The sequence below is a fragment of the Tursiops truncatus genome, chromosome 2 (genome assembly GCF_011762595.2).
Source record: "Tursiops truncatus isolate mTurTru1 chromosome 2, mTurTru1.mat.Y, whole genome shotgun sequence".
Taxonomy (NCBI): domain Eukaryota; kingdom Metazoa; phylum Chordata; class Mammalia; order Artiodactyla; family Delphinidae; genus Tursiops; species Tursiops truncatus.
The window spans coordinates 85920791-87021006 of record NC_047035.1 but is presented as its reverse complement, the minus strand read 5'-3'; the positions used below and the strand labels follow the sequence as shown (position 1 = coordinate 87021006).

The 1100216-nt window shown below is 41.6% G+C and overlaps 24 protein-coding genes, 1 long non-coding RNA gene and 2 other non-coding genes across 107 annotated transcripts; 14 read left to right on the top strand and 13 right to left on the bottom strand.

Moving 5' to 3' along the window:
• Positions 1-8241: 8241 nt before the first annotated feature.
• GOLM2 (golgi membrane protein 2) lies at positions 8242-118168 on the bottom strand. Of its 2 annotated transcripts, XM_019935432.3 has the most exons (10): positions 117563-118168; positions 73115-73169; positions 67135-67237; positions 65330-65420; positions 61286-61430; positions 60851-60931; positions 40013-40111; positions 38332-38502; positions 17052-17219; positions 8242-10353 (listed from the first exon to the last, which is right to left on the bottom strand). In XM_019935432.3, exons 1-10 carry the CDS (start codon positions 117887-117889, stop codon positions 10283-10285), a joined length of 1311 nt encoding a protein of 436 aa, XP_019790991.1. In that variant the 5' UTR covers positions 117890-118168; the 3' UTR covers positions 8242-10282. The 2 variants fall into 2 exon arrangements, with proteins under 2 accessions (XP_019790991.1, XP_019790992.1); XM_019935433.3 differs by lacking the exon at positions 17052-17219 and having other exon boundaries at positions 117563-118163.
• An 11849-nt stretch (positions 118169-130017) lies between these two features.
• On the bottom strand, positions 130018-130523 carry LOC101331454 (MORF4 family-associated protein 1-like). Its single transcript, XM_033852605.1, has one exon. The coding sequence runs from the start codon at positions 130521-130523 to the stop codon at positions 130140-130142; it is 384 nt and encodes a 127-aa protein (XP_033708496.1). The 3' UTR covers positions 130018-130139.
• Positions 130524-184934: 54411 nt separating this feature from the next.
• FRMD5 (FERM domain containing 5) lies at positions 184935-523895 on the top strand. Of its 2 annotated transcripts, XM_073800881.1 has the most exons (15): positions 184935-185039; positions 478497-478601; positions 483640-483682; positions 483912-483990; positions 492584-492681; positions 494853-494976; positions 497937-498024; positions 509067-509155; positions 512186-512249; positions 512864-512955; positions 515548-515622; positions 516183-516251; positions 517142-517248; positions 522602-522945; positions 523821-523895. In XM_073800881.1, exons 1-15 carry the CDS (start codon positions 184938-184940, stop codon positions 523893-523895), a joined length of 1554 nt encoding a protein of 517 aa, XP_073656982.1. In that variant the 5' UTR covers positions 184935-184937. The 2 variants fall into 2 exon arrangements, with proteins under 2 accessions (XP_073656982.1, XP_073656981.1); XM_073800880.1 differs by lacking the exon at positions 523821-523895 and having other exon boundaries at positions 522602-523179.
• Positions 221209-221281, bottom strand: TRNAG-UCC (transfer RNA glycine (anticodon UCC)). Its single transcript has one exon. It is a non-coding gene; the product is annotated as a tRNA-Gly (tRNA).
• Positions 516998-593814, bottom strand: WDR76 (WD repeat domain 76). Of its 7 annotated transcripts, none has more exons than XR_012330084.1 (17): positions 592275-592392; positions 591965-592046; positions 590707-591117; positions 578066-578158; positions 576716-576771; positions 561314-561364; positions 556649-556775; positions 554639-554755; positions 554510-554553; positions 553497-553650; positions 545128-545286; positions 539775-539992; positions 539029-539181; positions 537355-537408; positions 530937-531065; positions 521487-522824; positions 516998-518827 (listed from the first exon to the last, which is right to left on the bottom strand). XR_012330084.1 is itself a non-coding variant. In XM_073800877.1 (17 exons), the coding sequence occupies exons 1-17, from the start codon at positions 592454-592456 to the stop codon at positions 526451-526453; spliced, it is 2151 nt and encodes a 716-aa protein (XP_073656978.1). In that variant the 5' UTR covers positions 592457-593814. The 7 variants fall into 7 exon arrangements, 6 of the variants coding, with proteins under 6 accessions (XP_073656978.1, XP_073656977.1, XP_073656979.1 ...); XM_073800877.1 differs by lacking the exons at positions 516998-518827; positions 521487-522824; positions 591965-592046 and adding exons at positions 526451-526680; positions 528968-529050; positions 592452-593814 and having other exon boundaries at positions 592275-592341; XM_033851607.2 differs by lacking the exons at positions 516998-518827; positions 521487-522824 and adding exons at positions 526629-526680; positions 528968-529009.
• Positions 593815-593976: 162 nt separating this feature from the next.
• On the top strand, positions 593977-606647 carry MFAP1 (microfibril associated protein 1). The gene is made up of 9 exons (XM_004323371.4): positions 593977-594196; positions 597933-598152; positions 599301-599430; positions 599943-600130; positions 600653-600761; positions 600864-601024; positions 602905-603064; positions 605852-605941; positions 606038-606647. Exons 1-9 carry the CDS (start codon positions 594118-594120, stop codon positions 606218-606220), a joined length of 1320 nt encoding a protein of 439 aa, XP_004323419.1. The 5' UTR covers positions 593977-594117; the 3' UTR covers positions 606221-606647.
• A 1969-nt stretch (positions 606648-608616) lies between these two features.
• Positions 608617-610046, bottom strand: HYPK (huntingtin interacting protein K). 2 transcript variants are annotated; one of them, XM_004323372.4, is made up of 4 exons: positions 609734-610046; positions 609340-609395; positions 608937-608988; positions 608617-608785 (listed from the first exon to the last, which is right to left on the bottom strand). In XM_004323372.4, the coding sequence occupies exons 1-4, from the start codon at positions 609893-609895 to the stop codon at positions 608690-608692; spliced, it is 366 nt and encodes a 121-aa protein (XP_004323420.1). In that variant the 5' UTR covers positions 609896-610046; the 3' UTR covers positions 608617-608689. The 2 variants fall into 2 exon arrangements, with proteins under 2 accessions (XP_004323420.1, XP_033707497.1); XM_033851606.1 differs by lacking the exons at positions 608617-608785; positions 609340-609395 and having other exon boundaries at positions 608929-608988; positions 609734-609934.
• Positions 610047-610490: 444 nt separating this feature from the next.
• On the top strand, positions 610491-616288 carry SERINC4 (serine incorporator 4). The gene is given in 14 exon segments (XM_019935428.3): positions 610491-610613; positions 611087-611266; positions 611438-611616; positions 612089-612391; positions 612647-612858; positions 613043-613138; positions 613239-613260; positions 613262-613363; positions 613760-613832; positions 614084-614086; positions 614268-614313; positions 614452-614605; positions 614800-614983; positions 614985-616288. Coding segments are annotated over 14 exon segments (1686 nt in total). The 5' UTR covers positions 610491-610511; the 3' UTR covers positions 615015-616288.
• On the bottom strand, positions 615968-617776 carry SERF2 (small EDRK-rich factor 2). Of its 2 annotated transcripts, none has more exons than XM_033851604.2 (3): positions 617634-617776; positions 616928-617036; positions 615968-616332 (listed from the first exon to the last, which is right to left on the bottom strand). In XM_033851604.2, exons 1-3 carry the CDS (start codon positions 617638-617640, stop codon positions 616047-616049), a joined length of 402 nt encoding a protein of 133 aa, XP_033707495.1. In that variant the 5' UTR covers positions 617641-617776; the 3' UTR covers positions 615968-616046. The 2 variants fall into 2 exon arrangements, with proteins under 2 accessions (XP_033707495.1, XP_033707496.1); XM_033851605.2 differs by having other exon boundaries at positions 616008-616309.
• ELL3 (elongation factor for RNA polymerase II 3) lies at positions 617703-630634 on the top strand. 3 transcript variants are annotated; one of them, XM_073800883.1, is made up of 13 exons: positions 617703-617841; positions 618696-618818; positions 627068-627201; positions 627445-627480; positions 627828-627940; positions 628070-628271; positions 628361-628440; positions 628576-628651; positions 629071-629254; positions 629338-629380; positions 629507-629678; positions 629908-629952; positions 630032-630634. In XM_073800883.1, exons 3-13 carry the CDS (start codon positions 627070-627072, stop codon positions 630140-630142), a joined length of 1194 nt encoding a protein of 397 aa, XP_073656984.1. In that variant the 5' UTR covers positions 617703-617841; positions 618696-618818; positions 627068-627069; the 3' UTR covers positions 630143-630634. The 3 variants fall into 3 exon arrangements, with proteins under 3 accessions (XP_073656984.1, XP_073656985.1, XP_004323424.1); XM_073800884.1 differs by lacking the exons at positions 617703-617841; positions 618696-618818 and having other exon boundaries at positions 626967-627201; positions 628576-628612; XM_004323376.3 differs by lacking the exons at positions 617703-617841; positions 618696-618818 and having other exon boundaries at positions 626968-627201.
• Positions 630635-632071: 1437 nt separating this feature from the next.
• On the bottom strand, positions 632072-654377 carry PDIA3 (protein disulfide isomerase family A member 3). The gene is made up of 13 exons (XM_004323377.4): positions 654211-654377; positions 648205-648283; positions 646337-646454; positions 641656-641763; positions 640128-640257; positions 636417-636533; positions 635980-636105; positions 635220-635402; positions 634281-634389; positions 633605-633733; positions 632972-633051; positions 632556-632613; positions 632072-632343 (listed from the first exon to the last, which is right to left on the bottom strand). The coding sequence occupies exons 1-13, from the start codon at positions 654375-654377 to the stop codon at positions 632230-632232; spliced, it is 1518 nt and encodes a 505-aa protein (XP_004323425.1). The 3' UTR covers positions 632072-632229.
• Positions 654378-654657: 280 nt separating this feature from the next.
• On the top strand, positions 654658-692290 carry STRC (stereocilin). Of its 19 annotated transcripts, XM_073800864.1 has the most exons (33): positions 656129-656190; positions 656384-656452; positions 666501-666691; positions 674895-674983; positions 675139-675203; positions 675599-676384; positions 676474-676498; positions 677247-678501; positions 679470-679532; positions 679643-679753; positions 679925-680091; positions 680260-680446; positions 680563-680678; positions 680947-681079; positions 681453-681635; positions 681919-681957; positions 682125-682292; positions 682451-682516; positions 682997-683122; positions 683431-683489; positions 684316-684439; positions 684553-684665; positions 686866-687001; positions 687412-687608; positions 687800-687890; positions 688110-688266; positions 688876-689045; positions 689682-689837; positions 690600-690742; positions 690934-691082; positions 691312-691409; positions 691506-691653; positions 691849-692290. In XM_073800864.1, the coding sequence occupies exons 3-33, from the start codon at positions 666680-666682 to the stop codon at positions 691935-691937; spliced, it is 5421 nt and encodes a 1806-aa protein (XP_073656965.1). In that variant the 5' UTR covers positions 656129-656190; positions 656384-656452; positions 666501-666679; the 3' UTR covers positions 691938-692290. The 19 variants fall into 19 exon arrangements, 17 of the variants coding, with proteins under 17 accessions (XP_073656961.1, XP_073656965.1, XP_073656964.1 ...); XM_073800860.1 differs by lacking the exons at positions 656129-656190; positions 656384-656452 and adding an exon at positions 654658-654868 and having other exon boundaries at positions 663464-666691; XM_073800863.1 differs by lacking the exon at positions 656129-656190 and having other exon boundaries at positions 656198-656452.
• CKMT1B (creatine kinase, mitochondrial 1B) lies at positions 692207-698414 on the bottom strand. 6 transcript variants are annotated; one of them, XM_033851600.2, is made up of 10 exons: positions 698300-698414; positions 697150-697459; positions 696325-696523; positions 696028-696123; positions 695431-695652; positions 695200-695285; positions 694967-695090; positions 692977-693111; positions 692648-692773; positions 692207-692449 (listed from the first exon to the last, which is right to left on the bottom strand). In XM_033851600.2, the coding sequence occupies exons 2-10, from the start codon at positions 697296-697298 to the stop codon at positions 692336-692338; spliced, it is 1251 nt and encodes a 416-aa protein (XP_033707491.1). In that variant the 5' UTR covers positions 697299-697459; positions 698300-698414; the 3' UTR covers positions 692207-692335. The 6 variants fall into 6 exon arrangements, with proteins under 6 accessions (XP_033707491.1, XP_033707490.1, XP_033707492.1 ...); XM_033851599.2 differs by having other exon boundaries at positions 698207-698400; XM_033851601.2 differs by lacking the exon at positions 697150-697459 and having other exon boundaries at positions 698207-698399.
• Positions 698415-701653: 3239 nt separating this feature from the next.
• Positions 701654-750921, top strand: PPIP5K1 (diphosphoinositol pentakisphosphate kinase 1). Of its 17 annotated transcripts, XM_073800842.1 has the most exons (33): positions 701841-702520; positions 705335-705430; positions 705714-705888; positions 706320-706515; positions 706959-707049; positions 707275-707360; positions 707660-707814; positions 707948-708049; positions 708506-708667; positions 708819-708940; positions 710608-710709; positions 710932-711018; positions 711136-711211; positions 711355-711464; positions 711550-711632; positions 711801-711932; positions 712088-712209; positions 712580-712762; positions 714968-715109; positions 715295-715518; positions 715839-715966; positions 716179-716293; positions 716463-716570; positions 717183-717299; positions 717456-717620; positions 719456-719605; positions 720361-720451; positions 723337-723462; positions 724180-724242; positions 727739-727921; positions 729406-729543; positions 746477-746590; positions 749222-750921. In XM_073800842.1, the coding sequence occupies exons 3-33, from the start codon at positions 705742-705744 to the stop codon at positions 750154-750156; spliced, it is 4755 nt and encodes a 1584-aa protein (XP_073656943.1). In that variant the 5' UTR covers positions 701841-702520; positions 705335-705430; positions 705714-705741; the 3' UTR covers positions 750157-750921. The 17 variants fall into 17 exon arrangements, with proteins under 17 accessions (XP_073656944.1, XP_073656948.1, XP_073656945.1 ...); XM_073800843.1 differs by lacking the exons at positions 701841-702520; positions 705335-705430 and adding an exon at positions 701654-701750; XM_073800844.1 differs by lacking the exon at positions 705335-705430 and having other exon boundaries at positions 701840-702520; positions 715839-715942.
• On the bottom strand, positions 742068-772902 carry MAP1A (microtubule associated protein 1A). The gene is made up of 7 exons (XM_033851589.2): positions 772636-772902; positions 771576-771677; positions 763464-763546; positions 763045-763185; positions 754725-762819; positions 754348-754568; positions 742068-754011 (listed from the first exon to the last, which is right to left on the bottom strand). The coding sequence occupies exons 1-7, from the start codon at positions 772871-772873 to the stop codon at positions 753856-753858; spliced, it is 9036 nt and encodes a 3011-aa protein (XP_033707480.2). The 5' UTR covers positions 772874-772902; the 3' UTR covers positions 742068-753855.
• Positions 765373-790805, top strand: LOC117311088 (uncharacterized). Its single transcript, XR_004525153.2, has 5 exons — positions 765373-765530; positions 770576-773480; positions 777037-777241; positions 784835-784959; positions 789491-790805. It is a non-coding gene; the product is annotated as an uncharacterized lncRNA (long non-coding RNA).
• LOC117311486 (small nucleolar RNA SNORD88) lies at positions 778656-778744 on the top strand. The gene has a single exon (XR_004525682.1). It is a non-coding gene; the product is annotated as a small nucleolar RNA SNORD88 (small nucleolar RNA).
• A 3532-nt stretch (positions 790806-794337) lies between the features above and the next one.
• Positions 794338-860683, top strand: TP53BP1 (tumor protein p53 binding protein 1). Of its 9 annotated transcripts, none has more exons than XM_033851578.2 (28): positions 794338-794485; positions 795059-795243; positions 795525-795618; positions 795846-795930; positions 803492-803622; positions 804206-804358; positions 804711-804840; positions 806186-806352; positions 807701-807827; positions 808623-808717; positions 811306-811511; positions 819194-820520; positions 824795-824914; positions 825686-825889; positions 829290-829347; positions 831206-831298; positions 836056-836539; positions 840101-840253; positions 846946-847217; positions 847876-848025; positions 848321-848751; positions 851764-851955; positions 852375-852590; positions 854194-854409; positions 858470-858564; positions 859098-859297; positions 859798-859943; positions 860339-860683. In XM_033851578.2, exons 1-28 carry the CDS (start codon positions 794479-794481, stop codon positions 860524-860526), a joined length of 5925 nt encoding a protein of 1974 aa, XP_033707469.1. In that variant the 5' UTR covers positions 794338-794478; the 3' UTR covers positions 860527-860683. The 9 variants fall into 9 exon arrangements, with proteins under 9 accessions (XP_033707469.1, XP_033707468.1, XP_033707470.1 ...); XM_033851577.2 differs by having other exon boundaries at positions 807698-807827; XM_033851579.2 differs by lacking the exon at positions 831206-831298 and having other exon boundaries at positions 807698-807827.
• TUBGCP4 (tubulin gamma complex component 4) lies at positions 858558-907478 on the bottom strand. 4 transcript variants are annotated; one of them, XM_033851586.2, is made up of 19 exons: positions 907339-907478; positions 897409-897537; positions 894396-894518; positions 893955-894008; positions 893457-893513; positions 890579-890658; positions 888960-889161; positions 886107-886272; positions 885744-885868; positions 872289-872339; positions 871777-871882; positions 869911-870018; positions 869345-869483; positions 866086-866263; positions 865396-865530; positions 863831-863947; positions 863074-863213; positions 862429-862463; positions 858558-858691 (listed from the first exon to the last, which is right to left on the bottom strand). In XM_033851586.2, the coding sequence occupies exons 1-18, from the start codon at positions 907414-907416 to the stop codon at positions 862451-862453; spliced, it is 2001 nt and encodes a 666-aa protein (XP_033707477.1). In that variant the 5' UTR covers positions 907417-907478; the 3' UTR covers positions 858558-858691; positions 862429-862450. The 4 variants fall into 4 exon arrangements, with proteins under 4 accessions (XP_033707477.1, XP_073656960.1, XP_019790961.1 ...); XM_073800859.1 differs by lacking the exon at positions 858558-858691 and adding an exon at positions 860469-860800; XM_019935402.3 differs by lacking the exon at positions 858558-858691 and having other exon boundaries at positions 861151-862463.
• A 199-nt stretch (positions 907479-907677) lies between these two features.
• On the top strand, positions 907678-919498 carry ZSCAN29 (zinc finger and SCAN domain containing 29). Of its 4 annotated transcripts, none has more exons than XM_019935397.3 (6): positions 907678-907789; positions 908701-909138; positions 909622-909826; positions 911798-912493; positions 914791-915258; positions 916263-919498. In XM_019935397.3, exons 2-6 carry the CDS (start codon positions 908824-908826, stop codon positions 917129-917131), a joined length of 2553 nt encoding a protein of 850 aa, XP_019790956.1. In that variant the 5' UTR covers positions 907678-907789; positions 908701-908823; the 3' UTR covers positions 917132-919498. The 4 variants fall into 4 exon arrangements, with proteins under 4 accessions (XP_019790956.1, XP_073656959.1, XP_004328887.2 ...); XM_073800858.1 differs by having other exon boundaries at positions 907715-908226; XM_004328839.4 differs by having other exon boundaries at positions 907716-908150.
• Positions 919499-920978: 1480 nt separating this feature from the next.
• MAPDA (N6-Methyl-AMP deaminase) lies at positions 920979-938168 on the bottom strand. Of its 3 annotated transcripts, none has more exons than XM_033851575.2 (10): positions 938030-938168; positions 937658-937788; positions 937108-937168; positions 933527-933611; positions 930428-930509; positions 928165-928291; positions 927041-927121; positions 924699-924837; positions 922495-922615; positions 920979-921973 (listed from the first exon to the last, which is right to left on the bottom strand). In XM_033851575.2, exons 1-10 carry the CDS (start codon positions 938090-938092, stop codon positions 921901-921903), a joined length of 963 nt encoding a protein of 320 aa, XP_033707466.1. In that variant the 5' UTR covers positions 938093-938168; the 3' UTR covers positions 920979-921900. The 3 variants fall into 3 exon arrangements, with proteins under 3 accessions (XP_033707466.1, XP_019790963.2, XP_033707467.1); XM_019935404.3 differs by having other exon boundaries at positions 922515-922615; XM_033851576.2 differs by lacking the exon at positions 937658-937788 and having other exon boundaries at positions 922515-922615; positions 938030-938167.
• Positions 938169-944744: 6576 nt separating this feature from the next.
• On the top strand, positions 944745-947734 carry LCMT2 (leucine carboxyl methyltransferase 2). The gene has a single exon (XM_004332461.4). The coding sequence runs from the start codon at positions 944745-944747 to the stop codon at positions 946803-946805; it is 2061 nt and encodes a 686-aa protein (XP_004332509.3). The 3' UTR covers positions 946806-947734.
• A 6045-nt stretch (positions 947735-953779) lies between these two features.
• Positions 953780-974517, top strand: LOC117311087 (protein-glutamine gamma-glutamyltransferase Z). Its single transcript, XM_073799902.1, is given in 15 exon segments — positions 953780-953792; positions 960967-961145; positions 961810-962059; positions 962650-962768; positions 965393-965521; positions 965611-965788; positions 967900-968038; positions 969755-969858; positions 970301-970543; positions 971007-971333; positions 971766-971905; positions 973766-973899; positions 974149-974200; positions 974202-974247; positions 974250-974517. Coding segments are annotated over 15 exon segments (2112 nt in total). The 3' UTR covers positions 974309-974517.
• Positions 974518-977757: 3240 nt separating this feature from the next.
• Positions 977758-1003095, top strand: TGM5 (transglutaminase 5). Its single transcript, XM_073799901.1, is given in 12 exon segments — positions 977758-977829; positions 978148-978193; positions 981459-981522; positions 981524-981575; positions 988581-988708; positions 989274-989452; positions 994914-995049; positions 995698-995801; positions 995907-996146; positions 1001059-1001219; positions 1002593-1002726; positions 1002879-1003095. Coding segments are annotated over 12 exon segments (1470 nt in total). The 3' UTR covers positions 1003033-1003095.
• Positions 1003096-1023911: 20816 nt separating this feature from the next.
• EPB42 (erythrocyte membrane protein band 4.2) lies at positions 1023912-1042182 on the top strand. Of its 3 annotated transcripts, XR_002176428.3 has the most exons (14): positions 1023912-1024354; positions 1025661-1025846; positions 1026809-1027039; positions 1029865-1029983; positions 1030909-1031013; positions 1031870-1032047; positions 1032642-1032780; positions 1033068-1033171; positions 1033948-1034190; positions 1035235-1035534; positions 1038488-1038642; positions 1039779-1039912; positions 1040012-1040181; positions 1041747-1041858. XR_002176428.3 is itself a non-coding variant. In XM_004318465.4 (13 exons), the coding sequence occupies exons 1-13, from the start codon at positions 1024345-1024347 to the stop codon at positions 1041907-1041909; spliced, it is 2067 nt and encodes a 688-aa protein (XP_004318513.1). In that variant the 5' UTR covers positions 1023912-1024344; the 3' UTR covers positions 1041910-1042182. The 3 variants fall into 3 exon arrangements, 1 of the variants encoding a protein (XP_004318513.1); XM_004318465.4 differs by lacking the exon at positions 1040012-1040181 and having other exon boundaries at positions 1041747-1042182; XR_012330081.1 differs by lacking the exons at positions 1023912-1024354; positions 1026809-1027039; positions 1029865-1029983; ... (8 more) ...; positions 1040012-1040181; positions 1041747-1041858 and adding an exon at positions 1026234-1026555 and having other exon boundaries at positions 1025736-1025846.
• A 1913-nt stretch (positions 1042183-1044095) lies between these two features.
• Positions 1044096-1061280, bottom strand: CCNDBP1 (cyclin D1 binding protein 1). 2 transcript variants are annotated; one of them, XM_073800840.1, is made up of 12 exons: positions 1061098-1061280; positions 1060870-1060929; positions 1060497-1060576; positions 1057727-1057808; positions 1056689-1056785; positions 1056458-1056525; positions 1055797-1055873; positions 1055172-1055452; positions 1053979-1054039; positions 1052921-1053005; positions 1044834-1044880; positions 1044096-1044578 (listed from the first exon to the last, which is right to left on the bottom strand). In XM_073800840.1, the coding sequence occupies exons 1-11, from the start codon at positions 1061204-1061206 to the stop codon at positions 1044843-1044845; spliced, it is 1038 nt and encodes a 345-aa protein (XP_073656941.1). In that variant the 5' UTR covers positions 1061207-1061280; the 3' UTR covers positions 1044096-1044578; positions 1044834-1044842. The 2 variants fall into 2 exon arrangements, with proteins under 2 accessions (XP_073656941.1, XP_033707464.1); XM_033851573.2 differs by lacking the exon at positions 1052921-1053005 and having other exon boundaries at positions 1061098-1061276.
• A 148-nt stretch (positions 1061281-1061428) lies between these two features.
• TMEM62 (transmembrane protein 62) lies at positions 1061429-1095150 on the bottom strand. 11 transcript variants are annotated; one of them, XM_019935376.3, is made up of 15 exons: positions 1094747-1095147; positions 1094362-1094473; positions 1093070-1093207; positions 1090791-1090836; positions 1086441-1086582; positions 1083834-1083958; positions 1083564-1083686; positions 1080254-1080409; positions 1078185-1078223; positions 1077231-1077390; positions 1072805-1072918; positions 1070077-1070161; positions 1066768-1066872; positions 1064611-1064729; positions 1061429-1062272 (listed from the first exon to the last, which is right to left on the bottom strand). In XM_019935376.3, exons 1-15 carry the CDS (start codon positions 1094924-1094926, stop codon positions 1061946-1061948), a joined length of 1971 nt encoding a protein of 656 aa, XP_019790935.1. In that variant the 5' UTR covers positions 1094927-1095147; the 3' UTR covers positions 1061429-1061945. The 11 variants fall into 11 exon arrangements, with proteins under 11 accessions (XP_019790935.1, XP_033707455.1, XP_033707454.1 ...); XM_033851564.2 differs by lacking the exon at positions 1072805-1072918 and having other exon boundaries at positions 1094747-1095150; XM_033851563.2 differs by lacking the exon at positions 1066768-1066872.
• Between the last annotated feature and the right edge of the window lie 5066 nt (positions 1095151-1100216).

The window sequence follows — 1100216 nt, the reverse complement described above, 5'->3', positions numbered from 1 at the left end:
GGGCCTCCGTAGCTGTGTGTAGTGGTCGCAAGGGGAGTAGGGAGTAAAGCGTTGGGAGCGGAGAGGCGGGGACCCGAAGGACGGTTTTTTTCCTCCCGCTGCTAACGGAACTGTTTAGGCAGAACTGGGAGGGGGAGGGCGCCCTCGCCCCGGAGGCGGGGCTTAGGAACGCCTCGCGCAACCTGGCGACTAGGGTTTATTAACCCGGGCTCGCCAGGTGGGTGGAGCCGAGTGGGACCGGGTGGTACTAACGGCTTGGCGCGCAGGAGGAGGTAGTGTGTAGACAGTGCTGCCAGAGGCCAGGTTAAGACGAATCTTTCGTCTTTCCTGAGTTACTGGTGGCCCCTGAAGATCCTCTTTCCACCTCGTTACCTAGAGGGCATAGCAGTTGCTCGTGGGTCATAGAGACCCACGCCACGCGTGTCGGCAGTGGTTCTGCTAAGTCAGATCATTCAGATAAATGGGTTGCTACCTGCAGGCCTGGTCGAAGGGCTGCCAACCTCACGAGGTGAAAATATATCAATCCGGAGCGTCCAGTCCTAGCTGAATGGCAGAAAACCAAGCGTAGTGATTGGTATCTGTCTACTAAAACTCCGGACCACTCTCGTTATTCAATCAAGAAATATTTATTGTAAAACCATAATGTGTTAGAACCATACTACATGCAAGGGATATAACAGTGAACAAGGCAGACACAGACACTGCCTTCCCAGAGTTCACAGTTTATTGAAGAAGACAGACAAGTAAACAGAATTTAAATACCGTGTGATAAAATGACTACAAGAAGGAGTTCATGACAGGCCTTTGTAAGAGCACAGGAGGTCTGGAAAGGCTTTTCATGAGATGATATCTAAGTGAGACAGAAAGACTTGATGTTACAAAGGAAGAGTGTCTAGGTAAAGGAAACAAGAGATGGAAAAGTCCAAATATGAGATTGCGTTGAGCATTTGGGGAAGTTGTTCTGTGCACCGGGGATGGAGAAGTTGAGGGGAAGACAGTGGAGAGAGATGAGGCTGAGAGGTAGGCAGAGAACCTTGTGATTCTGGTTGTTGCTGTTTGAAAGTGTGGAGCAGGTGGGTTGTCTTCTGAAAGCCTTATATTCTACAGATCCTGTCTGTCAGATCTCAGAATTCATTTGGATCCTAAATCTTCCTGCTACAAGAATGCTCTGTATGTGACATTTATTGAGAGCCCGTGGTATACAGCGTGTAGAACTGGCAACAGTCCACAAAATAATAGGTTACTGTAAAACTAATTGAAAATCAACAGATAATTACTAATTATCCAGTGTGTATTGTGGAAGGCAATAGACTATAAACAGTTACCCCAATTGATTACTAAAATAATTATTAAATCAGGTTAAAATTGGAAATATTTCTGAAGAAAAAATTCAAGTAGTAATTGTTTCAAACCTTCATTCCTAAAACTTAAGTAAAATATGCTATTTACAAAGCGCTTTTATATGCATTTTGATTCTTCCAACAACTCTGAGGGATAGGTAGGTGATATTAGTCCCTCCATTCTTTAGTTGAAGACACTGAAAATTTTTTTAAAGGGGGGAAGAAAAAGGGAAAAACAGATACCTTATCCAAAGACAAGTGCAGTCAGCTAGTAAGAAATACAATCAGGATTCAAGTCCTCCTCCTGCTCATTACATCACATCCTACTGTGTCCTATGACAGTGTTACTATTGTTAGATGTTAAGATTAGAAAGGGTACTGGTAGTAAGCCTAACTGCTTTTGCAATTTAGTTAACATTTTAACACCGTTTACATCCAGCAGTCACTTTCTGCTAGCCTTTTTTTCTGCAGCATCAAAAGATCAAATGAGATTATTTATGTTTTCCTTTCTCCTTAAATGGTAGTTGTTAATGTCATTAAGCTTCAATAGCCCTGCCCAAGATTTTAGAATAAAATAAAGGTTTAAAAATATGGACTTTAAAAAAAGTGTGAAGTGTATTTAGATGCAAAGCATTAACCATAGGACAAAAATAATGCAAAAAACTAGTGGCATGTATCTGTTTTTTGGTTTTTTTAATAAATTTATTTATTTTTGGCTGCGTTGGGTCTTCGTTGCTGCGCGTGGGCTTTTCTCTAGTTGTGGCAAACGGGGGCTACTCTTCGTTGCGGTGTGCAGGCTTCTCATTGCAGTGGCTTCTCTTGTTGCAGAGCACGGGCTCTAGGCGCATGGGCTTCAGTAGTTGTGGCACACAGACTTCAGTAGTTGTGGCTCATGGGCTCTAGAGCACAGGCTCAGTAGTTATGGCTCACGGGCTTCGTTGCTCCGCGGCATGTGGCTTCTTCCAGGACCAGGGCTCGAACCCGTGTCCCCTGCATTGGCAGGCGGATTCTCAACCACTGTGCCAGCAGGAAAGCCCCTGTTTTCTTTTTAAATTTAATTTAATTTATTTTTTTATACAGCAGGTTCTTGTTAGTCATCCATTTTATACACATCAGTGTATACATGTCAATCCCAATCTCCCAATTCATCCCACCCCACCCCCCACCTTCCCCCCTTGGTGTCCATACGTTTGTTCTCTACATCTGTGTCTCTATTTCTGCCTTGCAAACCAGTTCATCTGTACCATTTTTCTAGATTCCACATATATGCATTAATATACGATATTTGTTTTTCTCTTTCTGACTTACTTCACTCTGTATGACAGTCTCCAGGTCCATCCATGTCTCTACAAATGACCCAGTTTTGTTCCTTTTTATGGCCGAGTAATATTCCATTGTATATATGTACCACATCTTCTTTATCCATTCGTCTGTCAATGGGCATTTAGGTTGCTTCCATGACCTGGCTATTGTAAACAGTGCTGCAATGAACATTGGGGTGCGTGTGTCTTTTTGAATTATGGTGTTCTCCGGGTATTTGCCCAGTAGTGGGATTGCTGTGTCATATGGTAATTCTATTTTTAGTTTTTTAAGGAACCTCCATACTGTTCTCCATAGTGGCTGTATCAATTTACACTCCCACCAACAGTGCAAGAGGGTCCCCTTTTCTCCACACCCTCTCCAGCATTTGTTGTTTGTAGATTTTCTGATGATGCCCATTCTGCCTGGTGTGAGGTGATACCTCATGGTAATTTTGATTTGCATTTCTCTAATAATTAGTGATGTTGAGCAGCTGTTCACATGCCTCTTGGCCACCTGTATGTCTTGTTTGGGCGTGTATCTGTTTAAACTGTTCAAAACTATGCTATATGAAAACATTAAAAAAATCCTATTTATCATTTAATCACTAAGTAATGTAATACAAGTATCTTGAATCTTCAACAGTCTTTCAGTAGATCCCTTATTCCAGAATATATGGAATATATATTTACCTTTTACCTGATATATAAGGCATGTGCACTTCAGAATCCATTCTAATTAATCCTATCTCTATGAGTTATATGTTTTTTTATCACTCTTATAGCAACTAAGAAAGTAATATTTATAATAAATATCAAAATATCAGAGCTGTCATCTAGCTCCAATTTTGCAATCACTTGATGGCAATGACCATCTAAAACATAACATGGTCAAAACTAAATTTAATTTTCTCTCAAACCTGTTTCTCAGTGTTCTCCAATTTACAGAATACAGTTTTTCTTTCTTATGTCTAACATCCAATCCATTGTAAATGCAATAATCTAAACCTTTGAAATATATCCTGAATCTAAACACTTTTCGTCACCTCAGCTACCTCCCTAGTTCAAGAACCATCATTGCTCACCTGGAATACTGTAACATCGCTCACCTGTAACAGTCTTTAAAGTCTTCCTGCTTTATTCTTTAACCTCCTTCAATCTTTCCAACACAGTAGTCAGACTGATCATTTTAAAAGTCTTTATAAATTTTCCATCACACTTAAAATAAAATCTAACGTCTTTACTATGACATGAAAAACCATTAGCTGACTCTTGGCTACCTCACTGACCACATTCCCTACCTCTTGTACTCCAGTCATATTGGCCAACTAACTGTTCTTTGAAAAAGTGTATTCTTGCATAAAGGGCTTTGTATTTGTTGTTTCCCCTGCCTCTAATTCTCTTCCCCCAGACCTGTGCTATTCAATAGCCACTAACCACATGTGGCTACTGAGCACTTGAAATGTGGCTAGTGTGGTGGAGGAAGTTAATTTTTAATTTTACTTAATTTTAATTAACTTAAATTTCAAAATTAATACTTGAGTGACTGCTTAACAGTGTTTACATTTAGGGTAATGAAAAAGTTCTGGAACTAGATAGTGGTGATGGCTGCACAACACTGTGAATTTACTTAATGCCACTGAATTGTACATTTTAAATGTAAATGTGCAACGGTAAATTTTATGTGTTTTTTACTACAAGGAGCTGAAAACTTAGGTCCACACAAAACCTGCACACAAATGTTTACAGTAGCTTTATTCCTAATTGCCAAAACTTGGAGTAAACAATATGTCTTTCAGTAGGTGACTGTGTAAAAAACGGTGGTACATCCATACTATGGAATATTATTCAGCTAAAAAGAAATGAGCTATCAAGCCATGAAAGGACATGGATGAATCTTAAAATGCATATTACTAAGTGAAAGAAGCCAATCTGAAAAGGTTATATACGGTATGACTCAAATTATATATACTATATGACTCCAATTATATGGCTTTATGGAAAACTCAAAACTTTGGAGACAGTAAAAAGATAAGTGGTTTCCAGGGGTTTGGTAAGGGAGGAGGAATAAGTGGAATATAAGGGATTTTTAGGGCAGTGAAACGATTATGATACTATAATGATGGATACATGTCATTATACATTTGTCCAAATCCATAGAATGTACAAGTATTAATCCTAACATAAACTAAGGACTTTAGCTGATAATGATGTGTCAGTGTTGGTTTATGAATTGTAACAATTTTACACTGGTGCAGGATGTTGGTGGGGAAAGCTGTGTGTGTGTGTGCATGTGTGTGCGCACGCAGTAATAGGGTATGTGGTGACTCTGCTTTCTATTCCATTTTGCTGTCAAGCTAAAACTGCCCTAAAAAGTAAAGTCTATTTTAAGTATGCTTGGAACCTGAGTATGTAAATATACTTATTCAACTATAAGTTTAATGAACTCTAAATACCAATAAAATATTTTCAGTGGCAATTTAGTGTCCAAAATGAGATGTACTGTAAGTACAAAATATACACTAGATTTCAGATTTAGTACAAAAGAATGTAAAATATCTCAGTAGTATTCTCTATTGATTTCATGTTGAAATGGTAATATTTTTGGTTAAATATCAGAATTTCACCTGTTTTTAAAGGTGGAGAAAAATTTAAATTATAGGTGACTTGCATTATTTCTATTAAGTAGTTTTGCACAGGTTATTCAAATGGCTTGTTCTCACACCACCTCTTCAGAAAGGCCCTCCCTGATTATCCTATCTAAAATAGCACTCTTCCATCACTAGTTATTCAGATCTATTTTTCTCATAGCATTTATCACTGTGAGTATAGAAAATAATTATCTATCTCTCCCTCTGGCATATAAGCTCCATGAAGGCAGTGACTTTGTCAGTGTTGTATCCCCAGTACTCAGAACAGTTCTCTACTTAATAAGTAATTGAAAACATGATCCATGTTCTTTCATGACGGACTCTTTAGGCTTATGTGTTAGGGAATGGAGTGGACAGCATCTTGAATACTTAATAAATATTTGAAAAATGAATCCCAAATCCACATTTCAGGGTCTCTCAGCATTTCAGCCCTCCATTTCCAAACACTTACAGAACAACTACACTTGTATTGCTTTAAGTTCATTCTATTGCCATCTCCAATCTGCTATTAAACCCATCCAATGAATTTTTCATTTCAGTTATAGTACTTTGCAGTTCTAGAATTCCCATTAAGGTTGGGGAACTCCTATAAGCCGAGCAGCCAAAAAAAAAACACAAAGATACACACACACACACACACACACACACACACACACACACACACACACACAATAGAATTCCCATTACATTTTTTGTAACTTTTGTTTCTGTGCTGAGATTCTCTATCTGTTCACTCATATTTTCATTTAATCTTTGAACATATTTTTAATACCAAGGCCATCTCAATTTTTCTAAATATGGATCACAATTTCTTGTGTCTTTGTACTTCTAGTAGTTTTCCATTGAATACCAGATATTGTGTATATCTTGTAGAAATTCTGAATTGTGTTATCTTCTTCTGAAAAGTGATGATTCTTGTTTTAGCAGGTACTTCAGTTACTGAGTGGTCACCTTAAACTAGTGTAGGCTTGGTTTTTTTTTTTTTTTTTGTAGGCTTGGTTTTATGCTTTGTTAGTTCTTATCTGTGGAAAGGAGTTTCATAAGTTCTAACTTGGCAGGACTCAAATCTCCATACTCTGTCTCCCATGTCAATGGTGTCAGAGCATGTTATGGCAGTCTACAGTAGGTCTTACTCTAGGGCATGGTCTTTACTCCTAAGGTGCAACCTTTCTAGTGTTTCAGCTGGATGCCACAGTTGTTAAGGAGATTTGCATCTTGTCAGGCCCAGACACCCAATGTCCCTTAGCACTCTTTTTATGCCATCACTGCTTGACCTCTGGTATCTGTTCCATTCTCAAGTTTGTCACAACTGCTATTCAGTACACATGAGGTGGTTTTGCTATGGTTATATACAGCCTGTCCTCAGCCATGGACTTGTGGGGACCCCTATATGGATTTCTGGGGCCACCTCTCTGAATTGCTTCCTTCTCTGATGCCCCATCCCATAATTTCCAATATTTCAGCTGCTCCCCACTGTGATCTCTATCTTCCTGGCTTAGCACTCCAGCCTCTCTACACTGCTGGAAGCCCAGTGATTGTGGGGCTCAACTGCTTAAGTTTCCCTTATCTCAGAAATTTCAGTTTTGTGCTACCTGAAAACAGTTGCTTAATATATCTTGTCCAGTTTTATAGTTGCTCCTAATCCAGGAGGTCTAGGTAAGTTACTAAATCATAGCCAGAAGCAGAAGTCTCCCTTTCCTCAGATTTTTTGAAGTGGAACTAAGAGGAGGAGCCCCTTTAAAGTGGCAAAACTAGGAAAACATGACCTGCTAGAAATCTTGGTTAGAGCTTTGAGCAGGGGAGCTGGTCTGAGAGAATGAAGAACAAGTAGAGGGAAGCAGAAATGGGAGCTGGTGAAACAAGTTGGCAGCATTCAAGTCCTTGTTTCAACTGTCTTCAAGTCCAGGAGACACCTGCCCTATATGCAGTTTGCTTACATGGACCATTAAATTCCCTCTTTTTTCTGGGATAGTTGGTTTAATTTTCATTTGGAACCCTTAGTGAGGAGAATCTTTTAAAAGGAACTAGATGTATTCCAATTAGAACTGAATGTTGATGGCCCGCATGTGATGTTAAGACTCAGTAACCTAAACTTTGGAAATGTATTTGTGTCACACTGTTTGTCTTATTAAAACCATACAGTAAGACATGTGAAAGAACGGAAGTTTCCAAGGTCAGCCATTATGGGAAGTGACTACCTCCCTCATGTTTTTGTTTTTATTTTTTTTTAAACATTCTCTGCCCTAATATTCTAGCAAATTTTGTTGTTACAGGATGATACAAATGAGAAGTCAAAAAGTCATACAATCTTATTTTTTTAAATAGAGGTATATGCTTGAGAAATGACTTTGAAGTCATATTTACATTTTCCCTGGAACCATCTTCCAATGTATATTTTATATTCTGCATATTCTCTTTATGGGTCAGTAACAAATAACCTAAACTTACGAGGTTCTCCCTAATCTTACCCCTTCCATACCTCTTTAGCCTCATTTGTCTTCTCCTTGCTCATGATACTCTAGCCTTACAACTGCAATGTTTCAGTTATGTGAAAACCTGATTATTTGGAACTTTATAGACCTTGGAACCTTGGAACTGTTTTATTTATAATAGCTCTTACCACTATTTAAAATTATCTGATTCAAGTATTTACCTGTATATTGTCTGACTGCTCCCACTTGAATGTAAGCTCCATGAGAACAGAAACCTGGTCTACCTTATTTACTACAGTATTCTTACTAAGTAGAACAACGCTGGGCACATAGGAAGCACTCAGAATTTGCTGAATAAACTAGCATTACAGTAAACAGTGCTAGTGTAAAAATTTCTGCCATTCTAGTTTAGCTTAGCTTAAAATGAGTTCTAAATTTACTCAAATTTTAGTGTTAAAATCTAACTGCATCACATGAGTGTGATGTGTGTATATGTATCAGAATCAGCAAAATAGTAAAACAAGTTTAATTTTTAATTTATTAGAACCCAGTAAGTGATGGTTTTAAAAGCAGAGTTTCCATCAAATTAACACTTAATTCAGGGCAAAAATACATTTAAAAAACGTAAATCTTAAGGCAGAAGTAAAACGTTATAAAACCAGCATGTCTAATACAGACTGTAGAATGTCAGAATTTTAAGAGATTCACATAGTATTTTATAGCACTAAAATGTTAATACAGTCAAAAATATTATCAATTGATCCAAGATTTCTCAGTTTATAAAATGTCTAGACTGATAATTGAAGAAATTTTGCTGTGTAAGTAATAGCTACCATATAACCAAGTGATTGTTTTTATGACAAAGGAACTAAGGCAGGAAATTTCATGGTTTTCATTTGTAAAGATTTTACAGTATTAAATATAAAGTATTACTAGGAATTTGTTTTAGATTCATCTTCCCACCCTAACTTCCAAAAGGTGTAAATCAATTCCCTTTAACTCCACTTAAAAAAATCCTGTGAACTATCATACCTATTCATTATAGGCCTAACTCTACAGCAAAGCCATGAATTACTAACTTTGATATGGTAGAAAAAACAATTTTAGTAAGTCACTACATCTTTTCTGGGTTGCTAAATAATTTAAAACTGAAGTCTAAGAATTTCTGCACCTCCAATAATTGAACAACCTTTTTTTTGTTTTGTTTTTTTTAATCTCTGTAAGTTTGAATTTTGACTAGAACCTGAGTACGGGGTGGGGGGGAAGCATCTTATGTTCATGTGCAATTAACAGTAGCCCTTCTGAAACACAGAGTTAACAAGCTTAAATTTCTCATGATCAAAACCTTTTATTTGGGGGGAGGGGGATAAGATTTAGAAGTTCTTTCAATCAGAAAACAAGGATTAGCTAGCTTACACGTTCTACTGAAGTGTCAAAAAAGACAAATGCATTTAAAATAATTTTGTAAGTCTAGCAAATATGAGGTTTATGGGTTCTTAACTAACATATTAAGTAAATACAAAGGTTCTTCATCTTTATTACAAACTTTTAAGCTATTTTAATAAAATGGCTGTAGATCTCACTGTACTTCTACTTATCTGTGCATTAATAAAAATCTGTTAAAATTGCTTATTTAATACTTCTGGAAAAGTCTAGTCAAATAAGATCACTAAAACTACCAGAGACGCTTTGAAATACTGATTGCAAATTCATTTCAAGGTTGATTTAGCCTCTTTCAGAATCTGGCATTTAAATCATTAATATCTTCACCAACTTTAACTCTGAAAATATAAAAATTTTAGCCAGTAACGTTTAAACCGTACTGGTATTACCTGAAAAAATAAAAATTGAAAGTACATCATCGATCATGCATTTCACAATTTCATGAACTAAGTAAGGTAAAACTCATAAATATTGTTATGTCTTTGCAGGTTATCTCAGCTTCCATCAGGCCTCAGCTGAAAGCTTATCTGCCGAAACACATCATTACTCATGTAAAATAAAGAGTAGGGAAGTGATTTTGTACATTGCTGCCCAGTGTTTGGCTTTCAGGTTCCCCTCTTTCATGCAACTATTCTAGGTATGATTCCTTGAACAGCATGAGATGAGGGGTGGATAGAACAGAACACCTGTTGGGCTAACAAGCATGTATTAGTGTATTAAAAGTTTTCCAGTTGAATAATTGTTCTCTTTGTGGTTATGCTATGTGCAACATATAAACTGTACAATCATTTTTCCTGTTTGTCTATTTGTGGAAAGAATTAGGCTCAATAAAATGTAAAATATACATTAGTTTGCTTTAAATGCAAAGATTACAGTTTTGCTTACTTTGTTTTTGGCTCAACTGTAACATAACCCCAAAGTCTCTGCTTTAATAATACAATATGAAAAGTTCACATATGTACATGGGTACATTCCTTCATTTAAAATTTTCCTTAAATCTATCTCAATGTATCTTTACAACTGATACAACTGATCTTTACAACAAAAGTCAAAATCGACAAAGTAGAAATGATTCCATTTTACAGCACTTTAGGTTTTCTGAAGTTTTCCTTTACGGCTTAAAGGGCATCATTGAAATGTTGCTTTCCATAGTCTGCAGGATCCATTTGCAGTTCTTGTTCTTCATCATCTGTAAGGAAAATAATCAGGTATCAAGAATATTATTTTTAAAATCACTTACAGAAATCCAATCAAATAATCTCTCTCTTTTATTTTCTTCCTTCAGCCTTAATGTAGTTTTCTACTCGTTATCTTACACCTCTGTAAATGCTGTTCTGTTTCTTAGTTGCTTGGCAAATGAGTGAAAAGTCTGTAACTGTTTTGGAAAATCACTTAATTTTAACAAATCTTTTGATGATAGAGAAAAAAGAAAGAAGGGAAGGAAGAAAAGAAGAAAAGGTGGGGGGAGAGACAGAAAGGAAAGAAGAAAGGAAGAAGGGAAAAGAAAGAGGATGAAAGAAATAAGTAGAGCTAGATAGCAAAGCTTTAGGATTTCACAAGCACTGAAGAATTGATCCTTTTATGTAAATATATTATTTCTATATAGATGAAAGTTAGTCCTTTAAATTAAAGCTTTGGTAGAAATCGTTCTTTATACATTTTCATGCCTTTAAAAACCAAACATTTTTTCTAATAGTAAAATTAATCCATAGTCATCAAGTAAAAATTAGAAAATAAAATAAAAGTTACTCATGATCCCCAAATTTAGCGTTTAAATGAATTTCTTTGCTATTCTGCAAATAGCTTACCAGCAACTTCCTAAATGGAGTATGTTAAAAAACAACCTTTTCTTTACTGAAAAGAAAAAAACTATCACACAATATTATTAGACACTAACATCCTCAAAGTCACTTTGAGTAGCTATACTAAACGACTCCATATAGTGCTTCAGAGTTCGACTTATTTGGCTATTGACAGGTTTTTCTGGGTCCTTCTCGGCTATCACCTGTCACTTCACTACTCTCAGCTTAACTACCAACAACAATTCTTCTCTTCCTTTCTAATTTTATAGTTATTTCTATCTTCAAGTTTTGAAATAAGACTGCTCAGAGTATTAAAATTAGTATTTTAATTAGAGCTTAAGAGGCTCCCTTTTTAGTACATTGTTGTTGTTTTTTTTGCGGCACGCGGGCCTCTCACTGTTGTGGCCTCTCCCGTTGGGAAGCACAGGCTCCGGACGCGCAGGCTCAGCGGCCATTGGCTCACGGGCCCAGCCGCTCCGCGGCATGTGGGATCTTCCCGGACCGGGGCACGAACCCGTGTCCCCTGCATTGGCAGGAGGACTCTCAACCACTGAGCCACCTGGGAAGCCCGTACATGGTTTTTAATGACATCTTTTGTCTCCTCCACAGCCTTAAAAATAACTTTTGTTACTTTCTGGTTCACAGTTACAATTACCCAATAGTTTAGTTTTTGATATATTGAAGTATTACTATCATAACTGTCTGGGTATATATTTTAAAGAGGGGTTGGATTCCAAATTCATATGTATACTATAGCTATCTCCAATCTATTCTTTTAGGTTTGATAGGTTTTCCACTCTCAGTTTCTCTAGTATATTGTATGGTAACATTTTGTTCAAGAAAGATGCCATGTGGTGTATGTACTCTGTACGTGTATTTGTATGTACCATGTAGTGTAAGTACTATGTGTAAACTTTCCATAATGATGTGTTCTTATTTCTTCTTTACATTTAGTTATTAGAAATGCCAAACAAACCAACTTTCTCTCACCTTTCAATAACTTTCCTGTTAAATTTACAGAAATTCTCTTTTAGAATTGCAGGCAATCATTCTTCATATTCTAGCAAATTGATCTCATATTTTTAATACTGTAATTCAACAGCAATGATAACCCCAAATCTGTTAGGTGCAAAGGCTGAAATTACATCCATAATCACATTTGTATTTTGAAAATATACTAATCATTCTCTTATCAAAGAACTCTTCATACTTTAAAAAATTATCTTGGTTTTAAAAAGGAAAATAATCACTGGCACCTCTCCAGAAAGCTCTCCTTAGGACCCATGTTATGGGACCTCACTGTATGGCTATAAACACATCTTTTAGGACTTTAGTAATTAAATGAAGACAATCACCATGGAGCAGTGGGAAAAGCTACTATATAAAGAAGAATTTCTAGAAATTTACAGGAAAGTTATTCAAAGGAAAAAATGATGTTACTTTTTGAGATTTTTAAATAAATAATTGTAAAGAGAAAACAAGATAACAGCAAAGGTCTAGGAACAGAAAAACAACCCTAGTCCTGGCTCAGGCACTTAACAAACATGATCTAGTTCCTAAATCTCTTTAGACTTCTAATTACCTTCTCGGTAGACTAGGGTAACAACTATTTTTCCAACTTCAAAGTAAATTAATGCATAGGAAGGCAGTCTTTACTTCCGAAGTCCTCTATAAATATAAGGAGGAGTTTGTTGGTTTTATTAACTTATGCTCTTTAGCAAAGTTTTAATATGGTGCCTTCACATTGCTTTTTCATAATTTCATAGGACTTCTGATTGCCTTTCTCTTACATTGAGCTACCATTTACATTAACTAGAGTCTACTTTCAGTGTAGCTATTCCAACCAGAATTCATGTTTCTACCAACAACCTCTTTGCATTTATCTATGACAAAATTACCTAACCAAATCTGATATACAATAACAGCCACTAAATACAATTATATGGACTGATATTTTATTTCATTTTACAAAGAAGCAAAATCTGTAAATAACTCATCAACATAAAGTGACTATTAAATACAAAGATATTTATAATTTATCAAATAATTTCTAAATTCCCTCTTAAGTCAAGAAAGGACCACCTCCATAAAGCAAGCTCTACCAAGCAAGAATGCCTTGGGGAAATAAGGCAGTGAGCCTCCATTAAAATGTACAAATTAGGGCTTCCCTGGTGGCGCAGTGGTTGAGAGTCTGCCTGCCGATGCAGGGGACACGGGTTCGTGCCCTGGTCCGGGAAGATCCTACATGCCATGGAGCGGCTGGGCCCGTGAGCCATGGCCGCTGAGCCTGCGCGTCCGGAGCCTGTGCTCCACAACGGGAGAGGCCACAACAGTGAGAGGCTCGCGTACCGCAAAAAAAAAAAAAAAAAAAAAGTACAAATTAATCCACAGGCCAAAGTGCAATTGTCCTCTAAAGCAGGCAACCCAGGGAAAAAACTCTACACTTGCTTTTACTTTTTAAAAAATTGTTTTATTCAACACTTACACAGTGCTTACAGTGTGAAAGATCCTGTTCTAAGTGCTGAATAAATATTTAAATCATACAATCCACATAACAATTGTTGAGTTAGGTAACTATATTTATCCCTAGTTTACAGATAAGGATTTCAAGGCATAGAGGTATAGGTAATTCACAAGGTCACAGAGCTAGTAAGTGGTGGAGCTAGGATTAAAATCTAGGCAGTCTGGCTCCAGAATCCGGGCACTTAGGCACTATGCTAAACTTCCTTCCATAGGTATACTTAGTAATGTGCATTTCATATTCTATTAAACAAACTTGGAACTTCTATGGCATTAAAGATAAGAGTAAAGGGAATTTGTAAACATCCATATCCTTTTTATAATAAAGAATGAATTAAAAGATATATCTATCAGATGTGTAGTGTTTCCAGAGTTAACCTTTTAGTTAACCTTTTCATTGGATCATTAGCAGAAGTCAGGGAAAAAATGTTTACACCAATGTAAATAATATAATATCTCTTTTAGGATGCTTCAGGAAACCAGGAATTAAAAATCAAAATAAACCAGGATTGTAAACACAGGAAAAACAGGCTTCACTTAATTCTACAGAATTAAGTGAATCTGCAGGCAGTACTGACCCAAATGATCAATATGCACAAACAGGCATCAGAGATAAAGCTGGAATTCTTTAGCTCCCTATTGGCAGAGATGCTGTCAAAGCCTCCATTTCATAATCCAGAATTTCGGAGACCAAAGTCAGTGTCTTTAGCTGAAGCTAGAACCTCAGTCCTGCAGCTGGAATGTCTAATACTAGGGACCCAACAGCTTGAGAAAAAACAAAACAAAACAAAACAAAAAAACACAACTGCTTCTAATACCAGGGAGAGCAGAGCAGAGCCCCTACTGGTAGAAACATTAAAGTGCTTCTGAAGTGCATGCTTCAATTTTTGAAATCTCTGGCTGCAGAGTTTCAATGGGAGCATAAAGTTTCCACTTTTCTTTCTAGGGTTTGGGGGAAGATGTTATTTTAGATGCTGAAATATGAAACACATTTGTCCCTAATACTTGTGTTACAGTGAATCCACTATGAATGTGACCACAAAATTTTAGAACTAAGAAGGATCATCTATGTATTCTAGTTCAACACCCTTACATTACAGATGAAGAAATGGTGGCCCAGAGAGTATAAGTGACTAGAAAAGCAATACACAGCTGGTCTCCTAGTTCTAAGGCTAATGGTTTTTTCCACTCTACTGCCTGCTTTCGCTGAAAGTGCAAACTGACCTAGGAACCCAACCATTATTTTTACACTGAAGCTATGAAGAAATGCTTTTAAATACTCTAACTTAATAATAAACATTTGGAATACATATTGTTGATAAACTAGGGAAGAACCATAATTCTCACTCTCCACTTTTTAGACAGTTAATACTATACCTAAAGAATCTCTGAAAACATGTTTAAAATTATTTGGTATTAAATATCCAAGTCTCCAGTATTCCTTTTTAGTCAGTTCACCCAAACTTCTCTCTCTGTATTTGCTGGAGCAGACGTTCTTACATCTTTCTGTTCCCTATGATAAAGGAGTCCCTTAGTAGCTGCACTATCCTTCTGCTGCTATCATCTAGTGAACCTCAAAATGGGATAAAAAAAATGTTAAATGGCAATCTCCAGCTCAAGTAAGATTCACTTGCAAATGAGGAAACCCCCAAATTTAACCATCCCCTCCCTACTTCATTGAGAATATCATCTTAGGTCATTTCCTTATATTCCTGAGAATCAATGGATTTATTCTCTTGTGAAAGGAAAAGGAGGGGTTGAATGAGGGTACCGGGGACCTAAAGTAGAAAGTGGCAATGAGAACTAGGGGTGGGAGAGGGAGAAGAGCATAGGAAAGAGAGAGAGAAGGCACTGAAGATAAATGTATCTATTATGGATAAAAATCATAAAAATATCAAATGAGAACTTTGTGATAAAAGTCATCAACATTAAGATAGCCAAAATATAAGAAATAATTTTCAATACCACTGAAATTAATTGTTCTAATAAAAACCTCAAAATTATACAATGAGATGATAGAAGCTTCTATGAAAGAAAAACAGAGAATGTTTAAAGTGTAAACCAAGCAAGATTATAAGACCAGAAGTTAATGGGTTATTAACCTAGTCACAGTTGTACGAATAAAAACTCAATGAGAAAGGCATAAAATGATCAGTTAACAGTATTTATTGAGGGCCCTAGGTACGCTAAGGACTACTGTGGGGGTGGGGGCTGAATATGAAGGCAGAAAAGGATACAAACAAAATAGAAGGCAAAATAAATGAAAATTCCTGCCCTCCAAGAGCTTACAATCTAATTGGTGATACGATATGCATGCATGAAAAAGCCTTAAAACTAAGTTATAAATAATTGCAAATAAATATAATCCAAACAAATTACAAAAGCAATGAGAAAGAAATGGTAAGATTTATGAAAAATGGATGAGATTGAAGAAAAATGGATGAGTACAATTTTTTCACTGATACCAAAAAGTGTTTGAGAATTTCTCATTAACATCCGTATATAACTCCTAGCATTTATTAATCTCTTTCTAATCCAATAACCATTCTTCCCAAACTAGAATGTACTAACAAAATAATGCCTAGGTGGAAGTCAGAGTCTCTAGTTTTCCTTTTTCTATTAACTATGTAGTATTCTAGGACAACTATATTTTCTTCTGAGTTTTACAGAAACAATTCTTGTCAGGAACCTAAATAACATTTAATTACTTTAAAAAGAGTTAAGGAAGAAATCAAGATAGGTTACATTGAAAAATATTTCATGCAATGTATTATAAAATTGAATACTTCACACATTAAGTTCATAATCAATTTTTATAGAAAAGAGAAAAAGCTCCATAAATGCTACTAAATGATATAAGCAGGCAGAAAACAGGCCTAAGAACTTGCAATAAAGCAACATACTCTGATATGCATGCGTGGGTAGGGGTGCATGCAAACAAGTAGATTCTGAACTTTCACTAAGTTAAAAGTTCAGAAGGAACACAGTTAACAAGGAAAATATGTTGAATCTGTGTATTAAACACAAAACAGACAAATCTTCAAAAACTGATTGTTTAGTATAAATTTTAAGCCTCTCAGAACAAATTTCAAAAAGAGCCTTCCTATGCTGAATCATTAGTGAAATAATCCTGTCTTCATTGTGGACGAGACCATTCCCTTTGTGGCTGTCTGGTTAATATCTGTACTTAAAATGATGAAATGCTTTCAGATGAGAAATTGGAAAAGATTTTTTTCTGGGAGTATTTGCCTTAGGTAAAGTCTAGAGCCATTTTAAACAATTTAATTCTAAAATTTCTGAAGAGTCTGAGTTTCAGATTGTAACTATAAACACTAATATATATCACATAATAACTAAAAATGAAAAAAATTAAAATGATTTATTTAAAGGTCTACAAATACCACTATCATAAAATTGTTTTCCAAAATAAAATTGAAAAACTGCACAGAACCTCTCTGTATTAAGACTGTACTGCTATTAAGTGGGGAAAATTCTACACAAATTCAACCAAAAAACTTAGAGGTGGGTTTCACGGTCACAGCATGGAGGCCAGGCCCACGCTCACCTTGGACGTCTTCCTCTCCACCATCACCATCTTCTTCCTCATTGTAAGCCAGCTCAGCCTGCTTGTCTGCCTCATACTCACCTACGTTACCATCATCCCCATTATAATCCGCCAGTTTAGAGCCATGCTGCGGATCAACAGGGGATTCATTCTCATCAAAGAATCGGCCTGTGAAGTAGGTAGAGGATTAATTCAAGAGTGAAGAGAGAAGAAAAGAAGGGACCTATACTGGAGGTAGACCAGAAAGTAGACAAGTGAAACCTGGCAATTTTCAGGATACTGGTTATAAAAAAAAAGATACACTTTCTGAAGGTTATCCAAGATAAAAGGAAATAAGAATGAAGACCGAAAATAATTTTATTTAAGAATTTCTCTTTTGTGTTAATTCCAGTACTTGCTGCTTAAGGTTTGAATGTTTTCTTAAAGAAAAGGGCACAATTTTCAGAATTGTTTTCCTAATAACCAGCAACTTCTCTGACAGAAGTATTTGTCTAATTTAACACTTTAGGAGAAGAATAAATAATTTTATTACTAGATACAATACATACTTGAAATCTGTAGTCATTTACTGCTTTGTGAAACATCACTTTCCACGAATAATTTTGATAACTTTTCTTATCAGAATAAATGAGTACCGTGTAAGCTAGTTTCTTTTTGGAAAATAAGACAAACTAACATACTGGAGGGCTATTTTAAGTTTCTTCACTAACAGTGATTCACTATAGTCATGGATTTCCAAGGAGGGATGGCAAAGAGAGTAAACTATCAGAATCCCTAGTGGTATGTGTTTTGAAAAACATCCCAAGTAATTCTGATTTATTCTTTCTCATTTCCTGAACAATATTTCTAAAAGTCAATGACAGAGGAAGCTTAAGAAAGTTGACTGACATGAGGCTGTTATATTATATTCATAGCAATTAGAAATCAAGAAGAGCAACAGACATAACACCTACTGTAGAAAGCTATTCAACAATATTCAACAAATGGACATTGAAAATAAAAATGCTAGGCAAACTAAGGTGTGACTCACAACACAAGTTAAACTCTACTTTGACACTGAAGTGGCAAAAAAGTAAATTTAATAAATCCCTAAAATATGAATAACATTAACTTACTGATGATGTAAGAATTTAAGACTTTTTTAGAAATTATAAACACTTTCTATGATAGGTTTAAAAATTTTCAAATTATATTTTTAAAATCCACATTGCAATGAGACAAACTTCCTCTGCTTGGAAAGAAAAGTTAAGTATAAAGAGAAAGAATTATGGAGGTATTGGTCAATTCTACAGATGGCTCACCACATCATCAGGCCAATATATTTCTAATTGCTGTGTAAAGAGTCATTCAGGAAATATCAAAATACATAAACAGCTTATACAACTCAATATCAAAAACACAAACAACCTGATTAAAAAATGGGCTGAATAAACATTTTTCCAAAGAAGACATACAGATGGCCAACAGGCACATGAAAAGATGCTCAACAACGCTAATTACTAGAGAAATGCAAATCAAAACCACAATGAGGTATTACCTCACACCAATCAGAAAGGCTGTCATCAAAAAGTCTATAAATAATAAATGCTGGAGAGGGTGTGGAGAAAAGGGAATTGTTGTGCCCTGTTGGTGGGAAAAAGTAAATTGGTGCAGCCACTGTGGGAAACAGCATGGAAGTTCCTTAAAAAACTAAAAATAGGGCTTCCCTGGTGGCACAGTGGTTAAGAATCCACGTGCCAATGCAGGGGACACGGGTTTGAGCCCTGGTCCGGGAAGATCCCACATGCTGTGGAGCAACTAAGCCCGTGTGCCACAACTACTGAGCCTGCACTCTAGAGCCCGCGAGCCACAACTACTGAGCCAGCATGCTGCAACTACTGAAGCCCGCATGCCTAGAGCCCGTGCTCCACAACAAGAGAAGCCACAATGAGAAGCCTGTGCACCACAATGAAGAGGAGCCCCCACTCACCACAACTAGAGAAAGCCTGTGCACAGCCAAGACCCAACACAGCCAAAAGTAAATAAAATTAATTAATTAAAAACCTAAAAACTAAAAATAGGGCGTCCCTGGTGGCACAGTGGTTAAGAATCTGCCTGCCAATGCAGGGGACATGGGTTCAAGCCCTGGTCCTGGAAGATCTCACATGCCGTGGAGCAACTAAGCCTGTGCGCCACAACTACTGAGCCTGCGCTCTAGAGACCACGAGCCACAACTACTGAGCCTGCATGCCACAACTACTGATGCCTGTGCACCTAGAGCCTGTGCTCTGCAACAAGAGAAGCCACCGCAATGAGAAGCCTGCGCACCACAATGAAGAGTAGCCCCCGCTCACCGCAACTAGAGAGAGCCCACGTGCAGCAACGAAGACCCAAGGCAGCCTAAAATAAATTAAAAAAATAAAACAAAACAAAAAAACCCCCTAAAAATAGGGACTTCCCTGGCAGTCCAGTGGTTAAGATTCTGCACTCCCAATGCAGGGGGCACAGGTTTGATCCCTGGTCGGGGAACTAAGATCCCACATTTGGCACTGTGTGTCCTAAAAAAAAAAAAACAAAAAAAAACCTACCATATAATCCAGCAATTTCAGTCTTGGGTATATATCTGAAGAAAATGCAAACACTAATTCAAAAAGATACATGTACCCCCCAATGTTCATAGCAATATTATTTACAATAGCTAAGATACGGAAGCAATCTAAGTGTCCATCAATAGATGAATGGATAAAGAAGATGTGGTATATATATATACAATGGAATACTACTTAACCATAAAAAAGAATGAAAATTTTGCCATTTGCAACAACATGGATGGACAGGGAGGGTATTATGCTTAGTGAAATAAGTCAGACAGAGAAAGATACATACTGTATGTTATCACTTATACGTGGAATCTAAAAAATAAAACTAATGAATATAACAAAACAGAAACAGACTTGCAGATACAAAGAACAAACTAGCAACAACGAAGACCCAATGCAGCCAAAAATAAATTAAAAAAAAAAAAAAAAAAAAGAACAAACTAGTGGTTACCAGTGGGGAGAGAAAAGGGGGGAGGTGCAAGATAGGAGTAGGGGATTAAGAAGTACAAAGTACTATATACAGAATAATTAAGCTATAAGGATATATTGTCCAACACTGGGAATAGAGCCAACATTTTATAATAACGTTAAATGGAGCATAATCCATAAAAATTTTGAATCACCATGTTGTACACCTGAAAATAATGTAATATTGTAAATCAGCTATACCACAATAAAAAAAATAGTCTATCAGGAAAATAGTTAAAAAATAAATCATACTCACATAGGCTTTTTTTTGGTGGGGGGGGCAGTAAAAAAAAAAGGGGGACTGAAGTAAATGGGGATAATGAAAAAGAGCATAAAGTCATCTTAAATCTATTCTAGAATAGAGTTGGGTATGTACAATAAATAAATGGAAAAGTTGATAAAAGAGTTAGAGAAAAGAAATGGATATACAAGAGTTAAGAAGGATAAAAGGATATACAAGAGTTATATAAAAGGATATACAAGAGTTAACAAGAGAAGAATAGGTAAGCTATTTGTGAGAAAGACCCTGTCTCCTAATGATAGTTATACAAAACAAAACATTTTGGTGTCTTTTATTATTATCTGTTTCTCTAATGATAACATAAATGATGCCAATGTAAGAAAGAAAAAAGGGAGATTTATAGAAATCTATATTTTCTTTTTTTAATATGCAATATTATGGACAAAATACCTGGAGCAGTTAAATCATCTTTATGCAATGTGAAATTGCTGTTTTAAATATATAAACGTTTTGATATGGTACTTACTAGTGAGTTTCTCAAGGTACATTATTTCCTCCAAGAAAATATTTTCATTTTTTATGAGAATTATGAAATATAGAAGACCAAAAAATTAGTCTAAAAAAGTTATTGCAAAATATAGTTAATTTAACTAATATTATAAGGACATGGTATATTAATCAAAGAAATGGTCGACCTGTACCTATTATAATATTCCAACAGAACAATTTACAAAGTTTCTTCTCTTTTTTTAAAAGGTGTTTGGTGTTCTGACTAGCCTGAATTCAGTCATAAAATTTTCATACTACAGTTACAGTGACCTACAGAGATAATAAGAAAATCACTAACAAGAATGGATGACCACAATAGTAATTCATACAGTACAATAGACAACAAGAGACAAAAAAACAGAGCCAACTACATAAAATTGCCAGTCAAGTTGGGGATATCAAACTTCACAGTAGACAGTGAATGAATATGGCTATATAAATAAAATGCATGATGCTGATCAATATAACAGACTGCTAGATTATATATTAGGCATCATATTTGCAAAAAATTATACAAGGGAGAAATCAGTGTGGGTTAGAGCTAGAAAGGAAGGTTTCAAAAAAGAGGCAATCAGGTTTCTATAGTGTAGTGGTTATCATGTTTGCCTCACAAAAAAGAGGCAAATATATTGGACCATGACAGAGAGAAGGAAAGGAGCGTTCAAATAAGAACGAAGATGGAGTATTCAGGAGACAGTAAAGAGATTAATTTGACTGGATTTATATTAGGAAGCAGAAAGATGAAGTCTGAAAGATGAAGTTTGAATTGGGAATAATTATGGAAGACCTTTAAAGTCAGAGATTTTAAAAGGCTTCCTATATCTACTTCACAAGGTCATTGTACACTGCAAAGAAAGGCTTGTCTTCAGGACTGGTCCTTGGCTTGATTGTGGGATATAACTTCTGAGCCCTTGAGCCATGCTTACCAGTTTGATTGGACAAATTTATCCTAATGAAGTGATTCATGGTGAATATTTGTTTTTGCTAGGTGGAGGCAGGCAGGTCTAGAGTCTGAATAGCTGACCTCAGTCACGTGGGCACTACATGACTACATGAGGATACTACATGAATGACCCCCAATAAAAACCCTGGACACCAAGGATCACATGAGCTTCCCTGGTTGGCAACACTTCACATGTGTTTTGTCACACTTCTTTGCTGGAGACTGGAAGGAGACACCTGGAAGCTTACATCTGCTTTTTCCTAGACCTTGCTCCATGAGCTTTTCCATTTACCAATTTTAATCTCTGTCCTTCTGCTGTACTAAACTATAACTGTGAGTATTATAACTCCTCTGGGTCCTGTGAACTCTTCTATTGAATCATCAAGCCTCAGGGTGGTCTTGGGGGACTCCCAACACAGCACCTTAATATATCTGTTCTGCAACTTGCTTTATTCCCTCCACATTATGCTTTTGAGATTTACCAACGTTGATAAATGTAGCTTTATTCATTTATTTTAACTCCTATGTGATTCCACTGTATGTCTGGTACATACACCTTGATATTATCATACTGATGATTATTTGTTTTCAATTTTCAATGTAATAAACAATAAATATTCTTGTACATGCCTCCTTATATATAAGAACGTTTGTAGGTAACATATTAGGTGCTAAATTGCATGGTATGTACATCTTCTCACACTTATGATCGATTTTTTTGTTTGTTTTTTTGTGTTTTTTTTTGCGGTACGCAGGCCTCTCACTGTTGTGGCCTCTCCCGTTGCGGAGCACAGGCTCCGGACGCGCAGGCTCAGCGGCCATGGCTCACGGGCCCAGCCGCTCCATGGCATGTGGGATCTTCCCGGACCGGGGCACGAACCCGTGTACCCTGCATCGGCAGGTGGACTCTCAACCACTGCGCCACCAGGGAAGCCCCGATCTTTGGATTAACAAAAGTTCTTAATTTTAATAAAGCCCAATTTATCATCTTTTTCATTTATGGTTAGCTTTTTGGGGGGCTTATCTGGTTTTAGAAATCTTTGCCTACTCCACATCATGAATATATTCTCCTGTTTTCCTCCAGAAGTTTTATTAGCTTAAAATTTTAAATCTGTAATCTATCTTGAATTTAATTCTGTGTATTGTGTGAGATAGGGGAGCCAAGGTTATTATTTTTCCATTTGGCTATCCAACTGACTCAGTACTATTTATTGAGAAGACTATCCTTCCCCCCATTGCATTGCAGTATCAACTCTGTCATAAATCAAGTGACCATATATATGTAGTCAGTTCCCGTATTCTTTGATCTGTTCCATTGGTCCATTTGTCCATTCTTGTGCAAATACCACACTGTCTGAATTACTTTATCAATAACAGTTTTTATAGTAAGTCTTGATATCTGGTAGTGGACATCAATAAGTTTTTTTCTCCTTATAGATTGTCTTGGCTATTCTTAGCAAGACACATATATGTATAGCTGAATCACTTTGCTGTATACGTGAAAGTAACACAACATTGTAAATCAACTATACGTCAAATAAAAATAGTTACCTGCAAAAAGCTAAAAAAGTTTCTTTTTAAAAATTTCATTTTATATGTTTACTGCTGACATGTAGAAATGCAATTAATTTTTATATTAATCCTATATCTAATAACTTTGCTAAATATATTTATTTAATAGTTTGTAAATTGGTTTTGAATTTTCTACATAAAAATCATCTTAATATCAGTTTTGTCAGTTTTATTTCTTCCTTTCTAATCTCTATACTGTTTATTTTCTTTTCTTGTACTGTATTTCATTGACTAGGACCTACAGTGAAAAGCTGAATAAAAGTGATGATAATGGTTATCCTAGTCGTCTTCTGGATTTCAGGGGAAATTTTTTTTTTTTTTTTTTAAAGTATCAGTTGTCTTCCAGTGCTCTGACTCTTTATTTATTTATTTATGGCTGTGTTGGGTCTTCGTTTCTGTGCGAGGGCTTTCTCTAGTTGCGGCAAGCGGGGGCCACTCTTCATCGCGGTGCGCGGGCCTCTCACTGTCGCGGCCTCTCTTGTTGCGGAGCATAGGCTCCAGACGTGCAGGCTCAGTAATTGTGGCTCACGGGCTTAGTTGCTCCGTGGCATGTGGGATCTTCCCAGACCAGGGCTCGAACCCATGTCCCCTGCATTGGCAGGCAGATTCTCAACCACTGCGCCACCAGGGAAGCCCCCTTAACCATTTTTAAGTGTATAGTTCAGTGGCATTAAATACATTGACAGTGTTGTGCAACCATAACCACCATCTATGTTCAGAACTTTTTTCATCTTCCCAAACTGACACTCTGTATGCATTAAATAATACCCCCTTCCCCACCCAGCCCCCGGCAACCACCATTCTGTTTCTATGAAATTTTACTACTCTAGGTACCTCATATAAGTGGAATCACAACAGTATTTGCCTTTTGTGACTGGCTTATTTCACTTATCATAACGTGTTTTTTTTTTTTTTTTTTTGGTACGCCCCCCCCACCCCCCGCCGCGGCCTCTCCCGTTGCGGAGCACAGACTCCGGATGCGCAGGCTCAGCGGCCATGGCCCACGGGCCCAGCCGCTCCGTGGCACGCGGGACCCTCCCGGACCGGGGCACGAACCCGCGTCCCCTGCACCAGCAGGCGGACTCCCAACCACTGCGCCACCAGGGAAGCCCTATCATAACGTTTTGAAGGTTCATCTACGTTGTAGCATGTGTCAGAATTTCATTCCTTTTTAAAGCTGAATAATATTCCATTGTACATATATGCCACATTTTGTTTATACATTCATTTGTTGAATACTTGGGTTGCTTCCACCTTTTGGCTATTGTGAATAATGCTGTTATGAATATGAATGTACAAATACCTGTTCAAGTCCCTGTTTTCAATTCTTTGGGGTATATACCCAGAAGTGAGAAGCCTCTTTTATAGTCCTTTTATTTTCATGTTTTCTACATGTTTGTGTTTAAGATTTAGTTGTAAACACTATATATAGCTGGATTTGATTTGCATATCTTTTTATCATCTCTTATAACAGGTAACTTTAATCTGTTTATATTTATCGTGGTTTTTGTAGTATTTGATCTTAGTTCTTTGACTTTACTGTTTGGATGCCTTTCTTTGAATTTTCTTCTTCCTTTCATTCAATATTATCTCCTATTCCTCCTCTACCCACTGAGTACATCTTCATTTTGTCCTTGCTGTCCTCATTAGCTGGTATAATAGTCTATGTTGATAGTTATTTTCTACTCATCAGGATGAAGATATTATTCTATTACTGTCTGGCATTTAATTTGCTGATGAAAAATCTGCTGTCAATATAATCGTCACTCCCTGGAAATAATCTATATTTTTTGGTATCATTTAAGATTTTTCCCTTTATTTTTGGATACTCTGAGGTTTTCCTACAATGCCTAAAAGCAAAGACTTTCTTCATTTATCCCAGGCATATCTGATCTAACAATTCATGTCTTTCTTCAACCTCAGAAAACTCTGAGCACTTTAAAGTTTTCAAATATTGATTATCTACCATTTACTCTATTCTCTACCCAAAACTCCTATTAGACACACATATATATTCTGTCTCTCTTAACATCTCTGTCACATATACATATGATATATACTTTTGTTTTATCTTTATTCACAAAAGTATACTTTTGTGAATAAAGATAAAACAACTACTTTTTCTCCCTACCTAATCCCTCCAGAATTCAGGAGCTCTTAGTCAGAAATCTTGTTTTCATGGCAATATAGTTATTTTAAGTTCAGTAAGAATCTGCTCTCCTTGTAATAGAACACAGTTGGAAACTTTGGCTATATTACCAAGGCCCTGACTAGAATGTCATATTTGAGAATGATGCATAAAATCTGATATGACCAGACAGCTTCATGGAACTAGGGCTGGGTTTAAAGTGTCAATACTTATAAAGTGCCCCCATCCCCCCTCGGAAAAACCAGCTTATACCTGGTATACAAAGTTCCCAGCCTTACAGATGAATAAGGAAGGTCACTTCCTGGCAGGCCCAGGAACTTCAGGATATCTTGTGAACCTCAAGAAGATAGGAACTGTCTCTAGGTACTGCAGGCGAAGTCTGAAGGCGAGTCTTTGGCTTGGCTTCCTCACCTCCAGAGGCTTTTAAAAATCCAATCTGAGAATCCTTATGAAAAGTTCCAGCAAAGAAAACTCAAAAGACCTATGTGGTCAATCACTATTCTTGTACTCACATAAATAATCAGGCCAAGTTTAATGAGACTAGACTTATTTTGAAAAATAGTCTTTGATTATCTTTGATAGAAATGGGGTGACTATAGAGAGAAAAATGATGCTTCAATAGAAAATGACAGTAAACCCTTGTGGCTATTAAATACTAGTCCTATTTATTGTCTTTAAGATCTCGTTACCTACCTGCAAACTAGACTAGATGCGGAATCCTTTTAGTTTCCTTCAATATCTGGCTGCAACTCTCCAAATTAAAGTTTCCAATTTTTCTCACCCCTTCTAACTTTGAATCATTAAAACTTAAAACTGTCCTTTTCCCAAAGTCTTGCAAGCTGAAGATGGACAATTTGATATAAACTTCAGAGAAATCACCACAACAGTTCATGTATGGACAACCTTTGTGCCTGTTGCCATTTAGGCCACTTAGAAAGTTCAACAGATCACCTGATGACATTACCAGATATTCAAAGAAAAGCTGTTATATTGCCAATGCAATATGAAGCATCTGAAGATGGTTCAGGTCCAACATCTAGAAAATCTTCTTGATTGACTGTCTTCTGGACTAAAAAACCGAGTTTACAGTTTGTACCAACCATTAACCTTTGTTTTTCTTATGTTTCCCTTGAAATACCCAGGACTGAGACTAGTTCAATGGGTTATGGAGCAAGCTAACAACTCAGTTTCTGGATTGTGAAACTTCATATGGAACTTTCAGACAGAGGAATGACAGGTTTCAGGACATGCAACCTGAAAACATAGCACCTTGAAATATCAAATATTTCAAGCTGAAGGAATTTGAGAAATGGCATGTGCAGAAAGGACTTTCTGACCTTCCCCTGAAGCAGGTCATAAAACCCTCATGTGAGTGGTATCCTCCCTATACCTGGAGTAAAGGAATATCCTTATATCCAAGACAGAAGAACATCAAGAAGAATCTGAACAAATGAGCCTTGCTAAATTTCTCCCAGTTTACTACACTTACTTCATATCCTTTGTCCTATCATATCTTTCCACTCTTCATCAAGCCTATTACAAAAACATTCAACGCTAAGTATTTAGCATTGATTGGAAAAGGAATAGTTGGTCCTAAAATCTGCCTGTACCATAGTGAGATGCCAGATTGCACTATATAATTATGTAACAGCTAATAAAAAAACCCCAAAAGATTTGGAAGGAATATTCAGCTAAGACTCCCATTAATTTGGGCAAGATAAATACATTTCTTTTGAAGACTGAATAACAAATTTGTTGAAGGGTTCTCAATTGGAGGGGGAAATGGAATATTACTCAGCCATAAGAAGGAACGAAAATGGGTCATTTGTAGAGATGTGGATGGACCTAGAGACTGTCATACAGAGTGAAGTCAAAAAGAGAAAAACAAATATCGTACATTAACACATATATGTGGAATCTAGAAAAATGGTATAGACGACCTTATTTGCAAAGCAGAAATAGACACAGACGTAGAGAACAAATGTATGGATACCAAGAGGGAAGGGAGAGGTAGGAGGAATTGGGAGATTGGGATTGACTTATATACACTATTGATACTATGTGTAAAATAGATAACTAATGAGAACCTACAGTATAGCACAGGGAACTCTACTCAGTGCTCTGTGGTGAACTAAACGGGAAGGAAATCCAAAAAAGAGGACATATATGTATACGTATAGCTGATTCATTTTGCTGTATGGTAGAAACTAACACAACATTGTAAAGCAACTACACTCCAATAAAAATTAATTAAAAAAATAATAAATTGGAAGGAGAAATTAGCCTAATAATATAGATTTGCACTTTGAACACTAATCTAGAGGAAACAAAAAGTAGGCAAATATGTTCCCAATTCTGCGTTAATTATTTTTATTTTATTTTTTAAAATTTATTTATTTATTTTTGGCTGCACTGGGTCTTCATTGCTGCATGTGGGCTTTCTCTAGTTGCGGTGAGCGGGGTCTACTCTTCATTGCAGTGCGCGGGCTTCTCACTGCAGTGGCTTCTCTCGTTGTGGAGCACAGGCTCTAGGCACGCGGGCTTCAGTAGTTGTGGCTCGTGGGCTCTAGAGCGCAGGCTCAGTAGCTGTGACACCCGGGCTTAGTTGCTCTCTGGCATGTGGGATCTTCCTGGACCAGGAATCGAACCCGTGTCCCCTGCATTGGCAGGCGGATTCTTAACCACTGCGCCACCAGGGAAGCCCTGCGTTAATTATTAACTCGGAGGGCTGAGCCCATGAAGTTCCAGACATGAATAATGATCACTCATTTGTATCAAATCTATAACTTGTTTATTGGCAAAGGAAACCTCTTCTTTATGAACGGGTCACTCACTAAATACGTTTTAGACTTCAGAGATAATTCATGAAAAAAGGAAACTTTTGCAGCATATTGACATTCTCATTTACCATTTCAGTTACTTGGAGGTAAAACTTACCCTAATGTTAATCTAAAATATTAATCTTGAAAATGTGTTTTTAAGAAAGAAGATATCACTCAAAATAGAAAAAAGACAAAAAATACTACATATACATTTCATTGATTCTAAGATGGACTTTTTCACATTTAATACTGCTAACATCAGGATACATCTTCAAATCAGTGATGTGTCATAGTGTAATTAGCAGCAACTTTTTTCCTTTCTTGGTGGTAAAAAAAAAAAAAAAAATGTGTTGGGACTTCCCTGGCAGTCCAGTGGTTAAGACTTCACACTTCCTTTGCAGGGGAAACGGGTTTGATCCCTGGTCAGGGAACTAAGATCCTGCAGGCTGTATGGCGTGGCCAAAAAAAAAAAAAAAGTGTTGAACTTAAAATTAATGACTTTCAGATTCAATGAAATATGTGATCTGTCTTCTGCCTTTCTCTGTTTAAACTGAAAGGATATCTCTCCCTCTGCCTCTTTTTTCCTGCCTTTAAAAATGTATCTTAGGGATTTCCTGGTGCAGTGGTTGAGAGTCCGCCTGCTGATGCAGGGGACACGGGTTCGTGCCCCGGTCGAGGAAGATCCCACATGCCACGGAGCGGCTGGGCCCGCGAGCCACGGCCGCTGAGCCTGCGCATCCGGAGCCTGTGTTCCGCAACGGGAGAGGCCACAGCAGTGAGAGGCCCGTGTACCGCCAAAAAAAAAAAAAAAAAAAAAAAAAAAAAAATATCTTAAAGAATCTCTTACTTTTCTCTAATATTTGCATGAGTATTAAGTGTTGTGTGTATGTATATATATTTTACATATACATATTATGTAAACATATAATTTTATAGTTAGGCATATTATTATGGAATATGTTGAAATTATTTCACTAAGGGGAGGAGACAAAAGAGAGGAGATTCTCAGTAAAAGGGTGGGTAAACTCATACAGTATTTCCATAATCATGTTTTGGTTTGTACCAATAGTTTATTGCACAATGACCTGGAGAGAGCCACCTTGATACTGACTGAAAACAAAACGAAGATTAAAAACTTTCTTGGGGGCCTTCCTGGTGGCGCAGTGGTTGAGAGTCCGCCTGCCAATGCAGGGGACACGGGTTCGTGCCCCAGTCTGGAAAGATCCCACATGCCGCAGAGCGGCTAGGCCCGTGAGCCATGGCCGCTGAGCCTGCGTGTCCGGAGCCTGTGCTCTGCAACGGGAGAGGCCACAACAGTGAGAGGCCCGCGTACCGCAAAAAACAAAAACAAAAACAAAAAACAAAAAAAAACTTTCTTGGATATCATGTTCCAAAAACTTTTTATTCATCTTATATTTTTTCTCAGTTATATCCAAATGATGTCAGTAATAATAATGCCAGTTTCTCTAAACTAAACCACTTCTGCATAAATCATTTTTATAATGTAAAATGATTAAATTTTTTGTACTACCACAGTAATTATTTCACATATATATACTTACTGTTTAAATTTTTTTAAAAATAAAAATTCAGGTTTAACCATTTATTTGGGTCTCCTTTTCCTTATGAAGGGCCCTGTGTCACATTAAATAAATTTGTAGGGTTTTTTTTCCTGTTAATCTTTCTCATTTTAATTTTCAGACCCAGCCAGGGATCCTAAAAAGGTCATGGAAAAATTTTTCCTCCCCTTCAACAGTTAATTACATAATGATGTGGTATATACACTAATGATAATATGTTCAATGGATTGAAGTACAGTTGACCCTTGAACAACATGGGGGTTAGGGGTACTGACCCTCTGCACAGTCAAAGATCTACATATAATTTAAAGTTGCACCTCCATACATGCAGCAACCACATCCTCAGATTCAATCAACTGCAAACTGTGTAGTACTGTAGTATTTACTAGTGAAAAAAATCCACATATAAGTGGACCCATGCAGTTCAAATCCATGTTGTTCAAGGGTCAACTATACAGTGAGAAGGGAATGATTGATTTGGTCAAGACAGTAGGGATATGAGAAGGGCTTTATCAAATAGATGCCAGCAGAGCACAGCTTTAAAGTACAATTAGGAGTTTGCCAGAAATAGAACAAGAAAAGGAACTATTAAAGAACTTTTCCAAAACTTTAAAAGTATAGAGGAGGTAGTGGATACAGTGAAAAAGCAGTGAACCTGAAGATAAGGGACCTAGATAATAGTCCTGGTTGTTCCACTATTTGCCTTAAGTAAATTAAACACTCTGGATCTAAATTTTCTTGTCTGTAAAATGAAGAAATCACATAATAGTGGAGTCTCAAACTTTAATGTTAATATAAATAAGGTCTAGGGTAGGGTCTGAAATCTTAACAATCACAGGTGATGTGGATGCTGCTAGTCCAGAGTAGTGAGTAATAGGGCATTAGATTATCTCTAATGGTTCTATTAGGAAACCATTGACCAAAACCACCCACCTTGGCCAGACATGGTAATAACCACCTGCATGAGTAGTCTCACAACAGGAGGTCCTGATAATGAACACAGTGCTGCCACCACAAACCAACCAGGAGAATTTGGTTCCCAAAGAAGGGAGGAGACACCAGTCCATAAAATGTCCTGCCAACCTCCCAGAAACCCTCCTGCTGGAAACCATCTTGACTGAGAGATGCACACGCCATCAGGAAGGGCCTTGAATAGGACCAAATATGGGCACAGGCAAGATGACTGGCCAGAGACAACCCAGAAAGCTAACCCTATTACCATAAAACCTGAGACTGCAAGCCAAGTGGCAGAGCAGTTATCCTGGGTTCCCTTACCTTGCTGCTCTCTGCTCGAGCACTCCTTTCCAATAAAGTCTTTTGCTTTGTCAGTAAATGCGTCTCCATGGACAATTCATTTCCAAGTGTTAGACAAGAGACCACTCTAGGGCCCTGGAAGGAGTCCCCCTTCTGGTAACAGTTCCTTGTATATACCTTAAATACTTGTTTTCTATTCTATTCTATTTTTCCTTTTTGGTCACTCTGCGCAGCATGCAGAATCTTAGTTCCCCGACCAGGGATGGAACCTGCACCCCCTGCAGTGGAAGCATGGAGTCTTAACTGCTGGACTGCCAGGAAGTCCCAAATGTTTATTTAAAATAATTCTTCTACTGTATAGAAACTTTTAGGCAAGTAAGATTTTGAGAAGGATAAAACCAAAGAAGAAAACAGTAAGGATTAAAAAAAAGGATAAAATTGTAATTAAAACTACATTTGAGGCTAGTCATAGAACTTGATAAACTGACAGTGAAATTCTTCTGGAAGAACAGAGAAAAATTTAGTTTTTAAAAAATTTTAAGGTAGGTTCAGATTATTATAAAGCAATGTAATGAATGTGTATTGCCTATGTAATGAAGCCTCCATAAAAACCCATGGAGATTTAGGGAGATTGGCATGCTTGGAACAGGCATGGAAGCTCTGTGCTGTCCTATGCAACTCTTCCGTATAGCTCCTCCTGAGTTCTAGTTTTTATAAGCTGGTAATCTAGTAAGTAAAATGTTTCTCTGAGTTCTGCAAGCTGCTCCAGCAAATTAATTGCACCCAAGAAGGTGGCTGTTGGTACCTTAGATCCTCATCCAGTCAGTTAGAAATATAGGCAACAATCTGGACTTGTAATTGGCATCTGAAGTGGGGGAGGACTGAGCCCTTAACCTGTGAGATCTGAGGTTATCTCCAGGTAGATAGTGTCAGAATTGAGTTAATCTGTAGATACCCAGCTGGTGTTAGAGAATTGCTTAGTGGTGTGGGAAAAACCCACACACATGGGAACTGGTATCAGAATCGTACCATATGCTAGGGATAAAGACAAGAAATGGAAAAAAATGGAAATTCTAGAGAGAGATAAAAATAGTGAAATAATATAATGTGAGTTTATGTGTGTACAAGATAAACCAGAAGTAAATATCACAAAGGGAAAATAAATAATAATCCTCGGACAAATGGTTATCAAGATAGAGACAACTAAATTTGGATCACTGTATATTCCAAAGAGGTCAAATAATCCATTCGTGGTAAAAAAAAAAAATGAAAATTGAGTAGTATATTTACAGCCAGAAAAAGGACAGATGATTTGCAATAAAAGAAATGAAAGTTGTCGTAAGAGTCAAGATGGATATGTTGGAATATACACAAATAAAAACCTATTGTGTTAAGTTCAGCTAAGTTGTAGGATACAAGATCAACAAACAAAAATCAGTCATTACTGGAGAAATGTGGAGGAAAGGGAACCCTTATGCTCTTGGTAGGAATGTAAATTGGTGTAACCCCTACGGAAAACAGTATGAAGGTTCCTCAAAAAATTAAAAATAGAATTACCATATGATCCAGAAATTCCATTTTGGGTATTTATCTGAAGAAAATGAAAACACTAACTTGAAACAGGCACCCCCATGTTCATTGCAGCATTATTTACAATAGCCAAGATATGGAAACAACCTAAGTGTCCATTGGTGGATGAATGGACAAAGAAAGTGTGGTATATATATGCAACGAAATATTATTTAGCAACAAAAAAGAATGAAATCTTGCTATTTGCAACAACATGGTTGAACCTTGATGGTATTATGCTATGTGAAATAAGTAAGTACCATATGATCTCTTTTATATGTAGAATCTAAGAAAAAGTAAAACAAACAAATAAAAATCAAGCTCATAGGGACTTCCCTGGTGGCACAGTGGTTAAGAATCTGCCTGTCAATGCAGGGGACACAGGTTTGATCCCTGGTCTGGGAAGATCCCATATGCCATGGAGCAACTAAGCCCGTGAGCCACAACTACTGAGCTTGCGCTCTAGAGCCCACAAGCCACAACTACTGAAGCCTGCATGTCCTAGAGCCCAGCCCGTGAGCCCGCATGCCGCAACTACTGAGTCCACGCACCGCAAATACTGAATCCTGTGTGCTCTAGGGCCCACGTGCCGCACCTACTGAACCCATGTGCTGCAACTACTGAAGCTCCTGTGTCTAGAGCCCGTGGTCTGCAACAAGAGAAGCCACTGCAATGAGAAGCCCACACGCTGCAACGAAGAGTAGCCCCCGCTTGCCACAATTAGAGAAAGCCCACAGCAATAAAGACCCAATGCAGCCAAAAAGAAAAAAAAAAAAATCAAGCTCATAGATACAGAGAACAGATTGGTGGTTGGCAGAGGTTGGGGGTGGGGACATGGGAGAAATGGGTGAAGGGACGTCGAAAGGTAAAAAGAAAAAAAAATGTAGTTGATGTAAAATACTCATAAAATTTTTGAATCATATTCAAAATATTGATTTTTTATATATATATACACATATGTTTATGCTAATGTATATAACACAGGTATATCTTTACAGTATATTTAAAAACACGATTATTTCTAAAAGAGTGAAAATAAAATACCATTCTAAGATGAACCCAAATATTAGCAATTCTTAGAAATTTGCATTAAAATTTTAAAACCAAAAGCCAAGTAAACAAATAAATCAGTCATATTTCTATGCACTAGCAATGAACAATCTGAAAAGGAAATCAAGAGAACAATTTGATTTACAATAACATAAAAAAGAATTAAATGTTTAGGAATAAATTTAACCAAGGAGGCATAAGACTTGTACACTGAAAACTACAAAAACTGCTGAAGAAAATTAAAGATACCCTAAATAAATGGAAAGACATCCCATCTTCATGGATTGGAAGACCTAATATTGTTCAAATGATAATACTCCCCAAAGTAATCTACAGATTTAATGTAATTCCTATTAAAATCCCAACTGTCTCTTTAGTAGAAATAGACAAGCAGATCCTAAAATTCACATGGAATTGTAAGAGATGCCAAAGAGTCAAAATAATCTTATAAAGAAGGGCAAAGTTGGAAGACTCACAGTTCCCAATTTCAAAACTTACTACAAAGTGACAGTAATCAAAACAGTGTGCTCCTGGCATCTGGTCTCAATGGAACAGAATTAAGAATCCAGAATAAACCCATACATGTGTGGTCAACTGATTTTCAACAAGGATACCAAGGCTGTTCAATGGAGAAAGAAGGTGTCCTCAACAAATAGTGCTAGGACAACTGAATACCGATGCACAGAAGAACATAGTTGGATCCTTACCTCATACCGTATATAAATATTAACTTAAAATAGATAAAAAACTTACATATAAGAGCTAAAACTATTATTGTTGTGACCATTTTGCAATGTATACAAACACTGAATCATCATGTTGTACACCTGAAACTAATATAATATTGTAAATCAATTATACCTCAAGTTAAAAAAAGAGCAAAAACTATGAGGTTCTTAGAAGAAAACATGACCTTTTTGATTTGGCAAAGGTTTCTTAGATATGACGCCAAAAGCATGAACAACAAAAGAAAAATAGACAAATTGGACTTCATCAAAATTTAAAACTTTGTGCATCATAGAACACTATCAGAGAGTGAAAAAACAAATGATAGAATGGGTAAAAATATTTGCATATCATACATCTGATGAGGGTTTAGTATTCAGAATATATAAATTATGCTTAAAACTCAACAGCAAAGACAAACAACCCAATTTTAAAATGGGCAAAGGACTTGAATATACATTTCTCTAAAGAAGATATACAAATGGCCAACAAGTACTTGAAAAGATGCTCAATGTCATTAGTCATTAGGGAAATGCAAATGAAAATCACAATGAGATACCACTTCGCAGGCACTAGGATGGCAACAGTAAAAACAACAGCAACAGTGGAAAGTACTGATAGTGTTGACAGGGATGTCGAGAAACTGGAGCTCTCGTGCATTGCTGATGGAACCGTAAAATGGTGCAGCTGCTGTGGAAAATAGTTTGGCAGCTTCCTATAAAGCTAAACATAGAATTACCACATAATCCAGCAATTCTACATCTAGGTACACAAAGAATTGAAAACAAGTGTTCAACAAAAGCTTGTAAATGAATGTTCATTGCAGCACTATTCACAATAGCCCAAAAGTGGAAACAATCCAAATACCCATCTACAGATGAATGGATAAACAAAATGTATTCATACAATTGAATATTATCCAGCCATAAGAGAAATAAAGTCCTGATACCTGTGACAACATGGCTGAACTTTGAAAACAGTACGCTAAGAAAAAGAAGCCAGACACAAAAGGCTACATATTGTATGATTCCATTTACATGAAATATCCAGGATTCCAGGTGAATCCATAGAGTCAGAAAATAGGTTAGTCATTGCCAAGGACTGTGGGTAGGAGAAAATGGGGAGTGACTGCTTAATGGGTACAGGGTTTTCTTTTGTAGTGATGAATACTTTCTGGAACTAGACAGTTGTAATGATTGCACATTATAAATGTACTAAATACCGCTGAATTGTGCACTTTGGTGAATTCTATATGTATTTTACCACAATTTTAAACTTACTTTTAATTTCTAAAAAAATCATTTGCATGATACAATAAAGTCTCATATCACAAAAGGCAGAAGAGGAAACTGCAGTAAAGTTAATTTATCAAAGGTTAGCATCTGAATTATTGATAAAGATTCGACAGAAAGGTATAGGATCAATCTCCAAAGTTATCAGGCTCAGTGGTCAAAACTAATGCACAGATTATATACCAAGCTATAATTATAGTATAATTCCTCACATAAAAATGGACAGGCGGGCTTCCCTGGTGGCGCAGTGGTTGAGAGTCCGCCTGCCGATGCAGGGGACGCGGGTTCGTGCCCCGGTTCGGGAAGATCCCACATGCCGCGGAGCGGCTGGGCCCGTGAGCCATGGCCGCTGAGCCTGCGCGTCCGGAGCCTGTGCTCCACAACGGGAGAGGCCACAACAGTGAGAGGCCCGCGTACCGCAAAAAAAAAAAAAAAAAAAAAAAAAATGGACAGGCCAACAGAAAGTAAATGCCTATTAAAACACCCTTAAGGAATCATTATATTCTAAATGCCTTACAAAAGAGTTAAAAAGCAAATGTGGCCAGGCCTTAGGGAAAGAAATAAATGTAAACATCTCCAGTGACATTGTAAAACTGTTCTAGAGAACAATCTGACATTATGTAACAGGAGCTATAAAGTTAGTCAAGTACTTTGACCTAATAAATTCAGTTAGGGGACTACACTTTTAAAGGAATACCCAAAGTAGGAGAAGCAGGAAATAATTTGAAAAAAAGATATTCATAATCACGACATCTAACATAAGAAAATACAAAATAATTTAAATAATCAAAGAGTAGAGCTAAATGAACTATTATTATTGCCTAAACACAATGGAATATATGCATATGTCTACATGTGTGTATATGTATATATGTATATTTTTAAATCACAACTACATAACTATTTGATAGGTTAAAACACAGGTAAGAAATAATGCCAAAGTAAATCACAAAATAGTGCTCACATTGATTTCAACTCTATATATACATTGAAAAGAATTCAGAGTAAGATTTTAAAACTCAATAGGCTCTTTTAAAAATAAATTGTAGGGAATTCCCTGGTGGTCCAGTGGTTAGGACTCCATGCTTCCACTGCAGGGAGCACGGGTTTGATCCCTGGTTGGGGAACTAGGAACCCACATGCCACACGGCACCGACAAAAAAAAAAAAAAAAAAATTGTGGAATGTAGTAATTTCCTGGTGATCATTTTCCAATCACATTCTTTATCCAAAGACTGGTTAAAAAAAAGAGAGGTAAGACAACAATAAAAATTTTTATAGAATAAACTATAAGTAGAAGAAAATCTTAAGTGATAAAATTAAGATATTTTACCTTAGTAAGATTCTGACCTTACTATACACCTCTTTTTTTGAGATAAAAGTTTTGAAGCCAATTCCCCAACAAGATTTGGAGGTAATATTTTTTCACTGTATTTAAAATGTTAACCATATTCTTGTAAATAAAAATATTTTTTATATAATACTTTAGTCAAGATACATGGATACGCTTTAAAATGTCAAGGAAGGAAAGTCAATTAAATGTACACAAACTATATATTCATATAGATGCAGAAATATGAATAACTGTCATAAGACCAATTTAAAAATGTAACACTGTGCAGTTATCACAGTACAAACAACCTGTGTACAAGTAAATGCCTAAACACTGCTCTGAAGAGTTGTTGCCAAAGAAGCCATCATTAAAAGTAAACAAAAGCAAACTGGAGCTTTCAGACATTCTGTCTATTCAGAAGTTGAAGGGAAGAAGCCTTAAAAAGCAGAAGCAGTGAAAAGTACAGTTTAAGAGAGCTGGTCTAAGAGCCACTGTCCTGTCCCCAATTCTGTCTACTACTGGAATTTTTTCTTATACATCTTGAAAATCTACCAATTAGAAAATTATGCAGATTAACAGGTATTGTCCATTTATCATAATCAATACCTCTGAAACAATTAAGCAGTCAAACATTATTACACAGTATTATGAGTTTGTTCAATTTCTTTCACTTCTAGCACCTAAATGAAGCAAACTGCAATTGGAGGGAATGGAAAAGGAAACAGCATTGAACTTTCTACCATGGCAGTCTTTATTTCTTCCAGAACTCATTTTTCAAAACTCTTTATCTTCCCTCCTTTCTAATCAAAGTTTTCATATATTAGCCTAACAAAATATATCTTCTCTCACTTCTCAGAAAAATTTTACATTCATAAGAACTAATAGCATTTTTTAAAATCAACTCACCTGATATTTATTTTTTAACACTGGAGAACAAGAGAAGTTTTTGAAAGTGTTCTTTAAAATATCTCTATCCATTTAAAACCTGCTTTTCTTTTAAATTTTATAACCGCCATACTTTCTCTTTGTATGTATATAACTTCACTATACATCCATTAGTTAGAGATTATAATAATGAAAACCTTAATTCAGACTTGTAAATAAATATATTTAAAGAAATCTTTTCAGCATAATATTCATCAACTGATTCTTACTTTGCTTCAATTTATGGAGATCACCGGCTCGATCCTTAGTAGCCTGCTTTAGAATATCTGCTTGAATTCTGGGTTCACTCTCCAAGTTAGGGCCTGGAATTAAATGTTGAAGAGGATTGGAAGGCTTCTGTTTTGAAGTTCTGGGGTTTCCATTGTGGTTTACATGAGAATCTATGGCATAAAAACATCAAATTAAGGTCATATTTTGCAGAAGAATTTCATAAGATGTACCTGAGAAAAGGTAAGACACTGTTATCTGATACTGGGTAGTCAGGTAGCTTTTTTTTAAAGCCTTATTTCATTTCTTTAATCAAATCTTATAACCAATGTGATTTTAGTTGTGTGAAGTTTACTAATCATTCCCAGGTGGGTATCTTTAGTATTGATTATAAACCTATTCATCAATGGAATATATATCAATAGTAGAAACCCAAAGATTAAAATGTCAGTGATACCTGTAACTTTTCTTCCCTCCAAATTCTATATTGCTGTCAGAAATCTCCAAAATCCAATAAGGCTCTTAGAATTTCTAATCTTGAAGTCATTTTCATCTACACAGCGACATAACTGTTAACTCTTGATTCTTTCTTATTAGTATCTCCTGGATATAACTTTTCTTTCCCCCACCTTCCTTTTTAACTCATCAAAGCCTCGATTTAGATCTTTATTACAATTAATTTTAATTATATCAATTCTCATTTTAGGGGAATATTTCTGTAAAATTGAGTAGGTACTCAGTAGAAAACACACAGATAAGTACAGAGTAGGGAGTTTAATACAGGCGGATCTCATTTTATAGAAGGTCTCTGTGAGATAAACTTGAACACATTTTGGAGAAGGTAAATACATATATACTGGTAGTGATGAAAGGGAACGTAGTCCAGAGTGGCAGAACAAATAATTCTTCCACTCTTAATAGTCCAGTAGACAAAGTTCATTTTGTAATGATCTCTCCCTGAGCTTTTTTCTTTTTTTTAATGAATCAGTTATATATACACATATGCTCCCATATCTCTTCCCTCTTGCGTCTCCCTCCCTCCCACCCTCCCTATCCCACCCCTCCAGGAGGTCACAAAGCACCAAGCTGATCTCCCTGTGCTATGCGGCTGCTTCCCACTAGCTATCTACCTTACGTTTGGTAATGTATAAATGTCCATGCCTCTCTCTCGCTTTCTCACGGCTTACCCTTCCCCCTCCCCATATCGTCAAGTCCATTCTCTAGTAGGTCTGTGTCTTTTTTCCCATCTTACCCCTAGGTTCTTCATGACCTTTTTTCCCCTTAAATTCCATATATATATCGGTTAGCATACGGTATTTGTCTTTCTCTTTCTGACTTACTTCACTCTGTATGACAGACTCTAGGTCTATCCACTCATTACAAATAGCTCAATTTCGTTTCTTTTTATGGCTGAGTAATATTCCATTGTATATATGTGCCACATCTTCTTTATCCATTCATCCGATGATGGGCACTTAGGTTGTTTCCATCTCCGGGCTATTGTAAATAGAGCTGCAATGAATCTCCCTGAGCTTTTATCAGTCGTTTGATGATATACAAAGTTAAGTAGAATAATGAATGATACTTCACTGTGCTGCTAAATGACATCTTTTATTCACTATGTAACAATACATGACCAGAAAATTGATTTTCAAATGGAATTTTAAGAATAAGACTTCATACCTGGAACCATATTTGGGGAGAGAGGTTGTCCAGTTGGAAGATGGGAGATTACTTGATGACTTTCATATTGAGAAAAGGAAACAGGCGGTTTCTTTAAAGCTAAAATTAAAAACAGATCCATATTATTCCCCGTGATATTATGGTTTCTAAATACCAACCACCATGAATCTGTTTACATTACACTAATCCTATGATGCTTACTCTAATTTTGTAATCCTTATAATTGGTATATTAACTAATTAATTTATGGTTACTAATTGATATATTGCACCATCCATCACAGATTTTGATGATCAATAAATCTGACCAGAATACAAGATAGGAATTCTGTCTTGTTCATCACTATATCCCCAATACCTAGAATAGTGCCTGGCATATAACAGGAGCTCAATTAAAATTTGATGAATGAATAAATAAATGAATCTCTTCAGATACAGTGAGACCTTTTTATATGGATAGCATAAATAAAAATTGACATTTATAGATTAGGCAAAGCTATGAGAATATGCTACTCTAAGCTGCTCAGATTTTAAATAAAAACTAAATATGACTGATTCAACAAGTTCAGGTCTTAGTTTTGAAAAGGGAATTTTTTTTAACATCTTTATTGGAGTATAATTGCTTTACAATGGTATGTTAGTTTCTGCTTTATAACAAAGTGAATCAGTTATACATATACATATGTTCCCATATCTCTTCCCTCTTGCGTCTCCCTCCCTCCCACCCTCCCTATCCCACCCCTCTAGGTGGTCACAAAGCAGCGAGCTGATCTCCCTGTGCTATGCGGCTGCTTCCCACTAGCTATCTATTTTATGTTTGGTAGTGTATATATGTCCATGCCTCTCTCTCACTTTGTCCCAGCTTACCCTTCTCCCCCCCCATATCCTCAAGTCCATTCTCGAGTAGCTCTGTGTCTTTATTCCCATCTTACCCCTAGGTTCTTCAAGACCTTTTTTTTTCCCCTTAGATTCCATATATATGTGTTAGCACATGGTATTTGTTTTTCTCTTTCTGACTTACTTCACTCTGTATGACAGTCTCTAGGTCCATCCACCTCACTACAAATAACTCAATTTCGTTTCTTTTTATGGCTGAGTAATATTCCATTGTATATATGTGCCACATCTTCTTTATCCATTCATCCGATGATGGACACTTAGGTTGCTTCCATCTCCTGGCTATTGTAAATAGAGCTGCAATGAACATTGTGGTACATGACTCTTTTTGCATTATGGTTTTCTCAGGGTATATGGCCAGTAGTGGGATTGCTGGGTCGTATGGTAGTTCTATTTGTAGTTTTTTAAGGAACCTCCATACTGTTTTCCATAGTGGCTGTATCAATTTACATTCCCACCAGCAGTGCAAGAATGTTCCTGAAAAGGAATTTTTAAGTTTTCTACAAAAAGCTTTACTAGCCAAGATGTACTTACTTAGAGTTGGGACTTTCTTCTCCCTTAAGAAATAAAGGCAATAGGGAAAAAGATCATTTTTCACTCACTCCACTGCAACCTTGGGCAGCTTAATGTGACAGAAAGGCAGAGAGCAAGAAGGAAACTAGAGAGAAGGCAAACAGATAAAGAGAAAAAAAAATAGAGAGCCCATCTATAAGATATGGTTAGTGGCACATTTTATTCTTCTAAAACTTTGGTGTGGCAGACACGATGCTTTGTGACCCCATTTCATTATATTTTTCCTAGGCACAGAGGAAGATAAGCCTTCCTTACTTTTATGTGCCACGAAACTGGGTTCTAACCATAAGAATGTAAGTGAAACAGAATGTAAGTGAAACAGAATGAGCCACTTCCAACTATGCCAATAAAATCTTCTGTGCAAATCACCTACAATCTCTCTTCCCTTCTGTCACAAATTAGGAGGCTACATATGAAGATAGTGGCATCAAATAATGGAAGAGGACACTGCTTAGAGAGAGCTGCAAAGAGAATCATAAAACCTGCATCAGTCTGTAATGTGAACAATAAATGAAACTTTATTGCTTTAAGCAATTGCAATTTGGGGATTATTTGTTAATACATAACAGCCTCGTCAGTCCTAACTAGTATACTTGGGTTATTTTTATAATCCTCAAAGTTTATTTCGGTGACTGTATTTCATTTATTATTATATAGATTTCTAAACTTAAGGACCCAAGAAGTTTAAAATTCACTCTAAGAAAGCAACCCATTCAAATTTACAGAAAGTTGAGGTTCTCTATATCTTACTGTGTTCCCCCATTTCCTTGTTCGTATTGCCAGCTGCAATGCCCAACACCCACCACTGCACGTAAGACAGCTAAATAACAACAATCAGCTAACATCTTTAAAGAGCAGTACTTTCCCAGGTTTAACACCATTTTGATTTGCTAACAGACTCTGAGGACAACTAAGCATCTGGTAGATATACTGGAAAGAGAAGTCAGTCACAATGTACAAACATGTGGATCACTGTTGGACCCTAGCTGGCTCCAGTACTATATAAACCAAAAGACAAGAGAGGGTACTTTCAATACTAAACAGGAAATGATCATACATGTTCTTAGCTTTATTTAATAATGCCTCCTGCCCAAGAACAAGGTGACTATTCAGAGGCAAAACTATGAAGATTTAGATGGGTAGAAAAAGCTGGATTAAAAAGAGTCTTTATATATGGGTTCGATCCCCGGTTGGGCAACTAAGATCCCACATGCCATGTGGTGCAGCCAAAAAGAGCGAGCCTTTATAAAACATCCAGAGGAGTTTAGAACTGATATACAGGCATACCTTTGATATTGCAGGTTCAGTTCTAGACCACTGCAATAAAGTGAATATCACGATAAAGCGAGTTGCATGCATTTTTTTGGTTTCCCAGTGCATATAAAAGTTATGTTTACACTATACAGTAGTCTATTAAGTGTACAGTAGAATTATGTCTAAAAATCAATGCGTACACACCTTAATTTAAAAATACTTCATTGTTAAAAAATACTAAACATTACCTGAGCCTTTAGCAAGTCATAATCTTTTTGTTGGTGGAAGGCTTGAAATATTGCAAGAATTACCGAAATGTGACACAGAGACAATGAAAAGAGCAAATGTTGTTGGGAAAATGGCACTGATAGATTTGCTTGACACAGGATTGCCACAAACCTTCAATTTGTAAAAAAAACACGATCTGTGAAGTACTGTAAAGCTAAGCACAATAAAACACGGCGTGTCTGTAGCAGAAACTATACAGTCAAGCCTTGACATCCATGGGGGACTGGTTCCACGACACCCGACCCCACCCCCATGCTCAAGTCCCTTAGTCAGTCTTCCTTATCCATGGTTCTGCATCTGAGGATTCAAACAATCACGGAGTGCAAATATAGTATACAATCTGAGGCTGGTTGAATCCACCAAGGAGGAACCTGAGGACGTGACTGTGGTAATATGGAGCCTTATAAGTTTGACGTGAATTACTACATTTCTGTAAAAATTTAGAAAAATAGAAAACCAGAAAGAAATTTAAAATGAGCTGTAATTCTACCACTTAAAGATAACCACTGCTACCATTTCAAGATTATCTGTTTTGTTTTTTTCTGTACATTACACCATATACCATAAACAAAATTAGGATACCATCATATATACTATCTTATAATCTGATTTTTTATTTAATATTTTACATACATTTTTCTATGTCATCCCATTTTCTTTTACAGCATTCCTAAATGGTAGTACTGAATCAAAACTTCCAACTTACTAGGTTTGGCTAGAAAGATCTGGGTAAAGAATTGCCACAAGGACTTTAGAGTGCCATAAACTGCATCAGCTAAGCTAGTTGGTGGATAGACTTTTACTACTTAGGAAAAAGTAATGTGTGTTCTGTAAACACTTTGGTTTCTATGCTTTCACTGTGACTTTTTTGTTTATTTTCCTAGAAAAGTTCCTTTAAAAAAAACTCCAGCCTTTTTCCTTTGTTGAACTAAGGAGAGAGGTGATTTATTTATATCTAGGACAAGACAGAGGCTTTCCTAGGAGCCAGAATTAACAGTTACAGTTAGTGGTACCAAAACAAATGAACATCCGGAAAATTACCAGTGGACTTGGACACAAAATAAGACTGCTAATCTTGCTCTCCGATTTTGGATAGGATTCTTCAGACTTTTTTCTATACACATACAAGTATCTAATTTTTCCTCCACAAAAATGAGATTATATTGTACGTGCTTCCTTGTAACCTTTTTTTCATTAAAAAAATCATAGGTATATTGGGAATTCCCTGGCAGCCCAGTGGTTAGGACTCTGCACTTTCATTGCCGGGGGCCCAGGTTCAATCTCTGGTTGAGGAACTAAGATCCCACAAGCCACATGGCGTGGCCAAAAAAAAAAATCATAGATATATGTATATGTTAATAAAAACAGCTCAACACTATCTTTTTTAATGACTACATATCACATTTATGGATAAAACACATTTAATGAACTAATAAGCTTACCTATATGGTCTTCAATTTATCATTATAAATAATTTTATGGTGAGAATTTTTGTAACTACATGATAGAGTGAGTTCTCAGGGAAGTACTAAACACTAGGTCAATGACTATGTGTACTTATTAAACAAATTAAGAGAAACGATAAATGTGAGCTCAAAGACAACTGAAGTCTGGGAAAGAATTAAGACACTGAAAAGAATGCAAACAATTATGTATGATATTAAAGTTATAATCTGTGATATACTTTACTCAGGTCCTCTCCATTGACGACCACTGAGAGCCAGGGGAAAACATACAAGTCAACAGAGAATAGCATGCTGCTATCAGATAATATCATGAATAACTAGGCTGTTAAAATATATATCATTGATAAAGCCATTATTAAGTAAAATTACCAAACATAAAATGGTAAAACCTATTTAACATAAAGATAAAATACCGGTTCATTGCAGCTCTATTTACAATAGCCCAGAGATGGAAACAACCTAAGTGCCCATCATCGGATGAATGGATAAAGAAGATGTGGCACATATATACAATGGAATATTACTCAGCCATAAAAAGAAACGAAATTGAGCTATTTGTAATGAGGTGGATAGACCTAGAGTCTGTCATACAGAGTGAAGTAAGTCAGAAAGAGAAAGACAAATACCGTACGCTAACACATATATATGGAATTTAAGAAAAAAAAATGTCATGAAGAACCTAGGGGTAAGACAGGAATAAAGATGCAGACCTACTGGAGAACGGACTTGAGGATATGGGGAGGGGGAAGGGTGAGCTGTGACAGGGCGAGAGAGAGTCATGGACATATACACACTAACAAACGTAGTAAGGTAGACAGCTAGTGGGAAGCAGCCGCATGGCACAGGGATATTGGCTCGGTGCTTTGTGACAGCCTGGAGGGGTGGGATAGGGAGGGTGGGAGGGAGGGAGACGCAAGAGGGAAGATATATGGGAACATATGTGTATGTATAACTGATTCACTTTGTTATAAAGCAGAAACTAACACACTATTGTAAAGCAATTATACCCCAATAAAGATGTTAAAAAAAAAAAAGATAAAATACCAGATACGCTAGAGCACATAGCTTTTATCCTACCACTATGATACTGGGTTTTGTCTTTTTTATAAAGGAGAGCTATCAAATATAGAAATTCAATCTTTCAGCAATACTTTTTTTTTTACATCTTTATTAGAGTATAATTGCTTTACAATGGTGTGTTAGTTTCTGCTTTATAACAAATTGAATCAGTTATACATATACATATGTTCCCATATCTCTTCCCTCTTGCATCTCCCTCCCTCCCACCCTCCCTATCCCACCCCTCCAGAAGGTCACAAAGCACCAAGCAGATCTCCCTGTGCTATGCGGCTGCTTCCAACTAGCTATCTACCTTACATTTGGTAGTGTATATATGTCCATGCCTCTCTCTCGCTTTCTCACAGCTTACCCTTCCCCCTCCCCATAGCCTCAAGTCCATTCTCTAGTAGGTCTGTGTCTTTATTCCTGTCTTACCCCTAGGTTCTTCATGACCTTTTTTTCTTAAATTCCATATATATGTGTTAGCATACGGTATTTGTCTTTCCCTTTCTGACTTACTTCACTCTGTATGACAGACTCTAGGTCTATCCACTCATTACAAATAGCTCAATTTCGTTTCTTTTTATGGCTGAGTAATATTCCATTGTATATATGTGCCACATCTTCTTTATCCATTCATCCGACGATGGGCACTTAGGTTGTTTCCATCTCTGGGCTATTGTAAATAGAGCTGCAATGAACATTCTGGTACATGACTCTTTTCGAATTATCGTTTTCTCAGGGTATATGCCCAGTTAGTGGGATTGCTGGGTCATATGGTAGTTCTATTTGTAGTTTTTTAAGGAACCTCCATACTGTTCTCCATAGTGGCTGTATCAACTTACATTCCCACCAACAGTGCAAGAGGCTTCCCTTTTCTCCACACCCTCTCCAGCATTTATTGTTTCTAGATTTTTTGATGATGGCCATTCTGACTGGTGTGAGACGATATCTCATTGTAGTTTTGATTTGCATTTCTCTAATGATTAATGATGTTGAGCATTCTTTCATGAGTTGTTGGCAGTCTGTATATCTTCTTTGGAGAAATGTCTATTTAGGCCTGCTGCCCATTTTTGGATTGGATTGTTTGTTTTCTTGTTATTGAGCTGCATGAGCTGCTTATAAATTTTGGAGATTAATCCTTTGTCAGTTGCTTCATTTGCAAATATTTTCTCCCATTCTGAGGGTTGTCTTTTGGTCTTGTTTATGGTTTCCTTTGCAGTACAAAAGCTTTGAAGTTTCATTAGGTCCCATTTGTTTATTTTTGTTTTTATTTCCATGTCTCTAGGAGGTGGGTCAAAAAGGATCTTGCTGTAATTTATGTCATAGTGTGTTCTGCCTATGTTTTCCTCTAAGAGTTTGATAGTTTCTGGTCTTACATTTAGGTCTTTAATCCATTTTGAGCTTATTTTTGAGTATGGTGTTAGGGAGTGATCTAATCTCATACTTTTACATGTACCTGTCCAGTTTTCCCAGCACCACTTATTGAAGAGGCTGTCCTTTCTCCACTGTACATTCCTGCCTCCTTTATCAAAGATAAGGTGACCATATGTGCGTGGGTTTATCTCTCGGCTTTCTATCCTGTTCCATTGATCTATCTTTCTGTTTTTGTGCCAGTACCATACTGTCTTGATTACTGTAGCTTTGTAGTATAGTCTGAAGTCAGGGAGCCTGAATCCTCCAGCTCCATTTTTCGTTCTCAAGATTGCTTTGGTTATTCGGGGTCTTTTGTGTTTCCATACAAATTGTGAAATTTTTTGTTCTAGTTCTGTGAAAAATGCCAGTGGTAGTTTGATAGGGATTGCATTGAATCTGTACATTGCTTTGCGTAGTAGAGTCATTTTCACAATGTTGATTCTTCCAATCCAAGAACATGGTATATCTCTCCATCTATTTGTATCATCTTTAATTTCTTTCATCAGTGTCTTATAATTTCCTGCATACAGGTCTTTTGTCTCCTTAGGTAGGTTTATTCCTAGATATTTTATTCTTTTTGTTGCAGTGGTAAATGGGAGTGTTTTCTTGATTTCACTTTCAGATTTTTCATCATTAGTGTATAGGAATGCCAGAGGTTTCTGTGCATTAATTTTGTATCCTGCTACTTTACCAAATTCATTGATTAGCTCTAGTAGCTTTCTGGTAGCATCTTTAGGATTCTCTATGTATAGTATCATGTCATCTGCAAACAGTGACAGCTTTACTTCTTCTTTTCCGATTTGGATTCCTTTTATTTCCTTTTCTTCTCTGATTGCTGTGGCTAGAACTTCCAAAACTATGTTGAATAAGAGTGGTGAGAGTGGGCAACCCTCAGCAATACTTATTAAGTGCGTACTATATGCTAAGCACTGTTCTAAAAAGCTGGAGATTCAACGGTGGACAAAACAGACCAAGTTATATAACAAGTAAATTAAAAAGTATGTACATGGGGTGACCCAACACTGGAGCCTGCCTGGGCTCTTTGGTAGGGCTGGTGGCGGACTCTGGGAGGGCTCATGCTGGGGGTTGCTTCCCAAAACTTCTGCTGCCAGTTTCCTTGTCCTCACGGTGAGCCATGGCGACCCCCCACCTCTGCAGGAGACCCTCCAACACTAGCAGATTCCACATATAAGCGATATATGATATTTGTCTCTCCGTGCCTGAGTTGCTTCACTTAGTATGATAGTCTCTGGGTCCATCCATGTTACTGCAAATGGTATTATTTCTTTCTTAATGGCTGAATAATATTCCACTGGTATGTACATCTTCTTTGTCCATTCATCTGTCAGTGGATATTTGGGTTGCTTCCATGTCTTGGCTATTGTGAACGGTGCTACAGTGAACAATGCAGTGCATGTACCCTTTCGAACCATGTTTTTCTCTGGGTGTGTGCCCAGGAGTGGGATTGCTGGATTGTATGGTAGCTCTAGTTTTGGTTTTTGGGTAAACCTCCATACTGTTCTCCATAGTGGCTGTACCAATTTATATTCCCACCAACAGCATAGGAGGGTTCCCTTTCCTCCACACCTTCTCCAGCGTTTGTTGTTTGTAGACTTTTTGATGATGGCAGTTCTGACTGGTGTGGGGTGATAACTCATAGTGGTTTTGATTTGCATTTCTCTAATGATTGGTGATGTTGAGCATCTTTTCATGTTAAAGACAATATATTTTTAACTATATTCACCAGATCCAATCAGCCCTTGATTTATTTCTATTGTATTAAAATGCTACTTTACACTTGAAACTAATATAAAATTGTAAATCAACCACACTTCAATAAATTAATTAATTAAATGCTACTTTAAAAAAAAGTATGTACAGAATATAATATAAATGTCAGAGTGAAAATGTTATGCATAAAGTAAAACAGGGACGTGTGAGAGAGAGTAGTGGGACATTCTATTTTAGTTGGTTGGTCAGGGGAGGTATTTCTGAAGAAGACATATTTGAGCAGAGGTATGAATGAAACATGGAGGAAGACTATTCAGGCAGAGATCAGTAAGTACAAAGGCCTTGAGACAGGAACATGCACAGCACATCTGAGGAAATGCAAAGAAAGCAGTGAAGGGAAAGCATAGAAATGAAGTCAGAGAGGAGAGGAGGGGCCATATTAGAGACAACGAACAATAAAAAATGTTAGGATAGGTAGTTTGGGGGCTGAGGGCTGGTACTAAACTGGTAATTCCAAAGGAAGCAGTAATAGTACTAATTATAATAATAGTAGCTCCCACTTTCTGAATACTTAGTATGAACCAGGCAATAATCTCATGTCACTCTCAAATCTATCTGAGATAGATATCCCCTTTCACAGATGAGGAACTGAAACTCATGACAGTAGAGATGAGACATACCTCTCACTTGACTTAAAAATTCAAAGTAGTCATTTCTGGAGAACCTGGCTGATATGCTTACAAAAGGTAATAGGAAGTTTAGGGCTAATCCTCCTCAACTTCTCTATTAGCCCTCCTGAGAACCAAAAAAGAAGTATATTTGCCTTTCACTCTCATTTTCTTATTTCAGTGACAGCTACAATCTTTAAAATGTTCACATTCCTAGTTTTCTGCCTTACAGGGCTTCACAACCCAGTGCCTGTGACGATGGAGAAGGAATATGGCACTAGTAACCAGTGGTGCTTAAATCTGGCAACACTTCAGTTTTACAGATACCACCCCGGACATACTGAATATCGGGATGGTACCTAGGTATCTGTATTTATTAAAAGCTCCAAACGTGGTTCTGTTGCACAGCTAAGAGAATAAAAGATAGAATAAAAAGCATGGGCTTTAGAGTTAGACCAGGGCTCAAATCATGGCTCTGTAATTTATTAACTGTAAGACTTTAGTGCCTAATTTCTTAAAGCCTCAGTCTTCATCTGAAAAACAGGGATAATGTCATCTGCCCTGCATGATCAATGTGGAGAATAAGTGAGAATATTTGCTAATATATTATGATAGATGCCTAGAAAATAGTAGGTGTTCAACATATACTAAGTATTTAGAGTTGTCAAAGTTAAGCATTTATCACTAAAATGAAAAAAGAATCCAAGATTCAGGTTGAGGAAACAAAAACATTTAAATGTAAAACTACCAGCCCTAACCAATTTATTGAGCCTCCTGATTACACAGTTTGCTCACACTTAGGAATCCTGAGGAATGTTTACTTATAGTAATGTTTTTGGAAGTTCACGAAACTCTGATCAGTAATTACCCATTAAAATAGTAATCATTCAGAAGCATGAATGCTCAATACAAAACAATGATGTAACATTCTTATGTTATTTTGTTCTGCGTACATAAACAGATGTAACATGCTTGTAACTGCTCAAATATTGACCAGTGGAGCCATCTCAGCCCTCTAAGAAATACAGGTACATGTCTATAGAGACTATTAAAATGATGTTCTCATATGGCTTCTAAGACCTGGTCTGTGAACTCAAAATTCCTTCATACTTAAAAATCCATTTATATAATTTAAAAAGAATAACATGGACGTCCAATGTTAGCCATGATGTAATAACCAGTACTGGACTTACCCTCTCTCACATCCTAAACAATTTTTAATATGGACAAAATAGATAAAGCATTGGACAACCAGAGTACAAGACCAATTCTTGAAAGAAGCGATATACATGAGATGAACAGTCTCAGTGAGCAGAGGAAGCAGATTGGGCTGCTGAGGTGGCTGGAACCTGTAGGACAGAATACTATAGAAAAAGAAGCTGTGTGAAATGGGGGACAGAAATCTGCATGGATAGTCCCCTTGGGTCTCTGGCCAAGACCTGGGCTGTGTATACATACGGTGAGACTCTATGGGGCCTAACACACAGTACCTGCTGCAGGGCTGAGAGCTGAACAAAAAAAACAGAGGTCATGTAGCACTTGGAGACGACTGGATCTCTGGCCCACAGTACAGAATCTTCACTGAGCATCTTGGGCATTCAAATGAAATGCTAAAAGTCTACTTTAAAAGAAGGGATCACACCTTGGAGTTAAGGGCCATGTCCTCAGACTAAGAACAAAATCAACACTGACCTGCCCAAACAAAGCATAAAACCAAGCCTAACAGATTTAACTGTCTGCAAGAAAAAAACTCAGCACCCTTTAAAAGAAGACAACAAAATCCATTCATACAGTACACGATAAAGTTACTAAGCATATAAAGAAATAGGCAATACCACCCGTAATCAAGAAAAAAAGCAATCAACAGAAACAGACTCAAAAATGATCCATTTGTATAAACTAGCAAACAAGGACTGGTAAACAACTGTTTTACACACACACACACACACACACACACACACACAAAGATTTAAAGGGAAAGATAGGGATATCCAACAGAGAAGTGGAAACTAAAACAAGAACCACATGGAAATTCTAGAGCTGAAAATACATCTGAAATGAAAAACTACACTAGATGGGTTCTGAACAGCAGTCTAAACACTGCAGAAAAAGGGGTCAATGAACTTGAAGACAAATCAAAGACATTAAAAAGTTGAAAGAGAAAAATTATTGTAAAAAAATGAACAAAAACTTCAGTGACATGTGGGACAATATCAAGCAGTCTGCAATGCATGTACTTTGAGTCTTAGGAAAAAAATAGGACAGAAAAATTTCTAAATAATATTCGAATGTGAATAAAGGCTGAAAATTCACCAAATTTGGTGAAAAATATCACCCCCCAGATTAAATAACCTCAGGGAATTCCAAGCAGAATAAGTACAAAGAAAAACGAGACCAAGGCACACCTTAGTCAAACTGATAAAAATGAAAGCTAAAGAGAAAAATTTTAAAGCAGTTAGAGAAAACGAATACACACTAATACAAAAGCACAACAGAAAGAATAACGGTTGACTTAGAATCATTGTTGGCTAGAAGGCAATGGAACTGTGTCTTTAAAGGGCTGAAAGAAAAAAAAAACAACAACCATATTTCTATATCCAGTAAAAATATCCCTCAAAATGAGTATGAAATAAAAATGTTTTCAGATAAACAAGAGTTGGAAAAATTTGTTGCTAGAAGACCTGCATTTCAAGAAATGCTTAAGGAAGTTCTTCAAGCTGAAGGGAAAATGATAATCAAGATAGAAATTAGAATCCATGGGAAGGAATAATGAGCACTGTTTAAGTGGTAAGTATGTGGTAAATATAAGAGACCATAATATTTTCTTCTCCCATTTTCTTAAAAGGTTTTTTTTAAAAATTTATTTATTCATAATTTTGGCAGCCTTAGGTCTTTGTTGCTGCGCGTGGGCTTTTCTCTAGTTGCGGCGAGTGGGGGCTACTCTCCATTGCAGTGCACGGGTTTCTCATTGCGGTGCCTTCTCCTGTGGCAGAGCATGGGCTCTAGGCACGCGGGCTTCAGTAGTTGTGGCTTGCGGGCTCAGTAGTTGTGGCTCGCAGGCTCTAGAGCACAGGCTCAGTAGTTGTGGTGCACGGGCTTAGCTGCTCCGCGGCATGTGGGATCTTCCTGGACCAGGGCTCGAACCCATGTTCCCTGCATTGGCAGGCAGATTCTTAATCACTGCACCACTAGGGAAGCCCTTAAAAGGTTTTGTAAACCAAAGTAATAATGAAAACACTGGGATTTTTAACATATAGAAATACCATATATGATAACAACCGCACAAAGAATGAGGCAAAGTAAATGGAATTATATCTCTGTAAGGGTCTAACATTTTACATGAAGTAGTACGATACTATTTCTAAGTATACCATGATACGTATAGGATGCATATAGTAATCACTAGAATAACCACTAAAACACAATACTTTAGAAGTATAGTTTTTAAAAAGTGAGAGAAACAGGTACCAATTAAACCCTCAAACTCACTGAGTCCTATTCTATCCTATTCTCCCTGGATGATACTTGCTGGTTCAAGGCTATTTTGATTCCTTTTCTCTTAATTGTGGCCAATATAAATTGTGGCCCCATAAAATATGACAGTGAAAGAAATCTTTCAATTATAAACCAAATGTATCATTAGAAGTTTATGTAATTATGTACCTTTACTAGCAGTTTCCAGGACTATGTACAATTTGATAATGTGCTAGTATTTCTCCCCTATAACAACAATAAAAAATGCCCAATTTTACCTGATTTGTTTCTTCTATAACAGGGATCTTTGAAAACTTTTTCTTAAAGGGCTAGATAGTGAATATTTTAAGCTTGTAGTCCATACTCAATTCTGCTGTTCTAGCACAAAAGCAGTCACTGACAATACACAACAAATGAGCATGGTAATATTTCAGTAAAACTATTTATTAAAACAGGCAACCAAGCTGTAGTTTGCCAATTTCTGTTTTACAAGATGCCTAAAAGTCTATTTACAATGATTTAATTTGTTAAAATATTTTAATTTGTTTTTATAAATTTAGATAATTTTTCCTCTAAAAGCTCTGAACTTTAGAGAAAGAACCTTTGCCCCCCCAAAAAAGATTAACTACACTGCTTCTTTAAAACATAATCTTCTTTTTTCGCCTCTCAAATATCACTATAATTATCTCTCTTTAATTTTTAAAAAAATATTTATTTTTGAATAGGTATTTAATAAAATTACCTCATAAAATTTTGAAACCAACATTCAAAAGGTTATATAATGAAAAGTCCCCTTTTCATCTCTATCCTCAGTCTTCTTCCCCAGAAACAAACCCTATTACCAGTTTCAATTAGAGCAGCACTATCCAATAGGACTTTTTGCAATTATGGAGATGTTCTATATCTGTGCTGTCCAATACAATAGCCAGTAGCCACGGTGACTATTAAGCCCTTGAAGTGTGGCTAAGTTTGACCAAGGAACTGAAATTTTAGTTTTGTTTAAGTTTAATGAATTTAAATAGCTACATGTGACCAGCGGCTAATGTACTGATATTAGGCAGTACAGATCTAGAGAATCCTCTGAGAGCAGTGGTGTTCTAGGTTGGCTACATAATACAATCACTTAAGAAGCATTTAAACATTCAGAGCCCTAGCCGCAACTCAGATCAAATATATAAAAATCTCTGGAATGGGGCTCAGGCATTGGTTTTTTTTTTCTTTTTTAACTCCCCAGTGATTCCAATATATGGCCAAGGTAGAAATCTTCTGTTCTAGAAAATTAATTATCTTATAAATAGAGTAGCTCTACCTAGAAAGAAAAGCAAACTTTTAGAAAACCAAAAAGGTTTTCTTTATAAATTATTAATTATAAAAGAACTTCTGACTGCTTAGGTACATAAAAATCTTTATAACTTTATGGGGTTTTCCCCAAAGTAAACCATTAGAGGCAATTTTTACTGAGATTAACTAGATCTTAAAACTAGAAAGAAATTTCCAAGTAAGAAATAAGATTTTCCTCTCTGTTGATATGCATGATATGGAAAAGGTATTTGCATTACATACTATTAAGGAACTCTTAAAAATCAATAAGGAAAATACTAACAATCCAATAGAAAAATGGGCAAAAATGATTACCAGGCAAATCACAGAAGAAGGCAACAAAAATGGCCAATAAACATATGAAGAGATGTTTAATGTCACTCATACCAAGGCAAATTTAAGGTACCATTTCAGATTGGCAAAAAGTTTAAAGTATAGCAAACCCAAATATTAGTTGAGGATGTGGATAAACAAAAACTGTCATATATTACTAGCATAAGTGTAAACTGATATAAGTATAGTAAAGCTGAAGATACTCTATAATGCAAGACTTCTACTTTTAAGTTCATATCCTTGTGCACAGCTTTGCAACCACTGCGCTGGGAATTGTTTACAGACTACCAGTGTGTTGAGCTATTGATCTCCTCAACCTTCAGTGACTGGGTAGGACTTGGGACAGCTAGATCTCTAGGCCTGTCCTCTAGTCAGCAACAAGCTCACCTTTTAATCTCAATGTACTAATCAAATACTAGAAGTATCCAGAGACTCTCAGGTGCACAAGAAGATATATATGAGAATGTCCACTGTAGTATTTGTTTGAAATAACAACAACAAAATAAACACCTGGAAGTGGCCTAATTGTTTATTATATATGAATAGATAAATTATGGTATACTTATACAGTGAAATAATTATAACTGTTAAAAAGCCACAGGTATAACGCAGGTAAGTCTCAAAAGCATAATACCGAGGGGAAAACAAAGTTGCAGAATCATATAAACAATGACATCATTTATTTAAAGTTTAAGAAAGCAAACAAAACAATACTTCATAGTTTTACAGATGTTTACAAGTGCAGTAAAAGTCGAAAAACATGTATGGAAATTGATACACACCAATCTCAGCACAGTAGTTACCTCTGGGGAAGAAGAGACAGGATTGAGATCTGGAGGGTACACAGGGAGGCTTCAGTTTATCAGTAATGTTTTATTTCTTTAACGATAACATCAATAACAGAAATATCTGAAACTAATGTGGCAAAATGTTACATTATCTTTGTGTGTTTTTTTTAAAGGGCACTGGATACTTGAGTATTCACTATGTTATTTTCTATCTTTTTCTGTATGTTTGGAATGTTTCTGAAACTAAAAAAGTTTAAAAATTAGTGATATAAATATGTAACTGCCTAACATCACAGGTGCCTAAAATATCCAGGTCAAGAAGGTAATGGGTTAAACTACAAGACTCCTGTAAAATCTTATGACTAGCTCCAAATCAACATTAAAAACAAACAAAACAGGGTCTTCCCTGGTGGCGCAGTGGTTGAGAGTCTGCCTGCCGATGCAGGGGACACGGGTTCGTGCCCAGGTCCGGGAGGATCCCACATGCCGCGTTGCGGCTGGGCCCGTGAACCATGGCCGCTAAGCCTGCGCGTCTGGGGCCTGTGCTCCACAGCGGGAGAGGCCGCAGCAGTGAGAGGCCCGCATACCGCAAAAAACAAAACAAAACCAAAACCCATTAAGGTTTAGCTCTATGGCTTTGGCAGCTGAGAAGCTGAAGCATCGTGCTAACCATAGGCGCATGCTATATACCCCTTGACTGTTTCAGAGCTGTATTTTAAGATAGTTCAGCACTGCTCTGCTATAGCTTCTAGTACAGTCTTGGCTATCGTAAACAAAACTGCTATTAACACATAAGGGTCTGTTTTTAAATTACAAGGATGGAAAAAAAAATACAAGGATGAACTGTTCTTCCCTCTACTTCCTCTGTGGGATTATTGCCTCTATAGTCATTAGGGACTCCACATACACACCAGAACTTGTACTGGCATTAAGAATTATGACATAGATTATTTCAGGGAGAAAAGACAATACTCAGTAAAAGGAGTGACAAGGAGATAAAAATGTGTTTCTAATAATATAAAATAATCATGGTAATAACAACAGCAGCTAAGATTTATATAGCACAGGCTATATGCCAGGCACACTGTTCTTGGTGCTTTACATTTAAACCTCACATCCACCCTATGAGGTTGAAACTGTTATCCTCTTTCACTGATAAGGATAAGGGCAAATAAATGATCACATGCCTGTTAAAAGATAGAGCCAAGGGTCTGAATCCAGCAGTTTGACTCTAGAGACCATTGCCCCACTGCTAAAGATATTCTGGTAATTCAACCATACACATTTACTGGGACCTTGCCATGTGCAAGGCATTACCATACTGAGAGCTCAAGGTACGAAGGTACAACATGGCTCTCCTTTGTGTTTGCATCTAACTAGACTCTATAGCTCAAAGTTTCTTTTCACCAGTGACTATATCAAAATAATTTTTATACTCAAAACACTTCTCTAAATAATTAAGGATAACTGTTATGAACAATGATTCTCAAAGCAAACACCAACAATTCAAAGAGGTTCAAAAATTAATCCAGAAGACTTCTGGTTTCTGGTTCTGCATACAAGGAGCTCAGAAGTTGCCACTCTATCCTAACAACAAGAAAAAAGCTAAACAGTCTGAAAAATCAACAACTCTCCTTGGGTCCATAAGAAAGAGTAGAACACAGGGCAAACTACTACCACCATGATTAGAGGGACAGGCAAATATGGGAGTCTTGGTTTACAAGAGACACTAATGAACAGAAACTGCCATAGAAGGCAGTGACAGGGTACCAAAACCTGAACTGTAACTAATTAATTGCCAGAGGCTCAGTATGGGCAACTCACAGTTAAAACTCTAGGGGGACCCAGTCACAGAGCGGGCTCCCTCAAAGCTGTGAAATTTATCTCCAGGAGCTCAACTAGGTTCCCACAGTAAATAGGGAGAAACATCCCCTCGGGCAGGGGGAGGGCAAAAGGAACCATTTTTGAAATACACCAAAGCACTCAGTTCTCTGTCTGCCCTCTGCAGAAACTAGCTGAACAGCGCCTAAACTGCTAGGGCGTTATCAGAGTCTAAGTGACCTGGGGAAGGGAAATACCCAACTCCAGCCCACTCTAGCCACCCTGTCTCACCTAAGGGGGGAGGAAAAAAACGGAAACACTTGTGAAGTTCAGAGTCCAGAGACACAGGCTTGCTAAAAGCCTGGGACCTAACATAGGACTACAGAATGCTTTCCCTCCCCAACACCTCACCACCACATTACTAAAGACCTATTTACAACAGTTTCTTTTCCCTGGTATATCATGTTAAGGTATCAAGGAAAAATTACAAGGCACACTGAAAGGCGAAAAATGCAATTTGAAAAGAGAGAGTAAGCTTCAGAACCACACACAGCAGAAATGTTGCAATTAAGAGACCAGGAATTTAAAACTGTAATTAATATGCTAAGAACTCTAATGGATAAAGCAGACAGCATGCAAGAATAGATAGGCAATATAAGGATAGAGACAGAAATCCTAGAAAGAATCAAAAAGCAATACTAGAGATCAAAAACACTGTAACAGAAATGAACAGTGCCTTTGATGGGTTTATTAGTAGACTGGAGAAGGCTGAGGAAAGAAGCTCTGAGCTAAAGGATATATCAATAGTATCCTCAAAAACTGAAAAGCAAAGAGGACAAAGACTGGAAAAAAACAGAACCAAATACCTAAGACAAGTACAAAAGGTGTAACATATGCATAATGAGAATACCAGAAGGAGAAGAGAGAAAAGAACAGAAGAAATATTTGAAATCATAATGACTGAGAATTTCCCCAAATTAATGTCAAACCCCAAACTACAGATCAAGGAAGCTCAGGGAACACCAAGCAGGATAAATGCCAAAACAAACAAACAAAAACTAAACAAAAAAACTGCTCCACAGTATATCATTTTCAAATTACAGAAATCAAAGATAAAAAAAATTAATTCACTTGTACACTGTTGGCGGGAATGTAAATTGGTGCAGCCACTGTGGAAAACACTATGGAGGTTTCTCAAAAAACTAAAAACAGAGCTACCATATGATCCAACAATTCCACTCCAGGGTAAGTATCCAAAAGAAAAATACCACTAATTTGAAAAGATACACATACCCCAATGTTCCTAGCAGCATTATTTACAATTACCAGGATATGGAAGCAACCTAAGTGTCCATCAACAGATGAATGGATAAAGAAGATGTGGTATAGGCAATATAAGTACAGAGATAGAATAGAATACTACTCAGTCATAAAAAAGAGTGAACTTTTGCCATTTGTATCAACATGTATGGACTTGGAGGGAATTATGCTAAATGAAGTAAGTCAGAGAAAGACAAATACTATATGATATCACTTACATGTGGAATCTAAAATATACAACAAACTAGTGAATAAAACAAAAAAGAAGCAGACTCACAGATATAGAGAACAAACAAGTGGTTACCCGTGGGGAGAGGGGAGAGGGGAGGAGCGATATAAGGGTGGGGGAAAAAAAGGGGTTATTATGGGATTATATGAAATCATGTGTGTGAAACTTTTGAAAATTGTGAAGCACTACAGAATTTAAAGAATCTTTCATTCAGTTAGAAAAAGTAAGCACAACGTAAAGAGAAAAATCAATCTAAAACTCGGTAAGCCTAGGACTAGAGTAAGTACTGCAAAAATTCAGAATACATAGTCCTTGCTTTCAACATTTCTTTAAATTTACATCTAAGCCAGTGGTTCTTAAACTTTAGCAAAGATCAAAATCACCTGGAGAGCCTGTTAAAACACAAACTGCTGGGCTATATCTCAAGAATTTCTGGGCTTCCCTGGTGGCGCAGTGGTTGAGAATCCGCCTGCTAATGCAGGGGACACGGGTTTGAGCCCTGGTCTGGGAAGATCCCACATGCCACGGAGCAACTAGGCCCGTGAGCCACAACTACTGAGCCTGCGTGTCTGGAGCCTGTGGTCTGCAACTAGAGAGGCCACGACAGTAAGAGGCCTGCGCATGGCGATGAAGAATGGCCCCCGCTCTCCGCAACTGGAGAAAGCCCTCACACAGAAACGAAGACCCAACACAGCCAAAAATAAATAAATAAATAAATTTATTAAAAAAAAAAAAAAAAGAATTTCTTATGCAGCAGGTCTGGAATGGGACCTAAGAATTAGTGTTTCTAACAAGCTCCTGGGTAATGCTGATACTGCTAGTCCAAGGACCACACTTTAAGAATCACTGGATAATTTCATTGCCTTATAAACAAATCATGCTCATCCTTACTCTTTATTTTTAAACTCACGTTCTTCCTCCTGTCCCGACCTTTATTTCAAGGGAATATACTGTGAATTGGAAACTCAAAAGAATAGATACGAAAGAATTTGAGAAGATAAAAAAACTATACAAATGAAAGGACTAATACTTTATGCATTTGGACCTCAGACACTCAGCAGTTTCAGCCACATACAATGAGCTATATAACCACAGAAGTGATCACAGAGATGGAAAAGGAACAAAAACAGCTAAGAAGGACCAAAGATGTGCTGTTTCTTCCTATTTTCCACCATAATATACTGCAGTCAGCAGGGAGGGGTACCTATGATAGCCAAGAAAAATAGAAAAAACTGAATGTGATTAGGATAGCAGCAGTGATACAGACCAAGTGGAAATGGACAAGAAGTAGACACATTAATGGAGAGAAAGATATACACTGAACAGAAGTAGCCATAAAACAAGGGAAAAAAGTGAATAAGCTATTTAAAGTGTCGGGTGATTAACTGAAAAGAAACGCCAAGTCCTAAAAACCTATATAACGGTATTACTATGCCATATTAAAGCACATCAACAACACAGCAATCTAGGAACATTTAGCCTGAAAGAAATAAGCCACACATACTTTTAGTAAACATAAGTAACTAACATAGCATAACTGTCATGAGAAATAACTCTGAGTCATCAAGAAAAAGTTCAAATATGTTTGACGCTTTTTTTCTTTATGCTTGACTCTTAAGGCAAAAACAAGTACTTTACACATTTTAGCAAAATTTTTCATAAAAATATATCCAAAACATTTATATCTTGGCAACTAATGGGGAGTTAGTTAACTGGAAATATCAATCATCCAGATATCTGTGACTCTTCTCAGGTGTTACTCAGAAAAACAATAGTCACATGATGGGCTTCCCTGGTGGTGCAGTGGTTAAGAATCCGCCTGCCAGTGCAGGGGACACGGGTTCGAGCCCTGGTCCGGGAAGATCCCACATGCCGTGGAGCAACTAAGCCCGTGCACCACAACTACTAAGCCTGCGCTCTAGACCCTGCGAGCCACAACTACTGAGCCCACATGCCACAACTACTAAAGCCTGCGTGCCTAGAGCCCATGCTCTGCAACAAGAGAAGCCACCGCAATAAGAAGTCCATGCACTGCAATGAAGAGTAGCCCCAACTTGCCACAACTAGAGAAAGCCCATGCGTGGCAACGAAGACCCAACGCAGCCAAAAATAAATAAATAAATTTTAAAAAAAACAAACAATAGAGTCACATGAAAAATAACATGATCACTTCAGTTAAATATTCTATTAACTTTTACTTACCAATGGGAAGATCTTCAGCTTTTGCAAGGTCATTCTCTTCTATTCCAGGCATTCCTGCATCACCACCTCGTTTGATTTGTTCTGACCAAGTAACAGTAACAAAAAATATAATTTTATATTTTTCATTACATAAATTGAAAATATTTGGAAGGAATGTAATAATCAGTTTGTAGAGCAATAGGCTATATCAAATGAATATCTTTATATCTTGCTTTGGACATAGTTGTAACTCTATAAACTTACTGTTTTTTCTTCTCTATTAAAGAATCCAAATTTGAAAAAGACACCTAATCATAATGGAAGTAAAATCAAACAATATTCTTTATGATTCAATAATCCACTTCAAAATGAGAAAAATAATAGTTTTTCTATTAACACAAACTATTAGAAACTATTTCTATTAGTTTTTCTATTAACACAAAATAATAGTAATACCTTTCCCATGTGGAATATGATTGCTTGAGGGTTCTTCATGCTTGTCTGCAGCATTCTCAGCAACTTTTGGAATGTTTTTAGGTACCGCATGATGGTTTATATCCAATTCATTTCCATCTTTTGATTCAAACTTGTGGGCCTCTTGCTGTTAGATTAAGATTTGGTAACAGTAAGTATTTTTCAGTTCAAAATGTGAAACTACTGAAACAACTATTAACTTAATATTCTGAAACAATTCATTTTTTTGAAATACATACCATGGGTCTAAATTCTAAACACTTAGAGATGTGGGATATATTATTTTCTGTTCAGTTTTTATACCTGATATGAATTCAGAGAATAAGTAATATTTTTTAAAAGTCTCTATCATAAATGGCCTAAAATTTTAGGCAGAGATAATTCCCTTTGGCTATGCTGATAATTCTCTTTGGTGATTCTGTGAGAAGACAGTCTTGCTGAGCACTGTAGGTTGCTGTGGAGGCCTACAGTTTGGCACAGTCTTGGGTGCTGTGGGCAGAGTGGATTCTGCATAGGCATATGTTGTAATCGAGTAGGATAGCAGAGAGCAGGAGGATGGCACACAGGTGTCCCCTCAAGTGTGATAGATGGCTACTGACATTGTCAGGCTTTTCCCCACGTAGAAACAGCAAGGGTAGAAAACAGGCAAACTTCTTCCCAGGTGCACTGGCCACTCAAGCATACGAAGGAATGGCAGAACAATGCACAAGTAGTGCTCCCTGTGACCTGCTTCAACTAACCATATCTCCTCCTTGGAAACTTGAATCTTCAGGTTTATGATTAGGTCTGACTCAATTCTGTGGGGGGCCAGTTTCCTCTTTTATATTGGTTGAGTTGCCTCAGTGGAAAACTGGGAGAGGCAAGGAGTCAAGTACACATGCTTGGGTTGCCATATTAATAGTTAATGCATAATAATATTAACATTAAATGTTCTGTCAACTCTAAAGCATTATGCAGTGCAATCATTGGTAACATGATAAAAAACAATAGTACTAAAAAATCTGTAGAAAATCTAGAAAAATAGGAGGCAAATTGTAAGAATTTGTCACAATAAAGAAGAAAGGGTGCTTTGACAATCAGGTGTAGGTATACCAGTCTACCTGGCAGATAAAATCAACAACAAACATTTGCACTGTGTTTCATAGTTTACAAATTGTTTTCAAGTCTATCCTTTAGTGGAGATAAATGAACAGTTTTGGGAAAAACAAAATAAAACTGAGGCTTAAAGAAGTTTAAGCAGCTTGTTCAAGATTACAAAGCTAGAGAAGTGTGGAAAAGGGATTCAAACCACAGTCTTTCTCACTCCCACAGTTTTTGGGAACTTGGTAAGCGATAGCCAATTCTGAGAGCTTAATTGCTGATGAGTGAAACGATAAACTGAAATTTCTGAACATGCCAGTATGAAGGCCAAAGGTGAGAAAATCATTGAGGTACAACCTGAGCAGCCATCCTCCATCTCTGTGCATTTTTGCTATAATGCTACATCATAAGGCTACTTCCATAATATTCCACTGCTTTTTGATGTGGATAAAACAAACAATAATAAACAAAACTTAAAAGTCAACAAACTACTGGTCAAAAATACTTTTCCATTTAAAACAGTTAATAAAGATGTTGTCCCTTTGATGCATTATTAACAGCAATACCTTTACATGAATGGACGATATTAAATACTATTAACAAAATAAGATGGCTTCCTAAATGCAGTACTGTTGATTTGGTAAGGGGGCCACCTAATTGTTTTTTTGTTTTTTAATAAATTTATTTGTTTTTTTATTTTTGGCTGTGTTGGGTCTTTGTTGCTGCGCGAGGGCTTTTCTCTAGTTGCGGAGAGTGGGGGCTACTCTTCGTTGCGGTGCGTGGGCTTCTCATTACGGTGGCTTCTCTTGTTGCGGAGCGTGGGCTCTAGATGCGTGGGCTTCTTGTGGCACGTGGGCTCAGTAGTTATGGCTCACTGGCTCTAGAGTGCAGACTCAGTAGCTGTGGCACACAGGCTTAGTTGGTCCGTGGCATATGGGATCTTCCCAGACCAGGGCTCAAACCCATGTCCCCTGCACTGACAGGCGGATTCTTAACCACTGCGCCACCAGGGAAGTCCCCCTAATTGTTTTTTAAATAAACTTCTTACTCTGAAATAATTTAGATTTACAGAAAAGTAATTACCCATCTCCCAATTTCCCTAAGTGTTAACATCACATTAGCACAGCACATTTACAAAACTAAGAAACCAACATTAGTGCATTATTAACTAAACTCCAGACTTTACTTAGATTTCACCACTTTTTCCATTAAGACCTTTTTCTGTTCCAGGATCCAATCCAGGATACTACACTGCATTTATTTTATTTTATTTATTTATTTATTTAATTTTTTACTACATTGCATTTAAGTACTCAGGTCTTCTTAGTCTCCTCTGGTTTATAACCATTTATCTTTGTAGCATGAAAGCAAAAAACAAATGAGTGTGGCTGTGTTCTAATGTATTTGTAGACACTAAGATTTGAATTTCTTACAACTTTCCCATGTCATAAAATATTCTTTTGACTTTTTAACCATTTTTCAATGTAATGAGCATTTTTTGCTGATGGGCAGTTAAAAACAGGCAGGAGGCTGGATTTAGTTTGCTGACCCCCTCCCCAGAGTAATTTCCAAGACAGGAATGTACTTAGTTAAAAAAAAAAAAAAAAAAACCTCAATACAACTTATGCTTGTTTCATATAGCTTACAATGGATTTGTTCCTATGAAAAACAACTCAAATTTCACAGAATCAACTAGTTATAGTAGTCGAAGAACAGAGAATGAGGAGTAGATTAGGCAGCTGGTATGTCACCCTACAAAGGAGAAATGCTCTTAAGCATCTCCATTCCTCCCCACCTTGCTCCATTTAGGGCAGGATAAGTGCAAAGAAGAACTGGAGTAGATATTAGCTAATTAATAATGTAAAAATAGCCTAATATAGAAGAGCAGAAAGGGAGAACTACACTTGGCAGGAAAAAGGAAAAAGCTTATATACGTGCTTCTTGGGAGAAGAGAAGAGAGCAAATTCATCCCATTATTTGTATACCGGGCTTGTAATAACACAATTGCAACAGCAAGCCTCTTGTCCCCTTCCTTCCATGTTCTGCTATGCTCCTCTAACCATCCAGTGTCTCAATAATACCTTCTGGCTGCCCTCAATGCCACCTAGGTAGCTCACTCAGGCCTGCCATCTTCCAGCAATCTATCCCCATGTCTCTTCATGGAAGACTGCAGATAGGCAGCAGCCATTCCACTTTATAGATTAAAAAGAATGATGCCCTCAATATCATGCTGCAAAATAGTGAAAGAGCAAAGAATGAAAACCTGGTTTCCTTAGCTTCTAGTCCTTTAGATGAGATGCTGCCAAAGACCAAGAAAAATACTTTTCACTATTCAATCTCTCTTAACTCTAAATCACAAGACTTTATACAAACCACAGCTAGTCAGATTAGATTATAGTGTATAAAAAAATGAATGTCCTAATGACTAGTAAACTTCAGACAAATTCCCTCCATTTATAGCAGGACTTTCATAATATATATCAACTGGAATTGTATGAACTAAAAGAATTTGCCACCCCCAAAATATGAATCAAAATAGTGGCTTGTGTTTCATTTCTGTGTTTTAAGAAAGGAATTCAGAATAACAAAGACTGATAATTAAGGAAAAATTTTCTCAATTTTTTTCTATTTCTCAAAAGCATAAAATAGCAAATAGTTGATTTTCAAGTAAAATGATCATCCACTTTACAATCTAAGACATAAATAGCAAAAATTATTTTTAAAAGTCAGATAAAAGATATTTAGCTCAAAATTAGTTTTAAGAGTTGAGGTTATACTTTTGTAAATGTCTAATTTACTCAGCAGTAAAGCCACTGCAAGTCACTTTTAGAGTTAGGCAGGCTAAAATACTTAAAAATATAATGTTTTATAACAAAAATACAAATTTTAACTTCTAAATTTTAAGATTTATAACAAGAACATATTTTAAGTATTTTTAAAATTTACCTTTTGTTCCTGCAAAAACTGGTCTGCTAACTTTTTAATGTTTTCTTCATGCTGTGCTCTTAATTCCTTGATCTGTTGTCCACACTGAAAACTAAATTACAAGTCATTCTTTTAGACTATTATTTTGGATTGATTCTCAAAGATGTCTAGAAGTTGAAAACATACATTTATAAGGATAAAGCATTCAGTTAGCAGGGGAGTGGGTAGGGAAGGACAACGAGCAGACATAAAAATAGCTCACAGTCAAAATTCTTATAATATTTGAACCTTTAACAGAGGATAAAAATAATGATAAAACTAATTAAAAAACAGAAATTAGAAAGATGAAAATTTATTTTTATAAATTGCATTTATAAAGAAACAACTGTCAAAGTCAACTTCAATCATAGAAGAGAAAAACACTTTAGAAGAGAAAACTGTAAGACCAATATATAGTAATAGATAAGAAAAGCTAGCATTATAAGAGTTGATAAGGAGTGGCAGCAGATGATTCATCAAATAGTTAGTACTTTCAACGCAATAATAAAAGCCTAAACCATAAGAAGAGCAACAATGGAAGAAACTAATAAAGAAGAGAGAATGCAACCAGCAAGAGAAAATGTAAAGGAACAAAACACATAAAGATTGTGAATTTCCACTGGATGAGTAGTCAAAGAATACAAATAGATCATTCATGCAAAAAGAAACAAAGAATACATACACAGAAAAATGTTATCTTCCACCATTTAAAATGCAAATTAAACTTCTTATATGTATATATAGTACTATCTTATTACTATGCTAGCAAAATTAAGTTAGAAATATAAAAGCCAATGTTGGTGGGGCTACAGGGAAACATTTACATTATAAATTATTATAGTCATTTTACAAAGCAATCTTTCATATATGTGATAAGAGCAACAAGATCAATAAAACATTCCACCTCAGAAGTTCTATATTTGAGAATATAACCAGTGAAATAACGTAAGAGGGAGAAAATGCTTTTTGCACAAAGATTTTTATAGTTGATAGTCATAACAGTGAGAAAAGGAAAACTCCTACAATGGTCCAGCAGTTGGGAGAGATTAAACAAGCTTTGGTACACTAACATGCTGGAATAATATTTCTTTAATCCTAAAGATATATGTAAAATTACTGAATACTATTAGATTAAAATACATATATGTAAGTAGATGCATATTGATAACCTACAAGAGTAAGAAGTCAGAAATGGATAAACAGTTTAAAATACAGTGAATCTTTCTAATTTTTGGTGTGTAGACCCAAAAATACCTTTAACTGTAGAACTGATTTAATACACAATAAACCTTTTTAAAGAGTAATTCTAGAAAGGCCCCTAAGAGGTTTCCCAACCTCATCACCAACAGTGCAGAGGCATAAGCAAAGGGACTGAAGTGCAGAACAGGAGAAGCAGCTGGTGCTTAGTCCCTCAGCTATTCTGGGGATATCTTCCACTGCCAGCTTTATCTTCTGGACTGACCCTCAAAAAGAACTACAGAATCTTCTTTCAGTCTTTGCCACATCTCATTCAATAAAACTCAGACCTTGAAAGATTTTCTGTCTCACAACGAACTCTACTACATGGGTAGATTCAACATGCCTTATAAGAGATACTTTCATGTTGTTCAACATATCAAAATAAAAGAGTGATTTCAAAGAGGCATAGAAAGATAACAGAAAAGGAACTTAAAAGACCTAGTAAAATGAAAGAAGAGAAGAAAAACAAAAGCCAGAAAGGAAGAAATGAATTGAAAGTTGGACAAATATTAAAGATTCATAAATATTTGTTGCACGTAGCATCTTACCTCTCATATTCTAACCTCTTCACGAGGTAAGTACTGTTCTTCCTATAGTCCTGGAGCTGGTCTTCTTGTCGAAGAAACTCCTGACGAAGCTCAGCGAGTTGCTCTATCCACAGAAGGTAAAAATCAAAGGAATGAAGTTTACTTTACTGCTTCCCATTGAGAAGGTATGGGATTTTCAAAAATTATATACAGGAAGTTAAATTTATATAATTAGTACCACATTTAATTGCCTTTCACACACATGCATGGGCAATAAAACAAGATAGCCTCAGTGGTTTCACATAAATCAGAAATATTAAAAATATATACATCTTTCACATTAGGTAGACAATACGCTAAGTTGTAGAAATAGTACAAAAAGAACTATCTCTCTAAACTTTACTGCTTTATAAAAGTAGAGAAAAAATCATATTTTTTAGGTGTATTGGATATGGATACAGAATTCAATTCATTCTAAATCATACTTGATTCCCAAATTAGGTACCAATCATTTTAGATCTCATTTCTAGTTCTGCTACTGAGGCTTAAGGTCCACATATACCAAAATTCCATTTTCAAAGCTTATAACCTCCAGACTACAGATAAAAGTTTTAGCTGTAATGAATAACATGAAATTTCAAACTGGATAGTAAATTAAAAGCTGGACCAGATCCCCTTTGGGAAACTTTAATCCATCATCACTGGCCCCACATTTTCTAGTCACTCCCTCTTTATCTAACCCTACAAATAAAAGAAATTCAGCCAGAAAAGAGAAATGTCAGTTTCTTGGATAGAGGATTAAAAAATTAGCCAACAGCCTTAGAAGTTAAGCAAAAGTAGTAAAGAAAGTTTTAATTTTTATAAATGGGAACAGAGGTCTATTCTGTATAAGCAATAATGACTTATTAAGATTAAAGTGTAATATCTAACCATAATGTACAATATTATAACTATAACATAACATCTACTTTTCATAGAGGGCTTACAGAAATAATCTTGTCACTTTAAAGGCACTCAAAAAATGCTTGTGATGTAAGTTTTTAAAAAGCAGATATAAACATATATTTATAATATAAAATATATCCATGTAAAACAGATGAGAATAAAAATACATCAAAATGCTACCAGTGATTAATTACACTTAGTGGTGGGATTCTGAGCATATTTTTTTCTCTACTTTCTAAATTTTATTGTGGAATCATAACTATGGTGATGACAAAAAGTAAAAATGTTAAAGTCACATGAACATTCGTTGAAGTATATAAAGTTTAATAATATGCATAATAACAGCTATTGTATAGTATTAATAATCAAATATGAAAAGTAAATGATTTACATAAAGTGCTTATAGGTAGTAAATATGCTTGCCTATTCAAGCCACATTTTTATTATTATTTTTAAAATTTATTTTTTTAAATTTATTTATGGCTGTGTTGGGTCTTCGTTGCTGCGCATGGTCTTTCTCTAGTTGTGGCGAGTGGGAGCTACTCTTTGTTGCGGTGCACGGGCTTCTCACTGCGGTGGCGTCTCTTGTTGCGGAGCACGGGCTCTAGGCACATGAGCTTCAGTAGCTGTGGCATGTGGGCTCAGTAGTTGTGGCACACGGGCCCTAGAGCACAGGCTCAGTAGTTGTGGTGCATGGGCTTAATTGCTCTGCGGCATGTGGGATCTTCCCAGACCAGGGCTCAAACCCATGTCCCCTGCATTGGCAGGCGGATTCTTAACCACTGCGCCACCAGGGAAGCCCTATTATTTTTACTTTAATTGAGATATAACATTGTGTAAGTTCAAGGTGTACAACATGTTGATTTGATTCACTCACGTATTGTGAAATGATTACCATCATAGCATTAGCCAACATGTCCACCATCTCACATAATTACCACTTTTTTTGTGGTGAGAACATTTAAGATCTACTGTCTTAGCAACTTTCAAGTATATAATACAGTGTTGTTAACTATAATCACCATTCTGTATATAGATCACCAAAACTTATTCATCTTATAACAGTTTGTACCCTTTGACCAACATCTCATTTTCCCCACACACCTCCCAGCCACCTCCCAGTAGAATGGTAGCCACCATTCTACTCTCTGTGTCTATGAGTTTAGTCAAGTCACATTTTAAATTTCTCTTCTTACTCTATTAATTCTCCAATATATAAACACGGTTGATTTCTGTAGTTTTTCACATTACTCCCACCCTAGATAAAAGTAACAAATCTGAGGTCAGGTATCCCTGAATAACATATTCAGCTTGTTACCTGATCCCTGGTCCCATTTACTAAGAAACAGAGGGCTAGAGGTAGCAGAACTCTGGCCTCAGCTATGGATGTTGAGTCTACAGAAACAATGAGATCCCAGCAGGAGGCAGTGACAAAAAGCCTTGTAGTTTACACACAGTGTTAGCCAGTTCCCTGAAACTGTACTCAAGAAGGAAATATTTTAGAATTGAAAGTTACTACAATTAAAAAAAGAAAAATCAAATCAGCACTACCTAGTAGCTACTAGGGAATGGACCTCAACTGGTGGTCAGGACTAATTCAGGCTTCTTTTTCCTACACAGTAAACTAACTGAAGCAGCTAAGTTTACCTTCAGAATGAACCTGAGGCTTAGTATGATGTTAAGATTTGGGATGGCTTCTCTGCCTCCCCACAAAGTTTCTCACTAACAATATTTGAAATACCTTTATCAGGAAATAAAGTTTTCATTTTTAAATGCAGATAAAAGGCTTAAAATTCAATTGACAGAAAAATAGAACATCAGTATGAGTTAGTTCCAGTCCATGTAAAATATCAGATTCTAACCTATCTGAATACACGGAAAGGATTATAAAGCATGCAGCAGATTGATGCTTTGAGTGGGCCAAAATAAAGACTTGAAAGGGGACAAGTAGAGTTCTCTAGTGGTATAGTGGTTAGGATTCGGTGCTTTCACTGCAGTGGCCAGGGTTCAATCCCTGGTCGGGAAATTGAGATCCTGCAAGCCGCGTGGCGTGGCCAAAAAAATGGGGGCAAGGGGAGTAAACAGATCAGAAAGCAAAACTAAAGACAAAATTTTCCTATATCACAATTTTACTTTCAACTGATTGCCATGTGTTTTCTTCATTTTAAACCCAAAGATACTCTGTGTCTAGTGTGGTTGCTCTAGGTCACCACAGCAGGATGCTCAGAGTAACTTTTTTTTTTTTTTAATTTTTGGCTGCGTTGGGTCTTCGTTGCTGCACGTGGGCTTTCTCTAGTTGTCGCAAGTGGGGGGGGCTATTCTTCTTTGCAGTGCACAGGCTTCTCATTGTGGTAGCTTCTCTTGTTGCGGAGCACAGGCACTAGGCTTGCAGGCTTCAGTAGTTGTGGCACGTGGGCTCAGGAGTTGTGGCTCGTGGGCTCTAGAGCACAGGCTCAGTAGTTGTGGTGCATGGGCTTAGTTACTCCGCAGCATGTGGGATCTTCCTGGACCAGGGATCAAACCTGTGTCCCCTGAATTGGCAGGGGGACTCTTAACCACTGCAACACCAGGAAAGTCCCCAGAGTAACTTAATATGAGATCAGGTCCAAGGTTGATTGTGCAGGGTAGTCTAACTCTGACAGTAATATCAGGGTATGCTATAGAAAGATATGGCCATAATCTCTCAATTTAACTTCTAGGATGATCTTTTAAAGCCAAAAAAAAAAATTTACTTCTGGAAATTTTTTATTGCAAATTTTCTTTCAGTAATAGGAATAAAAATAAGGTAAGCTATTCAAAATAAATCAGTGTATAGTAGAATGTTAATTTACTTTCTCAGGCATTAAAAACCAACCCTAATCCTCTTATTTCCAAGAAAATATTAAAAGATTTTTTTTAGGATCTTGATGTGTATTAATTCCATTATATCCGACATTAATGTCAATGAAAATAGTCAAATACGGATTTTACTGTCAACTTGTCAAGAAGTTTGTTTCAGCAGAAAGAGTTCCCAGGGTGCAAAAGTCACATTAATGAAATTCAATCTCAAGCATCCAAGCTTCAGTAACTGCACTAAAACCAAAAGTTGCATGGTATGAGTTCAAATCAAAGCTTTTTTCTCTGCTAAAGATTATCATCAAAATTTCAAAACATCTCAAGATCTACTTCAACACATACAGCAAAATAAAGATTTTTTACTCAGTAACATAGGCTGTCATTTTCTCTGACATGTACTAGCAAAACCCATAGGACTTCCTTTTCAACTGATCTATTACTATTTAATAAGAAATATACTTTGATGACAAGCAAAATCATTTGTAAAAATTGCAAGCTGGAAGCAGCACTGACAGTGTGTCATCTTCTGTGTCATCCTGTGCACTCCTGTGAGTCAAAAAGAGTAGAATATGGACACAAATGCAACAACAATTATTGTGGCCAACCAGAAAGTAAATTTTTTTTTTTTTTTTTTTTTTTTTTTTGCGGTACGCGGGCCTATGGCTCACGGGCCTAGCCGCTCTGCGGCATGTGGGATCTTCCCGGACCGGGGCACGAACCCGTGTCCCCTGTATCGGCAGGCGGACTCTCAACCACTGCGCCACCAGGGAAGCCCCAGAAAGTAAATTTTTAACAGAAAATCAAAGCTGTTCTAAATCATAGATAGTAAAAAATTAATAATTCCTATGTCTGGATTATAACATACAAATGATATTTCCTAATGGATTTGCTAGGTGAGAAGCAAAACTTACATAAATTACAAAGTCAACTTAGGTTGACTTCTTCAAGAGGATGTTTGAAAATATATTACCTGGGATTTCCCTGGTGGTGCAGTGGTTAAGAAGCTGCCTGCCAATGCAGGGGGCACAGGTTCGATCCTTGGTCTGGGAAGATCCCACATGCCGCGAAGCAACTAAGCCCGTGCGCCACAACTACTGAGCCTGTGCTCTAGAGCCCGCAAGCCAAAACTACTGATCTCGTGCGCCCCAACTACTGAAGCCCGTGAACTCTAGGGCCCGCATGCTGTAACTACTGAGCCTGTGTGCTGCAACTACTGAAGTCCACGTGCCTAGAGCCCGTGCTCCACAACAAGAGAAGCCACTGCAATGAGAAGCCCACACACTGCAATGAAGAGTAGCCCCAGCTCATGGCAACTAGAGAAAGCCCACATGCAGCAACAAAGACCTAACACAGCCAATAAATAAATATAAATAAATTTGAAAAATATATGTATATATTACCTAATTCTATCTAAACAGGTTTAAAATGGTTATAAAGATATAGTTATGAAATTAGAGAGCAAGTATTACCCACATATATAAACTCAGAGTCACTGCAGGCAAAGTTTTAAAATATATAGGGTTGTAATCAAAAGATATGAGGGAGAAGCGGGATAGTCCTCAGACCCCAAGCTCCAAAGGCCAGTGACAGTGTGAAGTAATGTAAGCAGATGACAGAGCTTGTTCTCTTCACCTATTATTTTTCATAAGAGCTTTAGTCATCTCCTATCACTTCATCTAAGTGAAAAAAAATCTGTCTTCTTACTTTCTTTCTACCTATCTATCTACCTACCTACCTATCTATCAAATCCGTCTCCAGGTTTCTTCCCAGTTTTTGTTGAAGGTTTCTTTGATCCTGGGGTATCTAAAACATTAAGTTTGGAGGATCTTTCCAACGCATCACTAGATCTGAGTGGATTATTTTAGCAGACTGGACACAGTACAGAGGAATCATCCCTAATCTTTTCCCTAGAAATCTGACAGTCTCCGAAGTTACACCTCAATTTTCCTTGAGGATTCTTCTAACATTTCATTGCATGAACTCTGTCTACAGCACAAGATTAAAATGCAGACCTCAAATATTAACTTGCACTTATTATATATAAAGCAACATTAAAAATTTTTCATTATATCTTAAGACAAAAGGATAAATGTTTTGCCATCAGAGGAGCTTTGTTCAAAAATTCTATTTCATTTAGCTGTTTAACTTGAGGATTTCTTAATTCTTCAGGATTTTAGACATTTAGTGACCTTTATCTTTAATCTGTAATTAAGTTTCTTACCCTTTAAATGATGTATGTCTGCCATCTGATACGATATGTTGTTCTGCAGTTTAACCTGAAAAAAAATCATTTTCATTTTACTAAAGAATATGTAGTTTTGCTCATATTTACTTTTGTTCTCTCATATTCACTTTGAGCTTGATCATAAGTACAAAAGAAAAATCCTTAAGTTATGCATACCACACCACTTTCCAAAAAGAATTAGAAATAAGTTCTGATTTTGTAATACTCATTTTAAATTTGCACAAGAATATTCATTTTACTTAATATATAGTATAACAATTTTCAAAAGTTTTTAAGTTTGATTCCAAAGGTGATTTGGAGGATGAGACCATAGGAAAAAGAACAAACATGTTCCTTTCTTCATCTCCCAAACATTCAGAGGGTACCTTCCTTTGGAGAAGAACCACCAATGCTTCTCCAGCTCTTTTTAGGGTAAAGGCAGTCTGAAATCTCTACCTAGAACTTGAACAACAGTGAAGAAGAGCGCCTTTATCATCAAAGCTGTGTGAATGAAAGGCTCTTGGTGCTGCAGCCAGGAGTCAGTGCTGTGCCTCTGAGGTGGGAGAGCCAACTTCAGGACACTGGTCCATAAGAGACCTCCAGCTCCACATAATATCAAACGGTGAAAATCTCCCAGCGATCTCCATCTCAACACCAACACCCAGCTTCACTCAACGACCAGCAAGCTACAGTGCTGGACATCTTATGCCAAACAACTAGCAAGACAGGAACACAACACCATCCATTAGCAAAGAGGCTGCCTAAGATCATAATAAGTCCACAGAAACCCCAAAACACACTACCAGACGTGGACCTGCCCACCAGAAAGACAAGATCCAGCCTCATTCACCAGAACACAGGCACTAGTCCCCTCCACCAGGAAGCCTACACAACCCACTGAACCAACTTTAGCCACTGGGGACAGACACCAAAAACAACGGGAACTACAAACCTGCAGCCTGCAAAAAGGAGACCCCAAACACAGTAAGATAAGCAAAATGAGAAGACAGAAAAACACACAGCAGATGAAGGAGCAAGATAAAAACCCATCAGACCTAACAAATGAAGAGGAAATAGGCAGTCTACCTGAAAAAGAATTCAGAATAATGATAGTAAAGATGATACAAATCTTGGAAATAGAATAGAGAAAATGCAAGAAACATTTAATAAGGACTTACAAGAACTAAAGATGAAACAAGCAATGATGAACAACACAATAAATGAAATTAAAAATACTCTAGAAGGGATCAACAGCAGAATAACTGAGGCAGAAGAACGGATAAGTGACCTGGAAGATAAAATAGTGGAAATAACTACTGCAGAGCAGAATAAAGAAAAAAGAATGAAAAGAACTGAGGACAGTCTCAGTTCTTTTCTCAGAGACCTCTGGGACAACATTACACGCACCAACATTTGAATTATAGGGGTTCCAGAAGAAGAAGAGAAAAAGAAAGGGTCTGAGAAAATATTTGAAGGGATTATAGTTGAAAACTTCCCTAATATGGGAAAGGAAATAGTTAATCAAGTCCAGGAAGCACACAGAGTCCCATACAGGATAAATCCAAGGAGAAACACGCCAAGACACATATTAATCAAACTGTCAAGAATTAAATACAAAGAAAACATATTAAAAGCAGCAAGGGAAAAACAACAAATAACACACAAGGGAATTCCCATACGATTAACAGCTGATCCTTCAGCAGAAACTCTGCAAGCCAGAAGGGACTGGCAGGACATATTTAAAGTGATGAAGGAGAAAAACCTACATCCAAGATTACTCTACCCAGCAAGGATCTCATTCAGATTTGATGGAGAAATTAAAACCTTTACAGACAAGCAAAAGCTGAGAGAGTTCAGCACCACCAAACCAGCTTTACAACAAATGCTAAAGGATCTTCTCTAGGCAAGAAACACAAGAGAAGGAAAAGACCTATAATAACAAACCCAAAACAATTAAGAAAATGGGAATAGGAACATACATATCGATAATCACCTTAAATATAAATGGATTAAATGCTCCTACCAAAAGACACAGACTGGCTGAACGGATACAAAAACAAGACCCATATATATATTGTCTACAAGAGACCCGCTTCAGACCTAGAGACACATACAGACTGAAAGTGAGGGGATAGAAAAGAATATTCCATGCAAATGGAAACCAAAAGAAAGCTGGAGTAGCAATTCTCATATCAGACAAAACAGACTTTAAAATAAAGACTATTAGAAGAGACAAAGAAGGACACTACATAATGATCAAGGGATCGATCCAAGAAGAAGATATAACAATTGTAAATATTTATGCACCCAACATAGGAGCACCTCAATAAATAAGGCAAATACTAACAGCCATAAAGGGGAAATCGACAGCAACACATTCATAGTAGGGGACTTAAACACCACACTTTCACCAATGGACAGATCATCCAAAATGGAAATAAATAAGGAAACACAAGCTTTAAATGATACATTAAACAAGATGGACTTAATTGATATTTATAGGACATTCCATCCAAAAACAACAGAATACACATTTTTCTCAAGTGCTCATGGAACATTCTCCAGGATAGATCATATCTTGGGTCACAAATCAAGCCTTGGTAAATTTAAGAAAACTGAAATTGTATCAAGTATCTTTTCCAACCACAACGCTATGAGACTAGATATCAATTACAGGAAAATATCTGTAAAAAATACAAACACATGGAGGCTAAACAATACACTACTTAATAACGAAGTGATCACTGAAGAAATCAAAGGGGAAATCAAAAAATACCTAGAAACAAATGACAATGGAGACATGACGACCCAAAACCTATGGGATGCAGCAAAAGCAGTTCTAAGAGGGAAGCTTATAGCAATACAATCCTACCTTAAGAAACAGGAAACATCTCGAATAAACAACCTAACCTTGCACCTAAAGCAATTAGAGAAAGAAGAACAAAAAACCCCCAAAGTTAGCAGAAGGAAAGAAATCATAAAGATCAGATCAGAAATATATGAAAAAGAAATGAAGGAAGCAATAGCAAAGATCAATAAAACTAAAAGCTGGTTCTTTGAGAAGTAAAACAAAATTGATAAACCATTAGCCAGACTCATCAAGAAAAAAAGGGAGAAGACTCAAATCAATAGAATCAGAAATGAAAAAGGAGAAGTAACAACTGACACTGCAGAAATACAAAAGATCATGAGAGATTACTACAAGCAATTCTATGCCAATAAAATGGACAACCTGGAAGAAATGGACAAATTCTTAGAAATGCACAACCTGCCAAGACTGAATCAGGAAGAAATAGAAAGTATGAACAGACCAACCACAGGCAATGAAATTGAAACTGTGATTAAAAATCTTCCAACAAACAAAAGCCCAGGACCAGGTGGCTTCACAGGCAAATTCTATCAAACATTTAGAGAAGAGCTAACACCTATCCTTCTCAAACTCTTCCAAAATATAGCAGAGGGAGGAACACTCCCAAACTCATTCTACGAGGCCACCATCACCCTGATACCAAAACCAGACAAGGATGTCACAAAGAAAGAAAACTACAGGCCAATATCACTGATGAACATAGATGCAAAAATCCTCAACAAAATACTAGCAAACAGAATCCAACAGCACATTAAAAGGATCATACACCGTGATCTAGTGGGGTTTATTCCAGGAATGCAAGGATTCTTCAATATACGCAAATCAATCAATGTGATACACCATATCAACAAACCGAAGGAGAAAAAGCATATGATCATCTCAATAGATGCAGAGAAAGCTTTCAACAAAATTCAACAGCCATTTATGATAAAAATCCTTCAGAAAGTAGGCATAGAGGGAACTTTCCTCAACAGAATAAAGGCCATATATGACAAACCCACAGCCAACATTGTCCTCAATGGTGAAAAACTGAAACCATTTCCACTAAGATCAGGAACAAGAAAAGGTTGCCCACTCTCACCACTCTTATTCAACATAGTTTTGGAAGTTTTAGCCACAGTAATCAGAGAAAAAAAGGAAATAAAAGGAATCCAAATCGGAAAAGAAGAAGTAAAGCTGTCACTGTCTGCAGATGACATGATACTATACATAGAGAATCCTAAAGATGCCACCAGAAAACTACTAGAGCTAATCAATGAATTTGGTAAAGTAGCAGGATACAAAATTAATGCACAGAAATCTCTGGCATTCCTATACACTAATGATGAAAAATCTGAAAGTGAAATCAAGAAAACACTCCCATTTACCACTGCAACAAAAAGAATAAAAAAATATCTAGGAATAAACCTACCTAAGGAGACAAAAGACCTGTATGCAGAAAATTATAAGACACTGATGAAAGAAATTAAAGATGATACAAGCAGATGGAGAGCTATACCATGTTCTTGGATTGGAAGAATCAACATTGTGAAAATGACTCTACTACCCAAAGCAATGTACAGATTCAATGCAATCCCTATGAAACTACCACTGGCCTTTTTCACAGAACTAGAACAAAAAATTTCACAATTTGTATGGAAACACAAAAGACCCCGAATAGCCAAAGCAATCTTGAGAACGAAAAATGGAGCTGGAGGAATCAGGCTTCCTGACTTCAGATTATACTACAAAGCTACAGTAATCAAGACAGTATGGTACTGGCACAAAAACAGAAATATAGATCAATGGAACAGGATAGAAAGCCGAGAGATAAACCCACGCACATATGGTCACCTTATCTTTGACAAAGGAGGCAGAAATGTACAGTGGAGAAAGGACAGCCTATTCAATAAGTGGTGCTGGGAAAACTGGACAGCTACATGTAAAAGTATGAGATTAGATCACTCCCTAACACCATACACAAAAATAAGCTCAAAATGGATTAAAGACCTAAATGTAAGACCAGAAACTATCAAACTCTTAGAGGAAAACATAGGCAGAACACTCTATGACATAAATCACAGCAAGGTCCTTTTTGACCCACTGCCTAGAGAAATGGAAATAAAAACAAAAGTAAACAAATGGGACCTAATGAAACTTAAAAGCTTTTGTGCAGCAAAGGAAACCATAAAGAAGACCAAAAGACAACCCTCAGAATGGGAGAAAATATTTGCAAATGAAGCAACTGACAAAGGATTAATCTCCAAAATTTATAAGCAGCTCATGCAGCTTAATAACAAAAAAACAAACAACCCAATCCAAAAATGGGCAGAAGACCTAAATAGGCATTTCTCCAAAGAAGATATACAGAGTGCCAACAAACACATGAAAGAATGCTCAACATCACTAATCATTAGAGAAATGCAAATCAAAACTACAATGAGATATCATCTCACACCAGTCAGAATGGCCATCATCAAAAAATCTAGAAACAGTAAATGCTGGAGAGGGTGTGGAGAAAAGGGAACCCTCTTACACTGTTGGTGGGAATGTAAATTGATAGATCCACTGTGGAGAACAGTACGGAGATTCCTTAAAAAGCTACAAATAGAACTACCATATGACCCAGCAATCCCACTACTGGGCATATACCCTGAGAAAACCATAATTCAAAAAGAGTCATGTACCAAAATGTTCATTGCAGCTCTATTTACAATAGCCCAGAGATGGAAACAACCTAAGTGTCCATCATCAGATGAATGGATAAAGAAGATGTGGCACATATATACAATGGAATATTACTCAGCCATAAAAAGAGACGAAATTGAGCTATTTGTAATGAGGTGGATAGACCTAGAGTCTGTCATACAGAGTGAAGTAAGTCCTAAAGGGAAAGAAAAATACCGTATGCTAACACATATATATGGAATTTAAGAAAAACAATGTCATGAAGAACCTAGGGGTAAGACAGGAATAAAGACACAGACCTACTGGAGAATGGACTTGAGGATATGGGGAGGGGGAAGGGTAAGCTGTGACAAAGTGAGAGAGTGGCATGGACATATATACACTACCAAACGTAAAATAGATAGCTAGTGGGAAGCAGCTGCATAGCACAGGGAGATCAGCTCCGTGCTTTGTGACCACCAAGATGGGTGGGATAGGGAGGGTCAGAGGGAGGGAGATGCAAGAGGGAAGAGATATGGGAACATATGTATATGTATAACTGATTCACTTTGTTATAAAGCAAAAACTAACACAGCATTGTAAAGCAATTATACTCCAGTAAAGATGTAAAAAAAAAGAAGAAAAAGTTTTTGAGTTGAATATTGGTTAATAGTATGGTTTTTCGAAATCTTACCAGAAGATTTTCAACTCTATATTAAGAAAAGAATTGTTTGAATCAATTAATGTCAAGTCAAAAATAATTATTGTTTATCAACATTCCACAGGATGACAGATACTACACAGGACTCATTGCTGCAGTCATTGTCCTCTAGGTGCCAGTATACAAGAGCACCAGGAACTTAAAGCGTACCAAAATATGACTCAGTTTAAGGCTCACCACTTAATTTAAAAATTAAGACAAGGCCTTGGATAGCCAGGATATCAAAGAACTACTTTGTCTCAGTTCTTGCTTAAACAGGTTTCATCTAATTGTAAAATGCAACTAAAATACTGTAAACAGGTTATCTTGTCAACCTCAAGAGCAACATTATTTTGAAAGGTGCAGACTGATTCATACTGATGAAAAGCAGCACCATGAGTGGCAAAATGATTATGCTAAATACCACTTCAATCTCTAAAGAAAAAAACTTTAACTTTTCATCTTGAAATAATTATAGGTTCATAGGAAATTGCAAAGATAGCACAGATAAATCCGATATACCCTTCACACAATTTTCCCCAATGGGTACATCTTATACAACAATATGACATCAAAATCAGGAAACTGACATTGGTACAATGTGTATGTATACAGTTCTATGCCATTTTATCATACGTATAGATTCATGTAAACACCATCAAAAATCAAGATACAGACCTATTCCATCGTCACAAATATCTCCCTCATGCTATCATTTATAGTCAAATCTATCCTCCTTCCCCACTATACCTGATCCCTGGTAACCACTAATTTGTTCTCCACTCCGTAATTTTGTCATTTCAAGAATATTATATAAATGGAATCATATAGTATGTGACCTTTTGAGATTTTTTTCAATCAACATAATGCATAGTTGTATACATCAATAGTTCATTCCTTTTTATTGCTGAGTGGTATTCCGATACGAATGTACAATAGTTTGTTTAAGCATTCAACTACTTTAGAACATATTGGTGGTTTCTAGTTTTTGGCTATAACAAACACAGCAGCTATGAAAAACTGTGTACAGATTTTTACATGAATATTAGTTTTTATTTCTCTGGAATAAATGCCCAGGAGTGAGACTGCTGGGTTGTATGGTAAGTCTATGTTTAGTTTTTAAAGAAACTGTCATGTTATTTTCCAGTGTCCATGACATTTTCAACTACGTTTTAAGAACTTATTGTGCCAAGGTACTGGATGGGAGAGTATAAAACAATTAGAAAACATGAGAGCAGTCTCAAAGAATCAGTAGGCAAGGTAGCACCTAAAATAGTATAATTACTGTAGGATTTCAGAGATGATTCCTACCTAATATGATCAGGAAAGTTTCTTGGAAGGGGTCTTATCCGAATTAGGCATTGAAGGCTAGGTAAAACTCTAAATAAGTAGAAAAAAGCATTTCAGATAGAGGAGGTGGCATTAAGAAAAGGTACAGAGGTAAGAAAGCATGAGACATGTATGAAGACCCCACCAAAGTACCGTTTGGCTAAAGCACATGATACAGGGAAAACTATAATAATGAAGAAGGTTGGGAAAAAAAAGACTGGAGGGCCCTTCCACTGATATGAAATGTCCAGACTAGGCAAATCCATAGAGACAAAAAGTAATTAGTGGTTGCCAGGGGCTGAAGGGAGGGGGAATGAAGGGTGACCCCCTAATGGGCGTGGGGTTTCTTTTTGGGGTGATAAAAATGTTCTGGAATAAAATAGGGAGATGGCTGCACAACTTTGTGAGTATACTAAAAACCTCTGAATTGCACACTTTTTTTAAAAAGGGCAAATTTCATGGTCTTTGAATTATATCAACATTTTAATGCAAAAAATAAAAATAAAAATGCTGAGGGTACTATGGGGCACCATATAGGAAACTGGGGATGAAATAATGGATAAACACTAGGCACTCAAGTTTACTATTTAGAAGACACAGTCAAGTAGACAGGCAATTATAGTAAAATAAGTGCTATTATTGGATTCTACAGACAGGATGGCAGAACTTAGTAAAAGCATTTAAATCCAGCCTTGGGGAAATGAGAGGAGGTTTCTGGAGATGATGATAACTGAAATAAGTCCAGCAGGAAGAATAGTGGCTAGCCAGTGGAAGTAGGGAGAGGGTAAGGAAACGTGTCAAAATTTCGAAGTTAAAAACACTGCACATCAGAGAAACTGCAAGCAGTTCTAAGCAGTTTTAAGCTGGAACAGAGAGTTGGGGGAAATGACGAGAAATATGTCTAGAAAGATAAGCAAGGTCCACATTACAAAGCGTCTTGCCAAGGAATGTGGATACATTCCACTGGCTATGGTCAACTTTTAAAGGACTTCAAACAACGTAATGAAACCCAATTTGCATTTTAAAAAGTCAATCTGGCTTCAGTATGATGAGTGGACTAGAGAGACAAGACTAGAGAGACCAGGTAAGAGAGTAGGAGAATGGGGGACTACTGTTGTTTTTCAAGTGAGAGAAAATGTTCCTTTAAGCCAGAGGTGGGCAAATTATGCCTGTGAGCCAAATCTAGCCTGCTGCCTGCTTTTGTATGGATGGCAAACAAAGGATGGTTTTTACATTTTTAAATGGTTGGAGAGAAAAGCCAAAAGAATATTTCATGAATTATATGAAATTTAAATGTCAGTGTCTATAAATAAAGTTTTATGGGAAATAGCCCCATCCATTCATTTCCATATTGTCTATGGCTGCTTTGGAGCTGCAGTGATTGCAAAAAAGATCATATGGACTGCAAAGCCTAAAGTATTTACTATCTGGCCCTTTATAGAAAAAGTTTGCCAATTCCTGGTCCAAACTAACAGAATGAGAACAGAGAGATAAATATATGTGAGAGATATTAAAGGGGAACAATGAATAGTCTAACTGATTGATTAGATAGAGGAGTAAAAGAAGAAACATTAAGGATGATGTTTAAATTTCTAGAGTAAGGGGACTAAGGTAAGACTGCAATACTCCATAATAGGGAAACACAGGAGAAACAGACTTGGGATGGGAGGGAGAAGTGGGGACATGATTCTTTTTCAGATTTGGACCTACTGAATTTGAGGCACTTGTGACACACCCGAGAGATCTTTAGTAGGAAGTTGGACATATGGGTTTAGAGCTTGGGCATAGATGATTTGAGAGTTATTCGCATACGGATGGCGATTAAAGCCATGGGAGTGATATCACTGATGAAAAGCTGCAAGAGGCAGCAGGAAAATCTGATACCAACAGCTATGTGATCTGCTGACTACTAAGAACTGCTTTCTAATAACTTCTAATTAGCCTATGTCTATTTTCTTTCCCGTTTCTTTTACAGTAGTCCCCCACCCACCCCAACCCGTGGTTTTGCTTTCTGTGGTTTCAGTTACCAGCAGTCTGAAAATTCCAGAAATAAACAATTCATAAGTTTTAAATTGCGGGCTGTTATGAGTAACGTGATGAAATCTGGGTGACACGCTCCGTCCTTCCTGGGATCCCTAACCATCAACATCACCCGCTCCTAACACCCAACGACTCACAGTGCCATGGCTTGATGATCCAAGATCACCCAAAGCAAGTGATCCTCCTTCTAACCTATCAGCAAAAAAGTCAATAGTAGTTTAATGCTACGTCATTCATCTCATTTCATCGCACCACGCAGGCATTTTATCATCTCACATCCTCAAAAGAAGGGTGAGTAAAGTACAAGATATTATATTTTGAGAGAGACCACATTCATGTCACTTTGATTACAGTATATTGTTATAATTGTTCTATTTTATTATTATTAATCTCTTACTGTGCCTTATTTAGAAATTAAACTTTATCGTAGGTATGTATGTATGTATGTATGTAAAAAACATAGTATACATAGGGTGTAGTACTATCCATGGTTTCAGGTATAAAATGCGGGTCTTCGTATGCATCCCCCGAGGATAAGGGGGGATTATTGTATTCTCATGATCCAATTTCTTTTTACATTTTTTGCCCCTCCAAAGAACATAGCCATCCTTTATTTTTGTTTTCAACAAGTTTGCATTACTTTGTTTTTTATCCATTTTTATGATGCTCTTCCAGCTTCCTGTACTCTATTTTAAATTTACTTTTGAAACAGCTACAGAGATGCTATTCTTTTTCTTTTTTTAATTACTAATTAATTAATTTTGGCTGTGCCAGGTCTTAGTTGCGGCCTGCGAGATCTTTAGTCATGGCATGCGAACTGTTAGTTGCGGCATGCATGTGGGATCTAGTTCCCTAACCAGGGATTGAACCCGGGCCCCCTGCATTGGGAGCATGGAGTCTTAGCCACTGGACCACCAAGGAAGTCCCCTATATCCTTATACTCTTAAAATTTTTTTTTAACGGAGATGGGGGAATTCAATCTACAGACTTCAAAAATAGTAAAGGATATTATGAGCAGTACTACTTTATTCTTATCACTTTAATTTTCTCTTCAATCTTTTTAATTGAGAATGGAGATGCTGATCCCAATGGCTCATATATAAAGTCCTCACATTTCAAAAGCTGCTCTGGAACAATATATTTTACATGGTATTAAAGAGAAAATCACAGCTTGTCTAAATAAAAGCCTTTCTTAATCCAAACAGAATGAATTTATTTCCCACCTCATTCTTTTGCCATGCAAGGATTTTCCAGTTAGCTTCTAAGACCCACTTTATGGCATATTGTTTCCTTGGCATCTCATGTTCTCTATTATTCCTGTCAGTCTTTCTTTGCACAAAAATCTTATATTCAGGGTTCAGTATTATCAGGCACCAGTTCCCAATTTCTCTCACCTCCTATTAATACTAGTTTCAGTGCTATGGTTATCTCACCTTCCATATGCCTTTGAACAGAGGCACCACAGATTTGCTCATAGATCTCTGGCAGATCATTAATCCCAGTTCTCTTCCTTCTAGAATAATTTTATTATGTTGCTCAGTTTTAGAATCTAGATGTCTGCTACTAAATTATCTGTTCATCTTTTTGACACTGCAATATTACAGGCATCTGATATCTCTTCTCTCCACATATACAACCCAATCCCCAAAATTCTTATCTAGCTTCTAAAACAGTTTGACAAAGAATTCCTCTAACTTTCAATCTTATCCTTTTAAGGCAATCTGAATGTGTTTTTACCTACCATGGCACTCCCTTGTATTTTTGCAAAATCTAAGAATGTAAAGCAATGACTTAATTTTGGCTTTAATCTTATGTTTTCTACCATCTTGGATCTGTTTAAAGACTTCTTCCACTAGGCTTCTGATTTTTAATGTTTTCTTCAATGTCTTCAATCTGGTTTTCTTTACTTTTATGCTTCTCATTAATCATTTCTGCATATAGATAGGTCTCTTTAGTTCTTTAACTTCTTTGGGTTTAACCCTCTGAGATCCTTCATTTCTTTTAATACTTCCACCACCTCATCACCTTCAAAAGGAAGCTGATCATTCCTCCTCATAGTTTTAATTTCCTTGTGTTCTACCAGGAATTTGCTTATGTTCTAAATTACTCTATCAAAACTTCCGAGCTGCTGAGAAATTAATTTGAGTTCTCACTACTGCATAATTAGAAAAAAGGTATTTCACTTTACCACATATATGCTCTCTTGAACTGGCAATGCTATAAAATACAGATGGTCCTCTGCACCCACCATTTTATATAAGGAACTTGAGCATACATCTCTGCACAGGGGCTCCTGGAACCAATCCCTTCAGTACCGAGGGACGACTATACTTTCTTTTCTTTCTAAGTATATTCCAGACAAGTAACAGTATATAAACCCTAAGAAGTATTATTTAATCCTTATTTTATAAATGGATTCTCATTGGCTTCTTAGGTCCTTTCTTGGTTACTTTCAGACTTTTCCCATAATATCCTTATTTACAATACGCAAGAAAGATACCAAATAATCGTTTCCTTTTTAAATTTCTTTGGGGATGAGAGATAGATGTGTTTAGACAGACACACACACACACACACACATACATTCACAAACACAGACCCATCTCTTTGCCTAATTTACATCTATGGTCAGATAGACTCCAACCCAGATTCGAATATATCCTCCAAACCCCCTCAATGCTCAAAATGCCTTGCCTGGCTTCAGAGTCTACTGGGGAAAGCTCATATTCAGTCCTTTCAAAAACAAAACGTTCTTTTATCACATGCAGCCCTATTTCCAACCAGAATGTCACTTTGTCTCTTTTCTACCCCCAAGGTTCATCAGAAATGAGAATTCCATGAGAACAGAAACTGTCTCTCGTTCATCCCTATGTCCAGTGTCTGGCATACTGCCTGACCCCAATAAACACTCAATAAGTGTTTGCTGAATGGCTCCTTAGACTTTTGTGTTCCATATTCTTTGTACTACATGCTATCCTACCTGAAGCTGTACTTTAGCCCTATTTATATAATTCTAATTATCCTTCAATACTGCTGAACTACCTCATTTATTTCCCTTTGTTATCAACTTCACTGCTGTAGTTAGGCTTCACTTTCCCTCTCTCCTTCTGTAATACTTGTTTCTCCGGGATTTGGAGTCCATCTATAACAGGCCGATTATCCATGCTTCCTTTGGCCTTTTCCATGTTAATCTCTCAAAATGTGTTTATGACCCTTCCTGCAACCTCTTTTTTCCTTCTTCTTCTGAGGCATGTGTTCTTTATCTCTTTTTTTCAGTAAGAATTATCCTCTCCTGATATTTTCCTATAGCACTTCTTAGAGCTCACCCTCAGCTACTTCATTTATTTTCCTCTAATCTTTGTTTCTCTAATACCTAAAACTTAATCTTTATATTTCTACCCCCTCTTTTCTGAAGCTCTCTTAATGCTTTCCCCATCCCACACGGCTACTGTGAATTAAGTTTGGCAGCTGTTACCAGCTCACTTGCTCTGCTTTTCTTTTCATTCTGGGACCTTGAAAATGGCTCAGCTGTGCATGCTTCACTTTCATTATGACCTGTTCTCAGGCAATCAGCACAACTATGACCACTGATCCCAAAGATTACATACAATTGGCTTTTTAGAGATGTCATTTCTGGCTCCTTTTTCTCCACACTAGAAACATTTTTCCTGATTATATCTCATACTCAGATGATTTCTGGAAACAAAACTATTTTCTGTAATATAATTGCCAAACCTGGCTGATGCTCAGAATCACCTGAGGAGCTTTAAGAAATATATATCCTTGCCTCCCCAACCCCACTTCAGTCCGATTCAGCAGTCTGGGGATGAGTCCAGGAATCTTTTTTTCTAAAAAGCTAAAGTGATTCTGATAAGCAGCCATGTTTAGCAATTACTCATCTATAGTATGTCTCTGGCTGGCAACTATACCAGCTGGATCAAAATGGAATAACATTAATAATAACTATTAAATGCTTATTCTGTGCCAGGCCTTGTGCTAAGTGCTAATCAAATATTATTGCATTTAGTCCCCACAACCACCCTCTGAGGTGGACTCTCCATTTCACAGATGAGGAAACTGTGCTCTGTATCATATGCCTACAGTAGATTCTGGATATTCTCCCAAGCAGTCCCAGACCAAAGTCTGTGCTTATGACCCCCATGCATATACTAGATCAGTAGTTAGTAGGTGTCTATAACCTTTTTTTCTTATTCCTCATACATTGCACACATGTAATTCAGTCAACATTCCAAACACACTTGCAACTTTTACTTGATCTGTCAAAGAATTAGTCTCTCTTGAAGCAAGTTTTAGTTTAAACTATACCCAGTTACATTTTTAAAGAGAATAAGATAAGCAAGGTCTTTGGTCTTAGTTGGCTACAATGAATCACTACAAAGGTTTTTTATTCACTCATTCTTTTTTTTTTTTGATAAGTCATTTATAATGCATTTACTGAATATGCACTATGTGCTAGGCCTGAGGATACAAAGTATTTGGTTTTGGTCTGTTAAGAAGAGTCACAAAAAATCACTAGTTTGTTTATTCATTCATTCTGTCAGCCAGTCATAAGGAAAGCATTAATCGAACACCTACTAAGTGAAAGACAGTGTAGAAGGCCTAGAAATACAGCAATATACAAGAAACAGGAGAGAGGTCTGGATAAAGGATACACATTTTGGAGACATCAGCGTAAGTGAAGTTTTCTGAGTGATTATGATTATTTAGGAAGAGAGTAGAATGAGAAGAGGATCTCAAATAGAAAACTATGAACTATAACACTTAATGATGAATAGGAGAGAAGCCAGTAAGGGAGACTAAGAACTGAGAGAAGAAAAACGGGAGAGTCTAGCATGATGGAAGCCAGGAGCACAGTGCTAGGTAAAAAGATGCTGAGAAATTAGGTATAGGGAGAGAAAAATGCAAATGTGGACAAAGACAATTCTCTGTTCAAGAAATGTGATTGGGAAGGGGAAGAAAGACTCAGGTATATTTTAAGTGCTGAGGAGCAAGTATAGATAAAGGGATTGAATATAAGAGGGAGGCTGGATTAATAACAGGACGAGGTCTTTGAAAAGGTAGAGGAGATTGGACCCCGAGAACAGGTGGAGAGGCTGGTCCTGGAGAAAGGATGAACCCTTCTTTATTCTAACAAGGAGGAAAGACATATGGGTGGAGATGTAGGTATGCCTGCAGATTTGGTAGGGTAGTAGTTCCTGTTCAATTCTTGGTCAAGCAGGAAACAGGATCACCTGTTGAGTTCAAGGAGAAGAGGAGTTTAAGGCAGGCAGGGTCTGAGGAGGGTAGAAGTTTGAAAGTTGTTGGAATGAGTGTGTTGACTAGATATATGTAATCTGTAAGGTGCTGATGAAAATCCAGTTGGGGTAGCTGATCATAAATTTCTGTAAGTACCAGTATGGTTGTATGAATTTCTCCACCTGCACTTGAAATAGACATGTAAAAGAATAATGGCAAGAAACTAAAACAACAGACCATTGAATCTTAGCTGTATAGAGAGGAAAGTAAAGAATGAATAGGGATACTGGAAAGGAAGAAGAAAAGGATCAGCAGTCTAGGTGAAGTTGAAAAACAAGTATAGTTTGTTCGGCAGTTCTAATCCTTTTTTTTTTCTTAACATATTCTCCCAAGAATATGCATGTTTGAGGTTCACAAACTTTCAGTTTCAAGGATTTGAAATCTTATGTCAGGTTCATGTTACAATGAATTAATAATTAAGGCCTTTGGTAGTCATTAATGTTGGCAAATATTTCTAGCTCTCATCCCAGGCACTTTGTAGGATTGCTCCTCCCCATTCTTCTGAAATTGGGTTAAGGGAGGGGCAATGAAATGTGAGCAAAATGACAGGAATCGCTTCCAGGCATAAGCAATTATAGGGAGCACAGTTCATTATTCTCTCATTCTACCAAAGCCACCAATGTTTCAGATGGTGACTGCTCAGTCCTCTAGGGTCATAAAAAGACAAAGACACAGAGCAATGCCTCTAGTAGACCCACAGAGGGCATGATGAATGAGTGAGCAATTTTAAGCCACATAAGAGGATGCAGATGGAGGACTATGAAAGGGAAGGAGAGAATGAGAGATAGGTAGGGAAATCAAGGCAGATTTGGAAGGGAAAGCAAGGCAGACCTGGAAAGTATGAGAGCAAGAGTCTCCTCCCCACCTGCCATATCCAGCCCATAAGACATTTCCATTTGCACATCCACTAATACTTGAAACTTGAAATGTAAAAAAATCAAAAGAGTTTCTCCACAAATTAGCACCCTTGTCAACTTTCCCATTACTTTCAGTGGCATCATCATCCTTTTGGTTCTCCTGCCTCTTACCTCTTCTCATCCTATTCACCAGTCCATTAGTGCATACAACTACATGCCTTCATATGCTGCACAGGCTATCACCAAGTCCGGGGAATTCCCTGGTGGTCCAGTGGTTAAGACTCGGCACTTTCACTGCCATGGGCCCGGGTCGGGGAACTAAGACCCCACAAGCCTGTGCGGCATGGCCAAAATAAAGAAATAAATAAAATAAATAAAAGCTATCACCAAGCCCTGGCAATTCTTCTGCAGTTTCTCTCAGATCTGACCCTTAACTTATTCTGTGTTCATGGCATCCACCTACATGGACTATTCTCATCTAGCTGCACTAGAATATAAGCTCCATAAGAGCAGAGAACTTACTTCTTTGGTCACCCCTGTATCCCCTGGAATACTGCAGGTACTCAACATTATTACTGAATAAATAAACGAAGATATCTAATCTATCAATTGTCTTTTCCCACTTTTATTTATTTTCTAGCCATAGTGAGAAACATCTTTGGAAAAACTTTGTTTTCCATCATCTTTCTTCTAGTCAAGATCTAACAATAGAATACTACTGACCCTAGCATAGACTATAAAATTCTTTGGGGCTTCCCTAGTGGCGCAGTGGTTGAGAGTCCGCCTGCCGATGTAGGGGACACGGGTTCGCGCCCCAGTCCGGGAAGATCCCACATGCCGCGGAGCGGCTGGGCCCGTGAGCCGTGGCCGCTGAGTCTGCGCGTCCGGAGCCTGTGCCCTGCAACGGGAGAGGCCACAACAGTGAGAGGCCCGCGTACCGCAAATAAATAAATAAATAAATTCCTGTTTCCTGCATAAGCTAGCTCTAGTTGGAAAAAAATAAATAAATAAATAAAATAAAATAAAATAAAATTCTTCTACTGAGGATTTAATGCCTTCCATAAGGTGGGCACCACTTTCTCTAGCCAGTTATCAGAAATGATCACTTTGACATAGTCAAGTTAGTTTTAACCATCTCTAATAATTAAATTTCTCTTTCCTATGTCCATTTATCATTAGCAAATGGAGTATCCTTCCCTTTCCTTTTTACTACTACAAATTACATTGCCTCCTTTAAAATCAGAACCAAAACTTAAATTGATTCTACAGTAGCATGATGTTAATTTTTACAGATAAAAATGTCATTACATTCACTGTCCCCCATCCTTCCAACAAGCTCCCAAGTTTTTACGCTATTAGGCCCTATTCATACCATCCACTTCCAGGTTCCCTCTAATTTAGTCATGTCCAGCTACCTCCTGCCAAGACTACCCACTACCGTTGCCAAATCCTGTTTTAGGTCTTGAGGGCACATTTAATTTCTTCCTATGTTGATTATTCAGTATATATTTATTGAGTACCTATTTTGCATAAGTCACTGTTCTAAGCACTGGGGATACAGCAAATCAAAAATAGAAAAACATTCCTACTCTTGTTGATGGGGGTGGCTACAATAAACAAAGAAGTTACACAACACATTAGAAACTGATAACTGCTGTGGAAGAAATACATTAGAGATGGAGAAGGGGGGGAAGGCCTCACCAAAATGGTGTTATTTGAACAAAGACTTGCAAGAGTGAGAATTACCATGTAGCTCTCTGGAGAAAGAGTGTCCTAGGCAGAGGGCATGAAGCCCTACCACAGGAGAATGATTTCTATTTCACAGAACAACAAAAAGGCCAGTGTGGTGTGAATGTTGTGAGCAACAAGAAGGGTAGTAAGAGACAAGGTCAGAGAACTGTGAGCAAAGCAGACGGTATGGGGCCTGTGGACCACTGTAAAGACTTGGACTTTTTCTGCAGTTGAGATGGAAGCCACCCGAAGCATCTTGGGCAGATAAGGAGCATGATCTAATTGACATTTTAACATGATACTGTGTTGAAAATGCATTGAAGTGGAAGCAAGGAGAGAAGGAGGCCAGATAAGCCATCACCAATACTCTAAGCAAGAGATAGTGGTAATTCAGACTGGGGTCATAGTAATGGGGGTAGGGAGAAGTGTCTGGATTCTGGATATATGTGTTGTAACCTGGGCCAACAGAATTTGCTGGTAAGTTGGAAGTGGCGGTGAAAAATAAGGAGTCAAGAAAAACTCCAAAGTTTCTGGCCTGATAAAGGAAGGAGTTGCCATCAACTTCGTTGGGGATGGCTGTGAGTAGAAGATCTGGGGTATGGGAAAGATCAGTGGTTTGGCTTTGGACAGGTTAAGTCCAAAACTGTACTTGCCATCCAAGAGGAAATAATGGGTAAGGAGTTCAAGATGAGTAGGAATATCAAGCCGAGAATTCAAGAGAACAGTTTGGATAAGAGATATAAATTTGGAAATTAACAGTATATAGGTGATACTTAAGTAGGTGTTAGTAGGAGCTCTCCAAGAGACTGAGTAAAGATAAGGAAGAGGTCCAAGAACTAAGCCGTAGGGCATTTCCTTTGAGGAGGAACCAGAAAAAAGTATGAGAAGGACTGGCTAGAAGGCAGAAGGAAAGCTGGATTTCCGGAAAGCCTGTTTCAAAGAGGAGGAGAAGGAAGGAGTAACCAACTAATCAAATGCTGCTCATAGGTGAAGTAAGATGATGACTATGAATAAACAAGTGGATTTAGCAACACTGAAATCACTGGTACCTTGAAAAGGACACTGGTGCTATGGCAGGGGCAAAAGCCTGATTAGAGTGGATTTAAGGGGAATGTATTTAAGCTGTTTCCAGCATAGGCTGCGAGAGGAATTTACTTCCACCAATAATCCTTCTACTTAGCAGAAGGCCAATAAGATTTCAGCTCACTTTCTGTGAAAGTTACCTCAGTTGATCATACTCATTACTTTCAAGTAAAAAATTCTATGGTGGAGTTAGTCCTTGGTCCTCTGAAACGAATTTTTCCAGAAATAACTGTATTAGAAAGCTCACTTCAGTTCTTAGCACCTAGAGTGAGCATACATCCTTGATTTTCTAAAGGTTCCATTTTAATATAATTTTGTCCTGTTAATGAAGGGGATTCTTTGTATGTGCAATTAAACATGATTTAATTTTATGCCACTATAAGAGTTTTCATATTAAAATTTTTTCTCAAATAAAAAAGAAATTCAGGGGACTTCCCTCATGGAAGAGTGGTTAAGAGTCCCCCTGCCAATGCAGGAGACATGGGTTGGAGCCCTGGTCCAGGAAGATCCCACATGCCGCGGAGCAACTGAGCCCATGTGCCACAACTACTGAACCTGCGCTCTAGAGCCCATGCTCCATAACAAGAAGCCACGTGCCGCACAAAGACCCAACACAGCCAAAATTACATAAATAAAATAAATAAATTTATTTTTTTAAAAAAAGAAATTCATTTTCAGCCAGGGGGCTGGGACAAGGGGAAAAGGGGAGTTTTGTTCATTGGGTATAGCATTTCAGTTCTGCAAGATGAAAAAATTCTAGGGATCTATTGCACAACAATATGCATATAGCTAACATTACTGTGCACTTAAAAATGATTAAGATGGTAAATTTTATATTATGTGGGGTTTTTAAATCACAATTAAAAAATTCTTTTACAGACATCATATCCTGCTGTCAAATAAATCTCTAATTGGAGGCATTGCAGGTATCAGAACAATATTTGGGGAGTAAAATGTGTTTTGTTTGGGGGAGGGGCACCATTTAAGGAAGTAAAACCTGTTAAGAAACTTCTCACTAAGCTGTAATATAGTTTCCTCCTTTCCTCTAGTTAAAGTAAGAGATACTGTACGGCATTAGGGCAGCAGCATAAGCTATACGAATGGGTTATTTATAAGTAGAATATGTATAAGTACTAAACTACCTTGCAGAATTTTATATGAAAGTTTATATCTATATTCTTTAGTCATATAGTCTTTCAAGTTTTTTACCAGGGCTTTTTAGTTGGAACTCTCTTTCATCCCTTGATCTTAGCTGCTCTTCTCTGGATCTTTCTTAAAACTTAAATCATGTAATCAATACTGAACAAAGTTTTGCAGGTATGGAAAGACTGTGATTATACAGAGGCCTAATAGCATATTGCTTAAAAGAACAAGCTGTAAGGTTAAATTGCCTGAGTCTGAATTCTGAATCCATGACTTATTGGCTCTATTACCTTAGACATACTGCTTAACTTCTCTGCACTTCAGTTTCCTTATCTGTAAAATGAGAATATGATCTGCCTCATCGGAGACAAACGAATGTTTACAATATCTCCTCCTCCCCCTCACAAGTAGTAAGTTCTTCATAAATGTTAGCTATTATTATTATGTAAAAGAGTAGAATGTCTACTTTATTGTTCCCAGGACCTAGCACAGCAGTCCCCAAAATTTAGCCTTTTTGTCTAAAGTAGTATATTGGAAATTTCACAGAATTTCCCAATTTATTACTTTATCCCCACTTCCTTTTTTTGATAGCTCAGAGCTAATTATCCTATAAGTACTGTGGATTATTTTCTCCTAAATGCTTCCACTGAATCTTCAATTTTTTCCCCCAATGCATAGTTAATGATCTTTCTGTGGTTTATCCCCTTCAACAGTACCATCTGTACACTGTGAACTTTTTCTAAATCATTCATTAAAAATGTTAAATATGACCAGTTGCAAAAATGATCTCGTCCTCCACCGTTTATTATTCTCTGAGAAAGTAACCATGGTACAATGGAAAAAATACTGGATTAGAAATCAGAAGACCTAGGTTTTAATTCCAACAATAGGTATGAGACCAGAGGAAAATCACTTTTAAAAGCTTTAGTTTTATCTATACAATGGGAACTACAAGCCCTATCTACCTTATGATTTCATTGTAAATATCAAATTAACCAGCCTTTCAGATCTATTATTCTCTATTCTTGCTGCCATTGTTTTAAAATTAGGCCCATAGTTCTTGCCTAAAATTCTGCATAATATATTTCGTAACTGATCTTGACTTCAATTTCTTTTCTCTACAATTATTCTCCATACTATGCCCATAATTATATTTTCAAAATACAAATTTGATTATATTGTTCCCCATCACCAAGAGGGTGATTAGTATGGCATATAAAGATTCTAAGAGTCTGACTGTAGACAGCCCAGAAATAAACCCCCACATATATTGGTCAACTGATTTTTTTTTTTATGGTGCAAGATACTTGTTTTTTTATTGGAGTACAATTGCTTTACTATGTTGTGTTAGTTTCTGCTGTACAATGAAGTGAATCAGCTATATGTATACATATATCCCCTCCCTCTTGGACATCCCTCCCCCCCATCCCACCCATCTGGGTCGTCACAGAGCACTGAGTTGAGCTCCCTGTGCTATATAGCAGGTTCCCACTAGCTAGCTTTTTCACACGTGGTAGTGTATTTATATCATTTGGTAAACTGATTTTTCAATGCTAAGACCATTTAATGGGAAAGAAGAGTCTCTTCAACAAATGCTGCTAAGACAACTAGATAACCACATGCAAAAGTATGAAGTTGGACCCTTACCTTGCACGATACAGGAAGATTAACTCAAATGGATCAAAAACCTAAATTCAAGAGCTAAAACTATAAAACTCTTAGAAGAAAACAGGGGAAAATCTTCATGACCTTCAATTTGGTAATGGTTGTTTAAATATGACACAAAAAGCACAGGCAACAAAAGAAAAAAATAAAACTATACTTTATCAAAATTTAAAACTTTTGTATATCAAAGGACACTATCAACAGAATGAAAAGACAACCCACAGAAAGGAGAAAATATCTGCAAATCATATATCTGACAAGGATTTAATATCAAGACTACATAAAGAACTCCTACAACTCAACAGAAAACACATCAAAAATGAGCAAAGGACTTGAATAGAGATTTCTCCAAAGAAGATAAAAATGGCCAAGAAACACATGAAAAAATATTAAACATCATTAGTCATTAGGGAAATGCAAATCAAAACTACCAATACCACCAGGATGGGCTATTACTTAAAAAAAAAAAGAAAGGGAAAATAACATGTGTTGACAGGGCTACGGAGAAACTGGAAACCCTGTGCATTGCTGGTGAGAGTGTAAAATGGTTTAGTCACTGTGGAAAACAGTTTGGTGCTTTCTCAAAAAGTTAAACATAGAATTACCATATGACCCAGCATTTCACTCCTAGGTGTATACCCAAAAGAACAGAAAATAGAGATTCAGACAGACTTATACACCAGTGTTCAAAGAAGTATTATTCACAATAGCTAAAAGGTGGAAACAACTCAAGTGTCTATCAACAAAAGAATGGAAAACAGAATGTGGTATAAACATACAATGGAATGTTATTCAATTGTAAAGAGGAATGAAGCTCTGATACATGCTACAACATAGATAAACTTTGAAAACATTATGCTAAGTGCAATAAGCCATACACAAAGGACAAGTGTGGTATGATTCCATTTATGTGAAGTATCCAGAATACACAAATTCATAGAGACAAAAAGTAAAATAGAGGTTACCAGAGGCTGAGAGAGGGGGGCAGTTATTGCTTAATGGGTACAGAGTTTCTCCTTGGAATGGTGAAAAAGTTCTGGAAATAGATAGTGGTGATGATTATACAATGTTGTGAATGCCACTAAACTGTAAACTTAAAAATGGTTAAAACAGTAAATTTTATGTTATGTAAATTTTACCACAATAAAAAATTAATAATAAAGAGTCTGGCCCTAAAGAGCTTTATCTGCAGCCACAAATTCCCTTCCTTCTCACCAACATGTACCTTGCATTCCACTCTCCTATTGAACTGCTTGACCTGTGAAGGTACAACATACTTTCAAGCTTTCCTGGCTTCATTTATGTTCCTTCTGTCCTTACCCCTTTCTAAGTTTGGTGAACTACTCTTCATCCATTAGGATTCATCTTTAGTGAATCTTTTCTTTCCTGACTTCCTGAAGCAGTTAATCAATTGTTCCTTAATACTTTCAAATCCCTTTGGAAACAGTTCTACTGTGGCATTTAATCATGCATTACGAATTATTTCTCTATGTGTATCTCCCCCATTAGACCAAGTTCCTTGAGGACTAGTAATTTTTTTTAATATTCTTTTTTTAAAATTGAAGTATAGCTGATTTACATATCCACTGTCGAGGACTAGTATTGAATCTTATTTTTCTATCCCTAGCACCTAGCACATGGTAAATACTCAACTTTCCCATATAAATGACTTACGCATATAATGTGCTTTGAAAAATCACAAAGCACTATATCAGGAAAAGGACTTATTTCATTTTACCCTTTGTGAATTTATTTTAAGTTAGTTTCCAGTTTATGCAACAAGTCCCTGATGATACGCAGTATACAAGACAACTCAATTTTTTTCATTATGCTCCCATTAACTAATCCTAAGGTTTTCTTCTCATATAAATGCTAAATTGAACCAGGAGAATATTTTTGAGTTTCTAAATGAACAAAATACTAATCTAGATGTACTATCATATGCTTCAAAAAAAGGATACATTCTATGTATGCCAGAAAGATAATGAGTTGATAATGAGTGCCTTTACATCAGAATATTTTGATTATGTCTTCCAGAAAAGTAGTGTAATCAGATATGTGGATAATATCTGTGGTAGCCCCAGCACATATTTACACATGCTTTAAGAGCCAGTGCAGGGGCTTCCCTGGTTGCGCAGTGCTTAAGAATCCACCTGCCAATGCAGGGGACACGGGTTCAAGCCCTGGTCCGGGAGATCCCACATGCTGCGGAGCAATTAAGCCCCATATACCACAACTACTGAGCCTGCACTCTAGAGCCTGCAAGCCACAACTACTGAAGCCCATGTGCTTTACAGCCTGTGTGCTGCAACTACTGAGACTGCGTGCTGCAACTACTGAAGCCCGCAGCCTAGAGCCCGTGCTCTGCAACGAGAAGCCACCTCAATGAGAACCTGCGCACCACAACAAAGAGTAGCCCCTGCTCACCACAACTAGAGAAAGCTCGCGTACAGCAACGAAGACCCAACACAGCCAAAAATTTTTTTTTAAAAAAGTTTAAGAGCCAGTGCAAACTGCTGAATCTATCATCAAATATTTACTGAGTCCATACATAGGGCATAGTACCAAATATGTTAAGTGTTTACAAAGTTTAGACTATATATATATATATATATATATATATTTTTTTTTTTATTATTATTATTATTTTTTTTGCGGTACGGGGGCCTCTCACTGTTATGGCCTCTCCCATTGCGGACGCGCAGGCTCAGCGGCCATGGCTCATGGGCCTAGCCGCTCCGCGGCATGTGGGATCTTCCCGGACCGGGGCACGAACCCGTGTCCCCTGCATCGGCAGGCGGACTCTCAACCACTGCGCCACCAGGGAAGCCCTAGACTAGATTTTTATAGTCAAGAAATTCACAATATAAAATTGGAAGACATGAAAAAACAGATCCAGTATAAATGTTCAGATATGGTTATTCACTCAACAGTTATTTATTAACTAGGTATAAACCAGGTACTTAAAACAATATGCAGATTAAGAAATATAGACTCTTCCTCAAGAATCTTAAACATTTATTAAGCAATATTATGACAGGGACTGTGGGAATACAAAGATGAACAAAACATACAGCCCTATTTGGCCCACAATCTAGTTATGGAGAAACAATCATAAGTAAATAATTACAGCAATTAACACTGGTGACTCTTCCTCAAAACTCCTTCCCTTGACCTACATGCCACCACAGTATCCAGCTTTTTCTTCCTCTCTCTGGCTACTCTTTCTCAGTCATTTAAACCTGCTCCTCCTCTACTATACCCTTATATGCTGCAAAGCTCTGTCTTACATATTCATCATCTTACTCTATAACCTGGACCATTCCTATGACTTCAACAACAAAAATCTTTTCCTAGCTTGTCCTTCTACTGAGTTCCAGAAGTGTATTTTCAACTGCCTACTAGATATTTCATAGATTCCTCAAACTCGACTAACCTAAAATTGCACTGTTCTCAAACTAACTTCTAATCTAAGGTTCCTACCTCAGGTCATGGCACCACAACCAGTATCACCAGTATCACAGGATTCATCTTTGCCTCCCCATCACACATCAAATGTATTACAAAATTTTGTTAATTCTATTTCTCTCCATTTCTGTGCCTTAATGACCCAGTATTTCTCCATCACTGTACCGCTGGCATTTGGTGTGAAACATTCCTTCATTGTTAGGACTCTCTTCTGCAATACAGAACATCTAGCATTCCTGGCTCCACACCTAAATGCCATTAACACTCCCCAGTCATCAGTACTAACAAAAATGCCTCCTGAGGCTGGTATTGCCCAGGTTAAGAATTATACTGTGCTTACCTGAAGACTCCATTATCTCTCATCTGTACTACTAAAAAAATTCTTTAATAAAAATCTTATATTTATTTTCCCTACATCTACTTTTTCTCCCTTCTAATCAATTCTCTATTCTGCAGCCAGAGTAGTGTTTTAAGCTCAATTTGCTCAAGTAATTCCTCTACTTAAAATCCTTCAATGTTTCTGATCTTAGGAGAAAGCATTTAGTCTTTTGCCATTAAATATAATGTTAGCTGTGGGGGTTTGACAGACATCCCGGATGAATACAAGGAAGTTTCCTTCTATTCCTATTTTGCTGAGAGCTTTAATCATGAATGAGTGTTAAATTTTGTTAAATGCTCTCTCGGCAAGGATATCCAATCCCACTTCTATTTAACATTGTACTGGAGGTCCTAGCCAGTACAATAAGGCAAGGAAAAATAAAATAAAAAGCATCCAACTGGAAAGGGGGAAAAAACTGTCTTTATTTGCAGATGACATGATCCTGTCCAGAAATAATTTTAAAGTATCTACCAAAAAAGCTACTACTAATGAGTTCTAATGGCTTTTTGTAGAATCCTTAGAATTCCTTAGATTCCATTAGTGCTAGAACTAATAAGTTCTAGTGCAGGGAAATGACCAATATATAGAAATTAATAGCACTTCTATACACCTGCAAAGAAGTGGAAAATGGAATAAAAGACACAATTCCATTTTTGATAGCATCAAATACATGAAATACTTGGGGATAAACATAATAAAATATGTGAGTCTGGAACACTGAAAATTATAAAATGTTGCTGCAAGAATTTACAGAAGACATAAACATAGATATACCACGTTTATGGATTGGAAGATTCAATATGGTTAAGATTCAGTTCACTCCAAATTGATTTATAGACTTATTATGGGTTGAGTTGTATCCCCCAAAAGATATGTTTGAGTCCTAACCCCCCCGCCAATACCTGTGAATGTGACCTTACTTAGAAATAGTGTCACTGCATATGTAATCAAGTTAAAATGAAGTCACACTGGATTGGGTAGGCCTTAATCCAATATGACCAGTATCCTTATTAGAAAAGAAAACAGAATTAGGGAAGAGAACACCATGTGTAGAGACAAAGACACACAGACATTTTGGGAAGACAGCCATGGAAGATGGAAACAGAGACTGAAGTTTTGCTGCCATAAGCCAAAGAACGCTTGCAGTTATCAGAACCTAGAAGCATCTTCTCCTAGAGGCTCCAGCGACAGCATAGCCCTGTCAACACCTTAATTTTGGACTTCTACTCTCCAAAAGTGTGAGATAATAAATTTCTATTATTTTAAGCTATCCAGTTTGTGGTAGTTTGTTACAGCAGCCCTAGGCAATTAATACACATAGTGAATACTCAAAAGTTATTTGATTTGTCAGCAAGATAACTACTCTTATATAATAATATATAATTTTATATATTTTAAAACAATATATAGATATAGGTATATAATGTGTGGCAATATAGTTTATTGGAAATGACTTTTGAAATCAAACAGACCTTTGAGTTTAGAATTCTGCCATTCTCTCACCTGCTTGTTTCTTCCACCATAAAATGAGAAGGATTAATGGAAATACATAAAAGCCTGTCCAGTACAGATTTTTTTTTTATAAATTTATTTATTTTTGGTTGCGTTGGGTCTTTGTTGCTGTGCGCGGGCTTTCTCTAGTTGCAGAGAGCAGGGGCTACTCTTCGTTGTGGTGTGCGGGCTTCTCATTGTGGTGGCTTTTCTTGTTGCAGAGCACGGGCTCTAGGCACACGGGCTTCAATAGTTGTGGCGCACGGACTTAGTTGCTCCACAGCATGTGGTATCTCCCCAGACCAGGGCTCGAACCCATGTACCCTGCATTGGCAGGCGGATTCTTAACCACTGCGCCACCAGGGAAGCCCTCCAGTACAGATTTTGACATTTAATAATGTTAGTTTCTTTATTTCCTGGGCGCATTGGTATAGTTAATCTTGAAGAAATTTGGTCTTTTTTTTTTGGCCACGCCACGCAGCTTGCAGGATCTTAGTTCCCCAACCAGGGATGGAACCCGTGCCCCCTTCAGTGGAAGCATGTTGTCCTAACCACTGGACTGCCAGGGAATTCCCTGGTCTTGTATTAAAACACTAATATATTAACTGACAAAAATATATTGATCACATAATGTACTCTGTACTACAAAGTTCTTAGAAACATGTCCCCACTTTTCTTTTTTTGGCTTCCTTTCTTATTTCCATATTTCTCTGCCTTTTCTTTTTCCCATGATAAGGATCAGAGTAATCCCAGGAGGTTTCATGGAGATCATAAAACTATCTGATTCTTGAAAAATGTTGGCTAGGATTCAGTTATGCAGAGAAAACCTAAAAGAACATTCAAGGAGATTCCTTCCACCCACTGCATAGAGGAAAAGAAACAATTCATGTTCTATAATGTGGCAATGTAGTATATGTCCTCTGAAGCAACAGGGAGTACTTGTTTAACTGTGACTTCATAAAGCAAAAACTGTTTTTTGTGAATGAAGACCTAAGGTTTCCGCATTTTGGCTTCTTACTTGGAAGAGAATTAACGCTCCCTTTGACTAAAGTTTTTGTCCATCTTGGCACAGGCAAGGCATGGAGTAATTTTAGTTTCTCACAGTGCTTCAATTTTCTCTTTCTGATTCTTAAAACTTTATCTAACTTTCTTGCTTTATTTTTTCCTGGCCAGGTAGTTCCTTTTGAACAGTGTTTCCTCAGAGATTTTGATCAGTTGCCTTCCATGTCCCATTCTTCCTCTCTGCCAAACTATGTCCTTCCCCTAAGGATGACTTCAAAACTTATCTCTAGGAAGACTTTTCTATTTAATATGAAATAATTTATTTTCTCTTTACAACTTCAAACTTACATATCTAATTTAAATCAACTTGGGAAAAAAATTCTTCTCATTTGATGATTAACAAAGGCCTAATCCACTAACATTTTCCACTCTTAACTATCTTAAGTTAAGAGCTTGACTATCTTTAGCATTTTGTACTGTAGATCTCTCTGGTCCCTCCTTCCTGTAACTTTTCTCCTTAGCTTCAATAACACCCATTTCCTCTCATCTGATCCCTCTCCCACTCAATGTTTATATACCCTGTGCTTCCATTTTTAACCCCAATTTCATTTCTTTATTTATATTTGAGCCTCTATTTGGGGTCAGTTCCTGCGCTACATGCTGTGGATACAGCAGTGACCAAATGAACAAGAGACAGATACAGTATACCTATGGAGTTTACAATCTAGCAGGGAATATGAGGGGAGGTCCTAACATCGCTTAAGGGGTTGGGGAAGACATTTCTGAGAGAGTTTTAGTTGAGTCCTAAGAAAGATTAGGCTTTAGTGAGGTAAAGAATTAGTGAGAGGTTTGAAGGAATAAGGAGCTTGGGAGAGATGAGAAGAGGGTTCTGAGTGTAGGGCACTATGTTTCAAAGCACAGAATAGGGAAAAACATGGAAAGTTTGAGGATCTGAAAATTCAGTATGTGGTGTGGAGGGAGCTAAAAGAATAATAATATTTGATACTGGACTGCAAGGCTGAAGCCATACTGTGAAAATATCTGTGAGCTATGTTAAGGGCAATAGGAAGCCATTGATTGGCTTTCCCACAGTTCTACTGCATGTTTTAATTTTTATTTTTTAACAACTTAGTTCTTGTATAATTTACATACAGTAGACTGCATCTATTTCAAGTATGCAATTTGATGACTTCTGATAACTTTATACATCTGTGTAACCACCACTACAATCAAGATATAGCACATTTTTACCACCCCCTCAAAGTTTCCTCTTGCCCCTTCGTCTTCCCTCCCTCCACCTCTGGCTTCAAGCAACAACTGTTCTATTTTCTACTATTATGGATTAGTTTGCTTTTTCTAGACAATTATATAAATGGAATCACAAGTATGTACTCTTTTACATTGGTCTTCTTTCACTCAGCATAATGTTTTGAGATTCATCTATGTTGTTGAGTGTATCAATAATTCATTCCTTTTTATTGTTGAGTAATATTCTGCTATATGAATTTATCACAATTTGTTTATCCATTCATCCGCTGATGAACATTTGGGTTTTTCCAGTTTTTGGTTTTTGTGAATATAGCGACTAGAGGTATATGTGTATAAGTCTTCGTGTGGTCATATGTTTTCATTTCTCTTCGGCAAATACCTAAGAGTGAAATGGCTGGGTCATATTTATAACATAAATACTTAACTTTAAAGTTATATTTAACTTTATAAGGAACTGTTAAGTAGTTTGCTAAAGTGGTTGCACCATGTTATACTCCCACCAGCAGTATATGAGAGTTGTAGCTACTCTACGTCCACACTAACACTTGGTATTGTCAGTCTTTTTGTATTAGTCATTTTAATGGATATGTAGTGGTGTCTCATTGCAGCTTTAATTTGCATTTTCTTGATGACTAATTTTATTGAGAATCTTTTCATGTGCTTATTTGCTATTCATAAATCTTTGATGAAACGTCTGTTCAAATTTCTTCTCATTTTAAAAAATTGGGTTGTCTTATTATTGAGTTGTAAAGGCTTTTTTCGGACGTGCAGGCTCAGCAGCCATGGTTCACGGGCCCAGCCGCTCCGCGGCATGCGGGATCTTCCTGGACCGGGGCACAAACCTGTGACCCCTGCATTGGCAGGTGGACTCTCAACCACTGCACCACCAGGGAAGCCCATGTAAAGGCTTTTTATATACTCTGGTAAAATTTTTTTCTTCCAGTTTTAGTCAGATATATGACATACAGCACTGTATAAGTTTAAGGTGTACAGCATGATTTGACTTACATACATCATGAAATGATTATCACAATAAGTTAGTGAGTGTCCATCATCTCATATAGATATAAAATGAAAGAAATAGAAAAAAAATTTTTTTTGTGATGAGAACTTAGTATTTACTCTCTTAACAATGTTCATATATATAACATAGAGCAGTGTTACTGATATTTATCATGTTATACATTACATCCCTAGTACATACTGGATGTATTATAACTGGAAGTTTATTTTGATCTTTTGACCACCTTCATCCAATTTCCCCTCCCCCCACCCCCTCCCTCTGGTAACCACAAATCTGATCTCTTTTACTATGAGTTTGTTTGTTTGCTTGTTTTTGAAGTATAAATGACCTACAACACTGTGTTAGCTCCTGTTGCACAACATAGTGATGTGGCATTTCTATACATTTCAAAATGATCACCACAATAAGTCTACTTACACTATGTCACCATACAAAGATAACACATAGTTATTTACTATATTTTCCACACTGTACATAACAATCTATATCTATGTATAGATATGCTTATTTTAAGTTGCTGATCTCTTAAGTTCAAATGCATTTTAACAACCCTGCATTTTTACTCCCTGTCCCCACATTCACTGGTTCTGACACCATATTTTACATCTTTTTCTTTTGTGTATCCCTTAAACTGCTTATTACAAATATATACGATTTTACTACTTTTGTCTTTTAACCTTCCTACTAGCTTCATACATGACTCATTTACTACCATTATGGTATATTTGCCTTTATAAAGAGACTTTTCCTTTTGTAATTTTCAGGTTTCTAGTGGTGGTCTTTTATTTTTCGCTTAGAGAAGTCCCTTTAACACTTTTCTGTAAAGCTAGTTTGGTGGTACTGAACTCAAGGCTTCTTCTTGTCTGTAAAACTTCTGATCTCTTCATCAAATCTGAATGAAAGCCTTGCCAGAGAGAGTATTCTTGGTTGTATGTCTTTCCCTTTCATCACTTTAAATATATCGTGCCACTGCCTCCTGGCCTGCAGAGTTTCTGCTGAAAAGTCAGCTCTATATGCAGTTCCCTTGCATATAACTTGTTGCATTTCCCTTGCTGCTTTTATTTTATTTTTTAACATCTTTCCTGGAATATAATTGCTTTACAATGGTGTGATGGTTTCTGCTTTATAACAAAGTGAATCAGCTATACATATACATATATCCCCATATCTCTTCCCTCTTGCATCTCCATCCCTCCCATCCTCCCTATCCCACCCCTCTAGGTGGTCACAAAGCACCGAGCTGATCTCCCTGTGCTATGTGGCTGCCTCCCACTAGCTATCTATTTTACGTTTGGTAGTGTATATATGTCCATGCCTCTCTCTCACTTTGTCCCAGCTTACCCTTCCCCCTCCCCGTGTCCTCAAGTCCATCCTCTAGTAGGTCTGCGTCTTTATTCCTGTCCTGCCCCTAGGTTCTTCATGACCTTTTTTGGGTTTTTTTAGCATCTTTATTGGAGTATAATTGCTTTACAATGGTGTGTTAGTTTCTGCTTTACAACAAAGTGAATCAGCTATACATATACATATATCCCCATATCCCCTCCCTCTTTTTTTTTCTATTCTTTTTTTTAACATTTTTATTGGAGTATAATTGCTTTACAATGGTGTGTTAGTTTCTGCTTTACAACAAAGTCAATCAGCTATACATATACATATATCCCCATATCTCCTCCCTCTTGCATCTCCCTCCCACCCTCCCTATCCTACCCCTTTAGGTGGTCACAAAGCACCGAACTGATTTCCCTGTGCTATGCAGCTGCTTCCCACTAGCTAGCTATTTTACATTTGGTAGTGTATATATGTCACTGCTACTCTCTCACTTCGTCCCATCTTATCCTTCCCCCCACCCCATGTCCTCAAGTCCATTCTCTACGTCTGTGTCTTCATTCCTGCCCTGCCCCTAGGTTCATCAGAACCATTTTTTCTTAGATTCCATATATGTGCGTTAGCATACGGTATTTGTTTTTCTCTTTCTGACTTATTTCACTCTGTATGACAGACTCTAGGTCCATCCACCTCACTACAAATAACTCAATTTTGTTTTTTTATGGCTGAGCAATATTCCATTGTATATATGTTGCCACATCTTCTTTATCCATTCATCTGTCGATGGACACTTAGGTTGCTTCCATGCCCTGGATATTGTAAATACTGCTGCAATGAATACTGAACCACTGATCTTTTTATTCTCTCTGTAGTCTTGCCTTTTTTAGAATATCATATGGTTGGAATTATACAGTATGCATCCTTTACAGACTGGCTTCTTTCACTTAGTAATGTGCATTTAAGTTTCATTTCTTTTTAATTAATATTCTTCCATTGTCTAAATGTACCATGGTTTATTTATCCATTTACCTACTTAAGGACATCTTGTTTGCTTCCAAGTTGTGGCAATTATGAGTGAAATGATATAAATGTATGTGTGCAGGTTTTTGTCTGGGCATAAGTTTTCAACTCCTCTTGGTAAATACCAAGGAACACGATTGCTGGGATGGTACGATGGTACAAATGTAAGAAACCCCAAAACTGTCTTCCAAAGTATCTGTACCATTTTGGATTTCCAGCAGTAATGAATGAGAGTTCCTGTTGCTCCATGTCCTCACCAGCATTTGGTGTTATCAGTGTTCCAGATTTTGGCCATTCTAATAGGTATGTAGTGGTATCTCGTTGTTTTAATTTGCGTTTCCCGATGACATGTGATATGGAGCATCTTTTCATATGCTTATTTGTCATCTGTGTATCTTTTTAAGTAAGATGTCTGTTAAGCTCCTTGTAAGTAAGGAGCTGTGTATCTTTTTAAGTAAGATGTCTGTTAAGCTCCTTGGCCCATTTTTAAATTGATAGCTGTGCTTTTTAGAGATGTATCTCTATAGCCCCATACATTGCACTCTTCTACCCATACCCTATGACTTTACTTATATTGGCTAGGCCATGAGCTCCTTAAGGGCAGGAACTGTGGCTGATTAATCTTTTTATTTTCAGCATGCTTCCCAGCTCCTGGTATGTCTGGGTGTTCAGGAAAGCTTTGTTGGACAGAACTGAACTCAGGCCAGTTGTGAGGTGTACTGTATCCTTGGTGACATGGGTGGGTGGGGAAGGCTGGAATATGTGATTACATTTCAACACCAATTCTCTGACACTGACTGGGTTGATTCAGTTCTGACACTAACTACCCAACTACCCAGAGTTAACACAGTCCCCACAAGTTAAGGACACAGTCCCACAGGATTACCCCTTCCCATATCAGACCCCAGCCACAATTTTCAGGTATCTCCAAGAAACCCACACTTCTGTCTGGCTGTCTACAAATTGGGGGATTTGCATCATCTCCTCAGGTTCGGAAATATTTTAGAATACCTCACAGAACTCAAGAAAAGCAGTAAACTTGTGATTGCCCTTTTACTATAGAGGATCCAAATGAATAGCCAGATGAAGAGGTACATAGGGCAACAGAATGGGGGAGAAGAGGGTGCAAGAGCATCCATCCCTGTGGAGTCAGGGTGCACTCCAGTACGTCAATATATTCATCAATGAGGAACCTCCCCAAACTTCACTGTTCAGAGTTTTTAATTGAGGTTTCACTGCATAAGCATTATTTTTTTTAATTTAATTTATTTTTTTTATATAGCAGGTTCTTATTAGTCACCCATTTTATACACATCAGTGTATACATGTCAATCCCAATCTCCCAATTCATCACTCCCACACCCCCGCCACTTTCCCCCCTTGGTGTCCATACGTTTTTTCTCTACATCTGTGTCTCAATTTCTGCCCTGCAAACCGGTTAAGCTGTACCATTTTCTAGGTTCCACATATATGTGTTAATATACGATATTTGTTTTTCTCTTTCTGACTTACTTCACTCTGTATGACAGTCTCTAGATGCATCCACATCTCTACAAATGACCCAATTTCATTCCTTTTTATGGCTGAGTAATATTCCACTGTATATATGTACCACATCTTCTTTATCCATTCGTCTGTCAATGGGCATCTAGGTTGCTTCCAGGACCTGGCTATTGTAAATAGTGCTGCAATGAACATTGGGGTGCATGTGTCTTTTTGAATTATGGTTTTCTCTGGGTATATGCCCAGTAGTGGGATTGCTGGGTAATATGGTAATTTTACTTTTAGTTTTTTGTTTTTTGGGTTTTTTTTTTTGTGGTACGCGGGCCTCTCACTGTTGTGGCCTCTCCCGTTGCGGAGCACAGGCTCCAGATGCGCAGGCTCAGCAGCCATGGCTCACGGGCCCAGCCGCTCCGCGGCATGTTGGATCTTCCCGGACCAGGGCATGAACCGGCGTCCCCTGCATCAGCAGGCGGACTCTCAACCACTGCACCACCAGGGAAGCCCTATTTTTAGTTTTTTAAGGAACCTCCATACTGATCTCCATAGTGGCTGTATCAGTTTACATTCCCACCAACAGTGCAAGAGGGTTCCCTTTTCTCCACACCCTCTCCAGCATTTATTGTTTGTAGATTTTTTGATGATGGCCATTCTGACTGGTGTGTCCCTTGTTGCTTTTAACATTCTTTATCTTTAATTTTTGCCACTTTAATTACAATGTGTCTTGGTGTAGTCCTCATTGGGTTGATCCTGTTTGGGACTCTCTGTGCTTACTGGACCCGGATGTCTGTTTCCTTTCCCAGGTTAGGGAAGTTTTCAGCTATAATGTCTTCAATTATGTTTTCTGTCCCTTTCTCTCTCTGTTCTCCTTCTGGGACCCACACAACATGAATGTCAGTATGCTTGATGTTGTCTCAGAGGTCTCTTAAACTGTCCTCATTTCTTTTTTTTTCTTTTTTCTGTTCAGCTTCAGTAATTTCCACTACTCTGTCTTCCAGCTCACTGATCCATACCTCTGTATCATCTAATCTCCTGTTGATTCCTTCCAGTGTATTTTTCATTTCAGTTATTGTATTCTTCATCTTTGTTTGGTTCTTTATATTTTCTAAGTCTTGTTAAAAACTTCAAACATCTGCTCATCCAATCTTCTCCCAAGTTCCTTGAACATCTTAACAATCATTACCTTGAATTCTCTGTTGGGTAGATTGCCTATCTCCACTTCACTTATCTCTTTTGGGGTTTTATCTTGTTCCTTCATTTGGAAGATATTCCTCTGTTGCCTCATTTTGCCTAATTTACTGTTTTTATTTCTAAGTATCTGTTAGGTTGGTTTCATTTCCCAACCTCGGAAAAGTGGACTTTTGTAGATGTCCTATGCGTCCCAGCAGCACACTCCCCTCTGGTCACCAGAGCTATATGCTCTAGGGGTGCCCCCTATGTGGGCTACACGGGCCCTTCTGTTGTGGTGGTCTGTCTACTGCAGGCAGTCTGGTAGGTGTAGCTGGCCCCCAGCCCTGTTGGCTACCAGGCTGTGCCTTGTGTGGAGGCTGCTGGCCACTGGTTGGTGAGGCTGGGTCACGGGCTACTAGCTGAGGGCCCTGGGGTCCTAGGACTAGTGTTGGCCCACTGGTGGGTGGGGCCAGTTCCTGACACAGCTGGCTGCAGGGTCCAGGGTGTCCCAAAGCTGGTGTTGGCCCACTGGTGAGTGGGGCTGGATCCTGGGGTAGCTGGCTAAGGGGTCCAAGGTGGTATCAGCCTGCTGGTGGCTGGGTTTGTGGCCCAGGGGGTGCCAGGGGCTAGTGCTGACTTGCTAGTGGGCTGAGTGGAGTTCCCAGGGTCTGGTTATAGGGCCTTGGTGGTCTAGGAGCGGTGTTGGCCGCTGGTGGGCAGGGCTGGGGCCAAGGGGGTATTAGGGCTGGTGCTGCCCTGTTGATGGGTGGGCTGGGTCCTGGTACAGAAGACTGCCTTGATATAATTCTTCTATCAGATAAATGTATCGTGAATATTTCTTCCAACCCATGACTTGCTTTTTCTTTCTTTCTTTTTTTAAATAGTGCCTTTTGAGGAGGAAAGTTCTTAATTTTGATAGTCACATTTATCTGTTTTTTTCTGTATGGTTCATGCTTTTTGCGCCCTCAAAATCCATGCCTATACAAAGTCACAAATATTCTCCTGTGTTGTCTTCTAGAAGATTTATAGTTTCAACTTTTACATTTAAGGTCCATGATTCATTTCAAGTTAATTTTGTATATGTTGTGAAGCAGCACAACAGTATACAACACCACCACCCACCCCACCACCGTAAAGATATCCAGTTGCTTTCACATCTTTTGTTGAAATGTTTCCCCATTAAATTGTCTTGGCACTTTTGCCAAAAATCAATTGACCATATATCTGTGTGTCTATTTCTGCACTCTATTCCGTTCCAGTGATTTATATGCCTATTTTTTTTCAATAATTCCACACTGTCTTGATTACTATATCTTTATAATAAGTTGTGAAATCAGGGAGTATAAGTCCTCCTACTTTGTTCTTTTTAAAATTGTTTTGGCTATTCTAGGTTATTTGCACTTCCATATACATTTTAGAAACAGCTTGTCAGTTGCTACAAAAAAATAAAATAACTTTTAAAAGTCCGCCAGAGTTTTTATTGAATCTTATATTAGTTTTCTACAGCAGGGGTCCCCAACCCCCGGGGCACGGACCATTACTTGTCCACGGCCTGTTAGGAACCAGGCCACACAGCAGGTGAGCGGTGGGCGAGCAAGCGAAGCTTCATCTCCTGCTCTGCATCGCTCACATTACCGCCTGAACCATACCCCGCCCCCCTCCCGTCTGTGGAAAAACTGTCTTCCACGAATGCGGCCCCTAGTGCCAAAAAGGTTGGGGACCGCTGTTCTAGAGCCATTATAACAACGTACCACAAACCCAGTGACTAAAACAACCAAAAATTTTCTCTCACAATTCTGGAGGCTAAAAGTCCAAAATTAAGTTGTCTGTAGGGCCATGCTTTCTATTTGAAGGCCGTAAAGGAGGATCCTTCCTTGCCGCTTTCTTAGCTTCTAGCAGTTGCTGACAATCCTTGGCATTCCTTACCTTATAAATGCATCACTCCAATCAAGGCCTCCATCTCCACATGGCCTTCTTCCCTGTATTTCTTTTTTTTTTTTCCCTGTATTTCTTTATGTATCCAAATTTCCTCTTCTTATAAGGACACAAGAAATTGGATTAGGGTCCACTCTAATCCAGTAACCCATAACACTTTGTATCAGCACTAAGGACTATCAAGAGATTATTGGAAAATTTTTAAAATATGGTCCTTCCTCAAGCAACTTAAGATTTTGTTGAGAAGACAAAGTCAACACCTAAGAAACTATTAGCGAAAAATGAAAAACAAAATAAATTAGTGTGGCTCAAACAATAAATGTTACTTGTGTACAAAGAAAAAAAAAAAAAGCATACTCCAGGTCAGAAGTCCCAGAGGGCTTCATGGTCGAAGTACCAAAAGATTAGTATAACAGAGAAACAGAAAAGAGGTAAGAGTCATTAACAGGAACAAAGGTACAGAAACAGAAATTAATATGACACAGAAAGGCAGGTGGGGAGACAAAGGTAAGCAAAGCAACATGTCTGGAACACAGTTTGGGTCAGGAGACTGGGAGACGAAGGTAGATGGAGGCACTCCATGGAAGACCTTAAAGGTTAGACAGCAGAATTCTGATTTGACACAGTGAGTGTTACAACTACTCTGAAAGTAAGGTTTGAGGAAGATCAGGTTTGATTAAGGGGGAGAACTAACTGAAAGAAATAGAGTCCAGGGCAAGGAGGCTAGTTAGGAAGCTCCTGCTTCCTTTCCAATCAATTCTCTATTCTGCAACCAGAGTGATGTTTTTATAAACTCAATCTGATCAAGTAACTCCTCTGCACCTTCACTGAATATGAGATGCTGAAGGAATCAAAGATGACACCAAAATTTCTAACCTCCACCTTAATAATAGTTGCATGAGCTTTATAAAGACCAAGAAGGTAGGAAAGGGATATATAGTTTGGAGAGGAGGTATGAGTTTTGTATGGCTTATGAATAATTTGAGGTAGCAATTAAACAACAGCTAGAATTTGGCCAGATTATGATGGGGGAGGCAGAGGCAAAGGTAGGAATTTTCATGTGCAGCATATTAAAGAACTGTACAAGGCTGATCTTCAAATTACAGAGGGAAAGGCAGGCTTCAGGGAGTCAGCTGAGACAAGTATGAGAGGAGTTAACTAAGCCTAATTAGAAGTGGACCAGGAAAGGTGGCAGGGGTGGAGTCAGACAACCAGGAGCAAAGGGTGAGGCAGGCTGGCTAGAGCTGGGACGGATCTTAAGCAGGAACCCAGACAGAATCCCATCCTGGAAAGAAGTCAGGACAGAAATAAGGAAGAGGTTGTAGAATAGTAATAGCTAACATAACACTTATTAAACATTTCTTTTTTTTTTTTTTACTATGTGGTAGGCATTGTTCTAAACATTTAAAAGAATTTATTCACTTAAACTTCACAAGAGTGAGAGAGCTAACTATTACTGTCCTTATTTTACAGATGCGGAACCAAGGCACAGAGAAGTTAAGTGATTTGCCCGGGGTTCTACACATAGCAAATGGCAGGCCAGGATTTGAGACCATGGTAATGAACATCTACTCTGTGCTAGGGTTTTTACATATACTTATTTGGTATGTGTATGAGTGTTGTGTACACACACAAACGCAACGAGGATTTTTTTGGGAAAAAAAAAGTAATATGCTACCCACCCTCCTTTCTGGCACATGACCTTTCCCCTATTCAAGCAAAGGTACAATATATTACTGCCATCAAGGAGGATTATGGTTGTTAAAGGGAAAAAGAGGTCATTTACTGTTCAGCTTCAAACCTAAAAACTGACTTTTTTTTTCATCTGTAATAAAACAACAGTTTGGGGAAGGTCTTTTTCTACATTCTAACAGCTTCTTTTATTTATCAAGAGCTTGACTTGGCCCACCTGGATCACATAACTTTGGTACAAGATACAGGCAGGAAGAATTCAAGTTAGGAAAAGAGAAATAACCAACACCTAGGAAATAGAAGAAAGGGTCTTTCTCGCAGAAAGAAGAAAGAAAAAGCAGTGTGTATGTCACTGATTCCCCCTTGTTATGGGCTGAACTGTATTCCTCCAAAACCCATATACTGAAGTCTCAACGCCCAGTACCTCAGAATGAAACCTATTTGGAAATAAGGTCTTTAAAGAGGTAATTAAGTTAAAATGAGGCCATTAGGGTGGGACTGTAATCCAATACGACTGGTGTCCTTATAAGAAGAGGAAGAGACCTCAGGGATGCAGGAGCACAGGACAACCATGAGATGAAAAAGCAGCAAGAAGGTGGCCATCTGCAAGCCAAGGAGAGGGGCTCTAGAAGAAACCAACCTGCTGGTACTTCAACCTTGGACTTCTAGACTCCATCAGAGTTTATGTTACATCAGAACATAAATTTCTGTTGTTTTTAGCCAACCAGTCTGTAGTATTTTGTACGGCAGCCGTAACCAACTAATACACCCCTCTAGGCTGAAACTCCTTAGGGAGGAAGGCAAAAAAATAAGGTAAATGTGGGGGGAATCCCAAAGAAGTGGAGCTTATTTCTCACTTCCATGGACAATTTCAAGCTCCCTTAAAGAATTTCTGTGTTCTAACAGCCCAGATAACAGACTGAAAATGGCAGGATAGAATAATAAATTAGAAGATGTCCAATGTCACCTTTCCGATTCCTGTGGAGCAGGGATTCCTAGATTCCCAAAGATAGCCTGACAGTTGCAATGAGTACACCTAGCACCTAGAATTTGGTCTCTAATACCATTTTCCAATAAAAGGAACTAGGGCTCCGTGGAGAAGGAGTCTAGGACTGGGGCAGGAAGTATATAAGATGAGCCAGAAGCATCTTGTAGTGCCAGAAAGTAGGGGTTTGTCACAATGATGGGGTATTATGTCAGAGGGATACAGGAGGCAAATGAAAGAGCTCCCAATGGCCAAAGTTGGAACGATTTGAGCAACAAAATAAAGTAGCACTGGATTATAACCTAAAGTATAAAATAAATATCCATGAATCCATACTGATATAAATAAATGACTGAATAAATAAATAAGGGAGAAGAGATAAAGGTCCAAGTAATTTATATGCAGAAGAATTCCAAGTAATTTATATAGATACTCTGCCCTTAAGGAGATAGAACATAACTCCCAATTCATTAAGTGCACATAGTAACTTCCTTCCAAAGAGTACAGCATGGAAAAGGAGAAAAAGAGAGTAACTTTACAGTGGAGAAACCTGACAAACACTACCTCAAGCCAGGTGATCAAGGTTAACATCTAGTGATAAGTCATTTTGAGAGATGTTCCCTTGATACGATGAGTATGGCACTTTATCTCTGTGGTCTTCCTCCCCAAAACCATTACCTGAGTCTAATCCTGAGAAAAGCATCAAACAAATCCCAACTGAGGGACATTCTACAAAACACCTGACCAGTGATCCTCAAAACTTTCAATATCATAAAAAACAAAGTCTGAAAAACTGTCACAACTAAAAGAAGACTAAAGAGACATGACAACTAAATGTACTGTGGAACCCTGGATGGGATCCTGGAACAGAAAAAGGGCATTAGAGAAAAACTGAGAAAATCAAAATAAAGTATGGACTTGTTATTAATAATGTATCAATAGCAATTCATTAATTATGACAAATGCACCATATTAATGTAGGATATTAATAACAGGGGAAATTAGGTGTGGGGTATGAGGAAACTGTACTATCTTTGCAATAATTCCATAGATCTAAAATGTTCTAAAATAAGAGTTAAAAAAAAAAATGGTAGCCGGAGCAAGGACTGCCTTGCCAACACCCCCTCAAAACACATCATACCTAAGGCAGCTAGCTCATCAGGGCAAAGGGATTTTTGGTGTGGAACATCTATGGAGTGGAGGGGGAAAGGGTATATAGGGAGGTGATGCCGCCATAAGATCCTGGTCTCCAAAAAACTGTGAAGCAAGTACCTAGTCAGGCAACCAAACACCACTGTTGATACTTAAGATAAAGACCCTTGAGGAACCCCAAACCACGTGCAGATTTGAGGTCACTGCCCACATTGCCCTGGGGACACATAAGATTTAACCTACATCTCAGACACTACGGTGACAATGAGAATATTAACAGTCAGGATACCTTACTTAGGCTGCAGCTAAGGAACTCTCAACTTGACTGGCTTAAACAATATGGAAATTTTTTTATCTCACATAACGAGTGCCAATATTCTATTGTAACACCCCACTCTGCCATCTTCAGTGCCTCAGCCATTCCTTAGCTAACTCTCGTGGCACTCCGGTTGCCTCAATTTCAGGTATCACGTGCAGAAGCAACACTATCTGGCAGAAGAGACCATCTCTTCATTTTGAAGAGCACTGCTCAGGTACTTTGTAGAATGTCCCTGAATATGAGTTTGTCTGATGCTTTCTTATGATTAGACTGGAGATTTTTGATTTGGGGTAAGATAACCACAGAGGTGCAAGTATGACTCTTTTAAGGAGCAAGGAAACTTCCCTTCATGACTCACTAGCCAGCCCCTTCCTAAACTAATCACTGGGAATAATGAAATTACCATAATCAGTTTAAACCAATCAGGACTTACCCCTGAGTCACAGAGAAGGATATATACCAAACAAAGGGGGTATAAATGATTATTGAGGGGGCCAGCACCAGTGTGTACTATAGGTAAAAACCCTGAAAGGCAGAGAGAGCCTTTACTTTAAAGAGACTACATTAATGATTAAACATTAAAACAAGTCTATTTCAAAAAGGAAGACACTTTTAATTGTCAAATTTACTTCAACACTATCACCACCCAAAGGGATTTTAGATCATTTATAGAAAATAAATCCCTCCTCTCAGCTATTGAGGGAGTAGCAGGAATAAAGGAAACACCTCTGAAGGACAAATTTCATCTATAGTTCATCTAGACCAAGACAACCCTTTCTATTAGTAACTCAAAGCCTCCTCATTAACCCCAGGAACATACACTCACAAGCTCTCCAACGAAGATGCTATAGCTAGTTCAAAATATAAAATTGACATGCAAAGAAGAGGTACAGATTTGTGAGCCAGCTGCATAGAATATTAGCCAAACAATAGTTAAGATACCTGGGGCAACATTTCCCAAACTAGTGTGCTTTGCTACATTTTTCTGTACCATGGTAACAAGTAGGCCATGAAAACAGTAGTCGGTGATCAAATTAACTGATAGAGACTAAGTTAAACAAAATTAAATAGGCTTCTTTACTAATACATTTCTCAGAGCCTTTATATGCTAGCAGGCATTATGAATTCCAAGAAGGCTTTTCTCCTGACCATCTACAAACAATTTCTAGGACAGCATTCTGTTTAACACCACCTTGAGAAATACTGCTGTAAGGGGAAAGCAAAGGCCCAAGAATAAAGTCCATTACTATTACACTGTTGGAGGGGGGGAAAAAAAATCCATCAAAGAATATAGTGAAGAAGGCAGGAAGCAAAGCCAGAGAGTTCAATGATACAGAAGCAAGAAAGGAGATAGTTTCCAAAAAGCTAGAGACAATCAATTACTGAGAAATTAAATAGAATGAGAATAAAAATGTTTTTTTGGATTTGACCAGGAAGACTGACACCTGTGACCTTCAAGAGAATAGCTTCAGAAAAGAGAAGGAAAGAAGGATGGCATACAGAATAAAAAAATTAGGATGGGGATGAAAAAAGAAATAGATGAAACATTTATAGACCACCCATAACCGGAGTTTAGCAGTGAAAATTTAAAAAGACATTGGTTGGGGCTTCCCTGGTGGCGCAGTGGTTGACAGTCCGCCTGCCAATGCAGGGGACACGGGTTCGTGCCCCGGTCCAGGAGGATCCCACATGCCGCGGAGCGGCTGGGCCCGTGAGCCATGGCCGCTGAGCCTGCGCATCCGGAGCCTGTGCTCCGCAACGGGAAAGGCCACAACAGTGAGAGGCCCGCGTACCGCAAAAAAAAAAAAAAAAAAAAAGACATTGGTTGATTGGGAGAAGGGAGTATATGGAAGAATAAAAAAATTTTAGAACAGCAAACACCTACATATGGTTGAAGGTAAAAGTGAAAACCTACTGAAAGAAACTGATAATTACAGTCCAGTAGATGGAAGAAATGGAATCCTGAGTATAATTACTAAAAAAGACTTATCTTTCTTTCCAGATTGGAGAGAATTTGAATAGTATGCCTAACCATTCCAAGACTGAAGACCTTGTTTTAATACTACAAAATTTCATGGATTTCTGCCTATTCCACCCAAGAGAATTTTTCAGTCTGTAGAGTTCAGTATGTAGTATGTTTGTAAGTTTGCTGAGCTCTTGCCCCTCTCAGAAGCTGTCTGTTATGGTGAAGGTGTAGGTCATAGAAAAGCACTTACCTGAGGGCTTCAACCTTCATGAAATAAGAAACAAGGTAGAGGTCGGTGACAATATGGAAGTTGGGAGCTCAGGAGATTTTAATTTATAATGACTTACTACAAATGATTTTAATATACAAAATAAAAACTTATAATAGGAACACACACAAAAAAGTGTGAAGACTACCAAAAGAGGGTCCAGAAAGAAAGGCATCTACTTATCCCACCCAGAAATTTACTGTGGTAAATCAACAGAAGTTGCATAGGTCATAAGTTAATAACATAGTTCCCAATATGCTGGTGAGAACAAAGACTATTCAGCGGTGGGTCTAATTACAGTCTAGCTTTAAACTTTTAAAATTTAAACTTAGTATGGCCTTCCAACACCAACCCTAATAGTCAGGCATACAAAATTTCATTTTTATTTCCTTTCAAGATCAATCAGGACAATGACATGAGATTCTGTTGCTTAGAACTTATTTCTAGGTTCTACCTTTTCGGCTAATTTCACTAACCATTCAAACTGAGTACATAATTTTGGATTATCTATGTCCAAGTCACAAGTGGCTCACATATGGCTCCAGAGCCCATCATAACATTTTCATCACAAAAAAGGCAGTAATATCCGACTCTTTGCTTAATACATAGCCCTATAGAGATGTAAGAAAACTCAGACTGCTTTTAAAAATATATGGTGACCATCGTAAATAGAGGAGTTAGAGGAGGCCCCATCCTTTAAATAAATTAATTAATAATAATCAGTGTGCACGGAATAAAGGATAAGGTAACACACCAAATCCGGCAGCCTCCAGATTTGTGTATCTGTAAACATAAGGCGGCCGACCACATAGGCCAGATGATTACTACTGCCAGCTCAGCAGCTGAGCTTGGAGAAGAGGCGGCATCCACACACAGGCCACTCTTGAGAACCAAAACTTACAGCCAGTTTCATCTGGCAGGGACTGGAAAATGTAGCAGTGATTAAACCGGTTAAAGTCCGACAGAAATAGGGTTGTTAGCGGTAAGGGGAGCCTCCGAGGCTTCAATTCTGGAAGGCATAAGGCAGCCACGGCTGGGCGAACACCCCCACCGCGGAGCTGAAAAAAACTGGGGGTTGAGGGGAGAGGGCTCGTCCTTACCTTGTCATCCTCGCATCTTTTCCCGAGGCCCTCCCTGGCCTGCAGCCGGCTGCTGAGCCGGCCGTAATCGGCCTCTTTCTGGTCAATCTGTTTCTTGTGCGAGTCCACCAAGAGCAGCAGGTCCGAATTGCGCTTCTCCAGGCGCCCGCGAGCCACCTCGGTGCGCTGGACCTGGCCCTGCAGCTCGGCCACCTCCTCCTGAAGCAGGACGTGGCGGGAGGAGATTCTCCAGTAGTTGAAGGCGAGGACCGCGATCACCACCAGCAGGACCACCAACACGAAGGAGGGCAGGCGGCCGGCCCGCCTGTTCGCCCCGAAACCCACCATGGGGCCGAACCAGGCTGTACTCCGATGCCTCGGCGCCGACGCCTGCAGGCAGACGCTCAGGCCGAGGTGGCTGAGTTGCCTGGGGTACACGGCCCCAGGGCCGGCTGAAGCCGGAGGCGGGCCGATTCGCCCGCCCGCGAGCCGGAGAAGGGGGCGGGGCCGCAAGCCGCAGGCCCCTCCCCGCCCCCCCCTTCAAATCCTGCCACAGCGCGTTCCGCAGGCGCTGAACTAGACCCCGCACCAGCTGGGCGGAACCAGGAGAACCCAGCTGCCCGAAACCCAGGTCCAACACTTCAGGGTTAGGGGGCGGGGAAAAGAGCCGGAAGGGGGTGGATTTAACTCTGGCCCCGCCCATTGGCTGGGTCTGGGTCGCCAAGGGGGCCATTTCCTAGTTTCCGCCAACGCCCCCTCTTCTCGCGAGAAAGTGGGCTTTTCTCGCTCTTCGCAGTCTTATCTCGCGAGGGTTATCTCTGTCTGGAAGAGTGTTGTGATGATTTTGGCGGTCTGGGTTAGTACTTGTATACCTGAACTGGAGCCCCTTCGGCTTTTACCTGCTCAATCCCCTTGACCCATGGTCAAGGGAGTGCCTAACCATGCCATGGCCCTCGTGAGAGTTTTTGCTTTTGAGGACATCTGAGGTTGCGACCGCTATGTAAGGAAAACTTAGGTGAGCTGCGGGCAGAAGGGGCGACTAGATTTTGTATTTGCTTCAGTAGGTTTTCTTGCTTGTGCTAACGATGTGGAGAGAAAACAATAACAAGAAAGAAAAAGACCATGAAATTGTGGTGCCCCAAACATTACGGGGGAAAGCAAGAGAAACTAAGTTTTATGACTGAAAGAGGTGGTACCAGCCTGGTCTCCAAGGTTACTGCTTTTACTAATGGAAAGAACTTCAGAATGTATGAGCCCCTGTTCCTAAACTCACTGCTGCTTTTGCCTTGAACTGGGCTTCCAAGTAGAAAGTCCAGAAGCTGCCCACAATGAATGATAACTTATGCTGTTACTGACAGCAAGCACGGTCTGGGTTAGATATAGTAGCTCTCTTACAAATTGTTTTTGCATACTTAGTCTCATATTATCGTCTCAGCAACACAGTTTTACAGATGAGGAATCCAAGACACAAAGATGTACCAGAAACTTTCTCAAAATCCCATATCTTGTTTGAGACAGAATTAGGCTTGAATTCGGGTCTTTGGTCTCTAACATCATTGCTCTTTGCATTATACCAGGCTAACTGTTGCTATATGTTCGGCATTAATTACAGTGATGCAGAAAAAGCCCTCACCTCTTTTGTGTTTTCTGCGTATTTGTCCTCGCATAAAAGTTTTTTTTTTAAACACCTTTCGCATAGAAGTTTTAAAAGTTATTTGGCTCTATCCTGTTTAAGGAGAAGATGGAGTTGTTTTATTTTTCAGACCTCAGGTTCAAGAACGAACATAAACCAACCAAACGCAAGAACTTTGGTATTTTCATTCAAATCAGAGTGGTATGATTTTGAAGTAAGAAGACTTGTTATCTTTGAATAATTATTCTATGTCTCCTGTCCATTTCAAAAATAAAGTTTCTTGCCTAATAGTCCTAGAGTAGCCTGGAAGAATTATTGCACCCTGAAAGAGGGATGATTTCTCTCTCACAAATATGGGAAAAAAACACCAAAATTATTAATATTTAATCCACATCAAACTTGACCCCTTTGCTCTGGCTTCATAAGATCTAAGAAATCCCCTCCAGTCTCAAAGGACAAGCAGACCTTGGCAGAAGGGAGCAAGGCAAAACTGGGAAATCCTCGTCTATCAATTTCATATTGACTTTGCTTTGCTTAGCCAGCAGTTGAAACTGTAAAGTGACGTTAAACTGCTTAAGATGTTTCAGATGATCTTTCCAAAAGTGTTTTCATTTTTATGTGGGATTCTAGCATGTAGAAGTATAATATTGTACAAAACACATTCACATACTTTTTTTTATCAGATGCTTAAAAGAACTATTTGGTACCATGATTCCATTTTACAGATGTGGAAGTAACTTGCCCAAAGTCGTACATCTAGTAAGTGGCAGGGCTGAAGCTTGAAAAACAATCCTCTTTCCACTCCTCCCCCAGGGAGAAAAAATTTTTTATCTGTTTTGATGGCTACCTCTTTGAGTTCTTCCCTCTACTAACAAACCCAATCCAGATATCATGAAGACAGTGTATAAGTGCTCTCCTGTAGATGGTTCTGGATTAGGCTTTAAACTAATTGAGGTAAAAGTCAATTCCTTAAATCAGATGATCGAGGTTAACAACAGTGGTAAGTCATGTTGTTAGCATGTACCTTTGATAGGATGTGATGGAAGTAGCACTCTGTGGTTTTCCTCCCCAGAACTCATAACCCTATCTAATGGAACTCTGGAACTCTGTAGTATTTTTACAGGTTTTCTGTACTTCTAAAACTGTTCTAAAATTTTTAAAATTAGTTATAAAATTTCCTATTTATAAAAAATCTCCATAAAAAGATTTATGATATCAAGTATGGATATAAATATATTCATATAATTGGAAAGGCAGTATAAGCACAGATAAATAATGTTTTAAGATTTAATAGAGGACGTCCCTGGTGGCACAGTGGTTAAGAATCCACCTAACAATGTAGGGGACATGGGTTTGAGCCCCTGTCCATGGAAGATCCCACATGCCGTGGAGCAACTAAGCCCGTGCACCACAACTACTGAGCCTGCGCTGTAGAGCCTGTGAGCCACAACTACTCAGCCCATGTGCCACAACTATTGAAGCCCCCACACCTAGAGCCTGTGCTGTGCAGCAAGAGAAGCCACTGCAATGAGAAGCTTGCGCACCACAACAAAGAGTAGCTCCCGCTCAACGCAACTAGAGAAAGTCGGTGTGCGGCAACGAAGACCCAACACAGCCAAAAAAAAAAAAAAAACAAAACCCTTTCTAAAAAAAAAAAAAAAAGATTTAATTGAAGCGTAAGACTCTATTACCCAGTGGCAAGTGAGGTTAAATCATAGGAATTTTGCTTTTATATGGAGCTCATTTTCTTGAGCTCAAAACACTGTTTGGCATATATCGTCTTCAATATATGTTGACTCATAAAAAATTTGACTTCCTGGATTTGAGCAAAGGAGTAGTTATTTTATAGCATATTCTTCAATATTTAGGACATTGAGTAGGACTAGGTTAGAGAAGGTAGCTTGTAGAAATAGAAAATACACAGGTGTGTAGGCAAGTTCTTTCCATTGTAAATAAAAAACAACCTAACTGGTTTAAGCAATAAATAAGTAAAATTATATATATGTGTTTGTGTGTGTGTGTGTGTGTGTGTGTGTGTGTGTGTGTGTGTGTGCATAGATAGATATATACTAGGGTAATTTACAGTACTATTGGAAGAGCACCAGGAACTGGGGTCTTTCTGTTTCCGCCCTCTTCTTGGCTTTATTCTCTCCTACTTCAGATGGCCCTTTTCCTTGTAGACAGGAAATGTGGCCCCAGCATCCATAGGGACACATCCTGCCAGTTCCATAATCTGAGAAGCAAAGGAGTTCAGTTTTCTAGCTGTCAGTACAAAAATGACCAAGTAAAGGATCTGGTTGTCCAAGCCTGATCGTGTGCACGCCACTTGTACTTATCACTGTGCCCAGGGAGTTGGGGGATTATGATTGGCCCAACATAGGACACTACTCTATTGCCAGTGAGCAGTCTGATACCAAGAAACAGAAAGAGAGTTGGGTAGAACTAAACAAATAATGTCGTGGCTTCTGGGATCTTAGTTCCCCAACCAGGGATTGAACCCGGGGCCCCGGCAGTGAAAGTACTGAGTCCTAACCAATGGATCACCAGGGAATTCCCAGTTTTCTTTTTCTTGACATATATTACCTCCCTTCCAATTAAGAACAGTCAATGACTGAATAAAGACATGGTGTCACCGGTTGGGTTCCCCAGGAAACAAACTCTGAGATGGAAGTTAGGAAGGTTTTTTTTTTTTTTTTTTTTTCAGGTACGCGGGTCTCTCACTGTTGTGGCCTCTCCCGTTGCGGAGCACAGGCTCCGGACGCGCAGGCTCAGCGGCCATGGCTCACGGGCCAAGCCGCTGCACGGCATGTGGGATCTTCCTGGACCGGGGCACGAACCCGTGTCCCCTGCATCGACAGGCAGACTCTCAACCACTGCGCCACCAGAAAAGCCCAGGAAGGTATTTTAAGGGAGTGTTCCTGGGATCACCACCCAGAGAAGAGAAGGGAAGGGAAGGGAGGAAAACAGGATGGGCAGAGGGAGAAGTTGGGCTGCTATAAAGTCTCAGTGAAAGCCTCAGCCAACTCCCTGAAGAGCTCTGAAGCGGGGATGTCCCTTCAGACCTGTCCTGCGTTGGAGGGGTCCAGTCCTTTATACCCCCAGATCAACCACGTTTTGGATGGCTAGGGGAATTGACTTTTCCCTAGCCATCCAAAACCAGTCACAAGAAGGGGTATGATGTCATGCATGGAGGTGGTGCTATGATGTGCCACTCAGATCCCATTCCAGGAATGAAGGACTTTTTCCCCCAGCTGCTGGGAGTGCTGTCAACAGACGTCAACAGATAGCTCTGAGCTATTTGCCCCCTTCAGAATTACCTCAGCTGAAAAGGGTTACCTCGTGAAGAGAGTGCCCCCTTCCCATGGCAGCCAGTACTAGTCAAGAGAAAACACAGTCGTTAAGTTACTTCCCTTAACGACTGTGTTACTTCCCTATGTCAAACCCATTTCCTACAGTTGTATAGCAAGAGGCAGTATACTGTAATGGGTAATGTGGGCTCTGGAGTAAGAATGTGTGAATTAAAAGTCTCTCTTTGCTTCTTAATAAGTTTGTAACATCAAGCCAGCTACTTAAACTCAGAACCTCAGTGTTCTCATTTCCAAAATGGCCTATCAGTTAGGATAAAGTTTGGCTCCATTGAAGGGGAAAAAAATAATAACTTAAACAAGATAGGGTTTTCTCCTTTCTCACGTAAAATAAATTGAGAAGCAGGCCATCCGGGACTGGTATGGCAGGCTCTTTCCAGCTCAGTGCTCTGTCATCCCTACAGTATGGACCTCATCTTCACTTCCAGACATGACATTCTTGGTCCAGGAAGCAGGAAGGAGAAAGGGTATGCCCTTCTCCAACTATTAAGAAGACTTCTCCAAATGTACATTTCCACTTCTCATTGCTCTGAAGCTAGTCACACAGTCACCACCCTGAGGCCAAGGAGGCAAGGAAATATATCTTACAGCAGCAATGTCCTCATTTGAAAATTAGGGTCTTTTAGTGAAGGAAAAGGGAAGAAAAAGTATAAGGAAGCAAAAACAAACTCTGTCACAAAGCGCGGTAATCATAATGCTTATTTCATATGGTGGTTGTGTGAACTAAATGAGTTAATACATGTGCAGTACTTAGAACAGGCACTTAGCAAGTATTCAGTAAATGTTGCTACTACTGCTGCTGTTACTAGAGCAGTGGTCTTCAGTTTGTGGTGGGGGCATGAATGAATCTATATGTTCACTAACCTTTGTCTATATATTGAATAAATAATTTCTACGAAATCTCACTACTTTTTAAAAAAAATCTGAGATGCTATTGTGATGAATAAAATAAAAACTTATTTAAAATTACTAGTGACTTCATAACCTTTTCCATTATATATTTTCTTAATCAGTGGACACTGAAGGTATAATTACTGTCACATGAGTATCTGTACAGTTTCTGACATTAAAAAAGAAGTTCTTAGGTCAAAATATAGGTAATTTCGGGACTAAAGGGCCGTGGTTTTGGTAGGACTGCAACCCAGCATCTAGTAGCCTTTCCAGCCTTATTTTTTTCCCTATATCTCATGCCCTAGCTCTAAGGATATCCTGTTTTTCATGCTATCTTATGTCTCTGATGCTTTGTTTGACTATTTCATATTGGAAAGCTTCCGTAACTTTCTTTTTTCACTACCATTTATTCATTAATTTCTTCATTATTAATAACAATGTTACAAATATCTCAGATACCCATGTGATCACAATTATATTATTACTATAATAGTTGATTGAGAAAATACTTAATTGAAAAGTTTATTATGAAGTGAGTAATGCTTGTTTTTTTTAATTGAAGTATAGTTGATTTACAGTATTGTGTTGGTTTAAGGTACACAGCAAAGTGATTCAATTATATCAATATATGTATTTCAGATTATATTACATTTTAGGCTATTACAAGATATTGAATGTAATTCCCTGTGTTATACAGTAAATCCTTATTGCTTATTTATTTGATGTATAGTAGTTTGTATCTATTAATCCCATGCTCCTAATTTGTCCCTCCTTTCCTCTCCACTTTAGTAACCATAAATTTGCTTTCTATAAGTCTTTGTTTTATATATAGATTCATTTGTATTATTTTTTAGATTCCACATATAAATGATATCATATAGTGTTTGTCTGTCTGACTTCACTAAGTATAATATTCCCTAGGTCCATCCATGTTGCTGAAAATGGCAATATTTCATTTTTTATGGCTGAGTAATATTCCATTGTATACATACACATATATATACCACATCTCCTTAAGCCAATCATCTGTTGATGCGCACTTGGTTTGATTCCATGTCTTGGCTATTGTAAATAGTGCTGCTGTGAACATTGGGGTGCGCATTTCTTTTCAAATTAGAGTTTTTAATTTTTCCAGATATATATCCAGGGGTGGGATTGCTGGATCATATAGTAGCTCTATTTTTAGTTTTTTAAGGAACTTCATACTATTTTCCATAGTGGCTGCACTAATTTACATTCCCACCAACAGTTTACAAGGGTTCTCTTTCTCCACACCCTGTCCAGCATTTATTATTCGTAGACTTTTTGATGGTAGCCATTTTGACTGGTGTGAGGTCATTCCTCATTGTGGTTTTGATTTGTATTTCTCTAATAATTAGCAAAGTTGAGCATCTTTTCATGTGCCTGTTGGCCATCTGTATGTTTTCTTTGGAAAAGTGTCTATTTAGATCTTCTGCCTATTTTTTGATTGGGTTGTTTGTTTTTTTGATATTGAGTTGTATGCGCTGTTTGTATATTTTGGATATTAACCTCTTGTCAGTTGCATCATTTGCAAATATTTTTTCCAATACTGTAGGTTGTCTTTTCATTTTGTTGATGGTTTCCTTTGCTGTACAAAATCTTTTAACTTTGAATAGGCCCCATTTGTTATTTTTGCTTTTATTTATTTATTTATTTGCTCTGGGAGACTGATCTAAGAAAATATTTCTATGATTTGCATCAGAGAATGTTTTGCCTATGTTCTCTTCTAGGAGTTTTATGGTGTCATGTCTTATATTTTGGTCTTTAAACCATTTTTTTTTTTTTTTTTTTTTTTGGCGGTACGCGGGCCTCTCACCGCTGTGGCCTCTCCCATCGTGGAGCACAGGCTCCAGACACGCAGGCTCAGCGGTCATGGCTCACGGGCCTAGCTGCTCCGCGGCATGTGGGATCTTCCTGGACCGGGGCACGAACCCCTGTCCCCTGCATCGGCAAGCGGGCTCTCAACCACTGCGCCACCAGGGAAGCCCCCTTTTAAACCATTTTGAGTTTATTTTTGTATATGGTCTGAAGAAGTATTCTAATTTAATTGATTTACATGCAGCTATCCAGCTTTTTCAACACCACTTGTTGAAGAGATGATCTTTTCTCCATTGTATATTCTTGCCTCCTTTGTCATAGATTAATTGACCATAGGTGCATAGGTTTATTTCTGGGCCTTCTATTCTGTTCCATTGATCCATATGTCTGTTTTTTGTGCCAATACCACATTGTTTTGATTACTGCAGCTTTGTAGTATAGTCTAAAGTCTAGAAGGGTTATCCCTCCAGCTTTGTTCTTTTTCCTTAGGATTGCTTTGGCAATTCTGGGCCTTTTGTGGTTCCATATAAATTTTAGGATTGTTTGTTCCAGTTCTGTGAAAAATGTCATGGGTATTTTGATAGGGATTGCATTAAATCTGTAGGTTGCCTTGGGTAGTATGGCTTTTTTTTTTTTTTTTTTTGGCTACATTGGGTCTTCACTGCTGCATGCGGGCTTTCTCTAGTTGTGGAGAGTGGGGGCTTCTTCACTGCGGTGTGCATGCTTCTCATTACAGTGGCTTCTCTTGCTGCAGAGCATGGGCTCTAGGTGCACGGGCTTCAGTAGTTGCAGCATGTGGGCTCAGTAGTTGTGGCTTGCGGGCTGTAGAGTGAGGCTCACTAGTTGTGCATGGGCTTAGTTGCTCCACGGCATGTGGGGTCTTCCCGGACCAGAGCTCGAACCCGTGTCCCCTGCATTGGCAGGCGGATTCTTAATCACTGCACCACCAGGGAAGTCCCAATATGGCTATTTTAACAATATTAATTCTTCCTAATCCAAGAGCCTGGAATTAAATGAAAAATTTAAAACTTCACTATTGTGGCACTTTGTTATTGGAATCCTACTTTGTTCAAGGCTTTATATCATAAAATGTGCATTAATTAAAATTGACTAATTAATTAATTAAATATTATTTGAGTGCCTGCTGTGTACCAGATAGTGTTGCAGGTAGGAGCAGTTGCAGAGCATACAGCAGAGACAGAAATGTCCTCCTGAATCTTTCAGTCTCTTCTTCCTTTACCAATACCCAACAAGGAAACTACTCAGTCTACCTCCTTTAAAACACCTCCTTTTAACACCTCCTTTTGACACCTTCCATGCCTTGCTGCTCCCAAGTAGAAATGACCACTATCTTATTGTGCCTCCATGATGTTCTTTAGATTTCTACCATAGCAGTTTATTTTTCTGTGACATATCTGCTTCCTACTAGACTTTTAGTAGGTGTTTTTCTGAAGGACCATATTAACTGATAGTATGGAGTAGGCTGTGATTTTGTTTTGACCTCACATCATTAGGCTTTCTTCCCCTTCTCCAATGACTGCTCACTTCTTTCTTCCCAGTTTCTTTGGATTTGTCTAAAACACTTTCTGAATACTCTCTTAACCATTTCACCTTCTAAAAAAATATTCTGGAATTATGGAATTTTAGAACAGGAAGAGATTTTAGAAACTGCCTGATTTAAAACTTCCAGTTTATAAGTGAAGATGAAAATCCAGAGAAGTAGTGTGACTTGCTCAAAATCATTCTAATGGTTAAAGACCAACCTCGGATTAGAATCCAAGCTTTCTTCAAGATCTAGTATAAATCTTCTCTCTCTCTCGCTCTGAGATATTCAAGTTCCAGCTCAGCTCATGTCTTTCTCTTCTGAATTATGCACTAATTGTCCACAAACTGCATCACTTTGGCAATAATCATTTAACCTTACATTGTTACTCTACTCTTTCACATTGGTGTATCTTGCCTGGCCAGTTAGCTATGAACTCCAAAAAGCACACATTTTGTCACTTTTATTTTCTCTCTTCTTAGCAGGTAGCACAGTAGATAGTAGACACATAGTAGGAATTCAGTAAATATTTTTACTAATTAATCACCACTTCTCACATACCTTTCCAAAATATAGTGGGTCTTGTTCCTTAACATTTCGCTTCTATTTCCTTTGTAATTTTTAAAAACCAGACTTAGATTCTCGGCAACCAATGAAAAGACGGTCATGCCTCTGCTCAGTCTGCTGCAATGTATTTTTTTCTGGACTTGGCAGAAAACCCAAGGTTTCCGCCCTATTTTTTTGTTTGTTTGTACTGCATTTCATCTAATCTTCTAGCTCTTGGTGGCTTTCTCTGCTAGACATTGTTCTGTAATGACCCAATTAAATATGGCCCCATTTAATGTAGTGGAACTTTATGTGGGGCTAATTTCAAGTGATCATCCTGTAATTTTCCAAACCTTTATTTGTTAATTTTGGTTCCCTGAAACAGTGTACTTGCTGCTGATGCTAGTATGGCAACACAATAAATCCTCTTGCACTGATGTTCAGGCAGAAGACACAGCTGTGAGGAGAGCTAGTCATGTGTCATATGGTGCCCTTTAAGGGATCCTTGTTTATCCATTGTCTGAACTTTAAGTAGAAGCTAAAAGCTTTTTTTTAAACCTACATAATTTTTCACTGAATCTGTTAGTTTCAGCATGTTGTTTGTGTTGTTTTCAGCAGTGCAGTCCCCTGATCTATATCAAGTAAACATGATGATGGATTGAACTCACTTCACTGTTCCTGTTCAGGTACTATTTTGATTTGTCAGTATCTTGGAGAGGTAGCACATGACATCCCAAGACAGAACAGAAGCCAGTGTTTGCAAAAGAACACATTTTTCACAGTAGTATAGTAACTTTGAAATACTAATATGTTTTGAAATATGTCTGTGAACACTTTCTTATTAACATTATATCAGTGTACACAATGTTCTTTCTTTTGACATCTGGGCATTATTAGGGTTATTTAAAATCTATATTAAAAATCATTGGTATTTTAAAGAAAATCTGTTCATTTCCATAGCAAAGTAACTTATGTCAAATGATATGTGATTAGATGATGCCCTGTGTACCCTGTGCTATTTCATGCCTTTGTGCCTTGAACGCACACCCTTCTCATTCTCTTCCCTTGAAAGCACTCCCTTCTCATTCTCTAAGCCTTTTGTGATCCTGTTTGAATGCCTCTTCCCCAACGATTTCTTCCTTGTGTCCTGCTACACCTAACATACATGATATTACACTTATTATACCTGTATTACAGCTATTAGTTTACATATTTATCATCTTGTTAGACTGTGAGATCCTTAAAGATGAGAATTTTGTCCTGTTTATCTTTCCATCATCTAGTGCTGTGTCTCACATATATTATGTTTAATGAATGAATGAAAAAGATTTATTCCCTCTGGATGTAGTTGGCTCATCCTTAGTCACTCTACCACATATAAGGAAAATCCTAAAAGTCTAAATTTTTCTTGTTTTTTTTAAAGAATGGAAATAATTTAATATTTTCTCTTCATAGAAATAAAAAAAATTTAATAGTTTACCTTCATGTTTCTGAAAGTAATGCATGCTCAAAACAACAGCAAATCAGATAATCAGAAAGGAAAAACAAAAAGTGAAAATTGCCCACAATTCCACCCATCCAAGCGTAACCACTACTAACATTTTAGTATAGATCTTTCCTAATTTTTTTCTGTCTACATACATACACACACAAAATATTAAACAAAATTTTTGTGACCTGCTTTTTCACTTAAAAATACCTTGGAAGCAACTTTCCATGAATCAAATTAGCACTACATATTCACTTTTTTTTTTTTTTAACGTCTTGTCTTTTTAAGCAAATGAATACTTTTATTAACATGGTAAATTTTTTTTTAAACACACGGTAGGGTTTTGACCTCAAATACTTGTCAGGTCTGCTACTGAAATGAACTTACAGCTAGACAACTTACAAATCTTGAAGAAACCTCGTCCCTGTTCAGTCTAGGGTCCAAAACAGACAGCCCTTGCTTTTCTTCCCCAGACCCTCAAGGGCCTTTGCAAATATCTCTTTCATTTTATGTCCAGAATCCCCTGAAATGCATCAGGGTATTACATCGATTATACGGAATACCAAGATCTATCTTGTCTCCTATTCTAGGTTCCATGTCACATAAAGCTAAGTTAGGTTGTCCAAACAATATGACCAGACAGGTTACATCAGTGTGCCGTATAAAACTTAAAATTTGAACAAAATACATCTCTCCTCCTTTGTTCTCACAGAGAAATTAAAGTCCCCAAGTACAATACCATCCTTCAGCCCTTCTTCTGATTCATCAGTCCTAGCCAGATCAGCCCCATTCACATTCCCAGTTGGCGTCTGATCCCTTCTTCAACTTCTTCAGCAATCGCTTCATGGAGTCGTCTTCTAGAAATAATGCAGCTCCTTCAGCACCTTCAGAGCTGGAGAACTCCAACTCTGAGTCTCATCTGTTACACACAGACTCGAAGTTCCAGGGAGCGATCAGGTCACACAAGAAAGAGCAAAGCACCTCAAAAATTTAGAAATAACGAAAACCCAGGAACAAATGTGACTGCTGCAAGAGCTTACAATCTAGGCCCTAATTCTTGAGAGCATTTTCCAAATAAAATTTACCTCCCCAAAGAAAAACATTTAACAGTCAAACCTCACATTGAGGTCATTAACCACAGACCATAGCAGAAACGTGGTGTAAGTGAGGACAGAGCGTAGACAGAGAAAAAAAGAGAAAACAAAAGGCTCTCTGGTTTCAGCTTCTCCAGGGTGTCAGCCAACCTCCATCAGTTGACCAGAATCCATTGGCTGTAAACGGCTGACCCTCCTTCAGGACGACTCGCTCTTCTCTATCCCCCAGAGCAGCTCCACCAGCATCTCTGCCATCTTCGCGATCTCCTTGGCCTTCTCCTCCGCCTTCTTGCACCATTTGGTCCCTCTGCCCTCGACTCCGTTGTCCGCGTTGTGCAGACGGTTGAGCATGCTATCCTCTGAGATCTCCACCTGCGTCTTGATCTGGATGAGCATACTGTCCATCTCCCACAACTTGCTCCCGTTCTGCAGGTAGGCTCTCCCGTGCTCGCGGGTGAGCGCCGTGATGTCCTCGCGCATCTCGTTGATGACCGGGAGCAGGAACTGCTCGAAGTCCTCCTCGGGCTCCATCACCTCCACCTCCTCCGGCTCTGCCAGCTCTGCGATGTCCAAGGACCGCATCTTCCCCGCTATTCCGGAACCACAGGATGCAAATCGGGCGCAAAGAAGCAGAGGACCTACATATTCACTTTCGGTAAATGCATAGAAAGATGTATTTTATTTTCTTTAACCAATCCCTATAGATGGACACCAAGTTTTTTAGGCAGATTCTTATGGTTGCATGGAACAAATACCACTCTTCCAGGACATTTAAAAAATATAAATAAGACCCTTTTCTCAAGGAAAAGGAGGGTGTATTATAAGGATGTATATAGATTGGAAGTAGAACCAGAGGTGCATCTATCAGGAATAGAGCTCTAGGAACACCTTCTCTTTCTGGTGCCTCTATCTTTCTTTTCCCCATATTTCCCTAATAGTCCTTTCTTCCTCAGAGTGTTTGCTTCCTCTAGACATCCACTGGCACGTAGTTATGGCTTGGCTCACTCCAGACTCTTAATGTATGCCATTTCTTCAGCTTCTGTTCCTGCTTCTCAATCTGTAGAAGTTCAAATATTTTCATCCCACACCCAAAGGATGGCCTTGTACATGCACTCCACTTTGGATCCCCTGGTGTAGAGACTAGAAAAAGAAGTGGCAAGAGATGAAGATGAAGAGATAAGTGAAGGCCAGATTATGGAGAAGTTCATATTAAGGGGTCTGGATTTTTACCTAAGAGTAATAAGAAGCCATGAAAAAGTTTTAAGAGAGAGTGATGCAATCAGATTTATGATTTAGAAAGACTTTTCCAGCCAACTGTGATTGTGCCTCAAGTATATAGACGGTATACAGAGGGCCAGTTAGGAGACTGTTGTGATAATTCAGGTGAGAAATGATAGAGTCAGGGAAACAGTTTTTAATTTCGGCCACTGGATCACTCCTGGGCCATTCACTGAAATAGGGAACCCTGGAGAAATGGTCAGAAGTTTCTTTGTAAATTAACTTACAGCCATTTTTATAGCTGCAGAAATCTTTCCAGCTGTAGAGAAAACTGCACATCGCTTCACTACCTCCTTGAAGATCTTCACCTGACAACCTCAGATCTTTCTGTTTTCTCAAATCTATGCAAGAGCTGTATGGGGATGTAGTTGTCTTCAGTTTTAAGCTGTGAATCTCACTTTCACTCCTCTGGCTTTATTCTCTATCATAATGAAATCAATTTTCTTGACTGAATACCATGTCATACCTTTCACCTCTTCCTGCCAGTGTGTAAGAGATACAGAAGAAAAAGTACAAAAATTTTCTTCTGATAATGAACTCATAAAGTGTGATCATCCCTGTGCCCCCTTATTTCTTCTTCTTCTTTTTTTTTCACTCTCTGGGAGGCTGCTTTGGAGGAAACATCTGTGCAGGCTGTTCTTCACTTCTAGGAAATATTAGGGATGGTTGACTGAGACTTTGAGAAATGAATTCCACAGGAAAAGGAAACAAGGTTTCTGGTTTAGTCAGCTAGCTTAGTTAACAAGACAAAAAATTCCCTTAGTCCAGGAGGGGAATAGTAGGTAGCACCTGGAAAGTTTCATTATGCCTGGTGCTCCGCGCATCTGCCTTTTATTCCCCAAGCAGGACCTATACAAGCAAGACTGATGGCCAGTTCTCCATCATGCTTGCAGCAGGAGACCTCTCTCCACTGCCTTTCTTCCTTTTCCTCTTCCAGTGAGGGGTAATTTTTGAATGGGAGCAAATTAAGTCTAAGAATTTACTACCTTAAAACACTGCTTGTTAGAATAAATGTTTTATTGCTTCTCTGCCCTTGGGGTAAGATCAAGCATAGAATATATGTCTTAGCTATAGTATTATTTACATATAACTTTGGGTAAAGTAGCAAGACCTGGCCCATCTCACCTAAATCCATTGAATTATTCCTTCAAATCGTTATCCAAGGATTAACAAGTATTTGCCTCTTGATTAGAACTTCTTTAAAGATTGTTTATATGTCCTAGATTAGAACTTTCTTAATGGATACATAGAAACACCAATTCCATGGGAATGCTCAAAAAGTAGATGGGGGTGGGGAGCATGGGTCCATGGGGCAAATCATTTGGGTAAGCACTTCATTCTCAACCTTCCTCTTGAAGATTCACAAATTACATCAAGTTATTAAAGTCCTGAGAAGTTTTATAATAAAGAAACCTATTAACTTTTTAAACAGTTTCATTAAGATACAATTTACTTACCATAAAGTTCACCCATTTAAAATGTATAATTCAATGATTTTGGTGTATTTTCAGAGCTTTGCAACCATCACCACTAATTTCAGATCATTTTCATTATCTCAAAAGAAACCCATAAGACGTCATTCCCCATCCTCCTGCCCCACAAGGTCTAGGCTTATTTTCTTTTTCTAGAGGTTTGCCTTTCCTGGGCATTTCATATAGAGGGACCCATACAGTATGTGGTCCTTTGTGACTGTCTTCTTTCACTTAGCCTAAGGTTCACTTAGCTGTCTTCTTTTTTTAAATTTTTTTGGCTGTGTTGGGTCTTCGTTGCTGCATGTGGGCTTTATCTAGTTGCAGCGAGTGGGGGCTACTCTCTGTTGCGGTGCGCGGGCTTCTCATTGTGGTGGATTCTCTTGTTGCAGAACACGGGCTGTAGGCACGCGGGCTTCGGTAGTTGTGATGCGTGGGCTCAGTAGTTGTGGCTTGTGGGCTCTAGAGCGCAGGCTCAGTAGTTGTGGTGCATGGGCTTAGTTGATCCGTGACATGTGGGATCTTCCCAGGCCAGGGCTCGAACCTGTGTCCCCTGCATTGGCAGGCGGATTCTTAACCACTGCGCCACCAGGGAAGTCCTAGCTGTCTTCTTTCTTAGCTGTCTTCTTGACATAAGGTTTGAGGTTCATACATGTTTGTAACCTGCATCAGTACTTCATTATTTTTAATTTATTATTTATAAATACTGGTGCTATAAACATTCATGTACAAGGAAACCTATTAACTTTGCATGTGTTGAATAGCAAGATGAGACTGTAGCCATATGCCTGTGAGCATTTAGACATCATAAACTGTCATTTGATGAGCTAAGCTGTCACTGGCAAAATATTGTATTAGCTTAGGCTTAGGTTGTTCTTCTTCCACAAAATAATGTATATAAATTATATCAAAGGGAAGGAAAGAATATATCAGATGTACTATAATGTTACAAAAATGTTTGCATGCTTACCACTTTATAATATTTCTAGTAGAGAAGAGAGGAAACCTATCTTTTAGTGCTCCAGATGAGAAGGAAGAAGTAGTGGTTGGATGTCTTCACTGTCAATCTTTTTTTTTCTTTTGGGCGGTTCGCGAGCCTCTCACTGTCGTGACCTCTCCTGTTGCGGAGCGCAGGCTCCAGACGCGCAGGCTCAGCCGCCATGGCTCACGGGCCTAGCCGCTCCGCGGCATGTGGGATCCTCCCGGACCCGGGCACGAACCCCTGTCCCCTGCATCGGCAGGCGGACTTTCAACCACTGCGCCACCAGGGAAGCCCCTAGATTACTTTAATTCATATCTTTTCTAAAAGAGAACAGGGATATAAATTATAAAAGCAGGTCATATAATACTATTGAAAGCTGTTTACAACGCATATTCTTTACTATAGCAAATTTACCTTTCTAATTATGTTTCGTTTACAACACTGCTAAATTTTTCTAATAAGCCAATTGTTCTCATCGTTTTCGTTGTAGTTGTTCTTTGGCACACACGAAGGATGATGATCACTGATGTGACAATGTTCTAGGGTTATCTGCAATTGCCAGACAAGCTGCAACTCTATCCCTTTATTTCCAATTCATGAAAACATATTAGAATGCAGTGATGTTATAAAAGGAACTACTACTTACTTTTTCTGGTAGGGAACTCAGCTGGGTTTAACCAAGCTAGTAGTCCTCTTTGAAAAAAGGTCTCAAACAAGTCAAAATCAGAGCCAGACATATTTCCAGTAAATTAAGGATGAGATGAGATGGGAGTAATCAAGGTGCAATAGAAGCCAGATTTCAAGGAGAGATTGCCTCTTAGAAAGAACTCATCCCAAAGGAAGAAGTAATTAAACACTGCCTTTCTCAGTTTAGACCTCTTGCCTTTTGGACTGGCCTTTTAAATATTATACTTGTACCACTGATAAACCTTGTACTACAGGAAGGGTTATTAAATGACCATTACCACAGAATCAGAGAGTAGAGCAGTGAGGGCATCACCACACGGAAATGTTCACAGCTCATCCTTATTTGGTTTCTACACTTTATCTGCCCAAGCCTTGCTGTTTTTCGTTAGGTTTCAAAACTTTCCCAATGTTGCTGCTACCATGCGTCTCCATTGCTGAGAGTGAGAGACATTGAGTCCCATATTGATTATGAAATTTAAAAAATTTAAATTTTTAAACATTTAAAAAGAGCAAGGATTCTTAAAAGTGACCCTAATGGCATTTTGGGACAGTTAAGTCTGTGTGGGGGGCTGTCCTGTGCACTGTGGGATGTTTAGCAGTATTCCTAGCCTGTACCTGCTAGATGTCAATAGCATCCCCTCAGTTGTGACAACCAAAAATGTCTCCAGACATTGCCAAGTATCCCCTGAGGGGGAAGATGGCCCCCAATTTGAGAACCACTGTGATAGAGGCGTGAAATGTCCTTTACCTTTTAATTCAGCTGAGAGAAAGAGAAAATGTAATTAAAATAATATTTTCTAAGGAAACTCTGGGGGAGAAAGCAAAATACAAAAACATAGCATTAATAAATAGCTGTGAAGGTTATTCAACATTGATATTGTACATCATGCCACTGAATTGTTCACTTAAAAATGGTTAAAAAGGTGAACTTCATGTTATGCATATTTTACTACAATTTCTAGAAAAAGCATAGCATTGGTCAAGTATAGAGATTTCTGAATCTAATTGAACTAAACTTTAATGACAGATGAGCATTATAGTATAGTTTGTCACGTACCTAGATTGAGGTTCTTTCCCTTGCCTTAGCGTTGTCTGAGGAACTCTATCTGAAAGCCCATTTCTTTTTTTTTATTTTTTTTTTTTTACGGAGCACAGGCTCCGGACGCGCAGGCTCCGGACGCACAGGCTCAGTGGCCATGGCTCACGGGCCCAGATGCTCCGCAGATTGTGGGATCTTCCTGGACCGGGGCACGAACTCGTGTGCCCTGCATCGGCAGGCGGGCTCTCAACCACTGCGCCACCAGGGAAGCCCTGAAAGCCCATTTCTTAGGAAGCAAATATTTTAATATCTGTTTTGTGCCAGGTATCTGAGGCAGATCTCCTAGCATCAGATTAGGACATTAGGCTGCTGATTAGTTTATGGTTCACCATCTGAAAGGACCATTATAATAGAAGGGATATTGGAGATCATCTTGTTTTACAGGTAAATAAAGTTGAGGTCAAAACAGGTTCAGTGACTTAAGCAGGATCTCGGAGCTCCTTGAAGGACACGCTCCTTGAAGGATCAGGACCGAGATATCCTGCTTAGAGTTCAGTATTCATGTTGCCAAATCACTCTAAAGCCTGTCCATAGAGATATATTTTTATCAGAGACTGCCAGTGCCTTTTGTGAATTATAGTCCTTTTTATAAAGGGGGAAAGTGTCTAATGGGAAGAAAATGAATGCAGATTAACTGGAGTGAAATCATCTAAATATGTCATTGAGAAGTGACTGAGGAGCAACAGCTTCTGTTCTGAGGAAATAAGATATACTAGTTCTACACAGTGAGATGGATATACATTTGCAGTGTTTTAAAAGATTTTTGAAGACTCACTTTCAAAAAACCCTATTTCAACCATGCAGTTTAATTTCTGTTCTCTGGGCTTTCGCAGCAGTGTTTCCTGGCTTTGTTCACACTGCATCCTGACCTGGAGGTGCCTCCCCCTCTTCAACACCTGCGGACACCTTCTCTTTACTTAAAACACAGATCAAATATGAAACCTTCCCTGAACTTCAGTTTCCCTCCAAGAAGGAATTAAATATTTCCCTCTCCATATTTCCATAGCAACTTACATACACAGGCATTTCACCTACAGTTGGTTTTCATATTGCAAACTGGATGTAATTAAATACATAGAGAACGTGAATTGCAGTGCCTAGACTGGTTGCAGGTTCTATAACATGATGGTGCTATGGAACTGCTGCTGCTTGTTGCTATAGAAACGTAAGGCTGAATGAATGGCTGGCGGCTCATTTTGTGAACTGGACTGGAATTTATTTTGCATCTTATTTCACTTGTGTCTCATATCTTTCATTACAATGGGTAATAAAAGTGATAACAGTGTGTATAAGAAGTCTTTGTTAATGATAATATTGTGTAGAGCTAGGAAAATAAAGGCCATGACTTATGCAAAAGTCAAGGGTAATAAATTCTTTGAAAAGATATGCAATGTCATTAGAGCTGCTGGATTTCATGTCATTAGAGTAAATGTTAATAAGATTTTAAAAATTATCTTTCTGGAACATAAGTGCTTGGAAAATTTCAGGGCCAAAGATGAAAACAGAAATGGAAAAGCTTCAGTGTGTGAAGTTAAAGGGCCATGAGAAAGGTTCAGGTTTGTTTTTGTCTGTTTTGATCAACCAGTCTGTTATTTTTAGGCCACAATAACAAAAACATCTTCATTGCTGAAAATACTGAAGAAAAATAACTATTATTTTTCTTTGTTATATCTCAATTCTTCCCATTGAGACAATCACTTAAAATTTTTTATTGAAATATAGTTGATGTACAATATTATATAAGTTACAGGTGTACAATATAGTGATTCATAATTTTTTAAGGTTTTACTCCATTTATAGTTATTATAAAATATTGGCTATATTCCCCGTATGGTACAATACATCCTTGTAGCTTATTTTATACATAATAGTTTGTACCTCTTAAACCCCTACCCCTATATAGCCCCTTCTCCCTTCCCTCTCCCCACTGGTAACCACTAGTTTGTCCTCTATATCTGTGAGTCTGCTTCTTTTTTGTTATATTCACTAGTTTGTTGTATTTTTTAGATACCACACAAAAGTGGTATCATACAGTATTTGCCTTTCTCTGTCTGACTTATTTCACTTAGCATAATGCGCTCCAAGTCCATCCATGTTGCTGCAAATGGCAAAATTTCATTCTTTTCTATGGCTGAATAGTATTCCATTGTGTGTGTGTGTATATACATACATAAATATACCACATCTTCTTTGTCCATTCATCTGTTGATGGACACTTAGATTGCTTCCCTATCTTGGCAATTGTATATAATGCTGCTATGAACACTGGGGTACATGTATCTTTTCAACTTAGTGTTTTTCAGTTATATACCCAGGAGTGGAGACAATCACTTTTATAATGCACTTTTTAGATAATATAACATTTAGTAGGAACCCAACTAATTCAAATAGCAGAATGGTATCTTTATTTGCTACTCACTTAATCCTACCTTGTAATACTTTGTGTATCTCTCATCCTTATAAGATTATAAGCTTCTTAAGGGCAGGAATCATGACATGCATCTTTGTATGCCATTCTTCCCTTGGCTTCAGAAAAGGAGCACCAAACCTAACATATAAGTGGTCAATACTTTTCTCCCCTCTATGGAATATAACGGGGATTAAAAAGATCCTGCTTTTTTTAAAAACCTTTTTTGTTGTGAAATAGAACTCTCATTTAGCAAAGTGCACAATACAAAAATGAATAGCTCATCAAATTATCCCAAAAATAAACACCCATGTAACCACTGCCGAGCTCAAGAAAAAGAACATCACCAGCAACTCTCTCTCAATTACTATCTCCTTTGTTCTCCCAAGGGTAACCATTTTCTTGACTTCTCTAAGCATGTGCTCTAAAACACTGTTGTTCAGTCTTGCCTGTTTTTTTCAAACTTTCTACAAATGGAATAACACATTATGTATTCTTTGGTATCTAGTTTCTTTTATTTATCCTTATGTTTGTGAGATTTATCCTTAATGTAGGTATAGTCTGTTCGTTTTCATTTGCTGTATATCATTCCATTGTACAAATATATCACATTACATTTTTATCCATTCCACTGCTGATGTCATATTTGGGTTGTTTCCAGTTTGGAGAGGTTACAAATAATACTTGCATGAACATTTATGTACATGTCTCTGGTATATATATGCACACATTTCTATTGGGTATCAGAGTGTTGAATTGCTGGGTCATGGGATATGTCCTTAACTTTAGTAAAGTCAAATTGTGGTTGTATCACTTCTGCCAACAGAGTATGAGAGTTCTTAGAGCTTCACCTCCTTGCCAACAGTTGTTATGGTCAGTCTATTTAAGTTTAGCTATTCTGGTGAATATGTAGTATTATCCATTTGCAGTTTTAATTTGCATTTCCCTGATTACTAATGAGGTTGGGCAAATTTAATATGTTTATTGGCTATTTGATATCCTCTTTTGTGAAATGCCTGCTCAAATCTCTTGCATACTTTTCAACTGGATTGTTTACCATTTTCTTATTGATTTCTAGTAGTCCTTTATGTACTCTGGATACAAGCCCTCTGTCAGTTATATACATTGTAAAGTTCTTTTTCTTTTTGCCGATTGTTTTTCCTTCTCTTAATAATGTCTTTTGATGAACAGAAGTTCTTAATTTTAATTTCAGTCAGATTTATCAACTTTTAAATTTATGTGTCTTGTTTTTGGTGTTTCCTTACCCCAAAATCATGAAAATGTTCTGTATTATTCTCTAGAAACATTTTTTGACTTTTAAGTTTAGATCTGCAATCCACCTTGAATTGATTTTTATGTATGGTATGAGTTAAAGGTTAAGTTTCCTTTTTTCTCCCCAAGATTCAAGCATCATTTATTGAAAAGACTGTTCTTTCTGCACTGCTCTGCAGTAGCACCTTTGTTAAAATCAAATGTTGATCAATGCATGAGCTCTGTATTCCATTCTATTTGTCTATCCTTGCACCAACACCACACTGTCTTAATTCGTAAAGTTTTATACCGTGTCTTTATATCCAGGAGATTAAATTCTCTTTTCTGGTTCTTCACAAGGGCCTTGGCTGTTTTTGCTACTTTGCCTTTCTATATAACTTTTAGAATCAGTGTGTCAAGTGGCGCTTTCATTTCTCTCATAAGGCTGACTTTCAGCTAAGTTTCTCTGGGATGATGTTTAGTTAGAGCTTTACTGGCACTAGCACTTTGAAAGGATATGATATAGTGGAAAAAACATGGGCTGTGGAGTCTGACTTGAGCTGGAGTTTATCCCTGCCACTCTCTCTTAGTTGGGCCATTAGAAGGGTTTGGGCTAGTTTTTGTCTGTCTTGATCAACCATCTGTTATTTGTAGTCCACAGTAACAAAAACATCTTTATTACTAAAATTACTATTAAAATTCAACATTGCACAGGTTTGTTGACATCACGATAAATATTTCTCAGCCCAGCTCAGGAATGTGTCAAAGCTATCACAACAATGCTGCAGACATCGTATCAGTCAACTCTGAGCGTCTTTACTCATGTATCATAACTGTAGCTTGTGCCTCGACTTTTTAAATTTAAACATTTGTAGTTGCTTATAAACCAATTAAATTTTTTTCCTATTATCTTTTTACCATACTCCCAGGACAACATTTTGACTCACAAGACACATATATCATATACTGAAATTATAAAGTTATGATGAATACCCATGAATCTAACATCTGATATCCAAACGACGTACTCCTCCTCTAGTATGTTAACTGGCTGCTTACTCAAGCATCTTTGAGAACTTGGCCTCTCTAATTTCTATTATTAGATTATTTATTTGTTTATTTTAAATGAAGACTTTCTTTTTATTTTATTTCGATTTTTCTGGCCGCCCTGCGTGGTACGCAGGATCTCAGTTCCCCCACCAGGAATGGAACCCCCGCCCCCTGCAGTGGAAGCGCAGAGTCTTGACCACTGGACTGCCAGGGAAGTCCCTATTATTAGTTTAATATTCACTTAAAATATTCTCAAACTTAGTGTAGACAGCTGCATCCAGCTTCAATATGTGGTTATTTTTCAGTTCATTAGTGCTATGAAATCTGTGAACATATTTATTTAGAAGAATTGGCAGGCAGGCAGTTTTGTCTCCAATTCTATCTACACCTCTAAGTGTCTGTGTGTAACTGTGGCTGCATATGGCCTCTTACACACATTCAGAAATGGATCCCAGTCTCCCCCCTTTCTCTGTATCTCTCTCTTTCTCTTTCTCACACACATATATATTCAGACACACACAAAGAAAAGGATCTAGAAAAAAAAAGATAAAAACAACTCTTATCTGATCCACTTACCATCTGCCCTTTCTATCTATCACTGAAAATTTGGGTAAAATGTTCAGTCTTGTACTCATTTCCCTCTTTTAGTCCCTATTCTCTTATTCGTGCTGGGTGGGAGACAAAGTGGGTGTGCAAAAAGGCAGTCTCTTATTTCCCACTGCATGATTTCCCTTTTCAGTCATTCCATGTGCTGCTGTCAGCTGACAGAAACCATCAAGAGACTCTGTTTTATGGTTATGCAGAGAACTCTGAACATTTTGTAGGAGGTGTCTCATAGGAGAAAAGTAGAGAGGCTGTCAGCCACTGCTATTATTGCCATCCTTTCACCAGGTGGCAAAGGTAAACCTGTTCTGTCAAATAGCCCAAAAGCTTATCAGAGAGGAAAAGACTGATGTGTTTATATCATCTGAGCTTATACAACATGCTCAATTAATTCATGGGATGTTTTATTTTTGAATTTGGCTCTTCAGTTTCAGGAACACATGTCTTTATGGTTGTAATCTTTTGCTTCCCCCTTACCTTGATATATGCATATGTATCTGTGTGTGTAATTATGTGTATATGTAATATACATCTATATATGCATCTGTATAGCATAGTTCAGTTCAATAGGCATTTATTAAGTACTTACTATGTACCAGGCATCAAGGATGCAGGATGAATAAAATATGGACCCTGCTCTCAAGGAGCTTATGATCTAATAGTATTTGTCTTTCTGAAGGGAAGATTTCATATGTAGTGATTGTGTTTGTTAAGTTATACCACACAGAGTATTAAAACTTAACAGGACTTTCCTTCAGCTATAGGAAGCAGAAGAGAACTAATCTGTATATTATTTACATACGGCTTTTACTTTTAAAATTAAATACAAAATAATTTTAGGCTTACAGAAAAGTTGCAAAGATAGCACAAATCTATATTCCTTACATCCTTCCTATACACCTAAGAATTCCTATATACCCTTTTCTTATGTTCCTCTAATGTTGGCATGTAGCCATGGTACATTTATCAAAACTGGGAAATTAACATTGGTACATACTATTAACTAAACATAGACTTAATCTGGATATCAGCAGTTTTCCACTAATATCCTTTTTCTGTTCCAGGATCTGATCTAGGCTCCTACATTGCATTTAGCTGTCATGTCTCTTTTAGTCTCCTCTAATCTCTGATAGTTCTTCAATCCTTCCTTGTGTTTCATGACCTTGACACTTTTAAGTATTGCAGATCAGGAAATTTGTAAACTGTCCCTCAGTTTAGGTTTGTCTGATGTTTTCTCATTATTAGATTGAGGTTATAAATTTTTGAGAAAAATCTCACAGAGACAATGTCCTTAACACATCCTTTATCAGGGGTACGTGATATTGACATGTCTTATTACTGGTGATATTAACCTTGATCATCTGGTTAAGGTGCTGTCTGCCAGGTTTCACACTGCAAGGTTACTACTTTTTTCTCATTGTAATTGAGAATTGGAATTTTGTCTTTGTAATATTCCACAAATATTTAAGTTAATAGTTTTAAATTTACAGGAAGATTGCAAAAATAGTACATAGGGTTCCCATATACCCATTTCCCCCTATTGTTAACATCTTACATATACATTTGTCACAGCTATTGAGCCAACATTGATACATTACTATTGACTGAACTCCATACTTTATTTGGATTTTACTGTTTCACTCAATGATTTGATTGATCTTGCCTGTAGCAATTGTTACGTGGTGTTCTAATGGTGATTTTCTATTTGCCTCATTTTTTTCTACATCATTAATTGGAATTCTTCTGTGAGGGAGGATTGTTCCTTCTCCCCCATTTATTTGTTTATTTACTTATTTAATCATTTATTTATATCAGTGTGGACTCATGGATATTTATTCTATTCTTCAGGTTATAATATAATGCTATTATTATTTATTTTGTTTGATCAAATTCTTCCAGCTCTGGCCACTGGAAGCTCTTTCAGGTCACCTCTGTGTCCTTTGGACATGCTCCTATCTTTTTTCCTTTTTTGTGGGGGAGCCCTTCCTTACTTTCTGGCACTGTGTTTGCAATTTTTATGTAAAGCTAATAGACACTGTCATTTAGGAGGCTATCTTTTCGTTAAATACTTATTAATTTCTTCCTTGGTTGACATTTTAACTATTTTTCTTTCCTTACTCTTATCATTCAAACATTATGAATATCCTAGATTACACTGGAAGGTCAAGGTGTGGAAAATACACTGAGAAGGGAAAGAGGGTGAGATCTATGTGGACAGGGCTTGCTTTCCTATTCCTTCCTTTATTTACAGTTGTGGGCAAGTTGCCCAATCTCTCTAAGTCTCAGTTTACTCATCTATAAAGTGGTGATGATAGTACTAATATTTACTTTGCAGAGTCATAAAGATTAGATGACTTAAATTTAAATTTACCTGGTGGTCCAGTGGGTGAGACTGCGCTTCCCAATGCAGGGGACCCAGGTTCGATCCCTGGTCGGGGAACTAGATCCCACATGCCACAACGAAGATTCTGGCGCAGCCTAAATAAATAAATATCTAGATGAGTTGTGTCTTAAGATAAAAAAATACCTTGTTATTTATAAAATTTTATATAAAGGTTATAGAGTTATCTCTGTATCATAGCACAAGGGCACTGTATCCTATCCTTTTAATTATTTGGTACTGGTTGTTAAGGAAATGTTTTTATGATTACACAGAGAGGTCCATTCAAGTGAGAATAATGAACAATTGAAATTGTACTAGCCAAAAAAAATGTGCCTGGAACCAGATTAATGTATTTACTCAGATGCAATCTCATTTCTATAACTCTATTCATTCGGAAAACCCGAGGATTATACTAGTAATAAGCATGACCCATCTGTCTTTCAGACATAAAATGAAGCCTTTGTCCTTATTAAAATAAAACTATGTCAGGATCAAATTCTTTTTTTCCAAAGCCATGCAATATGTTTCCTCAACCAATATAAAACATCATACGGAAGCAATTCAAGTTGTGGAGTCTGGTTGTTTGCTCAGAGCAGTCACCCACCTGTTCATCAGTCAGTGAGATTTTTTAAATTAATTAATTAATTGTTAAATAAATGAAGACTGCGTTGGGTCTTCATTGCTGTGCGCGGGCTTTCTCTAGTTGCTGCGAGCGGGGGCTCCTCTTCGTTGCGGTGCGTGGTTTCCTCATTGCAGTGGTTTCCCTTGTTGCAGAGCAGGGGCTCTAGGGCGGGGGCTCAGTAGTTGTGGTGCACGGGCTTAGTTGTTCCGTGGCATGTGGGATCTTCCCGGACCAGGGCTCGAACCTGCGTCCCCTGCACTGGCAGGTGGATTCTTAACCACTGAGCCACCAGGGAAGCCCCTGACTTGACCAAATTCTTGATGGACAGCGAATGACACTGAAGATCAAATAAGTGTTCTATGGTGCAATGTTTGAAAGAAATTCAACATAGAACATTATTAATCCTTTAAAAATGTTTATTAGAAGCACACAGTGCCCCCGATGGTTTAGTAAATCTAAAATAACCCAGTAATATACCATCTAATCTTTTGTATGTGGTAAACTAAAAATTGGGGCTAATACAGTGATGCTATTGAAAACCTCCAGCTTCTGAATCTAGCCTCACTTTGGGCCCTTTTCCCTCTCCCATGAAGTCTTAGGAATGGCATGAGGACAGTGATTTTGAAAGGATCTGCAGCATTGTCTATAAAGCAAAGAACACAGACCAAGAGCCCAAACTGGTTTACCACATAGTAGCCAGAGGGTCTCCTCTTGACTCCAACTCTGGCCTCATATTTCTTGCCTGCATTTTTTACTATTTTCAGCACAAACACCAAAGGATTTGAACTTCAAACTTCTCAGATTGAACCGTGATTGCTACATATCTGCAATAGTAAGTTCACCCCTTACTAGCGGTCGATAGTTCACCCCTTCCTTGATTTTTATGGCTGTGGAAAAACGGAACCAGGCTGCACTATGACATTTCAGCACTAAGTGGAGCCAGACACCCAACTGCCTTAAAACTTACAAATCAGCAAAGAGCACAGCCCCCTTAACCTGAAAACCTGACTTTGCTGGCGTTTTACAAATGGACAGAACTGGAGTTTTATGGTGAATCATCTGTTTAGTGTATTTGAATGCTCAGGCCTCAGGGGACAGACACCAGGTAAACAATTTGTTTAGCTCATCTCACATGGATTAAAGAAAATGGATCAAATAAATACCAACTAACCAACTTGTTTGTACCTCATGATTCCCACACCCTCTACCCTTTGTTACAAGCTTCTGCAAGACAGGGGGCTAGCCTTTGATGGTTCAGATTCTGTTCTGCAAGACTAGAATGGGCACATTTGGGGAAGAGCCCTGGCTAATAGGAAGATTTGTGATAGTGTTTGGGTAATGCTTTTGCAAGTAACTATGTATTTGGCATAGGGACAGATTTGTCCAGTGCAGACTACTGGGTTGTGGGAGTGGGAGCCTGTCATGGGGTGATGAGTATCTGTAGGTGACTGATGGAGAATAGAAAGAATCACAAGCCAGTCTCATCTAGAAACTTGGCACAGACTGAGCCACCATTTAATTCTTGAGAGACCCTGAGAACCTAAGTATAAAAGAGATGAGCTTCTTGCAATTATTCTTCTGCTTTCTGCCTTAGTTTCCTTGTCTGTGAAAAGGAATAAGAATGCTTATTCCCACTTCCACTTCTATTTAAGGATACGGTGAAATGGGGTTACAAGGTTTAAAAATCCCTATTTTGCAGCTTCTGGAGACTAAGCAGACTTTATCTTTTTTTTAAAATTTTATTATTATAAGCAGACTTTATCTTATGGGTGAGGAACTTGGTGTGATATGCCACATTAAAGTCAAATGCATGTGGAATCTGGGGGGTGGGATGAACTGGGAGATTGGGACTGACAAATATACACTACTAAGTATAAAACAGATGACTAATGAGAACCTACTGTGTAGCACAGGGAACTCTACTCAATTCTCTGTGGGACCTAAATGGGAAGGAAATCCGAAAAAGAGGGGATATATGTATATGTATGGCTGATTCGCTTTGCTGTACAGCAGAAACTAGCACAGCATTGTAAAGCAACTATACTCCAATAGAAATTAATTTTAAAAAGTCAAATGCATGTGGAATCTAAAAAATAAAACAAACGAATGAATATAACAAAACAGAAAGAGACTTAGAGATACAGAGAACAAATTAGTGGTTATGAGTGGGGGAAAGGGAGAGAGGGCAAGATAGAGGTAAGGGATTAAGAGGTACAAACTACTTTGTATAAAATAGTAGTAAATAAGATAAATAAGCTACCAGGATATATTGTACAGCACAGGGAACATAGCCAATATTTTATAAAAACTTTAAATGAACTATTAGCTATAAAAATATTGAATCATGTTGTATGCTTGGAACTAATATAATATTGTAAATCAACTATACTTCAGTAAAAAATTAAATTAAAAATTAATTAAAGTCAAGTGACTATTGGAAGCCCAGTCCTGAGCTTGTCCTTACAGGATGACTGATGGACTGAATGGACAAATGAAGTGCTTCCTGAGGCTTTCTAATCCTACTTTCCTTTATTTACACTTTTGTTCAATGAACACTTACAAGTGCCTACTTTATGTCAGGCTTGTGTTTGGCATTGTGAAGCCAGCCATGAAAACCTTACTCTCTTTTCACAAGAGATTGTCATCCATGCATGGAGACCACTAAAATTGCTAACAGTTGTAGGGGAATAAAGCAGGTGCTATGACAGTGTGGGAACGGGGTTCTGTGGGGATATAGTCTCACTCAGACTGGGGTCAGAGAAAGCTTCGAAAAGACTGTGGCATTTGAGTCGAACCTTGCAGAATATAAACAGACAACAAAGTGGAAAAGCTCAGAGGCATAAAACAGCCTACTAGTAGCAATATCTAAGCTACAACTCAAAAGAGTATATAAAGAAGGGCTAGAACGAATAGTACAGAACAGACTTGCCCTGAAAGGGATCACAGAACTCACAATGAGATCCTGTTTGTCCATTTACTAATGCATCGTTTCCATTTGACTTATTAAAGGAGGAACTTCTGTGGACATTCTCTTCCAACTTAACGGTTGGAAGGAGTGGAGTAACTGTCTATGGCTAAGTCCCTAAGGAGAGCAAAGAGAAGTGACCTTGCTAACACTATTAGCTCAGGCCCTTTCTCTCTCTTCTTTCACTGTCAATCTCCTAAAATGTGTGGTCCACAGTCACTGTCCCTACGTCCTCCTCTCCCATTCTCTTAGTAACTTCCTGGACTTTGACTTCCATCCCTAAGAGCGCTTTCTATAAGAAAACCAGTGTTATTTTTTCTGTCAGTTTTATTTAGTTCATATTCTCTCTCTCTCTCTCCTTTTTTTTTGGCCGCCCTGTGCAGCATACAGGATCTTAGTTCCCTGACCAGGGATTGAACCCATGCCCCCTGCATTGGAAGCTCAGAGTCTTAACCACTGGACCACCAGGGAAGTTTCCATATTCTCTTTTCAGCAACATTTATTCTGATGACCACGCTCTCTGATGGACAAGCCTCTCTTTAGTGTCTTTTGATGGTTCATCACTCTATTTCCTTTGTCAGCATGGCTTCCCCCTTTTGTCCCCACTGTGTGTGCTCCTAAAGCAGTGTCCTTGGCCTGGCTTTATATTCATTCTCTTGCTCATTTTTATGCCCTCCTAGTCTTCTATATCTTCCCCTCCCAACTTCTAAGACTTAACTTTAACCTGTGCTTAATTCAAAAGTCATGATAGTATGCAGGTTAAAAGCATGGATTCTGGTGTCAGAATGTCTGAGTTCAAATACTGGCTCTGCCACTTACTAGCAGTGTCACCTAATTTCCCTATCTGTAAAATGTGGATAATAATAGAACTTAACTTCATTGGATTGGAGGATTAAGTAGGCTCCTGTGATATGCATGGAATAGTGCCTGTTACATAGTAACTACTATATAAGTATTAACTATCATTATTATTATGTTCTAGATCAAGTTTTTAATCTGCTTTTAGTACATCTCCACTTGCATGCCCCTTGAATCTATTTCTTACTTTCAGTTCTACAGCTTCTTTCTTCTCCTTGTAGAGAAGTGGCTAAGAGTATGGTCATTTGAGTCAAACATGGGTTAATCTACTTCTTACCAACCATATGACCTCCTGTAACATACTTCAACTCTCCAAGCCATCTCCTCATCTGTATCTATATCATACGATTGCTGTGAGAATTAAATGAGGTAGTATATGTGAATAAGATGATATAAACAAAGTAAACAATTAACAAATAGTAGTTATTCCATTGTTGTTACCACCAGATCTTCTGCATTTAGCACAAATACTACATCTTCCACAAAGCAGCCTCAGTGCTCCACCCACAGTGCTTACCTCCTGCTTCTGAATGTTTGTAGCATTTGTGATCTGTCCCACTTATTTCACAGTTAGCTAATTTCACTGTATATTGTCATTTACCATTTTGTTAATTTGTCTTCTCTTCCTGGTTTAAGTGTAAGCTCTTTGAAGAGAGGGACCTTGTCTTACACCTCCTGTAGCTTTAGTATCTAGCCCAGTGTTTGGTAAATAAACTGTGATGGACAATCTGTATTCTCGTCAAATTTCAAATGCCAAATTGGAGCTAATTATCCACTCCCCATCGCAGTTCCCCTGACTCTCTGTTAAGAACCACTTCGATTGAAACTGGGCCGCCAGCAGTGGAAGGGCCAAGTCCTAACCACTGGACGGCCAGGGAGTTACCAAGAACCACCTTTATTTCTAATCTCCTAGGTCAGAAATCTTTGACACTGCTCATGAATTTCTTATGTACAGAATCTTCCTGAGTTCCATTAATTCTGCATGTGCCTGGCTCAGTGCCTAACACATAGTACTTGATCAATAAATGTTGAATAATGATTGAATAAAAATTACTAGATTTTGGGCTTCCCTGGTGGCGCAGTGGTTGAGAGTCCGCCTGCCGATGCAGGGGACGCCAGTTCATGCCCTGGTCTGGGAAGATCCCACATGCCGTGGAGCAGCTGGACCCGTGACCCATGGCCGCTGAGCCTGCACATCCGGAGCCTGTGCTCCACAACGGGAGAGGCCACAACAGTGAGAGGTCCGCATACCGAAAAAAAAACAATTACTAGATTTTAATTTTATATGCTTTAGATTTGCCTCTTTTCTTTATCTCTAATGATACCACCCTAGTCCAGACCCTCATTGACTGTGTCCAGAATATTGAAATAGCTTTCTATCTGGCTTCCTAATTTTCTTCTTTGATTTTAATATATAGTTTACCTGTTACTGCTATACAAATATTCCTAAAATACCATTTCTATGAACAAATATTACCTCATTTAATTCTCACAACGACCCTATGAAGATGGGTTCTCTACTGTTTGTGGAATCAGCTTATCCTCTGAGGCTAGTTTTCAAGGTCTTCCGCAGTTTGGTCTCACTCTACTTATGCCAGTATTTTCTCTCACCAATACCCCTCACAAACTCCATGCTCCATCCCAAGCTGATAGCACTAGTTCTACGTATTTTCCTTCACACCCCCTCCTGATATCATGCCAAATCCTGCTTTAATCAACATCTCAATCATTAAACACCTTTATCTTTTTTAAATTTTTACTTCAAAATTTATCCATCTTTTAAAAAGAAAATAAGATCCCATCAGAAAACTTTCTTGGACTGTCGTAACCTTCATTTATTTCTGTCTTCTTCATATAACTCCCTTGTAAACTTACATAACTTCCATATAAAATCTTTATTATCCTATTTACCATTTAAGTATTTATTCCAATTTATTACTATATAATTATTTTATGTGGGTTAGTTAGCAGAGTCTGCCTATTTGTATCAAAGAATACATGAGTTATAAGTCTTTGTGTGTTCTTCTGTGTCTACGTGAGCTGAGTATACAGTAGAAGCTCAAAAACACTTGGTTGATAATATTGTAGAAGTTAATCTGATGAAGTTGGTATTTCAGGAAACACAGCTTTCTCAAATCTTAATCCAGGATAAGATCTGTGATGTTTCCAAATAATTTAATCAAATGTCAAATTATATTGTCTCTAATATTGACTAGAAGGTAAAATATCATGGTATCATTTATTTTAATAAAAACAAAGTTTGCCATTGATGAAAGCTCTCTCACAGATTTATCCTCTTTTGTATGAATGTGATACCTAAAAAAAGTTTCGTAAAAGAGAATGAGAAATTACAGAAACCAAACACCATTTAAAGTTTCTGTTTCTAAATGCCAGATCAACAAGTAAACTCAAGGATGTTCATTTCAATCCTTCTAACACTAATACCATGGAGAGCTCATGGCTGCTCTCCCACATGATGCATCCAGGTTCTGGACATGCCAAGACCTTAGAATTTAAAGGAATCTGTTAAGTCCAACCGCAGTGCTAGTTGTGGTTTTTGTTGAATGCTAAGAAGGGCATTCTGCTATGAGAAAGAAAAACAGAGACTATGAAGTGTTTTCCTTTTAAATCCTGGTAGAAATCTGAGGTTCTGTGTCTTGACATAGTGTGCTACACTGTTTTATTCAGTTATGCTTTAGGGAAATAGTGCATGTATTTGTGTAGGCAAAGGGGGAGCTTTAGATGCTATCCTCTTTCAGGCTATCCTCTATCTCTCCTTGAGTATGTGGAAATTACCTGGACAAGGTTTCCTGTGCTTAAGTAATCCTTATCTCACCTTTATGGTTTTCGCCAACTATTTTTCCCTTAAATTGATTATTTACATACATTTACCTTAAAAGAAGAATGTCTCTATATCACTCCTGAAAATAAAAAAAGGTTCTATTTTCATAAGTAGAATGTAACCATGAAGATAAATGTAACAAAAACAAAACCTTTTCATCAAATTCCAGCTAGAGACTTTTGGTCTCTGAGCCCAAGACTTGACTCACTCTTTGTTACAAAGGAAGATTAGTAGATCTTAGAGAGGTGTTAACACAGATTGATGGGACTTCCCTGGTGGTCCAGTGGCTAAGACTCTGCACTCCCAATGCAGGGGGCCTGGGTTCGATCCCTGGTCAGGAAAGTAGATCCCACATGTATGCCACAAATAAGAGTTCGCATGCTGCACCTAAAGATCCCATGTACTGCAACTAAGACCGGGCACAGCCAAAATAATTAAACAGATATTTTAAAAAGACATATTGATGTTAAAATGAAATTTTTGTTCGTGCCAAAATCAATGTTACTAAAAGAAAAGTGAAAGGAAAATAATTTTCTCATTGCCCAAGTTAGTTATGATGTCATCACTGCATATCACTTAAAATTATCTCCAGCATGCCCCAGCTTGGGATACACTAGACTAGAAGAAAATTTAAATTGAATTACTTTTTTAAAAGACTGAGGGAGAATCCCAAAAAAGAGTTATCCTTATGCCGTCAAAGACTGTCATACACTTCTATTTTCAAATCTGTAAACACAATTTTGTTAGTTTTCATTTTTATTTTAGGATCCCTCATTACAAAGGCGAGGGCTAAGAAAAGAAGGCCTTTCAATGTACCTACATCACCTTTTCTGAAAACTCAGATAAAATTCATAGAGGTCATTTACCTACTTAGAAGTTAACAAATATAATCAATATTAAGCTATAAACCAAACCTTGGCTTGTAAGTCCACCACAAGCTGAAGGGAAACAAGTCAGTAGAGGTACAAGAGAGAAACATTTTAGAATTGTAATAGAGCAATTGGGAAAAGACAGGAAGGAGAAAAGAAGTGCATTAGGAAACCTGGGTAGGTCCAAGTAAGTTTTCTATTATTATTATTATTTTTAACCCCACAGGAAAGCCATTTTAATTTCAGTATTTAACGAAGACTTTCTGAGTTACAAATTAATGCTGACCAAGTAGGAATACAAGTCCATGTTTGTAAAAGTTGGCCCCATCAGTGACTTGTTTTTTTTTTTAACATCTTTATTGGAGTATAATTGCTTTACAGTGGTGTGTTAGTTTCTGCTTTATAACAAAGTGAATCAGTTATATGTAAACATATGTTCCCATATCTCTTCCCTCTTGCGTCTCCCTCCCTCCCATCCTCCCTATCCCACCCCTCTAGGTGGTCACAAAGCACCGAGCTGATCTCCCTGTGCTATGTGGCTACTTCCCACTAGCTATCTATTTTACGTTTGGTAGTGTATATATGTCCATGCCACTCTCTCACTTTGTCACAGCTTACCCTTCCCCCTCCCCATATCCTCAAGTCCATTCTCTGGTAGGTCTGTGTCTTTATTCCCGTCTTACCCCTAGGTTCTTCATGACCTTTTTTTTTTCCTATTATTTTTTAAAAGGAGTTTTCAAAGTAGGATGATCTACTGTCCTAGTTTTCCTGAGACTGGGAGATTTCCTAGGACATATGACTTGTATAATTGGGAAAGTCCTGGCAAACTGAAAGGAGTTGGTCACCCTCTTTCAAAAGCTTCCTTCAAGCATACATAATAAGCAGCAGAGAAGTAGACGTTTTCCTCCTGTGGATGTAGGAGGGTGTATGAGATTATGCGTATAGAGCATCTGATAGACTGCCATTCCCAGAGTCCAGAAATCACTTTGGGAATATTAAGTATCCAGCCTTTTTCCTAAAATTATAATTCAATTTTATTGAATAACGAAAGGGATGTGTCCTCTTCCAACACTTTCCCCCTCTATTTACTATCTGTCATCTAAGTGCTAAGTGCCACGCACATAGTAATCCTTCTAGGGTTTTGGGGCATTATCTGTATATGGTGGAAAAGTAACCAAAGGCATTTGAATAGGAAAACTCTCCAGTTCAGCATGGCAGTGTCTTTTCACAAATCATCTACTTGTCTTTTGAACTCTTGACAATTTATGACAATGTAATTAAATTAATCACTGAAATGCCTTCTCTGTGCAAGGCATTTTGTTAATTTAATTCTAAGATCTTTTTATAAACCACATGTAAAACTGAGTTACACATTTCTACTTTGTTGAAAATCAAGATTTGAGGTTTTTCCAGATCTGTGCCTTGAAGAAATCAATTTTCTATAGGGAAATAATTACCATGAAATTTTAAATTGTACATTTTCCAAGCACGTCTTGTTAAAACTCTAAAAGAATTTTCTAGGTGGAAAATACAATACAGTATTAATATTCCACAATTCACTATATAGTAACATAATTTCTTCTTCTCAATGACATTCTTCTCATTCATTTATTGCATTTTTTAAAAATTAGTGAACACCTTCTTTGGGCCAGACAGTAGTAGGAACTCTGGATACAGGAACAAGACAAAGTCCCTGCCTTTGTGGAGCTCACTTTCTGGTGCCCTTGAGACATTTACAGTGGGAAGAATAGGAGAAAAAAAGTCTCTAAGGCATGAAGCTCTGACTACTTAGGAGAAAAGGATTAGCTAGCCAAACAGATCTTGCCTATTTTTTAGTCTTCAGACCTTGGGGACCAAAGGAAAGGAAATCAGAATAGTTTAGAACAAGAAATGATTCATATTGGAAGAGAATCAGAATAAGAAGAAAATAAAAAGCTAGACTCGCTACCCTTTCTGTCTTCCTTGGAGTAGAGTTCCACAAAAAGCAATCATTTGATATGGACATAAGGTTACCATCTCTTGTCCCTGAACCTTTTCTGAAGTTCTTGATAAACAGCTTTGTTTAATATATCTTGTTTCTTAAAAAAAAAAAAAGTTTCACTATTCATCTATTACACACCTTCAACTTTGCTTTCATGGATAAGCTGCTATGTCCATGAAATTCTTCAGAATATCAAGAATTTTACTGGGCTGATTTTTTCAAGCAAAATTTCTTTCTATTGTTACAGGGCCTCACCTCTAAATAAAGAAAGAAAACTATAGGTCATTTTGAGATTCTTTTGGCAAAGAACACAACCACTATTATACACAATAATAATATATTTATTAAGCATCAACTATATGCAGGAAATTAAAGATAGTAGAAAAGATAAGTAAAGCACAGTCCTTGGTCTTAATGAAATTACCATTAGTGTGTCATGTGCTAGGGACTAGTGGAGTTGAAAAAGTATTCAGGAGGATTCTGGAGTAGGCAGAAATTATTATTCTGTTTTTCCTTACTAACAAAACTCTGATTTTGACCAAGAGTTCACCCTTCCATATGCCTCAGGAGAAACAAATCCAATTCTATATTGGATGCCTGATTAATCTAAACTGATCAGGATAATCCCTTCCCTTTTCATGTAACTGGCTTAAAAAGAGATATGTGAACCAATTCTAACAAGTCATAGATGTTTGTTGGAAGCTTCTGGAAAAAGACACTCTTATTGTTCTGGCTGGATGTTAAGAGGTAGGATGTAGCCTCGATAGCTATTGACAACTATCTTAAGACCACTGAGGAAGAGGAAAGGGTAGCCTCAGAATGAAGCTGATATTAAGGAAGACAAGCAGATAGACGGAAAAAACGAGTATTTTTTAAAAAATAAATTTATTTGTCTTTATTGATTTTTGGCTGCGTTGGGTCTTTGTTGCTGCATGTGGGCTTTCTCATGGTTTTGAGCAGGGGCTACTCTTTGTTGCGGTGGGCGGGCTTCTCAATGCGGTGGCTTCTCTTGTTGTGGAGCACGGGCTCTAGGCACACGGACTTCAGTAGCTGTGGCATGCGGGCTCAGTAGCTGTGGCACGCGGGCTCAGTAGTTGTGGCTTGCAGGCTCTAGAACGCAGGCTCAGTAGCTGTGGCGTACGGGCTTAGTTGCTCCACGGCACGTGGGATCTTCCCAGACCAGGGCTCGAACCTGTGTCCCCTGCGTTAGCAGGTGGATTCTTAACAACTGCGCCACCAGGGAAGCCCAAAACTTGAGTTCTTGATCACATAATTTTTCCACTGGGTTAACCAACCCTGAAAGCTTCTCCCACATCACTCTGGTTTTCCAGTTTTGTGAGCCAATATACTTTCTTATTAGGTCAGTTTGAATCAAGGTGAGGTTATTTACAGAGAACATCCTACTTGGATGCAGGTTCCAACTTTCAAAGACTTATAATCTAGTTGCAGAGGCAGGAGTTACCATATTTCATTGACTCTGTGATGTATTTCCTTTACCCACACATTAGCATCTCTGAAATCAGGATGTATCTCTGAAATCAGGGTAGTGTCGTAAAATTGTTCTCAGCCAAATGGCAGCCTTAACATAGTTGTCAATGCTTGTGCATGCGTGCGTGACCTTCGTCATACCATTCATATTACTAATGTTTTAATTATAGGTATTACTTGAAATACATATATTAAGTTTAATTGCCATTGAAAATTAATCATAATTACATCGTGATTCAGAACTGAAATAAAAGCTTATTAAGTCTGCAGAAATGCACAGAAACAGCAGTGAAACATACATTTTATATAAATGGAGCAATATTCATCCTTGGAGGAATTACGATTCCATAGTTTCTTGCAAATACTTTATATAGGACCTAGGAAAGAAAGATACCCACAAATATATGAAACTGCGTACACTCTGTTACTGAGATGCATGCAAAAGGAATGCCCATCATACGCCAAACTAAGCACCTGAAAGTAAGAAAAAAAAAGTCAAATTCTTTAGAAAAGATGTAAGAAATTTCAAAGTTGTGAGGGGCTTGTGTTACGAATTCATGCATAAGGCACTGTGCCATAGAAAATAGAAATATTATCAGCTGTCTTTTGCTTGTAGGAAGCTAATTGTCAAATTGGTTTTTTAGGTAGATTGTGGTTATACCAGCTGTGTATGAAACTTCATTTTCCTGAAATAGGGGAAGAGTTTTTAATTATTCAACTTTCTACTATTATTTTTGTACTCAAAAGCCAGGTCAGCGGGACTTCCCTGGTGGCGCAGTGGTTAAGAATCCACCTGCCAATGCAGGGGACACGGGTCTGAGCTCTGGTCCTGGAAGATCCCACATGCTATGGAGCAACTAAGCCCACGCACCACAACTACTGAGCTTGTGTGCCACAACTACTGAAACCTGCGCACCTAGAGCCTGTGTTACATAACAAGAGAAGCCACCACAGTGAGAAGCCCGTGCACCGTAAGGAAGAGTAGCCCCCACTCGCCTCAACTAGAGAAAGCCCACGCGCAGCAATGAAGACCCAATGCAGCCATAAATAAATAAATAAATAATTTTAAAAAGCCAGATCACCTTCTTTTCTTTACATAATTGAGGCATTTTGTTCTTTAAATGAAAGAGCAGCACTGTTACTGGAGATAATGTTATTCAGCCCTGATAAAAATCTGTTTCAAATACTGCATGGTATCACTTATATGAAGAATCCAAAAAGAAGTCAAACTCATAGAAAATGAGAATAGAAAAGTGGTTGCCAGGGTTTTTGGGGTGGGGGAAACAGGGAGAGGTTGGTAAAAGGGTACAAACTTTCAGTTATAAGATGAATAAGGCCTGAGGAGCTAATGTATAGCATAGTGACTATAGTTGATAACACTATTGTATAATTGAAATTTTCTAAGAGCGTAGAACTTAGATGTTCTCACACACACACACACACACAAACACACATACACAAAAGAGAAAAAGAAAAAGAAAAGACAAACGTGAGGTGATGGATGTGTCAGTTAACTCTTTGGGGGGAATTCTTTCACAATATATACACGTATATCAAATCATCACAATGTAAGCTTTAAATATCTTACAAGTTTGTCAATTATACCTCAATAAAGCTGAAAAAAAAAACCTGAGAAAACTACTCGAACTTTGGAACTTGCACCTCTCAGCATAAATTTAGCTGAATAGATCCTTTCTTCTCTTGGAATTATCATCTGTAGTATCCATAGGATAACCTGCATTCCCTTGGAAATGCTTATGTGCAGCAGGACAGAGGTTTCTTTATTGCTTTGTGTTTAAAATGATTACAGACATATTGAGAGTGTGGAGAGACTGCTATCTACTGGAACTAGATCTCTAAACAGTCCCTAAGTGATCTCTCTTCCACTTTTCTCCTTCTCTTTTATTTAATTCTATACGATGGAGAATATCCTCTAAAGCCAGATCTGATCCTCCTGCCTGTGGAATAACACACAAATACCTCAGTCTGATATTCAGTTTGATAAAGCCAGCCTACCTTTCCAGCTTTGTCTTGCACCATCCCCTTCCAAACATGCCATACCTCAGTCACAGTGGAGTACTTGCCTTTGCCCAAATCTACCTGTAGTCTCTTCTCGGCATACCTTGGCTCCTCCTTCCTTGTGGAATCCTTTCCCACCATTCTTCCTGTTGGAGTTCTTCCCATCCATCATGGCTCAGCTCAAGTAGTGCTATTTTACATCTTCTTACTAAGAGTTAATGTTTCCCTTCCTTATTTTCCTATCACTCTCATTGCATGTCATGTCCCTCCTACACTTAGTTTATCTTGTATTAAAATTAAAAGTGGGGTGTGTGTGTATGTTTGCTCAACTAGACTGTGGTTCTTCTGAGGGCGGTGAACAAATTTTTACTTAATTTTATTCATTCAATAGTGAATGGAGGTAGCCACTGTCTTAAATGCACTAATGAAACTTCTGGTCAATCAGAAAAGTCAGACATTGGGACTTCCCTGGTGGCACAGTGGTTGAGAATCTGCCTGCCAATGCAGGGGACATGGGTTCGATTCCTGGTCTGGGAAGATCCTACATGCTGTGGAGCAACTAAGCCCATGCACCACAACTACTGAGCCCATGCACCACGACTACTGAAGCCCGCATGCTCTAGGGCCTGTGTGCTTCAACTACTGAGCCCACATGCTGCAACTACTGAAGCCTGTGCACCTAGAGCCCATGCTTCACAAAAAGAGAAGCCACCGCAATGAGAAACCTGTGCACCACAACAAAGAGTAGCCTCTTCTTGCTGCAACAAAGACCCAACCAAAAATTAAAAAAAAAAAAAAATTTGGTTTTTAAAAAAACCAAAAATTTAAAAAAAAAAAAGAAAGAAAAAGAAAAGTCAGACGTTAACCAATAATTATAAGTGTGTTCAGTATAATGATTGAGAAATGCAGGTTTTAACAGGAGTATACAATAAGGGGACATAATTTAGTCTGGGGAATTAGGGAATGCTTCCTGGAAGAAGTAATGTTTAAAGTGAATTCTAATGGAGAGTAAGAAATAGCTAGGTGAAGGTGAGAAGGAAATTGAAAAAGTAGACGGGAACAGTATCTAAGATTTCAGGAAAAAACGATGTGTTCTAAGTACTGAAAAAAGTCAGGGTTATGGAGATTTAATGAAGGAGGGGGAGTGTGGCATGACATGAGACTGATTGAAGTAGGCAGGGGCTTCATCATGCAGTCCTAATAATTTATTATTTTATCCTGGGGGGAGTAGGAAATAATTGGAGTTTTTAATAAGGGGAATGAGGTCAGAATTATGTTGTTAAAAGTGCACTTGGCCTTTAATCCATTTTGAGTTTATTTCTGTGTATGGTGTTAGGTAGTGTTCTAATTTCATTCTTTTATATGTAGCTGTCCAATTTTCCCAGCACCACTTATTGAAGAGACTGTCTTGTCTCCATTGTATATTCTTTCCTCCTTTGTCACAGATTAGGTGACCATAGGTGCACGGGTTTATCTCTGGGCTTTCTATCTTGTACCATTGATCTATATTTCTGTTTTTGTGCTAGTACCATACTGTCTTGATTACTGTAGCTTTGTAGTATAGTCTGAAGTCAGGGAGCTTGATTCCTCCAGCTCTGTTTTTCTTTCTCAAGATTGCTTTGGCTATTCAGGGTCTTTTGTGTTTCCATAAAAATTGTATAATTTTTTTGTTCTAATTCTGTGAAAAATGCCATTGGTAATTTGATAGGGATTGCATTAAACCTATAGATTGCTTTGGGTAGTATAGTCATTTTCACAATATTGCTTCTTCCAATCCAGAAGCATAGTATATATCTCCATCTGTTTGTGTCATCTTTGATTTCCTTCATCAGTGTTTTATAGTTTTCTGAGTACAGGTCTTTTGCTTCCTTAAGTAAGTTTACTCCTAGGTATTTTATTCTTTTTGTTGTGATGGTAAATGGGATTGTTTCCTTAATTTCTCTTTCTGATCTTTCATTGTTAGTGTGTAGGAATGCAAGAGATTTCTGTTCATTAATTTTGTATCCTGCAACATTACCAAATTCATTGATTAGTTCTAGTAGTTTTCTGGTGGCATCTTTAGGATTTTCTATGTATAGTATCATGTCATCTGCAAAGACCTAAATGTAAGGCCAGATACTATAAAACTCTTAGAGGAAAACATAGGAAAAACACTCTTTGACATAAATCACAGCAAGATCTTTTATGACCCACCTCCTAGAGTAATGAAAATAAAAACAAAAATAAGCAAATGGGACCTAATTAAACTTAAAAGCTTTTGCACAGCAAAGGAAACCATAAACAAGATGAAAAGACAACCCACAGAATGGGAGAAAATATTTACAAATGAAGCAACAGACAAAGGATTAATCTCCAAAATATACAAACAGCTCACGCAGCTCAATATAAAAAAACCAAACAACCTAATCAAAAAATGGGCAGAAGATCTAAATAAACATTTCAGCAAAGAAGACATACAGATGGCCAAGAGGCACATGAAAAGATGCTCAACAGCACTAATTATCAGGGAAATGTAAATCAAAACTGCAATGAAATATCACCTCACACCGGTCAGAATGGCCATCATCAGAAAATCTACAAACAATAAACGCTGGAGAGGGTGTGGAGAAAAGGGAACCCTCTTGCACTGTTGGTGGGAATGTAAATTGATACAGCCACTGTGGAGAACAGTATGAAGTTTCCTTAAAAAACTAAAAATAGAACTACCATATGACCCAGGAATCCCACTACTGGGCATATAAGCTGAGAAAACCATAATTCAAAAAGACACATGCACCCCAATGTTCACTGCAGCACTATTTACAATAGCCAGGACATGGAAACAACCTAAATGTCCATTGACAGATGAATGGGTAAAGAAGATGTGGTACATATATATAATGGAATATTACTCAGCCATAAAAATAATTGGGTCATTTGTAGAGATGTGGATGGACCTAGAGTCTGTCATACTCTACAGTGAAGTAAGTCAGGAAGAGAAAAACAAATATCGTATATTAACGCATATATGTGGAATCTAGAAAAATGGGACAGGTGAACCTACTTGCAGGACAGGAATAGAAAGGCAGATGTAGAGAACGGACATGTGGACACAGGGAGGGAAGGAGAGGGTGGGATGAATTGGAAGGTTAGGTTTGACATAAATACACTACCATTTGTAAAATAGCTAGTGGGAACCTGCTATATAGCACAGCGAGCTCAGCTTGGTGCTCTGTGATTGCCTAGTTGGGTGGGATGGATTGGGGGAGGGAAGTCCAAGAGGGAGGGGACATGTGTATGCGTAAGGCTGATTCACTTCGCTATGCGGCAGAAACTAACACAACATTGTAAAGCAATTGTACTCCAATTAAAAAAAAAAAGCACACTTGGCAGTAATATGAATAGATTGGAGACACACGAGTAGATGGGGGAAGGCCATTTTTTAAAAAAAATTTAATTTATTTAGTTATTATTTATTTTTGGCTTCATTGGGTCTTTGCTGCTGTGCGCGGCTCTCTCTAGTTGCGGTGAGCAGGGGCTACTCTTCGTTGCAGTGCACGGGCTTCTTATTGTGGTGGCTTCTCTTGTTGTGGAGCATGGGCTCTAGGCTCGCGAGCTTCAGTAGTTGTGGCACATGGACTCAGTACTTGTGGCTCGTGGGCTCTAGAGCGCAGGTTCAGTAGCTGTGGCACACGGGCTTAGTTGCTCCACGACATGTGGGATCTTCCCAGACCAGGGCTCGAACCCGTGTCCGCTGCATTGGCAAGCGGATTCTTAACCACTGCACTACCAGGGAAGCCCCGGAAGGCCAGTTTTTTGTTTTGTTTTTTGGTGGGAGGGGAGAGGTTGGGACTAGTTTTATTTGTTTGTTTTTTGTAATAATCCAGGCAAGAGACAATGGTGACTTAGATTATTAGATCTTTTTATGTCCTACAATATTGAATACAAGTGCTTGTTTCCAGTATGGTTAAGAAATGTTTCTTGAACTGAAGTAAATTAATTGACACATCACATATAAACCACAAGACAGTGTCAGGAAGGCATTTCAAACTGTTAGGCATTCTTCTCCAGATGACCTCCTCAGGTCTGTGAGCCCCAGGTCCGATCAGCCCAGAGCAAACCATTCCTTCTTAGGTGACTCCTGGAGATTCTGTATCAGGAAGAAAATGCTGTAGCTTAAACTACTGCCAGCCACATTTTAAGGGAAACTTCCCTGCAAAGGTCACTTGTTAAGTATTGGTGGAAATGACATTCCTTTCAGCTTCGAGGAAGGACGCTCATACTTTCTCATTAGCTGGCTCTTGCTTTGGTTGCTAATGTTTCAAAATATGCAAATAAAATCTCTCCCTTAGCTTACTGCATAAAAACAACAGCTTATGCTTTTAATCTTTTGTGAAGTTAGAAGATCAGTCCAGGTGTGATATTTGATTATCTTGTGTCAGAGATTTTTTATGCGTAGTAATTTTTTTTAAAATTTCAAGATAACCATTTATCACCAAAAAGGGAAGTGTGTATGGGTATGCATAGGTGCGATTCAAGAAGAAAAGTAAAGGAAAATTCTTCTTTGTTACATTTTTACCTTAAAATGAACATAATTATAACATATTAGAAAATATTTTAAATATTTTTTAAAAAGAAAAGAACATATGAGCAGATATCAGAGGACAATAACCAGTTATCTAAGGCATAATTATTCAGGGCAGCTGGGAGATATACCTATATCTATATGCTTTCAGATACCAAATATTACAATATAATTTTTTTATTGGGGTATAGTTGTTTTACAATGTTGTGTTAGTTTCTACTGTACAGAAAAATGGAGTTCCCTGTGCTATGCAGCAGGTTCTCATTAGTTATCTATGTTACACATATTAGTGTATATATGTCAATCCAAATCTCCCAACTCCTCCCACCCCCCCCCGCCGTTTCCCCCTTGGTGTCCATGCATTTGTTCTCTACATCTGTGTCTCCATTTCTGCCTTGCAAACTGGTTCATCTGCACAATTTTTCTAGATTCCACATATATGCGTTAATATACTATATTTGTTTTTCTCTTTCTGACTTACTTCACTCTGTATGACAGTCTCTAGGTCCATCCACGTCTCTACAAATGACCCAGTTTCATTCTGTTTCACGGCTGAGTAATATTCCATCGTATATATGTACCACATCTTCTTTATCCATTCATCTGTCGTAGGACATTTAGGTTGCTTCCATGACCTGGCTATTGTAAATAGTGCTGCAGTGAACACTGGGGTGCATGTGTCTTTTTGAATTATGGATTTCTCAGGTTATATGCCCAGTAGTGGGATTACTGGGTCATATGATAATTCTATTTTTAGCTTTTTGAGGAACCTCCATACTGTTCTTCATAGTGGCTGTATTGATTTACATTCCCAACAATACAAGAGGGTTCCCTTTTCTCCACATCCTCTGTAGCATTTCAATGTAATTACCTTTTGATTAAGTTTCTTTTCATTGTGACAAAACAAAAAAAGTTAATCCCTCCTTCAAACCTAGTGTTTTTATCTGTAAAATGGGGATAATAATATGTACTTCATGAAATTGAAAGGATTAAATTTTTAAATGTTATATTTTAAAAGTACATAAAATATTTGATTAATGAAATAATATATAGAAATCATACTAAGATGCTCTGCATAGCTAGTCTCTTCTACTCAACCTGAAAGATTTGATATTATTAGGAATGATTACATTACAGATTGGATTAATGAAAATTTTTAGACAAAAATTTTCTGGCTTTATTGAAATATAATTGATATATAATATTGTGTGTAAGTTTAAGGTGTACATGTGTTGATTGATACATGTATATATTGCAAAATGATTATCACCTTAGCTTTAGCCAAAAGTATTCTCACATCTCATAATTACCATTTCTTTTTTCTGGTGAGAACATTTAAGATCTTCTCTCTTAGCAACTTTCAGGTATATAATATAGCATTATTAACTATAATCACCATGCTGTACATTAGATCCCCAGAACTTATTCACCTTACAACTGTAAGTTTGTACCCTTTGACCTAGACAAATTTTTAAATAGTTGCAATTAGTCTTTGGTTCACTTGTCTGCTCCTTTTCATTCCTCTGCTACTCCCTGGTTCATCCTCTTCCATATTCCTGGTGTCCTCATGATGATTTCCGGTTGCTCATTGCTTCCTTCTGCAGCCTTTTCATACCTAACCGCTCCCAAGGTATTTCATGATATATTCCAAAATGAGTTATCTTTTCCCCTAACCTTATTTAAACTCTCAACCTCTTCATGGGGCTGACTTTAGCTAAGTGTTAGGAAGAAAGTACTCTTACTAAGCTAATTTGAATCAAAGCATTGGTTAATTTAGTCTTTATGAATATATTTAATTTTGAAAAGAGAAAAGTCATTAATCTTACTTGTGTCTTGGTAGTGGAATTTTAAACTCTGTAAAGGAGATTTTTTTAGGTCAGGTAACAATTTAACTAGCAGTAGTTCTCAAACTTAGTTGCACATTGGAATCATTTGAGAAGCTTTTTAAAAGATGCCTATTGCCAAGACCCTACTCTCAGAGATTCTAATATAATTGGTCTGGAGTGTGGTCCAGGTATTGGAATTTTTAAAGCTTCCCAGAAGGATTCTAATATGCAGCTAGGTTTGAGAACCACCAGGTTAGAATGAGTGCCTTGATTTAGCTTTCAATACTAAAAAATTTCCATTTTTCTGTTATGTGAGTTCCATACATATTAATTGCTATATCTGGTAAAATGAAGACTGGGAAAAAATTTAACTGAAAGATAATAGAGAATAATTATAATTTAAGTGTCATCAAATCCAAATCCCACATTTTACTAATGATAAAACAGACTCAAATGATTAAGTTTACACAGTTAGTTATAGAGCCAGGAAATCTTTACATGGCAAACAACAGGATATTTTTAAATATCCTAAATGCTTCTTTTTACTTTTAGAAATTTAATTTATTTACTAATGGACTAAACTTACTTTAAAATAAGATACATTATGCAAATGACAAAAATTCAAGCAATGCACAAAGATATAAAATGAAAAGCAAATCTCCAAACCCACTTCAAATCTCACTTTCAAAGTTACTTTTTTAAAAATAATTTCTCCACGAAGAGTATAACCATTACTTTCCACAAGGCGGCAGTATTGCTTACTCTTCAACAATCTCCCTGAAGGCCTGATACTTCCCTAATTGTCCAAGGTGGGCTATGAAGACTCAAATCCTCCCAGAGACAGAATCAATTGGGCCCTGGTACTAAAATGCCACATCAAAGCCAGATTCCTGATTCACAGTGAAATGCAGATGTGAGCAAATAACTGCACCGGACAGAGCTGTAACTGTGTGGAGAAACATTAGGAATAGATCAGGGACTGAGGAAACAAATGGAAGCACAGGGCAAGGTGCTGTCTGGAAACCTTCCAGTTGCCTCTCTCTGTGGAGGTACTAGAAGGACTGGGGTCCTGTTTTGTGAAAATGTGCATCCAACTCTGTCCTGCACAAAATTTTCCCTTTACAACAAACTGGTCTGAGGCTGTAGGACCCAGTCAAGGGCTTCTATGCTATCCCTACAGCTCCAGGAGTCTGTGGGCTACTAGAAAAAAGCCTGGATCTTTTGATAGTGTCCTTGTAAAAAGTGCTGAGGGGATCATGTTTGGGTTTCCCAAACCTGGTAGATTCCCAGCCAGGAACAGGTGATAAAAATCACAGATGCTCTGGTTTTTGTCATTAACTTCTAGAGACATATGATGTAAGGAGACTGATTTTTAGACTTTCTATGTGGTATAATGTATCTACTAGAATAAAAAGTTTATTGCTGGTGACATCTTTGGGATCCTAAGACAATGACCCTTCTTTGTGACGTTCAGGAATAGGCTTCTCCATGACCTAGCAGGGGACAGAACTGAAGAAAGTCATAAAATGATTAGATCTTAGGAAGAAAAACTCTTTTTATTTTTTTAAGAAAGTGTTCCTTTATTTGGCTTTGCTGGGTCTTTGTTGCAGCATGTGGGATCTTTTTACTTGTGACATGCAGGACCTAGTTCCTTGACCAGGGATCGAACCCCAGCTCCCTGCATTAGGAGTGTGGAGTCTTAACCACTGGACCACCAGGGAAGTCCCAGAAAGATTCTTTTTAATGTCCTCAAAGCCTTGAGATTGTTGAGGCAGGGATGGGGCCTGGGGCAAGGAATGGACTATGAGAGAGAAAGGGTTATGGGAGGGAAGCTCTGTCCCCAAGGTGAATCCAGACAAATGAAAGGGAAAAAGATATATGAGAAGCACATAATGGAATTTGCAAGATAAAGCTCTAATAACTTCGGATCTATAGTGATCTATTAGGGATCACTTGGAGTAAAGGGTTTATTCTCCAACACAGAACATAGAGCAAGGACCGAGAACTCGGTTTTTATTTTTCCTAATCAAAGGACTCTCTAAAACCGTCCAAATGCTTAGACCAACTTGTAGTTCAAAAGGTCTTTTGGTAACCAATGGCAGTTGGCGTGCCTAATCGCAACAAGAAACAAGACAGACATCATGTTAAATATTCCTCGTCATAATGTCAATTCAAGTTAAAATCCTTACTTTCCACAGGCATTATTCCTTTCAGGGCCCCCTAGCTATATCTAAATGATATGCCTGATTTTAATTATGAAGTTATATTCTTTTTTGTTTTGTTTGTTTGTTTGTTTCACTGTATCCAAACTTAATCCTAGATTAGGGCACTTGGCAATGTGTCCAGTCATCATGGTTTGTAATTCTGACCATTTCCTTCATGAAGCTTGGAAATCTTATATAGTCCTGGCAGAAATTTGATTGATAAACAAAAGAAGTGAGATGTTGACCTGCATTTTCTGGGTTTGAAGCTACAATAAGTTTTGCACAGGGTATATAATGTAGTTAATGAGTATTTCCAAACCTCAAACTGGAAATATGAAACCTGATCAAAAGTCAGCGAGGAAAATCTGATGTGCTCCAAAAGACAATTAGGAGTATCCACTAAAAGGATTCTTGACAATAATGCAAGCAGAATGCCATGATCGTTGCTACGGAGTTAGTAGAACCGTGAAAAATTATTTTAAAAAATGACCACTGAGTTCTTTCAATTTCACCTTAATTCAAGTAAAAGATAGATGTAAAAACCAAGAAGGGAATAGCATTGCCAGTGCCATGCCATGCCCTTCCTTGCCCTGAAACCAGGTGCATGGTAACCAGGAAAGATGCTCTTAGTGATCAATAAGAGCGTGTGTAACCCTTTCTTATTGTCTGAGAGGATTTCCTGCTTTGTATATCGCCCATCAATATCTGGTTCCCCTTCTTGTGGGAGGATTAAAGTCTGATGAGCTCAGGTGTCACCATGTGACTTACTCTGGCCATTGAAATGTGAGTGGAGGCTTTGGGGGTTCCTCTGGCATAAGTTTTTTTTTTTTTTTTTTTTTCCAAATACAGGACTTCGTTTATTAATAAAGTAATCATTATTATGCTTTTTGGAAAAAAAGTCTAAAAATGTTCAGCCTTCATGTTAATGTAGGTTAGGCCACCCAAAAGACAAAGCAAAGATAACATTAAGTCATGGTCCAGGGTTACACTTATGAGAAACAAATACAAGACTTATGGGACTTGATATATAAAAACAACCAAAGTAAACTGTATTTCAAATTTGTTTATATAAAAACACATTAGGGGGACTTCCCTGGCGGTGCAGTGGTTAAGACTCCACGCTCACAATGCAGGGGGCCTGGGTTCGATCCCTGGTTGGGGAACTGGATCCCGCATGCATGTTGCAACTAGGAGATCGCATGCCACAACTAAAGGAGCCCACATGCCGCAACTAAGGAGCCGGTGCAACAAATTTAAAAAAAAACAAAACAGTAGGAACTTCCTCAGTGGCACAGTGGCTAAGAATCTGCCTGCCAATGTAGGGGACACGGGTTCGAGCTCTGGTCCGGGAAGATCCCACATGCCGTGGAGCAACTAAGCCCGTGTGCCACAACTACTGAGCCTGTGCTCTAGAGCCCACGAGCCACAAGTACTGAGCCCATGTGCCACAACTACTGAAGCCCACGCGCCTAGAGCCCATGCTCCGCAACAAGAGAAGCCACCACCATGAGAAGCCTGTGCACTGCAACGAAGAGTAGCCTCCGCTCGCCACAACTAGCGAAAGCCTGTGCACAGCAACAAAGACCCAACACAACCAAAAAAAATAAAAAATATATATATATATTAAAGATCACTTTAAAATAGTGTCCATCTTTTCTTTAAATGAGCATAGACTAATCTGCAATCCTGACATAAGTTTTAAGAGCCAGAGCATGCTTTTTTTTAAATGTTCCCTCTTTCCTCTGCCATGATTACTGGTAATATTCCACATAGAAGTTGCTCCAGCAGCCTGAGTGCTGGAGTAAAGATCATGATGTAGAGCTGGGCTCCTTTCCTGGTTTCTAATGCACATGTTGTTGCAAGCAAGGTGTATACTTTTTTTGTTTTAAGCCACTGAGATTTTGGGTTGTTTGTCACTGCAGCGCAACTGACCCATCCAACTTCATTGATTTGTTCAGTCTACTACATACATTCTCAGTGGGAATACTACTGCCCCCAAGGGGGCAAAAATTGGTTCTTAGAGGGCAAAAGAGCACAGATATACATGCAGTAACAAGTATACAATATATCTGTGGTATTAAATTTTCATGGGGCTGGGGGTGGGGGAGACCTAGGGAAAAAAATGTCTAAAAAGGCTCATTAGGAGGCAATAATGAAATAATGGTTGAGAAACATTGGTCTTTAAGGCAAAAAGTAATGGTCAGCCTGTCTTTATAAAGTCTAATCCAGAGGTTCTCAACTCTGGTGGCACATTTGAAGCTCCTGGAGAGCTTTTTATTTATTTTATTTTATTATTATTATTTTTTTGTTTATTTTTGGCTGCTCTGGGTCTTCACTGCTGGGCATGGGCTTTCTCTAGTTGCGGCGAGTAGGGACTACTCTTCATTGCGGTGTGCAGGCTTCTCATCGCAGTGGCTTCTCTTGCTGCAGAGCACGGGCTTTAGGCACATGGGCTTCAGTAGTTGCAGCACGCCGGCTCAGTAGTTGCGGCACGCGGGTCCTAGAGCACATGGGCTTCAGGAACTGTGGCTTGTGGGCTCTAGAGCACAGGCTCAGTAGTTGTGGTGCGCGGGCTTAGGTGCTCCGTGGCATGTGGGATCTTCCTGGACCAGGGATCGAACCCATGTCCCCTGCATTGGCAGGTGGATTCTTAACCACTGCACCACCAGGGAAGTCCCTGGAGAGCTTTTTAAAAACACTGATACCCACGTGTGGTTCTCAGAGATTCTAATTTAATTGGTAGAATCCACCCATTGGTATTTTTTTTAAAGCTCCCAGGTAATTCTAATTTGCAAACAGGGTTAAGAACCACTGGACCAGACATTATCAAAGACAAAGCAGCATTGCTTCCCCTGGGAGAGGTGCCACACAAATAGCAGAGAAATAGCACAGTGCACTGGAAATGGCTGGCATGGAGTACAACTCACTTCTACTTTAGAAGGGCTATTCTGGCCTCACACCAGGTAACAAAAAGCTGGATTCATCAAGAAGAGACAGCAATGTCCAATTTCTGTATTTTATCTTTCCCATTTCATGACGCACTATTTGAATGCAGAGGGTCCTTTATGACTCATTTGGAAAACATAAGAAGGGAAAAAATATGGCTGTAGTTATTCCTGGGCTAGTACCCATAGTCAGCATTTTCTGCACAGATGCAATTTGGAAATCATCTCTGTCTTCAGCTCCTAAAATTTAAAATTCTTACTGAGTTAAAAGCTATTCAGCATGGAACCTTCTTTATCCTCTATAACTAGGGAAACTCTAGATGCCAGGGGGACACTTTCACATAGATTGTGAAAATTAAAACTTAAATTAACTTTTTTAAAAATTAAGAAGATAAAACACTTTCTCCTTCTTAGAAAGGGGTCTCAGTGGCTAAATGACAGTGACGAAGGATTATCATGGCTGAATTTGGTCATTAGATGTATCATCACTTATTCTTTCCTGAAATGTCACTTGGAATTGACAATGATATGGCTGTATTTTTTTTCTTTTCTTTTCTTTTTTCTTTTTTTTTTTTGATATGGCTGTATTTTAATGAAGTGACTCCATTTCCAGCCAGGAAGTCAAAATTATAATGTGTTGATTAGCAAGTATATGACTTTATATTTTCCTTTTACACATCTTCACAGGAGATAGCATTTACGTTGTTCTCATTTATTTGGAGGTTCTAACTAAAAGGTGTAGATTGTCTTTCTTGATGTTATTTTTGGTCACTGAGTACCTAGTTTAAGAGCAAGGGTGGAGATATTTGCAGGCATTTCTTGTGAAATTTCTTGAAGCTGGAAAATAAAATTTCTAGGAAATTCTTCATGAGAAGGAGAGAGTCAGCATCAGTTGTACAAGTTGACAAATGCTCACAACTAGCTTGTCAACACTTTGTTGATGATTTTGGCACAGGCAGAAAAGAGAAAATCAAGTGTTTAAGGTTACCTTTAGAGACAAGGATGGATTTGAGATGCAGAGATGGATAAAATGTGGATCCAAGAAGGTTTAAATGCTAACTGATCTGTAGTTCTAATTCTAATCTAATTCTAATTCTAATCTAGCTCTAATCTAATTCTGAAGAATGGCAACAATGTGTTGTAATGAGTCCCTTTCAAAATGCCTACCGGCTCCACTTACTAAAGGGGGGAGAGCCGCTCAGTGTCATATGATGCTGCTCCCCTAGCCATAGCTGATTGGACAAGGAGTAGACATGTGACCTGAGGTTGGGCTAATTACATTCTCTCTCCTGGATATTTGGAATTGGGATGCAATCTCTAGCTAGTTTTTCTTGGGCAATGGAGCTAGTAGGTGATAAAGAGCTGGGGCTAGACTGCCATTTTCTACCAAGGGGATGCTGAAACAGAGAAAGCCAATCTTCAAAGAAAAAAGATATTACTGAGCTTAGAAGAGGTGAAAAGAATACCTTTAGTTCCTGACTTTCAAGTTCCATGTCAAGTCCCTTGGCATGTGAAGTTCCATGTCACGACCTGGCTGTCCCACCGGCTTTGGTTCCACTAGATACTCCTGTATCCTTTTAATAAGCATCACCCCCTGTGCTTGAGTTAGTTTGAGTGGGTTTCTGTTCCTTGCAAGCAATTATTCCTGATTACGACAGAGTTCTTCTCCACAAAGAACAGCTAAAATCTATGAAAGACATAGGCCACATTTACTGCAGACGTTCAGCTTCTTAAAATTTTGCTTGAATTATCCACATTAGTCTTCTGGTGGATGAACTGGCTGTTTAGTATAACGGATGTGGCAGGCTTTGTGAGCAAATGGGTCAGAAAGAAATGCTGAATGCCATGAAATCTTTGGAACAATGGGCACATGTTTTACCATACATGTTCTAAACAAAAGGGCAAAGATCCAAACATGCAAAACCTTATGGTTGCATTTTTCCTTCTTTAACCTAATTAAGCTCTTAATAATATAGCTAGATTTAAAGGAGATATGCATAGCAATTTAATGTCTCCATTATAAAGGGTTTGAAAAGATGCTAAGATGGATAGAATAATCAGCTCTATCAGTTCCATTAATTTCTAGCCCCCTTTTGCTTCTGCTTTAGACCCCTGACACCAATTATGCAAATTTGCTCACACAGTGCCTGGTTGCTTTTGCATAGTAATTTAAATGTAGGTGTCTTATGAAGACAAAAGGAAATGCACTGTCCTTTTCAGAATTTAGAATTTGAACTGATTCACTGATTTTCTTCCTGTGGAATTACCAGGCAGCTGGAGAAACAGCTGGACCAGTTTCTGAACACCAACAAAAAACCTCAAGTCTGAATTACAATAGGGGTTTTTATCAGAATTTTATAGTATTGTTTAATAAATACAAAACACACTTTAGTAGTAATTGGCTACTTTCCTGTTTACATTAGTAAATGAATTATGAAGATGAAGCCAAATGTGCTAAGAGTTGCTTGATTCACAGAGAGAAATCATTTTGGACTTTATTTTAAGGATTACAGAGTCCATTTTGAAGGAGGATCTAAATTAAAGCCCTTACCTAACCTGTCTTAGTTTCCTAGGGGCAGTATAGCTTAATGGTCCTTGAGGATTGCTTGGGTTCAACACCCAATTCTACTAGCTATGTGACCTTTGGTAAGTTATTCAACCTCTGTGTGCTTTAATTTTCTCATTTGTGAAGTGAGGATAAAACAGTGCCTACTTCATTGAGTAGTTGTGAGGATTAAGTGAGTTAGTTTATATGAAGCACTTAATACAGTGCCTAGCATACAGTAAGTGTTATTAGTCATTATTGTAACCCCAAATGCAAAATCTTATGTTTGCCTAAAATTTCAGCCAGTGGAACTAATTATTCCGATTAGTACAATATCCTTTCAAACCCAGTTAGTGACTCAAAAGTAGGGAAATAGACATATGTTTGCCTTTTTACAGGCAGACCAGTGTGGGTAAGGAGGGGTATAGAGTCATGCATGTATAAGCTGCCTTGATCTCAAAGATCAGGCTTCCTACTTCCTTATGAGAAACACATTCTTCCCAGGAGGTTGGCTGGATGACTGTCTTATCTTCAGACAGGGCCAGCATGTTCTGGTTAATGGTAAGTAGACAAGGTACACTGGGTCAAGATAGGTACAAGGTGGACCCAACTGCAGATTCTGGGAGGAAATCCTTGCCTCACTGATACACATCAGAAGGGCGTGGAAATAAGGAAGTGAGGGTATCTTGGGGAAGCGGTTGATAATAAGGAGAAATAACTCGAAGTTAGAGAGTTTTTCTGAGTTGGATATCACTGTGCTAGGTAATACAGGAGAGGGACTATTCAGAGATCTAGACAGACAGCCTGCTGTTTGTCTTTTTTTTTTTAACATCTTTATTGGAGTATAATTGCTTTACAATGGTGTGTTAGTTTCTGCTGTGTAACAAAATTAATCAGCTATACATATAGATATATCCCCATATCGCCTCCTGTTTGCATCTCCCTCCCACCCTCCCTATCCCACCCCTCTAGGTGGACACAAAGCACTGAGCTGATCTCCCTGTGCTATGCAGCTGCTTCCCACTAGCAGCCTGCTGTTTGAATCAGGGCTGTTTGCAAATAGCAGCATCTGGAATGGGAGGAACTATTAAGAATACATTAAACCCTTTCTCAGAGGGACTGTGATTTTTTGGTGTATCAAGATGAAGGAGCTAATTGAAGGAGCCATAAGGGAATTGAGATACCAGAAGTAGTGGCCGGATCTCACCAATTGGACAGAACTCTGTGTCAGAACTGGAGCGTGTGACTGGAACCATAGCAGCAATGGCAGATTACACTGGTTGTTGGGATAAAGATTGGTTAGGATGGTCCTAGGGGTGGTTTGGGTAGAACCTTCATGTCCAATGGGTCTACCCGTATGGATAAGGATAAAAAAGGCTGGAAGGGGGAGGGAGAAAAGAACACCAGGGTGTTTATGAAGGAGTGAGGGAGTCCTTTAGGTAGTTTCTTTTGTCTTCTAAACTTTGAGTCACAGAAAGCACCATTGATCTTCTGGACATTTTCTCATTTAAGGAATGGTGGTCTTAAAGAATGCCTTACATCAGTCTGGGCAACATCTCTGAGTGACGGGTAGGAGAAAAAAATAAAAAGAACTGTGTTCCCTACAGAATTACTAGGCTTCTCCTGGCAATAAACTCTAAGAGATTGGAAGTTTCCCCCCAACACTCTCTCTCCCTTTCTCTTATGTCCTTAAAATACCTGCTTCCTAGCATGCAAGGAAGAAAGAGGCATGACATAAAAATCTACTTTGAAAATTCATATTTTTTGATTACCAGATTAGGGAAGAACAATGGCTCTTGGAATCAGAATTGCACTAGTTGCAAAGGAAAATGATCTTCTATGAGAGTTGGGTGCTGTGCAAATATCCTTGTGGTTGCTCTTGAGTTAATAAGCCTCCCTAACTATCATTGATTATAACTACTTCCTGTTGCAGAAAAGAATTCCTTTTCATAACTACAAACATAACCTGTTGCCTAAATTATGTAAGTAGAAACCAAGCACATGGAAATCAGAGACTAAAAGACGAGCATTTGGTATTCAATTTACATTTCTGAATGAATGAGATGCTCAATGTGCATTACAAGATAATGATGATGACAATGGTTAGGAATGAAGGAGGAAAAGGAAAGGGAAAGGGACAGAGAAAGGCAAGAAACAGCTGTAACCCTATGGCAGCTGGCTTACCAATTACTGCTGCTGAAGCGACTACAATACACTGTTTTCAATTATTCAGAGGCTGGTTCTCCAGTTTGTATATCACCTCAGGTTTTTGCTTCAGATGTCCCCTTCTACCGATTGCCCTTTAGTCATCCATTTAATGGCTATTAATCCCCAGGGAAGATGAGGGAACAAAAGAGATTAATGTTAGCTAAAACTTTCCCAGTGTTTTCTTCATTTCATTCTCACAGCAACTCTATAAGAGAGGGTCTATTATCCCTGTTTTACAAATGAGGGAACCGAGGCCTAGCAATAGTCCCAAGGTCACAGAGCTAGTATGGAGCAGAGCTAGAATTTGAACCATGGGCTGTGTGAAACTAGAGACATGCTCTTACCCATTACATTCTCCTACTTCCACGCTACTCAGACTTCGAACTTGTTTCCAGTCATTGTAAATGTTCCCAGTGCTTTATAGTTTACAAATGTTTCCTTCCCTCCCTCCCTTCCTTCATCCTTTATTTTGTGTGTGTAAATGTGTACTACTTTGGTTTATTATATTCATTTTCTTCTTGTATCTTTTGAGTTCTTAAGCCTCAAGCTGCCCCTGTGTTGCAATGTTTTGCAGTCAAAACGTTCTATAAGGCCTATTAAAGAAAACAGCAATTTCCTCGGCCCCAATTTTCTCAGTCCCCTCCCCCAGAGGCAATAGCTGTCAGCTATTTCTGCTGTTTCTTTTGGTGTTTGTCTCAGTATTTCTAAATAATATGCTTATATTGCTTACTTGTTGATTTTTTTTAAATTAGGTGTTTTATGAAAGATATCTTTCAACTACCTCAACCCCAGCCTACCCCAATCACACACCTACACACTTTCCTATCCATTCTTTCAATATAGTTATATCATTATGTTGGTTAAGTTAAATCAATATTTATGTTATTATGACTATGTAAATGCCTACATACTATGATTACCTTTCTTTTTTGTTTTTCATGGAGTTATACATGCTTTGTTTTTATTTTTCACTTACTTTGTTTTATTATAATTATCACTACCTCATAACCAAATTCTCCCCCAAAGGTGTATTTCTTTTCAATATAGTCAGACACATTAGGTAGTCTATAAATTTCACCTTCTTTGAAACATCTAAGAGCCTTCTGATTTTCTCAATTCGAAAGGATACATGCACCCCAATGTTCAGTGCAGTGCTGTTGACAATAGCCAAGACACGGAAGCAACCAAATTTCCATTGACAGAGAAACAGATAAAGATGATGTGGTACATACATATACACAATGAAATATTACTCAGCCATCAAAAAGAATGAAATATTGCCATTTGCAGCAACATGAATGGACCTGGAGATTATCATACTAAGTGAAGTAAGTCAGACAGAAAAAGACAAATATCATATGATATTGCTTATATGTGGAATCTAAAAAAAAAAAAAGATACAAATGAACTTATTTACAAAACAGAAACAGACTGACTTAGAAAATGAACTTATGGTTACCAGGGGGGAAAGGGGGGTGGCGGGGGAGGAACAGATTGGGAGTTTGGGATTGACATGCTGTATTTAAAATAGATAGCCAACAAGGACCTACTGTATAGCACAGGGAACTCTGCTCAATATTCTGTAATAACCTAAATGGGAAAAGAATTTGAAAAAGAATAGATACATGTGTATGTATACTGAATCACTTTGCTGGACACCTGAAACTAACACAACATTGTTAATCAACTATACTCCAGTATAAAATAAAAGTTTAAAAAAGTAAAATAAATAAATAAATAAAAATTTTATTTATTTATTTTTGGCTGCATTGGGTCTTCATTGTTGTGCATGGGCTTTCTCTTTTTGCAGAGCACAGACTCTAGGCTCATGGGCTTCAGTAGCTGTGGCTCGTGGGCTCTAGAGCGCAGGCTCAGTAGTTGTGGCGCATGGGCTTAGTTGCTCCGTGGCATGTGGGATCTTCCCGGACTAGGGCTCGAAACCCGTGTTCCCTGCATTAACAGGCGGATTCTTAACCACTGCACCACCAGGGAAGTCCCATCCATTTTGACTCTGATTCTTCGAGTAGACTCGCTTCACAGCTGTCATTCTGGGATCAAACTTGACCACTATTCTGAGAATTTACATGTCTCTTTCTTGTGTTAGATATCATTTCCAGAATCCTACGTCTTAATCAGCTTTTGATAATTTTTTCTTTCTTTTATCTTCTTTCTTTTTTTTTCTCTTTTTCAGTAATGATTCCAAAATTTCAGTGGCTAACAACAAAAAAGATTTATTTCTCACTTTCATTAGATATACTCTGTAGGTTGGCTGCAGCTCTGCTCCATGTTGCCTTCTTCTCAGGACCCAGGAGCAGTCCTGATCTGGCCCACACCAATCTTTTGGGAGAGAAAAGAGCAATGATATCCACCATTTCCACTTACTTTTAATTGTTCAAAGCAAACCAGTAGCCAGGTTTGATGTCACTGGGATGGGAAGTAAAATTATAACCCTGATAGAGAAGGGCAGGGAATTTTTTGAACACATAACACAATCTACTATGTGTTCCTATTTCTTGGTTTGCGCCAACATTTTTGGAGAACCATCCTCCAGTAGCTTCCTGAGGAAGGGTGCATAAGAGTTAAATTTCTTGAGATCGTGTATTTCTAAAATGTCTTTTTACCCAATTGACAGCTAATTTATATTAGCTTTGTATAACTTTTTTCCCTTCTGGAAGTTTATTTTTGTTCCTAAAGTTCTGAAATTTCACAGTGGTGTGTCATGGTGTGGATTTGTTTCCATACATTGTGCTGGATAGTTGGTAGACCCTCTAAATTTGGAAATTCATGTCCTTCAGTTTAGAAAATTTTCTTGAATTATGCCTTTGATAATTTCCTGCCCTCCACCTTTTTTTCCTTATTTGTAAACATGTTTATTTTTCATGTCTCCTATTTTATTTTATATTTATAAAGGTTCTTTTTAATTATCTGAATGTGTTTTTTTCCTAAATGGCATTTGGTACTTATTTCAGGAATGCCTTATCTTCTCCTGTCTCTATTAGGATATTTACTAATAATTTGCTTTTTGAACATTTTCTTTTTCCTGCTTAGTCTTTTCATCCTTCAAGTTGCCTGTTTCCTTTTCGTTTTGGTCTCTACATTTTATGTTAGAGGAATTACTTAAACTCCTTAAATTTCTGGTGATGCCACCCCCAGTTCAGCAACTCTATTTTGCTCTCTCCAGAGAATTATTTTCCAATAAATAGACAAAAGAAGTCTCTTGGCTGCTTAGAGTCAGGGAAGGGAACTGTTTGTTAAATGGACTTTCAAACAATCTTCCTGTTTTCAGTCCTGTCTCCACTTCCTAAAGCACCTGTTGCATCAATTTCTAAATATTTTGTGGGTTCTACGTGCAAATCAGATTGCTTCTCAGCTCTCTCCTTTGCTGGATATGGATTCAACTTTCTTGGGTCTGCTCAATTATTACTCACCCATATGCTTTCTGGCTCCCAAAATGTTATTACTGTGGTTCCTCTTCATTCACATTGGTCACGTAGGTTTATGTTTTTTAAAAATCCCTTACTGTGGTTTTAACAAATTTGGAGCAAAAGTAGAGGTAAATACATGTGTTCAACCTGCTATTTTTAAGCAAAAGTCTTATGACTCTGAGAACAACCAGGGAAAACATTATCATCCCCATTTTATAAATGAGAAACAGAATTCAAATGACTTGTCAGGATTACACAGCATATAATGCTAGATCTAGGGCTTGTATTCATTCTGGACTTTTGACTCCAAGTTCAATGCTCTTTCCACTAAATTCCTAAAAAAGAAGGTTGTATAATGTAGTTGTTAAAAGCACAGTCTTTGGCACCAGAGACCTGGGTATGAGTCCAGGTCTTGCTTCTTCATAGCTGTATTCTTTTGACGAATTGTTTAGTCTCACTACAATGAAAATTCCTCATTTATAGAATGGGGATGATATCAATAGCACAACCTCACCATAGTGTTGTGAGGATTCATTTAGATAATACATGTAAGGTACCCAGCAGAGCTTCTGGCATATAGTAAGTGCTCCCTTATTACTATAATGGAAAAATTGAAATGATAAGATATAATAATGATTTGCAGTTTTAGTTAACTGAACTATGTTCAGGGAAACTTTTAAATTAATTCTGCAGACATTTACTGAATAATTAGCATGTGCACTGTGGAATGTTTATTCTTGCTTTCTCTTGTATTTGAACCTCTTTATGAAAACATCTTTGATTAGTAACTACTCCAAAACTAGTTGAGCTTGGATGACAAATTTCTGAGTAAGGAAAGAAGAATTAGGCAGGGTCACAGATTTTCTATCCATCAACCTAATTACCAATAACAACAAAAAATGCATTTACAAAGTCCAAAATTCACTAGCAGCTAAAACAAGGTAAAGGACGAAACCTTACACATAAATGAAAAAAATTTTAAAGGCGACCAATATGAGAAACAGTATTCTGGTTCAGTCAGGTGTGGCTACTCACCCTGCCCCTATTTCTCAGAAGCAGAATGAGAGGGGAAAAGGGTGGGGGATTTTTAAATTATTTTTTTATTGGATTATAGTTGATTTACAATGTTGTGTTAGTTTCTGCTGTACAGCGAAGTGAATCAGTTATACATATACATATACCCACTCTGTTTTAGATTCTTTTCCTATATAGGTCATTACAGAGTACTGAATAGAGTTCCCTGTGCTATACAGTTAGTTCTTATTAGTTGTCTATTTTATATATATAGTAGTGTGTATATGTCAATCCCAATCTCCCAATTTATCCTTCCTCCTGCGGGTGGGGGATTTGACAACATTCTGAGGTTCTCCCTCATGCCTTCACTAATGTGTGAAGAAGAATTCTTAGGGTGTAGATAAGCAACCTTGGGGAGGGTGGAGAAATGGGGGAATCTAAGAAAACTGTTTTAGAATGGAAGCCACCATAAACCACCATGGGACCTCAGCAGTGACAATAAGGGCCTCCAGAGCTTTCCACTTCCTCTTTCCACTTTCCAGCTCACTGGGCTGAGCAGAAGGACTGATACAAATTACACAAGAGTGTAATATACCCCGGCTGGTTAGATTGGGCTGGGTTTAGCCATTTACTGACTCCCACAAGAGAGCAGAAAACTAAGGGCAACACTCAGCACCAACTTCCCTCTTTTCTTCCCCTTATCCCGCATCTTCATTTTAGAGCAAATTGACTAGAAAACAACTCCAAACTGGGGGAAGAAATACTGGCACATATCAGAGCAAATTGAAAGTCTGAAGAGTCTGTCCATGCTGAGCATGAACTGGATAAAATATAAGGACATGACTACTATTCAAGCATGGTAGAAAGAAACATGATTTTTGAAAGAGAGGTGAAGAATCTAGTTTAGATGGAAACAGCTGTTAAAGGAAAAACCAGAGCTGGATGGTAAAGTGTTTAAAAACAGATTTTATTCAGAAAACCTATTGTAATAAAGGAAAATAGTCCTCAGTATAGAACTGGGCTCAATTCTGAATACAGCAAGGAAAAGTGGGAATTTATAGCTAAGGAGCAGGATGGGGATTGGGGGGGGGTGGAGTTGGGGGTCAGTGAATGAGAAATTACTAAGAGGAAGCATCAGGCATAAGGGGGGATTCTACCTAAACCAACCTAGCAATATTCTTGCTGAAGGCAGGCCAAGGTGATCAGACATTATCTGGGGGATGATAGGCTATGAGAAATTTGGTAAGACGTTGAGGATGATTGGATATTGAGTTTGGGGGATTCTGGCTAAACCGACTTAACAGGATTCTTGCTAAAATTAGGTATACAAAGACAGACAAAAGTCCAAAAGATGGAAAAAAATCCAAAAGATGGAAAAAAGTCCAAAAGTCGAGGCCTGGTTAGGAAGGGGATCCATAGGGGCCAGACTAAAGTTTGGTCAAGGACAGACTCTTTGTTATAACCCAGAGAAAAGAAGCATATTCCTTAAGACTATTTTGTTCCATAGACTCAGTAAGAAATAATATTCAATACAATAAGAGGCCCAAGATGAGATGTTAAACAATAGAATGATTGAGAACCAAAATAATATCATTACAGATCATATAAATAAATTTCAACAGCAAGGAACAAAATAAAATTGGCTGAATATTAGGTTAATAGCATGGAGGAAAGATTTGGGACAATCACAATGAATAAAGAGGGAAAAGGCATAGAGATTTAAGAATTTAAAAGAAATGAAAGATACAGTCAAATATAATCCAATATTGGGCTAATTGGTGTCCCAGAGGAAGAGAACTCAACAAATTAAAAAATAATAAGAGCTATTGTACCAAAAAACCCACCATCTTACACCAGGGAAAATTGATTTAGAACAATTAACATAGAGGTATGTTCTGATTAAGTTCTTGAACTTCAGGGTTAACTATATAGAGCCTTCAGCCATCTTAGAAGAAAAGAAAATCACCTATAGTGGAAAAATTTTGACTCAACTCAGACTTCTCCATAGCAAATGTCAGGAAAAAACAGACATAGGAGCCATGGCTACAAAATTCTGAGAGAAGGAACGTGAACAAAATGTGAGCCACAAGTAGTATTTCTGTTCAAGTATTTGTTCAAGGCAACAGGCAGACAAAAGAAGGACTCAGGGAATGTGGCCCTTAAGCATTCTTGAACAAACTACTTAGCAAAGAAATCCCACCTATCAGGATGTGAATAAAAATAAAAAACCCAGAATGATGTTGCTAAGATAAAAGGATTGGTGGTAAGCACTGAATCTATTTGAATACAGAAGTGAGACTAAACAACTAGAGTAAATATGGTTGCCAGAAGCTCTTAAACCCTGACAAAATAGAAATAATATAAGCCACAAAAATTGGATGTTGGTGTACAGAGGGTGGGAGGAAGTATAATAATGTTAATTATTTCATTTTCTGAGCAAGTAGTCAATTGACACTATTAATCAACAAATATGGGCTATTCTGATTTCTTCTTGTTTATATATTTTCTTTTCCCATATTTTTGGGCTATTTCTCATGTCTTTGCTGCCATGCCCCTTTATATCTTTTTTAAAGCCAACGTGCATTGAATATTAATCTACATAAACTGAATACTTAATAAATGTTGCTGAAGTAATTTTGTAGACTGCATGGGACTGTAAATTCTATGAGGATGGAGAATATGTTTTATTCATCTTTGAATTCTCTCAGTACCTGGCATAGGGACTTGCATATTGTAGATCACTAGTAAATTTTTTTGAATAAATGAATTAATTTGCTTTGTTTCATATACATTTTGTTGCTAGAACAATGGCTGGCTGGAAATATAAGGAAAATGAACCATAATTGGAGAATATGATAAAGGCTGTCACCCATATCTGAGAGACCTATTATAAACGCTTCTGATGCCTCATTAAAGACATTCTATTGTTTTCAGAATGCATTTTACCCCCAGTAAATAATCTCCGTTTGCTCTAATTTAATTATTCATACAGCTATAGGAATGATCATTTCCAAACACAGATCTGATCCTGTCACTTCTCTCCTTAAAAACCTCCCATGCTCCCCTACTGTCTGAAAAACAGAATCCAAATTCCTAAGCATGGCATTGAAGGTCCTATATGATCTGGCTTCAGTCCATCTCTTTCCAGCCAATTCATCTCACATGTTGTCCATCCAGGGGTACTTGCAATTTTGGGAACATGCTATACACATTTGTGCTTCTATATCTTTGCTCATGCTGTTTCCTCTACTTAAAATGTCACTTCTCATCGCATATCCTTCTCTTCTCCTCCTGTCTGCAGCCATCATGACACTACTCCATTCCTTAGGACCCAACTCCATTGCTTTCTCTGTTAGGCTTTGCTGTCTCCCACGCGTAAATAATTGTACCATTTGTTGTTCTTCTGCAGTAATTCGTTCATGCTCCATGTATCATATTATACCTAATTGTACATATATTGAACACACTCTCCTAGATTGTGAACTTCTTGGTTTGTACATTTCCTTTTCCCATGTTCTTTGGTCTGTGTATTATGTATTCTAGAAAACTGTCACGGAGTATGTGCCTGACACATAGTAAATGCTAGATAAATGTTTGTAGTTTGGAATTTAAAAACCACATGCATTTCTTATATTTCCATATAAAGATAATTCTTTTAAGTAATGAGGGCTAAACTGAAAATCCTAAGGGTTGGTAGAAGGTAGAAAATCTGTCTCTTAAACTGTGGTTTTCTGTCCTGATAAAAGAGAAGCCTTCAGAGGTAGACTGCTCTGGGAAAACTCTGTGAATTGTTTCGTTCCTCAAATTAAAGCAAGTATACATGTATTACTCTTGGAAAACTATAAAGTAACCATTAAACTGAATGTAGATGCTTTAGGCTGAGAAGCAGTGCTCCATTTGGATACATAAATCTTTGTGTGTAGAGCAGGAGCATGGCTTCCCCAGACATTGTTGCAGAAGAGAAGAGAACTGTTTCTTTCTGTTGACTTAGACCATGTATGTGTCAATATATTGTTGTTTCTGTAGAGATGTGGATATCCTTGTTTGAGCCCATGCCCTTAGGAGAACAGATGCTGAGATCTAAAAGATATAGGAAAGCAAAGACAGGCATGATCCTTACTGTTTCCTGGAGAAACGATTACGCAAAGGTACTGAACTGGCTTTGGTGAGGCTCTACCTGTAAAGACTGAGGACCTACATGTAAAGACTGAATAACTTAGTCTTTGTGAGAAATGTGCTGCTGCTGGACTGTTATGTTCTAAGGTGATAACCCAGTTGGGTCAGAGATCAAGGTCACACCCCTGGGGATGTAGGGTGGGGTTTCCTCTGAAGGAGTAGATATTCCCATGGTTAGTCATCCTAGGGAGAAGTTGCACCTGGGACAGAAAATGGGAGTTTGAAAGTGGACCTTTAACTGGGTGAGGAGAGTTGTTTTCTTCTCTGAGCTTTACAGTGGTTGGGCCCGTATGCTCAAGACATGGTTAGGAGAACTCTTGATTGAGAGGGGAGATGTATGGACACAGACATATGGACCCAGGCTGGAAACTCAACAGTAAGGCAGGCCTGATCTAGTCCATAAGGGCTCTGAGAGTAGCCATGTCATTCTTATGTTTGTGATGTCCTGGGGAAGAGAGGGCACTGCCCCTTCCTGCCAAATCCCAAGGCAATGCTGAAGATTGCATTGGCTGGAGAGAGCTCAGTGTTCCAGAACATCAGGGTATGGGACATCTGAAGCAGAGGCAGAAATAGTTCAGTTATTTCAGGAATATGTGGGTGACAGCACCTCTCCTGGGGACTCCTCCATAGTAGAGAAGGGAGAGGAACTCTAAAGGGGGCTGGCTGACATCCTGATAATTTGGAAGGTGGGAACTCAGAAGTATTGTAGTTGGGGTTTTTTTTGGGGGGAATTTTATTTCAAATATGACCTCCTTTATAGTCAAAAACTTGAATGCTATGACACTCTGATTCTCAAGGACATATGAGGCCTTTTATTAAACAAATCCTTTCCATCTTGGGCATCCTGTTCAATAGACTTGAGAAAACCAAAGGTAAACAAAGTATTCCTCCATTTGATTTTATATGAACCCTCTCTTTTTAGTTCCCCTTAGGCCTCTGTTCTCAAGTCTTATTGTAGAGGCATACAAGAAACCAGAAACCGATAGATTCTTGCTTTTCTTCCATTATTTGTCCGTCCTCTGTTTTCTTTACAAAGTGTTCTGTTTCAGAGAGTAAGGGAGAGTTTTAAGTTTTTTCTGGATATTATGCATAAGCATGGATGAGTATCTGACTGGTCTTTCAATGAGGAGAACATCTAAGCTGACATGATTTTCTTAGGCTGAGCAGGAATGTTATTTGATGCATAGGCATAGCAGCCACAATCTTATCCCTGTTGATTGTATTTGTGGTCATACTTTGAAAAAAGGCTGCATTCAGTTCTGTAGAGCTTTTCTGGATTCATGGTGCTTTGTCTTTTTATTCTGACAGCTGATTATTTGCATAACTTGTTAAAGAGGCCTCCCTATCATCACATTACTGGCTTTCCTCTAGCTTTTTGGATATTTTTTCTTGCTCTCTTAGATTTTACATCAAATAGCAACTTTTCCTTCAACAAAAGTTCTGCCTGTCTGAAATCTTTCATCATCTTCTCTCAACCACACAACAAAGCTGAACTCTGTAGAATATCACTTTGACACATTAATAATTGCATTTGTCTCTAAGACCTTCCTGAAATTCTCTTAGTTTCTTCTCTTGGGGTTTAGATGCTGTACAGTATCTATCAATTCCATTTACTTCATTTAAAAAACATTTATTGAGTATTATGTTGCAGGCACCAGGCTACCTGCTGGAGCTATGAAATAGAGGAGCTCACATCTGGTTTTATGGCTAGAATACTTGGCTCACTGCTTCTAGTTTCTAAACTAACTCATCCAGGATTGCATTGAGAAGAAGAACCTCCTCTTATGGCTCCTGAATGCCATAGGGGAGAATGTAACTAATGAGGAGAGCAATCCAGGTTACTGAGGTGATAAGCAATCCAAGATACAAAGAGGGGCAGGGTGGGTCACATGCAAAAAAAAAAAGGATAAATTCTGGAGTCCAAAGACACTAGGGAAGAAGCATACTTTAATGGTCGGGCTTTTTTCTCAGTTAACATTGGGTTTTATTTTTGTTATGTTATACCTACAACCAACAGTGTAAATGAAAATAACAGGAAATTATGTGTATTTCATTATTTTCAATTAATATATTTATTACAGCATTAACGTTGTTGATTTGATCCTTTTGTAACATTTCCTTCCATCAAAATTTTTTGAGGGAGAATACTGTCTCTTAGTGAAATTTTTATAAAGAACATGAGGTCTTTAGATATGAGGTCAGAGAAGGCAGGAGACAATTTTTTTTTCTTTGTGATGTATACCTCCTTACATACTCTGGCGTTTTGTTCAGGAAGTATGAAGACACGATAATTCTAGTTCTAAAGGTGTAAGGAAAGGGTTGATCTTTTCCTCTGTATTATACCGGCGGAAGGAGCACGTCTCAGTCTCTTCCTTTTGTCTTCTGAAAATAAAAGGAAGGAGGCAAAGGGTGTTTGAGTGGAGGGTTTTCTAGGGGTTAAACCCTGGTGCTTCAGACCCTCTGCGAACCCGGCAGGTTTTCCTTAAGTAGCTCCTGTAAAACAGATGTTCTCCAAAATAAGAGGGATGGAGCAGAGGAGACCGTCGGGCTGCCTTGCGATACAGCGCAGGTGGGGGTAGCCGCCTGGTCCAGAGCCGAAGGTGCTTGCATTCTGCAGGTGCAGGGATTGTGAGCTCTCACCGCTCCGGCTCCCGAGAGGCGAGAACCGAGGTGTTGCAGAGGGTGGGACTTGGCCCCTGAAGCAGAGGCCAAATGTATTCCAAACAGCTGACAATGATCGAGCCGGGTGCCCACACCTGGTCCGGGGGTGGGGAAGTAGCATCTACAGGAACCGCAGGGAGAAAAGGAGCCCCTGGTTTGGGACGCCAGAGGGCTGGTCCGGCTTATCTCGGTCCGACTGCTTTCCCGTGATTGCTTCCCCAGCTTGTCCATCATCGCAGTGCCCTATTTCTACTGGCTCTACTGTCTGCCACTCGGTTCCGCCGCGCTGACCCCCATTGGGCCCCTCCGGCCGAGGCCCCGCCCCACGAGCAGGACACGGGCAGTAGGGCGCGGAGGAAAGAGAGCCGGGCGCTTGTTCTGGGCTGTGGGGAGGCGGTGGCGGAGAAGGAGGAGGAGAAGGAGGAGGAGCTGGGTCAGCAGGAGGCAGCGGCGGCGTCCGCGCTGGGGTGATGGTGCAGGTGCTTGGGGCCGGTGCGGAGCTGCCTGGCTGAGGGGCGCCTGGTCCGGGGTCCGCAGCGCCGCCGCGTCTCTCCCGGGGGCGGGTGGGCGGGAAGATGCTGAGCAGGTTGATGAGCGGCAGCAGCAGGAGCCTGGAGCGCGAGTACAGCTGCACCGTGCGGCTGCTGGACGACAGCGAGTACACCTGCACCATCCAGGTCAGTGCCGCGCCGCCCCGCCCGCGGGACCCCCTCGTCCCCCGAGTCTGGCCAACTTGGCCCGCGCCCGCGCGTCGCTCCAGACCCCAGCGCTTTGTCCACCCCTGGCTGCGGCGGACGGCCCCGGTGCAGGGCGCCTCTGCCTGACCCCCAGTCCGGGGCTGGGCACTCGGAGCTCGGCGCTGCTGAGAGGCGAGTCCTCGCGTTCTGGACCCCCACCTCGCCCCCTGCCCTCTCCCGAGGTGAGGACGCTCTATCCTGGCTCCTCGAACCCGCCGGTGTGGGGAGCACCTTCCTCGGGCGTCGGGAGGGAGGCTCTTTCCCCGGCCGCCCCGTCGGGGGGCGCAGGTTTTGACTCTCCGGCCCGGCAAGGACGGCTGGCGGCTTTTCTTACATCTCTTTGGCTGGAACGATAATGGTGTATGTCATAATTTGCCCCCCGCCCCCGCCCAGCATTTGTGAGTCAGAGCTCTCAGAAGGTAGAATTGAACGCGTAGCCCATGCAGAGTGGCCTATTGAAGGGGATACCAGCCCTCCGGGCTTTAAAGACTTAGGCCCCCCCTCTGGCCTTTCTCTCCCCAAATCTTATTCAGTTGGGCAGTTCTGGGGGGCGTGAGGTAAAGATTTAGCAACAAGTCCCAGCGATTTGAGGGTTGGCGTTGGTGAGAATCGGTGACTTACAAAAAAACGCCAACAATACGATAAGGCTGCACAGCATTTCTTCAGAACCTGGTATTTTTGAAGGGATTTTTACAACCTCTCGCTGCGTGGCACGTCAGGAGTAGTAGTCTTTCCCAGGAATGCAGTCACAGCCCTCTTCCTCCTTTATAAAGTAAGAGATAGAAAACATTAACAATGCTCCGGTGTTTAGTTCACCAGCCAGGAGGATCCTGCGCTCACTGCCGAAAACTGCCCTTTCTGGAGAAGCAAATTGAGCTGGACCCAGAGGGTCTCACCTGATCCCTTGCCTTTGCAGCAAAAAACCCGAGAGGGCTTCTCACCTCAGATGTGGCAGACAAAAACTGACGGCCGGGGTCCTACTCTCTTTGTCTCTTTCCCCGCCCCCCTCCCCCATTAATTTTTTTCGCTGACAATGCTCAATAGCGGAAAATAGCGGTGGGTGAGAAAGACGTTGGATAGTATATGAGAGCAGCTGCTCTCTGCTGACTCCGTGCTCAGGTCAGCCTTCTCTCCACTTTCCTTATTCTCCCACCTCCAAAACCAACTCTGGGCATGAGTGCTGACTGCTGCCAAAGATCTATGAGGGTAGAGAAAGAGAACAAAATCTCTTTTTCAGGCCACTTAAATACAGATTAAGCAGTCATAAAGATGCTAGCCATCAAGTGAAAGGATTTTTGTAGTTGAATATGATGTAGAGATGTTGTGTATTATTTCCTTACTGAATGAGTGTCATGCTACTTTTTGTTTCTATTGTATCTTTATGTGTCATGTACAGTTTTTTTTTTTGTTTTTTGGTGGGGGACTCAGGAAACAGGGATTGAGTGGACATCCTTACCATTTGAATACATTGTGCAGAGCTTTTAAAGTCTTTATTCTTTGTTTTAAAATTTAAAGCATTTACACAATAGCATATCAAGGGCAGTGTGAGATTTAGACTTCATGAGTCCTAAAAATACTTTTGGGATATATGGTGAAATAAAATTTCTGGGACAGATCATTAACTTTTGCCAAGATATAAAGTACAAATGAAACACAATTCATGTCACCTGTCCATTTAGTGATAACCTTGTGGTTTTCAGGTATCACAAAAAGGCAACTAGTTATTTTTCCCAGATAGTGGAAAACCCAGTTGGCTTATTGGTATTATACTTGTGGGTGGTTTTTATTACTGTTGCGAAAAATATTTTTAAGTTGAGGAGGACTTATTGGATTTATGCTTGCTATATGCTACTATGGTTGTATTTATTTTCCTGCTGGTCTTATTTTACATGATTACAATTTAATATGTTATAAAAATGTAGGCCACTTAAAAAAATTAAGCTTGGTGTAATATGACCATACTGTAGTAAGTGTTCACTATCTAGATATGTTAATGATTGTGCATTGTGATTCTTGCATGAAATTTAAAAAACACAGGAATTCTAAACTATATGTAATATTGTCATTCTTTGGCACTACTATTGTGAATTGCTTTTGTTTTTACCCATGTGAGGAAATGTGGAAAATAAGACAATATTTTACGTGAAATTAATATTTTGCGCATACACCTTTTTTGAGCATTAGAGATTGAGCTTTTCTTAGCAACTTTTCCCGCTTGTATATTTCTATTGTGTGTGTGTGTGTGTGTGTGTGTGTGTGTGTGTGTGTGTGTGTGTTTGTTGGGGGGGGTGGAGAGAGAGAGAGAGAGCGCGAGCACATATGCGCTTATTTGTCAGACATTGGGCACAGGGTCTTTTAAATCAGTATGTGAGCTACTTACTGGGTTAAAGCAGTATTTACAACATTTAGGAATTGCAGTACTGTATATTAAAAAAAATTGGTGATAATTTGACCTCCTTTTCCTAAAAGTATTGTATGGCATATTTTTCTTTAAATAAGGTATTTATTTTAGAAAAATTTCAGTGCCTCTTGAGATCATCAGAGACCACTTAGGATATTACAGAATCAGAAATGTATCACTGGGTTAGAGTCATAATAGCTACATTTGGTAAATTTCAGTTGTAGGAAATTCTATCAAAGTGTTGGTCTAGCCTTTCATATTGCAGCAGTTATACTGATCTGGCATTTAGGATGTGATTATTAAGGTAATGAAAATGCCTTATATCTTCTCAATGAAGGTTGCCACAGTTACCAGACTATTCTTTTATTCTTTCTGATATGCGAATGTAGTTGTAGACCATGAGAAATGAAAGTATACATAGGAGGGTTGTAGTATAATTGCTCCCCTGTGAAGAACATTGTTAACAGCTCCCTGCCAGTTTTGAAGGTCATTGTCTCATAAATGCAGATCTGGTCCATATTTTTCACACATCTGTTTCATTTAAACACATATTTATTTACTTACCACATTTACTATCTTACTTTGTTATTTTATTTGGGAGAAAATAGGAAAAACGAAAAGGCTACCTACTATCTTTGAACTCTCCGAATGGAGTCATTTAGGTGCTTAGGCATGTAATATCTAAAGAATAGATTTTTAACTATCTTTCAGGTTATAACAGCTTATAAAATATTAAGAATATATTGCAGAAATGCCAGTAGAAATATGTATTGAAAAATATATATTGCCAAGTCAGAATATTAGTCACTTTTTATTGGTTATTGCTGAAAAGTAAAGCTACCCTAGAAATGAATTTGATTTTACTGGGAACACATTAAAATAACAACTGATTAAGCAGCTAGGTTAGATTAGTTTTTGCAGTTAAATAAGGTGCAACCATAAATGAAATGTGTGTGCAGAGGCAGTTCTAAGTGGAACCAAGATGTGGATTTGATTGTGGCTCAGCCATTTAGTAACTGTGGGACATGGAGTAAGGGAGAGAATATTGAGGGAGAGAACAAATGCACTGATCCTTGCACCTGCCAGGCACTTCGCGTGTATTATTATCTCATTTACCTCACATCAGTGTTATGGATTGATTTTATACCCATTGTACCAGCTAAAGAAAATGGGATCGTGGATTGGTGGGAGAGCCTATATTTGTTGAATGGATAACTATGTACTAGGCTTTGTGCTAGGTGCTTTGCTTATACCTTACATCAGCCGTTGAGAGGTAGGTGGTATTATCCTCCTTTTACAGATGAAAGATAGTCCCAGATGACGGAACTTGCTCAAAGCTAGTAGGTGGCTGTACTGTATTTAAACCCCAGCCCTTTTGTCTCTAAATCCCATCGTTATTCCCTCTATCCATTCTGACTCCTTAAGTTACTTCACCTGTCTGTACCTTAATTTCCTCATCTATAAAATGGAAATTTAATACTTATTTCGCAGTAAAGAGAAAGTTATTTGGAGATATCACTACAAATAATAAGGAACATTTAAATAGACTAATATACTGTACTTATATTGTGCCTTATTCTATTCAGTTCAGAAATAGAATTGAGAAATGTTTTACTTTTTTAGAAAAAATAATTGAACTTAAGCTGTAAGTCCCCGTAAAATGATTTCTGATTAATTTCAGTAAAATTGTGAGATCCAAGACTGGCATAACTGAAATCTTTATTAGAACTCTTCTTTAAAATCAAGAGTTCAAGTTTGCTTTCCTTCTATTCTACCAAGTCTTTGGCTTTAGAGAGGCATTTATTGCTTGGACTGTGATTTGTCTTTTCTAAGAACTTCTGCTTCTTGGTAAGTGGAATCCTTGGTTTCATTAATGCAAAAAGGATGTTCTTAGAGAATTAGGATAATTTTATTCACAGAGAAAAACACAAGGCTGTTGTATTTTCATGAATATTGGTTTTTAAAAACTTTATTTTAAAAAGTAATTATGCTGTCTCAGGATCTCTGTTACAATAACAAGTCAGTTAGAATCTAATTCTTAAAACTAAGTTCCAAAATTAGCCTTCTAGGATCCTAAAAGCACTTGTATTCTGTTTCTTAATTTGTATATTAAAACATTTATTGTATAAAACTAATGCAAATCAGTCTTTTCAGTACAGAAGGTAAATTCTAGATGTGTATTTATGCTTTCATTCTTTTTCTTTTTGAAGAAGTCCTGTTTAAGAAGTGTCATTGGCATCCAAGAGAAACCTAGACGCAATCACTACAACAGATTTTACTCAAGGGTATTTGTATGAACTTGCATTCTGTTAAGTGCTTGGAATGAGTATGCTAGATGAGGCAATTCAACATAGTGTACAGAGCATGTGATTTTGAGTCCTCTGTTTATACATTGTCCAGAGACTCGTGTATCATGTCTGTGATATTAATATCATATTTAAAAAAGGAAATGTTTGCCAAAATAAAATCAGACAACCTGAAGGCAATAAACAGTCATTTTTCATATGTTTGTAATGGTTTATGTGTAATTCTTAAAATGTGTAATCCAAAATAAATAGCAAGGCATTAGCTTTAGAGGCAATTTACCAATGATATAATAGTTACTATATTAAAATATTTTGGATTATTTTAAGAACTTTGTTTTCTGATAGATTATACTTTAGAATTTATAAAGGAGAGAGTAAGAGGAAACTATGAATCTTAAACCCCAAGAATCACAGCACCTAGTTCAGTGCCTTACATAGTTCAGTAAATACTTTTTCTGATTTGTTTGTGCTACATGATTGCTGTGTTAACTACAACACTTTAAAATTTCTTCTGCCTGAAAACAATAAACATTTTCTAACAATCGTATAACCCTTTTTGTAGTTTCATCCCATCCCATTTCGAACCGTTTTTCTCTGTAACCCCTCTCTCTCTGGTGAGAAGTACAGTATGTAAATGTGGTATTTTATGAAGCCTGCTAACTTTTTGCAGTTATCCTTTGTTGAATTAGTGGCGCTTCAGCCCACAGCTCCTATGATTTTTTTCGTTTGTCTGTTAGGATTTCAAGCCTTTCAGGTGCCCTCACTTCCCCCATCTCTGCAGGTTTAGAAGGCTTACAGCAAATGAATACTGTGTAGTACAGTGCTTCATGGAGCGTTAGAGGTCTGGCAGAATTAGGGTATTGAGCATACGGTTCACCACAGCCACAGAACCTTCCTGCACTACTTTCCTCCAAGTCAGTACTACATAAAGCAACCTCCTCACAGACTCGTTTTCTAACCTGTTATCTGGACAGGAAGTGAACCATGCTTCCCAATCTGTTTCTAAATATGTCTATTTTATTTTATTATTTTTTAAAATTTATTTATTTATTTGTTTTTATTTTTGGCTGTGTCGGGTCTTCATTGCTGTGCTTGGGCTTTCTCTAGCTGCGGAGAGCGGGGGCTACTCTTCGTTGTGGTGCACAGGCTTCTTATTGTGGTGGCTTCTCTTGTTGTGGCTCACCGGCTCTAGGCGCACGGGCCTCAGTAGTTGTGGCTCACGGGCTTAGTTGCTCCGCGGCATGTGGGATCTTCCCGGGCCAGGGATTGAACCCGTGTCCACTGCATTGGCAGGTGTATTCTTTTTCTTTTTTTTTTTTTTTAACATCTTTACTGGAGTATAATTGCTTTACAATGGTGTGTTAGTTTCAGCTGTATAACAAAGTGAATCAGCTATACATATATCCCCATATCCCCTCCCTCTTGCGTCTCCCTCCCACCCTCCCTATCCCACCCCTCTAGTGGTCACAAATCATGGCAGGTGGATTCTTAACCACTGTGCCACCAGGAAAGCCCTATGTGTATTTTAAGTTGAATTCATCTTCTCTCTGGTAGCCTCATCTGTAACATTCTGTTGGACTCTGCAGATCCTGTTTCTTGGAGCAGCCTCCTGTGGGTCACTCTTCCTCAGCTGTGCCTAGCCAGAGCTTGTACAAGATATGTGAATATCATGGAGGATTGGCAGCAACCTTATAGCTTCTGTATCTCACCTACATGGTGCTTAGGGAGGAGGGTGCTGCTCTCCAGGAGGCCCAGTGGCAGTTGTTGCCCCTCTGTTTTATGGCCTTGATCCTTGGGGCTCAAGCCAACCACCTGAATGGTTTTCTTATGCAGCTGAGAAATTTGGAGAGTGCTGGAGCATCTCCATCCTATGCTGTACAGTGAGTGGTATTTCCCCTAAGGAAGCAAAACACCTTGTCATACGTCCATCCTAGCCATTGAAGCAGGCCTTCCATTCCTTTAAGACCCTAGGCCCTGGTGGCCAATAGAACTTTTGAAGCTTTTACAAACATTTTACATATGGTAGAGCCAAAGAAAGACTAGGGAGAGCAGTTTCTCTGGGAGGATAATCCCCAGATTTAAATTATGGAACTCTTGCCTCCCAAGGCCATCACGTGACGCTCATTACTGTTGTCAATATTTTGAACAAGATAGGCCCCTGTATTGGTCTTTCACCAATTATAATTACTGTACTATTTCTAGGGATGGTGTTTTACTCTGTGGTCTTTCCAGCTTAATTGCATCATATCCTAGATTTGGAAGGTAGGAACCTGTAAGGAATCTTAGGTTCAAATTCTCTAGGCTTTTGCTTGCTACTGTCAGAGTAAACATCAACTGTGTGAATCAAGTCCTCTAAGGAGATCCTTCTGTGCCATGCTCATACAGGCAAAATAATTGGGCCACATGCTTGGCAACCACTGAGTTTGTGTACAATAGCTCCATTCACTTGTCTACAGAAAACACCCCTTTGACAGTGATTATAGCTTTCATCCCCCTCCTCTACTTCTGACTCCCTGCATTACCATGACCTCATCTGTTGGTCTGTATTTAGAGGCACTCTGGACCACTCCAGAAATGCTTTAGGACTTGTTCTTGTATGTTAAAGATCATTTCAAGTTAGGCAACGACTGCCCACCAGGGGAAGCCATTCAGGATCAGGACCAAACCTAGCTATTCTTATGCCTTATTTGAGCCATCTTACTGTGTCACAGCTCAGGGGTTTTCTTCCTTTTGTAGAAATTGTGAACCTTGTGAAAAGCAAGGAGAATAGAGTGGGGGGGTTAAACCTTCTCAGTGGTTTAAAAGTGTGGTTCCTGGATGAGCAGCATTAGTTTCACGTGGGTACTCGTTAGAAACGCAGATTCTTGTCCCCACTGCAGACCTAGCAAATCGGAAAGTTGGGGCCTGGAACTCATCAGTTTAAGTCTTTCAGCTGAGTCTTATGCTTGCTGAGGTTTGAGAATAGCTACTACTTGGTCACACAGATATTTAGTAGATAACATTGATGAGTATTGTTGATTGACTGGATATAAAAAATGAGGGAGAAGGAGAAGCCAAGAGTGAATCTCTTATTTCTGACTTTTGATTTATTTCTGAATGGCCTTAACTGATTCTCTACCCTTAAAAGGTAAAAAGTTATTTGCAGATATGCATATCTGTCTTCAAGTGGGCAGGATTCTAAAGATGGTTCATAATTCCAATTTGATGCTCTTATATTTATTGGTTAGTTTTATTTTTTGTCTTTCCTGACCTACAAACAATATGATTATTTCATATTTGTATACTGTTTTTCAAAGAAATCTTCACAACTTAAAGCACTGGGGGAATAGGAGGAGTAAAGCTCCCTGTCGTCCAAGGACTTACAGCCTAGAGAGGGATTATAAACATGTAAATAGCAAACTATAAAACATCACAGAATTCAGGGCTAGGACAAGGTGATATGCTGTGGCAGCGCACATGTGGGGGACTTGAAATTAAGTATTTCTCAAAGGAGGTGAGATTTGAACTAGGTCATGAAAGATTGCCAAAAGCAGAAAATGGGCTGTGCGTATGGGTAAAGGGCATTCCAGGCTAAGGTAACAGCAGGCTACTTCTAGGTAGAAAAGCTAAAAATGTAAAGCCAAGTATGCTTAGTCTTTCCTTTACTATGTTGATTTGACTTACTCTGGTACAGTTGAGTCAAACGACAGAAATCTACTTGCCTAGGAAAAATTACTGTCAGCAAATTTCAATCATTCTTGACGTGCTCAGAGGAATCAGTCTAAACTAAAAATAAATGCATAAAGCTGGCAATGAATTAAATCTAATTCCAAAACTGTGTAACACAGATTAAGATTCTTCACAAAGCAATGGCATCATATAAAGAAAAGGTAGATTGGGATATCAATCTTAATTCTGTGACTGCAGCAACTAAGTATGAATTTTATTTTCAAGAGACGTCATCAGTTTAGTTATCTGACAAAAAAAGAGGGTATCAAATTTCAACATTCAGCTGTTGTTTGAAAATCCTTTGACTGATACAGTGTAGCCTAGACTGTGCATTAACAGTTAGGAAATGTAACCCGTGGAGCCCTAAAAGGCACTTTTCAGCATCTCTATTCCCAAACCTAAGTGGCCACCCAAAATAGCTTTTCTGGAGGACAGAGGAGTGCTTCCCTGGATTCTCGTGTGAGCCGCTGCCTGCTGGCTCCAAAGTTCCCAGCCCTACACAGGGTGCACTTTTAGCACTCAACACAGTGCCAGGCTGGAGCTTTGGGGATGGGAACCTCCAAGAAAGCACTGTTTGGCATTTGGGCAATCAATGTTCGGCAGAATGCCAATGCTAATAGGTTATTTTGCTCTGGAAGAGGAGAATAAGGAGGGATAGTCTAAAGACTGATGAATAGGGGAATGACTGACAATACAAGCACTCCATTTTGTTGGCAAGTTTAAGGAGGCTTGCTGTGAAATGGTATTATGGGAGCCAGTTAAATTAGCAAAGGCCCACAGGCCCAAGGCCTGAAAGAAATAGTGGTACCTCAAACAGCATGCCCTAGGGCACACTCAAATGTCTGGCCACTTTCATTGAATTTGTGGTAGGAAAAAGCCAAATCATTAGGAATCTTCTCAGTCTGGTACTCCCTCCAGGCACTGCATAATCAGGCAAATTATCCTTTGCCTCTAGGCAGGTGCACAGCCTTATTTCTCTATAGCTTGATTTAACTCAAGGGCCTCTAGTCTGGGTCCTAGCCTAATTCTGAGGACACCTAAGAGGAAGAGTTGGCTTCAGGAGTCCCAGAGGATTCCAGATACTCTAGTGAGGAGGTGCTACTAAGATTCTTATTTTGTCAAACATGAGCCAAGCAGGTAAGAACATTGATCACAACACAAGGAAGCAGAATTAATCAATTCACCTAAGGATCTCAAGTACTTCTGGGGGATAATTGAGGCTGGAGAAGGCATCCAGCCTGTCCTGTTTCAGATTTTTGCCTCTAGAAGGATCTAAAAGCCCCAGGAGTTATTACGGAATTGGAGGTTTGTACGTCCGGAGGACCTATGGACTAGCAATGATGTGGGGGATGTTATAAGACATGTTGAACCTACAATTTCACAGTATACACTCATCTGTACAACAGAATATCCCATCAGCTCTTTGGGAGGCCACTCAGGAAATTTGGCTGTTGAGAGATAAAAATCTGATCAAAACAGAAGGTAGTTCCAGTCCTACAGTGCAGCTTCTTCAATCTATGTCCAGTTTCAGGTTCTGGTACATGTGAAGTAGGTTTAAAAAAAAAGTGAATGAGAGTTTGCTTGGTATAGCTGTAGGACATAAGTTACTGAGCTAACTATTGTAATGTCAGATTTTATAAGCAGAATAGCTAATCAACACTTTCTTTGCTTATTTTTAAATACACCTTGGATAATTTAGACAAGCGTGTTTAAATGAATACCCATAGTACAGAAAGCACATCTAGGAATTGTCGTCTAATAATTTTTATGGTAAAGGAGAACACATATTACCTGTATTCCAATTTTTGATTTTGGGTATACTAGACAGTCTGATTATTCTAAGGAGACAGATAGAATGCTATTATATTGTCTTGCTGCAAATTAGATCTTTTAGTGTATCATTATAAAATATTATGGACTATTCCTACTAATGTATCTCATATAAGATACCTTTAGCTTCTGGTCAAAAGAAAATGACAAAAGAAGTAGAAAAACTTTACTTTCTCTTCTTGGTTTCCACAATTTTATTTCCTACCATCTTTTCTGACATGATAGCTCTTCTGTCCATCTCTTATTATGTCCTCTGTTTTATGCTGATTTATACTTTGGGCCATTCATTTAATACAATCTCTTATCACCACTTCTAATTGGCATCACTGCCAAGTTATACCTTTGCTTATGGTCAGATGCTTTGTGTGGTGGCCACACCTTCTGTTGGTGGGGGGAGGTGTTAGAAAAAGATATAATCATAGTGTATGTATGTATACACTGAGGCATAATGTGATCCATATCCTTTAATTTCATTATTTAACACAAAAGTGTATATTTTAGTTAATTGGAATTTGAGACAAGACAAACAAATGAAAGTCTGTATTGTATAAAATGGTATCTTGAGGCTGGGCTGAGTATTATGTGTTTAGAGTTTTCTATTAACTTTTTTGCAGTTTTTTATACTTAATGGATTAATAGACCTAATGAGACTCTATGTCTACTGTGACTTCAGGTCTGGTTCTTAGGGAATGGATGGACATGGCAGGGCTGCCCATGACCAGGAAAGTCTTTACTCTGGACAGCTAAAGTCAGTGAAACTGGATGGAGAGTTAAAATAGTTGACTAAAGGAAGAAACAAAAGATTAAAACCAGAGAAACAGTCGGGATAGAGCAAGATGAGCCTTAAGCAGAAATACCTGGTCAGAATTTGGAGGGAGAATCTGGAGAAGAAAGTTGGGGATAATGAAAGAATATTGAAGATCTGTGGGTTGGCCAAAAAGTTCTTTCGGGTTTTTTTCTGTAACATTACGGAAAAACCCAAACGAACTTTTTGGCCAACCTGATATTTTTTGTTGTTTCAGCTGAATGTGATAGAAGAGCTTAATGGTTTAAAGGAGGCCTCTGGGCTTGGCCCCCATGTTGGGGTGATGTTTAAAATATTCAACAATCAATGAGTCATGGTGAATACCTACCTCACTGACCAAGACTCTGCCAGAGGGCACTGAAGTTGGGTCTAGCGCCCTCTGCTGCGCCAGACACTAAATATTTAGTGCTGAATCATGGGAGGTGGGGTTGGGATTGGTCCCAGGGCAGAAGGGAGAAGTCTCTCAGGGCAGAGGCTATTTGCCAACTGATAGAGAGAGATTTCAACATTTTAATGACCGGCATGGTCTTATCGATAGCACACCAAGCTGAATTCACTCCTCACTCCCTCAGGCTTCTTCTGTTAGGTGGGATGAGATGGGAACTTCCAAGAGGCCACAAGAGCTCAGGTGTTTCTGAGGTAAGATAGGGATCTGGATGAGTTCAGTTTTCCTCTTGGAACGCTAGCCTCAGTGATGGCAGGAATCAGAGCTCCTACATTGCCTTCCCTGGCTCTCCATTTGTGCTTGCCAGATGTGGGGTCCCTAAAGGTCCAAGTTTTACCCTCCTGCGGAGTGGCGAACCAATTCTGACCTTTCTCATGCTTCCAAAATGCACCTCTGATCATTTTCTTTTTAAAATCCTTCAAGCTTTTCCCATTGCCTACTGGCTTACAGCCTTTTAGCTTGGCATAGGAGGTCTTCCATCATCTCTCTGCTGCCTCCCTTCCAGCCTTGTCTCCTATCATCCTCCATATGCATTTTCTCCTGCTGCATGAATCATCAGCCTCTCATTACCTCCTTATTCCAGGGTAGACTCACTCCCCAGTGTTGCTGGGCAGTGCCTTGGGGGACCTTATTGTAGCACTTACCACATTGAAATGTAAATGTTCACTCACATGTTTTCCTCTCCCTAGACTGAACTGTTGGAAGGGCACAGATTATATCTTTGTACAGTTAGTAGGTAAGGTCTCATGTTGGGGCCCAAGAAATGTTGATAATAGATGTACATGAATGAAAAATGTTATCTCTGATAAAGGGGATTATTAATAATGCAAATGTAAGGTTACCTCTGACTTGAACTAAATAGATTTTTTAAAATGAACAGTGATTTCCCTGGTGGGGCAGTGGTTAAGAATCTGCCTGCCGGGCTTCCCTGGTGGTGCAGTGGTTGAGAGTCTGCCTGCCGATGCAGGGGACACGGGTTAGTGCCCCGGTCCGGGAGGATCCCGTATGCCGCAGAGCGGCTGGACTCGTGAGCCATGGCCGCTGAGCCTGCGCATCCAGAGCCTGCGCGTCCGGAGCCTGCGCGTCCGGAGCCTGTGCTCCGCAACGGGAGAGGCCACAACAGTGAGAGGCCCGCGTACGGCAAAAAAAAAAAAAAAAAAAAAGAATCTGCCTGCCAACGCAGGGGATCGGGGGTGAGCCCTGGTCTGGGAAGATCCCACCTGTGACGGAGAAACTGAGCTCATGCGCTGCAACTACTTAGCCTGTGCTCTGGAGCCCACGAGCCACAACTGCTGAGCCTGCGTGCTGTAACTTCTGAAGCCTGCGGGCCTAGAGCCTGTGCTCCTCAACAAGAGAAGCCACCACAATGAGAAGCCCGTGCACCACAAAGAAGAGTAGCCCCCGCTCGCCACAACTAGAGAAAGCCCGCACGCAGCAATGAAAACCCAACGCAGCCAAAAATAAAATAAACAAATAAATTTATTTTAAAAAATGAACATATCAGATTTTCTGGTCTTTAGAGATACGTTATGGTGACTTCAAAAGGTGGTGATTTAGTGGTGATGGTTGCACAACTCTAGGAATATACTAAAAACCTCTGAATTGTACACTTTAAAATGGTAACCTTACGTTGTGAATTTTATCTCAATTCACACGTCAATTTCTTGGTTTTGACAGTGTACTGCAGTTATGTAAGTTACCACTGGGGGAAGCTGGGCGAAGGACACATGCGACATCTTTAAACTATCTTTACAATTTTTCTATTATTATAATAAAAAGTTTTAAAGAGTGATTAAATTAGTTTTCCTGAGCAAATATGTTTATTATTTAGTTAGGATTTATGGTTTAGAATGACTGTAGAAAGTTTTCTCACTTGATTAGGATCCAGTTACTTTTTTTTTTTTTTTTGCGGTATGCGGGCCTCTCACTGTTGTGGCCTCTCCCGTTGCGGAGCACAGGCTCCGGACGCGCCGGCGCAGCGGCCATGGCTCACGGGCCCAGCCACTCCGTGGCATGTGGGATCTTCCCGGACCGGGGCACAGACCCGCGTCCCCTGCATCAGCAGGCGGACTCTCAACCACTGCGCCACCAGGGAAGCCCCCTAGGATCCAGTTAGTTTACAAAATTATGTAGGATTATTTATAAGTAGATAGATACATTTTAACATATGATACTTGAAAATACAGTAAGTTCAATTATATTCTAATAAGATAAATTAAGGGTTTAGAAATATCTCAGTAGTCTTTTTTGCATCCTTTTTTTTCCTGTGATTTTCTGTTCCTCTCCTTATAATGTTTCCCTGACATAATTAATTACAATTAAAATGAATGTACTGACAAAGTATGCATATCATAAATGGTGCCATTCTTATGTGTTAGAGAGTTATGTAATGACCATATTATGTATCTTAATTGTAATATGTGTTAATTGATCCATTTAAAAATTTATTGAGTACTTAACTGTGTTTCTGGGCTCTGTGGTAAGCACTTTATATGCATTCTTTCATTTAATCCTACCTATTTAATAGAAAATATTATTGCCCCTAGTTACAGATGAGTACAATAAGGCTTAGAGATGTTAAACAGCTCCCCCAATGTTACACAGCTAGTCAGTGTGGGAGCTGGGATTTGAACATGGGTCTCTGACCTCAGAGTTGTTCTAACACACTGCTCTGTGATGAAGCAGGCAGTATAGTCCAATGGGGAAAACACTGATGTTGGGGAGTCAGGAGACCTGTGTTAAATGCCTGACTCTGACTGGTTAACTTTGAGGCCTTGAGCAGGTAACTTAAGCTTTAAGATGCAACTTAACCTCTCATCTGCAAAATGAGGAGGCTCAAATAGAAGACCCCTCAAGTCTCTTTTAGCACAGACATTTGTCCATGGCTCAGTAGTGTTTTTCTTTGTGTTCCCTCTGTGAAGGATATTCTTTATAAATGCAAATGTTCCTTTTAAAGTAAGAGATGTCAAAAAAGAGGTTGGTGACTGCTTCAGTCTATTATCTGGCCCTAGGTTTTGCAGAACACAAAATATAGTTTTATCTACTCATTCAACACATTAGATTCTGGGGGATTGACCCATGCTAATCAAAGTCATAAGAATTTTTTTTTTTGTAATCCAGAATCTGTTTGTTAATTATATAGTAGGGTACTGAATACTAGTTTCTGTCTAGGCACTTCTTTTAGCATCAGAGACTTTGGAAAACCAAATTAAAAGCTTTTTTGGAAGGCAAAGAAAATCAAATCGTTTTGAGGGATATTCTTCTAGGTTGTGTAAAAGCCTTATAAACTATCTCTGCTCCATACTAGAGTTCTAGTAATGATGTATCTACCAGAATCAGTTTTTCTATCTCCCTTGAGAAGTACTTACTAAATGCTGATAAAGTCTTCTCTTTAGCCCTCCCCCATTTCATGAAGATATGCATTAACATGTACATATGTTAATAATACATCTTCAAATTTTCTTTTTCTTTTTTTTTTTTTAAAGTTATATCCAGTCTAGAGGATACTCTGTTTACTTTGATTAGGCTTAGGTGTTTCTCAGGACTCTATTTGAAATGCCATTTTCCCCCCTAAGTTAGTGGACTTAGCCAGAGAACTTTCTTTAATTTTGTCTGTATTTCAGAGGGAGGCCTTTTTTTAAACTTTGATCTCAAATTTTAAGGGGGGTTCTGCCATAGTCCTCATATATCACTCTATCATAGACAGTATTATCTTGATGACATCAATAGGAGGCATACTCTACATATGCTATGCAATGTATTTTAAAGGTTTCCACTATTTTTTTGCTCTCAAGTTTCCAAATAGTGTTTTCTGCATTTTCTATAATGTAAACTTGCCTTTTATAAAAGTCAGTACTTGATTTACATAGACTAAAAATTCACTCTTTTATAGGTGTACAGTTCTTTGAATTTTTTTTTTTTTTTTTTTTTTTTTTTCGGTACGTGGACCTCTCACTGTTCTGGCCTCTCCCGTTGCGGAGCACAGGCTCCGGACGCGCAGGCTCAGCAGCCATGGCTCACGGGCCTAGCCGCTCCGCGGCATGTGGGATCTTCCCAGACCGGGACACGAACCCGAGTCCCCTGCATTGGCAGGCGGACTCTCAACTACTGCGCCACCAGGGAAGCCCCTCGGTAAAGGTTTTAATTTCTCCATCAAATCTGAATGAGATCCTTGCTGGGTAGAGTAATCTTGGTTGTAGGATTTTCTCCTTCATCACTTTAAATATGTCCTGCCACTCCCTTCTGGCTTGCAGAGTTTCTGCTGAAAGATCAGCTGTTAACCTTATGGGGATTCCCTTGTGTGTTACTTGTTGTTTTTCCCTTGCTGCTTTTAATATATTTTCTTTGTATTTAATTTTTGATAGTTTGATTAGTATGTGTCTTGGCGTGTTTCTCCTTGGATTTATCCTGTATGGGACTCTCTGTGTTTCCTGGACTTGATTATTTCCTTTCCCATATTAGGGAAGTTTTCAACTATAATCTCTTCAGGTATTTTCTCAGTCCCTTTCTTTTTCTCTTCTTCTTCTGGGACCCCTATAATTCGAACCTTGTGCCCTTTTGTGGTCAGTCTCTTCCCCCTTCCCTGGATCTGTGTCAGCCACTAATCTGGTTTCTGTCCTTATGGTTTTGCCTCTTCCACAATGTCATATAAACAGAATCATACAATATGTAATCTTTTTTTTTTCTTGCGGTACGTGGGCCTCTCACTGTCGTGGCCTGTCCCGTTGCGGAGCACAGGCTCCAGACGCACAGGCTCAGCGGCCATGACTCACGGGCCTAGCCGTTCCGCGGCATGTGGGATCTTCCCGGACCGGGGCACGAACCCGTGTCCCCTGCATCGGCAGGCGGACTCTCAACCACTGCGCCACCAGGGAAGCCCAATATGTAATCTTTTGAATCTGGTTTCTTTCACTTAGCATAATGCTTTTTTGAGATGCAAATTATATATCATAAAGTTAATCTGTTTAAGGTGTACAATTCAACAGTTTTTAGTATTTTTACAGAGTTGTGCAGTCATCAGCATAATCTAATTTTAGAACACTGATATCACTTCCAAAAGAAACCTTGTACCCATTAGCAGTACCCTATTTCCAGTCTCCCTCCTTCCAACTCTCTGCCCTAGGCAAACTCTAATCTACTTTCTGTCTATAGATTTGCCTATTCTGGACATTTCAAATAAATGGTATCACACTATGTATGGTCTTTTGTAACTTTCACTCCCTCTTCCCAACTCTCTGCCCTAGGCAAACTCTAATCTACTTTCTGTCTATAGATTTGCCTATTCTGGACATTTCAAGTAAATGGTATCACACTATATATGGTCTTTTGTAACTTTTACTTGGCATAATGTTTTTGAGGCTCATCCAGGTAGTAACTTATATTAGTACTTCTTTTTTATTGCCAAATAGTTTCCCATTGTGTGGACATATCACATTTTGTTTTTCCATTCATCAGTTGATGGAAATTTGCATTGTTCCACTTTCTGGCTTTTAAAAATAATGCTATGATCATTTATGTACAAGTTTTTGTGTGGATATGTTTTCATTTCTCTTGGATATGTTATGAACATTTGTATACAAGTTCTTGTGTGGAAATATGTTTTTATTTCTCTTGGATAGATACCTAGGAGTGAAATTGCTGTGTTCTGTGGTAACTTGATGTTTAACGTTTGAGGAATTGCCAAACAGTTTTTCAGAGTGACTGCATGAGAGCTCCAGTTTCTCCACATCCTCTCCAATCATCACTGTTGTCTTTTTGATTATAGCCATTCTATGAGTGTGAAGTAGGATCTCATTGTGGTTTTACTTTGCGCTTCCCTGATGACTAAAGATGCTGAATATCTTTTTATGAGTTTATTAGCCATTTGCATATCTTTTTTGAGGAACATCTATTCACTTTTGCCCATTTTTAAAATGGCTTGTCCTTATTATTGAGTTGTAAGAGTTCATTATATATTCTGGATGCAGGTCTTTTATCAGACAGATGATTTACAGATATTTTCTCCTATTCTGTGAGTTGTCTTTTCATTTTCTTGATGATATCTTTTGAAGCACAAAAGGTTTTAATTTTGATGAAGTACAACTTATCAATCTTTTTTATTGCTTGTGCTTTGGGTGTCATATGTAAGAAATCACTGACCTAACCCCAGAAAATTTTCCTGTATTTTCTTCTAAGAGTTTTGTAGTGTCAACTCTTACATTTGTGTCTGTGGTCCACTTTGAGATAATTTTTGTGTGTGATATGAGATAGGGATCTAAATTTATACTTTTACATGTTGACATCCAGTTGTCCAGCAGCTTTGGTTGGAAAGACTATTCTTTCCCCATCAAATTATCTTGGTCCCTTTGGTAGAGGCTCAATTGACCATAAACGTATGTGTTTATTTCCGGATTCTTCTATTCCATTGATCTATCTATATGCCAGTACCACACCACTGTCTGGGTTACTTCAGCTTTGTGGTAAGTTTTGAAATCGGGAAGTGAATCCACCAACTTTGTTCTTTTTTTTAAAAATTAATTAATTTTATTTTATTTGCTTTATTTTTGGCTGTGTTGGGTCTTCGTTGCTGCATGCGGGCTTTTCTCTGGTTACGGCAAGCGGGGGCTACTCTTCTTTGTGGTGCGCAGGCTTCTCATTGTGGTGGCTTCTCTTGTTGGGAGCACGGGCTCTAGGCACGCGGACTTCAGTAGTTGTGGCACGTGGGCTCTAGAGTGCAGGCTCAGTAATTGTGCCGCACAGGCTTAGTTGCTCCGTGGCATGTGGGGTCTTCCCGGACCAGGGCTCGAGCCTGTATCTCCTGCATTGGCAGGCGGATTCTTAACCACTGCGCCACCAGGGAAGCCCCCAACTTTGTTCTTTTAAAAGATCATTTTGGGGACTTCCCTGGTGGTCCAGTGGTAAAGAATCCGCCTCCCAGTGCAGGGGATGTGGGTTCAATCCCTGGTCGGGGAACTAAGATTCCACATGCTGCGGGGCAACTAAGCCCCCATGCCACAACTACTGAGCCTGCGTGCCTCAACTAAAGAGCCTGCATGCTGCAAACTACAGAGCCCATGCACTCTGGAGCCCACGCACCACAACTAGAGAGAGAAAACCTGCACGCCACAACTAGAATGTAGCCTGGTGGAAGGAAAGATTCCGCATGCCGCGACGAAGATCCCGCGTGTTGCAACTAAGACCTGACGGAGCCAAAAAAAAGATCATTTTGACTATTCTTAATCCATTGCATTTCTATATGAATTTTAGGATTTGCTAATCAATTTCTGCAAAAAGTCCGGGTGGAATTTTGATAAGAATTGCACTGAATCTGTAGCTCAATTTGGGGAGTGTTGCGATCCCCTTAACAATATTAAGTCTTCTAATATATGAACATAGAATGTCTTTCAATTTATTTAGATTTTTTAAAACAATGTTTTGTAGTTTTCAGCGTAAGCATAATGCTTTTGAGATTCCTTCATGTTACTGCATGTATCAGCAGTTTGTTCCTTTTCATTGCTGAGTACTATTCCATTGTATGGATAGAGCACAGTTTGTTTATCTGTTAACCAGTTAATGGATATTTGAGTTAATTCTATTTTTGGCAGTTACGAATAAAGCTGTAAAAGATACTTGCATACAGGTTTTCATTTCATTTGGGTAAGTACCTAGAAATGGAGTTACTAGTTGTACATGAGTGTGTGTTTACCTTTATAAGAAACTGCCAAACCGTTTTCCAAAGTGGTTGTACTATTTTGCATTCCCACTGGCAATAAATGAGAGTTCCAGTTGCTCCACATCCTGAGCAACACTTGGTATTATTAGTCGTTTTTTTTTAAAAAAAACTATTTTGATAGTGTAGTGGTATTTCATTGAAATTTTCATTTGCATTTCTCTAATGACATATGCTATGGGACATAAAATTCATGAAATCCTAGACTTTGGGAGTCACAATAAACATGAAAGAGTTCATTACTGGTTTTTATGCAGTGTTCTTCAGACATATCTCATGGGCTGTCTGAGGCTGGGGGAGTTAGGGGACTGAGGAGCATTCTGATTGGGTGTGGATCTGAGTTCCCTGACCAGAAGAGCTCTACTTTTATCATTTTTTATATTGAATTTCCATGTAACACGTCACTAGAAAAAAGATACCTCTGTGAAAAAAATAATGTTTGAAAGCTAATGAACTCACTCTCTTTTTTAGAGGACAAAACTGAGACCAAGAGAGGTAAATTGACTTAAGCTCATATAGTTAGTTTGGAGTAGGCTCATAATCCAGTGATCTTTATTCTACATTATATTATCTTGTCATAAATAAAATTCTAGTATTTGTTGGCCCATGGAAGAATTATGATAAAAAGCATCATCAAGATTTATTAAAATCATAAGTATTTAAAAAAACAAGTTTCTGTTATGCTGAAAAATAGTACATAGAAACTAAGTCATCTTTCATGAGTTAGTTGCACTAAGGAAGTGTTTTTTTTTCTTTAGGAAACCAGTTTCTAGTACAAAACCTTTTAAAATTATGTGCTTGGTTTCTAAGTGGTGTAGAAAATGTGGCACTACTGTCAGAGGTTACAAATGACAGTACATTATGGAAATAGGTGACGGAACAAGCAGGGATTTGCCTTGGGGAAACAGACATTATATTTTCTTATCAGTTTTGACAAACACCGGCAGTGGCTCATCAATGTTGAAAGGGTAAAATTGAATTCATTAGGCGCAATCATAATGGTTAGAATAAGTTATATTTTATAAGAAGCATTCAGTTCTGAAATCCTTCCTTTATTGAGGTTTTTCTAGAAATTACTAGAGTGTGAAAGCAATTCTCTATTGATAGTTCTGAGATTGGCTGCAGCACTGATGAGTAAGCAGTGCATGGTTAGATTGAGCAGAATTTTATTAGAATGCCTTTGGTGGATTTGAGTAGAAGTTTTATTTAATAATGGTATTGTGAAAGGTGCATCATATTTGGATTCAGAAAACTTAAAGTCAAATCTTAGTTCTGCTTCATACTACCTCTGTGACCTTGAATGAGTCACTTCTGTGACTTTTTCATTTTTTTAAAAAATTCAATTAGAAAGGATGACAGTGATATCTGCCCAGGCTACTTCCCAGAGTCATATGAGGAGAGAAAAAAATAAGAAAAACATATAAGGTACTTTGTAAATTTTAAAGTATTGCTCAGCTATAGTATTATTATAAATAATTTTTAGAATTGTGATATACAAGGTTTTTAAAGTGGTTTTTCTTCCTGATATTTGGCCACAATTTACTTGCATTCTTTTTTTTAAATTGAAGTATAGTTGTTTTATAATGTGTTTCAGATGTACAGCAGAGTGATTCAGTTTCATATATATCTATTCTTTTTCAGATTCTTTTGCTTACAGGTTATTATAAGATATCGAATGTAGTGCTCTGTGCTATACAGGAGGTCCTTGTTTACCTATTTTATATATAGTAGTATGTATCTGTTAATCTCAAACTCCTAACTTATCCCGCCACCCCCCTTCCCCTTTGGTAACCATAAGTTTGTTTTCTATGACTGTGAATCTATTTCTATTTTGTAAATAAGTTCATTTGTGTCATTTTTAAAGGTTCTACATATAAATGATAACATATGATATTTGTCTTTCTCTAACTTCACTTAGTATGATAATCTCTAGGTCCATCCATGTTGCTGCATTATTTCATTCTTTTTTATGACTGAGTAATATTCCATTGTATATATGTACCACATCTTTATCCATTCATCTGTCCATGGACATTTAGGTTGCTTCCATGTCTTGGCTATTGTAAATAGTGCTATTATGAACATATGGGTGCGTGTATCTTTTCAAATCAGAGTTTTCGTCTTTTCCAGATATATGCCCAGGAGTAGGATTGCTGGATCATATGGTAGCTCTATTTTTAGTTTTTAAAGGAACCTCCATAATGTTTTCCATAGTTTCTGCACCAATTTACATTCCCACCAACAGTGTAAGAGGGTTCCCTTTTCTCCACACCTTCTCCAGCATTTATTATTTGTAGACTTTTTAATGATGGTCATTCTGATTGGTGTGAGGGGTTACCTCACTGTAGTTTTGATTTGCATTTCTCTAATAATCAGTGATGTTGAATATCTTTTCATGTGCCTGTTGGCCATTTGTATGTCTTCTTTGGAGAAATGTCTATTTAGGTCTTCTGCCCATTTTTGGATTGGGTTGTTGTTGGTTATTTTGTTTTTTGTTTTGATATTATGCTGTATGAGCTGTTTGTATGTTTTGGAAATTAATCCCTTGTTGGTCACATCATTCACAAATATTTTCTCCTGTTCCATAGGTTGTCTTTTCATTTTGTTTATGGTTTCCTTTGCTGTGCAAAAGCTTTTAAGTTTAAGTAGGCCCCATTTGTTTATAATTTGCACTCTTTTTGCCTCTGTCACATGTCTCTAGTTTCTGGGGGAAGTTCTGCTCTGTCCTTAGTCGTCTTCTTTCTCTTTCAAATAGGTGACCCTTTCTCACTGCTGTCTATTAGAAAAGATGACTGTGTTAGTTTTTTCTTAAGGACAAGATGAGTTGTTTTTTTTTTAATTTTTTACAGATATTTAGCTTAAGAAGCCTGGCTGAAATATTAAAGCTATAAACTGCATGTAGGTTTTCTTATTTGGTATTGAATTTCCCTTCCTCATGGTTGTAGAGTTTCTTGTACTACTGCCTTTTCTCTGGGCTCTCCGCTTCCTTTAGGTGTGTTTGACACCTAATATACTTTTGCCTTGGTCATGCCCATTTGTTGGTTTGTAATGGAATTCATGATACCTTATCAAGATTTAGTTTGTGGAGATGAATGGTGGAATCATATATCTCAACTCCCCCAATACTGACAAAAAGGATTTCATTTGCTGATCTGACTCCTGTGTCTTAGATGGAGTTAAGGGTCTTTGTCAGTCTTCAGAAACCGTAGACACTGGAAACAACTTTCTTCTGTGTTGGTGAAATGGAAGTATTTTCCGTTTCTGATATCTGAAGCTGATGAAGTTGTAAATTGTAGTGTTGTTTCTTTTTCTTCCTGGTTAAGAGAACAGAATTTTACCAGAGGGTTTTCAAAGTCATGTTGAGTGGCCACTGTCTGTCTTATTTCTTTTTATTCAAGTTAATTTTTAAAAAGTTGTATATTTTAAATATTACTGATACAAATGAATATCTTGGAGAACAGTCATATCTGGCATGAAATACTGTTTCATTGTTAGGAGATTTATTTATGATTTTTGTTAGGCTTGCCTTCATCATTTGGAGTAATATTTTTAAAGTAACAAAACATTTCATTTTTTAAAATTAGAGGCTAGTTTTTAAAAAGTCACTGAATTTAATTCTGAATTAAAGCAAAGGAATAGAAATACTAGTGTGTTCATGGTTTATTTAGAGTTACTACTGGGTTACGTTATACTTTGTATTTTAGAAAACACCATTTGTGTACTTCAATAAAAAGGATATATAGGTTACAAGTTTGAGATTAACAGATACACACTACTATATTTAAAATAGATAAACCAAAAGGACCTACTTTATAGTACAGGGAACTATATTCAATATCTTGTAAAAAGCTATAATGGAAAAGAGTTTGAGAAAGTATAGATGTACATGAAACTGAATCACTTTGCTGTATACCTGAAACTAACACAACATTGTAAATCAACTATATTTCAGTAAAAAGAAAAATTATATATAGGGATACTGTGTTAAAAGGCAACAGATAGTCATTTAAGGAATATTCTTTTCAGTGATGATGTTCTAGGGTTATTTTGTTCATGACAGTCTTTCCTGAGGGTTGGGAAAACAGAGCCTGGGATGGAGTAGATGAAGGTGCCTGTGCCAGTTGAATTCCTCATTGAGAATTCAAAGGTTGGCATATGCTGTAATCATTCATATGTAGCGGAAAATCATATCTTGGCCTAGAGAAATCTAATTTCTAAAAATACTACAGGGCCAGCATTTTCAGTGTGCATTATTGTATGTTCCATAGTATATTAAAAACAAAAATGCTGGGTCCCTAAATACAGCCTTGCAATTATAACCAAAAGCTTACAGTGTTGAATACTAAGTAGATCAGAGAAATTCATAACCAGCAAAATCGGGCAGTTTGAACAGCTTGATCAGTAATTTGGCTGCCAGTAGAATGACTTCTCTAAAATATCACTTATCAGACTTAATTATGGCGGGAATTATAATGCAGCTTTCATATTTTTCACTCATGTATACATTAAATTGTATTCTAAAAGTGCCACAATTTTGTGATAACAGTGTATTTTGTGTTTAGATGTTTTACACAAAAAATGTGCATTAACGTATTTTAAGAAGAGCAGGTTCTTCTGCTTAGGGCTATAGGGCATCTTTGTGGGCTCTTAAACATTTCTGATTGTAGGCATGTATCTCCTGACCAAGCTGTGAGTACTGTAGATTTTAATAGTTGTGTATGTGTGTTTTTAACATAGCAACATAAATAGAATATATCAATTAAAGCATTATCAGCTAGAGTAATATAGGTATATCTTGAGTCACAGAATAGATGACTTTCTAAAAAAACTGATTGTAAATGGAAGCGTTTTTAAATGAACTATTCATGAAAATCTGTAGCAAATCCTGTTGTTAAATGAAAAATCATATGTAAAGTAATACATAACTCAACCTAGTTTTCATGGTAAAGGTGTGTATAACCAGCTAGGTAAGATGACTCTTTCTGGAATAGCAGACAAAAGCCAGTGGTTTATCTAAGGGCATAAGCTCCATCAGAAGTTGCTGACAGGGGTCAAAGACAGCCTGCTTTGTTTGCAAGAGGTCCTGGGCCTCAAAATGCTTTGGGGGCCAAAAAGAGACTGACAGTAAATGTAAGGACTCTCAACTCTACTGAAAGGGAAAAATCTTGGGAAAATGGAGATTTATTTCCATGTTTAAAGAGACAGCTGAGAACAATTAGGTAGTCTTAAAAAATGGTGGGAAAAGCAAGTTTTGGGAAATCTGTATTTGAGAAGAAAACCTTCAAAAGTAATATTTAAAAATCAGAAGGGAAAATTTATACACTAATCCTGTATTCTCTCCAGGCATAAAAGGGCCTGTAGCTGCTATATACAAGGCAATAGGCAAAAGACTGAATATTATATTCCACCTCTGCGTGTGTTTCAGTAATGATAGTATTTTTTTTCTATAACATGAAAGGAGTATTAGTACTATATATAAATAGGGAAATAGCTATAGTTACCATATTTTTAAAAAGTATATTCAGGGCTTCACTGGTGGCGCAGTGGTTGAGAGTCCGCCTGCCGATGCAGGGGACACGGGTTTGTGCCCCGGTCCGGGAAGATTCCATATGCCGCGGAGCGGCTGGGCCCGTGAGCCATGGCCGCTGAGCCTGCGCGTCTGGAGCCTGTGCTCCGCAACGGGAGAGGCCGCAGCAGTGAGAGGACCGCGTACCACAAAAAAAAAAAAGTATATTCAGATAGTCTAAATTTGGTATTATCAGAAATTATATACAAATAGTTACCATATTTTTGGCTACAAAAATTCCACATTTTGTCATTGTGTTGTATTGGAACTCACATATTTTGATGAGTTGTCTCAAGCAAGGGTCTCCAGAAATCTGCTGCTGTCAAGTAAACCCCGATAAAATCTGACACAGCAGGTCCTGGAGTGGCTTCATATTACACCTACATTTACTTGGAGGAGATGTGTGCTTGAATATTTTCAGGATTACTGTTCTCAGCAGCTCTCTGCCAGCCCCTTTCCCTCCTTTCAACTCTATTTTCTTAGGAACTTCATTTCTCTCAACTCCGCCTTCTACATGATGATCTTAGGTCTCAGGGATTTTTTAAAAAAGGGGTCTTTTCTACTTAAAATATTTTTGGGGGATTCCAGTTCCAAAGGAATCATTTGGTTAAAGGTAATTTTCCTGTAGGGTCTGGAGGAATGGAGGAGAATCTAAGGGACCATTTTATATTTTCTTTTTGTAATTTAATTTTATTTTAATTTTATTTTTTTTGTGGTACGCGGGCCTCTCACTGCCGCGGCCTCTCCCGTTGCGGAGCACAGGCTCCGGACGCACAGGCTCAGTGGCCATGGCTCACGGGACCAGCCGCTCCGCGGCATATGGAATCTTCCCGGACCGGGGCACAAACCCGTGTCCCCTGCATCGGCAGGCGGACTCTCAACCACTGCGCCACCAGGGAAGCCCCATTTTATATTTTCTTGATAGAAGACAAAGGATGTAGAGTGTCCTGAAGGAGTACATGCAAGGTGAGTATAAGAAATGATTAAAGCCTTTCAGGAAGCCTGGAGTAATTGAAGTTGAAGAGAGTAAGTTCAAGTGTAACACAGAAGTAAGTGGTTTATTAGGTACATATGTTTTATACTTGTCAATTTCTATTGAATAAAGTGAAAGCTGCCTCATCCAGGGCTCATGCATTTTCCACGTGAGTTCTCTGGCCATGATTACATGGAAGCACAGGAGAGATCAAATAGAGCAATTTGAAGTAGTAAGTGATAGGGAGGAGTAGCCTAGGAGATCCTGAAATGGTATCGATCAAGGAACAACAGGGAGAGGAGAAACCTTTGAAGTAAAGGAGGCCTGTAGCAGCAGGTGAGTGTATGATGGAGTAGCACTTATTTAGTCGGCTTGGCAGAAGAGGAACTAGGGCATTAAGATCAGCACCTAGGAGGGAATCAGAAAAAGGGTGGGTAGAGGTGGAGTAAATGTAAAATCTGGATTATCAGACATGAACTATCTTGGGGAAATCAGTCAATTCCAGTTCTTTGCATTGTCCCAGCCTCTAAATATAATTGCACCTACAATTTGAACTCTTAACTCCCATATACATTTAAATTGATTCCTGGATTCTGATTGGGCAGTAAAGATACAGTTTATGCTCACTTTCAAATAGTGGAGCTGTTTTAAAAAAACAGGTTTTACACCAAATTAACTGTTCTTGTCATTACTATTATAATTTCCGTTGTGTTGGCCACCAAAAATAAAACTGGCTCTAACACACAAAAATCAAACACAAGAATTCTGAAATTCCTTTTAATTTGGCAGTGAGCAAGTCTGTATGCATGTGATTTTTCCCACTAGTCCTTGTGAGAACTTAATCAAATGAGTGATCTTCTATGTGTGAAAGAACTTTAAACTCAGAAGGATCCTCATACACAGTGTGGACTTCAAAGTTTTAGAGATTAAAAAAAAAGATATTAATTGCATTATAACATTAATTTCCTCTTAATTGAGAAATCACTCAGCATGAGACTTATGTTTAAACAGCTGTATAAACTAAGTCATGGTCAATTCTGTTCAGTGCATTCATTCTCTTGCTGCAAGAGGTGTGCTTTCTCAGTGCAAACAATTTAATTTATTCTAACAGTTGTCCTAGTAGTTAAGTAAATTATTCCCCCTTTTTAATGAAGAGTTGCTTATCTATTATTGATTGGCAATTGAGTTTCTAGTCACTTTACTTGATTAGAAGATTGAACTGTTAATTGGTATTAGCATCAGATTTCTTAGAACAGAGGATAAATAGGATCAGTGTTCTGCTTTGTTGAACATGGACTTTCAGTGACTTAACTACAAATTTGAAGTTAAATTTTATTAGTACTATGCCTCATTAAAGTGCTTAGAATGCCTCAGAGAGAGGGGACTTGGAATGGATATCATTGTCACCCATAAAATACTCAATAAATATCTCTTATATGCTAGGCACTAGGCCAAGTACAGAGGATGAAGAATGAAGAAGAAAGTCAGGGCCACGAGGATCCAGGTGTCTGGGGAAGAGAGCATTGTTGCTGTACGCTCCTTCTTGGACCATTGTCAGTAATGCAGATACTCTTCTCTGCTGAGCATTTTTCTTAATCCAGTGCACCTAGGCAGTCCATACCAGTTGCTTGGCAGTGAAACCTGTCGGCCCGTTTGTCTACTTATTATTATATTGAAAAGTCCAATTGGTAAAGACAGATTTATTAGGAAAAAATTACAAATTAAGGAGTTAGTTGGATTGAAAAATGCTGAAAGATATTAAACCTTTGGTCTTTGCTTCAGTTGGAATGATTCATTGACTTTCAGAAATATCTGAGTTTAGATAAAAGCAAACTCAGAAGGCAATTTCTCACTTTGGAAAAACTTTAATTTCTAAATTAGCAGTAATAGGAATCACTAGAAGAAATTAGAAATATTTGTTTAATCTTTGCATGGTGAGAGATTTCTAAGCGTAAAGATAATGGAAGAAATAAAAAAGAAAGCAATCAGGGCTTCCCTGGTGGCGCAGTGGTAGAGAGTCCGCCTGCTGATGCAGGGTACACGGGTTCGTGCCCCGGTCCGGGAGGATCCACATGCCACGGAGCGGCTGGGCCCGTGAGCCATGGCTGCTGAGCCTGTGCGTCCGGAGCCTGTGCTTCGCAATGGGAGAGGCCACAACAGTGAGAGGCCCGCGTAGTGCAAAGAAAAAAAAAAAAGAAAGAGATCAAAAGATATATCACATGAAAATTAAAAATTTCTTCATGTCAGAGACATCAGAAACAAAAGCTAAAAGGTAAGCAAAAATTCAGGAGAAAACTTTGTAGCTAATATGGTAAAAGATTTATATCCTTAGTAATAATAATAAAAACTCCACATATAAACACTAAAAAATAACCCAATAGCTCAATGGGGAAAATGCCACAAAGTGGACAGTGCAGTTGGGAATTACAGTTGGCTAATAAACATGTGAAAAATGTTTACTTCACCTTCATTCATAAGCAAGAAACTATAAATTAAAATGAGATGCCAGGTATTATGATTTAAGTTAGCAAAAACTAAAAAATAATTCTCAATTATGGTAAGAATACACTGAGTAAAAGTTTAAATTGGTGCAGTCTTTTTTGAAAAGATTGGCAAGTTTATTCCTAGGTCACTCTCCCAAGGAAATGATTAATAATACAGGAAAATAATATTTATACTAAGGTGTTCATTAGAACATTATTTATAAGAGTGAAAAAATTAAACTTATATATAAAATAGAAGAATGGTTAAGTAAATTATGGTATGTCAGAAGATAGAATAATAGAGTTAATCATGTATACAAGGATCTGATAATTTGAAAGATAATTTTATAAAAATTTAAATGTGTATTATAATCTGAACTATAGAAAAATATCAAAAGATACACTAATTTCCTGTGACTGCTGTTGTTACCACAAACTTGGTGGTTTAAAACAACAAGCATTTATTCTCTCATAGTTCTGGAGGCCAGAGGTCCAAAATTAGTATCACTGGGCTGAAATCAAGGTGTTGACAAGGCTGTATCTCCCTCCAGAGGCTCTAGGGGAGAATCTGTTCCTTGCCTCTGCCAGCTTCTCGAGGCTGCAGGCATTCCTTAGCTTGTGGCTGCATCACTACAGTCTCAGTTACGCTGCCTTCTCTTCTGTGTGTAACCTCTCTTGCCTCTGTTGTATAAAGACACTTGTGATTGCATTTAGGGCCCACCTGGATAATTCAAAATGATCTCCTGAATTTAATTTAACTTAATCAATCTTATAAAGACCTTTTCCAAATAAAGTAACATTTTCAGGGATTAGAAATGATATCTTTGGGGGCAATTATTCAGCCTATTACAGAAGGTTATACATCAAAATTTTGATGGTTATTATCTCTGGGTGTTGTGATTATGGAGGATTTAAATTTTATATCTTATATCCTTGTCTTCCAGGAAGACTCAGGGAAGTAATATTAACTCCATGAGCTTCTCTCAAACTGTATCAGATATGATTTAAACCTTTTTGAAATCTTTGACTATCAGGTCACTCTGCTTGGAGGTTCAGAAGGGATTTAAAACATTAGAAATATGACTTTTTTCCCCTTCAGTTTTATGATGGTTATTTGATTTAGAAGTTGTACCCTATCAGGACAGATAAACAGAACTCCATTATTATTTGTCCTCCTATGGATTGCTTTTCAAAGACTTTTAACCACTAAACTATATTTACTAATAATTAAATTTTCCCATTTTAATTAATGAAGGACATATATACATGCCAACTAGACTTTCTGATCATTATGAATAGCCAAATACAAAGAAATCTTGAGTCAATATAGAATTTTCACTGGGCTATTTGAAATATTGAAAATACCTCATAGATTATCACTATTATTCTCTTTACTGGTAGTGGCTTTAATGGACATCTTTATTCCTAAATGTTCTGAGAACTCTGGGTTGGGAGCACCCTTAGAATTTATTTCTTAAAATATTTTAAATAACTATTTTAAGTTATTCTTCTCTTAGGGAAGTGTAGTATGACTATAATCTACAAAATTAATCATTGAATCAAAAGTTAAACTTGTAAATTCCTCCATCATCTTTGATAAAACCATCTCTGCTTTTGTCAGTGTCCTTTAACTTTTGGACATCGTTCAGAATTTGTTTTTATATTATTAGCTACCCCAATCTACCTTTCATCTTCAACTCACTTTCTACTTTGCTTAAACTGTCTTCTAACTTTAGAAAGAAGCAAGTGTTCCATTTCATTTTGATGGACAGATAGCAATGTGGTGAAATTTTAAGAAGTAAAGACAAGAAAGCTTAGCTGTGTTTATAACTGTAGATGCAAATAAGATCTCATCCGTTCATTTCTGCTCAAATTTGGTAGTTCTTGAAGTATCTTTATTCATTTCCAGAGCCATGCTGGAGTTGGGTACCCCAGGTTGCTGGAAGGTTGAAATTATTCCCATCCGGCTGAAGATTTCTATCACTAACATTGCTGCAGTTGCTACTATTATGAAACCCTGTTATTCTCTACTCCTTTGAATTCCCCAAGTTCTTTCTTTAAGAAGTAAAGAAAATGAGGGGGAACTTGAATATTAGGTTTGAGACTATATAAAAAATGGTTAGCTTGTGGGGTAGAGAGTGGATTTCAATTCCTTAGTTTACTTTGTTTTGTTAAAGGTCAAGGTGGCCTTTGATAAGTCACATATAACAAATATAAAACAAAATATAGCAAATACGTGTTACATTTTACAGTAGAATTGTAACATGGCAGGAAGATTTCCTGCCTCAAGTAGTAAGTGTGATATAACCAAGTTCAAGATCTCATTTCTGTGGTTTATTGAATGCTGCTGTATCTAGCTTTCCCTGATTTTATACATATTGGATAATATCTCCATAATTTATCCAGAATAGTATTATTTCACCAATACTAGTTATTTTAAGTGAAATAAATTGACTTTCCTTAGTATGGGTATAAATATGTACCCTGATTACCTGGGGATTTTAATTTTATTATTTTTAACCTTAAATTACATTTAATTATGATCAATGTCTTTGACTGGAATCCATGTGCTTGGGAAATATGCTTGCAAAATGACCACAAAATAATAGGGTTAAGCAAATCTATAATTTTGAAAATCTCAAAAAGCATTCCAAGACATATTAGAATCTTGACAAGGATGCTTATTTTTAGTATGACCAGAGGGAAGTAGAAGTGGAGAGGTCAGCATTTATGTCCAAACCGCATCAGCAGAATTAGGGTTAGAATTCTTTGTTTCACATAGAAGTGTTAAGATTTTTTTTTCTGAGCCAATATTTCTTCTACATATTGAAACGTACATTAACTGTATCTGTTTCAATACTTAGGGGTCAAATGGATTGTAACAGCCTTAGGCCATATGTTCATAAACTTGAGAGTCATGAAAATAGATTAGGAGAATGATTTTTCTCCTATAGGATGAATTACCACAAGATGAAAACAGCCTTGGAATTGCTGTCGAGTTAGGAACCTAGTTAATTTAAGAGAGAAGGTGTTACTGAAGTAGCATTCTGCTTTTTATTGCATCCTGCTATAATGATACTGCTAGGCATAGGAGAAACAAAAATGTACATATATATATTTGTTGAATTTTTTCCCCTGAAGAATTTTTCTTATAATTTTCTTGGAAATTGGGAGGGATGCTGTCTTTATTTTCATAAACGCGCCAAAAGGAGATATTTGAAGAAAAATATATACATCTGAGCATATATCAGTTTTAAAAATAAAACGTTTTATGCTAGAGAAAATACCATACTTCCTCTGTTTTGTCCTAAGATTCCAGCCATTTAAGCTTCCAGAAGGTAGGGTATAACTATTTTGATAAATTTCTATGTTTCAAAAAAGGTTGCTGTAGGAGAGAGCTCAGATATCCATCAACTGGTGAATGGATAACCAAACTGTGGAACAGCCATAAAATGGAATAGTACTCAGCAATAGAAAGGAACAAACCATTGATTTATGCAACAACATGATGAATTTCAAACGCGTTTTGCTAAGTAATAGAAGCCAGACACGAAAGGTTTTGGACTATATAATTCTATGATACGACATTCTGGAAAAAGCAAAAATATAGGGACAGAAATCACATCAGTGATTATCAGGGGCTGGGGTCTGGGAGAAGGGATTGACTAAAAACGTACAAGGCAGCTTTTCTAGATGGTGGAAACATTCTGTATGTTCATTGTGATAGTGGTTATATGATTGTAACATTTGTCAAAGCACATTACTTAAAAAAGGTGAATTTTACTTTTTGTAAATTGTACTCCACTAAATCTGACCAAAAAAGTGTAAGGTATACTGAGAGGGTCCTCAACAAATATTAATTTACGGGAATTAGATTAATATCTGCTACCTGCCAGCCATTAGCCCATTGTATCAAAGTTCTTACTTGCAAGCAACAGAACTGACTTTGGCTGATTTTAACAGAAGAGAAATTTATTGATAAGACATTACACAGCTCAGAAAACTTATAGGGAGGATACAAAGCAGGTTTGGAAAATGGACAACAGCAAGGGAAGCTAGAGAGCACCCAGAACCAAGAATAACACTGTAGAGCCTGTCTGGAAAAGACACTGCTGTCTCTGTCTCTGATGCCACAACTTGCCCCACTGTCACCAAGGATACTGGAAACTAGGTACCAGTGTCACATTCCTGCCATTTCTGCCCCTGTACACTTGATATTGGTGCTGCAACTGTCTTAGCTGCCTGTGTCTGCCACCAGCATGTATTCTCTTTGGTCCGTCCTTCTTCACTGTCACAGCTTCAGAGTCAAGGTCCAGGGTAGAAGTGTTTGGTTGGCCAAGCCAGAGTCATATGCTGTATTCCAGCTGCAAGGAAGGCTAGGAAAGTGAGTGTCTGATGTTTTCAGTTTCTACAGTATCTCCCACCAAGACCCAGAAAGTTAGAAGGCAGTTATGCTGGGCAGAAAAATCCATTATTTCTATGCATCCATCAAAATATGAACTAAATTTTAAACTTTACTTTCTGTAGCCCTTATCCTGCTAGTGAATAGGCTTGCATTCTGTTAATTTTTATTATTGTATGATGCTGTTTATGATTGTCACAGTCGAGTTTCATATATGATCTTTGATCTTTAGGCTAATTTTTGAAAGACTTTTCTTTTTTTCTTAGAGCAGTTTTAGATTTATAGCAAAATTGAGAGGAAGGTAGAGGGATTTCCCATACACATGCATACCTTTCTCCATTATTAAGGCTGCTTTTTTTCTTTTAAAATTTTATTTATTGAGGCAACATTGGTTTGTAATATTATATTTCAACACTACAGCGTGCCTACCACCAAAAGTTTAGTTTCCATCTGTCACCATACTGTTGATCCCCTTTACCCATTTCTCTCACCTCCTCACCTCCCTTCCCCTCTGGTAACCAATACTCTGTTCTCTGTATCTATGTGTTTGTTTTGGTTTGTTCACTTATTTTCATTTATTTGTTTGTTTTTTATATTCCATGTACAAGTGAAATCACATATTTGTATTTTTCCATCTGATTTCTCTCAGCATAATACCCTCAAACTTTATTCATATTGTCACAAGTGGCAAGATTTTATCTTTTTTATGGCTGAGTAGTATTCTATTGTATATATATACCACATCTTTATTTTATTTTATTTTTTAACATCTTTATTGGAGTAAAATTGCTTTACAATGGTGTGTTAGTTTCTGCTTTATAACAAAGTGAATCAGTTATACATATGTTCCCATATCTCTTCCCTCTTGCATCTCCCTCCCTCCTACCCTCCCTATCCCACCCCTCTAGGTGGTCACAAAGCACCGAGGTGATCTCCCTGTGCTATGCGGCTGCTTCCCACTAGCTATCTATTTTATGTTTGGTAGTGTATATATGTCCATGCCACTCTCTCACTTTGTCCCAGCTTACCCTTCCCCCTCCCCATATCCTCAAGTCCATTCTCTAGTAGGTCTGCATCTTTATTCCCGTCTTGCCCCTAGGTTCTTCATGACCTTTTTTTTTTTTAGATTCCATATATATGTGTTAGCATATGGTATTTGTTTTTCTCTTTCTGACTTATTTCACTCTGTATGACAGTCTCTAGGTCCATCCACCTCACTACAAATAACTGTTTTGTTCCTTTTTATGGCTGAGTAATATTCCATTGATATATACCACATCTTATTTATCCATCATAAATGGATAAATTTATCCATTCATATGGTTGTTTCCATATCTTGGCTATTGTAAATAATGCTGCCATGAACATAGGGGTGCATATTTTTGAATATTTTTTTGTATTCTTCAGATAAATATCCAGAAGTGGAATAGCTGGGTCATATGGTAGTTCTGTTCTTAATGTTTTGTGGAGTCTCCATATTGTTTTCCATAGTGGCTACTTCAGTTTACATTCCCACCAACAGTGCATGAAGGGACATTCCCTTTTCTCCACATCCTCACCAGCACTTATTTCTTGCTTTTTCAATAATGTAGGCTGATTTTAGTTTAAAGGATAATTCTGAATCTGCAAAGAATGACCAATAATATGTGCTTCAAACATGATGAGTAGTCAGTAAATGTTGTTAAACAAATCCATAAAAGTTAGAAAAAGTATATTTTTCTATAACCAAAAAAGCGTGCTTAAAGATACAAAAATAATCAGTACACAAAGAGAGTGTACCGTGATCAAGTGCTGGAATCTCAGGCTAGATCATCATTTGGAAGTGTATTAGTAGACTATTATATCAGACGATGAAATGAGAAAAATCTTGGATTTGTCTTCTCGCAATCTGCTAAGATGACCACCACATACATGTACTAGTAAGGAAGGATGTTCTGGGAAACCAAAGAAAACATGATGGGGGTGGGTAGACATTGTGTGGAAGGAAGTGAGGCTGTAGAAATGAAAGGTGGAGAGGATAGTGAGGAGCAGGAGATAGAGAAGCCTCTTGTCTTGCTTTCCTAAGAGACGGTGCCCATGTTAAGGAGCAGCATAAAATGGAGCATGCAGATTTGAAAGACTTCTTGCTGGAGGAAAGGCAGAGATAGAGAATGTGGGGTTAAAAATGGATAATGATGTCTGTCGACATTTAATTTGGCTCTTATGACGTGAAGTGGAGGCACTTGACTAGGCAACCTTCAGGGCCTCTAATCAGCTGCACATTCACCCCATGCAACAAGAGAAGAGGCCTTGTGAAAAATCTTAGCACAGTGGAGAGGAGAGGGAGACAGCAGCTTTTGACCCTAACGTGAGACCCTGCAAAAGTTCTGTTCATGAGACATTCACTTTCTTCTCTTTCAGATCTGGTTAAGAATGAACACTTGGACGTTTCACTTCATGTGGATTTAGTTAGCATCTTGGCAATCTTACTTTTTTTCTGAACAGTGTGTTTGTTGTTAGTTTCATGATGTTGGTCGTGTTTGTGCTTTGTAACTTATTGCTGTTTTCCCATATACAAATAGATCATTTATGTACTTTCTGAGGTCTTACCTTAATCCTGACTTTCTAAATGTTCTTAAATGTCCCAGATATATATCAGCACACTTTGTTTACTAGCATTTATTTGCCTTTTAAAAAGTGAAATATAAAAGACATAATTTAGTTACCATACAATTCACCCTTTTGCAGAGTACAGTTCACTGGTTTTTAGAATATTCACAAAGTTGTGTGTCTATTTCCACTTTATATTTTTATTTTCACCACCCCCAAAAGAAACCTTTTACCTATTAGCAGTTACTCCCCATTCCCTCCTATCACCAGCTCCTGGCAACCACTTATCTACTTTCCATCTCTATGAGTTTGCGTGTTTGGGAAATTTCATACAAATGGAATCATGTAGTATGTGGCCTTTTGTGAATGACTTCTTTTACTAGCAAAATGTTTCCAAAGTTCACCTGCTTGTAGCCTGTATCAGTACTTCATTTCTTTAAAAAAAAATTGTGGTAAAACATAAAAAATACAAATTTTATCATATTAACAATTTTTAAGTGTACAGTTCTGTGGCATTAGGTACATTCACATTGTTGTACTTCATTCCTTTTTATTGCTGAATAATATTCCATTGTATGGATATACTACATCTTGTTCATCTACTCATCGTTTGGCAGACACTGGATCGTTTCCACTTTTTGGCTGTTATGTTCTGCTATGAACATTTGTGTACCAGAATTTACTTTCAATCTGAAATATTTCAATCATGGTGAAGAAGATTGAACTTTGGACTTGTATTTTAAGTGCATCTCTTAGACTGATGAGGTAATGTTAATGTATTCCTGGGCAATCACCTAACTTCTCTTGATCTGAGAGCAGGTGGTATTGTCCCCATTTTCTTTCTGGTTGTGTTTTTTTTTTTTGGCCGTGCCATGCGGCATGTGGGATCTTAGCTCCCCAACCAGGGATCGAACCTGTGCCCCCTGCAGTGGAAGTGCAGAGTCCTAACCACTGGACCACCAGGGAATTCCTGGAAGTTGGCTTTTAGAAAAGAGGGAAAGAAAGGAGGGATGCTTGGGCAGCTGTAGACTGAAGTTCGAAGTGAATCTTTGGGCTCCACACAGTTTCCTTCCTCTTTCTGTTGTCATCCCTTATTCTCTCATCGCCAGCGCTCTCTTGCCGCCTCATTACAAGAGTTCCATATGACCCAGCAATCTCACTACTGTGCATATACCCTGAGAAAACCATAATTCAAAAAGAGTCATGTACCAAAATGTTCATTGCAGCTCTATTTACAATAGCCTGGAGATGGAAACAACCTAAGTGCCCATCATCGGATGAATGGATAAAGAAGATGTGGCACATATATACAATGGACTATTACTCAGCCATAAAAAGAAACGAAATTGGGCTATTTGTAATGAGGTGGATAGACCTAGAGTCTGTCATACAGAGTGAAGTAAGTAAGAAAGAGAAAAACAAATACCGTATGCTAACACATATATATGGAATTTAAGAAAAAGAATGTCATGAAGAACCTAGGGGTAAGACAGGAATAAAGACACGGACCTACTAGAGAATGGACTTGAGGATATGGGGAGGGGGAAGGGTAAGCTGTGACAAAGTGAGAGAGTGGTATGGACATATATATACTATCAAACGTAAAATAGATAGCTAGTGGGAAGTAGCCGCATAGCACAGGGAGATCACCTCGGTGCTTTGTGACCACCTAGAGGGGTGGGATAGGGAGGGTGGGAGGGAGCGAGACGCAAGAGGGAAGAGATATGGGAACATATGTACATATATGACTGATTCACTTTGTTATAAAGCAGAAACTAACACACCATTGTAAAGCAACTATACTCCAATAAAGATGTAAAAAAAAAAAGAGTTCCCACTGCTCCTCCTCTTCCTCACTTTCCCTCGAAACTCTCCTCCAGTATGATTAATTGTCAGCTTCTTTCAACCACCTAAGTGACCAATAAACTCATTTTGCTTAGTTTGTTTGCTTTTGGTGGCAGGAGGTGTGTGTATATGTGTTTATTTGTTAACTTAAATGAAGGTGTAAATGATGGAAATGCTTTGTAATCTAAGGGAGAGATTTTGAGGCAGGACAGGTTTTCTTCATTCATACCACTCAACCTATTGCACCTATTTACTAAAAAAAGACACTTCAAGTAGGGAAGGAAAAGAGGAGTCTGAGGTTCTTATAACCCTTTAAGAAAGTGTCTCTACCTAAAAATCCCAGGAAGGAATGGTAGAATGTGAGGCTCCTAAAGGTGACAGACAGTTCATTACAAATTCACAGAAAGCAGTCTCTCAGCTGAATCCCATTTCCAGAGAAAATAATCATTGTAGTGGAGAGTGTGTAGAAGGAGGGGAAGGTATGGTGGAGTAGAGGGCAGTTTTGGAGTTTGGGACATTTAAATAGAAGCAGAACTAGTTAAGATCAGTCCCATCTCTGATGGAGAAAGAAGTTGATCACCGTATGCCATCCCAGTGCCTTCCTGGAAATTACCAGTGGTAGTAAGTTATACAATCACTTATTGTTTGCTTAATTACCATGCATCACAGCAATGATTATGCATTGTAAACTTATTGTGTTTTATTTTATTAGAAAACTGTACATAACCTTTTTAGCTAGGCATGTTGCTCAATTACTCTCAATAGAAAGCATTACTGGTGGGTAAGAGTATTGATATGCAGGTGAGACTCTGTGGTGCTCTTTAAGTCATATCATGTTTTTTGGCAATCATTTAACGAAGCAATGTGCTAGACCCTGAGGGTGTTACAGTGAAAGCCAAGGTCTTAGCCTAAACAGGCTTATGATTAGGTGGGTGAATATCAAATCACCACAATAAACTGTGCTAAGTATTCAGACAGGATACTTTGGGACACTTGGCTCAGCATGAGAGTGGTCAGGGTAGACTTTCTAGAGGAAGTAACAGTTGAACTGTCTTGAATAATAAGTAGGAGCTGTTTGGGCACAGAAATTGGGGGAGGGCTTCCCTGGTGGCACAGTGGTTAAGAATCTGCCTGCCAATGCAGGGGACAGGGGTTAAAGCCCTGGTCCGGGAAGATCCCACATGCCGCGGAGCAACTAAGCCTGTGCACCACAACTACTGAGCCTGCGCTCTAGAGCCCGCGAGCCACAACTACTGAGCCTGCGTGCCACAACTACTGAAGCCCGTGGGCCTAGAGCCTGTGCTCTGCAACGAGAGAAGGCACCGCAATGAGAAGCCCACACACCACAACGAAGAGTAGCCCCCACTCGCGGCAACTAGAGAAAGCACAGGTGCAGCAACGAAGACCCAACGCAGCCAAAAATAAATTAAAATAATAGAAAAGAAAAGAAATTGGGGGAGCCATGGGACATTACAGGTAGAAGGAATAGCATGGGCACAGGTAGAGGCGTCTTTGCCTACATGTGTTGCCAACTCAGGAAGGGACCAATAAGCATCCAGGGGATGGTAAAGGAGATAAAAAACAATACATTTGATCCTGCTGACAAAGAGCACATGGTTTACTTACTAGAGATGTATTTATTCTTTTGTGCCACCAGGGTGTCCTTTAGCAAATTACCTGCCTCTTCCATTGTGCAATATGGTACGCTAGTGGCTTGATAAAATTAACACCCCCTCCACAAGTGAGCAATTTACTTTCTTCTTATAAAATCAGGGCTGGTAAATTGCTTTGTATTCTTTTAGCTGGTTATATAGGGTTTTTTTTTACAAGTTGTTTTTTTTTTTAAACAAAAATCCAAAGAGAATTTTATGGACAAAGAATCTTCAAACAAAATGCTTAGATATTCCTAGTTGTCATGAAAATGTGCTTAATTGGTGATGATGGATTTAATAGTTTGAAAAGCTCCATTCAAACTTAAATGTCCAACAATAGGGGACTGATTGAATAAATCATGATATATTCTCAGATACTATTTAGCCTTAAGTATGAAGTTATGGAAGAATATTATGACATAGATGCTCACCATGTTGCTGAATGTCCACGAGTGGTCTACAGATGGGTTAGTGAGTAACATGGTATCACTTTTCTAAAATGTGTATTAACTGGTAAGCTCCAGGCCTCAGTAGCCTGGAAGAATGAAACAGGTCCTTTTTATGTTCTCCCAATGATAATAACCCATCTTGCCCTTTCCTTCTTGCCAACCTGTCAGATTCTGGTCTATCCTGTAATAACTCCCAGTTATTTCTGAGAGTCCTAAATGTGCCATATGATTCGTCTTTGGCTCACCCTTGTTGATAGATGCTACCCTTGATGAGCCTCACTGAAGGTACTGCTGAGAACCTCACGGCCTTGACAGAGAAGCTGCCTCTATTCAGCATGAGTCTATCAAATCCCTTAATTCTGGTGTGCCAGAGAATTGCATGTTCTTTTCGGAGGTGGGGAAAAGTGGCTTCCTCCATAGAGCTGGGCTTTGTTGCAAAAGTCCACAGACCTACTTAAGAAATCCTGCAATTCCTCTAACTGCTGGTCTTCATCCTTTATTCACAAGGGTTCAGACTTGGAAGATCACAGCAGAAGTTACCGTGCTCCCCAGTCCACCTGCTTTCGCTCTCTGGGTGAATGGCATCATCATCTGCCTCCTTGTTCCAGTCAGAAACCTGAGGCATTCCAGAATCGTCCCGATCGCTCACGTTTAGCCTCCAAATTTTCTTTATTCTTTTGTCTTTCAGTCTTGGAAATCTGTTAATCCTTTTTGTCTCCACTGCCTCTCCAGAGTTCAGGCCTTCATTTCTCATCTGGATTATATTAATAGCCTCCTAATCATTCATGAAGCTTCCAAGTCTTTCTCCTCTTCTGAGTTAGCTTCCACACTCCATTAGCATGGAACACATAGCCCTTTAGGGTCTAGCCTTGATATGGCTCCATCCTTTTCCCTGCCACTCAGTCTCTCTATAGATACCTTATTTGGTGTTTCTACTCTCTCAGACATCTGTGTCTTTTAAAAAATTTTTAATAAAATATAACATAAAATTTACCATTTTTAAATGTACAATTCAGTGGCATGAAGTACATTCACAATATTGTGTAACCATCACCACTGTCTATTTCCAGAACTCTTTCATCGTCCCAAACAGAACTGCTGTGTCTCTTTTGCCTCACTGCATGGCACGTGGGATCTTAGTTCCCCAACCAGGGATGGAACCCATGCCCACCGCAGTGGAAACGTGAAGTCCTAACCATGGCACCGCCAGATAATTCCCTGAACTGCTGTGTCTTTTCCTCTAAGTAGAATGCCCTGAACTGCTGTGTCTTTTCCTCTAAGTAGAATGCCGTGTCCCCCCACTCCCACCCCTGTTCCTCCTAAGGATCTCTCCAGACTTGAATCAAATGCCACCTTGTCTGAGAAACTTTCCACGATTCTTTAGACTTGAGTTTGGTGTATGCTTTTTTGTCTTCCCATGCCACTCTGGACATACACCTGTCATGACACATCTACAATATTATGATTGTTGGCTTATGAGGCTCTTTTCCACTAGACTTTGAGGTCTTTGAATGAAAAGTCTGACTTTGAATAAAGAGTTTTTTCTCTGCATCCTTAGCTTCTAGCATTGTGCCTGCTGTGAATAAACGATTGGACTCAGCTTCCTATCAGCTAGGCAAATTAGCACTTGCTCACATGCTAGCATTGAATGAAAATCAGGTAGCAGGTCTAAAAGAAATTTCATAAATATAGGCTCTTTCTCCTTTTCATTAGATATTCATGGAAATTTGTTTTTGAGGGCTGCTTTGAGTATGTAATTTCTCAGGCAGTTAGACATAGTCTCCTATACTTATGATTTTAATGGGTGAGTGATGGGTTGAGTTAGGAGTATACAGTAACTGGGTAAGGGGGGATGAGAATTAGGGAGAGTAAAAATATTACAAAATGCTGAAAGTATAATATGTGTGGTCTTCAATATCCAGAATAGTGAGTTTCCAAGACTGCTTTTTGTCAGGTTATGAGGTATAAAAGAAGGAAATGGATGTCTTATTTTGGTGCTATTGGATGGAAAATCAGAGAGAAGACACTGGAATGAGTCAAGGTACTAGGCAGGGTTTAAGGGCACAGCAATTTCTTTTTTTCCTTCTGTCCATTTTTTTTTTTCCGAGAACAGGAAAATAGATAGGGACAATTCTTAAAAGACAGAGCCACTACTAATTCTGTTATGGCGTCCCTAGCTTCTCATGGTAGTAGTTCAACGTTTCACTTCTGGTTATACCTCACCCTGATGTGAGATGCTTTGTCAGAAGGAGTGGGACAGAGGCTCCAGAATTCCTAGAATAAGGGTTTCCCTGGTGGCGCAGTGGTTGAGAATGTGCCTGCTAATGCAGGGGACACGGGTTCGAGCCCTGGTCTGGGAGGATCCCACATGCCGCAGAGCAACTAGGCCCGTGAGCCACAACTACTGAGCCTGTGTGTCTGGAGCCTGTGCTCCGCAGCAAGAGAGACCGCGATAGTGAGAGGCCTGCGCACTGCGATGAAGAGTGGCCCCCGCTTGCCACAACTAGAGAGAGCCCTCGCACAGAAACGAAGACCCAACACAGCAAAAAAATTAATTAATTAATAAAACTCCTACCCCTGACATCTTAAAAAGAAAAATTCCTGGAATAAAACTTAGATATGTGGATCTGTCATTCATGCACTTTTATTTCACTTCCTTTTGCCTTAAATTGAGTGGAGTAAAATGCTAAGCATACCATTTAAAATCCTGTTCAGCCAGCTGCTCAGCTAGAAAGGTCAATCTTCATCACTCCATTTACACTGAACAAACATATTTGTGGCAGCAAGAGAAGAGATCTGAATCAAGAAAAAAAAAATGAAGTCCAGTAAAGTGATTCAATTGTCTAATCAAGCATCTGACTTGAACATAATTTGAAGGGCCCTTGAAGTTTCTTTTTTTTAAAGGCTTGAAATCAGAAATTTGCAATTGACACAACATGAGTCATGCAGATCTGATTGAGGTTCCTGCGTTTTCTTTTTCTTTCAACTCTTGAGTTGTACTCTTTCATTTTCTTTCCTGTTTGGAGTCCAGTGGAAAAAGGAAATGAGTAATTTAAAGTGAAATTATATGGTACATTTGCATATTGTAGAACTAGTGGTATTTTGGATTTGCAATTTATGATATAAATGACTTTGCAGTAGTTGTTTTTCACACAATACGTTTAGAAATTTCTGTTTCAGCACATTGAAAAAGTAGTGCCTTGGTAGTGTGACTTACCTGTTTAGGACTTTTTAAGTCATTATTGTTACTTAGATTCTTTTTTTTTCTTTTTTAGCTCTCTAACTTAAATACCGATAAAACAACCTGATTGTCGTTGTAAAATGCCTGCGTCTAAGAATTTAGCCTAATTCACCCACTAGTAATTTAGGGCCACATTGTGCATTGATGTAACTGAATGTCTTTTGCTGTCCAAATATGTCATTTAAAAAGTAAGTAACAACTCAGAAGAAGGGTGTTCAACATGGATCCTTTCTTCTAGCATGCTTAGCAAAAGCATTTGGTTTAAGGATGTTCTGTATTTTCTGAACAAAGCTGATGTTGTAATTTTGTTGATTTATTTATCTGAAAGTGTGTATAATTTAGACGAAATGCTTTTCAAGAAAGAAAGCATGTAGGCATTGCTGCCTGCAGGGTACTATAGTGGTACTAATAATTTAAACATCTATTAGGACTTTGATATAATCAAATGATCCACAGTTATTTAAAGAGGAGTAATTCTGAAGATTTAGTCCTTAATGTGAGGGAACCTCATAGATCACAAATATAGAATATGTCTTACACTGATGCTGATGGATTATTCTTGAACATTTGGCCAGTGGGGAGTGCTTTGGATCCTTTAAGTGTTTGTTGACATGAACTGTGTTTTGTAAATAGAGGTTGAGGATGGGGACTTCTGAAGAAAGGAGGCTTCATGCAGAGACTTAGGAATGAAACGTATCTGAAGGCATTTGAATTCAGCTCAACATAAAAATAATGTGTGCAAAAATTATTGTGTATGTTTAACATGATGTAGAAGATGTAATCATAATGACATTTTAAAATTTGAGAATAGAATGAAAAGTTGATCTCTGTCCCATCCCTGACCTCTCGTCTCCCAGCTTGCTTTCTCAGTGGCAGCTGATGTTACTAGTTTCTTGCATATCTAGAAGTGTCAATTTAAAAGGTGTTTTCCCAGTGTTTATCACAGTGCCAAACAAAATCCCATTTTCATATTTCCAAATAGCAGGGGAAGAATGTGACTTAGCTTCAGAAGCAAGAGCCTACCTGGGGCATATAGGTATTCTTCAACTTTAATACATTATGTGTTACTGGAAACACATATAAAAGTCAAATGTGTGAACCTCAAAGGAAAGTTTGAGTGCCAAAGCTCCTACAAAATCCTGAACTTTGTGCTTACTTTTTTTTTGCGGTACGCGGGCCTCTCACTGCCGTGGCCTCTCCCGTTGCGGAGCACAGGCTCCGGATGCGCAGGCTCAGCGGCCATGGCTCACGGGCCCAGCCGCTCCGCGGCATGTGGGATCCTCCCGGACCGGGGCATGAACCCGTGTCCCCTGCATCGGCAGGCGGACCCCCAACCACTGCGCCACCAGGGAAGCCCTGTGCTTACTTTTTAAAGAACAATCTTTGATGACCCATATTTACAGTTTAAAAAATTATTTGTACATGTACTTTTTGTTTTGTTTTGTTTTTGCAGTTGGGCATTTAGTTGACTGGTTTTTGTCCATTGAGACAAAACATGGTCTTTTTCAGTACACATAAGGTTTTCATCTTTGCCTCAGTGGTTCTGCCTTTATGATAGTATACTGTTTATCATTACTATCAGCTCTTTTTTTCTCCTTTCCTTTGGAGAACTTTCTGCATATTTCATTACACTCCTTACTGCATCTAGACAATGGTCACTGTAAAAAAGTGGGGGAGGGATCAAGTTAGTGAATTTAAAAAATTTAACCTTTTGAGACCATAGAATGTTATTATGGATGCAGGTTTAGGGATATTTTAAAATTGAGAAGATAATTCTAGGTCAGAGTTTCCCAAACATGTTGACCATGGAACATTTTAAAATGTAAAAACGAAATATATGAGATGTATAATTAATGCATGGATTGACATATAGCAAAACTATTTTACAGAGGAGTTAGTTATTGCAAGAAATGATCAGAATTTGAATCTTTTGCTGTTTTCTTTGTTATATAGTGTTAATCCACAACCAAAAATTTTAATTAAGAACAAAAAGAATTAAAATATTGCAAGATAAAAATATTTTATAGTTTTTTTTTTGGTTTTGAAATATAACCTAAAAACCACATTAAAAATGAAAAGAGTATTTTTGTATTTTATACATATCCACTGTTTACTCTTAGGAACCATGTTGCTCAGTCTGATTCTCATAGCAGATGTAGCATCAAACCTATTCATTAATTTTGTTGGGAGTGTTTTCTTTTTGTAAAATTTATTTTCTTTTATTTTTTGTGGGAATCTTAGTTGCAGTGCGCGGGGTCTTCATTGAGACATGCGGGCTTCTCTCTAGTTGTGGTGCACAGGTATTTTTCTCTCTAGTTGTGGTACGTGGGCTCCAGGGAGCATGGGCTCTGTAGTTTGTGGCACGCAGGCTCTCTCACTGAGGCGTGCGACTTCAGTAGTTGTGGCGCGCAGGCTTAGTTGTCCCGTGGCATGTGGGATCTTAGTTCCCCGACCAGGGCTCGAACCCGCGTCCCCTGCATTGGAAGGTGGATTCTTTACCACTGGACCACCAGGGAAATCCCGAGAGTGTTTTCTTACAGCATAAGAACATTTCAGAAGAGATTTTTATAACAAAGGGGAGAACATGAACTGCAGGTTTACAATCATCTACTGCTCTTGAAGTATGCAGCTCTGAAAATCATAAATTGTTTCATGTTGGACAGCTCACCTTCCAATTTTTTAGAAACCAAGTGCTATGATTATTACTTTCACATTGAAGGGGTCTGGCTTTTTGCTCGCTTGGATCATCATGTATGGATTATGAACTAGCCATAGGTCTGTGGGGAATAACTAAGAGTGGTATAAATATTCAATGTAATAAATAAAATATCACAAATATATGCTGAAACAAAATGACAGGATTCACAACATAGACCAGCATTTATTTAATTGGCAATACATGTTCTGTGTAACTGTTTGTTGGAAAATACTCTGGGTAAATGACAGGTCAAACTTTCTTGGCATTGTCAGGTATTTTGCTATTGTGTACCATTTCTTTTTCTCCCTCACATTTTAAAAATAAACTTTTAAACCAAAGTACAGTATTTTTTATACATATATATTTATATAGGAAAATACAAATAATAAATATATAACTAGATGAGTTATCACAAAGTAAACATATCCATGTAACTAGCACCCAGATCAAGAAACAAAATATTACCAGTACCCTGAGAAGCCTTCCTCATGACTCATCCTTCTCCCCCATTACGGCCTTTTTTCCTACCAAAAGGTCATCGCTATCATAATTTCTAATAACACGTCACTTTAGCCCATTTTAAATTATTTTATTATGTGTTCTTTTGTATCTGTTTTTATCCTCAATGTAATATTAGTCCAATTTATCTATGTTGTATATGTCTGTAGTTTATCTTAATTACTGTGTTGTATTGCAGTGTATAATATACCATAGTTTTCTATGGACTTTTGGGATATTCTCTTTTTAGAGCTATTACAAATAATCCTGCTATGAATATTCTTATACATATTTTTTGGTGTGTATACATGGTATATATATCTAGGAGTAGAATTGCTAGGTCATACAGTATATTTATATTCAACTTTAATAGATCCTACCAAAGCTTTCCTATGTGGCTTTACAATTTAAGTTCTTTTCAGTGGTGTATGTCTGCTACACTACATTCTCACCAACACATGTTATTATCCATCTTTTATTTTAGTTGTTCTGGTAGGTCTGTGGTGGTGTCTCATGTTCGTGTTAATTTTACGTTTCTCTGATACCTAATAAAATCGGACATCTTTTCATATGTTTATGGATGTCTTTTTAGTGAAGAATCTGTTCAAATACCTATTTTTCTTTTTACATATAGCTTTACTGAGGCATAATTCACATACTACACTATTCACACATTTAAAGTGTACAATTCAGTGACTTTTAGTATATTCACAGAGTTGTATATCCATCACCACATCAATTTTAGAATGTTTTCATTGTGCGAAAAAGAATTGCTCTCCTTAGCTGTCACTACCCAACCCCTCCACTCAGGACTCTCCTCCCTGACCCACTGGGCCCGTGGCAACCACTAATCTACATTCTGTCTCTATAGATTTGCCTATTCTGGACATTTCATCTAAATGGAATCATACAATATGAAGTCCTTTGTGACAGGCTTCTTTCACTTAACATAATGATTTCAAGGTTCCTCCATATTTCAGCATGTATCCAGTACTTCATACATTTTTATTCCTGAATAATATTCTGTTGTATGGATATGCCACTTTTTATTTACACTTTCATCAGAAGGTGGGCATTTTGGTTGTTTCTGCTTTTTGGCATAATTATGAGTAATGCTGCCATGAACATTTGTGCATCAGTTTTTGTGTGCTAGCATATGTTTTTATTTCTCTTGGGTTGTGTATTATTTCTTAAAGATTTGTGTACTGTGTAAAGGTGTTTACCGTTTGGCCTAGATATATATTTAAAATAAATTTAAAAATAAACATTGCTAACATCTATTATGTTGAACACACATTTTTGTGGAATACCATTGTTCCAAGGAGCACGGTTTGAGAACGATTTCTAAGTGGTCGTGCTCTTCAGTATGATGGGATGTGAGGACAAGGGTGTGAGCCAGGAATCAGAGAGTAGTAAGTACCAAGTATTGGACTCTCATTTCACAGAAGATATTTTAGTTTGGATTTCATTGTTGAAGGAACCGTAGTCAATACTGTGTGTTATTATCTTCTCTTGGAATGGGATAGAGGGTAAATAAGGATTTTATAGAGTCCAGAAGATCTAAGAAACAGCCTTTTAAAACAATTAGGAAAGAGCTGTGTGATTTCTAGAATTTTTCTGTGAGGTATTTAGGGCTTTTCATCTTTCAAAGTTGTCATAAATTTATAGAATTTGCTTCATACAGGCCTTTTCTATAATGCATCAGAGTATGAATTATCAGAATTTCAATGTCAAATAGAAAAGACATTGTATAGTGGTTGCAATAAAGGCTTTATCCATAAAGTGTTGCCTGTTTTGCAATGAAAACAGTTCACTAAAACTTAATTAGCAGTATATACCAAGCAATTTTCACTCAGAAGCATCTTATAAATCTGCTCTGATTATAAATCATAAATACTGTTTTACACTATTGAGTATGATTAAAACCCAAATTAATCTCAAAGAAAAAGCTTTCGTTCCCTAAGTAGCCAAACATGTAAGCAGATAAAGAAGTAACATGGTGATTAGGGAAAACTAAAAACTTGTGTACTGTATTGGTTGGTCTGTTCTTAACACCTGTTTTCTAAGTCATGTTAAAAGACAAAGTTATTTCAAGTTAAGTTCACATCATAGTGAAAATTCAAGTCCATTCCCATTGTGCAAAATCATAATGTATTAATTTTTTACATGGTAATAGAGCATTAAATTTTAAGTTGCCGTTTCAGTATGGTAAACTTCTTTAGTATGATGTATTTTTTTTCTAATAGAGATGATTAAAATGAAAGACAAGGAGCCAGTTATATTTTATTAGTGGCTAAATGTGTTCACTAAATTCCATGTGTTAAATATTGAACTTTCTCATTCAGTTTGGCAGAATTATCCTTGGTAACCATGTGTCCCTGCGGCTTATTAAACATAATTGAACCTCTAGTGTGTGATCAGACTGTAACTGTGAGTAACATGCTGACGAATCCCAGACTCTAAGCAGTGACTTTTAGGGTTGGGTTTCTTAGAACTGAAGTCCTGTTCAGATAAGTTTTACACTGAAATGGATTTCACTCCCAAATTTTGTGTTTTGTAGCGTATGTTTCATCTATGTTTCCACTTACTTTTCCTGCCAAACCTTATTCTAAACCCTTACCAGCAATTAAGCCCTGGTAGTTTTAGTGATATAAGAACACCACGTTTATGAAACTCTTGTTCTAGCAAATGCAATAGTGAAAAGTAATATACTAATTGAAACAGCGATTTTAAAGAGATGCTGGATTTTTTTTTAACATCTTTATTGGGGTATAATTGCTTTACAATGATGTGTTAGTTTCTGCTTTATAACAAAGTGAATCAGTTATACATATACATATGTTCCCATATCTCTTCCCTCTTGTGTCTCCCTCCCTCCCACCCTCCCTATTCCACCCCTCCAGGCGGTCACAAAGCACCGAGCTGATATCCCTGTGCTATGCGGCTGCTTCCCACTAGCTATCTACCTTACGTTAGTTAGTGTATATATGTCCATGCCTCTCTCTCGCTTTGTCACAGCTCACCCTTCCCCCTCCTCATAGAGATGCTGGATTTTACAGAGTTAAGTGCTAATGAGCACCCAAGGTTATGGTGCCATAACGGATGATCATTTCTCATTCCCACCTTAGCCTATGGTGAGTAGTTGGTGCGCTCAGTTCTGTACAGCTATCTGCCAGCTCTCTGATGACCTGGAGCATTAGGACCGCAGGACAGATGTTTGCAGGAGGCCTTTATGGGTAGGTCTATGAACCAAAATCAGTAGTGAAGCAGCAAAAACAGAGAAGTAAACTGCTGTAGTTTATATATCTTCGTGGGAGTCTACTCCAGATATTTTTATTGTAAATCTTAGTAAACTGAAAAGAGTAAGAGTTTTCTGCCTCCAGAACAACTTATTGGGATAAATTCATCAGTCTGTGATGGTGTGACTCTCGTCAGGTTTCAACCAAAACTCTTTTCCTCTCTTGCTTTCCAACAAAGATCAGCTTTCTTTGCAGCCTGCCACAGTAAGGGAACAAGCATGGGCTTCCTCAGTCTTCTCACAGTTTGGAAGGCTTGGATATCATATGAACTTGACTCACTCTGTTGCAAGTTCCCCCTTCTAAAAGGATTTTGTTTGGAGAAAATGAATGGAATGTCTTAAATATAACAGTGGAATATTTATGAATTATGCAAGCATTCAAATGTCAGTTGCTGGGGACTTCCCTGGTGGCACAGTGGTTAAGAATCCCCCTGCCAACGCAGGGCACACGGGTTCGAGCCCTGTTCTGGGAAGATCCCACGTGCCGTGGAGCAGCTAAGCTCATGTGCCACAACTACTGAGCCTGCTCTCTAGAGCCCACGAGCCACAACTACTGAGCCCACGTGCCACAACTACTGAGCCCACGTGCCACAACTACTGAAGCCTGCACGCCTAGAGTCTGTGCTCCGCAACAAGAGAAGCCACTGCAATGAGAAGCCCATGCACCGCAACGAAGAGTAGCCCCCGCTCACTGCAGCTAGAGAAAGCTCGTGCGCAGCAGCGAAGACCCAACGCAGCCAACAAAAAAAAAAAGTCAGTTGCTTATGGGAAAATGTGTTTGAAATAGATTTGTGCTAAATGGTGGTTATGTTTTCAATCTAGTCCACAGAAACCATTTAGCTCAGGTTGTACCTGTGAAGAGAAGTTATCATCTAGGATCTTTTAGGGTGCCTGAACCACCAAGTCCTCTGGGCCCAAGACACTTGATAGCTCAAAGCTTTGCATCACGTGAAGTCCCATGAGTGAAACAGTGGCGACTCCTAAGTGCATTCCTTCCTCTGCTCACTGATTCATTGCCAGACCTTTCTGTCTCCTGTGTCTCAGCCTTGCCCATGTCTAGTGGATAAGAGGCAGTGAGCAGTCAGCCCAAAGGCTGATAGAATCAGAGGCTGAGTGGGCCTTGTTTATTTACAAGTTCCTTTTCCAGAGGGGTTTTACTTAAAAAAAAATTTTATAAAAACAACATCTACAAAAAAAAAAAAAAAAAAAACTACTCTATAGATATCTTCGACTTACAAAGCTCCTGTTCTTAAGCAGAAGCTATGTTTTTTGGGTTTTTTGGTTTTGTTTTGCCTTTTTTTTTTTAACGGAAACAAAAAGAAGAGAAGCCCTGCAATGACGTGTGAAGAACACTGGCCTGGGAATCAGTACAGTCGGTTCTTAATTCTGACTTTGTGCTCCACATTTGGAGCTTGTGCCAACCCCTAACCTCTGTTTGTGCATGTGTAAGAGGCAGAGATGTGAAGGAAGAATCTAAGGACTCTTCCAGTTCCCAAATACTATGACCATAGGGCCCAGTGTGTTCTACACCTTCCTAGAGTTGTAAGGCTTTTGTGAAATGTCATTGCAGTGTCTGATGATGGCCAGTGAAGCTCGAGGAGGATGAAAAAGAATGAGTCCTACTTAGAAGAGTGAGACCTTAGAAAGCTGTGATAGTGGAGCCTCATGGCCTGGTTCTGGTTCCAGTTTCACTATGAAGTAATCATGAGACTTCAGGCTCTTGAACTCTTTGGGTCTGTTTCTTCCTCTTTAATGTTTAAAGTTTAGGTGGTTGCATTAGGTGGCTTCTAGATTATCCTTCAGCTCTCAGATTCTACTGATATCTCCAAGGAAATAGGTATTGAATGGTAATCCTAACATCTAAGTGATTCAGTCTTCTTTGCAAGGCTTCTGGCGTAAAGGAAATCACTGCACAGAAGCAGACAAAGTACAAAATTATGAACACCTACTGTATTAGACACTGATAGGCTCTGGGAGACTTTCACAGTCACACATAGTAGCTGGCTATAATGTTTAGGTTTAGGAGTTCTGTGTTTCCATTTCTCATTTACAATCAAGAAAAAGAGCTTCAGGCAAAGATAATACTGTCTATTATCCAGTATTGCACCGGACCCCTCTCATGTAGTTTGTTGGGAAATATCATGTTTCTTTGGTCTCCAGAATTAGTTTTTACAGTTAATAATTCTCTAATAATATCTTGCTTTTTAATGGAACCCTTGGAAAGGTGCTTTAAGTAGCAAAATGTTTATTCTAGCTCATGGTTCTATATGGTTAGTGAAAATTTTGGGCTGTGTGTCCCTCTCTGTATACACAGTATCTTTATAGACAGCTGATTTCTCAGTCCCAGAGTGAACAGTCTGGATTTTTGAGACACTAAGAAAGCTAGATGGAAGTAAATCTTGTAAGTGCTCGTGTGAATTCAACATGAAGATCAAATGAGAAGTGTTTCAATGTTGGCCGTGTGAGGATGGCAGAGTATTTTCTAATCTCCAGTTTCAGTGTTTGGGCTGTACTGTGCGTGATACTTTCTTTGTGGTCAGGCAGGGCACCTCCTGTTATCTTGGAGCTGAGTTTTATAACTCTTTCTGGATTTGGAACACATTGTTTACCCTCCCCTTAGGAAGAAGTACAGAATTTGTCCAGTTGTATTCCAGTACACCTTCTCCTAATTTAAATAACCAAAGTAATTCTTATTAATTCAGTTAACCTTTTATATTTATAACCCTCCCCATACTCTTTTCCTTTCCCGAGGGGCTCCATTTCTTAGAGTTATCATTACGAGAATGATAGATTTTAAAGAAAATTTCTGGCCTACACATTGTGGAGATGTATATACATATTTTCATAATTGTAAGTCCCCCATAGAGATTCTAGTAATTATGTTATAACTGTGTGGAGTCCTCATAATTTGTTTTTTTGTAATTTATGCTAATTTATAATGAATATACTTATAAAATTCTTAATAAATTGTTGTGAGCATCTAAGAGAAGAAGCACAAGTTATTTATGCTACCATGGATTCACCAAAACCAAGTTATGTCGGACTCATCTCACTTCTTCTTGGAAAGGTTTAGTAGACCGATCATGGAAATGCAAAAAGCAAAGTTTAGCTAGAACTCAGTAGGACATTTACTCACGTGTCATAATATTTTTGAAGGCCAGATGGAAAAATATGGACTAACTGCTAATATAATTAGGTAGATTAGTATTAATCAATGGAAGAAATTTTCTGTTATCATACCTCTAGGGTTCTCTGTTTAGAACTTCTTGATCAACATTTTTATCAGTTCTTCAGATGAAGCCTTCTATCAAAGACATGCTTATTGATTTTGTGAATGACGTAGTGTGGGAAGGGATAATGAATATATTTGATGACATAGGAAGATATGGAAACGGTCCCCAAGGATAAAGACAACTGGCTTAATTTAATGATAGCATTAAATAGATTTAAGAATAAGGCCCTGCACATGGAGGAAACAAAAAAACCCTATACAAATGAGCCCAGAATATGAGAGACTTGCTTAAGTGTAGAAGGCATGAAAATGACTTAGAGGTTTAATAGATGGTGCGTACAGTGTTCATCAGTCCTATATTGTAGTGACCAAGTAAAGCTAATGTGGGCTTAGGTAGACTGTGTTACTAGAAGTCTAATAACAGGACTGGGAAAGTGATGCTCCCACTCTACAGCTTCCAAATTACAAGGAGAATTCAGTTTGAGTACAGAGTGCCCTTGAGGAGAACAATTAGGATTGTTTAGAGCCTAGAAACTGAATCAAGAAAGAAAGTCAAAGGAACCACAGTGTTATAATTACTTTGGAAACTTCTACAGTTTTGCTTTCACATTTAGGTTTTTTTTTTTTCTTTTCTTCTCCCACATCAATTTTACTTGGCTGTATGGTGGATATCTAATTTGCCATGTACATAGCCAAGTATCCCACCAACTTTATTGAATAGTCTATTTCCCCCCTCAGTTTGAGTATCACCAGTGTCCAATATCCAGTTTCTGTGTGTGCACTTGTCTTTCCATTGGTTTGTTTGTCTATCCTTAGGCCAGTATCTCATGATTTTAATTATTTTACCATTTTCTTCAAAATTATCTTGGCTATTCTTGGCTTTTTATTCTTCTTTGTGAATTTTAAATATTTATTTATTCATTTGGTTGCGCTGGATCTTTTTTTTTTTTTTTTTTTTTTTTTTTGCGGTACGCGGGCCTCTCACTGTTGTGGCCTCTCCCGTTGCGGAGCACAGGCTCTGGATGCACAGGCTCCGGACGCGCAGGCTCAGCAGCCATGGCTCACAGGCCCAGCCGCTCCGCGGCATGTGGGATCTTCCCGGACTGGGGCATGAACCCGTGTCCCCTGCATCGGCAGGCGGACTCTCAACCACTGCGCCACCAGGGAAGCCCTGCGCTGGGTCTTAGTTGTGGCAGGTGGGCTTCTTAGTTGCAGCAGGAGGATTCCTTAGTTGCGGCTTGTGGGCTCCTTAATTGTGGCATGCGAACTCTTAGTTGTGACATGCATGTGGGATCTGGGATCTAGTTCCCTGACCAAGGATTGAACCCAGGCCCCCTGCATTGAGAGCACAGAGCCTTAGCCACTGCGCCACCAGGGAAGTCCCTTCTATGTGAATTTTAGAATGAGCTTGGTGAGTTCTATAAAAATTCCTTATTGAATTTTTACTGGAATTGTGTTGATTTTTTTAAATGGAGTAATTTGAGGAAAATTGATATAATTATTCCATCAATTATTCCTGTTTATGAACATGATATATCTCTATCTTTAGCTCCTCTTTGAGTTTTTAATACAGTTTTATACTTTTCTTTAGCAGATTCTTACACATAATTTGTTGAATTTATTTCCAGTTGCCTTATAGTGTTTGTTGCTTATACTTGATTTCTTTTTTTATTTTTATTTTTTATTTTATTTTTTTTCGGTACTTGGGCCTCTCTCTCTTGTGGCCTCTCCTGTCGCGGAGCACAGGCTCCGGACGCGCAGGCTCAGCGGCCATGGCTCATGGGCCCAGCCGCTCCGGGCATGTGGGATCTTCCCGGACCGGGGCACAAACCCGTGTCCCCTGCATTGGCAGGTGGACTCTCAACCACTGTGCCACCAGGGAAGCCCTTTGATTTCTTTTTTTTAAATGACATTTTGAATTGGTTACTACTGGTACTTAAGAACACTGTCAATTTTTATAAGTTGATCTTATATCCAGCAACCTTGCTGAATTCTCTTTATTAATTCTGATTGTAGATTCCCTTGGATTTTTTTATGAGAGTAATGATAACATGCAAATAATGACAGTTTTGATATATCCTTTTAAATTCTTTTATCTTTATTTTTTTCTTACTTCATTACACTGTCTGGGACCTCGAAAACAATGTTGACTAGAAGTGGTGATGGTGGATATCATCATTCTATTCTTGACTATCCCTCTTTACCACTTTAGTTGCATTTTTACAATGTTTGATATATATTGCTTTCATTATTGTTCGGTTCTAGTATTTCATAATTTCTATTTTGATTTCATCCCTATGAGTTATTTTTTAGTACATTTAAAATTTTCTAAACATATGATTGTTCTCTATTTACTTTTTATTGTCGATTTCTGATTATCTGTATTGTGCTTGAGGAATGTGATTAGTATGGGATTTATTGTTAGAAATTAGTTGATGCTAGCTTTGAGACCTAATATGTAGTCAATATTATAAATGTCTTGTGTGTGCTTAAAACCAGTGTTTTTTCTTTTTCTGTTTGGTATTGGGTTTTTTTTGTGTGTGTGAGTGTGTATGTATAACATCAAACTTCGTGTTGTGTTAAATTTGCTATATCCTTAGAGAATTTTTGTCTGCTTGATTTGTTAGTTTCTGATAGCAGAATGTTAAAATCTCTCACCACAATTATAGTTTTGTTACTTTCTCTTTGTTAATTGCATAAGTTTCTGTTTCCTTTACATTTGAGAGCCTATATTATTAATTGTATAAGTTCATTATATCTTCTTTGTAGAGTGTTCTTTTATTATTATATAATGTCTTTTTTTGTTCTTATTTTTGTTTTATATCTTAAGTTCTATTTTGTCTGTTAATATTGCTTTGCCAGCTTTCCTTTGTTTAATATTTACCTGATAAATTTTTTCACCAACTATTTTCAAATTTTCTGGATCATTTTGCTTTAGATGTGTCATTAATTGGTTTTGTTAACTAGTCTGATAGACTGTCTTTTAATAGATGAGTGTGTCTGTGTTTGTGTGTGTGTGTGTGTAGAGAGAGAGAGAATTGAACTCGTTTTTGCCATTTTTACTTTCTCTTTATTTTCTTTTATATTACTCTTGTAATTTAGATTGATAAAATTGTCAGTATCATTTCTTTTTGGTTCCTCCACTGATTTTAGAATCCATAGATGGCATTTCTGTTCTTATCGTGGTTGTTCCTAAGTTTTTAATATTCACACAACTATAGAATTTTATATCAGAGTTTAAAAGGATCTTGGTATACTTGAACATTCCCTTCTTTTCTAGCTCCACTTGTAAAAACTGCTTTATTAAGATATAATTTGCATACCTTACAATTCATACATTTAAATGCACAATTCAGTGTTTTTTAGTTTGCTCATAGGGTTATGTAACCATCTCAACAATCTAATTTTATAACATTTCTGTCCCACTTAATTCTGTACCCTTAAACAGTGTCTGGCCTACTCCCCATTTCCTCTCCTGTCCTCCCAGTCCAGGCAACCACTGACTTCGATTTGCGTATTCTGAATATTTCATATAGATGGAATTATATAATATGTGGTTTTCTTTGTTACTGGCTTCTTTCCACTTAGCATAATGTTTCAAAGGTTCATTCATGTTACCACTTTTCTTTTAATCATGAAAAATTAGTTATTTTATTTATAGTCTATAATTAGGTACATTTGATAATACATTTTCTTCTCTTTACTTTTGTGTGTGTCGGGTTTTAGTTGCAGCATGCGGTATCTTTTGTTGCTGTGCGTGGGCTTCTCTCTAGTTGTGGCGTGCGAGTTTTCTCTCTCTAGTTGTGGCACGCGGGCTCCAGAGCACATGGGCTCTGTAGTTTGCAGCACCCAGGCTCTCTTGTTGAGGCACGCGAGCTCAGTAGTTGTGGCGCGTGGGCTTAGTTGCCCTGCGGCATGTGGGATCTTAGTTCCCCGACTAGGGATCGAACCCGTGTCCTCTGCATTGGAAGGCAGATTCTTTACCACTGGACCACTAGGGAAGTCCTGGTAATACATTTTATCAGTTTGTGGGAGCATCAGTATATCTTGATTCCTTTTTTGAGCTCTTCTTTCTGAAGTTCATCCTAAAATATATCAATTCCTTACTGAGAATCTGTTAGTGGAAAACTCAGTCTTTGTAGGTCTTAAAATGTCTTTATTTTGTCCTCATTCTTATGAAGATTAACTGGGCATTGAATTCTGGTTTGACAGTTCTTTTCTCTTAACACTTTGAACATATTGAACAATCTAACTCCTTTACCGTCAAGGCATCTATTATTGTTGATAAAGTATCTGCTGTCAGTCTAATTGTTATTTTTTGGGTAGGTAATATTTTTTATGGCACCTTGATCTTCTGCAGTTTCACAATTACAGGTCTCGGTGTGGATTTATTTGTATTTATCCCGATTAGTACTGAGACTGCACTTTGAATGTCTGTGTTTTATGGCTGTTTTTCCTTTATCTCTTTGAGGATCCTAAACACATTTATTTTAAGGTCATTTCAGATTGTTCTATTATTTTCATTTTGTCTTGAGTGAATTGATTTCTCAGTAGTTGATTTTTTTGGTAATTGTGGTGTCAGTTTTCTTCATGTATTTTGGAATTTTGGTTTGAGAGCTTAACTTGAGTGAGAATTATTACCTATCTCAGCTTACCCAGTCTTGCCTAACAGTTTTGTGGTTGCCTCCATCTCGTTCCACTAGGTAACTCAGGATTCCTGAGCTTCATAATAGTCATGATAATGCACATCCAGCCATTGAGCTAGCAAGTGGCTGGCTTGGATCCTGCCTTTTTTGGTGTACAGTTTCACATAAACTGATTTTTTCAGTCTCATTTCTGGAGTTCTGCCCACTCCCTGATTTTAAGCAATGAGCCTGGCTCCAGTTCCATGCCTTAAGTGAGGCACTTTTAATTCTCATTAACCTACAGAAGCTGAATTCCTGGCCCTCTTTGCTTGATTCCAGACCTGGAGCTCATTAGGCCTCATTCACTGCTTTATGTTTCTGTTCCATTTGTAGTCCCTGGAAATATGTGATTTAACTAATGTATTACAATAGAATTAATGTGATTTACTGTCATCTCCTTGTATGGCATTTATGGTAGGTGGAATAACTGAGTATCTGTTTGAACCTCCTTCTAGTATGCCTTCCTTTACCACAGAGACTGAAAAGTAAAAATTACCACATAGGTTTCCTTACATCTAGGGTTCCTGATGTGATTCAGATTGCACTAATCATATTCAGTTCTATAAGACTTGAATTCAGAGCTGAGTTAAGTGTAGTATATAGTATAGGGATAGGATATAGTACACGTGGCATCACTTTTGCTGGAGCAGATCCAGTGGCTTAAATTTATGGCTATTTTTGGTCCCCAAGTTGCAGCCCTTAGTTTGTTACAGCCAGCATTTCTGGCAGCAACTTCCTGATATCTAACTGAAGCTAAGGCATTGTGTTCTTAGAGCCAACAATCACATTGGTGGCTGCCTAATTCCTGGACTGTGGCTAAGGAGGTGTAATCTGGGCCAGCACTTGGCACAGGAGCACCCTGCTTCCTTAACTTTCTGATGGTGGCAGAGGTGGCAGTTCCCTTGGCAGGCCAGTTCTGTGTGGATTCTAATACTTGTTCCTTAAAGTTCAGTATAGAGGCTGTTCTTCCAACCCTCCCAATTATTGTGTTAGCATTTAAGTATTAAATCTGATTCTGCTTAAAATACTAGAAGATTTTCATACCTGCAACTGAACCCTAGCTAATACAGCAGCTAGGATTTTACATTTTTTACCTTTTATTTTTTGTGTATTGCTGTTATATGAGTAGTGCAGTAATGCGGGGGTCGGGGGGTGGGGGAGTAGGGAGCAGTGTGGCCTCAAAGTGTGAACTTACACAACTGTCTTATTCAGACTCTCTGTCTCTAATATTTTTCAATTTCAAGCACTTTCCTTTAGGTCCTCAACATGTAAAACTCTTTTGATTTGTATAGTTGTCTGAACCATAATATTATGAAACTGAAATAAAATGGTATTTGTTACCCCTAAGGAGAAAGAAGACAGTATGTATTCAAGATTCCAATACAGTCTGATTGGCCTAAAGAAACTTAGAAGATGTAACACATTTTTCTACCACTGGAAGGTAATGAAAGGTTACACTCTTTGAAGACTATGATGAATTAATATGACCAAAAAGTTAGAAAACACCACATAGGAATAACTAAATCTTACTCTCCCTGTTTTCTTTCTACTTTTATATTTTATCATAGCCAGACTGCTAGTTATATACCTAGAGAAATAAAACTCTTCTCTAGGATTTATAGAATAAAAATAAATATTCACTCTAGCCATCTTTGTGAAAGGGTTCTGGGATTTCTGACATTCTGTTTTTATTAAAATGTTATTTGCATTTGTTAGGAAATCTTCTATTTCATAATTTTCCTGGCATGACTTTGTGGTTACCAAAACTTACCTGTATCAGGTTTGCATTTTAAATAATATTGTGACTCCTGTCCAGGAAATAGGCAGAAGTATCTTTAAAATGTTATGCCTCATCTACAAACACGTCTCATTGTTCCCTTTCATTTGTAGTTATTTAAAAAATTATGCCAGACTCATAACACAGAGACATGTTTATAATACAGTGAAATCTAAAACAATTAGGCCTTAAGAACATGTCTACATTATAATTACAACTTTGAAAAATTATTTATGCATAGGACTAAGGACTGGAAAGAAATATGAAAACAATTGGAAAGAGATGATGCATTCTAGAGGGCTTGTTTTGTTCAGAGTAGGCTTGTTTTGACTCCTAGTTTCTGCAATCTGCCTTTCCTCTCCTCCGTTTGTGAGAACTAGGAAAACATTTATCTCTAGGCTTCTGGCACTCTTTTTTGTCAATTGTAAAAAATTATTGAGAGTAGTTGTGCGAACAACATATCTACATTTTTTTCGATATTCCGAGATGTCATTTATGTAGACTTGGGGACTCAGGCTCATTTAGCCACAGTTATCCCTGTTCTGGAGTTCCAATAGCTCTTCTTAGATGCATAGAAAGTAGGGGGAATAAGGGAAGGAAAGGACCACTGTGTGAGGCAGAGAAAAAAGAAGCTCTCAGTTCCTGCTTGTCTCTCTCCTTATCCAGATTGAAACTCCACTTGGCAAGGATAGAAAAACCTTGATTAGAAAGAAATTAAACAAACGCAAGTAATAAATTCCATATATTTGGTAAGGGAGCACTTCATTCATCGAGCACCTACTGTGTCCCGGGTTCTGATCCTGGCACTGAGCATGTAACGGTGAACAAAGCAGACAAAATCTTTGCCCTCATAGTACTTTTGTTCTAGTGGAGTAGATAGACAACAAACAAATAAATATAGAATATAATATTCAGTAGTGATAATACTTTAAAGAAAAATAAAGCAAGGTAAGAGGATAGAAATACTCTTTAGATAATCACTGAAGGCTTTTCTGAGATGGCATTTGAGCAGAGAGACTTGACTGAGATGAGGGTCCGGGCTATGGGGGAGAGGCCCTGCAGCCTGAAGCAACAACAAATGCAAAAGTCCTGAGTTGGCAGGATGCCTAAGTGAGAAACAGCAAGAAGGCTCCTGTGACTATAGAATGAGGGAGCAAGGGAAAGTGCAACAAGAAGTGAGGTTAGAAACATTAGACCAGATAGCTTTTTGGATAGACAGAAAGTTTGGGTAACTTTAAGGCTAAAACCTGGCTTGCATTCATCCTTTGGTCAGTAGAGGTCATCTGTGCCAAAGAAACAAAGCCCTATTTATTTATTTATTTACTTACTTACTTTCTGGTAGTGACATTACTGTGAAATTTGTAGCATAGAAATAAGAATTTCTTTTCAATGTTAACACCAACAAGTTTATGCCAACAGGTTTCCTGCTTGTCTGAGTCAAGGTTGTAAGTAAATCTGTATATCTGTGTATCCTGTGCTTCGAAGTTCTAATAATGAAAAGCTACACAAGAGATGCTACGTTCTCTCCCTTCTATTTTATTTATTTATTTATTAACATCTTTATTAGAGTATAATTGCTTTACAACGGTGTGTTAGTTTCTGCTTTATAACAAAGTGAATCAGCTATACATATACATATATCCCCATATCTCCTCCCTCTTACGTCTGCCTCCCACCCTCCCTATCCCACCCCTCTAGGTGGTCACAAAGCACCAAGCTGATCTCCCTGTGCTATGTGGCTGCTTCCCACTAGCTATCTATTTTACATTTGGTAGTATATATAAGTCCATGCCACTATCTCATTTCGTCCCAGCTTACCCTTCCCCCTCCCTGTGTCCTTAAGTCCATTCTCTATGTCTACATCTTTATTCCTGTCCTGCCCCTAGGTTCTTCAGAACCATTTTTTTTTAATTCCATATATATATGTTAGCATACGGTATTTGTTTTTCTCTTTCTGACTTATTTCACTCTGTATGACAGACTCTAGGTCCATCCACCTCACTACAAATAACTCAGTTTCATTTCCTTTTGTGGCTGAGTAATATTCCATTGTATATGTGTACCACATCTTCTTTATCCATTCATCTGTCGAGGGACACTTAGGTTGCTTCCATGTCCTGGCTATTGTAAATAGACGTGCAGTAAACATTGTGGTACATGCCTCTTTTTGAATTATGGTTTTCTCAGGGTATATGCCCAGTAGTCGTTCTCTCCCTTTTAGTTTATCCTCAGTGGATCCATACAATTATAAACCAGTTTCTATCCTATAACTTGTGTTAGCTACTCAAAGTTTGGAAGAAATAGGTACCTTCTGAAGTGCTAATCTTACAAATTCCCAAATAGGCTTCACAACTCTAACAGATGATACATATATATTATGGAAAGATTTCTTCTAGAGTCATTTGCTGGAATTTTGAACAAGGTTCGCTTTGCCTGGACTGCACCAGCCTTACCCCTTTTCTTTTTAGTTTCCCAGAGTCACCCGAGAAGAGCTTTCCCTTTGTGGGTGGTATATAAGTCTCACTTGGAACTACCTTGGAGTAGTAAGGCTGAAGTATAATCCTTGGAAAAAGACGTAGACAAGAATGTAATCAGGGTCCTGAGGGAGGGATCTAATCTGCATTGCCCGTTTGGGAAAGAAGGCTACGAAGATGAAGCAGAGCCGTTGAGGTCCAGTGGGCAAGTCCTGTTGCCTCCAGGGATTGACGGGGATGCCAGTCTCTCACGGGTCTCACTTTGCATGGGGGCACAGATGTGGTAATGACAGGTGGTAGCAACCTGCTGGGGCATGATGGATTTACAGGGGAGAGGATGGTTCTGGTAGTAGTGTAGCCCCCTTGGAGGTAGTACCATTGGCTGCAGGAGGAGTGATCTTACTAATCACCAAGCAAGGCTCAAGTCATCCCATCATCTTTCAAGGGGAAGGGAGGGATTTGTGTGGGAGACAGCATCAAGTAAGGGATATCTTAGCTGACATTGTGGATATTGACATTGAGGATCCTTGGTTGAGCTCCCCAAGCTGGGGTTTCTTAAGGAACACCTATTATAAAAGTTACCTGAGTCATTTGTGTCACCCGTGGCTCATTTGTTCCTTGCCAGAAGTCCACGAGAAGGGTCCTATTCACTATCCTGGGGAAATACTGCAAGTCAAAGCTTCTAGACTGACCTTCCTGCTGGAGGAAGAACAGTGCTGTGAAAATCAGACAGCAAAAGGTTCTTCCTTCTGTTCTTGGCTCTAGTTAAGTCTATTTTTGTGGTGTGGACTGTTGTGAGGAGCTTTATTCTTAAAGCTTATCCTGCAGAATCTCTTGATGTCCTTGGAAATGACTTTAAGCTGTCTCTTCTTGTTTGGAGCTAATGGGATATTGAAGCGGAAATTGAGTTATATTGTCATCTGGGGACTGCAGGGAATCTCTAAGGATTACTTTCACTCTTTGTTTATTTTAAATAAAAAAATGCCTTTGAGGTATGGATGGCAGAGTAAAGACACAATTACAGGAATTGCTGTCACTCCTCACTGGATTCTTCAGTCACAGCACAAAGTTGTTGCTATAGTTCCATAGCCCTGGGGATAATGTCTGTGATTCCTTTGCTTATTACATTTTTGGGACAATGCTTCTTGCACTTGCAAAGTCTGACTTATGGTAAATCAGAATGGTCAGATTCCAAGTGTATGAAATGGTAATTAAAGTGAACAAAAATTGGGGTTTTGACTTTAGAGGCAAAATTCCTTTTTACTAGATGGAGTTTCTTGAATTGACTTTTAAAAATGGCATGTAAGTAGGTATCTCTTGGTTCATTTTACGTTGGGGAAAAATGTTCAGCATCTTGAACATTTTTCCAATATAATTGACTTTGATCCTTAAGGGCTATTTGGATTAGGGTTAGCCTGTGGTCTCTGTTGTGTTATCTTTTTCAAAGTAAAACTTGTTTGAGATCTTATAATGTAGAAATATTTTATGTCCAATACTGTTAACTTTTGTTTCTGTAAGAGTGTTAGATCTCGACTAACATTCAGCTTCTATATCTTAATCAACTTCATAATCCTGTTCCTTTTTCACTGATACTTCTTTGTGAAACTTAATTTCTTAACTCTTTAGTACTAAATAATACAGACATAAAAATAGTTGCCCATCCTGGACATTTTTGATGAGTACCCTTTTTTTCTCAGGATAATCATTAAAATATGAGTTTCTACAAATTACTGCCATGATCCCATCTGTACGTTGGGGGTGAAATTTTTACCTTTTCTGTTCCTTGGTACAGCTGCTGAAGAAATTAATCAAACATGGAAGTATAAGTAAAAATGGAGGCAGAGTGGGAAAAGCCAGATTCCTCCAGCTGCCTCCTTCATAGTACTAAAAGCTTGTTCTCTTAGAATGACAATAACATCTGGTGGGTTATTTTTATTAACGGGTATCATTAGAGAAATAAGAGCCAACAACAACGAAGTTGGGATTGTTTAGTAGTCATGGAAATGGGGGGTGGTAGTGGTTAGTCAGTGCTTTTCCGTTTCTGGAATGACCACTGACCACTCCAGATTGAGATTTGGATATTTCTCTCTTATGACTTCCATAATAAAAAAGCATTTATTAAATGACTCTGTGTGAAACATGTTCTGTTTTGTGCTATATAGAGAGAGTGCTCCTTTCTGGTTCTTTGTGATTTGAAGTGAACAATCACAGAATGAACACTCACTAGGATCAAACATCAAACAGATACTTGAAGTGCTTATAATGTGTGAATGCAATAGCCCCCAGTGATTGGTATGAGGGAATTTTATTAGTTTAATTTAACAATCCAGTGGCTGGATGTTCCCTTCACTTCTTGTTACTTAGGAACATTTTTGTAAAGAAGACTGATTTCCACAATGATTTAAGTAATGGCAGGTTGAAGGATTGGTTGGCTGAGAGTAGGAGGGACACAGTGTGTGAGACTGCCAAGAGACAGGATAGAATGATGGGCTGGCAAAGAGAAAGAGGATTAGAAACATTCTAATGAGGAAAGAGTCTATAGGAGAATAAGAAGAGCTGAGGGTCCTTGAAGTGCAGTGACAGGAGTGTGAAACTCAGATTAAGGAGTTGGTTCCTAGTCAATAGGGTAATGTAATGTTCCTGCAAAAGTTTCTGAAGGGATCTCACCAGTGCAGAGGGAAAAGAATCTGTGTTTTTTTAGACTCCCACATTTTGTTAGGAGCTGTATGACACTTTCTTGAATATATCATAGTCTCTAGAACTGTGGCATTTAGTCTCAGCATGCTCTAATACAGATCACATACAAACTTACACTATTTTAAAGATTTATTGTATCAATTTATGCATTTTAGTTTTTTATCATGAGGTTTAAGAAGAAGGTTAAATCAAAATTTGTAGAAAGTAAAACCCGTCATAGGGGAATGCTAGTATCTCTAACACTCAGCCTGGATTTTGAAGCTGTCAGTTGGAGCCATATTTCTTTTGTTTGTTTGTTTGCGGTACGCGGTCCTCTCACTGTTGTGGCCACTCCCGTTGCGGAGCACAGGCTCCGGATGCGCAGGCTCAGCGGCCATGGCTCATGGGCCCAGCCGCTCCGCGGCGTGTGGGATCTTCCCGGACCGGGGCAGGAACCCGCGTCCCCTGCATCGGCAGGCGAACTCTCAACCACTGCGCCATCAGGGAAGCCCTGGAGCCATATTTCTTGAGATTTTTTTTTTTTAACTGACCTAGCTGGATTGTGTCATTTTAATATGGTAACATATATATAAGATAGAAGGACAAAATGAACCTCTTACTGATTATCACTTGGGAGAAGGTTCAGAGAGGCGAACTTTTAATGATACTTTGGTGTACTTATGATACATTTGTCCCACAAAATCACTGAAGTAGCTGACCTGACTTATATTGGTTTTTTGATAGCATCTGATTGCAACTCTGTGGGAATTTCTTCAAGTGAAAGGTAATTTATGGAACTTACTGATAAAACCACTTACATTTTAAAAAGCTTCTTATTGCTTTTAGATACACTCAGGAAAGGCCAAGATGTCCTAGGCTTCACTGTTAATGTTGTGCTTACCCCATAGTCAGTGGTGGCACTGTAGCAGTGAGTCAATTCAAAATGACAGGAAAAAGAGGACTACTATGGCAAGATTGGTGCCGGTGCTTTATTCAGTGATCATTAACACTCAAAAGAGTTCATAAAAATGATGGTGGAATTTTGAAGATTGATGAGAGTGAGATTTTATCATCTTCATATTCTTTTTTTTTCTTTAGGAGAAAAGAGCTTTTATTTCTTCTGAATGTCAAATCAAAAGTACTTAGTATTCATCAGACCACCCTTCTCCCTTCTAACGTCTAAGAATTTCAGGATCTCAGAAGTTATAGCTGAAACTTTATCCTCAATTCCAAAGGCCTCGAGGTAAAATAAAGGAATTTAAAAATCAGCTTAAGGGCTTCCCTGGTGGCGCAGTGGTTAAGAATCCGGCTGCCAATGCAGGGGACACAGGTTCAAGCCCTGGTCTGGGAAGATCCCATATGCCACGGAGCAACCAAGCCCGTGCACCACAATTACTGAATCTGCACTCTAGAGCCCGTGAGCCGCAACTACTGAGGCCCACGCGCCTAGAGCCTGTGCTCCGCAGCAAGAGAAGCCACCGCAATGAGAAGCCCGTGCATCGCAATGAAGAGTAGCCCCCGCTCGCCGCAACTAGAGAAAGCCCGTGCACAGCAACGAAGACCCAACGCAGGCAAAAATAAATAATAAATAAATTAATTAATTAAAAAAATCAGCTTAACCTCAGCATTTAGAGAGAAACTGAACAAATCATCTATCATCTACCTTGGAATCACTTAACAAGAGCACAAGGTACTAGGGCAATAATCAAAATGACTCTGTGAAAATCAGTCATATCAGATCCATTTCCTGTTCTATAACAGAACGAAAGACCCATAGACAAGGATGAAATAGTTACTTTCTTTTTTTTAAATAAATTTATTTATTTTATTTACTTTATTTTTGGCTGCGTTGGGTCTTCGTTGCTGAACACAGGCTTTCTGTAGTTGTGGTGCGCAGGCTTCTGTTGTGGAGCACAGGCTCTAGGCACACGGGCTTCAGTAGTTGTGGCATGTGGGCTCAGTAGTTGTGGCTTGTGGGCTCTGGAGGGCAGGCTCAGTAGTTGTGGCACACAGGCTCAGTTGCTCCGCGGCATGTGGGATCTTCCCGGACCAGGGCTCCAACCTGTGTCTCCTGCATTGGCAGGCGGATTCCTAACAACTGTGCCACCAGGGAAGCCCTAGTTACTGTTTCTTAATTCCAGTAAGCTTTCGATTCTGACTCATGAGACATTTTCATTGAAAAACTAGAAAGCACCCTTTCATGAGTGTAAGAAACTGCACAGAAAAAAAGAATACAGTAAAAACAAAAATTTATTTAGATTTTTCCAAATTAATTGCTGTCCTTTGTCACCAGATGTATTTTTAATTTCTGTGTCAATGTCTGTCTTACTGATATATTGTAGTTTTTATAACCATTCTCCTACTGAGGGGTACTTGTGTGATTTCTAGTTTTTCACTATTCTAACTAGCACATCTAAGAACATCTCTATATAGATTACAGTCATCCCTTAGTATCCACAGGGGATTGGTTCCAAGATCCCCATGACACCACAATCTGTGGATGCTCAACTACCTTGTATTAACTGGCATAGTACAGTCGACCCTCTGTTTCTGTGGGTTCCACATCTGTGGATCTGGAGAGCCAACTGTATTTTTCTTTCTTCTTCCCTTCTTCCTTCTCTCTTTTCTTCCTCCCTTCTTTCTTTTTTTAGGGTGCTGAATATTTCTTTACATTCCTCATATTGCCAGTTGGAATTACTGAATCAAAAAATATGAACAATTTTATAGTTCTTACTGATTATGCATTACTGATTATTTTTCAGAAAGATTGAATTGACTAATAATGTCACTAAGTCAAAATACAGTTCATTCAACATCAGATTTTATAATTTCTATTTTGTTAGTTAAGCAGTAGTACTTAAAACCAATTTTAATTAGCATTTCTTTAATTTCTAATGGTGTATTTTCCCACATGATTACTTTCTCATTTGTATTTTCTTTTTCAAAATTTTTTCCTTTGACCACTTGTGAGTGATTTTTAGATGTTGTCCTTATATAATTGTATACTTCTTTTACATTTTTGGACAGCAAATCACATTTTCATTTATCACATTTCATTTATCACATTTTCTCAATTTGTATTCCTTTTTGTTTTTCTTTATTACAATTTAGTAAACTGATGTTTTTATTTTTTTTCTGTGAGTTATCTTCTTAATCACCACAAAAGGTTAATTTTCTGGTTTATTTTATTATTTTTAAAAATATTCAGTCATACACATATACAGATATACTAGGCAAGGTATGGATCCAAATAAATTTTTTGTACTAATATTCAGTTATTTCAACATTTCTTAAGTGGTGAGTCCTTCCCCCAAATGTTGGGTTGCTACTGATTTCTCACTTGCTATGTATTAAATAAACAATACCAAATAAATCTATCCCATTCCATGGGTCACTTATTCTCAAGTCTGTGTCATACAATTTTGATTAATGTTCATTTTATTGTATCCATAAATAATTCTTTTTTTCCATAAATAATTATTGCCATCTTATTTTCCATGTTTCATCAGGCTGATAATCAATGAAAATACAAAAATATTTTAACTGGTATTAAATTAAACTTAATTTTACTTTAGGAGTTTTATCTTTATAATACTTAGTCTTATCAGCTTGAAGTATAGCTTTTATTAATTAATGTCTTCTTTTATTCTACCATTAAGTCTCTTTCCTTAAATAAATGTCTTAAATTTTGTTAAAATAATGTCTGTTTCAAGGTTTTTTTTACCTTTTGTTAATGAATTTTTATTTTTCACTACATCTTTATTAATAGTTACATGTCACTATAATTTAGGAATGCAATTTGAATAAATGTATTTTATATCTTATAGTGAGAAGTATGGTATTGACTAGACTATTTTAACTATCATATAAGGAATATTTTTTAAAAATGTTCTCCCATGAAGCCTGGAAATACCCAGGAAGGGTACAGCAAGTTATAGAATTTACCAAGAAAGGGTCTCACAGAAGGTGAAGAGGGGAGGGAATAGAAGTCAAGAAACAAGCCTTAGAGATTTGGTGATCAGACTCTTGTCTACCTATTAGAGACTCCCCGTCTTAGTTTTACTACATTTAGACCAATGATCATTGGCTTAAAGATTGAAACTAGGCCAATAGTTCAACACTAGTGCGGCAGTACTTTTTTAGTGGTCTTTCTCACTTTGTGAAAGTCCTTTTCTCACTCTGATAGTTGTTTGTTACTCTTTTTCTTCCATAGCCAACCACCTTGAAAGATACCACCTTCTCTTGCTGTTTTTACTTCCTTGGCATTTATTTACTTCACACTCACCAGAATCTGGCTTTTGCTCCCACTCTACTGAAATGCTGTAGTTAATGTCGCTAGTGATCTTCTAACTACTAGATGCTGGAGATGCTTTTTAGCCCTTATCCTAATTGACCTTTTTGCAACATTTGACACAGCTAACAGTTTCTTCTGTGATGCTTTCCTTTAAATCAATCTAAACATTTCTTTCTCTTTTTCTGTTCATTCTTTTCCACTTCTCTGAGTTTTTTTGCAAGTTCTTTTTCCTTCCTACATGCTGGGGATTCACAGAGGTCTATACTTGAATTTCTGTTTCTCATTCTATACTTTCTTTCTGGGTAATCTTACCCTTGGCCTCAGTTTCCACTACCACTTAAGACACTGATGACTACCGAACCTATATGTTGATTGAGTTCAGGCTGTGTTCCCAAGCATGAGGCATGTACACTCAAACTCAACACGTCCAAATTGAACTCATCATCATACCTCCAAAATCCTCTGCTCTGACATAATCCCTATTTTGAGGCAGTGTCTTTATTGTCCATCTAGTTACCTAAGCCAAATCTATTACTTATCCTATAATCCTTCTTCTGGCTCACTTATGCATCAATCTGTTACCACATTTTGTCAGTTTCATCTTCGAAATCTCTCTTAAATCTGGCCCTCCCACCCTACCTCCTCTGCCACTATCTTATTTCAGGTCTTCATTATTCTTGCCCAAACTACAGTGGCCTCTTACTTAGGCTCCTTGCCTCTAGACAGTTCTTTCCTAATTAACCTGTGCAATGATTACAGAGAGATCTTTCTAAAATCCAGTATGCTTATGCCATTCTTTTTCTTGGAATCCTTTAATGGTTTCATTATTGTCAGAATAAAGCCCAGACTCCTTAGCATGATCTATAGGTCCCTTTATGATCTGAGTCCTCTGCACCTGTCCACATTATGTCCTGATCATCCCTGACAGGTGTTCTATGCTCCGGCCATATTGAATTATCTGTACATCTCTTGACCATTCCTACTTTGTGTTTGCACATTCTGTTCCCTTGAGATATGTTCCCTCTTCTTTACTTAGTCACATCCTTTGAGAGGCTCACTCATTCATTCAATAAATACTTTTTACTACTTGCTATGTGTAAAGTACTATTCTAAATGCCAGAGATAGTAATAAATAAAACAGAGAGGAGGGGACTTCCCTGATGGCACAGTGGTTAAGAGTCCGACTGCCAATGCAGGGCACACGGGTTCAAGCCCTGGCCCCGGAACATCCCACATGCCACAGAGCGACTAAGCCCATGTGCCACAACTACTGAGCCTGCGCTCTAGAGCCTGCAAGCCACAACTACTGAAGCCTGTGCGCCTAGAGCCTGTGCTCCGCAACGAGAGAAGCCACTGCAATGAGAAGCCCATGCACCGCAACGAAGAGTAGCCCCCGTTCACCGCAACTAGAGAAAGCCCACGCGCAGCAACGGAGACCCAACGCAGTCAAAAAACAAAACAAAACAAAACAAAAACTTATAAAAAACCCCCCAAAACAGAGAGGAATCTTTCTGGAGCTTTACATTCTAGTAGAACTAGAACTGAGTTAGGTGCCTTTGTCCTCTCACAGTGCCTTACTCCTCTTACAGTGCCTTACTCTTTTTTTAAAACATTTTTTCTTAAATTCAGTATGAAGTAGATGAAGTTAGTCTCTGTGATGCTGGCGTTTCTATCAAGGGCCTTTCTTCTCATATCCTTCCCTGGAGATGGCATCATTGCTAATGCATAAAAATTGCCCTCTCTCTCATCCATTATCAAAACCTGTTCTTATGAAAGGACCTTAAATTTATTCCTTTTATAGAAGGTAAAAATGAGAGTTTAAAGTATTGTCTCTCTCAAAGATATTCTATTCCAAAAGGCCAGAGAAACCTTACGCTTGCATCAAATTGCTTAAGATCAAGTTTAAATTTTGGAGCAATCTGCATTTTTCAATACTGTTGAAACTGAAAAAAAGAGAAAGAAAGAAACAAAAAGGCATCCTGATATAGAACCAGTTAGGTTATGGTGGGTAGTCACTCTGAGTCTGAAGTCAGTGGCCTTCAGTTTTTAACATTGTGACGATTTCATGAGGAACCTTGAGCCCATTCATACTATTTTTTTTTATCCCTAGTTGTCAGCTAGGGAGAAAAATACTGTTTACTTTGTTTTCTTGGATCTTGGGAAGGTTGGTGAGCCATTTTGGAGGAAAAGTGCCATATAAATCTAATAAATGATAATAAATCAACGATAATAATTTAAAACTATTCCTAGAGGACAGGCTGTATACAAAGTTCTCTGTAACACCTTTGTGAATCACGTTGGGGATCTGGTTGAATCTGAGTTTGTGACTGCCTAGTTTATGAAGATTATCTGCTTGGGGCTTGGGTTTGAATTGTATTTTGAATGAGAGAAGTAAATAATCTGATAAATTGAGGTAAGAATTCAGTGAAGTGAAACATATAAGGGTAGGAAAGGAAGAAGAGATAGGTTCTTGGAAAAGTGAATATGGGCAAAAGTGATTGAATATGGATCTAAGATATTGCAGAAATGGTAAATGGGGTTCCTATGATAAAATAATAGAGAGTATTAAGCAAGGTTGGCCTTGTAGTGGTCAGAGGAGGAGACCATCAACATGTTCTGGATTTTTAGGAGCATCAGAAAGACATCTCCCTCTGCCCTAAAGTATATTTTCCATTTACTAGGCTAAACATTCTTTGAAAGATGTCTTTGACCTTGTGCAATGCAAATGTGTGTAGAAAGAAAAACACCTTATGCTCTCTATAAATTAACTTGGTCTGCTTTGAAATTTGGCTTCGATGCTGCCCTGGAGTTATGTACTAATATGGAGTTGCCTGTGACCTATTAAAGAAATTTAGGTACCAGAGTTTTCATAATTGCTTCTTTAGTTTCTTCCTCATAGTTTTATTCTAAATCACAAGTGGAGAATTACTAGAATATATGAACCCGCCTCAATCACTACCCCTAGTAAACTTCGTTAATCTTTGAGATATTTGTTTCTGCAAAGAACAGTGACAAAAAATGAAATGGAATCCAGGTTAACTAATTTTTATTTATTCCTTCCTCTAATTCCTCAAAGCAGACTGTTAAGGCTGTGTGTACGTTTTAGAGAGAGGGTAGAAGACATATTAATGATTGAAAGCTGCTGCTATATTTAGAAATGCCTTTTATTGTTTGGAACATACGTATCTTAGACAAGGGAAGAAGTACACATAGCTGCTAGAACCCCTGACTATACCTACACCCTGTTCCCTTCTACCTCTCCTGGCCACCCCAAGTCCCTCACCTTCATGAAATACTAAGGCCCTGCTGGATCATCTTTACAGAGTTGCATATAGAGAAGCACAATCCAGCAACCAGGAGGAATTTAAAAGGGATCTCAGTCTTGACTTGCTTCTCTCAAAGAATATGAAATAAAAGTCTAGTTATGTTTCTCGCAATCCTCTTTATTCTTTTCTCCAGATTCTTTACCTTAGGGCTGCTCAGACACCCCTCCCTCACTAAAAGACTGAGCTATTTCTAGCACCTCAACCTGATTTTTTTGTTCTCAGCTACTCTCTCCAACTCTTTGTTAGATGGGCAAACTTAGTCTTTCTGGCTTCTTTAATTATTTTTCTCCATTCCTTGCCCATTATGTTACATTCTCTACATTACATTGTCGGCAACAAAGGTGAATCCAGAAACTGACAGAATAAGCAGGAATTCTTCCTTCTTCCCTCTCTGGTTCTGCCCTTCTCTGTCCATTCTCTGGATTCTGAACCACAATAAGTCCTGGGAAATTGGGCAGTACAAAATAGAACTTTCCTTAGAGGGCTGTGAAAGGGGTTAAGGCAAGTTGAATGTGTGGAGACAAAATGCATTTTAGTTTTCTCCTCCTTCTCTGAGGAGGAGTACATTCACACTTTAATAAATCTTGTTGTGGTCATATAAGGTTGCTTTGAGGATCCCGGAATTCTATTTTCTGGGTCCAAGAGAGCAAGGATGCAGACAGAAAAGAAGAGAGCAGTAACCAGCAGCAGGGGAGGGGGGAGCATAAAGGAGATAGTGCTGACCTTTTCTCCCTCTCTCCCAACCTTATTCAGTTGCAAGCAACAGATTCCTTCTTTAATCCTTTAGCTGTTTAATGGAAGTCTTTTATGCTGGCAGCATCACGTCTAACTGGCACATTCAGATCCTCTGACTGTTATAGCCTCATAGTCAGGGTGGAGGCTCTGCCAGTTGTTAAGCAAAAAAAAAATCTATATCTGTATCTCTGTATATATCTATATATCCTGAAACATTCTTCCATATCCCCAAATAAATCATCTTTCCTTCTCTTCCTTATGCCTGCCACTTCCTCTGGTTAGCACATATTATAAGACGCTGTCATATTGGAGAAGGCTAGCCGTCAGATAGGGGTGATGGGAGAGGGCGTGAATTGTCAACAAGGGATAGCTTAGACTCCTATGCTAATATTAGATGCTTTGATCAGTCATTAGCATAATCTGGAGAAGAAATGACCCTGTCTTACTGTACCTGGTGTACCTTTTCATCCTGACGATCGCCTCAGAACCTCCATATGCTCCTCATTCAACTGACTCTAAATTTGAAGCCCCCTGAAACTGCACCTACCTTCACAGCAGTTTTTTCCTACAAGTGTTTAGAACTCAGTTTTCCTCTGATCTTGTTTCTCTGATCTGAATCCACCTGCTTCCTATCCTTTGAGAAATTCTCAAAATTTATGATCTGCTTAGCAGCACTCTTCCTTGCTTTCACTGAAATTCTGAATTTATTCTTTTAAAGTATTTTCTTTCATCTCATTGGGTTTAGGATAGGAAGGTGTTTAGATGTGTGTAAAGCCTATCATCTCGATCCAGTCTTAGTTTTTATTATTTTACATATATTTCTGTGGTTTTGCTTAATGTCACCCTTCTATGTGTGATTGACTCAAAACATTATTAAAAATCTGAACATTATTTATAGTTTTCTTTGCTAGAAAGAAACACATTTCCAGCTCAAGCTTATTAAAATGTATAGAATATGTTAAGTTGATTTTGTAAGTCAATCCCAGATTTAAAAGAATAAAGTGCATAAATGTGTGAGTAATACAAATGACTACTATTTTCATGGAGATAAAAGTTGACATTGATAACAAACTTTCTTACTGCTTTATATTACATGTGACTCGTGGACAGTTTTGATAGATCTCTGATATGATAAGAGTGCATTGCATTTGTATAATTTGACTTATGTCCCAGTATTTTTTGTTTTTAAACGTTATAACACAAGCATTTTTCAGAGTTGCAGAGCAGAGTTCAAACTGGCAGACTCCAGGCCAAATCCAGGCTATTCTCATGTTTTGTTTGACTCTCATAATATTGGCTCACTCGGTGGTGTTGTTCTTGTTTTAGATTGAATTAATTGCCAATGTGTGAATGTCAAAATATTTCACAAAGAGATCCTGACTTCCAGACGCTTTTGAAAAATCAGAAGATTTGGTAGCACTGGGTCCACCTTCCCCCATGGCAGTAAATGACTGGAGCTGAGTAGTGGATGCCCTTGTTAGCTAGGAGTTCACCATAGTCGTCATCATTCCCTGTTGTCTCTGAAACCAGTCTGCTTCTATCTTTATACTTTCTTTCCTGAGCCTGTGGGCATATGAGTTTGTGACCCCTGCTCTGTGTAGTCTTTATAACCATTGTTTTAAATTATTATGAAATATCTATAGAGTAAGTATACTATTATAATGATCAGTTTCCTTTTTTTTTTTAAAGTGTGTATAATTCTGTGATTTTCAACTTTGTAAACATATTTTTCCACATTGGCATTATACCCTAGATGCAGAAGTATAGATTCAGAAGAATGAGAACAGTTATATGGTTCTTGATAAATATGCAAGTACCTCCTCAATAAAGATCGCTAAGGCTGGCTTCCCACCCACGCTGTCCTGGTGGGGATCACATCTGTTTAGTTCTGGTTTTTACTTTTGTTGATCCAGTTAGTAATCAAAAGATGGCTTGATGAACATAGAATCAGAATAAAGGGCTCCAAGTAGTCTTCTTTTTTAAATTTGATTTTTATTTTATATTGGGGTATAGTTGATTTACAATATCATGTTAGTTTCAGGTGTACAGCAAAGTGATTCAGTTATACATATACATATATCCACTCTTTTTAAGATTCTTTTCCCATATAGGTTATTACAGAGTATTGAATAGAGTTCCCTCATTTATATATGTATATATAGTATACATTAATCCCAAACTCCTAATTTATCCCTCCCCACCGCCTTTCCCCTTTGGTAACCATAAGTTTGTTTTTGAAGTCTGTGAGTCTCCAAGTAGTCTTGAAAGTACATTTCATTATACTTCAGTGGAGACTGATATGTTAAAGTTGCTTTTATAATACAGAACACCTGTCTCTCAAAATCACAATGCCTGCTGAGTCAGTATCCGTTTCCCTTGGACACAGCAGGGTAAATAGCACCAAATTCTTCTTTGTAACACCTTCCTCACCTTTCTAAAATATCCACTTATACTGTTATCTTCTTTTAACACATTCTTGCTTCATATAAATTTCAATAACATTAGGTTACAACTTTATTTTAAATAAATCATTTTTGCTGAGATACCAAATCATCTTATTGGACTTGGGGTAGAGGAACCCAAATGGCCTTTTTATGATCGATGACTTTTACAGAGAACTAATGCCATCCATTATGTTTACCCTTTGTAGATTCATGTTCAGTTTTATCTTCTAAGCTTTGGGTAATCTTTATACCGGCATTTGTTTAATACTTCACAGTTCCCCAAATAAAGTTCACATATATTATTTTATCCCTTTCAGTCCCTTTGTCAGTCCTCTGAGACAAGAGTATCATGATCCCTATTTGTGAAAATGAAGGAGCTGATGATCAGAGCATGTAAGTGACTTGCTTAAGGTCAAAAAGACAGTATGTAATGGAGTTGAGAATTAAACCATGATTTTCTGACTTCAAGTCCCTGTATCTAAAGTAAGCAGTAGTCTGGAGTCCAGGAGATCAAGTAGAACCCGACAGTGATCTCAGTGGTTCAGAAACTAGAAGGAGGCATGATCCTAAGGTGCAGATTGTTCATTTGAAGGTCTTTTGTGCTCCTGCTGTGACAGCAGGGTTGTCTGGTTATAAGTGGTGGAGAACTCTACAAGAGGGTTTCTCAGGGAGGTAGTTGCAGCCTGTTTGTGAGAGTCCTGCAAATTTGGTATGTTTTGGTCCTGTTGGGGCAGCTGCAGGGCAAAAGCTGAAGAGAGATTTTCTTACAGAACCATTCCTAGAAAGCCCCTCTTCTCATCTGGCTAGACACAAAGATACTCGCTAGTAAAGCTTAACTTGTCCCTGAAGCATTTTTATTTTAAAAGATGATTTAGAGATAAGACAGAAGGGAAAAATCAGAGAGGGTGGGATGGTAGATAGGGGATTCTTTGCTCATTAAGGTTTTTTTCAATATTTTTTCAAGATACTGGGAAGATAGAGTTATGAATTTTAAAATAATGAACAAAATGCCTAATATAAGGAATTCCTATATTCCCTTTAGGCTTTTATTCTCTTAAAATTATTTCTAAAAGCATATAATAGATTTTTGTATAAAACTAATTTTATTATAAGTTCATTCTAATTCCTGTACACTTAAGATAGTCATTACAGCAAAACTGTTAAATATAAAAATTAGATCTATTTCTGTCTCCAGGGACCTCTGGCATTTTCATATGAAGAGGGAGGGAGAAGTATTCAACAAATAATTTTTCTGGCATATGGGTCTCCAAGTTGGTGAATATATTTCCAACCTTGTTATTATACCCCAAATGACTGAGAATGGAGCCCGGGGTGGGGGGGATGAAGTGCATCCATTTCTTTTGTAGAGATTAGAAACAAGATGCTTATTGTCCTACTTCTTCAAAATGTTCAGAATATGTGATTAAGAACAACTCTAAATGCTTTAGAGTTGAAAGAAAGTTGCAATCTGGCTCCTCTAGGCCTAGTGACCTTGAGATTTACAAAGAAGCTTAAAGAAACCATATGTCTCTATTGAATGGTATGTTTTTGAAATCTTTCAAATGTATCCGTACATTTTAGCTGAATTAGTTTATATTCAGAGCATATATAAATCATAATTAGAACTCAACTAATCTCTATTGCAGCAAAATCATCATTCTAATCTTCGTGGTTGAAACCTTTGTAGGGATGGAAAATTGTTTTCCATGAAGTCTGAAGTGACTACTAGATTTGTATTTAGCTTTAGTAAAAATTTGAGACTACCTTCAAACCTATGGAACTTTTCAACATGCAAGTTATTCTAAGGGAAAAAACCTTCGCATGATCTGCAAATGGTACCAAATGCATTTCCAAATGCTACCAAGACAAACAGACATGTCTTCATAAATAAGAAGTGTCCTATGGACATTAAAAATTCTTTATATTTTTAGATCTAGAGGTCTTCTTCCTATGAGTCTTTTTTAGCCTTAGGGTAACTATCATGAAAGGATGCATACACAGTCAGTATCTCAAGGATACTGCTAGCAGCTGCATCAAAATATTCTTAGGGATTTTGTTTATTGACAGGATAAAACCTGAAGATCAAGAGAAATAAATTGATCAGGGCCTTGCAGGAGCAATTTATCACTCTGCAATACCTTTGGCAGTTTCTGAAAATGCATGCTGGCCGGAAGTTGTTTAATTAACCAAAACCATCAGATCATTTGCTTGGTTCTTGTAGAGTCAGTGAAATATGTGACTGGGTAATGGAGTCTGTCCAAGAAAAAATGAGCTAAGCACTGTGCCTGGCCCTGTCCCTGTTGCAGATGGAAGGCCAGATGAGCAGGGGCAGTCAGTCGCCAATCATCAGGCTCATATATATAGAAACACATGCACATACATACACATATATATGCTACATATATATATATATATATATGTATACATGAGAATTAAAATAAGAAAGAAAAGGTATTTTGTAGTGCAAAACAAGACCTTATATTTTCAGTGGGTTGCATTCCGGGAAACGGCATTCTAAGTGGAAATGATTTTTAATTTTAATTTGGTTTTCCTTTCAAAATAACATTATTATAGGAGTTATGTTCTTGACTAGAGGAGAGATACTTGAGTCTCTATACAATTGGCTATAACTCTAATATATAATCAGCTATTAATGATAGAAAAGCATAATAATAATAGCCAAGCACTTTTCAAAGGTAATATATTTTCTCATTTAACTTCTCACATTGTTATCTTCATTTTGCAAATGAGGAAAGTAAAGTTTGGAGAGATTCAATAATCTGAGGAAGATCATAGGGCCAGGAAGTACTACAGCATGGATTCATTAAAGGGATTAGAAAATGCTTATTCCTCGAGAGTTTCAGGGATAGAGATATAAAGAGCAATGAGAAAAATTGAGGCTAGGTGGATTATAATGGAAAAGAAGGCGTGCTCTGTGCTTTTGCTGAATTGAAAGCAATAATGGGATGTCTTTGCCAGAGGGTTGTATGAGTGATTTACGTTGCTGAATGGTAGTAAATTGAGGACTGTCTGTACTATAGTTGTAAAATATATGAAATTCTGCAAAACGTAGCTAACAGGAAAGAATGTGTTTTGCCTGGGTAACAATGGTAACATCTTAAAAATAGTTTGGGGCATCATAATGGATAAATACCTGCTTATTATTGCAATAGGATGTGTACTCTATGGTGCAGATTTGTTCTTGGTGCATGGTGACATCAGGCATATCTATAAAATAGATTAGAAGAGTGAAGGTAATTATGAAATGGCTATGAGCTATTCTATGAGCTGGAGTATTCTAGAATAGTCAGGATGGGACAGACTTATGCCTAGTATGTAGAAAACTGGATAGAGTGTTACTCTTATACCACCAACAAGAAAAAGATAATATAAAAACCATAACTTTTCTTGAACCTATCAGATAACTGAGGTTGCAAGGCAATCAACTAGCCTAAAAGCTAGGAATATATAGGTACCTCCAAGGAGAGACAGGATGCAACCACTGTCTTACCTGTGGCAGAGCATGGGAGGAAGATGGGACCACTACATAAGTGAATAAGAACTCAGCAATAAATTTTAACAAATTATTAAAGGTGGAGTGTGGGCTAGGATGAGAGTATAGAACACCTAAGAGTTGCAGACACAAAGGGTATTTGTACCTACTTATAGTTCATATCCAAGGTCTTCTGCTGTATATTCTTTGGAAAGTTTTGGAAAAGGGGTGGGAGACCAGGGAAATCCTCCCTCAGTTCTGCAGGACTGGGGAGGGGAGTAGTTGCTGCAGTGGAAAAGATACAAAGCTCTACGCATACCCTTCTCTAAGGAAAAAAAAGCCTTCATTTGTTTGGAGAAAACAGCAAACCCTGTTGCACCCCAGGGGCATGTATAAACCTACTGTGGCTGGGGAAAAAGGAAATAAAGTACCCTCTACCTGTGGGGGAATAAGCGGAAACCATCTGGGGCCCAGACCATTAAAGGTCTCCTACATGATGTATTCAATAAAAAATATTATGAAACACACAAAAAAGCAAGAAAAAAACAGCCCACTGTCAAGAGACAAAGAAATAAACAGAAGAAGACTTAGAGATGAGCAAGATGTTGGAATACTTATAGAGGGAATTTAAAACAACTACGATTAGTATGTTAAAGGATCTAGTGGAAAATATGGACAACATAAATGAACAAGCAGGGGGTTTCAGCAGAGAGATGGAAACTTCAAGAAAGAATCAAATGGCAATGGTAAACATAAAAAACACAGTAATATTAATGAAGAATGCTTTTCATGAGCTCATCAGTAGACTTGCCATAGCTGAGGAAAGAATCAGTGACCTTGAAGATAATAGAAATTACCCAAACCAAAAACACCAAGAGAAAAAAGAACGGGAAAAAAGCACTCCAAAACAGAACAGAGCATCCAGGAGCTCAGGGGCAATATCACATGGTCTAACATTCTAATGTACCATATAATTGGAATCCCAGAAAAAAAAAGACAGAAAGAATGGGCAGAAGAAATATTGGAAGGCACATGATTGAGAGTTTTCCACAACTGGTGAAATGGAGGATGTTAAACCATGGATCCAAAAAGCTCAGAAATCCCAAGTAGGATAAATGCCAAACACAATACACATATCGTACCTAGCCATATGATATTCAAATTTCTGAAAACCAAAGATGAAGTGAAAATCTTGAAGGCAGCCAAAGAAAAAGGGCACATTATATACAGAAGCAGAGATATTAATTAGAGCAGACTTCTAGTCAGAAACCTGGCAAGCCAGAAGACAATGAATAACATCTTTAAAGTGCTGAAAGAAAAAAAAGTCTGTCAATTCAGAATAGACTTTAAGTGAAAAACTGACACAAGAAACAAAGAAGGATATTGAATAATGATAAAGGGTCAGTCATATAGGAAGACAGAACAATTGTTTATGCACCTAATAACATCAGAGCACCTAAATATATAAAGCAAACATTGACAGAACTGAAGGGAGAACTAGACAACAATACAAAAATAGTGGAAGATTCAGTACTCCACTTTCAATAATGGACAGAACATCCAGACAGAAAATCAATAAGGAAACGTTGGACTTGGATTATACTTTAGACCAAATGGAACTAAAGTCATATACAGAACATTCCATCCAACAGCAGCAGAATACACATTCTTATCAAGTGCGCACAGAACTTTCTCCAGGACAGATCACATGTTAGGTTACAAATCAAGTCTTAAAAACTTAAGAAGACTGAAATCATACTGAGTATTTATTCTGATCAAATGGAATGAAACTGGAAATCAATAGCAGAAGGAAAACTGGAAAATTCACAAATATGTGGAAATTAAACGACATACTCTTCAACAACCAAACGGTGAAGAAAAAATTTAAAAAGGAAATTAGAAAATATCCCAGTACAAATGAAAACAAAACGCAACATACCAAAACGTATTGGATGCAGCAAAAGCAGTACTAAGAGGGAAATTTATTGTGATACATGCCTACATTAAAAAAGAAGAAAGATCTCAAACAATGCAACTTTACACCTTATTATGGAGCTAGAAAACTTCTTAGACTCCTTAGTCTTTAGAACAGACTAAACTCAAAGCAGAAGGAAGAAAATTATACAGATTAGAGCAGAAATAAGTGAAATAGAAAACAGAAAAACAATAGAAAATCAGTGAAACCAAGAGTAGTTTTTTTTAAAAAAACAAACCCTTAGCTAGCTAAGAAAAAAGGAGAGAAGGGTAAATTAATAAAATCAGAAATGAAAGAGGAGACATTATAATTGATGCCACAGAAATAAAAAGAATAATGAGATTACTATGAAAAACTATATGCCAAAAAACCCAGATAACCTAGAATAATTGGATAAATTCCTAGAAACATGCAGCCTATCAAGACTAAATCATGAAGATGTAGAAAGTCTGAACAAGCCTATAACTAGTATGGAGATTGAATCAGGAATCAAAAACCTCCCAACAAGGAAAAGCCTAGGATCAGATGCCTTCACTGGTGAATTCTACCAAATTAAAGAAGAATTAATGCCAAGCCTTTTCAAACTTCTCCAAAAAATTGAAGAGGAGAGAATATTTCCAAACTCATTTTTTGAGGCCAGTATTACCCTGATACCACAGCCAGACAAAGACACCATAAGAAAAAACTACAGGCCAATATCCCTGATGAACATAGGAGGAAAATCCTCAACAAAATACCGGCAAACTAAATCCAACAGTACATTAAAAGGATCGTACAGCATGAACAAGTGGGATTTATCCCTGGGATGCCAGGATGGTTCAACGTACAAAAATCAATGTGGTGCAGTACATTAACAGAATACATCTCAATAGATGCAGAAAAAGCATATAACGAAATTCAACACCCTTATGCAAATACAACACAAAATGGTTTAAAGTCTTAAACATAAGATATGAAACTGTAAAACTCCTAGAAAAAACATAGGGGAAGAGTTTTATGACATTGGTCTTGGCAATGATTTCATGGATATGACACCAAGAGCACAGGCAGCAAAAGCAAAAATAGACAAGTAGAACTATATCAAACTTAAAAAAAAAGCTTCTGCACGGCAAACGAAACAATCAACATATTGAAAAGGAAACCTATGGAATGGCAGAAAATATTTGCAAACCATATATCTGATAAGAGTTTAATCTCCAGAATATGTAAGAAACTCCTACAACTCAATAGCAAAACAAACAAACAAACAAAACCCCACCTAATAACCCAATTAAAAATTAGTTAAGGGGCTTCCCTGGTGGCGCAATGGTTAAGAATCCGCCTGCCAATGCAGGGGACACGGGTTCGAGCCCTGGTCTGGGAAGATCCCACGTGCCGTGGAGCAACTAAGCCCATGTGCCTGCACTAAAGCCTGCACGCCTAGAGCCCATGCTTCGCAACAAGAGAAGCCCCGCAATGAAGAACAGCCCCCGCTTGCCGCAACTAGAGAAAGCCTGTGCGTATCAACAAAGACCCAGTGCAGCCAAAAATAAATAAATAAATAAAATTTATTTAAAAAAATAGTTAAGGACTTAAATAGACATTGCTCCAAAGACTACAAATGGCTAACAGATACAAAGACTACAAATGGCTAACAGATACATGAAAAAATGTACACCATCACTAATTATCAGAGAAATGCAAATCAAAACCATAATAAGATATCATTTCATACCTGTCAGGATGGCTATTATAAAAAATAACAAAAGACAACAAGTGCTGGTGAGACTGTGAAAAAAATTGGAACCCTTGTACACTGTTGGTGGGAATGCAAAATGGTGCAGTCACTATGGAAAACAATATGGAGGTTCTTTGAAAAATTAAAAATAGAACTACTGTATTATTTAACAGTCCCACTTCCGGGTATTTATTCAGAAGAATTGAAATCAGGATTTCAAAGAAATGTTAGCACTCCTGTGTTCGTTACAGCACTATTTCCAATGTCTGTGATACAATCTAAATATGCATCAACAGATGAATGGATAAAGAAAATGTATTACATACGTACAATGAATTATTCAGACTTTAAAACGAGGAAATTCTGCAATATGCAACAACATGGATGAATCTTGAAGACATCATGCTGAGTGAAATAAGCTAGTGACTGAAAGACAAATACTGCAAGATTACACTTATATGAAATATTTAAAATAGTAAAATTCATAGAAACAAAGATTGGAATGGTGGTTGCCAGTTGCTGAGAGAAAGGAGGCTTGGGGAGTTACTAATCAACGGACATACAGTTGCATTAAGCAAGATGAATACGTTTTAGAGATCTTTTGAGCAACATTGTACCTGTGGTCAACAGTATTGTACACTTAAAAATTTAAGAGGGTAGTTAAAAAAATTTAACAGGGTAGATTTCATGTTGAGTGTTCTTACAACAATTAAATAAAAGTTAGAAAAGGGGAAAAAAGATAACTTCTTTGTTATGTATATTTTACCACAGTATAAGAAAAAAGAGGAAATCAAGATTTTTCAAGAGGATACAAAATAAATGCACAGAAATCTCTGGCATTCTTATACACTAATGATGAAAAATCTGAAAGTGAAATTAAGAAAACACTCCCATTTACCATGGCAACAAAAAGAATAAAATATCTAGGAATAAACCTACCTAAGGAGATAAAAGACCTGTATACAGAAAATAAGACACTGATGAAAGAAATTAAAGATGATACAAATAGCTGGAGAGATATACCATGTTCTTGGATTGGAAGAATCAACATTGTGAAAATGAGTCTACTACCCAAAGCAATCTACAGATCCAATGCAATCCCTATCAAACTACCACTGGTATTTTTCACAGAGCTAGAACAAAAAATTTCACACTTTGTATGGAAATACGAAAGACCCCGAATAGCCAAAGCAATCTTGAGAACGAAAAATGGAGCTGGAGGAATCATGCTCCCTGACTTCAGACTATACTTCAAAGCTACAGTAATCAAGACAGTATGGTACTGGCACAAAAACAGAAAGATAGATCAATGGAACAGGATAGAAAGCCCAGAGATAAACCCATGCACATATGGTCATCTTATCTTTGATAAAGGAGGCAAGAATATACAGTGGAGAAAAGACAGCCTCTTTAATAAGTGGTGCTGGGAAAACTGGACAGGTACATGTAAAAGAATGAAATTAGAACACTCCCTAACACCATACACAAAAATAAACTCAAAATGGATTAAAGACCTAAATGTAAGGCCAGACACCATCACACTCTTAGAGGAAAACATAGGCAGAAGACTATATGACAGAAATCACAGCAAGATCCTTTTTGACCCACCTCCTAGAGAAATGGAAATAAAAACAAAAATAAACAAATGGGACCTAATGAAATTTCAAAGCTTTTGCACAGCAAAGGAAACCATAAACAAGACCAAAAGACAACCCTCACAATGGGAGAAAATATTTGCAAATGAAGCAACTGACAAGGATTAATCTCCAAAATTTACAAGCAGCTCTTGCAGCTCAATAACAAAAAAAACAACCCAATCCAAAAATAGGCAGAAGAGGTAAATAGGCATTTCTCCAAAGAAGATATACAGATTGCCAACAAACACGTGAAAGGATGCTCAACAGCATTAATCATTAGAGAAATGCAAATCAAAACTACAATGAGATATCATCTCACACCAGTCAGAATGGCCATCATCAAAAAAATCTAGAAACAATAAACGCTGGAGAGGGTATGGAGAAAAGGGAACCCTCTTGCACTGCTGGTGGGAATGTAAATTGATACAGCCACTATGGAGAACAGTATGGAGGTTCCTTAAAAAACTAAAAATAGAACTACCATACGACCCAGCAATCCCACTACTGGCCATATACCCTGAGAAAACCATAATGCAAAAAGAGTCATGTACCACATGTTCATTGCAGCTCTATTTACAATAGCCAGGACATGGAAGCAAGCTAAGTGTCCATCGACAGATGAATGGATAAAGAAGATGTGGCACATATATACAATGGCATATTACTCAGCCATAAAAAGAAACGAAATTGTGTTATTTGTAGTGAGGTGGATGGACCTAGAGTTTGTCATACAGAGTGAAGTAAGTCAGATATCGAAAAACAAATACCGTATGCTAACACATATATATGGAATCTAAGGAAAAAAAAACGGTCAGGAAGAACCTAGGGGTAAGATGGGAATAAAGACACAGACCTACTAGAAAATGGACTTGAGGATATGGGGAGGGAGAAGGGTAAGCTGTGACAAAGTGAGAGAGTGCCATGGACATATATACACTACCAAATGTAAAATAAGTAGCTAGTGGGAAGCAGCCGCATAGCACAGGGAGATCAGCTCGGTGCTTTGTGACCACCTAGAGGGCTGGGATAGGGAGGGTGGGAGGGAGGGAGACGCAAGAGGGAAGAGATATGGGAACATATGTATATGTATAACTGATTCACTTTGTTATAAAGCAGAAACTAACACACCATTGTAAAGCAATTATACTCCAATAAAGACGTTTAAAAAAAAAAGAATAATCAGGATGAAAAGAATGAAAAAAAATAGTGACAGCAATACTTCATAGTTAATGTGATTAGACAAGGTTCAAGCCATGTCCCTAGAGTTTAGAAATTAAAATTATTCAAGGAACATAATCATTAAGGATAATCACATACAGGAATAATAATATCAAAATTAATAACGACAGTAGCTAACATTTATTTAGTATATGTTATGGGTCCAACACTATGATGAATGCATTAGCAAACACTTTTTTGTAAGGAACAGTAAATATTTTTGGCTTTGCAGGACACATACACTTTCTTTTGCATATTACTCTTAGTTTTTTGGTTTGTTTGATGGGTTGGTTTTGTTTTTACATACTTTTTAAAGTGTAAAAACTATTCTTAGCCTGAGGACTATACAAAAAGCGTCTGCAGGCTGAATTTGGCCTTGGCCTGTAGTTTGCCTATGCCTGGTCTTGACGTTGAGTTTTTGACCCAGCACATATGACTACTTAACAAAATTCAAACCAGTTGTATATCCCTGAAAAGTTTGTAGAAAAGACCAAAGCCAAATGTAAGTTGAAATTTAATTGTCATATTTCCATGGCTTTTGTGGCTGTAGAAAGGATAATATCACAACATTAATGAAATAATTTAAATCGTCTACCACCCTAGCACTGTAACCAAGTTCGTATTACTTTCCAATCCTGGCCTTCATGCAGCATATTTTAAGGACACTAACTTTTAATGTATTTTCAGCATGTAAAAATAACTTCAGCATTCCTATTTTTAAAATCTTATCATTTTTTATGATCTAATAGAATGTTAAAATTTTTATCAGTTGGATTCCAATCATGCAGCTTCATCAGAGCTGTCACTTTTTTTTTCTTCTCTAATCACATAACATTTGAGCAGCTTTTTTCAGCCAGTGATTATAAGGCAAGAGAGAATAGAGTTCCACAGAGGAGAGTCCTGTAAAAAAAAGAGCACATGAAGATTGAGAATGTCAAAAAAGGTGGGAATGGGGTGGGATAGAATTGTCAAAATGGTGCACTTCATACCTAAAAGATCAATTTCTATTTAAGATTTTGTTCAACTTTTGGCCTTCCGTGTCTTTCTTGTTTTTGGTTTTGTTTGTGCAGTTACTTGCAGCTTCTTTATTATTTCTCCTTAGACTGGTGCTGATGTACTTTATTACCACTCTTCCTTTTCTTTACCTTCCTGTCTCCAGCAGTTTTCTCTAGCTATGGCAAGGTTGTATCTCCCTTCCCGTCTTAGATCTTTTCATTTGCCCATCACCCTTCCCAAATACTTTTATTTTATGAATGAAGATACATTTTATAATTTAAGAAACAAATGAAAACTCCACTATACCATATATTGTGGTCTGGGGCTCTTGGGGGTCCCTGAGACCCTTTCAGAGAGTCCTTGGAGTCACAGCTATTTTCATAATAATGCTAAGAGTTATTTACCTTTCTAACTTTCTTGAATTAATACATGTTTTATTACAAGTTTATCCATTTTAATTTCTAATATGGTAGATATTTATTGATATCGCATATAAACAAAAGCTTTTAAAATCCTTAATTATTTTTAGCAGTGTAAAGGCATCCTGAGACCAAAAAGTTTGAGAATGGCTGATGTATCCTATCCTATCAGCAAACATTGATTAAGCACCTTTGTATTTTCAGGCAGAGTTCTAGTCCCTTGGAATAAGTGGCAGAACTTTCCCTCAAACATCTCACAGTTTAAAAAGGGAGAGGTTGGTAAAAGGGTACAAACTTTCATGTATAAGTTGAGGGACTTCCCTGGTGGGGCAGTGGTTAAGAATCCGCCTGTCAATGCAGGGGACACGGGTTCAAGCCCTGGTCTGGGAAGATCCCACATGCCACGGAGCAAGTAAGCCTGTGCGCCACAAGTACTGAGGCTGCTTTCTGGAGCCCGCAGGCCACAACTGCTGAGCTTGCAAGCCACAACTACTGAAGCCCGTGCGCCTAGAGCCCGTGCTCCGCAACATGAGAAGCCGCTACAATGAGAAGCCTGCACACCGCAACAAAGAGTAGCCCCTGCTCAACGCAACTAGAGAAAGCCTGCACACAGCAACAAAGACCCAACACAGCCAAAAATAAATAATAAATTAATTAATTAATAAAAAAAGATGAATAAGGTCTGAAGATCTAATGCAAAACATGGTGACTATAGTTGATAACACTGTATTGTACAATTAAATTTGCTAAGAGAGTAGTACTTACATTTTCTCTCTCATACACACTCAAAAAGTGAGTTGGTGGATATGTTAATTAGGTGGGGGCCTCCTTTCATAATGTGTATGTATATCAAACCAACCCTATGTACACTTTAAATATCTTAACGATTTTATGTATCAGTTATACTTCAGTGAAGCTGAAAAAAAGAAGCACCTCACAGTTTAGTGGAGAAGACAGACACCTCAAGGAATAAGTATAGTTGGAGGCAGTAAGTGCAGAGATAATCATATATCATGGGAATCCAGAGGGAAGGACACTTAACTAATCATAATTATGGTGATGGTTGTAGAAGGGATCAGTGAGAAGCTGGAACCATATCTGTTAAGCCTTCCCAGAGGAGTTGACCACTAAACCACTGATTTTAGAAATCAGAATGAGTCAGCTAGGTGGAGGATTGTGATAGGCATTCTCAAGGAAGCAGCAGGAGCCAAGGAATGGAAACAAAGAAGAGTGCAGTGTGTGCCGGCAAACACAGCCAGTCTGTGTTATTGTGTGTTGGGTGGGTCTCAGGGAAGAGTGGAGCAGAGGCTAGAGGTGGCAGCTAGAGGCTAGAGAGATCTTAGCCATTTTTGGCCTGTTAGGAGTTTGGATTCCATCTTTAGAAGGAAAGGACCTTTTTAATTTTTTTTAAGCACATATTCAGTTTTAATGCTTCTTTCTATACTTGAAGAGTTTGGTTTATTAAAACAATATTAGCTAATTATTGAGCGTCAGGTTAACTTCTGAATATTTCACATATATCAACACTTTACAGTCATCCTCATTTTACATATGAGAAAATGAAAGCTCAAAGAGGTTAAGGATACATAGCCATCTAGAGGGTGAAATGTCCAGGCAGCCTTGCTCCAGAATCGGCACTCTTCACCGGTATGCTGTCGCACCTCTCGTATAAAAGAAAAGGTGAAAGGGTAAAGTTCTGAGAGGTGAACAGCTGGTTACAAAACTGTTCTCAAAAATGAAAACTAGCTCTGTGAATGTGCTAAAAACTACTGAAGTGTGCAGTTTGAAGGGGTGAAATTTATAGTTGTGTGAGTTATATCTCAATAAAGGAAGATCCTTATGTTGAGATGCATAGAGCTTTTATAGATACAACTCAGATAATAAGTCTCTGGCTTATATTCTAATAATAAAGCCCTTTTATTAACATTCGTTGATAGACATTTAGCAAATGGGATCTTAATAGGCTTCTGTGAAAATAACCCCTTGGGAGCTTCAAATGCAGGTTATGAGGTATATGTGTAAATTGGGTCACAGCCCCTACTTGGTTATATGTGGAAATTCAAAGGTATCTGCAGTGATGTGTATGAAATAAGCTTGTTCCATATTGTGAGTTTGTCTTTCTGCTTACTTTTATACTACTAACCTTCCAGTGCATTCTCTGCCTTATGTTGTCCATATATGGATTTATGTTTTTGCTTTAAAATCAACGGCTAATATCTTTTGATGTTTGCTTGTAAATATTGGTTTCTCATAGGCTCTGTGATACCTTGAAACAATAGGCGGAAAAATAAGCTTTAGTACCTACTTGTTTTACTACAAATTGAAAAACATTTTTGCAAGTTTACTGTCTTTCTTTGGCAAGCACTTAACTTTATTTTTCTGTGGAACAAATTTAACCATAACTTTAAAAAACACAGTCATAAGCTTAATAGGAAGGAATTGTGTGGTAAATATCCACCATCCATTTAGTTCTAATGGGCAGTAATGTTAACATATTTTCTTGTTAAAGCTAATGAATGTAAAAAGTATTTCCATTTTTTGAAAGGCTAAATTGAGAACTGCTAGAGCTAAGTAGGATAGCCAGGAAAGCAGAATGACAGACGACACATAAATAGTGGAAAGATGAAGCAATCTTAAATTCCTCAACTCAGTAATAAATGACAAAACATGTTAGCAAATCTGCATCTTTTAAAAGTTTTTGCAGCCATTTAAATCTAACTCTAACAGTTTCTTACAACTAGCACATTTGTTTTTTAAGACATCTTGCTTTTCAGACCTTTGAAATAATTTGAGTGATAGGCTCTTGCCTAATGTATATTGTAGTAATAGTGGTATTGATAAGAATGTTTTAGCAACATTATACATAATAGCCAAAAAGTAGAAACAACCCGAATGTCCATCAACTGAGAAACTGGGTAAATAAAATGTGGCATATTCATACAATGGAGTACTATTTGGCAATATAAAGAAATATACGTTGCAACATGGATGAGCCTTGAAAGCATCAAGCTAAATGAGAGAAACCAGTCACAAAAGACTACATACTGTATGATTCCATTTGTATGAAATGTCCAGTATAGGCAAATCCGTGGAGACAGGAAGTAGATTAATGGTTGTCTGGGGCTGAGGGAGAGTGGAGCTGGGAAATGCGTATGACTGCTGATGGGTGTGGGGCTTCTTCTTGGGATGATGAAAATGTTCTAAAACTGATGGTGGTAAAGGTTGCACAACCCTGTGTATATACTTAAACCCACTGAATTATATACACTTTAAATGAACGAATTAGTCTGAGTTATATCTAAATAAATTTGTTTGATCTGTCTATTCATCTATCTCTATCTCAACAGTTAGAGCGATAACTTGAAGACTGAAAAGTTTGAAAATGCATGTTGTGAGGGGAGGTAAAAAGCCAGACTATAAAGTACAGAATATGTCTAATCAGAATTATGCCATAAAACTGCTTCATAATTTGAATAGAAGGATGTTTTTCCCCTTGGAAGGTAAAAAAACCCCTATACCTTGTGGTCATTTTATTACTATTTAATTCCTATTTTCTCTCTTTCTGGAGAAACTTTGGATTCTGACAGGTCTATATTGATCTGACAAGGTCTCAGAGACTAGCACTGTCGCAGCAGTGGATACCCGAGCTGGCTCTTTTCCTAAGGCTATACTGGCGTTTGGGCAAATGACATGCGGACAATGAATGCAATATATCAGCCACAGAGAGGTTTTTCTTTCTGAGTGACCATATGTGTCTTCTTGTCCTAGCCAGGTCTCTCTTTCTTGGACAACAGAAGGAAAGCCTCCCAACCATAACTGCTGGGATTCTCTTCTATCCCTCTCCCAGTGTCCCAGGGTATGAGGGTAGGCACAGCATTTGTTCCAAAGTCATCATCTCCTTTTGTCCATTTCCCTTCATTCCTTTTAGCTGTCCAAGGCTTGGACCAAAAGATTGTGATTGATGAGCATTCTGACTTGTTCACTCTTTCAGGCACACACAATGGACAGCTGGGAGCCCAGCCAGGTTCTCTGTCCAGTTGCTTGTCTAAGTGATCCCCAAGTGAGTCAGTGAGCCCTTAAGTCCAACTCTAACCATCCATTTGATTAGTGGGGTGGGTAGGCTGTGGACTGGAAATGCTTTTCAACTCTTACAAAGTACCTTTAAATTCTTTTTTGTCCTCAAGACAGAATGAAAGTTTGCTTGGGAGTTTCTGGAAAGTCTCTTATCTTCAAACAAACAAGCACAAAAATAAAAACTACGTTTCATTTCAAGCTAGGTAAATTTCTTCCTTTCCTTTTCCTATCAAAAAGTAGTCTTCATTTTCTTACCCTAATTTCTCCATGGCTCTTTCAATTTAGCTTTTATTTCTATTGATTTGCTAGATCTGTTTACCAGAAATAACATTCTTATAAATTGAGGACCTCCTTCACGCCAAAATCCCCAATCTGCATTCTACTTGACATTAGTGATAACATCCAGACGACTCCCTCCTTCTCAGAACTCTCTCTTCCTTTGACTGGAACTCAACTGATGCTTATTGGATTCAATAACATTTCCTCACACTGAAGCATCGAGGCTTACTTCTTACTTTTCAGCTGATCCATCTTTGTCTCTTGCAATGAACTATGTATTTCTCTCATCCCCTAACTGGAGTATTCTCTTAAGGCTCTACATGTGGGTGCATGACCAACTGCATCTGGTTTAAATCTAGACCTTGTGGTCCAGGGTAGTGGGTGTGTCCAACAGGTTAAAGGTACCTGCAAAGAATGGATAATGGTGCCAAGTGGACTGCTTCTTCCATTGAGTGTGATGTGGCAAGCACTATAAAGATCGATTAACAAGGCTTTTCAACAAGTCAGTATCACAAAGCTTTTCAGCCCTAAAGTACCTTAAGCCAGGGTTCTCTAGACTTTAGGGACCTCAGAATCACTAAGGGTAATGGTTTAAAATAGAATTCTGGACCTTCTCCAAACCTGTGATTCATGCTCTCTTGAAGTGGCTCCCAGGAATCTGCATTTTTTAAAAAAGCATCTAAATGATTCTGATGCACTTGTTCCATTCATCATTCTCAGAGCAAGCAATGCCACAATCCCCTTTCCTTTAGTTATAGGCTACATCCCTAGAGAATAAGGAGGAGCTAATAGTAATTTGCAAAATATGTTATAAGTTGCCTAGGACCTGGAATATATCTATTTCTGAAATAACACAGTACTCACCACCTTATATTTCTTCATCCTCATCCTGGGAACAAGTACATTCATTGCCATTCTTTATAGTGAAGATCTAAAGAGAGCAGGCATACCAGTTCTATCAGTCTATTTCTACCTTCACAGGAGTTTCAGAATCATCTGTAAAAGGCCTGGAATCTAGAAGCACCCAAGAGAATTAGCAACAAGAAATATATAGTAAGTAGGTTAGTTAATGAGGTTATGGTGTTAGTGTTGTTTCACATCGTTTAAGATACTCCACTATGCCTATATTTGGGGGAAAACATGTATATCCTCTAACATTCTGACTTGATTTGGTTTGATTTCCTACACTGCCCACTATCTACAAGATTTCTCTGTGCTCCCCTTCCTGGGGGAAAGCCCCATGGAGTTATATGTATAGCTGCTTGGTCACAAAGCTGGCTTCTCCAGCTTGGCATTGCAAGGCCTGAAGAACTAGTTTATTTACAGCTGCAGGAACTAGTTCTCTGGTCTAGACCCTTTAGTCTAACAAGTAGAAAGAATCCAGAAATATCAGGGTTCTGTCCCTTCAGCAAATTCTTTGGGAGGTAGACTCTCAACGTCAGAAGTCAAAGTGCCTGTGGTTCACTTCTGCCTTAGGAGATACCAGCTCCTCACGTGATGTCTCATTGACATCGTTGTCACTTTATTTTGTTACAAGAGACCTTGGGTGTGATGTGAGATCACTAAGATGAATAATGTAGGAGTGGTTTTTAGTTCAGAGGAGCAACTTGTCAACAGCTTGTGTTTTTATTATTTTATTTTTTAACATTTTTATTGGAGAATAATTGCTTTACAATGGTGTGTTACTTTCTGCTGTATAACAAAGTGAATCAGCTATAAGTATGCATATATCCCCATATCTCCTCCCTCTTGCATCTCCCTCTCACCCTCCCTATCCCACCCCTCTAGGTAGTCACAAAGCACTGAGCCGATCACCCTGTGCTATGTGGCTGCTTCCCACTAGCTATCTTTTTTTTTTTTTTTTTTTTTTTTTGCAGTACGCGGGCCTCTCACCGCTATGGCCTCTCCCGTTGCGGAGCACAGGCTGCGGACGCGCAGGCTCAGCGGCCATGGCTCAGCGGCCATGGCTCACGGGCCCAGCCGCTCCGCGGCATGTGGGATCTTCCCAGACCGGGGCATGAACCCGTGTCCCCTGCATCGGCAGGCGGACCCTCAACCACTGCGCCACCAGGGAAGCCCCTAGCTATCTATTTTATGTTTGGTAGTGTATATATGTCCATGCCACTCTCTCACTTTGTCCCAGCTTACCCTTTCCCCTCTCCGTATCCTCAAGTCCATTCTCTAGTAGGTCTGTGTCTTTATTCCCGTCTTGCCCCTAGATTCTTCATGACTGTTCTTTGTTTTTTTTAGATTCCATTTATATGTGTTAGCATACAGTATTTGTTTTTCTCTTTCTGACTTACTTCACTCTGTATGACAGAGTCCATCCACCTCACTACAGATAACACAATTTCATTTCTTTTTATGGCTGAGTAATATTCCATTGTATATATTGCCACATCTTCATTATCCATTCATCTGTTGATGGACACTTAGGTTGCTTCCATGTCCTGGCTATTGTAAGTAAAGCTGCAAATGAACATTTTGGTACATGACTCTTTTTGAATTATGGTTTTCTCAGGGTATATGGCCAGTAGTGGGATTGCTGGGTCATATGGTAGTTCTATTTGTAGTTTTTTAAGGAACCTCCATACTGTTCTCCATAGTGGCTGTATCAATTTACATTCCCACCAACAGTTCAAGAGGGTTCCCTTTTCTCCACACCTTCTCCAGCATTTATTGTTTGTAGATTTTTTGATGATGGCCATTCTGACCGGTGTGAGATGATATCTCATTGTAGTTTTGATTAGCATTTCTCTAATAATTACTGATGTTGAGCATTCTTTCATGTGTGTGTTGGCAGTCTGTATATCTTCTTTGGAGAAATGTCTGTTTAGGTCTTCGTACCATTTTGGATCGGGTTGTTTGTTTTTTTTGATATTGAGCTGCATGAGCTGCTTGTAAATTTTGGAGATTAATCCTTTGTCAGTTGCTTCATTTGCAAATATTCTCTCCCATTCTGAGGGTTATCTTTTGGTCTTGTTTATGGTTTCCTTTGCTGCGCAAAAGCTTTGAAATTTCATTAGGTCCCATTTGTTTATTTTTGTTTTTATTTCCATTTCTCTAGGAGGTGGGTCAAAAAGGATCTTGCTGTGATTTATGTCATAGAGTGTTCTGCCTGTGTTTTTCTCTAAGAGTTTGATAGTTTCTGGCCTTACATTTAGGTCTTTAATCCATTTTGAGCTTATTTTTGTGTATGGTGTTAGGGAGTGATCTAATCCCATACTTTTACATGTCCCTGTCCAGTTTTCCTAGCACCACTTATTGAAGAGGCTGTCCTTTCTCCACTGTACATTTCTGCCTCCTTTATCAAAGAAAAGGTGACCATATGTGCATGGGTTTATCTCTGGGCTTTCTATCCTGTTCCATTGATCTTTCTGTTTTTGTGCCAGTACCATACTGTCTTGATTACTGTAGCTTTGAAGTATAGTCTGAAGTCAGGGAGCCTGATTCCTCCAGCTCCAGTTTTCGTTCTCAAGATTGCTTTGGCTATTCGGGGTCTTTTGTGTTTCCATACAAATTGTGAACTTTTTTGTTCTAGTTCTGTGAAAAAGTGGTAATTTGATAGGGATTGCATTGAATCTGTAGATTGCTTTGGGTAGTAGGGTCATTTTCAACTCTACTCATTTCAAATCAACAATGTTGATTCTTCCAATCCAAGAACATGGTATATCTCTCCATCTATTTGTATCATCTTTAATTTCTTTCATCAGTGTCTTATAATTTTCTGCATACAGGTCTTTTGTCTCCTTAGGTAGGTTTATTCCTAGATATTTTATTCTTTTTGTTGCAGTGGTAAATGGGAGTGTTTTCTTGATTTCACTTTCAGATTTTTCATCATTAGTGTATAGGAATGCCAGAGGTTTCTGTGCATTAATTTTGTATCCTGCTACTTTACCAAATTCATTGATTAGCTTTAGTAGTTTTCTGGTAGCATCTTTAGGATTCTATATATATAGTATCATGTCATCTGCAAACAGTGATAGCTTTACTTCTTCTTTTCTGATTTGGATTCCTTTTTTTTCTTTTTCTTCTCTGATTGCTGTGGCTAAAACTTCCAAAGCTATGTTGAATAAGAGTGGTGAGAGTGGGCAACCTTGTCTTGTTCCTGATCATAATGGAAATGGTTTCAGTTTTTCACCATTGAGGACATTGTTGGCTGTGGGTTTGTCATATATGGCCTTTGTTATGTTGAGGTAAGTTCCCTCTATGCCTACTTTCTGGAGGGTTTTTATCCTAAATGGGTGTTGAATTTTGTCAAAATCTTTCTCTGCATCTATTGAGATGACCATATGGTTTTTTTCCTTTAATTTGTTAATATGGTGTATCACATCAATTGATTTGTGTATATTGAAGAACCCTTGCATTCCTGGGATAAACCCCTCTTGATCATGGTTTATGATCCTTTTAATATGCTGTTGGATTCTGTTTGCTAGTATTTTGTTGAGGATTTTTGTATCTATGTTCATCAGTGATATTGGCCTGTAGTTTTCTTTCTTGGTGACATCTTTGTCTGGTTTTGGTATCAGGGTGATGGTGACTTTGTAGAATGAGTTTGGCAGTGTTCCTCCCTCTGCTATATTTTGGAAGAGTTTGAGAAGGATAGGTGTTAGCTCTTCTCTAAGTCTTTGATAGAATTCTCCTGTGAAGCCATCTGGTCCTGGGCTTTTGTTTGTTGGAAGATTTTTAATCGCAGTTTCAATTTCAATGCTTGGTCTGTTCAGTGATTGGTCTGTTTATATTTTCTATTTCTTCCTGGTTCAGTTTCAGCAGGTTTTGCGTTTCTAGGAATTTTTCCATTTCTTCCAGGTTGTCCATTTTATTGGCATAGAGTTGCTTGTAGTAATCTCTCATGATCTTTTGTATTTCTGCAGTGTCAGTTGTTACTTCTCCTTTTTCATTTCTAATTCTATTGATTTGAGTCTTCTCCCTTTTTGTCTTGATGAGTCTGGCTAATGGTTTATCAATTTTGTTTATCTTCTCAAAGAACCAGCTTTTAGTTTTATTGATCTTTGCTATTGTTCCCTTCATTTCTTTTTCATTTATTTCTGATCTGATCTTTATGATTTCTTTCCTTCTGCTAACTTTGGGGTTTTTTTGTTCTTCCTTGTCTAATTGCTTTAGGTGCTAGGTTAGGTTTTTTATTTGAGATGTTTCCTGTTTCTTACGTTAGGTTTGTATTGCTATAAACTTCCCTCTTAGAACTACTTTTGCTGCATCCCATAGGTTTTGGGTCGTCGTGTCTCCATTGTCATTTGTTTCTAGGTATTTTTTGATTTCCTCTTTGATTTCTTCAGTGATCACTTCGTTATTAAGTAGTGTATTGTTTAGCCTCCCTGTGTTTGTATTTTTTACAGATCTTTTCCTGTAATTGATATCTAGTCTCATAGCATTGTGGTCGGAAAAGATACTTGATACAATTTCAATTTTCTTAAATTTACCAAGGCTTGATTTGTGACCCACGATATGATCTATCCTGGAGAATGTTTCATGAGCACTTGAGAAAAATGTGTATTGTGTTGTTTTTGGATAGAATGTCCCATAAATATCAATTAAGTCCATCTTGTTTAATGTATCATTTAAAGCTTGTGTTTCCTTCTTTAGTTTCATTTTGGGTGATTTGTCCATTGGTGAAAGTGGGGTGTTGAAGTCCCGTACTATGATTGTGTTACTGTCGATTTCCCCTTTTATGGCTGTTAGTATTTGCCTTATGTTTTGAGGTGCTCCTATGTTGGGTGCATAAATATTTAGAATTGTTATATCTTCTTCTTTGATTGATCCCTTGATCATTATGTAGTGTCCTTCTTTGTCTCTTGTAATAGTCTTTGTTTTAAAGTCTATTTTGTCTGATATGAGAACTGCTACTCCACCTTTCTTTTGATTTCCATTGCATGGAATATCTTCTTCCATCCCCTCACTTTCAGTCTGTATGTGTCCCTAGGTCTGAAGTGGGTCTGTTGTAGACAGAATATATACGGGTCTTGTTTTGGTATTCATTCAGGCAGTCTGTGTCTCTTGGTTGGCGCATTTAATCCATTTACATTTAAGGTAATTATCGAGATGTATGTTCCTATTACCATTTTCTTAATTGTTTGGGGTTTGTTATTGTAGGTCCTTTCCTTCTGTTGTGTTTCCTGCCTAGAGAAGTTCCTTTAGCATTTGTTGTAATAACGTCATATTTTTGATATCTGACTACTGTCTTGCTCTACTTTAATAGATACATCAAGGAGGTGGAAAGCAGTCCCCTGCTCTTCATCTGCAAAGCAAGCACCTTTACTCTAAATAGCAAATAGTTGATTTAGAAACTCAAAAGATAATTTTTTACCATCTTTATTGGAGTATAATTGCTTTACAATCGTGTGTTAGTTTCTGCAATATACCAAAGTGAATCAGCTATACATATACATATATCCCCATATCTTGTATAAAGTTTTGTTTTGCATGGTTTGTAGACTTGTTGGGAAAAGGTGGCTTTGTCTAGTTATGCCTGATATGTAGACTAATTACTCTAATATGTGATTTTTAAAGGAATTAAATGCATGTACAAAAATGTAAGCAGTAAGGTATGGAGTAGGGTCTCCCTTTAAGTCACAGTTGTGACTGGGTCTCTTTATGAGGCATCAGAAATATCAATCAGATGACCGTGGGTGAGGATATGGCACATTTGCAGTTGGGGTTCACAGTCATCCAGCTCTGTGAGTGAAGGGAGACCCAAGGCCCTGGGAGAAGCTACCTCCTGGACTGTTTTTCTGTTGTTGTCTCCTTTTGAAGAGAATATGCTTTCTGTTCAGTGCAGGGTCACGTGACCAGGGAGAGTCACACACATTGGCGTTGAAGCTTAGACTTTTTATTTTGTCTCTTTTTTTTGTTACTCTGAACTTTTGGTAGTGTGACGTTTCTTTTTTTGGCTGCTTTAGGCATCTGGTTCCCGCTGATGCACATACCACAGGGTCAGGCCAGGTCTATACTGCTGCAGGGCCTTTCTCCTGTACTTTAAGAACATGACATTTTACAACAGGATGCAGTATACATGTCATTCAAAGGCCATGCCGCAGCTCCTGGAACACAAAGACTCACTGAGTTTGCCATGGTTGCGTGCAAATATTTGATAAGTCAAATGCCTGTCTGAAACAGTTTGTTAGGCTGTGGTTGGAGGAAAACAAGAACAAGCTAAAATCAGTTGTTTGGGAGGAATATTTGGCATGGTTTCTCTGCAGTTGGGCAAACATAATTTGTCCGTGTACTCAGCTGGGCACACAGTAGCAGTCCTTCTGTCCACAGAAGGAATTTGCACACATTAGACAAGTTACTGGTCTGAATCTCCAGGACATACATAGATCACTCCCATATGTGTATTTGTTTGTACACACACTTGTATATTATCTTAATATATAGCGTTGAAAGCAGAGCCTCCCCTGGGCTGCCTTGCGTTCTTCAGAGAGCCTCCTTGTAGTAGACACTTGCAGCACCTTATACTTCTTCCAGGGTGAGTACACGTGTCAGGCTGCTGGGTGCTCTGCTTCTCGTCTGCCTGACCTGGACACTTTCATAGCCATGTCATTCCAGCAGTTCAGATCTGACCTCGAGTAAGTCTTATGGCCCTATCCCTCCCCTTGGTTTACTGTATGCTCACTCATCAACCTTGGCAAAGTGGATTTTACCATCAGAAGTATCCATTTATTTTAGAGAAGAGGGTAGTTTTGTTGGACTTCTTGTTCTCACTAGCTTTTGTGGAGAGAAAAAAGAATCCTGTGTTCCATAAACTAAAATGATAGCATTATAATTTTGCATAAAATTGTCCGTGATTTAATTAACGATTATCAGTAAGTCTGTGAATAAACTCCTCTTTACATCCGTCCTTTACTTTTTGGCGGCTGACTCACTATCACGTTTTTTTGTACTTTCCAAAGCAGACGCCACACTTTGTGGTCTGGAGCCCCATAATCACAAGATGTGACAAGGGTCACTCACTATCATCCCTCCTTCTTACTGTTTCTTTTCTTGCTTCTGACGTTTCCCAGGGAGTAGTGGACATGTGGAAAACACAGTGCTGACTGTTTGCACAGTGACCTTAAGCACATTCGTGGTTTATGAAATGGGCTGGTCAAGGACTGCCCTTTTGAAAACTCCCTTCTACAAAATTTATTTCGAAGAAATATATGACTAATTAATTCTTCAATAGTACGCTGGGGAATCTGCTTCAGTATTTTTAAAGTGTACATACAGGAAAAGTGCTGCATGTGTGATCAAATAGATCACCTTGAGTTGGAATCATGGACATGATTTACTCACATTTATGGATGGCATGTTGGTCAGCCTTCCTGGGGTCTGTTTTGGGTTGAGGTGGGCTATCAAGGCCGGGCCATACCCCGTCAGGGCTGCTTCTGAGGGCAGCATACAGTTGGAGGGGCTAGGGCAAGAAGGGGAAAACCTAAAGGGGCAGGTCGTTTATTATGGGTTTCCAGTCAGCTATGCCAGGAGGAACAAGGTAGCTGAACTCTGGGAAAGCTCCAGAGCCTTGTTGCAGGAGGGTGCATTTGGAGAGGAGCCAGAGGGTTTAATGAAGGTCAGAAAATGTGAGCCAGAGAGACGATGAAGTACAAAGGGGTGTCAAAGCCTGGTTCAGCAACATCTGACAGGGCCTTCTTCTTGAGTGTGAAGCTCAGGGGTCATTCTTAAAGTCGTGCTAAACTGTTTGGGGAAGCTGAGTCCTCTGGGGATGTTCATTATACAGAGTCCTCAGCCTGTTTCTCAGAGATTCTGACTCAGTAGGTCTGAGATGGGCTTCTGGAATCTGTGTTTGCCAGTGTTCCAGGTGAGTCTTATGATTGGGTAATTTGGGGAAACACTCTGCAGCTAGACTACATTCATTTTGTTAGATGGCTGCACTGGCTAGCTCCTCAGGGGTCCAACGCGTGATGAAAAGTGAATCACTGCATCATGGTAATATGAAATCTGTGGATGTGATAATTCCATTGATGCTTTCTAAAGAGGCCATTTCAATGTGTCCCTCAATGAATTTTCCTAGAACTGTTTATCAGCCCACTTGAAATTTGTTAGATGAACTTGGTCTGATTAAAGACAGGAAAAATGGCTTCTCTGAACTCATGGCCCCTTCATGTTCCAAAATGTCTTTTGGAATATTCGTGTCCATGTATCAGCAACTCAGAGTGAATACTAGCTGTAAAATGAAACAGGAATCATAGGCTTTGGATTTACATCATGGATATAAAACTTCTAAATATGTGTAGCCTAAAATAATTTGTGCTATAATCAAAATAAAATGTTAAATGGAATGGAAAATAAACCTCTTAGCGTTCTGTACACTGATGGTGGACAACTAGTGAGTTTGATTAACACTGGAGGGTTTCCAACACACTGGTAAGTGGGAATTTTGTGGCTCAGTACAATGTTTATGTCTTAGTTAGGACTAGCTGGCTATAGGTGTCTGAAAGAAACTTGAGCTAGCCTTAGCAGAAAGAGGGGTTTATTATAAGGATATAGGGGTTGGAAGACCCAAGAACAAGCGAGCAGATACTGCAACTAGGGAACAAATAGGAAGTCAGCACAGACCTAAGGGGGTCTTGTGTTCCTTCTTCCTATGCTTTTATTTGCACATCTGCTTCTTTCTTATCTATGTATAGACCTAATTTCTCTGCACCACTGTCCATTTGGTAGAAAAAGGACTACCTGATAGTACCCAAGTTACTATATTATCCCTGTTACAGTTCCATCCTCATGGAGACCTTCCTTGACTTTCTCATGGTTCTTACTCCAGAGTCTCAGGAGAGGAAATCTGATTGGCCTGGCTTTAGTTAGTGTGCATCCCTGGGCTCATGGTACATCCAAGGCTGCCAGAGTCCATATATCTCTGGAAATATGGAATGGAATGTGGAGATGCGATCCCTGAGAAAGGAAGATCCGTGTGAGGTGACCTGCTCACCCCAAAACACAACTACTGCCATATATATTGTTGAAGATTTCTGTGATTTTTTTTCCCAGTGGGGCTGGATTATACTGCTCCATTAAGATATCAGCATGGTGGCAGTGTTTTATCACCAAGGTATTGCTTCTCTTCTGTGCTTTTGCATACGCAAACAGATTTAGTCATTCCTGCCCTTCTTCACCTGACTGACCCCTATTCATGTTCAACTTTCATATTACATAACTCTTTTCAGGAGAAGAACTCATCAGTCAGTTTTCCTTGCTTCCGTATGCCCCTCCCTTCCCTTATTCCTGATGAGATAAAGTATTTTTGGCCTGAAGGAGGAAAGGAAAAAGAGTTTAGAAAATGTACATATCCTTGAAAATGAGCCCTAGGCCCTGTACTTCCTACCTAATTTGTACAAGTTTCCATGCTGATAAAAGAGAGCAAGACAGGGCTACAAGTAATACACAATTACTATAACATGAAGCAAAATGGAAGTTCCAGAAGAACAATATAGGAGGAGATAACATTAGGATATAGGGTCAGTGAAAGACTTTATGAAGGAGATTTCACTTGAGACAGGCCTTGAAATACAAGTTGACTTGCTGGAGGTTGAGGTAGCAGGAGAGAGAGGATTCTAGGTACAGAGGTCAGAATAAACAAGAGCATAGATGTAGCAAAATTCAAGGTGTGCAAAGCTCATTTCACTAGAACAGAGGATAAAGGTGCATTAGGAGAGTAATCTAGAAAGGGTCACTTAGAAAGGGTTTCCTTTTTTGGGCAATGGAGAGCCATTGACAGATTTTGGACAGAAGAATTACATCATTAGAATATGTGAGGTCAAAAACCTATGTGCCTTTTTCTCTGAATCTTTGGAGTCTAGCATTGTATCTGCTACAGAGAATGTGTGCTTAATAAATATTTGTGACTACATCAATGATCAGAACCATATTTTAGCAGCATTAATCTAGCAGTACCAGATGGAGTTATAGGGGAAGACTGGGAACTGCAGGAGCAGTTTGGAGGTGAATAAAGTAGTTTGGATGAGAATTAGTGAAGACCTCTCAGCTAGAAGAGAAAGGATGAAGGCTTCCTGTGAGATACTGTGGAGGTAGAATCTGAAGGACCAGAGATACACACCAGAGGGAAGAGACCCTTTCAGTTAAGGGACTGGATTCCTAAAGAGATTGAGGACCACACAAAACCTACATATTACTGTTTTATGAGAGAAAAATATGAAATATTTTATTCACCTGACTTTTTAAATTAAAAGTTGAGAACATTAAACCTAGACCAATCAGAAGCGATTTTTAAAAACTATACACTTCAAGGTCTGCCTCTTTCCTATCCTTGTGTCGTCATACAGTGCGGCTCTCTGTTGATGTTCCATGGAGGAGGCCTGAACTTTATCCTAAAAATCTTTCATACATGGGCCCTCTTTGTATTTTCCCCTTCTCCTGTTGACTGAGGGGGAACAGGAGAGAGGGGAGGAGGGGCTCAGGCAGCACACTGTTCTAAAGAAAAATAACACAAAAACTGCCAGTTAAAAGAGAAAACTTCCTGTGGGCAGAAGGAAATTAAGAGTTGGAGCTGGCCTAGGGTTTCCTTTCTCCAATAACAACAACAAAGTTTGTGGAAAAATGAGTCTTTAATGAAACAGCCACCCTTTTTATAGGGGTAGAGGTTGTAAACCTCCTAAAGATACCCTTCTGGGGTTTAGCACTGTAGGGTGCTTTCAGTCACCGATCCCCATTTTTTCCCCCTCTTAAAGTCTTGTTCACATTCATGTGCTGTGATTTATCTTCTTCCAGAGCCACTTGTGTTCAGGAAGGAGGAGGTAAATTACTAAGAGAAGCATTCATTAAGGATTGTATCGTAAGCCCTCTGCTAGGTAGTGGTGATGACGAGTCAGTTGTTCTGGTTTCTTGCACTTGAGGAATTTATAACCCTGGTTAAGGAAACAGGGAAGAAAAAATATATATATATATATATATGAAGTAAGTAATATTACAAAGCATATACTAAGTGCCAAATAAGCCTGATTTCATACTGTTTGCTTCATAAACGGATCAGAACCACCAGTCAGGTACACCGCACCACTTAAGTGGATTTAATTTATCATTTTCTTCTCCTGAAGAAAAACACTTAAGGATTTCCTAAAGATCTCATTGAGAGAGAAAATCATGTTTGACAAATTAAATAGAATACAATTATTAATAGCTTACCGTTGCTGTAAATTGATCTCAATGGCTTGGTACTTGAATAATGAAACAGGTTCTTTGATTTATGTTGTAACTCCGTTGCCAAATGTTTCCATAGTTACAGTGCTCTTTGTGCAAGGTCCCAGAGCTGGTTGTGTTAAATAGTCTCAAATTGTCCATTTTCTCAGTTTGCGTATTTGCAGTCTGTAGCAATGGAAAGAATTTAGTAGTTGTGCTAGGGATTCATAGTGCTGTTTTTAAAAATTCAAAACAAGGAGGGTAGAGTGATTAAAATATAGCACTTTCTTTGGAAATGAGTACAATAAGACTTAAAGACGCACATCTTCAGGGGAAAATTGCAGTCATTCATCTCTCTGGTAATTCAGAGATGGCTTCCACCGCATTTTGTCTTTGGTAAAAAAGTATCTTGAGCGGGCTGAGCTGGCTGTTGTGGCTAAATATTGTATGTGCTGAAATATAGTTACACGTCAAAGTGCAAAATCTGGCTATGATACACATAATTAATGCTGGTAACACATGTGGGGCATCTAAAGTGAGAAGTAATCATAGGTATTTTTTTTATGTCATCTCAGTAATTTTACAGGTGAGCCTTCTGAAGCTCTAAGAGAGGAGTTAACTTGCTTATGGCCTTGCAGCTCAGAGGTGGGATCTGAAAGTGTCCACTGGTGTGTCTGACGTTCACCAGGAGCACAGATCTTCAGATTTCTGGCATTGCCATAGTCTGCCTCTGGCTTTAACTCCAGAATAGCCGAGTTTCATGTGGAGACTGGAGTAGTTCCCTAACTCACAAATTTAGTTCAAGTAAAGTAAGTGATGGAGGTGAGTGTGCATGTGAGCCTGCGTGCATGCATACACACACTCATGCGTCCACTGCTGAGGGACAGTGTTGGCGGTCTTTGCTGTGCTCTCTCTTTAAGATGAAAGGAAGAAGGGTGGAAGACAAAATTTCATTAGGCTCTTAGGTCTAATCAGCTACTTTCTCATCTCTGTAGACTTATAATATGCACTTCTGATGTCTTGACTTAGCTGGCTGCATGCACTGTGGACATCCTCCAATGAAAGTATTGCTATTCCTTACATCCCAATTATTTTCCTTCTGCCTGCTCTGACTGCTGAAAGCTACCCCAATAAAATGCCACCTGTTAGGAAGTGATCAACTTTTTAAAGGACAAACAAAGGCGTGCCTGTTTATCTCCTGGGATCTCTGGTATTGACAAGGAATGGTCAGTTCCACATTGCATATAAACTTATAACCGTTGTAATAGCTTTATGTCGGCTTTTTTCTTTCTTATTTTACATAGAAGAATGGACCCACAGAGAAACATTTCAAAGCATGTCTGAAATTGTGAAGTAGGTTAGCTGAGGGCAAAAATAAATGTGGGAAATATAGGTAGATCTGGAGTCCCAGAGGCACTGCCTTTCTTTTCCTTGTTTATACATTCTTTCTATCGACAGCCAGCTTTTATTTTCTCTAGAATTCTATCTCTGAGTTTTTATTATAAGTATACATATAAAAATAGAATTAATATGAAAGTTTATCTACAATATCAGATGGATCAAGTATCCATTTGCTTTTTTACACTAAGGGATTCCTTGAATAAGCCATTTTGATTGGCCATTTTCAGGAGAAAACCACTACTCTACTGAGTGGTAGAGCTTAATGGTTTAAAGGGGTAGGGCCTTGAAGTCAGACAGAACAGCATTCAAATCCCACCTCTGACAGTGCTGTTGTGTGACTTCAGGGAAGCTAGTTAACCTTTCTGAACCTCAGGTTTCTCTTTTGTAAAACAAAGATAATAGTAGATCTTGTTTCCCAGAGTTTCTGTAACAATGAAAGGTCATGCATGTAAAGTACCTGTCATAGTGCCTGGCATGTGATATGGAATGAATAAATGGTAGCTGTTAGAGTCATTTTCCCTCCTTAACTCTAGTCCTCAGTACCTCTCTGAACACATAGGTTTTGAAGAAAGGAAGACGATAACAAGCTAGAAGGGATGACCTGGAATAGTTGGTGCCACTCAGAGGTGTGCAAGTAGAATCAGACTTGTGGAAGAAGAATCAGGGCATCATTTCTCTCTTTCAAGTCCCAATATTGAACCAAAAAATACTTAGGTAAGGGAGTATTATACTTATCGTGGAGTGGCCTTAAAATGATTGAATTCTTACCACATATTTATGATTCCACTTATATGAAATGTCCAGAATAGACAAATCTGTAGAGACAAAGTAGCTGAGTAGTTGCTTAGGGCTGGTGGGGAGGGGGTTAGAGGGAAGTGGGGAATGACTGCTAGTGGGCGCAAAGTTTCTTTTTGGGGTGATGAAAAATATTCTAGAATTGATTATAGTGATAATTGCACAACTCTGTGAATACACTAAAAATCATTGAATTGTATACTTTAAAATTAATTGTATGGTATGTGAATTGTATCTCAGTAAATTTGTTTAAGAAATTGTTAGATTCTTGCCTGTTTTGTCAACTAGAATTCAAGTGCAGGTGGGGATATTGAGGAAAAGCCACTTGAAAGGTCATACAGGTAGTAGATAGCAGAGTCAAAGTTCAATGTAGCTCCAAAACCTGCACTTAAGTAGAGAATGGACTTGAGGACATGGGGAGGGGGAAGAGTAAGCTGGGACGAAGTGAGAGAATAGCGTTGACATATATACACTGCCAAATGTAAAATAGCTAGTGAGAAGCAGCTGCATGGCACAGGGAGATCAGCTTGGTGCTTTGTGACCACCTGGCGGGGTGGAATAGGGAGGGTGGGAGGGAGATGCAAGAGGGAGGAGGTATGGGGATGTATGTATATGTATAGCTGATTCACTTTGTTATAAAGGAGAAACTAACACACCATTGTAAAGCAATTATACTCCATTAAAGATGTTAAAAAAATCAATAAACTCTATTTTGTCTGATATGAGAATTGCTACTCCAGCTTTCTTCTGATTTCCATTTGCATGGAATTTCTTTTTCCATCCCCTCACTTTCAGTCTGTGTCCCTAGGTCTGAAGCGGTTCTCTTGTAGACAGCATGTATACAGGTCCTGTTTTTGTATCCATTCAACCAGTCTATGTCTTTTGGTTGGAGCATTTAATCCTTTTACATTTAAGGTAATTATCAATATGTATGTTCCTATTACCTTTTTCTTAATTGTTTTGGGTTTGTTTTTGTAGGTCTTTTCCTTCTCTTGTGTTTCCTGCCTAGAGAAGTTCCTTTAGAATTTGTTGTAAAGCTGGTTTGGTGGTGCTGAATTCTCTTAACTTTTGCTTGTCTGTAAAGGTTTTAATTTGTCAAATCTGAATGAGGTCCTTGCTGGGCAGAGTAATCTTGGTTGTAGGTTTTTCCCTTTCATCACTTTAAATATGTCCTGCTACTCCCTTGTGGCTTGCAGAGTTTCTGCTGAAAGGTCAGCTGTTAACCTTATGGGGATTCCCTTGTATGTTATTTGTTGCTTTTCCCTTGCTGCTTTTAATATTTTTTCTTTGTATTTAGTTTTTGATAGTTTGATTAGTATGTGTCTTGGTGTGTTTCTCCTTAGATTTATCCTGTATGAGACTCTCTGTGCTTCCTGGACTTGATTGACTTTCTTTTCCCATGTTAGGGAAGTTTTCAACTATAATCTCTTCAAATATTTTCTCAGACCCTTTCTTTTTCTCTTCTTCTTCTGGGACCTCCATAATTCAAATGTTAGTGTGTTTAATGTTGTCCCAGAGATCTCAGACTGTCCTCAATTCTTTTCATTCTTTTCTCTTTATTCTGCTCTGTGGTAGTTATTTCCACTATTTTATCTTCCAGGTCATTTATCCTTTCTTCTGCCTCAGTTATTCTGCTATTGATTCCTTCTAGAGAATTTTTAATTTCATTTATTGTGTTGTTCATCATTGTTTGTTTGCTTTTTAGTTCTTCTAGGACCTTGTTAAGGGTTTCTTGTATTTTCTCCATTGTATTTCCAAGATTTGGGATCATCTATACTATCATTACTCTGAATTCTTTTTCAGGTAGACTGCCTATTTCCTCTTCATTTGTTTGGTCTGGTGGGTTTTTACCTTGCTCCTTCATCTGCTGTGTATTTCTCTGTCTTCTCATTTTTTTTTAACTTACTGTGTTTGGGGTCTCCTTTTTGCAGGCTGCAGGTTCATAGCTCCCATTGTTTTTGGTTCTGTCCCCAGTGGGTGAGGTTGGTTCACTGGCTTGTGGAGGGGACTGGTGCCTGTGTTCTGGTGGATGAGGTTGGATCTTGTCTTTCTGGTGCACAGGGCCTCGTCCGGTGGTGTGTTTGGGGGTGTCTGTGAGCTTAGTATGATTTTAGGCAGCCTCTCTACTAATGGGTGGGGTTGTGTTCCTGACTTGCTAGTTGTTTGGCATAGCGTGTCCAGCACTGTACTTACTGGCCGTTGGGTGGAGCTGGGCCTTAGCATTGAGATGGAGGTCTCTGGGAGAGCTCTCGCTGATTGATATTACATGGAGCCGGGAGGTCTCTGGTGATCCAATGTCCTGAACTCGGCTCTCCCACCTCAGAGGCTCAGGCCTGACACCCCACTGGAGCACCAAGACCCTGTCAGCCACACAGCTCAGAAGAAAACTTTTATTTCCCTTTTCCTTCCTGCTTCATCTAGTTTCACTTGCTCATAGGGTGCAACATAGAGGGCTCAGACCCAGCACTTCAGACCAGAGTTCCTAGTGCAAAACGGCTGCGCCTGGCACCTCAGGTCAGCAGGCGTGTGAGGAAGTGCTGCGCATAACACTCTTTAATCATTTTCAAATGTACAATTCAGTGGCATTAAGTACATTTACAGTGTTGTGCAACCACCACCACTATCTAGTTCTAGAACATTTTCATCACCCCCAAAAGGACACTCCGTATTCATTAAGCAGTCACTCCCTGTTCTCTCCGACCCAGGCAACCACTAGTCTGTTTTCTGTCTCTATGGATTCACCCATCCTGGGTATTTCATATAATGGAATCATACAATATGTAACCTTTGGTATCTGGCATCTTTCACTTTGCATAATGTTTTCAAGACTCATCCACATTGTAGCATGTATTAGTACATCGTTCCTTTTTATAACTGAATAATATGCCATTATATGAATGTACCACATTTTGTTTATCCATTAATCTATTGATAGGCATTTGGATCCTTTCCACATTTTGGCTCTTGTGACTAGGAGCATTCATGCACAAGTATTTGTTGGAACACCTCTTTTTAGTTCATTTGCGTATACACCTAGGAGTGGAATTGCTGTGTCATATGGTAGTGTTATATTTAGTTTATTGAGGAACCTTTAGTATCCCTTTAGTCATGTTAAGATATTGTATAACCCATAAAGATATTGCTACTTGTATTATAATTAAACACCTCCCTTTCTTTCCTAGAGCTAATTGGTCAGCAGGGCCTCTCAATTCTACCTCTGAAACTCCTTTTCTCAACTTCACTTAAGCCATCAGACTCTTAATGTATCTTACCAAACCAACTGATGATTGTGTGACTTGAGCAAGTTATTTATCCTCTCTGTCTCAGTTTCATTATTGATGAAATGTGGAATAATCTCTATATAGAGTTATAATAATTGAGATAATACATGTAAAGCTCTTTATGCTGTCACATGAGGACTCAGTGAATGGTAGCTATTATCAGTAGTCTTCTGACTTGTCTCTTTTCCCCAAGTTTGGTTTCCTCAGATCCATTAGCCATATTGCTGCCAGAATAATTTTCCTAAAATGCAAATTTGATCATGTCTCTTCCCGCTATTTTCAGCTTTATTGAGGTATAACTGATAAATATTACTTTATGTCACAACTCTCTTTGTCTACAAGATGAAGTGCAGACTCCTTAGCTTGATTAAAGACCATATTATTTGGCTTTTCCTGTCCTGTGTGGACCTTATATTTTCAAGACTATTGTCTGCACACCCACCATCCACAGGGTTTCCACAGCAACAGATCATTTATTTACTCTTCTGTTTTTTTTTACTTAATGTTCTGTTTTGGTCTCTGACGAGTTTCCTTCTTTTCTTGGAAACTTAGCTATATATTTTAAAGTATCTTTGCTAAATTTTATTCTGAGTTTCACTGAGCTATGTTGGAGGAAGCTTTTCAGGTTCACTCTATTGTCATAAATAAAAAGTCCTTTTAATAGTTCTAGTCTCATCTCCTATCTCTCCCATTTGCCTTCATACAGGACTCCTCTGGGACTAGAACTGGGGTTAATTCATATTTATATGCCTAGGGTCTGGAACACAGTGGTTATATAATATCTCTTTAGTGAATTAATGTGTATTCTCCAGGCTACAATGTTTATTTGGAAGACTTTTTCACTTTTAAAAATTCACAACAAACTAATGGCTGCAGTTGTTAAATAATGATCTATATAAATGCCAGCTGCTAAGTGAAGTTTGTGCATATGGGAACATTTCCCAGTAGCTGTATTAGATTTCGAAGGGTAAATGTCTTCGTACTCAGATCACAGGCATTTATGTATCCTGATCCCCGGACGTGGTTTACGCATGCTGCTTCCCCAGATTGTGTACTGTAGTCACACTCTTTTAGCAGAATTATATTTATAATTTTTATGTCAGTGACGGCCTCTGAGTTTTATAACTCATGGAAGTATTCTTAGTGTGGCTGTCAGTTATTCACTAAGGACATAACAACAATTAATGTCTCACGTTTCTATAGTTCTTTTAAAAAACTTTATAGAGGTATAACAAATATCACACAATTCATGCATTTAAAGTGTACCATTCAGTGTCTTTTAGTATATTCACTGAGTTGTGCAGCCATCACCACAAGCAATTTTAGAACATTTTTATGCTCCCCTGAAAAGAATCCTTGTACCTATTTTTAGTCTCTTCTTCCCTCAGCCTGGAAACCACTAATCTACTTCCTGTCTGTATTTGCCTATTGTGGACATTTCATAGAAATGAATTCATGCAAAATGTGGCTTTTTGTGTCTGGCTTCTTTTACTTAGCATGTTTGAAAGAGTCATCCATGTTGTAGCATGTATCAGTTCACTTTTGAGGCTAAATAATATTCCACTGTATGAATATTCCACATTTTGTTTACCCATTCATCCATTAATGGCTATTTAAGTTGTTTCTACTTTTTATTTTTTTAATTTTTAAATTTTGGCTGCGTTGGGTCTTCAGTGCTGTGTGTGGGCTTTCTGTAGTTGAGGTGAGCTGGGGCTACTCTTCATTGTGGTGCGGGGGCTTCTCATTGTGGTGGTTTCTCTTGTCATGGAGCATGGGCTCTAAGTGAGTGGGCTTCAGTCGTTGTGGCTCAGGGGCTCAGCAGTTGTGGGGGCTGAGCACAGGCTTAGCCTGTGGGCTCAGGGGCTCTAGAGCACAGGCTCAGTAGTTGTGGCGCATGAGCTCTGTTGCTCCATGGCTGGTGGGATCTTCCTGGACCAGGGATCGAACCCATGTCCCCTGCATTGGCAGGCGGATTCTTAACCACTGTGCCACCAAGGAAGTCCTCGTTTCTACTTTTTAGCTCATATAAATAATGCTGCTGTGAACATTTGTGTAAAGTTTTTTTTTCTGTGTGTGGATATATATTTTCATTTCTCTTGTGTATATACTTGGGAATAGAATTGCTGGGTCATATGATACCTCTTTGTTTAACCATTTTAGGAGCTGCCCGACTGTTTCTCATAGGTCTTTTAACTTAAGAAAATAATAAGTACATCTACTGATTTATCTTTATAATATCTTAGATATTTAAAAAAATTGTTCTCCTCGCCATTTTAGAAATGAGAAAACCGGGGCACAGGAAATTGAACTTGTTTGCCAAAGGTCACACAGCTAATAAGAGTCATGTCTTCTAACACCTGTAGTGGCCATCTTTCTCTTTGTGTTTCTCAGCTGCTATCTGTATCTGGCTGCAAATATAAGGTTGGGGAAACAGAGCTGGATAGCAATGCATTACAAATATTAAAAAGTATAAATCTCATAAGTTAATATGATCTTAGTTACGTTAATAGAAACATCCAAATACATGTTTGAAAGAAGGGAAGATATAATCCTTTTGTCCTTAGCACTTAACTGTCCCATGGCTAAAATGTTAGTTTCTATCTGGGATGACATACATTAAGACAGGTACTGTCAACCTGGAGTTCGTTCAGAGAAGACAATGAAAGGCTTCAACACTATGATGTAGGAATAAAGGCTATATTCTCCAGTGATTGGCATGGAGAAGAGAGAAGACTTACAAGAACATGATAGCTGTGGGAATTCCCTGGCGGTCCAGTGGTTAGGACTCTGCGCTCTCAGTGCCGAGGGCCTGGGTTCATTCCCTGGTCAGGGAACTAAAATCCCACAAGCCACACGGCGTGGCCAAAAACAGCAACAACAAAAATTCTGAAGTGCTGGGGGGGTCAGGAACACCATTCAGTCCTCAATAAAGGTCATTATAAAAAAAAAAAAAAAAGAATGTGTTAGCTTCTTTCAGATTAGAAGATCTGTCATGTGAAACATTTGGAAAAAGGTTGAGAGCTGTGCTATCTTGCCCCAGAGGGAAGAAGCAGGAAGTTTCAAGGAGATAGATTTATTCCAACATTTATATCTGAATTCATATCAGAATAATTTCTGACAGTTGGAGTTAATTGCAAATGAATTGGGCCGCCTTGGGAGTTCTTGTAATTCTCCATCAATAATAGTATCCAAACAGGAGCAAGATGACTGCTAGTAGGGAATTCTGCAATGGTGATCCAGCATCCTGTGGGTTGTCTTAGATCATTTTTGAGGTTCCTTTCAACCAAGAGAAACTGGTTCTTTTATGTCTAGAGAAAACAAAGGTAGAGGAAGTTAACTACAGCCTGGAAAACGGTGGGCAAGTATAAGGTAAAGATGGGTATATTATCATTCTCTTGGAATTTGGTAGCCAAATCATAAAATTTTAGAGCAGTGAAGGACCTCATTGATCACTTTGGCTATGCCTCCTTATTATATAGATGGGGATACAGATACAGAGATTATTCACCATACTCATGGTCAAATACTCAATTACTGGCAGAGTCTGGACTAGAATCCATGTTATTTAAAAATAAATAAAAAATCTTTAATTAAAAATAATAAATGAGAGAATTATTCATTTCAACAATTAAAAGAAAACACAAATAACTTGATAGAAATACCAACAAATCCAAGACTAGATTATGACAAGATCCTTAATATATTATTAATGAAAGCTAGGTATGTTCAGGATGTCTTTCTAACCTTTTGAGGACAAGATCAAAGAGTGAATGACAAGCTTTACCACAAAACTCACCATGGTGCCACTGTCAGAGAGAAGATATTGAACTGAATGAACCATTGATTTGACACAGTATGGCCCTTTAAACTGTGTTCTATGTCTTTGTGTTTCTTCTGTCTTTGCCTTTATCAATGTTTTTGAATGTCCTATTATTTTCCTAGTTTGATCCCACCAATCTTGTTTTATTCCAGGTTCACCTTTTTCTGAGTGTCTTGAATGTGTAACACGCACAACAAATGCATTAAACAGCAAAGAATTCAAAACTTCTAACATTGATAACAGTAAAGCATTCAAGAACGATGAAATTAAAACAATGGGGAAAAATCTTGGGCTCAGCTGAAGCCCTGCTAGGAGCATGCCAGCCAGTTATGAGGCCTGTGCAGGACCTACTGAGGTGGTCAGGTTACACGTAGATGTGCCAGACTATGGATAGACAGCAGTTCTGTCCCCCAAATTTAAACACATAGCCTGAAAGTATTGTAACAATTAGTAACCTTGTAAGACTGTCATGAGAAATGAAATCTAATCTTGATCATTTTTAAAAATATTTTAAGAGGAGTTTATCAAATAAATTTTCTTCCTTAAAATGGTTGCTGTTTAGGGTACTGGGGACATCTTGATTCCCTTCTGCTCTTCCCTGTGGGATTTCATATCCTAATCTTTCCCATAGCATCCTAAAGAGAGTATTAGGATAGTTTGTATATTTCCAGATCTCTTTTCACTGTTTGTTATCACAGGAAATATCCTGTGATACTTATACATGTCCACTGAGGCCCAAAGGTAAAAGAAGGGCGTTTTAATCCGTCTTTTAAAGCATACGATCAGAAAGTGTTTGAGAAGCCTGTTATGAATTATGAGCATTTTCAGTAAGTCATTGACAAACTATCTTCAGCCACCAAATCCTGTGAAATTTAGTTTCATAATTGCGTCACACTCCTTTGATACCCCTGTTGGAGTCAGTATTTACTGGGGAAAACACTAACTTAATTGCCAAACTTTCTCTCGCCTCCTTTCAGCACACCTGCAAAGTGCTTATCATAATGGGGATTATGCTTGTTCCAAACGCTTGTTCCAAGGAGAAGCTCTCCTTTTGAATTAGCCAATTAGCCAGTGTTTCATATCTTATCTTTCATTCCCACACCTATGAATTTTTTCCCTCCAAGTACCGACACTTATCTGTGAGCTTGTAAATTGAAAACTATGTATTCCTTTGCTAGACATCTCATCACTGCATAATATGACCTTCAGCTATGCTTTCAGGAAGTGATTATTTATGTCTGGGTAAAAAAAATCTGCAGGCTGTATGTGGAAACTGATTTTTTTAAAAATTTTTTTACAGAAACCTCCCATCTTACAGTGTTTCTTTTCATATGAAACAACATAATCTTCAACAGAAATAAAAGAACACTGGAATGAGATTTGTGCAAAGCATGTTTCTGAAAAGTCAGCACATTTAGCTGTCAGTTATGGACAAAATCACCAGAGATAAAAGCACTGATCCCTCCAGGGAGGAGGACTGATTGTTACATAGCAAGAATCCTGGCTGACCCAGCATGGTTCAGTGAGGGAATCTCACCACCAGAAAAGTCACCCGAGAGTACTTTTTTATTTTTTTAACATCTTTACTAGAGTATAATTGCTTTACAATGGTGTGTTAGTTTCTGCTTTATAACAAAGTGAATCAGCTATACATATACATATATCCCTGTATCCTCTCCCTCTTGTGTCTCCCTCTCACCCTCCCTGTCCCACCCCTCTAGGTGGACACAAAGCACCGAGCTGATCCACCCGAGAGTACTTTTAAAAAATGCACTTCTTTGGTTTTGCCATTTCAGACTTATTCTTGATTGGTGGATAGAGTGTTGGTTTTTTTTTTTTTTTTTTGCGGTACGCGGGCCTCTCACCGCCGCGGCCTCTCCCGTTGCGGAGCACAGGCTCCGGACGTGCAGGCTCAGCGGCCACGGCTCACGGGCCCAACCACTCCGCGGCATGTGGGATCTTCCCGGACGGGGCACGAACCCATGTCCCCTGCATCGGCAGGCGGACTCGCAACCACCGCGCCACCAGGGAAGCCCGGATAGAGTGTTTTTGAAGGAGATTTGCTGCAACCTTGAAAGTCACTTTCCTTGCCTCTGTTCTGATGTGGGCTCATGGAGGAAGGGGCCCTTGACTTTGTTTTATAGAGTTAACATGAGCAAGAGAAAACTGGATGAAACTTTGATCAGTCTTAAGAATGACCATTTACGAAAATGAATAGTTTTATTGTCCCCATAGTACCAAGAAAATGAAAGAATTAATGGGAAAAGCAGGTTTTAGAGTAATTTCAAAGCCTACTGCCATTTTGCAGATCTTGAAAGACCTTAGGATATTGGTGTTGATGTTTTGGGTTCACTTTCCTTCCTCATTGTCCTCTGAGGCTGTATATATGCAGCAGATGGACCAGATTGTGGCACAGCTGACCTGTTAATTTTGACCATATTCATTATTGGAAACTTTCATTGGTTGTGCTGCAATTCACATCAGCCACTAAGATGGCCAAAATTAATGGATTTTTCAATGCCTTATAAGCCATTCAATTATGGCACCAACAGACGGACAAAATGTCAGTTCAGAATTTTATTTGAGAAGGGATATAAATCAGTGTGAGCCATACTAATAATTTTTTTATTAATCCTCTGAGTTCCTAAGCAAAGAGAAAGAATCTCAAACGATCTTAGTAAATGTGAAATACGTTCATTTTTGTATGTGAAAGAATATAACTAGTGACTTCTTTGTGTTTATTATTACTGGCTTATTGCTGGATTCCACCTAACAATCTCTTTGTTTCCTGGAACAGATGATCTCAGATCTCTTAAAGAATCACAATACTGACTTGCCTTTTGATGTGTAGAACAGTGAATTTCGAGGTTATACATCCTTTCCCAAGTTCGTAGTTGAGGATTTTAAGCAGTCAGTAAAGGCAGAACATTAAAGGAGAGAAAATCCAGAACAAGCTGTTCAAAACTAATCAGTAGGAAATTATGTAAACTTAATTAACTAGGGCATCAAGGGAAGGGCTATGGAGTATAATGAAATATTTTTGAAATGAGGCAAAGCAGCCAAACTAAAACAAGGTTAGCTGAAGTTAGTTGAAGTGTTTCCAAAAGGAAGGGAGGGAATATCCTCTCTGCAAAAGGAGCACTGCTTGACCTTGTGCCTTATTTTTGGCTGTGAAACTCTGTGCCAGGATTCTCAAGAAGGGGTGGATGTACAAGAAGAGTCTGGAGCTGAGTGAACCAAAAAAGGGGAAATTCCTGGCTTGTACTTTTTATTGAATGATATTCATGCAGTAAAATGGGTTCTGAAATATAGACCTTATGGTCCAGCTGTAAACCTCTGACCTTCCATTTACAAATGAGCCAAAATGATTAGCCAGGATTTAGAAGAAATCTGTATATTTCAGGTGTAAGTAGGCCAGATGGAGAAAGACTGAAGGTTCTGTCTACTGCTCAGATTCAGTTCAGTTTTTTTTTTTTTTAAAAGGGAAAATTTATTTATTTATTTATTTTTGGCTGTGTTGGGTCTTCGTTTCTGTGTGAGGGCTTTCTCTAGTTGTGACACGCAGGGACCACTCTTCATCGCGGTGCGCGGGCCTCTCACTATCGCGGCCCCTCTTGTTGCAGAGCACAGGCTCCAGACGTGCAGTCTCAGTAGTTGTGGCTCACAGGCCTAGTTGCTCCGCGGCATTGGAACTGTGAGGTACCATTGACATGGATGTGCTATAACCTGTCATCCTTGGCTTATAGATCTCCCCAGGGGAAATGTTCCAGGACAGTGAGCAAAAGAAATGTTTTCTGGGGAAAGAATCAGGGCAAGAGCATTGTGATTTCAGACGTCACAATTTTTCCCTCTAGCAGTCTATATCCAAGAGCAAATCTATGCCAGCCAAGCAGATGAATCTGGCATTTCTGAATATATGTGATGGCTGGAATTAAGATTTCTGGTGACAACTATGGGCCTCTATCAGATACCCCTTTCTGGACATCTCAGACTGAGAGATGACTGGAAGAGGGATTGTTTTACACCCAGAGACCAGGAAACTTCTATTCTTATTCATAGAGCTTTTCATTTTTCTGAGTGTTTCCCTCTGCCTGTCAGGCCTTGTGTTCTCACAAATTCCTGCCCTCACACCAGGGGAGGGAATAATTGAATTTAGATAGTTGGTTTTTGAGTTGGACCAATACTTTCCATATGGAACTTCCATAGAAGAAATGGGTCAAATAGAGGACACGCAGGGGAAGCAACTCTGAATGCTTACATGGACACATACATATTTGTTTTGATATGTTAGAACCTATGTAAAAGGAAAGTACTGTCTAAAATAAGATGATAGTGTTCTATAGTCATATCATCATTTGAGTATTTATCACTGAATGTTTTTTAAAATAAATTTATTTATTTTATTATTTTATTTATATATTGTTTCTGACCTCATTGAGTCTTCGTTGCTGCGCGCGGGCTTTTCTCTGCGTGACAAGTGGGGGCTACTCTTCGTTGCGGTGCGTGGACTTCTCATTGTGGTGGCTTCCCTTGTTGCAGAGCATGGGCTCTAGGCACGTGGGCTTCAGTAGTTGTGGCACATGGGCTCAGTAGTTGTGGCTCATGGGCTCTAGAGCGCAGGCTCCATAGTTGTGGCACATGGGCTTAGCTGCTCTGCGGCATGCGGGATCTTCCTGGACCAGGGATCGAGCCCATGTCGCCTGCACTGGCAGGCGGATTCTCAACCACTGCACCACCAGGGAAGCCCTGAATGTTTTTTTATTATAAGTTTCAAAAAGCAGATTGAGTCAGAGCTCACTTAAATTAAGAGGGGAAACACTTGTTCTTGTATGATGCTTAAACTCTATATTTGGAAATAGAGGATTAAGAAACTTATATCCTTTAATATATGTAATAAACTACAACTATTCAAGGGTTGAACAGCATCTTGTTGGAAGCAATTTATTTTCCATTAAAACTGACACCACTTAGAATTTGCATTTTGAGGTCTACTTGTCTAAGACCTCATTTCTATCCTATACTTTAAAATTGTTGCTCTCCAAGCCAGGGAAATGATGTTTTCTGGGCCTGTGTATGATGGCTCTGTACCAAACCAGCAATGTCTAGTAACCTTCCAAGGCCTGTGTGGTTTTTTAGAGATTTATTATATAGAGGGAAGAAACAAGCGTGTTCTATTTTATACTATTTAGGACCTAAGAATCACTCTTTTCCCTCAGGATTCACTTGCACTGAGGCCTAGACAGAGAAACTCTGGCTCTTTGTCATCCTGAACTGCCCCAGTCCTTGCTTTAGCTTGTAGCCTGCAGCCTCAGGAGGGACCCCAATACTCCATTTCCTTGGTGTTTGAGGTATAAGTTCTAGATTTCTGAAATGTACACCTAGGAATTCCTGGTGATGGTATAAAAGCTGACATCATTATGAAAAGTGGGCAAGAGGTATTGTGCCCTTTGTGCGGAAGTTTAAAATTTCTTATATCCTACCTACAGTTAAGGGGGGAATCATAAATTAAAACACCACACCACAAACAACCAACTTCCCCATTAACAAATAAATAGCCTTCCCATACCACAGTTGGAAGGCACCTAATAGATCATCCCCTTTATTAGACTGTGGCCGTGGGCTTCTCAGTGTTATCCTTGTAATACTAAGGCCTAGAGGGAAACCTGGTACAGGTAAATAAACAATAAAAGCTGAAAGAATAATTCAGTGACCTAGCTCTGTGATTTGCACTTTTTTCTTTGCAAAGATCTTTTAAATGAATTTTGTTTCCCATGGCCTCCAAATTTTGAAAGATTTCCTGCTCTGCATTAGGTAATAATTTATTTGTTTTCTAATTTTATTGACCAAAGCCAACCAGGATTTCTGGTCAACGTGAGAAAATCATGGTTAGTTAGGACTGTAATTCCAGCTCAGAAAAAAAGAAATTTGACATTTTAGTTAGATGATGTAACAAATAAGCTTTTTGAAATAAAAGTAACTTCCAGCCCAGTAGTACTTTTTGGAAGTCTCCTCTGAGTCTGAGCATGCAGACTGAAAATTAATGATTTGGTCTAACTTACTCATTTTATAGATAAACTTGCTAAAGTGTAAGGAGTTAGGGTGAAATGATTTATTGGTAAAGCCAGACTAATTGATTCCCATTTCGCAGTTTAAAGAGTCTGGTTAAGATGGGTATATAGGCTAAGGCTTAGAGAGGATATTTAGAATGAGGCCTTAAGCACCTGGCTCTTTTTTTTTTTTTTAACATCTTTATTGGAGTATAATTGCTTTACAATGGTGTGTTAGTTTCTGCTTTATAACAAAGTGAATCAGCTGTACATATACATTTATCCCCATATCTCCTCCCTCTTGCGTCTCCCTCCCATCCTCCGTATCCCACCCCTCTAGGTGGTCACAAAGCACCGAGCTGATCTCCCTGTGCTATGCAGCTGCTTCCCACTACACTTGGCTCTTTTGTATGAATAATTTTTGGATTGTGCTGATTAAAATAGGTTACAGATAGAATCTCATTTTAATACAAACTTTATTATCTCACATCTAGTTACATATAATATCATTGCATATTTCAGTGATCTAGCTCATAGTTCATACTAATGTTTTATTGTTATGGATCACAAAGTTCTTCCAGGTTAAAATAATTAATATGAATAGATGTCATAGAGCAGTGGTCCCCAGCCTTTTTGGCATCAGGGACTGGTTTCATGAAAGACAATTTTTCCACAGACCAGGGGGAGGGATGGTTTCGGGATGATTCAAGCACATTACATTTATTGTGCACTTTATTTCTATTATTATTACATTGTAATATATAATGAAATAATTATACAACTCACCATAATGCAGGATCAGTGCGAGCCCTGAGCTTGTTTTCCTGCAACTAGATGGTCCGATCTGGGGGTGATGGGAGACAGTGACACCCGAAGTGTGTTGCTTATGTCCAGTCTACTCCGTAAGATGCGGCTTAATTGTCACTTGCCACTCACTGATAGGGTTTTGATATGAGTCATAATTGATTTATTATGGTCTCTGTTCGGTCAAACCTCCCTGCTAACGATAATCTGTATTTGCAGCCACTGCCCAGCGCTAGCATCACCGCCTCAGCTCCTAGATCCCTTGTATGTGCAGTTCACAGTAGGGCTCGAGCTCCTATGAGAATCTAAAGCTGCCACTGATCTGACAGGAGGTGGAGCTCAGGCGGTAATGCGAGCAATGGGGAGCGACTGTAAGTACAGATGAAACTTCACTCGCTCACCCACCACTCACCACCTGCTGTGTGGCCCGGTTCCTAACAGGCCACAGACCAGTACCGGGAGTTGGGGAACCCTGTCATAGAGGACCCATTTTGTCCAAGAAGGATGTGGGAACACCCTCCTTATGGCCCCAGGAGAGGGAATTGCTTGAGGGTACATGTCATCAACTTGAGATCAGGCCAATGGCAGCCGCAACATATTGACTCTTGAGAACAGTGGCATCAACCTTTGTAAAGCCTACAGAGAAAACCAGGGGAGAAACTATGCAGCGAAGCAAGGTCAAGGATTTGAAGTGGGTCAAGATTCTAGTGTCTATGTTGTTTTGCATTTTTGCTGTTATTAACATGTCAACATGATAATAGATGGTCAGTTAAGTTTGAGTGTCAAAATTATTATTATTAATATTTTTGCGGTACGCGGGCCTCTCACTGTTGTGGCCTCTCCCGTTGTGGAGCACAGGCTCCGGACGCGCAGGCTCAGCGGCCATGGCTCACGGGCCCAGCTGCTCCGTGTCATGTGGGATCCTCCCGGACCGGGGCACGAACCTGTGTCCCCCGCATCGTCAGGAGGACTCCCAACCACTGCGCCACCAGGGAAGCCCCTAGTGTCAAAATTATTAATCACAATTCCCTATTCATGCAGAGAATATGAGGAAGTCATACAATGGGGAGAGAAATACCAAAATTTACCTGAAAGATGAACTCTTTACAATTTTCATGTTTTAAAATGTTATTGAGGTATAATTTATAGATAATAAAAAGCACAGATTATTATTTTTTTTGCTAGCAAAAATTTGGGACAGTTTTATCTTTGAAAGAGGCAGTATCTAGCATCCAGAATCATAGTCCAATTAATGGAATGAACCTCTTCCAACCTGAACACAGTCTTTTTTTTTTTTTAAGGAATTCCTTTATTATTTATTTATTTATTTATTTTTGGCTGTGTTGGGTCTTTGTTTCTGTGCAAGGGCTTTCTCTAGTAGCGGCAAGCGGGGGCCACTCACTATTGTGGCCTCTCTTGTTGCGGAGCATAGGCTCCAGACGCGCAGGCTCAGTAGTTGTGGCTCACGGGCCCAGTTGCTCCGCGGCATGTGGGATCTTCCCAGACCAGGGCTCGAACCCGTGTCCCCTGCATTGGCAGACAGATTCTCAACTACTGCGCCACCAGGAAAGCCCTGAACACAGTCATTTTGACTTTAGTATGACATAAAGGAATATATATAACACAGCAAATTCTGTAGCCCTACAAAAGCAAAACTAATGAGTGCTTGTCACTGGAAGTTTTTATAATGGAGGTAAGCAGTAACCAATTCTGAAGTTGATTAAATTGTCTGTGACAACATTTCTTTAATAAATTTTACCGTTTTCACTTCTGAAGGACAAGATAGTCTAGCGATGTTTCAAAATCCCTTATTTAATTAACAAAGGAGAATCATGCAGGCTCTATTGTGACAGACAAGTAGCAGGAAGGTGCAGACATTTGCAAGGTGGTGTGGATTGGTCTCTTCTTCCACCAGGCAGTCACAACACATAAGAGGCATACCCTGCTCTTTGTTTTCAGTGTTTTATGTCACACATAGGTTTTAGAATTATTAAAAGAGAACTGATGAGGTTGATAAGTCCAAAACATGTTTTCTATCTGTTTGTACAATAAGAACTCTTAAGAAATATCTTAAAAAGAAAATCCAGCATTAATAGTAAGGAAGCAGTTTTTGCATATAAGCACTTGTGTGTAGTGGAATATGAAAAGGTTTTTTTTTAAAGTTTTCCTAATTGTTAAGAATATGATTAGTGTACCTTCGTTAAGATAATGAATGACACAATTAAGATTCAAATAAAGCTTTATGTCCTGAAATGATGGAGCAAAGCTTAAAGAGATGACATTAAACAAGTAAATATAAAATCCTGAACTTAAATTCCAAAAGTCAACTCTGTGTCTACAAGATGGAGACGATAGCATTTTATGGTAAAAAACCCCAGAGATTTTAGTTAATTATAAGCTCACCTAAAGCAAAGTGGTAGGACGGTAGCCCCAAATGCTTATATTAAGTTACATCTAATATGGAGGAGAGAGTTTTACAGTACACTTGACTATTGTTGCCAGAACTTTAGTTTTGTGTTCCCTTCTGGGGGTTACATTTTAAGAAGGATGTCAACCAACTGAGGCATACTGGACAGATGGTGGCAAGGTAATGAGGGGACTGAAAAGTTCCCGAGAGACCAAAGCAGAGTAACTGGGGGAAAGCATAAGTAAAATCCTAGTTCTTGCCTCTGGGGGAAAAAACCTTAGCGATTATTTAATCTGGAGCTCTTACTTTTGACCTGAGGAAACTGGTTCAGAGAGCTGTGTCCTGAGTCATAGGACAAGACAGGAGCAGACTAGTTTCCAAAAGTGCTACGTGATGAGAGATCAGGTGCCAAATATGTGACATGCTGTGTGGAAGAGGGCCCAGATGTCTTTCATAGCTTGAAAAGGCAGAACCAAGACTAATGTTTGGAAGTTGAAGGAAAGATTTGAAATAAAAATAGAAGCAACAACTTCCTAGTGATTACAGATGCCTAAAATTGGAATAGATTGCCTTGAAAAGCAGTGAGCTGCCCATCACTGGATATGTTCAAGTAAAGGCTGAGAATGTTGTTGAGGTGATTCCTTCTGTGCAGGAAAGGTTGGATTACACTAGTTTATTATTATAGCCCCTTTTAATTGCTAATAAGAGCTAACATTTATTGAGTACTTATGGATTGCTATGCTAAAGTAGTATATATGCATTATCTCGTTGAGTCTTATAATATTGATGATACATGAGGAGGCTGAGGCCCAGAGAACCACTTATTTTTGCCTATGGTCACATGGTTAGTAATTGATGAGGTGGAATTCATAACCAGGCAGTTGGGCTCCAGAGCCAGTTTTGGTAATTTCTGTGCTGCAGCTGACCCTTAACTGCAGTTCTCTGACTCACATAAATATGTATTAGATTTATTTAGATCCTTTCTTTCATGACTTACAACATTTTTGAACGGAAGGAATATCTCAATGAGAGGGCCCAGCTTGCATTCGGGGGTCTGGTTTCTTATGGGATTTAGTGTTATGAATGTGCCCTGCAAGCCTGTGTGCATTCACAGCCCTTGATAATAAATCTTCTGGAAACAGCCAGCCATTTGCAGTTCCTGAGCCATTTCCGTAATGGTAGAAGTTATATTAAAGTACCATTTATCATTAAGAGAACTCATGTTCCCAAATCTACTCACTTTACGTATATTTTCAAAAATTCTCCTTAGTAGGTATTCTGATCCCTGTATTATAAACGTGAAAACTGTATGTTAGATTTTGATCAACCTGACTCCAGCCCAAACTGAACTATTTTTTAATTGAACTTTTTATTTTGAGATAATTGTAGATTCACATGCAGTTTTAAGAATTAATACAGAGATATCCAGTGTACTCATCCAATTTCCCCCAATAATACTTTGCGAACCTATAGCACAATATCACAAGGAGGATATTGACATGGATACAGTCAAGATACAGAACATTTCCATTACTACGGGGATCCCTCTTATTGCCCCTTTATTGCCACCTTCCTCTCGTCCACCCTCCTGTCCCTCACCCTGACGACCACTAATCTATTCTCCATGTGTATAATTTTTGTCATTTTAAGAATCTCATATAAATGAAATCATACCTCATATAACCTTTTGGGATTGTTTCTCTTCACTCAGCATAATTCCTTAGAGATTCATCTAGGTTGTTGTAGTTAACAATAGTTTTCTTTTTATTGCCCAGAAATATCCATGGTGTAATGCAGTTTGTTTAACCATTACCTGTTAAAGGACATCTGGGTTGTTTCCAGTGTTCAGTACTATGAATAAAGCTGTTATAAACATTTGTGTAAAGGTTTTTGTGTGAACAGAGGCTTTCATTTCTCTGAGATAAATGTCCAGGAGTGAAATTGCTAGGTTATATGGTAGGTTGGTGTTTAGTTTTATAAGAAACTGCCAAAATGTTTCTTAGAGTGGCTGTACCATTTTACAGTCCTACCAACAGTGTATAAATAACCCAGTTTCTTTGCATCCTTACCAGCATTTGGTGTTGTCATTATTTTTTATTTCATTCTGAGAGATGTGTAGTGATATCTCATTGTGGCTTTAATTTACGTTTCCCTGGTGGCTGATGATGTTGAACATCCTTTCATATGCTTATTTGCCACATGTGTATTCTCTTCAGTGAAATGTCTGTTCTTTTTTTTTTTTTTGCCCGTGTCCTCATTGGATTGTTTGCATTTTTACTGTTAGGTTTTGAAAGAGCCTGAACTTTTATAGATATCCATTTCAACAATGTGCTCTTCATTACCTCTGTCATACCTGTCTTGCCAATACCCTGCTCAGGGTAACTCCCATAGCCTGACTTGTGTGACTTCTTATAGCCTGGAAAAGTTGTGGTTCCATTCTGAATAGATGTAGAACAAAATACAGGTTGTCTGAACTTACAGCTGCCTAACAATCTTTTTTTCTTAGATATAATTCACATGTCATAAAATTCACCTGTTTAAATTGTACAAATCATTGATTTCTAGTATATTCATAAAGTTGTACAACTATCACACTGTGTAATTCCAGAATATTTTCATCACTGCAAAAAAGAAACCTTGTTTCTATTAGCAGTCACTCTGAATTTCCCCATTCTCCCTTTCCTCCAGTCCCTGGAAACCACTAATCTACTCTCTGACCCTGTGGATTTATGTGTTTTGAACATTTAATATAAATTGAATCATATAGTATGTGCCCTTTGTGTCTGGCTTCTCTCAATTAGCATAATGTTTTCCAGGTTCATTTTTAAGGTTCATCCATGTTCTAGCAGGTATCAGTACTTCATTCCTTTTCAGGACTGAATAATACTCTACGGATACATCCCACATTTTGTTTATCTGTTCATCAGTTAATATATATTTATTTCCACTTTTCAGCTATTATGAAGAATGCTGCTGTGGACATTTGTGTACAAGTTTTTGTGTGGACATACAATTTCATTTCTTTTGAGATATACCTAGGAATGAAACTGCTGTGTCATATGGTAACCCTATGTTTAACTGTTTGAGAAAATGCCAAACTCAAAATGGCTGCACCGTTTGACATTCCCACCAGCAATGTATGAGAGTTACAAGTTCTCTACACCTTCACCAACACTTGTTATTTTTATTACAGCCATTTGTTTTTGATTATGATCATTCTAGTGGGTGTGAGATGATACCACATTGTGATTTGCATTTCCCTAATGACTAGTGATATTGCGTATTTTCACATAGGCTTATTGGCTATTCGTAATTCTTTGGAGAAATGTCTATTCACGTCGTTTGCCCATTTTTAAATTGTTGAGTTGTAAGAGTGTTTTTTTATATATTTTGGATGTGAGACCCTTATCAGATATAGGATTTGCAAATATTTTCTCCCATTCTGTGGCCTGTATTTTCACTTTCTTAATGGTGTCCTTTGAAGCACAAAGGTTGTTAATTTGGAATAAGACCATTTTAACTATTTCTCCTTTGGTCGCTTTTGCTTTTAGGTATCTTAGCAATTTTTAAACTATGTTCTTTTACTCTTTGTTATGGCCCCTTTGATCTTTTCCAAGTGCCCCCCATTCACAGCAAGTACCCTGTCTCCCTAGTTCCTTTACGCAGATGAACTTGCCTCCTTCTTTCTGAGAAGGCTGCGATTATTTGCCATAATTTCCCCAACTTCCTTTGTCTCAACTTCGTAAGTTTCTATGTATTTTCACTCTCCCTCCTCTTGTCACATCCTCCTTTGAAATACAAAGTTTTGCTTTTCCTTGTTAAGATGAACACCTCCACTTGGGCTATTTCATCCTCTCCCCTCAGACTTTGATTCAATGATTGGACTCTCTCTCCCTCCTAGCGTCAATAATCTCTTCTTCTCTACTCTTCTTTCTTTTCTGCCTTCATATAATCTCAGGTCTCTGTTTCCTCTTTAAAGAAAAATAAGGGGGGGGACGTTCCCCAGTTTTATTTTTCCTTTAACCTAACAACCTCTTTGACTTTTCCCTTTACTTTTAATCTTGAAGATGTTTCACCTCATCTAAAATATTGCAGTAACCTTCTCAATGGTCTCCAAGTCCCCAGTCTCCCGCTTTGACTCATCTTACGCACTTTCCATCAGATAAATCGTCCCAAAATGAAGTTCTTAATCACCTAACTCTCCAGCCTAAAAACTTTTGATGACTCCTTTAATACCAAGTTATCTATAGGACTCCCCAGACTAATTTAATTCAAAGTCTTTATAACATCCTCTCAACTCTGACACATCTGGACAACTCACTCTGCCCTGAACACAGCCCCTTAGCTTCCTGCCTAATGTCTGCTCCCCAGAATACCTGTTTTCCTTACTCTTTTCCTATGAAAATTCTGTCTTTACTCAGAGACCCCTGTCTTTTTTCACCATCTCCTCCCCCTTCCACCAGAGGGCACTCTCTAATCTGTATACCCCTACCACATTGCAAACTTCTATGTGGCCCTGATTATTCTGCCTTGTATTATAGCTCTTTAAAATAGATTGTAAGCTCTCTGAAGGCAGAGACTAATAGCTTGTCCGTCTCTGGACCTTCTCTAGTAACCAGACAGGGCTTTAGATCTGTAGGTACTGAGTAAGTATCTCTTGAATTGATGAAATTTGAATTGAAAACAAGAACCAGGGCACCCCACATCCTTGGAGAAAAATCTGGAAAAGATAAGGCAGAAAACATGAGGTAGACAGGGAGTGGTGAAGCTGGGCAAGTAATTTATGCTTTAGCTTTACAGTGAATCAGAATATAAGCTCAAAACCTCATTTTTCTGGATGTCAGTTTTAAAACTGATCATTGCATAGCAGCTGTATTCTTTATTTTCAAAACACCAAGGGTAAAAATCCATATATATATGTGCATATATAAATATGCACACACACACATATATATATATATATATGTAGCAGAACCAGTTGAGTAAAATGATGTAGAGTCACTTTATGTGACAAGTTGAATAATCTGTTCAGAATCATGGCCCTAGAATTGTTAGGAAGGGTGTCATGTTCATCTCCCAATTACGGAGAAAGGAAGTAGCGAATTGCAGGAACTTTTATTCTAAGTTATTAATCTACTTATGCCTCTCTAAAGGGAGAGGTAGAGGCAACTTTCACATTTTCTTTATATCAAATTTATTGGATGAGAGAAAAATAAATATAATTTTAAAGACTTTTAAGGAACCTTTGCTTTATCTTCAGGTAAGAGTGCTTTCCAATTTTCTACGGCTACTTTTAAGTACCTTATGAGTATCCATACAGTGAAATACTATGTAGCAATTACATATGTTTTCACAAGGAAAGATGTCCACAATATATTGTGTAAAAAGAGCAAGTCCCAGAAATATATTCAGTATTCTTCCCCTTTAGAGCCTATTAATATATAGAAGATATATTTGTAAATGTATAGAAAATTATTTGGAATAATATACACCAAGCTCTCAACCATGGTTAAGTCTGGGGAAAAGACTGAGATTGAGGGAAGGAATGAAGTAGGACTTTTTATTCTACATATTTCTGTTTTATTTAAAATTATATGTGCTTTTATTTCTGTTTTGGTTGGGTTGGGTTTGTTTTTCTTGAAAAAAAGCGTCCTAAATACAAAAATGTGCAAAGATAATAAAACATACTCCCATGCACCAATCACCCAAAATGAAGAAATGTCCTTTTTTTAATATTTGCTTTAGAAATTATTAAAAATTAAAATTATATGGTTGAAATCACCTATATTCTCTTCCCAATTCTATTCCTTTATTTCCCTCCCTGAGGTCAATAACTAGCTTCAATATCTGGCCATGTCAGTATCTTCAGATCTAGTTCAAACATTTGTAGTACTACAGTGGGCCCTCCATATCTGTGGGTTTCATATGTGCACATTCAACCAACTGCAGATCAAAAATATTTGCAGGGGGGAGTCCCCTGGTGGCCTAGTGGTTAGGATTCTGGACTTTCACTGCTGTGGCCTGGGTCCAATCCCTCTCCGGGAACTGAGATCCCACAAGCCATGCAGCATGGCAAAAAAAAAAAGGGAGGGGGGAATTCCAGAAAGTTTGAAAAAGTAAAACTTGAATTGGCCTCGTGCCAGCAACTATTGAAATAGCATTTACAGTGTATTTACAACTATTTGTATATCATTTACATTGTATTAGGTGTTACAAGCAATCTAGAGATGATTTAAAGTATATGAAAGGGTGTGCGTAGATTATATGCAAATACTATGTCATTTTATATAAGGGAAATGAGCATCCACAGATTTTGGTATTCATATGGTCCTGGAATCAATCCCCCACAGATACTGAGGGAGGAATATATATAGTATCCAGTAATATGAATATATCACAATTTATGACACCTTCCACAGGTCGATACTTGGGTTCTTCCCATATTTTTTTTTTGTCTTATGGTTGGTTCTTCAATGGACATCCCTGTACATGTCTCTTTATGTACCTGTGTGAGAGGTTTTCTAGGGCAGGGCTTCCCAAACTTTTTGTCTGAGTCAAAGACAGAAAAGGATTTTTGCATGGCAGACTGTGGTAAACAGATGAGAGGTAAATGGCAGGGTCTCTGTCTAAGCCCCACTGCCATCCTGAGGGCTGAAGGAGTCATTACTTAAGTACACCAGGACCATCTTGCCACATCACACCTTTTGAGAAATTCTGCTCTTGGGCCTTGTCTCTCAAACTTTTATTTTATTTAAAAATTTTTATTGGAGTATAGTTGATTTATGCTGTTGTGTTAGTTTCAGCTGTACAGCAAAGTGAATCAGTTATACATATACATATATCCACTCTTTTTTAGATCCTTTTCCCATATAGTCATTAAAGAGTATTGAGTAGAGCTCCCTGTGCTATACATTAGGTCCTTATTAGTTACCTATTTTATATATAGTAATGTGTATATGTCAATTCCAATCTCCCAGTTTATCCCCCCCCTTTACCCCCTGATAACCATAAGCTTGTTTTTTACATCTGTGACTCTATTTCTGTTTTGTAAATAAGTTCATTTGTACCATTTTTTTAGATTCCACATAAAAGTGATATCATATGATATTTGTCTTTCTCTGTATGACTTCACTCAGTTATGACAATCTCTAGGTCCATCCATGTTGCTGCAAATCTCAAAGTTTTAAATGTGATCTTGTTAAAATGGAGATTTTGATTCTGTAGGACTGGGGTTGGGTCTGGGATTCTGTGTTTTAGGTAGTGCTAACGCTTTGAGTAACAAAGCTCTATTGCTGTGTTGTCCAGTATGATAACCACTAACCACACATGGCTATTGAACACTTGAAATGAGGTTAGTCTGAATTGAGACATGTTGTAAGTATAAAATACACACTTTTAGTATGAAAATAACATATCTCATTTGTATTTTTATATTATTACACATTGATTATCAATTTCATATTGAAATGATACTATTGTGAAATGTATTGAGTTAAAGAAAATATATTATTAAAATTAATTTTCCCTATTTCTTTTACTTTAGTTTGGCTGCTGAAACATTTTGAATTACATGTGTGGTTTGGTTTACATTTCTTTTTTTTTTCTTCTCCCCCACCCCCCGCAAAAAAAACAAAACAAAAAACAACTAATGCCCAGCACCTACCCCCAGAAACATGGACTCATGTTTTCTTTCTTTCTCTCTTTCTTTCTTTCTTCCTTCCTTCTTTCCTTACTTTCTCTCTCTTTCTTTTTCTTATTTTAAAATTTTTAAATTTAATTTTATTTATTTTTTTATACAGCAGGTTCTTCTTAGTCATCAGTTTTATACACATCAGTGTACACATGTCAATCCCAATCACCCAATTCATCACACCGCCATCCCCACCCCACCCCCGCGGCTTTCCCCCCGCTTGGTGTCCATACATTTGTTCTCTGAATCTGTGTCTCAACTTCTGCCTTGCATACCAGTTGATCTGTACCATTTTTCTAGGTTCCACATACATGCCTTAATATAAGGTACTTGTTTTTCTCTTTCTGACTTACTTCACTCTGTATGACAGTCTCTAGACCCATCCACGTCTCAACAAATGACCCAATTTCGTTCCTTTTTATGGCTGAGTAATAGTCCATTGTATATATGTACCACAACTTCTTTATCCATTCATCTGTCAGTGGGCATTTAGGTTGCTTCCATGACCTGGCTATTGTAAATAGTGCTGCAATGAACATTGGGGTGCATGTGTCTTTTTGAATTATGGTTTTCTCTGGGTATATGCCCAGTAGTGGGATTGCTGGATCATATGGTAATTCTATTTTTAGTGTTTTAAGGAACCTCCATACTGTTCTCCATAGTGGCTGTATCAATTTACATCCCCACCAACAGTGCAAGAGGGTTCCCTTTTCTCCACACCCTCTCCAGCATTTGTTGTTTGTAGATTTTCTGATGATGCCCATTTTAACTGGTGTGAGGTGATACCTCACTGTAGTTTTGATTTGCATTTCTCTAATAATTAGGATGTTGAGCAGATTTTCATATGCTTCTTGGCCATCTGTATGTCTTCTATTTACATCTTCTGCCCATTTTTGGATTGGGTTGTTTGTTTCTTTAATATTGAGCTGCATGAGCTGTTTATATATTTTGGAGATTAATCCTTTGTCCCTTGATTCGTTTGCAAATATTTTCTCCCATTCTGAGGGTTGTCTTTTTGTCTTGTTTATGGTTTCCTTTGCTGTGTAAAAGCTTTGAAGTTTCATTAGGTCCCATTTGTTTATTTTTGTTTTTATTTCCATTACTCTAGGAGATGGATAAAAAAAGATCTTGCTGTGATTTATGTCAAAGAGTGTTCTTCCTATGCTTTCCTCTAAGAGTTTTATAGTGTCCAGTCTTAAATTTAGGTCTCGAATCCATTTTGAGTTTATTTTTGTGTATGGTGTTAGGGAGTGTTCTAATTTCGTTCTTTTACGTGTAGCTGTCCAGTTTTCCCAGCACCACTTATTGAAGAGACTGTCTTTTCTTCATTGTATATCCTTGCCTCCTTTGTCATAGATTAGTTGACCGTAGGTGCGTGGGTTTATCTCTGGGCTTTCTATCTTTTTCCATTGATCTATCTTTCTGTTTTTGTGCCAGTACCATATTGTCATGATTACTGCAGCTTTGTAGTATAGTCTGAAGTCAGGGAGTCTGATTCCTCCAGCTCCGTTTTGTTCCCTCAAAACTGCTTTGGCTATTCGGGGTCTTTTGTGTCTCCATACAAATTTTAGGATGGTTTGTTCTAGTTCCATAAAAAATGCCATTGGTAATTTGATAGGGATTACATTGAATCTGTAGATTGCTTTGGGTAGTATAGTCATTTTCACAATATTGATTCTTCCAATCGAAGAACATGGTATATCTATTCCTCTGTTGGTATCATCTTTAATTTCTTTCATCAGTGTCTTATAGTTTTCTGCATACAGGTCTTTTGTCTCCCTAGGTAGGTTTATTCCTAGATATTTTATTCTTTTTGTTGCAGTGGTAAATGGGAGTGTTTCCTTAATTTCCCTTTCAGATTTTTCATCATTAGTGTATAGGAATGCAAAAGATTTCTGTGCAATAGTTTTGTATCCTGCAACTTTACCAAATTCATTGATTAGCTCTAGTAGTTTTCTGGTGGCATTTCTCTATGTATATATCATGGCATCTGCAAACAGTGACAGTTTTACTTCTTCTTTTCCATTTTGTATTCCTTTTATTTCTTTTCCTTCTCTGATTGCTGTGGCTAGGACTTCCAAAACTATGTTGAATAATAGTGGTGAGAGTGGACATCCTTGTGTTGTTCCTGATCTTAGAGGAAATGCTTTCAGTTTTTCACCATTGAGAATGATGTTTGCTGTGGGTTTGTCGTATATGGCCTTTATTATGTTCCCTCTATGCCCACTTTCTGGAGAGTTTTTATCATAAATGAGTGTTGAATTTTGTCAAAAGCTTTTTCTGCATCTATTGAGATGATCATATGGTTTTTATTCTTCAATTTGTTAATATGGTGTATCACATTGATTGATTTGTGTATATTGAAGAATCCTTGCATCCCTGGGATAAATCCCACTTGATCATGGTGTATGATCCTTTTAATGTGTTGTTGGATTCTGTTTGCTACTGTTTTGCTGAGGATTTTTATATCTCTATTCATCATTGATATTGGTCTGTAATTTTCTTTTCTTGTGATATCTTTGTCTGGTTTTGGTATCAGGGTGATGGTGGCCTCATAGAATGAGTTTTGGAGTGTTCCTTCCTCTGCAGTTTTTTGGAAGAGTTTAAGAAGGATGGGTGTTAGCTCTTCTGTAAATGTTTGATAGAAATCACCTGTGAAGCCATCTGGTCCTGGACTTTTATTTGTTGGAAGGTTTTTAATCACAGTTTCAATTTCATTACCTGTGATTGGTCTCTTCATATTTTCTATTTCTTCCTTGTTCAGTCTTGGAGGGTTATACCTTTCTAGCAATTTGTCCATTTCTTCCAGGTTGTCCATTTTATTGTCATAGAGTTGCTTGTAGTAGGCTCTTAGGATGCTTTGTTATTTCTGCGGTGTCTGTTGTATCTTCTCCTTTTTCATTTCTAATTTTATTGATTTGAGTCCTCTCCCTCTTTTTCTTGATGAGTCTGGCTAATGGTTATCAATTTTATTTATCTTCTCAAAGAATCAGCTTTTATTTTTATTAATCTTTGCTATTGTTTTCTTTGTTTCTATTTCATTTATTTCTGCTCTGATCTTTATGATTTCTCTCCTGCTAACTTTGGGTTTTGTTTGTTCTTCATTCTCTAGTTTCTTTAGGTGTAAGGTTAGATTGTTTATTTGAGATTTTTCTTGTTTCTTGAGGTAGGCTTGTATAGCTATAAACTTCTCTCTTAGAACTGCTTTTGCTGCATCCCATAGGTTTTGGATGGTCGTGTTTTCGTTGTCATTTGTCTCTAGGTATTTTTTGATTTCCTCTTTGATTTCTTCAGTGATGTCTTGGTTATTTAGTAACATATTGTTTAGCCTCCATGAGTTTGTGTTTTTTACGTTCTTTTCCCTGTAATTCATTTCTAATCTCATAGCATTGTGGTCAGAAAAGATGCTTGATATGATTTCAATATTCTTAAATTTACAGAGGCTTGATTTGTGACCCAAGATGTGATCTATCCTGGAGAATGTTCCGTGTGCACTTGAGAGGAAAGTGTAATCTGCTGTTTTTGGATGGAATGTCCTATAAATATCAGTTAAATCTATCTGGTCTATTGTGTCATTTAAAGCTTCTGTTTCCTTATTTATTTTCATTTTAGATGATCTGTCCATTGGTGTAAGTGAGGTGTTAAAGTCCCCCACTATTATTATTATGTTACTGTCAATTTCCTCTTTTATAGCTGTTAGCAGCTGCCTTATGTATTTAGGTGCTCCTATGTTGGGTGCATATGTATTTATAATTGTTATATCTTCTTCTTGGATTGATCCCTTGATCATTATGTAGTGTCCTTCCTTGTCTCTTGTAACATTCTTTATTTTAAAGTCGATTGTATCTGATATGAGTATTGCTACTTCAGCTTTCTTTTGATTTCCATTTGTATGGAATATCTTTTTCCATCCCCTCACTTTCAGTCTGTATGTGTGCCTAGGTCTGAAGTGGGTCTCTTGTAGACAGCATATATATGGGTCTTGTTTTTGTATCCATTCAGCAAGCCTGTGTCTTTTGGTTGGAGCATATAATCCTTTCACGTTTAAGGTAATTATTGATATGTATGTTCCTATGTCCATTTTCTTAATTGTTTTGGGTTTGTTTTTGTAGGTCCTTTTCTTCTCTTGTGTTTCCCACTTAGAGAAGTTCCTTTAGCATTTGTTGTAGAGCTGGTTTGGTGATGCTGAATTCTCTTAGCTTTTGCTTGTCCATAAAGCTTTTGATTTCTTCTTCAAATCTGAATGAGATTCTTGCCGGGTAGAGTAATCTTGGTTGTAGGTTCTTCCCTTTCATCACTTTAAGTATATCATGCCAGTGCCTTCCGGCTTGGAGAGTTTCTGCTGAGAAATCAGCTGTTAACCTTATGGGAGTTCCCTTGTATGTTATTTGTCATTTTTCCCTTGCTGCTTTCAATAATTTTTCTTTGTCTTTAATTTTTGCCAATTTGGTTACTATGTGTCTCGGTGTGTTTCTCCTTAAGTTTATCCTATATGGGACTTGCTGCGCTTTCTGGTCTTGGGTGGCTATTTCCTTTCCTATGTTAGGGAAGTTTTCGACTATAATCTCTTCAAATATTTTCTCTGGTCCTTTCTCTCCTTCTTCTCCTTCTGGGACCCCTATAATGCGAATGTTGTTGCGTTTAATGTCCCAGAAGTCTCTTCAGCTGTCTTCATTTCTTTTCATTCATTTTTCTTTAGTCTGTTCCGCAGCAGTGAATTCCACCATTCTGTCTTCCAGGTCACTTATCCGTTCTTCTGCCTCATTTATTCTGCTATTGATTCCTTCTAGTGTAGTTTTCATTTCACTTATTGTATTGTTCATCTCTGTTTGTTTGTTCTTTAATTCTTCTAGGTCTTTGTTAAACATTTCTTGCATCTTCTCCATCCTTGCCTCCATTCTTTTTCTGAGGTCCTGGATCATCTTCACTATCATTATTCTGAATTCTTTTTCTGGAAGTTTGCCTATCTCCACTTCATTTAGTTGTTTTTCTTGGGTTTTATCTTGTTCCTTCATCTGGTACATAGCCTTCTGCCTTTTCATCTTGTCTATCTTTCTGTGAATGTGGTTTTTGTTCCACAGGCTGCAGGATTGTAGTTCTTCTTGCTTCTGCTGTCTGCCCTCTGATGGATGAGACTATCCCCATTAAGGAATTTTTGCTGAATAAAGATTTTCTTGTAGTAGTTTTAAAGTTTTACACCTCAAATTTAGACCTTCTACCTATTTGGTGTTTATTTTTGTATAGAATGTGAGGTAGAGATGAAATTGTAATACATATAATTTTGCATGTGTGTTTCCAAATGAAAAGCCTGTTATCTCACCCATTTATTGAACAGTCCATCGTTTCCCTGATTCTTTGAAATCTTTCCTCTGTCATATGCCCAGGACCATATCTATTTCTCTGTATTGCTTTTTTTTCCCAAAATAGTTGAAGATAGGCTTTCAAGGTCACTAAAGTGATAGGAAAAGGTTAGAAAGTCATCCTAATAGTGATATGAGCAGTGGATTATGCCTGAGTTGACAATATAATTTTTCCTCCTAATTCACTTTTGAGAATGAAAGTGGATTCTTAAGATAATTAAAATACATAATTTTTAAAGTATTTATTGACTGAAAAATGGTTTTATTACATTAGTGAACTGTAAAATAGCCTGTTCAAAAACTATTTTCCTGAAATATTTTTTTCTAAAACACATATACACATATACGTTAAAACAAAATTTTTAAAAAACTGTATATTGATTATCCGAAGTTGCAAAAATAACAATCAGAACAGTTATTCTTGGCATACTCACATACTCTAATTATTTTCTTAACTATGTCTGTATCTGTTAGCATGTCACTGGTCTTTTTCTGAATTATATATGTCGAAATGAACTTACTGTTTTTAGTATTCTTACAAAATTGCTCAGTTGTCTTCACAGTTACATTTTATGGCTCATAAATATGACCTTATTGACTCTTCTATATAAACCATAATATTATTAATTGAAAGAAATACTTCCTCTAAGATGCTGAGGTACTTGATAAACTCAGAACAAATTCTTTTAAATGGAGAATATTTTCATTTTTGTTTTTATATTAAAATATATAAGTACATGAATAAATTCATGCGAGTAAGTTTGACAGCTTAGATGAGATGACAAATTTCTTGAAAGACACAACCAAAGCTCACTCAGGAAGAAACAGATAACTGGAGTAGCCCCATATCTTTTAAAGGAAGCCAGCTGATAGTTAAAAACCTTGACTCCAAACCAAACAAACAAAAACTCTAGTCCTAGGTCTTCCCTGGTGGCGAAATGGTTGAGAGTCCGCCTGCCGATGCAGGGGACACGGGTTCGTGCCCCGGTCCGGGAAGATCCCACATGCCACGGAATGGCTGGGCCCGTGAGCCATGGCCGCTGAGCCTGCGCATCTGGAGGCTGTGTTCCGCAACAGGAGAGGCCACAACAGAGAGAGGCCCGCGTACCGCAAAAAAAAAAGCAAAAAACAAAACTCTAGTCCTAGATAGATATACTAATAAATTTTACAGTCGTATACAAACTCTTCCTGGGTGGCTTTTTAAAAAAGAAACTGACAAACTGATGCTAAAAATCATATGGAAGTGCAAAGAACCTAGAATAGGTTCATAAAGGACTTATGTCCAGAATATATAAATATCACAAATCATTAAGACAATAAACTCAGTTTTTAAAATATGCAGAAGATTTAAACGCTTCACCAGTGGAAATATATAAATGGTCAATAACCACTTGAAGAGAACCTCAACACTGTTAGTCATCAGGCAAATGCACATTAAAACTACAATGGCAGCAATACACACCCACTAGAATGACTGTAATTAAAGGTTTATAATATCAAGTGTTGTTGAGAATCTGGAGGAAGTAGAGTTATTGTATACTACTGGCAGGAATGCAGTATGATACACCCTCTTTGGAAAGCAGTTTGGCCATTTCTTTTTTTTTTTCTTGCGGTACGCGGGCCTCTGTTGTGGCCTCTCCTGTTGTGGAGCACAGGCTCTGGACGCACAGGCTCAGCGGCCATGGCTCACAGGCCCAGCCACTCCGCGGCATGTGGGATCTTCCCAGACTGGGGCACGAACCCGTGTCCCCTGCATCGGCAGGCGGCCTCTCAACCACCGTGCCACCAGGGAAGCCTGGCCATTTCTTATAAAGGTAAACATACACTAAGAATATGACCCTGCAGTCCCACCCTAACGTATGTCCACATAAAGACTTATATGTAAATGTGCGTATCAGCTTTAATCATGAAAGCCCTAAAGTGGAAATAGCCCATATGTTTTTCAGCAGGTAAACTGCAGTAAATTCATATAATGAAATGCTACTCAGCAGTACAAAGGCAGAAACTTCTGATACAGACTACAGTATGGATGAATTGCAAGAGCATTATGGTAAATGAAAGAAGCCAGAAACAAAGGATTATATACTGTACTACCCAATTTATGTGAAATTCTAGAAAAGGCAAAACCTTAGGGACACAGAACACATCGGTGGTTGCCAGGGCTGGAGAGCGGTGAGGGGACTGACTGCAAAGGATACAGAACTTTTTGGAGTGATGTGAATACTTTATGTCTTAATTGTGGTGATTTTTACATGATTGTACACAGTGAGTCAAAACTCATTGAACTATATATACTTCAGTATTATTTTATAAATTTATTTATTTTTGGCTGCATTGGGTCTTCTTTGCTGTGCGCGGGCTTTCTCTAGTTGCAGTGAGTGGGGGCTACTCTTCGTTGCGGTGCTCAAGCTTCTCATTGCTGTGGCTTCTCTTGTTGCGGAGCATGGGCTCCAGGCACGCAGGCTTCAGTAGTTGTGACACATGGGCTCAGTAGTTGTGGCTCGTGGGCTTAGTTACTCTGCAGCATGTGGGATCTTCCCGGACCAGGGCTCGAACCCGTGTCCCCTGCATTGGCAGGTGGATTCTTAGCCACTGTACCACCAGGGAAGTCCGCTACTAACTTTTGTTGAGGTATAATTTACATATAACATTGTATTAAAAATAAACTTTTAATTTTGGAATAATTTTAGATCTACAGAAAAGTTCCAAAGATAGTACACAGAGTTCTCACTTATCCCTCACCTAGTTTTTCCTGTTGTTTACAGCTTATATTTCCATGGTACATTTGTCAAAATTAAGAAACCACTGTTGCTACATCACTGTTATCTTAACCAAACATTGTTTGGATTTCACCTGTTTTTCCACTATCGTTCTCTTTCTGTCCAAGGATCCAATTCAGGGTACCACACAGCATCCTGTCTCCTCAGTTTCTTCTGGTCTGTGGCAGTTGCTCAGCCTTTCCTTGACTTTTATGACCTTGACAGTTTTGAGGAGTATTGGTCAGGTATTTTGTGAAATATCCCTCAGTTTGGATTTGTTTGACGTTTTTCTCATGATTCAACAGGAGTTATGGTTTTAGGAAAGAATACCGGACATGTATTCAGTCATTAAAAAGAATATCCTGCCTTTTGTGACAACATGGATGTACCCTGGAGAGTATTACGCTAAGTGAAATAAGTCAGACAGAGAAAGACAGATACTGTACATTTTTACTTACGTGTGGAATCTAAAAAAGCTGAATTCAGAGAGTAGAATGGTGGTTGCCAGGGGCTTGGGTGTGGGGGAAATAGGAAGATGTTAGTCAAAATATACATACTTCCAGCTATAAGATGAATAAGTTCTGGGGACTTAATGAACAGCATGGTGACTAATTAACAATACTGTATTATACAGTTGAAAGTTGTTAAAGAGAGTGGATCTTAAATGTTATCACCACATGTGTACACACACACACACACACACACACACACACACAAGTAATTATGTGAGGGGATGGATGTATTACCATAACTTTATTATGGTAATCATTTCATTATATATATATGTATACATATGTGTATGTGTATATATATATATATAAATCTTTGCAACGTACACCCTAAACTTACATATATTATATGTCGGTAATATCTCAGTAAAGCTGGGGAGGGGGAAGAACCCCAGAAATGAAGTGTTCTCATTAAATAACATAAAGGGATATACATACATGCTATCAGCATGACTTATCACTGGTGATGTAAACCTTGTCACCTGGCCAAAGCAGTGTTTGCCCGATTTCTACACTGTACAGTTACTCATACCTGCCCCCCACAGCCTACCACCATACTATTTGTTATACTTCTTTGGAAGCAAGTCACTAAGTCCAGCTCACACTCAAGAGAGAGGAGGGAAGAATTAAGCTCTACCTCCTGCAGTGGGAGTGGCAGTATCTACATAAATTATTTGGAGTTCTTTTATAAAGGAAGATTTATCTTTTCTCCCCCATTCATTTATTTACTCAATAATCTATATCAGCATCAACTCATGCTTATTTACTTTCTACTTTGTGTTATAAACCAAACTATGTTATTTATTTTATTGCTCAGACTGTTTCAGCTTTAGCCATTCTTTCAGGTTGGCTCTAAATTCCTTTGACATGCTCCCATCCTTTTGATTTTTTAGTACTTCCTTACCTTGTGGCACTACTGTTTGCTCCAGGCTTATGTTGCATTTTCCCCCAGCCTTAGGATCATTCATTTATCCAAGGAACCCTGGTTTCTTTTATTGTAGAATGGTATTTAGAAACCAAGATCTGGGTGTGCTCACTGCTGCTAGAGTGTGACTGCTTCTAGTCTCTCTCAGCAGACAGAGCCAGGAAATGTCTCCATGCAAACCCATGTAAAAGCACATATCTATAATTATTTCTGCATCTATCTTCATATATTAAGCTGAACATGAGTTTATATTCATGTCTTTGACTCTAATAACATCTTTAACTCTAACCCAGTACTACTTGGTTTATTCTGGCCTTCTTCCCTTGCTTCCTCTCTAACAGTAAAAAAACTGGCTCCCACCATCCACCACTCATTTACTTATTTGTTCGACTCCTCTGTATGTGCACCTACTAATGTAAATTAGTAAATGTAAATGCCAATACTTCTTCAAAAGGATTATATCTTCTAGTTTTAGTATGGATGGTGATATCTGTATCCCTCCTATGGTAGATGGAAGATGTCAACAAATACTTTGTGTAGGGTACTTGCTCATAATCCACTTACTTGAGAAAGGAATTTGGGACTTAATTTTTCATTAAGCATGCACATTTTCAACGCTCATTGATGCTGAAAGGGTTTATTACAAATTTAAAAAGCATCACCAAGCAATAAAATACAGTCTTTGTTTACACCAGTAAAATAAATGACAAAAGCACTGTAGAAGGAACGCTCTACTGTTCAAATATTTTACAGCAGGACTGCTCAGGTTGTATTTTCTTCACGAATATCTAACCTGTGACTTAATATATTTCCCACTGACCCTGGAGGCCTGGTAGCTTTGTGCATCTCACAACACATGGATGGCGTGGGTTACAACATGATTGGCTGGTTTATCAGGCAGATGGCAGGGGACAGCAGCATCAAATACTTCTCCTGTGAACACTCAAGACAGGAAAGAATGAGTTGTGCCTAGCCACTTGTGTTCTTGCACACTTCATTTTACCAGCAGGCACCTTGCATGATGTCTTTGAAAGGGCAATGTTAGTTATTTGTATCAGGAAATGGTGGTGGGAAATGATTGCTGGTCATCATGCAGATTTAACAACATATGGGAAATGTATCTCACCACTAGACAAGACCATGGGAGAGGCTGGAAGTTCAAAGCAAAGAGCCTGCTAAACCTGTTCCAGCCCATCCAAGTATATTTTATTGCAGGGAAAAATACTTTTTGAAAAGTAGATACTCTGATTCAAATGTCAAACTCTATGGAATTCCCTGATTGGCAGCTGTAACCTGGACTGGGTGACAGTCCAGGATGAATGATCACACATTTATGACCTAGCCGAAGTCTTAAACACTTTAAAGTACAGTGGATGATGATAACACTCTAGCCAAAGGGTCAGACTAATAGTGGCAGACCATGGGTACCCTTTACTGCTTTTTTTTTTAATAGATCTTTATTGGAGTATAATTGCTTCACAATACTGTGTTAGTTTGTGTTGCACAACAAAGAGAATCAGCCATATGCATACACATGTCACCTTATCCCCTCCCTCTTGAGCCTCCCTCTCATCCTCCCTATCCCAACCCTCTAGGTCCTCGCAAAGCACCGAGCTGATCTCCCTGTGCTATGCGGCTGCTTCCCACCAGCCAATTATTTTACATTCGGTAGTGCATATATGTTGATGCTACTCTCACTTTGCCCCAGCTTTGCCCTCCCACCCCATGTCCTCAAGTCCATTTTCTATGTCTGCCTCTTTATTCCTGCCCTGCAACTAGGTTCCTCATACCTTTTTTTTTTTACATTCAATATATATGTGTTAGCATACGTTATTTGTTTTTCTCTTTCTGACTTCACTCTGTATGACAGACTCTAGGTCCATCCACCTCACTACAAATAACTCAATTTCGTTTCTTTTTATGGCTGAGTAATATTCCATTGTATATATGTGCCACATCTTCTTTATCCATTCATGAGTCGATGGACATCTAGGTTGGTTCCATATCCTGGCTATTGTAAAGAGTGCTGCAGTAAACATTGTGGTACATCTCTTTTTGTTTTTGTTTGTTTGTTTTTTTAAGTGTTTCAGAAAAACATTTTATATACTACAGACAAATTATTTTTATTATCTGCTAAAATAGTTTCCTAAGGCCAATTTTCTTTTCTTTTTTTTTTTTTTTTTTTCGGTACGCGGGCCTCTCACCGCCGCGGCCTCTCCCGTTGCGGAGCACAGGCTCCGGACGCGCAGGCCCAGCAGCCATGGCTCACGGGCCCAGCCGCTCCGCGGCATGTGGGATCCTCCCGGACCGGGACACGAACCTATGTTCCCTGCATCGGCAGGCAGACTCTCAGTCACTGAGTCACCAGGGAAGCCCTTCTTTTTTTCTCTAACATCTTTATTGGAGTATAACTGCTTTACAATGGTGTGTTAGTTTCTGCTTTATAACAAAGTGAATCAGCTATGCATATACATATATCTTCATATCTCCTCCCTCTTGCGTCTCTCTCTGCCACCCTCCCTATCCCACCCCTCTAGGTGGTCAGAAAGCACTGAGCTGACCTCCCTGTGCTATACGGCTGCTTCCCACTAGCTATCTATTTTACATTTGGTAGTGTATATATGTCCATGCCACTCTCTCACTTCATCCGAGCTTACCCTTCCCCCTCCCTGTGTCCTCAAGTCCATTCTCTACATCTGTGTCATTATTCCTGTCCTGCCCCTAGGTTCTTCAGAACCTTTTTTTTAGATTCCATATATATATATGTTAGCATATGGTATTTGTTTTTCTCTTTCTGACTTACTTCTCTGTGTGACAGACTCTACGTCCATCCACCTCATTACAAATAACTCAATTTTATTTCTTTTTATGGCTGAGTAATATTCCATTGTACATATGTGCCACCTCTTCTTTAGCCATTCATGTGTCGATGGACATTTAGGTTGGTCCCATGTCCTGGCTATTGTAAATAGTGCTGCAATAAACATTGTGATACATATCTCTTTTTGAATTATGGTTTTCTCAGGGTATATGTCCAGTAGTGGGATTGCTGTGTCATATGGTAGTTCTATTTTTAGTTTCTTAAGGAACCTCCATAGTGTTTTACATAGTGGTTGTATCAGTTTACATTCCTACCAACAGTGCAGGAGGGTTCCCTTTTCACCACACCCATTCCAGCATTTATTGTTTCTAGATTTTTTGATAATGGCTGTTCTGACTGGCGTGAGGTGATACCTCATTGTAGTTTTGATTTGCATTTCTCTAATAATTAGTGATGTTGAGCATCTTTTCATGTGCCTCTTGGCCATCTGTATGTCTTCTTTGGTGAAATGTCTATTTAGGTCTTCTGCCCATTTTTTAACAGGATTGTTTGTTTTTTTGATATTGAGCTCCATGAGCTGTTTGTATATTTTGGAGATTAATCCTTTGTTGTTTCATTTGCAAATATTTTCTCCCATTCTGAGGGTTGTCTTTTTGTCTTGTTTATGGTTTCCTTTGCTGTGCAAAAGCTTTTAAGTTTTTTTAAGTCCCATTAGTTTATTTTTGTTTTTATTTCCATTACTCTAGGAGGTGGGTCAAAAAAGATCTTGCTGTGGTTTATGTCAAAGAGTGTTTTTCCGGGCTTCCCTGGGGGTGCAGTGGTTGAGAGTCCACCTGCCAATGCAGGGGACACGGGTTCGTGCCCCAGTCTGGGAAGATCCCACATGCCGTGGAGCGACTGGACCCGTGAGGCATGGCTGCTGAGCCTGCGAGTCCGGAACCTGTGCTCCGCAATGGGAGAGGCCACAACAGTGAGAGGCCCACGTACCGCAAAAAAAAAAGAGTGTTTTTTGTATGTTTTCCTCTAAGAGTTTTACAGTGTCTGGTCTTACATTTAAGTCTTTAATCCATTTGGAGTTTATTTTTGTGTATGGTGTTAGGTAGTGTTCTAATTTCATTCTTTTACATGTAGCTGTCCAGTTTTCCCATCCCCACTTATTGAAGAGGCTGTCTTTTCTCCATTGTATGTTCTTGCCTCCTATGTCGTAAATTAGGTGCCCATATGTGCATGGGTTTATCTCTGGGCATTCTGTCTTGTACCATTGATCTATATTTCTGTTTTTGTGCCAGTACCATAGTGTCTTGATTACTGTGGCTTTGTGGTATAGTTTGACATCAGGGAGCGTGACTCCTCCAACTGCGTTTTTCTTTCTCAAGATTGCTTTGGTTATTCAGGGTCTTTGTGTTTCCATACAAATTGTAAAATTTTTTGTTCTAATTCTGTGAAGAATGCCATTGGTAGTTTGATAGGGATTGCATTGAATCTGTAGATTGCTTTGCATAGTACAGTCATTTTCACAATATTGATTCTTCCAATCCAAGAACATGGTATATTTCTCCATTTGTTTATGTCATCTTTGATTTCTTTCATCAGTGTTTTATAGTTTTCTGAGTACAAGTCTTTCACCACCTTAGGGAGGTTGATTCCTAGGTATTTCATTCTTTTTGTTGCAGTGGTAAATGGGCGTGTTTCCTTAATTTCTCTTTCAGATTTTTCGTTGTTGGTGTATAGGAATGCCCGAGATATCTGTGCATTAATTTTGTATCCTGAAACCTTACCAAATTCATTGATTAGTTCTGGTAGTTTTCTGGTGGCATCTTTAGGATTTTCTATGTATAGTATCATGTCATTGGCAAACAGTAACAGTTTTATTTCTTCTTTTCCAGTTTGGATTCCTTTTATTTCTTTTTCTTCTCTGATTGCTATGGCTAGGACTTCCAAAACTATGTTGAATAATAGTGGTGAGATTGGACATCCTTGTCTTGTTCCTGATCTTAGTGGATATGCTTTCAGTTTTTCGCCATTGAGTATGATGCTTGCTGTGGGTTTGTCATAATTGGCCTTTATTATGTTGAGGTAAATGTTGCCCAGTTTCTGGAGAGTTTTTATCCTAAATGGGTGTTGAATTTTGTCAAAAGCTCTTTCTGCATCTACTGAGATGGTCATATGGTTTTTATTCCTTAATTTGTTAATGTGGTGTATCATGTTGATTGGTTGGTGTATATTGAAGAATCCTTGCATCACTTGGGTAAATCCCACTTGATTATGGTGTATGATCCTTTTAATGTGCTGTTGGATTCTGTTTGGTAGTATTTTGTTGAGGATTTTTGCATCTATGTTCATCAGTGATATTGGTCCATAATTTTTTGTGTGTGTGATACCTTTTTCTGGTTTTGGTATCAGGGTGATGGTGGTTTTGTAGAATGAATTTGGGAGTGTTTCTCCCTCTGCAATTTTTTGGAAGAGTTTGAGAAGGATTGGTGTTAGCTCTTCTCTAAATGTTTGATAAAATTCACCTGTGAAGACTTCTGGTCCTGGACTTTGATTGTGGAAGATTTTTAATTATAGTTTCAATTTCATTACTTGTGATAGGTCTGTTTATATTTTCTGATTCTTCTTGGTTCAGTATTGGAAAATTGTACCCTTCCAAGAACTGTCTATTTCTTCATGCTTATTCATTTTATTGGTGTAGAGTTGTTTGTAGTAGTCTCTTATAATCCTTTGTATTTCTGCAGTGTCAGTTGTGATTTCTCCTTTTTCATTTCTAATTTTTATAATAATTTGCATCCTCCCCCTTTTTTCTTGATGAGTCTGCCTAAGTGTTTATCAATTTTATCTTCTCAAAGAACCAGGTTTTAGTTTGATTGATGTTTGCTATTGTTTTCTTTGTTTCTATTTCATTTATTTCTGCTCTGATCTTTATGATTTCTTTCCTTCTACTGACTTTCTACTGTAATATTTTTTCTTTGAATTTAATTTTTGTTAGTTTTATCAATATGTGCCTGGTGTTTTTTTCCTAGGGTTTATCCTGTATGGGACTCTCTGTGCTTCCTGGACTTGGGTGACTATTTCCTTTTCCACGTTAGGGAAGTTTTCAACTATAATCTCTTCAAATATTTTCTCAGACCCTTTCTTTTTCTCTTCTTCTTCTGGGACCCCTATAATTCGAATGTTGGTGCATTTAGTGTTGTTCCAGAGGTCTCTGAGATTGTCTTCAATTATTTTCATTCTTTTTTCTTTATCTGTTCCTCAGCAGTTATTTCCACCATTTTGTCTTCCAGCTCACTTATTGGTTTTTCTGCCTCAATTATTCTGTTATTGATTCCTTCTAGTGTATTTTTCATTGCAGTTATTGTGTTGTTCATCTCTGCTTATTCTTTAGTTCTTCTAAATCTTTGTTAAGCATTTCTCATGTTTTCTCAATCTGTGCCTCCATTCTATTTCCAAGATTCTGGATCATGTTTACTATCATTACTCTGAATTCTTTTTCAGGTAGATTGCCGGTTTCCTCTTCATTTATTTGGTCTTATAAGTTTTTATCTTGCCCCTTCATCTGTGACATATTTTTTTGCTATCTCATTTTTTTTTTTTTAATGAGTGGGAATGTGTTCCTGTCTTACTGGTTGTTTGACCTGAGGCTTCCAACACTGGGGTTTGTAGGCTACTCAGTAGAGCTGAGTCTTGGTGCTGAGATGAGGAACTCCGTGAGACCTCACTCCAAAGAATATTCCCTGGGGTCTAGGTTCTCTGTTAGTCCAGTGGTTTGGACTCAGAGCTCCCACCACGGGAGCTTTGGCCCGACCCTGAGCTTGGGAACCAAGATCTCACAAGCCGCCGGTTCACTTTTGGGTTCCTCCTGTCTCCCTGGGTGTCAGAGTCCCCCACCAGCAGCCGGCAGGGGCCCTAGTTGTGGGGAGACGTTAACTCCGCATCTTCCCACACCGCCATCTTGACTCCGCCTCCTTTACTGCTTTTTATCTTGGTCAACCCTGGGATTACCCCACAACTTTTCCTTAGGACTGAACCTCTGGGAGTATCCGTGGGCATTACAGTTTGCCTTCTTCGATCCCAGACTGATACGATGATCTCTCCCAAATGCTTCTTGAAACCTCTCCAAAAAATCTGCCCCTAGAGTTTGACTGGGAGGGATTCAGAGTTAAGTAACTATGATATTGAGAGGAGCTGGCATGTCTGGGTTGTGGGAGTTGAGAGAAAAGAAAACATAATGATAAAATCACATTTGTAAAGCACATGGAGTAGAGAGGTGAAAGATGTAGGATTTCCCCATTGTTGTATCTTTGTGTCAAGAGCTGAAAAATGTGGGAGGATACTGTTGTACTCTTCTGACCTAATCAAAAGCAGCAGCTAGTACATAGTGAAAGCTTCAGTTGTGAAATGCAGGGGAGAATGTGGCAGTTTGGAAAGTTATATTGCATGTGAGACATTATGTCCAAGGACTATGGAGGATAGAGAGAGAATCATCAAATAGTTCCTTCCTTCATTGAGCTTATATTTTTAAAGGGATTTAAAATGTTTTCACATAGGGTCCTGTCTCATTTACTCTCTAGAGCGCAGGGCCTTAAGCCAAGTATTCTTAGATTCAGATTTTGAGAATAAGTTAGTATGACAGGGATTTTTTTTCTTATTTTATGTAATTAAATGGCTTCTGACCTTGTCTTCTTTTAGATCGCCCTTATAGAATTGTCGTTTCTGTCTTCTTATCCCATCATGGAATGAAATTTCTATTGTGCGAAGTCATTAGGGAATAAGCCATTTGAGGACTAAAAAAATACGTTTTCCATATAGTTGAGGATTTGATGATTTATGTTCCCAATTTTTTACTTTAATTTTGAATGAAATTGTTTTAAGAGGTGCCTTTATTATTATTATTGGGGTATAGTTGTTTTACACTGTTGTATTAGTTTCTACTGTACAGCTGAGTGGAGTTCCCTGTGCTATATAGCAAGTTCTCATTATCTGTTTAATACATATTAGTGTATATATGTCAATCCCAATCTCCCAATTCATCCCACTACCCCTTTCCCCCTTGGTGTGCATACGTTTGTTCTCTACATCTCTGTGTCTATTTCTGAAGAGATGCCTTTTTAAACAGAGAATTTTTTCTTTTTTTGGCCACAAGGCATGTGAGATCTTAGTTCCCAACCAGGAATCGAATCTGTGCCCCCTGCAATGGAAGCTTGGAGTCTTACCCACTGGGTCACCAGGGAAGTCCCTAAACAGAGAATGTTTATCTTGACTTGATCTCTTCTTGACTCAGGGTCATGTTTAGGAATGTTAGTATTTTGTGCTGTGCATATATATGGCGTGGGGACATGGAGCTGATTGATGTAGTTTGCAGCTATGTAGCTCTGCACCGCGGACAGCCCCTTCTCCCCAGGGGCCCTTGAACTGCCTTGGCTGGCAGGCTTCTGGGTGGATGTGCGTGTCCTTAGGCACCTTTTGCTTTCTGTTTCTCCCCTGCCTTCCAGGGCTGTTGGTGAGCTGGTAACTCACTGTTGGTTTAGACTGTAGAATGAGTTTCTTTTCTGCCTCTTTTGTAACTGGCTTTCTTCTGTGCCAGTGTCTGCCACTTGCAGCCTTGCCGCCTACCCTGTCATTGTTTGTAATCTCTGCTTCTGCTTCCGGTCTCTGTTGCTGTCTGACAGCTCTCTCCCCTTCCCTTCTTATCTTTTTCTATCCTTTCTCTTCTCCTTTGTGCTCATGGACATTATCAGCAAACCTGAGGAAGCCTTTTCCTACAAATAGCCATCTGATCAGTCTGCAGCTCTTTAACACTTTGAGCTGTTTTTGTAGCCAAGTGTTCAGGGGCTGACTCTGAACGTCAAATACTTTAAGAAAAATGGTGCTTCTGAATTTGAAGCCAAGGACTTGTCGAGACTTGTCTCTATATAAATGACGTTTTATCCTACCTCTTGTGAAGTGTAGTCATCCTAGAGTGTATTTCTTGTTTACATAAGGTAGACTAATTTAGTGTTTATATTTCTTACTCTTCTTGAATGGATCCCATTATTTGTTTAGTTTTCCAGGGTACGGCAGCATATTGAATTGATATTCTCAAATGTTTGAGGCCCAGAGAAAAGGCCAGCTCTTCCATGAAGTCTTCCTTAACCTTCCTAGTACCTGTTCAGACTCTATCACAACATTTATTCACCTGGCCTCTCAGTATGCGTGTTATCTCTTTACCACGTTAGGGGCTGTTTGAAGTAGAGGAGGGAGTGGGTATATATTGGTGTCATTTCTGAATTTCCTTCTTTACTACTGCTCTTAAAACAGTACCTTGTATATAATAGTTGTCCCAAAAATGTTCTGTTGAATTGAATAACCCACTGTCTCTCCCAGATCCCTTTTGTGGTTTGTGACTGTTGCTAGTTGAAGGCCTCTCCCATTTGTGTCATTTTGCACTTGGTCACACTGAATCTCCTCTGCCAGTTGCCCAAATTCCTAAATTCTTCTTGATAGTCTGTCCCCAAAGAGTCTGGCTCTTTGCTGCTTAGGGGAATTTAGTGTCAAACAGAAACCAGATAAAGTTACTATGTAAGTCCTCTTCTACAGCCTTTTTAAAGATATAAATAAGTTCTTTACAATTCTCTGTCCTTAGGAATAAATGCTCATTTGTTCTTCACACATTTTTTTTTGTCTCTGAGCCAGTTCACTCCCCACAATAAAATTGGCCCAGTACTTTTTAAATAACTTTATTGAGGTATAATTCACATATTATACAATTCACACATTTAAAGTATATAATTCAGTGTTTTTTAGTATGTTCACAGAGTTGCGCAACCATCCCCATAAACTAATTTTAGGATATTTTCATCATCCCCAAAAGAAATCCCCTGCCCATTATCAGTCAGTCTCCATTTCCCCAACTTCCAGTCCCAGGCAATCATGAATCTCCTTTCTATCTCTATAGATTTGCCTTTGCTGGACATTTCATATAAATGGAATCATACCATATGTGGTCTTTTGTGACTGACCTTTTTCACTTGATACTACTGATTTTTAAAAATACTCTTATATTTATAACTTTCTACAGAACACATGTGGCCTTATAACTCTCATAACTCCTTCTGTGGCCTACTTTTATTGGATTTGTGATATTTGGTTAAGTTGCAAAATACACTGTCACACATCAAATAACACTGGCTGCTGATGGTATTGAAAATGGCCCTGTTTCAGAGCTAAGAGAATTTTGCACAAGATTCAGTTAAAGTTATATTTCATAAGGCTGTTCCAAACTATTGCTGTGATCAAATGAATTGGGATATAATAGGACTCCATGGTTTTCACACTGACCCATCTTCTTATGGGTTATGTGAGGCTTTGGATTGTGTAATTCCTAAGGATCATAAAGCACTGGAGCTGGAAGCAACCCAGCAGTCATTTGGCTTAATCTCTCTTTCTCTAACTCCTATCCCATTTCACAGATCTCAGAATGTTACAGATCCCAGAAGGTCAAATAGCCAATTAATAGAGCCAGTCATAGCAAGATTAGAACCAGTGTATCTCAATTACTAATCCAAGTTTCTTTCCTTTACTTCTTTTTGGCCTGATTGCTGTTTTAGCCTGGGTTCTCTAGAAGCCAGAGCCTGAGGGCAGGAATTAAATGAAGATTTATTTGGAGGTATAATCCCAGAACACTGAGAGTAAGGGGAAAGAGATGAGAAGTAAGAAGCTATGAGAAACAAAGTAAAGTGATTGGATTGCCATGACTGTGTCATGATGATCCTCAAAGGGATTAAGCTGGTTGTTCAGCAAGTGCATATACTTGACCTCATGTGGTGTCTCCAGATAGGGTAGATGAACAGTTCGTGGGAGCAGGGAGGGAGAGGAAATGTATCTGCCTGGACCCTTTCTGCCTGCTGTTTCCGATTATCAAATGTCACCCTGTGGTGAGTTAAGTTCATAGTTCTGTCATCCTGCTTCACCAGTGGTCACTTGGAAAGCCAGATTCCATGCCCTGGTGTAGGATTTTATCCAAGTTTGGAAGTAACAGGAGAATCCGGAAACTCAGGGCATATGGCTAACTAGCCATCAATATGGGGGATCACCCCCTCACCCACGGTGTCCCTGGTTGGCTTCAGGGACAATGAAATAATGGTCTGGAGGGGAATTGAGGAGGTGCAGAAGCTATGTTTGATGTCTTGGCAAGATAGTATCCTTCCTAGCCTAGGTTTCTGAAGTCATTTATGAGCTAGTATATCTGAAGGATTTATTTAGATTGACAGTAACAGTCTTTGTTCTAACAAGGTAGTTTTTCACATTGTCGTGGTTGAGACTCTTCAGAGTACTGAATATTTAGAAACCTGTAACGAAAACCTTGAGTTAGGAAACTTGTTCTCTCGACCACCTCTCTTCTCTACAATAAAGAGAACATCTGGAAAGGCTTTTCATAATTATAATTGCTCAGTACCTAGGTTTCTGTATCGTTTGCCCCACATGGAGAGATTTCCTCCGCCAGTTACATTCTTATTCTTCTCCAGCCTATATTGATATTTCTCCTGCTCTGACCACTTAAAGTTTGCTTTCCCTGTATTTACCCTACTCTCTCTCATTTATATATCACTTCAGAATTATTCTCTCCTAGTTTGATTCTATGCTAATTTGAATGTCCTTTACTTTTTGTAAATCCTCCCACTGCCTAGAATTATGAATGCTTGTTGACTGTCCAACCATGGGTTGGAGTATTGGGTTTATTTAGGCTAAGCTGTCCAGCAGAATCTGGACAGTGGACAAAGAGATGATTAAGTCTTTAAGCTTTTCAGTGAATATTTGCTAATGAAAAATTTAGTGAGTTTGAAAAGGTTTGAAGATGAGAGAGGATCATATATTAGTTAATGACTAAGAGAGGAGGTTATTTCATTGTGGGGACAAATGGTAAGAAATACCAGAACAAGAAGGGCAAAAACAGTGGTTAAATGATAACTGTGGTATAGAAAATGAAGATCACACAAAGAAAAGGGGATTTGTAACAATGACATTTGTAGAATTAGAGAATGTCAGAGCTGGAAGAGACTCTAGATATAATTTAGTTCAATCCACTTCGTACAAGTGAAAAAACTGAGGCTGAAAGAGGTTGAGTGACTTAAGTCCAAACCACAGGTTCAGATCCAAGTTTTTGAACTGAGGTTTTCAGTCAGGTGGTTGTTTCATACCTGCTTTGTACCACAAAGTACCACATCTACTATAAGTATGTTCCGTACTTCTTTTCCTGAAAAGCTTCTACAGAATTATTTTTACTATTTGGTGTTTTTTTTTTTTTCTTTTTACCACTGCACTTGGTAAAATGAAAGGTACCTGAGTTTTTATTTACTTTTAATGTTTCCAAATACATTTGGTATTAAAGCTTAGATTTTATGTAATGACTTCACACTGACAGTGTAGTGTCAGGTGAAGGGCTTCAACAAGAAAATCAAACCATCTTCGTAGCTGAGGATAGTATTAATAGTTTAATAAAAGCATTTTAATGGTTGCTTTTGTCATAAGCTTCCTTTCAAGACCACATATAAACCCAAATCAGATCTTAAAAGAGTCCAGTGTTTGTCTGGAGTTCAAACAGTTGCTCTTGTATGATCCTTCTGCAGTGCTACTATAACATGTTGGTGCCAACGGCGCCAGTTCTGGACCAAACAAAATAAAATCCACCCCCCCCCCCCATCCCCTGTCTTTATCCAGGCTATCCTAACCCTGTTCCTGGTCACAAGACTTTATGAGAGGAATGTGGGCTGAATTTCAGACCCCTATGGCCAGGTGCCTGGGGCAATTCACAAACTGTGAAATCTTAGGAGACAGCTCAACATTTTTGGAGGCAGATCCTTGTGTACCTTTCACCTTTGTGATTCTGGGATTACCATTATGAAAGCTGACATATTACAATTGTATCCTAAAGAGTTTGCATCTGTTTAAAATATGGGTAGAATCTAATTTTTAAAAATATATCCAGTTCTCTATAAAGAAGCTAATTTCATTTTCTGGAGGACACCCCTGTGAAAATAGCATTTAGCTGATGGTCACAATCTATTAAGGAAATAATTCTTTGTATTAAATGTTTCCTCATTCATTCAAATCAGTTTCTGTAATGAAGATGTTACTTTGTCACTTATGTTTAATTAGTTAATGTGTATTTGAAGAGAGTCTTGGTAAAATCTGGCAGATTTTTCCAAGTTACGGTGTTTCAGATTTTTGTGGTTCCAAATGGCTTTGGAGAGCACACAATTGCAGGGAAGGTAATAGGATGGAGGCCAGGATGTGGGCTGTTCCTGCACCTTAATTCTTTCTTCTCTCAGTGCCTCATTTTCCACCTATGGGCCAATAAGTGGGAAAATGAGATAACATTAAGTCAATCTTGTTCTTCATATCATTAATAGCTGTTAGTCCTTTACTGTAACTACTAGAGATTTTGTGTTTTTCAAATAATGAGTAATGGTATACACATTATGTTCTGTTAAGTGGTTGAACACAAGAAGGTAAACAACCGTACACATATCCCATTGGAGTGTTTTTTATAAAACACACAATTTTAATAGTAGTAACTAACATAGTTGTTGCTTACAGTTTGCCACTTGCTTTCACATATGTGATGACATTTAATCCTGACTACAACTTTGTGAAATAGGAATTATTATTAATCTCATTTTGTGGGTAACTTGACTTCTCCAGTGCCACTTCTCTTCCATTCTGTATCCTTTCTTACGCTATTATATCTGTGTTCATGGCTTCAGTTATCACCTAACTATATCAAATTTTTATCACTAACCCTGAGCTCTAGATTTTTTTAATCCAGTGATATTTTTGGCCTCTCCATTTGGATGTCTCATGAATGCCTCACATTCAACAGATCCAAAACTGAACTCATGGCCTCCCTGTCAAACTTGGTTCTCTTCCAATGTTTTCCTTATTAGTGAATGACATCGCCATCCACCATCCAATTGTGCAAAACTAGAAACTCATTTCTTGCCCTTAAACTGTTCTTTCTCTTGCCTCATACCCAAAATGTCAGAGTTCCCTCCACTTTGCTTCCTATGTAGTCCTCAAATCTGCCCACTTCTCTGCATCTCCACGGCCACCACTCCAATCCAAGCTCTCCAGCATCATCTCTTTATCCTGCTCCAGTAGCTTCGTGATTGGTCACCTCATACTGGAGCTTTTCGCCCACCCATAATCCATTCTCCACACAACATCCAGAATGATCTTTACAAAACACAAATCTCAAGATGTCTCTACCTACTTCCACCCTGCTTAAAACCTCAATGAATTTTACTTCAGGAACTTCCCATTCCTCTTAAAATAGAGGCAAAAGCTTTATTTGGCAAGGACTTGTGTTCTAGTCCCTGCTTCCCTTCCATCCTCATCTTTCGCCAGGTTCCTGAGCTCCCTTCTCTGAGCTTTTTAATACACCATGTTCCCTCCAGCCACTGCCCATTGCACATGCTTTCCCTTTGTTTGGAATTGTCTTCCTTCTGCCTTTTACCTAGTTACCTGCTACTCTACCTGATTTTAGCTCCCTGAATCCTAATCCACAACAGATCTAGACTCCCTGCAGTACTCTCTCATGCTGTCTTTTACCTCTTCTTATGCACTTAGCACACTTGCATTGCTGTGATATTTTAAAATTAATATTCATCATTCTCACAAGACCATGAGCTTCATGATATCAGGGACTGTGTCTGGTTTTGTGTACTCTTACATCCGTATCAGCTAGGATTGTACCCGGCACATAGTAGGCCCTCAATGTGTGTTTATGAGTGAGTGAACAAATGAATTTGATATCCTCTAAAGCCTTTTCTGGTCCTAACATTCTATGATTCTGTAAGAGGCAGAGAAGTATACCGCTAGATAAGTATTGAATGGAGTCTAATTGTTCACTCTTTGTAAGAAATGGTAACAATGTCTTTTGTTGAGATGGAAACTGATCCATGAGAGTGGAGCTTCCCAGAGATCGGAGTAGAAGGCTTACTGGTCTCTAATATCCTTCCTAGGCTCTATCACAGGGTGGCCTGATCAACATTTTGATTCTGGAAATGGAGAGAAATATTGTATAAAAAGAAGTGGCTATAGAAGCAATGACACTCAAGTAACAACAAGTAGAGCTAGCACACAGTGTTTTGGATGCTAATACCTTTCTCCAGTAAAAGGAACCCAAGATCCTTGGAGAAATGGCTGATTCCAGGACTGGGGCAGGAAATATACAAGATGAGCGTAGAGCATCTTTTAGTGCCAGAGAGTAAGGAAGCGCTCAAAAGAAACTCATATGGTGGGATATGTTAAAGGGACACAGTAGCCAACTGAATGAGTTCCTAATGGTCAAAGCTGCAACAGTTTGAGCAACAAAATAAAGTAGTGTTTTATCATAACCCAAAGTATGAAATAAATGTACGTGAGTCTATACTGATAGAAATAAATGAATAAATTAATAAATGGGAGAAAATAGAAAAATCTGTAATAAATAAATGGTGATGAAAAGACAAATCTCCCATACAGGAGAACCCAAGTAATTTATGTAGCTACTTTGCTGTCAAGAAGGTGGAGCATAAATCTCTACTCCTTAAGCGTGTGCTGTACATAGTGACTCCCTTCCAAAGCATACAGCATGGAAGAGGGAGGAGGGAAAGAGTAACTTTACAGTGTAGAACCCTGACAAACACTACCTTTGCCAGGTGATAAAGATTAATATCCACAGTGAAGGTAGTGTTCATAATACACACCCTTGATAGGATACAATAAGAATGGCACTTTAGCTCTGTAGTTTTCCTCTCCCAAACCCATAACCCCAGTATGATCATGAGGAAGACTTTAGACAAATCCCAATTGAGAGACATTCTGCAAAATACCTGACTAATATTCCTCAAAACTGGCAAGATCATAAAAAACAAGGAAAATCTGAAAAACAGTCACAACCAAGAGAAGCTTAAGGAGACATGACTACAAAATGTAAAATGGTTCCTCGGATGGGGTTCTGGAACAGAAAAAGGACATTAGGTTAAAACTAAGAAAATATGAATAAAGTATAGATTTTGGTTAAAAATAATATATCAATATTAGTTCATTAATTGTGACAAATGTGCCATACTAATGTAAAATGTTTTAATAGGAGAAGAAACTGGGTATGGGATAAACGTACTATCTTTGCAAATTTCTGTGTCTGTGAAACTGTTCTAAAAATGTTTTAAATTATTTAAATGTTCTTTTAAAAATGTAGCTGAATATATAAACTAATTAGGAGATGAAAGATAGGGAAAAGTTAAAGAACACTCTGAATTTCAGGGTCAATTAAGAAATCATCAATTTAGGATCTAATTGTTTGCTTTGTCAGTTTATCTATTGCCCATTTGAGGTAAATTTGGGGAAAGTTTTTCTTAAAGGAAAATACTCTTTATTCATCAGATACCCCTCAAGTATAACTTTCCCATAATTTTTTGTTTCTAGCGTTTTTTTCTTTCACTTGAGCTGAAAAATTCTAAAAATGTAACCACCCCCTTTTTGGCAGTCTGCTGAAGTTGAGAAGAAACCATTTATATGGAAACTAGAATAGCTGGTATTCCAGACTAAAGTAATAAGCTTCGGCATTAACAATTCATGGATGTAATTTTTTGTGACGGTTATGCTTTATATTAATCTTCTACTGGTGTTTCTAAATTTGATATTTTAAAAACTCCATTCACTCAACTAAAATTGATTGTGTGTTCATGTACAGGGTGATATGGTGATCAGGAAGGTGACTTGTACACAGATCCTGCCCACAAAGAGTTTATAGTTTAGTGCTGGAGACATGACATGTTTATAAACAAATATACTATAAAGTAGAGGGTTGTAACTTTCCAATAAAGGTGTAGATAAAGTGCTATCCAAGATGATCAGTGGAAAAGGTTGCTCCAAATTGAAGGGCTCATGAAGGAAATAGTAGTTTGACTTGGTCTTAAATAATTGCAGACTCCACGAAGGCAGAGTTTATGCATTATTAATTTGTGTACCTTTAGCACATAGTAGGTATTAAATAACATTTGTTGGATGACTGAAGAATTTGTAAATGCAGAGATGGGAGGAAGGAAAGACATTATAGTCCTACCTATTGCTTCTAACAATGGGATATAAGACTAACGTCTGTGTATCGTATTTTTTCTTTGCCTCGTTGATTATTTAGTTGATAAATTAGTTAGTTTGATTCTGTCACTTTCCATTTCTGCATCTCAACAAATATATTATTTATGAATACATTATTTACAAAGGATTTTACAGTGACTTTCCAATGGCTAGGATATGGAATGAAGGAGCAGAGCCAGTCCTCTATTCAATAAGGGGGCTCTATTTTTTAGGAGTCCACTGTCCAAGTTGAGATTTATTCAGGCAGCTTATACTTTCATTTGCCTTTCTTCTTTGGGCTACTTTAAGGCTTGTGGAACTCTCTACCAGGTAGTGGTACAAATTCAGGGAGAAGTAATAAAAATCAAATAAGTCATCTACTTCTTAGCAACTCTGGTCAGGGTTCTGGTGAAGAAGGTTAAAACTATATCTAAAATAAATATTGCATATCATCTGTGGGTTTCAGTTATATGGGTTCTTTCTCTCATTTCTATGGATTATTAAGAGGTAGCTGATAGCATATCTCAGCCATTTTTAGGAGGGTTTCCCTGTTGGTTGCACTATTGTAATTTGGTTTTTTAAGTGACCCAAGTTTTTTATCTACAGGTAATAGCAATAATGCGTGCTGCCTTTCCTTCAAGAAATACAAAGTGCTTTAACAGTGGATTTCTAGGGATACAGCTATAATAAAAACTAGCATAGATATGACACCAAAATCATAAGTGACAAAATAAAAAATAGATACATTAGACTTGATTAAAATAAGAAACTTTTGTGGTGCAAATGATACCATCAAGAAAGTGAAAAGACTGTCCACATAATGGAGGAGAATATTTGCAAATCGTTTAACTAATAAGGGACTTGCATCCAGAATATATAAAAACTCTTACAACTCAATAATAAAAAGCCAACCCAATAAAACATGGGTAAAGGATTTTAACACACATTTCTCCAAATAAGATATACAAATGGCCAATAAGCACACGAAAAAGTGCTCAATATCATTAGTTCTTACGGAAATTAAAATCAAATCAAAACCAGAATGAGATACTGCTTCACACTCCCTAGGATAGCTATAATAAAAAAAGTCGATAATACAAGCCTTGTGAGGGTGTGGAGAAACTGGAACCCTCATATATGATTGGTGAGAATATAAAATGGGACAGCCACTTTGGAAAACAGTCTGGCAGTTCCTCAAAAAGTTAAATATATAGAGAGTTACCATATGATCCAGCAATACAACTCATAGGTATATATGCCCAAGTGAAATGAAAACGTATGTCCACACAAAAACTTGTACACAATAATTGGAAACAACCCAAATGTCTATCAACTGAGAAGTGGATAAACAAAATATGGTGTATCCCTACAATAGAATATTGTTTGTCAATAAAAAGGAAGTACCGATACATGCTACAACACAGATGCACATGGAAAACATGCTAAGTGAAAGAAGCCAGACCCCCAAAGGTCATGTGTTATATGATTCCATTTATATGAAATGTCCAGAGGGAAGAGATATGGGGACATATGTATATGTATAACTAATTCACTTTGTTTTAAAGCAGAAACTAACACACCATTGTAAAGCAATTATACTCCAATAAAGATGTAAAAAAAAAAAAAAAAGAAATGTCCAGAACAGGCATATCCATAGAGATTGAAAGTAGATTAGTGGTTACCAGGGGCTGGTAGGTGTTGGGAGGAATGAGAATTAGCTGTTAATGGTTTCTTTTAGGGGAGACAAAAATGTTCTAAAATTAGATCCTGGTGATGGTTGCACAACCTTGTGAATATACTAAACACCACTGAATTGTATACTTTAAATGGTGAATTGTAAAGTATGTGAAGTGCCTCTATCTGAATAAAGCTGTTGTCCTCACAGTAGAGACAGTACTGGCATGCTAGACACCTACAGCTAAATCTAAATGTCTTTAAGAAAGGTTGCATCCAGTATTGGTGTGGAAAAGTTATAGGGTAATCTTTTCTCAGCCTGCATGGATGCTCTACTTCTTGAATTTTAGAATTAAGGGAAATTGAATTTGGCTAACCTTAATATAGCTTTCAAATGTATTAAATGTATACATTGTGTTTCCAAGAATTAGCAAACTCCAAAAATGTGGAAAGGTTAGGAACTGCTTAGAAAAATTGTAGTGACCATTGCTATTCTTAGAAAAGCAATTACACCAACACTGTATTTCAATTCCAGAGCCAACAGAAACTGTGTCAAAGTAACCTTGCAAACACTAGGAAAGCTGCTAGGGAGGAAAATTGGGAAATTAAATTAATATTAGCCTCTTGAGTCAGTTCTTTTGTGTGTGGTCCATTGTACTTTTCTGTTTGCCTTGAATTGGTTTTGGTAATTAGATGTTGAATTAAGGAAATAGATGGAAATGTGTACTATATGGAAATGACCTTGTAGCAATAAAGCTTATAATACATTTTCCATCATTTGTCTTCAAACATTTTTCTGCATGTGTGATTTGTCTACTTCCATTCTTAATGTAATGTAATAGCACATCTGTAGCTGTTTATTATTTTTCCCCCTTCTTATTTTCTTTGACTTCTCTCCTACTTGGTCTCTATTCAAAGCTAAATTTTATTTTATTTTATTTTATTTTGATTCTTTTCTCTCTCTTTTTTTTAAAAATTAATTATTTATTTTTGGCTGTGTTGGGTCTTTGCCGCTGTGTGTGGGCTCTCTCTAGTTGCAGAGAGCAGGGGCCACTCCTCGCTGCAGTGCCCGGGCCTCTCATTGCGGTGGCCTCTCCTGTTGCGGAGCACAGGCCCCAGGCACGCGGGCCTCAGCAGCTGCACCGCATGGGCCCAGTTGCTCCACAGCATGTGGGATCCTCCCAGACCAGGGCTCGAACCCGTTTCCCCCGCATGGCAAGTGGACTCCCAACCACTGTGCCACCAGGGAAGCCCCAGAGCTAAGTTAAACATGCCAAAATCTTTTCCTTTTGCGGAATATTTGTACAGGGAAGAATGAGACACCCCCCTCCCTTCTTCAATGAAAGGAGATCCTCGTTCATTCATTCAGGAATTGTCTATTGAGTGTCTACTCTGTACAAGGCATTAGGCGAGGTTGTGGGTTTTTCTAAAATAATCAAGGAGATTACTGCAAAGCTGAGCTCTGAAGTACATTTTAATGTTAACATCACAGTGCTATGAATGATGGTAGCAGCAAAGAGACAATACTGTTGTAGGTAAGAAGAAATAGATAATTCCATTGAACTCTGTGACAGGGTGACAAACAGCAACAGACCTTGTTCAGGCCCTAATCATGAGCTGAAGAATGACTGTATTTCCCAGGGGTGAGATAGTGCTTTGACCTGATGTTAAAGCCAGCTGTTCTCATATTCAGGATATAACAGCATTGTATTCACATATCAAAGAGAGTGGATGACAAATACTATATTTCTCCTTTCTACTCTTCTCCTTCTGCCCTTTTCTTATACTTCTAAATGTCCTTTCTGACCATTCTTATCTCAATTTTATTTCTCCTCCTTCCATATTACTCTCTGTTGAATAATAGGCTTTATTACTAGTTTTAGTGTCACTGATATTCCTTAACAAATCGTCTGGTTTTCCATGTTGAGCTTAAGGGACATATGTACATGTATGCACAAATATTTACCTAGGCATAGTCAACTTTTTATTCCGTTTTCCCGTTCTCTTTTTGCCATTTTAAGTTGTTTTAACTATGGTTGATGTGGGTTGAGTAGTCTTTTGGTATGAATCATTTAAGCATAGTCCGAGTACAAGATATACACCAGAGGGGGAAGTGAATCTGTCATAACATGTTAGCCATTTCTCTCATGTTAGAAAAGACAGCATGACAGGAGAATGAGTCCTTGCCGTAAATGCCATATCTAAAAATCTAAGGTTAAATTGAAAAATATCTAGGAAAAATGGTGGAATTTGCTAATTATTCAGTAATGTCACTTGTAATCATCTTGGAGGAGAACGATTGCCTTCCTGGACACATCTGACTGTCTAATCCAAGAGAGACTGAATTCCACCTAATAAGATTTTATAAATTATTGGATAAGACTGTACTTTAAGCTGAATTGGATAGTTAACTAATTTTTCCCAGTAACCAGTGAATATAGGTTTGGAAGGAAAGTCACAGTAGTTCTAAACAAAATAAAGGAATTTTATTTTTCTTTCCACATCTGATTCGTAGTGTGAGCTGTTATGTATCACAGTTATGTTTAAGGGGTGGCCAGAGGAAGTGTAGTCATCAAAGGAGTTTGAGACAGAATGTTCAGAGGTAGGAGATAAACACAGGGCATGTGTTAGTGGGAAGTAAAGGAAGCAAGAGTTTAAAAAAAAAAAGCTGTAGTCATTAATGTTGAATGGTGCTTAACAGGGAACATGATGATTGAGATGTGCCTGTTGGATTCAACAACAAGGAGGTCGTTAATGGCCTTTGTCAGAGCCTTTTAGTGCCATGTGGGGCAGGGATCCTCATTAAAATAGAAGAGTGAATAGAAGATGATAAGGATGCTGACCAGCACTGCTTCTACTCACTATTGTACTGGAAGCCCATGAATAAAGCAAAACAAACAAAAACGTGTAAGGCTTAGAAAGAAACAAAAGTAATGTTGTTACAGATGTTATGGGTTTTTTAAAATTTTCTATTAGAAAAATCCAAGAGAATCTACAAACTACTGGGTACAAGAATATATAAAAATCAGAATTTGATTTTTCTTCAAGTGCTTGGCATGTATTATCTTGTTTATTCCTCTTAGTAACTACAATGAAGTACAGTGATCATCCCCATTCTATTGGTAAGGAAATTGTGGTACAGAGAGGTTAAGCAACTAACACAGTCACACAGCCATGTAGGTAAGAGGATTTAAGCCCAGGCAGTCCAGCTGCAAGGACCCAAACTCTTAACCACTGCTCTCTACTGTCTTCAAGGACAGGGACAGAGTAGTTAGAAGAGACCCAGGATACAAGGAAAGTGTTTCTGTTTGTTTGTTTTCTTAGTTTAAAGACAGGTGAATGTTGAGCAAGTGTGTGAGTGATGAGGATGAGAGCGACTGATTAATGAAACTTAGGTCTGAAGGAGACACAAAAGAACGAGATTTAAAAAACCCTCAGGACACATTCATCCTTGGTCAGAGAAAGGATGCCTCCTCCTCTGACACTAGTTCAAGAGTGGTTATGTCTGAAAGAGATGCAGAGTTTGGAGTAAGGCATTTCTGGTGGTGTTCTATCCCGTTGACAAGTGCTGTCTGACTGGATGTATTAGGAGCTATTCCTTTGATTTTTGTGACATGTGGCGCAGTTTCTCTCGCCAGCGGCTTCTCTTAGGTCAGCACACATTTCTCACTTAGTTCATCCAAGCAGTGCCTTTAGAGAGAGTTTACTATGGGGAAGGCCTGTCAGGAACACACATGTGACATTTTTGAGTCATTCTATTTAGTTGGCTCCAGGACAGAATAAGAGCCTCTCAGCTGATGAATAAAAAGTACTGGACTGACCTCACCTTCCTGAGATGCCTGAGAATAGCACAGGGCTGCTCGGGTTTGTGATATAGAAACAGCAGATAGATTTTTCAATCTAGGATCAGAATTGTTCAATTGGCAAAGGAACAATGGGTTCAAAGGAAAATATAGTAAGGTACCAACCTCTAACAAGAGAAGCATCCACATAATTGCACATCACTGATGGTATAGATCCAAAGGTGTCTCCAAATTCTGTTACGTCTGTGGTATGCTGACAACACTAGTAGGCAGATAATAATCAACAGACATTCTTTGGATAAGAAAGTAAAATATTCTTTAGGAAATAAAACACATTCTGACACCTTCAAACAAACGCCAGAAGAATTTGGCAAAAGACATTGCAGCAAGTGCCAGAGTCTCAGTCAGCCAGGATGCTGGGTGCTTGGCTCACAGCCAGTCAGGCACATGTAAAGATTAAGGGGTACTTCTTTACACCGTCAGAGTAGCACTTAGGATAATGCTCCAGATGTATGTGTTCAAAATTTGAACTCAGACCAAGCCTCAGTGGTGTACACTTATTCCATGGTTGATTTCATTGCTTAGTGATTATAAATTTCTTAAGAGACTCTATGGCCTTTTGTCAGCATGCCATGGCAAGACAACAAAAAATTTAAACTATAGATTATGTAGAGTATCCTCTGGGTATGGGTACTGTATCTTGTAACTCAGCCAGCTCTGGAAGAGCCACCTGTGGCAGCAATTTTTTTTTTTTTATAATGGCAGTTTGTACAGAACATGACCAGTGTTGGAAGAGTAACATTTTTTAAAAACTTACTTATTTTATTTATTTATATTTGGCTGTGTTGGGTCTTCGTTGCTGCGCGCGAAGGCCACTTGCTCTAGTTGCGGCGAGCGGGGGCCACTGTTCATTGTGGTGCGCGGGCTTCTCATTACGGCAGCCTCTCCTGTTGCGGAGCACGGGCTCCAGGTGCGTGGGCTTCAGTAGCTGTGGCACGTGGGCTCAGTAGTTGTGGCATGTGGGCTCTAGAGCGCAGGCTCAGCAGTTGTGGTGCACAGGCTTATTTGCTCCGGGGCACGTGGAATCCTCCCAGACCAGGGCTCGAACCCGTGTCCCCTGCATTGGCAGGTGGATTCCTAACCACTGTGCCACCAGGGAAGGCCAGGTCTTGGACTGAAGTCTGGAACCTGCTGCATGTGCTGGGAGGAATTTGGCAATTCTAGTTGTAGGACAAGGTCTTTGGCAAATATGGAAATGGAGAAAAGGAGGATTCCAGCAAGAAGCCAGTGGAAATGGGGACTCTTGGAGTAAGCATCATTCAATGTTTCAGGGAGTCATCTTCAGGGCCTGAGATCACCAAAAGAGGGAATAGATACATAAGAAGACAAGGGAGGGATACAGTTCTCTAACCTGGGTACAGGGAAAGTAGACTCCTAATTACAAGCAACCAATTGCTAGGTTAGAGCTAGACTGAGCCTGATAGCAGAACTCATCAATATTGGACTAGGGCTTCCTAAATCTCTTCGCTTTCGGCTCCCAAGTTTCAGACTGCCCTAAAGCCTAGAGAAAGAGCTAAATCTGAAATAGCTGACGTCTCTGAGGATTTGGTTTGGAGGTTGGGGCCCGGGTGGAGGGACAGGGAAGTAGGCAAGCCCTACATCTCCCTGCCCCAAGCAATGCTAAGTAGGGGGGATATATTTTCCCTGAGATAGACAGATAAGCCCATTAACTCTCAAAGGAGTAAGAAAGGGAACACAGCTTTCTGTCTATAATCCCTTACTGTGAAATTGATGCAGAAACAGGTGCTAATGCAGGTGGTAAATGAGGGGAATGTGACTCAGTTTACTGGTCTATAGAAGTCTGTGAACTTGAGTGTAGGCCAAGTGGGCCGTCAGGGAAAATACACAGATGTTATTAGGTCAGGGGAAAAAACCATTTAAGTAACTAGTCAGATCATTATAACTAGAAGGCCTGAAAAACTAAACTACCTTGCTGGAAAAGGAGGGTTGAATGAACAGAAGTCATCCCTGCGTGATTGGTGACCCTTAAGATCCTATTGTGGCAAATTATATCACTGTTCTTTTCAAGGAAGCCAGATTCAATTAGATACCTGCCTGAAAAGTATATTTTCATTATCGAAATTGGGATCTTTTTCCCGCCCAGACTATTGCCAAGGAAGCAAGAGCAACAACTTCAACTCTACAGCCTGACTAAATTCCAGAACCCTGTGTGACCAGGCAAACTCCTGAAATCTTTCTAACCACCAGTTTTAGATATGCTGTGTCTGTGACCTATTGTGTTTTCCTGTATGTTGTGAGTGCTGCATGGGAAAATTTATGCTCTAGATCAAGTAGGTACAAATGAATCATAATCACCATTTACTGAACACTTATTAGATATCAGACACTGTGCTAAGCCCCAAACATGAATGATCTTATTTAATTTTTGTAAATCTTTAGGGACAAACTATTTTCCCTGTTTTGTAGAGAAAGCTAGACTTAGATCAAATAACTTGCCCAAAGTCACCAAGTTAGTAAAAGAGCCAGAATTTGAACTCAAAGAGTTTGACTGCAGTGCCTATGATTTTAATCATTATATTCTATTGCCTTTCCTCTTTCCACTTTTGAAATTAAGTCAGAACTAAAACCATTTTTTAAATATTAGAAATGTTTACCTATGTAGTTTTCTGAAGAAAAAAATCTTACAAAACAAAAGCAAATAAGGGGATAAATGAAAGCCTCTATTGAATATACACAGTGCAAATTATATCACATGAAAATATAAAGCATAGAGCTCACTAATGCCATATCAAGAAAGGGGCTTGTGGAAAAACGGTCATTTGTGATATTTGTGGAGACGCCTCTTAAAAGAGAATTTGTCCTTTATCATCGTTTGAAAAGCTTTAATAGTCTATTTTCTGGCCTGCTGCAATATTTTAAAAGCTTCCAAGGGACCTGGTCAGTATGTGGCCTGCTTCTGGCCGTATAATCTGTAGAACAGGGACAGAGTAATCATTTGAGAAATACAAAAGTTGTCCTTGTCTTTAGTTTCTCTAATGTCTTTGTAACATTCAGGTAATCTTAAAGTTAAGGCGGGGACTTCCCTGACGGTCCAGTGGTTAAGACTGTGCGCTTCCACTACAGGGGGCACGAGTTCGATCCCTGGTGGGGGAACTGAGATACCACAAGCCATGCCACAGCCAAAAAAAAAAGTGAAGGCAGAAGAAGGTGTATGGTGATTGAGGAATACCATAGAAATAGCCACCAAATACCGGAGTACACAAAATAGAACAAGAGAGCATTAACATTATTAATTCTGTTTTAATATTTTCATTGGGCAATAATGGGATCGCTATAATATCCACAGTTTTGTTTTTTTTTTTCCTTCTTGCAGATGAGAGGCCCTGGACAGACTTTAGGTTCTTGCTTATTTCAAGAAATTCAAAAACAACCTTCATTTGCACTGTCTCGGATAATTGCTTTTGTCAGCCAGGGCAAGGTAGCGACGTGTGTGGCGGCACCCACCAGGCGGGCAGGGCCCAGAGCTCTGCTGCCGAGCACATGGGTGTCTAATCACTCTGCCAGGCCTTCTGATTAGGACACTCAGTCAAACCAACAGCTCTCCTGCATGCTCAGGTCTTCTCCTTCCTTCCCTCTTTACACTGGCCCTTTTTGGAAAACTTCTAGTAAGAAAGCTCTTATCGTTTTAATAGAGAATAGATTTCTTCTCCCTCTTTATTTTTTTTTATTATTTTTTTCCTGAGATTAGATTTTTTATTTTTATTTTTATTGGAGTATGGTTGCTTTACAATGTTGTGTTAGCCTCCACTGCACAACAAAATGAGTAGGCCATACACATACAGACATCCCCTCCCTTTTGGACTTCCCTCCCATTTAGGTTGCCACAGTGCACTAGGTGAGTTCCCTGTGCTATACAGCATGTTCCCATCAGTTGTCCGTCTTATACATAGTGTCAATAATGTATGTGTGCCAATCCCAGTCTCCCAATTCCTCCCTCCACACCCCTTTCACCCTTAGTATCCATACATTCGTCCTCTACGTTTGTGTCTCTGTTCTGCTTTGTAAATAAGACCATCTATACCATTTTTCTAGATTCCACATATATGCGTTATTATACGGTATTTGCTTTTCTCTTTCTGACTTAATTCACTCTGTATGACACTCTCTAGGTCCATCCACGTCTCTACAAATGACCCTCTTTAGTTCCAAGCCATTCTTCTCTCTCCTGCCTGCCTCAGACTTCACATTCTTTTGTTCAGTATCCCTCGTCCAGCACTTCCATCCCCCTCCCTTCCATGTAAGCTCAAGTGTCAGTGTGACAGGAGACTGCAGGACCTCCTTCAAACTCTCCACAGAGTCAGACCATTCCAGCCTCTCCTCAGCCTCCTCCTTCACCTCCTCTTTTTGGGGAAACGGAGTGGGATCTGTGGTGTAGCTGAGCTTTGCTAACAAGGCGGAGTTGCCTGTGATTTAGCATTGAACTAGGAAGAGAAACATGCTCGCTTTTCCCCAGCATAAGTTCTGTTACTGCAAAGCTTGAGCATGAAGCTTACGGGGAGCTAGAAACTTCACTGAACCCATCCGTGTTTGCTTCACTCATCCAGGGCTTTGGAGTCATTAACACATTAAACATTTCTATAAAGCAGTGCTGCATTTTATCATAAATCATATCAGTAACAGTAGGTATTTTCAGCTGTACCTTATACTCCTGCTCAAGGAGAAGTAAATATAGAAATAAACAAATAGTAGAGGGCAGAATGAGGCGGCTTTGTGATTCTGCTCTTTTTCATATCCTGGGTGTAGGATTTCATTATGCAAATCTTATCATAGTATCAATTTCCTCTGTCCCCCTCCCTTAGCACCCCCCCCAAGTTCAACAAAAATTAATTTCATTTAATTTTTAAAAAATTAGTGTTCTAATGACCACACATGTTCATTCTCATTTAGTCTGTCTAAAATTATGCCAGGAATTCTGTTAAGGAAGTATATACAACAAACATCAGCTATTAACTTTTTCATTTGTTTCCCATGTTCAAAACTCCCTGAGAGATCAGGCTACCCAAGGCAGAGTATTCATGACTCATTCATCCACTTATTCATTCATTACAGGAAACATTGGAGGCTAGCATATAAAAATGAATAAGACATAGTCCATACACATGAAGAATTTATAATCCCAAGGAGCTTTTTCATTCATTGATTCATTCAGTACTTGCTGATTATGTCCTCAGGTGTTCTCACTTGCAGAACACTCTGGCTATGCATCAGAATTACCTGCAGAGCTTTTAAAAATTAGTATTGCTCAGGCCCCACCCTACTTAGAACTGCCAGGCATCTGTCTATTTTAAAGCTTCACAGATGATTCTGGTGTACAGCTAGGATGCTGAGAAACATAGTTCACTGTGGAAGTTCATTGTTTCAGTCAGCACACATCTCCACCTCAGTCCCGTATAACCTTGTATTTTATTTACCATGTTTTCTCTGTCATTCCTTGTGATGTTCTGTGTTATGAATCCTAGCCACTGTTAATGCCGACAGGCTGCGTAGCTCCAACGCTGAAATTGACTTGGGACAGGTAAAATCAAGTTGCCACTAAATGCCAAAGTTAGTTTATTGGTTCAGACATCACCCATTCTGGTTCCATAACGCTCACTGCTTTTCTGTTGTGACTGCAAGGTTGAATCCTGCACAGCTCTTCATGTTTTTCTCTTGAGGCAAGAGGATACTGCAGTTATCCAAAGGGCTTTGAAATGGGGAACCAGATGTAAGTTAAATATGGTGGTAGGAGCCATGTCATAAAGATTATAAGCTTGTTTTAGGAATGAAGTGGGGACTGTGTTGGCTTAATACCAAGAAGATACTGGCATTGTCTTTTTTTTTTTTTTTTTTGGTAATTAATTAATTTCGGGCTGCGTTGGGTCTTCGTTGCTGCCTGTGGGCTTTCTTTAGTTGCGGTGAGTGGGGGCTACTGTTCGTTGCGGTGAGCAGGCTTCTCATTGCGGTGGCATCTCTTGTTGCGGAGCACGGGCTCTAGGCACGCAGGCTTCAGTAGTTGTGGCACGTGGGCTCAGTAGTTGTGGTGCACGGGCTTAGCTGCTCCACGGCACGTGAGATCTTCCTGGACCAGGGCTCAAATCCGTGTCCCCTGCATTGGCAGGCGGATTCGTAACCACTGCGCCACCAGGGAAACCCCGACATTGTCTTCTTAATTAAGTCTGCCTGGATGATATAGCATTACCTGTTGATCAGTTTCCTCTCACGGCCTCTCATTCATTCCTTCATTCAGTGAATATTTATTGAATACTTACATCAGGCACTGTGTTAGGGCTGCGGATATAGTGGTGAACAAAATAGAAGTGGTTCTACTTATTTCTTTGAGCCTTCCCAAGAGACTGTATAGCTTCATAATTTTGTCAGTATCACAGTGTCCTTTCTCCTGAGCTTCTACCCGCTGATTAGCAGGGAAGACAGATTACCTAAATATCCAATCTCGTTTAAAGCTTAAGCTGATGCAGTGATCCAAAGAGTCCCTTGAGGTAATATCACAAATGACAGGCCTGTCAGTCTCTGGGTCTCAGGGGCAATGTCCCTCATCCACCTGAGTGCTGCTTGCTTTGCTGGCATTACAGCTGAAATATGGCTGTAGGCTGCCTGATCAGAACCCGGTAGCACTCTTGCTGGCTGGGCTTCACCTTGGCTTCTACTGGTTGCACATCCCTGAGTCTGTGCTGCCTCTGCCGTCCTCTCTCCTCTTGTAATCTTTCAGGGTCTGTGCCTTATATGACCTATGGGAGCTCAGGACACCTGAATCTCAGGCTCTTCTCTGCCAGCCCTGCTACAACACTGAGTCGCTGTGTCTGTGCCCCATGTGGTGGTGAAGGCCACCGGAGAGTTGATCTTGTCCTGGAGTCTTAAACAAACAAAAGAGGGCAGGCACTCAGCCTTTGGTTTCATCCTCTCTTAATAGACTCTGCAGGCAGAGGAAATGAGAGCTGCTTTGCCGCCCTTGCCCCAGTCTCTCAGGGTCTGGAAGGACTGGGCTTTCTCTGACATTATATCCTCCTCCTTCCATAGACCTAAAGTGGCTGAATAGCTGGATGGAATATCTTCTCCACATTCTCTTTTATGTAGACTTGTTGATATAATAAAGGGAGAGGTAAAGAATTTTGGAAAATCCTCTCGCAAGACAACTTGGCTTGCCAGGCTGCTGTCTTTAAGCACGTTGTAGATTCTGTTGTTGTGTGCAGTTGTTCATTCTCTGTTCCTGTTGCCATGTGACTTGTAGCACCTCCTATGAGAAGAGTACACATCCTTGCCCCATTGAAGTGGGGCTGAGACAAGTGATTTTCATTGGTCAATGGCATGTGAGCGGATGTGATAGAGGCCACATCTGAGCAGAAGCTTTGAGAGTCAGTGCAGGTCTCTTGCACCACCAGCCCTCTTGTTCTATTCCTTCTGCCATGAGGGTGGCATGACCAAAACAGGGACTTCTTTGTCAGCCTGCGTCACAGGATGAGCTGGCACTGGATGAGGCCAAGCTCTAATGTGAGTAAGAAATAAAATTTTGTTGCTATAAGCCACTGAGATTTGGGGTTATTTGTTACTGTAACAAAGCTGACTAATATACGCCATAATATTTTGCATATCAAAAGCCAACTGTCACGTCCTTCTTTCTATTTATAGTCCTTCTCTAATAAATCGTAATCTCTCCCCAAGCAGATGGATGCCTTGAGCTAGACAGGGTGAAGGTTATGCATTCAGAAAGGCAAAAGAATAAAGCATCTTAATTCTTTTCAAAATATTGCCAGGTTACATACATAAAGAGAGGAATTTCATATGGAAAACAAACTGTGATTTTTTGGTTTTGTTTGTTTTTGATTTGTGTGTGTTTTGCTTTTGGGTTGTTTGCTCCAAAAGAAAGAAGTAATCACCATTGTAGAAATACATGGTGGTATGCATACAGCACATCTAGGTGACAATTAGAAAGTGGTTATTAAAGAATAGAAAGTAACATTTTGAGGTTATGGTATTGTTACAGAGACGTAATATGTAGAAGAGGGTGCTAACCTCATACAGTGGCAGGTAAACTCTGGGCTGTGATCTCAGAGTTGTGGTCCATAGTTTGTGACCAACCACAGGATCCCTTCCGTCCTTATGCATGTGATTGAGTTCAAATTCCAACAGACAGCAAGGATTCTTCTTGCCATTTTTCATTCTGTTGTATTTTAGGGACTTGCAAGCAGGTAAGACTTATTTAGTGGTGAATACACCTGCTGTTTGTTTACTTATTCCAAAGGCAAACACAAGAACTGGAAAACAATGAGGAAAGAACTGTTGGTCCCGCAGTGATTATTTTAGCTACATCTGTGCACACACAGTAGTCACCATGAGCAGATAAATTTTGGAAAATGTAGAAAAACATAGTAGCTTTTTCCTTTAGAAATGCCTAGGGTTCTGCTGGATTTGAGTGATCAGAATTTCCCTGCTACTGTGGTTCATTTCTGATTTTGTATACAGAACTGCCCACTATTTTCTGTTCGAGAAAAAGCATTTCGCCATGCTCAGACCTGGGATTTTCTAAGAAAAAAAGTGAAACTGAGCAGGACCCCATGGGGCCCTCCTGGGTACAAAAACCCCTCTTTGTTCCCTCTTTTCTTGTTTGTAGAAAAAATTTAAAAAGGCTTTCTCCTAGGTCTTCCCTGAGTTCCAGAGAGCAGGCTCCAGCAGTTAATAGGACAGCAGAGTCACAGAACTCTTAGTTCCTCCTGAAGAGCTATAGATAACAATCTAATGCATATCTTTGAGTTATTCTGCAGAAACTAAGACCCCCCCACCCAGGTGGAGGATGATAACTGCATGCTGACCACAAGCACATAGACCCCAGACAGGTTGGAACCAGAAGGTTGAGATTCTGGAAACATCACCCTATTACCTCACCATCAACCAATCAGAAGAGAGTCACATACCCTGCAGCACTCACCCCAAATTTTGCCTTTGAAAACTCTTCCCCAAAAGAATTTGGAGTCTTTTGAGCATGAGCCACCCATTCTCCTTGCTTGGCCCTTGCAATAAACCTTTCTCTGCTCCAGACTCCAACATTTCTGTTTGTTTGGTCTCACTATGCATCAGGCACATGAACTTGGGTTCAACAACAAGAATAACAGTCCTACTGTTATTGAAGTCCAACTTCATATACTTTGTCTTGATGGACAGAGTTTACAGCTGGACCTGATAACAGGTTTGTAGGTCAGTTCTCTCATGAGTACATATATGATAAACTGTTAAGAAAACAGTAACATAAGGCCTAATTGTTTTTAAAGTAATTGATCACGTACTGTGAATTTGGAAAGAAACAAACTAGCTCATGAGAAATATAGTAATAGATATTTTAGTATATTCCAGTACAGTCAAATGCTATTTTAAATTTCAGTAGATAAAAGTAGATAATAAGTGGAGCACTTTTTGTTCAAGACAAAATATATGAAAAATTTTTTTTTTCTTTTTTGCGATACATGGGTCTCTCACTGTTGTGGCCTCTCCCGTTGCGGAGCATAGGCTCCGGACGCTCAGGCTCAGCGGCCATGGCTCATGGGCCCAGCCACTCCGCGGCATGTGGGATCTTCCCTGACCAGGGCACGAACCCGTGTCCCCTGCATCGGCAGGCGGACTCTCAACCACTGCGCCACCAGGGAAGCCCAAAATATATGAAATTTGTTTCATTCAAAAAAAAGAAAATTAGACTGACAATGATTGCCTGAGCCTATATAAGCAAAGGCAATGAGGCAATGAGAAAAGGCTGGTTTTTTTTTCTGGGTCAGATTTCAGAACTCATCTTGTTTAAGAAAGAAAATCATACCTGCTGATCCCCAGAAACTCAGTAAGTGAGCAGCCACCAAACCTGGCTCTTCAGAGCAGCAGGCCCCTTACCTGTCACTCATTTGGCATCTACATCTATTTGCTTTACCTGTATTTGTCAGATGTTCCATCTCCTATTCTCCTAATGCACCTTTCTCTGAGTAATTCTTCCACTGAGTCCTGTGCACCAAATTTTATTCCAAAGCCAACAGTATTCCATATTTATACTCAGAATGCTAATTAATCCATGAGTTACCTTTTAGTGCATAGAATACTCTTATAACCAGAAAAATGAATGCTCACTTCCTGAGTCTGATTTATTCGGTTGTCCCTATACCTTGGCCGACTGGAGATAGATGTATCTAATCTCCACGCCTCTGCTTTGTTTCCTAGAATGTTCTTCTCCTTCGTTTCTATCTTCCTCCAAGGCCCATTCGCACTCCATTCCTCCATGAAGCCTCCCTCACTCCCTCTGGACCCCAGCTGGATATTATCACTCTCATCTCTGCATTGTGATAGCATTGAATTACAATTTTTCTCATAGGGAATGTTAATGATATTTGGGTCTATGTTATAGTTATTTGTATACATTGTGTATCTCTCCTGTTAATGTTGATGGTGATAGCAGTTACCATATTTTGAGACCTTTCTGTTTGCCAGACCCTGGGCTAAACACTTTATACCTCACAATAACTCTGTGAGTTAACTATTATTATCCCATTTCTGCAAATGAGGAAATTGAGGCTAAAAGAGCTTAAAGCAAGGTGAGCCAAGGTCATAGAGCTAAATATAGTAAAGTCTGTTCAACTCCAGAACCAATGCTTTTTTTTTTTTTTTTTTTTTTTTTTTTTTTGCGCGGTACGCAGGCCTCTCACTGTTGTGGCCTCTCCCGTTGCGGAGCACAGGCTCCGGACGCGCAGGCTCAGCGGCCATGGCTCACGGGCCCAGCCACTCCGCGGCATGTGGGATCTTCCCGGACCAGGGCACGAACCCGTGTCCCCTGCATCGGCAGGCAGACTCTCAACCACTGCACCACCAGGGAAGCCCTAGAACCAATGCTTTTAATCACTCCTCTGCTACTGAGTTATGAACTTCTTAAGGTTGGGAGTTGAGGGGGAATGGAGCAAAACACATTTACTGAATATCTAATCTGTGCCTGATGCTTGAGTAGGAGCTTTCAGGTGCATTATTTGTCATGTGAGGTAATGCTATCTTTTCCATTTTCAGATGATTATAGTTCACTGTAAACAAAATTTGAAAAGACAAGGAATAGACTTTGAGAAGATATTTATAGTACATGTAACTGGGAAAAGACCGAGAGCCAAAATCTAATCAATAAGGAGAAGACCGATTTCCCAATTTAAAACATGAGCAGAAGACATGAAGAGGAAGTTTACTGCAGGAGAAACCTATAATAGACAAAAACACATGAAATGAGACTCAGCCTATTTAGTAATTAGGGAAATAAAAGTTAGAACAATGAGATACCATTTCATACCCATAGCGTTGGCAAAAATTAAAACACCTGTTGAATGAGAATGCTCCTACAATGTTGGGTGCAAAAGAAAATGATGGAGAACAATTTGTGATGGGAAGATTATCATGCCCTGTGACCAGCAATTCCACTTCTAGATATATACCCTAGAGAAATTCTCCCAAGAGGCAGGTTCAGTGCCAGTATTATTTGGGGAATGGGTAAACTGTGATATTTTCATAAAGGAAATCATAGGGCATTAAATGATCTGCCAGACATCTGGGGTTTTTTCCCCTGTATTTTTTCTGTGACTGAAATAACTTATAACTTAAAAGATGAAACAAAACCTAGATTTTAGACCATGTTTTGTATATTGTAACACTTAATGATCATTTATTGAATTAAACATTTGTGTGCACAATGTTAACAGCAGTCATGGTATACTGAATGCTTACTTATTCCTAGGTGCTGTATGTACCTCACACTCTTTTCTTCTTTTCCCCACAACAACCCTGCAATGCAGGAATTGTTAGACTAGCTAGTAAATGAGGAAAATGAGGCCCAGGGAGGTAAAGTATGTCTTCTTTCTTGATCTTGCTGATTCTCAGAAATCCACAAAGTATTACCTTTGTCTCTTGAAAGCATCAATGCTCCATATCTTACAATCAGGAAATAACTTGATCTCTCAGAAGAGTCTAGTTTAATATTAGTAAAAATGAAATTCAAACACTATAAATGTTCTCAAAGACTTTCATATTTGCTAATTCCCCTTATAATTTCATTTTTAGACCCTTGGAAGGATCTCTGCTTTGTTGGGAGCGTGAGAACCATAAATAAGTCCAACTTCCTTTAAAAGGGGCTTTAAAAATTCACTCTACAGTTTTAAAGTCTAGATGTAAACAGATGTTGAGGGAGGAACTTATTTCTGAAAAAAAAATAGATGAAAAGGTGTTGTGCTAAAACAGCATCTTTCTCACAATGAGACATGTTCCTCATCACAGGGTTCAGGATGCTTTGCAGTGGTCTGCCTGTTGCTAACCTCCCTGTTCTGGCAAAGCTGTTTTCTATCCAAAGCCCTTGGCTTTCTTATTCTTGCCTCTGAGCCTTTGTACATGCCATTTTCTCTGAATAAAGTGTTTTTCTCAACATCATAGCTTAGGACTCCTTTGTCAGGCTATCACTGGTAATGCCTCATTTGTAGCAACTCCTAAGACAAACTCTAGATGGGAGGTACTAGAGGATCTGGGGAAATTTAGGAGAGATGAAGATATCCTTGGATATCTATTGTCAAGGTGGTAGCTACATTTAGAAGGCAGAGACATCTCTCAGAAACCCTTGATCACAACCTAGGAGTGTACATATTTGGTGAGGCCCAAAGAAGGGGATTTTTTTTAAAATTGAAGTATAGTTGATTTACAATATTGTTTTAGTTTCAGGTGTACAGCATAGTGATTCAGTATTTTTGCAGATTATACTCCATTACTGGTTATTAAAAGATAATGGGGGGCTTCCCTGGTGGTGCAGTGGTTGAGAGTCCACCTGCCGATGCAGGGGACACGGGTTCATGCCCCGGTCCGGGAAGATCCCACATGCCGCGGAGCGGCTGGGACCATGAGCCATGGCCGCTGAGCCTGCGCGTCCGGAGCCTGTGCTCCGCAATGGGAGAGACCACAACAGTGAGAGGCCCACGTACCGCAAAAAAAAAAAAAAAAAAAAAAAAAAAAAAAAATAATGGGTATAATTCCCTGTCCTATACAATAAACCTTTGTGGCTTTTCTATTATATATAGTAGTTTGTATCTGTCAGTTCCATACCCCTAATTTGTCCCTCCCCCTTTCCTCTCCCCTCTGGTAACCACAAGTTTGTTTTCTGTATCTGTGAGTCTGTTTCTGTTCTGCATATATATTCATTTGTATTATTTTTTAGATTCCACATATGTGATATCATACAGTATTTGTCTTTCTCTGACTTATTTCACTTAGCATAATATTCTCTAGATTCATCCACATTGCTACAAATGGCAGAATTTTATCCTCTTTTATGGCTAATATTCCAGTGTGCGTGTGTGTGTGTGTGTGTGTGTGTGTGTGTGTGTGTGTGTGTGTGTAAAACATCTTCTTCATCCAGTTATCTGTTGAGGGGGCACTTGGGTTGCTTCCATATCTTGGGTATTGTATATAGTGCTGCTGTGAACATTGGGGTGCATATATCTTTTCAAATTAGCGTTTTCATTTTTTCTGGATATATACTCATGAGTGGAATTGCTGGATCGTATGGTAGTTATATGTTTAGTTTTTTAAGGAACGTCCATACTGTTTTCCATAGTGGCTGCATCAATTTACATTCCCACCAACAGTGCAGGAGGGTTCCCTTTTCTTCACATCCTCTCAAACATTTGTTATTTGTTGACTTTTTGATGATGGCCATTCTGACAGGTATGAGGTGATTCCTCATTGTAGTTTTGATTTGCATTTCTCTAATAATTAGTGATGTTGAGGTTCTTTTCATGTGCCTGTTAGCCATCTGTATGTCTTTTTAGGAAAAATATTTATTCAGGTCTTCTCCCCAGTTTTTAATTGGGCTGTTTGGTTTTTTTTCTTTTTTTTAAATTGGAGTATAGTTGAGTTACAATGTTGTGTTAGTTTCAGGTGTACAGCAAAATGATTCAGTTGTACGTATACATATATTCATTCTTTTTTAGGTTCTCTTCTCATATAGATTATCACAGAATATTGAGTAGAATTCCCTCTGCTATACAGTAGGTCCTTGTTGGTTATCTATCTTATATATAGTAGTATGTGAATGTTCACACGCTACTGATTTATCAGTAAGCTGCTGATTTATCCTTCCCCCTCAAATTTCCCCTTTGGTAGCCATAAGTTTGTTTCCAATATCTGTTAAGTCTGTTTCTGTTTTGTGACTAAGTTCATTTGTATTATTCTTTTAAAAACTAGGTTCCACAAATGAGTGATACCATATAATATTTGTCTTTCTCTGTCTGACTTACTTCACTTAGTATGATAATCTGTAGGTGCATCCATGTTGCTGCAATAGCATTATTTCATTCTTTTTTATGGCTGAGTAATATTCCATTGTATATGTACCACATCTTCTTTGTCCATTCCTCTGTTAATGGACATTTATGTTGCTTCCATGTCTTGGCTATTGTAAATAGTGCTCCAGTGAACATTGGGATGCATGTATCTTTTCAGATTATGGTTTTCTCCAGATATATGCCCAGGAGTGTGATTGCTGGATCATATGGTAGTTCTCTTTTTAGTTTATTAAGGAACCTCCATACTGTTCTCCACAGTGGTTATACCAATTTACATTCCCACCAACAGTGTAGGAGGGCTCCCTTATCTCCACACCCTCTCCAGCATTTACTGTTTGTAGAGTTTTTGGTGATGGCATTCTGACTTCTGTGAAATGATATCTCATTATACTTTTAGTTTGCATTTCTCTGATAATTAGTGATGTTGAGCATCTTTTCATGTGATTTTTGGCCATCTGTATGTCTTCTTTAGAGAAATGTCTATTTAGATCTTCTGCCTATTTTTTGATTGGGTTGTTTGTTTTTTTGACATAGAGCTGCATGAGTTGTTTGTATATTTTGGAGATTAATCCCATGTCAGTCGCATTGTTTGCACATATTATCTCCCGTTCTGAGGGTTGTCTTTTTGATTATGGTTTCCTGTGCTGTGCAGAAGCTTTTAAGTTTAATTAGGTGCCATTTGTTTATTTTTTATTTTATTTTCATTATTCTAGAAGGTGGATCAAAAAGATATTGCTGCAATTTATGTCAAAATGTGTTCTGCCTTTGTTTTTTTCTAAGAGTTTTATTATTATTTTAAAAAATGTTAACATCTTTATTGGAGTACTGTTGCTTTACAATATTGTGTTAGTTTCTGCTCTGTAACAAAGTGAATCAGCTGTAGGTAAACATATATCCCCATATCCCCTCTCTCTGGGCCTCCCTCCCACCCTCCCTATCCCACCCCTCTAGGTGGTCACAAAGCAGCGAGCTGGTCTCCCTGTGCTATGCAGCTGCTTCCCACTAGCTATCTATTTTACATTTGGTAGTGTATATATGTCAATGTTACTCTCTCACTTTGTCCCATCTTACCCTTCCCCCTCCCTGTTTCCTCAAGTCCATTCTCTACGTCTGCATCTTTATTCTTGTCCTACCCCTAGGTTCATGAGAACCTTTTATTTTAGGTTCTGTATATATGTGTCAGCATAACGGTATTTGTTTTTCTCTCCCTGACTTACCTCACTCTGTATGACAGACTCTAGGTCAATCCACCTCACTACAAATAACTCAATCTCATTTCTTTTCATGGCTGAGTAATATTCCATTGTATATATGTGGCACACCTTCTTTATCCATTCATCTGTCAATGGACATTTAGGTTGCTTCCATCTCCGGGCTATTGTAAATAGAGCTGCAATGAACATTGTGGTACATGTCTCTTTTTGAATTATAGTTTCCTCAGGGTATATGCCCAGTAGTGGGATTGCTGGGTCATATGGTAGTTCTAGTTTTAGTTTTTTAAGGAACCTCCATACTATTATCCATAGTGGCTGTACCAATTTACATTCCCACCAACAGTGCAAGAGGGTTCCCTTTTCTCCACACCGTCTCCAGCATTTATTGTTTGTAGATTTTTTAATGAAGGCCATTCTGACCAGTGTGAAGTGATACCTCATTGTGGTTTTGATTTGCATTCCTCTAATGATTAGTGATATTGAGCATCCTTTCATGTGTTTGTTGGCAATCTGTATATCTTCTTTGGAGAAATGTGTGTTTAGGTCTTCTGCCAGTTTTGGATTGGGTTGTTTGTTTTTTTGATATTGAGCTGCATGAGCTGTTTTGCATATTTTGGAGATTAATCCTTTGTCAGTTGCTTCATTTGAAAATATTTTCTCCCATTCGGAGGCTTGTCTATGGTTTCCTCTTGTTTATGGTTTCCTTTGCTGTGCAAAAGCTTTTAAGTTTCATTAGGCCCCATTTGTTTATTTTTGTTTTTATTTCCATTTCTCTAGGAGGTGGGTCAGACAGGATCTTGCTGTGATTTATGTCATAGAGTGTTCTGCCTTTGTTTTCCTCTAAGAGTTTTATAATGTCTGGCCTTACATTTAGGTTTTTAATCCATTTTGAGTTTATTTTTGTGTATGGTGTTAGGAATTGTTCTGATTTCATTCTTTTACATGGAGCTATCCAGTTTCCCCAGCACCATGTATTGAAGACACTGTCTTTTCTCCATTGTATATTCTTGCCTCCTTTATCAAAAATAAGGTGACCATATGTGCATAGCTTTATCTCTGGGCTTTCTACCCCTTTCGATTGATTTATATTTCTGTTTTTGTGCCAGTACCAAACTGTCTTGATTACTTTAGCTTTGTAGTATAGTCTGAAGTCAGGGAGCCTGATTCCTCAAGCTCCATTTTTCTTTCTCAAAATTGCTTTGGCAATTCAGGATCTTTTGTGTTTCCATACAAATTGCCAAAATTTTTGTTCTAGTTCTGTGAAAAATACCATTGGTAGTTTGATAGGTATTGCATTGAATCTGTAGATTGCTTTGGGTAGTATAGTCATTTTCACAATGTTGATTCTTCAGTCCAAGAACATGGTATGTCTCTCCATCTGTTTAATCCATCTTTTTCTCCATCATCTTTAATTTCTTTCATCCGTGTCTTAAAGTTTTCTGCATACAGGTCTTTTGTCTCCTTAGGTAGGTTTATTCCTAGATATTTTATTCTTTTTGTTGTAATGGTAAATGGGAATGTTTCCTTAATTTCCCTTTCAGATTTTTCATCATTAGTGTATAGGAATGCAAGAGATTTCTGTGCATTAATTTTGTATCCTGCTACTTTACCAAATTCATTGATTAGCTCTAGTAGTTTTCTGGTAGCATCTTTAGGATTCTCTATGTATAGTATCATGTCATCAGCAGACAGTGACAGTTTTACTTCTTTTCTAATTTGGATTCCTTTTATTTATTTTTCTTCTCTGATTGCCATGGCTAACACTTCCAAAAGCATGTTGAATAATAGTGGTGAGACTGGGCAACCCTGTCTTGTTCCTGATCTTAGTGGTTTCAGTTTTTCACCATTGAGAACGATGTTGGCTATTGGTTTATCATATATGGCCTTTACTATGTTGAGGTATGTTCCCTCTATGCCTACTTTCTGGAGAGTTTTTATTATAAATGGGTATTGAATTTTGTCCTGAGTTTTTTCTGCATCTATTGAGATTATCATATGGTTTTTATCCTTCATTCTGTTAATATGGTGTATCACATGGATTGATTTGCGTATGTTGAAGAATCCTTGCATTCCTGGGATAAACCCTACTTGATCGTGGTGTATGATCCTTTTAATGTGCTGTTGGATCCTGGTTGCTGGTATTTTGTTCAGGATTTTTGCATCTATGTTCACTAGTGATATTGACCTGTAGTTTTCTTTCTTCATGGTATCTTTTTCTGGTTTTGCTATCAGGGTGATTGTGGCTTCATAGAATGAGTTTGGGAGTGTTCCTCCCTCTGCTGTATTTTGGAAGAGTTTGAGAAGAGTAGGTGTTAGCTCTTCTGTAAATGTTTGGTAGAATTCACCTGTGAAGCCATGTGGTCCTGGGCTTTTGTTTTTTGGAATATTTTTAATCACAGTTTCAATGTCAGTGCTTATGATAGATCTGTTCATATCTTCTGTTTCTTCCTGGTTCAGTCTCGGAAGATTGTGCTTTTCTAAGACTTTGTCCATTTCTTCCAGGTTGTCCATTTAATTGGCATATTGCTGCTTGTAGTAATCTCTCATGATCCTTTGTATTTCTGCAGTGTCAGTTGTTAGTTCTCCTTTTTCATTTCTCATTCTGTTGATTTCAGTCTTCTGCCTTTTGTTCTTGATAAGTCTGGCTAATGGTTTATCAATTTTGTTTGTCTTCTCAAAGAACCAGCTTTTAGTTTTATTAATCTTTGCTATTGTTCCCTTCATTTCTTTCTTTTTTTTTTTTTTTCGCTATGCGGGCCTCTCACTGCTGTGGCCTCTCCCGTTGTGGAGCACAGGCTCCGGACACGCAGGCTCAGCGGCCATGGCTCACAGGCTCAGCCGCTCCGCGGCATGTGGGGTTCTCCCAGACCGGGGCACGAACCCGTGTCCCCTGCATCGGCAGGCGGACTCTCAACCACTGCGCCACCAGGGAAGCCCATCCCTTCATTTCTTTTTCATTTATTTCTGATCTGATCTTTATGATTTCTTTCCTTCTGCTAACTTTGGGGTATTTTCATTCTTCTTTCTTTGATTGCTTTACATGTAAAGTTAGATTGTTTATTTGAGATGTTTCTTGTATTTTGGGATAGGATTGTTATTGCTATAAACTTCCCTCTTAGAACTGCTTTTGCTGCATCTCATAGGTTTTGCGTCATTGTGTTTTGTTGTCATTTGTTTCTAGGTATTTTTGATTTCCTCTTTGATTTCTTCAGTGATCTCATGGTTATTTAGCCTGCATGTGTTTGTATTTTTTATGGTTTTTTTCCCTGTAATTGATATGTAGTCTCATAGCGTTGTGGTTGGAAAAGATACTCAATATGATTTCAGTTTTCTTCAATTTACTGAGGATAGATTTGTGACCCAAGATATGATCTATCCTGGAGAATGTTCCATGAGCACTTGAGAAGAAAGTGTAATCTGATGTTCTTGGATGGAATGTCCTATAAATATCAATTAAGTCCATCTTGTTTAATGTATCATTTAAAGCTTGTTTTTCCTTATTTATTTTCATTTTGTATGATCTGTCCATTGCTAAAAGTGGGGTGTTAAAGTCCTCTTCTATTATTGTGTTACTGTTGATTTCCCCTTTATGGCTGTTAGCATTTGCCTTATGTTTTGAGGTGCTCCTATGTTGGGTGCATAAATATTTACAATTGTTATATCTTCTTCTTGGATTGATCCCTTGATCGTTATTTAGTGTCCTTCTTTGTCTGTTGTAGTAGTCGTAATTTTAAAGTTTGTTTTGTCTGAAATGAGAATTGCTATTCCAGCTTTCTTTTGATTTCCATTTGCATGGAATATCTTTTTCCACCCCCCCACTTTCAGTCTGTATGTGTCCCTAGGTCTAAAGTGGGTCTCTTATAGACAGTATATATACAGGTCTTGTTTTTGTATCCATTCAGCTACTCTGTGTCTTTTGGTTGGAGCATTTGATCCATTTACATTTAAGGTAATTATTGATATGTATGTTCCTATTATCATTTTCTTAATTTTTGTGGGGGTGTTTTTGGGGTCTTTTCTTTCTCTTGTGTTTCCTGCCTAGAGAAATTCCTTTAGCATTTGTGGTAAAGCTGGTTTGGTGGTGCTGAATTCTCTTAGCTTTTGCTTGTCTGTAAAAGTTTTAATTTCTCCATTGAATCTGAATGAGATCCTTGCTGGGTAGAGTAATCTTGGTTGTAGCTTTTTCCTTTTCATCACTTTAAATATGTCATGCCACTCCCTTGTGGCTGGCAGAGTTTCTGCTGAAGGATCAGCTGTTAACCTTATGGGGATTCCCTTGTATGTTTTTTGTTGCTTTTCCCTTGCTGCTTTTAATATTTTTTCTTTGTATTTAATTTTTGATAGTTTGATTAATATGTGTCTTGGAGTGTTTCTCCTTGGATTTGTCCTGGATGGAGCTCTCTGTGCTTCCTGGACTTGACTAACTATTTCCTTTCCCATGTTATATAGATTAACTATTTCCTTTCCCATGTTAGCAAAGTTTTCAACTATAATCTCTTCCAGTATTTTCTCAGTCCCTTTCTTTTTCTCTTCTTCTTCTGGGACCCCTATAATTTGAATGTTGGTGCGTTTAGTGTTGTCCCAGCGGTCTCTGAGACTGTCCTCAGTTCTTTTCATTCTTTTTTCTTTATTCTGCTCTGCAGTGTTTATTTCCGCTATTTTATCTTCAACGTCACTTATCCATTCTTCTTCCTCAGTTATTCTGCTATTGATTTCTTATAGAGAATTTTTAATTTCATATATTGTGTTGTTCGTCATTGTTTGTTTGCTCTTTAGTTCTTCTAGGTCCTTGTTAAGTGTTTCCTTTTTTTTTTTTTTCCACTCTATCTCCCAGATTTTGGATCATCTTTACTATCATTTTTCTGAATTCTTTTTCAGGTAGACTGCCTATTTCTTCTTCATTTGTTTGGTCTGGTGGGTTTTTACCTTGCTCCTTCATCTGGTGCATATTTCTCTGTCTTCTCATTTTGTTTAAGTTACTGCATTTGCTGGCTCCTTTTCACAGTCTCTGGTTCATAGTTCTCGTTGTTTTTGGTGTCTGTCACCAGTGGGTGAGGTTAGTTCACTGGCTTGTGTAGGCTTCCTTGTGCCTGTGTTCTGGTGGGTGGGGCTGGATCTTGTCCTTCTGTTGGGCAAGACCACATCCAGTGATGTATTTTGGGGTTTCTATGAACTTAGTATGACTTTAGGCAGCCTCTCTGCTAATGGGTGGCATTGTGTTCCTGTCTTGCTAGTTGTTTGGCATGGGGTGTCCAGCACTGGAGCTTGCTGGCCATTGGGTGGAGCTGCTTTAACCCCCTCCTGTCTGCGTGGGGAGCAGATGCCTGAGAGCGGCCTACATGCAGAGGCAGGGTCAGAACCAAAGCTGAACCCCAAGAGCTGTGCGAACAAAGAAGAGAAAGGCAAATTTCTCTGTGCAGCCTCAAGAGAAGTGGATTAAATCCCCACAATCAACTTGATGAACCCTGCATCTGTGGAATACCTGAATAGACAATGAATGTTCCCAAAATTGAGGCAGTGGACTTTGGGAGCAACTGTAGACTTGGGGTTTGCTTTCTGCATCTGATTTGTTTCTGGTTTTTATGTTTATCTTAGTTTAGTTTTTAGTGCTTTTTATCATTGGTGGATTTGTTTATTGGTTTGGTTTCTTGTTTTTTATATTATTTTTTAATTTTTATTTTTTACTTTAAAAAAATTTTTTTCCCTTTTTTCTCTTTTTGTGAATGTGTATGTGTTTGTTTCTTTGTGTGATTTTGTCTGTGTAGTTTTGCTTTTACCATTCGGTTTGGGGTTCTATATGTTCTTGGTTTTTTTTTTTCCTTTGTTTTTTCTCTCTTTTCTTCCATGCCATGTGGCTGGCAGGGTCTTGGTGCTCCAGTCGGGTGTCAGGCCTGAGCCTCTGAGGTGGAAGAGCCGAGTCCAGGACCTTGGACCACCAGAGACCCTCCAGCCCCACGTAATATCAATCAGCGAGAGCTATCCCAGAGATCTCCATATCAACACTAAGACCCAGTTTCTAAGAGTTTTATAGTGTCCAGCCTTACATTTAGTTCTTTGATCCCTTGAGTTTATTTTTGTGTATGGTGTTGGAAAATGTTCTAATTTCATTCTTTTCCATGTAGCTGTCCAGTTTTCCCAGCATCACTTATGGAAGAGACTGTCTTTTCTCCCTTGTATATTCTTTCCTCCTTTGTCATAGATTAATTGACCATAGGTGCGTGGGTTTCTTTCTGGGGTTTCTATCCTCTTGCAGTGATCTGGGTTGTTTGTTTTTTTGATATTGAGTTGTGTGAGCTGTTTGTATGTTTTGGATACTAGTCCCTTGTCAGTTCCATCATTTGCAAATATTTTCTCCCATTCTGTAGATTGTCTTTTTGTTTGTTGATGGTTTCCTTGGATGTTCTACAAAATTTTGCTTTTAAGTTTAATCAGGACCCATTTAGAAGGGTGCTTCTTCCATCTCCCCACTGCAACATTCCTGCATATCTACAGATCTAACAGCTATTGGACCTACAGACTCCTCCTACCCTAGTCTCCCATCTTCATTCTCTCCAGAACTTGCTGCATCTTTTTTTTTTTTTTTAACCAAATTCAGCATCTTTATAGAGTTTAAGCTTTGGGGCATTTTTTTCTGATCCCCATACAGCTGTTCTGTAACAAACAGATATACCTCAGAACTTTCTGATACCAATCTGATAATTACTTGCTTATACGGAAAACAGTATGCTGCTGTAGAAACAGTGCTAGAACGCTAGAGGATCTAGAGTCAGGGCTGGCTCTTCCATTTCATGTATGACCCTGAGCCAGTCTCTCTTTTCCCTCCCTCCTAGAAGGAAGGCAAGCTCATTGGTGTGCTGGAGCCAGCCTGTCCTGGCTCACAAAATCTGTTAAATTTTCAGTAACATTGTCAGCTGTTGCTTTTCAAAAATTATTCAAGCATCAGAATATTCCTTATTTTATTTCCTGCTGTCTCTTTTGTAACTGTGTCAATATATATATATATAATATAAAGTTTTTCATTTTAATCATTTTTAAGTATGAATTTCAGTGACATTAAAACAATTCTGTGAGTTGCCTTTTGTGAGCTAGTAAAAACCATGGAAATTATTAGAAATTAAATTATAAAGTTATATTTTAAAAATATAGGTGGAAGGGAGATGCAAGTGGGAGGAGATATGGGATATATGTATATGTATAGCTGATTCACTTTGTTATAAAGCAGAAACTGAAACGCCATTGTATAGCAATTATACTCCAATAAAGGTGGTTAAAAAAAGAAGAAAAATATAAATGCTCAAAACTTACCATTTTATGATTATCTATGCTCTTCAGTGTATTTACATCTATTACATCTGAATTGTGGAAATACTATACAGTGGTGTACTACTGTACTTTTTTTCCCAACTCTGAGTTTACTGACTTCAATAAAATTGGTCATGGTAGGAGTATTTATAGCACTGAAATCATCAAACCTACAAATCAGCGTTTGGTTTATTGTTTTGCTGATGATCTAAATTTAAGGAAATGGTGGATAAAATGTTAATAATTTATTGTCTATGGCTATTACATAGCGAATAGCACAAAAAATTGAGAAAATATTCTTCTAATGTTTGAAAACTATTAATTTAGCAAAGAAGTCACTCAGACTATTGAGAAATGAGTGAAGTTCCAACATATGACTTTGTTATTTCAATTCTGTCTTATTAAAGTAAAGGAAATGTTAAATCATAAGTTCTTGGTGAACCTACACTCAAAGAGCTGGTTGTTAAATATTTATAAATATACCACTGATAAAGCTCCATAAGAGCAGGAACTTAGTCTTGTTCGTCACTGTAAACAGGGAACCCAGAAAAGTACCTGGCTTGTTGAACAAATGAAGGCACTTAACTTCTCAGTGTCTCATCTGTAAATTAAGGACAGTGCTCCTAAGCTGCTTCCTAGGACAGTCTTCCTTTGAGACTGGGGTGAGGGAAGAGCCAAGGTGACAGTAAAGATGAAAGTGCTTTATAAACAAGCAGCACTAAACAAATGTAAAGTAGTCTTATTAAAATATGATGTGATATGATAACATGTATTGAATATATATTTTCTTCATATGTTGATTAGAGGACCCTTCAATGAAATAAGGATTTTTATATAAATCATTTGCTTCACCCAAAGAAAACATATATTCACTTTATTTCTTTAAATACTTGGCAGTCTTTTCTTTTGCCTGATTCCGTTCTAGGTGGTCTAGAAAATACCAGAGAAATATATTCCTTGCACTGAAAGAGTGTATGATCTGCTACTCTGCCAAGGACTCTAATTTTTTTTTCTTAATGAGATGCCAAAGGTATTGTGAACAGCCTTTCTGGTTATAAAAACTCTTCTTCTCCTGCCTTTAAAGTAGCATCGATTTTCTTCTCCAGGGCATCTTGGATGGTGATGTTTGATCATCATTAGTAAGCATTTAATAGATGATCACTGTGTGCACTCACTGTGCTAATAAGAATGTCAACATTATGATTTACAAACTTGGGTGAAATACAGCCTGTTGGAGAAGAAAAATAGGCAAGCAGAGAGGCATTAGAAATATATATCCACAGCAACTATTAGCCATCTCTCTGCCTCTTAACAGTCTGTCTTACTCTACCAAAAATTATTTCCCGGAATAAATTGTCTATGTCGGGAGGGACATGGGGGACAAAGGGATAGTGCTGGCTTGAGATTTATAAGACAAAAGGCTCTTTCGAACTAAATGAGAAAAAAGAATGGAAAAGGAGAGGATTAGGGCTGTGGAAGCTAGGGCCCTCTCTTCCCACCCTATATACTTTGTCTCACCCCGTAAAATTGGACTAGAATTCTTAGGGGTGCAGTCACTGGCTGGTGCCGGTGGACTTGGTATTAAACAAGTACATAGTTTGAGAAGTTAGTGACAGGACATTTTTAATGATTATGGCCCAAAGTCATATTCTTTCTTTTCAAGACTCCATATGCATAGACCCCAATCAGATTCTCCTGCTAAGACTTAATCACCCACCTGCCTCACCTTAATCAAATTGTTCCTCACCACTTTATAAAGAAGGCCATTAAGAGTAGCTCCACACTTTATTAAAGGAGTTGGCCCTCCCCCTTTTAAAAACCTAAATCCCACTGAGACATGGAACAGAGTTGTGTTTACAGCTTAACCGTTCCTTTGAGACAGAAATGATATTTTATATTTATGTATTACATTTATATTAACTTTGGTGAAAAGTGCCTTTTGAAGTTTATTTCCATTAAGCCTCAAAGTCTAATCCCTGGATCTAAACCACATTAAATACTTTGATGGCAGCCTGTGCTTTGAACAAGTATTTCAAATAGATAACATTAACCTAAATAATCCTGCTGCCTAATATATTCTCAGATAAAATATTGATTTAAATGCTAATATAGATGTACAAGATTCCATTTGCTTACTGCTCTTTCCTTATACACAAAAATGTATGAACATTTAGCCTTTTCTAGACAGTGAGACTTGTTCTGCAGCCTGCAGCAGGGTTTGAGAGCCATGTTTAAGTTCCCAAAGGCTTCATGCTATTAGATCAGTGACTTGCTAAAATCAGCGCTTGATTGATTTACAATATACCCTGTGACCCATACTGATTAATATACAAAATAAGCAGTCAAATACAATCATGATAATAGAGTTAGATCTGAAAGGCCTTAACAGTTTACAAAGTACTTGCAGATACATGATCTCATTTGATCCCCTCAAAAATGCTGTGAAGTCGATACAGCAGGTATTATCATCATCCCTTTTTATCGAAGGCCACCCTGTTTCTAAATAATGGAACTACACTTGAACCCAAGTCATCACACTCCAGGACCCGTGCAGTTTCCACAATACCATGCTATGTCTATCACCTGTTTCAGGATATAGTGAAGAAATACATTATTTGCATATAAAAATATTAACTATGTTATAAAGACTGTGATGGTTTCTTGGAAAACACTTCAGTGGCATAGCAAATTCCTGTTACATGGCTTGGTACTTGTTGGTCTCAGTGTTCTAAGCAGTTTTAGTCATTTTTAGTGTTTTCCCCTTTCTGATCAGATCTGCCACGTTTTGTCATCACTCTGGGTTTGCAGATGTTGTTTGACGAGATTGCTCTGCAGAGGATGAGAGAATGGTGAGGACACCTAGCATAGCTGGTAAGCAGCTTGGTTTTGAGGCAAAAGAGAGCAATGCTTCTTTGGGTCCTGTGAACTGGTAGGAAACCAAGGGGTTAGTCTTTTCTATTAGAAACTCTGTAAACGGAATTTCACCACATCTCGTCACTCCCTAGACCCAAATACTGTATTCTAAATCTTACTCTGTGCTCTAGCAAGATAATAAGGGTAATGCACATATAAATCAACCTTTCATTTACTTAAAAGGATAATCCTGCAGTAAAGGAGGAAATGACAGCTACTCTGATCTTCGAATACTGGGCAAAGGGAAACCGTTCCTAAGCACACAGTCCTTCAATATGACGTAACCTTTTTCATTTAACAAACAGTTTCCCCTAGTAATTCTTTGTGCTGGCAAACCATGAAAGGAAGCATGTGGACTTGGCAGTCCAACCCTGAAGTTTGTGTCTAAAAAATTACTGCAATTTATGTACCAAGGGTCCAAATGACGTTTGTCATTTGGCTGGGCATAGACATTTCTGAAATTAAAAAGGATGACCTTATTTCACTTAGTGAAATGAGGTGAACTCTTTAATGGAACCCATTTTGAGTAGTTGTTCATAGGGCAGCACTGTCAAAAAAAAAAAAAAAGAGCTGAATTTATATTCTTCCGTATCATCAGAAGAAAATACACTCCTAAAATAAGTCTAAGATTTGCTTGGTTCTCATTGAGAACCTCAGAGTACCATTTTACAATTCCTATTCCTAGATGGTGATTTGGCACAATTTTTTTCCTTTGAGGTAAAAACAGTGGTCCCAGTACAACTGAAGATAGTACTATGCTTTTTATTGATATTTAGTAAACAATACCCACCTTTTTTTCTTCTTGCTCCTTAATCCTTAGGAAGGCCTATAGTTACCAAGCTTGAATATGTTTTTAATATTCATTTAATATCACATGTATAACATGTAATTAGCAACTTATTAGGAGCCTAATGTGTTTGTTTAGTTAACACTTAAACACCCCTTGCACATCACAGGCACTGTGAATTTATTTAATTCTCCTACAACTCTTGAGGTAAGGACCCTTATCCCCATTTTACTGGGATACAGAGAGGTTAAGTACCTCATCTGACATCACAAAGCTAATAAGTTGGGAGCTGCGGTTTGAACCCAGGAATTCTGGCTCCAGGGGCCTTGCACTTGACCACTATGCTATAGTGCTTTGGCCTTAGATGGGAGGCCACAGGAAGACTCCTTTCCTCAGTGTTAGCCCTGCCTGAGACAAGTGCAGACTCTTTGCTACCTTGACCCCTACCCACTCCAGTCTCTGTCCTCACCTGCTCCAGTCATGCTAATGTTGAACATGTACTGACAAAATAGGTTGGACCAACCCTAATGATAGTCTCTGTTGAATGTGTCCCAAACTTTCCCATCACTCTCCTCTCATCATCCCCTTCCTTTCACCCCTCTTTCTTTATAGGACTTCCTGTAAAGTGAAAATGAGAAAATGTCAAGGATAGCTGGTACTTAATTTGAGTTTTCTTTCAGAGCTGAGGGAGAAATTCCCATTTGGCAACCAAAGTTAGAGGATGAACCATAGGAGAGGTCATTCCTGGTGACTAAGCTGGGACTCAGAACACATTTTCCAAAAGAAACATTTTTATATATGGTAGGTCGTTTTTATGAGTTATTTACTTTCAGGACAGCATAGACCTATACTTCATTTATCTGTTGATTCATTAGATCATTTGTTCAGCAAGTTTTTAAAGAGCACCATGTGCAGGACTTCCCTGGTGGCGCAATGGTTAAGAATCCACCTGCCAATGCAGGGGACACGGGTTCAAGCCCTGGTCTGGGAAGATCCCACATGCCGTGGGGCAACTAAGCCCGTGCGCCACAACTACTGAGCCCGCACACCTAGAGCCCGTGCTCCACAAGAGAAGCCACCGCAATGAGAAGCCCACGCACCACAACAAAGAGTAGCCCCCGCTCGCCGCAACTAGAGAAAGCCCACCCGCAGCAACGAAGACCCAACGCAGCCAAAAATAAATAAATTAATTAAAAGTAAATAAATAAAGAGCACCATGTGCCAGGTATTACACGAGGCGCTAGGGACCCAGATTGCCACCATTGGATTAAGTCCATGGCTTGGCTGGTCCATAGAACCTAACGCATTATTTATAGCATTGAATCTATGAGAAAAGAAGCACTGATGAACTCTGGGAAGGTACCTCTTTCATAATGTAGGTATTGTCAGTAATGACAGTCTTAACTTCAGATATCTGAGAAAAATTTAAAACTTGGAAATGCAAACTGCAAAATATTGACTTTTAGAAATCAATGTGTGCTTTCATTTGAGAATGAACTTTTTAAAAATATGATACCTTTCCAGTAACCAGTTAAACCTGGATTAATTTATATACCCAGCAAGTGGACATCCTATTAATTGAGATCAGTGAATGACACTAGTGGCAAATACTGTGATTCTTTCCCCCAATGCTTCTCAACATCATATCTTTTCAGTGCAGATGTTTTAGAAGTTGGTCACTGAATTTGGAAGAGCTATATCTGTGTTATGTTTTTCTTTCATCTATAAATAGAATGGTTAGGCGTATTTAATTTGGTAGGGAAACTTTATCGTTTAATGCCATTTTCTGTTACAGACTTGAAATGGCTAAATACACTTAAGTTCTAAGATGGTTTGTCACTAAATGTAATTAGAGTGTGTAGCTTTGCAAAACCTAAAGGTGTCAAAAGAATGATGCTGTCTGCAATCTTTAGGGAGATTTAGAGTCTCTGCAATACCCAGGAAGACTTTGGAAGTATGCACACACATAACCATTCATTCACTGGTGCACATATGCGTACTTGTGGCACTGATATCTGCCTGTCCCACTTCTGCCCCAGCTCCCCTGATGCTCCGTTATCTAAAGGCTCAAGATCCAGATTTATTGGTTCATTAGGAGCAAATCCTGTCTGGAATGAGTCTTTTGCTTCCAATCCTGGCTGGTATTCAAAAAAGTATTTAGTCCTCTGGACCCTTGCATGAGCATCAGACTTCAGTCTGCCTATCTGATTCTGCCATGTGAGGCCAGTCTCCCTACCAGATCTTTCTGCCCACCTCCAGATAGACTTGCACGGACTTCCCAACAATAGCCACCAAACACCGACAACTGTTGTACTAAAGTCTTGACAGGATCCATCCTGCCATAAACAGTTTCCTATGTAGTTACTCCTCATCACTTATCTTCCATGTTCGGGAAGCTGGTCATAAGTGACCCCAATACCTGCATAGGCATTTCTGCATTAACACATTCACCCATCCTCTGCACTACTTTCTGTCTCTCTGTCTCTCTCTCAATAGCCTATCAAAAGTATCTTCATCCCACCTCTGTTTTGAATCTCCAGTGATCTCCACCTTGTCCTCATTTCCTGTTTCACATATAGACATTACCACACCACCTAGTACCTGTAGGGTATTGTTCCTTTATTTTCTCATCTATGTCAGCCTTGACTCTTCTAATGAGATTGTAAACTCCTGTGAGTTCAGAAACGATTTCAAATGCTTCTTTTGTGTTCCTTATTGTCTCTATCAATAATAAATACTTGTGGGAGGGAGGGAGATGCAAGAGGGAGGAGATGTGGGAACGTGTGTGTGTAGCTGATTCACTTTGTTGTAGGGCGGAAACTAGCACACCATTGTAGAGCAATTACACTCCAATAAAGATGTAAAAAAATAATAATAATAAATACTTATTTCAGTAAGTAACCTTGATAATGTCCAGTGACAGAATAAAGAGTGATACAGTTTTTGAGCCCTTATTATATATTAGGCACCATGTACATTATCCCAGTTAGTCCTCACATCAGCTCTATGAAGTAAGAACTATTATTATACCCTTTTTCAGTTGACACATTGACATTACACAGTTAGGAAGTGTAGGGGTATAAGGATTTAAACCCAGACCTGTCTGACTCACAGCCCATGAAAATAAACAACTACATTTCTTTGTGTTCAGTATATCTTTGCCTGGGGAACAAAATCTAGATAAGCAATAACCTGCTAGGAGCCTGAGGTTTCCTAGAGGGACTTACTCATTCGTTTTGTCAATATTTGTCAGTGTCTATTGAATCCTTAATAGGAAGAGGCTTTAGAAAGTTGCACATAGCAGTGAGGAGTGTGGACAGATGGTGAGTTCAGTGAGGAAAAAGAAGAAGCAAGCAGTAAAGATAGATGGACGCTCACAAATATGAATTGAACAATTCATACGTTCCCTCTTTTTTGTTTAATTTTATTGGAGTATTGTCGACTTACAATGTGTGTTAGTTTCAGGTGTACAGCAAAGTGATTCAGTTATACATATACATATATCATTCTTTTTCAGACTCTTTACCCATATAGGTTATTACAGAATATGGTGTAGAGTTCCCTGTGCTATACAGAAGGTCCACTCATACGTGGAATCTAGTTATAAAAATGATACAAGTGAACTTATTTACAAAACAGAAACAGACTCACAGATTTCGAAAACAAATTTATGGTTACCAAAGGGGAAACCTGGGGGGGGCATAAATTAGGAGCTTGGGATTAACATACACACACTACTATATGTAAACTAGATAACCGTTGCTCCCTCTTTAACCCTTGAACTTGAAACCTGATTTGTGATCCCACCACAAGTCTAGTGAAACTGCACCTCTAAGCCCTACCAGCATTTCCTTAAGTCCCATACTCTGATCTCTGTGTGGCACTTCCCACTGTGACCTCCCACTCCTTCCTGAGCCACTTGCCTCCTTTATTTTCTGTGACAGTCTGCTGAGTCTCAGATTATTTCTCTGATGCCTACTCTTTTCGTTTTGTTGTCTGGCCCTTTTTCTCATCCTATATGCAGGCATTCCCTCAGGTTCTGTCCTTGACCCTCTTCTCTCCTCCTCCTAAACTCCCTCCCTTGTAGATCTCATGCGTTTTCATGGTGTCAGCTCCCATTTGTGTGCAGAACGCTCTCTCATCTGTAGTTTCAGCAATCCAGACCTCTCCCCAGGGCTTTAGCCCCACATGTCCAACAGCCTGTCAGGTAGCTTCACGAGCACTTCAGTGTTTCCAAAACCACACATCGTATGTTTCTCTCAAGCCTGCTGTTTCTCTCCTGGGGACCCTATTCTTGAATGACATCAGCATTCTCCAAGTCACCTTTGACTCATCCTTCTTCCTGATCCCCACAACAGTCAGTGACCTGGACCTGTTGATTTTATGTCCTAAATATCCGTTGCCTCTGTCTCTTAATTTCCATTCCCACAAACTTCATTACTACCTGATTAATCTCTCCAGAGAATAGTTCTGATCATCTTTAATTCTCTATTCAAAACTTTCAAGGATATAAAGTATTAAGAAGAAAGAAATGAAAAGAGGGAGACAGGGAGGAAAGAAAAGAGAAGAGGCGTCCTTAGCTGGCCACCCAAGGACCCAACCTTCACTCCTTCCTTCCTTGATCCACCAAGCACAAGCAACAGACCCCGCTGCCAGTAGCAAATATTCTCACCACCTCTTCTAAAAACATGTATCTGTACCTCTCTTTCTCACTTGAATTACAGTTATTAGCATTTATGTTTATCTCTACCACTAGAGATCTTGGGCTCTCATCTTGTTCACTTAGTACCCCCGTACCCAGCACTGTGCTTTAACGCCTAGTAGATACTCACAGAAGTACTGAGAATGAAGTGTGACCATGACTACACCTGCCCCCAGTTACTGCTCTTTTGCTCAGCATAAAGGGTAAATGGAAGATTTCTCCATTGTATGCATGTTTGCTTTACCCCTTTTTTGCTTCTTCCCTTGCCTCTGTCATAAACATGGTTTGTGGGGTCTGATTTAGGGGAGAGGTTCTTGTACAGCTTCTTCTATGAGGTTAGCCATCACTGTCACTGTGGCCTTAAAGAACCTGAGTCATGATTATTTCTGGGCAACTCACTGGGTTCTGTAGCCACTTTGGTCTATTGCTGAGTGTCAACTGGGGACAGAAGGCGGCTTGCTGCCCTCTGGAGTATTTCGGGTAATTCATAGCCAACCCATCCGTAGCAGAAATTTCCCTCAGCAGGACAGATGCAGCCAATTCCAGAGATTGAATCTGTCCTCAACCACAGCCTGATCAATCTTAGTGGATAGTTCTCTTATAAATAGAAATGAATCCTTTTGGCCAACATGGTGCATAAATTGTGTAATAAATATTTCAAAATCCCTTAGAAGTTCAGGGTATGCTATTAGAGGAGTAGCCTCTGTGCCCTGACTAATATATTCACATTCCAAAAAGATACCTCATAAATCCCTGTTTATTCCTGGACAGGGTTCTTGTTCTTTTTGTTGTTTTTTTTTTAAACGTCTTTACTGGACTATAACTGCTTTACAGTGGTATGTTAGTTTCTGCTTTATAACAAAGTGAATCAGCTATACATATACATATATCCCCATATCTCCTCCCTTTTGCGTCTCACTCCCACCTTCCCTATCCCACCCCTCTAGGTGGTCACAAAGTACCGAGCTGATCTCCCTGTGCTATGCAGCTGCTTCCCACTAGCTATCTGTTTTACATTTGGTAGTATTTATAACTCCATGCCACTCTCACTACGTCCCAGCTTACCCTTCCCCCACCCGATATGCTCAAGTCCATTCTCGACCTCTGCCTCTTTATTCCTGTCCTGCCCCTAGGTTCTTCATTACCATTTTATCTTCCTTTAGATTCCATATATATGTGTTATCATACGGTATTTGTTTTTCTCTTTCTGACTTATTTCACTCTGTATGACAGACTCTAGGTCCATCCACCTCACTACAAATAACTCAATTTTGTTTCTTTTTATGGCTGAGTAATATTCCATTGTATATATATGCCACATCTTCTTTATCCATTCATCTGTCCATTGACACTTAGGTTGCTTCCATGTCCTGGATATTGTAAATAGAGCTGCAATGAACATTGTGGTACATGCCTCTTTTTGAATTATGTTTTTCTCAGGGTATATGCCCAGTAGTGGGATTGCTGGTTTGTATGGTAATTCTATTTTTAGTTTTTTTTTCTGTTCTCCATAGTGGCTGTATCAGTTTACATTCCCACCAACAGTGCAAGAGGGTTCCCTTTTCTCCACACCCTCTCCAGCATTTATTGTTTCTAGATTTTTTGATGATGGCCATTCTGATTGGTGTGAAGTGATACCTCATTTTGGTTTTGATTTGCATTTCTCTAGTGATTATTGACATTGAGCATCCTTTCATGTGTTTGTTGGCAATCTGTATATCTTCTTTGGAGAAATGTCTGTTTAGGGCTTCTGCCCATTTTTGGATTGGGTTGTTTCTGTTTTTGATATTGAGCTGCATGAGCTGCTTGTACATTTTGGAGATTAATCCTTTGTCAGTTGCTTCATTTGTAAATATTTTCTCCCATTCTGAGGGTTGTCTTTATGTCTTGTTTATGATTTCCTTTGCTGTGCAAAAGCTTTTAAGTTTCATTGGTCCCATTTGTTTATTTTTGTTTTTATTTCCATTTCTCTAGGAGGTGGGTCAGACAGGATCTTGCTGTGATTTATGTCATAGAGTGTTCTGCCTATGTTTTCCTCTAAGAGTTTGATAGTGTCTGGCCTTACATTTAGGCCTTTAATCCATTTTAAGTTTATTTTTGTGTATGGTGTTAGGGAGTGTTCTAATTTCATTGTAGCTGTCCAGTTTTCCCAGCACCACGTATTGAAGAGGCTGTCTTTTCTCCACTGTATATTCTTGCCTCCTTTATCAAAGAAAAGGTCACCATATGTGCGTGGGTTTATCTCTGGGCTTTCTTCTATCCTGTTCCATTGATATATATTTCTGTTTTTGTGCCAGTACCATATGGTCTTGATTGCTGTAGCTTTGTAATATAGTCTGAAGTCAGGGAGCCTGATTCCTCCAGCTCCATTTTTCTTTCTCAAGATTGCTTTTGCTCTTCAGGGTCTTTTGTGTTTCCATACAAATTGTGAAATTTTTTGTTCTACTTCTGTGAAAAATGCCAGTGGTAGTTTCATAGGGATTGCATTGAATCTGTAGATTGCTTTGGGTAGTAGACTCATTTTCACAATGTTGATTCTTCCAATCCAAGAACATGGTATATCTCTCCATCTATTTGTATCATCTTTAATTTCTTTCATCAGTGTCTTATAATTTTCTGCATACAGGTCTTTTGTCTCCTTAGGTAGGTTTATTCCTAGATATTTTATTCTTTTCGCTGCAGTGATAAATGGGAGTATTTTCTTAATTTCACTTTCAGATTTTTCATCATTAGTGTATAGGAATGGAAGAGATTTCTGCATTAATTTTGTATCCTGCCACTTTACTACATTCATTGATTAGCTCCAGTAGTTTTCTGGTAGCATCTTTAGGATTCTGTATGTATAGTATCATGTCATCTGCAGACAGTGACAGCTTTACTTCTTCTTTTCCAATTTGTATTCCTTTTATTTCTTTTTCTTCTCTGATTGCTGTGGCTAAAACTTCCAAAAGTATGTTGAATAATAGTGGTGAGAGTGGGTAGCCTTGTCTTGTTCCTGATCTTAGTGGAAATGTTTTCAGTTTTTCACCATTGAGAATGATGTTGGCTGTGGGTTTGTCATATATGGCCTTTATTATGTTGAGGTAAGTTCCCTCTATGCCTACTTTCTGGAGGGTTTTTATCATAAATCGGCATTGAATTTTGTTGAAAGCCTTTTCTGCATCTATTGAGATGATCATATGGTTTTTATTCTTCCATTTGTTAATATGGTGTATCACATTGATTGATTTACGTATATTGAAGAATCCTTGCATTCCTGGAATAAACCCCACTTGATCATGGTGTATGATCCTCTTAATGTGCTGTTGGATTCTGTTTGCTAGTATTTTGTTGAGGATTTTTGCATCTATGTTCATCAGTGATATTGGCCTGTAGTTTTCTTTCTTTGTGACATCCTTGTCTGGTTTGGGTATCAGGGTGATGGTGGCCTCATAGAATGAGTTTGGGAGTGTTCCTCCCTCTGCTATATTTTGGAAGAGTTTGAGAAGGATAGGTGTTAGCTCTTCTTTAAATGTTTGATAGAATTCTCCTGTGAAGCCATCTGGTCCTGGGCCTTTGTTTGTCGGAAGAATTTTAATCACAGTTTCAATTTCAGTGCTTGTGATTGGTCTGTTCCTTTTTTCTATTTCTTCCTGGTTCAGTCTTGGAAGGTTGTGCATTTCTAAGACTTTGTCCATTTCTTCCAAGATGTCTGTTTTATTGGCATAGAGTTGCTTGTAGTAATCTCTCATGATCCTTTGTGTTTCTGCAGTGTCAGTTGTTACTTCTCCTTTTTCATTTCTAATTCTATTGATTTGAGTCTTCTCCCTTTTTTCCTTGATAAGTCTGGCTAATGGTTTATCAATTTTGTTTATCTTCTTAAAGAACCAGCTTTTAGTTTTATTGATCTTTGCTATCATTCCCTTCATTTCTTTTTCATTTATTTCTGATATGATCTTTATGATTTCTTTCCTTCCGCTAACTTTGGGTTTTGGTTAATTGCTTTAGGTGTTAGGTTAGGTTTTTTATTTGAGATATTCCTTGTTTCTTAAGGTAGGCTTGTGTAGCTATAAACTTCCCTCTTAAAACTGCTTTTGCTGCAGTTTTGGGTCGTTGTGTTTTCATAGTCATTTCTTTCTGGGTATTTTTTGATTTCCTCTTTGATTTCTTCAGTGATCTCTTGGTTATTAAGTAGTGTGTTGTTTAGCCTCCATGTGTTTGTATTTTTTACGGATTTATTCCTGTAATTGATACCTAGTCTTATAGCGTTGTGGTCAGAAAAGATACTTGATACAATTTCAATTTTCTTAAGTTTACCAAGGCTTGATTTGTGACCCAAGATATAATCTATCCTGGAGAATATTCCATGAGCACTTGAGAAGAAAGTGTAGTCTGTTGTTTTTGGATGGAATGTCCTATAAATATCAGTAAAGTCCATTTTGTCTATTGTATCATTTAAAGCTTGTGTTTCCTTATTTATTTTCATTTTGGATGATCTGTCCATTGGTGAAAGTGGAGTGTTAACGTCCCCTAATATGATTGTGTTACTGTTGATTTCCCCTTTTATAGCTGTTAGCATTTGCCTTATTTATTGAGGTGCTCCTATGTTGGGTGCATAAATATTTACAATTGTTATATCTTCTTCTTGGATTGATCCCTTGATCATTATGTGGTGTCCTTCTTTGTCTCTTCTAATAGTCTTTGTTTTAAAATCTATTTTGTCTGATATGAGAATTGCTACTGCGGCTTTCTTTTGATTTCCATTTGCATGGAATATCTTTTCCATCCCCTCACTTTCAGTCTGTATGTGTCCCTAGGTCTGAAGTGGGTCTCTTGTCGACAGCATATATGCAGGTCTTGTTTTCTTATCCATTCAGCCAGTCTATGTCTTTGGGTTGGAGCATTTAATCCATTTACATTTAAGGTAATTATCGGTATGTATGTTCCTATTATCGTTTTCTTAATTGTTTTGGGATTGTTATTGTAGGTCTTTTCTTTCTCTTGTGTTTCCTGCCTAAAGTTGTTCCTTTAGCATTTGTTGTAAAAGCTGGTTTGGTGGTGCTGAATCCTCTTAGCTTTTGCTTGTCTGTAAAGGTTTTAATTTCTCTGTTGAATCTGAATGAGATCCTTGCTGGATAGAGTAATCTTGGTTGTAGGTTTTTCCCTTTCATCACTTTAAATATGTCCTGCCACTCCCTTGTGGCTTGCAGAGTTTCTGCTGAAAGGTCAGCTGTTAACCTTATGGGGATTCCTTTGTATGTTATTTGTTGTTCTGCCCTTGCTGCTTTTAATATTTTTTCTTTGTATTTACTATTTGATAGTTTGATTAATATGTGTCTTGGCATGTTCCTCCTTGGATTTATCCTGTATGGGACTCTTTGTGTTTCCTGGACCTGATTAACTATTTCCTTTCCCACATTAGGGAAGTTTTCAACTATAATCTCTTCAAATATTTTCTTGGTCCTTTTCTTTTTCTCTTCTTTTTCTGGGACCCTATAATTCGAATGTTGGTGTGTTTAATGTTGTCCTAGAGGTCTGTAAGACTGTCCTCAATACTTTTCATTCTTTTTTCTTTTTTCTGCTCTGCAGTGTTTATTTCCACTATTTTATCTTCCAGGTCAGTTACCCGTTCTTCTGCCTCAGTTATTCTCCTGTTGATTCCTTCTAGAGAATTTTTAATTTCATTTTTTGTGTTGTTCTTCATTGTTTGTTTGCTTTTTTAGGTCTTCTAGGTCCTTGTTAAACGTTTCTTGTATTTCCTCCATTCTATTTCCAAGATTTTGGGTTATCTGTACTGTCATTACTCTGAATTCTTTTTAGGTAGACTGCCTATTTCCTCTTCATTTGTTAGGTCTGGTGGGTTTTTACCTTGCTCCTTCATCTGCTGTGTGTTTCTCTGTCTTCTCATTTTGCTTAGCTTACTGTGTTTGGGGTCTCCTTTTCGCAGGGTGCACGTTCGTAGTTCCCTTTGTTTTTAGTGTGTGTCCCCAGTGGCTAAGGTTGGTTCAGTGGGTTGTGTAGGCTTCCTGGTGGAGGGTACTAGTGCCTGTGTTCTGGTGGATGAAGCTGGATCTTGTCTTTCTGGTGACCAGGACCGCGTCCGGTGGTGTGTTTTGGGGTGTCTTTGACCTTATTATGATATTAGGCGGCCTCTCTGCTAATGGGTGGAGTTGTGTTCCTGTCTTGCTAGTTGTTTGCCCTAAGGTGTCCAGCACTGCAGTTTGCTGGTCATTGAGTGGAGCTGGGTCTTAGCGTTGAGATGGAGATCTCTGGGAGAGCTTTCGCTATTTAATATTACTTGGAGACAGGAGGTCTCTGGTGGACCAATGTCCTGAACTCAGCTCTCCCACCTCAGAGGCACAGGCCTGACACCCACCGGAGTACCAAGACCCTGTCTGCTGTATCACTTCCAGAGATGAGCCAAAGGAAGTACTTAAAGAAAAGATCAGCAAATCCATTTTTCAAAAGATGTCCTTGCTATCAATTTGTCAAGGATGTCTGAATCCTGTCTTCAGAGAGCATAGTAGAGACATGCTCTCCAGTTGAGACTCCTGGGCATATATCTGCTAGTGTTGGAGGGTCTCCTGCAGAGGCGGGGGGTGTCTGTGGTTCACCACGGGGAAAAGCACACTGGCCGCAGAAGTTCTGGGAAATACTCCTTGGCATTGAGCCCTCCTGGAGTCCACCATTAGCCCCACCCCTAGACGGCGTTCTTATTTGAATTTCTGCCTTCTTTCCTACCCTGATGAATGACTTAGAAAGGAACATAAAGGTATTATCACCTTTTCCCATTAAACTGAGGACCTAGGGCAAGTTCTTGCACCCTGTACTCTGGGCCTCTCCTCTTAGTACCCAGCAGTACACAAAGCCCCATAGCCCCTAGGAACCCAGTGCCTCCAAAGAACACCATAACTTTAAAAAGCTAGAGAAAGACAACAGTCTCTCCCATCTTTAAGATTTCTTTTCCACTCCTATGAAGTTTCCCTCACTCAAATCTAGTGATAACTTCTTGGAGTGGTTCTTACTTTCTGAAACATTATCATTCAGATTTTTTTGATGTACTGCTGGGGTCCACCTCCTCAGAAACCTGGAGGAAGGGGAGAGAGTGTGAGCTGAGGCAGCAGTGATTCATTCATTTGTTCTTTACTCATTCATTTATTTTTGATGGTTCAACAAACATTTTTTATGTATTATTTTCTAGGCACTGAGATTTGATGATGGGAAAGACATGGTTCCTGCCCTCAGGAAACTGTTAATGGAGGTGTGCCACTACATAGTGAAATGTAATGTTTCTTAATTTTTTTAAGTCAGAGTCTCCTTTGAGAATTTGAAGAAAGTATTAGCTTTTCCTTCCACCACTGAAAATAGATACACACAAACTTCTGTATACAAAAACCGTTGGTGAACCTGATATTAAAAATACCTGGCCTGGTAGGTGCTGGGAAATGCAGTGTGTTAGGTTGTTAATCTCCATTTTGATCAGTAGAAGGAGAACTGGAAGGTTTTGTGTGTTTGTTTGTTTGTTTGTTTTTAAAGAGCGCAAGATACTCAAGGACAGGGTTTGCGTCATGCACATTTGCACTGTGCACGATGCCTGGCACATAGTAGGTGCCCTATGAATACTTGTTGACTAAGTCAATAAACACTATCACCTTAGGTAGTTTCTCTGGGGCAAAAGCTATGGGTTTTTAAAAAATATTTATTTGGTTGTGCCGGGTCTTAGTTGTGGCAGGTGGGCTCCTTAGTTGTGGCTTGCCAGCTCCTTAGTTGTGGCATGCGAACTCTTAGTTGCGGCATGCACGTGGGATCTAGTTCCCCAACCAGTGATTGAACCCGGACTCCCTGCATTAGGAGCGTGGAGCCTTATCCACTGTGCCATCAGGGAAGTCCCTGGAAGGTTTTTAAATAGTGCTCTTAAAATTGTCAAGTTTGTCAAATGTGTACATTAACTCCAAATGAAATTCTAGGCCCTCACAGTATTATAGAAATTAAAAGCAGAAGCCTTACGTGTAGATTCACACAGGTTCTATAAAAGCTATACAATTTTCTCTGGAACTTTTTTTATTTTTATTTTTTGCAATACGCGGACCTCTCACCGCTGTGGACTCTCCCGCTGCAGAGCACAGGCTCCGGACGCGCAGGCTTAGCAGCCATGGCTCACGGGCCCAGCCGCTCCGCGGCATGTGGGTTCCTCCCGGACTGGAGCACGAACCCATGTCCCCTGCATCGGCAGGCGGACTCTCAACCACTGCGCCACCAGGGAAGCCCTTCTCTGGAACTTTTATTTGACATTTATTGAAGTCCCTTGGATCACTGGTATGGTTGTGTTACTTATTAAGTATCTGTCAAGGACACCTTCCTCCTTGGGAGAATATTAGTCTGAAGTTTGAATATGAGAGTCATTGGCCCAAACTGCTGTTATAGGTTAAAGATCAAATTATGGTTTATAGGAAATCTTTAATCAAACTACACAGCCAAAATAGGAGATGAAGTAATTCTTGAGGCTAGGTCTCAAAAATTGATTCATTCAACATCACCAAATATTTGTTGGAGTGTCCACTGTATGCCAGGCACCATTCTGGACACCTGGAATATATCAGCAAACAAAACAGACAAGAATTCATGCCTTCATGGAGCTTAAATTCTGGCAGAGATCCAGGGATGGAGGATAAGCAATAAATAATTAACATAATCAATGAGTAAATTACATGGTATGTGAGAAGGTGATTAGTGTTACAGAAGAAAAAAACTTAGAACAGCATGAGGAGTATAGACTGCTGGGGGGTTGGAATGTAATCTCAAACCCAGGAGTCAGGGTGAGCCTCATTGAGAAAGTGAGATTGAACACTTGTGGGAAATGAAGGAATTGTTTTTAACAGAGGATTCGGAGCAAAGGGCTTAAACGGCAGTGTGGCTGGAGTGTTTGACAAATAGCAAGGAGTCTAGCATGCCTGGAGTAAGACGATGGAGACAAAAGTTAGAGATGAAGTCAGAAAGGTGTAAGAGGCCAGATCATGTAGGGCCATTTTAAGCCGTTGACTTTGGCTTTTACTCTGAGTAAAACAGGAGGGCAGTGCAGGGTTTTAGCAGACGAGTGATTTACACTTTATTTTATTTTATTTCTGTTTTTAAAAAATTTTTATTAGAGTATAGTTGATTTACACTGTTGTTTTAGTTTCTCCTGTACAGAAAAGTGTATCAGTTATACATATATCCATTCTGTTTTAGATTCTTTTCCCATATAGGTCATTACAGAGTATTGACACAAGTTCCCTGTGCTATACAGTAGGTCCTTATTAGTTTTCTGAGTGAAATAATTCGGACAGAGAAAGACAGATATCATATGATATCGCTTATATGTGGAATCTAAAAAAATGATACAAATGAATTTATTTACAAAACAGAAATATAGTCACAGGTGTGGAAAACAAACTTATGGTTACCAGTGAGGGAAGCGGGGGTGGAGGATGGTTGGGGATAAACTGGGAGACTGGGATTGAAAAAGACACACTACTATATATAAAGTAGGTGACATATTTTAAAAGGACAACTCTGGCTCCTGTGTTGACAAAAAACTGATTAAGAGGCAAGTAGACCAGTTGAGAGAAATCCAAGCCCAAGACAGTGGTGGTGGCTTGGATCAGCATGGTTGGTAGAACTGGAGGTAATGGGAAGTGGTCAGATTCTGAATGTATTTTTTTTTCTCTTTATTGGAGTATAATTGCTTTACGATGTTGGGTTAGTTTCTGCTGTATAAAAAAGTGAATCAGCTATACATATACGTATATCCCCATATCTCCTCCCTCTTGGGTCTCCATCCCACCCTCAGTATCCCACCCTTCTAGGTGATCACAAAGCACCGAGCTGATCTCCCTGTGCTATGCGGCTGCTTCCCACTAGCTATCTGTTTTACATTTGGTAGTGTATATATGTCCATACCATCCTCTCACTTCGTCCCAGCTTATTCTTCCCCCTCCCCGTGTCCTCAAGTCCATTCTCCACTTCTGCATCTTTATTCCTGTCCTGCCCCTAGGTTCTTCGGAACCTTTTTTTCTTTTTTTTAAGATTCTATACATATGTGTTAGCATACAGTATTTGTTTCTCTCTTTCTGACTTACTTCATTCTGTATGACAGACTCTAGGTCCATCCACCTCACTACAAATAACTCAATTTCGTTTCTTTTTATGGCTGAGTAATATTCCATTGTATATATGTGCCACATCTTCTTTATTCATCTGTCGATGGACACTTAGGTTGCTTCCATGTCCTGGATTTTGTAAATAGAGCTGCATTGAACATTGTGGTACATGACTCTTTTTGAATTATGGTTTTCTCAGGGTATACGCCCAGTAGTGAGATTGCTGGGTCATATGGTAGTTCTATTTGTAGTTTTTTAAGGAACCTCCATACTGTTCTCCATAATAGCTATACCAGTTTACATTCTTACCAGCAGTGCAAGAGGGTTCCCTTTTCTCCACAACCTCTCTAGCATTTATTGTTTGTAGATTTTTTGGTGATGGCGATTCTGAACGGTGTGAGGTGATACCTCATTGTAGTTTTGATTTTCATTTCTCTAATGATTACTGATATTGAGCATCCTTTCATGTGTTTGTTGGCAATCTGTGTATCTTCTTTGGAGAAATGTCTATTTAGGTCTTCTACCCGTTTTTGGATTGGGTTGTTTGTTTTTTGACATTGAGGTGCATGAGCTGCTTGTATATTTTGGAGATTAATCCTTTGTCACTTGCTTCGTTTGCAAATATTTTCTCCCATTCTGAGGGTTGTCTTTTCATCTTATTTATGATTTCTTTTGCTGTGCAAAAGCTTTTAAGTTTCATTAGGCCCCATTTGTTTATTTTTGGTTTTAATTCCATTTCTGTAGGAGTTGGGTCAAAAAGGATCTTGCTGTGATTTATGTCATGGAGTGTTCTGCCTATGTTTTCCTCTAAGAGTTTTATAGTGCCTGGCCTTACATTTAGGTCTTTAATCCATTTGGAGTTTATTTTTGCGTATGGTGTTAGGGAGTGTTCTAATTTCATTCTTTTATATGTAGCTGTCCAGTTTTCCCAGCACCACTTATTAAAGAGGCTGTCTTTTCTCCACTGTATATTCTTGCCTCCTTTGTCAAAGATAAGATTACCATATATGTGTGGGTTTATCTCTGGGCTTTCTATCCTGTTCCATTGATCTATATTTCTGTTTTTGTGCCAGTACCATACCGTCTTGATTACTGTAGCTTTGTAGTATAGTCTGAAGTCAGGGAGCCTGATTCCTCCAGCTCCATTTTTCTTTCTCAAGATTGCTTTGGCTCTTCGGAATCTTCTCCATACAAATTGTGAAATTTTTTGTTCTAGTTCTGTGAAAAATGCCATTGGTAGTTTGATACGGATTGCCCTGAATCTGTAGTTTGCTTTGGGTATTATAGTCATTTTCACAATGTTGATTCTTCCAATCCAAGAACATGGTATATCCCTCCATCTGTTTATATCATCTTTAATTTCTTTCATCAGTGTCTTATAATTTTCTGCATACAGGTCTTTTGTCTCCTTAGGTAGGTTTATTCCTACGTATTTTATCCTTTTTGTTGCAGTGGTAAATGGGAGTGTTTCCTTAATTTCACTTTCAGATTTTTCATCATTAGTGTATAGGAATGCAAGAGATTTCTGTGCAGTAATTTTGGATCCTGCTGCTTTACCAAATTCATTGATTAGCTCTAGTAGTTTTCTGGAGGCATCTTTAGGGTTCTCTATGTATAGTATCATGTCATCTGCAAACAGAGACAGCTTTAATTCTTTTCTGTTTTGGATTCCTTTTTCTTCTCTGATTGCTCTGGCTTACACATTCAAAAGTATGCTGAATAATAGGGATGAGAGTGGGCACCCTTGTCTTGTTCCTGATCTTAGAGGAAATCGTTTCAGTTTTTCACCATTGAGAACGATGTTGGCTTTGGGTTTGTCATATATGGCTTTATTATGTTGATGTAAGTTCCCTCTGTGCCTACCTTCTGGAGAATTTATGCCATAAATAGGTGTTGAATTTTGTCAAAAGCTTTTTCTGCATCTGTTGAGATTATCATATGGTTTTTCTCCTTCAATATGTTAATATGGTGTATCATATTGATTGATTTGCGTATATTGAAGAATTCTTGCGTTCCTGGGATAAACCCCTTTTAATGTGCTGCTGGATTCTGTTTGCTAGGATTTGGTTGAGGATTTTTGCATCTGTGTTCATCAGTGATATTGGCCTTTGGTTTTCTTTTTTTGTGACATCTTTGTCTGGTTTTGGTATCAGAGTGATGGTGATCTTGTAGAACGAGTTCGGGAGTGTTCCTCCCTCTGCTATATTTTGGAAGAGTTTGAGAAGGATAGGTGTTAGCGCTTTTCTAAATGTTTGATAGAATTCACCTGTGAAGCCATCTGGTTCTGGGCTTTGTGTTTTGGAAGATTTTTAATCATAATTTTAATTTCTGTGGTTATGATTGGTCTGTTTATATTTTCTATTTTTTCCTGGTTCAGTCTCAGGAGGTTGTGCTTTTCTAACAATCTGTCCGTTTCTTCCAGGTTGTCCATTTTATTGGCATATAGTTGCTTGTAGTAATCTCTCATGAGCCTTTGTATTTTTGCAGTGTCAGTTGTTAGTTCTCCTTTTTCATTTCTCATTCTGTTGATTTGAGTCTTCTCCCTTTTTTTCTTGATGAGTCTGGCTAGTGGTTCATTAGTTTTTTTATCTTCTCAAAGAACCAGCTTTTAGTTTTATTGATCTTTGCTATAGTTTCCTTCATTTCCTTTTCATATATTTCTGATCTGATCTTTATGATTTCTTTCCTTCTGCTATCTTGGAGTGTTTTTGTTCTTCTTCCTGTAATTGCTTTAGTTGTAAGGTTAGGTTGTTTATTTGAGATTATTCTTGTCTCCTAAGGTAGGATTGTATTGCTATAAACTTCCCTCTTCGAACTGCTTTTGCTGTATCCCGTAGGTTTTGGGTCGTCATATTTTCATTGTCATTTGTGTCTAGGTATTTTTTGATTTCTTTGTGATCTCTTGGTTATTGAGTAGCATATTGTTTAGCCTCCATATGTTTGTAATTTTTACGGTTTTTTTTCCTGTAATTGATATCTAGTCTCATAGTGTTGTGGTTGGAAAAGATACTTGATATGTTTTCAATTTTCTTACATTTTCCAAGGTTTGATTTGTGCCCCAGGATATGGTCTATCCTGGAGAATGTTCCATGAGCACGTGAGAAGAAAATGTATTCTATTGTTTTTGCATGGAGTGTCCTATAAATATCAGTTAAGTCCATCTTGTTTAATGTGTTATTTAAAGCTTGTGTTTCCTTATTTATTTTCATTTTGGATGATCTGTCCATTGGTGAAAGTGTAAAGTGTTAACGTCCCCTAGTATAATTGTGTTGCTGTCCATTTCCCCTTTCATGGTTGTTAGCATTTACTTTATGTATTGAGGTGCTCCTATGTTGGGTGCATAAATATTTACAATTGTTATATCTTCTTCTTGGATTGATCCCTTGATCATTATGTAATGTCCTTCTTTGTCTCTTGTAATAGTGTTTGTTTTAAAGTCTATTTTGTCTGATATGAGAATTGCTACTCCAGCTTTCTTTTGATTTGCATTTGCATGGAATATTTTTTTCCATCCCCTCACTTTCAGTCTGTATGTGTCCCTAGGTCTAAAGTGGGTCTCTTATAGATGGCATATATACGGGTCTTGTTTTTGTATCTATTCAGCCAGTCTGTGTTTTGGTTGGAGCATTTAATTCATTTACATTTAAGGTAATTATCGATATGTATGTTCCTATTACCATTTTCTTAATTCTTTGGGGGTTTTTTTGTAGGTCTTTTCTTTCTCTTGTGTTTCCTGCATAGAGAAGTTCCTTTAGCATTTGTTGTAAAGCTGGTGATGCTTAATTCTTTTTAATTTTGCTTATCTGGAAAGTTTTTAAGTTCTCCATCGAATCTGAATGAGATCCTTGCCAGGTAGAGTAATCTTGGTTGTAGGTTTTTCCCTTTCATCATTTTTAATATGTCCTGCCACTTCCTTCTGGCTTGCAGAGTTTCTACTTAAAGATTAGTTGTTAACCTTATGGTTTTCCCTTGTATGTTATTTGTTGCTTTTCCCTTGCTGCTTTTAATATTTTTTCTTTGTATTTACTATTTGATAGTTTGATTAGTATGTGTCTCAGCATGTTTCTCTTTGGATTTATCCTGTCTGGTACTCTCTTTGCTTTCTGGACTTGATTGACTATTTGCTTTCCCATGTTAGGGAAGTTTTCCACTATAATCTCTTCTAGTATTTTCTCAGATCCTTTCTTTTTCTCCTCTTCTTCTGGGACTGCTGTAATTCCAATGTTGGTGCATTTAATATTGTCCCAGAGGTCTCTGAGACTGTCCTCAATTCTTTTCATTCTTTTTTCTTTATTGTGCTCCCTGGCAGTTATTTCCACCATTTTATCTTCCAGCTCACTTATCATTCTTCTGCCTCAGTTATTCTGTTATTGCTTCCTTCTAGAGTTTTGTTTTTTTTTTTTTTTTTTTTTTCAGTACGTGGGCCTCTCCCTTTGCGGAGCACAGGCTCTGGATGTGCAGGCTCAGTGGCGATGGCTCACGGGCCCAGCCGCTCCGCGGCATGTGGGATCCTCCCAGACCGGGGCACGAACTCATGTGCCCTGCATCAGCAGGTGGACTCTCAACCACTGCACCACCAGGGAAGCCCTAGAGTATTTTTAATTTGAGTAATTGTATTGTTCATCACTGTTTGTTTGCTCTTTAGTTCTTCTAGATCCATGTTAAACGTTTCTTGTATTTTCTCCGTTCTGTTTCTGAGATTTTGGATCATCTTTACTATCATTAGTCTGCATTCTTTTTCAGGTAGATTGCCTATTTCATCTTCATTCATTTGATCTTGTAGGTTTTTACCTTCCTCCTTCGTCTGTAACGTATTTTTTTGTAGTTTCTTTCTTTTTTTCTTTTTTTTTTTTTGAATTGTGGTGCTGTATTCCTGTCTTACTGGTTGTTTGGCCTGAGATGTCCAGTACTGGAGTTTGCAGGCAGTTGGATAGAGCTGGGTCTTCATGCTGAGATGAGAACTTCCGGGAGGCCTCACTCCGATTGATATTCCCTTGGATCTGAGTTTCTCTGTTAGTGCAGTGGTTCGGACTTAGAGCTCCCACCATAGGAGCTCGGGCCTGACCTCTCGCCTGGGGGCAGGTGAAGTAATGGTCCCTCAAAGACACAGACGTCCAAATCCCTGGAACCACCTGGGTGGTGTGTGGCGATGGACCCAGATCCGCTGGAGTGGCAGGGCGGCAGCCTGAGGTGCACAGGGTGGCCTGATGTCCTCAGGATCAGAGCAGGTCATCTGCACTGCCTGCACTGCCCAGTGCGCCAGGGACTCTACTTGGGCTTGATAGGCATCTGCACCCCGGATTCATGTCCAAGGCCCTGAATGTATTTTGAAAGCAGAAATGTCAGTGTTTCCTGACAGATTAGATACAGGGTATGAGAAAGCGAGCGAGAGAGAGAGAGAGAGAGAGGATGAGTCAGGGATGAATGCAAGGTTTTGTCCTGAACAACTACAAGGATGGAGTTGCCATCACCTGAGATGGAAAAGGCTATGGGTAGAGCCCATTTGGAATGAAAGATCAGGAGTTTAACTTCCAAGGGTTATATGACTTGGGAATTCTTAGACTACTTTTGGTTCCTCTGGGATTTAGCTCATAAGTAAAGTGAGAATAATAGGAGCCAGGTCTCTCACTGTCAGAAAAGGGAGTTACAAGTATGGCAACAGGGAAGACCGGAATAAACCTTGTGATGTTGCATTGCAATTAGAGATATCGTTGTGAATTCATGGTTTTTAATATATAGATACATAGGTATAGAAATGGATATAAATATACACTCTCAAACACATTTTCTTAACTCCATCACTGAAAAGACCAGAAAGGAATGACATTCCACTAACAGTGAGCACACAACACCTAGATGTAGGTTTTTAAATATCATTCTCCACTAAAGACATCAGGTACCCTGGAGAAACAGCTGATTCCAGGCTGGGGCAGAGAAAGGTTGAGATGAGCCTGGGACATCTACTGTGCCAGAAAGTACTCAAGTAATGATAAGGACATTACTTATGTCAAAAAGACACAGGAGCGAACTTAAAAAGGTTCCATTGGCCAAATCTGGGACTATTTTAGCATCAAAATAAATAGTGATAGTAATAGATTATCACTCATATAATAAAATGAGGTCCATGAGTCCATACTGATATATAAATAAGTGAATTAAATGGGAGATAAAGAAAGCTCTTCTTTATAGTATAATGCCAGATGATAAATGAGTAAGGAATGGTAAAGTTAGAAAAATCACCATTTGACAAATATGAAGGTAATAATTGATTTATGCAAGAATTACCAATGGGTCCTAAACTAATGGATAAAAATTTGATGAGGAATAGCATCTCTACATAGCCTCAAAGCACTTATTACAAAGGAAAATAGTAATTTTACGGTAGAGAAACCTGGCAGCTATCATCTAACCAACGTTCATATCAGCAGAAAGGGGACAGACTAACATCATGACCTCCTTATATGGTGCACTGAGAAGGACATAACATCACTTTTGTAGAATTCCTGCTAAAAATGTACAGCCTCGATCTACTCATGAAGAAACCTCAGACAAACCCAAATTAAGAGTCATTTAATGGATCTAGAGTTTATTTTGCAAGATGAAAAGAGTTCTATAGAAATTGGTTGCACAACTATATGAATATGCATAATACTACTGAAGTGTGTACTTTGAAATGGTTAAGATAGCTCTATATCAAAAAAACAATGCAATCCAAAAATGGGAAGAAGACCTAAATAGACATTTCTCCAAAGAAGATAGACAGATTGCCAACAAACACATGAAAGGAGCTCAACATCACTAACCATTAGAGAAATGCAAATCAAAACTACAGTGATGTATCACCTCACAGCAGTTAGAATGGCCATCATCAGAAAATCTACAAACAATAAATGCTGGAGAGGGTGTGGAGAAAAGGGAACCCTCTTGCACTGTTGGTAGGAATGTAAATTGATACAGCCACTATGGAGAACAGTATGGAGTTTCCTTAAAAAACTAAAAATAGAACTACCATACAACCCAGCAATCCCACTACTGGCCATATACCCTGAGAAAACCATAATTCAAAAAGAGTCATGTACCACAATGTTCATTGCAGCTCTATTTACAATATCCAGGACATGGAAGCAACCTAAGTGTCCATCAACAGATGAATGGATAAAGAAGATGTGGCACATATATACAATGGAATATTACTCAGCCATATAAAGAAACAAAATTGAGTTATTTGTGGTGAGGTGGATGGACCTATAGTCTGTCATACAGAGTGAAGTAAGTCAGAAAGAGAAAAACAAATACTGTATGCTAACACATATATATGGAATCTAAAAAAAAGGGTTCTGAAGAACCTAGGGGCAGGACAGGAATAAAGACGCAGATGTAAAGAATGGACTTGAGGACGTAGAGAGGGGGAAGGGTAAGCTGGGATGAAGTGAGAGAGTGGCATGGACATACATACACTACCAAATGTAAAATAGATAGCTAGTGGGAAGCAGCCACATAGCACAGGGAGATCAGCTCCGTACTGTGTGACCACCTAGACGAGTAGGATAGGGAGGGTGGGAGGGAGATGCAAGAGGGAGGAGATAATGGGGATATATGTATATGTATAGCTGATACACTTTGTTATAAAGCAGAAACTAACACACAATTGTAAAGCAATTATACTCCAATAAAGATGTTAAAAAGAAAAAGAATCAACAAAAAGTAAAAAAAAAAATAAAAGATGTGGCACATATATACAATGGAATATTACTCAGCCATAAAAAGAAACAAAATTGACTTATTTATAGTGAGTTGGATAGACCTAGAGACTGTCGTACAGAGTGAAGTAAGTCAGAAAAACAAATACCGTATGCTAACACATATATATGGAATCTAAAAAAAAAACAATGGTTCTGAAGAACCTAGGGGTAGGACAGGAGTCAAGATGCAGACATAGAGAATGGACTTGAGGACACGGGAAGGGGGAAGGGTAAGCTGGGATGAAGTGAGAGAGTGGCATGGACATATATACACTACCAAATATAGAGTAGATAGCTATTTGGAAGCAGCTGCATAGCACAGGGAGATCAGCTCACTGCTTTGTGACCACCTATGGGAGTGGGATAGGGAGGATGGGAGGGAGACGCAAGAGGGAGGAGATATGGGGATATATGTACACGTATAGCTGATTCACTTTGTTATAAAGCAGAAACTAACACACCATTGTAAAGCAATCATACTCCAATAAAGACGTTAAAATAAACAAATAAAATGGTTAAGATAATAAACTTTATATTATGTGTATTTTACCACAATTTTTTTAAATCTTCAAAAATTTAAGGAACATTCTATAAAATATCTTCAGTAAATCATGAAAGACGAAGACAAACTGAAACTGTCCCAGAGGAAAGAAGACTAAGGAGACATGACAACTAAATACAGTTTGTGATTCTGGATTGAACCCTGGTTAAGGAGGGAAAAAATACATATAGTAAAATATCGGGACAATTGGCTAAATATGAAAAAGGCCTGTAGATTAGATAAAAATATTGTGTCAGCATTGCCTTCCTGATTTGGATAATTGCACTGTGGTTATGTTAAAGACTGTTCTTGTTCTTAGTAAACATCACAAGCATTGGGGGAGTAATGAGCCATTATGTTTTCAACTTACTCTCAAATGGATCAGAAAAACAATAATATATATGCATACATATATGGGCAGAGAAAGTATGCTTAAGTAAATATGGAAAAATGTTAACAATTAGGGAATCTGGGTGAAGGGAATACAGGATTTCTTAGTACTATTCTTGCAAATTTTCTATAAATCTGAAATTATTTGAAAACAAAAAATTCCAAAAAGGAGTTCATTGTTGGACATGTGGAGTTTGAGGTATCTAGTAGACATCTAAATGGAAATGTCACGTAGGCAGTACCATGTTCTGGAGTTTGAGATACAAGTCTGGGCTGAAGATAAAAAATTGGGGGTCTCCATTATAAATGGAGTTTAAGGCTATGAGAATTGACAAGATTACCAAGGGAGTAAGTTAAGGTAGAATAGAATCAAGAATTGAGTCCTGGAAGAGTTAACTACTTAATTTATATTTCCCTCAATAATGCTCTTTACTTCACTTTTAGTCAGTTATCCAAGATGAAGAACTTGGGATTTGTTTAAAAGCCAGTTGTGAAATGAGAAGAAACACTGTTAACAGCTGAGGAATGGAATTACTATGTGTCTCCTATCTCCAGTATTCGATGACCCCAGCTCATTTTTTTCCCCAGATGTTTTGGTGCCTAGTTGCCAGCAGGTTGTCCACAGAGAATATCTGTGTTCTAGAAAGTGAAGTCATCTTGCGTGGCAGATGGCAGCTGGATAGAAATAGGCCTGCCTGTTGCACAGCAGGGCAGAACTTCGGAGTGCAAACAGTCTTTCATTCAAATCACAGGCAAACTTTCGGATGCTAAAAGCAGCTCTCATCTCACAAGCTCCTCTCATCAGTTTCCTGGTAGAAAGCAGCTGTGCTGCTGGGGATAGAAACCCCTGGCTATCCATAATTAGATCTGAAAGAGCACCCGCTTGTTTCCCCTTTAGTGTGTAAGCCCTAGTGTCAGCCATTGTGGACAGCAGTGGGATTTGGGGGGTTGTACTTAAAGTGAGTGAACTAGAGCGCCTAACAGTCATGACAGACATCCTCCCCGCCAAATGCTGGATCACATATGCATTGCCTCTGATCAATCTGCTTGTTTGAAACTAATGTCAAAGGCAATGTGTAGTGTTGGCACTAATCTTTGACAAGAAATGAGAAATAAAACCTTTGTTCACTGGTCCAAAGATTTGCTCTCAGAGGACCTCTGTCTATCCTTTGATACCTTCACTGTGCCCTGGAAATTATTTCTATACTCATCTTCCAGGAAGCATCATTCTTTCCAACTGACCAATAACAAGCATATCTAAATCTCATAGAGCACTTTGTAACTTACAGGCCCTTGTGTATCCATTGTCTCATTTAATCTTGATAACAGAACTAAAAAGGAGTCTTATCCCCATTTTGTAGAGAAAGAAACATAGCTAAAGATCATATACCATCGGTAAGCAGCTGTGACTCTTTTCCCTGACGAATTGGTGTAGAAAGTATCAAAGTTTCCATATTGAACCAGTTAAGGAAATGTAGTTTTATTAATCACATTGTCTAATAAAGTCTCTCCAATGTGATAGAGAAAATACCTCACAGAAAACAGAGGAGAAAAAATTTTAAAGACCTACTAGATGCAGATGGGAAGTCTTAATCTCATGAATCTTGAGAAATGTATCTTTTGTTGTTGTTGTTGTTCAGAAATAACAGAAGTCATTTGGGCTGAAATGATTGTTGCTTGTGTTGTGTATGACCATCCTGGTTTTTCTGAAAGAGTGGAGATATTTTCTTGTCATCATTGGCAAGTAGCCTCTAAATTATAGGGAGAAAACCTATCATTGTTAGACTTCACTATCATAAAGTCTTATCACTGGAAAACAAGCCTAAGGAATACAGTCGCTCACTTTGGTGATGGAGCTACATCAAGAAAACTCGGGGGAAGGAAGACAATAGGCAAAGAGACAATTTCTTGTGTGGAGAAAGACTAGGTTTCATCGGCAGTTCTGGCATCCTAGGTTGTTGGCAGTAGGCACCCTGAAGGGGATGTGATGAACTACAGGAGAATGCATTGGTAGGAATATATCCTTTACAGCTTTACTGCAGAATGAGGTATTTCTATTAAGTGTGATCCATTCTGCTTTCCTAGAACCAGAAATATGTTTTCTTGAGAAATGTCAAGAGTACTGTTTGTGTGTGATTTGGGGAGAGGAGTGGGCAGAGAACAGGACAACAATGACACCTGGTTTTAGAGATATAGAGCAAAGATGCTGTAAAATACTGATATATGTATTATTTTTTAAAAAAACTCTGTACATGATTCTAATGTGTAGCCAAGGTAGAAAATACTGTTCAAGAGCAGTGATTCTCAAGCTTTGATGTGCAAGTGAGTCATCTGGGGATCTTGTTAAATGGTAGTTTCTGATTTCAGTAGATCCAGGGTACAGCCTGAGCTTTTGCATTTTTAATAAGCTATCAGGTGATACGGAACACTTTGAGTAGCAAAATTCTACAACAAGGGTCCTCAAACTCTGGCCACACAGTAAGATCACCTGGAGAGACTTCTAGTATCCCGTTCTACATGTAAGGAGCTTGGAAATCACCATCCTGTCCCAAAAGTAAAAAGCTGAATAGACTAAAAATTCAACAACTCTTCTTGGATCCAAAAGAGAGGAGAGAATACAGCTCAAACTACTGCCTCCCAAGACTGGAGAGACAGGTGAATACGGGGAGTCGCAGCTTACCAGAGCAGAAACTGTCAACGGAACCAGTGTCCTGGTAGAAAAACCTGAGCTATAATTGACAAATTGCTAGAGGCTCAGTATGGACAACTGTGAGGGTTGAAAACTCCAGGGGACCCATTACAGAGGAGGTCTCCCACAATTTTGTGAGATTTGCCACCAGGAGCTCCTCCAGGTTCACACAATACATGTCAGAGAAAAATTCCCTCATGTTTCCTGCAGAGGGGACTGAGGAGTGGGAGTGGAGGTGAGGAGGGGGACCATTTTTAAATACACCAGAGCACTCTCTTCTTCTTAATAAGGCTGACCCTCAGGAGAAACTAGTTAATTAGAGCCTAAGGTACTCAGATAATTTCAGAGCCTAACTGACCTGGGGAAAGGAAATACCCAACTCCAGCCCACTCTAGCTATCCTATTCCACCTAAAGGTGCTGGTGGGGGGGGGGGGGCGCAGGAGGGGAGAAAACTAAGAAATACTTCGGAAGTTCACAGTCCAGAGGCACAAGTTCACAAAAAGAATGAGACCTAATCACCTAATCACAGGACTTTAGTATGCTTCCCCCTCCATACACCTTACCATCACATTATTAAAGGCTTATTTACAGCAGTTCCCTGTACCCAGTACATCATGTCCAGCCATCAAGAAAAAATTACAAGGCATTCTAAAAGACAAAAAGCACAATTTTAACAGATAGGGCAAGCTTCAGAACCAGACATAGTAGGGATGTTGGAATGATCATACTGGGAATTTAAAACACCTGATTATTATGCTAAGGGCTCTAATGGATAAAGTGGACACAGGCAAGAACAGATGGGCAATGAAAGCAGAGAGATAGGAATCCTAAGAACCAAAAAGAAATGCTACAGATAAAAACCACTATAACCAATAAAGAATGTCTTTGAAGGGTTTATTAGCAGACTAGACATGGTTAAGGAGCCATGAGCTTGAGAATTTGTCAATAGAAACCTCCAAAACTGAAAAGCAAAGAGAAAAAAGACTGAAAAAAAAAAAAAGAACTGTATATCCAAGGACTGTGGGACAACTACAAAAGGTATAACATATATAATGGTAATACCAAAGGAGAAGAAAGGAATAGAGGAAATATTTGAAATGATAATGACTGAAAATTTCTCCAAAATTAATGTCAGACACCAAAACATAGATCCAGGAAGCTCAGAGAACACCAAGCAGGATAAATACCAAAAAAACTACACTTAAGCATATGATTTTCAAATTACAGAAAAATCAAAGATAAAGAAACAATCCTGAAAGAAGGCAGAGAGAAAATAGCCTTACCTATAGAGGAACAAAGAATTACATAAACTTCTCAGAAATCATGAGAACAAGGAGAGAGTGGAATGAAATATTTAAGTGTTGACAGGAAAAAAAAAGAAAAAAAAAACCCGCCAGCCTAGAATTCTGTATGCTCTGAAATTTCCTTCAAAGTGAAGGAGAAATAAAGACTTTCTCAGACAAACAAAAATTAAGGGAATTTGTTGCCAGTAGACCTGCATTATGAGAAATGTTAAAAGTTCTTTAGAGAAAAGGAAAATGATATGGGTCAGAAATTTGAATCTACATAAAGAAAAGAAGACCATCAAAGAAGGAATAAGTGAAGGTAAAAATAAAAACTTTTCTTAATTGATCTAACAGATCACAGTGTTTGTATATACTTATATATATAAGTGAAATGAATGACAGCAATGATATAAAAGACGAGAGGGAGGAATTAGGATTATTTTAAGATACTGCCTGTGGTACAATTGACCCTTTTATTTATTTATTTATTTTAGTTGCGTTGGGTCTTTGTAGCTGTGTGCAGCTTTCTCTAGTTGCATCGAGCGGGGGCTACTCTTTATTGCACTGCGCAGGCTTCTCATTGCGGTGGCTTCTCTTGTTGCGGAGCACGGGCTCTAGAGCACAGGCTCAGTAGTTGTGGCACATGGGCTTAGTTGCTCCACAGCATGTGGGATCTTCCTGGACCAGGGCTCGAACCCATGCCCCTGCATTAGCAGGCGGATTCTTAACCACTGCGCCACCAGGGAAGCCCTGGAGGGAAATTTTTAACATTGCATGTACTTATTAGATAAGAGGAACGATCTAAATTCAGTAGTCTAAGTTTCCACCTTAGGAAACTAGAATAAGAAAAACAAGCTAAGTTCAAAGTAAACAGAAGAAAAGAAACAATAAAAATTAGAATGGAAATCAATGAGATTGAAAACAAGAGGTCAATAGAGAAAATCAGCAAAACCAAATCCTTTTATGGACATTAAAAGGATAATAAAGGAATACTGTGAAGAACTCTATGCCCACGAATTTCATATCCTAGATGAAATGGACCCATTCCTTGAAAGACATGATTAGCCTAAACTCTCACAAGAAGAAATAGACAATCTGAATAGCCTACATCTATTAAAGAAATTAAATAAATAAATAATAACCTTCCAAAACAGAAAGCACCAGGCTCAGATGAGTTCTACCAAACATTTAAGGAAGAAATTATACCAATTTTCTGCAATCTCTTTCAGAGGATAGAAGCAGAGGAAATACTACCTAAGTCATTCTATGGGCCAGCATTACCGTGATATCAAAACCAGAGAAAGACATTACAAGAAAAGAAAACTACAGACCAGTATCTTTCTTGAACATAGATGTAGAAACCCTCAACAAAATATTAGCAAATTGAATCCAAAAATGTACAAGAAGAATTACATGTTATGATCAAGTGGGATTTATCCCAGGTTTGGAAGGCTGTTTCAACACTCAAAAATCAATTAATCCTTCAGATCAACAGGCTATGAAAGAAAAATCAGATGATCCTATAAATACATCCAAAAAAAGCACTTGACAAAATCCAACACTCATTTATCATAAAATCTCTCAGTAAATTCGGGATAGAGGGGAACTTTTTCAACCTATTGAGACTACCTACTAAAAACCTTCAGCTAGTGTCATGCTTAATGGTGAGAAACTGAAAGCTTTCCTACTAAGATTAGGGTCAAGGGAAGGATATCCCCTCTCACTATTCCTTTTCTTTTCTCTTTTTTCTTTTAATTGAGGTATAATTCATTTACAATGTGTTAGTTTCAAGTGTACAGCAAAGTGATCCAGATATATATATATATATATATATATATATATATATACACATATATACACTTTTCATATTCTTTTCCATTATAGGTTATTATAAGATACTGAGTACAGTTCACTCTGCTATACAGTAGGTCCTTGTTGTTTACCTATTTTATATATAGTAGTGTATATATCTTAATCCCAAACTCCTAATTTATCTTTCCCCCCTGCCCCTGCTATCCCCTTTGGTAACCATAAGTTTGTTTTCTATGTCTATGAGTCTATTTCTGTTTTTTAAATAAGTTCATTTGTATCATTTTTTTAGATTCCACATGTAAGTGGAATCTTATACATATACATATATTTGTCTTTCTCTGTCTGACTTCACTTAGTGTGATAATCTCTAGGTCTATCTATGTTGCTGCAAATGGCATTATTTCATTCTTTTTTATGGCTGAGTAATATTTCATTGTATATATATATATACCACATCTTCTTTATCCATTCATCTGTCAGTGGGCATTTAGGTTGCTTCTCTGTCTTGGCTATTGTAAATAGTGTTTCTATGAACATTGGGGTGCATGTATCTTTTCAAACTATAGTTTTCTCCAGATATATGCACAGAAGTGGGATTGCTGGATGATATGGTTAACTCTGTTTTTAGTTTTTTAAGGACCATAATGGCTGCACCAGTTTACATTCCCACCAACAGTGTAGGAGGGGTCTCTTTTCTCCACAGCCTCTCCAGCATTTATTATTTGTAGGCTTTTTCCTTTAAAAATTGTTTTTCTTATTTTATTTTGTGGGAGCAGTGAACATAAGGAAACCAGTTTTTCCACCTTTATTGAGATATAACTGATACACAACATTGTGTAATTTTAAGGTGTACAATGTAATGATTTGATATGTATATATATTACAATATGATTGCCACAGTAAGGTAAGTTAATATGTCCATCACCTCACACAGTGACAATTTTTTTGTGTGTTGTGAAAACTTTTAAAATCTATTCTCTTAGCAACTTTCAAATATACAGTACAGTCTTGTTAACTTTAGTCACATTGCTGTACACTACATCTTCAGAACTTATTCATCTTATAACTGGAAGTTTGTACCCATCACTGCTCTCAACATTGTACTAGAAGTACTGGCTAATGCAAAGACAAGAAAAGGAAATAAAAGATGTATGGATTGGAAAGGATGAAATAAAACTGTCTTTGTTCACAAATGGTATCATCATCTATGTAGAAAATCTGAAAAGAAATTGATGAAAAAATTTCTGGAACTAGTAAGTGAATATACCAAGGTTTCAGGATATAGGGTTAATACACAAAAGTCAATCGTTCTATATAGCAGCAACGAACAAGTGGAATTTGAAATAAAAACACAATACCATTTACATTTGTGTCTCAAAAACGAAATACTTAGGTATATATCTAACAAAATATGTACAAGGTCTATATGAGGTAAACTATACAACTCTGGTGAACAAAATAGAAGGAGAACTAAATAAATGGAGAGATATTCCGTGATTCATTGTTAAGAAGACTCAAAATTGTCAAGATGTCCATTCTTTCCAACTTAATCCATAGATTCAATGCAATCCCAATCAAAATCCCAGCAAGTTATTTTGTTGATGTTGACAAACTGATTCTACAGTTTATATGGAAAGGCAAAAGGCCTAGAATAGCCAGCTCAATTTTGAAGAAGAACAAAGTTGGAAGACTGGCACAGCAAGACTTACTATAAAGATACAATAGTCAAGACAGTGTGGTATTGGTGAAAGAATAGACAAATTGATCGATGGGATAGAACAGAGAACATAGAAATAAACTCACATAAATGTAGTCAAATGATCCTTGACAAAGGAGCAAAGGCAAGGCAATGGAACAAAGATAGTCTTTTCAACAATGTGGTTGGAAACCTGGACAGCCACATGCAAAAAAAAGTGCGTAGATACAGACCTTGCACCCATCACAACGATTAACTTAAAAAGGATCATAGACCTAAATGTAAAATGAAAAAACTATAAAACTCCTGGAAGATAACATAGAAAAAAACTTAGATAACCTTGGGAATGGTGATGACTTTTTAGATACAACACTATAGGCATGATCGATGAAAGAAAAAAATAAGCTGGACTTTATTAAAAAGAAAGACTTTTGCTCTAGGAAAGACAGTGTCAAGAGAATGAGAAAATAAGCCACAGACTGGGAGAAAATACTTGCAAAACACTTATCAAACACATCTGATAAAGAACCAAAATATACAAAGAACTCTTAAAACTCAACAGTAAGTAAACAGCAACTCTATTGCTAAAATGGTCCAGAGACCTTGACAGACAACTCATCAAAGAAGATGTACAGATGGCAAATAAGCATGGGAAAAGATGTTCCACACTGTATGTCATCAAGGAAATGCAAATAAAAACAATGAAATACCACAACATCAAATGCTGGTAAGGATGTGGAGCAACAGGAACTCTCATTCATTGCTGGTGGGAATGCAAAATGGTATAGCCACTTTGGAAGACAATTTGGTGGTTTCTTATAAAATGAAACATACTCTTACCATACAATCCAGCATATGCGCTTCTTGGTTTTTACCCAAATGAGTTGAAAGCTTATGTCCACACAGAAACCTGCACACAGATATTTGTAGCAGCTTTGTTCATAATTGCCAAAACTTAAAAGCAACCAAGATATCCTTCATGAAGTGAGTGGATAAATAAACTGTGGTACAACCAGACAACGGAATATTCTTCAGTGCTGGAAAGAAATGAGCTAGCAAGGCATGAAAAGACATGAAGGAAACTTAAATGCATATTACTAAGTGAAAGAAGCCAGTCTGAAAAGTCTACATACTGTATGATTCTAGCTATATGACATTATGGAAAAGGCAAAACTATGAAGATAGTTAAAAGATCAGTGGTTGCCAGGGGTTAGGTGGATGGATGGATGAAAAGTCAGAGCGCAGAGGAATTTTAGGGCAGTGAAAATACTCTGTATGATACTATAATGATGGATACATGTCATTATGCATTTTTTTAAATATTTATTTGGCCACGCTGGGTCTTAGCTGAGGCACGCAGGATCTTTGTTGCCTCATATGGGATCTTTGCTGCCGCATGCAAGATCTTTAGTTGTGGCACGTGGGATCTGGTCCCCTGACCAGGAATGGAACCTGGGCCCCCTACATTGGGAGCGTGGAGTCTTAACCACTGGACCACCAGGGAAGTCCCACATTGTCATTATACATTTGTACAAACCCATAGAATGTATAATGCCAACAGCTAACCTTACTGTAAACTATGGATTTGGGGTGATTATGATGTATCCATGTAAGTTCATCAGTTGTAACAGTGTACTAATCTGTTGGGGGTTGTTGATAATGGGTGAGTCTATGCTTGTTGGGGAGCAGGAGGTATTTGGGGAATCTCCTTATCTTCCTCTTAATTTTGCTGTGAATTTAAAACTGCTGTAAAAAAAAAAAAGTTGTAAAAATCACCTGGTGAGCTTTAAAAAAAAAAGAACAATAGTGGTCCCTACTCAGACCTATGAAGTCAGAATCAATAAGAGATAGGGTTCAGCAAGCATGGGTATTTTTAAGGCTTCCCTGATGATTCCATTCTGTGGCTAGGTTTGGGCACCTTGGTTCTAAATCTGCATTGTACTAGCATCTAACCACTTGTGGGTATTTAAATTTTAAAAAATTCACTTTCTCAGTTGCATTAACCACATTTCAAGTGGCTTAGACAGTGCAGATGTGGAACATTTCCATTAACACTAAGTTCTATTGGCCAGCACTAAAAAATCTAGAGCAACTCTATACAACAAATATTCTGAAAGGAGAAGTTCTCTTGTTTCTAAAACTGTTGCATTCTGTTCTCTTAGTTAAAAAAAAAAATCAAATTTCATCTAAAAAGAGGCTGGACAATAGTAGTTACTGTTTTATTTTAGTTTATAATAGTTATTTTCAGAGAGTCCTGTTCTCCCATCTCCTAGTAGAATCTTCTGTGAGCTTGTGAAAGAACACATTGGTTGAACAGTATTGTCCATTCTTTGTAAGTAGAGATACTTATATCAGAAGTTGAAGCAAGGTTTGTACATGTGTGATAGGGAGCAGGCTGAAGCATCTCTCTTTTAAACTCTAAAAGTGTTTGGTGACATTTGTATATTAATGTCAACATTAAATTTAAATGAAAAATTAAGTAATTAATCTTATTATAATTTTATAATTATTTCTTTTAAGAATTCACAACTTCCTCTTCAAATAGACAATTGGTCATTCTCAGGAATGCCCAACCAAAATTGGATTGTTTCTGCTGCAGGGACAATTCTCAAGTCTGAAACTACACATCAAATTAAAACAAAACAAAAGCAAGGAACACTGAGAAAAGCCTCCCATTAGAAGCCTGCTGAAAGAACAGTTTCAATTCTGATGTGACACTCATTTATGGAGAATATTTGTAGTCTCTACTTCTAAATCCAAATTTATAACAGAAAACAAATATTCTACTCCCAGTAGTATTTTTTTTAATCATAGACACCTTGTCTTCAAGTAACTCATAGTTTAATGAACTTCTATGTCTCTCATATTTCATCTTGTTGGGAGCTATGGGCAGTCAGGGTTTGGGTTTTGTCTACCACATGTTTTCTCCCTGGAAATCTAGTAATTGGAAGAAGGCTGCAGGGAGCTAGGACATTATAGTGTATTAGAGATTTCATTATCGAGCCATCCCCTGAAGAATATTGGAGTAGATCTCAAGTTTAGCACAGCTAATAGATAAATGGAGATCAGAGAATGGGAGAATGGAGAACAGTTCAATGTCCTGTTTAAAAATATCAAGTATTTCCTCACTTGGTCGCCCCGATCATTCTTAAAGGTGAAGAGATTGTGTGTTTCTTGTGGCAACAATTGTCTGGATTATAGTTCAAGAATTGTCAGTACTGAAGAGAGCTCCAAAGGTCCATTTTTGTCCTTACTGTGAATGTTTTGTCCTGGGAGGGTGTTTATAAGCCTGGTTTGGCAATAGGTTTTTGTGAATATCTATGCTTCAAACCCAAGCCAGGGCTCTGAAGCAGTGCTGGTCTGAGTGCAGGGAATGCAGCAGTGGCAGCAGCAGCAAGGACCTGTCCCAGGCACTCAGGGCTCATTTGTATGGATGCACTGATGCTGTGGGAGCTGCATACATCAAAGCTACTGCAGTCCCCACCATAGAGCCTCATGGAAAACAGGATTGTTCTACAGCTTTGCTTTCCCATCAGAGTTCCGCTTCATAATCTAACGCCCTTTAACTAGAGAGGATCTGGGACAAGGAGAGCCGAATGTACAAAGCAAAGAACAATTTAAGTACAGTGCTCAGAAATAATTGGCAGCTTAGGGTAAGATAAAGTCCCACAGTGGTACAAATCATAGCATCTTAGCCCTGGCAGAGACCTTAAAAGGTCATACAGACCATCTTCCATTGCCTGTCTTCAAAACTTAAACCATTCCAGGTGGATAAGAACTGATTCTACGTTTTAGGCCTTCCAGAAAGAAAATTAAACGGCTCCCTTTGGAACATGTTCTGATATATAGTACCTTTTTCACTGTAAGTTCATTCTTCATTGAGCCCAAATCAGTCATATTGCAGTTAAAATTAGTTTTTATTTGTTCATTCTTTAGTGGAGAGGTATAATGACTAGTCAGTATCCCTTATATAAAAGTCCCTGAAGATCCGCCATAGTTAAATTACCACTTCAACCTTCTTTTCAGTGACAGAAATCTGTTTCCTTACATATTTTACTATAGCCTATTTTTTTAGTCTCTTACTTATTATTACTTTCATCTTCTCCTTCAAGTTCTTCATGTCAGTCTTCGGTTGTAATATCTCAACTGGATCCAGTATTGTAGGAATATCTGACAAGTACTTAGTATAATGAGAAAATCACCTCAAGATTCCTAAATACCAGAGGTTTTTGCTTTGCACAGTAGTGTACAGTCTCATGCAGGCTGAGACTGTACAGTGTGGTCTTAATAATCAGTGGGAAAATTACGATACATGAATGTGTGTCAAAACCTTTAAAACACTGTTCCTGTTGGTTATAAATGTATAGAGAAATAAAAAACACAAACTAATATTAGTATACTGTAATTTAAAACATTAAGAATTTAAGTGTTTTATTTCTTTGTAAAAACTTATCCGGAGTAGTTCGAATGGTGCTTGCCTTCTTGTCGTGTAACTTACCATACTGGGCACACGTGCTTTCCATGCCTTGGCAATTTGTTAGACTCCTTCCTAAGTTTGGATCAGCTTCAAACATTTTTTCCCTTGTGCTATCAATGTCATGAAATAGCTCCAAGAGTTCCTTTAATGTGAAGTTTTTTGCCAGCTTCACTTCCTCTGGGACATCTTCTACTTTTCATCACAACCACTTTCCTCATTTACGTTGATTAGTTTGCCTTCCCTCAGTTCCTTTGGTGCATATCTAGTCTCTCGAATGGTAGCAGTGTCAACAATCCCACACTTAGCTCTTTCTTCTACAACACTGTACACATTCCAGCATTATCACTTTTTTATTCTTTGCTGCACATTCGTCTTTGTTGGCCAATTCTGTTTTCCCATTATCAGGTTCATCACTGGCAGACAAGGAGACAACCCCACCGGACACTTTGTTGTTTGTGTGTGAACTTGACTCACAGGCCCACAGTGACCAATCACCAACAGACTTTGAAAGAAGAGATGTGATTTGTCACTGATCATGATGCACATTTGTTTTTTATGTTGTGATTTGTGAACTGAAGAGCTAGCAGTGAAATGAGTACCTTATGCTACTATTCCATGGCAGCTGAAATTTAAACCCTGTTCTTGGAGCACTTGTGTTATTTAGCTAAACTATTATAACTGAAATTCTTGCATTTTACAACCACACAAAATGAGAATGGCCTTATTCAATTCCTACATCTACCCCCAGGTGCTAATGTTCTGGTTCCTGGGTCAGTTTGTTATCCACTCTAATAACACTTAGGTCTTTTTCTGACATACAACCTTGCCAACTTCATCTTAATAACATTTCTTTCTTCGCCAGGGGTACTATTGATACATTAGGTCTTTCCTCTTTGATTTTATACTTTTGGTTTCCACTAGAGAGCACTCCTTCAGTCTCTAAAGTTTTTTAGAATACTGATTCCCCTCCCAAGTTTATTAGCGTTTGCAAATTAAATATTTCCCCACTCATTAATGTGAAATACTAATTATCCTCACAGAATGTCAGTTCCTTATTACCTCCCAGGTTGACCCAGCCAATTCAGAGTAATCATTTTGGTCATACAGTTCAGTCAGTTCTGTTAGCTTAAGGCCAGTGGTTCCCAGATATGGTTCATCATCGGGTTCTTCCAAGGAGCTTTACAAACAGCTTCCCAATCCCTGTAAGGGACTGGTGAAGGGCCTGGGAATCTGTATATTTGAATGCTCCCCTGTAATTAGCTAGGTTTGGTCTGTAATATAAACTATGTTTTCCTAGTTCTTAGTAACCTTATCATAGACTCATAGAACTTTAGAACTGACAAATACATTAGAGATCATTTTGTCAAACATACTCATTTTATAAATGAGGAAAGTAAGACACAAAGATGCCAGATGACTTGGCCATGGTCTCATAGTTACAGACAGAGTACAGATTAGAACCCATGTTTCCAGACTCTGAATCTAGTACTGTTTCTACCTAATTTCCATCAGTTGGGTCACAGTCAGAATCAGTGACTATCATCTTCAAGCTCTGCTATGGCAGTCTTTTTTTTTTTTTTTTCTGGTTATGAGTGTATCTGTGCATTAACTTTTGAGGAGAGATGCTTAACTAAGGTTCTCTGTAGCGGATGGGACAGTGGTTAAGGCAAAGATTTTTGACGTAATAGGTGCTGTGGGCCCTGGAGAAGCTCTGGGAGCCTCAATTCAGTCCTGCTCTGGTGCTTACTCTCTGTGTCTGCCCACTGGTGCCCAAGCTGCTGCCTCTGATGTGCTTAGATATCTGTTTGAGTTCTACACAGCATTTGTTTCTGGAGGCTGTTTGTGTAACTACAGATACTGCCTGACAGGAGAGGAGGAAGGCTGGGTGGGGTGGGAATGTCCTATTCTGTGAAGCTTTCTCTATTTCCGTCAGCCGTTCTTACAGCTAAACGAAGACTCTAGCCTTCAGGTTTGTTGACAAGGGAAAATGAGTCTGTCTGTAAGTCTGAGAGAAGAACTAAGGAGTCAAGCATATATCCCTTTGATATGTTTTATGAGTTCCTGAAAAATGAGTGGGAACGCTGAATAGAGTGTATGAACAGTTAATGTTTACATACTGAGCCTGGCATGAAAAAAACAAAAACGGAATTTGTCTACCTCCTAATCTCTCTGAGCTGCCCTGTCACAGGCAACGGTGTTTGAAATGCTAATGTGTCTAGTAGCCATTTTATAGGAGGAGGAGCTGCGTAATCCTAGAAGCTGAAATCCAGAGACTTCCTTATAAATTTTCCCACCTTCTCTCAAGCATGTGCTGCCCTCATCCCAGCCTCCTGCTAGGCCCCAGAGGATGAAAGATAGTATTTCACTGAATCATGGCATTTTAGAGCTGGAAGAGGTATTAGCATTCTGTTTCAATTCCACATTCTTAGTTTTCTCCCCTGAGACCCCAAGTGGTCAACAAACTTGGCTACAGTCACACGGCTTGTTTGGAGCTAGACTTGACTAGAGCTCAGGTCTCCTGATTCCCAATATGATGGCTGCATCATATTGCACATAAAAACATTCTCAGACTTCTTTTAATATGAAATCCTAGTGATTTGGCAATTGTGAATTTTGGTAGCTGCGACAGACTTTTAGAGAGATGGGACTGCATTGTTATAGCTGGAGAAGTCAGATCAATACTTTTCTACTAAATAGAAGATAGAATTTGGAAAGTATTCAGTGTGGCTGGAATTGAGATAGTAGGTCCCTGCGAGTGGCTAGGAGATGGACCTGGGCTCCTTGGCTAAAACCAGGGGCCAGAAAGGAACTGTCCAGTTTCTGGTAAGGGACTACTCACTTGGTGCGGGGTCCCAAAGTTAGGCTACTTGCAAAGTGCACAAGCCGCAAGCCAAGGAACCTAATGTGTAAACTGGTCCAAGGACTGAAGACAATAAACAAAAAAACCCAGCCATGCTCACAGCCTCTCCATTGAGATAACTTTTCAACTCAGGGCACCAGAAGGAGTCTCACAAAAGGCAGCTGTCACTGGAGATGAGCTCACAGAGAAAAAAAAAATACAAACCCCACTTGCAGACAGAACCAAGAACCTACAGATAATAGAGCAATGAAAGGAACTTTAACATAAGTCTGCTTAAAATGTCAGGAGGTAAAGGAAGAAAGTCTTTATGTGAACAGGACATTAGGAAGGATGTTCTTCATTAGCCAGCTGATTCTAGGCAGGGGTATTTACCTCAAAGGTAATGTTTCTGGGATTGATTTTATAGGCAAATCACAGATTTGAACCCATTGAGTATTCCTTGGTGGTGCTGATTTTCCCCCTTTTAAATCATTTTTACCTTTTCCTAACTTCACCAGAACTGATGAATAAACACCATTCAGCTTCTAAAAGCACGCCCAGCTTCCCTGAGAGTGGGTTCCCTGTATAGACTGCCATTGGGATTGCTTAGTTCTTGGAAGAACCGGTTCTGCAGTGTCATCTCCTCCACATCCCTGGTATGTTCCACCTCTGATTTATTCTGACATTTCCAGCTTAGTCAGTATTGCAGGCTGAAGCTATTAAGGTGGCAGACCCTACCTTCCACATTCTTTTACATGACTCAAGTTTCCAGAAAGTTCTTTTAAGAAGTTGAGACACTCCTATCTGGGCTACAGACTGGAACCGTGAAGAATTATCCGTGAGGACCTTTCATAGTAGCATACTCTTTTAAAAACATTAACAGGCCCTACTGAGAAGGTGCAGAAAAGGTTCCATTACTTGTTTAAGTTATGGCTCACCCTGAAGACTGAGACCAAAATGTACAGAAAACACCTATTTTGATTATGTATAGATGCATCCGATCCCAGGATAATGAGAAGGGAACAATCATCTTAAAAAGCTAGAAGATTTGAAAAAGAAAGCGGGGGAAATTTAATTTGCAAGTGAATGCTCAGTTTTATCTTTCCAAGTAAAGGTTAGCATAAATTAATAAAAATTTTTAACATCAAGTCATACGCCCTGATAAACAAAGAAACATTACCTTCTGTTCTCTGGGAACTATACCAGCAGTCTATTTTAGGTAATAATTTTCTTTTTATTTTCTATTTTTTCTCTAAAAGCTTTTCAGTATAATTTGTGAAACATCAAAGTGTTCTTTAAGAACTTCTTAGTCGGGTTCTTGAAGTCCCATTTTTCCCCCAGTGAAGTATGAAAACTGAGTCCTCTGAACAGAAAGTAAAGTCTGCTGGCAGGTTCCCTGTATGTATATAGAACCAGGTGTCTTCACCCCATTCTGTGAATCCTGTATAGTTCTCAGTAGTCCTGCAGTCTGCACACTATATTTAGTTACCTGATGTTTTCCATCACTTTCTAGTCCCTGACCTTGCCTAAGCAGAGACCAATTCAGTCTCAATTTGGTATTTTTAGCTGGTCACTAGTTCAAGAGTTTCAAAATGGTATCTGTCAAAGACTTTCTTCATAACATTTAGTGAGGACCAGGGATAATATTACTGGGTTTTCCTGGAAGTGGTGCCTTTCCAGTGAAACTTTAAAGTAAGATACGTTTAAAGGTCTTCCAGTGCTTCTTTTTCATTTTCTCCAAAGAAAAGCCATCATGAGAAAAAAATAAATTAATTAAATTAAAGGCTGTAGTGTCCTGGCTTCATTCTACATGAAAGTGTTTAATTTTGCAATAAGTAAAACCTTTTCTTCAGTACTTTAACATTCTTGGAATCCATGCTTTCTTTTACTTTTGAATTTTATTTTATTTTTTTTATACAGCACGTTCTTATTAGTCATCCATTTTATACATATTTAGTGTATATATGTCAATCCCAGTCTCCCAGTTCATCGCACCACCACCACCCCGCCACTTTCCCCCATCCATGCTTTCTTTAATGAGGTAGATTGTATGGCATTTTATAAAGTTCTCTGACATCCTTATAAGATAATTTTTCTACTACTATGAGATATTTTTCTTTCTTCTCCAGAATACAAGATGATTCTAAGAGCTCACACAATCTTACTATTAATGTAGAAGATAGATATTCTTTAAGACTTGTATAAACTTTAGAATGAAACTATGCTTTTTCCCCCTCTCTGTAGAAGAATTCTTTTTTTTTTTTTTTTTGGCTGTATGGGTCTTTGTTGCTGCGTGCGGGCTTTCTCTAGTTGTGGCGAGTGGGTGCTACTCTTCGTTGCGGTGCACAGGCTTCTCGTTGCGGTGACTTCTCTTGTTGCAGAGCACAGGCTGTAGGCGCCCGGGCTTCAGTAGTTGTGGCATGTGGCCTCAGTAGCTTTGGCTCACGGGCTTAGTGGCTCTGTGGCATGTGGGATCTTCCCAGACCAGGGATCGAACCTGTGTCCCCTACATTGGCAGGTGGTTTCTTAACCACTGCACCACCAGGGAAGTCCCTGTAGAAGTATATATATATTTTTAGATTCCATATATATGTGTTAGCATATGGTATTTGTTTTTCACTTTCTGACTTACTTCACTCTATATGACAGACTCTAGGTCCAACCACCTCACTACAAATAACTCAATTTCATTTCTTTTTATGGCGAGTAATATTCCATTGTATATATGTGCCACATCTTCTTTATCGATTCGTCTGTCAGTGGTTGCTTAGGTTCCTTCCATGTCCTGGATATTGTAAGTAAAGCTGCAATGAACATTGTAGTACGTGACTCTTTGAATTATGGTTTTCTCAGGGTATATGCCCAGTAGTGGGATTGCTGGGTTGTATGGTAGTTCTATTTTTAGTTTTTTAAGGAACCTCCATACTGTTCTCCATAGTGGCTGTATCAATTTACGTTCCCGCCAACAGTGCGAGAGAGTTCCCTTTCTCCACACACTCTCCAGCATTTATTGTTTGTAGATTGTTTGATGAGGGCCATTCTGACTGGTATGAGATGACATCTAATTGTAGTTTTAATTTGCATTTCTCTAATGATTACTGATGTTGAGCCTTCTTTCATGTGTTTGTTGGCAATCTGTATATCTTCTTTGGAGAAATGTCTATTTAGGTCTTCTGCCCATTTTTGGATTGGGTTGGTTGTTTTCTTGATATTGAGCTGCATGAGCTGCTTGTAAATTTTGGAGATTAATCCTTTGTCAGTTGCTTCATTTGCAAATATTTTCTCCCATTGTGAGGGTTGTCTTTTCGTCTTGTTTATGGTTTCCTTTACTGTGCAAAAGCTTTTAAGTTTCATTAGGTCCCATTTGTTCATTTTTGTTTTTATTTCCATTTCTCTAGGAGGTGGGTCAAAAAGGATCTTGCTGTGATTTATGTCATAGAGTGTCCTGCCTATGTTTTCCTCTAAGAGTTTGATAGTGTCTGGCCTTACATTTAGGTCTTTAATCCATTTTAAGTTTATTTTTGTGTATGACGTTAGGGAGTGTTCTAATTTCATTCTTTTATATGTAGCTGTCCAGTTTTCCCAGCACCACTTATTAAAGAGGCTGTCTTTTCTCAACTGTATATTCTTGCCTCCTTTTTCAAAGATAAGGTGACCATATGTGCGTAGGTTTATCTCTGGGCTTTCTATCCTGTTCCATTGATCTATATTTCTGTTTTTGTGCCAGTACCATACTGTCTTGATTACTGTAGTTTTGTAGTATAGTCTGACGTAAGGGAGCCTGATTCCTCCACCTCCGTTTTCCTTTCTCAAGATTGCTTTGGCTATTCGGGGTCGTTTGTGTTTCCATACAAATTGTGAAATTTTTTGTTCTACTTCTGTGAAAAATGCCATTGGTAGTTTGATAGGGAGTGCATTGAATTAGCAGATTCCTTTGGGTAGTATAGTCATTTTCACAATGTTGATTCTTCCAATCCAAGAACATGGTATATCTCTCCATCTGCTTGTATCATCTTTAATTTCTTTCATCAGTGTCTTATAATTTTCTGCATACAGGTCTTTTATCTCCTTAGGTAGGTTTATTCCTAGGTATTTTATTCTTCTTGTTGCAGTGGTGAATGGGAGTGTTTCCTTAATTTCTCTTTCAGATTTTTCATCATTAGTGTATAGGAATGCCAGAGATTTCTGTGCATTAATTTTGTATCCTGCTACTTTACCAAATTCATTGATTAGGTCTGGTAGTTTTCTGGTAGCATCTTTAGGATTCTCTATGTAGAGTATCATGTCATCTGCAAACAGTGACAGCTCTACTTCTTTTCTGATTTGGATTCCTTTTATTTCTTTTTCTTCTCTGATTGCTGTAGCTAAAACTTCCCCCCAAAATGTTGAATAATAGTGGTGAGAGTGGGCAACCTTGTCTTGTTCCTGATCTTAGTGAAAATGGTTTCAGTATTTCACCATTGAGGACGATGTTGGCTGTGGGTTTGTCATATATGGCCTCTATTATGTTGAGGTAAGTTCCCTCTATGCCTACTTTCTGGAGGGTTTTTATCATAAATGGGTGTTGAATTTTGCCGAGAGCTTTCTCTGCATCTGTTGAGATGAGCATATGGTTTTTCTCCTTCAATTTGTTAATATGGTGTATCACACTGAATGATTTGCGTATATTGAAGAACCCTTGCATTCCTGGGATAAACCCCACTTGATCATAGTGTGTGATCCTTTTAATGTGCTGTTGGATTCTGTTTGCTAGTATTTTGTTGAGGATTGTTGCATCTGTGTTCATCAGTGATATCGATTGGCCTGTAGTTATCTTTCTTTCTGACATCTTTGTCTGGTTTTGGTATCAGGGTGATGGTAGCCTCGTGGAATGAGTTTGAGAGTGTTCCTCCCTCTGCTATATTTTGGAAGAGATTGAGAAGGATAGGTTTTAGCTCTTCTCTAAATGTTTGATAGAATTGGCCTGTGAAGCCATCTGGTCCTCAGCTTTTGTTTGTTGGAAGATTTTTTTTTTTTTTTTTTTTTTTTGCGGTACGCGGGCCCCTCACTGTTGCGGCCCCTCCCGCCGCGGAGCACAGGCCCCGGACGCGCAGAACCAGCGGCCACGGCTCACGGGCCCAGCCGCTCCGTGGCATGCGGGATCCTCCCGGACCGGGACACGAACCTGTGTCCCCTGCATCGGCAGGCGGACTCTCAACCACCGCGCCACCAGGGAAGCCCTGTTGGAAGATTTTTAATCACCGTTTCAATTTCAGTGCTTGTGACTGGTCTGTTCATATTTTCTATTTCTTCCTGGTTCAGTCTCAGACAGTTGTGCATTTCTAAGAATTTGTCCATTTCTTCCAGGTTGTCCATTTTATTGGCCTATAGTTGCTTGTAGTAATCTCTCATGATCCTTTGTATTTCTGCAGTGTCAGTTGTTACTTCTCCTTTTTCATTTCTAATTCTATTGATTTGAGTCTTCTCCCTTTTTTTCTTGATGAGTCTGGCTAATGTTTTATCAATTTTGTTTATCTTCTCAAAGAACCAGCTTTTAGTTTTACTAATCTGTGCTATTTCCTTTGTTTCTTTTTTATTTATCTCTGATCTGATCTTTATGATTTCTTTCCTTCTGCTAACTTTGGGGTTTTTTCATTCTTCTTTGTTTGATTGCTTTAGGTGTAAGGTTAGATTGTTTATTTGAGATGTTTCTTGTTTCTTAAGGTAGGATTGTATTGCCATAAACTTCCCTTTTAGAACTGCTTTTGCTGCATCCCATAGGTTTTGGGTCGTCGTGTTTTCATTGTCATTTGTTTCTAGGTATTTTTTGATTTCCTCTTTGATTTCTTTGGTGATCTCTTGGTTATTAAGATATGTAATTGATATCTAGTCTCATAGCGTTGTGGTTGGAAAAGATACTTGATACGATTTCAATTTTCTTAAATTTACCAAGGCTTGATTTATGACCCAAGATATGATCTATCCTATCCTGGAGAATGCTCCATGAACACTTGAGAAGAAAGTGTATTCTGTTGTTTTTGGATGGAATGTCCTATAAATATCAATTAAGTCCATCTTGTTTAATGTATCATTTAAAGCTTGTGTTTCCTAATTTATCTTCATTTTGGATGATCTGTCCATTGGTGAAAGTGGGGTGTTAAAAGTCCCCTACTACGATTGTGTTACTGTCAATTTCCCCTTTTATGGCTGTTAGTATTTGCCTTATGTTTTGAGGTGCTCCTGTGTTGGGTGCATAAATATTTACAATTGTTATATCTTCTTCTTGGATTGATCCCTTGATCATTATGTCCTGTCCTTCTTTGTCTCTTATAATAGTCTTTGTTTTAAAGTTTATTTTGTCTGATATGAGAATTGCTACTCCAGCTTTCTTTTGATTTCCATTTGCATGGAATATTTTTTTCCATCCCCTCACTTTCAGTCTGTATGTGTCCCTAGGTCTGAAATGGGTCTCTTGTAGACAGCATATATACAGGTCTTGTTTTTGTATCCATTCAGCCAGTCTAAGTCATTTGGTTGGAGCATGTAATCCATTTACATTTAAGGTAATTATCGATATGTATGTTCCTATTACCATTTTCTTAATTCTTTTGGGTTTGTTATTGTAGGTCTTTTCCTTCTCGTGTTTCCTGCCTAGAGAAGTTCCTTTAGCATTTGTTGTAAAGCTGATTTGGTGGTGCTGAATTCTCTTAGCTTTCGCTTGTCTGTAAATGTTTTAATTTCTCCGTCTAATCTGAATGAGATCCTTGCTGGGTAGAGTAATCTTGGTTGCAGGTTTTTCCCTTTCATCGCTTTGAATATGTCCTGCCACTCCCTTCTGGCTTGCAGAGTTTCTGAAGAAAGATCAGCTGTTAACCTTATGGGGCTTTCCTTTTATGTTATTTGTTGTTTTTCCCTTGCTGCTTTTAATGTTTTTTCTTTTTATTTAATTTTTGATAGTTTGTTTAATATGTGTCTTGACATGTTTCTCCTTGGATTTATCCTTTATGGGAATCTCTTCACTTCCTGGACTTGATTAACTGTTTCCTTTGCCATATTAAGGAAGTTTTCTACTATAATCTCTTCCAGTATTTTCTCAGTCCCTTTCTTTTTCTCTTCTTCTGGGACCCCTAGAATTTGAATGTTGGTGTGTTTAATGTTGTCCCAGAGGTCTCTAAGAGTGTCCTCAATTCTTTTCATTCTTTTTTCTTTAATCTGCTGTGCAGTAGTTATTTCCACTATTTTATCTCCAGGTCACTTATCCGTTCTTCTGCCTCAGTTATTCTGCTATTGATTCCTTCTAGAGAATTTTGAATTTCATTTATTGTGTTGTTCATCATTGTTTGTTTGAGTTTTAGTTCTTCTAGGTCCTTGTTAAACGTTCTTGTATTTTCACCATTCTATCCAAGATTTTGGATCTTTACTATCAGTATTCTGAATTCTTTTTCAGGTAAACTGCCTATTTTCTCTTCATTTGTTAGGTCTGGTGGGTTTTTACCCTCTTCATCTGCTGTGTGTTTCTCTGTCTTCTCATTTTGCTTAACTTACTGTGTTTGGTTTCCCCTTTTCGCAGGCTGCAGGTTCATAGTTCCCATTGTTTTTGGTGTCTGCCCCCAGTGGCTAAGGTTGGTTCAGTGGGTTGTGTAGGCTTCCTGGTGGAGGGAACTAGTGCCTTTGTTCTGGTGGATAAGACTGGATCTTGTGTTTCTGGTGGGCAGGTCCGTGTCTGGTGGTGTGTTTTGGGGTGTCTTTGACCTTATTATGATTTTAGGCCACCTCTCTGCTAATGGGTGGGGTTGTGTTCTTGTCTTGCTAGTTGTTTGGCATTGGGTGTCCAGCACTGTAGCTTGCTGGTCATTGAAAGGAGCTGGGTCTTGGCATTTAGATGGAGATCTCTTGGGGATTTTCGCCATTTGATAGTAGGTGGTTCTGGCACGTCTCTGGTGGACCAATGTCGTGAACTTGGCTCTCCCACCTCAGAGGCACAGGACTGATTCCTGAATGGAGCACCAAGACCCTGTCATCCACATGGCTCAGAATAAAAGGAGAAAAAAAGAAAGAGAAAAAAATAAAAAGGTATTAAAATAATTATTAAAAATAAAAGAAATTTGTAAGGTAATAAAAAAAAAGAAAGAAAGAAGAGAGCAATCAAACCAAAGAACAAATCCACCAATGATAACAAGCGCTAAAAACTATACTAAAAAAACCACAACGGACAGACAGAACCCTAGGACAAATGGTAAAAGCAAAGCTATACAGACAAAATCACATACAGAAGCATACACATACACACAATAAGAGAAGAAGGGGAAAATATATATATATATCGTTGCTCCCAAAGTCCACCGCCTCAATTTGGGATGATTCGTTGTCTATTCAGGTATTGCACAGGTGCAGGGTACATCAAGTTGATTGTGGAGATTTAATCCGCTGCTCCTGAGGCTGCTGGGAGAGATTTCCCTTTCTCTTCTTTGTTCGCACAGCTCCCGGGGTTCAGCTTTGGATTTGGCCCCGCCTCTACGTGTAGGTCACCTGAGGGCGTCTGTTCTTCACTCAGACAGGACGGGGTTAAAGGAGCAGCTGATTTGGGGGCTCTGGCTCACTCAGGCCGGGAGGGGTACGGATGCGGGGCGAGCCTGCGACGGCAGCGGCCAGCATAACATTGCACCAGCCTGAGGCTCACCGTGTGTTCTCTCGGGGAAGTTGTCCCTGGATCACGGGACCCTGGCTGTGGCGGGCTGCACAGGCTCCCGGGAGGTGAGGTGGGGATAGTGATCTGTGCTTGCACACAGGCTTCTTGGTAGCTGCAGCAGCAGCCTTAGCATCTCATGCCCGTCTCTGGGGTGCACACTGATAGCCGCGCTCGCGCCCGTCTCTGGAGCTCCTGTAAGCGACGCTGTTAACCCCCTCTCCTTGCGCACCACGAAACAAAGAGGCAAGAAAAAGTCTCTTGTCTCTTCGGCAGCTCCAGAATTTTTGCCCGACTCCCTCCCGGCTAGCTGTGGTGCACTCGCCCCCTTCAGGTTGTGTTCACGACGCCAACTCCAGTCCTCTCCCTGGGATCCGACCGAAGCCGGAGCCTCAGCTCCCAGCCCCCACCCGTCCCAGGGGGTGAGCAGACAAGCCTCTCGGGCTGGCGAGTGCTGGTCGGCACCGATCCTCTGTGCGGGAATCTCTCTGCCTTGCCCTCTGCACCCCTGTTGCTGCGCTCTCCTCCGTAGTTCCAAAGCTTCCCCCTCCACCACTAATGGTCTCCGCCAGTGAAGGGCCTTCCTAGTTTGTGGGAACCTTTCCTCCTTCACAGCTCCCTCCCACTGGTGCAGGTCCAGTTCCTATTCTTTTGTCTCTGTTTATTCTTTCGCCCTACCCTGGTACGTGGCGGGGGGGGTTCTTACCTTTTGGGAGGTCTGAGTTCTTCTGCCAGCGTTCAGTAGGTGTTCTGTAGGGGTTGTTCAGATGTATTTTTGATGTATTTGTGGGGAGGAAGGTGATCTCTTCCGTCTTACTCTTCCGCCATCTTGAAGCTCCATTCCCCTGTAGAAGTATTCTTAGGGAAGCCCTATCTCAATAAATGGAACTTCCATCTATCCATCACCCCTCATGGTCCTTCTTTCACCAAGCCCTACCGATTTTACTTCCTAAAGAACTGTCAAATCCATCCACTTCTCATCTTTTGCCAGAGCCATTGAAAGAGCCTCCTAACTAGACTCCTTCTCATAATCTTGTTACTTTCTGATCACTCACAGTCTGATCCTGTCACTCCTTTGCTTAAAAAACTCTTCAGTGGCTTTCTTTTGCTCTGTGGATAATATCTCAGATCCTTAACATTGTCTCCAAAGCTCTGCACCAACTGACCTCTATCTCCTTTCGCACATCTGCCCCACTCGGGGCTCAACCATAGTCTTCCATTTTCTTGAAAGTACCTCATTCCTTTTTGATTCATGGCCTTTGAAAATCTGTTCTTTATACCTGGAGGGCTCTTCTCCTCATTCCCCTTTCACTTGGATATCTTCTATACTTCCTTCATATTAGAGCATTTCCTCAAAGACTTCCCTAAACCCCAGGCTAAGGCAGATCTTCTTCATTATTTCTATCCTGTTGTCCCTGTAGTTTTCCATTAGGAAACTTACATAGTAGATTTGAGGATTTGTAGACTTGTGGATTATTATTGTAAATTCAAAGACAGCGGAGGTTATACCATTTTGCTTATTATATTCTATCTGCAGCCACAAGCATAGTACCTGGCAGGGTAGGTCGTGAATAAATGTTTTTGAATGAATAAATTAATTAATGCCTCTTACATATAGTATATAATGAATACATGAAATGAGCACCATCCACAACTATGGTTGGCCAGGGTCAACTCCAGCCCTAACTTTACTGAAACCCTTTCCTCCATTAAAATAGCATGTATTGGGCTTCCCTGGTGGCGCAGTGGTTAAGAATCCGCCTGCTAATGCAGGGGACACAGGTTTGATCCTTGGTGCGGGAAGATCTTACATGCCACGAAGCAGCTAAGCCCATGCGTGCACCACAACTACGGTGCCTGCGCTCTAGAGCCTGCAAGCCACAGCTACTGAGCCCACGTGCCACAACTACTGAAGCCTGCTTGCCTAGAGCCCGTGCTCCACAACAAGAGAAGCCACTGCAATGAGAAGCCCGCTCACCGCAACAAAGAGGAGCCCCCGCTTGCCGCAGCTAGAGAAAGCCCGCACGCAGCATCAAAGACCCAATGCAGCCATAAATAAATAAAACAAACAAACAAACAAATTTTAAAAAATAAAATAGCATATATCTTCATTCTCCTAGGATGCTTCCAACTGGGAACCAGTCTTAATATCAAGAAGACTCTGATTTCTGATATATGGTTTAGGTGTTTATGTTTTCAGTGATTACTTCATTTCACATGTAAGGGGGAAAATGATCAAGAGACTAGATGGGGTGTCAAAGTAGAACACCATAAACCAGGGAGTATTGAGAGACAGCCAGGGCCAGGTTCTAATTGAGTGCTTCCTTGGCTCTGATCTTAAGGGACCAAAACAACTTCAGTGGTGGCAGAAAAGACATTAGGAAGTGAATAGGGAAATGGTAAAGACTTAATGGGGGATATCGTGTTAGAGATAATGAGTTATTTTCACTAATACTAACTCTTCCTAAAGAGAGGTGCATTTGTTTTTCTAATAAGAATAATCTAAAGATTGGACGACTTACACCCAGCCAGCATTGTCCATTTTCTGAAGGAGTTCTACACAAGTGGAAGGGAGAGCTCTCTGTTACAGGAACTGAGATAGTTGAGATTCTAGTTATTGTTAAGCAGAGGTAGGTTTTATTGACTCAGAGAAGCACTTAACTGCTAAGTGTAGTGAATTAGCTTTGATTTGGGGGGAAACATACTTTGTAGGGCCTAAATACCTTATTAAAAGCAATATAATACTACATAAAAAGAATAAACAAGTTTCTTGGGAAATCATGGTTATAACCAAATAATTTATAGACTAGTATTTCAAAGTGGCAACTGAAGGAATTCAAATGGAACATCGGCGATTCTGGGCAGTGCATTGGGCTTGGAGTTCAATCATAATCTGTTATTTCCTGGTTGTACCCTAAATACTAAATACTCTGTTATCCAATTGGAGATTGGTTTTGTCCTTCAAGTCTTGATTTTCACATCATTGCCCAACACCTGTGTTGTTGTTGTTGAATAAGAAATATTCTGCCTTCTCTCACTATTTTATCATTCTGGGGTACTTTCCAGGCTTACCTAACATTTGTGGAAAACAGTGGGTAAAAGTAAGCAGAGATCACTCCAGAAATTCTTAATGAAACAGAAAATATACAAAAATATTCAGAGCATCTGCACTAATGCCTCATGGAAATCCATTTGGACTTTTAGGGCTGGAGAGAAAGAAATCACCCGACAGTTTTGTGTATCACCACCTAGGTTTCTTTCTGGTCAGTAATGGTGGTGATGTTTCCAGATTTGCTGTCTCCTCCCCTGACCCCTGCCCCAATCCATGTGGAGTGAACTATTTTGAATCTGGAAGGAGGTTGCCTCTTTTAAGCCATGGAAGGCTGAGTTTAAGTCCCAGTCCCTTGACTTTAGCGTCTATCCCTTCTCCTGGGAATGGAATCCAAATCATTATGGGTCAGTATATACCTATAAAAGTCCAGGATTATAGAAGCTGCATGAACATGCCATGGGAAGCAAATTGAACCCTTTGTGTAAGCAGTTTCTACAGTGCCAGAAATAGAATGTGTTGCCCTCAAAAGTACAGGCTTATTTATTTAGGGAACAGTACTTTGCCAATACAGGGAATTGTACTGCCAATTTAGGGAACAGTACTTTGCCAATACAGTTCCATATTCCTTTAAGCAAACTTCACATGTAAAAACTATGTTTATTCAATAGTGAGGGCTAAAGAACTTTTTGTTTTAAAGGCTTTTTTTTTTAAGTTGGCCCATGTTTCATCTAAAAAGCAAACTTCCTGGTGTAGTTTTTAAAACCTTTTTATTATATATATATATATTTTTTTTTTATATATATATATATATATATATATTTTTTTTTTTTTTTTTTTGGTATGCGGGCCTCTCACTGTTGTGGCCTCTCCCGTTGCAGAGCACAGGCTCCGGACGCGCAGGCCCAGCGGCCATGGCTCACGGGCCCAGCCGCTCCGCGGCATGTGGGATCTTCCCGGACCGGGGCACGAACCCGTGTCCCCTGCATCGGCAGGCGGGCTCTCAACCACTGTGCCACCAGGGAAGCCCCCTTTTTATTATAAAATAAAACACAGACATGGAAGACCATGTAAACCAAATGTATGGCTTAATACATTATTATAAGGTGAACACCACCGCTTTGGACTGAATGTTTGTTTCTCCTCCCAAATTCATAGGTTGAAACCCCCATCCCCAATATGATGGTATTTGGAGTTGGGGCCCTTGGGAGGTAATTGGACCATGAGGCTAGGGCCCTCATGAATGGGATTAGGGCCCTTATAAGAAGTGACACAGAGAAATCACCTGTCTCTGCCATGTGAGGACACAGCAAGATGACCATCCGTAAACCAGTAAGAGGGCTGTCACCTGGTACCCTGATCTTGGATTTCGCAGCCTCCACAACTGTGAGAAATATATGTTTGTTGTTTACGCCAGTAATTTATTAGAGCAGCCTGAACTGGCTAAAACAGTCATGAAGGTCATGAAAAAGAACTTTGCCACCCGTTTGATAGTCCCATCTGTATGCCCCAACTCAGTCATAGCCCTTTCCTTTCCTGATTAGTAACTACTGTTCTGACTTCTATAGAAATCACTTTTCCTTGCATTTTTATCATTTTATCACCCAAATGTGCATTCCTAGACACTATTTTAGTCATGTCCATTTTTCTTAATGCATTTTAAAGTATTTATTTAATTTCTAATTAACTTACAATTTTTTAGGGAAAATCTGTGTATAAAAGAAGGTATACCTTAAGTCCACTTATCTTTCCCATTGTAGTAAAGGCATTTGTGGACTAAAATGTGTTACCCTCACTTTTGAAATTCATGGAGAATAGCCTAAGCAATTTGCTTGCCTTGTTTGTATGGGCATGTAAAGGGCATCCCCAGTAGGTATGACTGACTGTCTTCAAAAAGGAAAAGAAGAGAAAGAAAAGGGACAGCCCTGAAGAAGAAAATCTTAAGGGACAAGGAAATACATCCTCAGCTGTATTAGTGTAGCAATGTGAGAGTAAAAGGAGAGAAGGGAAAGGAGATAGTGTCGCATCCTACCAGCTCTCAATTTGCTTAGACTCTGAATTCTAGAAAGCATAAATATTATAGAAAGAGTAAACGGTAGATGAAAGATAGAATTAGGAATCAGGATGTGATCATTGCAAACATTCCCATACCCCATCTCAAAGGGAGATTATCAATATAAATTATACAGAAGAAATAAATATGACCAAATGAGTAGTTTGGATATAGGGCTAATGATATAAAGGATAGTCCCTAAAACTTCAGTTGGAACCAAATAAAAGTTTTTAAATGAAATTAGATGTAATAATAAATAGCATCATTTTCCACAGCCCTTCAAAAGTGCAGGAACTTTTCCAATTTGCACATAGATTGTATTCCAAAACTTTATTCTAAATTGGTTCATAGAAACCTACAATATATTTCTCCAGAGACATAACATTGTAAGTGGTGATGTAATTTTTAGGTTAGCCCACAAAATATCATTGAACTCATGGGACAACTGATGAACTGTACTTTTGTGATGAAAAACAGCAGAAATACAAGTAGTACAGTACAGGTTGTAAAAATGAAACCCAATATTGAATAATACACTTATTGAAAATTTTGAATGAGGTACCTAATGAAAATCACATTATCAGAGGCTAATACGGAAGTTTTTTAAAATATATTTCTATATTTTATTTATTTAGTTTTGGCTGCGTTAGGTCTTCATTGCTGCATGCGGGCTTTCTCTAGTTGCGGCGAGCAGGGGCTACTCTTCATTGCGGTGCACGGGCTTCTCATTGCGGTGGCTTCTCTTGTTGTGGAGAATGGGTTCTAGGCGTGCAGGCTCAGTAGTTGTGGCTTGCGGGCTCTAGAGCACAGGCTCAGTAGTTGTGGCACACGGGCTTAGTTGTTCCACGGCATGTGAGATATTCCCGGACCAGGGCTCGAACCCATGTCTCCTGCATTGGCAGGTGGATTCTTAACCACTGCGCCACCAGGGACGTCTGCTAATATGGAAGTGGATGGAAAGTTTTACAGTGATTTTGAAGTAGGCTTTTGGACATTTTCAGGAGCTGTATACATGACTCACTAATTTTTTATCTATCGTTGCTGCAAGTCATGTTGCTTTCATGTTCATTGAAACCAGTATATAACTAGATCTTATTAGCTATAATTTAGATCATTTTTGTATTTACAAGTTGAATGAAGAGTGAGAGGAGGAGAAAGGAAAAAATGATTTAAATGTTTTGAGTTGGAAAAGAATGTATGAGGATATAGGAAAATAAAAAGAAATGTGTGGGAATTGTGGACACTTTTTATTTTCTTTATTAATCCTTTAACAGTAAATGTGTTTTACTTTTATAATGAAAAAATTTTTAATTTTCTTTTTAAAGAATGTGTAGTATGAGGAAAACATTGCCGAGGTGGTATTAACTAAATTGGAGTTCAGGAGGGAGATGAGTCATCTCTTTGCAGGGACAATTGAAGCTATAGAAGTGGATGTGAAATCTCAGACTTCATAGAATAAGGAAAGAGATTAGAAGAAGAAACCATGGGGAACACCAACATTTAAAGGATGGAAAAGAGAAAGAGCCTAAAATATAAAACAGGAGACACATCAGACAGAATAGTATCCTGGAAGCCGACATGGAAGAATGCTTAAGATGGAGGTATTTGTCTATGATGTCAATCCACAGAGATGAGGAAAGGCCAGGGGTGCTCACAGCCATGGCTAAAAAGACCAAAACCATCCCTTCCATGCTCCCAGGATTCTCTCAGTTGATTCCTGGTGAGGAAAAGATGCTCCTTGCTGACTGGCAAGATTGTGGGCACTCATAAGAAGGTACCTGTTCATCAGCCTTATCATTACAGGCCCACAGCACTGTACAACCCAATCACAAATTACACGTAGTAAAACTAATCACATATCCAATGCCAGGAGGACCATTTTCTTTCACCTACACAGGGCTTAAGTCACAATTAGCTTTCTTCCTCCAAAGAGTGTGATGAACAAACAGTATATGAATCAAGAGGATGCTAGCCTAGAGCAAGCAACCTAGGAAAAACGTGTACGTCTGTTTCTGGGCTCTTTATTCTGTTGTGTTGATCTTTTTTTTCTTTCTGTCAGGACTACACTGTCCTGATTACTGTAGCTTTATAAATACATTTTGAAATTAGGCAGTATTAGTCCTCCAAGTTTGTTCTTCTTTTGCGATATTGTTTTGCCTATTTTAGGTCCTTTGTATTGCCACGTGAATTTTAGAATTGGTTTGTTATTCTTCAAAAAAAGAAGCCTGCTGAGATTTTGACAGTAATTACACCGGATCCATAGATCTGTTTGGAGAGAATGGGTATCTTAACAATACTGAGTCTTGAAATCCCTGAACACAATATATCCCTGCATTTGTTTAGGTTTTCTTTAATTTCTCTCAGCAATGTTTTGTAATTTTCAGTGTAATTGTTAGAGTTTTAAAAATTGCTAATCACTTGCATGTGAAATGTTATCTCATTGAGGTTTTAGTGGAGGTCCCTGATCACCACTGAGATCAAGCATCTTTTGAGTGATTATTGGCCCTCAGGTTTCCTCTTCCCTGTATTGCATTCATGTTGACCCTACACTTTATTTAGCAAGAACGTCTCCATTTGGGTGTTCTTAGGGTCTCCTGTTTTTCATCTATCTTTTGTTTTTATTGATAGTTGAATTTTTTGTTGTTGTTTAGCTCTTGAATTCTGATATAGTAATTTAGACTTTGGGGCAAATACCTCTTTACATCTTTTCATTTCTTATTAACTTTATCCTCTCCTATTTTCTGCCAGTAGGAAGTTCCAGTCTTTCTCATGTGCCCTGGATGCTCCAGCTTAGATAACTTTTGAGAACTCTGATTTGAAAGCGAAGCAGGAGGTCACTTAACTTGTCAGCGTCCCTTGGGCAATGCCTAGTTTATCTCTTTGCTCAGCTAATCTGCTCATTCCTCATGGTTCACTGCGCTGGACATTCTGCGATTCTGTTCCAACTGAGCATATTAAAAGAGAGAGACAATTCCGCATCACTGGGCAGAACTTGGGCAGCCTGGGGTTCTCACCTTTGAGGCAGCAGGCACCTTGGCAGATTGCTCAGCAACTCTGGGAGAGGGTTGTCAGAAAGCACAAGAGCCTCAGTCATTGTTCTGTGAACTTGCTTTGAGCAGCAAAAGGGATCTGCAGATAACAATTTCTCAAGAAAAATTTGGTGATTGACTTTATTGATGATCCATGTTTCTTTTTTTAATTAATTATTATTTTTTGGGCCGTGCCACATGGCATCTTAGTTCTCCCAGCCAGGGATTGCACCCGTGCCCCCTGCAGTGGAGGGACAGAGTCCTAACCACTGGACCACCAGGGAAGTCCCTGTTGATTGATTTTAATTAAAAAGTTTGATTTCTGTTGGTTATAAAAGAGGCTTTCTGTGATTTCTAGGTCAGAGTCCTACGTGGATCTGGTTATGTCTTACAGAATATTCTTTATGATATTAAAGTTTGTAAATAATTACGTTTTGCTTTTCAATACTTCAAACATTTGTTGAGTACCTACTGTATGCCGAGCAGTGTGTCAAGAATCTACACTATCAGGGTGAAGACAGCATGGTCCTTCCCCTAAAAGTTAACTAACTCCAGTGCTTTCTCAGAAAAAGAAAAGGGAAGGTAAAGGCATTCTAAGGCACAAAAAGCAAGCAGTCTTATAGAAACTTGGTCAGGAAGAGTAGATCTAGGGAATTAAATGAATACCTGCAACATGTGATTTCTAGACAACTGGAACCCAAAAAGAAGTATTGAAAGAAGTTGGCAGTCAGAGATTTCTGTGCTCCCAGACCCTTGCTCATGCTGTTCTCTTCCTAAAATGTTTTCCATGACCCTTTTCATTTGGCCACCTCCCACTCATCCTTAAGGACTCATCTTAGATTTTATTTCCTATGGGAAAGCTTATCTCCTTATCTCCCATTTCAGCTAGGGGACCCTCTTATGTGCTTTCATAGCACCGTAACATATGCCCTTACTGTTCCACTTATCACACTGCATTGAAAGTGCCTCTTTATTTGTCTGTCTTCTCCCAGTAGACCACAGATCTATCTTGCTCACCATTGTATTGTACCGTGTTGTGTCTAGCACTGTATAAGGCATGTGGCAGGCACTGATTAAGTATCTGATGAATAAATGAATAAACAGTGAAGTGTCCGATAAGTAAATGGACAAACTGATGAACAAATGAAGGGTGAGGAGGGGGAGTGTTTAGCCCAGAGAAAGAAAAGGCCCAAATATAAGCATAAGGCTAAGGGCTCTGAAGCTGGAGGGGTACGTACTACTATTAGACAGCATCAGTAATTGGAGGAGTGTCTCATTTTCATCATGCTACTGATTGTTGTTGGCCCCAGTCTCCTCCACAGTTCAAGTTCAAGACTTGGCAAGAATTATCAAAAATTGATTATGTGCCTAGTTGTGTATTAGGTGTCCTGGGAATTATGGTCTCTCCCATAAAGCGCTTGCAGATCAAGCTGGTGCCTTCTGTTGTTATCTAAGTGAAGGGACTACTGAAAAAGACGGGATTAAGACACAGAGCTCCCTTCTAGAATTATTTGATCTATTAAGCAACACCTTTCAGAAATGGTTGTTCAAATGGCTGTAAATCAAACTCACCTAAAAGATGACTCTCCAACTTGGTGAAGTACCTTGTTCAAAGTCAATTCACCATAGCTATGACCTTTCCCTGGCTTAGCTGTGGAGTGACTTCCCAAGAAGTTAATTTGATATGTTTTAACAGGACCCTAACATACTGAAACAGTGGGCTAACATCAACAAAAAGAAAGGTACTAGCATAATAAGTCTCACATTTAGTTCTAGCAATTGATTGCACAAGTAGAAGATAGTGGAGGTCTAGCTTAGTAAAGGAATGCTTGAAATGGGGTTCTAGATATCCACAAATTGAACAATGTAAGTTTCTCTTAAACCAAATACTGGCTTAGGTTTTTTTTAAGGGAACTATAATGTTCAGATGAAGATTTAATAGCTTTGAGGCTTCCCTGGTGGCGCAGTGGTTAAGAATCTGCCTGCCAATGCAGGAGACACGGGTTCGATCCCTGGTCCGGGAAGATCCCACATGCCGCGAAGCAACTAAGCCCGTGCGCAACAACTACTGAGCCTACACTCTAGAGCCCGCGAGCCACAACTACTGAGCCGACGTGCCACAACTACTGAAGCCTGCGTGCCTAGAGCCCTTGCTCTGCAACTAGAAGCCACCGCAGTGAGAAGCCCATGCACCGCAACGAAAGAGTAGCCCCCACTCAGTGCAACTGGAGAAAGCCCTCACGCAGCCACGAAGACCCAACGCAGCCAAAAATAAATAAGTAAATTTATTTTAAACAAAAGATTTAATAGCTTTACTATCTCATAAAACTCTAATATACTTGGACTATCATGTTCAGTATGATCTTCTGAGTTAACGAACATTAGCAAACCAGAGAATAACACAGGATATTGACCAAGATCTAGAAATAAGTCCTGTGAAGATCCAGTTGTAAGAATTAGGTATTTAGCTTGGGGAAGGGAAGACGTGGAAGACATGGTATAGTACAGTGTCAAGTATCTGAAGGGGAATCTTGTGGAAGCCTGAGTAGAGGATATTTCATTTCTTTCAGAAGCAGAGCTAGGATCAGTGGGTTGAACTTACAGGAAGACATTTCTTCTCATTGTCAAAAAGAACTTGCCGCAGTTAACAGTACTCAGAGGTGCAGTGGAGTATGTATGTGAGCTGATGAGCTCTCTATCACTCAAGTGGAGAGTAGAAAGCCATCACCCTGAGATCAGGGCTGTATAGTTGTATAGGTTGGTTGGTACACAGGGCACCTGGCCAAGGGGGCAACTAAGGCTGAAATCCAGCCAGTGCTGCAGTAGCTGTATCATGCATCCTGGCATCGGTCCCGCAGAGGAAGAGGCATCTTTTTATAGTTCACCAAAAGATACTCCAGGTCTAGCAGATACAGAGAGATTTTCTCATCAGGTGAGAGAACAGATTAGTAACTGCTAACTCCCTGCCAACTTTTATCGTTCAAGAAAGTAAAGTAAAAAAAAAAAAAAATCCAAGCAGATTCCATTTAACCTAGAGGAGCATAATTTAATTATGCCTTTCAAAGTATTGATGCATTTGAAGGGCTCCTTAACTCTCTCCACATGACATTCTTTGCTGTGCTGTGCAGGAGGGAATGAGAGGGATGGAGTTCAGTGGTCTTCCATGCTTATTAGTAAGCTCTCCCAATAACAAGGTTTGAGCTCTGCTACATCCGAGGCATATCCAGTGCCTGTCATATCTTTCTTTGGAGATGAAGCACAGTTAAAATGTTTTCCACTGAAAATCCTTATATTTAAGTGTAAATTTTTAAAAGCAGGATATAAAATTGTACATATAATATCATTTCCACTCCGCTGCATAGAAATTTTCTTGAATCAAAGACAACAAAATAATAACAGAGATCTACTCTCTGACGGATGGAATAATTGGTGAGTTTTATGTATTTTGTAAACGGAAAACAAATACTTTAAAACAATCTTTCCTTCACCTTGAAAAATATACATTTTAAATGTTTCATTTCACCTTATGTCTCCACATATGATATAAGAAGAAAAACGATCTCTTCTTTTTTAACTTTGCATGACCCAAACTTGTCTATTATACTGAGCTAATGGGTTGGGTCAGTTCGGTGAGTTACCCCTGGTATGCCTAGGTTGATCGTTGAAGTATAGTAGTATCTAGTAGCACAACAGAATTTGAATTTGATTCATCCTCCCACCCTGTCAGCAGATTACTCACCAATGGGATTCACACCTTCTACATTCTCAATTCTTCGATTGCATTACTACCACATACTACCAAAACAAAGTGCAATTAAAATCTTTGGGGGAAAAAAGACAGCTCATCGACTGAGGAATTGATCCTGGAAATGACCTTCAGAAACAGATGGGGTAAAATGCTATATCCAAGAAGAGTGAGTTTTCCTAGATTCCATACATGTTGAAGCAGGAGAAGGCATAAGTTGCAAACAAACATCTGAGGCAGTACTTTCGACTCCTAAGCTGTGTTCTGTCTCCAGTGCAATGCTGGAAGAGGAGCATTTCAAAGACAAAGAATGGACGCATGAAGCAGTTAGCAAGAGTAAATTGTTGGAACTGCTGGCAGCAGATAGGCCACGAGCATCAGGCCAGCAACCCAGGGTGTCTCTGATGTTTCTGGGAATAGAGGTTTATCTTAAATCTCCACCTGGTTCTTGTTTTAATTTTAGACCTCTCTTTATCTAGTTCATCATTCACATTACAATGGAGTAATTGTAGAAAATTAAGCACAGAATCCAATTTCCCCTTTTTCTTCTACCCTCCCTTTTGTGATTTGCATTTTGTCAGGTGCAGTTTTTGTCTCAGCTAGGACACTCGTGTGACTGTGTGTGTGTGCAGCAATCTGCTTTGACTTCACTTTTGTGTATGATCCAGGCGCCTCACCAGCTAAAGGGCGTGTTCCAATTGCTAAGACACTGCCAGGACAGAGATTTGCCACAAGTTCCTGCAGACTCCCACTGAAAACGGATCCTCACTCTGGGGAAGGGACAAAAAAACTGGCAATAATTAAAGCCAGTTGGCAGGTTTTATGATGAAAGGCGCCGGCTGAGGGAGGAGGTACTTATATTAGAAAGTACAAGAAATAAAATTACATTGCTCCAACAAAAACATATTTATAACCATTATAGTTCTTACCTCCAGAAAATGTTAGAGGGTTAGTGTCATTCATCTCTTTTTTTTCAGTTGTGGCATGCAGACTCTTAGTTGCGGCATGTGAATTCTTAGCTGTGGCATGCATGTGGGATCTAGTTCCCCGACCAGGGATGGAACCCTGGCACCCTGCATTGGGAGCACGGAGTCTTACCCGCTGGACCACCAGTGAAGTCCCTTATTCATCTTTTCTTAACCAGGAAACTATCCAGTTAACTAGTAGAGGCCCTTCCTATTCCCACAGGCGCAGGCTTATCAGTGGCATACGTTCTATCTGGAACACTGTATGGATTTGGTTACAGGCCACATACAGTCCTCTCAGATCCTAGTTACAGTTATTTATTTGCTAAGGCATTTAAAATGAGCCCCTTTTAAGAAGGCCTTTCAGTGTTTTTGAGCATATGTGACAATTTTCAGGAATCAAGTATTGCAATATTTATTTGTAGAAATCCTTCTAATTTATATGGAGAAATACCACCTAGGGGAAAGGACCACATCTGTCTTGTCCATCATCTGCATCCTCAGAATCTCACACAGAACCTGGGCACAGTAGATGTTGATCAAATGAATGAATGAGTCTGCAAAGCTGTCAAATTCTGAATAATTAAAGAATCAGGACAATTTAAACCTCTCTTTTGGGTGTCTGTAACAAAGTATATCCTTCTCTCTAAATCTGAAGTAAGGCCTCTGGATATAATCGATCAGTCCTTATTCACCCACAGTCCTGTCTCACCCCAGGTAACATAAAATAATGTTACTTTAGGTACAAATTCAGAATAAAAAGACAACTTACAGGATTTGAGGTGAAAGCAAAGACTTTTCAGTGTCTTTCAGTTATTAACTTTAAAATTCTAAATAGAATTTTTCTCCTAAGCAATGTAAGAATAAATGATTGTGGAAAAAAAAAGAATAAATGATTTTGTAATGATCGTGCCCTTAGCGAAAGAAATCCTTTTGCAATTTTAGGAAAAGCTTGTTAAATATAGGAATATATTTTTCCCTCTGAGTACAGAAAGAAAAACAGTTTTCCTTTAGCCAGTAAAATTGCCCTGCATATTCCATACACATTCAAACACAGTAGAATAACGTAAATACAAGGCATTCTATTAAAACCACCTTTAGGAAAGCTACAAGCACCTCAGGTACAGTAAATGGACTGTCATCATTCCAGCTTGGAAAAAGGAAACATACAGAATGAGAGTCAGAAGAACAAAAGAAATATATATCATTTTTCATGTACCAGAGGTAGCTTGAAAAAATGAAATTCCCAGGAAATTCTGAGAAAGGGGTCAGTTGCTTTGCTGTTCACTTTCTCACATCTCTGTAAGAAAAGAAGTGCTCTGCGAGGCAGCATACATCCTCCTCAGTTTTTCAGTTAAAGCTAAAGATAGAAAATATTCCATTTGTAAGGAATACAACTGATTTTGAGTTCTTCTTTAAAACATCAGCTGAGCCTTAAATGTAAAAGAATCATGATGTGATTTGGAGGATTTGCTTCTAATAATCAGGGATAGGTAGAGTACAGGTAGGTAGAGTACAGATGAGACTAGATTAGCTGTGAATTTATCATTGATGAAGCTGGGTGATAGGCACACAGGAGTTCATTATACTGTTCTCTCTACTTTTGTGTATGTTTGAAATTTTCCATTAAAAAAAACTAAACATATTAATCCTCCAAAATGGAAAAAAAAATTTTTTTTGACATTGGCATGGTAAATAGCAGACACATGGAATATGGAATCAGAAGTCCATCATATGCAGGTCTCAGTCCCAAAATGTACTAACAGTGTGGCCCTGTATTAGGTACTGCAGGTCTTCAAACCTCAGTTTCAACATCTAAAAAATGGAAACAATGCCAAACTTATCTAGCTCATAGGGTGTCATGAGGATAAATGAATGAATATTTCTGAAAATACTATGTAACTTGTAAATTTCTACAAAACAGTAAAGTTAAATAATAATTTTTTTTTTTTTTTTTTTTTGCGGTATGTGGGCCTCTCACTGTTGTGGCCTCTCCCGTTGCGGAGCACAGGCTGCGGACGTGCAGGCTCAGCGGCCATGGCTCACGGGCCTAGCCACCCCGCGGCATGTGGGATCTTCCCGGACCAGGGCACGAACCCGTGTCCCCTGCATCGGCAGGTGGACTCTCAACCACTGCACCACCAGGGAAGCCAAATAATTCTTAATTGAACTATAAACCTGTCCAAAGTTGTTTGTGCTTTACTTTTCCCACACTTAACTAAACCAGTTCCAGCCAGAACCAAGTTCATGTCTTTCTGTATCTATAGCAGCAGAACAAAACTGAAGTATCATCTTCTTCTTCCTTCCTTCTGCTTCCATCAGAGATCTGAGCTGCTCCTCTAGTCAACTCCTAACTGACTTTCCTGCCTTCTTTGTGGCCCTCTGCAATCTTCCTGCAATCTACTGCCAGAGAAATCTTCCTAGAACACCACTTGGATCATGTGATTTCCTTGCTCAGAAACATTCCTGGATCCCCACTGCCCCTGAGATTAAATCCAGTTTACTTAACCACCCTTTCAAAGTCTTACTCTGTGGTGCCTTTTTTCCCCATTTCTCCTCTAGGGATGCAGTACCCTTTTTCTCCCTGTCTGCCCAGAGTTTATCAATCCCTAAGAATCAGTCTAAATCCTTCTTCCTCCAGGAAGTCTTCCTAAACCTTTCCAGACCATATAATGTCTCCTTTTTCTCAGTTTTAAATATATTTGATTTGGCAAGTAATTGTGTATTCCTTCATGATATCACTTTTATTGTTATATTAAATAGTTAATTATCCCTGTTGTTCCTTAACTTCCTTCGTGGCCTTTTCTATTAGATTACAAACTCTTAGAAGGCAAGAACTGTAACTTTTGTGTCTTTCTGCGTCAAGGCCCAGTGCTTTGCATATAGCAGGTACTTTGATTAACCTTTTCAAATATTACCCTCTGCTTCCATCATAGTCCCTGGTGAGGCCAATAGTTAGCATATTAATACTACCCTCATTTGTATTTCTTTGGATCTTAAAAATGACCTCAATTTTTTTTTTTAATTTTGCATGATACCTTATAGAGTGGCATCATGGTGGAAAAGTTCAGTCTTAAGTGTTACACAGATCTAAATTCAAATCCCAACCTAGAGACATTAGCTATGTGAAATCCTGTCAATTTACTTGACCTTCTGATTCCTTGTCTTCCTCAATCATATAATGGAAACGCAGTAATAATACTTGCTTTGCACAGTTTGGCACAATAGATGTATAGTACCTGGCCAGTGATCCGTAAAAGACACGTATTATCTTAGTGTACATCATATGGTTTTGACAGGTTGTCAAAGTGAAGGATCATGGTTCTATCTAACTCTTGTGGGTTAGGATACAGAAAACAATAGAACAGAGTCAGGAAAAGCCTCTACCCGCTTCTCCAAGCCCTGCCTCCGTGCTCTCTATTTGCTCTTGTGCATCCTTAGCCATAAGGATTATGGGCTAAATATAGCTGGAATCCCTAATGGTCAATTTAAAAAATCCTAGGTCCCCAGGCAATTTTTCATCCCATTCTGTACCAGGTGAGTCCCTTAGTACTTCTTTGGAGGCTCCCCCTCAACCTAAACCATAGCCCAGTCATACCCTCGTTGTTTCCTCGCTCCTTTATTTCATATCAACCCTAATTATACTTAGTTCTCCTGAATTCTTCTACCTGCAGTTACGTGAGGTTTGCCAGCTCTGAGTCTGAACCATGGGCTGTAAATCATCGTGTTTTCATTTATTTAGTGATCCAAGGTTGCTTCTTCCAGGCAAGACCCAAAGCAATGATAAAGACAGACTTCAGTCATAAAGCACAATGCTGTCAATACTTGAGGATATGAAACTAGCAAAATACAAGGTCAAAAGAGAATTATCATCATCTGGAATTGGCCGTTAGGTAATATTTTCTCTCCACTGAGGGCAGGCTTCTGGACATGTGCTTGCTTATGCATAAGAAAAAGAATCACTATGTGAAAAAGGCCAAAATTAATATGCCATAATAGAAAAACCTTGTTATATCAGGATTCTGTCATTATGGGCATTTTTTTTCAATATTTAATGCTGTATTATTTCATGATTGAAAAAGAAAAAGTTCAGGAAAAATGGCCATAAAAACATTAATTATCAAAGAATTGAATAGGGAAAATAACATCACAAGATTATCATGTTATTATATGTAAGGACTTCTGATTGTGAGTCTGACCCACTGTATGGAATGACATTTCTGAGATGGAGCTCTTGTGGCTAATCGGTTTAAAGTTGAGTGAATGGTCATCTTGCTTAATCTATGGTTATAACAGAAGTTACATTCACAAATGCTTTTAAAAGGGCAATTTTATATAGGTTACATTTTTTCAAACACAGTATTAGACTTCAATTTGTTCACTTTTGCTCCTCAGTCTTGAGTCATAGAAAGGGACTCAAATTCTAAATTATATTTGTTTATCTACTGCTCATTATCACTGATATGTTTTTTACTTATCTTTTATTGATTGCAAAACAGACCGAAGGAGAACTGTTGGTTTCCATTATATGGATCTCTTTTTTAAAAAATAATCATCTCATTGAAGAATTTTAGTGAGTGTGTGAATGTAAATAACTTGCTCTTTCATTAGTACCAAGTAATGGGTCTTGCCAACTAGAACCCATTAAAAGGGAAAATAAATATTGACTAACTCCACTCATTGTATTTGCTGGTCTTTTAACAAGCAAGAAGGTCCAGAAAAAATTTCAGAGGATTGCCAGGAATCTCAATAGAGACAGTATAATTGTCAGTGAAGTCCCCTTGAAATCCAAAGGCAGCCATATGTCTGTGGATCTAAATCATACACCCATAGAATGATGGAGTATTAGTCCTGGCAGGGACTTTGGTAATCAGCTAGACCAGCTGATTACCAAAGAGACATAAGGTAGTTGGTGTCCCAGCCAGAGTAAGAACTCTTGGGTCTCATCTCCCAGTTCACCACACGCTCACCTCACTACTTTATTTGCAAAGTTTTCCATGTCAACAATTAATATAAGTCAATTGTGATTATTTTCAGGCATGTAATAGCAGCTTTGCTAACACTACCTCAATATCAGTCGATTTCTTTGGAACTGCCAGGACTGTATTTGGTTTATTTTTAAAGCCAGGCAGTTCTTTAAACCTTAAAATATTTTGTTTTCAAAACCTAAAAGGCTCTTTATTTAGTCCATGATGAATATTTGACTAGTGTTAAATTTATCATTCTGGCAGTACACACATTGTACTTGTCAATTAATTGTGACTCATCAAAGAATGTTTTGATGTTGAGTCCTTGGCTAACAGATGGCTCTCTTGAGAGGAATTGAAGTAGTGAGCTATGAGGTCCAAGGAGAGAGACTTCTTACATAATTAGTCACTAGAGGTTGTTTGAATTTGTAAGAAAGCACAGTCTTCTGTGATGGTGGGGGCTGGGCTTTGTACTAAGGTAAGGAAGGCCTCTTCTTTTCTACTCTGTTCATAGAATGGATGGGAGTTGACAGCAGTGTTGCTGGTGTGCCAGGTGTGATTTGAATTGACATGAGTGGCCAGCAGAGCGGCACAAAGTCCAACACTAGGATATTCTGTTTCTATAGGGTCTGTCATCCTGGAAATTCTTAGTCACAGAGACCACCACACAGGAAAGAACAGGCACTCGAGTAATAGTGGTACCAATAAGAACTTGGTAACAGAATGTGAAGCAATGAACCCTGCTTTTAAAAAGCATCATGTCAGAGGCAACAGAAACATGCAAAAACATATCCCCTTTCTTTTTACTCTTTCTTTCACCTTTTCCTTTTTTTTTTCTTTCCAAGATTACTTTTCCCTACCTTTTTACTTAGGTCCATCAATGGTACCCAAGGCATGAGCAGCCCTTGGTACCACATTATTCAGCATCTATGTGCCAGCCACTATGTTAGCATGAATCTGGCTACATGAGAATTAGTCTGATAGTCTGAGTCTAGTGCGTGCACCATTGAGTCATTCTTTGGGATGGCATTTAGTGCTTCTTTAATTTATGTAAGAAAAAAGGAACATACATTGTATCATAAATGGGATGAAGAAAAACCTGAAAAAAATTCAAATTCTCTTAGATATATTCTAGAAATGATCACAAACAGCTTAATAGGTGACACACACCTAACCTCTCTGACCCTCAGTTTCTTCATCTATAAAATAGGATAATAATACATACCTCATGGAATTACATGAGAATTAAGTAAAATGAAATTATCACAGTGTCTTGCCCACAGTGAGGACTCAGTAGGTGGTCTCTGAGTTTAGAAAGGGAAGTAAACTAAGTAAGTAGGCAGTGATGTTTACTTGCTTGCTAGCACAAGGAAACATGGGGGAAATGATAAGGAATCAAGGCAGACTGGTAGTTGAATTAATAATCAATGAGAAGAGGCTATTTTAAAAGGGTGTTTGGCAAGAACGTGGCATTCAAAATCAAGTGATCATGCCTTCACTGTACATCACTGGAGTGTTACTTCAGTTTGGGGCTACAAGACTTCAAAGCACTAAGAGAAGAACTAAATTAAGTAATACAAATGTCTGAATGCCTTCTGGAATGTCAGTAAATAACCGTGGAGAGAATCAAGGATTTGGGGTAGAGAAAATGGATGTGAGCCTCTGCTCAGCATTTTCTAGGCACCTAACTAGAAATTATCACAAATACTTTAATAGGCAACGCATAACCTCACTTAGGTTTCACATCTGTAAAAAAGATTAAAAATAATTTTTAAACCTCTGATAATTTCTGTGAATATGCTTTGCAAATTGCAAAACATTGTATGAATCACTTTTTAAGGCGATAATGGGGGAAGATATTTACTCCCCTCAAAAAAGGCTGACTAAACTGCCTCCTGATATTACAGGTAAAAGAATAAATAAGGGATAGATGATGGTAATTCTTGTTTTCATAGAGGGTAGAGTTGAAAGAAATGAATGGATAACTGTACAATCAATGTTGCAGAGACAAAAGAAAAAAAGCCTAAATATAAAGTTATGTAAACAGTGGCCAACAATGAGCATTAGTAATCCCCTTCTTGTTTATACCTTTCCTAAAATTCATAGACTCATAATTCCCAAACTTTTTGGAAGGAGACACACACACACACGGGAAGAGTGCTATATAGCATCTTTAACAAATGAAAATGGTTTAAAATACGTCTTGTTTGATGCTTTGGAGTGCTGCAAAGTTAAGGTTCAGAGACCATAATATAGGCAGTTTCATTTAGGGATATTTTAGTTGACATATGACCCAGGAATGGGATCATAGATTGAATGACTTTTTGAGATTACTTCAGTCTATTTTTCTTAGTGGAGCAGATGTTTCTAAGTAACTGAGATGTTGAAAACTTTGGAGCAGAAAATATGTCATCTCACATCATGTGTATTTTAATTGGTTTGATTTCATTTATTTATTTATTTTTTTACATCTCACAAAACAGCTGAATTTAAAAGAAGTAAATGAGGAAAATTCTGATTTCCCTTCTGATGAGCTCTTTGTATGAGAGCTGATTTAGTCCCTTTAATACTTGAAGGGACTTAAGGGGGGAAAACTGTGTCTGGATTAAAACATTAAAAATAGAAAACATAAATTCCAAGATTAAGTCCCTTGAGTTACTTGACATTTGAAGTAATTTCCCCAAAGTAATTTCCTTTGTAAAGGTTTATAAATTTATGAGAGAAAATACCTTATCCTAGCTAGAGATTACTGTGTCAATTAAGAATAAATAGGGATTAGAGAAAACCAAGCATTAGTTTCGAAATGGATCTACTCTAAGTGTGATGGGATCATATTCAACTTATTAAGTGAAACAGTGAATGTATGCCCTCCTTTGTTCTTACCCAAGGCTTGAATAAGTGTATCTGTGAGTGATTTTCTAAAAACTCCTTGTTTGCATGTACTAGTTACTTATCCTTATATCTTTGCCTTGTTTGTCGGGAACTTCCCACCAAAATACATGAACCCCAAATGAATCCCAAGTTATCCATCTGCAATTCTGAAAACATTTTGGTTCTCTCATACAGCCAAGACCTCAAGAAAACAGTCTCTGAGGTTGCCACCTTATTCTTGGTTATAACCAGAGTAGATACAACCCATTGGAAAACAAGCAACATACAGAATAGAAAAATAATGTGTTCCTTTATTGAAAACTAATGTATTTTTCCCAGAGATTGATTGCTCATGAAATGTATTAAGAAGTTGTATACTTAGCAAAACAAACCTCACTCGAGTTTTATGGTTTGCTAATCTACACACAAGAACAGCCCTTTCGCAAAGCAGGTACCCTTCAGCAATTTTTCCATAATACCCTATATACACACATATGTATGTACATACATACAAACATCAGACTTTCAGGCATTCACTGTAGAAAACTCATAAGATCAACAAGAAATCCCTCATGATAACTGAATCTCTATTGGCTTTCTTTTCTTGGTCAAATGCATAGCATTTTTGGTTTGAGATGATAACTTTATTTTAAGCCTGAGAGAGCAGTTGACTTGCCCTTGGTCTAATGATACTGAGCAGCTGCCAAAGCCTGTTTCACATCCACGGGCGAAGACTGTCCCCGGAGAGGGGACACATAACCATGCATGTCTCTTTCAAGATGTTTCTTTGGGTACCATGTCAAGAAATGACTTTCCAAGAGGAGAGAAGGATGTGTGTTTGGCTTTTTGATTACGCCTCTGTGCACAAAGGAGAGACTGTCTTAAAAAGCTGAGACTTTAAGAAAATTCTTGTTACTTAATTTGTATTTACAGTGCACTTAAAGCTCAGGACAAAATTTTGGTTTGTTTGATTTTTTAAGTAAAATATACCAAAGGCCAATAAGTGAACTCACATATACAATAAAATGACATTTTTTCTTCTAAGTTCCAGAATCAAAAGGGACATAATTTGCAGTGGGGGATGCAGGAAGGAGAGGCATAGTCCCTTTGGCTAATCACAATTATAGCTTCCATTTTCTGATGATTTATCATGTAAAATGCTTAGCAAACTTGGACTTCCCTGGTGGCACAGTGGTTAAGAATCCACCTGCCAATGCAGGGGACACAGGTTCGAGCCCTGGTCCAGGAAGATCCCACCTGCTGCGGAGCAATGAAGCCCGTGCACCACAACTACTGAACTGTGCTCTGGAGCCTGCAAGCCTCAACTACTGAAGCCCACGAGCCACGACTGCTGACCCCGTGTGCCACAACTATTGAAGCCCGCACACCTAGAGCCCGTGCTCCACAACAAGAGAAGCCACCGCAATGAGAAGCCCGTGCACCGCAACGAAGAGTAGCCCCCACTCGCTGCAACTAGAGAAAGCCTGCATGCAGCAACAAAGACCCAACGCAGCCAAAAATTAATTTTTAAAAAATGCTTAGCAAACTATCTAACACATACAAGATACACAATATTTGTTAAATGAATGAGTGCTAGGTGTTGTGCTAGCATTTTATATCATTTATCTCATTTAATTTCATATGAAGATGCATATATATCTTCATGATAAACATAAAGAAACTGAAACTTCAGTTAAATAACTCATCCACTGTCACACAGCTACTGAGCCTGGCAGCTGGGATTCCACGCTAATCTGATTCCAAAACCTATACTTAATATATCACATCTACCTACACACACACACACACACACACACACACACACACACACACACAGAGTGTCTGAGTTCACTGTCTTTTCAGATTGTCACTTGTTTCAGACTGTCTTATTGCCTTTCCTGTACTCTCCCTGTCAGATTTACTCAACACTATTTTATATTCATTTGATCTCATTTCAAGACATTCCCTAAACCAGACCCTGTTGTACTAGAAAACGCCACTTGTTCTGGGAAATGTTCTTCCCGTTCTTCATGGAGCATCTTAAATTATGTCATCCCAGAATATCTTTCCTGAATATGTTGTATTTTCCTTGAGCCTACAACATACCCAACTCCTTTTTCATTTATTCATTATTTCAGTATTTATGACTCCCCCTCCACATTCACTAACCTCCTATTTTCATTTATCCAAAATTTTAGAATTATTGTTTCAGAACTAGAAGGAACTTCAGCAATCACCTATTCCTAACTCCCAATCAGTTTGCCCAGCTTTGCTTACAGCACATCCCTGAGAGAGGAAAGCTGTGCCTCTGCTTAGTTACTGCCATAGTATGTGAGCGCTCAGTATGGTCAAGGCTACCTGGAAGAATAGCAGGGAGGTACTGTGAGAGGTTCCAGCCTAGATAAGATGAAAATAATCCACGTCTCTTGAGCAGTATTCACGGAGCACTCACCATGGACAGGGCGTTACTGCCAGGCCTTGGGGTGGGCAAACAGTGAGTAAGGCACAGTCTCTACCCACAAGAAACATAGTCTAATGATTATTCTTTGGAGGGGAATGAGCGTACTGCACAAATGTCTGTAAAAAAAAGGCATGAGTTTAGAGGTGAATGTTTTGAGGCTTTAAAGGAAGGAAATATCATTGATAATTGGAAGGAATCAGAAAAGACTTCATGAAGAAAGGTAAATTTCATGTTAGGCCTTGCAGGATGGTGGGAACAGTCTTGCTAAAGGGACCCTCTCATCCCCTGCTAGACAAGGCTGTCTCATCAAGCTGAGGGAAGGTGGATGTGGCCAATGCCAAGCTCAATAGAAAGAGATGCTACAGAAACGCAAAGTAAAATGTCATAGTTATTGTTCAGATATGGCAAGCCAGGATGAGTCAACTCCCCTCCCCCACACACATTATCACCTGCTCCCTATTTTGGGATGGCATCAGGGTGAGTAAAAAGCAACACCATTCACCTTTTAGAGTCATTCTTTGGCTTCCCCTTTAATATTACTCATCGTACTTTGACCCCCAAATTCTCACTTTGCCTTCTTGCTCAGCCCCTGTATTTGGGGTAGGGAAGCACATAGGGCCAACTGAATAATTTGGGGTCTGTAAAATAACCTTTGAGTCACTGTCTCTCACAGTGCCTGGATGAGCCAGGGGCGATGCCAAGTGCATTGATGAGCTTGCCCATCTGCTTTGGGCTTCAGCCTCCAGCAGGCCTCCATCTCCTAGGTAAGCGTACAGACAGAGGCGTCTCTGGACCAGAAGGTCCTGGATCACAGTCTGTGCAGTTCTGTGCCAGTCCCCGTGACAGCATGAGAGCAGGAAGGGACGAGAGGTGCACAAACTGAATAGCCCTCTTCCTGATGATATTTAATTGAATCTGGACACTGACAAGGCTTGGCTGAGTAGCTTTCTTCCCATCACGTGCCGCTCAGCTCTGCCCGATTTCTTCTGTAATGATCATTCCACCCAGGTAGCACAGAACTGTTTCATTGAATGAGACCTTGGGTGAGGATCAAGAAACCTGGGAATGGGTTTCAATTGTGCCATACCCTTTAGGCAAGTCACTTAACATCCGCAAATTACATTTTCTTCATTTGTAAATTAGGAAGAATACCCATCCTGCCAGTCTCTGTGAATTTTTTATCTGAGACTGTAAAAATCACATAATAGTTGAGAATGCCCTTTGAAGGGTTAAATATGTGCTGAATATTACGATTACTAGAGTCTTACTATTAACACACCCAAGTGCAAAAAATACCACCCATGCAGGTAACAAATGAAAGGTACAATGTAGAAACTTGCTAAGCAGTCTTTCTGTTTACACAGGGAGTGTAAATTGTAGCTAAGGTGTGAGGTTACTGTCCTGTTGTTATTGGCAGAGGAAGTTGGAGATGAAATGTGAGGGAAGTGGGTGTGAGGGTCAGGTGTGTAAGGAGCAAAGAAGGATCTACAAGGGTTAGTGAGCAACGTGGTCTATGGTTGATCAGTGACATCAACCGTATAGAACAGTAATCGGCAGTGTAGACCATAGGAGTAGAGATTCTCCATTTGTGTTTTCCTATTACTCTCTGACCAAGCCTTCTTTTGGTTGTGGAATGGGAGCGATACTTGCTTCCTAAGTCTGCCTGCCTCTACCACCAAGAATTGGGTCTTGCTTGGACAGGGCAGGGGCGATGCTACCAGAGAGAAGCCCAGAAAGCAGGAGCGGGGACTTTGTAGTGCAGCAGTCCTGTCCCCTCTTCCACACTCTACCTCGGCAGCTTCTGTGGAGTTTTGCTTCCCTGGGAATGCTCTGAGAATTCTTTAGCAGAAACCAAGACCGTGCTGCAGTGTCCTCTCTCTCATGGCCCAAAGCAGAACTGCAAGTAGCAGTCATTCCTGAGACCACAGGACAAAGCCTCAGTGGAACTTCTCAGGGTCTAGCCCCTGGCTTCTGGGGTTCCCCAGCAATAGGAGGCAGAGGCCCATCTTGCTGATTCAGATAATTTCCCAAGACCAGATTTAACCTGCTTCCAGCAGCACTTTCTATATGCTGCTTTCTGCTGACCTACAGTCTTCCTCAAGGAGGCAAATAAACTATTTTTCAACTCCATCCACTTCTCCCGCTCTCTACCCTTCCCTGATGGATTGTCCCAGGTTCCAGCAAAGCTGCATTCGACAGCCTCTGAGTGAGGTACACGCTGCCACCCGTGTCCCTTTGACCGTCCTGATTAAAGAGGACCCAGCTTAGAAGTTGCAGGCTCCCTTTCTTTTCATAGAACATTTTCTTGAGAAATGTCAGGAAAGTGCAGTCCTCATCCCTGAAAGCTATTCTGCGGTGCTGAAGCCTGGGTCACCCAAGCGTTCCCTCTGCATGATGGCCACGCTCCCAGACTATCGAAAATGCAGCAGTGCACTGAGAGAGACAGTCTGCTGAGGTGGTGTTGGTTTGCAATACCCTGATAAGGAGATTTCATTCCCTCCTTGCTGGCAGAGTTATATAGAGTAATTACATAAGTACTGCTGTGACACTGGGTGGAATCTCATTAAAAACTGTGTAAAGAACAATTGAGTTGTGGTGGAGAATATTCATTTTATTCCAGTTGACTATAATCCATATAATAGAGTATTAGCCTGAGCACAAATGCTAGTGTTGCTCTGATAAAATGTATTTGGAATATATATTTAGTGCAGCATTTGCTTATGTGGAGCATGATAAAAAGTCGGTATGGGGCTTCCCTGGTGGTGCAGTGGTTGAGAGTCCGCCTGCCGATGAGGGGGACATGGGTTGGTGCTCTGGTCCAGGAAGATCCCACGTGCCGCGGAGCGGCTAGGCCCGTGAGCCATGGCCGCTGAGCCTGCATGTCCGGAGCCTGTACTCTGCGACGGGAGAGGCCACAGCAGTAAGAGGCCCGCAAAAAAGAAAAAGTTGGTATGGGGCGGCTCCAGATTTTCCCACTTGGGAAGGAAGCTGCTTGCTATGCTGAGCAGATTGTTATGTGACCCCACTCATCCTGGAAGAGCCACTCAGCCAGCCTGGATGGGACACTGTATGGCAGTCTGACCACATGGCAACTCTGAACCACTCACACATATAGACAGATGCACTTACAGACTTTGGCCTAGAAGAATGCGCTCCATTCACAGTTCAGCCTTCCCCCCAAGACGGGAGAGAGGCCTGGCCAGGATAGAATTTGTCATAGGTTAGTGTTTATTTTTAAAGAGATAGTGGGCCAGCCCTTTTTTAGTGTAAGGGTGTTTTTGGTTGGTGGCATGTGAGTTATCCCTACTGAATATCACTCACCATAACAAACAAGAGCCATTCTAAACAGTTTTCTGATACGGCAGCCTAATACTCAAAAGCACTGAGGGGCAATAACATCCAATACATTTATACACCTTTCTGTGTATAAGGTGCTTTCACATACACTATGTCATCTGGTGTGTGGAGAATTGAGTATCTATGTTTAATTATCCAGAGCACAGATTATTTAATACCTGAAGTCTACATTATTTTACTTTAAATATTTTTCATCACAAAAAAATTACATCATGGAACATTGAGAAATTATGAGAAAAGTTCTCAACGTCAGCATCTTAATATACTAACATTATAATTTGCTCTTATTTCCTTCCAGTCTTTTTTCTTATTCACTCTTGTACGTGTAATCATAATGCTCTACATTGTTAAGTGCTTTTCCTCTGTAGGTCTCCAGACTGCCCCACTTGAATTTTATCTGGTCTCATACCATGTTTAAAGGAAAGAAACCAAGGTTAATCAATCTCTGTTTATATGAAGAGCATTATATTGTAGAGTATATATCCCTGTTGTTCAAAGTCAGTGTCACTTTGCTCATAATCAAAGTACCAAAAAGATGGTTAGGGGAGCATTCATTCTGTTAAGCACCCAGTTTCCCTCTCTGGTTATGAAAACATCTGGGCAAGGCAGCTGGAGAAAACCACTTGAGAATCTGGGATTTGCTGTTTCTGGTAAGGATGCCCCAGCTGCGCCTTGTTGTGCAAGATCTCTTCATCATCTCAGGATGCCAGGTCCCAAGCTGAGCTCACTCGGGGGACTCAGCTCCATCGAATGGGAGTGCTTGGCCTCTGCCTGCGTCATTTAGGAGCTGCAGGTAAAACTGAGGTTAAGAAGCACAGTTGATGCCTCTCTCAGTGTGACCCTGCCAAGAGGAGTGTGTGTGTGTGTGTGTCCGTCCCCAAGCATTCCTGAGACAGCTGAGAGGGCACAAATCCATCATCCCCAGGGACCTGTCATCAGCTTCCATCCTGGTATAGTTCAGGCATGGATGTTCATCTGTGTGAATGCATCTTTTAAAGAGTGAAGCCAATATCCCCCCCAGACTATATCTGACTTTAAAGGGTGAAGCCAACATCCCCACTGCTCCCCTTTTTCTTGAGGAGAATAGGAATAGGTGTAGGATCTCTCTGGTCACACCCCTCCAGCCTCACCCCTCCAGCCTACCTGTCCTGCAGAAACACTTCAAGCACACAGGGCCTCTAGACCAGATATTTGAGTGGGTTTCTGCAGGCGCTATACCAACTGCTGCTACCTCTGCTGGGAGGGCTGAGGCCACGGAGCAGCAGGCTTATAAGACAGTGTAAGACAACCTCCTAGACCTCCTGCACGCCAGGAAGGAAGAAGGAAGCAGTTAGAGACACCGAGGCATCCTTGTGTTGAGCAGCTCATCGTTGCGATGGCCAATACAAGTTCCAAAGGCCCTGGCTCCCTGACAGGTGCCTCCGTGCCAAGCCATGGCCTCCAAGCAGCATGCAGATGTATTCTTTCTTCTTTCATCCCTTTTTTTCCTTTTAAGTAAGCAGAGCTCCCTAAAGCGCACTTACTCTCCAAATATGTACACGGCAGGATGTGAGAGATCACTTCTGTCTGTAATGGATGCCTTGTGTCCAAGGTATTTTCCTGTGTATCGTGCTGTTCAATTTAGGACTCCTAATGCATGATTAATGTGTGTTTAAACAGTCATTGCCTAATCAGACTGCTTCACCTTTGGGACACTGGTAAGTATACAAAGCAGACCTACAGAAAACACCATCAGCTTGTGCAGAATAATCCCACAATTCCAATGTTATGCAAGGAGTGAACATTCTGAGGCTCAAAAGGTGCCCATCCAGTGCTATGGTTTCCACTGAGCTGCATATGACTTCTCAGTTTTCAGAAACTGGATTTCAGAACCATTTGTTTAATTCAGTATTTGTTGAACATCTACTGGGCAAGGCTCCATGAGTTCCAGAAAGGGGAATTGGATGAGGGCCCTACTAAAGGGAGCTTACAGTCTAGTGAGAAACAGAATATGTTTATGAATAGTTACAGCACTGAGTGGAAAGTTAGGAGGGCCTTAAGACTGATTTAGAAAAGGGATGGAAAGGCCATTGTGAAGGGGGCCTCGTGTGGACCATGAGTGTAGATGGCAGCAGATGGGACTGAGGGGAAGGCAGGGAGTAAGGAGCTTGCAGTCACTGCGGGGGTGTCAGAAGCCTTGTAGGGGCTTTGCAAGGCCTGTCTGAGTCATCCACACAGGCAGGAGGAGGTAAACTCGCTCGGGGGCCTGCAGTGCCCCCAGCTGTGGGCCTCCTTGAGTTCTTGCCCTGCGGGCTTCACCTACTGGAGCCCTATAGCTGCTGCTTTTGGCCTGTATGGCTGTGAAGAGGGAGAAGTGTCCCAAAAAGAGGTCCCCGAATTCTAGATATTTATTCGCAAAAATGTGATTTGAACCTAACGATCTGTGGACAGATGGCAAATAAGAAAGAGACTAAGGTGGCTGACTGAACATTTTAGTCATTTTCATTTCATCTCATTTGCAGCCCATCCAGGTCCTTAGAAGATGTGCTTGTGACTCACCACGGAGTCTGAACCCTTAAAGTGGGTCATGCCTGAAAAATGGATGAGGACTCTTGCTCTGAGGGATGTTAGTGAGGGGACAGTGTCGGACCTGTCCTTTTCTGAGAATTCTTAGAACTGCTTGCATATAAATAGAGTCTGAAAGAAATGGAAACTTGGCTTGAAGATGTCTTATAGGGAGAGAGTATTGGTATGTGTGTATATTTATACGTACTTTGAAAAAAATTGCACTCTCTTTCTGGAAACTGCTTTAGAAGTTAGGCTTATGATTGCTACATGATTCAACCACCAAATTACTGAAATGTTCCCCTCAAGAGGTATTTGGCATTTTGTAAAAATTTTAGTATAATGAAGTGAATATGTCAAAAACTCAAACATTTTAAATTCTTTCACTTATTCACGTTTGAATTTAGAAGAAAGGATACCTTCAGGTAGGTTTCTTTTTCTTCCTTGACTTAAAAATAATAGTGGGTGTCTGAGACAAACACCCAAGAGGACTCGGGCCTTCTACTACGATGTCCTAACAGATTTCCCAGGTAGCAGCCAGGTGTTTGAGTACCACACACTTTCAGTCCCTTTTATCCTGTCAACTAATTTTTGGTTATTTTAGTAAATGCCATATGGCACAGTGATTGTGTATTTGGGTTCTATGGTTAAACTGCCTGGTTTCAACTCCCAGCTCAGTCACTGACTGACTATGTGATAATTATCACATTACCAACCTTCCCTGTGCTTTAGCTTTCCCGTCTGTCTAATGGGCTTGATGATAGTGCCTGTCTCATATGGTTGCTGTGAAGATGAAGGAGTACATTAGTAGAGCGCTTAACATGGGGCTTGACACGTAACTAGCACTCAGTCAGAATTGGCTTTTTTTCTCCTTCTCTCCCCGCCTCTCTCATTTATCCACCTGCAGGAGGATAAACACAAGGATGGCTATTTATAAAACATCAGCCTGGCCACTTTTTAGCTTTTGCTAACAGCTGGGGTAGAAGGTTTTAAGTGCTAGAGGTATTTGAAATGTGGTTAGGGTTTGAGTTGTCTCTTAATTTTCAAATATCCCAGCTGCCTCTGCCTCATCAACAGGAAAATTTAATTTATCAAAACTTAAACTTTCCCAGGACTACACTGTCTATCTGGCATAATGTGCAGCTGTGCTTTCTCCCTGGATGTGCAGTTTCTCCCGTCTTTGCCTTTCTGAATCTCTCTGTCAGTGATTCAACTCGCCAATTCCCTTGACTCCATCTCCCATCTTCCTTCATCATTTGTTCATTCTTGGTTTTTTTTTTTTTTTTTCATGCCTTCCTTATGCCTTGAAACGTCCTTAAAACCAGAGATCATAAAAACCATCATTTTAAAATCAGAATTTTAACTTTTGAATGGATTTTCTTTTGTAAATTGCTTCTTATAAAACAACACCTAAACTCTATGGGAAGGCAGTTTTAACTGTCAATTTTTGCCTAACTCGAAATTATCAGCATGAAATCGAGATGACAGCTTCTAAATATATGGAGTTTAGAGCACAGTATAAATGGAAATTTTTGTAGCCACGCATGGCTTTTTGTAATCTACCAATAGTATATTTCCTAGCTAATATTCTTCACACATAGGCTCAGATCCAAGATAAATATCCAGCAGCCAGCCCTGGGTAATGCTTGCTAAAAATGAATCATTCAAGACACTTATGCCAGGAAATTTAGATTTTAAAGGATATCATATGATAAAACAGAAGTCACTTAAGTACTAGTATTCACTAAATTCTACTCAAGTGATAATTTTAAAAGCAGTCACTTCTACAGATATTTTTTTTTTCTTTTGGACCAGTTCACCCCAAATTGACAAGGTGTTTAGGAATTTAAAAGCTCGTACTCTTTAGCATATGGGTGAACCAAGATAAGTAGTTTACTGTTTGAAATGGTGTCATTCCGTGTTTTAAAGACTGAAGTTGCCTATGAGACTTCCAAAGTATCTACTTTAATTAGCTTTAGTGCATAAATTAACCAAGTCATCATTCAGAGGGTCTCTATCTTTAAAAATGAGCTGGAAGAGTTTGAGGAACAGAGAGGTGGCCATTTGATCGCCATATGGGCAAAGAGGAGAACAAGACGAGCCCGAGACCCTCTTCTGCCCCTGGAGCCCCTGCCCCATCTAACAGGACCCTTCCTTTAAACAACCTTTTCCCTCCACTGCCCCAGCCTCCAGACCTTCCCTCCCGAGCACAAGACAACCCAGCCTCTACTCCGTTTCCTCTCCCCAGTCACTCCCAGACGTATCTTTCATGTTTTCTTTTGCATTTTACATTAATATGTTAGCAACATCCCAGAGGCTGTGTGCTGGGCGAAAGAGAATGAACAGTGGCTCTGAGCCTGAAGTTCCTCATCTGAAAGATGGAGAGGATTAGAAATAATGTGTGTAAATTAGAAATAATGTGTGTAAATACAGCGTCTGGCACACGGTTAGCTCAGACTCTGCTGTCCTGAAATGCTCCCCTTTCCTTCCAGTTATTTCCACATGTATATGAATATGCAACTATGACAGGAGAAAGCTATTAATTTATAACTGTTTACAGTCATGCTTCACACCCACACACATATACACACCCCACCACACAATGAGGAAAAGAATCCTACTGTCGAGCAGCTCGACTACACTGTCTTGGTTGTGATGAGCAGAGAACTGGAGAGAGCTGCAGATTTGAAGCAGTCGAGAGCTTTGCCTCAAAAAAGAGAGAGAAGGGAAGAGAGTGAAGGGGCTGGACGAGACTGGAAGAGGGAGACATGAGGAGGGATTTGAGTAGCTGCTTGAGGAAGTGAGACTTGGGGGAAGACATTTTAAAAGTCACTTGGGGGAAAGTTTTACTCTCTGTCGTGCTGTGGACCCCTTGCTCCACTCCCTAAGAAATGTTCACAAAGGCTGCATTACAGTTCAGGATGTTTGGAGTTGGGTGCATGTGGTTGAGCATACGTGATATTGAAGGTGCTTTTGGTATCAGTGTCCTTGCGGTTGGCGCAGAATGGGAGTGTGACAGGTTCAGGTTCCAGCAGCCTCTTCCTTCCTATTTAATATTTAATGTTACAGGCCAACGTAAGTTCGTATTTTTAAAAAATTAAATTGAGACTTCCTGAGTGGTAATTTAAATCACTTCCCCTCTGCTTGCAAGTGGCTATGACTTTGGCTTTTGTGTAGTACTCTTTCTAGTTCTTTGTGTTCAGGAAAATTTTTATTTAAAAAAAAAATAGCATCAGAATTTTTAGTGAAGGAGGTTTCTGCTTCCTTTAATGACCAAGTACTTCCTATTGAACCCACTCTCCACAGACAACAACTATAAATGCTGGACAAACTATAAAACACAACCACTTTAAGGCACTGGAGCATGATTGGAAAGCAGCAGAAACTGAAGGAGGGTCTACTCTTGGGAGAAGGAGACAGCAGTGGGCAAGCTTCCCATTCTTTTATGGCTTTTAGCTTGCGGGCATGTCGCATTTGGTGTCATGTAAGGCAGTTAAAACTCATAGAAACCCACAGTTTCTATCGAACCCACAGAGGTCAGAGTTTGGGTCAACCACAGCAGCTGGAAAGTGAAGAGGAAAATCCCAGGAAGGAGAGATGCAGATAAGGGAGCCCCAAATTTTGTGCATAAATTCTGCCTAAATCTCTGGCTGACCCTTGACTATGCACGCCTGGGACAGACTCCAAGGATCCCAGCTAAGCCTAAAAGAATCGAAACTTTATATCCTCTCTAGGTAGCATCTCCTTTTTTAAACAATGCAAATAAATTCTTGGTTTATTGAGCATTTAGTTTGGTGTGAGGCTGTGTGCTGGGGGAATTTAAATATTGTTGAAATTTGACTTTGAGACTATCATTTCAGATACTAGTTGAAATTCCATACACATACGAAACCATAACACACATGTATATGTGAAAACATTAAATAACACAAGGCCACATTCAGTGCCAAATGTCTGCCATACACAAAGTGGGACTTTGCCCTGAAAGAGTTGTATTCGTTTCCTAGAGCTGCTATAACAAACAGTCATAAACTGAGTGGCTTAAAACAACAGAACTTTACTTTCTCACTGTTCTAGAGACTAGAAGTTTGAAATTAAGGTGTCAGCAGAGCGATGCTCCCTCTGGAAGCTCAGAAGACTCCTTCCTTGCCTCTTCCTAGCTGCTAGTGGTTACTGATATAACCCTGTGTCCATTTTCATATGGCTCTTCTGTCTGCGTGTCTGTCTCCACATGGGCTTCTTATAAGGACACTATCCACTGGATTTAGGGCCCACCCTAATCCAAGATGACTTCATTTTAACTAAATAAGTCTGCAAAGACCTTATTTCCAAATAAGGTCACATTCTGAGGTTCTTAGGTAGACATGAGCTTTCACGGGGGAACGCTATTCTACCCAGTACAGAGGGGAATAAAAAGTATTGTGAAATATCCAGAACTTTAAGTTCTGGGTCTAATTAATCCTTAAGTATTAAAGTACTCTCTGTCTTATGGAACACTATTATTCAGGAAAGTGTATCGTGTGCTATGATTACCTAATTACTCATGACTCATCTGCATTTTAACTTTTATATATGTCGTCATTGGAAGTAACAACAATTTATTTTTACCGTAAACATTTAAAATTAAGATACCGCTAATTAATCCTGGGCTTCTCCTGGCCCCTTCCCCCTTCCATTGTTCCAAATGAGTAAGGTTAAATGAAGCAGGGGGAGAATAGTGTTATAAAGCCCTTGACAAATCTGTTCTCTAAAGCAAAGCCATTCCATTAAGGAGACCTAAATTTAGATTGTCAAAGCCCCATAGACTGAAAAGCAAGTTGTTAAAACTTATAATGAGTTTCAGTGTTGCTACATTTGGAAATCTCTGCATCTCAGCAGTAGCCCTTGTACTAGTATGCTCTAGAAGAGGGAGGGGGCAGTAAAGGACTCTTGTCTTTGAGGCTATAATTTCAGATATTAGTTGAAAGTCCATGTTTTTAACCTTCACTGATTCTTCAATTGTAAACTCCTAGCAGCTGTAATTTGTAAAAAAGCATTGGGGCAAATCCCCTAATGACAGATCAGAGATGACTGATTTAAAATATTTAATTCAATTTAGAAGAACCAAAGATGAAGCATCCTCTTTCTCCTTCTCCCTCCACCCCTATGCCAGCCACCCTGGCTTTTTCTTAACAATATCCCTGGAGTTAGGGAAAATTCAAATGAAGCTTTTGAGATTCAACTTAAAGTGAAAACATTTTTTTTTTTTGACATCTTTATTGGAGTAAATTGCTTTACAATGGTGTGTTAATTTCTGCTTTATATCAGTTATACATATACATATATCCCCATATCTCTTCCTTCTTGAGTCTCCCTCACTCCCACCCTCCCTATCCCACCCCTCTAGGTGGTCACAAAGCAGCGAGCTGATCTCCCTGTGCTATGCGGCTGCTTCCCACTAGCTATCAGTTTTACATTTGGTAGTGTATATATGTCCATGCCACTCTCTCACTTTGTCCCAGCTTACCCTTCCCCCTCTCCATATCCTCAAGTCCATTCTCTAGTAGGTCTGCATCTTTATTCCCGTCTTGCCCCTAGGTTCTTCATGACCATTTTTTTGTTTGTTTTTTAGATTCCATATATATGTGTTAGCATATGGTATTTGTTTTTCTCTTTCTGACTTACTTCACTCTGTAGGACAGACTCTAGGTCCATCCACCTCACTACAAATAACTCAATTTCGTTTCTTTTTATGGCTGAGAATATTCCATTGTATATAGGTGCCACATCTTCTTTATCCATTCATCTGTCGATGGACACTTAGGTTGCTTCCATGTCCTGGATATTGTAAATAGAGCTGCAATGAACATTGTGGTACATGACTCTTTTTTTTTTTTTTTTTTAAGTATCAGTTGTCTTCCAGTGATCTGACTCTTACTTTATTTATTTACTTATTTATTTATGGCTGTGTTGGGTCTTCGTTTCTGTGCGAGGGCTTTCTCTAGTTGTGGCAAGCGGAGGCCACTCTTCATTGCGGTGCGCGGGCCTCTCACTATCGCGGCCTCTCATGTTGCGGAGCACAGGATCCAGACGCGCAGGCTCAGTAATTGTGGCTCACGGGCCTAGTTGCTCCGCGGCATGTGGGGTCCTCCCAGACCAGGGCCCGAACCCATGTCCCCCGCATTGACAGGTAGATTCTCAACCACTGCGCCACCAGGGAAGCCCCATAACTCTTTTTGAATTATGGTTTTCTCAGGGTATATGCCCAGCAGTGGGATGGCTGGGTCATATGGTAGTTGTAGTTTTAGTTTTTTAAGGAACCTCCATACTGTTCTCCATAGTGGCTGTATCATTTTACATTCCCACCAACAGTGCAAGAGGGTTCCCTTTTATCCACACCCTCTCCAGCATTTATTGTTTGTAGATTTTTTGATGAGGGCCATCCTGACTGGTGTGAGATGATATCTCATTGTAGTTTTGATTTGCATTTCTCTAATGATTGCTGATGTTGAGCATTCTTTCATGTGTTTGTTGGCAATCTGTATATCTTCTTGGGAGAACTGCCTATTTAGGTCTTCTGCCCATTTTTGGATTGGGTTGTTTGTTTCTTTGATATTGAGCTGCATGAGCTGCTTGTAAATTTTGGAGATTAATCCTTTGTCAATTGCTTAATTTGCAAGTGTTTTCTCCAGTTCCGAAGGTTGTCTTTTCGTCTTCTTTATGGTTTCCTTTGCTGTGCAAAAGCTTTGAAGTTTCATTAGGTCCCATTTGTTTATTTTTGATTTTATTTCCATTTCTCTAGAAGGTGGGTCAAAAAGGATCTTGCTGTGATTTATGTCATAGAGTGTTCTACCTATGTTTTCCTCTAAGAGTTCGATGGTGTCTGGCCTTACATTTAGGTCTTTAATCCATTTTAAGTTTATTTTTGTGTATGATGTTAGGGAGTGTTCTAATTTCATTCTTTTACATGTAGCTGTCCAGTTTTCCCAGCACCACTTATTGAAGAGGCTGTCTTTTCTCCATTGAATATTCTTGTCTCCTTTATCAAAGATACGGTGACCATATGTGCGTGGGTTTATCGCTGGGCTTTCTATCCTGTTCCATTGATCTATATTTCTGTTTTTGTGCCCGTACCAAACTGTCTTGATTACTGTAGCTATGCAGTATAGTCTGAAGTCAGGGAGCGTAATTCCTCCAGCTCCGTTCTTCTTTCTCAAGATTGCTTTGTCTTTTCGGGGTCTTTTGTGTTTCCATAAAAATTGTTAAATTTATTTGTTCTAGTTCTGTGAAATATGCCAGTGGTAGTTTGATAGCGATTGCACTGAATCTGTAGATTGCTTTGGGTAGTAGAGTCATTTTCACAATGTTGATTCTTCCAATCCAAGAACATGGTATATCTCTCCATCTGTTTGTATCGTGTTTAATTTCATTCATCAGTGTCTTATAATTTTCTGCATACAGGTCTTTTGTCTCCTTAGGTAGGTTTATTCCTAGATATTTTATTCTTTTTGTTGCAATGGTAAATAGGAGTGTTTTCTTAATTTCACTTTTAGATTTTTCATCATTAGTGCATAGGAATGCAAGAGACTTCTGTGCATTAATTTTGTATCCTGCTACTTTACCAAATTCATTGATTAGGTCTAGTAGTTTTCTGGTAGCCTCTTAAGGATTCTCTATGTACAGTATCATGTCATCTGCAAACAGTGACAGCTTTACTTCTTCTTTTCCGTTTTGGATTCCTTTTATTTCTTTTTCTTCTCTGATTGCTGTGGCTAAAACTTCCAAAACTACGTTGAGTAAGAGTGGTGAGAGTGGGCAACCTTGTCTTGTTCCTGATCTTAGTGGAAATGGTTTCAGTATTTCACCATTGAGGACGATGTTGGCTGTGGGTTTGTCATATATGGCCTTTATTATGTTGAGGAAAGTTCCCTCTATGCCTACTTTCTGGAGGGTTTTTATCATAAATGGGTGTTGAATTTTGTCGAGAGCTTTCTCTGCACTTGTTGAGATGATCATATGGTTTTTCTCCTTCAGTTTGTTAATACGGTGTATCACATTGAATGATTTGCATATATTGAAGAATCCTTGCATTCCTTGGATAAACCCCACTTGATCATGGTGTATGATCCTTTTAATGTGCTGTTGGATTCTGTTTGCTACTATTTTGTTGAGGATTTTTGCATCTATGTTCATCAGTGATATTGGCCTGTAGTTTTCTTTCTTTGTGACATCTTTGTCTGGTGGTGATATCAGAGTGATGGTGGCCTCGTAGAATGAGTTTGGGAGTGTTCCTCCCTCTGCTATATTTTGGAAGAGTTTGAGAAGGATAGGTGTTAGCTCTTCTTTAAATGTTTGATAGAATTCTCCTGTGAAGCCATCTGGTCCTGGGCTTTTGTTTCTTGGAAGGTTGTTAATCACAGTCTCAGTTTTAGTGCTTATGATGGGTCTGTTCATATTTTCTATTTCTTGCTGGTTCAGTCTCGGAAGGTTGTGCATTTCTAAGAATTTGTCCTTTTCTTCCATGTTGTCCGTTTTATTGGCATAGAGTTGCTTGTAGTAATCTCTCATGATCCTTTGTATTTCTGCAATGTCAGTTGTTACTTCACCTTTTTAATTTCCAATTCTATTGATTTGAGTCTTCTCCCTTTTTTTCTTGATAAGTCTGGCTACTGGTTTATCAATTTAGTTTATCTTCTCAAAGAACCAGCTTTTAGTTTTATTGATCTTTGCTATTGTTTCCTTCATTTCTTGTTCATTTATTTCTGATCTGATCTTTATGATTTCTTTCCTTCTGCTAACTCTGGGGTTTTTTTGTTCTTCTTTCTCTAATTGCTTTAGGTGTAAGGTTAGGTTGTTTATTTGAGATGTTTCTTGTTTCTTAAGGTAGGATTGTATTGCTGTAAACTTCCCTCTTAGAACTGCTTTTGCTGCATCCCATAGGTTTTGGGTCGTCGTGTCTCCATTGTCATTTGTTTCTAGGTATTTTTTGATTTCCTCTTTGATTTCTTCAGTGATCTCTTGGTTATTAAGTAGTGTATTGTTTAGCCTCCACGTGTTTGTAGTTTTTACAGATTTTTTCCTGTAATTGATATCTAGTCTCATAGTGTTGTGGTCGGAAAAGATACTTGATACAATTTCAATTTTCTTAAATTTACCAAGCCTTGATTTGTGACCCAAGATATGATCTATCCTGGAGAATGTTCCATGAGCACTTGAGAAGAAAGTGTATTATGTTGTTTTTGGATGGAGTGTCCTATAAATATCAATTAAGTCCATCTTGTTTAATGTATCATTTAAAGCTTGTGTTTCCTTATTTATTTTCATTTTGGATGATCTGTCCATTGGTGAAAGTGGGGTGTTAAAAGTCCCCTACTATGATTGTGTTGCTGTCGATTTCCCCTTTTATGGCTGTTAGTATTTGCCTTATGTTTTGAGGTGCTCCTATGTTGGGTGCATAAATATTTACAATTGTTATATCTTCTTCTTAGATTGATCCCTTGATCATTATGTACTCTCCTTCTTAGTCTCTTGTAATAGTCTTTGTTTTAAAGTCTATTTTGTCTGATATGAGAATTGCTACTCTAGCTTTCTTTTGATTTGCATTTGCATGGAGTATCTTTTTCCATACCCTCACTTTCAGTTTGTATGTGTCCCTAGGTCTGAAATGGGTTCTTGTAGACAGCATATGTACGGGTCTTGTTTTTGTATTCATTCAGCCAGTCTGCTCCAGATTGGAGCATTGAATCTTACATTTAAGGTAGTTATCGATATGTATGTTCCTATTACCATTTTCTTAATTGTTTTGGGTTTGTTATTGTAGGTCTTTTCCTTCTCTTGTGTTTCCTGCCCAGAGAAGTCCCTTTAGCATTTGTTGTAACGCTGGTTTGTTGGTGCTGAATTCTCTTAGCTTTTGCTTGTTTGTAAAGGTTTTAATTTCTCTGTTGAATCTGAATGAGATCCTTGCTGGATAGAGTAATCTTGGTTGTAGGTTTTTCCGTTTCATCACTTTAAATATGTTCTGCCACTCCCTTGTGGCTTGCAGAGTTTCTGCTGAAAGGTCAGCTGTTAACCTTATGGGGATTCCCTTGTGTGTTATTTGTTGTTCTTCCCTTGCTGCTTTTAATCTTTTTTCTTTGTATTTACTATTTGATAGTTTGATTAATATGTGTCTTGGCGTGTTTCTCCTTGGATTTATCCTGTATGGGACTCTCTGTGCTTCCTGGACTTGATTAACTATTTCCTTTCCCATATTAGGGAAGTTTTCAACAATAATCTCTTCATATATTTTCTGCATCCCTTTCTTCCTCTCTTCTTCTTCTGGGACCCCTATAGTTCGAATGTTGGTGCATTTAATGTTGTCCCAGAGGTCTCTGAGACTGTCTTCAATTCTTTTCATTCTTTTTTCTTTATTCTGCTCTGCAGTAGTTATTTCCACTATTTTATCTTCCAGGTCACTTATCCATTCTTCTGCCTCAGTTATTCTGCTCTTGATCCCTTCTAGAGAATTTTGAATTTCATTTATTGTCTTGTTCATCACTGTTTGCTCTTTAGTTCTTCTAGGTCCTTGTTAAACGTTTTTTGTATTGTCTCCATTCTATTTCCAAGATTTTGGGTCATCTTTACTATCATTATTCTGAATTCTTTTTCAGGTAGACTGCCTATTTCCTCTTCATTTGTTAGGTCTGGTGGGTTTTTACCTTGCTTCTTCATCTGCTGTGTGTTTCTCTGTCTTCTCATTTTGCTTATCTTACTGTGTTTGGGGTCCCCTTTTCGCAGGCTGCAGTTCGTAGTTCCCGTTGTTTTTGGTGTCTGCCCCCAGTGGCTAAGGTTGATTCAGTGGGTTGTGTAGGCTCCCTGGTGGAGGCGACTAGTGCCTGTGTTCTGGTGAATGAGGCTGGATCTTGTCTTTCTGGTGGGCAGGTCCACATTTGGTGGTTGTTTTGGGCTGTGTGTGTCCTTATTATGATTTTAGGCAGCCTCTCTGCTAATGGGTGTGGTTGTGTTCTTGTCTTGCTAGTTGTTTGGCGTAGGCTGTCCAGCACTGTAGCTTGCCGGTCATTGAGTGGAGCTGGGTCTTGGCGTTTAATGGAGACCTCTGGGAGATTTTTGCCATTTGATGTTATGTGGAGCTGGGAGGTCTCTTGTGGACCAGTGTCCTGAACTTGGCTCTCCCACCTCAGAGGCACAGCCCTGACACCTGGCTGGAGCACCAAGACCCTGTCATCCACGCGGCTCAGAGTAAACGGGAGAAAAAAAAGAAATTAAGAAAGTAGAAGGTAAAATAAATAAAATAAAATAAAGTTATTAAAATAAAAAATGATCATTAAAAAAATTTTTTTAATTAAAAAAAGAAAGAAGAGCAACCAAACCAAAAAACACATCCACCAATGGTAACAAGTGCTAAAAACTATACTTAAAAAACAAAACAAGAAACGGACAGACAGAACCCTAGGACAAATGGTAAAAGCAGAGCTATACAGACAAAATCATACACACAAGCATACACATACACACTCACAAAAAGAGAAAAAGGGACAAAAATATATATATCGTTGCTCCCAAAGTCCACCTCCTCAATTTGGGATGATTCGTTGTCTCTTCAGGTATTCCACAGATGCAGGTACATCAAGTTGATTGTGGAGATTTAATCCACTGTTCCTGAGGCTGCTGGGAGAGATTTCCCTTTCTCTTCTTTGTTCGCACAGCTCCTGGGGTTCAGCTTTGGATTTGGCCCCGCCTCTGCGTGTAGGTCGCCTGAGGGCGTCTGTTCTTCTCTGAGACAGGACGGGGTTAAAGGAGCAGCTGATTCGGGGACCCTGGCTCACTCAGGCCCGGGGGAGGGAGGGGTACAGATGCGGGGCGAGCCTGTGGCGGCAGAGGTCAGCATGACGTTGCACCAGCCTGAGGTGCGCAGTGCGTTCTCCCGGGGGAGTTGTCCCTGGATCCCGGGACCCTGGCAGTGGCAGGCTGCACAGGCTCCCCGGAAGGGAGGTGTGGACAGTGACCTGTGCTCGCACACAGGCTTCTTGGTGGCGGCAGCAGCAGCCTTAGCGTCTCATGCCCGTCTCTGGGGTCCGCGCTGATAGCCGCGGCTCGCGCCCGTCTCCGGAGCTCCTTTAAGCAGCGCTCTTAATCCCCTCTCCTTGCGCACCACGAAATAAAGAGGCAAGAAAAAGTCTCTTGCCTCTTCGCCAGCTCCAGACGTTTTCCCGGACTCCCTCCTGGCTAGCTGTGGTGCACTAGCCCCTTCAGGCTGTGTTCATGCCGCCAACCCCAGTCCTCTCCTTGGGATCCGACAAAAGCCCGAGCCTCAGCTCCCAGCCCCCACCCACCCCAGCGGGTAAGCAAACAGGCCTCTCGGGCTGGTGAGTGCTGGTCGCCACCAATCCTCTGTGTGGGAATCTCTCCGCTTTGCCCTCCGCACCCCTGTTGCTGCGCTCTCCCCCATGGCTCCGAAGCTCCCCACTCCGCCACCCGTGGTCTCCGCCCGAGAAGGGGCTTCCTAGTGTGTGGAAACCTTTCCTCCTTCACAGCTCCCTCCCACTGGTGCAGGTCCTGTCCCTATTCTTTTGTCTCTGTTTTTTCTTTTTTCTTTTGCGCTACCCAGGTACGTGGGGAGTTTCTTGCCTTTTGGGAGGTCTGAGGTCTTCTGCCAGCGTTCAGTAGGTGTTCTGTAGGAGTTGTTCCACATGTAGGTGTATTTCTGCTGTATTTTTGGGGAGGATGGTGATCTCCACGTCTTACTCTTCCGCCATCTTGAAGCTCCTCCTTAAAGTGAAAACATTGTACACCTGTCATAGCTAATTTGACAATAAGTATAAGTGCCAGTCATTCTCTTAATATATCTCTTGAATAAGAATCTTAGAGATGAAAATATATTGCCTCCAGAACGCCTGCTGATGGGCTAAATCTTGAGATGTACTGTGTTTCCTATGCCTGGAATTGACTCTGCTTGGTGTGAAAGTTTTCACCAGTATACCACTTGAAGTTAGTGCTGAGACTCAGCTGCTGGGACGAGAGGAGCATTCACATAGGTTTTTGTGCACAATTAGTTTCAGTTCTACTCGCCAGTCTAAGGAAAGGGCAGTTGGAATGGGGTTGTTAGATATACTTTACTACTTTTATTTATTTATTTATTTATTTTATTTATTTTTTTTTTTTTGCGGTACGCGGGCCCCTCACTGTTGTGGCTCCGGACGCGCAGGCTCAGCGGCCATGGCTCACAGGCCCAGCCACTCCGCGGCATGTGGGATCTTCCCGGACCGGGGCACGAACCCGCGTCCCCTGCATCGGCAGGCGGACTCTCAACCACTGCGCCACCAGGGAAGCCCCACTACTTTTATTTTTACAGCTTTTATTGAGTCAAGATTATTTCCTTGAGTGCCTGCTATGTTTCAAGGATTAGGCATACCAGAGAAGTAAGACAAGGTCCCTGTTCCATCCACCCTGCCTCCATGACAAATTAGTAGATCATTACAACATACGGAGAGGGAGGGTATGCCCAGAATGCTATGGAAGATCAGAGGAGAGCATCTAAAACTAACTTTAAAGAAATGTACAAATCTCTGTTTATACAAACATGACTTATATGCCTTGAAAATTGAATTCAATCATGGTACCTATAAGAAGGAAATGTATTCTAGCAAATATTTTTTTAAGATAAGATTTGCCAAAAACAGTGTGCTCTAAAAATAAATCAATGTAATGACTGATCTAGGAAATCTTAATTATTTCCTTAATTAATTCAATAGTCGGATCCCTGAAAGAATTAATGACCCATTCACCAAAGTCATTGTGATAATGCTCAATTTAAAGATAGCTTTTCAACCTATTCTCCCAGCCTCCTTGCTGAACTGAAATTGTGGAAATTGTCCTCTGTTTCTACTCATTCACAGCCCTCTTCAAACTGGTCACTGAAACACTGTTTATTCTGCCACCTAAATATTTCTTTAATCCATCCCATTTTTATTCTTATCACCATTATCGTAGTCTGTGTGTCCATCAAAGCTCATTTGGATTGTTACAATGATTTTCCATCTGGTCTTCCTGCTTCTAGTCTTACCGTCTTCTAATCCTCCTCCACCAACATGAAATCTACTTACATCTTATTCCCACTTAAAATCTTTCCAACCTTTGCCATCATTGACAGAATAAAGCCCTTAGGATGGCATATGTGGCCATTGACCACCCAGCCCTTGTCTGCCTCTCCGTATTTCACCTTGATCTCCTGCAACAGACCTCCTTGTGCCATGGCAGGTGGTAAAATTCCTAGAACATGCCCTGCTCTGGACATGCTGTTCCCTATGCCGTTCTCCCACTCGCAGGCTGGCAAGCTCTATGCATGCTTCAAGACTCAGTTAGTAAATCCTTCTCTTTGTGAGGTCTTTCTGGTAGTCTCATTCCATCACACTATCCCTGTACCTTGTACAATACCTCTGTTATGACATATATCTCCTCACCGTAATTTGTGAGAAATTCTTCCCCTCCCCAAAATAAGGTTCACCTCTAGTTAATGGAAAATTGAGGGGATCACCCCATCACTCTTCATCTTTGGAGTCCTCTTGGGCAGGGAGAATAGGTATCAGTAATATGGCCTCAAAAGATTTCTTACTTGAAGTTCAGGGAGGACTTGAACACACTGAGGGGCTGCTCCAGAGCTTATTCCACTGACTGTGTCTCTTACACAGTCTGATGTCACATGCTTTCCTAAGTAAGTACCTTTGATGAATTGAAAAGAGCACCTCAGAGAACAACATATAAAACACTCTGCCTGGGGAGAAAGACCCGCAGGGCCAAGTTAACTTGCCAATGATGCATCGTTTTGCTGAGGCAGCAGCTTTTCTTGTCGTGAGCTGACGACTTCCTCAGGCCTATAGATGTCATGTTAAACTTTAACGATATCTGGGCTTCCCTGGTGACACAGTGGTTGAGAATCTGCCTGCCAATGCAGGGGACACGGGTTCGAGCCCTGGTCTGGGAAGATCCCACATGCCATGGAGCAGCTAGGCCCGTGAGCCACAACTACTGAGCCTGCGCGTCTGGAGCTTGTGCTCCGCAACAAGAGAGGCCGCGATAGTGAGAAGCCCGCGCACCGCGATGAAGAGTGGCGCCCACTTGCCGCAACTAGAGAAAGCCCTGGCACAGAGACGAAGACCCAACACAGGCAAAAATAAATAAATAAAATGTAAAGTTTAATGATATCTGGAGTGTACAAAGGAAGAACAAAATAGGGACTTCCCTGGTGGTCCAGTGGGTAAGACTCCACGGTCCCAATGCAGGGGGCCCCGAGTTCAATCCCTGGTCAGGGAACTAGATCCCACATGCTGCAGCTAAGGTCCTGCATGCTGCAACTAAAACCCAGCACAGACAAAATAAAAAATTTTTTTAAAAAATTGATAACAGCCTTTGGGGGTATAGAAAGAGTGCATATGACCTCTCGTGTTACACCCAGCTCTTGCCTCAGCTCCCCCAAATACCTCGAGATTTGGGATTGGTTACCAGCTGATCTCTAATTTCCTGGATATAAAGATTTGGAAATGTTCTGATCCAAAAAAAAACCTAAAAGAAAAGTAAGAAGAAATCTGGCTTTAAATGCTGCTTATTTCTTATTCATCATCTTCAAATATTGTCGACTGAATTACTGGCTTCCTGTTAGGTTTTGAGGATTTTTCCCCTTTGTGTATCTTCATGGAGAAGCCTGGCATCTCCACTTTTTCCAGCAGGAGTGGTTTTCTGCTTGAAGCAGGCCAATAGTGCCCAGGTCTAAGAGATCTAAAGAGTCAGAAAAGAATTCAAGCAATGGGCTTAGCTATGCATTTAGACATAGAGTCAGAGGATTATAAATCCAACCCAAAGCTGCATAGAAGTATGGAGCTGTAGGTTGCTTCCGCAGGGGACATACGAGAAAAATCGAAGGATGGCAGTTCAGCATAATGGAAGGAGTGTGAACTTTGGGGCAAGGTAGGCCTGGATTTGAGCCCCACATACTAGTTGTGTGGTCTTAGATATGTCATTTAACTCCACTAAGCCTTGGTTTCCTCTTTGGTAAAATGGGATTAATAGAAACCTTTGTTACGGAATTGTTAGCATCAGAGAGAATGCTTGAGGAATGCTTTGCACGTTTCTCTTAAGAAATGGTAGTTATGATTTTGGGTTTGTGTTGAGAGTGATCTGATAGACTCTGATGTTCCACCCAATCCCCTGGGAGTGCTGTTGGCAGTGGTCTACATCCAGTGACTGCTCAAGCAGGGGCGTACAAGGCCTGGCTATTTTGGTTCAACTTGAAATAACTCTGAAGGACCATTCTAGCTCCAGAGCTCTCCATAGTTCAGCCTAGTCGACACTAGGCCTGCATCGCAGCTCACCTTCTCCCTCGGCCCACTCCAGCTTTCTTTCATAACTTTCCATGGGTGTCAATTCCGAGAGCACTCCTTAAAAACATCCTGCATGCTAAACTCCATCCCAGAGTCACTTCCTGTATAACCTGACCTGTGACAAACGACAAGGCAGGTATCCAATCCTATGTTATTAATCACCCATTGATCTGAAGCCCAAAGAAGATCCTGGGCACCTTGGCTAGGTGTCGGGAAATATTTTAGAAAGACAGGCAAAGCATCAGAAAAACTGTAAGGGAAAGAGGGAAATACCTAGAGACATGTGGAATTTGCCCATGGGAAGGTGTCTGATAATTTACAGAAATTAAAAACATCCTAGGGCTTCCCTGGTGGCACAGTGGTTGAGAGTCCGCCTGCTGATGCAGGGGACATGGGTTCGTGCCCCGGTCTGGGAAGATCCCACGTGCCGCGGAGCGGCTGGGCCCGTGAGCCATGGCCGCTGAGCCTGCGCGTCCGGAGCCTGTGCTCCGCAACGGGAGAGACCACAACAGTGAGAGGCCCATATACCGCAAAAAAAAAAAAACATCCTAACTCCTATTCCACATGATCCCAGGAGCATGAAAGTGTTTTCCAATATCAACTTCCTGAAAGGAACTTGGCTCTGAGATTCACATCAATATAATTACACATACGTAATGATTAGTCTTTTCCAGTATCGAACTTTTAATTCCCTTTTCTATGGCAAGGACCCAGCTAGAGACCTTCCTGGAAGCAGAGCTGTGTTTCCCTTTCCCATGATGTGTGTGGGTGACCAAGCAGTTATTTTGGAGCCGAGCTGTACTGCAGGCCACTTTCTGTTGCCTGGTGGCGTTTAGGCTGGGAGCCCCTTGTACCACTCAGGTGCAGGTGGAGTTAGAATCAGGAGGCCGGACAAAAGGTAATACTTGGGACTCCAATCCTGGAATAATTTCTAGGGTTAAGTTTGACTCTGCTTTGGACAGGGACTCCATCTCCAGGAGCAGTCTTATCCCAACATGATCCTTCTCTGTTCTTTCCTACACTGATCTCACTGGGTATTAGGAGTTGAAGACCCAGGAGGACCTCATCAGGGAAGATGAGCTACTGCTAATCTTCAGCTAATAGCCTGGTCATATCATTTAGTAGCTAATCAACCAACACTTCCTGAGGATCAGGTACAAGGCCCTGGGCTGTGCGCTATGAGTGCAAACACTGGGGAGCACACTTCTACCTCTCCTGGTAACAGACAGGAACGGGGACATGAACATGGAGAGGCAGCAGTAGGACGGGTGCATGGTACACATAGTGAGTGCCAGGAGATTGGAGGAAAGAAGATGGCTTTTCCCAAGTCACTTTTTCAGATGTCTCTAAATCCCATGTCTCTGCAGTCCTGAGAACGCTCAGGCAGTGCCTGGCCCATGGGAGGCCCTCAATAGATATATACTGAGTTGGGCATTTTTCCCAGGGGTTTGTCATCCATTTTTTGGCCTTCAAATGACACAATATTCAGTTTGCAGCAGATGTGCAAAATTTTTTTCAGGAGTGATTTCTCTGCGCTGCCGTACAGCCCTCAGGGGACTCTTGGTCTCAGTACTGGCGGCCTTGCTGTGCGGAGGCACAGAGATGACAGGGATGTGCCAGAGACCTCGGGTGTGCTGCTGAGCTCAAGGCTCCCCCTCTCCTGCCTTCACCCCTACTCTTCAGGCCGAAGAACTGCTGAAGGAGCTCTGGCACACGTCCACAAGTCTTGCCACCTCCGTTTGCTCTCTCCACCATACTGCAAGGCCTAGACCGTGGTTTCACCTGACGTCCTGGGGAGGTGATCACCCCACCCCACCTCCAGTGCATGTGAGGAGATACATTTCCAAGCCCAGGAATTATTCATAGACCAAGAGGTACCTGTTGCTGCTCAGCCACTGAAGTAATTATATCTGGAAGAACCCTCAGGAAACTTAAGCTCAGGGACTGGGAGGGCACTTACCTCAAAGCACATCCTTGACTTTTATCTCAGCCCAAGTTCAGAGGCTCTGCCTCCAGGCAAATTTAGGATAGTGTGGGATGAGGTTGGAAGGAACGCCTTATCAGCCCCTTCCCATCTCTGTCATTCTCTATCCCTTCTTTACTAGACAGTTGAAGAGTTCTCAATCTTATATTCAGGGTCATGCAAAGAAAACTTCATTCCCCTCCCCAGCCCCAGACTGTCACCCCTAAGGCCCTTTCATACAGAAATTCAGGAGCCCCACTGCCGCCTGGGATGTAGTCTAGGAAACAGTGGGCCTGGGGAGGACAGAGGGAGGCACAGCCTCAGCATCCAACCTGAGAAGATCCTGCAGCAGTTCCCTCTGTGTGAGGCTGGAGGTGTGCACTGGAGGATCTAAGAGGATTTTTTCCGTAGTTTACAGCGGAATGTAAAATGACCAGACTCATAGTGGGATAACAGTTTCACATAATGGTCTTCACTGTCTGAGGCCTGCTAGAGGCAGTTTCCAGAATTGAATGAATTCTGTTTAGTTACTCTTCCCATTTACTTTGAGCAATGGCCCTGAGTTTTTCAAATTAATTAAACTAGTGATAAATGTCTTAATGAACATTCACCTTGTAAAGCTACCTGATTACCCTTTTTTTTTTTTTTTTTTTTTTTTTTCAGTACGCGGGCCTCTCACTGCTGTGGCCTCTCCCATTGCGGAGCACAGGCTCCAGACACGCAGGCTCCGGACGCGCAGGCCCAGCCGCTCCGCGGCATGTGGGATCTTCCTGGACCGGGGCACGAACCCGTGTCCCCTGCATCGGCAGGCAGACTCTCAACCACTGCGCCACCAGGGAAGCCCCTGATTACCCTTTTTGTTTTTTGTTTTTTTTTTTTCACTTATTTTATCCTCACTTAAGAGAAGATGGACCTGGAGTGTGATTACTGTGGTCAGCTAAGAACAGAATCAGAGGCTCTGGGCACATAAAGGCATAAAGGGACACAAGGTCATTTACACAGAGGGAAACTGAGACTCAGAGAAAGAAAGGACTTGCCCAAATTCTCTTGGGCTCAGAATTTGCTTTTCCTTACTCCCTCATGTCCCTGCTTCCCCAAACTCCCGGCTCAAAGCTGAACACAGAAGACTTTCCTTGCTGGCATGGAACATCCTTGGGGCATCTATCCCATACCCATCTACTTCCCCACCCACTGATGGAGGAATGTCTGGATCCTCGCCCAGGAAGGAGAAAGGAGAAGGCTGGTCATGACAGCCAAGACGGAAGTCTGACTGAGAACCTTAAAGAGCACAGAGGCAGGAAGGAGGCAGCAGCAGGCACGGGTCTGGGGCAGCCCCCAGCCCACCTGCTCCCTAGACGAGAGACCCTAGAGGCCAGGGGAGGAAATGTTTTGGAACAGACTCCCTGCCACTGATGGCAAAACTGGGGTGAGAAGGGAGCTCTTTCTCTGAATTAGGTTTGATGATACCTGCCAGCTTTATTTTCTGATGATGTAGCTCATGGCAAAAGGGCAGTGAATTTTGTGCTACTTAGCCATTGAAAGTAAATGGTGATTGGGGACTTGAACTTTCCAGCCAGAACTGGGCAGCTGCCCACTGTCATGAAAGGTAGAGTTTGAAAAATCTGGCAGGAAGGAGCAGAATTCCTCTGTAGTATTGAACCCACAAGCCTAGTACTCTGAAGTTGGTACTCTTGGTACGTGAGAACATGAAAACTGAATAAAAAGTGAGAGTTGTGGGACTTCCCTGGCGGTCCAGTGGTTGAGACTTCGCCTTCCAGTGCAGCGGGTGCAGGTTCGATCCCTGGTCAGGGATCTAATATCCCACGTGCCTCATGGCCAAAAAAACCCCAAGGCATAAAACAGAAGCAGTATTGTAACAAATTCAGTGAAGACTTTAAAAATGGTCCACGTCAAAAAAAATCTTTAAAAAAAAAATAAATAAACTGAGCACTTTAAAAAAAAGTGAGAATTGTGCTGACAAAGCAGGGGCATGATTCTAGAGTGGTATTTGTCCTGGAGTTCAAATATCCACTTTTTCTTCCCCTTATCCCTGCAGTCCTTGCCCCGAGAGCAGCTAGTGACCAACAGGTGCTGGAGAAGGGTGGATCCAGTCCCATGATCCCCAGACCATCCGCATGGGCATCACCTTGATCTTGCTAAGCCCCATCCCAGACCCACTGGGCCAGATACTCTGGGAGAGGGGCCCAGCATTCTGTTTTAACAACTATGCAGGTGATTCCAATGCAGGCTCCAGTTAGAACCACTGGTCCAGAGCATGGTATGGTTCTGAATTTGCTTATTAAGGAAACTATTTTCAAGAGAGCTAGCCATTGCCTCCTACCTTACCTCCCCGCTCCATCCCCCTCCACCACTGGGACAGCTGCTATTGGGAGATCTGGGGTTTGCCCTATTGCTTTCCCAGGCCTCAGCATCTGTAAAATAAACCATCTTTCCACCACCTGCTTGGTTTCTGGCCCCAGCTGTCTCACTCCTCTCCTGGGACTTCCAGTTTTGTTGTTCCAGTGAGGTTGTCTCCACTTAAATGGTGGGCAGGGGGTCATTCATCAGTGTGGCTTTGTACCATCAATGGGACCATAGACCAAGAGCTGTGCCCTGGACCCTACCTCAGAGGCTTCTCTGCTCTGATGAGAGACTTTTCAAGGGAGGCCCTGGTTATCCTTCTCAGGAGAAGCAATGAGAATGACCTGCCTGGTCCTAGCTAGGGACACCAGCAGCTGTGAGTGACTGAGTGAGCTCTGGGGAACTTGGGACTCCAATCCAGGAGCTGTGAGCTCTGCTTGTTCGTACCTCCCCCTTTACCTGCCAGCAGGATGGGCAGTCACCTGCGGACTGCAGGGGGAAGAGTCTGAAGGTACAGTTCACTCTTATAGCTTTAATGCCAAAGAGAACCAATTATGGTTTTTGAAAGAGATCGGCGCTCTGGAGTAACTTAAATACACTTTTCCAATTTTTTTTTTTTTTTCTAATTAATGCCAAGGCATTAAAAGGTATGGTGGTTGTTGAAACTGTGTCGTGTCTCATCCTCCACCTCACTCGCTCCTTCCCGAGTGTTAGGAGCGTGTCAAGAGCGTATCAGAAGAAGCTCTGCCTTTGTCCCCGTGGAATTAAATACAGCTGTCAGGCCTCCGAGGGGTTTGGGTTGATGGCATATATTTGATATTTTATACTTTTCTTCTGACCTAGTCTGGGGAAAATAGCCTTGGGATATGGAGAAGATGCAAACCTGTGCCTTGAGAGCCCTGCGGGGCAGATTTCCAAAATAGTGGCCAACGCCATAAGCTCGGGGACACTGCACAGCTGGACGTGTAGCCAGGACCCACCTGAGCATTCTTGTCCAGGGAGGACTGGCTTCTGTTCCGTGAGTGCACAGCCCCATCGCTAAGGCTGTGTTATGTTCAAGTCCATTCAGCCTAAGGGAAGAAGGGGTCACAGGAGGCAGAGGAGGTTGGTAGGGAAAATACACAGGGTTTTTATGTATATTATGTCTCTTGTTTTGAGCCTCACAATAATCCTTTGAGAGATGTAGTGTTAATCTTGTTTTGTAGCTAAGGAAACGGAAGCTCAGAAGGATTAAGGGACAGGTCTGAGGTCACAAGCTGAGAAGTGGCAGAGCAGGGCCTTGACTCCAAGCCCAGGGCTCATCCTCAGTGAACCTTCCCAGGGCCCTTCCCCTCTCTGCTCTCTTTGCCTCCACGTCAGCTCCAAGGGAACGTGAGTGACCTGATAGGGTAATTGAAAAGGAGACTGCACCAGGACTCAGAAATCCTGGACTCTTCATTATTTGATGTGTCCAGCCTAGAACCCACCACATTTGTTGGTACTGGCCAATAAGCAGTTTTCTGCTGAGGGGCAAGGAGACTGGGGGGAAGGCTGCAGGATTATGAGAACCAGTGAGGATGCTGAGCTTGACATGGTGCTCCTGACCCTGGCCACCCAGGCCACTCCCCTTAACCCCAGGAATTCCCAGGCTTGACAAATAGCATGTGCAATTGCCCTTTGCAAAAAAAAAAAAAAAGGCAATAAAATGTGTTGTCAAACTGTCTTTAGGGTTGGGTGCAAGGGGATGTCTATTGTATTTCCTTTTTAAGTAATTTATTTTACTGAAGTATAGCTGATTTACAATGTTGTGCTAATTTCTGCTGTGCAGCATAGAGATTCAGTTATACATATATACATTCTTTTTCATATTCTTTTCCATTATGGTTTATCACAGGACATTGAATATAGTTCCCTGTGCTATACAGTAGGACCTTGTTGTTTATCCATTCTATATATAATAGTTTGCATCTGCTAATCCCAAACTCCCAGTCCTTCCCTCCCCCACCCCCCTGCCCCCGGCAACCACAAGTCTGTTCTCTATGTCTGTGAGTCTGTTCCTGTTTTGTAGATAAGTTCATTTGTGTCATATTTTAGATTCCACATATAAGTGATATCATATGGTATTTGTCTTTCTCTTTCTGACTTACTTCACTTACTATGATAATCTCTAGGTCTGTCCATGTTGCTGCAAATGGCCTTATTTCATTCTTTTTATGGCTGAGTAATATTCCGTTGTATATATGTAGCATATCTTTATCCATTCATCTGTCGATGGACATTTAGGTTGTTTCCATGTCTTGGCTATTGTGTATAGTGCTGCTGTGAACATACGGGTGCATATATCTTTTTGAATTATAGTTTTTTCTGGATATATGCCCAGGAGTGGGCTTAATGGATCACATAGCAACTCTATTTTTAGTTTTTTGAGAAACTTCCATACTCTTTTCCATAGTGGCTGCACCAGTTTACATTCCAAGGGGTTGTCTATTTGCCCCAAAATGCTGGGCTTTCTTTACAAATTATCTGAAGCAACGTTGTAGGCATAGTTGTATGAGAGGGTGTGCGTGTATGTGTGTGCGTGTTTGTGTGTGTGTGTGTGAGAAAGAGAGAGAGAATATGAGCTTCACACAAATACGAAGTGTTGAGTTTTTTTCTAACAAGCCAGGCTGAGTTTTCAGTAATTCTATAGCTATGATATGACTAGTCCACTGAGGTATTCAGCACTGGCTGGAAAAATACAACCGAAATTTATTCCATCAATAGCAAGAAACAGTGACGCTTCTAAGGGTCACTTTACTGTAAAAGTGGCCCTACCATGAGAAAGAGAGACGAGTTTGCTTTCCTTCAGGCCCAGCTCAGGCTTTTTGTCCTTCTGGTAACTTCACCGGATACAAGGAATCCACGTAGGAATGGGGACGCCTTGGCTCTTGAAGCATCATCACTGATGTCTCAGTAAGTCTAGCCCTCTCGTTAGCCCTGCTCTTACAAGCTCTACGACAGCAGGTTTGAGGATCTGCTCAGAGGGTCTTAACTGCCCTCGTTGAGTCTGGCTTGGACCATCTGTGCTAACAGAACACGTAGTCCTCCCTCCCATGCCGTTGACTTGCACACAGTGACCTCCACGTTCCAGACGGAATGTGTTTTGCCTGCCCCACGTGCATGTCCTCTGCCTAACACACCATGTGGCGCCGAGCTCAGCCAGTTCTCTGACCCAAGCAAGGACTGCCAGCAGGGCTCCCTGAGGCCCCATGCCTGGCATCTGAACCTACACATACCTATTTGCATCATGAAAAGCACCCGGTTCCCTCAGTTTGCATGTAGAATGGCTGGTTATTGGTGCAAGAAGGTGCTGCGTTTGTTAAGGACTAGCTGGGGCCAGTGGCTGCAGGAGTCTGGGTGACCACTGTTCCTCTCTCCCTCTGAACTCTGCCTTCCCTCCTCAGGGCCGGACCTCTCCCCCAGGAGCCACATGGCCAGCTGGCTCCAGGACAGCCTCCTGGTGCTACATTCTAGGTACCAAGTACCTGCATGGGCCCCATCGTTCCCAGCCTAACTGCCGAGCTCTGGAGTCCATCTCCTCTGAGAGTAGGGAGCGAGGGCCTGCGTGGGGCTCAGCTCTGGCCCTGCCGCGCTGGGGGCAACCCGCTGTACGACAGAGTACAGCTGCATTTCTCCCTGCAATTACCCTCCCTCATCTGCTACCAGAGCGAGCTGGCTGCTTTTCTAGCCGCAGCCTCAGCAGTTCCTGGGCAGATTTTGTTGGTTTATGACTAAGCAAGAAAAGTGGGCTCCTGGGCCAGAAGCTCGGCGGGAGTTCTGTCCCTTCAAAGAAAATGTAAATTGGCATGGAAGGTGCAGAGGTTAAGAAATCTGGGGCCCTGCTGTTAGCATTCGTGCCCCTCTCCTCCCTGAGCCTCAGAAAGCCAGGCCGCTTGTAGTGTGCGAACACAGGGGCAGGACCGCACCCCAGTGATTGATTCACACTTCTCCGCTCAGCGTACTCATGCCCTGGCCCTGAGAAGATGAGCTAATGTGGCTGTTCCTCTGTGACATTGAAGTGCTTTTTTTTTTTTTTAAATTAATTTATTTATTTTTGGCTGCTTCGGGTCTTCGTTGCTGCGCGTGGGCTTTCTGTAGTTGCAGCGAACGGGGGCTACTCTTCGTTGCGGTGCACGGGCTTCTCATTGCGGTGGCTTCTCTTGTTGTGGAGCACGGGCTCTAGGTACACAGGCTTGAGTAGTTGTGGCACATGGGCTCAGTAGTTGTGGCTCGTGGCTCTAGGGCGCAAGCTCAGTAGTTGTGGCACGCTGACTTAGTTGCTCTGCGGCATGTGGGATCTCCCCGGACCGGGGCTCGAACCCGTGTCTCCTGCATGGGCAGGCGGATTCTTAACCACTGCGCCACCAGGGAAGTTCCGACATTAAAGTGCTTTTACACAGCTCCTGCTCCTGAACCTGGCAGACGGCTGCACGCACATGCCCTTAGACGACATGGATAAGGAAAGCCAGCAAGTCTTTGGCCTACAAGAAGTGTAAATGTAAAGTTAGGACAGAAAAGAGGCTGGGATGCCATCCTACCCCTAGGGTGCCGGGTGCCTTATCCCTCCCTCTCAAGTCCCTGAGGACAACTTGTTCAGCCCTTGCTTCCTCCCCCAGGCACCCCCCATCCTGGCATGGCCTTTCCGCACCCCCGGACTCTTGTGCTTTTGGAGGGCAGGTGCCCACCTCCTGCAACCTTCCACCTCCCCTCTGCCTTCTTGAAGGGCCGTGAAACCACGGCCAGCTCCCCTTTAACTGCACGTGGCCCAGGATCTGAGAAAGTTGTGATGGCTCGTGCCCCCTTCACGACTCAGGTAGTTTTTATTTATAATCTACCTGCCTCACAGGTAAGCTGGATTGAATAAGGCCCAGTGAGTGGGGAGCTTTCTACATGTTAGCTCCTCTTATCTGGATGCACCACGCCAGAGTCCCTGGGATTGACCCTGTGATGGGTTAAAAAAAAAAGCGGTTCTCCTACCCAAGGGTGTTGACTGTGAGGCAGAAAATGCAATTAACCTTGACCAGTTTAGGTCACTGGCCCAAGCCTGCTTACTGCTTGCTGCTTCAGTGCCTTCCCTAAAGAACAGACAAACCATAGAGAGCTAGAACCAGGCCCTCCAGGAAGAAGCACCAATATGAATTCTCCTGACCTCTGAGTTTCAAAACGATTCTAAGGGGCTCATGAATCGTTCTGAGCACCATAGAGAGAGAATTAAAAGGATGCATGTGTACGTACTATTATTTTCAAATGTGTGTAGGTGCTATTGTGGTTCATAAAATGTACATTTATTTTTTAGATGGGTGCTTAATACATTGTTTTGACCCACTAATGTCCTTGTGAAGAGAATAACCTCTGAGGTTTAGCTGGATTCGGGTGCTCTGCCTCAGCTCGCTTGTCCTGAAGATAAACGGCCTCAGGCTTGGAGCCCCGACTTTGTGACTAAACAGTAATCACCTGTCAGCGTGCGTGCCTGTTTCTCCAGTATAATCAATGGCGCAACATTGAGCACACAACACACGGGTTAGCATAGCACCAGGGCAACCGCCAGCAAAGGGAAAAGGAGACAGAACTCACTGGACTTTGTGGTCCCACCAAAAGAGAAAGCTGGCTGCCAGAGAATATTCCAGAAAGCCCCAACTTAAGGCAGGGAGACCACGGAGAGGGAATCCTAGGACACGGCTGGCATCTGGAAGTGCAAGGCCAGGAAGTTTTAAATTCCTAAACCCTAGCCCCTGTCAGAGGGTTGCTGTAGAAACCCACCACGAGGGTCCGCCTTGTGATCTTCCCCCCAAAGACTGCCTGGGGCCACTCCACCAGCCACAGGAGTGGGTGCTCCAAGGGAGGGGCGATTGCATCTCTGTGTGAAAGGTGTCCCAGCGGCTCTCAGTAGATCCTGCCTTTGTGTTTCTTCTGGGGTTTTAAACTTCATGGGATTCTGCTCTAAGGAGGAGCTCTGCTCCTACCTCTCTCCCTTCCTTCCCTCCAGCCTTGGAGACACAGCAAGGGAAGATGCTTTCTTCATTAGTCTCCACAAGAGCCTCGTAGCTCAAAACCATGCCTCCGCCACGGGTAAGTGGGAACCTGAGGGAACTCTGACTTCATGGTGGGGAGCAGGGGTTTCACCAGATGCTGAGAAATAATGATAAAAAGATCCTTTTTCACTGATAAAGGGAATGTACAATGGGATGTGTCTTTTTTTGTTTTACAACTACCTAAAGAGAAAAGCCATGCTTCCTTTTTCTTCCTGTGAAGTGGAAGAACTCTGAGGTTGGATCTGCTGAATTTAATGTTCTTACGAGCTAAGAGCCCTACAAGTGTATTTGAGCTGCCAACCATGAGTATGAGTTGTTTTTGTGGAAGACATGATTCTTTTTTTTTTTAACATCTTTATTGGAGTATAATTGCTTTCACACAATGGCGTGTTAGTTTCTGCTATATAACAAAGTGAATCAGCTATACATATACATACATCCCCATATCCCCTCCCTCTTGCGTCTCCCTCCCACCCTCCCTGTCCCACCCCTCTAGATGGTCACAAAGCACTGAGCTGATCTCCCTGTGCTATGCGGCTGCTTCCCATTAGCTATCTATTTTACGTTTGGTAGTGTATATATGTCCATGCCACTCTCTCTCTTCATCCCAGCTTACCCTTCCCCCTCCCCGTGTCCTCAAGTCCATTCTCTGTGTCTGCGGGAAGACATGAGTCTTATCAAAAGTGCATGTGATTTCTATCACAGAGGTGCAATTTCCCCATGGCTGCCCCAGGCTTCTGCTAATATGGCTGTTGTATGTAAGGAAGCGAACTTCTTCAGCCATTAAAACTCACACCAGGAGGGACAAATTAGGGGTATGGAATTAACAGATACAAAGTACTATTTATAAAATAGGTGAACAACAAGGATATACTCTATACCTCAGGGAATTATACCAATTATCTCGTAATAACCTGTAATAAAGTATAATCTGCAAAAATACTGAATCACTGTGCTGTTCACCTGAAACTAACATAATATGTAAATCAACTATACTTCAATTAAAAACAAAAAACTCACCCCAGCTGATCACAGTGTAATAGCCAGCTTGGTGCAAAGGACAATTTGTAGGGAAAAATATTCATAATATGCAACTGTCTCTTAGTATTCCATTTCGATTGCTTTGAGAGAGATAACAGTACAGGACATGCTGCTTGAGACAGGGTTAAGCATATTTTCTCTGTTCCCAGAGAACCTTAAAAATGACTTTAAACTCTTCCCACACTCTGGGGCATCAGTAAGGAAAGAGTTGACAGCCCCTGCCCACAGTGACAGTTGTTGATGGAGTCCTTTGAAAGACCTGGTTTGTGGCCCACTGCCCTGAAGTCCCCGTGTGATTCATAACAAGGCTCTGTTGTGAGAGTAGCTCTTGCTTGTGGGAGACCGAAGGGTGTAAGAATGGGGCCAGCTGCCTCAAGGTTATGTTGTGGGCGGGAGTGTGAGGCCGGCAGAGGAGCACGGGAGGTGCCCACGTGGCACCATCTTCCTTAGTTAAGCTGTCCACTCACTCATCCTTCCAATCCTGCAAGGGTAAGCTTCTTAAGATACTTGCTGAGAGATTTGATATCCTGCCCTAGTTCTCCTTGGAAAAGTATAGGGTGAGCTAGCAGAAGGGACAGAGGTGAGGGGTAAACCTTTTGAGGTCTTAAAGATCTGTCCATACCAGGAGCAGGGCCAGGTCCTTCTGTAATTACCCGTGGCCTTGGGCCTTGTCATAGGTGAGATAGTTTGGCTCTTATAAGACCACCTTGATTTGCATGCAGAATTAAACACAGATCCACCAGAGATGAGCATCTCAGCTGAACTGCGGAGACCACTGGGGTCAGGCCCAGAGATGCTGTCTTGCAGAGCTCCAGCTGTCCTGACACTTCCCTGCAAGTCATTCTCCCAGCTCATCAGAGATACCCAGGCAGGTCCCTGAGGAGAAGGTTATGGGTTTAGAAGTGGCCTAATTTCTTGACATTTTGTAAAACCTTTTAGCCACCCCTCCACCTTCTATCCATTGTTTCCACAAATAATTATTGAGGACACACCTGCCATATGCCAAGCCCTGTGCTAACTTCTGGGGGAGGGCTCCTACCCTCGTGAAAAGTATGGTGTAGAAAGGGAGCAGATGATAAATAAGTAAACAAATCAACAAGATAATGACAGACTGTCAGTGCCATGAAGGAAATAAACAGGATAAATAAATGAGATAGACAGTGACAGGGAGGGGCTGTTCTGTAGGGAAAGACCTCTCTGCAGCAAGGACATTTGAGTTGAGACCTCAAGGACATGAAGAGCTGGAGGAAGGGCATCCCAGGCAGACGGGGTACAAAGACGCAGAGGCAGAAAAGCCTTGGCCTGCTCAGGAACAAAGAGATGGTGGCCGGAGAGTGGTGAGAAGAATGATTTGGGGTGAGTTCAGAGAGGAGGCAGGAGCCAGGTCGTGTAGGGCCTTGGAGGCCGCGGTCAGAGCTTGGATTTTATTCTGAGAGCAAGAGAAACCCCTTGCTGACAGTGTCCCACAGGAGTGGCAAAGTCATTAAAGATCACTGCGTGCTCGCTGCAGTTAAGAGCCGTGAGGCATATCTATATGTGCTGCTATAGAGTCACAAGATACCGTGATGGGGAAGAATCCCAAGAAGCAGAATACAGTATAAAATATGCTGCTGATGTCTTTTTAAAACAGGAGATGTATATGTATATAGGCTTGCCCGTGTATAAAGTAACCTCATTAAGGATACCCAAGAAGCTGGTGAGGGTTTGCTTCTGGGGATGGGGAACTGCAGCACAGGTAAAAGGGAGACTCTTCATGGTATATTCTTTTGTATGTTTGAATATCTTACTATGTGCCTGTATTACTTATTCATTAAAAAAAGACAGTTTGTCTAAATCGCGGTCACCCTGGCCGCCATGTGGAGAAAGGGTGAGCACAGAAGCAGAAGACTGGCTAGTAGGCTCTGGCCGTGGTCCAGTTGAGAGGTGGTGGTGGCTTCACCTAGGGAGTTGGTGACGGGGATGCAGAGAAGCAGGAGGATTCATGATGCACTTTAGAGGCAGAGCCAGCTGGACTTGGTGAGTTCCACACGACAGTCCAGAGGAACGCTGTGTGCATTATAGGTGGGAACTGGGCCTACCTGACTCTTATCTGCCTTCTCTGACATCTTTGTGGAAGGAAGGGTTCTTGGGCTCCTTCCAGGTGCTGAAAGCCTCAGAATTCCTGAGAATGTTGAATCCATCACAATATGGAGGACATAGTTATGGACATGTGCCCCTTTCACATCCTCATGCAACTGTTACAAACGATTTTTAATGACCATCAAAACACAGTTACACTGAAGAAGCCCGCCCATTTCTCAACGGAGCTTGCTTTCTTTGCAGAGAGATGCCAAAGGCCAATACCTGTTTGACCTTCTTTGCCACCACCTGAATCTGCTTGAGAAAGACTATTTTGGGATCCGCTTTGTGGACCCTGATAAGCAGCGGGTAAGTCAATATTCGAAGCACAGATGGAGGAGAGGGTTGGTCAGTAAGCCTGAGGCCCTGAACTGTCTGTCACTCATGTTCGGAGTTTAGCCGCAGGAGTCGGGGACCAACCGGACCCTGCAGTTCGGTGTCATCTCTTCAGATCATATTGTGAGACGTGGAAGACCCCGTAGCAGAGCTCAGCCGGAGTGGTCCATCGTTTTTTAGATGCTGAAATGGCAGCCTCGAGAGCTGAAGTGATTTGCCCAAAGCTGCCCAGTTAGAGTCAGGGCAGCTGGGCGGGTGTTGTGGTCTCAGAGCCCAGGTCACAGGCTGAGGCTGTCCTGCCCCTCTCTAGTAAATGGGCTGATTCGCCTTGTTCTGGTTAGGAAGGGTCTCACCTGAGTGCCACAAGAACCCCATCTGGGCAGGACAGAGATGGAGCCGAACTGACGTGGGCTTTTCAGCCCTTGCAAATCCTGCAGTTCTTGTTCTGCTCTACACAACGTGGGCGGCTCTACAGACACAAGGCATTGACAAGGACTGTGATATTCCGGACAGATACAGAAACAAGGCCCCTGACTACTCCTCCAGCTTCATCTCCCCGACTGTCTCCACCCTGCTGTGGCCCCACCAGACGATACTGTGGCTCTCCACACACGTCAGTCTTCTCCTCTTCAGAGCCTTCGCCTGTACAGTTCTCCTCTGGAACATCGCTTCCCCTTTCCTCACTTCTCTACTCTCCACACTTTCCTTCTGGCTAACTCCTTCTCACATGTAAGGTCTCAGCTTAGGCTTTGACTTCTTCCCAGAAGCCTTCCCTAACCCCTACTCTGACTGAGGGGCCCCTCTGATGTGCCCCCATGTGCCCTGTTCTACCCCTATTGGAGTAGAACTTATTACACCATGCTGGTATCGCCTGTTTGATTACCTGTGTTCCTTGCAAAAATATGAGTTCCACGAGGGCATGGACTTTATCTCATTCATCACTGTAACCCATGGAACTAGCACAGGGCCTAGAATGCAGTGGATGCTCAATAGATATCTGCTGAAGGGATGATGAGCGGGTGAGTTAGTGGGTTATAGTGCCATGCTCCTGCCCTCCACTTGCCCAGCTACCCTTCAGGCCCACGCCTGCAGTTCCTATAACTTCCGTCCATCAGCCCTTTGCTCGCTGTGGGGAGGTTCTCTCTGGCATCCCCACCGAAGTGGGAAAGTATGCAGAAGCGTTCAGGCCTCACTGCCTCCCTTCCCCACACCCACTGTCGTCTACCATCCTCCAAAAGCACTGTCACCACGAGCCCCAGAGGGCCCCCCTTTCATGGGTCCACACATTTTTTTCATAGCTCCAAACATAAGCTTCATCTCTGTCACCACTGGGGACCTTGGAGCCCCGGAGGGCGCAGCCTCCCACCAGTGCCCAGGGCCACAGGTAACTCCCTCTCCAGGCCAGAATCAGATGATGTTTTTTGTTTCATTCATTCATTTATTCATTCATTTATTAATTATTTGGCTGCGTCAGGTCTTCATTGCTGCTCCCAGGCTTTATGTAGTTGCAGCGAGCAGGGGCTACTCTTCGTTGCAGTGAGCAGGCTTCTCACTGCAGTGACTTCTCTTGTTGCGGAGCACAGGCTCTAGATACACGGGCTTCAGTAGTTGCAGCACGTGGGCCCAGTAGTTGTGGCTCGCGGGCTCTAGAGCACAGACTCAGTAGTTGTGGCGCACGGGCTTAGTTGCTCTGCAGCATGTGGGATCTTCCCAGACCAGGGATCGAACCCGCGTCCCCTGCATTGGCAGGCGGATTCTTAACCACTGCACCACCACAGAAGTCCCCAGGTGTTGTTTTCTTGTTTGATGCTCTGAGCCGCTGTGTCTCCAGGTCACATTTAGGGTTTTATGCTGAAGACTTGAGCTGTAGGAAAGAAACCAAAGCCTGAAGCTGTTTCCTTTGACAAGCCCTGCCCCACTTTGCTGCCATGTTTCATTCCTCCTGGCTCAGCAGAATTTTGAGCATCACCAGTGTTTGAGGAGTGTTGAGGTCAGCCCCTCACCCTGTAAAGGCACCACTGTCTGGGCATAAATACTATCCTTAGCTCTGGACAATAGTATAAGACCCCCCAAAGTGCCACGACACCAGGAAGCTACATGTCCTCACATGCTCTAGGTGTCTGTTCACTCTGTAATGGTAGAGTCTTAGACTGTTTTTACAAAGGGATTTTGTTGTTGTAGTTTGTTTATTTTTGGGAGTCAGAGCTGTTTCTCCTTAAGAAGGAAGACCGGTTACCCCAAGGTCTCTTCATCTCCCAAAGACAGTGGCATATGAAGAAAAAAGGGTAAAATGTATCCTGTTCATTATTTTTTAGTTGGATCAGCATGTGCTTGAGGAGGATAAGAGAGTATGTTAAGATGACAAAGATTAAAAGCCAAAGGAGACAGAAAAATAAGGAAATGGGGAAAAGGAGAAATAAACTTTCACGGAGTGACTCCTTCGTGCCAGGCTCCACGCTGGGCACAAATCTAGATCTTTCAGCCAATGGACGTTGAGTGATGAGGTGCATCAGGCACGAAGCTAAGAGCTTCACATGTGTTATTCGATCCTTACCACGAACGAGATGAGTATCCGCAGTTATACCATCCATTCTCCAGATGAGTGGACGGTCTCGGACAGGTTATGGAACTTGCCCAAGGCAAGTGGCAAAGCCTGTCTCCTGCTCAGACCTGCCTGATGCCAGAGCCTGTGTGGTTTCTGGGGGTTCCATGCTGAATTCATACCCTATAGCCTCTAAAGTGACACGATTCTGTGCTTTTATTGAGGGTTTAAGGAGAGCAGGGAGGCTTGAGAGGGTCCTTGAGAGCTGTGGGGAAATGGACCTGTAAAGAATTGTCCTAGATCTACTGATCACGATAGAGATGGAGGAGATGAGCTCCCTGCCCTGCCCCACCCCAGACCTCTTCCCCTGAGCACCAGGGTGGCAGAGCCCAGCGCTCACATCCATCCCATCATCCCTTGCTCTGCAGGGGGCTCCATGGGGTCTGGGATTTCTCTGGTCCCTCCTGGAGGAGCTGCCCTCACTCCCCCTCCCCTGTTCCTGGCTCAGGCCCTGGTCTCAGACTATTCTCACCCTCTCCTTCAAGCCCCCAGAGTCTGAAGATTATACCACCTTGGCTCCTTCACCCAAACGCAGGAGGAAGCTCCGCTCTCTGAACCTTCTTTTTACTCTTCTCCTGACCCCTCCTCTCCAACCCAATGTTATCAATTTGCTAGTGATTCTGGGACCCAGATATAGGCAGACAGCTGCAGAAGGTAACTCTGGCCATCACCATATTTGGGGGATCCTGTCAAGATTTCTCTACCAGACCCTCTCTTGGACAAGCTTTCTACCTTCTTTCCACCTGCTCGTGGTCTCCTCCAGCCTCACTCCTTTCTGGAGCTCGCACTCCAGTACAAACTAAAGTCTTCTCTCCAGCTATTGCCAAGGAGAATAGCCTTTTGTCATTCAGCCTCTCTGCCTTCTGCTGATAATGGATCTATCATTGCACTTAGCTTCTATCTATCTTCATTTATTTATTTTAATCTATGGGTCCAGCGCCTCAGGGCATTTAGTTTTCTGAGTCCCCGACACTTGCTGTGTTCTTCTCACTGTCCACAATTCTGGTGTGCTCCGCACAGACAGGCCTCCTCCGCCTTCACAGGCCTGGTCTGGAACCCCAGTTGTTTCCATGCAGTTTCATCTCCTGCCTTTGCTCCCCTGTGAAGCCAAGCCGCGGTGGGCCGTGTAATGTGAGAAGGACCTCTTAACCACACTGAGTGGCTCTAATGAGTTGCCAGCCTCGTGGGAACTCAGATCAGAGGAAGCAAGAGAGCAGGATGTCAGCCCAGATTATCCATGTGGAGCTAACGGGAGAACTGGCTCTCGGTGGGTCCATTAACTGTGTGACCCACGGCCCAGCCCAGAAGGTGAGAGCTGGGCATCGAGGGAGGCCAGGATGCGTCTGCGTGGCCCTGCCTGCTTTCCTGCCCGAGGGAGGACTCTCCCAGACGTTTTACTAAATAGAAGTAGTCAGAAAAGAGGGAGGTGTGGACCTGGTTCCTTCTCCTGTTCTACAGCTGCACATTGAACACTGAGCTGGGCACCAGCGATACAGTGGTAAACAAGAGAGACTTTTCTGCCCTCACAGAGCAGTGGTTTTCAGCTACTTCCAGATAATCAGACCCCAAATATCAGCAGTTCTAGCTCTCTGCAAATTAGCAAGGTTCCTGATTATCATAAAAGCAACAAACATCAATAGTGCATTTTATAAGGCATCCATGTAGAGGTGGGAAACTGACATAGAACGTTCTCGTTGCTTCCTTTCCCAAACGTAAGTACCATGGGAAAAAATGCATTGCTACCATGTCCTGCCTCTGTGAAAATCCAGGGGAAACAGGATACTACACATTGATTGCGGTTAGTTATCTTATGAGACTTAGATTTTAAACATCCCCGGATGCCAAGGAATCCTGAGGATGTGTTCCCTAACACAAGGGTTGGCAATGCGCTGCTCAAACAAAGATCAAATATACACCAGCCATCCCTGCCTTCTCCACATTTATGAAATTCCACCTGCCAGTGCTTTCTAGAGCTGCTACCAATAGCCTCTGTGTGTCATCCTGTCCCCACTGCATAACACAAACACAACCCATTAAAGGGAGTGTTTCCCTACTAAAAAGCCAGGTGGGGCTCTGTCCCCATCACACATATGTGCATTCATTTGTGCCTACGGGCCTGCCAGAAACATGGCTTGGAACTCTGGCGCCCTACGTTGGAAGGCGGCATTGCCAGGGAAGCCCAGAAATGGCATCTGAAGCTGGATCTCTTCCCCCCTTCACAGCTGGTTCCATGGGGAGCTTATTTCAGAAAATCATATCATTCTGTACTCTCCAAGCCTACATATCACAAGCTTCTGAGCTGCTTTCACCCTGGGCTACAATCTGTCTAGTTTTTTAAATTGAATAAAACAAGTTATATTTGACACTGCTTCTCATTAGGGCTTTCTTGTTCTGTGTTCTCTGTTTCAGCATTGGTTGGAGTTTACAAAGTCTGTGGGGAAGCAGTTGAGATGTAAGTATTGTCCATGAAAAGACGGAAGCCTCACCCCTGGGGAGGGTGGGAGGAAACCTCCCACTTGCAGTGAGTCTTGGGAATTTTCCACTGTTCTAAGTGTAAGTTGGCCCTAAACATGTGAAGATTTTCTTCAGATGGTTCAGAGACCTGTGCATCCCAGTGGGGCGGGGAGCCCAGTCATCTTCCTGGGAAGGTCTTCCCGATGGGCACCTCTTTTTCTCTGCAGCCCAGCCTCCATTCACCATGTGTTTCCGCGTGAAGTTTTACCCTGCAGACCCTGCTGCCCTGAAAGAAGAAATAACCAGGTAAGGCTGAGCCCATGTCCCTCAGCCTCTAAGACTTGTTGGAGAGGATAGGAAAGAGGGACTGTAGCTTCCTAGATCCTCTACTTTGGAAGCTCCCAGCTCTGATAGGCAAGGAATTCTTCCTAAATATAGCCTTACTTCTATATTTCATTTCCACATGCTCTCTTTGCTCATCCCCTCAGCAGAATTGCAACGGAGTGAGCTTCTTTCCTTCAAGAATACTTCGTCTTAAACTGGTCATCTGCAAAGGGGTCTGGAGTAATGAATTAATCAAAAGCATTTGTTCTTTTACCAATGATGTGGCCACCATGGATGTTTTTGGAGACGGCCGTGTTGCTGCTTATGTGGGGGCTTGAAATAGACTCCAGCGGCCTAATGTACTTGGGAAATGGTAAAGCAGGACGCTGAAAAATGAGCTGGGAAACACTGAAGATTTTAAATCCAAGTGGGTGACCTCCCATGTGCTTGTGGATCAGGCCCGTGATAAACTCTTCCTTGTGGGGATCGTGTTCTGTGGCAGGCAGCTACAGGGAATGAATCCTGTCTCATCCAGCACCCCTTGGGGATGAGAAAGAACCTCTGTGCCCACACCATCCTACAAGAGGGTCAATGAATTGGAGCTTCAAAGCTCCCCCAAGGGTTTTGTGTATCTAAGCCAAATTCACTCTAAAAGTCTGACCTCAGAGATTTAGAACTCTCTGAACTGGGATCCTTAATTTTTATATTAGAAAGATGTAATTTGGACATTAGCAAAACCTGATGTTACCTTGTAAAGGGTGGAGCCCTAGGTGAAGAGATGATGCCAGGGAATCCTAGAGCCGTGGAAGAGACAGCGCTGCCAGCTCTGCCCCCGCCTCCCTAAAGCCTTACAGACAGCAAAGATTGGGACGAGGCCATTGCCAGTGTAGAGACTGCTTGTCCTCTAAGGCCTTGAGACCTATTTCTAGATGCTGAACTCCACATGAGCCCCAGTGGAGGTTGAGGGGAATCTTGCGAAGGAATCAAAAGGATCAGGAAGGTTGTTTCCTCCAGATGCTCTGAGCGCACCCACCACCCACTTTAAAGCACTGAGGACAGTGAAGTGTGTAGTTACAACCCAGTCTCGTGCTCCTTACTGGGCACATGGAAACTGCAGGCTCTGCTCGTCCATGTGGAAGTGGATGTGGCCCCTACTTTGCCTGTGAAAACCGAGCTCATCCATATTAATGAGCAATCCTGTAGCTTTAGGCAGGAGAGTGAGGGTAGAACCACTGTGTTTAACAACTTAAACAGAGAGGAGTTTTGGTAAAGCACTAGCCTGCCCTGCTCACGACTTCCAGAGCGCTTGCCACAGTTCTGTACCTGCCCCTCCTTCCCCGCTTCCCTCCCCCTCCCCCCCTCCTTTCCTCCCTCCCTCCCCACCTTTCTCTCCTGAAAGAGGTGATGGTGCCAGGGCAGACCTAGGAGTCCGCGCCTGTCCACATGTCAGGGCACATTTAACACATCTTTGTTGAGAGCCTAGCACCTCGCCTCCTAACGCCTCGCATCAGGATCACCTTTTCTGCACGTCACTGGACCAACAGCAAGGATGAGACCAACTCAGAGGGCTGCCAGTGACAGCACGACAGACACACGGCTTTCTGATTTGATTAAAGGACAAAAATATATAGTTCTCTTGGCCCTTAGGAGGAGGTCTTTTTCTTTTTTAAGATTTCTTTTTAATGTGTGGACCATTTTTAAAGTCTTTATTACATTTGTTACAGTATTGCTTCTGTTTTATGTGTTGGTTTTTTAGCTGTGAGGCATGTGGGATCTTAGCTCCCTGACCAGGGATCAAACCACACCCCCTGCATTGCAAGGCAAAGTCTAAACCACTGGACTGCCAGGGAAGTCCCAGGAGGAGGTCTTAACAATACAATTTTCTAAAACAAATGTCACTACATGATACTAATGTACAGACCCTCCTACCCAAGGAGCAGCATAGACCAGGAGGCTCAGATCCTGTTTCTGCTACTTCTTGGCTGTGTGGCCTTGGACATAAAATAGTTAACTTCTCTGACCTTCAGATCCCTTATTTATAAAATGAGGATAGTAATAGTACCTCCCAGCTTTGTTGGGAGGATTAACCACTACACGGGGTCTTGTACTTCTTAATACACCCCCAGGGCGCCTGGCACTGAGCAAAGGCTCACTGTTTACTGCCAGGTCGATTACATGATCCGTGGACCTCAGGTGCTCTGCATGGGGCACAAGTACAGTTGGTTCTGGCTTTTCTCCCTTGTTTATGTGATAATCCCCACTCCTTTTCTGTCCTAGCTAGAGTCCTAACACTTAAGCAGCTAACTTGTGAGGACTGGGAAAGCCATGGCCAGGCCTCTCTCCAAGTCAGCAAACTTCAAAGACACTGGCAAGCATGTGAGCTCCTGCCCCTTCCGCATGCAGCTGTGCCCATCATCCTCGACTATTTTCCCCTTGCTCTCTGCCTCACCAGCCTTCCTTCCCTAGAGGGCATTTTCCAAGCGTTGTCAGGTGTGCGGACCTCAAGGTGCCTGGGCCTGATTTGGAGTCTTTGTGCCTCCCCCTCCCTGAGGCGTTCTGTGGAGGCCCTGGTCTTCGCTGCGTCTTTATCCTCATTCACATCCCTGCTGCTCTTAAAAGAGTGGGTACCTGCCCCGGCCTCATTCAATACCCATAATGCATTACTGGCTTAGAGCTCTCCACCCCACCTTCCTGCCAAACTAATTTAGCTGTCAGTGTGGTTTTTTCCCTGGCAATATCAGTCCTAGATTTCGCTGCCGTCTCAGCTACTCCCATAAAGCCAGGCTTAGAGGAGGGGATGAAGAAGAACTGTGCTTCAATTTATCTCTTGGACTCTTCCCAGATGATAAATTTAGTTGCCAAATCCTGATTAATCTCTTTTGTCATTTTTTAAATAAATAAATAGATTTTCTTGTCTGAGCTAGAGACAAGGCAGAGAAGATGGGGATTAGGCACCAGATAGGCACCAGATTTAGCTTTTAACAAGGGCTGCAGGCGTTCGAACTCATTGAAAGATCAAGTAATAGAAGGAAACTGAGTGCACATGGGGCCCCGCCTTCCAAGGAAGCAAACTGCCTGACACATGTTTGAGCAGGTGCTCAAAAAATGTTAATAGACTTTTCAGGTCATTTATTTTTTTAAAAAAAGTTAATAGAGTTTATAGGTAATGTATTCCATCAGTGAACATCACTTGAGCCTAGCTTAGGCTAAGATGCGTTGGCAAACTTTTTCTGTAAAAGACCAGATAGTAAGTATTTTAGGCTTTGTGGGCCATATGGTCTCCGTCGCAACTAATCTGTTCTACCATTGTAATGCGAAAGCAGCCACAGACAGTACATACATGAATGAGCCTGGCTCTGTTCCAATAAAATGTTATTTTATCTCACTGGGGACTCTGGTGGCAGGTTTAGTGTGCCAATCCTGGGAGAAGGAATCAAAAAGATCTGAGTTCAAATCCCAGGTGGTTCTTTAACTAGATGTGTGACAAGGCAGGCAACAATATCTCTGATCACTCCCTTTCCTCATGTATGAGACAGGGATAAAAACAGTAGTCACCTCATAGAATTGCTGAAAGAGTGCGTGTTAAAACAGTACCGTGTGTGGCACACAGCATGTACTCAGTAAATCACTGCTGTATTGTCTCTCTCCCCTGGAATGTAAGCTCCATAAGAGCAGGGACTCTGCTTTGTTCTCTGCTGTATTCCCAGCACCTGTGGCTGTACCTGGCACATGTGTGTGCTCAGAACTAGATGGATAGATGGATGGGAGGTTGGATGGATGGATAGAGGGATGGTTGAATGGATGGATGGATGGATGGATGGGTTGGTGGTTGGATGGATAAATGGATGGATGGATGAATGAATGAGTGGATGGGTGGGTGGGAGGGAGGGTGAATGGGCACAGGATGTATAGGCTTTCTAGAAGAATATTAAAAGTGACAAAACATAATCTCTAACTCCAAGGAGCCCGCAGTCTAGTTTGGGGGAGGAAGACATACTAAACAGGATCATAGTTAGAAAAGGGATGGCAGAAAATAGAGGAAACCAGGGGCGAAGAATCTAATGAAGGGAAGACAGGGCTAAAGGATCTTTTGGAAGAAACTCTTCAGGAGCTGCCAGTGCTTTCCAGAGTTCAGAACCTTTAATTGTGGAAACATCTCTGGATTCATCCCCATCCTCTGACATCAGAAATCAGAATGCCAAAGCCAGTTCCTTGGATGTACATGTTCCAGAAATACATAGGTTTTTCTTGGTCATCTTTTTTTTTTTTTTTAAACCCTGAAGAATCTCTCTCTTTTTTTTCTTTTTTGGCTGCGTTGGGTCTCTGTTGCCACATGCGGACTTTCTCTAGTTACGGCGAGCGGGGGCTACTCTTCATTGTAGTGCACGGGCTTCTCATTGCAGTGGCTTCTCTTGTTGCGGAGCACGGGCTCTACGTGCACGGGCTTCAGTAGTTGTGGCACATGGGCTCCAGAGCGCAGGCTCAGTAGTTGTGGTGCACCGGCTTAGTTGCTCCGCGGCATGTGGGATGTTCCCAGACCAGGGCTCGAACCCGTGTCCCCTGCACTGGCGGGTGGATTCTCAACCACTGCGCCACCAGGGAAGCCCTCCTTGGTCATCTTTTAGGCTCTCACACACTCTGCCTTTGGATGGTCCTCCATCAATTTAGGACAACCTGGCATTTAAACAAAAATGGAGGTGAGGTAAAGCCTCTTTGAAGCCAGAAGGAGATAGGCAAAGTTTAACCAAAAAAGTGTCCTAAAGAGAAAGCTTTTTGTCTTAAATCTGGTCTAAAGCTGATTTCTTTTTCATTCCAGTGAGAATTTCTCTCTGATGACAAAGAGTTCCCCTGACTTCATTTAGGACCCTTTTCTCCCTAACCCATAGCTCACTGAATCACCACGCGGGTTCTGTTTCCTCAGCTATAAAATGCGAGAGTTAGGCTCTGTAACTCCTACTATGAGGGTCTGAGACTGGGGAGCCCGACCAGCCTGCTCATTATGAGCTGCTCATTATAAGCAGCTGATCCCTTGCCTGACAACTCAGTGGCCCTGGTGCCAAGGCCTCAGGCAACAAGATAGTCTTCCTTAGGCCCTTACGCCGCAGGGGAGAACATGCCAGGGCCTCTTGGGAATAGGCCTAAGGATGCTATGAGTCATGTGGGATGTATTTCCGTGACCAACAACACTGAGTCATTGGTTACCTCCTTAAACGAACAAAACACAAAGCTTGACGGAAGCTGCTGGGGGAGAAAAGGGAGGGGGGACCCCTAGTGTAACTGTCAGTTGATTCTTTCCTGAGCTCATCTCGTCCTCTGCAGACTGTGGTGTGTTTCTTTAGGATGTTGACTTGCCCCTCCATCCCCTCCCCCTCCAGTTGCTGCACCATATTGCTTGACAGTGTTCCCACAGCCTTACCCTTGACCTCCCTGTAGCTGTTCTACCTTCTGAAGTCTGAAGGAACCCCGCCCAGCAGCGGAAAAGCCTTGTTTCCTTTGCAGCTCACCTGAGGCACCTGTCATGCACCTATCGTGGTTCTCACCGTGAGGAGGAGCGTGTCCCCCTTGGAGCTCTAGAGGAGCCTTTTCAAACCCAGCAGCACCCATAACTGACTCTCACATGCTCCTCCCCGGGGTGGGGGGTGTTGTCCTCACCACCCCATTGAGGACCACTATCCAGAGCCTTTGAAATATCTCCTTCAGTCCCGTACGTGCAGCCCCTGAATTTTGGACACAGACAAGCAGAGAGGTGTGGGAGGAGTGATGCATGAACTCAGGCCCCGGGAGTGATCTGTAAGTAAGAGGCCAAAGGCTTGCTGCTACATCCTGCCAAAGCCGGTGGAAGGTGGGAGTTGAAGCAGTGAGAGGCAGAGAAGCGCTGCCCCCTTCCTTCCACACACCTGTGGCATTTCTTCGTGGGAAGCAGAGTGAAGAGAAGCTTGATCTGGTAGATCCAACTTAAAAAATGACTACTCATTGCACGATGTATTTTTCCTTCAGTTTTCCTTGGGACCGAGTGGGAGTGGTTGGGATAAGAAGGGGAGTTCTTGTTAACTTCCAGACCACAGTAGTCACCTTCCCTTTGGTTTGAGGAGGGCAGTCCATCCTGATGTGGTTAGAAGGATGCTTGCGAATTTTCTTAGGACAGTGCTTCATAAATTTTAATCTATGTACAGATCACCTGGGGATCTTGTTAAAATGATTCAGTAGGTCTCAGATTGGCCTAATTCTCCATTTCCAACAAGCTCCCAGATGCTGCTGATACCCCTGTCGTGTGGGCCACACTTTGAATAGCAAAGCTTTAGGAGAAAAGAAGGTTTGACTGCTCCTTCGTTTCTATGTAATGACTTGAATCACCAAGCCCCAAGCTCTCAGAGTCACGTGATGGCGCCCCTCCTCACCCCAGAAGTTGTGCTGTCATTGGTCCTCTTTCTTTTGAGCATTTTCACATGATCAAGTGGGCATGGAATCCTCTGTTTTATTCTTCAGCCTGAAAACAGAAGCAATAGAAACACCTCTAGTTGTCCAGGGAGTGCCCAATGTCTTTTTGGTTCAAACTGATGGAATTTAAGGGAATTTTACCATATTCCCATTACTCCTGTGAGGATGCTGTAGTTATCTATGGCTGTTTAACAAAATGCCACAAAACTTCACTGAAAAGTATTTCTCATCTCTGAGTGTCTGTGGGTCAGGAATTCAGGAGCGGCTTAGCTGGGTGCTTCTGGCTCAGGGTCTCTCCTGGGGTTGCAGCCAAGCGGTTGGCTGGGCCTGTGGTCATCTGAAGCCTTGACCGGAGGATTCACTTCCAAGATGGTGTACTCACACGGTTGTTGGCAGAAAGCTTCAGTTCCTTGCTAGCTGTTGGCAAAACGCCTCAGTTCCTCACCATGGACCTTTCTATAGGGCTGCTTAAGTGTCCTCGAGCAGAGTGAGTGATCCAAGAGAAGGAGAGTGCAAGGAGGAAGCTGCAGGGACACTATGACCTAGTCTCAGATGTCAGACACTAACTACCACTCCTGCTGTAGTCTGCTTGTTAGAAGCAAGCCACTCAGTCTAACCCACCCTCAAATGGAGTGAATTAAGCTCTACCTCTGGAAATGAGGAGTATCAAGGAATTTGTGAACTTTTTTTTTTTTAACCATGCCACGCGGCTTGTGGGATCTTAGTTCCCCAGCCAGGGATTGAACCCACGACCTCAGCAGTGAAAGTGCAGAGTCCTAACCACTGGACCTCCAGGGAATTCCCTGTGGACATATTTTTAAACCACCACAGATGCCCCCTGCCAAGGACCCACTGTGGTAGGTGACTCACTTAAGGGTGTGATACCCCTGGCCTCTGCTCTTCTCAGGGCACCTGTGAGGTTATGAACATCAGAGACCCCGCTCCTTGTAAAGACCTTTCAGAATGGAACGTCAACAGTTCCATTCCATGGCAACAGAGTCCACCCAATTACTTGTGAAACTACAAAGCAGTTATAGTGCAAAGAGGGTAGAATAACACAGTGATGAAGAGCCAACCTCAGTCCTGAATTTGAATCCTGGTTCTGCCACTTACCAGTTATGTGCCCATGAGAAGATCACTTAAGCCTCAGTTTATCTTAAAAAAGGGAGATAATAACAATATATATCTCAAAGTGGTATGCGAAAATTAGGTGAGATGCTGATGTCAAGTGTGTAAGTCCTGGACTGGGAAACAGTAAGTGCTCAATACACATCAGCTACTATTAGCTGTTCTTGATAGCCTGCTTCCACCTGAGGTGAGAGCTTCCTACGGTTGAGGAAATATTAGCCACAAGTTTCTGCATTTCCTTCACCGTGCCTCTCCTTACACCTTATTCAAATTCTGAGAGGTCTGGTTGACCTCTGCCCATAATGAGGGCCATTCCACGTATGGACAGATTGACTTGGCAAGCCGAGGCAGAACCCTCGCTGGGGCTAGTTCCTTCACCACCTCTCTGCTTCTTAAGAGGCAACGTCAGCAAGGAGAGAGGCCCCATCAGCCCCTCTCTTATGACACAGGTTTCTTTCTCGGCACTGAATTGAGCAGGGCCAGCTCCTTCCAACTCCCAGCACTGGGGGACGATGCTTTTAACCAGGACGTGCCATTTTTGTTTTTGTTTTTTTTTTTTTTGCGCTACGCGGGCCTCTCACTGTTGTGGCCTCTCCCGTTGCGGAGCACCGGCCCCGGACGCGCAGGCTCAGCGGCCATGGCTCACGGGCCCAGCCGCTCCGCGGCACGTGGGATCTTCCCGGACGGGGCGCGAACCCGTGTCCCCTGCATTGGCAGGCGGACTGTCAACCGCTGCACCACCAGGGAAGCCCGCCATTTCTGTTTTGAGCTACAGAAGGAAACTGACAGGTTGTTTTGAATTGAACTTCAAAATCATTTCAGGGCAAAGTGCTTGAAAGAGCCTTCAGGGAAATGAAAACTGTTATTTGTTCTGTGGTATGTTTTGAGATTTTTGTTTTAATGTAGTAAAAGTGTCCCGACAGAGATTTTGATAGGCTTATATTACATATTTATGTCTTTAAAGCAATCAAAGAAATCCTTTATCGTTCATTTTCTGTTTTCTCTCCAGGTATTTAGTCTTCCTGCAGATCAAAAGGGATCTGTACCACGGCCGCCTCCTCTGTAAAACATCAGATGCTGCCTTGTTAGCAGCTTATATCCTTCAAGGTAATGACTTTTGACAGGATAAATTTGCCTTTCATGCTAAGTACTGATTACATTATTTCAGTTACTGCAGATGACTACTTCTTGGATATAAACAGTATCTAACTTGAAACAGAGCCCGAGTTAAAAGACTTTGCCTGGACTCCCTAGACCCAGGAAGCTCTGACCACGCAACCTTAAATCGTTTGTACCTCAAGTCTTTCTGGCAGCCCCTTCAGACTCTGTTCGGGGGGGGGGTGACTTTCCTTGCACCCTTGGTCGATAAAGTTATCGAGACTCTGGAGAGTAATCCAAATCAGCTTTTTCTTGTCTTTTTATTCAAATCTCAAAGATGTGAAGCACCTTGGAATTCTGGTATCTGTTTCAGAGACCTTTCCATTCAGAGTGCTCTAAGTTAAAAATGTTTCCAAGTAACAAACCCATTTTCTAACATGCAAAGAAGGCAGAGTTGGGGTTGTACTCAGCCAATACCCAGGCTGGCGGTTTTTGCGAAACAGTGGGAAAGGTACGTACTCTTCGTATGTGATCCTTTCTCCTTTCGTGAAATGCAGGGGACTTCTGAGTATTCTAAGTTCGTAGACTTCTCTTAGTCCTTTGGCCTGAAGCTGTCACTGGGTTATTTTGGACCATAGCACTAAAACCATGAAGTTTCTATCAAAGAATCTGAATTCATAATCAGAAATCTGTGAACTCCAGGAAGCTACTTTGTGAACAGAACCTAAAAAAAATGCTTGCCAACAAGAAACTAAAGTTCTTCCGGCAAAAAAAAATATCACAGCTGCGTTAAGAATGTAAAAGTCAGCCTATTGCAACTTTGACTTCTGAGACTCCTGTTTTTAAAAACCTCCTAAGCCTGAAGTCTAGAAGGTACTTGCCAACTTTAAGGTACCCAAAGATACTCCTTTCATTTTTTAAAGGAAAACCTGGTCCCATCTAAGTGAAATTTTAAACTCTAGTTTTACCCTGACAACCATATTGAAATTTTCTTTTTTTTTTTAATTTAAAGAAGTTATTGATATCCAACATTGATGTTTCCCATTTGAAGCTTTCTAAGTAAAATCATAATAAATGACTCCATGGCTCAAGATCACTTCAGACTTTAAGCCCAGGGAAACCTTTAGTCTCTTGCTAAATGACAGAAATTCCCAAGTAGTCTGGAAGGCACGATGAGGAGACCTGTGCCACAGAACAATATTCAGTTGTGAAAAAAGGGCACATTTTCCTCTTAATATTTACTCCCCACTCAAGACTTCTCACCTGCACTGGTTGTGGTTCTCACTAGGGGAGGAGAAAAGACAACCACAAAGCAGCTGAACTTCTTAACATCCTTCCTCCTGACACACACACAGTGTTCCCTGTGGAATGCTGCATGTGGAGAAGCCTGGATTCTGACCTAGGAACACATCGTAGGGAGTAGCGTGGGCCCACTGGCCACCCCAGATCTGAGATCTCAGCAGCTTTGGGGATGGACTCTGTGAATCTGCAGGACGAGAAAGCCCCACCCCCTGCTGGGCACGGAGAAGTCAGCCTTAGGACCTGGTGCTCCTGAACTCAGCGGCACTTTCTGCTTATAGCCAGTCTTCCCACTCTGCAGCCCTCTCCAGGGGGCCTGGCACCTGTTCAGCCCTCAGTGAATATTTATTCAAATGTATTCACTGGATTTGATTTGATGGGGACTGAGAGTTGAGTTCTGAGTTTGGGTCACGGCTCATTCATCATTTTGCTGTGTCCCTGCTAACATCCTCAAAACGAGATTTAGTCTTTGGAGGTGGCTCAGGCCCAAAAGCTTCTGTCTTTCTGATCAAGCTCACGGTTTCCTGTGCTGCCACAAAGAGCATTGTTCTCAGGCTCTCTTCTGGGAGCCTGTGGGCCATGGTGCAGGCTTCTGCTCTTTTATTGCAAATTTACATGTGGTGACCTCAGAACGCAGGGTCAGCTCTACCTTCTCCACTTGGCCTTGATATCAACTCAGTGTGCACACCTGGGAGAACAAAGGTGGGCCTGCTCCTGAGGAACATGCCCTCTGCCCGACTCACAGCTGTGCTCGGGATCCACTGTTCTTTGCAACTGTGGTGCAGACTTTAGCTTTTGCTCTCTGTGTTCATCTCTTGTTGTTTTGCCAGTGATGATTTACCTATCTGCACAACTGTTTTCCTCTACTTTCCTTTTGCAAGCGGAGATTGGGGATTATGACCCAGGAAAACACCCTGAAGGCTACAGCTCCAAGTTCCAGTTTTTCCCTAAACATTCAGAGAAGCTGGAAAGGAAGATTGCTGAGATTCACAAAACAGAACTCAGGTGCGTGACACTCGGTTCAGGCCAGGCCACTGTCTCCCTCACAGCCTGAGCACACAGCCTCTGCACTGCATCCTCTGCTCCTGCAGACCCAGCCTCCCTGACTCTGGGATGTACCATTTTCAGTGATCCACTGACAGTACAACCTCAAGGCTCCCTCTGCAAGAACAGTGGTGTAGGCTGAGGCTCAAAGGCAAGAGAGAAGCTATATAGGTAAGGAAAATGGAGAAGGACTGGCCTCTGAAAGGTATTTGCTTCACTAAGATAAATGAAGAGACAGAGGGAAGAATCATGAACTGGGGAAAAGGAAAAGGAAAACGTAAACAGCAGAAGAGGGAAGAGAGGAGGGGTTAAGTGGGGATGTGAAAAATGGGCAAGCCTCCGACCTTGGTCCGTGACAGTGACAGGTGGCTCCTGGATCAGTGGATGGGACCACACAGGGCTGGCCTGATTCATAGCTGGTGTGGGCACCTTGAGAGCACCTCCTTCAAGGGTGTGTCTTCAGCACTGCTTCCTCAACCCCACACCCCTGCACTGAGGGAAGGAGGGGAGAAGCAGCTGGAAGCAGGAGGCTCGTCCTCCTCAGATTCTCCTAGGTCACCCAGAATGTGCCACATCCCATAAAATAGCATCAATGCATCCTCTCACCCATATGAAATAGTGTTTTCTACAAAGGTTGGTTTTTTAAAAAGCAACAAAAGGGTGTTTAAGCTCTACTTTGTACGGCATACTGGAGCACAGATTCCCCAAACTGATAAACTAAGAAAAAATTTATATACAATACAGCATTGTAAAATAAAACCTGCTATCATATGAATACAGTGCAATTTAAAAAAAAAAATCTTTTCAAATGTTTGTGTAACTACCTTTCTGGGGAAGGACAATGTCCAAGGGGTGGGAAAAAGATATTTCTAATGATAACATTAACCTTAAACTAGTTCCCACCTGATGCCCCCCGAAACAAAAAATCTTCACCTTCACTCAAAGATTTTACCAACAAATACGTCCCCAAAGCCTCTTTAGCCTTATAAACAGACCTCCTGCCCACTGTGTGTGGTTGGACTGGTCCCCACCCTCCAGAGGAATGGAGATACCTACCAGAGGTGGAATCCTAGCCGCCTCCCACCCCTCTCCCTGTGCAGGTGCTGCCCCAGCTCCTCCCATCACTCTTAGGGAATAGTGGCCCCTTGTGGTACAGGTCAGAATAAACACATCTGTGAGGGCTCCTGGCTCATTCAAAGGAGAGATCAAGGGTGTGCTGGGACAGCCGGGAGCCCCTGCCAGGAGGGTTTTAGGAGATGTCAGAGCAGTGGGGACAGTCCTCCAGAAACCTCATAGAAGTCAGGGGATCCCCCAGGAAATGATGCCCACTTTGAGGGTCCCAGAGGGTTGAGGGTGAATGCAGCCCACAGAGCCCTCCAGTCTCCACACAGGGAATAAGGAGGCTCCCTGGAAGGGGTAGCGGTGCTCAGCTGCCTCTGGTGCCCAGTCCTTTGCCTGCTGCGCCAGCATTTTCCAAACACCTTCCCTGTGTCTCAGGTGCGCTGGTGGGTGTAAACATCTGCATTCTACAAAATGCCTCCTTACACAGGTACTACTTACACAGGCTCGGCCTCATCTTCATAATGTAAAACTGTGTCTGTGTTTCCTTTCTCCAACTCTAACATGCGTTCCTTGAGGGCCCAGACTGCACTATAGTTTATGGTGTATTTCATACGGGGCAGCACAGAAGCTGCTGAGGTGCTGATTGATTGATGCGTCTCCAGAAAGACACTAGAGGGAATCTGGTCTGCTTCTCCCTCAGGCTGGCTTGTCTTCCTGCCCTGCCGTATTACTTGAGGCAAATGATGAACTTAGAAAGTTTCAGTCCTGCCCACCAGCCGTCAGAGTTGCTGACTTGACAAACTGCCCACACCTCCTCACACTGAAGCCAATCCCACATCTGTAGAAGGAGGTCAGCTTCCCAGGGCACTGGACCCTGAGAGAGCCTGTGGTGATCCTGCACTGGTTCTGTGTGGAGCCCATCCACGCCCCTGCTAAAGAGGCAGCCAGGAGGGGAGTGATGCTGAAGGCCCCTTCCTCAGATGGCTTGGTGCCAGCGCTGGTTTCTTCCTTTTTTCTGCTTGTTTCCTTTTCACAGTCATCACCCTGTGGGCAGACAGACCTATTGTGGAGTCTGGAGAGCTCAGCACTGTCTTCTGTTGCATCTCTTTACCCTCCATTCCTGTGTTCCCATTTGGTAAAGGAAGAGGGTTAGGCAGCAAGATATACAGGTCCCTTCTTTGTGTTTCAGTCTAGATCAGATGGCCTGCAGCCAGCCTACAGATGTATTTTTTTTCTGCCCCCATAGTACTTAAAACCGAAATGCCACATAAAATTCGGTATCTGTGAATTCTCTTTCAAAATCACACCTGGGCTTCCCTGGTGGCGCAGTGGTTGAGAGTCCGCCTGCCGATGCAGGGGACACGGGTTCGTGCCCCGGTCTGGGAAGATCCCACATGCCGCGGAGCGGCTGGGCCCGTGAGCCATGGCCGCTGAGCCTCTGCGTCTGGAGCCTGTGCTCCGCAACGGGAGAGGCCACAACAGTGAGAGGCCCACATACTGCAAAAAAAAAAAAAACACACACCTAGCAATGATGGTGTGACTACAATCCAAGACTATAGCTGAGGAGCAGCTGCCCTCATTAGACGGGGTGGCACTCCCAGTTTGCCCTAGTCCCCACCACTCCCTATTGTATTACACTCAGCCCATGTCATTCATTATGTAGCCTGCCTCACTCTGAAGACTTCCAAGGTTTTGACCCTAGATAAGAGTCTCTGAAGTCGGTCCTAGGACGGAGCAGGGAGCACACTCTATGGAAAAATCGGAGTGTGAGACACCCTGACCACTTCCTAATTGAGTTTACCTCAGGGGAACCTATGGGAGCAGGAAATCCTGAAATCATCCCATTTTCTTTATTCCAGTGGCCAAACACCAGCAACATCAGAGCTGAACTTTTTAAGAAAAGCGCAGACGTTGGAGACATACGGAGTGGACCCTCACCCGTGTAAGGTAAGACCCGCCCCCATGGCTGGAGACTGCGCTGACCTTGCCCCCTCTAGGCAGGGGTCCCCGGTCCGTGGCCTGTTAGGGCCGCACAGCAGGAAGTGAGCGGCGGCGAGCGAGCGGAGCTTCATCTGCCGCTCCCCATCGCTCGCATTATGGCCTGAACCATCTTCCCCCCGCCCCCGTCCATGGAAAAATTGTCTTCCACAAAACTGGTCACTGGTGCCAAAAAGGTTGGGGACCGCTGCTCTAGAGGGTGACAGGCAGGGAGGGACCACGCGCCTGTGCCACCCGCCCCTTCAATATTGGGGTGATTGGCTTTTTTAGTGACAGACGCCAGAGAAAATGTCTCATTGTGAAAACTCCTCTGGATTCCACGCTGCATAATCTTGTGGCGCCACATCGATGTCAGAGTGTCCGAGGCAAAGTCCATCTAAATAACAAATTGGAAACCGGGGCCCCACTTTGGCAGCAGTGGGTAATTTGGTGGAAGTGAAGAGAAGAGGAATGGGGGAGGCCCCCCACAGGGAATGATCAGAGGCTGCTCAGCGCACTGCCCACCCTTCCCTGACCCGTAATCTAGTTTCTTTCCAAGAGTGGGTTTTTATTGACTGCAGCGGCCTAAGTCACTGCGTGGAACTGCAGTGGAGTCACGTTTAATTCCCTTATGCGCGTGTGAGGGCGGGACAGGAACCAGCCAGGGAGGCTCTGCCCAGAGAGGAACCTCTGTGATTACTCACGTGAGTCTGGCATTTCAGAGACGAGCTCGGGCAGCCACTCGAGACTGTGGAAAGCAGTGGAGACCCGTGGCCTCTTCCTGTCTCTCTGTGGCCGGGTCCGTGCGCTTCAGCTCCTCATCCCAGCTGCTCTGACACTTCTGGTCTCTGCCTCAATTTCCCCAAATCTTTGCCTCTCTCTTTCCACTACTGGAGAGACCCCAGTATCACAAGTAAAACTGATTCTCAAACACTGACCTCTTCTTCCTAATAAGTGAGGGGCACCATAAGTTTCCCCCAAAAATTAATAGAATGGAAACCGAGGAACCCAGTGATGTGGAGGCAGAGGTGCGTTTCCCTTGGCCGCTTGGTGAGGAGATGGTGATGTTTTTGTTGCATAGGATTTAATGCCGAAACTTCAAATATGAACTTTGAGAGCATTCTGGCACTCAGAAACCTGGTCACCCTCCCAGCTCCACAGTTCCCTATCTACCAGCACAGCCTACTGAAGATAACCCCTGTGCTCTTGGGGGCCAGCACTGTCAGAAAACACATTCATGCCATTTTATACCAAAAAAAAAAAAAAAGAAGACATACGGATATTTACAAATGAATTAGCAAAGCTTCCTGAATAATGCCTTGTGTACAACCGATGTAGTTTAACTTGCATAAATTCTTCAGATACTATCAGCAGGGGGCTGCAGAGGACTGACTGACAAGAGCTTTGGAGTCAGCTGGCCTTGGCTCCAGGGCCGGTCTCCTCCTTCCTGGGGCCTTCAGAAACTTCTCTGAGCCTGGCTTTCCTCATCCGTGTTAAAGTCCTCAGCAGATACTCCGCACCTGTGCTCCCTGAACTGCTGAGTCACTTCAGGACCTGAAAAGACAACAGCTGCCTTCTTCTCTTCTCCGCCATCCTATGTGCGGCTGGATTTGCTCCATGTCTTCTCACAAGGCTCACAAGTCTTGTCTTCTCACAAGACTTTCAGGATCAAGCAATTCCTGGCCAAGAAACAAAAGCAGAATCATCCCATTCCCCATTTCATTTTCGAATGAAAACTGGTAATAAAATGAGGTACAACTCCAAGAGAAGACATTGGAGAAGAACCACGCTGGGTCTGTAAGGAGCCTCGCATATGAAGTGGCACACATTTATGCTGTGTCAAGGTCACTTTCATCTTACCATATCACTTTGAGAACATCACTACCGTCTGACCAGCTGGGTGTGTTTTATTGGGAAAATTATTTTTCTCTTTGCGTGTTTCTGCACTAGTGCTTTGGTTTAGTAGTAAATATGTGAGACCTTTGGTTAGAAGGGAAAAAAAAAAAGACATAGCTGCCTAAAGATAGATATGGTCAACAGAAGATGCCAGGTCACCTCTGTATTTAACCCCACATCTGTCCAGTCCCCTTGTGGCCACACAGAGTGCCCACCTCTTCAGAGATGGGTCCCTAGGCAGGGCTGTCACCTGATGGCACGTAGAGGTGGGCTGACAGTGAACCTGAGCATGACAACTGAGTGTAGCAGGGTGGGGATTCTCTGCTGTTGCCTATGGGGGTCTGGAAGCTACAGCGGCAGCCAGCTTGGTGTCCAGCCCAAATCCACATGCACCCTAGGACTGCGGGGGTCCTGGCTCAGGCCTGTCTTTTGACGAGTCTGTCCACCAACAGACACAGAGGTGAAGAGGCTACAGGAAGGAACCGGCTTTCACACCAGGCACTGCACAAGGCCCAATCCCATATATCATATCATTTCATCCCCACGGCACCCACTCCTAGAAGGAGAGAGGGAAGAGAGGTTTGTGGCACACCTTCCCTAGCAGGCCCACTGGAATCCTTTCACACTATTTTCTTCTCTAATCCTCCTGCCAGCACTGGGAGGTGGATATTATTCTTCCTGATTTACAGACAAGAAGATGAAGAAGATGAAGGTTCCAGGAGGCCACAGTGTACAAGGCCCTGAGTGGCAGAGCAAGAATATATGAACTAAGGTCACTTCCTGTTGCTGTGTATCTCTAAGGAGCAGAAGCCCCCAGGGGACTTCCTCTGGGGAGAAGGTGGGAGCAGTCATCTTGCTGGGATTCCACTTGCTCCTGGGCCCTGTACTACTTGCTCACCCAGGGCCACATCAGGGCCCTGCTGCAGACCCCGCGGCTCATCTCATTAGGCTCTGGCTCAGGATTCCCTCGGCCCTCCTGAGGAAGGAGAACAGTTTGGGAGCCTTTACTCTTGTCATTAAGTAGAGTCACTTTGGTGATAGGCTACCAAGCCCTCCCCTTAATGTTGCTACAAGGAGAGCCGAAATAAGCTGGAGTGCTTGGTGTAATAAATACTGATGATTTCTGTTAACAGAGAGGCAATTACTGGGGCCCTGGGAACCTGGGGCACACAGCCCTAGGGAGGACAGAAGAAGAGGAATCGTTTCGATAATTAAATGAGATCAGACCAACACTTCGGATGGGCTCTGTTCTCCTGGACTGATTAAGAAGCTGCTGTTCTTTCTGATGGTTTCTTTCTGCCCAGAGGGTCCTTGCCTGGCCCTGGGACTAGGAAGAGGATATCCTACCCACTCTGGGTGGGACAGCCGGAGGGCTCCAGTAGCTAGCTGTCTTACACTAATACCCAAACTCTGAACTTGCACAAGCTGTCCTGAGCTCTCTGCCTTTCCCCTGACCCCCAACTCCTGGCAGGAGCCCCTAGCAGACCAAGCCTACAGCTGCTGGATGAGGAGGATGGAGCAAACCACTGACAGCCCAGTGTTGCGTCTGCTCCCCGGCCCTGACACCTCTCCAACCTCTCACCATCTTGTTCCTTCCAGGGAGCCTGGGACTGGTTGTTTGCCTTGGGTCTCCTGCAGGCCCAGACTGTGGCCTCCTGCCCTGTCAAGGATTTGAAGTGGTCAGACCCACCACATGAGCCCAGCCTTATCATGAATCATGAAGGTGCCATTTATTGAGAGCCTCCACATGCCAGCCACTTACACTATCTCATTTAACCTTTTTTTTTTTTTTTTGGCCACGCCACACGGCACATGGGATTTTGGTTCCCCGACCAGGTATCAAACCTGTGCCCCCTGCAGTGGAAGCATGGAGTCTTAACCACTGGACCACCAGGGAAGTCCCAATCTCATTTAATCTTTACAACAACACTGCCAAGAAGACATTCTTGGGCTTCCTTGGTAGCGCAGTGGTTAAGAATCCGCCTGCCAGAAGACCTAAATAGACATTTCTCCAAAGAAGACATACAGATTACCAACAAACACGTGAAAGGATGCTCAACATCACTAATCATTAGAGAAATGGAAATCAAAACTACAACGAGGTATCACCTCACACTGGTCAGAATGGTCATCATCAAAAAATCTACAGACAATAAATGCTGGAGAGGATGTGGAGAAAAGGGAACACTCTTGCACTGTTGGTAGGAATGTAAATTGATACAGCCACTATGGAGATCAGTATGGAGGTTCCTTAAAAAACTAAAAATAGAATTACCATATGATCCAGAAATCCCACTACTGGGCATATACCCTGAGAAAACCATAATTCAAAAAGAGGCATGTACCACAATGTTCATTGCAGCACTATTTACAATAGCCAGGACATGGAAGCAACCTAAGTGTCCATTGACAGATGAATGGATAAAGAAGATGTGGCACATATATACAATGGAATATTACTCGGCCATAAAAAAGAAAGAAAATTGAGTTATTTGTAGTGAGGTGGATGGACCTAGAGTCTGTCATACAGAGTGAAGTAAATCAGAAAAACAAATACCGAATGCTGATACATATATATGGAATCTAAAAAAAAAAAAAGGGTTATAAAGAACCTAGGGGCAGGACAGGAATAAAGACGCAGACGTAGAGAATGGACTTGAGGACACGGAGCGGGGGAAGGGTAAGCTCAGATGAAGTGAGAGAGTGGCATGGACATATATACACTACCAAATGTAAAATAGATAGCTAGTGGGAAGCAGCCACATAGCACAGGGAGATCAGCTCCGTACTGTGTGACCACCTAGATGAGTAGGATAGGGAGGGTGGGAGGGAGATGCAAGAGGGAGGAGATATGGGGATATATGTATATGTATAGCTGATACACTTTGTTATAAAGCAGAAACTAACACACAATTGTAAAGCAATTATACTCCAATAAAGATGTTAAAAAGAAAAAGAATCAACAAAAAGAGTAAAAAAATAAATAAAAGATGTGGCACATGTATACAATGGAATACTACTCAGCCATAAAAAGAAACAAAATTGACTTATTTGTAGTGAGGTGGATAGACCTAGAGACTGTTGTACAGAGTGAAGTAAGTCAGAAAAACAAATACCGTATGCTAACACATACATATGGAATCTAAAAAAAAAAAATGGTTCTGAAGAACCTAGGGGTAGGACAGGAATAAAGATGCAGACATAGAGAATGGACTTGAGGACATGGGGAAGGGGAAAGGGAAGATGGGACGAAGTGAGAGAGTAGCATTGACATATATACACTACCAAATGTAAAATAGATAGCTAGTGAGTAGCAGCCGCATAGCACAGGGAGATCAGCTCCGTACTTTGTGACCACCTAGAGGGGTGGGATAGGGAGAGTGGGAGGGAGATGCAAAAGGGAGAGGATATGGGGATATATGTACACATATACCTGATTCACTTTGTTATAAAGCAGCAACTAACACAACATTGTAAAGCAGTTATACTCCAATAAAGATGTTTAAAAAAAAAAAAGAAGAATCCGCCTGCCAATGCAGGGGACACAGGTTTGAGGCCTGGTCCAGGAAGATCCCACATGCCGCGGAGCAACTAAGCCCATGTGCCATAACCACTGAGCCTGTGCTCTAGAGCCCATGAGCCACAACTGCTGAGCCCGCATGCTACAACTACTGATGCCCGCGTGCCTAGAGCCCATGCTCCACAATAAGAGAAGTCACTGCAATGAGAAGCCCGTGCGCCGCAACGAAGAGTGGCCCCCACTCGCCGCCACTAGAGAAAGCCCACGCGCAGCAACGAAGACCCAATGCAGCCAAAAATAAATAAATAAAATAATAAATTTATTTTAAAAAAACGAAGACATTCTTGTCTTCTTTTTAAGCTGAGAACACTGAGCTCTGAGGAACTAACTAACATGTCCAGTGTTAGAGGCAAGGATGATACTGGGACTCAAACTTGGAGCTGTGGAGTCTCAGTGCTGTGCTCTTTCAGTTATCATTCATGGTCTTCCATCTGGAGAGGTGGCATTTATTTAGGAACAAAGTGGGACTCACTGCCAGTTCTGATCAAGAGAGGACAAAAGACCTACGAGACTACTGAAATCATCATAGAAAAACGTAATGTAAATTCACCAAATGGCTTTATGTCTGTTTTGTATAGATAGACCCGGAGAAAATTGATTTCAGCAGGGTCTAGGTTAGGTCAACCACACAAATAAAATGATAGTGTCATTCCCTTGCTCTTAAAATAGGATCATTACTTTCATAATCCAGCTACCAAAGCTCCTCTCTAAATAAACCCGCTCCCCATCTTGACACATTGCCCTTGACCTCAGAGAAGCAGAACAAGAAGCATCAGTGATGACTTGCCCTCACCCTCAGGTGGGCCCCTCTTGGCTACACTGCGGGGAGTGTGTTAGGTTTACTGCCAAAATGAAGAACTAAAGCCACTTAAGTGGCAAGTTTCTGCCCAGATTTCCATTTCTGAGCTGTCACGGGTTGATGCCAAGCCTCTTCCAGGGTGCCTGCCTCCTCCTCCTCATTTCCACTCTGGTTTCTTGTGGCTGTGTTTCAGTGTATTAAAACTGGGTGGTTTTCATGGTTGATTGAATGTGAAGGTCCCCAGCTATGAGCCCTTTCAGGAATGGGCACCACTGTCTGGAAGAGCATATGGAATCTTCTTCTCTCAGGTTTTTTAAGAAGAATAGAGGCTTCATCCACCGAGACTGAATTAGTTTCAGTCGTGCTCCAGAGAGGGGATGGCTGACTTGAGAGGCATAACAACCAAGAATGCTGTGGTCCTGACTCAGACACATCCAGCATGTCCTCTGGGGAGCAGCAGACAGAGGCCTACTTCATTGTATCCAGAGGTAGATCTGGGCAAAGATGGCCAGATGTCCCTATTTCCAAGAACCAGTCAGTACTATGATTTCCAAAAATCCTTTTCTAGACAGAGTGATCCTCTTAGGGTGAGCATTTGATGATGATGTATTGATGCAGGTCAAGTTTGATGGTGGGTTCCATATGAACATGAATGACTGTGCGAATCCATCCCCTCCTCAAGAAAAACACAGTGGCCTTGTCCTGGCAGTACATCACCTAGGCCATCTCCCTAAAATCGGATGGAAGTATCAACAGTATTTCTTGGAGTATGTATTATTGTCCTCATCTTACAGATGAGGAAACTGAGGTCCAGAGAAGCAAGTAGAACCAAGGCTGAAGCTTCTTCCACAAGGATGAAAAATGGAAAATAGATTTGTCACCTCACGACCACAGAAGCAAACTAAAGTCTTTTGAATGTTACCTGATGTAGAGCGGGCCTGGCGATATCTGCTGTGGGGCTGTCAGGACCTGAGTTTTTATTCCACCTCCCAGATAATTAATGGCTCCGTCCTGGGGGTGCTGATTGCATTGGGATGGGCGGGGGACAGGGAGGAAAGATAGAATCCAGCTTGATAAGATGGAAGAGCTGAGGAGCAGCTTACTGCCACCTGTGTCACTTCTCTCCTCATCCTCATTTCCTTCTCTTTCTGTCACATAACTTGTCCTTCCACATACAAATCCAAAGGGCAGGCTCACAAGGAGAATGGCCTGTTAGATGAAAGAAACTGGGAAACTTGTGGCTGCCTGTTTGTGTTTTCACGCTGGTCCACGCTCCTTTTTTTTTTTTTCGGGTGTGCTGTGCAGCTTGGGGGATCCTAGTTCCCAGCCAGGGATTGAACCTGAGCCCTCAGCAGTGAAAGCAAGTGTGGCATCCCAACCACTGGACCAGCAGGGAACTCCCTGATGCTGGTCCAGATGTGAGGTTTCTTGTTGTAATTCCAATCCCATGCCTCACGTGCCAGAGACGAGTAGCAAACATCCAAGCTGCCCGCACTGTGGATGCCCACGTGCCAGGGCCTTGCAGCTTCATTTGCAACTGTTGCATTGGAAGCAGTTTGGATAATTGCTCTCTTCAAATGGGAGGATGGATTGGGATTGCACAAGGTGCTATTATTACTTATTGGGATAATAAGTAATACTTATTGGCCTCTAATAGGGATTTACTCCCAGTTTGTTCCCTGTTCCAAATCAGCCAGTCTGGTCAGGAGAGACTGTTCCCCTCTAACTCCAATACCTGCCTTCACTTGGAGGCCGGCCCTGTGGTGTCCGGGTGGTGCAGATGGCCAGCACCACCCAGTTCATGGGAGGACCTGCCCTTCCCTTTGCTCTGGCCAGAGACAGGCCTGTCACTGCGATGACTCTCACAGATGTCCTTCCCCTCCTGCCCACTTCACTTTTCCCCCGGACCCCCAATGTATCATCCACATCCCCCTTCTCCATGGTCCCTAACAATGAGTAACTTCTCCCTTTCTACCTCAACTTCCCACACCCTCTTTTCCTAAATAGCAAAATTTAAATCCATCAGCATCAGGAAAAATAGTAAAATGTTAGGCTTTTTTAAAAGAGATTCTGTATTGAGTTCAATAAACTCAGCTAATCAGTAGCAGCTATAATATTATTAACAACAACACAACCATTAGCATGTATTGGGTGCTTACTGAACACAGCCTAAGAGGCAGATGATATCATCAACCCTGACTTGACAGCGAGGGGCCTGAAACACAGGGCAACGAAGGGACCTGGCTGAGGCCAAACGGGCGGTGAGTGCAGAGCCAGGACCTGGGCCGACTGACCCAGAGCCCGTGGTTCTGGCGCAGGTGCTCTTCTACCGTTGCCCACAGGGGCCTGGAGTGCGAGACCTGGAGGGAGGCCTTCCCTGCCCACTTCGCTGCTTCCCGTCCCTCCTCTACCATCCACAATCCATCCACAAGCCTCTGCAGGCCCTGCCCTTCCTTTCCAACCTTCCGCCTGTTCTTCCTTCTGGGCCTGTCCTTCAGCGAGCAGCAGAAGACACCTTCCCCTCCTGCCCCACTGTGCCCTCCCCTCGTTCTGCTCACGTGTGGGCTTCCCCCCCACTGCCGGCAGACACACTGGTCCCTCTGGCCCCCACCTCACTGCCTCACACATTCTCCTGATAAATGTCTGCTGCAGGCCTGTTCTCTGAGTACAAATAAGGTAAGGCCTCCACCCTCGAGTCTCTGTCCAAACCCGCAGTTGTAGGCCTTGCTCAGGTCCTGCCTGCACAGTGAGCTGAAGGCCTCCCGGTGCCCACCCTCCAACCCTGTGTGCAGAGCCCTCCCTCACCCACCGCCGCACCCCCCCCCCAGGCCAGCCTGCCCAGTTAGTGCCAGTGCCCCCTGTGAGGGACAGTGTTTGTGCGCAGTGCTGGCGCTCAGCTGTTAGCACCCACCACCAAGCCCTGATGACAGGCAGGGGGAAGCCCAGCCCCGTGGCTTCAAAGTATCTCCATTCAGGTTATTTTTAAACAGCATTTTGCTGTGCCCATGGGTTGAATGACACTGTGCTTGCAGCCAAGTGTTGGGGTCACGACAAACCCTGAGGAAAGGACAGTAACAACTATGCATTAATTCAAGTGTCTGCAAAATATATATTTAGTTTATTCCCTGGGCCCAGATGCTAACACCTGTAATCCTGACTCTAAGAGATAGCTTTAAGGCAAAACTGCACTTTTCCTTGAGGCAAGGCTCATGAGGCCCTGCAGAGGCCCCACTGTTCTTAGGACTGATTAGGCTGAAGATCTGTGCCAGGGAGGCAAAGCCTGAAGGCAGGAGAGACTAGGAGAGCCTGACAGCCACGGCCCACACTTGCACCCATCACACCAGGGGCCTGGCCCCGACCCCATGGCACTATCTGAGCTGTGGCCCAGACAACTGGCCTGTATGCCCATTTGATCAGCAGCCTGGCATAATTTTCTGGCCACCTGAACACACACCCTGACAGAGCAGAGTCTCACCTGTGGCCGCTATCAGGTGAGAGAATGTAATCGTCACCCAGCTTTCTGTGCCCCATCCCCGGCTAGAAAAGACCTGAGCCTCCTGGAGCTCATTTCCCACGTGATGGAACCAGGACCTACAGCTTCTGCACCTTCTCCCCTCTTTGCCCAGTAGAACCTTAAGCCTTGTGTTTACCAACTGATAGTGACAGGTGGCCAGGAGGCCTCTTTGTTGGTTCAGGCACCACAGGGCTGGCGATATCTGTTCCACTTGGCCAGTTGCTTCTTATATTTTCTTCAGCTAAACTTTCCTGAGGGAGCCCAGTGTGTCAGGCCATCATGATAATGATAACTGCTATTCTCTCTCTCACTCACACAGAACAGCTTTCTCGAAATATAATTCACACATCAAAAAAATCCATCCTTTTCAAAGTGTGCAATTCGATGGTTTTTAGTCCATTAACAGAATTGTGAAACTTGTGAAACAATCACCACTATCTAATTTTAGAACATCTTCATCACCTTCAAAAATAAACCCTGTGCCTATTAGCTGTCACTCCCTATCTCCTCTTCCCCACAGCCCCTGGCAACCAGTAGTATACTTTTTGTCTCTCTGGATTTTCCTGTTCTGGATATTTCATATAAATGCAAGCATACAACATGTGATCTTTTGTAACTGGCTTCTTTCACTTAGCATAATGTTTTCAAGGTTCATTTGTGTTGTTACAGGTATCAGTACTTCATTCCTTTTTACTGCTGAATAATATTCCATTGTGTGGATGTACCACATTTTGTTTATTCACTTATCAGCTGATGGACATTTGGATTATTTCCACTTTGCAGCTGGTATGAATAATCCTGCTATGAACATTCATGCACAAGTTTCTGTGTGAACATAATTTTCAATTCTCTTGGGTACATACCTAGGAGTGGAAGTGCTGGGTCATGGTAACTCTACGTTTAACAATCTGAAGAACTTCCAAACTGCTTTCCAAAGTGACTGCACCATTTTACAATCCCACCAGCAATGTGTGAGGGTTTGCGGTTCTCTTTGGATATTCACCACAGCTTTCTAAGATTGGTATTATAATCTACAACTTACAGTTAAGGCCACCGAGGCTCAGAAAAGGTAAGTAACTTGGCTATTACTTCCAAATGCCAGGCTCTTCCCTCTGTGACCAATGGCCAAGTATTAACCCTGTATCCCCAGTGAACAACTGTGTTTCTCACCCTTTTACCTCTATGCCTGCATCACCCTGATGAGAAATCTTTATGTGTTACAGGATGTGTCAGGAAATGCTGCATTTCTGGCCTTCACTCCTTTTGGGTTTGTTGTTCTGCAAGGAAACAAGAGGGTCCACTTCATTAAATGGTGAGTATCTTTATTTCCAAAACAGGCTTTTTATACCTCACCAACTGGGGAGGGCTGTGGTTCCCATGTCCTATGTCTGTGATTGGGCGAGTTCTGGTTCTGAGCCCTCTCCAAAGCCTTGCATCCATAATGGTAACTGATGAAGGTAGTGGTCTCTTCTAGGGATCCTATGCTTCCACAGGGGTGTTCCTGAGAGCCAACAGCCTCTCCAGAGAGAGAAAGGGTATGGAAAGTTGGTTTCTGGGTAGGATGAGACGTCTAGAGCTGGAGCCAATGTTAGGGAAGCAAAGTTCCCATGAGTCCTTGGGACTGTCCCCTGCTGAGGACCATAGCATCTGCAGGGATATTTACTCCTTACCCACTCTCCTAACGAAGGAGGGCTTGCAATGACCCCTGGGGCAGATATAAGTTACCCTGTTGCTCTGGCAAAACACCCTCCTCGGACCAAACCCCACGGTGGCCCTGCCTGCAGGAGCACAGATGCTGCTCTGTCTCCCGTCCCTCTTCAGGGCTTAGGTGTCCTCAGCCTCCAAGAGTCACATCCCCACTCTTTCTTCCCTCCCCTGCTTCTCCCGCTCCCAGTTCTAGCAGGCAAGAGCCACTGCTGCAGCCACAGCTGCTCGGAACTGCTTCCTGTCCGCCCACCTGTTGGGGTCTGTTCTGCTGCGTGGCTCTGTGAGCTGATGCAGCAGACTCTGGTTTGTTGATGGACGTTTGGCTCTCCTAGAGACCCGTTTTCTGGCCCACGCAAACATCTTGCAGCCTCATGTTGTATATTTTACTAAGCCCCTGTGATCTCTGAACCTTCCTGGGCCTTAGACTGCCAAGTCTAAGCTGGCCAGCTCCTCTCAGGGGCTTGAACAGGTGTCTTTCCTTGGCCCAGCAGAGCTCAGCCAGGGAAGCCTGCTCCTGTCTTGTTTCCTCCACCTTCTCAAGAAGAGCTAGCGGGGAACCTGATGACAGAGCTGCTCCCTGGTGAGCTTTCTGCTGGGGATGCTGCAGGCCAGCTCTCCTGCGACATCCTCTTCAGCTCCCCTGTTATCTTGTGGACAGACACCCCCTTTCCAACCCTTGTGGCTCTTGTGAAGCTTGGCGACATGATCAACCACAGTGCTTGTGAAACTGCTCCCCAGACATGCCCGGCCAGGCCCCATTCCCCAGAAAACCCTTCCCAGGGCGGCCTGCTGCACTGGGCTAACAGGTGTGCTCCCCAACACGCCCATTTGCTACCCCTTCTCAAGCTGGCCCACTCACTGCACTTCTTGGGTGAAGATGGTGAGGGTTTGGGGTCTTCTGTTGAACAAGATACTTTTCAGAAAAAGACAGTGAACAGGGTCAGGCCACCGCTCTCCCAGGGAGGAGCACTTGCTCTTTGGAGACCTCTGGGTCATCTGATGTTCCTTAGAAGGCCCGGATCCTGGCCACACTCCAACCAGGGTAGCTGTCTTTATGAGGTGGCTGGTAGGGGGCATTTTAGCTAGAAACAGGTAGGACACACCGGGGCCTGTAGTCCCTAAAGTATCCTTACCCTCCAGAAGCCCTGCTGCTCACTGGGGTGTCCCAGACCCTTTTCCTTCTATAGCTTCTCTCACAGCCCATTTCTTCAGGACGTCTCTTCATATGCCTCAACTTTAAAGTAATAGATGTAAATTTAATCACACTTCCAATAGAAAATTTCCTACTTTCCTATCTTGCTTATTGAAGCCTAGGATGATCTGTGTGCTTGTTTATATATCAGTCAATTGATATTTATTGTATTCTGTATGTGTATGAGAGATTGATTGATTGGGAGGGAATCTAACAGGGAAGGAATCCCATGTGGCTTGTACTAGCTCAGAACTGGTGGTCAGAAGTTGTGAGCTCTCATCCTGACCCAGCTATGATTTCCAGGGAACAGGTGACCTTCCTCTGTCCCCTGAGTTTTGTCCAGTAGTAAATTGGGTACATTGTTTTCACTACCTTTCTGCTACTTTCTAGGATATTGAGGAAATCTCCCTAGAAATCGCAAAGAGGAAGAAGCCAAGTGGAGGCAGATATGCATGGTCAGACCTCCTTGGGGGGTCCCAGTTGGGTAGAAAAATAAAGACTCTGCCCCCAGTGAGGTAGGAGGGCCTTCAGGCTCCAGAGGGTAGCTGTGTCAGGCCAATGGAAGGGAAGTGAGGAGTGACCAATGCTGAGGCCTAGTTCTCTGGCTCTCAGGGACATCCACCTAAGACCCCAGTCATTTTTCCATTTTGTAAATGTAACCAAGGCTGAGAGCAGTATGTGGAGGTGAGGTCTAAGTCGTGCCATGTACAGTAACCATGTCACTTCTTCTGATTTGTGTCTGTCCTGCGGGTGGATGTACCCCAGTATCCTGTTTGCCTCTTTTACTGCAGCCATTCACTGGGCTGGTGGCTTCAAGGATTTTTCTACAAAAACCCCTAAGCCCCTTTCCTGGTCAGTACGCTGCATGACTGTTCCATGTAATCTGTTCTCTCTCTTTGGTATGTTGCCCTGCCCCCCCTCCCTGAGATCGTTTGACATTTGTCTGCATTAAACTGCATTTTCCATCCAGTGGCACAGTCACCTGAAAGACTCAACTCCCTCAGAACCTGGTCGCATTGTTTTTCATTATTGCTGTTATCTTGAACTTTGGCCTCATCAGCTACCTGTGGCATCTTACATTTGACAGTCCCATCAAGATAATGCACCTGTGTTATGAACCAAATCCCGAAATGGCCCAGGACCACTCTACCTAGACTCACTTCCCATGCAAACGTTTCCCTTTTACAGCCACTGTTGATGAGCCCGAAATCCTCCTATCACCCTATTATTATAGTGTGATTGACCAGAAAACTGTGGATTGAACTGTTTCAACAACTGTTCTCTAAGGCCCCTGCGCTGCTGTCTTGTTTCAGTTCTAATTTTGGCTAAAACTGTGTCTGTGCCTGGAGCCCCTTCCAGTCGGGGTGGGCTGTGCATCTACAAGACTTAGCTGTGAGCAAGCAGCCCACAGTGAGATGACAGGCGTTCTCTTTGTGCTTCTAGGAATGAGGTGACCAAGCTGAAATTTGAAGGAAAGACTTTTTATTTGTACGTAAGTCAGAAAGAGGTGAGTGCTGGCTTCCTTCTCTTCAGGGAGGGCTGGGGCACTGGGGTGGCTCCTGATGGCCAGGGCTGAACCAAAGTGGTCCATCCAGGCAGAGCTAAGCCCCCTGCATGCCAAGCCGGGAACAAGTTCAAGGCTGGAGGTGAGGAGACATGAGATGACGACAGGTGGCTGTAGGTCCTGGAGCACAGGGACTTCCTCAGGGATGCTGGTGACCCTCAGAGGTTCCATACCTCCAGGAAGTAGAGAGTAAGATTCTTTTGCTTCCATATGAAAATTCCAGGAAGATAATACCAAAAAAAAAAGTAAGAAGAAAGAAAGAAAGAAAATTCCAGAGGAGAGTGCCACTTTCTCTGGGGAGGGCTCACTTGGTTCAAGCAGTGCCAGCAGAGACTTACTCTGATTGGACCTGCCAGGTGTGCCCTTCTGCACTGAACTCAGCTCTGTCCTGTGGGTGCTGCAGGCTTCTCTTCCGGCCAGCAGCCCCTTCCCCATCTGAAGCCTCTCCCTGAGAGCACTGGGGAGCCTTCAGACAGCTCAGGGCTCAGTGTCCTGGGCCTCTTCACCCTTTGCTTTGCCATCCACACTAAGCTGTTTCTATGTGGGATTTTTTGTAGGAAAAGAAAATTATTCTCACATATTTTGCTCCAACTCCAGAAGCCTGCAAGCATCTCTGGAAATGTGGGATAGAGAACCAAGCCTTCTACAAGTGAGTGGACACCTGGGATGGGAACTGGCTTTATCAGGGCCAAAGCCATAGAAGCTACTTTCAGAGGAACAATGGTCAGGAAAGTTTGAGAAACTCTGACAAAGGAGACATGAGATGACAAGGCTGGGCTTCCTTATAAAACTCAGACCCCTTTCCGGGTGGCTGTCTGTACCACCTGGAGGGTCAGAGCTGATGTCTGGCAATGTGTGTCAGCGGAGTTGCCCAAGGTGTCTACCTTGCGATGTCGTTGGACAGCCCCCAGTGGCAAAGCAGTTCTGGGTCTTTTCAGGGTAAGGCTTGGGCCAGAGAAAGCCCACAGGTGCCTGACTTGAATAAAGCTGGCCCCTTGGAGCCATTCAGAGCCCAGAATACAAGAGCTCCATGAAGGAACAGGCGCAGCCCAGAGCAGCTCCCTAAGCCTTGGAGAGACTCTGGGGCCCGCTCCCCAGTGGGTGGCCTGGTGCTGAGCTGGGATTGATACCAGCCCTTCCTGGTGTGTCACTGACAGAGGTGTTGACAGTGACAGGCCAAGTGCTCAGGAGCCGGGGGTGGGGTAGCTGGAGGAAGCAAGGACTTGACTGTTACTGAGATAGCAGCTTTGGGGCAAAGGAGAGAGCTTAGCTTACCAAATGATTTTGTAAAGTATATTGAGGCTTTTGTGCCCAGTTTTCTTTGATTAAAAAAGTTGTTATAAAAGCATTAGGGAGCAAAGAAATAGCCCATCGAGAAACTGGGGTGAGGCCAGATGAACTGTATTTTGCTAAAACCCTTGGTCTTGTTTTTAAAATAGAATGCCATGACTTAGGCTTTAATAAGCTGCATCTTAATCAGAACAACATAAGACAGAATGTGTGGTATACTCCTCTGACAGGCCATAGTTCTCCCTCCAGTAACCTGAAGGATCCAGAGCAGAATTGCTCTGGGCTGGGAGGGCACCATCTTCCTCCCCACTCAACAGACTCTGCTACCTGCTGACTGCTGTGGGATGCTGGCCCCCACAGGCTGTTTCTTGGGCAGGCTTTCTGAGTTGTATAATCAGTTCTGTGCATTTGATACCAGAATCAGGGGTGAGTTGAATGGGCAGCCTGAATTCTCACCTGAGTGGGCTTCTTTCTTCTCATGGAGAAGACACTCGGAAGACTTCCATGTGGTCACCTTTCCCTCCTATTCAGTCCCTGGCTGTCCAAGGAAAGCCGAGAAAACATTTCAGCACCATTTCTGGAGGCCCTCCTTTGTTTTTCCGTCTGAGCCATGGGAACAGGATTGTGCTTCTGAGCCTGTGACCAAACTCAGTTTCTGAGTCTTTCCTTAACAGATTGCCCACATCCACACTGGAAACCAAGGCCGCTTTTCACTGTTCTCCATGACTACTAATTAGGTGTTAAAAGCCTCTAGCCTGGGTCAGACCCTCATTTATGCCAAGTCGCTAGCAGGAGCCACTTCGGCGTCACTCAGAGTGTCTGTCATGGGCAGATCCCTGCCCCGCTTTTGGCCTAGTGCTTTGAAGGGAGCCGGTCAGGCTCAAGAAGGTGCTCAGAAAAAAATAACTTTACGTGTCTAACACGTATTAAATATTTTAAACCAAAAAAAAAAAAAAAAAAAGAAAAGGAATGTGCTCAGACAGGAGAGTAAGTAGGCTCAGAGCCTCATGGAGCCCTGAGACAGGTGGGGATGGTGTCCCCAGCGCCTGCTGTTCATGGATTATAGGGACAACTCCCTAAATATTCACTGCCCGCTCAGGACAAAGGCTTCAGACCAGTTCGGTTCCCAGCTGGGTTAGCACTACAGGCACCCAGGACGTGTTGTGGATGGGGTCAGGTCTTAGGAGATTCAATCTGGGCAGCTCTGCCCATGCTTCCCTTTCTAAGTGAGAGGAGTACAGGGATCAGAGCAGTCACTCAAGGGTGGCTTCCAGAGTCTCCACCTCAGCTGTTCACAGCCTTGAAAGTGGTGTTAATGGGCTTTCTGGGGGAGGGCAAATGGTTCCAAGTTCAAACAAATGGTGGAACTTTTATTAAAGTTCAGCTAGTTTCTTCATTTCACGACTTCTCAGAGTCTCTAATGTGACAATATACTTTAGGTTCGCTCCAAGAAGGAGATGGAATAGGAAGGGCACTACTCTCTTCTCCACCCACAGTTACCCAGACATGGACATGAATTCTCAAATACTAGGACTGGAAGGGACTCCTGAGGTCAAGCAGTCCCAGCTCCACCATTTTATAGATAAGACTGAGGCTAAGAGAGGAAAAATTTGCCCAGGGTCACACTGCTAACCAGTGGCCTGGCTGAGATTCAGCAGGTGGCATTCTCTTTCCCTAACATTTATTCTCTCAGTCCCCATGGTGAACCCATGAGGCACTCTTGGGGAGCCCTCACTCTCCTAACGTGGAAGTGGATTGCAGCATGCCTGTCCCTAGCACTGAGACCGTGAACACGGCCCTCAGGTGCTAAAGGAGTCAGAGACAAGCAGGGCTGTGAAGGGCCTTTTCCTGAGGGGTTCTTTCAAGTAGCCTTTGGAAGGAGCTGGGGACACAGCCTTAGGCTGTAAGGCATTGCAGACCATCTCTCACACTGGACTTTGCCTTGCTGCAGGCTGGAGAAGTCAAGCCAAGTCCGCACAGTGTCCAGCAGCAATTTATTCTTTAAAGGGAGCCGGTTCCGATACAGGTAAATAGTGACAGTAAGTAACCGTTATGGACCTATTTTCAGACCCTTCTCTGGAGAAGGGTGGCCCAGTGGTCCTTATCCTGAGAACAAAGACACTGGGAACCTCCAGAGAAGTGTGAGGTTTCCATCCGATTCTCCTGTCTCCTAACCCTTTGACTATTTCTTTCCTTCCCTGCAGCTGTTTGCCTGTAGGGGTTAAAATGTGTGTCTTCTCCTGCCCTTACAAAAGCAGCAAAATAAGAACTGTAACAGTGATTCCTTTCATTTCTATCTAAAGATTTCATTTTTTTGCAATATTTCTGGAACACGCTGGACAATGAGGAATCATTCCTAAATGAGGATGGAAGATCCCAAAGACCGCAGAGACAGAGAGCTGTCAGGACGCCTTAGAGCTCTTTACCCCAGCAAGCAAGCCCTACTCAGTGGCCTAAACATTGAGAAGGGGTAGGCCAAAGAGGCCACTTCCCAATTCAGCTCAAGTATCTGAGATCTTACAGAGGAGCTCAGTCCTGGAACACTGTCTCATTTCTTGCTGCTTGTTTTATTTATACTACTTATAGTGGCCGAGTTGCAAAGGAAGTGATGGAGTCCAGTGCCAAGATCAAACGGGAGCCACCAGAAATACACAGGTAGGCACCAGGGGCTTATCCCCAAACCAGGTCCAGCTCAGATCTCGGACTCTTAAAAGAGCCAGCAGTTTGAGTACTGTGAAGATTCTGGCCATGATGGCTTCCAAACAGGGCAGCAGGGTGAAGAGACCCATCTCAGTCAAAGGCATGGGAACAGGATGACCCTGGAGAATGAGGGAAGATGGGCTAATGCAGACAGTACATCAGACCCAGGAGCCACCTTCCTGGGTAATTCTCTACCATCATCCCAAGTCCTGAAATTGGTCATAGACCTTGGAGGACATGCCCAAGCAGCAAGATTTCATTGGCTCTGGAAACAGTGCATTACAGGAAGCCAGTCACACTAGGTCTGAAATAGTTTCAGGATCCATGCTTTATGTGTAACTGTAAATCATAAATTTCCAGGAGGCCATCTCCTAAAACCTGGTAAGACTGAGGGAGAATATGATTGGCCAAAAGGTCTGGGGTTTGCCAACCAGACTGACCTCTGGGAATGGGAGCATTACTACCTGCCTTCACACGGACCCCCCTGCCCTCTGTGGGAAGTCAGGGGAGGCCGCATATCAGTCTTAGGCACATTTTTAGGAGCACCGCATATCCTGGGGCTCTACTCTCTGACAATCCTGCCCAGGGACCAGTGGCACCACTGCCACACTAAAGAAAGGTTCGGGTAGGTCTGGGATATAAGGAGGTTGACAAGTTTGAAGTAGTGTCTCTGACTGGGATTCAGGGACTAAAGGCAGAAAGCAGGTATTAAAGATTTTTAAAAACAAAACAAACCTTAACACAGCCAGGCAATTCTCAGGCAATTCTAGTAACCAGTCCTCAACTCTGAGTCCTGACCACATTTGTCAGTGCACTAACAGAATTCTTTTTTTCTTTAACCTCAGAGCAGGGATGGTCCCCAGCCGCAGCTGTCCCTCCATAACCCATGGCCCAAGGCTGAGCAGCGTCCCTAGGACCCGGAGAAGAGCTGTTCACATCTCCATCATGGAAGGTGAGCATGAGCTCTGGAGATGACCTGGGGTTCCTCCAAGTTGTCACCTGGACCGGTTCCTCACAGGGACCTTGAAAAGAAGTGAATTTGCACTAGAGACAGCAGCAAGTTTCTCCAATGGTAGGGAGAATGTTTCATCCAGTCAATGGGAACACCAGCTGGGTGTCAGGTGAAGGGTAATCCCATCCAGCTCTGATGAGCTGTGGTCCAGGAGGGGTTTGTAGATCTGAGAGTATTAGACTAAACCTTTGGGAGAGAACCACGATCAAAGGCCTTATTTATGTGAGTACCTTAGTTGCTCCATTTGTAAAACCCCATGGGTTTCAAGGAAGCTGATGTACATGCAAGTACTTTAAAGAAATGAAAGCATTTACTGGGTAGGCAGCAAGCACAATGCAAAGAGCCCTGGTCAGGAAGTCAAGGATGAGGTCAAAATAGGAGCTCTGCCACACATTTTCTGGGCAGGTTGCTTAACCTCTCTGAGCCTGTTGCCCCCACTGTAGAAAGGGGTGGGGGGTGGGGGAAGGTGCCTTGGAAACTCCCAAGTATAATGGCTATGCAAGGTATGGAATTATTGAGGGCTGGCCATCATCAGACACAGCCCCCTGGTTTTCCCTCCTATCTTAGGCTGAGCGGGAGAAGTGAGCCCAGCTCTCTTATTTTGGGGTGTGCATCTCAGGAAAGTGGACTGTCTTCTCCTCTTTTGAGGAAACATAACTTTCTCCCCTCTCTGTGGCCCTTGTTCCCGTCTGTCCTGAGGCTGAAGCCACCAGGTTCATCCCAAGGCTCTTGCAGAAAGTCGGGACAGCTGTCCTCCCAGAGAAAAGGCCACCCCCTGGGGGAAGCTGGCCCTAATGCAGGTATCGCATGGGAGAACAGCCTCAGGCATTACTGCTCCCCAGCATATGGAAGAATGTCCAGTAAAACCAGCATTCCCAGAAGAGGGAAGACTGAGGCCATCCATGTGGGGATATAACTCATTTGGAGTAGCTGCCAAGCAGGGTTAGCAAAACAACTCAGAGGTGGGGAGAACCATCCTCAAGCTCCCCCAAGACGAGCTGTGAGGCTGCCTCAGTTCCCCACCAGCTCTGGCTGTGCCTTCAGCCTCCTCCCAGAACCTGTCTTCTCCCATTGTAGCAGCAGTAGGCTCCTCAACATCCAAAACTGTCACCCATGCTTACAAAATGCCAGGGGAGGGTGCAGAAAGCTATTAGAGCAGACACCCCCCCACCCCAGGGCCAGGGCACGGCCTCAAAAGCTTAGGCTCAGAACTTCACACCTGGCAGATTATAACACAGCAGGCCTCCACGTGCTACTCCCCAAGCCAACGTGCTCCTTACACCCCATGCCCAGTGGTGCCTATAGACAAGCACAGTCTTCATCCCCGGTCATGGCCCTCGAGGCCCATTAGACTCAGAAGAGCGTGGGTAGAAGCTCAGAACTGCCCTGGCAGGAATGAAACTCACAGGCAGAATGTAATTCAGGGTGAGGAGAGGCAGATGGACATCTGGTTTGGATGTGAAAAAAAATACAAGATTTTAGCAGTTGAGCGGCTCTATCAGTGCAGGGATCATCAAGCCTGGGGAAATAAAGAATGGATTATTTCAGGAGGTGAGAGTTCAGCTGCATCATCTCTCAAGAGGGGGTTTTGCCTTTAAAGCACCTAACACGGCTGACCCTCACTGTTCACCCCAACCAGGCAGGGAAGTGTGAGAGGGACTCAATGGGGACCTCAGAGGAAGGACACAAACCATCAAAATGCCCAGGAAGTTATGGACATTTGAAATTCGTTCACGCTCCATCAGGGATTGTCTTTCCTATAGTCCATATGGCACATAATTAATATCACAGAAACCATTTGCCTTTTCCAGGGGAAAGCTTTGTTTGCTATCTCCAAAAACAGTGGGGAAAATTGCAAAGACATTAACGTAACGTTACAGTTTGAATGAAACCATGTAATCTCAATGAACTGAGACCCTTAAAAAGAAGACTGCATTGGTTGGCCCTGCCCTCTGCTCTAGGGGATGCCAAGATAACACATGTTATTAGCACAGGCCTGACCCAGAGAGGACATTCAGGTATGTCAGTTCTTTCACCCATTGTGCCCCATGGGGCAGCCAGACAAATAGCGTAGATCCCAGTGGAGGAGGGGACGCAGCCCATTTCCAGCCCCAGAGCCACCGCCTTACACTTCAGAGCCACCCAACCCAAAGCCATTTTCTTTGTAGCTTCACATCCTGGATTTTCTGGGACAGTCCCGATTTCCCCTACTCTCTGGGATTATTCCCTGCCCTCTCTGTTCCTCACCCTCTGAGAGGTCTGAGGCCCTTATACGAGCCTCAGGGAAACAGCTACTGGCTGGGAAACCATTACCTTTTATAGCTCTAAGTCCTTCTGACTGAATCCAGTCCCCTGATAACGCTGGCCTCTCAGAGCTGCTCTTTCCCTGCAGCTCAGTCTGCTCTGAGACTCTCAGAGCCAACCTTTTCTCTCCAGCATGGGAGGCACTGCGAAAGGGCTGCTATGGCGTGAGATCAGTTGGTTTCCCATCCTTTCCCTCTGTACCTTCCCCGCCTGGCTGGTTCCCATGAAGAGATCAGCTGATTTCCACTGAAGAAGTACCTGCCTTCCTGGGCCACCATGGGGAAGAGTCTGATTAAGATTCACACCAGAGTCCGAGTTCAGCTCCGGTTGACTAATCACTGCCTTCGGCCCCTGAGTGTGCGCATCCTGAGGATGGGGCCCCGGCTCCAGGGTAGGCTCCTGACCACTGTGCCCCCTGGCCCACTGGGAGCCACCTCTGGGCAAGGCGATCAGCTGGAGCACCTCCAAGGTAAAAAGACACCCTCTGTTTTGCTGTGCCACTCACCCAGATCCCACCCACGACACCCACCCCATCCATCCCAGAATAACAGGTTTGAGGCGAGTGGTGGTTTCTAGTGAAACCTGAAATTCTGTACAGGACTAACCTAGCACAGGAATAACCTTAACTTTATAGGTGAGGTCTGTTGGGGGAACAGAAGACTAACATTTACTGAGTAATTTTGTTTGTCAGGCTGTCTACTTAGAAATACATATGTAGCCATTATCTTGTTTACTGAGAGCACCAACAACTCACTATAATGTGGCTTCTGGTGTCCCTCTGATTAGCTCTTTCTGATGTCATAGCCTTTGCCCCTCACCTTCCCCAGCAGGCTTAGGGCTGAATTGTAGGCCAGGCTATGATTGCACTAAGTGGCTTCCGGCAGCTATGCTGGTCATACATTGGAAGATCTGGCAGTCAGAGCTGTCCTTGTGAGGGGACAGCCCTTGAAAGGGTGTGAGGTGCCCTGTGCAACGGGGCTGAGGTTCCAGAGAACAGGGAGCCAGAAGAGTACTTGGGAAAGGAGCTGAGCCAGCAACATGTAAGATCAGAGCCTGGAAAGGTTTGTTTTATCAGAAACCCATTTCACACTCCCAGGTATGTGTTTCTCATGCTACACACGTGCAAATGGGGGAAGAAGGGAGGAACACTGGGGAAAACAGAAAACAGAGGAACATCAAAGGCTCTGGAACAAGGGACAGGCTCTTAATTTCACCTTATTTCACAACAGTTTCTTGGGCAATTGGGACCTAAGTCTAAGGCAGGTGCAGGCTGTTGACTTAATTCATCCTGGCCTGTTGTTCCACTCCCCGGAATCCAACTGCATGATCATTAGCACCATGGAATAGAAAGAGGCTTGGATTCTACCCTTGTCTTTGCCAGTAACAACCAACCACGTGACTGTAACCTCTTGCCCTCACCACTTCATGAAGTTGTTTAAAGATAAAATGGAAGTGCTTTAAAAAGTTTTAAACATTATACAAATTTAAGTATCTTATAGCATAGGGACAAAGGAAATACAGCCAGGACTGTGCAGCTTCTGAAAGCAGGAGCCAAGAGCTGCTGCTAATATACTAATGGTGAGGTGGTGGGCAGCAGAGGCGGATAGCAGGGGGCTGCCATCTCCCCTGCCCATGCCAGCCACTCGTTCGTAACCCAGGGTTCATTCCTATGGAGAATCTTTTACTGTGTGTATGCCGAGACGGGCTACAGCAGGCTGGGCAGGCAGGCGGCCTGGCTGCAACTGGCTACCTACCAAGGAAGACGAGATACACTATTTCTGAAATGTTACTGGCACCTTTTAAAAGAGACCTTGGGGCTTCTGAAGCCAGCCCAGAACCAGAAAACTCCGTAATTGGCCCTGGCTAGGTCTTACCTTTACTAGCTGGGTGTCCAGCTGTCTGGGGCAGTCAGGGTCGATTTCAGAGCAACAGAAGGGGACGAGCTTCTCTTGATGTGGACCACAAAAGCAGGGAGAGCCACTCTGAAACCACCAATATGGCCAGGAGTAGAAAATACAGACACTGAACTTGAAAACAAGAAGCCATTTCCTTGGGAGCACTATGACATGGGCCACACTTGGTGACTCTGAGCTCTGACATCCGCTGGCCTGGGTGGCTGCTGTTTGGTTGAGGGGGGTAACCAGCTCCTGTTCTTCCCTACTAGAGCTTTGAGCCCTGGAAAGAAAGAAATGTTCCATCTAAGAAAGTAAAGAGATAATGAGTAGTTTTAGGGGCAGAAGACCCTTCCTCCTAACTAATGTAAGCGAATTTCCCACTGATGCAACAAGATCGTCTCAGAGACCACTCTGTACTCTGGAGTAGCTAAAGCAAGGGGAGCTGTCAGCCTGTTCTGGACCCGGCTCAGTCTAAGGTGAAAAGAGAGGGAGAGCACTTAGGAAGAGCAGATCAGGTTTTTACCTCCCACAAAGTCAGGACAGCTAGAACTGGGTGGCTGAGGAGCCTGATAGCAGCTGCAGAAATCCGAAAGATGAGCTCATGAGCTCAAGGAGCTGTGTGCCGGCTTGTTAGGACACTCGGCTCCAGAATCTGTATTTGATGAGGCCCAGCTGGGCAAAACACAGTCTCCTCCACATTCCTGCCTCTCAAGGCCCTCGGCTCCCTGAACCATGACCCCAGCTCTGGTTGGGTCAGGGATAGTCTGCGATTCTCTTTCAAATTGGGCTAAAGCCAGGCCCAAGACACCAAAGGCAAGAAGGGCAGAATCTTTAACCAATATGGCCAAAACTATAAGCAAAAAGAAAGAAACTTGCAACCAATGCCACTCTGGTTCCTGCTGCTTCTCTTGTCCTATTCTTGATACATCAAAACAGAGTGCAGTGGCCATTGCTGCTGGTCACGTGGGGCGTGCAAAGGGGCTTCTCCTAAGATTTTAGTGACCAGATAAAGCAGGATGGGTGCTGCCTCCGCCTGACAGCGAAGTGGGTGCCGGCACACAGAAGGCCTGCTCATTTTCCTTTTGCCTTTCCAGGCCTCGAGTCCCTACGGGACAGTGCCCACTCCACCCCGGTACGTACCTCCTCCCACGGGGACACTTTCCTGCCTCACGTGAGAAGCAGCCGGGCAGACAGCAATGAGCGAGTTGCCGTGATCGCGGATGAGGCCTACAGCCCTGCAGACAGTGTGCTGCCCACCCCTGTGGCCGAGCACAGCCTGGAGCTGATGCTGCTTTCCCGGCAGATCAATGGGGCCACCTGCAGCATTGAGGAGGAGAAGGAGTGTGAGACCAGCACCCCAACTGCTGCAGAGATGGAGGCCCTTGGGGGAGAGCTGAGGGCTCTGTGTCAGGGGCACGGCAGGCCAGAGGAGGAACAGGTGAATAAGTTTGTTTTAAGTGTCCTCCGTTTGCTCCTTGTGACCATGGGACTCCTCTTTGTTTTGCTCCTCCTCCTGATCATCCTTACCGAGTCCGACCTTGACATTGCCTTTTTCCGCGATATCCGCCAGACCCCCGAGTTTGAACAATTCCACTATCAATACTTTTGTCCCCTCAGGCGATGGTTTGCCTGCAAAATCCGCTCAGTGGTGAGCCTGCTCACTGACACCTGAGAAGGCATGAATCCTCCCAATAACTAGCCAGGTGGACCAAGGAGCCCGGCTACCCATTCCCAGCAATGGGACCCATCGTGGAACCATCGGCACATGTACCAAGTCCTCCTCTCATGACTCAAAGTCCACAGCCTAGGAGGGTCGTTTCCCAGAAGAAGAAAGGGATAGGCTCATGCCTTGTCTAAACTAACTGGGAAAACTCATTTCCTTCAGAGGTTCTTTCAAGAAAGGCTCGGCGACTCTGTTTCTCATCCTCCCAATTTGCAGGATAAAATTTTTGGTTTTGAATTTTGATTTTTCATAGATGTGTATTATTTTGAAAATATCAAAAATAATTTATTTTATTATTACTGATTCTCGCAGTAGTGTCACCTAGTAGATGGGACACTAGTTGGAGACTAGAGAGCTGTTGTCTTCTGTATTCTGCAGGAGCTTTCCTACTCAGTTCCAGTAGACTCATCACTGCAGCCTCAGCGGGGCAAGCCAGGGGTCTGGACAATGGGGACTGTCTAGGTTTTCTTCCCAGACAGAGCTTTTAAAAAAAAGTAAACATCCGTGTAGAATGATTAAATGGAAAGTTGCTTCTTATGACGGTCTGAGTTGGATTTTCTTTTCCTTTTATTTCTTTCAAATCTGAGCAGAGTGGGCATCTGAAGGGACCACCACTACAGCAGCAGCAGCAGCAGGGGTGGGGTAAGTCTGTCCCCTTAGACTAGATCCTAGTGGGCATCACCATGAGTTTTGTATGATGAACTTAGACTTCTGTGGGGGTTTTTTCTGAAGACCCTCAAGACTTTTATAGTGCTCCAGAAGCATTAGGTGAATTCGGTGGTGCCAGGGATAGAACTGTCAGAAATGCAGGACTAAGTGTAGTTAACAGAAACCAGAGCTAAGGTACCTGAGAGACCGTTGAGGTCACAGAGCAGTACTTATTTTGTACAACACCATCCCCCCCAAAAAAGACTATTTCAATTTATATTTTAACAACAAAATGTATTTTCTTATCAATTCATATTTTGTTTTTACTTTATGGATTAAGAAAAATAGAGCCTGACGAACTTAAACAACACAAGGAAGAAACTGATCCTGAGAATAAAAAGCTTCAGAAAATAGAATTCCAAGATCAACAAACAGCCTGGGAAGGGACCAGGAAAAGAATCTCTTTAAATAGGAGTTCTAAGAGATGCCTACAAAAGAAGGTGAATGTGGCAGAGACCAAGACTTAGATGTAGAAATACTGCCCCCTAGCGTCATCCTCTGCACTGGGAAAATGAAAGTTGTAGGAAAGCACTTACCATCCTTGCCGAGGCTCCATGCAGAAGAGCAGCATGTGGAGGGTGAGTGTGGGGTCCGAGGCCCGAGCTCTGCAACTCTTACAACCACTCACACACAAGATCTTGTTTTCATCTCAGGGAGAGATTTCTAAGTCATCTGGGCCTGAGGACTTACGTAAGGACAGTCAGTGGACATATTCCTGGGACCCACATAACAGTGGAGCAGCTGCTGACACCCTATGATGCTGGGGAGCCTCAAATGCAGAACAGAATGAGTCACATGTAGATCTGCTTTCCCCTAGTTTGTTCTCTGAGACAGCAGAACCACGTCCATATATAGAATCTAATAGCCATGGATAAACGGAGTTTTTCCTTTTTTAAGGTTCGGGGTGGTGCTGTGTTTCAAAATTTTAATTGCCCTTTTATCTAGACCAGGGGTCGGCAAACTTCTTCTGTAAAGTGCCAGATAGTAAATATTTTTTTATTTTGGTTTTGTGGGCCATACTCTGGCAACTACTCAACTCCGCCATCTTATCACAAAACAGCCATAGGTAATACATAAACAAAGGAGCAAAGCTGTGTTCCAATAACATTTTTATTTATAAAAACAGGCAGTGAGCTGAATTTAGCCCACAGGCCATAATCTGCCAACCCCGAGCTAGACAATAACACTGCTCCTTACCAGTGTGTAAGCAGAAAGAGGGTCAGCTCTGCTCCAATTCCTGACATGTGTTAAAGATCCGGATCATTTCCCAGTAGAGGCACTGGGGTTGCTTGTTTAAAGGGTGCTCGAACAACCAACCAGCAAAGAGATGTCTGATGCCAAGATGAGCAAGATCAACCACTGGAATGCTAAAACGCAGCCAGAATCTAAGCATGGAAGAGGGCCTGTCTGATCATTTCCATACCAGCAGAAATTTGGGCAGAATTACAAACATCTATTTTCAAAGTGACAAGACAAAATATGAGGGAGAGCCTAGTAAAGATTAGGGATCGCTTAGAACCAACTAGCCACTGCCACTTGTCATCTACACAGGAAAGGCTTTATTAGCACAGGATTGGAGTAAAAAGTAGACTCAGAAGAAAAGGCTGTCAGGAAATAGGGGGCTGGTTTTAACCTGGATATCTACTGTCTTATGCAACATAGCAGATTACCTTTTAGTGTAGTGTTCCTACCTCAGTCTGTAGAATATGGTGTTTCTATGCAGTGAGTGATAGCCTCGACTCTGACCTTTCATATTCACATTAAAGAAAGATGCAGTATTCCATATCCTGGTACGTACTTGTGTCTAGAGTTCTAACAGTACAATAGTCCATGCCACTTCCTACAGCTGGATTTTGCTCTCTGAACAGAAACTTTTGGGTTATTTTTTTCCAGGGCTTATCCCACAAAATACAGATAGAAAAGTTTCCTTCAATTTGCTTTTCAAATAGTGCTTGAATAACAAACTTCCTTTGTTGGTGACTAGTCTTTTTTGGGATCTCCCCATCATTAGAAATTGTTCAAGTTTTTAACCTGATTTTACTATGTTCCACTATGTCTCCTATTTTCTCTCAAAATTAGTTTTGATCTCATTGTAGAAAAAGCAGTGGTTTCCACAGCTTCATCTATCAGAGGAAATAAAACTCTTACTAAAGAATAGTGTACTGCATCTTTAAGCAGTAGAAGGTAAACTACCTGCAAATGTGAATTTCTTAGTTTCATTAAAAATATATATAGTTGTTAACCTCTTGTGTGCCAAAAATTATAAGTTACATTTTCCTTCAAAGCAATGTACTTTTTTCTACATATGCAGTATGTAGTTAGCATAAAATCATTGGTGCCATGAAAATTATTTTTAAACGTAAATAAATATTTAAATATCATAGAAGAGTGGACTCTTTTTTTTTTTTTTTAACTTACAGCCTATCTCACTTTCTCCTCCTTAAAATTAACAACACATAGATAAAAGGATACCAGTGGGATTTACACAGCTGACTGCTGTCTGCGACTGGAATTATTTAAAATAATCATTTTGTTTATAGCCATCTATTATCTTTGTTCTTCCCCCCAAAATAAATACTATTAAGAACTTAGAAGCTGTAAGTGTGGAATAATTTTGGAGATGAATTGGACCACATTTTTCTGATGAGGAAAACCAAGAAATGATTTTCCCAAGGTTACACACAGTCTCAGAGCCCAAAGGAGAATCTAGATGGTCCAGCTTCTGCACCAGTGTTTGTAAGCCTGGAGTAAGAGAGAGAACAGCAAACACTTCCTATGAAGGGAACAGAATGATATCACCACTACAATTACAAACCTCATATTTACAACTTAACAACATACATTCCTTTAACACTATCTCATTTGATTCTGTAACCATCACTCTAGCTATGGACTGGTAATGGTCTTCTAAATTCCATGAGGATAAAAAGTGAGACTAGGGTCCACCCTACTAGCTTATTATCTAATCTTCCTATTTTCAGTTCTACCTGCCTTCCAACCCTCCATTCTGCCACTAGATCATTTTCCTAAAGCACTGATCAGGTTATTCACTTACTTCCAAATTTTAAGAGGTTCCTATTACCTTTAAAATGATATCCAGGGACCTCCCTGGTGGCACAGTGGTTAAGAATCCACCTGCCAATGCAGGGGACACAGGTTCAAGCCCTGGTCCGGGAAGATCCCACATGCCGCGGAGCAGCTAAGCCCGTGCACCACAACTACTGAGCCTGAGCTCTAGAGCCCGTGTGCCTAGAGCCAGTGCTCCACAACAAGAGAACCCACTGCAATGAGAAGCCCGCGCACCACAACAAAGAGTAGCCCCTGCTCACTGCAACTAGAGAAAGCCCATATGCAGCAACGAAGACCCAGTGCAGCCAAAAATAAATTAATTAATAAAAAAATAAAATGATATCCAGTGCCCTGTCCCCAGGGAAGTTGGTGTTTTTTTTTAATGACAGGAGTCTCTTAAAGTCGCTTAAAGTGATCTGAAGAGTAAAAAAGCATGAGAACCACTGGATGCAAGTGGTTTCCCATGATCCTACAGACTTACAGCTACAGCCCTTTTTTTAAAAAAAATAAATTTACTTATTTATTTATTTATTTTTGGCTGCATTGGGGTCTTCGTTGCTGCGCACGGGCTTTCTCTAGTTGCGGCGAGCGGGGGCTACTCTTCGTTGCAGTGCGCAGGCTTCTCATTGCAGTGGCTTCTCTTGTTGTGGAGCACGGGCTCTAGGTGCGCGGGCTTCAGTAGTCAGGGCACGTGGGCTCAGTAGTTGTGGCTCATGGGCTCTAGAACGCAGGCTCAGTAGTGGTGGTGCCCTGGCTTTAGTTGCTTCGCGGCATGTGGGAGCTTCCCTGACCAGGGCTTGAACCCGGGTCTCCAGCATTGGCAGGCGGATTCTTAACCACTGTGCCACCAGGGAAGTCCCTACAGCCCTTCTTTGGATAACTAATGACGACTCACCTATGCACACGTCCTTTCAAGGCCCCTGCTTAGGGTGCCTCAACCACAACCAAGCCCCTCTGCACCTGAACACACTTCTGGTTTTAGCTCATGAACAGGCTTCCTCTACACACCCCTACAACATGCTGATGGAGTGGAGTAAAACACACAAAAGATACTTTTAAAACATTTCCTCTTGCACAGCTTCCATTTTAGGAAAACATACCTTAAGATGTTTTACTCCTCGCTCTGTGTAACTGTGCTAAATATTATCTTCCTCACAAAATTCCACCTTTTCATTTGAAAAGTCAAACATTTACAGCCACATGAACCAGAATTATGGGTCTATGCTGTCTTAAAACTAAAACTCATTACTGGCCATCAACTCTGTACTAACAAGGAAAAACAAAAGTACTAAATCAGAAGGGACAGCCTAACAAACGAGATGCCTTAAGTTTTTGGAATCTGAAGACAGAGTGCATATACTTCTTCCTCTCAAGTTTGATACAGAAGGCACATGTTTATGCCCTCCTCTTCTCATGTACTGTACACTGGCTGAAAGTATTTAAACCTTTGTATCCATAGCCCTAAAGCTCTCTGCTTTCCTGGAGAACTATCTTTACAAAGTCTTCTCTATGGAAAGGTTAACTCAAAGGACAGAATACTAAAATGGGTCTTAAGCAATTCAGATTCTATCAGTTCCTAATCATTTGTGGTCTCTCTTAGTCTGACCAAGTCTCCATCCACCCCAAATGAGATCATCTCCTTCCTCCTTAACGTCACATTAAAAAAGGTCAGGCATCTCAAAGAAAATAACTACAGGAGAATTCAGAGCTTACATGCTTATGAGATGTTATAAAGGCCAGCTAACAAAAAAGGTTTATCCGGAAGGGAGAGAGCAATCATAATACACACATAATTACAGAAGCCACACAGCTTTAAGCGAGTCTCTGGGAGAAGTGCCTTTCACAACAGAATACAGTGTAAGGATGTCCTAAGGGAGGCAACTGTCCTTTATGTGCTTTCTAGATTTAAACAATTGCTCCTTTATAGAGCTTATCACCAAGAAACAAGTCCCCCACTCACCGTCCTTCTCTCCTTCCTGCACCGCCTCAAGAAGACAGAACTCTGTTAAGTAGAATGGGATATAAATAGCACAGCTGATGAAGCTACAATGGCAAAAGAAACCAGAAAAGTGAGAAACATCAAGAATTTGCTAACATTTGGTGCAGAAGCCAGGCAATTAGCACCAAGTATACCACCAAGTATTCAAAGCTTAAGTGATAGTACTAATTTGATTGAGAGTAGTTTTCAACATCTTAAAAGAACAACTCCCACAGAACTAGCTACTCTAGAACCTGTAAAATTAAGTGGCATGGAAAAGGGAAAGGGAGCCTAAAGGTTTCATTTACTATTTCCAGGAAAGTTTAAATATACCTCAACCTCACATGACCTTACTTTTTGCATTTCATAAATTAATATTTCCACCTTGCTTATCAATTCCTGTATTCATATCACCAAGAAAATAGAGAAATCCTATTCCTTCTAAACTCCCACAATGTATTAATAAACTAAGCCTCAAAACTTATTTAGACTTTAATTACAGAGAAGGAAATTATTTAAGAAAAAAATGTTCTTCAAGGAAATGAAACATGTCACTTTATTTCTGTGATATACAATTATGAAAAGTTAATATTTCCTCTTAGAAATCAAACATATTGCTGAAGCTATTTACAACAGGCTTTCAGTAGTAGTTTGGCAATGAAGAACAATGGAAAAAGTTGGATAGGTAAGGTCACACAGTAATATTAGTCACTGATTTAGTAATATCCAATAACAGACACATTCAAATTGCCATAGCTTCTGAAAAAAAAATTTTATGAAGAAATTCCAAAAATGGTATTTCATAACACTTCCCCAGGTTATTGAATCTCCTCTGGAGAGTTTAAAGACAGGGACAGATAAGGCTGTCTATGACTTTCTAAGTCAGGCGCTTTTACTTCTTTAACCATGACCCACAGTACCACAGTAATAAAGAAATACATTTTACATCAGAATATACGTATGCATGTATACCTACAAATATGTATGCATATGGAACTAAGTTTCACAAAAGAATACTTACTCTAAGTTTGCTATTCTTTACTATTTCTCTCCTTTTCATTTTTGTAGACACTGTTCATGGCCACTTAACTGATTTCATGTGAACAGCTACAAACCACAGTCTGGGAAACACTGGTCTGAAGGTAATCTCATACTGGATTACAACGATCAGGTAGATCCAAACCCTGTGCCTACAAGCCCTGGGTTTCCTTAGCTGTGTCTCAGGAGCCATGTAGAGGAGTGGGAGGGAAAGGGTCAACACACACAGACACAGGCCCTGCCCAAGTGAACCAAAGCTTCTCAGCAATTTCTTGGGATTTCATGTAAGATTTAATTTAGAGGCAAGGGGGAAAAAAGGTGCTCAGTTTAAAAACTCAAAAGTTTCAAAGTCACTGAGTTAGATGACCTTTCAGGACCCCTTCCAGTGTATGAGTCTAGAAATAAATATTTACTGCAAACTATAAAAAAACCCCACAAATCTATATATCACTATAGAATCAAAACCACAAAAACAACCAAAATACTGATCACTCAAAGCTTTATAATTTATGTTAGAATTTCTCAACATTCTGCCTGATTAAAAGTGCTGAAGCCATCACAGTCTCCCCTTTAATTCCCTTGCCATCCTATAGAAACAACCTCCAAGGCTTCTCTTACTAAAAGTACCTTCTGCTCACAGTTCTTATTAACAAAGCAATTTTATATTTGCTAAAAATAGAACATATTACCAAGTAAACAGACTAAGCCACGTGAATTACTGGGCTCCTTAGACACTGATTAATTTGAACAAATCAGTGTTGTCAAACCAAAAACTCCGCAACTTTCTTAATTCATAAAAACATGTATCCTCCCACTGGAGTTACCACCAGCCAAAATATACCGAGTTGGGTGCATAGCGTTGATGGAACACACAGAGGCAAGGCATTCTCCACCAAGAAAAGAGTGCACCCACTTTCCTCTCTCATGGAAGATTTCCACTCGCCGTGGCTGGGCCATGCTGCCGACTATGATACAGTCTTCTTGTTTAGGGTCCCACACAGCTTGGAACCTGGTCAGCCATCTCCCAGTAATGGTGTTGTGCCTAGTGAAAAAAAACAATTTTTTAAAGGACAGTAGTGTTAAATAACTCCAGGTAGCATGGGCAGAGGGTTAAGATGGCATTGCTCCTAAATGCTGATATTCTCTGCCAAGTTTCTTTTCATTAAGTTACTGCGTCACCAACAACCTAATCTCATCCTTCATGCAAGACTGAAACTCAGGACAGAGATGATGTATTCTGCATTTTTGAATCTCCAGTGCTGGGTATAGTGATTTGTGCTCAGTGGATGATCACTAAATGTCTATTGAAATGGCACATTTTTTGTTCACTATTTACTAGCTCAATGGACTCCCCTCCCTTTTTTTAAGCACATGCAAACAGAAGAAGACCTAGAACAAAGAAATATATAATCTAGGTTTTTGCTGTTTTAACAGGATCTGCTATTTCCCATATTTGTATTCCCCTAATAACCAAACCCTGAAATCATTTTATATTCCATACAACCTTAAAGTTAAAAATACATCTGGAGCTCAAAGAAGAAATCACAAGGGAAATTAGAAGATATCTGCAGACAAATAAAAATGAAAACACAACCTACCAAAATCTACGGGATGCTGTGAAAGCAATAGTAAGAGGGAAATTTACAGCAGTAAACATTAGAAAAGAAGAAAGATCTAAAAATCAACAATCTAACTACACCTCAAGGAACTAGAAAAAGAAGAACAAACAAAACCAAAAGACAGCAGAAGGAAGGAAATAATAAAGATTAGAGCAGAGATAACTGAATTACAGAATAGAAAAACAACAGAAAAAAATAAACTAGGAGTTAGTTTTTTGAAAAGATCAACAAAATTGACAAGCCCTTAGCTAGATTAAGAAAAAAAAGAGAGGAAATGCAAATCACTAAAATAAGAAATGAAAATGGGACATTATAACTGATGTCACAGAAATTAAAAGGATTATAATACTATAGACAATTATACACCAATGAACTGGACAATCCAGAAAAAATGAATGAATTCCCAGACAAAGGACTTCCCTGGTGGTCCGGTGGTAAAGAATCTGCCTTCCAACGCAGGGGACACAGGTTCGATCCCTGGTGGGGGAACTAAGATCCCACATGCTGAGGGGCAACTAAGCCCACGCACAACTACAGAGCCCACACACTCTGGAGTCTGCACGCCACAACTAGAGAAAAGAAAACCCACATGCCGCAACTAGAGAGAAGCCTGCATGCCACAACTAGAGAGAAGCCTGCATGCCACAACTAGAGAGAAGCCCGCACACCTCAACGAAAGATCCCACATGCCTCAATGAAGATCCCACATGCTGCAACTAAGACCCAACACAGCCAAAAAATAATTATTTTTTTAAAATTCCCAGACACATACAATTTACCAAGACTGAATCATGAAGAAATAGAAAATCTAAGTAGAACTATAACTAGTAAGGGGATTAAAATAATAACCAAAAACCTCCCAACAAAAAAATCCCAGGACATGGGCTTCCCTGGTGGCGCAGTGGTGAGAGTCCACCTGCCGATGCAGGAGACACAGGTTCTTAACCCAGTCCGGGAAGATCCCGCATGCCATGGAGCGGCTAGGCCCGTGAGCCATGGCCGCTGGGCCTGCACGTCTGGAGCCTGTGCTCCACAACAGGAGAGTCCACAACAGTGAAAGGCCCGCATACCGCAAAAAAAAATAAAAAAATTTAAAAAAATCCAAGGACCAGATGGCTTCACTGGAGATTTCTACCTAACATTTAAAGAAGAATTAACACCAGTGCTCCTCAAACTCTTCCAAAAAATTGAAGAGGAGGGAACACTTCCCAATTCATTCTGTGAGGCCAACACTACCCTGATACCAAAGCCAGACAAGGAACCTACAAGAAAAAAAAAAAAGCCTACAGACTAATATTCCTAATGAATATTGATGCAAAAATTCACAACAAAATACCAGCAAACCAAATTCAACAGCACATTAAGAGGATTATACACCATGACTAAGTTGAATCTATACCTGGGATGCAAGGATGGTTCAACATATAAAACTCAGTTAATGTAATATACCACATTAACAGAATGAAGGACAAAAATCATAAGATCCTCTCAACCAGTACAGAAAAATCATTTGACAAAATTCAATACCCTTTCATGACAAAATTCAATACCCTTTCAACAAACTAGGAATAGACAAAAACTATCTCAACATAATAAAGGCCATATATGAATGGCCCACAGCTAACATAATACTCAATGATGAAAAACTGAAAGCTTTTCCTGTAAGATGTGGTAAAAGGCAAGGATGCCTACTCTTGCCATGTCTATTCAACATAGTATTGTAAATTTAGTAGGACTAGAAAACTGGGTAGGAGTAAAGACTACACAAACACACAAAAAAACTATTTAAACAATTTCAGCAAATTTACAGGATACAAAAATCAACACACAAAAATCAGTTGCATTTCTACACATTAAGAATAACCAATCCAGAAAGGAAATTAAGAAAACAATCCCATTTACAATAGCATAAAAAAGAATAAAATATTTAGGAATAAATTTAACCAAAGATGTGAAAGCTTTGTATACTGAAAACTACAAAACATTACTAAAACAAACCAAAGAAGACACAAATAAATGGAAAGACATTGTGGTTGTGGACTGGAAGACTTAATATTGTTAAAATGTCTATACTACCCAAAGTGATCTATAGAATTCAATCAATGCAATCCCTATGAAAATCCCAATGGCATGTTTTACAGAGATAGAAAAAAAATCCTAAAATTGATATGGAAACTCAAGGAACTACAAACAGTCAAAATAATCTTTAAAAAGAAGAACAGGACTTCCCTGGTGGCGCAGTGGTTAAGAATCCACCTGCCAACGCAGGGGACACGCATTCAAGCCCTGGTCCAGGAAGATCCCACATGCCGCAGAGCAACTAAGCCCATGCGCCACAACTACTGAGCCTGTGCTCTAGAGCCCACAAGCCACAACTACTGAGCCCGCATGCTGCAACTACTGAAGCCCGTGCACGTAGAGCCCATGCTTCGCAACAAAGAGAAGCCACTGCAATGAGAAGCCCGCACACCACAATGAAGAGTAGCCCCTGCTTGCCGCAACTAGAGAAAAGCCCACGCACAGCAACGGAGACCCAATGCAGCCAAAAATAATTTTAAAAAAAGAACCAAGTTGGGGGCCTCATGTTTCCGGATTTCAAAACATACTACAAAGCAACAGTAATCATGACAGTGTGGTACTGGTATAAAGACAGACACTACAGACCAGTAGAACAGAATAGATCCCATAAATGTACATGTACATGGTCAAGTGATATTCAACAAGGGTGCCAAGACCACAAAATGGGAAAAGGACAGTTTCTTCAACAAATGGTGCTGGGAGAACTGGATATCCACATTCAAAAGAATAAAGTTGGACAATAATCTTATATTATATACAAAAATTAACTCAAAGTGGATTAAAGACCTAAACATAAGACTTGAAACTATTAGTAAAACAGAAGAAAACATAGGGGGAAAGTTTCAGGACACTGGATTTAGCAATGATTTCTTCAATATGACACCAAAAGCACAGGTAACAAAAGCAAAATCAGACAAATCTACATCAAACTTAAAAACCCTGTGCATCAAAGGAAACAATCAACAGAGTGAAAAGGCAACCCACAAAATGGTAGAAAATATTCACGAATCATATATTTGATAAGGGGTTAATATGCAGAATATGTAAGGAATTCCTATAACTCAACAACAAAAATTATGCAATTCAAAAACGGGCAAAAGACTTGAATAGACAGTTCTCCAACGAAGATACACAAATGACCAACAAGCAAATGAAAAGATGTTTAACATCACTAATCATTAGAGAAATGCAATCAAAACCACAATGAGATATTACCTCCTTAGGATAATCACTAACAAAAGAACAGACAATAAGTGTTGATGAATATAAAGAGAAATTAGAACCCTGGTGCACTACTGGAATGTAAAGTAGTTTGGCTGCTATGGAAGAACAGTACGAAGGTTCCTCAAAAAATTAAAAATAGAATTATCAGATGATCCATCAAAATCCCCCTTCTGGGTATATATCCAAAAGAATTCAAAGCAGGATCTTAAAGAGATATCTTTACACCCATTTTGTTCACTGCATTATTCACAATAGCCAAGAGGTAGAAACAATCAAAATGTCCATCAACAGATGAATGGATAAAGAAAATGTGGCACATACATACAGTGGAATATTATGCAGCCTTTAAAAGAGGAAGGGACTTCCCTGGTGGCGCAGTGGTTTAGAATCCGCCTGCCAATGCAGGGGACATGGGTTCAATCCCTGGTCCAGGAAGATCCCACATGCCGCAGAGCAACTAAGCCCATGTGCCACAACCACTGAGCCTGGGCTGTAGAGCCCTCAAGCCACAACTACTGAGCCCATGTAACACAACTACTGAAGCCCGTGCGCCTAGAGCCCATGCTCTGCAACAAGAGAAGCCACTGCAATGAGAAGCCCGCGCACTGCAATGAAGAGTAGCCCCGACTCGCCTCAACTAGAGAAAGCCTGTGCACAGCAACGAAGACCCAATGCAGCCAAAAATAAATTAATTTTTTTAACATCTTTATTGGAGTATAATTGCTTTACAATGGTGTGTTAGTTTCTGCTTTATAACAAAGTGAATCAGTTATACATATACATATGTTCCCATATCTCTTCCCTCTTCCGTCTCCCTCCCTCCCACCCTCCCTATCCCAACCCTCTAGGTGGTCACAAAGCACCGAGCTGATCTCCCTGTGCTATGCGGCTGCTTCCCACTAGCTATCAGTTTTACGTTTGGTAGTGTATATATGTCCATGCCACTCTCTCACTTTGTCACAGCTTACCCTTCCCCCTCCCCATATCCTCAAGTTCATTCTCTAGTAGGTCTGCGTATTTATTCCCATACCTAGAGTCTGTCCTACAGAGTAAAGTAAGTCAGAAAAAGAAAAACAAATACCGTATGCTAACACATATATATGGAATATAAGGAAAAAAAAGAAATGGTCATGAAGAACCTAAGAGCAAATATGGGAAAAAATAAATTAATTTTAAAAACTTAAATTAAACAGGAGGAGATCTTGTCACATGCTAGAATATGGATGAACATCGAGGGCATTATGCTAAGTGAAATGAACCAGTCACAAAATGACAAATACTGTATGATTTCACTCATATGAAGTATCTATAATAGTCAAAATCATAGAAATGGAAAGTAGAAAGATGGTTGCCAAGGTCTGGGAAAAGGGGGAAAGAGGAATTAATGTTTAATGGGCAGTTTCAGTTTTGCAAGATAAAAAAATTCTAGAAGTCTGCTGCACAACAACGTGAATATACCTAACACTATTGCACTGTATACATATAAATAGTTATGATGGTTAATTTATGCGTTTATAACCACAACTAAAAATAAAGTAAAAAAATTTTTTTTAATATATTTGGGGCTCTTTACTGCTCTCCAAAGCAAAAAGCAAAGCACTGCCTTTTTATTCTTTATATTGTAACACCATTAGCAACCCTTTCTAACTAAAGAAGTATGAACAATGGAGAACCACATTTCCCTCTGCCACTCAATGACCCTATCTCTACTGACCTGTGAATCATCACACTAGATAATTTTTTTTAAATATGCATTAGAAACCAATAAACTAGAATTAATAAAGTTTGAAAAGGAAATGAAGAGGGAAATTCTGTGAAAAAGAAAACAAACATGCTTAAATATAGCCTCTATAGACTATAAAACTCATGAAGCAACAATCAACATACATTGCACACCCTGTCCCCAACTTCATAAATACTAATAAAGAGGTATGTCTAGGAAGAAGGCATTGCATAAAGTTTGATGTAAAATACATACATTAAAAGTAGCAGATGCAAAAAAAGGGTAACCAAACAAAGTAAGTGGGAAGGTGGAGAGGCCCTCCAAGCCCAGAACAAACAGGTGCAAATAAACAGAGCTTCAGCTAGCCTCACCAGCAAGTAAGTCTCAATAGGATAACATGAGTAATTCAGGTTGGAATAAAGTCACTTACCTTAACCAAAAATAACCACCCAGAGGCAGAGAACAGCTACTGACTAAAAGAGATTGAACCTCTTTACAGAAACAGGAAACCTGAAAGCAAGAACCCTTCTGTATAGGATAGGAACTAGCAACCTGGAACACTGGAACAATGTAATACAAAATCAGACCTATTACATCTCCTTGACAATCAGATGTCCAATGTATGCACTCCAACAAAGACCTCATAGTAATCCAGGGTCTACTTTATTTGGCACATGGAAACCTACCTGATGGTGGTGAGAAGAGGAATCTTCGAGGATATACAGCTGCTGTCAAAGATTCTACAAAATAAAGAGCAAGAATGAAGGGGCACACTCTTTATTGTTTCTTAATAATTTTCTGAAATATTATCAGTATATTTAACAAGGTTTTCACTGGTTCATGATATGAAATATGATTGTTATCTTAAAATATATAGGATCAGGCTCTAACAAATCTCAGCTAATATATTTACAAAAGTTACAAAGAATATTATAAAATTCAGTGCTTATAGTTTAGTGTGGAAATTACTTATTTAGACATTATTACTCCAAACTTAAATGTACATTCTAAAGTGATAATCTAGACTCTATATTCAGATTCACAGTAATATAAGTCATACATAAGGGATGTAGTCTGAAAATGCAAAAATAACCTAAAAGTGTATGCATGTATCAAGGGAGACTCATCAGTTGAGGGCGTGATAGTGTCACTTCCAGATTCTGGCGAGACTAAGACTGTCCAGTGACCAAGGGGAGGAGTTCTTGTGGGGCAACTGGAGGTATCCAGAAGCCTCCACTAGGTACCCTGGCAGACAGAAACTAACCGAATCATCACCACCTCCCCCTTCGCCTTGTGCCTAGCTATTCCACTGAAATTTCTTGGCACTAGAGCTTATTAACTAATTAGATTACTAGAAAGCCAAATCACTAATGGTTAATGTAACAAGAGTAAACTCTACAGTGCAAATGAACAGGAATGGGACAAATAAGTAGCCCTTAAGACAAAGAAAACTACATGGGTGGAAAGGGGACACTGAGCTGCCACTGTCTGGTGACTAAATCTCTTAATGTATTACCTGGTAATACTTACACACTTTACTAGAAATTAACTGGGTACCTGTCACACACTATAAACCATGTTCTTCCCAATAGATGGGTCTAAACAGAAATTAGGTGCCTTTCTAGAGCCTGGCCCACAGCATACATTTAACAGATACTTGTTGAATGAATAATGAACGAATTCCAAAATCACTTAAGGTAAAACTCTCATAAACAGAGAATTGCTTGCAATGTTAAGCAAAATCAGGGATTTTAGAAGAGAACAAAATCATTTCCTTTGTGATTGCATTAACATTCTCCACATCTTTTTTAATTGGCATTATTTTCTATTTTTCTTCAATTGGTTTATATTACATTTTAAAATCCATTTTTAGGAAGTAGCTATAGAAAGGTATCAAAGCTAAAACCATAAAATTTTATCCAGTAGTTTGTATAAAAGCCCAATTTTTGCTACCTTTTCTGCCTGCCCATGGCCTGGGGCTCTGCAACTTCGATTCAGCACTTCACTTGTGAGGTAGACCCCACTATCTCCAAAGTAAGAGCTTCTCCCTATGCTAAAATTATCTCCCTTCCAAGATATCACAAGCCTGATTTCATCTGATTTCAGTGCTAAAAGCAAAGACTGACATCACTCTCCAGGGTAGCTACAGACCTTCCCTGCCAATCTCAAGGAAATCTACAGATCCCAAAACTGCTGAAAAGCCATTAAGTACAGGTCATTGATCTTTGGGAACCTAGACATGACTATGAAACAATAACACTAGTGATTTAATAAGGAGCAATAGTCAACAAAGCTACTGTTTAACACAGTAACTACAGACTCTAGATTCCTTAACAAGTATTTCTGTCTTCCCAATTTACCTCAGCTTACAATCAGCACATGTGGTTACTACTCTGTTACCAGTAAGAGGTGAAAAATAGGCAGAAGCGATGCTCTTTGTGTGTTCAGTCAAAGAAATCAAAGGCTTGATTCTACTGCGATTCAGGCACCTTGCATCATAAATATGAATATCCCTGTAACAGGAGGAATAATTCTCAGTGTTCTCACAGTACACATAGTAAGACTCTACAATAGCACTGAACATAAATTAGACACTCAAATACTCACTACATTGAAGAACAGTTAAGACAGAACCCTCTAATCTTCTATATTAATTTAAAAAACACTGGTATAGAGTAAGAAATACGAAAAATTTCAAAATTATAGCATATATATGTAACCAGGTGGGTACAGAGAGACAAGATTCTAGCTGGTTTTCTAATCTATCCAAGAAAAAAGTTAACACAGACCAAGAAGTTATAGGTCACATGGAACTTTTATATTTTTTACGTACGTTCTTCTCCAAAGACTAGAAGTAAACGCATGAGGCCAAGGAAAACAAAAATGTATATTTTTTCAACACTTGCACTATTTATTAAATCCAAAAGAATCTCTCATTTTAAAAATAATCACGTTAAAAAAAAACAAAAATGCTCAATCAGTGTAGAAAGGAAAATTATTTGGTCTGTGGGTATTACAAAAAAAGTCAGAAGTCTTTGACCACCAAACTAAAACATTACTCCTAACATTAAAAGGCCTAAATCATAAAATTTCATGAAGGACATACCTTAATCCCGCAGTGATAAAATACTGTCTATGCACTGGGTGGACATGTACAGTTCTTATTTTGCTCAAAGAAGAATTGATAAGTTTCTCACAAGAAGTTCCAGGCGTCCGCCTATCCACTAGTGACATACTTCCATCCCAGTGACCTACTATTAAAGTGGAGGCGTCTTCTGCCAAGAAGTCAAAGGAGGAAAAGCTACTTCTTTCATCTCTGTATACCTAAGGATATAAGTAACAATCAACTTATGTAACACTCTTCTTTTAAAGAAAGCCAATGCATAAATTCTTTGTTAAAAGAGTAACAAAACACTTAACCCAAATAACCTCATTTATCTTCCCATGATCCCCACAAGAAGCATAGGGCAAAATGGTAATCCCCTTAGATGGAAACTAAGGCACTGATCAGCTGTGAGACTGCAATCAAACAGCCCGTCCACCCATGTCAGGGCTACATCCCAAATCTCTTAAATCCAATAAACCTCAGATGCAGATCTACCCTGTGAAACTTACTAGGAAATGGACTGAATCTGAATCTTACCCAGTTGAAATACCTTAATATACCAAGTAACTTTGCCAACTAAGTCCAAGGTATATATGGCTTGAATGCTCACCTACTCTTGGTGGAAGTGTAAATAGATACAAAATTTTTACAGCAATCAGGACACATCTATCAAAATATTTAATGCTTATACATACCCTTTGACCCAGTAATTTCTCTAAGATATATATAAGGATGCTTGCTGCCAGACTGCTTATAACAGCAATAAAAAGCAACCTAAACGTCCACCAAAAAAGATCTGGTTAAATCATGATGGTACATCTCTACTTTGAAATACCATGCAATGCTAAAAAAGAATGAGGTAGATTTGTGCTATTAACTGTCCAAGATATACTAGTAAATTAAAAAAGCAAGTTGCAAAAAACTATGTATATAGTGTGAACCCATTAGCGCAAAGAAAAAAATCTGTATCTATATGCTTGTAAGTATATGTGTACTTTCTGGAGGCATACACAAAAAATACAAAGGTTACTTCGGGAGAGTGGGAATGGGGAAAGGGCAATTTAGTTTGCACACCCCATTTACTGTAAGTTTGTGGGGGTTTTTGGTTGCACTGGGTCTTTGTTGCAGGCTTCTCTCTAGTTGCGGCATGCAGGTTTAGTTGCCCTGCGGCGTGTGGGATCTTAGTTGCCCGACCAGGGATCAAACCCATGTCCCCTGCATTGAAGGTGGATTCTTAATCACTGGACCACCAAAGAAGTCCCCTACTGTAAATATTTTATCATGAGCATGTATTATTGTTATAACTTTTTAATCACTTACAATCCACAATGTTGTTACTTTGGGCTCAGGGCTCACACATATAAGGAATAAAAAATAAATGTTGTAGAATGTGTCAGTACTCAAGTAAGAGAGAATTACCACAATTCTTATCACTTAATCATGAATTGCTACTGACTTTTAGTTTTAATAACAATATTACTATAAACTGAGATTAACAAATAAATACACCAAAGGTATCCCAACCCCTATACCAAAAAAAGCCCAATATACACAAATGAAACTTGAAGTATTCAGTCATTATATTAAAATGGTTAAGTGCAGGGGATCTGGAGTCAGAGAGACTCAAGTGCAAATTCTAGTTCTGCCTTTTATGTCCTTCAGCAAGCTAATAAACCTCTTTACCTCAGTTTTTTCAACTGTTAAATGGGGAGAACATTACCTATTTCATAGGGTGTTATTAGGCTTAATAATATATATAAAGCACACTCAGGTTAGTACCTAACACAAGGTAATTGTTCAATCAGTAGTATCAGAAGCAAATTACTGATACATGCAATATCATGGATGAATCTTAAAAACATTATGCTAGGTAAATAAAGCCAGACACAAAAAGCTACACACCATTTGATTCCATTTACTTGACATTCTAGAACAGGCAAAATTATAGGGACAGTAATCACATCAGTGGTTGCCAGGGGCTTCAGGAATGGGGAGAGGACTGACTACAAAGGGTCATGAGGTAATTTTTCCAGGTGATGGAAATTTTTTATGTCTTGATTGCAGTGGTGGTTAAACAGGTATATACAATTTGCCAAAACTTATAAAACTGCACACCTAACAAAGGTACATTTTACAATATGTACTGTATACCTCAATAAACCTGACTTTTAAAAAAATAAATAAGTGGATAACTCTTACAACTCAATACTGAAAACACAGATAACCCAATTAAAAAATAAGCAAAAGATCCAAATTTCTCTAAATAATTACAAATGGCCAATAAGCAGATGAACATGCTCAGCATCATTAATCATTAGGGAAACGCAAATCAAAACCACAATGAGATACCACTTCATACCCACAGGGTTGGCTATACTCACCAACAACAAGAAGCATTGGAAAAGATGTGGAGAAATGGGAACCCTCACATACTGCTGATGAGTATGTACAACAGTGAAGCCAGTTTGGGAAACAGCTTGGCAGTTCATCAGAATGTTAAACATAGAGTTATCATATGACCCAGCAATTACACTCCTAGGTGTATACCCAAGAGAAATGAAAGCACACAAAACTTGTGTATGAATGTTCATAATGGCATTATTCGTAATAGTTAAAAATGGAAACAACACAATTGTTCATCAACTAATCAATGGATGTGTAAAATGTGGTACAGCCACACAAGGGAATACTATTCAGCCACTAAAGAATGAAGTACTGACACATTCTACAACATGCATGAACCTTGAAAACATTTCGATAAGTATAGAAGCCAGTCACAAAAGACTATAAACTGTATGATTCCTTTTATATAAAATGTCCAGGACAGGCAAATATGTAGAGACAGAAAGTAGATTAGTGGTTTTCTAGGGCAAAAGGGGAAATCGGGAGTACTTGATAAGCAAAGGGTTTCTTTTGGAGGTGATAAGTATTCTAAAATTAGATTGTGGTAACAGTTTCACAACCCTATAAATACACTAAAAACCACTGGATTTTACACTTTAAATGGGTGAATCGAATGGTATGTGAATTATATATCTCAACAAAGTTGTATTAAAAAATAAGTACAGGGCTTCCCTGGTGGTGCAGTGGTTGAGAGTCCGCCTGCCGATGCAGCGGACACGGGTTCATGCCCCAGTCTGGGAAGATCCCACATGCCGCGGAGCAGCTAGGCCCGTGAGCCATGGCCGCTGAGCCTGCACGTCCGGAGCCTGTGCTCCGCAACGGGAGAGGCCACAACAGTGAGAGGCCCGCTTACCGCAAAAAAATAAATAAATAAATAAGTACAATCAGTTATTATTAAGTGGCTGATAAAACATAGATGTACCTTCAAATTTCAAACTCCAACCTTCCTGTAAGAATATAAACAAATACAAAACAGAACGTGACTTGCATACATAACTATATGGTATGCATTAATAACCAAAGTGCTACCATTAAACAGTTTAAAGAGGACTTTTCACAAAAATTATTTCATTTAATCCATGATTAACAGCCATCCATTTCCAATAAGGATTTTAAATATCAATGTTGCTCTTAAAAACCTATTTTTAAAAGGTAAAAATAGAAATTAAAAGAAAAAAAAGCAAAGACACCAGTAAAAAAAGAAACTGTTTCTTCTAATTGTCAGTAATTAGGAAATCAAATCTGACCGGCAACACATTAGCAGTCTTGAAAAGTCTTTTTTTCATATGGTTAAAAACAGACTTAAAAGAAATTAAACATCCTCATTTTTAAAAGAAAACTCAAAAACTATTAGCTCTCAAGCAGAGAGAAAAAGCCTTCCCAACTGTAAGAAAGATCATTTTAGGAGTTCAGTGAAGAACAAAAGCAGTTACGTATTATACTATAGTTATTAAAATAATTAGTTAAAAACTCTTTTATAAGTAATTATGAATCATCTATACATAGAATATTAAAATAATTACAAAGACAGAATGCATTAACTTTGAATACTGGCTTACATAAAAAAATTAAGGCATAAAATTAGATCATCAATTAGTATTTATGATGATAAACCATAATCAGTGATGATACCCTGTTTTCTTCATTGTCTATCACATATAAAATGCTCTTATACTGAGGACCTCTAAAAACTTTAAAAGTCTCATTCGAAATAAGCTAAAGAATGAAAACCTACATCTAAACCATCCTAAATTTCACAAAGATTAAAATCCATATAAAAAAAGAGTTTGATTTGTAGGAATTCTCTTAATGAGGAAATCTGATATGGTTAAGCAAATCTGAAAGCTCACTTGAAATATGTTTGTTGTAACATTAAGTAGTAGATATTTAAGTAGTAAACCAAAATGTAATCACTGGGATACAATATTGTGAGGATTCCTCAGGCCTTTGGAAGCTTCTGGCCTACCCAACCAGAGATCAAACCAATTTGAAAACCTCCAAGGGGTAAGTAGTCTGGTTAACTTGGTAGGCTATCTCTGGGAGGATGGACGGTCACGAGTGTGAGACCAACATCTTTCAACTATTCTTAAACTTCAACTTAATCTTACCTTGCAGGGGTTAGACTAGCCCAGGAAAAGACCTTATCCTCAACAGGTGGTTATGAATAAACCTGGCCTAAGATGTTCTGAATGAACCCGCTTAGGTGTCCATTTCTTGCCAGAGTACAATTATATGACACCGAATGGCAGTTTTTCATTCTAACTTCACCAGATAAAAACAGCTGAGCTAACCTCTCTACCATCAGCTATACATGGCATATAAGAGATGATAAATCTTAGCTAGAAGACAAAAAACCAAATTTTATAGTTTCTGTGTTATATTACTGGCCAAAAGTTTTGGACAATGTATTATAGTACTGTTGTGTGATGAATTTCTCTAGTCTTTTTTGTCATATCTAAGACTCATCCCCACAAAATTCATATCTGCCAAGGCTAGAAATAATGAACAAAAGTATAATAATATTCCAATATTTTTTCCTGAATAAAAGAGGACAAGTTTTAAGCCTTAAAATAGAAGAATAAGTTATTTTATTTAAAAGCTTTCTGCAAAAATAAAAAATAAGAGCAAAAACTTACTATGTACCAGGCTCTGTTTTAAGTAAATGCTTTATCTACATTAACTCATTTAATCCTCATGACAATCCTATAAGGTAGATACTATTACCATTCCATTTCAAAACTAAGGAAATTGAAGCACAAAGAGGTTATGCAACTTACCGAGTTCACACAAATAGTAACAGATGGGATTTGAATTTAGGCAGTGTAGTTCTAAAGTCCCTATTCTACACCATCTCACCCAGTTTGATGGTATAATATAATCTTTCATGTGGCATTTCATAAGGAATCCAGAATATCACCTGAGGTCCATATGCAAACATATTAACATTTACCTCCTCAAAAACAGCTCTGGAAAAATCCCCACAGCGTAATGTGCCATCATAGCTCAGTGACAGCAGGTGAGCTGGATTGGCAGGCGAGAAGTAAAGACAGCTAACTGGTTGACTATGGGGTTGAAAAATATAAACTCCATCTTCTTTAGGTTGGTGAGTCTGGAACAGAGTTGGGGGGTGGGGAGAGAGACAAAAACTGGTGAAAAGCAGTAATATTTTCTACATCATTATGTCATTAAACTATTTGTTTGCATTATATTCAGTCTTAGTCTATAATTGTACCCACCTTCCCACTCAGAAAGTCAGAACTAGAAACTTTAGACTCTCACTAAGTTACTTTTTCCTAATTTTCAATCCAACAAAATTAAGTCACATTTATTTTAATAGTTTCCAGCTTTTTGCAACTAACCAACTAGTTTTTCATAATACAGAGGGAAAAAAATTACTGCTTATAATGACTTCAGTTCATAAAATTCTCAGGAAATGTGAAATTTACTTTTATTTCACATGCAGGATAATTCCTTACTACCAAAACTTCTATCAATACCACTCCCACTTTGCTTGCTAAGTGTGTTTCTATACGAGTATGTCATTCTCAGCTCAATTTTCATAAGGTGTTTGGTCCTGGCACAAAATGATAGTTTTAAAAATATTTTAACCCCTAAATGCCCCATGAAAAATGCATGTGCTTGAGGGACTTCCCTGGTGGCGCAGTGGTTAAGAATCTACCTGCCAATGCAGGGCACATGGGTTTCAGCCCTGGTCTGAGAAGATTCCACATGCCGCAGAGAAACTAAGCTCATGCGCCACAACTACTGAGCCTGCGCTCTAGAGCCTGCAAACCACAACTACTGAGCCTGCGAGGCACAACTAGTAAGCCCACATGCCACAACTACTGAAGTCCACGAGCCTAGAGCCCGTACTACACAAGAGAAGCCCCTGCAACAAGAAGCCCATGCACAGCAACGAAGACCCAACCAAATATAAATAAATAAATAACAGCCAAAAATAAATAAATAAATAAATTTATTTTAAAAAATACATGTACTTGAATTTCAGTAGTGATATTACTACTTCTAAGGATTATCGTTTCCACAACTGGATTAACAACTCTGAAATCATCATTTTTTGGATTTTGATGTTATATTCTTATGCAGTATGTCATATTATGAACCAGAACAACTTTCATCTCTAAATCTAGCTTAGTCGGCTCTGAAATACTCAAACACTTTTATTTTCGTCTTTTTTATTTAAGTTTTTAAATAAAGAGAAAAAAATTTAAAGAAAATAAAGAAACATGAAAAGAGAAGGAAGGAAAAAAATTACAATCACACAAACTCCTCCTCCTACCCAGAGTTAACCACTGTTAACATTTTGGCATATTTGTCTATAGCATATATTTTTTAGAAAAACAAAACTCTCCATTGTTATAAGGAACTCAAACAAATATACAAAGAAATATACAAAGACAAAAGTTTTGAAAAACCATTCAAAACCTAAAATTTACCAAAATTATCATTAAAATACTAAGTGATCATTAAAGATGTCTTTACATGTACTTACTTATACAGATAGAAGAACAGAGAAGAAATTTAGAGAAAAAAAAAGGCCACTTTAAGTAGTATTAAATTTAACTATACTTTAGGGGCTTCCCTGGTGGTGCAGTGGTTAAGAATCCACTTGCCAATGCAGGGGACACGGATTCAAGCCCTGGTCCAGGAAGATCCCACATGCTGTGGAGCAACTAAGCCCATGTGCCAGAACTACTGAGCCTGCACTCTAGAGCCCTCAAGCCACAACTACTGAGCCCGTGTGCGACAACTACTGAAGCCCACATGCCTAGAGCCCATGCTCTGCAACAAGTGAAGCAACCACAATAAGAAGTCCACGCACCACAATGAAGAGTAGCCCCCGCTCGCCACAACTAGAGAAAGCCCACACACACCAATGAAGACCCAATGCAGCCATAAATAAATATAAAAAAAATTTTAACTATACTTTAAAATAATAAAAGAAAATCAAGCTGAAGGAATTTTTGAACTTCGAGTATTTCTTTACAAGAGCTATCTCCTAAGAAGGAAAAAGTAGAAAATATAAAGCAGTTTTAGTCATTACGCTTTTTTATTTAACTATATATGTGTCAATTTTAGACAATTTCTATTGACTGAGAACATTATTCTCACTCCTCCTCCAATCTCCCCTTTCTCCATCTCTATATTTTGTTTTTTTGTTTTTTCCAGGTTAACAACATTCATATCCAGTTCTGTAACCATAATTCATATGGCTGTTTAATATTAGTTCTGTATTTAAATATTTATTTATTTATTTCATTTATTTTTGGCTGCGTCAGGTCATAGTTGCGGCACATGGGATCTTGATTGCAGCACGTGGGATCTTTCATTGCAGCACACAGGCTCTTCATTGTGGCACGCGGGTTTCTCTCTAGTTGTGGCGTGCGGGTTCTCTCTCTCTAGTTGTGGTGCGTGGGCTCTGTAGTTTGCGGCACGTAGGCTCTCTAGTTGAGGCCCGCGGGCTTAGTTGCCCCACAGCATGTGGGATCTTAGCTCCCCAACCAGGGATCAAACCCACGTCCCCTGCATTGGAAGGCAGATTCTTTACCACTGGACCAGGGAAGTCCCAGTTCTGTATTTAAATGGATTCAATACCCATCATCAATTTTTCTGTCAAGCTTCTCCATTCCTGAATCCTTAATTTTGATTTACTTTCAACTGGCCAAGATTTGCTATCAAGCAGTTTTTTCCAGATGAACTCACAGGTCTTCAATTTCTTGAGTTTTTTCAGATGTGAAAAGACCTACCTGCTGTCTTTACATTAGAATAATATCTTGGGCTGGGTATTTATTCCAGGCCACACTTCCTTCTCTCAGAACTTTGTAGACATTACATGAAATGTTGCTGTAGAAAACTGAGGCAAATCTGGCTTTTCCCCTTGAATATAATTTGTTTTTCCTGCCTAAAGAATTCTTTATCATTTAAGTCCAAATCTTCCTAGAACATGGCATACACACTCAAATCTGTCAATCCAATTCTGTCTTTTCAGAAAAGTTCTCTTTGAATATATTTTCTGTTACATTTGTTGGGTCATCTTTGACTGGCTTTCCTTTCCTTTTTTTTTTTAATGAATTTATTTATCTATCTATCTATCTATCTTTGGCTGCCTTGGGTCTTGCTACTGCACACGGGCTTTCTCTAGTCATGGCAAGTGGGGGCTACTCTTCATTGTGGTGCGCAGGCTTCTCATTGCAGTGGCTTCTCTTGTTGCGAAGCACAGGCTCTAGGAACATGGGCTTCAGTAGTTGTGGCACACAGGCTTCAGTAGTTGTGGCTCATGGGCTCTAGAGTGCAGGCTCAGTAGGTGTGGCACACGGGCTTCGTTGCTCCACGGCATGTGGGATCTTCCTGGACCAGGGATTGAACCCGTGTCCCCTGAATTGGCAGGCAGATTCTTAACCACTGCGCCAGCAGGGAAGTCCTGGCTTTCCTTTTCTATTGGCTTTTCTCATAAAACTTTTTTCATCTGTGTTTGAGATTACCTCAGATATTTCCTTTAATATCTATAATTTCATTTTCAGCCATGTCTATTCTGTTCCTTTTGTCTAATTTATTAGTTTCACTGATCTTCAAATTGTTTCCTTAGTTCTACAGTCTCCTTTTTCATTTCATTCTGTTGTTTTATCACCTTATCTTTGAGTCTTATTTTACCAAATTAATGTTGATATTAGCTTGCTCCACAGCAGCACTGTCCAAAAGAACTTTCTGAGATGACAAAAATGTTTTATGTATGCACTGTCCAATATGGTATCCACTAGTCATGTGTGGCTATTAAGCACTTGAAATGTGCCTGGTGTAACTGAAGAACTGAATTTTCTATTTTAATTAATTTAAAAATAAATACATGTATCCCCCACTTTTCAAAAGTTCACTTTATGCCACTTTGCTCTTACAAAACACCTATATTAGTACCTATTTTTGCTAACTGAAGGGAATCCAAAGAAGATTTTTGCTTTTGTGAGAAAAGGTGAAAAATGAAAATAGTATTCAATGTTTGTTTTGTAGGAAGTTGTTACAGAGGCTTTATGTATAAAGCTATACATCTTACCTCTACCCACCTGTACAGCTTCCCCCTATTCCACTCATCCCTTCCGTTTATGCCTCTGCTGTTTATGCTCTAGCCACAGAGGCATTCTTTCAGAGGCATTCTTCAGGTCCTTAAATGTATCAAGCCGGTATCCTCCTGCCTAAGGTCCTTGACATGCTGTTCCTCTTGTGTGAAATGCTCTTTTCCCTTTCTTTGCTTGGCTTACTCCTACTTAGCTTTCAAATCTCAACTCAATTCTCACTTCCTCAGGGAAGCCTTCCCTGATCCTCAAAATCAGGCCAGTTCCCCTGTTATGTGTTTTTATAACACTACTTTTCCTCCACACCATTAATCATAGTATATAATTCACTCCACTTATCAAACATGTAATTATTTCATTCATGCTGCTTTTGCCACTAAATTCTAAACTCCATAAGGACAGAGACAATCCTTCCTCACAAATATGGATGGGGAGTCATTAGAATAGTACTTAGGGGACTTCCCTGGTGGCTCAGTGGTTAAGAATCTGCCTGCCAATGCAGGGGACACAGGTTTGAGCCCTGGTCCGGGAAGATCCCACATGCCACGGAGCAACTAAGCCCATGCACCACAACTACTGAGCCTGTGCTCTAGAGCCTGTGAGCCACAACTACTGAGCCTGCGTGCCACAACTACTGAAGACTACACACCTAGAGCCCGTACTCCACAACAAGAGAAGCCACCGCAATGAGAAGCCCGCGCACCGCAACAAATAGTAGCCCCTGCTCGCCGCAACTAGAGAAAGCCCACACGCAGGCTTGACCTGATACAGCCAAAAAATAAAGACCTAACACAGCCAAAAAATAAATATAGAAATAAATTTATTAAAAAAAAGAGTACTTAGCACAAAATACTCAATAAGTGTGGAATGAATGAATGGGTGGGGTGACCGAATAAATGACAGCTCATCTTTTGATCCTAGGTGAGACTAGGAATCTGACAGAAGGTTAAGAGGAAAACTGAGGGACTGCCAAGACAATACAATGAGGTAAAAGTCTTTTCAACAAATAGTGCTGAGACAACTGGATATACACATACAAAAAGATGAACTTGGGCCCTTACCTTACAGCATATACAAAAATAATTCAAAAAGAACAATTCAAGATGGATCAGTGAACTAAATGTGAAAGCTGAAACTATAAAATTTTTACAAAAAAACACAGGAGAAAATCTTTAAGACTTTGGGCTACACAAAAGATTTCTTAGATATGACACCAAAAACACAGTCCATTAAAAGCTTGATGAATCGGACATCACCAAAATTCAAAAATTTGCACTTCAAAAGATAGCATTAAGAAGATGAAAAGAAGAAATATTTGCAAATCACATATCTGATAAGGATGTGTATCTAGAATATACAAAGAACTCTTACAACTCAACAAGAAGACAAACAACCCAATAAAAAATTGACAAAAGATTTGAATAGACATTTCACCAAAGATATCCAAATGGCAGGAAAAGATTCTCAACATCATTAGTCATTAGAGAAATGCAAATCAAAACCACATGGAGATACAACTTCACTAGGAAGATACCACCCACTTGAAAGGCTATAATCGAAAAGACAGATAATAATAAATGTTGGTGAGCATGTAGAAAAATTTGAACCCTCATACATTGCTGGTAGGAATAGAAAATGATGCAGCCACTTTGGAAAGCAGGGTGACAGTTCCTCAAATGTTAACCAGTTACCATATGACCTAGCAATTCTACTCCCAGATACCTACCCAAGAGAAATGAAAACACAGACCTACACAAAAATGTGTACACAAATGTTTATAGTAGAATTATTCAGAATAGTCAAAAAGTGGAAACAACCCAAATGTCTGTCAAATGATGAATGGATAAACAAAATGTGGTAAAATCAAACAATGGAATACTATTCAGCAATAAAAAAAGAATGAGGTGCTGATAGATGCTATAAAACAGATAAACCTTAAAACTATGCTAAAAGAGGGACTTCCCTGGTGGTCCGGTGGTAAAGAATCCACCTCCCAATGCAGGGGACACAGGTTCAATCTCTGGTTGGGGAACTAAGATCCCACATGCTGTGGGGCAACTAAGTCCACGTGCCACAACTACAGAGCCCACGAGCCCTGGAGCCTGCACACCACAACTAGAGAAAAACCCACATGCCACAACTAGAGAGAAGCCTGCGCACCACAACAAAAAGCCCATGCCTCAATGAAAGATCCTGCACGCCTCAACAAAAGATCCCGCATGCCTCAACAAAAGATCCCGCATGCCTCAACAAAGACCCCACATGCTTCAACTAAGACCCAATGCAGCCAAAATAAATAAATTAATTAATTAAAAAAAAAACTATGCTAAAAGAAAAATGCCAATATAAAAGACCACATATTTTATGATTCTATTTATATGAAATGTCCAAAAAGTGCAAATTTGTGGAGATTTGCCTGGGGATAAGGGTAGAAACAGGGATTAAATGTAAGTAGCCACGAGGAATCTTATAGGAATGATGAAAATGTTCTAAAACTGAATTATGGTGATATTTACACAACTCAATAAACTTATTAAAAATCATTAAACTGTACATTTTAAATGTGTAGATTTTATAAAATGTTAATTATACCTCAATAACGCTAAACTTTTTTTAAAAAAACGAGGGGAGTTTCGGAGTGAGCACAGGATAGCCAAGATAATGGTTTTAGACTAGCTCAGTCTGTTAATGAGATAGCCAGGTGTCCTGAAAAATTAGAAAGTTGATAAAAATATTGGACTACAGACACCCAATAATACAGATTTTTGGAGTCACCAGAAAAGACATGACAAAGGGACTTTCCTACATATCTTCAACACACCCTGAAAATATCTTCACTTGACTATGCTAATTCTCTATTTTTCCTTTTCTAAGTTCTTCAACAAATAGTCTATCCATTGCTTCCGTTTCTTCTTCCACCCCATACTTTTTTTAATCTCCTAAAGTCTGTGTTCCTTTCTTACCTTATTGTTGAAGCTATTCTCTCAGCTCACTTATGATACCTTATTTTCAAAACTAATGGCCCTTTTTCTGTTCCCATTCTTTTTAACTCATCTAAAAAAAAAGCCCTGTCAAACTCCGATGCTTGAAATTCATCTCTTAGCTTATACAACCTTATACCATTTCTGGTCCTCTTCCCACTTCTCTGCTTCTGTTTTCTTTACCAAATCCTTTCACCTCCTACCCCCACTCACATTTTATCAAAATAAGGGAGAACCTATGCTCCCAAAATAAGAGAGAATTTGGTTTTCATTTCTTCTCTTCTCACTTACAAAATCCATTTTATTTATTAACCTCAAACCACTGCAAGTCACCATGATTTCTCCATCTCTATTAATTGTCCTTATGGCATTTTTCAGGTCTTTGTTCTACTTCCCCAATTAAAAACTAAGTTCAGAGAACATTAACTCGGCTTTTTTCAATTCTGTAAACACTGAAAGCAATCAATGCATTATTATATGTACAATGAATGAAATTCAATATCTGTTTCTAACTCATCAAAAAATGACTAGGGGGCTTCCCTGGTGGTGCAGTGGTTAAGAATCCACCTGCCAATGCAGGGGACACGGGTTCGAGCCCTGGTCCGGGAAGATCCCACATGCCGCAGAGCAACTAAGCCCATGCGCCACAACTACTGAGCCTGCGCTCTAGAGCCCGTGAGCCACAACTACTGAGCCCATGTGCCACAACTACTGAGCCTGCGTGCCTAGAGCCCATGCTCTGCAACAAGAGAAGCCACCACCATGAGAAGCCCGCGCACCGCAATGAAGAGTAGCCCCCGCTCCCTGCAACTAGAGAAAGCCCACATGCAGCAATGAAGACCCAATGCAGCCAAAAATAAATAGACAAAAACTAAATTAATTTAAAAAAAAAATTACTAGGATCATCCTAAGAAGATCCTTGGGAAGATATTTTGATCCAGCTTGGAAACTATATTTTAAACATAATTAGAAACCTAAGAACTTTGTATGATCTTTTCATATACACATTTAAAGTTGTAATAAACTTTCCTGGCAGGAATTTATGCCCAGATGACTAAAGATATTCAAGCTAAAAATGTTAAAGTTCTACAAAGCAAATTTAAATTCCTCTAGGTTTCTAAAATTTGGAATCACAAAGCACAAAACTATAAATCTCAAGTAACATCTAGAAACACATGGCTCTAGGCTATTCTTTCGCAGACTATTTGCTTCAAATGTTAATATCTTCAAAACAATTAATAATAACTTACCAAATCCCAAAGCCCAACTTGTCCAGATCTGGCCCCAGCTGCCACCAAAGTTCTAATTTCTGATGGGTGGAGAGCCATTGAGAATATTGGGCCTTTGGTAACTTTATAAACAGTATCTTCACTAATGATCATGCCATTTAAATTGGCTTTGTAGCTGAGAAGATTAAAAAGTTAAATTTTAGAAGTAAAACCAAACTCAGTAGTCAAAACAAGTAAAAGATGATTCGAAAAAGTAAAATCACAATTAGTAAATGTGGGAAAATATTCAACTTCCTGGCAACCAAGGAAATCAAACTAAACAATGGGGTACTATTTTTCACTTATAAAAGCTAAGAGGCTATAGTTAAACATACATTCATATATATTGCTAACAGCAGAGTAAATTCATTTAAGATTTTCAGAAATTTTTAAAAAAGATTTTGGAAAACAATCCGGCATTTCCTAAAAGCCATGAAAATGTCCATAATATTTGACACATTAATCTCACTTCTGGAATCTATCCTAAGGAAATAATCCACTATCACGATATAAATTTCAACAAACACACATACAAACAATCAAAACTAAATAGAAAACAATTTCAAATACCAAGGGAGTAAGAGGAGGTTAAGTAAATTCTACCTGCTAAATCAAATATTATGCAATTATTCAATAAATTTAAAGACTCTAGTAACATGCAGCCACAATGTTAATAGAAAAGCATAATGCAAAACTGTACATATATTAGAACATAAAACAGTAAAAATGTATGTGATATCACTCATTTATTAAACACTGAATGAATATATACTATGTGAAATGCACTTTTCTGGTTATTGAGACAAAATCCATGCATTCATGAAGCTTATTGTATATGGTGATACACGAAAGGAAATATACAAAAACAACAGTTGTTAGGGTAGAAATACGATGGATAATTTTTCTCACCTCTTTCAAATTTCCTGTAATGGTATAGTCTTTAAGTTATAAAGATCCCAGAAAATGTAAAACAAAGGCAAGGAATTTTAACTCACCTTTTAATGCTAGATAACTCCTTCTCAGTGTTTTTACTTCTTGTCTGAAACAATGGGAGAAACCAAAGCACTAAGTTAATATATGTACTAAAATTTGCTTAACAGATGATTCTAAAAGCTTGGGCTTACCCTCCCAAGTGACACCTTGCTCACTTCTGCCCAAGTCTGCAGAAATCCTTTAAATAGTTCACTGTTATCATCTCGATTTTCAGAAGTCATTTCTAAAGGCCCAGGAGGTAACAAAGGCTGTTATAAAAAATAAGAAAAAAAAGTTGGTTGTCGCTCTGCCCTAGAATGTAAGCTTAAGATTTCTTACTACTTTACTTTCAATACCAACAACAGTGGTGACACATAGTTAGCATTCAAAAACAGTTGTTCAATGAATGAATGCCAAGTATCCTGTAAAGTAATAACATGTATTATCTCATTTAATCCCCTTAATAATCCAGTGAATGAGATATCACATTATAAAGACAGTGGAATGAAACTTAGAGAAGTTAATTTGTCCAAAGTTACACTGCCAGTACCTGGGAATTGATTCAGATCAGTTCAATTTCATACCTCAAAGTTATTACTCTATGTGTTTTTCATTTTTTATTTTTTTAACTGAAGCATAGTTGATTTACAATGTTGTGTCCATCTCTGCTATACAGCAAAGTGACTCAGTTATACACATTCTTTTTTCATATTCTTTTCCATTATGGTTTATCACAGGATACTGAATATAGTTCCCTGTGCTATACAGTAGGACCTTGTTTACCCATCCTGTATATAATAGTTTACATCTGCTAATCCCAAACTCCCAGTCCTTCCCTCCCCCACTGCCCCCCTCACCCGGCATCCACAAGTCTGTTCTCTATTTCTGTGAGTTTCTGTTTTGTAGATAGGTTCATTTGTGCCATATTTTAGATTCCACATATTAAGTGATACCATATGATATTTGTCTTTCTCTTACTGTATGTCAGTGTTTTTTAAATCACAGGTTGTAACCCATAGGTCATGAAATCATTTTAATACATTACAACGAACAGTGTGTTTTAGTGACTGAGAAAAGAACAGACTAGGAAATACAAAAGTGTATCACATGTAGTAAGGATAAGTATCATTTCACAAAAGTTTTGTTTCAGGTGTAGGGGTGTGTGTGTGTGTGTGTGTGTGTGTGTGTGTGTGTGTGTGTGTGTGTGTGTGTGTGTGTGTGTGTGGGGAACGGGTTCAATGTAAATGTATTTCTTATCATGGATGGATGGAGGCTTCAAAAAAATTTGAAAGCTACTCTTCCCCTAGTAACTTAATTTGCAATTAGCTCTCAAAGCACCAGGCTAATCTTCCAATTTATAATTAAGCACTTACATACAAAGTATTAAAAACAGTAGGTGCAATAAAAAAAAAAAAACCAGTAGGTGCTCCTGAATAAAAAATATACTCATAATCTTATTTAGACAATAAATTTGCTAAATAAAACTCTTTCCACTCACTGATAGCGTAAAATTAAACTACAGTAAGAGAACCCCATCACTACTGACATATATTATTTATTACTAATAATATTAATAACTACCATTTATTGCTTACTAAGTCCTTAATATAAATGTAGGAAACTTTATAGATACTATTTCATTTATCCCTCACAACACCTCTTTGAGAGGTTTCTGCTATTGTTGCCATTTTAAAAATGGGGAGGGCTTCCCTGGTGGTGCAGTGGTTGAGAGTCCACCTGCCAATGCAGGTGACAAGGGTTCGTGCCCCGGTCCGGGAAGATCCAACATGCTGCGGAGCAGCTAGGCCCGTGAGCCATGGCCGCTGAGCCTGCTCACCCGGAGCCTGTGCTTAGCAACGGGAGAGGCCACAACAGTGAGAGGCCCGCGTACCGCAAAAAAAAAAAAAAAATGGGGAAACTGGGGCTCAGAAAGACTAAGGAATTTACCCACAATCCCACACAGGGTAAGTCTGCAGAAATATAGAATCCAAGCCAGTCTCTTATGAGTCTGAAATCTTACTCATTAAACCATACAACAGCCAAGTATTAAATTAATGATGCACAAATTAAACATAATTTAATGACTTTTTACTCTACTTTCAAACACTTCAAATTTTTGAGTATTTTATTGGTTAATATATTATATTTGCACTCTTTCTTACATTTTCATCTGCTACTAATATTGGCTGGGTTGGAGTTGCTGGTAATGAAACTCCTGAAGGATCAACTTTTAGTAATCGCATTGACCTTCTACATCCAGTCTCATTTTCTTTCTTCTTAGGCTTCTTTCTAAAGGAGTGGGGGAAAAAATCATGTTATACTCATAAAAGTTATATGTATTTATTAATATCAAGGAGATAACATCTAGTAATCTATCTCACGGATATATTCACACATTGCAAAGATGTATATACATGGCTACACTGATTTTTTTTTTTTCTTCGCCACACTGCGCAGCATGTGGAACTTTCCCAACCCAGGATCAAACCTGTGCCCCCTGCCATGGAAGAATGGAGTCTTAACCACTGGACCACCAGTGAAGTCCCTACACTGATTTTAATTAAAAGCCTGGAAACATCATAAATGTTCATCATGGGGAAGTGAGGGGTGTTAAATAAATTATGACATACATATCTAGCACAATATTATGCAATCATAAAAAAAGAAATAGATTTTTGTATGCTGATATGACATGAACTCTAAGATACAAGAAGCAAAAACAAGGTCCAGCACATGTTGAATATGGTTCCATTAGCTTTTGTTTTGTTTTGTTTTTTGTTTTTGTTTTTGTTTTTGTGGTACACGGGCCTCTCACTGCTGTGGCCTCTCCCGTTGTGGAGCACAGGCTCCGGACGGGCAGGCTCAGCGGCCATGGCTCACGGGCCCAGCCGCTCCGCGGCATGTGGGATCTTCCCGGACCGGGGCACGAACCCACGTCCCCTGCATCGGCAGGCGGACTCTCAACCACTGCGCCACCAGGGAAGCCCCCCATTTGCTTTTTTACAAAATATATACACATACATTTGTAATTGCTGAGATTACCTATGGAAGAATACACATGAAACTATTAACAGTGGTTTCCTCTAGGGAAAAGGCCTGGAGAACTAAGGTCCAGGATAGGAAAGAGACTTAAATGTTTCATTGCATTGCCTTCCATATAGTTTACTTTTAAAAATCATATACATACCCTACTTTTTTATGCATTATTTTTTTATTTTAAAAAAGTAGTTCAGAACTTCCAGTTTCCAGTTCCAAATTTAAAGAGCTTGAAAGTCACTGCACTGTCTATCAAGTAAAAAGCTGAACAGACTGAAAAATCAACTCTTCTAGGATCCTTAAGAGAAATGAGGGCACAGTAGAAACTGCTGAGCCTACTATTGGAAAGACAGACAGGCAAATGCAAGAAGTCATGGCTTATTGGAGTAGACTTAGAAATAGAAACCATCATGGGAACCAGCAGCAGGGTAGGAAAGCCTGAACTGTAATTGACCAATTGCTGGAGGTTCAGTGTACACAAGTCTGAGAGTTAAAAACTCCATGGAAAACTAGACAGCTACATGTAAAAGAATGGAACTAGAACATTTTCTTACACCATATACAAAAACAGACTCAAAATGGATTAAAGCCGGGCTTCCCTGGTGGTGCGGTGTTTGGGGGTCCGCCTGCCGATGCAGGGGACGCGGGTTCGTGCCCCGGTCTGGGGGGATCCCGCATGCCGCGGAGCGCCTGGGCCCGTGAGCCTATGGCAGCTGAGCCTGCGCGTCAGGAGCCTGTGCTCTGCAACGGGAGGGGCCGCAGCAGTGAGGGGCCTGCATACCGCAAAAAAAAAAAAAAAAATGGATTAAAGGCTTTAATGTAAGACCTGAAACCATAAAACTCCTAGAAGAAAACACAGGTACTACACTCTTTGACATTGTTCTTAGCAATATTTTTTGGATGTGTCTTCTCAGGCAAGAGCAACAAAAGCAAAAAATAAACAAATGGGACCTAATCAAACTTAAAAGCTTTTGCAAAACAAAGGAAACCATCAACAAAATGAAAAGGCAACTGACTGAAGGGAAGAAGATTTGTGCAAATGATATGTCCAATAACGGATTAATATCCAAAATATATAAACAGCTCATACAACTCAACATCAAAAACAAAAAAAAATCTGATTAAACAATAGGTAGAGGACCCAAAGAAGACATAGAGATGGCCAACAGGCACAAATGAAACGATTAGATCATCAGGGAAATACAAATGAAAACCACACTGAGATATCACCTCACACCTGTGAGAATGGCTATCATCAGAAAGACCACAAATAACAAGTGTTGGCAAGGATATGGAGAAAAGGTAACCTCTGTACACTGTTGGTGGGAATGTAAATTTGTGCAGCTACTGTGGAAAACAGTACAAATGTTCCTCAAAAGACTAAAAATAGAACTACCATATTATCCAGTAATTCCACTCCTGGGAATTTATGCAAAGAAAAGAAAAACACTCGTTCAAAAAGACACATGCAGGACTTCCCTGGTGGTGCAGTGGTTAAGAATCTGCCTGCCAATGAAAGGGACACGGGTTTGAGCCCTGGTCGGGGAAGATCCCACATGCCACGGAGCAACTAAGCCCGTGCACCACCACAACTGACCCTGTGCTCTAGAGCTCATGAGCCACAACTACTGAGCCTGCGCGACACAACTACTGAAGCCCATAAACCCTAGAGCCCGTGCACCGCAAGTATTGAGCCCATGCACCATATCTGCTGAAGCCCGCGTGCTCTAGGGCCCGCATGCCACAACTACTGAGCTCGTGTGCTACAACTACCAAAGCCCGTGTACCTAGAGCCCATGCTCCGCAACAGGAAAAGCCACCGCAATAAGAAGTCCATGCACCGCAACAAAGAGTGGCCCTCGCTCACTGCAACTAGAGAAAGCCTGCACGCAGCAACAAAGACCCAGTGCAGCCAAAAAAAAAAAAAATACATGCACCCCAATGTTCATAGCAGCATTTTTTATAATAGACAAGATATGGAAGCAACCTAAAAGTTCATCAACAGATGAATGGATAAAGAAAATGTGGTATGTATGTATATATATATATATATGTACGTATGTGTGTATATATATATATATATATATACACACACAATGTAATACTACAGAGCCATAAAAAAGTGAAGTTTTCCCATTTGCAACAACATGACTGAAACTGGAGGCTATTATGCTTAGTGAAATAAATCAGACAGAAAAAGACAAATACTGTATGTTATCACCTACATGTGGAATCTAAAGCATAAAATGAATGAATATAACAAAACAGAAACAGACTCAGATATAGAGAACAAACTAGTGGTTACCAGTGGGAGAGGGAAGAGGGGAGGGGCAAGATGGGGTAGGAGGTTAAGAGGTACAAACCACTTTGTACAAAATAAATAAGCTACAAGGATATATTTATAGCACAGGGAATACAGCCATCATTTTATAGTAACTATAAATGGAGTATAATCTATAAAAATTTTAAATCACCATGTTGTACACCTGAAAATAATATAATATTGTAAATCAACTACACTTAAACTGTACTGCTATGAAACCTAATATGAAGACCAAAAATTTGAAATGATCTCTGGCCCATGGCCTTAAAAAGACTGTAACCAGTTCCTTTTAACTTAAATGTTACCACTTTAGCTTAACAATGAGGTATAAAACAAAACCAAGTATACTTGTTATACACTTGGTTAAATACTGGTTAAATTTACCAAAGACTCCTCCAGAAGTCTTTGGTAAATTTAACATTCATTATTAACTTTTATAGTATTAAAATATTATAAGTAATGTGCCAATTTCAAAGTCCTCTAAATCTTTTGTCACAAAGATATTTATAGCACTGTAAACAGAACTAAAGCCTGATATCATATATTATTAAAACTGACAATTATCTCCAAAAGAATTTGACCTATGGTGACTGAACTCCGAAAAAAGTAAAAAGACTGGTAGTTGGAGAAAAGTAGATCTCTCACATTACTTAGTCAATGGCAGTTCCATTGTAATTTAGCCTTAATCTTTTTGCTGAAATGATCTAAATAACAAAAGATCCATAATAAAAATATTATTTAAAAAAGAAATGAGCTATTAAGCCATGAAAAGACATGGGGGAACCTTAAATGCATATTACTAAAAAAAGCAGCCAACCTGAATGAGACTACATACTGTATGATTCCAAATACATGACTGACATTCAGGAAAAGGCAAAACTATGGAGACAAAAAAATCAGTGATTGCAAGGGGTGAGGGTGATAAGGGATGAAAAGGCAGAGCACAGAGGATTTTAGGGCAGTGAAATACTCTGTACATTATAATGATAGATATATGTCTTTAAACATTTGTACAAACCCAAAGAATGAACAACACCAAGAGTGAACCCTAAGGTAAACTACAGATCTGGGGTGATTATGATGTATCAAGGTAGGTTCATCCTTGGTAACAAACGTATCACTCTGGTGAGTGATTCTGATAATGGGAGAAGCTATGCATGTGTCGGGCAGCGGATGGAAATCTCTGTAACTTACTCTCAATTTTGCTGTGAAACTAAAACTGCTCTAAAAATAAAATCTTAAAAAAAAAGAAACCTCAAGGGGGCATCACCCCCACAATTTTGTAAGATTTATATCCAGGAGCTTGACCAGGCCCTCAAAGTAAATATCAGAGAAAATCTCCTCATGCTTCTAGCAGGGGGAGGAGAAAAGGAAGAATTTTGAAATAGGCCAGCACTCTGTTCTGCCCTCAGGAGAAATCAGTTAACCAGAGCCTAACCTGCTAGGGTATTGTCAGAGGCTAACTGACCTGGGGAAGGGAAATACCCAACAGCAGCCCACTCTTGCCATCTTGTCCAACCTAAGGAGAGAGGAAAAAAACTAAAACACTTGTGAAGTTCACAGTCCAAAGATATAGGTTCAGTCAGAGACTGAGAACTAATAACAAGACTACAGAATGCTCCCCTCCCCCAACATCTCACCACCACATTGCTAAAGACCTATTTATAACAGTTACTTTTTCTTGGTACATCATGTCCAGTTATCAAGAAAAAATTACAAGACACACTGAAAAGCAAAAAACACAATTTAAAGAAACAGAGCAAACTTCAAAACCAGACGTGGCAGAAATGTTGAAATTATCACACTAAGAATTTAAAACAACTGTGATTAACATGCTAAGGGCTCCAATGGATAAAACAGACACCATGAAAGAACAGATAAGCAATGTCAACAGAGGGATGTAAATACTAAGAAAGAACCAAAAAGAAATGCCAGAGATCAAAAACACTATAATAGAAATGAAGAATGCCTTTGACGGGCTCAGTAATAGACTGGACATGGCTGAGGAAAGAATCTCCGACCTTGGGGATATCTCAACAGGAATCTCTAAAACTGAAAAGCAAGGAGAAAAAACAGAACAGAATAACCAAGAACGTAGATAACAAAAAAGTATAACATATAAATAATGGGAATACAAGAAAGAAAAAAAGTAACAGAAGAAATATTTGAAATAATAACTGAAAATTCCCCCAAATTAGTGTCAGACACCAAACCACAGATCTAGAAAGCTCAGAGAACATCAAGCAAGATAAATGCAAAAACAAAAATGAAAACAAACAAAGAAATCTTACAACTAGGCAATTCATTTCCAAACTACAGAAAAATCAAAAATAAAATCCTGAAAGGAGCCAGAAGGAAAAACCACTTTACCTACAGAGAACAAAGATAGAAATTAAATCTATCTTCTCAGAAACCATGCAGGCAAGGAGAGAGTGAAAATATTTAAAGTGTTGAGAGAAAAGAAAAACCCAACCTAGAATTCTGTACCCTGGGAAGTTATCCATCAAAGGAAAAGCAAATTAGGAACTTCTGAGACAGTGAACACGGAGAGATGCTAGAAGAGTGATGCTCTCAGAGAGAGATGGAAGCTCCGTGCCATTTCCCTTGCCTGATGCATATATCCCATCTGGCTGGTCCTGAGTCATATCCATTGTAATAAACAGCACAAGGTGAGTGGTGCTCTTGAGAACCTTCTGTGATTACTACTCACACCTTTTCCAAGGACACTTTCTTAAAAGGACCAACAAGCATCCAGTTTACTCAGATATAATCCCAGATTCATGGAGTTGCTGCTGACCAGATTACACCTGTATCACTAAGACTGGAGTTTCCAGACAAAAAGACAAGATGGCACAGTAGAAGGAACTGAGCTCACCTCTTCTTACATAATCACCAAAATCACAGCTAACTGCTGAACAACCATCAACAAAAACACGCTGGAAGCTACAAAAAGATACCCTACATCCAAAGACAAAGAAGAAGCCACAAGGAGCTGGTACAAGGGGCACAATCACAATAAAATCAAATCCCATATCTGCCAGGTGGATGACTAACAAACCGGAAAATAATTATACCACAGGAGGGAGAACCCCACATCAGCATCTACAGCCTGGGTTTCTGGCAATGGGAGAAGAAGCCCCCAGAGAACCTGGTTTTGAAGGCCAGTTTGATCACAGGAATTCCACAGGACTGGGGAAACACAAATTCCACTCTTGGAGGGCACACACAAGGTCTCATGTGCACCAGGACTCAGGGAAAAAAGCAGTGACCTCATAAGAGACTGTGCCAGACCTACCTGCCAATAATGGAGGGTCTCCATTGGAGGCAGGGGTGGCTGTGGCTCACTGCAGGGACAAAGACACTGGCAGCAGTAGTTCTGGGGAGTACTCATCAGTGTGAGCCTTCCTGGAGGCCACCAATTTCTCACCAAGACCTGGCCCCACCCAACAACCTGAAGCTTCCATTACTGGGACACCATGGCCAAACAACCAACAAGGTGGGACACAGCCCCACCCATCAGCAGACAGGCTACTTAAAGTCTTCCCGACCACACAGCTGCCCACTAAACACACAGCATGACCCAGCCCTGCCCAACAGAGGGACAAGACCCAGCTCCACACCCCAGTGGGCAGTAACCAGTCCCTCCCACCAGAAAGCCTGCACAAGCCTCTTAGACAGCCTCATCCACCAGGGAGCAGGCAGAATAAGGAAGAAGAAATACAACCCTGTAACCTGCATAATGGACACCGCAATCACAGGAAGTTAGACAAAATGAGACAGCAGAGAAACATATCCCACACTAAGGAACATGATAAAAGCCCAGAAGAACAATTAAATGAAGTGGAGAATGGCAATCTACCTGAAAAAGAATTCAGAGTAATGATAGTGTAGATGATCCAAGATCTCAGAAAAAGAATGGAGGTACAGATTCAGAAGATACAAGAAATGTTTAATGAAGAGCTAGAAGAACTAAACAACAAACAAACAGAAATGGACAATACAATAACTGAAATGAAAAATACACTAGAAGAGGGCTTCCCTGGTGGCACAGTGGTTGAGAGTCCGCCTGCCGATGCAGGGGACACGGGTTCGTGCCCCAGTCTGGGAAGATACCACATGCCGCAGAGCGGCTAGGTCCGTGAGCCATGGCCGCTGAGCCTGCATGTCCAGAGCCTGTGCTCCGCAACGGAAGAGGCCACAACAGTGAGAGGCCCAGGTACAGGAAAAAAAAAAAAAAAACTAGAAGGAAGCACCAACAGAATAACTGAGGCAGAAGAAAGAATGAGCGAGCTAGAAGAAAGAATGGTGGAAATCACTGCTGCAGAATAAAATAAAAAGAAATGAGGAAAGATGGTGGAGGAGTTAAGACGTGGAGATCACCTTCCTCCCCACAAATACATCAAAACTACATCTACATGTGGAACAATTCCTATAGAACACATACTGAATGCTGGCAGAAGACCTCAGACTTCCCAAAAGGCAAGAAACTCCCCACATACCTGGGTAGGGCAAAAGAAAAAAGGAAAAGCAAAGACAAAAGAATAGGGATGGGACCTGTACCTCTGGGAGGGAGCTGTGAAGGAGGAAAAGTTTCCACACACTAGGAAGCCCCTTCACTGGTGGGGATTGGCGGGGGTGGAAGTTTCGGAGCCACGGAGGAGAGCAGAGCAACAGGGGTGGAGAGGGCAAAGCGGAGAGATTCCTGCACAGAGGATTGGTGCCGACAGTACTCACCAGCCTGAGAGGCTTGTCGGCTCACACACCGGGGTGGGTGGGGGCTGGGAGCTGAGGCTCGGACTTCAGAGTTAAGATCCCAAGGAGAGAACTAGGGTTGGCTGTGTGAACACAGCCTGAAGGGGGATAGTGCACCACAGCTAGCCGGAAGGGAGTCTGGGAAAAAATCTGGACCTGCCTAAAAGGCAAGAGACCATTGTTTCAGGGTGCACGAGGAGAGATGATTCAGAGCACCGCCTAAACAAGCTCCAGAGACAGGTGCGAGCCGCAGCTATCAGCAGGGACACCAGAGACAGGCATGAAATGCTAAGGCTGCTGCTTCAGCCATCAGGAAGCCTGTGTGCAAACACAGGTCACTATCCATACCTCCCCTCCTGGGAGCCTGTGCAGCCCGCCACTGTAGGGTCCCATGATCCAGGGACAATTTCCATGGAAGAATACATGGCATGCCTCACGCTGTTGCAACGTCACACCGGCCTCTGCCACCACAGGCTCTCCCTGCATTCCGTACCACTCCCTCCCCCCAGTCTGAGTGAGCCAGAGCCCCCTAACCAGCCGCTCCTTTAACCCGTCCTGTCTGGGTGGAGAAGAGATGCCCTCAGGTAAGCTACACGCAGAGATGGGGCCAAATCCAAAGCTGAACCCCAGGAGCTGTGTGAACAAAGAAGAGAAAGGGAAATTTCTCCCAGCAGCCTCAGGAGCAGCAGATTAAATCTTCACAGTCAACGTGATGTACTCTGTATCTGTGAAATGACAACGAATCATCCCAAAAATGACACAGTGGACTATGGGAGCAACTGTAGACTTGGGGTTTGCTTTCAGTATCTCACTTGTTTCTGGTTTTATGTTTCCTTAGTTTAGTATTTACAGCTTATTATAACTGGTAGATTTGTTTACTGATTTTGTTGCCCTCTTCCTTTTTACATTTTATATAATTTTTTTCCCTTTTTCTCTTTTTGTGAGTGTGTATGTGTATGCTTCTTTGTGTGATTTTGTCTGTATAGCTTTGCTTTTGCCATTTGTCCTAGGGTTCTGACTGTCCGTTTTGTTTTTTGTTTTGTTTTGTTTTGTTTTGTTTTGTTGCGGTACGTGGGCCTCTCACTGTTGTGGCCTCTCCCATTGCGGAGCACAAGGCTCTGGACACGCAGGCTCAGCAGCCATGGCTCACGGGCCCAGCTGCTCCGCGGCATGTGGGATCTTGCCAGACCAGGGCACGAACCCATGTCCCCTGCATCGGCAGGCGGACTCTCAACCACTGCACCAACAGGGAAGCCCCATTTTGTTTTTTAGTATACTTTTTAGCGCTTGCTATCATTGGTGGATTTGTTTTTTGGTTTGGTTGCTCTCTTCTTTCTCTCTCCTTTTTTTTAATTACTTTTTATTTTTTAATTTTTTTCTATTTTAATAACTTTATTTTACTTTATTTTTTTTTTCCTTTCTTTCATTCTTTTTCTTCTGACCCATGTGGCTGACAGGGTCTTGGTGCTCTGGCCGGATGTCAGTCCTGAGCCTCTGAGGTGGGAGAGCGGAGTTCAGGACACTGGTCCACCAAAGACCTCCCAGCCCCACGTAACATCAAACAACAAAAGCTCTCCCACAGATCTCCATCTCAACGTTAAGAACCAGTTCCACTCAACGAACAGCAAGCTACACTGCTGGACACCCTATGGCAAACAACTAGCAACACAGGAACACAACCCCACCCATTAGCAGAGAGGCTGCCTAAAATAATAATAAGGTCATGGACACCCCAAAACACACCACCGGATGTGGTCCTGCCCACCAGAAAGACAAGATCCAGCCTCATCCACCAGAACACAGGAACCAGTCCCCTCCACCAGGAAGCCTACACAACCCACTGAACCAACCTTACCCACTGGGGACAGACACCAAAAATAATGGGAACTATGAACCTGCAGCCTGTGAAAGGGAGACCACGAACAGTAAGTTGAGCCAAAATGAGAAGGCACAGAAATACAAAGCAGATGAAGGAGCAAGGTAAAAACCCACCAGACAAAACAAATGAAGAGGAAACAGGTAGTCCACCTGAAAAAGAATTCAGAGTAATAATAATAAAGGTGATCCAAAATAATGGAAATAGAATGGAGAAATTACAAGAAATGTTTAACAAGGAACTAGAAGAACTAAAGAGCGAACAAACAAGGAAAAACACCACAATAAATATAATAAAAAAAACTCTAGAAGGAATCAATAGCAGAATAACTGAGGCAGAAGAATGGATAGGTGACCTGGAAGATAAAAGAGTGGAAATAACTACTGCAGAGCAGAATAAAGAGAAAAAACATCAAAAGAATTGAGGACAATCTCAGAGACCTCTGGGACAACATTAAACACACCAACATTTGAATTATACAGGTCCCAGAAGAAGAGAAAAAAAAAAGGGGACTGAGAAACTAATAAGAACCTGCTGTATAAAAAATAAAATAAAATTCAAAAATTCCCCCCCAAAAAATTAAATACGAAGAAAAAATATTAAAAGCAGCAAGGGAAAAGCAACAACATACAAGGGAATCCCCATAAGGTTAACAGCTGATCTTTCAGCAGAAACTCTGCAAGCCAGAAGGGAGTGGCATGGTATGATTAAAATGATGAAAGGGAAGAACCTACAAACAAGATTACTCTACCCAGCAAGGATCTCATTCAGATTCGAGGGAGAAATTAAAACCTTTACAAACAAGCAAAACCTAAGAGAATTCAGCACCACCAAACCAGCTCTACAACAAATGCTAAAGGAACTTCTCTCAACAGGAAACACAAGAGGAGGAAAAGACTTAAAATAACAAACACAAAACAATTTAAAAAATGGTAATAGGAACATACATATGGATAATTATGCTCCAAACAAAAGACATACACTAGCTGAATGGAAACAAAAACAAGACCCAAACATATGCTGTCTACAAGAACCCACTTCAGACCTACGGACACATACAGACTGAAAGTGAGGGGATGGAAAAAGATATTCCATGTAAATGGAAATCAAAAGAAAGCTAGAGTAACAATTCTCATATCAGACAGACTTTAAAATAAAGACTATTACAAGAGACAAAGAAGGACACTACATAATGATCAAGGGATCAATCCAAGAAGAAGATATAACACTTGTAACTATTTATGCACCCAACATAGGAGCACCTCAATACATAAGGCAAATGCTAACAGCCATAAAAGGGGAAATTGACAGTAACACAATCATAGTAGGGGACTTTAACACCCCACTTTCACCAATGGAAAGATCATACAAAATGAAAATAAATAAGGAAACACAAGCTTTAAATGATACATTAAACAAGATGAACTTAATTGATATTTATAGGACATTCCATCCAAAAACAACAGATTACACTTTCTTCTCAAGTGCTCATCGAACATTCTCCAGGATAGATCACATCTTGGGTCACAAATCAAGCCTCACAAACTTAAGAAAATAAAAATTGTATCAAACATCATTTCCAACCACAACGCTGTAAGATTAGAAATCAATTAAACGAAAAAAAAGTATAAAAAAACACAAACAGGGGCTTCCCTAGTGGCGCAGTGGTTGAGAGTCCATCTGCCGATGCAGGGGACACGGGTTCATGCCCCAGTCCGGGAGGATCCCACATGCCGCGGAGCAGCTGGGCCCGTCAGCCATGGACGCTGAGCCTGCGCGTCCGGAGCCTGTGCTCCTCAACGGGAGAGGCCACAACAGTGAGAAGCCCGCGTATAGCAAAAAAAAAAAAAAAAAAAAACCCACAAACACATAGAGGCTAAACAATGCACTGCTAAATAACCAAGAGATCCTAAAGAAATCAAAGAATAAAGAAAAGAATACACAGTAACAAATGACAATGAAAACATGATGACCCAAAACCTATGGGACACAAAAAAAGCACTTCTGTAGGGAACTTTATAGCAATTCAATCTCACCTCAAGAAACAACAAAAAACTCAAATAAACAATCTAAACTTACACCTAAAGCAACTAGAGTAAGAAGAACAAAAAAAAAACCCAAATTTAGCAAAAGGAAAGAAATCATAAAGATCAGATCAGAAATAAATAAAAAAGAAATGAAGTAAACCATAGCAAAGATCAATAAAACTAAAAGCTGGTTCTTTGAGAAGATAAACAAAATTGAAAAAGCATTAGCCAGACACATCAAGAAGAAAAGGGAGAAGACTCAAATCAACAGAATTAGAAATGAAAAAGGAGAAGTAACAACTGACACTGAAGAAATACAAAGGATCATGAGAGATTACTACAAGCAACTATATGCCAATAAAATGGACAACCTGGAAGAAATGGACAAATTCTTAGAAAAGCACAACCTTCTGAGACTGAACCAGGAAGAAACAGAAAATATGAACAGATGAATCACAAGCACTGAAATTGAAATTGTGATTAAAAATCTTCCAGCAAATAAAGGCCCAGGAGGGACTTCACTGGTGGAGCAGTGGTTAAGAATCCGCCTGCCAATGCAGGGGACATGGGTTCAAGCCCTGGTCCGGGAATATCCCACATGCCGCAGAGCAGCTAAGCCCGTGCACCACAACAACTGAGTCTGTACTCTAGAGTACATGAGCCACAACTACTGAGCCCACATGCCACAACTACTGCAGCCCACGCACCTAGAGCCTTTGCTCCACAACAAGAGAATCCACTGCAATGAGAAGCCCGCACACCGCAGCACAGAGTAGCCCCTACTCGCCAAAACTAAAGAAAGCCCGCACGCAGCAACGAAGACCAAACACAACCAAAAATAAATAAATAAACAAACAAACAAACTAAAGGCCGAGGACCGGATGGCTTCACAGACGAATTCTACCAAACATTTAGAGAAGAGCTAACATCTATCCTTCTCAAACTCTTCCAAAATACAGCAGAGGGAGGAACACTTCCAAACTCTTTCTACAAGGCAACCATCACCCTGATACCAAAACCAGACAAGGATGACACAAAAAAAGAAAACTACAGGCCAATATCACTGATGAACATAGATGCAAAAATCCTTAACAAAATACTAGCAAACAGTTTGTCCTATAGTTTCTTAACTATAAATGAAAAATGGATCTTGAAAATTACACATATTGGTTTTTTCACTTGATATGTCTGATTTTTGCTCCTCCAAAAAAAAAAAATACTAGCAAACAGAATTCAACAGCACATTAAAAGAATCATACACCAAGGGCTTCCCTGGTGGTGCAGTGGTTGAGAATCTGCCTGCCAATGCAGGGGACACGGGTTCGAGACCTGGTCTGGGAGGATCCCACATGTCGTGGAGCAACTGGGCCCGTGAGCCACAACTACTGAGCCTGTGAGTCTGGAGTGTGTGCTCCTCAACAAGAGAGGCTTTGACAGTGAGAGGCCCGCACACCGTGATGAAGAGTGGCACCCACTTCCCACAACTAGAGAAAGCCCTCGCACAAAAATGAAGACCTAACACAGCCAAAAATTAATTAATTAATTTAAAAAAAAAATAATCATACACCATGATCAAGTGGGTTTTATCCCCGGAAGGCAAGGATTCTTCAATATACACAAATCAATCAGTGTAATAAACCATATTAACAAATTCAGGGAGAACAACCATATGATCATCTTAATAGATGCAGAAAAAGTTTTCAACAAAATTCAGCACCCATTTATGATAAAAACCCTCCAGAATGTAGGCACAGAGGGAACTTACCTCAACATAATAAAGGCCATATATGACAAACCCACAGCCAACATTGTTCTCAATGGTGAAAAACTGAAACCATTTCCACTAAGATCAGGAACCAGACAAGACTGCCCACTCTCACCACTATTATTCAACATAGTTTTGAAAGTTTTAGCCACAGCAATCAGAGAAGAAAAAGAAATAAAAGGAATCCAAATCGGAAAAGAAGAAGTAAAACTGTCACTGTTTGCAGATGACGCAATACTATACATAGAGATGGTGAGATATACCATGCTCTTGGATTGGAAGAATCAATATTGTGAAAATGACTATTCTACCCAAAGCAATCTACAGATTCAATGCAATGCCTATCAAATTACCAATGGCATTTTTCACAGAACTAGAACAAAAAATCTTAAAATTTGTATGGACACACAGAAGACCCTGAATAGCCAAAGCAATCTTGAGGAAGAAAAGTGGAGCTGGAGGAATCAGACTCCCAGACATCAGACTATACTACAAACCTACAGTAATCAAGACAGTATGGTACTGGCACAAAAACAGAAATATAGATCAATGGAACAGGATAGAAAGCTCAGAGATAAACCCATGCACATATGGTCACCTTATTTTTGATAAAGGAGGCAAGAATATATAATGGAGAAAAGACAGCCTCTTCAATAAGTGGTGCTGGGAAAACTGGACAGCTACATGTAAAAGAATGAAATTAGAACACTTCCTAACACCATACACAAAAATAAACTCAAAATGGATTAAAGACCTAAACGTAAGACCAGATACTATAAAACTCTTAGAGGAAAACATAGGAAAAACACTGACGTAAACCACAGCAAGATCTTTTTGACTCACCTCCTAGAGTAATGAAAATAAAATCAAAAATAAGCAAATGGGGGTTCCCTAGTGGCGCAGTTGTTGAGAGTCCGCCTGCCAATGCAGGGGACACGGGTTCATGCCCCAGTCTGGGAGGATCCCACATGTCGCAGAGCGGCTGGGCCCGTGAGCCATGGCTGCTGAGCCTGCGCATCCGGAGCCTGTGCTCCGCAACGGGAGAGGCCACAGCAGTGAGAGGCCCGCGTACCACAAAAAAAAAAAAAAAAAAAAAAAGGGACCTAATTAAACTTAAAAGCTTTTGCACAGCAAAGGAAACCATAAACAAGACGAAAAGACAACCCTCAGAATGGGAGAAAATATTTGCAAATGAAGCAACTGACAAAGGATTAATCTCCAAAATATACAAGCAGCTCATGCACCTCAATATCAAAACAACAAATAACCCAATCCAAAAATGGGCAGAAGACCTAAATAGACATTTCTCCAAAGAAGACATACAGATGGCCAAGAGGCACATGAAAAGATAATCAACATCACTAATCATTAGAGAAATGCAAATCAAAACTACAATGAGGTATCACCTCATACCAGTGAAAATGGCCATCATCAAAAAATCTACAAACAATAAATGCCGGAGAGGGTGTAGAGAAAAGGGAACCCTCTTGAACTGTTGGTGAGAATGTAAATTGATACAGCCACTATGGAGAACAGTATGGAGCTTCCTTAAAAAACTAAAAACAGAACTACCATATGACCCAACAATCCCCCTACTGGGCATATACCCTGAGAAAACCATAATTCAAAATGACACATGTTCCCCAATGTTCACTGCAGCACTATTTACAACAGCCAAGACATGAGAACAACCTAAATGTCCAATGACAGATGAGTGGATAAAGAAGATGTGGTACATATATACAATGGAATATTACTCAACCATAAAAAGGAACAAAATTGGGTCATTTGTAGAGATGTGGATGGACCTAGAGTCTGTCATACAGAGTGAAGTCAGAGAAAAACAAATATCATATATTAATGCATAAATGTGGAATATAGAAAAATGCTACAGATGAACCTATTTCCAGGGCAGGAATAGTGACGCAGACGTAGAGAACGAACATGTGGATGTGGCGGCGGTAGGGGGGAGGGTGGGATGAACTGGGAGATTAGGATTGACATATATACACTACAATGTGTAAAACAGATAGCTAGTGGGAACCTGATGTATAGCACAGGGAACTAAGCTTGGTGCTCTGTGATGACCTAGATGGGTGGGATGGGGAGGTGGGGGGTGGGAGGGAGGTCCAAGAGGGAGGGAATATATGTGTACATATAGTTGATTCACTTCGTTGTACAGCAGAAACTAACACAACATTGTAAAGCAATTATACTCCAATTTAAAAAATAAAAGAGGGGACTCACTACAGATCCTATGGACATTAAAAAGGTAATAAAGGAATAATATGAACAACTCAATGCCCACATATTTGAAAACCTAGATAAAATGGACCAATTCCTTGAAACATACACTTTGCCAAAACTCATACAAGAAACAATTTGAAAAGGTCTGTATTTATTAAAGAAATTGAACTAGTAATTAATAACCTTCCAAAACAGAAAGCATCAGGCTGATACGGGTGCACTAGTGAGTTCTACCACACATTGAAGGGAAAAATTAAACCAATTCTCTACAATCTTTTTCAGAGGACAGAAGCAGAGGGAATACTACCTAACTCATTCTATGAGGCTAACATTACTGTGATATCAAAACCAGACAGACATTACAAGAACAGAAAACTATAGATCAATATCTCTCATGAGCCGAGATGCAAAAAACCTCAACAGAATATTAGTAAATTGAATCCAACAATGTATAAAATGTATTATAAACCACAACCAACTGGAATATATCCCAGGTATGCAACACTAGCTCAACACACAAAAATCAATTAATGTAATCCACCCATCAACAGGCTGAGAAAAAAAATTGCATGATCTTATCAATAAATGCAGGAAAAGCATTTGGGAAATCCCAGCACCCATTCAGAATAAAAATTCTCAGTAAACTGAAAATAGAGGGGAACTTCCTCAACGAAATAAAATCTACAAAAAACCCTATAGCTAACATAATATTTAGTGGTGAGAAATGCCAAGCTTTCCCACTGAGATCAGGTACAAGGCAAGAATGTCCTCTCTCAGCACTCCTTACCAATACTGTCGGACTTCCCTGGTAGCGCAGTGGTTGAGAATCCACCTGCCAATGCAGGGGACATAGGTTCGAGCCCTGGTCCAGGAAGATCCCACATGCCGCGGAGCAACTAAGCCCATGCGCCACAACTACTGAGCCTGCACTCTAGAGCCCGCGAGCCACAACTACTGAGACCACATTCCACAAGTACTGAAGCCCGTGCACCTAGAGCCCGTGCTCCACAACAAGAGAAGCCACCGCAATGAGAAGCCCGCCTATCACAAGGAAGAGTAACCCCCTCTCGCCGCAACTAGAGAAAGCCTGCGCGCAGCAACGAAGACCCAACACAGCCAAAAATTAATTAATTAATTAATTAACTAACAACAACAAAAAAAATCGCACTGTGCTGAAAGTTCTAGCTAATGCAATAATAGAAGAAAAGGAAATAAATGGTATAAAGATTGGGAAGAAAGAAATAAAACTGTATTTGTTCACAAATGACATGATAGTCTATTTAGAAAATTCTAAAGAATGGATAAAAATATTCCTGGAAGTAATAAGTGATTATAGCAAGGTTGTAGAATACCGGGTTAAAATACAAAAGTCAACTGATTTCCTATATACCAGCAAGAAACAAGTGAAATTTGAAATTTAAAATACAACCCATTTAAATTATAAAGCAAAAAAAAAAACCACTTCGGCATAAATCTAAGAAAATATTTATAAGATTTATATGAGGAAAACTACAAAACTCTGATGATAGAAATCATACAACTAAATAAATGGAGAGATTATCCATGTTCTTTGACAAGAAGACATATTGTCAAGATGTCAGTTCTTCCCAACTTAATCTATAGATTCAAAGCAATCCCAATCAAAATCCCAGCAAGTTATTTTGCAGATATTGACAAACTGATTCTACAGTTTATACAAGGAGGCAAAAGACACAGAAGAACTAACACAATATTTAAGGAGAAGAACAAAGTTAGAGGACTGACTACCCAATGTCAAAACTTACTTTAAAGCCATAATAAGCAAAACAGTGAGATATTGACAAAAGAAACAATTCAACTGTCCATCAACATAGCACATTCATACAGAAGAAAACACATGATGAAGTAAAGCTGTACACATCAACATGAATGAATTTTAAAACATAAAGATATAAAAATGAGCAAAATAAAATCACAGAATATAAAAAGGGCACATTATATGTCAATATAAAAAACAGGACAAAATAAGCAAAATACTGTTTAACTATACATTCACAGGTGGTAAAACTATAAATAAATGCAAGGAGTGATTATCACAGAATTCAGCATAATGGACTTCCTTGACAGTCCCGTGGTTAAGAATCAGCCTTCCAATGCAGGGGATGCGGGTTTGATCCTTGGTCAGGGAACGAAGATCCCACATGCTGCGGGGCTACTAAGCCCGCATGCTCTAGAGTCCACGCACCGCAACTACAGAGAAGCCCACGCACTGCAATGAAAGATCCCGTGTGCCACAACTAAGACCCCACACAGCCAAATAAATAAATAAATAAGAATTCACATAATGACTGTTATCTGGAGGGAGGGCCTTAAGAGGTACTATAAATTTCTATTGACCTGGATGGCAAGTACATGGATGGGTGCTTGAATTACTATTATTTTTTCAACTATACAAATACTTCATATGTGGGGATTTCCCTGGTGGCACAGTGATTAAGAATCCGCCTGCCAATACAGGGGACACAGGTTCGATCCCTGGTCTGGGAAGATCCCACATGCCACGGAGCAACTAAGCCCATGTGCCACAACTACTGAGCCTGCACTCTAGAGCCCACTTGCCACAACTACTGAAGCCCGTGTGCCTAGAGCCAGTGCTCCACAACAAGAGAACCCACTACAATGAGAAGCCCGTGCACCACAACAAAGAGTAGCCCCTGCTCGCTGCAACTAGAGAAAGCCCACACCCACAGCAACGCAGACCCAATGCAGCCAAAAATAAATAATAATTTTTTTAAAAATTAAATTGATTAATAAAAAAATACTTCACATGTACTTCTTTGTATGTATAATATATTTAGTAATTTTTAAAAACTTAAACCCCTCCAGATTGGCATAATGCCAACTTTACAGATAAGGAAAGAAAATTACATAAATTGTCCAAAGTTAATACCATAGCTATAAGTTGCTGAATTGAAACTTGAAATCATGTTTGCCAAATTTCAAAAGCTATGCTCTTTCCTCTATATTACATAACTTCTGCTCTATCTACTGGATACTAATACTTATACAACTACTAAGTGCTGGAATTCTGTGACTTAGGTGAGAAAAACACCATTAATCTTTGCTAATAAGGCTTCCCTGGTGGTGCAGTGGTTGAGAGTCCGCCTGCCGATGCAGGGGACATGAGTTCGTGCCCCGGTCCGGGAGGGTCCCACATGCCATGGAGCGGCTGGGCCCGTGAGCCATGGCCGCTGAGCCTGCGCGTCCGGAGCCTGTGCTCCGCGGCAGGAGACGCCACAGCAGTGAGAGGCCCCCGTACCGCAAAAAAAAAAAAAATCTTTGCTAATAAAAAATATGCAAATATAAGCTAATGACCAATTGACGACAGAACCGGTGCTATTATCTTCCAGTGTTAATGATGTTCCTCCTGTAACAATTTTCCACACTCGCGGATACCTGGTCATAATTAAAGGTTTAGCTTTTCTCAAGCTAGCTAACCTGCATGAGAATCAAACCAATTAAATGATGCTACATTTCATTAGCATCTAGCACTAAAAAAATGGTCTACTGATGCCAAGATTTTCAGTTTCTTCTCTTATACATAAGCCCTGCTAAAATGAAGAGGAGAGAACTTAACCTAAGGAATCCTGGAGTTCAAATCCTGAAGCTTCCACTTAAGAACTACTTTGACCTTGAGCAAATTATCAGTACTTTACCTCTTTGAGCCTGTTTTCTATCCCACAAAATTTTTGCCAGAAATAAATGAGATAATGCAGTATAAAAATTTTAGGTCACTGCACTGTATTTCACAGATGTGCAACAAATGCTCATTTCCTTCCTTTATTCTAGGAATGGGAAAGAAAAAACAAATTGAGAAGCAAAAAGACAGCCAGAAAAATAAAGTAGAAGAATCTTTAAGAACAGTTTCTCAGGCAAAAATAAGAACAATTTAGTGGTAATAAAGATTTCCCTCCATTAGCAGCAGTAATAAATATAAACAAAATTCAGCTCTCAAGATTCTATTTCCTGTATAGTCCTTTGATGAAGATGAGAACTCTACAGTTATTAAAAGGTAGCATTCCCTCAGAGTTCCTATAAAGGATTAAGATTAAATTACAGAGTTTCTGATCTGCTATTTATTTTACTATGTTGAACCAGTTTTTCAAATTATAAAACAACTCAGCAATATATCATGGTACAGGAAATGTAAACCAAATCTTTTACCTTTTGGATTCAGGAGGCTGTCTCTTCTTTATCATTTCACGGAGTCTTGCAGCTGACTGCAAAATACACAAAACATACACATGTAAAAAAACACTATCTTATAACTACATAGCTTACCTTCTAAAATATTAGGTATCTGCTACTGTTTCCACACTAAACCAAGATCTGTATAGCAACTAAAGAACCGTGAGATATGATACCTGTTCTTCTAGTAGACGTGAGGCAAATACACTATCAATAATAAAGACAAGTATATAATACTATCTAATGTACTGACATTCTGATACCTTGGACCAAGTTGCTAACAAGTTTACATCATTAAACATTAAACATTTATCAAATATACTACAAATTTAAAAGTTTAAATTCTACTACAGGCAATCCTACTTTGGTGTTTTCCAGAAAAGTTGCAGGTTATACTTCCACAAATCAAATCAGAATTTCTGTTAACTAAAATCAAAATCAGGGATACTTTTGTCTAAATTATGAATTTTCAACTGTTAGTGACTCAACAATTTAGTCCCTTATATTAACTCACCCTCCCTCCCCTCAAGATGCAAATACACACTGAATATTTAGGAATCTGGTATTCAGAGAAACCAAATAGTTATTTAATAAAGCCAAGGATTTAATGTATTTTGGGGGAAAACATCACATACCCTCCTAAACAGCTATTCTCTCATACATAGAAATTTTACCCCAGTGTGAAGACCTTCAGTGTAAATTATACCTTTAGTAATAATGATTATAAAATATTAGCATACTTCTGGCCACTTATCCTTAAAGTTTCCTATACAAAGCATACTCCCATATATTCTTTTTTTTTTTTTTTTTGGCCTTGCCACACTGCATAAGGGATCTTAGTTCCCTGACCAGGGATTGAACCTGCACCCCCTGCAATGGAAGCTCGGAATCTTAACCATGGGACTTCCAGGAAAGTTCCTCGCATCTATTCTTAAAGTTTAAAAAAAAAGCCGTCCTCTCTCTCCTCTACCACACATCCCTTAACCCATCCCTCCCACTTCACCTTTAACCTTTAGTTAAAGCAACCTCTTGGAACATACCCTGTTTCTTTGAATCCAAGACAACTATTCATAAGACACCATTATCTTATGTACTACCAAAAAAGGGGTGAGGGGAAGCTGCCAGTTATAGTTTTAATATGCCAATTTCAAAAAAAAATGTCTTGGAATCAATAAAATATGGTAACCTCTTTCTATTAAGTGAAAATCTTGCTCCTAGCTTTACCCTCCCTCATTTGACACTATGAAACCTGATACTATGAGTATTTTATCAACCTACTGGCAAGAGGAATAGTATCTCAGTTTTAATTAGAAACTCCACACAAACCTCAGACAACTGAAGAGAAGCAAAAAAGTTTGCATTTTCTGATATGTTCTTCAGTCTCTTCTTTTCGTATGGTGACAATCCTGAAAAATCATCCTGTGAAATTACACCAAAAAGATTCTGTTACTTTATATAATCCATAGCAAAAGTGCCTCGCAAAACTAGTTGTTGCATTCTCCACATGTATATTTTCCTTCGAATTGCACCTACTCTAATTATTTTATGTTATCTTACCAAACAGGACATAATCTTTGCTGCATTGAATATTGAGATAAAGAGTCTGAGTTTGGGATAATCACAGAATATATGTATGGCTTCCCAATTAAATAACAAGTGATCTGATGTCAGAAGTCAGGTGGTGTAACCTAATAGCACATTACTTCCTACTGGCCGTTAATTGTACTATTTCTCAAAGTTATCTTTTTATTAAACAAAACAAGAAAAAACTCAATAACAGAAATTTTAAAATTCATTGAAATGGTTAAAGAAATTCAGAAAAGAGAACAAAGAAACAGAAACACATGGGCAAAAAAGACAACTTTGAACTAGAAAATCTTGGAGGTCCAATATTCAACTAATAGTTGTAGGGGGAAAAAAGGAGCAGAGAAAACGGAGAGAAAATCATTAGATAAATAATACAAGAAAATTTCTCAAAACTGAAGAAATGAGTTACCAGATTAAAAGGGCCTGACATGTATGCAACACAGTGAATGAAAAAAGACTCAAGCCTAGGCACATCATCACAAAATTTCTCAGTTCCTGAGATGGGTGAGTTAAGAGAAGATCCCAAAAGCTTGCAGAGGGAAAAATAGACCACAAAGAACCAAGAATCAGAATGATACTAACTTCTCAATATTGAGGAAGCTAGAAAACAATGGAAGAATGTGTTAAAAATGGTAAGGAAAAATTATTTTCAACTTACAATTCTAAATCCAGTTAAGCCAGCAATCAAATGAAAAGCATAAAGACTTTTTCAGACATGCAAACTATCTTTCATACATCTGTTTTCAGGAAGTTACTATAAGCTGCACTTCATCAAAATGAGATAATGAACCAAGAAAGAGAAAGACAGGATCCAGGCTACAGAAGCTCCAACACAGGACAGATAAAAGATAAAAGAAATTTAAAGGAAAGCAGTAAAAAGAAGGCCAAGAAAGAGTAAAACAGTCCAGAAAGAAGTAGGAAGATGGAGGGCCCCAGAAAATATTTCATGAATAAAATATATATATACACATGAAGCCATTAGAATTATGTGATTTACATTGAGAGAAATTTTGCAACTCAGGTAAAGCTTGGACTATACGTAATAAGGATCTAGGAAGGGAAAACATGGGGTGGGGGGAGAAGGGGACAGCACACATGTTTAAACTTCACTTTCCATAGTAAGTCAATAGATAATGTGGGGGAGAAAAGCTAAAATGGCTTAAAGTGCAATTTGTCTGTTGAGCAGCAACCACAAATAGAGAGGTATGTGACAGAAAATTGTTGGCTGTTTTGATTTGTTCCTGTGTATACATGTGTGTACATATGGAATTACCTCTATGTAAGATACATATACACACACACGTGGAATTATATGATGTAAACACATATGTACATGCATCAATTTGACCAAAATAAAGATTTTTCTCACACACACATAAAATAACAGTGGCAGCAAAGGTTATTTTGACATTGCCTTTAAAATTGCTTCTCAGAGAAAAACATCACCACCATCATCATCAAGAACTTCCTAAGAATCTATTTCAAAATGGTGCATTTGGAGATCAAAGAAACAAATTTAAATGATTCTACTTACCACAGGAAAAATTAAGAAAATTAACAAAAATCATCAGACATTTTTTTGAGGTATGTGTAATTCAAACTATTCTCACCCATTACGCACCCCTCAAAAACTTGCAACATCAAACACTGAGCAAAGAATATCAGACAAAGTGGGCTGTCAAAGTAAATATATTATAGAAAATAGATATCTTTTTAATTCCATTATCTCGACACTTGAGAAGTTACTGCATCTATAAAACAGGAAAAGAAATGCTATCTTTAAAAAAATGAAAGAAGGAAAATAACTTGAATTAAAAATATGCTTGGGGGCTTCCCTGGTGGCGCAGTGGTTGAGAGTCCGCCTGCTGATGAAGGGGACACGGGTTCGTGCCCCGGTCCAGGAAGATCCCACATGCCGTGGAGTGGCTGGCCCCGTGAGCCATGGCCGCTAAGCCTGTGCATCCGGAGCCTGTGCTCTGCAACGGGAGAGGCCACAACAGTGAGAGGCCCACGTACCACAAATGCTTCATGCCAAAAATTTACAAACTGTATGAAAACAAATACAACATTCCCCAAATGACAAAACTGTAGAGATGGAAAACAAATTAGTGGTTGCCAGGGGTTAAGGATGGTGAGAGGGAGGGCAGTGGGCATAACTATAAAGGGGTAGCCTAACAGAGATCTTTGTAGAGATGGAGTATTTCTGTATCATGATTGTGGTGGTGGCTACATGAATCTATACATGTGATAAAATGATACAGAACTATACACACACCTTATACCAATATGAATTTCCTGGTTTTGATATTGCAATGTAGTTATTTAAGATGTACTCATTGGGGGAGTTCCCTGATGGCCAAGTGGTTAGGACTCTGCACTCTCACTGCCAAGGGCCCGGTTCAATCAAAAAACAAACAAGATGTCCTCATTGGGAAAAACTGGGTGAAGAATACATGAGACCTCTCTGTACTACTTTTGCAAATTGCTATGAATCTGTAATCACTTTGAAATAAAATTTTTTAAAAATATACATTTCTCAGCTAACATCATATTTAATGGTGAAAAACTGAAAGGTTTTCCCCTAAACTTCGGAACAAGATAAATATGTCTGCTCTAGCCACTTCTGTTAAACACTGTACTGGAAGTTCTAGCAAGGACAATTAGACAAAAAAGGAAATAAAAGACATCCAGAATGGAAAGGAAGAAATATAACTATCTTTATTGCCAATGACATAATCTTATACGTAGAAAATCCTAAAGAATCCACACAAAAAAATTAGAATAAATGACTTCAGCAAAGTTGTAAGATACAAGATCAACATACAAAAATAAGTTGTATTTCTATAATTATCAATGGTCAGAAAATGAAATTAAGAAAACAATACCATTCATAATAGCATCAAAAAGAAAAATATACTTTGACACAAATTTAACCAAAGAAGTGCAAGGCTTGTACACAGAACATTACAAAATATTGAAGGAAATTAAAGAAGATCTAAGTAAATGGAAAGACATCTCATGTTCATAGATTGAAAAACTTAATGGCCAAACAATCTTGAAAAAGAAGAACCAAGTTAAAAGACTCACACTTCCTGATTTCAAAACTTAACTACAAAGCTACAGTAGTTAAAACAGTGTGGAACTGGCATAAGGATAGGCAAATAGATCAACTAAATAAAACTGAGTCTAGAAATAAACCTATATACCTATGGTGAATTTGTTTTCAATAAGGAAGTCCAGACCATTCAACGTGAAAGAAGAGTCTTGACAACAAATGGTTCTAGGACAAAAAGATATCCATATGCAAAAGTATGAATTTGGACCCCATCTCATATCATATACAAAAATTAACTCAAAATAGATCAAATACCTAAATTTAACAGCTAAAGCTATAAAATTCTCAGAAGGAAATATAGGTGTAAGTCTTCATAACCCTGGCGTAGGCAATGGTTTCTTAGATATGACACCAAAGCACCAGCAACAAAAGAAAAAATAAACTGACCTCGAATTAAAATTTTTAAATGAAATTTAAATTTAAAACATTTGTATGTCAAAGGACATTATCAAGAAAGTGAAAAGAAAGTCCCAGAATGAGAGAAAATATTTGCAAATAATATATCTAATAAGGACCTAGTGTCCAGAATACATAAAGGACTCTTACAATTCAACAAGAAAAAGACAACTCAGGGGCTTCCCTGGTGGCGCAGTGGTTGAGAGTCCGCCTGCCGATGCAGGGGACACGGGTTTGTGCCCTGGTCCGGGAAGATCCCACATGCCGCGGAGTGGCTGGGCCCGTAAGCCATGGCCGCTGAGCCTGCGCGTCCAGAGCCTGTGCTCCACAACGGGAGAGGCCCCAACAGTGAGAGGCCCACATACCGCAAAAAAAAAAAAAAAAAAGGACAACTTAGAGGAGACCTTCAAGATGGCGGAGGAGTAAGACATGGAGATCACCTTCCTCCCCACAAATACATCAGAAATACATCTACATGTGGAACAACTCCTACAGAACACCTACTGAACGCTGCCAGAAGACCTCAGACTTCCCAAAAGGCAAGAAACTCCCCACGCACCTGGGTACGGCAACAAAGAAAAACAGAGACAAAAGAATAGGGACAGGGCCTGCACCTCTGGGAGGGAGCTGCGAAGGAGGAAAAGTTTCCACACACTAGAAAGGGCAAAGCGGAGAGATTTCCGCACAGAGGATTGGTGCCGACCAGCACTCACCAGTCTGAGAGGATTCTCTGCTCACCTTTTGGGGTGGGTGGGGACTGGGAGCTGAAGCTCAGGCTTCGGAGGTCAGATCCCAGGGAGAGGACTGGAGTTGGCCATGTGAACACAGCCTGAAGGGGGATAATGCGCCACAACTAGCCGGGAGGGAGTCCAGGAAAAAGTCTGGACCTGCCTAGAGGCAAGAGACCACTGTTTTGGGGTACGAGGAGAGGGGATTCAGAACACCACTTAAACAAGCTCCAGAGACGGGTGCAAGCCACGCCTTTCAGCGTGGTCACCAGAGATGGGCATGAAACACTAAGACTGCTGCCGCAGCCACCAAGAAGCCTGTGTGCAAGCACAGGTCACTATCCACACCTTCCCTCCCGGGAGCCTGTGCAGCCCGCCACTGCCAGGGTCCCGTGATGCAGGGACAACTTCCCAGGAGAACACACAGCACACCTCATGCTGTTGCAATGACATGCTGGCTTCTGCCACCACAGGCTCGCCACGCATTCCATACCCCTCCCTCCCCCCCAGCCTGAGTGAGCCAGAGCCCCCTAATCAGCTGCTACTTTAACGCCGTCCTGTCTGAGCAAAGAACAGACGCCCTCAGGTGACCGACACGCAGAGGCAGGGCCAAATCCAAAGATGAACCGCAGGAGCTGTATGAACAAAGAAGAGAAAGGGAAATTTCTCCCAGCAGCCTCAGGAGCAGCGGATTAAATCTCCACAACTTGATGTACCCTGTATCTGTGGAATACCTGAATAGACAACGAATCAACCCAAAATTGAGGCAGTGGATTTTGGGAGCAACTGTAGACTTAGAGTTTGCTTTCTGCATCTAATTTGTTTCTGGTTTCATGTTTATCTTAGTTTAGTATTTAGAGTTAATTGTCATTAGTAGATTTCTTTATTAATTTGGTTGCTCTCTTCCTCCTTTTTTTATATATATATAGATTTTTTTTCCTTTTTCTCTTTTTGTGAGTGTGTACGTGTATGCTTCTTTCTGTGATTTTGTCTGTACAGTTTTGCTTTTACCATTTGTCCTACTGTTCTGTCTGTTCGTTTTTGTTTTTGTTTTTTAAGTAGTTTTTAGTGCTTGCTATCATTGGTGGATTTGTTTTTTGGTTTGGTTGCTCTCTTCTTTCTTTCTTTATTATTTTTTCATTTTTTTATTTTTAATAATTATTTTTTTATCTTAACTCTATTATTTTTTCTTTCTTTCTTTCATTTTTTTCTCGCTTTTCTTCTGAGCCATGTGGCTAACAGGGTCTTGGTGCTCCAGCTGGGTATCAAGCCTATGCCTCTGAGGTGGGAGATCAGAGCTCAGGATGTTGGTCCACCAGAGACCTCCCAGCTCCATGTAATATCAAATGGCAAAAGCTCTCCCAGAGATCTCCATCTCAACGCTAGGACCCAGCTCTACTCAAGAACCAGCAAGCTACAGTGCTGGACACCCTATGCCAAACAACTAACAGGACAGGAACACAACCCCACCCGCTAGCAGAGAGGCTGCCTAAAATCATAATAAGGTCACAGACACCCCAAAACACACCACTGGACGTGGTCTTGCACACCAGAAAGACAAGATCCAGCCTCATCCACCAGAACACAGGCACTAGTCCCCTCCACCAGGAAGCCTTCACAACCCACTGAACCAACCTTGGCCACTAGGGGCAAACACCAAAAACAACAGGAACTACGAACATGCAGCCTGCGAAAAGGAGACCCCAAACACAGTAAGTTAAGCAAAATGGGAAGACAGAGAAATACACAGCAGATGAAAGAGCAACATTAAAACCCACCAGGCCAAACAAATGAAGAGGAAATAGGCAGTCTACCTGAAAAAGAATTCTGAGTAATGGTAGTAAAGATGATCGAAAAACTTGAAAATAGAATGCAGAAAATAAAGAAACGTTTAACAAGGACCTAGAAGAACTAAAGAGCAAACAAACAATGATGAACACAATAAATGAAATAAAAAATTCTCTAGAAGGAATCAACAGCAGAATAACTGAGGCAGAAGAACGGATAAGTGACCTGGAAGATAAAATAGTGGAAATAACCACTGCAGAGCAGAATAAAGAAAAAAGAATGAAAAGAATTGAGGACAGTCTCAGAGACTTCTGGGACAACATAAACACACCAACATTCAAATAATAGGGGTCCCAGAAGAAGAAGAGTAAAAGAAAGGGACTGAGAAAATATTTGAAGAGATTATAGTTGAAAACTTCTCTAATATGGGAGAGGAAATAGTCAATCAACTCCAGGAATCACAGAGAGTCCCATACAGGATAAATTCAAGGAGAAACATGCCGAGACACACATTAATCAAACTAACAAAAATTAAACTCAAAGAAAAAATATTAAAAGCAACAAGGGAAAAGCAACAAATAACCTACAACGGAATCCCCATAACCTTCCAAGAAACAAAAGCCCAGGACTAGATGGCTTCACAGGCGAATTCTATCAAACATTTAGAGAAGAGCTAACACCTATCCTTCTCAAACTGTTCCAAAATATAGTAGAGGGAGGAACACTCCCAAACTCATTCTACAAGGCCACCGTCACCCTGATGCCAAAACCAGACAAAGATGTCATTAAGAAAGAAAACTACAGGCCAATATCACTGATGAACACAGATGCAAAAATCCTCAACACACTACTAGCAAACAGAATCCAACAGCACATTAAAAGGATCATACACCATGATCAAGTGGGGTTTATCCCAGGAATGCAAGGATTCTTCAGTATATGCAAATCAATCGATGTGATACACCATAATAACAAATGGAAGAATAAAAACCATACAATCATCACAATAGCTGCAGAAAAGGCTTACAACAAAATTCAACACCCATTTATGATAAAAACCCTCCAGAAAGTAGGCACAGAGGGAACTTACCTCAACGTAATAAAGGCCATATATGACAAACCCACAGCTAACATTGTCCTCAATGGTGGAAAACTGAAACCATTTCCACTAAGATCAAGAATAAGACAAGGTTGCCCACTCTCACCACTATTATTCAACATAGTTTTGGAAGTTTTAGCCACAGCAATCAGAGAAGAAAAAGAAATAAAAGGAATCCAAATCGGTAAAGAAGAAGTAAAACTGTCACCGTTTGCAGATGACGTGATACTATACACAGAGAATCCTAAAGATGCTACCAGAAAACTACTAGAGCTAATCAATGAATTTGGTAAAGTAGCAGGATACAAAATTAACGCACAGAAATCTCTTGAATTCCTACACACTAATGATGAAAAATCTGAAAGTGAAATTAAGGAAATACCCCCATTTACCAGTGCAACAAAAAAAAATAAAATATCTAGGAATAAACCTACCTAAGTAGACAAAAGACCTGTATGCAGAAAACTATAAGACACTGATGAAAGAAATTAATGATACAAATAGATGGAGATGTATACCATGCTCTTGGATTGGAAGGATCAACATTATGAAAATGACTATACTACCCAGAGCAATCTACAGATTCAGTTCAATCCCTATCAAACCACCACTGGCATTTTTCACAGAACTAGAACAAAAAATTTCACAATTTGTATGGAAACACAAAAGACCCCAAAGCCAAAGCAATATTGAGAAAGAAAAATGGAGGTGGAGGAATCAGGCTCCTGGACTTCAGACTATACTACAAAGCTACAGTAATCAAGACAGTATGGTACTGGCACAAAAACAGAAGTATAGATCAATGCAACAGGATAGAAAGCCCAGAGATAAACCCATGCACATATGGTCACCTTATTTTTGATAAAGGAGGCAAGAATATACAATGGAGAAAAGACAGCCTCTTCAATAAGCGGTGCTGGGAAACTGTACAGCTATATGTAAAAGAAAGAAATTAGAACACTCCCTAATACCATACACAAAAATAAACTCAAAATGGATTAAAGACCTAAATGTAAGGCCAGACACTATAAAACTCTTAGAGGAAAACAAAGGCAGAACATTCTATGACATAAATTACAGCAAGATCCTTTTGACCCACCTCCTAGAGAAATGGAAATAAAAATAAACAAATGGGACCTAATGAAACTTAAAAGCTTTTGCACAGCAAAGGAAACCATAAACAAGACCAAAAGACAACCCTCAGAATGGAAGAAAGTATTTGCAAATGAAGCAACTGACAAAGGATTAATCTCCAAAATATACAAGCAGCTCATGCACCTCAATATCAAAAAAACAACCCAATCCAAAAATGGGCTGAAGACCTAAATAGACATTTCTCCAAAGAAGATACACAGATTGCCAACAAACGCATGAAAGAATGCTCAACATCAGTAATCATTAGAGAAATGCAAATCAAAACTACAATGAGGTATCACCTCACACCAGTCAGAATGGCCATCATCAAAAAATCTACAAACAATAAATGCTAGAGAGGGTGTGGAGAAAAGGGAACCCTCTTGCACTGTTGGTGGGAATGTAAATTGATACAGCCACTATGGAGAAGAGTATGGAGGTTCCTTAAAAAACTAAAAATAGGCCTTCCCTGGTGGCACAGTGGTTGAGAGTCTGCCAGCCGCTGCAGGGGACACGGGTTCGTGTCCCGGTCCGGGACGATCCCACATGCCGCGGAACGGCTGGGCCCGTGAGCCATGGCCACTGAGCCTGCGCGTCCGGAGCCTGTGCTCCGCAACGGGAGAGGCCACAACAGTGAGAGGCCTGCGTACCGCAAAAAAACAAACAAACAATTAAGGACATTAGGTTAAGTGAAATAAGTCACAAAAAGACAAATACTATATGATTCCACTTATATGAGGTACTTATAACAATCAAATTCACAGAGACAGAAAGTAGAATGGTAGTTTTCACAGGCTGAAAGGAGGTAGGGGAATGGGGAATGGGGAGTTATTTAATGGGTATAGAGCTTCAGTTTTACAAGATGAAGAATTCTGGACATTCATTTTACATCTATGTAAATGTACATAACACTACTGAACTGTACACTTAAAAATGGTAAAGATGGTAAATTATACATTGTGTATTTTACCTCAATTAAAGATTTTAATTTTTAAAAAAGACAAACAATAATAAGTATTGTTGAGGGTATAGAGAAATTGGATTTTTCATAGTGGTTATGTAAAAATGGTGCAGTCACTTTGGCAAACAATTTGACAATTCCTCAAAAAGTTAAACACAGTTACCATTTGACCCAGCAATTTCACTCCAAGGTATATACCAAGAGAATGGAAAACATCACACAAAATCTCACAAGTGAATGCTCATGGCAGCATTATTCCTAAGAGCAAAAAAGTGAAAGCAACCCAAATGTCCATCAACTGATGAATGCATAAACAAAATGTGGTATATCCATACAATGGAATATTATTCAGCCATAAAAAGGAATAAGTACCAATACATGCTACATGAATGAATGATGAAAACATGGTAAGTGAAGCCAGACCAAAAAAGCCATATATTGTATAATTCCATTTATATGAAATGTCCAGAACAGGCAAATCTATAGACAGAAAGTAGATTAGTGGTTTCCAGGGCTGAGGGAGGGAGGAATAGGGTTTGTAGTCACTGCTAACAGGTATGTGGTTTCTTTTTGGAGTGATGAAAATTTCTGAAATTGGATAGTCGTGATGGCTGCACAGCCTTATGTGTGTATACTAAAAAACACTGAATTACACAATTTAGTAAATTTTGTTATGTGAATTCTATCTTAATAAAAAAATAAATATATGCTTGATGACAGAAACCAGATATTCACATAGTCTTAAAGTATCTTCCTCAAAGTATTTAGTAATTACAAAGGGAAAAATAGTAAGTTTACATTAGAGAATCCTGGCAGACACCACCTTAGCGAAATGATCAAGGTCAACATCACCAGTAAAATACCAACATCATGTACACCCTGATATGATGCACTGAGGAGGGCACTTTCATTTCTGTGGTATGCTTCCCCAAAATGCAAAATCTTACTCTAATCATGAGAAAACAGCAGATAAACCCAAATTGAGGGAAATTATACAAAATAACTGCCCAGCACTATTCAAAAGTGTCAAGGTCATGAAAGATTGAGAAACTGTTTCCAGATCTACAGAGACATGACAACTAAATCCACTGTATGATCCTGGACTCGATACTGGAAGAGGAAAAGGATATTAGTTGGAAAACTGGTGAAATCCTAATAAATTCTGTACGTTAGTTAACAGCACTGTACCAAGGTTAATTTCTTAGTTCGATAAACATTCTATGCTATGTATGATAGTAACAAAAACTGAAGACGGGTGAAAGATATAGGAGAATTGTCTTTACTATTTTTGCAGCTCTTCTGTAAGTGTAAAATTTTCTCAAATTTTTTTAAAACTGTTCAGAAATGCTTCATGACATTAAAATACTTAATAGAAGGACTGAGAGATGAAATTTAGCAAACTTCCCAGAAAAGGAGAATAAAATTCTAGACTTACAGGCACTTGTCTTTGATGTGACAGAAGCCATCCTTCACCTGAGAACAAATAAGCTTATAAACTAAATACTTTTCCTAAAGCATGGTACCACAAAGCCTTAACCATTTTACCCCAAAAAGATAATTATCAAAAGGGAAGAGAACAAAAGAATGAAATATTCTATAAAAGATGTGAGCTCGGGCTTCCCTTGTGGTGCAGTGGTTAAGAATCCAACTGCCAATGCAGGGGACATGGGTTCGAGCCCTGGTCCGGGAATATCCCACATGCCGCAGAGCAGCTGGGCCCGTGCGTCACGGCTGCTGGGCCTGTGCTCTGGAGGCGGCGAGGCACAACTACTGAAGCCCGAGCACCTAGTGCCCGTGCTCCGCAACGGGAGAAACCACCGCAATGAGAGGCCAGCGTACCACAACGAGGAGGGGCCCCTGCTCACCACAGCTGGAAAGGGGCCGCGCGCATCAGCGAAGACCCAATGCAGCCAAAAATAAATAATAAATAAATTTATTTTTTTAAAAAAAAAGATGTGAGCTCTTTCAGCTTGTCCTAAGAAAATATATGCTGAGCATTTATGACTCTGACTATCTCCAGTCCTACCTCATGTTCTAATTTCTGACCCTGTTTACCTTACATCAAAATAAAATCTGTTTTATATTAGCCTCATATACTCAGAATCTTACAGTTCAAGAGGCCAAAGAGATAATCAAATCCACTGGTTCTCAACGTGCAGTCCTGGACCGTTGTCTCTAGGAAACCATTTTAGACATGCAAATTCTATACCCACTTCAAAATTTCTGAATCAGAAACTGGTGGTGGAGCCCTGCACAGGAGTTTTAACAAGCCTCCCAGGTAATTCTGATATAGGCTAAAGTTTGAGAACCACCAATTTTATCCAATTTCCTCACAGTAGAAGTGATCTGCTTAAAGGTACAAGGTTTCTTAGAAGCGGCCATGACTAAAACCCAGGCTTCCAACCCCCAGTCCAACGCATTTATGACTTAGCCCACCCTGTCCCACCACAGGTCCTAGTTCATTACAACACCGCCTCAATTATCCCATCTCCCTTTCCCTACCATCATTTTCTGTTCTAGTTCCATCAACTTTTCATCATGTGGTAGGGTTTTACCTTGTCTTGCATAAAATTTGTCACTTTAAATGAAGTACAACACTCCCGGCAGGCAATAGAAGCCAAAAGAATTAGATGCTTAATTCCTTAAACTGATGGAACTATTATTTTAAATAGAATTAGTGTTTCTCACGTATCTTCTCTACTCCATCACTTGTCTCCTTTACATAATTAAAGGAAATATTCAGCACATGAATGCAATCAATTAATGGTGATTTTCCTAACCTGACATGGAGTCATTCAAATGCTATATGTCCCACAACTCAGCTTCTTCTGGTACACTGTGCATAAATATGTAAAGGTGAGCATGACACCATAAACTAGAAGTAAGCTCAAAAATAAATGCAATAAGCTGAGAGGAAGAAAAAGGGAAGCAGAGTGAAGATTAAGTCAATCCCCTCTTTCACAAATCGAAACCAAGAGTAAAATTAACCCAAGGAAGTTATGTTATACATTTAAAGAATAAAATTTCAGTTAAACATAAATTAGATGACAAAATAATCTGTTTGAGCTAATGAGACCCTTGATAACCTTAGCTTATCAGAACTTAAAAACATATTTTTAAATACGAAAAATTTGAATAAGCTAGTAATTAAATTCTTACCATGCCTGGTGTGGTACCTTCATCACTGTCTCCATCCTGGCTGCTTTCTGTATCAGCACTGAGAATCACTGTATCTGAAGTGCTCTTGTATTGCCACTTGTTACTTTCAGCATGAACATCTAAGGATGATTTTTGCAGAGTGGATTCTGCCTTGGAAGATGTGGCTTCCATCTTTGGGGTTAAAATCCTTCTGCAAGTTTTCTTTATTTCAGCCTTCTTACATTTCTTACATGCCACTTCATTGTTAGAATTCTTATCTAATAGGGATTTGGAGCGCTTAAGTTGATCTGGCTTGTAGCTACTGAGTGAAAAGGGAACAAGATACACCTTAGCTGTTTTTCCTAAAACTGTAGTCTGTACCGGTCTCAGAGACACATAAGCGATGTTTTGGTTTTCCTTATATTCATTCACCTATTCAGGTCAATAAAGGAAAACAGAGAGTATTAAAATTCCAGGTTTTAAGCCTTTTCTTACAGATCTGCATACATAAATCTAATTCCTATTTCATAATGACAACACAAAGCCAAACTGATAGCCTGTAAGGAAACCTTTTTCCCTCCAAAATCTAGATACCTAATTCATTAACCTGAATAGAATTATTTATTATACTGGACACATTTCTTACCCATGAGTCGGCCAGACCAATAATAAAAATGACGACAGGGGCTTCCCTGGTGGCGCAGTGGTTGGGAGTCCGCCTGCCGATGCAGGGGATACGGGTTCGTGCCCCGGTCCGGGAGGATCCCACATGCCGCGGAGCGGCTGGGCCCGTGCGCCATGGCCGCTGAGCCTGCGCGTCCGGAGCCTGTGCTCCGCAGCGGGAGAGGCCACAACAATGAGTGGCCCGCGTACCGCAAAAAAAAAAAAAAAAAAAAATGACGACAATTTGTAACTGAGGAGACTGAGTAACTGGAATTGTTTCAAGAGTGGGAAACTGACCATAACGACTGCAAAAGCAAATGCAGGCTTCCGGATCCCAGCCAGACGCTATTTTGGGGGTTATTGATAAGCATCTTCCTCAATGCTGAAGGTCTACTTTCCAGAGGAAAACCAGGACAGGCATCCCCGCTTATCTTTTAAAGCAACACCCCCAAAAACCCGTTAAACTGAGAGATGCCCCAAGGAGCAGGAAAGTTTTAGAGTCAGGAGGTGCCGGGTGGCAAGTCCTCCCATCCTCCTCGGCCTATGCCCGGCACACCCGTCACGAAGACTGAGGCAGGAACACACCCGAAAGGGACAAGCCTTTTCTCCCATTCACCTGGAGTCGCTGTCTGGAGCCCACCTTCTCCTCGGCCTCCGCGCGCGACCCAGACATCCTCCCTCCGCTTAGCAGCTGGCGTCTTCCCGCCAAGATTGCGGCGGGAGGCGGGGATGGGTGGAGGTGGGAGGGGTGGGGAGGGGTCCGGGGAGGGGGAGGCCAGGGCGGTGCAGGAGGGTTCCGATCCCAGCCGGTGGGAGGGGGAGAGAGCACTGGGCGTTACATTAGTCTCTTAAAGAGGCAAGGTTGCCAGCCTCACCCCAAACTCAAATTCCTCAGGGAATAGAAAGGCCCGAATCGACATTTTTACCTTGGATCCCGGTGATTTTGATACTGCTGATGCCAGTATTTCACTTTGAAAAACACCTGCGCCTCTCCTAAGGAAAAACCACCTTGCCTAGCAACGTGAGCCTGGAAAAGACTCAGGAGCACTTAAATACCATATGAAATAGAGAGGAAATGAAATCAATATATATGCAGCCTTTACCTCATCCCCTAGTTCCTTGTAATCCCACCACCAGAAAATTATGCCCAATGGCCACCGTATTTTCTTCCTAGGAATAGAAGCATTTTGATTTTTTTTTTTCAAGAGCTGATAACTTAAGCTGGTTTAAACTTCACCCACCAGTTAACTAAGTTGGTTTAAACTTCGCCCACCAGTTAACTAAGATTTAGTGATGACCTTACAAAGCCCAAAGACTGGGGAAATGTTTTAAATAACTTTTGTATCACAAAGCATCATAAATAAGATTTCAGGGCACTGTATTTCTTATAGTCACTGCCATATTAAACTTTTTTTTTTTTCCTATTTTCTGGGTTGCCGCGAGCAGAAAAAATTGCCTTCCCAACAGATTTACTCCCTCTGGATAGCATAGTTTTGGAGCTGATGAATTTATAACAAATTTCTATCTACTCTTTTACAGTCCTTTTCTTTATAGCTCAAAACTGCTCCCTTGATTGGTTACTTGAGTTATCCACTGTTCCTTGATTGAGACTTGCCCAATTTCATTTCTTCTCCCAGCTGAGGCCCAATTTTAGGATACAGGTGAAATAATTTGAGAACTAATCCTATTAACAGCACCTTTAAAGCCCTTCAGGAACTTGCACACTCCTTGACTCAAAAATTACTGATAAAATCAAACTTTTCATAGTGTCTGATATATACCATGTTATTTCTGGACTTCAAGACTTTGCTCAGGCTGTCCCTTCTCTCCCCACCACAGCAGTTATAAAACCCTTTCTACAGTGACTGTGTTCTGACTACCAATTAGCCTATGTTTTTTAACACAACCCAACTAGTAAATTGGGATTATTTCAGTTACTCTTCTATAAGCCCTTGAAGACTTACTAAATGAAATTCAAGTTCCTGGAGGAAACAAGCCTTTCAACAATATTCCATACTCCTTAGAGAAAGCTAAGCGTGGTGCTTAATAATTACTTATGGACTTTTATATACAAACATTTCAGCCAGGAATATGTTTTAATAGGCAGTCTCCAGAAACGGAAAGAACTGTAAAGCCTAAGAGTGTTCGGATTTCAGGCACTGTTCTAAGCCGCCTGGGGGATTTTTTTTTTCTTGCCACTTGCCCTCACGTGACCAAAAAATAGCTCACCACAACCCGCTCAGCCTCATCAACTGAGCTAATCAGGTGCTATTAACAGGATTTCTATTCCGATTAAACGCTAACTCTGAGCTTTCAACAACCTGGACAAACCGCCCTTCACTATCTCCTCAGTTTCTTATCCCTCACTACCCGATTTTCCTTGGCTTCAAACCAACTCTAACGAGCGAAACCTTTCATTCAGCCTTTCCTCGCCGCAGGGTCTCAACAGCAAAGCCCAGCGGAAGCAACTTCCCGCCAGAAAGTGCGTCCAAATACTGCGAGACTGAGGAGGCCAGGGCGGCCTATGAACATGCGCAGTAACAGACTCGACGTTCTAGCCGTAGGCGCCCAGACGTCCTCCACAATCCCACAATCCTCTGGTCGCATATTTCCGGTTTTTCTAGCTCAGCTGGAAGTGGTGTCTCTATCAGTGGCGCAGCAGTGTACAGTGGCCTTAGTGGAAGAGGTTTTTTCTGTTCGTTGACGTTGTTCTGTTCTGTTCAGTTTGGAATCAGTCAAGTTTGGGGAGTCACTGCCGCTGCCGTCAACATGTCGGTCCCAAGCTCACTTATGAAACAGCCGCCCATTCAGTCTACGGCTGGGGCCGTCCCGGTTCGCAATGAGAAAGGTACTGTGTTGAGCGGCTTTCCAGTCGGATCTTACCTCTTTCCCCAGCATATTCCAAACCTACCCCGGGCCCACCACCTCAACCCCAGCGACCCTTACGATCTTGCCCCCTATTTCTTCAACTTTCCCTATCAAACTCGCATCCAGTCGCGTTGCTTAGGGGAAACAAAAGCTACTTCCGTCTCATCCTGTTACTAGAGCCTGTGTGCTCTCTTCTACAGCAAGCACCCTGTTGCCTTGGCCTCCACCAATAAGTTAGACTAATAAATATAGTGAATGCCTGCTGTTTGCAAGGGGTTGTGTGGGATACAGTCCCTCTTTTGTTATCCATAGTCTGTTTTTGATGCTTCTGTAACTCTCATCGTTGTTAATTACATGTCCATTTCCCTCTACTGCATCATAAGCTCATAACCTCCTTGAGGCAGGAACTCTGTCTTATTAAACTTTTTATCCCTTTAACCAACGCAGTGCCTGTATTTGCTAAATTGAATACAAAATGGTGTAAGACAGTGGTGTAAGGAACTCATAGTCTACTAGATGTGAGACATGCAAAAAGAGACACATTCTAAGCAGCTGTGTGGTCTTTTGCACCTATAATACCTGTCACATAGGTGATACAAACGAAGTGCTTAGGGAGGGCAGAGAAGGAATAATCTCTTCAGATTGGGGTATTTAACTTGATCCTTAAAGGATGGGTGCAGATGGATGAAGGAAAACTGTACCTGTTTGGGAAGTCAGACTGAAAGAGTTTTTTCAGTAAAGTATTTGAAAACTAATGTCAATTCTTTTTTTAAAAAATATACGGTACCTATTCTTGTGCAACCTGCCTTTTGTTTTTTTTGACTCAACATGTTTTTTGAGAAGTATGCTTTGAATACATGAAGATCTTATTCATTCATTTTAACTGTTTATGAGTTCCATTATATAATTAAACCACAGTTTGCTCCCTGCTGAGGGACAGTGTTGTTTTGTTACTTTTTCTCCTGTTACAAACAGTGCTTAAACATGTCTCTTTATTGCACTTGTGTAAGAATTTCTCTAGGGTAGGGTGAACCTACATTGACACATCATTATCACCCAAAGTCGGTAGTTTACATTAAGGTTCACTCTGGTGTTGTACATTCTGTAGATTTGGACAAATGTGTAGGGACATTTATCCATCATTATGGTATCACACAGTATTTTTACTATGCATTTAAGGTTACTTCGTATCTTTTCATGGCTTGATAGCTCTTTTTTTTTAATTGCTGAGTAATATTCCATCATCTGGATGTGCCACGGTCTATTTACCCATTCACCTAGTAAAGGACATCTTGGTTGCTTACAAGTTTTTGCAGTTATGAACAAAGCTGCAGTAAATATCCGTGTGCAGGTTTTTGTGTGGACATAAGTTTTCAACTCCTTTGGGTAAATACCAAGGAGTATGATTGCTGAATCATACGGTAAGCGTATGCTTAGTTTTGTAGGAAACCATCAAACTGTCTTCCAAAGTGGTTGTGCCATTTTGCGTTCCCACCAGCAGTAAATTAGAGTTCCTGTTGCTCCACATTCTCACCAGCATTTGGTATTGTCAGAACTCTGGATATTAGCCAGCCTAATATGTGTGTAGTGGTATCTCATTGTTTTTTTAATTTGCATTTCCCTGACGACATATAACGTGGAACATCTTTTCACATGCTTATTTGCCATCTTTATATCTTCTTTGCTGAGGTGTCTGTTAAAGTCTTTTACCTCACCTTGTTCTTCAGAATTGTCTTGGCTCTTTTTGACCTCCTGTTCTTCCATATGATTTTAAAATCGCCTGAGAACAGCTTTTAATGAAATTGCATTAAAATTATAGATCACACATTTATTGATCAACTCGGGCACAGTTGCCAACTTCTCATCCTTGAACATGATATATTTCTCCGTTTATTTTGATCTTTTATATCTTTAAATACAATTATATATTTTTCCTCCTAAAGGCCTACATCATTTGTTGATTTATTCCTTAGTATCTTACAGATTAGTTGCTATTGTAAATAGTATTTTTTAACTGTATTATCTAATTATAGGTAGCCAATGTACAGGCACATTTATTTTTATCTAACGTTTATCCAGCATTCTTCTTGAATTTTTTTTAGCTTATCTGTTGGTTATCTTGTATTTTCTACATAAGTAATCATATAGTCTGTAAATTGTGGCAGTTTCTTCCTTTTCAGTTCTTACCTTTTATCTCCTTTTCTTATTGCTCTAATTAAAACTATAATATAACGTTGATTAGAAGATATGATAGGGACAACCTAATGATGCCCACTGTTTTTTAAAGGAATGCCTCTAATGTTTTATCATTAAATATAATGTTTGCTGTATCTATTATTAGATTATGTCACTTTAAATGTATAAACTTTATTTTTTTAATTTTTATTTTGTTGTGATTTCTCATTGTTTTTTTTTTTTTTTTACGGTACGCGGGCCTCTCACTGTTGTGGCCTCTTCCATTGCGGAGCACAGGCTCCGGACGCGCAGGCTCAGTGGCCATGGCTCATGGGCCCAGCCGCTCCGCAGCATGTGGGATCTTCCCAGACCGGGGCACGAACCCGTGTCCCATGCATCGGCAGGCGGACTCTCAACCACTGCGCCACCAGGGAAGCCCTCTCATTCTTTTTTTAATATTTATTTTTTTAATTTTTTAATTTTATTTATTTTTTTGGCTGCATCGGGTCTTAGTTGCGAAATGTGGGCTCTCTCGTTGAGGCACGCGAGCTCAGTAGTTGTGGTGTGTGGGCTTAGTTGCCCTGTGGCATGTGGGATCTCAGTTCCCCAATCAGGGATTGAACCCGCGTCCCCTGCATTGGAAGGTGGATTCTTTACCACTGGACCACCAGGGAAGTCCCATAAATATATAAACTTTAAATAGTACATTACTTTTTTCCCTGTTAATTTTCTAAGGTTAAGCCATGCTTGTAGTCCTGGGCTAAATCCTGTTATGTCACTAGAGCTTAGAGGGGTTTTTTGGTTAGTTTTTACATTGCCTGAATACATTTGCTATTATGTTATTTAGTATTTTTGTATATGTTCATGAGTGAAATCCACCTAAAATTTTCCCTTGAATTGTACAGTTTGGTTATCAGGGTTATATTCATCTTATAAAATATGTTGGTTAGTTTTCACTGATTTTCTGTTCACTGGAATTGTTGGTATTTGTAAAAGACAGATAATCTACTCTTGCAGGTTTGATAGCACATAAGCTAAAAGAAAAGAAGGTAGAAATAAAGATCAGAAGATTGCGTTATATGGTAATTTATAAAGGCTGCCACGGAAAAGTCTCAAACTAAAAGAATGAACAGTATTTTAATTTTATATTCCCACTTAAGTCATCCTTACTGTGTGCTGGGCACTATTATAAATAATTTGCTTAAGCACATAGTTGAGGTGGAATAGCATGAATTTGTGTTGGAGGTAGTCTCCCTATTTGGGGGGACTTTTTCTATTGTTTCACTGCCCGCCTTCCTCCACTTCATTGTACCCAGGCTAAGCCTCATTATCATTAGTGTTGGTGTTCACAAGAATGCCTTCGCATGACTTGGCCTTTGTAGGAAAACAGCATTAGATGAATAGATGGTTGGGTAATGGCTCTCTTCTTCTCCTGCTTGGACTCTGGTTTGCCAGGAATACAGGGCTCTACCTGGAAAGACCAAGGGTTGAAGGACATTGGGAAAGAGGCTACTGAAACATAAGTTATTTTTCTCACCCAGGTGAGATTTCGATGGAAAAAGTGAAGGTAAAACGTTATGTGTCGGGAAAGAGGCCAGACTATGCCCCTATGGAGTCCTCAGATGAGGAGGATGAAGAGTTTCAGTTCATTAAGAAAGCCAAAGAACAAGAAGCAGAGCCTGAGGAACAGGAGGAGGATTCATCTAGCGACCCTCGGCTACGGCGTTTGCAGAACCGTATTAGTGAAGATGTGGAGGAGAGGTAAAGACTAGGGTTATGTTTCCCTGGACCTGAACCCCTACAGGTTAATTAATAGGAACAACAGCAGTAATAGCTAATACTTGAATAGTACTTACTATGTGCCAGACACTGTTCCAGGTATATTACATTTACTAATTCTTGTAATCCACATAATAACCTTATGAGGTAGGTACTGTTATCCCCATTTTTACAAGTGAGCAAACAGGCACAGTGGGATTAGGAAAATAACTCATTAAGGTGATGGAAAACACAGACCGTTGGTTGGTTTGTTGAGGAGTCTTTTTAGCACAAAGATGTTTTATAAAATTTGAGAAATTTGATTTTATCCATGCATTTATTCTAAAGGCCAGTGAGGAGAAATGACACTGATGAAGTAGGAAAAAAGGACTGATGTCAAAAAGGGAGCCTCCCAATGAGGGGTTTTGTGTATTGTGTATTGACTGAGACATTACCTTACAGAGGAGGCCAAAGGCCCCAAATTTTCACAGTTCATATTGTCCAAAGGAGTTTTTTCACAGAGCCCTGGGCCCAAACAATTCTGTTTATTTTATTAAGTAGTTAGATCCAAATGATTTAATAAATATTTATGTCCTAGCAACTTAGCCACTTGAAAAATATAATATGTATAAAAGAAAAAACATTTTTATTTCGTTTTTACATAACCACAGTTACTTACTACTGGGGTTTGCGTGTCTCTTGGGCACTGACAACTTCTCAAACCTTAGAGTCACATTGGCACTGTCACTCATTTCCTGTTGCATATTGACTTCATGCAGTACTTGCTTTTTATCACAGCAGCCCAAAAATCCCAGTTTTACTAAGATATATCATTGAAAGGAAACATAGTGTGATCTACTGTTGAAATTGTGAACTACCTTGAGCTTTAAAATATATCCCAGTGCACCCATCTACGTTTGTTGCAGTGCTCCAGGGTGCCTCAGCATACATGTAATGTTTTGGGTCCAACTTGACTATTTGTTCTAACACTTTGAGTTAGTTTCTTTAATCTGCCCCTCAGTTTCCTCATCTCAAGACTTCAGTACTAATAAAAGCAAACATAATGTCCAGGTGCTCTGTGACTAAGGAAATGTGGTTGATGCCTCTTCGTTTTTGTGAGGTTGGTGTTACACTTGGACACTGCCTTTCAGATTGGCTCGACATCGGAAAATAGTGGAACCTGAAGTGGTTGGAGAAAGTGACTCCGAAGTGGAAGGAGATGCTTGGCGCATGGAACGAGAAGATAGCAGTGAAGAAGAAGAGGAAGAGATTGATGATGAGGTATAATTTCGGAAAGTGGGAAGTTCTTTCTGGATACAAGAAAAAGTTAGGGCTCGTGCTCCTTTGATGAGGCCTTAAAGGTGCAAGATATCTGCTTTTGGCAGAAGTCTGATCCAGTGTTCCCTGCTTATTGGGGATAGGATTGAAATAGAATGGTACTAAACATAAAATAGATAGCTAGTAGGAAGCAGCCGCGTAGCACAGGGAGATCAGCTCGGTGCTTTGTGACCACCTAGAGGGGTGGGATAGGGATGGTGGGAGGGAGGGAGATGCAAGAGGGAAGAGATATGGGGACATATGTATAACTAATTCACTTTGTTATAAAGCAGAAACTAACACATCATTGTAAATCAATTATACTGTAATAAAGATGTTAAAAAAAAAAAGAAATAGAATGGTACTAAGTTGCATTTACTCATACCGGAATTTGTTGAGCTTGATGAGGTTAAAATAAAAAGACATCTCAGAGCACAGGCCAATTAGCTGACTGGCTTGGACATGTAACTTGACAGGAAATAGAACGGCGCCGTGGCATGATGCGTCAACGAGCACAGGAGAGAAAAAATGAAGAGCTGGAAGTCATGGAGGTGGAAGATGAGGGACGTTCTGGGGAGGAGTCAGAATCAGAGTCTGAGTATGAAGAGTACACAGACAGTGAAGATGAGATGGAGCCTCGCCTTAAGCCAGTTTTCATTCGGAAGTAAGTATCTCACAAACCAGGCCTGAATCCTGGAAATAATTACTGCTTTCCAGGTCTGAAGATGGAAGCCTCTTTTCCCTCTCCTGCTCTTCTGAAATGTAAGCACCAAGGAAAAGTCTTCTGCCCAGTGCCCCAACTCGGCAGGGTATTTGCTGAGGAATATCTTGTTAGCAGGGAGACTGAGTTTGTTTTCACATCTTCTTTTCCACTTAAAGAAAACATACCTGCCAAGGTGTTATATTCTTTTAAACACAAAATCAAGCTTGAAGAGCAAATTCCTATTCCTTTCCTAATGGCTAGAAATCCTAGAGTCCAGCAGATTTCTTGCTATTCAGGCAATTCTCAAAGATGAATGGAATTTTGATGCTCTGAATACCAAGAATGACTCCCATTTTGGGCTCTTTGCAAATAATAGAGCCAGAGATTGTTGGGCTTTGTCTGGTTTGGATGGGACTTAATTTAGGGGAACAGAGACCTCCACTCTAAGGGCTTTGGGTAATTAACAGGACCTCTGTGCTGCAGGAAGGACCGGGTAACGGTTCAGGAACGTGAGGCTGAAGCATTGAAACAGAAGGAGCTGGAACAGGAGGCCAAACGCATGGCTGAAGAGAGGCGCAAGTACACACTCAAGGTACTGGAGGTAGCTGTGAGGATTGAATGCAAGGAGTTGTGTGCTTAGGTCTGTCTGAGGAGAATAAGGAAGTCCAACAGTTGAACTGTTCTCCCTATCCAGATTGTAGAAGAAGAGACCAAGAAAGAGCTGGAGGAGAACAAGCGGTCCCTGGCTGCACTGGATGCACTCAATACTGACGATGAAAATGATGAGGAGGAATATGAGGCGTGGAAAGTTCGGGAGCTAAAGAGAATCAAGAGGGACAGAGAAGATCGAGAAGCGTGAGTAATAGGATGGGCCTAGAGTTAAATACCACTGGTGGGACAGGTTCCTAGTAGGGTAGCTCTGAGGCACCACACCTACTATGAGTTCCATTCTAGCTTCCTTTAGGGTTCCTGCAACTGGGTGGGTTCCCCATACATTGGAATGTGGCTTTTACAATAAAATCAGGAAAAAGAAATGCATTTTGTCCATGTTTCTCCACAATAGAGTGCCAGCTGATACTCCCTTTAGTAGTTTCCTAGTAGACACACACAAGTTACTCACTGTAATCAGTTATCTGTTGTTGCATAACAACCCAACCCAAAAGTAAGTGACTTGAAACAATTATTTCTCATAATTTTGGAGGTTGGCTATGCAGTTCCTCTGCTGATTTCACCTGGGTTCTCTTACGCAGTTGTGTCCAGCTGGAAGATTGACTGGGCTTCACTCATGTGTCTGGTAGTTGGCTCTGTCAGTTACGATGCCTCACTTCTTGAGTAGGCTAGACTAGTTTCCTTACATAATGGTCTCAGGGCAGCATTCTAAGAGGGCAAAGGTGGAAGCTGGCAAGGTCTTTTGAAGCTCACATATCATTTCTGCAAAGGGACATGCATACTGTGAGGGGAAGAATTTGTGGCATTTAAATAATCCACCACAATCGCTGTGTTAGAGCAGAATCATTTCTGAGCTGCATCACCCATTCCTAAAAATTGATAGGAATGAGAGAGGGTAATCCCAGATTATAATCCTCAATAGAAGACTCTGTCCTCAGCCTGCAGTTTCTAAGGTTTTTATCCTGGGTGTCAAGGAGTCCATGTACCCTTTAACATTGTATGAAAAATTATGTGTTTATTTGCATTTTTTGAAGAAAAGGGATCTATGACTCTCCACCCCAAAAAAAGGGTAAAGTCACGCAGTTTAATTAATGAGGGTGATCCTTGGTTTGTGACATATAAGCACATTACTAAAGAAATACCAGGGCTTCCCTGGTGGCGCAGTGGTTGAGAGTCCGCCTGCCGATGCAGGGGATACGGGTTCGTGCCCCGGTCCGGGAAGATCCCACGTGCCGTGGAGCGGCTGGGCCCGTGAGCCGTGGCCGCTGGGCCTGCGCGTCTGGAGCCTGTGCTCCGCAAACGGGAGAGGCCACAACAGTGAGAGGCCCGCGTTCCGCAAAAAAAAAAAAACAAAAAGAAATACCAGTAAACTCTTATACAGAGTTATTTGTTTTTTAACATATAAATTTATTTATTTATTTATTTTTGGCTGTGTTGGGTTTTCGTTGCTGCACATGGGCTTTCTCTAGTTGGTGGCAAGCGGGGGCTACTCTTTGTTGCGGTGCATGGGCTTCTCATTGCAATGGCTTTTTTTGTTGCAGAGCACGGGCTCTAGGCACCCAGGCTTCAGTAGTTGTGGCACACGGGCTCTAGAGCGCAGGCTCAGTAGTTGTGGCACACGAGCTTAGCTGCTCCGCGGCATATGGTATCTTCCCGGACCAGGGCTCGAGCCCGTGTCCCCTGCATTGGCAGGCAGATTCTTAACGACTGCGCCACCAGGGAAGCCCCCAGAGTCATTTTAAATTCTTGATTTTTTTTTTAACTAAGAAGGCTTTTTAGGGAGGGGAAATTAGTAATGTTATAAAATCAAGCAGTGGTAGTATGTCTAAACCTCAGAAAGGCTAGAATCAACTTTCAAAAGTTTGCAAAACCTGGTCTTGCAAGCATAATGAAGACTATGTCACCCTCTTATTTATTGAGCTCCCGATCTTGATTCCTAACAGGTAATAACTAGAATTGATGAAGATGAATGATGGTTGAAAGGAGCTGGGACTGTGTCATATTCAGATAACTGGGTCTTTCTGAAGCTAAAATGATACTAATAAATAGTTTTGTTCTCTGGACAGGCTTGAAAAGGAGAAAGCAGAAATTGAACGCATGCGAAACCTGACTGAGGAAGAGAGGCGAGCTGAGCTTCGGGCAAATGGCAAAGTCATTACCAACAAAGCTGTTAAGGGCAAATATAAGTTCTTACAGAAGTATTATCACCGGGGTGCCTTCTTCATGGTAAGAAGTGAAAAGAGAATGGGAAAATGGAGCAGTAGGAATAACTCCCCATTTCGCTGGTCCTGGGATGTTACTTCCACTTGCCAGTGGTCAGCTTTCTCATTTGCTTTTTGCCTCTGAAGAATACAACACCAAATAGAGGAAAGCATTGGCAACAGGATTTTAGATGTAGCAGCAACTGTTCTCTTTTGGCCCCAGCTCTCAGAAGGAGGAAATGATGTAATAGAAGAATTGAGGAACTGAAATAGTGATCTATATAGATACTAGACTGTTTGGGTTCCCCAAATCACTTACATATCATTATCCATAGCTGAGTGAGAAATTTTGGTTATGAGAAAACCAGGCTCTGCAAAGAGCTTTACGTTAACTCATGTTTGGGTGGCGTAAGTTTAATTTACTTCATTCTGAGCTGACAGAAAGTGACTAAGTCTAACCAAAAAAATTGTTAATTATCTAACCATTATGTGTAATGCCATCATCTTTTTTCTTCATATAAAAACCAAAGTCAAAATATCAGTCTGTTAACCCTGTATAAAGTGAAAAGGACTTCTTCCAAATTATTTGGGTTAGCACTAGTGATAATTCCTTAATAGAGAGATAGCAGGAAAGGGAATGGGAGAATTGGTTACATTTATTACTCTAATAGCATGTGGTTTGTCAAACTATTTCCTGATGTTAAAGAAGTTTTTATCAAAAACTAGACTAGCTTTTTCAAATGCTGTATAGCAAACCTTAAATATCCCTACTGCAGCTAATTCCTGCCTTTCACTGTAGAAAAATTTTAAAACTTCACTGGAGGATTCCTTACTCCTCTCCCTCCATAATCGGTTTCAGTCTATCTGCTCAGCAGGAAATGTTTGCTTATTATGTAGTTTTCCAGCCCATGTGGTTTTCAAGATATGAGTCAGTGGAGATTATGAATTACTTCTTATACTGCTTCAAAGTCATAAAATATCATTGCTTAAGCATTTCAGCAGCTTTAATAATCAAGCTCCTTAAGGAAGCAGTGCATTGCTGACTGTAACACATAATGAGAGGTTTATGTGAGTCTTTTGGTGCACATACTCAAATATCAACTCTTCTCATCTGGACAAGGAGAGTGAAGTTGAAATGGCTTCTGAGATTAAATGAGGGACTCTCATACTCTAACAAGGAGAAAAGTTGGTTTCATGAAAACTGTTTAATTGTCCTACCTTTAAATTGGCCTTTCTATAGCTGAAGGGAAAAAGATTACTCCAAAAGTATGTTTGGTTAAAGGACTCAGCTCTTCCATGAAACTTTCCTTAACTAAAATGGTACTATTTTAATTCTTTCAGCACATATGTTTATGATCTGTATCATAACATTATAGTCTTACTTATATGTTGATTTGAAACTATTCTCTATAGTTATTTTATACAGTTCATTAAGTAAACCTTTTGAGCATTTACTGTATGAAGGGTACTACTGTTAAGCACAGCTACAGGTTATATAATCCTTGCCCTCAGAAGGCTTACAATCTAATAATAGAGCTAAGGCAAATATCTACTGTAACATAAGGAACAGTGAAAGTACTAAGGGACTTCTGAAGAGAGAGGTGTTATATGTGGTAGAAGATTGAAAAGGGTAACATCAAGGAGGTGACATTTAAGATATATAGACTTCCTGGAACTTCCCTGGTGGTCCAGTGGCTAAGGCTCCACGCTCCCAAAGCAGGGGGCTCAGGTTTGACCCCTGGTCAGGGAACTAGATCCCGCATGCTGCAACTAAAAGAAAAAAAAGATCCTGCATGCCGCAACTAAGGATCCCACACGCTGCAAGGAAGATCCCACGTGCCGCAACTAAGACCCAGTGCAGCCAAATAAATAAATAAATCTTTTTTTAAAAAAATTAAGATGTATAGACTTCCTGACATTCAGGGGGGTAGGAAGACATTCCATGTAAAGGAACAAGAAATGGAGGCAAAAAGTATCATCTGTAAAGGCAAAGGAGTAGATTAAGGCTACACAGCATTTGGCCTTGACTAGTACACAGAGGAACTGTGCTTATTTAGTAAAGTAGAGAACCATTGAAGGTTTTTGAGCAGGACAGAGGTATAATGAGAGTTGTGTTCTAGAAACATTAATCCCATGAAATGTGTAAGATTGATTGCAGGGAAAAACTATAATAACCCAGGTAATGAGAATCTAGGTAATTGAGAGAATGTTGGTCCTATTAACAAAAGTTAAGTCAGGAAGAGGCTGATTTGGAAAGGTTAGGGATACAGTTTTCACTTTAGATGTGAGTTTGAAATCCCAGAATACCCAAGCTAACATGTGTATTGGGCAGTAGAAGAATCAGGATTGGAGATTTGAGAGGCCTGTATGAAGTTGAAATCATGTGAGTGAATGAACATGTTGAGTGCAGAGAAGAATACAGCCAACCTTCAGGAAATGTCTATACTTAGGAAGGAAAAAGACAACACAAGGGAAAAAAAGATTATCATCTCCTCAACTAGATGTAAGCTCTTGGTTCAATAGGTTCAATACCCTCTGCTTTCTTTTTATCCCTTGTTGTAAAATTTTAAAAATCTGTAGTTTGAGGGACTTCCCTGGTGGTCCAGTGGTTACGACTCTGCGCTTCCACTGCAGGGGGCATGGGTTCGATCCCTGGTCAGGGAACTAAGATCCCGCATGCAGCACAGCATGGCCAAAAAAAATTAATTAAAATAATAAAGTTAAATGGTTTTAAAAAATGATCCCTAAAAAACAATGTAGTTTGAATATATGAGAAATAAAACCACAAAATTGATAAGACTCTTTTCTACAGGATGAGGATGAAGAAGTATACAAGAGAGATTTCAGCGCACCTACCCTGGAGGATCATTTCAACAAAACCATTCTTCCCAAAGTCATGCAGGTATGGGGTACCTTAATGACATGAGAGAGAAAAGTAACATATTGAGGGCTGTGACATGATATGTCTGGTGGTGTAACTCATCATCTGTCCTAACAGGTCAAGAACTTTGGACGCTCTGGTCGTACCAAGTACACCCACCTCGTGGATCAAGACACCACCTCCTTTGACTCAGCATGGGGCCAAGAGAGTGCCCAGAACACAAAGTTCTTTAAACAAAAGGCAGCTGGGGTACGAGATGTATTTGAGCGGCCATCTGCCAAGAAGCGGAAAACTACTTAACTTATTCTTCCAACTATGGGACACAAGGGGAAATCTCAGCATCTGGTCCTTGATTGTTTTTACTACTATTTACATGGCCCCTGTATCCAGCCTGCTGAGCCTACTGCCATACTTGTGACACTGGGCAAACCTAGTCTTTGAGGTGCTTTGTGAGGTTTGGACTCATGCTGAGAAACCTGCAGAAAAGCACTGTCCAGGTAGGATTAGAGGCTCCCCACTTAGGACTATTTCTGAGAAATCTTCAACTTCATTATTTCTCTGGCTTCCCATATTCACTTGGGACTGTTCCAGGTTTCTTTTTCCAGCCCTTAGCTTGGGTTAGAAAAATGGATGGGCATGTAAGCGGACAATATTACTTCTACTGTACAGGAAATCTAAGCTCATTGAAACCTGTTTTGCATTTTGGGGGTAAATTTTTCTAGATGAACATTACTTTTTGATCCATTTATGTGTGTGTGTGTGTGTGTGTATGTGTCAAGAAATAAAAGAATCATACACCAAGAGGTTTTTTAGCATACCAGAAATAAAATGTGCAGGCTGACAAGTATCTACCTATTAACTAAAATAAAAGACAGCAAGGAATTATCAGGCAAATTATGTTTCACATTTTAATCATCTCCTTTGATCTCAGAAACCAGCACAGATGCTAGACAGGCTGTATTGTAAGTGGCACCTAGATTTATTCCATGAGCAAATATGTACGTGGTTGTCCTTGCTGTCTAAACTGTAGCTGTATATAGAACAAAACAGGACACATGAAATGAGGAATCCATGTAGCATACTGGTATCTTCTTGCCCAGCTCATATATCGAGGGCATAGTGCTCTGAGTTGCAATGTTGCGACAACATGTTAGACGTCACTGGCAGAGTTAAATTTAATTTTTTCCATTTAATATTTACCACATGACCACCGTGCATGTGGCAGAGCATTAGGAGTCCCAGGGGTTATAAGGAATGACATTTAACCAGTGGGAAGACTATCTCTAAATTGCATTAAAAAATGAGAAGAGGGGGGACTTCCCTGGTGGCACAGTGGTTAAGAATCCGCCTGCAGGGCCTCCCTGGTGGCACAGTGGTTGAGAGTCCGCCTGCTGATGCAGGGGACACGGGTTCGTGCCCCAGTCTGGGAAGATCCCACATGCCACGGAGCGGCTGGGCCCGTGAGCCATGGCCGCTGAGCCTGTGCGTCTGGAGCCTGTGCTCCACAACGGGAGAGGCCACAACAGTGAGAGGCCTGCGTACCGCAAAAAAAAAAAAAAAGAATCCGCCTGCCAATGCAGGGGACACGGATTCGAGTCCTGGTCCAGGATGATCCCACATGCTGCGGAGCAACTAAGCCCGTGTGCCACAACTACTGAGCCTGCGCTCTAGAGCCCGAGAGCCACAGCTACTGAGCCCACATGCTGCAACTACTGAAGCCCATGCACGTAGAGCCCGTGCTCCACAAGAGAAGCCCCTGCAATGAGAACCCCGTGCATTGCAACCAAGAGTAGCCCCCGCTCACCACAACTAGGGAAAGCCCGCACGCAGCAACGAAGACCCAACTGAGCCAAAAATAAATATCTCATTTTAGAAAATGAGACAGACAAGGTCTTTTCACAATCTTTAAATGCCCCACTAGAAGAATCACTCATAAATCCTTAAATGTCCTAGAATAAAAATACGAGTGCAAATAATTACTGTGAGGTAATAAACAGAGATGAATATGTCACTTGTATGTGCCAGAAGGAGATACAATCTGAGAATTATCCTAGAGCCAAAATGAGAGTGAGAGCTACATTCACCTGCTCATGAATTCTTACAACAACCTATCAGATCTGTGTATCATTTTATAGTTGAGGAAACAAGCTCAGCAAGGGTGAGTTGGTGATCAAAAATTTGATCAACTTTTAAAGTAAAATTGCTTTCTCTCCAGGTTAGAAAATGGAATCCAAGGTGTAAGTGTTGTGGTTCAGAAAATATTAAATCAAAATCTTTCATAAATTCTATATAAGACATAACCTTTGATAACTTCTATTGTAGTTACCATGTTCCCACCTCAGTACCTAAATTCTAACTCACAGTGGCTTATGAACTGGATTGGTGACTTAAAACTATATACAGTGGCTCCTAGGCAGGTACTGGCCTTCCAGCTGTTCATAAGCTACCCTAGAGACACATGCCATGGAGTACAGTACACTTTGCTGAGACTCTAAGTGTACCTTGAATGCTGTTGAGAACTAGTCATATGAATGAGCCTGATCTGCCACATAGCATCTGCATCTGAACATGAGGCACTCTTCTACACTGATCCTTCACATAGGTTCATTAAGGGTTATACTCCAACATGTAAATTTTCCACAATAAAATACAATATGATATACATTGCACTTGATCCAAAATGATAAAACTGCAACTTGGAAAAAAAAAAAAAAACGACATCTTTATTGAAATAAGTTAATCCAGTGGGTAGGTCTGGGAAAACACAAATCAGTTGGTTAGGGCAATAAGAGCCTCTACCACGTTGCCCATGTGTTCCCTCAAGCTCCGTTCTGCTGCTGCTCGCGAGATCTCCATCTCTGTCATCTGCAGGAAAAGGATCAATGATTTTACCTAAGTCTCCTCCCGGGCATTAATGTGCCAGCAGAACATGAGGACTCTACTTGTTTGGGGAAACAACCCAAATTTGACAAAGAAACCGCCCCCACCCATACACTAGTTAGACATTACTACTCACTATCAGCTCCAGATCTTCCTTCTTGATAGTGACTTTGGCCAGTTCCTTCTCCCTGCAAATATTCATGTACTTAGTCCTCATTCTTTACCTCCATCATAAACTCCCAGAAAGGATTTTTCCAGCTGTGCCTTACAAATAAATGACTCTTGATAAACACTGTTGACTGAAAATACAAAACGACTCCCACCCTCTCACCTAACGTCCCATCCCATCCCCTGGAATATTTACAGCAGGCAGCAGGTGTTGCCAGGAGGCCTTTCCTTCCACCAACAAGAGTAAAGTTGTAAATCTTAGATCTGCAGAAATGGGTGATACAGTTGAAGAACAGTACAAGGTACAAAGGCCTAACGATGGCTTTTTTTGTCTGGGGGAATGAGAGGGGCCCGTAGGTAAAACGACTTACCGCTCCTGTTTGGCTTTCTGCTCCCGGGACCGTCTATCCCCAATCACGGACATGGCCTACGGGAAAGAAAGATCTAGTTACTGCTCTGCTTACCCACAATTCCTAATAATCTAAAATACCAGTAACAAGCGGGTGAGGTGTGTATTCACGATGACGAGCGTACCAGGAACCGGGACCTACGTTTAATTCAACTCTGTGCACCTGAGACCCATTTTAAACCCAATCTCCATCAAGTTCCTTTTCGCAAGCGGCGGGCTCCAACGACGGTTCAGTTTCCTTCTTGCCTCCTCCCACCATGGAGATGGAGACCCATCCTGGAGCTGGGCTTCCAGTTTCAGCCTCCCAAGCCCCTTCTGCTCTCATCCCTCCCAGACAGGCTCCCGGCCAACCTCACCGTCTCCAGATTGGAACTCTGGATCTCCTTCTCTTCAGCATAGTCGGTGACTCGCTCCAGGTCCGCCGCCCCACTGTCATGTTTCCGTGGCTTCTCTGGAGGCCGCTCCGGACCGCTGGTCTCAGTCTCCAACTCTAGCTCCACGTCCCCCTCTGTCGCCATGTCGATCCCACCACGCCGCGCCAGAGGCCCGGCCCCGCCTCAGGAAGACTTCCGGTAACTGCCTCGCAACTTCCGCCGGGAGAGGAGGAGGCGGGACCAGCCGTGGGCCACACCTTCTTTGGTGCTCTGGTTTTAGAACTTCAGCGAGGAAACCAGTACGCCTTTCAGACTTCCTTTCGGGCTTCTAGTGTTGCTTTCTGCCAGGCCGTGTCCCAGACCTAACCCGTCACCACTCCAGGCCTTCCTATCCTTCCCTTCTCTTCACCTAGGTCCAGCCCACACACCCCAAGGAATTCTGTTCAAGATGGATGACGTCTAATCCTAAACCAATTAAGAATGCTAATCTACAAGCCAGATATGCAAACTACTCCCTAATCTGGGGAGAACAGACTGAGTGGCCCAAGGACCCTGGGGAGAAAGTAGTTTCACAGGGACATTTGCATTTACCACATCCTGAAGGTCGGTGTTCTTTTCCTGATGTCCCTCCCCATTCTGTCTGAAACTGGGTGACCAGCCCCGGCACAGCAGGAGTCCAATGGGCTGAGGACAAAAGAAAGCTACTACTTTCTCATCTTCCTTCCCTCTGGTGGACCTGGGCCTAATCCCTGGGATAAGGATGGTGGGTGCAAAGGCGGTCACAAGCTCCAGCACCTCCCTCCGCCTGGCACAGCAACGCAGTGGAGTCAGCAGTGTCACAGTGAGTCTTCCCTTCTATCAGGTGAGAGGGTACTGGAGCAAGCGCTATCTGAAAAAATGGAAGGGAATGGTGGCTGAAGCTGGGGAGGAAAACCCATGGGAGCTGATAAAGATGATAGGCCTTCCTTTCACTTGTGAGGCCCTTCTGCTTCTTTGCCTCTAAGACTACTGATCATTAAACCTCTCCTCCCATGTACCCAGTACCGGATATTTAGATCCTGGGAAAGATTAGAGGCCAGATGTGACTTAGGCTTTTAGAAAGTTCTGCTCAAGCCTGCAGTTAAGCTCTTATGATGAAAGCTCTACTTGATGTCAGTGGAAGGCAATCCTAAATAGCTTGGAACCAGACAGTCTGAGAATTCCTGAGTGAAAGAGAAGAGAAGGGAGGGGGAAATTTTGGAATTCAGCCTCTTGGGTTAACCTCACATGTACATTAATGTAAGCCTTTCCTCAGCAAATCTGCACCTTGCTGCCCTGCATCTGCTCTCCCCTCAGGTGCTCTGCTGTGGGCCTGCTCCCTGTACCTGCTGCTGCCATTCTAGGTGACCCCCTCTCACGGAGTCTCCTTGTAGCCGCCTGTTCTACATCCTCCTCCATGTGGGGACCTCAGCAGTCTGCTGCCTCCTGCTGTCAAGGATGGTAGTGCAAAGAGTCTGGGCAAGGCACATGGGGTAAGTGGGAGGAGGTTGGGGTGCAGCAGGACAGGATAAAAGGAGAAACCCTGAGATAAACAAGAGATTCAGGTTGGGGGAAGGGGACAAATGAGTGGACATACCCATAAGAAGAAGGTACTTCTCTATGCATGATGACTTGCCCAGCCATTTCTCACATGTACCTTCCCTCCAGATCCAGATGCCCTCAGGGCTGTGTGCCCATCTGTTTGGCCACTCTCACTGCCCAGTGCTCAGCGGCTCTGGGGTTGTATACCGAGTATGTACAGGAACTGCCACCTTTCGCCTGCTGCAGGCTGTGCCGTTGGTCGACCTCCACTCCCCCACCAGCCTGAGAGCACAGCTGCATAAGAGGTGTGTGTGTATTCTTTGGGCGGGGAGGGGATGAGGAGGGAAGTAGAAATAAGCTGAGTAAAGGAAATTCCAAGATGAAGTAATAGCACTGTAAAAAGACAGAAAACAGGTTTAAGTCCCTGCTTCCACTATACTTGCTGTGTGACAACAAGCCACACACTTATCCTCTCTGACATTCTAGTTTCTGAAATGGAGATAACAGTGGGGTTACTATATGCAAATCTTTTGTCAACTCTAAAACATTGTCCGGATGTTTTTATTTAGGTATCTGAAAGTCAGAATTTGGAATGGGCTGTAATGGGCCCATCTCCAGCCCCTCTCACATGGGACTGGTTCCTCCCTTCCTATACTTAGTTGTCTCTTCTCTCCCTTCGTATAGTTCTGGCTTTCTCCTTTGCCTTCCTCCACTGGCACTGTTCACTCTCCTTTGCCTTTTCTTCTGAGTCTGGTTTTCTCTTTCCCTCTTAACCAGCTTCTGGCTCCTCAAGCTGCTGTTCCTGCTAGGTCTCTGTGCTGTTGCCTTCTGCATGCCTGATGAGCATCTCTTCCCAGGTACCTTCCATCTCATCCTGATCAGCGGAAGTAAGCTAAAATATTTTCTAAGAAAAAAAGAGGGTAGGAAGAGGACCAGGAGTAATGATATGATCAGCTACATTTCCCCCACTGGTGCCTCACTTGCAGCCTGGCATTACATTGGCATCTGTAGAGGCTTCACATTCATCCTGCTGCAGTTGGTGCTTTTTACAGCCTTTGCCCGTTCCTGGAACAAGAACTGGTAAGGAGGACATAACCCTAAAGGCTTCCTGGGAAGTCTGACATTACTAGACCCAGTTGGGTGGGGCAAAGGACATGACAGGTTGATGGTCCCAGAGCTTACCACTAAGCAGTATCGAAAAACTCAGGAATGTGAAATGACTGTGGGCCAGGTGGGATGGGTAAGTCTCACCAGTCTTTTGGAAGAGGGGAAATAGTTGATAATGGGTAAAAGAAGAGTTGGAGCACCAAGCCATTGCCCACCTCCCACCCCTAGGCAAACAGGTGCAGCCCAAGACTGCCGCTGGTTCCTAGCTGTGCTGCTGACCACCCTAGGATTCTACAGCATGGCAGGTTTAGAAGCTGTGCTCCTGTTCCACTACTACACACACCCAGATGGCTGCCTGCTCAACAAGATGCTGCTTAGTCTGCATGTTTGTTGCTGTGGTCTCCTCTCCTTCCTCTCCATCGCTCCCTGCATCCGCCTCAGTGGATACATGCCTTGCAACATTCCAGATTTGGGGGACCTTTGGTATAGCAATTTCATTAGCCTCCCTACCTCAGTCAATTCTCTGCTTCCCCCAAAGGGTGGGGGGACAGAAGTACAAGTGAGGGTAGAAGTAAAGGAAATTACTACCCTGTAGGCTAAAGCAAGGATTCACATTCTCCCCAGAGCAGCTCCACTCTGGCCTTCTACAAGCCTCTGTCAACAGCTGCTATATCACGTAGCTGACATTCTCTGCGCTATCCAGCCATCCTCCAGAGAGTGGTAAGGACAGGACATGGATTTCCCCATGCTAAAACCTTTCTTGCTCCTGCCAAATACCTATTTGTTCTTACCACCTTTCTCTTCTGTTGCCCCTTCTCAGTAATCCTTCAAGGACAGAATCACTCTGTGCCTGCCTGGCCTGAGTAAAATGGAACCCCAAACACCAGATACTTCTCTGGCAGTGTTGAGTGCTGGCATCATGTATGCTTGTGTGCTTTCTGCTTGGTGCATAAAGGTGTCAAGGGAAAGGCGTGAGAGAAGGGAGGATGCTCAGGACAGGGAACATGGTCAGGAGACTGTCTGGGACCACGGTTTATTTAAACTTTAGAGCAAGATAAGAGGAAAGCTCCCCATGAACAAAAACAACTTCTAAGAATAGCACTTGTCAGATGATCTGTATGAGATGAAGGGGGTAGGGGAAATGACTTGAGAATTTTTAAATGTATAAAGACTTCAAGGCCCTCACATGAAAAGATTTCTAAATCTTTGGCGGAAAAGGGCTCCAGGAGCACAGTACCCTCCTGAGAGTTACTAATATGGACCAACCAGCTAGCAGTAAATGCCCTCAGGCAATCCTGCTATCTGACTGGACCAGCTTGAGAACCATCTCTTCCTTCTCAGCAATGAGGCTTCCTACCTTGCTGAGGTATTTGGGCCCTTGTGGACTGTCAAGGTTTACAGCTGTGAGGTCCAGGTGAGGATGGAGAGCACAATATCCCCAATACCCCTCCCCCCTCACACATAGTCACAGACACACACACATCCTATCAACCTCTACCCAGAATGCTCAGATTCTAGCTGCTATTACCTTTTATTGAGTACCCACAATGTGCTAAGCACTGTGCTAGATACTTTACATACATAATCTCATTTAATTTAATCCTCACAACAACCCTGTGAGGTAGGTATTTGCTCCATTTTACAAATGGAGAAATTGAGGCACAGAAGGTTAAACATCTTACCAAAGTTCCCATAGCCAGTTATATACTGAAGCTAGAATTTGAACCCAGGTGTGCCTCCACTTTTTACACCACACCAATCTTTTCAAAGAAGAGGAGTTTCCTATACTGTTACCCAGACATTCTTTCTAAAGTCATTCCAAAACATGCTGCCTTTTGTTTTACAAAAGCCCTCACTCTGTTTCTGCTGCCCTGAAACAGTGCAGCCAGAGGAAGGTGAGTGTCAAGTGAGGATCCGTAAGTGTAGATTTCTGCAGAGTGCCAAAGAGCCCTCAAGTGCCTTCACAAAAGATGGGGGAGGAGGGAAGAGGTGTTTCAGCAGCACTGCTGCCAGCAGTCCTTTCCTCTCTCCAGGGCAAACAGGTGGGGCTGACAGGCCAGCTAACCAAGAGACCGCTCCAGCTCCTCCAGTGCAAGCCCAGCAGCTTTCCTATAGCTATTCTGCCTTCCACTTCGTCTTCTTCCTTGCATCACTCTATGTCATGGTTACCCTCACCAACTGGTTCAGGTAGGATGGAGGCGGGCCTGGGACACTCTTCTGAAAACCTAGTTGTTTTAGGGAAAGAGCAATTCAAGGCCAGTCCCGAGTTCTGAGGACACACACATGGGTCTACCATATACCATACTCTTCGGTGGGGTGGTAGGACAGACCTAAAGGTCATGGCCCTCCAGATTCTCTAACCAGACACTTTAGTTCCACAGCTATGAGGGAGCAGAACTGGAAAAGACTTTCACCACGGGCAGCTGGACTACCTTCTGGGTCAAGTTTGCCTCATGCTAGGCCCGTGTACTCCTCTATCTGGGGCTGCTACTGGCACCATTCTGTTGGTCCCCAACCCAGGACCCCCAGCCTCCTCTTATCTTCAGGTGACACTGTCATGGCATCAGTATTGCCAGATAACAAATATCCAGTCTAGGTACTTTTAACAAACTGGGGTTCCCTTCAAATTGTACCCCTAGTCTTGACTCACAGGAGCTGTCCAGCCCAACAAACACCTCAAGGATATAATGGGTAGTTACCTCCCTTTAGGCTAAAGTCAGTAGTATGTCTGACTTGAAAAAAGTGGCCATACACACCCTAATGCCCTGGGCAGAGTATCTGACATGCTGGAGCTACCGTTACGTCTTCACCCCAGCTCAAGAGCCTGACTCCCAAGTCAGCAGCTCAGGAACCAGCAGACAGTGCGGCACCAGCTCCTTCCTGGCTCTCATGGTGGAGATGGGGGCAGGGAAAGACCAACAGGGACTGAAGACTTACTTGGCTCTGCCCTTGGAGATAAAAAGGAAAATAAGGAATTCAGCCCTGGGTACAGGGATTTAAGAAGCCCAGAACCCTAGAACAAACCAGGACACAGGAAGAAAGGAGCACAGAGACTACCCTAGGTTTTAATCCTGATGCTGAGGTCAAAGGAAATGGGACGACAAAAACCACCCTCACATAAGGAATGACAGAACAGAAGAGAATGTGAACACTTGAGAGCAGCTAACCATGGGAAGTCAGTGAGCAGCAGGATCTGGGCCAACTTCCAAGCAGGCAAAACTGAGGAAGAATGAGGAAGAGGGGCATAAATTTAGGTCTTGCAGCCTTCCTTCTTAGGACCTCAACTCCATCCGTAGGATGATGTTCAGGGTCTGAGTGGGGGACAAAAAAAATCACAGAAAAGAAGTCCCTAAGGCTCTTAGAGGATTTCTCTACCACATACCCAGAATACCTGTTTGTTGCAGTACAAAAAAGAATTTTTTCCTGTGATGTTTCACTTAGTCTACATATCCACATCCTTTTAGAGTCTGAAGTTCTCTCCCCTCTTGGTGGGAAAGGGCAGCCATTCCTCCATCCCCATCCCCCCAAATCCCCAGTCAAACCAGGCGCTCAAGGAATTACAAAGCTACTTTTAATACTTTGGGGTGAGCCCCACAGGAATAAAAAACACTGGGAAGGGGTAACCCCCTCACCCCCAGGAGTGGCCCAGGGGGAGAGAGGCTACCTGAGGGGAAGGAAGCACAAAAGGGACTCGCTGCAGACTCAGGGCAAAGGGAATGCCATCGGTGCTGGGACCTGTGAGCACTACAGGAGAAAACGCGAGCGTGGTAGGACTGGCTCCAGGCACACAGGCGAAGGGCAAGAGGGTTGGACACGAAGCCACAAAGCTACTTGGGTTCCTCCTTCTTCTCGTTTGCCTTTTTCTGCTTCTGCTGCATGATCTCCGAGTCCCTGGGGGTAGAGATGATGGGGCACTGGGAGGTACCAGAGGGCAAAAGGGACAAGATGCAGGGGGATGAAGGGCACAAAGGATAAGATGGAAGTGGATGGGACAAAATTCAGCATGTGGCTGCTGTATTCCCACCCTAGGAGAACAAGAGGAAGAGAGCTGAGGCTCAAAAGGCAATCAGTCTCTATCTGGCTATTGCCCGAGGGGTCAGAAGTCTGGCCACACAGGCCCAAGGCTATTCTGTGCTGAGTACCACACCCAGCAACACCAGTGAGAAGGCTGGGAGAAGGGAGGACAAATGAACAGCAAGGAGGGCCAAAAGTACTGGGCTGTCATAACCACCACTGCATTTGAAATGTGAGGCTCCCTGCCCTTGCCCTTAAGGTCAGACCCGGGGGCACTCAGAAATCAGACCGAGGGCAGCACCCGCCCCAGTCCCTTCCTATAAGGCTGTGACCTAACAATTTAAAGGGTGAGAGGAATAAAACCCTAGAGGAAACAATGCACTCTGCCCCTCACGACTAGTCCAGATGTAAGCTCTGAGCTAACTCTTTCCAGGTACAACCCTTGGCCTAAACCCAGGTCTCACCCCACCCCTCCCCGCCCCTCCCTGGGGCTACCTCTGCTTGCGGGCAGCAGCAGAAAGCCCGTCATCTCGGCGCTTTCCCTTAACCGAGTCGCTCTGCTTTTTCATATTCTTCTGGCGGGCGAGCTCGCGCTGGTTACCGCCTAGAGAAAGAAGATAAAAGGTGAGACGAGAAGGCCTTTCTGGCCACACACCGGCGACCCTCTCCCCTCACCGGACACTCGTACGGTCCAACACTTCATTCCCGGGTCGCCGACACCGGCCTTTTTCGGGGCCTAGGCTGCAGATTGGACGGAGGGAGTAGCTGCCACAGGGCAGGTCAAAGTGGGGAGTGGACGGAGGACGGTCCTGAGGAGCCTGCTAGAAGCGTGCTTCGAATTTCGGGGCAGCATGGGGGCCCAGACAGGGGGTGGCGGTATGTGTAGACGGTCTGGGTCTCTGTGGGGGATGGGCAGGGATCTGGAATGGGGGGATCTGGGTTTATCACAGGGGCGCAGGGCTTCTCCCCACACCGCAGAGCGTCGGGGAGGGCCTTTGCCTGACGAGGTGGGGAGGTTCTCAAGAAGTGTCTCGGTGGGCAAAGGGTCGACTTCCGGGCTCCAAGTGTGAGGGTCGCTAAACAGCGCTCCTAGAGAAAGGTCTCGTTGGGGAAGTCAAAACGAGGTCAATGCCGAGGTTCGGCAGTCATGTTTAGGATGGAAAAGGAGAAAAGGGCAAGAGGAGGGGGTCTCAGTGCTCACGGGTCATGGCGACGGCAGCAGCTCCGGCCTGCCTCCGTTGCGTCCCCTCGTTCAGTACGACGTTGCAGGCCCCGCCCCTTTCTCGAAGCGTAACGAAGTTGTCTTTTCCTCCCCGCCCCTTCGCGCCCGGGAGCCGATTCCCATTGGACAGGAAGAAACACGTGGAGGCCGCGAGCCACGCTGGAGCTCGGGCGGATAACGGGCGGAGGTTCGCAGGCCGAGCGCGCTGCGTGGGGCGGGGCTTTCCGAACAAGTCGTTAGGTCGGGAGGGGAGAAAGTAGGCCAGGTCACGTGGGCAGAGTGGGTGGGGGTGGAGGGGTGCGGGTGGCTAGGTGGCGCTCCCGCGAGCTTGGGCACGTGACCTGGCAGAGTGCCCTCATGCGGGGATGGTTTGGGGCAAGGACAGACTCACTCAGAGGGAACGTAGGGGGAACAGAGGGCTGGGGGTTCGTGGGGGCTGAAATGGTCCGGCCGGTGCTGTTACCAAGACTCTTGGACTAAACTTGCCCCTGTTATCTAGGATCCCCCCAACCAACCACCTGTTTAGATACTTGAGTTTGCATACTATGTAAAATCGTGTACAAACGCAACTTCAGAAGCCCCTTTCTAACCACATTGTTCCCCCATCCCAAACTCCTCCAGTATAGAAATTCGCATCCACATCCCATATGTCCTAAAACTTTGGTCCTGTTCATATCCCCATAGAAGCTTCAAATATGTAGCTTGGAAGTATTGGAGGACCCAAAAATCACGGACTATGGAGTTGGATCAGGGACTAAGAGATTGGAAAATCCACATACTATGTCCATTTCTCCCTCCGGCATTTCCCCACTGTACTGTACTATCTCCACCATCTCCACCAACCACACCTGGTTTGTAATTCGCAATTGAATAGGGCGGGAAGCTTAGATTTCCCACTAAAATCGCTCTCATTCCCAGTTTCACTAATCTGTGTACAAGACTCCCCACCAGTCCCGAGGAATTCACGGGATAAAGGAGAAATGCTTAGGAAATCTCACAGGAAAGGACTGGTTGTAAATTTTAACATCTGATTCTCTCCAGCTAGTGCCCACAGCAGAACCAAGCTGAGGCTGGCACTTCAGCCTGGCTTCTTTCTCAACATAGAGCTGAGGGAAGACAATAAACCTCATTCAGTACCATCCTCACAATTTTTGCCATACCCAGGTATCACTTGAACTACTACTATTTATTACTTTAAAATTTTTTACCAGGGTTGTGTTTGTTTTTTTTTTTTTTTTTTGCTGTGCTGTGTGGCTTGTGGGGATCTCAGTTCCCCCACCAGGGATTGAACCTGGGCCTCTGCAGTGAAAACACCAAATCCTAACCACTGAACCACCAGGGAACTCCCTGTATCAGTTTCAAATAAAGGATATAACCCAAACTTCATATTCCTTTAGTAAATTTAAAATCAGTATCACCTGCCCACAAACAGAAAGTAACTATAAAAAGAAATACAATGAAAAGGAAATATTAAATTCTACCAAAATATCATCAATGTCAAAGCTACTGAACCTGGGGCCTGCCCTCTCTTTCTCAGAGAAAGAAATTAACAAGTGTTATAGAGGTAATAAGGCATAAGTCTCCCAAACTGAAGCTTTTTCTTGACATCATCAGAATATTGAAAAGCATTTAATTTTTATACTTTCAGTGTTACTTACTGCTATGTCTCTATACTACTAAAATTACTTCTTATATCACCAGTAGCATATATCCCACCCTTTGGTACATACCAAATGTAATAGATCAACATTGGTGGCACACATAACAATGTGCAAATTCTGACTCTGCTACTTACTGGATTTGATTTTGGACAATCATTTTTTCCATGCTTCAATTCCTTTATATGAAAAATGGGAATAATATCTACCCCTTAGTGTTGTGGAAAAGATTAATATAGATAATATAAAGGACTTGGCCCATAATAGGCACTTGGTTAATAATGTCCTCTCCATCTCCCTTTGGGAAGTCCTAAAACCTCTTCATTCTCCAAATTCCTCTAACTCCTGAGTAGTAGCCAGTCTCTGAAATGGCCCCTAATGATCCCTCCCTTCTGGTATTCACATCCTTGTGTAATCCTCTCCCACACTAAATCAAGGTTGGTCTATGTGACCAATAGAATATGGCAGAAGTGATGGTATATCACTTCTGATGCTAAAAAAAATTGCAGCTTCTGCTTTCCTTTCTCTCTTGGATCACTGGCTCAGGGAGAGCCAGCTGCCATGTCAGGAGGAGAGGCCCATGTGGTGAAGAACTGTGGCCACTGGCCAACAGCCAGAGGGCAGAGAAAATACCTCCACTTTAACTTAGCACGAGGTTGAGAGTTAGGGACCCAAGGCTCTGAGAGAAGGAGGTGAGGCAGGATTTAGGGACCCCACATATAAAGTGAGAAGATGAGGAAACTGGACTTCAAGGGTGGGGACAGCATCTGCAGACCTATAGCAACAGACTGACCACAGTTCACAAAAAGAATTTGGACTATCTGGCTTCCTAGCCCCCAGGTTCCAATGGGTCCCCTTGCAAATAGAGAGACTACAGAACCAGCCCCATGGAGAAAACTGAGCTAGCCAGGGATGAGTGAAATAGTGCAGGATGAGGAAGCAAGTTCTCTTTTGGCACCTCCTACCTCTTTATCAACTCCAGCTGCTCAGGTGGGTGAGAGAGTGGAACAACCCTGTAACCAGTCTCCTCTTATTAACTCACCCCACTCTACCCCCATGCTCAAGAGTCTATTTCCAATCCTAACAGAACCTAGGCTGGTTGCCACACCTCCCTCCAGTCTAACTTTTCCAGTAATTGCCAAAGAAATCACTCATTCTTTCAACAAATATTCATTGTGTTATGCACCAACAATGTACCAACTACTGCATTAGTCATTAGGCATACAGTGATGAACAAAACATGTATATCTCCATACTCACGGAACATATAGTGTAGAGAAGAAGAAACAGCTCTCTCTCTGTATATAACACATATATAGGTATTCCTCTGTGTGTGTGTGTGTGTGTATATATATATATATGCAAATCAATTGTGATAACTGCTTTGAAAGAAATGAACAGATTTTACACAAGGATGATATTCAAAAGAGTTAACAGGGCACACAGCATAAGCACCTATCCACCAAAATAGATGTCAGTTTAACCTAAATAAAGACTATCTGTGAACAATTTTTCTACCTCTCCTGGTAAATCATACAACTGCTGGTTCTGTGAAGGGAGTATATCTGTAGACCCTAACTTTGATTAGAGAAGTGAAGCAAGTGATAACTGGGCTGAGGCAAAAGGGGGAGGATTTAGGCAGGGCAAGGGGTGGGGGGAGGTGGGAGAGAACATTTTAGGAGAGGAAACAGCATGTGTGAAGGCCCTAAGGCCCTGCTCCCTCAGGCCATCCCATCAAGAGCCACAAGGTTAGTGGATTGGTAGGTAGTAGGTGAGTCACTAATGCCTAGTGAGCATGCTTTGAAACTAGGTCAGGGAGAAGGTAGGGTAGTGATATGATCTGAGTCACTCCTGCTAATACCGCTACTCGGTAACATTAAGTGAGTACTTATTAAGTATATTAAGTTTACTTTTCTTATTTGGGCCTTACAATGACCTTTTGAGGTGTCATTATTCCCTTTCTACATATTTAGAAACTTTGGCACAGGCAGGTTAAATAACTTTCCCAAGGAAGCACAGGTAATAAAGGGTGGGGCTGAGAGTTTAACCCAGTCACTGCTCTTCAGCAGCAAGATGTAAATTTTGAAGAGATCACTCCGTGGAAGGAAAGTGGATTAGAGCAGGTAAATGGAAATGGGGAGACCAGTCAGGAGGCTATCACAGACATCCAGGATTCTAGGCCTAATTGGGTAACAGATAATTGAAATGCAGTTCAGACCAACTGGGGCAAAAAGGGGAATTTGTTGGCTTACATAACCAAACTGGGTCATGGGCTGGGGTGTGAATGACTAAAACCAATGACAGGGGGATGCCTCCCCATCTCTTTGCTTTGTTTTCTCAGATCCAGATCCCTTGACATGATAGGAAATGGCCACCAATGGTCCCTGCCCTCACATATCACAGAGTGACCAAGAGAGGGGGTCTGAGTCTCTTCCTTTAAATTCAGTTTTTAAAACCCCAGGACAGGACTCTGATGGTTTAGGTGCCTACCTTTGTGGTGAGGAGGTGGTGTGGGGCAGGATATAATGAGAGTAGCCCCCACCAGAACCATATGGTTAGTATGGGGAAGGAACAGTTTTATCAAAGAAAGGGAGTTTGTTCCCCAGAAAAGGAGGATGCTAGACAGATCAAACAAAAGATGTCCATTACATCAGGGAACAGAAGAAAGCCACTTGGACCAAAATGGTGACAGAAGAAATGGCAAAAGTGTGCAGCTTCAAAATATATTTTGGGTATTCAGTTAGAGAGGAAGATACTATTGATTTCTGGGTTCTTCATCAAATATTAAGTATACACCTATTAAGTGCAAGACACTTCTAGGCAGTGGGTATACAGTGGTGAACAAAACTGACATGGTCTCTGACCTTATGAAGTTAACCCTTTAGTGGGGGAGACTTACAATTCATAAGTAGCCAAACCAAACAGTATGAAGTTACAACTTGTGTTAAGTGTTAAAAGAGAAACAAAAGTGCAAGGACAAAGAATAATGGGAGAGACCCACTTCTGTGGTGACTTTTTTTTTGGCCACGCAACGCAGCTTATGGGATCTTAGTTCCCCGACCAGGGATCAAACCCAGGCCCTTGGCAGTGATAGCATGGAGTCCTAACCACTGGACCACCAGGGAATTCCCTGTGGTGACTTTTCAACTGAGGCCTGTAGAAAAAGTAGAAGAAGGCTCCAGAAGTGCAGCTGAATTCCAAACATTAATAACATCCCTCCTTTAACAAGGAAGAGCAATACAGTTTTAGGAAATTCTTTCCCTCCCTATATTCCAAAAGTGGTCCTGAATGGCTAAGTCAATCAAAGTAAACTCATCACTCTTAGCATTACTGGCTCAGGATTGCCTAAACCATGCATGATATTCACCTTGTGACAGTTACAGGTTTAAGAGTTAGCATATGACCTAAATTGGCCTTATCAGACCAAAGGGAAGGACTTTTGTTCCATTGTGGAGACAGACAGTGCTCTCTCCCACTGACTTGAATAAGGATTCACATAACCCTTACTGCTTTTGGCTTCTGTGACCTTGAAGGACAAGCCTTAGGTTGAAGCAAAGTGAGTGGCAGGAGGAAACTTGGTCCTTGATGATGCTCTTGGGCCACTGAATACATCAACTATAATATTTGTTCTCTCACTGAGCTTCCTGCTATGAGAACCACCGTACGTATTTGTTTTTTGTGTAAGCTGCCTTGAGTCAGATTTCTGTAACTTCTGCCAAATACATTTTAAGAAATACACAAACAATAGAAATAGCATATGCCAAGGCCCTGAGATGGGAAAAACCTTGAATAATTAGAGAAATTACAGAGATCACATAATGAAATGATCCAGTAAGATTATCTTAAAGTGCAACCAGCCCTCTCCATGCATATTAAGCTTCTAGTCAGATTTTAGTGCCTTGCTTGTAGAGATGAGTAGATAGCTGAAGATCAGCAAGCATTGGAAAAAACACTTTTAACATAAAAATAGGCCAAAACAAAACAGAAACAGAAAATAAGGTCTTAGAGGATCAGAAACAATTCCAGAAACAAAAGAAAGTGGGAGGGGGACCATAATTAGTAACCTTAGAAATGAAGGGGATATTGAACAAAAACAGGGGAGCTATAAAAAAACAAACATTCAGAGAATAATAAAGAGCTCTTGGAAATTAAAAATATGATAAAAGCATTGGAAGATAAAACTTGAAGAAATAGTCAAGGAAATTGGGCAAAAAGATAGTGATGGACAGGAAAAAATTTAAAAATTAGGCAATCAGTTCAGGAGGTCAACATCTGTATTATATGAGTTTCAGAATGAGAGGGGGCCCACTGAGTGCCCAGCACAAAGAATAAGAAAAGATCGATGCCACAACATACTAGAACACTGGAGTCACAGAGAAGATCCTAAAGGTTTCTGAGATACAAAATAGGTCACATACAAAGAGAGGATGAAGAATCAGAATGGCTTCAGACTTGTCAGCAGCAACACTGGAGTCCAAAAGACAGTGAGTGATGTCATCAAATATCTGAAGAAAAATAACTAACAACCAATTTTTTTTTTACCCAGCCAAGCTATCAATTAAGTAGAATAGAATAAAGACACACAGTCTCAAAGGACTTATCTACCATGCACCCTTTCCAGGAAGCTATTGGAGATGTACACCAAAATGAGGGGGTAAATCAAGGAAAAAAGTAGTAGAATTCAGGAAAAATTGGCATCCAATATAGGAGATAAGGAAATCCCCAGGCTGTTTGAAGGGAGACCCCAGGATGATAACTCTGCAGCAGGCTTAGAGAAGCAACTATTTCAGAGTGGAACAGGAGAATGAAAGGGTCTGGAGGTGTATATATAAGGAAAAAAATGGAAACTTATAAAACTGATAAGTTTTATAACTGATAAAATTGATAATATAACTGATTATATTTGAATATATGAGGAGGAGATTTCCACTTCTAGAGGAGCATATTAGAATTAATTGATATAAAAAAAGAATTAATTGATAATAAGTACATACAGGGGCTTCCCTGGTGGTGCAGTGGTTAAGAATCCGCCTGCCAATTCAGGGGACAGGGGTTCGAGCCCTGGTTCAGGAAGATCCCACATGCCGTGGAGCAACTAAGCCCGTGCGCCACAACTACTGAGCCTGCGCTCTAGAGCCCACAAGCCACAACTACTGAGCCCATGTGCCACAACTACTGAAGCCCGCGTGCCTACAGCCCATTCTCCGCAACAAGAGAAGCCACTGCAGCGAGAAGCCCGTGCACTGCGATGAAGAGTAGACCCCGCTCTCCGCAACTAGAGAAAGCCCGCGCGCAGCAACGAAGACCCAACGCAGCCAAAAATAAAATAAATTAATTAAATAATTAAAAAAATAAGTACATACACAACTAAGTAAACAAACCAAGATAGGGATAATTATTAATATCAAGGGGGAAACATACAAGAAAGGAAATGTAAACAGTGCACTGTGTCACAGCTTGTAAATAATATTTACACACTCATAAAATGTAAACATTCATTATTGATCTAACAAAAGTAACATTACTACACTAGGAGGTTGAAGAGAGAAAGTACATGCATATATATGGAGAGGATGGGAGAGCTAAAGTCCTCATTTTTAAGATAGAAACCAATGGCTAATATCTGACACTTAAAAAGCCAGAAATGGCATGATACTTAGAAAAAGCAATAAATGCTAGAAGAAACAGTTAAAAGAGTTTTAACTTCCTTTAAGCAGTAGAAAGCAGAAAGGAATAAGGGATAAATATTTTTTATTATGTCTTGTATGGAACTTATATGTACATATATAACTTCCATAAAGACAAATAAATACTATAAAAACCCAACCATGGGGCTTCCCTGGTGGCACAGTGGTTAAGAATCCGCCTGCCAATGCAGGGGACAAGGGTTCAAGCCCTGGTCCGGGAGGATCCCACATGCTGCGGAGCAAGTGGGCCCGTGTGCCACAACTGCTGAGCCTTTGCTCTGGAGCCCACGAGCCACAGCTGCTGAGCCTGCCTGCTGCAGCTGCTGAAGCCCGCACGCCTAGAGCCTGTGCTCCGCAACAAGGGAAGCCACCGCAATGAGAAGCCCACACACAGTAACGCAGAGTAGCCCCCCCTCCCCGCAACTAGAGAAAGCCTGTGAGCAGCAACGAAGACCCAACACAGCCAAAAATTAATTAATTTCTTTTAAGAAGTCAAATTTAGGAGGGCTTCCCTGGTGGCGCAGTGGTTAAGAATCTGCCTGCCAATGCAGGAGACACGGGTTCGAGCCCTGGTCCGGGAAGATCCCACATGCCGCGGTGCAACTAAGCCCGCGTGCCACAACTACTGAAGCCCATGAGCCTAGAGCCCATGGTCCGCAACAAGAGAAGCCACTGCAATAAGCATGCGCACCGCAACGAAGAGTAGCCCACACTCTTCACAACTAGAGAAGGCCCGCGCGCACCAACGAAGACCCAATGCAGCCAAAAATAAATAAAATAAATAAATTATTTTTAAAAAGTCAAATTTAGGGAGTTCCCTGGAGGTCCAGTGGTTAGGATTTGGTGCTTTTATTGCTGTGGCCTGGGTTCAATCCCTGGTGGGGGAACTAAGATCTCAGAAGCTGTGGGGTGTGGGCAAAAAATAAAAATCAACTTTATTGAGGTATAATTTACAGACATTAAAATAGATACATTTTAAGCGTGCAATTTGATGAGTTTTGACAAATGTATAGATAATTTGAGTTAGGGTGAAGGGCATTAAGGTCATCTGGGATTATGCCCGTCCAGGGATTTAGCAGAGGTATCCTAGCTAGGAAAGAGAACAACACCAGGGCTCTAGGGAGACATACCCAAACAGGGACAAGTGGTGACACCAAGGGCCGACATGAGATTGGTCCTGGGGTTTCACTGCACCAAGATCTGGACCTCCAGAATGTCTGGAAACTTCATGGCACCTCTTGGTCCTCCTGAGGGAGTGAGCCTGCTCCCTTTCACACCAGTGTCCAACAATCTCACGTGTATAGGCCAGGAAGGGAGACCTGGGACTGAGTTCTCCCTCTCCTCTGCCCTGCAACTTTCCTGCCACCAACCACGGCCCCCATCTCTGCCCATCGATGGGGGGGCGCTCCGGCTTGCGACAGCCAAGCTTCACTGCTGCCAAAAACGGGCCCTGATTTTCTCTCCATTCATAGTTAGAAACCGGCTTCGGGTTCGCCGCAGTACGTCGGGCAGGGAAAAGCAAAAGCTCTAGGCCAGGTGTTGGCGCCGGGAATCCCCCTTCGGGTCCGCCAGCCTCCGGTCCCTTGGGGCTCTTGGCGTGATGGGCTGGGCCCGCCCAGCAATCAGTCGCTGTCGCTGTCTACCGCCCCTCTGCGTCTAAAACCCTCGGGGGTTGCAGGTTCAGCTTCACTTAGAAACCGAAACTCTTTAAGTGTTCAGGTTAGGTGGAAAAACTGAGGCAGGACTGGGGACTCTAGTGAGAGGTCTGAAGCTGGCTGCAGACTTTCTCCCCGGAACTGGGAGAGCACCTTCCGAAAGCCCAATAAGCGCATGCCAATCCAAGAAGAAACCGCTGGGGTCGGTGATAACATCTGGGGGAGAGCGAAGCGCCACCCACGCGAGCGGGAAATCCCAGAGGTGGGGCTGGCTGTGGGTGGGGCCTGGGGTGGGGTCCCGGCGGGGGGCGGGGCCTACCTGGGTTACCGGGTGTGCCAGCCTAGCCCTGCACAGCGGAGGTGGTAGTGGCCCTGGTCTGTGGCTCCCGTCCTATTTGCTCTGAACCTCGCAGCCATGGAGGGACCCCGGGAGCTTCTGAGTAGGAAGCTCCGGCTCTGCTTCACCCCCGCTGCCCGGACCAGCCTCCTGCTGCTCAGGCTCAACGACGCGGCGCTGCGGGCGCTGCACGAGTGTCAGCGGCAACAGGTACGGCCGGCCCGGGCCCCATCCTCTCCATCCCCTACCCCTCGGTTAGTCGGGCCTCAGCCGGCGACAGTGCCGAAGGGGCCTGGGGATGGGAAGCAGCATCCTCAGTCTCCGGCCTCCCCACCTCTCCAAGTGAAGCCTGCGAGGCAGGTCCCTCCACCCCACCCCCACCCCGGGCACCCGACGCCGGATCCGGGACGCTGTTTCACCTGCTCTTAGCTCAAGTCTGTGCTCTCCCTCCAGGTTCGGCCAGTGATTGCTTTCCAAGGCAACCGAGGGGTAAGCGCGGGCCTGGGGTGTGTGGAGGTGGAGTGCAGGGAGAACAGACATGGGCTCCAGGAAGGTACCATCAGGGCGGGAGGCTGAGGGCAGCCAAGGTCTGAGGAAGTTTCGAGAATTGAACCCCAAATGGGGCGAGGGGCTGCTGGGTTGTGGTCCCAAGAGGCTGCGGTTGAAGAGACTGTGCCGTCTTAGCCTCCTGAGGAACTCAGGCCCAGCTGCACCTGGTGTGCTAATGAGCCCCGTGGGACCCATCGTCAGGCTTAGGCTGGCTCAGGGAGGAGTGGCATTCATAGTAGGAGGAGGAACTGACTTTCATAGAGCTTACAGTCTCCTTTCACCCACAGTATTTGAGGGTCCCACGTCCTGGCTGGTCCTGCCTCTTTTCCTTCATAGTGTCTCAGTGTGGCCAGGAGGGCCCTGGTGGTGGCTTGGATCTTGTGTGCCAACATTTAGGCAGGTAAGGGGAATAGGTAGCAGGTAAGAAAGAGTTTGTGCAAAGTCTGGGAAGGGGATATCCAGAGGTGCTTCAGAGATCTCCACCTTCCTGTTTTTTGTTTGTTTTTTGTTTTAAACCACTTCTTTCCAGATCTGGGCCTAACCGCCTCCACTGCCTGGGTCCACTCAGGGAGCGCCTCACTATTTGGGCAGCCATGGATTCTGTCCCAGCCCCATCTTCAGTTCAGGGACACAACCTGACTGAAGATGCCAGAGATCACGAGAGCTGGCAGAACATGGGAGACTATTCTGCAGGAGATACAATTTCACAGCCACAGATGGCACTAGAAGAGGTAAGGCCAGAAACTGCAGGGAGTTGGGATAAGGTGGGGCAAAGCCTGAAGCCTAGGGAGCCAAGTGCCCCTGCCACTTTCCCTGCCAGGTGGCAGATCCACTGGCAAGCAGCCAAGGACAGTCACTCCCAGGATCCTTGAGGGAACACATGGCACAGTGGGAAGTGAGGTACTTGGGGGCAGGGTGGGACTAATCTGGGAAGCCCTGTTATTGTCTTCTCTAATCTCCACCCTAAATGCTGTAAAAAGGGATCTAGCCCTACCCTTGGCTTCATCTCTCCCATTCCCTCTTCAAAAATCCTAGGAACCAGACCCATCTTCCAAACAGAGAGCCTGATCAGGTACTGCCTTCCTCTGCTAGCCAGAAACACGTGGACAAGGTAAGTTGTAATAGCAAGGGTGTTTCAAAGAGAGTTGTGTCCAATGAGGCTAAAATTTAAAGATTGGGACCTTATCATTTTCATGCTCCCAGAGCTCATTATATGGAAGTAATTTTTATGTTTTTTAATTTTTATTTTATTTTTTTTTGCGGTACGCGGGCCTCTCACTGCTGTGGCCTCTCCCACCGCGGAGCACAGGCTCTGGACGCGCAGGCTCAGCAGCCATTGCTCACGGGCCCAGCCACTCCGCGGCATGTGGGATCTTCCCGGACCCGGGCACGAACCCATGTCCCCTGCATCGGCAGGCGAACTCTCAACCACTGTGCCACCAGGGAAGCCCAGAAGTAATTTTTAAGAGAAGGACAGAATAGGAGGCTTCTGGCTTACTGTTCATGTGACCAAGATATTTTCTCCAACAGAAACGTCCAGCACCTGCAGCTACTGTAAAACTAAAAGAAAAGAGGCTCAGATCTCTGTCTCTAGCTCCAAGTCCCCTACAAGGGCTGCCTAGTCAGGAGCTACAGGAGAGAGAAGATTGGGGGCAAGAAGATAAAGATGAAGACATTAGCCCCAGGCTGGTGCACAGTCCCTCAGTTCAAGCAGGTGAGTTAATGGGAGGAGGGTGAAACTGCCATAGTGGGGGAAAAAAAGCCTATCATTACCTTCATGTCTTGCTTCCTTCCTAGACTCTGAATCCCCAAGCCCTGAAGAGGTACCAGATTACCTCCTGTGAGTCCCCTGCCATTTCCAATTTTATCAAGCCTTGTGCATATGAGATATTAAGGTAAACTTCCTGGGAGCTGGAAGCTTTGGGGGGCAATGATATTGAAGGTGACAATACTCTGCTCCTGGCAGGCAATACAGGGCCATCCACAGTGCAGAACAGCACCATGCTTACAAGCAGGACTTTGAGACAGATTATGCTGAATACCGCACTCTGCATGCCCGTGTTGGGGCTGCAAACCAAAGGTTCAGAGAGCTGGGAGCAGAGATGAAGAGCACTCAACGAGGAACTCCAGAATACAAGGTAAGGGCTGGATGGGCCCAGGCTGGCCCCTGAGCTCTACTGGCCGTAAACTCCTGGCTAACTGCCCATAATCCTGTTTGTTCAACAACCAATGTGACAAGCAAGCCAGTTTTGAGGGAAAAATTAGTCTGTATAATTTGGTAGAAGGAGAAGGGAAGTTCCTTCACTCCCTAAGAGAACTGGAGCTTTTTTCTTAAGGTTAAACTTGGTGCTAACATTTTCTTTTCAGATGCTGGAAGAAAAGATAGTCCAGGAATATAAAAAGTTCAGGAAGGTAAGACCAGGCCTGGGAATGGTAGCAAAAAGGCAGAATTGACTTTTTTTTTTTTGACATGGATGCTTTTTCTCTGCAGCAGTACCCAGGTTACAGGGAAGAAAAGCACCGTTGTGAGTACCTGCATCAGAAATTGTCCCACATTAAAGGTCTCATCCTGGAGTTTGAGGAAAAGAACAGGGGCAGCTGAAGATGACAGAGGGCTCTTTACCCTCTGCCCAGTGTGCTATGAAGGAACAAAGCAGCTATTAACTAGTGTACAATTGTCTGCTCTTCTTATTGCTGAGTCCATGGTGGGAAGTAGGAGAGCTGCTCTAGGTTCTTAAGGTTTTTCATATTGCCATATTTAAATTTTTAGGGCATGGGCACAGTGCCAAGACTCCACAGCTGTGCCCAGGAGACTAGGAAAAGTAGCAGAGACTTGGCTTCTCCACCTTTAGTTCAGCCAAGTTATTTTTAAATCCTGAGAAATGATACCATTTCCAGGACAAGATACCTTGAGAACATCAGAATTTACTTGGTAGCCTCCCTGAAGAAACAATGAAAACTTTTGGTAACAGAACTAAAGGAACTTGTAATACAACTGGATATAATGGGAAAGGGCTTGGGTGTTACCCATGTACTGAAAGTGAATTATTTTACAAACATGGCTAAAAAATTAAACTGATTGCTTCTGTGTCAAGTTTATGTTTTCCTTGAATCCTCTTACCCTTGGCTGTGTATGTGAACCAGTTCTGGGGCTCCCTAAAAATTCAGATCCCCAGATCCCAGCCCAGGTCTTATGAATTAGAATTTCCAAGATTATGGTTAGGCATCTTTACTTTTTCAAAGCACTATGGATGATCCTGATATATATTTTGCTAAGTGGCTCTGTCAAACCTTGTAATTCAGTGGTCCCCAACCTTTTCGGCACCAGGGACCGGTTTCATGGAAGACAATTTTTCCACAGACTGGGGCAGTGGGCGGGGGGCAGGGGGCGGTGGCGGTGGTTCAGGCGGTAATGCGAGCGATGGGGAGCGGCAGATGAAGCCTCACTTGCCGCCGCTCACCTCCTGCTGTGCGGCCCGGTTCCTAGCAGGCCACGGACCAGCCCAGGGGTTGGGGACCCCTGTTGAAATTGGTAACTAGAGGATACAGTAGGAATAAAGCTCTCCTTTTCCAAACATGGAGGTTGAGGATCACCTGCAACTGGGGCTATCTGGAATTATCCAGTAACTGAAATCTATAACTGTGGATAGGATTTGGATTTACCCACAAAAAGGAAGAGGGAAACGGTTCAATTCATTTGAACCAAAGATCACACCAGTCGTATCCTTTTCGTTCCTCACTGTTGCATAAGAAATTGGATGTTTCACTTACAACGAGGGATGATACTGCCTTTCCCAGTTCCGCTGGAGAAGGAAGTTAATGACCACACCCTGGGCTTTGGGGGAGAGAGCTGTACCTGGCAGTGTCAGCAATTCTTGAAACAACTTGGATGGAACCCCAACCTGATGCCACACCCACACAGGGCATTTCTGGGCAGAGAATAGCCCTTGGGAGATATAAACATACTCAGTTGCATGGCAAGGATAAACTGCAATCCATCCTTAGGGCATGGGCAGGCCAGAAACAGCCCAAGAAAGGTCCCTCACCTGTTCTAATCATCAGGCTAGGGTCCTGTGCAGTAAACACGTGAGGATAGAAAGAGATGAAATCTGGAAAGGAATTACAGGTGACAACTGGGTCCACACCCAGTACAGTACAGCTGTATTGACCATTATGGCAGTCACTAGCCCTACATGTGACTGTTTAATAAAAATTTAAAATATGGTTTCTAGCTACATTTCTAATGCTCAATAGCTACAGGTATTGGGCAATGAAGATTATAGAACATTTCTATCATAGCAGAAAGTTCTACTGGACAGTGCTGGTCTAGAGAACCTCTGCTTCCCCACCTCATGGAGAAAAGACAGTATAAAGGGGGCGCATTTATTGTCACTGTTCCAAATGTACAAAAAAAATTAGAAAATAACCCCCACCTCAATCCCCCCCCAACATTCCCCCCAACACAAATAATTTTTCCCAAAACCACAAACATAAACTGGTTCTGGTATTCTCATAAACAGTGCAGCTAAGAAACAGTTTAGAGAAAATTTTAACAGGATTCAGATTATATCCATTCTGTCCTCTCAGCCCTGAGAGGTAATAATCCCATATGGGTCCCAGTCCTCCCCAATGGTTTTCCCATCTCTTGTGGAAGAGTCCTTTTACGAAGTGTTGTGTTTGGCTGCTGCTTTAGAGATCCTCCTGTGCCTTCTTCTTCTTCTTGGGTTTTTCTTCTTGAATTACAGGGGGGTTTGTAGCCTCTCGCTTTAGATAGCTAATAAAATCACTTAATTCACGGCCACCCTGAAAACAGAAAGATAACTCTGAAAATGTAACCTTTCAAAGAACTGTGGATTTTCTTTTTCCCCAATAGGAAGACTTGAATTTTTAAAAGCACATTAGCAACCACATATATGAACCATGAGTTGAATTTCCAGTTACATAAACTCAAAGAACTGAATATGTGTCTGTGTGTGTGTGTATGTATTTGTGGGGAGATGAGACAATGAACTTACTTCATATTTCTTTGGATTCAGTTTCTTATTGGCTGGAGAGAAGTAGATGGTAGGAAAACTGGGAAAAGAAGAAAAGAGTTGACAAATTTCAGATTCCAGAGTAACTCTGACATACACTTTCCTAATAACTGCTTCTAGGAGTAACTTCTCTTCATGATTTCTAATCTGACCAGATACTATTTTCCATTGGTGGCTACATTACATCCTATCAAAACTCAGAAATATGAAAGCTCACAAGGTCTGTGGCAGCCATGTGGGCCAATGCTGCAGAACTTTAAGCCAGGAAGGCATTGGTGGTTCTGTGCTCAACTGGAATATGAGGACTCTCCAAACTATGCGCAATACAGAAATGGTTTACAAGCTTATTTTTTCCTAGCAGTTACCTAGATACTTTTACTAGTTTTTAATCTACTTACCCTCTGACTTCATATGGAGAAGGCACATCATTGGCTGTGGCATCCATCTTGGCTATGACAATATTTGGGTCTTTTCTGAGCTGTTAATAAAAAGGTTAGATCTTGAAATTTCAAGTTTTCAGTGACTGAGGGACACAGTCAATTTAGGACCTAAAACAACCTCAAAGCTTCGATAAGTTTTGCTGCTGAGACAGGAAGAGTAGTGATACATGCACACAATATCAAACTTTCCATAAACTTCCCTTTTCTCTCTTGGTTCCCACACATTAAGACTCTATATACAGACACCTTCAAAATTACCTGGCCTAAATAAGATATTATAAGGGCTAAGCCAAGTGATATAAGATGAAGGAACATAATGAATTCATATAAGCCACTATCAAAATTCAGATGCCAGGATCCTTTTAACCACAATCTAGATTGAGTCTGAGGAGTGGAAAGGTAAAGCAGGTATCTGAGGCACTGCACAGGCTCAGAGGGCAGTCAGGAGAAAGTGAGTAAACAGTAGAGAGTTGAAAAAAAATCTACCAGTACTTAGGTTCTGAACTAATAAGGGTAACTAAATAGCCAATGCTGACTATGTATGTAAACTTCCCAACTCAAATTTAACTTCAGAATATGGTTCACACTTACCTTCTCTCCCAGTTCTTTATACTTAGGCTCCAGATTCTTACAGTGACCACACCAAGGAGCATAAAATTCAATCAGCACATCTTTATTTTCATCATTCACTATTTCATCAAAATTCTCTGCTACCACTACCTGGGAAACAGAGAAGATTCTCTAGCTGGTAAGGCAAGTTGAACACATTCATGAGCTATATTTGTTTCTGGACCCAATCCCTCTCAAATTTGTTGTGTTGCCATTAAAAATATGAAACCCAACTCATATTTATAGACTTTATTAAGATATTACCATTCCCCAGAAATCAACTCATTCCCATGTCTGTCACCTGTCAGACTAAGTTCAGGAAGTCACAGGAAACAAGTGCTACCCAACTCTTGCTTAAAATAATCTCAGAACAACAATATTAAAGCTATTCTTAAAACTATTCTATTAGGGGTTAGCTTGCTCTGCCCTGAAGAGTAACCTAGCCCCAATACAAATATCATCAGAAAATTCTACTCCTGCCCCTATTAAGCATAATGAACTCTGACAATGCTTATTTTATGATGAGGGAGGTGAGTACAAACAAAAACAGAAACTGAGTAGCCAACATGGTCTTCACTTAGCACTTCCCAGTATTTGGGAATAAAGAAATGAGGAGAGACAGCTATGTAGAGGCTTGGGGAAGTTGTGTGCGCCTCACCTTTACGGGCCCATCATTGCTCTCTGGGATAGGCTCAGACTTCAGGTATCTCTTCAGGTTGCCATCAAAGTAATCCTGCAGGAATCTCTCAAGAGCCTTGCCATCGCGCCTGGTATTAGAAAAACAAGGATCAGTTTTTTAACTTGCTCCCACCACTGAGAAAACTAAAAACCATTTCTTAGAATAGTTTCTACATAGTTTAAATTTCAAGGCTAGGAAGTAACTGGAAGTTTAAAAAAAAAAAAGACAGAGCCCTTGTTTCTCAATATGCAGAACTACAGACTGAACAAGAAAGCAACCACCTTCTTGTATTTCTAGTGTGTTCTTTGTGGATTAGAAAGGTCAGAGAAGGAAGAAAACATTGGTCCTTCTGGAAATTCAATTCTGCAAAAGAACCAGGTCCTATTTTGTTGCTCTGGAGAATAATGCCTATCTTTTTTTTTTTTTTTTTTTTTTTAACTGATTTCACTCACAGGAAGATTTTCTCTTGTCTTAATCTCCCGAAGTCTCAGAAGGTGATAGCCAAAACTGTCTGGGGTCTTAAGATCTTTCCAATACCCTGAGTTTACTTTAGGCCAATGTGGTATTCCAAGAAGAAAAGACATTCTGTGGGGATGGGAGGGGACTGGGTTGGTCTGAAATCACATCAATCTCAAAGAGACTGTCTAATGTTCTCTATTTACTATTTTTAATGGCAGGGTGGAAATAATCATGTAAGAATTCCAAGCTGCCATCCTTTTGTTACCTTTCAAAATTTATTAAGAATCATGATCCTTAAATTATCTATAATTAATTGAGAAAAGTGACCATCATATGTCTTGATTACAAGACCTAGCTTCACATTCCAATGTTCTTCTTTATAAATCCTCAGTAGTGTAAAAGCCTTTAATAGTTTCTTTACAGAATCAAATCCCAAACCCACGCTAACTTGTAACTCACGAGAACTCCTCCTGCATGACAAACTTCTCTCCTTTTGCAGTTCTGATAGCAACAACAGGAATCTCGCCAGTAGTGCTTTCCAAGCCAAAATCAGAAAGTTCATGGCTAAAGGTTTTGCGGCTAGCTACAGCAAAGTTGAGTTTCTTCCCAGCATCCAGGAATTTCTTTGCCACCATCATCACTCTATAGGAAACAAGAGATATTTATGCCAAGATTATACCAGGGTGGTAAAGCACTTCTAAACCAAGAAGCAAGAGACCAGAAAGCAAAATTTCATAGTCCCTGCAGCCCTCTGGAAACAGTCTGAACTTGTGTCCTTGGGTACTGACATAGGATTATGGTATACTCCAGTGTCTTACTGAACTTCACTGCCAAACTGTTGGTACAGTCCATTCCCACTGAAACTTGTTATATTATATAACTATAAAATATCGCAGGCATAATAACTAACCCAAAAAGAAAATTTATAAGGATAAAATACACTGAGGGTCTCAATGGGCAACAAGGCACAATGTGTTAAAGGACATTTTAGATAACATTTACATCTTTTATTGTGAGGTCAGGAATCAGCTGTGTCACACGGCAAAGGAACACCTATGGAAGATATGCCTAACAGATTTTGGAAATAGTTTATTTATCCTTACAGCTTCAAATCCCATTTTCTTATCTGTTCTCACATCACACATGGTAATAGGATAGTTAGAAGGAATTGTTTATGCACTGGGTAAACTTATTTACAAAGGGGAAAAATTATTATTACCTGTTTCTCCAGTAGTTGGAACCTTTAGCATTCTTTTCATAGTCCACATCATAGTAGGCCATAAGTAAGTCCTTGCCCTGTATCAAATCTTTATTGTCTTCTGTCATGTGAGGGCAGATACCAAAACTGAAATGATACAATCCATTATCAAATTTGGCTGGTTTATAGCTATGTTATGGAATTATCATAAAGTAACTGACAGCACTTAAAAAGGAAAGAAATTTTCAATATATAGGATAAGTACCGACTAATGTAACTTATAGGACCACAATAGGAGTTCTAGGACCCAAACATTACTACTTTAATATAAACTCAACTATTATCATTACAATCCCATGAATGAGGCTATTTAATCTAAAACATGGCTCTGCTTAATAACTGAGATAAACAAACTAAAATGAAGCCAAGAAATCCCAAAAGTATAAAGAGGTACTCACATGTTTTCCTGAATAAATTTTTTAATCTTTCCACTGGTCATTTTCTGCTCTGTATATGCCACAGTCCTGTCCTCAAACTTGTTCATCAGATGTGACGGACGAAACACGGTGATACCCCTTTAGAAAAAAGTCTTAGTAGGTAGACAGCAAAAGAACTGTCTCCCACCTTTTATTTAAAGCTCAGACTATCTACACTTGCTGCCACTTCTACTATCACCATTTAAGCACATAAGGACTCTTTTCTGGGACCACAGCCTTGGCAACATGACCTTCTCATCAACGCTAAGGAGCTAACCACCTTAATTTCAAGTGTAATAATTGGGTATGATGATTTAATAAACCTGGGTTGCAAAGTTAGAATACCTTGGTTCTAATACTTGCTCCACCACTAACTTCAAAGACCTCGGGCCAGGTATCAATTTAATTCTTCTGGGCTTCAGCTTTTACATCAGTACAAAAGGGGGTTAGAGTAGATAATTAATTTCCAAACCTTTAAAAACAAAACCCAACTTACCCCAAAGCCCCAATATGTACAAAAAAATAAAGCAGAACTTGCTCTTATTGGAAGGTACCTTGCCCTGCCAGTCTCATTGAAAATTCAACTCTCCCATACAGTAAGAAAATTACTTCATTAGAGAAAATATATTTAAGATTCCTCCCAGCTGTAAAAATTCTATAGGTAGGTATATGATTATAGATAATATTTAGCTTGAGTCCATTAAAAATTTTTTTGTTCTAGATTTCTCTATATGAATAAACACAGTTTACAAAGTTTTCTCTTCCTGGTACTACGTTGCCTCTCTCCGTAAACCAAGCTTTCCTCATTCCACCAGAACACTTGAAGGAAATTCCTTCTTTTTTTTTCTTTTAATAAATTTATTTATTTATTTTTGGCTGTGTTGGGTCTTTGTTGTTGTATGCAGGCTTTCTCTAGTTGTGGCAAGCGGGGGCTACCCTTCGTTGAGATGCGCAGGCTTCTCATTGCGGTGGCTTCTCTTGTTGTGGAGCTCGGGCTTGAGGCATGTGGGCTCAGTAGTTGTGGCTCGCGGGCCCTAGAGCGTGGGCTCAGTAGTTGTGGCACATGGCCTTAGTTGCTCCACGGCATGTGGGATCTTACGGGACCAGGGCTCGAACCCGTGTGCCCTACAGTGGCAGCCGGATTCTTAACTGCTTGCCACCAGGGAAGCGCCCTTCTTTACTTTCTAACCCTTTGTTCAGCTAAAACTGAACCCAATTTGGTTCTGAGTCACAGGTTTATATCTAGTACAAGCGTTCTCAGAAAATATCACTATTCTAACTATCAATATCTTGCCTCTTGCTTCTCTTCCATTCCTCCTTCCCACACTATACACACCTGTATACAATTTTATCACTTGTTTTGGGCTAGGTGTCAGCACCTTTAAGTCCTTATATCCCTCTCTCCACTCTTCCAATGTTAACCATTAACTTTATGTCAGTTAAAACACAGGCATTTTCATAGTATACAAGGAAACTACATAGCAAAAAGGGACCTAATATAAACACGCTGGGCAACCAAGAAGGTGACTATGTCTCAGATTTTTTTTAAAAGTATAGTTACCAATTTCAGAGCAGTTATTGTCAAAAATTGAAATCAGTTCTAAATGTGATCTTTAATGATGTTATGGCATTGGGGTACACATGAAAAACTTAAGACACCCTTCATATAAGGTCTACACATGAAGAACTTAAGACACCCCTCACATCAGGTCTTCTAAATAAGACTTCTGATCAGAGGCTGAGAGGCCAATTTTCTTTTCCTTTTTTTAAAAAAGATTTATTTATTTATTTACTTGGCTGCCCCGGGTCTTAGTTGCAGCATGCGGGATCTTCGTTGTGGCATGTGGGATCTAGTTCCCCAACCAGGGATCAAACCCAGGCCCCCTGGGTTTGGGAGGACAGAGTCTTAGCCACTGGACCACCAGGGAAGTCCCGCTGATAGGCCACTTTTTTTTTTGTTTTGTTTTGCGGTACGCGGGCCTCTCACTGTTATGGCCTCTCCCGCTGAGGAGCACAGGCTCCGGACGCACAGGCTCAGCGGCCATGGCTCACGGGCCCAGCCGCTCCGTGGCATGTGTGATCTTCCTGGACTGGGGCACGAACCCGTGTCCCCTGCATCGACAGGTGGACTCTCAACCACTGCGCCACCAGGGAAGCCCTGATAGGCCACTTTTAATGACAAGTGTGAGAGGCAGACACAGTGAACAAATCTAAGGGTAACAGGCTGATATGTGGTGTGCTTAATGAGCCACAAGTGGCTCCACATCATTTATAGACCTGGTGTCTTAATCTAAAAGGCAGTAGAGAGCCTCATGGTTAAGCCCAACAACGTTGCAGCTAGACCTTCTAGCCGCAAAGGTTCAACCCTGGTTCTGCCATTTACGGCATGTGAAGCTTAACCTCTTTGTGTGCTTTCTCCTCTGTAAATGGAGATAATGACAGCTCTGTCTCAACAATTTGTTAAGAGGATTAAAAGAGTTAACAGTACATGGCACATAGTAAACACTGCATATTTTGTTAAATATAAATAACACTAACCCTTGTCACGCTTTTCTTTTTACTCTATATGCTCACCTTGAGTGATCTCATCTAGTCCCATGGTTTCAATAACCACTTACATGTGGTTGACCTATAAATCTTTTAACTCAGTTGAGAACTTTTCCTGAATTTTAGTCTCAATTATCCAATTGTCCAATGGGTCTTCACCACCGGGATGTCTCAAAACTACTCAAATTCACTGTGCCAAAATAGAACTCATCATCATTCCCCCCAAATTTGTTTCTCTTCGTCTTCTTCATAGCTTGATGATGATTGGCCCAGTTATCCAAGTCTTTAGAAACCTAGACTTACTGTAGATCTGCCCTTTTTCACACTTGGCTAGGGGCCAAATCCTATTGTCTACATTTTTTATACACACTCCTTCTTCTTCATTGCCCCTAATACTGCCTTAATTTAGATTCTCAGATGTCACCCTTAGTTTAGCCTCTCTTGACTGCCTTGCCATCCCTCCCCTTTCAAACCACCACTATATGGGTGCCAGTGTCTTTTCCGCTGAAAACACAGAATTAATCACATTACTGTCTAGCTCAAAGTCTTTCAATGGCTCTCAAATATCTAAAAGATAAAATCTAAATTTTTCTGTATGGCACTTAAGGTTTTCTATAATTTGGTCTCTGCTTACCTCTCCAAGCTTACCTTTCACTATGACCTCATCCACGAACAATACTCCAGCAGTACTACAGGTCCCAACACGCTTAGGTTGTTTCACATCTCGGGGCCCTCTCTCCTGCTGCTCTATCTGGAATAATCTTTATCCCCCACCATAACCTGCCTGGAAAAACTTATCTTTCAAGATATACCTCAAAAGTCACCTCCTCTACGACATTTTTTGATACTACTCCCCACCCCACCCCACCCCCAAAAAATCATTCCCTCCTCTGTACTACTGGTACACTCTGCCTAATTTCTACCATAATACATATAATGCTCACTTACACTTGTATTTTTAAATATATTCACTGTCTCCCATTACTAGATGCCCCTCAAAGGCAGCAACAGTTTCCAGAACTTAGCTTACTGCCTAGTATGTGCTCAATAAAACTTTTGGAAAAACTAGGCTTAAAAACCACCAGTTCACACAATAGCACTTGGTCAAGGTACACATTTACAAGGGCATTTAACTCAGTTACTTACTCTCCATCATCATCATACTTGTTCACCAGAGACTCAACACTGGTGTGTGCAAATCGGTAGTTATCCCTCAAGTTGCTGGCTGCTTTTAGAAACTCAGAGTGAGCGTCACTGAATAAATCCTTGAAAAAACCTACATAGAAAATGTCAAACACGAAGAAGAAACAGTAAGTGCTGAGACATATTCAAAACTTTGAAATTCTTCTATTTTTTCAAAGTCTTTATCTTATTATGGATAAGCAAAGCAAGATAGATAGGAGGATTGGGTCTGCTTTGCCATGAGTACTGAGGATATTTGATGAAATATTTAGGATAAGAATTCTTTCTCTACCCTTAAAAAAAAACTTTTTTGAGGAAGCCAGGGGAGAGAATTTGTTAGGGTTCAAGTCTTAATTCTAGTTTTTCATAGTTGAAAAATGTGAGCAAATTGCCTATCTCCTTAGAGTCTCAGGGACTATTTCAGGTGTCAGAGGATTAAATAAGGTAGTATGTCAAAATAAAGTGTAAATTAATTCACCATATTTTTTTCTATGTCTTGTCTTTAGAACTTCAAATCTAGTAAAGTGCCCGAAACCTCAGTGTTTATTAAATGTCTACTTATGGTTAACTCCTTGTAAAATATACAGAATCAATATCCAGATAAGAAGTGACTTTTAGTCAAACTTAAATGATAAACCATCCTCTACTGCCAGAAAGTCAGTTTTATTACAGTAATTAGGAGATTAAGAGAACACACGCTTGTATGTTTAAATTATTATTATTTTTTTTGCGGTACACGGGCCTCTCACTGTTGTGGCCTCTCCCGTTGTGGAGCACAGGCTCCGGACGCGCAGGCTCAGCGGCCATGGCTCACGGGCCCAGCCGCTCCGCGGCATGTGGGATCCTCTCGGACCGGGGCACGAACCTGTGTCCCCTGCGTTGGCAGGCGGACTCTCAACCACTGTGCAACCAGGGAAGCCCTAAATTTATTTTTTAGTCAAATGTATTATGCATTACATTTAAAACAAAACAAAACAAAAAACACTCAAGATGTAGAATGTGTTTAATTGGCTCAAGTTATTTTAAAAATAATGACATATTGCAACACCCAAGAAAGCAAAGATTGCTGTAAAAACATACACAAATCCTAGCAATTTGATCTTAAATTGTAAATTCTCCTACAACTATGAAAATAGCAGACACAGAGGTTTATCATTTACTTATATCCTCCCACCTTAAAACACCATTTTCAGTTTTAAGTACTCTATTATTTGAGTTAAATCTCAGGAGTTTAAGAAGTGATAGGAAAAACTGAAGCTATTCCTATTTTCTTTAATTGACATTAAATCTTTACACCTGAAAGAATACCAGGCCACTCAAATAAAACACCAATTTTTTCTACATTATAGTAATGCTGACCTAATTTTGTGAGTTGTCTTTTCAGCTGCCCCCAAGGTTTCCCAAACAGTTTTAACTTCATTGTTTACTCAGACATAGAGGGCTTTTTAAACCATGTTGATGATTTTGTGGCATAATCAAATTTGCTACTCACCCACCACAGAAGCATCTTTATCACTAATGAACTTTTCAAATTCTTCCTCAGTCCTGAGACCAACTGAAGCTGGTCCAGCCTGCTTCTTCAGGTGGCTGACAATTCCATCTTAAAAGACAAGATGAAAGATTATAGCAACACAAATTTATAATTTTTGAAAAGGTAATCATTCACATGATTTAAAGTTTAAAAAGTTCAAAAGCATATACAATGAAGTTTTCTTCCTATCCTTCTCCTTGTGACCCAGTTTCTTCCCTAAAGGATAACATTTCAGTTTTTTGTATATCTTTCCAGACATATTATTCACAAACAAGCAATTACATATTTATTCTTTTCTTTTCTCCTCAAATGGCAGCACACACATATGCTGTTCTGTATTTTGTTTTTGTCATTTAACACAGTTTAGAGATAATTTATGTCAATATACATAATGAACTACCTCAATCTTCTTTATAGCCACATGGTGTTTCATTGTATGGATGTACCACAATTTATTTAACCAGCCACAACTGATGAACATTTGTTTCCAATTTCTTGCTACTGTAAATGATTCTGCAATAAACAACCTTGTACTAGCATCATTTTACACATGACTGAGTGTACCTGTAGGGTAATTTCCCAAAAGTGGATTCACTGGGTCAAAGAGTACATGCATTTATAACTGTTTAACTGCCCCCCCCAAAGAGACTGTACTTATTCATATCCCTGCCAGTGATGTATTAAAGTGTTTATAACAATACAGATAATACCTTTGTGCATGTTGTTCTCTGCCTAGAACAATCTTTCCCCAGATATCCACCTGGCTTCCTTCCTCACCTCCTCCTTTAGGTCTTAACTCAAAATGTCATCTTCTCGGGACCTCCCTGGTGGCCCAGTGGTTAAGAATCAGCCTGCCAATGCAGGGGACACAGGTTTGAGCCCTTGTCCGGGAAGATCCCACATGCCACGGAGCAACTACGTCCGTGAGCCACAACTACTGACCCTGTGCTCTGGAGCCCGCAAGCCACAACTACTGAGCCCACGTGCCAATTACTGAAGCCCGTGCGCCTAGAGCCCACGCACCGCAACAAAAGAAGCCACCGCAATGAGAAGCCTGCACACCGCAACGAAGAGTAGCCCCCGCTCGTTGCAACTAGAGAAAGCCCGCACACAGCAACAAAGACCAAATGCAGCCAAAAATAATAAATAAAAACAAACAAACAAAAAAGTCATCTTCTCAAGGAAGCCTTCCCTAACCATTCCTTGTAAACTAAAACCTATTCAACCCCCAACACTCCCTTATCGCCTGCTTTATCTTTCTTACAGCACATTTCACCCATCTAATACTCTATCCTTATTTATTTTTGTCTGTTTTGCTGCTATATACCTAATACCTAACACATAACAAGTTCAAGAAATATCCATTTTGCAAATGAATTAAACAAACAAATCCTTTATTCTTAAGTGGCACAGTCACATGTAGCCTTGCATTTTAAAAGTAGAAAATGCAGTGCCTTGGCTATCTTGTTTCGGGGTTTAACTATATACAGGTCAAACTATGCCACGACCCAGATCCACCCAAATCACATTTTCCTATTTAGGTGAAATGCGCTAGGTAAGTAAAACTGTTTAAAAATAATAATCACATACAAAAACACAAAAAATCTTTTATCCTTTAAGTCTAGTTGACAGACCATTATTCTATTTTCTTCTGGGCTCCGTGCTACACCTCTCCCACCCCTTTCTCTTCTGAGAACTCTAAGGATTTGCTGACCGACTGAGACAGAGTACTGTTTAACTGTTTCAACATGATTGAGTCTATTTTGCTTCTTTTAGAGGTTTTTCTTTCTTTCTCTCTCCATTCATGATTTTTTTTCCTCTTAAATGTTTTCCTCAACTCCTCACAGAGGAGGGGTTGTGTCAATAGGTAAATTGATATCGGATATGAATTTTTTGGCCTGCAAGGGGACTGTAATTACTATATCACAATATAAATTATTATAAAGAACTTTACCTCAGGGCTATGATGAAAAGTGTTACGTTTCTCCCTGAGTATTTAAAATTCTCTGGAAGGTATAAAGGGAGGGCTGAGTAACCAGTTGAAGCAGGAAGGCAAACAACATAGTTCGTAGAATACATGAATAAAATAATCCATCTTAAGTAGCCAAACATCTGATCACCTAGTCAGATGCTGAGAAATACTTGAGTTTAAGAAATCTATGTACAGCCCAAGTGAGATTATCTGCGTAGCAGCAGTCTGGTTGGGTTCACATACAATATAGTTTAGACCTAAGTCCAGAGAAAAACATATCAATAATTCTAACTGCTAACTCTACCCTGAGCTAATAAAATCTGAATCGTAACATGTGTTCATCAATGCTTTTAAGATCAGGAAAAAAAAATGAATATTTTACCTTTTGTTCTTAGACATATCAAATTTTGAGTGTTGGCTAAATGACCTCAGTTGGGCCAAAATATTTATTCATGCATTGAAGAGTTATTATCTACTACATGTGGAGAACCTAGGTACTGGGGATAGAGTAATAAATAAACCAAACAAGGTCTCTGATCTCTTGGAGCTTACAATATAAGTAAATCTCCAAATAAATCCCCAAATAAATAATATAATAAATCTTCAAATAAGTAAACAATTTAAAATATCAGATAGTAACCAGTGCTATGCAGAGAATTAAGAGGATGGTAAGAGTATGACTGGGTGGCTACCTTAGGTTTGGTGGCCTGGGAAAGCATCTGGAAGAATTTTTTTTTTTGGGGGGGGCGGGCCGTGCTGCACAGCTTGTGTGATCTTAGTTGCATGACCAGGGATCGAACCTGGGCCACTGCAGTGAAGCGCCGAGTCCTAACCACTGGACCGCCAGGGAATTCCCTGGGAGGTGAAATTTAAGCCAGGATCTGAACGAAAAAAAGGAGCAAGCATGCAAACATGGGGGAAGATCATTTCAGGCTGTGGACACAGCTAGGGCAAAGGTTCTAAAGTGAAATAGTCTTAAGTCTTAATAGTCTTAAGAGTTAGACAGGAGCCATCTTATGTACAGCTTTGTATACGGGTATCAATCATACATGCTGAAAAAATTCCACATCACCTAAAACGCCCAAACTGAACGAACCCCTTTCCTCTCACCTTTTCATAATAAAAAGGTAAAATATGCCTAATTATTTGATAGACTCAAGATAAAACTATCCAAAACATACTTTCTCATTAATTATGGGCCCTATGTAGAGGGCCAGCCCACTTACTTCCCAAACTTCACCTGTCATCCTTGCTAATTATATTCCAGCCACAAGGTCTTTCTGTCCCTTGAACATATCAAGCTCAGTTATGCCTTAGGGTCTTTTTGTACCTGTTTTCCCTCTGCCTGGAGAGCTCAGGTCCACATCTTCTCATGGTTAGCTCCTTCCTATCATTCAGGTCTCAGCTCAAAGGTTACTTCCCTGATCACTCATAATGTGGTACTCCCAACCCCAATCACTATCACATCAGTTTTATTTTTCTCCTCTAATGCTCTTATCACTAACTGAATTTATCTTATCCACATATATTATTGACATTAAAAATTTTTAAATTGTGGTAAAATATACATAACATAAAATTTACCATCTTAACCATTTTAAAGTATACAATTCTGTAGCATTAAGTACATTCACATTGTTGTACAACCAATCTCCAGTACTGTTTTCATTTTGCAAAACTGAAACTCTATTCATTAAGCAACTCCCCACAGCCCTTGGGAACCACATTCTACTTCTATCTCTGTGAAACTGACTAGGAATCTCATATAAGTGGAATGACACAGTATTTGTCTTTTTGTACTGGGTTATCTCACTTAGCATGTCTTCAAGGTTCACCCATGTTGTAGCATATCAGAACTTCCTCTTTAAGGCTGAATACTATTCCACTGTATTATATACAATTTACATATAATTAATTATTATTAATATACTACATTTTGTATATTCATACACCCACTGATGGGACACTTGGGCTGCTTCCACCTTTTTGCTATTGTCAATAATGCAGCTATAAACATGGGTATACAAATATCTCTTCCAGACTCTGCTTTTAATTCTTTTAGGTATATACCCAGAAGTGGAATAGTGGATCATACAATAATTCTATTTTTTTTTTTAGGATACACCATTCTGTTTTCCATAGCAGCTGCATGCACCAGTTTATGTAAGTCCACAACAACAGTGCAGAAGGGTTCCAATTTCTCCACCTCCTTGCCAACACTTGTTCTTTTTTCTTTTTTTTTTCTTTATAGTAGTCATCCTAATGGATGTGAGGTGGTTATCTATATATATTTTTAAACTTGTGTGTTGCCTTCTTCCCTTCATCTCCCAGAATGTAAGCATCACGAGAGTAGGAACCTTGTCTGTTTTATTTATCAATAAATTCTGGGCACCTAGTATATCTGGAATATCTGGCACAGAGTAAGTACTGAATAAGTATTTGTCAAATAAAACAATGCTAGTAAACCTTATAAATCAAGTTCAAGTATTTTCTACATTACTTACATAATCTGTTCAGTTAGAGAAGTCTTTTGTTAGCTTCCAAACTGACCTCTTAGGTGAGGAATTTTTAAGACTTAAAGTATCTTGTATAGAAAATGTCAGGTTCCCACTACAAAGAACAGGGTACTTAAACAGATCCAGTTTCCAGAATGTAATCCAGGATCCTTACCAGCAGTCCTTGGCCCATCATAAGCACCTGCTTCTTCACCATCTCTAAATATCTTCAGGGTTGGATATCCACTCACTCCATACTTATTACAGGTGTTTGTGTTGGCAGTACAATCAACCTAAAGATTAAAATACATGAACCACTTGTTATCCAAAAGCCTGCTGCAGGTTCTTCCTATATTCCCAAAATATTAAGAGTGGTCAAATCAAAATATCAAGCAATTTTTGACACATCCTACAGAATATTAGATTTTAAAGGCAGACTGGTGCTTGGCTAGCTACCTCAGAACCACCTAAGGAACTCTAAAATTTAGATTCCTGGGCCTCATACAAGATGCACAAATGACTATTTAAATTCTGCCCTTAGAGTCTCTATTGTCTAAAGCAGTGTTCTCCACCTTTTTCCTGCCCCTCAGAATATGCAAAGGATAAATCACTTAAATGAGAAATAGTGGCTTACTTTGATAATGATTATAATCAGTGGGATGTATCAATGTATACCCCTTAGGTGGGTTGCGGTATATTTGATTTGGCAAGTCACCTACGGTTACTAGCAAAGGTACTGATACTTAAACATGCTCCCTGAGCTTAGTCTTGAATCTGGGCTAAACTATAACATGATAGATCTAGTGAGACCTATCAGGAAGAAGAAAAACAACTTCCATCTATTTAGCCACTTATTCGAAACTAGGTAATGCCATCAGCACTTTGCATGTATTATCTCATTAATCTTCATAAGATTCTGAGGTATGATCCCAATACTTTAACATAAATTAAAGTTCAGAAAAGTAATGCATCTATAGTAACAAAGATTATAGCTACATGAAGCAGGAACAAAATCATGACTGAACTCTTTTTTTCTATGGCAAGCTGCTACAGAACATCAGGATTAAAAATAGTTTTCAAAAACAGTCCTGGGCTTCCCTGGTGGCGCAGTGGTTGAGAGTCCGCCTGCTGATGCAGGGGACACGGGTTTATGCCCTGGTCCGGGAAGATCCCACATGCCGCGGATTGGCTGGGCCCATGAACCATGGCTGCTGAGCCTGAGCGTCCGGAGCCTGTGCTCCGCAACGGGAGAGGCCACAACAGTGAGAGGCCCATATACCGCAAAAAAAAAAACCCCAAAAACCCAAAACAGTCCTATATATGTATGAACTATTTATCTGAGGCTGGCCGAGATGTGAACTTTTAGACCGGAGCAACTAGGGGTTTACTACATAAAATTCGGGAAGCATTAGTTTGACTGTAAAAGCAAATACTAAGTTTACAGTTGACCCGTTAGTTAATACTTATCAACATCCTCTTGTCATCTTCCTATTCCCATCATTGTGAATAGCGTATAGTAATTTAGGGAACTCATTCACTCATTGATAATTTTCCTCTAAACTTGACTATTGTAATTTTACTTTCCATGTTTGCCCCCCCCCCTTTTTTTTTTTTTTTTGCTGTACGCGGGCCTCTCACCGCCGTGGCCTCTCCCATTGCGGAGCACAGGCTCCGGATGCGCAGGCTCAGCGGCCATGGCTCACTGGCCCAACCTCTCCGCGGCATGTGGGATCTTCCCGGACCGGGGCACGAACCCCTGTCCCCTGCATCAGCAGGCGGACTCTCAACCACTGCGTCACCAGGGAAGCCCCCCCTTAATTTTTATTTACCATATATTTTACTTCTTTCTTATGCCAGCATTTCCCTTAGTTTCACTACTTGTAATCTTTTGAAACCGTAATTAAGTCAGTTGTGTATTTGCCCAGAAACTAGTGTTCCCTCTTCTTCTTAGCACTGTAAGAATAAAGAAAATCAATGTTAATTTTTACCTACTACTATTTAAAATACCTCATTTCCTTTAATGAAGAATCCATCTATACTCACCTTTGCTAATGGGACTATTCCTTTTAATCTGGTAGCTGCAGCTTCATATTCTGGGGCAAGCTTTTTGCAGTGTCCGCACCTATACAGATATGTTGAAGAAAAAAGGCAAATATATCCTGTAAGTTTGTTAATTTTGTTTCTCTGGGAAGAATCTCAAATTATAATACCACTTTTGACTAGTAGCTGCTTCCAAAAGGAAAAACATCACCTGAACAACATCCAGTACTGATAAGGTAAATCAGAGCTCTCAGAGGTAAAGCTACCTTCTCTAGCCTGAGGTCAACTCTATAGGACTGGCTCAGTCCAGAGCAGCATCTATGTTCTCAAAAGTGCAATGGGGTGGCGATGGCGGGGGTAAATTAGGAGTCTGGGATTAACATATACACGTTACTATATATAAAATAAACAAGGACCTAGCACAGGGAACTATATTCACTATCCTGTAATAACCTATACTGGAAAAGAATCTGAAAAAGGATAGATATATATATATATGTATAACTGAATCACTTTGCTGTACACCTGAAACTAACACAGCATTGTATATTAACTATACTTCAATTAAAAAAAAAGATTAAAAAAGTACAATTGAGCCCTGAAAACTGTAGTCAGAAGTATAAGCCACATTAAAGAGGGAAAGGGCTCAAGCCCTTTTGACCAATTAATGAGGATAAAATAAAGGGCAAGACAGCAATAATCCCATTCCTGGTAGCATTTCCTAAAGGAAGGTACGTATTTTTCCTTAGAAAACCAGCACTGTGGTTCTTAAAAATATAGTGGTTGAAACCTTGTAAGGTCCCAAGTATGATATTAACTCTTTAAGAGTCACGATCAAGTACTTTTTCTCCATTCCTTGAATATGACTCTTTGACCAGAAACCCAGTTTGAGGGGGGTCAGTCGAATAAGGCCCAAAAGGTGCTCATTTGATATACTTTAGCAGCTCGATGGAGGCTTTTTTCCTTCTCAGCTGAGTTTCAACATAGCGTGAGAATGACATATTTAAGACAGTAAGCTTGATTTTTACAGCTACACAGTTCACCTGACTATAACTACTGATGAAGATAAAGCATTATGTCAGTTAGAATATTTTCCCATAGGGCCATCATAAACACCTGTTCCTCTGCCCAGAAAGCCCTAACAGTCCCACAGGCACACTGTACATGCAATGTGGGTAGGGGCTTATCAGTACGCAACTAGCACCAGCTATGTATCATCTCTTCAAAAGCCAACGACTTGCAGAAGGATCACTGGGAGAACATGATTAGTTCTGTGACCTCCTCACAGACAGCAAATATAGAATTAGAAAACAGAAGGAAGGAAACACAGAAGAAATTTGAGCTGACATTTCATAGCCGAAGTCTCAAAATTTATTTTATTAAGTAATGGATGGGTAAGTAACTTAGAAACATTCTGCCCCCAAAACTTGTTTAAAACAAAGAATTCTAAGAATTTATATTCTTCTAGGTCTTTAGAAGTCCTATTCAAAAATAATCATTAGAAAGCTTAACTGAAAGAGTGATATAAAAAAAGACTATAATATTAGATGTTGCTTAGGGTCACATACATATTTACTAAAAGTATAAAAGAACCAAATGATAAAAACCAAATTCAGGATGGCCAGTGTGTAAGATGGGGAAGGAGTACACAAGGGACTTCAACTGTACTGGCTTTATTTTTTAGACTGGGTGGTGAATAAATGGTATTCCTTATACTGTGTTTCACAGATGCACCTTTTACCATATCTGAAATTGGGATGTGTCTTGCAATCGTTGTCATAGTTTCATTGGTAGCATTTCTCTCTTCGTGAGACATAAAATATATTCATTATATCTTCTGTATTCCATAGTAAATTAAAAATAAACCTAAGCTTTTGGGAACATAAGGGTGCAAAGGTTAAAAATGAATGTGTGTTAAAGAGAGTAAGAATTGGATCTGGGCCTTAAAGGTTTAAGGCTTCAGACAGGATGGGGTAGGGTATTTTAGAGAAGGGGAATAGTAGAGCAACGTTAAAATTACTAGTGAGAATGATGCATTCAAGAGAACTATGGAGACTTCCCTGGTGGTCCAGTGGTTAAGAATCCGCCTTCCAGGCTTCCCTGGTGGCACAGTGGTTGAGAGTCCGCCTGCCGATGCAGGGGACACGGGTTCGTGCCCCGGTCCGGGAAGATCCCGCATGCCGCAGAGCAGCTGGGCCCGTGAGTCATGGCCCCTGAGCCTGTGCGTCTGGGGGCCTGTGCTCCGCGGTGGGAGAGGCCACAGCAGTGAGAGGCCCGCATAGCGCAAAAAAAAAAAAGAAGAAGAAGAAAAAAAAAGAATCCGGCTTCCAATGCAGGGGACGTGGGTTCGATCCCTGGTTGGGGAACTAATCCCACATGTCGCAGGGCAACTAAGCCCGCGTGCTGCAACTACTGAGCCCGTGCGCTCTGGAGCCCACGCGCCGCAACGAAGAGCCAGAGCAGCCAAAAAAAGAGAAAAAAAGAAAAGTAATTAGGAATAAATTTATCAAGAGAGGCATAAGAACTGTACACTGAGAATTACAAAATAATGGTTAAAAAAAACAGAACTATGAAGGGTTTTTTTTTTTGGTTAAGAGATAATAAATGTGTTATATGTATTAAGAGATTTCTGTTGAATACGTATGTAGTAATTGTTAAGAAGACAGACAACAGATTTAAGAAGTTTCACCTCAACTACCTTTAAACACCTGAAAAGAAAAAAAAATAGTACAAAATAATTAGGCCAGACCAGTGGGTCTCAAAACAGATGCATATAAAAATATCCATTAAGCATTAAAAAAAAAAAAAAAGGGGGGACTTCCCTGGTGGCACAGTGGTTGAGAATTCGCCTGCCAATGCAGGGGACACAGGTTCCCCTGGTCCAGGAGGATCCCACATGCCACAGAGCAACTAAGCCCATGTGCCACAACTACTGAGCCTGTGCTCTAGAGCCCACGAGCCACAACTACTGAGCCTGCATGCCACAACTACTGAAGCCCACGTGCCTAGAGCCTGTGCTCCACAACAAGATAGGCCACCGCAATAAGAAGCCTGTGCATCGCAACGAAGAGGAGCCCCCGCTTGCACCAACTAGAGAAAGCCCACGTACAGCAACGAAGACCCAACGCAGCCAAAAATAAATAAAATTAAATAAATTAAAAAACAAAACAAACCAAAAACACTTGTGTGCCTAGGCCCCACCCTGGGACTTACTGAATGATTCCTCTAGGAATCCAGGAGATAACCAGAGGTGTTAAGAGGGAGTGTGTGTAAGTGGCAAGGCTGGGACTGAAAACCATTGCCTTAAGCATTGTTAATATCCACAACATCATCAAACGTCCAAAGGGAGGACCTGTCTAACAAGTTCCAATAAGGCTGGAGGAGATTGTCCTCTTTAAATTCACCAGGAATGGAATTTAGGTGGATTTTGAAGGTGATCATCAAGTTTTACCACTACTTCTTTCACCTACTACTAGATAATACTAAAACACAAATAATCCCATTCAGGGATGGCACCTTCAGGGATGGCACCCAGCAGTTAATAATGACTCCCAACATATACTCACCCAACAATCATTACTTCATCCCTGTCATGTGCCTCATGCTACTTTAGCCTCTGATAGAAGAAAAACTGATATAGTCCTTTCCCTGTAGGAACATCAGTCTGGCAGGGGTGATAATATTATTAGGTCCCAATAGAGAGGAGGGAACAACCACTTAGTTGTTCAGGGAAGGAAGAAATCACTTTTGAGCTAAATCTTGTTGAAAAGATCAACTGGGGGTTGGGAGGGGAGGGAATTCCAAGTAAAGGAATCAGTATGTATAAGAAGAAATATTAAATATTACATTTTATACTATCCACGTAGTCTTTTTCTATACTCTAGAAACACTGTGTATCAAATATCAATTAATACTACTGTCCTAGAGGGCAGGGCACAAATCTACAACACAGGTAGATGCTGAAGACTTAAGACTGACTAGTAAATATTCAGAAATTATCACAAACATTTAAATAGTTCTATTTACTTCCAGAGAAATTCAGATACTCCCATTCTTACAAACTATATAGATGATTGACTCCATAATGGAAATATTAGTCTACAGAGTCAGCTGTAAAGAAATCTTTCACTTTCACTTGTAAAATGAAAGTGGAAAAAATACCCTAAAACAAATGAGAAAAACAACTTGTTCAAAATGGGTCCATTTTACTCTTAATAAGGATTCTTTAACTGTTCCTATCTAACTTATAACAGGAGTACAAGGCAGTTAGAGAGCATTTCCAGCTGAGATATTAATAAATAAAAGAGTTGAATGTGGAGAAATAAGGACATCATCAACAGACTTCCTTGATTCCAAATTACTCATTCAGAAAACTGATCCTTCTTGTAGGCATTGTGGAGGATGACTTTACCTTCCAGACCAATTACATGGAGACACCACAGCAGTGATCCACCCAACTTTAGGGATACTTTAGTGCATGATGGGATATGTAGTTTTTAGGAAGCACATGCAACAATTTAAAGTAGCATAGATCACTTTCAATCGGGGGGGAAAAAATCTGCTTTAAACTAATAGTCTAATAGCCCACAATTCTCCAGCAATTCACTTCATGTGGACCCCTGTAGTCACAGAGGCACCTCCCAGTTTTGATACAACTCCATACAGCCATTCTAATTACAGTAACACCCCCTCAAAGCTAACAGCATGGTTACATGATTGGGAAGAGTTGTTTCTAAGAGAATGTGATTTCTAGTGACGTGTAAAGACCACCTATGATGTGTAATCAGTACTGCCAGTTAGTCGCGGTAATGCCCTGGATGCAAAACCTGTCAGAAGCTGAAAACAAAATGTGCTGCCTCTAAGCACACCCTTCTGGCTCAGGTGGCCTTCATTACAGGACTTCTAGTGTAACCCTCAAGTCAGCTGAGCCCCTGCAGAGTGAAGACCAGAGTTAGAAGCAAGTGAAAGTTATCCACTAACTTTCTTTTACTGAGACTTTTGAATACAAATAGTTTTTAATTAAGGGTCACTGTGGCAGGAGAAAACTTAAGTACTGTAATTAGCGTGGTTATACTGAGCTGTCCCCAGCGTTAAGATAATCATTGTTTGCTATGGTAAAGATGTGGGAGTTAAAAAAAAAAATAACAACGCTCAGGTTTACTGAGTCAGATATCCTATTTGCTCTTTCCCCACTCCCACCCCACCCCCAGCTTTTTATTTCCAGTTAGTTCTATCCTAAGTAATTTACATCCTAGTTCAGTTAAAGCACTCTCAAATGGAGTATTTCTCCAACACTGATTACTTTCTCACTGGGGTCTTCTTTGGCATTTTTCAGAAATCCTAATTAAAACTGACCATTTAGACAGATCCTGACGGAATTACTCGGTTCACCTACTCTTTTTAACGGAATTCTGATGGTGCTGAGAAATGATCAGTTTAATGGAGAAAGTGTGCACCTGGCGATGGACAAATAACTGCCTTCCTTAAGAGAGCACTTATGACCATTCTGCAGCCACTCTGACCTTGGCTAGAAACCAACGGCTGCGTGGGGCAAGAAGAAAGGAAGTATGCTGGGGGCCCACGGCCTCTGCACTTGGTGAAACGTTGGCTTCCAATATAAGGCCTTGAGATGCCTCGTCTATAGAATGGAAAACAGTAAAACGGACTCACCCAGAAACTCTAAAGATACCAGTCGAGGGAGGATGGGGTGCAGGGGGTGAAACCCTCTGCAGATAGGAAGTGCCGCAGGAGCACCGAGGTAAGGATGTGGCCCTGCGCGAGAGGGGCCTTCGCGTTCTCCTTCTCGGATCTCGCTCCCAGGCCATCAGTACCGACGTCTCCGCTCTCCGCGAGGCAGCTTGGCTCCCCGGTGGGTGGAAAACCTGCCGGCCTCAGCCGGGCTCGGGGGAACGATGGAGGGCGCCGGCGCCGCGTAGGCCCTACCGTCCCCGCGCCTTCGCCCCCTGCCCACCCGGCCCTCCCTCTCCCGCCCCGGCTAAATGGCCTCACCAGGGGGCGAAGAACTCGACGAGCATGAGGCCTGCAGAGCCCGTGTCGGAGATGCGACTCTCGAAGTTGTCGTCCGTGAGTTCCAGCACGTCAGAGGCAGCGGCGAGGCGGGCCGCGGCGAGGAGCAGCGCCAGGCCCGGGAACAGCGCTAGGCGGCGGAGGCGCATGGCGACTAGGTGAAGCGGCGGCGGCCAGGAGGGTCAGGGTTCGGCGGGGGCTGCGGAGGCCAGGCAGAGAACCACGAGCCTTCAGGCTGCGCTCGCGCGTCTGGCCCAGTCGGCCCCGCAGCCGGAGGTCCCAACCCCCCAGCCCGGCTCGGGCCGCAGTGTGGCAGACGCCGATTGGCTGTGCGGCGCCTGCGTCGGGCGGGCGGGACCAGCTGGTAACGGCCGAGTGGCCGGAGAGCGGGCCTGGGCGGAGGCGACGGGCGCCGGGGCGAGTGAGGCCGGGAGGGTGCTGGCGCCCGGGCCTGGTGCTGGGGGTGGGCCCGGGGCGAGCCGGAACCCAGGAGCGGGCGGGCTGGCGGAGCAGGACTTGCGGCGCTGGGAGCCGACCCTGAGCTCGACCCGCGTGGGGAGAGCCGAGCTCAGGAGGCGTCAGAGCCGGAGGCGGAGAAGTGAAGTCAGGGCTGAGTGGGCGGAAGAGAGCCTGGGCAAAGGTGAGGCCCAGAAGTGGGAATTGAGAGAGGGAGCTGGCACCCGAGGGAGCGCGTTGGAGTGGACACACTTGGGACGGGACACATTTTCAAAATGTCAGGCTGTTGCATTTTGTCCAGTTCCTCTTAACTCGGTCTTTCTTTTGGCGGCAGTCCTAAGCCCTCCCACTGACCCACCTCATCGCATTACCTGATACCCTCAGGTCCAGGTGGTGCCTGAATTCCTCTTTGTCCAACCCCGGGATTCCTGCTCTTTGTGGCTGCTGCTTTTAACTAGAAATGCTGTCACACAGGTGAAGGTGTCTGTCCACTTAGTCAACTACGCAGATTCTCTGTAATGACTCCTGTCTCATTTGTTTCAAAAAGCCTTGAGTCTGGGTACAATGTTTGTCTTCTTAAGGGCAAAGAGGTTGGGAGGAAGGGAAGAGAACCTCTAAGGCTTGGTGCAACTCCAAAAATGAAATGACACTCGATTCTTTTATTTTCTTAACAGGCATGGCCACTTATCACCCAGTAGGACACATGCAACTGCCCCGGGCTGATGCCATTCGTTCCCGACTCATTGATACTTTCTCTCTCCTTCAGCATCTGCACGGCTTGAGCCAAGCTGTGCCACGGCACACTATTCGAGAGATACTTGGTCAGCAGCCTGTTTCTTCACTAGGATGAATTTAAGACTCCCATCCACACCCTCCAAAGAGTAGGAAGCAGAGAGGCAATTTTAAGGGTAGAAATTTCAGGGGAGATTGGTTTGGTTGCTAGTTTGGAAGTTACACCAAACTTGATAAATCAAAGGCTTTATAAATAAAACTCTGGATCCAGGAGATGGAACCCATGCCGTTCACTTTTAGGCCTAGGGTAACTATTAGCCCTGGCTGACTTGGAAGTTTCTACCAAAGACACTTAAAACTTTGAGGGTTGAACCTGCAGCCTTTATTCTGGGCATGGACAGTGTTGGTCATAAGCAATAGGTGAGCTCGTACTCCAAAATAGTATTAGTTGTTGTGTGAAGGAGCAGCAAGGTAAGCCCCTGCACTAGGGGGCCCATTATGTAACCAGTGTTCCTGCCCCCAATCCTACCTGCTCCTGATACTCGCAAAGACTTCTTTTTATATTTATCCACTGTCCCTTTTTTTAAATGTTTGGTGTAGATCCTTCCTGTCAGAAGAAACTTATGTTGGGAGATCAACACCAGCTTGTGCGCTTCTCCATAAAGCCTCGTCATGTAGAACGGATTACACATGCCCAGAGACTGATGAGCACCCTTCGAGTGCGCTGCAGCCAGAGTCCACCGCTTTCCTTGTGGGCTGGATGGGTCCTTGAGTGTATCCTTTCATGCCACTCATTTTTATCCCATGACTTTACGGTCTCTCTTGCCTCATCATCTGCCTATTGACTTATTTTTCCCTTCCCAAACTCCATTTTCTTCTCATTCTCACCGCTTCTGTTCTTGCCCTAATTATGTCACCTGCCTAAACCAAAAAGAACTCCACTCTATGTTTTCTTAAGAGAAAACAGGTCCTCTCTTCAGAAACTTTATCATCTTCCTCATCTTTCTGAATACAATTGTACTGATGGTTGAAATAGGTGAGAACTCATGCTGAATGAAAGGGTAGGAGTCATTTTTCCTTTTAAGTTGATCATTTTACACATTTGAATGTTATTTGAATTGTGATAGGAACAATTATATTAAGTCTCTTGGAGTAGGATTTGTGCAACTGCTAAGACCTAGAAACATTTGAAGGGCTCTCAAGTGTAGTAGATAGAAGGTAGTGTAGACACTTAGAGGTGGGGTGTAGTAGTCTCACAAGGAATTGGAGACAGGAAGACCAGTTGCATTTCTTGTGTTAGTCTAATAATTTGAATGAATCTTTTCTAATAGAGATATCAGTACCTATCAGCAAGTGATCCAACATTTACATTTTTACAAATATGTTTAGAAAGATTAAGTACAAATAAGAAAACTCACAATGTATGTAAAGTTACAACTAAGATATTAGATGAGCCAAAAAATGACTTGAAGAGTAGATGACACTAAAACCAATCATAAATTTTATGAAATGTATTAAAAGCAAAAGAATGTTTGGAGAATCAATGACCTCATTTGATTATCATCTCAAACTGCTCAGAAAGGACAGTAGAAGTACTCACTTCCTTGTTTCATCCTCACTATTTTGGGGAAGTTTCCCACTTTAAAAATAGCTTTTGGACTTCCCTGGTGGCGCAGTGGTTAAAAATCCACCTGCCAGTGCAGGAGACATGGGTTCAAACCCTGGTCCGGGAAGATCCCACATGCCACGGAGCAACTAAACCTGTGTACCGCAACGACTGAGCCTGCGCTCTAGAGCCCTAAGAGAAGCCCGTGCACCACAACAAAGAGTAGCCCCCACTCACCGCAACTAGAGAAAGCCCGCGCAGCAACAAAGACCCAACACAGCCAAAAAATAAATAATAAAAATAAAAAGTAAATTTAAAAAAATAGTCTTTTAATGGAATCAGGTCAAAGGCATTTAAATACACAACAGTATTTGGTGTCATTGACCAACTGCGGTATACTATATGCTTTGAACTGTTTTATTTCCTCCGCACAGTGATGAGGGTTTTAAATTAAGTCACCCACATTTCCTATTTCTTGTTGTTAATGATAATTGGCAAGTATTTGCCCTGTGGGATTAGAGATACAGATTTCAGCCTTGGAATAAAGTAAATAGCAGTAAATATATGGGATTCCCTGAATCTAACAGACAAATCAAAATAGAATAGCACTAACCATTCTTTTTGGTGAAACAGCTGAATATGAAACATGATCACTGTGCCAGAGGATAGGTGGATTGCCTGAATGGGAATCACCTGGCAAGCTCATGAAAATTGTATCTTATTAAGTACATTCTCATGGTAGAAAGGCAGGAGGGATTTTGCAAAGGGAAATAATTTGTGACTAACAGATTTCTTTGAATAGACTAATTCGTGTGGTAAACATTAAGACTTTGTTTAGACTTTTTTTTTTTTTTTTTTTTTTTTGAAGTACGCGGGCCTCTCACTGTTGTGGCCTCTCCCGTTGCGGAGCACAGGCTCCGGACGCTCAGGTTCAGCGGCCATGGCGCACGGGCCAAGCCGCTCCGCGGCATGTGGGATCTTCCCGGACCGGGGCACGAACCCTTGTCCCCTGCATCGGCAGGCGGACTCTCAACCACTGCGCCACCAGGGAAGCCCCTAACAATTTTTTTTTTTTTTTTTTTTTTTTTTTTTTTTTTGCGGTACGCGGGCCTCTCACTGTTACGGCCTCTCCCTTTACAGAGCACAGGCTCCGGACGCGCAGGCCCAGCGGCTGTTTAGACTTTTAAAAAGCAATTTTCCAGATCATAAAGAATGCTGTTACAGATAAGGAACAAACAGTGCTCTAGATCAAAGCTCCCCAATCTTTTTCATCTTACAATTTTGTTTCCCAGAAAAACATATATAACCTTGAAAACCTCCATAGTAATTTTAATCATTTTATTTTATCACATTTTTTCTGTGATATGGAGAAGCAAGTTGAAGTAAAAATGATAATTTAGACTAACATGTTGCTAAATATTATATTTTAGTGTTTATTATTATATAATTTTAATAATAAAATGTAAGCAAACTTTTACGTTTGCCATTTTATAAGTGATCATGCTTTTTTTAAAGAAAATATATAATTTGTCTACAAATGAATTTTTAAGTGACATTATATATTAAGTTCGGTTTGGGGATCAAATACATTTAATTTATGGGTTTTTTGTCTGTGTCAAGTGGCTTGCAGGATCTTAGTTGCCTGACCAGGGATTGAACCTGGGCCCATGGCAGTGAAAGCACCGAGTCCGAACCACTGGACCCTGGACCCGAACCAATTCCCTATGTATTATATTTCTAAATTTTCTGTTTCTTTTAAAAAGTTTAGATATAACGTATATTAGTTTTAGGTTTACAACATTGTGTATTGTATGTTAAATACATGTTATATGTTAAAGTGTAGGTGCAAATTTAATTATGTGTTTGGGCATAAAAAAGTAGAAAAAAAATCTTCTTCCACAATGATATTGGTAATTCTGCTTTGCACGTTAAACATCAATGGGCTTATTTTTATAATTTTCATATTTTGTTTCTAAATGGTGAGAAGGTGAGAAAAGAAAAAAGATTTGGCTCATTTGCAAGCCCTTCTCTGAAAATAACACATTGTGAGTGTGAATAGTTCTTATTTCCAACAAAAAACTGAGTACAACATTATTATAATTTAAACACTGATTTTTGAGGTTCTAGAGATATCTTGATGTGCCATATAAAATTTTCTATCAGATGAATGCAATTTATAGAATCTGATGAAGATTGTCTTGAGATAAACTTGCAGAATTATTCTTTTGCTCTTCATTAAGTTGTATTTCAACATCAGTGTTCCTTACTTCGTTAATGTAATTAGCCAAAACATTGCTAAAAGCAATAACAATTTAAAACTGTAAGTGTCAAAATCTACACAGCCATTTGTGTTGTTCAGGGTGATTGAGTATTCTCTTGTCTCTGTTAACTGCCAGGCATATCAGTCATAGTGCATTTGGAGGCTCTCAGATTGTTCTGTTTCAAAGAGAAAATTTTATTTAGCTTTTAAACCTATTTTGATCTCAGTGCTCTTTTTTACAGCATGATATACATCTATTAAATGTATACAAGAGGTGAAGAGGGTTGAAAGATGAAAGCAAATGAGTAAAGGAATTGAGGTCAGCAAATAATTAGGTTCTAGAGAGAAAGTATAGGATTCAATTTGCTTTGCAGCATAAAATCAATTTTAGGCAGAGTAGAAAGGAGAAGCTTTAAAAGTAACAAAGAACCAAGTAATTTCTTATTATAACCTAATATGCCCCATGAATCTGGCTTCTTGTTCCTAGATATGTTATAAAACACTTTCCATATCATGGCCCTACATTTGCGTTCTTTTCTCAAGGCCTGTTGCTTCTTCATGAAGTTTGGTACCAGGGTAACAGAACAGACAGGGTTGGTGGTCATTAAGAGAGCAATCCCTTGGTGGCTCTCTGACCCCAGAGTGGGAAGGCAGTAACTTGCAGCTGTTAACACGTACCAGTACCAGCAGGAGATGAGTTGTAGCTATTTTTCATGTTCGATTCTATCCTCCCCTGAATTTCACAGGCTGAAGCAACAACGGCATTAAGAAGAGAAACTCAAAAGAAAAATGGTATAGCAGTGGGCACAACTGTGGTTTTTAACAGTTGCTGATCATTCTCTATCATTCAGCTTCCTGCTTCTTTACCCTTTACTCATCCTTTGCTCTATTCTCACAGAATTGCTCGAATCCTCAAATACCCAACTGTGGCCACTGAAGCTGACTCTGGAGGTGGCAGCTTGGTTCATCTTGCTTGTTTTCATCTTGGAGATCCTTCTTATGTGGCTATCCAGCTTTTTCCTCTTCTGGAAGAATGCCTGGAATGTCTTTGACTTTGTTGTCACCATATTGGTAAGGATAGATATCCTGAGAAATGTGCCTATGTGAATCAAGGACAAGAAAAGTTAAGATACTTAGAGCACAGGAAGAAACAAATAGAAATGTACCTAACCTCCTTATTTTGATTTTTTTCTTCTCTAAAAGTCAGGCATCGTAGGAGTTGTTGGTATTAGGAGCAAGGAAGAATCTGATCACAACATTAACCCCAGCAATAACATCTACCAGTTACTAACCACTTCCTAAATGTCAGAAACTGTCCTTTTTTTCATGCATTTCTTAAAATTTGAGCTCCACAACAACCCAATGAGTTAAGCACTGTATTTATCCCCTTTTAATGTCTGAGCAAGTTGAAATGCAGGGTTTAAGTAATTTCTTATAGAAAGGCTGAATAGGAAACAGTCCCCAGAGAATGCTTTTCAAAGGATAATGACCAAGGAACTATGACAATGATAAAGATAAAGATAAAGAAGGGGCAACTGTGCGTGGGTGCTTTGGGGTATATTTTACTCATGATCTGTGTGTTTCCTACAGTCCCTGATTCCTGAGGTTGTGGTGCTGGTAGGGGTAACAAGCCATTCCGTATGGCTCCAGTTGCTGAGGATCTGCCGGGTGCTAAGGTCTCTTAAACTCTTTGCACGATTCCGTCAAGTTCGAGTCATTATTTTGGCCCTGGTCAGGGCCCTTAAGGTGATTTGACTGCTGCAGCTGTATCAAGTGGGCAAGGTGGATAAACATGGGGGTTTAACATGAAACAGTCTGGGTGGATGAAAGAAGGCAATGAAAGACCCTGTGAAATGTTGTTGATGAGAAAGGGCTAGGGACAGGCTGCTGTGTTCTAGAGATGACTGGGCTCAGGCTAGAAGTGAGGGTTTGGTGGGGGATTTCCAGGGTGGGTCTGACTAGGCTGTAGGTGGAGATCAGCCTAGTCTGGCCCAACTCTGACTCAAGGTCATGGCCTCTAGAGCATGACCTTCCTCTTGATGTTGCTGCTCATCTTCTTCTACATTTTTGCCGTGGCTGGTGTCTACTTCTTCGAGAATTACACCCGTTCAACTCGCCAGGACCTGGAGTATCACATGTTCTTCTCGTAGGCAGGACTGGGGGAAGCCTGGGTTGGGGGAGAGAGTTTGGGCATGAGACTGGGAAGCTAGTCCAAAGTACAGTAATACAAAAAGTATAATATATTGTAAGAAACGGGAATAGAACACAGTAAGGAGAGGTAAAGAGAAAGCAGAGGAATAGTGAGAGGTATTAGCTCCAATTTTGAGGATAGGTCAGGTACTCCTGGTTTGCTTTGGGTTTTGCAAATTCAAACTTACCCTCACCTTTAAATAGCAGTATACTCCATGGGTTAAGCCCTGGTTTCTGTCTCAGTTACCTCTTTTGAAAAATGGGATTAAAAGTAGTACTACTTCATAAGAGTGTAGGGATAAATGAGGTAATTCATTTAAGCATTTAGCACAGCATTTCACACATTGTAAGTGATCAGTAAATGTTACTGTGACCTCAAACATGGTCACTGGTTTTACCCCAGTCTCTTAAATGTAGAGATTACACATGCACATACTTAAATTCTTTCAAAAGTAAAATCCTGATAAGCTTTTTGTCTAGAGGACACTGATTACTAGTAGAAAGTCAATTTGGATTTCGAGGAGACAGTGTTATTTGTGAATTGGAATCCAATCTTGTCAGCACCTCTTAGGTCTCTATCTTAGACTAACAGGTAGTTTTGTAAGAGTATTGACTTGGGGAAGTCCTAGAATTCATTCTGTTCAGGCTCTGATGTTTTCAGTAATATGTATATTGAGGGATAAGAAGGAAAATTTAGATATCTTCCTGAGACCTTTTGTGATATATTCATTATCATTCATTATTTGGAGTCACATGTTTGTGTCACATATCCATCCATTTACTTGACTGTCAGTTCATGCCAGCAAACTAAGTAGGCACGATGTTTGCTAAATTTGTATGTGACTTCCCGTTAGGTGAAGTCCATAAAACAGTGGAGAATGAACTTAGAAAAAAATGATGTGTAATTGGTGATTCAATTTTTAAACATTCAGTTAATACCTATGTATTAAACACCTACTGTGCCCCAGGCACTGATGGAATGGTGAGAGCTATTCATAGATTATTCATGATAAAGGAAAACCTAATAAAACAATCTCAAACCGAAGAAAGATTAGGTAAAAAATTGAGTATGGTAGAAAAGGGGCTAAAGTCAGAGCAAACTACAAAGAAATGCTCTTATGTTGCTTTGAGAGTAAGAATGATAGTGTTTCTTAGAGAATTAGCTCTCTCTGTCTATACACACACCTCCTTTTTCTTTAGGGACCTGCTGAATTCCGTAGTGACAGTGTTCATTCTCTTTACTATGGATCATTGGTATGCACTGCTTCAGGATACCTGGAAGGTGCCTGAAGTCAGCCGTACCTTCAGCAGCATCTATGTCATCCTCTGGTTGTTACTTGGTTCCATTATCTTTCGAAACATCATAGTAGCCATGATGGGTAAGCATAGAAGAGGTGAAACTTGGTGAGAGGGGTGTTTGGGAAGAAATTAGAGCGAAAGCTAGGATTGGTGAATTACGGAGAGAGAGAACCTGATGTAACAGGAAGGTGCGGGGCCTGGAATGGATATTTCACTTGGTTTCTCCCCACCCAAGCCCTCTCCCCATGTCTAGTCACCACCATCTCCCAACTCCTAATGGCCCTTTGGGGCAGTTACTAACTTCCAGAATATCAGAAATGAGCTGAACGAGGAGATGACACACCTGGAGGTTCAGCACAAAGCCGACATATTCAAGCGTCAGATTATCCAGAGGTCTGCTTCCCCATTTTCAAACCCAGCTTTAGTTCGTGAGGGTGCCCTGATCTCATTCTCTGTTTCCGCTCCTTGGCCGCAGTGCCATTTTCCCCTTTGTGACAGATTTGCCTCAGAGTTAGAATTCCCCAGCTCTAAAATACTGCCTGATTCTTTATCCACTGTCAGGGCTTCCCCACTCTTTTTCACTCCTTTACTACAACTTATTCTCCTTACTTGATGATCAGAATTCTTTTTTCCTTACTACACTCCTGCTTCAGTGTAACTCTCTTCACTCTTTTGTGTTTTTTGCTTTGCAGGAGACAAAACCTAATCCCCGAGGCACAGAGGTCAAGCGTTAGCAAAATGGATGCCAGGTTAGGAGTGTATATATGAAGTGGGATGGACACACATGAAGGAGGAAAGGGTAGGAAACCAAAGGTGAAGATTGGCTTTGAGAGAGAATTCATTCATTCAATAACTATTTATTGTAGTGGGTTGAATGGTGGCCTCAAAAAAGATATGTCCATGTTCTAATTCCCAGAACCTGTGAACATGACCTTATTTAGAAAAAGGGTCTTTGCAGATGCAGTTAAATTTAGGATCTTGAGATGTGATCATTCTGGATTATCCAGGTGGGCCATAAATCCAGTGACAAGGGTCTCTGGATTTAAGAGACAGGAGAGAAGACATAGACATAGAGAATAGGAGACGATGTCAAGACAGAGATAGAGATTGGAGTGATGCAACCACAAGCCAAAGGAAGCCAGTGGATGCAAGGCAACTGCCAGAAGCAACAAGAAGCAAGGAACCTTCTCCCTTTGAGATTCCAAAGGGAGTATGGCCCTGTTGACACATTGATTTCAGACTTCCGGCTTCCAAAATTGTGAGAGAATAAATTTCTGTTGTTTTAAGCTACCAAGTTTGTGGTAATTTCCTACAGCAGCCACAGGAAACTAATAAAAGTACCTTCCGTGAAACATGTTATTCAAGACACTGAGTGTTCAGCAGTGGACAAGAGAGCAGAAGGAGAAATAAGAAATCCATCAACAAATAATTATTGAATGCTTATTAGTTGCTCAGAGTATATCAGTGAACAAAATAAATAATAATGCCTGTTCTCATGGAGCTTATATACTAGTAGGAGGAAAGGGACAGCAAACAATAATCATATTAATAAGAAAATTAGCACATTAAAATATAAGCCTTGAATATAAAAAGAATGTATATATGTGTGTATAACTGAGTCACTTTGCTATAAGCAGAAATTAACACAACATTGTAACTCAACTATACTTCAATAAAAAACAAATTTAAAAATAGGATAAGCATTATAAAAAAGTAAAAAGTAGAATAGGTTAAGGGGGATTGGAGTATAAGAGGGGGGTTGCATATGGGTTGTACTTTTTTTTTTTTTAGGGGCTTCAAATGCTTGGCTTTAATTTATTTATTTATTTTTGGCTGTGTTGGGTCTTCATTTCTGTGCGAGGGCTTTATCTAGTTGTGACAAGCGGGGGCCACTCACTATCGTGGCCTCTCTTGTTGCGGAGCACAGGCTCCAAACGCGCAGGCTCAGTAGTTGTGGCTCATGGGCCTAGTTGCTCTGCAGCATGTGGGATCTTCCCAGACCAGGGTTCGAACCCGTGTCCCCTGCATTAGCAGGCAGATTCTTAACCACTGTGCCACCAGGGACAGTGGGTCCCTGGGTTGTAATTTTAAACAAGGTAGTCAGGGTGGCCTCTGACAGTGGGTCCCTGGATTGTAATTTTAAACAAGATAGTCAGGGTGGCCTCTGAAAAGGTAACATTTGAGCAAAGACTTGGAGGAAGTCAGGGGATTACTATGTGGATATCTATGGGAAGAGTATTATAGGCAGAGGGAACAGCTAGTACAAAGGTCCTAAAACAGAAGCATGCCTGGTGTGTTTGAGAAATAGCAAGGAAGCTACTGTGACTGAAGCAGAGTAAGTAGGGGGGGAGAATGATAGGAGATGAGGTCAGAGAGGTAATGGGGACCTGATCCTGTAGGGCTGTGGGGACCACTGTGAGGACTTAGGCTTTGATTTCGGGTGAAATGGGGAACATAGCGGAGCAGTGACATGCAGTGACTTACATTTAAGAAAAATTAGTCTGCTTGCTGTGTTGACGATAAACTGAGGGAAGAATAAAATAAGAAGCAGAGAGATGAGTTAGGAGGCTATGCTGCTATACAGGCAAGAGGCGTTGATGGCTCAGACCAGAGTGGTACCAGTGGTACCACTCTGAGAGAAAAGATATTTTGAAGGTAGAGTCAACAGGCTTGCTTTTTTTAAAAAATTATTTATTTATTTTATTTTATTTTTTATTTTTGGCTGTGTTGGGTCTCCGTTGCTGTGCGCGGGTTTTCTCTAGTTGGGGTGATCCGGAGCTACTCTTCGTTGCGGTGTGCGGGCTTCTCATTGTCATGGCTTCTCTTGTTGCAGAGCACGGGCTCTAGGCGCACAGGCTTCAGTAGTTGTGGCACGTGGGCTCAGTAGTTGTGGCTTGCAGGCTCTAGAGCTCAGGCTCCGTAGTTGTGGCGCATGGGCTTAGTTGCTCCACGGCATGTGGGATCTTCCCGGGCCAGGTCTCGAACCCGTGTCCCTTGCATTGGCAGGCGGATTCTTAACCACTGTGCCACCAGGGAAGCCCTCAACAGGCTTTCTTGATGGATTGGATGTGGGGTTTGAGAGAAGAATTAAGGATGAAAGTTCTGACCCAAGCAACTGGAAGGGTTGATTAGCTGAGATGGGGAGGGCTGTGGGTGGAAGAGGTTTGGTGGGCAAAGAGTTCAGTTTTGATTGAATTTGAGATGTCCTTAGACATTCAAGTGGTGCTAAGTGAGTAAAAGTTGTATATACAAGTCTGGATTAAGGAGTGAGGTCTGGACAAGAGGCTTAAATTTGCATCTGGTAGGCATTTGAACTCAGCAGATGAGATCACCAAAGGAGCAACGGTAGATGGAGAAGATATAAAGAGCTGAGCCCAAGTTCCCTCTAATATTAAGAGATGGAATCGAGGGGGCAGAGGCTATAGTTGTGGTGTAATAGGCATAGGGCCAAGGGGTGGGGGGCTAAAACTTTGCAAAATAAGGTGGAGTGTGGAACGTGGAAGCCCGAGTAAGATTGAGCACAGACGTTATGTGGTGAGGGGCACTAATAGGGGTACATGACACGGGATAATTTAGGTTGGATGTGCTTAAACTTAGATTTTGGGAGCAGTTTGGCCTTCATTGCCTTAACTCCTAGCTTTAGGCCAGGGCCAGAATCAGAATAACGAAAGAACCAGCCATATTGTGTAAAAGTATTTGAAGCAATAAAATTTTGCCTTTCACTTACAGAGATGCCAATCAACAAGGGGAATCTTTGGAAGAGTCCAAATACAGTGCCACTAAAGAGAGTTCAAGAGCATCTAAGTCAAAAACAAAGAAGTCCTTGTCAAAAGTGAAGAAGTCTGCATCTTCCTCTTCCTCCTCATCTTCATCTTCCTACTGTTCCTCTTCTTCTGGCTCCAGATATTATGACCGTATTGGTAAGCCGAGGGTTTCTCCCAGTTGAATTCAGACTCCTCTTCTCCATGAGACATCCCATTCTTAATAGGAGCTCTCCCACTATGCACATTTCCCGATTTTCTCCACCAGTCTGATTTTCTGGCCTTGGTTACTTTCTTCACGCTTCTTCATTTCCCCTGTGCTTCTGCCGCACTTTGGAAAAGTATGGTTGTGGCTCTCTTTGTTTATTGTAGAAGTGGTGTCTTGGTGATACATACTTTTCTCTCTCTCCTTCCTATATCCTCTTTCATCCCTGCTTTCTCCTCGCCTGCCCCCACAGAGTTTATCAGCTTTTATCCAACTTCCAAGAATCTAGATATGTTCTTGAGAAGCATTTCTCCCTCCAGGTCAGTTGGACTGGGAGACTCATGTGCACCAGAATCTGCCTGGGCTAATGGATATGGATCAGGATGAACGTGTTGTTTGGCCTAGGGATTCACTCTTCCGATATTTTGAGTTGCTAGAAAAGCTGCAGTATAACCTAGAGGAGCGTAAGCGGTTGCAAGAGTTTGCAGGTATGGATTTAGGGCAGCCATGGAGACCAGGAGTTAAGTCCATTGGAGTAGCATATATAACTGGGGAGAAGAAGGGTGTTTGCTATTTTGGCACCTCAGCCTCTGAATTTCCACCTCACACCTAAAAAAGGCAAATTCACGGTTTAGTATGTCACATTCTGGGCATATGTCCAGATTTCTTCTAACCTAGTGAGGACCTGGCAACCCTGCTTCTCTGGTAGGGGACACCTAAATCCTGTTAGGTCTGAGAGCTTATTTCAAAAGAGAAGAGTATCCAGTTCCAGCTGCTGGAAATTAGGATAAGGTGGGCTCTCACTCTATTTGGGCAGCCTGCCCCCCCTTTTTTTGTTTTTTGTTTTTTTTTTTTTGCGGTACATGGGCCTCTCACTGTTGTGGCCTATCCCGTTGCGGAGCACAGGCTCGGGATGCACAGGCTCAGCGGCCATGGCTCATGGGCCCAGCTGCTCCACGGCATGTGGGATCCTCCTGGACCGGGGCACGAACCCGTGTCCCCTGCCTCGGCAGGCGGACTCTCAGCCACTGCCACCAGGGGAGCCCCAGCCTGTCCCCTTTTGTACATGTTTCTTCTCTTTGAAGGTCACCTTTCAGACCTCAACAGTAAGGGCCTCAGGCTCAAGTTCAATAGCTATGGGGATTAGACAGTCAGCAGAAAGCCCACAAGTGCCCACTGTCCTCAAGAGGTTTATGAATTACAGATTCCTCTTCCTTTCAGTCCCTTCTAGAGTCAAGCCTATGCAGAGAAAATATGTGATCAAATGGTAAAGTTTAGAACTTCCCTGGTGGTCCAGTGGTTAAGAAACTGCCTTCCAATGCAGGGGACGCAGGTTTGATCCCCAGTCGGGGAGCTAAGATTCCACATGCCATGGGGCAACTAAGCCCATGCACCGCAACTACTGAGCACGCGTGCCACAGCTAGAGAAGCCCGCGCGCCTCAACGAAGATCCTGTGTGCCGCAACTAAGACCCGACACAGCCAAATAAATAAATAAATGTTTAAAAAAAATAGTGAAGTTGGGACTTCATGGTGGTGCAGAGGTTAAGAATCTGCCTGCCAATGCAGGGGACATGGGTTCGAGCCCTCTTCCAAGAAAATCCCACATGCTGCAGAGGAACTAAGCCCGTGTGCCACAACTACTGAGCCTGTGCTTTAGAGCCCACGAGCCACAACTACTGAGACCGTGTGCCACAACTACTGAAGCCTGCCCACCTAGAGCCCGTGCTCTGCAACAAGAGAAACCACCACAATGAGAAGCCCGCGCACCACAATGAAGAGTAGCCCCCGCTCGCCGCAACTAGCGAAAGACTTTGTGCAGCAATGAAGACTCAACACAGCCAAAAATAAAATAAATAAATAAATTTAAAAAAATTCTTTTAAAAAAAATAGTAAAGTTTGATTTAAGCTGAGAACTACCTGCTCAAAATTATTTTCCCTAAATTTCTCATTTGAGATTTCACCACCTAGAGATTAATTTGGATCAATGCATTTTCCCTCTAAAATTACAAAAGTTAGGGGCAATTTTTTTTTAACAATTTAATGTGGATTAGTGTTATCCTCCTAATACCTAGCTGAAGTCAACCCCAAGTGAAAATATCAATGGGGGAAGAGGAATGTGTGTGTGGTGGGCATAGGAGAGCAATAAGAGGAATTTATAACATTGGAACATGGAATTTAGAGCAGGATGTCAGACAGGCTTTGCCTACTTCGAATATTGCATTGTTATCCTGCTCTTTCCAACTGTCCTCAGCCCTGCCTCCCCATTTGTTCTGGGGAGAACAGGGTGAAAGGGCGGCGAAGGTAGCAAGATGGCTTCCTTAATCCTGATTAATTCATCTGTGGCAAAGAGGACAGACTCATATGGCTTAATTTAGGGTAAAGATTAGTAAAACTTTTTTTTTTTTTTTTTGCCTCTCCCGTTGCGGAGCACAGGCTCCGGACGCGCAGGCTCAGCGGCCATGGCTCACGGGCCCAGCCGCTCCGCAGCACGTGGGATCTTCCCAGACCGGGGCACGAACCCGTGTCCCTTGCATCGGCAGGCAGACTCTCAACTACTGCACCACCAGGGAAGCCCCAAGATTAGTAAAACTTTGAGTGGAAACCTAGAACCCAGAAAAACAGGGTCTTCACCAAACATTTGTATGTTCTGAACATTCTTACCTCTCCAGCTTCACAGTCTGTTTCTTTACAGTGCAGGCACTGATGAATTTTGAAGACAAGTAAAGCTGACAGCGGATGGCTTCGCTATCTTTGGCAAAAATTAATGAAGGGAAGTGTTGGAAATGGAGAATTCAAAGTATAAATGTCTAATAAATCCTGCTGATAATTGTACAGTGGTCTGTCTCTGAGACATAGGGGATACTGAAAGATATCAGATCAGGCGAAAGTTAGTTCAGATGCCAGTGAGGCCCATGGTCCTTGGCTTTCTACCCTTTCCACAGCTCCTGAATCTCACTCTTTCTTTGGCTTTGTCACTATAGCCCCCACCTTTTCTATAGCATCTACTTCCTGCTAGAGTCCTAATTTCACCTTCTCCCTCACTGGTGGGTACAGGACCCTGGGGGTTGGGGGTAAGGAGACCCCAGGAACTGTGAGTGTAACTATTTGAGAACTGTTGTTTCCCTTGCTACTCTAAGAACATTGCTTCTCCTGGGCACCGTTAACTTCAATCAAACATCATTTTCATCTGTTCCTGAGCCAAAAGAGCATCCCTTTATTCCATTTCCTTGCCTTTTCTGAGGGCATTGATTCTGTTCTGTAGGGGGCGGGGCAAATCAGTATGTCCCACAGATTTTTTAGAGTCAGTCTATCTCCTGTCAGAGTAGGAACACCTTTTATATAGAACATCACCGAAAGGGGATTATCCAATGTTTTAATGTTTCTAGTTACTGTTGACTTATTATCTAGAGGGCATCATGTTCCATTGTTGGATGACTCAAGTCTTTAGACATGTTTATTATTAAAAATTCTATCATTTATTGAGTGCTTAACATATATGAACATACACATGTATGAAGAATACATGAAACACTGAATGGTGTTCTTTAAAATGGTAAATTTTATGTGAATTAGATCTCAATTTTTAAAATAAAGTAAGAAAAGATTATTTGAAACCAATAACCAACATTATGTTTCAAGGAAAAGCATTTTAGTCATTCCCCATAAAATGTGGGACAAAACAAAAATATTTTAAAAATAAATGTCAATATATAATGTTGTATTAAAATCTTATAATAAGAAATAAATACTTGGAAAGAAGAACTACAAATACTATTTTTAGACACAATTGTATACCTAGAAACCCCAAAGGAATCAAATAGAATTAGAGATAACAAAGAATTTCCATTAAGTACAAATAGAAGAATTGAGGACTGGAGAGAGAAACCTGGGAAGCAGGACCACTTAAGGGATAGGAGGAGGAGGAGCCAGAAAAAAGCCTGAGAGGGAAGAACTGAAGAGACAGGAGGATAATCATTCTAGAGTAATGTCCCTAGAATTTCAAGAAAGGAATGGTCCAGCAAGATCTGGATTGGAGCATCCATTGAACCCAGCAATCAGAATACAATAAATATAATAAAACAGAATAAGGAAGTATTTAATAAATCTTACATGTGCTATCCACAAAGTGAATGCTCATCGAGCAATATCATTGAGTGGCTTTGCTCAAAGTGTGGTCTGAGGACCAGCAGAATTGGCTTCACCTGACTTGTTAGAAGTGCAGAATCTCAGGTCCCATCCTCAGGGCCTGTTGAATCAGGTGTTACATATGCACATTAAAGTTTCAAAAAGCACTGCTTTATAGCTATGTGATGACTGATCCCTTCCTGCTTTCTGTAGTTAACCTTCTCAAATGAATGCCCTGTGCATGCTGCCTCATTCTTTAACTCCTTCCTTAACGAAAATGATCTGGTTTCAATTCTATTGGAATGGAATTTATTCAACAAATTTGCATTTTTCCTATGTTCCTATGTTCCAGACTCTGTTATAGGTGTTTGGATATGTCAATGAATGAACAAGACAGAGATCCCTGCCAGTTCTAACTAGCTCCCCATAAGATCCCCAAGTAATAAATAACTTCCATGAAGACAGTGATTTTACCTCCCTCTGTTTTTTTCCCCAAATTATCTTTCCAGCAGCCCAGAGCCGTGTGATAACATCTGCTTAAAAACAAAACCAAACTTTTTTCTGACTAAATAAAAACATTTTAAGGTCTGAGGATCAAGCCTCACTGGCAATGAATCCATTACTTCTCCAGCTTCCTTTTTTATCCTTGCCCTAACCTAATAACCCTGCTATAACTTTTACCAGTCTTCTCAAGTCAAGGAAGAGATTCAGGCTCTATGCCAGGTAAGTATGAAGCTTCCTCAGGAGCATTTTGGAAGTGAAGTTAGGATTTAGATATTGTGATACAATTGAATTTTTTCACATATGGTTTGTATTAAGCTTTTATTTTGGAACATGGTTTCCCCCTTTGATCTTCAGTTATCGCTCACACTGTCAAATATCAATGGATGGATACATAACTTTTTTTTATGTATGGTGTTTTATGTAAGGTGTTTCTGTTTAAGGACACCTTATTTAATATATATTGTTGATTCATTAGCATTGACCTCTGTCAACAACACTATAACTCATGCTTGAATAAAGTTTATCAAACACACGTTTTCTCTGTAAGGTGCATCACAGCCTTCCTGTGCTTAGGAACACTAGAAAGCACTTCAGCACTAAGCTGGGGGACCATTTTAAACGGTGAAATCACCAACAAAAAGCACTAAAATGCTAAAATTGTGGCACTAAATAGATCATGAAAAGGACACTGATTTACAGTATGAGAAGAAGGTGGAGTATTGCCTTGTTTCCCATCCAAGCACTAACCAGGCCCGACCATGCTTAGCTTCCGAGATGAGATCGGGCACATTCAGGGTGGTATGGCTGTAGAGGAGTATTGCCTTGTTTGAACTCAGCTGGGAATGTACACATCAGTCGACTCAAATTTTTTACCACTCTGCAGATGTCTGTGAAGGATTGTGAAAATGCCATAGGTATTGATTTTGGGGTCACAAATAAATTTTAGTGAGCAGAGGAATCTACAACAGAACTCAAAAATGAGAATTTACTCTAAATGCTGTGTGATAATCTGGAGCTTTAGGCTAGTTGGCCTTATGACGCTGCCATCTCAGTGTGTGGTTTCTAGGTTACCTCAACAGGGAAGAGATTGCTGGAGCAATCATTCACTAGCGCTTAAATTCTTTCGTCATTCACTATCCATTAGCCAGAACTAATCACCTGACCCCACCTAACTGCAAGAGATCTGGGGACTGCTTGGATCCTTAGTGAGCAATATATATCTATATTTAAGTTACAAAAGGCAAACCAAAAAGGGAGAAAAACAATTGCACTTTACAAAGGGAGGCCTCTGTTCTAGTCAGACAGAAAGTGCCCTGTGGTTGATTTGGGAGGTTGAGGATGCTTCAGATTTCTCAACTCCTTTGGCTCCTTGCAAGTATCTCCATTCCAATTGCCAGATCACAGAGCATTCCAATCACCCCACCAATCTAATCCATTTCACTTTAGCAACACACATGATTAATATCGTGCTCTGGACCCCTGTAATTTCAGTTTGTTGGCTCTGGTTTTCTCTCTTTCCATTTGCTCATCTGAGGATTGGAACTTGTCTTGCTTTTGTTGAACCTTACCATAGTATAAGCAGTAACTTGCTTGTATTGAATAAGGCTGATATCTTTGCTATAAATCCTAAGCACTTCATCCTCAGTTGGCAGATAGCCTGAATCCTTGTCAGCCACAGGATTGCTTAACCTGATTGCTCCATCATCATGTGGAGTGCCAAGAATTTCCCCTTCTGGGTTGAGGGAGTCCTCATTGTTCCCCTCTCTGCTTGATTCAGCTAGCTCCATACTTGTTCTAAAGGTCTTTCACTCAAGACACTACTTCTTGGTGACAATTTCTGTATTAATTAGGACTCCTTAGTTTCAAATAAAAGAATTCATATTGAGCTAGTCTAATAATAATAGTAGTCACATTTAGTGAATGTTTATTCTGTACCAGTGTCTGGCACATAATGGGTGCTTACTCTTTTTGAATGAATGCCAGGCACTGTGCTAAATACTTTAAATGCCTTATCAAATTTAATACTCATGACAACTCTATACTAGTATTTCTCCTTTTTACAGAAAAGAACACTGTGCCACAGGTTTAGAAACTGCCCAGGACATACTGCTAGTATATGCTGGAGCCAGGACTTGAGCCCAGCCATCTCATTTTTTGCTACCCTATTAGCAAAAAGAATTTATTATAAGAGGGTTGTTATAGAATCAAGGGTGGAAATTCAAGTGGATTGCAGAATGGGCTGGAGCCAGGAGCTAGAAAGCTGTTGGGAACCCAGGCCGTATTCTTCCTCTGATTCTCCTCTCTGCTTTTCAGACTAGATGTACCTTTGATAAGCAAAGAGAAAATATTGGCAAAGTGATACAATAGATCATTTCACTGGTTCTAACTTTTTGACTCACCTTGGAAAATCCCAGCACTGCCCTCACCTCCTTTGATTGCGTGGGCCAAGGTATTCTATTTCTTTGGGCCTCCATTTCCTCATCTATAAAATGAGAAGTTTTTAAAAGAGGATTCTTCAAGTCCTTTCCAGCTCTAAAATTCTATGATCGTGGGCTTCCCTGGTGGCGCAGTGGTTGAGAGTCCACCTGCCGATGCAGGGGACACAGGTTCGTGACCCGGTCCGGGAAGATCCCACATGCCGCAGAGCGGCTGGGCCCGTGAGCCGTGGCCGCTGAGCCTGTGCGTCCGGAGCCTGTGCTCCGCAACGGGAGAGGCCACAACAGTGAGAGGCCCGCGTACCGAAAAAAAAAAAAAATTCTATGATCGTAAATGGACCTTCCAGGACAGAGGCACATTAATAATGGATTTAAACGTATGGGTTTGGGCTTTAGAGAAGGGTTCTAAGGAGAGAAGGACAGAATATGGTTTTAGTGGAGCCTGTGGTGAATTACTGTTTAGAACTGGTGTCAGGTAAAGGCCTTGGGGATATATAAACGGAGGGCAGAAAAGACTTCTCACCCTGACCAGATCAGAGAGATGGATCTCTCTGATCTATGAGCAGTTTCTGTGTGTGTGTGTGTGTGTGTGTGTGTGTGTGTGTGTGTGTATGCATGTGGGGAATAGCCTCCTTGCATAGTCACTTAATCTGGTTTATTTCTTTTCTCACCTCAGAATTTTCTAAGGGCTTTCTCCTGGGCCACAGGAAGAGAGCCAGAGGGCAAACCCAAACACTTGAATGGCCTAATGAGCAAGTCACTCCTCTCTGTGTATATTTTCTTATCCATAAGATGAGAGGTTTGGTCTGTGTGATCTCTGAAATCCTGCCCAACTCTTAACATTTTGTGGCTCTGGGTACTGAATCAAAAGCCCCTCTCTTCCTGAATGCTCCATCCTTAGACCAGACCTTTGTCTTCATTCCTCTTCTCTGTTTACACCTGGCTGCCCAGATCCGTTCTCCTGGCCCCCTTTCTTCTTCAATTCCCTCAAATTCTACTTGCTTTTTAGCTCCTTTGGGCCCTCTTTTGTTCTTATATTTCTATTGTTGTTTATTTAATATTATTTATATATATTTCTTATATTTCTGCAGACCCTCCCAGATTACACTCCTGATCTCCAGAACTGCTCCATCTCTATGTCTGCCTACTCCTATCTGCATCCTGGCTCCTCACTGAAGTTATATCCTTGGGTTCCTCTGAGGGCCCCCTGGGATCCCCTATCATTGGTCCCTCTGACAGGCACACCCTTCTCCAAAGCCAAAGGATCAGGTATTCAGTGGCTCAGGTGACAAACCTGCTGTCAGGTTACGGATATTGTTTCCTGAAAGACCACACTACAGTGTCAGTGGAGACTCGGGCTGCCTGCAGTGCCCTGCCCTCACCTGGCTATCCCACACAAGGTGAGAATAACCAGAACTCACCTCTAGTACCAGCGCTTACCTGGAAACATGGCTCTGAGCCTCTGGGCCCTGGTGCTGCTGCTATCCTGTGGAGGTGAGAGGAACAGTGAGCTGGGCTGGGGATGAAGGGGATGGTTGCTGGAAAGAGACTTAAGAATGCAGAGATTAACTGGTTCGAGAAAAAATAAAGGGGCAAGGAAGAGGGGCGGAGACTGGAGCTAAGGGAGAAAATGAGGGTTAAGAAATCAGGCCAAGACTTACTGTAGGGTGTTGAAAGGGACTCAGCTCACCATCTTTTTCACCTCATCTTTAGGCAGGGACTGGGCTCCAGGGCAGGGCTGAATTTGGGTTCCAGGCTTTTCCCTTTCAGTGATCTCTGGTTTCTCTTCTTACAGTGACTCTGGCCCCTACTGGGCCTCAGTCCCTGGACCCTGGTCTCTCCCTCCTGAAGTCTTGGCTCTCCGTTCTGGACCAGGCTCCCCAGGGGTCCCTCAGCCACTCACGGTTCTCTGCATTCCTGGCCAACATTTCTTCTTCCTTTGAGCCTGGGAGGATGGGGGAGGGACCGGTGGGAGAGCCCCCACCTCTCCAGCCCCCTGCCCTCCGGCTCCATGATTTCTTAGTGACGCTGAGAGGCAGCCCAGACTGGGAGCCAATGCTGGGGCTGCTGGGGGATGTGCTGGCACTGCTGGGACATGAGCAGACCCCCCGGGACTTCCTGGGGCACCAGGCAGGTGTGCTGAGTGGACTTGCAGAGGTGCTGCTGGGAGCCTTAGTTCCCGGGGGACCCCCTAGCCCTACCCGGCCCCCATGCACCCGTGATGGGCCCTCTGACTGCGTTCTGGCAGCTGACTGGTTGCCTTCTCTGCTGCTGTTGTTAGAGGGCACACGCTGGCAGGCCCTGGTGCAGGTGCAGCCCAGCGTGGACCTCGCCAATGCCACAGGCCTCGATGGGAGGGAGCCAGCCCCCCACCTTTTGCAGGGTCTGTTGGCTTTGCTCACCCCAGTGGGGGAGCTGGGCTCTGAGGAGGCTCTTTGGGGAGGTCTGCTGCGCACAGTGGGGGCCCCCCTCTATGCTACCTTCCAGGAGGGGCTGCTCCGAGTCACTGACTCCCTGCAGGATGAGGTCTTTTCCATTCTGGGGCAACCAGAGCCTGATGTCAATGGGCAGTGCCAGGGAGGTGAGTGCTGCTGGGTCTGGGGCTGGGCTGTGGCAGGGCAAGGAAGGGTGAGACTGGGGTAGTTCTCTTCCTTACTCTTTCCCTCCTAGGCAATCTTCAGCAGCTGCTCTTGTGGTAAGTAACAGGAGAGGAATTCTGAGGGATTGGGTGTGGGACGTCATCAGCCTCCAGAGCGGAAGAGGAAACTGATGGGAGGGGTGTAGTTTACAGGTTTTTGAGTGTGACTATCGAGGTTGGTGTCCCAGCTCTACCTCTTCCTAGCCATGTGACCTTGGGCAGGTTATAGCTTCATTCTATGCCTCAGTTTCCCCACTTGGGAAATATGGATAATATTAACTACCTCAGAGTTTTTGCAAGGGATTAAATGAGTTGATACTGTATGTGTAAACCACTTAGAACTGTGCCTTGCACATGGTGCTTGATAAATGTTAACTAATAAAGATGGGGTATGGAAAGAAAGGACGGGATTGCTTCCTCCACCCCTTACTGTTTCAGTACAACAGTGCCAGAGCACAGACGGACATATTCAGTTGCTGGGCAGATTTCCTGATCTGAGGCCAACCAAGGGTTGTGTTTAAGCTGCCTAAAAGCGTATGCAGAAAGGAGAAAGAAGGGGGCCGGGTGGACAGAAGGGACTCCAACTGCTCCTAGGTGATTTTTGTGCCTTGGCGGGACAGATCTCTCTCCCCTTTCCCCCCATTCCAACATTTAAACCGGTAACACCAGTACTCCCAGCGACCTCACTTTTGGAAAAGCCTGTGCTTGCCACCCTCCCTGCAGGGCTCTGGGCCGGGGCCAGAAGTCTCAACCTGAGGACATGTAAACTGATCAGATGCTCACCTGCTCCTCCCTCTGCATCCAGGGGCATCCGGCACAATCTCTCCTGGGATGTGCGGGCATTGGGCTTTCTGTCTGGATCGCCACCTCCACCCCCCGCGCTCCTCCAATGCCTGAGCACAGCTGTGCCTCTGCCCAGGACTTCCCAGCCCTCAGCCCACATCAGCCCTCGCCAGCGGCGGGCCATCTCTCTGGAGGCCCTCTGCGAGAACTCCGCAGGCCCAGCACCGCACTACAGCATTTCCAACTTCACCCTCTACGTGATCTGCCAGCACATTAAGCCTGTCTCCCCGCAGCCCCCTCCCAGCACTGCTGCCATCTGTCAGACAGCTGTGTGGTATGCAGTCTCATGGGCACCAGGTGCCCAAGGCTGGCTCCAGGCCTGCCACGACCAGTTTCCCGAAGAGTTCCTGGAGGCAATCTGTAGCGACCTCCCCTTTTCCACCCTGTCGTTTCCCAACCGCCGCTTGGTAAAGCGGCTCTGTGCGGGCCTGCTCCCACCCCCTACCAGCTGCCCTGAAGGCCTGCCCCCTGTCCCCGTCACCCCAGAGATCTTCTGGGGCTGCTTCTTGGAGAACGAGACTCTGTGGGCTGAGCGGCTGTGTAGGGAGGCCAGCCTGCAGGCTGTGCCCCCCAGCAACCAGGCTTGGGTTCAGCATGTGTGCCAGGGCCCCACCCCGGATGTCACGGCCTCCCCACCCTGCCACATTGGACCGTGTGGGGAACGCTGCCCAGATGGGGGCAGCTTCCTGATGATGGTCTGTGCCAATGACACCATGTACGAGGCCCTGGTGCCCTCCTGGCCTTGGCTAGCAGGCCAGTGCAGGATAAGCCGTGGGGGCAATGATACTTGCTTCTTGGAGGGGTTACTGGGCCCTCTTCTGCCCTCTCAGCCCCCACTGGGACCGTCCCCACTTTGCCTGGCCCCAGGCCCCTTCCTGCTTGGCATGCTGTCCCAGCTGCCACGCTGTCAGTCCTCCGTGCCGGCCCCTGCGCACCCCACACGCCTACACTATCTCCTGCGCCTGCTGACCTTCCTCCTGGGTCCAGGGGCCGGAGGGAAGGAGGCCCAGGGGATGCTGGGTCAGGCCCTGATGCTCTCCAGTCTCCCAGACAACTGCTCCTTCTGGGATGCCTTCCGCCCCGAGGGCCGGCGCAGTGTGCTGCGGACAGTCGGGGAGTACCTGGAACAGGAGGAGCAGCCGGACCCCCTGGACTTTGACCCCACTGACAGCTCCAGCTCTGGTGTAAGCAAGATGGAGCTGCTGGCCTGCTTCAGCGTGAGTGATCTGCCAAGGTGAAAGCTCCTGGAACAGAGGGAAGGGCCTCCATGGGAATTCTCTACTATATTACTGAGAGGCAGTAGTGTAGTGCAGCGGTTAAGCCCACAGCTCTGGAGTCATACAGGCTTGGGTTTACATCTTAGTTCTGTGATCAACCCTGGACAAGTTTTTAACCTCTCTGAGCAATATTTTTGTCATCTGCAAACGAATGGGGAGAATAATGGTGCCACTCTTTTTAGGGTGGCTGTAAGGATTACATCAGATAACACATGCTGTGGCCTTAGCACTAGTATATGATATAAAAACAATATATAATAAATGTTATCTCATTATTCTTCCTGACTTTTTGATTTTCCCCCTTTCTGCTCCGGAAAGGAAAGGGATCAAGTTAGAGGGCTCTAATTCTGTCCCTAGAGAGTGAGAATTGGAAACTGGCAAAATATAGGAAGATAAGGCAGAAATGAGAAAAATTCAGGGTGATTGCAAATCGGAAGAGTTGGGTTTCAGGTTCAACTATGCCACAAGTGAGGTTTTAGGCGAGTAATTTAATTTGGTTTTCCTGGGCTTCAGTTTCTTCTCTGTAGAGTGAAGGGGCTGGAATATGTGAATACCTTAGTTCATTCATTGAGTTCCGCTTACTTGTAAGGCACTTTGCTAGGTTCTGTAGGGAATATAAAGATTCCTTACTCCATGTTAGGGCCCACTTTCTCGAGTCCTGGGACCAGTGAAATGTAATAATTTGGTTCATATCTACAAGTATTTACTGAGCCAACTATGGCCCTGGCATGGGAAAGGCTATAGCAGACGTGGTCCCTGACCTAAAGGAGTGTAACATCTGAGCAGACACACATACTAGCTTCGGATGAAGGACAAGCATTCTAGCAAGTGGAGTTGGAATGCCTGGGGAAGCCGCAGGAGGGACAGAGGAGACAGCTCTCTTGGCATCTTGTCTGTCTCCCCTCCAGCCTGTGCTGTGGGATCTGCTCCAGAGGGAGAAGAGTGTTTGGGCCCTGCAGATTCTAGTGCAGGTAACAGATGCGGGGGGGTGGGGGGGCAGTATGCGGGTGGACTGGGTGATAGCTGTGGCCTGAGGTCCCTGCCCAGTGGGGCCATAACCACCATGACCTCCTACTCCCAGGCCTACCTGCACATGCCGCCAGAAAATCTCCAGCAGCTGGTGCTTTCAGCGGAGAGCGAGGCTGCTCAGGGCTTCCTGACGCTCATGCACCGTTCCTGGGCCCAGATGCAGGTGGGCACGGAGGGAGAAGGGAACGAGGGTGGCGGGGGAAATCTAGGAATCAAGAGCACCTGGAACTAGGTAGGCAATGGGCTCGCTCTAGCAGAAGGAGGAACTCAGCAGGGGAGATGGCCAGAAGAGTGGGCATCCCCAGAGCCGGCATTCATTCCTGTGCCCCCACAGGTGCCACCATCTGAGGAGCAGGCCCTGGGTCGTTTGACAGCCTTGCTGCTCCAGCGGTACCCGCGCCTCACCTCCCAGCTCTTCATCGATCTCTCACCACTCATCCCCTTCTTGGCTGTCTCCGACCTGATGCGCTTCCCACCATCCCTGTTGGCCAATGACAGTGTGTAAGGACCTTGTACCACTCCTCCTGACCCTGTCAGGGTCAGGCCAATCCCCCCCACCTAGAGCAGCCCCTTCGATTAAAACTGGGGAGTCTCCTTCCTGTCCATGACAGCAGGTCTGCACAGAGCCAGGGAACAGGGCCAAGGGCTAAGACCCATTACTCTCCCCAGCCTGGCTGCCATCCGGAATTACAGCCCTGAAATGAGGCCTGAACAGAAGGAGGCTCTGGCACGGCGACTGCTGGCCCCTGAGCTGTTTGGGGAAGTGCCCGCCTGGCCCCAGGAGCTGCTATGGGCAGCGCTGCCCCTGCTCCCCCATCTGCCTCTGGAGAACTTTCTGCAACTCAGCCCTCATCAGGTATGTGGACAATCCTTTATTTGACTAGGCTGTTTTCTGATAGGTGGGATGGGAGTCAGTGGCATGTCTCCTAGTCCCACAGTGACCCCAACACAAGCTGACCTTCCCCATCTCAGATCCAGGCCCTGGAGGATAGCTGGCCAGCGGCAGGTCTTGGGCCAGGACACGCCCGACATGTGCTGCGCAGCCTGGTGAACCAGAGTGTCCAGGATGGAGAGGAGCAGGTGCGCAGGTGAGTGGTTGTGGGACCGGTGATCACGGCCAGAGCCGGGGAGAGGCAGGTACAGCTGCCATGATGGGTTGGGGTCCTAGAAAGGAAGGGGCAAGAGAGTAGGCAGTGGCCCCTGGCGGTGTAGGGCTCCAGGAGAGAGGCCTGTCTCTGGCATCCATATTTCCTAGTTTAGCGGTTGGAGTGCTTGCTCCATGTACCCACATGGTCCCTGCCTTAGTACCAGCCTTAGTACCAGCCTCAGTGAAGGCCAGCTTCGTGCCCTCTTCAGGCTGGGGCCCCTCGCCTGTTTCCTGAGCCCTGAGGAGCTGCAGAGCCTGGTACCCTTGAACGATCCAATGGGGCCGGTAGAACAGGGGCTGCTGGAATGTGCGGCCAACGGGACCCTCAGCCCACAAGGACGGGTGAGCCCCTCGGCACAGGCCTACAAGACTCCAGGCTTCCCGTGGGGGGTGGTCTGTGTGGAGGATGTGCCCAGTCATCTCAACCAAGCTTGAGCACAGTTGGTGCCAGCCCTTGTCCCACCTTGGCTACCTTCATTCCTTACTTCCTTACTCCATGGCCATTCTTATCTGTTACCACCCCTTCGGGACCCTGCTCCATCTGGTCTATGACATCTCGAACATATCCTTTGATGTCTTGAACCCAATCTGCTCCTCTCCCATCCCTGGTTCCAAGCCATTATCCAGGCCCTGGGAAATCCAGATGTGGGATTAGAGAGGAGGCTTAAGGTTCACCTGTCTTTTCTCTCCAGTCCCAGACCTTCTTTGGTTACAGGTAGCATATGAACTTCTGGGGGTGTTGCGCTCATCTGGAGGAACTGTGCTGAGCCCCCAGGAGCTTCGAGTTTGGACCCCTCTCTTCCCTCAGCTGGGCCTCCGCTTCCTGCAGGAGCTGTCAGAGCCCCAGCTTAGAGCCATGCTTCCTGAGCTGCAAGGAACCAGTGTCACACCTGCCCAGGTGGGCCTATCTCACTCCCTGGCTTCCATCTGCCACCCACGGAACCTCAGTCAAGAGAATTACATTCAAGGATACCATTGGGCCCCCTGAAGCCTCCTTTTCCTCTGTCCCAAGGAGGACTCCCTCAACCCCCTTCCTCAGATGAAGAAGAGCCCAGAGCCAGGCTGGTCACTGGTGTGGTAGAGAGGGAGCTGGAAGTTTTGGAGGGCGGGCCCTAGGGATCTGCTTGGGACCTGGCTGCCAGGACCTGAGAGCTGTTGTTTCCTGTCCCATCCTCCCTTAGGCTGCCCTACTGCTTGGACGGCTCCTCCCTAGGCGTGACGTGAGTAGCAGCAACTTCTCAACATCCCCCAGAGCTCTCTGTCCACCCCACTTTCCCTGGCTCCCTCTCAGCTCCCCTCATACCTGCCGCCTTTCTGTACTGTGATTGTCCTCTTCCCTACCACCTGGCCCAGCTTCTTCAGGCCTCTTGTCTCTCTTGCTCCCCAGCTGTCCCTGGAGGAACTCTGCTCCTTGCACCCTCTGCTTCCAGGCCTCAGCTCCCAGACATTCCAGGCCATCCCTAGGCGAGTTCTGGTTGGGGCCTGTTCCTGCCTGGCCCCTGAACTGTCACGCCTCTCAGCCTGCCAGACCGCAGCACTGCTGCAGACCTTTCGGGTATGAGAGCAGCAGGGAGGATGGTCAATCAGGGATGAGGGCTCTGGTTGGGAGGAGGGCATCTTCCCTGTGCCCAGGGAAGGCCCCTCAAACCTCATCACTTTTACACACACACACACACACACACACACACATACACGCATCTAATTCTCATGCAGGTGAAAGATGGAGTAAAAAACATGGGTGCAACAGGTGCCAGTGCAGCTGTGTGTATCCCTGGTCAGGTACGTGTGGTTTCTCCCGACTGAGCTCCTCTCCACATCCCAGGGATGTTTCATATGGCTGGTGCTGCCCCACATTCTCTCCCTGCAGTGGCCCCGAGAGTCCAAGCTAGCTCTGTGCCCACCAAGACATTCGTAGCTCTCCCCAGAGCCAGTTGCAGGACAGCATGACATCCTAGAATGTCAAAGCCACAAGGGTCTGAGAAATCTTCCAGGCCAGTCATCCTGTTTTCAGATAAAGGGACCAAGGCTCTGAGAAACTGAGGGAGTTTAGTCCATCAGGTGCCTAATCAGCAGTGACACTTGACCACCACGGCCTTTTATGTGAGGGCTCTTGGGTGTGCCCTGTTAGAGTGGCACATGCCATTCCACCCTTCTCCTAGTTTTGGTCCCTTCCTGCCCCCATGGTTCCCCTTCTTGTTTGAGGCCTGAGTCCAGACCCTTTCACCTATCACTACACTGCTACACCCACCCCACCGGCAGCCTATCCCCACCACCTGGCCAGACTGCCTGCTGCCTCTGCTCCCACTAAAGCTGCTACAGCTGGACTCTGCTGCTCTTCTGGCTAACCGAAGGCGTTACCGGGAGCTGCCCTGGTCTGAGCAGCAGGTAATTCTTCCCACTACCCCAGAACTCCCTTCTCTCACTACTTTCCACCTCCCTCACCTATCCCTCAGGCATACGGCACATTATCCCTAGCATCCCTTATGATGTGACCTACTTTGCTCTTTCTTTTTCCCTCCTCCCTATTGCCTCATTTCTGTCTCTCTCTCTCTCTCTGTCTCAGCAGTGGGCATTTAGGAGAGTAGGAGGCTGGTGGGACCCACAGGGTGGAGAGGCAACAGTGGGTCCAAGGCATCATAGGTCCTTGGGCAATATCTCTGCTGGGAAGTGGCTCCTCTTTCTTTCTCCTGTAGGCACAGTTTCTCTGGAAGAAGATGCAGGTGCCCACCAACCTGACCCTCAGGGATCTGCAGTGAGTAACTTGTGTTGAGCTGTGAGTTTAATTCAACTAACATTTTTTGAGTGCTTACCATGTGCCAGGCACCATGTGATATGTGGGGGAGTGGGGGTGTGAGGATCAGTGATGCATAGCCTCAGCCTGGGGGTCTTCTTCTGGCTCCTCCTCCCCTGACCCTCCTGCCCTTCCATAGCACAGTATCTATCCTGATTGGGTTCAGGTCCTAGCCCCATCACCTGTTTGTGATCTTGGGCAAGTCATTTAACCTTTCTAAGCTTCAATTTTTCCTTCTGTAGAATAAGAATTAAAATGGTACCTTCCTACTACCACAGCATTGTAAATCAACTATACTCCAATAAAAATTTTTAAAATGAATAAGTAAAATGGTACCTTCCTATAGGTTGTGAAGATTAAATGAGATAAGGCATAAAAGGTACTTAATACAGTGTCGGGCCCAGTGTAAGCTTCTGGTAGACATTTGCTAATTAATCCTTCAGAGCCGCTGACCAAGCAGGAATAAACAGGAGTTAAGTATCACCTTACTTCCACCCACAGTAAAAGAACCATGGGCTTCTGAAGACATGGCTCTAGTCTCACTTTACCACATTTCTAGTAGAATGATGCTGGGAATGTCACCTGACCTCTGTAAATCTTTATTTTCTTCTCTGATAAACAGTGATGATGTTGTGGGAAGCCAGTGAGAATATCTATGGAAAGATATTTCTCAAACTGTAAATTACCGTAAATGAACATCTGTACTTGTGTTGAGAATGTTGATATCAAGGAGCAGACAGGCTGTGGCACGTGTTGAATGAGCATCTACCCACTCACACATCTACAGGGTTCTGGGTACTCTGGCAGGGGGCATGTCCTGTGAGTTTCTGCAGCAGATCAACTCGATGGCAGACTTCCTTGAAGTGGTACACATGATCTATCAACTGCCCACTGGGGTTCGAGGGAGCCTGGTGAGAGGGGTGCTTGCGCATTAGTGGGAGCAGGGAGGCGGGGACGCTGGGTATAGAACCCAGCCTCTATGCTCAGCTCTGTCCTAAACGTGCTTCCCTACCCTGTCCTACAGAGGACCTGTATCTGGGCAGAGCTACAGAGGAGGATGACAATGCCAGAGCCAGAGCTGGCAACCCTGGGGCCAGGACTGAGTGGGCTGGACACCAAGCTACTCCTGGACTTACCGTAAGGCTACAATTGGAGATACTGGATTCTCAGAAGGCTCAACCTAGGGTAGAAGATCTGCCCTTAGGAAATACCTTAGAGGTGGTGTTTTTCTGTCTGGTGGTTCCCTGACATAAGTTACGGCCTAAATCAGAGGATTCTTTTCAAAGTTGTGCTAGGGGAACTTTCCTGGTGGTCCAGTGGGTAAGACTGCATGCTCCCAATGCAGGGGTCCCAGGTTCGATCCCTGGTAGGGGAACTAGATCCCGCATGCATGCCACAAATAAGAGTTCGCATGCTGCAACTAAGAAGTCCGCATACCGCAACGGAGTCCGCATGCAGCAACAAAGATACCGCATGACACAACTAAAGATCCCACATGCCACAACGAAGATCCCGCGTGCTGCAACTAAGACCTGGTGCAGCCTAAATAAGTAAATATTTTTTTAAAAACGAAAAACAAAGTTGCTCTAGGTATTGACTGGCTCCCCAAACAAGGCCCCAGTATGGGACACCTGAGCGTGGCAACATTGTGATGTGAGCTGCCAAGCAATATATATATATATATATATTTAATATTTATTTATTCGGCTGCGTTGGGTCCTAGTTGCAACACATGGGATCTTCATTTGCTGCGTGCGGGAATCTTTAGTTGCAGCATGCAGGATCTTTAGTTGTGGCATGCGAACTCTTAGTTGCAGCATGTGGGATCTAGTTCCCTGACCGGGGATTGAACCTGGGCCCCCTGTATTGGGTGCATGGAGTCTTAGCCACTGGACCACCAGGGAAGTCCCCAAGCAATCTTATTATAACCTAGGCCACATTAATAGAGGTAGAATATTTAAAATGAGGGAGGTAGAAGTTCCCTGGTGGCCTAGTGGTTAGGATTCCGGGCTTCCACTGCCATGGCCCAGGTTCAATCCCTGGTCATGGAACTGAGATCCCACAAGCCACATGGCATGGCCAAAAATAAAAATAAAAATAAAAAATGAGGAAGGTAATGATTCAATTCTGCCCCACAGGACTGTAGTCTGCTTAGGGAACTGTGTTCTCAGAGGAGTAGGTAAAGATAAAATGTATGAAGCATGTGATAAATACCTTCAAATACCCCAGGGGCTATCAAATAGAAAATAGATTGGCATGTTTCTGAATGGCCCCACTGGGCATGACTAGTACCAGCGAATGTAAATCAGATTTTTACACAATATGAGGAAAATTGTGGTAGTGAGTTCCTGGCCACTGGAGCTATTCAAGCCTAGTCTGGATGGCCCCATAGCAGGAATGTTGTAGAGCAAATTCAAGTATGCATGAGGAGAGAGAAGACTAGATGAACCTAAGGCGGCTCCTAAACTAGATACTCTAGGAGTTTATGAGTATCTCACTCACAGGCTTCTTTTCCCATTTTGCCCCCATGCTCACCCCATTGCCAACTGAACTGTAAGTCAGAGTAGGAAAAAGCTGGTGTTGGTCTTTCTGGGAGGTGACTCCATCCTTACATTTTTATAGACCTTCCCACAGATTTTGGCTTTTGTACTACTTGTTCCAGTTCCAGACTTGGCAACCCTAGACAGAGTACATGGTGTCACTTCTGATTTTTTGGCAAAATGGCTTTTTAAAAAATGCCTTTCGAACCTATTTAAATATATTGGTTCTTGGAGATAATTTAGAATCCCAAAGACCTGGATGAGGTGAAAGATCCTGGACCATGAGTTGGAAGACCCGCGTTCCTCATTTGTGAAAGAGAGATGAGAAAATACCTCTCTTACCCCCAGGTTTTGCCATAGGATCAAATGAGATAACGCCTAAAAGAACTTTGTCAATTGTATAGTGCTCTACGAACGAGAGGGGACCTTCTCACAATAAGTAGAGGAAGGGTCGTACTGTGGAAAACAGGAACTGAGAGGAAGACCCCACCATTTGATCTCTTTGAACCTCAGTGTTTCATAAAATGGGGGAGGGGACTTAGTGATACTTAATATTTGGGGCTTTTGATTCCATTAGATGAGGTAGGATTGTTTGTTACTTCTCAAGAAGACTGGAAATACGTCACTCCCTTTGTTCTCTCCCTGCAAGCACTGTGGTGGGAACTGGATCTGGGGCTTCCTTTCCAGGGCCACAGGGTTTGGTCTAGTGTTACCTCTTGTCTGGGCAATGTGGCATTCTGTGGTCCCTTCTCAACTTGGCTCAATTCTGAGTCCCCCCCACTGTCAAACTGCTATAGGATCCGGCTGATGGACAGACTGTCCAGTGAATCCATTATGTTGGTGGTGGAGCTGGTACGAGGCACTCCAGAGCAGCTGCTGGAACTGACCCCACCCCACCAGGCAGCCCTGGCAGAAAGGGCACTAGAAAACTTGGTAAGAGTCCACACCATCAGACTCAGAACTGTAGCCTGGGCCATTCTTACCACTCAGACAATGCTCTCTGTCTTCTAGGCCCAGACCTGAACTTTTGCTGCCAAACAGGTTTTTGTCTACAAGGCCTTAGCCCCTAGATCTACCTCTGTGTTTATTCCTTGATAGTCTGCTTCATGTTTCTTGTCCATATCCCTTGGAGTATAAGAATTCCTTGGATTCCACCTCCCAGTCTTCCTGCCTGCTCCTGTTTGGGCTCATTGTTTAGAAAAGTGAACAATGACAATGAACTTCATAGGGTCTTGGGTTGGGAGCTGGAGGGAGGCAAGGTCAAAGGTCTTGGTGTCTTGATCAAAGAGACTGGTCCTTTGAGACAGCAGTGCATTGTCCCAAGGCCTGATGCCCCTCTCCAGGCTCCAAAGGAGACAACAGTGTCAAGGGAAGTGCTGGAGACATTGGGTCCCTTGGTTGGATTCCTGGGGATAGAGAGCACACGACGGATCCCCCTACAGATCCTGCTGGCCCATCTCAGTCAGCTGCAGGGCATCTGCCTAGGAGAGCCATTTGCCACAGAGCTGGGATGGCTGCTGTTGCAGGAGCCTGTTCTTGGGTACGGACCTCCGGGAACTTCAGATTCTAACTCATTCTTCACCCACCCTCTCAACCACCCTTATCAGTGGCAGCCCATTCAATATGCTTGAGGTCCTTGGAGCCCTGAGTCCCCAGTCCCAGCATGTCTTTCCTCTTCCTTCTCACAGTTCACTCAGCATCCCAATCCCTGATCTTCTTTCTGTCCCTCAGGAAACCAGAGTTATGGAGCCAGGATGAAGTCGAGCAAGCAGGACGCCTAGTATTCACTCTGTCTCCCGAGGCTATTTCCTTGATCCCCAGGGTGAGGTGAAGGAACAAGGGAGGGAGTAAGAGCAGAGAGGGGACTGGGGAGCTGGTTCCAGGGAGCTAAGACCAAGGAAGTTGAGGGCAAAGGGTGTGAAGCCCAAATTTAGCAAGGGGGGGGGACTGCTAAAAAGAGACAGGACTTTGGAATTACAGCTGTAGCAGCTGGCCCTGACCTGCCCGGCTCTGCCCACCCTCCTTCTACCTTCTCACCCAGGAGGCCTTGGGCCCAGAGACCCTGGAGCGGCTCCTAGAAAAGCAGCAGAGCTGGGAGCAGAGCAGAGCTGGACAGCTGTGTGCAGGGCCACAGCTCACTGCCAAGAAAGCAGCCCTGGTAGCTGGGTTTGTGCGGCCCACCGCAGAGGATCTCCCAGGTGAAACTCCCCACATGCCCATACATGTAGCATGGTGTACAGGAAAGAGTATCCAGCAATGCAGTCAGACTTGTGCCCTTTAAGCAGATTTGTATAACTTCTCTCTAGGCTGGGGTTTTCTAACCTCTAAAGCACAGGGGTGTGAGGGATGATCTTCAAGGTCTCTTCTAGTTCTAGGGTTCTATAGCTCTGGGAATTTATAACTCATTATATTTTTAGCCCAGGACTCCCCTTTCCCTGCTCGCTTATCCCTGTTAACAGCTAACTCAGCTCTAGGCTTGATTAAGCGTGGAGCTCTCTCCTGGGAAGACGCTTAGGATGGAGGAAGGTGACACTGTGGGGCTAGGGACCTGGGTTCCAATCTAGATCTGCCATTCAGTCCTTGAGCAACCCCGTCGGTCTTCCATCTATACAATGAGGGGCTTGTCCTCTCGTCACTTGTTCTAATATCGAGTCCTATAAATCTCCCACTGTAGTAATCCCTTGAGCCATGCTGCCCATATTGCCCTGTCCTTCAAAGGTTGGGGGGGGGGTCATTCCATCTATAGCTATCTCTCTGGGCATACTTTAGTACTACACTGACCCCCTGGCCCTGCCTTCCCCCTTTAGAACCTGTGCCAAATTGTGCAGATGTACGGGGAACATTCCCATCAGCCTGGTCTGCAACCCAGATCGCAGAGATGGAGCTTTTAGACTTTGAAGACTGCCTAGCACTGTTTGCAGAAGACCCAGGACTTGGGCCTGAGGAACTACGGGCAGCGATGGGCAAAGCAAAACAAGTTAGTGATGGAGAGTCCAGTTGGGGTTGGAGGTGGAATAACATGAGGAAGACGGTTGGGTGTGATATGGAACACAAGGGAATGGATAGCTGGGTGAGGGGTGGGGGACAGAGGAGATAAAAGAATTAGAGGGTTTGGATCCTGAGTAGGAAGTCAGAGGGGATGAATACTGAGGGAAGGAAGCTAGTGAAATGGGTAGAGGGACTAGAGAAGTGGTTACCAAACTTTAGTGTGTATCAAAGTCATCTAGGGAGCAGGTTTTTTAAATGCTTATTCGAGGATCTCATGCTAGACTCACCGAAGAAGAATCTCTGAGGATGGGGTCTGGGCATCTGCATCTTAACAGTCACCGACCGCCCCCAAACCCCAAGAGTCTGGTGCACGTAAGAGTTTAGAACTCATGGACTAGAGTCTGCTATTCTTCACTACTGAGATTCTAGAGTCTTTTAATAACACCTTAGTCAGAGGAACCTTAATCCAGTCCTCTCATTTTACAGTTGAAGAAATTAAAGACCCAGAGAAGGCAAGTGATTTGTCCAGAGTTACACAGCTAAGGTCAGAGGCAAAACTAAGACCCAGCATTCTGACTCTTAATCCAGTGCTTTTTCCATTCACACTCTTCCTCTCTTTCTCTAGTTGTGGGGTCCCCCCGGGGGATTCCGTCCTGAGCAGATCCTGCAGCTGGGCCGGCTCTTAATAGGCCTAGGAGAGAGGGAACTACAGGAGCTGAACCTGGTTGACTGGGGTGTGCTGAGCACCCTGGGGCAGATAGATGGCTGGAGCTCCATCCAGGTAACATCTTCTCTCCTCTCTACCACCTTCCAAACACCCATCCCACAGATACAGGCCTCTAGGGCATCTAAAGCCCAAGGAATTTCTTTCCTGTGATCCTGCCTGGCCATTCTTTCTATCTTTTCCTAATACCTCATACTAGTAGCCTTAGGAACTCTGTGATTTATTCACTCTGAGGCCCTGGACACATAATACTTCCTTCTGCCTCCTTTCCCTTTGGCCTTCTTTTTTTCCATCCTTCTCTTTTTTGGATCCTCAACCTTTCCCATGGCCATTGGATCTTCAGGTCTTTTTTTTTTTAAAATAAATTTATTTATTTTATTTATTTATTTTTGGCTGCGTTGGGTCTTCATTGCTGTGCGCGGGCTTTCTCTGGCTGCGGCAAGCGGGAGCTACTCTTGGTTGCATTGCATGGGCTTCTCATTGCGGTGGCTTCTCTTGTTGCGGAGCACGCGGGCTTCAGTAGTCTTGGCTCGAGGGCTCAGTAGTTGTGGCACGTGGGCTTTAGAGCACAGGCTAAGTGGTTGTGGCACACGGGCTTAGTTGCTCCGCGGCATGTTGGATCTTCCTGGTCCAGGGCTCAAACCCATGTCCCCTGCATTGGCAGGCGGATTCTTAACCACTGCGCCACCAGGGAAGCCCGGATCTTCAGGTCTTAATAATAAAAAATCCAGTAGCACTTGTCCCTTCCCTAAGCAGTTGCCCATCCCTGACTTCCCCATGACTTCTCTCCTTACCCTGTGGCCTCCACCCCCACCCCAGCTCCGGGTTGTGGTCTCCAGTTTCCTGAAGCAGAGTGGTCGGCACGTGAGCCACCTGGACTTCCTCCACCTGACTGCACTGGGTTACACGCTCTGTGGACTTCGGCCAGAGGAGCTGCAGTATATCAACAGTTGGGAGTTTAGGTCACCTGTGGAGGAGGGTGTGGGTGGTGGTGCTGAGGGAAAAGTGGGCTCACTGGGGAGGGAAGGATCATGCAGGAGTGGTCCCATGGAGGAAGGGATCTCACCTGAAGCCATTTCTACCATCAGCTCATGACCATGGACCCTTATCACCATGGCTGAAACCTTCTCCCTTCCTTCCCACTCTTCCACAGCCAAGCAGCTCTCTTCCTGGGCAACCTGCATCTCCCATGTTCTGAGGAACAACTGGAGGTTCTGGCCCAGCTCCTTGTGCTGCCTGGTGGTTTTGGCCCAGTCAGTAACTGGGGGCCTGAGATCTTCACCGAAATTGGTACAATAGCAGGTAGGGAGACTGGGCCACTGATGCTGCTGGTTGTCAGGGGTTGGTTTCCATACCATGGATGGACTGGTTGGAGGACTGCTCTGGAATTCTTAAGGTGGGAGTCTGAGAAGGTATTTAGGTAAGAGGTTGGAGATGTGTTGGGGAAGGTCTATGGTAGGATACCTTGGGATTATCTGGAGAAGGCCAGTATAAGATAACATTTGCATGCCCATCCCACTTGCTTCAACAGCTGGAATCCCAGACCTGGCTCTTTCAGCACTGCTGCGAGGACAGATCCAGGGCCTTACCCCTCTGGCCATTTCTGTCATCCCTCCTCCGAAATTTGCTGTAAGTATTGATGGAGTGGGGTCTGGGGTGACCACAAGAGAGCCAGGGCCCAACAAGGGCTACAGTGGATGTCCTGATTCTTGCTTCCACCCCTAGGTGGTGTTCAGCCCCACCCAGCTATCTAGTCTCACCAGTGTTCAGGCTGTGGCTGTCACTCCTGAGCAAATGGCCTTTCTGAGTCCTGAGCAGCGACGAGCAGTTGCATGGGCCCAGTATGAGGGGATGGAGACCCCAGAACAGCAGGGTGAGTTCCCAACTGCACAGCTTGACCCACCAACCCCTGACCCAGAATCTGAACCCTAACTTGGTACTGGTTGGTTCACAGAACCCTTCAGGGAGGTCCTGGAGTGAAGGGATCTACAGGCAGATAGTTTCCAAGTATCAATGGCTCCTGTGGAGCAGAGCTGTGATATTCTTTCCATTCTCTGTCTCATTATAGGTCGAAGCACAGCCTGGGGCCTCCAGGACTGGTCACAACCCTCCTGGGCCCTGGCATTGACCATCTACTTTCTTGGCAACCTGCTATGAGCCTGTCTCTGCAGTTAAAGAGAGAGATTGTTGGGAAAGACATTTTAAGTAATAATGAATAAAGTGCAAATGGAAGTGCAATCTAATTATCCTCAGGAAGCTGATGAGGAATATGGGTAAAATGCTAATGCTTTCCACCCACCTGAGAATCAGTGTTCCTGGCATGCCATATCTGGAGTCTCTTTCCATCACAAATAATCCCACTGCCTTTTTTTTCTTCTGGAGGCTAGTTCCTCCTCATCCCACCATTAGAAATAACACAACTGGAGTGTAGCCAGTAGTCTTTACTAGGACAGAGGGAGTGAGGGGGGAAAGGGAGGATCCAGAGTAAGGAGAATGGGCCACTGTTAGAATGGCAGAGGTCCTGGGAGTCTTGAGTCATCTGCTGGGAATGGGAGTTAATGCTTGTTGGGGAGAGGCGGAGGGACGCGGATATCCTGGCCTCTCTCCAGACGCCGTTCACAGTCAATCAAATAGTTTACTCCATCGATGACCAGCTGCACCAGCTCCACCTGAAGGACACTAACCCTTGATCTCTGCTTGCCACAATCTGACTCTCTTCCGCACTGATTTGACTGCTCTGGGAACTCGTTTCCAATTTCCTCCCCACTCAACCTGAATTTCATTTCAGATTCTATTACATTCCTGAGGCTCACTCCCTGTCACATCTCAACCCCCACAGACCTATCCCGAATCCCTAAGAATCTCACCTCTGACTTGCCCAGTCGGTCCAAATTAGAGATGTCAATGATGCCGCCTGTGGCAGCTGTGTCCACTCCTCCAGTTCCACGTTTTTGGAGTCTTAGGTTCTCTAGGATCTTTGGGAAGCGGCTATCCTAGAGGGGAGATAGAGATTGGGGGGCAGGGTCAACAGAGGCAGAGATTGGTCCGACCTGAAAGAGCCCTGAACCCACTCAGAGCTCTTCCCCTTGACTCTTTAGCTACACTATGTCTGCTCCTTTCCAAAATGCCCAATCCCTCCCACCCATACACAGCCACCTTCCTCCTTCACAACCCTCTAACTCCACAACTCCTTTACTTTGCTTAGCAGGGGCAGTTTGATGTGCACTCCTGCCCGAAGTCCAGTGCCTAGGTTAGATGGACAGGTCAAGATGTATCCCAAACGCTCATTCCACATGAACTCCCAGCCACGCTCCTGGATCAGCCGCTCCACCTGAGTGCAGAAAGGCTCTGTTAGTGAAAAGTCAGGGATATGCTAGCCTTCCCTTAGCTAGACCCACAGGAACTCTAGAAAATATGTCTAGAAACAAAGACTTGGGATGTGAAAGAATGACACTGATTTTTTTTTTTTGGTGGAAATGGCTCATTATCATGCATAAAAGATAATTTTGATGTTGCAAGCCCATAATGATGAGATTGTGCAAAAATATCCTGTGTGGAAGAAGAGAAACCTGAGGGAATGATGCATTAAGGATGATCTAGGGAGATGAACAGAGGTGGTAAACTGAACTGAGAAAAGATCGATTATTCAATGAGTTCTGCATGCATTGACATCTTTACTTTGCTAATGAGCCTAGAGCTTGGAAGATTCTTTCAGCCAGAAAATGAGGTTGTAGGCTTTGCAACAGGAAGAGGCAAGGGAGCCTGTTAACTGTGGAAAGAGCACATGTGAGAAAGCAAGAGGAAGGTGAAAATGCAGCAGAAGAGCCGGATTCATAGTTGTGGAGGGTGGGGGAGGAGTGTGGGAAGCATGTTTTTGTCTCACGTAAACATCCTAATCATGAAGATGACTATTAGAGTTTAAGAGACTGGAGATCTGCCGGAGTTGATGGACATGAAGACCACTACCTAACCTGAGTAAGGGGACGCTGTTCCTAGTTCAGGAAGAACCATGGCATAGGGGGATATTGTATATGATGAACAAGGGGAAATTCTTCCATCTAGAATAGTAACAGCAGTTAACACTTAGGGAACACTTATTACAGGCCACGCACTTTACATGCATTATCTCACTTAAACCCCACAACTTAAAATGTAGGAAGTCTTACTCTCCCAATTTTACAGATGAGAATACTAAGGCATATAATTTAATATGTTACCTATTACTTGCTAAAAATAACAGAAACTTCCCAGCCAAGATCTAAACGGAAGAGGAGCTCTCTCCCTTTACAAGATCAAACTAGAACTGTATACATGAGAAAATACAATAAGGATTGGGTTTATGGGGATTTGTAATCTGGAATTGAATATGGAGACCTAATCCATATAGGACTGAGGATTCAGTTCAACTCCTCACACAGTGCAACGCATTTTAGAACTTAGGCCATTCCATCCTCCACCTTCCCTGGTTTCCCTCCTACTCTCAGCTTAAAATCTAGACATGCTACTTTAGCAAGAATGACAGAATCCAGAGTTAAGGCCTACCTTGGCTCCCAACTGGGTGGTTACATTAGAATCATGAGCATACCAATCTCTCACTCCTTACATCCATCCAGGCTTAAACCTTTTCCTTATCTGCACATCCCACCATCCCACACCACACCCCCCAGGCACTGAGCCACCATCTCATTTACTCCTTCTTTGCATTATTTGGCAACTGCTTTATTTACTTCCTTAGACTCCTGACATTCTTTCTCTCTTCCTACTCTTAGGGTGACCACATATCCTGGTTTCCCCTGGACAGTTCTGATTTATACCTCTTGTCCTAGAGTGATTGGTGGTGATCCTTTTCACCATCAAAAGTATCCTGGGTTGGTTGATAAATTATATGGTCAATCTACCATTTTTCTTTTTCTTTTTTTTTTTGTGGTACGCGGGCCTCTCACTGTTGTGGCCTCTCCCATTGTGGAGCACAGGCTCCGGACGCGCAGGCTCAGTGGCCGTGGCTCACGGGCCCAGCCGCTCCGCGGCATGTGGGATCTTCCCGGACCAGGGCACGAACCCGTGTCCCCTGCATTGGCAGGCGGACTCTCAACCACCGCGCCACCAGGGAAGCCCCAATCTACCTATTTAAATTTGTTTTTTCCTCAAGTCCTCCCACCTAGTTCCCTTATACACTCTTCTCCGACCTCTTTGAGGCCTCGGCAGAATCTTTCAAACACTTTCTTCATGTTGCCACCCTTCTCCATGGAGATGACCCGTGTATGATCCTCCTCATTCACCCAGATCAAGAAGCTCTTCTCATTGTTGTGCCTGAAGGCAGGAGAGAGGGAGGGACAGGGATTAAGAGGCAGGGCAAGAATTGGGGGAGATAGAAAAAAAAGGGCACTTATAGGGGCAGGGGGTAAGCTAAGCCTCATACCAGATTCCACGAGCATCTGGCCAGTCTCGAGCCATTCCTGCTGCGGTCAATAATGGGGACACAGGTTTATCAAACAGGAAGTGGTCCTGGAGAGAGTAAAGGGACTTGGGTTAAGAATCCTCACAGTAGCCCCTGGGCTTCTCAGAGCCCATCTACCTCATCTGGCCCAGCCTCCCCTGACTCTTCTTTCCATCTGCCCCTCCCGCCCAGCTCGCTCTCAAAGCCCCTCACATCAATTAGCTGCTGCTGCTCAGCCTCTGTCATCTCACTGAGCCGATAGTAGCGTCCAGCCAGGTCACCCTTCAGGCCACTCAGTGCCTCCACCACAACACGCTCCACCTCTCGTCGCTCTGCCCGGGTGCAGGCTGGAGGCAGGCTGAGACCCCGGATACTTCGGCCAGTTCTGACTCTTGTGGACAATACATACCTCTCATCAAAGTAGCCAGAACGGATCTGGGGAATCAGAGAAATTAATGTAAGTCACAGAAACACAGTGGATGGGAGCTGAGGGCCTTTGGGAAGGAGAGACCTTAAGGACTAGAGGGGTCCTCATTGCCTGCACTGGAGGAAGCCCATTGGGCAAGCACTCCAACCGAAAGGGCGTTGTAAACCCTCCCCCAAACCTGCCCACCTTGGGGGGTGGCCATTCTCATCCGCCCTCTCCTCTCTACAGAGGCTGCTCCTGAACATACAATTCTTTCCCCAGACAGACTAAAAGCTCAGCAGTATAATGACTATGAGTCAGGGTATAATTATGGTTGAAGGGACTGGAGAAACAGAATGTTGTATATAAGGCAATGCAAGTCAGAAGTGGAATATTCGACCTACCTTGCTGGCATCCAGGTCAGTGGTATGTTTCATCGTCTGGGGGTTATATCCATTGTGTCGTTCTTGGATCACAGGGTCAAACAGCTCAGCAAATACCTGAGGGGCAGTTCAGAGGAAGAGGGTGGTTAAGGAGAGGGAATCCCTTCCCAAGGTTTAGTTGTGGATTGATTTCACTGGGTGAGAAAACATGAATATGGATGGTCCAGTCTTAAGGGTAAGTGAGGTCTTTAGGGGAAAGGAGCTGGGATTACTGGGGAGATAAATTGGGTCACCAGGGGAACTCTGGGGGCCCCCTACCTCATAGGTCTCCTCATCACCAGCTACCATGCCCACAGTCTTGATGAAGGGGTGGCCAGGGTTGTCCACGCCAGTCTGGATACATTGATCTAGCGTCCAACCAGTGGGTGTGGTCTTGTCGCAGAGCCGGGCATAGACTGCTGGGGTCAGGTGACTGGCCATGCAGTTGTTGTGCTTTCGGAGGTCTGGGTACTCAGCACTAGGGAGGGGGTACCAGTAACCATGGAGGGAGGGCACAGGGGGCCTAGACCCAGTGCACTCAGCTGGGAGCATGTCTGGCTTTGTTCCTTGGGAGGAGGGGAGGTTAGAGGGAGCTAAACCTTGGTAATCTCATCAGGGACTTTCAGGATCTATTCTTTCCCAAGAGTTCTAGCTTCCTCTGGCTGGAGGCTCAATTCTCCCAGACCTGCTCAGTTCTTTCCTCCCATGGACACAACATTAGGGATGGGGGGAGGGGAAAGACTAAGGAGGGGAATTCAGGAAACGGGAGAGAACAGCAGGAAAAGGAGATGGAGGAGAGCGGAAAGGATAGTTCCTGGTCTCTCAATTAGGAATTTGGGCAGGGTAGGTGCAGCCAGAACTCACAGGGCCAGAGCTGGCCTTGGGGGTGGGAACTGCGGGCTCCAAGTCCTCAGGAATGCTTTCACCTTATGGTTTTGGCCTCCATCCCCACCCCCACTGAGGTTTTCAGACTGTCCAGCGCCTGTACTCCAGAGCCTTCGTGACTATAGCCCTTCTCTATTGCCCAGGTCCCCATCTCCATCCCCGTTAGCAACTACCCGTCCCCCACCCCCACCCTCACCCGGGCGCCTGAGACACTGATACCTCGGGGGATACAGCCTCCGTCGTTCGCCGGCGGCTCGAACAGGTTCCGAGCGGAGAAGAAACCCAGCGGCTAGAGACCCAGCTCCAGCCAAAGCCAGGAGTCTGAGCCCCGGGCGGGCAGACAGGAGACGAGAGAAGGGACCAGCCATGGCTTGAGGGTCTGGTTACGGAATCCCGGAGTAGGAGCTGGCTCAGGGCAGGAACCGGGAGGGAGGATGCAAACAGGCTGACTGAGAGCCGGAGGTGGGTGCGAGGCTGGAGCCGAAATGGAGGGAGGCTGGAGCGGGAGTGGAAGCCGGTGCCGACCAGGCTGCAGGAGAGGCGCAATGAGCTAGCGGCGGTCGGGCGCAGGAGAGGGAAGCAGAGCTGCAGTCTCCAGGGGTGGGGCTCATGCAGGCCCCGCCTTCCCGCCTGCCACGGCCCTAGGTGTGCGGGGGCAGAGGGCAGGCACCACCCACCAGGTAGATTAGGAGGACTGGAGATTCGCAGCCCTAGGCCGGGGAACGGGCCCACCTGAGATGAGGTCGCCCAGATTTCAGCACCAAGTAGAGGACAGCACCCAAGGGGACAGGAGAGACCCGAACACCCTTCCCCTAAGCCTCCCGGTTTAATAGGAAACCCGTTTCGTCGCCCTGTGGGTGTGAAAGCGTGACACTACCCAACCTCTTCTCGTTTTTTCGGCCTGCCTCAGCAACCTCTCCATCTTCCCAGGGGAGGCGGGCTCGGGGAACAGTGGAATAAACACAGATACCAGAGGAAGACAAAGAGAAAGCACACAGGCAGACGCAGAGAAAGACACCAGCTGCCTCAAGGTCACCTTTTCCTTAGAACCAGGAAGAGGACCAAAGCTCCTCCCTGTCACACCTGTGCTCTCCTTATAAGGTTGTGGAAGGATTCCGGAGAGAAATCAGGGAAACAGGAACTCTTACCCCATCTGTGCTGTGTTGCCCGCCCCCACAGTGCCCCCAAGTCTGAAGCCCTGCTCTGTCCTTCCTCCACTTCTCATGATCCCCCACTTTTCCCCCTCCTCTGCCCTCCTCCCCATCTCCTACTTCACCTTTGATCTTTTACTTCTCAGAGTCTTTTCCAGGCTCCGACCAGTTTGCTGCTCACAGGACTCCCTCTGAGTATTTTCGGCAGGCTTGCCTACCTGTTGTTTGTGCTGGGCGTGGGGATGGAGTTGGGCAAGGAATTATTATGCTTTCTTCTCCTCCTCTCCCTTCTCCCTGCTCTCTGTAGCTCCCACTTCCTGAACTGAAGGAGAGTGTAAGGTGACGTGAAGGGTGTGGCGAGATGACGAGGTGTAGGACGGAAACAGGCAGGCACAGGTCCCCAACTGCCACATGTGTTTCCTCTCTTGGCTCCCTAATGCTGTTTAATCCAGACTGTAAGGAGCGGTGTCCAAGGGCATGGGGTCACCAAGGAATCTCTGCCTTCCACCTGGTCCCTTCTCCTCCTCCCTCCTCACAAGGTGCATATTCATATTTGAGAGGGCTTTGTTCCCATATCTCCAAGTGTGACTTGGGTATGACTTGACCTTTGTCCTGGTAGAAGGAGAATGAATGCTTGGAGCTGAAATAGAGATGTGGGCTTCAGTATGGAGGGTCAGTTAAGATGGGGTAGGCATGGTGGCATTAGCCCATTCTTTCAGGTATTGATGATAAAATATTGGCTCTCTGTACACGGATGCCGAAACGAGATACAGAGACAGAGTTTTGGAGGAGAAAGAAATAGTAGCTTTATTCTTGGAGGGAACACAGCAGGCTAGCACCTCAAGAACTGTGCCCCCCTCCCTGTGGAATAGGGAGTGGTCTTCTAGTCAGGGCTCATGGTGGGGGGGGGTAGGTGATAAGGATCAAGGCAGTGACTGGGCTTACATTCTTCTGATGGGTTGGTGGTGAGGTAAGTAGGAGTCAGCAACATCAACCTTCAGGTTCCAGCTGCTCTGGGGTCTGTGGGCAGCATACCCACCTGGAGGGGGTTTCAGTATCTGCAAGACAGCTCAAAGATATCTTTGTGTGTGTCTGTTGATGGGGAACCAGGACCTTACCCCAAGGCTGCACTAACTGTTTCTCTTGACTGTTTCTCTCTTGTCTTGCATCCTCTCACTTCCCTGATTAACAACTGCTTGAACCTGCCTATTGGAAGTAGGGAAAGGTCATGGAGGCTGAATGAAGGCTATTTCCTGTAATCAAAGACATGGGGGACACAGAAAGTCTTTGTGCCCAGGAGCCCCACAGGGCCCTGCTCAGTATCATTACCTTGGTGAACCCACAAGACAGCAAGATACTTGTTAATCTTAAGGGAGAGGATCTGAGAAAAAGAAATTCCCTTCAAGTTGTCCACTGGCCTCACTGATGAGACCCCACTCCATCCCTTTACTCTCATTTCATTCATTCCTCTCAGGCTTCCCTAGTGCTCCTTTTCCTTTCTTCCTCATTTGTGGGTAGCCTTAGTAGCCAATTACCTCTCTTCCAGGTCCATCAGTTCCTTCTTCTCCTGGTAAGAGAGCAATAATCAGAGAATAGATGGAGTTCTGCAGTTGTGTTACCTGAAAACTGGGTTCACCTTTTGGTGGGTGTCAAGTCAATAAACCCAACCAAGCCAAAGATCAGGAGAAGGAAGGATTTATTATTACTTGCCACAAGTAAGGAGAACACCAGGGATCTCTCCCAAAGCAGCGTCTCCCCGAACAGCAAAATCTGGGAAGTTGGGCTTCCCTGGTGGCGCAGTGGTTGAGAGTCCGCCTGCCGATGCAGGGGACACGGGTTCGTGCCCCGGTTCGGGAAAATCCCACATATCGCAGAGCGGGTGGGCCCGTGAGCCATGGCCGCTGAGCCTGCGCGTCCGGAGCCTGTACTCTGCAACGGGAGAGGCCACAACAGTGAGAGGCCCGCGTGCCGCAAAAAAAAAAAAAAAAAATCTGGGAAGTTTTCAGCTAAGGATACATGCATATTCATGAAGGGGTGAAACCGAGCAGGACCCTATGGGGCTCAAAGATGAATTATTATGTATATCCTTTAAGAAATCAGGGCCCTGCCCCAAGACTGCACTGTTGTTTCTTGACTGCTCCTCCCTTGTTTCTGCATTCCCTCCCTTAAGATCATTAATTACTGAGACCTGTTCAACGGCAAGCATTGTGGCCATACTTATATCACAAAATGGCTTAGGCCAAAATGGGTTCTCTTATATCAAGAAAGCCATTCCTGGTTCTCTTTCTCCGGTGACCCCCTAACCTACCTGCTTACACTAGGGACAAAATGGAGCAGGACGCTGTGGGTCCCTCCCAGGTACAAATCCCTTCTGTGTCCCTGTTTCTTGTTTGTAAGAAATAGGCTTCATTCAGCCTCCTTGACCTTTCCAGAGTTTCAAGGGCAGATTCAAACAGTTGCTAATCAGGGAAGGGAAGGGATACAGAAACACAGGAGGGACAATCAAAAAACTATAGTGCAGCAATTAAAGCAGGATCTTGGTTCCTCCCAGAGGAATATTCGTAACAATATCCTTGAGTTCTTCTGCAGGAACTAACCCCACCTCCCACATGGAAGATGGTAACTTCAGGCTGAATAACAGAGTTCTGGAGCACCGCCCTGTTACCTCACCACTAACCAATCAGAAGAAAGTCACATACTTGCAGCCCTCACCCCAAATTTTGCCTATAAAAACTTTTTCCCCAAAACCATCAGGGAGTTAATGCGGTTTTTGAGAACAAGCCACCTGTTCTCCTTGCTCGACCCTGCAATAAACCTTTCTCTGCTCCAAACTCTGGCCTTTCTGTTTGTTTGGCCTCACTGTGCTTTGGGCACACAAACTTGCGTTGGGTAACAGAACTTGGAATAGTCTTGACCAGGGAAACCTGAGTGAGGATGCAAAGATAATAACAATACAAACATACACAAAATGCTTTCATATAATCAGTACCCTATGAGTTAGGGTTTTCTAGTCCCACTCTCTCACAGGTGAGAAAAGAGGGGCTGAGGGAAGTTCAATGACTTGTCCAAGGCTGCACAGCTATTAAAGGCAAGAGGGCAAGCAGAGTGTGGAGATAGGAATCCACTTGTTCAGTCTTCCAAGTCCATCCATCGTCTTGTCTCCTCCATAAGTAAGTCTCTTTTCCTTCCCTTAACTTTCTGATTTGTTTCTGTCTCTTTGTCTCTAGCCTCCCTTTCACTCCTCTAGTCCATTAACATTTGCAACGTACATTTATTGGATCTCTACGTCTATCATATCCCGTTTTATTTTACAAAACGAACAGAAGACTTGGTTTTGTCCTCATGGAGGTGCAATGGCACAGACTCTGCCTCTTCCTCTACATCTCGCTTCCCCCCACTTCTTCTCACTGGAAATTCTCTGTCTAGACCAAGCATCTGGACTGTGGCGACGCAGTTAGAAATCAGAAAATGAACAACAGGTTGCACTTCCTCCCCAGAACCACTAGAGGCCACCATCCTCCGCGCAGAAGCGCCGGCCAACGCAGCCTGACTCTGCTGCCGGTGCGCGCCCTCCGCTGATTGGTGGCGCCGAAGAGAAGTCGTGCTTTGATTGGGCCGCTGTCAGGTGTCGCTGCCGGCAGGTTCGGGTGCGCGAGCGCAGGGAGGCGGGTGAGTGAGGGCCGGGGGCGGTGGGGGAGTGGCTGGGGGCTGGGGGCGGTATCTGAGGGGGTGGACTGGGTAGAGTGGGCTCCTTCGGTGCCGAGGGCCCTGGTTAGGAGCGGCTGGGGGCAGCTCTAGAAAGAGACCCAGCGGAGAGGCCTCAATGTCAGCGAAGGGAGAGTGAGGCGAGGAAGGCGGGGGCGGGCAAAAGGCTAGAGGAGTCGGGATGGGAGGTGGTTTTCGTGACCCGGAGCTGAGTGAGGAGAGCGCAGAGGAGGGGGTCAGCGAGAGAAGAGATGGGCGTGTGAAGGTCTGCGTGAGGAAGAGGGGGTCCTGCTGAGCTAGGGGAGTCTGCCGGGGAGAGGGTCAGGGCGGGCAGGTCTGTGTGAGGAGGCGTGGGAGTGGAGTCAGACCGGAGGCTCGGCTGGAGGAAGGGGTTGTTGCAGAGGAGAGAGAAGGTGAGCCTGGAGGGAAGGCAGGTTGGGAAGGAGTGGCTCTCAGACAGTCTGTGCGGGGGAGCATTGAGGGTTCCATATAAATTTGTTACCAAGTGTGGTGACTCATCTGAGGGTTTGAAAGACTGTTTAAGGCTGGGGAGTCAATGAGCGACAGGATTAGTTGTATTGTTGATTGGATCGGTTGATTAGTGATGTAGGAGGGGGCAGTAGTTAGGGGAGTCAATGAAGAGTCCTTTTAGTAAGTTGGGGAAAGAAGGCAGTATGAGTGAGTTGATACCGAGAACAAGGGCATCAGCACAGTTCATCAGTGGCAGAATAAGGGTATGTATGAAGCATTAAAAACTGCATCAAGAAGGAGAGAAGGGGTCCACTGTTGAAGGAGATAGTGTTTATGGCCTGAGGAGTTTTAACTGTGTTGGAAGTATTCCCGCCTCACCCTGTACTGACCTTTCTCTTTCATCACTGATGGAGCCCTCAATCAAGTGCAGAAGTGCATGGTGGTTAAAGAAATTAGAGGATTAGGAAAGCAGCCCTAAATTCTAAGGGATAAAAAAGTTACACAGTTTACCCTCCCTTCAGTCCCTTCTCTAGATCTGATTTAACATAGATGTTCCTGAGAAGATTGCCCACCTGCCCCTCCCTCTCTCCTTACCTATTATACTGTCTCCTGCTTCCTCCCCTCCCCTCGCTCCCTTCCACACTGATTCAGGCCCCAGTAAGACTGCCCTTTAGCCTACTGTAGAGTCTGAAGTTTAGAGTCTGAAGTTTTCTTTTGCAACAAAGTATTAGGGGAGAGGGGGAAGGGGAGAAGAGCACAGAAAACAGGGCAATGGCTCTTGGAACACCACATTAAATCCCAGCTTCTCGCAGAGGTACATCTAAATAAATCCTGGCTTATTTCATAGCTATTTCTGTCAGGCTTCTATTTCTGCTTTGTTAACTATGAATTTAGACCTTTCATCTCTCTTCAGCTCCATATTTGTGAACAGATTCTCCTTTGCCATTCAATTATCATCTCCTGTTATAGAGTTATAATAGAATTTCAAGAATGTGGCAGTGTACATTCAGTAGAAAACCAGGAAAGACCTAGTGGAAGAAAGTGTGGAGGGTTAGGAATCTTAGAGAAAGCTCCTGCTTCAGAGAAAGGATAAAGCGTGCAACAAAATTCTGCTTGCTTAAACTATACAGGGACCTTGGGAATGTCACAAGTCATGGAAATTGGGTCAGGTCACGAAAAAGGATTTCAAAGAAACAGGCTACAATCAGGAGGAGTGTGTATGTATAAGACCTGCAGTGTACAGCTGAAAACGTTAAGCCTAAGGAGAATGTTGTGCCCTCACGGTGGTTGAGCAACAGAGAAAAGCAGATGGTGAAGACTAGAAAGGTCAAGATCTATATAAAGATTAGCTATAACTTTCTAATCGAAGCTGCAAACTCACTTGTAATGGAAGGGTTTAAAATAAAAATACGGAAAGTAAATATTGAAGACTAAAAACCTATAAGACTAAATTACTCCATTTACTTAAGGAGTTTGTGGCTTTCATTAGAGCCATTGGTCAGTATTTCTGAGAACTTTTGCAGAATGTAGAAAATTGCAGATGTGACTCAATTTCATTTTTGGAAAAAAATAACAGATACCCGTATCCCCACAATTTAGTATTAACAGATGTTAACCATTTGTATATTTGCTTCAGAGTTTTCTTAATTGAAATAAACATTATAGGTAAGGTTGTGAGGTTCCATTTGAATCCTTCTCAGTTCTGTTTTCCCCTCTGCTCAGAGGTAACCACTATCATGAATTTGATGTCTTTCTTTCCCGTCTGTTTTTATACTTCTAATTATGTATACAGCCATAAACATATGTAGTATTTTTTATTTGTACAAGTGGAATTGTCCTGCATGTATATTTCTGCAGTTTGCATTTGGAAGCTGTCCATGTTATATATAGCTTTGATTCATTTTTTAAAAATGGAAATATAGTTAATTTACAATGTGTTAGTTTCAGGTGTATAGCAAAATGATTCATATATATATATACATATATATATATATATATATATATACACACACAAGGTATTGAGTATATTTCCCTGTGCTATACAGTTGGTCCTTGTTGTTTACCAATTTTATATATAGTAGTATGTATATGTTAATCCCAAGCTCCTAATTTATCCCCCTGATTCATTTTTAATAATTGCTGTTAGTCAACCATTTGTAAACACAACATTATATTTATCCATTCTTCTACTTGTGACATCTGAGTTGTTCTCGGTTTTTGCCATTACCAGCAGTAAGGTTATGAACATCCCTGCAAATGTCTTTTTATGTGGGAGAGTTTCTCTACAGCGGAGTTTCTCAACCTTGGCACCACTCACATTTTGGACTGGACAATTCTTTGCTGTGGGGGTATATCCTATGCATTTTAGAATGGTGAGCAGCATCCTTGGCCTCTACTCACTAGATGCCAATAGCATCTCCCCAGTTGTGACAACCAAAAGTGTCTCCTGACAAATGTCCTTTGCACAGTATAATCACAGTTGGTTAAGAACCACTGCTGCAGGTGTATGTATGCAGAAGGGGAACTGCCAGGTTGTTCTGACTTAATTTTAAGTCTTAAGATATTCTCACTGATAATGGCTCTAGGCAGGATTTTTTTTCCATTGTAGCTTCTGGTATGAAGGACCTTGGGCTAGACCAGCCTTGTGTCTGTTGTACCCTGAGATGGTAGAGAGAAAATTGAAATTTCAGTTTGAGAATGGGTTGGAGCCTGTTGTATGGATGCCTGTATCCTCAACTTCCCAACTAGCACTAGACCTCTTTCCTTGAACAGATTTTCTGGAACTGAGCATCTCTCTTTTAAGGTAAAGCAGGTGAAGGAGAGACGGGGCATAGGGGATTTTAATGTTCTGATTTAATGTTTAGAACATAGGGTGCCCTCAGTCAATGCTTTTTTGAGTTAATCCTTGGTAGGAATGAAGATAGGGGTTAAGAGCAAAGGCAAATGAACTCTCTTATTCCTCTGCTCTTGAATTAAATCACTGAGTTCAACACTACTGTGGGGAAGTGGAGAAGGGCCAGGAACATTTTGGAATGAGTCCAAAGTTGAAATGTCACTCTGACCTTCTCTTCTGGTAGGAATCAACAGTAGCCTTCCATGAGGAACTGCCTTTCCCATTTGCTGCTGGAGTTAACGGTTTTTCCTGCTGGCAGAATCAGGGACATGCCAGCACTGTAAGGGTTAATCTACTGATCCTCTTACCAGTCTCATGGTTGGGGGTGGGGTGAGCAGGGAGGAAAAGGGAGACCTCGATTTTCTCTTAGGGATCTTTAGTCATCTCAAGTCATAGCCCACATGCCTCCTTTCCTGTTGATCCTTCTCACCATAGCTTTGTTTCCTGTTTCCCCTAGTCCGCTTGTAGTTCCCTCTTATTTTCTCATTCCCCATCCCCCATCCCCATGCACTGCCATGGGGCTTGGATTCTGAACTAACAGGGATACATACCCTCCACTGCAGAGCGGGATGAGTGGGTGCTCCGGCGGGGATGTGGTCATTGCCGGCCAGTGAGGGCGAGAGCGCCACAGCCCACTTCTTCCTTGGAGCTGGAGATGAGGGGCTGGGCACCCGTGGAATAGGCATGAGGACAGAAGAGAGTGACAGCGAGCTCCTTGAGGATGAGGAGGATGAAGTGGTAAGACCAGGGAAAACGATGTAACTTGGTTCTGGGACCCCTGTCATAGTTGAGATTCCATAGGATGGAGACACCTCTCCCCATTCTTCCCAAATGCATAGACTCCCTGTCATAAACAGGCCCTATTCTGATTAAGGGGAAGGGCAGTGGAGATTGGTTAGATTGCCTCTCTTTGAAGCCCCTACCCTTATGCCCTCGTCCTGTTGTCTCATTATTATTGGTTCTCCTACTCTTCTGCCCGAGTACACATTTCCTACTGTGGCAGTAGGAATACCTGCAGGTACCCCAATCTAGGCCTAAGTTAGGAGATAACCTTAACCCCATAGGTCCAAAGTCCTGGCAAGAAACTGTGCCCTAAGGAGATGAAACAGTGTGTTCCCTGATAGGGATGGTTTAGGTGGGAAGTACCTGACAGCACTTCCTCTCTGTAGCCTCCTGAACCTCAGATCATTGTTGGCATCTGTGCCATGACCAAGAAATCCAAGTCCAAGCCAATGACCCAAATCCTAGAGCGACTCTGCAGATTTGACTACCTGACTGTTATCATCCTGGGAGAAGATGTGATCCTTAATGAACCTGTGGAAAACTGGCCATCCTGCCACTGCCTCATCTCTTTCCACTCCAAAGGTTGGTGTGTGTGAAGGAAAATGAGAAGGAATGGTGTTGGGAATGCTGGACTGGGAAATGAGGCTCTTACTGTCCAATAGTAAAGAGGCCATCAGCTCTTCCCAACACACTAGGGAACAGTGCAAAGGGGTTTGTTCTCCCTACATCTTGGAGGAGTTGCCGGTGGTAGTTTAAAGCCCATATTTGAACCTCAGGACAGCTCTAAGATTCTTAGGTCTCTGACAGAATTGGTCTTTGGAAGGACCCTAAAAATAATTTGTTTTACTTTTTTCTGATGGATATTCTAGACTTGGGAAGTTGGGCAGGAGGATGAGTGCTGGGTTGGATGGGTAGTGGAGCTCAGTGGCAACTAATAGCTTTAATATGTTTATTTCTCTTGCTGTTTTCTCACTGTCTCTTTCACTTTCTTCCTTTGGTCTCTCTATTTCCTTTCTCCATCCCAGGCTTTCCTCTGGACAAAGCTGTTGCTTACTCCAAACTTCGAAACCCTTTTCTTATCAATGACCTGGCTATGCAGTATTACATCCAGGATAGGTATAGCTTTCTGTTGACTGGTGGGATGGGTGGCCCTGAGATCATGCCTGTTTAGAGAACCCACTCTGGGAGGGGCAGAGTCAAAGAAACATGCTTAATTTTTGTACCATACCCTGTTGAGTTCTGTACACGAGTGTCTCCCAATTCCTGAATGAATGAAATCCCTAGCCTCTCCCCTGGTCACCATCCCCCACCTCTCCCAGCTAATTTATTCGGGGGTGACAGGAGGGAGGTGTACCGGATCCTGCAGGAGGAGGGTATTGATCTGCCTCGATATGCTGTGCTCAACCGTGACCCTGCCCGGCCTGAGGGTGAGTACCTGGCCTTGTCCAGTCCTGCCCTGCTTTCTACGACTTAGCCCAGTTCTCCTTCCTCTAGACGTCTCCTATGTACCACCCGGCTCAGTGAGGCTTTGGTTACTGGATTATGGGTAGAGCTAGAGCCATGGGTCTTTGGACAGAACTTTGGACCTCTTATATAGATATTAATGACCATATCTATTATTAAGATATGGTCATAGCAATTTGAGGGTTATGGAGATTACAACTCGGAGAAGTGGGAGTTGGAAGTATTCTTAGGCCCTAGGAATGACCACATGCCTACCTTTCAGAGTGCAACCTGATTGAGGGTGAAGATCAGGTGGAGGTAAATGGAGCCGTCTTTCCCAAGCCCTTTGTGGAGAAGCCAGTAAGTGCAGAGGACCACAATGTTTACATCTACTACCCCAGCTCAGCCGGAGGAGGAAGCCAGCGCCTCTTCCGTAAGGTATGGGAGACATTTGGGCATTTGAGGAGGCAGAGAAGTAGAAGGGCGAGAATGAGGTTGTGGGGAGGGAAGCTGGAGGATTTGGGGACAAGTTAGAGGCAACTTTTTCTTTTCCTTCCTTTTTATTCTGAAGATTGGCAGCCGGAGCAGCGTTTACTCTCCTGAGAGCAGCGTCCGGAAGACAGGGTCATACATCTATGAGGAGTTTATGCCAACAGATGGCACAGATGTCAAGGTTATGGTGGATACAGGGATTTAAGAGGTTATAAATGTCTGGGTGGGGTGGGGTGCTTGGGAAGCAAGTGGAAGTGTATGGAAGTGGTCGTAGAAAATAAAGTATGAATGTGATGGGCTTTCATATGCAGGTGAAGGTAAGAAGTGGGGGAAGTAGGTATTTACATTGTCACTATCAGAGCAAGGGCAAGAGTGACATGGAAAATGGAATACTGTTGATAAGTTATTTCTTAGTAAGGACTAGGCAATAGTTTTGGAGTTCTGTGGAGAAACCTTCATAATGATACTAAAGTAGAGCTCAGTAGGAAAAATGTCAGTCTCCTTGTTCATAAAACTTGGGGATTTGTTAGTTTTGTTTTTGTTTACTGTGAAACTAGTCTACAGACATAGTGCTCACATTGTCTTCTCATATGCAGGGTGAGCTGTGGGCATACTCAGTGATGCTATGTACCTGCAGGTGTATACAGTGGGACCAGACTATGCCCATGCTGAAGCCAGAAAATCTCCAGCTTTGGATGGGAAGGTCGAAAGAGACAGTGAGGGGAAAGAAATTCGATATCCAGTCATGCTGACTGCCATGGAAAAGCTGGTGGCCAGGAAAGTCTGCGTAGCTTTTAAGGTGGAGGAAGTCCCCTTGGCAGCGAAGGGGAGGGTGTGTGTGCTGGGGGCGGGGTGGGTGGGAGGGATGCAGGAGAGGGGCTGTGGAATGAGGGGGGTGCTGAGAAGGAAGAGTGGCTCTCTTGTTCTCATCTTGCTTTTATCGCCTGCAGCAAACTGTCTGTGGTTTTGACCTCCTTCGTGCCAATGGTCACTCCTTTGTGTGTGATGTCAATGGCTTCAGTTTCGTCAAGAATTCGATGAAATACTACGATGACTGTGCCAAGATTCTGGGGTAAGGGGCACAGTGGTCTGAGCTGGGGAGAATGGGCTTAAAGAAGAGAATTGGAAAGTTTTTACTGTATAGGCATGCCTCGTTTTATTGAGCTTTGTGGATACTGCGTTTTTTTTACATATTGAAGGTTTGTGGCAAACTTGTGTCGAGCAAGTCTGTTGGCGCCATTTTTCCAACAGCATTTGCTTACTTCATGTCTCTGTGTGACATTTTGGTAATTCTCACAATATTTCAAATTTTTCACTATCATATTTGTCATAGTGATCTGTGATCAGTGATCTTTGATGTTACTATTGCAAAAAGATTACAACTTGCTGAAGACTCAGATGATGGTTAGCATTTTTTTTAAGTAAATTTATTTATTTATTTTTGGGTGTGTTGGGTCTTCGTTGCTGTGCGCAGGCTTTCTCTAGTTGCGGCGAGCAGAGGCTACTCTTCGTTGTGGTGTACAGGCTTCTCACTGTGGTGGCTTCTCTTGCTTCAGAGCACGGTCTCTAGGTGCGCAGGATTCAGTAGCTGTGGCACGCAGGCTCAGTCGTCGTGGCTCACAGGCTCTAGAGCACAGGCTCAGTAGTTGTGGCACATGGGCTTAGTTGCTCCACAACACGTGGGATCTTCCCAGGCCAGGGATCGAACCCGTGTCCCCTGCATTGGCAGGTGGATTCTTAACCACTGCTCCACCAGGGAATCCCGATGGTTAGCATTTTTTAGCAATAAAGTATTTTTTAATTAAGATATGTACATTTTTTTAGACCTAATGCTATTGCACACTTAATATACTACAGTATACTGTAAACATAACTTTCATATGCACTGCAAAACTAAAAAAACTCATGTGACTCACTGTATTGCGATATTCACTTTATTGTGGTGGTCTGGAACTGAACTCACAGTATCTCCGAGGTATGCCTGTATTTTAAATATCGTAAAAATGGTTTAAAAGTGAAAAAGGTGGGAATGTCCTGGCGGTCCAGTGGTTGGGACTCCGAGCTTCCCCTGCAGGGGGCACGGGTTCAATCCTTGGTCAGGGAACTAAGATCCTACAAGCCATACAGTGCAGCCAAAAAATAAAAAAGAATATAGGGCTTCCCTGGTAGAGCAGTGGTTAAGAATCCGCCTGCCAGTGCAGGGGACACGGGTTTGATCCCTGGTCTGGAAGATCCCACATGACACGGAGCAACTAAGCCCGAGCGCCACAACTACTGAGCCTGTGCTCTAGAGCCAGCGAGCCACAACTACTGAAGCCTCAGTGCCTAGAGCCCATGCTCTGCAACAAGAGAAGCCACTGCAATGAAAACCCACGTACTGCAAGGAAGAGTAGCCCCCACTCACTGCAGCTAGAGAAAGCCTGCGTGCAACAACGAAGACCCAACGCAGCCAAAAATAAAATAAATTAATTAAAAAGAAAGAATATAGTTAAAGCCCCTACATACCGCTTACTAATTATATCCCCTTCCCTCCCACCGCCCAGAGGTAACCAGTCCTTTATTTGGTCATTCCCATTTATATATTCATATTTTTATTACATATATGGGGTGGCTTTTGCATGTTTTTAGATTTTATATTAATGTATTTTTCAACTACTTGTTAGTTTTTGTGAGCTTCATTCATATATGTAGTTCTGGTTCATTCATTTTCACATGGCTTCTTTGCATTTCTCCTTCTAGGAACACCATAATGCGGGAGCTTGCCCCGCAGTTCCAGATCCCATGGTCCATCCCCACAGAAGCTGAGGACATTCCCATTGTCCCTACCACATCTGGCACTATGTGAGCAAAAGTAAAAGTTAAAAATCTGGAGTAACCTACTTAAGGCATCTGTGTCAGACCAGTGGTTACTTCCTGACCCTGTGCCATCTGACTGGTGGAGCCTACCTTTATTCCTAATCTCAGATAGTTTTTCCTCTGTTCTTTGAACCATCGGGTAGGATGAAATGGGAGGTGGTGTGGGGTAGGACTGGGGAGAGGCTCTAACAACATTCCCTATCTTAGGATGGAACTTCGTTGCGTCATTGCAATTATCCGTCACGGGGATCGTACCCCCAAGCAGAAGATGAAGATGGAGGTGACACACCCAAGGTGGGCAGAGTATCCTAATCTAGACAAATAGGTTTTTGTGAGGGAAATGGGGAGGGGTACCTCCCAGAGGCTCTTGTCTGTCTCAGCCCATACTGAAGCTTCTCCTTATTTCTTCAGGTTTTTTAGTCTATTTGAAAAACATGGTGGCTACAAGACAGGGAAATTAAAACTGAAGCGGCCTGAGCAGCTACAGGTAAGGTGATGAATCTGGCTGGGAGGAGCAGTGCTACAGAAAGATAGAGGGTATGGGATTGGGGGCCTCAGTGAGACACCAGGATGAAAGCCTAACCAGCCAGGACTTGGCCTCCTGCACAGATACCCTGTTGTTTCCTCCAGGAGGTGCTGGACATCACAAGGCTGCTATTGGCTGAACTGGAAAAAGAACCAAGTGGTGAGATTGAGGAGAAGACTGGGAAACTGGAGCAGCTGAAATCTGTGCTGGAGATGTGAGAAAGGGAATAGGAAAGGGGGGCCACTAGCAGTGAGAATTGGGTGCTGGGGTAGAAAGTAAACTGTGAGTTTATCCTGCAGGTATGGTCACTTCTCAGGCATCAACCGGAAGGTGCAGTTAACTTACTACCCTCATGGAGTAAAAGCTTCTAATGAGGGGCAAGGTAAGATGTAATACCCCCTTCCCATTACCACTCACATCTTTTATTCTTGAACCCTTAGATGACCTCTATCCCAAATTACCTTTCCGGGCTCCTCAGAAGACCTAACATTTAGATGTCCCCACTATTTTCCTTAGATCTAGACCTGTTCACTGCCCCTTATTCCCGCAGATCCACAGGGGGAGGCTCTGGCCCCATCCCTATTGCTGGTACTGAAGTGGGGTGGAGAACTGACCCCTGCTGGCCGTGTTCAGGCTGAGGAGCTGGGGCGAGCTTTCCGCTGCATGTACCCTGGAGGACAGGGTGAGTGTTTTGTAAATACCTAGCAGGGCTGAGATAAGATGATTAGAGAATAAGTTGGGGAAACAAGGGACAGAGACAATAGGGAAGTTAAAGGGGAAATGAGCATTCTTGGGTATTTATAGCCATCCATTCCTGGTCTTCCCCTTTGCCCCCAGGTGACTATGCTGGCTTCCCCGGGTGTGGGCTGCTTCGCCTCCATAGCACCTTCCGCCACGATCTCAAGATTTACGCCTCTGATGAGGGCCGTGTCCAGATGACTGCTGCAGCCTTTGCCAAGGTGCACACTACAGTTCACCCACAGTTCCAGCTTCCATTAGGTAGAGAAGCAGAGTTTGGAGAACTAGTTGGAAATTTCAGAGTGTTTGTGTGCCAACTCAGAGAAGTTTCTGCTTGTGTCTGACTGCATTCTTTTTTTTTTTAATTGGGGTATAGTTGCTTTACAATGTTGTGTTAGTTTCTCCTGTACAGCAAAGTGAATCAGCTGTATGTACTGACTGCGTTCTATACTACTGAGAATAATTAGTGGGGTGGGCCCCTTGACCTATACCCCAACTCCCAAGCCAGCTCTCGTTGGATCTCTGGGACCATCGAGGCCTAGGGGAACTAGACTGGAAGGAAAACTAATAGATTCTGTGCTTCCCCTCTAGGGCCTTCTAGCTCTAGAAGGGGAGCTGACACCCATTTTGGTACAAATGGTGAAGAGTGCCAACATGAACGGGCTCTTGGACAGTGATGGCGATTCCCTGAGCAGCTGCCAGCACCGGGTGAAGGCTCGGCTGCACCACATTTTGCAGCAGGATTCACCCTTTGCCCCTGAGGATTATGATCAGGTCAGGCTCTCCTAGACTTTGTGCCCAACACAACCCAATCCCCAAATCCTAGAATTCTAAATAATAGTGATCAGTGATGGTACTTACTGTGTGCCAGGCACTGTTTTACGAGCTCTCCATGTATTGTGTCATTTAATCTTTACCCTTTGAGATAAGTATGGGTCCACAATCTGTCATCCACAGTTTTGGAAATGAAAAAGATTTTTATAACTTTGCCAACAAGATTTGTTTGACAGCAAAACCCGACATGGTAAGACTCTTTCTAATCCCCATTTATCCCATCTAGTGTAAATAGTCATACATTTTGCTACAGAAATAGAAAAGTGTTTGGTTATGTCCTAGGCCCTGCTGGAGGTATTATCTAACATGTGGCATATGCACCGTATTAACTTCTTAAAGTCCCAAGAATTCTCAATTCCAAAACACAGCTGATCCCAAGGATTTTGAATGGAAGGATGTTTCAGTTTATCTGTTGCTGTATAAAAAACTACCCCAAAACTCAGTAACTTAAGACAAAAACCATTTTATCACCTTACAGCTCTAGGCTCAACTAGTCTTGCTTAGGGTCTTCCCTAAAATTGCCCAGCTGCTGTCCAGATGTTGGGGCTGGAACCATCTGGGCTCAACTGGGATGCTAGGATGGCTGGGCTCTCTCCCTCCTTGTGATGTCCCTGTCCCTGTAGTCTCAGAGCCTCTCCTCTCCATGTGTTTTTCCCATGTGGTTTTTCTAGCAGACCAGGGATCAAATCCATGCCCCCAGCAGTGGAAGCATGAAGTCCTAACCACTGGACCATTAGGGAACTCCCCAGATGGATTTCTTAAATAGTAGCTTAGGACTCCCCCATACCAGAAACTTCCAAGCTTTTTTAAAGTGTAGGCCCAGAATTAGCACAGTATAACTTTATTATTTTTTGTTGGTTAAACAGTCACAGGGCCAGCCCAGATTCAAGGGAAGGGGAATGTGACAAAGAATTAATGGCCATCTTTAATCCACTGTAAGAACTGTGGACCGGTACTACTTTTCCCCCCCTTTACAGATGAGGAAGCCTAGGCTCAGAAGAATTTAAGCAGCCTTTCCAAGGTCACCCAAGGAATCTAACTAGAGAGCCCAGGCTGTTAGCCTCACAGTGTTAATCACAGTGGATGCCACTATCCAAGCCATTCTTTTTCCTTTTTCCTATGTATCCATGCCATGATTGACTGGGGATCATGTGCCAGACAATGATTTTCTACCATCCTCCTACTCACAGCTCCTCATTTCATAACTGCTGTGTAACCATTTTTGATAGATTCTTAAGTAAGCAAAGTAGCTGAGCACATTGACTAGAGAATGGCATTTTCTGTGTTCTTCTCTGAGCAGGCCTTGATAAAGGGGCAGGACCTTGCTGCCTTATTTTCCAATCCATTGCTCAATGTCAAATCCAAAAAAGCTAAGGTATCTTTCCTTTTTCCTTGCTTCCTTTTGCCAGCAAGAATGGAACTTGGGAGGACCGAGGTAGAATGAGTACATTCAACCTGCAATCTCCTTTCCCCCTCCCCATCTTCATTGACTGTGACCATCCTAAATGCTTGAGTTGGAACTTAGTTCTGAGACAGCACCTCTACTCCAGATTCAAGCTAGCATCTTGTTTAGAGGAGTAAGATAGTTATGTCTATTACCCACTCATGAAAACATTCTGTGGGGATTTTGGTTTAATCTGTATTCCTCAGCATTTTCCGTGCTTATTTTAGAACCCCCAAGAAAAGAACCTAGATCTATTTTATTTCCTCTGACTCCAAGACTTTTAAGATGACCCATTCTTAGATGACTGTGTGCTAGAGCAGTCCCCTCATCTGAACTGCTAGTGTTCCCAGTAGCCTAAGAATGCTCGTTGGGGGCTTCCCTGGTGGTGCAGTGGTTGAGAGTCCGCCTGCCGATGCAGGGGACATGGGTTCGTGCCCCGGTCCGGGAGGATCCCACATGCCATGGAGCGGCTGCGCCCGTGAGCCATGGCCGCTGAGCCTGCACCTCCGGAGCCTGTGCTCCGCAATGGGAGAGGCCACAACAGTGAGAGGCCCGCGTACCGCAAAAAAAAAAAGAATGCCTCGTTGGGGTGAGCCAACAGACAGAGCTTATTTGCAGGCAGTCTCTCTGTAATAAGCTCAGAGCAATCTAGGCAACTGGCACTGAACCTGTCTTGCTTTTCATCTTTCTGTTCTCCACAGCTGGCTCCCACTGGAAGCACTTCCCTACTCAACTCCATGGCTATAATCCAGAATCCTGTGAAGGTCTGTGATCAGGTATTTGCCCTGATTGAAAACCTCACTCACCAGATCCAGAAACGGATGCAGGACCCCAAGTCTGTAGGTGGGTTTGAATACTACTATCTTCCTTTCAAGATTTTGGGTACGGATGGGTTCCTCAGGCAATCCTGTGTCCTCTCCTAAGTGTCTGAGACACGTCATCCTCATCTCTCTGGTTCTGCTTCAGATTTGCTAGGGTCTTTTGTTAGAGGTGAAGCCTTTGGCTCTGTCTGTCTGTCTTCCTTCCAGACCTGCAGCTTTACCACAGCGAGACACTAGAGCTAATGTTACAGCGTTGGAGCAAGCTGGAGCGTGACTTTCGACAGAAGAGTGGGCGCTATGATATCAGTAAGATCCCTGACATCTATGACTGTGTCAAGTATGATGTGCAGCACAATGGGAGTCTGGGACTTCAAGGAACAGCAGAGTTGCTCCGTCTCTCTAAGGCACTGGCTGATGTGGTCATTCCCCAGGTGTGTCTCACATAAGGGATGGAGCCTGGGGCTAGGGGCACTGCAGAAGGAAGGAGAGAAAAGGCAGGAAGGAGGGGCGGTGTGGGAACCAGGGGAAGGAAACTTAGAGAAGGAATTAGTTGTTACAATTAGAGCTACAATCCTGGCTCTGAGGAAGCCCAAGAGGCTAACTGAGGAAAAACCTGGAGAGGGGGAATGTGGTGATGTTGGAAGAAGCCCTAGACCTGAGGTGAAGACAAGCATGATCTTGGACCTGGGAGTATAAGGCAAGAGGAAAACAAGATTCATTGAGGTGCTTATTCCTGGCCTGTGGCCCCTAGGAGTACGGGATCAGTCGGGAGGAGAAACTGGAAATTGCTGTGGGCTTCTGTCTTCCACTGTTGCGGAAGATACTACTTGACCTGCAGAGAACCCACGAGGATGAGTCTGTCAACAAGCTGCACCCCCTGTGAGGGAGGGCTGGGTGGGATGCTGGATGGAGGGAGGGGCATGTCAGGGAGCTCTTGCGGGAACCCAGGCTGGGACAGCTTGGGGAACCAAGAACAGAAGGGGTCCTGGGGTGGAAAAAGAGAGAGAAGTCTTTGAGGCGGGAGGAGGGAGTTTGTGGAGGGCTGAGAAGAGGACTGGCTGACAGTGTGAGTGACTTAGCTGCTGTCTCAGGTACTCCCGAGGAGTGCTCTCCCCAGGCCGCCATGTTCGAACACGTCTCTACTTCACCAGTGAAAGCCACGTCCACTCCCTACTCAGTGTCTTCCGTTATGGGGGACTTCTTGATGTAAGGATCCTTTTTCCTTCAGCCTATGAACATCTTTTCCCAGCGTTCTTTTACTCTCCTCCTCATGCTTCTTTATTACTGCAAGCTTCCTCTGTTCTCCTCGTCTCCCTGCCCATTCCCTGACTCCCTCGTCCTTGGGCATTAGCTTACCTCTTCTTGTGTTCGGTAGGAGACCAAGGATGCACAATGGCAGCGAGCTTTGGCTTATCTTAGTGCCATCTCAGAGCTCAACTACATGACCCAGATTGTCATCATGCTTTATGAAGACAACACACGGGTGAGGAGCTAACAGGGCGGGGTGAGGAGAGGCCCCCTTCTTTCTTCTCCATCCCCTTTTAGGGAAAAACTTTTTTATGCTTAGATTCTGTAGAATCCAGTTAGGTGTGGTACCTAGGTGCAGCATGATAGAGAACATCCAGGAGGTTCCTCCTGGAACAGAAAACATGTTTTGGGTTGGTGTTGAGCCAGAGAGATACCAGAGAACATAGCTCTGGCATTAGGGAGGGTATGGAATTTGAACAATGTTACAATGAGTCTTTTTCTCTCAAACATTGTTACACATATACCTTCTTCATCTGGCTCCACAAAGATATCTTTAAATGTGCTGCTGTATGCACTGTAGCAAAGCTGAATTCCTGTGGGAGATGGATAGGGAGGGGGACCGTTGTAGAACTGGAAGTTGGCAAGTCCTGGGGAGGTTGAGAGTATGAGCATCCCGTAACACTAGACTGTAGTTAAAGGGAGCTATTACTGTAGAGGGGTGTGAGACACTGAAACCTGAGCCCTGGGAGGATGTGTCCTCTTGAGTTCCTCTCTGTTGTCCCTGCCTGGTCTTCCACCACCATGTCCAGCTTCTCCAACTGCCCTTTCATTTGGTGATGCCCTAAAGGATCCCTTATCAGAGGAGCGGTTCCATGTGGAGCTGCACTTCAGCCCTGGAGTGAAAGGTGTCGAGGAAGAAGGCAGTGCCCCAACTGGCTGTGGATTCCGTCCAGCCTCTTCTGAGGTGGGTCAGAGTGCTGGGATTTGGGACTGGAGGATTTAGGAACCAAGTGATGGGAAACTCGGAAACAGTACAGGGAGGTTAAAAGGGTTGGGGAGAATTGGATTAGGAGGCTGGAGACCATTAACACCTCTCCTGTCTATGCCTGTTGTTGGGTAGAATGAGGAGATGAAAACAGACCAAGGCAGCATGGAGGACCTGTGCCCGGGGAAGGCATCAGATGAGCCAGACGGAGCATTGCAGACCTCACCCCAGCCCTCTGAGGGCCCTGGCCTCCCAAAGAGATCACCCCTCATTCGTAACCGAAAAGCCGGCTCCATGGAGGTAATGGGAGGGGCTTGGGAGAAAGAAGTGGTGGAAATGCTCATAGGACAATATCCATGAATCTCTGAATCCCCTCAGTGGAATTCTTAGGACCTTAAACAGAGTCTTCCTGCCCCTGATGGATATGTTTTACTTAATCTCTCTTTCACAGCTGGTCTCCCAGGAAAGCTCCTTTAAGCTGGTTGCTACTTCTGAGGTTAAAGAGATGCCAGTGAGGGGTGCCTGAGAGATAAGGACTTTTAGAGATGAGATTGAGGAGGAGGCCTCTGGATGAATTTGAGAAGGCAGTTCTTTAAAAGGAAATATAGTAGAAAAGCGTGTACTCTGGGCTAAAATCCTGGTCTGATAATCAGACGCTGTGTGATCTTGGACAGGTACCTTCTCCAAGACTAAATTTTTTTCATCTGTAAAATATAAGTAATACTCACCATATAGATGCTTAGTAAACAGTAACAATGATAACAATACAGTTGATATTGAAGGCCAGGCCCCTCCATCTCTTTGTTGTCTTGGGTAAATATTAAAGCTCAGATTGTAGTAAATATCACTTTACTAAAAATGGCACTTTAATTTAACCCCTTTAGGGTTATCTATACTCTCATCCCAGAAAGGGAATCAAGTCTCGAGGTCTATCTATCTCCCCTTTGTTCTGATGAGGTTTATCAGTCTGGGCCTGGGTTCTCCTAGTTCTGGTTCTATTTCTCTAGCCTAGAGGAAAAAGGACTGTTGTAAATCTCACATTGTGTCCTGGAGTAAAAACCAAAGTTTTGGTCTTTTCCTGGAGAGATCCTTTCCCTCTTTGGCCCAATGACACTCTTTTTGACCCCATGATTTATCCCTGTCTCAGGGACCATGACTGTCTATTTTGGGTCCTGCTTTGACAGATGAATCTGTTCACTTGGCTTGGTGCCTGCTCTCTGTCTTAAAGGAATTGGTCTTTCCATTTTGAAATATCTCAGAAGAATCTATAACTAGCTTACATAGGTTCAGACAAAGGTTTATGGTTCAGATTTTGGAGAATGCTGAGAAGACAAACTGCAGTCTCTCTTCTAGACTCATCCTTTTCTTCCTGATTATTTTAAGATGGACTTGAGGTCATGAATACTCAGAGTTTCCTTAGGTGGGGTATGCGTCATATTTTCTTTGAGGTGTAAGTTAACTTAGTATCCATAGTACATTAGTATACTGCAGACTCACGTGAATAGATCAAATGGACAGAATGACATATGATCTTCCATTAATAAACTGCTCCTCCACATCCAGTGTCTTCCCCATTCACATCGTCTGCCAGTCTCTGGCACTATTATGTTGGACCCCCTTTTTTCTTCTGATTTAAGCAGTCAAGAGACAGGCAAAGCAGAGCTCTCAGTGTATCATCTCTCAGACTTGATGAAATTGACTTCTTTCAGGCCTATAGGAAGCTTTCTGTTGTAATCAGATTTCTTCCTCTCAGTTACTAGTGCTGCTTATACCATGGCTACCCAGGATGATGGTTGCCCAAGATATGCTCCTCAGCTTTGCAAGAAAATCTTCTCTCTACTCTTTGGTCATACAACCTTTGAATATTAATATTTCCTCTCCATGTTCTATAAGTACAGGCATTGGTAGTCTTATTCTTATCAACTATGACCCTTCTTTCCATCCCTTCTTCTCCTCTTGTCATCTTATATTTTTGGACTGCTTTAGAATACAAAATCTGTGACCTTCAGAGCAGCTGTGCCCTAGGCAATCATCCTCTCCAGCCTTACAACTGCCTCTGCCCAATGGGCCCAGGGCTTTGGGGAGCCTGGGGGTGTAAGGAGCCGTGACCGGCTTTCCACCCGGTCTGATTGCAGGTCATGAACATGCAGTGCACGGGGAACCTGGACCTGATCCCCTTGCGGGGACGGCGCCGCCGGAGGTCAGGGGACCTCCCCCGGCCTTCCCCAGCCATCGGCCTACAGCCCCGGGCTGTGTCCACCACTCACCTGGCATCCTGCACACAGGTGTCCCTCCATACTTCATCTTCCCTTATTGCTTCTATCTTTGCCTTTTGGGAGTTAGGGACTCAGAACACTGTTGAGGGTGTGTGTGTGTGTGTGTGTGTGTGTGTGTGTGTGTGTGTGTGTGTGTGTGTGTGTGTGTGTGTGTGTGTGTGTGTGTGTGTGTGTGTGTGTGTGTGTGTGTGTGTGTGTGTGTGTGTGTGTGTGTGTGTGTGTGTGTGTGTGTGTGTGTGTGTGTGTGTGTGGTGTGGGTTATGTGATTAAGCCCTTGTGGGCTTTTCAGAAATCCATTTCATGTCTCCAGGAGTGGAGGGGAGGGCTTTCGGTTCAGATAAGAAACTGAGTATGGCTGCCGTAGCCACAGCTGTCCCATGGAAAGAAGAGAGCGCAGCCAGACTTCTTATTGTGGCTGAGCTATTGTGATTTGCTTTCTGAGTTCTGTGGAGGGATATAAAAGATTAAGGTACCCTGCCCTGCTAAGCACTGAGAATGGTTGAATAATGATTTCTCAGATTTGGGATTAGAGGGCTGTAGGGACAGGCATCTTGGAAATAGAAGTGCTTTCTAGTATAGAAGGATTCCCTGGACAGTTTCCTCTGTAAAGTGTACTCTTAGACTTTGCATTCCTCTTCCTCATAAAAATCCTTAAACTTCCTGACATTGCTTGGTTTTGTAGGGGCAGGAATTCAGGACCTGGGTTTTAGACTTCTCAGCTGAGGTGGCAAAACGGTAATTAACATAGAATCCTTCTTCTCCAGGTGCTTTCTGAGACTTCATCCTCGAGGCCTGGTGGCTACCGACTCTTTTCATCTTCACGGCCACCAACGGAGATGAAGCAGAGTGGCCTAGGTATGGTTTTCCAGCATCTCTCATCTGTTGTTGGGAAGGGGTGTCTGTCTGTTCTTTAGAGTTTTATTGTGGAGAACCTTAGTCATGGGAGTTGGGGTCATCTAGTCAGTGGAATTGTTGGGTGGGGCTAGGGAGGATGAATTGGAAGAAGCCACATGTAGGTGTGAACTTTGATCCCAGATAATTGTTTGCATTCCAGGAAGGTGTCTGTCTTTTGGTTTACTACACAACCCCCATTTCTCTGGCTAAAGGGCATTTTTCTGGCTTCCCCTCTTATTCCTTATCTGTCCCTTCAGTCTAGCCCAGACATTTAGGTTCCGTGGAGACTCTGACTCTTCAGAGTTATCAGAGACAAAGCTATAAATAGAGGCACTTGTGAGACGCTCCCTTCCCTCAATAACGGTCATATTCCTCATTTGGAGAACTTGTGCCATGTCTTCCTTTGAGACCTGTGTTTATTACATCCTTGCTCTGACCCCTCCTACCTCCGTGCCCTCCCCTTCATCCTCTTTTAATCCTGTAATTCTTCTTCCTTCCTTCCTGAAAATTGAGGGACAAATCTGAGACTGGTGTAGTGGCAGAGGCTTCTCTCAGGACTTTGAGGGAATGTCTCTTGATTTTGTTGATTCCTGGAGAGGGGTGGAGAACATCATTCAACCTTTCCTAAGAACACAGACTGCAGGAAGGACCAAGCCTCAGAGGGTATTGTATTCTTTGGGAGTGGGGAGGGGTCCTTGGGAGGGACTATCTTTGAACACAGCACCTGTGAGCCATTAACCAGAACTGGCAGGTAGAGACAGTGGTGTGGGGTCTAGACTGGGTCCCCTGGCTCTTTCTATCTTGTCCTATTATTCTCTCCATTTAGCTCCTTTCATTTTTCTGTTGAAAGAGAAAGGTCTCCTTGGCACCCAATTTCTTGGCCCCAGAACGGTCAGCATTTGGACCAGAAATGGGAAGAAAGGTTTTTGGTAATTTTCCAGGCTAAGTTTATGGGAGTAGATTGCCTTCTACATCCCTAAAATGAGGTAGATGGTTTGGTGCATGAAAAATAAATGACAAATGTCTAGATCTGTGAATATGGACTTCTTTTCCCAGAAACCCCAGAAGAGAATAGGTTTCAGGTAGGTGGGAAAGAGGATAGGTGTGTCTGGCCCAGTTAAGGGGGAGTGCTGTCAAGAACAAGGCAGAGGCATGAGTCTGGTTGACAGATGGTGGTGGTAAGGTAAAGACTACCCCCTGAGATGATCCAAGACTGGACACGGCAGGATTGGTGGGACTATGCCAGAAAATTATTTCGTGGAGGAAGTAAATGTAGAACAAAGCTTGGGGGTGGGCTGGGATACAGCCAGCTAGTTCCAGCTTCTCTGAAAAAAGCAGACATATTTAGCAACCATTATTTCTCTCTGGAACTCTATTCTTGAGCTTGTTTGAACATGAAACGTAGGAGAAATTGCTGCACAGAGGAGTGGTCCTTAATTCCAGGGTGGAAATTATCAGCCATCTGAACTTCTTGATTTATGTGGTGACCCTGAAATGCTGGGACCCCTGAAACCATATCCCCTCTTTGTGGGCGCAAAGGAAACTGACGTCTCCACTCTGTCCATTTCCCCTATGAATGTTAAGTTCCCAAGTCAAACCCAGGGTCTTGGCTAAGATGGATTTGGAAGTAGAGGAGAAAATCCCACAAACTGGAGTGTTAATCTTGTTTCCTCCTGCCCATTCTCTCCTGTGGGCTATAGTAGGAGACGGGACCATGGGAGTCCCAACCCTACTGTCGATCAGATGCTTGGGACAGTGACTAGCTTGATTTATTTGCTTCAGGGATTTTTCAAGTTTTATTTACTCCACTTACTGTCAAGAGTTCTCTTTGCTTTCTTTGAACTTCTGTGTGTGGGCATCTGGCTTTGAGCATAGGACTTACAAGACAATAAACTTTCGAGAGTAGAAAAAACATCTTTTTTGCTGTTTTCTGCTCACGAGGTTCTCCTGAGTAGGGTGTTCAGCGGTTAGTAGGCATGTTCTGCGTATAATCACCTGACCCTTCACATGCCTTTCAATTTGTGTCCATTTTCACTTCAGAAACAATGCTCTGTTTCTTCTTGAGGAAAAAAATTACTATTTCTTTTCTAACTGAACACAGTTGATCCTGAGTCAGGACACCTGGATTCTAGTCCAGCTTAGCTCCTAACAAACTGTATGACCTTGAACAAATGAGATCCCTTTTGAATGTCAGTTTCTTCATCTCTAAAGTACGAAGGCTGAACTGGATGATCTTTGAATCCATTCCAGCTTCAAAAACTCAGTGAGTCTCATACTTTCTTGGGAAAGGTAAAAAGGCCTAAGGGAAAATAGAAGGGAGGGAACGCTGGATGAAAAACTTAGGAGGAATTGGAACTTATGAGAACTTTGAATTTGAGTTGAGTACTCTAAACTTAGTCTCTAGTTTCAGTCAAAGTTTCTTTCCTTTTAAACAAATAAGGGAGTCGATTTCTGGGTTCTTCAAACCCTATATCCAGCATAAGGAGCATTGAATTAAATCTAGGGAGATCTAGAGGAATCTACCTATTCTTTGAGCATTCCTGAGAGCCACCTAGAGAGCATAGTTTATCCCTTTCAGTAGCTTTGAGTCCCCTAATATGACTAACCCTGTATTTGTAGTGGCCTCTTGTATCTGCCAAGTAGACTTTCAGGAGCATCCTCACTTTGCTTGCCCAGTGTGGCTGTGGACAGTAGTGAAAGCTGTTTGTGGTTATGTGAAGTGGCCACGTGGTGGTGGCTCTGAATGGTTATGTGTGTGTGTCCTGATGTTGTCATGTGAAATCGTGCGTACTTCTGTGTGGTAATTGCAGCTTTGCGTGGCTACTAATGCACTCCCGGCCTTGCAGGCTCACAGTGCACGGGGCTGTTCAGCACCACAGTGCTGGGCGGCTCCTCCAGCGCCCCGAATCTTCAGGACTACGCCCGCAGCCAAGGCAAAAAGCTACCACCTGCCAGTCTGAAGCACCGAGATGGTATGTGGGTGGGTTTTGGGGGGCAACTCTTTTCTTCATTTGTCCGCCAGCAAGGACACAGCTCAAGAACAATTCACGCTTAAGATGGCGCTTGACACTAGCCTTACGACAAGTTTTCTGCATCAGTTATAGAGGGGAGAAGCAACCAAGACCCCATCCACCCCTCCATTTGCATTCCCTCTCGCCATACAAATACTACGTATTTATGCTTATCCCTTCATAATCAGCCACATACAGCCCTGCTACATCAATTTACTCCACCTTTGTATTCTTTCCTGGATTCTGGCCTGTAGGGGTAGGGACCAAGGAGGATGATCCACGGTCAGGAAGAATGCAGTAGAGCCTCAATTAAGATCTAGGAAATCAGGGATGGGGAAGTTGTTCAGCCAAGGCAGGAAAAATGATATGGAAAGAGATTGGGGGAAGTGATGAAAGTTTCTACAAAGATTTTATTTCTTTGTAAATGACCAGAAAGAGGATGTGGTGGTGAGATTAGGGTTGTTTGTGGGACCGTATTATGGTAGAGATGACACATGGATTCCTGAGAGGAGATTATCCAAAGGAAAAGAGTGAAATGTGGTAGTAAGGAATCTAAGGGGCGGGGGTGGGAGCAGGTCGTATACTAACTGTAAAGAACAGAGTATATCGTGAGCAAATTCCAGAGCAGAGGGTGGGGACAGCGGTGGGTATAATCCCCGTGATGTCTTTTCTCCCCAGAGCTCTTGTTTGTCCCGGCCGTAAAACGATTTTCTGTGTCGTTTGCAAAGCATCCGACTAACGGTACGTTTGCTTCTGACTCAACGTCATTCCTCCTCACCATGTCACCTCCAGACACTTAACCTCTGAGTTCTGACACTGACTTTCCCTCTCCCTCCACTGTGTTCACACCCTGCTGTCTCTGAACCACTCACTAACTGTCGCTCTTGGGATATATCACTTGTTGTGACAGACCTTAGCCTTGGCTGCAGCCTGGCTGCCCGATTCCTGGGGCCACTCAAGGTCTTATTTCCATGGTCACCATCATCACCATTGTGTCACTTTTTTCAGCATCATCACCGAAACATGAATTAAACCTCTTTCTTTCCCATCACATGACTGCCAGGCTTTGTACAAACATGATAATGGTTCCCCTTCTTAGAAGGAGCGTAGTATTACCTATATCATCCCCATTTCTTCTCTCTATTTGTTTCCCCAACTCCTCAGCTTACGTAATTTTGATCTTCCTGTTTTTTCACCAGCTCTTTTGTTGGAGTGGATGACTAGTTTGCTTCCCTTTTGGAGCAGTGCTGCAGTTCCCAGTTCCCAAGGCTACCCATAAAGGCATTAGTCTTGGGTATATTGTTTTCCATCTCCATATTCCTATCTCCTCCCATTGTGTGTATTTTGTGTGGCTCTTGTGCTCCTGACATCTGCTTTACGTCACTACTAACCTAGGGTCTGAGCCTAGAAAACAGGAGTCCAGATTGATTTGGGATACAAGAAAGAACAAAAGGAGTAGGAGGTGGTAGGTAAAGGAAAAAGAATTGTGCCTTGAGGGTTTCCATGTGGTTTCCATGCAGCCCCAGCCTACTTATGGCACTGCAGTCTCCGAGAAGGGGAAGTGAAGAGTTGAGATGTCTACTGGATATTCCGGGGGAGCTTAGGAATAAATAATATTTCAAGAATACTGAAGAACAGGGTCTGCCCACACTAAGGTGGGAGAGTTTAGAGATTTGCGTAAACCCAAAACTGAAGGGCTGTGGTCTCTTTGTAGGGTATGGCAGAGGAATCCAGGACTTACTCCTTGCTTTATCCTTTATATCCTTAGTTCCTCTCCGCATTGTATCTTGTCTTCAAGGTAAATCCAGTTTTGTTAGATACGATTTTCTTCTGTTCAAGAGCTAAGACTCTGAGGGAGGTAAAATTAGCTTGGCTTCCTGGCTGAAAAAACTCTAGGTGCTGATCACCTGCTCCTTAGACAGTGGCAGCTGCTAGATTTTAGCCCAGTAAGGCCATACATCTCCATTAGGCACTGGTGAAATCTCCCTATGTTGACTAGCTTATACTTGCTCAGTTTATACCCCTACCCCCCACCTGCACTCCTGTTTGTGCCTGTGACAGGAGCTTCCCATTCAGAGTGGCGTGACTGCCTGCACAGTTAGCTTCAAGCTCTTCTGGCCTTCGTGCCACAGTCATCTCCAGAGTAGACCCTCAGGCACCAACCCCAACACTACAGCCTGGGATTTGGACTTATGAGACTTGTTACTTAGGGAACAGAAGATGGTACTAGGAACTTGGGCCCCTGACATCAGAGCTAAATCACAACTCTCCTAACTCTTAGGCTCTGTGAGAAAAGATCCAAATTCCTAAAGCAGATCCTCAAGCCTATATACCTCTAGTTCCCTGAAGGCTTGGTTAGCAGCCTCACCAGTAAAGAAGAATTAATTCTACCAAAAGGGGGAGAGGAAGAAAGACCTGGACAATTATAGTGCAAGAGAGTAAATTCAAGATCTCCTCCAGCACCCTGCACACAACCTCAGGGCTCTGCTGGCCTTTGTTCTTCTTGTACTTGAGCTTGGAGGCTAAAGTGCCGGAGAAGCAGGAATCTAGGAGAAAAAGATTTGGAGCTATTATGTCTCTTGCTGAAGATCATCTAGATTTAATTTGGCCCTCAGGACAATATGAGGGCTCTACCCCATGGCCAAATGTTACTGGACTGACCCAGCAATTACAGAGTGGATGCTCTGTCTGCAATTGCTTGCAGCAGATTAGTCACAACAATGTGCCAGCCTACTGTCCATCACCACCATCTCTTTGCCATGATGTGTGGCTTTGAAATAGCAGCTGGAAGAACTGGACCTGGCTTTGGAAAGGAGGCAAGGCAGTGCTACTTCCTTGCTTTGATGGGAGAACACCCCTCAGCCCATCCCTCCCTCTATTCCTGATAAGCTTCTGTCACATCCTGTGACTACATCAAGTATATAAGTATGGCCCATTAGTAAACCGCATGCTGAACTTACCAAGGTGAACTAATATAGTGGGAAAGAGACTGTGTCTCTCCCTCATCCAGAATGTCAGAGTGTACCCACCCGATCTGCCAAGCTCATTCTCTTCTAGGGACCCACACAACTGTATGACCATTGGTACAGAAATCTCTCTTGACATCCAGACTAAGGTCTCTGGAAACCATAGTCTCATGGGATCACCCTGTGGAGCCCATTCTGGTCTGGGGGTTCTGAGCAGTCATCCTCAGCTACCTTGATCCTACTTTCTCTGTACCATATTCCTGTTATCAGTTAAGACCCCGTACCTCTTCCCCAAGATCTTTTTCCTACTGTTCCTCTTAAACCCCCTTCCACATGCCTTTCACTGCCTTCAACCATTTGCAGCTGAATCACATATATCCACAAAGTTTGCCAACCAGCTAAGATAGTAAGTAGTTTCGGATTAACGCTTTTCCACTCGTCTAGCTGAACAAAGTGCAGTTAAACTCACCAGCAGTGGGAAGAAAATATAAAATTATCTCTTTTGGCTTCTATAATTGATACAGTGTCCCTTAAGACTTATGCAAACGTTTTTTTAAAAGTCTATGTATTTGAACAAGAATGAAGGATAATTAATCAATATTGGCATTTTCACATATTGATTCCGTTTTTTACATGCTGTTTTAAAGGACACCTGGTTTCCTGCTAATCTACGTCAGTTACCTGACAGAAGCCTTGTCTGTGGCTATCTTAAAGTCTGGTCCAGGGAGCCCAGCCTGAGTCCTCAGGAGCTTTTTTAGCTTCAAATTTTATCTTGATAACGTATACCACTCTTGACCCTCTTCTCTGAGTGACTTCAAATCTTTTCATCTCTATCCCAACCTCATAAATACATTTGTTTGAGAAACAAGCCCTAACTAGGGTTTGCCCAAGAATGATTGGGGACACTGGAGTTCCTAGCTACAGAACTGCCAGCTCACCCCATCCAGAACGATGTGACTGCTGTCTGCAAGCACTGACTGAATTGTGCACAACGAGAAAGGAGAGGGCCTGCTGTATGATGAGGTCTCACGTGCCCCTTCTTCTAGACTCACTTCTTTTAGACTTCTTTTAGCATGATGCCAATACTCTTCTCCCCTGCAAGACATGTCCTGTGGCTCTGACCATCTCTGCTTCTCTCTTACCTCACCTTGGAGCTGAGTGGCCCCACCTCCCAGGAATGCTTATGTCATCCAGTACCCCCCTTATTGTCTCTCCCTCTTCTCTTTCTTTATCTTTGTGCTTCCTGCCGTGGTTCCCCCAACCCCTCCAAGAGCTGCTGGATGACCAGCACCCTGTGGTCCGGTTGCTGCGCAGTTTTTCCTCTGACTGCACAGGGGGCTGGCCAGTCTCCTTGGATGCCACGCTGGCGCATCACCTGCACCAGTGCTCCTACCACCTGCGCCTCTTCCGGAACTGGCTGCGCTCAGGCCAGGATGATCCTGAGTGCCTCTACGGTACCCCCTGCCACCAAGCTGGCTGCTGCCACTACCCTGGCTGGGACTGACTGCTTTGCTTCTTGCACTTTTGGCAGGAGAGCCCACCTATTCCTTTCTCCTATTTACTCTAAGGTTATGTGACTTGCATTTAGTTGCTTGGATGGGATTGGGGCCAGGCTGCCTGGTAGCTGTAGCGTTGGCTGCTCCTCCCCTTCCTGTTCTCCTTCCTCACTGCCTCCTAATGTTACCTATTCCCAGTGCTATTTGGTACAGGAGTAGTCTCTTGCCCTGGAATCTATTCTTATCTCTATGACCCTCTACTACCACCATCTTCAAATCCAAGTGTTTTTCTAGCAGTTCTGAGAAGCTGGAGACTGTACCTCTCCTGCCCTCCTGCCACTAGAGTACAGGGGGAAATTGAGGCATAGAGGTCTCAATTGAATACTTGAAGAAAACAAGGGCTGAAGGTTAGAAGATGGTCAGGTATAATCCTTTTTAGTTATATAGGTTTTAATCATTGTCAGACAGGAAGCTGTGTCTTGAATAGATATTGCTGTCCTGCCTACCTTTAATCCATTTAAGGAGATATAAAGGAAGCATAGGAAATATTGGGGACTAAAAAAGTGGTTGAGATGTATGCTTCTTGATCCTCTAATGGGGGCATTTTTTTTTTCATCAACAGGCCCTGGGATTAGAGTTACACATTTAGGTTTACCCTTCACCCTACAATGTAGATCTACATTGGAATTGTTGGGTTCAGAGCAGAGAATCGGTATTTATTCTTTTTTCTAGGGGGTTTGCCTCATTTTCCTGAAGGAATAGAGAAATACTAGCAAGTCTGGGGTCTTCAGTGAGAGCAGAGGAAAGAAGCTTTGAAGTGATGAAAATAACCAAGAAAGAACTTCCATCCCCCAACCTGTTCATACATGCGGTTTTCCTGAGCTGAGCTTCATGTGTATTGCATGCCCTCCTGCTTCCAATATTCTAGCCTTTCTACCCATATCCTAAATCTGCATGAACCCCTCCTCAGATCCCAAGCCCTCCTCCGTAATCTGGTTCTCTTGTACATGATCCCTGAAATCTGCTGTTTTTTCCCAGCTCCATGACCTCCCTACCTCTCATTTAGACCTGCAATTTCACCCCTTACCTCTGGACCTTTGTTTTATTTCCCCCAGAAAGTACAAGAGGAGTGTAGGTGCTTACCTCATTGGGATTCTGTTGATTTTTCCATGGAATATTGCAGGCTTTCCATAGGTAGGATAAGAGGTGATTTGATTCACCCAGAGGCCTTAGCAGGAAGACTTTTTAGAAAATCTGGAGGTGACAGAAATAGACTCCTGTAGGGGCTCTAAAGAGTTCCCTCTCCTGAGAATCTTGGATACCCCACACTCCAAAAGCCACAGACACTCCTGATGGTTCTCAGGGACCCTCCATGCTTCCTTGGCCAGTTGGGGTATATCCAGCAGGAATAACATTGACTTTGCCCGTCTCTTTTCTAACAGGATTTGAAGGGTGCTCCATGGTGCCTACCATTTACCCCCTGGAAACACTGCATAATGCCCTTTCCCTGCGTCAAGTGAGTGAATTCTTGAGTAGAGTCTGCCAGCGCCACACTGATGCCCAAGCACAGGCATCTGCAGGTATGGAGAATACTCTTATCTTGTACCACTATCTCTGCCCCCACTCCCATGCTTCCTAGAACATGAGTAATAAATTAAAAAGATAGGCACTCTGAAAAAGTAGACTTGAAAAAATGTTTAATTGCATAGGTTAACTCAAAAGCATAGAACGATCACTCCTTCCAAAGTTAACTTATAAATTTAATGTGATCTCAGTAAAAATAGTACTGTTTTTCTAAAGTCAGACAAATTGATTTTGAAGTTGTCATTAAAAAAAAAAAAAAACAAAAAAAAACAAGCAAGAATAGCCAAGGAAATCTTGAAAAGAAGAGCAGTGAAGTCATGCTGGCCCTACCAGATTTTAAAACATTTTATAAAACTTCTATAATAAAAACAGTGTAGTATTGGTACATGAATAAACAGAGACCAAGCAAACAAAGTAGAAAATCCAGAAATAGTTGAAGTTAGCATTTAAAAATACTAGGGGAAAGACAGCCTTTAAGAAATGGAGTTGGAAAGTTAGTAGAAGGAAAGAAATCATAAAGATCAGAGCAGAAATAAATGAAACAGAAACAAAGAAAACAATAGCAAAGATCAATAAAACTAAAAGCTGGTTCTTTGAGAAGATAAACAAAACTGATAAACCTTTAGCCAGACTCATCAAGGAAAAGAGGGAGAAGACTCAAATCAATAAAATTAGAAATGAAAAAGGAGAAGTTACAACAGACACTGCAGAAATACAAAGCATCCTAAGAGACTACTATAAGCAACTCTATGCCAATAAAATGGACAACCTGGAAGAAATGGACAAATTCTTAGAAAGGTATAACCTTCCAAGACTAAACCAGGAAGAAATAGAAAATATGAACAGACCAATCACAAGTAATGAAATTGAAACTGTGATTAAAAATCTTCCAACAAACAAAAGTCCAGGACCAGATGGCTTCACAGGTGAATTCTATCAAACAATTAGAGAAGAGCTAACACCCATCCTTCTCAAAATCTTCCAAAAAAACTGCAGAGGAAGGAACACTCCCAAACTCATTCTATGAGGCCACCATTACCCTGATACCAAAACCAGACAAAGATACTACACAAAAAGAAAATTACAGACCAATATCACTGATGAATATAAATGCAAAACTCCTCAACAAAATACTAGCAAACAGAATCCAACAACACATTAAAAGGATCATACACCATGATCAAGTGGGATTTATCCCAGGGGTGCAAGGATTCTTCAATATATGCAAATCAATCAATGTGATACTCCATGTCAACAAATGGAAGAAGAAAAAAACCATATGATCATCTCAAAAAAAAAAAAAAAGGGAGTTGGGGGACTTCCCTGGTGGCACAGTGGTTAAGAATCCACCTGCCAATGCAGGGGACATGGATTCGATCCCTGGTCCGGGAAGATCCCACATGCCACGGAGCAACTAAGCCCGTGTACCACAACTACTAAGCCTGTGCTCTACAGCCTGTGAGCCACAACTACTGAGCCTGCATGCCACAACTACTGAGCCCACATGCTACAACTACTGAGCCCGCGTGCTGCAACTACTGAGCCCGTGTGCTGCAACTACTGAAGCCCACACGCTTAGAGCCCTGTGCTCCACAATAAGAGAAGCCACCGCGATGAGAAAAGCCTGCACACCGCAACGAAGAGTAGCCCCTGCTCACTGCAACTAGAGAAAACCTGGGCACAGCAAGGAAGACCCAATGCAGCCAAAAATAAATAAATTTATTTTTTAAAATATATATATATTAAAAGGAACCAAACAGAAAATCTGGGGTTGAAAAGCAAATAACAGAAATGAAAAATTTACTGGAGGACTTCTTAGAAGGTTTGAGCAGGCAGAATTAAAAATCAGCAAACTTAAAGATAGGTCAAGGCGGGCGCCGCCGTCAGTCATGGCCTGACGCTGGCACGCTGCGTGTGTCCCGCCCCTTGCCGCCACTTGCAGCTCGCCGGCCGGCGGCCTCGCTCGGCCCTCGGCCTCACTCGGCTCTCAGCTCAGTGGCGGCGTTGGAAGGCGGCCCGGGCCCTCGCAGGCCCATGGCAGCGGCCGCGGTGTTGCCGGGCGTGGGCGGGCCTCCCGCGGGCGGCGGCGCTGGGGGCGGGCGGGTCCCCACCGGGTGGCTGGGCAGTGGCGCGCCTCGAGGGCTGCAAGTTCGAGTACCTGATGAAGAAGCGCTCGGTGACCATCGGGCGAAACTTGTCGCAGGGCTCGGTGGACGTGAGCATGGGCCACTCGAGCTTCATCTTGCAGCGCCACCTCGAGATCTTAACGCCCCCGGGCGGCGGCGGCAGCGGCCATCCTGGGGCGGCCCTGGAGCCGTCGGCGCAGCCCGGGCCCGATGTGGGTGGCAACTTCTACCTGCGCTGCCTTGGCAAGAATGGCATGTGCGTGGACGGCGTGTTCCAAAGGCGCGGGGTGCCGCCGCTGCAGCTGCCGCGCATGTGCACATTCAGGTTCCCAAGCACAAACGTCAAGATCACTCACCTTCACTGCCCTGTCCAGCAAGGAGAGGGAGAAACAGGAAGCGCCCGAGTCCCTGGTGAAGCCCGTGCAGGCTCACATCTCCCCACTGACCATCAACATTCCAGACACCATGGCCCACCTCATCAGCCCCCTCCCCTCCCCCACAGGAACCATCAGTGCTGTGAACTCCTGTCCATCCAGCCCCCTGGGGAGCAGGGTCTTCAGGGTACAAAATGGGCCATGTGGTACCATCTGACCTCAATTTAATGGCCGACAACTCACAGCCAGAAAATAAGAAGGAAGCTTCAGGTGGAGACAGCCCAAAGGATTATTCAAAGCCACCTTATTCCTATGCACAATTAATTGTACAAGCAATTACGATGGCTCGTGATAAACAACTCACCCTAAATGGAATTTATTCGTACATCACGAAAAACTATCTCTACTACAGGACTGCAGACAAGGGCTGGCAGCTATACGTAGGCTGACATACGTATCTTTTTGAAGTTTGCACAGAGATGGTTTTCAAACTTTTCCTGAGGAACCCTTTCTTCAAAAGATACCTCCTCCAGTTGGCCAGTATACAAAACAGATGAACACAGTGCTGCCCTGTTTCAGTGGTCCACCTGTACTTCCAGCCTATTCCTAGGCTGTCTGTGAATCCAGGCCTCCTCAGAGGACACTTTGAAATCGGTGCATAGTATTTCCATTGTTTAGCTTTTTAATTTGTTTAATTTTTTTTTTTTTTTTTTTTTTTTGGGGTACGCGGGCCTTTCACCGTTGCGGCCTCTCCCGTTGCGGAGCACAGGCTCCGGACGCGCAGGCTCAGCGGCCGTGGCTCACGGGCCCAGCCGCTCCGCGGCATGTGGGATCTTCCCGGATCGGGGCGCGAACCCGTGTCCCTAGCATCTGCAGGCGGACGCTCAACCACTGTGCCACCAGGGAAGCCCTAATTTGTTTAATTTTTAAACCTCTACATTGTGTATGTTTTTCCTCTGCATGTCTGTTTTAAGTGTGGCCATTTACTAGGTGTTTAGCAGGATCTCACTAATTAAGACAGTATGGGAAAGGGTAAGTTTGAAGTACGGAATGGTAAAAGCATAACAAAAGGGAGAAGAAATATACATTTACAAATTTTGAATTTATTAAGTAACAAGGAACAGCTACAGAATTCCTTTGAGGCTTAATGAGTAAATGATCCTTTGAAAAATGCATCTGTTGAACCATAACCATAATCAAGTGATGTGGGTGGGGTGGGGTGGGGGTAAGCCATTCTGTTTAATGGAGGGTAAAAACTTTTTTCTTCTACCTGCAGATGTATAAACATGTTATAATAAAAATAGTGTTCCAGCCAAAAGAAAAGGTAGGTCAGTTGAAGTTATCCAGTCTGAGGAGAAGAAATAAAAAAGAATGAAGAAAAGTGAACAGAGCCAAAGATACTGTGGGACACCATAAAACATACCACTGTATGTATAATGGAAATCCCAGAAGGAGAAGAGAGAGAGAAAGAGGCAGAAAAAATTTTTGAAGAAAAAATAGCTGAAAACTTCTCAAATTTGATAAAGACACAAGTCTATGTGTCCAAATAGTTCAAACTTCAAGAAGGGTAAATGCAAAGAGATCTACATTGAGATACATTGTAATCAAATTGTCAAAAGACAAAGAGAAAATGTTGAAAGTGGCAAGAGAAAAGCAGCTTGTCACATACAAGGGATATTTAATAGATTAACAAGGCACTCATCAGAAACCATAGAGGCCAGAAAGTAGTGGGGTGACATATTTAAAGTGCTAAAAGAAAAAAACGTCAACCAAGAATTCTATATCTGTTGAAACTGTTCAAAAATGAAGGAAAAATTAAGACATTCCCAAATAAACAAAAGATGAGGGATTTTTTTTTAAACATCTTTATTGGAGTATAATTGCTTTACAGTGGTGTGTTAGTTTCTGCTTTATAACAAAGTGAATCAGTTATACATATACATATATTCCCATATCTCTTCCCTCTTGTGTCTCCCTCCCTCCCACCCTCCCTATCCCACCCCTCTAGGTGGTCATAAAGCACCAAGCTGATCTCCCTGTGCTATGCGGCTGCTTCCCACTAGCTATCTGTTTTACATTTAGTAGTGTATATATGTCCATGCCACTCTCTCACTTTGTCCCAGCTTACCCTTCCCCCTCCCCGGTCCTCAAGTCCATTCTCTAGTAGGTCTGCGTCTTTATTCCCGTCTTGCCCCTAGGTTCTTCATGACCACTCTTTTTTTTTTTTAGATTCCATATATGTGTGTTAGCATACAGTATTTGTTTTTCTCTTTCTGACTTACTTCACTCTGTATGACAGTCTCTAGGTCCATCCACCTCACTACAAATAACTCAATTTTGTTTCTTTTTATGGCTGAGTAATATTCCATTGTATATATGTGACACATCTTCTTTATCCATTCATCCGATGATGGACACTTAGGTTGTTTCCATGTCCTGGCTATTGTACATAGAGCTGCAGTGAACATTGTGGTACATGACTCTTTTTGAATTATGGTTTTCTCAGGGTAGGGTATATGCCCAGTAGTGGGATTGCTGGGTCATATGGTAGTTCTATTTTTAGTTTTTTAAGGAACCTCCATACTGTTCTCCATAGTGGCTGTATCAATTTACATTCCCATCAACAGTGCAGGAGGGTTCCCTTTTCTCCACAGCATTTATTTTTTGTAGATTTTTTGATGATGGCCATTCTGACTGGTGTGAGATGATATCTCATTGTAGTTTTGATTTGCATTTCTCTAATGATTACTGATGTTGAGCATTCTTTCGTGTGTTTGTTGGCAGTCTGTATATCTTCTTTGGAGAAATGTCTGTTTAGGTCTTCTGCCCATTTTTGGATTGGGTTGTTTTTTTTTTGATATTGAGCTGCATGAGCTGCTTGTAAATTTTGGAGATTAATCCTTTGTCAGTTGCTTCATTTGCAAATATTTTCTCCCATTCTGAGGGTTGTCTTTTCATCTTGTTTATGGTTTCCTTTGCTGTGCAAAAGCTTTGAAGTTTCATTAGGTCCCAATTGTTTATTTTTGATTTTATTTCCATTTCTCTAGGAGGTGGGTCAAAAAAGAATTTTGCTGTGATTTATGTCATAGAGTGTTCTGCCTGTGTTTTCCTGCAAGAGTTTGATAGTGTCTGGCCTTACATTTAGGTCTTTAATCCATTTTGAGTTTATTTTTATGTGTGGTGTTAGGGAGTGTTCTAATTTCATTCTTTTACATGTAGCTGTCCAGTTTTCCCAGCACCACTTATTAAAGAGGCTGTCTTTTCTCCATTGAATATTCTTGCCTCCTTTATCAAAGATAAGGTGACCATATGTGCATGGGTTTATCTCTGGGATTTCTATCCTGTTCCATTAATCTATATTTATGTTTTTGTGCCAGTACCGTACTATCTTGATTACTATAGCTTTGTACTATAGTCTGAAGTCAGGGAGCCTGATTCTTCCAGCTCTGTTATTCTTTCTAAAGATTGCTTTGGCTATTCGGGGTCTTTTGTGTTTCCATACAAATTGTGAAATTTTTTGTTCTAGGTCTGTGAGAAATGCCAGCAGTAGTTTGATAGCGATTGCATTGAATCTGTAGATTGCTTTGGGTAGAGACTCATTCTCACAATGTTGATTCTTCCAATCCAAGAACATGATATATCTCTCCATCTATTTGTATCATCTTTAATTTCTTCCATCATTGTCTTATAGTTTTCTGCATACAGATCTTTTGTCTCCTTAGGTAGGTTTATTCCTACGTATTTTATTCTTTTTGTTGCAATGGTAAGTGGGAGTGTTTTCTTAATTTCACTTTCAGATTTTCCATCATTAGTGTATAGGAATGCAAGAGATTTCTGTGCATTAATTTTGTATCCTGCTAGTTTACCAAATTCATTGTTTAGCTCTAGTAGTTTTCCAGTAACATCTTTAAGCTGAAGGATTTTGTCAGTAGTAGATCTGCCCTACAAGAAATGCTAAAAGGAGGCTTTTTGGCTAAAATGACACTAAACAGAAATTTGAAGCCATATCAAAAAATAAAGAACTCAAAAAAAAAAGAAAGAAAGAAGAAAAAAATAAAGAACTCTGGTAAAAGTAGCTACACTGGTAAATCTAAGAGCCAGCATTATTGTATTTTTGGTTTGTAGCTCCCCTTTTTGTCTTTTTGTTTCATATGTGACAACACGCAAATGAATAAACCAATCATTATGTCTGTTTTAATGGGCACACAATGTACAAAGATATATGATAATTTATGACAATAACAAGGTGGGGACTGAGCTTTATAGCAACAGAGTGTTTGTATGTTATTGAAGCTAATCGCCATCAATTCAAACATTGCTATTGACCTTACAGAAATAAAAAGGATTGTAAGAGAGTACCATGAACAATTGTATGCCAACAAATTAGATAACATAGATGAAAAGGACAATTCCTAGAAATAAACTCTAAAAACCGACTCAAGAAGAAATAGAAAATCTGAACATACCTATAACAAGGAAAAAGACTGAATCAATAGCAAAAACTTCTCAACAAAGAAAAGTCCAAGACCAGATGGCTTCACTGGTGAATTCTACCAAATATTTAAGAAAAATTAGCCCCAGTCCTACTCACCCTCTTCCAAAAAATATAAGAGGAGGAAACACTTTCTGTGAAGTCAGCATTACCCTGATACCAAAGCCAGACAAAGACACCCTAAGAAAAGAAAACTACAGGGCTTCCCTGGTGGTGCAGTGGTTAAGAATCTGCCTGCCAATGCAGGGGACATAGGTTCGAGCCCTGGTCTGGGAAGATTCCCACGTGCATCTAAGTTGCAGAGCAGCTAAGCCTGTGAGCCACAACTACTGAAGCCCATGAGCCACAACTACTGAAGCCTGCACGCCACAACTACTGAAGCCTGCATGCCTTGAGCCCATGCTCCACAACAAGAGAAGCCACTGCAATGAGAAGCCCATGCACCACAACGAAGAGTAGCCCCTGCTTGCCACAGCTAGAGAAAGCCCACGCAGCAATGAAGACCCAACATAGCCATAAATAAATAAATAAATAAATAAATTTAAAAAGAAAAGAAAAGAAAACTACAGACTAATTTCCCCTATGAGTAGAGAGGCAAAAATTTTCAACAATTCCCCCCCCACAAAAAAAATTCTCAACAAAATATTAGCAAACCAAATCCAACAGTACACATTAAAAGGATTATACTACACCATGATCAAGTGAGATTTATCTCAGGAATGCAAGGGTGATTCAACATAAGAAAACATGTCAATGTAATACACTACATTAATAGAACAAAGAGAGAAAAAAACCAATCATGTGAATTGATGTGGAAAAGCATTTGGCAAAACCCAACACTCACTGAGCTAGGAACAGAAAGAAACTTCCTCAATGCTATAAAGGACATTTATAAACAACCCCTAGGGACTTCCCTGGTGGTCCAGTGGTTAAGACTCCGTGCTCACAATGCAAAGGGCTGGTGTTCGATCCCTGGTCAGGGATCCCGCATACTGCAACGAGAGGAGCCTGCATGCCACAACTAAAGGAGCCCAAATGTTGCAACCAAAGATCCCACATGCCACATCAAAGATCCCACACGAGACAGCGAAGATCCTGTGTGCTGCAACTAAGACCCAGCATAGCCAAATAAATAAATAAATATTAAAAAACAAAACAAAAACACAGCACAAATCATACTCAGTGGTGAGAGACTGAAAGTTTTCCCTGTAAGATCAGGAGCAAGACAAGGATGCCCACTTTCACCACTGCTATTCAATATTGTACTGGAAGTTTTAGGGAGAGCAGTTAGGCAAAAAAAAAAAAAAAAAAAAAGGACCTAAATCGGAAAGGAAGAAGTAAAACTGTCGCTATTCACAGAGGACATAATCCTATATAGAGAAAATGGAAAAGAAACCCCAAAAGAACTACCAGAACTAATGAACAAATTCAACAGTGTTTCACGGTACAAGATCAACTCACAAAAATCAGTTGTGTTTCTATACACCAGCAATGAACAATCCAAAGGGGAAATTAAGAAAACAATACCATTTATAATAGCATCCAAAAGAATAAAGTACCTGGGAGCAAAATTTAACCAAGAAGTTTAAAGACTTGTACACTGAAAACTGTAAAACATTGCTGAAATAAATTAAAGAAGACCTAAATAAATGGTAAGACATTCCATGTTCATGTAGAATACATAACATTTTTAGGATGACAGTACTCCCCAAAGAGATCTCTGGATTAAATGCAATCCCTATTGGAATTCCAATGCACTTTTTTGTAGAAATGGAAAAGCTGACCCTCAAGTTTATATAGGATTGCAAGGGGACCTGAATACTCAAAATAATTTTGAAAAAGAAAAAGTCGGAGGACTCACATCTTCTGATATTAAAACTTACTACAAAGCTACAGTAATCCAAACAGTGTGGGATTGCCATAAGGATAAAGTTAGAGACCAATGGAATAGAATCAAGAGTCCAAAAATAAACCCATACTTCCATGGCCAGTTGATTTTCAACAATGTTGCTAAGACCATTTAATGGGGAAAGAATTGTCTCTTCAATAAATGGTGCTAGAACAACTGGATACCCATATGCAAAAGAATGAAGATGGACCTCCCCCACCTCATACCATGTACTAAAGTTAACTCAAAATGGATAAATGGCCTAAATATAAGAGCTAAAACTGTACAACTCTTACAAGACATAAGATAAATCTTCATGACCTTAAGAGTTAGCTAATGGATTCTTAGACAGACCAAAAGCACAAGTAACAAAAGGGGAAAAAATAGATAAATTGGACTTCACCAAAATTTAAACTTTTTGTGCATCAAAGAACATGAAAGAAAGGGAAAAGACAGTCTATAGAAAGGGAGAAAATATTTGCAAATCATATATCTGATAAAGGTCCATAATATAACAATTCAACAGCAAAAAGACAAACAACCCAACTTAAAAGTGAGCAAAGGACTTAAATAGACACTTCTTCAAAGAAGATATACAAATAGCCAAGAAGCACATGAAATAATGCTCACCCTCAGTAACCATCAGGGATATGCAAATCAAAGCCACAATGAGGTACCACTTCACACCCACTAGGATGGCTATAATTTAAAAAGAGAAAGAGCGAGCAGAAAAGTGTTAGTAATGGTATGAACAAATTAGAATTTTTGTACATTGCTGGGGGAAATGTAAAATGGTGCAGCCCTGGTGGAAAACAGTTTGACAATTCCTCAAAAAGCTAAATATAGAGTTACTATCTGACCCAGCAATTCCACTCCCAGGTATATATTCAAAAGAAATGAAAACAGGTACTCTAACAAATATTTACACACAAAAGTTTATGGTGACACTATTCACAACAGTCAAAAGGTGGAAACAACTGAAATGTACGTGAATGGGTAAACAAAATGTGGTATATACATACAATAGAATGTTACTGAACTATAAAAAGGAATGAAGTACTGATATATGTTGCTATATGGATGAACCTCAAAAACACGGCAAGTGAAAGAAACCAGACAGAAAAAGTCACATATTGTATGATTCCATTTATATGAAAGAACTAGAATAGAGATAGAAAGCAAATTGGTGGTTTCCAGGGGTTGAAGGTAGGGTAGAATGAGGAGTAACTTCTTTTTTTTTTTTTTTTTTTTTTTTTTTTTTTTTTTTTTTTTGCGGTACATGGACCTCTCACTGCTGTGGCCTCTCCCGTTGTGGAGCACAGGCTCCGGACGCGCAGGCTCAGCGGCCATGGCTCACGGGCCTAGCTGCTCTGCAGCATGTGGGATCTTCCTGTCATGAACCCGTGTCTCCTGCATCGGCAGGCGGACTCTCAACAACTGCGCCACCAGGGAAGCCCAGGAGTGACTTCTTAATGGATATGGGGTTTTCTTTTGGGGTGATGAAAACTTATCTAGTTTTGGAACTAGATAAGGTGGCAGTGGCACAACATTGTTGATGTGCTAAATGCCACAGTATTATACACTTTAAGATGGTTAGCTTTATGTTATGTGGCTTTCCCTTCAATAATAATAATTTTAAAAAATCATGCAAGTACTAAAAGTAAGCAGGGGTGATGGTGATAAATTCCTTTATCACCTGAAAGTAAGGAGAACCTAATTCTGACTCAAACTCAAATTTGGGAAACAATAGGAAAAGATTGATAAACTAAGCCATATAAACATTTTTTTATATGTTGTAAAACCAATAGCAACATCATAAGCAAGGAAAAATTTTTTCTGCAATTTATATCACATATAGGCTTAATCATCCTAAAATACGGAGAACTTTTGCATATCAGAAAGGAAAAGACCAAAAGTGTGATTTTTGAAAAAGGATAGTTTACAAAGAAAGAAATACAGGTGGCTGTTACACATGTGAAATGATGCTCAACCTCGATCATAAGAAATATGCAAATTAAAACTACACTGAGGGACTTCCCTGGTGGTGCAGTGGTTAAGAATCCGCCTGCCAATGCATGGGACACGGGTTCGATCCCTGGTCTGGGAAGATCCCACATGCCACAGAGCAACTAAGCCCGTGCACCACCACTGAGCCTGTGCTCTAGACCCCACGAGCCACAGCTGCTGAGCCCGTGTGCCACAACTACTGAAGCCCGTGCAAACCTAGAGCCCATGCTCCACGACAAGAGAAGCCACCACAATGAGAAGTCCGCACACCACCACGAAGAGTAGCCCCTGCTTGCCGCAACTGGAGAAAGCCCGCGTGCAGCAATGAAGACCCAACACAGCCAAAAATAAATAAATAAATAAAAATTTTTAAAAATTAAAAAAAAATAAATAAAACTACACTGAGATATCATATCTCACCTATTAGATTGTAAAAAATCCAAAAGTTTGATAACACATTCTCTTGACAAGTCTATAATGAGAGAGGCAGTTCCATACATGGTGGGAGTGCAAAATGGTACAACCCCATATGAAGGTAAATTTTGTAATATCTCAGAGAATTACAGATACAGTTACTCTCTTATCTAATAATACAATTTTAGGAATCTATTCTGAAGCTACTGTACACAAAGTTGAAATAACATTTGTATACAGTTATTGTGACGTAATTTATGTTGTTTATTTATTATTTTTGGAAACAACCCCAAAGTTCTTCATTACAAGAGTGGTTGAATAAACAGTGGTATGTCCACTCAAATGAGTACTATGGATCTGTTAAAACTAATGAGGAAGGTCTATGTGTTTTGATATGAAGTAATCTCCAGGATATATTGTTAAGTGGATAAAAAAAGGTGCAGAATAGTGTTGATAGTATGTTACCTATTCTATAAGGAGGGGAAATAAGGGGAAAATATACATATTTGCAAAAAGAAATGATAAAAGTAAACACCAGAAACTAATAAAAATGTTTACCACTGGACAGCAATAGGAATGGGGCTGAAGGGCATGAAGAAAAAGGAACTTCCTCTGAATATGCCTTTTTATAAACCTTTGACTTGTGAACCTGTAAATGTTTTTCAAAATGTAAGACTAAATCAAAAGAAGTGAATCCTAAAATTGGAAAAAAAAATGGAAAGAAATTACCCTAACTTTATATCAAAATAGTAACATAATCACACAGGGAAAATAATTTTTCAAATAACTTTGGAATACTGTACTTTGACTGTAAATCCTTCAGTGGAACAAAAAGAAATATAAAATAATTTTAATCCTTATTCAGTGGTTTAATTGTTAGTAGTGATATTGATACTATTTTGAAACATATGTCATATGCACACACACATATAATAGAGTGATGCAAATAAGTAATTATGTTTCTGTTATTAGGAATAAGAATTCTCAAAGTCAGATAAATTATATATAAATATAAATTCAGAAGATTTTTAAAGTGCTGTAATGTTAAATTTGAATTGAAAATATCAATATGAATTCCATTTTTTAATGCTTTTTCTAATATCATGCATTAGAAAGAGTATCAATGAGCTCCCTTGGCACCTAGATTTTGGTCTCTACATATCATTCCCCAGTAAAAGCAACCAGGATTCCATGGTTGGATTCCTGGTCTAGGCCCATGTTTTTTAACCTTCTTTTTTTTTTTTTTACTAAAATCACACCCCCTCCTACAGAGCCTTTTTAGACTTTTTTCCTCCAATCACTCCCCGCCACCTGAAATTTTAATACCACAGATAAACTTTATGTCTGTTTATGTATTGTAGCCATTTGATGGACCACAAACCAGTGGAATATCTAAGTTTTTTCACTTTCACCAAGAACCAATTTTATTGAGGATGCATGATCTAGGGCAAGGAAAGCACAAGGTGATCCTGAGGCATGTTGTAACAGAAGCAAGGAAGCAATCAAGCCTGAAGAGACTCCCACTGACCAGAATTGGAATATTTTAGCATTAAAAAGAATAATTTATTGTAATTGATTAAAGTGCACTGAACATGTAAACATCTACAAGCTCATAATGAATCTTACAAAAAAGAGAACAAAAATAAAATAAAATAATAATCATCTGTCACTATTGATGAATACTTTTCACCAGCTCTTTCTTCTGAAAACTAATTAAAGGGAAATAAACATTTATCCTTCCTTTTCAGTAAGAACTGCAGTTTAATGTAATCAAATGGCCCCAGTTAAAGAGAGAAAGCTCTTCTTTACAGAAAATATGCCAGCTAATAAATACAGAATTGATAGAATTAGAAAATCACCACTTGACAGTCCTAATAAAGTAATTAAGGATCATCAGTGGATACTAACACAATTAGGTGAAATGTTGATCAGGTTCCACAGTGCCAAAGGATTACCTCTAATCAGAAGGGGAAAACTTTACAATGGTGAGATCTCATGGGCCCCACTTTAACTTTGTTAGTAAATTTAGCCTTAGTGGGATAATGAGACATTATGTTCATCCAGTATGATGCAATATAAAGTACACAGGATCACCTCTTGAAGTATTCTTGCCAAAGTTATTTATTTACTTATTTATTTATTATTTTTTTGGGCTGTGTTGGGTTTTCATTGCTGCGCATGGGCTTTCTCTAGTTGCAACAAGTGGGGGCTACTCTTCACTGTGGTGCTCAGGCTTCTCATTGCAGTAGCTTCTATTGTTGTGGAGTACCGGCAGTAGGTGCATGGGCTTCAGTAGTTGCAGCATGTGGGCTCAGTAGTTGTGGCATGCGGGCTCTAGAGCGTGCAGGCTTCAGTAGTTCTGGCGCACAGGCTTAGTTGCTCCGCAGTGTGAGATCTTCCCAGACCAGGGATCGAACCTATGTCTCCTGCATTGGATTCTTAACTACTGCACCACCAGGGAAGTCCCAAAGTTATTTAAACTGAATCATTGAACCAGTCAGAATGGCCATCATCAAAAAATCTACAAATGATAAATGCTAGAGAGGGTGTGGAGAAAAGGGAGCCCTCCTACACTGTTGGTGGGAATGCAAACTGGTGCAGCCACTATGGAGAACAGTATGGAGGTTCCTTAAAAAACTAAAATTAGAGCTACCATATGATCTAGCAATCCCACTCCTGGTCATATATGCAGAGAAAACTGTAATTTGAAAAGATACATGCACCCCAATGTTCATAGCAGCACTATTTACAGTAGCCAAGACATGGAACCAACCTAAATGTTGATCGACAGATAAATGGATAAAAAAGATGTGGTACATATATACAATGGAATATTACTCAGCCATAAAAAAGAATAAATAATGCCATTTGCAGCAACATGGATGGACCTAGAGATTATCATAGTAAGTGAAGTAAGACAGAGAAAGATAAATATCATATGATATCACTTATATTTTGAATCTAAAATATGATACAAATGAACTTATTTATAAAACAGAAATAGACTCATAGCCATGGAAAACAAATTTATGGTTACCAAAAGGGAAAGGGGGGAGAGGGATAAATTAGGAATTTGGGATTAACATATACACACTACTATATATAAAATAGATAGCCAAAAAGAACCTACTGTATAGCACAGGTAACTATATTTATTCAATATCTTGTAATAACATATAGTGGAGACAAATCTGAAAAAATATATATACACATAACTGAATCACTTTGCCATACACCTGAAACTAACATTATAAATCAACTATACTTCAATTTTTTAAAAATTATCAAAACCTAAAAAAAATTATTAAAAATGTAAGCATTTGTTTTTACACTAAAAAAAGAAAAAGAAAAACACCTCAAATGGACTTCCCTGGTGATGCAGTGGTTAAGAGTCTGCCTGCCAATGCAGGAGACATGGGTTCAATTCCTGGTCCGGGAAGATCCCACATGCCGTGGAGCAACTAAGCCCGTGAACCACAACTACTGAGCCTGAGCTGTAGAGCCCGTGAGTCACAACTACAGAGCCTGCATGCCACAACTACTGAAGCCCACGCTCCTAGAGCCCGTGCTCCACAACAAGAGAAGCCACCGCAATGAGAAGCATGTGCACTGCAACGAAGACTAGCCCCCACTCGCCGCAACTAGAGAAAGCCCGTGTGCAGCAACAAAGACCCAATGCAGCCAAAAATAAAAAATTAAAAACAAACAGGAGGGCTTCCCTGGTGGCGCAGTGGTTGAGAGTCCGCCTGCCGATGCAGGGGACACGGGTTCGTGCCCCGGTCCGGAAAGATCCCACATGCCGCGGAGGGGCTGGGCCCGTGAGCCGTGGCCGCTGAGCCTGCACGTCCGGAGCCTGTGCTCCACAACGGGAGAGGCTACAACAGTGAGAGGCCCGCGTACCACAAAAAAAAAAAAAAAAAAAAAAACCCAAGAAAGAACACCTGAATCATTGAATCAAGCCTTTTGTATCTGTCAGTTTATAGGAAATACAAGGGATAGTGAAACAAGTTAAATGTTTCAGTGAGGAAGCAATCAGACAAATCCAGAGTGTGGAATGTGACATTCTGTGAGACAGCTGGCCTGTTCTTTTCAAAAAGTCACTATGAGGGACTTCCCTGGTGGCACAGTGGTTAAGAATCCGCCTGCCAATGTAGGGGACACGGGTTCGATCCCTAGTCCAGGAAGATCCCACACACCACGGAGCAACTAAGCCCATGTGCCACAACTTATGAGCCTGTGCTCTAGAGCCCGCAAGCCACAACTACTGAGCCCATGTGCCACAACAACTGAAGCCTGCACACCTAGAGCCCATGCTCCACAACAAGAGAAGCCACCACAATGAGAAGCCCACGCACCGCAACGAAGAGTAGCCCCCGTTCACCACAACTAGAGAAAGCCCGCAAGCAGCAACGAAGATCCAATGCAGCCAAAAATAAATAAATAAATTTATTTTTTTTAAAAGTCAGTATAAAAAAAATAGGGGGGAGCTCGATTCTAGGTTAACACATTATTGACTGGGGGATTTTTGCAGAAACTAACACCTGTGGCCATAATACATCTCCAGTCAAAAATGTGTTAAAAGAGACTTTGGAGACATAATAAAATGGAATGCACAGTTCATGTTTGGATCTTACTATAAAAGACATTTTGGGAATAATTGGGGGAAATTTGAATATGGATTGGGTACTAAGATGATATTAGGGTATTTTTAAATTTTGTTAAGTTTATTAATGGTGTATGGCTATGTAGGAAAATTCCTTATATTTTAGAAATGAATACTGAAGCATTTAGAGGTGAAATGTCTCATACTATTCGTCATTTATTTTAAAGAACTTCAGCATGAAGAAATAGATGAAACAAATACGGCAAGATGTTAACATGTTAAATATAGGAGATGAATATATAGGTATTGATTGTACTAGTCTTTCAACTACTTTTATTTTTTTTAAATATATTTATTTATTTTTGTCTGCGTTGGGTCTTCGTTGCTGGGCACGGGCTTTTTCTAGCTGCTGCAAGCGGGCACTACTCTTCCTTGCAGTGCGCGGGCTCCTCATTGCAGTGGCTTCTCTTGTTGCAGAGCACGGGCTCTAGGAGCATGGGCTTCAGTAGTTGTGCCATTTGGGCTCAGTAGTTGTGGCTCGCGGGCTCTAGAGCGCAGGTTCAGTAGTTGTGGCGCATGGGCTTAGTTGCTCCGCGGCATGTGGGATCTTCCCAGACCAGGGATGAACCCGTGTCCCCTGCATTGGCAAGTGGATTCTTTCTTTTTTTTTTGGCCACACAGCATGTGGGATCTTAGTTCCCTGACTAGGGTTTGAACCCGCACCCCCTGCATTGGACGCACGGCATCTTAACCACGGGACCACCAGGGAAGTCCCAGCAGGTGGATTCTTAACCACTGCGCCACCAGAGAAGTCCCTCAACTACTTTTTAAAAAATATGTTTGACAATATTCATAATATAAAGTTTAAAATATTAAAAATGGTTTGTATGAAGGGTCCCTAGGAAATGCTACTTCTCAGTCTGAGGAAGTGTAAGTTGGTTTTCACTTATATTGACAACCTGTGGTTCTTGAATTCTTCCTCATAGCCTTTTTTTTTCTTCCCTCTCTCTCCCTCACCTGTCCAGCCCTCTTTGACTCTATGCACAGCAACCAGACCTCTGATAGCCCGTTTTCTCCACCTCGCACTCTTCATTCACCTACCCTGCAACTCCGGCAGCGCTCTGAAAAGCCCCCTTGGTGTAAGTAATTGTTTTGGAACTGCCTAGAGAAGGCCAAGAGGGAATGGAGGGATTGGTGAATAAGAGACTCGTCTCAGGAGGGAAACAAAGATGAGGGTTGAAGGACCAGGAGTAACCAGGCAGGGAAGCAGTTGCACTTGCTGTTTCCAAGATGAAGGGCGGATCTGTTTATTCTCTCTCATCCGTCGCCTCTGTCCTCCATGTGCCCTCTATCTCCTTGGAGGCGCTCCTTAATGATAGTGGCTCAGAGGGTCCTTTAGGGAAGAAAAGATGAAGGCTGCATTCTTCTCAAGTCCCCATTTGGTCTCTACAGCTTTCTCAGTAAAAATGACTTGGGAGGAAACCTAGATATATAGAAAAGCTGGGAAAAAGAAACTAGAATCTGCTACTACTTTCTACCTGTCCCTTCTTTCAAGGTGTCTGTTCTCATTTGTAAGTTCAAGTTCAGGTGCTGCTTTTTCCCATCTCTTCTTTATAATCTCTAGCCTATCACTATTTATCCTTGGTAACAGTGTGAACAGTGGAGCCACAAGGAGTTCTTAGGGTAATTGTAGAGGGGGAGAGATACCAGTGGTGACCAGACAGGGGATAAGGCCCAGAGACACTGGCAATGGAAGAATCCTTCCCTTATTCGTCCTACCTCCAGGGACTATCTAAAATCAAACATTATTTTAATTGGATAGAACTGAAGCAAAGATTCATATTTTTAGCATTGGGGCAAACAGTTGTAGAATTTTGCCCTTCTCCTAGCACCCTCTATGCAGAAGGAACTTTCCTTCCTGACACCAAGAATTCTTCCCCTGAATTTCAGATTATCCTATATTCCCCTTGCCATTGGTCCTTTTACCTCTGTCCAATAGTGTTTATAGGTTCTGTGCCCTAGAAATCTTATCTTTCTTCAACTTCTGTTTCTGTCTGAACTCTTTGATTTGTCGGAATCAAACTACTAGCTAAATATTAAGGCTACTTCTATCCTTGGGTGAACTCAGCTTACACGTTTTCTTCTTTTTTAAATCTCAGTATCAGATGTATAGCCTCACTGGTAAACATTTTCTTTAGGGTCTGTCTGTCTGCCCTAAATAGGCCTTGTTGGCCCCAAACCACATTCCTCTTTTTTTTTTTTTTTCCACTTGAAGCATGCCTCATATAATCCTTTACTGCAGCGGTCCCCAATCTTTTTGGTATCAGGGACTGGTTTCGTGGAAGACAATTTTTCCACGGACCAGTGGGGAGGGGCATGGTTCAGGCGGTAATGGAGTGATAGGGAGCGATGGCAAGCGGCTGGCAGATGAAGCTTCTTTGCTAGCCCACCGCTCACCTCCTGCTGTGCGGCCTGGTTCCTAACAGGCCTCGGAAGGGGGGGGGGGCTCTGGGGACCCCTGCTTTACAGAAAAGAGATAGCTGGCATTCCTTAAACTCAATGACTGTTGGAGCCTTTGCAGACTCAGGTTTACCAACTTCCCTGGTTCTCATTGATGACAAGCTATTCAGGTGTCCCCGATTTCCAAAATCTATCATTATTGATATCAGAGTGCTTTAAAGCTACAGTACCATCAATTAGTATGATATTTACAAAGGGAAAAGTAGATTAGTGTCCTACTAGAGATTAATGAAAGGTAGAAGTTGGGGTAGGAGTTGTCCCACAGTGTAACTGAAGACTCTAAGGCCTTCATTTACTACTGTCAAGATCTAGGAATTAGTTTTTGTATTTTATATGTATATAATATCCATAAGCCTGTAACACTGTATGTCCCAAGGCTTAGAGGGTCTTAACCCTGGATCTGTAGATGGATTTCAGGGTAAAGTCTATGAACCCCAGGAATTATATGTAAAGATGAGGGGGAATATCCATATGTACATTTTCCTGGGAAGATAGTCCATGACTTTCATTAGAATGTCAAAGGGGGTCAGTGACCCCCAGAAAGGTTAATTAAGAACTGCTGCCATTAAAAAAAAAAAGAACTGCCGCCATTTAGAGATTTCATGGCAGTCTTCCATCTTTGAGTAAATCATTTTCCTTCCTATTATTCTGATTCACAAAGTTTTTCTACATTTTCCTGCTTACTTGTCTCTTGGGCAGTAAATAAAGGTTACCTCTGCCCCAGAAATGTGTTTTAAAGAAATAATTCTTAACAAAAGATATACATCAGATTTAACTGGGAGTGTTTCAACATCCCACACCTTTACCCTAAATGTAGAATTAGAATCTCTGGAGATGGAATCTGGAAATATCTATTTTTTTTAAAAATTTCCCATAATTTTGGTATGTAACCCTAATTATGAACCACTGGTATGAAGTGTTCATATGCCTCCAAAGTAAGAATGAGGGGCCATGGGAATTTGGAGTTGGAATGGGGGGTACATTTATGAAAGAACTGGATGAAGTGGGCCTCAGCACTGTCTCCTGAAGTCTTAGATGTCCCTTAGTGCCACTCCTGTAGTATACCTTAGGCCAAAGCAACGGTTCCTGGGCTAGGCTAACTTAGGAGTCTCTGCATAACTTAAGAAGAATTCAGACCCTCTTTCCCGAAGACATGAGTAATATAGGCCGTCTGTTCTGGCATTTGAACTACATACATAGAACCTACTCTTCCATCTTGTCTGACTTGGTCTCCTGACTTTGCTTTGCAGACAGCAGTGGCCCTTCCAGCACTGTGTCCAGCGCTGGTCCTTCCTCCCCTACTGCAGTGGATGGTAACTGCCATTTTGGCTTCAGTGATCACCCCTCCCTAAATTCACATGTGACTGAAGAACATCAAGGCCTTGGGCTGCTCCAGGAGACCATTGGGAATGGAGCACAAGAGCTCCCCATAGAAGGGGAACAAGAGCCTTTTGAACGAAACCAGTCCCCACAGGAACCACCTGTGGAAACCAGCCAGCCATGCCAGAAGGTTGCTGAGGAGGTCAGCCAACCATGCCAGAACATCCCTGAAGAGGTCAGCCAGCCATGCCAGGAAGTCCCTGACATCAGCCAGCCATGCCAGGAGAACCATGATGATGTTAACCAGACATGCCAGGAGGTCCCTCAGATCAGCCAACCATGCCAGAATGCCGGCCTACTGTACCAGAAAGTCTCTGAGGAAGCTTGCGAGCTTTGCCAGGAGAACTCTGAGGAGGTCAACCAGCCACGCCAGGGGGCCCCTGTGGAGGTTGGCAGGCGGGTCCCTGGGTTACCTGTAGGGGTTGGTGGCCTGGCCCAGGAAATCCTCGTGGAAGTCGGCAAACCAGCCCAAGGGATCCCTGAGGAGCTCAGCCAGCCATGCCAGGAATTCTCTGGGGACATTGGCAGGCTGGCCCAAGAGGCTTCTGCAATCATTTTGTTGTCTCAGGACATCCCAGAGGTTGATAAACCATCCCAAGAGTTCCCTGGGGAGGGTGATCTGCATGTCCAGGAGGTCCCAGAGGAGGTGAATCAGCAGCAGTCCTATGTGGTCCCTGAGTTGATTGACCAGCTGTCTGGAGAGGATGTTCCTGAAGTCCAGTATCCATCTAGCAATGTAAACCCTCAGAGCCAGTCTCTAGCCTGTGACCAGAACTCACCCCTTCCACCAGCAACATGTGATTAATCATTTTCTCATTAGTGGTGTCACACTATACCAGACATTTGAGCTAGCAAATTTTTCTGTTGGCTAACTCACCCGCCAGCATTAAGGCCTTGGATCTCACCAGAGGTGTCTGAGGAAGCAGTCCTCTTGGCATGAAGCATACCTGTGCCAGAGCTGGGCTTGGGGAGGAGCCAACTTCAGGTTAAAGCAGCTGTTGACTTCTCACCCAGCCATTAGACTTGAAAACGATTTCCTTCAAGAGGTAAATGGGTCTATCATTATCTAACTTTCTCTGATCATCCCAGGAAATCCCAGATTGGTAAAGGAACTGCCACTTAACTGCTGAAGACAACACCTGGGGATAGCAAGTGCAAAAGGGGACTCCAAGGTCTCTACTTTTCTGGAAAATATTCACAACTTTTCAAGGTACCCCTAGACCATATGTGCATTCAGGGGACTCTTGTCTTTGTTAGTATTCTCAGGTGGGCCCAGGATGGCTGTCTGAAATGTCTGGGAAAAAAGAGTTCCTTTCCCAAACAAATACCCATCATGGCCACAAATTTTTAGATTGGGCTTATGGATGTTTCCATATCATCCCCAGGTGCCCTCTCTGCCCTAGTCCTGTTCCTCTGGGCAATAGCTCTAGGGAAAAATAGGTATTAGATTGCTGTGAAAATTTCAGAGTAACTACTTAAAATGCTCTGGGGGTTCTTGGCCAATCTGTAAAGCTGGGCCTCCTTTTGTTGTGGGACTATATGGCTTAGGAGATATTGTAGTAGAGAAAAATCAGGTTCTATTTTAAGCAATCAGCAGAGATCAGTATTGTACAGACATGAGCAAAGATTATATATATATTTCTGTAGTCAAGTCAGGGACAGACTGGCCAAAGACCAAATACTCCAGGGTCCCCATAGGATTTGTCCTCATATCATTGTGTCTTTAAGGCCAGGTGTGATTATGAAGCTTTTCCCAAAGATCTGGGGATGGGGATGGGGATGGGGGTGAGTAGGAGGGGTAATGTGGTCATTGGAGTTGGGGGCCGGAACATTATGAGTGCTCAATAAATATAAAATAATGAGAATAGTCAACCATAATAATGGTGGTGATGATGTATGTCCTTGTGAATTCAAGAATGAATGACTGGGGACTTCCCTGGCGGCACAGTGGTTAAGACTCTGTGCTCCCAATGCAGGGGGTCGGGGTTCAATCCCTGGTCAGGGAACTAGATCCCACATGCATGCTGCAACTAAGAGTTCGCATGCCACAACTAAGGCGGCTGCTGGCCGCAACTAAGGAGCACCTGTGCTGCAACTAAGGAGTCTGCGAGCCACAACTAAGACCTGGCACAACCAAATAAATAAATATTTAAAAAAAAAAAGAATGAATGACTGTAGGTCAGTCAAGTCTGTGACTGAATTAATCTGAACCAGTCAAAAGCCATTGTAGTTGAGCAGGAATGGACCTTAAAAATATGGAGATTAAACATCCCAGGAGGTCCCTATGGCAATCAGCCCACAATCCCAAAATTTCTTAAATAAATAGTGTTACCGGGAAGAGAGGTTCTATCTCTGTGAAGCACCAAAGGGTACAGTGCCTTCTCACCAGATCGTTGGAATCACCCTCTTAATTTTTAACTGATGCTTGGGAGTGAGTGTCAGGAGTTGATATAAACGGCGTGTGCTTTCTTTACCCCCTTGATGTCTTTACACTGGGAAAGCCTAGAACACTAGGGGGGCTGGAATATCCCCCTCCGCATGTATTCACATTCACAACTTGGCCTTTCCTGACATACCCAGGACTATAAAGGGTTTCACTGCAGAGGAAAATCCAACATTTTATAATACTTCATGGAAAGCCTGACTGCACAGGTGAAAGCTGTTTACAACGTCAATAGGCTCTGGATCTCTTAGGGCCCCTCAATTCCTTACCTCTTTGGTGTTCTCCTACACAAGGTATCTGATGCTGGTTATTCGGTCCTTAGCTCTTGACCCCATGGTATGCAGATCCCCTTCCCAGGAGGCCCCCTGCCTTTCTTTCCTCCCCCAAACCAAATATATGTCCCCACCCTCAGTTCCTATTACCCATACTTGGGCATTCTCACCTATTTTCAGAAATAATGCTGGCTTCCCATAACTTTTTCTCCCTTCACCTGCCCTATATTCTCTGGCTTCCCTGGGTCCTGGAACTGCTTCCAGTCATCAAAGGCATCAAGATAAATGACCATGCTGGTAGAAGCAGAGAGTTAGAAGCCAGGGCCCAGCAACTAAGCAACGTGTGGAGTCAGAAAAGGCCTAAGCAGCACTACGGCGTCTGTAATGAACTTGATTTATTGTTAGAGTTGGAGGTGGCTCCGTCACAGCAGCTGGGAACTGTAGCAGGGACGTGTGGGAGGGAGCAGAGCACAGCAGCACGAGAGGGTGGGAGCTAGGAAGAACACAGGTGGTCTCGTTTTGGTTTCCACACAGTCATTTGGCAGAGAAGCTGAGCCCTGAAGAGCGTCTGGATTTCTCAGTCCTGCAGTCGTCTGGCAGGGCTGCTTATTGGCTTGCTTGGGGTGAGGTCCTCTCCTGGGGTGGTATTTTCGGCCTGTTTTCATCTCACTCAGTAGGAGTTAAGACCTAGCTCAGCTTCCTCTCCCTCTTTCCTTCCTCCCTCTCATTTTCCCCAAGTCCTCTGGCATGGCCTCCACCTCCCCGATCCTCTGTCCAAGAGTCTGGGGCTGGAAAAGCAGCCAGCGTTCCCATTTCAGCTGCAGGATGGCATAGTGGAATGTTGGGGGAGTCACACGTTGCTGGGGTGTCAAATGTTAGGATGTCAGGCAGTGGCTTTTTAACCCATTACACACCAGGCCACAGCAGGTGACCACATGCAGATAAGCCAAGCAGGTATGAGAAGGGATCAGGAGAGTTGGAATGGGTGGGTGAAAACTTCATAAGGTCAGGGAGCTTGGAAGAAGTCTGCGATTGGGGCTGGGCTCTCCTTGCTCCTTTGTGCTGCCCAGTAGGCCTGGTCTGGGCACAGCTCTGGGATGTGAATGGTATGAAGCAGGGGCCGGGAGGATAAGCTCCTTTCTTCTCTCACCAATCTGTTGGTCAAAAGAGCTTCAAGTTTTGGATTGAAACATTCAGATACGGAGAGAAGCAGTGGGACAGTGTAGCAGCAGCATACCCCCAGAACCCTGCTGGGACCCAGACTCTGGTGGGGAAGGGAATGGGAGATGGAGGAAAGGATGCAGCTCTGGCAACCTCACTGACAGTATCCTGCCCCCAGGTCACATAAATTACTATTGGAAATCCTTCCTTGGGATGCTAAATACATAGATTAAGATAAAGAGGTCCTTGGGGTTGGGGATATGATCTCCCTCCATGAGGGAGGAGGTTGCTCTCTGAGATCCATCCTCACTCCCCACCCAACACCAGCATTAGGCAGTGCTAAGAGAGGGTGTCACTCCAGGGTTCTCAGGCATCATATGACCTTGTATCCTAATTTTGCACCCTCCCCCTATCCTAATCCTGTTACCTTTGGTTTTGAGACTCCTTTCAGGCATGGATGAAGGGGAGGCACAACCCCTCCCGTTTAGTCCAGCCTAAGTTCCCACTAGACATCCTGTCCCCCTCGCCCCCCTCAACTCCCATGTCCCTCAACCCCAAAGGACTCAGCATTAGCCATTCTCTAAGGGGGTTGTGGGAGCAGATCCTTGGGGAAGGGAGAGTGGTTCTTTCAGAACTCAATCTTGCAGGCTGGGAAGGACTCATCCTGCATGACCACGGTGCTGCTGCTCGCCAGGACCAGAACGTTCAGTTGTTGCTGCTGCTCATGAGTCTGCTGGTACCACTCACGAGTCACCTCCGTGTCGTGAGTAGGGATCAGAGTTACCTAGGTGGGAGACAAGACATGCCTGAGGTGAGGATGTGAAGTCAGGGGATGGGGCACCTGATGGTCCAGGATGTAGTCCCACTCCCGGAGAAAGAACTCAGTCCTTGTATTTTATTATGTTTTATTTATTTTTTTGGCCGCGCTGCGCGACATGCAGGATGTCAGTTCCCCAACCAGGGATCAAACCTGCGCCCCCTGCAGTGGAAGCGCAGAGTCTTAACCACTGGACCGCCAGGGAAGTGCCCCTCAGTCCTTTTATAAATAGAGACTGTGTTCCATTGCTGCCTCTGAGTAAAGTTTGACCAGACTACCTCCTTGGTGCTTCTTGCCACTCACCTGAAGATTCTCCCCCCACTGGGCCTTGCCCTCCAGCAGGGCATCCAGCACAGCCCGGCTCGGCTCGCCATTGGCAGGGTCATTCCCACTGACCACATAGTAGGATGCACGCACTCGTCGGAAGAAGTCAAGGTCAGCAGTCTTGCCACTGCAATGATTCGGGATATAGGCAAGATCCACATATACAGGGGGGCCAGAGCTGCCCTTGGAACCCAAGGCCGCTGTAGAGGCAACACAGAACTCATTGTAGAGGGAAAGCAGAACTCTTTTGGCAACCTTCTTCTTCCCTCCCACCCTCCCTCTCTTCCACTGGAGCCCTTGACCAGCCACACCCAGCCCCAAACCACAATCTCTCCCACTTTCCATGTTATACTTACTTGGTCCTGCCTTGAGTCCATTGATTAGGCCTTTGGACATGGGGCTGTGTCCATCCTTTTCCTCTGCTGGGGTGACCTGGCTTGGAGTGCTGCGTGGTCGGGGTGGCACCCGGGATGCTCGATCTGCAGTCCCTTTACCAGGGGTGGGTGAGCGTTTTCCCCGAAGATCCAGACGCTGGGCAGGAGACGCTGGCTTGGCCCTGCCTGTGGCCCTGCGGCCGACTCTCCCCTGTGTCTTCTCCTTCTCCCGTAGCCTCTCTACCCTTCCAGACTCTGAGCTGAGCCCCTCGGGGTCAGCCATGCACACGTCAGGGCGGGGAGGGGCTGGGCGAGGGTCTGGCTGGGGGATAGGGGGTGGGTCATGGCCAGGCCTGGGATGGTGAGTCCCACTAAACCCACCAGCTTTGTCCACAGGCAGGAAGTCCCCATCTTCATCTGAGTCGAGGGCTGCCTCAGCTGTGATGGATGGACACTCCTCAGTTTCTGGTGGAACGTCAGAATCTGACTGCGAGGAGCCCGAGTCGCTGACTGACGTCGGGGGTGTCTCATCTGCCACGGGGCAGGGGCCCCCTGTGGCCCCTGCAGCCCCCACCCGACGCCGCCCCCCTCTCCCTACCAGCCGAGCTTCCTCAGTTAAGAGGTCACTGTCATCCGTGGATTGAGGCAGAGGTGGGTTCAGGAAGGACGGAGAGAGCTCCCCACGATGCGGCCGGGGCTCAGCAGCACATCCCTGGGGCCCAGCCTCCATCTCAGGGGAGACACTTCTAGGTTGGTCTCCAGAGGCCCCTCCAGGGCACCGTGGCTGCTCCGGGGAGAGCAGCGTGCCAGGCCTGGAGCTCCTCTCGGCTCCCTCAGGCCAGGCCCCACGTTCCCAGGCGGGACAGGCCTCAGCCTTTCCTTTCTCAGCCTCAGCTGGGGCAGGGCCTGGGGGCTTGGGGCTGGTTTCAGTTGGGCCATTGGTGGCACGATCCCTGGAGGGGCCCTGTAAGGGGCTTGGCTTCTTGGTGGCTGCCCCTGAGCACTCCAGGCGGCAGGGCAGGGTGCCCTCATCCATGTCTCCAGGCAGGCTTGGAGCCAGAGCTGGGGCCAGGTCCAGTGAAGCTGGAGGTGCTGGGCTCAGAGCAGTGAGGTCCCAGAGGCCATGGGCAGCTGGTTCCATTCCTGGGACCAGCTCTACAGACCCTTGTTCTGCAGCCTCCAGGCCGGGAGGGAAGCGCTCAGCCACACTCGACATCACAGGTGTGGTGGCCTCAGAAGAGGAGCCTTCAGATAGGGCTGGTGAGGCAGGTCGCGGAAGACTGGAGAGAGGGGCCCCGGGAGAGCTGGGTGATGGGAGCTGGGGCAGTGAAGAGTCCAGGCTGGGGGCCTTGGTCACTTCTAGGTACTCATCATGCCGGGCTCTGGTGGGGGGCCCTGGAGCCAGAGCCAAAGCTCGGTCACCAGAGAAGGCAAGGGACCCACAGGGTGCCGAGCGGGGTTCTGCTGGAGAGGGCAGCTGTGGAGGAGCTGGCTGCAATGAGGAGAAGCCAAAGGCTGATGCAGGGAAGTCCAGGCTGGGTCGGGCAGGACCCAGGTGGGAGTCCAAGGAAGGGCTGGTATGTGCCTCACTTTCAGGCCACAGGGCGGAGGGGCCTGCAGGCATGGGCTGCGGGGGACTTGGGGACTGGGCCTCTTTCTCAGGCTGCTCCCGAGCCCCCTTCTCCAGCTCCAAGTCACTCGTGCTGTCATCCCAGTGACCACGGCCTGGTTCCTTGGGGGATGGGGTTCTCCTATCTGGGCTATGGCTCAGGATGTTACCATTAAGTGGGGGGCTTGGGCCTTTGCTCTGGGGGATAGGAGCACGGGGGGGTATTGCAGGTGGGGTGAGGCTGGGATCCACGCTTGGCCCTGGCTCAGGCTCCTGCTTGGGGGGTATGGTGGGTCCCGCCAGAGCTGCATAGCTGAAGGTTGGAGTGTCGAATTGGAGGCGATGGGGTGAGACAGGAGATGAAAGCTCCTTCTCTGCAGATGTGCATTGGCCAGCAGCCTCCTCCTTGGCTGAGATGTGTGGGGGCCAATCCCCAGCTGCTCCAAGTGGAGGCTCTCTAGTGGGGCATGCAGGGCCCAGCCCAGTGAGCATCATCTGCTCATAGATGTCTGCGTACTGGAAGCTTCGCTCATCGGGATAGGGTGTGGGCTCTCTCTGCTCTGGCTCGGTCTGCTCGGGCTCCTTAGAGGCAAGGCTCGCGCTGGCCTCTGGGACTTTTGACCCGAGGGGGCTGCTGTCAGGAACCCCAACCCCACCTTCTTCTTCCCTTTCCCCTTCAGCCTTGCGGTAGTCCTTCCCTAGGGGGGAGTACGGCCCGCCTTCCAACTCAGCTGCCCCCTCCTGCACTGCAGCCACCACACTGTCATACTCGGCTGTGTCCCAAGAGAAGGGCGCAGGAGTGAGTGGCTGTGGGGCAGGTGTTGGGGGAGCTGGAGCTGGGGACAGGGGTGCAGGGGGCAGGGGTCTGTCCTTGGGCACCCATGGTGGGATGTCAGCCAGCCATGACGGGGTGGTGGGCTCATTCCTCATGGGTGGCATGGGCTTAGGCTCTGGGATAGGGCTCTCTTGTCCTGTGGCTGGCGGAACCCTCTGTCCAACCATCTCAGGTGGGGAGGCCGGAGGAGAGATGATCTCAAAAGGGGAGCGAGTCAGCTTGTCCTCTTCCTCTGGTGGCAGCCCAACTGGTGACTCAGCAAGCCAGCGCTCCACCTCCAGCTCCTTCTGTGGTGAGGGCTCCTGGAAGCCCTTAAAGTCTGAGGCCCAGGGACTCTTGGGTGTAGGCTCCAAGGGGGGCACTTCCTGCTCATCATCCGGCCCCTCATCAAGGAAAGTGCTCTCCCGCTCTTCTGTGAACCGTGGCCGGGCCCCCTGGCCACCCAGCTCATGAGGGAACCAGACCTTCCGCTCACAGCTCAGCTCCCTCCAGTATGTGTCCTGTTCCAGGACCACATCCTCTGTGCCCCTCCAGTACCTGTCCTCCTGCTCAGGAGATGTGTCCTCCCATGTCCGGGCAGGCTCCTTCTGTTCTCCAGCTGGCTCTCCTCTGGCTGGAGATGTTTCTTGCCACTCCTGGACCACGTCCTGCTCCTTCCAGTACTTCTCGTCCTGCTCCCGGGCCTTGTCCTCCTGCACTGGGCTCTCTTCCAGCCCCAGAGCTTTGGTCTTCTCCAGCAGAGCTTCTTCCTTATGTCCCACAGCCTTGACTTTTTCTGGAGATTTTTCCTCTAGGATCTTCTCCTTTAGTGTCATGGTTTTATCCTCCTGCACAGGACTCTCCTGCTCCTGAGTTCTGTCCTTCTCTTCCAGAATCTTGTCTTTTTGTTCAACAGCCTTTGGACAAATGTTTTGTTCCAGAGCTTCACCCTTCTGTTCTAGGGCCAAGTATTTTTGTTCTAAAGCCTGGTCCTTCTTTTCCAAGGCCTTGTCCTTCTGTTCCGGGGCCTTGTCCTGCTCAGGGGCTTCATCTTTCTGTTCTAAGGCCTTGCCCTTCAGTTCAGGGACCTTGTCCTCTGGAACCTTGTCTTTATGTTCAGAGTCTCTGACTTTTTGTTCTAAGATTTCATCTTTCTCTCCTGGGACCTTGTCCTCCTGTTCCAAGGTCTTGTCTTTTGGTTCTAAGTCTCTGTCTTTAGGTTCTAAGTCTTTGTCTTTTCCTTCCAGGGCCTTGTCCTTTTGTTCCAGGGCTGTGTCCCTATGCTCTAAGTCTCTGCCTTTTTGTTCCAAAGCCTTATCCTGCTGTTCCACAGCCTTGTCCTTTTCTTCCAGAACCTCATCTTTGCGATAGATGGCTGTACCCTTCTGCTCTGTGACAGTATCCTTCTGCTGTAGGACTTCATCCTTTGGCTCAGGTCCCTTCTCCTTCTGCTCTGGGAGTCTGTCTTTCAACTCTGGAACTTTATCTTCCCACTCCATGGCAATATCCTCCATGGCAGGGCTTGGCAAGGACTCAGGACTCTTGGTGAGGGAGCTATCAGGTGTCAGAATGTGTTCACCAGGGCTTGTGATCATTCCAGGTGACTGCTTCCCATCTCCCAACAGTGTAGAGTGAGAGAAGGAGCTGGCAGGTAATTTTCTGTCAGGGCTCTCATCTGTGACGTCTGCCTGTGCAGCGTATCCACCGGTCCCATCTGTGGGAGGTGACACTGTGGCTGCACGGGCTTCTGGAATAGACACAGGGGCTAGGCGGTGAGAGGTGTCCTCAGTCTGCATCAGAGGCCCTTTTTCTTCCTTTCCAAGGGTTAGTTCCCCAAACTGGAGGGTGCCAAGGCTTTCTGGAGACAGCTGCTTAGAAGAGATATCCAGAGAGGTCTCCTTGCTGGGACTCTCTTCTGAGAGAGAAAGCGACCGGGTGTCTTCTGGAGATACCTGTGGCCAAAGGTCTTTGTGTAGGTGCTGCTCTGTCAGGCCACAGGGAGACCTAGGGACGGCTTCTCGGTCGGCAGTGTCTGGGGAGACCACGCTGAGGACAGAGGGGGACTCCACCTCTTCAGGGGAGAGGCCTCGGTCAGGAAACCGGAGCACCTCATCTTTCTGAGGTTCACCAGGTTCTTGGTGTGATGTTCTCAAATCTCTGGGAAGGGCTTCTGTTTCCAGAATCGGCCCTGTGGGCTCTCCCGTCTCCACAGTCTCAAAGACTATTGCTTTGTCCTCTTCTGGCAGCAGTTGGACAGTACAGCCTGCATGTCCTCCAACAATGCTGATGGGTGCTTCCTGGGCCTGGGGGCTCCTGGGAGGAGGCAACGTTCCCTCCTCCTCTGGTGTGCCCTCTTCAGGCCCTGGCTTGACTGTCCCTTCTGCAGCATCTTCCTTGCTCACACCTGGTGTACGCTTAGTATCTCCCCAGGAGTCTGCTTCCTGAAAGTCTTGGGGCTCAGACTTTTCTTCCACTGGGGACTGATGAAAGGGCGTGTGGGTGGCACTGGGTGGGCCAGATGGTGGGGGAGAGGCCATCTTCACTGTGCTGTCATCTGGGCTGAGGCAGCGCTCCTCCGCTTCTCCAACGGCTGGCTCCCCGGGATGTAGGGTGTGGCCAGGGGCAGCAAACATCAGGGGTTCATACTGATCGTGAAGTTTCTCAGACATCTGTACATTTGTGGTCTCCTCCTCTTCCTCTTCCACGGCTCTCTCTCCAGACAAGCCTCTCTGTACAATCTCTCCTCTCTTCTCTGACTCCCCAGTCACGGAGAACTCCTCACAGGGTGGTGATTTGAAACCTTTGTCTTCTTCCAGTGAGGAGGTGGGTGAGATGGTACCAGCTGATGGCACATAGTCCAGGCCCTGAGTGGCTTCCGTGTGGGAGGAGGGGATGCTTGTGACCGTGTCAAGCAGCAGGGAGCTCTTACCTGTCTCCTCTGTCTGGGGAGCTGTGAGTGAAGCCACGGATTGGTCCTCAGCCACAGATGTGGCAAAGGAAGAAAGCTTGTCACACTCAGTGATTGAGGTGGCCGAGGACACATGCTCCTCTTCAGCCAGAGGGGCGGCCACCATGTTGGGGGGGTAGGTGAGTTCCGACTCTGGCGCTCCATAGCCTTTGCTGGGGGTGGTGGGAACAGCAATGTCTGCAGGCTGGCTAGCCTCAAAGGGGCCAGGACCTTCAGGCCCAGGGAGGTCATAGGTACCTGTAGGAAATCTAGGTGGAGCTGCACGCTCCTCCGGCTCATCATGGATCTCCTCATCCGAGATAGTCTGCTCGGTCTCTGAGTAGCCAGGGATTGTCTCGTCCTGGATGTAAGAGACGTGCTCAGTGGCTCCTGCAGGGGTGGCCAGGCTACTTAGGAATGACGAGGTCTCCTTCTCAGGGGCCTTGCCTTGGAGTCCTAGTTCCTGGACCCCGAGAGCCTCCCTGCCCCTTGGCGTTACCTGCAAGGCTTCTTGCTTATGTTTTTGGTAAAAACCCTCAGCCTTTGTCTCTTCCTCTTCCTCCTCGTCTGAAGGGTGCAGCTCCTCCATTTCCTCTAACTCGGCCTTCTCTATCACATCCTCCTTTACCTCAGGTTCACTTTCCTCTCTGGCTTCTTTTCTGTCGGGGATCCCCTCTGATTCCTTTGCCTTTTTATCCTCCCAGGGGGCTCTCTCTTTCTCTGTTTCAGCCCCAGAGTCTGGGCCTCTGTCCTTGCTGCCTTGTTCCTCAGGGATGTCTGGGACAGCCTCTTTCTCCTTTATCACAGGCTCTTCTGGTTCCAGCCCTGGGACAGAGGGTGGTGCCCCCGGGGCCAATGTGCTTGGGAGTCCCCCCGCTGCAGTGTCTGGGGGGAGTGGTTTCTCTCCTAGTCCTGTGTCCCTTTGTTCAGCCAGCAACCCCGTCTCCTCACGCTTCAACTCCTCGAAGTCCTGTGTGAGATCCTCTGGTGAAGACAAGGCCAGCTCCCTTGTTGGGAATGGTGCAGCCCCCTTTTGGGCTGGGGGTGTCCGGGGCTCAGAGGACAGCTCCTTCTCCCCACGGGCAGCCCGGCTCTTCTCCATCTTGACTCTGCCAGGGGCCTTGGCTTTGTAGAGGGTCTTACGTACCTCAGGGGTAAAGGGCTTCAGGTCTGGCTTGGAAATCTTTTTGACCTCAGGTTTGGTATCTTTCCTCTTCTCCTCCTTCTTGGCATCCTTCTTTTCCTCCTTCCTTCCTTCATCCTTCTTGAGCTCCTTCCTCTCCTTCTTGATCTCTTTCTTCTCTTTGTCTTTTTTCTCTTCCAGCTTTGATATCTTTTCTTTCAGGTGCTTCTTCCCCACCTTGTCTTTGATCAGCTTTCGCTTCTCTGCCTTCAGTGCCTCACTCGACTCTGTCCTCACCCTCTCAGGCTTGGCAGGCTTCTCTGGGGGCTTCTCAGATGACTCCTTTACCTTCTTCTCTGTCTTGGCTAACTCCTTGGCCAGTTCTGAGCGGGCCTCCTTGGCTCCCTCTTCGGCCACCTCCTCCCGTTTGGCCAGCTTGCCCACGGCTGTCTTGGTTGTGGCCTTGAGGCTCTCCTTGCTATCAGCCCGCTGTTTGATTTTGCTGGGTTTGAGGTTGGCAGGCACAGCCCCAGTGGCCAGCTCCTTCTGCGTGGCCACGGGGTAGCGCAGGAAGTCCAGGTGTCGAAGCTTTTCCAGGCCCTCCAAGATCTTGTTCTGGGGAGCATTCCCTGGAAAAAGCACGCGCACAATCTTCTCAGTGGGGTTGGCTGGTAGCCAGACCACCAGAGCAGTGATGGAGGTCAGGTAGGGCACCGAGATCTCAGCCTCCTTCCCATTAGCCAGCACAATGCCTGTCTTAGCTTTACTGTTGCCTGCCCACTTTTGCATGAGGAACTGCATCTCCTTGCTATCCTTGACAGGGTTGAGGACGTACATGTCCAGGCGGCCCACACCCATCTTGTGGAAGAGGGTCAGCGGCTCGATGGTGTTGCTGACCACACGGTAGAGGGGCTCGGCCTGGATGCCTAGGCGGTTTAAGTGCTGCAGAGTGAGGCAGGCCTCCTCAATGCTGCGCTTGGCCTTCCGCGAGGCATCAGGCAGCCGCAGCTTATCGGGCACGTTGAAAAAGACGACTCCAAGCTCGGGGGAGATGAGGTTCTTCACCCAGTCGCTGTAGCTGCTAGAGCCCTGGGACTGCTCCTCCTCCAGTTCCGCCACTTTGCGCTGCAGGAGTCCGTTGATGCCTGGCAGGTTGTCTGCCCCGATGTGTGTGAGCAGCACGGAGTCAATGCGGTCCAAGTGCCGCACCAGCTTCCAGAAGCAGGACTTGCGATCAGAGCCACCATCCACCAGGATGTTGAAACCATTAACGGCAAAGAGGGCAGAGTCCCCGCGGCCGCCAGGGAAGATGTAGCAGCATGGCTTGGAGAGCTTGAGGAAGCCCCCTGAGGTGGGGGGCTCCAGCAGGTCAAAGGGAGATGGCACATCCACGGTCTCAGAGACGTACTCGGAGAACTCAGCCACGCCATCCATGGTGGGCAGCATGGGCTCAGGGTTTAGCCGGAGGTGCAGGGTCTCTTGGGAACTGGATAGTCCCAGGTGGCTCCAATCACCCTCCCCTAAGCAGGACACAGTGAGGAAAGCCTGGATCCCAGGGTCTCTATTGCTGAGCAATTGGGCAATCTAGATGAAGGGGAGATAGAAGGCTGATCAGGTCATTGGGGTTATCGCAAGCCAACTCAGACTCAATCTGCTAATCTCCATCTCTCTCTGAGGTGATCTCCTACCATTCTGCCAGCATCCCTGGCGGTCAAGGAATGTGGGATTTTCCCTTCCTTGGATCCCTCCCTGCAGCTCTAGTCCTACCCCATGTTCTGTTCCTCCTAGACACTCAGACATAGAACTTACCTCTGGGTTTTGAAGGACCTGGGCAAAGTTTTGATAGGAGTAGGTGCCACTCTGTAGGATGAGGTCTCCCCCAGGCTCTAAACTTTGCCCACTCAAGATCAGTAGTTTGTGAGCTGAGGGGCTGCTAAGGAGGTGGTGAACCTAGAGTGGAAGGAGAGGACTGGTCACAGAGAGAGGAAGCCCAGGGAAGGGCACAGAATGTTCCTGGTCCCCCTCAGTTCTGCAAGGACATGCTCCCCACTGGTAGCCCCACAGCACCTCCAGGATGGGGCTGGGATTGTGAGGCAGCTTAGATGGCAGAGAGAGGATGGCTCAAAGCCAAGTCCGGGAATTCCTGGCCTTACAGCAGTAGCACTGGCAAGGGTGGGTTACGGCACTTTCGGCAGGCCCTCGTGGCAAAGCACAGGCCCTGGCCTTACCTCGGAGCTGATGCTGTCGGCACTGGGGTTTACCAGGACGATGGTCTCTAGGATCTCACTCTGGTGGCAGAGGGTCCTCTGGCCTGAGGGAGAGATGCAGGAATTTGTACTGAAGGAAGTGGGTATAGACTAAAATGGAGAGGCATTGTGTAAGGCAGGAGAGGAAAGAATGCACTGTCAGAAAACGGGGCTTAGGGGAAAGAGAAGCCTGCTTATCCTGAGATCCTGCCACTCTGGCTACTGCTGAGTAAGGTCTAGGGACTGGCTCCTGCAGCCCTTCCCTTTCAGGGTTTCCTCCTCCCCTCTCCCACAATGGCTGTCTTCTCCCTCCCTTCATCTGCCACCCCCTCTGCCTGGAACTCCCGCCTCAGACTGCCCTGGAGACAAGAACCTTTTGTCCCTGTCTGTCCCTCTCGAGCACTAAGCTCCTGGTGCTGCCTGGGGACCGGTGGGGGGGGGGGGGGGGCGGGGGGCGGGGGGCTCAGCTGAAGGGAGGGCCTCTCGGAGGATGGTCCTCACTCAGCTCTGTCCTCACTAGCTTGCCTCTGCCCTGGGCTTTCTTGCCAGAGTGCCTGGAAATAAGGAGATGGGTGCTTCTGTGCAGTGAGTACAGACTCCTCATCCTCCTTTCAAACCCCCATCCAAGGCCAGAAGTCCCATTCGAAAAGACTCAGAGAAGTCTATGCTATCTAAACCCTTGGGGGTTGGTTACAATGCAGAGGAGAAATAGGACCTCTTGTTCTGTGCTCTGGTTCCTCAGAGGCTGAGCGTGCACTCACAAACATGCACACAATCATACTGTTTCCACCACCAAAGGTTTCACAGCTCCCCGTCCCACCTCACCTTCATGTCCCCAGGCTCCAGAAAGACCTGGTTCACTCCCCACAACCCATCCCTTTCAAACAGTTTCTCCTCTCATCCTTGCACCTCTCCTGTGGGCCTTCTGTCATGGAGAGGGGAGTTTGGGATTCACAAACAAGAAACAGATAAGGCAGGAGAGGTTCAGAGTATTCCCCAGGCTATGGAGGAACATAGTACACCATCAAATCCCCTCTCTACTTCCCTTATCCAGGCTCACATGAAACACCAAGCAATGCAGCAAAGAAAAAAAGTGCCAGGTTAGACAGGAGATCCTGAAGAAGGATGCTGCCATCCCATTCCTGCCCTTACCAACTGCAGCACACAGTGGATTTACCTTACAAACACGGAGTTGAACAGATGGTCTGGGGAGTGGGCTGTCTGGAGGATATTGGTGGGAGGACACATAACCTGTCCCCCAGACCCTCTTCTGTGACCCAGCGCTCTCTCCTCTTTCTGGGGCTCAGACAAGAGGACCCTGGGGCCAGGGCCTTTGTTAAGCGGAAGAGCGATGGTGCCAGGATCAGGCAGATCTGGCAGCACTGGGCTGCAGTTGCAGCTGCGGGGGGAAATGAACTAGGGATGGTGTCAGAAGACCAAGCCCCGCACAGGGTAGGTGGGGCCCATGAGGAGTTCAAGCGTTCTTTTCTATTAACTTGGGAGTTGAGGGACACTTTGAGGTCGGTTCAGAGGATGAGAAGCACCTCAGAGACACGCACGGGCAGGGCTTGGGCAGGTGAGGGATGAGGGATACACCATGGTTCGGGGAGCGGCTGGCCCTAGGCTAGCTCTAAGCAGTTTAGCTTAGAAGGGCAGTTCCTCTCCCCCCACACCCACCCGCCACACGCACCACGAATACACAAGGTCACACATTTGAACTAGGAGGGCCAGAAAGAGAAAGATCTGGGGCACGGATGGATTTGCTTTCTATCTACTACCCGCCTTCCCCAGTCTACCATTCCCTGCAGTCCCCTAGACTGGCTTACAACCATAGACCTCTCTGATCCCAGTACTTGCCTTGGCGCAAGACCCTGCCCCTCACCCATGTGCTCTCAGGTCGTGACTGGCAACTACATGGTTTACACCTTGTGCTCCTCCTTTTCAGGCCTGGGGGAAAGCCCTGTTTCTCTCTTCTACACTCCCCCACCACCCGCGATCCCACTGAAGGCAATCGACTTGTCTTCCCTCCTTCTTCGGAGAGGACACCTGGTGAGGCAGGGGCCCGTCCCTTTGCCAGAGATGGGGCTGGGGGGTGGGCTGCGGGTGCTGAGGCTGAGCGGGCGGGAGGGCAGGTGTCTCCGCAGGGAGGCGGCCGGGGAGGGGGGGCGCCCGGGCAGCTGCAGTCTGCCGCAGTGTGTGAGCGAGTGTGAGTGTGCGCGCTGAGCTCAGGCTCCAGCTCCGCCCCCACCCCCACCCCCCCCACACCAGCATGACAAGTCATTTTCTTGGCTGCCTCTACACGGGGGGCGGGGAGGGGGGGGGACGCAGAGAGGGAGAAGGAACTGGCTTCTCTTTTCAGAGCCCCCATCTTGGGAAGGGAAGCAGAGATGAGGTGGGGTGGGAGGCCGTGACTGGGAACCTGTGGGGTTGACAGGACGGGGAATGCGGGGCAGCTGCTGCGGAGGGAGTGCTCTCAATCTCCGGAGCGGCCTCTCCATCCCCGGAGGGAGCCAGAAAGGGGGGCTCGCGGCCCAAGTTTCAAGCTCGTCGCAGGGAATGGGTGTGGGGAGCACGCTGCAAATAGGTTGGTCTGTGAGGAGGCGCATGCCACGTCTTAATGACCCTTTCCTTCCTTCTTTTCCATAGTGTCCCCACCTTCCCATACTTGGCAAAAACTCGCAGTCTCGTTCACCCCCCAGCATAAGAGCAGCTGAGCAATGTAGCAGCTGACACCCAGAGACCCTCCCATCAGGTGCCTTCCCATAACATCCACCTTTCCCTCAGATTCTTCTGCCCCCACCAAAGACAGAGCCCCCAAACGCCACCAGAGCCCCAGGCCTCGGGGCAGAGCCAGTGACACCACCCTCTGCGGCTGCCCCTAGGCGGCTGGCTCCCAGCTCAGCTCAGCCCAGCTCAGCCCGCGAGGTGGCCTGTCACGGTCCCGGCCCCATTGGCTTCCACCTGGTTCTGGGTCCAGGCTGGCCCCACAGCCAGTTCATCTCCTCTCTCTCTTCCCCCACCCTGCCCACCCCGCTGGGCTAGTTCCAGACACACCAGATGAGGTATCAACTCCATTCCCATTACCCGCATCCCACCTCCCTATCACAGCATCCCCCGTGCCCCATGCCAAGCCCTTTAGTTCGGTTCGGTTCTTACCCTGGGGTGTGGGAGAGAGACCCTCATCGAGGCTGTGGCTCCGGCCTCAGCCGGCAGCTTCGGGGACGAGTCTGCGGCACTAGGGGTGGGAGTGGGGGGGGGGGGCGCTTGATGGTGAGGGCGGCGCCAGGGCGGGGAAGAGGGGCTGGTCCATGACGAGGCACTGGAGACTTAACTGTTTCTTTGCCTTCACAATGTCAGAGATCTGGTGCTTCTGCTTGGCTGGGACCTGAGGAGTTGTCTAGCAGCTCAGAGCCAGGGTGGTCTCCAATGGCCCACAGGGCCCTTCTCCCCCAACCCCGCTTAGTTAAGAAATATTCTTTTAGCATCAGCCAAAAGACCAAAGTCCTGTGCTGCACACTGGGGGGACGTAGGAGGTATGGGCTGCTTGGGCCCTCCCCCCTTCTCTCCGGAACCATCTGCTGCCTCTCCCCTCAGACTCAGGGAGTGACCTTCAATCCCTGGAGGAGCAGGAGACAAAGAGGCTGGGGGCCTGAGAGCATGGGGTAGGAGTGAGGGGGGACTACTTGAGAAGGCTGGGGACGACTGAAGGGAGGGAGTTGCGCTGAGCTCTGCTGGCTTCTGAGCCACAGCTGTAGAAATGGGGTGGGAGTGCAGAAATAAGTCTCATTTTAGGTTGGAGGGTAGTTTGAAATCCTGGAGTGGACACATGGTCCTTAGTCCATCTCTAGCCCATCGGGGGTGGGGCACAGGGGCCCTAAGACCGCATACAATTCTGTGCCGATGCAGCACAGCACAGCAACCACACAGGCACTGATACTTGGGATTCTTGGTCATTGGGTATGAAGAGGCATTTTCTGAAGATTCAGGGCACTTTCTGCCTTTCAGTGAAATAGTTAAAGGGATGAAGGAAAATCACCAGGGCCCCAGGCGTACAAGATTTTCTTACTCTAGGCCAATTATTAAAAGTCACAGAAAGTACTCTTTGGACTAAAAAGATCTTGTAATGACTTTGTAGGGTGTTGGGTCCCTGTTCTCCTTGTCTCTGCACTTTGCTATGTCTCTTTGATGTCTCCATTTTATAGGATCTTAATCCTTCTAACATTGGCCCTGTTTCCCTTAGTCTCTACCCCTGTCTCAGATTTGGTGACACGTGCTCTAGGACTTAAAGAGAGGACCTGGAGAGCTCCAGCACTCAGTTCCAACGGGGCAATGCTCATGTCCCCCTGCCCTCTTCCCTTCCATCATCCCTCCCCAGTCCTGGCCGATTCCTACTGCCTTCCTCACAATGACATCCACCCACTCTTAGCCCAGCACCAGCCCCACCCTTGCCCCTGGCTGCCAAGAGCAGCTTTTGAAGGTCAGAGAAGCCAAAATAGTCTCTGCTCTCAGCATCCCCATCCCCCCTAAACTGCCACCAGAGGAGAGGAGGAGCTGAGTCACCAGTGCAAAGGGGGGAGGGGGACTCCAGAGGGGGAGGAATCCTTGCTGAGATCCGGGGATGCAAAGCAGCAACATGGCAACAGCCCCACTTGGATAGAGGAGGCCAGCTACAGAGATATACAACACAAACCAGGCTGAGTTCTGAACATCACAAAGGGGAAACACCTCCTTTCTGCAACTTCATAGTTATTTCCTCCCACCTCAAACCTTCCATCTCCTCCCTGCTTTCTGGAGCTTTCTGGAGTGTGCAAAGAGGGAAACTTGAGTAGACATGTAGCTTGAGAACAAAATAACATTTCTCAGCCCAACGCAGAGCCCACCCTTATTCTCAGCTGTTACCCCCAAGGGCCACACCCTGGGCAAGGTTCCAACTCACAGTGGAGTTTTCCTTCAGCCTTCACCCTCTGAACAGCCACTCACCACAACCACACCTCCACCCGCTGTGTTGCTTGGCTCTGCTGCAATGAAATGGTGAGACGCCAAAGATGAGAGGGAGGCCTGAGCTCAGACACAAAGTGAGATCGCAAGTCCTGGATTTGAGACCCCTCTCTACCATTTTACTAACCATGCTTTTCAACAAGCCACTTAAGCCCTCTGAAAGCTTGCTTCCTGAATTATAAAGTGAGTGTAATATTAGTACCATCCTCCAACAATGCTATGAGGAGTGAATGACATAAAAGATGAAAAAGTCCTTCATTCCTAGAATCCTAAACCTGCAATGCACAAATACCACTGGAAGTTTGTCTCCCTTTTGTGGAAGATTTATGAGAGGTCACCTAGGTGATCAGGGAAATCCTAAACCAGAATCTCAACTCTAGAGTAACTTAGCTCCCAGGTAAACCCAGGTGCCTGGGAGGTGCCTGCAGGAAGGGACTTAAAATACTCTTCATGTCCCTCCTTTCCTATTTCTGACAGCAATGCAAAACCCAGTTCTAGGGGCCAATGAGCTGTTGTATTAATTCAGAATAGTCTTCATGTTTGCAGAAGTAAAGGAACTAACACTTCCTGAGTGAGTGCATCAGTGGTGATGCAGAGTCAGACAGAAGGCTTCCAAACTGGTCCTTCAGCCTGTGTTTTTTTAGTCCTAGAATATCCATCATGAATTATAAATTATGAAGCCCTCTCCCTTTCTTATATGTGCCCAATAGTAGAAGTAGTATTAGAGTGTTATTTAAGCTCAGTTTCCCACTGTTCTAATCGTTTCTGGGTTTGTTTTAAAATGCTCAGAAGCTCCAGATTTTTTTGCAGGAGTTAGAAAGGAAGGCTCCAAGTCACCACTGGAGACAAAAGTGGTGCAAAGCCTTTACCACATTTGACCACTAGAAGGAGCTGGGCCACTGACGCTCCATCAAAGGGTCCCCTCCTTTTCTGTGTGTGTGTGTGTGTGTGTGTGTGTGTGTAGGGGTGTGTGTGTGTGTGTGTGTAGGGGTGTGTGTGTGTGTGTGTGTAGGGGTGTGTGTGTGTGTGTGTGTGTGTGTGTGTGTAGGGGTGTGTGTGTGTGTGTGTGTGTGTGTGTGTGTGTGTGTGTGTGTAGGGGGTAGTGGCAGGAATGATTACACTCTCCCCATCATAGCAAGATAAATTTTTGTCCTCCTTTTCAACATTTTGGCCCAGGGCTTGAGGAGAGGTGAGAGGGATGGTGGCCCAGCCTATGGGGTGGGCAGAAAGGATTAAATCATAAGGTACTAGCATATTCCACTGAGCCCATCCCAGCAGCCTGGTTCCCTCTGCCTCCCCACTAATGGAGGCTAAAGGGAGGGGAAGTGTCTGCAGCTGCTCTGGGCTGTTGTTTGCGGGGACAGCTGAAAGAGGAGCCAGCAGGGGTGGGGCTGTGGCTGTCTTGGGCCTTGTGGGGTTTTCCAGGAAATTCTCCACTATTCTCCAGGGACATACACAGGCCACCATGAAAATGTCCAAACCTAAAAAAACTCAAAAGTAAGCCCTGATCTTGGGTATAATGGCCCTAAGCCTCTTGAGGACACCATGGTAAAACTCTTTGCTTGAGAAGATCTAGTAGGCTTGTATATCAGTGCTTGTTTCTGAGAGGTCCCTGAGAGTAACTACGCATCTCCCTGTAAGTGTTTTCTCAAGCATCCCCAAATCTTAATCTGAAGAATGGCTAGGTGTTTTGGTTTAAGTTCTATTCATTCTTACATCATTCCAGAAGGCATCCTACTCTTACATCCGTGTCCAAAAGGACAAGGTTGGAGAATTCAGTGTGAATTAATAACATCAGCAGACACTCCCCAAACTTCAGTCATTAATTTCATGCTGCCGTCCCTTTATCCAGCCTTGCACCAAAGCTCCTAGGATTAATCAAGTGGTGAAACTGTTGATTTTAAAATTATTAGAGCTAATGGAGGAAGCCATGAAATGAATAATACTAAACAGAAGGCAGTCTCAAAACAGTGACTGGTTACCTTCATAGGAAGCCAGTCACATCAAGAAGATGCCAGACTCACATTTTTAAAATGCTGCACATATTCCTAAGATAATGGAGCATTAGTCATATTAACCATGTCTTCTCTCTCCAGGAGCAGCAGAGGAGTAGGTGATCAGGGAAATGACCAACCATGTGGCAGTTAGCAGGAGGAGCAGGAAAAGAAGGGAAGTGACTATCTATTATGCTGGATAATTGAGAATTATCTGTATAAGATACGAATTCAGTCATTTGATGGCAGTGACTGTTGAGTTGGGTGGATTTATATTCCGTAAAGACACTGGTGTATGAATTGGTTTGTCAACATTTACCAATAACATGAGCAGATGCCCAGCACTTTTATAATGGGGTGTAGGGCTTTCTGCAGTGTCCCCACAGATATTGTCGTGGAATAATAACTCCTAAAATATTATTTTCTCAAATTCCTGACCATTTCTCCCACATAGCAGAATGGGAAGCTGCATCCTGTGAACTTTGATCTCAGTGCCAAACCTCAAAGTATGACTAGTTCTTGCAGCAGTAAATCCAGGAAACCCTGCTTCCACTCTGGATTTCATGGGCTCATCAGCCTTTGGTACAAGGTTTCTGCTCTGCTCTGGACATCTGTTGACTGAGCGAAAGGAGGAGGCAGAAACCCTGAAACCTGGAGGATAGGCTGTGCAGCCTGAGGGAGACTGCTAAGCAAGGATCTGGGAAGGTGAGTGGGAGGTTCAAGGGTCTCTGCAAAGGGAAGCAAGGAGGCCAGGGCATACAGAAAGGGGAACAAACAAAAAAAAGGAATTTTTACTTGGGAGATGACTGATCACTCAAGAGGTACCACGTTCCCTTACTGCAAGTCAGTGGCTGTCCATAACCCACCCTCTTCTCAAGTAGAAATTACATTCTCCAGGCTTCCTCCACCATCATACCATCTGTCTGCGAAGTGTACTGGGTATGTGGGGATAGTTAAGGAGCTTTACAACTTTCCTCTCAGGAGTCCCTCCCTCCCTGACCCAAACTTCCCACAAGGCCAGTTCTGCCAGGGAGAGTGGACTTCTGCTCTTCTGTGACCAGCCCTCACCCAAAGGACTGAGACAAATGACACTGGTCCTAACCTTTGACCTCTGAGGAGAAGTGAGCTAGATGCCGGGTAATGAAGAGTCTCAATTGTTGGTTCAAGTCAATGGATGATAAATCAATGTTCCAGGAGAGAATCCCTGTGAGAGAAAAAGAAACAAAGAGGGACCTAGATAAGGTCAGAGGGATTGGACTTGTGGGAGCATTTCCAAGCTCACAGAAGGGGTAAGGAGAGGGAGGGGATAAGGACGGCTGCCATGATCAGCCTCACTGATGTCTTTAAGAAATGTGGCTAGTGCCTATGTCTAGCTCCCATCCTGTGCCTTTCTTGGGCTTTGCTGAGCCAGAGGGAGAAGTGCAGAGTTTAGGCTAAATTTGGTCATTAACGAGTTTGTATGTAGGAATTTTCTTGCGCAGTTGCCCAATTGTGATAGAAGTGACACCCAAGGGCCCATTCCCAGATACTAGGGACTGCCTTCCCCATACAGGTAAGTAGGATTCTACACTCTCCTTCTGTGGCCCCCTCCTTGCCTCCACTCCCCCGCGGCATGCTTCCACCCGCAGGTGGCTCCGCAGCACTGCGCCACAGGCAGTGGAGGACTGAGGAGCTTGTGGCCACGAAGGTCACTCTCTCAGGTTGGCCGCTGGCACTGGGATATTTGAGATTTGTCTGCGGCGTTCAAAACGCACCCTGTTCCTGTTCAGACGCCCTAAAGAAGAAACTAAGGTAGGGACGTGGACTCTCCAAGGGATGGTGACGACTTTCAGGACCTCTGGCCCAAGACACTGCGGGAGGGAGGGGTGTAACCAGAGGGCCCCCCACCCAGGCACTGCCCAGCTCCCCCCTCCCCCACGCTCCCGCCTGCCTCAGGGAGACTGCGAACGCCATGGGGTGTGCGGGAAGGATGGAGATGTGAGATGTTGGCAGCTTGGGAGGATATGAACGCGTGACACAGAAGATGCAGGTGACAGGGGCTGATGATTCAGATTAACAGGGTGCGCAGATCTCAGGAAGTGCACGCTAGGGATGGAGGATGCACATGGCAGAGAAGCACGGGATGGAGGATGTTCCGAGCGCAGCCAGGACAGCAAGCTCACCTTGCTCAAGGTGGGCCCGAACGGCCCTCAGCTGATTCTCTGTACCGATATCGCCGATCACGATGAGCAAAGAGTGTTTCTGCAGGTCCCAGCGTGCCGCCGCCACCGCGGCTCCGGCCTCGCAGAGCGGCTCCGCGGGGTTCTGAGCCAGCAGAGAGCCGGGGCTTCGGAGCCCTAGCCCGGGACTTGTCTCCATGGCAACGTCGAAAGGCCGCCAGGGCCCAGCCTCGGTCTCCATGGAAACTCCGTTGGAGTGCTAGGCCGGCAGCATCCGCTGCAGGGAGAGTGCGCGCGGTTCTTAAAGGCCGGCGGCAGGAGCCGCTCATTGGCTGCTGCCTGTCAGGGGGTGGACCGTTGGCGCCGCAGGGGCCGGGCTGGGGCCGCGTGCTCTGGCTCTGCGGTTTCGCTGTGCCTGGGGGGCGGGGGCGTGGCTGTCCCCCTTCGCCCCCAGTCGTTTTCCAGAGGGAGCTCCCACTCCGACTTGAGTAGGGATGGGGGCTCTGAGGGCCGGGTGGAGGGGCGAGTCTATTGCCTCGGCGCCAGAAGAAGCTTCTAGTTAGGATATTTCCCGGATAAGTGCTGTCTGGCAATTCCGCAGCCTCGCCCGAACCGAGGGGAGCCATCTTGTCCCTCTCTGACTCTGAGTTTGTTTGGGTGCATCGTTCTTTGTCGGTGTGTCTGTATTATCATTGTCTGGAGCTTTTTTTTTTCCTTCTGTCACTGCCTGCCAGGGTCCTACATTGCATCCTTGGTGTTTCTGTCGTCATTGCCTCAGGCCCTGGGTGTGCTCTGGAAGGCTGTGCAGTATTGGAGGGACAGAATGACCTTCCGGCCCTGAGTCCCTGGTGAGTTGTTATTCCGAAGATAGTGGTTGGCTCATCGCCATCTCTGCTGAGTGCAATGAGCTCAGACTGCAGCAAGGGGGGTTTGAGTAAAACCCAGGAAAGACCTACCCAACTGCAAGTAATGTGACACAGTGAGTTGGGTAACCTTGGGAGACAATGGTATTACTTCCCCCAGGGAATTCTCAAAATAGAAGGGGCAGTGTTTGAACCAGTGAAGAGGTTGACCCTTCCAAAATTAAAAACAAAACAAAACAGAAGAAAAACCAGGGGATGTGAAAGAGGACTGAGGAGGCTGGCACTGTTTTATGACTGACTGGAACATCCTTGTAAAAATGGTGTGGTGCTGTAAGTCTACCCTCCCCCTTTCCTCAGTGTGTCTCCACCACCTACTCTGCACTCCAGTGTCTTCTTTTACACAGGATACTGAATCATTCTGTATGTGTATGTATCAGAGCTTGTCTTTCACCCTAGGGCTCCAGCAGCACTTTTTGGAGTCCCATTTGCCTTATACTTTCCGGATGTACAGGGAAGAAAGGAGCACAGCACTTGATTCAGCAAGGCTGCATGTGAACCACTGGAGGCCTCCTCTGGAGGCCCTGAGGAGGATTGGACAGTGTCTGCATTTTGAGTACCTCACAGCAGTCCTGGTTCCTATCATGGAACATGTATTTAGCAAAATATCCAATCCATTCTGCAATTTGGATATGGCCCTACCTGAAATGAACATAATATGTCAATTACATCTCCGTTTTTAAAAATGGACAGGGCCCTGAAAATCCTTTTTGTAGCAGAGAGGGAGAAATAGTACTGGCAGAACATAAGACGGTGGGGATGCCTCACCCTATATGACGCATGAGACAATGCTCTGCTACACCTCCACCCCACAATTTGCAGATCTGAATCTGGCAAAGAGCACAGAGAGATGTGCAGGCCTCCTCTTCTGCAATCAGAAAAGAGTGCCACGTGGAGGTAGAGCCAGAATAGGTTGTAGGGAGAGGAAGGGGATAGTTACCATAGCAACTGTAGAGATGAAGCCTTTAACTAGCACAGGGCCTCAGTATAATGGTCAGCAGCAGTTAACCATAGGCTCTGCTTTCATCAAGTCTGACAAAGAGGTTAGACAATAGATATGAATGGTATAGGGGAAGACCACACACTGATTAGATGGTAGGGGCAGAAATTCAGGCCTGTGATCTCAGACCCTGCTAGAATTGGCTTTTTTAATAATTAGAGCTGCAGGGGACTTCCCTGGTGGCGCAGTGGCTAAGAATCCGCCTGCCAATGCAGGGGACATGGGTTCGAGCCCTGGTCCGGGAAGATCCCACATGCCGCGGAGCAACTAAGCCCATGCACCACAACTGCTGAGCCTGCGCTCTAGAGCCCGCGAGCCACAACTACTGAGTCCACGTTCCACAGTTACTGAAGCCCGTGCGCCTAGAGCCTGTGCTTCGCAACAAGAATAGCCACCACAATGAGAAGCCTGCACATCGCAACAAGGAGTAGCCCCCATTCGCCGCAACTAGAGAAAGCCCATGTGAAGCAATGAAGACCCAATGCAGCCAAAAATAAATAAATAAAAATAAATAAAATAAAAAAAATAACAATTAGAGCTGCAAATACAGGTTATGATAGTACTAAAAGAAAACTGTGGAGTGTTAGCATCTATGCTCCAGAATTTTACAACTGAAGACAGAAACCACTGATCGACATATGTACAATGCATTGAAAGCTGAATAAAATCTTTAAAGAAATACATTTATACATGAATTGAGAAGTATATGAAGTCGTATTTTGTGTTTAGGAATAGTTTGCTGTGGCAGGAGCATTCAAAGACCCGTCCATTTGAGAACCTATGATATACATGATTGTGAGGCACATGCAGTAGTGTGTGCTGGTTATAGAGCCCACTGTAGTATTTCATTTTCCTGTTTACCCCTTGAACTGACCAGGTATGATCTTTTGGGAACTCTCCTATTCTGTATTCTCTTCCACACTCTTGTCATACAGCACTGGTAGATATAGCAGTTACAACCAATGCTTTCCAAACTATTTGTGATGAAGGACCCTTGAATCGTGGAAGGGTTCTCTAAGGAATCCATCACTGAAAAAGGAAGTTAGAGGGGGTGTAAAAGGAAGATGGTATTACAGGCTCTTTCCTTGGGTATGCACTGGAGTGGGCATAAGGCAGAAGATATTACAGATGGTAAATTGTTTGAAAGGTAACGGTAGCCTTGGCTAAGTTTAAGCCATTAAGGGATTCTCAGCCCCCAGACTTTTGTCAGTTCATAATATATGGTGATAAATACCCAACAGGTAAATCATATACATGCTTAACAAAGTAGGAGGGGCATCTCTAAATTTTTTGTAGAAATAATTTCATTTTTGGTATTTCAATTATTGAAGTTGTCCTCATGAGAAAATCAGAAATTTATTGGAATTAATTACACTCATCCTGAATTATGTATGTGTGGGAGAGGAAGGTACCATAATCCTTTCAATGCTTAGGGTCTCCATAGGACTTAAGCTAGCTGTGATAATTCATAAAGAAAAAATACTGACTCCTCTCTGCTAGCCCAATGAATGTCATTAGTTTTTCTGGGGATATGAGCTCGTTTGGCAGAATTCCAGCCTGCTCTGCTGGATTGCATGGTCTTATCAACCAAAATATCCAAAAGGAGGTGTATGCAGCTCACATTCCCATCCTGTACTCAGTTCTGCCTATAAAGCATTCTTTACACAGAGAGAGGTGTGTTGGATTACATGATTGATGTGTCAGAAGCTTATCCTTGGCTTTTGGGGAAAATGCTATGATCATAATACATACCAGCAGCCATAGGGTCACTTCTTAACATGAATAGCTGGTTTATCTGCAAAGGCACTGAGTGAAATAACCTCTAATGGGGTACCGAGTAATCTCTAAAAAGGTTGAGATGGGGAAGAAGTCTGCATTTATTACTCTATCTAGTACACAGAGGAAGCCCACAATAAACATTTGTTGCATAATTTTCCTAATTATTATTTGTTCCCTAAGTAATGGGAAGAGCAAAGTCACTGGGTTTACCCTCCTTGTGCAGAGCATTGCAAAGGACAACGAAGAAACTTCCCCTTTTTCCTCCCTCACTCTCCACACTCTTCTTTTTAAGAAAGTGATTCCTAAATGTGAGAAAGAAACATTTATGGATACTATTTTCTCTTTTCCATTCCATTAGCATCTGAAATAAAAGTTAGTGTTTGGCTGTGGCCTCTGATAACACCTTTTCCTTTAGTCTGAATAAAGCTGCCTCTTCCTGTAGGGATCGCTAAGGATTTTCATGTGATGGTTAAGAGGATGGTGGTACAGAGAATCTATATGTAAAACTTAGTTTGGAGGCCATGCCTGTGTATGAATTAAATTTTGCATCGTTTTTTTTCGAGATATATAGTAGAGTTACTTTCCTTCAAGATATACTTGGGTTGCAGAAATTTTGTTCCCTTTACAATATTACAAACTCACAGATACTTTGTCTTCTCATCAGTTCTTTCTTTCTATCTAATATTTATTTATTTATTTATTTAGACTGCACCGGGTTCCAGTTGTGGCACGTGGGATCTCAGTTGTGGCATGCATGCGGGATCTAATTCCCTGACCAGGGGTTGAACCCAGGCCCCCTGCACCAGGAGCGCAGAGTCTTACCCACTGGACCACCAGGGAAGTCCTCATCAGTTCTTTCTTGAAGATCCTTCATCATACCTCCTAACTTCCATTTCTAATGATACCTCCTGTAAGTACTTTGCATTAACCCCTTCATTCAGTCAATCTGAGCCATTTGCCTTTGCCTCAGCCATTCTTTTTTTATAAATTTATTTTTTTATTTTTATTTTTCACTGTGTTGGGTCTTCGTTGCTGTGCACAGCTTTCTCTAGTTGCGTCGAGTAGGGGCTACTCTTCGTTGCAGTGCACGGGCTTCTCATTGTGGTGGCTTCTCTTGTTGCTGAGCACGGGCTCTAGGCACATGAGCTTCAGTAGTTGTGGCACGTGGGCTCAGTAGTTGTGGCACACGAGCTTAGTTGCTCCATGGCATGGGGGATCTTCCTGGACCAGGGCTCAAACCTGTGTCCCCTGCATTGGCAGGCGGATTCTTAACCACTGCGCCACCAGGGAAGTCGCCATTCTTGAACTTTCTGTTCAGGCTGCATCTCTTTCCTTGAGTGCGTTGTTACCCTTAATTCTCATCTAGGGATTTACCTTTATGATTTACTTTATTTGTGGAATAAGTTTCCATCTCATCTCACAAAAAATTTAAGGAGTATGGCCTAACTCAAATAACTGCCTCTCTGAAACTGACTTCCTCACTTGCCAACTGTGTGAACTTAGGCAAGTTCTCATCCTCTCTGTGCTTCAGTTTTCTCATCTGTCAAATTATTAGTAATAGCACCCCACCTTAAGGATTATTTTGATAATTAAGTGGGATAATCTTTTAAATATGCTTAGAACAATGCCTAGAATTCACTTTTTAATTCACTTTTTAATTCATCCAGTAATATTTATTGAGCACTTACTGTGTGCCAGCAAATAAAACACAAAGATCCCTGCTCTTGTGGCGCTTATGTTCTAGTCGGGGAGACAGATAATAAATAATAAATAGGTATATAGTATGTCAGAAAGTGATTAGTGCTGTGGCAAAAAAGAAAAAATATGGTAAGGGTGATTGAGAATGCTGGAGCAGGCTGTGGTGATGGGGAAGAATGGTGAAGGGGCAGGAAAGATTGCAATTTTAAAGGGGCTGGTCAGGGTGAGCCTTATTAAGATGAGACTTAAGCAGACTTGAAGGAAGTAAGGGGGTTGGCCATTTGGGTATCCAGTAGTGAGTCTTGTAGGCAGAGAGGATAGCCAGTACAAGGTCCCTAAGGTAGGGGTATGCCTGGTATATTCAAGGCATAGCTGGAGCCCACTGTGGCTGGAGCAGAGGAGTGAAACAAAGAGGAATAGGAGATGAGACTGGAGATAATAGAGGCCAGATTACGTAGGGCCTTGTAGGCATTGTTAGGACTTTGGTTTTTACTCTGAGTGAATTAGGGAACATATGCAGGCATTTGAACAGAGGAATGGTATGGTTTGATGTAGATTTTTACAGGATCACTTTGGCTGCTGTATTGAGAATAGACTGTAGAGGTTGTAAGGATTAAAGTGGGAAACCACTCTCATGATGTCCAGCACTGGACTCCGATCACCCCTGAGGATGAAGTGCCTGCCGGACTTTGACACCTGGGGGTCTGAGGCGCCCTGGTTAAAAATAATAATAATACAGTGAGAATACAGCCAGGGGACTTGCAGTAATCTTGGTGAGCAATGATGTAGCTCAGATCAGAGCAATGTCAGTGGAGATGGTGGGATGCTAGACACACAGTATTTTAAAGGTAGAGCCAATCTGACTTCCTGCCTCCCAAATGGGGAGTGAGAGAGAAAGAGAGTAAATAGTGACTCCAAAGTTAAATGAAAAACTTTTCAAAAGTTGTCTATAGGAGGAAAGAAGAAACAGATTGTAAGGCAGCCAGGGATGGAAGGTAGACTTTTAGAATTTATCTTATTTTGTAAATTTGACATTGGAATCATGTAAATGGTTTACATAAGTATAAAACAAAATTAAATCAAAATGACCAATCTGATAAATAACCTGTCCCAGAATATATTTTTAAAAATCTACAAATCAATAAAAAAAGACAACCCAATTATAAAGTGGCCAAGCAATTTGAATGGGTTTTCACTAGAGATGATATACAAATGACCAATAAGTACATGAAAAAGTGTTTAACATCATTAGTCCTAAGGAAATGCAAATTAAAATCCCAGTGGGGAGTCCCCTGGTGGCCTAGTAGTTAGGATTTCGGGCTTTCATTTCCATGGCCAGGGTTCAGTCCCTGATCAGGGAACTGAGATCCCACAAGCCGCGTGGCACAACCAAAAAAAAATAATAATAATAATAATAAAAAATAAAACCACAGTGTAACATCACTTATCCATAAAATGGCAAAAGTTAAAAGACCAATAACACCGAATGTGAGCAAGGATGTGGAACAACTAAGACTCTTATATACTGCTAATAGTAGTGTAAAATGTTATAATGACTTTATTAAAGTATTTGGAAGTTTCTTATAAAACTAAACATCTACACTATGACCTAGAAATTGCATTCCTAGGCATTTACCCAAGAAAAATCAACACACGTATATCCACAAAGAGATTTGCGATAGTTGTTCATAGCAACTTTATTCATAATTGCCAAAACCTGGAAACAACCCATCCATCAGTAGGAAAATGGATAAACAAATTGTGTTACCTTCATGCAATAGAATACTACTCAGCTGTAAAAAGGAACTACAAATATACACAGCATATATGAAAAATAAAAAACATTATGCTGAAATAAAAGAAACAAAACACAAAAGAATATTTTTTGGTCTCCTGAGAAATAGATACCAAGACGTGATTAGATGTGCAAGAGATTTATTGGGGGAGTATATTGGTTATCTATTGCTTTGAAGCAAATTACTCCAACATTTAGCAGCCTAAAATAACAAACATTTATTACGTCACATAGTTTCTAAGGATCTGAAACCCAGGAGCAAATTAGGTGGGTGTTTTTTTTTTTTGCTGTACGCGGGCCTCTCATGTTGTGGCCTCTCCCGCCGCGGAGCACAGGCTCCCGACGCGCAGGCTCAGCGGCCATGGCTCACGGGCCCAGCCGCTCCGCGGCATGTGGGATCTTCCTGGACCGGGGCACGAACCCGTGTCCCCTGCATCGGCAGGCGGACCCTCAACCACTGTGCCACCAGGGAAGCCCAGGTGGGTGGTTTTGACTTAGGATTTCCTGTGAGGTTACAGTCATGATGTCAGTTGGGGTTATGGTAATCTGAAGGCTTGAGGCTGAGGCTATATGATCTGCTTCCAAGATGGCTCATTCACATGGCTGTTGGCAGGAAACCTCAACTCCTCACTTTGTAGGACTCTCCATAGGTCTGCTTGAGTATCCTCATGACAGCTGGCTTCTCCCAGAGCAAGTGAACCAAGAAAATAAGGAGGGAGCTATAATGCCTCTTTATGACATAGCGTTGGAAGTTAGGCATCATCACTTCTGCCTTGTTTTATTTATTAGAAGCAAGTCACTGAGTCTAGTCCACTCTCAAGAGGAAGGAAATTGGCTCTACCTTTTGAACGGAGTGTCACTGAATTTGTGGATATATTTTAAACCACCACAGAGGGAGATCAAGGGAAGGCAGAGAGAGCTTCAGACCAAGATACAGGTCTGACATGTGTGGAAAAGAGAGAGGAAAGGAATGAGGATTGGAAAGGAAGAGTCTTATCGTACAGCGTAGGTCCCAAAAAGGTTTGGCCAGGCAGATGAAGAATCTTCAAGTCAAAGGACCTGTTGGAAGAATCCTTTTTATCACAGGATTGGGCCTGCCTTTGTAGCCCTGTTGTTCTCTGGCATTGGCTGGGATTAGCCTATGGAAGTGTGGCTTTGGTGCAAACGTGGGAGTAGGTCCAGAGGGGCAGCAGGTGTGGTCACCAACCAAATATACTCTCTGAAAGAAGATTTCAGTGATGCGTATTCATGATCACCACAAGTGCATACTGCATGAATAAGTTTATGTGAAATTCTATATAGAATGGGCAAAACGTATCTACAGTGATAGAAAGCAAATAAGTGGTTACTGGGGCTGGGGAGGGGATGGGAATTGATTGCAAAGGGGTACAAGGGAATTTGGGGTGATGAAAATGTGCTGTACTTGATTATGGTAGTGGTTACACACATATATACATTGTGGAGTTCATCAAACTCTATACTTAAAACAGGCACATTTTATTGTACATAAATGATGTATAAAGTTTACTGAAAAACACGATGAACTACCACTTCACATTAACAATACCAAATGTTAGTGAGGATGTGCAGCACCTGAAACTCTCATATGTTGTTAGTGGGAGTATAAAATTATACAACCATTTTGGAAAACCGTTTGTCAGTTTCTTATAAAGTTAAACAAATACTTATCCTATGACCCAGCAGTTCTACCCCTGCATATCAGCCCAAGAGAAATGAAAACGTATGTTCACAAAAAGACTTATTTATGAATATTCATAGGAGCTTTATTTATAATGGTCCAAAACAACCCAAATATCTATCAATAGGTGAATTGATAAATTGTGGAACATGTATACAAAAGAATACTACTGAGCTGATACATGCACCAACATGGATGAATCTCAAAAATGTTGTATTGTGCAAAGAAGATGGAAACAAAAGACTACATACTGCATGATTCCATTTATATAAAATTGTTGAGCAGCAAAACTAATATATAGTGATAGAAATAAGAGTATAGTTGCCATGAAAAACTCTCTGGAGTGAGGAAAATGTTTTATATCTTGACTGGTATATAAGTTTTTTTTTTTTTTTTTTTTTTTTTTTTTTTTTTTTTGCAGTACGCGGGCCTCTCACTGCTGGGGCCCCTCCCGCCGCGGAGCACAGGCTCCGGACGCGGCATGTGGGATCTTCCCGGACCGGGGCACAGAACCCGTGTCCCCTGCATCAGCAGGCGGACTCGCAACCACTGCGCCACCAGGGAAGTCCTGGTATATAAGTTTAATAGGTGTTTATATTTATCAAAACTCATCAAATTATACAAATGGGCTGTGCATTTCACTGTATTTAAATTTTACCTCAATTAAAAAATCAAAATGAAGAAAGCAGTCACTAAAAATAAAAATCAAAGTGAAATAAATTAACCTGTTTATTGGTAGAATTCTTTCAAATGACTTTAAAATATAATAGTTTAACTGTATATTATTTTCAAAAAATTTTATTGTGATAAAATACACATATGGGACTTCCCTGGCGGCACAGTGGTTAAGACTCCCAGTGCAGGGGGCCTGGTTTTGATCCCTGGCCAGGGTACTAGATCCCACATGCATGCCACAACTAAGAGTTCGCATGCCACAACTAAGGAGCCTGCATGCCGCAACTAAGGAGCCCACCTGCCGCAACTAAGAAGCCCGCCTGCCACAACTAAGACTCGGCACAACCAAATAAATAAATAAATAATAAAATAAAATACACATAAAATTTACCATTTCAACCATTTTAAAGTGTACAGTTTAGTGATATTAAATATGTTCATAATGTTGTGGAACCGTAACCACCATCCGTCTCCATACCCTCCTCCACCTTTTTTTTTTTTTTTTGGCGGTACACGGGCCTCTCACTGTTGTGACCTCTCCCGTTGAGGAGCACAGGCTCCGGATGCGCAGGCTCAGCGGCCATGGCTCACGGGCCCAGCTGCTTCGTGGCATGTGGGATCTTCCCGGACCGGGGCACGAACCTGTATCCCCTGCATCGGCAGGCGGACTCTCAACCACTGCGCCACCAGGGAAGCCCTGTAGCATACTTCTTAATCTTACATTTTTATGGGATATACCCAAAGGAAAGAAATGAACTGCAAAAAATGTTAAACTGTTTTCATTTGCCATCTTGTTAGTAATATTGGGTTTTTTCAGAAATGGTTTTATATATGTAATAGAATAAAGAAAATAAATAAATCGTGCTAATGTTATCAGGAACCAAGATGTTGATTATACTAGAAAGAGATACAAATATAAAATCAAGAAAGTTAGATAAAATCCCTGAAATCCTACATTTAGTTAGAAAAAGGCAAACAGTGACCAACTCAGTAGCAACAAGCATCCAACCATCCAAATTGTGGTCTTTAAATGCCATTTACTACTAAATGAACTAAGACTTCTTAGAGAAACATCTGATTCTAGATCTGAGGCAGGAAATAAACAAGATGAACCTGGAACATCTTGTTGTATCAGAAACATCTGATTCTAGATCTGAGGCAGGAAATAAACAAGATGAACCTGGAACATCTTGTTATATCAGAAAGCAAGGAAGCTATCCAAGACTACTGGAATCATGTCAAGAGAAATCTGGGGCTAATCTGAAAGGACTTCCACAGCTCAACGATGGGACAATATGCTTTTTTCTTTTTTTAAAATGTACTTGGGTCCTCTTTATTTTTTATTTTATTTATTTATTTATTTTTAGCTGCGTTTGGTCTTCTTTGCTGCGTGTGGGCTTTCTCTAGCTGCGGCAAGCAGGGGATACTCTTCATTGCAGTGCGTGGGCTTCTCATTGCGGTGGCTTCTCTTGTTGTGGAGCACGGAGCATGGAGCACAGGCTCTAGGTGCATGGGCTCCAGTAGTTGAAGCACGCAGGCTCAGTAGTTGCGGCCCACAGGCCCTAGAGCACACCAGCTTCAGTAGTTGTGGCTCGCAGGCTTAGTTGCTCCACGGCATGTGGGAATCTTCCTGGATCAGGGATCAAACGCATGTCCCCTGCATTGGCAGGTGGATTCTTAGCCACTGCGCCACCAGGGAAGTCCCAAGGGACAATATGCATTTCAAAATGAAGAATAATTGCAGTGGGTTGAAGCACACCAAATGTGTTAAAACCCATAGTTCATAGTGATACTAAAAACAAAAAAATCTCATAAGTCATCCAGTATGCTGGAGAATTTCATTATTTAGAGAACTATTCTCTATTACATGAGAACCTCAACTCATTATTTTGAAAACTAGTAAATCAAAGGAAAGAATCAAACATTTATCCTGCCATTCCTTAGGTAATCAAATATTTGATGAAGGGAAAGTTCTTATTTATAGAAGAATTCCAGCTAATGAATAAAGATAGTGTTCTAAAATTAGAATATCACTTTTTTACAGCCCCTCATGAAATAATGCAGCTAGATAACGATTACCAGTGACTGCTAAGCTGTCAGGTAAAAAGATGGTAATATTTGAACCTATTAATCAATTGTAACAGAACAAAAATACATTAAACCAGATGTTACATGCCTCCTGATGAGATGCAATAGGAAGTTTATACCAGTTATTCTTGCCAAAAAAAGGAACATAAATCTGAACAAGTATACCTATCTGTTCATTTATAAAAAATAAAAAAGAAAATACTTTATTTATTTATTTATTTATTTATTTTTATTTATTTATTTTGGGCTGCATTGGGTCTTCCTTGCTGCGTGTGGGCTTTCTCCAGTTGTGGCGAGCAGGGGCTACTCTTCGTTGCGGTGTGTGGGGCTTCTCCTTGCGGTGGCTTCTCTTGTTGCGGAACATGGGCTCTAGGGCACGTGGGCTTCAGCAGCTGTGGCGCGCAGGCTCAGTTGCTCCGCGGCATGCGGGATCCTCGTAGACCAGGGATCGAACCCATGTCCCCTGCACTGGCAGGCAGATTCTTAGCCACTGTGCCACCAGGGAAGTCCGGAAAATACTTTAAATACTTTTTCTGATTGCACAACAGGGATGCAATCAGAAAAATCCACGAAGTTGGAAATTTTACAGAACAAATGATGTGATTTCATCAACAAATAAATAAATTGCAGGAAATAAAAAAGAGGAAGACTTACAGATTAAAAGAGGCCTAAGGTAAGTATCATCCAAATGCAATGTGTAAACTTTGTTTGGAATTGTAAAAAAAAAAAAATTATGAGACAATTGCAGAAACTTGAACACTATATATTTGATAATATTAAAAATTACTGTTAATTTTCCTTGGGTGTGTTAATGATATTATGTTTAAAAGATTCTCTATATTTAAAACACATACAAGTATTTACGGATGAAATGATATGATGTCTGGGATTTTCTTAGAAATAATCAGTTGGGGGGAAGTGGGTGGGAATATAGTTGAAACAAGATTGGGCATTTATTGCTGGAGAGGGTGTGGAGAAAAGGGAACCCTCCTACACTGTTGGTGGGAACGTAAAGTGGTATAGCCACTATGAAAAACAGTATGGAGGTTCCTCAAAAAACTAAACATAGAGTTGCCATATGGTCCTGCAATCCCACTTTTGGGCATATATCCAGACAAAACTGTAATTTGAAAAGATGCATGCACCCCAATGTTCACTGCTGCAGTATTTACAATAGCCAAGACATGGAAGCAACCTAACTGTCCATCGGCAGATGAATGGATAAAGAAATTGTGGTACACACACACACACACACACACACACAGACACACACACACACACAATGGAATACTACTCAGCCATAAAAAAGAATGAAATAATGCCATTTGCAGCACATAGATGGACCTAGAGGTTATTATATTAAGTGAAGTAAGTCAGATATAGAAAGACAAATACCATATTATATCACTTATATGTGGAATCTAAACTATGACACAAATTAACGTACCTAAGAAACAGAAACACACTCACAGACATAGAGAACAGACTTGTGGTTGCCAAAGGGAAGAGGGGAAGGGGGAAGGATAGATTGGGAGTTTAGGATTAGTAGGTGCAAACTATTGTATGTAGAACGGATAAACAACAAGGTCCTACTGTATAGCAGAGGGAACTATAGTTAATGTTCTGTGATTAAATCATAATGAAAAAGAATGTATGTATATGTATAGCTGAATCACTTCGCTGTACAATAGAAAGTAACACCACATTGTAAATCAACTATACTTCAATAAAATAATTTTTATAAAAGATTGGGCATTTGTTGATAATTGTTGAAGTTGGATGATAAGTACATGGGTTATTTTTTCCTTTCTATTAAAAAAGAATGTCTCCAAGCTTTTTGTTATAAACAGCAGGAGGGATGAAGTTGCCATCAACTGAGATGGGGAAGGCTGCAAGTGGAGCAGATTTGATAGAATGAGTTCAGTTTTAAACATGTCGAGTTTAAGATGTCAATTGGACATCCAAAGGGAGATATTGAATAGGCTGTTAGGTATATAAGTTCAGGATTTGGGAGAGAGGTCAGGGCTAGAGATATAAAGTTGGGAGTCATTGGTATATAAATGGTAGTTACAGCAATGAGACCGGATGAGATCAGAAATGAGTGAGACTAGACAGAGCTTAGAACACAGTAAATGCTCAATAATATTCATTATAACCACATGATTAAAATTCTTTCTTTTGATTTCTTCTTTGCACTCCTACAGCACTTTTATTGTATTTTGTATTATAGTTATTTGTATATCTCTTTTTGAAGAATATGGGCTACTTATTTGCAGAGCTTCCACCAATTTGGGCTTATCTGATGTTTCCTCATGATCAGATTCAGATTATGAATTTTGGGCAGGAATACAATTAAAGTGATGTTGTTTCCTTCTCAGTGTATCATATCAAGTGACACGTGATGATGTTTTGTCCCATTACTAGTGATGTTAACTGGGATCACTTTATTAAGTTACCAGATTTTTTCACTGCAAATTTACTACTTTCTGTTTGTAATAATTCAGTACATTTTAGGGAGATAGTTTGAGGCAATGTAAATACCCCCTTTTCCAGCACAGTACTAGTTTTAGTATCAATGATATTTATTTATTTTAAATCATCTTTATTGTAACACATTAAAAAGTGAATGAAACATAAATGTACAGATGTATGAATTATAAATACAGTAAATCCCCTACTGATGAACGAGTTCCATTCCGAGAGCGTGTTTGTTAAGTCCAATTTGTTTGTAAGTCCAACAAAGTTATCCTAGGTACCCAACTAACACAATTGGCTATATAGTACTGTACTGTAATAGGGTTTTTTTTTTAAAAATATTTATTTATTTATTTTTGGCTGACTTGGGTCTTCGTTGCTGCGCGCGTGCTTTCTCTAGTTGCGGGGAGCAGGGCCCCCCTTTTTGCTGCGGTGCGCAGGCTTCTCATTGTGGTGGCCTCTCCTGATGTGGAGCACAGGCTCCAGGCTCACAGACTTCAATAGTTGTGGCGCACGGGCTTAGTTGCTCCGCAGCATGTGGGATCTTCCCGGTCCAGGGCTCAAACCCGTGTCCCCTGAATTGGCAGGCGGATTCCTAACCACTGTGCCACCAGGGAAGTCCTGTAATAGGTTTATAATACTTTTCACAGAAATAATACATAAAAAACAAACAAACAAAAAATAAAGAAAACATTTTTAATCTTACAGTATAGTACCTTGAAAAGTACAGTACACCAACTGCCAAACACGGACTGGCATCGAGTCAACAGGCAAGAAGAGTTACTGCCTAGTGGAGGGAGAGGAGGTGGAAGATGGTAGAGCTGAAGAATTGTCAGCAATAGGAGACAGAGGGCAAGCTGCAATTTCACTCGTGCATGACGTTGTTGGCACAGTTTCTGGTTCCTTGCTGGAACCAGATGCACATTCGCATCTTTGAAAGCTTGCAGCTTGAAGGTTCATATGTAGGAAACTTAACTGTAGTACACGTGTGTAGTGCCTCTAGTAAGAAAATAGAATTTCCAAGCACCCCACTTGGCTCCTAAAGAATTACAACCTCTTTATACCCTCTAAAATTAACCACTAGGCCTGACTTAAATATATTTATTTATTTATCATTTATTTATTTTGGCTGTGCCGGATCTTAGTTGTGGCACGCGAACTCTTGTGGCATGCATGTGGGATCTAGTTCCCCGACCAGGGATCGAACCTGGGCCCCCTGCATTGGGTGTGCCGAGTCTTACCCACTGGACCACCAGGGAAGTCCCTAGGCCTGACTTTTATTGAATCAGATAATTTCTTTATTATTTTTTTATGATTTAGGTATGCATCTTTATTAAAATTTAGTTTTGTCTCATTGAAAAACTTTTTTATTATAGTAAAATACACATAACATAAACTTTACCATTTTAAACATTTTAAAGTGTACAGTTCAGTGGCATTAAGTACATTCACACTGTTGTGCAGCCATCACCACCATCTCGCTCCAGAACTTTTACATCTTTCCAAACTGAAACTCTGTGCTTATTAAACAATAAGTCCGTATTCCTCCCTTCCTCCAGCCTTTGGAAACCACTGTTCTACTTTCTGTCTCTGTAGATTTGCCTATTCCAGGTATATAAATGGAATATAAATGGAATCATACAATATGTGTCCTTTTGTATCTGGCTTATTTCACTTAGCACGTTTTCAAGGTTCATCCATGTTGTAGCATGTTGGTAACACTCTTGATTCTTATTCTGTAGTACTGGCCTCCAGGAAATTAGGGATTGGAAAGAAAAACTGAGAGGGAGGACAAGAGCCAGGAACTCTGGAGTCATGAGATGAGAATTTTATTTTATTTTTTAAATTTATTGTTTTTTAAATTTATTTATTTTTTATTGAGGTAACATTGGTTTACAACATAAGTTTCATGTGTACAACATTATATTTCTACTTCTGTGTGCCCTACCGAGTGCTCACCACCAAAAGTTTAGTTTCCATCTGTCACCATACAGTTGACCCCCTTAGCCACTTTGTCTTTACCCAACCCCTTCCCCTTTGGTAACCCCTACTCTGTTCTCTTTATCTATGTGTTTGTTTTTGTTTGGCTTGTTCATTTATTTTTTGTTTGTTTGTTTGTTCCTGTGGTATATGTCTCTCTCCATCTGACTTCACTTAGCATAATACCCTAAAGATCCATCCATGTTGTCACAAACGGCAAGATTTCATCTTTTTTTTAATGGTTAAGTAGTATTCATATATATATATATATATCACATCTTATTTTCATCCATTCATCTGTTCATGGGCACTTAGCTTGTTTACAGGATGAGAATTTTAAAGAGGAGGGAATCAGCAACACTATCAAACATGATAGAGGTCAAAGCTAATAAGATAACTTGACAAGAAATTTTCAGAATCAGTTATTAACAAACATTTTTAGAGTAACTGCTTTGTTCTAGGCACTAGATTTATGGAGGTTAAAGCTAGATTGCAAAGGATTATGGAGTTACTGGTATGGAGAAAGCAGAATTTGGAGGGCAAGGACAAAAGAAAGGCCTGGAGCTTGATAAAGAAGTGGAGTGGAGGGGAGATGCTACTAGGATGTGGAGATTTGAATACTTCTATAAGGGGAGGGAATGAGCCAGAGAAGGTAAAATGGCAGGCCCCATCAGTATTCAGATAGACAAGGATTCCATTTTGTTCCCCCCTCATACCACAACCTTCTGTTTCTACCTCTCTCTTTCCAGGTAAGCAGCTTCTGGTGGAGTTGAGCTCTTTGGATTAAACATTTGGAAAGGTAGAGTCACAATTGTGCTTGGTGTTGTGTGTTTGAGAGACTCGGGTTGATAAGAGGGCCTCCAGCTAACTGGTTGGCTGGAAAATTAAGCAACCTTGAAGGGGTGGCAGTGTGCTGCCTTGGTGGGGTTCTGCTAATGTGCCTCCAGGGCCTTATCTATATTTTGGTGTGGCAAAGTTGGGACTCTGGAAATGTTTGAAAAGTGGGTTAAAGTGAACAAGGATGATAAACAAAATGTGATCTATACCTAAAGGGAATATTATTCAGGCTTTAAAAGGTAGGAAATTCTAACACATGCTATTAAAATTACAACATGGATATACCTTGGGGATATTATGCTAAGTGAAATAAGCCAGACACAAAAGGACAAATATTGTATGAGTCCATTTGTGTGAGGTACCCAGAGTAGACAAATTCATGGAGACAGAAAGTAGAATGGTGGTTGCCAAGGGCTGGAGGGAGAGGGGAATGGGGAAATAAATGTTGAATGGGTACAGAGTTTTAGTTTGGGAGGATAAAAAGGTCTGGAGATGGATGGTGGAGATGGTTGCATGTCAATGCACTTAATGCCACTAAACTGCACATTTAAAAATGGTTAAAGCGGTAAATTTCATGTTATGTATATTTTACCACACTAAAAAAAAGCATAGGGGGGGCTTCCCTGGTGGCGCAGTGGTTGAGAGTTCGCCTGCCGATGCAGGGGACACGGGTTCGTGCCCCGGTCCGGGAAGATCCCACATGCCGCGGAGCGGTTGGGCCCGTGAGCCATGGCCGCTGAGCCTGCGCGTCCGGAGCCTGTGCTCCGCAATGGGAGAGGCCACAACAGTGAGAGGCCCGTGTAGCGCAAAATAAAAAGAATCGGAGCCATGTGGCAAAATGTTAACAACATGTGAATCTAGGTGAAAGGGTTTATGAGAGATCATTATACTGTTTTTTTATTATACTATTTTTGTAACTTTTCTGTCGCTCTGAAATTTTTTTCAAAATAAAAAGTTTACTTAATATTAACAGGAGGACGTTCTGTAGAGGTAAGGTATAGACCAGTTAGGATTGCTTCCACTGCAGGGATTGCAGGTACCTAGTAAGCATATAAGCCTGGTGTTAAGAAGCTAATATAGTATCATAGGCAATTATTGACTACCTTAGGCAATTTATTTTCACATTTTAATCATGTCATCACCTTTTTGTTGACTTAACTTCTTCATAAGGATGTGGAATTGACAACTTTTCATTTTTCTCCTCTGTTTTCTTCATATTATTTTAATTATTATGAATTTCTAGAACACTAGGGACACCCATATTTAGTATTCAAATAAAAATACAAAAAGAACAAAAAAGTTTTGTATCAACTGTTTTGCCATTTCTTTGTCACTGTTCTCCTCCATCATGGATATATAAAACCTCTGCAGTTAGACAGACTGGGTGGGTTCTTACAGATTCTGAGACATCGTGCAAATTATGTCATCTCTCTAAGCCTTAGTGTCCCCATCTGTAACCCTCAAAGAGATATGAGGCTTTTAGGTGAGAAAATGAATGTAAAACAGAGCAGAATAGGGACTTCCCTGGTGGCGCAGTGCTTGAGAATCCGCCTGCCAATGCAGGGGACATGGGTTCGTGCCCTGGTCCAGGCAGATCCCACATGCCACGGAGCAACGAAGCCCGAGAGCCACAACTACTGAGCCTGCACTCTAGAGCCCGCAAGCTACAACCACTGAAGGCCGCGCGTCTAGAGCCCGTGCTCTGCAACAAGAGTAAGCCACCGCAACGAGAAGCCCGCGCACCACAACGAAGAATAACCCCTGCTTGCCGCAACTAGAGAAGGCCTGCGTGCAGCAACAAAGACCCAACGCAGCCAAAAATAAATAAATAAATAAATAAATAAACAAACCAACAAAAAAACCCAGAGCACAATACCTGCCACATAGTATAAATGTAATACATGTTAATAATGAATTATATCATTGGTATATGACTGGGCGTGATTGTTTAGGTCCAAGTGCAACAGAAGGCAGCCTAGGGGTCAGAATAATTCTATGTTAGATATAAGGCAGTTTGTAATACTTTAATATTGCAGCTTAAAAGGGATATGTGACAGTTTATCATTAAATTTAGTACTTATCCTCAGTAAAGTTCTCTGCCACTGAGCTTCAAAACTATGAGTTTCCAGAGGAAAACCATGAAGCAAATGTAAAGATTGGTGAATAGTGTCTGTGAGGTAGGGTTAAACCATCTGGGGTTCTTTTACTTAGAGAAGTCTGTGAGGAGACCTCAGAAAAAGACTATTAAACTAAGTATGTAGCATTTATGTTCATTGTTTGATTGGTAGAATTATTGGAACAGATGACATGATCCCAGCCTTAGTAGAATTTGTCCAGGTTTTAAACTTTCCGATTAAAGACAATATGAGTGGGACTTCCCTGGTGGTCCAGTGGCTAAGACTCTGCTCCCAATGCAGGGGGTCTGGGTTCGATCCCTTGTTGGAGAACTAGATCCCGCATGCATGCTGCAACTGAGAAGCCCACGTGCCAAAACTAAGACCCGGCGCAGTCTAAATCAATAAATGAATATTTAAAAACGAGGATCCTAATGTAATACAAATTTAAAAATGGGATAACGAATAAGATATTTAAAAAAAAGAATTTAGGTCAGATAATTAGAAGAAAATTTTCAGGCAATGAGGTCTGTTAAACTTCAAAGTGAGTTAACATAGTGTCTGATGGAATTTTCTGACGGAATTTTCTCCTCTGGTGGGCTTTAGAGGTAGATTAGATTTCTCGGAGGTGGCCTAGGTAAAGATGCACCTGTAGATAGGCAGATATGCTGATGGTCCTTTGCAGTCTAAGAGTCAATAAAGGACTTTGGCTCACCTGACTCTAATCAGTCACAGCCTCAGTGGGTAACCATCCTGCCTGCATTTTCTGATCTTTTTGGGTAATTTAATGATTAATTTCATTATCATCCTGCTTAACAAGGAATTCACAGTTTTTCTTCACAGTTTTGTTTTGGTTTTTTTAAAGCTCTTGTTCTATTTTGTAATGGGAATGGCTCAGGCTCATTTATTTATTTTTAGTCATGCTTATTGAGGTTTAATTTACCTTTTAGTATATAGTTTTATAAGTTTTGACAAACATACAGTTGTTTGTCAAATGAGCAAGAAAGCCTGCTTATTTATGTCTTGCTTGGTGATGGGAAATGCAGTAGCAGGACAGAGAAGGGAAAAATATAGTGACTTTGGGGAATTTTTATGGTAATCAAGGTCAAGATTTGTCACATCAGGACCTGATTGTTGGTGTCCTCTCACATCGAGCAGATGAATTCACTTTGTCTACCGAGTGTAGTCAATATTGACCTTACCTGTTTTTTTCAGGATTAAATTTATTTGGTCACTGGTATTCTGTAGCATTGGTGGGGGGGGGGGAAGAGAGGAATCAATTATAAATGATTTCAAGATTAAGAAGTGGGATGTGTCTCTGTGTTCTCCATTCCACTTATTGCTCCACTCATAAAACATTCTGGGGACCCTAATTATATTCTAGTTATAGCAACAATAGATTCTAGATTTTTCAGGAAAGTTTCATTTCAAAGATTCTGTCCTTTTGTTCCCATAAGTAACATATACTGAGATGACATGCTTTGATAGGGAGAACATTCGTTGGTAGGAAGCTCCACTTCAGCTTAGCCTATATCAGGTATTGAATTGGGTATTTACAGAATTGGAGAATCATGGTTGGGCTGTGCTTAAGTCATTCTGAGGCTGGGGTAGAGAGAGAAAATTACTTCCTATTGAATGCCTACTATGTATATGCCTGGCAGTGTGCTAGGTGCTTTCCCTATTGACAGCTGCTCTGGCTAGAATTCCATCCCAGATCCAACCACCACTTAAAAACAAAAATCAACACTCCCTGAAAAAAACCCAGAAACAAAACCATATTCCTCATGGAGCCTCTTTCATTAATACAAGTCACAGCTGCCACACCCTCCATAAGACTCCGGCACCATAATTAGGATAATAGACTCTCAAGGCTTCGAGGGACCTTTGAGGTCATTTAGTTAAAGAGGCGGCAGCTGTTCTCTTCACCACCGAGTCTGACAGTTACTGCGCTCAATTGTCTCAACCGGACGTGCAAAACATGTCTCGGTCTATGGTCTCTGTAGGCTGCAATTCCACAAAAGATAGGTCAACGATAAGCAAATGTGAAGCTTGAACTACGACGTTTCAGACTGGAAAGGGCAATGGGGAAAAATATGGCTTACCGGGGCCCTCAGACAATGTAAATGGAAAAAAAAATTTTTTTTTTTTAAAGAACTGGCAGAGACGTAATGTGAAGCCCTTGAATTCGCGTAGAGGCCTACAAAAGGGATCCTGATTGACCCGGTAAACCCCAAAGAGTCCTCTCTCTTCAGTTTCACCAGCTCTGAAATTCTAGCCATCCTGGATCTTCTTTGCCCTTTTATTAGAAAGCCGGGAAACCCTCTCCTTTTCCACGCAAGAGGGTGAGAGAGGGGCCTTATGGTGCATGAACGATAGAAAATTGGTCTTTTCTCTTATGTCTGACTAGTGGTACAAACAACCGTCCTGGAGGCAGGGGAATATATTTCACGCCCTCTCAAGGTCCCTTCGGTTCAAGGATACTGTCATTCTCCGGCTGTATTAGAGGGACGGCCTGCAACGTCCAGGCTGCCATGGAAACACGCCGCCGTGTTCCTTTTTCTTACGTGGGGCGGGGCACTCCGCCCAGCCACCAATCATCCACAGGTTTTCTTGAGTGGCGGGCAGCAACAGCGAATGGGCGAGCCGATACCGCGTGACGCGACGGGAAAGGGGGAGTTCGCGGCCCGTGGCGGCGGTGGCTACAGCGTCGACCTGGGGATCGAGCTGGAGGGACCTCGGGAGCGAGCGGAGATCTCTAGCTGGAGCGCGAGGGACCTCCCGCCGGGATGCCTGGTACTGTTTCGAGAAAAGTGGGGGAGTAGTAGGCTCTGAAGGCTTGGGTTTCGGGTCTGAAGGGGATGGCCGACCGGAGGGGGCGGGGTGGCAAGCATGGCGGCGGTGACAGGGAAAGGGTTGGAGGGCCCTGAGGAGGGGGTGGGGTAGCCCTAGCTGGAAAGGCTGGGTGGTCGTGAGGAAGCGTGAAGACCTGTGGGGGTTAAAACGAGCAGAGATTACAAAGAAGCCTTTTGCGGGGTGGTAGAGGCTCCAGAAGGACGTAGGGAGAGTTGTGGGGGATGGAAAAAGGGGCGGGGAGAGAAGAGGTTAGGAAGGAGGGGAAAGGGTGTCTACGGGAAGGTGATGGAAGGGGGAGAGAAGGATAGGCAGGCTGATTGTAAATAACGAGGAAATCGGGCCTTGGAAGGTATGATAGGAAAGTGATTGCAGCGATTATAATGTTCTAATTGGAAGAGTCCTACACTGGTCCCCTTTTCCAGGCCTTGTACTTCTGCCTCGTTTTTTAAGCTCAGACTGCATGAGGAAGGCTAGTAGGTTACACAGAACTGATCTTTTGTTATTCCATTCCAGGGGAGCAGATGGACCCCACTGGAAGTCAGTTGGAGTCAGATTTCTCTCAGCAAGACACTCCTTGCCTGATCATTGAAGATTCTCAGCCTGAAAGCCAGGTTCTAGACGATGATTCTGGTTCTCGCTTCAGTATGCTATCTCGACACCTTCCTAATCTACAGACGCACAAAGAGAACCCTGTGTTGGTGAGTGATAGGTTGCTTGGAAATGATTGAGTAGATTTTTTTTTTTCCCCTAATCTAGACCAAGCTGCAAAGTAAGTACTTGGGAGATCACTATCTTTTGGATAAAGTTGGCTGGAAAATAAAATCATTTTCACAAAAATATGTATCATTTTGGATTACTTCATATATAGTATATTATGAAATGTATATTTCATATTATGTGCATATGTATGTATACATTATGAATGTATATTTTGTATGTATATTTTCTGGGATGTATATTATATATGTATATTTTCTAGGATGTTGTGTCCAATAGTGAACAAACAGCTGGAGAAGAACAAGGAGACAGTAATAGTGGCTTCAATGAACAACTGAAAGAAAACAAAGCTGCAGGTGAGGTCCATTTTGCAAGGGTGCTCTTGTTGGAGCTGGGTGGATATAAACATTATGTGGTTGTGGTGAATGTATGTAAGGAAGTCTGGCATAGTATCTGGTGCACAATACTCAAAAGGTTGGTTTTCTAATGTAGCTGATTAGATTGGTATTGTCTGCATTCTTGAATTTGTATTACAGTTTGGTGGTAAATGCCTTTTCTGCTAATATCCACTTATTTTTTTCAGAGTCTGTGGATTCTTCTCATTTGGACACATGTGGTTCCATCAGTCAGGTCATTGAACAGTTACCTCAGCCAAATAGGACAAGCAGGTATACTAGTGTTTGAAGGAATTTATTTAAATGTATTAGTGGATCAGTTTTTTTATCTGTACCTGTTGTCTCATTCCAAGGATAAAAGGATTAATCTTATTTTTGTGAATTAGGGAGTGGGATTTGAGAATTGTATTAACTAGCATTCTGTTGGTACTGATAGCTGGAATCTCTTTTGTGAGGTGGTAACATTTTTTTGCACCTACATTATTCAGATTGTGATCTACCTTGTGCATGTGAAACAAGCATTCCTTATTCTTAGCTTGGATATGACTTATTACTAGAAAAAATAATCAAAAAATATTTAGGTATATTATCAAAACAGTTAAGCATGGTTTCTACCTACCAACCAAAGAACCTCGCCAGTTTTAGACCCAGAATGTTTAATTCATACCCTAAACTGTATTCAGTTTTTACTTTGTCTCCTGTATGTCTTTACATTGTCCATTTATTGAGTTTAACTTCTATGTTGGGCAGTACATGGGATGTTTGATATATACTGCTATTTAATTTCATCCTTAAAGCAGTTGTACGATGAACACATTATGTTACTTCCCTTACTTAGGTGGGGAAGTGTTAGGCAAAGAAGTTAAAAACCTTGCTCTAGAATGCATTGCTAGTAAGTGACAGAGCTGGGCTTTGAGTCCTTCTGACTCAAGTGCCTCTCTTTCTTTTTTACTATTCAATACCCAAATTCTCCTAAGATCAAAGGAGAACGTAGGAGTCTTGGGGTGGTGGAATAGAAAAGGGAGGTAGTCAGAGAGGAGGATGTTAGTATGAGGTGAAAGACTAGGGTTTTATCTCAAAAATAAGTGCTTTTTTGTGTGTGTATGTTTGTGTTCTATTTAATACTCTGTGTTTGCACTTAAATTTTTTCTCTCAAATCATCAGTTGGATGCTTTAGAACAATCCCCAAATTGGTGGACTTATTTTGGCCCTCAGGTGGGTTCTGGTTGGCCCACACATAGTTGTAAAATATATTTGAATTAGCTGATAGAATTTAAAAATAGGGAAATTTCACATAGAACTTAGATTTCCAGCTTCTGGGATTACTAGGCCGGAAGTAATGCAACTGTTGTATTATTGGCAGCAGTTGGCGGGAGCTGTGAGCAGCCAGCCTCTGCTTAGATAGGGCATGAGTGCTATGGTCTGTCATAGTGCCTGTAACTCACTGTTGTATTTGGACACTGAGGCCAGGTATTCTTCTTTCATTTATCCTAGGGCTTGTGCTTTTGTTCTTAAACCCAGCCACTTAACTCATTTATGTTACCTTTCTTTGCTTTTTGTAGGCATTTAAGTTTTTGTGATACCTCTTTAGGAACATGTGCCAGGCTTATCTGTGTTTTTGTGGCTCGGCATCTGAGTTTGAACCAGTGGGGACAGAATGCGTGTGTACCCCTTGTTATAAATTAATGGTACTGTTTGAGAAGTCTCATGCTACTTCTTTTCCCTTTTTGCATCAAGGTGTTGCTCTTTCCTTAAAAAAAATACTTGAATGCTTACATTTAGTAAACGTGCAGGCACTGTGGTAGGTGTTTTAAAGCATGTTTGCCATTATGGAGCTTACAATTTAATAGGGGAAGCAGATGTTAAATAATTACATAAATAGCTATTCAGTGAGAACTGTGATCATTGTAAAGAGGAAAAAAATAATATATAACCTAACATGGGGGATAAGGGAAAACCTCTTTGAGAAGGATGATCTAAACTATAAATACAAATTTGTTAGGCATAGTTGAAGGGCTGGGGAGAAGTGTGGCATGTGGGAGGAGGAGCTTTCCAAACACAGGGAGCAGCATGTGTAAAGGCCACGAAAACCGCAGAGAATGTGGGGTTGATTCCAAAAGGGGTTGACTTCAAAGCACATGTATACTGATCTCTTTATGTTGTCTTTATTTATTAATGCAGATACTTTGAAAAAGGCTGTTTGTGAACTTCTATATATCATGAAATTCCAAAAGATCTTCCTCTCTTATCTAATGTCCTATTGTGATGTAAGCCTGTGGTCCTAAACATGAAGTGTCCTAAAATATGATGCTGAGGATATTTTTATTTCGCTGTTAAACATTTAAGAAAATTGAGGTGATTGTAGATTCACATGCATTTTAAAAAATAATAGAGATTCTTTGTGTACTTTTCCCAGTTTCCCCCAATGGTACCATTTTGCAAAACTATAGTATACTTTCGCAACCAGAATATTAACATTGATAAAATCCAATGAACTTATTCACATTTCCCTAGTTTTACTTGTACTCATGTGTGTGTATTAATTTTTATACAGCTTAATCACCTGTGTAGGTTTATCCACCACTGAGGTCAAAATGCCGAACAGGAGCTCCAGTGTTGCCCTTTTATGAACACACCCACCTCCCTCTCCTGCACATGAACCTCTGGCAACCGCTAATTAAGACCATCCTCTGGGGAATTCCCTGGTGGTCTAGTGGGTAGGACTCTGTGCTTTCACCGCTGAGGGTGTGGGTTCGATCCCTGGGTGGGGAACTAAGATCCAGGAAGCCGTGCAGTGGGACCAAAAAAAAAAGATCATTCTCCACTGGTAAAGTTTTGTCATTCAAAATGTTATATAAATAGGATCATACAGTATATAATCTTTGGGGATTGGCTTTTTTCAATTAGCATAAGTCCCAGGAGATCCATCTGAGTTGTTGGATGTATCAGTGGTTTGTTCCTTCTTATTGCTGAGTAGTGTTCCATGGTATGGATGTACCACAATTTGTTTAACCATTTGCCTATTGAAGGAAATCTGGGTTGATTCTAGATTTTGGCTAATGTAAATAAAGCTGCTATGAACATTTGCATACAGGTTTTTGTAAGTCTTCGTATCTCTAGGATAAATGGCTAGGTGGGCAATTGCTGGGTCATATGGTAGTTGCCTGTTCAGTTCTTTTAAGAAACTGCTGAAGTGTTTTCTAGAGTGGCTGTATCGTTTTACAGTCCCACTAGCAGTGTATGAGACATCCAATTTCTCTCCATTCTCACCAGCATTTGGTGTTGTCACTATTTTTTATTTTAGCCATTCTGATAAGTGTGTGATGATATCTCACTGAGGTTTTAATTTGCATTTCCCTAATGGCTAATGATGTTGAACATCTTTTCATGTGCTTCTCTGCCATCTGTACATCCTCTTCAAGGAAATGTCTGTTTATGTCTTTTGCCTATTTTCTAACTGGATTTTTTTTATTGTGTTTTGAGACTTCTTTATATATTCTATATATTAGTCCTTTGTAGCATGTGTGGTTTGCAAATATTTTTCTCCTACTCTGTAGCTTGTCTTTTCATCCTCTTAAGAGGCTTTTTCCATAGAGCATGTTTTTAATTTTAATGAGGTCTGTTAATTTTTTTTTTTTTTTTTGCGGTACACGGGCTTCTCACTGTTGTGGCCTCTCCCGTTGCAAAGCACAGGCTCCGGATGCACAGGCTCCACGGCCATGGCTCACGGGCCCAGCCGCTCCGCGGCATGTGGGATCTTCCCAGACCGGGGCATGAACCCATGTCCCCTGCATCGGCAGGCGGACTCTCAACCACTGCGCCACCAGGGAAGCCCTGTTAAATATTTTTAAGAGTGATATAAATACATAATTTATTTTAAAAAGAACTTATGAAAAGCAAATAGTCCATTCCCACCATTGGTCCCCTTTCACAGAGGTAATGCTTTTTAAGTGTTTGTGCTTTTATTTCTTTGGGAGGTTATCTTCCTAGCTCTTAATACTGTTGTAAAACTAAGTAACACTGTTGTATTACCATTTCTTGTTTTATCAAATTAAGACACTTGAGTTCCATAATGAAAGATGAGGTTTTAACTCACAACAACATTCTCCTAATTTTTGATGATAATTGTTTTATTTCTTTCATTGGCTACTTCTGTATTTTTAAATAATATATTTAAACCTTTGTTTTCTTTTTCCATCAGTTTTGGATAGTGGAGAAAAGTTTAATATCAGTACTACTTTTTGTTTATAATTGGATTAATTTCAAGCCTCTTCTGATTCACCTGATCATTCTAATTAAATATTTATTGAGTATTTCCTATATGCAAAGCACTGTTGAGTTTTGGGGATGCAAAGTGATCAGAAGAGATAAGAAACCCTAGACCTTAATGGAGCTTACATTCTGGTATGGGATATAGCAATACATGATAGATAAGTAAAAATATATAGTATCTTAGACTCTGATAGGGCTGAAGAGAAAAATAAAGCAGAGAAGGGGATGGGAAACATCAAAGGAATTGCAAGTTTAGGTAGGGTGACTTAGGGGATGCTTTAGTGATGTGACATTTGACTAAAAATCTTAAGTAAGTGATCTCTACTATTATTTGGGATAAATGTAATCCATGCATAGAGAACAGCAAATGCAAAAGCCCTGAGAGAGGCATGTGCCTGGAATACTTGAGAAATGACAAGGAGGTTAGTGTGGCTGGCGTGGAGTGCTTGAGAGGAGTGGGAGAAGAGGTCAGGGAAGTAAAGAGGGAACCAGAATATATAAAGCCTTATGGATCATTGTGAGGAATTTGGCTGTTACTCTTAGGAAAGTATTTAACGGTTTTGAGCAGAGGAATGACATGATCTGACTTAGATTTAAACAGGATCACTCTGGCCGCTGGATCAAGAATAGACTGAAGAGTATACAATTTTTATTTGTCCATTATACCTCGATAAAGCTGGGAAAAATAAAAATTAAAAAAAAAAGCTCTTCAGATTAAATTTAAAAAGGAATAGTCTGAAGGGAGAGCAAGGGTAGAGTTAGGAAGACCTACTAGGAGACTACTGAAATAATTTAGGCAAAATGTGACAGTGGCTAGACCAGAGTAGAAGTGGATGAGGAGTGGTGAGATTCTGGGTTTTTGAAAATATGATTCAAAGATAGATTGGATGTGAAGTATGCAAGAGATGAAGGAGGTAACAGTGATTCCATGTTTTTCATTTGGGAACTAGAAGAATGGAGTTTCTGTTAATTGAGATGAGAAGACTGCAGGGGAAGTTCAGTTATAGACCTGTTACAGTTGAGCTGCCTTTTCAATTGCCAGTTGGAGGCAGTTGACAATGTGAATGTGTGGAGAAGGTCTAAGCTGGAGATTTAAAATTCCAGAGTCATAAGCATATGGATGATGTTCAAAGCCATGAGTCTGGATAAGATCACTAAGGGGGTGAGTTGTAGGTGAAGAAGAGGTCCAAGGACTCACTGTGCCTACGAGCGTTAGGAACTTGAAGAAAACCACCAAAAGAGACTGAGGAAGATCCAAGGTGTGTGGTTTGTGCTGTCTTTCATTTGCTTTTCTACTTTTTGTCATACACACTCTTGACTTTCTTTCCCTATGTTTCCTGAGGTCAGGCATCTGGTCCTCCCAGTTGTGTAGGTAACATTCTATTTTATTTTTGTGGAAGTCTTTATTCAGTCCTTTTTTCTCTTCCTTGGATCATGGTCCCCAACTTTGCAAATTTATGTTTTCTTCTCTTTTATGCTTATTAAACGTATGCTTAATGGTCTTTATATGAAATGTTACAGGAGGCAAAAATGTCATCTATAATTCTGCCACCCAGAGGCTAATTGCTGTAAACATTTTGGCTTATTTTCCCTGTTGTTTTTTGTTGTTGTTGTGCATTTGATATACATAGTTGACACATGGGAAGTAAAAGTTCGTGTGTTTCTTGACCTTTTTGCTTAACAACATGAGCAGTTAATTTCCCCTGCAATTAAAACTCTAAATAACATTTGCCCCTAGTTTTTTATTTTAAAAGTTTAAACCCACAGTAGAGATGAAAAGATACTATGCATTTTTTCAAAAGATACTATGCATTTTTCTGTGTGTGTGTATAAAATATACTGTTTTGAAACAAAGTTGCAGAAATCATAGTTCCCCTCAAATACTTTAGCATTCATCCCCTAAGAAAAATATCATAATACCCTTATCACACCTAAGAAAATATCGATTCTGTAAAACCTAGTAATAAGTGCATATTCAGATTTTCCAGGTTGTCTCAAAGATGGCTTTATTTTATATATATATATATATATATATATTTTATCCAGTATCCAATCCAGATTATGGTTTACATGTTGTATTTGGTTGTTTTGAACATTTTTAATGGCTGCATAAATTCCATTTTATGGATTATGAAATTAGTTAATCATTTACCTACTGTTGGGCTTACAGTAGGTTGTTAGTCACAGTGAACTTTGAAAGTAAGTTTGTATCAGGATCTTTTCATATTTCAAATTATTTTTTACAGTTGAAATTACTAGGTATGAACATTTTTTAGAGCTCTTGATACATATTTCCCAGTTGTTCTGCAGAAAGGTTCTATTAGTTTATACTCTCATAAACAGTATGTGATAATGCTAATCTCACCTCAGGTTTGGGCAGCACTGAATAGTAGTACAGTATTTACAGTTTTTCTTTTCTAATTTGATTGGCAACAAATGGTTTCTCTGATATCTTACCTTTTTTTTTTTTTTTCGCGGTACGCGGGCCTCTCACTGTTGTGGCCTCTCCCGTTGCGGAGCACAGGCTCCAGACGCGCAGGCTCAGCGGCTATGGCTCACGGGCCCAGCCGCTCTGCGGCATGTGGGATCTTCCCAGACTGGGACCCCAACCCGTGTCCCCTGCATCAGCAGGCGGACTCTCAACCACTGCACCACCAGGGAAGCCCTGATTTCTTACATGTTTAAAGATACTTGTATTTCTTTTTTTTGTGAGCTGTCTTTTCTGTTGTTTGTCCATTCATATCTTGAGCTTCTTCTTACGAGTTCCTTGTATATTATGGAGACTATTTTGTTATATTGTTGCAGATATTTTTTCCTAATTGTTATGTGTGTTTTACTTTTGTTTATCGTTTTTTGACCTGTGATGTCTTCTTTTCAATACACAGATGTCTTACCTGAATTTTTTTCAGCCACTGTGGTTCTATGTTATGTATTCTAAGAATTTTTACTAAAATTCTTTTGTGAACTGTGTTCTATTAAATAGATTTTTTTTTTTTTTTTTTGCGCTACGCGGGCCTCTCACGGTTATGGCCTCTCCTGTTGTGGAGCACAGGCTCCGGACACGTGGCCATGTCTCAACGGGCCTAGCCGCTCCGCAGCATGTGGGATCCTCCCGGACTGGGGCACGAACCCGTGTCCCCTGCATCGGCAGGCGGACTCTTAACCACTGCGCCACCAGGGAAGCCCAATAGATGTATTTTTGAGCCCCTTCTCTGCACATCTAATGCACATCTTCTCTTGTCACTTGTCAGTAATTCTCTTGAGTGCAAGATTTTTCTATCCCTGCTCAGATTTTTTCAGAGAAAGATAAAAATCAAGTATGTTTGTTTCTTCCTCTGCCTCTTATTTGTATTACTTAATTCTGTACTACAGTGTTTTGAGTTGTTAACCTTTTAGGTGCCTTTTGTAGAAAGAAGCAATAATGGGGTGAGGTTTTTTACTTTTTCAAATTTGCTTAAAACGTGGTTGGTGTGTGGGGAGTCACAATAAAATTTAAAGAGTTCTTTGAGCAAAATATCCCGGCCTATCTGCGAACACATGATTGTGTCTTTTTGCTGTATAGTGTTTTGGGAATGTCAGTGGAATCTGCTCCTCCTGTGGGTGAAGAGAAGGAAGAAGAGGTGGAAGAGAAGGAGAAAAAGGAAAAAGAAGGAGATATTTCAGACGATACCACACACTCCCTTGGTGCTGAAGGTAGCTTTATGCCTTTTTCAGGATAGTAGATTGGTCTAACCCCTTTAACATGAGCATGCAGATGTCTAAATTTCTCCCTTTTATCAGGTTATAGATTTCTTATCATTAAATTGAGAATAGTCGTTAGGAAATTTGCTGGTAGCCTAAGATAATCCACCTAATTTGGTGTTCAGGAATTTTTAGCTCATTTTTTAGCCCCCTTTCTGCATACTGACTCCTACTTCTTTTGTATTCATTTGTTTTTCAAATATTTTGGGGATGCATGCCTTGTGGGGTGGAATTACAATATGAAGTACAGTGCTCTCTGCGTGTGTGCGCGCGGCTTATGTATTTCTTTAGAAAGTAGAAATAGTCTACCTTTATTAGGTGCTTGTAAGGTTTTATGGTACACAGTTTTTGCTCCATTATGCATTTTCCCCCTTTGCTTTTAGTGCTTCTATTCTTAATTTTATTTTAAAAAAATTTGGGGTGCAGGGCTTTGATGTGAAAGACTTAATATGACCTTCTTTTGCTAAAGGGCAGCACCTTGCATAGTACATAATGTTGTGGGATGATACCTGATTTCTTGGGGTTTTCTTCCTAGATCCTGCCTCATCACAGCTGGGCTTTGGGGTTCTAGAACTTTCCCAGAGCCAGGATGTTGAGGAACAAACTCTGCCACGTGAAGCAGACAATCTACAGTCAGTAACCACCAACTCTGCTTATACTAGGCTATCTGATGTGGATGCTAATATTGGTACGTAACATGTTTTCTGGCATTTAGAGTTTGTTTATAAGTATTTTCCTCCCATGCTAGAGCTAGTTGTTTTTTCCTTGATATATCTTATAGCTATCTAAGTTAATATAATCAAAGTTAGTATAGTAAGGTTGTAGAGTTGTCTGGCGAGTACTTGTCAGTTGATGGCTTGCATACTAAGGTTTTTTGTAAGTGGGTAATTGGTTATTTTCCTTTCTGGAATGATGCCTGTATATATTTTCAGTTTGTATTTCTTTCTTTAATATCTTTGCCTTTTAAAAAGCATTTGGGACTACTTTTAGTACTTTGAAAAATTAAATATTTCCTTCCTGTCTTCTTCTAAAACTTTAAGCAATTAAGCATGAAGAACAGTCTAATGAAGGTATCCCCATGGCAGCACAGCCCAGTAAGGATATCCCTGTGGCACCACAGCCCAGTAAGGATGTATCTGTGGTAGAAGAGCAAAATTCACCACCTGCAAGGTAAACCAGGTTCTTTCTAGAAAGTATTTTTGGGTTTCTGCTATCAGGTTACACTCATTTCACTTGGCCAGGTGGAAACTTTTTTAGAAATTCTTGATTTTTTTTCCCCCCCTTGCCTGGGCATATTTATGGTCCAGTAGAAACATTTATTGTTTATGAATTCTCATTGTGTCATCTTATCTTTAGGCATATTACAAGTCCAATTTATTGCTGCTTTAACTGTAAGGATGATCCCTTAATCTTTGGTTGTTACTCCACCTCTCTGTTCTTTGTCTGCAGAGGCACTATCTCTCTGTGGTCTGTCTTTCTAAATTCTCTAGTGTTGTAAGAGTCAAAAGAATATTATATTTGAAAGTCTACTGTTTTTATACTTGAGGAGCACCCAGATTGCTTTGGGTCCTCAGGTATCCTGCGTCTGGTAGCTTATGGCATAGATAAATAGGGAGGTATTCTTTTCCCATGTCTTTCAGGCTCTTAACTTGGTGGGAATTGGGCAGTATACCTCTGTTCTGCCTATGGTGATTGTTGTATCCAAAACAGCATTGTCTCTGGTCAATACCTCAAGTTTAGATATGGCAGAGGACAAGTGGGATGCTTCCATTTTGGAGAAGGGAATGAGTAAACATTTAGTATTCTTTTGTTTCTTCCTTCAGTAGAAACAGTGGGGAATGGGGTACTGAACAAAGTTGAATATCAAGAGAGGTTGTCTTTCTAATGCAAAACACTCAGTTTAACATTCCGCTTTTCCTTAGGAAATTACTCTCTAGGTAGTTTTGCTATCCTGTTTACTCTGGGGAATGGTAGAGTAGGTGAACCGCCTAAGTCTCTGGAACGGAGCCAGCAGTGAGTGTCTTACATGTGTAAGTAGTATTTGTGTGAAGGAGTCTTGGTTTGGGGCTTGGGTTGAGTAGATCAGATCAAAAAGGTCAGCAGAAGATAAAGTGTGTGGCTGGTGCAGAGGATGATTTACATCCAAGCTCTTTCTGTGGGAGGTCATTGTTCTGGCATTGCTGCCATCTGGATCACACTGCTTCATGCACCTCTAGATAACAATGTATGAAACAAAAATCCCTAACTCACTTATCAGAAATCTTGGACAGCATGCAGCACTGCAGTGAGCAGAGTGGAAAAGAGGTATTGCTTTGTGAGAGACTGAGACACACTTTGAAATGGGCTGAGGGCTTTGCATCATTATAAAGCGTAGCTTATTTCACTTTTAATAAATAGTTTCTGGAAGTTTTGAAATTAAAAAAGGAAAACACACAAAACAGGAAATGCTTCTTTCTTCAAAGATGAAAGCCTTTGAACATGGTAACTTTTTTTCCTGGTGATACGAATTTCCTAGGTCAGAGGACATGCCTGCTAGTCCCAAAGGCTCTCTTGCTGCTGTGGAAACAAAAGAACAAATATCTGTTCAGGAACTTCTGGAAGGTGGGATGCAGATTCAGAAGTCACCAGAGCCTGAGGTTTTGTCAACTCAGGAAGACTTGTTTGACCAGAGCAATAAAACAGGTACAAAGAGTAATTCGTTGCCGTAGCTCTTCTTTTCTGAAGATCTAAACTTTTATTTCTGTTCTGAAACTACTGTTTTAAGTCAGAAGGCACTTTATAGGTGTGCAGACTTTATAGGTGTGCAGACTTGTTTGTGGTATGGAAGGAAAGTACGTTTCTAGCTGATTGATGAGAAGGGCTTTTTGGAAATAATTGCTATTTAGCGTGTGGTAACATAATTTTCTTTCTCTTTTGGAAATGGAGATACTGAAGAATACTAGCTAATAATATGGCAGATTTAATGTTATGGAAAGAGTAGCTATTTCTGTTATCATAAGTCTTCAAATCTTAAATATGATAATTAAGTGAAGAATTTCATGTTCACCTGGGTAACAGTCACTTATTCATCTGTTTATTAGTTCCTCTGCCACAAATAGGAAGTTATGGTCCAGCAGAAAGAATATAATACCTTTAGAAGACTAGAATGGTATTTGTTTCACCTTTCATTAACCCCCACCAGTGCCCCATGCTGCAACCTCACAGAGCCAGAAAGCTTCAGTAACAATCAGCAAAATATGATGTATTGGTTGTAAGTAGGGAGGAAGAGAAGGTTGTACTCCGGTACTATGCTGTGAATGTGTGCAGGACATACAGAGCATCACCAAGAAACCTTTTCTGGTCTCTCATTAAAGTTACAAGGTTGTATTTAAGAAATTTCTTTATTCTTGCAATTAATACAGCTGATACTTCATTTGTTGCTAAGGAGAAGGGACCAACAGGAGCCTCTTCATAGTATAAATCAGTAATGACTGCTCATATATCCTTTTACTTGTGCTTTAGTATTTTTTCTGTCTTTTGAGGAGCCCAGGTTCTAATCATGAAAATTGTTGCGTTCATATCATCAGGTGTCATGCACATCGTTTTGACTTCTCCCATCTGCATCATGGCATGAGCTTTACTTCACCTTAGGTAGACCTTGGAATAAAGGGCTCGCTTGCTGTCTTATAATAGAAACTTGACCAGAAAGAAGAGCAGCCAAGGAGAGGTTTAAGCGTCCTGGCTTTTCTTCTCCAAGCTTTAATCATGACAGAAAGGACTAAGGAGTTCTTTTTGTCAATTCTTTATTAAAGAAACCCATAATTCATTAGGGAGAGGATGTTTAATGGTCACTCAAGATTTGTGTTAGTGTGGCATTCCACTAATTGTACAGCAGTTAGAAAACAGTTTCTGCCCTCTTGGAACATGGGTGGATATATGAATATTATGCTTTTTGTACTACTGAGTGTGTTTTGTTTTTTGTTTTTTTGACAGTTCAGTAATGTCAATATGAGAAGTAAATGCAACTAGAATTTTTTTTTTTTCTCAGTAGCTTCTGATGGTTGCTGTACTCCTTCAAGGGAAGAAGGTGGGTGTTCTCTGGCTTCCACACCTGCCACCACTTTGCACCTCCTGCAGCTCTCTGGTCAGAGGTCTCTTGTTCAGGAGAGTCTTTCCACGTAAGTAAGCCTAAAATAACCCTTTCAAGGAAACATGTGCCTGATGGTTTTAGGCTAAGGTTGAAAGAGCTAAAGTTGGTAGTCCAGAAGTCTTTTTGAAACTGAAAAGTAAACTCTAGGCTTAAGAGTTTTGGGGAATAAGAACTTAGTGGAATTATCGAAGGCAGGTAGATCTGCTTTCCCATTTGGAGATTTTAAAATTGTAGCCCAAAAGTTTCACCAGGAAAGAAACTGCCCAGTTATTTAGAGACTGTTACATGTCCAAAACAAGCTGCCTGCTGCTCCATTTGGCTAGCAGTTCTTCCCAGCTAATGGCATAGGGGTGCAGAAGAGGTTATGCTAGAGTAGACAGTAGTTGGATTTCTTTATCCGTATTAGGGCAAAGAGGTTGCTTTTTCTTTTTTTAATAAGAATATACATGATCTTTCTCATAATAGGCAAAAAATCGAGTAAATATTTGTCTCAAATCTGCAGATGAATTAATTTTTTTAGCACTATCTCATCCTGCTTTTCAGTCATGATGTCTTTGTGTCTGGTCATTTACTTTCTCTTGTAATCATATGACTTTTCCCTTAATCTTTTTTTTTTTTTAATTCTAATTTTGGATATGTGTGGTGTGAGAAATAGTTATTGAAGTATTGTTCATGGCTCTTCTACCAAGGTCAGTTAGCTGTTTGAGAGAAGCACTAATAAGTACTTGAATGAGTTACAGATATTTTTGCTGTTAAAAAGTAGAAAGCAAGTGCGAAGCTGTAGCTGTGGTAAAATAACCTGTGGCTCTCTCTTTGTATAAAGGAATTCCTCAGACCTTGTTGCTCCTTCCCCTGACGCCTTCCGATCTACCCCCTTTATCGTTCCTAGCAGTCCCACAGAGCAAGAAGGGAGAAAAGGTGAGCTCTCTTGATCTATCTGTTGATCTCAGGTTAGAAGAGGGGCAGCACTTCTTCTGCCTTGTGAAGTGTACTGTTCCTTTACATGTTAGAACACTGTGACCTCAACTATTCGCTAGGACTCATGTCTAAGCTTCAGGGGAGTGGCCTAGTGTTAAATGCTTTCCTCAGTTCTTTGCTCTTCTAGCGCTGATTCTTCTGAGAGTTCTCTATTGACAGTTTAATTTTTGAAAAGACCCTTAAGGGAAAATTGTTCAAGTTGAACTCAAATGAATTATCAATAGTATAATGAAGACCTTTATTGCTATTGGCCTAATAGTGTCCAGCAACATGATAGCATGTTACTGGTCAGAGGGAACCAAAAATTGTTTCTTTTGCTCTTTATAGGTTATTTCTGCTATTATCAAAGCAGTTTTAGCCAAAGAGTCATTAGGAGCAGGTGGTAGAAATTTTGGCTTAATTCCCTTCCTCCTTTGAGGACCTAGTGATTTTATATTACTTTATACACAAGAAAGTTTTTCTTTTTACTTAATTTATGTCATTATCTAAACCTCTATTGCTTTCTTCTAGTCTCCTATCCAGTCATTCAAGATATTTCTAAATTTTTCCTACTTCTACAAAGCCTTTTCCAATAAATTCCATGATTTTTTTCCTTTTCATTCTTTCATATATCAGTAATGGTACAATAGCTAATATTTATTGAACACTTATTTTATGCCAGGCACTGTTCTTTTTGCTTCTCTTTCGTTCTGGGTTCTTCTGTTTGTTTCTTTTTTTGTTTGTTTGTTTTTTAAATCCTCACAACATTCCTAAGAAGTAGGTGTTACTTTTATCCCCATTTTACAGATGAGAAAATGGAGGCACAGAGAGATTTCACAACTAAGTCCACAGAGGCAGGATTTGAACTTGGGCAGCTGCCTCCAGAGCCTGTGCTCATGGGTTTTCATTTACCCATGACAAAATTTAATCTTAGACTTTCTTCTGTCACAGAGTTTGTGTCTGGCTATTTTCTCTTGAAATCAATGTAGGTATCCAAATGGACTAATATCATTCTAAGCATAACATGATTAGTGATATCTTTAGTGAAAAATAAAAGTGAATCCATTCTACAAAAAAGGCTGTTAATGCAAGTTAAGTTTGGCTTATCCTTAGAACCATTTTTTCTATCTGTAGTGTGAACACTGAAGATATATAAAAGTAATTATATTAAAAATGCTCTCTCCCTGACTGTAAACATAATTAGTACTTACTGTGGAAAGTTTGGAAAGCATATGGGAAAGTAATGAGAAGAAAATAAAAATCACCTGTGATACCACAGTCCAGATATAATTAGTATTTGGATATGTGTTTCCTTTCAGAGTGTTTTCTATGCATAAATATAAAGAAGTATGTTTACACAAGTGGGATCATGTTATGTATATGATTCAGTGTTCTTTTTTTTTATGTAACATTGTATTTTCCTTTGTTAATTTTAGATTTAATGCATTTGCTTAATATGTGCATAACTATGCAACTGTATGGTTTTTTGTATTTTGCTGTTGTTGTCTAAGAATATTAACCTAAAGCCTTTTTATATGTAGTGCTTAGAACAGTCCTTAATAAGTGCTTTGTCACGGCAATAAAGATAAAAAGGTGTAATGAAAATACTTAACACAGCTGTGGTAGGGAAATAAAGGCCTACAGCATCAGTTCCCGAACATAGCATTAGAGTGGAGTGTGCGTTTGAGGCCAAGCTAAGCAGCAGGGGTAGGTATTGAGGTGGAGGTGGGGCGGGTACCTGGTAGCATGAATGTGGATTATAGGGAAAAACTAAATGGCATAGGTACTTTGTGAGAGTGGTCTAATGGAAGCCTGTTTGGGGTCAAGCTGTAAGATAGGGGAAAAGGGGTTGATGAATCAAATACCTAGCAAGCTAGGCTGGCTCTGAGGAAGATCCTGTTAGCCTACAGGTGGGTAGGATACTATACGAAAAGCAGTGTTTTGTGTTTTGTTTGTGTTTATGTTTCCCTCCTGAGCAATTTGTCTCAGGATTAGTGTCCTGTACTCTGTTCTTTGATAAATCATTGCTGCTTGTCACTGATAGATTTTTTTTTTCCTTCTTCTCTATTTGTCCTGGCATCCACCTCTCTGCACTTAGCAGTTAATGCAAATAAAATGAGTTCATAAATATGTAGATATTTACTTAGAGTGATGAACAAGTTCACTGCCTTTCAAGGCCTGTGGTTAAATTAGGTGCCATTAATCTGGGCGTTCCTATGCAAATGTGAAAACTGAGCTATAATCAGGAAAGGGTCTGAGAGGAACCTAGTTAATTTACTATCATATGGATGGATGGGTATCCCTAGATGAACCCTATTTTAATCTATATCTGAGTATTTTAGGAGTGTGGACTTCCCTCCCCCAGGGGAATAAAGTGTTGCTAGATTTCCAGGACTCAATCTTCTATTAACCTATCAGCTTTTCTGAAAATTGTCACTGTTTTTTTTAGGGATGAAAATATCTGAATATAATTGTTATTAGTGGTATTGGAACATGAATAGTATTGATGAGTGCTTATTTCTCAATTTGTGTTTCCTATTTTAAACTAGATGAGCCAATGGATATGTCAGTGTTATCTGAAGGGGGAGAGTCTTTTCAGAAGAAACTCAAAGGTGATGAACCGGTAGGGATAGAAAACCCTCCTCTCCCACCTGAGCCCACTATATCACCACAAGCCTCAACACCGGTATCTCAGAGCACACCAGTCTTCACTCCTGGGTCACTTCCTGTTCCATCCCAGCCTGAGTTTTCTCATGTGAGTATCATAGAAAAAGTTTTTTCCTTCTAACATGTTTTTTTTTTTAAACAACTATATTGAGGTATAATTTAGAAACCATAAAACTCACCCATTTTAAGTGTATAGTTTAGTGATATTTTAGTAAATTTACAGAATTGTGCAGCTGTTATCAGAATCTAGTTTTAGAACATTTCCAGGGTCATCTAACATCTTGATGTACTTTTTATGTTTGAATTTTGTACTATGTCTTTTTTTTTTTAACATCTTTATTGGAGTATAATTTGTACTGTGTCTTTAACTTCTTAAAAATGTTGCTTTGAAATTGAAAGGGGGCATTAGTCATTATTCTGCCTTAACACATGAACTTCTCACTAAATCAACTCTAGGCTCTCCACCAGTTGTCAATATCTCCTTTCAAGATGTTCAGGGGCCTCAAACTTTTTCATTTTGGAGAAACCACTTTTGGAGCCTCCTGAGTTCTAATCTGTGCTATTACCTTCTATTCCTGGTATATAACTGTCACCTCCCTTTCATTGTCTTTGGAGATTGTCCTTACCTGTCTTTGTGTTGGATTCCTCTTGGGCTCCGTGTCTTCTTGCTTGGTTTATTCCCTCATTTTGATGGAGGACATTCTTTAGTAGCATACTTTCTACCCTCATACATGATTCATAGTTTGTAGGAGTATAGAATTTTAGGTTGGAAATAATTTTCCTTTAAACTTTTGAGAGCATCGCTCTACCGTCTTCAGACTTCCAGTGTTGCTGTTGAGAAGTGTGGCCAGTTTGATTTTGATCTTTAATATGTGAGCTGTTTTTTTTCCTTACTGGAATCTTGTAGATTTTTCTTTTTATCCCCAGTGTTCTGAAACTTCCAGACCCTTGGCATAGGTCTGTTTCCTTCATTGTGTTGGTAAGCCCTCTCAATCTAGAAACTCAAGCCCTTCAGTTCAGGGATATTTAATTATTTAATTTCTTCCCCTTTGTTCTTTTTTTTTCTTAATGGAGTACCTATTGTTCGGATATTCATATTCCTAGAATAGTTTTGTAATTTTATTATTTTGTGTCCTACTTTCCATCTCTCTCTCCTTTTGTTTAACTTTCTGGATGATTTCCTCAACTATTTTTTTTTAAAACTTAAAAAAACCCTCACTTTATTGAGATATAATTCACGCATCGTGTTGTTCACCCTTTTAAAGTGTATAATCTGGTGGCTTTTAGTATATTCACAAAGTTGTATAGTTATTCACCAGAGTCTAAATTTTTTTTTTTTTTTGTGGTATGCGGGCCTCTCACTGTTGTGGCCTCTCCGGTTGCGGAGCACAGGCTCCGGACGCGCAGGCTCAGCGGCCATGGCTCACGGGCCCAGCCGGTCCGTGGCATGTGGGATCTTCCCGGACCAGGGCACAAACCCGTGTCCCCTGCATCGGCAGGCGGAATCTCAACCACTGCGCCACCAGGGAAGCCCCAGAGTCTAATTTTAGAACATTTTCATCACGCTCCCCCTCCACCCCCAACAAAAGACCCCATGCTTATTAACAGTCACTCCCATTTCCCCCACCCCCAGCCCTAGTCAATCACTAGTCTACTTTGTGTCTCTATGGATTTGCCTGTTCTGGGCATTTCACATAAGTGGAATTATACAATATGTAGTCTTTGGTGACTGTTTTCTTTACTGTAGTGTTTTCACAGTTCATCCACGTTCTGACATGTATCAGAACTTCATTCCTTTTTATTCTGAATAATACTGTGTATGTACATACCGCGTTTTATTCATCCATTTATCAGTTGATGGACATTTGGGTTGTTTCCCCTTCTTGGCTATTATAAATAATGCTGTGTACATTTGTGCGCAAGCTTTTGCGCAGATGTGTATTTTTATTTTTCTTGTGTATAATTAGGAGTGCAACTGCCAGGTTCAACCATTTTTTAACTTTCTCTGAGACATTAATTTCTACTCTTGGATTTTTCATTTCTATACTCTTTTTTTTCCTTGAATGTTCTCCCTTTTTAAAAAAAAATAGCATTTTGTCATTTCATGGGTATACTATCTTATCTCCTTAATGATATTAGTAATAGTTTCTGAGAAGTTTTCTCCCTGCAATAGTCACTATTTCTTCAAATAGATTTTAGTTAGTTTTGTTAGTTTTGATGTTTGACTTTTAAAGAGGCTTTCCTCAAGAGTCTGATAATAATCCTTGATTTTCTGACTGCTTTAAGAGTGAAATCCCAGAAAACTGATTAGAAGTTCTGAATTGGTTGTTAGTGCTTCATGTGTCTGGAATTTACTGTAGTGTGACATGCAGGGCCATTTTTGGGGTCCCCTAATGTCAGTATCTTGATTTATCTTTGTCTTGTTCACGTTCCCTCCTGTCTGCCATTGCTTTAGAAGTCTATGATGGAAGAGGACTGGGGGTGTTGAGAGGCAGGTGCAGGTTCCATTGAATATGTAAATTTTCATTTAATCTCCCTGTTTTCAGTCTGGTACTTTCTGATAACTGTGCCTCTTTTCCTCCAGTTCAGGGATGCTCTGTTTTACCCTCTCCAGGGCAGAGGAGGGTCAGGAAGAGCGAATCTGGGGATTAAACTGCTTCTTAAATAGATTTCCAGCCAGTGTTCCTCCTGTTTTTAGCACTACCCTCATCACCACTTCCAGAGTTACCTGGGCTACTGCCAAGTTCTGAATCTTTTTTGGGACATGGTAGTTCTGAGGTATAATTTGGGTTACTTCTTAGCTTTCTCCACTGCTGTCTTAGGAATTCAGTTTTCACTAGTCTGCTAGATGGATGACCACTCTTGCAAAATTTTATTGTGGTTATCTGTTCTTTGTTCTCTTTTTCTTTCTTTTTTTTTTAAAATAAATTTGTTTATTTAGTTATTTATGGCTGCATTGGGTCTTAGTTGCTGCGTGCGGGCTTTCTCTAGTTGCGGTGAGCAGGGGCTACTCTTTGCAGTGCGCGAGCTTCTCATTGCGGTGGATTCTCTTGTTGCAGAGCACAGGCTCTAGGCTCACGGGCTTCAGTAGTTGTGGCTCACGGGCTCTAGAGCACAGGCTCAGTAGTTGTGGTGTATGGGCTTAGTTGTTGCGCGGCATGTGGGATCTTCCTGGACCAGGGCTCGAACCCATGTCCCCTGCATTGGCAGGCAGATTCTTAACCACTGCGCCACCAGGGAAATCCCTGTTCTCTTTTTCTTGAAAATGCATTTTAAAAAAAAATCCCTTTACCATTGCTTAGTGAGATTTTGGAAGAGAGTTAAAGAAAATGTGTGTATTAAATCCACTGTTTTTATTTGGAAGTTCCATACTTTTTTCTTTATGTATCAAACTCCTTACATGTTAGTCTTTTTTTTTTTTTTTTTTCTTGCGGTATGCGGGCCTCTCACTGTTGTGGCCTTTCCCGTTGTGGAGCACAGGCTCTGGACGCGCAGGCTCAGTGTCCATGGCTCACGGGCCCAGCCGCTCTGCGGCACGTGGGATCTTCCTGGACCGGGGCACGAACCCATGTCCCCTGTATCGGCAGGCGGACTCTCAACCACTGTGCCACCAGGGAAGCCCACATGTTAGTCTTAATGACTCACCTTTGCACATCTGTTATTTCTTCTGTAGATTGGTTATGGAAGTCCAAGTGAACCTAATTTTGATGTTGTAATATCTATTTATTAATTTTTGTTTGCGTTGGGTCTTTGTTGCTGCACGCGGCCTTTCTCTGGTTGCGGCGAGTGGGAGTGGTGGCTTCTCTTGTTGCGCAGCATGGGCTCTAGGCGCGTGGGCTCAGTAGTTGTGGCTCGAGGGCTCTAGAGCACAGGCTCAGTAGTTGTGGCACACGGGTTTAGTTGCTCCGCGGCATGTGAGATTTTCCTGGACCAGGGCTTGAACACGTGTCCTCTGCATTGGCAGGCGGATTCTTAACCACTGCGCCACCAGGGAAGCCCCATGTATTTCTTTCTTTTTTTCCTAATATATTTGTTAATTTCATAGCCTCTTCGACCCTACACCAGGATGTGAGGGCTGAGGAGAGGATTAGTAGAAAATAGTTTGATATTTAACACTTTCTCATTCTTGATATACATATTAATTTGGGGATGACAAGTCAGAGTATAGATGATTGTTTGTGTGGCTCCTAAACTCTGTGTGTGTGAGACCAGTTTTTGACTGGTTGGATACTATGGATTTATGTCTGTTGAATCTAGACTGGTTGACTCATTGAACGAAGTCCTGACAGTTCTTCATCAGTCTTTATCCAGAGCCCTGAGGTGGTTTTTTCACTTAACTTCGTTATTCTGACTAGGCCTTCAGGGAGCCTCAGCGCTGTGGATTATTAGGGGCCAGACACTCTGAGGCTAGATCCAGGCAGTCTTAAGTACAGCTTATTGATAGGCTGGTTAGCCCCTGAAGTTTTACTTTGCTGACTGAAATTATACATATATTGAAAAAATTCTGTAAAAGGTATCACGTATTTACTTTGATAACACTTAAAACATATTCAGAATGTGGACAACTGCTTAATGAATATGAGGTTTCCTTTCCTTTTTTTTTTTTTTAATTTATTTAATTTATGGTTTTTTTGGCTGCATTGGGTCTTCGTTGCTGCGCACGGGCTTTCTCTAGTTGTGGCAAGCGGGGGCTACACTTTGTTGTGGTATGTGGGCTTCTCATTGCAGTGGCTTCTCTTGTTGCAGAGCATGGGCTCTAGGCACACGGGCTTCAGTAATTGTGGCACGCGGACTCAGTAGTTGTGGCTCACGGGTTCTAGAGTGCAGGCTCAGTAGTTGTGGCACACAGACTTAGCTGCTCCGCGGCATGTGGGATCTTCCCCGGCCAGGGCTCGAACCCGTGTCCCCTGCATTGGCAGGCGGATTCTTAACCACTGTGCCACCAGGGAAGTCCCTGAGGTTTCCTTTTGAAGTGATGAAAATGTTTTCATTTTCATTTCAGTAGATAGAGGTGGTGGTTGCACATTGTAAATATTCACTTTAAAGTGGTTATTTTATGAGTTTGACTTTTAAAAAGGTATTTATAATTTTATTAGCAATGGCTTAACTATAAGCCTTTGTAAAATGACTTATTTTTTACAAGAAAAGTAAATACATTTTTCCTGTAGAGTGTGTATAATATACAGATACGTGAAAATAAGATCATCAATTATCCTGTCTCAAGTAACTGCTCATAACTTTTTTGTTTTGTTTTTCATAACTTTTTGATAATATATATTTATTAACTTAAAAAAATGAAAATTATATAAAAATGTATAGACCACAATAAAATATATATTCATATACTTTTTTAACTAAAAACTTTTCTATTTAATGCATAGCCTGAATGTTTTTCTATATTTTAAAATACTCATCTACAATTTTGTGTAATTACAAAGTATTCCATCATGTAGGTGTATCATAATTTTTAAATGAATCTCCTATCAGTGGATATTTAAGATATTTTATATTATTTCCTTTTCCAAATAATAATTTTAGTACTGAACAGCAAGCACTGTAGCTAAATCCCAGTGTATTTTCATCAAATAATTTCCTGGAACTGGAATTATTGGACTAAAGGGTATATAAAATTTCAAGGCTGTTGTCGTGTATTGCCAAATTGCCATTAGAAGTGTTGAACCAATTTAAAACCAATTTATTCAGTCATGCCTCAGAGTATATGAGCAGATTGAAATTTAAGACTATTTTTATAATCTAAAAGTGTAAACAGTAACACCAGACATTGAAATACCAGAAGTTATAGAATATACAGAATGTTTGGCAACCTATTTTGATTCCTCATTCCCTTAAAAGTAGGAAATGAATGCCTTACCAGCTATGTCTAGAGCGTTACAGCATTTATGTTAGGCAAAATAACAAATTAAATTCTTACATAAAAACATATTTTAACTTTGGGTTATTTTCTTTTTTTTAAGGTATTATTTACATAAAATAAGAACGCCATTTTAAATGTATAGTTTGATCAGTTTTGGTAGTTGTATACAAATGTATAACCACCATCACCATCAAAGTACAGAACAGTTTCCTCACCCTAAAAAGTTTCTTCATAATCCTTTGCCCCCATCCACTCTTCTACCCTAGGCAAGCATTCATCTGCCTTCTGTCACTATAGTTTTATTTTTTCAAGAATTTCATATAGGTTTTCCCTGGTGGCACAGTGGATAAGAATCTGCCTGCCAATGCAGGGACACAGGTTCGATCCCTGGTCCAGGAAGATCCCACATGCTGCAGAGCAACTAAGCCCGTGTGCCACAGCTACTGAGCCTGCGCTTTAGAGCCCGCAAGCCACAACTACTGAAGCCCGCGTGCCTAGAGCCCGTGCTCCGCAACAAGAGAAGCCACTGAAATGAGAAGCCCGCGCACCACAATGAAGAGTAGCCCCCACTCACTGCAACTAGAGAAAGCCTGTGTGTAGCAACGAAGACTCAACACAGCCAAAAATTTTTTTAAAAATTTCATATGATTGGAATCAAAAGTGTATGGTGTTTTGTGTTTGAGTTCTTTAGCCTAGCATATTTTTGAGATTCGTTCATATTCTGGCAAGTTTTAATATTTTAATCCTTTTTATTGTTGAGTAGTATTCTGTAATATAGATATCCACAATTTATTTATTCACCAATTGATGAACATTTGGGTTGCTTCTAGTTTTGGGCTATTATGAATAATACTGTTGTGAACATTTGCATACTACATCTTTGTGTGGACATATGGTTTTATTTCTCTTGGGTTAATTACCTACAAGTACAATTTCTGAGTCATATGGTAATATTAATGTATGTTTAACTTTAGAAGATAGTACCAAACTGTTTTCCAAAGTGGCTCTAGCTTTTGCATTGCCACCAGCAGTGTATGACAGTTTCACATCCTCACCAACAGGATGTATTCTTACTACCTTCAGCCTTCCTTGTTGGTATGTAGTGGTATCTGTTGACTAATATTATTGTAAACTTTGAATTTTACATCTTTATGAATGCTAGCATATTTTGAAATAGTGGGATGTGAAATAAGGACAGGCATACCTCATTTTATTGCACTTTGCTTTATTGTGCTTTGCAGATAATTTATTTTTTACAAATAGAAGGTTTGTGGCAATCCATCATTGTCGGATGACATTTAGCATTTTTTTAGCAATGAAGTATTTTTTAATTAAGGTATGTACATCTTTTAAAGATATAATGCTATTGCACACTTAATAGACTATAATGTAAACATAACTTCTATGTACACTGGGAAACCTAAAAATTTGTGTGACTTGCTGTATTGTGGTGGTCTGGAACTGAACCTGCAGTATCTCTGAGTTATGCCTGTATATATTCCCACTTTGTGAGAACCGAAGTGGACTGTGTAGGCATATGTTCACGTGATTCCTGTATAATTGATAGGCATATGTTCACGTGATTCCTGTATAATTGAGGGCCCATCATACAGTGTATGACATGATTTTAGTAGTGGTATACAGTTAAATTTAAGTGTCTTCCTACCTAAGTTAATACCTTTAGGTTTTTGTTTGGATTGTGCTTATTCTAGATCAATGATTCACAAGAAGATCATTAAACAGTGACTTGTGTTGATGAACAGACTGGTGATCATGGCCCTAGAGTTTTAAAATTCTTGCGTAGTTGATTTAGAAATTTTAGAATTGAAGGATTAGATATAAAAGAAATACGATTATGACAAAATGATTATTTGTGTCTTTTTGTTCTTCCCTAGGACATTTTCATTCCATCTCCAAGTTTGGAAGAACGATCAAATGATGAGAAGAAGGATAGAGGTTTGCATAGTTCCTCTTTGACTGTTGAGTATTCTAAAACTTCAGAGACTGAACCAAAGAATTCCTCTGAGGATCTTGGGCTTTCTTTGACAGGGGATTCTTGTAAGTTGATGCTTTCTACAAGTGAGTATAGTCAGTCCCCAAAGATAGAAAGCTTGAGTTCTCACAGGATTGATGAAGATGGAGAAAGCACACAGATTGAGGATACTGAACCCATGTCTCCAGTTCTCAATTCTAAACTTGTTCTTGCTGAAAATGATAGTATCCTGATTAATCCAGCACAAGATGGCCAAGTAGAACTGAATCAGAATGATGATAAAACAAAGAGGGTTAACACAGAAAGCAGAGACGACATTAGTATTTTAACTGATGGTTGCAAAGGCAGAGAAGAAACTGTGGCAGAAGACGTTTGTATTGATCTCACTTGCGATTCAGGTAGTCAGGCAGTTCCCTCTCCAGCTACTCGATCTGAGGCACTCTCTAGTGTGTTAGATCAGGAGGAAGCTATAGAACTTAAAGAACATCATCCAGAGGAGGGGTCTTCAGGGTCTGAGGTGGAAGAAATCCCTGAGACTCCTTGTGAAAGTCAAGAAGAGGAGCCCAAAGAAGAAAATATGGAGAGTGTTGCATTGCACCTTTCTCTGACTGAAACTCAGTCCCAGGGGCTGGGTCTTCCAAAGGAAGTCCCCAAACAAGAATGCCAGGAAGCTATGGAAGTTGAAACCAGTGTGATTAGTATTGATTCCCCCCAAAAGCTTCCAGTACTTGACCAAGAATTGGAACATAAGGATCAGGAAGCATGGGAAGAAGCTACTTCAGAGGACTCGAGTGTTGTCATTGTAGATGTGAAGGAACCATCTCCCAGAGTTGATGTTTCTTCTGAACCTTTAGAGGTAGTGGAAAAATGCTCAGATTCTCAGTTGTGGGAGGATGATGCTCCAGAAATAGAACCATGTGTTGAGAATAGAGCGGATACCCAAGAGGAAAAGAGTGCAGAATATGAAGGAGATCTGAAATCAGTGACTGCAGAAAAAGAACCTGTAGAGGCAGACTCTTCACAGCCTCCCTTGACTTTAGTGAGAACAGATGATGCTCCAGGACCTGGCCAGGAAATGCAGCAGACCCAACCAAAAGAGACAACAGTTAGCACATTAAGGGAAGACTCAAAAATGGCTAATACAAAGCAGCTGGACTCAGGTGTAGGGGCCCAGCCACTGGAGAAAGCCTCTGCCCATGCCTCACAAAGCTTCTGTGAAAGCTCTAGTGGTAAGTGTGATTACAAATTGTTCTGTGTTTCCAACCAAATTATAATTTGGAATGGAAGGTAGGAGAGAACCACATGCTTATTACATCAGGGCTGAAAATTAACTTGGATTTATGTTTATGAGCAACCAATAATAGTTGGGATATTTAAAATTTGGGGTTGTATTTTTCTTTTGTAGCTGTAATTATTTTTAGAATCAGAGATCAGTTGAGGTTTTTATCAGCTTTATAACTCAGGAGTAATCAACATGAATTTTCTAAGTATTTAGAAATTGTACCAATCTGGTATTTTCTACTTAGGTTCAAACCTTGTTCCATATTTTTATACTTTGAGAGTGGCTTTGTAGTACAGGGATCTTTTTTGATTACCTTACACAGTTAAATCATATTCAAAACTCTCTGGATTGTTTCTTCCTTATGGGCATTAAGTAAACTTTCTAAATTTGGTTCAACATATATACATCTTAAACCTTAAACTGGGGAAGGTGTTAGCTTGTGTTCTTTATAAAGTCAAGAATGAGAATATAGATTACTTTCTGAAATATTTCTAGAATGTCATGTATGACATTAGCTGAAAAGAATTCAAACTTACTGAATGTCCAAAGTTAGTATAATTTAAAAACAAAACAGGAACTTCCCTGGTGGTGCAGTGGCTAAGAATCCACCTGCCAATGCAGGGGACACGGGTTCGAGCCCTGGTCCAGGAAGATCCCACATGCTGCAGAGCAACTAAGCCCGTGTGCCACAACTACTGAGTCTGCGCTCTAGAGCCTGTGAGCCACAACTACTGAAGCCCGTGTGCCTAGAGCCCATGCTCCGCAACAAGAGAAGCCATGGCAATGGGAAGGAAGCCCGCACACTGCAATAAAGGGTAGCCCTCATTTGCCACAACTAGAGAAAGCCCATGCACGGCAACAAAGACCCAGTGCAGCCATAAATCAATTGATAAGTAAACAAAGCAAACTCCAAAAACAAAAGAATAAAAACAAAATGCAGACTTAAGAAAGCAAGCTTCTAAGGATATGGAAATGAGAAACAGTATTTAGGTAACACCATCGCTATCAGTATGGGTGATCATACCTTTCAGCGTTCCTGGAACAGTCCCGTTTATACTTCTTGTTTAGGAGTGATTATTAGTAGTACTTTTTTTAATCTCAAAATTTCCCCTGTTCATTAGGCTTTATATTCATGAATATTTTTTTTCCTCTTCAGAATGAGAAATGTTAGAGCTGAAAAGGAGGTTAGCCGATATTGAGTTCAGTCTCTTCTTCCTAAAGTCATGTGGCTAGTTAATGATTGAAGTGGAACTAGAACTTAGGTCTCCTGATTCCCAAGTCTATGCTTTTTCCTACTATAAAACTGTATGATATAGTTTCTCTGATTCTGTTGAGTTATGGTAAAGAACTGTCTGAATGACCTAATATTCTATATTATTGAAGATTTTTATAATTTCATTACATCTAAATACTGTTGTCAATCTAAGTCATGTTTTACAGGAAGGTTGCTTTGGTTGCTATACAGAAAGAATCGTGGGTTGGGGAAAGGGGGAGACTTCAGGCAGACAAGGTAATTGATAGGTTGTTGTAATAGTCCAGGAATGAGGCATTGAAGACCAGATAAAGGTAGTGGCAGTGCTGCCTGTATAAGAGCCAATTTTCCATTAGGTTTTAGTGATGTGTTAGATCAGTGGTGCTAAGATAACTTTTCATAAATAGTCTTCTGTAATTAACGCTTGCATATTACATTTGCGTATTATGGTTTGTCACGTAGAAGGATGTACTTAGAGATTTTATACAGATTTTCAAAAGTCTGAATGGTCGATCATAATGTGAGGGATGGTTCCTGTCAAGAGAGCAGAATAGGTGGTTGTTCCAGGAATGAAAATTACATAAAATATATCTTTGGAACGTATGATGCTTTGTGAGGTGTTTTTTTTTTTTTAATTTTAGTTTCTGTATATTTTTAAAGTTCTTTATTAACTTAAAGGACTTGCTTTTTAAGGAGTTGCCAGAGAATGAATGCTTACCTATCAACCCATTTCTTTTTGCTATAACTATGGTGGAATTCTTTGCCATTTAGATAATGACGTTGAGATTCTCCACTTCTGCTTTTCACAGTTTCTTTAGCAGCGCATGTGTACTTTTCATCCTTTATTTCTGAAGTCCATTCATTTTCTCTTTTCATCCCTTCAAGTTGCTAATTCATTTTCTTTCATGTAGATGTAAGAGATGTTTTTTGTTGTTGTTTTGTGATTTTGAAGAAAAAATATCAAGGTGTGCTTGATATTAAAGATAATGAAGGGTGGAAGTGGAATGGGAAGAGATGAAAGAAGAAAAATGTGGTATAATAAGAAGTATATTTGGTCTTCATCCAGTTCCTGGCACCGAGCTCCTAAAACCCTTGTAATTTCCTAAGTGATAGTAATAAGCTTAAGCCCTTTCTGTCACACCTGAGTAATGCTCTTGAGGTGATTTAGGGTGGGATCTTCCCTACATAGCCTCAGGGATGGGGCTGTTCACCAGAAAGACAAAGTGATTGGAGGGTTGGAACTTCCGGCCCCACCCACCAACCTCCTCGATGGTGGGGGTGGGGATTAAAGCTCTATAAAAACTCTTGAACAACAAAATTTGATGTTTCCTGGTTGATAAATGAGCCAGGAGGGTATCTAATCCCAATTCTAAGGGAGACAGAAGTTCCTGCTATCAGAACCCTCTGGACCTCACCCTATGTACCTCTTCATATAGCTGTTGATCTGTGTCCTTTATAATAAACTGGTAAACGTAAGCAAATGTTTCTCTGAGTACTATAAGTAGCTCTAGCTAATTAATGGAACGGGAGGAAAGTGTCATGGGAACCTGCAGTGTAGAGCCAGTTGCTTAGAAGCACAGGTAACAGCCCGGACTCTCACTGATGTCTTAAGTGAGGGCAGTCTTGTGGGACTGCGCCTTTAACTTGTGGGATCTGATGCTACCTCTGGGTAGATAGTGTCAGAATTGAGTTAACTTCATAGGACACCCGCTAAGTGTGTGCTGGGAATTGGAGAATTGCTTGACGATGTTGGGAAGCACATTAGACAAACTGTTTTCACAAGGAATAGTGACTGGGTATGCCAGATTATAGTTATTTTGAGCCATTCCAGGAAAGTAAGTACAAATTTTCATCTGTCAGGTTTAAGAACAGCAATCTGGAGTAATTCTTTTATTCTCCCAAACTTAGTCGTTTTATTAAAAGAGATAATTAGAAAATCAGAAAATGTGATTTTGGCAATTTGCTAATTCTGATTAGAAATTGGAACTGAGACCTAGTTAAAAAGTAAAGTTTTGTTTCTTTACAAATGTTTAATTTAATAATGACTAACCAAAATGTGTACAATGGAGATGCTCATATATGTGAGATTTACCATTGCAGAGAGATTTAGATATGAACACTACCGCTGTGGCCTAGAGTGAAATGCTGGTCAGTACTGCTGAACTGTGAAACCCAAATGATTTCTGTTAGAACCAGTGAGTATTTTGAAGTCCTTTAGCCCAGTGGTCCCCAGCCTTTTTGGCACTAGGGACCGGTTTTTTGGAAGACAGTTTTTCCACAGATGGGGTGGGGGGTGGGGCAGAAGGCGGGGGTGGGGGGGTGGATAGTTGAAGCGGTAACGCAGGCGATGGGGAGCGGGCAGCGGCAGATGAAGCCTCGCTTGCCGCTGCTCACCTCCTGCTGTGCGGCCCGGTTCCTAGCAGGCCCAGTGGTTGGGGACCCCTGCTTTAGCCCATGAAATCCTTTGTCACCTCTTTGAGTAGATTGTAAATTTTAAGTATTAACATCAGATTTTAACATAGAGAATCCTACAGATTGCTAAAGCTTATAAATTAACTCCTTGGGTTAGCATTACACAAAATTAAAACGTCTAGATTTGAAACTATCCAACTTTGTATCACTGAGTATCCCCATATGTACTTACTGTCTTGAGGCTCAGATGTTTCTCTGTTCCTTTTGACCCCATGTTCCTCAGGCCTCCAAACTTTTGGGCTTCCTCTGTTTGCCTGGCCCCTGGTTGTCTGCTTTGTGTCAGTCCTGTTGATGGTTGTACAGAGAGCAGAGAAAATAGTAGGAAATTGGTTGAGAGGCCTGGTGAGGGGGGTTGGGAATGAGGCAGAATTTGGGAGCAAAGGAAAAGAATAATTGAGATATTTCTTGCAGTTCTCCTCACCTTTGCTTTTTTTATACTTCTGTTTTGGTTTCCTTTTTGTTTATCATTGTTTTGTTTTGTTTTTTGTTTTCTCCAGAAACTCCATTTCATTTTACTTTACCTAAAGAAGGTGATGTTATTCCACCATTGACTGGTGCAACTCCACCTCTTATTGGGCATCTAAAATTGGAGCCCAAGAGACACAGTACTCCTATTGGTGAGTGATTAAAATGTAATGATGTTTAAAGCAGAATTTCTGAGATATCATTCTTTATGCCAGTGATTCTTTTATATCTCAGGAGTTGGGCCTGCCTGATAAGATTGATTTTTGTCTTAGGAAGAATAAGGTTGTGGTGTCTGATTCCATGAGTTTACTCCCAGGAGATGTTGAGCAGTGATGAGAGGAAGGAAAGAAAGGATGGAAGGAAGGAAGGAAGAATATTTATAAAGATTTTATTCTATTACTTGCAAGGCCATAGACTCTGAGTGCTAAGCAATGATATAGAGCTGTTTTATGAGGAAGAGGTAGCAGGTAGGGTAGAAGTACTGTTTATTCAGGACCTTGGCTAATCAGTCTGCTGCTTGACAGGGGAAGAAAATTTAGATCCTCCTTCCCTGAAGCAGCTGGTAGTCTTCTACATTAACCTATTTGTTTTCTCTAGTCAGTGCTGGGAGGTAACAATCATGCCGTCTGGAGTCTCCTGCTACCTATGCTTGATGCTGGCAGATGTGGGTTGGCTGAGGGCTCATGCAGCATCCTTTGTCCAGATGCAGAAGTGGAACTGAATCCTGTTGCTCTTCTTAAGACCAGGTGTCAATACTAGTGCGTAGTTGTTGATACTTGTGACAGGATCTATCCTAGGAATCCTCTTCAATCCTGCAGAGCTTTGGAGCCAAACAGGCAAATTGATGACCTTGAATTGTTATTTTTCATATTTGTATTTTAGTGTTCTTTCTTCCTTCCTTCCCCCTGCCTCCCTTCTTTCAGGTGTTAGCAACTATCCCGAAAGCACCATAGCAACCAGTGATGTCATGTCTGAAAGCATGGTGGAGACCAACGACCCCATGCTTGGGAATGAAAAAGGAGATTCTGGGGCTGCCCCAGAAACGGGTGATCAATTGTGTCTGAGAATGAAATTGGTCAGTCCTGAGACTGAGGCGAGTGAAGAGTCTTTGCAGTTTAGTCTGGAAAGTAAGTTTTATTTTGTGTTAATCTTGGGTAACTAGTAGCTCCACATCTTCTGGAAGTATTAATTATCTTTCTTCTAGTTTTAATGATGATACTTTTATAATTATAAATGTATTTGTAAAGTCTTATTCTCATGAATTTAATTCTTTGTTTTAGGCTAGTCACTGTTAATGTTACTGCAGATGTTCTGTTTTGTAACCTCCGTGGTACTGCTTGTATCTCTGTATTAAACTTGTGTCTATATAAACTAATTGGTTTTCATAATCAGAAGGAGTTCAGAAGTGGGTAGAAAATTTAGGATTGTGGATTCACATTGTAGGTTTATGTTAGCTATTTCCCACATTAATTGCAAGTTGTTTGGTATGGCTAGAATACAGAGAAGGTATGAGGGAATGGCTGCAAAGTCGGGACTAGATTCTGAAAGGCCTTTTACATCATGCTGAACAGCTGAAGAATTTTAGGCAAGGGAGTAATACGATCAGATTTGCTTTTTTTAAAGGATCAGCTGAATGTTTGAAAAATTTGTGCCTTTGTTCATCATTCCTTTCCTTGCCCATTTTCTATTCTGCCTGGCAAATGCGGTCTTTAACCAGGAAGTGGGGTCATTAGTAGTGGGGATGGAGGTGAGGGGATGAATTTGAGAGATGAATAGTAGAATAGAGAGGACCTTGGGACCAATTAAATATGGAAGCAAGAGAGAGGAAAAAATATAGAATGACTTTATATCTACATTTTGTTTTCATGATAGCACTCTGAAGTAGATATCCTTATTTCCATTTTATTGGTGAGAAAACTGAGACTAAGAGAGGTTTTAAACCTGAGGTTACAGTAATTGGTAAGAGGTGGAGCTGGAGTGTGAATCAGATCCATCTGACTCTAAAGCTTATAATTCTTCCATTAGGTAGTTTGTAAAAGTGGTTTAATGGCGTTAGAAGAGGAAGAAGTTTTATAAAGGAGATTGTAAAGGAATATTCCAAGAAGAGGACTAGGAGAGTATAACGCCATGGAAGCCTAAGGGAAGGAGAGTTAAAAGAAGACAACAATGTTATATGCAGAAGTGAGGGTCTAGTAAGATATATCTGAAAATGTACACTGGACTTGGCAATTAGGATCCGTTTGGTGACTCTAGCAAGAACTACTACAGTATAGTGGTTTGGGTAGGAGCTATACTGAAGGTAATTGAGGAGTGAAGGGGAGGAGAAGAGGCAGCAAATGTATTCTACTTTTGAGAAGTTTATGTGAGAAAGGAAGAAAAAATATGGCAAGTTAGAAATACAGGACTGAAGGAGGTTTTGTTTTTTTTTTTTTTCATTTTTAGACTGAGGGATACCTGAGCAGGTTTATAGATTGAAAGGAAATCTCCAAAAGAGAGATGCGTTAAAAATGAGACCCCTGAGAGAGAGATGGAAGGGGAGCTTTTAAAGACCACAGATAGAGTGAATGGACTTGAATAAGGATTTCTCATTCTCTGAGACCAAAGAAAAGAAATTTTAGCTAATATATTTTGAGTTCTTACTATATGCCAGGCATATATTCCATACATGTACAGCTCATTAAATCTCATAACAAACCTGTAAAGTAGATCCTATTGTTATTCTCATTTTACAGCTAAGGAAACTGAGGCACAGACAGGTTGGGCATGTTCTCTAGAGTCACACAGCTAGTAAATAAAGTAGCCTGAATCAAAGTAGTTCCAAGAACCAGAAGTCTGGTTCTGAATTATAGTGCTATTCTGTTTCTCAGTGCTTATTGATTTGAAAATTAGAACCTCAGTAGAAATAAAGTATTTCATGTTTCCATCCTTACTGTCATCTTCTCTGAAATCAAGTAGGACTTATCAAGAGAGAGTACATGGTAGCTTTGAATCTTTAGATTTGAAATTACAATTGGGAAGACCTTAAATGGAGCTAAATGTTAAAGATGACCATATTAGTAAATTTTCCTACCTTTCCTGATAATCGGGCACCATACTCACAGTTTTCCTCATTTTATCCTCACAACAAACCTATGAGGGTTGGTCTTGCAGCTTGTGGGATCTTAGTTCCCAGACCAGGGATTGAACCCCAGGCCCACAGCAGTGAAAGTGCAGTGCAGAGTCTTAACCACCTGGACTGCCAGGGAATTCCCGTGTTGGTCCCTTTTTATCCCTATTTTATGGATGAGGAAACTGACTCAGAAGATGAAGTTTACCCCCAGGTTGGACTGCTAAGTGCTAGAGCCAGGGCCTGAACCAGGTTTCTGTATCAGAGCCAGTGCTCTAACCACCAAACTTCAGCTGCCTCCTTGATGGACTATTCAGATTATATTGGGTTATGACTTATTTTAGAAATGTTTAAAAATATTTGTTATTTTCTCTAAGACTGGAATGAATTGTAAATGAACAAATTTTAATCCCTAGGCATTAGTAGCATTGCTTTGAGACTATGGGATTCTCTTCAGTATGACCTTTAATTTTTGCTACGGATTCTTTCTTGAAAATGTGTTTTATTTTTCAAATATCTATCCCAAAAGCACTTTGGGAAGAACTTGAGTACCTTCTATGTATGGGTTCTTTTAAAACTGTACACTGTTTAAAATTTGTGCATGAACCTGAGACATTTTCCTACATAATCGATTTTATTAAAGTTTTTCCTTTTTAAAAAAATTTTATTGAAGTTGATTTACAATGTTGTGTTAGTTTCAGATTAATAAACGTTTTTAGAAGTTTTTTTTAATTTGTTTTAAAATTTTTAAACTAAAATTTTTTTGTTTATTAATTTTGCGTTTTTTTACTACATAATTTTTTTACTTGTATGAGAAGAGATGAATTGAGATTCAGAAGTTTCATTTTCATTTTTAAATGTTACTACTTAGTAATTCATTATATTGTATTTCTGGAGAAACTGAATAGTCTTCTGTAGGAAGTTTGAAAGAAAATTGGTAGAAGTCAGAAAGACATACATGGTGGCGCAGTGGTTGAGAGTCCGCCTGCCAATGCAGGGGACACGGGTTCGTGCCCCGGTCCGGGAGGATCCCACGTGCCGCAGAGCGGCTGGGCCCGTGAGCCATGGCCGCTGAGCCTGCGCGTCCGGAGCCTGTGCTCCGCAACGGGAGAGGCCACAGCAGTGAGAGGCCCGCGTACCGCAAAAAAAAAAAATGATAAGTCTTTTCATGTTCACTTATTATTCTTACTCATTTCCTTTTTATTATTTGTTGCAAAATACTAGTAAAGCAGGTTTTTATTTTTCATTTTTATTATTAATTTTTTATGTCTTAGTGAAAGGAGGCCTTCAGAAGCTTCTGAAATCCAAGCATTATTTTAGAGTATCATTGGGTTTGAGCAGGTTTTTAAGAGAAGGTTTTAAGGTGTGATACTGAGTTCTGTTTCTCTTTCCTTTCTTTACTTGCTTTTGTTTTTATTCAGAGCCAGCAACTGGTGAAAGAAAAAATGGATCTACTGCTGTTGCTGAGGCTGTTACCAGGTAACCAGAGCTGGTTGCTATTTAGAGGAGTTTAATATACAAAGCCACTGGTAATGAGGGGAAGATAATTTATCAAGAGAGGAAAAAAACTTAAAATGAAACTTCAGCATAAAGGGTTTAGCAGTGTGTTGAATGTAACCCTAGGCTTTCTTATTAATACTTTAATAAAGCTTTTGCTATACTTAGAATAAGATATTTAATGGTGTTTCCCTTTCTCCCTTTTGTTCATGTGGGAGTGCCATTTCTTCTTTTTCTGTGGGTGAGATTGAGATTGTTTTTGCTATTGGTGAGGAAACAGGGTTAACGAGATAGCCATAGACCTTTTTCCTTTTACGGTCCAGCGCCACTGCCTGACCCCCCCCCCCATAGCCTCAGGCCATTTTCTCTTCTGCCTGCCAAATTAGCTACAGCCTTGAAGTGTTATTTTTGCTTTGTCATGAATGCTGTAATGCTTTGAGGATGAGTATGACCCCATCCTGAGGCTCTGGTGGTAAGCTTTGCCATCTGGTGGCCGTGAGAATAGAATTGTTTCATTGGTTTCTGGCGTGAGTCATCCAGTATGAAAATACTACCAGCGGTTGTTGAAATATAAGTGAGGATTCTTAAATCAGGCTAGACAGGTACTGTACGTAAGTAAAGTGCAGGCTAGGTGCAAGAGCATGAAATGTTGACGATGATGGCCAGCTGAACGTGTGTCCCATTTAAAAGGGGGGGTTAGCCCTTGCTCATTTCCAGCCGGTCATTACCATGCACACCTACTGCTGCCAAATCTTTAAATTTGTAAAGAGAAATCAGGATTTTTAAAAATAAAATTTTCTGCTTGTCTGTAGACTAAATTTGATCCTTAGTTGGAAGTTTCTGACCCATCTGAATCCTTTGATTTGTACCAAGCTGTGTCTGGAGAGATTGGTTGTTTTCTGAGTTTTTGCATATTTAATCTGAAAGATAAGTACCTTTGAATCCTTATTCAGTTGAAGACTCTTTAATGATATGTTGAAGAAATCTCTTTGGTTTTAAGAGAATTGTGTACCCGACACAACTTGTTATTAGTCTGTACATGTGCTTGCTAAGAGAGAACAGAATATGCTGCTGAAGATTCCTGGATCCTTTGGATGGACTGTAGCGATGGAAAAATAGGGGAAAAACTTGAGGCAGAGGGTTGGATTGGTGGATCATGGAATGAGATTCACTGGTATTGTTGTGAAGCAAATTTTGTATATGAGAATCTAGATTTTAAGAATCTTTGACTATTTACTTTACCATTGGGTTCACCATAAGAAATCATTTAAAGTAAGCTCTGTAGCACGTAGCACAGTTTAAATGATCACTGCTTCCTCTGCATTTAGGTGAAGCAGTACCGCTGTTTTTAAGTGTTGTCTGTAACTGGGCACTGTTCAGATTACTTGCTGCCATCTTATTTCTCTCTCACACATTTCATTATTGAAGGTTTCAAGTATATACAAAAGTAAAGAGAATAGTATAATGAACTACCATATATTCATCACCCAGTGTCAAAAATTACCAACTTATGACTAGTCTTGATTCATTTATAAATACTTCCAGCACTCTCCTCTCCACTGGATTATTTTTAAGCTAATTCTAGCATTATATCATTTTATCTGTAAATATTTCAATGCTGTCTCTAAAAGATAAGAATTCTTTACTTTGAACTTAACCACAGTACTACTGTCATGCTTTTAAATCTGACATTGATTCCTTAATGTCATCAAATATTTGGTATTCAGATTTTTCAGATTCAGAGAAAGGATTTTATTCTCTCTGTGCCTAAAAGGATAATTTCCAGAGGTACTTTTCCTTTCAGAACTAACACAGTATATTGCTTTAATTTGTTTCTTAGTCCCCAGAAGACCATGTCTGCGTTTAGCTGTGTCTGTGAAGCCCCGCAAGAGGATGAGGCTCGAAGTCAGGATTCCCCCTCTGTACCCATCAGGCAAGCATTATTTTCATAGCATCTTTTGGGCTACATTGATTCACAAAATGGTAGCAAAATCTGGAATATACTGCTACTGTTTTGTGAACTTGAGCTTACTCTTTTATCTGAGGGACTGTGACATATTCTAGGTGGATTTATAAATAAGCTGTCAGAAATTTTATTAAATATTTTATAGATATAGATTTTTGTCTTTATCTGCCAGTTCTAGCAATTTAAAATGATTCAGTCTTCATAAACTTATGAAAATATATCATTCTGTATTTCTAAGATTATTTCCTTTTACTTAGTTTGAAAATGTTTACTTTTTTAATTAACTTTATTTATTTATTTATGGCTGCGTCAGGTCTTCTTCGTTGCTGTGCGCGGGCTTTCTCTAGTTGCGGTGAGCGGGGGCTGCTCTTCATTGCTGTGCACACACTTCTCACTGCGGTAGCTTCTCTTGTTGTGGAGCACTGGGCTCTACGCGCGTGGGCTTCAGTAGTTGTGGCTCGTGGACTGTAGAGCACAGGCTCAGTAGCTGTGGTGCACAGGCTTAGTTGCTCTGTGGCATGTAGGATCTTCCCAGACCAGGGCTCGAACCTGTGTCCCCTGCATTGGCAGGCAGATTCTTAACCACTGCGCCACCAGGGAAGTGCCGAAAATGTTTACTTTTAACAGACTTTTTATTTCTCTTTAATTTCCCATATGGCAAAACTGAGGTAGATGTTCAACATCTCAAATTTAAAGTTTGCCAGACTCGATGGAATTAAAAAATTCCCATAATTTCTTTACTCCTTCATCTCTTAGAACAGCTCTGAAGTGGGAAAAAATTTTTTGAATTACAAAGTATTTCTTCTCTATTAGAAAAGTATCTTGTTTGGAATATGTGGTTCTTATATTTAGTATAGGGAAATAAGTAATGGCAATGGAATAAGTTTGTATTATCATTATGAAGTGGAATCTTTTATCTCTAGAAATCAATGATTTTGTAATTAGGGAATATAATAATGTTTTGTCAACAGGTATATTCCTAATAGTGTTATTTGCAACATAATTTATTTTTTTCTTTTTTTGTTGGCTGCACCGTGGCTTGCGGGGTCTTAGTTCCCCAACTAGGGATTGAACCCACGCCCTCGGTAATGAGAGTGCAGAGTCCTAACTACGGGGCTGCCAGGGAATTCCCTGCAACATAATTTCTGTGTTCCTTACTGATAGAAATATTTAAGAGAAACATGTCAGTGCTTTTATTGGACATTCTGATGATTAAATGTGAACTTGTTGGTATTTTTGGGAATCAGATAGCCCAGATGATATCCTCTGTTGTATCAGGAGGCTTGTTAGGCGAAATGCCACCTTGTTTTATTCCAAAAATGGTATGGTGTTGACCTAGCAATTAGGAAATTAATTGATCGCATCGTATTGCCTTCCTATTTTAAAATAGAGACTTTTTTTTTAAACATACTTATTGGAGTATAATTGCTTTACAATGGTGTGTTAGTTTCTGCTTTATAACAAAGTGAATCAGTTATACATATGTCCCCGTATCTCTTCCCTCTTGCATCTCCCTCCCTCCCACCCTCCCTATCCCACCCCTCTAGGTGGTCACAAAGCACCGAGGTGATCTCCCTGTGCTATGCAGCTGCTTCCCACTAGAGACTGTTTTAAAATAGAGAGACTAGGATGCTGGTGATTTTTGTTCAACCTTGGTAGAACAAGGGCCTGAGAATCCAGCTGTTTTTGGTTGTTGTTGGTTTTTTTTAAATTTATTTATTTTTTATTTTTGTTTGCATTGGGTCTTCGTTGGGGTGCACGGGCTTCTCATTGCAGTGGCTTCTCTAGTTGCAGAGCACGGGCTCTAGGCACATGGGCTTCAGTATTTGTGACTTGCGGGCTCTAGAACGCTGGCTCAGTAGTTGTGGCGCACGGGCCTAGTTGCTCTGCAGCATGTGGGATCTTCCTGGATCAGGGATTGAACCCGTGTCCCCTGCATTGGTAGGCAGATTTTTAACCACTGTGCCACCAGGGAAGCACTCCAGCTGGTTTTGATTCCAGTTCCTCCGCAGACAGACCTACACTCAAAACAGAATGGTTAGAAGTTTATTAAATATGGAGGTTTTTTCTTCCATGTTTCACTTTGGATTAATTTTACCCAGGCTTTCCCTGCTAAAATTTGCTTTCTTTGCATCAGTTTCTAAATCTGACAGAGTAGAATTGTGTAGCTGGAACTAATGAAGAAAGAGAAGTGTGGTCCTTCTTACAATTATTGAATTTCTTCTGTCTCTTTTCTGGTACTGAAGTTTCCTTCTTTATTGTTTCTTGGGAGATTAATATACCACATCTTTATGATAGATGTTTCTTGGAGGGAAGTGACTGTGATTTGAACATCATTTAGTTATTTGACTGATGCTAACCCAAGAAAGATAGATACCAAAATTCTGGTATTTGACAGGAATCTGCTGAATATTGCTGGTGTTGCAATGAGATACCTTTAGTCTTTAGAGAGAGAGGAGTTCCAATTAACAGTTTGGGAGAAAAAAGCAGCCTAATATTTGTCAATAAGAATTAAAAAGTCAAAAATAAAACAAAGAAAAAAATAAAGCTTTGTTTTAGAAGTAAAACTCTATTCGGAAGTTCTACACTAAATAAATAGCTTCTGAGGTAAAATGTCTAGGCTTATTTAAAGTGCGGGGAACAATGGTAATTGAATTCTTGAAATGGTTAATCAAGTCTTGTCCCTTCTAGCTTTTGGCTCACTTTCATTATTGCTCAGCTGTTGATATGTTAGATGTGTTAAAGATTCAAACATGGGTATTCAGTTCATACTTTGTCTTATGCAACTAATATCAATGAGCATCTGCTGTGTATCTAGCACTGTGCTAAGTAATTTATATGTATGATCACTTATAAACCAGATAGGTGTTATTCGTCTGTCTTCTGGTGATCTTATTCTTACCTATTCTTCACTGGACCATATATCCCCATTCAGTTGAGGTTCCTGACAGAGAAGACACAGGCTCTAACAACCAAATGCATACCAGGCTCTCTTTGGCTAGAACTCTTTTCTAAATCCCACTTTGATCTCCTGTTTTGGTAAACTGAGCTGCACAAGATAGAAACCTCAGAGACTTCTCCTTTTGTCTTTCTTCTCCAAGATCCAGAGCAGAGCAAGCCCCAAAGAGTTCTTCATGCTTCTTTTTTCTGTCTACCCAGGTCAGTTCAGCTTCTAAGGGTGAGAGCTCCTCCCAAGTTGGAGACAGCTTTTTCTGTCTAGATGGCTCCATCTTTCTCTGGCCAAACACAACAGCATGTGACATAGTTTCTAGACCCTTTATCATCCTGGATGTTATCTTCTGGGTATATCTCAGTTTATGCTTTGTAAAATATGATGACCTGAAACATTCCAGATGTTTTTCCATGGTCAGTTCAGAATGGGTTCTTTTTATCTTATTTTGGTTATTATATATTTAACACAACCTAAAAATGCATTAGTATGTTGTTTTTTATAGTACAGTGATGCATTCAACTTATGGTTTACTAAAAAGTTAGAAGTTACGGGCATTTTCTATATGATGAACACAGTTATACAATTAGTTAATCTGAAAGTAGATTTTTGCAGTTAATTGATTGAGAGAACATTCTTTTGTTGAAAATAAATTTATTAAGCACTTTATTTATTTTTTTAAATTTATTTTTATTTTTTGGCTGTATGCGGGCCTCTCACTATTGTGGCCTCTCCAGTTGCGGAGCACAGGCTCCAGACGCGCAGGCACAGCGGCCATGGCTCACGGGCCCAGCCGCTCCACGGCATGTGGGATCTTACCATACCGGGGCACGAATCCGTGTCCCATGCATCGGCAGGCGGACTCTCAACCACTGCGCCACCAGGGAAGCCCTAAGCACTTTATATTAAACCCCGTGTTAAGTGTTTTAAGTGTGGAGATGAATAAGATGTGAATGTCAAGTTTCTGTGTAACCTGCTCACTTGGAGTTAATCTGGGCCTATTTATTCTGGTGTATTGTTGAGAGCATTTAAGAAAGCTCCTAGGCACCTCAGGGCTTCATGGTATCTGGTTTGTAGGAGACATGCATCAAATGCTTGTGGGATATATGAATAAATCACTGATAGCCAAATGGGAAGACTAATGAAAAGAAATACCCTGAACTGTGAGGAACCAAGTCATTCTGAAATGGTTAGTTGTAGATAATGTCAATATAGCTAGCAAAGATAGAATCTCACCTACAACTCTTTCCTTTATAGATTGGGTTTCTTTTCCTAAAATTATTAGTCAAGGGGTGTAATGAACAGTATCTAGAATGCTAGGAGTCATTTAAGGAATATTAGAACCATTAATAAAGCCAAATGAGACATCTTGACCTAATTGATCTGTTTTGAAGTAGGTCCCTAAGTTGCCTTCAGTGTTTATGACTTCAATAATGGTTTTGCATCGTTTGTTTACCTTATTTTCCTGTGTCAGTTTTCAGAGTTCATAGCTAATGGAGAGAAGAAATTTTATGGCTATTTTACCATCATGGTGGAATAGTCCTGTGCACCGTTCTTTTTTCACAGGAGTGAAATTATGATGAGAAATCTTGTAAGGTCATATACTCGGTCACCTCATTTTCACCCTTCCCCACTTATCTCAGAGTGTCAAATTATGGTTCCCCCTTGACACACACACACTCACACACACTCACACTCACACTCACGTATACACTTGCTTACTTGATATGGTTTCCTTTTTTTGACATGGTTTCTTTATGTGCTTGATTTTCAGGGGGAACTTGCTGCATTTTCCAAGTACTCAAGATGAAGAGGAGAAGGGAAAATTAGAAGGTGACCAAAGGACCAGCCAGAGTCAACAGCCTATGAAGCCCAGTAGTCCTATCAAAGACCCTGCTTCTCCTACCTCCCTGGAGATGGCCACACAGGAGCCATCCAGTCCTCAAGGGGAAGCAATGGAGACAGATATGCCAGAAGGCCAGAAAGAAGGACAGAATACCAGTCAGGAAAAATCTAGTGAAGCCTTGATTGAAAGGCCCAGCCAAAATAACGTAGGAATCCAGACCATAGAGCATTCCCTCTGGGTCCCCGAAACTGTTTCAGCAGCAACTCAGACTGTAAAGAATGTGTGTGAACAAGGGACCAGTACAGTGGACCAGAACTCTGGAAAACAAGATGCCACAGTTCAGACTGAGAGGGGGAGTGGTGAGAAACCAGTCAGTGCTCCTGGGGATGATACAGAGTCACTCCATAGCCAGGTGAGAGAACATACAGGGTACCTCAGGGGCCCTGTTTTCAACTTTCTGGATTCCCAGAGAATTTAAGTTGTGGTACTTGTACTTAATGATAATTCTTAACAGTTTTATACAGACCAGTGTTTAAAGGATAAAAACAATTCATCCAGGATTGGGATAGGGTAGTGAAAATTATGGGTAGCTATAGCCAATAAGATAATCTTTCAGGGAAATGGAATAGTACTAGAGTTTGTCAAGTAGGTCTTTACTGGAAGAGAAAGCCAGGAATATAGTCTGGGTCCTGTAATACTTTTCTACATTCAATCTTTCCTTCTGCCATCATTTCTCATCCTCCTTCATAACCGTAAGAGCTAATTGCTTGTCCCCCAAGTCTATTTAACCAATGTTCCCAGGAACTGAGAGAGTAGAAAGTAAAGGAGGAAGGAGTAGAAGAAGCATGAAGGATAGTTTATCACAGTATTGTAAACAAAGAACACTAACAGGGAAAGTCCCCAGGTGACCAGAGACTGCAGAAAGAGGCTAGGAATAGACATACTGGGAAGAAAAGGTTTGGGGCTGATGAACGTGAGACTGGAAGAAGAACAGCTTCTTGGGAATAGAGTAGGGAAGTGTAGGTACTAGTGAAAATTGAGTGGGTAAGAAGTGGTGGTAGTAATGTACATGCTAACAAGAGGAAGTTCATAAAATTTCATTAGTAATAGTGGTTAAATTGCCTTTTCAGTTGCTCTGGTAGATCATCTTCACTTGGGATCTGCCTAGGAAAGCTTCACTAGTGATGTGCCTCTCATTCGAATGGTCCAAGTTGTTTGTTTTATAAAAATAAAATAATTCCTATTTATTGAACACCTACAGTATATCAGCATTGTGCTCAAGACAACCCATGAGGTTGGTATTATTATTCCCATTTCACAGGTAAAGAAACCAAGCTGAAGAGAGGTTAAGTAACTTGCCCAAGATTTTGCCATCAGTAGGTGGCAGAACTGGAATTTGAACTCAGCATATCTGACTTCAGAATCGGTATTCTTTTCATTATGCTATGTTGCTTTTCTGTTTTTAAATCACAACTTGTGTAGTCTTGTTCTGTTTATCCATGCCTCTCCAAAAATTCTGTTTATATTAGCCTTTTATAGTAACACAGCCTCTGAGACCTAAGACCTTATCAATTCAGGAAGTTTCAAAATAGCATAGCCTTTTGGATATAGGGGCTGTAGCACATCAGACCCTATTTTGCAGCTGTTTATTTTCGCCCTTAATTTAAAGTGTTTGATTCTGCCACATAGTAATTAGGTTTCTCTGCCTTTATAAAAAGAGTTTATCTTAAAGACAGCAATCATGTGGGTGCCACTAGATTGTATTTTCTTTTACTTCTTCATATTCTCCCTCTGTCAAATAGGAAAATAATTTCTGTTCCTGTCTCAACATGATGATAGGAGCCAGTGAGCCAGAGCTCAGGCTTTGGAGTCAGACAGCATCTGGATGTTGTGAAAGTTGAGATAAAGTTTGCAAAGCTCTTAGCACTGGGTCTGACACACAGTAAATGCTCAATATGTGTTGGCTACTGCTACAACCTATTGATTATTATTGTTTTAACTACTACTACTGCAGCTGTTACCAGCACAACCACCACTTATGCTGTACTACTACTATGTCATACAGAGCGAAATGACATATTTAAGAGCTAGTTGCTCCTGCTAAGGAAAGAAAAGTGCTAAAAAAATACAGATGCAGATTGGGTACAGAGTTTCTGTTGAGAAAGATAAAAAAGTTCTGGAGGTGGATATGGTGATGTTTTTACAATAATGTGAATGTACATAATGCTACAAACTGTTTATTTAAAAATGGTTAAAATGGTAAATTTTATGTTAAGTATATTTTACCGCAATTAAAAAATATAAATGGTGGGTACAGTAACAGAAATTGGGGTTGGTGTGCCATCTTTTGAAGAATGGTTGGAAAATGAGGAACGCGGTATGGAGGTTTTCCAAACATCAGTGCTTTTTTATCCCTTGCAGTCTGGGTAGGACTCAGTTCAGTACTCAGAGAAAAACATAGGCAGCCTACATTTGACATTCCTTAAATTTCCATTTATGTGTCAAGTGGGCCTAGAGCCAGGTTTTCTATGAAGTGAAAGTACGGTTTTATTTTTATTTTATCTTCCCTTAATCATAACAAGATCCTCAAGCTATTTATCTTTACAGAAACTTCTTTTCAGAAGACTATTTGAAGAGAGTAAGCATAACTTTCTTTTTATCTGCCCTTTTTCCCTTCTCTCCTTTCTTATTCTATCAGACATCTTTATTTAGGTATCTCTCTTGAAGTGATCATTTGTCTGGCTGTTGTAATGGAAGAATACAGGGAGGGTTTTTGGCCACATTTCAGGGACATATAAAGCACACTGAAACCTTTTAGACCGCTGTGTGTGCAGGCAGGAAGTCCAGGCTGCCATGGCTCTGATACACCCTGATGACTGACGTATGCCCTGACCATTCATTAACCAGAGTTGTATATACAGAAGTATTTTAAGGAATTGGTTGAATAAGTTTCCACGCATTTTATTTTATTTATATTTATTCACATAATTTTAGTAGATATTTCACCCCTAACATGAAGTTGGAGTGCAAATTATTCAGAGAAATTACTTTAGGTAAATTACTACCACACTATCAGGAAAAAACCAGACTCATTATTGCAGTGGTAAATATAACTCTTTTGAAAGACTTAGATACCTTGACACTGACTGCAGAAAGTAAAATCAGTCTACTATAGGGGAAATAAGGTGGGAGAAAAAAGTGTGCATTTCCTCTCACAGTTGCAGAGCCATGGGGTAGAAGGGGGGTGAGGGGCTTGGATATGGATAAATGTGATCTAGGTGTTATGAGAAAACATGTAGGTAACAGTTGTCATAAAAATGTAGGGTTTTATTTAAAATATATAACTGATTATGGTGCAACTAGATATGAAATCCTAATTTGCTAATGTTCTGTGTTTCTGGACACTAGCTCAACTCTTTAGTTACAATCTCTTATTTGGAATAGATCAAATATTTCATATTTAATTCTAGGAGAAATCAGTGTGTCTTGTTCCAGGTATAAATAAACCGTAGTTTTTACTTACTAATGCAGAAAAAACAGACTGCACTGAGACTAACAGATGTTATTGCTTTATATAAAGTTCTAAAGAATGCCTTCCTTTTATCTGAAGAGCCTGTTGTAAGTGTAAACTTGAATGCTGATTGACAAGTCGGCAACAAAATCAGAAGGATTACAGTCTCAATGTGCTTTTAGGGGTCAAAGTTTCACTTAAATATCCTAGATATAAGTGCTAGATGTTATGCTTTTAATTTAGGCAGGAATAGGTTGTTTTAGGTGAAACTGATACAGACTTTTCCTAGCCTCTGGCTAGACAGCTGGTCCATCCCTAGTGTTACCTATAGGTGAATAGAAACAAAGCAACGGGAAAATTCCATCACATTAGATTCATGGAACCTCTGAACAGTGCTCATCATGAAGCAGTTGACTTGTGATTCTGACAGTTTGCAGTGAGACTCTCTATTTTTTATCATAGGGAGAGGAAGAGTTTGATATGCCTCAGCCCCCTCATGGCCATGTCTTGCATCGCCACATGAGAACAATTCGTGAGGTTCGCACACTTGTCACTCGTGTCATCACAGATGTGTATTATGTGGACGGAACAGAGGTAGAAAGAAAAGTAACTGAGGTAATGTACACTGTGGGTCTATGTGGCAAATTTTTTTCAATAGAAGAATTACCCTGGCTCTCTACCTGCTCCCCTCTTCCCTATACAACTAGCTACTAACACTGTTTTCTTTAATCCTTTTATGAGAAAGTATAACAACTGGGCTAGAGTTCTGAGTTCTGTCTTTCCCAACTATGGGTTTGCTGTTTGACCTCTGGTCACTTATTTAACCAATCCCATCATGCACTCTGTATCTATAAAGAACAGATTGATAAATCTCTCATGTGTAAAGATTTTATGTGTTTAAAAAAAATTTTTTTTTAATTGTAGTTGATTTACACTGTTGTGTCCATCTCTGCTGTACAGCAAAGTTACTCAGTTATACACATAGAGACATGCTTTTTTTTAATATTCTTTTCCATTATGGTTTATCCCAGGATGTTGAATATAGTTCCCTGTTACGTGTTATTTTTAATCCGTGGAAACTAATGAAGTGTAGAACTCCCTGCTTAGCTGCATGTATTTTCTCATCGTTTCTCACTGTTTTCTCACGTGTTACCATTTTTTACTCATTGGTCTTAGTTTCCATTCGTGTGTGGTTATGAACCCGTTAGTAGGAGATGTACCTTTTTTTTTTTTTAATTATTTAATTTATTTTTTTGGCTGTGTTGGGTCTTTGTTGCTGCGGGGGCTACTCTTCAGTGCGGCGCGTGGGCTTCTCATTGCGGTGGCTTCTCTTGTGATGGAGCACAGGCTCTAGGCGCACGGGCTTCAGTAGTTGCAGCACTCGGGCTTCAGTAGTTGTGACGCACAGGCTTAGTTGCTCCACGATATGTGGGGTCTTCCCAGACCAGGGCTCAAACCCATGTCCCCTGAATTGGCAGGCAGATTCTTAACCACTGCACCACCAGGGAATTCCTGGAGATGAACCTTTATTTCTTAGTAGGATTCATTATGGACTCATTCCCAGTGTCAGCATTAATATTGGTGTTTATTGACTGTTATAGTGTACAACGTTGTATGCTGACTTTGTTTAGATCTAATACTTGCTGAGGTTAGAGAGATTTTCTAGAATTAAAGATCTGGCACTTTTTTCTTGGTATATATGTTAATATCTGGGAACCATTTTAGTAATTGATAAGAGGCATAGCTATTCTATTCCTTAGTCAAGCACTTTTCTTTAATTCTGCCAGCTAGCCATATAGGAGGTTGTGCTCAGGGAGAATTAAACTGGTGTATAGTTTTATTTATTTTTTTTGAAATTTTTAAAATGAATTTATTTATTTATTTGGCTGTGTTGGGTCTTTGTTGTTACGTGCGGGCTTTTCTCTAGTTGCGGCGAGCAGGCTTTTTCTAGTTGCGGTGAGCGGGGCTACTCTTTATTGCGGTGCGTGGACTTCTCATTGCAGTGGCTTCTCTTGTTGTGGTATGCGGGCTCTAGAGTATAGGCTCAGTAGTTGTGGCGCACGGGCTTAGTTGCCCTGCGGCATGAGGGATCTTCCCGGACCAGGGCTCGAACCCGTGTCTGCTGCATTGGCAGGTGGATTCTAAACCACTGTGGCACCTGGGAAGTCCAAAACTGGTATATAGTTTTAAGTGGAACATATTATTGCTATTGTTCATTATTGGGCCATTGTGGCCCTCATGTCAGAAAGGATTTTATATTAGTTTGAGAAATTGTCTTTTTTTTTTTTTTTGGCCATGCTGTGCAGCTTGCAGGATCTTAGTTCTCCGACTAGGAATTGAACTTGGGCCCTCAGCAGTGAAAGCATGGAGTCCTAACAACTGGACCGCCAGGGAGTTCCCAATTCTTTATTTATTATACACTAAGTTCCAGAAATAATTCTTTTAAAACGTTGATTTACCTTCAATTTTATGTTTACAAAATTTTTTCAGTGTTATTACTATTTTGGAAAAATTGTGAGCTTAGCAGCTTTATAGAAAAAATTTGCTTTCATGAAAAGTTTTTGTAACTGTTGTAGTCTACACTGAACTATGTGCCAGGTACTAGTTTTAAGTGTTAAACATATTACTTTATTTAATATTTTTTATGGTGCTTTCTAAAGTATATTTTTGGAAACAGCAGGCCTGCTAGATACTCTGAGAGGGAAAACAAAGTTCCATGGTCATAAATATTAAGTTTGAGAAAACACCTAGTGCTGTAACTGCCCCCTCCCCCACCATGGAGATTCACAGTGCATATTACATTAAAGGGTCTAAGAAGCCCTCCAGTAAAGATATCTATTTTGGGACTTCCCTGGTGGTCCAGTGGGTAAGACTCCGTGCTCCCAATGCAGGGGCCCAGGTTCAATCCCTGGTCGGGGAGCTAGATCCTGCATGCATGCCACAACTATGAGCCCGCATGCTACAACTAAAAGATCCCGCACACCACAACAGAGACTCCACAACTAAGAACCGGCGCAGCCAAAGTAAATGAATAAATATTTTTAAAAATCTATTTTATTGTGTAACACAGCATTTCCTAAATTTATTTGACTATTGAACTTTTTTTTTTTGCGGTACGTGGGCCTTTCACTGTTGTGGCCTCACCCTTTGCGGAGCACAGGCTCCAGACGCGCAGGCTCAGTGGCCATGGCTTATGGGCCCAGCTGCTCCGCGGCATGTGGGATCTTCCCAGACCGGGGCACGAACCCGTGTCCCCTGCATCGGCAGGCGGACTCTCAACCACTGTGCCACCAGGGAAGCCCAGCATTTTTTAAAGTAATGTGTATTATACACCTATGTTACATAGTTTGGGAAACACTTGCCATAATTAAATAAAATAGTAATAGCAAATAACATTTATTGAGCACTAGCTATATGCCAGGCACTCTTTTTTTTAAATTTTTATTTATTTTTTACACAGCAGTTTCTTATTAGTTATCTATTTTATACATATTAGTGTATACATGTCAATCCCAATCTCCCAATTCATCACACCCCACCACCTTCCTCCCTTGGTGTCCGTACGTTTGTTCTTTACATCTGTGTCTCTATTTCTGCCAGGCACTATTCTAAGGACTTTTACGTGATTTAACTCATTTAATTCTCACAACTAAGCTGTGAGGTGGATATTGTTATTCCCATTTTGCACTCAAGAAACTGACATAGCAAGTTAAAATCACTTGCTTAATGCTACAAAGCTAATAAACAGAGGAACTAGAATTCATCCCAGGCAGTCTAATTCCACAGCCTGCATTCCTAACTACTACATTGTGCTGTCTCATAAGAGTGAAAGGGATGTGTGTCAAACAGAAGGTGTGTGTAGTAGTTCAGAAGAGGAGGAAACATGTCTGAAGAGAATTTTGATAAAGCCTTTCTGGGTGAGGGCCAGAAAGTACTTGAGTTGGACACTGAAGCTTTTAGATATTGGGAGATACAGGGAAAGGGTGTTCTATACAGAAAGAAGGCTTGGTGAGCAAAGGCACAGAGGCAGAAAGTAAAGAGCACAGATGTGGGAACAGTACACTTGGTGGGCAGCCCAAAGATGTGTAGAGGTGTGAAGGTGGACAGGTTGACGTCAGAGGATTCTGGGAACTTTCCTTCCCTCATCTCTTGTAGCCTTTGTTTATCATATTTTAAAAATTTTATTCATCTATTTACCAGCAGCTTCTTTTTTGCTGTGTTCCTAGCACTATGGTGGGCACTGAGACTAAGAAGATAAAAAGACAGGGTCTCTATTCTCTTAGGAGCTTATTTACACTTGACATGCAACAAATCCAGAACTTGTGGTTGCTGTAGTAGAGGTATGGAAAGATGTGTTAGAAAGAGGGGCCAGAGCCTGCTAGCTTACCTGAAGGTGACTAAAAGGCCTCACAGAAGATGTAGTGCTCAAAGTGCGGCAGATGAGATTGAAGGGCAGGGGAGAAGGACGCTGCAGGCAGAATGAAAAGGTTTGTAAATATGTAGACAGCATGGCATGCTTAATGAATATTTAGAATGTGATAAGGACGGTAGGGTAGGGAATTGTGAGAGAGGGTGCTCTTGAGGATGGTAGGGGCCCAGAGCATAAGGCTTTGTATATCATAGAAGAGAGTTTAGATTTTTATCTTTTGTGTGATGGAAAGCCTTTAAAGAATTTGGGGGAAAGGGATGACATGCTCAGATTTGCATGTTGGAAAGGTCCGATTGGCAGCAGTGTAACGATTGGAATGGGAGGGGTTAGAGGCATAGTTCAGACAAGAGGCAATGAGTGTCAAATTAGGACAGTGGTAGTGGGGATTGAGAGGAGGGAAATAGATGTGAAAAAATACATATATAGAAGGTGAAATTGATAGACTTTGGTGAATTCCTACATGTGGGGTTTGTGGGAGAGGGAGGAATCATATATGATGCCTGGGCTTTTTGCCTGGGCAGATAGATGGTGGTACCATTTACTGAGAGAATATAAATAGGACACTGGTTTGAGAGAGAAGATCCTTCATGCAGTAAATATTTACTGAGGACCTCTTTTGTGGCAGGCACTGTGCTATTTTGAGGATAAATCCAGGAAAGAAGGTGGTCACTACTCTGTCTTAATGTGGCCTCTGTAGTCTAGTAGGAAGGACGCACAGGAAAAAAATAAGCAAATACATTAAAAAGATCATGAGGCCACCTTGGAGCCTGGGCCCAAGTCATTATAGGAGCAAGGGCTCAACTTTTGAACAGTTGCAAAGGCAGGTATAGTTAGCTACTGTTCTTTGGGCCTACTCTCCAACTGAGACACAGCCTGGAGTCCCAGCCCTCTAGGCTGGTCTTGCCCCTGCTCATTTGCCGTGTCCAAGAGAAGGAGTTGACTTAAGTTCTGAGCTCTCAACACCTGCTTTAGTCAAGTGGCCTTGGCAGATTATGCTGACTCACATCCAGCTAAAGAAGGCAAGTTGGATGATAGGAGATGGTAACTGGAGAATGGTGAGATTTCTGGAGGTGGTGCAGCTTCTGGTAATGACCCTGGTAGTAGCAGATGGCTGAGGTAGAGTAGAGGAAAAGGTTAATGGTGGTAATTAGATCAGGAAAGATTGTTGCTGGATGGGTCATCTGATGGATGTTAGCCTCGGAAAATGACAGCGGAAGGGAGGCTGTGAACCAGGAGTATAAGGTGTTCATGCATGAAGAGTCAGTAATTGATAGAATGTTGGTGAGTAACAATGAGGGAAGGAGAGAGTTTAACAGAATGGCAAATAATGATTTGGTAGGAACAAGAAGTGGGGAGTTAGAAATGATCTGTTAATGGCAGTGGGGAGCAAGGAGGCCTCTCATCTCCAAACTCTTGAATTGAGGTTTGGTTGAGAAAAACCAGCCCGTGCTACAGAGAGCTGCAGGGGATATGAGTTTCACTGGGGAGGTCCAGGATTCATTCATTGAAGGCAAGGAAATGAAGAGAAGATGACAGATTGAGTTTTGGATCGGTTAAACTGCAGGTGTCCCTAGTACATACAAGGGGAAGAGTTTAGTAGGCATTCGCATCCGTGAATTTGGAGCTGAGTCATCATTGTATTGTTGGTAGACAGGCCGGAATAAGTCAGGTAAGACTGGCCAGAGAAAGCATGGGAGAGTGAGGAAAGGAATGAGAACAGAGTCCTGGGAAATACTAATTTAAAAGGAATAGGCAGAGAAAGAGGAACCAAAAAACAAGTGCAAATAGAAGTAGCTAAAGAGGTAGAATGAAAGGAAGAAAAAGTGACTTTATAGATTTTAGAAGAGAAGAGATTTTCAAGAAGGGAGTGGTCAAAAATAATCATTTAATCATCTTATAGCGTTATTTAAACATGTGTGCATTGCATACTGTCTCCCAGAGAGACTGTAAACTCTTTGAGGGAAGAGTCTGTCTTATACTTCTCCATATTTTCTCTGATAATTAGCACAATAAGGCATGAACAGGCTAGAGTAGGAAAGCAAATGTACAGCACCTGTGCTGTAATTTCTCAATCCTGTGCCCATAGAGGACATTGCTGATTGGTCCTAGAACCTTTCCTCACTAAACCTGGGAATTAGCCTTAGTGGCTGCTTAAAACTGAGCTCCAGGCAACCACTACCAATCCATCAAAGTAGGCATGTGAGTGAGATAAAGTCAGTTTGATATTCCTGTCCTCTGTAGATACCGGAAATTCATATATTTTGATTATTGCCTTTTTGGTTTTCATTTTGGTAAACAGTGATACCATTATATAGCTATTTTTGCCTATAATTTTTAATTTCCTTGATCACATATTGAAAGGTAATAGAAAATATCTAATTTCAAAAAACATGTAAGGCTACCCACTGCTATAATCATGTACCCAAAAGGGCTCCTAACCACTTCTTCCTCTAACCTACCTACTTCCTTACCTTTCTTCTGTTAGACAGGGAATTACCTGTGTCCTCTGGGTTGGAATCCTTGCTGGGTTCTCAGCAGCCAAAGGTTGTGAACTTGTCCAGTAAAAAGATAATTTAACTTAGCTCAGGATAGAGGTCTCTTTCTTCTGATCTAGTACCACCTTTATCTTATTTTTTACGGAGATATGTATTCCCTGTAGAATGCACAGGTCTTAAATGTTCAGTTCAGTGACTTTGACAGTTATATGTAATCACTACTCAAAGCAAGATATAGAACATTTCCATTACTCCAGAAAGTTCCCTCCTAATTCCCACCTTTCTGAATTGAAATTTCTTGCCATTTAGGATTTTCCAACCATCACATGAGCATTATGTTATTGTGGCTTTTTTAAGCTCTTGTATCCATTTCTTCCTTGCAGGAGACTGAAGAGCCAGTTGTAGAGTGTCAGGAGTGTGAAACTGAAGTTTCCCCTTCACAGACTGGGGGCTCTTCAGGTGACCTGGGGGATATCAGCTCCTTCTCCTCCAAGGCATCCAGCTTACACCGCACGTCAAGTGGGACAAGTCTCTCAGCCATGCACAGCAGTGGCAGCTCAGGGAGAGGAGCCGGACCACTCAAAGGGAAAACCAGTGGGACAGAACCCGCAGATTTTGCCTTGCCCAGCTCCCGAGGAGGCCCAGGAAAACTGAGGTGCAGACAGGGTCTCCAGAGAGAGAGCCACAGCAGGGGCAGGGTTGCTGACGTTTTAATATCACGGGAAAAGGGGAGTAATGGGAAGTCCCCGCATCCTCCTCCTAGGATAAATCAACTCCTCTTCCTCCCCTTTCGTTCCTCTTCTATTTTGGGTTTGCACGGGAGGTAGGGTGGAGCCCTCTGGGAGGCAGACTTCCTGAGAAACTGTAGAAAACAGGTGAGGGGACTTTGGGAAAGCTGGCACATATTCCTGTCCCCCAGCCCCCATTTTCTGCAGCCTATGAGTGTTTTGGTTGGGAGTACAGAAAGTTTGGGGTAGCAGCCCCAACTTGACACATTCCCTAGCTTTTTGTTTTCCTCTACAGGTATCCAGAGCCTGAAGTACAAGAGAAGGCAGGGCAGAAATGGATGTGCTGTTTTTGAGGGCAGCAGTAGGAAGCTTTGTCAGGAGGGAGTAGACTTGCATAGAAGGATGTCCTTGTTACCCTGTACTCCTGCTCCCAGCTGATTGGGTGGTGGGTGTGTGGACCAGCTTCCTGCTGCCCTGGAGGCTCAGCACGTGTTGGCCTGGCATGTAGTCTGAGGACCAAGGGGAGACTGTGAAGAAAGGATCCAGTAGCAGGTGCTATCAGACTAACCTGTCTTCATTCTCTAGTCCTAGAAAAGGGGTCAGTCAGACAGGGACGCCAGTGTGTGAGGAGGATGGTGATGCGGGCCTTGGCATCAGACAGGGAGGGAAGGCTCCCGTCACGCCTCGTGGGCGCGGGCGAAGGGGCCGCCCGCCTTCTCGGACCACTGGAACCAGGTACCCGGGTAGTGTGAGATACACTTAGTCTATGACTTGTTCAGAAAAAAAGGGAGTAGAGAGAAGAGAGGGGAGTAGAGAGTATGTGGGGTGTCAGGAGGGAGAAGAGGGGCCCACACTGACCGGGGAGTGGGCAGGGTTCAGAGTGAGGCTGCTGAGACACCAGGCTTCTGCCTGTGATGGGTTAGCAAAGAATGGGCTGGAGACCCATGGACAAAGGAGTGGGAAAATTGGTAGATAAGTACTGCTCTCTGCTTATTCTCACTGCCTTCTCCTTTTTCTTATCTCTCTTTAGGGAAACAGCTGTGCCTGGCCCCTTGGGCATAGAGGACATTTCACCCAGCATGTCGCCAGATGATAAATCCTTCACCCGTATTGTGCCCCGCGTGCCAGACTCCACCAGACGAGCAGACATGGGTGCTGGTGCTTTGCGTCGAAGCGACTCTCCAGAGATTCCTTTCCAGACTGCTGCTGGCCCTTCTGATGGCTTAGATGCCTCCTCTCCAGGGAACAGCTTTGTAGGGCTCCGTGTTGTAGCCAAGTGGTCATCCAATGGCTATTTTTACTCTGGAAAAATCACACGAGATGTTGGAGCTGGGAAGTATAAATTGCTCTTTGATGATGGGTATGAGTGTGATGTGTTGGGCAAAGACATTCTGCTGTGTGACCCCATCCCACTGGACACAGAAGTGACAGCCCTTTCGGAGGATGAGTATTTCAGTGCAGGTAATAAAAGAGGCAAGACCTCTCTTAACACCTCTCCAATACCAACAGCGTTCACTGCAGCCTGAGTACTTTTCTGTGTTCTCTAAAGTCGTATTTCATTCCTAGCACTGGTTACTCTCACCCCTGGCTTTTTTGTTCTTCTTTATTGCTTGTTTATTTTTGAATAAACTTCTTATTTTTGAAAAATTTTATATATGCAGAAAAGTTGCAAAGTACAGAGTATTAATAGTATATAGAGTTCCCATGAACCCCTCACGCAGCTTTCCCGTTTCCCTGTTGTTAACATTTTACGTTAGCATGGTACGTTTGTCAAAACTAAGAAAACTACCTTGGCTCATTACTATTAACTAAATTCCCAACTTTTTTGGATTTCACCAGCTGTTCCATGTCGTTTTTCTGTCCCAGGATCCAATCCAGGATTACTGTATTGCATCTAGTCCTCATGTGTCTTTTTATTTTCTTTTTTTAAAAATAAATTTATTTATTTATTTATTTTTGGCTGCGTTGGGTCTTCGTTGCTGCACGCGGCCTTTCTCTAGTTGCGATGAGCGGGGACTACTCTTTGTTGCAGTGCGTGGGCTTCTCATTGCGGTGCATTGAGGGGGCTTCTCAGTGCAGGCTTCTCATTCTCTTGTTGTGGACCACGGGCTCTAGGTGCGTGGGCTTCAGTAGTAGTGGCACGTGGGCTCAGTAGTTGTGGCTCGTGGGCTCAGTAGTTGTGGCTCGCGGGCCCTAGAGCGCAGGCTCAGTAGTTGTGGCTTGCGGGCTCTAGAACACAGGCTCAGTAGTTGTGGCACATGGGTTTAGTTGCTCCACAGCATGTGGGATCTTCCCGGATCAGGGCTGGAACCCGTGTACCCTGCATTGGCAGGTGGATTCTTAGCCACTGTGCCACCAGAGAAGCCCCCTCATGTGTCTTTTGTTCTCTGATCTGTAACAATTTCTGAATCTTTTCTTGTTTTTCATGACCTTGACGGTTTTGAGGAGTACTGGTCAGGTGTTTTTTGAATGTTTGGGTTTGTCTCATGTTTTCTCTAGATTGGCGTTATGGGTTTTTGAAAGGAATGCTGCAGAAGTGAAGTGTCTTTCTCAACACATTGTATGTGGGAGGGCAGTATGTGACATCCAAAGGGCATCTCTGCTGATATTAACCTTCATCATTGGTGAAGGTGGTGGTTGCCAAGTTTCTCCATTGTAAAGTTAGTGTTTTTCCCTTTCCATTTTCTATTCTTTCACCACCGACTTGTAAAGTTACTGCCTTTCTTGATGGGAACCTTAGGTAGCTGAATGTGGCAAATATATTGAGATATTTTTGCTTAGGAGGAGGTTGTTAGTGCTGTGTTTGTATGTCTGCACACCCACCACTTACTCTCTGGTTTGGAAAAATGGTGCCTTTTTTTTTTTTAAACCGGTACAGTTCCCTGTACCGGTGATGGTGAGAGATTTCTGTCTGTTATGACTGTTTCATGTGCCCATTCTTTGAATATATTGCCTCTTTTCTGTGAAGTAATTTGGGAATACATGTTTGCATTGAGTTTGTCATTTAAAAACATCCTTTTTCTGGGGGATTTTTTGGAACAAGGATTGGTATATAATGGGCAAAAATGCCTCTATTGAAGTCTCTTCAGACTTTCTCGTGATCTGGACTCCTGAGTAGTTGCTCTTTGCCCCTTTATTTCATTGTTATATGGGCCACTTCACCTTCTAGTTCTGGATAACACTTAGCTCCATGTAGCATCAGTTAGTAGCACATGGATTGAGATCTTTTATGACCTGTGACCTAACATAGTTTGTATCAAATGCATTTGTTCCTGTTTCTGGTGTAAAGCCTCTCTTGGAGGTCCACATTAGGCCCTCTTAAGAGAGAGGCAGTTCTCTATCCTGAGTGAATTATGGCATACAGGGGAGGGGATTCTGTGTCCCATTTATTGAGGCTGTCTGCTAATGTTAACACTAGACAGCTTCTAGTTCTAGTAGCTCGTCATTAGTGTGAAGTGTATTGTTGGCCTTGGGCTTCTTTGTGCTCTTGAGGGGTCTTTTTGATTTAGAGATTTAAGCCAGGAGATGAACAAGCAAAGGGGAAAGAGAGTGATTCTGTGGCATAGGTGAGGGAGAGAACCAAGGCCTGCTTTCTCCTCTATCGTTTTTTCCCCCTTGGTGCATGCTCTGGGTTTCTTTAGCCCTTCATTTAAGCACAGGCTAATGGGAGAGAACAAATGAACCCTTCTGTTCATAGGAATGAAAAAGTATTCACATTAGTGCCCTGTTTTTATATCATATGTGTGTTGCATTTATGTTTATATTTATATATGTATCTTTTTTATAGGATTGGAAATGGGTCTTGCCCAAGATCACACAGCTTGGTGGTAGCAGAATTAGGCCTAGGCTCAGGTCTCCTGAATTCTAGCCCAGTTTCCTTTTATACCCCACATCGTGTTCCTTCTAATCTAAAGGCCTTATCTTGAGGTTCTGAATCAGAACAAGAGCAGAAAAGTAGATAATAAGGAGGGAAGATTAGGGAGGAGAGGCAGGATTTATTTTTTTCCTTTCTCTGGTCTATATCTCTATTGTGATTTTGCTACACAGACACACGCTTTCTCTCTTTGAATGATGTCATCTTTCATCTACAACTTAACTCAAGAATTACCACCCAGCCTCCAAAGAAACCAAGAAGGAAAGGTTTAGTAAAGTTGTAATGGGACTGTTTAACAAACCACATGCCGTTTCACTTCAAGAACCATTTGAACCGCTAACAACCCACAAAGGCTGGCTTTAGGAAGCTTTATTTTATAACTAAAGGGCTCCTTCTGCTGAGAAGCTTCACGGTCCAGTCCCTGGGTGGTGTCTACATGTACCCTAAGTGGTGCGGTGTCTGGGATTGACAGCCAGGGTTCTGTGCAGCCCTAACTGCAGTCCTCTGTTGTACCTCCTCTAATTCCCTGACTCAGGCCTGCTCTGAGTGGATGCTGAACAGCCTAAACAGCAAGCTGCTTTTATGTTTTTCCTACCCAGGAGTGGTGAAAGGGCATAGGAAGGAGTCTGGAGAGCTGTACTACAGCATTGAAAAAGAAGGCCAAAGGAAGTGGTATAAGCGCATGGCTGTCATCTTGTCCTTGGAGCAAGGAAACAGACTGAGAGAGCAGTACGGCCTAGGCCCATATGAGGCAGTGACGCCCCTCACCAAGGCAGCAGATATCAGCTTAGGTAAGACCTCTGCTTCCTGAACAGCTAACTGCCTCTGGACCCTGGCCTGCTTGTGGTAGGAGGATTGGTTTTTAGAGCAATCGGTAATGCTTCCCTGAATCTTATCATTCCTTGGTCGTTTATGAGATGGTAATGAGCCAGTGTTTTTGGAGCCACTTCATAGCTCTGTTTTCTCGCCAAGACCAAATAGTAAGTCCTCAGATTTTTTTTGGCCTCCCCAGTTCTATAAGGGACCCAGCACATTTTAGTCATGGCAGAGACTGAAACAGAAAATATGGTGGCCTTAAAAGAGGCTTCCTGCCCCCATGGGAGGTGGGGGAAAGGGTGTGGCGGTCTCTGAATCAGGCTGTGCCCAGCTTCTTGGCGTTCAGGGCCTCAGACCATGGGAGTTGACTCACCTGCGGCTTATCCTCCCATAGACAATTTGGTGGAAGGGAAACGGAAGCGGCGAAGTAACATCAGCTCCCCTGCCACCCCCACTGCCTCCAGCAGCAGCAGTACAACCCCTACCCGAAAGATCACAGAAAGCCCTCGTGCCTCCACCGGAGTTCCCTCAGGCAAAAGAAAACTTACCACTTCTGAGGAGGAACGGTCCCCTGCCAAGCGAGGCCGGAAATCTGCCACTGTGAAACCTGGTGAGTGCTCCCTTTTGCCTCATTCTCCCTCAGACCACAGCAAATGCAGGGTCAGCTGCTGGAGAGACAGAGCCTGATACACGCAATGGCTCCTCCATCGCGGTTACACAGCTGGAGTCCTGCACAAACCTCCATCTCCCAGCAGAGTCCAGTTGGGTAGATAGGAAGCCGGGTCTTGATTGGCAACATCCGCTGACCCCGGTGTTGGTTCTAGGAGGGAGAGGAAATGTAATGCATTTGAGCAGATTCAAAATAGGTGAAATTTTTCTTAGACCTCTTCCTTTTCCTGGCACCATTTCCGTCCAGAAGCTCTGCTCCCCTCTCCCTTGTGCTCAGGGCCCTTTGGCTTTCCCGGATGTCCTATTGAAAGCCAGTACCTTGGCTTGTATCTCCCCTCTCCCTACCTACCCCCAAATAACCCCTTTCTAGTCCCTCAAGTCATATTAATAGAGGAGTTCAATCCATTTATTGTTTACTGGGTCTCTGCTGTGACCCAGGCCCAGCCACTGTGGCTTTTGGAGACACAGAGGTAAAGTCCTCAGAGTCTGCCCCAAGGGCGCTTTCTGAGTCTCGCAAACTGAGGAAGTTCATTGGTTGTTACATGTCCTGGCACCAGAGCTGCTTTTGTTTCCTGCGTATTTGAGTTGTGTCATCTCCATATCTATCTAACACCTCTGCTGTGTTTCAGGGTATGTGAGGCATGGAATTAAGTGCGTCATACATACTACCTCATATAATCCCTATGAGGTATAGGTGCTAGAATTCACTTTATAGTTGAAGAATCTGAGGCACAGAAAAGTTGGCTAACTTTCCCAAGGTGACACAGTAATCCAGAATTCAGACTCAGGCAGTCTGATTTTGAAGCCCAGGCTTATACATGCTACATCAGACTGTTCTCTTGCTGCTGGTTTTATTTTAGGGAGGCATGACCTGTCTGTCATCTTAGCCTCCTAATGAGCCTACGATTCAGCTTCTCCAAGTCAGGTATTTGTTTTCTTCTCGAGGATTTATTGGGGCACTCCGAGCATGGGTGTTCTGGACTGGCTGATTCACTTACCTACTCCCAGGTGTTGAAAACTGGGGCAGTTGAAGCAGGCTGTTTTGATATTGTTCTATCAACACGTAAAAACACTTTATTACAAAGTTCTGTGCACTGTTCTGGTGAGGGTCAGGGATAGGGTGGGAGTATCTGCTGGGGACATTTCTTGGTGAACCCACTTTTTCAAAGGCTGCTTCAAGATATCACATATCCTGGGGAAATCAGGGCACTGGGCAGAGGAAGTGGGCTGAAGATTTCCAAACGTTTTTCACTTTTACTTTATCTTTGTATTAGAATCACCTTTTCTGCAGATGACCTCAGAAGTATTTGGTTTGGCTGTATGAAAACAATACTAGTTGATTTTCACTTATGAAAATAATGTATACATTGTCATGACTGTAAAACTTAAATACATAGAACTTCTCTGCACTGCAAACTTGTTCCTAGGTTGTTGGCCATAGGATTGGTCCTTGGTTTATAGCTCAAAAAAGTTCATCAGGACACTGCCTGCACATCCCGTCGTGCCCAGGAATGGTCTGTACCCTGTGCCTCTGTCCTTCCCAGGTGCAGTGGGGGCAGGAGAGTTTGTGAGCCCCTGTGAGAGTGGAGACAACATGGGTGAACCCTCTGCCCTGGAAGAGCAGAGAGGGCCTCTGCCCCTCAACAAGACCTTGTTTCTGGGCTATGCCTTTCTCCTCACCATGGCCACAACAAGCGACAAGTTGGCTAGCCGCTCCAAATTGCCAGATGGTCCTACAGGAAGCAGTGAGGAAGAGGAGGGTAAGACCCTAAGAAGCCCTGAGGGCTCTAACATGTGTACTTGCTTCCTTTCCATTCACTTTATGAACCATCTGTAGAGGAGGAAGAGCAAGTGGCAACTGGAATCACTGTCAGGGAAAATTAATTTAACCCTGCTTCTTGGTTTATAGACTATTCTCACAGAATTCCTTTTAGTGATCAGTTCCTCAAAACAATCCTGTGAGGCAGACGGGAGATAGATGTTACATTTTATAGGCGCGGAAACAAGCTTGGAGAGGTCAAATAATTGCTTTTTATCCACGATAATGGTAGACTTGGGACTTAGAACCCAACGTTAACTTTACCTACTACAATCAAATCATCCATGTCAGTCAGGTTTCTGAATGCCCTGCCATCCTTCCCATTTGTGTTCTAGGGGCTAGAGTGAAGTTTATTCTCTTGAGGTCTGTGTGTAAGACTGGGAATGTGAGGTACCCAGTGTCCCAGGGTGATTTCAGAGAAAGAGCCTCTAGGCCTTTTCAACTCTTGTGTTTCAACCTTAAACTAAACCTACACATTTCTGTGTTGTCTGTTACTCAGGGTTTGAGTAGACTGCAATGGGGAGAGGTAGAAATTATTTGACATGTCTAAAGAGTGTGTGATCTAGGAGAGAAAACTGGGCAGGTACAAATATACATTGCAATATAAGTGACTGACAGCAGTGCAGTACCCAAATGTGTCTGCAAAGACTAACAGTCCAAATGGAATGATGTTCTACAAGTTAGAGTTCTGACTAATGCTGAGTCTTGCAAGAGGGAATCGAATCAGGGAACATCGTTATCAGAAAATAGCACCAACTGCAGATCTGTGATGGTTGGCGCTTCAGGTATGTGGATGATTTTCTTTTAAATTTATTTATTTTATTATTTATTTTACTTTTGGCTGTGTTGGGTCTTCATTGCTGCACGCGGGCTTTTCTCAAGTTGGGGAGAGGGGGCCACTCTTTGCGGTGCACGGGCTTCTCATTGTGGTGGCTTCTCTTGTTGCGGAGCACGGGCTCTAGGCGCACGGGCTCAGTATTTGTGGCTCGCGGGCTCTAGAGTGCAGGCTCAGTAGTGGTGGCACATGGGCTCAGTTGCTCCGCGGCATGTGGGAATCTTCCCGGACCAGGGCTCAAACCCGTGTCCCCTGCATTGGCAGGCGGATTCTTAACCACTGCACCACCAGGGAAGCCCCTGATTTTCTTAATTAACCAAAGCTATATCTCACCAGCTACAGCTATGTGGAGCTCTGTTCAGGGACGTGGGAAGGGTGGTCAGGGAGTTGCAATTGAGGTTTATACTATCTGGAAGGTGCACAAACAGTCGTGAGTATTGAGGCTTTAGGGTGTGGGAGCAGGTGTAGAGTGGGGGGGTTTCAAGATTAAGTGTGGATCAGGCCTGGTTTGTCAGACAATTCAGATAGGTACAGTGGGAAATGAGGTGTGTGAGGAGTTTCCTAGCCAAGAATGTAGTTTGACTTTGATCATAAGGGATTGGGAGTCCCTTGAGGTTTCTGTGAAGAGGTGTCATGGTATCAAAACAGTGTTCGTGGTCTGGTTTTGCTTTCACAATATTGATGGACTCTAGTCTTTATTCTTCAGCACACTCGTAGCCCTTTCCTAGACCAGGACTTCACAAAGCAGCTCTATAGATGTTTTATTTGTTGATTAGTACAGCATGCCTAAGAAAGCTGGCTTTGGTATGAGATGCAAACTGTCAAATTCCTTCAAAATCTGTGAGCCTGTGTGAGATTTAATAAACCTGAGAATTCCCTCCATTCCCCTTTGCAGATATATCACATGTTTTTAATCCCATTCTTGTAACCATGTGTGAGGGGAGGTAGGTTTTGTCTAAATGAGGAGGAATTTGGACAGTTTTTTAGAGGGATCTCCATGTTTCTTATAGAAAGTGTGGTTATGGTGAATATGTGTGCTTTATGTTGCTCCTTCATCCTTAGACATTGCCCCAACAGTACGAAAATCCTTTGATATTTTTGGTATATGAGAATGTTTAAAGGTTCGTCTATCTCAAGAAGCCCGAGACGTTTGTATTAGAATGGTCCTCCACAGAATTACAGTTTTTAAGAAACTATGTGGTATATCTTCCAGATAAATGGGAATCTCTTTTATTTATATCGGGAGCTCAGTAAAATATTTGAATCAGTCTTGTGAGACATACTTAGTAACGAGTTAAGAATATGGCACCTAGTCTCGTTAGGTGGCACACCATCAGGGACCCATCAGCCACAGGGATGGACTCCAGAGTTAGGTTTTAGTACCTTCATCCTTGATTTAGATGATGGAATTAAAAACCTGTTCATTTTAGCCTCTGGTTGGCAGGGCCATTCATGAAGTCAAAAGTAAAGAAAATTAAATCCAAACTAACTGAGAAAAATTAGAGAAAGGGACTGCCTAGACAGGGTAATATTTGATTACACAAATGCAGGAAATATAGATGGGGATTAAAATCTAAACAGGTTGGGACTAGAAACGGTCCTGGATTAAGTTAGACATAAAATAGAAGTCTTGAGACAAATAAAGAGCTGTGCAGGGCCTTGGCAGTGACTCAGCAGCAGAGTGCTGGTACTGAAAATTGTGGCATGATATATTGATATGGGTCGAGGATGCCACGGCAAAACAGAAATAGTCTTGCTGTATTCTGAGTTTCTTATAACCCTTTAGAGTTTCCAGTTTCATTTTGAGTTTTCATTTTCAAGAAAAGAGCAATAAAAGTGAATAGGCTGGCCAGTCAGACCTAAACAGAGGCCTGAGTTTGAGGCATCAACACTGCCTGAGCAGCCCCAGCAGCAGGGAGAGGGCACCAGAGAGCAGGGGGCTGGGCAGCCTCCTCAGGGGGTCTGCTCCAGCAGGTTTTACTACGGGTATGAGGGGGAAGGGAGTGGTCTTGGCACTGAACTTTTATACATTTGGTTGGGTTTTTTATTGGTGATAAGTTCAATAGAGCTTAATTTCTACAATTTCCTAATTAAATAAAATATATTTTTAATGTGTTATTTATATAAGAGGAGCAGATGACGAGAAAACAAGCTCAAATTAGATATTGGTCAAAAGAAGCAATTTCTAATTGCCTAGGGTCATTATAGCTTCAGCCTCATGTCTCATAACTTCTACTTCTACTTCACCCTCAAGATTATAGAGCAGGGAAGCCCTGGTGGCGCAGTGGTTGAGAGTCCGCCTGCCGATGCAGGGGACATGGGTTCGTGCTCCGGTCCGGGAAGATCCCACATGCCGCGGAGCGGCTGGGCCCGTGAGCCATGGCCGCTGAGCCTGTGTGTCCGGAGCCTGTGCTCCGCAATGGGAGAGGCCACAACAGTGAGAGGCCCGCATACCGCAAAAAAAAAAAAAAAAGACTATAGAGCAGTCATTGATGTTCAGTGTCCTGAGGTACTTCAAGACCATCAAAGGGAGATAGTTTTCAATAAAAGGTTGAATCAGGATTTTCTGGCTAAACTTCACTTTAGTTAGTTAAATTTTAGAAACCCTGTTTTCTTTGAGCATTTTGGTTTATCAAAGATTTAGTGTATAAGGGGGTAAAATGCTGATGAAGGGCAAATTTGAAGGCTTTATTATAAAAAGTGCTAATCAGTCATTCTTCATCTCCAGAGAAGGCAGAATTAGAGGAAATAGGCTTAGTTTGCAGAAGGAGAGATTTAGGGTAGACATAAGGAGGAACTTCCTGATGGTAAGGGTTACTCAAGTTGGAGTACAGCACTGTGGGAAGTGGGTGCGTGTCCATCCCTGTGCACAGTCCCATGACTCATTCTTAGTATAGAAACCTTTGATGTTTTCAGGTGTAGGACCTGCCTCCATTTCTCATCTTCCCCCACCCCTCCTGCTCTTTCCCTTCTTTTGGCAGCATTTTATAGGCCTCAAGACAGATCTCTTTCTGACCCATGGGGAAGCCCTTCACCTGCATCTTTGGGATACAGTGCTGTGGAGATAGCTGGGGAGTAGAAAAGGGGGCAGTAAGAAGCAGGCATAAAGTAGCAAATAAAAAAACAGCTGGTAGTAACTATTATCTTGATAATGTCTCTTTAATAGAATTTTTAGAAATTCCTCCTTTCAACAAGCAATACACAGAATCCCAGCTTCGAGCAGGAGCTGGCTATATTCTCGAAGACTTCAATGAAGCCCAGGTGAGGAGTTTCTTTGTGTAGATTCCCAAAGGGGCAGTGATGAGAAGAGTCCACTTGCTGTACCGAGAAGGCTGATAGGGGCCGGGGACGATGGATACAGTTGCTAGAGATTTCAGGAACTGGGAAACTGCCAAAACATTGTCGCATGAAACAGAATTTTTACTGTGTACAAGGAGGAGAAGTTAGAACCTTGGGTTACTTAATAGCTGTGGTTCTGTTGCTGGGACAAAAGCAGATTAAAATTGGTGTTTAATAGCAATCCCTGTTACAGTGTTGGCCAAATACTTGGGGTTTGGTTGTCCCTTGAGGATTTAAGCCCCCAGAAAGCTGCAGGTGAGGCAGGGGGATTATCTAGGGAAGCTACTTGGGCTTTTTAGTGAGAGAACAGGCCTTGAGCAGAAGGACAGACTCAGTCACATTTTGGATAGTATATGGAAGTGTTCAGATCTGTTCCCTATGACTCATTAAGGCTACTATTCAGGGGCTTTCCCTAGAAGTCACTAGACCCATGGGTGCCGTTCCTTTTCTTCCAGTGTAATACAGCCTACCAGTGTCTCCTAATTGCGGATCAGCATTGTCGAACCCGGAAGTACTTCCTGTGCCTTGCCAGTGGGATTCCTTGTGTGTCTCATGTCTGGGTCCATGATAGTTGCCATGCCAACCAGCTCCAGAATTACCGCAATTATCTGCTGCCAGCTGGGTACAGCCTCGAGGAGCAAAAAATTCTGGATTGGTGAGTAGCTGAGAGCCCATCTAGAACGGCAGACAGGAAGACAGCAAGCTTCCAGAGGGGGAGAATCTAGGAGAGTAAATATTTCTAGAAACTAGAATGATCATAGGATAAATTACAGAATTTCAGTGGGTTTGAGATTATTTTAGCAGTTCATCTAGTTTATTATCCTAGAGTATATTGGTTAGGGACCTTTTGAAAATGTGTGAGATTTTCATGTAGATTCAATATTCTCAACTTGTTTTAAGCAACACGTTTAAAAATACAGGCTCAGGAGCATGATTTGGCTTAAACTTGGCCTCAGGATAAACATGGAAATCAGAAGGGGTAGATGAGAAGGTCAGGATCTCAGAAAATACACATCATTCAGAGAAAGAGGGAAGGGGCGGGGGGTGATACCCTAACGCAGGGCTATTGAAAGCAGTCAGCTGTACCTGCGTCCCTTTGCAGAAAGGCTGTCATTGGATATTATCTGTTGTGCTGTTTCTCTGACTCCTTCGTAGGCAACCCCGTGAAAACCCTTTCCAGAATCTGAAGGTACTCTTGGTATCAGACCAACAGCAGAACTTCCTGGAGCTCTGGTCTGAGATCCTCATGACTGGGGGGGCAGCCTCTGTGAAGCAGCACCATTCAAGTGCCCATAACAAAGGTACCTGAAAAGTTTGTGTGTGTTGTTATTGCTCCAAGGATGTCCATGACCCGTAGCACTTAGGCCTTGTGGTCTAAGTCTCAGTCTTGATAGGCTGACCTTACCCGTGTTTCTAAGAGAAGAAAAGTACCACCTTCAAGAGGTGAGCCAACATGAGTGACGCACCGGGCTGTTTATGCTTCTCCTGGTGTCCACCGGTATACCTGCTAAACTCAAGGCCAGCACATAGTGATTGTGACTTTTCACTTTTGGTTGTGATCACTGGCACTGTGTTTGACATGAAGGGCTTTAGTTTGGGCAGAGCGGGATATACTGGTGAGAAGGCTCATCTGTCTTTTAACTGGAGGACTAAATTGAGTCTCCTTTCCTCACTCACCTTCCCCTGCTTCCTGCAGATATTGCTTTAGGGGTATTTGATGTGGTGGTGACGGACCCCTCGTGCCCAGCCTCGGTGCTGAAGTGTGCTGAAGCATTGCAGCTGCCTGTGGTGTCACAAGAGTGGGTGATCCAGTGCCTCATTGTTGGGCAAAGAATTGGATTCAAGCAGCATCCAAAATATAAACACGATTATGTTTCTCACTAAGGATACTCGGTCTTACCGGTTTTATTCCCTGGTGTTGTGGAGACTGTGTTTTAACCAGGTTTTAAATGTGTCTTGTGTGTAACCGGATTCCTTGCATGGATCTTGTATATACTTTTATTTGCTGGACTTTTATGATAAAATAAATGTTGAATCTCTGGTTGTAGTAACTGGGATTTCTTCATCCATTTCTTTGAGCTTAATCTCAACAAATAGCAAGACAAACATAGTACCTTCTCTGCAGTTTTCAATGGGCTTGTTCACTGTAGAAGGACAGCTAGCCAAGGAAAATAACAAGGAGTGAATTTTTTTTAAAGTTTTCTGTGGTATCATTGTCTGTCAAAAGATTAACCTGGGCTGTCTAAAATTCAGCACTTTCAAAAACCTGATTTTACAATAGGCCCAGATTTATAGTTGTGGCAGAAGTTGAGTGGAATTGGGCACAGCTTAGTTTTCTGTCAATGAAAAAAAAAATCTCTCTTTAGAGTTGAGCTCACTAACAGCTGACCTGTGGGTACTGTACGCTCAGCCAAAAGGGTAAAGGACCAATTGTTGTGAATGGGTGGTGACTATAAACGACGACTTGCTGCAAGGATATAAACATGAGAAACAGTGATAACACTTGGAAATGTTTGTTAGAAGCTCTAGCCAGAGGTCCAAAATTTTATTACGGTTACTGTTACAGTTGCTGGAAGCTGTTCCTTCTGTACTCCTAGCATCATCCCTGTTGATGTCCTCTCATTCTCTAAAGTGGGCTTAAATATCTTTTTTTTCTTCCAGATAGACAGTAAATATTTTAGGCTTTTTTGGCCATTTGGTGTGCCACAACTACTTATCTTTGCTACGACAGCATGAAAGCAACTGTAGACAATAGGTAAGCAAATGAGTGTGACTGTGTCCCAATAAAACTTTATTTTACAAAAACAGGTGGCTGGCCATAGTTTGCTAACCTCTGCTCCAGAGGAAGCAGTGGAAGGGGTCATCTTTAGCTGGCAATTACAGGGAATAAGGGTGTATAGTATGTGGTGGAAGATGTAGAGACGAGGACCAGATTGAGTGGCTACACACTGAGGCCAGAATGCTGCATTCTTTTTCAGTTTGGAGGGGGTTATTCAATGAATATTTCGGTTCACATTGATATGAAGATTGATGGTTATCAGTGATGGTTGAGCCAGATTACTCCTGTGGTCCTTCTAAGTGGGATAATTAGACCTGCATCTTTCACTATTCGAAATCTAACAATTTTTTTTCTTAAGGACCTTTTTTCTTTGTTAAAAAATACTTTGAATACATTGTCAATAGCCAGAATTATTACCCTCTTACCAATCTGAAATAATTGGAAGTTACTGGTAAAATTCTTCAGATTCACAGTTTTGAAGATCCTTAAGGATAGGAGATGCTCAGTTTTAATTTCTGAAAGAGGAAAGGAGGTCTGTGGGGTGTGGGGAAGCCTGTCTTACCTGGTGCCTTTCTTGCTCAGTGGTAACAGCCAGAATTTGACTTATTAATAAATGTAATTCCTTTTTCACATGAGCCATTTAACGTTCTGATCTGTATAGCTTACTGCTGTCTCTCTCCCAGTTTGAACAGTACCTAGGCATATAGGTGCTCAGTAAATGAACATATCCGACAAATGTTCTCAATATAACAGATCCTGCATGGTCAGCAGAGGGAGGGCTGACGCCACAAGTCCTCCTTGGTGGATGGGTTAAGAACTCCCCTAAGGTGGGGCAGGTGCCCCTTCCACATAGGAAGGAGGGGGGAGGATTTGTATCCATGGATGTTCAATAACTGCTTCTAGGAGAAAAGGTAGAGCTTTTCCAGTAGCTGCAGACATACAGTGTCTGGCCAGAGAATGGGATGTTTGTTTTGAATCTTCTGTTACAACGCAGGGGATTGACTTACTTAGTTTGTGGACCAGAAATTCTCACATCCCGAAACTGCAAAAGAAAAAAAAGAGTTGCATCAAAATATCATGCTTTCCCAAGATTTTCTTCAAAGAAATATGAATCAGGGCAATGTGTGATCTAGATAATCTCATCTTAAAATTCTTCTTGCTAATAAAATCACTTAGGAGAAATCTGCTTGACATTTCAGAGAGAGAAAGCAGAATAATAAATTGCTTTTTTTGAATGGGACAGACCTCTGAGAGAAGACATCTACCACTGAGTCTCACTATTAGATTTTTAAAAAGTTTGGAGTTAGAAGGAGCAGTCCCCTCCTTTCAGAGGCAAAAAGCTGGGGGGCAGGGAGGCTGGGGTGGGGGATGCTAAGGCTGCACAGCCGGTTCGCGTCACGCTAGGGACTGACGCCCTGCCTCAGCGCCAGGAGTGTTGGTTCTTTACTCTGATGACTTTGACTGCAAAATAATCTTCACTGATGATCAGACACAGCCCTTTCTCTCGCTGAGCCTTACTTTGCTTGTTTATAAAAGGAGGGTATTTGGACTAGATGATGGCTAAAGTCTCCTTCCAGCTCTGGAATTCTACAACTCGTTACAAAGCCATACACGCACAGTCCACTGAGTGCCCCAAAGGCAGTTGTTCCTACCTGCCCAGGGTGCCACCAGCCTGGGTGTAATATTTGTTATAATCTAGTCGTAACAGTAGTTGAGCCAAATCCGAGTTGATCTGATGATTGCGAACACTGGAGAGAATCTTGAATAGGAGTGAAGACTGGCGGCTAAAACCCTGCAGAGAGAAGGACTCAAGCTGTCATTCCTCTTAGACTTACCAGCTATCCATGTGGAGTGAAGGGGCAGGGGAGATTCCTTGGAAAAGTCTTGCTGAAAATTCCACAGTACCAACTGGCCTTCCCCATTCCCATTTCTATTAGCTCCTAAAATGACTTCTTCATACCGAGTCCATAGAATGCATGACTTCCTATGAAAGTACTCTCATACTCAGTAGGAATTTAGCAGCCAGCTTCAAATTAATATATTCTGCTGTGTACTGGGGTTGGGGAGAGCCTGTGTTTCCGTTACAGGCAGATAATTATAATCTCAGTGAAACAGAGGGTTAGTTCAAGGAAGTAAGGAGGTTAGATGTTAGAAAGTAAGAACAAAGCCAGTGCATATCTGGTGGGCTGAATAAACTATTCAGGGCTGAACTATATTTGAACGCTCAGGCAGCACATAATTATCTGCTTTAAAAACTGATACCAACATTTTTTATCTTATTATTTCTGTGTGTATGTATTGGGGAAATGTTTTAACTGACTCAGAGGAAAAGATCACGATTTCCCATCCACAAAGCCACCTCTGTCCTTTGGACAGGGCTGCTTACTTTCAGTGGCCAGTCTGACTTACCTTCACCAGGATGCTCAGCTGGGCGGCCCCACGTTCATCCAGTGGGCCCAGATTCTGACTGACCAGTGAGCAAAAGCTGTGGCAGAGATCTAAGATTTCATTCAGGCAGTGAAACACCTAGCCAGGAAACACAGTTGACGTTAGGAGAAAAAGGAAGATACACCTGTGAAATTAAAGATTTGGGAAAATAAGAGCCAACCTATTCCCATTCTCTACATCTGACCTCAGGAGAGACAATGCAAGTCCTGCCAGCCCCTCAAAATGCAACATGTGTAAAACACTCTTCCCTTCCAGGCAAAGACACTGTCATTCTTAGTCACCCTGCACGAAACCTCCACTCGAGCCACATTAAACTCATTGTCTCTGGGACCCACCGAGTGTGCTCCCACCTTGAGCTTTGCTTTCAGTGTTGTTCCCTGTGCCTGGGATACTCTCCTCAATACCAGCTTGAGTCCTACTCCTAACAGCGCGCTCCCTTCCCCACCACAGCCTTTAGCGACCCCTTGCTTCCCTCTCCTCTATATTATCTGTACTGTTTACTTGGCGTTTGTTCAGGCCGTCTGTGTTGTTACTGATCTGTGATGTATGTAAGTCCTGTTTCTCCAACTAGATTGTGAGCTCCTTAAGGGCAGAGCCATGACTTATACCTCTTTGTATCCCCAGTGCCTTGCATACAGTAAGCACTCAATAAATATTTAATGACGATCACCTGCTCTGATATTCTGCTTTCCCCAAGGATGCACTCATACTGTACAAGGACAGTCTACCTGTGACAATGGTTCTTGGTTGTTTTCAATTCACAGAACCCTTTGGAGTGGCATCTACAGAACTCTCTCTACCTTAAAAATAACAGCAGCCCCAAATACCAGAACAAAAGAGTGTGGCACAACTGAGGAATAACAAGTAGCTCCCGTCAAAGATAAAGCATAACTGTTCTATTAGAATCTACAAGGGGTCATTTTCATCTTCCTGCTTTTTCATCCTTGAACTGGAATCAGCTTGTGAGTTTTCAAAGATTGGTGCCTGGGTTCTACTAATTTAAGTGCTCTGGGTCCTAGATTACTTTAAAGCTCCCAGATGATTCCCACATGGGTCCAAGGCTGAGAATAACTTCCCTGAGGGAGATACACAATATATGTATGTACATATGTACACACACACACACAGAGGGAGACACTGCTCTAGTTGTCTGTGAAAACAACTTCCAAACTGGTCGATCCTGATCCACAAGATTTCTAAGAAAGTAAATTCTACATGCTTTTCATTAGTCTTTCTGTGGTGTCAGAAAGGTTTTTAAAAATTTCTTTAAATCCTTCCTTCTGAGGGTTAAGCATATATTCTTTTATCTATAGCTGCTCACCACATCTTGTGATATAGTATTTCAGAAATTCAAAGACATTTAAGTTCCTTTTTAGTATTCCCTCTTAGTTTTGCTTTATAAGTTGTTAAAAATGTTTAAAGACAGAGATTGGAAAGTTGCTTAGTGATAGTTCCATATCCTGGCAAGTGCCTAAGGGAACAGTCAGGCTAGAAGCAGTCTGAGGAAACCAACCAGCCCTACTTACAGGTTTCAACAAGATAAAGGACTGGGCCAGCAAATTGCTCAGGAAGTGGTCGTGAGCCAATCGGATGCTTTCAAAGTCTCGAGTAGAATTGATTTGATGAAGCAGCTGTGAGAACTGAGACTCCAGCACATCAACCTGGTAGACAGTTGCACAAATGATTTTAGTACCTTGCATAGTCTAAGTACTCAAGAACATCAAATGCCTGAGAGGATGAAACAGGAACTCTGCTCCCACTCACCTTCCTCCTATCCAAGCCCCTTTAAAGCTGAACGAAGACCCCCTTATGTTGCCTCGCCTTGTAGGAAGTCGTCTGCCTACTTCCTGACAACCTCCAATGTCTTGGCAGATCTCACCCCCACACCCCCATCCCCCGCACGCCACATCCCCTCCGCCGACCGACTTGGTTAAGTCCTATGGGATTCCAGAAGCTACAGCAAACTATAAAATAAGGGGGCAACAATAATTAAATACTGCATTACTGATAAGGACCTTAACTCCTCGTTCTCCTTCATCCACTTATTTCCATTACCCTCTAAAATGCCCCCCAAGAAACATGCCTAGTGATATAATCCATGAATTTTCTCAACTTCCAGTTTTTCACCAAATGCAGGATTCCTCTTCAATGACTCCTGCCAACCTCCTGGACTTTTTTTTCACACCCCTTCCTTCTACTCATCCCTCGACACAGACCTGGAGGTAGTACTGAAGATTATCCACCAAGAAGGCCATGTGATTTCTTAGGCGCCACTTGACTGCGTCGGTCTGGTTGGACTTGAGGTGCTTGCGCTGCATCTGTAGGGCCCAGCAGTGCTGCAGCTCAGCTTGTACCCGGCGCACACTCAGCAAGTACTTGAAAACAACATTGTACCTTGACAGAAACACCAGACTATTCAAGATAAAAACTTCACCCCCCTCAAGCCCCACCTGCGTGACAAACCCTAGAACTCTGTGCCACCCATTTCTCCCCAAAAGGCAGGAAGGATATAAGTTTGCCTAGAGATGGGAACAGATAAACTGGTTTATTTATATGATGGAATATTGCACAGCCATTAAAATGAATGAACTTCAGCTGTACAACATAAAATGACTCCTAGCAATATGATTTTGAATAAAAAAGGGAAATTTAAAAAGATTACATATAGCCTGATACCTTTTTTTGTAATGCTTCAAACAACTAAATAGAAAATATATATATACTTTGGGAGAACATATATAGATGTTATAAAACTGTGTAAAAAGGATAGAAGGGACTTCCCTGGTAGCGCAGTGGTTAAGAATCTGCATGCCAATGCAGGGGACACGGGTTCAAGCCCTGGTCCGGGAAGATACCACATGCCATGGAGCAACTAGGCCCATGCACCGCAACTACTGAGCCTGTGCTCTAGAACCCGCAAGCCACAACTACTGAAGCCTGTGCACCTAGAGCCCATGCTCCATAAGAGAAGCCACCGCAATCAGAAGCCCGTGCATCGCAATGAAGAGTAACCCCCACTCGCTGCAACTAGAGAAAGCTTGCGTGCAGCAACGAGGACCCAACACAACCAAAAATAAAATGCGTATAAAACAAACAAAAATTTTAAAAATTAAAATTTATAAAAAAAAATAAAACATGGAATTTAGGGTAGTGGTCACTTAGGGTTGGGGGAGGTAAGGGGGCAGGGCTGGGAAGGACCACACAGGTAGATGGACATTACTGCCAGTGTTCTAGACTTTGTTCTAAAAGTGGTTCTGTGGCATTTGTGTGTGTGTGTGTGTGTGTGTGTGTATGAAGGAGGAAGGAGGGCCCTGCATGGACAAATAAGAATGTGTTGGGAACCAAGGATTTTGGTTGCTGTGATTCTCTGTCCCTGAAGCCCACAGAAGAGGAGATAAAATTGAGGGCTCTGTGGGGAGTGGGGGTGGGGAGGGATAGGTTAGGAGTTTGGGATTAACAGACACACACGACTATATATAAAGTAGATAACCAACAAGGACCTCCTGTATAGCACAGGGAACTATATTCAAGATAATAACCTATAATGGAAAAGAATCTGAAAAAAAAGCATCATATATATCTATATGAATCACTTTGCAGTACACCTGAAACTAACACATTGTAAACCAACTATACTTCAATTAAAAAAAAAAAATCAAGGGCTCCCCTCACAGAGCTCTAGGTAGCTGCCTGATATTGAGCCCTGTACCGAGAAGATGCATGGGAAGAGCAGCTGATTCCTGGTGGAACTGGGCTTATTTACCTATTCTTAGGCTGGCTTGCATAAGATAACCTGATTCCATCTGCCTTTAAAAATTATTTCTAATGGAACAATGTACTGAAAATAGTACACCTTGTTTGTATTCTGATTTGAACAAACCCAACCGTAAGACATTTTTTAGATAATGGGGGAAATTTCAATGTGGACTGGATATCAGATAATAAGGAATTATTGTTAATTTTACTGGGTGTGATAATAGCACTGTAGTTATGTTAAAAAGATGCCTTTTTTTAAAAAAAAATTATTTTTGGCTGCATTGGGTCTTTCTTGTTGGGTCTTCGTTGCTGTGCATGGGCTTTCTCTAGCTGCGGTGAGCGGGGGCTACTCTTCGTTGCAGTGCGTGGGCTTCTCATTGTGGTGGCTTCTCTTGTTATAGAGCTTGGGCTCTAGGTGCACGGGCTTCAGTAGTTGTGGCACTCAGGCTCAGCAGTTGTGGCTCGCGGGCCCTAGAGCGCAGGCTCAGTAGTTGTGGCGCACGGGCTTCGTTGCTGCGCGGCATGTGGGATCTTCCTGGACCAGGGTTCGAACCCATGTCCCCTGCATTGGCAGGTGGATTCTCAACCACTGCGCCACCAGGTAAGTCTCAAAGATGGCTTTTTTAAATTGCACAGTGGTGGAGTAAAATGACATGTCTGGGATTTGCTTTATAAGGCTCTGGCCAAAAAAAAGAGGAGATGAAACAAACAGCGTGATGTTGCTAGTTACTGAAGATGGATGATGCGTCCATGGGTGTTTGTGATAGTCCATACTTCTGTTTATATTTGAAAATTTTCAAAATAAAATGTTTAGGAAAATACTTCTGAGCTTGATTTCTTCAAGGGTGTTAAGAGCATCTCAAGTGAGAAGGAAAGTGGACTGGGAGCTACGGAGGCTCTTTGGACAGAGTCCAGGCAGCTTACTTATGTGGGCTGTGGGCTCTGCGTCTTCTCCCTAAACCAGCTTTATCTTTCCAGTTTATGTCTAGTCTCTCATACCCTAAGCTTCTCTTCCCCCCAAAAGTAGAGGGTTATGAACAGGAATGGAGAGGATGAAGAGAGGCCAGAAACTGGCAGCCTGTAAATTGCTCGTTATTTTGCAATTAAAAAAAAAAAGCTCTGATGGGGCTTCCCTGGTGGTGCAGTGGTTGAGAGTCCGCCTGCCGGTGCAGGGGACACGGGTTCGTGCCCCAGTCCAGGAAGATACCGCATGCCGCGGAGCGGCTGGGCCTGTGAGCCATGGCCGCTGGGCCTGCGCGTCTGGAGCCTGTGCTCCGCAGCAGGAGAGGCCACAACAGTGAGAGGCCTGCGTACCGCAAAAAAAAAAAACGCTCTGATGGTTTTAAGGGTTTGACCCGCCCACTCATCCCAGCATCCACTACTCCTACCGTCTCACATCTGCAGCTTCACTTATTAATGTTATCTGTCCAGACCCCGAAGGCATCTGAGTTTGCAGCCTCTGACTTATAGACTGTTAAAAACCAGCTGGGGGACTTCCCTGGCAGTCCAGTGGTTAGGACTTGGTGCTTCCACTGCAGGGGACCCGGGTTCAATCTCTGGTCAGGGAACTAAGATCCTGCAAGCTGCGTGGCGTGGCCAGAAAACAAACAAAACCAGTTGGCTGGCTATCTTGCTCCCAACCAATTCTACTCCTGATAATTTCTTCTCGTGGAAGTAAGATGTGTAATAATTACCTGTGAGAAACTCAGAAATACTCACTTTTCCAGGACAGCAGGTGTGAAGAGAATGTGTAGTGGCCACTGCACTTTATAGGAAAGACCTAGGGCTGCCCAGCCGGATGCAGGGGCTTCCCGGGGAGAAGTTTCCCGAGAAGGCCCTTCTCTTGCCTGAGTAGCATCTGTTAAGAACAGAGAAGATGACTTTGCTCATCTAGAACTAGAGTTTCAACAACGTGAGGAACATTCATGAAATGAGCTCTCACTCGAACCTGCAGTGTCAGAAGCATAAAGGGGATACAAAGGGGACTTGTAGAAGGCAAGGAAACTCCCATGAGGTGTTCTCTTAGGAGGTCTTTTAGAGATTCTTTTTTTAGTCTTAACTGTGGCTATAAATAAACAGAGACCATTCCAGCAGCATGACAAAAACAAGCCAAAACCATGGCCTGGCCATCTCTTAGCCTCTCGACTTTTTTCTTTTGTGTAAAATTAGGGCACTGGACTAGGTGATTTCTAAGGTCCAAAATGATACGGTTTCTGTGGAAGTGGATGGAAGCAGAACAGATAATGACCAGTAGGAGCAGAAAGACTCAAGGAAGCACAGCAAACCTTTATGCTCCTTTCCATGATACTCGATTGTTAAGTGCAACAGAGGGAGGAGGTTGTCATCATCTAGCAGCACCTTGTGTGCTGACTGTTGGAAGGCCACATTCACATCTGCAAGAAAGAACACATGGGCTGAGAGAAGGCTTGGCTATGTAACAAATCCAGACTCCCCTGGCTTTCCACCTCTCCTGCAGCCCGCCTATCACTAATAGGATACTGTAAACAGTAGTTGCTTCTGCCTGACTAGCATGCATTCCTTCTCCTGTTGCTGATAACAGCGCCCTGGTTTTCCTTGGAGAATCACCCCTGTCCAGAACAATCCATGTAGTTCCAGTGGGGTGGACAATACCTGACCGTCAGGGTAGGCAGGTGACCCAGGAACGATCTACCTTGTTACACTATTTTGTTTAGGGATATGAACATGACCCAAGCCAGGCCAATCCAGAGGCTCTATTCAGATTCTGAAAGAGGGTAGCTATTTTTTATTCAAGATAAACACGGACTCAGTAGGATGTGAACTTGGTTGCAAGCCATCTTGCTACCATACGGAGCAGGCCTGTCTCAGAAGAAAAGGCAGAGGTGAAAGATGGAATGACACCAAGTCCTGAAGGCGTCATGTAAGCCTTGGAGCAAAACTGCCTAGAGCCATCTTACCTCTGACCTTTTCAGTTACGAGAATCAATAAATTCTCTGTTTTCCTTTGCTTAAGTGAATTTGAATTGGGTTTTCTTGCAACCAAGGAAGTCCTATGTAAGCACAGTGGACATCTGTTGTTTTATAGAGCTAGAAAAACAGTAACCCTGTCTCCCCTCCTGCCCCACTCCCCTCTTTTTTGACTCTGATCCTTATGTAACTCTCCTCAAGTAGTTTGATTAGGAATGGTAATCCTTCCCATTGGTCAAAGGTGAACACTTTACTGAAGTAGGCATATCTTCCTTTTTTTTTTGCTGCACCTTGTGGCATGCGGGATCGTAGTTCCCCGACCAGGGATCGAACCCTTGCCCCCTGCAGTGGAAGCTCAGAGTCTTAAACCACTGGACCACAAGGTAAGTCCCCAAAGTAGGCGTTTCTTAGTCTGACCTCTTTGATACAGGGATAGGTATATGATCCAGTTGGGCTAATCAAAACCCTTTCCCTGGAATCCCTTAACTTGCTACCAGAGAGACCAGGTTTGACTCCCTCAGTAGACTCTGTGTGGTATGTTCCTGGGAGCTGCTGGTGGCCATGTGGCCAGATGGGACTGGAAGGCCATCAAAGAGCACACAAGAGGCACAGACAAGATAAGGTAAGAGAGAGAATCCTAGCAATCCCTAGTTTCAGTTCTCAGGACCAGATATATCCCTATCCCGCTGGAGTTACAGATACAATAGCAAATACACTCCCCTTTTCTACCTAGGTTAGTTTTCCATCACTGACAGCCTAACGAGTTCTAATACAACAAGTGGCCATAAGTCCCAATATGGAGACTTCCCTGGCCGTCCAGTGGTTAAGACTCCACGTTCCCAATGCGGGGCGGGGGGGGGGCACGGGTTCGATTCCTGATTGGGGAACTAAGATCCCATGTGCCACATGGCGTGGCCAAAAAAAAAGAAAATCTCAATATGTCCCTTAAGAAATAAATGGCTATAATCTGATGAGATGAAATACTGGTTTGACGGCCTGTACCAACCCTTCCAGGAAGAGTCACGAGCTGAAGCTGCTCCCAGTAACAACAGTGTGAGCCTACCTGAGTGGCCTTCCATTTTGGAAACACTCTCTGTAACTCACTAGGCTGCTCCTATGTAGCCCAGGCCTAAATGGTTTAGCAGCAGCTAAGAAATACACTACAACTTCAGTAAGCTGGTAATTTTTGGGCCCCAGGGCAATTACCATGTTCAGTTACTGCAGTGGGTGGTGTTTTTAACATGTGTTGAGCTGTATCAATGAAGGCCTGGAACAGTTCTCCACGTCCCAGAAGATAAAAGTCTTTAATGATCTGCAGAAAGAATTTCAATTTACAATTCAGTAATCCAGCAGAGCTTTTCACTATCCTAAGAGAATTATGCATATAATTTCCAATTTCATCAGTTTGAGCCCAACCTACAAAAGGTCGTAGGCTTTTGGCATTTTAAAGGGACATACTTAGTAATGGCAGGATGACTGGTGTGTCTTTGATATCATTTATTCAATGAAAGCACAATAATGCCAGAAGAAAGTAAGCCAAAGCTTTGTACTGTAATAAACCTGTAGCATTAGATGGAGTTTGCCCACTTGGATGAGGACATAAGGAGCCACTCTGGAAGTCTGGGGACAGGCAACCAGTACTCTCAGGAGAGGATAGAGAATAACGTCATTGTCCACCAGCATCATTTTAAGAGTTTAAAGAACAGCTAAGCTATTACCTTCAGCTGACCCAGTAAATCTGACTCTTCCACCATCAGCTTCCAGAGATGCTGTGAAAAGAACCAATAAAACAGCGTCAATTGAGGACACAGGGTGGGAAGGGGAAGCTGGGACGAAGTGAGAAAGCAGCGCTGACATATATACACTACCAAATGTAAAATAGATGGCTAGTGGGAAGCAGCCGCATAGCCCAGGGAGATCAGCTCGGTGCTTTGTGATGACCTAGAGGGGTGGGATAGGGAGGGTGGGAGGGAGGCTCAAGAGGGAGGGGATAAGGGGATATACGTATACATATAGCTGATTCACTTTGTTGTACAGCAGAAACTAATGCAACATTGTAAAGCAGTTATACTCCAGTAAAGATGTGGGGAAAGAAAAAAAAACAGGGTCAAAGTTTCATTACAATGAAAACTCCTGTAAAGAATGTTTTTGTACAAATCCAGCAAGGTATTGGAAAAAAGAATATATACCATGACCACACTGGGTTAATCCCAGGAATAAAAGTCTAACAGTTAAAAAAATATATGAGATGGAAATATTCTGGAATTAGATAGTCGTAATGGCTGCACAACATCGTGAACATACTAAAACCCACTGAATTGTACCTATTTTTAAATGGCTCAAATGTTTAACTTTGTTGTGTGAATTTTATCTCAAAAGTTTTAATATGAATATAATTCACTACATTAAAGATTAAAAAAGAAAAAATATGATCACCTCAATGGATGCAGAAAAAGCATCTGATAAAACTCAACATCTGTTCATGATTTTAGAAAGAAAGCAAACAAGGAATAGAAGGAAATTTCTTTATTCTGATAAAGGGTATATACCAGAACCCCACAGCAAAGAACCTATTTGATGGTGAAACATTAGAAGAAATTCCTTTAAAGTCATCCAACATTGTACTAAAGACTTGCCAATATAGAAAAAAAAAAAAAAAACTGAAAAGGAAGAAACAAAACTGTTATTATTGACAGATAATATCACTCACTACCTGCACAGAAGGTCCAAGAGGACTGACATATAGATTATTAGAACTAGTAAGAGAATTCGGCAAGCTTGGTGACTGAGATACAAAAAATCAACTACATAGCTGTTACCAGCATCAAAGGATCCTGACTAGGATTTGCCCCGTGAAGTGATCAATGTTGTGAAGTGATCAATGTTGATTCAGGATTCCTGGAATCTCCACCCTGGTGCTCCCCTTTGCCTTCTCTCACTGGAACTGATACAGATTAGGAACTGGCCTTCGGCCCTTCTCTAATACACAATACTAGACAAAATAGCTGACATCCCCAGAGGAATATAAGCACACAGGTCAAAATAATTAGACATGGGAAGAGTAAAAGAAATACAACAGACTAGGTAACATATACCATCTGAAGCAGAAGTTTTAGAACTGACTGAGTGGCTAGTATAGTGAGATATCCCCTGTAAGACTGAGGTTTCCCATATCCCAGCTGTTCAGAGTACTGCCTGCTACTGGCGCTTTTGGCTAAAGGGAGCTACCTTGCCCATCGTTCCCTCCTGAGGAACCAATTTCTGATAGATGCAGAGGTATAATGGCCTAGCCCTCTAACCTCAATTTGGGACATCTCTGAAGGGCCATTCTAGCTTCAGAGCTCTGCATAAGATGGCCAAGTCTGCTGCTGCAACCACATCACAGTTTATTTCCCCTCTCTACTCAATCCTGCTTCCCTCACTTCTTGCCAAATCTCAGTCACAAAATCTGTTTCCTGGGGAAATCTGACCTTTGACACAAACCAAAAATTTTAAATACTCTTTACAAATATGCTTAAAGAGGTAAGTGTAATAGCAATATAAATATACAAAAATAAATAATAAAAAAGAACCAAGACGCTGGATCAATTGAATATCCATATGCAAAAAATTAAAACTTGATCTATACCTTGCACCACATACAAAAATTAACTCAAAGTGATCATAACCCTACATGTAAAACTAAAACATATAAGTTTTCTAAAAGAAAACAGAGGAGAAAATTTTTGTGACTTTGGGTTACACAAAGGTTTCTCAGACACAACACCAAAAGCATAAGCCACACACAAAAAAGAAATTGACAAAACTGGACTTAATCAAAATTAACAACTTCTACTCTTTGAAAGACGCTGTTAAGAGAATGAAAAGACACGTCATAGACAGGAAGAAAATATTTGTAAGTCACATACCTGATAAAGGACTTACATTCAGAATACATAAACTCTCAAAACTCAACAGTAAGAAAATAAAACAAAAACAAGAAAAAATGGACAAAAGTTTTGGACACTTCACCAAAGAAGATATATGGATGGCAAACAAGTGTATGAAAAAAGTTTCAACATCATTAGTCATTAGCGGAATGGAAATTAAAACTACAATGGGGGAATAATCCAAATGTCTATGAACAGATGATGGGAAAACACATTGGTATGAACAATGGGATACTACTCATCAGTAAAAAAGACTAAACTATCGATATATGTGACATGGATTAATCTCAATTATGCTCAGTAAAAGAATATCTAGGAATAAATTTAACCAAGGAAGTGAAAAATCTGTACAACAAAACAAGTCTTTGTTGAAAGAAATTGAAGATAGCACAAATGGAAAGACATTCCATTTTCATGGATCAGAAGAATTATATTGCTAAAAAGTGTATACTATTCAAAGCTATCTATAGATTCAACACAAACCCTGTAAAAATTCTTATCAAAATTCCAAAGGCATTCTTCACAAAAATAGAAAAAAATACTAAAATTTGTGTGGAACCACAAAAGACTCTAAACAGCCAAAGCAATCCTGAGAAAGAATAACAAAGCCTGTGGTATCACACTTCCTGATTTCAACTATACTACAAAGCTAAAGTAATTAAAAGAGTATGGGACTTTGGGACAAGATGGCAGAGTAGAAGGGTCTGAGCTCACCTCCTCTCATGAAAACACCAAAATCACAACTAACCGCTGAACAACCATCAACAGAAAAGTACTGGAACCTACCAAAAAGATATTCTACTTCCAAAGACAAAGAGGAAGCCACGATGAGATGGTAGGAGGGGTGCATCTGTGATACATTCAAATCCCATACCCACTGGGTGGGTGACCCACAAACTGGAAAACAATTATATTGCAGAAGTTCTCCCACAGGAGTGAGAATTCTGAGCCCCACATCAGGCTCCACAGTCTGAGGGTCTGGCATCAGAGGAGGAGCCTCCAGAGCACTTGGCTTTGAAGGCTTGATCACAGGAACTCCACAGGACTGGGAGAAACAAACGCCACTCCTGGTGGGTGCACACAAGGTCTCGTGTACCAGGACCTAGGGAAAAAGCAGTGACTTCATAGGAGCCTGGGCCAGACCTACCTGCTGGTCTTTGAGGGTCTCCTAGGGAGGCAGAGGGCAGCTGTGGCTCACTGTGGGGACAAGGACACTGGTGGCAGAGGTACTGGCTACGCACTGGCGGGAGCTGTCCTGGAGGCCACCATTTTGATGCCAAGACCTCACCCCACCCAACAGCCTGAAAGCTACAGTGCAGGCATGCCTCAGGCCAAACAACCAACAGGGCAGGAACACAGCCCCACCCATCAGCAGACAGGCTGCCGTAAAGTCTTCCTGAGTCCACAGCCACCTCTAAACCCACCACTTGATCCAGCCCTGCCCACCAGAGGGACAAGACCCAGCTCCACCCACCAGTGGACAGGCACAAGTCTCTTGCACCAGGAAGCCTACACAAGCCTCTTAGACCAGCCTCATCCACCAGGGGGCAGACACCAGAAGCAAGAGGAACTATAATCCTGCAGCCTGTGGGGCTGCAAACACAGAAAGTTAGATATAATGAGGCAGCAGAGGAATATGTTCCAGACGAAGGAACAAGATAAAACCCCAGAAGAACAACTATGTGAAGTGGAGATAGGCAATTTACCTGAAAAAGAATTAGGAGTAACGATAGTAAAGATGATCCATGATCTTGGACAAAGAAGGGAGGCACAGACTGAGAAGATACAAGAAATGTTTAACAAAGGGCTAGAAAATTTAAAGAACAAACAAAGATGAACAATAACTGAAATGAAAAATACACTAGAAGGAGTCAATAGCAGAATAAATAAGGCAGAAGAATGGATAAGTGAGCTGGAAGACAAAATGGTGGAAATCACTGCCACAGAACTGAATAAAAAAAAAGAATGAAAACAAATGAGGATAGTTTAAGAGACCTCTGGGACATTAAATGCACCATCATTTGTATTATAGGGGTCCCAGAAGAAGAGAGAGAGTAGGGCCTCAGAAACTATTTAAAGAGATAATAGCTGAAAACTTCCTGAACATGGGAAAGGAAACAGTCACCCAAGTCCAGGAAGCACAGAGTCCCTTACAGCATAAACCCAAGGAGGAACATACCAAGACACATATTAATAAAAATGACAAAAATTAAAGACAGAAAATATTAAAATCAACAAGGGAAAAGCAACAAATAACATACAAGGGAATCCCCATAAGGTTACAGCTTATTTTTCAGCAGAAATTCTGCAGACCAGAAGAGAGTGGTATGATATATTTAAAGTGATGAAAGGGAAAAACCTACAACCAAGATTACTCTACCCAGCAAGGCTCTCGTTCAGATTCAACAGAGAAATAAAAAGCTTTACAGACAAGCAAAAGCTAAGAGAATTTTGCGCCACCAACCAACTTTACAACAAATGCTAGATGAACTTCTCTAGGTGGAAAAGAAAAGCGCACAACTGGGAACAAGAAAATTACAAATGGTAAAGCTCACCAGTAAAGGCAAACATACAGTAAAGGTAGAAATCATCCATACACAAATATGATATCAAAACCAGCAATTGCAGGGCTTCCCTGGTGGCGCGGTGGTTAAGAATCCGCCTGCCAATGCAGGGGACATGGGTTGGAGCCCTGGCCCAGGAAGATCCCACATGCCGTGGAGCAACTAAGCCCGTGCACCACAACTACTGAGCCTGCGCTCTAGAGCCCGTGAGCCACAACTACTGAGCCTGTGTGCCACAACTACTGAAGCCCGCATGCCTAGAGCCCGTGCTCCGCAACAAGAGAAGCCACCACAATGAGAAGCCCACGCACGACAACAAAGAGTAGCCCCCACTCACCACAACTAGAGAAAGCCCATGCACAGCAATGAAGACCCAATGCAGCACAAAATAAATAAATTTATTTTAAAAAACACCAGCAATCATGAGAAGAGCGGAGTACAAATGCAGGATACTGGAAATGCATTTGAAATTAAGAGACCAGCAACTTAAAACAATCTTGGATATATAATAGACTGCTATATCAAACCTCATGGTAACCGCAAACCAAAAATCTACAATAGATATACACACAAAAAGGAAAAAGGAATACAAACACAACACTAAAGATAGTCATCAAATCACAAGAGAAGGGAACAAAAGAAGAAGGGAAGAAGAAAGACCTTCAAAAACAATCCCCAGGGCTTCCCTGGTGGTGCAGTGGTTGAGAGTCCACCTGCCGATGCAGGGGACACGGGTTCGTGCCCCGGTCCGGGAAGATCCCACATGCCGCGGAGCGGCTGGTCCCGTGAGCCATGGCCGCTGAGCCTGTGCGCCCGGAGCCTGTGCTCCACAACAGGAGAGGCCACAACAGTGAGAGGCCCGCGTATCGCAAAAAAAAGAAAAAAAAAAATCCCCAAACAATTAACAAAATGGCAATAAGGACATACAAATCAATAACTACCTTAAATGTAAATGGATTAAATGCTCCAACCAAAAGACACAGACTTGCTGAATGGATACAAAAACAAGACCCATATACATGCTGTCTACAAGAGACCCACTTCAGATCTAGGGATACATAGACTGAAAGTGAGGTGATGGAAAAAGATATTCCATGCAAATGAAAATCAAAAGAAAGCTGGAGCAGCAATACTCATATCAGACAAAATAGACTTTAAAATAAAGACTGTTATAAAGAGACAAAGAAGTACACTACATAATGATCAAGGTATCAATCCAAGAAGAAGATATAACAATTATAAATATATATGCACCCAACATAGGAGCACTTCAATATATAAGGCAAATGCTGACAGTCATAAAAGGAGAAATCAATAGTAACACAATAATAGTGGGGGACTTAACACCCCACTTACATCAATGGGCAGATCATCCAGACAGACAATTAATAAGGAAACAGAAGCTTTAAATGACACATTAGACCAGATGGATTTAATTGATATTTATATTCAATCTGAAAGCAGCAGAATACACATTCTTCCCAAGTGCACACAGAACGTTCTCCAGGATAGATCACATGCTAAGCCACAAAGCAACCCTTGATAAATTTAAGAAAATTGAAATCATATCGAGCATCTTTTCCGACCACAACACTATGAGATCAGAAATCAACTACAAGAAAAAAACAAAAACACAAACATGTGGAGGCTAAACAATATACTATTAAACAACCAATGGATCACTGAAGAAATCAAAGAGGAAATTGAAAAATTCCTAGAGACAAATGAAAATGAAAACATGATGATTCAAAATCTAAGGGACACTGCAAAAGCAGTTCTAAGAGGGAAGTTTACAGCAATATGGTCTTACCTGAGGAAACAAGAAAAATCTCAAACAACTAGAGAAAGAAGAACAAACAAAACACAAAGTTAGCAGAAAAAATCATAAAGATCAGAGAAGAAATAATTGAAACAGAGACGAAGAAAACATTGCAACTAAAAGCTGGTTCTTTGAAAAGATAAACAAAATTGATAAACCTTTAGCCAGATTCATCAAGAAAAAAAGGGAGGGACATCCCTAGCAGTCCAATGATTAACACTTCACCTCCCAATGCAAGGTGTGCGGGCTTAATCACTGGTTGGGGAGCTAAGATCCCACATGCCTCGTGGTGAAAAACCCAAAACATAAAACAGAAGCAATATTGTAACAAATTCAATAAAGACTTTAAAAATGGTCCACATCAAAAAAAATCTTTAAACAAAAAAAAAAGGGAGAGGGCTAAAATCAATAAAATTAGAAATGAAAAAGGAGGAGTTACAACAGACATCACAGAAATACAAAGGATCATAAGAGACTACAGCAAGCAACGATATGCCAATAAAATGGACAACCTAGAAGAAACAGAATAAATTCTTAGAAAGGTACAAGCTTCCAAGACTGAACCAGGAAATAGAAAATATGAACAGACCAATCACAAGTACTGAAATTGAAACAATGATTTTAAAACTTCCAACAAACAAAAGTCCAGGACCAGATGGCTTCACAGGCAAATTCTATCAAACATTTAGAGAAGAGCTAACACCTATCCTTCTCAAACTAATTCAAAAACTTGCAGAGGAACACTCCCAAGCTCATTCTACGAGGCCACCATCACCCTGGTACCAAAAGAGACAAAGATACCAAAACCAAAGATACCACAAAAAAAGAAAGTTACAGGCCAATATCACTGATGAACATAGATGCAAAAATCCTCAACAAAATACTAGCAAACTGGGACTTCCCTGGTGGCGCAGTGGTTAAGAATCCGCCTGCCAATGGGGACACAGGTTCGAGCCCTGGTCTAGGAAGATCCCACATGCCATGGAGCAACTAAGCCCATGTGCCACAACTACTGAGCTTGCGCTCTACAGCCCGTGAGCCAAAACTACTGAGTCCACGTGCCACAACTACTGAAGCCTGCGTGCCTAGAGCCCGTGCTCCACAACGAGAAGCCACCACAATGAGAAGCCTGCACACCGCAATGAAGAGTAGCCCCCACTCACCGCAACTAGAGAAAGCTTGCGCACAGCAACAAAGACCCAATCCAGCCAGAAAAAAAAAAAAAAGAATGAAATTAGAACATTCTCTAACACCATATACAAAAATAAACTCAAAATGCATTAAAGACCTAAATATAAGACCAGATACTATAAAACTCTTAGAGGAAAACATAGGCAGAACACTCTTTGACATAAATCACAGTGATATCTTTTTGGACACCCCCTTCTAGAGTAATTTAAAAAAAAAGGTAGCTAATGAAACTTAAAAGCTTTTGCACAGCAAAGGAAACCATAAACAAAATAAAAAGACAACCCACAGAATAGGAGAAAATATTCGCAAATGAAGCTACCGACAAGGGATTAATCTCCAAAATATACAAGCAGCTCATGGAGCTCAATATCAGAAAAACAAACAACCCAATCAAAAAATGGGCAGAAGATTTAAATAGACATTTCTCCAACGAAGACATACAGATGGCCAAAAAGCACATGAAAAGATGCTCAACACTGCTAATTACTAGAGAAATACAAATCAAAACTACAGTGAGGTATCACCTCACACCAGTCAGAATGGCCATCATCAAAAAATCTACAAACAGGGGCTTCCCTGGTGGCGCAGTGGTTGGGAGTCCACCTGCCGATGCAGGGGTCATGGGTTCGTGCCCTGGTCTGGGAGGATCCCACATGCCGTGGAGCAGCTGGGCCCATGAGCCATGGCCGCTGGGCCTGCGTGTCCGGAGCCTGTGCTCCACAACGGGAGAGGCCACAACAGTGAGATGCCCGTGTACTGAAAAAAAAAAAAAAAAAAAAAATCTACAAACAATAAATGCTAGAGAGGATGTGGAGAAAAGGGAACCCTCCTACACTGTTGGTGGGAATGTAAATTGGTACAGCCACTATGGAGAACAGTATGGAGGTTCCTTAAAAAACTGAAAATAGAGCTTCCATATGATCCAGCAAGCCCACTCCTGGGCATACATACGAAGAAAGCCATACTTTGAAAAGATACACGCACCCCAATGTTCATAGCAACGTTATTTACAATAGCCAAGACGTGGAAGCAACATAAATGTCCATCTACAGATGAATGATGAAAGAAGATGTGGTCCATATATACAATGCAATATTACTCAGCCATAAAAAGAGAATGAAATAATGCCATTTGCAGCAACATGGATGGACCTAGAGATTATCATACTAAGTGAAGTAAGTCAGACAGAGAAAAGACAAATATCATATGATATCAATTATATGTGGCATCTAAAAAAAATGATACAAAAGAACTTACTTATAAAACAGAAATAGACTCACAGACTTAGAAAACAAACCTATGGTTACCGAAGGGGAAAGGTGGGGGGTAGGGATAAATTAGGAGGTTGAGATTAACATATACACAATCCTATATATAAAATAGATAATCAACAAGGACCTACTGGATAGCACAGGGAACTTTACTCAGTACTCTGTAATAACCTACATGGGAGAAGAATCTGAAAAAGAACAGATGTATGTATAACTAAATCACTCTGCTGTATATCTGAAACTGACACAACACTGTAAATCAAATATACTCCAATATAAAAAAATAAAACAGTATGGAACTGGCAGGAAAAGACATAGAGCAATCGAACAGAAAACTTAGAATCAAAGCCCCGCTTATATAGTCAATTAATATCTGACAAGGGAGCCAAGAACACCCAAGGGCAAAGGATAGTCTCTTTTCAACAAATGGTGCTGGGAAAACTGGATAAGCACATACAGAAAAATGAAATTGGACCCCTGTGTCACACCATGCACAAAAATTAACTTGAAATAGATCAAAGACGTAAACGTAAGACCTGATAGCAGAACTCCTAGAAGAAAATGTAAGGAAGAAGTTCTTCAACATTGGTCTTGGCGGGACTTCCCTGGTGGTCCAGTGGTTAAGACTCCACACTCCCAATGCAGGGGGCCCAGGTTCAATCCCTGGTCGGGGAACTAGATCTGGCATGCTCCAACTAAGAGCCCGCATGCTGCAACTAAAAAAAGATCCTGCATGCTGCAACTAAGACCTGGTGCAGCCAAATAAATAAATAAATATTAAAAAATAGAAAACAGTGGTCTTGGCAATGATTTTTTTTGGATGTGACACCAGAAGCACAAACAACAAAAGAAAAAGAAAACACAAAGTGGGACTATATCAAACTTAAAAGCTTCTGCACAGCAAAAGAAACAATCAACAAAATGAAAAGGCAACCTACAGAATGGGAGAAAATATATGCAAATCATATATTTGATACGGGGTTAAAATCCAAAACACAGAAAGAACTCATTCAACTCAATAACAACAACCAAAACCCCCAAACAATCCTGTTGAAAAATGGGCAGAGGTACTAAATAGGCTTTTTTCCAAAGAAGACATCCAAATGGCCAACAGGAACATGAAAAGATGCTCAACATCACCAACTATCAGGGAAATGCAAATCAAAACCACAATGAGATATCACCTCACACCTGTTACAGTGGCTGTCATTTTTTTTTTTTTTTTTTTTTTTTGGCCACGGTGCACGGCATGTGGGATCTTAGTTCTCTGACCAGGAGTTGAACCTGTGGCCCCTGCAGTGGAAGCATGGTGTCTTAACCACTGGACCACCAGGGAAGTCCCAAATAAATTTAGATGAAATGGGTAAGTTCCTTGAAAAGTAGAAAATACCAAAAGTGCTACAAGAAGAAATAAATGTCTTAAATAGATTAATAGGTTTTAAATATATTGAATCAGTGAAGATTTCCTCTCCTAAAAAAACCTAACTTACATAATTTTTCAGGTTAGTTCAATCAAACTTTCAGTAAAAATTCTTGTCTTACATTAACTGTTCTAAAAAACAGGAAAACAGTGATAGACACCAAGCTCATTTTATAAGGCTTATATAATCTTTATTCCACAACCACATAAGAACAATACAGGAAGAGAAAAGTATAGTCTATTTCACTAGTAAATGTAGATACAAAAATTCCAAACACGTTTTGGCTAACTAAATCCAACAGTACATTAAAAAATAAAACATCACGCTCAAGTATGGTTTATCTCAGGAAGATTCAACATCTGAAAATCTAAACAGGAATTTACCTTATGAATAGACTGAAGGAGAAAAAGAACTCAGAGCAAAAAACTGCACCTTAGGGCTTCCCTGGTGGCGCAGTGGTTAAGAGTCTGCCTGCCGATGCAAGGGACGCGGGTTCATGCCCCGGTCCGGGAAGATCCCACATGCCGTGGAACAGCTAGGCCCATGAGCCATGGCTGCTGAGCCTGCGCGTCTGGAGCCTGTGCTCCGCAATGAGAGAGGCCACAACAGTGAGAGGCCTGCGTACCGCAAAAAAAACAAAACAAAAAAACTGCACCTTAACTGATAGAGAATAAGCAGTGATAAAATTCAACATCTATTTATTATAAAAACTCACAGCAAACTAGGAAGAGAAGGTAATTTTTTTAAACTTGATAAACTCATGTGCCAAAGCCTACAGCAAACACTAAAGTAACAGAGAAACTTTAGATGCATTATCTTTAAGAACCAACAAATCAAGGATGCCCATATCACCTCTATTGTTTAACATAGCTTATATCAACTATCAACCCAGCTGTTGAATGCCGTACTAGAGATCCTAGTTAAGGCTGTAAGAAAAAAAAGAAGCAAAAGTTGAAAAATTGGAAGGAAAATTGTAAAACTTTCAATAATTGCAAATGATATGATCATTAGTGAGGAAAATCAATAGAATTAACAGACAAACCATTAAAACTAAAAAAGAAAAAGACTTCAATAAGTTGCCAGGTATAAGATTAACCTACAAAAATTAATACCACAATTTTTCTATATAAGTAGTAACCAACTAGAGATAAAATGAACAAAAAAAAACCTATTACGTATCTAGCAATTAATTTTTTAAATATTTTTGTTGAAGTACTAAAATACATACAGAAAAGTGCACCAACTGTAAGCTTACAGCTTGAAGAATTCTCACAAAATGAACACACCTGTATAACCAGCATCCTGAAAGGCCCACCCATGTCCTTTCCACCTACCAAAGGCAAATGCTATCCTGACATCTAACACCAGATTAGCGCTGCTTGTTTTTAAACCTTATATAAAGATTCATATGGTATGTATACCTTTTTAAAAAATGAAAAAGGAGAGAAGGAGCTCCAAAAGGTGGTGAGTATGATATGTATTTGCAAGACACTGTTCCCTTTTCCTCCCTGGTACACTCTCTTTTTATTACTTTAAGCTGTTATTATTGTTACAATTATAGCTGTCAAAGTATTAGCTTCCAAGAGTCTGAGCTTCAATTCTTTGTCTATCATTTTTACAAACTGGAAATATAATTTTGAGCAACATATGCGTTTCAAAATTTCCCAAGGAAACAATTTTGAAATTCTATGTTATTCATTTAATAAAATTTTACTTTCCTCCATTAACTATATTTCCTAAAGAGTTACCACAAAAATGATAACAGAAGAGAAATCAAGTCAGTAAGATGAAAGGGAGTGAAGGCACCAGTCCCCTAGACAACAGCTGCCTTGGCTATAGATGGAGAGGCAGTGTCTTGAAAGTCTGAATGGACAGAAATATGTATTCTGGGTAGTTTAGATATTTACTTTCCCATAAGGAATCAAATCAAGTGATACTTCAAGGTCACCTCAAGATCTAATATTCTATGTCTACATCACAGCTCTGTCTTCAGTGCCTTGGAATTTTTGAGATAGTGACCAGAAAAGGAAATCATATTCATGATAGATTACTGTGCTTCCAACATGAGTATATCTGACACTAATCTTAGCAATTTTAGACACTGACCCTAGTGCCCCTGTGCTTCAAAATCACCTGCAGAGGTTTGTTGATTGGCTGGTGTAAATACAAGTACCTACCAGTACTGACTCCCTCCTGACCTATGAGTCAGAAACTCTGGAGGTAAGGATTTGGTGCAAGTGCATGTTTTCAGATTTCCCCACGTTGTTCTATGCATAGCCAGAGTTGAAAACCACTAATAAGTTAACACAACTAACAAAAGATCTCATTTCACATTATCACACACCTGTGCATCAAATCTTATTATACGCCACAGAACATATGCCCATTTGAAAAATTACTGGTCACAATTTAAGTTGGTGGATGAAGCACAATTCACTTAAAAACACTGAACTAGGAGTCAAAGACTTGTTTCTGAGCCCACCTTTGTTACTCACTATGTGACATCAGAGAAGTTAGCTTTCTGAGAATTATTTTCATTTATAAGAATGGAAAAATGTTACTTGTTCTGCCTTCCTAAAATTATCATATCCATAAATTAAGGGATATATAATAAAGCCATTCTAAAATATAAGTAAGGCACTAAATTTAGTCAGAATCAGTTGATTTCCTGAAGTCATTGCCAACTATACAGACAGACTCAAAATGCTGACAGTCTGAAATGAAACCAAGACCTCCCTTTATTCAACTAATTAACTAACTAGCTAACAATCAAACTCCTGTCAGGTGGGAAAAGGCTAAGGCAGTTCTATTATTAAAAACAGAGAGAATGCTTTTATTTTCTACTTCCTGCCCTTCAACTCTCTCAATTCCCTCCAAGCTAAGTTCTAATCACATGAAGAAGAAACAAAAGTCAAGTACTCAATTTTGGGGGAACTAACCTATTTTCTTCCGAAGAAAATATACTAAGAAAGACAAACCTCGGCCACAGTACTACGTATACGATCCACCACCTGCTCGAAGTCCACCAGGCTGAAGAGGGGTTGCTGCTTGAGACGATGCAGCTCTGCAGCAAAAGTGTCCTCCTGGTTTTTCAAAATGGATCCTGCAAAACAGGAAGGCACTGTCAAAGGAAGACAGGGAACCTGCGCAGGCAAGGGTTTCTCATCCCAGTGCCACAGCTATTTCACCTGCCTCTCAGGTAAGCATGTCACTCACAGCTGTGCTGAAATCTCAGAACATAAAGGTCAGTAACCACCCACCCTGCCCAGGCAGACTTTGGGGCCACACAGCATCAAATAAGCCTTTGAGGATGGGGTACAGTTGGGCAAGGAGATTCCTACCTTTCCTAGTCAGGTTTACATTTTGATTCTCGAACATCTGGACAGATTCTCCAACAAACAGGATTTTTTCAGCAACCCTCACTGGAATGTAGGACGGCAGAATCTCCACTCGCAGAGAAAATTGCTTTAGAGATGGTGCCAGCATGTTCTCTTCTTCTATCAGGCGCTGGTCAAAGAAATAATCCGTATCAGAGATGACGTAGGAAGTGAGAAAGGGAAAGCAAGGAAACATCCGGCAGGTCTCCCAACCCGTGATTTACATTTTCTAGAAGCAGGGACTTTAAATATGAAGTTGCATAATTGTTACATTACTGGTGCTAGAGAAATGTATTCCATTTTTAGGCAGCAAGATAGCATGGTGGAAATAGCAGTGGTTTTATTAACATTAGGATTTTAGCCCTCTGCCTTGGCTACTGTGTAAAAACTTGTGCAGGGGCTTCTCTGGTGGCGCAGTGGTTGAGAGTCCACCTGCCGATGCAGGGGACACGGGTTCATGCTCCGGTCTGGGAAGATCCCACGTGCCGCGGAGCGCCTGGGCCCGTGAGCCATGGCCGCTGAGCCTGCGAGTCTGGAGCCTGTGCTCCGCAACAGGAGAGGCCACAGCAGTGAGAGGCCCGCGTACCGCAAAAAACAAACAAACAAACAAAACTTGTGCAGTAGGTCTGGAACCCAGTCTCCTTACTTGTACCATGGAATAATTGATCTTTGTTTTTTTCCAGATCTACATGTCTACGATTTATTATCTTGTGCATATGCCTGCTCTGCCCAGCTCTTTACACAAGCCTGACTCATTTAGCCAAGTGGTTCTTAAAGCCTGGCTCCTGGACCAGCACCATTGGCCTCACTTGGGAGCTTGTTAGAAATGCAAATTTTCAAGCCCCTCCCCAGATTTACAGAAAACCTGGGGGGTAGGCCCAGCAGTCCGTGTTTTAACTAGCTCTCCAGGTGATTCTGAGGCACTCTCCAGTTTGAGAACCACTGATCTAGCCCACTCACCACCACTTTCACTCAGGCCCCTTCTGTTCCCTGACTTGCTTTTGAGTTGACCCTTATCCAGCTCCAACTGGAACTTTAGGCTCCATACTCCTAACTTTGATCTCTGCTATTCACCCTTTTAGTTTTGGGCTTGGGTGCTGGTGTGCCTCGGGGCACTATCCTAGACTCTCTTCTCCTCTGGCTCTCAACACTCTTCCTAGACAATCACATCTTCTTCTAAGGCTGAAATGATCATCATAAGAGATATTTTTAATCTTTCTGCATCACAGGACTCTGCAATTATAAAAGCTACGGACCTTCCAGAAAAATATATAACCGTACACTTCACAGACCCTCTGATGCCACTCGTGAACCCCAAATTAAAAACTTCTGTATGCCGATGACTCCTAAGACTTTAAACTAGATTACTCTCATGAGCTCTAGGCTCAGCCCACTGGTCATTTCCTACAAGTACCTCAAACTCAATGTGTCCAAAGTTAGGCCCATCTTCTTTCCCCTGACACCAGCAATCTATGTTCCTTATCATCACCACTCGCCCACTACTACAGGCAGAGACTTGGGTATCATCCTTGATTCTTTCCTCTGGACCCACAGCCAATCAATCACCACGACCTACCTGTTCCAGCTCCTTAATATCTCTCAAGCCTCTTTATTCTTCACCATATTTACTGTTCCCACCCTTGGTGTAGGCCACCATTATTTTTCAGCTAATGTCCCCAACATTCTCCTAACTGAACTACCTGCTGTTAATCTTAATTTTTAAAAAAACGATTCCCCACACAGTTTCTAGAGTGATCTATCATAAAGTCTGATCTAACATACAGAGGTAGGTTAACCTCTTGCCTAAAATTCTTCGGTTCCCAGCTCTCTTCAGGCTCAAGTCTAAATTCCTTCCCATTGTTTACAAGGGCTTTCATGATCTTACCTCTGCTCATCTCAAAAGCTTCATTGACTGCCACTTCCCACACCCGCCCCCCGACTGTCCCTTACACTCTACATCTCAGCCTTTATTTACTTGACTCTCTCAATTGAATCACTAATGGTTCCCCAAATGAGCCATGTCCTTCATGGCCTCTGTATACTTTACACAGTCCTTTCCTATGCTTGGAATTTTTTTTTTTCTTTTTGACCGTGCAGCATGTGGGATCTTAGTTCCCCGACCAGGGATCAAACCCGCACCCCCTGCAGTGGAAGCTTGGAGTTTTAACCACTGGACCGTGAGGGAAGTCCTCCTCCCAAACTCTTTGCAATTTAGACATACATTCCACTGAAAAGCCTTCTCTAGTTACTCTAAGACCATGTTCCCAGGATACCCATACTTACTCTTTCCAGAGCACTTAGTACACGGTAATATATCTTCCACTAAACTATAAGCTCTTTAAGGACAGGGACTACTACATTTTATTTGTTTATGCAGTTGTGGCATGTGGAACAGTACCTGGCATGTAACAGGCATTCAATAAAATGTTGTAACAGGATAAATGAATGGATGAATGGATAAGAACAATACAGGACTTTGGGGAGTCTAATCAAAACTCTAAACTGCATGTAAAAGCTCTGGGTACCTACAAGACTACCTGAAGAGACAAGACTTACTCTCTTAAACGCGTATACCAGGAAGAGGGGAAACAAAAGGAATCTCACAAATATATTTTCTATTTTATAGTCTCACATTGTTAGGCATTAAGTATTAAGCTAAGATAAAGCCAAGTGTTTACATCTAAAGAATTTATGGAAGGTACCCAGGCTATGATGAGCTGGGGGCTGGGGGCAGGGGCAAGTCACCAAAAGGTCATCTAGCTGTAGACTTTTCCAACTCCTGGCAGGAGCAGGTTAGGCTTCTGGTTGGGCTCTCACCAAGTCCTGGAGTTCTCTCAGTTGTTTTCCTGTCAGTCCCCCAATGCCCAGATCCTCCTCATCCTCTTCTGGTTGGGCACTGACATTACCAGAAGATGGACCCTGTTTGATAAAGAACTCTTCGTGCTGGTCCAAGAGGAGTCCATGTAGCATCCAGGCTGAGAGCTGCTTATACATGACCCCGTGACACACGGCCAGGATTCTGAGTGGAGAGGAAAGCAAGAGCCTTAGAAGTCCACTAAGAGGACACTAAACCCATGCTTTAAACTGCTACAGGATAAACAGAGGCCTGAGGGTTTGGTCAGCAGAAGGGAAATGACCAATTAAGCTAAAAATAATTGTGCTATTTTAACTTAAATGTCTGCGGATGAACTAAGTGGTTAAATTTCCAAACTTGTAGCCAGTGTACTAAAGTCTGAAATGTTCAGTAAATGTTCTGATAGTCTTTTAGAAGAAGCACATTTTTTTTCCTCTTTTTGAGTAAAGTAAGTTTCAAAATGGATGATTCCTTTTAAAATTAAATGGACTTACAGGAGTCTCTTTTTGGCTAACACAGTATTAAATTAGTTTTTATTTTTGTTGGAATCACATAAGGAAAGTAGATTCAGTATGTGAGAAGCTGATATACCTGAAAAAGTATTATCCAACAAAATCCAGAGACTGAAACAAAATGCAGAAAGGTTGCTGGAGAATGGGATAGATTCACATGGTCTCAAGGGATCACATCTCAGGTAACATATTAATGACAAAAGGGAAAACGTCCCTCTAAAACAGAGTGATCTGGTGGAAAACACCTAAACCAAGTGATGAAACTTAACACCAGTAATGGGACAAACTTACTTTTTGTGCTTTCTGATATGCTGTAACAGGAAATAATATGACCTATGTAGTATTCTTGCCAAAAATGTTCAACCTGAATCTAATCATGAGGAAATAATCAGAAAAATCCAGATTGTGGAACATTCTACAGGCAGTCTTTGATCATACTCCACATTTAATACAGTTGTAATCATAAAATTTTGTATCCTTTTTTTCAGATAGTATTATAAAAATATTTTTACATGTTGTTATAGTATTTGTAATTTTAATTGCATTATAGTCTATCAAGTGAATATATCTTTAATCAGCTTTCTTCTGCTGCTGGTAATTTTCTAATTTTTTTTTTAATTTCTTAATATAGTAGACAACATTGCAGTGAGTAATGATTGTGCATATGGTTATTTTCTTCTTTTGAATAATTTTGTTAGGATAAAATTTTTAAGAGTGGCATTATAAGATTATAAAGCTACTCAAAATACACATGTTTAGACATAGCTAAGCATAATCCAGCACATGTAGTGGAAATTCTCCAAGGATAATGAGATCCAAAAATGAAAAAGGACTGCCTCAAGGTCATCTAGAGCCTTGCTTCGATACTCAACACTTTATTAAAACCCCCTTTTTGCAATTTCTGAGCCACCGTAAGGATTACATGGGCTCCTCTGCTCATGGGGCTTTTCCATCCTGGTCATAACTTTCCCCAGAAGGAAACCTGAGATGACCTGAAAATAAAACTTGTGCAAAATCAAGTCACCTGACCACCCACTCCGCCTCCCAACCCCAATGAAGCCGTGACTTACTTTTCTAGTGCACTGCGAACAGGAGGCAAACCTCCACAGCTGTGTTTGTACACTGTTTCCAGGATTTGACAACCATGAATCTGTGGAAAATACAGCCTTGTCAAGCTGAATTCCATTTTAATAGTTCATGTAGCACAATCTCATATTCTATATTCAATCCAGAGGGCACAATCTGCAGAGAATGGGGATAAACTTTCTCATAAGATTTTTGTATAGTTCTGATTCTGACTCCAATGCCAATGTGTGGGGGGTTTCCCCACACTACCAAGCAATCCTCTGACACCAGCTTGGGTGTCCTACAATCCAACTCAATTCTGATACTATGCACCCAGAGATAGCATCAGATTCCACAGGTTAAGGGCTCAGTCCCACAAGACTGCCCTCCATTTCCGACGCCAATCACAAGTTCAGGTTGTTCCCTGTGCTTCCAACTGGTTGATTAATAGATCAGAGGTTCCCCCTCCCTGGATTCCACTAATTTGCTAGAGCAGCTCACAGAACTCAGGAAACCCACTTATTCACTAGATTACCTATTTATTATGAAGGATACTAAAGGGTACGAGTCAACACCCAGATGAAAAGGATACACAGGGCGAGGTCCCGAACAAAGGAGCTTCTGCCCGGCATCGTGGCACATAGAGGCACTCTGGCTCACCAATCTGGAAGCTCTCCAAACCCCATCCTTTTTGGTTTTTATGGAGCCTTCATTACACAGGCAGGATTAATTAAATCACTGGCCATTGGTGATTGAACTCAATTTCTAGCTCTCTGCCCTGCTCTCTGCCCTCCTCTCTCCCCAGAGGTCAGGTGGGAATGGTGGGACTGAAAGTTCCAACCCTCCGATCACGTGGGTGTTTCCCCTGGCAACCAGCCCCATATTAAGTGCTTTCCCAAAATCACCTCATTAACAAACTCAGGTGTGGTAGAAAGGGGTTTGTTATGAATATCAAGTCACCTTTATTGCTCTTATTACTTAGTAAATTCTGAGTTTTAGAAGCTCTGTGCCAGAAACGGGACGAAGACCAAATCTATATTTCTTATTATAAATCACAACATCACAATAGTTGTTGTCGAAGTATGGACCCTCCACCTCCCTGCCCCTCCCCATCCCACCCCATCCCCCAGCAGCATCTGCATCACCTGGAAACTTGTAAGGAATGCAAATTCTTGGGCCTCACTCCAGACCTACTGAATCAGAATCTCTGGGGTAGGGCCCAGCGATCTGGTTTTAACAATCTGCTCCAGGTGATTCTAAGGCACAATGAAGTGAGAACTACTGCACTAAGGAAAAACCAGAATCATTTAGAGTTGAAATTCCAAGAAAAGAGGTAAAGAAAGCTCTTACTTCAGATTAAGGCCTAATCCAGACTACTTACAAGGTATACACTTTTCTAAAAATCTGCTTCCTCTTTCAGTGTCCTTTTGCCTCTGCTTTTTTTTTTTAACTGCTTTATTGAGGTATAAGTTATATACAATAAATTCACCTATTTTAAGGGTACTTTCAACAACTTTTAGTAAATTTACAGCATTGTGCAACCATCACCGTAATCCAGTTTTATAACATTTCCATCACTCTAAAAGGATCCCCTTTGCCTGTTCGCACTCCCCCATTCTCACCCACAACCTCATTTTTTAGAGCCTTAGCACTCAGCTTCCTACAACCTCCTCAGCAGGAAGGAAGGTTCACCCATCTGCAATCCCTCTACTCATTTTCCACTCTCCTTCCTTTGGCCAACAGAAGCTCAAAGTCAACTGAGATGTGCCGGCATGTATGGACCCTTACACTAACCCCACTTACCTAGAAGTTCCCCTCCAATTTTGGGAGATGGTTTAGTAGAGTGGTTAAAAGCATAGTCTTTGGAGTCAGACAGCCCTGGGTTTACATCCTAGTTGTACCATTTACTACCATCTGTGTGACCCTAAGCACATTCCTTAACCTATTTGATTTTTTAGAGGATTGACTGTGATAATGTATGTAAAGCATTTAGCAGAGTGCCTGGTATGCAACAAGTGCACAATAAAAGCTCGATGTTATTTGATGAGGGCCATCAGCTTTGCAGGGTCAAACAGCACCTCCCCTGCTGGCTCTGCTAGCACAGAATGAATGCAGCCGAGGGTAAGTTTCTTATACAGCAAAAAAATGAAGTAGCAACCTGGCAAACTGACTAGTTAACTAGTTATATTCAAATGAACACTCTTAATAAGCTAAGGCACAAATATAACAGCTTAAGAACATGAATGAACTAAACATATTTAATCCATCTGTCCTTTTTGATCCAATTATGAACCAGCAGATACTTCTTCTAATGTAAAATCTCAAAGCATCTCAGAATTATTAATTCTACCCAGAAAAGACATTCTCTGGACACTGGAGACCCTAACTTTTCAATGCATATAATAAAAACTTGTGATAAGGATAGGCATATTTAACTAATAAAATAAACAGCTGGGTTTCACCCAATGATTTAAGAATTCTCAGAAAACTGCCAGTACCCTAACGATAAACCTACTACCTTCTTTCTTTCTAAGGATTAACTTTCTGCTTCTCTTCAAGATCCATATCCAACAGTTCTGAATCCTTAGTGTAAAATGCTCTCACCTCCAAGTATCTGTAGCATTGTTCTCTTACCCAGCAGCATTCTTGGGTATATGTATTATCATTTCCCCCACCTTCTGGACCAGGAGGTGCTTAAGGGCAGGGTCCTAACTTATTTTTGCATTCCTGATACTTAGCATGATACTCAAGCAGATATCACTGAATGAATAAATAATAAAAACTTCTGAAAACTAGGCTCTTCAAAAAAGAATGTAAAGGAAAATTAATTACGAATATTTCCTTGGTGCTTACCAGAGCAAAAGGAAAAAGGAAAATTCTCACCTTTTGACTTTTAATTTGTTCTACTACAACCATCACAGAGGGGAAAAGGAGCTGGAACTGCAAAGGAGAGAATAATTAGGATGGTATATAATCAAATACAAGGAAAAAAAATTAACTCAGGAAATGCCTTTGTTTTTAAATAGTCCCACTTAACATAAAGATGGCAATACCACAGAACAGCCAAGATCCAGTATCCTAAGGCAATTTGCTACAGGGGTTGGCTGCAGATAGAAAGAGAATGGCAGACAGAAGCAGTTTCTATGTTTGAGGCTAGCATAATTGCTAATACTGAGGCCAGTCTAGAGCATTAACATCACACAGTAAGTTTTCACTAAATTTGGAACTTTTCAAACAGTTCTGATCTAGGAAAGCACACAAAATATCAAATGCCGAGCTCTGAATCCAGAAGGAAAAAAGTTCTCAAAAATAATATTTTAAGTTAGATTATTCTAATGATATCAACAGATTCCAAAGCATTTTGTTATCTGGGCATCATACCTGATCTAAGGAGTAATTGACATGTGATATGGAGAGATGGGGGTCAGCCAGGAACTGCAACAAAAAAACACTCTGATTATGGCTCCATATAAAATATCTTGAATCTATTTCTTCTATGAAAACCGGAAGCGAATGTGAGAGTAGGCTTAGGGTTCATTTTAGGGTATTGAGAATTGATCATTTATAGAAGATTATTAATGTTGATTTTCAGGTGATAACAAAACCAAAGCTAGGGCTCTTCTAAACTCACTCAGGAACCTTTGCCGTGATCCACTTGCCACTTTGATCATGGCTTGGGCAATCACAGAGAGCACACTTACCCTCCAGCCACGCAGAAAATAGCTCATTCTTAACCACCTGACCGTATCAAAGGGCATTACAAATCAGGAACATGTCCTCATCTGCTGTCCCAGAGGTGTTCCTTCCCGTATTTCTTCTCACCTCTTGTTCCAAATCAAGCAGTGCTTGGCGATAAGGCTGCAAAACTGAATCCAGCCCCGTGCAGAAGGCCCTTAGGTAGATTCCATGTGACCCACCTTGGCCCTGCTGAGATGGATGGTGATCCTGAAATCAAACAAAGAGAAGTCAACTTTTCAGCTCAGACCCTGAAACCCAAGGAAGACATTATCCTTTATTAATGGCATTTTTTTGTTTAAATAATTCCCTATCAAAGCAGTGCTTCAATGAGAGGAATACCTGACTGAAGAGACCTTTTAAGATGTGATAATATTTTCATTTTCCAAGTGGCTCAGATGTTACAAACAACCAGGTATTACTCCATACTGTCACTAGAGGTTTTCCAACAACTCAATTCTAACCTTATAACTTCTAGCTCAAATCCCTTTGGTGGTTTCCCCTTGCCCCAGAATAATATCTAAACTCCTCTACATGGTATACAACTTCTGGCCCTTACTCTCTCTCTAAAATTATCTTTAACTGCTTCCAACTTCACATCTTCATTTACAAATTACTCAGCAGTTCCCTGAATGTGCCTTGTTTCTCTCTCTCACCCCTGTGAATGAGTGTAGTCTGCTTGTAACTCGTGTTTGTGACAAATACCTACTCTTCCTGCAGGACCCAACTCCAGCATCTCTTCCCTGAAAAGCCCTTTCTAACTCTCCCTAGGGAATTAATAGCTCCCCTTTGTTGCTTTCATAGCATCCCTGTTTAGTGCTGGAACTGAACTTTTGTTTATCTGTCCCCTCACTAGACCAAGAGCTTCATGAAGCAAGGGCCCACACTTTGTTCATCTTTGCATTTCATTTCCTAGCACAGTTCTTTGAACAGATGGTAACTATTTACTGAATAAATAAAATGACCTCAGTCCTCCTTCTAACAACCCTTCTCCTGCCTAGATGGCAATTCATCAAAAACACGAACCTGATAGCCAACGTGGGGAGTTAGAAGACACTCACCAAGAGGCTATTAACAAATATGGTTTGTCTTTCCAGAAAGCTGCAGTTTCTTTGTAAAAGCATTCTTTTTCTACACGGGGGAATTGCAGTTAACAGTTGACTAGAGGCCATGATGACTAGCCTTTCTGGCTATGTACTGATTTGCATGATCAGGCTCTGGTGGTGGTAGATACCATAGCAGAATTCAGCAACAAATGTGGTAGGAAGCTTGGGCTCAGAGGTTATAAGGCACACTGTAGCCAGAGGATGCTGCAGAGGATACTAGTAGTTCCTGGAGATAAATGTTCCCAGCTATAATAAGAATAGCACAGGCATAGGGTGAAATAGACCAGATTGGCTTACAACCAGGTGATTTTGTTTTGGTTGTGTCATTCCAGAGAGCTGAATGTCTTCATTTATCACAAAACGAAAGAAAAAATGAGACTGCTTTTACTTTTCAAAAAAGAAAAAGGTACTACAAATATCTTTAGAATTTGGGAAAGTAGGAATTCACATATAAGATCCACATAGTCACACGAATATAGGACAGGTTTGGTTTTTTTTAAGTGTTATACAAACACTTAAAGAGCCCTTTTCATCTATATTAATATGTACACAGGTTCCAACTTTGATCATTGTGTTCTCATTATGACTTCATAGCAAACTGGCACTGATTAGGTTTTTTTAAATATAAATTTATTTATTTATTTTTGGCTGCGTTGGGTCTTGCTGCATGCGGGCTTTCTCTAGTTGCGGCAAGCAGGGGCTACTCTTCGTTGCAGTGCACGGGCTTCTCATTGCGGTGGTTTCTCTTGCTGTGGAGCATGGGCTCTAGGCACGCAGGCTTCAGTAGTTCTGGCACATGGGCTCAGTAGTTGTGGCTCGCGGGCTCTAGAGCGCAGGTTTAGCAGTTGTGGCTCACGGGCTCTGTGGCATGTGGGATCTTCCTGGACCAGGGCTCAAACTCATGTCCCCTGCCTTGGCAGGCGGATTCTTAACCACTGCACCACCAGGGAAGTCCCTGGCATTGATTAGATTTTAAATTCTTTTCTCTGCAACAAAATCTGTTTGAATCAGAATCCCTGTCCCAGAGATGAAAATATAAGCCATTATTCTCTGACTCCTTTGTCCATAGATTACCACCAAGGGCCTGACAACCAGTTTATATAACAGGGGCCAGGTGGTACTGACTGCATTGTTTCAGAAAACTATCCTTCCTTTTCCTTTCTAGAAGTCTCTGCCTTTCTCTTCAACCTGAATCATTCTTTCCACTGGGAAATAGTCATCATTGAATCAGAGTCACACAATGCATCAATCTTCTTACTTACCACTGACAGAATTGCAGACTGTTAAAAGTAAAAAAGAACTTTAAAATTTCTCTTAAAAAAAAAAATTTGAGTGTCTACTATATGCCAGGCACTTCACATGAATTACCTTGTTTAATCCCCACAACCCTATTAGATAGGTACTATCTATCCCCATTTTATAGGTAAGGAAACTGAGCCTCAGGTTACTGCTGAGCAGTCTATGGCCAGTAAGTGATGGACAGGAAACAAATCTTTGGCCACTACACTATAAAGCACTGACTTCCAATTAATTTATATTAATCAATAATATTTATTAAGTCTTACCACATGCCAAAACCTTCTCCAGTTTAACTCTTATTTACAAATAAGAAAAAGGAAGCCTGAAGATTTTAGTTGCCTGCCTCAATGTAACTACGGTAGTTAGAAGCAAAGTGGCAAAGGAATTTTAAATAATGCTTTGTGTTTTCACCTCTGGGACTGGAACTCTGGTCCAGCTCAAACTGATTTAATTCAGGTCTCTTAAAACTTGGGCAAAGCATACTTTCTCTTACATCCATCTGCCTAAATTGGTCCCCATGTATATTTTCCCCTTGTTTGAGGTACAGTCACCTTGCCTTCACTTGAATAATTCCAGTGATGAGAAATTCATAACTTCTTGACACTTACATCACATGAATTACCAATGGATTCACTGAAAGCTTAACATAGCTCCAGCCCTGGGGAGGTGTACGTTCCCTGAGAATAGGAACCTACCTGCTGCTGCACATGGCCCGTGTACTGTTCAATGAACTCGGTGAAACGAATGTAGTCTGTGCCCAGCCGGCAGAGTCGATTCAGGACACTGGTTTCACTGGGATGGAGAAATGGGAAGTCCTGTGACACCTGCAGGAGAGGAATAATGTTAAAAACGCTGATGCCCGCTACTCATTGCTCACTAGAACGATTGTCTCCCTTTGCAAGATAGCTATTTAAGACTGGTAAGTTCTAGATAACAAAAGTATTTCCAAATCACTACAAAGACGTTGTTCCCCAGTCCCAACTTAGTTATTTATTGAACTAGGCAGTAATGCATGGTAAAGAATTTAAACAGTACAAAATGGTATACATGAAAAATAAGTCAACCTCCACAGAGGCAGCCACTACTACCTGCTTTTTTTTTTAATTTTAGTATAAATATTATATTGGTTTCAGGTGTACAACATAGTGATCCAGTATTTTTACAGATTACAAACCATACTAAGTTATTATAAAAGACTGACTAGGGGCTTCCCTGGTGGCACAGTGGTTAAGAATCTGCCTGCTAATGCAGGGGACACAGGTCCTATCCCTGGTCTGGGAAGATCCCACATGCTGCGGAGCAACTAAGCCCGTGTGCCACAACTACTGAGCCTGTGCCCTAGAGGCCGCGAGCCACAACTACTGAGCCCACGCGCAGCAGCAATGACCCAATGCAGCCCAAAATAAATAAATAAATAAATTTATTTAAAAAAAGGACTGACTATATTCCTGTGCTGTACATTACATGCCCGTGACTTGTTTATTTTGTAACTGGTAGTTTGTACCTCTTAATACCCTTCACCTATTTCATCCCTCCCCCTATCCCTCTCCCTTCTGGCGACCACCATTTGTTCTCTGTATCTATGCATCTGTTTCTGTCTATGCATATGTTTGTCTGTTTGTTTTGTTTTCTAAATTCCACATATAAGTGAAATCATAAAGTATTTGTCTTTCTCTGTCTGACTTATTTCACTAAGCATAATATCCTCCAGGCCCATCCATGTTGTCACAAATGGCAAGATTTCATTCTTTTTCATGGCTAAGTATATTACCTATTCCTTATGGAATCTTCCTGGGATGGTCTATAAGGATATATGGGGTTTTTGATCTGGTTGCAACAAAGTCTCTTAAGCAATATTGCTCACTCTCGGTTCTGCAGATTCCAGAGGTTTCTCAGACATATTCTTAGGATTTACAAATTCTCTATGAAAATTTAAATTTTGTTTTCATTTTGATAAAAATGTAAAATTAACGTAGCATATTATAATCTGTAAAAGCACCTTATAACTGGACATATAATTTAGTGTCCATATTTTCATTTGTATTTTTAATTTAAATCATGGCCAAATGATAGCCTAGTATGGTATGTAAAGATTTCACAGCAGTTCAAGCAGAAAAATAGTAGTGGGAGAATGTATTCATTCAATCAACTAAGAAAAAAGTCATAGCAAAATATACATAAAGTTACCATTTTAGCCATTCAAGTGTACAGTTTAGTGGCATTAAGTGCATTCGCTTTGTTGTGCAACCATCACCACCATCCATCTCCAGAACTTTTTCATCTTCCCAAACTAAAACTCTGTACCTCTTGAATGATGACTCCCCATTGTTCCTTCCCCCACACACCCTGGTAAGTACCCTTCTAATTTCTGTCTCTATGAATTTGACTACTCTACAATATTTATCCGTTTGTGACTGGCTTATTTCACTTAGCATAGTGTCTTCAAGGTTCATCCATGTTGTAGCATGTGTTAGAATGTCTCTCCTTTCTAAGGCTGAATAATATTCCATTGTATGTACATGCCGCATTTTGTTTATTCACTTCATTTGTCTATGGACATCTGAGTTGCTTCTGCCTTTTGGCTATTGTGAATAATGCTGCTATGAACATGGCTTTACAAATATCTATTTGAGTCCCTGCTTTCACTTCTTTTGGGTATATACCCAGGAATAAAACTGCTGGATCATTTGGTAATTCTGTGTTTAATTTTTGGAGGAGTCACCATATTGTTTTCCACAGGGACTGTACCATTTTACATTTCCACCAGCAATGCACAAGGGTTCTAATTTCTCTACAACCTCACCAACACTTGTTATTTCCTGTTTTTTTGGTAATAACCATCCTAAAGGGTATAAAATGATATCTCATTGTGCTTTTTTTTTTTTTTTTTTTTTGCGGTACGCGGGTCTCTCACTGTTGTGGCATTTCCTATTGCGGAGGACAGGCTCCGGACGCGCAGGCTCAGCGACCATGGCTCACGGGCCCAGCTGCTCCGTAGCATGTGAGATCTTCCCGGACCGGGGCACGAACCCATGTCCCCTGCATTGGCAGGCCGACTCTCAACCACTGCGCCACTAGGGAAGCCCCTCTCATTGTGCTTTTGATTTGCATTTCCCTAATGATTAGTGATATTGATCATCTTTTCACTAGTTGCCCATTGTATATCTTCTTTGGAGAATCAACCAACTTTTAGTGACTACGTACTTATCCCAGGCACTGCGCTAACAGTCCAAGATTAAATAGTGAACAAAATCAGACATATTTACTACTCCCAAGGAACTCAGAATATTTCACATTCATATTGTATTTTGTGGAAGCCATCTTTATGTGACAGTAACTGTAGTAATAAATAGGCAAAGAAGAATTTTTCTGTTACTGATTCCACAATAATTTGATTAGGAATCCATTTAATGTAGATTTTAATGACACAATGCTAACCATATCTTCAAGTTAACAACTTAAGAGGTAGCATGACATAGTCCTTAAGAACTTGATCTCTGGAGCCAGACAGCCTAGGTGTGAATCCCTGAGTTGCCTCTTACTTGCTTGAAATCTTAGGCAAGCAATACCCCTCTGTGCCTCAGTTTTCATACCTATAAAGATGATAATTGTGAGGATTAAATAAATTAATACATGTAAATCACATGTGCCAAGCACATAGCAAGTGTTCAATACATGTCAGCAATTTTTTATTATTAGGACAGCTCTACTCAGTTATTAAGTGATACTCCTATTAAAATTGGCATTTGAGGGCTTCCCTGGTGGCGCAGTGGTTGAGAGTCCGCCTGCCGATGCAGGGGACGCGGGTTTGTGCCGCGGAGCGGCTGGGCCCGTGAGCCATGGCCGCTGAGCCTGCGCGTCCGGAGCCTGTGCTCCGCAACGGGAGAAGCCACAACAGTGAGAGGCCCGCGTACAGCAAAAAAAAAAAAAAAAATTGGCATTTGAGCAGTGTTTGTTGGCAGAGTTTTAGAAAAGTTCCAGGTCTGGTTACTCTGAAACAACAAACGATACCTTAAAGTTATTGGTACCATTTGGTACAACCTACTTATATGAACAGGCATTCTCTTCATTAGAGTTACTGAAGTCAAAATAGAAAACAGAGAGCCAGATCTGCAGAAAAGTCATTCTACCATTTAACTCAATGTTGACAATTTAGTTTTAGCAAAACAACAGTATATATTACATTAGATCAGTGGTTCTCAGTGGGGACAATTTTGCCCCCAAGGGACATGGTAATGTCTGAAGATATTTTTGGTTGCACAACTGAGGGGATACCAGTGGCATCTAGCAAGTAGAGGCCATGGATGCTGCTTAACATCCTACAGTGCACAGGACGGCCCCCACATTATCCAGTCCAAAATGTCAGTAGTGCCAATGCTGAGAAGCTGCATTAGATTAACGTCAATTTGAATTGATCAGTTTGATAGTTTTATTTACTTTGTAAAAATAACCGGTTTTACAGTTGTTAAAGAGCAATATGCTTGAGTTTATACTTAGCTTAATGTGTATACATATTCAATATTACAATAAACTTATTTTTATCAACACTGGGCATTCATGACAATTTTTCCCTTTATCGAAATGTGAAAAACACCATTCTGCAAAAAGTATGCAATATTTGCTGATTTTGGTGGAATTTTTTTCTTTCACAAATAGCTTAATACCTACTATGTGGCAGAAACTGTACTAGGTGCTCCTGGTACATCTATGAAGAAGACCACTGTGGTCTTAGCCCCCATGGGCAATCTATGTGAGAGAAAGACTAAACATAGGTAACAACAATAAATAATATGAATTGTGATGTCCTATAAGGGAAATGAACAAGCTGCTGTGATAGAAAATAATGGCATAAGGAGTATACTTAAAGAGGTGGTCAGAGAAGGTTTTTCTGAGAAGTAACTTTAAAGCTGAGAACTTAAGGAGGAAAATATCCGACTGAGACTATTTTATAAGAAAAAAAGGAAGGCAGCTATAGTTCCCATATTCTTTCGTCTCTTTTTACTTCTAACAGTCAGGCACAAACAATTACCTCCTGAATATTTTTCTCCTATATTCCTGGCATTGTGCTAGTTTTACAGAAGAAAAGAAACAATAACAAAAGCAATCTGTTTGATTTATAAGTTTTATAGACCAAGAATGTATATTTTCTGCTCCTCTACAGCCTATACTACCAATTCTCATAGGAACAGGCATGACTTTGTGATCAGACAGAGCTAGATTCAAATCTTGCCTTATCAAGACTAGCCACCATAAAGTTCTCTGAACTTCAGTTTGCTCGTCTGTAAACTGGGGCCAACAATACCTAAGTTACTAAGTTATGGAGATGATTAGATAATATTACTGGAAGCAGGAGTAGAAAAGAGTGGTTGAGATACTGGAGCCAGACAAAACTGGGTTCAAAAGAAACAGAAGCTTTAAATGACACAATAGACCAGATAGATTTAATCGATATTTATAGGACATTCCATCCAAAAACAGCAGATTAGACTTTCTTCTCAAGTGCGCACGGAACATTCTCCAGGATAGATCACATCTTGGGTCACAAATCAAGCCTCAGCAAATTTAAGAAAACTGAAATCATATCAAGCATCCTTTCTGACCACAATGCTATGAGATTAGAAATGAATTACAGAGAAAAAAACGTAAAAAACACAAACACATGGAGGCTAAACAATACGTTAGTAAATAACCAAGAGGTCACTGAAGAAATCAAACAGGAAATCAAAAAATACCTAGAGACAAATGACAATGAAAAAACGACAATCCAAAACCTATGGGATGCAGCAAAAGCAGTTCTAAGAGGGAAGTTCATAGCTATACAAGCCTACCTCAAGAAACAAGAAAAATCTCAAATAAACAATCTAACCTTACACCTAAAAGAAGTAGAGAGGGCTCCCCTGGTGGCGCAGTGGTTGAGCGTCCGCCTGCCGATGCAGGGGACACGGGTTCGTGCCCCGGTCCGGGAAGATCCCACATGCCGCGGAGCGGCTGGGCCCGTGAGCCATGGCTGCTGAGCCTGCGCGTCTGGAGCCTGTGCTCTGCAACGGGAGAGGCCCGCGTACCCCAAAAAAAAAAAAAAAAAAAAAAAAAAAGAACTAGAGAAACAAGAACAAACAAAACCCAAAGTTAGCAGAATGAAAGAAATCATAAAGATCTGAGCAGAAATAAATGAAATAGAAACAAAGAAAACAATAGCAAAGATCAATAAAACTAAAAGCTGGTTCTTTGAGAAGATAAACAAAATTGATAAACCATTAGCCAGACTCATCAAGGAAAAGAGCGAGAGGACTCAAATCAATAAAATTAGAAATGAAAAAGGAGAAGTTACAACAGATGCTGCAGAAATACAAAATACCCTAAGAGACTACTACAAGCAACTGTTTGCCAATAAAGTGGACAAACTGGAAGAAATGGACAAATTCTTAGAAAGGTATAACCTTCCAAGACTGAACAAGGAAGAAATAGAAAATATGAACAGACCAATCATAAGTAATGAAATTGAAACTGTGATTAAAAATCTTCCAACAAACAAAAGTCCAGGACCAGATGGCTTCACAGGTGAATTCTATCAAACATTTAGAGAAGAGCTAACACCCATCCTTCTCAAACTCTTCCAAAAAACTGCAGAGGAAGGAACACTCCCAAACTCATTCTATGAGGCCACCATCACCCTGATACCAAAACCAGACAAAGATACTACAAAAAAAGAAAATTACAAACCAATATCACTGATGAATATAGATGCAAAAATCCTCAACAAAATACTAGCAAACAGAATCCAACAACACATTAAAAGGATCATACACCATGATCAAGGGGGATTTACCCCAGGGATACAAGGATTCTTCAATATACGCAAATCAATCAATGTGATACACCACATTAACAAATTGAAGGAGAAAAACCATATGATCAACTCAATAGATGCAGAGAAAGCTTTCGACAAAATTCAACACCCGTTTATGAAAAAAACTCTCCAGAAAGTGGGCATAGAGGGAACCTACCTCAACATAATAAAGGCCATATATGACAAACCCACAGCAAACATCATTCTCAATGGTGAAAAACTGAAAGCATTTCCTCTAAGATGAGGAATGAGACAAGGATGTCCACTCTCACCACTATTATTCAACATAGTTTTGGAAGTCCTAGCCATGGCAATCAGAGAAGAAAAAGAAATAAGAGGAATACAAATTGGAAAAGAAGTAAAACTGTCACTGTTTGCAGATGACATGATACTATACATGGAGAATCCTAAAGATGCCACCAGAAAACTACTAGAGCTAATCAATGAATTTGGTAGTTTCAGGATACAAAATTAATGCACAGAAATCTCTTGCATTCCTATACACTAATGATGAAAAACCTGAAAGAGAAATTAAGGAAACACTCCCATTTACCATTGCAACAAAAAGAATAAAATACCTAGGAATAAACCTACCTAGGGAGACAAAAGACCTGTATGCAGAAAACTATAAGACACTGATGAAAGAAATTAAAGATGATACAAATAGATGGAGAGATACAGCATGTTCTTGAATTGGAAGAATCTATATTGTGAAAATGACTATACTACCCAAAGCAATCTACATATTCAATGCAATCCCTATGAAATTACCAATGGCATTTTTATGGAACTAGAACAAAAAATTTTAAAAGTTGTATGGAGACACAAAAGACCCCGAATAGCCAAAGCAGTCTTGAGGGAAAAAAACGGAGCTGGAGGAATCAGACTCCCTGACTTCAGACTATACTATAAAGCTACAGTAATCAAGACAATATGGTACTGACACAAAAACAGAAACAAGATCAATGGAACAAGATAGAAAGCCCAGAGATAAAACCACACACCTATGGTCAACTAACCTATGACAAAGGAAGCAAGGATTTACAATGGAGAAAAGACAGTCTCTTCAATAAGTGGCGCTGGGAAGACTGGACAGCTACATGTAAAAGAATGAAATTAGAACATTCCCTAACACCATACACAAAAATAAACTCAAAATGGATTAGAGACCTAAATATAAGACTGGACACTATAAAATTCTTAGAGGAAAACATGGGAAGAACACTCTTTGACATAAATCACAGCAAGATCTTTTTTGATCCACCTCCTAGAGTAATGGGAATAAAAACAAAAATAAACAAATGGGACCTAATGAAACTTCAAAGCTTTTGCACAGCAAAGGAAACCATAAACAAGACAAAAAAACAACCCTCAGAATGGGAGAAAATATTTGCCAATGAATCAACGGACAAAGGATTAATCTCCAAAATATATAAACAGCTCATGCAACTCAATATTAAAAAAACAAACCAATCCAAAAATGGGCAGAAGACCTAAATAGACATTTCTCCAAAGAAGACATACAGATAGCCAAGAAGCACATGAAAAGCTGCTCAACATCACTAATTATCAGAGAAATGCAAATCAAAACTACAATGAGGTTATCACCTTACACCAGTTAGAATGGGCATCATCAGAAAATCTACAAACAATAAATGCTGGAGAGGGTGTGGAGAAAAGGGAACCCTCTTGCACTGTTGGTGGGAATGTAAATTGATAAAGCCACTATGGAGAACAGTATGGAGGTTCCTTAAAGAACTAAAAATAGAATTACCATATGACCCAGCAATCCCACTACTGGGCATATACCCAGAGAAAACCATAATTCAAAAAGACACATGCACCGCAATGTTCATTGCAGCACTATTTACAATACCCAGGTCATGGAAGCAACCCAAATGCCCATCGACAGATGAATGGATAAAGAAGATGTGGTTCATATATACAATGGAATATTACTCAGCCATAAAAAGGAATGAAATTGGGTCATTTGTTGAGACGTGGATGGATCTACAGACTGTCATACAGACTGAAGTAAGTCAGAAGCAGAAAAACAAATATCGTATATTAACGCATATATGTGGAACCTAGAAAAATGGTACAGATGAACTGGTTTGCAGAGCAGAAATTGAGACACAGATGTAGAGAACAAACATATGGACACCAAGCGGGGAAAGCAGCGGAGGGTGGTGGTGGTGTTGTGATGAACTGGGCGATTGGGATTGACGTTTATACACTGATGTGTATAAAATTGATGACTAATAAGAACCTGCTGTATAAAAAAATATACATATTATTCAAGTCATCCAATGATGGAATGACCCAGTTGACTGTATGACTGATTTGACCAATAACAGAGTGATGTGAGTAACAACAACAAAAAAATTAAATAAAAATTTAAAAAAGACATAGTTTGAAAGTAAAAGGAAGGAAAATGACATACCATACAGTAAACATAAAAATCTGTTTTTCTGTCAGGTTTGGCTATGTTACTATCAGACAAAGTAGGTCTCAAGAAAAGAATTATTACCAAGGATAAAAATAAGGCTCAACAAAATTCTGAAAATTTGAAATCTGACAGAGTTTGTTCTCTGACTATAATGCAGTTAAATTAGAAATCATTAAGATATCTAGAAAAACCCCTCCAAATACTTGGAAATTAAACAATACAAATCTAAATAACCCATCAGTCAAAATATAAGAAAATAAAATAACAGGCATGGATTTGAATTTCTACTTCATCACTTACTATCTTTGACTTTCACAAGTAACTTAACTTCACTTTGCCTCAGTTTTCTCATCTTTAAATCTAAGTAAACTGGTTAAAATCACTCCTAAATCTTAAAATATATCAGATTTGTATTTTATTTCAATCCCACCACCAATAACGAATGCAGATTATTTTCAATGGTAATAACAGCAATAAACTCTATATATACATAGAGGACACTATTATTTTTAAAATACCCTTTAGATGTGGAAAGATGTTCAACATCCCTACTTATTAGAGAAATGCAAATCAAAACTACAGTGAGATACCACTTACACCAGTCACAATGGCCATCATTAAAAAGTCTATATAAAAAAAAAACTGGGTTCAAGACCAAGTTTGCTAATCGCTACGTGATCCCTGACACCGGGAGTTAATCTCTGAAATGGAGATAGGTGGTTGTGAAGATTAAATGAGATAAAGCATATAGCACATAGCCCTTCCCCCTCACACATTCCTGGTTACATGAAGGCCCCCCCTCCAAATTCTCCTAGTGCAGAAATTTCCCGGGCGAGGTGTAATAAGGGAAAGACTCTCACTTTTTCGTCCAACAAAACTGGCTGAACCCTTATTGTGCGTCAGGCACTATGTATTTGAACTAGCTTTCAAAACTCAGTTTAAAAGCACATACAGGGCTTCCCTGGTGGCGCAGTGGTTGAGAGTCCGCCTGCCGATGCAGGGGACACGGGTTCGTGCCCCGGGCCGGGAAGATCCCACATGCCGCGGAGCGGCTGGGCCCGTGAGCCTGCGCGTCCGGAGCCTATGCTCCGCAACGGGAGAGGCCACAACAGTGAGAGGCCCGCGTACCGCTAAAAAAAAAAGAAGGAAAAAAAAAAAAAAGCACATACAATTACTGAGCCCTCCGGTTACCTGCCTAGGGACAAGCCCCCCCCACGCCTCGGGCCCTGCAAGCCCCGCCTTGTCGGTCCCTCAGACTCCTCCCCTTGGCACTAGCTCGCCCCACCCATTCCGCTCTCGCTAGTTCCCGCGCTCTGAGGCGGACAGTACCTGCAGGCCACTCCGCTTGTTCCAGGTGAAAATGGACCCTGGGTACCCGCTCAGAGCCAAGAGCAGTTCGTGGATCATTCCCACGGCGGACCGCGAGTCCCTATATCCGTCGCACCCTCCTCCAGAGCCTCACCAGGCGACCAAAGAGGCGAGCGCTCCCTCCACTACACGCGCACAGGACCCCGGGAAGGGCAGTTCCTCCTGACTGTACCCGCCGAGACTACTGCTGAGGAGAGCTGACGGGAAGCCGGGAAGGGGTCGGCGCGCCGCGTCCCGGAAGTGAGCCGCGCTCGCCTGGGCCCACTTGCGGGCTCCAGCTGGTGCTCCGCAGGAGTCGCGGGAGCTTCCCTCGCGCATGCGCCTCCAGCGCCCGGGTCGCCCGCTCGGACTTCCGGTTTGGGAGCTGAACTGGAAGGCTGGAGAACCCGGGCTGGAGCCCTACCCCGAGTGGGTGAGGCTAGCCCGCGGTCAGAAATGCGGGTGGGTTGAGTGACAGCCCGAGAAGGAGAAGCACCCGGGGGTGGGTCGGAGGGTGCTCTCAGGGCGCTTAGCCCGGTCGGAGGCCTCTGGAGGGGCTCACGACGGCTTTCGAGAGTGACCTGGCCGGAGGGAGAGAAGACAAAGAGGCCGGAACCCCGCATCCGCGAACCTTGCAGCCCTCGGAGCGCCTGGCCAGCACCCGAGCTTGTCCTCAGGAGACCCATGACTACTGCCCCTTCGGACTCCCACTCTCCACCAACTCAGTGGGACTCTCCCCCAGCCCACCCGGCCCTCGCTTCAGGAGCCCAAACCAACTTCTCTCAATGCGCGAGGTTTCCATTCAGTAGTTCCCGGCTATTTACTGAGCGGTTACTTTTGCTGTGAGGGAGAACAAAGACCCAGTATTCAGTACTTGATTTTTGTTTGGGGTGGGAGTTGGTAGTGGTGGAGTCCGAGGGGGCGGGGCGGACGGAGAGGGCCCGGGGAAGGACGGCGGAAGTACTGGGAGAGATAGCTGCGACCCGCTGGACAGAGGCTTTTTGTTGCCTTCAGCAGGATGGTGACATGCCTTTAGAACCTCTCGAGCTCCCATATGGTTCGAACACACTATGCTACACTGGTCGGGGGAGCTTCAGTGGGTCAGATTTGGGGGAGGTGGAAGAGGAACAGACAGTACTTTCTATTCTTTGCTGCTTACCCGGGCTGCCCTGCAAGTCGCCCAGAAATGCAGCTTTTGAATGGTCTCTCACCTTCATGCTCGGTTTTGGCTTGCTGTCCTGAAGTTGGTGCTACGTGGAGCATCTGCGAAGTCAGGCCAGCTCTGGCAAGACTTCAGACATATGAGTATGTTCCTTCTGATAGTGCCGTCTCTCTCTATCCTAGGAGGAAACTCTTCTTACAGAGAGAGACTCATCTGCAGGTGGTTCTCCAAGGACATGAGAAGATGGGTGTAAGCTGTGGAACCTAGACCCTTAAGTGGAGGGAAGCTGCTTTCTGCTGTGAACGATGGCCAAACCCACCCTGAGAGGGAGTGGCACTAACTCTGAGACCTTCCGACAGCGCTTCAGGAGATTTCATTACCAGGAGGTAGCTGGGCCCCGGGAGGCTTTCAGCCAACTCTGGGAACTTTGCTGTCGGTGGCTAAGGCCGGAGGTGCGCACCAAGGAGCAGATTGTAGAATTGTTGGTGCTAGAGCAGTTCCTGACCGTCTTACCTGGGGAGATCCAGAAATGGGTACAAAAGCAATGTCCAGAAAGTGGAGAGGAGGCAGTGGCTCTGGTGGAAGAATTAGAAAGAGAGCCTGGAAGACCTGGACGTTCGGTGAGCAGGGAGGGGGTATTCAGAAGTGTGTGACTGGGCAGGGGCAGGATAAAAAGCCAAATTAAGGCACAGTCAGATTTAAAGTGGGGCACAGTCTCCCTTGGTGATGCTTATACTTCTGGTCCTTTAATAGGTAACTTTTTCAGATAGAGCTTATTGGGAGATGCTACCTGGGTGTACCTTTGCTAGGTATCATAACGAGTTATTCATAGTTTCATAGTTTTTTACTTAATAGGGAAGAAAGGGGAGTTATTTTTTAGCCTGGAGTCGGGTTTACTATTTTGATCTTTTTCTTTTGTAGTTCCAGCTGCTCTAAGCTAACAGTAATGGACTAAGAAAGACCCTTGTTCACTATTAACCACCCCCCGCCCCAAGCCTAGCCATGTCCCAAAAGGATGATTTCTTTTGGGGTAATAAATAATCTCCTCTGGGAATACCCCTCATTATGACCTTGCAGTGACAATTCATGGGGGTTGTTTCTAGGTCACAGTCTCTGTGAAGGGGCAGGAAGTGCGCTTGGAGAAGATGACACCCCTGAAATCATCACGAGAGTTATTAAGTGTTCGGCAGGAGTCAGTGGAACCCCAGCCCAGGGGTGTACCCAAGAAAGAGAGGGCAAGAAACCCAGACCTGGGACCACAGGAGCAGATGAACCCAAAGGAGAAGCTCAGACCTTTTCAAAGGAGCGGTGAGGAGTAGATTTATATGGGAAGATAGGATGCCATTCTAAATTGGGAAGTAGGGTTGGGAGTAGTGAGTGGGAAAGGGATTTCAGGAAAGAGTGGAAATAGAGTATGCAGTGTTGGGGACCTCCTGAAGGCATATAGTTTAGCTCTCTGCTGCAATTCTTATATTTCCTCTTTTGATAAGTCTGCCAGAGGATGGCTCCCTAGTTTTTCCAGAACTTGGAATTTCTTTCCTCCTGGTAATGATGACACTATGTCAGTATTTTCTAGATAAAAATCCTTTTCTATACTTGAAAGCACATTTTCCTTTTAGTCATTTTCTTTCCATATTAAACTATATTTGTTTCTTTCTGCTTTTCCCCAGAAGCTCCATTCTTCAGACCTACTAAGTTTTTGTTACTCTCCCTTGGAAACTTTAAGTTCTCCAAATAGCATGTTAGTTGTGCAGAATTAAATTATATATATTATTCCAGTGAGGGTCTGGTAGGTAGAGGCAGAGTAAGAATTTTACTTCAGAATTTCACTACACTTTCTTTCCGTATAACTCAACTAATGATTGTCGTTCACTTGATACTCCCCCGTCTCTTAGAGCTTTCCCCATTGTCTTTGTGCCTAGTTCTTATTCTTAAACTTGATTTTGTGGAACTTGTTTTTCTTCTTTGTACTCTGCAGAACTCCATTTTGTGTGTTTTTTTCTTTGATCACTTCTTTAACTTGTTGAGGTTGTTTTGAATTCTGATCTTATCTAAGACGCTAGGCTTCTCAGCCAGTCTGGTAGTGGTCTCTGTTTAGTCATCCAGATGCAATCCCTCAACTGCACACACAGACTTGCAGAATTAATCAGTTTTGAACACCTACCATGTGCTCAACACCTTGCAGGGTACTCTGCAATGAGAAAAGGTGCCTATCCTCAAAAAGCCTATAATATGATTGAGAACACAAAAGTGAACATAAATATGTGCTGAACTGAACTGTATTGAAACAATGCCAAACAATGACTTGTCACTCAATTGTGAGTACAATAGGGGTTTGGCAGAGTGGGAGACGAGGGAGGGCTGTAGGGAAGGCTTCATGGGGGCACTGATGGGTTAAATTTCGATAGAAGGGAGGGAGTTAAAGGAAAGGCACAGAGTGGTGAATAAACATGTGCTGTGTTTTGGAGAGGAGTCTGCTTTGAATGGGCCATGCCTGGTAACCACTCAGGTTAAGGCTTGGCAATACAAATAGCATATGAGCTGAGGAAGCAAGAGCCTGGAGTTAGGTAGGACAGTGACTGCTGCAGTTACCCAGGTGTGAGAAGGTAAGGGGTCTAGACTTGGATGGTGGCAGTAGGAATAAAGGATATACTAAGGGAAAAACCTTTAGAACTTCGTGACTCAGTGTGAAGGAAATGGAAGAGTTGAAGACAGTCTCCCCCTTGAAATCACTCTGAGTTTAATTCTCTGGCCCTAAGTAGAGAACTACAGCTGATCCTTGAACAACGTGAGTTTGAACTGTGTGGGTCCACTTATACGTGGATATTTTTCAATAGTAATTACTACAGTACTGTGGTTGGGTAAGTCTGCAGATGTGGAGGAACCATGGATCCAGAGGGCCTGCTATGAGCTGTACTTGGAATAACCCCCACATTGGTCAGCTGTGTAGGAGGCAGGAGGTGACTTTCCAGCAGTGCAGGACTTGCCTACAAGTGGTTAGGAGAGCTAGGGAGCAACTTGGAACAGAATTATCTGCTCTGAACACACAACAGAACGTTTTCCTCTCGTCACCCTGCTCTGGAAAGTAAAATATTTCTCATTTTTTGAGGTTTCATGTATTTTTCCCCACTTTCTTCAACCCATTGAACTTTCTGAAAACATTTTCTTAGATACTTTGCTTTATAAGCCTCTTGGATAAAAAAGGCAGGTCTGAACTCAGAGATGTTTTTTATGGTCAGTCCAAACTATGATATCCTTTGTTTGCCTCCCTGCAAGCAGGATTTCCATTTCCTAAATCCAGTGTGGTCTCCAAGTTGGAGCAAGGAGAGCCATGGATCCCAGATCTGGGCTTCAAGGAGAAGGAATTCCCAAGAGGAAGTCACACAGGAGACAAACGAATGCATGCTGATCTGTTACCATCCAGGAGAGAGAGAAGAAGCTGGGTGGAACAGGATCACTGGGGCTTCGAGGATGAGAAGGTGGCAGGTGTGCACTGGGGCTATGAAGAGACCAGAACTCTCCTCGCAATTCTCAGTCAAACTGAGTTTTACGAGGCTCTCCGAAACTGTCATCGAAACAGCCAAGTGTATGGGGCTGTGGCTGAGCGGCTCCGGGAGTATGGGTTCCTCCGGACCCTGGAGCAGTGTAGGACCAAGTTCAAAGGTCTCCAGAAGAGCTATCGGAAAGTCAAGAGTGGCCACCCACCTGAGACCTGCCCCTTCTTTGAAGAGATGGAAGCCCTGATGAGTGCCCAGGTCATTGCCCTGCCCAGTAATGGCCTGGAGGAGGCAGCCTCTCACTCTGGCTTGGTGGGCAGTGATGCTGAGACTGAGGAGCCAGAGCAACAGGACTGGCAGCATAAGGAGGGAGAAGATGCCATGGCTGAAGAGTCTGACAGTGAGGAAGTGGGCCAGGAGGCCACCCCCCAGGACCCCGACAAGTCCACCACACCCGTCCTTTTCCGAAGCCCAAGTGGTAAGCTTTTCTTCTTGGGGTTTTAGGATTAGACTGAGGAGTTATGAGGCTGGATGTGGAGTCAGGAAGCTTAATGTCACCTGCCAGCTTTGTCACTTAGAGAACAGAGGCACTTCTTAGTTCTCTGTGTATTTCATTCTCTTTTGTGGGAAAATCATTGAGCTAATAGTAAGTAGAGAATAATTTTAGATATTTTAAAGAAGTACACTCAGAGAATTCAAGAGACTCCTGAAAAGGAGTATCATTCCTTCCATTTCTTTCTTAAAATATTTTTTCCTGATTATAAAATCACTGAAGGCTGAGAAAAACTTGGTACTGTATTATCTTTAAGGAGAACTAATATTTGTTGAGCACCTTATATGAACTGGTGTTTTATCTTTACTTCTCCAAACTCAAGGTCAGTTTATTATGTGTTCCTTTTTACTTAGAAGAGCATAGTGAAGGACTGCCCAAAGTTGGGGAAACATTTTGTTTCCTCTGTGAGGTCTGCAACACACATTGGCATTTTAACAGGACTAAGAGGTCTTGCAGCAAGAAACCTTGCTTAACACTCTGCTGAAATATTATTTGCCTATGGAACGATTTTAAAATATCACTTATTACTGTTGATGTAATTTGTACAACCATGTTGCTATGGGAAGAGCACCAAGTATGAATCAGGAGACTTCGTTTCTAACCCTGACCACTAATCAGCTGGGTGACCTGGCACAGCTATCTGGCCATTTCACAGTTTGCGTCCTCAACTGTAAAATGTGGCACAGCAGCAGGACTACTCTAGAGTTGCAGTTCCACTGGGAACAGTTATGTGTCCCTTCCATGTTTTATCATATGTGTTGTTACTTTTGTTCTGTTCTAGTCTTCTTCTGTCTTGGACTTTTTCTTTTCCTTTTTAAAATAAATAAATAAATAAATTTATTTATTTATTTTTGGCTGCGTTGGGTCTTCGTTGCTGCACGTGGGCTTTCTTTAGTTGTGTCGAGCGGGGGCTACTCTTCATTGCGGTGCGCTGGCTTCTCATTGCAGTGGCTTATCTTGTTATGGAGCACAGGCTCTAGGCACGTGGGCTTCAGTAGTTGTGGCATGCAGGCTCAGTAGTTGTGGTACACAGGCTTTGCTGCTCCATGGCATGTGGGATCTTCCCGGACCAGGGCTCGAACCCATGTCCCCTGCATTGGCAGGCAGATCCTTAACCATTGCACCACCAGGGAAGCCCCTCCTTTTCCTTTTTTAAAAAAATTTTGGGATTTCCCTGGTGGTCCAGTGATTGGGACTCTGAGCTTCCACTGCAGGGGGCATGGGTTCTATCCCTGGTCTGGGAACTAAGATCCTGCATGCTGCATGGCCTAAATTAAAAAAAAAAATTTTTTTCCCCCCGTTTTGTCACTGGAATAAATTTTGGTAAATCACAATCATGGCACATGTGCTAGCTGCATTACTTGCAGTAAGTGGAGGGTAATGGAAGCAGTGTAATCTCCAGCTAGCTCTCAAGTGGGAGGAAGGCTCTTAGAATCTTCGTTCCCTCTACCTTGGGTACCTTCAGGGAGCAGAGCCTGTAGTCATCCTGAAGAAGTACTGCCCAAGCTGGGATGGCCTGCAGCATTAGCAGAGCTCAGGCCAGAAGATGCTATCTGCTCTGCTTCCTTCCTCTTTCTGGCTCTGCCACTCCTTCACTCCTAAGATGGTGCATGACTACAGGTTCTTATCTTGTACCCTTCAGGCCTTTGCTTTTGCTGGGTTGGCTTTTTTTGAGATTGTGGCAAGTGAAGAAGGGCCGTAAAAGGGATTGGATTAAGCAGCAGTGTGATTCTGAAAGAGACTCTTCCTTGGGATTTTGAGTCATTCTATGGGAAACTTAATTCATAAGGAAGTAGGACTGGTAGAAAAAGATTGATCAGAGAATTTAGGGATGGCTCATGGCTGACAGTGACTGATTGTGGGTCTCCTTCCCCATACCAGTTATTTTCTAATTAGGATCAGAATTCCAGAATTACCAGAAGAACGGGGAAATGCATTCTGTACACCTGCCTCAGAGTACATAATGATTGTTACAGTGATAAGGTGGAAAGGCCTCTTTTGAACAGAATGTAGGAATAAAGGTCTCTGTGAAATTGATATAGGATATAGAGAAGCAGAACATTCTGAGAGTTTGTATTGATTTTGGAAACATGAGGTGTTTTTACTTTTTCACCTAGGAGCCCGAGCTTAGGTGATTTTTCATGATGCACATGATAGGACTGAGGAATTGAGACTATAAAGCCCTGGATTAAGTGGTGCTGAAATTTCTCTTCTGGTGGCAGGTGTACACTGGGGCTATGAAGAGACAAAGACCTACCTTGCAATTCTTAGTGAGACTCAGTTTTATGAAGCCCTCCAGAACTGCCACCGCAACAGCCAGTTGTATGGAGCAGTAGCTGAGCGGTTATGGGAATATGGCTTCCTTAGGACACCAGAGCAGTGTCGGACCAAGTTTAAAAGCCTCCACACCAGCTATCGGAAGGTCAAGAATGGCCAAGCACCAGAGACCTGTCCCTTCTTTGAAGAGATGGATGCTTTGGTGAGTGCCCGGGGTGCTGCCCTGCCCAGTGATGGCCGGGAAGAGGAGGCAGCCTTGTGTCCCACCCGGGAGACCAGTGAGGCCGAAGCCGAGAAGCAAGCCGAGGAAGCAGATGAGGCCATAGAAGAAGATTCTGAAGATGACGAAGAAGATACCGAGGTACCCCCAGAGGCTATGACCCGTGCTCCAGTCTTATTTCAGAGCCCCAGTGGTAAGATCCTTTTACTTCTTAAGGTGGATATAGCAAATAGCAAAGGGAAGGCAGTGGGATTTAGGAGAAAAATCATGAGACTGAAGACCAGAAGTGGCCTCTACACCCAGCTCTCATGGATTCTTATTGTGACCACCTTCTCTTTTCTCCATGTTTCCCGTCTATTATAAAGCAGCTAGTTTATATCCCCTATTCACTTGACCTGCCTCCTCGCACTACAGCATCAATCTGAGACGGCTGCAGACTTTGTAAACTAGCCATCATCTGCATGTGACCTGCTAGGTTACTAGGCAGTTTACCTAGCAGGGAATCTGAAAGCCTACATTTCCCAAGTAGCATGTCATATACCCATAGATGGATGAAGTTGATTTTTAAAGTTCATTCTCATTTGTTTTTTCTTCTAGCTTCAGCTTGTAAACCAGCTGTATGCTTGCTTTATTCACATATATGAAAACCTGATAACCTCTTTCTTCAGACACACTTATGCAAAAGTCTGAGATTCCTGAGGGAACTGATCCTTTGAATCTCAGCTACTGTATAAGAAAAAGAACCCCAAAACTTCATTATGGCTTCCCTCCTTGTGAGGAAAATTATTCTGATTTTGGAGTCACACATATATATGTATGTGAATCTAGACTATGTTGTTTATTAGTTGAGTACCTTACAGCAAGTTACTTAACCCTGTACATTCGCTCATATGTTAAGACCTACCTCATAAGGTTGATGTAAATGAAGTACCACAGTGAAGCACTTAACACAGTGCTTGGGCATTTGATAAATAAGTTTTCTTTTCCAAAAGTTCTTTAGATCAGCATTCTTTTAAGTGTGTTCCATAGAGCATCGATTCCATTAGAGAAGTAAAACATCGGAATTTTAACAGATGGTAGTTATTTGGGATCTAGAGCTCCCTAATTTTTACATTTAATCATCTAATGTGATACTTGCTTTACCCTGGTACATAACTGAGAAAACGGATAACTTTTAAAATTCTATTCTTATGTCAGGTTTTGAGGCTGGATTTGAGAATGAAGAGAATCTAAAACGGGATATTGCTGAGGAAGTACAACTACACAGGACGTTACTTGCAAGGTCTGAGAGGAAAATTCCCCGGCATCTTAATCAAGGTAAAGGCATTGAGAGTGAATGTAGATCAGGAAGACAGTGGGAGAAGACCCCAGGGGAGAGAAGAGGAAAACCAGCATTCCCAGAGAGGAGTTTAGGTAAAGTTCTAAGTCATCAGAGACCTTACTTGGGGGAGAGACCCTATAAATATCTCAGATATGGCAAAAGCTTTGGTCCAAACTCCCATCTCATGCATCAGATATCTCCTCAAGTAGAAAATCCATATAAATGTGCTGACTGTGGGAAAAGCTTCAGTCGGAGTGCACGCCTCATTAGACACCGGAGAATCCACACTGGAGAGAAACCTTATAAATGTCTTGACTGTGGGAAAAGCTTCCGTGACAGTTCAAATTTCATCACCCATAGAAGAATCCACACAGGAGAGAAACCGTATCAGTGTGGTGAGTGTGGAAAACGCTTCAACCAGAGCTCAAGCCTTATCATTCACCAGAGAACCCACACAGGAGAAAAGCCCTATCAGTGTGAAGAGTGTGGGAAAAGCTTCAATAACAGTTCTCATTTTAGTGCACATCGAAGGATACACACAGGAGAGAGACCCCATGTGTGTCCTGACTGTGGAAAGAGTTTCAGTAAGAGTTCTGACTTACGTGCACACCACAGAACCCACACAGGAGAGAAACCCTATGGGTGTCATGACTGTGGCAAGTGCTTCAGTAAAAGTTCTGCTCTTAATAAGCACCGAGAGATCCATACACGAGAAAAGCTTCTCTCACAGCCAGCCCCTAAGTAAGCCCCTGAGGATCTATGAAGAAAACAGTCTCATTACATGTATTGAAATTGTTTAGAAAAGTCCTCCAGTAGTGAGATCCATCTCCTAATTTGTGCCTGACTAGTTTAGGAAATACTCTAGAATTTACCCCACTCTTTGTTCCTATGTTTCTTCTGGATCTAGAGTCAAATTCCCAAAGCATCTTAAGAATGAAAGGAAGATTTCATTCCCTCTCCTTGCCTTTATTGACGGCAACACCTTTCCCTCTCAGTGCCTATGTTGTTCCCTTAATAGAGAGGACACAGTAGTAGATCCTGTGAGTGTGACGTGCACCCTTCTTTACTCATCCTGTTATAGACTGCATTTCAACTAGAAAAACCCATCACAGCAGCATTTCATGGAGAAGTAGTAAGAATTCTCATTGAATGGGTGTAGCTCTTTATATAGCAATGGAAATGCAAAGAAGAATGACTTTTCCTGCTCACTTAACCCTGTGCTCAGAATGATATATTTGTCATGCACACTCTTCCTTTACCTTAAAGGAGAGTTTAAGTGTTCAATTTGGTTCTGACCTATAAGTCATTTTGTCAAGAACCTAGGTGTAAAAAAAAGAAAAAAAAAAAAGAACCTAGGTGTGCTATATGGGGAAACAATGTAAACCTCGTATAAATATTGAGGTGTGAACCCTGGATTTCTTAGTTTCTTCCAAGCTCTAGAAGCTTTGGAATAGAAAAATACTGTATTTACAGCGTCTGGTGTGATTTTTTTTTTCTGGTCCATCTCATCAGAATTTCATGTGTCCCTTGTGGTCCAGAAGCTTAAAGAGCAAACCAGTTGGATGCGGTGATAGGGAAGGCAGTTAGAACTGCCAAGAGGGAATTGTCCATATTCCACACGCTCTAAACACATGGGCCAGTGTCATGCACCCTGTGGACATAATACTGACCTGCAATGCGCAGAGGCCACTTGCCACATTCCCACGGACTGGGAAAACAGACCACTTTGTGCCAACAACTCTTTACCCTAATGGTAAGGAGGACCGATTACCTTTGGTCAGTGGAGTTGACAATACTTACACACACACATGCACACATATTCAACTGTATACATCTACTTTTAAAAGCAGCTGTTCAAGTGCAAGTGTAATTCTGATCTTTATGATCAAATAGTATTGAATTAATTGCCCACATGTTCATAGCAGTATGATGAGCAGGTACAGCACAAGTTAAACAGACCCTGTCCTCTTCCTTACAAACTAAAACAGATGACACTGACATGGACAAATAGTGCACATGTATAGCTGCAACAGTTTTAGAGAAATCTAGAAAGCTAGGTAGTAACACTATGCATAAAACTTGAGGTCTGATGCATTAGAGTTTGGAAAAAATTTAAGAGGTATTTTCTTCTCTTTAATCAGGAAGGCTTCATGAAGCAGGAAGTGCTCAGAGGGAAGGTTACTGGGTGGGATGAACTTTCCAAAACTCATTGCAAAACTGAGTGCTGAATGGGTGAAAAATGGGAAAACTGGGGAGCAAGGGAGCAGAGGGCAAAGGACAGACTGTAAGGAAGGTTAGACAAAGCTTGGAGTAGCACAGAATTGGAGAGGTAGCAAGATATGGGCCGTGCAGAAGGCAGAGAGGGACTCGCCTCAGCTAAAACATGGAGTGCCAGGCAGATCAGGAGATGGGCTCCCATCCTCCAGAGTAAATCAGGTACTGTGCTGTGCTTACTGACAAGGAAACAGCTGACTGGCACTGGGGAAGAAGTATGAGCAGTCTTAGGGGACTAGCTCCTATGGGAGACGAAGGTCAGAAACCAGTATCTTAAGAAGATACTTCAATGGGCAGTTCAGAGGAAAGAAGAACGTGAGTGATGGCCAAGGCCTGGGATAAGTAGCTGCATCATTAGTCACATTGAATGAGTTGGGATGGGAATGAGATCTGAGAGAGAAGTGGGGAGGTAGAATTTTCTAAAATCCATAGCTTACTGTGGTAGATGAAAGATTAGTTAGGGTTCTGGTGCTGAGGGAATTTCCTAATTCCTAACTCTTACGAATTAAGGGGAGATGGTGTCTCAATTATGTTGCCTAAGCAGACAGGAAGATACAAGAAACACGAGTCTAAAGCAATGCCTCGGGATCTGAGATAGTTTAGGAAGTGTGCTATAGTGTTTTTTAAAAAATGAGAGATCACTTGTCTTCAGTATATCTATGTATATAGTCTTGTGGGAAAAGCACTGGTTGTGGTACCAACAGATATAAATTCTGGTTCCAAATGTCTTATGTGTAAGTCAACCTGCCTCCATTTCCCTTTCTGTAAAGCAGAACAGTGTTTACACCTTAATCTGCCTCTCAGGGATACCATGTTAATAAAAATTCTATCTATAAAATGCCCAGTGGTTCTCTAGGTGTTTTTTAAAAAAAATGTATATATGCAAATTATGATTAAGTTGTTGCTGGTAGGAAAAGATAAATCTTTACCTGCTTTTTCTGGCTGCCTGTGTGGGGTTACTACAGGTATGCCTGTCTGAATCTTTATGTTCTAGGCTGAAAAACAAATTAGAATGTGGTAAAATAGAAATAAAAATCTTTCCTTAGTATCTGTATCCATATCCATTGGGACCCATCATAACTGGGCATGGAGAATGAGTCAATTTTAAAAGACCCAGGACCAGCCCTCCAACCTCCAGATGAAGAGAATGTGCAAAAGGAATAGGGCAAGAAAACCATAATTCACAAAGAGTCATGTACCACAATGTCCACGCAGCTCTATTTACAATAGCCAGGACATGGAAGCAACCTAAGTGTCCATCGACAGATGAATGGATAAAGATGTGGCACATATATACAATGGAATATTACTCAGCCATAAAAAGAAATGAAATTGAGTTATTTGTAGTGAGGTGGATGGACCGAGAGACTCATACAGGGTGAAGTAAGTCAGAAAGAGAAAAACAAATACCATATGCTAACACAGATATATGGAATCTAAAAAAAGAAAAAAAAAAGGTTCTGAAGAACCTAGGGGCAGGACAGGAATAAAGACGCAGACGTAGAGAATGGACTTGAGGACACAGGAAGGGGGAAGGGTAAGCTGAGATGAAGTGAGAGAGTGGCATGGACATATATACACTACCAAATGTAAAACAGAAAGCTAGTGGGAAGCAGCCGCATAGCACAGGGAGATCAGCTCGGTGCTTTGTGTCCACCTAGAGGGGTGGGATAGGGAGGGTGGGAGGGAGACGCAAGAGGGAGGAGATATGTGGATATATGTATATGTATAGCTGATTCACTTTTTATACAGCAGAAACTAACACACCATTGTAAAGCAATTATACTCCAATAAAAATGTTTTTAAAAAAAAAGGAATAGGGTAAAGGCAAAAACTCTTACCAGGGAAAACCCAATTTTATCTCAAACTAGCTCACAAACCATTATCTGCCACCCAATCTGCCACTCCTGAGGATGGAAGCAGCAAGAAATAATACATAGTCTTCAAACATTCTAAGAAAGAGTAACCAAGCCCACTGATGGGGGAGCAAGAGGATCTATGCACCCCTCCCTTTTAATACTCGTTCAGCCTTTGTAGGGACAGACTGGATGGCATGTGCAGCAGAGGAAGCAAGAATATATTAGGAGCTGGACAGTCATATCTGTTCTCATCAGTTGTTTCCTTAGTGCTATTATTTCTTTTTATTTTCCCCATGCTATCATTCTTCCCTTTATTGCTTATTCTCTATGGCCAATGCCACAGAACTTAATACACACACACACACACACACACACACACACACACACACACACACACACACACACACACACACACACACACACATACACTCATATATATACACAGAGGGAGAGAGAGAGAGCACTGCCATTTCTCTTTTACTGTAATCTGAATATAGAGGCTGTCTTGTCAACTCTGTAGAGAATTATTTTTATGGTAACCAGGTAGGGGAGGGAAGATGAGATATGAACATAAGAATGGATCAATTCTCTCTCCATTGTTCGATTCAAAATCTAAAATGTATCTTGACTCCAGGAGGATTAATCATGAGAAGGGCAAAGGCAGATATCAGAAGCTAGCTTTATCTGTCACTTAGGGTCACCCACCCAAAGGAGACTAACCCTGGCTACTGGGATTCACAAAAATGCATGGTATCCCTGGAGTCCACAGTTCTGGGGAATACTTAAGTGAAAGGAGTCCGATTAAAGTAAGCACAACAAAATACAGAGCTGTCATCACAAGCTAGATGGCTTAAAGGTTTTGGCGACAATCTGTTTTTCCTTCTCTCTTCACCTTATTTAGACTAGTAATTCCAAAACTTTTCCTGATGAGAACCTACTTTGATTTTCTTGAAGTTTCATGATCACTAATGAAGGACTGTTAAGTCAAAATCACTGCTGGAATGGGGAGTTCAGTGAGCAGCAACTTTCAAGTCCCTTCCTGTAAGCAGCATGGAGGTGAGCCATGGACAACCTCAGAGCCTGCCAGTCAGTTTAAGAGAGACTGGGCATCCGCCATGAGTAAGGTGCTAGTGTCGGAGCCCACGGCACTTGGCTGCTATGCTTCCACGGGAGGGAGCAGTGGACAGCTTACTAAGTGGGATACAGCAGGGAGATCTAGGTTGTCATACATACTCGAAAGTAGTTCACCTCATTACAGCTTAAAAATGGAACACTTTTGGCTTCAGATGATTCCACTTCTGCCTCAGATCAGACTTGGTGCTGTCAGAAGCAAAGATGTAGCTGATGGATTCATAAGACAGATCCCACACCTGAGACTGGGTCAAATGAAATGTTTCAGCTGCCAGCTGGTACTCTTGAGAAAGGTGTGTTGCAAAAACACCCTTATCATCGGTCTGCCAACATAAGCAAGAAAGTTTCAAAATGAACGAGGAAATGATTTTTTAAAAAACAACAGCTTTCGTTTAGAGTATTTTCCTATTTACCATGCTTCTTTTAAGAATTTAAACAGGGGCCTATAAATATATCCATGCACATCTATGACTGAACAGGCTTGTTTATCCTTTTTAAGAACAAAAAATAAAACACCAGGGCAGTGGCTCTCAACCACGGCTGCATGTTTAGATCACCGAGGGAGCTTTTAAAATGTATCTGTGCCCAGGACTCCCCTCAGATCAATTAAAGCCGAATCGCAAGGGCTGGGTGCTGGGCATCAGTATTGTTGTTCCCCCAGGTACTGTCCAGGACCTTTCCCCGTAGAGCCAAACCAGAGTCACGCTGGCCCTTTGCAGCCTCTCAAGCCCCAATCTCCTCTCACTCCTCCACTTGGGCATCACCCCCAAGGTGTGCAAGGCAGCCAGCTAGGTAGTGAATGTCTGACCTATGGCAACTCAGGGACTAAAGAGGAGCAAAATACCTCACAAGAAAACACCTTACACAGATCACGGCAGGATGGAGCATGCTGTACCAGAATCCAAAATGATGCTGCTTATAAGATGGAACTGTCTGACTTTTGACGTTCGAGGTCAAACAGAGTTCTAGATGAAGGGGGGAAAGGAAGAAGCCTCTTATTAAAAGCAGATTAGTAGACTCATTCACTGTCACCAAGTAGATACATGAGAAATCTTTCCAAACTATGCTAGTTTTCAGTAGTTCATTATTTTACAAAACTGACCTTTCTTACATGTGAAAATTTGTAGTCCAATAAGTGTAGTTGTGTGGGAACTATGTGCTGCAGCTCATGGCAGGGAATTAACATCCCCTTCACAGCCCTGTGCTTCTTTCTCCCTTTCTTTTACCAAAGAAGGAGAGGAAAGAGGGGTGTGATAAGCCAGTCACCATGAAGAAGGCAGGGAAGTATCGTGATAGGGGAGCAGAAGGAATCTTTGAAGGGTTGCTGCACTTCTTCCTGGTCTTACAGTGGGAGCTAAAGTAAAGGTAAGAAAATGGTAGCACTGTCGAGGGTTACAGTATTATAAAAAGCCAAGAGCAGAAATGGACTTCTTCTGTGGCTTCAAAGAAAACCTCTAAACTCCTTTACTCAGACAACCATCCATTCACTGCCTGCTGCAAGTCCATCTTAAGAACGACTTCTATGATTATAAAACTCCTGCCTTGAAAAGCTATGCCCGGCTCCCCAGCCAGAGTAAAATACTTCACCGACTTGACTGATGGCATCTGCTCCCTTGAGTAAGGCGGCTGCAACACAGGGCCACTCAGTCCCAGCAATGGCAAACCCAACCTGCCCCTGCTGAGAGCAGAGCCGGGCCACCACACCAAGTAAGATCACTATGCAAGTGGTTTCCAAGATCCTCTACTTTTGTAGAGGTTTAAAAATTTCCTTAGTAAAAAGAAAAGAAATCTCACCCATTATGAATTGCTGAAAAACTCTATGTTAGTTAAAAAACACACCCACACAGGTGTTACTACAGATTGTAAAATTTGTAAGTTCAGTGAATTCATCATTCAGTAAAGAGGTTTTCAGCCAACTGCTTCTTTCCCTCATCAGAAAGGCCTTCCCCAACTATCCAATCAAAAGTGGTTATCTCATCACTATTCTACCGGCCTGTTTAATTTTCTTCAAAGAACTTAACACTGATATTTTCTTGTGTATTTGCTTACTGTCTCTCTTACCTATGCTAGAATATAAGTTTCTTGAGAAAGAAACATTGTCTGTTTTGTTTACTGCTGTATTCCCAGCAATTTGAATAGTGACTGGAACAGAGTAGGCACTTCATAAGTATTTGTTGTTAAATAAAAATAGCTCCAGGGGGGCTTCCCTGGTTGTCCAGTGGTTAAGAATCTGCCTTCCAATGCAGGGGACGCAGTTGAATCCCTGGTTGGGGAACTAAGATCCCACATGCCGCAGGGCAACTAAACCCATGCGCCACAACTAGAGAAGCCCACGAGTTGCAACGAAGACCCAGCACAGCCAAAATAAATAAATAAATAAAAATAAAAACCCTACAGCTAACATTATACTTAATAGCGACAGACTGAATGCTTTTCCCTAAGATAGGGAACAAGGAGAGATGTCAGCTCTCATCACTCTTATTCTACAAAGTAATGGTGAATAAGTTAAGTTCGGCAATGTCACATAACACATGATAAATATAAAATAATCTACTGTATTTCTCTATACTAGCAATGAAAAATAAAAATAATAAATTAATAAAATAAATTAATTTAAAAAAAAAAGCTCCAGGTATACACATGCAGACAAGCAAGTGTGTGATGGTTAACAGACATATAAAAATATACTTGGAATCTTGCATAAGTCTTAATTTTTAACTAAATGTTACACATTTTCACAACATACGTAAATTGGTTAAAGTCATTCCAAAATACTAGACGACCTTATTCCCTCAATATAATACCTGGTTCCAGGAACTGGGGAATGTGGCAGTGAACAAGACAGATAAGGGCCCTGCTCTCATGGAGCTTATACTCTAATGGGAGCTAAAACTTCCTGTTATTTAATGAGGCTGAGAAAGCATCACTTAACTTCTAAATGATATTTATGTATTTAGAACAGTGCTTCTCTACATATGGGTTGCAACCTGGGGGCTGGGGAGGAAGGGACAGTGAGTTGCCTGGAGGACCTAAAGCCTTAAGCCTTACCGAGCGGTATCTGGTGTTGCCTCACAAAGTCCACCAGATCCAGGGATCCTCCCTCCAAGGAGTTGAGAAATGTGCCGTGCCCGATTCGGTCAGGAAGCAGGTCCAGGAGTACTTGTGTTTCTTTTTTTTGGTTTGGAATCTCAAAAAAAGGGGAAAGAGGGCATCAATAACCTCTTTCAGTGGTTCTTAAAAGTACTTTTTTCTATAGCCAGGTATTTTGTCCCTCTGGGAAGGTAATGCAGACATTCTGGGAAGCTGAACCACTTAGACCTTCCAGCTCCCTTCTTTGCCTTTTATCTTCCCACTTATTTCCCAGTATTCTTCTAGATTCATTTTGATGATAGTAACTATGGAGTCAATAGCCTTTTCACACCATTCTCCTTTAAACCTCACAAGAATCATACAAAAGTATTAAGATGAAGAAATCAAAACTCAGAAAAAGTAATTTTCAAAAACAAAATCTCACAACTCTATATGCATATGTGTGTTTTGTGTTGTGTATATGTCTTCATACATATTACAAAAAGGGATAGAAAAAATATATATAAATAACAAAACTGTTAATAGGATCAACTCAGGAGCAGAACTAAGGGGACCTTTCATTTTTTATTTCTTTACTTCTACTTTACACTATTTCTGTACACGTGGATTTTCTTCAGATACATATAACTTTTGTAGTTAAAAATACAAAGCATTTTAAAGAAAAGCTGTCCAGGCTCACAGAGCTAGTGAATGGTGGAGATAAGGGTGAAACCCGGCTCCATCTGACTCCGGGGCCCAGACTCCATCCACATACAGTGCGCTCATGTTCTATCTAACGACAAGGCTAGCTAAGTGCAAACCACAACCACCATGAAAATGTCTGGCTGTGTTCTTCATCTCCTAGATAGCCTAAAAGACAAACGACCATAACATGTTGAAATGAAATGTTTTATATCCAATGGACCAAACAAGAAAAGCCACAGAAATTAAGGTAAAGAGCAGGTTCTGATGCTGTGCACAAAGGCCAGAGGTAACTGGCCTCATGCTGGCTGTTCTGTTATCCTGACCAATGACTTCAATCTGGCATCAGTTTGGTCAACTAGAGGGTGTCCTACACAAGAAGGATCTTTTGATCAGAGTGTGGAAACATGGATCCTAGATTTTAAGTTCTGCCACTAGATTACTGACTCTCTGCTTTGTAGACATGAAAAAGAGCCAGTACTGACACGAAGCTCCCATTTTTCCCCTAGTCTTTAAATCATGACCTTAATTCTCAAAATAATCATACGAGGTAAGTAAACTAAGTATTATTTCCTGCATTCAAGAAACAAATACAGGGGCTTCCCTGGTGGCGCAGTGATAAAGAATCCGCCTGCCAATGCAGGGGACATGGGTTTGAGCCCTGGTCCGGGAAGATTCCACGTGCCACAGAGCAACTAAGCCCGTATTCCACAACTACTGAGCCTGTGCTCTAGAGCCCGTGAGCCACAACTACTGAGCCTGCGTGCCACAACTACTGAAGCCCGTGCGCCTAGAGCCCGTGCTCTGCAACAAGAGAAGCCATCAATGAGAAGCCCGTGCACCACAACTAGAGAAAAGCCCGCACACAGCAACAAAGACTCAAGGCAGCCAAAAATAAAAATAAATAATAATAATAAAAAAAAGAAACAAATTCATCAAGTTGTATAATTATGTATAGCTTTTTGTATGTTAAAAAAAAGAAAAAAAAGTAATAGGTAGAAGTACTGAAGTAGAAAGTAAATCCATCTGTAAAATGGGGAAAAGTCCAGGAGAGTCCCTTGGTTGCCTCACAGGGATGTGCTGATTAAGAAAGTGACTGTTCTCCAGCTACTCTCTGTGCATTATCTGCACTGTGCTCATGCTGCCAAGGAGCTGGTGCCACAGGGGCACTTGATCTTCTGCTGAGCCTTATAAAATGATGATGAGCTACTTCCTTTCTTGCCAGTGTACGTGACACATTCAGGTCCCTTCCCTGCAAGGACAGGTGAGACAAACTCATGCTTTTCTCAGTGTCATCTTGCCGCTAACAAGGCTGCTGATATAAATTCATGCATTTTCTCTAGCAAGCTGTCAATTAAGCTGTTTTAAGGACACAACCATAGTGCACGTCAACAGCCAACCCCAGGAACCACAAAAACAAAGGAACAGTAACGTGAGGGACTAAAGCAAGTTATGCCTTCATCATTATAATTTACACAAAAATATTTCTACTTTCTCTTTCTAAAAATGTTTTCCCAAGCCAGGTCTATCTTTAGCCATGTACAAATGATTATTATTTTCCATTAATTATTTTCCATTGTAATCTATCCTCTCCAGCCTAATTTTACAATATTATTTACCTCTGAAAGATGCAATGCCAACTTCAGACCTGATTTTTTAGCTTCTAAAAGAGGTTCCAAGAAGTCTTTTGCTTGTCCTACCTTGAAGACAAAAGTTAAAATGAGGATGTATGAGTACAGGCAAAGTGAAGAACTGGTTACTCTGTCTCAATAAAAAAAGAAATAAAATAATGGCAGAAAAAAAACGGCAGATGGACTTATTTGCACATTTTGTTTATAAAGTATCTATGGTGTGCTAGACATGTTAGAGAATTCAAAGCTGGCACAGACACAGTCCTTGCCCTCAAGAATCTTAAGTATCAGTGAACCTGATGACAATCAGCTAAGCTTGATATAACAGTCACCAAATTTTACTTTTGGAAGGATATCTAGATATCTAAAGCTAAGAAGGAGAACTCACCTGATTCAGGAACCAGCATGATTTGTAAAGAAAGCTTCTATCAAATGGACGGATGAAACAAGGCCAGAACAGCCCAGGTTTTGACAAAGCCGTAAGAACCAGGTTCACAGGACTTTCTATTTCAATGGTTTTCAACTGGGGTGATTCTGCCCTCCAGGGGACATTTGGTAATGTCTACAAACATTTTTGGTTGTCACAACTAAGAGGGTGCTGGTATCTATTGGGTAGAGGCCAGGGATGCTGCTAAACATCTTATAATGTACAGGACACCCTCCTACAACAAAGAATTCTTTGGCCCCAAATGTCAGTAGTGCCACAGCTGAGGCACCCTGCTTGAATCTGACCAAGAAGCTCTAGACCAGCCTTTCTCAACTGGGGCTTCTGTGAGACAATTTAAGCCCTAGCCATAATTAAGCATTAGACATGGATTACATGTTAATAAATTAACTTCTCTAGTAGAATGGTACTAGCTGTGAACCAAAATAAAATAATCATATTGTCATGCAAATCTTTTCCTCTTTTTTTAGGGGGCTTAATTCTTTCACAGAACCCTGTCTGAGAGCAGTTGCTATAGACGTTCTGGTCATCCAGGGCAGGATAGGGCTTCATCCACACAGAGAGTCTGCTGGACCTCTGGAGAAAGCAGGATGCTCCAAGCTAATCCTCATCCCACAAACTGATTCTACCTTTTAGACATAAAATATGTTTTGGAAAAGTAACTTACAGTAGGGTCTCCACTGAGGTCAAGGCCAAGAACTGTATCCTCAGTAGAAAGGAAGAACTCTTCAGCAAGTTTAACAGTCTCCTTGGCTACTGAAGGGCCACCTCTTCTGTCGACTGATATCAAATACCTTTGATACAAGAAAAACACAGTTGAAAATGAGTATTGATTGTGTAGATGAAAAAGACAACTCTTGAGTATGGCCAGAGAGGTATGGCAGGCTACATGGAATACATCTTACTGGAAAAGTACAGCCTGACTAACTTGACATCTTACTTTGCCATAAGGAATGAGACATAAATTACTAAACAGCACCAAATATCTAGTTAGTGTTCAAAGTTCTATCTCCTGTTTTTTTGTTCATGTATTTGTTTTTTACAGTTTGATTCGGAATCCAACTAAGGTCCACACATTGTGTTGGTCAATGTGTCTCAAGTCTCTTTTAATCTATAGCCACTTCCCCCATGCCTCCACCCTCTACCTCACACCTCCCCCCGGCCTCTTTTCTTGAATTTATTTGTTGAAGAAACCACATCATTTTTCCTATAGTTTCCCACATCTGATTTTGCTGATTGAATCCCCATGTTGATAACATATTCTCCTGTCTCTTGTATTTCCTATGAATTGGAAACTGGATCTAGTCTAGAGGCTTAATCAGATCAGATTCAATCTTGAGGCAAGAGGATTTCATAGGTGGTGATAGTTCTTTCATCAGGAGGCTTAGATCCCTTATTTCATTAAGGGTTACAAGACTGGTAATATTCTAATTCTAACATGTATCCAATAGCTGATACAAATTCATTCTTCATACATTACCTGGATTCCTACAAGGAATCAAATACCCAGAGAACTCCTGTTAATATTGTGTAATTTTCCTCCAGCATTTATTAGTTTATCTATTTATTCACAAAATAAAGAAATCTCTCTAGCATATATTTATTTACAAAATCTGGATCAACTATATATAAAATGCAGTCTTTTTTTTTTTCCACTTAACAATTTCCCCTGCCATTAAATGTTAGAAAACAATATAAATCATATGAATATAACATAATGTAATTGTTCTCTGATTGTTGGACATTTTAGGATATTTTCTACTTTTTGTTATAAATAACACTACTGTGAAGAATCTTAACATTAATCAATCTATTTCCTTAGGATACATTTCTAGAACAGAGTTACTGGATCACAGAGGGAAATTATTTTTATAGATCTTAATACCTCTTTAGAGAGGTTTTATTAATTACATATGCTCACCAGCAGTGTGTAAGTTCACAAACACTGGTTAATACTCTTTTTGGGGAGCGGGGTACCTGTTGAAATGGCATTGTAATATTTCGTTTTAAAATTATTTGATTAGTGAAGTTAAATAGTTTTCTATACATTTATTGGCCATTTGTATGTCTTCTTTTCTGAATTCTCTTGTCTTTTGCCTGTATTTTTTTTTAATTGGGGTATTAGTCCAGTTAAGCTTAATTTTGAGAGATTTTATAGCCAGAAACTATACAGTTAGCTTTCTTCCTTTCTTCCTTCAAGGACTTACTGAGCCCTAATTATGTGCCAGCTCTGTTCTAAGTACTGGTGGGGTAGTGGTGAATCAAAAGACAAGGGCCCTGGCCTCACTGCATTTACACTCTAGCGGGTGAGTGTGTGTACACAAATAAAACAAGAAGACTTCTGATCTTGTTAAGAAGAGTGCCATAAAGGAAATAAACGGGGTGACTAGAAGATGTGGGGAGGCACTTTAGATAAGGTGGTCAAGGAAGGCCCCTCTGAGGAAGTGACAGCCACACTGAGACCTGAATAATGAGAAGCCAACCATGCGAGGATACAGTGGAGGTGTGTTCTAGGCAAAAGTAACAGGAAGTACAAAGGTGCTGATGTGGGACAGTCTTGGACTACTTGAGGAACAGAGGGTGGGCCAGTGCGTGATAAGTGACCAGTGGTCCAGATGAGGCTGTTGAAGTAAGAAAGGCAGCCACGTGGGACCTTGCAGGCCATAGTAAGAAGCCTGGATTTTCGCTGAAGAGCCATGGGAAGCCATACTTCACAAGAGCAACAGGACTCAGAACTTTACTGCCACACGAAAAAATTCAGAATTGCATTCTCAACTTTAAACAACAAGGTTCTTGACTCTGTTTTTTATTAAAAGATAAAAATCGATTATTGGTTGATTTATAAAATCCACTATACTCAGGCTCAAAAGAGTAAATTTTTCACATTCTAGTATTTTAAATGGTGACCACTAAGGTACAATGCTTCTTACCTAACATCAATGTCTATGTTTTCTTGTTTGGACTGTTTTATACCCTCAAGTACAGATTCCACATAAGTCTTTTTAGTCATTCCTGGAAAGGACACAAATAAAACATTTTTAAAGAGATCATCAACTACTTCATCCTTCAACATTAGCATCCCTATATGAACAAATACATTTTCATTTTATGTGTGATACGGGTATGGTTAAAGATGAGTTATGGATACATTTTAGTAAATACCATTTATACTTTAATAAAATTGAAAAAAATGAAATACTAGAAAAATGAAATTAAAAAAAAGACATAAAATTCAAGCTTGTTTAAAAATTATTCTCAAATTCAACAAACATAAAGTTACTCTCAGGACTTCCCTGGTGGCGCAGTGGTTCAGAATCCGCCTGACAATGCAGGGGATACGGGTTCGAGCCCTGGTCCGGGAAGATCCCACATGCTGTGGAGCAACTAAGCCCGTGTGCCACAACTACTGAGCCTGTGCTCTAGACCCTGCGAGTCACAACTACTGAAGCCCACGCACCTAGAGCCCGTGCTCCACAACGAGAGAAGCCACTGCAATGAGAAGCCCACACACCGCAATGAAGAGTAGCCCCTGTTCACCGCAACTACAGAAAGCCTGCGCACAGCAACGAAGACCCAACACAGCCAAAAATAAATAAATAAATAATCAATTTAAAAAAAAACAAAAAACCTACCCTCACAAATTGCTATAAAAAGTTTAAATGCTTGTTCTAACAAAACAAGAATAACAAAAGCCCTTTTCTGGGAATTCCCTGGTGATCCAGTGGTTAGGACTCCGTGGTTCTACTGCAGGGGGGCATGGGTTCGATCCCTGGTTGGGGAACCAAGATCCCCACGTGCGTAGTGTGGCCAGAAAAAAAAAAGAAGCCCTTTTCTAAGGCCTGTCCTTAAAAACAAAAAATGCCAGAAAATGTTTTCTCTACTAGCAGAATGTTTTCCTGCTTGTCCAGGAAAAAATCCTCTCCCTCAACCCTGCTCAGACTCAGTGTTTCTCATCCAGGGCACTAGAGACGTTCTTTCAAGTTCAGGTGCTCAAGTCCTCCTCTTCTGTGGGTCTCTGAAAAAGCACTCTCCAGAACAACCTCCTCTAAAATACTCTCATACCCCAGTTATAAAATGTTTACTTTTGTTTTGTTTTGTTTTTTGCGGTACGCAGGCCTCTCTCTGTTGTGGCCTCTCCCGCTGCGGAGCCGCGCAGGCCCAGCGGCCATGGCTCACGGGCCCAGCCACTCCGCGGCATGTGGGATCTTCCCGGACCGGGGCACGAACCTGCGTCCCCTGCATCGGCAGGCGGACTCTCAACCACTGTGCCACCAGGGAAGCCCAAAATGTTTATGTTTAGTGGAAAATCTCTAGAAAAAACACAGACGATTATAAAGAAGAAAAATAAAAATAACCTGTAATCCCACCACTCAGAGATAACCACTGGCTGTTTTTCTAAGTGTGTGTATATGTGTAAACATATATAGATAGATAGATAGATAGATAGATAGATAGTTTTGAACAGATGAGATGCTACTAGGTATATATGTATCCTGTTCCTTCATTTAACACTGTATTCTGAGCAAGTCTTCACGTCATTAAAGTGTCTTTGCAAATATTTTTAATGGTTGCCAAATATTCCATTAACTTTTATTTAACTATTCTCCTATTGCTGCATACTTAAGGTGACATTCCCCTTTGAATCTCCATTTGAAGAGTCAACTAGCCCTAATAATTGGCAGGTCTCTTCTTTCCTTCCCTTTCACTATCCTCCTCAGGATACTACAGTTTAAAAATGTGAGACAAGAATCTTCTGCTCAGGGGGAGGAATAAATCGGGAGATTGGGATTGACATATACACACCACTATACGTAAAACAGATAACTAATAAGGACCTACTGTATAGCACAGGGAACTCTACTCAGTACTCTGTAATAACCTGTATGGGAAAAGAATCTAAAAAAGAGTAGATATATGTGTATGTATAACTGATTCACTTTGCTGTACAGCAGAAACTAACACATTATAAATCAACTATACTCCAATATAAATTTAAAAAAAAAAGAATCTTCTGCTTGTCTCATTTCAGCACTTACTTTACTATATGCAGTTTCAAAAATTTTACCCCCTGAATGATGCTGGGCTACACATATCAGGGTGCAAGATGATCTGGTAGGGCCTCTTTAGGTCACAGACAAAGTGCTAAGGAGGACCCAAGGGCACTACAGAATATCTCCTGATGCTGCTCTTATGGAAAGAGGGTCCCAGGAAATTTCTCCAGATCACATCCAGATCCACTCATCTCCATCCAGAGAGGTTTTGCCACATCACAGCTTGCTCCTGGCCTAAGATACCATCAGTCCCTGAGACGTGAGTCAATAACCTTCATTTCAGTGATTGTCATGAAATGTGATTCTGCATCCACTCATTGTCTCACAAGTGCCTTGATGCAGGGAACTCGAACTAGCATTTATTTAAGACAATGTAACTATAAGGAAAAAGTGTTCTCTTCTCAGAGTGAGAAAAATAAGAACAAACAAAATGTTTGCAGGTCTTTTTATTTCCCTTCAACAGACAATACCTGACCTGATTTTTTTAAGTTAAGAATAACTCACTCGGGGCTTCCCTGGTGGCGCAGTGGTTGAGAATCTGCCTGCTAATGCAGGGGACACGGGTTTGTGCCCTGGTCTGGGAAGATCCCACATGCCATGGAGCAACTAGGCCCGTGAGCCACAACTACTGAGCCTGCACGTCTGGAACCTGTACTCCGCAACAAGAGAGGCCGCGATAGTGAGAGGCCTGCACACCGCCATGAAGAGTGGCCCCCGCTTGCCACAACCAGAGAAAGCCCTCGCACAGAAACGAAGACCCAACACAGGCAAAAATAAATAAATAAATTTAAAAAAAAAAGAATAACTCACTCATTAATAACATACATCATTAATGTACATCAGAAGATTTGGACCACTGACCCTACTTTTACAATAGTGTAAAAGTAAATACTTCATAGTCTCAACTTGCAAACACATGCATCATCAAAGCACACGAGAAAAAAGATAGACATCTCCTGAGAAGTAGTTAGATTCTACCTGTAGCATTTTCTCTGGGTGTGCTCCTTAGTTCCAGGTACTTGACACCATCATCTGCAAATTCTTTAATGACATCTTTCGTGACCTGATAATAAAGGCAATGTATGCAATATTGATTATGTTAGTGTAAGCGTCCCCATGAAAATGCCACGTGCTACAGCTTTATTTCATGCATTAAGTTTGACTTGCAAGTAGTGTTGGGAGTCTCCCACATGGTGAGGATGACCTGCTTTGTCACACCCCTGGTGGAGGCTGTGACAAAACTACCACATTTCCAATAGCTCCCCTTACCCAGCGCCCATACTCACATGAAATCCAAATCTGGACATCACCCACACCTTTTGTTTCTCTTCTCCCCTTTTAACCATTTCTCTATTTGCTAATGAACAGCAGACTGATAAAACAGAGGCAAAACTAAAACCAGTAAAACCACCTATGAGTGTATACTATTTGAAATTTCATTACATATGGAAATAAACAACTAAAATGATTAGGTAGTACTGATGTACCATTTAAAGTCATGGCTTAAGATTCTTATTCAAGCTATTTAGGGATAAGTTGTATTTTTCAAGAATTTCTTCCGGCAGGGTTAAATTCCCCCCAAAAGTACTTAGGAAGATTCTTCTTAGGCAAAGAAAATGGGTGATAAATTTGAGTAAAACTGTATCCAATCTAGCACAAAACTCAACAATCCAAAAATTACTAAATCACCAAGATAAATGACATCTAACGGCTGAAGGCATGTTTTCCTTCATTGCCATCAACCCTAAAATATACCAAATCTAGAAGAAAAAAGGACCAAGTTAGAAATGCTGTGACAACCAGCCCTAGTTAGTCCTTACAGCTGGTATCCTACTCTTAACCTGCTTTGACCATGTGCACATGGGCACGCAGGTGCAGCGTCCTGGCCAAGGAACAAGGCTGGCTGGTTGCGCAGATGGTGCCTAACTGGGTGGCCCCGCCCGGTGGATTCATTGCAATCCAAGATCTGGGCCTCATCTTTTTTCTTTACACTAAAGCCAAAAAAGGAATTTATTATAATATGAATATAACGGGTGGCTTGGATTCACCAGGAGGTCTGGAGAATCAGCCTCAGAGATTACACAGCTCAGGACAACACAAAAGCATTCAAAATCACGTGACACCCCTGGACCAAGCAAGACACCACTGCTTCCTCCACCACTGAGCATAACCCTGCAGCCTCTGCAGCATCATCACAGGCACTGGACCCCATAGCACTGCTTTCTCAGGAACCCCATGATGCTGCCACTGCCACCACCAGAGCACAGGCCTCATCTTTGCAGGTTGAAGAACTCACATCTTATCATTGCTCCAGAACTAAGCAGACCCAGAGACACCCTACCCCAGCTCACAGGAGACTAACGCAGAAGCCTATTTGTAATGTATGAATTGCGAACGAGGGTGGAAGTGAGGGTGTGAAGCGATCCTATCTACTATCCAGGGCACCCCCTTTCTTGATGGTGAGGTACGTGTGAAACCAAATAGAACAACAGAAGATTGCTGGCAAATACTGATTGAGAGCAATGGGAGGAAGATTTCTCTAGGCCACATTAAGGCCTGTGGAATCATCTCTAGCTCACGTCCAAGAACACTCCCCTAGGGTCCATGTCCGTGTTGGCCAGATTCAGCCCTTTCTGCTCCATGCAGCAACAGGTACCGAGGGCAACTCTTGGCACTTTGGGCTTTCCTCTCCTATGCGCTGGACTGAGAACATCTACTCAAGTACTTTCTTCAGATAGAATCCATCACAATTAAATTTCCGCTTTCTCCAAGAATGGTAAGACTGCACATCTTGAATGAGAAAGAACATGGGCTCTGGAATCGGACAAAATAGTCAATTCTGCCACTTACTCGCAGTGAGTGACCTTGAACAAGTTACACTTAACCTCTTTAGGCCTCAGTTTTTTTCATCTGCAAAAAGGGAACAATAAAAATGCCCACCTCGATAGGGGGAGTGGGAGGGGGATGCAAGAGGGAGGAGATATGGGGATATATGTATATGTATATAGCTGATTCACTTTGTTATAAAGCAGAAACTAACACACCATTGTAAAGCAATTATGCTCCAATAAAGATGTTAAAAAAAAAAATGCCCACCTCAGAAAGTCATCTTGAGTATAGTGTCTGGCACATGCAACAGTTAATATTATTTCAGTCACATTTCAATCCTGTCTCTTTGAGATTACACCCAGTCGCCATAACTTGACTGTTAAGTGATCCCCGCTCAGTCCCACATCTGTAAACAATCTCTTGGCTTACTCTCACACATGATTCATTTATTATATGTAAATGTTATTAACTTCACTCTCTGGGGCAACTCACTGTCATCCTCTCGACCACCTACAGGTGTTCGTCTAAGTAGCACTAAGTCAAATGCTACAGAATCTTAATTCCTCGCCTCATTTTAATAAAGCTTTTTACCAACTTTGGAAGGAATGAAACAATGAGCATGGCATATGATACCCATGGAGCTCTCAGAATCTAAAATTTTATCAGGTTTGCTCTGTTACACTCAACAGCAGAAAGTGAGACAGAGCCTCCTGTGGTGGACGTTCCTAGCAGGGTTCAGTGGTACCTGTTGAGTGGCTGATTAGACAATGCTCCCTTGGGTTCCTATAAATCCCTGTGCATGTCTGTAACACAGAGCTTACCTCATGATGTTGGATTTATTCTCTTATGAGTCTGTCTTTCCAGCCTGACTATAGATTCCTGAGGGGCAGGGACCATGCTGATCTATCTTTATATCTCCCAGTCTTTAGCAGGGTGCTTGGAACATTGTGGGCACTCAGTCAACTTTTGTTGAACTAAACTTTTAGAGTTAACACTCCTCCAAAAGGTGATTAATTTACTTAATAACTACCATGAGGATCCGTGTCAGCCAAGGAGGAAAATTCTTTCTTGACCAGTCAAAAGTCACCTCTCCAGAAACGCAGGTTACATTTCTTACTTTGCATTTTTTCTAAGGGTTAAGAACACTGATAGGATTCTGCTTCTCTCCAATTACAAAGAGAATATTTAAAAATGCCAACCTGGTCAGATCAATATACAGAAGCCAGTCTGCCATATCAGACTGTAGTATCACAGAGCTTCAGCTAAGGCAACACAGTGGAGTCCTCTAGCTCTTCATCCCCAGAGGGAAGGCACAATTTCCCTAGGGATTAATCATTCAATCTGTAAGCACCTCTTGAACTTCTTCATTCTCTATAATGTCCACCCAGGGGCAGTTCAAAGTATCCCAAGCAATACATGTAAAGTCTGTGGTCAGATATTTCATATATATATATGTAAAACAGGACAAGATTTTCTCCTCCACATTGTCCACTACCTAACAGAAGATTCTGATCTTGATTCTTTCCTCATATCTTTTATAATGAACATATCTTTTGATATTAGCTCGTAGACAAATGTCTTACACTATGTTTTAAAAGAGTTACCATAAAAAAAGCAGAAAACATTTTTCATCAGATTCTTGATGACAGCAAAAGGTCACATGCAACAACAGAAGGGCATCAATTACTTACTAATTTTTAAACCAGTCTAAAAATTACTTCATTTCTCACCATTAGAATATCTTCAGGGCCAGTAGTAAGCTGATGAATAATTTGAAACATCTGGAAACATCTGCAACATGAAAAGTTTTAACGTACTTTAGTCAGCAAAAACTTCACTAAATTAACTGATTTTAGGCTAATAGTAATCATATATTTATAAAGAACTAGAGAATAGGTTTTTCAAAAATTACATTGATCTGGAGGGATAATCAAATGACTGAAAATCATACATTACTTTTAAGTGGGAAGTAACAGTTTCCCTTCTCCACCCCCAACCCCTACCCCAAGTGGTAGCAGGAAACTGGGGGAAAAAACCAACAAGTCTATATTTTCAAGTCTAAAGAATATTACAATATAGTGTAACTTCACAAACAATACAAATCACTAAAAATACTATCAACAGTCTGACAGTCGGAAAAAATGCTATAAGTCAAGTTATACTCTCCATACCAGACGGCTACCCTATTCCTTTAACTACAAAAATCTGAATCCTTACATACTATTTACAATCGCAAAATAGAGAAAAAAAGAAGTATGTCCACAATCTCCCCAAACTCACTCTTCTAAAGTTCTTTTCTTTCCCTTGTCAATCATAGTCATCTGATAGTGGATTTTAAGACCTGGCTTCTTGGCTATTAACTTCTTTATGGTATTGGAACTAATGGATCCATTCAAGTGGGCATGAAGTTCCTAAAATAAGAATACAATCAGTAAAAACTTCTCAAGTCCACTAGATTCATAGTATCATACCAGGTGCTTGATGTCTGTAGTCTGTACTAGGCAAACTGCCTACTAGATGTAGCTATATAACTTTTAAAATATACAGAGTTTGCAAATTCTACTTATAAAATGTACTTGTCTTTTGTGAAAAGAAACAACACAGAAGTCATTATAATTAACAACACTCCAGATTCCTTGGTTGAATTCTCACCACTTTAGGTAATTCTGAGTAAAAGGTTGTCTTCCATGGCTGTTGTTCTTCTGCCTCCATCATGATTTAGCAGAATAGCAAGGTCTTTCTCCAAACACTTATTCTTGGCATGAACAATACAATGTGGTTCAGTCAGTAAGTTCTGTGGTCTTGAATTTCCTTCAGATTGCTTCACGTCCACCCATTTTGATAAGATAAACAGTATGCATGGTTCTGGGCTCAGCTTCACCTATTTAAATGAATGTGAACATTTTCAGATGTTGATGCAAAAGCAAAGAAACAGGTTTTGTTAATTTATTCCTCTATAGACAAAATCTACTCCAAAGCTAACTTAAGTGAGCCAACAACCTGAACAAGAAATAAGAAAAGCCCTCAAGCTGGTAAGAGGTGAATTAAAATCTGAAATTTAGTAGGGTATATTCCTTTACCTATTAGCACTTTCTATAAAACTACTTCTAAAACTAGAAATTTATAAGACCTATTTTGGGTCCAAAAGTTTACATTTTTGAACTATTTAAAATATATAAAGGAAGAGGCATTGGAGTCAGATGGACCTAGGTTAATTCTTTTACCAGTTCTGCTCTTAAGTAGCTGTGTGGCCTTAGTCACTTTTAACCCCATGGCTTCAGTTTCTTTATTCGTAAAAATGGGATAAAAATGCAGAGTAGCTGTGAGGATTAATAAAGTACTTTAAATTCCCCTCTTCTATGTTCCCACATAATCCAGTGACTACCTTTAACTCAGTACTTTATCACACTGTATCTCAATCACTGATTTACTTGTCTTTCTTCCTCACCAGACTATATAAACTTCCTAACAGGGACTATGGCTTATACTACCTCTCTAGCACCTGATAGGGATAGAGTAGGATAGAGTAGGAACAGTTACTTTAAAAATCCCACTAAAGGATTAAAGACAGAAAGGGAATTTCAAGGGAGTCTGGGAGACTGTTGTAAACTAACGACCACTTAAAAGAAGAATCCAGTAACCTAGCAACAATCTACTCTACCTTGAAGGAAGAACAGGTGCACATCAGACGCACTCAAGCCACAAACCCTGATAGTTAAAACACAAGACAGTAGATACCGGTCTGAATCTTGTTACATGAAGTCAGGGAGTTAATAGTCCTTGAAGAGTAGCATTTCTTTGTGTAGCCAAGACAGAAATACAGGGAAACAAACTAGGTGAAAGGGGACATTATACTGAAACCTGAGATGAATTACCATATTTTAGTATATGTTCCCACCTTTTTGCTAATATACATATGATTTAAATAGCAGCATGACAGTCCTGGTTAAACCCTTCAGGGCCAAAGGAGGAAATAATGACGTAAGCCTTGACGTCTGCCCAAGAATGAGGAAGAAGGTGGTCTTCTTCCCCTCTCCAATTTTCTTTTGTTTATAAAAATGAAGCCTTCTCAGTCCTGGGGCAGAGCCTTCTCCCCTGCCCACTTGAATTTCTTACAAGCATCCCATGCTAATAAACTCACTCTTTGGGAATTCCCTGGCAGTCCAGTGGTTAGGACTCGGCGCTTCCACTGCACGGGGCTCAGGTCTGATCCCTGGTGGGGGAATTAAGATCCCACACGCCGTGCAGGCACAGCCTAAAAATAAAAAAGTAAACTCACTCTTTGTCACTTTCCCTCTCAATGAATTCTTTCTGCGCCAAGACAAAAGTACCTGAGTTTCAGTAAGTCCTGACACCAGGAGAGCGGTTTCAATTAAAAGACAGCGGGAACTACTGAGCCCGTACGCCACAACTACTGAAGCCTAGAGCCCGTGCTCCGCAACAAGAGAAGCCACCGCAATGAGAAGCCCGCGCACCGCAACGAAGAGTAGCCCCGGCTCACTGCAACTAGACAGAGCCCACGCACAGCAACAAAGACACAACGCAGCCAAAAATTAAAAAAAAATTTTTTTAAAGACACTGGTTTCAAGTCCCTCCTAAGTCAGGGATCATGGGTTCAAGTCCCAATCTGAGGTGCAGGTGGGTTCGAGCCCCAGCCCGTGGGTTTGAGTCCCACCCTAGAAGGAGTGCAGTTTCACACCTAACACAGTGCCCAGCATTTTGTAGGTGATAAATAAATCCTGATTTCCCTTTACCTCTGAAGGTGGCTTATAAATTAAGACAAAATTCCAAGTGAAATTCAGTGATTTTCAAAGTATGGTCCTCAGATATTAATGATGATGATGTTGATAAGAATAGCAGTTTCCATTCAGAGCCTACCAATTAAGTGGCAAGCACTTTTAATAATATTATCTATAACCCTCCTCATAAGCTTGTAAAATAAATATTTTCACCACATTAAAAATCACTAAATTGATACTGAGAGGGTTAAATAAGTTACCAAGATATTAAAATGGGCAATTAAGAAAATAGTTTGTACAGATCTAGACAGAGCCATAGAAATCCACAGAAAGGCTAACCCAGTATGAGATAAATTTCAATAGAATTTCAATAAAATGCCGTAGTAAGTGCTTAATAGTAACAAATGAAAAAGATAGACTATTTAATCAATGTTTAATATGTCTACTGAAGTACATAAGAGATGTCATTAACACAGAAAAACATACCTTGACATAGTAAAGTCAATTTGTCATAAATTGACCTATAAAGTAAATGTTAATCAAAATATTCCCAAAATTATTCCTTAGAAATTGATTTTTAAAGTTCATGTGGAAGACTTAACTTGTAAAATTATTCAGAAAAAAATATGAAGCTCAGAAGAATACCCAATATGGGTGAAGGTGAGAGTAAGAGTTCTGGTGGGAGCAGAACTTGGTATGATATTTTTGGAAGGTACTTTGGCAACACACACACACACACACACACACAAACCCACATACTTTTTGACCCAATAATTATACTTTTAGGAATTTATCCTGTATCTTATAGGATACGTACAAATACACTTCTTGTAGCATTATTTATAATAGCAAAAAATTGGAAACAACCTACATGCCCATCAGTAGGGTACCGGTTAAATTAATTGTATATCCATCCAACTGAATATCTATGACTATATGGAAAGACTTCTATAATATAGTGTTATTTCCAAAAAGTAAGTTGCAAAAAAACATTGTTCACAAAGATGACATTTATAAACAAAGCATGTGTGTATACACACACACACTCTTATTTATATATATCTTTATTCCTAAAATAGGTATGAAAGGATACATAGAAAACTGTTCGCACTAGAAAGTGGGTTGGAAGTGGCAAAGGTCAAGGGACAGAATTTTATTTTTACTTACCTTATAAAGTTTTGCGCAATTTGAAGGTATTACAACTTGCATGCAATACCTGATTACTTTTTGAAATAATTTTAATAAATTAAAATTTAAGTAATAAATTTAGGTAATTAATTCACTTATTACTTTAATAAATCCATTAAAATAAATAATTAATTAATTTTACAGAATTGTTCATAAAATAATTAAATAACTTTTTAGAAACCTTGCAAAACAGCTTCATTAATATGAATTACGAGAGGGAAGAACTTTTACCTTTAGACAACAGAATGACAGCCTGAAAAAGAATTTAGGACATTTTACATAGCAGGCTGTTAACAAATGTTACAGATGGCTAAATTTTCCTATAAATTTTCAGTCCTACTCTAGGATCCTGACCTGATTTTGTGGCACATTTCAAACCACCTCCAGATTGCCCCTTAACTAGTTATGAGTAAATTTACTGACCCAATAGCTACAATGTTAACCTATGGAAATTTGAAAGCCACCAAAGCAAGCACAGTTTTTACACATTTTTAAAAGTTGTTTCACTGATCATTACCTAAGCTATTGCTATCAACAATTCCATGCCCTGCCAGATTCAGTCTGCCTGGGCTGGCTTTGGCATGGATTAGAAGCAGGTGGGGTGGGAGTGATGTGCCAAACGGCAACACATTGAGATAAGATCTTTCTACATTTGTACTAATATTTCATCAAGTTAGAGCAGGGCCAGAACCAGGTCTCCTGTTCTCCTGGAGCAGGGGTCCCCAACCCCCAGGCCACGGACCGGTATTGGTCCCTGGCCTGTTAGGAACCGGGCCGCACAGCAGGAGGTGAGCGGTGGGTAAGCAAGCGACGCTTCATCTGTATTTACAGCCGCTCCCATCGCTCGCATTACAGCCTGAGCTCCGCCTCCTGTCAGCGTTATGGTGAGTATAATTATTTCATTATATATTACAATGTAATAATAATAGAAATAAAGTGCACAATAAATGTAATGCGCTTGAATCATCCGAAACCATCCCACCCCCCAACCCCGTGGAAAAATCGTCTTCCACAAAACCGGTCCCTGGTGCCAAAAAGGTTGGGGACCACTGTCCTAGAGAACTTTTTTCCTCCCCGCCCTCCACCCCCACCCCCAAAAGGGAACTCAGGATAATAAAAACACTTGTTACTATTTATTAAGCACTTAGTATGAGCCAGGCATTCTGCTAAATGTCTTGGATGGTAATTTTACTTGATTCTCATAATAACCCATGAGATATTACTGTCTCATTTTACATAAGAAAATATAGATTTTTAACAAATAACCAGAAAACAACTGTAAGGCACCCAAATCACAAATTTTGCTCCATTCTCTTTCTTCTTGAATCACTTTTCTTGATCTGTTCTTTACCAAAAAAAGTAGTATTTCTAATATATCATGTACATTTTACTAACTTGTCATATAAAAATTCATTTCTGGGGTTCCCTGGTGGCGCAGTGGTTGAGGGTCCACCTGCCGATGCAGAGGACACGGGTTCGTGCCCCGGTCCGGGAAGATCCCACATGCCGCGGAGTGGCTGGGCCCGTGAGCCATGGCCACTGAGCCTGCGCGTCCGGAGCCTGTGCTCCACAACGGGAGAGGCCACAACAGTGAGAGGCCCGCGTAGCGCAAACAAACAAACAAACAAAAAAAATTCATTTCTACAGCACAGTATATTTTTTTTCAAAGTCCTACAACTTTTTTTTCTCTTTGACCCTCGATAAACCCTGAAACACCACACAAAGCAGCACTTAATCCCCTCATTTTAGAAATGACTATCTCAAAGTCCAGCAAGCTCAGGAAAGTCCTTCTCCCATTCCAATTCCAAACTCCTCAAGCGTTCCATAGACCCAGCTGCCTTAGGCTGAACTTTACAACTCAGTCACTACCTTTATAGAGACAACGAAAGCCTTCAGACACGAATTCCCTCTATTTCTCTCTGCTTCCCTCACACTTAAATTTATCTTTATCTATACCCCTTCTTCCCTCATGAATCAGAGAAAGAGGATTCATTCTCTTGTCCCCAAGACTAATTTGTGCCCAGGATCCCATTCCTTCCTATCTATTCCAAGTCATTACTCCACTAATCTTTTCACTTTTCTGTTCATCAACCTCTCTCTCTCCAGTTGCTAATTTCCCTCAGGGAACCACCAGGTGAGTACAGTACTTGCTTCCACCTTAAAAAAATAAACTTTCTTTTATCCCCCATTCCTCTTTAACTACTGCCCTGTCTCTTCTTTCCTTCTGAGCTAAACTTGAGCTGCCTCCATTTACTTATCTCCCATTCATTATAACATGGATTCTGCCCTTACTACTCCACAGAAATTGCTCTCCCTAAAGTCATTAAGAGCTCTTAAACACCACATCTAAATGACACAGTTGTAGTATCCAAATCCAAATTGGCTGGACTCCAAAACTCATGCCCTTCACCATTATACTATGCTGCTTCAAGGTAACCATACTTATAGTCATCCTGATTTCCTTCTCCATCTCAGTCACCAAATCCCAATTAATAAGTTACAAATCCTGTAAATATCTCTGCAAGCGATTTCCTACGGGTGACGACTCCCAAATACTCAAATTAGAAACTCGATTATTTTAAACCTCCAAGACTCAGACCGTATCAGAGGGAAAAATCACCTCTCTTCCATGATTCCCTCTTCCACAGATATTCAACTTTGTCTTAGAAAACAGAACTTTGAACGTGGAGGGGAATGTCATTTTACAGCTGAGAAACAAGAGGCTGAGTGGTTTACTTATTGTCAGCTTAGCACAGAGCCGGGAATACAAGGGAATCAATAGTGTACATCTGTGGGGAAACATTGATTGGGTGAGTCACAACTTCTGTAAAGGTTTCTTCATTTTGCACCTGGCCTCACTGGCTTGTTTTCAGATTTAAATGGGATCTCTTAGTAAGCACTCGTAGTTAGCATCCGAGGAGCGACCCCTTCTCCTTGCCCACCAAAGTCAGTGGTTCTAACCCTGCTTTGCCCCTACCAGACACTCAATGCAGACCCTACCGTCCAAGGAGCTCTGGTTGTCAGTCCCCACAGACTCACCTCTTAAAGATTTTTGTCAACAGTTGAGTCAATTTATGACAGCTTAAATTTTCACTTCAGACAGGAAGGCTTGTAGAAAAGTGATAACCCGCGCTTCCCTGACACAGTCCACGTGTCCACAATAAGCCGCAGCCGTCAGTCTTGCCGCGAAACTGCAGTCCCGGAGAATCAAAGAAATGTCAATCACAGCCGAATGTCAGCACCAGCTGCACCCTCCTCAATACTGATTGGCGAGGTGCGCTCTTCCCGGAAGTGACGCACACCTGTCCAAGGAAGAGGCGTCACGGAGCGGGGTGCGGGGGGGGGTGTGATTTTTCCGTACAGAGTCCGCGAGGTGGCTACTGGGAAACGAAAAGGCAGGTCACCACCGGGACGGACCGTCGCTCCTGAGTTCCCTAACCATGGGCCCGCGGAGCCGCGAGCGTCGGGCCGGGGCAGTGCAGAGCACCAACGACAGCAGCGCCGTCAGCAAGACCTCCCTGGCTGCGCGCGGGTACGTGCACGACGCCTTCGCCGCCTTGCTAGTTCCAGGGACCGCGCGCCGCGCGCCGCTCATCCACCGCGGCTACTACGTCCGCGCACGCGCCGTGCGGCACTGCGTGCGCGCCTTCCTGAAAGGGACGTGCGCGGTCCCCGGCGCGCCTCGCGCCCAGATCCTGTCGCTCGGCGCTGGCTCGGACTCGCTGTATTTTCGCCTCAAAACTGCGGGCCGCCTGACCCGAGCTGCCGTCTGGGAGGTAGATTTTCCGGACGTGGCACAGCGCAAAGCGCAGAGGATTCGAGATACGCCGGAACTGTGTGCGTTAACCGGGCCTTTCCAGAGCGGGGACCCCGGGTACACGTTGTGCTTTGAGAGCTCGGACTACTGCATCCTGGGCCTGGACCTGCGGCAGCTTCAGCGATTGGACCACGCCCTGGGCACCGCGGGCCTTGACGCAGCCGCACCGACTCTCCTCCTGGCTGAGGCCGTGCTGACCTACCTCGAGCCGGATGATGCCGCGGCCCTCATCGCCTGGGCCGCCCAGCGTTTTTCGAATGCCCTTTTCGTCGTCTACGAGCAGATGAGGCCGCGTGACGCCTTTGGCGAGTTCATGCAGCAACATTTTCGGCAGCTGAATTCTCCCCTGCATGGCCTGGACCGCTTTCCCGACGCGGAAGCCCAGCAGCAGCGCTTCCTTCAGGCCGGCTGGACCGCCTGCCGTGCCATGGACATGAATGAGTTCTATCGCTGCTTTCTTCCCGCAGAAGAACGCCGGCGCGTGGAAAATCTCGAAACTTTCGACGAGTTTGAGGAGTGGCATCTGAAGTGCGCCCACTATTTCATTCTGGCCGCTTCTCGGGGAGACGCCCTCTCCCAAACTCTGGTGTTTCCACCCTCAGAGACGTTTCCTCGGATAGATCCTGCTTCCCCTTCAGGAGTCTTCCCTGCCAGTGTAGTCACTGGTGATAGCCAGGGCCCAGACCTTAAGAGATATGGGCACGCCTCGGTCCTTTTGAGCCCAGGTCTTATTCTCAGTGCTGGAGGATTTGGAGAGCAGGAGGGGCGACATTGCCGAGTGAGAAAGTTTCACTTGCTCTCAAGATACTGTGACTTTGAATGGAAAGGCAACCAAATATGCAGTTGGGGGGCTGGAGCTCAGTGGGATGGACGCCTTTATCACACCATGACAAGACTTTCAGATACTCAGGTTCTGGTTCTGGGAGGGAGACTGTCCCCAGTAACTCCAGCCTTGGGGATTCTCCAGCTTCTTTTTTGCAAGAGTGAGGATAATAACCCTGAGGACCTAAATGTCACAGTCACAAAGGTCGGCCCAGAAGAAGATTCCACTTTGTCATGTTGGCGCCACTCGACAACAGAAGTGTCCTATGAGAATCAGAGGTATTTGTTTGTGTATGGGGGCCGCAGTGTGGCCGAACCTGTACTAAGTGACTGGCATTTCCTACATGTGGGGACAATGGCTTGGGTCAGGATCCCAGTGGAGGGAGAAGTACCTGAAGGTCGGCATTCCCACAGTGCCTGCAGCTGTCAAGGGGGAGCCCTCATTGCTGGAGGTCTGGGTGCTTCTGAGGAGCCGTTAAGCTCTGTACTCTTTCTGAAACCAATCCCTTGTGGATTCATCTGGGAATCAATAGCCATCCAGCCTCCCATTACCCCAAGGTACTCCCACACAGCTCATGTGGTCAATGGGAAGCTTTTGTTGGTTGGAGGGGTCTGGATTCATTCCTCCTCAGTTCCTGGAGTGACTGTTATTGATTTGTCTACAGGACTGAGCTTCGAGTATCAGATTGACACAACATGTGTGCCATGGCCATTAATGTTACACAATCATACCAGCATTCTCCTTCCTGAAGAGCAACAGCTCCTGCTCCTTGGAGGTGGTGGGAACTGCTTTTCCTTTGGTACCTACTTCAACCCCTGTACAGTGACATTAGACCTTTCTTCCTTAAGTGCTAGGCAGTAAGGACTGGACTTGTGATATATTCAGGACCCACTAAAGTAAACAATAAAGCTTTCCAAAATAGTATTTGACTCTGGCTGTAGATATTACCACTCCCCTGTTCCCATTCCTTTTTTTGTTTTTTTCTGTTCAGTGCAAAAAGAAAAAAAGTTGTTTAAACACACACCAACATTCAAAGAGATGGTACAAAAATAAAACATAAATAGGCCTATCTGAAGAGAGTGGTCATATAGTCCTAGAGTAGGAATTGGGGGCCTTTGGGTCCCTGTATCTAGTTTACTGGTCTTCCTCCCATTTTCTAATCTGAGTTTATCCATTTACTGAGTTACAATGACCTGTAGCCTAAGTCAAGTGAAACTTTTCCCAATGCCAGGCTTTGTGATTTTAGATGGGACCTTGGAAGAAGTTTCACACAGATCCTTGATAAGAATACAAGGCTGAATATAGGTGAAGGGACATGGTATTGACCTCGTTCTTCATGTATGAAACCTGAAATGAACCCAGTTGCAGTTTGATTAAAGCATTGTGCCATTTAGTGCAGCAGAGAACTCTGATAGCTTTAATAAGACACATTTGTATGACTTTATTGACACATGGTTTTGTTCCATTTTTTTGCCACCGGTTCTATATTTAGAATTATAAGTGCTAATAAACCAAACATTTGATTTCTCAGCTCATTTTGTATATGGTATGAAAATGTTTTGCTCCAGATCTACTCCACCCTTCACTATGTTCTGTGTACCAGGAGGCCAACCTTTATGAATTGCATCAATGAGTTTACTTGTTCTCTGGTGTTTGGTGAGTTCCATCAGTCAGAGGTACCAGAGAGGGATGGTTGGACAGTGAGAGTATTCCAGGTGTTTCCCCTACCAGTCTGCAAGTTGGCATTAGCTGCATTCTTTTTTTTTAAAATAAATTTATTTATTTTTGGCTGTGTTGGGTCTTCATTGCTGTGCGCGGGCTTTCTCTAGTTGTGGTGCGTGGGCTTCTCACTGCAGTGGCTTCTCTTGTTGCAGAGCACAGGCTCTAGGCGCATGGGCTTCAGTAGTTGTGGCTCGTGGGCTCTAGAGCGCAGGCTCAGTAGTTGTGGTGCACGAGCTTAGTTGCTCTGCTGCATGTGGGATCTTCCCAGACCAGGGCTCGAACCTGTGTCCCCGGCATTGGTAGGTGGATTCTTAACCACTGTGCCACCAGGGAAGTCCGCAGCTGCATTTTTTTCGTAAAAGCCACAGCTCCTGTCATGTAGTCTTCTATAAGGTATAGCTCTAACTCTGCATCACTCCAAAGAATTCTGTATCTTAGTTGCATTAACCATATTTTAAGTGTTCAATAGCCACATGTGACTAATGGCTACAGTATTAGACAATATAGATGTAGAACATTTCCATCATTGCAGAAACATCTGGACTCCACTGAGGTACTTCACCATCTTGACTTGGTTTCCCTTAACCCTGCTCAACCCCTTTTAATTAGTATCTTCATTAAACTCTCCTCAACTATCCCCTTGAAATGGACCATCTTTCCTGGTGCGCCTTGTGAGATCATGAAACATCTTAGGTATTCATCCTTAAAACTTGAGCTTTAATTTGTCATCTAAATTGTGAATACCTTGTGAAATTCGTGTGTCAAAAGGTAGTGGCTTTGTTGGTACTTAAGTGTACCACTTCAGTATTTCTTGTTAGTCTTCAATCCTTGAAACCTTAATAATAACTTGAGATTCTACAAGTACCTAAATTCTACAAGTACTATCAATGTTAACATCTTGATGGACTTAGTATGACCGAGAATCTTTTTTCCCTAATATTTTAATTAACAACTTTGCATATAAATGCATGTAAAAAGTGTTCAATATGAAAACCAAGTAGCAAACACAAGCCTAGTGTATGGAGAGGGCAATGTTGGCTCTGTTGGATGAAGGTTCCCAGGAGAAGACAAACTGAATAAACTGTTGTTTAACTTCAGCTTCCCTGAGACTGCACAGCCCTTTCTGGGAGAGTTACTAGTTACTGTCATGAGTCCTGGTAAACAAAGGACTTAACTATGGCTAGGCATCTGCAAGGCTATCAGTGGGCCAGGTACTAGGTTACTGGCAAGACTGTGACTGGAAGGGGAAAAGGCTGCTCTGTATTTTTTAAGTTCACCACAAGCCCACCTCCAACTTTTAGGAGCAGATCAAAGCAGAACATGAATGAAGTGAGTGTTCTCAGCTATGTAGTAGTTAGTACCAGAATTCTAACCTAGAAATAACTCCAAAGCCCAGGGTATCCCTTCCATTATGTTACTTCTTAGATGGTACCATCAACCATTACTATATCATTACTTTGGGGCCATATAGAGGGGTGGGGGTGGGAGGGGGAGGCTGTCAGGAGAATGTGGATGTATGTCAGACCTAAATTACTAGCACAGTGATGCCTATTCTCTCAAGTGCTGCCCAGTATGGCACATTGTGAGTAATTGGGCTTGTTCCACATTTCTATGTGATTACCGGATTAAGCATGTGCTCCACCTCTGACCCTACACATGCATCATACTCAGTTAAAGAGTTATTCATTTCTCAAGCTCTACTCTTCAGAGCACTTAGAGTTTTGTCCTCAACATTAACTCTGTGCCTTTGGAGCAGCACTCAGAGGTGCTGGGTCCCAGTTTCATAACAGTAATCCACAGCAGTTAGAGATGTGGGCCAGATTAAGAACTGAAGTTGGACTATGCTTTTTGTTTCTCCATTTCACCTCTGAATATCTTTGTTTTAAAATTCTGGTATGGAGCTCTGGGGCAGTTATGAGAGTTATCAACTTCTTGATTGCAGTTTCCAGCTGATCTTCACCCCTTTTTGCTCAACAATGGACCATGGTTACCCCATATCCATTGGAAATGAAATGAGTTCACGCTGCCAGAAGGCTAATCTGAGGGAGTAGGAACATGCATAAATGTGCTTGCGAGCACATGAATACAGGATTTTCCTAGGATGTGCTGATGCTTCACTGGGTATGACTTGGTGTGTAACTCTCAAAGTATGTTTAACAGGGATAGGAAAGACCTTGCCCTAATATTTATGTGAAGAGTCATTTGCCACCTAATTGTCAGACTAAGACTGGGAAATAAATTGTAATAAGAATGATTTTTAGGATATTACACTACATAGAGCTTTTCTCATTCCCTAGCTTTTGTCCACATTTTTAGGCTTTTCTAATGAAAAGAGCCTCAACCTCTGATTCATATTTAGACTTGCTATTTCAGGAAAAGTTAGCAAAACTGATCTTTCTTATTCAAGGATACATCAGCAATTTAAGGAGGAAAAAAGCTTTGCCACCACCCTTCCTCCCCCATTGTCTTGCTTTTTTCTAATTATCATTTATTTCTCTATTAATATTTATTATACATACTATGTAATTCTTCATTGGCAGCTTTTTCATAAGGCCAGAATCTGACATTCCCTATCTCACAAGCTTCATCCCCTGCCACTCCTCCTCCCCTTATTGACATCCCACTTATATAGGAAGTATACCTGGGACCCAAAGGACAGAATACTGTTACATGCTTCCATTCTTTTACTTACCGTGTTCTCCCTGTTGGGACTCTTAAGACTGCCTCTCCTACCTTACTCTCAACCTCACTATCCCAACTTTGTTCATAAAACTCCTACTTGACTCAAGGCTTATCTTTGGAAATCATTCCCTGGTTCGAATCCACCACCCTTTCAGGCTGGGATGGGTTACTCTTCTGTGTTGCCAGAGCACCTTGTAACTATCATCCATATTGTGTTATAATCTATTTTCTCATCTGTCTACTCACTAGATTGAAGATCCTTGAGGGTAGGGATAGTATCTTATTCACCATTGTATTTCCAGCACCTGGAAATACAGGTGTCAACATCGGAATTGAACAACGATCTCTCATTGTTGGGGTTTAACATCACCAGATCTTTCTCATACCTTTTTAATGTAATATATCCTGTGCCACTGGCTTCCTGGGGAAGAACAGAGTAGCAGTAGTGAAAAATAATACAATGACACCCCAAATGCAAACCTGTCATGCAAACCTGTGTCCTTGGTCAGAAGTGCAGAGAGAATCAGCCAGAACCTTTAGAACACAGCTGTGATTATAAACACCTGCTTTCGGGAACCCCTCTCTTAGTCCCACTGCTTCCCCCATCTTCCACTCAGACATCTGGTGGGTAGTGACAGAGACAAGTAACCACAGAGACAGTGGATTTTTTTTTCTTATTTTAGAAGGAGACTAGCATATTAACCACATTTAACTATAAAGAAGATCCACTCCATAGTGACTTGAGCCTGCAACCTACCCTCTAGCCCAATTTCCTTTGAGTTTGCAGTTTGGGTAAGATTTGCTTGTGGTCACTTTGGGTTTGAGCTGACGACCTAGACTCACACCAGTGTCAACTCGACTAGAGCACACAGCATCGAAGTTTCTGTACTCTGCTATGTGTTAGCCAACAGCTCATTGAAAAACCCTTATTGTTAATGATAAAATGAACGTATTTACAAAACAGAAACAGATTCACAAAGAAAACAAAGTTATGGTTACCAAGGGGAAAGTGGGGGAGGGATAAATTAGGAGTTTAGGATTAGCAGATACAAACTACTATATATCAGGTAGATAACTGAATCACTTTGCTGTACACCTGAAACTAACACAACATTGTAAATCAACTATAGTCTAATATAAAATAAAAATTACATTAAAAAAATAAAATAAACGACAAAGTCCTACTGTGTAGCGCAGGGAACTATATTCAATACCCTATAATAAGCCACAATGGAAAAGAATATGTATATATATGTATAACTGAATCACTTTGCTGTACACCAGAAACTAACACAACATTGTAAATCAACTTTACTTCAATTTTTAAAAAGCCTATAGATTAAAAAAAAAAACCTGTTGCTATTTATTGTGTATATGCTCATTATAGAAATATTTAAAAAGCAAGATCTGATACATTTAAACATTTTCCAGGACTTTCTAACCATGTTGGGGTTACACTGTATGCCTTTTTTATAAACTCTGAATAAAAATTTTCACAGCCACAAAGAAAGTTAACTTCAGGGGGATAGAATCAAGTGATTGATAGTTCTTGTGCATGACTCTTGTTCAGCTGGTGTCTGCATGACAGTTCCTCAGTTGATGAATCTCCTCTTTGATGAGTGAGTGCCTTCTCTTGCTATATCTGATAAGAATCACTTCAAGTCCCTAAGGTTACTGAGATTATGAAACTAAGATATATGGTATTATTCATGCTATTTTTTTTTTTACAAGCAAGATGAGAGCTATGGTCTACAAAATCAGCTCTGGGGAGACCTGAGAAAAAGAATGAGCAGGTGAAGAACCAACGTACCGCTACCCAAGGTAGAAGAGAAGTAAATACAAAACTGAGGAGCACAGCAAATGTGTAGTCATTGGCAACCTGAATTAATGTTCTCTCATCCTGAAGAACTAACCAGAGAGAACTGTGACAAAAATTCATGCTGGGGCTTCCCTGGTGGCGCAGTGGTTGAGAGTCCGCCTGCCGATGCAGGGGACACGGGTTCATGCCCCGGTCCGGGAAGATCCCACATGCCGCGGAGCGGCTAGGCCCGTGAGCCATAGCCGCTGAGCCTGCACATCTGGAGCCTGTGCTCCGCAACGGGAGAGGCCACAAACGTGAGAGGCCCGCGTATCGCAAAAAAAAAAAAAATTCATGCTGAACAACTAAGCCAATGGCAGCTGTGTAGTTTAAGCTCATGGGATTTGGAGTTAGATAGACCTGGGATTGAATCCTGGCTTTCTTCCTTACTGGTATGTGACCTTGGGAAAGTACTTAACTTCTGTAAACCTCAGTTCCCACATCTGTAAAATGGGTGGTATAATAATGGTACCCACATCAAAAGTTGATGAGAGAATTTTATAAGACAATGTAAATAGTGCATTTTAGCACAGTGTAGAGCATACATAAGGCTCAGTAAATGTTAGCCCAGGACATGGCACAGGTAGGGAGGGATATTCTACAACCTCCCCTGAGTAGTTTGTCCCCAGTGCTTAACCAGTAAGTCCAATATATAATGACTGTTTAACACTGTGCTAGATCTTAAGCGGGAGAAACGTGGTCTCTTCTCTCCAAGAAGCTTACAATATAAAAAAAAGAATACACACGGAACAACTGGAGAACAATTAGAACGGACAGTGTAATGTTCAGGGACTCACAGAATATCCTTGAGAAATCAGATAAAGAGTTTGAGAGATGTTACACAGCTGCACAGGTAATTCTTGGCAAAATGGGTTTTGACTGGCATGAGAAGGAGTAGTCAAAGGATGCATCAAGGATAATGTGAGAAAAATGCCTCGTATGGAAAGGATGGATAGAATATAGATGAACAGAGGCGAGAAGCAGGGCTTCCCAGGTTCAATTGTGATGATGCTTTTGGAATGCTTCCCAACACATTTTCCCTTCTTGGTGATTCCTATTTGGTTCCCTTAGGTCACATAGCTTTTAACCCTAGGCCGTGAGGCTGGAGTACAAAATAAGGAGATAAGACATAAGAGAAGCACCTTCTAGATGGAAAGGGAGCTAAAGGTCCTCTGGTCCTGGAAGAGAGAGAAAAGGAGAGATTATGGTGATCATCCGGATGACACACAGAAAGATGAGAAGCCTAGAGGGGAAGACCAAGTATACAAATGACTATTTAGAGTGTGATCAGTGCTGTGAAGGAGAATCCAAGTGTTCCAAGAGAGTAAATATGGGGTTTCAGCTAGTTAGAAAAAGCTTCTGTGAGGAGTAACATTTCTACGGAGGTCTGGAGAGATGGTAGAAAGCGTGATCAGGGAAAGCATGGCTTGCAGAAAGACTTTAATTTGGGAATTTGGTAATTGGGCAAACCACCAAAAGATCAGAAAGCAAGTGAGAGGTAGAACTGTGGGCAATAGAGATGGAGCTGTGGTCAGGGTAAATATGGTGGCAGAACGTGTGAACCACTGGAGCAATGCAAGCCATTGGTGAGTTTGAAGCAGAGGTATGATCCAATCAGTTTAGGTCATATGTGGTGTCTTCAGTCTCCCTGAGAATAATCAAGCCAGGAGTACTGACAAGACTGAGACTGAGTCTGGACTTTGCTATGACAGTTTCTCCGTCGTCATGAATGTCTCCATGAGCATCTTAGCAACAGATGTTGACACATGTTCTGTCACTCAACATGAATCTCACATTCTGAAGGATCATAAATATTATCATTATTACCAGTGAAACTGACAAATGTTTATAGAGAACTTTAAGGCTTCCACAAACACTGTCTACTTTATTCTCAAAGCAGCTCTGTGAAGTGAGCACTACTATTAGCCCCATTTTACATAGGAGTGAGGCTCTGGTCAGTGCTTCCTTGCTGAAGGTCAAATAAAGTAAAAAAAATCTCAGAAGGCCTGGAGCAGTATCTTAAACCAGGTTCTCTAACTCAGACACCTCTGTTCTCTCCATTTGGTCACACGACCTTCAAATAGCAGGTTCCAAACAGCTAATGAAATTTCATAATATTTACAAGGATGAGTAAGAAATCATATGAATTCGGGGGATGGGTGGGGCTAACGAGTTCAATTTTGAAGATATTGAATCTGAAGTGACTGTAGGATCTTCAAGTGGAGAACCCAGTAGACACATATTAAGGGTGTGGAGCCAGGAGAGGATTATAATATGTCTGTATCTATTTTAGAGTTAAAGATCACAAATCCAATGGATTAACCTTAACAGAGGCTGGTCTTTTATCAACATAGAAATGATTTTATGGTTAAAGCGCTTTTTTGTTCTGGAAACTAAATTTAAAGGTTGACTGTATTGGGCTTTTGTCTTTTAGGGGAAAAATCTATAGAGTAAACAGAAATAATATGAGCAGTTAAAGAACATGATTTGCAAAACCATAATGAATATTGATCATAACTTAATCAAATGATTATGACTTAATTAAAAATTAGTGGCCCAATATAGTTGCTTCGCTAGATTCCAGGTGGGGTTGGCAATCATGTATAAGAAGCTGATGTGGGAACTATATTCAATATCCTGGGATAATTAACAAATTGAAGAAGAAAAACCAATAGATGCAGAGAAGGCTTTCGACAAAATTCAATACCCATTTATGACAAAAACCCTCCAGAAAGTAGGCATAGAGGGAACTTACCTCAACATAATACAGGCCATATATGACAAACCCACAGCCAACATCGTCCTCAATGGTGAAAAACTGAAACTATTTCCACTAAGATCAGGAAGAAGACAAGGTTGCCCACTCTCACCACTATTATTCAACATAGTTACGGAAGTTTTAGCCACAGCAATCAGAGAAGAAAAAGAAATAAAAGGAATCCAAATCAGAAAAGAAGAAGTAAAGCTGTCACTGTTTGCAGATGACATGACACTATACATCGAGAATCCTAAAGATGCCACCAGAAAACTACTAATCAATGAATTTGGTAAAGTAGCAGGATACAAAATTAATGCACAGAAATCTCTTGCATCCCTATACACTAATGATGAAAAATCTGAAAGTGATTTACCATTGCAACAAAAGAATAAAATATCTAGGATTTACCATTGCAACAAAAAGAATAAAATATCTAGGAATAAACCTACCTAAGAAGTCAAAAGACCTGTATGCAGAAAATTATGACACTGGTGAAAGAAATTAAAGATGATACAAATAGATGGAGAGATATACCAGGTTCTTGGATTGGAAGAATCAACATTGTGAAAATGACTATACTACCCCAAACAATCTACAGATTCAATGCAATCTCTATCAAACTACCACTGGCATTTTTCACAGAACTAGAACAAAAAATTTCACAATTTGTATGGAAACACAAAAGACCCCAAATAGCCAAAGCAATCTTGAGAAAGAAAAACGGAGCTGGAGGAATCAGGCTCCTGGACTTCAGACTATACTACAAAGCTACAATAATCCAAACAGTATGGTACTGGCACAAAAACAGAAATATAGATCAATGGAACAAGATAGAAAGCCCAGAGATATACCCACGCACATATGGTCACCTTATCTTTGATAAAAGAGGCAAGAATATACAGTGGAGAAAAGACACCTTCTTCAATAAGTGGTGCTGGGAGAACTGGACAGCTACATGTAAAAGAATGAAATTAGAACACTCCCTAACACCATACACAAAAGTAAACTCAAAATGGATTAAAGACCTAAATGTAAGGCCAGACACCATCAAACTCTTAGAGGAAAACATAGGAAGAACACAGTATGACATAAATCACAGCAAGATCCTTTTTGACCCCCTCCTAGAGAAATGGAAATAAAAACAAAAATTAAAAAATGGGACCTAATGAAACTTAAATCTTTTGCACAGCAAAGGAAACCATAAACAAGATGAAAAGACAACCCTCAGAATGGGAGAAAATATTTGCAAATGAAGCAACTGACAAAGGATTAATCTCCAAAATTTACAAGCAGATCAGGCAGCTCAATAACAAAAAAATAACCCAATCCAAAAATGGGCGGAAGACCTAAACAGACATTTCTCCAAAGAAGATATACAGATTGTCAACAAACACATGAAAGAATGCTCAACATCAGTAATCACTAGAGAAATGCAAATCAAAACTACAATGAGGTATCATCTCACACTGGTCAGAATGGCTATCATCAAAAAATCTCGAAACAATAAATGCTGGAGAGGGTGTGGAGAAAAGGGAACACTCTTGCACTGCTGCTGGGAATGTGAATTGGTACAGCCACTATGGAGAACAGTATGGAGGTTCCTTAAAAATCTACAAATAGAACTACCATACGACTCAGCAATCCCACTACTGGGCAGAGATCCTGAGAAAACCATAATTCAAAAAGACACATGCACCCCAATGTTCATTGCAGCACTATTTACAATAGCCAGGTCATGGAAGCAACCTAAATGCCTGTCAACAGACGACTCGATAAAGAAGATGTGGCACATATATACAATGGAATATTACTCAGCCATAAAAAGAAACGAAATTGGGTCATTTGTAGAGACGTGGAGGGATCTAGAGACTGTCATACAGAGTGAAGTTAAGTCAGAGAGAGAAAAACAAATATCATATATTAACGCATATATGTGATACCTAGAAAAATGGTACAGATGAATCGGTTTGCAGGGCAGAAATTGAGACACAGATGTAGAGAACAAATGTATGGACACCAAAGGGGGAAAGCAGCGGGGTGGTGGGGGTGGTGGTGGGATGAATTGGGAGATTGGGATTGACATGTATACACTGATGCATATAAAATAGATAACTAATAAGAACATGCTGTAAAAAAAATAATAACAAAAAACAAAAAAACCCTGCCTTTAATCAAAGGAACACTTTCCCTTAAATATAAAAGTAATACACGTTCAAAGCAAAAGCTTGACCAACACCGAAAAGCTCAAAGTAAAGAAAAATTTCCCATAATTTTACCACCTACAGTTAATCTGTAACGTATTGTTTTTTAAACTTATGTTGCTTTTTAATATCTCATGAATTATTTCCCAATATCCTTTGTCCTTTTGTTGATTACATCAGGATGAGAGGAATAAAGTTTACGTATCCGACTCATTGTAGGATATTTGGGTTGCACTGAATATCCTTATGTTTACATTTTTATACACAAATTATGATTTTTTCTTAGGAAAAATTCCTAAAGGAGCAATCTGTGGATCAAAGGAATTTATGTTTTAAGGCTTTCTTTTATTTTGTAAGAAATGTTGATAAATTGCCCTCAGAAAGGTGTAACACTTTATCCTTCCATCAAGGAGAGGTATACCCATTACTACTGAGCAAATAGCAGCACCTCTGCCTGGAGTCAAGCCACTCCTCATCCTGGCCCTGCTGCCCTCACAGGCTTTTCTCTCTCTCCTCCTCTACAGCCCCACTGCCCTCCTGCCAGATTATTCTCCTCGTACCTCACACATGCAAGCACATATCCATTCAGCAAACATCTCTGAGCACCCACCAGGTAAGGCGGGAGATTGTGGAGGTTAAGATTGTGCCTGGGTTTGATCCCAGTCCTCCCATTCCTGCATGTCAGGGACAATATGAACACCTCCATCCACAGGCTGTAAGGACATAAACGATTTCAGACACGTAAAATGCTTCTGACAGTGGCTGGCATGTAGTGAGTGTTCAGCGAACATTAGCTGCAATTATCAGCAATTAGGAACAATGCTCCGTTCTAGGCAAAGGGGGTCCAGGTGTAAGAAGATGGCCAAGGTCTCTGCTTCCGTGGAACTAATTCTAGATGCTATGAAGTGCTCTTCAGAAAATAAAAAGGGTGTTGTGATGGCAGATGATCATAGGGTGGGAGATGGGGCATCATGTTCAGAGGTCAAGGAAAGCCCCTGTGTGATGTTACCTCTGAGCCAAGACCCGAGGGGGAGACGGGCACTCAGGAGAACAGGGCTGGCTTGGTTTTTGATGTCTCAGATGGCAGGAGCTTTGCATCCCAGAGCTCATTGCAGGCAGATGGCTGTTCTAAATTCTCTATTTGTTTTAAGGCTCATAATACATGGGGATATATTTTGATCCTTTTATATCCTTGTCTTTATCTTAGTCAAGCGCCAGGAGTCATGTGGCCAGGCTTTACATCTCTTACTCGTCATTAACCAGCGTGGGCTGGTGGCCAAGGCGAGAAGGACTTGTGGGCATTGCCATGTTTTTTTTACTAATTGATTCTGCTTGATTTCCTGCTTTGCTGAACCTCTTCCTAATCCTCTTGGCTTTCTTTGCCTGCTCCCTTGAAGGCCCTCCCTTTTGTTCTCTAAAGTCATTGTCTGCCTGACATGAAAAGCACTTCAGTGAGCCAAATGCATAATTATATTAAGTAAAATAAAAACAAAAACAAAAAACTGAGTCCCCTAATGGAGAATGAGTTTTCTCCATGCATTGTATACCTTAGGCATGGAGGGGAAGATATCTTCCTTCTTCCCCCTCCCCTTTCCTTCCTAAACCAATAGTTGGCCTGGGTAAAGGGGAAACTGAGTGGGCTGCCCTTAGGAACAACACTTTGAGCTGTGGGCAGCGGCCAGGAAAAGGCTGCCCCCAGTCCCGTTCCCCACTGTGGAGGTGATGCACACACCTGTGTGCTCTTCACTGCCCCTTTCACGTATCTGATCTTTCAGGATCGAATGGCCATTGGTTGTTATGTATCGGGTGGAGAGGCTTCTGTGAAGGCTCAGTAGGTCCTGGTATGAAAATGCAGGCCCCTCAGGAACAAATGAGATGTATCAGTTTCCACCAGGATCTAGGCTAGTTGCTTTCAAACTTTTTGACTATAACCCACAATTTATATCATGATCCAGTTATATAATACATAAAATTATGCTTGCTTTTCCTATGTAGGGTGCATTGTGATATTTTCTATTCTATTCTTTAAAAAAAGTATTGGCCACATTTCTCTAAATTTCTTTCACGAACTACTAATAGATTAGACGTGTTTACAAAATGTTGTTTAATAACTCACAGGCATCTGTCTTAGATCTTGCCCTGAATTTTCTCGTTCCAATAATATAACTATTTAAGTGCCTGAGTCACATTTAAGAGGTTGAAAAACTTTGTACTATTTGATCCAGTGATTCACCTTTGAATCTGCCTCAAGGAAAAGATTGTTACTAGGAGGGAGGGCCTAGGGACCATCATGCACGTTCTGTTTTCAGCCAGATGTTTGACAAATTTGTGGGAAAGATGCAAAATGAAAGCTGGATTTGATTTTAGACTGTGAAGGAAATTTAAAAACACCTAATCCAGTTTCCTCACGTAAAGAATTAGATGTAATCACAGCTAGTTGAACAACTATACTTAAAGAGTATTTCCTAATGGCTCAGTGTTAACGTGGAACGAGTCTCCAACAATAATACTCCACTGGCCTCTGACTTAAGCCTTAATGCTTAGAACCATCGTATTACCAATGACTTGGACAAAGACCTGGAAGACTGTTTAGCCAGTTCCCAGATAGTAAGATAAAGCGTTTAGGTGAAATAATTAGGACTCAAAAAAAATCCAGCCAGGTAACAAAGATGGGCTAAAACTATCAAAGTGAACACATTTAGTGAAAATATAGAGAACTTATGTGAAGAAAGTTCAAAATGCAAATGGCACAGAAACTGGCTGGAGCAAACATGAGCTTTTCTGCAGCATCCCCAGCCTCTACCCACTAGACACCCGTAGCAGCCTCTCCCCGAGTTGTGACAACCAAAAATGTCTCCAGACTTTGCCAAATGTCCTCTAGGGGGCAAAACTGCCCCTGTTGAGAACCACTGAGATAAACTGAGGTACTACTGGGGGAAAGGACCTAATGAATTTTTATCACCAGCAAAAATAGCAAAGCAAATGCAATCTGAGGCTGCATTATTATCAGTACTAAGAGCAACTACTGATGACCGAGTGCTTACCCTGCACCCGCCACTATGCGAAGGTCTTTACTTGTGAGTCCTCACTTAATGCCCACATGAATTCTAGGACGTAGGAACACCATTGTCACCATTTTTTTGATGTCTAGGGACCTTAAGTGGCTTGCTTAAGGTTTCACAGCCAAGATGGTGAGAGCCTGCACCTTGCCCATTATGCTATGAGAGTTTTAAAATTACACACTAAGTGTACATCCTAGGAAGCAGCCAGTACCCTCATCCACCTGGAATGTGACTGAGAAGCAAGAAATAAGCTGCAAATAACCCTGAGGTGCCCACCCTCCCCCATATCCTAAAGCAGGGACTTGCCTGTAGCTGAGGTCCCAGCCTCCAGTCAGCTCATGGACTTAATTCATACAAAATTCGAGTATACTCTTTCTTCTATCATCAGGATAATAGAGTAATTTTTAGAAAGATTGTCAACAAAAGTGATTAAGAGTACATGGCGGCACTTTGAGGTTAAGTTTCAGTTATCTGGAAATGTTGTGCTGTCTGGGACCCCAGTTCTCGAGCACTGTGGCTCCAGGTCCAGGTCCAGAGGTCACTGGGATCACGATGCTGAAATGCTCTCTGAGGCTGAGTCCTGAGATTAGGGGGCAGGTGGCAGAGGGCTAAGATCTGGACAGCAGTCTTACCCAAGTCAGAGCCAGGTGCCATGAAATGTCAAGAAGTGTCAGGGGATGCTGAGCCCAGGGAGCCACAGCTGGGCAGTGACCTGTCCCCCCGCCAACCCCCGTCCCAGTGGCAGCCTTGGAGCTCAGGTCCGTCGACCTGCAGAACGCCAGGAACAACCAGGAGCCTCACACGCAGGAGGTGGGCCTGCAGTGGCTCATCATGCGCCACGCTGAGTCCTTCACAATCCAGCTGCATTTCAACCGACGCTTCCACTCTGGGACCGACTACATCATCTTTGTGGCTGAGACAGATGAGCCCGCCCCTCCCCAAGACAAAGTTCACCTCAAGGGCCCCTGCCTCTCCTTTCTGAACTTCCACATTTTTTTGTGTGTGTGGTACGCGGGCCTCTCACTGTGTGGCCTCTCCCGTTGCAGAGCACAGGCTCTGGATGTGCAGGTTCAGCAGCCATGGCTCACAGGCCCAGCCGCTCCACGGCATGTGGGATCCTCCCAGACTGGGGCACGAACCCGCGTCCCCTGCATCAGCAGGCAGACTCTCAACCACTGCGCCACCAGCGAAGCCCTTGCCTCTCCTTTCTGAACCGCCCTCCCATCTCTTCTCCTGGGACCCCGGGGACCCTATTAGCGCTGTTAAGAAAAGATTTGGCCAACTCAGCAAACTAAGATTGTGATAATAACAGACAACTTTTAAATACACAACAGGCACTGTGCTAAAAATTCACACACACTAACTCATTTAATCCCTGTGACAAGACTTTCAGGTGGGTACTACTAAGATCCCATTTTACAGATTGAAAAACTGAGGCCCACAGATCGTAAGTGCATGGCCAAGGACACCCAGTGGCAGTAAAAGGATTAGCAAGTGGTAGGAGAAGGTAAGGGTCCTCCCAGTTCCTCTGAAATCGTGTCACATACATTTTGCACCTCACTTTGGGGTCATTCTCTCTTACACAGGACCACAGCCCACCGAGCTGCTGGGAACCCGAGCCACCTTCTTGCTCACCCAGGCCCGACAAGGCAATGTCTGGAGTGCTTCTGACTTCACCATTCATGCCAACTCACTCTTTGTCTCCCTTTTCACACCAGCCAATGCAGTCATTGGTCCCTACACTCTGAAGATGGAGATCTCTCAGGGCCCTGGTCACAGCACAACCCACCCTCTGGGGACTTTCATCCTGCTTTTTAACCCTTGAAGTGCAGGTATAACTTGCTCACAGGTTGTAATTCTAACTGATCCATTGGGAACACTCCGTGAGGATCTACTTAGAAAGCCCTGAAGATAAAATGCTTCACATCTATGCAATGTGTTACCATGTACTCACTAAAAATCATCTTTACAGAGAATTTTTAATGGCATGATGAAAATGTTCATGGTGTGATGTTAAGTGAAATCAATTAGGAAATGGAACACATATGATTCTAATTACATATATGTGCCGAGAAAGAGAGCACAGCCAGAATACACTAAAATGTAACGATGGCTGTTTCTGAGTAGTAAGAAGGGGAGATCTTCATTGTCTTCTTTCTGTCATCCATATTTTCCAAATCTCTATGAAAAGCTTGAGGCTTTTATAACCAAGAAAAGATCATCTTTTTTTAAAGTACAGATTATATCGCTGGCCTCTAGAAAAGCACACAAGCTTTTAAGGGGTCCAGTCTTGATTTCTATCGCCATCAACCCATTGCTTATCTGATTATCCAGCAAGATACTGCCATTACTGTTTTTAATTTTATTACTGTTTGTTTTTTGGTTTGGGGCTTTGCCCCCTCTGCTATTCTTAACTGCTCAGAGGATGACGTCTACCTGCCAAGTGAAATACTGCTGCAGGAGTATATCATGATGGACTACGGCTTTGTTTACAATGGTCATGAAAGAGTCATCACCCCCTGGCCCTGGAACTATGGGCAGGTAACACTGTCACCTGAAGTGGGCCTTAGACAACTCTATTAGGTTATGAAGTGCCACTAACAGAAGTCAGGATGTGCAGTGCTGGACCAATTTCCCTTCCAGTGAGAGGCACAAGGAGGGAAGGGGAGATGTCTTTCCTTCTCAGTTTTTAATATTTTATGAAAAACTTAAAACATGGAGGTTCAGGCTACTATAATGAACCTCCATGAACCTCTTACCTTCAATAGTGATCAATTTATGGTGTATTTTGTTTCATCTAATCAGGGATTTGCAAACTATAGCCTGTGGGCCAGATGTGGCCCACTGCCTGTTTTTGCATGGCCCAAGAGTTTAGAATGGTTTTCATACTTTATAAACTGCTGAAAAAAAGAATTTAAAAAAAATAACACAGTCGGGCTTCCCTGGTGGCGCAGTGGTTGAGAGTCCGCCTGCCCATGCAGGGGACGCGGGTTCGTGCCCCAGTCCGGGAAGATCCCACGTGCCGCGGAGCGGCTGGGCCCGTGAGCCATGGCCGCTGAGCCTGCGCGTCCGGAGTCTGTGCTCCGCAACGGGAGAGGCCACAACAGTGAGAGGCCCGCGTACCGCAAAAAAAATAAATAAATAAATAAATAAAATTAAAAATAACACAGTCATCCCTTAGTATTTGCAGAGGATTGGTTTCAGGACGCCTCCACAGATACCAAAATCCAAGCATGCTCAAGTCCCTTATATAAAGTGGCATAGGCCGCTCTCGCCTTCTGAGATGGCCCACGCTCTGTCTGTGGAGTGTGTTTCTCTCTAAATAAATCCACTTCTTACCTATCACTTTGTCTCTCACTGAATTCTTTCTGCCATGACACATCAAGAACCTGAGCTTCATTAAGTCCTGAAACCAGATACTGAAACCCCTGCCAGGTGGGAGAAGTTAACTGTATGCTGCCACAACTGGCAGGACCCAGGACCGGTTGGAACCAGAAGGCTGATGATGCTGACTCCCACTTACCTCACACCAACCAATCAGAAGAAAGTCCATGAGCTGATCACACCCTCGTCTTTGAACCATTACTATAAAACTCCTCACTACCCCCTCCAGGTTGGGACACTCAGTTTTGAGAGCATTAGCTCTCTGTGGCCCCCTTTGCTTGGCAAAGCAATAAAACTATTCTTTTCAACTTCACCCCCCAATAAATAAATAAAAAATAAAGCGGCATAGTATTTGCATATAACCTATGCACAACTTCCCATGTACTTTTAAATCATCTCTAGATACTTATAACACCTAAAACAATGTAAATGCTATGTAAATAGTTGCTGGCACTGTGCAGCAAATTCACGTTTTGCTTTTGGGAATTTTCTGGAATTTTTTCCCCTAATACTTTTGATCCTATTGGTTGAATCCATGGATGTAGAATCCACGGACACAGAGGGCCAACTGTATTTTGTGATGTGCAAATTATATGAAGTTCAAACTTCGGTGTCTAATAAACAGCATTTCATTGGAACACAGCTATGCTCATTCATTTAGGTATCATCTGTGGCTGCTTTCATGCTACAATGGCAGGATTGAGTAGTTGAGACAGAAACCCTATGGCCTGCAAAGCCTAAAATATTTATTATCTGGTCCTTTACAGAAAAACTTTGCCAATCCCTGATGTATTCTTCCCCATTCCTCGCATCTCATCACTGGATTTTTGGGAAGCAAATTACCATATCATTTAATCGAGTAATACTTCCAAATATAGTTCTAAAAGATGATGACTCTCTGAAAAACTGAGCCACAATACAGTATTATAACTGAAATAATGAACAGCAATTCTTTAATAACACCAAATATCCAGTTAAGGTACACAGCGGGGGACCTTTGACTCTGGGCAACTTTTCTACTCTCAACCACCAGCCGTGGCTGGGATAGTTTCTCTCCGCCTCCCACTGCCTTCTCAGCCCTGTCCACACCCACCAGGAGGGAAAAGTGGGTTGGGGGTAGGAAGCAGGGAGCCTTGCTGAGGAAGAGCAGGTTCCCTGTTCTCCAACAACTTGTGTAATTTTTTGAAACTTAGAAAAATACCAGGGTATTTGGTAGCCAAAAGGGTTACAACACATGTAGCAAATACATGTTGTAGCTGTATGTCATGAGTGTACACTGGCTTCTCCTGTGCTCACACCATCAGCACTGAACCCTCTACCTGATTTGAAGGTTCTCCACGCTCTTCCCCCTCTCCTCACATGCCTGGCCTTATATGTATCCATCCGATCTCTTCCTACTCTCGCAAGTCCTCCAGGAGGAAAATCTCTGAGCCTCTGTCTCTGGTACCCATCCCGCCCAAAGACCTTGGGTGAATGCCTTCACCCTGCTCTCTTCCTGTCTACCTTGTCCTTCCAAGCCCACCGGCTCCAATAGCCTTCTCTGATGCCTTCAGCTGACTCGCATCTTTCCAAATTCCATTTGCATTTTCCATCAGAAACACACAGGTTAGTTCTTCAAAATTCTGAATCTTAACACATTCCCAACTTGACTTACAAGCTCTTTGAAGGCAGGAACTTGTCTGATATTTGGCCCCACCCCAAACGTCGGTGTTACTGACTTGGCTTCAGAATTCTAGACGTTTTTACTCTTCTCTTTGTTCTTCCTTGAAATCCCCTGGAAGTTTGAAGAGGACATGATAGATATCTGCTTTCAGATTCTGAACAAGAGCCTGTACTTCTTAGAGAACCCAACCAAAGACTACTCCCAGTGGAACAATGTGGTGTATGTCTGCAGGGTGGTGAGCGCCATGGTAAGGCCAGAAGCTTCCCCGGCCCTGCCTGAGCTCCCTGCCCCCCACCCCCACCGCACCGCGAAAACCCACCTGTCTCTCCTCTGCAGATCAACAGCAATGATGACAGCCGTGTGCTGCAGGGGAGCTGGAGAGAGGACTACTCCCAGGGGGTCAGCCCACTGGAGCTGACGGGCAGTGTGGCCATCCTGTGACAGTGGGCAGCCAGGGGCGGGCAGCCTGTGAGGTATGGGCAGTGCTGGGTATTTGCAGCTGTTATGGGTACCAGTGAGTGAGGGGGAGATGGGAATGCAGAATCACTTATTGACTCTTCGTGATAACTCTTCGAGGTTGGGCTGGGATTATCTCCACTTCACCTGAGTTGACTGTGGCCTGTCCACAGCCCCATGGCTAAGGAGTGGTGGTCACTTGACTCTTAACCAGCACACTCTATAGTCTCAAGGAATCCTGCAATAACCAGGGAAGGTGTGACCTGCTGCAATCACTCTTCAGTCTCCTTGATGGAGCAGTTAGGCTATTAAAATGGTCACCTGGTCCCAAAGTGGAGGCAAAACTGGCTTGTTTCTGACACCTGCTCAGGATTCTCAGCTCAAGGTGAGCCTGGAGTCAGGGGCAGGTTGAGGGAAGCTTGAGGTGCAAGCAGATAATCTGGAAGCCTGATCTCATCTGTGGGCAGAGCTGGTGGCTCCCAAACACTTCTCAGAGAGATTCTTGAGGAGTTACAGTTAGAGATTGACTACTTTGCTGACTACCCTTAAGGAGCATCCATGTTTCATGCATTATCAGTTATTTACAATTTAGTCCCAAGTCATTGATCAGATTATCTGTGAAGATGAGGGAAAGATGAAAGCACTGTGGTACCTGCCTGTCTTCCCCCAAGAGGCAGGAGTACCTTGCACAGTGCTGCCTGTTACATTGTGATGCTCAAGAAGTGTTTACTGAACCGGTGTGTTGACTCTGAGTTGGAGAACGAGGGAGCACAGAATGGGGAGGACAGAGACAGGGTCCAAAGACAAAGTTCTAGACTTTTCTGAGAGGGGCAACATAGCTTGGCAGTTATGTACAGGTGCTACAGACAGTGGAGGGGTTTAAATATGAGTGTTCAAATCAAGTGACCTCATTTTGTTCATTTGTTTTCACGGGAAAATGCTCAGCACAGTGCCAGTATTTAGTACAGCCAAATTTGCCTTGGACTAGGCAGGTGTTAAGGAGGAGGGCTCAGGCCTTTAGACCTGCAAAGAGAGGGAGAAGGTCTAAGTCTGCATCTTTGCTCCACCTCCGAGCCTCTCCCCACGGCTAGGCCCTAGAGTCTACGACCTTTGAGCGAGGGGAAAGCTGCTCCTGCCAAGTTGCCTCTGGCCACTGGCAGCCCTGGTCTACCTCTCACCAAGGGTTAAGGGTTTGTGAAAGCCCAGGAGCTGTGCTGGCAGTGGATAGGCGACTGTGGACAGGTGGCGTCCTTTGGGGATCTTCAATGAATCGAAACAAAAAGATTGGTCATTCTTAATAGTCCTCTTACATTTCAAAGCATTGTAATCCTCCCAGCAGCCTCAGCGGGCACCATCTGCTCCTAAGCAGGACAGGGGTGGAATAAACCTCTCTCTAAACTCACCTTGCTTGCTTCCACACCTGGCTGTCGGCTTAATTTCATCTGGCCCTGGTCAAGTGTGTGTGGTGGTGGTGGTGGTGGGGATGACGGTGATGTAGTGACTGCTTTGTGTGATTCCTGAGACGCCACAAGAGGGTGCTGTGGTCTTATCAAAGATGGTCATTGCCTCGTACATGCAAGGTTCCCTTCGTCGCTGTCTTCCACATATCTCCATAAGTCTATCTGGCTCTTCTATCTGTGCTTTTATTTCTTTCTTTCCTCCAAACCCTTTTATTTGAGTATAATTACAGATCCAGAATTTCAGAACTGAAAATCATCTAGTCCAACTCTTCATTTTGTTACATATAAGAAGACTAAGGGCCAGAGAAGTTAAGCCAGTTACCTAAGGTCACACAGCTTCTCTTCTGGCCACAGCATAGGTCTAATTTTTTAAATTTTTCTTTCCAATTATCAAATGTTTAGGTTCTCTTTTTTTAGTTTGGAAAGCTGCTGAATGGAAAAATCCCTAAATGATAAATTGAGTTGTTGTTAAGTGACCCTCAAATGATTTCTTTCTCCTGGTGGAATGGAGACTATGGATAGGGCAGGTAGGCCACAAGGTTCTGGGCCTGGGTGAGGTGCTCTGAGGATAAAGGAGTGACAGGTATGGATCTGCAAGAATCTTGGCCTTTTTTTCTCCTCCAGCTTGAAAGTGAGAAAGTATGCTCATGAAACCAATGATTCTTCTTGAAATAAACTCAGTTAGTCCCCATGCTTTTCTTCTCTTTAGTAATGAGATGCTTAGGTGTTCCAACCCGTGTCGTTTCCAATTTCCATTCTGCATACAACGTGGATGCAAACTTGACCATCGACACCTACTATGACCAACAAGCAGAGATGCTGCCAACTCAGAAACAAGACAAAATGTGGTAAGGGGCACTGTCTCCTACAGGTCTCTGCTCCGTGCCAGGTAGGGTAGGAAAATTCTGGCCTGATGCTGTCTGGCCTTGAGGAAATATTGCCCCGTACATTGTTGCCGATGCTCAGAGAATAAGTTCCCCAGCCAGAAAGCTGTTCTGGCTAATCAGAGCATCACATCAAGTTCATTTCAGAGATAGAAGACTATGGGATAATGTATTCTGAAGCTGGCAACCAAATGAATAGGTCGTGTCTCCTCTGAATACTGACCTCAAAATCTGTTTCATCTTACTCTTCCTTCTTTGAGCCTTTCTGTTTCAGAAAACAGAGCACATTTCTCTGTTTCTCTGTCAGGGCAAAGCCAGGACTAGCTGCCTCTGCATATTTCCTTTGGTCTCTGCTGACTTCTCCTCTCCCTGCCCCACTCCCTCTCTGTAGGCATGTGTATATACGTCTGTGTGTGTCTCTGTGTGTCCCTTTATTTTTGGACCTCTAGTTGCTTCCTCTGGTTCCTTTCTCCTCTGCTCTACCCCACATCTGATTTCCTGTTTTTGCTTTTCCAGCCAGTTTCCAGGTGAGACCTTTGAATTGTATGAGAACTAGCTGCTGTCCTTGGAGCTCCCTCCCTCTCTGGGCTCCTCGAGGGCTGAAACTTCTCTGGGTCAATGAGCAGTAGTGTATCTAGGAAGGACATGTCACTTGTGTAGAATTCTGTCTGTGAGCACGTAAGCTGAATCTAATCATGAAGAAACAGCAGGCAAGTCCAAAATGAGGGCCACTCTGATAAAAATAAATAAATAAATACTGTATTCAAAATGTCAATGTGATAAAACAAAGCCAGAAGAACTCTTCCAGATGAAAGGACACAAAGGTTTTTGGTCAACTAAATGCCATGTGTGATCCTGGACTGGGTGGAAAAGAATGCCACAGAGCTGCAGTCCCCAACCTTTTTGGCACCAGGGACCGGTTTTGTGGAAGACGATTTTACCACGGGAGCGGTGGGGCGATAGTTCAGGCGGTAACGCAGGCGATGGGGAGCAGCAGATGAAGCTGCTGCTCACCTCCTGCTGTGCGGCCCAGTTGCTAACAGGCCACGGGCAGGTACCGGGGGTTGGGGACCCCTGCCACAGAGGACATTATTAGCTGACAACATTGAAATATAGACAGTAAAGTAGATAAAAGGATAGTATCAATTTTTTTTTTTTTTTGCGGTACGCAGGCCTCTCACTGTTGTGGCCTCTCCCGTTGCAGAGCACAGGCTCCGGACGCGCAGGCTCAGCGGCCATGGCTCACGGGCCCAGCTGCTCCGCGGCATGTGGGATCCTCCTGGACCGGGGCATGAACCTGTGTCCCCTGCATCGGCAGGCGGACTCTCAACCACTGCGCCACCAGGGAAGCCCAAGGATAGTATCAATATTAAATGTGTGAGGTTGATAACTGTACAAGAGTACACCAGGGAAGATCCCTATTCTAAGAAATCTCCATATCCACACTGAAAGAAAGCTAGTGATAAAGCAAATGGGGCAAAATGCTAACAACAGATGAACTGGGTATATGGGTGCTCTTTGTACTATTCTTGCAACTTTATTATAAGCTTGAAATTACTTCCAAATAAAATGTAGAAAAAAAAAAAGAAGAAACAATGATATAAAGCACTCAGTATAGGGTTTGATACCTGGCAAATCCTCTGAAAACGTGAGTCCTTTTCTCCTTACTGCTTTCTGCAGGAATTTCCATGTCTGGAACAAGTGCTGGATGATCTGGAAAGATCTCCCTCCAGGATACAACGGGTAGCAGGTTCTGGACCCCACTCCCCAGCAAACCAGCACTGGTGAGAGCAGACCATTGTGGAAGGGTCTGGGCTCTGTGGGGACGCCGGTCAGGGTGACTGACCTCGTGAGCAGGAGGCCAGAAAGGAACGATGCCTTTTCCACTTCATCCGCTTTCCAAAGTCGTAGCAGAGACAACTTCAGGTCAGGGGTCTAACTTTGCCTTTGACAGTTGGGTGAGCTGATGAGTCACTGGACCTCTCAGTTGTTTCCTCATCTGTAAAGTAGGGAAGATGAAGGTGATGACTGCTGCTTCCCAGGGTGGCTGTGAGCATCAGATGAATTAATGGGAACTGGAGAGCACCCCATGGATGAGGGTCATTAATGCCACTGCCCCTCCCCATCCCATCTCCCTACCTCTACCTCCCATGGCCAGGACCCGCTGGCCCTGGTCCATATGTCAGCAGCCAAGTTAATGGTCCACAACTCCTGTTCCCTGAACAGGGTTGTTCCACTGTGGCCCTGCCTCTGTAAAGGCCATCAGGGAAGGGAAGGTCCACCTGCCCTACAACACCCCATTTGTGTATGCTGAGGTGAACGCCGATGAAGTCGTTTGGCTGTTGGAGGATGGCCAGGCCCAGGAACTCCTGGCCCATATCATCAGTTCCATCAGGAAGGAAATCAGCACCAAGATGGTAGGGTCAGACCAGAGCCAGAACATCACCAGCTCCTACAAGTACCCAGAAGGTGCCTGGGGCCCCAGTTTTTCAGGGAGGGGGGCAGCTGTAACCTCCTTTGTGTTGCCTCCCAAAGGACATGAGGATGGCTCTCACGTTGAAACTATCACCACCTAACCACTGCCTCCGCAAAAGATGACAAAAGACACTATCCAGTGCTTAAAATCAGGAACTCATTTAACCCAAATTTTTGGCAACTCTATGAGGCAAGGAAATATCCCTGGGCTATATGTGACTGAACTGAGCACCAAGAGATGAAGGGACTGTGATAGAGCAAGGGTTTGAGCCCAGCACCAAGCAACACCAATCGTTCCAGCCATGATGCTGTATTGTCTCCTTAGGCAGCTATTCTTTGTGGCTGAGGCTTCGGGAGGGGACCTGGGAGTTGCTGGGTGCCTTGTTTCCAGCAAGAAGTTCATTGGTCCTCCTGACCCCTCCCCACTGATGTCTTTCCTGGCTCTCCTTTCTGTCAGGATCCTGTGAGGAGCGATCTGTGTTCATGAAGGCCTCCTGGAAAATGCTGGGCCCTTGGAAGGCCTCTTCACCCTTCCTGGACCTGCTGGGGTCTGGGGGCTTTGAGGATCAGCCAGCACAGCTGCAGCTTTACCTGACCAGGAAGGCTGAGTGGGGCCAGGACCTGCTGCCGAAGCTTAATGCCGGGAGTCTGGCAGATAGAGCCCAACCCCAGGGGCCCATCCGCCTGGTGGTGCATTTCTGTGCACAGACCCTGCTGCACGACGGTGGCACCTGGGAGCCCCTCTGGAGACAAATAGTGCGCTTGACCCTGGACTTCGGGGAGGGTGAGTATGAGGCAGGCCTGGAAAGGCACATACAGGGAGGGAAGCTTGGGGCCGTGAACAAGGCACCCCCCCACACACGCACGCACACACACGCATGCACACACATGCACGCACAGCACACACGCGCACACACACACACGTTGGGCAGTGAAGCTGCTGTTGGCAGGAGATTGAATGTCAGGTACTGTACCTCTGATGCCATCCCACCAGGTGAAACACAGCAGTGACCTTGGGGGGTCAGGGGCGCAGGGTAAGCACCATCTGTCTCTCTCTCTTACACACACACACAAACACTTTCACACATGCACATAGACTCATACTCATATTCTCTCTCAAACACAAACTATTATTTCCTCTCTCACACATACACGTTTTCACTCTCTCTTTCCGAGACCCATTCCTGGACTCAAGATGTATTTTGTCTGTGCTTAGAGACACAGTGGCTGCTCTTGCTACCCTACAACAATTATAGAAACAAACTGATGGATGAAAAGCTGATCTGTGTGTCTGGCATCGCCAAGGTGGAGGAGACAGGGAGGTCCATGCTGGGGCCTCCCCACTTATCTACTGAGGTAAGGCATCTGGACAGAGATGGGGCCCAGGGGCCCTCTGACTCACCCAATTCAGGGGCTGGGGGCACAGCAGCTAACAAGGCACAGTCCCTGCCTTGGACACCAAACAGGTGATTAAAGTGCAGTATGGTGTGGTCCCTTGCACTCTGTGCAAAGGGAAGGCTTCCCAGAGGAGGTGACATTTTACAGAAGATGCACAGGAAGACACTCTAGAGAAACGAGGTGGAGTTGAAGGCATTTTAAGTAAGGAAGTAGCTTTGCAGAGGCAAAGAGACAAGAAAGGTGGTATCTGGGAGATGGAGTAGAGAAGACAGGTTTGAGAGAGACTCAGGCCAAATTCCTTGTCACCTGATAAGACAGGGGTGACAAGGAAGAAGGAAACAAATGAAAGGTGAGCCTCACATTTCACGTTCAGAGGCTTGAGTGGCTGGTAAGGCAATTGCATGAGGAACGAATACAGGTGAAGGAAGGGTAAATGGGGGAGGGCAGGGATGACCTCCATGTCCTATAACCAGGGTTTTTCTTCCTCTGAAGGCTCCTTTCCCCACTTTCCCCTCCTACCTGAAGGCCTTGCCCACTGCCTAATCCCCACCTGACTGTGCACCTGGTGGATCTGTGAACAGAACCCTCCACCCCCACCAGAAAGAGATGTGAGTGGCTCCTCATCATAAACCGTCTGGCCACCTGACAGTTTTCACCTGGACATGCTGTGAGGTCATCAGGCCAAGTGATGCCAGGCAGCCTCCGTGAGTGGGGAGGGGGTAACAGTGGGCAGAATCACAAGAGCAGACACAAGCCTGGGGCTGAGGTGAGGGCCCTGCCCATTACACAAAGCCCTGGTTACAACAGGATCCAATGCAAACACATCAAGTGCCAAGTAGGCTATTAATTGGTCCCCATTGCTAAGGAACCCCGGGATGATTTGTGTGATCATGCTGGATGCCAAAGCTATTTTGACCTTGTTCAACTTTGGCACACTCACTAGAGTACAAAGGACTTGTTTCTTTTCTTTGAATTCCAGAGAAGTCAGGATGTGTTCTTCCTTCTCCTCGAGTCTCTGGTTGAGCCAGAACGTGCCCCCAGTATGATCTGGGTGGTCAGGTCATTTCAGTTCAACACTCGTTTACCAAATATCCATCATTTGGCTGGTACTGTGCTAGGCACTGGGGCTCTAGAAGTGAGTAGGATGGATCCCTGCCTCCCACTCACAAGTCAAGGCCATGCTGCCCTATGACACAGACCTCACATGTGATGCACTGAATACACCTGGAGAAACTCAGGGTCTGCTAATGTATATGAAGACAGAGCAGCATGGGAGGAAGATCCTGACTGGGGTCTAGGACACCTGGGTCAGGTCCTTCTCTGCCATTAACATATCCTGCAACTTGGGCCTCAGAATGACATCACGAGTGGCACATGGATGGCACACATGACACCACTTCCTTATCCCATGCCTGTGTCAGACACTACTAATCAATCATGACCCTCTCACTGGCTCTGGATTGTCCTCAGGATCCTTTTTAACACACCATTCCTATCAGCCACAACTAACGGATTGGAGCTGGCACTTAAGTTGAAATCTAATTGCCATCCTGAGCTAGATGACGGGGAGGGAAATAGATTTCACTTGGTGCCAATTCCCAGTTGGTGGTGGCTTCCAGTAGTACTGTGAGCTCCTAAGGCAGGCCAGTGTATGTGTTAACCGTGAATGCTGTGGGCTCATGTTCTCGCCCCTGCAGCGTCTTCGTGCTAAGTGAGCAGTCCCTGGTGGTCATCAGAGGGATGGGGAAGTGAGGTAGCTGAACTGAGTGTGGACATGAGGCCAGTTGCCCATGATAACCCCGTCTTCTCTCCACACAGGTGCCCGAGAGGGCCGAGGTGGGCAAGGCCCTGAGAGTCCACATCACGCTCACCAATACCCCCTCGGTGGCTCTGAGTCACTGCACAATGGTTCTGGAGGGCAGTGGCCTCATCAATGGGCAGATAACAAATGAGTAAGTACCATGGCTATCCACCTGCCTCATGCTGGTTTTAGATAAGGGGATGCCTCGTGGGGTCATAGGATGGTCATAGTCTCCTGGATGCTGCCTCCTTTCCCCCACCTTCCCACCTCCTTGGGGAAGGTTGAGCTCAGTGGTGTTGAGGGTGCGGGGGTGTGGGATGTGCTACCAACGAAGAGAGGAAACCAGATCACCCACCCAAGCAGTTACTCAAGGCTCTAAAAGGCCCTTTTTGACTTTCAGTCTTGGAACTCTGGTGGCCAGACACACCATCCAAATTCAACTGGACCTCTACCCCCATCAAAGCCGGACCCCACCAGCTGCAAGTCCTCATCAGCAGCAACAGATCAAGGAGATCAAGGGCTACAAGTACATCTTCCTTGCTGCAGGAAGGGCTTCTTGAGCCTCACACCCACCTCCTCAGGCCTTCCCAGTCATCCAGCCACTCCCCCGCCCCCCTCCTGACACCCTCTGGGGCCCCCGTACCCCTCCAGGCCCATTTTGCTCTCTTCTCCTCCTGAGGGTGTGGTGTTATCTTTGCTCCTTCTCTGTCCTCTTCCCCCCCTGCCTGGGGGTGAAGGAAGTGCTGTTAGAAGCACTGTGCATCTCAGGGAAGAGACAATAAAAATGCTTTATCTATCATCAGTGTTCCTTTTTGTGTGCTAACAAGCTACTTATTGCTACTGGCTGGTCCTCTCAGCCTGACTGCCACCTGTGTGGCTGGGCCCTCCCTGCTCTTCCTGTCTTCTCTCTCCTCCTGCAAGATCTGCAGCCACAAAATAAGTGCAACGTGATCCCCTCTAAACCACCCTCTCTGGAATCCTAGATCCCAGGTCTCTCCATTTAAATTGTCTTAGTGAGCCCGCAAGCAGAGGCTGGAGGGAGGTCTGGGGAGGGCGGCCCAGACATGCTGGGAGGACACTGTGGCCTGCGGGGACCGGCCAGAAGCTGCTGCCGGCCTGAGAGCCTGGGGACAGTGGGGCAGGGCCCACTCACAGGGGTAGCGGGCTGCCCCCCAAAACAGGCCCCCACTTTCCCTGACCCCATCTCCCCTTCTTGCTCCCTCACCAACTCCCTCTCCTCAACCTGACCTCCTCAGCCTCTCTTCCTTCATTGTGTGTGTTTTTGTTATTTTAAGAACAGGGAGCCACTCTTTTGTATTTTCTTCCTGTGATTCTCTAGATCATTTGTGCTCTTCTTAGATAATTTGGAAAGTACAGAAAAGTGAAAAGAAACAAAAGAAAAATCACCGATAGCTTCCCCATCCCAGAAGAAATCTCTGCTAACATTTGACACTTATCTTTCTGGTCTTTTCCCCCCTTTCACTGTGTTTTTGAAAGTTATTATTACATGGCTATCATCAAAAAGACAAGAGATAACGAGTTTTGGTGAGGGTGTGGAGGAAAGGGAAACCGTGTGCACTGTCGGTGGGAGTGTAAATTGGTGCAGCCACAGGGGAAAACAGCATGGAGGCTCCTCAAAAAATTAAAAATAGAACTACCATATGATCCAGTAATTCAACTGTTGGGCATATAACCAAAGGAAATAAAATCACTATCTCGAAGAGATATCTACACCTCTGTGACACTAGCCAAGATGTGGAAACAACCCGTGTCTGTCAACAGACGAATGGATAAAGAAGATGTGGTGTATACAATGGAACATTAGGCAGCCGTGAGAAAGAAGGAAATCCTGCCATTTGCTACAGTATGGATGGACCTTGAGGGCATTATGCTAAGTAAGAGGTGATTCAGATAGAGAAAGACAAATACTGTATGATACCGCTTATACATGGAATCTAAAAAAGCTGAACTTGTAGAAACCGAGAGTAAAATGTTGGTTACCAGGGGCTGGAGGCAGGGGATTGGGGAGTGTAAGGCCAACTGGCCCGAGTCAGGGGAACACAATCAGATTCACAGGTTGCATCAGACCGAAATTATCCGGACCACCCAGTTCCAGAAACTGACCTGGAGACTTTCCGGACCACCCAGTTCCAGGAACTGACCTGGGGACTTTGCACCCGGCCCAGCCTTCCCGCCTTTCGAGGGGCGGGACTAACGGTCCCCCAGGATACCCGAAAAGACCACCAAATAAGGAATACCCTGCGCCCTCCCAGATTCACCACACCCCTTTCCCTTCTTCCCCTATAAAATCTTGCCCAACCCTCGCCCCGGGTGCGACTTCTCTGGCCCCTTTCTCTCGGACCAGTGAACCTCGCCCGGGAGCGCTCCCTAATAAAGCTCACTTGAGGCTTTCCTCTGTTTCGCGGTGCCGTTTGTTAAGATCCGACCTTACATTTGGTGCCGAAACCCGGGAGGGGTACCAAGCCCCGCGGGTTACCGTGCGGGCCGCTCCTCCCCTCCCCCAGGAGACAACCAGGGAACCTCTCCGATCCGGCAGAAAACGGGGTAAGTCCCCCTCCCTTGTTCCCTCCGACCCCCAGAGTCCCTGCCCACCGGATTCCCTGTCCCTAATCGCGGCTGCGTCAGGGACTCCTCCGTCCTCTCTCCGGGCCTCGGGCAACTGTGGAGACGTCCCAATTGCCTGACCGCTCTCCGACCCTCCGGGCCTCGGGTGATTGTGGAGACGTCCCTATCGCCTGACCGCGCTCCGACCTGCCGTGAATTGGAGACTGAGACCAGGAACGCCTCTCTCCCTCTCCATTCACTCAGGGACAGACTGGGGGTCATGGGAACCTCACAATCGAAACCAGATCCTAAGACGCCCCTGGGGTGTCTCCTAGCCAAGATCTCCGTTGCCGATGGCTTATTTTTCTATTCCACTGTGGCCTGGCCACAATATCCTCTAGACAATTAATCCTGAAGGTACTTTCGATTTTAACATCCTCCGTGATCTAGATAATTACTGCCGCAGGACGGGCAAATGGTCCGAGGTACCCTATGTTCAGGCCTTCTGGTATTTATGCTCCCGCCCTTCCTTCTACATATCCTACATCCAAGCCCCTAATTTCCTTTGACGATGACCCCTCTCCACTAGCCGACCCACCCGAATCTCTCGCCTCTCCCCCCTCCAGAACTCCTCTCCAACCTCCACCCTACCCTGAAGCGGTTCCTCCTCCTCCCGAACCCGCTCCGGCCCATCCAACCGCTCCCCCGCCTCCCTCAACGGTTTCTCCTCCCACGCCCCTTGCTTCGCCAATTAGTGCACATACACGCTCTCACGACTCCCAAGATCCAAATCTCCTCTGCCCTCTGAGGGAGGTAGCAGGAGCGCAAGGATTAGTTAGAGTTCATGTTCCCTTTTCCCTCCAAGATCTCACTCAAATAGAAAAGCGATTAGGCTCCTTTTCTGCCGACTCTTCCCGCTACATCAAAGAATTTCGCTACCTCTCTCAAGCTTACGATCTAACCTGGCACGATATCTTTGTGATCCTATCTTCTACTCTGACCCCTGACGATAGGGAAAGAATTCAAACTGCTGCCCGAAACCATGCAGATCAGGTTCACCTTACCGACAACTCCATGCCTGTCGGAGCGACTGCCGTACCTGGCACCGATCCAGGCTGGACTTATCAGGATGGCCAAGATGGCCGTCGTAAGCGCGACCTCATGATCCAACGCCTCCTGGCTGGCATGCAGGCTGCCGCTCATAAGGTAGTCAATTTTGAGAAACGAAAAGAGATAACCCAAGAACCTAACGAAAATCCAGCTATCTTTCTCAATCGCCTTACAGAGGCTTTAACTCTATACACCCGGCTGGATCCCGACACCCCGGCAGGGGCAGCGGTCCTAGCCACCCATTTTATCACCCAATCAGCCCCAGACTGATTTCCGAAAGAAATTAAAACAGGCAGAAGACGGCCCTCAAACCCCTATTCGAGATCTGGTAAAGATGGCCTTTAAAGTCTACAATGGCCTTGAGGATTTGGCAGAATCCAGCCGACAGGCTCGGATGCACCAGAAGGTGGCCCTCCAAACCCAAGCTCTTGTAGCCGCCCTAAGGACGGCAATCTCCCATGGATCACAGCATCCACGGGGTCCGCAAAAGGCAACCCCGCCGGGGGCCTGCTTCAAATGCGGAAAAAAAGGCCACTGGGCTCGCCAATGTCCCAATCCCCCTTCTAAGCCCTGTCCCAGCTGCGGGCTTACGGGCCACTGGAAGAGTGACTGCCCTACGACTGGCCCTCCCTCAGCGTCTCCACGCGGGGGGCAGGCCGACCCAACGGCATTACCATTCGAACTGCTGGGATTGGCTGACGACTAACGGCGCCCGGACTCGAAGACCCCCATCACCCTCGCCGAGTCCAGGGTAACGCTACAGGTAGCGGGTAAGTCCATCTCATTTCTGGTGGACACGGGGCTACCTATTCGGTCCTGCCTACTTATTCCGGGACAGTTTCTCCGTCCCAGATCTCGGTCATGGGTATTGATGGCAAACCATCCTTCCCACTCCAGACCGGTCCACTCCCATGTCATATCGAAGGACTCCATTTTACTCATTCCTTCTTAGTCATACCATCCTGCCCAGTTCCCTTGCTAGGCCGAGATGTCCTTTTCCACTTAGGGGCCTCCCTCCAGCTGGTTAGACTTGACCCTAAGGTCCCCTCCTCCCAACTCCTGCTTCCTCTTCTCGGCCTGTCTCTAGAACCCTCCCTCTCCTATCCCCCTCTTCCAATCACCGAACCCAGTCAATCCCCAAGTCTGGACATATTTTCCTATCAGTACATTCTTTTTAATAGCTACGATCACTCCACTGTTTGCATGTACCAAATGTTTCTCATTAGTCCCCTACTTATGGGCATTTTGGCTGTTTCTAGTGTTAGTCTTAGACAGACAAAGCTACAGAGAGTGTCCTAGCACCACATGTCCAATAATTCCCATCCTCTAAATCTGCCTGGGGGCAGGGGTAGTTCCACAGGCATGCAGACACAGTGTGGGCAGAAGGAAGGGCGAGCCAGGAGGAGAGAGCAGGAAGAAGGGCAGGGAGGGATGAGAGTAGGGAGTGGGTCTGGTGGGCTTTGGGGGCAGAGGCCAGACTCAACCAAGCCTTACTTCTGACTTAAAGGATGCTGAGTAATATTCCATTGTATATATGTGCCACATCTTCTTTATCCATTCATCCGATGATGGACACTTAGGTTGTTTCCATCTCCGGGCTATTGTAAATAGAGCTGCAATGAACATTTTGGTACATGACTCTTTTTGAATTACGGTTTTCTCAGGGTATATGCCCAGTAGTGGGATTGCTGGGTCATATGGTAGTTCTATTTGTAGTTTTTTAAGGAACCTCCATACTGTTCTCCATAGTGGCTGTACCAATTCACATTCCCACCAGCAGTGCAAGAGTGTTCCCTTTTCTCCACACCCTCTCCAGCATTTATTGTTTCTAGATTTTTTGATGATGGCCGTTCTGACTGGTGTGAGATGGAATATTACTCAGCCATAAAAAGAAACAAAATTGAGCTATTTGTAATGAGGTGGATAGACCTAGAGTCTGTCATACACAGTGAAGTAAGTCAGAAAAAGAAAGACAAATACCGTATGCTAACACATATATATGGAATTTAAGAAAAAAAATGTTATAAAGAACCTAGGGGTAAGACAGGAATAAAGACACAGACCTACTAGAGAATGGACTTGAGGATATGGGGAGGGGGAAGGGTAAGCTGTGACAAAGCGAGAGAGAGGCATGGACATATATACACTACCAAACATAAGGTAGATAGCTAATGGGAAGCAGCTGCATAGCACAGGGAGCTCAGCTGGGTGCTTTGTGACCGCCTGGAGGGCTGGGATAGGGAGGGTGGGAGGGAGGGAGACGCAAGAGGGAAGAGATATGGGAACATATGTATATGTATAACTGATTCACTTTGTTATAAAGCAGAAACTAACACACCATTGTAAAGCAATTATACTCCAATAAAGATGTCAAAAAAAAAAAAGACGCCCCAGCATCCCTTCCTCCCTCTCCCCCAACCTTATCCCCAGGGGGCCTGCTGGGTCGTGCCAGAACCCAGAACCCTCAACATCTCTCACCACCTCTCACTGCCCTGTCGCTGAACGGCTCAGAACTCTTACCTATCAGCCCGGTGAAGAGGCACTGCCACTGAATCAAGGAGGACAGCTGTCTGTCTGTCTCTCTGTTCTCCCAGTCTCTGTGTCTCTCTTACACACACACACACACACACACACACACACACACACACACACGCATATCTCCCGGCCTCCAAGACTAGGGGTTTCCGACTTGTACTGAGGGCCCCCCTGAGCTGTGGGGAGGAGAGTGATGCCTGTGCGGCCTTCTCTTTCCAGTCTTGTGCCCCACCCAGGTCCCAGGGAGAACCTATAGGGGCTAGGGATTGGTAGGGGCTGAAATCAGGATCAGTGGCTCCCCCATCACCACGGCCAAGATATTGGCTGGGGAGCCCCACACACCCTGTCTCAGGCCACTGCTGCTCCCCACTATGGAGAGGGATGTGCGTGCTCTCAACCATGAACCTGCAGCTCTCACCACACTGGTCCAAAACCTGATAAAATGCATGTCAGCCAGGAGTCCTTCTCCACCAGCGACGCCCCCCCTCAGACTGTCTGAGGCTGCCTCTGAGGAAGGGGGGAGGGTACCATCACCTGACGCTCAGGCAGGGCTTCCAGACAGTTCCAGGACACTGCAAGGAGGACATCTGCCCCCATGGCCTTTTGTTTGTTCATTCTTAATTTTAAAGAGAAAATTCTTTTTATATCATAAAAGGGACATGTTCATTCCAGAAAATCTAGAGAACACCAATAGGCAAAAAGAAAAAAAATACTGCTAACATCTTTCAGAATAGGGTTCAAAATCCTCTGTTCATACACATATGTTTATAACAAAAGTCAATTCGTGCCCTACACATTATGTAACCTATTCAAGCTTAATATATCAAACGTAGATTTCTGTCTAAATATACAATTTTGCACCCATATATTAATAGTGTACAGAATTCTGTGATGGAGATGATCATTTAACTAGTCCCTAAGAACAGGGCCTTTAGGTTGTTTCCAACTTTTCAGTGTTATAAACAGCACTCAGATGAGCAGCTTAAGTATCTAAATCTTTGTGCACTTTCTAAATACTTTGCTTAGAATAAATTCCTACAGAAGGAATGCTGAGGTCAATGCCAACCCCTAGGTTCCAGTTTTCTCATTTCCCACCAGGACTAGTTGAGTGTAGCAGAAAGGGAAGGGAACATGGACTCACATGGGCTCTGTGTTCAAATTTCACTCTACATATGTGTGGTTTGGGCAAGTTTCTTATCACTCTGAGCCTGTTTCCTCAACCTTGAGATGGGGCTAGGAGGTAAATGTACTCTGTAAACCAAGAAATTCCACCAAAGGTAACTTTTACTTCTACCCCATGTTCCTATTGAGCCTGTTGCTGGTGTTGATGGTGGGTAGGGGATGGGCCTCCCCAAGACGCCTCACTCATGCCCTTCTTGGAGTCACCGGGTTCTCTCCCCAGAGCTCAGTTTCCATGGCCCTGGGCCTTCTGGGGGTGGGAATGGAACAGGAAGGGTGGCATGACTTTTCTGCTTTGTGTCCTCCCACTTTGATTCCCAGGAGACGCTGTCTCCTTGGACGGTGAACCCCAGAGGCAGGAGTATGTCGTGAATGATTACGGCTTCCTATCAAAGGAACAAGAACTGGATCTGTCCCTGCCCCTGGAACTATGGACAGGTGAGTCTCAGCCCTGTTCATGGCCCATCCGGGCCCTGGGCTCCTAGGGAGAGGGGAGGAGGACCAGATGGGAGGGTGCCCTTCATGCAAGCTTCACCCAGAACTGCTGACAAGTGGGGACTAAACGGCACCAGGAAGCTGTGAGACATGACCCCACAACTTCCTGGGAGCTAGGGGAGCAGCCATAGAAAGTTGGAAGGTGTTCTTTGCTGATCACGTCTGATTAGGACAACAGGATTTAAGGGGGAAGGACAGCTGAAGGCACACACTCAGGAATTCCACTAAGTAAGAGGGTGAAGATGAAGGGACAACAGTGACAACGGCCATGATGGCGGCTGGTTTTTTGTTTGTTAACTGTGTTTCCAGCGGGGGCCCAGCTGCCACGCTTACTTAATCCTCACAACACCAGGCGACACTCCCTAGGGTCAGTTCTGTCACACTGAGGAAAACTTGTGCCCGGAACATCTCATCCAGAAGCACGGCTGATGAGCAGCAGTGCGTCTCCCTCCCCATTACTATTTGCTCTTTGGTTATTTGCTTTTGAAAAAAATATATATATATATATTTATTTATTTGGCTGCACAGGGTCTTAGTTGGAGCACACAGGATCTTTAGTTGCAGCATGTGAACTCTAAGTTGCGGCATGTGGGATCTAGTTCCCTGACCACGGATCAAATCCAGCCCCCTGCACTGGGAGCATGGAGTCTTAGCCACTGGACCACAAGGGATGTCCCTAGTTATTTGCTTTGATTACGTATCTTTTTATTATAAAAGTAATACAGGGATTTGCCTGGTGGTGGCCCACATCACAAAGTGTATGAAGAACCCAGCAGCAACCACCTCACAGAAGAGGGCCCACAACACAAAAAGGTGAGGAACCCAACATGAACACCCTCAAACCAGAGGGCCCACACCGTAAAGGGGATGGGAACACAGCAGGAACCACCTTAAACCAGAGGGCCAACATAACAAACGGGATGTGAATCCAGAAGGAACCACCACACACCAGAGGGCCCACAACACGAAGGGTATGAGGAACCAAGCAGGAAGCACCTCACACCACAAGGCCGACATCACAAAGAGGATGAGGAACCCAGCAGGATCCACCTCACACCAAAGGGCCCACATCGCAAAGGGGATGAGGAACCCAGCAGGAAGCACCTCACACCAAAGGGCGCAGATCATAAAACGGTAAGGAACCCAACAGGAACCACCTCAAACCAGAGGGCCCGCATCACAAAGGGGAGGAGCAACAAAGCAGGAACCACTTCACACCAGAGGGCCCACATCACAAAGGGGAAGGGAATCCAGCATGAACCACCGGACACCAAAGTGCCCACATCACAAAGGGGATGAGGAACCCAGCAGGAACCACCTCACACCAAAGGGCTCAGATCATAAAACGGTGAGGAACCCAACAGGAACCACCTCAAACCAGAGGGCCCACATCACAAAGGGGAGGAGCAAGAAAGCAGAAACAACTTCACACCAGAGGGCACACATCACAAACAGTATGAGGAACCCAGCAGGAACCACCTCACATAAGGAGGCCGATATCACAGAAAGGTTAGCAACCCAATAGGAAACACCTCACACGAGAGTGCCCACATCACAAAGAGGATGGAAACCGAGCAGGAACCACCTGTCACCAAAGGGTCCACATTACAAATGGGATGAGGAAACCAGCAGGAACCACCTCACACCAGAGGGCCCACATCACAAAGGGGATGGAAACACAGCGGGATGTGCCTCACACAAGAGGGCCCAAATCACAGAAAGGTGAGGTACCCAACAGCAACCACCTCACACCAGAGTGACCACTTCACACCAGAGGGCCAACATCACAAATGGTATGTGGAACCCAGCAGGAATCACCTCACACACCAGAGGGCCCACATCACAAAGGGGATGATTAACCCAGCAGGATCCACCTCACACCAAAGGGCACACATCACAAAGGGGATGAGGGACCCAGCAGGAACCACCTCACACCAAAGGCCCCACATAATAAAACGGTGAGGAACCCAACAGGAACCACCTCAAACCAGAGGGCCCACATCACAAAGGGGATGATTAACCCAGCAGGATCCACCTCACACCAAAGGGCACACATCACAAAGGGGATGAGGGACCCAGCAGGAACCACCTCACACCAAAGGCCCCACATAATAAAACAGTGAGGAACCCAACAGGAACCACCTCAAACCAGAGGGCCCACATCACAAAGGGGATGATTAACCCAGCAGGATCCACCTCACACCAAAGGGCACACATCACAAAGGGGATGAGGGACCCAGCAGGAACCACCTCACACCAAAGGCCCCACATAACAAAACGGTGAGGAACCCAACAGGAACCACCTCAAACCAGAGGGCCCACATCACAAAGGGGATGGGAACCCAGTAGGAACTACCGCTCACCAAAGGGCCCACATCACAAAGGATATGAGGAACCCAGCAGGAAGCACCTCACGCCAGAGGGCCCGCATCACAAAGGGGAAGAGCAACAAAGCAGGAACCACTTCACACCAGAGGGCCCACATAACAAAGAGGAAGGGAATCCAGCACGAACCACCTCACACCAAAGGGCCCATATCACAAAGGGGATGGAAACCAAGCAGGAACCACCTCACACCAAAGGGCCCACATCACAAACGGGATGAGGAGCCCAGCAGGATCCACCTTACACCAAAGGGCCCACATCACTAAGGGGATGAGGAACCCAGCAGGAACCACCTCAAACCAGAGCGCACACATCACTAAGGGGAGGAGCAACAAAGCAGGAACAACTTCACACCAGAGGGCACACATCACAAACAGTATGAGGAACCCAGCAGGAACCTCCTCACACAAGGAGGTCCATATCACAGAAAGGTTAGGAACCCAATAGGAAACACCTCACACGAGAGTGCCCACATCACAAAGAGGATGGAAACCGAGCAGGAACCACCTGTCACCAAAGGGTCCACATAACAAATGGGATGAGGAAACCAGCCGGAACCACCTCACACCAGAGGGCCCAGATCACAAAGGGGATGGAAACACAGCAGGATCCACCTCACACCAGAGTGCCCACATCACAAAGGGGATGAAAAACCCAGCAGGAAGCACCTCACAACAGAGTGCCCACATCACAAAGGGGTAGAGGGACAAAGCAGGAACCATTTCACACCAGAGGGCCAACATCACAAATGGTATGTGGAACCCAGCAGGAACCACCTCACACACCAGAGGGCCCACATCACAAAGGGGATGGGAACCCAGTAGGAACTACCGCTCACCAAAGGGCCCACATCACAAAGGATATGAGGAACCCAGCAGGAAGCACCTCACGCCAGAGGGCCCGCATCACAAATGGGATGAGGAACCCATCAGGAAGCACCTCACACCAGAGGGCCCACATTACAAACGGTATCAGGAACCCAGCAGGATCCACCTCACAGAAGAGGACCGAAATCACAGAAAGGTGAGGTACCCAACAGCATCCACCTCACACCAGAGTGCCCACATCACAAAGGGGATGGAAACCGAGCAGGAACGACCTGACACCAAAGGGCCACATAACAAAGGGGATCAGGAAACCAGCAGGAAGCACCTCACACCAGAGGGCCCACATCACAAAGGGGATGAGCAACACAGCAGGAACCACTTCACATAAGAGGGCCCACATCACAAGAAGGTGAGCTACCCATCAGGGACCACCTCAAACCAGAGGGCCCACATCACAAAGGGTGTGAGGAACCCAGCAGGATCCACCTCACACCAAAGGGCCCACATTATAAAAAGGTGATCAACCCAACAGGAACCAACTCAAATCAGAAGGCTCACATCACAAAGGGGATGAGCAACCCAGAAGGAAACACCTCACACCAGAGGGCCCACATCATAAAAAGTTGACTAACCCAATAGGAACCAACTCAAACCAGAGGGCCCACAGCACAAAGTAGTTGGGAACCAGGCAGGAATGACCTATCACCACAGGGCCCAGATCAGAAAGCAGATGAGCAACAGAGCAGGAACCACTTCAGAACCACCATTCACAAAGGGTATAAGGAACCCAGCAGGAACCACCTCACACAAGAGGGCTCACATCACAGAAAGGTGAGGAAACCAACAGGAACCACCTCACAGCAGAGTGCCCACATCACAAAGGGGATGAGGAACCCAGCAGGAACTACCTCACACCAAAGGCCGACATCACTAAGGGGATGAGGAACTTAGCAGGAACTACCTCAAACCAGAGCGCACACATCACTAAGGGGAGGAGCAACAAAGCAGGAACAACTTCACACCAGAGGGCACACATCACAAAGGGGATGAGGAACCCAGGAGGAACCACCTCACACAAGGAGGTCCATATCACAGAAAGGTTAGGAACCCAATAGGAAACACCTCACACGAGAGTGCCGACATCACAAAGAGGATGGAAATGATGTCAACGATGTCAAACGATGGATCGATGTCACACCAAAGGGCCCACATCATAAAAAGGTGAGGAACCCAACAGGAACCACCTCAAACCAGAGGGCCCACATCTCAAAGGGGATGAGAACCCAGCATGAACCACAAAGGGTATGAGGAACCCAGCAGTAACCACACCAGGAAGCAGGCTAAGATTCAGGCTAAGATTCCATGCTTCCACTGCAGGTGGCATGGGTTCCATCTCTTGTCAGGGAAATAAGACCCCCACATGCCATGGGGCACAGGCAAAAAAATTTAAAAAGTAATACATATTATTTTCCCTTATAGGTTATTACAAAATATTGAGTATAGTTCCCTGTGCTATGTAGTAGGTCCTTGTTGGTTACCTATTTTATATATAGCAGTGTGTATATATTAATCCCAAGCTCCTAATTTATAACCTATAAGGGAAAAGAATCTGAAAAAGGATATATATATATATAACTGAATCACTGTGCTATACATCTGAAATTAACATAACATTGTAAACCAACTATACTACAATAAAAAAATAAAATTGGTATAAAATTTTTAAGAAGTAATACATAATTGCTTTAAAAACTTTATAGAGAAACATTACAAAAATAGGTGCCTAGAATATGAAGGTCTTTCTAAGCACTGTCACCAGCAAAATGTATGTTCCTCTACATTTTGTTTTCTGTGCATATTCTAAAACATGCGATTTTATTTGTAAAAATTGCATCGTATTAATTGCAATGCTCTGCAACTCCTGCGTTACTGAAAGCCTGCCTCTCGCTGAAAGCTCAGCCGACAGCAGGAAGCCCAGTGCCAGGCCAGGGAAAGGATTCTTAAGGCTGAGCCCCAGCACAAAAACACTCTCGGGGTAGCAGGGGAGAGGGCCAGCTCTGGCTTCTCAGAAGGGGTGTTGCCTGGAAAATCCTGAGCAGGGGGCTTGTAGAGCTGGTATCAGTTTAATATGGGTCCCTCTCCTGGACTTGCCCAAATAGAACTCCAACATATGTAGCATCAGGCCTAGCCTCGGCCCCTGGGGTGGCTATAGTCAAGATGAGACATGGCAGCCTCAACTGGTCCCAACTGACATCCCCAGCTCCTCACGCACCATGGGCAGATGCGGATCCTGGAAGTGAGGAGTTGATGCCTTCTGAGCCCTGGGTTCTTCTCTCTCTCTCTCTCTCTTCTTCAGTGAACGTATATTGAATGCCTGCTCAGTGCTAGGCAAGGCACTGGGTGCCAGAAGCATGAAAATGAATGAAACACTGTCCCTGAGCCCACAGTAAAGTGGGGACTTGGTCACATAAGCAGGTCGCTTATTACACAGTGGGGTATGTAAAGACTGAGCGCCAGGCAGAGGGTGTTCTGGGAGCCTGGAGGAAGAGCACTCGGCTGGGCATGGGGGTGCCAGGGAAGCTTCCTGGGAGAGGGTGTGCTTGAACTGAGTTAGCCAAGTGAAGGAGGGGGAAAATATCCCAGTCAGAGGGAAGCGTGGGCAAAGACACAAAGGTGAGAAAGGGTCTGGCCTGCTGCAGGGGTTACAAGGAATCTGGTGTTGCTGGAGCAAAAAACGGTGAGGCGGCGGGGGGTTACTGAGACATGAGGCTGGAGAGGTAGAAGGGGGCCAGATCAGATAGGGTCTTATGCACCTTGTAGAGGAGGTTACAGCTTTGATCCTGTAGGCCACAGGAGCCGTTGAACATTTTAAGGCAGAAAAGTGAGCCAATCAAACTGTCCCCTGGGGATAATGGATCAGAGAAGCCTCCGAATCCTGATTATTGCCCAGTGTACCATGGGAATAAATGGAACACTGTCGTTTACTCTCATTCAACAAAGATGCACAGAGTCACTACTATGTGCTGGGCACTGTGCCAGGTCTGGGGGTAGAGTTGTGAGAACAACTGGAGAGAAACACGCATACAGTCAGGCAGGCAGGACAGACCTTGGCTACCGCATTGTAACAGAGTCTGATGAGTAAGAGACGTGGTCAGGGCCGTGGAGAAAAACCTGGCTCACGGAAAGCCTCAGAGGAAGTGGTGTTCATGACAAGCCTGAAGGATACGGAGTCAGCCTGCCTTCGCTAAAAATTTTCCATAACTCACATGCTATTGGTCAATCCAAAGCCCCACTGGATCACAGGTGCTGTGGCAAGTCGGGGCCATCACCTCAGCACTAGCTGCCAGTGATGAGCTGGGTCAGCAGGTGCGGGTGGAAGATGAGGCAACGTGGCTTTAGCAAGAACATCCCAGGAGCTCCATGAGTGTGGGATTAAAGGGGAGAAGAGGGAGAAACAGATGTTTCAGCCAGTCAGACTCATTGGGAAAAACTACAGGAATTTAACAGGCAGGACCTACAAACTGGGTGAGTTGTGACCCCAGAGCTTTGAGACCCTGTACCTGCCCCAGAGGCAGGGCAGTCCATAGCTGTGCTGCTAGACACAGTTTCCTTCCAAATGGGCTTGTATTCCACAAACGCACTCCATTGGACAGCTGGGAGGGGTGGGTCATGCATTTCTTTTCATCTCACGTGTGCCAAGTCTGGGCACCTTGCCTCTCTGCATCTCCTCTCGCAGTTGGAAGAGAATATCATAGACATCTGCCTGGAGCTGCTAGACAAGAGCCTGAACTTCCAGATTGACCCAGCCACAGACTAGGCCCTGCGGGGCAGCCCCGTCCACGTCAGCAGAGTGGTGTGTGCCATGGGGAGGCTGGGTCTCTTTCTGCCCACCCAGGGCATGTCCAGGGAGGGCGGAAGCTGTGCAGGGGTGCCCTGCCCACTCACGGTTGCCCCTGCAGTGAGGGAATGAAGAGTCGAGAGGCAGAGGCCCTCCAGCAAAGCCATTTTTGATGAGACTGATGAAAGAATGTGGGTAACAGGTTTTCTCAGCTGAGCTCTGAAAGAGCTGGATGTGGGCCATCACCTTCATTAATTCCAAATTGCATTTTTTGGGAAAGACTAAGTGTAGCTCTGGTTTGGGAAATAGTCTCATTGTTTCTAAATTTCTGCTCTTAGAGCCAAGCTCTGGCTTTGCAGGGATGGGGCATGGAGGGGTTAAGAGGGTGGGTAGAAACAGAATAATACACTAATTAACAGTGGTACACAAGTCAGAATAGCTGGCTTCCCACCCTCACCCCTTCCCCAGCAGGTAAAATGAGATCAAAGCCTCCTGCATCTCAGGCCCAGGGTCCTTGCAAAGGCAACCCACACCTCACATCTCGTTGAGGAAAAGGCTGCTTCTAATGCTTCTACATATGGCTTCTCTTCAGATCAACAGCAACGATGACCGTGGGGTGCTCAATGGAGACCGGAGCGAGAATTACGCAGACGGCATCAACCCCGTGGAGTGGACGGGCAGCGTGGCCATCCTAAAGCAGTGGCATGCCACAGTCTGCCAGCCAGTGTGCTACGGGCAGTGCTGGGTCTTTGCCGCTGTCATGTGCACAGGTAGGGAGTGGAAAGGGCCCCACGGAAAGATAAAAAATACAATGGCTCATGTCGCAACCCTCTGAACCATTCTTGTCCCAGAAATCTCACACAGTTCCCACCAAGGGACATTTGCAAGGAAGCAAAACGTCTCATCAGTGACCTCAGGCTTCACATATCTGAGCTCATTTCAGAGGGTGGTTCTGAGGGGGAAACCACACACTTCTCAGAACCTGGCGCCCTTCCCTTCTTTTGAACTTGGACAAACCTAACAGAATCCTCTTAAGAGCCTGGCTGGGAATTGTCCAGGTCTAAGACAGGAAAGAGGTGAGAGGCCAAGTAATTAGAAAACTTACAAACTGATTAGTGTCCTTTCTGAGCACAGAGAATGGGCTTGATGAAGATGCATACATGGGAGGGAAAGGTGTGTCTGAGCAGGGGTATGGGCCACGGGGCCAGAGCAAGATGGCAGACGAAGAACAATGACCTTGAATCTAGAGTTGTCACATGTTCAGAGGGCCTGGAGGCCTGATTCAGCCCAGGGAGTCAGGGGAAGGGGGACCAAGAGAGATCAGCTTCTCAGAGGGGGAGTGAATGCTACATTAGTAGAAGAAAAGCTTAAAAATTGGTACTGGGAAAGAGGGCAACTGGAAATGGGTTTGCTGGTGACAAGAGGAGCAAGCTGAAGGCAGGGGAGGAGGCTGTTGAGGGAGGGCACACCTGGAAATGAGTTATATACTGCAGGTAGCAAGAGGAGGCTTTCTGCTTCACTCAGGGCCACACTTGCTTCTGGTCCTCAGCCTGCCCCCAGGCCTAGGCCGGCTCTCCGCCTTCTGGCAGGCGTATCTATGTACCTGCCTTGGGCCACCATCAGGAAGTTATTCTTGTTGGCTGGGCAAAGAGGTCAAGTATGGCTTTTTCTCACAAGACTCTCTAGTCTAATCCAGGGAAGCCAGATCTGCCCACAATTTGGTGTTTATTGAGGGCTCAGGCCTTTTGTGTAGAAATTCCCTGTATGCAAAGGCTGGTGCAGTGTGCGTGTGTGTGCGCACGCGCGCTGGACCCATCTCCAGGCTCTCGCAGGAAGCCTGTGGAGCCCCAGGCTGCTAAGAAGCAGATGCCAGCTCCCTGTCCAAGGGCACCAGGAGGTTTCTGTCAGCACCCACACAGGATGACTTCATATGGGTTGGCGAGGGGGAGCTACTCCTCTGCAGCTGCACAGCCCCATCTGGAGTCGGATGCCTTGATTGCCCAGGGGTAAGAAACCAGGAATTCGACAGCTTTGATGCCCAGAGTCACAGACATTTGGGTGAACTGGGATGTCTGAGTCATCCAGGGATCAGGCGTAAGACTGAAGGCAGAGAATGTATCACTCCTGTATATGTGAGAGAGGGAGCCTTCCTGGGCCTGGAAGAGCCTAGAGTCTAATGGGCCAGGTGCGTGTGTGTAGAAGGAGAGGGTCAGGGGTTTGGGTGTGGTTGTCTGGAACTTGTTGGTGAGAGAGATGGAGCCAGTGAATGGAGATTATGGTATGAGAGCAGGCCAATTAAAATGTTTATGAGAATCACGGCGCTTTGGTGACCTAGGAAGCAAAGGGTTGGGCAAAGTGGGTCAAACGTGGCCGGGTCCACCTGCAGCTCCATCAATACCAGCCTTCCCCAACAGGGCCACCATGTTTTACATTAATAAATACGTCTATCAGTTTGGAAAACTCATTCATTCATCCAACAACACATACTGAGTCCTTATGCTAGGCACTGTGCTTCTAATAATCTTGGTTATAAAGATGGATAAGACCCAGCCTCAATCCTCCACTAAAAGTCAAGGATTTAGTCAAACTCCTTAATCCAATACAGTTGCCAAAGCATGTTGTTAAAAATTATTATTATTCTTTAACAATCACAATAGCTGACACTGGGGACTTCCTTGGTGCCGGGCATTGTGCTAAAACCTTGACAGCCTAGAGTAATGGTGAAGCTTGGGTTCAAATACCAGCACTACCATTAATTGTCTGAGTAACCCTGGGCAAGTCATTTAACTTGTACCTCAGTCCCCTCAGACATATGATGGGGAAATTAATAGTACCTACCTCGTCGGGTTATTGAAAGGACTGACTGAGTCCATACATGGAGAGCGCTTAGAATAATGCCTGGCTACAGTGAGAATTCAGTAAGTTCTAACCAGGATCACCTTGTTTGATTCCCCAGAAGAGCTTTAGAGGTAGGTTCTATCATTATCTCCATTCTACAGATGAGGAAATTGAGTGGCAGGGCTAGTCTCACATTGAGGTCTGGCTGGCTGTAACCACTAGACTATACTGCTGCATGAACGATGCTAGCAGCTGCCATTTAGCCAGCATCCCCTGTGCTTAAGGCACATGCTGGTTACTTTACAGTGCTCACAACCATCTGCAAAGTAGGTACCATTAATTACAATCCACAGATGAGAAAACTGAGGCTTAAGGTGACCACGTGACTCCAGTCTGACTCAGAAGTGCATTCTCCCCTCTGCAGCCCTTCCTCCCTGTATTACCTGTTTTAATAACAACAGCATATTGACTTCAAGCTTCCTAAAGAAAAATCACAAAAAGGAGATTTTCCATGCATCAAAGATACGATTATAATTTTTTGGACAGATGTTTCCTTGACATCAATTTACTTGGCTGTTACTTTGGGAATTTCAGAGAAATCCCTGACCTACCTTCCTTCAGTGCTCATGTCTGACTGCTCCATAGGTCTCTCTCAGTCATTAGGCTTTTCCTGTCCTGGCCGTCCACTCCTTGTGACAACGTCAGACCCCTCAGCCCTGAGGTCTATGAAGTAGCCTGGATGCCTTGCTCTGTAACAAGGGAACAGAAGGGACAGTGATGTTCTGTTGCCTGAAAATTCTCCCCCATAAGGGTTTCTCTTTTACGAGGGACTCAGCTCCCACCGAATTATCCATGAAAGAGTCACGTGAGTCTCATGTCAAACTGAGGCATCAGGACTGATAGCCTGCAGAAGTGAGGTTAAAGAAAACTCACTTCAACATGAATTTAATGAGCATCTACTCTGGGCAGCACTGTGCTAGGAATGAAGAAACGCAAGAAAAGTATTTGATCTGAGCCCTACTCTAGGGGGATTTGTAATCTGGCTGACAAGATAAGATAAATATATGAGATCATAGAGAGCTTCATGCATTGATAAAATGTGTGGCATTGGTGGCTGGAATCAAGTGAGAGCATGGGAAGGGAGATTAGTGTGGCATGGAGTAGTCAGTGAAAACGGCACAGAGGAAGGCGCTTTGAGAATGATGCCTTCCCAGCGTTGCTGGGACGTCTAGTGAAGTTGCAGTGGGGTTTTGAGATCAGAGAAATGTGGGTTTAAATCCTGCCCTGGCTCTCCTCTTCCCGCCATGTGACCTCAACCTCTCTAAACTTCAGGTTTTTCCTCTTCAAAGGTGGGATAATCACAGCGCTGTGGAGAGGATTAAGTGTGATTATGCCTGTGCAGTGATTGGCACCATGCCTGGCACCTATGAGGATGACGATGTCATCGACTGGCAAGGAAGCTTGGAAAGAATGAAAGACAAGCTCGGCTGGGGATGTGCTTAGTGACGGCAAGGTGTCCATGCAGGCTCAAGATTCAAATTCAGGAGTCGTGGGCAAGGAGTGAGAGATGAAGCCACAAGACAGGAGGAGCTCTTTGCGGGGGTACAGAGAAAGCAGGACAGACGGGGCAAAACCCCGTGAAACATGTATGTGCACAACTGTGCAGATCTGAATGCTGTCAGCTCCCTTCGTGTGATACCGGAGCTACAGCCTTGGCCTTCTCCCTATGTAAGAAACAATTCTTGTCCCTCTGTTGCCTCACTGCGACAGCTGTTGTCCCCTATCCCAGTCCTCTCACAAGGCACGATGAGGAAGTGGTGAGAATGGATCAGTGCAAATCCATTACCACTCAAAGCTTATGCTCTACCGACAATCAAGCTTGGTAACCACAGCACAGCACACAGTGACGGTGCTGTGCTGAAGTCGGAAATCACCAGAATCGACAAAAGATTCAAGACATTCATTCACCCATCCAGCAAAGATGCACTACGTTTCTGCAATACAGACCTGCCTTGTATTGTTAATGGTTGTATAACGATAAAGCTGACTATCACACAATCCCTGCCCTCAGGAAGACAGACTCATAAACAAATCATTACACACCATGTACCATGTCTAGCAGAGAACTCAGAGCGCCATGAGACCAATGACCTGTGCTCAGGTGGAAAAGTGCCCATCCCGCCATGTCTGGCAGGAGTTGACAACACCACTGGCACTTCATGAATTCATCAATCATGGTGAAGAATGGAGGCTTGCTCCTTGCTCTCCCTGCCCACCCCTCCTTGGCATGTGCTCTTATTACCGTAAGTGTTATACACCCTTCTGACTGTAATCTTAACATAAATGTGCCCATGCAATGCTCCTGAGTCACTTGCATGCTCTCGCCTCACTCCTGTCTCATGCTCCTTCAGTGGCAGCTTTTCCCACCTTCACCCTCCCCTCCGAGGCGGTCCTGTGTCACCTCCACCTACAATTCACTGTCAGCTCTGCTCACTCCCTGCCCTCCATTCCTTGCAGATCTGTGCAGACCTGCCGTTCCAAGGAAGTGCATCCTCCCCCTTTGGGCTTCTCTGCATCCAGGGATGTGTCCCCACCCCAGCCTGGAAGGGCTTTGTGCCAAAATATAAGAAGGAGCCTAAACTAAAATCTATAAGCAAATAAATGCTTAATATAAATAAGTATCTAAACTAAAAATTATAAACATTTTAAAATGACAGTAGTATTTGTGAAGAACCCTTAGAAATATCTGTATTTTTTGACTCAGTCATTTTACCTCTTGGAATCTGTCCCAAAGGGGGAAAAGTAGAATTGATCTACAGAGATGTCCATCACAGTATTATTTACAACAGGGGAAAAATTAGAAACCAAGCAAATGTCTAAAAATAACCTCTGCTGAAGTGAAAAAAAAAAAATATGTGAACCCATAACAATACCAAAAAATGGGAGAGGGGGATTGAAATGCTTTTCTTTATAGAAGAATGCCAGCTAATACAGGTAGAAGAAATGACAGTGTTAGAATATAATCATTTTGGTACCACCAGTATAATAATTAATTCAGGCAAGGATCATCAAGGATGCTTGTCAAGGCAAGTCAAGCTGCTGAGTCTTGCCAAAGGAGGCATGCCTCTCCCACCCTACTGGCTGGGGCAGGGGAACCCAACACTTGCTAGACCCTCTATTGGCCCTGGCAGTGCTTGTCTGAGCAACCAGCTGCCTAACCTCTGTGTGGAGCCCCAGGGAGAAGAGCTCAGAAGGTGGGGAGGGAAGTTGGAAGTGTCGCCAACCCAGTGCCCCAGGCAGCTCCTGCCTGCCAAATGCATGATTTCCCTGAGCCTAAGGGAACTAAGTCCAGGAATCCACAGCCCACAGGAGATTTTTCTGTCCTTTCTACAGTGATGAGGTGCCTGGGGATCCCCACCCAAGTAATCACCAACTTTGACTCTGGCCACGACACAGACGGAAACCTGATCGTAGATGAGTATAATGACAACACAGGCAGGACTTTGGAGAGTAAGAAGGACAGTGTCTGGTGAGAGACACCTTCTCTTTCTAGGGCAAACCCTACCAGCAGGAAGCAGGCCAGGACTGTACCTATGAGCCTGCTGCCCTCTCATGCCTCACCCCCATTTTCACCAGCCCCAGGGCTTGCTAGCCCCAGCCCCGAAGGCTGGGAGGCAGCTGAACACAAATAGGATGATTTTCTGAGTCTAGAATTGTCACATCACAAGAGCTCTCTGCCCTGGGGGAGTTTTCCCCTTTGTCACCTCCTTCATTTAATACTCAGCCTGTGGCTCTGACCACAGGAGGGCCTGAAGTCTCACCTCTGGACACAAAAAAACCTCTGCCTCTGTGACTGCTTCTGTGAGTCAGCAGCACATACAGGAAAGGGCTTCAAGGGTCTCTTTGAGAGAGAGTGAAGGTTTTTTAACTTCCGTTGCCTCTGGAAACCTTCACTCTTATTTACAAAGAGAGGAAAGCTCTTTTCCAGGCAAGTTGAGGCTCACAGGAGGAAGAGCGGTCACCTGTCACCCACGGAGGGGTGCAGGCCTGTGGTGCCCTGTCTTTCTATCTAGCCGTCCATCACACATCGCCCCCTGCCTTGCTCCAGAAAGAACTTGAGCATCATAAACTCTCCCTCAGCTTCATGTGACACCCACTCCTCTGGCTTCTCCCTCAGGAATTTCCACGTCTGGAATGAGTGCTGGATGGCCCGGAATGACCTCCCTCCCGGATACAGAGGCTGGCAGGTGCTGGACGCCACACCTCAGGAGATGAGCAACAGTGAGGCTCTTGGGAGGACAGGCAGAGCCCACTCCCACAGAAACAGACCCGACTCCACCCGGCCCTGCAGTCACAGCCCACTGAGGCCCCCCTGTTCCCCTTTAGGCCTCTACTGCTACGGCCCTGCCTCCATCAGAGCCATCAAAGAAGGAGAGGTGGATCTGAACTAGGACACAGCCTTCGCCTTCTCCATGGTAAATGCTGACTGCATGGCCTGGCTGGTCTTTGGAGGGAAGGAGCAGAAACTTCACCTGGACACCAATTCTGTTGGCAATTTTATCAGCACCAAGAGGATCCAGAGTGATGAGCGGGATGACGTCACGGAAAACTGCAAGTACGGAGAAGGTACGACCAATCCCTGTAGGCACCTTCCCCACTACCCCAGAGAACCTCTCTGCCAGCTGGGGCAGCCCTCTGGGGTGTGGATGGGCAGGACCCAGGCCCACTGTCTCCTCAGCCCTACAGGTTTTTTTTTTTTTTTTTTTTTTTTTGCGGTACGCAGGCCTCTCACTGTTGTGGCCTCTCCCATTGCGGAGCACAGGCTCCGGACACGCAGGCTCAGCGGCCATGGCTCACGGGCCCAGCCGCTCCGTGGCATGTGGGATCCTCCCGGACCGGGGCACGAACCCGTGTCCCCTGCATCGGCAGGTGGACTCTCAACCCCTGTGCCACCAGGGAAGCCCAGCCCTTCAGTTTTAAGGTCCCAGTTGGGGTGTCCCCACTGTCTCACTTCCTCATGCCCACCACCACCCCACTCCCCACAGGCCAGTGAGCACCCTCCACAAGATGGTCACATTGATTGCAGGGCCACTGACAGGCATCCCATCAACAGTGTATGAATTCCTTGCGCCTGCCTTCCCGAAAAATCAGCCTCCCACTGAAGATGGCAGGGGATTGAGTAAACTCTCTATTAATTTTATTAATTTCATTTAGCTTATTGTTTGATTCACGTTTCATTGGGTGTTTGGAGGACAGGCCAGACCACAGCCAGCACCGAGGCCCATGTAAGGCCAAATGTTCACTCCTACGTCCACCCTGTGCAGAGGATGATTCTGAGAGATGGGAGCCCTAGCAGGGTCTTCTGACCCAAGCCAGCAAGAGCAAGGGGCATCTACATCAGTCAGCTGGACTGATTCCTGGAAACTGAGACAAACCACCAGTTTCAACCACCAGGGAGCCAAGCAAAAATATGCAGTCCAAGAGGGCCAGAAGCAGGGTGAGGGGCAGGACCCAAGCAGGAGTGATTCATGACTACACAGGGCGGGGGCGGGGGTACCTGAGGTTCCTGGGAGCGCCAGCAAGTGGGTGTCTGTGGTGTGTCCATGTCGGCCTTTGGGGCCAACACAGAGGAGCTCCAGAGTCTGAGCCTGAGAGACAAGCACTGAACACATCCAAGGTACTGGCGATCATCCCCTCCACCCCCGTTCTCTCTGTGGCTATTTTGGTGAGGGATCCTGAGGACAAGTGGTTTATCACTGAGGAGATTCAAGAACTACTGGACAGGTACATGTAAAAGCATGAGATTAGATCACTCCCTAACACCATACACACAAATAAGCTCAAAATGGATTAAAGACCTAAATGTAAGGCCAGACACCATCAAACTCTTAGAGGAAAACATAGGCAGAACACTCTATGACATAAATCACAGCAAGATCCTTTTTGACCCACCTCCTAGAGAAATGGAAAGAAAAACAAAAATAAACAAATGGGACCTAATGAAACTTAAAGCTTTTGCACAGCAAAGGAAGCCATAAACAAGACCAAAAGACAACCCTCAGAATGGGAGAAAATATTTGCAAATGAAGCAACTGACAAAGGATTAATCTCCAAAATTTATAAGCAGCTCATGCAGCTCAATAACAAAAAAACAAACAACCCAATCCAAAAATGGGCAGAAGACCTAAATAGACATTTCTCCAAAGAAGATATACAGATTGCCAACAAACACATGAAAGAATGCTCAACATCATTAATCATTAGAGAACTGCAAATCAAAACTACAATGAGATATCATCTCATACCAGTCAGAATGGCCATCATCAAAAAATCTAGAAACAATAATGCTGGAGAGGGTATGGAGAAAAGGGAACACTCTTGCACTGCTGCTGGGAATGTGAATTGGTACAGCCACTATGGAGAACAGTATGGAGGTTCCTTAAAAAAACTACAAATAGAACTACCATATGACCCAGCAATCCCACTACTGGGCATATACCCTGAGAAAACCATAATTCAAAAAGAGTCATGTACCAAAATGTTCATTGCAGCTCTATTTACAATAGCCCAGAGATGGAAACAACCTAAGTGCCCATCATCGGATGAATGGATAAAGAAGATGTGGCACATATATACAATGGAATATTACTCAGCCATAAAAAGAAACGAAATTGAGCTATTTGTAATGAGGTGGATAGACCTAAAGTCTGTCATACAGAGTAAGTGTCAGAAAGAGAAAGACAAATACCGTATGCTAACACATATATATGGAATTTAAGAAAAACAAATGTCATGAAGAACCTAGGGGTAGGACAGGAATGAAGACACAGACCTACTAGAGAATGGACTTGAGGATATGGGGAGGGGGAAGGGTAAGCTGTGACAAAGCGAGAGGCATGGACATATATACACTACCAAATGTAAGGTAGATAGCTAGTGGGAAGCAGCTGCATAGCACAGGGAGATCAGCTGGGTGCTTTGTGACCGCCTGGAGGGGTGGGATAGGGAGGGTGAGAGGGAGGGAGATGCAAGAGGGAAGAGATATGGGGATATATGTATAACTTATTCACTTTGTTATAAAGCAGAAACCAACACACCATTGTAAAGCAATTATACTCCAATAAAGATGTAAAAAAAAAAAAAGAACTACTGGAAGGAAGGAGAGTGAGCCAGGGAGGCGGGGAAGGGAAGAAAGCCAATGCAGAGCACCTTGTCAGGCGGGGTTAGCACTGTGGGCTGCTGGGCCTCAGTCCTGCTGGGGGCCCTGCCAGTGGGGTGACCTGGGAAAATGCAGGACGAAGAATGCTGTTGTCTAACCATGGCCCAAATTAGTTCTTGTTAATCTGAAATCCAAATGAAACTGCCCTGTATTTTTATTTGCTAGATCTGGCAACCCTATCAGAGATTTAGTGTAAAGTGTAGAACAACACCGCAGATTCATCCCACCCATGAGGCAAGGGGCCTAGGCTCTTCATCCACCAACTCCTTTCAGTCAGGGGTTGAGGGCTGCTCCTTAGGGGGCGTAACTTCCCTAGCACTCCTGGCCTGCTCCACACATGGGCGGAGTCAGCTCTGGTGGCAGAGAAAGCCACAAAGAGCCGCAGGTGCTAGAATTTGAAATTAGGGCACGTGGGCACTGACACAGCAAGTGCCAAGGAGATGTGAGTGGGGCACTGACAGCATGTGCTACAGAGGTCCACAGGGTTCTGCTGTGAACTTGGGCCGGGGGTCCAGGGGGTGGTTGGAGCTATTTTCCAGTGGGCCTGAGTGTCCTGTTCAGTCAGATAGCATTCTGTCTCCTCCCACTGGACTGGCAGAATCTGGGGGTCGAGCAGCCCACAGATGAGCTAAGTCTGATTCACACCTCTCTGGGCTCACTCTTACTGAAGCCAATGTTGCAAGATCCTCTTCTGCCTGGATCCAGGCTTAGAATGACCCCAGAGCGAGGGGAGAAGAGTGGCCTCAGCCTGGGGAGATTGTGGGGTTGCACTGAGGGGACCAGTAAGTGCTCAGTGAAGGCAGCTGCTGGGATTATTAGGGAAGCATGGATGAGTGTTCCTGCACATCCTGGCCACAGCGCCTGCCCAGGACTGAAGCCTGGGTACTCTGGAAACTCGGCTTCCTTAATTTCCTTTTTTTTTTTTTTTTTTACCGTAGCTTCTCAGTTTCTCAATTTCCAGGAATTAGTCTTCAACTGACCCATAATTTGGTCCTGGAGCAGAAAATCACACCATGTCCTGTTGTCTTTAAGGTTTATTCCTCTGCATTGTGAGCCTTCATCTTTCCCTTGGGGAACACGGGATAGAGTCCAGTGGTCGTGAGCACAGATTTTCACGTCAGATGAATTTGGTTTCCACTTGACTCTGCCCTGTGCAAGCTGTGTGACTTGGGCGAGTGACATGACCTCTCTGAGCCCCATTTTCCTCATCTGTATATGGAATGATAATAATAATAGTAATACATCTCTCTCACAGTTGATATGAAGATGAAAGGTGTAAGAGCTCAGCAGAGTGTGACTCCTGGAAAGACTTGATGACTAGTAAGGAGCCTTTGTTATTGGAAATGAAGGTTTTAACACCCTGGTGGAGCCTTCACGGAGGGTATTCAGCCAAGGGTTACCCTCTGGGTCAGCCTGGCCCACAGCTGGTTCTGTGCTCTGTCCTCCCAGGTTCCCTCCAGGAGAGGCAGGTGATTCTGAAGGCTCTTCAGAAGCTGAAGCCTGGAAGGTCCCAAGGCTCCCTCCAAACAAACTTCCAGGTCCATGCTGCCAAGGGACAGTCCTAGGAGCCTTGCTACGCCTTCCCTTCGGCCCAGTGATGTTGTCCAGGTCTCCCTGACATTCCAGCTGCTCGACCCACCCGACATGGGCCGGGACATAAGGTTTGTCCTGCTGGCCCTCAACACGGCGCCCCAGTTCAAGGACCTCAAAGTGAACCTGAGTGCCCAGTCTCTGCTGCATGATGGCAGCCCCCTGCCCCCATTCTGGCAGGACACAGCCTTCATCACACTCTCTCCTGAAGAAGGTATGGGCTCTGGGTATGGGCATGGGGACAGTCTGTGAACACAGTGGCTTATGGAAATGCCAGTGGGGTCAAGCCAGCCAACAAGGGTTTGGGGGCAGACCCCTGTGACACTGGTCTTCCTAGTGTCCCCTCCAGCACAGAGTCTTCCTCCTTCCCTTCCTTCCTTCCCTCTCCCTCCCTTCTCCTCTCCTCCTTCTGTTTCTTTCCTTTGTCCTCCTCCTTCTTCTCCAATCCTTTCTTTACTACTTCAAGGAATATAGCCTGGGTTAGTGGGGAAAGCCTGAGCTTTGAAGTCATCCAGACCTTGGTTACAGCCTCAGTGCACCCATTTACCAGCAGAATGACCCTAAACAAGCCATTTCACCTCTCAGCCCCTCCATCTGAAAACCGAGTACCTACTTTACTGGGGATCAGTACAGGTTGGCCCCCTCCTCTCTGTAGAAGGGTCCCCAGATCCACCCAGGCCCAGCTGATTTCCCCAGCGAGTCTCACCTCATCCTGTGTTCTCTCCCTAGCAAAGACCTATCCCTGCAAAATCCCCTATTCCCAGTATGGCCAGTACCTGTCCACAGACAAGCTGATCCGCATCAGTGCCCTGGGTGAAGAGAAGAGCAGTCCCGAGAAGACCGTGGTGAACAAGATCATCACCTTAGCCTGTCCCGGCATCATGATTAATGTAGGCAAGAGCCCTGCGTGTGACCTGAGGGCTCCTTGGGTCCAGCTTGGGCCGGGGGCGGTGGGGGAGCCCCCTGAGAGCTTGCTCAGGAGAGCAGCCCCTCCTGTCCCCTGCCTCTTCTGTGGCCTCCAGGAACCTCCCACCAGGAGCGGGAGGTTTATCTGAACACACTCTGTCTCCATCCTCTTACACCATGAGAGGCCTTCCCCAGGGTCAACATGAGGAAACACGGGCTCAAATGGGAGGGTCCTGAGAGGGGGAAAAGCACTGCGCGAACAAAGGTCAGCTTAGGTTTGACTTGCCATTTCCTGGCTGTGCATCCTTGGACAAGCCCCTGGGCTTCTGCATCTTGAACTGTCAATGATGGGATTAGACCAGATGGCCTCCAAGGACCCCTCCTTCTCTGACATTCTGGTGGGGAGACTTCACAGGGCCCTTCCTGCCAGTGCTGTCTCCCCAGTGCCAAGTAGCCCCCTGGACCCTGCTGAGTGAGCCTGGGGTGCCCCCTGGTGGGGTGTGTCTGGCAAGCCCAGCCACTGGAGTCTGTTTTAGGGAGGGTTTCCAAAGGTGCCTTCAAGTTTCCTGAGGCTACTTCCTTCTCTCTATGCCCCAAATGATCCTTTGCTCTTGACTCACGCACTGGTGTGAAAAGAAATCAAGCCAGTCTGGGCTTCCCTGGTGGTGCAGTGGTTGAGAGTCTGCCTGCCGATACAGGGGACGTGGGTTCGTGCCCCGGTCCGGGAAGATCCCACATGCCGTGGAGCGGCTGGGCCCGTGAGCCATGGCCGCTAAGCCTGCGCGTCCGGAGTCTGTGCTCCGCAACGGGAGAGGCCACAACAGTGAGAGGCCCATGTACTGCAAAAAAAAAAAAAAAGAAAGAAATCAAGCCAGTTAAGATACGAGGGTAGGAAGGGATGGAGTCAGATTGCAAAAAGAAGAAACCAGCAAAAATTGCCAAAAAATATTCTATCCACTCAAATTATGCATGAGAATCCTTTGGGAGCTCTTGCTTATTTCACACTTGGATGAAATCCTTGGAGCAGAGGAAATATTACTGGAGACTCCCAACTCATCAGACCTTTCCATATGCTGGGCTGAGTAGAAATATTTTACACAAACATCCATACATGTATAAGTGAAGTAAAAGTTTCATGTAACAATATCTTTTGTGATGTACACTGATATTCTCTTCTATTTCATTTTTTAAAATGTTAATGACAACCCATTAAGTTGTCCATAGTTGGAAAAACACAGGCCACGGAAATCCAGCTCTTCAGGAACAGATCTAGGGAACAGTGCCCTCCATAAATGCCTGGTGAACCGGGGGATGAGACTAATTCTCTGCTCCCTCCTCTCTGGATTTCCCTGTTCAGGCTTTAGGAGCAGCCATTGTGAACTGGCCACTCTTCATACAGGTGATATTTTCAAACCCTCTCTCGGAGCAGGTTGAAGATTGTGTACTGACTGTGGAAGGAAGTGGTCTCTTTAGGAGACGGCAGAGAGTGCTGTGAGTGCTCCGCCCTCCCTCCCATCTTATCCTGGGGGTAGCACTGTCCTTTCTGGACACAGGGAAAGGGGAGGCCTGGTTGCTGCGTGGAAAGGGACTGTGGGGTTATCATAATCCTATGGTTTTCTGACATTCTCCTTTCTCTGCTGCAGCATTGGAGTCCTCAAACCCCATCACAGAGCCAGCCTCACTCTGGAGACTGTCCCCTTCAAGAGTGGCCAAAGGCAGATCCAAGCAAATCTGAGCAGCAACAAGTTTAAAGACATCAAGGGTTACAGGAACGTCTATGTAGACTTTGGGTTATAAATTCTGGGACAATGAGGTGGACACGTAGATGTTAAGCTTCAGGGAAAGAGCAGGTTCAAACGCAAGCTGTGCCATTCCCCACCCAAACAGAGGCTTCTCTGGGCTCCGACGTGAGCAGCAGAGAGATGCTGGCAATGGATAGTCCCCTGGGCCATTTGCACAGCTCCCCAGGACTCTGTTAAGGGCCCAGGAATTCCATGGTGTCCCGCCCAGAATTGTGAGATTGGCCACGCAGTCCAGAATTGTTGGACTTGGCCATGATTTACTGATCCCCAGGTGTCCAGAAAAGAAGAAGACTGGCTGAGCAGCTCACTGTCACTTTGTCATTGCAATGGCTACTTCCCTAGTACCAATAAACTTCAGCCCTCATTCTCATCTTTGTGCCCATACAGTCAACACTTCCCCCACAGCAGCTCCCACCTGTTCCCTGGATTCTGGGAGTCTCCTACTGTTTTACTACCTGAGCCCACTCACTCATTCAAGAAACATTTACTGAGTGCCTGGTATGTGCCAGGCACTGTTCTGAGTGTACAGGATGAAGTGGTAAATAAAGCAAAGTCCCTGCCCCCCTGGAGCTTACATCCTGCCGGGGGGTGGGGGAGACAGAGAATAAACATGTCAACCAATAAGGAAGGCGCTTACAGATGGTGTATCAGTCGTGATTGAGTTAGGAAAACAAAAGGTGTTTCTACATGCTACTATCTTTGTGACACAGAAAAAAGTCTGGAAGATCTCTCACTTGGCCATCCTTTGAATCCCTTCCCAAATCACATCCAAGAGGTCCCTCAGTCTTAACAGTTCCAACCCCTTGGCTGAAAGTCCACCAGTGCGTTGTGGTCTAGCATGGCCCTGGGATGGCTGTGTTCCAGGGAGAAAGCCAGCTGAATAATGCAGTGAGGTAGATTTTGGGTAGGGAATGAAATACTCTCAGACTTTTCTATTGGTTGCAGCTTGTGTTTATGGTCCTACTGAGCACAAAGCAACTGCAAGCATTATCTCCTCTGGGACACACCCACTTTCTCACAGCAATGCGAGAAGCTCTGCACAAAGGCATGATACACCTGCCCTCTAGGAACTGGCTACCTGACTGAGTCAGCTGTTTACGGTATATATTAAATGCACACATTAAATTAAAAAGTTAAACACTTCTATTATATATGAACAAAAGGGTAAGTGCAGTCAATCAGAGAGAGAGGAGAGGGTGTGGTGGGAATTACAGAGTAGGTTGATAGCCATGTTAAAGGGAGGGCTGAGAACCAGGAGAATCCTGGCAGCATGGAGCTAGAGGCAGCCTATAATTATTTTTTCTATAATTATCATCTGACAATTATGAAAAATGGCTTAAGGAAAACATCATGGAGGGGAGCATCTTACAGAGACAATGACCTCTGAAACACTTAAGCTACCGCACTTCCAGACTCTTTCACAAATCCTAATTTTTTTTTTTTGGCTGCCGCACAGCATGCAGGATCTTAGTTCCCCGACAAGGGATCGAACCCCTGCCCCCTGCAGTGGAAGCTCAGAGTCCTAACCCCTGGACAACCAGGGAATTCCTACAAATCCTGATTTTAACATCATATTCATTTACTCTTTTCCTCAACAAATATTCACTGAGTTTCTACTAGGGGCCAGGCCCTGAGTTAGGCACCGAGGACATAAGAAGGACCAAGACTCGCCCTCATGGAGCTCAAGTCTAAGCATATCAAGAATGAAAAATAAACAGGAGATTACAATACAGAGTGGTGAGAACCACCATGAGGGTGAGTACGGGGTGTTGTGGGAGCGTGAGGAGGGGCAGTTAGTCCAGTCTTACGATTGTGGATCAAGGAAGACTTCCTGGAGGGAGTGGCATTTAAGCTGAAAGCTAAAAGCCCAGGAGTTAGCCAAAGAGACTCAGCCGCGTTGAAGGGTTGGGGGTGGAGTAAAGCAGTCAGGAACCGCATGTCACTGAGATGGCTAGAGATCAGAGCAGGATGGAGCAAGTTGCAGGAAAAAAATGTGGCAAGAGCCAGGAGGTGAAGAGTTTCAGGTGGCAGTCTAAGGAATTTGGACCATGATCATCTTCAGGCATCTGTTTCCTCTAAATCTTGATTCATAGTCATTGCCTGCGATGTCAATGCTTAAAGTTGATCCTATTTGGCAGAGCTGAGCAGACTTCATGTGATTTGAGAAGTACTTAAAGGACAAATAGTTCTCCATCCTCATCTGTCACAGGACCTTGCAATTTCCATCAGAGTCACTCTGATGGCCTTGGAGTTAAGGCCTTCCTTAAGGCCTTCCTTGAATGTCAAGGTTGTCTTTCATCTATTCATTTAACATAGGAGTACCTATGTGTAGAATATTCTAGGCCCAGGGGATAGAGCAGTAAACAAGGCAAACAAGGTCCTCCCCCATTCATTCTCAACTCCTAACCCCCAACCCCTGCCAGTGGAATTCAGCACTGGCAGACCTCAGAGATATTGCAGGTTTGGTTCAAGACCACTGCAATAAAGCAAATATCACAATAAAGCAAGTCACACGAATTTTTGGGTTTCCCAATGCATATAAAAGTTATGTTTACACCATACAGTAGTCTATTAAGTGTGCAATAGCACTGTGTCTAAAGATACAATGTACAGTCCTTAATTAATACTTTATTACTAAAAAATGCTAACTATTATCTGACAACACAGAGTTGCCACAAACCTTCAATTTGTAAAAAATACAATGTTTACAAAATGCAGTAAGTAAAGTGCAATAAAACGAGGTGGGTCTGTACAAAAGTCTAGCCGCAGGCACAAAGGAGCCTTGTACAGACTTGTAGATGCTGGAAATCATGAATCCCGTATGTGCTTCCACATGTTTCAACCTCGCAACACCTATGAGATCAGTATTGTTATTATCCCCATTCTGTAGAAGGAAAAACTAAGTGTCAGAGAAAGTTACGTGATTTGCTTAAGGCCTCAAAGCTTGAAAGTGACAGAGCCAGACTCAAACCTAGGTCTTCTAATTCCAAATCCAGGGTCTTTTTTTTTTTTTTTCCCCAGCACCACTTTCTTGCTGTAGGTATTGACATTAATAACATCATCTATCTTCTATCAATCACCTTCCCCTGTACCTGCCAGTCATATGACCTACATTACATTAACTCATTCTCATAACAGTCTTGCAAGATAGATATTATAACTCCCATTTTATAGAGGAAAAACCTGAGGCACAAAAGTGTAATGGACATTCATTGATTGTTCTTGCCTTTCCTTTGGTGACAGCATCCCAGCTTCTTCTGGAGGAATCCCTTTGTTCCTCATAGTAGCTCTGGTGGGTCTGTCAGCCAAGGCTCCCTGCCTTCCTCTAGCCAAGAGGTGGGCATGTGACTTACACTGGACCAGATGCTTCTCCTAGGACTTTGGCTGCAGAGGGAAGTGAGCCAGAGAAGGCAGAGACTTGGAGCTGATCCATTCTGGCAACAGAGCCCCAGAAAGAGACCATCCAGCAGCTCCTGCTTCCTAGACCTCCTGAGCTGCCCTGGATTCCACCCTTCTCCTGGTTCTGAGCTTGGTCCTCCTTTTTCTATCAGTTCTAGGAGTTCCCTCAATTACTTGCATTCAAAAGACTTTATCTGGTTCAGAGAGATTAGATAACTTGTTTAAGATCACACAGCAAAGTCATTGCGACTCCAAATTCCCACTATACCATGCTGTCCAGTGCTCCTAGAAGTCTGCCCTTTGGTCCTAGGGGTGTCCTTGTTAGTGCCAGAAACGAACCTGAAGTTCAAGGAAGTGGCAGAAACCCTCATTCACCCCAACCCTGTAGATAACAAAAGAGGCTGAGGCTGGCAGTGTGGAAAGGGCAGGCAGCAGCAAGAGCTAGAGTTTGTTTCCCAGGCCCTGCTCCTCCTTTGGTCTCTGGCATGATGCTTCAAGGCCCATTGCCCAGCATTTCTCCCTCACCATCTGCCCACTGACTAGCAGGGAAACAACCAATGTGCAGCAAGTACTGCCTCTCTACCTGCCCATAAGACCCAACTTTTCAGTGTCTGGAAAGCACCTGGTGCCAGCTTTGGGCATGCTGCTTTTTCAGAAGTACAGACAAAAAGAATTTGATTGCAAAGTACTCCCAGCTTGCCTCAGACCCATAGGATGGGACCTGGCTTCAGACTGTACACGAGCACAGAGCTTCCTAAGGGGAGGCAGGCCAATTGCTGGGGATAGCAAGGGGGTTCAGTAAATGCTTGAGCTGGGACAATATAGGAATCTGTGGGAATGTGAGAAAGAGCTCTGTCACTCTTCACCAAGTTGGAGGGAGAAGGGTCAAGATTAGAAACAGAGGGGGAACGAAAGGCTGATTTTAGAAACATATTTTTTACATCCATTGTACTTGGGGATTTTCTAGTTACCTTTTGGTACTGATTTCTAGCCTAGTTCCAACGCGACTAGATTACTCTACCTGATTTTAATCCTTTGCAATTTGTTGAGACCTGTGCTGTGGACCAGAGTGTGGTCCATTTCGACAGATGTTTCATGTGCTCTTGAGTGTGTGTTCTGCAGTTTTGTAATGCATGTTTTTTTTGTTTGTTCTATAAATTATTAAGAGAAGTGTATTAAAATCTCCCATTATGGGACTTCCATGGTGGCGCAGTGGTTAAGAATGTGCCTGCCAATGCAGGGGACACGGTTCAAGCCCTGGTCCAGGAAGATCCCACATGCCACGGAGCAACTAAGCCTGCGAGACACAACTACTGAGCCGCGTGCTACAACTACTGAAGCCTGCGTGCCTAGAGCCCGTGCTCCGCAACAAGAGAAACCACCGCAGTGAGAAGCCTGCACACCACAACGAAGAGTAGCCCCCGTTTGCCACAACTAGAGAAAGCCCAGCAACAAAGACCCAACACAGCCAAAAATAAATAAATAAAATAAAATAAAATAAAATCTCCCATTATGGGACTTCCCTGGTGGTGCAGTGGTTAAGAATCCACCTGCCAATGCAGGGGACAGGGGTTCGAGTCCTAGTCCAAGATGATCCCACATGCTGCGAAGCAGCTAAGCCTGTGCGCCACAACTACCGAGCCTGCGCTCTAGAGCCCTCGAGCCACAACTACGGAGCCCACTCACCACAACTACTGAAGCCCGTGTGCCCAGAGCCCATGCTCCATAACAAGAGAAGCCACAGCGATGAGAAGACTGAGCACCGCAGAGTAGCCCCTGTTCGCTGCAACTAGAGAAAGCCCGCGCACAGCAACTAAGACCCAAAACAGCCAAAAATTAAAAAAAAAAACTCATTATGACTGTAGATTTATCTATTTCTCCTTTTAATTCTGTCTGTGAGGGGGGTATATTTTTAGGAGAGGGGCTATTTAGAGGTGGGCAGGGGGTAGAGAACCACAGTAACTGTGGGGCACCCAGAGACTTAGGCCTCGAGGAGCGAGAGGAGGCGGAGACTGTTGGAAACAGGAGACAGAAGGAGCTTTGTGGAGAAGGCTGCCTGCCGGGAACTGACCTTTGGTGATGCTACAGGGAGGGAATCAGAAGAACTGATACTCCAACCTTGCTTTTCTCCATCCTCTGATTTTATGTTTGTGCCCCTTGTTAGGCAAAGGACATAACGGGGGTCAGAGGGCAGGGAGCCTTTGTGTATCATCCACACTGGTCCATCAGCCAGCTTTGGGGCACAAGGCAAGGTGGAGAGGGGTGCAGAGTATATACAAATGGAAACTATCCAGCATAGGAAGTAACTAATCCAACCTCCTGATTTTAAAGGTACTGAGCCTCAGAGGCGGAATACTGGCCCAGAAAACCGTGGGTGAGGAGCATAGCTTGGCCTGGGTACCAGTTCACACTCCTCTACTCTCCATGTTACCTTCTTAAAAGTGTGACTCAAACCTTAAAAAATAGTTGGTCTTCATGTTAGCTGGAAATGGCCTATCTCTCATTTATGGATGGTATATTCTACAGCCACTCCTCCATGGTACAGTCTGCATTCTCCAGGAACTACTTCTTAAATGCCTGCTTAGTTTATTACTGTGTTACACATTTGGCAAGGGAGTCAAGCTTCCCACAGTTTAAAGGGGCTATAATTCAGAACCAAAAAACTTACAGCAGGCATAGGTATGCAAACACAATGAACCTGCAGAGTATGTCTAAAGTTCTGCAGTAAAGCCCAGCTGCTCACACACTTTGGTGTCCAGCTGGGGCACAATAAGGATAAAGAAAGTTCCTGCATCCAGCACCCCAGCTCAGCCCCTGACCTTCAGTGAGCTGACAGACAGACCACTCTCCCATCCTACTTAAATCCAGAAATAGCTGTGCATTGACTCACAAGTTGTTCAGGCCTGGAAAAAATCCTGCAGGAAATGTTAAAAGTCATATGGTCTTACAAGCCCTTTTAAACTGGACTGCAGAACACTTTGGCTAAGAAAAGAGTGACTCATTAAGACCCGTGTTGTAGGCATTAACTGAGTTACAAATACAGAATGACAGACCAGGAATTATGTTAATTGACTTTCAGTTTCCTTATATATTTTTAAACTTTACCCCTTTTATGGAATGAGGTGAGCTATCCAATTCTTTGGGTAATAGGCTTCTATCAAGAAAAACATTAAAAGACTATCAATGATTAATCTCACCCAGACATTAGCATTATCATTCTATAATTCAAAACTAAAAAAAAACAAAACAACAAACTAGGGAATCCTTGTTCAGCTTTCTAATTTTTCATTTGTTCATTAAACCCATCAGTCCATAAATGTTTCTTGAGCCCCTGTGTTTGCTGCCGTGGGCATAACAAAAGATAACAAGGAAAGTTTGTTTGCCTGGAAATATAAGCCTTCGTTTGTTGGAATATATTCTCTCATATATACAATTCTAGATTAGCCGGTTTCTCCTTCAGCATTTTTGAAGATCATTTCATTTATCTCCTGGCTTATATTGTTTTCATTGAGATATCATCTATTTATCTTATTTTACTACTTTGAAAGTAATATGTTTTTCTCTGGTTACTTAAAAAAGTTTTTTTTTAAATCCTGACTAGAGGGACTTCCTTGGTGGTCCAGTGGTTAAGACTCTGTGCTCCCAATGCAGGGGGCCCAGGTTTGATCCCTGGTCAGGGAACTAGATCCCGCATGCCGCAACGAAGATCCCATATGCGGCAATGAAGATCCCATGTGCTGCAACTAAGACCACATTCAGCCAAAAAAAAAGTCCTGACTAGAGTTCTGGGCACATCTTGAATTCGTGGTTTTAGTTTTGGAACATTCTTGGCATTATCTCTTCAAAAATTTCTTCTGCCCAATTCTCTTTCTCTCTCTTCTCCTCTGGAACTGCCGTTTCACAGAGACTTTTTCCTCCATGCTTAATTTGACTCTCTTCTATTGATTTGTTCTCCAGCTCACCAATCTTCTCTTCTGCTGGGATTAATCTGCTTTTAAACTCATTTATGATGTTTTTAATTTTAGTTACTGTATTTGTCAATACTAGAATCTCCATTAGATTATTTACTACATATTTCAATCATCTGCCAAAATTCTGCAGATTATCATTTATTTTCTTGAATATAATAAACATATTTTCTAAAGTCTGTGATGAATAACTCTAATACCTGGATCTCCCATGGGCCTATTTCTATTGTCTATATTTTCTCTTGGTTCTCAGTCATTTGGTCTTTTTTTCTGTTATGGTTGGTAATTTCTCATTGAATGCTAGATATTGTATATAAAAATCATAGAGATTAAGTCAGGTTCTGGATACTGTTAATATCCTCCAGAGAAATTTCCTTCTAGTAGGCACTTAAGGTAGGACACCATAACCCAGGCTGATTTAAATAAGGTTTCAGCAGACAACCAAAGCAAAAATAGACAAATGGGACTACATCAAACTTTGAAACTACGGTTCATCAAAGGACACAATCAACAGAGGGAAAAGGCAACCTATGGTTTATGAGAAAATATTTACAAATCATAAATCTGATAAGGGGCTAATATCCAGAATATATAAAGAACTCCTATAACTTAACAACAAGAATTAAATAACCCAATTTAAAAATGTCCAAAGGATTTGAATAGACATTTCTTCAAAGTTGATATACAAATGGCCAATAAGCATATGAAAAGTTGCTCCATATCACTAACTATGAGAAAAATGCAAATCCAAACTGCATTGAAGGGGCCGGAGCAGCCTGTGGCAGTAGCACCTAGGGGCTGCCATTTTACCAGGGTGTCTGTCTGCTGGACGGTAGAGAATGTGCTGAAAGCTGAGGTTCTGGGAAGATTATAAGGACGTGCTATGGGATAAAAAGGTGTGTAGAAGTCTTTGTACCTCCTTTCATGGGAGAATATTTTCCCCCAGAGTTCAGCTACAGGAGTTCTGAGGAGGTGGAGACAAGATGGTGGAATAGAAGGACTTGAGCTCACCTCCTCTCATGAAAACAGCAAAATCACAACTAACTGTTGAACAACAATTGACAGAAAAGACTGGAACCTACCAAAGAAATATGCTACATCCAAAGACAAAAAAGAAACCACAATGAGATGGTAGGAAGGGCACATTCGCAATACAATCAAATCCCATACCTGCCTGGTGGGTGACCCACAAACCGGAAAATAATTATATTGCAGGTGTGCTCCCACAGGAGTGAGAGTTCTGAGCCCCATGTCAGGCTCCCCAGCCTGGGGGTGTGATATCAGGGGGAGAAGCCCCCAAAGCATTTGGCTTTGAAGGCTAGCAGGGCTTGATTGCAGGAACTCCACAGGACTGGGGGAAACAGAAACTCCACTCTTGTAGGGTGCACACGAGGTCTCATGTGCACCAGGACCCAGGGAAAAAGCAGTGACTTCGTAGGAGCCTGGGCCAGAACTACCTGCTGGTCTTGGAGAGTCTCTCTGGGAGGTGGGGGTGGCTGTGGCTCACTGTGGGGACGAGGACACTGGTGGTAGAGGTACCGGGGAGTACCCATTGGCGTGAGCTCTCCTGGAGGCTGTCATTTTGACACCAAGACCTGGCCCCACCCAACAGCCTGTAGGCTCCAGTGCTAGGATGCCTCAGGTCAAACAACCAACAGGGTGGGAATACAGCCCCACCCATCAGCAGACAGGCTAATTAAAGTCTTCCTGAGCCCCTAGCCCCCTCTAAATGCATCCCTTGACACAGCCCTGCCCACCAGAGGGACCAGACCCAGCTCCACCCACCAGTGGGTAGGCACCAGTCCCTCCCACCAGAAGGGCTGCAAAAGCCTCTAGAACAGCCTCACCTACCAGGGGGAAGACACCAGAAGCAAAGAGGAACTACAACCCTGCAGCCTGTGGAACGGAGACCACAAACACAGAAAGTTAGATAACATGAAATGGCAGAGAAATATGTTTTATCTTGCTCCCTCACCTGAAGGTAAGGGAGCAAGATAAAACCCCAGAAGAACAACTAAGTGAAGTGGAGACAGGCAATCTACCCAAAAAGGTATTCAGAGTAATGATAGTAAAGATATCCAAGATCTCAGAAAAATAATGGAGACACAGACCAAGAAGATATAAGAAATGTTTAACAAAGAGGAGATACAAAGAACAAACAGAGTTCAAGAATGCAATAATTGAAATGAAAAATACACTAGGGACTTCCCTGGTGGTCCAGTGGGTAAGACTCCACACACCCAATGCAGGGAGCCCGGGTTCGATTCCTGGTCGGGGAACTAGATCCCGCATGTATGCTTCAACTAAGAGTCCGCATGCCGCAACTAAGAGTCCGCATGCCGCAACTAAGAAGTCCACATGCTGCAACTAAGAAGTCCACATGCTGCAACTAAAAGACCCTGCACATGGTAGCAAAGATCCTGCGTGCCTCAACTAAGACCCAGCACAGCCAAAATAAATAAATAATAATTTTTTTTAAAGAAAGAAAAATGCACTAGAAGGAATCAACAGCAGAATAAATGAGACAATAGCCAAGACATGGAAGTAACATGAATGTCCATCAACAGATGAATGGATAAAGAAGATGTGGTACATCTATACAATGGAATACTACTCAGCCATAAAAAAGAACAAAATAATGTCATTTGCAGCAATATGGATGGACCTAGAGATTATCATACTAAGTGAAGTAAGTCAGTCAGAAAGACAAATATCATATGATATCACTTACATGTGGAATCTTAAAAAAACAATACAAATGAACTTACTTACAAAACAGTAATGGACTCACAGACATAGAAAACAAACTTACGGTTACCGAAGAGGAAAGGTGGAGAGTAGGGATAAATTAGGAGTTTGGGATTAACATAAACACACTATTATATATAAAACAGATAATCAACAAGGACCTATTATATAGCACAGGGAACTCCACTCAATATTCTATAATAACCTATATGGGAAAAGATTCTGAAAAATAGATATATTTGTATGTATAACTGAATCACTTTGCTGTATACCTGAAACTAACACAACATTGTAAATCAACTATACTCCAATATAAAATAAAAATTTAAAAAAAAGAAATTCCTTAGTTCTACATACTGTTAAATGTCTTTTAAAAAAATTGCATCTAGAGTGGATGTGAAATACATGTGATCTCTGAAAAAAAAAATGATTGCTTCATTGTGAGATAAATGTAATTACTCTTCAGTAATCATGTGAAATAATGAAAATTCAGTACTGTGCTATAAATACTGATAATTTTCCAATCATTTTTAATTTAATAAGGAATTATTTCAGGGCCTTTGAGTATATAACATGTCTTTCTAAAAATTAAAACTATCTTCTAATTTATGTAGCTACCTATTCTTAGGACTTCAATATTTACTTCCCAAATATGATTCAGTATGTTTTTGAGTGAGATGGGAGGGATTATTTTTAATCCCTTTACTGTTGAGGATTCAAAAAGAATTTTTCCTTAAAACAGCTTAAATAGTTTTGCTTTTTAAAAACTTACATACAAATTAATTACAACGAAATATAAAATTTCAGAGAAAAACGGTAAAAGCCATCTAAACATTTTCACAGACAACTTTCTCAATATACAGGCACAGAGATATATGCATAAAATTTTATATAAATAGGCTCATATAATATGTGCAACCTTTAAGATGTTTTAGTACTTTTTTTTTTTTTTTTTTTTGCTGTACGCGGGCCTCTCACTGTTGTGGCCTCTTCTGTTGTGGAGCACAGGCTCCGGACGCGCAGGCTCAGCGGCCATGGCTCACAGGCCCAGCCGCTCCGTGGCATGTGGGATCTTCCCGGACTGGGGCACGAACCCGTGTCCCCTGCATCGGCAGGTGGACTCTCAACCACTGCGCCACCAGGGAAGCCCTGTTTTAGTACTTTTATCTTTAAAATGAAATAATGTATTTTATATACATGCACATCTATGTATACACACACATAGGTGTTGCTGAGTTTTAGTATTTCATTGACTTGGAGGCATAATGTTATCTGTGGGCAGATTAAAAGCTGATAGTGCTTATATGTATATTATAGGTTTTAATAAGTTTTTTATTCAGTGCATACTATGTATTAAGATTGGTGAATTGGGAAATGTTAAAGCAAGTATTAAGATCCTAGTATCTAATACAGCTTAGCAATACAGTAGAAGTTTTCTCATCCATTTATTCATTTATTCAATAATATGAGTTGAATTATTTGAGACTATATATTAAACTTACATTGTGGGTTGAACTGTGATAGGCAATTAGGAATATAAAAGTAGAATGATTTGGATTTGTTGACAGTTGGGAACTGTTGGATGTACCTGATTAGAAAAGTGGCATCTTGAAATACATTAGGAAAGTTAATCTGGCAGTTCCATGTCATTTGAGTCAAATAAAAAGAGACAGTATAGCCTAGTGATAATAGCATGGACCTTATAATTAGAGGGACTAGGGTTCAAATTCCAACTGTGTCCAATAGAGAGACCAGAAATAAACCCACACACCTATGATCAATTAATCTTCAACAAGGGAGGCAAGGATATACAATGGAGAAAAGACAGTCTTCAGCAAGTGGTATTGGGATAACTGGACAGCCACACGTAAATCAAAGAAGTTAGAACACTCCCTCACACCGTATACAAAAAGGAACTCAAAATGGCTTAAAGACTTAAACATAAGTGGATGGACATAGAGTCCGTCATACAGAGTGAAGTAAGTCAGAAAGAGAAAAACAAGTATCGTACATTAATGCATACATGTGGAATCTAGAGAAATGGTACAGATGAACCTATTTGCAGGGCAGGAATAGAGACACAGACATAGAGAATGGACATGTGGACATGGCGGGGGAAGAGGGGTGGGATGAATTGGGAGATTGGGATTGACATATATACACTACCATGCGTAAAATAGATAGCTAATGGGAACCTGCTATAGAGCACAGGGAGCTCAGCTCAGTGCTGTGTGGTGACCTAGATGGGTGGAATGGGGGTGGGGGGGGGGGGGTGGGAGGGAGATATAAGAGGGAGGAGATATATGTATACATATAGCTGATTCACTTCGTTGTACAGCAGAAACTAACACAATATTGTAAAGCAACTATACCCCAATTTAAAAAAAAAGACTTAAACATAAGACATGACACCATAAAACGCCCAGAAGAGAACATAGGCAACATGTTCTCTGACATAAATCGTACCAATAGTTTCATAGGTCAGTCTCCCCAGGCAGTAGATATAAAAACAAGAATAAACAAATGGGACCTAATCAAACTTACAAGATTTTGCACAGCAATGGAAACCATAAACAAAATGAAAAGACAGCCTACAGAATGAGAGAAAATATTTGCAAATGATGTGACTGACAAGGGCCTAATTTCCAAAATATACAAACAGCTCATACAACTCAACAACAAAAAAATAAACAACCCAATCGAAAAATGGGCAGAAGACCTAAAGAGACATTTCTCCAAAGAAGATATACAGATGGTCAATAGGCACATGAAAAGATGCTCAACATTGCTTATTATTAGAGAAATGCAAATCAAAACTACAATGAGGTATCACTTCACACCACTCAGAATGGCCATCATTAAAAAGTCTACAAATAACAAATGCTGGAGAGGGTATGGAGAAAAGGGAACCCTCTTACACTATTGGTGGGAATATAAATTGGTGCAGCTACTATGGAGAATAGCATGGAGGTTCCTTAAAAAACTAAAAATAGAGTTACCACATGATCCAGCAATCCCACTTCTGGGCATATATCCAGAGAAAACCATAATTCGTAAAGACATATGCACCCCAACATTCATAGCAGCACTATTTACAACAGCCAGGACATGGAAGCAACCTATATGTCCATCAAGAGAAGAATAGATAAAGAAGATGTGGTATGCGTATATATGTAACAGAATATTACTCAGCCATAAAAAAGAATGAAATAATGCCATTTGCAGCAACAGGGACAGGGATGGACCTAGAGATTATCATACTAAGTGAAGTAAATCAGAAAGAGAAAGATAAATACCATACATCACTTATATGTGGAATCTAAAATATGACACAAATGAACTTATCTACAAAACAGACTCAGACATAGAACACAGACTTGTGGTTGCCAAGAGGGGAAGTGGGGGGAGGGATAAATTAGGAACAGGGGTTAGAAGATATAAACTATTATATGTAAAACAGATAAACAACAAGGTCCTACTGTATAGCACAGGGAACTATATTCAATATCCTGTAATAATCCATAATGGAAAAGAATATGAAAAGAATACGTATATATCAATATGTATAACTGAATCACTTTGCTGTACACCAGAAACTAACACAACATTGTAAATCAACTATACTTCAATTTTTAAAAATTAGGATAAAAAAATAAAATCTTACAAACAGTGAAAAAAAAACTTAATTGAAATATTGCCTCACCAGGCAGAGCCCCGCACCCCTGGGCTGGGGAAACCTGCTTCCCTAGAATGTGGGCCTGGCTTCCCTATGGGTTCTTCTGGAATTACTCCCGGAAGCCGGTGCTGGAGCTCGGGCTGAATCGAAGTTTAACCACGGCAGTTGGTGCTAGTGCTCGGGGATCCAATCCTCCCGTAAAACTCGACCACGTCTCAAACCCAGGGCTGGCGTCTTGGTGGAGGAGCATTTGAGTTAATGGAGGGCGGCGTCCCAGCGGAGCATGGGCCGCGGGGGGCCCACCTGGTCCCCTGTGCCCTCCACGCTTCTGGAAGGGCCGCTCAGTAATCGGGGCTGGGGTCCCCACCGGGCAGACTCACGCACACTTCAGTTTAGGGGCCCTCACGCTCTCCTCAACCCTTTGGGGGGGGGGGGCGTCCTCCCAGTTAGGATTCCAACCCTGGGCGCGGCCGGGGTGGGTAGAGACATAGACTTGCCTTGTCCAGGGCCCGAGCCAGAGGGGTCGGCCATGCGCTGCTGAGATGAGGCCCGGGTCCTGACCTCGCGGAGCGGGCGGGGCCAGCTGGTGCAAGGGACCGTTGGTGGCCTGGCCCAAGACCCCCTCTCTGCTTCCGCCTTAGTTTACAGAAGCAAGGTTAGCTGCGTAGGTGGCTGTGCTCGTATTTCTGCGTAAAAGCGCTCACTAGGCGCCAGGCCCTCCCCTGGGAGGGCTTTTCGGCGCCGCTAGGAAGTCTCCATGGAAACCCGGCCCTAATGTGACCCCCGCGTCGGCCGAGCGCAGGCCCGCGGGCTGGACTCAGTGAGGCTAGGACGTGGGTGTCGAACCGTAGAAAATGACCTGTGGGGAAGCTGAGGGGAACAGGCCCACTAGGTTCCGGCACTCAGCCTTCCGCGTTTGGCGGCGAATTGGAGCGCCCTGGGTCCCCCAGCAAGTGCGTCTGGGGGCCGACCCGGAGAGTCTCCACCATTTTCTAGTTGAACCTCCTTTGGCCTCAGTTTCCTCTTCTGCAAAATGAGGGCGGCACAGCGTCCGCCTCCAGAATCACTGACCAAGCCCCACTGCGCCCCCTCGGTCCCCGTCACGGGGTCTGACCCCGGAAAGTGCCCCTAAGAAGGGAGAAGGCCTCCCTTCTGCTTTTGCTTCTCTTAGAACTGATTCTTCCCCTCGTGGGAATATGGGTTCATGCAGGACCGTTCCCGGTGAAAGTCTCTCCACCACCAACACGGCTGCCTTCAGAGCGTCTCCCCAACACGACACTGGCCACCCCGCGAGCCCCTTGGACATATTGGTGGGGAGCCTGAGTCCGCTCAGGGTCGCAAACACGCTGCGCCCGTCCGTCCTTCGTACGTCTTCCGTCTGTCCTTCGGTGCACGTTACAGCTCTGCCCGAGGAGGTGAGGGGTCAGCCAGACACACGTGAAAGAAACCCTACGACAATAACAGCTTAAACTTAGGGGCCTGGAGGTGTCCACTGTCCACCTCGTTGGCCCTGCATCCGGTCAGCAGGAAGGAGGGCCTGGGGCTGCAGGGGGGCGGGGTGGGCGGCACCCAGTCGGACCTGGGACCCTGGTGCGGAGCAGAGCCCCGAAATGGCCAGAGGGGAACACGGGGCTGCCAGAGTGGAGAGTGAGCAAGCCTTTTTAATTTTAATAAAATGGCTTATTCTATGACTATATAGGGATAGGTATCTTAAACTTCTAAGTTTTCTTTATCCCTCGTCCTGAAAGAAAGCAGAGTGCAGTGTTCTGCGGCAGCTCCACAGTGTACAGGGATCACAAATCAGGAATCCTTTCTTCATAAGAGTGAACGTCTGTATTCTTAGAACCAGAAAAATAAATCCCGTCTCTCTCACGCTCAAAAAGAAAAAAAAAAAAAGGAGAGAGAGAGAAAGAAATATTACCTCACACCCATTCGGATGACTAATATGAAAAACAGGAAATAATGAGTATTGATGGGAATGTGGAGAAGCTGGAACTCATGCATTGTTGGTGGGATTGTAAAATGCCGCAACCACTTCAATAGAACTACCATATTATCCAGCAATCCCACTTCTGGGGATATATCCAAAAGAATTGAAAGCAGGGTCTTGAAGGGATCTTTGCACGCTCATGTTCATAGCAATATTCACAGTAGCCGAGAGGTGGAAGCAACCTAAATGTCTATCAGTGGATGACTGGGTAATCAAAATGTGGTATATACATAACAATGGAATGCTATGCAGCCTTTAAAAAAGAAAGAAGTCCTGTCACATGCTACGACATGGATGAACCTTGAGGGCATTATGCTAAGTGAAATAAGCCAGTCACAAAAGGATAAATACAATATGATTCCACTTACATGAAGTATCTAAATTAGTCAAATTAATGATACAGAAAGTAGAATGATTGTTACCAGAGGCTGAGGGAAGGGGGCAAAGTGGAGTTGTGTTTAATGGGTATAGAGTTTCAGTTTTGCAAGATGGAAATGTTCTGGTGATTTCTTTCACAACAATGTAAACATACTTAACACTACCGTACACTTACAAATGGTTAAGATGATAAATTTTATGATATATATTTTCTATCACGATAAAAATTTTTTAAACCATTCTCTGCTATTCCAACATTTAGAACTTTATTAGATAAATAATAGTGATAATAGCATCCATAACAATGTCAGCAGGAGTAAAAATTTCCATTGAATGAGAGCCTAAAAACAATCAAAATCAGGTCAGTTTTTGTAAGTGTTCGTCTATTTCCTATTTACATTTACTCCTGGGGTACAGCCCTTAAGGGCTCCCTACTGATAACCTAGGGTGTTTATTGGGGTTATTCATCCTTAATGGCTCTGAAACTCCAATTTTTATCCTTCATCCTTCTAAGACTGCCAGAGATCTGCTCAGATCCTCAGGCTGTCATCTGCCCATAGTGAATCAGCAAGTGTCCCAAAGGAAAAAGTGGCACTCTGTCAGACTTACCTCTCTGTGCTTCTCTTCTCCCTACGATCCCTCAAATCTCTGCTGCCTTTGATTCCTTCAGACAGGAATTTGAGATATTTTAGTCAGATTTCTAGTTAATTTTCAACAGGGGCAATGGTATCAAGCTATTCTGCTATATTTAGAAATTGAAATGCTTGAGTTTTTTTTTTTTTTAAAAAAAGATTGACTACAGAGACCTTGTCAGTGGTGGTTTGGATTACAGACTAATATGAAGTCAGATGTACGGGATCTGAGCTGGAAAACCCTAGTGGAGTCCAGTCTTTATCATACACTGTGAGATCTTGCGAAAGCCTCAAATACTGGGAAGCTTAGAGATGAATTTCTAGTGTGTGGACAGCATGTGTACAGGTAGGTTTGATGTGCATTTTTAGCCTCATCTTTGCTCTGTTTTGTCTCCATCTCTATTCATCTTTCATCTTTTGCATTGTTTTAATATATGCTCTTCTGACACATCATGTTTCATTGTTAGTCATCTTAAATTCTTTCTGGAACAAGGCAGTATGGTAATCGATTTATTCATTAATTCATTCATTAAAATAAACATGCTTACTCCCTGAACCTGTTTTCTCACCAATAAAATTGGAATATTGATTCCTTACTGCGTTTACAAGATTGAGGTCAGATGATATGAGATAATGTATGTGAAAGTGCTTTGTAAAGCAATGTACTGGCATGATTAGTTTATTTGAAGCTGGGAGTCACGTTGAATATCTTTTCTTCTTTGCCCTCCATATCCTGGCCATTAGCATGTCTTGCCAATTTAACCTCCTACATTTCCGTCAAATCTGTCCACCTCTGGGACTTCCCTGGTGGTCCAGGGGTTAAGACTTTGTGCTCCCAACGCAGGGAGCCCGGGTTTGATCCCTGATCAGGGAACTAGATCCCACATGCCACACTAAAAGCCCGTGTGCCAGCAACTAAAGATCCCGCGTGCCGCAACTAAGACCTGGCGCAGCCAAATAAGTGAATAAATATTAAAAAAAAAAAATCTGTCCACCTCTATCTTCACCAACACTCCTCTGACCAGGCCACTGTCATCTCTCACTTGAACCATTACAGTTGTTCCTTATTGGTCCTCTGTCTTCCACTTTTGCCCCCTTTAAATAACTTATTATCCCTATTTTAGCCAGTGTGGGTTGTTTTTGTTTTTTTATTTTTGCGGTACGTGGGCCTCTCACTGTTGTGGCCTCTCCCGTTGCGGAGCACAGGCTCCAGACGCGCAGGCTCAGCGGCCATGGCTCACAGGCCGAGCCGCTCCGCACCATGTGGGATCTTCCTGAACCGGGGCACGAACCCGCGTCCCCTGCATCGGCAGGCAGACTCTCAACCACTGCGCCACCAGGGAAGCCCACCAGTGTGGTATTTTTAAAATGAAAATCTGCTTGTGTGACACTGTTGCTTAAAATACCATTCAATAGCTCCCCAGCAATCTAAGGATAAAATTTTAAATCCTTAACTCAACTCTGCAAGAGGAGCCCTTCCCTTACTTCTCCCCATTATAATCTGTGCTCCAGTCCCATGGCATTCTTTCAATTGCTTACTGCCTTAGGGCCTTTTCACAGGCTGTTCTCTCTCCTCCCACCCCATCCCTTGTACCATTGCCTAGCTCACTGTTTACCCTTCCAGTTTCTCAGCTTAAATATCACTTTCTCAGGGAAGCTTTCCTTGACCTCCACATCTAGGTCCTAGAACTCAGAACTTATCTTTTATAGCACTTGTCACAACAGCAAGTAAATAATTAATGGTTTAAGCACTTAATACTGTCTGTTTGCCCCTGCTGGAAATATAAGCTCCTTGGTGGCAAGTACACACCCAGCTAATTTATTACTATATTACCAGTCAGTGCCTAATACAGTTCCAGAATCACAACAGTGCTCAATAAATATTTGTGTCACGTGAATAAATGAATCCTTCTTGGGTGCACACCAGCTGAAAGTTTGTTGTTCTGTCAGAGGCTGGGGCGTTGAAAGGTGTGGGTGCAAGAGGAAGCAGGACAGACCTTTCTGGTCACTCCTCCCTACATCCTCCTCACATCTCCCACTGGCCTTTCCCCAGCTCCCCCAAAACACAGTAGTATCTGTCTCATCACAGGCTTCTCTAAAAGTGGCCCAATGGAAATACTGCCAGAGAGTGGATATTTGTGAAGCTCTATGGAAACTGTATCAGGAAAGAGAAGATTCTCTTTGCTAGTGCCAGAAGTGGAACCCCAAAAGGGGAGCCAACCCACAACTCCCCCATTGTCCTCCCAGGTAGGGGGCTCACAGTGGTGAAAACAGTTTTCTGGTCAGCCTTTTCTTACTCCTACAAGTTTTGGGGTTTTTTTTGTTTTTTTAATATTAACACATAATATATTCCTGTGGTACAAAGACACTAAAGGACATAAAGAAAAAAGCCTTACTCCCAGGCACTGAATTTTCCTATATAGAAGCAGTAACTTTCCAGAAACATTCTATGTAAACACAAGCAAATTTATATATATTCTCACACACACACACCTTTATACAAAGGTACATACTGTTCACACTGTTCTATACCTTGCTTATTTCATTTAACAGTATAGCTTGGACAGCTCATTGCAGCTCAATATCAACAAAACAAACCACCCAATCCAAAAATGGGCAGAAGACCTAAATACACATTTATCCAAAGAAGATATACAGACTGCCAACAAACACGTGAAAGAATGCTCAGCATCACTAATCATTAGAGAAATGCAAATCAAAACTACAATGAGGTATCACCTCACACTGGTCAGAATGGCCACCATCAAAAAATCTACAAACGACAAATGCTGGAGAGGATGTGGAGAAAAGGGAACCCTCTTGCACTGTTGGTGGGAATGTAAATTGATAGAGCCACTATGGAGAACAGTATGGAGGTTCCTTAAAAAACTAAAAATAGAACTACCATATGACCCAGCAATCCCACTACTGGGCATATACCCTGAGAAAACCATAATTCAGAAAGAGACATATACCACAGTGTTCATTGCAGCTCTATTTACAATAGCCAGGACATGGAAGCAACCAAGGTGTCCATCGACAGATGAATGGATAAAGAAGATGTGGCACATACATACAATGGAATATTACTCAGTCATAAAAAGAAACGAAACTGAGTTATTTGTAGTGAGGTAGATAGACCTAGAGACTGTCATACAGGGTGAAGTAAGTCAAAAAGAGAAAAACAAATACCATATGCTAACACATATATATGGAATCTAGAAAAAAAAAAAAAGGTTCTGAAGAACCGAGGGGCAGGACTGGAATAAAGATGTAGAGAATGGACTTGAGGACACAGGGAGGGGGAAGGGTAAGCTGGGACGAAATGAGAGAGTGGTATGGACTAATATATACTACCAAATGTAAAATAGCTAGCTAGTGGGAAGCAGCCGCATAGCACAGGGAGATCAGCTCGGTGCTTTGTGACCACCTAGAGGGGTGGGATAGGGAGGGTGGGAGGGAGATGCAAGAGGGAGGGGATACGGGGATATATGTATAGCTGATTCACTTTGTTATACAGCAGAAACCAACACACCATTGTAAAGCAATTATACTCCAATAAAGATGTTTAAAAACAAAACAAAACAGTAAACAGCAGAAAAATCACATTCTTACCCCATTCCCTAGCTCCCCTCCCCACAGGCAACCAATGGTCTTTGTAGTTTCTTTTATATCCTTCTATAGATATGCCATATATATGCAGGCCAGTCCAGCTGCACCTGAGAGAGCTTCTGGTGACCCAGTCTCAGAAGCCCAGATAAAACCCAGGAGGCCAAAGAGGACCAAATAGGAGATCCTCCTCTGTGTCGTGTCCTTGTTGACTAAACAAGTAGAAATAGGAAAGACATAAGCCCTAAGTCCCAACAGAGTTCCAAACCTTCTGGTAGAGTGTCTCAAACCCATCAGGCTTGGAAGAGGCAGAGCTCTTGCTTCTGCTTTTAGGACATTTATTTTTCACCAACAAATTCCACCTGCTAATCTCTTTCACACAGATGAATCGCAGACACACATGCTCTCTCTTTATACTATCAAAATGGCCCATGAACATCTAACAGCTTGCAGCTCATGATATGTTTAGGCCCTGAATTTGGAGTTGGATATGGGCCTCCTTCCAGAGTCTTTCAGTGTCATCCAGGTAACATCTCTGAGGGTCTCTTGAGGCCACTGAAGCAAGAGGCTTAGAAGCTTACCTGGGCTTCTCCAACTGTCAGATCTTGCCCCCCTCCACCCCCCACTCCAGCCTGTCAGACATACCCCTGTCTGGGCCTCCTGGCACAAGAGATAAAACGAGAAAGGGGAACTCCTAGCAGCTGGTCCAAGAGATACCAGAGGGGAAGGAGCAGGAGAGACAAACATGTGGGGAAGCAGAAGGAAACTCCAGTATTTACAGATTCTTAAGCCAACAAAAGTGCCTTCATCATTTTCTGTCTGGAAGACAGATTCAGAGAGGAAGCTCAGAGCAACAGTTCAAGACAGGCATTTCCTATAGCCAAGTGGATAAGAGCAGCCTGCAGCCATGGGACAAGGTGAGCCAAGCCTGCTCTCCACAGGGCTTACTGGGCTCTCAGTAGCTCCTCCATCCTTACATGTTTTCATTAAAAGAAGCAGGATGGTGGTGGAGGTGACGATGATGTGACCGTGACGGCGAGGTGGTAGTGGGTGCTAATGGTGGTGGAGGTGATGGCGGGCGGTAGGGCTATGGTAGGGGGATAGTAAATGGGTGCTGCTGCTGGTGGAGGGGCTGAGGTGTGGGGGCTGGCAGTGGGTACTGGTGGTACTGGAGGTAATGGTTGTGTGGCTCTGGGGGGAAGGGTAGTAGTCGGTGCTGGCAGCAGTGGAGATGACGGAGGTGGATTATGGTGGGAAGTGGTGGTGGGTGCTGTGGTAGCGATGGTACTGGGAGCGTGGCTATGGAGTGGCAATAGGGTAGGTTGTTGGTGGTAAATTGGTCATCGTCATGATGATGGTGGTAAGATGATGATGGTGGTTAAACGGATTTGTATTCTTTATCCCAGGATCATCCTAACATGGCTCTTCTCACTGGGTTGTGGTACATCAAAGCTAAATGGGAGAGAAGGAAGGTAGGAGCCAGGGAATCCAACTAAAAGGGGCAGAGGCAGACACCAAGCCGGGAAACAGGCAGCAGCAGAGAATGCAGAAATCTCAGGGGCCTCTGTTAGCACATTTACATTTACAAGTTCTCGATGTAAAGTGAGAACTGCCTGAGGGGACGTCATGATACTCACAGGCCCCCTTCTTGTAGCGTTTTTCTGGGCTGCATGGTACCAAGGGTTTAATGAGCCTTTAGGTGAAAGAGCCACGTGCAATCTCGAGTGAGTTGCTTCTGCTCTCTGGGCCTCACTCTTCTCACCTATAAAACAAAACAATTGGACTCAGTGATTTCAAAACCAGCTCTAAAAGTTGTCTGATTGTGTTCTTAGGAAAAAAATGAGTAGGGGTGAGCAAAATTCTGGATTTTATTCATTGCTTCTGGATTGGGACCAGAAAGTGGGGTTGACAATGAGAACAAGCTTCGCTCTTATTAATAATAGTAACAGTCCTACTTAATGGGACTTACTATGTGTCTGACATGGTGCCAAGCGTATTATATACATTACCTCATTTGCTTTCCACAACCCTGCAAGGAGGGATGATTGTTCTAAGGAAGAGGAAACTGAGGCTCAGAGTAGTTAAGTTACTTGCCTGAGATCGCACAGCTAGTAAGTGAGTTGAGCCAAAGATTTAAACCCTGGTCTCTGACTCCAGCGTCTCTGCATTTACTGACGTTGTCATATTTGCCTAGTCTCCATGATTTCTTTCTTTTCACAATAGGCCTGGGGATCAAGAGCTGCGACTTCCAGGCAGCAAGAAACAATGTAGAGCACCACACCAATGACATCAGCTCCCAGCGCCTCATTGTGAGGAGGGGGCAGCCCTTCACCATCAGCCTGAACTTCTGGGCTCCAATCCGCACATTTTTGCATACCCTGAAGAAGGTAGTCCTCATTGCACAAACTGGTGAGTGGGGCAGGCCTCGACCTCTTTGGCAGCAGGACTGGGGGTTTCTTTCTCTTGCCCACCAAGGGGCACATGGCTCACACTGCACCTGGGCCTCCAGAAGTCCTGCCCACTGGCAGGGCCTGTGAGGATGAGATAATATGCATAATAAGTAGCATTTATTATGATTCAGAAGTTTCTCAGCCGCATTATCACTAAGGGGTTCCTTTGTTGCAATATATAATATCAGTTTTGTAGAAAAGTCTGAATGGGATTTAACCTAGGCTAAATATAACATTTAATTGCTACTACTTGCTGAATCTGTACTACATGTCAGATATTGAGCCAAGGGCTTTACATGCAATATCTCATTAAAACCTCACATTGGGGGCTTCCCTCGTGGTGCAGTGGTTAAGAATCCTCCTGCCAATGAAGGGGACACGGGTTCGAGCCCTGGTCCAGGAAGATCCCACATGCTGCAGAGCAACTAAGCCTGTGTGCCACAACTACTGAGCCTGCACTCTACAGTCTGCAGGCCACAACTACTGAGCCTGTGAGCCACAACTACTGAGCCCATGTGCCACAACTACTGAAGGCTGCGTGCTTACAGCCCACGCTCTGCAACAAGAGAAGCCACTGCAATGAGAAGCCCGCGCACCGCAACAAAGACTCAATGCAGCCAAAAATACATAAATAAAATAAATAAATGTATTAAAAAAAAACAACCTCACGTTGGCCCTATGAAAGAGGTATCATTACTACACCCATGTTATACACTATGAACCTTTTCTAGATTTAGGTCCATGAGCGCTGAGGACCTGTGCTCTCCCATCACCCTTTACTGCCTCCCATTCCTGGATGGGCTGCTTTCATTCTCCTCCTAATCTAATTTTCACTTGCTCCATCTTTGGGATACTTCACTTTGTTACTCTGAGTTGTGGCAAAGAGATCCAAATGACCACTTCATCTCTGTATGACTGCAGGAGAGCAGCCTTCCAAGGCCAACCAGACCCAAGCCACGTTCTCAATTTCCAGTCTTGGGGACCGGAAGTGGTGGAGTGCAATGGTGGAGGAGAGAGATGACCAGTCCTGGACTATCTCTGTGACCACACCCGCAGACGCTGTCATTGGCCACTACTCACTCCTGCTGCAGGTTTCAGGCAGGAAGCAATGCCTGGGCCAGTTCACGCTGCTCTTTAACCCCTGGGGTCGAGGTGAGTTTGGACCTTGGCCAGCCTGGGCTGCAAAGGACTCAAGGCCCCGGAGCTGGGGTGCGACTGCTCCAGGCCTCAGGACCCAGCTCCCTCTAGGGCGGCACTAGCACTCAGCTCCTGTGGTGCCTGCCTTCCGGATGAATGGCCTCTCAGACCGAGGGTCCTCTCTTGGGGTCATCTTGGAAGAAGCAGCCCACGGCTTCCCACTGAGAGCAGAGGCTTGTCTGGTGCTGGCTCAGGCTATTTGGTCACAGGAGCTGAGACTCACTGAGATGACCCTAGGAGAACTACCCTCTTTTATAACAGGACAGGGGCCAAGAGCTGGAAAGCGCTTCAGGAAAAGAGGCGACCTGAGGGACGGGCTTCTCTGTTCCCTCCCTGGGCTCCCACAGTCTGTCTCCAGGGTGAATCCAGGTTTTGTGGGACCTGAAGTTTATATAATTTGGGGGACCCTCTTTCAGAAAAAGAACACAGAATTTTGAATTGCTAAGGCTCCTCCCTGGGCTTATAGGGGTCTGTACTGGTGGGGGGCCCAAAGCTGCAGCTTCAACTTCACAGTAAATCTTCCTTTCTGAGCTCTCTGCTTTTCTCCACTTGTTAGTTCTGTCCTTACTACAGACTGCTGGGTTCTCTCCACAATGACCTATCCCAATATCTGCCTGGAGCAACAAATCAAACAGCCAGCCTCCCTAGCTCAGCAGCCTCTGGGTGGACTTCCTGGGGTCAGGTGGCCTCCAGTGGCCACCTCTGGCAAAGCTCAGCTCTAGCTGTCGGGACTATTTCATCTAGAAAAGTCATCAGACATGGCTGACGTGCTCCAAACAGGAGCTAAGAGAACATTTCCTCTTCCTGCCCATTCTGAAGACTGAATCTGTCTTCCCTTTAGAATCTGCCACCCCCCACCTTAAACCTTTGTGTTCCCTGAACGGTTGTTTGGGGGACGGGCAAAGTTTCCTCCTGCTTGCCTGTCCCTGCTACGCCAGACAAGCCTTTTCCTTTCACGGCCTCATTACGAGGCAGGGCTGGGAACAAGGGGAAGTAGAAGAAATCTTACCAGGTTCCTGCACCCCAGTACCTGATGCCCTTTCTATATGGCACCTGAATCCCAGTGAGCTCCCTATCTCCACTTCTTTTGCCCAGGCTGGGGTTCTGCAGTATCCCCTCTTTCAGGTGGCCCTGTCTCTCCTCAGTTCAGGCCCTTTGCTTCTGCTCCAAGGGGTTTGGCAGGTTGAACAATGGATGAGAACTAGTGTCCATTGAGGTGCCCTTGCCCCATGTGGGTGAGTGTGGATTCAGGGCCCCTTCAGCTGGGGGAGGCCCCATGGCTCTCCGTACACTGAAAGACCCTCAAGCCATTCCCTCCAAAACTGAGGGTTTAGTGTACCTGCCTCGCTGACTTTGAGCCCACATCCAGAGTTAGACCCTGATGGCCAGAGCAAAGACACAGCAAAGACAGTTCTGGGACAGTGCTTGGTTCAGAGGGAGCTCACAGTCTTGACTCAGTGCCAGGATTCTTGCCTCCATGCCTGGCTTGTAGGGACCTGTGTAGGGAAGGCCTCTCTATGGGGGTGAGGGAGGCGTGGAGGGGGGCAGGGTCTGTCTGGCCAGGAGTGAGTTGTTGACACTGCTCACCTGGGAGGTAAGAGATTTTCAGAGGTTATCTGGGACTCAGTCTCATCTTAGCATACTTGGAGATGGGGCTCTCCTGGATTCAAAAGGAAATTTTGCACCCTGTAATGAAAGAATCCTATTCATAAGCAGGGACTTTATAAAGGGGGGAGGGGCTACACCCAAGCAGAGAAGAGGAGGGGCTGCTACCTATGCTCTGAAAATGTACTTCCCACAGCCTGCAGGGCCTGGGGCCAAACACCTCAGTTTAAAGTGATTTCCAAAGAAGTGATGTCCAGCTGACTTCACAGACAGTACTAAGGATGGAGGGGCAGGGGCCCAGGGCTCCTTGGGCCCATGGTTCTATGATCTTCTGTCCCAGGTTTTTCAGGGATTCTTGATTTCTAATATGCCATCCTTCTTTTACTTTGAGTACCCTCATCCCAGTTGGATGCCTGGGGGATGGTTTGGAAATCCTCTTCTCTTTCTAGTCACCAGGAACTAGTCTACCACCCCCCACTTCACCCCTAGCACTAGGCAGAGGGAGACACTTGGCAAGCAGAGCAGGTCCCTCTGCTGCTCCCAGCTTCCTAGAGTGGGTGATGGCCTCCTTAAAGCCCCCACCCTCCTCATGATCCCCAGCCCAACCCTCAGATGAAGACAGCAGGAGAGGCAGCGGGGAGAGACCATAGGAGTCCCAGACCCACTTGGACACCCTGGGTGGAAGCTAATGCTCTGGCTACCGCTCTACACATACCTGCTCAAATTCCCTTCTGCTCATGCCTGTCAACACGTTTGATTGGTTTTTCGGAATCACTTTTTTTTTTTTTGGTTGAACTTGTGAGAGAGACATAACAGGCCCCCTGGGACGCTCCCTGGGCTGTTGCCAAATTCTCTTGGTTCACTAGCACTCTGGCTGCAAGTATCTTCGGGAACCAGCAGGCCTTTTAAGGTTGGCTTGTTCCTGTTGGCTGGCTGACCATGAAGGCCACCATGGCTGACCCAGGGACTCTGACCCCCTTCCCCACTCTCACCAGAGAGGAGCCTGGATCCCAGTGTGGGGTGAAAAGAGGGGGTTCCTCCTCAGTCCCCATCAGGCCTGGAGCTGAAGAGAAGGCCTGCAGCTGAATCCCACCTGAGCATGGAGGGCAGAGGCCTGGAGGTGGAGGGCAAGCCCAGTATCCCCCAGAGCCTCATTCTTGCCTGCTTCTCTCCAGAGGATGCTGTGTTCCTGGCGAATGAAGCTCAACGCAGGGAGTACTTGCTGAACCAGAACGGCCTCATCTTCCTGGGCACAGCTGACTGCATCCAGGCTGAGCCCTGGGACTTTGGCCAGGTACAAGGGCCTCCGGGGAAGCCTCAGGGACAGTGAGTGTCCCATAACCTTCAGTACTCAGGTCAAACAGACTGGGCAGGTCCAAAATCCCCTGGTCATGAGGCCATTTCTTTATGCAGTTTCAGCCCCGTGGTACCTCTCCTCCCTCAGAGCCACACTAGACCATCCTCCACAGCTTCCAGAGTTATCTTCCTAAAGACGACGCAAATCAAACCTCTGTTAAATTCCCACCATCTACAGGATAAAACACAAATCCCCGGGCTTGACACGCAAGGCTCTTCACAGCCAGGCCACTACTTTCCTTTCCCCAAGAGCCACTCCATGCTCCAGCCCCTGGCCATCCCTTGAATGTGCAGGCTGAATGTTCCCTCTGCCAGGAATACCTTCCCTCCCTTATCCCCTGGAAAACTCCTACCCATCTTTTAAGGCCCTCTGAAAGCCTTCCCCAGCCCCCAGAGGCAGAGTGACTCTCTCCACTGTGCTCTCTGGGTGGGCATCTCTCCTAGAGCCCTGGCCATGTTGCTGAGATCTGTAGCCTAAGCAGCCACATGTCCCCCTCACTCCTAACCCCGGGCTCCTCAAGAGCAGGAGCTGCCGTCTTATCTGCCCCCACACAGGACTGCCCTGTCAGGGGCAGTGGGAGCAAATGACACAGAAAACGATAGAAATGAGAGGACTCGACACGGCCCTGGCGCTCAAGAGCTCACACTATCAGGAGTCAGACGACAGAAGAGGCAAAGGGCTGGAGTGCCGGGCACAGGGACCAGGCAGCCCTGGGGGCAGAGGGAAAAGCCAGAACTCCCGAGGGGGCAAGGCAGGAAGGAGTGGAGCCTGAGTCTGGAGAAGGACGAGGGGACGGGGTTGACTTGTGGGAAGAATGCCTGACCTGCACACCCACCATCATGGCCCTGTGTGGTCCTTATAGTTCGAGGAGGATGTCATCGACCTCAGCCTGGACTTACTGAGCGTGGACAAGCGGGTGGAGAAGTGGGGCAACCCCGTGCATGTGGCCCGTGTCTTGGGTGCATTGGTGAGTGAGGACAGGGTCGGGAGGGGGAGGTGACGAGACGGCAGCCCTCTGACAGAGCTGCCCCACCTCTACGGCCCTGGCGATCTTCAAATCACAAGTGGTCCCCTCCTCCCAGGGTGTGGGGGACAGTCCTTGAAGAAGGTTCTGAGTGAGGAGGGAAGGACAGTAGCATCCACAGGGGAGAGAAAAGCACAGGGAGGTGTCATCCCTCAGGACACAAGCCAGCAAGGACTAAAACTGGCCCGGATTTCCTTGGCCCCTCCCTTCCTCCCCACCCCCAGCCCAACCTGGGGGCTTAGGTCCCTGGGAGGAAGGGGGTCACATCCATCTTACCCAGTGTTTGCTGCTAAGGTGGTCAAAGGCATTTGTTCTCATTTCTAAATTATTCCCATGAAGGTAGCTTGGTGCTTTCCTGTTGTCCTTAAAAGTTCTCTCACAGGAATAACGTGTCCCGCATTTCCTCATGTGGCTCCGTCCACGCCTCTGAAGAGCTGGTGAGGGACAGGGCCAGCCTGCGAGGGGGAGGAAGCTTGGGATGCGTGGGCCTCGAGGCCCCAGGTGCAAACACTTACAAGGAATGGGAGCCAGGCAGGCCAAGGGGCAGCCCTCCTGCCGCTCTTGTGTCCTGAGTTTTGTTTTTCACGATGGTCCATGAAGCCCTCCTTCTGGAGGACTTGTTAAAAAGGAGGATTCCCAGGAATTCCCTGGTGGTCCAGTGGTTAGGACTCAGTGCTTTCACTGCCCAGGGACACACAGCTTTAACAAGTTCCAGGTGATTGCCATGCAGGTGGTCTGTTCACGCCCCCTTGGAGAACTGTGATGAGCCCTCCTTGCCCATTCACATTTCCCCAAACAGCTGCACGCCCTCAAGGAGAAGAGTGTCCTGCCCACCCCGCAGATCCAGACCACCGAGGAAAAGGCCTTGCTGAACAAGCGCCGGGGCAGCGCGCCCATCCTGCGGCAGTGGGTCAAGGGCCAGGGGAGGCCCGTGTATGATGGTCAGGCCTGGGTGTTGGCCGCCGTTGCTTGCACAGGTACAGAGCAGACTTGCCTGACGCACCCAAACGTCCCCTTGGCGACGGCGCAGTGTCTGCCCTGCTTCTTGGGTTGCCCCTCCTCCACCCGCAGCACTTCCCCGCCTCCAATCACACCCATAACTGCTTCCGGTGCAGTTATAACTGCTTCTGCTTCCGTCTGGCCAAGAAACCAGCTACTTATCCCAAGCAACTCCTCCCAACCAGCTGCCGCTCCTTTTGCCCCTTCGGCAAACTTGGGCCCATCTGGCGAGCTCTGCTCCCAAACTCACTTTTCCCCAAAGCTTCCCCTGGCCCTGCCCCAGGAAAGCAAGCCCTGCTGTGTATCCCGTAAGCCTCCCTCCGCTGTGTACTCTGCCTGCCGTGTAACTGGTTTGTTCCTCGTTTCTGGGCCCTCATATGGCCTGGGTCTGGCTGGTGTCAATTCTAACTTTCTGGTGCCTGTGCCCCTTCTCTTTCCACAATGTCACCTGGCATTTAAGATAGTGAAAGTGCCCGGTGTCCAGAGGAGACCCTGAAAATGCTAGCCATGTACCCTGCCCTCCAGATCCCAGGCCTCTCTGGTGCCCTGACCCCCTGCCCCCTTCCATGCAGTGCTGCGAGGCCTGGGAATCCCTGCCCGCGTCGTTACCACGTTCACCTCAGCCCAGGGCACTGGCGGGGGCCTGCTCGTAGATGAGTACTACAGTGAGGAGGGGCTTCAGAATGGAGAAGGCCACAGAGGCAGAATCTGGTGAGAAGCCCGAAGGGGATGAGGTCCCAGACCTGGAAGGGCTCCAAGCCCGTGGGGTGTCACCCATGGGAACCCCAAGGGGCCCTGCTGAGAGTAGGCCTTCAAGACTCTTGACAGCAGCATGCTGATGGTCAGGGTGAGTTGTGGAGTGCATGCCCCTTCCCAGGAGTGTTGCAACCACTTTTATGCAGCATCCTCCTATCCCCCTAGTAACAGCTCTGTCATTTCTAGGACCACTTCGGGACTCTTTTTTTCCCCACTTGAGTTGCTTCCCTTGCTACCTTCAGGATCTTCCAGACTTCCACGGAGTGCTGGATGGCTCGGCCTGCTCTGCCCCAGGGTTATGACGGATGGCAGATTCTGTACCCAAGTGCCCCTAATGGAGGTGGAGGTAAAGCCTGGGCATGGGCCCAGGACTTCCCTGGGCTGCACAGAGCTGCAGGAGGACAAAGAGTCCTTCGGAGAGGAAAGAGGGGTAGCAGGTGGTCCAAAGGGGGTCTGCATCCCCTAAAACAGGAGAAGCGCCAGGAATGATAGTGACCAGCAGAATGCTGACCTGATGCCCACAGGCTCAAGGGAACAAATGAGTTAGCCATCTTGGCCCCAAGGTCTCAGGGAGACTAGCCCCCCTCAGAGCAACAGGTGAGGGAGCTGAGTCTCATGGAAGGGCAGAGGGTCTTAAGACAGCTTGTAGAGTGGGACTTCTGGGGTTCTGGATGTGGATGAAGAGGATATCAGGATAGGCTCAAGCTCAGAAAAGGAGTCTTCAGGAGTTATAAAAGGACGGCTCTTCCTTTCCCAGGAACAGAACTGTCACAGAGCCTGGCACATAGGAAGTGCTCAGCAAAGGCAACCTATCCCTATCATGTCTGTAGTCAAGCTGGCTTAGGAACTCCCGTGTACTCTGTACCTCTGAGGTTATTACCTGTCCAGTTTCTGAGAGGGCTCCTGCCATAGGCCATGACCAAAAAGTGTTGTCGCTAAATAGTGAGTTTCACCTCAGCAGTGCCCTCTCAGAAACCTTGCCTAGTGCCCACCTCTGACCTTGATCCCAGGGGAGGGACAATAGGGCATAGGATGGGGACTGCTGTTGTGAGCTCTGACCCAAGCTGAGGTCTGGGCGTGGTTCCTCTCGCTCACCGACCTTTCTCCCTTTCTCTCCCTCAGTCCTGGAGGCCTGTGATCTGGTCCCGGTCAAAGCTGTCAAGGAGGGGACGCTGGGGCTGACCCCTGCAGTATCAGACATTTTTGCCTCGATAAATGCCTCATGTGTGGTCTGGAAGTGCCACGAGGATGGGACACTGGAGCTGACCGACTCCAACACTAAGTATGTTGGCAACAATATCAGCACCAAGGGTGTGGACTGTGACCGCTGTGAGGACATCACGCAGAACTACAAGTATCCTGAAGGTACTGGGCAGAGGAGGGCCCTGAAACAGCAACAGGAGGAAAAGAATGGGCCAGACACACGCAGGCCAAAGAGAGGTCCTTTCCCCATCATATAAAACAGGATTTCTCAGCCCTGTTTGACATTATTCACATTCTGGACTGGCTAACTTCGTTGTGGAGGGCTGTGCACCATAGGACATTCAGCAGCATTCCTGGCCTCTATCCACTAGATGCCGGCTCCCCCTCAACCACTGCCATCAGTTGTGACAACCAGAAATGTCTCCCAACATTTCCAGATGTCCCCTGGGGGCACAACTGCCCCCAGTTAAGAACCACTGCTATACAACAGCACAGTTAATACCAAGCCCAGCTGCCAAGAGATGTTCTCCCTCTTCTGCTCTCCTTCAACACCCCCCAAGCTGATTTGGAGCCCACCACTGCAGTGTCCACCCATTTGTCCAAACAAGAAGCCCTGCACTGTCCTTGAGTCTCCCCCATCACCACCCCACTGTACTCTCACACCCATCTCCTCATCTCCTTCCCCATTGCCTGTAGGTCATCCAGGGCCTCATCATCTCTCGTCTAAAGTATTGCAGCAGCCTCCTAACTAGACCCCCGCCTCCAGTCTCCCCATCATTACTCTATTTTCAACTTACAGTTTCCAGAATGAGCTTCACAAGACACAAATATAATTATGTTACAGAATATTCCTGTTCCAGAATATTCCATGGCCTCCATTGCCCTTGGAATAAGTCCAAACTTCTTCACTTAGGAAGATTCAAGTCCCTGCAACTTGTACAAAAACTAGCTCTCTCACCGTTCAAGGGGCAAATTCATAGCACTTGAAGAACTTGATCCCGTGAGTGGCTTGGAAGAGATACACTGTATCTGTGGTGGGTCTAACACAGATCTTTTTTTAGCTAAATATGGACCTAGAGGTTTGCAAAGCTCATGTGGCTTTGGCATTTGAACAGCAGCGGGGAAATGAACCTTAATCCTGGGCTGCTATTAGAAGGGTCTACAGCTGCTGGGTAAGAGGTCTGCTTTGTTTATTCCATTCTTCAGGATCTCTTCAAGAAAAAGAGGTGCTGGAGAAGGTCCAGGAAAACAGAATGAAACATGGGAAAGACGATGGCATCCATCCTCCCAGTCTCGAGACTGATGATCCTTTACATTTCTTCTTGGAAGCACCCAGCTCCCTAGCCCTGGGAGGGGACGCCCGGTTCTCTGTGAACTTGTTAAACCCTAGTGACCATGATAAAGAGGTGCAGCTGGCTGTTGGGCTGCAGGCAGTGTACTACAATGGTGTCCTTGCTGCCAACCTCTGGACGAAGAAGCTTGTCCTTACACTCAGGGCCAACTCAGGTAACTCTCTACGGCCCCCCTCCCCAGACACTCCACACACCCAGCTCCCGCCCTGGGCAGGCAGCAGCCATACAGCACCCCCTGCAGATCTGAAGAGATAGCATCTAGCCCCTGGTGTGCCCTCTCTCTCTCTCTTTCTCTCTCTCTTTCTCATTCAACACATATTTATTGAGCTTCACACAGGGAAAAAAACCCACAATTCTGATTGCAGTTATATAAGCAAACAGACAGTGTAAGAAGTGTTTGATAAGGTAAATAGAGTACAATGGCAGGTTAGCGTCTTACCCAGACTGGAGCAGGCTGCCCCCAGGTAAATTGGGCTGCCCTCTGTCTTGAAGGTTGAGTAGGACAGTGTCAGACAGTAAAGTGAGTCAAGGGCGGGCTTCCCTGGTGGCGCAGTGGTTGAGAGTCCGCCTGCCGATGCAGGGGACGCGGGTTCGTGCCCCGGTCCGGGAGGATCCCACATGCTGCGGAGGGGCTGGGCCCGTGAGCCATGGCCGCTGGGCCTGCGCGTCCGGAGCCTGTGCTCTGCAACGGGAGAGGCCACAGCGGTGAGAGGCCCGCGTACCGCAAAAAAAAAAAAAAAAAAAGTGGGTCAAGGGCATTCCAGGAAGAAGGGACATATGCTCAGTTTCTTCCTCCTCCTTCAGATTCTTATTTAATTGAGTTGGCATGGGATCCAGGCACTGGTATTTTTTCAGAGCTCCCTGGGTTATTCTAGGGTTGAAATTCCCTGGACTAGAGCAGTTGTTCTCCAACTTTGCTGCATATCAGAACCACCTGGGGGAAGTTTGATGGTCAGCCTGCACCCCAGACCAATTAAGTCAGAAACTCTATGGTTTGCCCAAACATCAGAAAAAGTTTTAAGTCCTTGGGTGATTCCAATGTGCAGGCAAGAGACTCAGTGGAATAGTGCTTGTCTACATGATTGCAGCAGCCTCCTAATGGGTCCCCCTGCCTCCAGTCCCTCCACCCTGATCCCTTTCCAAGGGAGGGAGGGATGGAGTGCGGGAGTGGTGTGAGAGCTGGACAAGGCCAGATCATGAAGGGGCTTGTAGGTCCTGCTGAGGAGTTTGGGTTTTGTTCTCCGGGCAGTGGGGAGCTGGCAGGAGGTTTTAACCAGGGGAGTCAATGTGATCAGAAATTCATGGGCAGAATGGAATGGAAGGGGTCGTATTAGAGTCATGGTTCTCAACCTTGGCTGCATGTTGAATCACCTGGGGAATTTAAAAAATACTGATGCTTGGGCCTCACCGTCAGAGGCTGTTATAATTGATTTGGGGTGTGGCCTGGCACTGGGATTGTTTTATAAAGCTTTCCATATGATTCTAATGTACATCCAATGTCGACAACCACTGGATTGGAGGTTGGAAGGTTTTGTAATAATCAAGCCAAGAAATAAAGGACAAACTAAACTAGCTGCACTTTTCAAATGAAGTCATATTGAAGAGGTAGGCTAGATTGAACTCGTGTATGTGGGGAGACGGTGCTTCCAGCTTGGGTGAGCCTCCAGAATAGGGCAAATGGGGAAGAGCAGGTTTGGGGAGAAAGATGTTGAGTTCTGTTTGTGGCATGTTGGATTTGAAAGCCCATAAGACATCCAAGCTGTGACGGCCAGTAGGCAGCTGGAAACCTAAACCTGGTATTCAAGATAAAGGCCTGTTTGGGGGTGGGGGGAGTGGGAGAGGACTGTGAGAGAGTGAGGAGGAAACCCAGGCAGCACAAGCATGTTGGGGTGCAGGGGGCAGTCAGGGAAAGAGCAGAGTGAGAGACTGAGAAGTGAAAGAGAGGATGGAGGCACGAAGCAAGGTCAGCAGAGAGGCCATGAGAGGTCAGGGCTGAAAAGCGTCCACTGACAGAGTGGTCTGACAGAGAAGCAATGGCAAAGACCAGGTTCCTGGGGCTTAAACAGATTGAGAGTTGAGGAAGTGAGACAAGGTGTGCAGTCCTTCCTGGAAGAATGGATGGAAAAAGAAGGGAGACCTGGTGGTAGTAAGCCAGGGACACTGGGGAGGAGGGTATTCTTTGTTTTCTTTTAAGATGAGAGACAGCAGAATCCACTTACATGCTGAGGAAGAATCAGCAGAGAGAAAAGGATGGAAACCTCAGGAGAGATGGGTTATAATTGATGGTGCAATCCTTGGGGAAATGAGAGGCAACTAGAATAATTATAGCTCACATTTATCGAGCACTTGTTTTTGGCAAACATGGTGTTAAATGTTCTATATGCATCATCTCATTTATCTTCATAACGACCTTATGAGGCAGGAACCATTATTATCCCACTTTACAGATGAGGAGACCACGACACAAAGAATTAAATAATTTGCCCGAAGTTACACAGCTAAGCAGTGGTGGGATCAGGGTGGGGCACTGATTTAAAAAGCAAAGGACTGAACTTGGGCAGGGGGGATGCCTCACCCTCCGGGGGGGTTAACAGCACGGGTAGATGTCTATGTCTGTAGGTTGCGAATGAGAACATGAGCTCGAGAGGCTTCCTCAAGGACGAAGGATGGCTTCATTTTCTCTGCAAAAGGGAAAGAGCAGAAGCAGAGAAGGGGAGGGGACTAAGCATACATATATTCAGCCACGGCTGGGTGGCAGGTCTGAGACCAGCACTTAATGACTGTCTCGTGAACCACAACCCGTCCCTCCAGGTAGGCATTGTTATTAGACAAGGAAACAGGCTCCAAGAGCTTCACTTGTTCTAGTTCACAGGGGCCCTTTCCCCAGCCCTGTGGAGGTGGTCCATCAAGAGTGTTAGTGGCGGCAGTGATGGTGGTCACGGGTGGGTTCTTGACTGAGTTCAATTTTGAAATTGCTGTGAGGAATGAGGCATCTTTCTGGCTTCAGTGAGGTCCCGACTCCTTTGCGTTGTGTGTGAAACTACTGCTTGTTTCCAGGGCGCGTGCACTCACCCCTGGGTGCTGACTCCACCTGTCATATGTTTCAGCTGAGAAAATCTCCACCTTCCTGTCCTTCTCCAATTTTAAACAAAACCCGCCAGAGAATAGTTTCCTCAGACTCACCGCTATGGCAACACACTCCAGCCCTACCTGCTTTGCTCAGCAAGACATCGCCATTTGCAGACCACACCTTGCCATCGAGGTAGGCACCAGTCCTTCCCCATATCACTGGCATTTGCCGCTACTCAGGTCCCCATTTCAGAAGGCACCGAGCCCCTCAAGCTTCAGAGCAGGTGACCGTGCTGAAGAACTACCAGGAAACGCTGGGTTGAGAGCTCCTTCTCTTGAAAGAGATCGTTTCTTATACATGCTATTAAAGTTTAAATCTTCCAACTTTAGTTCAGATTAAGTAAAGTTTTCTAAAATTGGGGTCTTCCCAGTTGCTGCCTCTATACTTACAGAGATAATAACAGCCTATGTTTATTTAGCACTTTGTACATGTGCCAATGTATTTTCACCTCTTTTACTTCTTTTAATACAAAAGCCCTGGGAGGTGGAATTGTTCCCATTGTTCAGAGGAGGAAACAGTCCCAGAGAGCATCATGTCCACAATCATAAAAATAGGACATTTTAGAGGCTTAGGGCTCTTGGCCCAGTACTCTTTCCACATGTCTACCCAGACCAAAACGAATGTGACCTGGTCTCTGCTCTGGAAGAGGTTATTACAGTTGGGCAAGGGAGACACAACGTGTGGTCTTTTATGTCAGAGCTTTAGGAGAGGTACAAAGTCGCTCTGGGACAAGTGAAGTAAAGGGGATTAATTCCAGCTGGTGGGTTTGGGGAAGACTTCATGGAGGATGTGGCATTTGTGTTGGGCCTTGAAAAATGGGTAAGCTTTCAGTACAGAGGTGGGGGAAGGCCGTTGCAGAGAGAAGGCTGAGTAAAGAGGCCCAAAGGAGGGGAGCCTGAGGGGTGCATTGAGGCTCCGAAGGTGCCCGAAGAGGCTGGCGTGTCTTGCAGTCAGGGGAGGAACAGATGAGCCTGCAGGTAGATTGGGAGCAGATCAGGAAGGGCTCTGAATGCCAACCGAAGCTGGATTCTGAGGACAATGGGAAACCCTCCAAAGTTTCTAAGTGAGGGAAAGGCACCATCAGAGGTTGTCAGTGATGGGTCAAGGGTGAGAGTAAATGCAGGAAGAGCAGGTAGAGGGGTAGAGAAGTCAGCTGTGGAGTTTGGGTGAGGATGGCAGAGCTAGGAGAGTAACTGAGGAGGCTTCAGGGAGGGTGGCCAGGAGGGGAAGGAGTGACTGCAGCTCTGTGCTCTTGGCATCTCCCACAGATGCCAGAGACAGCAGAGCAACATCAGCCCCTTACGGCCTCAGTCAGCATCCATAACTCCTTAGATGCTCCCTTGAAGGGCTGTGTGATCTCCATCTTCGGAAGGGGACTCATTCACAGAGAGAAGAGCTACAGGTAAGAGACCGCAAGCTTCTCAACCCACAAAAACATCTCAACTGGTCAGAAAGGCAGGAACCCAAGATCGATGACTGTCTTTTTGCTTTGTCTATTGAGACAGAGAAAATACCTGCCAGAGTTGAACTAAAGGATTAGGGCCTCTCTCATCCTGGGGCCACCAATGTGGGTGCAGGAGTGACGGAGGAGGCTCTGTGCCTCTCGGGCACCTGACGCTGGCCGCGGCTCTGGTCACACAGGGAGAGCCTGGGTATTGCTGGTGAATGCAGGTGAGGGGGTTAGGGCTGGGTGGGAGGGAATGCCACAGGGAGGGTAGGCTGCCTCTCAGTGAAGCCAGAGAGCTGCATTCTACTAGTGACAACACAATACAGAATTTTGTTTATTTCTACATTCTCTTTTACTCCTATTCCCTACCCCCATTCCCACTACCACCCTTCATATCCCTTTTTTAGTATGTATGAGTACTGTTGCTTCATGAGTACTGTATTCGTAACTTACGTAAACGGTGTTACGTCTAATTCTTTTTCTTTTCACTCAGAACTATGTTTTTACGATTCATCCACATGTCAAGTCCATTGCTTCTGCTACATATTACTCCATCGTGTACACCCCCGACTTCCTACCACACCACTCCACAGCGCCTCCAACTCTCAGACACTACAGATATACGTCCCCTTACATACTCGCTTTAAAATCTGTGGGAGGTGGGGGGAAATATGCACAGGAATGGAGTAGCTGAGACATAGGATATGACCTGGTTTGACCACGTGCTATCAGATTGGCTTGCATAATGGCTGCAAGAGTCTACAACTCCCTCCAGCAGTACTTGACAGTTTCTATCTTCCTACGATTCCTCCATTCTTGGCAATACCCAGCTTTGTCTTTTTTTTCCAGTCTAACAGGATAAGGTAATATCTCATTATTGTTTTAATTTGTAACTCTTCATATGTTTATTAGCCTTTTCCATTTCCTCCTCTGTATAGTTTGTTTTTAACTTTGCCCACTTTTCTTTTGGTGTTCCTGCCTTTTTTCCTTGTTGATTTGTGTGTGTGTGTGTGTGTGTGTGTGTGTATACACAAACCCTGTATAGTCTAGATTAGTGCCTTGTTGGTTTTAGATGTTGTATCTTCGTTCATTATTGCTCCTTCTCTCAAGAAGTCCACAGCATCTTCTGCTGAATACATACATACAGTTTAGAGTTCACAATGCCTACTCCTACCACCCATGAGGTCCCTCACAGGTTGTCTGGTTGTTGAGCCACTGCCTCAACCTCAAGAAACTCAGTGGGTCAGTCTTGCCCGTAAGTTGAGGAGGGACTACCAACATTTAACCAGACTTCTGTGTTCTCCCAGCTCAACTGTGGGGCAAAGCTCCTCAAAAGTATCTGCACCATTCCCTCAGTCAACATAAGAAGGTCCACAGGCAGACTAGAAGGTTGCTAATAGGGCTGCAAAACACCATCTGTTGACATACTGACATCTCAATATGCCCACTGGACCCACTGCAGTTAGCAACGAGGGTTCCAAAACAGCCTTCCCAAACATACTATTACTAAGAACGAGACCAGACTGAAGTCGCAGGTGATAAACGAAACAACAGGTGTAACTTGGAAGCCCTTAGAATAGGATGTTTCTCTTCTCAAACATACAACTGCTCACCATAGGAGGCTCCTGCCTTCCATCCCCTTCAAACCTCCTCTGTTTTAACAGCAAGGTACTTGGATGTTTATTTCTTCAGAGTCCACTTCTTTAAGCAGGTAAGGATCAGAGGCACTGGGACCAGCAAAGCAATGACCCTGGGACAGAACTAGCACCTGCCTTTTCCTTTATTTCAGATTAAGTTCGGTGCAGTCCAGAAACACCTTGCGCACCCAACTCGAGTTCACACCAATGCAGGTGGGGCTCCAGAGGCTCACTGTGGAAATGGACTGCAACATGTTCCAGAACCTAACCAACTTCAGAAGTGTCACTGTGGTAGCCCCTGAAACTCCAGCTTAAACTTCCAGCTCCAGCATCACTCTCCCCAACCACCCCTTGAATCTACAATCTAAAATCGAATGTGCTGGGAAGAGAAACTCTGCTTATCAGACAAGTAGATCTCTGTTCAGGTTGACCAGAAGAGTGACCAAGAACAAAACTACATTCCCAGAAATCAATAGAAAAGACATTCATTCATTTCTGTCACCCCAGCTCAAGGCACCCATGAAGACTAGTTGTCTTAGAATGGAAACTACTGGGCTTGAGGAATAAAAAGAAGCCTTTGTAAAGGTACTCAGATAAGTAAATTCAGATTTTTTGAGTCCAGGGTTCTTCATAACCATTCACTGTTCACTCATACATTAATTTATAAAGGAAAAGAACCTAACATTTAAATCATTCTTGTATTTCTAACGAAATGGGACAATATTAGCTAAAAATATGATTTTTAGGTAATCCTAAGATTACACTGACCAGTGCCATCCCTGATCATTATCCTTAAAGATCCAAAGATGACTGAAGAAAGTTATAAAACACACAGCATGAGACCTGAGCACAGAATGATATTCTAGATTCAGCTACAGATAAGTCCTTATTAGAGTTAAATATTATTAAATATTAAATATCCCACAATTAAGTCTGATGTTAATAACATAAATTTGGTCCAGTAGAGAAATACACAATTATTAAGTATAAAGAAAATAGGACCTATAAAGAAAGATAAAAGAACTGGACTCCTTTTGTACAAAGTTACAAGTTTTTTTGTTTGCTTACATTTTGTTGCTTTGATACTCTGTTTGATTTTAGTTCCTTTTCCTTATAACACTTTTTAAAAGTACAGAATGGCACTTTATAAAAGTAAATTAAAACTCTTAAAAAAATAAAATAAAATAAAACTCTTGACTCAAGGAATTTCGACCCCAAGTACACACTAGTCTCTCAAAAGAATGGCTGCTGGACTTGGAGGGTACTATGCTAAGTGAAATAAGTCAGACAGAGAACTATAAATACTGTATGATATCACTTATATGTGGAATCTAAAAAATACAACAAACTACTGAAGATAACAAAGAAGGGTGGTGGGAATTAAAAAAATGGATAGCTGCTGTTGCTGATTATACCTAAAGAGACCATGGGGACATCAGAAGGGCAGATGTGATGAAGTACATCTATACAAGACAAAGGACCAGCAATAGAAGTGTGGAGACCTGTAGTACATACATAAGGCCAAGTCAGGTCACCAGAATATACATCACTGTGTACCTTGCTCTCTAAGATATGACCTTCCAGGTTTACCATGCTTTCCAAGATGTGATTTTCCAGACTGATGCAAAAATATAATTAACTGGCGATGGTTTTTCAAAAGGATTAACTGAAGAGGCCCTTAATATTATATAAACTCTTATACATTTAAAATTTTTTGATTTATAAAAATTTTGTACTTACATTTGGGGATATGTAATACAGAATAGAGAACAACAATACAAGTATGTATAAGGAAAACAACCCTGTTCAATAAGGTGAACAAACCTAACAACTGAGCTTGTTAACCTAAAAAAACAGCCAATTATTTTACCAGCAAGATGGGTTTATTCAGGAATAACAAAGAACTGCAATTCGGGTCAAACAGGCTATAGTAAAAGCCACAGGCAAGTCCCACAAATGAAGGAGTAAAAAGGAGGAAGCTGGAGTTCTGAACAAAATTCCATGGAGGAAAGCAAGAATTCAGGGTGATGAGGGGTTCTCACTGGCTTAGTAGCTGGGGTAGTCAGTTTCTCCTAGGAGAGGCAATATACATCATTCCTGTCTGTAACTGACAGTCCTTCCTGTTATTGACCTAGAGTGGTACTGCATGAGAGCCGCCGCCCCCCCCCCCCCCCCCCCCCCCCCCCCGGCCTTTCTGGCCTCTCAACTCCATTTTAAAGAAGGTTTCCCTTTATTAATTTTCACAAGCTCAATACCAATAGAGGCATGGAGTAAACTGGAATAATATTCAGAAGAACCTTCTGGTAAGAATAATTATATTCTATAACATGCTGAAGTACTAAGAGGGGTTCTGGAGACATCTGCTCTAAAAAAAGTCAAGTCTTTTTCTTCTAAATGTATTTCTGAGCAGAATCAGATCTTTAGACCTATAAACCTAAACAAAAGCAATGTTGTTAGTCTCAACCCACATATTTCTGGTAGAAAAGACTTTGGAAAGGTACTCATTTAACCACCAGCAGGTTAGCAGTTTATTGAGACTATCAACATCTTTAACAATGAAACGACACACGTTATTGCAAATAGGGAATAAGGCAGCTTCCCCAGGAATCTCTGAGAGGCAACTCAAGAACAAAAACTCATAGTTATCTTTTATATCTGGCACAGAAAAACATATCATATTCATATGGTTTTTAAATAATTGCCAGTTTGGCCTAATCAACAAACTTTGGTAATAGTGTCTCTTGATAAGTATAGATGAGACCTCCCTTTCGATCCAGAAAGTATCCTAGCCCCATTCTAAAAGCAGACATCAGAGCTTGGCTGCGACAGTAAGAAAGGGAGAGAGGCGAGTACAAATGAGCCTGAAAATTCATAATTCAACTTCATGCTGAGTGAGCTCCTTGATTCTGTTCATGCAATGATCAACAGCATTAATAAGTAAAGGGATCCAACTATCTTCTGGCTGTGGGGTCACATGACTTGCTCTGCAAATGGAATGGGAAAACCAGAAGTTAAATTTATTATACTGTCAAGGAAAAACCTATCCTCAAAAGGGAGCACAGGGAAAATTACAGTAAGAAAAGGCAAGTTTCTCTGCAGAAATACAGCTGCTCCACAGGTAAAGTTGAAAGAAAACACTACACTCACCTTCTACTCCTCAAAATGGGGGTTTGGGAGTTGAGAATGGCTATATAGGTTTACTCTCAAAAAGCTATTTGGGGATAAGTCTTCATACTCACTTTGTAATTTCAAGTGCCTTCTTTAAAACGGATACAAGTTTTGCACACTAGAAAAAAACAAGAGAAGTTACTCACCCTGAGCCCCACCATAAAAAGGAAAGGAGGGAAAAATAGGGGGTGGGGGGGAAGGAGAGCTAAAATATTTTAATACTCAAGTAATAAAAAGTCACTGTTAAAAAGTCATTAAGTATTATTACTTAATAATCAAGTAATAAAAAATCCATTGGAGAAAACAGTGAAAAACAAAAATGTTGATTAGATTAGGGTGGTGGGATCATGGATTCTTCTCTATTTAGCAAAATCTTATTAATACTGTTGCTATAACATCTTTTTTTTAAAAATAAACTTATTTATTTACTTTTGGCTGCATTGGGTCTTCCGTTGCTGTGCCGGCTTTCTCTAGTTGCAGTGAGCAGGGGCTAGTCTTCATTGTGGTGTGCAGTCTTCTCATTGCAGTGGCTTCTCTTGTTGTAGAGCATGGGCTCTAGGCACGCAGGCTTCAGTAGTTGTGGCATGTGAGCTCAGTTGTGGCTCGCAGGCTCTAGGGCGCAGGCTCAGTAGTTGTGGCGCTCGGGCTTAGTTGCTCTGCGGCATGTGGGATGTTCCCAGACCAGGGCTTGAACCCGTGTCCCCTGCATTCGCAGGCGGATTCTTAACCACTGCACCACCAGGGAAGCCAGCTATAACATCTTTGTAAGTTTTTCTATATTTAAAATATTTTTTAATTAAAGAAAACAGAAAAAGGAAGAATATAACCTGAATTTGTCCCAATTGCTGATAGCTCAGGATATATAATAGCAGAAACAACTGGATTTTTTTTTTTTTTTTGGCTGCATTGGGTCTTCCTTGCTGCACAGGCTTTCTTTAGTTGCGGTGAGCGGGGGATACTCTTCACTGTGGTGCGCAGGATTCTCACTGCAGTGGCTTCTCTTGTTGTGGAGCATGGACTCCAGGTGCGTGGGCTTCAGGTGGTCACAAAGCACCAAGCTGATTTCCCTGTGCTATGCGGCTGCTTCCCACTACCTATCTATTTTATGTTTGGTAATGTATATATGACCATTGCACTCTCTCACTTTGTCACAGCTTACCCTTCCCACTCCCCATATCATCAAGTCCGTTCTCTAGTAGTAGGTCTGTGTCTTTATTCCTGTCTTACCCCTAGGTTCTTCATGACATTTTTTTTTCTTGGATTCCATATATATGTGTTAGCATACGGTATTTGTCTTTTTCTGACTTCACACTGTTTGACAGACTCTAGGTCCATCCACCTCACCACAAATAACTCAATTTCATTTCTTTTTAAGGCTGAGTAATATTCCATTGTATATATGTGCCACATCTTCTTTATCCATTCATCCAACGATGGACACTTAGGTTGTTTCCATCTCCTGGCTATTGTAAATAGAGCTGCAATGAACATTTTGGTACATGACTCTTTTTGAATTATGGTTTTCTCAGGGTATATGCCCAATAGTGGGACTGCTAGGTCATATGGTAGTTCTATTTGTAGTTTTTTTAATAAATTAATTAATTTATTTATTTTTGCTGTGTTGGGTCTTCGTTTCTGTGGGAGGGCTTTCTCTAATTGTGGCAAGCAGGGGCCACTCTTCATCGCGATGCGTGGGCCTCTCACTATCGCGGCCTCTCTTGTTGCGCAGCACAGGCTCCAGACGCGCAGCCTCAGTAGTTGTGGCTCATGGGCCCAGTTGCTCCGTGACATGTCGGATCTTCCCAGACCAGGGCTCGAACCCAAGTTCCCTGCATTAGCAGGAAGATTCTCAACCACTGCGACACCAGGAAAGCCCCTATTTGTAGTTTTTTAAGGACCTCCATACTGTTCTCCACTGTGCCTGTACCAATTCACATTCCCACCAGCAGTGCAAGAGTGTTCCCTTTTCTCCACACCCTCTCCAGCATTTGTTTCTAGATTTTTTGATGATGGCCATTCTGACTGGTGTGAGATGATATCTCACTGTAGTTCTGATCTGCATTTCTCTAATGATTAATGATGTTGAGCATTCTTTCATGTGTTTGTTGGCAATCTGTATATCTTCTTTGGAGAAATGTCTATTTAGGTCTTCTGCCCATTTTTGGATTGGGTTGTTTGTTTTTTTTGTTATTGAGCTGCATGAGCTGCTTATAAATTTTGGAGATTAATCCTTTGTCAGTTGCTTCATTTGCAAATATCTTCTCCCATTCTGAGGGTTGTCTTTTGGTCTTGTTTATGCCTTCCTTTGCTGTGCAAAAGCTTTGAAGTTTCTTTAGGTCCCATTTGTTTATTTTTGTTTTTATTTCCATTTCTCTAGGAGGTGGGTCAAAAAGGATCTTGCTGTGATTTGTGCCACAGAGTGTTCTGCCTGTGTTTTCCTCCAAGAGTTTGATAGTGTCTGGCCTTACATTTAGGTCTTTAATCCATTTTGAGCTTATTTTTGTGTATGGTGTTAGGGATTGTTCTAATCTCATACTTTTATATGTACCTGTCCAGTTTTCCCGGCACCACTTATTGAAGAGGCTGTCCTTTCTCCACTGTACATTCCTGCCTCCTTTATCAAAGATAAGGTGACCATATGTGCGTGGGTTTATCTCTGGGCTTTCTATCCTGTTCCACTGAACGATATTTCTGTTTTTGTGCCAGTACCATACTGTCTTGATTACTGTAGCTTTGTAGTATACCCTGAAGTCAGGGAGCCTGATTCCTCCAGCTCGTTTTTCGTTGTCAAGATTGCTTTGGCTATTCGGGGTCTTTTGTGTTTCCATACAAATTGTGAAATTTTTTGTTCTAGTTCTGTGAAAAATGCCAGTGGTAGTTTGATAGGGATTGCATTGAATCTGCAGATTGCTTTGGGTAGTAGAGTCATTTTCACAATGTTGATTCTTCCAATCCAAGAACATGGTATATCTCTCCATCTGTCTGTATCATCTTTAATTTCTTTCATCCGTGTCTTATAATTTTCTGCATACAGGTTTTTTGTCTCCTTAGGTAGGTTTATTCATAGATATTTTATTCTTTTTGTTGCAATGGTAAATGGGAGTGTTTTCTTGATTTCACTTTCAGATTTTTCATCATTAGTGTATAGGAATGCCAGAGATTTCTGTGCATTAATTTTGTATCCTGCTACTTTACCAAATTCATTGATTAGCTCTAGTAGTTTTCTGGTAGCATCTTTAGGATTCTCTATGTATAGTATCATGTCATCTGCAAACAGTGACATGCTTTACTTCTTTTTCGATTAGGATTCGATCTGGATTTCTTTTATTTCCTTTTCTTCTCTGATTCCAAAACTATGTTGAATAAGAGTGGTGAGAGTGGGCAACCTTGTCTTGTTCCTGATCTTAGTGGAAATGGTTTCAGTTTTTCACCACTGAGGACGATGTTGGCTGTGGGTTTGTCATATATGGCCTTTATTATGTTGAGGAACGTTCCCTCTATTCCTACTTTCTGCAGGGTTTTTTATCATAAATGGGTGTTGAATTTTGTCAAAAGCTTTCTCTGCATCTATTGAGATGATCATATGGTTTTTCTCCTTCAATTTGTTAATATGGTGTACCACATTGAATGATTTGTGTATATTGAAGAATACTTGCATTCCTGGGATAAACCTCAGTTTATAATGGTCTATGATCCTTTTAATGTGCTGTTGGATTCTGTTTGCTAGTATTTTGTTGAGGATTCTTGCATCTATGTTCATCAGTGACACTGGCCTGTAGTTTTCTTTCTTTGTGACATCCTTGTCTGGTTTTGGTATCAGGGTGATGGTGGCCTCCCAGAATGAGTTTGGGAGTGTTCCTCCCTCTGCTATATTTTGGAAGAGTTTGAGAAGGATAGGTGTTAGCTCTTCTCTAAATGTTTGATAGAATTCACCTGTGAAGCCATCTGGTCCTGGGCTTTTGTTTGTTGAAGATTTTTAATCACAGTTGCAATTTCAGTGCTTGTGATTGGTCTGTTCATATTTTCTATTTCTTCCTGATTCAGTTTTGGCAGGCTGTGCATTTCTAAGAATTGGTCCATTTCTTCCAGGTTGTCCATTTTATTGGCATAGAGTTGCTTGTAGTAATCTCTCATGATCTTTTGTATTTCTGCAGTGTCATTTGTTACTTCTCCTTTTTCATTTCTAACTCTATTGATTTGAGTCTTCTCCCTTTTTTTCTTGATGAGTCTGGCTAATGGTTTATCAATTTTGTTTATGTTCTCAAAGAACCAGCTTTTAGTTTTATTGATCTTTGCTTTGTTTCCTTCATTTCTTTTTCATTTATTTCTGATCTGATCTTTATGATTTCTTTCCTTCTGCTAACTTTGGGGGGTTTTTGTTCTTCTTTCTCTAATTGCTTTAGGTGCAAGGTTAGGTTGTTTTTTCGAGATGTTTCCTGTTTCTTAAGGTAGGATTGTATTGCTGTAAACTTCCCTCTTCGAACTGCTTTTGCTGCATCCCATAGGTTTTGGGTCGTCGTGTCTCCATTGTCATTTGTTTCTAGGTATTTTTTTATTTCCTCTTTGATTTCTTCAGTGATCACTTCGTTATTAAGTAGTGTATTGTTCAGCCTCCATGTGTTTGTATTTTTTACAGTTCTTTTCCTGTAATTGATATCTAGTCTCATGGCATTGTGGTCGGAAAAGATACTTGATACAATTTCAATTTTCTTAAATTTACCAAGGGTTGATTTGTGACCCAAGATATGATCTATTCTGGAGAATGTTCCATGAGTACTTGAGAAAAACATGTATTCTGTTGTTTTTGGATGGAATGTCCTATAAATATCAATTAAGTCCATCTTGTTTAATGTATCATTTAAAGTTTGTGTTTCCTATTTACTTTCATTTTGGATGATCTGTCCATTGGTGAAAGTGGGGTGTTAAAGTCCCCTACTATGAATGTGTTACTGTCGATTTCCCCTTTTATGGCTGTTAGTATTTGCCTTATGTATTGAGGTGCTCCTATGTTGGGTGCATAAATATTTACAATTGTTATATCTTCTTCTTGGCTCGATCCCTTGATCATTATGTACTGTCCTTCTTTCTCTCTTATAATAGTCTTTGTTTTAAAGTTTATTTTGTCTGATACGAGAATTGCTACTTCAGCTTTCTTTTGGTTTCCATTTGCATGGGATATCTTTTTCCATCCCCTTACTTTCAGTCTGTATGTGTCCCTAGGTCTGAAGTGAGTCTCTTGTAGACAGCATATATATGGTCTTGTTTTTGTATACATTTAGCCAATCTGTGTCTTTTGGTGGGAGCATTTAGTCCATTTACATTTAAGGTAATTATCGATATGTATGTTCCTATTCCCATTTTCTTAATTGTTTTGGGTTCGTTATTGTAGGTCTTTTCCTTCTCTTGTGTTTCTTGCATAGAGAAGTTCCTTTAGCATTTGTTGTAAAGCTGGTTTGGTGGTGGTGAACTCTCTCAGCTTTTGCTTCTCTGTAAAGGTTTTAATTTCTCCATCAAATCTGAATGAGATCCTTGCTGGGTAGAGTAATCTTGGTTGCAGGTTTTTCTACTTCATCACTTTAAATATTTCCTGCCAGTCCCTTCTGGCTTGCAGAGTTTCTGCTGAAAGTTCAGCTGTTAACCTTATGGGGATTCCCTTGTGTGTTATTTATTTTCCCTTACTGCTTTTAATATGTTTTCTTTGTATTTAATTTTTGACAGTTTGATTAATATGTGTCTTGGCGTATTTCTCCTTGGATTTATCCTGTGTGGGACTCTCTGTGCTTTCTGGACTTGATTAACTATTTCCTTTCCCATATTAGGGAAGTTTTCAACTATAATCTCTTCAAATATTTTCTCAGTCCCTTTCTTTTTCTCTTCTTCTTCTGGAACCCCTATAATTCGAATGTTGGTGCGTTTAATGTTGTCCCAGAGGTCTCTGAGACTGTCCTCAGTTCTTTTCATTCTTTTTTCTTTATTCTGCTCTGCAGTAGTTATTTCCACTATTTTATCTTCTAGGTCACTTATCCGTTCTTCTGCCTCAGTTATTCTGCTATTGATCCCATCTAGAGTATTTTTCATTTCATTTATTGTGTTGTTCATTGTTGCTTGTTTCATCTTTACTTCTTGTAGGTCCTTGTTGAATGTTTCTTGCATTTTCTCTATTCTATTTCCAAGATTGTGGATCATTTTTACTATCATTATTCTGAATTCTTTTTCAGGTAGACTGCCTATTTCCTCTTCATTTGTTAGGTCTGGTGGGTTTTTATCTTGCTCCTTCATCTGCTGTTTGTTTTTCTGTCTTCTCATTTTGCTTATCTTACTGTGTTTGGGGTCTCCTTTCTGCAGGCTGCAGGTTCATAGTTCCCATTGTTTTTGGTGTCTGTCCCCAGTGGCTAAAGTTGGTTCAGTGGCTTGTGTATGCTTCCTGGTGGAGGGGACTACTGCCTGTGTTCTGGTGGATGAGGCTAGATCTTGCGTTTCTGGTGGGCAGGTCCACGTCTGGTGGTGTGTTTTGGGGTGTCTGTGGACTTATTATGATTTTAGGCAGCCTCTCTGCTAATGGGTGGGGTTGTGTTCCTGTTTGCTAGTTGTTTGGCATAGGGTGTCCAGCACTGTAGCTTGCTGGTCGTTGAGTGAAGCTGGGTGCTGGTGTTGAGATGGAGATCTCTGGGAGATTTTTGCCGTTTGATATTATGTGGAGCTGGGAGATCTCTTGTGGACCAGTGTCCTGAAATTGGCTCTCCCACCTCGGAGGAACAGCACTGACTGCTGGCTGAAGGACCAAGAGCCTGTCATCCACATGGCTCAGAATAAAAGGGAGAAAAGGTAAGAAAGAAGAGAAAAGAAAAGAAAAGAAAGAAAGAAAAAGAAAGAAAGACGGTAAAATAAAATAAAGATAAAATAAAATAATTAAAATAAAAAATAATTAAGAAAAAATTTTTTTTAAAAAGTAACAATACAAACAAAAAAAACCGGACGGATAGAACCCTAGGACAAATGGTGAAAGCAAAGCTATACAGACAAAATCTCACACAGAAGCATACACATACACACTCAGAACAAGAGGAAAAGGGGAAAAAATAATAAATCTTGCTCTCAAAGTCCACCTCCTCAATTTGGGATGATTCGTTGTCTATTCATGTATTCCACAGATGCAGGGTACATCGAGTTGATTGCAGAGATTTAATCCGCTGCTCCTGAGGCTGCTGGGAGAGATTTCCCTTTCTCTTCTTTGTTCGCACAGCTACCGGGGCTCAGCTTTGGATTTGGCCCCGCCTCTGCGTGTAGGTCCCTGGAGGGCGTCTGTTCTTTGCTCAGACAGGACAGGGTTAAAGGAGCCGCTGATTCGGGGGCTCCGGCTCACTCAGGCCGGGGGGAGGGAGGGGTACGGATGCAGGGCGACCCTGAGGCGGCAGAGGCCGGCGTGACGTTGTACCAGCCTGAGGCGCACCGTACGTTCTCCCGGGGAAGTTGTCCCTGGATCCCGGCACCCTGGCAGTGGCGGGCTGCACAGGCTCCCCGGAAGGGAGGTGTGGAGAGTGACCTGTGCTCGCACACAGGCTTCTTGGTGGCGGCAGCAGCAGCCTTAGCATCTCATGCCCGTCTTTGGGGTCCCTGCTGATAGCCGTGGCTCTCACCTGTCTCTGGAGCTCCTTTAAGCAGCGCTGGTAATCCCCTCTCCTCACGCACCAGGAAACAAAGAGGGAGGAAAAAGTCTCTTGCCTCTTCGGCAGGTCCAGAGTTTTCCCCAGACTCCCTCCTGGCCAGCTGTGGTGCACTGACCCCTTCAGGCTGTGCTCACGCCCCCACTCCTCTCCCTGAGATCTGACCGAAGCCCAAGCCTCAGCTCCCAGCCCCGCCCAACCCGGCAGGTGAGCAGAGAAGCCTCTCGGGCTGGTGAGTGCCAGTCGGCACCGATCCTCTGTGCGGGAATCTCTCTGCTTTGCCCTCCGCACCCCTGTTGCTGCGCTCTCCTCCGTGGCTCCGAAGCTCCCCGCCTCTGCCACCTGCAGTCTCCATCCGCGAAGGGGCTTCTAGTGTGTGGAAACCTTTCCTCCTTTACGGCTCCCTCCCACTGGTGCAGGTCCCATCCCTATTCTTTTGTCTCTGTTTATTCTTTTTTCTTTTGCCCTACCCAGGTACGTGGGGTGTTTCTTGCCTTTGGGGAGGTCTGAGGTCTTCTGCCAGCATTCAGTAGGTGTTCTGTAGGAGTTGTTCCACGTGTAGATGTATTTCTGGTGTATCTGTGGGGAAGAAGGTGATCTCCACGTCTTACTCTTCCGCCATCTTCCTCCGACTTCCGGCAGGTGGATTCTTAACCACTGCACCATCAGGAAGCCCGTGGATTTTTTTTTTTTTTAATTTACTTACAGAATTTTAGGAATGTCAATAACAAGATAACATGAGGATGTATGTATGCTTCCAATACACTGTGCATTCCTTAAAATTTTATTTGGGGTAACTGACAAGGCATATTGCTAAAGATGTTTATTTCTTATGAAGTCAACTTTTAAAAAAGTGTATGTGGAAAAAAAAAAGTTAATGCCCAAAAGGATCCTATTGTACTCCAAGGTGTTTGCACATTATGAAGATACATTTGATCACTCTAATTTCCACTGTCTAATTTACCAAATATTATTAGGATTGATACATCTGATGGTAAAATATAAGCCACTGGCAGTTTTGCTTCTCTTTCCAATAAAATGAGACAAAAGAACTTGAAGTTTATAAAAATAAGAGAATAGAATCTAGCACAGGACCCAGGACTTGAAAGAATACAATAAAATCAGATTTTTATAAAGAGCTTAACCCTTGTGGTTAAATTACACAATGTGTTGATATTAAAACAGAGTATGTTTCTGAAACACCTATTTTGGCCTATATAGGAAATTAGAAACTTGTGACTTTAGGTTGAAAGAATCCTAAAACACTGTAGTAATTAAGACTTTCTTTTCAAAGCAGGATTTTCCACGGTCTTTGGGTTTTTCTAAATGATTACCCAAGTGGTTATGGAAGAGAGTACTACCAGAGCTCGTGGCTATTAGAATTCAAATTCAGCTTGATAAAGATCAAGCACAAACACATCGTGACATTACTGTTGTACTTGCATCCAAGTGTAACAAATAAACATATTCCCTACAGCTTAAAGGAAATACTAGTGATTACTGAAATTCTACCTATTAGGTCTGTAGTTATTCCCTCAAAGCCGGTACTTACATTGATTCGCACAGTCGGATGGCACACGGGTGGGTATATGCTCAGAGCCAAATCATCCACACTTAAGGGGAGAAAGCAAAAATAACCATTAACAAGGAAGGAAGAAAGCTCAGCTAGGTGGTCTCCAGTACACAAGTAAGGATGTGACTAGTGAAAAAATGACTCCCAGAAATGCGTATCAGTTCCTTAAATTGGGCAACCAATAAATAACCAATTCAACTGGTATTTACGGAATACATACATACCCTGTTTCACTAGGAAGCTGGGGGGAAAACCTCCCTTGACCAGTAGGATGGGACATAATTAATTTAGTTAAAAATGTGAGGATATGAAACCATAAATTTAATAACTAACACAGGCAGGGTTCATCCCTGAATGCCACTAAAGTGGGCACCACTTTAACCAAGCAATCAAGTTATTACTATACCACCAATAATGGGACAAACTAACACCATGTGCCTCCCCGATATGATATGATACAATGAAAAGCACAAAACACTCAACTATGTGATATTCTTGCCAAAAAGTGTTTAACCTGAATATAATTATGAGAAAACAATCACATAAATCCAGATTGTTGGATATTCTACATGGCAACTGACCCGGATTCTTTAAAAATGTCAATGTTAAAAAAATACATTAAAAAAAAATAGTCAATGTCAAAAGAAGCTAAAAAGGACAGGGACTGTTGTAGTTGCAAGACACCAAAGAGAAGACAACCAAATGTGGTATGACACCTTGACGGAACCCTGAATTAAAAACAAAAGCTATAAAAGACATTGTAGAGACAACTGGGGAAATCTGAATATTAGATAACATTATTATAAGTTTTTTAAATGTAATACTAAGAGTAAGAATGTTTGTTCTTAGGAGATACACACTGAAATATTTAGGGGTGAAATGTCATTAAAGTCTGCAACTTACTCTCAAATGGTTCAGGGATAAAAATGGCACATCTACTTCAATTTTTAAAAAGCTACCTCTAATTATAAAGAAATAAACCAATAGAGAAAAAATTGTGAACAATAGGTGAATCTAGATGGAGGTATAGGTACTCACTGCAATACTTTTTCAACCTTCCTGTAGGTTTGAAAATTTTCAAAATAAAAAGGTGGGGAAAAACCTTGGGTTGACGGCACAAGTTGACATCAGAATGCTGCTGCTCAGAGGTTTTGAGTGGAGATCACGCTTACCTAGGGCTGATCTCATCAGAAATGTCCACAATGTCATCCAGCTGAGCCACCTGATCCTTCTTCCCATTCTCTGCCACTGAGAGCCGGATTTTCTTCAGGCAGGCTTTGGATGCTCTCACCAGTGCAAGGCATGGGATTATGAGCTCCTGATCTTCCTCTGACCAATATGAGTCCCGATTGCTTGGACATCCCAATATATCCTCCTCATCACCGTGGTTGTCAGAGTTGTCCTCCTCAATGTCACTCAAGAGGCCATAGTAAGGGTCACATTCTTCCACAGCCTAAGGCACACCATGATACATGTGAATGCCAAAAAAATAAAAAGGTGTTGTACTTTCAGCATCATGTCCGAGTTGTCCCCAAACTTTAGCCTGCTACTTCCCTAATGGCTACAGAGTTGAATTACTTCATAAACCCTCTTCTGACTCTCCTAGTGCAGCAGTGGAACAGAGGGGAATGGTACTAAATCACACACCAGCACGGGGTGGGAGATAGGAGATGGAGGACAGGAGTGAGGATGGGACCTATTTGGTCGACGCTCAGCACATCTTCTCTCTTTATAACCGATCCTCATCTAGACACAGAGTTGCCTTCTGATGACCATCAAAGACAGAGGTCCCCTCACCTGCTCCATTTCCTCATGTGCATCCTTCACAAGATCCACACTCTTTGTCAGCACTGAAAGGGCTGCAGCTTTGTTATCTATGAGTGAAGAATTGGAAGTACTACAATTAGAGAAGAAACCCAACAATTCTCTTAAGTCTGCAAAAAGCAACAATGTTCCCATTTGAAAGGAGTGCCAAGGACAGTCAACAAGGGCAGCAGTTTAATGTAAAATTCTTCTCACATACATCCTCTGGGTACTCAGACAGGGGCTGAAAAGTTTTTTGTCATTCACCACAGGAAGAAATAAAATGGTCATATGATGTTTCTCATCATGGTCCTCTTGGATGACCACTGCTTTTGGCCTAGCAGGCTCTACCTCATAACTGTTTCAGTGTCCTCAAAATACTGCCCCTGGGGCAGGACCAGAAGAGGAAACCATGTCTTTCAACAAGAGACAGAGCCACAGCCAGAGAGTGTTTGAATTTAGAAGTTATGAGAACTAAAAAGACTGGCAAAAAGTATTAATACCTGTCTTTTCATGTTGGTGATAAACCAGATCTATTTCACTAAGCTCTTTATCTAAGTAAAAATACATATATACTACAAAAATGGCAGCTAGATATGAGAGGTCTATCTGCTTTGGCCAGCAGAGTCGATGTCCACTTTGCACTCTCACCCACCTCTTGGGATCCGAGGCACCTGCTGGCACGCCTCCCAGACACTGTTGTAGGAAATAAGGTTCTCCGGGCTGCAGAAAGGAATAAGGATGTATCAATAACCTAGGTTCCTGTTTCCTAAAAGGTCCTTTCTGCTGGTCAGTTATCAGTAACTTTGCTGTTAAAATGAGTTTTTCCCCCCTCCCAGAAGCAAGGAACCCCATTAACCAATAACCCCAACTGTGGCATCACTACCTCTGAGTTGGAGTGATATAAAGCACTTCCACAAGCTGAGCCATGCCATCCACGATGTCCAGAGTAGCACTCCGTACCAGCTTTCGCAGGGTGATTCCTGTAGCCAAACCCAAAGACTAAGCAGCCTGGTCGTCACCAAAAATAAATTTTAAAAAAACCAGTGGCTTCCTGACAACTGTGGATAAAACACTTTAAATTTAAACCACATGAGTAGCCCTGAAGATCCATGAGACATGTACTCATTTATAATTATAGCATGATTATAATCAAGGCATGAATATACAAGCAGGGCTGGAGGCCACTTAACCTATAAGGGAGCTCAGGAACAGCATGTGATGTAATATGGGTGGAGGAGCCTGGGGACTGCCTGGGCCTGGGGATGGGGCTGATATCCAACCAGCATCTGTGGCAGTTATAATGTTAGAGAGAGGGAGGAGCCAGGGAGAATTAAAAATGTTAAGAGTCAAGCAAGGGCTTCCCTGGTGGCACAGTGGTTAAGAAGCTGCCTGCCAGCGCAGGGGACACAGGTTCGAACCCTGGTCCGGGAAGATCCCACGTGCCGCGGAGCAACTAAGCCCGTGTGCCACAACTACTGAACCTATGCTCTAGAGCCCGTGAGCCACAATTACTGAAGCCCGCATGCCTAGAGCCTGTGCTTCACAAAAAGAGAAGCCACCGCAATGAGAAGCCCATGCACCGTAACGAGGAGTGGCCCCCGCTCGCTGCAGGTAGAGAAAGCCCGCGCTCAGCAACAAAGACCCAATGCAGCCAAAAATAAATAAATAAAATAAATTTATTAAAAAAAAAAAAAGAGTCAGGCAAGGCAGGGGAGATGGGAACACAGTATCTGAACCTTAGCACAAAGGCTTACTTATGGAGGTCACATATATTACGTAACTACCTTTGACTGCACTTTATGGGAGAAAGTTACATTACATGCTCAAAATGAGGAAAAGGTAGAAGTTTCAGGATAGAAGCTGTCATAGTAGCAAAGATCTATTCCATAAACTGAATGCTTACGTGTATGGAGTGGCTTACCCTGATCCTTGGGAAGCGAATAGTATACTGCAATAATTGCCTTGATGGAAGCATGGACTTGTTCAGAGAACTTCTGGGTTTCCTATGAGGTGATAAGCCAATTTCAGAAAGAAAAAAGGAAATGGATTAGATCAATGTGGTCAACCCATCTACTGTGGAAGAGAGCAGACATCTGTACAGCATCATCAAACATTTTCTGAAGTCTTATTATGCGTTAGGCCCTGTGCTATTCTCATAACATACCAGAGAGGAGTTAGCTGGATACCAGATACTGAGCAGACAACTGATTAAGACATGAAGAAACAGCAGGAAAAACTTATTCCTGATACTCTATATCCCAAGATATTTGTGATCTGTTTTGAGGTATTCACCATACCTTAGACCAGGAGTTGGCAAACTAGGGCCCAAGGGCCCAGTCAGGCCCAATGCCAGGTTTTGTAAATAAAGTGTTACTGGGACACAGCCACATTTTTTTTTTTTTTTTTTTGGCTACATTGGGTCTTCATTGCTGCGTGCGGGTTTTCTCTAGTTGTGGCGAGCGGGGGCTACTCTTCATTGTGGTGAGTGGGCTTCTCATTGCGGTGGCTTCTCTTGTTGCGGAGCACGGGCTCTAGGTTCGCAGGCTCAGTAGTTGTGGCGCACGGGCTTAGTTGCTCCGTGGCATGTGGGATCTTCCCGGACCAGGGCTCGAACCTGCATTGGTAGGCGGATTCTTAACCACTGCACCACCAGGGAAGTCCCAACACTCTTGGTTTACATATTGTCTACAGCTGTGTTCACACTACAGGGGCAGAGTTGAGGTCTGCAAAGCCTAAAATGTATACTATCTGGCCCTTTACAGAAAAAGTTTGCCAACTCTATCGTAGGCCATTAACCAGTTGTCTGTCTCTCTGCCTCTGTGTGTGTCTCTGTCTCTTTCTAACAGAATCTCAGTATATCTAAAAGTAATTAGCATGGACTCTACAATGCTCAATGTTGACTATTTTTCTTCGAAGCAGTCACTGGCTTTCTCTTACTTTCTTTGTCCTCACTTCTCTGCTCAATTCTAAGCCAGCATTATGCAAAATGTGGTCCACAGATTGGTGCCAGTCCATAAATGGTCTGTTACCAGTCTGGGATGGATAAATACAATGACTGAGAGCACTTAGAAACTTTTATGCCAATTTGACATTGTTTCAACATTCAAACATATAATTTCATAAAAATACCAAGCCATAAGAACTGGAATTAAAATGAAACAAAACAAAAAAAACCCCAAACATTCTTTAATAGAACTAATGTGCTGAGATCCTAAGAAAGCAATTGTGATTCAAATATATATAATTCAAATAAAACCATATTCTAATTTTTCATCAATGAGTAAAAAACCACTGTCCTGAGCATGTACAGAAAAATAGTTCTATTCTTGCTCCTCATGGTATCTTACTAGCTGTGAATTTTAGCCACAAGTCCTAAGTGTATTTGGAAGAAAGGAGTCAGCACATAAGAAAAATAAGGTAACATTACTACTCCCTTTGAAATAAAGATTGACTTTCTTCAACAAACTTTTAAAGTACTTTCATACAATTCTCTTGTTTCCTCATCTCAGATCTCTGAGGTATGTAAGTGGAGAGAGTTTACTACTGTAGGTGCAGCAAGAGAAGATTTTTTCATTTCAAAACATCTAGATATATAATTGAGAAAGAGAATGAAAGTATTGACTATGAAAATAAAATAAGGCAATGAATATGTCATTTTGAAACAAACTTACTCCCAAATTAAGTATACCTAGCTCTAGAAAAACTGAGCATAGAGCATACCTGGCCACAGCCAACAACATTTACTTTCAAGTATTTTATAATAAAGTTTTATAATAAAGCACAGAGTCTTTGTTCTAGCAATTCCACTTCTGGGAATTTTTACCGATATATAGATATACACAAAGACTGTATTAGGCAATCTACCACAGCACTATTTATAATATAATAGTTACAAACTGGAAACAACTTAAATGTCCACACAGTACTGGTTAGATAAATTATGGTTATGTCCACTCTGTTGAATACCATGCTGCCATTACAAAAAACTAAGCAACTTTATATATGCTCCCAAAAATCAATTTGCAAGCTATGTTGTTAGTTTTTTTTAAAAAGGTCCAGAAAAGTGTTTATGGTATCCTATCGTTTGTGTAGAAAGAAGCAGGTATATATACGTAAGTGTGTACATGCACAGCATGTATATGGAATAATACAAAAGGAACAAGGGACAGGAGATATAAACTTTTTAGCACATTTAACTTTGATATCTTTTGAATTTTATACTGTCTACATTATTACTAATGTAAAAAATAATTCAATGTAAAAGAGTATTATGTAATATAACAAAAAAGGTGTAGCTTAGACATTAGATAGAACCTAATTTAAATCCTAGCTCCACTACTTATCCACCTTAACCTGAGCGTCTGAGCCTGCTTACTCATCTGTCAGATGGGGATCATGTATGTGAAAACACCTAGCAAATAGCAAGTGCTTTTTAAAAAAAATTATCATAAGGGAAATAACCAGGATGAACTTCAGAATGAACCAATATTTAGAAGAGTTGCCCACCCCATGACAGCTACTGCATTTGGCAATTTGATCTTCAGAACAATCCTGTAATGTGAGAACCACCATCTTACTTGACAGATGAGGAAATTAAATCCCCTGCTTTCAATGTAAAACGTGGAAAGAAAATGAGAGGATTCCTAAGGAATAACAAGGCATCACAAGAACTGTAGGAAAGTGAAGCCCACCTGTGGTGACGGCAGTGGAAGTCGAGAGAAGACTTCGGTCAGAGTCGTGGCTGCCCTTGACACTGCCATAGCTGCCTCACCTGGGAGGTGATAGAGGAGGAGGCGGGAGCCAATATGTTAGTGCCAAAAGGATAAGGCTCCAGCGGCTGCATGGACTTTGAAGATAACGCGTTCCCTCTCCACCCTTGCCGGCTAAGACGTCTCAAAAAAACAACCCCAAATCAGTGTTTTCTATCTCAATCTCAGAGGTGCCGAGGATGGGTAAGGCGAGGTATCCCCACAGACAGGATGGGGCAGGGGAAAGCAGGAAGGAAAGGGGTAGGGACGCTGCAAGAGATGAGAGATGGCAGCCTGCAACAGGAGAGGCACTCACGGAATCTCCTCCAAAAGGTTTCCCGATCAAACTCCTTGGTGGTCTCCCGGGCTTCGCCGACTAGTGGGCGCGGCGTGCGGACCGGGCGGCCGCAAAAGAAAGAGCACAGGTAAGCGGAGTCACCTCCAGACCCCACCTCCTCCGCCCGGACCCCGCCGCCGCCACGGCCTCGCCCCTTCCCACCCAAGCCCGCCCCGGCCGTCGCCCGTCCCCACTACGTCAGCTCACCCCGCACTCCAGGAAGGAGGAACCGCAGCTCCCCTGCTAGGTGCCGGAGCTGCTCCAAAGCCGGAGGCAGGGTGGAGTCTGCGGCTGCAGGTGCAGCCGCGCTCGCCATCTCAGCAGGACGCGAGGAGTCCGCGGCCTAAGCCGCTGCGGGAGCCGCACTGCCGTGACCGCCCCACTTCCGGGCCGCGGGTTCGCTTCCGGCAACAACCCGCCCCGCCCCGCCCCTGCCCAGAGGCCCAGCCGCGCCTCCTTCCGCGCTCCAATGCGCGGCTACACCTCCTCTCGCCCCGCCCTGCCCCGCCACGGCGACACAGGCAAGTCCCAGACCGAGTTATGATCATTCATTTATTGATATTTAATTACTCGAAAACACCCCCGACTGAGGAAGCAGACAGCCCATAACCCTGCTGGAAAAGAGGACTCAGAACTAATCAAGGGTAGTCAGGGTCAGGCTCAAGTTTGCACTGGTTCCCTGCCCCTAAAGTGGCGCCCTTATAGGCTGCTGAGTTCCAGACACTGTGCTAGGTACTTTACATGAGGTAACGTAAAAAACACACTGGGTGGGCCGCAGATACTCCCATACCCACCAGCTCCTGGCCTGTGGATCTCCTAGATTAGGGCTTTCTCTTCACAAAAGTAAATCAACCCTTTGCCTTGTTGGGGAAGGAAGGAATCATGGCATTATTTAGAGAATTTTCTGCAGTCCATTCTGCAGGAATCAGTAGTGGGTAATCCCCTCAACTCCCAGGCGTCCAAGGAACGTCCAAGGCTTGCCCACCAATATTGGCCTTCCGTCTGCTGCTGGGGCAGAGGCCTGGGCAACACAGGTGGATGATGAGACATGGCCTTCAGGAGCTCAGGTGGCTTTTTAACTGCACTATGAAGGTTCCAAGCTCGGCAGAGTTCAGTGTCCACACACAACGAATGAGAACAGGCGTCACCAGTGTCAACCAGGTCCGCAGAGGGGAGAATAATAAAGCTAGAGTACCATATGTCATATGAAGAAAGTAGCAGGAATAAATCTGCCAGATGTACAGTAGTAACATAAGTAGGTGAACAGGTACAATTTTCAAGTATTTTCCTTGATGGAGATGAGACTTGAAGCTGTGACCAAAGCACCGCTGTAGCAAGCTCCAACACAGGTAAACCATCAAGGGGATGTTAAAAAACACCAGCTGGAAAGAGCGAACAGGACCATTAGCTTATTAGCAAGCCCTGGAAGGGTCAGGTCTCACTAACATATTATTGGTGGCTCTTAAAAATATGTTGCTTTCCCTCTTGGGGGTTAACTGATTCTTTATGCTTCAATCACACTTGCTTATAACACTCACAATAGTTGACTTGTAGTTAGTTGTTTATTTTCCTGTATCCTTTTGTTCATCTTAAAGGCAAGTGTCATTTCATTTATGTTGAAGCCCTCAAATAATGTTTAAGGTAGAAATGAACTGAATATGTGGGTGTACAGACACACACACATATGTACAGGACTCTGTTTTTTGTTTTTTATTTTTGGCAGAGTGGGGGGGACTTGGGTATCAGTATTTTTTCTTCTCCCTGCATTTTTATGTGAAGTGGCATAATGAATACTGGAATACAAATTAGAAGATTTAAGTAATAATCCAAGTTTAACTACTATATGAGTCACTCATTCACCAAATAATTATTGAACACCCATTATGTGGCAGATACTGTGCAAGGCTCTAGACAAGGGATACACACATGGGTGACCAAGTTGGAAAAGATGCATCATAGAGCTTACATTCTAGTAGAGAGAAGAGAAACCAAAAAGAAAAAAAAAAAAGGAGGGGGAAGATAATTACAGATTGTGATGAATTCAATGAAGAAAATAACTGGGTCACAGGAGGTAACTGGGAGATGGGCCCTCTGAGGCCTGAAGGACAGAAATGAGTCAGTGGAAGGAAGTGCATTCCAGGCAGAAGAAACAAATGAAAAGCCCAGAGGTGGGAGAGGTTAGCTGGAACATGGTAAGCCAGGTGGAAACTGGGGCAGTCAGCATGACCCAGACACGTCACTGATTTGCTTAAAGGGTTTTAAGCTGAGAAGTGAGTGAGCTGATTAAGATTTTAAAAGGACCACAGTGCATGCTCTGTGGCAAACTGACAATAGGGAGGCAAGAGCAGCAGTGGGAAAACAGTTAGGGGGTTACTGCAGCAGCCCAGGCAAGAAATAATTATTATTTAGACAAGGGTGGTGGTAACAGTAATAGTGGTGGATTCAGCACATGTATTGGAGGTAGATCAAATACAGTACTACTTGCTGATGAACTAGATATAAAGTATAAAGGAAGGAGAAAAATTGAAGATACACCCTGGAGAAGATACATCCTGGATAATTTATTGAAATTGGAAAGAACTGGGGGAGGAACAGGTTCAGGGATAGAAATTAAAGGTCCTGTTAGAGGTATATTAAGTTGAGATTCCTGTTAGATATCTAAGGAAGATGCAAAATGGTGGTTGGAGGCACCTGAGGTGCAGAGAAGAGGTCTAGGTCAGAGATATTATAGATTTAGGGGCCATGGGCCTAGATGATACATAAAATCCATTCTTAGTGTACTATTTATTAAAATATGACTATAAGCCCACCTTTTGGTAAGGGTCAGGTTTTACTTGGAATAAGAGTGCTCCTGAGAGACAGCCTCCATCTACATAATAGAAAACTGAACTAGACCCAGATCTAGTCACATATAAAATGCTGCTAAACAGAGAATATTCTGGTCTGTGGTCAGTGTTCACTAGGCAAAGATCTTCCCTACTTGTCTGTCTCTAATCCTGCTGATCATGTTTTACTGCCCTCTTATGAGGCTGTGAACTCATTTCAAACAATGTTTTTGGATCTCTTATACAACTCTAGATCATCACCTCAGATTTTGATTCATTAGCCCCATCAGATGAGTACAAGAGAAAAATTGTTAGGTAAATAGTTTTCAAACCCATTTATAGAAATTTGCTATAGGTCTGGGTTTTTTATTGGTGTTTGTTCTAAAGGAATGTCAATCCAAATGTAAACCTAACATATCAGTGTTTCATAAACAAGTGTATTGCTAGGACATCACTAGAAAGCTACCACTGGGTAACTGACCCACTTTTCTTGTGTGTCTATTTTTCTTTTCCTCTGAAACAATTTCCTTCTTCATTATCATAACCAATTTTGTTTTACCCAGAAGTCTCATTTATTCTACCGTAAGTCTCTTCTTTCACTGTTTATCGATGAAAAAGCACAGTGAAACAAACAACAAAAACAAAAAGCTCTTTCACCTCTTATAAAACTTCCTGCCAAAAATGTATTTTAGATATTTACAAGAGTGGTGGAACAAAGAGCTTAGGAAGCACTCTAAAAGCAAACAAAACACCAGATACTAAAGACTGCCCTGCCAGTAAATTAGAAAACATGATCTATGGTGATAAATTTGGGATTTGGGATTTAATTCATAACTATTATGCAATTAGCCCAACAAGGCCAAGATGTTCTTAAATTGCGTTTCTGACTTCTTACCTGGAGAATTCCAACTATAAACGTTACACTGCCTTGTAGGAAATGTCCGTCAACAAAGATCCCAAAGGAAAAGCAGCAACCCAATTTGCCTTTAGTGATTTCACCAACAAACCATGGTCCTGAAAGAGGCAATGAACAAGAAAGGAAGTTAAAGAACTATGACTGATTACATACATCATGACATGCATTTACAGAAATAATGAAAAAATATGAGACTAGTCATCTATAAGCATTTATTTGTATAGCTTTTCTTCTTTGCTAATCTCTGTGTTGCACTCAATATCCTAGCTAACCAATTATTTGCTCCTTTGCTCCATATTTCTCTAGATTATAAAATTGCCTGAGTACGTGCTATACCTGGAATAGATTCCAGAAACAGATAGGAGTACGTTCACAAATTTTAGAAGTTTCTATTACAGTAGTAACCTCAATATAAAGCATTAACATTTCCTTTAAGAAGCAAAAAGGTACTCCATAGATACCACAGTTAATTTTCCAGATAACTGAGATTTACTCCTTTACGCAATAAGACTTCAACCACTTTAATCATTCTAAAACACTTCTTTCTTATAAATATTAATGAATGTATTTTAACCTTTTCTGGCTGACCCACAGTCATTACTTTGTACATCAACTACATACTCAGGGTTAACATGTACAAAGTTTAACTCACTTCTTTATTTTAATTTTTCATCTGCAATGCCAGAATGACTTTTCTCTACCCCGTATTATTATTTACTGCCCCTTCTCAATGTTCAGGCTTCTAGAACTACTATATTGTCAAGAGTGATTAAGGGACAGTCGGATTTCCCTTCTCAAAATGTAATACCATCATTTGCTGGTAAGGGTAGATTTCAACTGGGACTTCCCTGGTGGTCCAGTGGTTAAGACTCCACGCTCCCAATGCAGGGGACCCGGGTTCAATCCCTGGTCAGGGAACTAGATCCTGCATGCCACAACTAAAAGATCCCATATGCCACAACGAAGATCCCACGTGCTGCAACTAAGACCCGGTGCAGCCAAATAAATAAATGAATAAATATTAAAAAAAAAAAAGAGTAGAGTTCAACTTTAAAAAGTCATAGGTAATTTTCTCAGATATATATTATATATACTCCATTAGATACACATTAGTTTTAAAAAGTGTTTCCCCTTTAAGTTTCAACCTTTAAAAATGAAACAACTTCTCCCCTTCTAATGTTTTCCTTTACAGCCAGGAACCAAATCACCTGCTTTGCCTCCTAGTGGAAGACTAGTGTGTAAAACAGCTTCAACCTATCTTCTAACAAGAAAACCAACCTCAAAAGGGGAATCTGGCATAGCTTGTTATACAGAATTGTAAAGGGTCATATTATTTCTTTAACTACTTTCTGTTCTCTGGTGGGAGTTACTAATGAGGAAAGAAAAGTCCAAAGATGGACTAAAAGTAGAAAACATAGACTAAGCAACAAATAGTCTAATCTACTCCTAAATGACTCTTAGTAAGGAACATTAGTAAAAAGCTTTAAAAAGAGACTCACAGTGGTTTCTGCTTCCATAAGTGACTAAGTGATTTTGTCAGTATTGGGTATAATAATTAACATAAGAGAAGAGCTCAAATGCCTGAACTCACTGCTCATCTCAGTTTCTCTCTTTTTTGAGCTGAGTTTTTAGGAGTCACACGGTAGTAAATAGTCACTCAACTACATACTAGGCATTGTGCTTAATGCTGGGCATAGAGGGGAACAAGATAGACAGGACATCAATGGATATTCTAATGAGGGGAGAGATGATATATACAGAAGATAATCATAAATTCTGATAAAGTAATGAAAGAAATAAAAAGTATGGTGAAATAGAGGATAAAGCTTTAAGGTGGTCAAAGAAGGCTGCTCTGAGGAGATGGCATTGAAGCTGAACTTCTATCTTCTATTAGGTTTCTACACAAATACTAATTGTCATGGTCCTCTCAGCACACTTAAGTTAACTTGGTGTTGACTAAATGTCCTTTAAGTTAGGAAAGAACTTTATTTCCCAAGATCATGTCACAGGAAATGACTTATGAAAGAGTGGTGTGCCGGTCATTATGCTCTCAAGAACCTAAATGGCTACTGTTAAAATTCTCAGTATATTCTTCGGCAGAATTCTCCACAATCTCAGGTTTCCTAATTGACTTACCCAGCACTGTATAGAGTGTCAGTAACAACATAGAATAGTAGAAGATGCTTATTTTGCTCAAGACATGAAGGGAAAATGAGGTCAAATTTACAAATCCTGGAGGTCCTAAACAGAATAAATTTGAAAAATCCAGTGAACACATGCAAAGTTCAAGTTTTTTATAATATTTTCTAGAAGACTAACATGGGCATCTACTACATTTTCAGCAAATCATTTGTTATATGGATGACACCACTTTAAATTCAGAAGTTGGCAGGAATTCTGATAAACCAACTCACTTAGAATTACAGAGGGTAGAAAGGCAAAGCAATGGTGTAGTTGTGACACACACACACAAACACACATATACTCTGTGCTCAAAGGATGATCAAATCCCTGTTTTCCATGAGATTTAGTATCCAAATGTACAAACTTCCAAAAGTTGCATCAAAATATATCAAAGGCCACCACAATGTTCATTGCAGCACCATTCACAATAGCCAAGACATAGAAGCAACCTAAACATCCACTGACAGAGGAATGGATAAAGATGTGGTACATATATAATGGAATATTACTCAGCCATAAAAAAGAACGAAATAATACCGTTTGCAGCAACATGGATGGACCTAGAGATTATCATACTAAGTGAAGTAATTCAGACAGAAAAAGACAAATATCATATGATATCACTCATATGTGCAATCTAATTTTTAAAAAATGATACAAATGAACTTATTTACAAAACAGAAACAGACTTACAGATATTGAAAACAAATTTATGGTTACCAAAGGGGAAACGTGGGGGTGAGGGATAAATCAGGAGCTTGGGATTAACATACACACACTACTATATATAAGATAGATAACCAACAAGGGCCTACTGTATAGCACAGGGAACTCTACTCAATATTCTGTAAAACCTATATGAGAAAAGAATCTGAGAAAGAATGAATATACATATATGTATAACTGAATCACTTTGCTGTACACCTGAAACTAACACAATATTGTAAATCAACTATACTCCAATAAAATTTTCTAAAAACTATATATATATAGTACTATATATACTATATATATCAAAGGCATATCAAACAAATATCAAAATTTAATCTTGGGCTTCCCTGGTGGCGCAGTGGTTGAGAGTCCGCCTGCCGATGCAGGGGACACAGGTTCGTGCCCCAGTCCAGGAAGATCCCACATGCCGCAGAGCGGCTGCGCCCGTGAGCCATGACCGCTGAGCCTGCGCGTCCGGAGCCTGGGCTCCGCAACGGGAGAGGCCACAACAGTGAGAGGCCCGCGTACCGCAAAAAAAAAAAAAAAAAAAAAAAAAAAAATTTAATCTTAACTATGAGTATCTGTCCAAATATTCCTTTCCCATATATGATACAGCTCTTAACTCACAGCTATCCTCTTACTCCAACTGAAAGGGATCCACAAAACTCCAAATTAGCATCTCTTAAAGGGAATTCCCTGGTGGTCCAGTGGTTAGGACTCTCTGCACTATCACTGACGAGGGCCCAGGTTCATTCCCTGGTCAGAAAACTAAGATCCCACAAGCTGTGTGGTGCGGCAAACACACACACACAATACAATGCCAGAAAGCCCAAGCATAAGGGCTTCATTCTGCAGCCACAGACTAAAGCATCACAGTTCCTCAACCCCAGCCAGCCATTTCACTCATCTGTAGCCGATCATACACTGGTTAGCATAAGACTATGATGGCAAGCTCAGTACACACTGAGCAATGCTAGAGGTGTACTATTTAAAGGTTTAAAGGACTGGCTCCAGTGAAAGACAGCCTGATGTAAGTTAAATAGCACGTCTTCCCTAATAGGCCAGCATATTCATTTTATACTCATAAAACTGTTCAGCCTGACAGTTAATTTCAGACAAAGCCTGGTAACGCATGGCCTTTCTCACTTTGTGTGTTTCATACTTGCTACTCATTCATCTCTCAGCTTCTTTCTTGTTCTAGTCTGGTACTTCTCAAAGTATTAATCTACATATCCACCTATAGTAATTATTATTTATTATAAATACATCATTCTTTAGCCTTAGAGGCAGCTATGCTTTAAACTTTAAGCAATGATTCTCTACTTTGGCTACACATTAGAATAACCTGAGGGAACTTTTAGTAAATACTTATGCCCAGGTCTCACCCTCCAGAGATTCTGATTTAATTGGCCTGGGGAAGAGGGGAGCTGGGACAGCAACCCAGCTGATTCTAGGCAGCAGGACTGAAAATAATGCTTTAGACAGAGCCGTGCTTCTCAGCCCTGACTGCACATTGGAATCATCTGGGGTGCTTTAAAAAATACTGATGCTTAGGTCCTACCCCCAGAGATTCTATGTAAACATTGAGGGTGTTGTGTAGACACTGAGATGTTAAAAAGTTCCCCAGGAGATTCTAAGGTGTAGTCAAAGTTGATAAGTGTTGTTTAAAGAAAAAGAAAAAAACTAACCTGGGGTCAGTCTCTTATTAGCTATGAGACATTGGACAGCCTACATAACCCCTGCAGTCCTTAGTCTTCTAATCTTTAAAATGGGGACAATAATACCTACCTCACAGGATTGTTGTAAGGATTAAGTGAGATAATGTAGGTAAAAATATGTTGTAAATTTTAAACAACTATACAAAAATACTGGTATTCCCACATGAAGCTGAGCCCTCCCTCAAATATTTATTTATTTATACTGTGGGCAAGAAAATATATGTGTGCAATAATGCTTCTTGAACTTTTTCATAGAATTTAAAAATATATATAAGCAGACAAACATTCAGTAGGATATGTATACTACCTATTCAGTTCATCATTTTACTGTTTAACCTTTACTACAGTACTCACTTCCCCCACAATCACTTCCTGATCCCAGGGACTTCATCCAAGCCAAGAAGGGATAATGAACATTTAATCCAACAAGTATTTATTGTCTGTAATGCACAAACTGGGTGCCGTGGAAATGAGAAAAGAAGTAGAAAACAAGAGCTCCTATATTGAGGAAATTACAGTCTGATTGAAGAGAAAATGTATATACATTTGAAGTGGTAATGTAAAACAAGGTCATTGGCTAGTTAAATACAGAATTAATCCTCAGGAAGGACTGTTGGGATTCAGAGAAGCAAGCGCTCATTATGACCTAGAATGGCTGGAGAAAATGGTATGGAAAAGAGGGTTTGAGGTGAGCATGGTAGCTTGAAGGATGCACCTCACAGAGCTCAGGCAAAGATAATTTGCATTGATATTTATCACTTGGTAATAGTGAGGACATTATGGGATACACTAAAGTAAAGTCTTCTAAGATTAAGGAACCATGGTGACTAACCTTTATGCTCTGGATATGCTCGATAACGAAAAGCAATGAGAATGATGAGCTGGATCAGCACAATCATCACAAAAAGGACCCGGGCCTGCAGAGAAATAGATATTCACATGACATACATACATGGATACAGCTTCAGTTTTTTTAAATGGCCTAATTAACAAAAATGGAAATGACATCATTAGCAGAAATGACTATATGAGAAAAATATACAGTCAAAGAGAATTGAACATCTGACCCACCAAAAAAGATAATTGTAAGTTGCCTCAGCATTATTCTTTCAAGATTTGGATATGATACCTGGACCAATGTTGAAACTAAGTGATTTCATACAGTTATATAAAGTGATCAAATTAAAATAGTCTACTTTCACTGTACTAGGATAAGTATAATTTGTACTGTTTTATTTAAAGTTGTATAGGAGTGAAAAAAACACAACAGTACACAGTACACTGCAGGCTGAGTGAACAGAGACTGCATTTCCTTATGCTTTCTCTATCAAGAAGTCACTCACTTGGAGATTAATTCACAGTAAAGAGACATTTTATCTAGGTTCTTGTTTCTCAAAGTATGGGTCCCAGATCATCATTGGAATCACCTTCAGCCTGTTGGGAATGCAGAATCTCAGGCCCCATCTCAGCCCTACGAATCAGAATCTGCCTCTTATTAACATTCCCAGGTGATTCATAAGTACACCAAAGTTTCCAAAGCCTGATCTAGGTGACCATTAAAAATTCCCAAAAGAGGGCTTCCCTGGTCGTGCAGTGGTTGAGAGTCCGCCTGCCGATGCAGGGGACACGGGTTCGTGCCCCGGTCTGGGAAGATCCCACATGCCGCGGAGCGGCTGGGCCCGTGAGCCATGGCCGCTGAGCCTGCGCGTCCGGAGCCTGTGCTACGCAACGGGAGAGGCCACAACAGTGAGAGGCCCACGTATCGCAAAAAAAAAAAAAAAAAAAAAAAACCCAAAAGAAAAATAAATGACACAAAAAGATTTGTAAAAATGAGATGCAAATGCCCATTAGTCATATTTTTTAAAAGTTCAATCACACAAGTAATAAAAGTAAATTAAAATAATAAGGAATTCATTTTAAGTATGTGAGGATATATACTAAGGTATCTCTGGAAGATGAAATTAAAGGGGGTTTAAATTTTCTTCTGAACATTGTAGCGTATTTTATGTCAATGCCCAGGACAGGGAGATCTGAGGAAAATAAAGTGTAAATTGCCAGAGCTTCTCTGAAAGACAGTTTGACAGTGTATATTAAAGAAAAAATCCCATTTATTCATTCAAGAAATATTTATTTGAGGGCCTACTTGTGTTAGGCATATCAAAAAGACAAAGATCTCTGCCCTCATGGGGCTTATATTTTAATGAGAGGGGACAGACCAAAAACAATGAATATAATAAATAATTTAAAATTTTGGGTAATTATATAATAAATGAAGTATATAGAATAATGTGTCCACTATTTGATCCAACAATTCATTTCCAGAAATTTCCAAAAAAACTAATATGTATGACTCACAGACTTAGAAAACAAACCAGGGGCAAAGGGTGGGGGGAAGGGATAGTTAGAGAGTTTGCGATTGACATGTACACACTGCTATATTTAAAATGGATAACCAGGGACTTCCCTGGTGGCGCAGTGGTTAAGACTCCACGCTCCCAATGCAGGGGGCCAGGGTTCAATCCCTGGTCAGGGAACTAGATCCCACATGCAATGCTGCAACTAAGAGTTCACATGCCACAACTAAGGAGCCGACGAGCCACAACTAAGGAGGCCACCTGCTGCAACTAAGACCCAGTGCAACCAAATAAATAAATTAAATAAATATTAAAAGAAATAAAATAAAATGGATAACCAAAAAGGACCTCTACTATATAGCACAGGGAACTCTGCTCAATATTATGTAACAACCTAAATGGGAAAAGAATTTGAAAAAGGATAGATACATGCATATGTATAACTGAATCACTTTGCTGTATACTTGAAACTATCACAACATTGTCAACTATACTCCAATATAAAATAAAAAGTTTAAGAAAAAAAACTAGTATGTGCAAAAACTTAGTTATAAGCAGTATTTTTATAGTAGAGGGAAAAATTGGAAACAAATGTCCAACAAAAGGGAAATAGTAAAATAAATTAAGACGTATCTATGATAATATAATGCAGCCGATAAGCATCATTTATAAAATAAATGTGATGTGAGAAAACAGTCAAATTCCTCAGTAGAAAAAATCAGACAGAAAAAAGAGAATGAAAAGTATATTACCATTTTATATTAAAAACTCATATCTTAATGTAAATAAGAGAAAAATAAATAGAGAGTATCATAATGAGAAATACAATGGCTATAATGGCTAGTGTGATAAAAGAATGATGTGGGGCTGATTGTACTTTATTTCTAAATTTTCCAAGTTTTCTATATTAAGCATGTATTATTTATGTAGGAAGAAATATTATTTTTGAAAGATCCCAATCCAATTTAGCACAGTCCCTATAATTCCCTTAGTTATCCTTGTTTTATGGCACTAGGTAGAACTAGGTCCCAAAACAGGTACTATATGTCCATGCCTCCACTTCAAAATCACTGTATTCTTCTAGACAAGCAACTAAACTTTTAATTTTATAAGGTTCCACTTTCTCATCACATGATTATTATATTATTTATGACTTTGGACCTACCAAATTAAAAACACACATAACACTTAGTTGAATTTACTCACCACAGTACAATGGTCAGTAAGGAGAATAAATGATGCCAGAGGATCAAACCTGAGGTGAATGTCCTCTCGAGCAGAAAATATGTGGTGAACACTCTTACTTCTTCCAGCAGAGTCCTAGTTATAAGCACAGCAGAGAAGCAACCCTCATGTACAAATACGTACAATGTTCCAAGATTAAGTTTCCAATAACTTGTCAGTTATCTCAGAATAAGCAATATTTTTTTCATTTACTTTTGATTCTTCCTATAAGCACTTTAAATAAAACTTCTTTTAAACCCTGTAATTCTAGATTTGAACTGGAAATATCAGCATGTATTACAATGTATTCTCTCTTTTAAAAAACAGAAATCTGTATTTCCCTCTGTTTACTGAAAAGCCCTAAAAATAATAATGAACTCAACAACAATGAGCTAGCTGGGCTAGTGCCCAGATTTTGGTCTCAAAATAAAACTTATCACTACAAGAAACCAGTGCTCTTTAGAGAAATAGGTGATTCCAGTTCTTGAGTAAGAAATGCAAAAGAACTTGAAACATCTTCTACCAGAAAGCAAGAAAACTAACAAGGACTACAGGGATTGTATCAAAGGACTTAGTGGCCAACTTGGACAGGCTCCCACTAGTCAAACAATTGAGCATCAAAAAGAATAAATGCAATGGATTGAAACGTACCAAATATATATATTTTTTAACTATGAATTAATAATGATACTAGAAGACTCATTTAGTTACCTTTGGCAGAAGCTAGAGAAGTAACTCATTACTTTGAAAACTGGTTTAGAACAGGAAAGGTGGAGGAAGAATGAAGACTTATCTTGCCTTTCCTGTATGAACTCTATATCTCGGTACCAAATAGATGAGGCAAATTTTTTCTTTGTGGGACTATTCTAATTAATACTCCTATAATTAGGAGTGTAATTTGAATATCACCATTTTATAACTCTGATGAAATAATGGATCTAGACTGAGATTATCAGTAAGTGCTAATCCCTCAGTGAAAAGCTGGTTGAGTACTGAAAAGCTGAATGGAGGATAAGCCTGCAGTGTGCTGGTACTGGCTTGACTGACCCACAAGGGCCAACTGCTACATATTCAGGAATTTTGCAGACCAGCTGATGTGTCAGTAGCTTAAAACCAGCTACAGGAGAAATATTTATACTATGGAAATTGGTATAAATCAGGGAGACGCTACAAATCAGGGTCCTCCCTTCAAACCTGCCCCAAGCTGGTTGTTAAATATTTACCAGCATACCACTGGGTAGGGTCAACAATATCTGCATACATTGATCAATCTTAACATTATTAAAAGAGAGACAACCAGATACTATAGGCTTCTGATAAAAGCATAAAACACCAAATGAAGTATTCCTGCCAAAAAACAGACTCAGATCTGATCTAACCTCAAATCTAACTACAGTAATAGAAACTAGATGGGGTAGAGGAACATGCTATATGATAACACATGGATATAAACAGCAAAAATCCAGAATACAGAAACAGTACAGGATAAAAGATCCAGTTTCCAAAGCAAAACAAATTGAGAGGGGGAAAAAAAAGGAGGGTGGAGAGGGAACCTATAGGTTAAACGACACTGAAGAGACAATCACCTAAATGCAATATTTGAGCCTTGTTTGGATTCTTATTTGAACCAACCAAACGCAATTATATGTGACAAAATAAGAAAACTGAACACTAGCTGGATAGTTTGATATTAAGGAATTACTGTTAATTTTTCAGGTGTGATATGGTACTATGGTGACTTTTTTTTAAAATAGCTCTTATCTTTTAGAGATATATACTGTCATATTTACACAGATGAAATGACATCGTGGTACAGGGAGGAGAGAAGTGGATGGAGTACAGATGAAACAAGACTGGTCAAAAGTTGATAATCTTTGAAGTTGGGTGAAGGATACATGGAGATTTATTATAGTATTATCTCTTTCATATATTTTAAAAATTCCTCATCATAAAAAGTTTTAAAATAGCAAAAAGAACTTGTACTGGTGTTTATCAAACTTTTATTGCTCAAATGTTCTAACTCTGAATGACAAGTTCTTAGGGTTTTTTTTTAAGTTCTTGTTTTAAAGCAGAGATTTTCTTTAATTTTGAGATATAGAGATTTCTAGAGTTTGCTCTTTAAATTGGCAAAGGAGGCACAATAATCTTAAATTCTGGTTCTCAAACTTTAATGCACATCAGAATCACCTGGAGGGACTGTCAAAACAGATGGCTGGGTTCCATCTCCAGAGTTTCTGATACATAGGTGTGGGATGGGATTTCTAACAAGTTCCTAGGTGATGCTGACGCTACTACTTCAGAAACCACACTGAGAACTGATCTAAAGGTCCAGTTGGTACTAGGGTGCCCAGAACTTTACAGATAGTCAATAAATACAGTGAATAGGTAAAATATAAGATAATAAATCGATGTCTTCTCCCATGAATTTTTCTTTCAGACTTATCTATGGTATACTGTATTTAAAAGGACAGAACTTTCTCACTGATGAATGAGGGGACAGGTTCCCTGTTTAATATTCAGTAGACTAATTTTTTTTTTTTCAGTAGACTAATTTTTTAAAGTTATACTCATAGACATAAAACAGATCAGTGGTTGCCTGGAAATGAGGGTGGAGGGAAGGCAGTTGCAAAGGGACATAAGAAAAATTTTGAGGGTGATAGATCATATTGATTGTAGAAATGGTTTTAAGGATGTATAAGAAAGTCAAAACACACAAAATTGTACTCTTTAAATATATGGAGTTTTTTAATATAAATTCTACCTCAATAACATAAGAAATGTTAAACATATAAAAAGTATATGTGATTTCACATTTTTACTAAGGATTCAACTAAGCAGGCAGAAAGGTTCAAGAAATGTGAGCTATGGTTTCTTCCTCATAAAACTACAGAAGCTGAGGTTCGGAAGCAATCCAAAGATTTGGAAGTTCCCCATTCCAACAGTGAGCAGGTCTCCTATGGTTGCTCCTACTTCTTCCCCATGACTGTAAAGATAGGGAACAATTTATTCTATGTGCACTTGTATCTTCAAGTCTTTTTTTTTTTTTTTTTTTTCAGTATGCGGGCCTCTCACTGCGCCACCAGGGAAGCCCTTCAAGTCTTTTTAAAATGAGCCAACTTCTAATATGAAAGACATTAAGGAGTTCATCCCCAGGAGTCCCTCCTTCCACTTTCTACCCATGAGTGTCTTCTTCCTCCTAAGCAGAACACTTCAAAGATGGGTGGTACTGGGCTTCCCTGGTGGTGCAGTGGTTGAAAGTCCACCTGCCAATGCAGGGAACATGGGTTCGTGCCCGGGTCCGGGAAGATCCCACATGCCGCGGAACAGCTGGGCCCTGTGAGCCATGGCTGCAGGGCCTGCGCGTCCGGAGACTGTGCTCCACAACGGGAGAGGCCACAACAGTGAGAGGCCCGCGTACCCCCCCCCCAAAAAAAAAAGATGGGTGGTACTGCAAAGTGCCTTCTCTCGTTTCCTCATCTATGAATTGGGGATAAAACTACCCACCACATAAGATTGTTATACAGATTTCGTAAAAAATTCTAAGTGTCTGGCATCTCCTTAGAAGAAGCTCAGTAAATAGCTCCTTCCTGCTCTAAATCCTTCTCTGTGACACATACAAAAAAGATAATGAAAATAATCACATGTGTTTTCTGAAGGATTACTTGATAATCTTCAAACCAAGATTTAACATTAAAAGATTAAACAGTTTAAAACTTCATCAAATCATAAAGTTGTAGAAATTGACAGATTTTTTTTTCCAGAAACTAATTTTTTAGCACAGTCTATCCCCTAAAGTGTTTCAAATTGTTGATGAAACTGCTCTATTTTGGTGATGATGATCACTTTCTACTCTGGCAGGTCTAGTGAATTAAATGCTCCCCAAGCTGAATCAGAAAAGGGACAGGCAGACAGTTACTGCATGTGCTATCAATGCCCACTCCCCAAACAAAAAATCCCTTTGATGGATGCCTTAAAAATTATTTATCCTAGAGCTTTCAAAATAGTGACACAATTTCCTATACTTGGAGACAGCAATCAAAGGCGTGGATACGTAAATATTATGTTTTCTGACTTATTCTATTATCTTCAGGAATATTGGGGAATGTGCTCCCATTATTAAAAGATTCTGGCCAAAGTTGGAAGAAAACAGAACAATGATTCCCTGGGGATAAAAAGAGGGGACTATAGCCAGTAGTTGCACACTCATGTCCTCTGCCCAGTTTTTAGTCTAAAAGTAGAATTATTCCTGAGTGTCCATTTTCAGAACATACTAAATCCAGTGTATTCAAATTATTTATTAACTTAGTTTCATCTTATCAATTGACAAAAACAAAACAAAACACAAATCGGAGTTCAATGTGGTTACAGCCTAATCATTCACATAGCAAGTTGAAAATTACTAACTTACCTGGACGATTACTTCTATGTTATGTGTCCTATTACTGTAGTTTCTTGGATTCCACTTTAGTATGAAAATAGGACCAGACAAATGACTAGCTTGCCCTAAATGAACTCCATCAATCTTAACTGCGACTGAAGTAATGGAAGATAAGGAAAACACCAAGACTCTAAAATGAGAGCATAAATGCATGGTTTTAGGTATTTGGCATTGTTTTTATAAAGAAGAATAACCCTATTATAACCCGAAAAGATGTAAGTACAGTTGGCCTTCCGTTGGTTGATCTGCGAGTTACTGGGATGTGGAACCTGTGGTTTCTACCAACCATGGATCGAAAATATTCAGAAAAGAAAAATTTCAAGAAAGTTCCCAAAAGCAAAACTTTAATTTGCCTCTCGCCAGCAACTATTTACATAGCAGTTACATTGTGTTAGGTATTATAAGTAATCTAGATATGATTTAAAGTATAGGGAGGATGTGCATAGGTTATATGCAAATACTACACCAGTTTATATAAAGGACTTGAGCATCTGTACACTTTGGTATTCCCAGGGGGTCCTGGAACCAATCCCCCAGAGATACCGAGGGACAACGGTAAGGCAGACCATTACATTGTACAAATGTTCATATGACACTCTTCATATGATCTGGTTTCTTTCTAAATGGTGGCTTCTGGAGTTGTATAATTCAACCAACCTGAATTGGTGAGAAATCAGAAACTATTCTAAATCTAAATCTGATATCCAGCTCCTATCAAGAAACCTGACCAAGAGATGTATGTTCCACTTACCTAGTGATCAAAAGAAATAAATTAAAGCATATTGGTACCCTTTTTTTCCAGAATAATTAGTAAATTTTTTTAAAAGTACAATATCCAATAATGATAAGAGTGCTGTGAAACTGGCACTCATATTGCTTGGTAACATTATAAATTAGTATCTGTTTTAAAAAGTAATCAGGTACCTTGTGCACTGCTGGTGGGAATGTGAAATGGCGCAGCCACTGTGGAAAACAATGTGGAGGTTCCTCAGAAAATTAAACATAGAATTACCACATGATCTAGCAATCCCACTTCTGAATATATACCCAAAGAACTGAAAGCAGGGACTGGAACACATATTTGTACACCCATGTTCATAGCAGCATTATTTACAGTAGTGAAAAGGCAGAAGCAAAAATGTCTATCAACAGATGAATGGATAAACAAAATGTAGTGTATATATGCAATGAAACAGTGAATACTCAGCCTTAAAAAGCAAGGAAATTCTGAAACATGCTTCAAAATGGATGAGGACATTATGCTAAATGAAAGAAAGCCAGTCACAAAAGGACAAATACTGTATGATTCTCCTATGAGGTACCTAGAGTTGTCAAATTCATAGAGACAGAAAGTAGAATTGGTGGTTGCCAGGGGCTGGGGGGAGGGGGAATAGGGAGTTAGTGTTCAATGGGTACAGAGTTGCAGTTTTGGAAGCTGAAAAAAATGGTGATGATGGTTGCACAACAATATAAAGGTACTTATTGCCACTAAAAATGCTTAACATGGTAAATTTTATGTTATGTATATTTTACCACAATTTTCTGAAAAAGAATAATGATTTTAGTTGCAAAAAAAAAAAGTAATCAGGCAATCTTTATCAACAGTCACAAAGGAATTCAAACTATTTCACCTAGAATCCTATTTCCAGAACTCTATCTAAAGCAATTATTCAAATGAAGGAAGAATCTATATGCATCAGATGTTCATCCTCAAATTAGAAAAAAATCTGAAAGTTCACCAATAAGATAGGAAAATGGTTAAACTGTGGTCCATTCTCTCTGTTGACAGAAAAAAAATAGCAATTAGAATACACGGTGCCCTATGATTACGACTGTGTAAATACAGGCCTGAAAGAGAATGCCTGAGAAGGAAAACTCATGTTAATAATAGTTCTATTGGGGTATGGGGGGGGAGTGGGACAGGGATACACATATAATCCCATTACTCTATTTTCCAAAAGTTATGTTGTACTGCTTTTCAAAATAAAATTTAAAAGAGTATATTAAAACAAGTGCCCTTATGTTTGCAAAAGGTTATGTCTCTTTGCAAAAGGAATGTTAATGTCTCATTAAGATTCTATTTAATACTACTCAGCCATAAAAAAGAACGAAATAATGCCATCTGCGGCAACATGCATTCAACTAGAGATTACCATACTAAGTGAAGTTAGAAAGACAAATACCATATAGTATCACTTATATATGGAATCTAAAACATGACACAAATTAACCTATCCATGAAACAGCAACAGAATCAGGGACATAGAAAATAGACTGGTGGTTGCCAAGGGGGAGGGGGTGGGGGAGGGAAGGACTGGGAGTTTGGGATTAGCAGATGCAAACTGTTATATATGGGATGGGTAAACAGCAAGGTCCTACAGTACAGCACAGGGAACTATATTCAATATCCTGTGATAAACCATAATGGAAAAGAATATGAAAAAGAATATATACATGTATAACTGAGTCACTTTGCTCTCAGAAGTAATTAATACATTGTAATTCAACAATACTTCAATAAAAAATAAACTAAAAAAAAGATTCTATTTATATGCACTGTCAAATTCATACGCCAAATGATTTTTCAATTCCGGAAGGTTTACATAGCTTTTGCTTTTTTGAAAGGCTATGTAGCAAAACAAAAAAATATATACTTCTGATATATGATGTAAATTTTTTTAAAGTAGGATACAAATGAATAGGTACATTATGATTACAGCAATGTAAAACCATGCATATAAAAAGCAAGAATAAAAGACAAAAATAATAATGGTAGGATTATGGGTTTCTAGATTTTTTTTTATTTCAGCAGCTTAAAAATTATATACTTTTTAACTGAATAGGAATGAAACAGTAGGCAATTTATATAATGTTTAGATTGCTGAGAAAACTAAAGTAGAGCATCTCATAGCTTTCACATAAGAATGCAATCACAATGACTTACTCTTCATCAATATCAAACTGAAAGTAAATTCTGAAAAACTGCTACATACCTGATGTGTGTTGAGTGAAGGAGTCTTTCTAGTGGTTCATGTTTAGCAGAACTATAGAGGAGTGATTTAGGATTAGTGATAAGAACCACAGGCCACTCGCCAAAGATCAAATCTGCAAAGCTAAAGAGGTCATGATCAAAAGCAAAGATCCGGTACCTAGACACCAGAGGACAATAAGGTAATTTAGTTACTTCATATTATAAGACGGCCTGAAGGATATATACAGAACAAATGTAAAACGATAAAACTATACTTTCTGAGATCATGAATTTGAATGCAGAGTAAATAATATTGTTCCTCTTTCTTCCCTTGCCCTTATCACTTTATACATTTTGGCACATGTGACATGTGTCACAACTGGGATCTGACTGAAGCAATGAATTTTTACTGTGTCCTAGAACAATGCCTGGTACATAGCATGTACTCTTTAATTTTTAAATAAATGTTTGTTGAATTAAGTCATTTGATTTCTATACTTTAAGACTATTTTGAACCTAAAACATTCATCATAAGTCTAATAATATCTGACATTCTTCATCCCATCAACAATGCTACATAAAATATTAAAATAAACACACTTAGAAACCTTTAATTCTTCTTTTAAACTTTTATTTCTATAATTTCAAAGAAAACAGCAAAAGTTAAGTGGTTTTGATTTTCTAAATGCACAATGAAAGGTAAAACTATTCACTAAAAAGTAACCAAAGTTTTGTATTTTCTAACTTTTAGAACTAAGGAGAGAAATGATTAGCTATGGCAGAAACAATAGTGCTCACCAAATACTCCACGTGCTCCCCTGCATTTCCCAGTCTCCCTGGTATTAGGTTGGGGCCATGTGACTAGTTCTGGCCAATGGGCTGTGAACAGAAGTGACACGTATCACACTTCTGGTCCAAAGTACTTAAGAATGGATATGAGTTCTCTGTGATCTCTTGCCTGCCCTGGAATTGAGGTGTTGAAATAGTCACATTATAAGACGGAGGAAGTCTGAATCCCTGAGTTACCCCATGGAGGAGAATTTCCCTGACTTATACTGATTTACATAAATGAAAAAATAAACATCTGTTGTGTTAAGCCATTGATATTTCTAGATTTATTTGCATCCACAACAAAGCCTAGTCTAACATTACTAATACACTAACTGTTTTTAAAAACTCTCCTAGGGAATTCCCTGGCAGTCCAATGGTTAGGACTCCATGCTCTCACTGCTGAGGGCCGGGGTTCTATCCCCAGTTGGGGAACTAGGATCCCACAAGACACAGCCAAAAAAAAAAACCTCTTCTATTGTACTAATATAATTTAAACGTTTATAAGGGCAGGTAAAGGTTAGGTCCTTTCAGTAAAACAAACTCCAAATAAAGCCCCAGGGTTGGAATACAGGAGAGCAGGTGGGAAGAGAAAGAAAGGAAATGGCTCCATAATTAACATCACTTAACTTGTAACTGTAGCATTTATAAGAAATAAAGAAGCTGATCAAGGGTAAGGAAGGCTACCTGGTAAAGGCAATTCCAGCCCAGCCCACAGCCTCACAGTCATGAACAGACAGGTCTTAGTTCAAAGTAATTACAGTTGCCAACTAATCACAGGCTTCAAGCATAGCTCTTATACAGTTTCTAGAAAAGCCAACTGAAATGAATAAGTTCCTTCCAAGATATAAAGCTGCTTTTTAATGAATGGGAGTACAGTTGACCCTTGAACAATGAGGGCGTTGGGGCACCGACCCCCAAGCAGTAGAAAATCCGAGTATAATTTCCCAATCAGCCCTCTGTATCCTCAGTTCCACATCCACAGATTCAACTAACCACAGATTGTGTGGTACTGTAGTATTTTGTGAAAAACATCTGAGTATATGTTGACCTGCACAGTTCAAACCGTGTTGCTCAAAGATCAACTGTAGTTATTAGAAAGATAACATATTCAGCTCAACAAATATTCACTAAGTACCTAATATCTTCATAGCACTGGGTTTGACTAAGTTAAAGAGCAATTGATAAAAAACAATGAGGTGATACTTATTTATATTTAAACTTGCACTTAGTTATTCTCAAATATATCTATTTCGTTCTTCTCAATAAATATATATTTAACTATACTGTATCCTTTTGATAAATAAGTTATGTTTTCTCTTCAGAAGACTTTAACCTTAGATCTACCATATGACCCAGCATTTCCACTCCTGGGTATATATCCAATTTGAAAAGATACATGCACCCCAATGTTCATAGCAGAATTATTTACAATTGTCAAGATATGGAAGCAACCTAAGTGTCCATCAACAGAAGAATGGATAAACAAGATGTGGTACATATACAATGAAATACTACTCAGCCATAAAAAAAGAATGAAATTTTGCCAGTTGCAACAGTGATGGACTTGGAGGGTATCATGCTAAGTGAATAAGTCAGACAGAGAAAGACAAATGTTGTACGATACCACTTACATGTGGAATCTAAGAAATACAACAAACTAGGGAATATAACAAAAAAGAAACAGACTTACAGATATAGAGAACAAACTAGTGGTTACCAGTGGGGAGAAGGAAGGGAGGAGGGGCAAGATAGAGGTAGGGGTTAAGAGGTACAAACTATTACATATAAAATAAGCTACAAGGATATATTGAACAGCACAGGGAATACAGCCAATATTTTATAATATCTATAAATGGAGTATAACCTTTAAAAATTGTGAATCACTATACTGTACAACTGTAACTTACATAATATTGTATAACTATACTTCAATTAAAAAAGTGTTTAATAATAATAATTTTTAAAAGACTTTAACCTTAATAAAACCAACTATAATCTGTTTGAAGAACTTAAATCACTAACATGTTGTAGCAATAACTAGAAAGGCAAATATCAAATTCAGGGAAAAAGATGACGTATTTCTAGCCCTAGTGTTTCTCAAAGTATGGTCCATTGAGCATCTGGTGGGCTTTTTAAAAAAAAGCAGTTTCTTGTGTCCTAACCCAGACCAACACAGCCAAAATCTCTAGAGACAGGGCCTGGTAATTTTTATTTTTCATAAGCTCCTCCACATATCTCGTGTATACTAGATTTTGAGAACTATTTCCTAGAGGATGCATTTGAAAAGCCAACATAACATAGTGATGGCAAACATAATTGCTGCAACAAAGTTTTTGCATAAGGATAAAGACTGCCAGATACATATATTCCTTCAAAAACATAGAGATATCACATGTTTTTCCTTAACTGGGATCACCCACTCATGATAGTGATCAGAAAACTATCATTGCTTTAGCAAAACTTACACGTATAAGTTGTATTCTGTGGGGTAGTTCCCTTACCTTCTGTTATCCTTCCAGTCTCCCACCTCAAGTTCCAAAGTGCCCTGGAAGTGACGAGTGTGCAAAACAGGCATCAGTCCACCAAGTGTGTGGAGGTGCCCACACAAATAAGCTGTAGCCGAACTAACCAATGAAAAATAAATGAAATAAATGAACAAAGATAACTTGTGATGCCAAACTAATAAAAATATCTCTTCAGAAAAGCAAGATACGTAGAACAACATAAAAGAATTAAAAGCAATTCATTTTGATTTTGGAAGCTTGCCTCACCTCATTATGGACCGAATTCCTGGTGATGGAGAAAGGATAGTGGATGTTGTGAAGTGTCCAAACCAAATACTGTGGTTGCTCCGACTACTTTCCTTGGCCAGTAATGAAAGATCCTCCATCTGTTTCTGAAATCAGAGAAAAACAGAAGGAGCTTTAATTAGAGCTCAGGCTGAAATCTAATGTCAAGAGGTTACACAACTCCCTTGAGGTTTTATAATATTACGTCTAAAGCTTAAACCCTACTAACCAGTGACCTGTATGGACCTCTGTAAGTTTCAAACTGTTTAAACATACAATTCATTTGATCCTAAAAATAACTCTGCACTAAGGAGGACAGGGATTATTCCCATTTGATAGATAAAGAAACAGAAATAAACAATCTTTAAATTACATAAATTTTTTTCTTTATTTATAAATTTCTTTGCAGCAATGAAGAAGAACCACTAATCTTTTCAGCCCTGTATACCACAGTGCAATTAATAAAGAGGATATTGAAACTAAACTTCTAAAACAAGATGAACATATGTCCACAGAAAGCCTTGTACCTGAATATTTACAACATTCTACTCATAACAGACAAAAACTAGAAACCACCAAAAAATTGCAGTATATCCATACCCATACAACGGAATACTACTCAGCAATAAAAAGGATATACACAGTAATAGGGATGAATCTCAAAAACATACTAAGCAAAAGAGGCCAGACACAAGAGTACCTACTGTATGATTTCATTTATGTAAAATTCTAGAACAAACAGCACTAATCTATACTGACAGAAAACCCATCAGTGGTTCCCTGGGACTGCAGGTGAAGACTAACAACACAAGAGAACTTTCTGGGGTAATGGAAATGTTCTGTCTTGATTGTGCTGACAGTTACACCAGTATATACATTTGTCAAAGCTCTTCAAATACTCAAAATGAGTGCATTTTATTGTCTGTAAACCATCCCTCATAAAGATGATTTCTAAAATAACTTGTATATATAAATATATACATTAATATTATCTCCAAAGTGCTTATAGCAATGAATTCCTGGGCCCTACTTTCAGAGTTTCTAATTCGTTAAGTCTCAGACAAAGCCTAGGAACCTGCATTTTACAAAACAGCTGCTTTTCATGCAGATTATCAAATCATACCTTAAAAAACACTATTCTAAGGGGTAGGCTTTAAAATAATAAGCTGATCAACTCTGTCTAAAGACACTCAGTAGACAGGAAACAAAATATACCTTCCTTAAATAAAATGCCTAATAAACCCAAAGCATTTAACAATATTCTGCTCAAGTTTCTTTGAACCCTCATATCACTTTAAATCTTTCAGCACTTAGCAAATTCTGCCTTTTATTATAGTTATTTCTGTATAGGTCTTAAGCCCCACCAGTACATTAAATATTCTAAGAGGCCAAGCACTTGATCTTATCACCCTTGTATTCTTATATATGGACACATATGTCTTGCATTTGGGCACGTGCTCAATAATGAGTTGACATTTGCCGTACCAAGAAATAATTAGAGGTTCTCAGATGTGACTTTCCATACAGTTTTAATCCAGCAACAATTTTCACCGAGCTTAACGAAAAATACTTTAAAAGAAACTTATTTAGGACTTCCTTGGTGGCGCAGTGGTTAAGAATCTGCCTGCCAATGCAGGGGACACAGGTTCGATCCCTGATCTGGGAAGATGCCACATGCCGTGGAGCAACTAAGCCCGTGCACCACAACTACTGAGCCTGGGCTCTAGAGCCCACGAGCCACAACTATAGAGCCCACGTGCCACAACTACTGAAGCCCACACACCTAGAGCCCGTACCCTGCAACAAGAGAAGCCACTGCAATGAGAAGCCCGTGCACCGCAAGGAAGAGTAGCAAGTGCACCGCAAGAAGAGTAGCCCCCACTCATCACAACTATAGAAAGCCCGCATGCAGCAATGAAGACCCAATGCAGACAAAAAATAAATGGAAAAAAAAAAAAAAGAAAACTCATTTACTTCGATGGTTGCCCTTCTCGTACCAAAAAAATATAGACCATTAGTTAGAAATGGCAACTGTGGGGATTTAGGAATATACCATATAGTATACAAAGCTGTATGCCCTGCGCCTTGCAAAGTGCATGCTGCACTTAGTACATATTTATTTTATTTTTTAAAAATATTTATTTGGCTGCGCTGGGTTAGTTGCGGCATGCAGGATCTTCGTTTTAGTATAAGGGCTCTTTTAGTTGCAGTATGCGGGCTCTTAGTTGTGGCATGCGGGATCTAGTTCCCTGACCAGGAATCAAACCCTGGTCTCCCACATTGGGAGCAAGGAGTCTTAACCACTGGACCACCAAGGAAGTCCCAGTACATATTTAACAACTGTTTACTGAATTAATGTAAAATGTGAGGTACTGCTTTCCCAGATTTTGGGACAAGGACAGGGATAACAATAATAGGGTTCAAGTAGTCGATAATTTCTTCTAGCCATACCTGTAACCACAGCAGAATTTTCCTCAAGCATTTCTAGATAAGAACTTGTTTACCTAGTATAACTTTAAGTGAGCCGCATGTATCTGGGAAAAGATAAAATAGGTTAGCTGCAAAGGGAAGTGAGATTTTTTACTGTACCTGATCTAAAATTCCAAAGAAATTAAAAGGTCTCTTAGGCCCTGGATTTACGGTGGCATCCAAAGAGATGAAAGAATAGTTGCCAAAGGGAGTACTGTGGACGTAATGGAAAGAGCCATCCCTACGTACAGCAGAATATTTCCTAAAAAATACAAGACAGGAAAGTTTTAGTGTAATCATAAAATAACAGAATGAGTTTAAATTCCTGCCCTAATATCACACTATATTTTGCCTCCCTTTGAAAAGGAAATTTCCATGATCTGACAGAGAAATACACAAAACTAGATCCACAATGGATACATCGATTAAAAGAAATTTTAAAGATTTTCTCCCATTGTCTCCAAAGATTCGGGCAAACATATTCATCAGTAACCAAGCACAAGGTCACCAAGCAAAGCAGAGAAGTACGTGGCTAATTTAGGTGGTCCACTAAACATTTTAAAAGAGATTAGTCAGAATCCAGGGAAATGGTATTTATCAATCATCAAAAATTTTAGTGAGGGCCTTCTAAGTACCTAGCAGAATTCTTGGTATAGTGAGATACAACTGTTTACTTCTTGAAACAGGACTGCAGAGGCTTAAGTCACAATAAAGCCTTGCAAAGATGAAGTCATCAAGCCAGGAGAAAAATGTTAGGTCTGGGCCAGTAAATCTTTTATCGGTTCCTAAAAATATATTGAAAACATACACAGGGTCCACATCCAGTAATGAAAGTCCTCACCACCTTAAGTATCAACAGTATTCAAGTGTCCAGAAAGTTGGAGAGTAAAGATGGGTAACAGAGTACACAGCGTCGGCACTCATTAAGTATTTATTGAATAAATGTGAAAGAAAGTATAGATTATATTTGGAGCATACCTTTATTATTCAAATGTCAGAACATTATAAGAAAATATCTAAGTGTCTTATATGATGTTTTACCTAAGAGCACATATGAAAAAAATACAAATAAACTTCTGAAATTTAATGTGCTATCAGGGAGCTATTTTTAAGCAACAGCCAACAAATATATCATAAATAAATATATTATCATAGATATTACAATTAATAGTCAATTAGCTCCTCTTGGTATATGTTGAATTTCTATTTCAGGGTTTTTTCCTCATTAAGATTTGTATTTATATTTTTCCTGGTTAGTTTGTTTTCAGAGTTATTCTTCAGGATCTTATAATCTTACATATGTTGTTTTATTTCCTACATTTTTGACATATTAAAATCCAACTATCTAAAATAAAATCCAACTACTTGAAAGCAGAGGTTAAAATATACAATAGTTTTTGAATTCTGGATTTTGGCATCTCTGAGTCATTGTAGAGATCAAGATTTAACCTTAAGATTTTTTTCCTTCCAGTTGATATTTCTGTAATGTCTACATCTCTAGCAAAATGTCACATATTAAATCCGGATAAAGTTTAGGTGGTTAGAAACAAAAATATAAAGGTAAGAAACTTTAAAGTGACTAATAATTTTACCTTCCCAATAACTAATCAGTCCCTAAGTCCTACTGATTCTTTGAAAATGTCTGTTAAGCCCATTCCCACAGTCGCCATCAAAGATACAAACAGTTAATAAGAAGTGAAAGATTTTCATCTCTGTCCTTTTCCTTCCTCACATTAACAAAAGAGGACAACCTCCTCTTCCAAGTTAAGATGACTCTAGTTATATGTTAACTAATGCTTTTTGACCTACCATCCTCAAATTAATGTCACCATTCCCATATCCATGACCCTTTTTCAGACAGGTATGTCTTATATTCATTTCAGGCCTTTTCCTTATGATGGTTAGACTGCTGCAGGATTCTTCGATTTGGTCTACACAACTCTAATCTCTCTCTTTTTCTTTTTATCCCTATCCCTATTTTGTTGTGTGTCTGCCCTTTATAAAATACTATTTTCATTGTTACTTATCTCCTTAGGAACCTATACTGGATTATAAACTATTACCCATCACATCTAAATTTTTGTGCTTGTCACTTGTCACTTGACACCTCTATAAATTGGCTCTACACTATCTACCCAGTGTCACACCAATCCTCAATATGAACCTTTATTCTGGTGATAGCAGTTTCCTTACTGCCCCCCAAAAGCTCATTCCAGCTTTCTTAATGTATTTTTTAATTTTTTAAATTTATTTATTTGGCTGCATCGGGTCTTCATTGTGGCATGCAGGATCTTCGTTGCAGCATGTGGGATCTTTCAGTTGCAACATGCAGGATCTTTTAGTTGTGGCATGCAACTAAAGCTCTGTTTATACTAATCCTTTCAAAATATACCCCTCAGAATTTCTTACTTCTCCAAATGCTACCCGTCTTTTTTAAGACTGGACACAATTTTCACTTCTTTTACAAAGTCTTCTCTAACTTGCAGCTAGTAGATAAGTAAGTTCTAGAGATCTAAAGCACAGTATAGTACTTATAGTCAACAATACTGTATTATAAACTTCAAAGTTGCTAACAGACCAGACCTTAATTGTTCTCACCACAAAAAAAGAAACAGTAACTGTGTCACTTGTGATAGGGTTATTAGCTAACCCTATGGTGACAGTCATATTGCAATATATAAATGTATCACATGAACACACTGTATACCTTAAACTTACACAATGTTATATGTCAATTATATCTCAATAAAAAATAAAGGCTGCTCTATGTCCACCCCATGATAACCTCTGCCTTTTCTGATTTCTCATAGTGATAATTAAGTGTAATAAATAATCTAGGGCTTCCCTGGTGGCACAGTGGTTGAGAGTCCGCCTGCTAATGCAGGGGACACGGGTTCGTGCCCCGGTCCGGGAGGATCCCACATGACGCGTAGCGGCTGGGCCCGTGAGCCATGGCTGCTGAGCCTGTGCATCTGGAGCCTGTGTTCCGCAATGGGAGAGGCCACAACAGTGAGAGGCCCGCGTACCGCAAAAAAAAAATAAAATAAAATAAAAATAAATAAATAAATAATCTAGCATTTCACAGCCATTCCTTCATGGTTTTTTTTTTCACATTCTTTTCTAATTGTTTCCTGAACAATTTTTATCTCCCGTAGCTAGACTTACTTGAAGCTAGAGGCCATATTTTTTAATATTAGCTCTTGTATCTCTCACACTATCCAACTAATCATAGGCTCTTAAGACTTGCTACTTGACGGACTGACAGTGTAAAACAAAGCTACTGAATACCCTGGAACAGAAAGTGAAATTACAGCCAAAAGAAGAATTCCAATATAGTAAAACTAGAGAATGGGCTTTCTAACTTAAATATCCTTTCATATTCATTGCCTTTTTCATATTCATGCACATAAAATTTTTTTTTAATATTTGTATGACATACTGGACAAACCAGCAAGGGGTGAACAACTGGGCTCTTCGGCCACCCCAGAGGCTAAGAGAATCAGTATCTCAGCATTATTAAAATCCACAGTACTCTGGTTGACAAGCTCTGATCTAAACGGTTTATTCTGTGCATCCATGGCAAAAAAAAAAAAAGTCTTATAGAATATTAAAAGTACCATTAGTCGACAAAAAGCATTAAAGTATATGAAATAAAAATAAAAGGGGGCTTCCCTGGTGGCACAGTGATTGAGAGTCCACCTGCCGATGCAGGGGACACGGGTTCGTGCCCCGGTCTGGGAAGATCCCACATGCCGCAGAGCGGCTGGGCCCGTGAGCCATGGCCGCTGAGCCTGCGCGTCCGGAGCCTGTGCTCCGCAACGGGAAAGGCCACAACAGTGAGAGGCCCGGCCGTGTACTGCAAAAAAAAAAAAAAAAAAAAAAAAAAAAAAGAATAAAAGGGACTTCCATGGTGGCGCAGTGGTTGAGAATACGCCTGCCAATGCAGGGGACATGGGTTCGATCCCTGGTCCAGGAAGATCCCACTTGCCGTGAAGCAACTAAGCCTGTGCACCACAGCTACTGAGCCTGCACTCTAGAGCCCATGAGCCACAACTGCTGAGCCCGCGAGCCACAACTGCTGAGCCTGCATGCCACAACTACTGAAGCCCGTGTGTCTAGAGCCCATGCTCCACAACAAGAGAGGCCACTGCAATGAGAAGCCCACGCATCGCAATGATGAGTAGCCCCTGCTCACTGCAACTAGAGAGAGCCCTCATGCAGCAACGAAGACCCAGTGCAGCCAAAAATAAATAAATATTTTTTTAAAAAGTATAAAAAGAAAGAAGAGGTCCAAGCAAACAAACAAAAAATGAATCACCAAAATAATAATAATAAACTAAAAGGCTCCTTTTCTAAATTACCAGAGGTTCTTTTCTCTGTTAAAAAATGTTTTCACCCATTCAGTGAATTGATTGCACCCTCCCTGTAACAGACTCTACATTGTGGTCTGTCGTCTGTTCATTACAGTACCTGTAATAATTCTCAACACTCTCCAGACTTGGAATGTTGAATGCATCTAATTAAAAAGAAAAGAGCAAACATCATCTATATTAAAAAGAAAAATGCAAACATATTAATGACTAAAGAAAAATGACAATTCTTTCAATAACACTTTAGATGATAGATGCCAATTAATTAGATTGGCATTTAATTTTAATTTTTAAAACTTGATAATAGAATTCAGGTTATCTGGAAACTTATCTAAAGCACATAGTATACTGAAGAACAATAAATATTTTGAATTATGTACTACTCAGAATAAATCAATTTGAAGTTATAAGACTGGACCACTGTTGCTGCTGTTTTAATTGTGTGATTCTGGAAGCCAGGAAGGACTGGATTCATGCCTGATATATGGATCCATGTCATGGGCTTCTAAACAGCAGATGACTTTGATAACAGGGCCAAAGCCCCTCTTTTTAAATCTTAAAAAAGATTCAGTAACAAAGAAGTTATATAATGGCAAGGGAAAAGGTTAAGGACATCATAGAATACTTATCTGGAAATATAATAATTTCATAGAGCTTGATTGCTTGGTTGCAATAGGCTAAAATTGTTTATCAGCTTTGACTTCCAAGAATCCACAACATTTCTAATAACCTTAGAAAGTAAGCTGAAAGCTCAATTTAGGCCAAAAGAAATATTATTGTGTATATAATCCTCTTGCTAAGAGAACAATTCTGTTAGAGTTAAATCTTCTTTTTTTTTTTGGCTACACTGCATGGCTTGTGGGATCTCAGTTTCTGAATCAGGGATTGAATCCAGGCCACGGCAGTGAAGTGCCGAATACTAACATTTAGACCACCAAAGAACTCCCTATTATAGTTAAATCTTAATAAAGATTTATATATATATATACACACGCACACACACACATATATACCATAAGCATTTATGCCTATACAAGTCAAATTAAATGATTATGAACTCCAAAGGACTATCCAAATCATTTAATCACAAAACTCCATTTGATATTTGTTACTTTAAATATATCAGTAGTTTGGCTTGGAAAACTTTTTTAATATACACAGATTTGCTTTTATTGCAAAAGAATTTGACTTGTACCCTTAATTAAGATCAGGGAAAAAAGGGAATGTAAACATACCAGAGAAAGTTGTAAGCCAGAATCCTATTTTTAATTTATAATTTCTAGCTGCTTTGTAAGAACTATAGTTGACCCTTGAACAACACAGGTTTGAACTATGTCAATCCACTTATATGCAGATTTTTTTCAATACATACATACTATAGTACTACATAGATCCTTGGCTGGTTGAATCTGCAGATGCATAGGGCCGACTGTAAAGTTATATCCGAATTTTTGACTGCTTGGGGGTCAGTGCCCCTAACCCCCACGTTCTTCAAGGGTCAACTGTTTTTATAAAGAGGGATTTTTCGATCTAACCAATAGCTGTGTATTTCACCAGATAGAATTTTAAAAGATAGCTTTTTAAAAAATATATAAATAGGTACTCATCAGCAATGAATAATCAAGTGAAGCAAACAAATGAAATACTTAAGTAACCAATAAGAAAGTCAACCTTTATGAAACAAACAGATCTACCATCAGGACTCTTGGAAAACAGTTCAATTCCTTATTAACACAACAATCATAGTCTAAAAAATGGGAAGGGGTTATCCATTTCTCTCTCCATGCATATTGGAATATATTTGTAATTTTAATTTTTAAATATATATACAGCAAAATTCAATCTTTGTGATGTACAGTTCTATGGATTTTGACAAATGCATAGTCACGTATCTACCACCACAATCAACATACAGAACAGTTCTATTACCCCGCAAAATTATCTCATGATGCCTCTTTTTAGTCAGCCTCTCCCTCCATCTTCAACCCTTTGCAACCACAGATTGTTCTCTGTCTATAGTTTTGCCTTTTCTTGAATGTCATATAAATGGAATTATACAGTAATGTAGACTTATGGGTTTGGCTTCTTTCACTTAGCAAAATTATATCTTTTTAAACATCCATCTGCATGGATTTTGCTATATGCTTTTCTTCCATGTAAAGAAGAAAGAAACCATACCAGTTTCCCCCTCAAGGTCTAACAGTGACATCTGAAGTTTTAAAATCACATATTATCATTGAATTTCACAGTTGTGGCCTTTAGTATACTTAAACTTATGTTACAATGTCCCATTTTGTAATTTTACAATTTAAATTGGAGAATCTAGGCTCCTGAAGGAAAAAAATCTAGTCTTAATTATAACTGGGACTTGACTCTTACCATGATTTCCTTTGATATCGAGCCACTTGGTTTTTTCCATGACCCTTGTCTTCTTCAGAATACCCTGGTAAGTTTGCCATTCTGCCTCCTGCTGCCTAGATCCCAAATTTTCCTTTGTTTTGGCGTCTGTCAGGTCTCCTGTAGGTTTACATAAGAATTGAATAACAATGCAAAATAAAGCTGGGCTGGGGGTTCAATTTTTTTTTAATGCACACTGAAGAACAAAGATATTTAAAGTACTCAACATGTATTAGCATAACCACTTATGAATCCATCTCTGTCCAAAGCAAGCCACTGAAAATAAGATTCTCAGCACGGGCTTTGTTTCTTATAGGTTAGCAAGTGCCTATTTAACTTCCTGTGATATTAGAAATAGGTTGTGAAAAATGTATCTTTAAAGGGAGCAGTACAAAATGCATCTTGAGACTCTGATGAAATGAAAACTCTTTAATAAGAAATTCCAACACTTTGGGAAGGTGTAAATATCTATGGTAACCTTATCTTCCAAACCCCAAATCAGGATATGTGATCTGACCAAGTATTATTTTTATGGCAAGAAACAATCTGGAAGGTGTAGTTTGGAAAATGAAATACCAAAATTTCTGGGAAACTAGACAGACATTTGAAATTGAGATTGTCCATAAAATGAGGACTCCATCATATCAGCAGAGGTGTTTCAGTAAGGTGGGTGAAAGATGAATCCCCCAAGAGCCGGGGTAGATGCTCCTTTAGCTGCTTCTCCAACACAGTTGGGAGCAAAGGGTTTGGGTTGTTTGAACACTCTAGGGAACCAACTCACAGAAGTACCAAAGGATGGAAAAAAAAAAAAGTGTCCTGAGTTACCTGAAGCCTCAAACAACTGACAATATAAGATTAATACTGTAAGGAAAATGGAAAAGTTAAGAAAAAAAAAGAAGAGGAAGAGGAGGAGGAGCAGAACTTTTCATTTCTGGTTAAGGGGCTTTCTCTAAGTCTCTCTCAAATCCAGAACTGCAATAACGACAACAAAAAACAGATAACAGACGGCAGACGGAACACTAACGCGAGAATCATGAGCCTTGCTTCCACCGCTTGGCCAAAACCTTGCTATGGCAAGTCATTTAGCCCGGATCTTGACTCAGTTATCCATAGACAAAGGAAATTATAATATCCTATCTCCTCTACAGGAGGAGGACTCACCTGAGGCTGTAGCTAAAGTTCCCCTAACGTCCCCAAATTAAAAGGCTGCAGCCCTGTTTTCATTCTACCATCCGGACCACAGAACAACACGACAGCACGGCAATCCTCCCTACCTGTTGCTAGGACGAGAGCTGGTTGAATGATGTCAATAGTTTCAGAACAGAACTTCTCTAAGTCTACAGCTCTGCCTGGATCGCGAAACCTGCTCAGGTGAATGTCGGATATCTGCCGAAAGCAGGTGTTAAACAGAGATATCTGAGTCAGGAGGAGGCAGCACGAACAGAGACCCAGCGGCTCTCTCCGGCGGAAGTAAAAGGCAAAGACGCAGTGCATCAACGAAACCCCCAGGGAAGGACGGAGCACCAACCCCCTCTCCCCCAGCCCAGAGTGTGGGCCCAAACAGGAGCGGGTCGCGACCCCGCGTTAACTGCTGGCGTCTCACCGCGCGGCGCCAGCTCTGCACCCACCCAGCCCCCGCCTGAGCTCCCGCTGCGTCACCTGCAGACCCCAGAAGATGTTGCTGGCTCCGAGGCCCGGCGCAGGGTGCGGGCTCCGGGGGGTGCGGGGCTGGGGCAGTGGCGAGGGCGGCCCAGCCAGGCCGTAGTGCTCCAAGAGCACTGCCGCTAAGGCCGCGGCCGCCAGCCCGGCGACCACCCTGACGGCCAGCGCTGCGACCATTCCCGCCGGGGCGCGGCACGCGAGTGCGGGGCCGGGTCAGGGACCGGCCGGGACCCACCGGTGCCCACCGGGAGCTGCTTTGGCCGCACTTCCGGACTCTATGGTCGCGGGGCCTACGGCGCCGGTCTGGCCAGCCGGCGCTGGCACCTGCGCCTGGCTGTGTACCTGCAAGCCGCCCGCGGCTCTGGGCTCGGTTTGCTAATGCAATGCGGGGTAAAAAAAAAACCTTGACACCCACCCCCCCCCCCCCGCCCCCAGCGCCACTCGCAGTAGCCTTGGGGTGGCAGGGAAGGAGCCCGGGTCTGGGAGGCGGAGGCTAGCGTCCTGACTCCGCCTTAGTCAATCATGCCGGACCTCGGTGATCGGTTTCCTTGCAACCCAGAGTTAATACCTACCGAGCGTACTTCACAGGGTTGTTGTGAGAGTCAAAGTATGTATGAGGACGCCTTTTAAAAATTGCTGCACACATGTGGCAGGTGGCTTTCTCTGGTTCCTTCTGATTATTAACAAAGTCGCTCTGTAGGTTTTCTATAGATTTAATCCGTATGTTTTGTGAAAGTTGTTTTTTCCTAAAACTGATTTCATGTACACTTGGTTGCATACTAGTCTAATACGGTGGTGTGCCATTCATTTAATACATTTTAAAATACTTCCTATGGGCCAGGTACAAGAGAAGAATTACATTAGGGCCCTGCCCTTAATTTATCTAACCATTCCCTTATTGTTGAACTTTTGGATTGTTTATTATGTTCTGAATAAACATTTTTGAATAAACATGTTTTGAAAAATATTCTGGATAAACATATTTCTGTTCTCAATAAACAGTTTTATATGAATACAGCCCCCTTCTTAACCCCTTTTTGAGTTATTTTATTGGGCTGTGTTGCCAGTATTTAAGTTATGCCTATTTCAATTCATTAAATATTTTTTTAGTACCTTTGGAATTCAAGACATTGATCTAAGCAGAAAACATAAAGAAACATAATGGTAAGTAGCTAAAAAGTTCACTATCTTAGAAGTTTATGTAGCAGAGAGAAATACATAAATGAGGTTGAGAAGAACATGCCATTTTGCTACAAGTGACATTGAGATATAAAATGCTAGAGGAAGGTTAAAACCTGGAGAGATCACTTCTTTGGAGAGACTCTGGAAAAGTTTAATTAAGGAGGTGGCATATAAAGGATGGATAGTATTTCTGAGTGGCAGAGATTGGGGGCAGGATGGGGAGAAGCACTTTCCACCAGGACCTAACAACATGAACCAGAGCATTAAGGTGAGAAAACGCAGGTCATGTTGAAGAGACAGTGAGAGTCTTCCTTATCCAGGGGTTGGGCATCTGTGGATTCAACCAACCCATAGGGGTGTGGAAGCTGCAGATACAGAGGGCCAAATTTGGGACTTGGGCACCCAGTGGTTTTGGCAGTTGGGTGGTGGGGGGTGGAAGGTGGGGACAGACTCCTGGAACTGAAACAGGAGGGAAGGGGGCAGGGCACAACCTTTAAAAGAATGACATAGATGTTGAGGATACAACAAAAACTGGTTAGAACCACCTAGGTCCAAGATGGCGGGAGATTTAACTTCCAGTAGACCTTGAGCCTCATTATATGCTCGTTGTAATATATTAGCATGCTAAATGACACACCACACCCACAGGCGCCATGACAGTTCCGAGGCTGACCATAAAAGGCCAAAAAGTGGGCCGAGGCCCAATTCCTGGAAATCCCTGCCTTTCCCCCAAAATAGTTGAAATAATCCTCCCACTCATTAGCCTATGAAATTACCCAGCCCATAAAAAACTAACCATGCCGTATTTCGGGGCCACTCCCACTTTCTGAGAGGGACTACATTTCATTCTGTCTTTGGAGTGTGTTTCTCCCATGGCCACTCTCACCTTCTGATATGGACTGCATTCTGTCTATGGAACGTGTATCTCTCTAAATAAACCTGCTTTCACTTTTCTATGGCTCACTCTTGAATTCTTTCCTGTGCAAAGCCAAGGACCCTCACTTGGCGGCCAGTCCCACAGACTCACTCAAGACCTGGGACATGACCCTCTTCTTGTGCCCCCTTTTTTTTTTTTTCCTGCAACAGAAAGCCTCTATAAATGCCAAGAGTGAATATAGATCTGGCAATGGCATAGGGAACCAATTAAACAGAGGGATGTGGCAGAGAGTCCTGTTAAAAGAATACTGCACTAATCCTGTGTTACGATCTGAATATGTCCCCACAAAATTCATATGTTGATAGTATTTGGAGGTGGGGGCTTTGGGCTCCAACCTCCTGAATGGGATTAGTGCCTTTATGAAAGAGACCTTAGAAAGATCCCTGGCCCCTTCCACCATGTGAGGATGAGGCAGGAGATAGGTGTACCCCAGGCTGAGCAGCTGGAGTTTGTCCCCTGTGGGGTGACAGTAGCAGAGAGGAGCTGAGCCCTGCCCAGAAAAAAGATAAAGAGACCACATATTTCTCATTCTCGAAGTCAAGGAGACCTTCCCAACTACACATGTGCAGAAAGGCTCCTTGGAGGTCAAAAAGGGAGTGACGTCAACCTACCCATAGGCCTCTTCGCTAGAATCCATCTTGGCTAAGAGATGTGCATGTGTGCACACATGGGAGGACCCTGAGATAAACCAAATAGGGACTCAGAACCAGGCAGAGCAAGATGATTGGCCAGAGGAAACCCAGAACAAATGCCCCATATAAGTGATTCAAACTACCATGAGGGTACAACTCTCTCTCTGCGACCGCCCCTGTGTGTCTATTCACAGGTACTCTTTTTCCTCCTAATTAACACTTTACTTGTTTCACTACTTTCTGTCTCCTGGGGAAATTGATTTCTACAAAGCCAAGGGCCAGGGCCTTGTCACTATGTTGCAATGTAAATAGCAGTGAGAGTTTTCTTTCTTCTTCTCCTGAGAGCAAGGAAAACAAAGGGAACAGCAAACAAGCTAGAGAAGAAACATAACCTGGCCTGAAAGAGTTAATCACTCCTTGTTTTATTTAACTGTCACTAATTTGTAGTAACTAGATTTGTACTTTACAAAGCTAATCTCACTCCCGGAGACTATGTAATTTACATTTGACACCTATCACCCCCAACTCTGTGTGAGTTACATCCTCACACAGGATGCCTGTCACCCCCTAACCTTATTACCTCCAAGCACTTACATTCTATATGCCCCTGGTAACAAATCACCCCCTGTAGTTTTTGCATTTCAGAAACAAGGTCACCGGCCAATAAACCAGAGGCAAACAGACACAATTACCAGCCTGCAGGACCTCAATTACCCAACAGCCTGACCCCAGCTATGACTGTTTTGAAATAATGCAAAAGAAAGGAAGAATGCAAGACTTTCACTACTTTGATCCTTATCTTATACCCCAGACTGCGAGCCCCACATATAAAATCTTACCTGATTCCCAAGGAGTGGGGGGACACAGTTCTTGAGACACTAGCCTGCTGTGTCTTCCCTTCAGCCTGGCAGAAAAATAAAGCCATCTCTCTCTTTCTCCAAAATCCCTGTCTCCATATTTCTGTTCAGCATCAGTGCACAGGGAAGCCCACATTTCAGCAACAGCTGGACACTGTCCCTGGTGGTCTATTGGCTAGGATTCAGCACTCTAACTGACACGGCCTGACTTCAGTCTCTGGATGAGGAAACAAAATCCTGCTTCAAGCTACTACAGGCCTAGGCCACCCAAGATCAAGGACACAGCAAGAAGTCAGCAGTCTGCAACCTGGAAGAGTGTCTTCACCAGAACCTGACCACACTGGCACCCTGATCTTACACTTCCAGCCTACAGAACAGTGAGAAATAAATGTCTGTTATTTACAAACCACCCAGTCTGTGATATTCTGTTATAGCAGCCTGAATGGACTAAGATATCCAGGTGGTGGGTAATTACAAAGGCCTGAAGTAGGAAGGTGGAAGAGTGTGACATTGAGATTAGAAAGGAAGGATTGTAAAGACAGAGACTACAGAATTTGACAGCTGATTGGATATTTGAAGGAAGAACAAAAGATAGCTGAAAGTTAGTATAAAATTTGGAACTCTAGTGATGAAAAAAACTAGGGCTATAGTGTATGTGTAGAGACCATTGTCCACATGAATAAAGTTTTTGGTTTTGTCTAATACTGTGCCACTAAAAAACATCTGGATGAATATCTTTAAAGCAAATTTGGAAGATATGGTTGAGATAATCTGATTTAAAACACAGGCAATGTAGCATATAAAAAATGCATTTGAAGAGGTTTTGGAGGAACCTACCTCAAAGATACGAAAATCATTTTCCAGAAATGGAATACAACAAGAAGCCATGTGATAGATGATAGGAACAGACTTGCTGTAAAGACATCTTGGACAGAGAAACATGGTTTAAAGTCACAAAGGCCAGCAGTTTGAATTTCAGACACTGAATTGTAACCAAGCTGCTTCACCCAAGGTGCTCAAAGTGAAACAGATCAGAACCCTATGGGGCCATCCCTCCTTTCTGTGTCCCCCATCTCTTGTTTGTAGGAGATGGGCTTCATTCAGCCTCCTTAAACTTCCCTAAGTTCCAAAGGGCAGGTTCAAACAGTTGCTAATCAGGGAAGTGAAGGGATACAGAGACAAGGGAGGAGCCACCAAGAAACAATAGTGCAGCCTTGGGGCAGGGTCCTGGTTCCTCAGGAAGGAATATATACATAACAATACCTTGAGTTCTGCAGGAACTAAGGCCCCCACCCAGGTGGAGGATGGTAACTTCAGATTGAGCACAAGATTCCTGGAACACCGCCCTGTTACCTCACCACCGACCAATCAAAAGAAAGCCACACACCATACAGCCCGCATCCCAAATTTTGCCTATAAAAACTTTTCCCCCAAAACCATCAGGGAGTCCAGGGTTTTTGAGCATGAGCCACCTGTTCTCCTTGCTTGGCCCTGCAGTAAACCTTTCTCTGCTCCAGGCTTCAACATTTTGATCTACTTGGCCTCACTGTGCATCGGGCACACGAACTTTGTTCAGTAACAAAAGTGAGTAGAAACAGGAATTTATTTATGTCATGATGGTTAATGATTCTCCAGAGAAATACTGGTTTGACCAGCTAATCACTACAAATTAGTATAAAAGCTGGTTCTCAGTTCCTGACAGTCAAAGGAGAAAGGTAGATTTCTTGTAATCTCATAAAGATAGCAAGCAGCAATTCACCATGAAAGCAAACTTTCCTAGAATTAAAGTGAAGGGAGAATCTATCACTTGGACATTTCACAATACAATGTACATTGTCATCAAGACTCATAAATTGAAC

Excerpts from the sequence above, each read along its gene's own strand:
- GOLM2 (XM_019935432.3), bottom strand. The coding sequence starts at position 117,889 with ATGGTGGGTTTCGGGGCGAACAGGCGGGCCGGCCGCCTGCCCTCCTTC. Across the intron at positions 40,112-60,850 it reads AGCTGAAGATCTTCCCATTG|CTTTAAAGAAACCGCCTGTT; the intron begins GTAAGTAAAAGT and ends TTTTAATTTTAG. Across the intron at positions 38,503-40,012 it reads CTCCCCAAATATGGTTCCAG|ATTCTCATGTAAACCACAAT; the intron begins GTATGAAGTCTT and ends TTTATGCCATAG.
- LOC101331454 (XM_033852605.1), bottom strand. The coding sequence starts at position 130,523 with ATGCGGTCCTTGGACATCGCAGAGCTGGCAGAGCCGGAGGAGGTGGAG.
- FRMD5 (XM_073800880.1), top strand. The coding sequence starts at position 184,938 with ATGCTGAGCAGGTTGATGAGCGGCAGCAGCAGGAGCCTGGAGCGCGAG. Across the intron at positions 483,683-483,911 it reads TGTGGGGAAGCAGTTGAGAT|CCCAGCCTCCATTCACCATG; the intron begins GTAAGTATTGTC and ends TTTTCTCTGCAG. Across the intron at positions 515,623-516,182 it reads GGGAGCCGGTTCCGATACAG|TGGCCGAGTTGCAAAGGAAG; the intron begins GTAAATAGTGAC and ends TACTACTTATAG.
- WDR76 (XM_073800877.1), bottom strand. Across the intron at positions 578,159-590,706 it reads AAGGTACCACACCAGGCATG|GATGATTTTTCAGGATTGTC; the intron begins GTAAGAATTTAA and ends GTAATTTCACAG. Across the intron at positions 576,772-578,065 it reads CTTCTCTTCAGTTGTCTGAG|TCAGCTGCAAGACTCCGTGA; the intron begins GTTTGTGTGGAG and ends TGTATTTTGCAG.
- MFAP1 (XM_004323371.4), top strand. The coding sequence starts at position 594,118 with ATGTCGGTCCCAAGCTCACTTATGAAACAGCCGCCCATTCAGTCTACG. Across the intron at positions 594,197-597,932 it reads CCCGGTTCGCAATGAGAAAG|GTGAGATTTCGATGGAAAAA; the intron begins GTACTGTGTTGA and ends TTTCTCACCCAG. Across the intron at positions 600,762-600,863 it reads GGCGCAAGTACACACTCAAG|ATTGTAGAAGAAGAGACCAA; the intron begins GTACTGGAGGTA and ends CTCCCTATCCAG.
- HYPK (XM_004323372.4), bottom strand. The coding sequence starts at position 609,895 with ATGGCGACAGAGGGGGACGTGGAGCTAGAGTTGGAGACTGAGACCAGC. Across the intron at positions 609,396-609,733 it reads AGAGTTCCAATCTGGAGACG|GCCATGTCCGTGATTGGGGA; the intron begins GTGAGGTTGGCC and ends TCTTTCCCGTAG. Across the intron at positions 608,786-608,936 it reads AGGAAGATCTGGAGCTGATA|ATGACAGAGATGGAGATCTC; the intron begins GTGAGTAGTAAT and ends CTTTTCCTGCAG.
- SERF2 (XM_033851604.2), bottom strand. Across the intron at positions 616,333-616,927 it reads GCTGCTGCCCGCAAGCAGAG|TGCCCCATCATCTCTACCCC; the intron begins GTAGCCCCAGGG and ends GGTACCTCCCAG.
- ELL3 (XM_073800883.1), top strand. The coding sequence starts at position 627,070 with ATGGAGGGACCCCGGGAGCTTCTGAGTAGGAAGCTCCGGCTCTGCTTC. Across the intron at positions 628,272-628,360 it reads CACAGATGGCACTAGAAGAG|GTGGCAGATCCACTGGCAAG; the intron begins GTAAGGCCAGAA and ends TTTCCCTGCCAG. Across the intron at positions 629,679-629,907 it reads GAGGAACTCCAGAATACAAG|ATGCTGGAAGAAAAGATAGT; the intron begins GTAAGGGCTGGA and ends TTTTCTTTTCAG.
- PDIA3 (XM_004323377.4), bottom strand. The coding sequence starts at position 654,377 with ATGCGCCTCCGCCGCCTAGCGCTGTTCCCGGGCCTGGCGCTGCTCCTC. Across the intron at positions 636,534-640,127 it reads AAGTATGATGATGATGGAGA|GGGTATCACCGTGTTTCGTC; the intron begins GTAAGTAACTGA and ends TTTTTTCTAAAG. Across the intron at positions 636,106-636,416 it reads AAATTTATTCAGGAAAACAT|TTTTGGTATCTGCCCTCACA; the intron begins GTGAGTACCTCT and ends GTATCATTTCAG.
- STRC (XM_073800860.1), top strand. Across the intron at positions 683,123-683,430 it reads TGCCCTGGTCTGAGCAGCAG|GCACAGTTTCTCTGGAAGAA; the intron begins GTAATTCTTCCC and ends TTTCTCCTGTAG. Across the intron at positions 688,267-688,875 it reads CACCGCAGAGGATCTCCCAG|AACCTGTGCCAAATTGTGCA; the intron begins GTGAAACTCCCC and ends TTCCCCCTTTAG.
- CKMT1B (XM_033851600.2), bottom strand. The coding sequence starts at position 697,298 with ATGGCTGGTCCCTTCTCTCGTCTCCTGTCTGCCCGCCCGGGGCTCAGA. Across the intron at positions 695,091-695,199 it reads CCAGATGCTCGTGGAATCTG|GCACAACAATGAGAAGAGCT; the intron begins GTATGAGGCTTA and ends TCCTGCCTTCAG. Across the intron at positions 692,774-692,976 it reads AACTGCCCCTGCTAAGCAAA|GATAGCCGCTTCCCAAAGAT; the intron begins GTAAAGGAGTTG and ends TCTCCCCTCTAG.
- PPIP5K1 (XM_073800843.1), top strand. The coding sequence starts at position 705,742 with ATGTGGTCATTGCCGGCCAGTGAGGGCGAGAGCGCCACAGCCCACTTC. Across the intron at positions 708,668-708,818 it reads AAGTCTGCGTAGCTTTTAAG|CAAACTGTCTGTGGTTTTGA; the intron begins GTGGAGGAAGTC and ends TATCGCCTGCAG. Across the intron at positions 712,210-712,579 it reads CTGCTGCAGCCTTTGCCAAG|GGCCTTCTAGCTCTAGAAGG; the intron begins GTGCACACTACA and ends CTTCCCCTCTAG.
- MAP1A (XM_033851589.2), bottom strand. The coding sequence starts at position 772,873 with ATGGAGACCGAGGCTGGGCCCTGGCGGCCTTTCGACGTTGCCATGGAG. Across the intron at positions 763,547-771,575 it reads CTTCTCCTCAGAGGTCAAAG|GCCAGAGGACCCTCTGCCAC; the intron begins GTTAGGACCAGT and ends TCTCTCCCTCAG. Across the intron at positions 754,569-754,724 it reads TGGACTCAAGGCAGGACCAA|CGGCCTTGGGTTCCAAGGGC; the intron begins GTAAGTATAACA and ends TTGCCTCTACAG.
- TP53BP1 (XM_033851577.2), top strand. Across the intron at positions 807,828-808,622 it reads GTTCAGGAGAGTCTTTCCAC|GAATTCCTCAGACCTTGTTG; the intron begins GTAAGTAAGCCT and ends CTTTGTATAAAG. Across the intron at positions 840,254-846,945 it reads TAGAAAGAAAAGTAACTGAG|GAGACTGAAGAGCCAGTTGT; the intron begins GTAATGTACACT and ends TCTTCCTTGCAG.
- TUBGCP4 (XM_033851586.2), bottom strand. The coding sequence starts at position 907,416 with ATGATCCACGAACTGCTCTTGGCTCTGAGCGGGTACCCAGGGTCCATT. Across the intron at positions 870,019-871,776 it reads CACTGCAGTAACTGAACATG|ATGTGAATGTGGCCTTCCAA; the intron begins GTAATTGCCCTG and ends TCTTTCTTGCAG. Across the intron at positions 866,264-869,344 it reads ACACCTGCTGTCCTGGAAAA|GTACAATGTTGTTTTCAAGT; the intron begins GTGAGTATTTCT and ends GTTTCTGTCAAG.
- ZSCAN29 (XM_019935397.3), top strand. The coding sequence starts at position 908,824 with ATGGCCAAACCCACCCTGAGAGGGAGTGGCACTAACTCTGAGACCTTC. Across the intron at positions 909,139-909,621 it reads CTGGAAGACCTGGACGTTCG|GTCACAGTCTCTGTGAAGGG; the intron begins GTGAGCAGGGAG and ends GGTTGTTTCTAG. Across the intron at positions 912,494-914,790 it reads CCTTTTCCGAAGCCCAAGTG|GTGTACACTGGGGCTATGAA; the intron begins GTAAGCTTTTCT and ends TTCTGGTGGCAG.
- MAPDA (XM_019935404.3), bottom strand. The coding sequence starts at position 938,092 with ATGATGGAGGCAGAAGAACAACAGCCATGGAAGACAACCTTTTACTCA. Across the intron at positions 933,612-937,107 it reads GCCCTGAAGATATTCTAATG|GTCACGAAAGATGTCATTAA; the intron begins GTGAGAAATGAA and ends CTTTATTATCAG. Across the intron at positions 930,510-933,526 it reads ACCCAGAGAAAATGCTACAG|GAATGACTAAAAAGACTTAT; the intron begins GTAGAATCTAAC and ends TGTCCTTTCCAG.
- LCMT2 (XM_004332461.4), top strand. The coding sequence starts at position 944,745 with ATGGGCCCGCGGAGCCGCGAGCGTCGGGCCGGGGCAGTGCAGAGCACC.
- EPB42 (XM_004318465.4), top strand. Across the intron at positions 1,029,984-1,030,908 it reads AGCCCTGGGACTTTGGCCAG|TTCGAGGAGGATGTCATCGA; the intron begins GTACAAGGGCCT and ends TGGTCCTTATAG. Across the intron at positions 1,032,048-1,032,641 it reads GGCCGCCGTTGCTTGCACAG|TGCTGCGAGGCCTGGGAATC; the intron begins GTACAGAGCAGA and ends CCTTCCATGCAG.
- CCNDBP1 (XM_033851573.2), bottom strand. The coding sequence starts at position 1,061,206 with ATGGCGAGCGCGGCTGCACCTGCAGCCGCAGACTCCACCCTGCCTCCG. Across the intron at positions 1,056,526-1,056,688 it reads TATATCACTCCAACTCAGAG|CCCGGAGAACCTTATTTCCT; the intron begins GTAGTGATGCCA and ends TCCTTTCTGCAG. Across the intron at positions 1,054,040-1,055,171 it reads TCTGATGAGATCAGCCCTAG|TGTGGATGATTTGGCTCTGA; the intron begins GTAAGCGTGATC and ends TCTCCCCTTAAG.
- TMEM62 (XM_019935376.3), bottom strand. The coding sequence starts at position 1,094,926 with ATGGTCGCAGCGCTGGCCGTCAGGGTGGTCGCCGGGCTGGCGGCCGCG. Across the intron at positions 1,083,959-1,086,440 it reads TCTTTGGAATTTTAGATCAG|AAACAGATGGAGGATCTTTC; the intron begins GTACAGTAAAAA and ends CTCTGATTTCAG. Across the intron at positions 1,077,391-1,078,184 it reads TCCCACCAGCAGTGCACAAG|AGTCTTGGTGTTTTCCTTAT; the intron begins GTACCTGATTAC and ends CTCTCATTTTAG.